The 1,068,126-nt window shown below is 38.9% G+C and overlaps 6 protein-coding genes across 16 annotated transcripts in view; 2 read left to right on the plus strand and 4 right to left on the minus strand.

Moving 5' to 3' along the window:
• Sec3 (exocyst complex component Sec3) overlaps nucleotides 1-68,556 on the minus strand; it is a 193,638-nt gene extending 125,082 nt beyond the window's left edge. The window contains exons 1-6 of one of the 2 annotated variants that reach the window (XM_067144363.2): nucleotides 68,261-68,556; nucleotides 67,978-68,154; nucleotides 47,575-47,658; nucleotides 30,281-30,376; nucleotides 30,098-30,206; nucleotides 12,086-12,240 (exon numbers count right to left, since the gene is read on the minus strand). In XM_067144363.2, coding sequence (XP_067000464.2) covers nucleotides 12,086-12,240; nucleotides 30,098-30,206; nucleotides 30,281-30,376; nucleotides 47,575-47,658; nucleotides 67,978-68,139 — 606 coding nt within the window. In that variant the 5' untranslated portion in view covers nucleotides 68,140-68,154; nucleotides 68,261-68,556. Of the gene's footprint in view, nucleotides 1-12,085; nucleotides 12,241-30,097; nucleotides 30,207-30,280; nucleotides 30,377-47,574; nucleotides 47,662-67,977; nucleotides 68,155-68,260 lie in introns of those variants that run through there. The other variant, XM_067144364.2, reaches the window with a different exon arrangement.
• Nucleotides 68,557-109,192: 40,636 nt separating this feature from the next.
• On the minus strand, nucleotides 109,193-286,851 carry LOC136867226 (protein Spindly). The gene is made up of 9 exons (XM_067144366.2): nucleotides 286,674-286,851; nucleotides 254,322-254,507; nucleotides 221,062-221,208; nucleotides 207,000-207,179; nucleotides 201,350-201,553; nucleotides 186,209-186,307; nucleotides 165,702-165,817; nucleotides 165,451-165,614; nucleotides 109,193-109,974 (listed from the first exon to the last, which is right to left on the minus strand). The coding sequence occupies exons 1-9, from the start codon at nucleotides 286,767-286,769 to the stop codon at nucleotides 109,769-109,771; spliced, it is 1,398 nt and encodes a 465-aa protein (XP_067000467.2). The 5' UTR covers nucleotides 286,770-286,851; the 3' UTR covers nucleotides 109,193-109,768.
• Nucleotides 286,852-287,217: 366 nt separating this feature from the next.
• Nucleotides 287,218-385,500, plus strand: LOC136866255 (F-box only protein 44). Of its 3 annotated transcripts, none has more exons than XM_067143053.2 (5): nucleotides 287,218-287,674; nucleotides 329,887-330,109; nucleotides 346,693-346,825; nucleotides 383,140-383,423; nucleotides 383,618-385,500. In XM_067143053.2, exons 1-5 carry the CDS (start codon nucleotides 287,317-287,319, stop codon nucleotides 383,619-383,621), a joined length of 1,002 nt encoding a protein of 333 aa, XP_066999154.2. In that variant the 5' UTR covers nucleotides 287,218-287,316; the 3' UTR covers nucleotides 383,622-385,500. The 3 variants fall into 3 exon arrangements, with proteins under 3 accessions (XP_066999154.2, XP_066999153.2, XP_066999155.2); XM_067143054.2 differs by lacking the exon at nucleotides 287,218-287,674 and adding exons at nucleotides 288,445-288,572; nucleotides 293,651-293,811 and having other exon boundaries at nucleotides 383,140-385,500; XM_067143052.2 differs by having other exon boundaries at nucleotides 383,140-385,500.
• Nucleotides 385,501-472,601: 87,101 nt separating this feature from the next.
• On the minus strand, nucleotides 472,602-754,992 carry LOC136867227 (FK506-binding protein 15). Of its 4 annotated transcripts, XR_010859645.2 has the most exons (19): nucleotides 754,635-754,988; nucleotides 754,324-754,506; nucleotides 736,472-736,616; nucleotides 705,372-705,470; nucleotides 705,117-705,272; nucleotides 686,159-686,287; nucleotides 685,927-686,075; nucleotides 685,652-685,823; nucleotides 674,356-674,592; nucleotides 639,975-640,220; nucleotides 625,929-626,125; nucleotides 604,912-605,050; nucleotides 579,956-580,073; nucleotides 563,858-564,066; nucleotides 544,906-545,094; nucleotides 525,925-526,092; nucleotides 525,375-525,833; nucleotides 473,377-473,543; nucleotides 472,602-473,226 (listed from the first exon to the last, which is right to left on the minus strand). XR_010859645.2 is itself a non-coding variant. In XM_067144367.2 (18 exons), exons 1-18 carry the CDS (start codon nucleotides 754,676-754,678, stop codon nucleotides 473,155-473,157), a joined length of 3,111 nt encoding a protein of 1,036 aa, XP_067000468.2. In that variant the 5' UTR covers nucleotides 754,679-754,982; the 3' UTR covers nucleotides 472,602-473,154. The 4 variants fall into 4 exon arrangements, 1 of the variants encoding a protein (XP_067000468.2); XM_067144367.2 differs by lacking the exon at nucleotides 473,377-473,543 and having other exon boundaries at nucleotides 754,635-754,982; XR_010859643.2 differs by lacking the exons at nucleotides 705,117-705,272; nucleotides 705,372-705,470 and having other exon boundaries at nucleotides 754,635-754,987.
• Nucleotides 754,993-755,639: 647 nt separating this feature from the next.
• Nucleotides 755,640-972,576, plus strand: LOC136866257 (high affinity copper uptake protein 1). 3 transcript variants are annotated; one of them, XM_067143055.2, is made up of 6 exons: nucleotides 755,640-755,834; nucleotides 905,234-905,377; nucleotides 914,733-914,866; nucleotides 931,547-931,645; nucleotides 951,118-951,147; nucleotides 970,367-972,576. In XM_067143055.2, exons 2-6 carry the CDS (start codon nucleotides 905,234-905,236, stop codon nucleotides 970,566-970,568), a joined length of 609 nt encoding a protein of 202 aa, XP_066999156.2. In that variant the 5' UTR covers nucleotides 755,640-755,834; the 3' UTR covers nucleotides 970,569-972,576. The 3 variants fall into 3 exon arrangements, with proteins under 3 accessions (XP_066999156.2, XP_066999158.2, XP_066999157.2); XM_067143056.2 differs by lacking the exon at nucleotides 755,640-755,834 and adding an exon at nucleotides 799,973-800,092; XM_067143057.2 differs by lacking the exon at nucleotides 951,118-951,147.
• Nucleotides 972,577-1,055,825: 83,249 nt separating this feature from the next.
• LOC136866258 (bromodomain-containing protein 2) overlaps nucleotides 1,055,826-1,068,126 on the minus strand; it is a 709,923-nt gene continuing 697,622 nt past the window's right edge. For all 3 annotated transcript variants that reach the window (XM_067143061.2, XM_067143058.2, XM_067143060.2), the window contains exons 26-27: nucleotides 1,067,893-1,068,052; nucleotides 1,055,826-1,058,502 (exon numbers count right to left, since the gene is read on the minus strand). In XM_067143061.2, coding sequence (XP_066999162.2) covers nucleotides 1,058,437-1,058,502; nucleotides 1,067,893-1,068,052 — 226 coding nt within the window. In that variant the 3' untranslated portion in view covers nucleotides 1,055,826-1,058,436. The remainder of the gene's footprint in view (nucleotides 1,058,503-1,067,892; nucleotides 1,068,053-1,068,126) is intronic.

The raw sequence follows: 1,068,126 nt of genomic DNA on the forward strand, positions 1-1,068,126 counted from the left end.
TATGGTTAGTTTCGGTTTGCTTTGTTGTTTCAGTGTTTCCAGTTTTTTGTTTAATGTGTTTTGTTTCTTTATAGCTAAATCTTCTATTTTATTTCTAGAAATTTGTTGAAAGTAATTTCAATAGCTATGTGGGAGTTCATGGGATACTTTGAGATGTGTTGAATAAAGTTCATTATTGAGATGTTCTTTCTTACGATATAGGAATTTTATTTCTTCTTTTAACCAAATTTCATTAGTCTTGTTTAGTGTTTTGCGTGTCTGAGCAGTTCGTCTATGTTTGTTATTGTATTTCTGGAGAAATTTCGGTGTTAAGCTGTTTGAAAGGCATTCCTTCAAGAAGGCAATCCTTTTGGTTGCGTTCATTAGCTTGATTTTTAGGTTTTGGTATTTGTATGCATTACGTTTTGCCTGGTTGGCTTCCGTATTATTATTATTTATAAGTTTCATATTCCGTATTGATTGGATTCAATGTAATAGACAAGAATCTTTACAGATAACAACCATATAACGTGCATAGACGAGAGAAGTGTCACCACCAACTGCTCTAAAATTAAACCCTATCTTGCTGTATATATAAATCTTACCTGACTACATCAACAGTTGAATTGCACAGTACTCAATTTTCAAATTTTAATGACAAGAGTTCTTATAACATACTAATACAAAGTATATCAGCCATAGAACATTCTCGATATTCACCTAATACAACTTAATCAACACAAGAACTACAAGAGGATTGAAGGATGAATGCAACACAACATGAACTCAAATTTTAATAGACGTTTTTAAAATATACCATGTTTTAATGTGTTTAATGTGCTATATTTTTTAGTGTCTTATGATGTGGCATATATATTTTAATGTGTTTATGTACTCATGTCCATGCTCAATCAATAGGTTTTAGTTTATTCTAACCATCACCACTTTTAATCAGAGATATTTTAACGCAACATACTGCAATATATTTTACTTCCATTTTTCATTAGACATCCGGATGCTCTTACGTAACAGCTTTGTAATTTTGTCTAATGACTGTAAATTTGTGTGCTAGCTGATGATGGCCAAGATAGGCCGAAACCGGTACTAGTGCAATAATTCATTCACAATAAATGTATTGATCGGTGGAACATTTTTTGCCTATTACATTGAATCCAATCAATACGGAATATGAAACTTATAAATAATAATACATAATACCACTTAGTCGAGCAGCTCTTCTTCTTTCTCTCAATTCTTCCCAACCCAAACTTTGCAACATTTTTGTAACGCTACTCTTTTGTCGGAAATCACCCAGAACAAATCGAGCTGCTTTTCTTTGGATTTTTTCCAGTTGTTGAATCAGGTAATCCTGGTGAGGGTTCCATACACTGGAACCATACTCTAGTTGGGGTCTTACCAGAGACTTATATGCACTCTCCTTTACATTCTTACTACAACCCCTAAACACCCTCATAACCATGTGCAGACATCCGTAACCTTTATTTACAATCCCATTTATGTGATTACCCCAATGACGATCTTTCCTTATATTAACACCCACATACTTACAATGATCCCCAAAAGGAACTTTCACCCCATCACCGCAGTAATTAAAACTGAGGACTTTTCCTGTTTGTGAAACTCACAACCTGACTTTTAACTCCATTTATCAACATACCGTTGCCTGCTGTCCATCTCACAACATTTTCGAGGTCACGTTGCAGTTGCTCACAATCTTGTAACTTATTACTCTGTACAGAATAACATCATCTGCAAAAAGCCTTACCTCTGATTCCACTCCTTTACTCATATTTTTTTATATAAGTTAACATAAAGGTCCAATAATACTGCCTTGAGGAATTCCCCTCTTAATTATTACAGGGTCAGATAAAGCTTCACCTACTCTAATTCTCCGAGATCTGTTTTCTAGAAATATAGCAACCCATTTAGTCACTCTTTTGTCTAGTCCAATTGCACTCATTTTTGCCAGTAGTCTCCCATGATCCACCCTATCAAATGCTTCAGACAGGTCAATCGCGATACAGTCCATTTGACCTCGTGAATCCAAGATATCTGCTATATCTTGCTGGAATCCTACAAGTTGAGCTTCAGTGGAATAACCTTTCCTAAAACCGAACTGCCTTCTGTCGAACCAGTTATTAATTTCACAAACATGTCTAATATAATCAGAAAGGATGCCTTCCCAAAGCTTACATACAATGCATGTCAAACTTACTGTTCTGTAATTTTCTTTTTTTTGCTAGTTGTTTTACGTCGCACCGACACAGATAGGTCTTATGGCGACGATGGGACAGGGAAGGGCTAGGAGTGGGAAGGAAGCGGCCGTGGCCTTATTTAAGGTACAGCCCCAGCATTGGCCTGGTGTGAAAATGGGAAACCACGGAAAACCATTTTCAGGGCTGTCGACAGTGGGGTTCGAACCTACTATCTCCCGAATACTGGACACTGGCCGCACTTAAGCGACTGCAGCTATCGAGCTCGGTTCTGTAATTTTCAGCTTTATGTCTATCACCCTTTCCTTTATACACAGGGGCCACAATAGCAACTCTCCATTCATCTGGTATAGCTCCTCCTCCGACCAAACAATAATCAAATAAGTACTTCAGATATGGTACTATATCCCAACCCATTGTCTTTAGTATATCCCCAGAAATCTTATCAATTCCAGCCGCTTTTCTAGTTTTCAGCTTTTGTATCTTATTGTAAATGTCATTGTTATCACATGTAAATTTTAATACTTCTTTGGCCTTAGTCTCCTCCTCTATCTCGACATTATCCATGTAACCAACAATCTTTACATACTGCTGACTGAATACTTCTGCCTTTTGAAGATCCTCACATACACAGTCCCCTGTTCATTAATTATTCCTGGAATGTCCTTCTTGGAACCTGTTTCTGCCTTAAAATACCTATACATACCCTTCCATTTTTCACTAAAATTTGTATGACTCCCAATTATGCTTGCCATCATGTTATCCTTAGCTGCCTTATTTGCTAGATTAAATTTTCTTGTGAGTTCCTTCAATTTCTCCTTACTTCCACAGCCATTTCTAACTCTATTTCTTTCCAGTCTGCACCTCCTTTTTAGTCTCTTTATTTCTCTATTATAATAAGGCAGGTCTTTACCATTCCTTACCACCCTTAAAGGTACAAACCTGTTTACGCATTCCTCAACAATTTCTTTAAACCCATCCCAGAGTCTGCTTACATTTTTATTTACCGTTTTCCACCGATCATAGTTACTTTCTATAAACTGCCTCATGCCTGCTTTATCAGCCATATGGTACTGCCTAATAGTTCTACTTTTAAGACCTTCCTTTCTATCACATTTATTTTTAACTACGACAAAAACAGCTTCATGATCACTAATACCATCTATTACTTCAGTTTCCCTATAGAGCTCATCTGGTTTTATCAGCACCACATCCAGGATATTTTTCCCTCTGGTTGGTTCCATCACTTTCTGAATCAGCTGTCCTTCCCATATTAACATATTTGCCATTTGTTGGTCATGCTTCCTGTCGTTCGCATTTCCTTCCCAATTGACATCTGGCAAATTCAGATCTCCCGCTACAATCACATTTCTCTCCATGTTGTTTCCCACATAGCCGACTATCCTATCAAATAATTCCGAATCTGCGTCACCATTCCTATCCTATCTCTACGATACACACTCCAGTGCCGTGAGAAAATTTCTGCATCCATTATATCATTTCTCAGCCGTGACTTTGTGTCCATCGCCATTACGCATGTTATAGCAGTTGTTTCCATGGCAGTCGTACCCATTTCTGAAATTCCCAACATGGCCATTTAGATCACCACACTAGATTAGAAAATCATCTAGGGCAGGGGTGTAGAAATCCTGGGGGCCAGGTCGCTATGGCGACTGTGTTTTTGCTGCTGGCCCCTAACAATTGGCCCCCTGAAAAAAAAAAATCGGTTCTGTTTTTCATAATTTCTTTCTTCTCCTACACATCAACCTGCACAACATTGCATTACATTTCGGATAATTATGTGACAGCTACATACATAGCATTTGGCTCACATATGGCTACTGGGTTGGCCAATTTTTGTGTAGAGTGATGATGCTATCTTTCCTGTAAGTGATTGAAAGTATGAATTATGCATGTGAAAAGTACAAATTTACTTAACATCGAGAAATAGAGAAAAATCAAACGTAAAAGTGATACAAATACGACAAAAAGTCATAAGACCAAGGTTGTAGATCACTCCAAATTGAACAGAGATTGTGCCATCCGTTATGTGATAGGACTTCCTGAAGGTCTGCACCATCATTAAAATTGCCTCCATATTTTGATATTCTTCGGGGATCAAAAGTGAAAAATTTAAAGATCTTGGAAGTTACCCAACCGTTACAGGCTAAAACGTACAATTTTGGTAAATTTCAGGACTTTTAGGAAACTATACCAAAAAATATGCAGATGGTCATTATTACCCCTTAAAATAAGTAGCTGTATGAAAATTTTGCCAAAATAGTCAATGTACAGGCATACAGTCGTTACGATTTTATTTATATGGATAGATAAGGAATCTGCACCACGTACAACATATTTTGGGCTTTGTCCGCTGTATTTAACCGGCAAAACCAACCATTCATGATATCTCCCTTATTAATCCTAGTGTCAAAAAAATGCACATGAAAATAAAAAATTTTAGAAATGGATTTCCATCAAGTTGTGTCGAATTCCAATGAGCTTGGTCTTGTAAAGTATATATTGTGGAAGAGTAAAATCACCATTTCGGTTCCCTGTAAACCGTCTGTCCATTCCGGGAACATGAAATGTTATTGACCTTTAAAACCTATATTTGGACATATCTTCATTGGTTTTAAAGTTGTAAGAAATATGCTTAACACACATCCGCTCTTGAGTCAAGTCCGGTAGAACTTGTACCGGCAAACGGTCCGTTAATGACATCTTCCTTATTAATCCTCATATCAAAAAGATGCAAATGAGAAAAAAAGTTTAGAAATTAATCTCCATTAAGACAGGTAGATTTCCATTAAGTTTTGTTGCGAATATTTTGTGTGAGTGCAAAATCACAGTTTTGTTTCATATAAACCCCCAGTCAGTTCAATGATTTAGAAACAATATTTGCCCTGAAATGAAATGACGTATGGCTTTCAGTGCCGGGAGTGTCCGAGGACATGTTCGCTCACCAGGTGGAGGTCTTTTGATTTGACGCCCTTAGGTGACCTGTGCATCATGATGAGGATGAAATGATGAAGACGACACATACACAAACCCCCGTGCCAGAGAAATAAACCAATGATTGTTAAAATTCCCGACCATGCCGGGAATCGAACCCGGGACTGCTGCGACCAAAGGCCAGGATACTAACCCTTTAGCCATGGAGAAGGGCAATATTCACTCTAAAACCTACCCAATGACAGATGGATTCTAAATAAGAATTATGGTGGACAAACAAACAAACAAACAAACAAACAAACAAACAAACAAACAAACAAACAAACAGACACACAGACACCAAAGCTAAAAATATACAGAAGTCATTACACCTGAAATGGATAACTGTACGGAAATATCGCCAAAATAGTCCATGTACAGACACACTCTAGAAATGCAGACTTTTATTTCGAGAGTTACTGCTTTGAAACTGTACGACATATCTACAAACAGACTTCACCATCAGACGCCTCGTTCAGTGTTCTACATGGCTGGTCCCATGACATCTTCTCGTATCTCCTATATTTATGGTTTGATTGAGTTAGAGTCATTGAATGAGGTGAAATTTTGTACAGTTTTCACATACTACTTTATATTTTTGATACTCATGTGACACCTAGAATCATAAAATGTGTATCACATAGCCACTGGTCATGTCAATGTGCGTGCCAAACCTATAAGTGTGCCAAATGATAACATAGTGTAAAAGTACAAAATTAACTTGAAATCGAGAAATACTGCTCTATTTAACGTATAAGGGATAGAAATACGACAAAAAGTCATAGGACCAAAGTTGTAGATCTCTCCAAAATGAAAGGCAATTGTGCTTTCTGATTTGTGATACGACTTACCGATTAGCCACCAATTATCCCGAAATTAATGTCTGCACCATCGTTAAAATTGCATCATATTTCAATATTTTCCAGGGCCAAAAGTTATACATATACATAGCTTAGAATATTTTCTCAAAAAAAAAAAAAAAAAAAAAAAGTGTCCAGCTTTCGGGATTAACACTCGCATATATATGGAGTAATTAAGGAAGAAAATAATACAGTTAAGAAAGATGACATTAATAGAAAATGGATTATAACTGAGGATAGCCGGATCACAACAAATATGTAAATACCAAGTGAATGTACTGGAAAATCAAATGCCCCGCAATAAATTATGCTGGTGTGAGTTATGGATATAAGAAAGCAGTAACAGAGGAGAAATTTAGGCGCAGGGATTCTTAGGTAAACAGATAAGATGACTAATGGTGTTATTACTTAAGCTATTCAAGGACGATAACCTCCAACGATATTCCGCCAATATCCTGCAGAATGGCCGATTGATCCTTTCTTGCCTTCTACCCCAGGAACAACCACAAATTTAAAGGCATGATGAGGAAAACAGCAATACGTTACTTCCCTGCTGGCATGCAGTCAGAGACGTTGCCATAGTAACCTGTAGGTTCACTGTCGGTCTGCCAGTCACTCAATGCAGAGCATGATACCCACAGAAAATAGTAAATTTCTCCGTCATTTGAAGAGCAAGGTAAATTATGAATATAATGAAAGTTGTTTATAATGAAGATGCGTTTCACATACGATCCATGGAATTTACAGAAAATCAATAGTATAAGAGAAAATGGAGGAACCACCCATCTATTCAAAGATTTTAAAATGATATGCATATCAAAACCTTCCTCCGGATGAGTATAATCTAAATATGAAGTTTGGTTGAGATCTATCCAGCCGTTTCGCTGTGATGGTGGAGCAAACAAACAAACAAACAAACAAACAAACAAACAAACAAACAAACAAACAGACACGAAAGATAAAAACCACCGATTCGGTCTTGAATTGACCTAAAACGGATAAATATCTGAAAAATTGGCAAAACAAACAAAATTACAGACAGCGGACCCCCTACCACTTTATTTTTATAGATTCATGCAAATCTTTTCAAGATAAATTCACCCAGTTCCTAAATAGAATTTGTTAAGGAGAAGATCCACCTGAAAACCAGAAAGATGACAAAAATTATTGTGAAAACTACAGAAGTGTATGTTTATTAAATTCTGGTTATAAAATATATGCCAGCATTATTAGAAATAGCCAACATCATTAGAAATAAAATATACAGACACTATGAGAACATCTGGGAAAGGAACAATTCAGTTTAAGAGCAGGAAGAACTTGCTGTGATAGCTATTTTACAATGAAAATCCTTGCAGAAAAACACAGGGACTTCAGAGTGGAAAACAATCAACACAGTAGTAAAACAGGGTTGCGGTCTTTTCCCTCTCCTGTTCATAATCTATATGAATGCTCTCATACGAGAATTTAGAGAAATAGGACATAGTTCCATCTGTGTTAACAGAAATCTACAGCTGGACACAATATTATCTGTAGATGTCTTAGTGCTGATTATCACCTCAGAAGATGATTTACAATGTTCAATGTATAACCTATAGCTTACCTAGTCTCAGAAAAGTACTCAATGGAAATATCCCCAGACAAAACTAAGATAATGGTTTTCTGTGGCAGGGAACCAGTAAGAAGCAAGATAAGCAACATTTTGGAAAGAGTAAATTATTTTAAATACCTTGGCTACAAAGTGTCTTTTTTTTAAGAACTGGACATACCCGAGAAAATCTCCAAATTCAACAGATATTTGGGAATCATCAATGAAGATTTTAGACCATCATTAGTTCAAAAACACACCCATACAAGAATCTACAAAATCCTGGCAAGACCTGTACTTTGCTGCGGAAGTGAAGCGTGGACCCTGAGAAAATGCGATGAGAGAATAATAACTACAGCTAAAATGAAATACATGCGGCGAACAGCAGGAGTCACACGTGGAGCACAAAAGAAATACAGAAGTGCTGAAAGATCTTAAAAGCAGACCTACACTGGAATACATCTATGAATACCAGAGAAATTGGCTAGAACACCTAAACAGGATGGACAGAAGCAGGATCCCTAAAGCAGGCGTAAACTACTGCCCCGGTGGGAAGAGATCTCTGGGACGCCCCAGGAAGAGATGGTGTGAAAATGCAAATCTTTTGTATAGACCGTAACAGTTCTTCTAAAGACTAATACATGAAAGGATGATGATGATGATGATGATGATAATACTGACAGCCCTGAATATGAATTAGTAAGCAAGACTTTATATTTTAATGCTAATGAAAATAAAAAGTCTGCATAATGATGCGGAGACTCCGTGGCTCAGGTGGCAGCGCACCGGCCTCTCACCGCTGGGTTCCATGGTTTAAATCCCGGTCACTCCATGTGAGATTTATGCTGGACAAAGCGGAGGCGAGATAGGTTTTTCTCCGGGCACTCTGGATTTCCCTGTCATCTTTCATTCCAGCAACACTCTCCACTATCATTTCATTCCATCTGTCATTCATTAATCATTGCCCCAGAGGAGTGCAACAGGCATCGGCAGCTGGCACAATTCCCGTCTTCGCCGCTAGATGGGGCTTCATTCATTCCATTCCTGACACGGTCGCATGACTGGAAATAGGCTGCGAATTTTCATTTCATAATGATGAATCAAGACTATTTCTTACTTTGCTGAAAATAGGAAATTAGGAAAATGGGGTTTTTCTGGTGTAATCGTTCATCTTGCTTTTTGTGGGTCTACTTCAGATGACAGTGGAGCCACTGTGTCTCCGTCAGAAGCATACTGTATGGTCCCAGTCTCTGTGACCTGTTGACACGTGATAACAGCACTTCCCGTCTGGTATGCCACCACCTGTCTTTACCCTCCACGCCGTGCTGTCTAGAATCTCAAAGCATCTGGAAATGGTGGAAAGCTCCTATTCTGCACATTGTATAATTCGGAACTTAATATAAACTGTGATATATTGTACGATATAAACTTTATCATGATCCATATTGACAAACAATCACATAATAGGAAATTAAAATGAAGGTCCACCTACTGCATACCATTTAATATAATGTCAAATCACTTACACAATGGTACTGGTCTCGACCCAATTATGAGCCATCTTCAGCCATGGACTAAAACTGACAATATATAGTGCAAATACAATCACACTGACACTTTAAAAATATTATGTTCAAAAGAGGCAAAAAAATCGCTCGGTCTATAATACTATAATTAGTGAATTTAAAGTCCCTAGTCAAATTTTGTCAAGTGTGACAATGCCATTTGCATTAATCTAAAATGAACAGTCCTAATAAGTAGCCCCTGTACCTGTACAATTAAAATATTAAAACTGGATGTGAGCTGTTACACTGGTGTTGAAAATTAAAATAACAATCTTATGTGCTTAATTGGTAAAAGCTGCCTTGCTCAGTAATTTATATCTATTAGCTTGACCATAATGGCCACCAATGGTCCGTATTGACTTAATTACTAGAGTTAATTATGTCTAGGTCCGCCTTGTCAATACAATTAAAAAAAGAAAATCTGCAGATTATAGACGCCGCCGAAAAAATTGGAAATCACGCAGGAGTAAGAAAACACTATGTGGACAAGAGCTGTATTCGTGACTGGCGAAAAAATTAATTACAGCTTCAGCAAACTAGTAGTAATCACCGGGCATTTCATGGACAGAAAGCAAAGTCTCCTGAGATTTTTTATTTGCTAATTTTTGTACTATTTATATTTTTTATTTAAGCCTTTATAACTTATTCCAATAAAGTAAGTCAAAATACCACACTTTCCAACCCAAGAATTAGGTGTAAACAAAACGACATGATTTCGACCGCTTCACACTTCCTTTGTCTGCCCAGTAAATAGTCCAAAACTAAGTTTCATACAATTGCAATGAGTTGTTTATGAAGAAGTATTGAGTGCAAAAATAATATTAGGCCCAATGTTCTAAGATTCTAGCAGATATCTTAAACATCCAATATCTGCTCGCAGAAATCCCCTATTTATCGGCAGTAGCTACAAAGATCACAAACACGCAACGTTGATTCTGTTTGCCGTAATGGTTATGCACAGAACAGTTCCTGCATGTGTAAAACAAAAAGAGAGTAAAAACTCTGAAAAGGAGAGAGGAGACTCATGTTAAATGTATTTAATAAGTTTATGGAAATGTATCCCGACCGTATGATATCACAAGACTAACATTCGAGTTCGCCGGTGTGTTTCAAGTGTTCACACTGCACGAAAAGAATTATCCACCACCGGTCATGTTACTATTCCTGAAAACAGGAGACCGCATGTGAAGTGTTTTAGACTTGGAGTGTGAAGAATTTGTAAGTAATTTAGGGGAGGGTTCTAGTGATGCAAGAGACAATGAATATACCAATCTACAGGGAATTGAGCCTCTTGCAAATCAGATTAATGAAATACCTGTCAGGTAAGTAGGCCTACTTGTTAATTTTCATGGCAAAAATATTTTATAGCAGTGATAATATATTTTTTTATCATCTCAAATATGTTCAGGCAAAGCAGCTTTTTCCCTAAATTTACGTGTTCATATTTGTGTAAAGGCCACAAGGACCTCGCCGAGTGATATGAAATGTTTATTTATGCTTACGATACTCTTTCGATGGAAAGATTTTTAGTTCACTTTTTTCAAAATGATCCTTCCTAAAATTAGGGTGCGGGGATTATTCAGCGGGGGGGGGGGGGGATTATCTGCGTAAATATGGTATTCTAAACTGTTATAATGGAATCCCTTTTTCTTCAGTTTTGACTTAATTTATAAGTGTAAGGTTCTTCAGTCTGTCTAAACTAATTAAGTATAACAAATACCTGCAAAAGATACCATAAGTTAATATTAATGTGTTTTTTTCAGATATTTTTTTAATTTATGTTATACTAAATTCGTTTTAATAGACTGAAGAATCTCAGTTATAAATAATTCTAAACTATTGAAATCAGTACTCCAAAGGCATTTTCAAATAGTGTTGGTGATAAGGTAGTCCCATGTATATAACCATTTTTCTATTAGAAAAATGCCTTCAATTCCAGCATGTTGCAAAACGAACAGTACTGAGATTATAAACATGTTATGAGCACCAAGATACTTCATTATCAACAAATTAATTTCAAAACCCCTAATCTATACTATATTTTTTTGCCTTGGGCAAAATTAAAAATACATTAGCACACACAGAACATGTTTCGACCACTTAGTGGTCATCTTCAGCTGTATAAAGATAGTTGAGATGAAAAACATTTGGACAGTAAGCACATTAAACCCTAAAACTATGTCCCATGGGATCTTGAAAACTATTGCTCTAGATGCTCTAAAAGAAGGGAGGGGCGGGTAAGGTAATATGTGTGGATGATACTTAAATTACAATTCGCGTCTACAATTGTGTTGAAAAAACTTAACTAATATACATATTTAAAATATTTAAAGCATTTGTTGATTGTACTCATCGATATGGTCATGAAGTGGACAGCTTGCAATACTTCATTATAACATGCAAAGTGATAATAGCAAAACATATCTTACTGCACCAGTTAAAAATGTACACCCTTACGTCTCGCACACTGTTCATAGCTCTCCTGCAGGCTGTCGAACATATTTACGACACAGGTCATAACGTGGACCATAAAAAAAATCTCTCCTCTTATAATTCTGGAACATTACTATGTGGATCACCTGACCAGAAAACTGATTCTTTCAGTATGCCCTGAATCACAAGATACAGTAATTTTTATGCCCTTAAAGCAACCTGTTTTCATCAACATGTTTGACAATCTACAGGACAATTATGAACAAATCACAAGATGTGAGGGTGCACATTTTCAACACATGCTGTTCAGACACACATACGAGCTGCCACGTCACCTTGCAAGTTGCAATGATGTATCTTTATGTCCAGGGCATGGTTGTAATTTTAGCACTGTTTGTTTGCTGCATACTGTATAAGTGAAAGGTTACCTACACCATCCAAAATTGAGAGATCCTTGGCTAACATCTCCATAAAAGCTTCTGCGTTGCTAATTCCAAACTCGCACTGCATCATCAGCTTCTCCAAATCTTGCTCTTCTCGTTCAGTTAGTGCCAGATAATCTTCTGGCTCAACTGGCTCCATATATCCTGTGAGGGAACATATCAAATTACTACCATTTGAAGAAGACAGTCAATACAAAATATTACAGTACTGCAATGCATTACCATATATATTGCAATTGCATCTCTCATTTAAATTTGCATAATTCATAGATGTGACATGTAATTAATGATACAGTAAATACTGTTGCTGGTCTTCTCCTAGCTGTGAGAAATTCTCTCTTGCTGCTAGCCCCAGGTAACACTTGAATAATGTAACACAACAACGGCTGAATAAATACAGGCCAAGGAAAGAGACTAGGATAAAGATGAAGAAAGGTGGTTATTTATTTAGCATATGGCGTTTAGTGAAGGGAGTGTCCAAGGACTTGTTCAGCCTGCCAGGTGCCGGTCTTTCTATTGGGCGACCTGTGAAGCTGGGTATGCCACGATATTAATGAGGTAGGGAGAGGGTGAAACCTGGTGTCGTAACATGGCCTTCTCCTCAGAAATGCCACCAAAGTGTCTGCTCAAGATACCCATTTAATAGATAAATATCCATCAACAGTGTCATATGCCCTCACTCTGTATGAACATTAAGAGGTTGGGAATTTAATCTGAGCTTTTGGCACACATATTAGTGATTAGGAATTGTATACCACCACCTCGCCTACCCACTTCACCAAAATTCTGATGGTGAAAATTTTTCCCACCAATGGAACTCGAACCGACTAACCACGGTGTCAGGCCATACAGACTTGATAATGATCACTGCCATCAGGTGGGCAAATAAAGGTGGTAAAAGGACAAGGATCAAAAGACAGGCTTTCGCCTTATCACACATCATAATCATCATCATGATCATGAATTCTTTCCCGTGAGCCGGGTCCTGGTATGCTGCTTTCCCATGTTTCTCCTGTGTTCTATAGGTCTTCCCCTATCTGATCTAACCACCTTTTTTTAGGGCGTCCAACTGGTCTTCGTCCCGGAACCTTTTCAAAATACTTCCTTGGTGTTTGAGTCACCCGCATCCACTTAATGTGTCCTAGCCACTTCAGTCTTTCATGATCAGGTTGACCTGCAGGTCTCTTTGTATCTGATCATTCCTAATTCTGTACTTCCTTGTTTTCTGTACAGCTGATCTAAGGAACTTTATTTCACAAGCTTGCATTTGACTTACTTCTCTTTTATGTATGATGCAACTCTTTAGACAATATGTTACGACACAAACCCCACGGCACTTAATGCCCTTGAAAGGGCTCTGGCCTGCCCAGCGACCGCTGCTCAGCCTGAAGGCCTGCAGATTATGAGGGGCCATGTGGTCAGCACGACGCATCCTCTCGGCCATTATTCTGTGCTTTCGAGACCGGGGCCGCCATCTCACCGTCACATAGCTCCTCAATTTAATCATGTAAGCTGAGTGGACCTCAAATGAGCCCTCAGGTCAAGAGAAAAATTCCTGACCTGGCCGGGAATCGAACCCGGGGCCTCCGGGCAAGAGTCAGGCATGCTACCCCTACACTACGGAGCCGGCATGTCATGATGGGCAGGAGATAAGTCTTAAACAGGACCTGTTTAGCCCTCTGAGGAACTCCCTTGTCCCATACTATGTTCTCTACCCGATGGAAGAAGCTGGATCCTTTTTGCACCCTGTTCAACACTTCATTCTTGGCACTTCCATCATTTGATATTTACTCCTCAGATATTTAAAGGTATTCACATACTCAATCTTCTCTCCCTCGAGGGTGAGGTTACAAGGTGTACTTGTCCTGCTCACTTTCACTACCACTGTTTTGCTCTTGCTCATAGTTAATTTATATTATTTAAACTTATTGTTCCGAAGATCCACTCTCCTCTGAACATCTCTCTCAGTTTCTCCCCAAATGGCAACATCATCAGAAAAAACAAATGCATTAAGATATTCCTTATCTATTTCTTTGAGTTCCTTTGTAATAGTATCCATAAGTGAAATGAAGAGCAATGGGGAAAGAGAACTCCCTTCTTGGACACTTCTTGTTTTAAACTACTGAGATCTTTCAACCCCTCCTTGCACACTACTTTGTCAACCATCATACAACATCTGAACTGTTTTCATTAGTGCTTTTGGGATTTTATGTTTTTCTTATGTTTTTTTTTAACATTCCCATATTTTTCCTCTCTCCACCCTGTCATATACTTTTTCCAAACCCAAAAACACTATTATCAAGTTCTTATCCCATATGTCCAAATTAAATACTGAAGATCTGTCAAAATGGCCCTTCAATGAGTGTTGAAAGTCCATCCTTGTTGACTGAGAAAAGCTCAGTTTGATGAGAGAGAGGCCATCTATGTGAAGGGTGCCTGATGATGTGGAGATTTCCTTCGTCCTCTAGCATTTTCATGTTTCTACTAATCTGTTCTTCCGGTTGCTCCTTCCTATATGGACCTGTGAATGACAAGACATATATTGAGGGAAATAAGAAAGAAACCCACAATAGGATCAACATAATGGCAGTTCAGTGTGGAAAGAAGGCACAACAGAAATAGGAGATAAGGACAAACACTAAAACACAAAATGACAATTTCCACATATTCATACACTGCTATCTTCAAATAGACAGGCTTCTCCCCCAGTTCTCCTCCATCCATCTCTTCTCAGCCCTTAATGAGCTTGTTTCTGCTTCCCAATGCCATCAGGGAGGCGCAGGCATCAACACTCATTGCAGGGCCATCTTGACAGATCTTCAGACATGATATGGAAACTGTAGGATAAAAGGAAAGCCAGAAAGTTGATGCAAGTGTAATAGACTGGTATAACTTGGAAACAGTATTATCTAACCCATGGGTAAATAATGCAAAAATTGAGCTTGAATTATCATTATTATGATTATTTTTCAATTTATTTATTCTACGCCCACATTGAAACACTGAAATCAATCTATATACAGTCAAGTCTTATGAATATTGGTTACAAATTTGTTTGATATTTCTTCTTTTGTTCCCAGAAATGTTTCATTCTCTCTGACCTGGCTGCCCGTTCTTCGTCAGTTATGTTGTACTGTTTGCGTGTATAGGTCTTCAGTTTAGGTCTCATGTCGTTATTTCTCAGGATCCTCTTCTCTCCTCTGTTTTTAATTTGTTGAATTGTCAAGCCTAATTCATTTAAATCTTCTTGGACTTCTTTGAACCAGTGATTTTTAGTTTTACTATTCCAAAGGTAGTTGAATAAATGTTTGAGTATCCTAGTCTCTGGTAGTCGTGATATGTGACAGAAAAAAGCAACTCTTCTTTTCCGCATTGTATCTATTACAGACTCAGTCTCCTGGTATACAACTTCATTATGTAGTAATCGCCATCGTCCCTCTACTTGGTGTTTTTTTTTGTTTAGAATTGTTCTAATGATTCGTCTATCTATTTTCTGTAATTTATCTGTAGTTGCTTTCGTATTCAAATTGAATAAGGTTTCACGAGCATAGGTTGCTTCAGGCTTAATAACGGAGAGTTGTAGTGTTTAAATTTTGCATTAATCGAGAAAGATTTCTTCTTGTAGGTTGGCCAAGTAATGTGTTGAACTTGTTTTAATTTGGTAATTCTATTTTCAACTGATATTTTCTCTTTTAAGTTCCAAGTTATAATCTCTCCAAGATATTTAAATTTATTAACAACCTTAATTTGTTTGTTATTAGTCAGTGTGATAGGTTAGGTTTCCACTTTGAAGGATGGCATCATTTCAGTCTTTTCAAAGGAGATTTGTAACCCAACTTTTGTTGCTATTCGTTCTAATTCTTCAATCTGGAGTTTAGCCTCTTCCACACTACTTGCAATTATCGCAAGGTCATCTGCAAATGCTAGACAATTGAGTTTGATATTTTTGCCAATCTTGATGTTTGGCTGACATTTCTTAAGACTATTCTCGCACAACTTTCTCCAATGCACAGTTAAACAGTATTGGTGAGAGACCATCCCCCTGTCAAAGTCCAGTCCGGACTTCAAATGATTTATATTATTATTATTATTATTATTATTACTACTTCTTCTGAGGTGTGGCTATGACGTCGTTTACATCTATTAGTATTATTATTTATGTAGTTGTGTACGAACCTTATTTGGTATAATAGTGTGCATTATTTGTGAGGTTATGTCATGAAACATCTGCTGTATATATATATATTAATATGAGTTTATTTAATGTAACAACACATACTTAATAGTATATAATTTATTATTACCTGTATATATGATATATAATCCAAAGCAACATTGTGCAACACACTGTAATATGTCCAGAACAATGCAATGTACGACTAGATTTGTGTAGAAACTTCCTTACATTGTAAATAGGCTATTGGAGACTCACGAATATGAGAAAACATATTGTGTGATATTTTTCTGAAACGCTGGCCAGGCAACGTATATAAAGAGCCAGTCTTGGGAGTAGAGTAGAATTGTTTAAGGAGACTTGTGTGGAAGTCGTGTTAGCCGAGTGCTTGAAGTCAAGTATGTAAATTTGTTTAGTTGGTAGTTGGTTGTGACATGCTACTAAAGCAGTCAAATGTACATTTAGAATGGCAGTCCATTAGTGCGTGTGTGTAAAATATGTAAATAACTTGTAAATAAAACAGTGTACACAATTGACAGCATTTTGTGTGCGTCTTTGTGGCTTGAAGTCAAGTATGTAAATTTGTTTAGTTGGTAGTTGGTTGTGACATGCTACTAAAGTAACAAAATTGCTGTAGCCCATACCAGAAGACATAGTGCACTGTAAACACTAGGCCCCGCCAGCAAAAGCAAACTGGATACATCTGTACAACAACTGAAAGACGAACTTCCAAAGAGAAATCTTCCGACGAACGGCAAGAAAAAATTACTAGAGAAGCGGTTACGAGAATATCTCGTCCAAAAAGGCGAATATCCCAGAAAGTTCTTTTTATCGAGGTGGACGAACATCCGGAGATGTCATCAGAAGAGGAGGTAAACATGACTGCAATGTGTTCCAATTTAATGAGCATGGCACAGACACTCAATTCCAACTTAACAGATCAAAGTTTGAAGGTAAATGACAAAATTTCAGATGAAATTTCTCAAGCTAATACAGTTTTAACTGGACAAATAACTCAAGTGTACACACAGGTTTACAAAGTAGAACAGGGCTTGGAATCAAAAATTTCAACTGTAGATGATAAAATTTTGCAAACGAGTTCCCAAATTAGTGACATCACCAACCAATTAACACAACAGATATCGGACATCAGGTCAAAACTGGGACAGATAGAGCATATTAATAATAGAGTAAACGAGCTGGAAGGGGACATCTCAAACCTCGAAGAGGAGGTGGAAACCCAGGTTTCTGGTATAAAACAATAAGTTGAGGAGAGAATTTCATCCATCAAGGGAGATGTGCAGAAAATGAGAGAGAGCATCCTTCACACAGCAGAAAATAGATTAACTCGAACAGGACCTATTGCCACACCTCTAAACCCCTTAAACCTAACTGGCAACACAGAACACCTAGAGCTAAAGGTGATTATAGAGAGGCTTCCAGAATTCCATGGGTGACTGGAAGAGAACCCGACTAGCTTCATCGAGGGATCTGTCAGCCTACTAGGAAGGACTAATCTACCGGAGGACATCTTCATTCAACTCATCACACCATGGTTAAAGGGGCAAGCTGCTACTTGGTGGAATAACTTGAAGGACTTAAACTTAAACTGGATGGACAACAAGAAGGAGTTCCTTGCTAGGCTTAATTCCAAAGGGGTGAAGAGCTCTGTGAAAAGGAAGCTACTAACTGAGGCACAATCCACTGGCATGAGAGCTAGCGTGTTTGTCCTCCAGAAGTACCAGCTCTTCAAGTGGATGCACCCAGAAGGAAGCAAGAACGAGACCTTACCTACTCCACGATAAGATTCGACTCCTAGTAAAAGTATCACAACCATGATCCTTTGATGATCTGCGTAGAATCATCACCCAGTTGGAAGCGGAACACAAGAGCAAAGCCACAGAAGAGACAGCTCAGTTAGGAAATGCTACCAATGTGGAAGAACGAGACACCTGATGAACAAATGCCCAACCTTGGCGTCGGAAAACTGGGCCCGGCCCATTCTGGATTAAGGTGGAATGAGACCGGGAACAGGAATGTGCCTCATGACCCGATGGACAAGCAACCCTGGTCAAGTAGGAAAGGGATTAGTCAGATTGTGAGCAGAACATGCCAACCTTGCCTAGCTATCATCTCAAGGACAGGCAACGAGAATTTTTCAGCCATACATGACAGCCAAGCAAGCCATTCATTTGTACATGGGATCGTTGCCACATAACTACTGCCTATGAAGTCTCACCATCTCGGAAGGGTAGTGGGAGCAGCGGACATCCAAGGACAAACTAACCTAACTGCTAAATGCATGGACCTGCCTATTGTAATTGCCGTTGCAGTGATTCAGAACCTAATACCCGACTTTCTGGTAGAATACAAGGCGATCCTAGACTATGCAGCTCATGAAGTCTTTTTGGGAAAAGACAGACGTGTGAGGGTCGCCTGGCATGATGGAAATTTCTGGACTCACAAGGATGTGACGTCGACGTAGACCTGGGAGATATTCAGTTAACATATCTTCAACCAAGTGAAGAAGAGGAGCTGAGACGTGCCTTGAAGGACTTTCCAGAAGTCGTCATCACCAATAAAAAAGGGACGGACCATCATTGTAACGCATACCACTGAATGCAGCACTTCCTCACCCATCAAGCAACGCCCATATCCAATCAACCCGGATAAGCGCAACTTCATCGTTCAGAAGATAACGGAGATGGAAGGGCAAAGTCTCACTGAACCCTCTCCATTCTGTTGGGCTTTGCCTATCGTCCTACTGAAAAAAAAGAATGGGGAATATCGACTGTGTGTGGACTTCCGCAAGCTGAGCGAGAATATCGTTAGTGGTGCATACCCCATGTTTGACCTGAAAGACTCACTGAAACAAGTAAGTGGGTCTAGGAATTTCAGCACGCTGGATCTCAACTAGGGGCAAGTGGAGGTTGAGGAAAGTTCTAGACCACTGACCACCTTCATGACACCGAGAGGATTGTACCAGTTTACAATAATGCCTCTTGGACTGAAGAATGTTCCTCCAACTTTCATGTGACTGATGCACAAGGTATTGTCAGGATATGTTTAAGATTTCTGCCAAGTTTATCTTGACGACAACTTAATCCACAGCAAGAATTTTCAAGAACACCTTGTACACTTGCAGCAAGTGCTGGAACGACTGAAAATTCATGGACTGACCTGCCAAATGGAGAAGTGCCACTTCGCCCAGTCCAACATAGAATATCTTGGCCATGTCCTAACATGTGAAGGTCTACAAAGACAACCGGAAAGGAATTGAGCTCTTGAGGAAGCTGAATGCCCGCAGACCAAGTGACAAGTACGTCAGTTTCTTGGCTTGTGTGGATGGTATAGCAGCTTCATGCCACACTTTTGAGAGAAGAATATACCACTCACCGATCTACTGCATAACAACCGCCCATTCCGATGGACCAGCAAGGAAGAGGCAGCATTCCAAGGCATTAAGGCTGTGATATGCAAAGCTCCCAGTCTAGCCCATCCCGACCCTCAACGGAAGATGTGCCTGCAGACGGACGCCAGCGACTCCGGCTTAGGAGCAGTGTTATTCCGGAAGGGAATTACTGACGGCAGAAGGGACATCATCGAGTATGCCAGCAGGAAGCTATCCTCCACCAAACAATGCTACTGCACCACTGAGAAAGAAGCCTTAGCCGTAGTGTGGTCCGTGGGTAAATTCAAAGGCTACTTGGAGAGAAGGAAGTTCCAACTGTACAACAATAACGCAGCTCTCAAATAGTTGAACTTTATGTCTGGCTCAAAATCTAAATTCATGCAATGGGCTCTGTTAATCGCAGAATACGATTTTGACATGTGTCACATCCCAGGATCGACAAACATAGGAGCAGACAGTTTACTTCTGCAACCAGGGATGGAACCTGAAGAAAGGAACACCATTGTTGAGAAGGAGTTCCCACAAAATCAACAGAGCAAACCCAATGAACCTGTCCTTATGATAATCAAGATTGAACTTTATCTGGAAGTACTTAAACAATGGCAAGAACAACACAAGCCCTGTAGGACATGACGAAGTGGATCAGGAGATAGAACCCTGGTAGTAGACTCGTTCCGAGGGAACTCAAGATGGATTACATGAACTTCTGTGCCTACGGAGGACTCTTGATATACAGATCACACCTCTCCGACACGCCTGCAGTAGTGGTGATCCCTAGACAGCACATGACGGACATCCTCAAGCAGTTCTACGACAGCACTGAAGCCGGACATCCAGGAGGTGAAGAGACATATCAGTCTATCTGACAAAGATTCTTCTGGGTCAACATGCGAAGAGACACCGTGGACTATGTAAAAGGGTGCTACATCTGCTCCTGCACCAAGGCGAGTAACAGGAAGGCAGATGCCAGTCAGAGAGGAAGACGGACGTAACACCCTAGGGAGGACTTGAGGGGACCTTACCCCAGAAAACCAAGGGCTAAAATAGGACCGCTATTAATTACCGATCTCTTCACAACATGGACTGAAGGCCTTTCTAATACCAAAAGCTACGATGGGACACATCACCTGTCTTCTACAGGATGAAGTATTCACACAAGTATGAAGGATGAGTTGTCCATCTAATCAATACTTCATTTTACAAAGTGTCTAGAATTATTTACTTTAAAAGACAGTAGCAGTTTTGACCTGTAAATAGGTCATCATCAGCTGTTGATGAACCTGCTTAATAGCAATTGTGCAGAATAAAACACTACTAAAACTAAACAAATATGCCATTATTCTAATAAAATACATACATTATCATTAAAAACTGTTACGCCTTTCAGCGTTCAGTCTACAAGCTTCTGTGAATTTATTAAACGTCGCCACAATCCTCTATTTGCAACTAGTGCTGTGGCCTCATTTAGCTCTATACCTCTTATCTTTAAATCGTTAGAAACCGAGTCCAACCATCGTCGTCTTGGTCTCCCTCTACTTCTCTTACCCTCCATAACAGAGTCCATTATTCTCCTAGGTAAACTATCCTCCTCCATCCGCCTCATATGACCCCACCACCGAAGCCAGTTTATGCATACAGCTGAATCCATCGAGTTCATTCCTAACTTAGCCTTGCTCTCCTCATTCTGAGTACCCTCCTACCATAGTTCCCACCTGTTTGTACCAGCAATCATTCTAGCTACTTTCATGTCTGTTACTTCTAACTTATGAATAAGATATCCTGAGTACACCCAGCTTTCGCTCCCATAAAGCAAAGTTGGTCTGAAGACAGATCGACGTAAAGATAGTTTCGTCTGGGAGTTGACTTCCTTCTTACAGAACACTGCTGATCACAACTGCGAGCTCACTGCATTAGCTTTACTACACCTTGATTTAATCTCACTTACTATATTACCATCCTGGGAGAACACACAACCTAAATACTTGAAACTATCAACCTGTTCTAGCTTTATATCACCTATCTGACATTCAATTCTGTTGAATTTCTTCTCTACTGACATCAATTTAGTCTTCGAAAGGGTAATTTTCATACCATACTCATTGCATCTATTTTCCAAGTTCCAAGATATTAGACTGCAGGCTTTCGGCACAATCTGCCATTAAGACCAAGTCATCAGCATAGGCTAGACTGCCTAATACATTTCCACCTAACTGAAAATCACTCCTTGCCATTTTAATACCTTTCAGCAGATGATCCATGTAAAGTACGAACAGCAAAGGGGAAAGATTACAGCCTTGTCTAACCCCTGTAAGTACCCTGAACCAAGAACTCATTCTACCATCAATTCTCACTGAAGCCCAATTGTCAACATAAATGCCTTTGATTGATTTTAATAATCTACCTTTAATTCCATAGTCCCCCAGTATGGCGAACATCTTTTCCCCCAGTACCCTATCATATGCTTTCTCTAGATCTATGAAACAAACACAACTGCCTATTCCTCTCATAGCATTTTTCAATTATCTGGTGCATACTGAAAATCTGATCCTTACAGCCCCTCTGTGGTCTGAAACAACACTGGTTTTCATCTAACTTCCTCTCAACTACTGATCGCAACCTGCCTTCCAAGATGCCAGTGAATACCTTGCCTGGTACACTAATCAATGAGATACCTCGATAGTTGTTGCAATCCTTCCTGTTCCCTTGCTTATAGATAGGTGCAATTACTGCTTTTGTCCAATCTGAAGGTACCTTACCAACATTCCATGCTAATCTTACTACCCTATGAAGCCATTTCATCCCTGCCTTCCCACTGTGTATGTTGGGTATTCAGCCCGAAGGCTGGTTTGATCCTCTGCAGCTCCGCCAACAACTGTCATAAATAGCCTAGGCGTCACTGAAGAGGCATACCAGGGAAATGAGGTGCGAGGTAGTTTCCCGTTGCTTTCCTCACTGAGCCAGAAGTTGCTATTACATATCAGTCTGCCAAGCCCACTGAAATGAATGCACCAACCGACCCTATGAGCGATATTTTCACACCATTCATAACAGGGACTGGCTGCATGCCTTCCCACTATACTTCACCATTTCAGGTCTAACTTCATCTATTCCTGCTGCTTTATGACAATGGAGTTTATTTACCATCGTTTCCACTTCCTCAAGCCTAATTATACCAACACCATTTTCCTCCTCCCCATGAGCTTGGCTGTTCGCAGCACCACCAGGAAGATTTCCTTCTACGTTGAGAAGCTGTTCAAAATATTCCCTCCACCTCTCAAGTGACTCCCTGGGATCTATTATGAGTTCACCTGAATTACTCAAAAACACTGTTCATTTCCTTTTTCCCTCCCTTCCTTTCTTTATTACTGTCCTAAAAGGTTTCCCTGCTGCTTGACCTAGCCTTTCCAGGTTATTACCAAAATCTTCCCATGACTTTTTTGACAATCTATCTATATATATATATATATAGAGATAAAATAAGAGTTTTGTCTGTACATTGCTCAGAATTAGAAAATAATTGTATTTCTGTATCGGTCATGTCCACATTAACAAGGAAATGCACTTTTTACTTTTCCATAATTTCTGTCTGTCTGTCTGTACATGCATCAAGAGAAAATAGCTGAAGAGAATTTAATGAAAATTGGTATGTAAAGTTGGGGGATGAGCCACTATAATCTAGGCTATGAATCATTTTATTCACGCTGAGTGAAATGGTAATTTAGGGGAAGGCCTATCGTATCGATAAATACTACAAAACTAAAGTTATATAGAATTAAATTTCCCATCTTTTTTGTCATATACATTTTTACCATACCGGCTTATAAAAAGATATTCATGACTTTGTATTTTTGTTGCTAAGTCCATATCAACGCCGAGCCATGAGAAAATGGGTTAAGAGTATTGCATGAAAATTGGTATATAGAGTCGGGGAATAAGAAACTACAGTCTAAGCTATGAACAATTTTAGTCACCCTGGAAGAAATTGTAGTTTAGGGGGAGACACCTAAAATTTAATTTTTAAATACCTATGTTATTGGTCCCATCGAAAATTACTATATAATAAAGTTATGGAGAATACAATTTCTGATCATTTATGTTTTATTCAGTTTTTCCCTACAGGCTATGATAAGAGTGGTATTTCAGAGTCAGAAGAAAATTAAATGTGAAGGCCTACAATATCGAAAGTGCATGACATTGATCAACAATAACATGATATAGATGTTGATTCCCATAGGGGATCTGAAATATTTGTCCTGAATGAGTAAATTTATAATACCAATATAAATGGTCCGTTACTGGACATTATAAATTTTCCAGCTAACTCATTCTTGGTTGCCAGCGTTTCGCCCTCGTGTGCTAGGGTGGGCTCATCAGTTTGTACCTAGCACATCTACCAATACGCTGGCTAGTGCATACCGTGGAGGCCTCTGAGTAGGCTAACTGGAGCCACCGGCAGTGCCAATGCACTAAGAGACTTTGACTCATTACCAAAAATTGATGCCTGCAATGCCATCAGATGATATAGATGTTGATTCCCATAGGGGATCTGAAATATTTGTCCTGAATGAGTAAATTTATAATACCAATATAAATGGTCCGTTATTGGACATTATAAATTTTCCAGCTAACTCATTCTTGGTTGCCAGCGTTTCGCCCTCGTGTGCTAGGGTGGGCTCATCAGTTTGTACCTAGCACACCTACCAATACACTGGCTAGTGCATACCGTGGAGGCCTCTGCGTAGGCTAACTGGAGCCACCGGCAGTGCCAATGCACTAAGAGACTTTGTCTCATTACCAAAAATTGATGCCTGCAATGCCATCAGATGATATAGATGTTGATTCCCATAGGGGATCTGAAATATTTGTCCTGAATGAGTAAATTTATAATACCAATATAAATGGTCCATTATTGGACATTATAAATTTTCCAGCTAACTCATTCTTGGTTGCCAGCGTTTCGCCCTCGCATTCTGCTAATACAAACTCCCTCTACAAGTTCCACTTGTTATTATACATGACCGATAGTTTTTGACTATCAAGAACATTCTCTCATTTGAACAGACTGTCTCATCAAGACAAGATTGAATGTATATAGGAATCTCAAATGTAAATATTATTCAGGCCCTCAGCCTACTACCTTATATTAACATTAAACGTGTGCAACTCAACAAGCTTCAAGAAAAGTTTCATTCTATTTCATGTATATATTGTATAAATGTATTGAAGCAATAAACTTTTATGTTGTGCCTTGTATACCAAGTTCCTTGTATACAACAATTGTTACTAGAGCTGATGAACTCACCTTTGTCTATCCAATTGTTATTTGATGTTGTTCATCTAGATTTGAATTCAGCAAAAAAGAACGAAAATTTCCAATTTGAGTTTTAAATTAAGATTTGATCTTTTCTATGTCCACCATTCACACCCGTACCTTCTTACGCCTCTGTGCTCCATGGTATCACCATAACAGTGATTACTGTTTTAAGGAGAAAGTACAACTAGGCAACCATTCTCAATCAGCATGATATTGTAACATGACGGTTCCAAAGAAAGTGATTACATTTATAGCCATTTTGACAAAGAGTGAAATATCTGGTCCCATGTAATGCTGGATGTACATAATGGAATGGCAAAATTGCAGTATCCCTTATACTGTATGTATGCCTTATTTTGGCTTTCAGTTAAAATCCCCCACCCACCAAACAGGTTGTAAGTGCTGTAATATGAAAAACCGAAACACTGGCCCTATCTTGAACAAGATCATCCTGAAAAACTTGGTCCACAACTCTTGCAGCTCCAAGAAGCTCCAGACCCTTTGTGATAGGGAAATCTAAAAAGCCTCGCTGCTTCAAGCACGCGCGATCATTATCAACTGCCTATGATAACATTTGATGACCTCAGATTTTTATTTGACAGCAGCTGGCTGCTCTGGATGCAAAAATTGGTGTGCAAAATAGAATGATCATCAACCACTGTCTTTGCATATCCCATGGATGTTTATTTGAGGAACATACAGTTAGAATTTCTGCCTGGTAACTACACGCCTCACTTTACAGAAAGAGCCTGTTGCAGAGAATTTTATTCCGTATGGATGTTGGAAAATATCCATCATCATTTAAACTTTCAATCCTGGATGTGCTTCACTTCACTGAAAAGTCTTGGAAGGCTTTGAAGCAGAGTACAATATAAAATTGTTTCTTGAAAGTAGGATTCTTCAAGAATCATCCTGATTCAGCTGCTGGCAGATGAAGAAGAAGAATACTACTTCTTCGTGTATGAAGTACGTTGCAGTCAAACTGCACTTCTGAACTCTTTCTCTGAGTGGATGAGGCTATGACAACTGCACAGGAAAGAGTGTGTGTAGGAGTTGGTTGCGGAACGAACATCAGCCGAGTCTTCTACCAGTGACAATGAAGAAGAGAGAGTACTGAAGTGATGCCTACTAGTGCTGAGGCAAGTGCAGCAGTGGACATTTTATGTAGATATCTGTCATCTGTAAAAGGGGTGGAAATAATTTTCATAACATTTATGAACTTTGAAAATAAAGCAGACATTAGAAATAAGTATAAAGAGAGATTGATTCTGAACTACTTTGGTAGGAAGCAGTGATTGTGTAGTTTTCCATCTGGAATAGATGTGTTTTAATGTTGTAAATAGGCACAATAGCAGTAATTAAAGTGTTTCATCCTGAGAAAGACAATGTACTGCATTTTAAGTGATTCTATAATTATTCTAAGATAACCAGATTAAGAGAATATATTGCACAATATTTTTAACTACCTATCAATATCATTCTCCTGGTCAAGAGATGAGCAGAATTACAAGGGCAGTGTAGTATCAACAGTTAATTTACATTGGAATTTTATTTGGGTAAGCATTATGATTAAGATTGTAAAACTCTTAGGTAATATGTTTTTTAATAACATTTCCCTCCTTTTCTGGAGCATTTTTACACATATACGCCGTAACTCTCAGCTGAGTCCTGGCATTGCTTCCACTTGCACCAGGCTCCTCACTTTCATCCATCATAACCAACCTCCCTTGGTCAATTCTCGTCCTCATTCGACCCTGACAGTATCTGACTGACAGAATGGGATATGAGAATGTTCTGGGCCCACATGGGTATGGCAACAGAAATGAAGAAACTGTTGGACTTTTGTATCAGAAATAACCTGATAATAAAGAACACATGGTTTATGAAGAGGAATAGCCATAAGATCAGCCGATATAGTTGGGATGGACAGTATGGAACACTCATCGATTTTATAACAACAGACCGAGAATGGGGAAGATACGTCATGAATACGAAGATAATCCCCAGTGAAAGTATAGAAGGTGATCACAGATTATTAATTGTGGAATTAAAACAAGTAAAAATCCCTACAATTGTACTGAAGAAGAAACCAAAGATCAGGATTTGGGAACTGGAGGAGGAGGATAAAAGGATGGCATTCCAAGATTGGATAAAAAGGAAGTTACCTAGCATGGAAATACAAAGTGGAGAAGAAGAGTGGGACAATTTAAGAGAGACATTTGTGGAAGCAGCAAGTGAGGTATGTGGGAAAACAAAAGCAAAAATTAAGGGAGACACAGTGGGGGACAAAAAAATAAATAAAAGAAAGGAACAAGGTGAAGAAAGAAATGGATAAGGAAAAGCAAAAAACATATCAGAGGGATGAGAATAAAATAGAAAGGTTACATGTGGATTACAAAAGATTGAAACTACAAGTAAAGAGGAGTATCAAGGAAGAAAAGGAGAAATGTTTGGGAGAGTTTACCAACAAAATTGAGCAAGACAATCGAGGAAATCAGAAACATTTATACAGAGTAATAAATTCGAAAAGAATAAATCAAGAAAAAATCAAGGCATTAGAGAGAGAAGATGGATCCATAGTACATGACGTAAAGGGTCTTCAGAAGGTGACGGCAAAGTATTTTGAAAAACTTTATAGTGAGGACGCCTTCTCAGAGGAAGAAGGAGATAAGAAAATAGAAATAATAGGTGGAGAAAAAGAAGAGAACCCGATAACATGGTTGGAACTTGAAAGGGCAGTGAAAGCAATGACCAAAGGTAAAGCAAGTGGAAAAGATGAATTCAAAGCTGATATGATTAAGGCAGCAGGAAGCACTGGACTACAGTGGTTATACCGAGCCCTCAATGCCATATGGAAGGATGAAAGGATACCTGAAGATTGGCAACAAGGAAGCGTTGTACCATTGTTCAAAAAAGGAAATAGGAAGAAATGTGAAAATTATAGAGGTATAACCCTATTATGACATGGGCTAAAAATAATGGAGAAAGTCACAGACAAAAGACTGAAGGATATAATAGAAACACAATATGGCTTTAGACTGAATAGATCAACAATAGACTAGATATTTACAGTGCGAAAGATAATGAAAAAACATCTGGAAAGGAACAAGGAAATCATCTTCATATTTTTGGATTTGGAAAAAGCTTATGATACAGTTAAGAGAAAACATATATGGGAATGCCTACTGAAAAGGAATGTACCAAAATCATAATTAATGTTATTTGCTTTATGTCCCACTAACTAAATTTTTACGGTTTTCAGAGGCGCCAAGGTGCTGGAATTTTGTCCCACAAGGAGTTCTTTTACATGCCAGTAAATCTACCGACACAAGGCTGACGTATTTGAGCACCTTCAAATACTACTGGACTGAGCCAGGATCAAACCTGCCAAATTAGGGTCAGAAGGCCAGCACCTCAACTGTCTGAGCCACTCAGCCCGGCAAATCATTAATTAACAAGATAAAAATGTTGTATCATGAGAGTAAAAGCAATGTACAAGTGGGGAGTGTCTCATGCAAGGAAGTGCACTGTCACCATTATTGTTTATTATATTGATGGATGAAATCATAAAATGTGTAAAACAGAGTATCAGTGGTGATGAAGTGAATGCTTTGGTATTTGCAGATGATGTGGTGATGTGGGGAAAGGGAGAAAAGGAAGTACAAAAGAGACTGGACATTTGGAATGAAAATCTGATGGAGTTTGGAAGGGTAATAAGTTAAAAGAAAACTGTAGTCATGCACTGTGGAAAAAAGAAGCCAAGTGAACATAGATGGAGAACGGTGAGAGAATGTAGAACAGTTTACATACCTGTGTAGCATTATTAATGGAAGTAATGAAATCAACTCTGAAATTAATAACAGACTAAGTAAAGGTACAACATTTTATCATCAAGTCAGAGAGCTTTTATGGGATGAAAAAGTTCCCAAGAGAATGAAATTAACATTATATAAACAGTATTTCATACCAACTGCAACATATGGACTAGAAACAAGAGACAAGATAGTAAGATCCAAGCAGTAGAAATAAAATTTTTAAGAACACCAGAATTTCAAAAAATATTAAAATCAGAGAAGTACTATATATAGAACCGTTAAGACAGAACATACAGAAAGCAAGGCTGAGATGGTTCAGACATGAAAAACGAATTGGAAAGGAATGTGTAGCAAGAAGGGAATTGGAGAGAGAAGGGAAAGAGACCAGTTGACTGAGAAGAAGGTGGATGGATCAGATATGGAAGGACATTAGTGAAGCTGGATTGGATCTGGTGGAAGTAATGGAACAGCAGGGAAAGTGGAAGGACAGAAAAGAGTGGAGGAGGTTTGTTAACTACACCCGGGCGACTGGAGTGTGACACTAATGATGATGATGATGATGATGATGATGATTATTATTATTATTATTATTATTATTATTATTATTATTATTATTATCAGGTTGAGAGGCCTAGGGAGTATTTTGTTTTCACATCCTTCCTGGCCCTTGTCTTTCTCTGACCAATACCTTTTATTTTTTGAATAGTCTGATCCCTTCCATTCCCCCCCCCGATTAGTGTTAATAGAGGATGGTTGCCCAGTTGTACTCCCTCTTAAAACAATCACCTCCACCACCACCATACCATGGCTACACTTTCCACCCATTTACACCAGTATTCTTTGGGTCCCTTGAAAAGTGAAGAAGAGGGGTAATACTGTGATTAAAATAGACTAACATGTTGCATTCTTGAAAGAAAATAACCAGATTCTATCAAATCACACTCAAATTATTTACAAATGTATAAACATTTACACTTTTTTCTGTTTAAATCCTTAAAACCTTGAAATTTGGAACTTGCACAATGTAAACAACTCCACACAACATTTCTTTCACATTTCTTTCAGTGCAACAAGGAGTGGTGCAACAAGGAAAAGCATAATGTTGTAAGTTGTGTTAACAATACACACCACATCTGCTGTGCGATAGAAAAGCTAAATCATGGATACATACCTTAAGAGTCACTGGATCAGAGAGAATGGTGTAGATGAATTTAGTGAAGACTACGACTGTGAAAATACCTAATACTATGAGTCTACCAAGAACAAAATACAATACACATCCATACCTGGAGCAGCTTCTGCCTCATTTTCGATGAGAAGTTTAGTCTCTTGAGTCCAGTCTTGGGGCATATTATGGAAAGTGGGTTTCTGTTTAGGAAGGTGCTTGAACGATTGCTAAAAACAAAGCAAAATATTACTCATTACTAGCAAACTACATCACGAAATTAATCAAGGTGAAAACAACCTACCTCCCACATTGCCACAATAAAGTTCTTCCTTTCTTGAGGGTTGAAAGCAAACCATTTGTACATTTTATCAAACTGAATGTCAAATTCATGGCTTTCCTGAAAAATAAATACAAAACTGTCACTTCCACTCAAAAATTAATTCAGAAATAGGCAATATTATATAGACTACCATGCAAATATACTATTTTTGAAGACAATTCAACAATATAATCTTCATCTTAAAATTTTTGGGAATCTGCCACTGGGCGACAGCCCCAACTGCAGATCAATTACGATTGATTATGTCCAGAAATAACTCCTAATTTTAGCTGAGGAAGGGTTTCTTTCAAAAAAGGCAATATTCCTTTCATTCAAACAGGTGTATGAAGGGTGAGAAATGAAAAAATTAGCATGCAAACAATATACACTGACTGACAGTGACAATGCAACAACAAGGAGGAGTGGTTCGAAAGGGATGAAAGTTGGGGAAAAAACAGAGAGGGTACGGATGAATAATTGATGTTTATTTCAAACCGATATGCAGGTTACACAATGCGCACGGCATCGACTCAGTAGGATGTAGGACCACCGCGAGCGGCGATGCACGCAGAAACACGTCGAGGTACAGAGTCAATAAGAGTGCGGATGGTGTCCTGAGGGATGGTTCTCCATTCTCTGTCACCATTTGCCACAGTTGGTCGTCCGTACGAGGCTGGGGCAGAGTTTGCAAACGGCATCCAATGAGATCCCACACGTGTTCGATTGGTGAGAGATCCGGAGAGTACGCTGGCCACGGAAGCATCTGTACACCTCGTAGAGCCTGTTGGGAGATGCGAGCAGTGTGTGGGCGGGCATTATCCTGCTGAAACAGAGCATTGGGCAGCCCCTGAAGGTACGGGAGTGCCACCGGCCACAGCACATGCTGCACGTAGCGGTGGGCATTTAACGTGCCTTGAATACACACTAGAGGTGACGTGGAATCATACGCAATAGCGCCCCAAACCATGATGCCGCGTTGTCTAGCGGTAGGGCGCTCCACAGTTACTGCCGGATTTGACCTTTCTCCACGCCGACGCCACACTCGTCTGCGGTGACTATCACTGACAGAACAGAAGCGTGACTCATCGGAGAACACGACCTTCCGCCAATCCCTCATCCAAGTCGCTCTAGCCCGGCACCATGCCAGGCGTGCACGTCTATGCTGTGGAGTCAATGGTAGTCTTCTGAGCGGACGCCGGGAGTGCAGGCCTCCTTCAACCAATCGACGGGAAATTGTTCTGGTCGATATTGGAACAGCCAGGGTGTCTTGCACATGCTGAAGAATGGCGGTTGACGTGGCGTGCGGGACTGCCACCGCTTGGCGGCGGATGCGCCGATCCTCGCGTGCTGACGTCACTCGGCCTGCGCCTGGACCCCTCGCACGTGCCACATGTCCCTGCGCCAACCACCTTCGCCACAGGCGCTGCACCGTGGACACATCCCTATGGGTGTCGGCTGCGATTTGACGAAGCAACCAACCTGCCCTTCTCAGCCCGATCACCATACCCCTCGTAAAGTCGTCTGTCTGCTGGAAATGCCTCCGTTGACGGCGGCCTGGCATTCTTAGCTATACACGTGTCCTGTGGCACACGACAACACGTTCTACAATGACTGTCGGCTGAGAAATCACGGTACGAAGTGGGCCATTCGCCAACGCCGTGTCCCATTTATCGTTCGCTACGTGCGCAGCACAGCGGCGCATTTCACATCATGAGCATACCTCAGTGACGTCAGTCTACCCTGCAATTGGCATAAAGTTCTGACCACTCCTTCTTGGTGTTGCATTTGCTCTGTCAGTCAGTGTATCAATACCACAAGGACTTGATTTCAGATTGCAGTAAAGACCACATATGCACCACACCCAGGAAACGAGCTGGAAAAGATGACTATTATTATTATTATTATTATTATTATTAGAGACCACATACAATAGTCGGTAAGCTAAATTAAACTGCCCAAAATTGTGGGTTTCATCTCAAGCAAAGTCTTAGAGTCTTTGAAAACAGAAATAAATTTCACACCCTATCATTCATGAAGGCATATGAAAGGACTTGGATAAGAAATTATATCTACCAGTATTATAACCTGTTTACCTGGTATTCTTAGACATTATAATGTTTTGAGTTTTTGCTGTGTGAAAGAAGTAAACAGTCACAATCATTTATCAGAAGAGAAACTTTTTTTTTTTTTTTTTTTTTTTTTTTTTGCTAGTGGCTTTACGTCGCACCGGCACAGATAGGTCTTATGACGACGATGGGATAGGAAAGGCCTAGGAGTTGGAAGGAAGCGGCCATGGCCTTAATTAAGGTACAGCCCCAGCATTTGCCTGGTGAGAAGAGAAACTCATCCAACCAAAACTATGACTGTTCCTCCAATGATGGTTTGAAATTGGAGAACAAAAGTGTCACTTGTAAATGGTTGTAGTACGCTATCTTCATATTTAATATACACAGGGAATGACTATTTGTGTACTGTTGGTGAAAAGATCATGCTAACTAAAACATCTGGCAGTAGATGTTTCAGAAAGCAGTACCTTCATGTTCCAATTAAATTTAGTTTCAATGTGTATTATCGAACAAATTAACGCAGGTACACATATAAACACACAAGCACGCCTGGTGGCCATGATCATTAAGGCGTGATGTCTATATGGTCTGACACCGTGGTTAGCCGGTTCGAGGCCCATTGGTCGAAAAAAACTTTCACCATCAGAATGTTGGCAGGCAGAGTAGGATCTCTAGACTGTGTACCAAAAGCCTGGATTCAATCCCTAACTTCTCCACAGTGCTCATATAGAGAGACTGTATATGACTGTGTTGATGACAATTCATCCATCGGATGGGGATGTAAAGCCTTAAACAGACTCCTTGAAGCTATTCAACAATAGTAGGCTATGTCCCAGCACCGGGCTTCACCCTCTACCTTCCCACTATCATATATCATATTCATTTCATCTTGTTAACTTCTATAATGAGGTTGACGTCAGGAAGGACATCCAATCATAAAAACGAACATTCATCCCCCTTCATACCTAATCCCATAGAAAAATAGGGCAAGGGTTGGATATAAACATATTTAACATACAAATTATTAATTTTACCCTTAGTTACAGAATGTTTTGTCGTTATGATAGTTTTATTTCCCCCGAAAACAAGACAAAAAGAAATGATGAGTAGGCTAATACGAGGGCTAGAACTTAAATAGTGGCAACACTGCTGTGGAGACTCTATGCATCGGAATCTAATATTATCGCTGACAGCACACGTTGGTTACAACCTACCTTACCTCAGAGCAAATGGACTCACCCTTCCCACATCACCTGTGTGGGCACAAGCAAGAGAAACACAGTCACTTGTGAGCTAGCGGTCTAACGTAACGTTGTTACTATGTTTTCCAAGGAACAACGGAGTTGGATCAAGATTGAATGTGCCAGAGGTCGTTCAGCACGACAGTGTCATCAAGGTCTTCAAGAGGCTTGCGGGGAATCTGCATTGCCTTACAGAACAGTGGCATATTGGGTAAAAGCCTTCAATGATGGTCGGCAAACTGTGGCGGACATTCATCGGGCAGGTCGTCCTAAGAGTGAGGAAGAAGTGCATGCTCTTGCCGCATTACTGGACAGTGATCAAAACCAGACGATTCGTGAGCATTCACTTCAGAACTGTTGCAGAGATTCGACAGCCAGTAGACCGCTCCATTCGCACCATCAACAGAACAGGCTCTGGTAAAGGTATACTACAACTTCCACATCGCTGGCAACGGGTTATACACAACGGTGGTGACTACACTGAAGGACAGTAAAGGTTGCCAACATGTAACTCTTTTTGTATCTGTTGTAAATAAATAGTAGCCACTATTTAACTTCTAACCTTCATGTATTATAGGAGGGATAATTTGACACACATTGATATCTGATCTTATCCAAATTCAATAAGTAAAGTAGAAAGTTAATTCAGCAAATGAAATCAAATAATAGTAGGGAAGTAAACTCCACCTCACTTAAAATATTAGTGTAGGTAATCTCTTTGGTGCATTCTATGCTCCTAAATTAATGTGAACTTACAACAGTAAGTACAAATATTTTTCCAATTTTTTTGTAGATTGTCAATGAAGCTTGCAGAACCAATGAGTGGAATAACTGTATGGTATCAACAATACCAAAAACAAAATAATAATAATAATAATAATAATAATAATAATAATAATAATAATAATAATAATAATAATAATAATAATAACAACAACAACAACAACAATGGCAGAGTTCTTGAACATTTTTATGAAAACTATGAGATCAACATTTTCTGATAAATGTCTTGAGTCAGTATTAACCAGGATTGCCTCTTTTCAAATGAAAAATTGGGACTGAAATCACAAATCATTATACATGAGAGGCATTTCTTTAGTTAAGTGCCATTTCCATATATCACTGGTGCAGCACTGCAGCTGTAATGCCAAGCATGCACACTGGCTTCTTTCATCTGTTGAAATGTCACATGCTAAGTTGGAAATATTAACAGAGTATGGCCATCTTGGAACAAGTGTTTAAAATCAAGCTATCAATCACTACTGATCAACATTTAGGGCAGTCGGCCAGGTAGCAGATTCCCTATCTGTTGTTTTCCTAACCTTTTCTTAAATGATTGCAAAGAAATTGGAAATTTATTGAACTTTCTCCTTGGTAAGTTATTCCAATCCCTAACTCCATTTCCTATAAATGAATATTTGTCCCTATGTGTCCTCATGAATTTCAACTTTATCTTCATGTTGTGATCTTTCCTACTTTTAAAAACACCACTCAAACTTATTCGTCTACTGATGTCATTCCATGCCATCTCTCCACCGACAGTTCGGAACATACCACTCAACTAAGCAGCTCATCTCCTTTCTCCCAAGTCTTCCCAGCCCAAATTTTGCAACATTTTTGCAACGCTACTCTTTTGTCAGAAATCACCCAGAACATATCAAGCTGCTTTTCTTTTGATTTTTTCCAGTTCTTGAATCAAGTAGGGTGAAGGTCCCACACACTGGAAACATACTCTAGTTGGGATCTTACCAGAGAATTACATTCCCTCTCCTTTACATCCTTAATGAAAATGAAAATCCACAGCCTTTTTCCAGTCACTTGACTAGGTCACGAATGAAATGAATGAAGCCCCATCCAGCAGCAAGGATAGGAATAGTGCTGGCTGCCGAAGCATGTGCACGTCTCTCGGGCAATGATTAATGACTGACAGATGAAATGATATTGGAGAGTGTTGCTGGAATGAAAGATGGCAGGGAAGACCAGAGTACCCAGAAAAAAACCTGTCCTGCCACCACTTTGTCCAGCACAAATCTCACATGGAGCGACTGGGATTTGAACCACAGAACCCAGCGGTGAGAGACCAACGTGCTGCCGCCTGAGCCACAGGGGCTTCCCTTTACATCCTTACTACAACCCCTAAATACCCTCATAACCATGTGCAGACATATGTACCCTTCATTTACAGTCTCATTTATGTGATTACCCCAATAAAGATCTTTCCTTATCTTAACCCCTAGGTACTTACAATGATCCCCAAAAAGAACTTTCACCCCATCAACACAGTAATTAAAACAGAGGACCTTTCCCATTTTTGAAACTTGCAACCTGACTTTTAACACCGTTTATCATCATACCAGTGCCTACTGTCAATCTCTCAACATTATCAAGGTCATTTTGCAGTTGCTCACAATGTTGTAACTTACTTATTACTCTATAGAGAATAACATCATCTGCAAAAAAGCCTTATCTCCGATTCCACTTCTTTACTCATAAGATTTATATATTATTATAAAAGAATACTGCCTTGAGGAATTTTCCTCATAATTATTACAAGGTCAGATAGAGGTTCACCTACTCCAATTCTGTGAGTTTTACTTTCAAGAAATATAGCCACCCATCCAGTCACACTTTTGTCTAGTTCAATTGTACTCATTTTTGCCAGTACCTTCCCATGACCTACCCTATCAAATGCCTTTAATGTTCAAGGAAATGGATCAACCAGCAGACTGTCAGATACAGTCTGTGATTAGTTTCTTGAAAGCATGAAATATTAAACCAGCTGGCATTGCAGCTCTTTTCAGGCACAACCCCAATGGAGGTGAGCTGCATTTACTATTTTAACAACGTACCAGCCCTCCTGCCATTCTTAAATTGCTGACAGTACCGGGAATCAAACCCAGGCCCCCGAGAACAGCAGCTAATAGTGCTAACTGTTAAGCTACAGAGGCGGACATCACTCTCTGATTTGGGTGGCTTCTATCACAGGTGTTGTCGTTCTACGACAAAGACATACAAAAACTGGTGCTTCCATTATGACAAGTTCCTTAATAACAGTGGTGACTGTGGAGCAGTAGTTCAAGGTGTGTGGAACTGAAATGTAATTTAAAAATTATGCTGTTTCATTGAAAAAATGTTTGTACTTACAGATTGTGCATGTCTTTTTTCATGCATATTAAAGTATGTTAACTGTACAAATTATTATAAATGTGTTAACATGGGTACATTATTATAAGGCAGTGAACATGGCATGTCAAATGATATCACCATTCTGACACACGACATACTTAATCAATGGTTGCTCTCTTAGAGGCATTTAACAACATTTCCTGGTGTATAAGTGAGTTTTGCATATGTATTGATATCCACAATACCTGTGCCATCATTGACAAAATTTCTGTTTATTTCTTCTAATTGTTTTGAGGCTTGAAGTGCAGCCATTTTGTTTAACTTTTCTTTGACATAGATCATACACTGGAAAGATAATCATCTAAAAAGCCGCGCTCCTAAGAGAAGAGAAATGCAAAATGAAGGGCATCAGCTAGTTGACAAGAACTCTAACTATTGAATTTTACCAGCTTTCATACATACCACTGTCAATCATCTCTTGCACAATCCATGACATACCATTTTATTTCTCCTTTAGCACACAAACAGCGCTGTATCAGAATCCGAATTTCATGACCATGAGAACATCATAAGGAGAATATGATTACGGTTTTAACATGAAGGACATTGAAGTTGCTTCAGCAGGGCTTGTCAAGGATACAAGTAGCGTTGGTAATTTGTCACGATGTATAAACAAAGTGCCTTGTCCACATTGCTGGAAATTCTTCGTGGGTTCCAGGGGGGACTTGTGATCCACATTAGTAAGTCGCATATTGATGTACTTGAGGAAATTCTGAGCCACCCCACATCAAGAAGGATAATCTACACTGCTCCTCGAGATGTATACCCATTAACAGTACAGAACTAAAGAATTTGCCACTATCAAAAATGGGTCCCTTTCTTGTTAATTTAAAATCTGGTGTCCCTGTCCTGCACCGTGTGCCTAGATGTACTCGCTCAACTGTAGCCGACACCTTGTGTGAAGTTGTTTGCCTGTGGTGGATACCAACAATACTAGTGCCTGGACTGATCTTTTTCCTTTTACTTCTCTCCATGTTCCTCAGAAATCAGATAAGGTAACCAACCTTACGTCGTGGGTTAAACTGAGAGTTCGATGATGGAATGAGGTCCACCATGGTGCCTATCCTGCCCTTCTTTACATGATCGGAAGTCTCACTCTTCTCTCAGTTCAGTCAATGTCAAGAGTGTGAAGAACAAACTTGCTGACGGTCACGTTCATGGAGCAATTCAGTTGCTTATTTCTGATGACACTATCCCCATGCCTGATGCATCTGTATTGGAAGCCCTTTGTGAGAAACATCCTGCCCATTTGGGTCCAGTCGTTCTTCCGGATCCTCCGAATACATCAAATTTTGTTCCCGGAGTGACGAACACAGAACTTTTTAATGCCATCTCCCCTTTACCTTCTGGATCTGCTGGTGGACTGGATGGCCTTCGTCCAATGTTCTCCAATGTCAAGAGCATGATTCTAAGGAATAACTCATAAGATTTTTTTGTGGTTCACATGACCATCATTTCTGGCAGAGTCCCTTTGTAGGTTTGCCCACTATTTTTTGATGCCTCACTCACTGCTTTGAAGAAGAAATGTGATGGCAATCACCCTACTGATGTCTGTACAGTTTGGCGCCAACTGGCTGCGAAAATCTTATGCTACAGAATCCGTACAAGACCTATGGACTTCTTATCTCCCCACCAACTTGCAGTGTGCGTTCCCAATGGAGCTGCTGTCCATGCCGCACGTATCTGTTACTCGTCTACTCGTCAGTGCCCGAAAGCTTTTGTTAAATTAGACTTTTAATGCTTTCAATGAGTTGCATCATGATGCTATGTTGTTGGCAGTTCCATCTATCTGTATGTCTATCAGTGCTACTCTCAGCCTAGTGACCTTTTTCTTGGTGAAGAAATTATACTTTCTCAATGTGGAGTTCAACAAGGTGATCCATTCGGTCTTGGTCTTTTTGCGGTTACTCTTCAGTCGATTGTCAACTCCATTAATACAGAGTTAAACATTTGGTATTTGGATGATGGCACCATTGCTGATGAACCTGACTTCATCCTTTCATCTCTAGATAACATTTGCACACAAGCTTCAAACACTGGTCTACACCTTAATTTTTCTAAGTACGAAGTGGGTTTTCTTGGCATTCATAGGAAACAAGCTGAGATACTGTACGAGAAGTTTAATGCTTCTGCCCCAGGAATTAGTTTCGTAGCAATATCCAATATTTGTCTACTTGGTGAAGCGCTAACCCCTTCAACTCTATGCAGGATACTGGCTGAAAAGATGACGAAACTTAAGGTGTCTGGCCGCAGGGTTCAGATCGGATGAGTGCTAACACGAACTAATACTAATTATAATAAAACCAAATAAAGTAATGAATAGGGAAATAACATAATAACACTAAAGAATAAGGAAAGTAGTAATATTGACCCTTAATAATACAAATATGGAGAACAGTAAAATGACACAGTAGCAGCGGTTACACATCAGGCTTGGAACATGACGGTAGACAATAAATACGCAAAACTGAACCAAATGTAAGGGAATACTTACAGGCCTAATAAACGACAACTAAGGAAGGATTGTAGAAGGTGTGGGATCCCTATTGAGGTCCATGGGAAGGTATGCCGTTATGGGGAAGAAGAAAAGGTTCACGATCAATCCACCTCGAAACTCCTAATATTATTAAAATTAACAAAGAAAATTACAAGAAGCAAAGTTAACAAATGACAGAGCAGCTAATACTTAACTCACTAAAACATAGGATACAGAATGAAAGCAGGCATTTTCGAAACCATCAAAAATTAATTAACGTGATGTACAATACTCTATTCAAGAAAGAGTGTTACATTCACTAGCAATTAAAAAACTTTGAGGCAGAAAGAAATGTTTGCCTCCGAAAACAATGTCAAAGACTAGCTTAACAGCTAAGTCACACTGATGCTCAATTTAGGTAAATGTGGAAATCTAGAGTGAACTCCAGCGCACAAAATAAAATTCTACATAATTACAGAAGTTACTTTAAGTGGGAAAAATCCTAAACACAAGAATGCATTTAAATTAATATGAGGCCATAAAATAGCATTTACCATGGGGAACTGAAGACCCAAGGTGGACGGACGCAAGACGCATCAGCCCACTTCAGCGATCCGATTCCAAAGACCCGGACAAAATGACTCGCACACACTATATTACAAACAGGAAATCGTACGATTGCAATTAGCCAATGACAACACTCCAGATTCCCAAATTTGACCAATAAAGGATGCTAATGTACTGACCAATAGACGGAGGTCTTATTATGACCAATCCAATTACATGACCATATATGGTCAGTTTAAGATAGCAATTTCATAAGTTGTGGAACATTCCTACTGCGACACAGTTTTCATCATCGGAAACTGCACGTGCAGTATAGGATGCCTCAAAATTATAGCACCTTACAAAAATTTTCTAACGTTACAAAATTACAATTCTTGATATATAAGTCACTTAATCATTCTTGCAATGTTAAAAATATTCAATGTTCATAAGTCCCATTCTTGAGGTTTCCCTAAATTACATTCTTTTAAAAATATTACAAACATATTCAAATTAATATTTTCTTCCAGTTACATAAAAAAATTCCACCAGAGTCCAGAGTCCTTATTTCTTCATTTTTCACAATACTAAAATATTACAGTAAAAAATGAAATTCTGCTGTCCTTTCTTGATGACAAAAATGCAATTCTGCTGTCCTTTCTTGATGATACACCGGTGACAAGTTGTTTACTTCACGTCTTTCCATGGTCTTGGCACATTCAGCCTTCTTCTTGCTCCGCACTTCATTTTCAATCCCACGAATGATGAACTTCCAGCATTGTTCTCCATCTTGGCGAGAGACCCCACTATTGGAAGAATTTTATTTTGTGTTAAAAACTGGCCTCAAAACCATCCTCAATTGCTCCAAGTAGCAATGCCTGGTTACAGGCTTCTCTTCCTGTTGGTTCTGGTGGCCTTGGCATTTGTCGTGTTGTGGACTTGACGATTTAGTCATTTTTAGCATCCTTCCACGGTTATCTTTGCAAGTGATTGAATCATTGCAGATCTGTATTGAAAATTATTATACTTACTAAAATAATTGTTTATTGTTCATCCACCTATTCAATACATTAAGTTCTAAGAAATTTTAGGATTTAATCCTCATTATAGTAGATGAAATGGGACAATGTTTTGCCTCTCTGTGGGCATTATCAGCCATTGTATCTCCTCAAGATTAAATCAGGCACCTGATTTAAAGTTAACTTATAAGTTACTAAGATTATACGTCTAAACACTTAAAACTGGATAAGCAGTCATTATAGAAGATTTGAAATGTAAAATTATAGTAATGTGTTGAATTAACAAAAATTATAGCAATAGCTATGATTAAAGATTGATTGCATCAAATATATATAATATAATGACATATGGTGGCAATATTACATAATGTTAAAAGCTGTTACTTTTTCAGTATGATTAAAAGAAAACACTTTCCAACTAAGATATCAGTTGGAAATATTATTAAAATCTTAATAAATAATAATGTTAAAAACATAAAATCATCTGGTTAGAGTCCTGGGATCAAGAAATTAACAATTTGTTTGACATGCTCGTATATGTATATGGTTGAAGTATTAGCATTTGACGTAGTTCTTGGAGAAGAGTTCAAGAATTAAATTTTAAACAACAACAATATAATTAAAGTTGTCATGAACTCAATAGGTCCACCTTCCATCATTTTAGAGTGTTGATAGGGAAATAAAGGTGCAATTAGTATAGCTTGTTGATGTTGGAACATGCTGATACAAGCGAGCTGGTCGAAAGGGAACAATCAAACTTTTGATAGATGAGAGTGGGTGGAATGTTGAGTGTGTGTTGAAAGTCTGTAAATTAAAGAAATTTTATTTATTAAGATTTATTATTTGAAAGGATGGAACTGACTAGCAGAGTTAATCAAAAAAGTATTGACACTTACCCCTTAGATGTCATCTGTTTGTGTTGACAGTTTTAGGACTACCGGCAGTCGCCAAGTTCCTACTTCTTGTGTTGTAACCATGAGGTCCTAGTGGAGGGGAGTGAGCTTGGGAAGGCGGAGCTGTAGCCTTGTTAGTTGTGTGAGGAGGAGAGTTGACAAAATCGGATTGATTTTTATTAAATTGTTGGTCCAAGAATATGTATAAGTTTTTAAATTCAGTCATTAGACTGCCTTTTTTAATTCTTTTTATGATTTTTATATCCCGTTCTATTATGGTGAATTGATGACCCTTATCCCTCATGTGGATACTCATCGCAGAGAATTCATTGTGTTTCTGGCCATTAAAATGTTCTGAATATCTAGTCTGAAAACTACGTCCAGTTTGACCAATGTATGAAAAATTGCATTCTGAACACTTGAGTCTGTATATACCAGAGCTTGAATAGCGGTTATTAGTTAAATTAACTATGTTGTGATTAAAGAATATATTTAGATTAGTATAATGCATTTTGAGGCGATGTTCATCTCGTGTTTTTTTAGGGGATTAGCAACCTGATGAATAGCTGGGTTTGTATATGTAAATGTTAGGTACTTTGGTTTATTAGGTTTTATCAGAGAAAGATTTGTAGCTAATTTTAGTTTTACTTTGTTAGTGATTTAATTGATAATGTTGGTATTAAAACCATTGAATCAGACTATTTCTATAAAATACAATTCTTTTTTCAAATTGTTTGTTGAAAGAGGAATTTTTAAAGCCCTGTATACTAAACTGTAATAAGTAGCTTATTTGTGAGAGTTTGGGTGCAATGAACTATTTTTTATAGTTATCAGAGTGAAGGAAGGTTTCCTGTAAATTTGGAAATCAAATTTATCGAGGATTTATGTAATTTTCATATCTAGAAAATTTATAGTTATTTTTCTCATCTTTTGTGAACTTTATACGAGGCATGTTTTTTAAGTAAGTACCGTTTTGATATTCTGCCAATGCATCGCTGCGGTCGGCATTCCGTGATTGCGTGCTGTGTACCTGCATCTACTGGCAAGGCTGAGACGCCATTACGGCAATAGTCGCCCTTGTGTACGTTTGGCATTTGAAATGGCCTCGCCGATCGAGAGTCCCGCCGACTGTGAAGTCCGGTCTGTTATTCGTTTTCTTCCGAGTGCAAAAGGTTTGAAAGCTATCGATATTCATTGTGAGATCTGTGCAATTTACAAACCAAACCTTATGAGCGATGGAATGGTTAGGAAATGGGTTCGAGCATTTAAAGGTGGCCGCAAAGATGTGCATGATGATGAAGAACGGAATGGGCGACCTTCAGTCATTAGTGAAGATTTGATGCAGGCAGTTGACCGAGCAGCAAGAGAAAACAGACGCTTTACGATTACGTCGTTATCTGATGTGTTTCCTCAAGTTTCTCGAAGTGTTCTTTACGAAATTGTGAGTGAACGATTAAATTACCGAAAGGTATGCTCACGCTGGGTACCGAAATTGTTGACGGAGGAGCACAAAAGCAAACGTTTGGGCAGTGCCTTAACTTTCCTGGAGTTACCAAGGGGAAGGAGATGACTTTTTGAATCAAATTTTAACGGGGGATGAAACCTGGGTGGCCTACGTTACAGCTGAAGCAAAACAGCATTCTATGGAATGGCGACATTCAACTTCACCCAAGAAAGTGAAATTTAACCCTTTCCTGCCCGCATTTTCACTCCGTTTATCCCCAGGATTCAACCTATTGTTTAGAGAAAACTGAAGCATAGCACATTGTTTCAGAAAAAGTTTAACATAATAAAAACTAATGACCACAATTTATTCAAATTTTCAATAATATTAGAAAACATACCAACACATTCGTATCTCTAGTCCAGGAGCCACAGGGTTGTTGGTTCATACCTCCACCCCTCTCTCTTGGTGATACTGGAGGAAGCATCCCACTCGACATAGAGCTGGGCTGCATTTGTCACATTCCCATGTTGTCTGAATCCCTCTTCCTGATGCTGCTTTCCTTCCAGCAGATGCACAATATGCACACACCTTCTTCCTTCCTGATATCTTGGTGATTTTGTGTAGATTTTTCGGGGAAAGTGTTGTCAATGGTAACAATCGTTTGCGACCAAGACGCTTCCTTGATAAAAAATTATTTATCATCTGTCTATAGAGTGCCAATCTAAAGTTCCTTTGAGTGTTACCATGTCTGGAAGGTGCTGGTTGATTAGTATCATTATATGAAATGAAACTATTCACTATGGCAGTGTTCAGTGCAAATCCAAAAATATACCTCCACCATTTCACTGTCTTCCTTCCCAAACTATAGTACGATCTTTTTTGATCTGATCTATCTACATCCCCCATGTATTTTGTGTATCTGTGAATTGTTAAAGGGCATGGAACAGTAATTTGCTCATTTCCCTTGCCAGTTTTCCTTTTTACTTCAACTGTGACGTTTGGATCACAGTTTGAGGAAACAGCACAGATGTTCCTGTCGTCATGCCAAACCAAAGCTGTCACATCACCCACTTGAACTATTTTACTTTCTCCCCTTTTCAGTTTCAGAGATTTAGGATTCTTTAGTTCAGCTGGCCAGTCTTTACGATTTGGTCTTGTAGTTGCACAAGCATATACTCCATTGTCATGTAAGTGTTGTAATAACCCCACGGATGAGAAGAAATTGTCGAAATAAACATGATGGTATGACCCTAACCTATCTTCTAATAAATTCATGACAACCTGGTTTCCCATCAACATGTCCTTATTCCTGGGTTCCTTCTTACCACGATAGATATTGATTTTGAGAACATATCCTTTCGGAGTGGCAAGAATGCACGCTTTGAAACCCCACTTTACCGGCTTATCTTTTATATACTGTTTCATAACATTGCGTCCTTTGAATGGGATCATTGCCTCATCAATAGCTAATTCTCTGCCTGGATTGTATTTGTACTGGAAGCTGTCCATTATTTGCAAGAGTGGGAGAACTCTTTGAAGCATGACGTAAGAGGGATCATCTCTGACTTTTAGCTGTCTAACATCCACAATATGAAAATATTTTGTGAGAATCTTGTATCTCTTAAAAGTCATACAGTTCTTTATTACAGGACACTCAATGTCTGGACTAAAACAATAATCACGTGATTCTGGAAGTGGAAAGATGCCCATGTATATAAGAATTCCAACGTAAGCCTTTATTTCCTTTGAGCAAGTGTCTTCCCATTCAGTATCTATTCTACCGGACTGTGCCTGTTTGAATGCTGAATTGATATTTGTGCAATTGGCTATGTCAAGGAATAGTTTGTCTCCTCCTAACATACGTAAAAAATAGTCTAGTTCTCATGATCCAATTTCCAAATTATGGACAGGTCCAACATCACCCACATAATCATTCGGAGTAACGAAATGGAATGTTTGTGTTACGTGAATTGCCGGCGCATCACCATGAGGTCCGATTTCTGGGTATCCGTTTTCACTTACATCACTGATATCACTAAAATTATCTTCATTGATATCTTCTTCACTTACTAAAAATTCACTTCCACCACTACTCAACGATTCTGTGTCACTTTCTTCGCCTAAATTCAGCTCGTTTTCAATGTCCGCAGCATTCAATCCCGCCATGTTTACGAACGAAACAGGTGACCGCCGCGCACTGAAATTCAAGACAGATTATCGCTCTTTTATTTTCTAAGCCTTGTAGATTATACTGCGTGTTCATAAATACCTTAAAAACATTTCACTGCCGAAAATAATACAAAACTATCGCAAAGATCTCAGACGTGAGTAGATAATGTGGCCGGGCGCTAAGAACCGGAAGGCAAAATGAAAAGACGGGCGCTTTCAGGCGCTAAGGGCTAGAAAGGATTAAGCAAACAATGTCAGCCCCGAAAATCATGTGTACCGTGTTTTGGGACAGCAAGGGGGTGTTACTGGTGGACTTTTTGCCCTGTGGTGAGATAATCAATTCAGCAACGTATTGTGAGACCTTAAAGAAATTGTGCCGCTCAATTCAGAACAAAAGGCGTGGGATGCTCAGTAAGGGCGTCCTTTTGCTTCATGACAATCCCCGCCCACATGCGGCTCATCGAACCCAACACCTCATCACATCATTTCGCTGGGAACAACTCAATCACCCTCCATACAGTCCCGATCTTGCACCCAGTGATTACCACTTGTTCCTGCATTTGAAGAAACATACGGCCAGCAAACGCCACGACAACGCAAATTCCCGAAATAGGGTCACCCATAGACAAACCTTTTTGGTGATTATATTTTATTGTTAAAAGTAAAATAATTATTTTAGCAAGTTCCTTCATCTTGTTGAGGCTCTCCTTCTACCTGGTGGATGCCTGGACCCTGATGCTGCCGTACAAGAAAGCAGATCTGTGGTCAAGCTTAGTTAACGTAGTTCCCTCCAATATTAGCAAAAGAAGTATTCAAGCTGCTTGGGATGCTGCTCTTATAAGTCATCTCCACTTGCTTCTGCAGCTGCCAACTAGCAGTCTTCAAGAAAAAGCCCATCTCCTTGCTGCTTCTCCAGGATCTGGTGCATGGCTCCAAGCATTACCTTCGCTTTCGCGTGGTCTTCATCTTTCCAATGAGAGTCTGTATCACTGTGGCTTTATGTTTGGGAGCAGCTGCCTGCAAGACTTACCGATGCTCAGCTTGTGGTGCCTATGTTGATCAACGTGGCCTCCATGGCCTTTCCTGTTTGAAAAGTAAAGGCAGACACATACACCACTCCACTATAAATGATGTCATCTCACGGGCTCTGATTTCAGCAGAAGTTCCTTCCATACGAGAGCCCATTGCCTGTTGCTGTTCAGATGGGAAAAGGCCAGACGGAATGACACTTATGCCATGGAAAAGGGGTAAATCTCTTGTGGGATTTTATCTGTGCCGACACGTTCGTCCAGTCCAATCTTCCCCTTTTCACTGAGTGCTGGAGGTGCAGCTGCAAATAGGGAAAATGCTAAAAGAAGAAAATACAGCAATTTGTTGGACAAATTCTTCTTTGTGCCAGTAGCCACTGAATCGAGTGGTACCTGAGGTAATGAGAGCCTCAATTTTATCAAAGACGTTGGTCAAAGGATTGCTCGGATTTCCGGTGATAAGCGATCAAATGCTTATCTTATTCAGCGCATCAGCATAGCTCTAATGCGTGGTAATGATACATCCATTCTCGGGACACTACCACCTGGTCAAGAGTTTCTCTTCTTTAATGCAGGATTTTGTATTTTATGGATATTCAGGATATATTAGATTACTACTTTAATAATTCTTGCACATTGTCATGAATAAATATATAATTAACATTGTTACAACATGCGAAGTACCTACGGTCGCATAAATTAAATATATTATTTTCTTTCATTTAACTGTGATTTGTTGCATTTGAAGTCAGTGGTCCCAAGCATCATTTTGTTCAGAATATTCACAAACCCCATTTGATAATCATGATCACCTTGTCCACCAGCACTTCCTCCTTGTTTTGAAAAAGCATTTTTAATCATTTTTTTGCACAATAAAACTTAAATTCAATATAAGGAAAACCATTTTCAGGGATGCTGACAGTGGGGTTCGAACTCGCTATCTATTGAATGAATCCTTACAGATGCGTGCCCCTTACCGCACGGCCAATACTCTTGGTCATGAGCACAGTGTTGCCAAAACTCTTCTTTTCCACTGATGGAACATGTTAAATCTATTATCATCCATTATTTGGTATGAAATTAAAATGAACTAATGAATAAACTGAATTTGGGACATTCCTTATACCCAAAGACTAATTTGGAAAGCAGGAATTTTGCTCACATTCAGGAATGTCCCACAAAATTTGAGTATCTTATATACTTACAGCATCACTAATAACATCCACAGACTTAAGCTCATTAAGAAGCCAATTTCGTTTCTTCTTGTAAACATTTTTATCTGCTTTTATCTGTGAACAAAACAGAATTCCAATTATAATATTAACCCTACAAAAAAAGTGCAGAGTGATCAGTCCTTTACATTGCTCAAATTACAGAAAATGTTAATTGATTCTTAGGGTAAAATTGTATATATTTATCATTTGGCAAAGTATACATAATGAGGCTCAAAGAAAAAAGAATAATATTATGCCTACTACATGTTATTATCTCAGATCCAATGAATTTGTTCACTGGACTGCATTAGATATCAACAACAGGAAGTCAATCCACAATTTTTCTCCATACGCCCTCAGGCAACACTGCTGGATAGTTTGTTCAAGAGCACCATAATGGCATCGGAGAGAGAGAAATTCGCCCCACTTAAACTCCCACCGCAGATTCCGTGGTTAGTCTGGATCCTATTCAGAGCACTCCATGGTTTCCTTGGTAACTTAAAACCTGGAGCAGATGTTGATGCTGAATTCAGAAATAACCACGACTCAGGAAAAGTTTTTGAGGTCCATTCATCTATCCAATAGGCACTAGGATCACAAAGATTTAAGTAATTCTTTGGGCATAATAGATCAGTAGATGCCTAGATTTAAGCCTATTTCTCTAGAGAATGGGGATATCCTCTTGAACAGGCAAATTACTGGAGTATTAGCCATGATCTTCTTGTACTCACAATTCAGTTCAACTTCTTTGTGAAAATGAGGTGGAAAAATATTGCTGAGAACAGGAAGCCAGTAAACTGGAATGAATCTATTATAACCAGTGATCAGTATCAATTATTCTGCTGGATATCAATTAACATGGGGAAATTGAACCAAACAAGACGACAGTATTCAGTCACAGAGAAGGTCAGTCTTAAAGCAGAGCAACTTATGTTTGTAGTAGAAGCCTCCAAAGAATTTTTTCTACATTTTATTGTTATGGTTTTTTATTTTGGCTGCAGTAATATGATGGTGTTGCTTGAAAGAAAGTGTCCAATCCAGAGTTACTACCAGCTACTTCAGAATCATCATCATCATAGAACCCCTCCAGCGGGCCAGATAGGGTGGTGTTGAACGAGTCCTTGCCATCGCTGTCTGTGCAGAAATGCCTCCTCTCTCCCGTATGTTTCGAGCTGTTAGTGGACAGTTGATGTGGAATGACATAAGTAGATAAATATGCTTGAGCGGAGCTTTTGAAAGTAGGAAAGATCAGAATATGAAGACGTTGGAATTCAAGAGGACCATTTGGGACAAATATTCAATAATTATAATTATTATTGCCTCTTATAAGTCCAACACCTCGTCCACGTCATGGAAGGTGGGCAACAGCATGAAGTACGGGATTGCCTGTAGGAGTGATGTACAACGGGGACTGTATGTGCCCCAGGACCGCTACTGTACCTATGAAGGCCTTTCAGGAACCCTGTAAATTGACGGATAACGGGGCTCTGGTGAAGTCCTCAATGGCAAATGTGGCAGAGAAGGAGACCTTTGGAATGGCAAATCTGGCAGACGAGGCAAACCTCTTCCCGTGGGGTTAAAGAAATAGGGAGAAACCACTGCCTTTTGGTGCAAAGGGATCTTCAAAGGCCTAGGGAGACAAACCCTACAGGAAATGGCAGGCTTGGTGGCTCAAGTGGCAGCCCCACCACCAAGGACGGGTGTTGTGGGCTAATAACTTGCACATCTTAAATCCAATTATTAAAGAAATTGAAGTGAAATTAAACCAGATGAATACTTCTATGACAAACTTGGGCCCGAAGTGGAAAATGAGAATTGGTTGTTGGAATGTTAGAACTTTGACAGAGGAAGGTAAACTAAAGCAGACTGAGAAAGAGATACAAAATTATGGGTTGGAAATTCTTGGCTTAAGTGAAGTGGTGCTTATACTTTGCTATAAGCAATTGAAACACAAAGATGAAGTCAGTCGTAATGATACGGACCCAATGATAAGAGTTTCAAAATTAACTGGGGTTAGTGTTTATTTTAATCTTGTTTCTATGATAAGTTTCTAACATAATGACAATCAGTTGAAATGGAAGAATATTTCCTTATGAAACTAACCTAATCGTGTATACACCTACTATGTCTTGTCTTGTCTCCACTTTGATACAGTTTGTAGACATAACCTTTGTGTATTCATATTGACTTATAGCATATGTGTGTGTAATATATTTCCTTGTGTATATGCTTACAGTGTGGTTTCAGTTTAGTCCGAGAAGTAATAGGAAATTTCAAGAAGGGAGTTGAATTTTCTACCACAGGTAAACACCGGAAGTGTGAATATCCAGTGACCGGCATAGACAGTTTTTCTAAGGAACCAATAGCAAGCTTTATTTATGATAAATTACATAAAGGTAAGGTAACTTCACAAGGAATCTATTGTAACTTAATTTATAGAAAATGGCACGCAGGTGAGATAACCTCCCAGAAATGTTCTGTGCATGTATCGACATACAGCTCTTTTGAGCCCCTTGTAACACTTTATTTCTCCCCACAGGAGAAGCTGTAACTGTAAGAAAGGTTTTCAATCACATGAAAGCAAATAATGACACTTATTTGTACAGGGGCTCATAAACATCATTAAGAATTTTGAAGGCCATGGGATTTGCGTTGGAGTAAAGGAGATCCCTATGAGTACGTTAGAGAAAATGAACACAGTTGTTTTAAGAGATCCTGTTTTCTGAGAAATAAGGACAGTAAGAAACCAAAACCTGTCGTTTTCTTCAATGAGACTTGGATTTTTATGAATGGTAAATATATGTTATATATTATATTTTATATAAAAATCATAGAATAATTTATCTTCATCAGGTGTCTTTGGTTTCAAATTTGCATTTCTCTTTCAGGGTCACCCACATACTCCTGGAATAAACCACACAAATCTGGACATGATGGTCAAGGAGTAATTTGTTGACCTGTGTCTGAGGGAGGAAGACTGGTTATTGTTCATACTGGAATGAAAGATGGCTTTGTACCTGGAATGTTCTTACTTTATTGTATTACAGTGAGCTGATCTCTCTTTACATAGTTATAAGGGTATTTAGGTGTTGTAGTATGGATATAAGGTGGAGACACACAAGTCTCTGGTAAGACCACAACTTGAGTATAGTTCCAGTGTATGGGACCCTCACTTGGATTACTTGATTCGAGAACTGGAAGAGTTCAAAAGAAAGGAGGAAGATTTGTTATGGGTGATTTCTGACAAAAGAGTAGCATTACAAAAAAGGTTGTTGAGTTTGGGCTGGGAAGACTTGGGAGAAAGGAGACGTCATGTGGAATGACATTGGTAGACGAATAAGTTTGAGTGGTATTTTAAAAGTATGTAAGATCACAGTACAATGATAAAGTTAAGGATGCAAATTGGGGCAAATATTTGTTTATTAAGAAGGGAATTAGGGATTGGAATAATTTACCAAGGGAGATGCTCAATAAATTTCCAAATTATTTGCAATTATTGAAGGAAAGACTAGGTAAACTACATCTGCCACCTGGGTGACTGTCCTAAGTGCAGATCAGTGGTGACTGATTGATTGAAACTGACTGGCACTATATCGGAAGTGGCATTAAAACTTACTACTCACTGGGTTCTATATGTGGTTCTTGATTTTGACTTCTCCACTGTTAAGGAATCTCTTGGTTATTAAAATAACCTGCAGGTATTCACTTTAGGCCAATGATTAACTATTGAGAGGTACTTCAATCAAAACTTCTCCAGTGTGTTTTCATATAATATTACTGGATATTTGTATCAGTAAATTACTTGTATTGTAGGCCTATTTATTATGTTTGTTCTGTATTCGACAATCGCCACCTGAATCAGTGCATTATACCTGACTGTTGAACACCTCCCAAGCTTCTTATTTCTTAGTGCCTTATATGGATTCAGTGTTCGCAGCAATTACATTTGTTCTGAGGTATTAAAATTAGTGTTTATACTTATATGATTAATACAAGTGATTGTGGACTTGTAATCTAGATACAGGCCTATTAATGGAAATACATTCATGAAAGATGTTAGGATAAAGTAGTGTAAGTAGTAATTCATTGGCTTCATCATCAAGTGACTTTGCTACATTGTAGTTGGTTTTACTTAAAATAAGACATCTTTCTCTATCATTCAACACAAATCACAATTTATGTCAATTAACAGGCCTATCCCTGAAGAGGGTGATCCCATATTTTTAGGGAATACTTTTTTTTTTTTTTTTTTTTTTTTTTTTATTTAAAGAAATAACTTTATTCTAAAACTTTAAATTCTTACAGGTGGTGATTTGATGTTTGCCACAAACTTGAAGAGAAATCAAGATTATAATGGTGCTATGAACAGTGAGAAATTTCAGATGTGGGTGGAAACACAATCGTAGGAATAAGAAATATAGGACCCTGTGTTATTGTAATGGATAATGCAACATATCACTGTAAGCTTGTGGAGTATCAACCAACAATGAATGGAGGGAAGGATCAGTTAGTGGTAATTAGACTACACTGAATATTTCCTTCTACTCAATGATATTTAATGATGTTACAAAATTTAATTTTTATTTTTCCTTTAATTTATAGTCATGGTTGAGGCAGAATAGGGTGTCTCCACCAGAAAATGCAACAAAAGATGAACTGCAAAGGTGGTGTCATATGAATCGAAGTCACTGAAAGAGGAACAGAAGCATCTAAACATAGATAATGTTTACTTTCATGAATGCATAACAATATTTCTCGTTTTTTTTTGTTTTTTTTTTTTTAAACCAGGTACATTGTTGACGAGATGCTGCACAATGAAGGGCATACTGTCCTAAGACTTCCTCCATACCACTCATTTTTCAATGCCATCGAATTAGTATGGTCTGTGGTGGAGCAGTATTATAACATAGAGCCTTCAAGACCTGGCCATGGCTTGGACCGAGTTAGAGCTGTGTGCAAGAATCTCTTGATCAGGTAGGCCAGGTGGAAATGTTATTTATTGGATATAGGCAAGTGGTGTTATGATATACTTGTCAGGTTGTGATACTTCAATATATCCTACAGGTGACAGCAGAGATGTGGAGAAATGAAGTGAAACACGCTGAGAAGATTGTCGAGTTCTACAATAATGAGGTGAGAGGTGTTCCTCAGGTGGAGGAACTAGTCATGCATCATGGAAGCAGTGAATCAGAGGAGGAAGAACAAGAAAGAAGAGGAGAAGCTGAGGTGTTAGCTGTACTATTGTAAGAGCCATTCCATGAGATTAAGAATTTTAAACTGTGCTGGGAAAAAATACATTTCTAATTGCCCTGTTCTTTCAGATAAAGCAAAGTTACATTTAAAAATTGTGGAATAAAACTACCTTTTTTCTACGCATAGCAACTCTGTGGTGCTAAATATATAGGCACCGCTAATATCAGAGGGAGAATGTGACAGATTTCATTATCATGAGAGCATAACAGATCGATCCAGGAATCTGACATCTGGGAATCGAGCTTCATTGCAAACTTACGTACATTTTTATAATATTTCCTGTCCATCTCCGTAGAAAATTTAACGATCTTCTCTTAATTAACATTTCTATTAGATCTGAGTAATTTAGTGATTTTTTTACTTTTCATCTTACATTTGTAAAGGTAGTTTTGAGTATGAGAAAGTGTGATTTGGGATCTATTAGTGAAGATTTAGAGTAGATTGTCTTTTGAGAATATTTCTACCTCAATGCAATTATTTAAAATCATGTTTACTAATCAAGTGACCTCTCGAATAAATAAGAATTTAAAACGATTATTTCAGATTTTTATGAAACATTGTGGGACGAGATTTAGGTTGCGTTTCATCTAGTGCATTGCCACGCAATAATGCAGATTGTGTCATCTTATTTAAATGTTAATTCAGTTGTTGATGGCAGATTTAAAAATCATTGCTAATAATAATAATAATAATAATAATAATAATAATTTAAGATCAGGTTAAATGAAATTTTAATGGTCATGAGTGATAAAATGATGTTAGAATTTTTCATATGGAATATGTAATATGTGCTCAATTACAGTGTAAATTTGCCTGGAAAATGGTAAACCTGCTGGATATTTATTGAATTTTGGAAGCATGTGTCACGGGTTACAATGCATTCCAAGATAAATGTGGAACATGTGTTGAGATTATATTTCAAATGTTTAAGGAATAATAATAATTTATCGACACTTAATGACCACGTGTCCGATGATAAGTGTTAATCTGGACGATGTGCATGATTATTGTTCTACCAAATCTTCTGAGTAAAACTTTGGATTTCTGAAGAAATTGCCATTGTAATGACAAGATAATGTTCAATTAAGTGATTATTCTAATTTTATCACGAGTCACGTCAATTGTTGATCATGTTTGAATTTTAAAAAGGGCATCTGCCTATTCCATTCAACCTTCCTTTTATGATAATAATCATAAATTAAAATAAGCCCAGAATCCGAGTGTAAATTTGTATATAAAATCCGAGTATCCTATGTGTGCATGGTGTGTGTGTGCGTGTGTGTGTGTGAAGTAGTTACTGAATTTTGAAGTGCTATTTCTTGAAATGTGGTTCTTAATCTGACCACGTGTTCAGCATGGTGGATCAGATTATTCCAGCATTGTCTGTATTTTTGTTCATTTCTTTGAGATTGTTAATGAATAATTTTTATGCAAAATTTAGTGACAGATTTAATTATATAATAACACGATTTTGTGCAAGTGAACAAGAACATAAAATTTTCTAAAAGCAAGCATAAGCCAGTTTGTAAGATAAATGAAAGAGTTGTTATGTTAAAAATAACTAGTGATTATTTAGTTCTTATAACAACATGATTAATTTCAATTAATTCATTTAATGAGTTTTCAAAAAAGAATTGTTATGTTAAATGTCATTATTGATTAGTAAGTCATGTGGAGCACGTGTTGAAATTATATTTCAAATGTTTACGGAATAATAATAATTTATCGACACTCAATGACCACGTGTCCGATAATAAGTGTTAACCCAGACGATGTGCATGATTATTGTTCTACCAAATCTTCTGAGTAAAATTTTGGATTTCTGAAGAGATTGCCATTGTAATGACAAGATAAGGTTCAATTAAGTGATTATTCTAATTTTATCGCGAGTCACGTCAATTGCTGATCATGTTTGAATTTACAAAAGGGCATCTGCCTATTCCATTCAATCTTCTTTTTATGATAATAATCATAAACAAAAATAAGCCTAGGATCCGAGTGTAACTTCAATCAGGCCATTTAATAATTTCTCAAGAGTATGAATAATCCAAATAATTAAGTTGATAATCTCAACGTGTGTTATTTGAGAAATTATCATTAAGAGAGAATGGAAGTCTAATTTTTATTTCATTCTTTACAGAATAGCCAATATGTCAATGATGTTCAAGATAAAAGAATTTTTTGTAAATTTACTCAACGATCTTAACTTCATGAGGGTCAAGAATAACTTCAGCAAGAATCATTTGTTTGTTAATTTCATTATTATTTGTGCATATTTACAATAAATGTCAAGCCTATTTTTAAATTGTTCTTTTCTTTTATTGTCATCAACCTTTGTCCTTTAAATGCCACCAAAATTAGGACAGCTTGCAAACGAACGGTCCACCTTGGGAACTCACGCCTGCTGGCTGAGCTTGACCGGGAAATAGGGGACAATAGTAGGCGAAAAGCAAAGGAGAAAATGGTCTCACTTCATAGATGTTTCATCCTCTAAAGAAATAGCATGCACCGTTAACAGCATTCACTACATTTGTGCTAGTAGTACGCTCACTAGATGGCAGCAGCATGCAGAGCATGCTCCTGTCAGCGCCTAGTGAGACCAGAGAGCAACTGGTTTCCAGCATCTTCAACGTATAACATACAGACATGTTTCCATAACCACCATGTGCATGGCCACATCGCCAACTAGTTAAATCAATAGCCATCCAGGCAATTATTCATTTTCAAACTGTAAATAGTGTTTATTATCGGCACACTTTATCTGAATGCATTTACACCCTAGTGCTGAATCGGTCGACCTCGGCAATCTTCGAGATTCGTACTGGCAACCTTTGAAACACAAACTATGAATCGCTTAAGCATCGTTGTGCAACATCTGGCGTACACTTTACGTACTAGTACTGTTGTTGCTTACACAGCAAAGTCAAACTATAGAATTCACGCTAGGAATAAGATTCGCATCAAGAAATGTTATATAATGTTACATAATGTGTGACACAGTTGTTGGCTTAAGATTATAACTGTTTAGAAACTTCATATCGATTGATCATATTCTCGATTCAATTCAGATTTAATTTTCATTCAGTTGGCAGAACTACCGGAACTGGGACAGCTCCCTCCTTACTCCTCACTCCGGTACACAAATGCATCCAGATAAAGTGTGCTGATAATATGTGAAGTGTTTATTATTTCATGTATGTGTAATATTAGTTAATGATCAGCCCTATGGCATAATCATGCGTATAACCAACCTACAGCCCACTAGCAGAGGCAATCTTCGCTGTTCAAAATTACAATTAACATGTGTCCTACAGAATTAAAATATAATTTATCACTCCAAAAGATATTCATAGCTTCACTTTTAATTCTTATACTTAAGAATACTCTTTTGGAGGAGGCTGGTGTGTCCCTAGCAAGCATAAGTAAGGATCTCTCTCCTCTCTACCACTTCAGACATCACTTCACATCATTTTACTATGCCCCGCATCCTACGTATCTGCCATTGAACTAAAAACCCAGTACCCAGTATGTTCTTAAAACATTCTAAGACTATAAGAAAGAACACAATATTATATCTGCCTAGTATTTCACTGTGTGGTTCTTGATGTAACATAAAATGATTTAATACACAGCAACAGAGAAGGCTTTCAAATGTGTATGTGAACGAAAGAAATTTGCTGGATAGTTTAGGGGAAACAGGGGTAATTAGAACATTATCATATAAATACCATATGTAGGAAAATAAAATACAAAATTGATAGGAAATAGCATCTTAAAGTTGTTCAGAATCTGTATGTCACACATCATTGGTTAATATTAATTGTTCTGGAATTTATAAGTATTCATATTTTGGCATGTCCACAAAGTAACCAAAAATATTTCTGCATTCCCATACATTACAGAGCAGGGGTGGCCACTAACCTTTATTATGGGAGCCATGAATTTAGGAGATAAAATTGGGAGCAGACTTAGAAAATGGTTTATAAAATGAAGACAAATTTTTCATTTTATAACAAATGAAGGAACATTTATTTTCTACACTACACAGAATATTATTGTCCAGATAAACATCAAGGAATGAGAGTTTACTTTTGAGAAGTGCTTTTCCGAGTGTTCATTTTTGTTGTGTTTTTTTAATCTGGCTGATAACTGGTAAGCACAGTTCGCACAAGTTCACTTAAAAATGTTCAGCAGTTAGTTCTGATCGATATTTAGATTTAATTAATTTAAGCGTTGAGTACAGTGATTCACACACATGAGTGTCCCACAGATTGAGAAAGTCTCTTAGCACACTCTTTTGTTAGTGGGTATTTTTTTTCTGGAACATTCTTCCAAAATTCTATGGTAGAAACTATACTTCACTTGAGTCCTTTTAGTCCTTCATCCTCTTGCAGTTCCAGTAGCTCCAACTCTACAGCTGCTCTATCCTTTGTTATTGGAGATGAAACAGGACAGCCATCATCCATATAGCAAAAAGATTTTCCAAGAATGAAAATGAAGGTGTAAGTGATCTCAAATCATTAAATCTGCCATTGATATTTTAGGCAAGGCCAGACATTTTACTACATCCTATTTAAAGTAAATGTTAGGAAGCTTGTTAATGTAAATATAATCGTAACATAAATGTGGACTGTTTGCATAAGGTCACAGCTAGCTTTCTTTCCATTTTATGCAGATTTTTAGCTGAGCGGTTAGTCATTTCTTTTTACGAGTCAGTTTAATTTTTAATTGTTTAACTTGTTTTGCTTTGATGTTTGAGGCGCAATGTATGTCTCGGGGCTTAAGTATAAATAAGGATTCAAATTAAAGTCAGGAAGCACTAGATCAGATTATTATTAATGGGAGCTCAAAGCGTAAGGAAACATGCCGTCACATTTTCTGGAATTTATTGCATGATGTGTGAATGAGAATGTGTGAGACGATGGAGTTTGGATCCACAAATTTTGATAGTGTCATCTTCACGACTATTTTGAATATCAAGATGAGTGTAAATTAGTAACCGATTTAAGAGTTCCTTGAACCAAGTTCCGTATTCCAAGTTCCAAATAGCTAGAATAACTTTTTTCTGTAAAATTTTATTATTATTATTATTATTATCATCAATGTGAGTTTCTTGAGTTGTAAGATTGAGATATTTCAGTAACTTTCAGCTGTTCAGACATGATTGATTGTCTATGTGGCATTTTCTTAGTTTGAAGTTATAGTATTATTACAGAGTTGGCCACTTTATTATTCAAGTTCAACTTTACGAGCACGAGTGCTATGATTTGTGACCAGCGCGGTCTTGTTTCTTTTCATGCAAGCGAATGTTGATGACGTAATTTATATTTGTATCGGTTTTTGGCAACTTTAGGACATGTGATGTTTTATTTGTGATTATGAGTAAGAGGATGCGTTCCTCATTTGAAAGGCCTGCATTTTCTCGATTGTGTGACATGCCTTGGATAGACTGTTGAGCAGCATGTGCAAAGGGTTGGACCCTCTGTTTTTTGTTTGCTGCATTATTTTGGGAGACTGAATCTCTGCTTTGGTGTCACTTCGCCATGTGCTGGCAAGGGTGAGAAGTGTGTCTACCAAGGAGAGTTTTATTTAAGCGGCCTAAGCTTCATGACGATTCTATTGGGTTCCATGTCACTATGGTAGTTGCAGTGGACAAGATTTTTATATTGCGACGTTTAGCTTGAATTTTCTTTTGTGATATAAACGTGCTGAGGAATATTTCGGTGTCATGTAATCTATTTCAGGAACCAACATTGAATTATGTGTTGAAAGTTAAAGCATATTCTTATTTTCATGAATTTTTGTCGTGTAATTTATTTCAGAAATCCATGTTGAAATGTGCGTATCATTGTAAAGTCTACTAATTGATTCATTTTGTGTCATGTAATTTATTTCAGGGACATACGTTGAATAGGATATGCTGCTTAAGGTGTAAAATTAAGTTTCCTTATATTTTCCATCGAGGCTTTGAGTGAATGCGAGTTGCGTGAATGCCGCATGCTTTCTTGTTGAGCCCTGGAAAATATGACATGTTTTTGTTTCTGTGTCCATTTGCCTTTTATGTGATTTTATTGTGTGTGGTCCCGACCCACAGTGTTTTGTTGTGCTCATGAGATTGCTCATGATTCGAGGTGTACTGTATATATTTTGGTAGGATATTTTACCAGTTGTACAGTTAGATTACCGTATAATCTCGAATACCACCCGCCACCGAATAAGACCCACACCCTTATTCTGAAAGAACAAAATTTTTAAAAAAGTGAAGTCAAAATTATTTACAATCTTTACTAACACACATCAAATGATTACAAAATACAAATAAAAGTAAACAAACATTTCCAGAATGATATGCAACGAGTTCATTCATTCATCCATCCAACCATCATCATCATCATCATCATCATCATCATCATCATCATCATCATCATCATCATCATCATCATCTCGACATCAGTACCAACTTCAGAACTTTCATTGCCATCACCTTCACACAAAACGCCGTCATCACTGCCATCCATAGGATTAGAAATGCTACATTTCCTGAAGCTCTTCCGTGCGAGGTCTCCATGGATACAATTCCATGCTGTCAAAATCCAATCGCGAATACACGACTCGTCAATATCGTATTTCTACCGGAGGCACGATTTCCAATAATTTCGGCTTCCCGAACTACTTTCAGTTTCTTACTCGCAGTAAAAGATCGCAAACGCTTTGTGGAATTCATGTTGATACTCTGAGAATGTGCGTGAGGTTGACGCCAAGCGTGGAAGTAGCGTATACTGAGAGCGGAGAGGGCATTGTTGTTGTTTCCACTCTGCTGACTTCCTTTACCTCTAGCTGTGACTGTGTCCCTCGGCCTACCTACTCTCGCCCCATTATCCCCTGCTCATTTCTTATCGGTGTTTATAATCGCACTTACACTTGGCACCTCTCCCTGTCTCTCTTCGCACAGCACACTGATACTTTAGGTATTAACATTTCTACCATCCCCATCTTCTTCAGTATCACTATCTTTCACTTACCTATCTTCCCCACTAATCGCTACACTTCTCTCTGTTTCTTCGTCTTGTATCATCTTCATTTCTAGGTCCATCAATCTATTCACAGACCAGATTCTACTCCAGCTGCTGCTTGACACCACTAGTTCCTGACCTCTGATGATTGCTCTCAGCCCATGATGTCAAGCTCTATCTTATGTTTTCTAAGAATTTTTTCGTTCCTAAATGCTTCAGTTCTCATGTCCCTCTTGATCCATATTTTTTCCCTCTGCATGTTACTCGCATTGCCAACCACAATATCAGCCATCAACATAGAAAACAGTTGTACTTTGATAGGCCTGTTGCCTCTAATTCTTCCCACTCTCCGCACATCGTCTATGTCCGCTTCACTAAAATTGATTTTCATTTTCCCCTGAATTAGGTCCACTACTTTATAGATTGTAAGTACTTTCTCCTCCCTCTTCTCCTCAGGCACGCCATATATAAATAGGCATTTCTTTCTACACTTTAGAGTGTTGGCTTCCACTTCTGCTTTCAGTTTCAGCGTCTCCTCTTCCAATCGTCCTATTTTCTCTCTTAATGCTGCAACTTCTTCAGCATTTTTCCTTGCTTGCGATGCTGTGTCTTCTGCCCTTTCTTGGAACCATCCCTTCCTTTTTCAAACTCCCTTGTTTGCTCTTTTATCATATTTTTGAGTTGCTCAAAGGGGCAGACTTCTATAACCACCTCTTTTACAACTCTTCTGATTGCTTCCATGTCTTCCCAGCTCACATTCCCACTGGGAGTCGGACCTGGGTTCAGCTCTACCCCCCCCCCCCCAAATCCATAGCATTATCATAATCACCGCCGCTGATAGCATTAATTCTTTCGTTTCCATTTCTATTTTACACCCTCCTGTCTTCACTAATTTCTTCCCTGCCAACCTCCTATGATCACCCTGTATTGCCCCACACCAATCACTGTTTTTAAACTCCTCACTAGCTTCCTGTACTCGACACCTACACTCCCTTCTCCCACTCCAGGGACCCTCCACTCAATACGTCTGCACTCACCAGTGGCTTAGGCTGAACTGATATGACAAGTCTAGGTAATGTTATATTTTCATGCTGCAGTGATAAATTGACCTTTAACTCTACCTGAATTTGCAGTAAGTATTGGCAAATTATCTGGTTATTATACTGATTTTTTAATATTATAATAATAATAATAATAATAATAATAATAATAATAATAATAAAAATAATAATAATATAATAATATAATAATATAATAATAATAATAATAATAATAATAATAATAATAATAATAATAATAATATTAATAATGTTACTGATTTTACATCCAACTAACTACTTTTATAGTTTTCAGAGATGCCAAGGTGCCAGAATTTTGTCCTGCAGAAGCTCTTTTGAGTGACAGTGAATCTACTGACAACAGACAGGACAATCACTTAGTATAAGAATGATATTTTTGTTCCCCCTCACATTGTTCCTCAGATTCTGAGACACATAAGTGGACACACCTTTTCCTGTCTGCAGCTTGTCATGACATACTCACTTCCTTGCTGTGCGAGGCCCTTTAGAGTTTCATATTTCTTTTTGCATTGTCGCTGAAATTGATTTGATCTCTTCCCTCTGGTATAAAAGAAAGCCAACTATCAGGTTAAAACTTTGTTGGAACAATCTCCATAGCAACTCTCCTTACAGTCTATAAAGTTAGTTACCAGCTCTTGGACTTAAACGTTAACATGACCGTGACTAATATTTCCCTTATTTGTCACTGTATCAGAAAGAGATATAGGACAAGTAACCACGAGTTTTTTTTTTGTAAAACCAACTGTAAAGGAGATACAATGGATTTTATACTTTAGGTCCCTTCTGAAGTAACCCTTCCTGGTAACATTTTTTGGACAACTTATAGCTAAGATCCTACTCGACCTTATTCTAAACTGAAATACCAAGTTTCATTAAAATCCACCCATGATGCTGTAACAGACACATATATTAAACTGAACTTGACATAGGCTATTACAATGACGCTAGCATTCTTGTCAAAATATAATATTAACTGATTGGAATGTCACTGTTAAAAGCAATAATATCATAGGAAATGCTCGATCAAATGAAAAACAGTACCGTTTCTCACTTTACACTAACAATCACTGGCGTTCTGACAGGCCCAATTTCCAGAGCTGGAATGAATTGGCCGCAGACAGCATTGAACACTGCTCTGCTGTTTTCCATCAAGTGTGTACGCTCGTTATTCCTACCAGAGCATGAAAACAGGGATCAAATAGCTGGAATACTATGATGAACCAGTGTGTTTCATACCAGTAGTTATCAGAACATGTACAGTATGAACCAGACGAAATGGAATGCTTAAAAAAAAAAAAAAAAATTATCAAACTCCCCAGCTGCCTCCCGCCAATATTCAAGCAGGTTGTTCTACTCAGGAAGCAGTAATAATCCCATCTATCAGAGATGAGTGGCAGCAGAAGAAACAAAACACATCACAACAAACGATAATCAATGTGATGTTACTGCTGATAATTTTATGGGATTTCAACATTGTAGGCCTTCAATTTAGTTTCCCTCTGACTGTGATATCAGGGCATCTAATGTAAAACTAGTCCTCTTTCCTCCTTTCATCATCCCTTATCCTATTCTGCAAGCAATTGTTCCTTTATGATTTTTTCTCATTTTTATAATCATCTTCAACATTTTCCTTGTTGATATGAACTGATGACTCCAAGGTTTTTCACATTAAGACAACTGTGACAAAAACCACCACCATCATCAGTTAACACAACTGAACAATATTTCCTTGGCATTTATATGGACTAAGCAACAAATGTCTAAAATCATGAATACTGTTTTCACAGTCAGTACTGTAAAACTATTGTTGTAGTTGATATGGTAAAACTGCATAAAACGTATATGCTCAGAAATTGTATTCTGTATAGCTTTTGTTTTGTAGTATTTATCGATTGGACCACTAATAACATAGATATTATAGAATAAAATTTTAGGCCTTCCCCAAAACTACCATTTCACCCAACGTGAATAAAATTATTTATAGCCTAGATTTTAGTGGCTAATTCCCCGGCTTTGCATGTCTATTTTCATTAAATTCTGTTCATCCATTTTCTCACGGCTGGGCATTGGTATCGTCTAAGCAACAAAAGTTTAAATTACTGAATATCTCTCATCACAGACAACACAGTAAAACTGCATTGGACATAAATGACCAAAAATGTTATTCTCTATAATTTTTTGTCATTTAGTATTTATTGGTAGGATCAATAACAACATAGATATCTGAGAACTAAATTTTAGGCATCGCTAAGATTTCAGTCAGCATCATAAATTTTTTCATAGCCTAAATTACAGCGCCGCCCTGGTAATCAATATGTGCCACCTATCTCTCATGGTGTAAGAGGTACCAATACCGGTGTGCTTAATTGCGCTCCTCTGCCAGTCTGTAATAATTGTATTAAGGTATGATTTTTTTTTAATTGAAAAGGGAAATAATTATTCATTTTGTGTTGGTTGATTTATATGTAAAAAAAAAAAAAAAAAAAATCGTAATTTGGGACGTGTGTGTGACCAGGGCAATGGCCTCGCTATTATGTTGGCTGACAGTAATTATTAGTGTGCATCGGTACGTGGTAGTCCTTGGTGGACACCCATCCAGGTACTGACCACACCCAGCATTGCTTTGGTATGACAACGGGACTGTACCGGTGCTATTACGCAGGAACTCGCATATTTATAATTCATAAATTATAATTTATGTGAGCGTGTGAATGTTAAAATTTAGAAAAGCAGCATTTAGGTAATTTAGTAGCTTGTGGCGCTCCGCCTCGGCTCCAAGGTTCCAGTGCTTCAGTTTACTTTAGGTAGGAAGTGAGGACGTGAGAACTTTTCATCTTGTTCATGGGTGGATAATTTTACTTGGCATGAGTGCGGAGTGGGGTTTAATATAGATTGTGATGTTGGCTTGGCAGGCGGTGCAGTAGGGGGATGTTTTGGGTCGAAAGTAACTTGAGGAGTAGTATGTGTAGGAGGGTGGATGTATCTTGGCTGGGATGGAGTGTGTGGGGGTTGGTGATAGGACTTGGGTTCAAGGCTGATGGGGTTTGGGGGCTTAATAGAGGGGGTGGTTTTGTGTGAGTGTTTAGGTGTTGTGCGTGCCTGTAGTGAACTCTAATTGCTTTTTTAAGAAATGGGCAACCAGGGAATGAGGCAGCGTGACTGCCTTGGCAATTCGCACACCTTGCCTAGTCCCTTGGTACCTCACAATCAGTGTGGCGGTGAGACCCGCCACACCTGTTGCAGCGGGTGGGTTCTCAGCAAACCACTGCAGAATTATTTAGCTTAAGGCAATTATAGCATTTTGTGATAAGTATGGGTCTGGTGAGTATGAGTTTCTGGTGTGGGAGTGTTGCGTGTTGATGGTTCCTGTGACTTGGGAGCATATTTTTTACGCCTGCTCTTAGTCTGTGTCTACTTGGCCTGTGTTTTTGGTCCTGAGACTGGTAAGGTCTCGGTCCCAGGTTCGGTTGGTGTTGTTGGGGCTTAGGTAGGGGTGGTTTCTGAGTAGAGTAGTGTCCGTGTCGGGTGGTAGTGCGATGTCCATGTTATTGCGGTATTCCAGCGGCTTATTCCCTGGCTTTCCATACCGATTTTCATTAAATTCTCTTCTGCCATTTCCTTGCAATACACGTGTATACATTCACACATACATAGACAGACAGAGATGATGGAAAATTCTTACAGAAACACCATTCATTTTAAATTATGAGCAGTGTACAGACAAAACTCTTTATAGATGGCTTTCAGTGCTAGGAGTATCCAAGGACATGTTTGGCTCAACTGGTAGTGCAAGACTTCATATTTGATGCCCATGGGCAACCTGTGGAATCACACCAGGGCTTACAGTCCCCACCCCATGCCAATATCACCATCAACAGCATCATATGCCCTCATTCCACACGAAAACTGCAGATAAGTTTGGAATCGAATACAAGCATTTGGTAATCAATTTAGTGATTACCCACCCTGCTGGCCAACATTCTGATAGTGCAATTTTTTTCCACAAACAGCCATGAACTGGCTGGCCAACATTCCGATAGTGCAATTTTTTTCCACAAAAAGCCATGAACTGGCTAACCACAGTATCAACCACAGGAACTCTATGCCTTAACAGTCATGACCACCAGCCGGACTTGAGCACTTTCAAATACCATTGGACTGAGACAGGTTTCAAACTGCCAACTATGAGTCAGAAAGCCAAAGAGGTAACGCATATAGAACTGGAGTTGATGAAAAGAGATCACGGCTGCTTGACAACGTAAAAGTATGAAGATGAACTTTTTTCCTTCATACTGACCTATCATTGTTCATCTATATTCCTATTTATGTGCCTATCTTTCCATATTTAAAGGCATTATTAACATTTATGGATGTATGATATTGTCCCTGGTGATGTCTGTATGGTTCTAAGACTTTGTTCAAGTAATAGTCACTGATGTGAAAGACAGACCTCATAATGTTCCGTCTCTTTCTGGTAGTGGTAAACCATTGTGCTCAGCATAGTAGGGCTATTATGACACATCTGGTTTTGTGTATTTGAGTAGATACCCACCTGAGTGAATAAGCTTGCTACAGATTTTATGTGCCAGACTTCAGTCTTTATTCCTGATAATGAGATCAGCAAATGGAAGACATGCATTATTTTAGAAATTCCAGAAGGAAGAGTCTCACATTTCGAAAAACCCTACCCACACACACATTCTCTATAAAGCATTAGGAGGCTGGAGGACTGCAAACCATGTTCTGTATAGCTATGGTTTCAACTTCTTCAATGTAAGTTACAAATTCTATATCACTGGGCTGAATGGGTTCTCCGTGGTTACTCCATTTATTCATGCAGAGAAACTGTCATTCCACTGGAAATTATATTTGTGGGATGGTGGCAGATTAGAGCTGTGATAGTCGGTGAGAAGATGGTGCTAATCTAGCCCAGCCAATAGCTTCTTGCAACGGAATATTCATGAACAACATGAGATTGAAAATTAGGATCGTTCTTATTTCCTGAACAAAGCAGGGGGAAGAGGACTTCATACATGGTAAGCTGTTTGTACTATATACAATTGTAGAAGTCTGGCTTACAAGGGAAGTATCAAAACTTATGTGGGAACCCATCTCTCATTTTGATTGGATTGTTGACATGGCATGGTGCAAGAGGACCACGTACAAAAAATGAGCTGCCGCTTTGAACAGGAAGACTGACAAATCTAGGATGAAAGTACACATTAAACTGTATGCGAATGCAACTGGTTCGATTGGACGACCCTAGCTGCTGGCCTGCTGCCAGCCTACCCACTAATGTTTGAGAGCATGCAGAGTAGCACGGACTGAGAAGCCAGAGAGTCTGTTCTATTATATGTTACACAGGAAGTCATATAGCTATTTTGAGGACTGTTTAAAATAAGAGAATAATCACAACGTGCTCCTTTCAGGAAGAGATCTTAAATCCTATTCAGGTGTTACAGTTTGTATTGAGTTTTTTTCTACAGGAGAAACGTTTATATCAGTCAGTTTGTAATTGATTTAATTGACAGGTGTTCAATGTTATATAAAGATATCTTTCCTGTTGCTAGATTTTTAACGTCACACTAACGTATCGAAGGTTTTCGGCGATGCAATGCTGAGGAAAGTAATAAGATTGGGACAGTAGCATCCGTGGCCTTAAGGAACAGCAGCGGCATTTGCCTAGTGAATGGGAAACCACGGAAAGCCATCTTCAGGGCTGTCAACAGTGGGGTGCAAACACAACTTCTCCCAAATGCAAGCTCATAGCCACACAATCCAAACTGCATGGCCAACTCGTTCAGTATAGAGATATCTCTTGATAAAAATAAGAACAGTAATGATACTGACAGCTGCACGAAAATCATTCTCCAACCACAAGCAACAATGAAGGGCTGAGTATGAGACTAACATGGATCCCTGGAATGATGCAACAAGTCTGTCTCTATGTAAGTCATAAAGTCCCAACCATATTCCAAGTCCAGAAAGGAAACCTAGATGACACATTATCAATGATGTTCATAAAGAAAAGGTTGTGAATTTCTGGATTAATGAAGGTGGCAAAAAGCAGCAGTCATTTACAAAACATTCAAAAGCACTTTTGCCTGTTTACATTGGAACATCTACTCTACATGTGGAAGAGGCAGGTGGAAAATCAGAAGAGAAATAAACGTGGAAGAAAACAATATGTATATGATTCATTCTTGCTTTAAAGGAGGCTAAAAAAGGCAAAACAAAATGTTAGTAATGAAGACCTACATCTGTGGGCTCTGGAGATTTTGCAACGACTTCCACCTATATAGGGCGACTTCTGCACACTTCATGCATGAAATGGTCAATTTTTTGTAAGTTGCTGTACGTCGCACTGATACAGACAGGTCTTATGGCGACGATGGGACAGGAAGGAGATAGGAGTGGGAACAAAGCGGCCGTGGCCCACTTAGGTACAGCCTGTTGTGAACATGGGAAACCACGGAAAACCATCTTCAGGGCAGCCGACAATGGAGTTCGAACCCACTATCTCCCAAATACAGGACACTGACCACAATTAAGCGACTACTGCTATCGAGCTCGGAGTTGATCGATTTAAAAAAATATGCAGAATTAAGAGCAGCAAGACTACTCAATTTGTTTCACAATCCCATGATTATGATACAAAAATTGAGAAAGCAGCAGAGAAATTTGTGAAGATAACCCATGGGCGATTTATTAATTTTATCACCTCCTCAAATTACAAATGGACCAGAGTGGATATTAGTGAGAAATGTGATCTAAACAGACAATATCTTTTGTTGGTGAAACATACATGCACATTGTAGCACTACCTATATATGGTGTTTCATATCATTTTGTTATACCATGGACTACTGAGTTTGTATAGTTGGGGAATTAAGTAGTTTTTTATTGGTATCGTATTGGTACAGTCGTTAACCCCACAGAAAAATCTATTTATACATAACTAAAAGCAAAATATATTTTAGGTTAAGTCTGGTTAGAACAGTTGATTCCCTTGTAAACAGAGATAGCAAAAGACCGTGTGATTAACTTACTTGATGGATTGTAACACAAATCGGCTTCTCATTTGAAACAGCAATACATAAAAAACTATTTTTCTTCTTTTTTGGTAATTTACTGACGTGCACCATAGCCAAAACATGTTCATCATTAGGTTGAAACAAATCTTTCACTAGATTATGTCTTATAGCCGTCATCTACAATTAGTAAATCTGAAACAGATAAGTAACCGAGGAAGTCATAACAAATAAACAATATGCCTGTTAAGAGAATTAGACAAAAAATTACAATGAAATAAATAACAATAACTGAACGTACTTTTATAGGCTAATTTATAAATATAGAATCCTTCAAAATACTGCCCAAAACCAAAACTTCAATAACTATCAGTGTTAAGATCTTGTTTTTTTCAAATCGCAAGAAATACAAGTTTAGACTTAAATATCCGTTTAATAAAGTATAGCCACTAAAACAAAATTAAGATTAACTACATCACGAACATAACGTTAACAAAATAGCACAAGGCTCTAGATTATAACTTTCAACAAAAGAGAAATATAACCACAATTTGAGAAAAAATTGAGACTGTAGTCTGTACTACCAGTTCCGTACAAAAACTATACTGCGGGCGGCGTACCGAAGTGTCAGACAACAGCTGTTAAAAACAATAGTTGAGATACCAGTCGCTAAGTCTATGATCGATAGATCGATAGGTAATGAAATCCAAGCATAATACATATAGGCATAGACTAGCTAAATAATAGACTAGCTAAAGCAGTAGAAATCTGAGGATGCGAGCATGCAACCACCGCCATCTTATGTCACTACATTATCACGACGCATAAAGTAAAATAGTAGTCGAATGCGAATATTGGACAGGAGATAATTGGACCTATTACTTCCTTTATTTTACTGCTATAGAAAGAAAACCATCCCCTTAAGACCGATCTATGGACAGACCTGTTTCCATTCAACTCCCTTACGGCAAGACTCACACGTATTTTCAAGAACAGTGATGAAATTATGTTAATAAGGCGATAAGCATGCGTGTCCATTGGGTTTAGATGTAAAGCATGTGAGCTTAAACAAATGAGCTGTGGCTTCATTAGGAATGTTCCCTTTCATGATTGAGCTTAAACCATTCAGTTCAGCTTTAGCAACGGTTGAGCGTGGACGTATTGCGTGGAGGGTCCCGGGAGTGGGAGTAGGGAGAGAGAGGGAGAGAAAGGACTGACGATATAACATCTCAAGTGAGGAGTAATGCCGAAGAAGTTGCAACACTGAAAAAGAAAATAGGACGATTAGAAGAAGCAGAGTGCTGGAAGGTTGTGTGGAGTTGTAACGACAATAATTGGTGTTGAACAGTACAGAGCAACTATAGGAAGATGGCAGGGGAGAAAGAAGAAAGAAGAAGCGAAATCAGGTGGGTGTAAAAGGGAAATGGAGATTAGGGGAGAATTATTGTTTGCAGCGGCGGTGGTTATGATGTTGCTATGGATTGGGGTGTCGAGCTGAACCCAGGTCCGACATCTAGTAGAAATGAGGAATGGCCAGACTTTGAAGAATTCAGAAGCCTTGTAAAAGAAGTGGTTGAAGAAGCCTGCTCCTTTGAGCAACTGAAAAATTTTATTCAAGAACAAACCAGGGAGTTCGAGAAAATGAAGGCATGGCTACGGGAAAGGACTGACGATATAACATCTCAAGTGAGGAGTAATGCCAAAGAAGTGGCAACACTGAAAAAGAAAATAGGACGATTAGGAGAGGAGACGCAGAAACTGAAAGCAGAAGTGGAAGCTAACACTTTAAATCGCAGGAAGAAGTGCCTATTTATATATGGTGTGCCGAAGGAGCGGAGAGAAGACAGAGTGATTACAACCTATAAAGTAGTGGACTTAATACAGGGGAAAATGAAAGTTAATTTTAGTGAAGTGGACATAGACGATGTGCAGAGTGGGAAGAATTAGGGGCAACAGGCCTATCAAAGTTCGACTGTTTCCTACGCTGATGGCTGATGCTGTGATAGACAATGCGGGTAATGTGCAGAGGGAAAAATGTGGATTAAGAGAGACGTGGGAGGAGAGGCGATTAGAAATGAAAAAATACTTGGAAAGCACAGGATTCTAGCTATAAATCAAGGTCAAGAACTAGTTCTGTCAGGCAGCAACTGGAAGAGAATCTGGACTGTGAATAGTTTGATGGATTTAGAAAGGAAGATACAACAAGATGAAGAAAAAGAGAGAAGTGCTGCGATCAGTGAGGAAGATAGACAAAATACCAAAAGTAACAGAAGCAGGGAGAGGTACCAAGTGAAAATGTGACCAGAAACAGTGAAGAGGAAAGGCAGGAAAGTCAAGGCAGTGAAGTAAGGGAAGCGCAGGGGAAAAAGGCAAGGCCAGAGGCAACCTGGGGGAGTATTGAGCTGAGTAGGAGCAGAGTGAGGAGCAAAAGCTTAAGGGACCTGAAGGGAGCTGAAGTTGGTGGCAAAGGAAGTCAACAGAGTGAAGATAGCGATGAAACGGCGGCCAAGAGAGGTGGTAAAGAAGCAGGAAGTAATAAAAATTGACAGACATGTGGGGTACAAGTGGAAATGAAGGGGGTGTGATTACTCGAAGTAAAAACCATTAGAGTATTGAATAGTGATGGCAGAAGTTGCAATTGGATGTATAAAGTGTAGTTGGTGGAGGGATATTTTTGATGAAATATGTGAGTGTTGAGAGGGAGTAGAGTTAGGATGGTGGAGGTTGAAATGTGGTGATGGAGATGTATAATGCGTAGTTGGTGGATGGTTAGATGTTGATGAAATGTGTGAATGTGGAGAGGGAGTAGAGTTATGATTGTGGAGGTTGAAATGTGGTGATGGAGAAGTGCCGGTATAGGGTTGTAGTATTAGATATTGATGAATATTAGGTATCGTTGTATTATTCATGAGAGGATGGACGTGGCATGAAGGCAGTGGGGATGGCTTCTGGGTGACCCTGTGGGGGTCATATATCCGGAGTATCCGATCAACTTCATGGCATGTCCAAGGAGTATGAATATGTATGGATATTGAATGATGGAGAAGCGATATTGTAATTGGATTTATAATGCGTAGTCGGTGGATGGTTATATATTGATGAAATGCGTGAATGTGGAGAGGGAACAGAGTTATGATTGTAGAGAATGAAATGTGGTGATGGAGAAGTGATGGTAGAAGGATGTAGTAATTGGATGTATAATGAGAAGTTGGTGGAGGGTTATTTATTGGAATGTGGTACTAGAGAAGTGATTAACAAGTGGTGGTGTGTTTATTGTTGTATTAAATTATTAAAGAGGGAAGTTCAAGTATTGGCTGAGAGGTGATGATAGAGGTAAATAATGAAGTGTGTGTGGTATGATGAAATGGGGTGTTAGAGAAGTAGGGTGAGGTGATGGTGTATGTATTGTGTATTATGTAAATTTATTTGTGGTGGAATTGAGGAGATGGAGGGATGTGTGGTGTATTCATTGCTGTAAGGTGGAAGTGGAGAAAAGATGGTAATGAGATGGCAAATTTATTGTTGAGTATGGATTGGTATCTGAATTAGATCAAACATGGTTAAGCAAGGATGAAGTTGCAACAGGAGAGAAAAAAATGTAAACACAGGCAGGGCGGGTGAGGTAAGGTTGTTTGGGCTCAGCAATCCGGAGTAGGTCAAGCAGAAGAACAATGGCGGTGATGGAATGTGCCGTGTCGACAAGGACAATCAGGTAAAAGGTGTAGTCTTGCTCCGGGATTGCATATGTGGTATTCTATGTTTATTTCCAAGTATGCGCTGGCCTTCCTTTGTGTCTTTTGTTTCTTCTTTCTAGGGCTAACGGTTCCTAGAGGGAATTGACCGTAGGCCATTTGTTTGTTTATATGACGTTTATTAAGGAGAAGTATAGAGATATGATGGTGCAGATGGCAAGGAAAGAGGGACAAGGGTGAGGAAGGGCCCAAGACAAATATACTTAGGTGGGACATGACATGAAAACACTGAGGATGACTACTGGGTGACCCTATCAGAGGGAGTCACATATCCGGAGTATCCGACGGACTTCATGGCATGTCCAAGGGGTACGTTTAGAAATGGAATGGTGAGAGGGAAAACATTGTCATCTGGTTGGATCTTGGGGCCTTCAGGAGGTCTCCACGGGCAGGGCCGGTCGAGTCATCATCGGGAGAGCGGCCTTATTCTCACCAGGGGTGATGATTCGGCCGGACAGTAGGTTTTTATGTGGTGTTCTTTTCATTTTGTCTTTGTCTATAATCTGTGGTGTTCTTTTCTTTCTTTGTATGTATATTAAATATGTCTGTTTTAAAGTTAGTAGAAGTTTGTGTGTGTGGCTAAAGATGAACGCTGTTATTTCTCTCATTCAACGGATCAATTTGGTATTTTTACTGTGATCTAGAGAAAAATAATAATAAAGATTGAGCTTAAACAACACCTCCTAGATATAACGCCTCACAACCAATCTGGGAATACCCTGTGACGTCAGCATCGGCAGGTAAGCTTGAACCTTTTCAGTAATAACACAGCAATGAGTTTGGCCATGTAACGCTGAAATTAGAAGAGTTTTAATTCGTTTAATAGTGCCAATTGCTAATACCGTTGTACATAATGGTACTGATGTGTTGCGTCCTCAACTGTAAGGAGAAATGCAACAGTGATAACGAAGTGCACGCATTAAGTTTCCGAAAGACGAGGTCGTGCGGCAGATCCGTTTACGTGCAATTCCAAGACAAGACTACAGATTTACTAATAACTCAGTGGTGAGTAACTATTATTATTACATTCTCACACAATCGTAATGAGCATAGGCCTATGACATATTTAACGACACGCAACAGCTTGTGATATGTAGGCATATTTTCTCTTCAATGATATAAGGTTATGTTAGGTCACAATCATGGAATACATTATTTCAACGGTATAATTTATTATTATTATTATTATTATTATTATTATTATTATTATTATTATTATTATTATTGTTATTATTATTATTATTATTATTATTATTATTATTATTATTATTATTATTATTATTATTATTATTATTATTATTATTATTATTATTATTATTATTATTATTATTATTATTATTATTATTATTATTATTATTATACGCATTAAAACATACCACCTACAAGAGCTGCTAGTGGAGACCGATTCACTCAGTAAATGCATGAATTTCGCTCACGGTGATACATTATTTTAAGGTATGCCACAGACATTTCAAAGTCGGTGATATTTTATGGGGAAAAAACTGGTACTGATCGTCAGGAAACACTTTTAACTACTCCTCTTCAAAGACCATGACTGCCCATCATATTTATCGTCACATTCTGGCAGGTGAAGAGAAGAAGCAGGCAAAAAAGTAGAACAGAAAGAGAAGCAATAAACAGAGCCGTGAAGATAGTACATATCTCATACACAGAATTTCAATCCACAATCTTACACCGATGAAAAGTACAATAAACACGTAATTTTTCTGTACGTCGATACATCACGGCAACCATACTACATAGCATATGTAATCATCTAATAGGACATGGCCTTTATTCTAAACGGGTTTTATTAAACTATAAGATATTTCTAATGTATATGTGAATAAAATTACTAATACAAATGCGGTATATTCTTTAGTTACAAAGCATCATAGCTGCATTACAAGGAATGAGTGTAACAATGTGTAGAAAGATTCAAGAAATACGTTAAATCTAGTCCTAGTTGGTGAATTGAACACCGAGGATGATGTCCCCACAGTTAATTTAATAGTCGCAGTTAAAACGTTTCTTAGTTCATAAAGGAGTATGTGTATGATTTTCTTGTTATTTGTTCAACCTTCTGCCTGATATCTACTCATGTTTACAAATTTACGGCCGACCCCGTGGTGAAGGGATATAATGACTGCCTCTTACCCAGAGGCCCCGAGTTCGATTCCCGGCCAAGTCAGGGATTGTTACCTAGATCTGAGGCCTGGTTCGAGGTCGACTCAGCCTACGTGATTACATTTGCGAACTATCGTACGGTGAGATAGCGGCCCTGGTCTAGAAAGCCAAGAATAACGGCCGAGAGGATTCGTCCTGCTGAACACAAAACACCTCGTAATCTGCAGGCCTTCGGGCTGAGCAGGGCAAAGCCCTTCAGGGCTGTTGCGCCGTGCGATTTTTACAAATTTATGAGACATAGCAGCAATTTAACGTTGCCACATGTCAGTACTTTTAAAAGAGTAGGCTCCGGTCTGAACGGTAGTCCAATATTAGGACAGAAACTTACATACTTTCTGGAATACATTAAACATAAAGTTCAAGGTTTCGAACAGAATGACAAATTGGTAACATCAGTGGTAGGTGAAATTCTCATTAAACCATACATGAACTTCAAGGGAGGAAACATTATAGGCTCATGTGCATATACTGCCAGTGATGCTACGTCAGCTTAGATGTTAGGCCTATGCTAATATTATACGTGCTAATTTCCTTTTAAGATCATGTAATGCCTATTTAAATTGAAATATATTTGTAACATCCTGTTGTGCTGTTAGCGATTCGGCCTAAGTAAGTTAACATTGCAAGATGCTGTCGTGTTTTACAACTGTTTGCTGTTTATCTTTAATGGCAGAGTCACTAGAATACGGTAATAACGACAGTATAATTCAGTATACTTTAAAATTTAAACGCTATTTGTTAGTAAATAAATTATTCCATTTGCATATTAAAATCATGTCTGTGTTTAACCATGTTCCGCGTTTCTGTGCATTGCCATCGCCTCCGTAGCGTAACGCCACCACGCTGTTGTTAGGCCTTATTATTTAGGAGGTGTTGGCTTAAACCATTACATGTATTCTCTCTAAAACATATCTCATTTAGTTTTCACACCTGAACAACATCTTTCGTAGGAACATAGAGATTATCCCTATTCTTCAAAGAAATGAATGGATAAGGATTTTCTTTTCGTAAAGCTGCTTCCTTACAAGTATCAAATTGTAGAAAATAGACTAACATTTTTACCACAAATCCTGAGAAATATTCAATACTACTCTGTGATAATCAACCTAACACCTATCGATTTATGCAAGCTTACTAAGTTCCACTATAATTTTAACAGTAATTTTGACATCCTTACAAAATATCCTTAAAGAACAGAAGAGACCAAATCCACTATTATTTAATTACTAATATAACCAAAACAAAAAGTCAACTTATAACCTAGTATTGCAGTATTATTATTATTATTATTATTATTATTATTATTATTATTATTATTATTATTATTATTATTATTATTATTATTATTATTATTATTTTGATTCGTTGTTCCCAACGGTGGAGCGCGTTTGATCTTATTTTGCACAATGTTTCTTCTTATTTTCTTCACAATATAACTTCATTTTTTCACTGTGTTCCTTTCTGCGTATTTCTGTCCAGCCTGTATTTTTTCTTGTTGGTTTCTCTGCAAATTTATGTTTATTTACTAAGCTTCTAAATTTCATTCTATCTTGAATGGTTTTGTCCTCAATACCCATTTCTTGCAGATCTTCATGAATTTCTGCTAACCTATTGTTGCGGATTTTCAGGGTTAAAGCTAGATTTAGAATTTTCTTTGTCAGCCTGTTGTTATCCATTCTGTGTAGGTGTCCGTAGAATTTAAGTCGTCTCTTTCTGATGGTATCTGTGACTTTTTCTGTAAATTGAAAAATTTCGTGTGGTTTCTTTATCATCCAAATTCTATTTTCGAACTTTGGTCCTAGGATTTTTCTGAGAAATTTCCTCTCTTATTTCTCAATACTTTTCATTTGTGACCTGCCGCCAATGATCAATGTTTCAGATGCATAAAGTGCCTCTGGTTTGATGACTGTATTGTAGTGTCGTAATTTTGCATTTCTTTACATACATCTTTTGTTGTATCTGTTCCATGTGATTTTGTAAGCCCTTTGCGGTTTAGCAGTTCTTTCTTTGTTAGCTTCCTGATTTAAACCTGCTGGCTGAATAATTTCACCTAGATACTTGAATTTGTCTACTTGGGAAATTATTCCACATTTGGTGGTTATTGGTTAATTGTCGAATCTTGATTTAGTTTTTTTCCATAAACTGCGTCTTTTCAAATGAAATTTGAAGTCCGGTTTTTGCGGCTATTTCATGCAATTTTTCTATGGAGTGGATTGCTTCTTGTCTGTTGTTCGAAAAGATCGCAAGGTCATCTGCAAAAGCTAAACAATCAAGGTGAATTTTGTCTTTAAGAAGTCTGCCAATGTTTATACCTTTAGTTTCTTTTCTCCATTCATGAATCACGTTTTCCAAAGCAAAATTGAATAGTAGTGGGGATAGTCCATCTCACTGCCGGACACCAGTTCTGATTTCGAGCGGTTGAGAAATTTCTTCCAAGAACTTACCTTTTGATGTTTTGTTGATCAGAGTTAGTTTAATCAATTCCCTCGTTTTCCTGTCGACTTGAAGTTCCTCTAGTATGTTGAACAGGGTTTGCCGATCTATGGAATCATACGCCTTTTTGAAGTCAACAAAGATGATTACTCTTTGTTTGGTTTATTATTATTATTATTATTATTATTATTATTATTATTATTATTATTATTATTATTATTATTATTATTATTCCGCACTCCAACACGAGGGGGAAAATACCAGCAAATATTCATCGGAATGAATTATCCCTGTCTCTTGCATAATTAGGCATCTTGAACAGTAAATTTAATAGCATTAAACTAGACAACAATTGTACATTAATACATGCGAACCACTTACCGGTGTATTGATATTCCCGTTCCTTCGTTCTTCGTGAATAGGAAAAACGACAACCGAACACTACGCAGGTATTCACCATACAACCACACAGTAGTCTGCCGAAAATAAAAGTGAAATGTGAATAAAAACAACATAAACCAAAACTTCATGTAACACAGTAATATATATATGTTTATAGTGGATGTGTAGCGACGTAAGATGGCAGCGGCCGCAAATGTCCAGCATCACTAGCACCAATGCTACGAGATAAGGCGCTGCCAGTCTATTTGGTATGTCTCTGTGATTCAAAGGCATGACCGACTCCAATCCTCAGACCCATTTAATGCTGCTCTCGGTCGTTCAAAGATGGCGAATCGGGTAGCCGGATATGTTGGAAATTAGTTTTTTGGTTTGTTGTTATCGTACGTGGCCGTCGGTGTAATTTCAAGAAAGTTGACGATAAACGCTACTTTCTGTGTAGAATATAAGTGTGCGAGTGTATTGATATAAGTCAGTGGACACTTATGTGACCGTTCGTGGACGCGTAGGGTTCGGTAAACGATAATCTTCTTCAGTTAGGCCTCGGCTAGAATTCAGCGGTTCACGTGAAAATCCACTCAAGGGCAAGCCCTTCGACGAGTACCGGTCACATCTCATCAAATGTTAATTGATAGCTAATGATTCTACGCCCTACCTAATTATATTTAGGCTCTTAAATATCAGTCAAGAAATGACAACCACAATAAAAGTTTGGAAGGACATTAAATTTTAATGAAATAATTCTAAGGAGATAGAATAAGAATAATTTGAATAAGCAACATAACGGAGAAATATCATTGTACAAATCCTATCACACTCTGTTGATTCTGAAATCCATCTTTTAAACATTATTTAACATTAGATCCAAATCTTAGAATAATTCGTGACAGTCTTTCAAATGCCTCCATTATGAAGAAAATCATTAGTCACTCAAGAAAATCTGTCAATTATAAATCTTTCACTTTTTTGTTTGTTCATTCATCTTTAAATCGCCTTTACCCGTAGCATACCTTCCCCGTTCTATCTATTCTGTCATTCAAATATTTGCCTAGCTAATAAACAACTTGAATTCCCTTAGCGGTCATTTCTCTAACATAATACGGAACCATATCTACTAATCAACCATGACACAAATAATTCCGTAAATAAATGATCAGAGTGCCGTTACTCTCATCTGGACACTCAGCATTGCCGCACCTCGAAAACAACACCTGCTAACTACAGACATAATCAAATAATATAGTGTTAGAACGTCTGCGCTGCATCAGCTTCCTCTCCATGTTTGCTGAAAATAATTCTAATGCTCGAACAACTACATCAAGCAATACTTCGAGTGCAAACATACAATAGCAGGTGACATCGACCCCAAAATACATCTATCTACTGTTCGGATGTGTTAAGTACCGAGGATCCTATCTGTTCGTCCGCTCGTCTGTTCATTCAGTTTATGCCGTGCCATAATTCATATCATGATAAATCCTATGCGCTCGACGTTAATTTAGATTCCAGCCTTATATTACATCGCTTGTCTATCCAATATTAAAAATACGCGGCGAACATTTCATTCAACAACATTATCCTGACTCATTGACCATCTCGAAGATTAAACATACCACCGTAGCATGCAATTCAACAAATCTCATCCACAATATTACCGCACCAAATCATAATATCTGACGACTCTACGCTCACCATATTTCATCAAAATGTGCACCACATCAACATTATTACTCGAATAAAACAAGCATAGGCATCGAAAAGCCTCAATTCCACGCATATGAACATCACACAATTCCTACTGAATAAGCATTTCATCAACGTTCTGCTGAACAAGTCATATACGAGGATCACAACATTAATAATATTACACACACACACATTCAGAGAACTTACCTGCAAACACTCGATATCAACATAACACGATTAACTTCCACAATTAGTTCACTAGTATAAGAGCAACGAATGAAACATAATCGCGCCTAACCCTATTAAACGCTGACGGCAAGCTGAAATCCTATCTCATAAACGGTCAGACCAACACTTCAGAAATAACAACAACCGACCCGTTAGGTTATTCAAGTCGTTTCTTAAAAGTCACCTGTATGTGATGACAAAATCTAACTCTACAATAAGCTGCTACAAATAGGACAAGGAAAGACAATACATAGGTACTTAACGTTGAACAGACAGACGTTCATCCCATCCTTCAAGTTGTAATAATTCTGGACATCTGTTTTATGTTATTTCGGTCATTCCAGCAGAGTTCGGATCCATCAGGGATCCAGTTAGTTTAAGCACGCATTTCCATCTAATTGATGTTCTGGGTCATAATTATTAACACTCTTGCTGGCTTCCAACACTGAAACTTGTACAAAGTTTATTAGACAGTGTTTAAACAGATTATATATCCACACTTTCATTTACTAACACTCGCCTACATGTATCGGTGCCGTATAATCAATTATTAACCTTATTAAAGCTATACGATCTCTCAAAATCCTAGAGATTTCCTCAGCTTTTAGCATACATCAGAACTGTTCTCAATGTCATTGTCAAAAAAATTCAATTTTAATTATCTCACAATAATAACTGGTTCGCATTTCATGATTCATAAAACTACCATATTATGATGTCCATTACACATGTTTCTGACATTTGAGGAACTTTGACACTACAGTCACTCTCTTCACTCGCAGAACTTCGCACAGGAAAACATTCTACCATTTATTTACTCTTCCAACACATATGATACGTCACATCGCACACGCCTTCTTGATGGTTAACCGTGCATGATTTTAAGTTATTCCTGGCCTCCGCTATGACGTTTCCAGGACTAAATGATATGTATGACCTTTTCTCTTCACAGCTGTTGACATAATTTCTCATTACTGATCTCTGCTTTGGATCTGAATTATTCTTAACTCAATCTTCTGTATACCACGGGGTTCTCAGCTTGATTTTTCTACTTCCTTCCGTAAGATTCACCATTAATATGCGAGTTGTATCGGCTTTCATACGTGATGGAACGCATAAGCTGGCCGTATTCCGGCGATACACGTACTTCTGTGCCGTTCCCTTTGATGTGTTTATTTTATAACTATCAATGAATCCTCCGCTCTCGACCTCGACATCATTGAAAGGTTATACTTATGATCTGTAATTATACGCAGTCATGCGAGGTATGTTTGTTTTGATCGTGTTGTGAACCAGGGTTAAGTCTAACAATGACAATTCCTCTCAAGTTAAGTTTTCTACGGAATAAAACATTAAAAGAGAAATAGGTTAGGAATATGCATCGTAATTATTTTGAAATCGATGACAAAAACTGTAGTGTGCATACATCATTTTGAGAATAATTCTGAGATTAGGGAACACATTTCTCTAATTCCAAATGGTGAAGTTATTCCTGTTCCTCGAAAAATATAAATTTAGAAAGATTGTAATTGATAATGGGATATTCCATCAGTGTCTCTGTGCTTCAAAGTGTCGAGCGATTTAGATGCAAGTGTATTTTACAATAATCTGTCCTTGCCTGCTGAAATGTTTAGCTGGATATTGGAGTATAACCAAATTTATAACCGTGGCAGATGGACCAATATGTACACTATCACACAGAAGAAATAGTGACTTGGAAGGATTAGCTGGGTTTGTAACGGAGGGTTTTACACTACCAAGACCTTCCGATTCATGCTGTGGTTATCCGTTATCAAGCAGATTACACCGAACTGAAGCTCGTTGATGTGGTTAAATATTAATGTTTAGAGTCAATAGAGCTTTTACACTCATGTTCTATAATAGGTAAAACGTATTATGCCTTTAGTGTCTGAACATTTCATTACTAAGTTTACCATCACTGTGTGGAATGTTGCTATGTCATATGTCAACTTTATGTTAGCATAACCAGGGACGTTCACTGGGTTAAATAATCATTTCGGGTGTAAACAGACTGAACGGCTCAAACGGTTTAAGTCGCTGGCCTTCTGAACCGAACTTGACAGGTTCGATCCTGGTTCAGGCCGGTGGTATTCGAAGGTGCTCAAATACGTCAGCCTCGTGTCAGTAGATTTAGTGGCACGTAAAAAACTCCTGCGAGGCAACATTCCGGCACTTCGGCGCCTCTGGAGACCGTAAAAAGTAGTTAGTTGGAAGTAAAGCCAATTACATTATTATTTCGGTTGTACTTCCCTTTCATTGGGTGCTGAATATAAGAAATAGGCCACTACTTCAAAACTAAGGCAACGAATTATCTTTCATACTTCTCATGAGAGCGAATAAATTGAAGAATTTCGCATCTCAATTTATTTTGAAACATTAAAAATGATGTAATAAATGTAATTTTAACATCTTATCATGTACTTTCATCTATCCAGTGAAGTGAAATCTAAGAGAAACGTTTTCCGACTTATTGAAATTCCTAATAATCAGCTTTCTGTTCTCTTTTCTAGAAAAATATATGGTTTAATTGATTACACGTTGTGCGTACTTGTTGGCGAAGCGTATTCATACGTGAAAAAGATATATTCCATATGATGTTACATTTACTGATGAATCAGCTTCGGATACTTGTTCAACGGAATGCACTCAGGGATATAACGGTCGTTCTTAGTTTAAGTTATTGTACCGCCTTCTCAGATATGAATTTGCTTTGGGAGCGGCTATCTAATACGCCTCGCATGCGATGATATCATCCGTTTGAGTCCTTGATTTTAACCGCGACTGCGCTTGGAAGAACCAGAGTGTTTGGAGTTCTTCTGAGAGAGTGATACGACGATTGGAGTGTGTCGTTACTCTGTGGGTTTTGTACCATAGTGTTGTTTGTGATAGTTGCTTCCTCATTCTGTTCGTTCTGTTCTGTGGTGGTATTTCTTGCATACCTTAAGGCCGGTCTCCACTGTTTAACATTTAACACCAACATGATAAATTTAACATGTTACAGTTGACATGTATAATGTGATTGTGTCTTCCAATTGACTTTGCATGTTAACTCAGAATGTTGAGTTAACACTTTTAACATGTTGGCGTGTTTTCCGCTCCGAGTGGAAAACATGTCAAGTCAATTCGTTGTCCGTGCGTTGTCGGCACAGCTTCGGCAACTTCCATGATGTTTTCATGCCAACACATAATATAAACGACGCAAACGACGTGCTCCTCATGAAGGAGGATTATAATTACAACACTCCGCAACACTCCTTCTCTTTGTTATAAGCTACAAATACAGTACACGCACGTGTGTCGTTCTCTCTGCACTATACTAAAATATATAGTCAGAAATGGAGTAGAGGAAGGAGATGACTCAGGACTTAATTAATGATATAATAGAAAAGCCTTATTTGTGGGATGTCACATCAGAGGAATACAGATATAAAGCGAAGAAAGCCGCCAGTTTCCAGGAACTCGAAAATATCTATAATTGTTCCCGCGAGTATATCGAAAAAAACTAGCGTCCCTCCGCTCCCAGTACAGTCGAGAATTGCAGAAAGTTCAGAAAATTCGGTAGTCGGGAGCGGACGAAGTTTATACCCTGTACTTCAAAGTGGTTTGCTTTCGAAGCAATGAGCAGAGTGAGTGGAGGAAATGTGCCTAATAAAACTGCATTTCTAAATCATAACAAGAAGCAACAGTGGCAATAACAAAGGCCAATTCCTCTTCATCTGAGTCCATTGCCCTTATTTGAAAATACTAGACACCATCTAAATGTATTACCATAAATTGATATGATGAACTACCTATATATAAACAAAGGATGTCAAGTATAACATATTTATTAAGTGTGGACACAATGTTAAATGAAACCGTTTTTGACATTTAACATTTAACATGCTGATGGTGTCACCAGTTAGCATTTAACACTTTTAACATTTAACATGTTGTTGTTAAATGTTAATCAGTGGAGACCGGCCTTTACATGCAGTATTGGATCTACATGCCTTCCAAGTGTGTGACGGACTAAAGTAGTTTGATCAATTTTGAACGTTTCATCAGAACTCAAATTGAGAAAATCAGGACATTATACAGTCTGTGCGCTTCTAAGCAGGTGTAACATCTCTCTGCTGTCGAAATGTATGATTGTTTGCTGTATTATCAAGCATGGCGCTAATCTGGGCTAATTGTTAAGACTGACTGAAGGTGGTTGGATTGAAGAGAAGAGTTGTAGTGTCCGACAGCGTCTCTCCAAGAAGCTAATGAGCTCCTCTAATTAAACTGCATCAGAATGATAATACTCCTTTTCAAATTCTAAACTTAGTTTTTTGACTAGTAGAGAGAGTAGGAGTTCATTGAGAAGTAAATCTAAGATACTTGGTTTGTGGTCTTAGAGCATTAAGAGTGTCTATAGTGCCCTTGAGTGTACTGAGGACTTTGCGTATTTCACTCTCCGTTGAACTTATGTTATGTGAAGTCTCCGCAATTTGCCTAATGTGTACAGCTGCAATTAATTGACTAGAAAGTTTTAGGCTACTTGTAAGTTGGCGTCAGGAATGCTGATATTTCTTATGCTGTCCTTGCCTTGGCCTTTCAGAGAGGAGAGCAAGTAGTGGAAGGCCTTCAAACGTGCCTTTGAAATGCAGCCAGGTAATTATAATCCCACTGAAGGTAGTGCGCCTTTCCTGCGTCCAAGGCGGGTGGCGAAGAAAACCAAACTAGCATACTATCGGGGTTAGATGCGTATTAAATATTTTAACGTAAATTCCGGGAGAGTAGCGAATTCATTCTTTACCGACGGATATTCCATCTGCCGCAATTAATGAAGGACGCCCCATACTACCAATCATTAATTCCATAGAGAGATAATGCCTAATTTACCTTAAACCAAAAATATATGTAATGTTTACACTAGATGATGAATATCAATACCAATATATCTTAATCATAACAATTCATTTAAATTCTAAGTAAATTAAGAAAAATAAATTGTAGTTGAGTGGAAATTACCATCTCATTTTAAAATTCATCAATTCTGTTTCATCGTAGCACTCAGGATCGTGGGTTGAAATATAATAATTATGCACAACAACAAAAATAAAATAATGATTAAAAATTGAAGTTGTTGAAATGAACTCACATATCATTTTCACACCGTTATTCACATAAAAAGAAAATATTCCTAAATATTCCTAAATTCAAATTATTAACAAATCACCTTGGAAAGTATCATATCTTAGCATCCTCTTCTTCTCATAATAAATTTTGGTGAGCATTAGATTTTCTTTATTGTAGGATTATATTTTTCAGTGCGTCAGGAAAAAGATAAGTCTCAAGTTAGCCACAATATGCGCTAATATTTACATTAACACCTAATATCACTTGTCAACACAAACGTATCATTCGTCTCATTAATCGTCAAAATTAGATTAATCATATAAATGTGCTTGATGAGAAATATTCTCACACAAATAACTGAATTCAAACACATTGCCTGGTGTCAATTACGAAAATATGTACAGAATATCATTCATGAAGAGACTATGAATTAACTAACTTCCTGGTATTATTTATGAATGCATGCGAATGAATGCCATGTACTTCTTCAATCAATCAATCAATCAATCAATCAATCAATCAATCAATCAATCAATCAATCAATCAATCAATCAATCAATCAATCAATCAATCAATCAATCAATCAATCAATCAATCAATCAATCAATCAATCAATCTTCAATCTTCAATCTTCAATCTTCAATGAATATTCAACATTACGGTAGACATGTAGGTTAATTTCAATCATTATACTACTCAACATTCCCTAAAATGTATCATTTCAATGATTTACTAATGCCGTGATTTATTATAAACCTCACAAAATGTTCTCACTGTTGTAGGGTATGGATTACCTGCCAACGGTTACTCATCATGGTATCATAAATATTAATTATGCTGCATTGCTTCAGTGCTATTTTCTTTATCTTCATAATTAATCATTCCCTTCTTTACGGACGTAGCAACACATATTACAATTATATATCCTTCTTTATATTCATTTAATACTCCAATACCACTTTCTTCATATCTACTATATCATACCTCTTCCTTTTCTTCCAAATAATCCTCAAAAACACCTTAACTTGATGCTTGGAATCCCTTAACGTTCATTTATTCACTTGATTAATTCCATCTCTTCTTAATTAATCTCATTACCACTTCATATTATTCTCATATCCATATACTATCCTACTCTGATTCCATATGGCACTGTTCAACATTCATACTACAAGATATTAACCATCACTCTCATATAACCTTCAATATTCTACCTATATGTATCTCATAATTCATATATGATAACTTCTCAATATGCTTAAATGGCATTGCAATGTCACTAACGTATAGTTCACTTCACATTTCCTAACCAAGGATTGGTTATGTCATTCAGATGACTACATATTATCCATGTATCCTGACACAAAAGTTACGTTAATCCGCGAGAATCTAAGATATTTGAGATATTTCAGAGACTACAACCATTAACTATCTATTCACCTAGAAATATGAATGATTATAATACAATTTGCAATATGTATTTAATTTAATTTAATAAGAAAAAAGACTTGGCTTTTACCTTCGGCTCCGAGGGGATTGAATTAGTTTCTTCACGACATCTGCGGCTCGGGCTTGGCAATCATATCCTGCCATTGGTGTTCAGGATGCTCTGGGAAATGTAAGACTCATTTGCCGTCACCTTAGCTCAGCCTCCTCCGGATATTTCACCATCCATTCATGCTACACATACTTCAGACTGAGAAAACCAGCAGCTCTACAGAAAATGGCAAACCTCCCAAGATTTAGGATTACTCCTACTAGAGCAGTTATGAACGTCGAAGTAGTCTACACTGGCCCATTCCGAATACGAATAGGCACACGACGAATTAAGACAACAGGAACGGCTTATGCTGGAATCTTCGCATGTCTTTCGATCAGAACTGTGCACATCGATATCACCGTTGATCTTACAAGAAGTGCATTCATGGCAGCACTACAACGTTTCACCTCACATCGAGGTTGTCCTGGCAATATCTACAGCGACAATGGCACCGATTTCATTGGTGTGTCGAGGGAATTGAAGGAAATTCATAAGTTCTTACAAGATGGGAAGCAAGAGAAAGAAATTGTGAAGATCGCAGAAGGAATAGGCATTACCTGACACTTCCCAGTTATTACGGTTCGGCTGTTGCTAATGGCCTCTTTCGGCCTCATCTTGGATGACTTGATAACTTCCATGAATGTACTAGACAGGGCAGCTCCCTAGATATTGGGCACTGATGGTCGTATTTTTCCGACGATATGTTAATTTTATCTCCTTTAATTGAATCGTTGGTTGTTGCCTTGTGAGAACTATATAAAAACGGACTCCACGCATATCTAAGTAGCGATTATGACGTATAGAATAGTCTTTAGACTCTTCAAACTTACCCTGTATTACTATCCTTCTCCATTCCTGGCCGTTAATATGCTCCAGGTATGGCGTTCTTTTTAATATTTGTTCAGTGATTTAGATGTGATTGATATGTGCTGTTCGCACCACAGTATGAACGGAGTGTATGTTTACCTTGTGATTGTTGGAATTATGATACGATTGATGCTACGGTCACATATTACTACTGTGTACGTGCGCTGTATGGTTATGTAATTCCACTCGCGCCGTACGAAGTGCGAACCTGATGCAAGGATCATGGAAGAGAAATAGATCCGTCACTCCTGTATAACAAAGATCGCTGATAAACAAGGTCATGGAAGCTATAGCTGCACCTTTTCCTTTGCAAACATAAGGAAATAAATACCACAATATTACCACATAATAAACAGGATAATGACAGTAACTTTGTTAAAATGTGAATTGCGATAGAGATAATGATGGCATTTCAGTAGGGAATTATTATCACAAGCTTCTCCCCTCTTTTACTTGGAAAGTACATTTCTATTACAGTAATTGTATGTTGGCATTCCTTTTATTACGCGAGCCGGTATCGTTGTTTCGCCATTCGCATTTTAATGTAAATTTACATCTATTAATTAAGAAATGCACCATTGATTACTGACAATGTTAATACAATTCATATAATACTCCAAAAAGCCCATATTTACCTAAATCAGATCTCACATGACCTCATTCTTTCGTTCGCTGAACACTTCCTACAACTTTTATGTATGGAAATGGAAAACAGGAGAAGCAAAGGAAGATGTAAAACGCAGCATAATGCCCACAGTTTATATTTTGAATTTATTTATTTACAAAGCAACAGGTAAGAAGCACATAAACATGCACACACACACACGTTTACTCGCAACAGCTCGTCCAGTGTGAGAGAATTTCATGATCATAATACTATTTCTTCACACTAAGAACACGTATAATTCTAATTTCACTCCATACTGTCAAAAAAGGAGTAAACATTGAAAAAAAAACTAAGCCTGGAATGAAAGAAATTCATCTTGTACAAGAATCAAGCAGGCTACTCACATCACATAAAGTCACAAAAATAACTCAAATTATATATTAAAACAGGACTAAAAGCAAATGTTTGCACTTCACGAACTAACTAGGAGGCACAACAAACGGGATCAATGAAATTATACTTCAAAACTGAAAATCTACAGTACCTAACCTCAATCGAGTTGCTAAATATTGGAACACACGCTAAGACCTGAATTTTTCGGGGAATGCTATATGGTGTTTTAAGTATTTTGTGGAAGTATATGGAATGGGGGTTCAATTAATACCTAATCATAAAGTCAGCAAAACAAAAGTTTTCTGTTGAGAAGACCATCTCAATCTCCTTCCACTTGGCTATCATGAAACATTCTGGAGTTCGCCCTGTATCAATAACCACACTCTAGATGTCACAAGACACAAGGTGATTACAAGACTAATCAACTACATCTTTATACATGAAGCATACGATTACAATTCTGATATTCAAGCTATTTATTTTTCATCTCTTCAAGATTTTAAAAGCTTTTAATACATAGTGCTATAGTCACACGTGTTATACTGCTCCACACTAACTTACGTCTGGTAACGATTACAAGATCGATCCTCAAGCTATTTATTCTTCTCCTCTTCAAATTTAAAAACCTTTAAAAATAGTGCTAACATTCACAAGGGTTATACTGCTCCACATGAAATTACTTCTGGTACCGGTAACGATTACTAGAGTGTTTTCTCGAGATATTTATTCTTCTCTTCAAGATTATAGAAACTTATAAAACACAATGTCACAGTCACATGTTATACCTCACCACACGAATTTACATCTGGTGAAAAGATTATACATTATTGGTTACTTATCTGTGCTTTGTTTTATCTTTTTTTAAGTGATCAGCTGATTATGACCCTCAATTTGGGTCGGAACCGGTACCGTTTATGATCCACTAGTGATGTAACCTTACATTACTAAGTTTACATGTATTAAATAGGTGGAACCATTACATAATTTTATTAATTTAAATTCTGCAGCAGTGGCGAGAACTTCTTCCGCTTCATCCGTGTCTTTACTTTATCATTTGGAATGGAAACGAAGGAATAAGAATTAATGTTGTCTATAATATGGCTATTCTAGGTGTACAGATGCTTAGATCACTACAGGTCAGTGGTGTGTGTATCACAAAAAAATTCTAAGCAGAATAACCAAAGCATCATCTTTTCTTGCTATTGGCTTTACGTCGCACCGACACAGATCTGTCTTATGGAGACGATGGGACTGGGACGGGCTAGGACTGGGAAGGAAGCGGCCGTGGCCTTAATTAAGGTATAGCCCCAGCATTTGCCTGATGTGAAAATGGGAAACCACAGAAAAACATCTTCAGGGCTGCCAACAGTGGAATTCGAATTCACTAACTTAACGTATCCTAACCTCATTTTCATGGACAATAGCGCATCGCTAACCTCACTGCTGCCGTCTTCACGGCGCTAAACATCATTGCTGCCACCTTATCCCCGTAGTGGCACGGAATTTACAATACAGATGCTTTTTGACACCTGTCAAGATAACAGGTGTCATCAATCAATAAGTCTATCAATACTGATCTGCATTTAGGGCAGGTGGCAGATTCCCTATCTGTTGTTTTCCTAGACTTTTCTTACATGATTTCAAAGAAATTGGAATTTTATTGAACATCTCCCTTGGTAAGTTATACCAATCCCTAACTCCCCTTCCTATAAATGAATATTTGCCAAAATTTGTCCCATTGAATTACAACTTTATCTTCATATTGTGATCTTTCCTTCTTTTAAAGACGCCACTCAAACTTATTCGTCTACAATCATCATTCCACGCCATCTCTCCGTCGACATCTCGGAACATACCACTTACTCGAACAGCTCGTCATTTATCTCCCAATTCTTCCCAGCCCAAACTTTGCAACATTTTTGTAACGCTACTCTTTTGTCGGAAATCACCCAGAACAAATCGAGCTGTTTTTCTTTGGAGTTTTTCCAGTTCTTGAATCAGGAAATTCTGGTGAGGGTCACATACACTGGAACCATACTCTAGTTGGGGTCTTACCAGATAATTATATGGTCTCTCCTTTACATCCTTAATACACCCCAAAACACCCTCAAAACCATGTGCAGAGATCTGTACCCTTTATTTACAATCCTATTAATGTGATTACCTCAATGAAGGTATTTCCTTATATTAACACCTAGGTACTTACAATGATCCCCAAAAGGAACTTTCACCCCTTCAACGCAGTAATTCTGAGAGGACGTTTCCTATATGTGAAACTCACAACCTGACTTTTAAACTCGTTTATCATCATACCATTGCCTACTGTCCATCTCACAACATTATCGAGGTCGTTTTGCAGTTGCTCACAACCTTGTAACGTGTTTTTTTATTCTATACAGAATATCATCTTAAAAAAACTTACCTCTGATTCCCCTCCTTTACTCAAATCATTTATATATATAAGAAAGCATAAAAGTACAATAACACTCCCTTCAGGAATTCCCATCTTAATTATTACAGGGTCAGATAAAGCTTCGCCTACTATAATTCTCCGAGATCTATTTTCTAGAAATATAGCAACCCATTCAGTCACTTTTTTGTCTAATCGAATTGCACTCAATTTGCCAGTAGTCTCCCATGATCCACCCTATCAAATGCTTTAGACAGATCAATCGCGGTACAGTCCATTTGACCTCCTGAATCCAAAAATTCTGCTATATCTTGCTGGAATCCTACAAGTTGAGCTTTAGTGTAACAACCTTTCCTAAAACCGAATTGCCTTCTATCGAACCAGTTATTCATTCGCAAAGATGTCTAATGTAATCAGAAAGAATGCCTTCCCAAAGCTTACATACAATGCATGTCAAACTCACTGACCTGTAATTTTCAGCTCTATATCTATCACCTCTTCCTCTACATACATGGGCTACTATAGCAACTCTCCATTCATATGGTATAGCTCCTTCAACCAAATAATAATAAAATAAGTACTTCAGATATGGTACTATATCCCACCACATTGTCTTTAGTATATCCCCAGAAATCTTATCAATTCCAGCCGATTTTCTAGTTTTCAAATGTTGTATCTGATTGTAAATATCATTGTTATCATATGTAAATTTTAATACTTCTTTAGCACGAGTGACCTTCTCTCTCTGGACATTATCCTTGTTACCAACAATCTTTACATACCGGTACTGCTGACTGAATACTTCTGCCTTTTGAAGATCCTCACACACACACTTTCCTTGTTCATTAATTATTCCTGGAATGTCCTCCTTGGAACCTGTTTCTGCCGTAAAGTACCTGTTCATACCCTTCCATTTTCACTAAAACTTGTATGACTGCCAATTATGCTTGGCGTCATGTTATCCTAACCTGCCTTCTTTGCTAGATTCAATTTCCTAGTAAGTTCCTTCAATTTCTCCTTACTTCCACAGCCATTTCTAACTCTATATATTTCCAATCTGCACCTCCTCCTTAGTCTCTTTATTTCCCTATTATAATAAGGTGGGTCTTTATCATTCCTTACCACCTTTTTTTCACATTCCTCAACAATTTCTTTAAACCCATCCAGAGTCTGTTTACATTCTTACATTCTTATTTACCGTTTTCCACCGATCAAAATTTATTTTTAAAAACTGCCTCATGCCTGCTTTATCAGCCATATGGTGCTGCCTAGTAGATCTACCTTTAAAACCTTCCTTTCTATCACATTTATTTTTAACTACGACAAAAACAGCTTCGTGATCACAAATACCTTCTATTACTTCAGTTTCTCTATAGAGCTCATCTGGTTTTATCAGCAACACCTCCAGAATATATTTCCCTCTAGTTGGTTCCGTCACTTTATGAATCAGCTGTCCTTCTCATATTAGCTTATTCGCCATTTGTTGGTCATGCTTTCTGTCGTTCGCAATTCCTTACCAATTGACATTTGGTAAATTAAGATCTCCGTTTTAATCACATTCCTTTCCATGTCGCTTCCCACATAGCTGATTTCTTATCGAATAATTCTGAATCCATGTCAGCGCTACCTTTTCCCGGTTTATACACTCCAAAAATATCAAGTTGTCTATTATCTTTGGAAATGAGCCTTACACCTAGAATTTCATGTTTCTCTTCTTTAACTTTTCCGTAGTTTACAAATTCTTCTTTCACCAGAATGAAAACTCCCCCTCCCAGCATTCCTATCCTATCGCTACGATACACACTTCAGTTGCGTGAGAAAATTTCTGCATCCTTTATATCATTTCTCGGCCGTGATTCAACTCATATTACAATCTGGTAAATATATATCTATTAAATTACTTAATTCTATTCATTTCTTTACAATACTTCTACAGTTCAACACTAACATTTTTATGTCATCCCTACTTGACTTCCAGATTTCTGTACCCTCATCACCGCTCCCTAGATAACCCCGTTTCCCTGAATGTACCTCCCTATTACCGTCTGACCAAATTTCCTAACTTATACGTACCACTGCGGTTTAACTGAATGCTATCTGAGCGCAGATCCCTATCTCCTACCCACCCATTAGGGTCTAGAAATTTCCCTCCCAGTTTCCCACATACCCACTCCATTCTCTCTTTTAAATCCCCAATCACCCTCCAGTCAGTATCCCTCGTACGCAGTATTCCACTGATAACAATCTCCGCTTTCTTAAACTTCACCCGTGCTGCATTTACCAGATCCCACACATTCCCAAGTGTGTTGGTACTGAGATTAGCTTGCCTATCGTTGTAGGTACCAACGTGAAACACTACATCCTTCTACTTCCCCTCCTCCTCTTCTTCTACTTTTCTCAGCATATGCCTCAACCTAATTCCTGGATAACACTCTACCATGGTTCCCTTTCGTCCACATACTTTCCCCTTGTGTCTAACCATGGAGTCCCCCATGACTAGAGCCTCAGTCCTACCCACCTCCTTTGATGCCCTCCCTTCCTGGCCAGCCCTATCTTTCATGATAGCTCCGGAAACTACTTCCTCCTCCCTTTTACCCCTCCCATGACACTGTTCCACCTGTCTTATCCTCTACTCTACATTTCCCTTTCCTATCTTCTCCCTTCCTCCTACTTCCCCACATCTCAGCAACAGTTCCTTGTTCATCTTCCCTCTCTTGGTCTACCTGGAATAGCTCGTACCGATTTATCACAGACACCTGTCCTGAATTCTGTTCCTGAATAGAGCTCTTAGCTTGCATTCTCCTTCCCCTTAGAACATGAGACCACCTGTTTTCTACAGTTCCCCCTTTCCTTCCCATCCCTGCGTTGATGGGATGAAAGTTCCTTTTGGGGATCATTGTAAGTATCTAGGTGTTAATGTAAGGAAAGATCTTCATTGGGGTGATCACATAAATGTGATTGTAAATAAAGGATACAGATCTCTGCACGTGGTTATGAGGGTGTTTAGGGGTTGTAGCAAGGATGTAAAGGAGAGGGCTTATAAGTCTCTGGTAAGACCCCAACTAGAGTATGGTTCCAGTGTATGGGACCCTCGCCAGTATTACTTGATTCAAGAACTGGAAAAAATCCAAAGAAAAGCAGCTCGATTTGTTCTGTGTGATATCAAACAAAAGAGAAGCGTTACAAAAATGTTGTAAAGTTTGGGCTGGGAAGATTTGGGAGAAAGGAGACGTGCTTCTCTACTGAGTGGTATGTTTCGAGCTGTCAGTGGAGAAATGGCGTGGAATTACATTAGTAGACGAATAAGTTTGAGTGGCGTCTTTAAAAGTAGGAAATATCACAATATGAAGATAAAGTTGGAATACAAGAGGACAAATTGGGGCAAATATTCATTTATGGGAAGGGGAGTTAGGGATTGGAATAACTTACCAAGGGGGTCGTTCAATAAATTTCCAATGTCATTGAAATCATTTAAGAAGGGCTACGAAAGCAACAGATAGGGAATCTGTCACCTGGGCGACTGCTCTAAATGAAGATCAGTATTGATTGATTGATTGATCGTTCTTAATATCAAGACCTTTTGTTCACAACGTCATGATATCTTATCATTTCAATCTTATTATCAATATATTTTTATTAAAATTATAATTTCTTAATAATTTAATACATCAAGGTTAGGGAGCTAGTTCTTGAATTTGTGAGAGACAATTTTGTTTTATAAAAGATTAATTTCGTTGAACAAGTTACAATCTATGAAGACTTATGTTAATCTGAATTATGTTATTTTTAAAGTGATCCGCTGAGGATAAACTGAGTTAACTACACTGACTGACAGAGCAAATGCAACACCAAGAAGGAGTGGTCAGAACTTTATGCCAATTGCAGGGTAGACTGACGTCACTGAGGTATGCTCATGATGTGAAATGCGCCGCTGTGCTGCGCACGTAGCGAACGATAAATGGGACACGGCGTTGGCGAATGGCCCACTTCGTACCGTGATTTCTCAGCCGACAGTCATTGTAGAACGTGTTGTCGTGTGCCACAGGACACGTGTATAGCTAAGAATGCCAGGCCGCCGTCAACGGAGGCATTTCCAGCAGACAGACGACTTTACGAGGGGTATGGTGATCGGGCTGAGAAGGGCAGGTTGGTCGCTTCGTCAAATCGCAGCCGATACCCATAGGGATGTGTCCACGGTGCAGCGCCTGTGGCGAAGATGGTTGGCGCAGGGACATGTGGCACGTGCGAGGGGTCCAGGCGCAGCCCGAGTGACGTCAGCACGCGAGGATCGGCGCATCCGCCGCCAAGCGGTGGCAGCCCCTCACGCCACGTCAACCGCCATTCTTCAGCATGTGCAAGACACCCTGGCTGTTCCAATATCGACCAGAACAATTTCCCGTCGATTGGTTGAAGGAGGCCTGCACTCCCGGCGTCCGCTCAGAAGACTACCATTGACTCCACAGCATAGACGTGCACGCCTGGCATGGTGCCGGGCTAGAGCGACTTGGATGAGGGAATGGCGGAACGTCGTGTTCTCCGATGAGTCACGCTTCTGTTCTGTCAGTGATAGTCACCGCAGACGAGTGTGGCGTCGGCGTGGAGAAAGGTCAAATCCGGCAGTAACTGTGGAGCGCCCTACCGCTAGACAACGCGGCATCATGGTTTGGGGGGCTATTGCGTATGATTCCTCGTCACCTCTAGTGCGTATTCAAGGCACGTTAAATGCCCACCGCTACGTGCAGCATGTGCTGCAGCCGGTGGCACTCCCGTACCTTCAGGGGCTGCCCAATGCTCTGTTTCAGCAGGATAATGCCCGACCACACACTGCTCGCATCTCCCAACAGGCTCTACGAGGTGTACAGATGCTTCCGTGGCCAGCGTACTCTCCGGATCTCTCACCAATCGAACACGTGTGGGATCTCATTGGACGCCGTTTGCAAACTCTGCCCCAGCCTCGTACGGACGACCAACTATGGCAAATGGTTGACAGAGAATGGAGAACCATCCCTCAGGACACCATCCACACTCTTATTGACTCTGTACCTTGACGTGTTTCTGCGTGCATCGCCGCTCGCGGTGGTCCTACATCCTACTGAGTCGATGCCGTGCGCATTGTGTAACCTGCATATCGGTTTGAAATAAACATCAATTATTCGTCCGTACCGTCTCTGTTCTTTCCCCAACTTTCATCCCTTTCCAACCACTCCTTCTTGGTGTTGCATTTGCTCTGTCAGTCAGTGTATTTTCCTTTTCAATGAATATTATGACAGAATATGTTATATTGAACAAATACTCTAAAAAATTTTTTTAAATACAACAACAATTTCTAACCTCAAGCAAACATTTAAATTATCTATCTTATTTAACTTTTTAAGTAAATGATAATAAGATTTAACTTATTATTATTTATAGATTTTAATATAGTGCGTAAATTAAGATTATGGCAAAGCGAACATATTTTTGCTGAAACTGCAATTGATTTATGATAGAAACGTCCGTCAAATTTGTCTGGCATGAATGGAAGCGTTACGTTGGATAATCCTCTCTTAATTAACGTAAATATGTGTTGCTATAAACCCTGAGGTGCTCACCGACCATAACCGTGGATTTTTCTTGAACGCTAGGAGACTTGGACTCGGAATGGCGCAAGAAAAATTTGACGCCCAACGTGGAAGCAAAAGAGACGAAGACACGTAACCCCAGACAAGTGTATCACAAGTATGCTTTGAAAGTGTCCTTAAAATTAGCATTAGGACACTTTCTCTCAAAGCACTGATACTTCGTCAATACGTGAATTTTTCATATAAACAATGTCATGTGGCCGAATATGTTAAACATATTCTAAACATGTACCACTTTTAACCAATAAATTTCCATAAGCAACTAATTTATCGACAAGGTGGAAATAAAAAACAACAATCTGTTGAAGTGCGATACGGACCATGAAGCTGATTTTATATAAAAGTACAAGTACGCTTTACAGCACTATGGGCAGGAGTGTCTTAATTTCCGCAGTATGCATTACTATGCTTTGGGCGGCAGAGGATTAACTACAGGTTGAAGGATGTTGTCTCTGAAAAGCAGACCAGTCATGTCAGCCAAGATAGGAATTAGACATATATGTTGACCAAATATGATTACATTCCAAAACGTGACCGAATCCCCTTGCTGCTGACGGCTTTCCAGGATGAGTGGTTTGTTCCATCTCTTATCAGATCATCTCCAGACTAGAATGCTCCTGTTGTATGAGTGTAAGCTTATGGAAACCGCATCAAAAAACTTATGCTCGCAGTGTTTTTGATGTTATGGGTTACGTGTTGTTGCCCCACGTGAGTTGCTCCATTGTTAAGTTTCAGAGTATTTTTTGGAAAATGCCTTCTTGATATCAGCCCAACGATTTCACACTGGCTGATGTGACATATTCACTCCGGTGGCCCTCAGAATATCCTGGTGAAACGAGATGGTAGTAGCAGTGAGCCTATGATATGCAAGATATTTTGCACATGCATCCTGTCTATTGTCAATCAGCAACTGTTTGTTTCTCTCTGATTTTTTCAAATTCTGAAGACATCACTCTGACTTATTCCAATATGAACAGCATCATCCATTTGTTACCATCCTTCTTGTAGCAAATCCACGAGTCGAATGTGGTCAATAGCAGAAATGGGTGCTACTGCCATGTTTACCTCACTCCTACACGTGCTATCTATAAACGAACGACTTTACAAGTGATATTAAACTGACAGGTACAACAAATGCCTCTCAGTGGAAAAATATAGAAACTGATCTGAGTTTAGTCTCAGACATTGTCCTACAGTGCATACCGAAAGTATGTTTGAAGTGTCATGGCATATATCGTGTAAAATCGTAATAATTTATGCTATACTTTTGTTGAGGACTGTATTTTCTGGTAGTAGTTCATGTGAGCTATTAATTTGTTATTCAACTGTTTACAAGAAATTACTCTAAGATGAGTTCAAACGGTCTCCCCTCCATTTACCATTGTAGTCTAAGTAGCTATTGCTAAGTCATCAAGATAGCAACATTTGTTACTAATTGCGTCAGGCATGTCACTAGTACATAAATTGTAGAGGAACACATACGGTATTCTTGAGGGAGCACAACTCTATTATAAATTATCTGATTATTATCTAATCAGCACTAACCCTGAAACAACATTTGGTGAGCACGTACCCTACTGCACAAGTTATTGGTTAAGGCACATTCCTTAAAAAGTTCAAGCAATAGGCCATCTAGCTCATTGTGTTATAAGGTACTGATAGGTTAACAATAGCTTTTTTGCTAGTGGTTTAACCAACTCTGAAATAGTAAAAGGCTCGGAATTTGGGAACTAAGTGACCCTGTCCTTCATTAAGGTAAAACCCCTAACAGTTACCTGATTTGAAAATGGGAAATCAAGGAAATCCATCTTCAGGGCTACTGGTAGTGGCGTTCAAACCCACAATCTCCTGAATGCAAGCTAATAGCTACACAGTCTGAATTGTGCAGCCATGTTGCTCAGTCTATTGTTGTTTGTGTAGACTCTTCTGGAACAATCTTTTGATGTACAAAATTTGAACCAGTAGGTACCTTATCACAGCAACTTTGCTGATTTCTGAACTCTGCCTGATAAACAAAATTTATGCCATTTACTCAACGAGCTAGAATAACATAGAGAGGCGGAAGCGCTGCCTGGGTGAACCTAATAGAACGAACGTCCGCCATGTTTCCTGTTGTCACACAAGCAAGGGGGCATGGCCTTTAAATGACGAAAAGTGTAGAAAATGCGCATTTTAGAATCGCGGGGGGAGAATTAAAGTCCGTTGCCGAAAGCTTGAAGCATGAAAGCGAATACCGCCACTTCATCATATTGCGGCACGAGGCCAACATCACGATCAGTTGATTGTAGGGTAGTTCGAAATCATCGCACAGTGACATACGAATAGTCCTCGAAATCGGAACAAGAGCGTTACCCTGCTTGGCTGTTGTGGTTAAGCGTAAACTAGAATAAAAACGATGGGCATAAATATTTATGACAGGAAACCTTAAAATCATAGGGACCTATAATAGGTTACAACCTCATTCTGTTCATATTTTTAAAATTATTGCATCCTCATGAGTACTGTGTTCCTTTCTTAATCTGTTTACCCTCCCGGGTTGGTTTTTCCCACGGACTCAGCGACCACATCAAGGACAGTGTTCTGGAGCGTGGGACATTGGGTCGGGGGATACAAATGTGAGGAAGGGCTGCACCTGCTATGCTGAACAGGGGCCTTGTGGGGGGGGGGGAAGAAGCGGCCGTAGCCTTAAGTTAGGTACCATCCCGGAATTTGCCTGGATGAGAAGTAGGAAACCACGGAAAATCACTTCGAGGATGGCTGAGGTGGGAGTCGAACCCACTTCTACTCAGTTGACCTCCCCAGGCTGATAGAATCCCGTTCCAGCCCTCGTGCCCCTTTTCAAATTTCGTGGCGGAGCCGGGAATCGAACCCGGGCTTCCAGGGGTGGCAGCTGCTCACGCTAACCAGTACACCACAGAGGCGGCCCATGAATACTTTACCACAATCGTTTAGTGTAATTATTTATTATAATATAGGGTGGATATCATGTTTCTCCCATTACCATATCATACTGGGATTACTAGCTTGAAAGTTGTCCATTATGAAGTGTGGCCTAGTTTTAAAAACCAAGGCAACAGACATCTACAATAAAGGCTGTATACATTTCAAAAACAGCAGTAAAATACTGTATTTACCATACTTGGTGTATGTTTGAACGAAATAAGTGATTTTTTGTGGTTACGTTTTCTTGGTGGTGGGCGTTCCATTTCCTTTATTTGTAAATGTGACTGAAAATTAAATAGGGCTGGAAATGTACAGAGCATAAGCAACTGAATTGATTGGGATACCATTTATCTCCTTTCGCCCTCACAACGCATTGTTCAGTTAATTCCTTGTTCTTTAAACGAAATCTGAAACAAAATTCGACAAATAATTACCGTGGCTGTCCGTACTTTCGCTAGGTAAACAATAAAATGGATTTAATTACAAACAGAAATTACAAAAAGGAATCTCGGCTGTAATTCAGTAATACTTACTTAAAGTACGATATATCCTTGGTTTTATTACTCCGATTGGTACAACCATACGCTGAGCTTACGGCTGGCATTCTTGAAAGCGAGAATCTATCTTTTCACTTCTTAAAACTCAGGGAATTAAATTGGCATGCACGATCTCTCTTGTCACCTCAACATATGCTCTCGCGCCAATTCCCTTTGTTTTGACAACCGTTAACATGGCTGCCCCTTATCAACTTGCTTCAAGCAGGGAGCGCTGATGTCAGGTATACAGCCCCTCTATGTTATTCTAGCTCGTTGCATTTACTCCTTTAGTTCAGATGAGAATAGGTATTCCAAAATTCTGAACCAGACGCTGAGCATTACAATTGACTGAAAGATACAGACTACCAGTCAATTCATGCAAAAAATGTCATTAATGAATCCTTAATTTTCATGACTACATTGTTTGGGAATTGCTAAAGAAATCTTAAACGGCTCGACCTTGTTCCCAGGGCCTGGATGGTGCTGAAATAATTATTCAGCTATTCTTTTCCATGCTTCCCAGTATATTATATAAATTCTGGATATAGTAGATCCAGTCCTGTGTTTCCTAATTTTTTTGTGTTTTAATAATAATAATGTTATTGGCTTTACGACCCACTAAATAGTTTTATGGTTATCGGAGAGACTGAGGCGTCGGAATTTAGTCCCTCAGGAGTCCTTTTACAAACCCTACTTTTAACGTTGTTAACAGCCGTCTTTTTTGTTCTAGGAATACTCAACCACAACACAATTTTTCACAAAGGAACATACTTACAGTCAAATACTCCGCCTGCCTCACAACATAACGAAGGTTTATCAACATAATCACGCCCTCAAGAGCTTGATTAGCATATTCTATTGTAAGCATCACGTGTGTTTAACATCTTTATCTTCATCTTAACAGAACCAAACATATGTGCTCCAATATTTTGAGATCATTCTCGAATTTTTTTATCGTGCATTGATAACTGACGTATTCGGTAACCCGAATCATATTATAATTTGTATTTGTCTATTTTACTTATTCTTACAATTATTTCGGCTGATGATTTCCATCGAGAAGGACGAAACATGTCCCAACATTTGTTAATTGCTTATTAAACAACAAAATGTTTAGTGATGCAAAGGTGCAACCTTTGACTTACCTTTTGAAAAAGTATGCCAATAAAGCTACCGACATTAGGCTGACGTACTTGAGCCCCTTCAAACACCAACGGACTGAGCCAAGATCAAACCTGCCAAGTTGGGTTCAGAAGGCCGGCGCTTCAACCATCTGAACCACTCAGCACAAGTATTCCGTGTTTTAACCCGTTTATGCCCAAGAATTTTTTTTCGAATTTTATGGTTTTGACTGCTGGAATCAGTTTATTTATGTCCAAAAACACCCCGAAAATTGTTTAAAAAATATTTTTGTTGTTGTTTAAAAATTATAGCATGGGTCGTAAACGACTCACTTGGCATGGACCCCAGGGGAATCTCTCCAACATGGGCTTTGGCTATTTTCATGTTTGGGTTCATCATGGTATATTTTTAATGATAAAAGAAGAACTGGTGTATTTTATGACTCATTATTGAAAAATGAAAATGACATATCTACTACAGATATAAGTACTGATGTATTATAAAGCACATAAAAAATGATAAGAAGTCGCTCTTCACTAAATGCCATGAGAAGGAATATTTCCTTAAAAATGTAAAGAGTACTAGGCCTACATATCAAAATTTAACGTTAACATTTAACATTAAGAATATAAAATAGACTATCAGTCGAGTTTCCTAGTCAGTCTTACACATTCCTTTGAATACTCAGAACTGAAATGGCACAACAGGCTTCGGCATCATTATTATAATACATTTTGTCTTGAATTAAAAAAGTATTCAGTCAAAACTACTAAAACTACGAAACTAAAAATACGTTCTCATTTACACAGTGCACTTTACTTCTTGTGAAATTCTCCAAAACAATAATGGTGTAAGGCAACAGCACATCCTTGGCACGCTCGGAAAGTTTTACTTTTGCTGACGCGACAACATCGCCGGGCTGATTGTCCACCAGAAGATGACCCCCGTGGCTTTCCTGCATGGCTTCAGTCAATGGTGCGCTCGTGTTAACATTGCGAGGAGAGGTTCCATTCTTCTCTAACAAGTTGGTCACAATGAATCGTCGGATCGCCAGAACGTCAAGCTTCATGGCGTGAGATCTCGACAAAATCCAAGCATTGCTCATTACAACGTCTAGTCTGTTTGATCTACTCCTCCTATGTTCTTGTTGTACTTAGAAAAAATGGGGTTGCGGTATCTTCACGGTTTTTTCTGCGCGAATGAGTACCGCCCAGCTTCTTCAATAGGTTCTACGCCAGGCTCGTTTGACAAAATGTTCACAACGTTGTTGTCTTTCCATGTCACAGCCACTATTTGGTCTTCTTTGTCAACTGCACTTGCAAAGTATTCCCTTTCTTTTTCATTCATCGTCTACTTATCTGGCAATGGGCAGCCCTCCATCCGGTTAGCCTGAACCGTGCCAGTGCATTGCATTCCTCGCTTTTTTAAACTCCGACAACAACTTTGGGCAAGTAAAACATTTATTGCAGTAAAAAGAGAAGCATACACTGGGGTAAAGCTTAGATAAAACATAGCAGAATTTCAATACAACGCTTTCCCCTAGGCCAACATCTTTAGAGCGTTTTTCGTTAGCTTTTGCACCTTGATAAATAGTCTTGTGCTTCAGTCCCTAGTTGTGACCCACTCGTTTTGTCTGGATTGCAGCAATCATCTTCGTCGCCCGAATCGGCGTCTTATATTGGACCCGTAACATCCGGTGGAGTGATAAAAACATCCACTAATGTTCCAGGAATATCGCTGGCAGTCAATACCTCAAACTCTGACAGAATTTCAGCATCAGTTAAATATTTTGCCTGAAAAAACGAAATAAATGTATTTTAAAATGTAAATTGCTAATTAGTTAATGAATAAACGACTTAAATGTGCTCCGAATAGTTGACATTGTTTCAAAAATAATAATTTAGAACATTTTCTGCCAATCCCTTGTGTTGTAACCATCTTCATGCAAAAATACGTTAAAGTACTATTGTTCTGTGGTTTGTGCCCAGCGGATCGTTTGCGACCCACACTATGTTATTCGTGGTATGTTGTAAGAACCAATTGACATATTGAAATGTGACTGACTTATCGAGGGCATCCGCCCATCAGTACCCAATATTATGTATTTATAATGTGTTATATAATTGTCGTAAGTGTAATAAATGTTGTTATTTAATCAAGTGAGTGATTTACGTTCAAAACAGTAGAGTTTGTTCGAGACGACGCGTACACAAATACAAATAATAATAATAATAATAATAATAATAATAATAATAATAATACAAAAAAGAAATAGTAATAATATAAACACGGAAAATAATACTACTGGAACTTAATATAAATAGGGAAATAGGTAAAACATCAAAACAACAGCGGTGATTTCACATCTAACTTGGAAGCATGACGAATAACTTTCAAATACTCCAGGTAATAATTTATAGGCCTAAAATGACAACTAAGAAAGGATTGTGGAAGATGCAGGAGCTCTATCCGGTCCATGGGAAGGTATGGCGTTATGGGGGAGAAAATGGTTCACAAGAATCACCCTCTAGCACAACTATATTAAAAATAACAAATGAAAAATCACAAGAAGGAAAGTAAATGGCAGAGCAGCTGATACTTAACATATTTGACGAACGGATACAATTACGAATCCAAAAACACAAATGAATAGGCTATTGATTAAAAAAAACAGGCGAGACTTACAAATGACGGGAATCTATGGTAAACTCAGACACGTTAAATTTAAAACTTAAATTGTCGTGACCTACATGTCCTTAGAGACGTTCTTGTAGGTTGGTCACCAGGCCGTTGGATGTTGAAGTATTACCTGTCCTGCCGAGCGGAAGTAGGGAGGTAACTGTAAGTGTGACTCTTTCCCGCAACTCACGAAATGAAAGAATTGATCATCTCCGCTGCCTTTTATTTCCTAGGGCGAGTAAGTCTACTATGTACAAGTATTTATAAGTTGAATATGTCGTTCTGAGGAGAGAGCGAGCTTGTTCCACACGCCTACTCTACTACTACGCGTATCTCTGAATTTTGCCCTGCAGCACGTATATCTTACTGACACGATTCACTGCTCGAAAAGAGCCTCGTCCTGAAAATTACGGATTACTGCTTGGGAGAGAGCCCCGCGCCATCTTGTCCTAGGGTTATATCTCCGCTCCTGGACTCAAAGGTCAATCCCTTCCTGCTACCTTAGGGGTTGGGTCTTATGGGCACTATCAAACTGTTCATCTAGTCGGTGGCGCCTTCAATCACTCATTCTCCAATAATTATTACAGTACGTGCTGCCATCTAGGCACTACTGTCTCTGTCTCAATTTGCACTCATCCTTCCTTGTTTTTCTAAAGTGCAATTGAACTGGGGCTTTGTCCCTTTGCGGCTCGCCGGCCGCCCGGTTCACATACCAACTCTGTTTGCCCACATCAAATAAACAAGCTTCCGCTCTGGTCAACAAGCCTTCGTAAGCGTATTTCACAAGCCGCTTTCCACTACATGTAACTTCTTGAAAAGTTACTTCTTCCTTCTAAATGTTAATTCTGACCATAATTATTATACTTATTATACAATTACTCAGATACTACAAGGTGTCTCATATCGATGATTATTATTCTAATACTAGTTTGTTTCCCTGGACACCTTGAGTTCGAGTCTCGGCTGCGAATCCCGGCTGCCGTCCATCTGGCAGTCCGCTAGTTCGAGTCCTTGGGGAGGCCGGTACACGACAAAATGACATTACGAAAGAAAATACCGAACCGCCAAGGAATTAAATTTAATCTAATGAAATCAGAAAACATTGAAAATAAAATGAAAATAGCACTGCGAAAAGCTGGAGTTCCCGAGGGGAACTCCTCGAGCGCATCCGCACTCAAGGACGGTCAGATGTAAATGACGCCTAGCACACGCATTATTTTCCCGAAGCCGGCAAAAGGCCGGAAATGGCCCGATCACAACCGACCAATAATATCAAATTCCACTAGATTCCCGTTCCTTTTCGCCAATTGGAACGCCCGTACTTTTGGCCAATCCAATTATATGACCATATATGGTTATAAGATAGTTAGCGATTACACAAGTTCTGGTACATTGCTATTACAACTTCAAAAATTTCATCATTGGAAACCGCACGTGCGGTATAGGATGCTGCCCAGCTAAGGCACCTTTACATTTTCTCAATCACATTATGAACATCAAATTAACATTTGGTCAAGTTACATAATATTTGAATACAGCCATCACTTCAAAATACCTTTTGCATCCTGCACTGTTCATACTGTCCAAAGATATTAATAAACAAAGATTTTCAAATAAAGGCAACACACAATGCTTAGTTCCAGTTTTCCGTCTCACCACAGATTACAGGAATCAAGATCTGTATCATCTGATGGCCAAGCAGGCATCAATTTTTGATAATGAGACAAAGTCTCTTAAAGTGCATTGGTACTGTCAGTGGCTACAATTAGCCTACGTAGTGGCCTGCATCGTATGCACTGGCCATGCGTCTTGGTAGGTGTGCTAGGTACCAAGTGATGAGCCAAGCCTAGCATACGGGGGCAGAACGCTGGCAACCAGGAATGAATTAGCTGGAAAATTTATAATGTCCAATAACGGACCATTTATATTGCCATAATAAATTTACTCATTCGGAACAAATATTTCAGATTCCCTATGGGAATCAACATCTGTATCATTCAAGACATTCTCGAAGGTAAACCATCTGTCACACCAAGAGATTTGCCTCTTTCTGTGGAGCAGTTAACATTTAAATATGCCCCAATAACATATTGTGATGTGGAAAGAAGTTTTTCATGTTACAAAATTATTTTGCGAGACAACAGATGATGTTTTTCAGTTGAAAATTTGTGCAAAGTGATGGTTGTGAGCTGCAATTCATCACTCAGCATTGACAGCGGGACCAATTCTCCTTCAACATCCAAAGAATAAATGTAAGTTCATTAATATCAATACTAGCCTGACTTGTCTACTGCCAGTATATTTTCAAGTTTTTAAGAGCATATTTCTTAGTTTTTTAGGCCATGAACTTCTGTGCCTTACTTATAATATGCTTCATCTATAGGGACGTCGTTTACACCCTATTGCCTAATATACATTAACTTACATATTTTATCCTCATTTCAGTTTACATGGACTGACAGTACTCAATCAGCATTGTGCAGATGACAGAATGTAATATGCCACTCACCTCCTAATGTCACGCTACAAGTGGTTACAATGGAAATTTTAAGATAGGAGTTTAACTCAAGACTGAAGAATTCAAAGAGTTTTAACCATACAGAGGTTTCTTTTTTAAAAAACTCAAGACAAGGAATTATATCTTGTCATATTATATTTAACTATGTTTTACTTGCACATACAGTAACTAGAATTCAGATGAGACTCACTGTACCAATGTCCAAACTTCTTATCCAAACTATTAAATTGTAATGTATATAATTATCTTAAGATTGGAATCCACTGAAGATGACCCAAAATGTGGGTTGGAACATGTTTAATTAATGTGAAAACGACATCTCTATAGATGAAGTATGTTATGAGGTATTGAATAGGAGGACCTGTATCATACTTTTATTTTCAATCAATCAATCAATCAATCAATCAATCAATCAATCAATCAATCAATCAATCAATCAATCAATCAATCAATCAATCAGTACAATTCAGACTGGCGATATGTACGGTAATGAAGTTTATATCATGCAACAATAATTATATTGTTCAAGAGTTTGTTGTAGCAATCAGTTTCTCGGTCATCTTAGATCCATTTGGAATACATCATCATCATCATCGTCCTGCTCCAGTCGCCCAGGTGCGGTTCATTTGCAATACACATGTACTGAAAAGGGTTAGGAAGGAAATTTACAGATGATTTCCGTTATAGTTGTAAAATTTCCTTCCATTTTCACGTCAGAACAGGTTCTGCTAAATACAGGTAAACTTACATGATTACCATAATTCATGGGACCGGGAAAATTTTCCAATAGGGACAGTTTTCTGGTTCAAAAAAGGTTTCACTAAAGGCAGGTTTTACTGTAGTACAGTGGTTCCCAACCTGGGGGCGTTCGCCCCCGAGAGGGCGATTTGGGTTGTCAGGGGGCGATGAGTATTCAAAGGGGATAAAATTAAAATAGCACTCTACAGTAGAAGTTGCCGGGTAGCACAAGTCACTGGCTATTCTCAGCCGGCGAGTTCACTGCACTCACCCCTTTCCACAGTCTACAACCTGTTGTTGCTCAGCGCGGCCGACTGGTGACTCAACCCCCTCCCCCTCCAGCCATCACAACACACTTGCACTTAACCTACATTCGTCTTCAGTCTAAACTAGCCTCCGTGTGCCTCACCATCAGTTTTTTGCCTGTTTTTTCTGATTTTGTGCATTATTTTGAAGTGTAGAAGTTCATGCACAATGGATTCAAAAAAGAAGAAGTGTTGTCAATACTCAGCTGAGTATTTAAAATTCGGTTTTACAGCATCACCGCAAAATGTGCACTTTTCACGTTGTCTTTTGTGCGATAAAACATTTATTAGTAATGAAGACATGAAGCCTTCGCAAATGAAAGATCATTTATCAAGAGTACACAGTGATAAAGCAAATAAAGAACTTAGTTATTTTCAACACCTCAAAGGTAAAGCGTATGTGAGTGAATTATTTAAAAAACGAGCAACCGATCTTGTCATAGGTCTTCTCACACAATTGGCGAAACTATTGTTTCACCAGCTACCAAAAAAATGTTGAAATCATACTGGGCGAGGAGGGTCCTAGTAATAAGTCAATCGGTTCCTTTGAGCAACAATACTGGTTCTAGGCGAATTGATGATATGGCTACCAATTTGTTGAGAAAAAAAAAAAAAAAAAGTAAATTTGCATTGGAGATTGATGAACCAACTGCGATTGATAACAAAGAAATTTTATTAGCTCATATGAGGTTTATCGATGAATGAAAGGAAATTACCGAGGAAATGTTGTTTGCTAGAACTTTGATCACTGATATGATCATTGATTTTTGAAGTGGTCCAGGATTATTTTGAGGGATAAGAGATTCCCCTAAAATACGCGAGCATTTGTGCAACAGACTATGCTTCTGCCATGTCAGGTCGTCATGCTGGGTTTCTAGCCCACCTTAAGAAAGAAGTGCCACAGGTCGTCACTATCAGTGTTGCCAACTTATATTTTCAAGATCCGCTAAATACTACTAAAAATCCGCGAAAATTCCGCCAAGAAATCCGATCTAAAATAATGAGCAATAAAAATGAGTAATAATAAATAATAATAATAATAATAATAATAATAATAATAATAATAATAATAATAATAATAATAAAAGTAAATTTCTGCACTCACCTGATCTGTGAGTTTCACTGGGATTAATCCCCTGCTGGCGAGCTAAACTTTTAGGCGTTTTACTGCCGGGTGCAAAACTAGTGAATCCCCTACCTCAAGGGGATGAACAGGCCAGTTCATTAAATGGTCTTCCTTCATAGCATAAATATAAATGCTACTCTCTCCCAGTTTCATTATCTGTCGTCATTCGTCAACTAAGAGATAAGTAATCTTTCCCCATTACAAATTTATGATACCATTATCTCATAACATCAAATCCAAATAACATGTTTTCCTCATGTGACTGCTTGCTCTTGGCAATAAATACGGAATTGCTTGGAGACAGACTGGAGTACAAATTTTAAAAATGTAAAATGGATAAAATGCTAAATTTCGCTATAATAAATCGAGAATTCCGCCAAAAAATCCGCTGTCCGCTAAAACGATATATTTCTCCACAGTCAGTCTTTTAATTCCGCCAAATTTAACGGAAAATCCGCTAAGTTGGCAACACTGGCCACTATTCACTGTGTCACTCATCGTCAACACTTAGTTGCGAAAAAATTGAGTGGTGTCCTGTATGAAACCCTACAGCTGGTTATTACTGGTGTCAACAATATCAAAGATAATTACTTCAATGACCGTCTGTTCCGAAAACTGCCATGAAAATGATGAGGAATTCGAACGCTTGCTTCTACGTAAGGCCGTGAGGTGGCTTTCCAACGGAAACTTGTTTGCACCGTTTCTTCAAATTATTTGACATGGTTACTGAGTATCTTGACATGTCTGATCCTGTTTTAAGTGAGAATTTGAAGCAACGCAAGTTGGAACTTGCGTACCTTACAGATATTTTTGAAAAAATTAATGAAGTCAATGTAAGGCTTCAAGGAAACAAGATGAACCTTATCAAGGCCAAAGGAATTATTTCATTATTCATCGCCAAGTTTGATATTCACAAGGTAAACATTAGCCGTAAACAGCTGATTCAGTTTCTGACCGTTAAAAAGTGTTCAGCGTCAGATAACAGGACTCCTGAACTCCCAAAAGACAAAATCCTAATTTTTACCAATCACCTTGACCAGTTAAAAAACTGACATGGAATCAAGATTTGATGATTGGACCAAGTTACACATTCCAGATTGGATTCTAGATCCATTCTCATTTGAAGCTGTGGATAAGCTTGATAACTCTTTGTAGACGGAGTTTCTGCATCTGAGGTATGACTGTGAGGCGAAAATCATTTTCAAGCAGAGCGGTTATGAGTTAGCTTGGGTGAAGCTTATGGGAGAACTGTGTGGGAAAACTGAACCACTTCTCATCTTGTTCCTGTCAACATATTTAGATAAAAAAGGATTTAGTTCTGTTGTCCAACTCCTCACAAAACATAGAAATATGTTGGACATTTGCCTCAAAGGAGACTTGCGCCTGAACTTGAGGAACATAAATCCGGATATTCAAGTTTTAACTGAAATCCACCAAGCACATGGCAGCAACTGGAAAGGTAAAGAGAATAAATAACAAAGTTCTCAAATTTTCATTTATTTTTTCAAATTTTAATTGTCAACTTTCTCAAATTTTCCAGATTCCAATTAAAAATGGAAACATGTACTCTTGTTTTTAAATGTATGTCAATGATCTTAGTTATTTATTTTACTTCTTTCTTCTTAAAAAACCTGTAAAAAGGTACATTTTAATTTTTTTATTTCATTTAATAATAATAATAATAATAATAATAATAATAATAATAATAATAATAATAATAATAATAATAATAATGCTATTTGCTTTACGTCCCACTAATTACTCTTTTATGGTTTTCAGAGACGCCGAGGTGCCAAAATTTAGTCCCGCAGGAGTTCTTTTACGTGCCGGTAAATCTACCGACATGAGGCTGGCATATTTGAGCACCTTGAAATACCACCTGACTGAGCCAGGATCGAACCTGCCACGTTGGGGTCAGAAGGCCAGCGCCTCAACCGTCTGAGCCACTCAGCCTGGCTTTATTTAATAGTGACCGGTTAAAACTGCTTTGGTTGTTTTAATATATGGTAGTAAAATTGTTTAAAATAATAAAACTGCCTTATTATTTACACTTTACTTCAAATTAAAATTAGGCATGCAATGAAAATGAAAAGGGGGCGATAGGTGTTAGTCAAACTCCAGAAAGGGGAAATGGGCCACAAAAGGTTGGGAACCACTGCTGTAGTATATTTTAGTTGATGTAACAACTACAAAAGAAGCATTACCTTCAAGAACTACTGCAACGTTTGTTACTGCTGTTTGCGTCAGGTTCATATGCATCATGCTAATTAATTACCAGACTACTTTGAGATGTGGCTGTATTACAAGGGTACAACATAGCAGAGGCAGAATTTTTCTAACAGAACATGTCTACTTAGAGAGTAACGTATATTACAATAAAAGGACTACCAGTACACTATTTTAAAAAAACCATACAAGTACATATTTAATGTTCAAATCTTCAACAAACATCACTCAATAATTCAACAAACTTTTTAAAACACAGAAAAATAGAATTCATCTGATTTACTGAGGCATTCACCCCAACACTATAATTATACTCTTTCACTGATTACTCAAAATATCCTTGTTCTTCCTTGGAACAACTAAATGTTCCTATCTGATAGAGTTATTGGCAGATGTAATAATAACTTGAGGACAAGAAATTTCTCGAATTGTGACTCTGACAGGTTTTTTGGAAGATGGAGCAACATCATCAGAAAATCGAAGTGTTTTGAGGGGCATATTTTCCTTCAGTGGTGGAGTTACTGGTTTCCTAGCTTCATCTTCAAGGTTGTGGTTTTCTTTAGGAGACAAAACCTCTGCAAGAAAAAAAAACAGAACAGAAAGTCATTCACACATACCAAAGAAACATGTTTGCATGCTTTCGATACTATGAGAGAGCTTCTGACTGAGTAACACACAGTATAGTGGTGAACTCATTTAGAGAACGGGAGATGATGACTAAGACTTGAGAATTATTGAGATATGACATTGGAAAAATAAATGGAATAGCAAACACATACAAGAAATTAATGTAATGCAGTAATTCTTATACAAAATTTAAATGATTATCTTGTAATATTAAACATAATTAACCCACGAAGACTCACTCAGTACACGATTTAGGATGTATGCATCGTTTTAAAGACCATGATTACATTTAAGTGAAATATCACTTTAAAATTAATTGAATGTTTGTTTGTTGCTTTCTACTATGTTCTTGTTTAGTTTTGTTTTGGGACTTCTTTTAATGCGTTTCTCATACCTTACTGAATTATATAGTTTTTATTTGCCACCAGAATATACAACATAATAATACAACATAACAAAACACGATAATGAGCTTTTGGGCTTTTGCCATGTCACAAAACAAGGCAAAATTCTTTACGTTTTGCAGAAAACTTTACTCCATTTCTTCAGAAGAAAATCTTGTCTGTTCATGAGCAAGACTTCTCTACTAATGAACGTTTGAATTTAAGAATGCTTTACCGCTGGTCTATAGTAAATGGTACTCTTGTTTGTCACTAGACGGCTTACTGTGCAGTATCATTCCGAGTTGGAGGTGATGACACCATCTTAGCTCCAATTAAGATGTTCCTTAATGGTATTGGCTTTACATCCCACTAACTACTTCTATAGTTTTCGGAGACGCTGAAGTGCTGGATTTAAGTCCCGCAGGAGTTCTTTCACATGCCAGTAAATCTAGTGACATGGGGCTGACTATTTGAACTCCTTCAAATACCACCGGACTGAGCCAGGGTTGAACTTGCCAAGTTGAGGTCAGAAGGCCAGTGCTTCAATCGTCTGAGCCACTCAACCTGTTCATCAACTCATTCCATCATATGTGCGTTGGGAAGTAAACAACAAGGTCATCAGATGAATGAGGGGCGGAAGAGGTAGAAATAAATAAAATAAAATTAAAATATCTTGTCGTAGCAGGCAGAGAGGTGTTACTCTGACATGGTGTGTCCCAAGTGGCAGGAAAGAGGGTCTTCACTGGCTTGCCGGTGGACTTGAAAAAAATAAAACAGCTCTTGCAGACCAAACACACAACAACGTCTGTGGGTGCTCCACACAAGGTTGACTACCTTTGAAAGACAAACATGGCTTTTAAGGAGAAATCCACTGCCTGGCAATAGCCAAGACTGACAGAAGATCAAAATGTACACTGAAAACAGGATAGATAAATAAAATAGCAATGCACAATATAAATTCCATCATACAACCAGGGAAACTCAAAATTTTGACAGACGAAAAGAACTGCAAAGGGATTCTAATAACCGGAGTTCAAGAAATGAGAAACACTGATCAGGAACCGATGGAATCACAAGGATATAGAATTTACAAGGGAATACCATGAAAAAAAAAAAGTAATAAAGCAAATGTCCACAATTTGCAACAAGATTTGTGGTCATTCTCAAAATAATTGAGTCCATAATAGACTTCAAAACACAATCTCCCAGGCTCGCAACACTAACTATAAACAATAATAAATACCCATGCCCGAATTAATTATTAAAAAATAATAATAATAAAGAACACAGAAGAGGTGGATGGAATTTGGGAGTTCCTAGATCAGATGACGACAAACATAAATAAAAATCACACCAACATTTTAATTGGAGACTTAAATGGCCATTTACAAAGGGAAAAGCAAAGTGGCCAGCACAAAGAAGAACAAAGGGAATGGCATAAAACTTGTGGAATTCTGCAGAAACTATGAGATGATCTCAAAGTCAATATACTCAAGACAAGTCCAAATAAGTTCAAAACTTGGAAACATCCAGACCAAAAAAAAAAGGAGAACGGCAACTGGATCCTGTCTGTATGGATAAGAATTACCACAGGGAAATCGACAATGTGAAAGACCAGAGAGGGGCAGATACTGGATCAGATTAATACTTGATAAAAGTAAAAATAAAATTCACCCCATTACAAAGAAAACATCCCATACAAAAAAGAAAACCTGCGACCCTTATAAACAGATAACAAGGAATACAAATAACAAACTAGGAGTCTACAAGTAACATAATCTAGAGGAAATAATTTTACATCTGAAACAAATAGCTGAACAGGTAGCCCCAATAATTCCAAGGAAAAACACTAATGGTGAAACGATGAATATCATAAAAAATGTTAAAAATAGACACCAAGCCTGGTTAAGGTATCAGAGTTAAAAAACAGAGGAATCACACTTGGAAGTCACAATACAAAGAAAGGTAACAAAAAAAAATTAATAATAAAAATAATAAGGAGGGTTAAACACCAATACCAAAAAGATATACTTCTAAAGATAAAAACAAACTTAAGAGATTACTACAAAATATTTAGCAAACTACAAATATATGATCCTCCAACATTAATGTTAAAAGAATAGCAATAGAAAAAATACAGAAATTTTAGCAGAAACATTTAACAAATTACTAAATTGCGAAGATCCCCCAGAACTACTTCAAAAAAACACAAACCCAAATAAAACACCAGCAGAAAATATAAACCCACCCACAATCCATGAAGTCTACAAAGCTTTGAAAGAGCTCAAAAAGTACAAAGCAAGTGGAGAAGATCAAACATTTGCAGAACTTTGGAAATATGCAGCAGAACCAGTGAAAATATCAGTACACGAATGCATAGCAAAAATCTGGAACAAAGAAGAACTACAAAACATTGGACTACAGCTATAATACATTCATTATATAAAAAAGAAAAAATCAAGACAACTATAGAGGATTTTTACTTTTGGATTGCACATATAAAGTAATGTCAAGAATTCTGTACATTCGTTGTAAAGATCAATTTGAACTGGAACTAGGGGAATACTAAGGACGATTTAGGCCCTGGAGAAGTTGCCCAAAACAGGTAATCACATTAACCCTAGAACGCAAACCCTTGTAATTTTTACGATGCATACTTGGCAACACGGCTCTAACACAAACCCTCGTAATTTTTACGATGCATACTTGGCAACACGGCTCTATCTGCTAGGATTTTAGCGCCACGTTACTGTCCTACTCAGTAGCTTCCTACAATACCGCAAGCTTTGTCAGTGTGCGTGCATTGTTAGACTGAGTATGTTGATTTCAAATTAAAGACTTGTGTCGTAAAATTTACGACGATTTGCGACTACATATGCTACGCTTAACAAGGTAAGTTCTGTAACAAAGTTACAGGACAGCACTATTCTGAATGAAGTAAGTATTTAGAACAACGGAACTTGTCATACACATACTGGTAAGTAACGCGTGCCGTTATTGTTATTGCAGATGATTATTATACCAGGAGATAACCCGAATTTCCGAGAAAAGGTTGTGTCATTGATTTTTGAAAAAAGAGGAAGAGTGTGGTTCGTGTTATGATTCTAGTTCTGATGAAGAGGTTGATAATGTACAGACGATGACATAACACTGACAGATAGAGATGAAGAAGATAAACCAGCACGGAATACGGAAATAATCCTAAGCAGTCATGACTCCCCTGTCACTGTGCAACGAGGCCGTAAGCGCAGAAGACTTGAATCTGAGAAGTCCACGAGTTCAACATCTGAAAATGAAGACTACCAAGATGTTTACTCCCCACTGAGAAATGTAAATATCGTGATTGCTCCTAGGAAGATTCTAAAAGGAAGGAATGGTCATCGCTGGTCTGCAAAACCTGCCAGTCGGTCATGAAGTCGCACTCCAAGCAGAAACATAACACACTTTGTTCAGACCCCTATTGGATTCATTTTCTTTGTTCATCACAGATAGTATAATAAACACAACAGTAGTCCACACAAATGAAGAAATAATTAGAAAGAGGTTGAGGTAAAAGTCATCAACACACACAAAACCATACTTGCATGGAAGAAGTAAAGGCACTCCTTGGAATCTTTGTACTAACTGCAGCTTTGAAAAATAATCACCTGTCAGTCCAAGAAATGTTCAATACAGATTTGTGTGGTACTAGGTACAAAGCCACCCTGAGTTCGGAGAGGTTTGAATTCCTAGTATCGTGCTTGCGGTTTGACGACAAGGAAACTCGTCAGGTAAGGAGGGAAAGTGATTATTTTGCATCAATACGTGAAATCTGGGAACAGTTTGTTCACAATTGCAGAACGTGCTATAAATCAGACCCATTTGTAAGAGTGGATGTGCAACTGTTAGGTTTTTGTGGAAGACGCCCTTTCCGCATGTATATCCCGATTAAGCCCAACAAATACAGCATCAAAATAGTAATGGCCTCTGACACAAAGACCAAGTACGTGAAAGATGCTATGCCTTACCTAGGCAAATATACAAAGACAGATGGAATGCCTCTCGGGGAATTCTATGTCAAGGAACTGACCAAGACTCTACGAGGATCAAATAGAAATGTCACAGTAGATAACGGGTTTACCTCAGTAAAGCTTGCAGATGATCTTTTAAAGGACAAACTGACGTTAATGGGTAATATTCGCAACAATAAACCTGATATACCACCAGAACTACTGTCGACAAGAAAGAGAAATGTTGACACATCTATGTTTTGCTTTGACGGTGATAAAACTCTGGTTTCATTCAAAGCAAAGCCAAATAAGGTAGTTGTTTTATTGTCCACTGCTCATGACCAACCTACTCTCAGTGACACTAGCCATAAACCACACATTGTAGAGGATTACAATGCAACTAAGTATGGAGTGGATGCTCATGATCAAAAGTGCAATTGCTATTGTTGTAGACGGAAAACCAGGCGGTAGTCACTGTGTGTATTTTATGGAATGCTGAATAGCAAATGTGTGAATTTGTGGGTTATCTACTGTAACAATAATGAGCGTCAAGGTGGCCGCAACTTGCCGAGAAAAGACTTTCTCATACGTCTAAGTGAAGAACTCGCCAAGCCATGGATGTCGAAGAGACTGGAAACACCAAGCTTACAACCACATCTACAAGAAATTATGCAGGGTATTCTAAGTGATAGTTCATCTACCCAACATAAAGGATTGGTTATTACTGGCAAGAGAACTATTTGTCACATGTGTCCTGCTCAGAAAAGGCGAATGATGACAAAATACTGCAGCAAATGTCACCGCGCGTATTGCAAGGAACATAGAGCAAATCTTTGCACTAACTGCTGTAAATGAGACACCAGGGACTTGAAAAACTAGGAGTTAACACTCTGTAAAATAACTTACATGTTAATACAGGCTTCTTATATTACTTTTTGTGTGCAGTTACATTTTATCATCATGGAAATAAATAGTCGTAAATTTTACGAGGGTTTGTGTTTATATATTACCAAATTAGGGTTTGTGTTCTGGGGATAAAATTAGTAATGGATGTCTACAAAAGAAGGTGAAAACCACAAATCATACCCTATGTAGATTTCAAAAAAGCTGATGGTTATATCCATAGATCTTCAATGACGAAGATACTAAGGAATTTTGGACTTCATCCCAAATTAATAAAAATTATAAAATTAACTAACAAACACCAAATCCAAAGAAAATTTCAGAGAAGAAATATTTGACCCATTTGCGATTAAAGCAGGGTTAAGACAGGGAGATGGTTTGTCGCCCTTACTTTCATCTCTGCTCTAGAATTCATTGGGGTAATCACATAAATATCATTGTAAATAAAGGGTACAGATCTCCGCACTTGGTTATGAGGGTATTTAGGGGTTGTTGTAAGGATGTAACTGAACTGGAATATGAACTGTCGCACAACTCTACCGTGTTGTTGAAGATCGAAGAACACTGTCAAGTACTGATCGCCAACGTCCGGGAGAGTGGGCAAGGCATATAGAAGAAGAGAGAATAAGTAAGGATGTGAAGGAGAGGGCATATAAGTCTCTGATAAGACCCCAAATAGAGTACGGTTCCAGTGTATGGGATCCTCACCAGGATTACTTGATTCAAGAACTGGAAAAAAACCAAAGAAAAGCAGCTCGATTTGCTCTGGGCGATTTCCGACAAAATAATAGTGTAAGAAGTTATATTAATAAAACCACCTTTCCAATACACAATAGTCCTTTATATTTAGGATAAAACCATTTAATTACAAGTAGGACATATTTCGCTCAATCTTAGTGAGCATCATCAGCTATAGATAACATAATCCATGGTGGGTCAGGGCCCTGATCCTGGTATATATAACGAAAATACGTCTAATATACATTGATAAAATATGAATTTTAACAATTTAAAAATAATCAATAAGATTATATTATGTCTATTAAAACAAATATTGATAATTAAAATGTAAGTGTAATGAATGACAGGAAATGTTACTATAGTATGTAGTGATTAAATGTTCGTATAAATCAATGACCATAATAATCTTCGCTCAATTGGTTGAAAAAAGAACTGCACTGATGATAAAACGTCGTCTGGATCTGCGTAAATAACCTTATGGGACTTCCTCGTGTTGTGTTTCAAACATTATTATATTTTGTGTAGTAGTGATAATATTGGGCTTCAAATGGAGAACTACTGATCTCTTAGGTAAAATAATATAAATCGGGTGTATCCTGTAAAAAAGGAAGAATAGTATGTGTGTCAGTTGCTGGAATTTAAAGGCTGTACTACTGTAAGGAAATAATAACAGAAGGCGCTTACCCGTGTGTTAATTGATGGGAGATTAGTCCCTTGGTTGTTTACTGAGGTTTGATGGTCACTGACTTGCTGCTACGTGTGTTGTATGAATGCGAACGTCGAGACGGGGAAGATAGCGGGAAGGGGAAGGGAGGCGGGACATTACGCGGGTTGTCGGCCAATGGAGGGGATGCAGTGCTAGGAGGCGTAGGTGTGACTACTGTTGCTGTTGTTACTACAGGAGGATTGAAAGCATGTTTATAATGGAAAATCTTCGTGAAATTTTTAGCATTGATTCCAAAGTTAGCAATTAAATTGGAGATTTGCTCAATTATGGGGCTATTAATGTCCAAGACGTCATTTAAATTACTATTTTTATTAAAGTACTGGTCCAAGGAAATGTAAGCATTTTCATACCCGGTCATTAGACCGCTTTTATTTACGTATTTGATCGATAGTACTGAAATTATGCCATGTCCCTCATATGAATACTCATGGCGGAATGCTTTTTGTGTTTCAAGGCATTATAATGTTCTAAATACCTTATTCTAAAGCTACGGCCAGTTTGCCCTATATAAGAAAAGTTGCACTGTGTGCATCCGAGTCTATATATTCCCGAGTTTGAGAATCTATCGTAAATTGTATTAACAGAATTGGAATTGAAAAAATATTACGGTTGGTGTTGCGGGTCCGGTACGCAGTGTTAATACTGTGCCTTTTTAATGGTTGAGTGACATTGTGAATAGTTGGGTTGGTGGGTTGGTGAAAGTAAAAATAGCGAAATTTGTTTTTTTGGTTTTGTTTTTTCGGGAACTAATGTAGTTTTACTCTTTGATCTAATTTTACCTATGATTCTGGTGATCATATCAGGTTTAAAACCATTCATCATGGCTAATTCTTTGATGAAATGTAGTTCTTTTTCTCAATTAGCATTAGAAAGAGGAATGTTCATGGCCCTGTGAATCAAGCTGTAAAATGCAGCCTGCTTATGGGAGTGGGGGTGCAAGCATTCGCTTTTTATTGTTATAGGAGCGGCAGATGGTTTCCTGTAAATCTGGTAAATGAACTTTATCTCCACACACACTATCGTAATCAACAGACTACTTGTTGATACACTCTCCATTTCTTTGTACACATTTTTCCCACCGTTTTGCAAGCTCAGAAATGTCCCTGTAACAAAAGTCCATTCCAGCAGCCAGCAGAAATTGATGCACTGCCTTTTCTATTTCTCTATGTGCTCCATTTTCTCGTATAACATTGGCCTTGCATCTGTTCCTTCACTAAACTGGAATGATGACATATGGTGTCATTCGAGACTGTAGCCAGGCTGTGGCAGAACTTTAAACCTCATTTTTCCAATATCCTCCTGAATAAATTTGGCAGAGTGTGAGAGCGGCATTATTCTGTTGAAGAACGATTTTATTTTCCAGGTATTTATGGCAAAATGCACGATGGTTTCCCTGGGTGCAAGAAATTCAACCATGATGCACCCCTCTCCATCCCAGAAAATGGCGAAGACTGCACTTACTTGGATTACTTTTTGGTTGGCAGATTCCAAAAAACAAAATAATTTAACAGAACATAGCAGGTTAAGTAAAACGGAGATTGAAGAATTTATCAAATTGTTAGCACATACATTAGAGAACAATTATTTTGGGTTTAATAACAAAATATACAAACAGGAGAAGGGGTAGGGTATGGGTTCCCCAGTGTCAGATATGCTGGCAAATATTAACATGGACTATTTGGAATCTAATAAGATAATTGAGAAAATTATAAAGAATTAATCAAATGGATGAGATACGTGAATGATGTTTTCATTACTGTAGATGAACAGAAAATAGGTCCAGTAGAAATATTAAAAAGGGTGAACGAAATAGACAAAGAATCAAATTTAAAATGAAGTCAGAGGAAGGAGGATCGCTGATCTATGTAGACGTCAAAATAACAGGGAATTAGAGTACCAGGTTTTAGAAAAGAAATTACTACTAGTACTATTATTAGGAATTATTCCAACCATCCAGGGCAGCAGAAGAAGGCGACGTTTTACAGTACGATTAGCAGGGCCCTTAAATTCCCCTTAAAAAGACAAGCTTTCGAAAAAGAAATGAAGAAATGAAAAGAAATGAATACAATATATGAGATCGCTAATAGAAAAGAAATATGTAGACAAAAAAAGAGTTAGTAAATAAGCACAGCCCAACTTTGGAAAAAGAAAAGAAAGAAAGGAAGAATGTGGTGGTAATAACATTCCACGACAGACACTTTTCTTCTTTTCTACCGCTTTTCCCACACATGTGGGATTGTGGGTGTAAACTGTGTTGCATATATGAATTTGGCCCTGTTTTACGGCCGGATGCCCTTCCTGACGCCAACCCTGTATTATAACCTACCAATGGTGTCCAGATCAGTTATAGAGCCATTGAAGTTTGTGGTAAAGAAGAGGTCAACGAAAATGACATGGAAGTATATGTCCAACCGTTATACATCCAACTGTGTCGGTCAGCCGAGGTAACTCGCTCATTTGAATAGGAAATTTTGATGGAAATAGGACGAAGACATAAATTTATAAGCTCAAAACCTCGTGGTCATCAGATAATTATATTCAGAAAAACATCATCTAGTGAATAAGTGAAAACCAGTAAATGAAAGATCACATGTCTGCGGGAGAATAAAGCAAGTCTTATATGTGACATTCAGGTCCAGCAATGGCATGTACGGCAGAAGCCATGGTTTGAAAGATGCAAGTTCAGTGATCAAGAAGGCATTGATGAAACAATTGATTGTACACGTCAAGATTATATAAGTGGATGGTTAAGCGTGTTCCTTTGCACGATTTATTAATTAAGAGAGTGACGTTGTCTTAGAAAAATTCCTCAAATGTCAAAAACAGATGGCAAGGAAATTATAAACTAGAGATCTTATTAGAAATTATAAAATGCAAACCAATGTTATTGTTGTAATATTTAAATAGGATTCTGTCTTGTATGAACAATGATATTGTAAAAATTGAGATTTGAGGTCGAGAGAAAGAACTGCTAGGTACATTTAAGAAGGAAGCTAGCTGAAATTGTAAGACTTGAGAAATTATTGTGAGAGGAATATGGAAGGAAATCGTAGTAATAATAATAATAATAATAATAATAATAATAATAATAATAATAATAATAATAATAATAAGATCTAGCATTTAATATAAGAAACAAGGGGAGTGTTTTAGGATTAACATCAAGATATTGTGCGTTATATATCGTTGTACTAATTCCGACTGTACAAGTTTCAGGTCAGAATGCCCACGAAGGTGGAAGATTATTACTGTAATGCCATAATCAAATCAACCACGAGGGCTTGAACAGGATTAGTGTCCTGACAGGCCTGGAACTATGGTGAAACAAAATAACATTAAAAATTCAGCCCGATGAGAAGATGGAGACAAGCTACAAGAATCCATCAACGATAAGTATCCCAAGATGTTGTCTTTTCACTATTTTGTCATGTAGAATGCATAGCGGTAGTGCAGATTTTTCTTTTATTTGTCAAGAGGTGACATAATTAAGATAAAACTTGAGTAACATAATGTGATCATCATAAATATTCAATGATATCCATAATTGCAATTAAGTTTTCAATAAGGAGATATTGGAATTATTTGTCCCATGCAATATTCAACTCATAAAAGCACGCATTCGTCTTAATTATTCTGGGATGTCTTTAATATCGTTTGTGAATGTAGGAAATATTTTCCTCATAATTGAAATCACATACGAGTTACTGCGTAGATAATTCTTATGAGGTGATGTGATTCAAGTGTCAATTTAATGTCTTCTTATATGATAATTTTCATGTATGAGTGTGATTTGTGTAAGATGCAAGTATTTCATCAGGTTAATACTAGGATGATTATAACACGTTTTTGATGACGAGATGGTTCTTCGGATAGAAATGCTTGTGATTTGTTGAAAATAAGCATTACGGGAGTGTAGTGCGGTCTTCGAGAGTTTCAATGAATTTAAGGTTGAGAATGATTAATTAAGATGTTCATCATGTGAAGTTGAAGTGGCACCAGAAATAGACAAGCGATGAAATGTCGTATGGCTTTTAGTGCCGGGATATCCCAGGACGGGTTTGGCTCGCCAGGTGCAGGTCTTTCTATTTGACGTCCGTAGGCGACCTGCACGTCGTGATGAGGATGAAATGATGATGAAGACGACACATACACCCAGCCCCTGTGCTACTGGAATTAACCAATTAAGGTTAAAATCCCCGACCCGGCCGGGAATCGAACCCGGGACCCTCTGAACCGAAGATCAGTACAATGAACGTCCAGCCAAAGAGTCGGACAGACAAGCGATAAGATTTGATGATAGGTTCTTTTAAATAATGTTCCGAAGATTATAAGTATTGAAACGCGTGTACGGTCATCAAAATATTAATCTATGGCATGGTGAAGATGCAAATGTTACATATTTGAATGGATAATCACTGATAGAGGATTTTCAACAGTAAATGACATTAATATGAAGATAATGGGATGTCTCATACTTGAGTAATGTTTATGTCACCTGAAGCAGTGTATGATTAGTATTTATTTAAGTAGCTGCTTTATAGTATGGATTTTTGTAGACAGTAGTAGATCTTCGTAATTTTTCAGGAGAATCTCTGTGTAACCAGATGCTGTTGGATTGTTTCCAAGTCTTCTTATTTATTAATGATGGTATCAGTTAAATGTTTTGTATTTTAGGTGCGGTGGATATGAGTTTTCCAGGAGACGCTGTTCCTGCTCTGATTTAATTTATTTGTTGGAATTAGTTGCAATGTCTCTGAATAGTATGTGATTACGTTATTAACAAGTGACAGTGTTGAATATAGGTTAGTAGGGATACTCAAGTTGTTAGATAGTTAATTCATGCGATGAGTCATAACATTGATGGAATACAGAAAGATAAAATCTTGGACTAATGAGTGACAAATACAAGTGAAAATACTACTTTAATTCTATGATTGGCAGACATTGAAAAAAAATAGTAAAATATTTTAATGTGTCATGATAAATAAGCCTTCAGCAAGTTCTGTGTTGGATTTGTTACAAGTCAAGTTTGAATTTAAATTAGTTTATTTGCCAACATGTGATTGATGATATTATGATTCAAACATAGAAAGCATGCAATGTCGATTCCATTCTTATTTTCCAATCATGTTGTAATGTAAATATTACTGTTATTTTATTTCTATTTACATCTGACTAATTAAATTGGAATATCCTTCCAAGAAACTAAGACTCTCGCTATTTTCATTTTGTTGAATTAAGAATTAGAATAGCCTTACATGGTTAAGTGGAATGAATTCTTGCTACAGTAATAAGAGCGTAATGTTAAGTCAAAAATGAGATCTAACCGGTGTTCGTCAAATGTCCATGCCCATGAGTGGAGACTCATGTAACTCCGCTGACACCAGCCGAGGCACACTTACACTATCTGCGAACCCCTATTAAATCGACCCACGGGCGGTTATAATATGGAGGGATGTATCCCTATTGCGTGTTTCTGTGGTGGTTGGTAGTGCAGAGTGTTGCACAACAGACACTCATGTTGGTTTAACAAAAATGGCACTGACATTGCGTTTAAGACAAACAATAATAAGAGATTTTGTTCAATTCACATAAAGTTAATAGGTCTAGTAAGTTCAACAAATCGGGAGTAAATTGCATCAAGTGCCAAAATTCTGGAAAGCAATATATATGACAATCAGGTGGGAGTTTGGAGACTAGATACAAGGAGCACATGAATGCAATAAGACACAAAATGTTCTCAGCAATGGGCGAACACATGGAGAAGTATAGTCATGATTTTATGGAATAGATAAAGGCATGGAAATACAGCACATGACAACGAAAGGAAATTAATGGATGCTCTAGAGAAAATATGTATATATGATGACCAGAGAAGCAATAATGAGAATAATTTTAATTAACCACTGAATGAAGAAAAAGGCCATGTACAAATTAGCGTACAATCATATAAGGAAGAAAGAAGAGAAAGAGACAGCAAAAGAAATAGTTCCAGTAATTGACACGTTTCCCCTCCCGTCCCCTACATTACATAACCGGCAGCATAGCGTCCAAGTAGCAGCTGTTCTTGTAAGGTTAATGGAAACAAGCACAGGAGCAAGGACATATTTGTTTAAATCAGACAAGTGTAATTTTGTTATAATTTTGACAAATTTGGTACCAGCTGAAAGTGAGGTAACAAAAATTTTCACTACTCATCTGAGTTGTCGTCTTTTTTGTAAAAATGTCTCTAAAGTTGTTTTGGTGGATGTTTATTTCAAAGTAACTTGACAGTTAAAAATGGGTTGCATGGTCGGATGAGATTAAGATGAGAAAAATTCCAGTTTATATGAAAGGTCTTAGACCTTCAGCAGTAAGTCAGTTGACAATTTTGGAATAAATTTTACAAATAAGATATTTGAATTACAGATTGAGAAATTTCAATATAATGTTTTTCTTTTTTTAGGTGTAAATAAGGATTTAAGGAAAGGAGAAGTTTTCAAGAACAGAGCAGACAGCCTTTCAAATTTTAGTATGTAGTAACTTAATGGGCTTTTTCAGTTTGTCATTTTTCAATTTTAAATTTTACTAAATGACATAGTAAGGATAAGTGAATATTTTAGACACAAAAGGGATCTTTTAACATTTTCAATATTTTATGTATAATTTATCTTATTGATGACTGTATTGGCAAATTTGTCAAGTCCAAGGATTTTTGTTTGATGTTTTGCACTGCTGAGAAAGGGAGCAGATGAGCTCTTGAAACATGTATGGGAGGTAATATAATAAAATATGAAGTACTGACAAGACGGGAAAGTGTTTTCATAGACTGAATGTAAGTCAATACAGACAAAACTGAACCATAACAGTTAAAATAATCAATTCTTTAATGATGCTGGCTCTTTCTATGTTGCGTTCGGTGGAGGCAGTTCGTACCTGAGCACTGAAATCCCTAATTTTCATAGGTTCTCTTCATCAATGATGTCTTCCAGTTTTTCTGAAAAGTTTGTTTTTTGTCTTCACAGCAACACTGTTGGGGAGCACAGACTCGAACAACAGTTAACCTAATTCCTATTTCTCCTCGTGGAGCAATGGACATCCAGGAAAGCTCTCCATTCTGTACGTTCTGCATCCTGGTCTTTTACATCAATCCATGTTTTCCCATTTCCCATCATTTCCTCTCTGTTTGCCTCTACGTGTTTCTAGGTCTTACACCCTTCCTCCTTCCTCGAAGACCGACCTGTCAATTGCTTTGTCCTGTTTTCTTAATGTGTGTCCTATTTATCTCTACTTTCTCTTCCTTATTTCCACATCACTGGGTTTCTGGTTGGTTTCCTCCCACAGGTTTTTGTTTGTGATCACTTCAGGCCATCTTATATTGACGATATGCCGCAGACAGCAAGTAGGTGTGTGATATTTGTTCAGTGACCTCCCATGAATCACAGCTGTAAAGAAAAATTGACTTCACATGGTACTGGAAAGTTGGATCTTGTTTTTTAACACGGATATGTTTTTGGGCTGGGGGTCCATATGCAACTAGCATCAGCAAAAAAACCAACACTGAAACCAGGCAACCAGAGTATGTCAAATGGATGGAAGAACAATGCCATTTTGATGGACAGAAAGGCATGCTTTTGGAAGATGTTGATGTTAAACATACTACACCCATAAAGAGAGGCTGTAAACAAAGCACCCCCCCCCCCCCACATGGCACTACAGCCCTTGAAGGGCCTTGGCCTACCAAGTGACCGCTGCTCGGCCCAAAGGCTTGCAGATTACAAGGTGTCATATGGTCAGCACGACGAATCCTCTCGGCCGTTATTCTTGGCTTTCTAGACCGGGGACGCTATCTCACCATCAGATAGCTCCTCAATTGTAATCACATAGGCTGAATGGACCTCAAACCAGCCCTCAGGTCCACGTAAAATTCCCTGACCTGGCTGGGAATCAAACCCGGGACCTCCAGGTAAGAGACAGGCACGCTACCCCTACACCATGGACCCGGCAAATAAAGCAACAGTGCATAATTTTTAACAGGAAAACATTAATTAAAATTCTGAACACTGTGGAAGGAAGACAAAATGATTTCTTTTTTCGATTTATCGGAATTCTTTACCTCCCCAGTTGGTGGAGTGAAAGGATGCAATAAATATCTCGTGCATGTCACAAGGGGAACAACCAAAGAAATAGTACTTGTTCTCTCGTCTTCTGAGCCCCAAAACACATCCGTGATTCTATGTTTCTCCGTGTGATGCAAAAATTTACGTACGTCTTTATCGTGAGAAGTTGCTCTTCTTCCAAATGGAATATGATAAAACGAATGAGCTATTTGCTTTCTGGATTAGAGCCTTGACGTCTTCCTCTGAGCTACCAGTCTTTATCATTGTGCTCCCTAAGTATACAAAAGAACTAACTTCCTCTATTTGCTTGCCAGATAAGGTGAGCTGGTTATTTGCAGTACCACTGATTCTCATCTCCTTTGTCATTGCACCATTTATTTTAAGCCCAGCAGCTGCTGCTTCTTGTTCTAACTCCATAGGTTCCCCTTCATATCTTCAAATTTCTTGCACAGTAAGTAGCTGTCATCAGCAAAGTCCAGATCTTAAAAAAAGCTGAGTTTCTCTGACTGTATACCTCTACTTTTCCCCTCCACTGCCTTCCTCAAAACTCGGTCCAACATGAGTGAGAACAATGTAGGAGAGGATGTAGGCTAACCTTGGTGAACACCTGAGCTGATTGTGATAGGCTCACTTATGTTTTCTTCGTGGACGATTTGACATTTGTATCCATCATACATCTCACCAATTATGTTGGAGATTTTATTTGGAATGCCGAATTCATAGAGCATATTCCACACTGCATTCCAGTTCACAAAATAAAATATTTAAAAATCTACAAAGGTGAAATATAGTGGGCTCTGCCATTTTACACTTTGTTCCAGAATGATGCAAAGAATGGTTATGAGAGTGATAAAACTGCGATTTTTGTGGAATCCAACTTGTTCTTTGCGCAATTTGCAATCAAATGTGTTCTTGACTCAATTGAGGATTATTCCTGATGGTAATTTGCAGGGGATGGAAAACAGTGTGATACCTCTCCAGTTGTTGCAATCCGCATTTCACCTTTCTTTGGGATCTTTACAAATACTCCTCTTTTCAATTCTCTTTGTAATTTCTCTTCCAGCCATACCTTTAAAAATTTGGCTTCAGTAGGCTGACCGAGATTTCAGTATCGACTTTGAGAATGTCTGGGGAAATGTTATTGACTACTGGTGCCTTTCCGTTGCTCAGATGGTTTAGTGCTGTTCACATATCTGCACTAGTTGGACAATGCAACAGGATATCTGTTGCTTGCTAAACCAGCTTCTGATCTCAGATTTCTTAGATCTTCTAGGTTTTTTTGCTACTTGCTTTTTACGTCGCACCGACACAGATAGGTCTTATGGCGACGATGGAACAGGGAAGGGCTAGGAGTGGGAAGGAAGCGGTCGTGGCCTTAATTAAGGTACAGCCCCAGCATTTGCCTGGTGTGAAAATGGGAAACCACAGAAAACCATCTTCAGGGCTGCCGACAGTGGGATTCGAACCTACTATCTCCCGAATACTGGCCGCACTTAAGCGCCTGCAGCTATCGAGCTCGGTCTTCTAGGTTTAATAATATCCCAGAAACTTACAGATAGCCAGTCATTCCTTCTTTTATTATTCTCGATAGCCTTGCACTGCTTCGCATGTATCAAGCAGAACATTCTTTGTCTTATCCCATACTGTTTCGATGTCTGAATCTGTTCTGAAGGTAGTGCCCCAAAGCAGTTTCTGAGTTCTAGGCAGAGTTGTTCTTTTTTTTTAATATTTTTTTTTTATCATCCTCAAATTTCTCAATCTGAATTGTCTGTTGGGTTTTTCAAATTTTCTGTGAGCTGCCATTATTTTCAGATGGAATTCTGCAAGCATAAGGTGATAATCACTATCGACATCCACTTGTCTCTTGTTCCTCAAGTGATAAGTGTCAGAAGCTCCTCCTTATGGCAATGTGGTCTATCTGGTTTTTGGTACTGTTGTCAGGAGATACCTATGAAATTTTATGGCAATGTTTATGAGGAAATATAGTGCCGTCTATAACCAAGTCATAATTTGAACAGAAGTTGGTGAAAATTTCTCTGTTTTCATCTCCTTCCCCAAGTCCGTGAACACCCAACTCTTACTCCAATCCTTCATTACTTAATCCAACTTTGGCGTTCAAATCACCCACAACTATAATAATATCCTTCTTACTTGTTCCCTTAATCATTTCATTAAAGATTTTGTAGAACTCCTCTTTTGATCCGAGATTAGAGACCTCTGTAGGTGCATAGCACTAGAAGATGGTTTTATTGCGAATATTACTTTGGAACCGAGCTGCCATGAGCAGTTCAGATACTGGTTACAAGTTGATCAGTCTCCAATTTGCTTGTTTGCTTAATATAAGTCCTACACTATCTCTGCGCTCAGCAACAACTCTTGTTCTTCCAGAACAGAGGAACGTGAGGCCTTCGGGCGTTTGTACTTTCCCAAAGTCAAACCGCCTAATCTCACTCAATCCGAGGATGTCTAATCTATAAAGGATCATTTCTCGTACAACCTGCCTCAATCTACTGCTCCCTCCCAAGGTTCTGACACCCCAGAATCCAATTCTAGCTTTCTGTTTTGTGTTAAAAGTCATTTAACTGTATGGCATCCTTTCCTTTCAGGTTCTTTAAAAGGGTTAATTTAAGCCGTGCAAGTTATTAGTTTACAGCCTCCTGAGTGTTGTAGTGTGGTTACCACCTTAGGGTCTTGACATATGCCGCAATGTATTTAGTAGTACAACAAGAATGATTGACATCCTGACTACCACTACTACTACTACTACTACTACTACTACTACTACTACCCAACACTGACACTGGTTAATGTTTCTTCTTTTAGGCACAGACTGGCTTTCATTAATCTCTCACTGATGAAGGTGACCCCTGAGATACTATTTATGTCCTTATGAAGGATGAAACCAACACCATTCCTTGCCACTAATTGCTCCAACTGCAACATAATTTATATCCATTCCATAACACTTTCATGTTGCAGCCTTTCATTTAGACTGAGGATATGAATGTGTCTGCGCCTCATTGAATCCATGATCTCGTTGGATTTCCCTGTTAGGGTTACGATATTCAAGGTTCTAATCCCAAGCCGATTACTATGACCCTTGGAGGATCTTTGGACATAAGATCGTTATTAGTTCCAAGAGCAGCTGAGGCATGATCTACATTCTGAGGCTCGGGCTCATTTTAACTCTGAAAGCAACACTTTTTCAATTCTTTTCTGTTGGCTTGCTAGGCCTATCACACAATTTAATTTTCTGTTGGGAATTACCCCCCCTGGCCTTTGAACATCCCTCTTTACCACAAGGCAGTTGTGTCCTCAAATTAACCCTAAGGAAGATGGGTTGCCTCATCCACCATCTACACCGTACAAAAGAACTACTTCCCCACCATAGATAGCCTTTAAGGTTTTCACCCGTAACCCAGGGTATCGGATCCGCAGGACTGAGTCTCCACATGAACTTAGCTATCCTACCAATGTAGCCTACTGAAGTGGAGGATGCCCACCCCCTGCAATGTGAATGTGCCAAACAAAAAATAAAGTGTGGAATAGTGAAATTACCCTAACACTCTTGACCCAGTTTAAAGTTGTGTATGATTCCACAACCAAAGGAAATTTGAAATTTGAAAATGTATGTATGTATGTTTAGTCCTCAGCCCAAAGGCTGGTTGGATCCTCAACAGCTCCGCCATCAGCTGTCATAGATGGCCTAGGCATCACTGAAGAGGCGTACTAGGGAAATGAGGAGTGAGGTAGTTTCCCGTTGCTTTCCTCACCGAGCCAGAAGTTGCTATTACATATCGGTCTGCCAAGCCCACTGAAATCCATGCACTAACTGACCCTATGAGCAACATTTTCACACCATTCATAGCAGGGACTGGCTGCATAAGGAATGGCATTACTAACATCGCTCATACCTCAGTCACTTTCACTTTGTCAAAGCCAAGGATAAGACAGAGACAGTTCAATGAAAGTAACAGTATTGCTCTAGCCCATACCAGAAGACATAGTGCACTGTAAACACTACGTCCTGCCAGCAAAGGCACAATTTGAAAATATATATCAGAATCCATCAAAATATTAAAATCAAGTGCCTTGTGTCATTCCACATATTTTACACAGTGCAATTAAGTTTTGTGGCATCTGTTACAAGATGACTAACACTGATGTTGGCAACTTGCTATCATTCAATTCATTGTTTGGGAATATTCAAAGAATGAATACCACAAGAATACCATGTGCTTATATAAAAAGAAGACTAACAGGCAAAATCTGTTTGGACATACAATATTGGAGAAGGCTTGTCTGCAATCATCCTAACCAGCATGGTATAAGAGCTCAATGATGATGATGATGATGATGATGATGATGATGAAACTCTTCTAAAATGGGCTCTAGTATTGCACTCTAGCTTCATGATGTTAGGGTCATGGGAGAGAAGGGTAATACCTCTGTAATTTTTACTTATCATCCTATTCCCCTTCTTGAAGATAGGAACTAACACCACTTTCGTTCAATCTTCAGGTACTTGTTATAATAACGGCATGTGGCCTCCAAAGAGACTTCGTGCAGGTCTTTCAAGTTGACACTGTATATATAATAAGGTAGAAAAGGGTCCACCTATTCAATACACATGTGTTAAAAATTATACAAACTATATCATCAAGCAAACATCACAGGGACTAGTTTCAACCTTATATTACAAAGTCATCCTCAGCCATTACATTAACCATAAATTGGCATATTACTGAATAATAAACACTGAAACACAAAACATTTAGAATATGAAATGAAATAAAATACTTTAAAATACAGAGGCCTAGATGACAATTATTAAAATATTCAGAATAAAACCATTGTCTGACCATTCTTTGCTTTGGTATATTCTTGTATAAATATGGTAAAATCGTCTAGTAGAATGAAGCTATGTCAATGTGTACCATGAAATACAACAAATTAAATTCTTGATGTGTTATCGTATGAGTTATTATTTGTAGGGTATAATGTTTAATAATATTGTTATGCTGGCTGAGAGGGACATCTATAACACTGGATCTGTGAACTAAAATGGCCTGGAAGAAAGGCTTGTGTGGTTGTCAGTACGGATCAAATATATTGGTCAGAATAGATGTCTGAAAGAAAGAGAATCAACTACAGTTCTATGAAGATTAGAAAAGAAAAAGAACCAATGTCATATAGGACTCACCCCCTCCCCCCCTTGCACAGTTTCATATGTGTCTCATAACTCCAGTAACATGCATCACACTGAGCAAAATATAGGAGCGAAGGCTATCAGTGGGAATGTGGGCTAAGGGCGGGGAAGTCGGTGGAGGGAAGCAGGAGGGGAATGGAGGGACGATGGGAGGCTAGTATGGCAGTTAGGGTTTTTATTCTTACTGGATTTATATTTATTATAAATTGGGATAATTACATCAAATGAGATAACCAATAACAATAATGCTTCTATTTTTTTTTTACAAAATAATCAACATAATTCTCTTATATTCTGGGGTTTACAAACTCAAATGTAATAACTGTGAGGCTTCTTATATTGGCCAGACAGGCAGAAGTTCCACAACGCATTATTCAGAACATGTCAATGCAACAAAGCATAATTGATTTTCTGCATGGGTCAACATACAGTATGTCTGATTTTAATCACAAATTTATATCTACTGGACAAGATATGAACATCCTAAAGGTCACTGACAAAGGTGCCTTGCTCAACATCCTTGGAAATTGTTTCAATTCATTTGGAACAATATTCCAATCCAAATTACAACCTTAATGATATTTCAGAATAACCAAACATCTTATTTGACATAATTACCCATTCCCCTTGTTTCCCTGCACCGAACCCCGACTTCCGTAACCCACATTCCCACCGATAGCCTTCGCTCCTATATTGTGCTCAGTGTGGTGTATATTACTGGAGTCATAAGACATGCATGAAGCTGTGCAAGTGGGCTGAGCCTCAAAAAACATAGGTTTTTTCTCTTCTTTTCTTCATAGAACTGTAGTTGCTTCTCTCTCTCTCTCTTTCTGTTTCTAACAGACATCTATTCTAACCAATATATCTGATCCATATTGAGCAAAGTGTGAATAAAAAGTCTTTCTTTTGCAAAACGTCATGACATATGGACAATCAATGTCTTGCAGCTTGCCAGAATTTTAAAATCACCAATGTCTAGCATCAAAACGCTTCTCCCGAATGTATCAGAATTGAAGTGGCTGATCATTACGATGCAAGTTCTGTGCAACTAGAGTTCCAGCAGAGCACATCTACTGCCCCACTGGTGTAAAATTATATGGAACTCAAGAATGTGAATACTGATAATCCTGGTGATGGTGGTGGTGGTTCTCCAGTGCTGTCATGAATCTATATGATACAAATAGAGATTTAACTTTTGCCCGTAATTTTGATGTTGACCTCTTTCCATATGTATGTTACTTCTTACATTATAGACCTATTGTACATCAACTTTTTCTTCAAGATGTTTAGCATTAAGAAATAAAGTGTTACAAATAAAAATATCCAACCTGCACTATTTGGATATTTTATTTTGATAATCCCTATCATACGGTACATATTCTATGTCAAAACTTGCAGTCATGACTCTCACATAGCCCCATTCCAATTATTTTAATGATAAAAGACTACGCATAATATTTTTTTAAACATCAATAAGAAAGTTCACAGAAAAAAGTTGTAACTACTTTCATAGAAAACAACGTGTTGTGATACTTCTAATGTCTACTCAACTAAAATTCTTGGAAGACTTTACCCTCTGCGCAGATTATTAATAGCACATGCTATGGCCTGCAGACCATCACTAAGTCCGATTGCAACAGCCTCTGTGAGGCGCTCTTGGCTCTCTACGCAGTACTGGTTGAAATGAAAGATTTCCTCATCCAGAGCAAAGCGTCTCTCACCAAGTTCCAACCTCTTTTCTTCAAAACTAAGTCGTTTCCCTTCATTATTTGCAGCTTGTTTTGCTGCTTCTGCTTGTAACTTCACAGCATATGCAATAATCTTCTCCACGTCTGTAAAGATTTTGTTCCTTTCTTTCATCCATCTACACAATGTCATACAAATATTAACCCTCAATGTCACGCAGCCATTTTTGCCATATTTGGCCTTGAAGGAAATCCAATGGACTCTCTGAAGAATATTTACAAAATTTATCTTGGAATACCTGAAGCAACTCCAAAGAAGATGAGACTTTCCTCTCTATCTTAAAATCAGACCTTCCAATCTAGAATTTCCAAACCATTCTGTTTCATATAATATAGATCTGCAGTAGTTTTAAGTAAAAACTTAACTTCATGATACAGAATTATGGCCAATGTGTCTGACAGTTGGGTTCAATGCTGGAGATACAACATGAGGAGGATATTGAGGAATGTTGTGTATTTGAATCAAACTCTTGGTCTCCCAATTCATACTCTTTGTTTCAAGACTTAACTTATTTGTTCAAAAGTTATCTTAAACATATGAAGTCTCCAAACTTCCTATAATCCATTTCTTCCATCTTCACGAGTTTAATGATTCCTGAAATAAAATTCAATCCTCCGCATCATCCACATCAAATACAGCATTAAGAAATAAAGACAGTAAGAAGCACAGTGTCTTTGATTTACTTTAAAATATGTTATCAGGTTCACCTACAAAGGCATGCTTATCACATCTAAAATTATGAGCAATATGAAGAGCATTTAATTGGGACATTTTGAATTTCTGATTTTTCCTTTCTCAATTACTGGCTACAGCCAGTCCGCAGATTTAAATTATCATTGTCTGGCTCCATGGCTAAATGGTCAGCAAGCTGGCCTTTGGTCACAGGGGTCCCAAGTTCGATTCCCGGCAGAGTCGGGAATTTTAACCATAATTGGTTAATTCTGCTAGCACGGGGGCTGGGCGTATGTGTCATCTTCATTATCATTTCATCCTCATCATGACACACAGGTCCCTACGGGCGTCAAATCAGGCGAGCCAAACTTGTCCTTGGACACTGCCGGCACTAAAAGCCATATGCCATTTGATTTCAATTATCATTAACTATATGAGAATCTGGTCCAAATTATGACTAAGGGAGTCATTAGGAAATAAAGAGAAAGAGAAAATTAAATTACCGTTTTGACCTCTAATCAAATCTCTCTTCACTCAGCTTACCTGATCTGAATTAAATTTGACGTTCATTCCAATGTATAACTGCATTTATTTGACATCCCTACTGCCTAGCAAATAAATCTTCCATTGCAACAATGCTATGAAAGACTGCACCAAGAAAGATGAAAACTGCAATAAAACTTTACAGTTAACAACCCCAGGGAATCCAATGGATCTCCTTCTATCTTCCTATGAGAGGATATTTTGTAGGATTCTTTAGTTCATATCATCATTTCCAATACTTTAAGATTAATTCAACTGGAAATACCAAAGACATACATAGAGGGTGTCCACTGGACTCCCCCTCTGTGACATTGGGGTTAATATAAAGATGATTAAAATAAGTAAGACTACATAACAGCAAATCAAGTATATCAGAATAATACTCTCGACATTCTACATACAGTTTTTGTTTTGTAACAGTGTGAGAAGCATTTTGAAAGGAAATATATCAGTTTGTATGAACTTTTTCTATTATGGTTGATTCTAAATATAGCTCTATATGTTACGCAGTTTTGGCACAACTATGCACAACATTTTACTTTAATGATATCCCAAAATTTAGAATTGCTTATGTGAAATATGAGAGAGAGAGAGAGCAGGTCAACAACAGGATATATACTATTTGCATTAGTTCAATGCAGAATAATAAGGAACCAATTTCTTTTCCAAACTAGACACAATTTTACAGTTCGAAAATTTGACAGTATTTCCAAATAGCTCAACTGAAGGAAATTTACATACCTTTAAATGAATGCAGTTCAGTAGCACTTATATTAGTTTGTTTATCAGTACATATGAATTATTTAACAAGCATTGATATATATAATAAGAAAATACTTGTGTTATTAGTCCTATGCCCAAATATGTAGTACAGAGGTGCTCACATGGGGCACTTCATCCTACGAGTGCACAGCACTGTAAGTGGGTGGGTGGACAGGCAGGCGATGAGATGCTATTCAACCACAATGACGCTGTGGTTACATCACAGGCCATGAAGGCTGGGTGAAGTTCTCTTAGTCACTCTCGACCACTGCGGTTATACCCGAGTTTGAAATGGAGGTAGAAAATAATGAAAGAGGACAGAAGTTCACGTCATTTTCAATTTACTCTGTAAGAAATAAGTTATTTGTGTTCATTCGAGTTTATATACGAGGGTCGAGTCATAAGTCATGGCAACTATTTTTATTCTCGCGAACATTTCCATTTCCATCTCCATTTCCAATACGAGACAACACGGAAAATCTAAGATATGCATTTGGAAATATAGGTCATGTACTTATGCATAGTGCAAGTTTTTTTTTTTTGCTAGTTGTTTAACGTCGCACCGACACAGATAGGTCTTATGGCGATGACGGGACAGGGAAGGGCTAGGAGTGGGAAAGAAGCGGCCGTGGCCTTAATTAAGGTACAGCCCCAGCATTTGCCTGGTGTGAAAATGGGAAACCACGGAAAAACATTTTCAGGGCTGCCGACAGTGGGGTTCGAACCTGCTATCTCCCGAATACTGGATACTGACTGCACTTAAGTGACTGCAGCTATCGAGCTCGGTATGCATAGTGCCTGAAGACAAATTCTGACTTCACGAAATTCTCGTAGGAAAGTGACAGAACACAGGCCATTGGTAAGCATTGTTTTATTATGGTATAGATAGCTAATACTGCTGGTATTGCTGTATGTTCTTGCAATTCCGCTAGAGTCCAGCGCCTGTCCTCATGTAAACACTGATCGATCACCATTATCCATACATCTTTGTCCATGGACACTGGACGGTCTGGGCAAGGCAAATTGGCAGTTGATACTCTAACCCTTTTGAACTTCTCCACCCACCTCACCCCTGTTCTATAGGGCATGGCACGCACACCTAATGCTTCCCGCAGCTCTGCAAGCATGTCATTGGTGTGCTTTTCTGCCGTGGAGAACTGCTATTTTAATATACGATCTTTGCTCCTTCTTGCTGACTTTCATTTTGTGACGACGCTTTCACTCACACACTGAAATTGGAGGCATGCTTAGACCCACACTGTTGTTTACATACACCATCTAGTGGCATCATACGCAAGTACATACTGAACATTTCCAAATGCATATCTTAGGCTTTCCGTGTTGTCTCCTGTTCGCGAGAAAAAAATAGCTGCCATGACTTATGACTCGACCTACGTATTTTGACCGAATACAATAACCTCAAATATTTTTGTAATGTACACAATAAATTACAATTTTCACTACTAATTTCTAATAGGTGCTTTAAAAACATTTCTAATACAATCCTGAGTTAGAGTGGATAAGCTGTGGCTTGTGGCTGCTTGAGTTTAAATTACCGTATCTGATAAACTGACCAACAATTCAATCATGCTTACTGGGTAATAACATCAGTTAGGTTATTTATATGAAAGTATACTGTACATTCATTTAGTACATATATTTTCATTGTTGTATTTTAATCTCGGATAATAATTATCTAGTCATCACTTGTGATGAAACTCCCTCGCCATTTAGAGACTAGCTATTGTCACCGGATGCCTGATAAGTTTTAAATACTATTTCCAGAAATTCAGTGAACAGGGAAAGTCACACTACACTACAAAACTGTCCAAAATCAAGCAGTAAACTCGTTGAATTATGTAAATATATAACGTTTTGCTGAATGAATAACAGGAATTTTACTTTTAAAAAATGGAAATACTGTCATTCCCATCCAAGTAATTGTAAATCGTAGTTCTTACGCTTAAAATTTGTACTTTTGTAAAATGTAACATAAAAATATAACATGTTAGTTTTCTTTGAATGTATAAATACAATAAAACTGTTTACAGTATAAATGAAAGGGATATCTTGAAAAGGTTGGTTTTCTTGGAATTATAGCATTTAAAAAATTCTGTTCCCCAACCAGCATTTTACAATCACAATCGAATGTCACTGTTCCATTCCCTGCAAAGTGTGTTTGCTCTCTTGCTTCACTGTAACTTATGCTTGCTACCTAAGCTGCCTACATTTACGTCAGGCCAGCCCGGCTGCACTGGGGTAGCCTCAAGAGGTGCCCAGGCGAGCATCTCTGATGTAGTAGAAGGGAAAAATAAGGACGTATTCAAACTTCCTTGTTATTATGCTTTATTGATACAGTCTTTAACAGCATAATTTTAGAAACCTATAATTGCTCAACTTGACAGCACAATGTCCTTAATCCAATAAAATAGTCTACCCATGAGTACATGGTTTCAGGTGAATTCTTTGCCCTTTAGAACAGTATTCTCCCTCCTCCTAATATCTTGTAACCATACAAAAGTACGATCCCCGATTTTAGAAGATGTAAGAACATAGTGTTACAAGAAGAATTTGTGGTTACAGAATACTGAACATGCACATCATTATATTTGTATAACTTTTGATTTCAGTAAGAATCTGTACATGTGGCATAGCCGTGAAGATTGCTCCAGGTTGTCCAACACGGGAAACAGAAACTACATTGGTAAAGACAGTTGAAATCAGTTGAAAGTCATGAAACAAGTGGCTTGAAAAACCAGGGTACAATTGGGAAGTATAGGCTGAAGATTGTACAGTAATTCATCAATGTGGATGACCATGAGAGTTCACTAATTTTCGTATTGGCCCTTCAATAACCAATCTGAAAGCTCAGATTACGAACAAGGTTGCATTAACTGAGAGATACTTGGAGATGCAACAGGGAGAGCGTTGCTACCAGTGAATTTTTAGTGACGCTACAGCCAGGTGGAGCAAGACTATATATACATGTTCGAGCATGCAACAGTTTTCATTACGAGGTCATTACAAGCATTTGCTGTGTTCGTTCTGTGGAAGATGCTACATGCTGCTCATTCATTCTCTGGGAGAATGTACAATGTGTGGTGCTGTATATGTGTAATATGGAGCCAATGTGTTATTTGGCACAGACCTGATTATTGCTAGATGGTTGGCCATTTTTTGATTGATTCGACACACACACACATATATATATATAAAAGCTGTTAGGCTCTTCAGTCTGCTGAAACTAACCTTGAGTAAATCAATTTATAAACCACCTGAAAGAGAAAACATATGGTAACAGTATTACACCTGCAAAAGAAACAATTAAATTAGAATTCATCATCCATTGATTCCACAGTAGTCATTCTACATTGTGAGGTTGTTTAGATAAATTCTAATAGTATAGTATAGCTGTTTCTTTTGCAGGTGTAATACTGTTATCATATATTTTCTCTCTCAGGTAGTTTATAAACTTATTTACTCAAAGTTAGTTTCAGCAGCCTGAAGAGCCTAACAGTTATAAATTAACTGAGTCACAACTGAAAAGACATGGCTTCAGATATTGCAGAAAAAGGATTCAACACAGCATTAATACTCCACTGATTCCACAGTAGGCATCCTACATTGTGAGGTGGTTTGGATAAATTCTCATAGTAGGTGACTGGGATTTTCACTTCGTGTAGTTATAATACATAGTAACGTCATTCCATGGTGATGGTGTTACTTTGTTCATCTAAAGGAGTTAAGAAAGGGACAGCAATCTCCATACAATCACTCTGAAGCTTGGTCTACAAAACTATGTACATACGTCAGTGAACCAAGGAGGCAATTCATGTATATTAATGATGTCTGAGAGTGACATGAGGGGCCAGACCAATCTTTAGAAATAGTTACTGGAAGCTGGGAGGACTCAAGGCATTGGTGAAGAGGAGGAGTTTGTGATTAAGGTTATGCATGATCTTATCAAATAATTAGCAAATAATTCAAATGTAAGGAAGATCGTCACAGCTGTCCTTTTTAGATAAAGTGGAATTCTTGAGCAACAGGCAGTGCCTATCGGACTATTCCTCTTGAGGTGTGTGACAAGTGTAAATATGTATATGGAAACTGAGTGTAGCCAAATTGGAGGTTGATTGCGGTTTTGTTTTCTTTCGGGAGTAAATTAATTATTATTCATTTTCAGGGTTAGATAGTAGCAAGTAAGGCAATGAAGCACATTTGGATCCTTGTCAGCCTTATTACCGGGAGAAGGAGTTCTTTCATGTTCAATTTATTTCTGTAAGTATTTTGCAGATGGTGCGCAATTTCCTCACAAATTTCATTATTTATACTTATATCAATTATACTCTATTTTTCCTTCCCTTTGCTGCCCGAATAATACAGCTTGGTATTTGTCTTTTGAGCTCAAAGTTGCAGGGCTGAATACTAGCTCACTCACTTGGCAATGAAGAGTGCTTAACCCTCTCATGCACACGAACCTCATGAGGTCCCTGATATGTGTCATTCATTGTGCCCGCTGGTACTTCTATTTAAGAATGCATGCAAAATGATTTCTGAGGCCCTTACAATTTTCAAAGAAAATGGATATCTTACTTTCTTTAGAAAATGTGATTGTACAGTATTTTGTAAGCTTTCAGTGAATTAAAAAATTGAGAAAATGCGAGAGACTCATGCTAGAAGATTTACAAGCAAATTAAAGCATCAATCAATCAATCAATCAATCAATCAATCAATCAATCAATCAATCAATCAATCAATCAATCAATCAATCAATCAATCAATCAATCAATCACTACTGATGTGCATTTAGGGCAGTCACCCAGGTGGCAGATTCCCTATCTGTTGTTCTCCTAGCCTTTTCTTAAATGAGCGCAAAGAAATTGGAAAATTATTGAACATTTCCCTTGGTAAGTTATTCCAATCCCTAACTCCCCTTCCTATAAACGAATATTTGCCCCAATTTTCCCTCTTGAATTCCAACTTTATCTTCATATGGTGATCTTTTGTACTTTTAAAGACACCACTCAAACGTATTCGTCTACTGATGTCCTCCCACACCATCTCTCCTCTGACAGCTCGGAATATACCATTTAATCAAGCAGCTCGTCTCCTTTCTCCCAAATCTTCCCAGCCCAAAATTTGCAACATTTTTGTAACACTACTCTTTTGTCGAAAATCATCCAGAACAAATCGAGCTGCTTTTCTTTGGATTTTTTCCAGTTCTTGAATCAAGTAATCCTGGTGAGGGTCCCATACACTGGAACCATACTCTAGTTGGGGTCTTACCAGAGACTTATATGCCCTCTCTTTTACATCCTTACTACAACCCCTAAATACCCTCATAACCATGTGCAGAGATCTGTACCCTTTATTAACAATCATATTTATGTGATTACCCCAATGAAGGTCTTTTCTAATATTAACACCTAGGTACTTACAATGATCCCCAAAAGGAACTTTCACCCTATCAACGCAGTAATTAAAACTGAGAGGACTTTTCCTATTTGAGAAACTCACAACCTGACTTTTAACCCCATTTATCATCATACCATTGTCCACCGTCCATCACACAACACTATCGAGGTCACCCTGTAGCCGCTCACAATCTTTTGACTTATTTATTACTCTGTACAGAATAACATCATCTGCAAACAGCCTTATCTCTGATTCCACTTCTTTACACATATCATGATATATATAAGAAAACATAAAGGTCCAATAATACTGCCTTGAGGAATTCACCTCTTAATGATTACAGGGTCAGATAAAGCCTCGCCTACTCTAATTCTCTGAGTTCTATTTTCTAGAAATATAGCCACCCATTCAGTCACTCTTTTGTCTAGTCCAGTTGCACTCATTTTTTTTTTTTTTTGCTAGTTGCTTTACGTCGCACCGACACAGATAGGTCTTATGGCGACGATGGGACAGGAAAGGGCTAGGAGTGGGAAGGAAGCGGCCGTGGCCTTAATTAAGGTACAGCCCCAGCATTTGCCTGGTGTGAAAATGGGAAACCACGGAAAACCATTTTCAGGGCTGCCGACAGTGGGGTTCGAACCTACTATCTCCCGAATACTGGACACTGGCCGCACTTAAGCGACTGCAGCTATCGAGCTCGGTGCACTCATTTTTGCCAGTAGTCTTTCATGATCCACCCTATCAAATGCCTTAGCTAGGTCAATCGCAACACAGTCTATTTGGCCTCCTGAATCCAGGATATCTGCTATATCTTGCTGAAATCCTACAAGCTGAGCTTCAGTCGAATTCCCTTTCCTAAACCCAAACTGCCTTCTGTCAAACCAGTTATTAATTTTGCAAACATGTCTAATATAATCAGAAAGAATGCTTTCCCAAAGCTTACATACAATGCATGTCAAACTGACTGGCCTGTAATTTTCAGCTTTATGTCTATCACCCTTTCCTTTATACACAGGGGCTACTATAGCAACTTTCCATTCATTTGGTATAGCTCCTTCAACCAAACAATAATCAAATAAGTATTTCAGATATGGTGCTATTTACCAACCCATTGCATTTAGTATATCCCCAGAAATCTTATCAATTCCAGCTGCTTTTCTAATTTTCAACTTTTGTATCTTACTGTAAATATAGATTCTTCACCTTCTTCTTCCTATGCAACTTTTGTTGGTCAACTCTTTGTTCTCTTCCAAGCCTGACAGTGTTACATCTGTGAGGCCTATGCCTGTCTTGGCCCTTCCCCCTCTTCTGCCAAATCCTTCATTTTTTGAAGGTTGGACCTCTTCCATTTTTCATCTGATTACTGTTAAGAGATATATTTGTTATCATAGGTAAATTTTAATACTTCTTTAGTGTTACTCACATCCCCTATCTGGACATTATCCTTGTAACCAACAATCTTTACATATTGCTGACTGAATACTTCTGCCTTTTGAAGATCCTCGCATACACACTCCCCTTGTTCATTAATGATTCCTGGAATGTCCTTCTTTGAACCTGTTTCTGCCTTAAAGTACCTATACATACCCTTCCATTTTTCACTAAAATTTGTATGACCACCAATTATCCTTGCCATCATGTTATCCTTAGCTGACTTCTTTGCTAGATTCAATTTCCTAGTAAGTTCCTTCAATTTCTCCTTACTTCCATAACCATTTCTAACTCTATTTCTTTCCAGTCTGCATCTCCTTCTTAGTCTCTTTACTTCTCTGTTATAATATAGTGGATCCTTACCATTCCTAACCACCTTTAAAGGAACAAACATATTTTCACATTCCTCAACAATTGCTTTAAACCCATCCCAGAGTCTGTTTACACTTTTATTTACCATTTTCCAGCGATCATAGTTACTTTTTAAAAACTCCCTCATGCCTATTTTATCAGCCATATGGTACTGCCTAATAGTCCTAATTTTAATACCTTCCTTTCTTTCACATTTATTTTTAACTATGACAAAAACAGTCACTAATACCATCTATTACTTCGTTTTCTCTATAGAGCTCATCTGGTTTTATCAGCACCACATCCATTTGCAAGGTGAAGTTCCAGCACTCAGGTGAGTCTAAAAACCGATAGCAGTTCTAGGAATGTTAAGAACACATCATCATCATCATCATCATCATCATTGTGCCTTCGTCCTCCTGTGGATGATGGTGGTAGAATACATCCATGGTGTCCCCTGATTGGTGTGGAGCTCAGCCAAGCCATAGCACTTGTGCAAGGGCTTAGTTTCGGTCAGCACAATGATTTTGTCCATCGTAGCCCCTGAGAGGAGTCAGTTCAGCCCAAAACTAGCTGTACACCAGGAAACTTTGCTGTCTCACTCTCGCCGTCAACACTCTCTTGTATCTTGACTTCTTCCCTGCTAGCATAGCTTACTCTGCATGCATTTTGCTGCCACAACGTTCTGGCCAACCTCTTGAGAGGTAACTAAAAGGAGTCCTTAGGAGCCCTCAATTTGGGAGCATGGATTATCAACCACAAGACTCGTAGCTGAGACTGGGAACACTTCCAGTAACTTGTTCTAGATTCTTCACCTTCTTCTTCCTATGCAACCTTTGTTGGTCAACTCTTTGTTCTCTTCCAAGGCTGACAGTGTTACATTTGTGAGGCCTATGCCTGTCTTGGCCCTTTCCCCTCTTCTGCCAAATCCTTCATTTTTTGAAGGTTGGACCTCTTCCATTTTTCATCTGATTACTGTTAAGAGATATATTTACCTAATTTGAACTTTCTCCTAGAACAACAATCGCCACAATCACCACGTCCTCTTTGTTAAAATACCGTCCTCCTGATTCTTCTGTACCCAACTAACAGCTTTAATGAGTGGTAAGAACTTCATCACAACAAATTATCATAAGTTTTCTACATGGCAAGAGAGATAAAATGTAGTTATTGCAGCTCTTTTCTTGTGCTTCATTCAATGAATCAGCAAGATCATCACCTACAAATCCTACTCAGTCCAAGCACTTTTCCTGCTTGTTGTAGAGCTCATTTAATTTATTTTAATTATTTAGCCAACATAGGACTACTTAGTCATGTTTATGAAGGTTTTTCTTCTTTTTGTCAGCCCTATACTGTTTCATCCTTTCTGAACATAATTTTTTTTTTCTGCTTCTGGAATCGCTCTTCCTATTCTTCCTATTTTTGTCTGTAGTCTAGTGTGTTTATCTTTCAATATGTTGAGTGTATTTGTTTTGTATTTTAAATCTTCTATTGTAATATCAAACTCTATCATGTCTTCTTTAAGTTCTGTAATCCATCTAATATTATTCTTACTCTTACACAATTTTTCTACCGATTCTATTTTCTGGTGACAGTATTAGATGCCCTAAGAATAATATTCATTTCTTTTCCATTGTGCTGGTCACAGGTTCTACTGTAGTTCTTTATAAACTGTCTCATTGGAAGATAGTCTCCAAACTCTGTTTACTTGATAATTTTTACATAAACAGGTTCTCACTATTCTCCTTTCTAACTTGAGTACTATCTATTGCAACTGTGTTTGTTGTTTTGAATAATGTTTCACATGCATATGTAATTTGTGGCTGGGTGACTGTTTTGTAGTGTTTCAATTTGGTTGCTACTGAGAGACACTTTTTATTTTATGTATTCCTGGTAACATGCTGTGCTGTAACCAGTTTATCTATTCTATTTTGCCATGCTGGTTTCTCGTTCAGGCTGTATGTGATTATTTAACCTAAATATTTAGATTTTTCTACAATTTTTATTTCTTGGTCTCCCAACTTAATTCTGCTTGCAAGCAGAAGTTGAGTTAGCATTGATTTCTGTTTTTTCAAATGAAATTTTTAAACCAATATTTTGAGCTATTTCCTGTAAAGATTTTATTTGTTTCCTGAATATCATTGGCCACAAGAGTTAGATCATCACCAAATCCTAGACAGTTCAAATGTATGTTATCCTTCTGGGTTCCAATTTTTATATTTTTCGAGGTGTTCTTGTACCATTCCCTCATAATGTACTCTAGTAGACAGTTTAAAAAGAAGAGGTAACAATCCACCACCCTGTCTTACACGAGTTGTTACCGGTACCAAGAATGGTTCAGAATGGTTTAGAAATTGTATTAGTTAGAGTATGTTCAATCAATTTGATTAGCTTTGGGTGAAATCCGAAATGTCTTAACATTTTAAATAATGATGGTATGTGGATGGAGTCATAAGCTTTCTTGAAATCTATAAACATTATTGAAAGGGGCTTATTTCGTTTTCTGTAATATGCCACGACTAACTTCAAAGTTATTATTTGTTCAGAGTAGCTTCTCCAAGGTCTGAAGCCTCCCTGATATTCACCTAACTCTTGATCAAGTTGTTCTTTAATCTGATTATATAGTATCTTAGAGAAAATCTTATACATGCAGTCAAGGATGAAAATACCGCTATACTTGTCTGGATTGCTTCTTTCGCCTTTCTTATAAATTGGATTAATTATAGCTGTTGTCCAATGTTCTGGGAATTTTTCTGACATCCAAATCTTCTGTAATATCATGTGGAGGGATGTCTGAGTTGCATTGCCAGCATATTTCCACATCTCTGCAAAAACCCGGTCTTCTCCACACGCTTTGTAGTTCTGAATTTCCTTAACCCCTTAACTGGGTATTAAATTCTCCACATGTGTAACCAGCCCTGAGTACTTTTCCCCCACTTTGTGATATTTAAATATTTCCTTCATAAATGGGTACACAATTAGTTTAATCTAATATGATATTCTTCTTCTTCTTCTTCTTCTTCAATAATGGGATACTAACATTATGTACATTATTTACACTGTTATGAATCCAAATGGGTTACTAACATTATTTACATTGTTCTGAATCCAGATGATTAAAGATTTTGTAGATTGTTATCTGTGTGATATAGGTGGAAATAAGGTATTACACACAAAACCTTTTCACAGTCAGGACACCAATATGATGTTTCCTTCCTCTTCCCTTGGTACCAACACACAACACCTTCGGAGAGGTTTTTTCCTTGACGCTGTGCTGGGAATATCTTCCGGGAAGAAGCTGCTGAGGAGACGAGATGGGCTTGGTGATTTAGCAGGTTGACCAATTGTTAGCTGCACCACCCCTCCAGACGATGACAATATCTCACCAAGTGTCAATTGGAAATCGAGTCTCTGAAGTTTCCCACCTTGTTTCTTGTAGAGGACATAGGCATTTAGGCAAACCATATAAATCAAGTATCGGAACATCTTTTCGTAATACTTCTTGAGACGTTCCCGAGCACTTTTATAGATGTGAAGTTGACTGTCATTCTTATATCCACCCCTCCCATATTCTTACTATAGTCCAGGGCTGGTTTCTCAATAACTCCCTTTCTCGAGTTCATCTTCTTTATGGAATCATCATGGAAAGTGCTTACAAGAGTGACATCACGCTTATCTTTCCACTTCATTATCATCTGTTTTTTTCGATAACCTGAAACACTCTTGCCCTTCTATAATTTTGCCTTCTTCACAAAGTCTGGAAACTCCTTTCTATTAGTCCTTGTGGTCCCTACAACATCAGTTTTCCGTTCACAAAGCTTATCTACCAAAGTCGGGCTAGTATACCAGTTATCAAGGTACAAACAATATCCCTTGTCTAGTAAATCATCACTGAGATCAAGAACTATTCTTCAAGTTGTACTCTCTCCGGGATGGTTCTGACCATTTAGAGCAGGGATGGCGAACCTATGACATGCGTGCCACTAGGTGACACGCAGACACGACTTCCGTGACACGCCCCACAACATATTAACATATTTTGAATGTTTTTAACATGTAATAAGTAGGTGAAAATCTACCAACTTTGCATATTAATCTTCTTCTTCTTTTGCTACCGCTTGTTCCCACACCTGAGGGGTTGCGGGTGCGAACTGTGTCGCATACGGAGATTTGGCCCTGTTTAACGGCCAGATGCCCTTCCTGACACCAACTCTACATGGAGGGATGTAATCACTATTGCTGTTTCCGTGGTGGTTGATAGTGTGGTATGTTGTCAGAATATGACGAGGAGAGTGTTGGGATGGACACATACACCCAGTCCCCGAGCCAGAACAATTAATCAGAAGCAATTAACATCCCCGAACCGGCCGGGAATCGAACCCGGGACCCTCTGAACCGATGGCCAGTACGCTGCCCATTCAGCCAACGAGTCGGATCAACTTTGCACATTAATATGCTTTAATAAAGAAGTTAATTCTATGGCCATATTCTTTTACACATTTTAGTAGGTTAAAGCAAAATTATATCATTCTTAAAATTTACCTGCTTTTTGAAATATAATTTTCAGTGAAGTTTGCAAATTAAAATCATGAAACATTCAGCTGAATTGGTTTATATGTAATGCAATCTAATACCTAAATGATGTCAAATGAAGGCGTTTCATGATGATTTTAAAGGAAAATAACTGGTGGCACACTAGACCGTAAAAAGTAATATACAAGACCCTAATTGACACGCTAGTCGGAAAAGGTTTGCCATCCCTGATTTAGAGCATTCTTACCAGTATACACAGCAAATTTCCAAACATATCCAGAACTACACTCACACAATTTGTAGAGTTTCACGCCAAATCTGCTGCGTTTTGAGGGTATGAACTGTACGCAGCTTAGTCATCCTCTCCAGAGGAGAAGAGACTGATCAACAACACAAACATTTTGTTCAGGAGTATAGATGGAGCAAAATTTGTTTAGGAGATCGTCGAGGATTGACTGTATTTTGTACAGTTTCCTATTGTGGATCTGAGGATCAAACTTGGAATTATCTACAAAGTGAAGGAATTTCAAAAGCAGGAGGAATCTTTTTTCAGACATAATTTTGGAGAAATAGGGGATAGCTAAACTTTCACGTTTTGTGAAGTAGGGACCGCTTTCTGGTTTGTGAACGACACCCTGTAGAAGGAGAAGTCCAAGGAGAGTTTTCATTTCAGCAGTATTTGTGTCTTTCCAGCTTCTTGCTCGGGATCGTGGTTTTAGGTTAAGGTTAGCAGCTAAAAATTGGCTAGCATACAAGTTAGTCTGTTCAGCTAATAACTGGAATATATCATCACCTATGAACGCGCTGAAGTATTCTGCGACATTGTGCACGTCACTAAAGTCTATATTTATCTTATTTACACCTGTAAAAGCAAACCTTGGTCTTGGGGCACCATTTGCAACAAAGTGAGCCGGCTGAGTTACATTTTGAACGTCGCCTGCTTCACTTGGCTTGTCTGGAACAACTTCACTTTCAGGATCACTTTCACTGTCGTCTTCTTCGTGAAATGTATTTGTTTTGGCACCTTGCACGAAGTTCCCGCGCAGCCATTTACGTAGCGAAGCATGGCTTCCAAACATACAGTAGATCGGCTTGATTGTGTGGGTATTGCGACAGTTTTAGAAGCGGAGAGTGATGATGAGGTATCTTCTTTATCTGACGATGATGAGTGGATTCATACTAAACGCCACCACAATCCTCTATTTGTAAGTGGTTCTGTGGTCTCATTTAGTTCTATACATCTTATTTTTAAGTCATTAGAAATTGAGTCTAACCATCATCATCCTATCCTCCTCCATTCGCCTCACCTAATGCCGCCACTGAAGCCGGTTTATGCGTACAGCTTCATCCATCAAGTTTATTCCTAACTTGGCCTTTATCTTCTCATTCCGAGTACCCTTCTGTGATTGTTCCACATGTTTGTACCAGCATCAATCTCGCTACTTTCCTGTCTGTTACTTCTAGCTTATGAATAAGATATCGTTAGTCCATCCACCTTTTACTCACATAAAGCAAAGTTGGTCTGAAAACGGACCAATGTAAATGGGAGCTGACTTCCTTCCTACAGAATACTGTTGATCGAAAATCACTGCATTAGCTTGGAGCCTTCAAAAACACACCTTGACTGCAAACATCATGATGTTCACTTCAGTAAAGGGAAACTGTACAGTTTGAGTGGCTCAAAATCTACGAAAAAGTATATGATGTCTGAAGACCTACCACGGTTTTAATTAATATTGTCAACTTGTCAGAAGTAGCAGATTTTAAAGTGGTTGCAAACAGTGCATGCCTCAACTCAAGTTTCACAATAGCAGGTATAGCAAGAAATTAGGCTCGTTTATAACTCTACTGATCCCATCACAAAAGGGAACTTCCTCCAAATTTCTGCAGATGTTCTGCAGTTAGTATATCAGAAGTACAGATTTCTTTGAAAGTCATGTACCTGGGCAATGAAACATGCTGATTTGTAACTTCAGGAAGATATTTTTGAATGTGATATTGTACTAATTTGTATTAATTTATTTTCAACATGGACGACTATGGAGAAACCACACTCCACCTAAAAAATAACCTAGTTCTGAGTGTAACCAGTAATAGAGACTTTCAATAAACAAATCATGTGGTCTATTTAAACTATCAAAAGGAAGGAAGTAACTCATTGTATAAATGTCAGGACCTTTAGCATGAAACCTGCTTTTGATTTTGGATTACTATTTTAACATTTCAAGTCAGTTGTTATTTTGACGTGACAGAAGCTGATGCATTTCATAATCTACCCCCTTTTGGATATTATGAGTGAAAAATAATTGTTGTTCTGCCTTTTGGCAGGTCCAATCATGGTTGTGATAGAATCATGATATCCTGGGGAAAATTAATTAAGGTGGTTTTCCTTTGCCTTCTTCAGTGTCAAGAAGTGAAGTGAGGAATTATTTTGAATTAGATCCTGTTGGTGATAATCGTGTCATTTGTCGCATTTGTAAAAAAAAGTTTCTTGCGAGGAGGAAAATTTCACAACTCTAGCAATCTGAAGAAGCATTTCATCTCAGATAATAAAATTGTCTTTACTGAAGCTGAAAACCTCAACAATAAAAAGTCAAACAGTGAAAGCATAAGAAGTAAAGAAATGGCAATGGAAGAGCCCGTGCCTGTTTTGATTTTATTTTTTAACAATTTGCTTTACGTTGCACTGACAGAGATAGGATAGGTCTTATGGCGATGAAGAAATGGGAAAGAGCCAGGAGAGGGAAGGAAGCACCGTGGCTTTAATTAAGTTACAGCCCTACGCAGGCTCACAGCCCATGCCAGTTCCTTATTATCCTCATTATCATAATCATTAACATCATCCTATGGCTCATTCCATGTTAAGAAAACAGTATTGCTCTTACTGGCCTACAACGAGTGAACATACCCCTCTGAGACACCCATAATTCCTCGTGATTAAGCGATATTATACTGTACTTTGTAATATATTATGAAAGATAGATAAAAAGGACGAGGCATTTTGCCTATCAGATATTAAAATAACTACATAACATTTTATTTTTCATAAATACATTCGTAGGGAGGAAGTACGATGGCGGGAACAGCCATCGCTTCGTTGCCTTGCTTCATTCGCCTTCTATGTCGCATCTGTGAACCGCGGGCAGCTCACTTCTGTAGTGAAGTTCTTTATTGCACGTGTGTTTTTAGGCTGTAAATCAGAGCGTACTTATCTTGTGTTTAATGATAGTTTAAGCCTATGTGTGTGATGTCTTAATTTACCATTAATACTGTGATCTTTTGTAGAGTCATCTACTGTATTCATTTGTTGCATCTCTTTTCGGCCTTTATATCAGTGCAAACTTGTCTTGTGGTGAGTGAGTGTTATGTGATTAATTACCCTACTTGTGTGATTTCTTTTAACATTAATACCGTGATTTCTTTTGTAGAGATGTCGTTTACGGTATTTAGCGCGTGTTTTTCAGCCTTTATATCAATGTAGAGGCCTAATTGTATTCTGTTGAGTGAGTGTTATATGATTAGCCTACGTGTGCGATTCCTTTCTTTTAACATTAATAGTGATCTTTAATAGTGATTTATTTGCATTATAGGTGAGAACGTCCATAAAAACAAGCAAGGAGAGATACTTAGGAAGAAACAAAAGCAAACTGTGCTTAACGTACTTAATTACCTTTCTCGAAAGAATCCAGATAAAAGTCTCAGCTGGGTGGTTTAAGAAACTGCTGAAGCAACAGGCATTTCTGAGGGGACTGTTTATAAAGTGTGATCAGCAACCACTGCAGGACCTTTGGCTTCTCTGATTAAAACAAGAGAACGTAAAGCACCATGGAAAGACAGCAGGTCAGTCAAGTTCAATGATTTTGTTTGCAGTGGTGCAAGACGTAAGGTACACGAGTTTTTCCTTAAAAAACCAACCTCCAATCTTGTAGCAAGTCCTACAGTCTGTGATTAATGATAAAGACCTTCCCGAGTTCAAAAGAACAACTTTGTATCGTTTGTTGACAGACATCGGCTTCCAGTACGAAAAGAAAGGGAATTCAGCTCGATTGATGGAAAGAGAGGACATATCTTGGCGTCACAAGTATCTGTCAACAGTTAAGAAATATCGAGACGAGGAAAGGACCATCTTTTACACTGATGAGTCATGGGTTAACACAGGGCACATTTAAACTCCACGGGATGCTTTTCTGTTAGGACTCTCTTGCGGTCTTAAGTCACCTACAGATCGTGGTCCACGGTTCGCGTTAGTTTATGCCAGTAACGAGAATGGGTTCATGCCAGGGCCAAGTTCGTATTTCAGTGCAAGAAGAATACCGCAGATGCTCATGACACAATGGACGGCGATTGTTACGAGGAGTATTTTAAAGAACATCTACTACCGAAACTGCCACCAAACTCTGTCATTGTTCTTGACAATGCTTCCTATCACAGATGCAAGGAAGAAGCTCTCCCTACGAAGGCATGGAAAAAAAAGAGAACCTGCGGTCATGGCTTTGAGAACGTGGTGTACTGTATGATGAGAACATGCTGAAAACAGACTTGAAGGCCCTCGTAAACAGTGTGCGATGGAAATACGATCGCCACAGAATCGATGAAATGGCAAGAGAAAGTGGTGTCACGGTTCTTCGTTTACCACCATACCATTGTGAGCTGAACCCTATTGAACTTGTTTGGGTGTAAGTGAAGCACTATGTTGCTATGAACAACACTACGTTCAAAACCAGGGAGATGGAAAGTCTCATCGATGAAGGTTTCCTATGGGTGTCTACTGAAAACTGGGTGAACTACGTGAAACATGTGAAAGATATTGAAGCGGACATGTGGAAATCTGAATTGATCCAGGGCGAAATGGAGCCCTTCATCATTGCTGTCGGCAGTGAATCTTCGTCCGATTCAGAATGATAAAAGGTCTTCAGCCGGCAGCGGCAAGGAAGTAACATTTGTTGAGTACCATAAAGTTGTCTAATGGCATATATTTTACTTTGGTTGTATACTGCATAGTATTTGTGTGTGCTCTATTACTTTCGTACTGTACAGAAGTTGTTACTGAAGATTTTAATGCTGTGGTGTGCAGCGATAAGTCTTTGGCATAACTTATACTGATACATGTGTTTTGTTTGTGCTTGGTTTTATTTACCTGTTCTTTCTTAAGCGCATTTTAATTACCGCTGTTTTCTGTAAGACCACATTTAATTTTTACTATTGTGTTTCGTTAAGCGATACGATAGCACAGTTGCCTGGGAAAATTTAATAATAATAATAATAATAATAATAATAATAATAATAATAATAATTGCTTTACATCCCATTAACTATTTTTATGGATTTCGGAGATGCCGAGGTGCCGAAATTTAGTCCCGCAGGAGTTCTTTTACATGCCAGTACATCTACCAACACAAAGCTGAAGTATTTGAGCACCTTCATATACCACCGGACTGAGCCAGGATCGAACCTGACAACAGTCTGAGTCACTCAGTCCGCCTGGGAAAATTTATTAAATGCCATTAAATGCATCCTTCACACTTCGAGCCCATAAAAAATATTATTTGTTGATTTTCTCAAGCGATTTACGTTACACTTCAATGCTGAAGTTTTTTATGTGCCGTAGTTTACCTCTGATTCTGTACAAAGCAAAAATAGCCCCTGTAAACTCCCCGTCCCCTTTAGTTCATACAAATAATTCGCAGCTTAATTTAATTCCGCTTGTTATCTTGAAGTTAAATATTGAATTTCACAGATTTATGTGTCGCCGTTTCCCTGTGATTGTGTTGCGCAGAGCCGTTCGATATGGCAACCCTGTTGTCATAAGAGCAATACTGTTTTCTTAACGTGGAATGAACCATAGAATTATTACTGTATAGTAGCAGAGTCTGCTTGATGGCACATTCATTTCTATTTAGACCAATCCAAGGCATCTTCTGGGGTGGCATTCACACACAGCATGGCTTCTTTGATGCAATCCATCGATTTCTCAGCTGATCACGTGATCGCTGGCCTTCAGACTCCTGACACACGAGTGTTCTTGCTACAGAGCTCTCTTCGTTGTGATCATCATCATAACACTCAAATACTAGCCAGCTTTCCTTAATTCTTTTTTTGGACAGTATATTCAAATTTAAACTGTGAGATAATCTATCAAAGCTAATTACCAGAAAAGTAGCTTACATGATATGCAAAGAAAACCAGCCATTTAGTATTGTAGAAGATGCAGGATTTAAGTAGCTGATTCAGCACCTTTAGCCCAGATATGCTATGCCTATATGTATGCAGATATCTAATTACAGAATTTAAGCAGCTGATTCAGCACCTTGAACCTAGACATACTATGTCTACTCCTAAGCACATATCAAATGACATCCTCCCAGAACTGCATCAAGAAATAGAAACGAGAGTAAAAGATGAGCTCTGAAATGTGGATAGCTTCACTGTTGCCATAGGTATGGATTTGAAGTATCATCGTTCGCTTTCTAGACCAGCACTACAAACTTCAGCATATACACATTGACGTGATACCATTATTTTGAAGAAGTGAGACACACAGGTGAAAATAATGTAAATTTCCTGAAGAAGACATTAGGAACTTGGGGTTTAATGGGTAAAATAATGACTGTGATTCATGACAATGGTCGTAATGTAGCAAGTGCCATAACTTTGGGAAAGTTTCCCTATTTGCATTGTATAGCTGATACACTACAACTTGTTCTGAAAGAGGGACTTTTAAAGAATACTGAGAATCTCAATACATTATTTAGAAGTCTCAAATGTGCCTCAAAATCCACAAAGATTTTCAAAGATGGACAGAAACAGCACTGCCTAACCCACGTTCTTATCTGTACATAATTATCTGAATTTATGCAGCATCTTGGCCACTCCAGGTGTTTTAGTAGGCAATAAAAATAATGTCTTATCTTCTACTACTATTTGCTTTACGTTGCACCGACAAGATACTGTAGGTCTTATGGTGACAATGGTATAGGAAAGAGCTAGGAGTGGGAAGGAAGCAGCCATAGCCTTAATTAAGGTACATCTCCAGCACTTGCCTGTTGTGAAAATGGGAAACCACGGAAAATCATCTTCAGGGCTGCTGACAGTGGCGTTCGATTCCACTACCTTCCAAATGCAAGCCAGAGCCACATGCCGTAAACCGCATGGCCAACTCGCTCAATAAAGTCTTATAAGATTTTAATTCATTTCATAAATTGCACAATCAAATCATTAACATAAATTTAATTCCCCCAATAATAATAATAATAATAATAATAATAATAATAATAATAATAATAATAATAATAATAATAATAATAATAATAATAATAATAATAATTGTACTGGGCGGTACACCTCTACGACGCAAGTTCAAATCTTGCGCTAATTGAAACTTCTCTATTGGAGAAACCCGGAACTTTAACAACTGAATTAACTCTACGGTTTATCAGAAGATGTCACGGAGTGTTTTTGATTTGCTTTTGTTTTTCATTGATCAAGAAGTGTGGACATTCTCTAACAGATGTCTCTACCAAAAACTATAATAATGCACTCTGGTGTAAAGGAATGAACCTTCTTGGAGAAATGTTGTATTCATAAGTTTTGTCTTTACTAAATTTTGTTCTGTGGTTTGTGGGTTGGCAACATTAATCCTTTCTTTCCGCCTGTTTTGAATTTAGCCAATCAGTAATTTCTGTAATTAATTTTCCTCCAATCATAGCTTTCTTCTTCAAATTTCCATGTGTAATTCTTAGTCAACCAATAAAAATTGAGTGGTTGTGTCTACTCATTCCTGAAAGGTCTCGAATTTTCCACAAGGGTATAAAAACTGCGTGTTTTCTTGGCTCCGGGCCACTTCAGTAACATCTAGCTTAGTGTGTGGATATGTAGCAGGGGGCGGGAAGCGCCTCTTTCTTCGGGCAACAGATCTCCAACAAGGTAATGGCCTTTTAACATCTTTATTTCTTGCTAGCTCAGCAGTTTAACTCTCGGGGAGGGTTCGAAACCTTTAATATGTAAACTATTAAACATGTAAACCCTTTTCCTGGTTAACTTCAGTTTTTTTAAAAACTTTAATTCGGGGATAGAGAGTGCTTTACCCTCTTGAGCTCCCCTTCATTTGAAATTGAGGTGACTACGTTTTCATAACCGTTTCTTCTCTTTTTTAATGTATTAAAGTCTTCTCATACGAGTCACCTCCCTAGCATGGGATTAGCCCCTGTATTATCGGCCTAGCACCATAGGTTTTAAAAAACTTTAGTGTAGGAGTGCAAGTACTCGCCTCCATTCAATTTTGTATTTTGGGCCATTTATTTAACCCGTTTTGTTTTCCTTCCTGAGAAGGCCCAGTAGATTGGGTACGAGGTACCCCTGTGCCATTATAAGTGTGCCTTGAGAGCAGTTAGTGTAAAGTCAGTTTATGGCCTCTTAAATAGGCTTGAAAAATTGAGAGCGGGTCAGCTCTTTCTTGTGTGTGAAAGGTGCCTCTGGGAGGCTTGAGGTTAAAAGTTGGAAGCAAGTGCTCCATGCAATTAGGGGTTTTCTGCCCCTTTGGTAATTTGTGGTTGTGAGCTGAGAGCTCAGAAATTATACTTGGGGCTCGAAGCCCAGATCTTTGTAATAATCCCCTAACACTTGTGATTTCTTTGTACCTGATTTTGGCTTGTTGACTTGTTATTTGTTGAGTTTTGAAAGTCTATATGAAAATTGTTAAGTTCTGAAAATATAACCTTTATGAAAATTTTAATTCATCTTTCGGACTTGTAGTTAGACCCATTCCAGCCTGCACCTTCTTTCACCTCTGCTGTTCTACAGATACCTTGGAACAATAATAATAATAATAATAATAATAATAATAATAATAATAATAATAATAATAATAATAATAATAATAATAATGAAATTGCACGAAAGCCATTCACAAAAATGTAAATTACATAAAGGAAAATTAAAGAAAAACTAACCAACCCATTAAAAAAGCTTGTTAGAGTGTCCCTAAATGGTTTTCAAAAACTATTCAAATTACAATAACAATGATAATGGTAGATAAATCTAAATGTACTCAAATATGCTGTTCCAAAATAGTTGAAGTAAGCAGAAATGAAATAAGGAAAATTACATGTATAATAGGCAGCTCATTAGATGCTCATTAAGAACCCTGGCATGGTTTACAAAAAGAATTGTAATACGAGGAAAATAAATAATAATAATAATAATAATAATAATAATAATAAAAATAAAAAATAAGAACAAAGGTAATACTAAGGGCCGGCCCCGTGGTGTAGGGGTAGCGTGCCTGCCTCTTACCCGGAGGCCCCGGGTTCGATTCCCGGCCAGGTCAGGGATTTTTACCTGGACCTGAGGGCTGGTTCGAGGTCCACTCAGCCTACGTGATTAGAATTGAGGAGCTATGTGACGGTGAGATAGCGGCCCCGGTCTAGAAAGCCAAGAATAACGGCCGAGAGGATTCGTCGTGCTGACCACACGATACCTCGTAATCTGCAGCCCTTCGGGCTGAGCAGCGGTCGCTTGGTAGGTCAAGGCCCTTTAAGGGCTGTAGTGCCGTGGGGTTTGGTTTGGTAATACTAAGGGCAGCGCTAAAAATAAAACATCTAAAAGTAAAACACAGTGTGTCACTGATCTAGCCAAAGGGAGGGGTGTGACATGGTGCGGACTGCAGCCATATGGACTCACGCCAATTGCAGAGCAATAGCTTTTCAAATATGTCGCGGTATATGCTGGAGTAGAGACGGAGGACATCTTTAAGGTAAGTTCCAGATTTAAAGTTCCTAAGTATTTAAACAAATAAACAAAGATATTTATTTCTAAATATCTGAGTGTGATTTGATAGAATCTGATGATGTTCTTTTAAGAACAAAACATATCATTCTATTTTAATTAAACTAATTCTTTTTCAGGTGTAATACTGTTACCATATGTTTCCTCTTTTAGGTAGTTTATAAATGTATGTACTCAAAGTTAGTTTTGGCAGACTGAAGAGCCTAACAGTTATAAATTACCTGAGTTGAAACTGAAAATAGATGGCTGGACAGAAAACCATCTTCAGGGCTGTCGACAGTGGGATTTGAACTCACCATCTCCTCAATGTAAGCTCAGAGCTATGCAACCCTACTCGCACAGCCAACTTGCTTGGTAGGGGCCATGTTAATTGAATTTTCTGCCATATTGGTTTCCAGGGAAATTCTTTACAAGGGTGGTTGGTTTACCGTTACCTTCCCTCATCTTTTTCCAGCTGTCCCTAACACAGGAACCAGATGCTGCGTGCAAGCTGTCCACTGTGGATCAGATGCTGCAGACATAGATTCTAACATCATTTCCTGTGCTGAGGTTCCATCACACCTACTAAAGGTACTCATCTGCTTGTAGCCATTGGTCCCTTAGTGGGTCAGGTTATTTCCTGCTGCCCAACACTTGGCATGGAGATGCCAGCAGTGCAGTCTATTCCATTACTGTGGTAGAATAACATGGCCAGACTACACTCTATACACCTACAGTTTCGAAAAATTCATCTCTAAAGGTTCAATACCTGTTATAGTCAACTCAAATCTGTGGAAAGAAATGCATTCAAAATAACAGCCAAGCTTTTATTTTAAGAAAATCATGAAAAAGAAATTAACAATTCTTCCTCTATCAAAGCATCACACAGTACTTGCAGCAAGGTAGTTTTAATGTTTGGAAAGATTATAAACCCTAGAGTAGCTCTGTAACTTCAATAATCTTCACAAGAACCAGCAAGGAGTGCACAATTTCCTTTCCTTATGAAACAAGCAGTCTGGAGAAATCTACTGCCACAGACTAGCTATTATTTGGATACTGTGGCTTCATAGCAAGTGCAAATAATGTTTCTGGAGGTGCAGAGGTACTGGAATTTTGTCTTACAGGAGACAACAAAAGAGATGAGGCTGGTGTATTTGAGCAATTTCAAATACCATTAGACCGGACCAGAACTGAACTTGCCAACTTTGGTTCAGAAGGCCTGTACCTCTATGTCTGAGCCACTCAGCCTTCACAGAAAAAAGCTTGGGACTTATGGTATCAGTCTCCAGTGTATGGAAAAGTCTAATCTGATAACCTGTGTCAATTCAGTGCTTGTACTGGAATAGATAATTATAATTAACCTCTTCAGGGTCAAATGATATATTTGTCTTTATTTTGTTGAAAAAGGTTTGTACAGAAAAAATTAATGGTTTCTCTCAAAATTTTCAAATTTAGGGATTAGGTACAAAAGTTACACATTGCATGTAATAAACGTCATATTATATTCAATATTGATATTGATTAATCACTTTATAAGAGATGTATTAGTTCCACCTTCCAATACAAATCACGATATATATTAAATCACAAAGGATAACAAGTCATGTTAAGATGTAGGACATGTTTTTGTCCCTCTTTTGGTACATTTTCAGCTACCAGTACATATACTTCAGTTTTAATTTTGTGTGGCTATTTCTAGCCGAGTGCAGCCCTTGTAAGGTAGACCCTCCGATGAGGGTGGGCGGCATCTGCTTTGTGTAGGTAACTGGGTGTTATTGTGGTGGAGGATAGTGTTATGTGTGGCGTGTGAGTTTCAGGGATGTTGGGGACAGCACAAACACCCAGTCCCCGAACCAAAGGAATTAACCATTTAAGGTTAAAATCTCCGACCCGGCCAGGAATCGAACCCAGGACCCTCTGGACCAAAGGACAGTACGCTAACCATTTAGCCATGGAGCCGGTCATAAACGCGTGTCCTCATTCCTGAGGTGGTGCAGCTCTTTTCAGGCACACCCTCAATGGAGGTGAGCTACATGTAACCATTTCAACCACATACCAGCCCTCCTGCCATTCTTAAATTTCTGGCAGTACTGGGAATAGAACCTGGGCTCTTGAGGACGGCAGCTAATAATGATAACCTTTACGCTACAGAGGTGGACATATACTTCAATAAAATTTGTCAAAAAATCCATCCAGTGTCTTAGGTGCACTAAATAAATATGCATGAACAAAGATGGCACTGTAAAATACAACACTGTCATAAAACACACACAAAATAAAAAGAAATGCATTGAAGGCTTAAATGTTCAATTGATATCTTGAGGAAATACAGGTGTTGAGCGAAAGTCACCTTGAGCAGCTGTGATTACTATATAAACTTGTAAGATATTGGTGGTAAACATGTCATGTTGATGGGAATGGGGAACATCTCTTATAACGTGATAGTGAATGTCTGTGTTCAAGAAGAATCTTAATGTAGCTATGGATTGAAGGAAATAAGTCCTGAAGAGAACTTGACACTGGCAAATCATAAAAGTGATGTTCCACTGGACATGAAAGAGAACTCTAAAAATAAAAGTAAAGCTAATATGAAATGGGAACAGCAAAGAAAAATGAAACAAACAAAACTATGCGGAAATGAACTACTTACTCCCTGCCGGTCCCATTGCATATGCTGCATTTTTCTTCTGTGCCTGGGCTCTAATGACTACTAACTGTGGTTTCTGAGGAGCAGCCTTGCTGAGAGGAGGCAGAGGGAGTATGGAAGGGGGGCTGGTATGGGTGGGGCAAGAGCAGAGCTGATAGAATTAATATCCTGCTTCTTACAAACATTTTAAGTATTTCATCAAAAAGAATGTTAGGCTTTTAAAAAATTTAAGATTTCCAGTCGGGTTGTAGTTTTGATCAAGGCGAATAAAAATATATTCATAAATATTTAAAACAATGACTTTGTTTTTGGTGTGTAAAATAGCAAGATCTTGACTTAAGGAAGAAAAGGAATGGTTGAAATCTTTCATGTGGGTGCTCATGGCAGAGAATCCATTATATTTCTTGGTACTGAGGGGTTCTTGATATCGGATAATGAAACTTCTTCCAGTTTGTCATATGTAGCTAGTTTCACATTGAAAACACTTTGGCCTATGTAGCTATTGAAAATACTTAAGTTTGTAAGCTCTGGAGGTCTGGAATGTATTTTGATGCTGCGTGTATTATGAAATAAAATGAAATTAGCACTGTTTGTCCTAAAGGCTATGTTTTTTTTTTAAATTCCAGTAATTTGGAAAATATTATCAGTGGTACATGAGAAAATAAAGATTTTTCTTTTTTCTCTTTTGAGTTGCCTAATAAGCGTGCTAGACAGTTTATTTTATTAATGATTCTATCAAAATAATCTTTTATAACCTTTATCGACTGCAACTGAATAAATAGTATATATTTCTTGAAATTTTTGTGAGGAAGGGGATATTAAACACACCAGACTGAAAAAGTCACTCTTTTGTGAGCTCCTGGATGAAGGGAGTCCTGTCTGATAGTATTTAATGTTAATACATCTAATATGAAGTGATTAAATTTACACAGTCATGCAGTTTGTTTGGTTGTAAACCAATTTGGAGGGAAAAAATTACCAGTACCCTTAAAATGTAACTACCACATGTGTCAATCTCCTTGATGAGGTTTTAACTAGCAATCTGCTTTGGCTTTGCATGGGTGCAATTTAGAATATAAAGGGATAGGCTCTATAATATTTTCTTGACGATGACATCAGTTTCTTTCCTCCTATTATATACACGTAGTTCAGTGCAACATTTTTCAATGGCTCTTTGGCTGCGTGCCTGCTAGCTTGTTCTCTTTTGTTGTGCAATTTTAAACCATTCCTGTGCTTACACTAAAATGATGGCAACTCCTGAATCATCCCTGCAAACTGTATATTGAAAAGGATATTTTTATCTTAATAAGATTCTTCTTCTACCACTCTTCCCACATCTGTGGAGTCGCGGGTGTGAACTGTGTCGCATATGGATTTGGCCGTGTTTTATGGCTGGATACCCTTCCTGACGCCAGCCCTATGTGGAAGGACGTAATCATTATTGTGTGTTTCTGTGTTGGTTGGTAATATGGTGTGTTGTTCGAATATGAAGATGAGTGTGTTGGGACAAACAGAAACACCCAGTCCCTGAGCTAGAAGAATTAATCAGATGCAATTAAAATCCCCAACTCGTCTAAGAATCAAATCCAGAACCCTCTGAACCGAACACCTCGACACTTGTTACTTGTAAACCGACCACTTAGCCAAGGAGTTGGACTTTTATCTTGATATGATAGAGGTGAATAAACAGTTTTTGATAAAGATTATGCAATAATTTAAAATAAGGTATCTAATTTTAAGGTTGATTTCTTACTGTCAACTACAATATTATACTTATTAAGAGCTACCTTTTACAGATAGGTATTTTATCCATATATTTCGGCACTGAATCAATTATGGTCGAGTTCAGTGCATAAGTATATTTTATTAGGTCAGTGGGACATTGTGTCACCTGTTATGAAGGACAGAAACATGTTACCTTGGGTGAGCTGTGTGTTGCTAGATTTCTATCAAACCATGTGGTGGATATGTCACTCTTCCTTTATTGGCTGAGAGCCTATCATGCGACTATAGCAAGAGGGGAGAATGATATAAGGCCAGCGCTCCGCAGCAATGTTCTGGAATTCTAGAGTGCACTAGGCTCGAACCAATGATTATTGAAAGTGACACGGAGAATCTTTTTTATTGGTTTAATGTTGAACACACCTCCCAGGCCATGATATGATAAAGGTTGAGTATAATCAACACTCGTTCCCAATCTGGTACTTCTACTTTACACTTCATTGTATTGAAGACAATATCATCGCTGTACTTGCCTGCTTGGAACATTACATTGATTGTATGAGATTTAGAGATGTTCCAAGAAGAGCTGCAGGGCAGCTACCTCAGCGCTAAGCTGCCTTGGATATGTTGAGATGAAATTACTACGTGGACACTTCAAATTCTCCTCTACAACTCTTTCTGCATTAATTTTATAAGTCATGAGCATCTTGCACTGCAAGTTAAGTATTTTTCACATTGCCCAACTATCAGTGACAGGCAGGACTGGAGCACATGGTAAAGTTGGAGAAGAAAATCTAAATCATCAATGAAGACAGGCAGGAATGGAGCACATGGTAAAGTTGGAGAAGAAAATCTAAATCATCGATGAGGAGCTCTTACTTCATAAAATTACAGAACATCATGCTGCATTCAAGAGGAGCTGATTCAGCACACCAGAGGCCTCCGATGCAGGATTCTTCACTAACGATGTGTCGCTAAGTGGAAATGCTGCTGGGACTCTAAAAGGGATAGCTTCAGAGATGTAGCTGTCCAGACTTAAATTAACTTCCTTCTACTAAAATTAAATACCATTTTGGAAATATATTTCCTTTCAGTAGAATATAGTACGATCTTTATTCTAGTAATAGTATCTTCAATTATTTTTGAGTAGTCCGAGATTATTTTCACTTCAAACTTTTTTATAGGTGACGGTAGATTTGTGGATGATTGTGTAATTCTATCCTTTAAATTGTGTGGAGATTGTGATTCAGTCACCTAGAATTTACGTACAGTGTTGTATGCTAAAAAATATGTGACTAAAATCACACACCTCATTCATCACCATCATTGTACAGTTCCAGTTTCCCGGGCAATGTTAATGAGCCTCTTCCACTTCTTCCTGTCCATATACGACTTGTCATGGAGAACACCATCCACTGTCCATCTTCTGGTAACTAGATCAACCTTGATCATGTCCATCCATCAGGTTTTAGGTCTTCTTGCAGGTCTTTTCCCTTCCACCTGTCTTTCCAAACTTACTCTGGCTATTCTTGTAGGTTCCATCCTCATCACATGCCTGTACCACCATAGTCTGAATGTGCCGATTCGGTCTAATAGGGATGTCTTTATACTGGTTCTTTTCTCGTCACCTCATTTCTTAACTTGTCCATCTTGGTCTTCTAGATGGTGGATCTAAAAAATTTAATCTCTGATGCTTGCAGTCTTGATGAATCTCTTTATGTGAGGGTGCGTGCTTCAATACCATAGGTCAATACTGGTATGAAATAACTGCTAATATCAACAGTTTGGCCAGTTTTGGAATCATGTCATCCCATAAAAGTGTTCTTACTTGTTAGTAGAATTCTGATCCCTTTTGCACTTTGTTTGTAATTTCCTTTCTGACCAAATTATCACTGGAGATTACACTTCCAAGGTAAGAAAAACTATCCACACACTCTAGCTGGTGGTCTCCTAGTTTTACACTTGCTGAATGCCCTTCTCTGTTGACTGCCATCGCCACTATCTTGGTGTCGCTGATGTTGAGGTTATATTCCTGGAATTGGGATTGCCATACATTGAGCCTGGTCTGTACTTCCTCTTCTGTTTCACCCCAAATCACGATATCATCAGAAAAGGCCACTGCATTCAGTTCAACTAACTTTTCCTCAACGTTCTTCATTATATTGTAAATAACAGTGATGAACAGTAGTGGGAACAGTGCACTTCCTTGCTAAACTCCACTCTTGGTCTCAAACCATGATGATCGACCTTCCCCAATTTTTACACAGCTAGTACAGTCTATGTACAACATCTCAATTTTCCTTACCAGTCCTTCAGGCATATTTCTTTTCCTCAGGCACTCCCAGATCTTATTTCTTGTAACACTATCACAGACCTTTTCTATATCCAGGAATACAATGACCAGGTTCTTGCCTTTCTCCCAATACTTTTCCATCAGCATGCGGATGCACAAGTTAGATCCATTGTTGATCTGTTACTTCTGAATCCATTTATTCCTCTATAGTTGGTGGGTTTCCGTCTGCTGCCTTCCTTAAACAGGGGAATTATATTACCCTTGCTCCAATCTGCAGGTATTCTGTTGTCTGCCCATATGGCATTTAGTACTCTGTGCAGCCATTGTATACCCTGGATGCCTGCTGCCTTTATCATGTCTGCATTCACTTCATCTGCACCTGAAGATTTTCCTTTAGGCATATACACTGACTGACAGAGCAAATGCAACACAAAGAAGGAGTGGTCAGAACTTTATGCCAATTGCAGGGTAGACTGATGTCACTGTGGTATGCTCATGATGTGAAATGCGCCGCTGTGCTGCGCACGTAGCGAACGATAAATGGGACACGGCGTTGGCGAATGGCCCACTTCGTACCGTGATTTCTCAGCCGACAGTCATTGTAGAACGTGTTGTCGTGTGCCACAGGACACGTGTATAGCTAAGAATGCCAGGCCGCCGTCAACGGAGGCATTTCCAGCAGACAGACGACTTTACGAGGGGTATGGTGATCGGGCTGAGAAGGGCAGGTTGGTCGCTTCGTCAAATCGCAGCCGATACCCATAGGGATGTGTCCACGGTGCAGCGCCTGTGGCGAAGATGGTTGGCGCAGGGACATGTGGCACGTGCGAAGGGTCCAGGCGCAGCCCGAGTGACGTCAGCACGCGAGGATCGGCGCATCCGCCGCCAAGCGGTGGCAGCCCCGCACGCCACGTCAACCGCCATTCTTCAGCATGTGCAAGACACCCTGGCTGTTCCAATATCGACCAGAACAATTTCCCGTCGATTGGTTGAAGGAGGCCTGCACTCCCGGCGTCCGCTCAGAAGACTACAATTGACTCCACAGTATAGACGTATAGACGTGCACGCCTGGCATGGTGCCGGGCTAGAGCGACTTGGATGAGGGAATGGCGGAACGTCGTGTTCTCCGATGAGTCACGCTTCTGTTCTGTCAGTGATAGTCACCGCAGACGAGTGTGGCGTCGGCGTGGAGAAAGGTCAAATCCGGCAGTAACTGTGGAGCGCCCTACCGCTAGACAACGCGGCATCATGGTTTGGGGCGCTATTGCGTATGATTCCACGTCACCTCTAGTGCGTATCCAAGGCACGTTAAATGCCCACCGCTACGTGCAGCATGTGCTGCGGCCGGTGGCACTCCCGTACCTTCAGGGGCTGCCCAATGCTCTGTTTCAGCAGGATAATGCCCGCCCACACACTGCTCGCATCTCCCAACAGGCTCTACGAGGTGTACAGATGCTTCCGTGGCCAGCGTACTCTCCGGATCTCTCACCAATCGAACACGTGTGGGATCTCATTGGACGCCGTTAGCAAACTCTGCCCTAGCCTCGTACGGACGACCAACTGTGGCAAATGGTTGACAGAGAATGGAGAACCATCCCTCAGGACACCATCCGCACTCTTATTGACTCCGTACCTCGACGTGTTTCTGCGTGCATCGCTGCTCGCGGTGGTCCTACATCCTACTGAGTCGATGCCGTGCGCATTGTGTAACCTGCATATCGGTTTGAAATAAACATCAATTATTCGTCCGTGCCGTCTCTGTTTTTTCCCCAACTTTCATCCCTTTCGAACCACTCCTTCTTGGTGTTGCATTTGCTCTGTCAGTCAGTGTATTTTAAGGCTGTCTCAGTTTCTGTCCAGGTGATGGGAGGTTCTTCATTGTAGGCTTGGATTTCTGGTTCTGTATTTTGTTCTTGAACTGGTCTATTCAGTAGGTAGTTCAAATGGTTCTTCAGGACTTCTCTCATGTCACTTTCTGTCGTAACCAGATTTCCATTTTCGTCTTCAAGTGCCTTTATGGTATTCATTGGCTTCCTTTTACCTCTGATAACACTATACAGTAGTTTATTATTGCCTCTGCTGTCTTCCTCCAGTTTATGAGTGAATATATTCCATGCCTTGGTCTTTTCTTTTGTAACTGTTCTTTTAACGTCCAATTTCTTTTGTCGGTATAATTGTTCAAGGTTCCTGATCTTTGCCTTGTCTCTAGTAAGAGCCGGTTTATTTTTCTCCCGATCCTTTCTTTCCGCAAGAGATTTCTTTCCCTGATTGCTGTTCTCACTCTTTCATTCCACCAAGGTGGTTCCTTCTCCCTTGTTTTCATACTTTTCACAAACTTTTCAGTTGCTTCCTTAACCAATGTGTCCCTTAGTCTGGTCCATTCTGCCTCTCCAGTTTTCCTTTCATCTCTTGGTAACAGGGTTTTTATCCTGTTCTGATACTCAGTACTATTATCTGTTTTCTGGAGTTCCCATACTTTGATTTTTGACATTTTCCTGTTCTGTACTTTTGGCACATAGAAGTTTCTCTGGTCCACTACTAATAGACAGTAGTCACTGTCAAGACTTTTTCTGACAGGGCTAAGAGTTTGGGTCCCTTAGCTGAGACCAGGCATTGCTTCCACTTACTTGTGCCAGGCTCCGCACTTTCATCTAACCTATTCCACCTCCCTTGGTCAACTCTTATTCTTTTTCCGACCCCAAAGGGTTTACAAGGCTTAGGGAGTCTTTCATTTTCATGCCTAACGTGGCCCTTGTCCTTCTTTGGTCAATACCCCCTTCTGCCTTCAAACTCTGGTTAGAATTAATAGAGGACAGTTGCCCAGTTGTACTTCCTCTTAAAACAATAATCACCACCAGTTCAGGCGACGCAGCAGTGTATTAAGTTTTAGCGCCCCAAGTGCACATTTTCCTCCAAATTGCTTCACACCGTCTTTTCTTGCATAATAAAGTAGCCTCTATGTTATTCCAGATCATATTCTAATTATGTGTGAAATTTAATACAGATGCATCTAGTCGTTCAGACGTGATCATTCCACAAATATCCAAACACATTTTCACATTTATTATATTAGTAGGGATTAGTGCTAGGATTAGGAAGGAAACAGCTGTGGCTTATATGACAGTATCCTGATCTTTATCCTGGAGCTGAAGAGGGAAACTAAAGAAACTACTTTTAGGGTAGATGGAGAGGGATTTTACCCACTTCTCTATTAAACTGTATACTACATTCCAGTCCCTCAATTTAGTCTATACTTAGAGCATAGGAGGCAGGTCAGTTTCAGAAAATGTTATTAAAGCACACTCATACCATTTCAAACTATACCCATATCAACAATGACTCAAACTCAATTCATAAACAAATTATGTGCAACTAAAGTTGGTGATAAGGTTCTGATAACTCAACATAAATTAAATAAATCACAGTAAATGTAACCTATAATCACTAAATGCAACAGAATAATAATAAATTTACTATAGTTAGAGCAAAATTTTACCTTTCTTAATCTCTGTCTTGAGAGAAGCCAGTTCACTCTCCGCCTTTATTGTCTGAGCCCGTGCCACTTGCAATTCCCGTTGAGTTGTGTAAAGCAACTCGCTTTGCAACATATGATTTAGTGACCTTTCTTCCAATTGTTCTTTCAGTGACTCAATTTCCTTGCTGTATCAAAAAAGTAATATGTCAACATATAATATAGTTTAAATTCATAGTATAAACTAGACTGAATTATTATCAAATTAATCTTACCTACTAGATTGCAGCATTGATTCCACTAATTTTAAACCTTCATAGTCATTGGATATCATTTTAATACTGTTTTCTTTATTTGTTTGTTTCAATTCCTTCACTGTATTTTCTAAATCCTGCAAGAAAAAAAAAATCTTATTCCTAATATCTAGCTAAAGTTGAGAAATAAAATCCAAACTTTCAAAAATAACATATTATGGAAAGAATGTAATACTGCTCTAATACTGTGTTTATGAAGAGTACAACCTGGATAATCACATCTGATTAAGCATTCAATGAGATTTTGTTACATCGATGAAATGAGATCATTTTATTTTCTGAAGTATCTTTTATGGTATACATATGACTTAACATTTGAAGGATTCCATCAAATATATTCATAAGCCACAAACACACTCATGAAGGAGGGCATTTTCAAAGTTTGATAAAATGTAAACTGATGAAAAACATCACAGCCATTTAAAAAACTTAAAATCACTCAAAGTGTGAAGAACCCTTCATTTGGTTATGGTTTTAACAATTTTCTGTGATATTTGTAATATTTTATAGAATTCTGGGGAGTGTAGGATTTAAATTTGTTCCAAAAATGGTACATTTTCAGCACTTCCATTTTAGAACAAGGAAGTGTATTTAGCCAGAGATTTAAATAATCAAGTACCTGAAATGATTATTTCTACAGCTATAGATACTGTAAGGCTATATTTTTCTTTCTTTGGGGGTGGGCAATAAATTAATCATGACAGGGAAACTTGTAAACATCGCATCTATTGCCATTGATGGAATCCCCTCTATGAAGGGTCAAAATCAAGGCTTAGCAAGGTTCCTTACAATTAAATTGGAAGGACAAAGATTGTACTTTACCCTGATTCATTTTCAATACTGTGAAAATCTTTTGCAAAAGGGAAACACAATGATATTTGTAGGTACAGGTAATTTTATTAGGAACCTTGGGATGATCTCGAGACAACTGATGTTTTTCCTATGTAATCTTCATGCAGAAAACTAATATTCTGTATTTCAGTAAAGATTATCAGCTCAGAGGCAAGATGATAGACAGTTTTTTTGAGTAGTCACAGGATATAAAGCTTTGGATGGAAATGAAAAATAGTGTTATTCCCACTCAAACTGGATTTCTCATTAGCATTTTTAAGAGACCTAACAGAACTTTTGAATAAACTAAATTTGTAGCTTCAGGTCTCCGTTTAAACATGAAAAAGACCTAAGTAATGGTCGTAAGCGAACATGTCGTTCCATTGTTAACTTGACAGTAGCTGGCACATCACTGGAGCAAGACCAACACTTTAATTATCTTGGCTGTGTACTTGACCACAGCTAGAATAATGCTGTTTAAATTAGGTCTCAGATTGGATAGGCAAGGACTGCATTCAAGAGAATGAGTAAAATGTTCTGTAACATTTTTACTAGTGGTTCAACATTGCACTAACACATCAAAGGTTTTCGGTGACACAGGGATAGGAAAGTGATAGGATTGTGATGGTATCAGCCGTGGCCTTAATTAAGGTACAGCCTGGTGAGAAAATGGGAAACCACAGAAAACCATCTTTAGGGCTGCCAACGGTGAGATTTGAACCCTCCGTCTCCTGAATGCAAAATTTTCTGTAACAGGGACTTTAATATTAATCCCTGTATCTATTTATTTCAGTGTTTTACATACTCCGTCTTACTTCATGGAGACGAGACCTGGACCCTAACAGAGAACATCACCAAAAACTTTGATTCTTTAAGATTTATCTATCTATCTATTTATATCTATATATATAAAATAAGAGTTTTGTCTGTACATTGCTCAAAATTTAAGAAGGGTGGTATTTCTGTATCAGTCATGTCCATAGTAACAAAGAAATGAATTTTTTAATTTTCCGTAATTTCTGTCTGTCTGTCTGTCTGTCTGTCTGTATGTACACGCATCACGAGAAAACGGCTGAAGATAATTTAATGAAAATCAATATGTGAAGTCCGGAAATAAGTCGCTATAATCTAGGCTATAATTAATCATTTTCACACTGAGAGAAATGGTAGTTTAGGGGAAGGCCTAAAATTTAATTCTCAAATATTTATGTTATTAGTGGTCCTATCTTAATGAAAACCGGTATGCACAGTCGGGCAATAAGTCCCTACAATATACGCCGTAAATAATCTTATTCACGCTGAGAGAAATGGTAGTTTATGGGAAGGCCTAAAATTTAATTCTCAAATATTTGTTATTAGTTATCCCATCGTAAATAAAATCGGTATGCACAGTCGGGGAATAAGTCGCTACAATCTAGGCCATAAATAACTTTATTCACGCTGAGCAAAATGGTAGTTTAGGGGAAGGCCCAAAATTTAATTCTGGAATATTTGTGTTATTAGTGGTCTTATTGACAATTACTTTATAAATAAAGTTGCATAGAATTAAATTTCCGATCATTTATGTCTTATACATTTTGACCGTACCACCTATGATAAAGGAGATATTCATGAATATGGTTTTTTGTTGCCAAGATCATATCAGCGCATTCACGAGAAAATGGGTGAACAGAATTTAATGAAAATCAGTATGTAAAGTCGGGGAATAAGAAACTACAGTCTACGCTATAATTAATTTTATAAGACGGCCTTATATTACAGAGTCGAAAGAAAACTGAATGTGAAGGCCTACAATAGAGAAAGCTCATAACATTGATCAACAATAACATTACATTGACCATTGTTTGTTGTGATTTGCTTTGTGTCTCTGTTGCCATTCATCTCCGACAGATGGGATTACTGCTGTATACCGAGTCTTTTTAATTTGCTCTACGTCGCGCCGACACAGTTGGGACTCATGGCAACGATGGGATACGAAATGGCTAGGAGTGGGAAGGAAGCCGCCCCTATACGTTACAGCCCCAGCATTTTCCTGGTGTGAAAATTGGAGACGACGGAAAACCATCTTCAGGGCTGTCGACAGTGGAGTTTGAACCCTCTACCTTCCGGATCCAAGCTCACAGCTGTGCACCCCTAACCGCACAGCTAACTCACCCGGTCGTACCAAATATAACAGCCTGCCTGAAAATTGGCGGGAAGTAGCTGGGGAGTTAGACAAATTTCTGATACTACTGATACGTAACAAACTGGTTCATCATAGCATTCGAGCTATTCAATTCCTACTCTGAGGCACTGATTGGAATGAGGAGTGTGCATAAAATAACAGAATAATGGCAGAGAAATGTTCACGGCTGTCTGCGGTCTGATCATTGCGGCAATGGAACTTTGGACTGTTGGATCGGCACCGTAGTAGGCTACGGTTCGTTAAAAGTGAGAAAATGTGCGGTTTATTAATTTGATCGAGTACTTTATATAACATTGCTTTTAATCACTACATTCCTTCTGACGACTTCAGGTAGGAAAACCACAGTGACAGTCTTTCTGATAATCCCGTAGCGAAGCACGGGTACATCAGCTAGTATATATATATAAAATAACATGTCCTGACTGACTGACTGACTGACAGATTCATCATTGCCGAGCCAAAACTTCTGGACATAAAGAAATTAAATTTTGGGGATACATTTATATTAGGGTGTAGGTGCTCATTACGGGAGGATTTTTTGATATTCCGTCACTAACGGGGTGAAAAGGGGGGTGAATTTTTAAAATGATATCTATATCTCAAGAACTTAAAAGTTTACAGACGTAAACATTGGTGTTTGAAATCTCCTTTAAAAATAAAGAAACACATAGTTTTTGTTTTCAGAAAATCTCATTAAGGGGGGAGAAAAAAAAGGAGGAAAAGTGTTGAACACCTTTTATGAGGAGACTTATACTCAAAAAACTGAAGGTGTTATAGACATGAAATTTGGTATTTGGAATATCCTTTAAAAATAAACCCATACTTTTGGGGAGGGGGGAATCAACGGGTAGGAAGGGTAGGGTTGAAAAAGGAGTTGAATTACTTTAATGATGATACTTATATCTCAAAACTGAAGATGCTACAGACATGAAAATTAGTATTTCGAATCCTTTAAAAATAAAGAAACATGCATTTTTCTTCCAGAAAATCAACGTAAGGGGTGTGGGGTTGAAAATAAGTAAATAAGGAGTTGAAATATGTCTATGAGGACACTTTATCTTAAAAACTGAAGTCTTTACAGATGTGAAAGTTGGTATTTTGAATTTCCTTTCAAAATAAAGAAACACATAATTTTTGTTTTCGTAAAGTCTACTTAAGGCGGGAGAGGGGTGGAAAGAAGTGAAGAAGAGGAGGAGGAGGAGGAGGAGGAGGAGGAGGAGGAGGAGGAGGAGGAGGAGGAGGAGGAGGAGGAGGAGGAAGAAGAAGAAGAAGAAGAATTATTCTTATGAGTACACATTTATCTCAAAAACTGAAGATGTTACAGACATGAAAATTGGTATTTGGAATCTCCTTTAAAAATAAAGAAACATGTATTTATTTTTTCGACCTGAGAGAAGATTGTTTCTCACACGTACAGTTCTATGTCGCATGGTCGCCTTAGCCCCAAAAGATAATACCACAAACATGGTTTACAAAGAATTTCTGGGGTAAATGAAACTCATTTTTTGGGCGAGTTTTTATACTTTAGGAATTTTTAGATAATGTCTTAGTATAATGCTGAGGAACGATTACTTTGATAAAATTACGAAATCCACGCGAGCGTACCCGCAGGTAATTGCTAGTTTAGCATACAATATGACTTACATAAAGCACAAAACAATGGGGAATAAACAAAGAAAAGAAAAACAAGTTCATGATGGACACTTTCCAGTTAATTATATTTATTTTAATACAGTCCAGGTTCTTGAGCCATTCATTTACATCAGGTGTCACATCAATAAAATCTTGTCTCTAGCCAGGGTAACACCTGACTGGACACTCAAAGGTGATGTGGTAGATTGTCTGTCCGTCATTCCCACATTCACGGATAGCTGATAGTTTCCATCCCTACTTATATGCCATGGCAGCACAGCGTCCATGATTAGTTCATATCCAGTTTAATTGGGCCCATAACTGACGGGGTAGCTGGAATTATCATAGGTAATAAATTTCATATCATTCCATACTGAAGAGCAATATAATGTAGAACAAAATAGTATTGAATAGGTGGAAACCTTTAGTATGCTGTTTGACTTGTTGCCATTGTGGAGGTGCCTTGGTGGACCATTCCATTTCTGTTGTAGCTTGAAATTGTTTACTGAGTGAATCAATCCTGCTGATATTGGAGGGTTTCTTGAAGCTATTCAGTGAGGTATAATAATAATAATTTCGTGTGGCTATTTCTAGCCGAGTGCAGCCCTTGTAAGGCAGACCCTCCGATGAGGGTGGGCGGCATCTGCCATGTGTAGGTAACTGCGTGTTAATGTCGTGGAGGATAGTGTTATGTGTGGTGTGTGAGTTGCAGGAATGTTGGGGACAGCACAAACACCCAGCCCCCGGGCCATTGGAATTAACCAATGAAGGTTAAAATCCCCGACCCGGCCGGGAATCGAACCCGGGACCCTCTGAACCGAAGGCCAGTACGCTGACCACTCAGCCAACGAGTCGGACATTCAGTGAGGTAATATCATATGATCTGAAATATCAGCATTGATTGGTAACTGTGGATTAGACACAATTCTTTTTATATTCTTGGATTAAGCTGTTTTGTCTCCTAAGATGTGGAGGAGTCATATGTACGCCATCCTACACATAACCTAACTCTTGTGAAACCTTCAGGTATTATGTTTATATTTTAATTATCTTTTATTAAATGCTAAGTACGACTATACCCTGTAAATATGTATTGGACATTTGAACAACCTCAAATACGTATTGCAAATACGTCTAACCTCAAAGTCTGTGTAGTCGAAAACTATAGAAAACTCTGTAATATTCGTATATTGGGTATAATCCACTATCATTCTGATACATATGGAGGTTTCTGGAAACTTACAGTAATGATTTATTATCCAGATACATGTAGAAACATTAGGAATTTTGTAGACATGTCCATGTGTCTTTGTAAACGGTAATAGAACATTCCAGTTTGATCTAGTCCAACCGAGAGGCTGGTCGATCGATTGTTCCTAATATGTTCAGATGTGTTCCATTTAGAGTGTTGCAAGAACTTTTCCAGAAGTCGATATTTCTAGACTGTTTGTTGAACAGTATATATATCGAGCAGACAGGCCGAGAGGACAGTGAGAGACAGTGAAATAAAAGAATGCAGAGCGTGGGTTAGCGTAAGTGTTACAGTGAGCTGAGGAGATGGTTGATGTCGACTTGAGTGAGAGGGTAGTCAGTCTTGCCTTGTGATGGCAAAGTGACTAACCTGTGTGAGAACTTGTTGATATCTATACTTGACAGAATCTGAAAAAGGTGTTGACAGTAGGTCAAGGATCTGTCCAGTGTCACAACCAAATATTTAGGGTGTTTATTATGGTGAAGCTGTATGCCATTAAAGACAATTGTTAACTTGTTACTCAGATGGAAGCAACTTACTTCAGATTTTGTTATAGTAGGGCAGAGTCACCATTTATTTTAAATAGTCAGCCAGTATGGGCAGATCAGTCATCAAGGTTTCTTCAGTCGCAGTAAAGGATCGATGTTGTGTGGTCATGGTCCAGTCATCAGCATACCCAAATTTCCTGCAGGAGGTTTGCAGCATATTGTACAAATAAAGGTTGAAAAAGAGTGATGCACGAACAGATCCTTGTATCAGACCATTGCTTAGTTTGTACTGCCTGCTGGATTTGTTGTTCAGATGTGCTGTGAACAATCTGTTACTCACAAAACTATTTATTATTCTTATTACTTTCCTACAAGGTACTATCTTTAGTAGTTTGTAAACAAGTCCTTTCCCCCAAACAGAGTCATATGCTGCAGACAGTCCATGAATGCTGCTGATGTTTTTACTTTCTTCTGGTAACCAAGTTCAATATAGGTGGTCAGTGCCAGTAACTGATCTTGACAGCTTCTCCCAGGTCTAAAGCCAGCTTGCTCTTGAGGGATTACTGTACATACAATATTGTTGGAGCAATCTTTATCCACTTCTTTCTATGGGCATTTCAAACAGTTTGAAACAGCAGCTTAATAATGCTATCGGATGGTGGCTTATCAGGTTTTAGTAATGCTATTACCTTGGTTTTCTTCAATTCCTTTGGGAGAATTCCAGTAGTCAAGATATTATTAAAAAACTTTGCTAACCAGTGCTTGGTATTCTTACCACAGAATACAAATAATTCGGAGTAAATTCCATCTTCTCCTGGACCCTCACCTGTCTTCATTTGTTGGAGACCTTTTTCTACCTCTTCTATAGTGAATGGGTCTGCAAAGTTTGTTGAACCCTTTACGGTTTGCTTGAGGATATGAAGTTCTTTATTCATCCTTTGTGTATGAACTTTATCTACCTGAGCATTATTAGACACTGGCACTATTCTTTTAGTAATTGCATTTGGATGAATCTTAGCTTCCTGTTTAATTGTGGAACAGTTGTCATCAAGTTTCCTGAGAAGGTTCCAGGCCTTCCTGCTTGAGTGTGTAACTTTCATATTTTCAACAATCTTTATCCACTTCTTTCTATGGGCATTTCCAAGTTGTTGGAGAAGATCTACAATTTCATTCTCTCCACTTTGAAGAAATTCTTGGTATAACCGATCACATTCCTGCCTCCATCCTGGAATGTATTCCTTTTGATAGCCTCCTGGTATGAACTTCGTAGCAGTGGCATGTACAGCTTTAACTAATCGCCTGTACTGATTTGGTTCTGGTCGGATCCATGTGATCACATTAGCAAGTTGAGTTGCAAACTTTCCCCAACCTGCCTTCTGAAAGGACAAGGTATTGTTCTGATCACTTTGATTTTGAACCCAGTTTCAGCTATTATATGGTGATGCAAGTGTGGTCAACTGTGGGAATTGTTTCAAGTTATAAGGGGGATATTGACGCAAGTGTAATAGACTAATATAACTTGAAAACAATATCCTTTAATCCATGGGTAAATAATGCAAATATCAAGCTTGAATTCTTCTTGTTTTCGAATGGGTCTACTATGGACCACGTTAAGCATCATTCATTTACGGTTCTTCCTCTTTCGATCGGCCCAGTACTTCTTCATCCTTTTGGAGTGGGCTTCTTTACGTTCTCGTGACCAGTTGTTGCCGGTCCGTTTTTTGCTACTTTGATCTTGGAATCCCTTAATTTTGTTGATGATTTTTCTGTATTTCTGTCTGTTGTATACTACCTGCTGTGATATATTATTTTCCTCCATATCCTCCTTGACCCCTTTAAGCCAGCTAGTTTGTGTCTTCCTGTTCTCCATATATTCCAGAATTCGCTTGGCTGTTCTCTCTGGTGGCATTCTTTTAATGTGTCCGTAGAAGCAGTCTTCTCTTCTTGAAGGATGTTGTGATTTTTTCGGTCCTTTTGTATAGTTCTTCATTTGGTCGCAGTCTAAATTCTTGACCCACTTTCCTGGGCCCTAGTATCTTCCTCAAGATCTTCCTTTCTGTCTTTTCAATGTTTTCTAGTAAGCCCTTCCTGTTCAGTGGAATACATTTGATCGCATATAGACTTTCTGGTTTGATGACAGTGTTGTAATGCCTGATTTTTGCAGTGTATGAAACTGATTTTTTATTGTAGACATTTCGACATAACTGGTATGCTGCTTCCATCTTTCTTGCCCTTTCCTGTAATGCTATTCCTGGTAGTCCTGTTGGGGTTATCCATTCCCCTAGATATTATTATTATTATTATTATTATTATTATTATTATTATTACTACTTGTGATGTATGGCTATGAAGTGTTTACATCCACTTATTAGTACTGGTATTATTATTATTATTATTATTATTATTATTATTATTATTATTATTATTATTATTATTATTTATGATCGCTTTGTTTGTGAGGTTGTGTCATGAAATGTGTTGTACATAGATATTTATTTGAGTTTAGTTATTGTACGAACCTGTAATTAATAGTATATTATTTATTGTTACTTGTATATATGATGTGTAATCCACTATAGTATTGTGCAACACATTGTAATATTCAGAATAACACTAGGTAAGACGAGAACTATGTAGAACATTCTTTACATTATATCTAGGCTTTAGGCACTCTAGAATTTACGAGAAGGTCTGTTGTGGCTTATCTTTCTAGAAGCCTGGCCAGGCAGATATATAAGGAGGTGGTCTTGATGGTGGAGACAAGTTGGTTTGTTGATGTTTCCGATGTGAATGTTTTGTTTGTGACAGCAATTAATTAGGTTATGTAGGATTAATGTGAAAATAAGTTATAAATAAATAAGTGTACCAACTTACAGCATTTTGTGTACATCTTTGTGGTGGTGGTGGTGATGATGATGATGATTCTTGTTGTTTAAAAGGGCCTAACAGCTAGGTCATCGGCCATTAATGGTACGAGGTGCAGCGAAATGAAATGATAAATTAAAACTTCAAAATGTATCCACTGACTAGCATCTAAAACGAACGATGATGAAAAATAACCATGAATCCAAAACAATCAGTGGATCCAATTCGCAATGGCTTACTTTCCGAGATGATTCTTGTTGTCCAATGGGTCCAAAATTCAGGTCGCTGGCCCCTCCTAATGGTACTAATCACTAGTAAAGTAGACCCATGGTGTTCCTCATACAGCGGTACTAATCACAGGTAACGTAGACTCCTCGTATTCCTCACACAGTGGCACTAGATCCACAGTGTTTCTCATAAAGTGGTACTACTCACAGGTAACACAGACCCATGGTGTTCCTCACATGGTGGTACTAATCGCAGGCAACGTAGACCCATGGTGTTCCTCATACAGACATGCCAACTTTCAAAAGTAAAAAATCAGGAGAAATTTGGCAGCGAACCGAGACGTATTACGACACATAACTGATGGCAGAACATGTACTAATTCATTATAATTCAATACATTAACAACTCTATTCGGCCTACATATATATATTTTTACCTATTTATATGTGAATACTAAATACTGGACATACCTGAACTTCAGGAACATGTGACTTCTCGTCCTTCAACATGCTGAACACATTACAACTAATTGTTGTTCAACACACCCGTAGTTGACTTAGCCCTCTTCAGAAACTCGGAACTAAATTTATGCTCAAAGCACTTGCCTTGCTGAACTGATTTTAAGGTTAAAAGTTTTTCTAAAGTTTGTTCAAACAGCTAAAGTTTGTTCAGACAGCAAGGATCTGAACTGTGTTTTTGTCTTTGTGACTGCTAAAAATCCTTTCACATTCTGCATTGCTATGTGGAATTGATAAAATAGCAAGCATCACCTTAGAGAGTCTGTCATATTTAAGTACACCATTTTCTGATTTCATCTGACCTACCAATGTCCACTGAACATCAATTCTTCGTGTTTTCGAGCTGAAAATTACAGAATTGGGAGTGCAGAATATCAGTTTTTATATCTAAATATTCTGTTTCACTAGTCAGAATGTTTGGAAACATGTTCATGAAAAATCTAAGGCTAGAAATTGATGTCCTACTTATAGCAAATATATTTGCAACTTTCGTATTCATTAAAACTTCATCTTTGAACGGAAATTTGTGTACCATGTAGTAACATGATGAAAAGAAACACTTTCTAATGGACTTAAATAATATGCACTTTTCCTCATACTTCAAAGTGTTCACCAAAACAAATGCAAAGTTCCCTATCATCATCAGATCATAATCAACCTTTTGATTTACTGGAGTATGATAATCTACATCAAGGAGAGAGAAGCATTTAATGTGTGGTTTCACAAATCTTGCCATCTGCACTTGGACTGTGCTTAGGAATTTTAAGTCTTCAAAGTTCTTATCTGAGAATTTCGCTCCTGAATAAAGTAACCAAAGGGTCCCACTGCAGAAAAATCCAAATGATGTAAATAAAGCCTTGGCATTTGTCACAGGATTTACATCTTGGTTTTCACATGAAAAGTTCAGTTTCTGGCTTCTTTCTACACAATGGACACTCTCCTTATGTTTTTTTGTTTGCACATGTTTGAGTATATCGCACTTCCTGCCATGCAGAACTGGAAAATCACACCTATATATAGTACAGAATGTGAACGTTGGTCCCTTCCTGGATTCACTGAAACACAGAAACTCTTCCCTATAAGAGCTTTTAAACACTGAATCATACTTCTTTTTTGACATTTTGGACAAAAAATATTAAGACATACAACTAAGAAGCACTACTACGTGATGTAACATGAGCACTTATACAGGGCCTCCCCCAGGTAGTAGACGCCTATGGTGTGCTACTTCTGAGGTTAGGTTACTTGCTTGCGAATTCTACTTCATATTATTAAGCTATTTGAGTATTTGACTGTATTATAGACTAAAGAGGAGCACATGGGTGGCCAACATGCCCCATACTGCCATCCGGCTGTGATTATTAGAACTACTATCGCCCAGCCATCCTCAGCCATGTAACAATAGAACGAGGAAACGTGCAAGGGTTTAAAATGGTACAAAAATTACTGAAACTGCCCTGAAAATCGGAGGATCGGCCCCAGCGATTGGGAGGAACGAAGAAAAATCAGGAGTCTCCCGCTTAAATCAGGAGAGTTGGCACGTCTGCTCATATGGTGGTACTAATTATGGGTAATGAAAAACACATGGTGCTCCTCCCCAAATGATACTAATCACAGACCCAGAGTGTTCCTCACACAATGGTACTAACCACAGGGAATCGCATGCATCCAAATCCATCATCCCTTGGTCATCCCTATTAGTCACCTTATTTTCTTGACACAACATAAGCCCAAAAGCCTATATCATGTCTACAAGCTGCTTATCTTTGGATTTTTTCCAGTTCTCAAATGAAGTAATCCCAGTGAGGGTCCCATACACTGGAACCATACTCTAGTTGGGGTCTTATCAGAGATTACCCCAATGAAGATCTTTCCTTATATTAACACCTAGGTACTTACAACCATTCCCATAAGGAACTTTCACCCCATCAACGCAGAAATTAAAAGAGAGGACTTTTCCTATTTGTGAAACTCACAACCTGACTTTTAACCCCGTTTATCACCATGCCATTGCGTACTGTCCATCTAACAACATTATCGAGGTCATTTTGCAGTTGCTCATAATCTAGTAACTTATTTATTACTCTATACAGAATAACATCATCCACAAAAAGCCTTATCTCTGATTCCACTTCTTTTATCATATCATTTATGTATATATCAGAAAACAAAGGTCCAATAATACTGCCTTGAGGAATTCCCCTCTTAATTATTACAGGGTCAGATAAAGCTTTGCCTATTCCAATTCTCTGAGATCTATTTTTAGAGATATAGCCACCCATTCAGTCACTCTTTTGTTAAGTCCTATTGCACTCATTTTTGCCAGTATTCTCCCATGATCCACCCTATCAAATGCCTAAGACAGGTCAATCATAATACAATCCATTTGACCACCTGAATCCAAGATATCTGCTATATCTTGCTGGAATCCTACAAGATGAGCTTCAGTGGAATAACCTTTCCTAAACTAACACTGCCTTCTATCGAACCAGTTGTTCATTATGCAAACATGTCTAATATAATCAGAAGGAATGCTTTCCCAAAGCTTACATGCAGTGCATGTCAAACTGACTGGCCTGTAATTTTCAGCTTTATGTCTATCGCCCTTTCCTTTATACACAGGCGCAACTATGGACTTTCCATTCATTTGGTATAGCTCCTTCGTGCAAACAATAATCAAATAGGTACTTCAGATATTATACTATATCCCAACCCATTGTCTTTAGTATATCACCAGAAATGTTATTAATTCCAGCTGCTTTTCTAGTTTTCAACTTTTGTATCTTATTGTAAATGTCATTATCATAAGTAAATTTTAATACTTCTTTAGTATTCGTCACCTCCTCTAACTGCACATTATCCCTGTAACCAACAATCTTTACATACTGCTGACTGAATACTTCTGCCTTTTGAAAAAAAAAAAAAATCACACACACATCCTCCTTGGAACATGTTTCTGCCTTAAAGTACTTATACATACCCTTCCATTTTTCACTAAAATTTGTATGACTGCCAATTATGCTTGCCATCATGTTATCTTTAGCTGACTTCTTTGCTAGATTCAATTTCCTAGTAAGTTCCCTCAATTTCTCCTTATTTCCACAGCCATTTCTAACTCTATTTCTATCTAATCTACACCTTTTTCTTAGTCTCTTTACTTCTGTGTTATAATATAGTGGGTCTTTACCATTCCTTACCACCTTTAAAGGTACAAACCTGTTTTCACATTCCTCAACAATTGCTTTAAACCCATCCCAGAGTCTGTTTACATTTTTATTTACCATTTTCCACTGATCAGAGTTTCTTTTTTTTTTAAAATTCCCTCATGCCTGTTTTATCAGCCATGTGGTACTGCCTAATAGTCCTACTTTTCTATCACACTTATTTTTAACTACGACAAAAACAGCTTGGTGATCACTAATACCGTCTATTACTTCAGTTCCTCTATACAGCTCATCTGGTTTTACCAGCACCACGTTTAGAATATTCTTCCCTCTAGTTGGTACCATCACTTTCTGAGTCAGCTGTCCTTCCTATATTAACTTATGTTTGCCGTTTGTTGGTCATGCTTCCTGTCATTTGCATTACCTTCCCAACTGACATTTGGTCAATTGAGATCTCCCGCTACAATCACATTCTTTTCCATACTGTTTCCCACACAGCTGATTATCTTATCAAATAATTCTGAATCAGCATCAGCGCTACCCTTTCCCAATCTGTACACTCCAAAGACATCAAGTTGCCTATTATCTTTAGAAATGAGTCTTACACCTAGAATTTCATGTCTCTCATCTTTAACTTTTTCGTAGCTTCCAAATTCTTCTTTTTTTCTTTTAACAGAATGAAAACTCCCCCTCCTACCATTCCTATCCTATCTCTACGATACACACTCCAGTTCCGTGAGAAAATTTCTGCATCCATTATACGAAGGGCGTACTATATTGTTTTGCACTTTATTTTTTTTTCTACCCAAATGAAGTACATTACAAATCAGTTGTTACGTCCATCTTCTCCACATAATCTCCTTGTAACTGTATGCACTTTTGCCATAGATGTGTCAGTCTCTCCAGACCTTCCTGAAACCATTCTTTCAGAGTGCTGCATACCCATGCCTTGACAGCTGTGTCCAGTTCTGCAAAAGCCGCAAAACAGCGACCATGCAGAGGTTTTTTCATATTCCCGAACAGGTGATAAACACTTGGTGCCAAGTTGGAAGAGTATGGTGGGTGTGGCAGCACCGTGAATCCCATTTGATCATGGCAGCGGTGGTCTCTCTGCTAGTGTGGGGCCGGGTATTGTCACGTTGCAGAAGCACACCTTTAGCCCATTTTCCTGGCCGGTTAGTCTGAATGGCACAACACAAGCGCTTAAGGGTGCCACATATGCTGCACTGTTAATCGTGGCCCCAAATTCCAGCCAGTCAATGAGGTTGATGCCCTTTGTGTCCCAGAACACTGTCGCCTTTCGCTTGCCAACTGATGGCACTGTTCGACATTTCTTTGGTGGTGGACTGCCCTCATGGTTCCATTGCATTGATTGTGTTTCGTTTGTGGCTCATGGTAATGGAGCACGTCTCATCACCAGTCACAAGCCTAGCCATGAAGTCGGCTGGATCTTGATCATGGCGTTGCAAAAGTTCTCTGCACACGTCCACACGACTCTGTTTTTCGTCTGCAGACAAGGGTATAGGCACCCATGTGGATGACACCTTCCCCAATTGTAAGTGGCCGTACACGATCCACTGCAGGGTGTTTTGGCTAATTCCTGTGGCTGCCTCCATTTCCGTAAATGTGACGCATTTGTTTCCTTGGATGGCCTGTTCGACACAGGCAATGTTGGCCAGTGTTGACACTGACTCATTCCTTCCAGAACTTCCCTTGTCCACCGAAGTGCATCCTGTTTTCCAACTTTCCACCCAGTTGTAAACTGTTTTCCGTGACGGCGCATGTTCTCCACAGACTGCCACCAAGCGCCAATGAATTTCTGCAGTGGTCACGCCTTCTTTCCATAGGAACCAAGTCGTATAGCGCTGTCGTTGACTGTTGCTTTCCATGTTGTGTGCTCCTACGCTGACAGTGTTGTTATGAAATGGCTATGATGAGTGCATTCGTTGGCCCCTGTGCGTGTGCTGCTATCAAATGGTGGATGAAGACACTAGTTACATTTCATCACCTTCAAAAGTGTAATGAGAACCATACCCGGACTTACAAACATAAAGTGTAAAATAATATAGCACACCCTTTGTATCATTTCTGAACCGTGATTCAACTCCTATTACAAATTACTTAATTCTATTCCTTCGTTTACGATACTTCTACTTCAACACTATGATTTTTATGTCAGCCCACTTGACTTTCAAGATCCCTGTACCGTGATAAGCACTCCCTAGACCACCCCATTTCCCTGAATGTACTTCTCTATAACCCTTCTAAACCAATTTCCTAACTTATACGTACCACTGCGGTTTATGTGAAGGCCATCTGAGTGAAGATCCTCACCTTCTACCCACCCATTACGATCTAGAAATCTCCCTCCCAGTTTCCCCACATACCCACTCCATAGTCTCATTTAAATCCCCAATCATCTTCCAGTCAGTATCCCTCCTACACAGTATTCCACTGATAACAATCTCTGCTTCCTTAAATTTCACCAGTGCTACATTTACCAAATCCCAGACATCCCCAGAACAAAGATAAGAAATTCAGCAAGAAAGTAACAATCAGATTGAAGGATATTGAGAAGCAGATGATTATGGCAGAATGCGAGACTAAGAAGAACATTATCGGAATTCCATGAAACTATCCAAAATATGTCAATAAGTAAAGAAAGGCTTTCAAACAGAGAAGTAAGAAGTATGGCGTGATGGCTGATGGAGATATACAAAAATAAGGGCCAGAGAGTAAAACATAACTAAAATCTTTATTTTCTTTGTGGAGAAATAATGGAAGAGGCGCATCTATTGAGAGTATGTACGGGAACTGACACACTTAGAGTTAAATATTAGGGTAGTGAATATATATATATATTTTGCCATTTGTTTTATGTCGCACCGACACAGATAGGTCTTGTGGTGATGATGGGATAGGAAAGACCTAAGAGTGGGTTCGAGCCCACTATCTCCTGGATGCAAGCTCACAGCTGCGCGACCCTAACCACATGGCATATATATGGAATATAAAACAAAAATAGAAAGAGAGAAAGAATTCTATACAATTGATAAATTTTTAAACAAAGAGTGAATTACATCAGCAAGAATAGCAAAAAAATGTTTTATTTAAAAAAATATGTGGCAAAAAGAAATTTAAAAAAGCACAAACTAAAAGAATGAAGGGTAAGATACATGTTTTTCCTAGAATATGTAGCATTGTACTACATCAAGGACAAAAAGAAAGTTAAGAGAAAAGAGAAAAAGAAATGCTAATTTATGGAATGAATATATAGTAAACTTATTAGCTTTAAGATAATTATTAATTCAGTAATAGTCAAATAATTGTAAGGAGGATAATTTAATGCATGTATTGAATAAATGGATTGCAATAAATGAATGCTCTCTCCTCAGTTTCAGGCGATCTGGAACTAGATGGGGGTATTTTGTTCAAATCTATTCTATTCTAGTAGAACAATGAACAGCAATACTACCACATACAGGGCAGTGAATTGATTGACTCAAGATATGTCATGACTACTTGACTGATGATCAAGTTTGACATAGTTCCTGTCTCCAGAACTTGTGGATTTTCTAAACTTGAGTGCTGCTGAGTATACACAAACTGTCTACTAATCACCCTGCAGGAAATGGGCATGCAGAAAAGTATGTGCAAACCGTTTAAGAGTGATTTTAAAGCTGAGGGAACAACACAGAATTCATTTGAACAAAACTTGAATGAGTTCCTGCATCAATCCTGAGAAGTGCCAGATGTTACCATAGTTCAGTCCCTTTATAGCACATTTGAACAAGGTTGGATCTTCTAAGACCAGATGGCACTCAAATTAACATCTGCAAATTAATGTCCTAAATTTTAACTATGATTTCAAGAATTTGGGGTAAATATATCATTGTAAGGTTGAGTAATACAAAAATGGATAAAAGGGTCACTGGAACAAAAACTGTTTGTAATTTAGAAGAAACAATATAAGCTTGATTTAAAGGTTCTCCTTACAAAAGTTACATAGATCAGATCTTTGAACAATGTCAACCTGAAACTAATGGCAATCATCTACTGTCTCAACAGAATGAAGGGGCAGTTGATTCTTACTGTACTCACTTATACTGTATGATGAAACCCGAACAGAAACATCTCTGGGAGATACAATGCTGTCATAACAAAATAATGTTGATACAAAACAAGAGACAGAATTCAACCTTCAGGGAAAACCAGACATCATAGGTTATGATTTTCATTTCCGTGTTGACGTATAACTAATATGAAACTAAAAGAATGAAGGGTAAGATACATGTTTGTCTTAGAATATATAGCATTGTACTACATCTAGGACAAAAAGAAAGTTAAAAGAAAAAACAAAAAAGGAATGCTAATTTATGGAATATGTTCACTAATTTTCAACTAGTGCATTTGTTTCCAATATAGTGAAACAAGACCAACAAGTCTATTCCGTGTTCCACGAACACACGGCAGTTTTTTAAACCAGAACCAAGAACTTTTTAAGTGCCAAGTAGTTTATGTCTTTGTGTGCATTTCATTTCAATGTGTGTATATTGTACCGGTTACGACCTGTACATGAGTATTTTTTGAGCATAAGTTACGTTTATTTACCACGCGTAATGTTCCGAGTGCGCCTGGTTTGTTTACCAGCAGCGAGGACCAGCTAGCGAGTGTATGACGACTGTGAACTGTGACGTAGCCACAGTGGCTAGCTAGACCGCCCGCTCGTCTCAACACGTGTTACCAGCCTTGACTGGTATTTTCTGGATTCCACGTCACTTGTTCTAGAGAGTTCGATGGAGAAAATTTAGAAATTTCTATAATAATGAAGCTAGCGAATTGAGCGATATGTCATCTTGTTTGGGATCACCTAAACGTCCCAATGCTCGAGTTTCAAGCAAATCCATCGAGGGATTCGGGAGATATTCAATCAAACCATATTATGACGTAGACATCCCGGATTGAATAAAAGGAGGACCTACTGTAGCCTATTCACACAGTCTCAGCTGAGTAGTCAGCGGGGACACTCTTGCTGCTACTATCATCGTGGAACTCTGTCATTATACAAGTGTGGGAAGACGATTCTTGCAAGTACTATAAAGTGGACTCATAAGACTTCGAGTGTTGTAGAAAATTTTCTAAGTCTTCGTAATTGAACTTAGAATATTTACAAGTGTTAATTAAATGGACTTGTATTATTTACGTGCCTTCGAGACTAAAACTTTTCTAAGTGTTTGGACTTGTATTATTTACGTATCTTCGAGACTGAAACTTTTCTAAGGGTTCACTAAATGGACTTGTATTATTTACGCGTCTTCGAAGCTGGAATTTTTCTAAGTGTTCACTAAATGGACTTGTATTATTTACGCGTCTTCGAAGCTGGAATTTTTCTGAGTGTTCACTGAATGGACTTGTATTATTTTCATGTGTTCGAGACCAGAACTTTTCTACGTGATCATTGAATGGACTTGTATTATTTACGAGTATTCGAGATCGGAAATTTTCTAAGTGTTCGTGAAATGGACTTGTATTATTTACGTGGAATATTTGCGACTGTTGAGGAACTCATCCTTCTAATAGACAGTGATTGATTAACATTGCTAGTGATGAACTTTAACTTTCCAACGGCTTTAAACGAAGTTAGGATTTCACTTACATTTACTCAAAGACTTGTACATTTGCCAGTATTGGTTTAAAAGACTTATAAATTTCGTCAGTGAATTTATTTATGTGGAAGGACTTGTGTTTTCGTCAGTGGTCACTCAAAGACTGTATGCATTTCACCAGTGATTAACTTTAAACATATTCAAACTTCCAAGTGAATGGACTTGTGTTTTTCATTCGAGTTTAGGCAAAGACTTGCACCTTCGCCAGTAATGAACTTTGAGTTTAACTATAATTTCACAAGAAGGGACTTGTATTTTTCGTTGCCAAAAGTTATTCAGGACGAGGATTTTCCTAGTGATGAACTCTAAAATTATTAATACCACTCATCGTTTTAGGAGTGTTGGAAGTCTTGATGTACAATTATCAAGAACTCTGCTTATAAGTTGATCATCCAAGGTTTTCATGGACTCAGTGCTACTAGTGACCTTGGGAACATCAATCCTCTCAGTCTCATTGGGCTGAGGTTGTACATGACTATCTACAACATCGCCTGGATCACCGGGGTTCAACCCGGGCCTCAGAGTTCGAGACATCTCTACTTGCCGTCAATCCAGACAGTCCAGCTGCCTCTGTCTGGAGTATCTGGAGTCTTCTGGAACGTGCTTCAACCAGCTTGGCTTGGTGAGCTGGAGAACCCGAGCCATACTATTGGAATATGAGGAAGACAATCCATTTCTACTTAGAGGTGATGTGCAAATTCATGACTTATTTGAATAAACTCTTGTGCAATCAGAGTCAAAGTTTTTCTGTAGATAGGACCTTACCTCCTGTACCGAGCCCTAGCTACAATTAATCCAGTTTTTCGCCCTGAGAACTATAGTCATGCTACTTTAAAATTTAATCTGAGAGTCAGGCTCTTTTACTGGTACAATATTTCATCTAGTTTAATTAGACTGAAACAAAAGACTAACAACTCCAAAAACATTCGTAAAGCGCCATATGTTTCATGTTGATTTGTATATTTTCAACCAGTGCATATGTTTCCAGTGTTCCGTGTTCCATGAACACACGGCAGTGTATGTTTTGCAACCCATTGATGTGTTTTTAGGCAATCACCATTATGTGTATAATTTATTAAGATGTCTTATTTCAACCGATCAAGATGTATGTAGGCAACCTTAATGATGATTGTTATCAAATTACCCTTGAGTTGATATTCAACTAGAACTGATGATGACTCCAAGGGAGTCGAAACCAGTCTTCGCTCAATAAATTTAATATATTTTACAATGTGTTGAATGGTGGAACATCCCTCAAACTCTATTATATAAAACCAGACATGTCACACAGGGAGACTAGATCATCACAGTTTTCAGAAATGTTGTTCATACACTGATTCAATTGTTTCTCTCTCATTCTTTGTCCACAAGGTTATGATATAGTTTGGTTAGATCATATTTAGACAAATATAGACCAGAGTCATTCAAATAAACTGTTTTTAAAGTCTATATTACTGTCTTTAGACACCCCCACAATGTAACACATATTCTGATTTCAACAACTAAGATAGAAAACAAATAACTAATCCATAAAACTGATAACATGTCAAAAATCATTAGAAGTCATTCATCTGAGCTCCTATGATAGCAATTTTTCAGTTCTGTCATGAACAGAGCATTACAGTATATCTTAACTTACTTTGATACGATCCTTGTAGCTGTTAATTAGCTGAGAATCGAAGTTCCCTTGATCAGTGCGAGCATTTTCCAACTGTGTACATAGTGCAGCCTTTTCTCCCTATAGAAATAAAAACAAGTTAGTTAATAAAAAACATAAATAAAATGGGTTCAGACGGTACAGGGATGACGACTAACCGACTGCATCACTTAAGCTGGCTTCAATGTTAAAAGGAACTGAACAAAAATAAGTTACTGATAAGCTTTATATAGCAACAAGAAAACTCAAATTATTTTTAAAGGGCATCAGTCACTGTGGAATTGTCTGCTACCTGAATATCCCCCGTTACAATAATATGGTAACTAAACTTATGTCATATATCCTAACCCCCAGTTTACAAGAATATTTGTATATGCATGGCACTTGCTCAGAAAGTTTAACAAATCCAAACACTCCTTCATCCCTGTTATGTACCAGAATGAGAAAGACAGCTACATGAATAGTGACCATACAACAGACAGGGTACTGCAAACAAAAATGATAAGGTCTGTTTCTTTTGAAGCTTTGTGGAGCTATGAAGTGAAGCAGATACATTCAAGTCAGTTCCAAGTTAACAAATGTTATTTCAGTATCTGTTAAATATCCCAATAAATGCCAGCCACATCAAGCACATGCCTAGCACACGGCTTCCAAAGCAAGTGATGTATCCTCAATTGAAGGATGGACAGTGCAATCAGGAAGGACAGCAAAAATGATACAAGGGTGTTCTAAAATCTTAAAAGAAGAATTGTCAAATTTACTTCAGCAACTGGGAGAATGTAGTACTTGATCAGTTGATGCAGCAATGTGCTGTCTGCGGGGGCCACTACATTCTGAACAACTATACCTACTCTTTATCCACTTCCCCAAAATCTTCCAAAATACTGGATTCCATACATATGATCTCTAATGAATAAGTTTATTAAGTAGTAACTTGGTATTATATATTAAAAATAATTGAATAAAACAGTATAATTTATTACACTCTTTCACATTCCTGCAATATTTTTGCAAAAATAACTTAATAGGTAATATATTCAGTGTAGTGTATACCAGTGGTGTTCAAGATTTTGGTTAGCGTACCCCCAGAATCCAGTTGCTTTACCTTCATACCCCAACATACGAGTATATTGCAATGATACCAAAAATAACAAATGATTGTTGCCGGATGCCAAATAATATTAACTATCATCATCATCATCATCATCATCATCAGCAGCAGCAGCAGCTTATACCGCTTGCTCAGGATCTCTGCACACACTGAGGCATGAAAGAGTTGTGGCCGGGGATTTAAGGTCGCATGCCCTTCCTGACACCTCAGGATTTTCAACTGAAAAATCCTACCCCGGCAACACCAGGAATCAAACTATGGTCGCGGGGATGACAGACAAGCAGCTAAACCGCTACACCACACTGTAACAATAATGTATTGTATATATATATAGTACCGTCGCTGGGCAAAGCAAACCTCGTAACTTCTTTGGAGTAAAGTTTACAAAAGGAGCCCAAAACTGAGCGGTCAGCAATGGCCGGAGAACTGTTCTTGACATTTTCGTTGCTTAACGATAGCCCAGTTATTCAAGGAGTCTTCTGTTCCATTCTCAGGCAATGCGGCAAGTCTTCACAAACAAACGGAGAAATGGGGTTTTCTCATGAGTGGAATTACTAGGTTTTCATTGCCTAGCAATAATATACATACACGATTATAATTATTAATGCAACAATTACTATGGTACTGTATTATATACACTGCTATTGAAAAAAGACTGAAGTGAATGAGTGGATTTTGAAACAAAAAAAATAAGAGCAGTGCACCACAAGTAAGCATTTTTACGTACCTAGTCAATGGGAGGTACAAACTGACGCATACTTTCGAATGAAGAGTTTGGAAAGGGGACTCTGTAGGGACACACAAAAACACAAAATCAAAAAATGTTTTATTGAAAGTGAACAGGCTCAACTCATTTCTGAACTGCTCATTGAAAACAGAAGCCACGATAAATTTGGGTACCCCTTGAGACAACTCCACGTACCCCTAGTAGTACGTGTTCCACACTTTGAATATCACTGGTCTATATCATCTGTCCAATTCTACTGCATTGTGCTAGTCTCGAACAGCCTGTACATTGACAGTGTAATGAAGTGAAGTGACATGAAGCTAAGTGAAGTGGTAGTAATTTCTTTCATTCATAGCACCAAGTAGAATTTTTGCACATAGTAGGAAAACAAATATAATAATCTGCTGAATAAGTGAAGTATTTAGTTTTAACTACATTTCTATTGCTTTAGTTGACCTATCACGCTTAAGTGCAGTTTAGTTGTATTATTAGATAGTCTTTGGCTTGTTTAATTGCTGTGTAATTTCTTGTGTAATCCTTTTGATATTTCAGCATTTAAAGACAGTTTTAATCTCTGTTAGTACATAGAAGTATACAACAACAACAACAACAACAATAATAATAATAATAATAATAATAATAATAATAATAATAATAATAATAATAATAATAATAATAATAAACAATCTATATACAGTTGACCTTGACTTAAACGTATATCAAGGGGAATAGAAAAAACTACTTGTAACTCAGAATCACTTCAAAATCAGACTTACACAATACATCACACATTTACTGAAAAAACCAATGGAATAGATCTACATGTGTAAATCCTTGTAAATAATAAATACATTAAGGGGACGCGCCACGTCGGAGTCCCTATCACCTTTCTGCCTGCTACAACATCGTAGTAGGTTCGTGGCCACAGTAAAATATATATAAAACTAAAAAATATTAGACACACAGTGTGAAGTGGTTGATAACATGTTTTTCCTTAAAAAATATGAAAATTAAAAAATATGAGGTGAAGATCATTAAAACAGTATTTGAGTTGGAGGTCATTTTGTTGTAATATTCTTGTTATACCCAGATGAACACGGATGTCCAAAAGTTAAGCACAAGTTACGAGTAAGCAGGGCAACAAGAAATAGACCGCAAATCGCACGACATATGCACCTAGCAACCTTACACGTTTGCTCTGTATACGAAAGGAGTGTTCCCTGCTTTAACTAGCGGCATAACCACAAGGTAAACACAGCCAGTGACTACGCCCCATATTCCCTCAGTCATGTTTGTTATAGCGTGCGGAGTGTAGCCTCGTGGTGAAGGCGACAACATAATGGCGCAACGACACAGACCGAAGTCGCCGTATCCTTGAATGTGCCACAAAGTGTCATTTTCAGGCTTTGGAGACGATTTTAAGACACAGGAGATGTTAGCTGTAGGCCAGTACTAGGTCGACCAAGGGTAACCACCCCACAGCAGGACCGATATCTGGCCTCAACCGCCCGACGAAATCGGAGTGCACCTGCAAGACATTCGTCAACGGAGTTTGCAGCCGTCTCAGGGGTTGCCGTTTCTCGGCAAACTGTGTACTGGAGGCTCAGAACAGCAGAGCTGTTTGTCCCACGTCCAGCGGTGTGCATCCCGCTCAGTCCAGCACAAAGATGGACCTGTTTACTGTGGAGCCGTCAACATCGAAACTGGACCATGAATGAATGGAGGCATGTGCTCTTCACAGATGAATCCCACTTCAGTTTGCAGAACGATTCCCATCGCACATTAATCTGGAGAGAACCGGGTAGCCGATACAACCACAGGAACATCGTGGAACGGGACCAGTATGGTAGTGGTGGTGTCATGGTGTGGGGCGGCACCATGTTGAATGGCCGTACGGACCTGCACATCTTCATGGGTGGTCCGAGGAACACTGTTAACGCTCGGAGATACAGGGATGAGGTACTGAGACCACATGTTCGACTCTTCAGAGGTGCAGTTGTTCCAGACTTCCTCTTAATGAACGATAATGCCCGACCGCACCGCGTGCTCTGGTGGATGAATTTCTGGCTGGGGAAGTCATTCATCGCATGGACTGGCCAGCGAGGTCTGTGGATCTGAATCCTATAAAACATGCCTGGGATGCATTGGGGAGGTGAACTGCATCTCGTCAACCTCCACCAAAGACCCTCCAAGACCTTCACATTGCTCTTTCGGAGGAATGGGATCGACTGCCACAAGAGCTCTTGGACCATCTGATAGACAGCAAGCCACATTGCTGCGAAGCATATGTGGCCGTTAGGGGTTAGTCTCAGGGGTTGCCGTTTCCCGACAAACTGTGTAACGGAGGCTCAGAACAGGAGAGCTGTTTGCCCGATGTCCAGCAGTGTGCAGTTTGCTTATTGGATAGTGTATTCTCTAGCTCATTTGTAATGTGTTTTTGTAGTGAATTCCATTCTAATGGGGCTAAAAGTATGGTAATTTCCAAGTGGGCCTCGTGAAGTCTGTTGTTCAAAATCAACTTTTTCTTATCTAAAAATTTCATCTCTTTCCGTATCCAAATCTTATCTGTCTTTAATTGAGTGTTTCTAGGTTGTTTTTTTTTTGCTTTACGTCGCACCGACATAGATAGATCTTATGGTGAAGCGGCTGTGGCCTTTATTAAGGTACAGCCCCAGCATTGTTTCTAGTTCTTGTGGTGTTCCTGTGCGTCGTTTTAGTGAATAGGAATTTAGGTGTGGCATCATTATTAAGACATCACTTAAGAAAGAGTATGTCTTTGGTATTTTTGCTAATTTCACTTTTAGGTTACATTAGAAATTAGCTTTCTTTCTTGCCTGGATGGCATTCCCATTACAAACTGTAAGTCTCATATTAGATTTGTATTTATGGTTGAATTTCTTACAAATTATACAAATTGTGTTAATTATCCTCCTAGTCAAAACTTAGTAAAAAAAAGACCAAACCAAGACAATTATCACACTCAGTTTCAATTACTGGCCCCACAATCCTGCATACTCTCACAATCCCGCATGTACCGTCCCATTTCCCCACTCCCCCACCTCCCAACAACACGTCATACACTTCAGCTGCGGTAGCACGTCAGTTGAGAGCTGGACTCTGCATTCAGAAAACACGAGAAGTACAAGTGGGCCACATAACGAAAGTTAATTTCGTTCATCAAAACTTACCTTAAATGTTTCCTGTCAGTCACATTTTTTAAAATTCTTAATTTGATTTTTACTATTGACTTTACAGACGAGAAAAACAGACGTTCAATTTCAATAACAACTTGCATAATGTCAGCCTATGACTGAACGCAATAACTAAGTGAATAGTGTACAGGTACATTTGAACTGCACCAGGGGACAACGAGAATATTACAACAAAATGACCTCCAGCCTCAAATTGTTTTAACAATCCTCACATCATAGTTTTAATTTTTATCTCATTTTTTAAGGCAAGCACTTCATACTGTGTCTCTATTGTTTTTTAGTTTATTATATATTTTTTACTGAGCTTGACCCTATGTTGGGTCGAAACATGTCTACCTGACATTTCATCTTAATTGGATGTGATATTAAGTACTGACTAGGAGGATAATTAACAAAATCTGTACAATTTGTAAGAAGTTCGAGCATCAATAATGATCTAGCATGAGATTTATAGTCTGTAATGATAATACCGTTATAGCAAGAATTCATGACAGCTAAAAATTTACTCGCTATATCGGGTTGCAGTTATATCCATTTTTTTTGTTTTTTGTTTTTTTTGTAAAAGTTGGGAAAACCCCCATACACATTAAAATCGGTATAAAACGGTGATCAGTTTGTTCAATACTTGCGTTTCCGCAGATGATATCCACACTATGGCTTACTTGTTTGTTACTTTTTGAAATTGTATGTTTAATTTCATCCAAGACGACTGAATACAATACGACCCACACTTTTTCCTTCAAAAATTTTATATCAGGCTCAAAAAGTACTTTGTAAAATCATATGAATGAATGCCTTTCTTGTACAGTACGCATTTTAAAACTATCTTTGTCATCACGCCAACGCCGAACATTGGCTTTGGTTATGCCGTATATTTTTGCGACTGCACAATTGAGGTGCCTAATATCAAACACGGACATGCGCCACCTATATTAAAATTAAGTTAAGAATTGATCATTATAGTACTTTTAATGCTCTCTCCGAATTAGTGGCCCATGTCTTTCATAAATGAACATTTGTACTTTATTTTTAATATAGAAATATACAGTTCCTCTCATAATCAGACACCTCCAAACGTAGTTTCTATCAAAAATGGACATCACCGTTTCAGCCAATCAGATTTCTACAAATGACATCAAAGTGTCATGGTGACCATTTCTTTACATTCTCCTGTCGGTGCGTGCTTAGAAGTTTAGTGTTCATGTTTTTTCAGTGTTTTACTTATAAGTATTTGGGAAAATATTTTTGTTTCATATGGAAGACAATGTTTTGGAGTGTCCACCTGAAATTGTGTATGTATAATGAAGGTAGAGAAGTGGAATTGCAAGTAAAGGAAGCTTACTTTCGGCACATTTTTAATACCAGGTTCAATTTAGGGTTTTCTTCTCCAAGCACAGATGAGTGCACTACATGCTTGTAATTAGAGCAATGTTTTAAGTTTGAAAAGAATGAAGAGGAAAGATCAACCTTCATTTTGAAGAGAACTATCCACAAAAACAAGCAGAGAATTTTATCGACATCTTAAGGAAAAAGAGGAGGACTGTTTTTAAAGGCCTATGTTTGCCAAAAGAACCTTGTTTTGCCAAAATTAAGTGATCAGTTAGCTTATTCTTCCAGACAACTCTACTGTTACAATCTGTCTGTTGTAACAGACACATCTCAAAGCAAACTACGCCCTGACAATGTGTCTCTTTATTCGTAGCTGGAGAATGAGGCAAAGAAATTAGAACTTGTATTTCCAGTTATTGGACACTCATATTTGCCCTCAGATAGGATGTTTGGACTCATTCAGAAAGACCTGAAGAAGATGACGACCACAGCATATCCTGATGAATATCACAAGGTGTTCAAAATGTACGGCACAGTGAAAGTGATTGGACAAACCTGGGAACCACCGAATTGGAAAGAACAAGCACAGATTTATCTGAAATTTGCTAGTCAACTTCATTTCAGGATTTGACAGTGTAAACAATTGTACTCAGTTGCACAGAAAGAGGAAATTTTGTAGTTAAAAGTGAGGTAGGCTGCTATTTTGACAGGTGTATTGAGAGCAAGATCACAAAGGCAGGACAGGCAAGTCTAATGTTAATGAGTCCTTTACCTATTGATGTTGTGGTGAATGTAAGCCGACAGAAACTTAAAGATGTTGAAAAATTAGTAGGTAAGTGCTTCGGAAAAGAGCGGAAATTAAATGCATCTCTTAAGTGGCATGTCGAAGCCATTAATAAGAACAGTTTAGTGAAAATGAACAAGCTGTTAATGATTGTGAATGTGATTGTTTTGAAGACCCATGTGATGACCTAGAGGTTATTTGCCCAGAAATACAAGAACTGAAACGAATGATAAAATTGTTAACACAATATAAGAATTTATTTCATATTAACATTACATTTCTTTCATGTCATCCTGCAACTTTGTTTCAAAATATTGGGAAAGTTTGTTTCAAAAGTGGACAATTACATGGATGTTTGTATCAAAAATGGACAACAGCCAATCTTGGTTTCAAAAATGGACATCGTCATATTTGAACGTGTTTTATATTGCCTTAGAATGAAATTCTTAAGTGTCGACCATGGTTTTCTTGTTCATAGGGCTGGCAATATGGCACACAAAATTGTTCACACTCGTATCAGGAGGTTAACATAGAGAAACAAAAATGTGGCTCTACTGAAAAATTAACAAAAGGGCTTTTGTCCACGTTTGATACGAGGCACCTCAATTATTCTTTACTTCCGTGGGTTTAATAACCATTAACTTAAAACTGGCATCATAATATCGAAGAATACCCGTTAAAAATTTGCCGGCAATATCTATTCCACGCATCTCTACAATACGATGATCCATCAGGAAAATATTCTTGCTGTCTATAAAGCTGTTACTTTCACTCAGCATCAGCTAGGCTGCAACCGGCCACTACACGCACGTCTTGCTTGGCGGGTTTGGCCAACTTCAGCGGTTAGCGATGTACAGGCCGAAACTGCGGATGTTGAAAGTCAACGAACGAGTTTACTGCACTGTGGTATGGCCATTCCTCCCTTGCGGCTTTCGTGCACATACCTCACAATTTCATCTCTGACTTCTTCAAAGGATCCTTGTTGCAAGCCACTGAATGCATTTTTTTTTTGTACAGCATGCAATTTTTTTAGCTATCTGTGTCTTCACATTAACGCCGAATATTGGCTTTAACCTATGGTGTATTTTCTTGTGGATACAATTATTCTACATTTCCGAGTGTTTAATAACCATTAACTGAAAATTGGCATTATAATATCGATGAGAACCAATTGAAAATTTGCTGGCAAAACCTCTTCCACGTATCTTTACAATGGTCCATCACAAAAAATATTCCTGCTGTCTATAAAACTTAGTTTTACTAAGCGTCAGGTATAGTAGATGAATTATAACTCTGCCACTGAGCCGTGGCCTTTCTAAGAATTCGAAGGCTCGCATGTTTTGATGCCATTCTGCAGATTTGAGAAACGTTTTTGTAGAGGCTAATAGAACATCATTCTATCTTCACTATTTCCCGAGATCCAGTGACGTTACACAAGGACACTGTACAACCGGTTGTCGCGGCTAGCGATGTATAATAAAGAGGCAGTCATTTATTGCCAACAAGTTATGTGTGGGCTTGCGTGGGGGTGAAAAGAAGCAGCGTGGTTACCGCGGTAGTTGCCAGTGGTATTCATTACTATTAGGCTGCGAATGCAAGACGACCCTTTATTTTTCACATGAGATTCTGAGGAAAAAAAATGGTCTTGAACTTGGAGAAATACGGTATCACTCCAGAGGCTTCTTTGGCATACAATCAATTTTCTTCTTCAAACAGCATCAGCTAACCTAACCGTACATGTATTATGAAAACATTTCAGACGCATGTAGAAAAGTGATAACCTCCTCGCTAAGAATTTACACGGGAACAGCCTTTCCGAAATTTAACTAGACACAAGAAAATATAAACTATCCTCTGAAATAAGTGATGTACTGTGCCATATCTTGAGGTGTATCACATTCTTACTTAATTTCAGTATTCATAGACATCATTAACTTTAGCCTTTAATTTTAACGAGTTAACAACTGATATCCAGGTTATTTGCATTTGTAACAAAAACATGTTATCCCCTTTCATTTCGAGTTTTCTTTGAGAACAACAGTCGATGAGAGAGCTCCCAAATACACACAGTGAGAAAACTATATAGTACTGAAGATGATCGATCACATTTTGTGGCAAACGTTTCAGTTTTCTTATTCAAACAGAGTCACCTGTCCTAACATAACCGTACTATACACATGATGAAAACATATTTCAAGTGCTAGTAGAGAAATAACCTTCTCATTATAAATTTACATGATAATAGCCTTTCCATAATTTAACCAGGCCAAGAAACTATAAACTAACCTCTGAAATCAATGATGCACTCTGCCATATCTTGAGGTATATCCCATTCTTACTTAATTGCAGTATTTAGCATTAAAGTTAAGAGATCGTTTATTTAGCCTATTTTAATGAGTTAACAACTACTATCGGACACGTTATTTATGCATTTATTACGAAAACATGTTCTCTTTCATTTTGAATTTTCGGTAAAAATGTAGCCCGGCTGTCATGTTATTTGTAATGTTATATTAAATGGGAAATAATGAAATCTTACTTGGAGAGCATCTCAGAGGAGAGATGTGATCATTGCGAAGTCCAGGAACCCACCATCCCGCCCGAAGAAGTATATTTACTTTTATAACCTAATGAAGACTGTTACATGCCATTTTCATTCCTGAAGTAGCTATTTGCATCCCTATTGGCTAATGTGAAGTGCAAAGTGATGTCGTTGCAGTCAATTATGTTAATCATAATCCGTTACCCACCCCAGCACAACAAAAGCACAAGAAAATGTCTTGTCCAGATCCTATTCTTAACCGTCCACACAGCAAGAACTTTCTTGAGGTCCAGGGCTAGCACCGATGAATAGGAGTGCTATGTCTGTGAATTCTTATTATCTTTGTCAATATGACTTGTGCGGGCAGTTAAAACAGCAAAATAGCATGATCCCTGGACCAATAAATATATTACTTTTGAGGTCCAGGGCTAGCATCGACGAATAGGAGTGCTATGTCTGTGAATTCTTATTATCTTTGTCAACATGACTAGTTCCTAAGTATAGGGGTTGTCAGCACTGAGCACCATTTGACAACATCCTTCCCTAGAAGGCCACGAGCGTGTAAACAAACGACAATCGTTACGCGGGTCTGAATGTCAAATGACAATCGTTGCGAGGGTGTGAAAATCTTGACAGCTGGGCTAAAGTATTAATGAATTTTCTTTACGGAACAGAAGTCGACGGCCATTACTAATCGACTCGGAAATCGCCTTTGAATGTCAATGAGAGACCTCGCTAGTGGCCATAGCGAGGAAACGATACCAAAGGTGATCGATCGCATGCAACATAATCGCTGGGGTGCATAAATACTGGTAACGGAAAAAAATTGCGCGCACCTTATCGCTCGTAATAACGGATATGTCAGGGATAGGGCTCTTGCTGTAACCAAAGGATAATATACAGTTTAATATAGGAATTTTGAAGAGACAGACAAAAATTGTCGCTATAACGGACTTCTCCTTATATACATCACTCGCTATAGCGGACTTCTGCCGGCACTGGCATCTATAATAACAGTGTTGTTTTCCTGTTGTTCAAAATTGAAACTAGTGAAGAGTAAAAAGTCGAGTGATTGTTTAGGTTATGGGGCGCACGAAAGGGCTCAGCAATATGCAAAGGATGGTTTATATGCCACAGATTCCGCGACAGTGTTTTGCAAGTATTGTAATTGCCGAGTTGGGTGGGAATAAAAAAATAGCATTGTGAAACATGTTAAATCTGAAAAACACGTGGGTAAGCAACACGATAAAGAAAGTTCAATTCCTGCTGCTAGTAAGTCTCAAAGAAAGCAATCTTCTGTGCTTACACTGTTAGATAGTTGTAAAAGACGAAAAATTTCCAGAGATAACTTCTTGAAATGCACAGTTGAAGTATTTGCCAAAGGAAATATACCTCTGGAAAAGCTGGAAAGAAAGGAGCTAAGAGCCTGGATTACCGAATTTTCAAATGAAGAGCTGCCATGTGTGAGAACTCTACGTGAACTATATTTACCAGGTAAGTTTCGATTTCATTGATCGGGTACGGTTTAGGTATTACGACATCGAAACCACGCGCAAAATTGAAGGATACCGAATTTGAGTGCAATTTCCATATCGAACTATCTTACCCGTACCCAATTGATCCAGTAATTTTAAATTATTTTGTTATAATTTGAAGTATTTCTTCCTTTCTAGAAGTTGCATCTGAACACCAGAAAAGAAGAGCAGAGGCTCTAGTGGGGAAGAACATCAACATACTCTGTGATGAAACTACAGATAGAATGAGCCATTGTGTTTTTATCATCATATTCCAAAAAGAGAGCTGCACGTTGTTTCTGTGAACTAACTTGATGCAGGAAATGCTACAAACTGCTCTCGTGATGTTTTAGAAGCTCTGCGCAGTTATAATGTACCATATGATGCAGTTAAAGTGTTTGTTGTTGACAGTGCCCTGTACATGACCCGGTGTTATGAAACATTAAGTGTGGTCATAGGGGATCATTTAATGCATGTACAGTGCTGGGCATATAAGATCAGCTTGGTTGGCAATAGTTGGGTTGCAGTGATGACAATTTATCATGTGGTTGCAATGGTAAAGTCTCTATTTTTGAACACAAGAAAGCAAAAATATAATTATTTACAATTCTTAACATCGAAGTTTGGTGCTTCAAAGGAAGCAAAGCTTTTTCCTGCACCTGTCGTAGCCCGATGGAATAGCTGGTTTCAAGCTGTCTTCTATTTGAGTGCTTACTTTACTGATGTTGTTACATTTTTCAAGATGTCTGACATGAAAGATATCAACAACTGTGGTATTAAGTACCTGACTGATCTGAGTGACCGAGAAGTGAATAGGCTTCACTCCCACATGGTTTTTGTCATAGATCATGCAGCTGGATTGGTTGACCTCCTTACTGAACTTTAAGGGTCCCTGTATCCTACTTCCCATCTCCTTTACCCCAAACTGCATAACCCTGACACCAGTTTTACCTTCATTTGTGAGGGGAATTTTTCTGCGGCAACTAATGATGCTTTGATTAAGCTCACTCCTCTACAGTAGGCCGCATGTAGAGACACATTTATCAAAGCTGCTCATTCTTCACAGAGCAAGCTAGCCACATTGAAAGCTAAAGATCCCAACCATAAGCATTTTGTGTCAATTTCTCAAGCTTTGTATCCAAAAAATATAATTTTGAATAACAATAATAAATGAGATGAGCTTGAGAAATTGTTTGGAGTAACAGATCTCTCACGAAACGATATCTGGTCTGGTTACTGTTCTCTGAAACATGCAGTTCAAACCCAGATGAAAGAAAGTGAAAAATGTGATGTCATGCTTGCATTAACTGCAGTTCAGACAGAGTTCAGCATATTTGCTAAATACTGCCTTGAGTTGTTGTGGACCCCAACGAACAAAGTAGATAACGAGCGCGTGTTGTCTCATTACAACATAGTGGTTACAGACGGTGCAATTTGAAAAAAAGCAATGCCGAAGTACTGACAATGCTTTCATTTGAACAATTAATTTTTATTGTGTGTGAACCAAGGGCAATAATTGCACTTCATAAACTTGGAATCGTTAAAATTAATAATACCATGCGATTATTTTAACTTTGTAAATAGATGCTAATTTTGGAAAAATAGATGCTAATTTTGAAACAAATAGATGCTAATTTTTCAGGTGAATTAATGTTGTATGACTCTTAGTGCTGGGATATCCCAGGGCGGGTTCAGCTCGCCAGGTGCAGGTCTTTCTATTTGACGCCCGTAGGCGACCTGTGCATCATGATGAGAATGAAATGATGATGAAGACAACACATACACCCAGCCCCCGTGCCGTAGGAATTAACCAATTAAGGTTAAAATCCCCGACCCGGCTGGGAATCGAACCCGGGACCCTCTGAACCGAAGGCCAATACGCTGACCATTCAGCCAACGAGTCGGACTTTTTCAGGTCCCTAGTTATGTATATGTTTGTACAATCACAAATTCATTAGGTTTGGTATCAAGCTTGTCTGCTATACTGTACGTACCCCTCCACTCTCTGTCCTTTCCCCTTGTTCAGCACCACTCTAATTCCACCCTGGCCAGGCCTGCCCTCTAATTCCCTTGTGGATTACCCAGTAGTCTCCACTACAGAAGTCACCACAGTCACGCCATCTAGTTTTGCACATACCAAGCATAACCAGTCTCATTTTGATCATTTCAAGTTTAAGGTTTTCACAATATCACACTGCAGAAGCATACAGATGTTCCATGTTCCTTTGTTGTTTTGTGAGATTTTTCTTGAGGCAAAATCTAGAGCAGTTCCCACCTGGAGATCCAAATGGAAGACTATTTTACCTCCGAATAGTTTTACTAGATCATGGCTTTCCATTGTTAAGCTATGTTGTAACCGCTATTACTTGGAATATCCAGTGAATATACAATTTTCAAAAATTTCATCGGTAATGTGTGATGACAACACCACAATTCCAGTGATGATGGGATAGATAAGGGCAAGGATCAGGAAGGAATCGACTGTGGCCTTAAGGTACAGCCCCAGCATCTGCCTGGTGAGGAAATGGGAAACAACAGAAAACCATCTTCGTTTCTGAAATTCCTTCGGAAAATAGGTTTGTGTGCAAAATCAGCAAGGCAGGTCCTCTAATGAGGGCGGGCAGCATTTGCCATGGATGGGAAACTGTGTTTTTGTAGTTGGGGATAGTGTTGTGAGCGGAATGCAAGTTGCAGGAATTTTACAGACAACATGAACACCTGGTCCCCAAGCCAAGGGAATTAACGGTTTATGATTAAAATCTGATGGATCAGCCAGGAATTGAACCTGGGCCTCCAAGATCCCATGGCTACAAGCTGGATAAAAGGTAGTTAGTATAAGAACAATAAACAAATTAGCTCATGTAATTTAGCAATGGAGTTACTAGCCTTGAAGACTGAACATGCTCAGGACGACTTTCAGTTTTATAAAATAAAACTGCACACAGTATGCTCAAAAAACAGTTACTTGTCAACACCCCTGGACTTTTAGCAAGCCTTATTGTTTTCAAAGACACGGTAGTTACACGTCTCCATCAACTTGAGGGACTGTACAAAGGTCAAGAAGTACAACCACATGAAATAACAACAACTCAGGCCCACTGATGCGCTGATATCTGGAAACAACTTCTTATAATACCCTAGGTGCCTGGTTCTGGAAACACACTGTGATATGAGAGCAAAACTGATCTTTCTGTATAATCGTGAGAACATTCACTAATGGTTCCTCAAGATTGTTCTGGGCAAAAGGTTTTAGTCTGCTTTTAGCAGATTACCAAATGGCAAGCTCACTTCAAATTGGACCCAAGAGACTATGCAGTCCATGTTGTGTTCTATGATCAACAAATGGATCAGGTCTACAGAGTTTAAAGACAAAAACTACCAAACTTTAATGAACAGAATGCATACTACACAACAGCAAGACAGTCTTCCAGCACAATGAACACTATTAATGCAACAGAAAATTAAAGAATTAGAACATAATCGATATTTCATCCAACAAAGTCCAGACTATGGCTTGTTCTGGCCTCTAGTATCATCTACACAAAAATGATGATTTGAAAAGTTTGAAGATCTGACCAAAGTTTTCTGTCTCCAGATCCAACAAATAAGACCACCAACAAAATTTCAATCCCACACTGCAGAAATCCTGTTTTATAAGAGTATCTCTCACTCATAAAATATCCAAAATCAAATAAAAGGATACAAAAATGAGAAAAATTCAGAAAATGCTATTTTTGAAGTTGGTATTTTAAACTATCGTCGAGATGAGTAGACCAACTAGTAGTGTCCCAGTTACTGTATGATCACAATATCCAAATTAAACAACCTCACAATTGTTAAAAGTAATTTTACGAATATTTTCTGTAAAAACAATGAAACACAAAGTAATTATATACTGACTTACCAGCACATTTGATACTTCAACACATTTTGCCTGGAATAGCTTTTTCAGACGCTTGTATTTAAGAACAACAGCATCCAGATTATTCTTCAGTGCTCGACGATTATCTTCCACCTCAGCAAAAAGTGAGTTACCTTTCTTTGTATCTTGCGGAGCAGACTGAACCATATTTGCTTGTTTTAATAAAGCATTCTCTTCTCGAAGTTCCTGTAAGAAAAATACCTCCAGAAAAATCTGATTTCTACTAAGACATAATAGAGACGTAAATAAGGTAGAAGAACTGTGAGAACTAAGGAAACTGTTGAATTGTTGGCAAGTTCGGTGTTGTAAAAAGTGTTCAAATATTAACTGTAGGACATAGTGGAAGAAAATGAGCAAACAGTGTGTAAAATGTAGAGGATGAGATACAAATAAGGTAGAGGAAAGGTAGGGTGTAAGTGAGAAAGAGAAGACTGAAAGATATGGGATAGGGAATGGGAGGTATAAGAGATGGAAGGGTGGGGTGGGACTGACCCACCCCAAGGTGAAAAGAATATTTTTTTTTGCTAGGGGCTTTATGTCACGCCGACACAGATAGGTCTTATGGCGACAATAGGATAGGAAAGGCCTAGGAGTTGGAAGGAAGTGGCCGTGGCCTTAATTAAGGTACAGCCCCAGCATTTGCCTGGTATGAAAATGGGAAACCACGGAAAACCATTTTCAGGGCAGCCGATAGTGGGATTCGAACCTACTATCTCCCGGATGCAAGCTCACAGCCGCGCGCCTCTACGCGCACGGCCAACTCGCCCGGTGTGAAAAGAATAAGCATGTCCGCACATGGTGAAACAGGAGAGCCAAGGATGGGTGTTGGTAATGTGTAAGAAAGGCGACTCGGATACAGCAGGCAGGACAGTAGATAAGAACGTGACGGGTCACATGATGGACTGGTTTCCACCTCATGTGATTCGCCACGCAAAGAATGGGGGGAAGCACATTGCCAACTAGGTGCAGGTGGGGGCAGACATCTGACCCTCAAGGCGTGGCTGGCAGTGGTATCACGGGCTGGACGGGCAGTTTCCTTACCAGGGCGATACCACGAGCAGCCAATTCTTCTTTTAATTAGATGTAGGTAGTAGAATAAATAGTTAGCACGTTAGAGTAGATGCAGAGGGTGCCTTAATGTGTGGTTAGGTTATCCTCCCATGTTAGAGGCGGCTCAGTAGATTTAGTCAGGAGTGGTGCTGTGCATGGTGTCTGGTATCCTGCCTGTGCAGGGTGCCACTAAATTAGTTAGAGTGTAATTTAGCCATAGAGATTTAGATTAAATTAGTTATAGATCAGTTGTAGTAAAGTAGTTAGTCTAGCTTTGGAATATTTCCTTTATTCCCTTTTACCGATGGTTTGTAACTATGGTGGGGTAATAAAGATGTTATACCATATCATATCATACTAAGACATAATAATAAAAACAATTTACTACTGATGAGGCTCAAGAATTAATGAGGTTTTTAAAAATTTGCTTTACGTAGCACTGACACAGATAGGTCTTATGGCAACGATGGAATAGGAAAAGGCCTAGGAGTGGGAAGGAAGCGGCCATAGCCTTAACGTACAGCCCCAGCATTCGCATGGTGTGAAAATGGGAATCATGGAAAACCATCTTCAGGGTTGCTGACAGTGGGATTCCAACCCACTATCTCTTGGATGCAAGCTCACAGCTGCACACCCCTAACCGCATGGCAACTCGCCCGGTAAATAATGCTATTCTCAGCTATTGTAATTTAGAGAAAAATGACTAAAAGGTCCAAGAACAGTTTCAAGCAATAAATAGAAAGATTGAACTACAGTAAATGAGAATAAACAAACAAAAGCAACATAATGGAGATGAATGAGAAAAGGAAAAGGAGTGGTAAGAATCAGAGACCATCTCAAAATAATGAAGAATATCAAGTACTTAGGGAACAGACTAATGGAGAATTAGGACAGGATATTGAAATCAGTAAGAAGAGACAACTTAAGAGTTGTTCCTATCACAGGCATGATAGCTGAGTGGCACACTCACTCACTGGCTTCTCACAAAGGCAACTGCGGTGCGAATCTTGACCAATGTGCATGGAACTCTTCAGTGGCGTGCGGTGAACATATTCATTACCCCAGCCGCAAAAAATGTTTTTTTAAATATAAACAATCGTAGCCCCACTGCACTCTCTAAAGTCAACATTACTATTTCATAAGGCTGCGTTTTTCCTGGAAAAGTCTACCTAAGAAAGATCTTTCAAGAATATTTTCAACCACAAGCTCGCACATACTTCCAAATTGATACCCACGGCAGTGACGACACAATCATAACTTAATCTATAGCAGTTTTTAAACAATGTACTTACTGTTTCATCCGGTGATGCTTTGTAATAGTACAGTCATGGTTTTCAAAAAAAAAAAAATACATTGGGACTATGGTTTTTTTTTTTTTTTTTTTTTTTTTTTTTTTTACTTACAAAGCCTAATCTAAACTAATCAGCAAAATTTAGCTGGTACTTTACCGTCGCTGAAGTTTTATAGTTTCACTCAGTGCATCAACGACAAATGAGGGAAAATATTCGTCACAACGTATAACACACGTTATATTCAATAAGAATGCCACAGAACTTGCGAAACCTTCACCTATAATCCAAGAGGAACACTACAAAAATTCACTATATACCACCATCACAGACAATCAAATACAAAATTCTTTTACTCCACGCTTAAATCTATGTTCATGCTGGGCAGCCTAAATATTTTTCTGTGGCTATACACATACCCTACATGTACCACCAATGAATTGCTCGGAAAAACTGTGTACATGCCAAAACATAAGACTAAAATATATTCTTCTATATTACAATTGATTTCATATACTGGTGCTATTTTTATTAGCAAAACGATGTGCAAGTGGCTATACTGTTAAAATATTGATATTTTTCTTGCAGAGTCTAGCGTGTGGCGCTGAAGACTTCGAGTGTCAAGTATTAAAACTAACATTATCTTATCTAAGCTAGCTGGCTTGTCGCCGTAAATTGCTGTCGGGGTGCGCCTACAGTTCTGCTCCGCTCCCAAGACAAGGAAGCTTTAAGTGCATGCGTCACCCAAGCACCTGAAATTTCGCTGGGGTAGCTCTCTTTTGCACCGGCAAGGAAACCCAGCTTGCTGGCGAAGCTGAACTGTGGTAATGCGAGTGGATTGTCGAGACAGCTGTACTTTGCTTGGCTTGGCTTAGATGTTCGGAATTTTTTAAACATTATAAAAAGCGATCTAAGGAATAATTAGAAAATGTTAATACAAAGTTCTTTACCCCAAACAGCGTTGGGGTAGATGGGGTTCAGTGCACGCCACTGGATTTTTTAAAAAGTAATGCCAAATAACTTGTGCATTCTCAATTTCACCTTGGTCATTACTATGTAAAATCATATGCTGACCGACTGAACTGATAAGCAAAGTCACATATTGTATCATTTTGTAAGGGTTCTATACTATATAATTTGATGGCCAAGCAGGCATCAATTTTTGGTAATGAGACAAAGTCTCTCATAGTGCACTGGCAGGCTCCAAGTAGCCTACGCAGTGGCCTCCACGGTATGCACTAGCCATGTGTCTTGGTGGGTGTGCTAGGTACCAACTGATGAGCCCAACTTAGCACACAAGGACGAAATGCTGGCAATCAGGAATGAGTTAGCTGGAAAATTTATAATGTCCAATAACAGACTATTTATATTGGTATTATAGGGTTCTATGCGGCGTAGCCGACCAAATTGGGCACAGTCTTACGCCATCGGATTACGAAATAATTGCTTGCAATACCGTGATTTATTATTTCCATGCTGGAATGTATGCAGTTAGTGTAAGAGTTCAATTTCATATTACCTAGCAACCAGTCGTTGTCGGCTTCGTCAGACTGGAACCGGTATTCACAAATACCTATACAGCTGGTTCGTTTGGACCCCTATGAGAGCCAACATGTTAAAATGGAAAGTCGTGTCCCTTTGGATTCCATGTAAAACTGATCACATCAACAAATACATAAAACTACAAGCTTCGTGGTTAATTTCATAGAGCCTAAATCTAATATAGAACAAATATACCAACGACGACTAAAATCGAATGTATTATTACACATGCAGCTAAGAATGGGTCAGTTACAAAGAAGGACAAAAAACAAATGCAATGTAACACAAACAAAATTTATGACAAGATGGTTACAGAAGACACAATAAATTAAAAACTTAAGACTAAATGAAAATGAAAAGAAATAAAGTATAAAAGCAATGGAATGAAGGTTGAAATGCAGAGGAGGGTATGTATTATTCAATGGATACATGACGAAAGATATTCAATCCATTACATCACTTTGTAAAATTATGTAAAATTTCAAACACAATTATTTTAGTCTATTGCCTCTTTCATTATTATTATTATTATTATTATTATTAATACAGTATTACCCCACATTTATGTTCCCGCATTTCACGTTTTCGTGTCGTTTACAACATTTTTTGTTGCTCCCCTCATAATACCTAAGCTCGCTTTGAATCGTCAAATTTACGTTCGCAAAATTTTTGCTTCCTGCCATTTACGCCACTTCAGGCTGTTTGTAACAGGAAAAAATTTGAAGTAAAATGGCATTGCAACTAACCTATAATGCTTCTAGTAACCATGGCATGATGACCTCACACACCCTACAACACCACATGGTCAAAACTAGCCAATTATTATGAATATCAGGGGAAGTTACGCAAACAGCCTGACAACCCTAACGAGCGGGTTGTCTACTTGACAAATTTATGCAAAACGCATGATAATTTTGATGGGCGGGAGTAACGGAGGTATGAGATATCAAGATTCGACTGTAATGCAAGATGCAATGTTGGATTGGTAGATCAGCAGAAAGGTATAAGTGGGAAATGCATTCTACCAGAATGTAAGGAACCTGGTGTGGAACATAGAAGTTCCTACGAAATGTAAGGAGATAATGTACAAGATGTACTATACCTTTATTTTAAAGCATGCACCAGAGACTTGGACTTTGACAGCAAACGATGAAAGTAAAATTCAGGCCAGTGGGATGAAGTTCTTGGTGAGTATGGTAGGAAAGACATGGAGAGAGAGAGTACGAAATGTTAAGGTCAGAAAAGAGACAGGGGTAGAAAAACTGAGTAAAAGGATGGAGAAGAATAAATTGAGATGATTTGGACATGTTATGAGGATGGAGGGGAGAAGGATATGAAAACAGGTGTTGGAGGCTTGGATACAAGGAAAGAGGATAAAATGGAGGTGTAGAGCAAGTTGGATAGATTCTGTGAAGAACATTATAAGAAAAAGAAGGTTGAACTAGAATACAGTTAACAAAGAGTGGTGCAGGGAGAGGCAACGATGAAGAGCCACCAATGCAATGCCCCAACCTGGCAGGAGCTGGACAAGTGGAAATGAAAATGGTGATGAACAACCAACAATTTTGGGTATTTGAAGTTGCTTTTTGTTTGTGTTGCATCTGTGTGTGCTTGAGCTTACCAGGTGTTTCTTAAATTCGTAGAATATGAGAAATTTCAAACGTAACAGGTTTCTGATAATGTGTTAACAGAAGATATTGATCTTTCTGATGTTTCTAGGCTGGAATGTTTATATAGCATAGAATACTTACAGCTAAGCACTGTAAAGTTGATTCTAGTTCTTCTTTCTTGCCATTAACAAAGCACTTAAGTTCAGAATTTGTCTCTACAACTTCGTGATAGAGTTTCCGCTGACGCTGATTTTCCTGCATCAGTTGATCTAATTCTTCTTCCTTTTTACCCAGGGTTGCTTTCAGTGATTCATTCTCAATCTGAAAAGAATGACACACTAAGCAAACTTAGTCTGCAACAAATAAGAATACATGTATTGATCTTAATGTAATAATAGAGGAAAAACAAATACATAAACAAGTAGAAAATTTAAATAACACAAAGAAGAAAATATCTAGACAAAACTCATCAAAATTAGGTAGCACAAAGTGGGAAATTTTAGAAGACTTTCTTAATTGCATTCCCCAAGATTCTGACTAGATAAATATTAAGAAATTAGTTATTTCCCTTAATACTAAACTCAAAGTTCTCTTCTTTGCTATTATTCGTATAATCAGATTAATGTTAATGTAAGAACCTGTAATTAATATTATATAATTTATTATTACCTATATATATGGTTTGTAATCCATTACATAATTGTGAAACACACTGGAACATTTAGAATGGCACTCGGTAGACAAAGACTCTGTAGAATGTTCTGTACATTATATCTGGGCCTTAAGCACTCTAGAATTTACGAGAAAATGTATCTTTCTAGAAGCCTGGCCAGGCACTTATATAAGAGGCGTCTTGATGGTAGAGATGAGTTATTGTTTAGTAAGTCATGGTTTAACAGGAGTTTTACTGGTGAACACGTGTTGTAGTTTGGCTGACATGCCAATGTACGCAGTCGGTAGTCAACTGTTCCAACTGTGTTTTAAGGTTGCGAGCTCCATGTGCTGTGATAGGCAACTCTTAAAATGGTGGTTTGTTGATGTGTGTATTTTGTCTGTGACAGCAGTGGATCAGGTTGTGTGAAGTTAACGTGAAAAAAATAAGTGTCAGCATTTCGTGTGCGTCTTTGTGGATACAGCAATTGGCGAACGTGACGGGACTCTTAAAATCTAATGTACTAAAAAATTAAGAACGACCAGAGGACCGTGGTGATGTTTGAACAGTTAATTCCGTTGATTCAGACCCAGTCTAAAAACATCGAGGCCCAGTTTGGAAAACTCGAGAGGAAAATTGAGGCCCAGTATCAAGAAATAAAGAAGCAAATCAATTCATTGGAGAAAGAAGCGAAGGAAGCAAGTACCCTGCGTAAAAGTACGATGGCTGTGAAGACACAAGTTAAGCCTGCAAGCAGTGATGGCGTCGTGAAGATGGCAACTCCACGGGACGACAGGATCACTTCCTGAGGAACATACCGGGCCCAGTTCAAAACCGGATTGACATCAGAAGAGGGAGCCGAATATCCGATCGCTGGACTTCGTGGGCAGGTGATGGAAGTATGACGCAGCCCTCAGCCATGTTCGACCTGCAAGGAAGTTCTGCGAAAATTCAACGGGCGCGGCAGTGTCCACCACCGAGAGCTGACTACCGAGTCCAGCTGCAGGAGAGGACTTGGCGCACCGATGGAACGCTGTGGGTATTCAATGCCGAGACCGAACAACCAGGCGATGTCAATAGAGTGGAACGATGTGACGATGAATAAGCCATACCAGTATGACACCAAGAGTGAGGCGCTCGATAGCCGCAGTAAGCTCCACAACACCGAGAACTGCCCAGGGAGGGTTTTCAGCATGAAGCAGAACTATGGGAAGGCTCAGACGATGACCCAGGAGATGGAGGCAGTGATGGGAATGACACAGCCAGTGGGAACCAATGTTGTCCGAACCGAACCCAACAAACGAGGATGCCATCTGACCAGGACACACGTCCCAGCATGAAGCCATGTACCAGCAAGAACATTGAGATCAGCACCCCAGAAAAAGAGGAGACTCAACAGAGCCAAGCCCGAGACATGCGAGCCTGTTCCATGCATCACACTGGTGGACTACGAAGGTTCATGGGCCCTGACAGAAGACAAAGGTACGAATGAGGGGAAAACAAGCGGAGCTTCGAGTGCTACGCGAGGACCTGCGGATCATCATCACTAGGAACGAAGACACCGTCGACTGTACCCAGCAGATCCACCATGGGAAGGTGGCGGCCCCCGATCGAACCGCCTGGCTCCGAACTGTGGACTTGACAGCGCCAACAGGAGGGCTGTGTGACTGAGGTTGTCTGTGTTTAGTTAAACAGTGAGGACCAAGAGAGTGTGACAGACTGTGGAAATTGTTTCAAGTTATAGGGGGTATATTGATGCAAGTGTTATAAACTGATATAACTTGAAAACAATATTCTCTCACCATGGGTAAATAATGCAAGTATTGAGCTCAAATTCTTCTTCTTATTATTATTTTACAATTATGATTATTATGACTTGTAATGTAAGGCTATGAAGTGTTTACTTCAATTTATTATTATTATTATTATTATTATTATTATTATTATTATTTACATAGTCGAATGATCGCAGTGTTTGTGAGGTTATGTCACAAAACATGTACCGTAATGATGGGCTACCTCGACCATTAAGGTGTTACTTGGACCAACATGAAAAGAAAGTTTTATCTTCTGAAGCCCGTTATACAATGTGATATTGAAGTAGTTCAGTGTTTCTTCCGTTAGGTCGCAACACAATGTAGGACTACGCACGTTTGAACTAGTTTTGGAGTAACCCACTAAGCAATAGCACGGTCTATACAGTGGTTTGACTAAAGTGACACGATTTGTTCACTGCAAACTTTTATCTGTCTACTGTATTTTCATGGAAGCCAGACCATTGGTAAGTAAACATGTAAGAAATAATATATAAGACAATATCGCAGAAAGTGAGTTGGATGCAGAAACAGAGAAGAACTGGAAGCATTTGTGCGAAAAGTTGTATGTGCTAACAAGTGTAAATCTTACTGATTATGTCAATGTGGACTGTGATGTGTTAGTGGAAAACGAAATCAAGCAGGCAACAAACATGGCACGTAGTCTTCAGGATTTTCTTCTGTCACAAAATAATGTGCCTGAATCTGTGTTCAATTCAAGCACAGTGGTTGCTGACTACACTGAATATTCGTTTGTGTCTGCGAGTGTTCAGAAGAGAATTGCAGACTTTTTCAAAAAATAAAGTCGAGGACATAATGCACCATTCAACACCATCATCATTTCCCCATATCCAGCTCCTGCCAGTCGGGGTATTTATGGCACTTCTCCATCTTCCTCTTTCCTTCCATGATCTTGTCCAAGTCTAAATTTCGTCTTCTTATGCCGCTCTTCACTGATTCAATTCACCTTATTCTAGGTCTTCCTTTTGCTCCCTTGCACTCGCACTTTGCCTCCAGCATCTGTCTTGGAAATTTACTCTCCTACATCCTCTTAACATGTCCAAACCACCTTAGTTTATTCTTTTCAACTCTGTCATTTAGCTTTCCTATCCCCATTTCCTCCCTAACATCTTCATTTCTCAAACTGTCTTTCCTATCATACTTCTTAGGAATTTCATCTCACTGGCTTGAATTCCACTCGCTTGCTAGTCAAAGCCCAAGTCTCAGCTGCATAAGTCAGTATGGATACAAAGTACATTTTGAACATTATCTCTTTACTTTTCCTTGGTACTTCTTTGGTCCATACAAGTTAAGTTTTCTTACACTTTGGTAGAATGCATTACCCTGCTATGCCCTCCTGCTAACCTGCATTTCCACCCTAGCATTTTGCATTAATTCACTTCCTAGGTATTTAAAGTTGTCCACAATTTCCAGACTCTGACTTCCAATTTTCACAGTGCCCTTTCCTTGCCTTTCACCCTCTCGACATCACCACAGTCTTGCTTTTTCTCTGTACTGATTTTCATTCCATACTTCTCAATTTTTTCCGTTCAGTACATCTAGTTGTTGTTGTTGTTGCAATTCTTTGCTGTTCTTTCCCCTGATCACAACATCACTGCAAATAGCAGTATCTTCACCTCTTTATCTCCATAGGCTTCCTTTGTTTCCTTTACAATTTCGTCCATGACCATGATAAACAATATAGTAGAGTGCAATAGATCCACCTTTTCAGTATAAAATATGCTGCTAATTTAAAATTACAACATTATTTGATTTTGTACCTGTTTCAACGTCTCAGACATCATCATCAGCCAAAATTGGGCAGGTAAACAAAGATATACACAATGTTAAAATACAATCTATATACCCTAATGGTTAAAATATCAATGACCGGGCGAGTTGGCCGTGTGCGTAGAGGCGCGCGGCTGTGAGCTTGCATCCGGGAGATAGTAGGTTCGAATCCCACTATCGGCAGCCCTGAAAATGGTTTTCCGTGGTTTCCCATTTTCACACCAGGCAAATGCTGGGGCTGTACCTTAATTAAGGCCACGGCCGCTTCCTTCCAACTCCTAGGCCTTTCCTATCCCATCGTCACCATAAGACCTATCTGTGTCGGTGCGACATAAAGCCCCTAGCAAAAAAAAAAAAAAATCAATGGTTGGATAAAATACAATACGTGATGATGCTTGAGGAGAAAGTCATTCAAAGATACTTTCACAAGTTGAGAACATGTTAGTCATTTTCAAAACAGGAGGTGAAAACCTTTGCAAATATTTGAATAAGTCTTAGTCACTTTATGGAGCTTAAAGTCTTAAATGTGGCATTATTAGCCACGGGATAAACTGTTAAAAAATGTTAGCGTATGAATGCTGTTCTTCCGTAGAGCGTTGACATTAAGGTGAACATACGTAGTCTTAATGGTAACTCCTAACACCAGTCTTCATGAGGTGAAGTCCTAAGTCGTAATGTGATTGAGCAAGTGGATCTTGTTACAAGTATGGATATTAAAGTTGTCAAATGATAAAAGGTTCCCCATCTAATACGGGATCTGAAGTGTGAAAAAAAGATAAACCAAATTAGAATAAGATACTGGGAAAAGGGCAAGAAAGTTAATCTTTAGTGAGGACTTACCTCGACCGGCCTGCTGTACATTACGGAGTCTAGAGTGGAACTGATGGCTCGGACATTCTTGAAGCAAGGACAAGGTTAGGGTGGAGGGGTGGGTCAGGAGGGAGGGGGAAGAGGGATAATGGATGGGGCGTAGTCAGGCGGGCGTGGTAGGGAAGGATAACGCGACAAAGTATTGCATGTGATTCTTCGATGATACAGACCACTATCTGATCTGTAGTGAACTAAGTATCTCTAAGCCTAGGTAGAGAAAGTAAAATCTGTCTGCAAATGAATAAGGAAAGAAAATCTCCAGGATGAGGAAATTACACAGAAGTACATAGATATGATTAGTGAGAAGTTTCGAACAGTAGACAGGAAGCAGGTTCAGGATATAGAAAGAGAAGGGGTGGCATACAGGGATGCTGTAGTAGAAACAGCAAGGGAATGCCTAGGAACGACTGTGTATAGGCGGAGAAAAAGCGAACATCTTGGTAGAATGATGAAGTGAGAGTAGCTTGTAAACGTAAAAAGAAGGCTCATCAGAAATATCTCCAAACAAGGGCCAATGCAGACAGGAAATTATACGTAGATGAAAGAAACAGAGCGAAACAAACAGTTGTTGAATCCAAAAAGAAGTCATTGGAAGATTTCGGTAATAACCTGGAAAGGCTAGGTCAAGCAGCAGAGAAACCTTTCTGGACAGTAATAAAGAATCCTAGGAAGGGACGGAAAAAGGAAATGAACAGTGTTTTGTGTAATTCAGGTGAACTCATAACAGATCCCAGGGAATCACTGGACAAGTGGAGGGAATATTTTGAAAATCTTCTCAATGTAAAAGGAAATCTTCCATGGTGGAGTCGCGAACAACCAAGCTCATGGGGAGGAACAAAATGATGTTGGTGAAATTACGCTCAAGGACGTGGAAAGGATGGTAAATAAAATCCATTGTCATAAAGCAGCAGGAATAGATGAAATTAGACGTGAAATGGTGAAGTATAATAGGAAGGCAGGAAAGAAATGGCTTCATAGAGTAGTAAGATTAGCATGGAGTGTTGGTAAGGTACCTTCAGATTGGACAAGAGCAGTAACTGCACCTATCTATAAGCAAGGGAACAGGAAGGATTGCAACAATTATCGAGATATCTCATTGATTATTATACCAGGCAAAGTATTCACTGGCATCTTGGAAAGGAGGGTACAACCAGTGAGTGAGAGGAAGTTGGATGAAAACCTGTGTGCTTTCAGACCACAGAGGGGCTGACAGAATCAGATTTCCAGTATGTGCCAGGCAAGTAAAAAATGTTACGAGAGGAATAGACAGTTGTGTTTATGTTTTGTAGATATAGAGAAAGCATATGACAGGGTACCGAGGAAAAAGATGTTGGCCATACTGGGGGACTATGGAATTAAGGGTAGATTAATGAAATCAATCAAAGGCATTTATGATGACAATTGAGCTGCAGTGAGAATTGATGGTAGAATGAGTTCTTGGTTCAGGGTACTTACAGGGGTTAGACAAGGCTGTAATCTTTCACCTTTGCTGTTCGTAGTTTACATGGATCATCTGCTGAAAGGTATAAAATGGCAGGGAGGGATTCAGTTAGGTGGAAATGTAGTAAGCAGTCTGGCCTATGCTGACGACTTGGTCTTAATGGCAGATTGTGCCGAAAGCCTGCAGTCTAATATTTGGAACTTGAAAATAGGTGCAATGAATATAGTATGAAAATTAGCCTTTCAAAGACTAAACTGATATCAGTAGGTAAGAAATTCAACAGAACTGAATGTCGGATTGGTGATACAAAGTTGGAACAGGTAGAAAATTTCAAGTATTTAGGTTGTGTGTTCTCCCAGGATGGTAATATAGTAAGTGAGATTGAATCAAGTTGTAGTAAAGCTAATGCAGCGAGCTCGCAGTTGCGAACAACAGTGTTCTATAAGAATGAAGTCGGCTCCTGGACGAAACTATCTCTACATCGGTCTGTTTTGAAACCAACCTTCCTTTGCGGGAGCAAAAGCTGGGTTGACTCAGGATATCTTATTCATAAGTTAGAAGTAACAGACATGTAAGTAGTGAGAATGATTGCTGGTACAAACAGGTGGGAACAATGGCAAGAGGGTACTCAGAACAAGGAGATAAAGGTTAAGTTAGGAATGAACTTGATGGATGAAGCTGTACGCATAAACCGGCTTCAGTGGTGGGGTCATGTGAGACGAATGGAGGAGGATAGGTTACCTAGGAGAATAATGGACTCTGTTATGGAGGGTAAGATGAGTACAGGGAGACCAAGACTGCAATGGTTAGACTCAGCTTCTAACGATTTAAAGATAAGAGGTATAGAACTAAATGAGGCCACAGCACTAGTTGCAAATAGAGAATTGTGGCAACACATAGTAAATTCACAGAGGATTGCAGACTGAACGCTGAAAGGCACAACGGTCTATAATGATTATGTATGTATGTATGTATGTATGTATGTATGTATGTATGTATGTATGTATGTATGTGTGTATATCCCGTGGCTAACATTGGCACATTTAGGACTTGAAGCTCCATAAAGTGACTAAGACTTGTTCAAATATTTGCATACTTTTTCACTTCCTGTTTTACAAATCACTAACACGTTCTCAACTTGTGAAAATATCTTGAGAATGACTTTCTCCTCAAGCATCTTCATGCATTGTATTTTATCGAACCATTAATATTATAACCATTGGGGTATATAGATTGTATTTTAACATTGTGTATATTTTTGTTGAAACTGGTACCAAATAATGTTGTAATTTTAAATTAGCAGCATATTTTGTACTGAAAAGGTTGAAAGATTGAAATACACTATCTTGTTTGTTCATCTCTATTTAATACGGACCAAAGATGAAGTTCTTAACATTAAATGATACGGCCTATCAGGCAAAATCAAAACCCCAACAGTATATGTGCTTAAAAATTAAAATTAGGAAATGGGGCAAAGATATAGATTTTATTAAAAGATGTATTACGCACAATTTGACTCCTAATTTTCTAAAGGGCATTAAAAAATGTCAAATCCTCCCTCATCAGCAAAAAGTTCAACAAAAAACTAACAAGCCTTGGTTACAGAATGAATTGATATTTCTTCATAAGAAAAAGTCTTTTTTAAATAACAGTTTGTATGAGACTCGCCTTGAGGTCGCTCATAGGCTCACAAATGCTCAATGGAACATTTTTCAAGAACAAGTTCATAACAGACTATTCAATGTCTTATCCCAAAATTGAAATCACTCAGCACTCTCCCAAAAAAGTTTAAGTAACCAAGTACGAGGGTAATCCCAAAAATATGCTCTCCTGTATTTTTATAAATACAGAACTCTGCTCGTGTGGCTGTTGGTTACAATATTGTGAAGAGTGTTTCCAATGCTCGCATATAAACATGCACACACCGCACTGAGGCACTCAGTCTTGGCTTGAAAGCCGTTGAGAAAGGAGCTCCCGTTGGATGTTACCGCCAAGTACGAAGTGCACGCAGTTTATTTGATGTTTGAACGCAAAAGGCACTGAACCGATTGTTAGAACTGTATGGTGAGTCATGCAAGGATGTAAAAAATGCTCATAAGTGGTGTAGATAGTTTGCAGCCGATCGGACTGAAATTCACGACAAATGAACAAAGGAGCAGGAGACCATCAATTTCTGTCGAGACAGTCGTGAAGGTTGAGCAAATCATGCGTGAAGATCGGCGGATCACCCTGGATGATCTCTGCACTTTGGTTCCTGAGGTTTCATGAAGTGCTGCTCACAACTTCCTGAACAGCATGGCAGTGAGCTGGTATGACATAGGCATACAGAAACTGTCACAGCATCTACAAAAATGTATTGACCGAAATGGTGATTATGTAGAAAAATAGCTAAATGTTCAAGCTGTAAAATGATGTAAGCCATAGTAGAAATAAACAGGTCTATGTAATCATTAAGAAAAATTGGAGACCTTACTTCTGGGATTACCTTTGTACCTCTGAGAATTTCATTACACAATCTCACCCTCCACTTTTTAATCTATCAAACACAATACTAGAAGAGGATGAAAGTTTAATACTTTCCAAAGGTCCGAAACATAATTGGCCAAACATCAACACGCCTAATATTGCTTCTAAACTTATTATTGAAACAGAGGTTGCTATTAATAAAATGTTGCAGGACTCACGAGAGGAATTAAGACTGGATGTTAAAAGACAATTAAATAAAATTTTCACTTCTCCCGACTTCAATAAATTTAACGAACGTTTTACAAAAAAAAACAAAAGGTGAATATCGTTAAACTAACGGAAAATATTAAGGATAATCAACTTATTTTACTAAGGCAGACAAGGGAAACACCACTGTTATTATGGAAAAAATGGATTACATCGAAAAAACAAAAAACTTTTTCGAAGATTGCTCTTTTTTGGTAATCAGCATGGACCCAACTCAACTAATTCAGCGGCAACTAAAACACACTTAAGAACACGTCCTTTCTTTTAACTGAAAGAGAAAAACTGAAGCTTATCGATAATAATCCAGGCTTACCCACTGCAAAAGCACTGCCGAAAATCCAAGACCAGTGACCCTATACGCCCTATAATAAATTATAGGCCAAGCCCCTTAAATAAGCTTGCTCAATTTATACAAAAAAATTTCAAAAAACACTATACATTTTTTCTGATAAATCTATTAAGAATACCTTAGAATTAATTAAGAAACTTGACAGCTTTGACCTTCAACCGTACCACACAATGTATCCTTTCGACGTTGTTAACATGCACCTGAGCATTAAAACGAGCAAACGTTTTCCTATCATTCAAAAGAATCTAAATACTAACATTTATTTAAGCAAACTAGAAATCTCTGATTTCATATCCGTTTTGAAATTGTTAATTGATAATGACTACTTCACTTTCGACAATGTAGTTCACAAGCAAAATGGCTTGGCTATGGAGTCACTGACCTCTGGCATTTTGACAGAAATATACTTGGATTTTCTGGAGCATACGGCAATTGAAAACGATGAAAACTTTAATAACATTAAGTTATGGGCCAGATATGTAGATGATACTCTTGTCATCATTGATGAACGCTCTATCGACGCACCGAACACTCTTATAAACCTTAACAACATAGATCCTCACATCAATATTCACATTAGAATTGGAAATTAACAATTCTATCAACTTCTTAGATTTAACAATTACTAGGCTCCCCTCTTCATTCTCATACAAAATTTACTGGAAACCTATCCATACAGCAACAACAATAAAACAAGACTCAATACATCCCCATTCTCATGAACGCGCTACATGCAACAGCTTGGTTGATCGCCCATTCAAAGTCCCCATGTCAAAAGCAGACCTGAACAAGGAACTGAATATTATACGTTCGATCGCTAGATTCAACGGATTCAACGAGGCGTTCATTGCACACATAATGAATAAGTTCAGAAATCGTCCAAAACCAAATTTAATATAAAAAATCTAAACAAAGTTATTTTCGACTTTTGATTTTAACAAAAACATTTACAGCATCACTAATATATTTAAGAAACACAACGTCAATATCTCCTTCAGAATTAGCAATAGAAACAAGAATATTCTGCACAATTCTAACTTAATAAAAAATTTAACCCCTATACAAAGTCAGGTGTATATAGATTTCGGTGCAATGATTGCAACAGCTCGTACACAGGCCAAACTGGTCGGAGTTTTAAGATCAGGTATGCAGAGCATATTAATGCAATCAGGTTTAACAGGTTTTCTGCAGTGGGTCAGCACGTACATGACTATAAGCACAAATTTAATGAAATAGATAAAGACATAACGATACTGGACACGTTGAGTAAAGGCCCCTTGCTTGATGCCACGGAAAACTGCTATATACATTTAGACCAACATTTTAATCCTAACTTGAACGACATCTCTGAAAAACCCAAAATCTTATTTGATGTCCTCATTTACGGTTTTCAACAGTGTTAAATTACCCAAAAGTAGCATGTTCTTTCAGATCACACACAATACTTTGTCGCGTTATCCTTCCCTACCACGCCCGCCTGACTACGCCCCATCCATTATCCCTATTCCCCCTCTCCTGACCCACCCCTCCACCCTAACCTTGTCCTTGCTTCAAGAATGTCCGAGCCATCAGTTCCACTCTAGACTCCGTAATGTCCAGCAGGCCGGTCAAGATGAGTCCTCACTAAAGATTAACTTTCTTGCCCTTTTCCCAGTATCTTATTTTAATTTGGTTTATCTTTTTCACACTTCAGATCCTGTATTGGATGGGGAACCTTTTGTCATTTGACAACTTTAATATCCATACTTGTAACAAGATCCACTTGCTCAATCACATTATGACTCAGCACTTCACCTCATGAAGACTGGTGTCAGGAGTTACCATTAAGACTACGTATGTTCATCTTAATGTCAACGCTCTACGGAAGAACAGTATTCATACGCTAACATTTTTTAACAGTTTATCCCGTGGCTAATAATGCCACATTTAAGACTTTAAGCTCCATAAAGTGACTAAGACTTATTCAAATATTTGCAAAGGTTTTCACCTCCTGTTTTGAAAATGACTAACATGTTCTCAACTTGTGAAAGTATCTTTGAATGACTTTCTCCTCAAGCATCATCACGTATTGTATTTTATCCAACCATTGATATTTTAACCATTAGGGTATATAGATTGTATTTTAACATTGTGTATATCTTTGTTTACCTGCCAATTTTGGTTGATGATGATGTCTGAGACGCTGAAACAGGTACAAAATCAAATAATGTTGTAATTTTAAATTAGCAGCATATTTTATACTGAAAAGGTGGATCTATTGCACTCTACTATATTGTTTGTTCATCTCTATTCAATACGACCAAAGATGAAGTTCTTAACATTACATGACCATAATAAACAAAAGAGCTGACAGCACACTCTCCTGTCTTAGTCCAGTCTTATTCCTAAACCATTCTGCCTCCTTACAGGGTAAAATTTGAGATACTAAAAACTTCTTGCAAGTACCCGTATTTTATATTACTTCATGTACATATACTGTGTATGTATATGCATGTATTCTAATTTTTCTCTCATTAAAAAAATACAGTATTAAGGTTTTTTATGTGCAAAGTCATGCTGAATTAACATAGATTCTTCAACAAGTTTAGCAATAGGCGAGTTCTTTTTTTTTTTTTTTTTTTTGCTAGTTGCTTTACGTCGCACCGACACAGATAGGTCTTATGGCGACGATGGGACAGGGAAGGGCCAGGAGTGGGAAGGAAGCGGCCGTGGCCTTAATTGAGGTACAGCCCCAGCATTTGCCTGGTGTGAAAATGGGAAACCACGGAAAACCATTTTCAGGGCTGCCGACAGTGGGGTTCGAACCTACTATCTCCCGAATACTGGATACTGGCCGCACTTAAGCGACTGCAGCTATCGAGCTCGGTAGGTGAGTTCTTAAGAATTGACTTATTTCAGTATAACAAAATTTCACTATAACAAATTAACTTCTGAGGTCCCCAAAATGTTGTTATACTGGTATTTTACTGTATCATGTTCAGTCATAGGCTGACATATGTAAGTTGTTATTGAAGTTGAACCGTATGTTTTCTGGTCTGTAAAGTGGATAATAAAAATCAAATTAAGAATTTAAAAGTGGTTACTGACATGAAACATTTAAGGTAAGTTTTGATGAACGAAATTAACTTACGTTACATGGCCCGCTTGTATTACCCGTGTTCTCTGACTACGGAGTCCAGCTCTCGACTGAGGTGCTCCCGCAGCTAAGGATGTTCGATGTGTTGTTAGGAGGAGGTGGAGTGGGGAAATGGGGTGGGACTTTCAGGAGTGTGGGAGTATGCAAGATGCTAAATAGTTTATTATGTCACCTATTCAATATTTAGCATCCTACATATAGTATCTTCAATATGGATCAATAATGATATTTATCACTTGTAGTGTGGGAGTATGCAGGATTATGGTGGTGGTGGTGACAGACTAAGTGTAATAATTGTGAATTCTTCTGGTCTTGTTTTTTACTACAAATAATCGGAATGAAAGTTTCTCATATTATGTTCTGTCATTTATTTCATTTAAGTTGAGGGTTTGATTCTAAATTGATCCATACTAACGTAAAAATTCTGTAAGATGTTTAGTGGACCTTTTTGTTTATGTTGTAGAATGATTGCTATGGTTGTAACCACAGAATAACATAAGCAATTAGCTGCCCACATTATGTTGCAAATTATGAACCAGTGTTTGTTATATTTTATGCTTTAGGCATGCATAACAATCAGCATGAAATGTTTATTACGTTATTCCACTTTATATCTGATGCCACCCATGTGCCTTGGTGCATGCCAAGACACGCCATGTACTGCATGAAAACAACAAATTGTTTTAAGCCTTATAGCACTTATTGACAACTAATACAGCTTGTTAAGCAAATCCATACCTAGTTTAATGCTGGCTCTTGATGTTTTCAAGGAGATTGTATCCAGGTTCGGAGGACCAAAATGAAAAATGATTAATTTTGTTTTGAGAATATGAACAACCCCCATAGTCTTCCATCTTGATATATATAAATTTTGTTTTTTTACATATGTCCAATATGTCAACAACAAAACTATAAAATTTCTTGAATACAAACAGCATTTCTCTAACAGACTGAGATAGCTAAATAAAAATCAGCAAAACTCAATAGTCAAAAATCAGGTTGAAGTGGATTGAAGAAAGCAGCACTGGATGGTGAAGATAAGGATACTGGACTCAATGAGAGAAGCTGTTAGGCCTGCCTGCAATCATGTGGCTCCACTCTAGTAGAAGAGATCGTACATAACATGGCCTTAATTATCAGGAAAAAGAAAAACACATCTGATATCAGGACTGTCAATTTTGGGAGGACGTGAGCCAGGTAGAACTGATATGCAGAGGCCAAGGCATGAAAATAGCAAACATACTATTAGAAGATGTTAATTGCATCAGTTAATTAGCACGGAGAACTACAGAAAAGCAGTCTATCAACTGATGACAATAATAACTCTGTGATGAAAGTCACAAAATTAATATATACGAAATGTTACATAACTTAATAATAATTTAATAAGTTGTAATCAGATATTTAAAAAAACAACCTGAAGTCCTTCCAGTTTTGACTCCAATGCTGAGTCATTATTATCTTTGATCTCCTTTTCTTGTTTAGATAACTTCTGTTTCAACTGAGTTATCAGTTTCAAATGTTCTTCTTTCATATTTTCTATCATCTCTTCTAAATTCTCCACCTATAATGATTGAGAAACACAAAGAATTAACAGTTTTATTCAAACATCTATCAACACACAAAATCTTACACATTACTTTAGATTAAAGTAAAAATAAAAGAAATGAATAATGTGTCCGTTGTTGAACAGCAATGAACAGAAAACAGTAAAGCAACAGAAGTCCTTGTGACATAAATTTTGTCTTGTAACAATTAATCCGCAGTTCATTTATGCGCTAATTTATAATCGTATGTTCATTTTCTTAATAATTATTTGTCTGTTGGGTGTATTATTGTAAGTCTTTTCTCCCCCATAACGTCATACGTTCCATGGACCTCGTAGGACTTCCCGCACGTTCCACCATCCTTAATTTTGTCTTGTTATCATGTTAGGTAAACAAAAACATTTAAAGAACTGAAGTGTTTATGCGAAGTAAATTATTGTATGAATCTTTCTTATTTAAAAGAATTATTATTCCATATTTAGGCCTCTGAAGAAATGGATTATGAAGAAGATTTATGGTATTTACATTCGCTGATTTAAATGGTATTTTTCTGTAAATTATAGACAGGGATTTGGAATTTTTATTCATGACTTGTGAGGCAGGGTGTGCCACGTGTAAGTGGCCCCTTCCTGTTGTTTTGTAATATCTGCAAAGATGCAAATTCTGCAGAAAGCATAATTCTAGAATATCAGTGTCATTGGCCAAAAGTACAAGTGTTTTTATTGGCTGGTATATTAGAATTTTTAATTGGTGAATGTGGCAAACCGGACTGTTGCTACTAGTCATTTGTGATCACTCTATTTCCTGTTTGTGGCTCCTCGCATGTGCGAGTCACTTTGTCCGCGTCTTTGAATTTGGAGCACTAGAGCGGACGGACGTGTCTTGCGTCCGTCCGTCCCACCAAGGGTCTTCGGCCGTCAAAGGTAAGCGCTTTGTTTTTGCCTTATGTTATTTAAAAGCATTCTCATGTTTCGGACTATTCCCACTTAATGCAAGTTCAGTAATTATGTAGAAGTTCATCTTGTGTGCCAGAGTTTCCTCTAGTTTTCCACATTTTCCAAAATAGAGCATTTATATGACTGAGCATTTATGCTAGTCCACAACGTTGTTTTATGAGGCAGACCTCCTTTTCTAACTCTAGTTGTAATTGTAGTAACTGTAACTCTTTCTTGAATTGTGTAATTAATTTTGTTTCGTTCGAGGTTGGCTCTTTTCATTCTGTAAATTCTGGATCTGTATGTCAAAGTTTGTTCGTGACCGAAGAGCTTAATTGTTTCCCTTATACTTCTTCGTTTTGTATCTCAAGTGTCAGTTAATCCGCAGTTCATTTATGCGCTAATTTATAACTGTATGTTCATTTTCTTAATAATTATTTGTCTGTTGGGTGTATTACTGTAAGTCTTTTCTCCCCCATAACGTCATACGTTCCATGGACCTCGTAGGACTTCCCGCACATTCCACCATCCTTTCTTAGTTGTCATTTTTAAGCCTATAAGTGTTCCCTTGTATTTGATTTAATATTGCGTATTGAAAGATGCTCGTCACGTTTCCATGTTTTGATATGAATTCACCGCCACTGCGTCATTTTTCTATCTCCTTATTCATATTATTAAGTATTATATTATTTACTATGGGTATTATTTTATTATTATTATTTCACATTATTATTATTATTATTATTATTATTATTATTATTATTATTATTATTATTATGTGTAAGCATAATCGTCCCTTAGCGGTTACAAATAGCTAAGATGAAGAAAGGTATTAAATCACTAAGGTGAGCATACCTCACTGACATAGTGATAAAGAGATACTTGTGATGGTTATTAAGTTACTATAGTTGACATTAAAATTATGTGCCTTTTAAACTCATTCAATTATTCACAAATTGAAAGTCACCTGCGTTGCGCAGTTGGAAAGAGAGCTGTACCTCACAATTAAGCAGAATTATGAATATCATTACCACCCATATAGATCAATTATATGAGCAGAACAACTGGAAGATATGAATATAGAGAACAGTTTTGCGAGGAAGGGACTGATAAAATATGTACCTTCAGTAGGTTCCGACTTATAACCCAACATCAGGACATTCAATTTTGAGACAAAATGAGCTGAGTAAAACTAAAATGCAGAGGTCAGACATGGAAACAGCAAACATATTTTAGAAGATGTAAATTGCGTTGGTTAGTTAATTCATCCATGACAGGTTTTTCAAACTCAGGTAGAATGCATCTCCCAGTTGAATCTCTGTTAGATTAAAAATCCAAAACCCACACATGTAATGTTTCTCCAGCCAGCATTATGAAATTTATAAATTTAATCTCACTGGCCTGGATTTTATTCTCCTGTCCTTTTGTCAGTTTCCAGGGATCTATTGCATATATCAATACTGGGCCGTAGTACATCTTATACATATCACCTCTTTACACTTTATTGGTGCTTCCATCCTCCACACCAGGTTTCTCATACTCTGGTAGAATGCATTTTCCTTTGAATCTCTGTTAAATTTAACATTCAAAATCGTTGCTGTATGACCTATCTGCTGTTGCAATTTACAAATTTACAGATATAAATCGAGACTTGACCATATTAAAAAAAGTGAGCAAAGGGAACCTGATGAGTATATATGAAAATATTTATATAGATTTGGACCAGATTTATAATACGAACAACAATTAGAACAACTTACAAGAGAATAAGAATCCATTATATGAACAGATACTGTTACTTTTAACATCACACAAAATAAATAGTTTGAAGTTACCTCTGCAAAAACAAACAACCCACCCTTCCGTTCTACATATAGGTGGAACAGTTTCCCCTTCCCCTACTAATAGTGCTGCTTCTCCTCCTACCGCCCAAGTTCCGCCAGGCGAGATAAAACATAATTATAACACGCGCAGCAGCGTGGCGAGAAGCAGGTCAGAGCTAGACTCGGATGGGAACCGGGTGTAGGAAGGTAAACCAATTTTCATAATGCTAACTCATTTTTCAGTTTCTGAGAGTTCAAACCCACTAATATAATTTTTTTTATTTTTTTTATTCCAGACCTTGTCTTTTGAAAAAAAAAATTCATTAGATTAAAAGCTTCAGTATTCTTCGGTTAATGATAAGGTCCCATTCTCCCATTTCCAAGGTCAAAGTTCAAATTCTACCTTAGTCAGTACACTGAAGCTACCGTATGTCAAGTATCAAGAAATACTATTTAGAATCAAATTTTAACATGTCTCCGACTCGTTGGCTGAATGTTCATCGTACTGGCCTTCGGTTCAGAGGGTCCCAGGTTCGATTCCCAGCCGGGTCGAGGATTTTAATCTCTTCTAATTAATTCTTGGGGACTGGGTGTTTGTGTATGTCCCAACACTTTCCTTTTCCTTGTCATATTCATACAACACGCTACACTACCAACCACCACAGAAACTTGCAATAGTGATTACATCCCTCCATATACGGTTGGCTGGAGGAAGGGTAGCATCCAGCCGTAACAGAGTGCCAAATCCACATGTGCGACCCCACACGTGTGGGAAAAGCAGTAGGAAAAGAAGAAGAATCAAATTTTAACATGTAGAAGAATTTTTGTAAGAAAGTGATGGACTGTTTTATGGAAAAACAGTGTGTATTGTTTTTAGCATATTTTTAAACATTTTAGAAAGGACATGGGTTCATCCATTTTAAATTATCAGAAAGTAATAATTATGCATTTTAATTAGATACGAGACACTATGGCTGAAGTTGTCTTAAATAAGACTAAACATGCACCAAAGAATGTATAACATATTTTAACACTGAATGTGTTCTCACCTGTAAAGTGAAGTGCATTGATTGGGGGGGACCATTAAACCTAATACCGGTACTAGTTCTTAAACAGACCTATCTGCATCAGTGCGATGTAAAGCAAATTTGAATAAAAATATAATAGACATTCAGAAGGCACAGATGTAATGTGTAAACATTACAAGAATTATAAACAAATATTACTCATCTATATCATTCCTCGCCTCCTGAAGTAATTATCAGACATCTCTGCTTAGAGTAACGGAATTTTCTTCAATCTGATCATTTTCATCATCCTGGTCTGGAGGGACTATTGCCTTTGTACTTACTCTCTGTCTGCTTCCCACACAACAATATAATCTACAAACAGTATTACCTTCAGCTCTCCTTCCCCCATATTTTACCTTTGTCTCCTTCACAATTTCATCCATAAACATTATGAATAACAGTGGTGACAGTACACTTCCTTGTCATAGTCAAGTTTCACTCTAAAACCTCTCTTGTACTCCCCACATGCCTGGACACTGCCGCAACCATTTTTGCACATTGTGTGCACATCAGTGTTGCCAACCCATAAATATTTTCTCCGCTAAATTTTAGTTGAAAATCTGCTACATTCCGCTAACTTTCGAACGAAAAAAAAAAGATTAAAAAAAAAAAAAGCATATACCAGTTGTATTAATGAAAGAGATTAACTCAAAACTCACCAGTTTCAGAACAGTAGTTCATCATCTCCTCCCCGTACTGCCGTATATGCACTGAAGCAGATGTGCTGGATTGAGGTCCTGTGGTCTCATATGTAGCCACATGGTACTATTCTTCTTTTAAATATATGCTGGCAGTTCACAGCAGCAAAGCACATACAGAAATTTTCAAATCTATTTCGAAAGTTATTTTCACTTTCATTACTGTTTTCATTGTTTTGATAAGTGCGAAAGAAATAATGTCAAACAATTTCGCATTTATATTGTACTGCAAATAGATCACGGTCCGTATTTGGGAACACTGGGAAGCTCAACCAACAATTATTTTACAGTTTATTTATGAATATCTGACTACTTTTTAACTTTTTCTTTCGACATATTGACATAGCATAACAAAAAGAACATGATGTCAAAAGAAACACGTTATCAAACACGATACTACCCGGCTCATCAAGAGTATAGTAACGATTGTAACAAATTCTGACTGAGGCTGTGGGTCAGAGCTGGTCTAGAAAACGAGTGGTAGTATGCAGCATAAGTTCAATGCAACAGGAATAAGTATACTAATATGCCGTAGTAAGTTCTATATTGCTCTTTTCTCCTGATGATGAAAGGTGATATTGTTATCGTTGAAAATCACTAAAAAGTTTGAAAATCCGTCAAAAAAATGCTGTCTGCTAAATGGAAAATTTATACGCTGTTCAATTTAAAAATCCGCCAAATTTGGCAGAAAATACGCTGAGCTGGCAACACTGTTGCATATATTCTATTATTTCTTTTCCAAATACTTTCTGTTGAATTACTTTCCACACCTTTACTCTAGGTACATTATTGTAGGCCTTGTCTAAATCAAGGAATATCAACACCATACCTCTTCCATATCCCCAATGTTTTTCCAATAACTTCCTCACAATGAAGATAGAGTCTAAAATTGATCTTCCATTTCGAAAGCCATATTGCTCTTCTTGTAACTGTCTTTCCACCTTTCTCATTCTCTTTTCTAGTACCTTTTCAAATATTTTTGCTACTTGGGATATAAGTGTGCAATACTCCACATAGGGTTGGCATCAGGAAGGGCATCCAGCCAAAAAAACTGCACCAAATCCGCATGTATGATATAGTTCGCATCCGCGACCACAAAAGGTGTGGGAAAAGCAGTAGAAGGAGAAGAGGAGATTTGAGTGATTCCTCAATAATTATCACATATCTTCTTGTCCCCCATTCTTAAATATACTGTATGTATTACTCCTTTACATCAGTCAATTGGTACAGATTCTTCTTTCCAAATACCTATAAATAGCCTATACAGCCACTGTAGACTAACAGTTGCTGCTTCTTTCAATCATTTCCACATACAATTCAACCAATCCTACTGCTTTTCCTACATTCATTCTTTTGACAGCAGTTTCCACCTCTTCATTGTGATTTCATTCTCAGATTCTGACTCCTAACTCTACCTCTAACATCTCATCTACACCCCTTATCACATTCACGAGTTCACCATAGTAATCAAAGAGGTAAATAAAATAGCCGTATTACCACTTGTCTTTTCTCTCCATCGTGTAATCTCCTGAGTGTACTGTTCCTGAATTCAAACGAACTGCTATTATCTCTCCTTTTTGACATGAATATGTCTTAGGCCTGGCGGTCATCCGCACATTTGTGTGACGTGACAAAATATGCAACAGGAGTGACGTCACAAAATGTTTTACCTAGCAAGTGACCTTGAGAGGTGCACGTGCCGTAGATTTCTATAAATAGAGTGTGTTGAAATAGAAGGTACTAGTTTAAGATATGTAGTGTAGTAACACGGCCAACTAGATCTACACTGCATCAAGTTGGCCGTGTCTCCCTTTCGCCTGCTTTGTACAGACTCTTTCTTTTCTCTTCCTTCTAAAAATTCCATATAGCATCCCTTAACTGCTATACATATCCTCTTCCAACTCCTCCTTATCATCATTTCCCAACTCAAGTTTCCCGGGTGTGGTGTACAAGTGCTCGCCATCTCCTTCTATCTTCAAACATCTTCTGTTCCAGTACATCCTCCCATTTGCATCCTCTCTCCTCCACATCTGATCTTGCAGTCTCTATCCAATGTTTTCTTGGCCTTCTCTGTGGTCTTCTTCCTACGAGGTTAAGGTTAAAATATTTTCTGGCAGGTCTTTCCCTGTTCATTCTTATTATGTGCCCATACCACTGAAGTCTGCATTTCTTTACGACACTGGTAATAGGAACCTCAATACCAGCTACTTTCCTATTCACTTCATTTCTGATCTTGTCCTCTCTGGTAGTTTGGTTCATGGTTCTAATGAATATCATTTCAGTTGCTTGGATTCTACTGAAGTCTTTGTTCAGTAGGGTACATGTCTCTAAACCGTACGTGAAGATTAGAACAAAGTAAGTGTGGTACATGATTGTTTTCGCTTTTTGTGGTATTTTGCAGTCCCAGAGAAGATTTCTGACTTGACTGTAGAAGTTCAATGCTTTCTGTGTCCAGCTGAGTATTTCCTGCCTAACAGTGTTGTATTTCGAGATTGTGCTTCTGAGGTACTTGAAGTGGGAAGCTGATTCGATTTTTGCTCCTTCCAGAAATATATCTGAGCTTGTTCCTTCCCTGTTGATGGTCATTTCCACTGTCTTTGTTTTGCTCATCTTCAGTCCAAAATTTTTGAATGTGGTGTTCCATTCATTTTCTTCTGAACTTCAGCTTCTGTCTCTCACCATAAAAGCACATCATCAACAAATACCAGGGCGTTTGGTTCACTGTCCATTTTCTTGATAGATTTGATGACCTTATCCATTACTATTACGAACAGGAGTGGTGACAGAGCACTTCCTTATTGGACACCTCTCTTTGTTTCAAAACATTTTAATCATCCGTTGCCTACCTGGACACAGCTGTAGCACTTCTAGTATTGCATCTTGACTTTGTCAATTAAGTACTTTGGCACCTTTAGGTCTTCCAGACATCCCCATATCCTGTTTTGAGGAACACCATCATATGCCTTTTCAATGTTCACAAATGCAATCACAAGATTTCTTCCGTATTCCCAGTACTTTTCTGTCAGCATCTTTACTGCAAAGATAAGATCCACAGTACTTCGACGTTTCCTGAACCCGTGATGTTCTTCCTCAAGCAAAGGTTCCACTATCTTCCTAAGTCTCATTTCTATGATCTTTTCCAGCAGTTTCAGTGAGTGTGACAACAGCGTGATGCCTCTGTAAATTCAACATTTCCGTCGGTTGCCCTTTTTGAACAGTGAGATGATGACTCTTTTACTCCAATCTTCTGGAATTTTGTTACTTTCCCAAATCACTGATAACACTCTATTTAGCCAATTGGGAACATGCATCATTTTCAAAAATATTTTTTTGAAAAGTACACCAATGAAATAGCACGTAAACGTATTACATTGTGGTAAGTTGCCTTGTTTTCTACAATTAAAAAAATATTTAATAGTGCCTTTCCGCAAGGCGAGTGAAACGGCCTCTGACATAAGCGGCGCGCTGTGACGTCACAATCCAGTACCGCATGCAGCTCTACCAGCCGTTGTGCATCAGCCGTTGCTAAAAGCCTATTGTTTATTATTCATGACCACGAATAACTTCGAAATGACAGAAGAAAAGTTGAAAACAGCACAGTCAGACAATCTACCATGTGTAGATGTCATCATTCTTGAAAAATAGTGACTTTTGTGGCCGCAGAAATTTGTGGATAACAAGCAAGTTTGTAAGTGGCGTCTTTTATATACGTGCAATGTATAGTATTAGTATAACAACGAACCTGGATAGATATCACATCACTTTCAACATTTCCTTCTAGACTGATTCCCCTATTAAAGAATAACATTACATTTTCGGGCTTTCAGCATTAGTAAAGTAAGAAATCGTATTTCAGCACTAACATAAACATATAGGTAGCATTATAGTACTAGTCCGCTTCTGTGGTGTAGTGGTTAATGTGTGCCACTCCTGGAGGCTCGCTTTCGATTCCCGGCTCTGCCATGAAAGTTGAAAACAAATAGTATGAGGACTGGAACGGGGTCTACTCAGCCTCGGAAGGTCAACTGAGTAGAAGGGTTTCGAATCCCACCTCAGCCATCCTCGAAGTGGTTTTTCATATTTTCCCACTTCTCCTCCAGGCACCTAAGGCCACGGCCGTTTCCTTCCCTCTTCCTTGTCTATCCCTTCCGATCCTCCCATCCTCCAACAAGGCCCTTGTTGAGCATAGCAGGTGAGGCCGCCTGGGCGAGGTAATGGCCCTCCTCACCAGTTGTATCACCATACCCAAAGTCTCACGTTCCAGGACACTGCCCTTGAAGTGGTAGAGGTGAAGTCCCTCGCTGAGTCCGAGAGAAAACCAACCCTGAAGGATAAACTGATTAAGAAAGAAAGAAAGAAAGAAAGAAAGAAAGAAGGAAAGAAAGAAAGAAAGAAAGATCATAGTACTATAGGGCTATAATCTATCATTCCCAAAAAAATATATATTTATGGTTGGGACAACTGGCCTACCCACTTCCGGGGCCCATGAAAGAGAAACATTAAATATCTTTGTGGAGGGAAAAAGTTAAACATGATAAAGATAAATATGACTTCATCTAGTTTTCACAAGTCGGACTGAGTGGTTTAGACGGTTGAGGTGCTGGCCTTCTGACCCCAACTTGGCAGGTTCGATCCTGGTTCAGTCCGGTGGTAGTTGAAGGTGCTCAAATACGTCAGCCTCGTGTCGGTAGATTTACTGGCACGTAAAAGAACTCCTGCAGGACTAATTTCCTGTACATCAGCGTCTCCGAAAACCGTAGAAGTAGTTAGCGGGGCGTAAAGCCAATAACATTAATTACATTTGGCTTTTAACAAGCTGAGAATATCAGGCAAGAAAAGTGTCCTGGTGACATTTTAGTCGTTCAATACAGGAATGTCTTTGGGTGCTGTGACTTTTACTTTTTTTTTTTTTCCTGTTTGCTTTACGTCACACCGTCACATACAGGTCTTATGGCGACAATGGGACAGGAAAGGCCTAGGAATGGGAACGAAGCGGTCGTGGCCTTAGGTACAGCCTCAGCATTTGCCTGGTGTGAAAATGGGAAACCACGGAAAACCATCTTCAGGGCTGCCGGCAGTGGGGTTCAAAACCCACTATATCCCGGATGCGAGCTCATAGCTGTGCACTCCTAACCGCACGGCCAACTCGCGTGGTATTTTTACCCTTCGGTTTATTGACTTGGCTTGTATAACCTAAAACTTAGGCTAAGTTGGATAATATTTTAAACACCTACATCACTATTTTCACCTGTGTGCAATTATGTTATTTATTTCATTAATATTATGATAATTATTATAACTGAGCATTGTTAACTTATAAGACCCCAACAGACAAGCATTGGTTTTGTGTAGTTATACATTTGTTAAATTCACGTTGTTTCCTTTCATGATGTACACGCCTATTTTTTGTTACATCATAGAGTATTTAGATACAGCCTAAATTTCTTTACCAATTAAGCTCTTCAATGAAGACATACATAACTGTCGCATGCCAAGATAAATTGGTAGAATTAGAGCAGTCAAAATGGTTCATAACCCCTTTGATTTATTATCTTGATATGGATCATCCAAAACATGGGTTACGTTTGGAGAATAATTTAATAATCAGCATTAATCGATGCACTGTTTATTACTTTCATATTCCAAGATGTAATTCAAGCATTTAAATAAAGCATCATACATTAAAATGTAACGTTTTACCGCTAGAACAGCTGACATGGAAAAGTGATTGAAAATTCAAACAAATTCATCTTACGTTAAAGTCTTCAAAAAAATAAACTGCAGACTTTTCGGATATATCACCAGCATTTCTCCGGCTTGCCAAAATCCATTTCTCCCTAGTTTTAGCGTCTTTGGAACATTTATAAACAATTTGTTTGGTATGGTATGCGATGTGCTATTGCACATCGGAACTCTACACCATTTATAAGTTTTCTGCCTCACTGTCTGCGCAGGATTCATTTTAAGTTTAAAATATACCACTCAGATTATTATCCAATGTATAGACCTCAAATTTAACCATACCAGACACTAACGTAAAGTAGAAATACGCAAAGTGTATCCTGCTTCTCACAGCACACTATGTGTTATTTCGTCTGCTAATTCAGTCAACCTGTACGATGACGTCAGACCAATGAGATCGCGTACTTGCGTCACGTGACAGTTGCGTACATTTTAGAGTTTTATCCTGTTTGGAGTTATTATTTGTACATTCTGATCACATTTTTGAATTCAGCATGAAATTTCGAATCAGATTAGCATATTTTTAATTAAAACCCCAGATCATGCATGTTCCCTATACAAGCCTGGTATTCCAGCTGCCTTTATCATGTCTGAGCTGAGATCATCAAAGCCTGGGGACTTCCCATTTTGCATGCTCTTTAGTGCTGTTTCTACCTCAAGCCATGTTAATGGTTATTTGTTGTTTTTGGCTTCATCTACACTACAATCATTGGTGATGGTGTTGCCCCAATCTCCATTTAACAGCATGTTGAATTACTTCTTCATTTCATCCCTGATCCCTTCCTCTGTTTGTATTAAGCTACCATCATCTGTTTCCAGTGCAAAGATGTTTATATATTAATTTTTCTTATTGTTTACTATTTTGTATAGTAGTTTCCTACTTTCTTGACAGTCTTCCTCTATCCTTGTAGTAAAGTCATCCCAGCACTTTTCCTTTTCTTCCTGGATCAGTCTTTTTACAGCCAGTTTCTTCTTCTGGTATTCCTGTGCTAGATGTTCAATTCAAATTCATTTCATCTATCCTCTGTTTTCTGTTTTTCAGTATATTTCTATCTTTTACTGCTATCTTCACTCGGTCATTCCACCAAGGTGTTTCCTTCTCCTTTGGTGCGGCACTTGTTTTTCCACAAATTTCCGTGACTTCTTTTACAAGGGTTTCTTTGAATAAGGACCATTCTACTTCTACTCCCCCTTTCTCAGTTTTGGATAATTTAGCTGTTATCCTCGCTTCATAGTTTCCTTTCTTCTTTATGTCCTTCAACAGCTATGACTTAATCTTTGGCATTCTCTTCTGTTTAATTTTGGGCACATGAAAAACTTTTACGTCAGCCATTAATAGCCGATGGTCGCTATCTAGGCACTCGCTGGGTATGACTTTAACATCTGTAACATACTGACCCGCTTTTCTATCAGTGATGATGAAGTCGATCAGTCTTCAGCTTTCCATTCCAGCTGTATCTCGTTATTTTATGGCTATCCCTCTTCTGATACAATGTGTTCTGGATGGATAAATTGTTTCGCACACAGAAATCAATCAGGTTCTCTCCTTCAGAGGGGCTGCTGGCTGAGGCAGTAAAGGCGTGCTCGGTTCGCCCGGAAGGACGTGGGTTCAATTCCCCGACAGGAAGTCGTAAAATTTAAGAAATTAGGTTTCCACTTCTGGAGGTGCATATGACCCTGAGGTTCACTCAGCCTACACCAAAAATGAGTACCAGGTTAATTCCTGGGGGCAAAGGCGGCTGGGCGTAGAGCTAACCACTCTACCCCATCAAGTGCCGAGGTTACGGATAGTGGAAGCCTTTATCCTCCACCCCTCCAAGGGCTTTCATGGCCTGTACGGAGAAGGCTTTGCTTTGCCTGCTCTTCTTCACAGTTTCTGTTACCATAGCCATGGGGGCCAACGATGTTTTCACAATCTAGTCTTTCTTTACCAACTTGGGCATTCAGATCACCCATAATGATTGTGTTCTCCTCTGTTCTTTGTTCCTCAGGTTCGATAAGGAATTGCTCTTTCTCTTCTGTGGTACATCCTGTCTGCGGTGCATATACTTGCAGGAGACTATTATGTACATTACCAACACTTAGTCTCATAGGATGATCCTATCACTCACATATTTGACATCTGTCTGTGTGTCTATATCTTTATAAAGGAGGAAGCCAACTCCATTTCTGGATTCATAATTGTTCCCACTCCAGTACAACATGTATCCATTTCTCAAGGGCTTCTTCCCATACCCTTTCCATTTTGTCTCACTCAACCCCAATATCTTCAGCTTACGCCTCTCCATAAGATCCACAAGTTCTTCATATTTGTTGGTGAGAGTAAGGATATTGAGTGTACCAATTTTCAGTCGCTCCTTCTTGGGAGGGTTTGTGTCTTTTGGTATCTCCTCTCCCAACTCTAGTTGTATAACCTTCCAAGCTTTTCTTCACTTACTAAGTTCGTGTACCTTCTTTTCATTTCCTGATACTTTCCTCTGCTTTAATCCCATTCCATAATTGCCATGCTCTCTTAATTCCACCATGAGATCTCTTTACCTTACAATCGTTCAGCTGTTGTGCCACAAATGCACACTCTGCACGGTTTACAAATGCCTTCTTGAACAAGTACCATTCCACTTCCACACTCTCAACCTTAGTTCTGGGTACCTATGTGTTGTTTCAGTTAATACTGGACTTTTTTTGTTTACGTCCATATCTTTAATTCCTATACTTTCATTTTCTTCTCTTATTTCTTTCATTTTCACTATATTTCCTACTTTCATTTTTGCTACCACTACTCTATGGTCTCCATCAAAGGCTACTTCTGGCACGGCTGTTACATCAATAGAAAGGTACTATAATATTTCCTAATATTCATTTCGCTGTTCAAAATCAAATAAACATCACTTTATTTGTAAATGAGGTGTCTACCTCAGTGGCAAATGGTACACTAAAATACATTATTATCAAGCACTAAATTTTAAATTAACAAGAGATGAAGACATTTTACTAAAATACAGTATTATACAATTTACACTAACAATTTTTCTATTAAACACACAGCTCATCCTTAATAAATTTACACTGTTAACAAAATTCTACTTATAATATCTTCTGTACTTAAAAACATAGTCAACTCATATAGAGTATGTGGAATTACCGCATAATCTCAAATACCACCCGCCACCGAATAAGACCCGCAACCTAAATTTGAGGTGGCAAAATACGGAAGGAAAAAAATCAAATAACGTAACTATTTAATTTTCTTCAAATATACCACAAATATAAATTCAAACAGCTTACAATTAATACAATTAATAAAATCATCACAAAAATCGTAAATAAAATCGGTCCATACTCAGATCATTCACAATTTACCGTCGTCATCTGAAGTTTCACCATAGTAACTTTCGTCGCTGGCATCTTTCCACAAATAGTCATCCTCACTGCTGTCTAGTGAATTTGAAATTCCAGATTTCTTAAAGGTTTCATACACTAGATCGATGGGAATGCATGCCCATGCGTTCTTGATGCAGCTACATAATATTGGTCCCACTTCAGGCCTCTTCACTTGTCCGGTTGGTATTAACGCGTGATCACCTGACATCCATTCGGAGTACAACAGTTTCATTCCAGATTTGAAAGGCCAGTTCACGCACACATCCAACGGCTGTAAAACAGAAGGGAGTCCTCCAGGAATTATCACAAGATCGGCTTTTCCTTTCCTCATCATATCTTTTACAGCGTCAGTTGTATGGCCTCGGTAACAGTCCAACACAAGCATGTTTCGTTTTTGTAACAAATCTCCAGGGTGACGTTGCCAAACACACTTCACCCAGTCCTCAACTCATGCACTGTCCATCCAGCTGGACTCATGTGTTCTAACAATAACACTGGACGGCAAGTTTCCTTTTAGAGGAGTTTTCCTTCTCAGAACCACATATGGAGGGAGTTTGGTTCCATCTGCTAATACGCACAACATTACCATGCATCGTTGCTTTTCGTTATCAACTGTTCTGATGGTAACAAGTTTAGAACCCTTCGTATCCATTGTATTTTCCAACGGCATTTCAAACATACAGGTGTCTGGTCAGCATTCCCAACCTGCGACAGCAAATAAGAATTCTGCTCCCTCAAATGAATAATGTGACGCTGAAAGGCCGTTAATTTTTCTTCATACGCCCCAGGGAGACGTTGTGAAATAGACGTACGTCTCCGAATGCACAATCCCTTTCTCCGATAAAAGTTTCAGATCCATCCGCAGCTTCCAGTAAAACCCTGTGTTTTGAGTTCTTTTGAGATCTCTAGTGCTTTCAATTGACACATTTCACTAGGAACACGATATCTTAACTCAAGTTTTTCTATCACAAATTTGTGGAGTCGTTCTTCAATTTCCAGAAACACTGCATTCCGCCCGCGGAACGCTCTGCGATCGCCGTTACTTTTTAGAAGTTTTTCCTTCTTCTTCTGCCAATCATGAATACACAACTGCGACTTGCAACGTAAAGCCCCTAGCAAAAAAAAAAATACACAACTCATCAATGTCGTACTTTCTGCCAATGGCACGATTTACGTATATTTCAGCTTCGCTTACAACTTCAAGTTTCTCACGCACAGTAAACGACAGCAGACGCCGTTTTGAATCCACTGCTTATTATCGAGACAGCATTTTCAGGGGAGAGATACGGAACTCGAATGTGAGCGAGGTAGACTTCCGTAACCAACAGTCTCGACTCTCGCAAAGTATGATATCCCGCAAGATCAGCTAATCGCGCACCCAGCATGCCAGCAACACTTGTGAAACAAATGACGATAGAGCATCCACAGCAGCGAATTTTATATTTACCCATATTCTTTGATATACCATATTTTATTACATTACATTTCGCGTTTACATGCCACTGTAAACGTATTGAGAAAAAATCGATCTTGTTTTCAAGAATGAATGGCCTGAATACGGCCCGCACCAAAGATTTAGACCCAATATTTTTTGGGGAAAAAAGTGCGGGTGGTATTCAGGATTATACGGTACTTCAAATAATACTATACAACTGCTATAAGATTAAAATTTAAATTGCAGTTATTTATTTTTTATCCATTTTGGAACCTAAGTAGCATAACGACCTGCTGCGTCTTAACCAGAGCACTTTTACCACCACTTTTCAGAGTTCCTGAAGGGCCTTCACAGCTACCGTAGCGGTCCCAGTCCCCTTGAAGTCCCTCACTGTACTTCACCCCTACAGGCAGTCCCCCACTTCCACTGTCCAATCACCATAGACCAGGAGATGGAATTAATTCACAATTTTTTTTATTTACAATAACCTACACAGGTCGAATGCCTTCTAACATAGAAGAGAGAGAAAGAGATTATATGTTTTGAAATGTCAATATTCTACTTTGGTGGAAAAGTGAACGTGAGCATTTCTAAGGAATAAAACTCAAAGTACACTACATCGTAGTACCAACTGACAAATAGATAAAATAATGTGCAAATACATTACTGTATAATTCTATTTTGCTGAAGACTTGTTGAATATAGTTTTAGGATGGTAAGAATGGTTCTTCCATATTTACATTTCTAAATGAATGCAGTATTTTTGCATGTCTCTTAGCAGAGGCTACAGAAAAATTCAGCTTCCTCTGAAGTCTCAGTCTCATTTATGGCTGTGACAGTAAGGAAGATGGTTAAGTATGAGTGGTGCTGAGTAATGACATTCAGAGTTCACCTACCTTAGTGGATCTGGATGCTACGAAAGATACACCATTTAAATTGGCTGTGTGGTAACAGCACCCACATTTGAGTGATAAAAGTACAATAACAGTGCTATTGATTTTAGGTCCCACTAAATACTTTTACCCTGTGGGGGTTTACTTACCTGTTCCCCTATTGGGTGCGTCCCAGGTGGCGGATAGAGGGGCCCTCTGGACTTGCTTAGAGGGTCTGAGGGAAATAAAATACCCTCTCACAGACCAAAAACAGGTATTGCCAGAAAATGTCTTGAGGCATTGTGATTGTTACTAGCCCAAGTCAAGGCTTGGAAGTGGAGGCCTCACCCACACATGCTAGAGGGACATCCATGGTTTCACCACATGGGTGATACGGTGGTTCAGGTGAAGTGGGGATGGTGATTGAGGTGAAGGCTCACTGCGGAGTGCTGGAACCAACACATCACTTTGCTCTACGTAGCCTGGACGAGCCGCTGGTTGGGAAAAGGGCGATCCCAACCTAGGGGGAAAGTCATGGCTGTGAACTCAGTCATGATAATGCCAAGTGGAGACCACGTGAGTAGGCCTACTGAAGGGGGACAAACCTGGCTAGGTTCGGGCCAGGGGTGGACCGCTGGATGGACGACTGAGGCGCGTGGTCCCTGCTACGAAGAGCCTGAGTTGCGGGAGGACAGCGTCTAGCTGTATGCTTCACCACGGATGGTAAAAACGACGCTCAGGACCCTACAAAGGGCAAAAACCCCATGATTGATTGAAATACGGATGCTTATAAAGAATGTAAAAGTTTCAAACAAATTTATTAAAAAACCACCATTCCAATACTTTACAAAGCTATCATAATGAGACTCATAACATGCTTATAAAGAACCAATTTCAAGAACTTCAACTTCAAGGGAAGCCAAGGAAGCTCCAGTAGAGCAGATCCGGGAGCAAGCCCAAGATGAAAAAGTGGAGACAGAAGTCCCAACTAGACAGGCTGTCACCGACCCAAAACAAGAAACGGCAACAGAAGCTCCAGTACAGCAGACAGCTGTCATAATCAATCAGCACGATACCAAACTTCTAACACAAGAGTGGAGAGTCCTGAATGCCACTTCAATCGATAAGACAGGAAGGACAGTCGTTTTAGCCCTTGGTGAAAGAGACTTTGAAAATCTCAAAAAGAGAATCCTTAAGGGTAAGCTCTGACTCGGACAGATCAAGTTTAAAGTTATCAGAGGAAAAACGAAACCCAATGTTGGTAAACATGGAGCTGAAGGTCCTTCAGGCCAATCTTCAGCATAAAAAGGCAGCTGTGGCCAAATTCACCAGTAAGTTCAAGTCTGAGGCTATTGACGTGGCCGTTATTCAAGAGCCATGTATAGTCAAGGGCAGAGTAGCAGGACTGGCAGAATCTGGAGGTAAACTGATGTACGATACAACATCGGAAATACACAGAACATGTCTTCTTGTGAACAGGAAATTAAAATGTCTTATGTTGCAGGAACACTGTTCACGGGACTTAACCGCGGCAAAGATTAAACTTGGAAATTGGGAATGACCCAGAGAAATAACCATAGGCTCTGCATACCTCCCATATGACTCAACAAATTTGCCCCCATCAGAAGAAGTTGAGAACCTAATTTGCAACACAAAGAGGAAAGGCAAACACCTAATCCTTGGAGCAGATGCAAATTCACACCTCACGGCATAGGGCAGCACGAACTGCAATGCAAGAGGTGAGTCTTTACTAGAGTTTATTATTGGAACTGAGTTGACGATACTAAACCTAGGAAACAAGCCTACATTTATAGATAAAAATAGTAGGGAGGTAATAGACATTACACTAAGCACTACGCATATTGCAAACTTTATTAAAGACTGGAAGGTGCTGGAGGAACCATCAATGGCAGACCACCAGCACATCCAATTTGCAATAGATGCGAGACTATGTGGGATTGAGATGTATAGACACCCAAAAAGAACTAACTGGGACAGATAGAGAAGTTCTAGGAAAGGCTGTACAAAAAATTCCAACTAACGTGAGAGGACAGAAAGAATAGGATGAGGCAGTGGAACTATTAGAAGAGGCCATTATAGACTCATTCCATGAAAACTGTCCTCTCAAAGCAAAGAAAAACACAAAAAAAGTATGGTGGTGAAACAAACTAGCCAAAATGCAAAAAAGAGGTCAGGACATTGTATAGAATATCATTTAGAAATGGTATGTGGGACATATATCATAGGAAACCCACCAAGTATAACCTAGAGATATGGAAAGCAAAAATAAAATCTTGGAGACTGTTCAGTGAGAAAGTGGAATCACACAATTAAACAGCAAGGCTCCAGAAGGTTCCGAAAGCAACCCATATAAATCAAGTGGGGCCACTGGAGAAACCAGACGGGTCATTTATTCAGGTGGGGAGGGACATGCTGGAGACACTAATGGCGTGTCACTTTCCTGAGGCTGAGGAGATGACAGAAGAAGAAACGGTTGGAAGAGAGACAGGAGCTCGAAGAGCAGACTGGAACTGTGCCAACAGAATAATAAAACATAACCATGTAAAATGGGCAATCGACACGTTTCATCGTATAAAGGCTCCAGGACCAGATGAGATACTTCAGATACTCCTATAGGAAGGACGGGAGATAATCGTCAATGCCCTGACGGACCTCTACAGAGCCAGTCTAGCTTTAGGGTACATGCCAAAATCATGGTCTGAAGCTAAAGCAGTATTCATACCTCAGTCTGGAAGGGCAAATTATGCCCAAGCCAAAGCATAGAGACCATTATGTTTAACCTCCTTCATGCTGAAAGCAATGGAGACAATTCTGGATAAATATATCAGAACAATGCAACTGACCTCAATGTTATGTAAAAATCAGTTTGTATATAGACCTGACAGATCCACTGAAGTAGCACTTCATCAGTTGGTTTGTAAACTACAGGAAAGCCTAGAATATAAAGAAATTACACTGGCAGCATTTCCAGAGATAGAAGGAGCCTTTAGCAATACAACCTATGACTCTATGATCAAAGCATTGGAAAAGAGCAAGGTGAGTAAAAACGTCATCAAATGGATTAAATCCCATGTTAGATGGAAGGAAGATAAAAACAACCCCGTTTGAAGAATCGCTGACTGTTAGGGCCACCAGAGGCTGTACTCAGGGAGGAGTTCTTTCTCCTCTGCTGTGAAAACTCGTGGTGAACAACGTCATAGCTATGCTTAACGAACAAGGTTTTCATACACAAGGATACGCAGATGACCTAGTGATTGTGGTACAAGGTAAGGTGATAAGTGTTATCCAGGACCTCATGCAAAAATAAATTAACCTTGTGGAGAACTGGTGTTGGGAAGCATACAGACCATTATGTTTAACCTCCTTCATGCTGAAAGCAGTGGAGAAAATTCTGGATAAATAGTTCAGAAGAACGGTGCAACTGAACTCAACGTTACATGAAAAGCAGTTTGCATATAGACGTGGCAGATCCGAACCTGAACAAGATGACTCTGGTCCCTTTTACAAGGAGGAAATGAGAGGGAAAGATATCACTGAAGCTCTTTGGGCAAGATATATATGGAAGAACAGGCACTGCACCGAGGTGTAATGTTAGATAAAAATCTAACCTGGAATCCACATATAGAAAGGAACATAACTCGGGCCAAGAACTTCCTGTATGCATGTAAAAGCGCCGTTGGGAAGACATGGGGCCTAAGACCATCAATGGTAATGTGGATATACACAATGATCATTAAACCGTTGATGGCGTATGCTGCAATCATCTGGTGGCAGAAAGTAAGCCAAGGAAAAGTCAGTAGTAGATTGGATAGCCTACAGGGAATGGAATGCATAGCCATAACTGGGGCTATGAGAACTATGCTGACAGAAGCCCTGAATACTTTACTAGACCTCCCATCACTATGCAATTTCATAAAAGGACAGGCTAGAATTAGTTCATATAGACTGGCACAATCAGTGTGCTGGAATGCATAAAGATCCTATCTAAGACACTGTAAAATTAACAGAGGAAGTTCTACACATGCCTTCTGATCATATGATACCAAAGAACAACTCTGAAAAACCGTTTGAGACCCAGATAATAAAAAAACAGAAGACTGGGATATCAACAAATGGAATACTGAAAAAGAAGATATTGCGTGGTGAACTGATGGCTCAAAGACTGGGGATAGCACAGGAGGAGGGATCAATGAGGGAAGACCTGAGAGATCAATCCAGATGAGCCTGGGCAAACACACTACAGTCTTTCAGTGGAAGTGATAGCTATCACAACATGTCTTGAAGAAAATCTGAAAATGAACTATAGGAATATGAACATTTTCATTTTTACGGACAGTCAAGCAGCCATTAGGGCACTAGAAGCAGTCCGGATAATATCCAGAATTGTCTGGTATTGCCATTCACTTCTCCTGTCCGACTCGTTGGCTGAATGGTCAGCGTACTGGCCTTCGGTTCAGAGGGTCCCGGGTTCGATTCCCGGCCGGGTCGGGGATTTTAACCTTAATTTGTTAATTCCAATGGCACGGGGGGCTGGGTGTGTGTGGCGTATTCAACATTAGAAATCATCCTAAGTAGGGCCCTCGTCTTCACAGGCCTAATAGGCCGTCTACTAGAAAAAGACCTGCACCAGGCCTCTACGGAGGCCATACGCCATTATTATTATTATTATTATTATTATTATTATTATTATTATATATATGTGCGTTAGGCCCTCTAAGGAGCACGTAGAACCATTAGTTAGCATTCTTCTTCTTGTTTCTCTCATCCTCCCAAAACTTCTTCATCCTCGCACTGTGAGTCTGTCGTCTTTCTTGTGTCCATGCCTCCTGGAGTTTCAAGTTTCTTGTACATTGTCTGGCTGCAAAGCTGTGCAAGTTAATTTTGTGTCTAAATGTAGCCCGTGTAGTTGTCAGTGGGTCAACGCCGACTTCTGCGAGATCTTTTTGGGTGTCAGCAAGCCACCGTACTTTATTTTGTCGGGTTCCGCTGATAATGAGGAAGATTTTCTTGGTCAGTCGCGAGTCGTCCATTTGTGCTAGATGTCCGTAGAATTGCATACGTCTTTTCCGGGCGATTGAAGTGAATCTTTCGGTTAGCGAGTAGAGTTCTTCCGAGCTTTTTCGCATCCATATTCCATCTTGGAACTTTGGTCCAAATATTTTCCTAAGTATTTGCCGTTCCATTTTCTCGATGCCATTGATATTGATGGTCAGTGTTGATGTTTCAATCGCGTAGAGTGCTTCAGGAAGAACTACTGTATGGTAGTAACGCAGCTTGGCTTGGATGGAAAGGGATTTCTTATTGTAGATATTCCAGGTGACTGTGTAGGCTTTACGTAATTTTTCGGCACGAGTTTTGTTGGCTATCCTGTTGTTACCAGTGCTTCCGCTAAGTACTTGAAATGTTTAACTCGTGTGATATTGCCATATTATTATTATTATTATTATTATTATTATTCACTTCTCCTGAAGCTCTCAAAGTACAACCATTGTCAAAATAATATGGATACCACGGCATGTAGGTATAGAAGGAAATGAGAAAGCAGATAAACTGGTGAGGAAAGGGGCAGAAACACATTTTGTAGGCCCAGAACCTGTGTGCGGGATTTCCTATGGACAAGCCCGACACTACATAGGAAAATGGGTACAAAAGAAACAAATGGAGAACTGGAAAAATACTCCAGGATGCAGGCTTGCAATGGAACTGATAAAAGGACCAAACAAGAAGCATACTGAAGAACTGTTGAAACTCAGCAGAGAAAATATAAGATGGTTAGTAGGACTGTTGACAGGACACTGCTATCTGAAAAAACACCTACATAGAACTGGAGTAATAAGAGACAATATATCTAGATAGATAAATAGATAAATGTCTTTACTGGCGTAGTTAAGGCCATCAGGCCTTCTCTTACACTAAACCAATTTGTACATAGAATCAGAGTTAACACTACTGTAATTAATACTAAGTATAGTACAGATAAAGACAATCTAAATACTTTATAAAAGAAATAAATTTCCACCCCAGTGAGATAATAATAATAATAATAATAATAATAATAATAATAATAATAATAATAATAATAATAATAATAATAATCGCCCAGTGGGAAACCACTGCAATCAGCCACCCGAGTATTGGCGGGAAAACCATAACCTTTTGGGTTAGGAGGAAATGCCTGCCCACAGCCACGAACATCTCGAGGCACCTCTCGATCTCAACAATCGAGTTGTATTTTCGTGATCTTTCCCAAAAGATCACCACTAGTTGTATTTTCAACTTGTAACCTTAGCATGACGGAACACACGCTACCAATGCAACTACCCCAGGCCCCGGACGCTGGTCCCGTTTCCCCCGATCGTCTGATTCTGGGGGATCAGGAACATCATGCTTCAGAGAAGGATCGGAGTTTCTCAAAATCTCTTCGCCTCAAAAAGAGGAACTTCCTTTGTACTATAAACATCAACAACCTGCTGAAAACGGGAAAGCTTAAAGAACTGACTGACGCCGTGGACAAATTTGATATTCAAATCCTAGCGATCCAAGAAACCAGATTTCAAGATGAGAACCACTTTGACTCTGAAAACTTCAGGATATTTAAGGGTAAACCGGCCATAAATATCCAAGGGGATTTATCAATACTTGGGATGGCCTTTGCAGTAAGGAAAACCATCTTAGATTCAGTCATCGACTTTACATCACCAAGTGAAAGAATCTCAGTGCTTACAGTGAAATCAAGCAACAAAGCATATGCCTTGATAAATGCCCATGCCCCCACTAACATAGACAATAAGAAAAATCCTCAGAAAGTAGAAGACTTTTGGGAATTGCTTGAAGAAACTACTAGCATGATCCCTAAACATCACGTTAAAATCTTATTAGGGGACTTCAATGCACAGGTTGGTAGAGAGAAGAAATACCGATCAATCGTAGGACTTCATTCTGCACATCGGCGGACTAATAAGAATGGAGAACATCTAAATGTTGCTATTTCCGTAAAGAATATGCTTGAGATTCAGAATGTTAAAGTACGGAAGGGAGTTGTCGATTCAGATCACATGGTTTTCCGTGGTTTCCCATTTTCACACCAGGCAAATGCTGGGGCTGTACCTTAATTAAGGCCACGGCCGCTTCCTTCCAACTCCTAGGCCTTTCCTATCCCATCGTCGCCATAAGACCTATCTGTGTCGGTGCGATGTAAAGCCCCTAGCAAAAAAAAAAAAAAAAAAAAAAAAAATTCAGATCACTACCTTACGCAAATCAAGGTTAGGTTCCAACCAAACAGATCCAGACCTAAAGGCAGCCGATTTCCAAGAGTGGATCCGGACTGCCTGAGGAAGAACGCTGACGTTTTCGTATGTGACATACACGATCAAGGTCCTAAGGTATGGCCAGATATTCGCAACACATTACAGTCATCAGCAATGAAATTCGGACAGCCACCCAAAAAACGTAAACACAGATGGTGGAACACAACCTGTGATGAAGCTATCAATGACAGAATCAAAGCATGGAATCAATGGAATGGACATAGAACAGTCGACAGATGGCAGGATTTCCTTAAGACTAAAAAACTGACCTCAAAAACAATCCGCCGTGAAAAACGTGCATATGAGAAAAACAGACTCGCAGAGATAGAACAGGATTTCCAGAAAAACAACACTCAGAGTTTCTACAAGACATTTCATGAGGACTTATCAGGGTACAATCCACCAACACTAAGTTTTCGTCGACCTAACGGATCACTAGAGGCAAACAGTAAAGAGAACAGCATGATACTGGCTGACTATTTCCAAAATCTACTGAACTGCGATCCACCAATTGAAAGGCTACAGTTTGAAAAACCTCCACCAAACCCAGACTCACAGCCCCCAACAACTCAAGAAATAAAAGAGAATCAAATCGCTCAAAAATAATAAAGCCCCTGGGAACGATGGCATAACTGCAGAAATGTTGAAAATAGGAGGAGATGACCTCATCAGAAGAATTCATACGCTCTTAACAGAAATATGGGAGACCATGATGATTCCGAAGGACTGGAAGAATGCCATTATCCATCCGTTACATAAGAAAGGCGATCAAGCGGACCCCAGCAACTACAGAGGCATATCCCTTTTACCAGTTATATACAAGGTTCTATCTAAAGCGCTATTAAACAGAGTAGAACAACAAACAGATCATTTGATTGGTGAATACCAAGCAGAATGTTAAAGTACGGAAGGGAGTTGTCGATTCAAGTCACATGGTTTTCCGTGGTTTCCCATTTTCACACCAGGCAAATGCTGGGGCTGTACCATAATTAAGGCCACGACCGCTTCCTTCCAACTCCTAGGCCTTTCCTATCCCATCGTCGCCATAAGACCTATCTGTTGTAGACATCCGAAGGAGAGCTCAGTGTGGACAAGAAGACCACAGAATTAATCCGCCAGACTCTCACAGACACAACATCTCAAGTGAAGTTTCTAGGTGAACTATCAGAGCCTTTTGAAGTGCATACAGGAGTTCGACAAGGAGATAGCCTCTCCCCAATTCTTTTTAACTTAGTGTTAGACAAAGTCATCAGGGAATGGGGAAAAGAAATCAAAGGTATAAACATTGGTACTCGGGGACAAAGAAATAACGTGAAGAGCCTAGCTTTTGCTGATGATCTAGCTATCTTTACCAAGACTAGTGAAGAAACCAGGTATGCCATACAGAAGTTGCATGAGACAGCATCAAAGACAGGCCTCCAAATATCGTATGAGAAGACTCATATCATGGCTAATGGACACCAGAATATCCAAAGATCCCCACTACAGACAAATTATGGAATAATCACACAGGTCCCTTCCTTCGAATATCTAGGAGAAATCATTGTACCATCCGGATTGGACAGGAAAGCTAATTTAGAAAGAGCCACCAAACTCCTGAAAGCATACCGAATAACATGGAACCACTACAATAAAAGAGTAATGTCACGAAATGCAAAACTTCAGCATTACAAGACTGTTGTTCTTCCAGAAGCCTTGTATGCCTCAGAAACCACATCTCTAGGAGGCCAATCTAAAATTGATAAAATTGAAAAAGAACGAAAACTTCTGAGGAAAATATATGGCCCCGTTCATATAAATGGTATATGGATCAAAAGGAAAACTGTAGATTTGTACAAAGCAATCGACAAGTTCACCGATACCGTACGCAGGAGACGATTGAAATTCTATAGCCACATCTGTAGAATGGACGACACTAGATATGCAAAAAGATTGCTTGGTATAATTAATTCAAAGAAGGAAAAAATAAGCTGGTTTGAGGAAATAAAGCAGTACTTAAAAGAAATGAACATCACAGAAGATGTCATCAGGGATCGCAAGGCTTTTGGGAATCTGGTTGAAAAACACACGTTCACGGAAAAGGCTAAAAGAACCACAGGGAAAAATTGGACGGAAGAACACAAGAAACAGCATAGCGAGTTCATGAAGAGATTTTGGGAGGAGAAGAAGAAAGGAAAACTATCATCAAGCTAACAAGTTCCAACGCGCTCTATAAACGGGCATAACGAAGAAATAATAATAATAATAATAATAATAATAATAATAATAATAATAATAATAATAATAATAATAATAATTTGCTTTTGCTGGCAGGACCTAGTGTTTACAGTGCACTATGTCTTCTGGTATAGGCTAGAGCAATTTTGTTACTTTCATAGATCTGCCTGTCTTATCCTTGGCTTTGACAATATGAAAGTGACTGAGGTATGAGCGATGCTAGTAATGCCAATCCTTATGCAGCCAGTCCCTGCTATGAACGGTGTGAAAATGTTGCTCATAGGGTCGGTTGGTGTATGCATTTCAGTGGGCTTGGCAGACTGATATGTAATAACAACTCTGGCTCGGTGAGGAAAGCAACGGGAAACTACCTCACTCCTCATTTCCCTAGTACGCCTCTTCAGTGATGCCCAGGCCATCTATGACTGCTGATGGCTGAGCTGTTGAGGATCCCACCACCGGAATCGTTGACGGACTGAACATACATAGTGGTAATAATGTACTAGCACCATCAGTAAAAGACTAGAAATGCACAGTTCATTCGTATCCTGCTGTACCTCTTAACGCTCTTTTAAATGACCTTGTGGTTGGTATTCCTCTGACGTCATCCGGTAAACGATTCCATTCTTGGGCGGCAAACACAGAAAATGAGTTATTATATGTGGCAGTATGATGGTGAGGAATAACGAGCAGGTTTGATGTTTGAGCCTTTGTATCTCTGTTATGCACATTTGAGAAATAATGAAAATGCGAAGAAAGGTAAGATGGGGAAGATGTAGTAAGGACTCTGGAAGAGAGACAGAGTATGATGATTACGCCGAACGTGGAGTCGCGACCACTCTAGTTCTAGGGAAGATGATGACACGTAGTCATATTTTCTTAGATTGCATATATATCTCACACATGCATTTTGAGTATGCTGTAGCCTTAGGGACAACAGTGGCCTCACATCATTGAAAACAACATCGCAATAGTCAAAATGTGGCATTACAAGAGCCTTGATTAATTTCTGCTTAAGTTTTATTGGAAATGTATATTTATATAAAGAATGAAGAACAGAGAAAACCTTTTGGCAGATATGTAAAATATGTCCAGACCAAGTCATGCGTTCGTCCACGATAACACCGAGGTTCTTCACTTGTGGTACAAAAGGAATTGCAACATTCTGAAAGATTACTCTCGGCAATGGACGTTTTATTAATACTTGCCATTTGATTTTGATGGCCAAGAAGAATTACTTGTGACTTTGTAGGGTTCAATTGCAGGCCGTGGACAGCAGACCATTCACTAACAGTCTGCAAGTCAATGTTTAGTAAATCTATATTTTCCTGAAGGTCTTGTGTTGTAGAGTCTGTGTAGAGTTGAAGGTCGTCAGCGTACATGTGGTATTTGCAATGTCTTATATTCAATGATATGTCATTTACAAAGAGTGCAAAAAGAAGAGTTCCAAGTACAAAGCCTTGAGGGACTCCTCTATTCACGTGGCACCACAAAGAAACGATTCCATTATTACCTTTCACACATTGTTGATGTCCGTGAAGATAGGAATGCATCCAAGCAATCGTACTCTAAGAAAAAAGTAGAGCCTTCAGTTTCACAAGTAATATGTCAATGTCTATGCTGTCAAAACTTTACTGTAATCTAGTAGTACCAGAACTGTGACACATCCTCTGTCTATTTCTTGTCGAACGTCCTCAGTCACTTTGAGTAAGGCTGTAGTTGTACAATGTCCTTGTCGGAAACTGGACAGGAAAGGATTAAGGAGATTGTGCGTTTGAAGGTACTCTGACATTTGTGAATGGACTATATATTCTAAAATTTTAGATAAAGCTGATAAAATACGGATTGGATGATAGTCTCCCTCGTTTGAAGGCATTTGACTTTTCGGAAGAGGTAGCACAATAGCCTTCTTCCAGAGAGTTGGATATGTGGAGTATACAGGGTGAAGTGAAATTCGCAGCGCGACTCCTCACATGCCAGCAATAAAAAAATCTCTCACAAAAGTTCGTCCTGCGAGTATGTCTGTCTGTTACGTCATTAGCCCAGAGGCTGGTTGGATCCTCAAATAGCACCACCAAAGGTTATGTGGTTATAAGGAAACAGCAAAAACCAATGGCAGCACTAAAATGAGGCGTACTAGGCAAGACGAGCAGTGAGGTAGTTTGCTGTTGCTTTCCTCACTGGGTCAGAAAGTGCTATTGCAGCACGACTCACCCTATGAGCAACACCTTTCATAACACTCAGATGCACTAGTAGTGTTCTGAATGTCATTACTCAGAGCCACTCATACCCCAGCAGCTTCCATATTGTCACAGCCATGGATGAGACAGGGACTTCGGTAAAAGCTACACTTTACTATGGCCTGTGCCAAGGGATGGATACAAAAGTACTGTATCCATCAAGAAATGGCAGCAGGCAAACCTGGTTTGAGGTGTATGTTTTTTATTTCATAAATGTAGTCCAGGTGGTTTGGTATCTGGCATCTTAATCGTCAACAGCGATTGCAGCGGGTCCTCTAGAAACCATTTGCACTTACATACTACGTTCCTAGAAATGCACGAACATTCGTTTTCATTGGTCAGCTTTTAAAGACGCCCTTTCCATGTCGTGGGCGTGAATTTATTCGCACCACTTCATCTACTAGATACGTTACGTGTTCAGCGTTACTAAATTTTGTAAATGTAGGATACTTGTGACCTAAGAAACGGTGCCTTACTCTATTACAGTATGTAATGTCCGATGGAAATTAGCAAATAAAAAAGTGCGCCTTAACCCAGGATCGAACCCTTGATGTCCTGCATGCTAACCCAAAACTCTATCCACTGCACCAACTGCACAGCACGATAAATATGTGCCGATAGAGGTAGTTACCCTACATGTGGTTACAGTGTTGCCAGACTGCCACTCTTCAACGTTCTTTTTCTGCCGGATATACTTGCAGGACAAACTTTTGTGAGAGACATTTTTTTATTGCTGGCATGTGAGGAGTCGCTCTGCGACACCCGAGTGCGCGAATTTCGCTTCACCCTGTAGAAGAGAGAAATTGATTATATGGGTTAAGGTTGGTAATATAAAATCAAGAATTAGTTTGACCATGTCGGTCCCAATGTCATCAATTCCTTTCGCTTTCGTGCTTATCCTAAGGACTGCTTTTCTGACTTGGACGGGTGTCACGTGACTAAAATAGAATTTATCTCTATCAGGGGTGGGGTGTGTATCGTAATGGTTCATAAGTTTCTGCTGTCGACAGGTCGTACTGCGGAGGAACTAGCAATAAAGTACTCGTTAAGAGCCTCGAGAGGTACTGTAATTTTGTCTTTGTTTTTGTTCTTCGTAAGTCCAAAGTTATTAACAGATTTCCACAATGTCGTCGCTGTTCTACCATTAGGCGTAATTAAACTGTAAGCGTGTCTCAGTTTAGCATTCCGTATTTGTTGTGTTGTCTTGTTTCGTAACTTCCTATCTTCGTCAAACTTTTGTACAGTAGGGTCATTTTTGTACTGTCTGTGGGCGCAGTCTCTGTTTCATTAGTTGTTTAATGTCATCATTTAACCATGGAGAGGGTCCTTTAAATATTCTTGCTCTCCGCTTTGGGGCATGCTTGTCAAATAGTTCAGTTTCTTGGCTGTTAAAGAAGGTGACTTTGTCGTCGAATTTGTTACAGGTCGTTATGTTATGCCAGGGTATGTTGCTTGCGTCCTTGAAGAGTCTATCCTTATTTATATTTTTCAATGGCAGATAGGTAATAAATTACTGGGAGGGTTTCGGTGGCCGGAGGTTATACAAGATGTATATTGCGTCATGTACAGAAATACCAGATACAGAGGTATAACCAACATTGAGAACTCTGTCTGAATCGCTGGTAACTATAAGATCTAATAGTGTGTGCGAATGAGATGTGTGGTGAGTTGGAGAGAAAGGCAAGATGTCCATATTATAGGCTTGAAACAATGTCTCAAGTCGTGTGGTTTTGGGAGAGGTTACGTCAATGAAGTCCGTATTCAAATCTCTCATAATTATTATGTGAGGGTAGTCTGGCAGCAGTTCAGATAAGTCAGCTTCAAAATCTTCTAAGTGGCCTGTATTCGGAGGTTTGTAAACTACTCCTGCAAGGGCTTTAATCCCGTTTGCTGTTATTTTGCGGATGATGTTATTCTCTATAGAGTGATAAATAAGTTACAAGATTGTGAGCAACTGCAACGTGACCTCGAAAATGTTGTGAGATGGACAGCAGGCAATGGTATGTTGATAAACGGGGTTAAAAGTCAGGTTGTGAGTTTCACAAATAGGAAAAGTCCTCTCAGTTTTAATTATTGCGTTGATGGGGTGAAAGTTCCTTTTGGGGATCATTGTAAGTATCTAGGTGTTAATATAACAAAAGATCTTCATTGGGGTAATCACATAAATGGGATTGTAAATAAAGGGTACCGATCTCTGCACATGGTTATGAGAGTGTTTAGGGGTTGTAGTGAGGATGTAAAGGAGAGTGCATATAAGTCTCTGGTAAGACCCCAACTAGAGTATGGTTCCAGTGTATGGGACCCTCACCAGGATTACCTGATTCAAGAACTGGAAAAAATCCAAAGTAAAGCAGCTCGATTTGTTCTGAGTGATTTCCAACAAAAGAGTAGCGTTACAAAAATGTTGCAATGTTTGGGTTGGGAAGAATTGAGAGAAAGAAGAAGAGCTGCTCGACTAAGTGGTATGTTCCGAGCTGTCAGCGGAGAGATGGCGTGGAATGATATTAGTGGACGAATAAGTTTGAATGGCGTTTATAAAAGTAGGAAAGATCACAATATGAAGATAAAGTTGGAATTCAAGAGGACAAACTGGGGCAAATATTCATTTATAGGAAGGGGAGTTAGGGATTGGAATAACTTACCAAGGGAGATGTTCAATAAATTTTCAATTTCTTTGAAATCATTTAGGAAAAGGCTAGGAAAGCAACAGATAGGGAATCTGCCACCTGGGTGACTGCCCTAAATGCAGATCAGTATTGATTGATATTTCTACAAACATGTATTCCGGTTTCTTCTCATACCTGCCTGGTGAATGACCTAACATTTTGGGTTTGAGGATGGTTAAGAAATAGCCACATACCCCTCCACCTCGCTTGTGGGTGCGGTCATTTCTCAGAAGCAAGTAGCCTTCAAGTTGACACAAAGAAGATGGGCTCTTATCTGTTAACCATGACTCAGACACTAGTAGGACATGGAAAACAACTGGGCTGAATATTTCTGTAAGCTCATCCATTTGATTGGTAGCTAATAACCTTTGGCCGTTTATATGACAGATGCGAAGGGCTTTGGGATGTTGCAAGACGAAGTTCTTAAGAATGATAGCGGTACTTTGGTCAGGGTTGGAACTAGAGGGTGGGGGGGAGCGGGGACAGCGGAAGGAAAGGAGAGGGTAGATGGCCTGGTGGCTGCTGAGATAGACAGGTGACGTCAGAGGAATGTGAATTGTGACTCATGACAGTAACCAACCTGGTAGAATGTAAATCACCAAAATAGATAAATAAACATGAGGGGCGAGGAGGAAATTACCGTTAGCTGAAGTACAAGGGTGCAGGTAATGAATCAACTGTGCATGAAATATCCTAATATTTTTAAAATACAACTAAATTAGGGGGGTCTTGTTTAAAATTAATGAAGTATATATTACTTGTAAAGTATTGAAACTATTTAAAAATTAAAAATAAAAATGTTACATTAATAATAATAAAAAATAAGAACGCAAACACACGTATGTATGTTCAGTCCACAGGTATTTAGTTAAATTCAAAAATTAATTAAAATTTAAAATGAAGTGTTACGAATAGGAAAGGTATATACAAATATAGTAATACTGAAATATCAAAGTTACAGTTCAGAATAGTGGGCAATGGAGTTTCATAACTATGGAAAATAATGTTATCTTAATATTTACAATGTGATGTGTTCCATCCGTGTTGTTCGGATTTTGCTGCTGTCTGGTTTGCGAATGATGACTGTGTTAACTGAATGTCAGCTCCTATTTTTCGTGCAACATCCAATACAAGCTGGTCAGTGTCTTCCCCTTCAGTCTCAGGCACACCGAACACTCGCAGATCGTCTCTCCTCTGGTACTACTCGAGGTCATTAGTCTGAGAGATAATTTCTTCTTTAGACAATGTTCTTAGCTCCTCCAAGCTTTGCCTCAGTTGTTCAATTTCAATGTCCTTTAAATTGTTTTCTAAGTTCCTCATTCAAAATCTTGAACTCTGACAGTGCCTACTCCACTCTATTTCAAATTTTAATTTCTATGCTGGCTGCAACCGCATCGGCTAGCACCTTCGCTACGTCCAGCTCCTGGAGTACACGCCAAATAGTGTCCTCCACGCTACGGTTGGCAGCACTTCCTCTGGGCTTGGATGCAGGCATCACGGTACTTCACAAAGCAATCGATAATTTAAAGATAATTATAAAATCGCAGCTTTTTTGTACCTGGTACTTAGCTATCGGTTAAACACACTTCCTCTGGGCTTGGATGCAGGCATGACGGTACTTCACAAAGCAATCGATAATTTAAAGATAATTATGAAACCGCAGCTTTTTCGTACGTGGTACTTAGCTATTGGTTAAACACACTTCACACACGGAACACAAGCACAGTTTCAATGCACACTTCACTGTTTTACTCCTCCTATTTCTACTTTCTCTGGGAGCCTCACAACTCACGTGTTAGCCGCGAGCGAACATCTTCCTGGAATTGCAATGAAGCAGAGGAATCAGCTGAACACATACTTTCCGAATGTGAGGCGCTTGGTAGAATCCGACTCTCCACTCTAGGACTACCAGGTGAAGAGAGAAAAAATCCAAGAAGACCCACCAAGAACAACCTGCAGCTTTGTGAAGGGAGCAGGCATATCTACATGGGAATGAAGGAAAAACAGGGTAGCAAAAGATCTTAGAGGTCGACGCTAATTATGAACTAATATTTAGAGGCCCCATGAAGAAAAGAAGAAGTACTACAGTATTTGGAGTTTCAGAGGTGCCAGAATGCTGTCCCACAGAAGTTTTTTAACGTGTCAGTAAATCTAGTGACATGAGGCTGATGTATTTGAGTACCTTCAAATACCACCGGGCTGAGCCATGATAGAATCTGCCAAAATGGGCTCAGAAGGCCAGCGTTCTACCATCTGAGCTACTCAGCTTGGCAATGGCACAATACCTCACTCTTCTTCTTGTCTAGTATGCCTTAATATAGCACCGTCATTAGTTCATGGGATTTTGCTCTAAACAATTTACTTTTGACACAGCTATTTGAGGTTTCAACCAGCCACTAGGCTGACGATTTAACGGACAATAATTGTATGAAGGGGCACAAGTGCTAGGTTTACTAATTTCTAGGATTATGCAAAATGGCAAGAAGGAATAACTATATTTTTAAAACTGCAAAAACTAAATGAAGACAATTGCAAAAATATTGGAGATACTCACACACAAATAACCCAAGCTAAGGAAATTCCAAAAACCGTAAATTTTAAATTTTCAAACATAGCTGCCAAAAGACTAATGGTATAGCCCCATTAATGCTACCTGGTATACACTGGATGTGCCCCCTAGGAGCCCACACAGTGGTAAATAAAATAGCTATATTTCCACTTGCCTTTTCTCTCCATCGTGTAACCTCCTGAGTGTGCTGTTCCTGAACTCGAATGAACTGCTGAGAAAATTTATTTTCCTTTTCCTTTATAGATGCTTGCAGGAGCTCATTTTCTACTTCTGCTTCTTTAGCTACAGCTTCAGCACGTTTCAATTGTGTTTGTAACTCATACCGCTCCTGTTTCCATTGCTGTGGCAATAACAAAACCAATCAGTGTACTCAAAAACAACACAGAAAAACAGAATGATAAGAATTGGACATCTAAGAATAATAATAATAATTTAATTTCTATAGTCAAATGAAAGGTGCTTCAATGCCGGCAGACACCTTTATTAATGCATTATGAATGACGTATTGTAGACATTGGAGTTTTGTTTGTTGTATGGCATTTGGAATTCATGTTAAATGCTGACACTGTAGCCATAAAAAAAAAAAAAAAAAAAAAAATCAAAATGATGATGTAAACTAGAGTTCTTTAGGTGGGGGAATAACTTTTAAAAACAACACTTCATGAAATTTCATAGCTCTAATGCAGTGTTCCGCAACCAGTATGCCCGCACAGGATGAAAGGTGTGATGAACTTTTAACAATTGAGGAGTTATTGAATGAATACCGTTTCCGAATTTTCCAGTCCCTTTACTATAACCCAGTCCAGGTCTTAGTTCTCTAGAATGCTGCTACAGGTGAGGAACTCACTAAAACCAGCACCATGCGCTATGCTGTTATTGCATAAGGCATGGTTCACAAGCGGAGAGTTAATTTGGTTGGAGAATATGTCAGCGAGTGGAAGGGAAGGATTTGTGAACAGCAGGATATATCCAGAGCCATTCAGTGTAGTAAGTGTATCGCAGTTAGTAAAAGACTGGATATCAGCACTTCGACCTATGTTTCTAAGAATGCCGCCTGCTAAAGGCAATAGATTCATGATACAGAAATTTGTTTAACTTCATTACCATAATGGTGTTGTATCAGGGTCATAGTTCTACACTCCTAACCATGTCCCATTTACCTCCTTAAAGATGAATATTAGCTTTCTCGGTTTTAATTATATGAGGCTACTTAACGTGAGAAAGCCTGGTGTAAAAGCAGACAAAATGGTTGGTGTTCTTTCACTAATAAAATACTTAGAACCTGAAAATGTTGAGTGGTATGAGAAAGTCATGTCTGTATGTAATGATTCTGTAAAGTGTGATGATGCAGCATGTGAAGATGAATCATCATGATTTTGGTCAATGATGTCATATTAGCAGAGTATTTTGAACAAGGAAGTAAAGCAATATCAAAATCTGAATGATATACTTCATGACCTAATTTCTAACTTCATAATCTAATATTTCTAATTTTATTATGTTCCAAGTTTTTGTCAGGTGGAGAGGGGGTGCAGTGACTGTAGCCTATACCTTAGCTGGAGAGAGTACAGTGACTAATCTCTCTCAGCCCTTCTTGCAACAAAGAAAAAAGGTGAATAATAAATAAAGAAAAATCGGAAAATGGCCAGCACACAAGAGAACAAATAAAAATGGAGTGAGACTAGTTGACCTGTGTAAAAACCTTAACTTAACCTCAAAATCTACAAGTTTTAAGAGAAAACCTCAAAAACTCAAAACATAGAAACACCCTGACTATATTAAAGGAGAATGGCTACTGGATCACATCTGCACGGACAAATACCACCACAAAGAGATCTATAACGTCAAAGTCCTTCAGGGAATAGACACAGGTTTAGACCACTACACTGTTAAATAAAACTCACTCCCCAGACAAGACAACAAAAGCAAGCCCCTAAAACTAAAAGAAAAATAGATCCCATCCAGCTAATAAACAATGAACATTCCAAGAAACAAATGAAAAATTACAGATAAACTTGAAGACGCAGTACACAACCTTAAACAAATTGCAGAAGACCTAGCTCCAATTAAACCACATAAAAAACACCAGTGGTAGAACAGCAAATGTGATGAAACAGTGGAGAAAAGACATCAGGCATGGCTATTACATCAGTCCCCAAAACCAGAAATATCCTATCAAAATCTAGTAAAACAAAGAAAAAGAAACTACTCAAGTCTTAGAAGAATAAAAAGACAGCATCATAAGGACACACTACAATTAACTGAAGAAGAATTCAATAAAACGCAATCAAGGGACTACTACAAAACCTTCAGAAAACAGCTCCGAAAATATGAACCGCCGACCCTACTGATGGATGAAAATGGTACGCTGGCTCATAACAATAAAGACAATGCAGAAATTCTGGCTAAATATTTCATCAAGCTTCTAAATTGTACCCTACCGCACGCAAACTCCGGCTCAGGAACACCTCTGCGGAGGTTCAGACCTGCCTTCGGGCAGAACAACCCTTTCCTTACTCTAAATTGTGAAGAACCTACAGAACTCCTTCATTTGGACACCAACACCCCAATGAAAACACCACCAGAGAACATAAATCCCCCCCAAAATAAAGGAAGTCTACCAAGCACTGAATAAATTTAACTACAGGGGAATCTCGCTTCTAGACATAACATACAAAATATTTTGGATAACCATCCTTAATAGGGTAAGTTTACAACTTGAGAAAGAACTAGGAGAATATCAAGGAGGTTTCAGACCCTGGAGGAGCTGTCTTGATCAGATCACGAGTCTAAGTTGATAATGGACTATAACAGAAGAAGAAACAGAGATATGGTGATAACATTCGTAGATTTCAAGAAAGTTTACGATTGCCTCCATAGAGAATCTGTTTAAAATTCGAAGACACCTTGGACTATAACACAAATAAATAAACATGATAAAATTGATTCACACTAACACCAAATCAAAAGTGAAGTTTAGGGGTGAAATACCAGCCATTTGAAATTAAAACTGGATTACGGCAAGGAGATGGGCTCTCACCACTATTATTGTGTTCTAGAAATGGTAATGAAGGAATAGTTTAGGAAATGTCCCCCAAAAATAGAAATTGGCCGAAAAATCAAAACAAACTGCCTGGGTTTTGCCGACGATTTAGAATAACTAGTAGTTAAGATAAAAGAAGAAAAAAAAACAGATATCAGAACTTCAAAATATTGCAAATGAAATATCATTTGAAAAAAAAACAGAAATTATGCGCCAAAAACCAAAACAACTAAAAAAAGTTACCATAAATGGTAATAAAATCAAAATAAACCCTGCCATCCTGGACCCAATGTGTGGGAAGCCAGGCTCTGTCTGTCACAAGCCAGAACAAAGTGGGGAGTGATAGAGGAGTAACACCTCTTTAAAAAACCTTGGTCCAGCTGGCCCGGCTGGTAGTATCTTGTGAGGGTCTCTACCAGGGTTACGGTGAAGATAGTCAACGATTTAGAAGGCGGAAGACGACAATCAAGTCCCAACGGCGGATAAAGCGGATGAACTATCTTCATTCAGCAGCGTCTGTTCTTCAGTGAAGTGGCTGCGAAAGGCGTCTGACTCCAGAGGAGCGGCCTATCGTTGAGCTCCAGGGCTTACAACCTTGGTTCTACTACCGGGAAGGAGTTTTCCGACGCATACTCGTTTGAACAACCAAGCATCATGGAATGTCGTCACAAAAATGACACTACCCCAGGTAGTACCTCGTTGAGGGAATCTACCGCTCCTAAGAGCGCAATCAGGCCTGTGGATTCTGGGGAGCCTGAACCAAGATGCTTTGAGGACGTTACTACACATACAAAAATTCAAGACGAAACAGAAATACTACTTTGGGACGCTGAATATCAATTCACTACTGAAAGTGGGAAAACACAAAGAATTGACGATGATGATGGACAAACACAACATAACCATCTTAGCCATCCAAGAAACAAGATACCTAGATGAAGACATAATGGACATTGAGGGGTATAGGATTTATAAAGGCAAAAGGTCTATGAAAACAGGTAAGAACATGCCTTTACTTGGCACGGCTTTTGTTGTTCATAAGAAGGTTGTTAGTTCAATCATGGACTTCTTCAGCCCCTCTGAGAGACTTTCCATTCTAACTCTCAACTGTGGTAACAAAGGATACACACTGATCAATCTGCATGCACCGATCGATGAGGACAACAGACGTAATCCTGAGAAAGTCGAACAGTTTTGGGACCTTCTTGAAGAACAGTTGGAGAAAATACCATCTAAGAACGTCAAGATCTTACTATTACTATTAAACTTAAACAGCATTCAGAAAAAGAAAAAGGATATGTAAAATTCACCTTTAATAACCCAAAGATTTACAAAATCACCAACTTATTCAAGAAACACAATACCAAGGTAGCCTTCTCTACAAACAACAACACGAAACATAGATTCTTTAGTCATAATAAAGCTAATAAACTTAAAGATGACGAATTCCAGGAATCGGGTATTTTTAAGCTGACTTGTGCTCAATGTAAAAAAACTTACGTGGGACAATCTGGAAGGAACTTCTCAATTATATATCAAGAACACGTCAATGCTGAAAGATACAAAAGATTCTCTGCCATGGGATCCCATATGAAAGAGTCCAACCACAAATTCACCAATATAAAACAGGACCTTCAAATTATCTGTATGATTAATAAAGGTAATCTTATGAACAACCTGGAAAACATTCACATCGTTCTTGATAAACTGGAAAATGGTGAAGAGAATCTCAACGAAAACAACGAGCAAAAAAACATCTTATATGAGACTATTAGCAAATACTTAGAATGAGTAGACATGAAACAGACTAGACGAACGAGAGATATAATCAAACACGACATCGCAGAAGCACAGCTCAATCTCCCTCCTCCCTCACATGTTATTTTAGATGACGATAAAACTCTACTTCCCTTCTCTCCAGAGCTTTCCATGAACTGTCAAACTGTATCACATCGTTACTTCACCAGGTCGCGCTCAAAGACAGACCCTCTAGACAGCGCAGAATAAACATCTTTTCCAAACAAGAATGAGAGGCAAGATGACCTATTCTGATGACCTCCATTTTTATCAAAGGAGTCTCCAAAGAACTTTTATTTGTGCTTATTGTCATAATGTTTTTTTCTTTTCAGTTCTTTATTTATACAGATGAAGAGGACCACTAAGTGGTCGAAACATGTCCTGTAAGTTTTAATTTTATTCAATTTTGCCTGAGGCATTAATAAAGTATCGATTAGGTGGTTATTTATACTTACTTCAAGATCTTACTAAGCGACTTTAACGCTCAGCTGGGAATAGAACCACAATTCAGATCAACAATTGGAAACTATCCTGCTCACGAAATGACTAATAGAAATGGTATAAGACTTGTCAATCTATGTCGTACTTTCAATCTTCAGATAATGTCAACATTCTACAAACACAAGCCAAGCAAACAAAAAACTTGGCGATCACTAGGCAATGTGTGTGGAGAGAAACAGATTGATCATGTAGCAATATCCAGGAGAGCGATTAAGGAAATAATGAACGTTAAAGTGCAGAGAGGTGCCCAGTTTGATTCAGATCATTACCTCTCCAAGATCAAAATTAACTTCATTCCTCTCAATAAGGCCCTGAAACCAAGAAACAGAATTTATAAATACGACCTTGGATAAAAATCAATCAAAATGTCTTAGAACAATACAACCAGCAACTGACATTTGAATCTCATGAATGGACGAACATCGCCTCCAAGATGCAACAAGCAGCTAATACTGCAATCCTGACAGCTAAGAAGAGAAAGCATAGGTGGTGGAATGAGGTGTGTGATGAAGTGCTGACCCAAAGAACAAATGCCTGGAAAAAGTGGAACACGACCAGAAGATCTGAAGATTTCGATGTGCTCCGTGAAGCTCGAAAAGGAGCAGCCAGAACTTTCTGAAGGGCCAAGCGACTATATGAGAAACAGCAGTTAGAACAGATCGATCAGGATTTCCGGAAAAACAATTCCAGAGACTTCTATCAAACATTCAAGACTAATCTAAGATGGTGCCAAGTCCCCACCCTTTGTTATAGAGATGAAAATGGAAAGCTGGACTTGACCAACAAAGAAAACTGCACAATCATATCTCGGTACTTTGAAAACCTTCTTAATTGTGATGAACCAAAAGAAAGATTCCCTGTGTGCGACCCGATCCACAAACTACCCAACTCAACCCCTCCATTTAGGTTAAGTAAATATTCCACCTTTACAATACTGTAAGTTTATTGTCTATTTATTTAAAGAACATTATTAATTATAACGGGACATTTTTCGTCTAACTTGTAGACATCATTGGCCGTAAGATATTTAAGAAAAAGCACAAAAAAGACAAGGACAGAACAACACATTAAAATAAATCGGGTTGCCGAACACGTCAACCAAAATAGCGAGCATGTTCCAGATTGTTCCAAGTACGAACATTCAAAAGCTGTTGATGAACAAAATTAAAATCATACACGAGACAATACAGTAAAGCTTGTTGTTAAATTTCTTCTTGAGGGTGCCGTTGACATGCAGCATTCAGATGCGTCGGCAAAAGCTGATAATGAAGTGCATAATGTTATTTGTAGCAGAAAAAAGATGATCAACGAGCATGTGTAGGGAATCCAGTGAGAAGATGTAAAGAACGTCATATTGGTGCAAGGTTGACATTTCTTATTAAAACTCGGTGGAATATCAGATCGTATGACGTACGTAAAAATACAGTGGACAGCCCTAGAATGAGAATAAAGATTATTATAAAAATTGAAAAAAAATTGAAATTAAGCAAGAAGATTGTGGCACATCTGATTACTTGCGTTCTCGCTTCTCTTCAACTTCGGAAGTGAATTTGATCCATGGATCGATTTCATTTAACTGTTCGAGAACGATGTCACCGTTGGAGATGTTATGATCTATTATGGCAAATATATCATCGACATAGAGCGTCCAGAATACAATACGAGGTGTGTTCAAAAAAAGACCGAACTTTGTAAATTGCGCGCAAACCGCAACATTGAGCGAGTTGTGACTGTGGCGGCGCCTAGCGGCAACTTCTGACAACAGACCGCTGCTTTCCGCATTCCATTGCCTGCATTATCAGTTGAGTTAGAGCCTCTGAAGTGATTGCGTGTGTCACATGTTCGTCGAATTCTATAATGAAACAGCTTGAGGAACAACGCGTGTGCGTGAAGTTCTGCTTCAAAGTTGGGAAAACGTTTGTGGAAACATTTGAAATGTTGAAGCTAGCATACGGGTTACGATGTCGAAACCAAAAGGCCATCATCACAGTGGGTGGGGAAAGCACGAATGAGTCGTTCAAACATCAAGGTGATGCTGATTGTGTTTTTTGATTGGAAAGGCATTGTCCATCACGAGTTTGTACCCCGAGGCCAGACAGTGAACAAAGAACTGTACCAGAATGTTTTAACGCATTTGAGAGATGCTGTGCGCAGGAAGAGGCCTGAACTGTGGGAAAACAAATCCTGGATGTTGCACCATGACAATGGCGAGCACATGCCTCTCTCTCGGTCCGCAGTTATCTGGCAAAACACCAAATTCCTGTTGTGCCCCATCCGCCCTATTCTCCCGACTTGGCTCCAGCAGACTTTTTCTTATTCCCCAAATTGAAAACCACATTGAAAGGACATCGTTTCCAAGACATTGAAGAGATCAAGGAGAATGCGAGGAGGCAACTTCGCGCCATCAAAGAAAATGCATTCCAGGAAGCATTCCAAAAGTGGAAGAAACGTTGGCAACACGCTGTTGATAGTGCAGGGGACTATTTTGAAGGGGACAGCCTGTGAAATGATGTAAGCTACATAATCAAGTTTTTCTAGCCACAGTTCGGTCTTTTTTTAAACACACCTCGTACCTTTAATTTTATTGTGAATTTTAGAATTTTCCAAATAGCCTAAATAAATTTCTGCCATTATTCCTGAAGCTGGGGAGCCCTTAGGAAGACCGTTCTGCTTGTAAATTTTACCATTAAAGGTAAAATAATTATTGGAGGTTACAAATTCTAAAATATTTAGGAATTCTTCTGTTTCTTGTAAGCTTAATTTTCTGTGTTTTAGAAAGTTGTCCTTGATGATCTTTAAAGTTTTTTTGACCGGTAGGTTAGAATACATGTTTTTTATGTCAAAGGAGTTGAAGTTAATAATTCTTTAAACTTCTTAGATATCACTATCAACAACAGCTCCAATAAATTCTCTTACACTATTTTCAGGAAGCCCACCCAAACTGTTAATACCATTCGGCAAGATTCGATACATCCAGAATCTCAAAAAAGAGCAACCTTTTATAATTTGATCCACAGATTCTATCATATCCCCTTATCTGATGCAGATCGTAAAAAAGAACTCGACTCCATTCTCTTAATAGCGAGTAAAAATGGTTTTAGTAAGCATTTCATTGACAGGATAGTCAACAAAATTGTCGTCAACAGACCCAGTTCAACCCTTTTTAGAGAAACAAAAAGAAAAACAGACAACTATGCCTCTTTCACCTATACCAATAATAAGATTTACGAAATCACCAACGTTTTTAAGAAGCATAAGGTCAACATTGCCTTTAAAACAATTAACAATAACATTAATCTCTTTTACAACCACCATAAAATCAATAACACTATGAACAAATACAATAAATCAGGTGTATATAAGTTGAATTGCAATCAATGTTCCGCGAGCTACATTGGGCAAACCGGAAGAGGCTTTTTTATCAGATATAAAGAACATGTCAACGCTGCCAAACATAAAAGATACTCCGCCATGAGCACTCATATGACAGAGTCCAATCATTTCTTCACTTCCATAGAACAGGACCTAAAATTTCTTTATTTTCATAATAAACACAGTTTACTGAACATTTTAGAAAACATTTATATTAACATAGATCAAAAACGCAACCCCACTCACAATTTAAATGAGATCTCAGAAACTATGAACGTAAATTTTGAGGCATTACTCAACAGTTCCTATTTTGACAAACATTCAAACAAGCTTCCACGTGATCGCTCCCTGTCTATTGATTCCAACCTTCCCCTAATTTCCCCTCACACCAGCTCCCATCACACACGTCCTCCATAGTTCATCCTCAGTCAGCAAAAAAAAAAAAAAAAATTACTCTTTGAGAAGCGAGAACGCAAGTAATCAGATGTGTCACAATCTTCTTGCTTAATTTCAATTTTTTCAATTTTTATAATAATCTTTATTCTCATTCTAGGGCCGTCCACTGTATTTTTACGTACGTCATACGATCTGATATTCCACCGAGTTTTAATAAGAAATGTCAACCTTGCACCAATATGACGTTCTTTACATCTTCTCACTGGATTCTTTACACATGCTCGTTGATCGTCTTTTTTCTGCTACAAATAACATTATGCACTTCATTATCAGCTTTTGCCGACGCACTTGAATGCTGCATGTCAACGGCACCCTCAAGAAGAAATTTAACAACAAGCTTTACTGTATTGTCTCGTGTATGATTTTAATTTTGTTCATCAACAGCTTTTGAATGTTCGTACTTGGAACAATCTGGAACATGCTCGCTATTTTGGTTGACGTGTTCGGCAACCCGATTTATTTTAATGTGTTGTTCTGTCCTTGTCTTTATTGTGCTTTTTCTTAAATATCTTACGGCCAATGATGTCTACAAGTTAGACGAAAAATGTCCCGTTATAATTAATAATGTTGTTTAAATAAATAGACAATAAACTTATGGTATTGTAAAGGGGGAATATTGACTTAACCTAAAAGTATACATACGACAATACGGACTTTACGATGAAATTTATTTTATGTAATCAACCCCTCCTTGTAAAGAGATCAAACAGATTACAGACAGCTTAAAGAATAATAAGGCAGCTGGTGAAGATTCGATAGTGGCAGAACTACTGAAGCTGGCAAATGATGAAACTCTAGATGTACTAGTCAAGCTTTTTGAAGATATCTGGAGAACTGGGGTGATACCAACTGAATAGCTGTCAGCACTAATCCACCCTTTGCACAAGAAAGGTGACAAAAAGAATGTCAACAACTACAGGGGCACCTCATTAGTATCTGTTCCCTATAAGATTTTCTCCAAAGCAGTTCAGAACAGAATTGAAGCTCACCTTGACCAGCAGATTGAGGAATATCAGGCTGGCTTCAGAAAAAGCCATTCGTGCCCAGAACAGATATTTAACCTGAAGAGCATCATAAGGTACAAGAAGACAGGAGGACACAGTTACGTGGTTGTGTTTGTTGACTTTCAGAAAGCAAACGACTCCATTGACCGCGAGTCATTAATGAATATTTTGGAAGAGTTTGGAGTAGACGATACGTCAAAAAATTTGATCAAACAAACTCTAACCAACACAGTGTCGAAAGTAAAATTTATGGGTGAGATCTCAGAACCGTTTACAATCAGAACGGGTGTCAGACAGGGAGATGGACTATCCCCACTCCTCTTCAACTGTGTTTTGGAAAAAGTCATTCGAGAGTGGAGGAAGTTGTTAGACCAAGAAGAAACAAAGGAAGATCAGTTCAGACTTGGTTCTAAGCACAAAGGGGTGTACGTTGACTGCCTGGCCTTTGCGGATGATCTGGCAATTTTTGCCAACAACATAGATTCAGCAGTCAACAAGATCAATAGGCTGTCAGAAGTTGCTGAAAAGGTAGGACTCCAGATTTCTGTTCCAAAGACAAAATATATGACAAACATCTGTGATGGACCAGAATGGATGATCACTAATCTTGGAAAAATCGGTCGAGTCAAGAATTTCAGATATCTTGGTGAAGTCATCCACCAGAATGGATTAGAAGAGGAAGCAATCAATGTCAGGATGAGGAAGTTAGACCAGGCATACCAAATGACAAAGAATATCTATAATAAAAAGTCTATGAGTATAGGGGCCAAGTTCCAACACTATAACACAGTTGTAAAACCTGAGGGATTATATGCGTCTGAAACTTTGACCTTAAGTTGTAAAGGTCAAGCTGACCAGCTGGAAAAAAGAGAGCGCAGGATACTAAGAAAAATCCTAGGTAATAAGTGGGTTGATGGACAGTGGCGAATGTGACCAAATGAGGATTTGTATAGCAAGACAGAACCTCTCACAGCGTCAATTAAGAAGAGAAGGCTATTATTTTACTGTTATCTCTTGAGGATGACTGATGATCGGCTAACAAAAAGAATATGGAATTTTATTCAATCTAAGGCAACAAGGCCGAGATGGTTCCAGGAATGCGAAAAAGATCTGAGGCAGATTGGTATTTCAGACCAAGAAATTCATGACAGGAACACATTCAGAAGATTGGTGAACAACTATCAAGGTTTCCAAATGGCATCAACTTCCAGAAGACGGAAAGGACCTTTGTCTGATGAGCATAAACAGGCACTCGTCGCTGGGGTCAGAAGATACTGGCAGGAAGTCAAAGCCGGAACAAGAACAAGACCTAGACGCTGAAATGAAGTTGGTTGTTACCACGCAGTCCGTAGAGGCTCAACTCAATGTATTAAAAAAAAAATCAAAATAGTAACTCACTTTAAATATCTTGAAGAAGTAATAACATATAACCTTAATGAAAAAAATCTCAATTCAAGCACAAATAAATAGATTAGCTAAAGCATAAAAATCAACATGGAATATCTACAAAAAGAAATGTCTATCAATAAATGCAAAAATAAAACACTACAATACAGTTATAAAACTGGAAGCTATATATGCAGCAGAAACACTTTTTCACCTGAATAAACAATCAAAGACTGACAGACTTCAGCAAATTGAACTAGGATTGGAAGGGCTTGCATCAACAAAAAATACCAGAAAGATGGACAGTGGTGGATAATACCTAACAAAGTCGTGTACAAAGAGCTGGAACCCATTACAGATATTATGCGTAAGAGGAGAATGAGATTCTCTGGACATATCATGAAGATGCAGGATTCGAGACTTCTGAAACAACTACTACAACACAATCTCATCTAAAAAATACCACAGCAGAATGTAAATGGATCAGAAAAGTAAGAGAGGATCTGAAGGAAATAGGCCTTACAACAGAAGACACCACAAATAAGATAAAATTGAATACAAACCTCCGTTTTACCCTTACGCAAAACAAACCAACAACACGCATAATTTCAACTGAGAAAACGGCACAAATATCAGAGCGTCTGAAGAAGTACTGGGAGGACCGCAAAGCCCAAACAATCCCTTCAAAGAGACCTGAACGATGGGCTGACTAAAGTGATACTATGTGGCCATAAAAAAGAAGAAGAAATAAGAAATAAAGAAAAATCAACCTTTTAAAACTTTTTTAGAGTTGACTCCTATTCAGTTTCTTTAGGAATATGGTAGACATTTTAGATATCTCAGGTGAGATAAATTGCCACTTCAGCCCCCTTACAGTCAGCGATCATGCTTTCCTAAACCCCCGAGCAATACTGGTATATGACAAAATCGAATATGCCTGCTTCATGCAATAAGAGCATATAAAATAAAATTTTAAATGAACCTGTCTCTCTTGTTAGCTACGTGATGAATCAAATTCTTTGAAAAATACATTTCCTGACCCCTTTAAATGTCTTAAAATAAAATTCAGTTTGATTCCAAATATTACTGTTAACCTGAAACATTTATAAACTTCATACTTTAACGTAAATCTACTTACGCCGGTTCATGCGCCCAGGAACGTACGATTTATTGGCAATTCTCACTATTTTCGGTACTTTTCTACTTGTTTGAATTTAAGTATGATGTTGCGCTTACCTTTAATTATGTTACGTTTAGTTACTTTTCGTTGATTTATAACAAGTTCCCCTTGGCGTGCACTCATGTTACAGGTCATACGATCACTGTTTGCTTATTTCTTCCTTTCGCTTCGCTAACCTACGTCATTTTTACGTCGCCTGTTGATTGGTCACATTACCTTCACATGACTGCTTGCGTCACCGGTAACTTGTCTCCTACTGGTACCGAGAATGTGTTCTTCCGCGTCTTTCTATTTTTTCATTGGTTATTTCTGCTTTTTCCCTTGCCTTTATTATATTATTAATTGTATGGAAATTATGAATATTCTTTTTGGACTTCTCTTTTTTCATTATTTTGTATTCTTTGGTAAGGTTTCTCATGTACTTTTTAGTAATTATTATGGTTAGTCTTGCAGCACTATTTTTTGTTGAATCTGGAATCTTCTGCAGTGCTTCTTAAGGACTGTTACTCAACATGTTCACTTGGACTCCGTATTGGACTCCGCTCCAGAACTCGACTTGAAGACTCGGCGCGAGGACTCGGTTCCTCACTTTGCTTCGGGCAGCTCACTAGAATTGCCAATTCTCTGCAATGTCCATGCGGACTATGCATCTGGCCTGTTAGCCTCGCCGCGTGTTTAGAAGCGGCATTTCTCACAACATGTATTCACTTTGCCCTGCTTGCGACTGTTGATATGGGCTTGCCCTCTTGTATAGACGAAGAATGTCAAGCCGAGTACTTTCTACTCCGCACCAGCTGGCCTGTTCAGCAATTCTATTTTATTAAATTTTATTAATGCCAGCCTGGAGTTAGCATTCTGCTTTACTTTTTTTTAAATCTACGTTTGTCAGCATGTGTGATCTTGAAGATGACATTTTCTATTGAACTGGTTTGCCTAAAGGATTTGTCTTTTACACTGCAGTGTTTGGACTATTAATTTGAAAGCTTAATGTTTTCATTATTTTTAATTTTATCTCCCCGGTGGAGAATTCAATGCTGCAAGTCTGCCTCAAGTTCGTTGTTACATTTCCAGTCCTTTTCAATCTATTGTTAAAGCAGCCCTTTTTTTTTCTATTTAGCTTTGTCATTTGATGGTTTTGAATATTTATTTATTACTGGTTTGGCTTGTGCCAGCCTTCCACATTAATGTAAATTTTAGATGTTCTGAATTTATCAGTTTCAATTTATATTCACTATTATGTGCACAGCCAGTGGTCAGTTCGGCTCAAGGCTAGGTGTACGTTACTTGAATTTCGAATTTAATCATAGATCAAATTATTCAAATCATTTATTGTTATTTTTTTTCCTCTAAGATTATAATAAATGTTGTTGACTGCTGATCCTTTTATCTTTCATTCCCGTAAAACTGGGAATTACTCCTTGTCCTTTCCTGGTTTTACCATACGCTGTTATTGTAACCAACACCTCAATTATTGTAAGAAACTGTCAAATTATTATTGTTGATTTTTTAAATAGTGTGTTTCATATTCTTGTATTTGTTTCTCTACTGCTGCTATGATTAAGTATAACGATGCCTGTTAACTATCACATGCCATGAATTTGAATGTATTAAAAGAAATTAAATGTAATTTACTCAAAATTGTTATAACATAGGCCTAGTTTGTTTACTGATATGATTCCTTTCCTGTGCTGATGCAGTCACCCATTGTTATAGTTAGATTTTAAGAATATGTTTGTAAGTTACATGTTCCCCTTCTTCACACGCCTTACAATTATTTCAGTTCTATTGCAGCTGATCTTTGAAGTAGTCTGAAAATTGTGATTGCTAGTCAGTCTCACTACTTTCTATTACTATTAAAGTATCATAAAATCAATAGTAACAATAGTACACTCTTCTTCAATTAATTTGAAAAGAAAAAAGTCTTTGCCATGAACCCTAGGTTACCCGTACTGAAATTGTTACCAAAAATTCATAAGGCTAACACCACTATACGGCCAATTATCAATTTTAGGGGTAGCCTGATGTATAAATTATCTCAATCTATTCAAGATTTTCACTACCAAGCAAATACAACGATAAAGAACTCCATAGAACTTTGCGAAAGAATAAAACATATAAAGGTACCAGAACACCACAAGATGCTTTCAACTGATGTCGTCAATATGTATGCCAATATCCCCATTGAAACCACTATAAATTTGAAATGGAATAATTTAACCAATTCAGTAAATTAAGCATTGGTGAAATACATAACTTCATAGGCCTATTAAAATTCTCTTCAAGTAATAATTATTTCATTTTTGAGAATAAAATCTACCAACAGACAGGTTTACCGATGAGAGCACAGTCCTCGAGTATTTTAGCGAACATATATATGGACCACTTAGAACACATAAATATCATAGATAAGGTCAAAGCTATTAAATACTGTACACGTTATGTCGACAATGTGCTAGCCATCATACATAGCAGCGTTAACAAAGAGAAAGGAAATTTACAAACTACTCAACAGTTTAGATCAGAATATTAAACTGCCTATGGAAATGGAGAACAATAACTCGCTTAATTATTTAGACATAACACTATCACGCCATAAGAATAATCACCTGGCACTTAACATTCACCGGAAACCATCTTACACTGCTAACACCATTAAACAAAATTCAATACATCCTGAAGCTCACAAAAAAAGCTGCCTACAATAGCATGTTAGAAAGAACTTTAAAAATCCCACTTTCAAAGAAAAATTTGAAAAAGAAATCAGGACCATCCGAGAAATAGGTCTGAACAACGGATTCAGCACAAAATTTATAAATAAGCAAATCAATAAACATACTAACTACTTTAACTAAAGAGTCAAAAACTAAAGAAAAATAAGTTATGCCACATTCACATTTAGCAATAATAATAATAATAATAATAATAATAATAATAATAATAATACACACAATCATCAACGTCCTAAGAAAACAGAACCTAAAAATTGCTTTCAAATCCAGCAACACTAATGAAAGAATATTATTTAACTCTCACATAGTAAATACTAGCAATAAATACACAAATTATGGGATATATAAACTGGAATGTCAGGGATGCGGGTCAAGTTACGTCGGACAAACTGGTACGAACCTCCTCATAAAATATACAGAACATCGCAATGCTTTCAAATATAATCATTTCTCTGCCATAAGTAAACCATCGCAAACACTATAATCACAATTATACTACAATATATCAAGGTCTAAAAATTCTACAACATGTACAAAAAGGTCCACTACTCAACATTTCAAAGAATTTTTACATCAGTATGGATCAAACCCAGCCTTCAACTTAAATGAAAAAAAGAACGTAATATGGGAAACTTTTATTCCGATCATTTGTAGTAAAAAACAGGAACATAAGAACTCACAATTATTACACTCTGTTTCAGTCACCGCCCCCATTATTCCGTACACTCCCAATTCTCCCGCAAGCCCAGCCCCATTTACCTACTCCACTTCCTTGTAGCAACACGGCTCACCCCCCTCCTTTTCACTGTTTATATAGAACGAGCAGAAAAGGAAATCAAAGAGAAATTTGGAAAGGGAATCACAATCCAAGGAGAGGAAATCAAAACCCTGACATTTGCTAATGATATTATTTTACCTGAGACTGAAGAAGATCAGGAGAAATTGCTGAATGGTATAGACAGAGTCTTGGGTAAGGAGTACAAGATGAAATTAAGTAAGTCCAAAACAAAAGTAACGGAGTGCAGTCGAACGAAGTCAACTTATGGAGGAAATATTAGATTAGGAAATGAAGCCTTAAAGAAAATAGATGAATATTGTTAGTTGGGTAGTAAAATAACTAACGATGGCAGAAGTAAGGAGGACATAAAAGCAGACTAGCACAAGCAAAGAAGGCCTTTCTTACGAAAAGAAATTTCCTCGCTTCGAACAATGATATAGGGATTAGAAAGATGTTTTTGAAGACTTTCATCTGGAGCATGGCATTGTATGGAAGTGAAACATGGACGATAACTACCTCAGAAAGAAAGAGAATAGAAGCTTTTGAAATATAGCATTACAGAAGAATGCTGAAGGCGAGATGGATAGATTGAATCACGAATGAAGAGATACTGAATCAAATTGGTGCGAGGAGATCAATTTGGTTAAATTTAATGAGAAGATGGGATAGAATGATAGGACACATCTTAAAGCACCCAGGACTTGTGCAGTTGGTTTTGGAGGGAAGTGTAGGTGGTAAGAATGGTAGGGATAAAACAAGGTGTATATATATGACAAGCAGATTAGAGCAGATGTAGGATACAGCAGTTACGTAGAAATGAAAGTGTTAGCACAGGGTGGCATGGAAAACTGCATCAAACCAGTCTATGGACTGATGACTCAAACAACAACATACTGTATATTCTAAAATTCTATTCTATTCTAAAATAACTTGCAATAAGGAATTTTCAGATATGTGTGTATTACTTGTATTAACATTTTAATAACACGCATAACAATTAATAGCAGAAATTTTGTAGGTTAACACTAATATGGGCATGAACCACCAGAAGCTGCCAGGACTAATGGGAAGGTGAAGATACAAACCAGAGTACATGGCTACGTGTAAAGCATCAGGAACTTACAGTGTGCTGTCATGATGCTGAATGACATAGTGGGAAATAAATACAAGCTGAAAGCAGGTGCCCCAACAGCTTTGAATTCATATTAAGAAAAAGATCCTGTTGCAAGGTTGTTGAAGTGTGCACAATGTGGATCCCACTGAAAGGGCAAGAAGTATGTGATGTTGCAGAGGGGTATTTAAACCACTGAGGAGGAGTGGAAAGAGGTTTAAAGAAAACCATCCTGGAATTTAATAGTTCTGTTCAATAATGTCTAGACATCGCCAGTTATCTGTAAGATCTGGAGAAAACATCAAGAGTCCGTGCAGCCATAACTGGAAGTGAGATACAAGATTATTTTGATAATATAAAGGAGAATTTGAAAGATGTCCCCCCCCCCCCAAACATTATCAACTACGATGAGACAAATTTTTGCGACAATCCTAGACAGGTTAAGATTGTTTGTGAAACCGAGGAGCCAGACATCCTGAATCTAACGTGGACACTTCGAAATCAAGCATCGGTGTCATGGTAGCTGTTACAGCTGAAAGGAAAATAATCTAGGCCTACATGGTTTACAAAAGTAAACACTTATATGATACGAGGGGACAGGGTGGAGTTAATAGGGTTGGACACAATCAAAGTGCCAGTGAGTGGCTCAATATGGATGTGTTTGAAGCTTGGTTTACAGAAATATTGTTATCCTTTGTGAGCAAACTAGTAGGTCCTAAAGTTATGATCAGGGACAACTTATCCAGCCCATTTCCTTGCATGTGATAAGCCTTTGTGAGATTTACAGCATTCAGCTTGCACTCATACCAGCAAATTCTACCCACATTTGTCAGCCACTTCATGTAGTGTTCTTTAGACTACTGAAAAGTGGCATGGAAAGATATCCTCGATGACTGGAAGAGAATAAACAGAGACGTTCTCCCTAAGTCTGAATTTCCAGAACTGTTTAAGAAAACATTTGAGAAAATTGGTCTAAATATGGCATCGAATATCATCTCGGGGTTTAGTAAATCTGGGATTCATCCTTCACTGTCAACAAATCCCATATTCAAAAGATGCTGATTCTATCAGTCTTGAGAGATCGTGGACTGATTCTGATTCTTTTATGGAACATCTGAAACAAGCGCATGTTGGGGAAACAAACAACAGTGGACCCCCTCACCAAGGAAAGTATTAAACCTTCCAACTGGAGAAGCGATTGTTGTTAGTGATGTGGCACAAAGCAATGATTCAAAGGAAGAGGCTGAAGAAACAACTCTTTCAAGTGGTACAGCTTCTCACAAGCATAAGTGTTTTCAGAAACTGCTCTTACAAATGAAACTGAAGAAGATGGTATAAGTGAGAAAGAAGAGGAGGGTTGGCCCCCGAAAGTTAATGATTTTGTAATTTGAAATTTCCAAGAAAGAGAACAGTCAAAAACTTTGTTGGAAAATTTCTGAAGGTGTTATCACAAACAGAACATGAAGCAAGCTTCCTAAGAAAAAAGGGTGGAGCACAGTGGGACAGAAAACTTTGTGTTTCCAATAAACCCAGATGTTTATGATATTGCTAGGGATCATATTGTATGGGTACTTTCGAGAAATGCCAGTGATAATCGTGGAAAATTCTATTTTCTGGATTTTTATATATATATATATATATATATATATATATATACAGTGGAACCTTGGATTAAGCATAATTCGTTCCGGCAACATGCTTGTAATCCAAAGCAAGTTTTCCCATAAGAAACAATTGAAACGCGGATGATTCGTCCACAACACGAAAATATTTATTCAGATACCATTTCTAAAACAAAACATAACGTAAAACAAATTAAAGTGCACTTTTCCTTACAATAGAACCAATGTTGGTGTGAGGGAGACGAGAGATGACATGCGAAGAGTTACTGTGTAGTATGAATTTCACTAACGGGATCAATGCTATCTGTTCGTTCACTGGAATTGTTTTCTTTTTGTGAAACTTTAACGAGGAACCTGTCCAATGACTTGCTTTTGCCTCTTTTTGAGGATTTCACGAAAATTGCATTGTCACTGATCTGGTTCATTGCTCACTCTGCTACACCCTTATTCGGGTGGTGATTTTCTACAAAATTTTGCACCGTTTCCCACATTTTGCACTTCTCCCGAATCCGAGTTGAAGTGATTCCATTGACTTTTTCTCCTCTTCCCCGGACGAGATCTCCAAAACTTCATCCTGTTGTTCGCGATGCAGGTCCATCAGTTCGTTGGTGGTCAGTTCCCAGGTATGTTCTTCCACCAGCTCTTGAATGTCCATGTCATTCACCTCCAGCCCCATACTGTAGTCTTCCCTAACGACACAATTTCTTCGACAATCGGCGGCTCATTGTCACCAACAATCCCCTCAAAGTCAATCCAAGAACACAGTCAGGCCTCAGCTTTCCCCAAGCGGAAGTGAGTTCTCATGGTGACTCCATCTCAGGCTTTATCGATAATCTTCAGGCAGTTCACGATGGGGAAATGATTTCTCCCAAACTCTCGGAGTGTTAGGTTTGTTCCTTCGGTCACTTCGAAGCATCGCTGAAACAGTGCTTTGGTCTTTAGCTTCTTGAAGTTCCAAATGACTTACTGATCCATACACTGGAGTAGTGGTAGTGCTGGGAGGAAGGAACTTAACCTTAACGAACTTGAGTTCCTCCAGTAAGTCGTCCTCAAGGCCTGGAGGATGAGCAGGGGCATTGTCTATAACCAGCAAGACTTTGAGCGGAAGATTATTTTCTGTTCACTACAGGACCAAAGATCTCGTTCACCCATTCAACAAAAGAACAGGGGAGGGGAAAACGTAGGCACACGTGACGCTCATACTGCGGAACCTCACTCGCTTATCAAGTTAAAATTTATTTTAAATGTTTGCTCGTCTTGCAAAACACTCGTAGACCAAGTTACTCACATTTCGAGGTTTCACTTTATATATTTTTTTTGCTATGTGCTTTACATCGCACTGACACAGGTGATGGGATACAGAAGGCCTAGGAGCGGGAAGGAAGCGGCCGTGGCCTTAATTTGCCTGGTGTGAAAATGTGAAATCACCGAAAACCATCTTCAGGGCTGCCGACAGTGGGATTCAAACCCACTATCTCCTGGATGCAAGCTCACAGCTGCGCGACTATCCGCATGGCCAACTCGCCTGGTTTTCTGAACATTGAGGACATTAATTTGGAGTTGATATCTGATAATGTTGCTTTCATAGGCTATAATTTTTGTTTTGCAATACTGGTAAAGATTTATAAAATTATGCTTGAAATTGTTAAACGCCATATTGTACAGTGAACTTCCTTCCATAAGTCAAATTGCTATATTGTAGGATGCTAATTAGTTTATTAATAATATCACCTATTCAATACATTTTAAACAATTAGGAATTTATCATTATTACCATAGGTATGTGAGACATGTTTTGCATTTCATAGAAGGCATCATCAGTCACTGTACCCCCTTAAGGTTAAATCAGGTACCTGATTTATATTTAAATTATAAGTAAGAAGAATTAATATTAACATATTTACAGTGGAAGCAGTCTAACGAGAAAAATAATGTTCGGTATTGTATGAATGACAACATATCAGCGCTTGGAATATGCTTGAATATTTTACATAGCACTCTGAAAAATGTAATATAAAAAACTCAAATTTAGGTGAGTGATTCTAACCCCACAACATGTTCCCTTGAAACAACTACTTTCAACAACTAACGGCTGTCATTGTTGTCATTCACAATGCACCTATATAATTATTTGACCTTTCTTTTCAACTACACCTAAATTAAGCCTAAACAATTTAAAATGCTCCAATCAAGTTTCCTTTCATGCCAGTTAAATTCACCATTTGCTTATTGATAGCCAAATTCTCAAACCTGGGACTTCAACCAGATAGCGTTCTTTAGTTTACAACTACGCTCCTGAATGGGGCCTCAGTTGGCAATCTCTCAAAGTGCTGGAATGTTTTTCCTAGCATTTCAAATAATGTAACAGTCGAATTCTGAAGTCAGACCACTGCTGCTAGACACTGTGTAGTTACCCTGTCACAACTGGTCATCAGCAGCCAACGGCAGAAATAGAGTTATACACATTGGTGCCGGACATTTGTATTCTTTTTCCTTACACTGCTCCCATGTAAATATGTTAATATAAATCTTAGTAATTACTTTTCCTAACATTTCTAATAGTGAGTGTCAAAGTTTCATGTCGGACCACTGCTGCTTGACGCTCTTATGTGCCTTACACAACTAGCAATCAACAGCCAATGGCTGATAAGTCATAATACACATTAATACCGAGTATTGTACCTTTGTCACAACTAATGATCAGATTTCTTGTATCTTTTTCCTTAGACTGCTCCCATGTAAATATGTTAATATATATCTTTGTAATCACATTTCCTAACATTTCAAATAGTGTAGTGTCAGAATTTCAAGTCCGACCTCTGTCGATGGACGCTGTTATATACCTTACACAACTAATAATCAACAGCCAACGGCTGATATGTTGTTATTCATATTAATACCGAACATTGTTTTTCCCGTTAGACTCCTGCCACTGTAAATATGTTAATATTAATTCTTGGTAATTATAATTCAAATATAAATCAGGTACCTGATTTAACCATGAGGAGGTACAGTGACTGGTGATGCCTTCTATGAAAGGCGAAACATGTCTCACATTCATATGGTAATAATGATAAATTCCTAATTGTTTAAAATTTTAATTTATTGAATAGGTGATATTATTAATAAACTAATTAGCATCCTACAGTAGAGTACGGATTCATAATGATATTTATCACTTGCAAATTGCTATATGTCGAATGTTATTTTAATTTCCTAGCAGTATCGTATCTATTATTTTTTTTCTCTATAATTTGAAGTTCTACTATTCAAATATTTTGATAACTCAAGGAATATTTCATTCCCCAGACATAGGAATAATTTATCTTTATCTCAAAGTTGGGGTGAAAATACAGTTGGCTTCAATATCGGAGTTGAAACTTGGGGATTGAAATATGAGCTGCGTGTTCACCTTGGGTAATGGTAGGATACCCAGAGAAGTTATTTCTGTCTGTCTTGTGTTGTCTGCTACATTCCAGAGCAGCCAGGGGCAAGGAGATGGGCATTGCGCCTCAGACAATAAAAGTAAGAGGAAACCTCCACTCGGCTAATTATGACATGCCCGTACCGAGTAACAGTATTTCGTGACCTTGGCTGAAAAGCTGGCACAGCACTCTAGTTTCTGTCCTACTATATATATCAGTAACGCAAACACTATGGAGAAGAAACATGTATTGAAATGTTTTGAGTGCAAGCAAATATTTTTAATTAATCCACAATGTGGAAAAGGGTGTGAGAAAGAAGGATACTGAGGCAGAATTCAACACTCCAGGTAATACACTGTCACGAATTATGAGAAAAAACAAATAATTTCTAGTGATATGCAGGAGTCATGTTTTTCATTGGCAAGGAAACATTTTAAGAGCTTAAGTTACCCCTCAGGTAGAGGAAGTTATGAGGGACAAAAACATTCTACTTCAGGACCCCACATTTCACGAAAAAGTATATAAATTTGTTTGAGGAGCTAGACATTGAATCATTCCATGCTAGTGCATGATGGCTAGATGAATTTAAACATCGCAACAAACTCGTACAAAAAGCGTTGGTGCATCCGTGGCTGGTTGTGAAGACTATCAACGAGACATTCTACCAGCTCTTCTGGCAGATTATGATCCTTGTGATGTTTTCAATGCAGATGAAACTGGTCTGTTTTTCAAATGTTTGCCAGAAAAGATCTTGGCATTTAAAGGCAAAAAATGTCAGTGGAAAAAGAAGCAAGGAAAGAGTGACAGTAATGGTTGGATCAAATATGACTAGTACTGAAAAGTTAAACCAAGGTGTTTTTCAGGAGTAAAATCATTACCTGTGGACTATCAAAACAATAACAAAGCATGAATGACAAGTAAAATTTACGAATCCTGATTAAGTAAACTTGATAAGAGGTTGATGGGCTTATGCCGTGTCAAGAAAATAAGGTGAAATTCTTTACGATTCTGATGGTTCCATCAGCTTCCACTTCGAACGCTAGCAATGTACGGCGTCCAGTGAGCCGTCTGGTAACGAATGAATGTACCACTCAGAGATTAGAATAAAAATAAAAATATATTGTGGTTCCACCTATTCAATACAAGAAAACTTATTAATGCAAGGTTACATTATAAGTCAATCACAATTGGGACCAGTTTCAACCTCTAGTCAGGGTCATCTTTAGCCTGTCGTTCAAAAGGTGCAAGGTAAAAATTCACTGGCAAATAACAAAAATGCGTAGAAAACAAACTTTTTTCCAACTGACTTGCATTTATAAGATTTCTTGTATTGAACAGGTGGAACCACAACCTATTTTAATTTTAACTGCAGTACTGTCTGCGTACTGCTTGGAGTATTGAGTGTGTACTACTGTGGACTGTAAACCGACCTGGAGTCTGTATGTGGAACAGTTGGTGTGAATAGAGAGGAGCTGTTACATCGTGTGAGGAATATTGTAGTGCTTGTTAGCACTGCAGAGCTGTTGCTGTTTATTTGTCAGTGTTAAGTTGTTCACTGAGCGGAGTACACACTTGAATTGTCTGTGTTGGCTGAGTGAGGAATGGACTTACTCTGGAGTCGAGCCAAGGAACAGTGTCGTATTTTGGTGGTCAGCAGCCCTGTGTTCATATCTGTCTCCATGCAGCTGCTGTGCGGAGTAACTGGACTTGCAAGCTAAGTGAAAGTAAGGCAAACTGTCAATCAGGATTATCAGCGAGCCTACTGTGAGCAGTGAAGAGACTTAGTAAATACACAGTAAATAGAGGAGTGTGATCATTTATGGCTGAAGATAACTGTGTGTGTATTCAGGGTGGTCGGAAACAATGTGAACCGAGTGTATGAGTATTAGAGGGTTGGTCATACTGATAAATAACTTGAAAAAAAATGGTATCTTGCACCATTGTCATTTTATCAATGGGGTTCTAATCCACTATCTCCCAGATGCAAGCTCACAGCTGCATGCCCCTAACCGCACAGCAACTCGCCCGGTCCTGTAAATCTCGTAAGTTCTGCATCTCATCAGGCAAATCTTTAATGAGCTGGATCTCAGCTCTGGCGGAAACCCCTTTGTTCTGAATGATGACATTCTTCTGGTCAATAGCACACAGAACATCCTACCAAAATGATGACATCAAAAGCCTCTTGTATGACAGAAAGTACCTCATAAGTTCCAAAACAGTGCTTCGTGCTAATGGAACCAAAGTAGTCACAGTGTCTTCAAGGTATAGATCTAGAACTTCGAGAATCAAAGGATAGTGCTTTACTATTGGGCGTACAACTTGTAGTCTTTAACCCCAATGGATCTCAGAAAGGCTTTGCAGACATAATGGGACATTTTGTTTCAACAATTTCCAGCTGGAGAGCGACAAAGTCTGAAAACAGTTGTGAAAATTTGTTCCAATTTGGTGTCTTAATATGGAAGGTATGCAACCCTCTAGCCATCTGTGTACTGCGGATGAACGACTTCAGCCTAATAACATTCCTGCACATGCGCCAGATTCCTCCACACAGTCCTTGGTGCACATCTTAATGCGTGACTTGTGTACTGTAATCTACCAGTGCAGTAACGTTAACAACAGTGCGACATGTACCAGTTCACAGCAGCGGAATGAAACATGGTGCTTACATATAGCAAAGCGGATGCAATGGTAGAGCTGCTGAAAGATTGTATGTGGAACGTTTTCCAAACAGACGTACCCCACATCATTCCACGTTTGCGGCCATCAAGAGACAACTAAGAGTAGCCAGACAGTTCCACGTAGGTAGTATGGAGAGTATGGTGTATGACACTCCTGTAACATCAGCGGAGGACCGTATTGCTCAAGTCTATGAAGCGATTGAAATTTTTTAAAGACAACCGCATGTATTGGGTCATGTGCGCGAGGCTCAGCACCGCCAATGTAGGCTCTGCAATGACATAGGAGGTACACAGTTCGAACCCCGTTTGTAATGAGCCCAATGTGCTGCTCATGTTGGGTTTATTGATGACATGCAGAACGCACACCCATCTCTCACTTCGATGCGCTACAGCGCCCAAGCTGTTTGTTTCTGGATATGGGTTCCTTCTTGGAAATGGATGTTTGCCTTCCCGTACAACATACTAAGCGTTGTCGGTGCTTGACACCCTGTACAGTATATATAATCCCATTTTTCTTCTTTAGAAAACTGACCCTCAACCAGGGTACCATTCCAACTGGTCTGGGATACACTGATGAAAAAGAAGGTAGGCAGAGCAGAAGTACAAATGATGAAATCCAAGTATGAGAAGTGTGTAAGTAGTGTGAAGACTCAGACAGGACAAAGAAACTGGTTCAGTGTAGAAACAGGACTTCAACAAGGAAGTGTAAGCTATTAACCCCTCAACTGTTCATCACAGTCTTGGATGAAATCCACAAGATTGTACAGCAAAAACTGGGAAGCAAAGAGACAAGGCCTTACTCTTTGCAGACAACATGGTAATACAGGGACAAGAGAAATGGAAGTACATGAACAAGTTACTGTATGAATTCGGGAAATAGAGAAATATTGAAAGAAAATAAGTGTGGAGAAGATTAAGACAGTAGTGATGCCGAAAGGTAATAGAGAAGGAAGAGGGAATATTGAAATAAATGGAGGACAATTAGAAGTAATAAAAAGCTTCAAATATTTGGGGAGTGGTTCATGTTTGTGGATTACTGTAGTCACGTCCTAGTTCGTGAACCATGGGCAGCGGCTGAGTGGCCTAGTAAGTGGTCCTGAGAGTCGGGATACCAGTTGCTATGGAATGGGAGTGGGCATCTCTGACATATTCTGAGTCGTGGCCCTCCTTATGCTCAGGCGGCCAGGACTATACAATTCACCGGTGATCCATAACCCGTTAGAGAGGAGATCCTCACTTGGATTATGTGCAAGTAGGGTAGATCCTGCTTCATGAATTTACCGAGCTCAGAACACTTTAAGCAAGCCTCGGACCTATGGGAGTATCGGAGTCCCACTCCCATTTGACAGGCGAGGGACCAGTTGGAAACAACTTGGCAAACGAAATGGAATTCGATGGGGAGCTATCAATATTAATGGGGCTTATGGAAGAAAGAAAGTAGAACTGGCTGAGTCAGCAAAGAGGATGCATTTGGATGTGCTAGGAGTAAGTGATATTCGGGTAAGGGGAGATAACGAGGAAGAGATAGGAGATTATAAAGTGTACTTGACAGGTGTTAGAAAGGGAAGGGCAGAGTCTGGGGTAGGGCTCTTTATCAGGAATACCATTGCATGCAACATAGTTTCTGTTAGGCACGTAAATGAGCGAATGATGTGGGTAGATTTGTCAGTTGCAGGAATTAGGACTAGAATTGTGTCCGTGTATTCACCATGTGAGGGTGCAGATGAGGATGAAGTTGACAAGTTTTATGAAGCATTGAGTGACATCGTAGTCAGGGTAAACAGCAAGGATAGAATAGTGCTAATGGGCGATTTCAATGCGAGAGTTGGGAATAGAACTGAAGGATACGAAAGGGTGATTGGTAAATGTGGGGAAGATATGGAAGCTAATGGGAATGGGAAGCGTTTGCTGGACTTCTGTGCTAGTATGGGTTTAGCTGTTACGAATACATTCTTCAAGCATAAGGCTATTCACCGCTACACATGGGAGGCCAGGGGTACCAGATCCATAATAGACTATATCTTAACAGACTTTGAATTCACGAAATCTGTTAGGAATGTACGAGTTTTTCGCGGATGTTTCGATGATACAGACCACTATCTGATCTGTAGTGAACTAAGTATCTCTAGGCCTAGGGTAGAGAAAGTGAAATCTGTCTGCAAACGAATCAGGGTAGAAAATCTCCAGGACGAGGAAATTAGAAGTGCATGGATATGATTAGTGAGAAGTTTCAAACAGTAGACAGTAAACAGGTTCAGGATATAAAAAGTGAATGGGTGGCATACAGGGATGCTGTAATAGAAACAGCAAGGGAATGCCTAGGAACGACTGTGTGCAAAGATGGGAAAAGGCAAACATCTTGGTGGAATGATGAAGTGAGAGCAGCTTGTAAACGTAAAAAGAAGGCTTATCATAAATGGCTTCGAACAAGGGCCGAGGCAGACAGGGATTTGTACGTAGATGAAAGAAACAGAGCGAAACAAATAGTTGTTGAATCCAAAAAGAAGTCGTGGGAAGATTTTGGTAACAACCTGGAAAGGCTAGGTCAAGCAGCAGGGAAACCTTTCTGGACAGTAATAAAGAATCTTAGGAAGGGAGGGAAAAAGGAAATGAAGTGTTTTGAGTAATTCAGGTGAACTCATAATACATCCCAGGGAATCACTGGAGAGGTGGAGGAAATATTTTGAACATCTTCTCAATGTAAAAGGAAATCATCCTTGTGGTGTTGCGAACAGCCAAGCTCATGGGGAGGAGGAAAATGATGTTGGTGAAATTATGCTAGAGGAAGTGGAAAGGATGATCAATAAACTCAATTGTCATAAAGCAGCAGGAATAGATGAAATTAGACCTGAAATGGTGAAGTATAGTAGGAAGACAGGGATGAAATGGCTTCATAGAGTAGTAAAATTAGCGTGGAGTGTTGGTAAGGTACCTTCAGATTGGACAAAAGCAGTAATTGCACCTATCTATAAGCAAGGGAACAGGAAGGATTGCAACAACTATCGAGGTATCTCATTGATTAGTATACCAGGCAAAGTATTCACTGACATCTTGGAAGGGAGGGTGCGATCAGTCGTTGAGAGGAAGTTGGATGAAACCCAGTGTGGTTTCAGACCACAGAAAGGCTGTCAGGATCATATTTTCAGTATGCGCCAGGTAAATGGAAAATGCGACGAGAGGAATAGGCAGTTGTGTTTATGTTTCGTAGATCTAGAGAAAGCATACGACAAGGTACCGAGGGAGAAGATGTTTGCTATACTGGGGGACTATGGAATTAAAGGTAGATTATTAAAATCAATCAAAGGTATTTATGTTGACAATTGGGCTTCAGTGCGAATTGATGGTAGAATGAGTTCTTGGTTCAGGGTACTTACAGGGGTTAGACAAGGCTGTAATCTTTCACCTTTGCTGTTCGTAGTTTACATGGATAATCTGCTGAAAGGTATAAAATGGCAGGGAGGGATTCAGTTAGGTGGAAATGTAATAAGCAGTCTGGCCTATGCTGACGACTTGGTCTTAATGGCAGATTGTGCCGAAAGCCTGCAGTCTAATATCTTGGAACTTGAAAATAGGTGCAATGTGTATGGTATGAAAATTAGCCTCTCGAAGACTAAATTGATGTCAGTAGGTAAGAAATTCAACAGAACTGAATGTCAGATTGGTGATACAAAGCTAGAACAGGTCGATAATTTCAAGTATTTAGGTTGTGTATTCTCCCAGGATTTAAAGATAAAAATTTCATTGTTCCGTATTGAAATTATTGATGTTAAAAATTAAATAACTGGAAAGGAGGTTCAACCTATTCAATACTCAAAAGAAAGAAACGTAGCAATCACATTTCTATTTAAATGGGACCGGTTTCGACCTTAGTCTAGGTCCCATTTAAATAGAAATGTGATTGCTACGTTTCTTTCTTTTGAGTATTGAATAGGTTGAACCTCCTTTCCAGTTATTTAATTTTCTCCCAGGATGGTAATATAGTAAGTGAGATTGAATCAAGGTGTCGTAAAGCTAATGCAGTGAGCTCGCAGTTGCGATCAACAGTATTCTGTAAGAAGGAAGTCAGCTTTCAGACGAAACTATCGTTACATCGGTCTGTTTTCAGACCAACTTTGCTTTACGGGAGCGAAAGCTGGGTGGACTCAGGATACCTTATTCATAAGTTAGAAGTAACAGACATGAAAGTAGCAAGAATGATTGCTGGTACAAACAGGTAGGAACAATGGCAGGATGGTACTCGGAATGAGGAGATAAAGGCTAATTTAGGAATGAACTCGACGGATGAAGCTGTACGCATAAACCGGCTTCGGTGGTGGGGTCATGTGAGGCGAATGGAGGAGGATAGGTTACCTAGGAGAATAATGGACTCTGCTACGGAGGGTAAGAGAAGTAGAGGTAGACCAAGACGACGATGGTTAGACTCAGTTACTAACGATTTAAGGATAAGAGGTATAGAACTAAATGAGGCCACAACGCTACTTGAAAATCGAGGACTGTGGTGCCGTTTAGTAAATTCACAGAGGCTTGCAGACTGAACGCTGAAAGGCATAACAGTCTATAATGATAATGTATGTATGTATGTACTTGTAGAAGATGGGGAAATAAAAGAAGATACTGGAAAGAGAACCCAACAAGCCACTGGGTTTTACCAACGTGTGAAAGGTATCGTGAGGAAGCAAGAGAAATCCAAGAAAATTCTGTACTCAGTGTATTACACACCAATTTTGACATAAGTTACGTGGCGGGCACATGAACAACAACAAAACATGATGAAAACAGAATCCAAGCAGTCAAGATGAAAGTCCTCAGCGGAATAACTGGGAAGACATGAAGGGGAAAAATCAGAAAAATAGAAATCAGACAGAGAATTGGATTCCCTCAACTTCAAGACACTATATAGACTAGTAAGCTGAAGTGGTTTGGACACACAATGGAAGAGGATAGAGTTCCAAAGCAAGTATTTATGGAAGAAACAATAGGAGGAAGACAATGGGTGGTGTGAATAAAAATGAGCACGCACTCTTTACTCGCGAATTTAGAGCAGGCACTCGCAATGAGGTGAATAAAAACCGCCTGTCGGAAGCAATCACTCACAGCAGACCTGTGACCTTGAGCACACACTCCAGTCGCTCGAGTAGCAGAGTGGGCGCTCCAGATTTCTGGTGAATAAAGATAAAGCAGGCACTCTTTCCGGTAAGCGCCTGCTCATGTTTCCTTGAGCTAACTCAGTAGGCGACTCCAAATTATAGTGTCAAGTTCAATAGCATGGCAGAGGTAATGCTGGTGGTTAATCGGAAAAGAACATTATATAAACTTCGCAGATAATCATCTCAACTTGATTACAATGTTAGAAAGGTTCAGTAAGGAGCATGCTGAAGAGCCTCCGTGGCTCAGACGGCAGAGCGCTGGCGTTTCACCTTTGGGTTCCGTGGTTCAAATCTCGGCCACTCCATGTGGGATTTGTGCTGGACAAAGCGGAGGCGGGACAGGTTTTTCTCCTGGTATTCCAGTTTTTCCTGTCATATTTCATTCCTGACACGGTCAGATGACTGGAAACAGGCTGTGGATTTTCAAGGAGCATACTAAATGATTAGCGGAGCATCTTATGTTGATGACCCTGGGTTTCAGAGTGGAGTTGGTGAAGACATCTCGGAGAACTGTGTCAAAAACATTTTTGCAAGTTTTGACATGAACAGAAATGAAAGCAGATTATTAGATAAAATTCCAACAAATGTTGCTTAGATGCAGAAAGCACGGGGTAAGTGGCAAGAACGTTTGAGCTTTCCATATGCTGTCGTAACTGTAGACTGTACTCATGTACAAATTTAGAAGCCACATGTTCGTGGGAATGACTACATTTACAGGAAAGGTGTCCCTAGCATTAATGTACAGGCCACTTGCAATTGAAAGGAAGAATTCAACCAGTATAGATGTATCACGACCTGACTGACTCCCGAATTTGGAGAAACTCCGATGTTTGCAGAGTTATGACGCCTCTGTAGGAAGTCGAAAGGATGACAACTTCTGCAGAACTTGCAACTTGCTTACGTCACGCCGACACAGATAGGTCTTATGGCGACGATGGGATAGGAATGGCGTAGGAGTAGGAAGAGAGCGGCCGTGGCCTTAATTAAGGTACAACTCCAGCATTTGCCTAGTATGAAAATGGGAAACCAAAATCTTCTTCTCCTTCTACCGCTTTTCCCACCTCTGTTGGGTGCTGGGTCGAATTGTGTCGCACATGTGCATCTGGCTCTGTTTTACGGCCGGATGCTCTTCCTGACGCCAATCCTAGATGGAGGGATGTAATCACTATTGCGTGTTTCTGTGATGGTTGGTAGTGTAGTGTGTTGTGCGAATATGAAGAGGAAAGTCTTGGGACAAACACAAACACCCAGTCTCCGGGCCAAAAGAATTAATCAGAGGCAACTGAAATCCCCGACCCAGCCGGGACCCTCTGAACCGAAGGCCTCAATGCTGACCATTTAGCCAATCAGACAGTTGTTGGACGGAAATGTTTAAGTTAAATTTAGCGAGTAGTTCACACCGAACTGCATTTATTGCACTTGTTTTCTTGTGCTTCTTATCCGGTAACTGTGACTCTGAAAACATAATTGTATATTCCTTTAAAATGGAGGAAAAAACGGACTGGAATTCCACACTGTCGTCGCCTGCCATGTTAAGCATTGAACTACCCGGAAGTCATCAAAGTGTTATCACAGTCTAAGGTGTTATATACATGGCATGTGCACGACCTTGATCAGTGACACTGAGAGGCTGCTCCAAACACTCGAGTGTATGCTGTGCTTCCGCTCTATATTTTTATTCACCGCAAATGCGGAGTGGAAGCTCATCGGCAGGGAGACACTCCGGCACTCAGCGAGCACACGCTCACTCGCTTAGACTCATTTTTATTCATACCACCCAATGGGGAAGGCCCAGAAAGAGGTGGACAGATACCGTGAAGAAGTAGAAGAAATATTGGTGGAAGGAAGGAAGGAAGGAAGGGAGTGGTGCTGGATAGATAGAAAACTGTAGAGGTCCATGATTCACAACCCGACCCAGTAGACTAGAAACAGGAAATAAAGAAGAAGTCAAAGTAGTTGTGGGGACCAAGTAGTAGTCTACGTATATAAGAATTAATCTGAAATAATAAGAAAGGGAAAAATACTCACTTCAGAAACAAAATAAAAACAACAAAAAATCATATCTTCGCCAAATAAATCTCGAATACTGTTAATCAAGTTACTTGCTCGATGTATCTCTAGAAGTAAAGCACTAAATAACCCTTAAACAGAACAATTTCCAGTTTAGAAGCAATCAGTAGTTAATGAAGCATGGAAATATAGAAATATGCAAAATCATTCGTAATTCAAAACTATTACAATTCACATAACTACAGGGTTTCACGAAGAGCAGGTTACCTCGGATTCTTCTGAAGCACGTTCTAGTTGCAGCAATAATTCTGAATTACTTTCCGTGCTCATTCCTTGACTACTAATTTCAGATTCAGCAGACATTGTATAGCTAGGACATGAACAGTTCAAGAATAATTAAAAACCTACTGAAGGATTTTGACGTACACCACATAAACAACTTTCAAATTTGAAATTTCCAAACATTGTAATAAGCGCTCTCTTTACATATAAAAATGACTTAACATCGATATATCGATATATTTAAAGTTAGAGAGTAATAAACCATAAACGTGACCTAGTTTCATTTCACCATGTTCGTATTAGGTAAGGTGATGTTAATCGTAACATAATTGAAATTCAAAATGAATGAATCCTAAGCGCAATATGTCATTAATGAGAATTTCATAGAAGTCAAATAATACTATTGTAGTACGCAAGTTTCATAATAAACAAAACTACCACCACCAGAATCGACCAAAGAGAATGAGCGTATCGACTGTGTGAAGTTTTCAAACTATTCTCGTTTGTCATTTCTTTCGATATCGTACTGTCAAGTTTGTAAATAAACAAGGAAGAGAAATTTAGTGATAGTTCTACTATTAAATTAGTACTTATTAGATAGATGACAGTGTTTGTGCAGCTTTAAGAAATGAATGTATTTGCAGCAGGGTCAAGTGGAGATACTGGGCCCGGTATGCATCTAAGTGAATATCGTAATTTTGAAGAAATAAACGGCTTGTTCCTAGACGGGAAGTGTATACCGGAGGATATTTTAGGAATTTTGCTCAGTTATCTAGATAGTGACTCTCTTCTGAAATGCAGACTTGTGTGCCAGATCTGGAAGCAAGTTATTGATACAGATGTTTGGAGGCTGAAAATTAATAATGAAACATATAGACTTTTGCAAACATGCGCTGCTAGAACGAAATATCCTTGGATAATTTACTTCTGGATTTGCAAAAGAAATCCGTTTTGGAGGAATCTTCTTAAGAATCATTGCGGTCAAGGTTGGTCTGACCACGAATTATCATTTGAATATTTTAATAATAACTATAATGTTATTGTCTTTAAAACCCACTAACTACTTTTTCGGCTTTCGGAGACGCCGAGGTGCCGGAATTTAGTCCCGCAGGAGTTCTTTTACGTGCCAGCAAATCTTCCGACACGAGGCTGACGTATTCAAATACAACCGGATTGAGTCAGGATCAAACCTGCCAAGTTGTGTACAGAAGGCCAGCACCTCAACCGTCTGAGCCACTCAGCCCGGCCCTGAATGTTTTAACCATTTTTTGAATGATATTGAGATTTTTATTGCCAGATGCCAGCTGTTTATAATTAGCATTTGTCATTGAAGAGCATGCAATGTTCAAAAAGAATTACATAATGTTGACAAAAAAGTTATTAAAAAGAGCATTTCATCACTGATTACTATCATTCCATGCAAAAATTGTGTAATGACGTCTTTCTCTCTTGACATTCCATTACGTGATAATGATCACATGGCTTCTCGCTTAACAGACATAGGCCTAGGCTATGAATTCCTTATTTGGCGAGTAAAACCTCTCTATGGGCTTATCTCTTGAAATGAAAACCATGCACGGTTAACCTGGTTGTTAGGTGCCATAGACCATAATTGACTTTCTCCCAATTCCCCCTGGTCATAGCTTCCATATTGTAAAATTCTATCCAAATTTCTGATATCTTCCTGTGATGTTCCATGAATTATCTTTGATATGCTGGCGTTGATGGTAGAAGGCACTTCTCTTTCATCTCCTCCAACAGTACATTTTCCTTGGTTAGCTCGTATGGATGGGGTAAATTTTGACAAACATAGGGATGTTGCCTTTATTTTTTAAATTTCCTTTAAATTGCTTAATGTTAGTGTTGCCAGATTCAATGGATGCCGTAAGTTATTACTGGAACTATTTTAACCCTGAATAGTTTCAATGCTATTTTTAGTGAAGATGTTTGCAAAATATTGTCATTTAGAGGATTATTGCTACTGTTGTTTTTTTCTTAATACGTACTGTAAAGTTGGTTCCTAACTAACATTTACTACTGTATGACATTGTTTTTCTGGTCTGATTCAACCTATACATTTTAAAAATATGGTGTGTGTCTGTGTGTGTGTGTGTGTGTGTGTGTGTGTGTGTGTGTGTGCGCGTGCGCATTCAGGTTGTAAATATTACATTTAGGCCTACTTCTTATTACAATGTAATATAAAGTAGGAAGTGACCTCCACAGGTCCATTCACTATTCAGTACCGGTACTAGGCCTATGTCTGTGGAATAAAATTCCTCCCATATGTTGGCTTTCATCTCGTACAATTCCTTTTGGAGTTTCAATCTCAGATCCTGCATATAAAATGTCTGTCTGGAAAGTTTCTTAGACAAATCATGAGAGGGTATATTCACTCTTTCCAAATATGTGGCCTTCAGTTTTTCTAATTTTTCAAGACCTTCTTTATTTGGGTGTATCCATACTCCTTGTAAACCATAAATTAGATGGCTGCTGGGTCTATTTGCAGATTAAATAACTGCAAGATTGTTTTAAGAGAATTTGTTTAATGCTTGATTTTGTTGATTGCTCTTGTCGCTGTATTCAGCCTGTTGTTTATATAGAGAGTGAATGCATTTCCCGATATCTAAAAGGTGACTCACAAATACTTGAAGCTATCAACTGAAGCTGATTTTAACCAATGTTGAAGATTTCCCACTTCCTTCCTTTTCTGAATGTTACCGATACTGTCTTCTCTTTGTTTAGTTCTAGCTCATTGACTTTTGCCCAGTGCACCAATTGCCTGAACGCTGTTTGTGAATCTCTATCTGATGTAGAAGTTAGTGCCATGTCATATGCGCTCATGAGTAGATTGACATTATCAAGTTAAGTTGCTTTGGTTATGTCTGCTGTAACTTAGCTATTATGAATTGTAATGGGCTTAATAGGTCTCTTTGTAGGTCTCCCACCGTCTGGTTTATGGGGTTTGATCTATCTATCCCGTCACAAATCTCCACCCCAGGTGTTGGTGAGGAGGTTTCTTATAATTTGCATTAAATAGTGATCTGGTCCTATAGTATTTTCTAGCTTCCTTACAGGGCCCCATACACGCGCAGACTTAGTCGGAGGTAAGTCTGCGCAAACCAGTCTCTTCAGACATGTCTCTGTGTGTATGGCCGATAAGTCTGCCAACAAAAAGTCTGCAGGTAAGTCTCTGACATTCTGGCGCTGCTTGAATTCAGCCGGAGACTTTGTGACGTAAGCGCTATCTCAGAGTTGCGGCAGGAAATGTAAATGTGGTAACCTACAAATATGAAAACTGAAATTGTTTTTGTGCGTCTTCTTCGTGCAGGGCGCTACATTGTGTCAAAATAACAACTCATCTTCTATACCGACTATCTAATTAATTTCAATCCATATACATTTTTCAACCATCCGAAGCACATAAACAGAAAACAGCTGAGCACGTCATATTAAAGTTCCTCGGTAAGTAATTATTTAGTCTGAGCGTGTGTAGGCAACTGCATACTTCCGACTTACCTCCCGGAGGCAAGTCTGTGCAGGTAAGTATTCCAGAAGTCTGTGCGTGTATGGGGCCCTTAAGAGTACGTTTATGGTTCTGTTTATTGTAATTGCTATCTACTGTTTTTTGTGTCGAATGCTTTAAAATAGTCAAATATAGCATGAAATTTTCCCCTTTGATTGGCTCGCACTGTGTCTATATTATCTTGAAGGTTACTGCACTGCTTGAAACGTCGATCTTCCCTTTCTAAACCCAAATTGGGAGTCACGCAGTTTGTCGTCTGTAACTTTGGAGAGACGTTTACATGGAAGCATTGTCAAGATCTTGAGTAAAGTGCTTTTTAGGGCAATGCCTTGGTATGCATTTGAATCTGCTGTGTTTCCCTTACCTTTATACAACAATATTACTGTTGACTTCTTCCACTTATCCAGCACTGCTTGTCGTACACATTTATTCATGAGAGTTGTGATTGGTTTCACTAGCACTTGAAGCGTAGCTTTTAGATGCTCATTGTAAATGCCGTTTGGGCCACCAGACTTGTTATTCTTTGTGTTCTGGACGGTAGATACTATTTCCTCCTCTGTGAATAGGTTCATCTCATGGCAAAATGCCTGATATTCTAAGTGATTTGTTGAGTGCATGTCTCAGGACTGCAAAACTGAGGTCAGGTGTGCTTTCCAAGTTCCATTGAAGTATTTTCTGGAAACTGGCTCCCTTAGATGCAATGCTTTATATGGCTCTGATTTGCTCTCCTTGATCAGCCATCTGTCTTCTTCCTCAAAAATAGTCTTGATCCTTTGATCTTCCATTTGTATTCTCTTTTCAGTCTAGAATAGATGTCTAACTGCTCTTGTGTTTGATGCAATCTTGATCTTTAAAGGGCATCATTGGCTCTTCCTCTGGCTTTGTAACAGAAATGTTGAACCATGGTTTTGATTTTCTGCTGCTATTGCTTATGTGATGTGTGTGCATTAATATAAGTTTTTCTACTGTTATTGCTGCCCCATTTACAAATTTTGTGTAATGATTTTTTTCACTGCATCAGTATTTATGGTGCTCAGTGGTGAAAGTTTGGTTTTCCTGCTGAGTTTATTGTGCTTCCTGGGGTCTTTTCTGCTATGTTCACAGTGTATAATATCGTTTCCACGCGTAGGGCTTACATACTTTCTACTAACCTCCAGAATAATGATCTACCATAGTGCTTTAAGATCTGTGTTAACAAAAACTAAGTCTATGGCGCTAGATCTATTATGGCATATGTATGTTTTACTACTTTTGTCATTGATGAGTGCTAGACCTTTTTCTTCAAGGTAGTTCAAGACTTCCATGGTTTTCTTTGAATCTGTGTCTAACTGAAACAGTAGTTTAAGTCTCTTGCAAGGGTGGTTGCCTCACTTCTTCCAATTGAGTTACTGCTTATTATCAACCTTATAAAATCTTCTTCTTCAAGTTACCACAGTTGTGACCTTGTGACCTTCAAGGAAATAGAATACTGTTTTCCCCACCCTCATTGGGGACTCCATCGTGCTGATACCATGTGCCGTTATGTCAATTTATCTGTGCCATACACTTCAGTTTTATTTTTCTAGCCATCAAGCTGATGAAATTACATTGGCAAGGTGTAAAGGGCTGTCGCACTTTAAATCATATTATTTAGTGCAGGGTAGGAAAATTCACTGCCTGGAATAGACCTGTGTGCATATGTGCAACAGTGAATGAAATCACCTTGAGTACAATTCCCTTCTGCAACTGTGCATTCAGCACTTATATTTACATAAGTTGCTATTATTGTCTTCATAGGAATCATCTCGAGCTGTGTATTCAGTTTGTTTTTACCAGTAATGGCAATGTATCATAGACTAGTAGGTCTACTTGGAATGCTCTTGATTTCCATCCTTACATGCACTGGATATCACATATATATGAAAATCTTCATCTTTTTATTGTGGCTTTATATCTGTTATGACCCCAAAATCTCCAGAGCAAAAAGTACTTTCTCAGATGGTAGTTTGGGTTCTTCTCACTAGATGGAAGCAGTAATAATAGGTAGATCAAAAGTTCTGGATAAATAGATAGATTAAAGATACCATAATTTCCCATATCAGTCAACTTGTCAGTGGAACCATCTCAATCTTCTTGCTTGCCAAGTACAAGTTACTCAATTTTCTAAATCTCTTTTATGTTTTATATGCATTTCAAGCAGCATTTTTTAGTTCAATTTATTCAATTAAAACTCTTGATACGTGGAGTCCTTCTGCAACTGAGCATTCAGTATTTACATATTTTTATAACTTATCTTCTTAAAAATCACCACAAGCTGTGTTTTCAGTTTTTTTTTTTTTTTTTTTTTTTTTTTTTTTTTTTTTTTTTTTTTTTTACAATGAATGGCGATGTAACATAAACACTGTTTCTGGTATGCTCTTGATTTCCTTCCTTACATGCAAGGGATATTACATATGTCTGTAAATCTTCGTCATATTAATCTGGCTTTGTTTCTATTATGAGCCAAAAATCTCTAAAGCAGTGACTAACCAGTGTGCCTAGGCAGCTTAGGGTGCTGCAAAGTTTGCTTAGGGATGCCTCAAGATAATTTGGAAATAAACGAAATAGCCTAGCCTAAATGTATTTTTGGTTATGGTCTACTTTAAATAAATTAAGTCTAATTATTATCATGCATAACAGATGGTGACACTCACTGATTCATTTCTGAGAATTAATTATTCTTGCATATGGCAGATGGCATTACAGCCAGTCCCTCGTAAGCATTCCTGAGGCTTTGATTGAACATATAAAAGCAAACGAGACCCCCCTTCCTGTGGCACCACTTTTAGTTTTATTTTCATAGCCTTGATTCTGTGTTTTTTGCTATGGATAAGTTTGTTTTTAAACATAAACTGTAGGACAGTGAAGTGAACATTTGGCTCCTACTGCTTGTTTTTAAGTTGAATCTTACATTTTCTCCTGGACTATCAGTTTCAAAAGTTAGCAGTGAAAACCAAGAGAAAAGAACGTATCTGGTCAGTTAGTTAGCATATGAATTTTCATGGAATAAGAATGAAGAAAACCCTCTCACTGAGTGTGTTGTTTGTAGGGTTCATATAGCAACCAGGCTATGGTACCTAGTAAGCTGAAGTAGCATATTACAACAGAGCATCCTGGTGACTCACAGAAAAGTATGTCAACCTCATATGGTTCACATTGTTTAAAGCAGCGTTTCCCAAACTGTGTTCCGCAAATCCCCAAGGCTTTCCAAGTGATTCTTAGGGGCAGCGGTTGTGAAGATGACAAAAATGAAATTGTTGCTTCCATCTAGTGGGAAAAACAAAACTACTTTCATCAAGCAAAAAACACTTTCTCAGATGGTAGTTTGGGTTCTTCTTGCTAGATGGAAATAGTGATAACAGGTAGATCAAAAGATCTGGATAGATAAATAGATTAAAGATAACATAATTTCCTTTATCAGTCATCTCGTCATTGGGACCATCTCAATCTTCTTGTTTGTCAAGTACAACTACGCGATAATTTTCAAAATCTCTTATGTTTTACATACCATTCAGTCAGCATTTATTATTCAGTTTCTTCAGTTAAGAACTCTTGATATGTGGAATTCTCAATGTATAGCAGGTAAGTTGACGTGCCGTTATTACTATTATAATAATAAATAATTTTATATTAATAAGCAGTAGTAATATGAAGTTAGGTTCACACATGGGATTTTTAAGTGTCATTAATCCTCTGACTGTTCACTCCAGAAACATGACCTAACTACCAGTGCCATGCTGTTATCTCGTGAAATACATGTTTTCAGTTTAAAAGATTGCCAAATTTTTCATGTGAACATGGGTTACTGTTATTATATAACTTATTAAATTGCTCAGAATATCACAAGAAATACTTTTGTGTAAGTGACAAATATTTAACCAATGTATTTTAACTTATAAAGTGAATTGTAGAAAATTGATAGACATATGGGGCATTAAAGTTTTAAAAAATTGAAATAATTGTATGGGTTAATAAATGAGTATTAGTTTTATGGTAAATAGAAATATGAAATGTTTTTAAATTCATTTCAACCTTTACAATGGATACCTGGATGTTAATTTGATTTGTTTCTTTGTTACAGAAGTGTTAGTTGCTAAAATTTCGTTGAAATGAAACTGTGGCTTAAGACCTGATAGTCATCAGCCTTCAACCAATGCTGAATCAAAAGTGGATAACATTAGCTGTAATCTTACTTTCGTAGAAGATAGTGCAAATTAACTGGGCTTGAGTTTCGAATATGCTGCACCTTATCCTACTTCTAAGTCTACGATACATAGTGAAGAGGGACCGGAAGGAAGTGAAAACCAAAAATGTCATGATTCATATTTGGATATAGGATTCTCTGAGTTTGCTGATGGATGTCCACAGTGTGATATGTAACAAAGTTTTGCTCAATAGCTCTATTTTCCCTGCCAAGCTTAGATGGCATTTCAAAACTCATCCTGACTTAACAAATAAAGCTGCAGACTATTTTGAAAGCAAATGTGATGAACTCGATGCAGTTTAGGCAAAATTTGTGTCTCATTCAAAGACAGTGTGAAAGCACTGAAAGCATTATACGTAGGTGGATCAAATGGTTAGTTGCACTAACGCGCCGCAGCAGCACGCTGTGTGTCGCAAACGTGGGCACAGCGGAGAAAGGGACAGACACTGCCCACACATCTGTTAGGCAGGTCGCTTTGGTGTCTCGTCCAGTATTGTGTGAATAGCGGCCAAATGCAATGGTGCGTCAACTGGACGTTCACTCCAAGTATGCGGTGCGTGCAACAGTCCGATTCCTATGGGCCAAAAGAAAGAATTGCATGGACATTCATCATGAAATTAGAGCTCTGTATGGGGAGCGGGCCATTTCCCTGCAAGGTATCGTAAAGTGGTGTCAGCAATTCGAAGCCGGACGCACGGATGTCACGGACAACCATCGCGAAGGCAGGCCCACAACGTCCAGGACCCGTGCAAAGGTCAACAGTGTGAATGCGATCATTAGACAGAACCAGCGCATTAAACTGAGAGAAATCGCGACGCAGCTGAACATGTTGTATGGCAGTGTATTCGCCATTGTTCACGAGGACCTTGGATATCGTAAGCTGTGTCAAAGATGAGCTCTTACCGATGAGCACAAGGGACAACGTTTCCAATCCTCCCTGGCATTTTTGCAATGCTATGTCGCAGATGGCAACAGGTTTCTGCGGCGAATCGTCACAGGCGACGAAACGTGGGTCCACCACTTCACTCCCGAAATGAAGCGAACATCAATGGAATGGGTGCACCCCTCATCACCACAACGAAAGAAAGCCAAGGTTCAACCTTCAGCCGGTAAGGTTATGGCGACAGTGTTCTTTGACATAGAGGGTTTGCTGCACGTGGAATCCATGCCGAAAGGAACTACGATCAACACTGCGTCGTATTGTCAAACGTTGCACCGGTCGCATAAAGCGATTAAAGAGAAGCACCGGGAGAAATTGAGCGCCGGTGTGATTTTGTTGTACGTATAACGCAACACCTCACAAGGCCCGCCAAATGAGAGAACTGCTGCAGCATTTCAACTGGGAGGTCTGGCAACATCAACCCTACAGTCCCAACCTAGCGCCATGTGACTTTCATCTGTTCGTTAAGCTCGGAACGGAGCTCGGTGGTCGACGTTTCCAGACCGATGAGGAGGTGAAGGCCGCTGTCTCAGAGTGGTTGCAGAATGCTGGAGGAAATTTCTATGCATCCGACATCAACAATTTGGTTGTGCATTCGCAGAAATGTTTGGAGTATCTTGGAAAATATGTGGAAAAGTGACGTTACAGTGTAAGTCGTTATAGTCGTGTTGCTGTTGTATAGGTGGTGTAACAAATGGCCATAACTGGGAAGTGCAACTTATTTTCTGATCTGCCCTCATATATGGCTAGTCATGACCTGGCTCTTTCTGGTGAACTTCACACCCTTGCTAAAACTCTTATATTTACTTTTAGTGAACAAAGTGAACACAAAAAAAAAAAAAAAAAAAAAAAAAAAAAAAACAGACTTGACCTCCAGTGTGCCCTAATCAAATAACACTGTGCATAATTGAATCCAGGATCTATCAAACAATGTTAAAATTACCATAATTTCCTGTATTAGTCAAACAAAATTTTTGCTACAACTGAACAAATACAGTTGGTGGATTAGCTGTTTTAATGACATTCATGCAGTATGAATTTTCAGGTTCTTTTCATGAAGATTCTGGTCAACAAGACGCTTCCATCCTCTATAAACAGCAGTAATGATTCTTTTTACCCTGTTTGATGCCTTAATCATTGAAAATTCGATACCATAGGACAATTGTATTGACGTGTGCACAGATGGCACAAAGGCCATGATAGGTCATGTTGCTGGTGGTGTTACTAAAAGAATCAAGTAAGTTTTAAAAAACTGCATAAGTAGTCATTGTGTACTATACCAACACTTCCTCGCAACAAAAATATGTCAGCATTACTAAAGTAGCTACTAGACAACACTGTTGAAGCTATCAACTTTGTTAAGGCATTACCTTTGCAGTGTAAGATGCTCAAAATACTGTGTGAAGATGTAGTAAGTATACACAAGTCATTCTTATTACTCACAGAAGTACGATGGTTGTTACGAGGTAAGCGTTGTCCTGTTTACTTGAACTTCGAACAGAAGTTACTTCACTTTTCAAATGATGAGAACAGTGTTTATTTGAATGATTCAGACTTATTGTACAAATTACCAGAATGTTCTTACTTGGCAGACATTTTTCAAAAATGACAACGCATCTAAACAAGGGAAATAGAAGACAATATATTTGATGCCAGTGACAAAATTACCACACTGAAAAAAGACAATAGCATTCTGCACGGAGGGTTTCATTATTTTAACCATTATGGTTTGATTTTGGTCCACATTGACTTACTCTAAATAAGTTATATAATTAAAATACAATAATTGTCATCTGTACAAAATATTTAAAATCACATTAGTCTAAATAAATTGTATTTAAAACAAAACTTGTCATCTAAATGAAATACTTAAAATTATGTAAGAATCAAAATTTTTTACATAAAATAAGCATCTCTCCTTAAAATTATAGATATCAAGTCTGCAAATTATTTGGTGGAATGTTTGGTCACTGATGAAGAGAATAAGTGAGATTCTCGAAACATGCACAACATTTTATTAACATGTTGAGTGCCAAACCGTAATTCATAGGACTGCCGGCTAGTGCCGTGAGCTAATAAGATCGTGTTACTCCCTGGTGCTAAAACGTTCACAGGCTTAACCAAGCAAATGATCGCTGAAATGGGGGTATATTTATGATATATTAGGTTAACTTTTATGTATATTAGATAAAATATTGCTACCCCGTATGGGGTCGTATTGGTCATTACGAATTGTACACGTACATGCGCCCCCATATGGGGTCGCACTTATACAGTAGTTACTGTCCCGATGCTCAGTCATACCTTTTCCTTTGCAGGGACGTGTTATATGTCGATTATTAGAGGTGTGTTAGCCTGTTCATACTGGAGCCGTAAAAAGGTACGATCCCCGATTTTAGGTCAGGAAATGTTTGTAAATGATGATCTTTCCATTTTAGGTTAGGAAATTTTCCTATAAAATGTAGTTGTATAAAGTAGTGAAAATCATGCGGATTTGGTAAATTAGGATGTAAGAGAATAATATTATAAGAAGAATTAGTAGTTGTGGAATATTGAATAAGTATGTAATTTTGTTTGTATAATGTTTAATTTGAGTAAGAAAACCTAGCAGCGATGATTGTGCAACATGGGAAACCAGTGACTGTATCGTTTGAATTGTTGCAACAGCTGGCTTGGAAACATGGAGTACAGTGGGGAAGTGTACGCTGAAGACTGTAATTCATCAGTGTGGATGAACGTGCGAGATCGCTATTAGCTCTGTACTGGGTTCAAAATCACTAACTATATACTCCGTCTATATTATCATTGTCTGACTTGTTTGATATATTGTCCAGACTATCTGCACTGTCTTTTACTGCCCGATTTACTCATAACGACTCAAAAAAGGAAAGGGAAACTCACAGCACTGCACACCTACATATACCATTCATGCGCGAGATAGACAATGACTTTGTCACCCTACAAAGCACTCTTCACGTATCCATATGGGGTCTCACCAAAACAGAAACAGACAAATGGAAGATAGACTATGCACGTACTTAAATAGACAACCAAAAGATGGCAAGAAGAGACTTTATACAGCTTCGAAACACACGGTTACTGCTCACCCAAATGGGTTCGCAGAGTTCTCGATTTAGAACGAACGTACGACCCCATATGGGGACGTGAAGTTCAAGAACTTGACTACTCTCATGTACTCAAATGGGGTCGCTTGTCACTCAACGTGTTAATATGGATAGACTAAGTAGCGTTTTATAGTATTGACAGGGTGGACATAGATCTTTACCAGTCATTTTCACTGATGTACTACATGGAGGCGTTGAGAATAAGGATTTAATACGTTTCCCATTACCTGCAACTTTACAACAAGAAAACAATGTAACAATGACTGAATCATTGCCAACAATAATAAAAGAACACCTTAACAATTTGCTTCAGAATTTTAATTCATACTTTCCAAGAGACACTCAGGAATTGCTTCGAGAGAATTCTGAGTGGATTGTAAATCTATTTTCAGTGACGCTGCAACTAGCAGGCCTCACTGCTGCAGAATATGAGGTCCTTCAGACAGCCACTGTCAGGCATCATTTGAAAGTCAATGACTTCTCGAATTTCATGCTCAATTAGGGGAGGATCTTTCGATATTAGATTCAAAAGCTAAATTGCTCTTACTGCATTTTGTTTCTACTTATCTCTGTAAAATGGGCCTTTTCGAGGTACTTGGCTACATAAACTAAATATCAAGCTCATTTGAACGCAAAAGACAATATGCATCTTCAGCTGATTTTTGTGACACCAGACATTGACAAGCTCTTCTGCAAGAACCAGGCACATTTTTCACATTACCTTCAGGTGTAAATGTAATATTGTAATATTTTTCAAATATCTTAACTTGGTATTATATCATTTTGTAGATTTAAATAATTAATAATATTGTCTGCATTTCTTTTATATTATTGTTTCCTTTGTTATAACATATACCATACCTTATTATTCATACTTCTGTATATGTAATTTGTGTAATAAGCACCATAGAACATAGACAGATAGAACTACATTGAACATTTCTTGGGGCTCCACGAGAAACATTTGTGTAAAAAACGGTCTGTGTGGCTAAAGAATTTTGGGAACTGCTGGTTTAAAGTATGTCAGTCACTCATCATAGAGCTGCACTTACAGTTGTCGCCCAGGTGGTTTACCTAGTCTTTTCTTAAATTATTTCTGAGGCCTAGATGGTATAAAAGAAACAAACAAACAACACAAGAAATTAAAACTTCTTACAATGTTAACCTATTAAGAGACCCCAGTATAAAATGGCTGTACCAGAACAGACTTAATAATCTTACACAGATAACACCAGGTAGTGACAACGTGGAAATGGAGTGGTCTAATTTGTGTTCAATTTTAAAGCAGTCTGCTTTTGAGAGTTTGGGAGGAAAAAGGGTTTAAGAATCTGGGATGAAGAAATTGAAAGTTATTTCAGACAAAAGAACTGCTTACAAACATTTTTTGTCAACTAGTAAATTGGAAGATAAAGTAGAGTATCACCACAAGAGAGCAATAGCAAAAAGGGAAGTGTAGAAAAAGCACAGAAAGAGTTGGGAAAACTTTGTTTCACACCTGGAGACTGATATAACAAGACCACAACCATATACCTATAAAATATTCAAGAAACTGAATAATGATGTAAAGGAAGACATATACATTAATGCAATACCTCTAATGGAGTGGATAATTTATTTTTGGAACCTTTAGAGAGGTTCAAATATTGAGCCATTTCTTCTGCCAACATCTCTTAACAAGTCTTTGGAAACCAATACACTCAAAGAACTGGAGCTAGTACTCAGAAAACTTAGAAATGGAAAAGCATCTGGAGAAGACTCAAATAATGCAGAACTATTCAAGTACTCCAGTGACATCTTGAAGCAAAGATTTCTTAAATTCATCAGTCTAATTTGGAATGGCAACAGACCACCAGAGAATTGGCAAAAACCTCTAGTTATCCTTCATAAGAATGGCAGTGTGATAGATTGTGGAAATTACAGAGGGATAAGTATACTTGATTTTAAGAAAGCCTTTGATCTAGTTAACAGGAACAGACTTCTTAATATCTTAGCAGAAGATAATGTCCCACAACAGTTAATAGATAACATATACAACATGTACAGTGACAACATAATTGCAATAAAGTTAGGTAATCATCAGACTGAATGGGAACCTATCAGCAGAGGTGTGAGACAAGGTTGTGGACTTTCTCCTTTGTTGTTCATAATCTATATGAACAAAATGTAGGAATGGAGGCATGGATCAATCCCAGTCAGCAGATATCTCACACATCTAGATGCCATACTCCTTGCTGATGATGTTGCATTGGTAGCATCATCAGATGATCTTCAATGGTCAGTATTTAATCTCCAGAAAGTCTCTTCAAAATTTGACATGCTCATTTGACCACAAGAGAGCAAAATAATGGTTTTTAAGGGGAAGGACCCTATCCCCAGTAAAATCTGTTCGGACAATAAAATTTTGGAAAGAGTCAACAAATTCAATTTTCTGGGATACAATTTATCTTACCAAGGGGAAATTGATATCTCTGCAAAAATAACCAAATTTACCATAACAACAGGAATCATGAATCATATCACGAAGCCATCTCTTGTCCAAAAACACACTCGCTTACATCTTTATAACACTTTAGCCAGACCAACCCTTTGTTATGGCAGTGAGGCATGGACAATAAGAACTCAAGACTTTTCTAGAATTACAGCACGTGAAATGACGTTCATGCGCAGAACAGCAGGTGATACAAAATGGGATCATATAAGAAATGAGGATGTGCTTAAGGGACTGAATGTGAAACCAATAATCAATTACATCTATGATTATCAAGAAAACTGGAAACATCACGTTCAAAGGATGGAATCTGGAAGACTACCAAAGGAGATCCTACGCTATCAACCAAGAGGACAGATATCTATAGGACGTCCAATGAAGCGATGGAAAGAAAATTTAAGACCGTAACGGGCCACATGGCCCAATACTTGGAAATATGATGATGATGACATAACCTCTCCTGCCCAAATGCCAACTTCACCTTCCCGGGATGAGCAAACCTGTTCCCACAGACGTGGCCCTGTCAACTGAGGCAGTATAACCGTTACATCAGTTATGGAGAAAATGTGATAATTTCAGCTAGTCCATTAGCGTAGAGGTGGCAGCCTCACCAATGGTTTTACTTCCTTCAGGCTAGCAACCCATCGGAAGGACATTTGATTGCTTTCAAGTCTTGCAAAAAGAAAAATGCAAGGTCGTTATGGGACATATGGCCCAATACTTAGAAGGAAGATGATGATGATTTCAAGGAACTTTGAAATTTATTGAACATTTCACTTAAGTATTTTCAGAGTAATATATGATCAACTTTTTGATGAAGGAAACAAGTTTTAAAATATCTATGAAGCCATGAATTAAGGAGTGATAACTGCTTGGATTTAAAATGATCCATTATTTTCAACCTCCCATTGTCCCAAGACATCACTTGCAAAAGCCTTCAGTGCATTATTACATTTTTGCTAGCTTTACCAGACATAAATAGAAATTATGTTTTCTGTCCTAACGCTTTTGTGAACTGATGAGAGGAATAGATGTGTTACAGGAAGCATTAAGGAAGTAACTTAATCATCACCAAAATTAATTTCCCATAGATGGGTCGAAACTAGTACCGTGTAATTTATAATTTTGTGAATATATTTTAGTATTGAAAAGGTGGAAACATTTACGTTTTTATTATTATTACTTATATATTATTCTCAGTTCAATACGGACCAAAAACATGAAATTCATAACCATTAAGGTTGGGAAAGGGCTAGGATTGGCAAGGTAGTGGCTATGGCCTTAATTAAGGTACAGCTCCAGCATTTGCCTGGTGTGAAAATTGGCAACCATGGAAAATCATCTTCAGGGCTGCCGACAGTGGGATTTGAACCTGCCATTTCCCAAATGCAAGATCACAGCTAACTTGTTTAATCACACTAACTACACACTTTAGTTTTGAAGGATTTGACTTAGTGCATTGTTTTAAAATAGTGATTTGACATGACAGGCAGAGCTGCTTCAGCATGCTCAAAAGTGTGATATTGTACAACAAGAGAAAAGTCGTCTGCATAAGAAAGTGCTCTGTAGGATTGGTTTATCATTTATACACAAAATAAATATTGTAGGCGATAGCACACTTCCTTGCAGTAATGCATTCTTTTGATTTCTCCACTTGCTCATTTTATCATTGAATCATTATTATTTTCCAAATTCAGTTTCCCAGGTGTGGTACTTATCATTGAATGAGACATGCAATCTCCTGTTCTGAAGTATTGTATAGATAATTTGCACTAGATGGTAGTCTAAGAAAGTACTAGGCCTGTACAATTTGGCCAACAGGATTTTATGGTTTATTGTGTGAACGATTGAAAAGTTTGCACAGAAACTGAAGTAGCTCATAGAGAGGTACAACAACATTTGAATAGGAACGTATAATCTAGGACAAAACCCTGCATCAGGGCAAAGGTGGGAGTGTCTGGAATAACATAACAATTTATTTTGTTAAGTTTTCCAAAATTCTCTACACTCCTAAACAATGAAAAACTGACTTTCACAGGAAGTAATAGTTGTTCGTGCACACAGTGAAGGTAAACACTGGACACTAAAAGTTGTTTACAAAGCTATTTGAACTGTTACCCATTATATTCAGTGCAGGCAACACATTGGCATAGTAAACTCTGATGCATTCTACCAAATACATTACATATTGCATGAACTCTCAGATGCTGCAAATCTCCTGGCAAGAAGTGTTTCTGGGTTCAGGCTCTGGTGTCCAGAGGTGGATCCAGTATTCCCTAAGGGGAGGGCTAATTTTTTTTTAAACATACCATACCACAAAGCAAAAACAATAAGTTTACATTTTGTAGTAAAGTGAGAAGTGAGAACCATACTAAGAGCTATATTTCCCCTTTAACAAATCAAACTTTTATACTTCCATACATTTTCATGAATATTAAAGCATTTAGAGTTCTCATTGTTATATGAATATAAAAATTTCACTAAGCATTCAGTATTAAACATTTTCATAAATAATATGAAGGAAATATTCTTCAAATAATTTAATAATAATGTTATTGGCTTTACATCCCATTAACTACTTTTACGATTTTTGAAGATGCCAAGGTGCCGGAATTTAGTCCTGCAGGAGTTTTTCTACATGCCAATAAATTTACCAACATGAGGCTGATGTATTTGAGCACCTCCTGAGCCTTAACAGGAGGGGATCTGCAGAAGAGTTAGTATGAGGTTTCGGAGTTCACAGAGAAATGGGTGTTAAAAATTAACAGCAAAAAGTCAAAAGTGGTGATTATGCAAAAGAAAAGGAGAAATTAAGGAGAGGAAATGGTGGAGGTCTCAGAGTTTGCGGAGAAATGGGCGTTAAAAAGTCGAAAGTTATGATTATTCAAAAGAAAAGAAGGAGCAATAAGGAGAGGAAATGGTGGATTCAGGGAGGAAAAAATAGAAGAAGTAGATAAAATAGAGTACCTAGGAGTCCTGTTAAATAGGAGAGGAGGGTGGGAAGACCTTATAAAGAGAGCAAAATGGAGAGGTCTCGCAGCACTAGCTGCGGTCAAGACAGTAGTTAAATTTTCAGAGATAGATTATAAGATTCTAAGGATGGTTCTAAGATCACTAGTCTTAAGCAGAATTGTGGGGACTCGATCGGAAAAAAAGGACACTCGTCCTTAGATTTAGCAAGATTATTATGGGTTTACCTCTATGTCACCCAGCATGGGAATGTTGCTTTTATGTGGGGAATACATGGAAGTGGAGTGTGTCAGAAGAGTAATGAATGACTGGTCAAGATTGAAATGGGGGGGAAGGTGGAAGAGTAGTGCAGGAGGCATTTAAATAGCAAGAAAAACACAAGTATAAAGGAAGTTGGCTAGCAGAAATAAAAAACTTAAAAATGTAGGCATGGATTATATCTGGTTTGAGACTTGGAAAGGCAAAGGGAGCAGAAGCCAGAGAGCGCTGATGACTAAAATAAGGGATATGCAAAGGTAACAATGGTTGGAGAAATCTAAGAAAAAAGCATCTCTTGAGTTTATTTTATGAGGTAGTCCAGGTCTCCAATATTAGCATAAGATTCAGAGAGAGAAGAGGTTTAACCTGGTGGATCTTGGGATTACATAAGGACAAGGAGGAATGACAATACGCTGTGCATTCTATGTGGGAACAGGTCGGATGAATTACACCTAGTAGGACAATTTGTAGAGACAGGGAAACTAAGGAATAAGTTCCTAAGTGTTAAACAGCAAGAAATAGGTAGAATTGATGATAAGCCAAACATTACTGCATGGTTCTCCAAAGAATGGAACAGCAAAGGAAATCTGAACTCATTCCTAAGTGCCATGATGAAACTGTGTGAAAGAAAAGTAAAGTGAAAGTGTGATAGTGAATTAAGAAATGAGTATGCAGACACTCAAGTGGAGAGGAATTTAAACTGTATTGAGGACGGACCTGAGGCAGCAGAAAAGTTATTACACCCAGCAGAAAGTAGGATGTTGTCAAAGCTCGCTAGTAGTGGTATTGCATTACCAGACTAGCCAACTAAGGCAACGTTAATGTGGGTCAGTGCCAGGTGCCGCATGCAGTAACAGTTTTCATTACCTTAGTTTTACCTCTACATGTGCGTAACCTTAACAGGACGTGCAACATTTCTTATCTCCTATTTCTCTGGTTTGCATCAGACACCATAGCGGTTAGCACCACTGGGAGGTGCTTTTATTATTATTATTTCTGTTAAATAATAGTACCGTGAGAAGCCTCACGAACCTGGCATCACCATACATCTGATAAGCACCAGATACCTTTGCATGTTGGGCTTACGCTCCGCTGTGCGGTGGTCATGGCGTGAAGGGCCCACTATAATACACTTAGCTGGTTTAGTATTTATAAAGGTAGATTTGATTTACTCCTAAGGCCAACGGCTCTCCGTTAGTGAGTCGACCGTAGGTCATTTGTTTCTAATTACTATATGGTTATTCATCGTTCTTAAATGGGGGAGTTTATACATTTTGTTCATTTTTATTGAGGTATTGAACACTGTACTGGGCGAAGGCCTGTTTGGTTCAATAAATACTGCTACTATTTGAGCACCTTCAAATACCACCGAACTGAGCAGGATCGAACCTGACAAGTTGGGGTCAGAAGGCCAGCGCCTCAGCCACTCAGCCCAGCTTCAAAAAATTTAGCAAGTTCCTAACATATATACAGGATGCATCAGAACTATACGAACAAAAACAAAAAAAATTCAGGGATGCTCTTCGTGTTATGTGAAGAACAATGATGAAATTGGCTTGGCGGAGAAAATTTTTCTTTTTCGAGAAAATGAGGTTGCTTTGTTACTTCCGGGCATGAGATTCAAATTTATGAACTTTCCGTATTTGCCATGCCAGAGAGCCAGCCACTGCATGTTGCAATGCTTCAGAAGAGGGAAGGGAGGGGAAGTGGGAGACAGAGGTAATGCTCGGTGCGAATGCACAAGTTCCTTGTTCGTTTTGCATAGTCAGTTCCCAGCCCCAGTAGGCAGTGTACAGTTTGTTCTGCATAAATTAACTACTATACGAACCACGTAGAAAGAGAAGATGAACTTGTACCAAGAATACAGGTAGCTTTCCAAGTTGTTCGCTACACACTACACATCCTTGACAGAGTCCAAAGGTCACTACTACACCAGCGTGAACTGTGCATCAAAGTAGGAGGAGGGCATTGGGCGTATTGCTTCCTTCGTTCAATATTTCATTCCATTTGCAATGTTGTGAGTGAAGGAATACACAATCGTGGGGTGGCAGCGTTGCATCTTCGAGCATGTTAAATAATAAAGAACGTTACTGCGACCAACAGATGAGAAACAGTCTGGTGCATTCCTTGATTGACAAATGTGTCTTAATTAGAGAGAGAGTGTGTGTGTGTGCAGTTATGACTGTTTAATAAACAAACTGTGGATATTGCCTGTAAGACAGAAGAACAATCCTTATGAGTCGAACGAGGAAATTTGTGCATACTTGTCTCCATCATACAGCCCAATTCCACTCCCTCCACTTCTCTTCCCTTAAGCACGGTAGTGGCTTGTGTTCTGGCATAGCAAATATGAGTTCATCAATTTGAATTGTGCTCCTGGAAGTAACAAAGTAACCTCATTTTATCTGAAAGAAAAATTTTCTCTGCCAGTCCGATTTCACCATAATTTTTAACATAACACAAAGAGCCTTTCTGATTTTTTTGTCGATGTAGTTCTGATACACCCTGAATATTAGATTACTGTAAACATGGAGATGTCTTTCTTCTTTACATAATATCTGTGTCGGTGTGACGTAAGGCAAATTGTAGGAAAAAAAAAAAGTAAGTAATACTGCATTCATGCTATTATCTTCTGTTCCAGTACCACTTCTACTCCCACTGTGTAGATAAGATGATTATATACACATTTATCATTGTGGATTAATTTTCGGTACTCATCTTCACCAGAAACTAGTTTTTCCCAAGTTGCTTTACGTCGCACAGACACATATAGGCCTTATGACGACAATGGGACAGGAAGGGGATAGGAGTGGGAAGGAAGCGGCTGGGAACCATACAAGGTCTGTGAAAGGTAGTTCCTTATGAGGAAAACAAGATTAACGGTGATCCCTTTGCGAACACTCAAATTTACTGATCATCAGTTCCAGTTAAAGCACAAAACAAATTCATTTACAGTCAAAACAACATATAACAATGTATGTGCCAGCGCACACTCGTTATGAAAAACATTTCTACCTTGCTTCTTCTAGACACAGAATTTACAACTATTGAATTATGGACGATGGCAGGGTACTTGCAATTTTAAAGAAAAAGTTAAATCATCGTGAAAATAACAACATGAATTAAGGAAGGGGCCAGTGGAAACATTTACCAAACGACAGATAGTAACAAAACAATAAAATTTAACGCAGAGGCCAGTTCAGTTGCAGCCTTTCCTAAAACTCTTCAGTAAAAGGTGCATAGTTTCAAACTAGCGTATGTTAAATCGCTACAGAGTTACTGGAGCCATCCCCAAGAAAAGGAAAAAAACCACATTACAAACTACTTAAAAGACATGAGAACAAAGTAACATTCACATTAGATTAGAATGTTCAAACCTCCAAAAACAAGGGGGGTATGACTAGTCTTGAGGGCTAAATTATTTGAAGTTAAAAATTGGTGAATGGAAGACACCCCAGGCAAACTCCGGTGCACAAAAATTTAAATTGAGAATTTACATTTAAAAAGTTAAAATCCAAAAAATGAACCAAACAGTGCTCATCTCGGAGGGCCGGTAGTCCCATCACAGGACAGATGGAGGAGTCCTCTGCTCCCTTCGCTGGTCACAAATCAAGGACGACGGAAACAATCTTGGCCCTGGTCAAGTCGCCAGAAGCCAGAAGTGGGCCTATCACGAGATAACCGATTAGCGCGCAGAATTACACTCAAGGCTCTTATATTTACCAATAAGAAATTATGTCATTTTAGCCAATCAAGGCTCCGAAATTTTTGATGAGAAAAGATATTTACAACTTCCAGAAACTTCCTTTCAGATGCAACAGGAAATCACTAGAAGCATCTTACCAACACAGGCACGTGCAACTACACCCTGCCACAAAAGTTATTACTTTGTTAATTACACTGTTATTCACATTATAAAATTTTACACAATTTCAAGTTACATGAATGATTTATGGGGTTCACATTCCCAAATTATGACAAATTTCCAAAAGTTCTTCTTTGTCCTCATTCGAAATGATCATTTTAAATATCACACACAGTCAATTTTTGAAAGCAAAACAAATGAACATATTTTACAAAATCAAAATTAAAACGATAACTCTTGTCCTTCCGTAATGTACTTTAACATCTTTATTTGAGTTCTTCCAAAATAAAATAAAGTTATACACAACATCTTTCAAAATACTGTTTTCTTATCACCATGACATCCTCCCCCTCTACAAACTCGAAAATAGCTCGAGGCAAATAAATTTTAATATAATTTAAGTTAACCGGGAGGGTTTGACCTGATATCACATCCGACACTCAACACCACAGTATCTTCGTTCTTGAGAAGAACGTCCATTACTGTTCGAAGAGTCCCAACTTTAGGTGTCGCTGACCACACGCAGCTGCTGACTACGGCCGATCGCCAACAACTCCATACAACGTTAGTCCAACCGTACCTGTTAGGAACTTCATATCAGCTCACCCGTATAGTGGACTGACCAATAACCACCCGAGAAGTGTGATGCAGTATAGTATAACTGCCGCCACTAGGAACATCAGGCCACTCCATTTCATGTCGGATGACAGTGACCCCACAGTTTAATGTGCTTTCCAAACAGGCACGGCAGGTTGCACCTGGGATGGACCCAGTTATAGTAGCCACTAGAATACAAACATATCTGCAGCAGAAAGAAGAAATTTTGAAAGAAAGCCATCGTCCAACAATTCAGATGATCTTGAAGAAAGATGATGTGTTCAGAGGTTTTTCCTTTTATTCCCTTTAAACAACTAACAAAATCAGTCACCCAACCGGTGGGTTGACAACCTCCATAAGGAGATCCCCTCCCATACTATAGACTTGGGATACCCCAGCCCCCCGGGGCAAGCACTGTTAATAAATTTCAAAAAGAAAATGGTGAAAGATTAAAAGGAAAGTCTACTGGAGTTTTCCCTTGGGCCCGAAAATTTTTCAGATAAAATCTGTAGTCAAGGACATGAATGCAAATCTTACCTAACCTTAGTACAAAATTCATTACATTTAAAGGAAATAAATACGTAAGAAGGACACCTAGTGTGGTCACCTAAATTTTTTTTTTTTTTTGCTAGGGGCTTTACGTCGCACCGACACAGATATGTCTTATGGCGACGATGGGATAGGAAAGGCCTAGGAGTTGGAAGGAAGCGGCCATGGCCTTAATTAAGGTACAGCCCCAGCATTTGCCTGGTGTGAAAATAGGAAACCACGGAAAACCATTTTCAGGGCTGCCGATAGTGGGATTCGAACCTACTATCCCCCGGATGCAAGCTCACAGCCGCGCACCTCTACGCGCACGGCCAACTCGCCCGTCACCTAATTCCCAAGCTACAAAAACCAACCCTAATTAAAGTATAAGGGTACCTGAATAATTTGCTAGCCAGCATCAAAAATGAAATTTGCTTACACCTAAGATTTTCCTTGTAATTAAAATTTCCTTATAATTAAAACATAAATGGTTTCCAACTTGTCAATTATAACTACGATATCTTGATTTGGGACAAGTGGACTCTGCTGATCCTCTTTCTCTCAGGATCACTGACTAATAATGACACAGGTGTTAGGAATTCTAAAATTGTGCAGGAAACTCAAAATCTTGGAGCTAACTTGCTAATGACATGGTCCGCAGCACTATTGACAGGATGGGTCTTAAGCCCGGTCACCCACAGACAGATTGTACGGTCTTTGCCCGTGATTGTGGTTACGTTGAACTTAACTTTCAAATTTTTACGCGCACGCTGCCACGCAGCACAGATCGTTTCTGGATTTGCAACGTCAGGAAGAAGATCGTTAATGGACCATAGATTTGAAAGTGGAGAATTGGGGGTGAATGCTAAGCATTAATGAAGCAGGAGTTTGCTTATGACTTTCATGAATGGCGGTATTGAAAGCAAATGACAACCAATTGAGCGATGAATCCCACTTACAGTGGTCAGCCTAGTGGTAGGCAATAAGAGCAGATCTAAGATTTTGATTCACTCTTTCAGCATATTTGGCCTCATTTAATTAGGGGTAGTGGTTACATGAGAAATTGACAAATGAGAAATTGTACACAGGTAAAAGCACTGGCATTGTCACACACCAAAAATTGACAGGGTCCAAGTGAAGCAAAGATCTGTTTCAAACAAGAAATGGTAGTGTTAGCATTAGCCATACGAGTAGGGAACAGCCACATAAAATGCGTCAACACACACAAGTATGAATCGATGGCCAGTCCATGACCTCTGGAAAGGACCAATGTAATCAATGAATAATCTGTCCATAGGGCGAGAAGCTTGCTCAGATGACAACAGACCTAGACGCATATTAGGAGCAGGTTTACTAACATTGCAAGTTTTGCCAGATTTGACAAGTGTACGGATTTCACCGTCCAATGATTTCCAAATGAAATGTTTACGGATTTTCTCTCTAGTTTTGAAAACACCGAGATGTCCACCTACAGGGAATTTGTGGAAATATTTAAAGAGAGCAGGCACCAAGTTAGCTGGAACGACAATTTTGGGGTCTCTTCTACCACGGGCAGGACATCAGAGAACACCATTCTTAAGTACATAAGGTTTGACGTTTTCACCAGACTTAATTCTTTCTATAATAGCTTTTAATTCAGCATCATCTTTTTGATGTTTAGTGATATCTTTAAAAAGAAAATGGGAGCTAGTGAGTTTACAGGATCAAATGCAACACCTGTGAAAAATCCTACATCGGACAAACCGGTAGAAACTTCAATACCAGATACCACGAACACACTAATGCAATAAAATACAACAGGTTTTCAGCCATCGGCCAACACATGCATGATTATAACCATAATTTCACCAATATCGAACAGGACGTGGACATCCTCGAATTAGCAAACAAGGGCCCTTTACTCAACATAATGGAAAATTACTACATACACCTAGACCAATACTTCAACGCCAGTCACAATCTCAATGAAATCTCAGAGAAACCCAACATACTCTTCGATCTATTCATCACTTTCCTCAGAAACAATAATGCAGCCAACCAAAACTCAATCCTAAGTCTAATCAAAGGTACTTTTCCGAGACAATTACCCTTTTTCCCGCACCCTTCAGCCCCGCCTTAAAAGCTCCCCACCCCCACCTCACCCCAAGCCACCCCCACTCTTCCTAACCCCCTCCTAACCCGCACGCGCCTGCCCTCCTCTCTGCCCACACTTCTCTCCCCGCCACCAATCGCACACCATCAGCTATACTACACACACCGCAGCGCGAGGTAAGCGTCCTTTCACTTTATGTTAACCTTTTCCTATCTCCATTTTTTGTTTTTACCGACTTTCTCCATTTAAACAGGTCCAATTTGGTTTCTGCTAAGAACTGAGAATCAATATATCCACGCGCAGTTTCCACCTTCTTCTCAACCAGAAATTCAAAAATAACTTCACGTCCAACAATCAACAACGCAACCGACCAACACAGCTTTAATACACCAAATACCTAATTTCTCCGCTTAAGTGATCAGTGTCAAGCCGACTCGACATTAAAAGAGTATCACTCTTTACTCTCCAGACTTTGTACATACTTGTATATATGTTTATATGTGTTATTTTACATTGTTTCTTTAGTACGAGGACTACTGACATCCACGAGGTTATATTTTTACAACTCTAAGCACCCCACTAGTACTTTGTTCCAAACTTGTTTGTATATATATTATTATTTACTACTCACCTGTACCATACTAACATTTCTCATCTCATTACCAAACTTCACTTTATAAATTATAAAATCCATACGATTATTACAGTTAAAAATAACATGTTTTAGGATTCGACAAAAACTTATGTATGCTTTAATATGGCTGATGATGACCCCTAGGTGGGTCGAAACTAGTTCCATGTAATTTATAACATTGTAAATACATATTAGTACTGAATAGGTGGAAACCTTTACTGTGTTACTATTCATATGTTATTCTCAGTTCAGTACGGACCAACAACATGAAATTCATAACCCTTGAGGCATTGTCAATCGAGAGCAAAATGCCTTCAGAGCCAATTTGCTCCCCGCATTCGAGGAAAGAGAGCAGCTTAGTAAGCAAGTAGGGGAAGTCCATGACGTAATACGTACTGAAGGCCAGTGGCTCAAAAGTATAGCACATCTTTCTGGACAGGTTAGATTGCGATAGGATACGTGTGAACTCATGTGAGGTGACAGTAGTGCGTTTCCTCACATCACACGGTGTTCAAGTCTAGTTGGTTTTTATGTCACTATGTGAGGAATTTTAGAATAGGTTTTCACAACATTCAGGCATTAGAAAAGGATCTGCAGGTGTTCGCTACACCCTTCTGAGTGGATGTGCAAACTGTTAGACCATAACTGCAGCTAGATCTGATTGACTTACAGTGCGATACCCAAATGAAAGATAAGTTAGCAAACACAACGAGTTTGACTGAATTTTATGTTCGTTTTCCACAGGAGAGATTTCCTAGATATGAACAGTGCTAATAACAACTGTCAAAATTCTTTGGATGGAAAACAGATTTCCAGATTATGCGGAAAATCACATAAATTGATAAATATACATATTAGTAAAGCACATCCAGAAGAGTATAGGTGGATATAAACTAAATGTTATATAGTTAAAGATACTGTTAATGAAGACTTTGCCGACATAGAGATTAATACACAAACTACTGCTGCTACTCCTTCCACTGTTGTGCATTGTAGTAGTTCCATTGATTTAATGAGAACATGGGAGGCTAGAATGCATAAAGTAATAACAGACCTAACACCAGAGCAAATAGATTATATTCTCTCAGAGGTTTCCTCTTTTTTTTTTTTTTTTTCTCGATGAATACACTACTCAGACCACAACACCTGGTGATGTAATATTTTAACCTACATAAACAAAGGGATTGGTAATAATGGTTTCACTCACTCTCAAGCTCTAACCCTGCAAGAAGATCTAAGTGAGAGAAAAAGAAGAAAAGTCAGAAATATGCATATGACGTAGCACATTATAATTATTATAAAAACCAAACCCCATGGCACTTACACCCTTGAAAGGGTTCTGGCCTGCCCAGCGACCTCTGCTTAGCCCGAAGGCCTGCAGAGGGGCCGTGTGGTCAGCACGACGCATCCTCTCGGCCGTTGTTCTGGGCTTTCGAGACCGGGGCTGCCGTCTCACCATCAGATAGCTCCTCAATTCTAATCACGTAGGCCAAGTGGACCTCGAACCAGCCCTCAGGTCGAGAGAAAAGTCCCTGACCTGGCCGGGAATCGAACCCGGGGCCTCCGGGCGAGAGGCAGGCACGCTACCCCTACACCACAAGGGCCAGCATAATTATTATAATAACAGAAAAAAAGTTGTACAACGCGTAACGAGTCACATCCTAACTGTCCAGCGCCTTTAAATGTTGTCGAGGGATATTTCTCAGAATTATTTGAGCCTACTAATGATATCTTTGGACTCGTCTTTTCAAACAAACCATAGCATTGCTAATACGCTGATGTCATCAGAGGAGGATGTTAACAGAACCCTTTCTGGTATGCGTATGGATACTTCTCCCGACCTTGATAAAATTTCAGCAAGAGTTTTAAAGCAAAAAAATTCATTACATTATTAGGGTCTGCGATGATCCATTTTGGAGTGGTTCCTACAGAATTTAAAAAGGGAAGAACTATTCTTATATTCAAAGGTGGTGACCCTCTTGATCTAAAAACTGGAGGCCTATAACCATTTTCTCAGTTAATAAAAGAAGAATTGAACGTGTGTTAGATAAGATGCTTTGCAGTCTCATAAGCTTTTCTTCTCATCAGAGGGGTTTTGTCTCTTCTCCAGGAACATACATAAACACTTCACTGATTAATGGCTGCCTTAGAATGGCTAAGGCAAGAAAACAGTACTTTTGCGTAGCATTATTACAGTAGATGTAACGAAAGCCTTTGAATCAGTAGGACACAAACATATTAGCAGATCTTTAGCTTCCTGTGATATGCCTGAGAATTTAAGAATTGTAACTGTAAAATTAATAATCGACAACTGTATCCAAATCGAAGTAGGTCCTAACAAAACAAAGGCAATCCCATTAAATAGGGGAGTTATGCAGGGCAGCCCTCTGTCGCCAACTCTTTTTAACCTAGCAATAGACGGAATAATTAAGGAGCTTACTGACCATGATATTTCTGATGTATATGGGTTTTCAGTGGTAGATGGATTAAGCAAGCTATCTTGTCTTGCTTTTGCGAATGACCTAGCTCTGATAGGAGATTATAAAATCAGCATAAGCTACCTCATTCAACTTGCAGAAAGCACTTTGGCATCCATTGGTCTAAAAACAAACGCAACAAAGAGTAAATTAATTTGTCTCGAAAACGGTAATCTTGTACCAACCAAAATTACCACTGTGGACAGTTCTGTTCTTAGACAAATACTGACGAACGCATCAGATATCTTGGCGTTAATTTTAGTGATGACATTGTCTTCGATGAAGCTGAGGTCATAAAGGATCTGAATATAAACATCAACAAATTATGCAGTTCACCTTTGCTGAAACCTGATCAGAAACTCTCCAGCATTAATCAGTATATTTGGATGAATGTTATATATCCCCTGCAGTGTGCACCATTAGGAAATATTAAAAATAGCTTTCTAGATGATATAGATTACTGAGAGGAGCTGTGAAAGAAATCATCAGGCTTCCTCAAAACTGTCCAGATGGAATGATATATGCTCCAAGAAGTTGTCGTGGACTGGGTCTTGTGAAAACTAAATGGGAGGCTTCCTTACAACACTTCAACATCTGTAACCATCTGCTTCGAGTCAAAGATGCCCACCTCCTCTCTGTCAGAGACTTTCGGAGTAAGAAGAAATCTGTCTTTGGCATTTTAAATATCAACGAAGCTGATAACAATAACTGGACTGGCAGGCAATTAAGAAAAGTCTTAAGGGAGAAAGCCTTTCATATGTGGGCTTCTCACTCCTTGAGAGGAAAGGGCATCTCAGTATACGCTGACCTACCCAAAGCCAACTTTTGGGTGAATAATCGTAGTGGTTTGTCATCTTCAGAGTGGACAAACGTCCTTAAAATGTCATCCAACATCTTGGCGGTTCGAGCAGTCCCTGAAAGGTGCACAAGTACAACCCGCTGCCGTCATCTTGACTGTGGCGAAACTGAAACTTTAGGACATGTGCTTGGTATCTGTCCCAAGGGAGTGCTTTAAAGAAATAATCACCGTCACAGGGTTAGATCAGCTCTAGCTTCAGCGTTAAGGGAAATGAAGTGGCACGTTTGTGAAGAAGTTCACTGTGTTTCTTCCACAGGGTCGAATAGAAGAGCCGACATCATTGCCCTTCATCCAAGAAAGCACACTGCTTTAGTACTGAATCCCACCATTCGTTCTGAAAGGGACATTCAGCAGGCAATTGAGGTTGACAGAGAAAAGAAAGATATTTATGAACCATGTGCCTCCCATATTTAAGAAAATATTACAACATCCGACTTGAGCATTGGTCAGTTAAAGGATGCTTTTTGGTAGCAGGGGAGGTATTACAAAATACACCTGGAATATCTTGAAAGGGTTATGTATCCCCAGAAATATACATACATACATACATACATACATTATCATTATAGACTGTTATGCCTTTCAGCGTTCAGTCTGCAAGCCTCTGTGAATTTACTAAACGTTGCCACAATCCTCGATTTGCAACTAGTGTTGTGGCCTCATTTAGTTCTATACCTCTTATCTTTAAATCGTTAGAAACCGAGTCTAACCATCGTCGTCTTGGTCTACCTCTACTTCTCTTACCCTCCATAGCAGAGTCTATTATTCTCCTAGGTAACCTACACTCCTCCATTCGCCTCACATGACCCCACCACCGAAGCCGGTTTATGCGTGCAGCTTCATCCATCGAGTTCATTCCTAAATTAGCCTTTATCTCCTCATTCCAAGTACCTTCCTGCCATTGTTCGCACCTGTATGTACCAACAATCATTCTTGCTACTTTCATGTCTGTTACTTCTAACTTATGAATAAGATATACTGAGTCCACCCAGCTTTCGCTCCCATAAAGCAAAGTTGGTCTGAAAACAGACCGATGTAACGATAGTTTCGTCTGGGAGCTGACTTCCTTCTTACAGAATACTGTTGATCGCAACTGCAAGCTCACTGCATTAGCTTTACGACACCTTGATTCAATCTCACTTACTATATTACCCTCCTGGGAGAACACACAACCTAAATACTTGAAATTATCGACCTGTTCTAGCTTTGTATCACCAATCTGACCTTCAATTCTGTTGAATTTCTTACCTACTGACATCAATTTAGTCTTCAAGAGGCTAATTTTCATACCATACTCATTGCACCTATTTTCAAGTTCCAAGATATTAGACTGCAGGCTTTCGGCACAATCTGTCATTAGGGCCAAATCGTCAGCATAGGCCAGAACACTTACTACATTTTCACCTAATTGAATCCCTCCCTGCCATTTTATACCTTTCAGCAGATGATCCATGTAAACTACGAACAGCAAAGGTGAATGATTACAGCCTTGTCTAACCCCTGTAAGTACCCTGAACCAAGAACTCATTCTACCATCAATTCTCACTGAAGACCAATTGTCAACATAAATGCCTTCGATTGATTTTAATAATCTACCTTTAATTCCATAGTCCCCCAGTATGGCGAACTTCTTTTCTCTCGGTACCCTGTCATATGCTTTCTCTAGATCTACAAAACATAAACACAACTGCCTATTCCTCTCGTAGCATTTTTCAATTACCTGGCGCATACTGAAAATCTGATCCTGACAGCCTCTCTGTGGTCTGAAACCACACTGGTTTTCATCCAGCTTCCTTTCAACAACTGATCGCACCCTCCCTTCCAAGATGCCAGTGAATACTTTGCCTGGTATACTAATCAATGAGATACCTCGATAGTTGTTGCAATCCTTTCTGTTCCCTTGCTTATAAATAGGTGCAATTACTGCTTTTGTCCAATGTGAAGGTACCTTACCAACACTCCATGCTAATTGTACTACTCTATGAAGCCATTTCATCCCTGCCTAACCATTATACTTCACCAATTCAGGTCTAATTTCATCTATTCCTGCTGCTTTGACAATGGAGTTCATTTACTATCCTTTCCACTTCCTCAAGTGTAATTTCACCATCATTTTCCTCCTCCCCATGATCTTGGCTGTACGCAACACCACCAGGATGATTTCCTTTTACATTGAGAATATGTTCAAAATATTCCTCCTATCTATTATGAGTTCACCTGAATTACTCAAAACACTGTTCATTTCCTTTTTCCCTCCCTCCCTTCCTAAGATTCTTTATTACTGTCCAGAAAGGTTTCCCTGCTGCTTGACCTAGCCTTTCCAAGTTGTTACCAAAATCTTCCCATGACTTCTTTTTGGATTCAACAACTATTTGTTTCGCTCTGTTTCTTTCATCTACGTACAAATCCCTGTCTGCCTCGGCCCTTGTTTGGAGCCATTTTTGATAAGCCTTCTTTTTACGTTTACAAGCTGCTCTCACTTCATCATTCCACCAAGATGTTCGCCTTTTCCCATCTTTGCACACAGTTGTTCCTAGGCATTCCCTTGCTGTTTCTACTACAGCATCCCTGTATGCCACCCATTCACTTTCTATATCCTGAACCTGTTTACTGTCTACTGTTTGAAACTTCTCACTAATCATATCCATGTACTTCTAATTTCCTCGTCCTGGAGATTTTCTACCCTGATTCGTTTGCAGACAGATTTCACTTTTTCTACCCTAGGCCTAGAGATACTTAGTTCACTACAGATCAGATAGTGGTCTGTATCATCGAAAAATCCGCGGGAAACTCGTACATTCCTAACAGATTTCCTGAATTCGAAGTCTGTTAAGATATAGTCTATTATGGATCTGGAACCCCTAGCCTCCCATGTGTAGCGGTGAATAGCCTTATGCTTGAAAAATGTATTCGTAACAGCTAAACCCATACTAGCACAGAAGTCCAGCAAACGCTTCCCATTCCCATTAGCTTCCATATCTTCCCCACATTTACCAATCACCCTTTCGTATCCTTCAGTTCTATTCCCAACTCTCGCATTGAAATCGCCCATTAGCACTATTCTATCCTTGCTGTTGACCCTGACCACAATGTCACTCAATGCTTCATAAAACTTGTCAACTTCATTCTCATTCGCACCCTCACGGACACAATTCTAGTCCTAATTCCTCCAACTGACAAATCTACCCACATCATTCGCTCATTTACGTGCCTAACAGAAACTATGTTCCATGCAATGGTATTCTTGATAAAGAGCCCTCCCCCGGACTCTGCCCTTCTCTTTCTAACACCCGTCAAGTACTCTTTATAATCTCCTATATCTTCCTCGTTATCTCCCCTTACGCGAATATCACTTACTCCTAGCACATCCAGATGCATCTTCTTTGCTGACTCAGCCAGTTCTACTTTCTTTCTTCCATAAGCCCCATTAATATTGATAGCTCCCCTTCGAATTCCATTTTGTTCGCCAAGTTGTTTCCAAGGAGTCCCTCGCCTGTCAAATGGGAGTGGGACTCCATTACTCCCATAGGTCCGAGGCTTGCTTAAAATGTTCTGAGCTCGGTAGATTCATGAAGCAGGATGCTACCCTACTTACACATAGTCCAAGTGAGGATCTCTCCTCTAACGGGTTATGGACCACCAGTGGATTGTATAGTCCTAGCCGCCTGAGCACAAGGAGGGCCAGGACTCAGAATATGTCCGAGATGCCCACTCCCATTCCATAGTAACTGGTATCCCGATTCTCAGGACCACTTACTAGGCCACTCAGCCGTTGCCCATGGTTCACGAACTAGGACATGACTACAGTAACCCACAAACATGGTAACATAACTTTAATTAAAACAATAATATCAAATCGACGAGGGGTGTAGGTTTCAATGATTTAATATTAAAATCATACTGCACATTGTAAATTTATAATAGTGTTTTCAAGGTTATATGTATAGTTTCAAATCGGCGCAGGTTGGCAATACTCTTCTCTACTCTTATTTTTTTCTTTTCATCACAATCTGTCAGGGCCAGACAGCCAGCGGCTGGACAATACATTGTAGTAGAGTAATTAGCGATCATTCTACAGAAGTACAGACGTACTAGTAGTCGTAGTGGACGCATCAGTTTATTAAACCCATAATATACTCAACAGCATTTTCATAGGCACTATTAAAGACTCGTTAAGCATTCTGCACCACCACCTTTATGTTTCATAGTTGTTAACCTAGGCAACTTTGTGTGATAATCCCCTAAGAATGTGTTGCATTCTGTAAAGTCCAAGCAGTTTTTTTATTTGTGCATATGAATAGTTTTTTTTTTTTTCAAGTTGTAACCTTATGTCTACTAACATTTTTTGTAATTGAGGATCCGTGTGGTCACACACAGTACGTTTGCTGATGTTCTTGTGAATATATATATATATATATATATATATATATATATATATATATATATATATATATGATGGCACTGTAGAGTTTGTTGTGATTAATAAGACTCTCATTCAATATAACTGTGAATTTTACTATTTATGATGATAATGTTGTTAATTGTGCAGCTCTTTGGCTGAATGGTCAGCGTACTTGTCTTCAGTTGAGAGCGCTCTGGGTTTGTTTTTCTAGTCAGGCCAAAGATTTTAACTGTATATGGTTAATTCCTGTGGCTTGGGGACTGGATGATTGTATTTATCTCAACACATTTATCTTCACATTCACACAACACATCACCCTGCTAACTGCCACAGAAACGTGCAATAGTGAATACATCACTCCATAGAGGGTTGGTATCAGGAAGGCCATCCAGCAGGAAGGTCATCCAGTTGTAAAACCGAGCAGATTCACTTGTGCGACACAGTTTGCATCTGCGATCCCACGAGTGTGAAAAGAGCGGTAGAAAAAAGAAGAATTTTATTATTTGTAATAATTTGCAATGATAAGAAATGTGTCAGCTTTAGCTATGTAATATTTTTTAGTTTAATTTTAGAAACTCCCACAAAATAACATCTTTGCTTACAGCGTGGCAAACTAAATGGAATTTGATGTAGTGCTATTGATAATAATGTGGTTTATAGAAGAAAGAAAGAAAGCAGAACTGGCAGATTCAGCAAAGAGAATGCATCTGGATATGTTTTGAGTTGATGTTAGAGTAAGGAGACATAATGAGGAAGAGACAGAAAATTATAAGGTGTTCTTAACAGGTGTTAAAAAGGGAAGGTTTCTGTTAGGTACACCAATTGGCAAATAATATGGGTAGATTTAGCATTTAAGGAATTAGGAGAGAATTGTCTCAGTGTTTTCACCATGTGAGGGAGCAAATGAGGATAAAGTGGTCAACTTCTCTGAAGCACTGAGTTACATCATAGTCAGGGTCAGCAACAAGGATAGGGTAATGTTAATGGGCAATTTCAATGTGAGAATTGGGACTAGACATGAAGGATAAGAAAGGTGATAGATAAATGTGGGGAAGATACTCGTATGGAAGAAAAAATAGGAATGGGAAGTATTCACTGGACTTCCATGATAGCATGGGATTGGCAGTTGCAGATTCATTCTTCAAGCATGAGGCTGTAAGGGAGGGTAAGAAAACCTCATCCGTAATAGACTATATCATTATTGACTTTGAATTCGGAAAATTTATTAGGAATATACCAATATTCCAGGAAATTTTCAATGATATAGACCCTGTCAGATCTGCAGTGAACTAACTATTACTAGGTCCAGGATAGAGAAAGTTAAGTCTGTTTGATAATAGAGTGAAGGAAAAAACAGGAGTTTCTCTTGTAGAACTTGGTCTTAGATGCTATGCAGTAGTTGCACTGTATATGGTCATCTTTTCCTCAGTTATTACCTTAGTACTCATTTCTGTTCCAGGCTGCAAAAATCTGTTCTGTATACTATTTATTTCTGAACTCCTATTTACCCTGGTGGAGGGGAAGTCATCACAAGGCCTTTCCATCGATGACTCACATTTATTACATGTGTGCCTCTCAATATAAAAAATTAAAAAGAATAAACAAATGCAAGCCCTTGGCTCATCAGCCCATTCAGGGGTTTAGCCTGCCAAGATAGGTGATGCCCAGCCAGATGGCTCAACAATATGTCAATCTTCATCCTTTTCCTTTTAAGTATCCTTCCTCTCATCCATGTTGCATGGTAAGTGCTTGAGTTTAAATCCTCTTCCTACTTAGTTCCATGGTCGTGAGGTTGTAGTAAAATACTTTTTGATTTAGTGCCAATATTTTAATGTGACAACATCTATAAAATCAGGCTACATACATTTGAAGATTAGTGTAATGAAATTATGTGCTCACATTCAGGATTATAACTCCAGAACTAAGGATCCAGTCGAAATGGCTGAGGTACCGTTTGATTGGAAATGTTGAACATTAAAGGAAATGTATCTGTTGCAGAGTCTTCATTAAATATGTAGGGCGGTAATAGTTTTCACAAGGTGACACTTTTGAGGTACGTGATTTGGTTTGCGATTAACAACTCTGAAACTGAAAGCCTTATGAAGATGTCTAAAGATAGAGCATACCAAATGCCTTGACATTCCCATAACAAAATGATGTACGTTCCAAAAGAATAACACAGTAAGGAAGAGGCCCAAAATTTGAAGCTGAAATTTGTTTTTGAAAATCAACCATTTGACCGTCTACTTATCACATCCGACCCCATCACGTGGAGAGTACCATTTTGTGGTACCAAATGATTATGTGGTTCAAAACTGTGAGAATTTCTTAATTTGCTTCATATCGACTTCTGAATGTAAATTCTGACCTTTGATGTGTATATCATTGAATAGAGAATATTATGACACCATTGTGGTAGACTTAGGAAAATTAGTGGGGTAGTGATATGGTGTATGAAATGTTTAAAATTGCCAAATGTTTTGATATGTTGCTATGTCTGGTGTCACTGGAAAGTGGAATTTGAATAGAATTGAACTGAGCCATCATAACTCTTTTTAGATTTCACCTTCACAAATCATAACTGCGCATAATCATATCACTTACATAAGTGTGTGAACCAACTGGTATGGAATAAATTTATTAATTTGACCATTTTTATGTTCCCTTTTGGACTATATTGACTTCTACCACCAATGATAACAACAGCACCAGACCAATGGTACTGCAGCGAGCAAGAGGTTCCTTATGAATGTGAAGTTGACGCTAGTGTTGCCAAGGGATGCTGGAGAGGAAATAACATGATTCAGACCGAACACATTGGCTATGAAGTTGAAGAACCACGCTCTCTGTGGGTCACTAGCATCAATGCTAAGTCACTGGAGATCAGGATAGGCATCGGGCTTCATGTCTGATATTAATTTCTTTATATCTTTGCTGTAGGATCCCCATTATTTGGCCATTCACCTAGCGACAGAGAGGGTTAAATATATAGCCACAACATGAGTGAACTATATTGGACTATATTGACTTTTACCATTGGCCACTTGTAAGTAAAATTAATTGACCATCATATAAAATTACAGTTGATACTATGAATCAAAGAAGTATTAATGGTTACAGTTGGATTCCACGAAATTTATTGTTGTCTGTGTACAGTCCAAAAGTGAGCAAAACAGTACTGCTGGCGAATTGTTGAGACTTGCAATAAGAAAGCTCCTTAGAAGAAGCTGGACACTGGTTAAAAATTAAGAATGTTCCCAAAATGAACTAGAAATGTAAACAATGATAATCTCCCACAATCTATATAAAGAGCAGAGCCAGCCACTAGTTAATGCTTGCAGTTACAAGACAGTTGAGACGGTGTCCTGAAGGCTGTGTGAACTAAGCTGTAAAAAAGCGGCCATTTTTTGTACCTCTGGATGAATCGAGTCTCGTTTGATGGTGTTAACTGTTTGAGTACACTTTCTATATATTTTGAATGTTGGTTTATTTTACAAGTTTTTGATATTAAGATCTAAAAAATTAAATGAATTATTGTGTTCAGATTCAAAAGTAAATTTGGTTTGTGTAGCGATACTATTCAGTTGTTGGTGTACTTCTTTGTTCGTGATGTTGTGGTCGGTAATTGCAGAGACATCATCTGCATATTGTGTCCAAAAAATTATGCCTTTAAGATTGTACCAATATCCATATGACAATTTTTGTACGGTTTGTTATTCATGTGTCGACTGATGATGTCCCGCTAGGGATTTTAATGTAGTCTATTAATACAGACTCAAATTGTATTGTAAAGGTGGAATACGTGATAAGGATTGCTAAAGTGAGAGGATCCATCATCCATTTTTTCCTAAACTGTTTGGTTAATTGGCAATGGTAACAGCTTCATATCTCTCACGTCCTGAAAAGTGGTGCACTGAAACTTTGTATGACCATATCATACTTCAGTTTACACAGTCATAACTCAAGACAATAAACCTTTCATTGATTAAGAATTGTGATCTATTATACAGGGAACAAAATAAAATAAATATGTTGTCTTGTAGTCATACTGAAAGGCGTACATTTACACACTAAACTTATTCAGCTGCACTTCCTTATAACATTCACTCAGTCAATCATCAGTAATCTGCATTTAGGGATGTTGCCCTTGTGGCAGTTCCCCATCAATTGTTTATCTAACCTTAGTTTAAATGTTCCTAAGTAACTTGGAAATTATTGAAATTTTTCCCTTGATAAATTATTCTAATCCCTTATTCCTTGTCCTGTAAATAAAGATTTGCCCCAATTTGTCTTCTTGAATTCCAACTTTATCTTCATACTGTAAAATTTGCAAAAAATTTCCTAACATTACTCTTTTGTCAAAAATCACCCAGTGCAAATCATGCTGCTTTCCTTGGGATCTTTTGCATTTCTCGTATTAAGTAATCTTGGGTCTTGATCCCATATTGGACCCATTGGGGTCTCACTAAAGATTTATATGCTTTCTTCTTTACATAACAACCATTATGTGATCAACTCAATTACTTTTAATATTCATCTTCTTTTTTTTGTATACTTTGTCGTCAGGGTCAATCTCCATTTGGAGAAAGTCAAAATACATATATAATTTTCTTTAAAACACCCTTAAATACCTTCATAACCATGTGAAGAGATTTGTATCCTTTCCTTACAACCTTGTTTATGAGATTACCCCAATGAAGATCATTCCTTACATTAACACCTAGGTACTTACTGTGATCCCCATGAGGTACTGTACTATCATCCCATAAACACACTAATTAAAATTGAGGAGACTTTTCCTCATGGTGAAATTTACAACCTAACTTTTCATCCCATTTGTCATCATGCCATTGTCTGCTGTACATCTCTCAACATTGTCAAAGTCGTTATGTAGTCGCTCGTAATCCTGTAACTTACTGCTCTAAACAGTATAACATCATCTGCAAATAACGTTATTTCTGATTCCAGTTCTTTACTCATATCATTTATATATATACTGTATATACATATAATATAACAAGTCCAATAATACTGCCCTGTGGTACACCACTTATATAGTACACCAACCTTTTGTAGAGCCCTAGTTCCCATTCAGCACTGTGGAGCTCAGGGCTCAAGTAAAGGTACGTGTACTATAATCATTACAGGATCAGATAATGCTTCACCTATTCTAATGCTCTTAGTTATATATTCTAGAAATTTAGCCACATATTCAACCACTCTTTCGTCTAGTCCAATTGGCCTCATTTTCGACGGTAGTCCCCATGATCTACCCTATCAAAAGCATTTGATAGGTCAATTGTGAAACAGTTCATTTGACATTCTGAATCTAAAATATCTGTTGTATCTTGCTCAAGATGACTTGCCTGTAATTATCCACTTATGTTAATCACCCTGTCGCTTTGTACACTGAGATTACAATCGCCACTCTCCATTCATATGATTATAGCTCCTTCATGCAAACAGTAATCATATATTTCAGATATAACACTATATCCCAACCCATTGCCTTTAGTATATCCCCAGAAATCTTACCAAACCCAGTTGCTTTTCTAACTTTTAACTTTTGCATCTTTCTGTAAATACTTTAGATAAATTTTGCACTGCTTTCAAAAGTCAAAATAATGTCTTTGAAGATTTCAGTTCCTTCCTGAGTTGTCTTATTTGAGTAAAGAATCAACATTTCATGTACTGGTACTGCAGTATAGAATCAGTTGAAGGATTTATTATATGATGATCACAAAGAATCTTCAACATCTATGAATCTCTTATCAACCAAGGTCTTCCTTTAACAGTTGTATAGTTTGTCACTCTCTTCAATATACAGCATATCAGTAAAATTCAAGAAATTAAAATTAACCAAAACCAGAAGTATACTGGTACATATTGGAAAAGGTACAGATTCATCAATGCAGTGTTATTTGCAGATGACCAGGCACTTCTTGTAGAAACAGAGAAAATGCACAAAATTAAATAAAGCTTTGCAGATTTATAATAGCCTATGAAATTTCTACTACAAGAAACAAATATAATAGAATTGTGATAGATATCACTATAATAGAACAGGCAAAAGTTTTAGATGCCTGGGGTTTGAGGCATTTTGCTGTTAGCATGTATTTGGGAGATACTGGATTTAAGCCCCTCTGTCAGCAGCACTGAAGACAGTTTTCTGTGGTATCCCATTTTTATACCTGGCAAATACTAGAGCTGTACCTTAATTTATTAAGGCCACGGTTGCTTCTTTCCCAGTCCTTGTCCTATCCCGTTGTCACCATAGGAGTCAGTACAATTTAATACAAATAGAAATGGGAACTGATAATGAATTAAAATTTAGAATGTAATATTGGAAAATATAATGTGAATTCTTTTATCAAAACATACCTGGGGAAAAGTGAGAAAAAGAATAATACAAGAGTTTCACAATATTGTCTCAAAACCAACAATATTGTGTGGTGTTGAAACTTGTATTTTAAGAGAATAGGAAATAATAAGAATAGAAGCTGTGGAAATGATGTTTTTTTAAGATCCTTTTGGGATTGAGGTTGATAGCTGGGATAAGGAACCGAACTGGGAGTGAAATAAAGTGTGGTTGGGAAGATTAGAACTTAAAGTAAATGGCCATACAAGGAGGATGGCATCTAATCATGTACTGTGATGAGCATTATTTTACCATACTACTGGAAAAGAAAATTTAGGACAAGCAAAGAGAAGATTGACCCAGCAATTTTAGTCAATTTCGTTGTTTCAGCATGGGAGATACCCATTTCTTGAGTGGGGAATAGGGGGAAGAAGAAAAGGTTTGAGAATCTTAAACTGAATCGACCCTTAGGTTTTGAGTGTTTCAACAGAACTGTGAAAAAGCTGAAAGATTTTTTCTTCTTCTTCTTCTTCTTCTGCTTCTTCTTCTGCTTCTTCTTACTCTTACTCTAAGGTCAAAATGATTGTAACATAGAAAGTGTGTAAAATTATTTGAAGTAGATTTCTAATTTATAGGTCGTTTCAGGCACTGGCCTACTGTCAAAGACTTAAATACAGAATAAAAATAGCAAGAATATCTGGTTGGCCATTTTTGTTCTGAACTTAATACCTCTTTGCCATGTACTCTTCAGGACCTAATGAGCTGGAAGTCTAATTTTTAAATTATCTTTCCTAAAAGTGATGTGTGGAAGTTTCATCTTGTTCTGGAATCCATCACTATTTACTTAATCAGATAATATAAAAGAAATCATTATATACCTTTATAGTATTCAAAACCTTTGTAAAGAATAATATTTTAAGTAAAAGATAACATAAAATCATATTCTAGTAAATGAGAGGTTTGCAGGCCACTTGACGTGGCTTTATCAGATCCTTTGTTGTGTTATATTTAAGATGCATTTCATGATCAGTGCATTTGTGACATAACCTTATTTCTTGCATATATGAGGTTGCATTGAATCAATTTTGTGAATTTTCTCATCTTGATATATTTAGGCTATACATATTATATTTGACTGCCTACAGTTTTTGTGTAAATAATTAGCATCATATATCGTCACCATCATTTCCCTTTTATCCAGCTGTAGACAGGTAGGGGCAAATGTGGTTCCCCTCCACTTTCTTCGGTCTTTCCACTACTCCTCCTCCAACACTGTGTCCCAGTCCAGCTTTCTTTCTATAATACTGCATTGGATTGTGTCCTTCCATCTCAATCGTGGTCGTCCACAGCTTCTCCTTCCTAGCATTTGCATTTCCATTACCTTTTTTTTTTTTTTTTTGCATTCTTTCATCACTCATTCGCTTTATGTGCCCAAACCATCTTAGTCGGCTCTTCTTCTATTCAATCATTCATTTTTTCCACTCCAATTTCTTCCTGGATTTACTCATTCCTCATTTTGTCTCTTCTACTCTTCTGTATCATACTCCTCAAGAACTTCATTCCGGCTGCCTGTATTTGACTCTCAACCTTCTTTGTCATTGTCCAAGCTTCTGCTCCGAAAGTTGTTATGGGTACGTAATACATCTTATACATAGTTTCCTTTGCTATATTGGCACATCTTTGTCCGATAACATGTTTCTTACACTATGATAGAAAAGGCTTCCAGCTTGAATCCTCTTACTAATCTCAGCATCCAATTGAGCATTCTGCATTAATTCACTCTCCAGGTATTTGAATGTCTCCACTACTTCCAGGGGCTTGTCTGCAAGTCTAATTTGACCTTTCCCTTCTTTCTCCCCTCTAGTCATAACAAGAGTTTTACTCTCTTCTACACTTATTTTCAATCCACATTCTTCGATCTTCCCATTCACTGCATCCAACTGTTCTTGAACCTTCATGTCCTCTTCTCCCCAAATCACAATATCGTCTGCAAATAACATGATGTTCATTTCTCTTCCTCCATATGCTGCTTTTGCTGTTCTCATGATGTCATCCATTACTATTGTAAACAGGATTGGCAATAGAACACTTCCCTGTCTCAGCCCACTAGTGATTTTGAACCAACTTGTCCTGCCAACTTGTGTTTGCACTCAACTACAACATTCCTTGTACATTGCCATGATAATTTTTGTTAGTCCCTGTCCAATACTTTTTGCACCAGACTGTCCCAAACTTTAGTCCTGGGGACACAGTCATATGCCTTTTCAGTGTCATTGAATATCATCACCATATCATTCCCATACTCCCATTGCTTTTCCATTAGTTGTCTCATAATGAAAACAGGCTCTATTGTTGACCTTCCACTTCTGAAACCAAACTTATTTTCCAGTATCTGATTTTCAACCCTCAACCTTATCATACTTTCCAGTATCCTCTCCATTATCTTAGCAACATAGGATATCAGAGTAATTCCCCTGTAGTTCTTCAATACTTTCTTATTGCCTTCTTGAAAATTGGGATAATTATTTCTTTTTGCCAATCCTCAGGGACCTCCTTATTCTCCCAATCATGAGAACTCGACATGTCCACTGCAGGCCTACAGCTCTAGCTGCCTTTGTCATCTCCACTGAAATGTCATCTATTCCAGCAGTTTTTTGATTCTTCATCTTTCTTACTGCCATTTCAATTTCATTCATTGTAATTTCTTTATCCATTTCTTCATTAACTAATTGCCTTTCCTGGTCATCCATTGAATGACTGTCATTAGTTCTCATGTTCAGCATCTTCTGAAAATACTCGCTGCATCTATTTCTTATTTCTTCTGGCTTTGTTAATATTATGCTACCATCATCCTTCACAAATCTGGTGTTTACTTGACCTCTCTTTTTGTTTCTTAAAATACCATACAGTAATTCCTTGCTGCCCTGCATATCATCTCTCAATTTCAGTGTGAATAAGGCCCAGCTTTTTCTCTTTTCTTCCTCCACTACTTTCTTGGTCAAATTCTTTGCCTCCACATATTTTCTTCTACTTTCTTCAGTCTTAGATGTTTTCCATGCTTTCCATGCCATTTTCTTTTCCTTCACTTTAATCTTTACCCTATCATTCCACCAGTGTGTCTCTTTGTCTTTCACATTTCCTGATGTTCTACCACATACCTTTTCTGTACATCCAACCAGAGCTTCCTTAAATATTTTTTATTCATCTTCAACATTCCCCATCTCCATCCTGGGTACCAAGGGTATTATTTCCCTTAGAAATTTTTCTTGTATGCTTTTCTCCTTCAACTTTCAGACTTTAATTCTTTTCTCTCTTCTTAATGGGGATTTTTCAATCTTTCCCACTTTCAATTTTCTTATCACAACTCTCTGATCTCCACCTAAGGCTTCTTCAGGCATGGCTGTAACATCTAAAAGGTTCTTCCGGTGTCCTTTCTCTATGATTATATAATCAATCGTTGTCTTTGTTTGTCTGTCTCCCCAACCATACCTTGTAATCTTCTGACTGTTCTTCTTCCTAAACCAGGTGTATCAAACAATCATTTGGTTCCTCATGCAAAAATCCACCAACAACTTGCCTTCTGGATTTACATTTATCCAAAGGGCCCTACAACATCTTCCTTTCCTTGTCTTTCCATTCCAACTTGTGCATTTAGATCTCCCATCAATAGCACTTCCTTATCTTCTATCTGTCTCTCCACTTCCTCTAAAAAGTTCTCTAGATGTTCATCTATGCAACCTGTTTGTGGGGCATACAACTGAAGTAGATCTTTCATGCCATTTTCAAACTGGAGTCACATCACCATCATATAATAAGAACAATATTTTCCTTCTGTAAGGTCATTCTTAATTTTATTTCAGATGATCAAGAGCATTGGACTATTATTACTAGTGGAGGAAATGGATGGCAAGTTGAAGATCCTCCTACAGGAGCTGATGCATTACCACGTGAACTAGGATATACATCATGTTTTGCAACATCCTACCATTCTTGTTCCAAAGAACAGTTAATTGATTTGTATTCTGAAGGCTGCCCTCCTTATATTATGGATAACTTGCAACCTTGCATTGAAGTGAGTGAATGGTGAGTATCAGTAGTATATGAATTATTGTACTTCTATTATATTTCATCTTTATATTCATCTTAACAATTTAATAATCCCCAAGAAGAGCATTTATCATTATTAGAACAGTTCTCAAGGTTTTATTTTGAAGGAAAAGTATACAGGCTTGATTTAAGATAAGTCAACAAACCTACGTCATGCTAGACTTATGGAATTTATGACAACCTGTTAAAATATGCCAAACTATCAATATAGTACACTGAGTGGCCAAAAATCATGGGAAGACACTGAATGTGATGTTAATGAGTTTCTCCTCCATGAGCCCTCAAAACAGCAGCAGTACAGCGAGGCATCGACTCTACAAGGTGTTGGAGTAGTTCTGGAGGGATCTGGACCCTCATATCTTGCACTGCTACCCACAATTGGTCTTGTGTAGTTGGTGCAGGGTTCATGGAGCATACACCAGCGTCGACAGCATCCCATAAATGCTCGATTGGATTACGATCGGGGGATCTGGAGAGCTAATCCATGGTCGTAATTTCACTGGAGTGCTTCTCCATCCACCTGCATGCCACCACAGAGCGGTGACGTGGCGCATTGTCCTGTAGAAACATGGCATCTCCATCAGGGTACTCTAAGGCCAGAAAGGGATGCAGATGATTTGAAAGAATATCCACATAACGTGCACTTTTCAGCGCTCCCTGCAACCGGACAATGGGGCCTAATTGTGACCATGAGAATGCCCCCCAGACCAGAACTGAGCCACCTCCCGCCTGGACACAACCTTGTTGACATGCAGGATCCATAGCTTCATGAGGCATACACCACACTCTCTCATGCCCATCAGCTCGATACAACTGGAACTGTGATTCACTGGACCATACCATACGCCACCACTGTTCCATGGTCCATTGCTGATGTTCGTGGGCCCATGCACGTCGTTGAGCTCTATATGTAGGATGCTAAAAGGTTTGTTTTGTCACCTATTCAATACATATAAATTTTATAATTTAGGAATTTATTATTGATTCCACTTGAGACTTGTTTCGCCCTTCATTGAGGGCATCATCAGTCAAATTATCTCCTCAAGGCAAAAATCAGGTACCTGGTTAGTAGTTGACATGCACAAATTAATACATATTATTAATACACATTACAAAAATTAAGTATGAGAAACAGTTGTACAATAAACAATAAATAAACAAAAAACAATAACTTCATCCCAAAGTCCGTCATACTTTATTCCACGGAATAATATCAATTTAGTCTCACCGGCATCTCACACCGATGTCTTCACATAACATTCGAAGCTACAGAAGTCAACTAAAAGAATAAGCGAAAGTTTCAACCCGCAACATATTCCTAATAAGCAGTTACCCACAAATAACTGTCATCATTGTTGCCATTCAAACGCACTGAATACCCATGAGTCTCCATCCACACTGACCAGTCTCCGTACCGATCTCGGTGCTGCAACCAGACAACTTTCAGCTTGATGCCTATAAAATCTCATTTGGCTATGAATATTTCCCTACCCCTGGTGATTTTAACTAAGATAAACCACTCTGCATATTTCTGAAATGTCAATGCTACATTCTTCTTCCAACCTTTAAAACAACAGGACGCACTTGGTACTAGATTTTTTTATATCCTTGCTCACCAAGCTGCTCTTGTGTAAATATGTATATAAATTGTAAAATTCTCAACTGTTCAATTGGACAATGTAAATACTGTATAGTTACCAACCATTGACATTAATTTTTGGTTACAAACATTGACGCCGAGCACTACACCCTTTCTCCCCTGATTGTTATAATTTAAATATTTTTAAAACTTTATTCTCAACTGTTCAATTGGACAACGTAAATATTGTATAGTTACCAACCATTGACATTAACTTTTGGTTACAAACATTGACGCCGAGCACTACACCCTTTCTCCCTTGATTGTTATAATGTAAATATTTTTAAAACTTTATATTTTCCTATGATTGCATCAACTGTTCTCCAGAGCACCACTGCCAAACTCTACTATTTTAATTTTACGCATTGGTGCTGACTTCTTATTCTATAAACCTATATGTTCAACCATCACTATTGTACAACTGTTTCTCATACTTAATTTTTGTAATGTGTATTAATAATATGTAGTAATTTGTGCATGTCAACTACTAACCAGGTACCTGATTTTTGCCTTGAGGAGATAATTTGACTGATGATGCCCTCAATGAAGGGTGAAACATGTCTCAAGTGGAATCAATAATAAATTCCTAAATTGTAAAATTTATATGTATTGAATAGGTGACAAAACAAACCTTTTAGCATCCTACATTCAGTATCTTCAATACGGATAACAATGATTTTTATCACTTGCAACGTTGAGCTCTGTGTCGAGGTGTCAGCGAAGGGACACGAGTTAGTTGTCGGCTGGTGGAGCCTACAGTTACAGATAAGGATAAAGGTTTCCACCTGTTCAATACAATAAAATATTTATTATCTGTCATTTTGGAACCGGTTTTGGCACCTGCCTGTGCCATCGTCAGCGTAGAAAATTGTTGCAAGGCTTTTTTAAGTAGCTATATGAAACACTTAAACCATTGTGAGAACATGAACAGAGCATTCTAAACTAAGTTGTAAATTTTTATAATCACGTGTTACTTAAATTCTATGTAATTAAAATGCAGAGACTAGATTAATCCTTATGGGATAATAGACACATCATAAAACATTTATATATATTTTAAATTTAAAGCTCTTTGCATTATCGATTTGTTGTAACTATTATAAAACTAATTGTAACACCCAGTTATGATAAAATCTTTCTTGTAGGGCATAACTCATACAGCTATAAAGTACGTACGACTAGCTTTAAAGAGTAATAAGAGCATTCCTTTAAAAATTTATGTCCTTAGGCACTTTCTAAAATACTAAATTAACAGCTGATTTCCAGCATAGTGTTCTCTTTACGTGGGTAGAATAAATTATCAGGTGCAGGTGCAGGTGACTCCTTACAGTCCTGGTAGGAATGGGTTCCTGACTCCCAACATTCAAATGGTTGGTGATCTGACTCACAGTAGCCCGTCAAGCGCCCAGTATGGTTCTGGGAGGCAACGTGATGTCCGTTCGTGAAGCACCTGTGGCCTTCCCGTGCAGCGGTTTATGCAGATGGTAACATTCTCTCTACGATATTGAAGATCCATCCTTCACACTGTTGACCTCGGAAACCTGAATTCGCGTGTAATCTCTGCAATGCTATGACCTCTGTGCCGTACGCCGATGATCATCCCACATTCAGAGTCGGTTAACTCGTGACGTGTTGCCAGTTTTTTTACAACCCTGATGTCTGTGACAGACTGCTCAGCTATGCCACAGCTAGTCGCAACACTCAAGGGTCATATATGGCAAGTTTTCTAATGGGACACCCCTTCCCGTGACTTTTGGCCACTCGGTATATATCTCACTTCTCAATATTGTTGACTTCATGTAAGGAAGAATATAGTAATATGCATGCCACCTGCAATGACAACATTCTTATTTCCATTGTGAATGTGCCCAGAGCAGCACTGTGTAATTCTCCATGTGCTTCAGTGTTGTAATTTCCCCTCTTCTATAGTAGCAAGCTTACCGGTGAAGATGTGGTATAATTATCATGACTGGTCTGTGATAAAGTTTCATGAACATGTAAAATATCAGGAGGGACTTAGAAATAGAAAAACTATTGGTTTGCAAGGCAGAAAATATTTAGTGAGTGCAAAATAATGTCACTATTGAGCTAGGAGTGCAAAAAACCTGTTATGCAGCATGTAAACAATTTTTGCGCAGTTTCACTAATAACCTCAGAGGAACATAGATCAGTCAGTCAGTAGAAAAGAAAAATAAACAGGGCATTGTAGAAAAGCATTGTTAGATTGCAAGACTACTAGTCATCAGGGCACAGTAGTTGTATTTCAAAAAACGAAACCAAACCTCATGGCACTACAGCCCTTGAAGGTCCTTGGCCTACCAAGCTACCGCTGCTCAGCCCGAACGCCTGCAGATTACAAGGTATTGTGTGGTCAGCACGACGAATCCTCTTGGCCGTTATTCTTGACTTTCTAGACCGGGGCCGCTATCTCATCGTCAGTAAACTCCTCAATTCTAATTACGTAAACTGAGTGGACCTCGAACCAGCCCTCAGGTCCAGGTAAAAATCACTGACCTGGTCGGGAATTGAACCCGGGGCCTCCAGGTCAGAAGTGGGCACGCCATCCCTACACCACGGGGCCGGCAGTTGTACTTCAACTACAACAAAATATACTGTTGTGTACATCAATAGTGTGCTTGAGGGGAAATTCCATTGTTGAATAAACTGGCATTTTATCTTAACTATACAAAAATATATTAAAGAGAAATGTGACTTCTGTTGTATATTCTACAGTGTCTGAACTTCAGGTACAAAAAACGTATCGACTGCAAATTATTAATGGAGTAAGTCAACATTGTTTTGTGACTTTACAATTTCCTTTGGTTAATGAGGACAGTAAATTTCAAACATGATATTATATCATCAATAGCCATTGAGACATGTGTTGAAATCGGAATGCAATCCAGATGCACCATACTTCGATAGATAATACATCATCTGTCAACATTTCTTACTATAGGCATGTGATGTTCTCAGCAGGGAGAAACAACTTATCAGCGACTGAAGTCAACAAGCTAGCATAACATCAGGAAGTAATGGCAGTGTCCAATTCCTGGAGCTGTTTAGTGATTAGCTGATGAAAATGAGAATTAGAGAACTATAGAGATCAGTTGCAATTTAATATAATTTGGTTTTATGCAACAGATGAACATCATCAGGTTTCATCAGAAAATGTCTTCATTGTATTTGAATATACATATACTGTAGTATAGAAGATTTTTTAAAACTTGTTTTGATGTGTTTGATAATCACAATCAAAGCTATGAACAGATGGAACCAGGAATATGATATGAAAACCAGATTAATTGGAAGAATAGATGATGTTGATGCTTGTTGTTTAAAGAAGCCTAACATCTAGGTCATCGGCCCCTAATGGTACAAAATGGAACAAAATGACACGATAATTAAAATTTTAAAGTTTATCCACTGACTAGTATTTAAAACAAATGATGATGAAAAGTGAATATGAAATGCAAAAATTAATGGATCTAATTCACAATGCCTTATTTTCTGATAAAATGATAGAAAATATAGATTAGAATGCAATAAAGTATAGCCTTGAAATAATTGGAAGAATAGTAATAAGAAGAAAGAAAAAGAAAAATCATACTAACATAAATGCTGATATGCCTCTTGAATTCATCAACAAGTACTACATGGAAAAAACATGTGATAAACATAGTGAAATCTGCAGTTGAATAAATTCTATCACATGGACTCAAGCATTGGCAGTTCCAGTCCTTTGGCTGAAATAATTGATTCTCAGCATGGCGATGTAATTTATCATAGCAAGGTATGCTGGCTTTGTCGTGATAATATTTTGGAATGCTATTTTCAGCTTTGTGCTTTTTTTCAGCATTTAAAGGGCAGTTTTAATCTCCATTCCACATAGTAGAGAAAATATAGTTATCTTTCAAGGTGTAATAATCACGTGACCACATTTCAGTTGTGAATTGTAGTGTAGATATCATATTAGATAGTAATCTTGCCTGCTATATTCGTGTGCATCCTTGTGCACGGTAACCTTTTGGATATTTGTAGTGTATTGTAGTATTTTATTTGAAATTAGTGTGCTTCTTTTATTATTCTGAAGTATTTGTGTAGTAGAAGTACCTCCCTAGAAACTCTTACTAGAATTCTGTTGTTGTAATAGGATAGACTTAATTGGAGTTTAGAATTGTGTGATTCTAGTGTATTCCTTTCGATATTCAGTAATAATTAATGGCAGTTTTCATTCTGTTAGGATGTTGTAGGATAAAAATATAATACAACTAAGGGCCGGTACTACCATCTGCTGGTAAAGTGGCTGTCAGCTGCCCGGGAGGTAAACTACCTGGAGATGTAAATCGGCTGGTACTTTGCCTTGCGTCCAACCACCTCTTCGCAAGTGCTAGGTAGCTACCCGGAGCTAGACACCGATATACGAAGTTGGCTAGACTGATTTTCAGCTACTTTCGCTTTTGAGTGTGGTGCTATCTATCATCAGATATATGAAACTTATTTTGATTGTCTTATTTACCTGTGCTTGCGTCTGCTGATTATCTCCAAAAAGCCTAATAGGGGAGTATTAAGAGTTATGGACAACGATTTATGTCAAGCTTTTGTGATTTTAATCCATGATCTTCAATATCAATACCTAATTGGGATTAAAATCTCGAGATTACATTTTCTTACGCCAGTTATAACCTGTCATGTAAGGCAGCGTTTTTGAAAATTATTCTCGTACCGTAGTAGATTGGTCAAGTCGCTCGCTATGTAATAGAAGGTACGCAGGTTTTCATTGTATTTCTAATTTACATTTTAAAATGTATTTTCGTTCCCTGCCGTTGTTCTTAACTCTCTTTTACACGCTTCCATATACGTATACACACACACCTTTTCTTCGGACTTATTGCCTTTGAGCATTCTATCTGCAGGCTTCTGTGAATTGATTAAGTATCTCCATGATGCTCTATTTGCAACTAGTTCTGTGACCTCGTTTAATTCCACATGCTTTCATTAATTGATAATGCATTTCATTCTAATGTTTAACTTTATGAAGATAAAGTTGGGAGTTACTGTAAATGTAAAGAACTAATCGGGATAAATATCCATTCATAGGAAGAGGAATTCGGGAATGGAATAGTTTCCAATTTCGTCGAAATAATTTCCAAAACGATTATGTAAAGAACTAATAGGGAATCTGCTACCTGGGCGAAAGTCCTATATGCTATTAATCATAACATCACTTTCTATAAGTAGCATACATATAAAGCAATTTCCTAGCAGACATAATATTGTGATTAAATATTTCAATGAAATATATTATTAACAAAAGAACGTATGAAAAGAGGCATACAGATTAACACAACGCTAATAATGAAAATAAAAATGATTCGTCATAATAAAGACTCGAACCTGCATACCTCGTATTATGAAGTGAGCGTGTTAGTCATTACGCTACGAGAACGCTTGAGGAAATTGGTATACATACATTAAGTTATACCTCGTGTCTGAAAACTGAAAAAGTAGAAAGTTAAAGCTCATTTGAAATGATTTCCAAATAGATTTTGATTTTATATCCTTTTAAAGTTTCTTTACGAAAGCTTGACGTATAAAATGTGCTCCCTAAGCTACCAATGCGAGAGGCTGGTGTGACCGTTGCAACTCAAGGGAAGCATTAATGTTCAAGATCCTGCAATACAATATCGGCCACTGTTACACCATCATGCTTTTTTCAGTATACTAAGCTAATTTAAGTTGTATGTCACCAGAAATACAGCTAATAATGTTCAGCTCTCAAAACTTGCCCGGCAGGTAAAGTCTTATCGAACCCTCGAAGTGGCCAATAAATTACGAGCTGGGTAACTACGATTTATGCTGCCAATAGCGCTATCTGGGGGTGGTCAAACGGAAACATCCTTTTACGCAGAGGGCAAGTTATGCGCTACTTTACCAGTAGGTGGTAGAACCGGCCCTAAGTAGTATTCTAGTGTAATAGTATATTAATTACCTTTTTGTTGTGTGATCCTTGCGTACTAACCTAAAAAGTATTTCTTTCCTTTCATTTTTAATTTTTTTTTTTTGCACAGAATAAGTTATTTTGTCTTTTCCTTTTTCATTATTACATATATAATGGCTAAAGAATGCAAGTGCAGGAACTGTGGGTGTGGCCAGGCATTAAGGAGTATGAGGGAGGAGTTGAAGCGTTTGAGGGAGATAATTAGGGTTCCCTCAGAGGACAGGAAGGAAGATAGGCCTCCCTCAAACAATGTATGGGATATGGTAGGTGTAAAAGAGGGATGGGAAGGAAGGGGGCAAGGGATTGTAGAAGACAGGTGGTCTGATGTTTTAAGGGGAAGGACATTGCAGAATGAGTCATTGCAGGTAGAACAACAGAGGGAAGATTAAGAACAGGGAACTGTAGCTGAGTAGTGTGGAAGTAGGAGGAAAGGAAAAGGTAAGAAAGGGAAATACAGAGTAGAGGATAGGAAAATGAAATGGCGTATGGCTTTTAGTGCCGGGAGTGTCCAAGAACATTTTCGGCTCACCAGGTGCAGGTCTTTTGATTTGACTCCCATAGGCGACCTGCGCATCATGATGAGGATGAAATGATGATGAAAACGACACATACATCCAGCCTCCGTGCCAGTGAAATTAACCAATCATGGTTAAAATTCCTGACCCTGCTCGGAATCGAACCTGTGACCCCTGTGACCAAAGGCCAGCTCACTAACCGTGGAGCTGGACAAAGATAGGAAAAGGAAGGTGGAACAGGTGCATGGGAGAGAGGAAAGGGAGAACGAAGTACTTCTGCAGCCACCTGGAAAGATAGGACTGACCAGGATGGGAGGGGATCAAATGAGGTGGGTAGGGTTAAGGCTCTGGTCATGGGGGATTCCATTGTTAGACATGTGGGGAAAGTGTGTGCAGGAAAGAGAACGAGGGTAGAGTGTTATCCAGGAATTAGGTTAAGGCAGATGTTGAGGAAAGTAGAAGAGAAGGAGGAGGGAAAGGAGAAGGTGGTAGTGGTTCACATTCATTCCAACAATGTAGGGCAAGCAGGTGAAAGTACCAAAATAGTTGGGGATGTGTGAGATCTGGTAAATGCAGCACGGGTGAAGTTTAAGGAAGCAGAGATTGTTATCAGTGGAATACTGTGTAGGAGAGATACTGACTGGAAGGTGATTAGAGATTTCAATGAGACTGTGGAGTGGGTATGTGGGAAATTGGGAGCAAGATTTCTAGATCCTAATCGGTAGGTAGGAAATAGGGATCTGCGCTCAGATAGCCTTCACTTAAACTGCAGTAGTACATATAAGTTAGGTAATTTGTTTAGAAGGGTTATAGGGAAATACATTCAGGGAAACAGGGTGGTCTAGGGAGAGGTGACCACGAACCTACTACGCTGGCGTAGCAGGGGGAGAGGTGATACTCCCACGTGGCGTGTCCCAGGTGGCAGATAGGGGGGTCCTAACCGGGAAATAAAATACCTCTCGCGGACCAAACACACTACCCCCTGTGGGTGGGGGACTCAGATGAAGAATACACCCACGGTATCCCCTGCCTGTCATGAGAGGCGACTAAAAGGGGCGACCAAGGGATGATCGAATTAGAACCATGAAACTACTTTTGATTCATACCATCACGCGGGGAACACCATGGGTTGCCTGTACTTGCGAATAGTACCACTATATTAGGTACAAAATAGGTTTGTGATTAGTAGCAGTATAGAGCCTGGCCTGGTGGTTTTCCAGTACCCGTGCGTCGTACCCATGTGAGCAATACCGCGGGTCTGGGCGTTGCCTGTGAGTTGTACCACTATATGAGAGGCACCGTGGGTCTGCGTTGCCTGTGATTAGTACCCACTATGTGAGGAACACCACGGGGCCCATGGGACCGGCACCCGTGACTAGTACACTTAGGTGAGGAAACTCATCGGTTTGCGTTGGCTGTAAGTGACGCCATTGTGTGCGAAACACCATAGGTCTGCGTTACCTGTACAAAGTACAATACTTGTGAGTAGTACCATCTTGTGTGGAACACCGTGAGTCTTCACTACTTTTGATTAGTACCCCAACATGACAAATACGATGGTTCTACTTTACTCACGACATGTACCATTCTGTGGGGCCTTAGTCGTGGATTTTGCACCCCTATAGACATCAAGCATCATTGTGCTCCCTTGTGGTCCCTTGGTCAGTAATACTATTATTCACGATCTTCATTTGTGTCTGATCCACTGTTTTTGTTTGTTTGTTTGTTTGTTTGTTTGTTTGTTTGTTTGTTTCTTTTTGTTTTTTTGTAGGGTTCATGTCCATCCATTCATTCTTCATGACATTTTTTATTTTATTTTGGTCAGTAGATGAATTTAAATTTTTTGTTATTTCATTTCATATCATTAGGGGCCGATGACCTCGATGTTAGGCCCCTTTAAACAACAATCATCATCATCGTCATCATCAGGGAGAGGTGATAACGATACAGGGATCTGGACGTCAAATAGAGATGATGTAGAAAAAGTTAGTGTTGAACTGTAGAAGTATTGTAAAGAAAGTAATAGAAGTAATTTAACCTGCTGAGTGCTACGCCCATCAATAGATGGGCTGCCGCGGCCAGTCCAGCACTGCTACGCCCATCCATAGAAGGTGCACAAGAACTTTAATTTTGTTTTTTAGTTTCTCACTTCACTCTTGAGTGCCGATTCGATCTCTGGCATGTTCTGCCATCTGTTGGGCATTATGTTGAACTAATTGATTATGGCTTACAACTTTGGAATGTAACTTACGGACCTTTTTGTAGACGCCTGTGGAGTTCATCTGTGATGTAAACAAGCATGGCAGAGCAACAACCTAGTAGCTCTCGTAGCGATTTCAGATCAAAGAATCTTTCAGTTATTAACCACAGTGAAAAGTGATGAAGAAGATGATTATTTTAATAAATTGTTAAGCGATTTTGAAAGTGAGAGTGATACAGAGAGTGCTGAAAATATTGTAAGTGAGAAAGAAACAGAGCCTCCTTCTAAATGAAAGAAAAAACACGGTGAGTTCAAAAACTATATCATCGCTATTTTCAAGGCGGATGGATGACTTTTCTCTGCCAGACTTTCAAGTAACTGTGACGGACTCTGGGAGCCAAGAAGTAGGTGATGACAACCCCAAAATCATTGATTATTTTAAAACTTTTGTGCCAGTCGATTTTGTGCAGCTGGTTGTTGATGAAACAAATCAGTATCACAAACAGCAGGTGGAAAACATTGAGCTGTCACCACATTCCAGGTTTAGAAAGTATTTTAAAATATCAACTTATGTACTCGTAAGGTGTTTCATGTATTAGTTGCCTAAGGATTTTAGGAAAAAAAATTATTTTGAACACTTTGCTTTGTATAAAGATGATGTGCGTTTGGGTACAAAAAGTGTAATTTTGTTTTCTCTCAAAATAATATTGAACATAAATGTAGGATTTTCCATTTGCATTTAGATTTACTGATAAGTTAAAAATCGAGGCTTCCACAATTTTTTTACCTACGAATGAAAAACTCAGCACTTAGGTACCAAACAGTCAACTTGTAACTCGGCACTTAAAAGGTTAATAGATATATGCTTACCAGATATTGTAATAGGAATTGAATCATGGCTGAGAAATGATATGATGGATGCAGAAATTTTCTCATGGAAATGGAGTGTTTATCATAGAGATAAGATAGGAATGGTAGGAGGGGAGTGTCCATTCTGGTGAAAGAAGAATTTGTAAGCTACGAAAGAGTTAAACACGACAAACATGAAATGATAAGATAATCAGCTAATCAGTTAATAGTGAAAGATGTGTTGGTGCGTTTTATAGTGAATGGTATTTTTAGTGACCTAAAGAAAGTGAATTTTTTCTCTGTTTGTACACACAACTTAAACAAAGCAAACAGAAAATACAATCCTATTTGTGTGCAGTATTCCCCCCCCCCCCCCCCCAAAGAAATATTTCATCGAGAAATCACATGAAACTGCCAAACCTATATCTAATCGTATCAAGTCCTCATTAGCTGAGCATGGTCTCTCTTTTTATAAAGTCTCTGCATTTTGTGCAGATAATACAAATTCCTTTTTTTTGTTGTTGTTGTTGTTGGTTTTTTTGTTTGTTTTTTTGTTTTGTGAAAACATTTAGCTTTTACATTATTAAAGGATAACTATGAAAAATGTATAAATTTAGGTTGCCCACCACACATTATAAACGAAGCTTTTTTTCATACTTTGGATTGAATAGATCTTGAGAGCATTGTCTTGAAGATATAACACATTTTTCTAATTCTACTGTTCATTGCATTGAATGTGGTGGACAACAGTTTGAACAACATTCACTGTCTGGAATCTAACTTCACTTTGTGTACAAATAACTATCACTTCATTGATTGTCATTTCTGAATTGTTTATGAAAAATTCAATTTTTGCACATATAATCCTTGCTTAGTGCACATTATTTTTGACACACATTTAGTCCTTAATATTGAAGCTGTTACTTCATAAAATTGGCCTTAATAATATTAATAATGATAATAATAATAATAATAATGATATAATGGATGCAGAAATTATCTCCCGGAACTGGAGTATGTATCGTAGAGATAGGATAAAAATGGTGGAAGGGGGATTATTCATTCTGGTGAAAGAAGAATTTGTGAGCTACGAAAAAGTTAAAGATGACAAACCTGAAATTCTAGGTGTAAGGCTCATTTCTAAAAATAATAGGCAACTTGATGTGTTTGGAGTGTACAGACCGGGAAAGGGTAGCGCAGATGCCGATTCAGAATTATTTGATAAGATAATCAGCTATGTGGGAAACGATAAGGAAAGGAACGTGATTGTAGCGGGTGATCTCAATTTACCAAATGTCAATTGGGAAGGTAATGCAAACGACAGGAAGCATGACCAGCAAATGGCAAATTTAATATGGGTAGGGCACCTGATTCAGAAAGTGATGGAACCAACTAGAGTGAAAAAATCCTGGATGTGGTGCTGGTAAAACCAGATGAGCTCTATAGAGAAACCAAAGTAATAGCTGTTTTTGTCATCATTAAAAATAAATTTGATAGAAAGGAACTTCATGAAAGTAGGACTATTAGGCAGTACCATATGGCTGTTAAAATACGCATGAGAGAGTTTTTAAAGGGTGACTATGATTGCTGGTAAATGGTGTGTAAAAATGTAAGCAGACTGTGGAATGGGTTTAAAACAATTGTTAAGGAATGTGAAAACAAGTATGTACCTTTAAAGGTCGTAAGGAATGGTAAAGACCCACTATATTATAACAGAAAAAAGCAGCTGGAATTGATAAGATTTCTGGGGATATACTTAAGACGATGGGTTGGGATATAGGACCATATTTGAAGTACTTATTTGACTATCGTTTGCATGAAGGAGCTACATCGAGTGAATGGAGAGTTGCTATAGTAGCCCTTGTGTATAAAGAAAAGGGTGGTAGATATAAAGCTGAAAATTACCAGCCATTAAGTTTGATATGCATTGCATGTAAGTTTTGGGGAAGCATTCTTTCCGATTATATTAGACATGTTCGCAAAATTAATAACTGGTTCGATAGAAGGCAGCTCGGGTTTAGGAAATGTTAGACCACTGAAGCTCAACTTGTAGGATTCCAACAAGATATAGCTGATATCTTGGATTCAGGAAGTCAGTTGACTGTATCACGATTGACCTAAGACATTTGATACGGTAGATCATGGGTGGCTATATTTTTAGCAAATAGAATGAAACATGCTAATATGGCATGTTCATTAAATTGATGTTTTCTATATTGCCAAGAACTTGTGTCTGCCTCACCTCAGTTGACTTATGTATTTCCATGATTGTACCCTAGAGGGCAGCTTCCTCGGTCGTGTGCACGGAGGATCGTCCTTTCAGCGAGACCTTTGTCTTATCTCTTTGGAGTGAATCTTTGCATTGTTATGACTGCTGAATATAAAGATGGAGCCCTCGCAGATTGGAGCGGCGTTCTTACGTTATAAATGGGTTTATAATAGATTTAAACATGACCCATACTACCTTGCTTCTTATAATTTAAATTACTGATATGACAGGTACGTTAATCTTTATTTTAACCATGCTTTTACGGTGTTTGTAAGACGTTCTTCACAATCATGCATAGCAGATTGATATGCGTCCTTGTACTCAGAGCGAGAATGGGTTGTGTGTCTGTTGTTGACGTGATAGCGATGTGTTCGTGGCTGGGTCTCTGATTGATTTATTTTGGTGCACTGCATCTAAAACACTTTACTATCGTATGAATGAATGCCCTGCGTCTCGGCTCGGAGATGCATTTCGGGTCGTACGGAGTGCATAAGCGATGGGTTTATGCATGACCGTTAGGTCACTAATATGTTGCTGCTAATTGCCTGAGCCATGCACGCTATCCCTAACATATGTGAGACCCCATATTTGTGATCAGGTGAGTCACATTATACTAGATTGTGTTCAACTTATTTACTGGTGCAACTGCTCGTGTCATTTGCCGATGCTGGCAGTGTGTATGTGTTTGTTTGTGTGTGTGGGCGTGTGAAAGGAGAGTAAGGATGACGTATCGATCAGTTTATTAAATATTTTAATCTTTTTCTGGACCTCTTGCTTGTCGTGGGTACGGCTATTCTTGTTTTGCCTTGGTGTCCGTCCTGGCCATTTGTTGACCTGGAGGCCGCCATGTTGTTTGTTTTCATTCGGGCTATGCGAATGCCTATGCTTCTCTTTGGCTTTGAATTTTAATTCTTTGGTCCAGAGATGTTGTTCTCTGTGCTAAGATGTGATCTTGCATGGTTTTTTTATGTTTCTCTGGGTTTATTGTTAACTATTCTTTCTTGCTCCTCGCTGCGAAGGATTTATGATGTGTAATAATTGTTGAGACGATGTGGAAATAATAATAGAAGTGTAGGCTTGGAATTTTCATTATGCTCGCTGAAAGAATGATTGAACTAATCCGTGTGGATTGTAATTGCATCACGGTATTATGTAGCGAGACTACAGTTGAAATAGTGAGTGCGTTATATTAATAATTTCAGCCTGGTGTTTTGAATTGAAAAGATGTGGTCACACATCAATGATATGATTTCCAGTTGGATGGGTATTGAACATGTATGTATTATCTCGTTTTGATTGTGGCTTCATTCCTTATTTGTTCTTTTTTTTTTTTTTGAATTTTTCTATTATTTTCAATAAACCCTCATTTGAATTTAATCTGTATTTTACTGTTAGTAGTCTTAGTGTTTATCCTATACTGTGTTGAAATGAGGGACATTTCCAGTTCAGGGCTGTGTCATTAGCCTTTCCTAGTCGCGGTCCACGCCTCTATTCTCCCGTTGTGCGTATCTTATTATGTCTTATGTTATCGACAACGGAGGAGTTCGGTTCAGAACTCAGAGAATTAAAGTAGGTTATGTTTTATCTGATCCTGTAATCATTAAGAGGGGAATTCCTCAAGGCATATATTGGACCTTTATGTTTTCTTATATATATAAATGATATGAGTAAAGAAGTGGAACTTTATTATAATTTTGGGTCCACCTTATTCAATACATTCAGCCGGCCCGTGGTTTAGGGGTAGCATGCCTGCCTCTTACCCGGAGGCCCGGGTTCGATTCCTAGCCAGGTCAGGGATTTTTACCTGGACCTGAGGGCTGGTTCGAGGTCCACTCAGCCTATGTGATTAGAATTGAGGAGATATCTGACGGTGAGATAGCGGCCCTGGTCTCGAAAGCCAAGAATAACGGCCGAAAGTATTCGTCGTGCTGACCACACGACACCTCGCAATCTGGAGGCCTTTCGGCTGAGCAGCGGTCGCTTGGTAGGCCAAGGCCCTTCAAGGGCTGTAGCGCCATTGGGGGGGGGGGGGTGTTTATTCAATACATAAAAATGGTTGTGTAGATGTAATTACAACATATATTTTTCAGTCAGTATTAGTTTCGATGCCCCACTGCGTCATCATCAGCTGATAGAAGTTTGTTGAAAAATTGACAATCATATAAGTTTATCAACATCAAGTTCATCACAATTTAAAACCATCTTAACAACATGAAACGGTGTTAAAAATATACTGTCTCTAAGTTTATATTTTCAACAAGTCAAAGACTTGCGAGTCTTATGCCATAAACTGATAATAACATATGCAAATCAGTTTTCTCACTTATAATATAAAGTTGATTTTAAAAAGAACAACAAATTATAAAATAGAATAATCTTGAAACACTATGTGCTTAATTTATCACACTTCTTAAAACTTGACATAGTATCGTAGTAGAAATAATTCAATAAAAATTACAGTGTCTCTTTATTGGAGCAGTCCTAATGAGGTGGAAATGAGCACTAAGTCCTTAAAAGGACTAGCATAACATCAGGAAATAATAGCAGTCCTAAGTAAGCTTATGGGTGAAAGGAGAAGAGCTTACACTTCCTTTCATGTATGCTATGCTAAAAGTATCCAGTAGAATGAGGACAAACAAATTTATTCCTCCCAAAATTTGACAAGTTTAGAATCTCCTATTAATGATGATCATCTTTTATAAATGATTATGATGATGATAAATTAGTGGTAGAGTTGTAGTCAGTTGCAGTACAGGATGTATAGTTTTTTGTTTGCATTCAGGAGATCATCCCTGAATATGGTTTTACTCTAGTTTCTCATTTTCACACCAGGTAAATGCAGGAGGTGTAGACCATAATGTTGTCTTTTTCTTTTCAGAGGGGTGATGTAAGAGATCTTTTTCACAAATGTGAAGGAGAGTAACAGATCAAGTAACGAATATGTCTTATTAGTATTCACTTTTTTACTTATCACATTATGAGCATCATTTTAATTTACTTACTTATTTACTATTTACTTATTTACTATTATCACCTGATAATTTCCTGATAAATGTAAGAAGAAAATGAATGATCATTGTCTGCAGGTACACTGGTCGATTTGATTGTGGAAGTATTTATGAACTTCGAGTTGCACTCCTAAATGCAAAAGAAGATGAAGTTGCTGACTATAGTGTTCGTAAGACAATTAAGCAATGGGAGGGGCGGCAATGGAAAAAGGTAAGTAAGCGATTAGAATAATGTACTTCCCTTAGCCTTATGGTGGCTGTATAATAGCTAAAATATTGAGTAAGTTGTCTGCGTGGTTTGGACCGTGTAGCAGCTTGCATTCGGGAGGTGGTGGGCAGACCACTGGTACCTTAATTAAGTCCACGGCTGCTTCCTTTACAGTCCTAGCCCTTTCCTCTCCTACTATCACCAAAAGCTTGTGTGAGTTGTTGTAACAGTAAATCACTATCAAAAAAAGAAAAGAAGGAAAAGAAGGTAAATAGAGGTAAAACAAAAATAGTTTCAAATAAATTTGAAATATAAGTATTAATAACTGGTGGCAACATTGGCCCACACTTATACCTACAATGTTGATTACAGGATGTCTGTAGACCATGTAAGAAGTCAGATGTGAACAAACTTGATTACTTTTAAATTAACTTATTGCAAAGCTCAAACAGTTATTTCTTTACGTTCTTCCAAAGGCTGGAATGCATATTAATGGTAATGTCACTGAAAGGGACTTTCTGGTCCAATAAAGAACTTTTAGTTGAAAACTTATACACTGGTGTTGCAGTAAGATATTATGTGTTTAGTACAAGGTAATAAGCGAGTGTATTGCTCACTGATGAAAAGTAAACAAGAAATGAACATTAGTCATGTATACAGATTATCTCTACTCCTCATCCCTGGCAGGGTTTGAAGTTCATAAAAATGTATTAATTGCAAGTATCTTAATTTTTGTTCCTCATACAGTAATAGGGAAACATTCATGAAACATCAGAAATTTTATTTTGCATAACTTTTATTATGTACAGTTTTTGGTACAGCGAATATTGACATTTTCTTTTCATTTCTGTACCACTGTATGCTTGTTATCACATTATAGGCATCAAGTTAATTAATTAATGAACATAGGTTTTCGTGGCTCATTGTATTAACATAAAGAAATAAATGAACTGGATTAAAGCCACTGTATATATTTATTTAATAATAAAGCCAAGCTTTCAGCCAAATTGCATTGGCCCTGCACAGCACCACGATCCTTGAGTCCAATTAGTGGGGTAGGCTGTGGATAGTTCGGGCATGACTTCCACGTTCCTTGGGAGAATTTCTTTGCTCACTGTCGGAGGCAAAACTTCACATGCCCTGATGAAGGCCAATGCAATTTGGCTGAAAGCTTGGCTTTATTATTAAATAAATATATATAGTGGCTTTAATCCAGTTCATTTATTTCTTTATGTTAATTTATTCTTATATATAGCCTATCTTGAAACTTAACTATTATCACCTGATTATAGTTTTTAAGTTTACCAATAAGGTTATTCAGTAACACCTGTATACAACAGAATCCCAAAGGACCGAGAATGATTTTCATTGTAAACAGTCTGTGGGATGGATTTAAAGAAATTGTTGAGGAATGTGAAAATTGGTATGTACCTTTAAAGGTGGTAATGGCTAGTGACGACTGGCTTATATTATAATAGAGAAGTAAAGAGACTAAGAAAGGGGTGCAGGTTGGAAAGAAATGGTTGTGGAAGTAAGGAGAAATTGAATGAACTTACTAGGAAATTGAATTTAACAAAGAAGTCAGCTAAAGAGAACATGACTGTAGGCATAATTGGCAGCCATACCACCATTAAAACATTTCATCTAGAGAAATTATAGTTGAACCCCAGTGCTTGGAGATCAGGTATCAAAATCCACAGACTCAGGGTCACATCCTGAGAGGTCACAACCCTGGGAGAGCATTGCAGACATGGAAATATTATTTATTTGTCATGCTAACGAATTAACTAGTGATTGAGGTGGCTATTGTCATATTGTATTTATAAGATAAAACCCCCTGATGAACAGCTGTTACTGGCAAGGAAGAAATCATAGATGACTATCAAAATCAAAAGAACGTAAAGGAATGATCAATTGAAGAAAGAGGGACAAAGGGATCATGAAAGGGGGGAGGGGGGTGGAAAACTCCCTAGTCCTTGGTTGCCCTAGTATTGACAACCCAGAAGAAAGCTGAATGTGATTTTCTTCAAAAATATTTATATATCTTCTCCTTTTATGGTTGCCACCATGGCAGGTGCAGTGCAATAAATGAAGTGTAAAGTAGTTACAAAGAAATGAAAAAATTAGCACAGGATAGAGTGGCATGGAGAGATGAATCAAACCAGTCTATGGACTGATGACCCAAACAACAACAACAACAACAACAACAACAAAGTTAAGACTGAATTATGTATTAGAGATTGCATTCGAGAGATGGTGTGTTCAAACCCCACCATTAGGAACCCTGAAGATGGTTTTCCATAGTTTCCCATTCTCACACCAGGCAAATGCTGGGGCTGTACCTTAATTAAACCCATAGCTGCTTCCTTCCCATTCCTAGCCCTTTTCTATCCCATCATTGCCAAACCCTAACTGGAGTTGGTGTAATGTTCAGGCATTTGTAAACATTATCAGAAATCTTTAGAAAATGGAATACTGAAATTACATACAGGACCAATAACAACACTAGTAAGATAATTTTCCATTCTAATAGTATAGAGACTAACAGTAAATACAGTAAATCAGGAATATATAGACTGACACGCCAAACATGTAAACAACAGTATATTGGTCAGTCAGAGAGGATTTTGACGGTCCGGTACAAAGAACGCGTCAACGCAGTGAAACACAGAAGGTATTCAGCAATGGGAGAACATATGACAGACAACAGTCAGGAGTTCACATACATAAAACACAGTATAAAACTTACACATTCAACACAGAAAGGTAGATTTATGAATGTTCTTGAGAGTATTGAAATTTCTGCTAGTTGGTTTACGTCGCACCGACACAGATAGGTCTTATGGCGACGATGGGACAGGGAAGGGCTAGGAGTGGGAGGGAAGCAGCCGTGGCCTTAATTAAGGTACAGCCCCAGCATTTGCCTGGTGTGAAAATGGGAAACCACGGAAAACCATCTTCAGGGCTGCCAACAGTGGGGTTCGAACCTACTATCTCCCGAATGCTGGATACCGGCCGCACTTAAGCGACTGCAGCTATCGAGCTCGGTAGTATTGAAATTTACCTGGCACAAATGAATAATAGTGAACTCAATTTTAATTAATACGGTTCAGAAGAAAATCTATTATTTAAATTAGCATTTCGATACATTGGGTAAAAAAAGGGACTAAAGTAAAAGAAAAGATAACAGAACATTGAATCCTTAGCAGCATTTACCATACCTGAAATATAGTCGTCAGATCCCCTCCTTTCTCTGCTCAGCTGTTCCAGGTTTAAGCTACACTGGTTAGACAGGCAGCACATCATTCAAAGCTTATTCAGCCCGCAAGATGTACAGTTCGTCATGCTTACATATATTTTTCGACACTGCAAGTTCATAACTTTGTAGAATTGTCTTTCTTATTATTTTATTTTATTTTACACAACATAGAGTTTACTAGTTCGTGGATGTTTTGTTGTAGATTATGAAGATTGATTTGGGGCTTTTGGGGCTGGCATACAAGTATTTTTATTTTATTTTTATTTTTTGCTTCACCTAATCAGTACAAACATAGTTACTTTTAATTTATGATTAAAATATAATTTTGATTATGTTTTAAACAACTGTTCAGTTACCAGCTCTTAATGTAATCTTATATAATAATTACTATACCAGAAATGGAATACTTAGTGATTGCAAAAGTAACAAACAAGAACAATTTGAACAACATGAACAATTTTTCTCTCGGAGGAAGATCAGGAAATGTGATTCAGTTTGCAACAAGAAACAGAACTGTTGGCATTTTAGTGTAGATTGATGGCCTTCTTAGGGATTTTGAGATTTTGTTAGTTGCTGAAGAAGAGAATACATCTGTTCTCAAAACACATACGATGGTAGGATGTTGTAAATAAGTAAACACATACTGTGTATGTGTATGTTCAGTCTTCAGTTTCACAGGTTTGATAAGAACCAAACATTACAACCTTCAAAGAGAAAGTGAACGTGATATGGCTCAGGTGGTCTAGTGTGGCCAGTAAAGTTAATAATAATAATTATTATTATTATTATTATATTTTTTTTTTTTTTTTTTTTTAAGAGGGATTGTGGAAAATCTTCAAAAGACACTTGTGAAGGGTCCGCACTCCACAAGTATGTGGGATTCTTACCCACTAAAAACCACACACCCTTTTCCCACGATGTGTATCATCACCCCGGAACCGCTCTCGCATTACTTCAGGGTGATATCGTGCTTTGTCTTTCAGACGTCTTCTTTCTTCATTTCTCCTTTACGAACGTTCGTATGCTTCCAAATCCTTCTTCTTCTGACGGAGGACGTTCTCCACGTACACTGCCACGCGATTCCAGGATTCCTGGTTTCGCAGCATCACCGAAATAATATTATCTGTTGTCAATTCTCCTAGTTCAGTTTCCACACATCTTCTCTGAATCGTCCAATGGCCGCATACAAAAAAAGTGTGAAATACGTCGTCAATGTCATCACAGTATATGCATGCTGCCTCACTCGCTCTGCCCACTTTATGCAGGAATTTCCGGAAATATCCATGCCCTGTTAGAAGCTGCGTGTGGTAGTAATTTACTTCACCATGGGCCCTTTCAACCCAGATATCCAAGCGTGGTATCAGTCGCTTGGTCCATTTGCCTCGAGGGTCACTTTCCCATCTGAGTTGCCATCGCCTCATCCGTTGACTGAAGGCACGCTTCTTTGCACATTTCTTTCCCAGTTCTCCTTGGGTACACCAGATTTCATGTTGCTCCAATGCAAGTAGGTCTATTGGGGCTATTGCTGCCACCGTGAGGATTGCAGGTTCGGAAACCGTGCGGTATGCGCATGCAATACGTAAAGCCGCTCTCCGTTGTATGGCAGCTATCCTTCTCTGATACCAAGCAAATCTCAAGGATTCAGCCCAGATTTCAGAGCCATATAGGAGCACTGACTGAACCGTCGACATGAGAAGACGTCGTTTACTGGATTTCGGACCTTTAATATTTCCCATTAGTCTGCTAAGTGCAGTCATGTATTTTACTGCCTTGTCTGTCACTCTCTGAATATGATTCCAGAATGTGAGCTTGGAGTCAAGTGTCACTCCCAGATATTTTGTGCTCGCAGATGTTTCAATCACTAACTCTCCAACAGTCATTGGTACAAGAGTTTCGATCCTTTTCCTCGTCAGAAGAACTATCTCCGTTTTGTGTTTGGCTAATGTTAGACTGTGGCTCATCATCCATTCTTTTATGCGCCACATCACCTGGTTCAGTTTGATTTGAGCCATTTCAACATTACGAGCTACTATCAAGGCGGCCACATCATCAGCGTAGCCCACAAGCTTCGTGTCCTCTGGCATCTCCAAACGTAACAAGCCATCATACATTATGTTCCAAAGATCTGGACCAAGGATCGATCCCTGCGCTGCACAAGCAGTCAGGCGTTTTGTCTTTTCTCCATCTTCCGTATCATACAACAGAGTGCGATCTTTGAAGTAATCTCTCATTATGCGCATAAGATATTGTGGTAGCTTGAAAGTTTCCTCAAGAGCTACCAACATGTCGCTCCATCTTGCCGAATTGAAGGCATTCTTCACATCCAGGGTCACAAGAAGTGTCAATTTACGGGAATGATGGTTTCCCATTTGTGCCCTTTCTGCTTTATTCACCACCTCCCACACTGCATCTAGCGTTGAGTGTCCTCTCCGAAATCCATGTTGACGAACAGATAGATCCCCTGCTAGTTGAACTGCTGAGAGTATTCTGGGCTGCAGAAGTTTTTCCAGGCCTTTTCCAGCTGTGTCCAGCATACATAAAGGTCTATAACCGCCAAGTTTTCCTTTGCTGATCAGAACCAAACGAGCCATTTTCCATCGGGGACTAAAAACACCCGTTTGCAGGCAATGATTGTACATATTCAGCAACAGTTCTGGACATAGTTCTGCTATTATCTTTAGCACTTCTGTAGGTATACCATCTGGTCCTGGAGTTTTCTTGTTTCTAAGAGAGCTAATAGCTCCATTCAGCTCTTCTACAGTGAAGAGGGGTATATCATCCAGTTCTTTTTCGTCGTCACAATCAATCCTCTCTGGATGGTCTGGGAATAGTGTATCCACAATTTATTTAATTGTTTGCGGATCAGCACTTGGGGTTGAAAATGTCCCGAGTTTCTTCATTACAATCTTATAACCTTGTCCCCATGGATCATCTTCTACTTCTTTAGCCAGTGCCCACCATTTATCGGCTTTACTTTTTCTGATTGCATTACGGAGTTCCTTCTTCGCTGACTTGTACTCCACTGTGACTGAGGTATTCTCTTTACTGCCTCTCATCCTCTGAGCCCTGCGTCAAAGTCGCAGACAATTCTTTCTCAGTTCAGCAATCTCTTCGGTCCACCAGTACGCTGGGCGCTTGCTATTTCGCGGTCTCCTTCGGGGCATTGAGGCGTTGCATGCTTGATGGATTAGCTGCATAGTGAGTTCAACACATAACCCAGCTGCTTCTTTCCCTCTACGAGCAGAACATTTTTCAGTTATGTTCTCCATTCCATTCTGTATTACATCAATGAACGTTTCCTTGTTGATACCGGCTACGTTCCACCGTGCTGGCCTGTGCAAGATGTTTCTTTCTTGAGGAGATTCTTGGAGCAGTCGAAAGATGATATATTGGTGATCGCTCCCCATGTAGTTCTCAATCACTTGCCATTCAGAAATCTTAGGCGTAATATCCTCTGATGAAAAGGTTACATCCGGTATTGTTCCCTGGCATCCTGGCCGTCGAAATTTTGGCACATTTCCAATGTTGTTGACCACCAAACCCGTTCTGGCTGCCATCTCCGTTATACGACGTCCTCTGGAGTCTGTTTGTGGCATGCCCCATTCCAACGCTTGAACATTTACGTCACCAGCGACCACTAGTTTTTTTTCCATTCTGCGTTTTACATCCTCAAGACCATCAAGTTTGATCTGAAAGTTGGAAACAGATTCATTTGACGTAAAATAACAGCTTACAATAGTGATTCCCCCAGTCTGTACCCAAACAAAACCATCATCGCATCCATGCTGTGTTACTGGGACTTTTCCTAGATCTGGTATCCAAATTGCAGCTGTACCGAGGTTATCCACAAACCACCCTGGATGGTCCCTCTCTTGATATGGTTCGCTAATAATAACGATGTCTACTTCCATCTCGTAAATCAGCTGTGTCATAAGATCGTTAGCTGTTTGACTCCTGTGCATGTTTGCTTGAAGTATTCGCATCATTTACTGTGATTTTTTGCCTTCTCCAGAGCTTCACGAAATATTGCACATGCTCCCGATCCAGGAATGTGATTTCGTTTAGCTTCATTGACACCCTTGTCTGTACAAAGCACACATCGTGGATTGTTGTTTTTACAGTCTACTGCCTTGTGGCCAGATTCTCCACACTTAAAACAGAGCTTACTTCTGTCGGAGCCTGTGCAGTTTCTTACCAGGTGACCATATGATAGGCATCGGAAGCAGCGAGGTAACATGGTTCTAGCTCTTACTCTGCAGTATAGCCATCCTATCTTCATTCTTCCTGCTTCCAGTAATTTCTGAGCGTCCTCGTCTTTGGTTTCGAAGATGGCAAGTTTCTGTCCCCAGCTGTTTGGTTTCGAGACCGATATTTTCAGTTCTCCATGGGGATTTCCGGAATCTCGTCTTACAGCTTCCTCCACGTCTGCGGCGGTAGTGACGCCATCCATGTCTCGAATCTCCAGTGTAGTTCAGGGGATTAAAGGCTTTACATCGCCATCACGTCCGAGGGCATCTCTCAGAGAATTACTGAATACCTCCCTATTTTCAATCTTAGTTGTTTTGTTGAATTCAAGAAGAACAGCTCCAGCTCTTGTTTTACAGATGGATCGAATGCCTGCTCCACTGTCTTCCGGCTTCACGCTGTTCCTGATATCCTTCAAAACATCAGCGAAATAATAATAATAATAATAATAATAATAAAGGGATAAGATATTGTACATATGTAGCTCATTTCACCCTACTAGGTTTTCATTTGAACCTTTTGGCAAGAGGCTCCAACAATAATTCCTGCGCTGTGCAGGATTCTCTCGGCCTCATGAGGTCAACTGATCTGATTGACAACAAATTCAAATAGGATCAGAATCAGACTTTCAGTATCAATCAATCAATCTGCATTTAGGGCAGTCGCCCAGGTGGCAGATTCCCTATCTGTTGTTTTCCTAGCCTTTTTTTAAATTATTGCAAAGAAATTGGAAATTTATTGAACATCTCCCTTGGTAAGTTATTCCAATCCCTAACTCCCCTTCCTATAAACGAATATTTGCCCCAATTTTCCCTCTTGAATTCAAACTTTATCTTCATATTGTGATCTTTCCTACTTTTAAAGACACCACTCAAACTTATTTGTCTACTGATGTCCTCCCACGCCATCTCTCTGCTGACAGCTCGGAACATACCACTTATGATAGAGATGTTGATTCCTATAGGGAATCTGAAATATTTGTCCCGAATGAGTCCAATAATGGACCATTTACATTGGTATTAACATACCACTTAGTCGAGCAGCTCGTCTCCTTTCTCCCAAGACTTCCCAGCCCAAACTTTGCAACATTTTTGTAACGCTACTCTTTTGTCGGAAATCGCCCAGAACAAATCGAGCTGCTTTTCTTTGGATTTTTTCCACTTCCTGAATCAAGTAACCCTAGTGAGGGTCCCATACACTGGAACCATACTCTAGTTGGGGTCTCACCAGAGACAAATATGCTCTCTACTTTACATCCTTACTACAACCCCTAAATACCCTCATAACCATATGCAGAGATCTGTACCCTTTATTTTCAATCGTACCCCAATGAAAATCTTTCCTTATATTAATACCTAGGTATTTACAATGATCCCCAAAGGGAACTTTCAACCCATCAACGCAGTAATTAAAACTGAGAGGACTTTTCCTATTTGTGAAACTCACAACCTGACTTTTATCCCTTTTTATCATCATACCATTGCCTACTGTCCATCTCACAACATTATCGAGGTCATTTCGCAGTTGCTCACAATCTTGTAACTTATTTATTACTCTGTACAGAATAACATCATCTGCAAAAAGCCTTATCTCTGATTCCACTTCTGTACACATACCATTGATATATATAAGAAAATATAAAGGTCCAATAATACTGCCTTGTGGAATTCCCCTCTTAATTATTACAGGGACAGATAAAGCTTCACCTACTCTAATTCTCTGAGTTCTGTTTTCTAGAAACAGAGCCACCCATTCGGTCACTCTTTTGCCAAGTCTCCATGATCTACCCTATCAAATGCTTGGACAGGTCAATTGCGATCAGTCCAATTGACCTCCTGAATCCAGGATATCTGCTATATCTTGCTGGAATCCTACAAGTTGGGCTTCAGTGGAATAACCTTTCCTAAACCCAAACTGCCTTCTATCAAACCAATTATTAATTTTGCAAACATGTCTTATATAATCAGAAAGAATGCTTTTCCAAAGTTTACATGCAATGCGTGTCAAACTGACTGGCCTGTAATTTTCAGCTTTATGTCTATCACCCTTTCCTTTATACACAGGGGCTACTGTAGCAACTCTCCATTCTTTTGGTCAAGTTCCTTCATGCAAACAATAATCAAACAAGTACTTCAGATATGGTACTATATCCCAACCCATTATCTTTAGTATATCCCCCAAAACCTTATCAATTCCAGCTGCTTTTCTAGTTTTCAACTTTTGTATCTTACTGTAAATGTCATTGCTGTCATAGATAAATTTTAATACTTCTTTAGTATTAGTCATCTCCTCTATCTGGACATTATCCTTGTAACCAACAATCTTTACATACTGCTGACTGAATACTTCTGCCTTTTGAATATCCTCGCATACACACTCCCCTTGTTCATTAATGATTCCTGGAATGTCCTCCTTGAAACTTGTTTCTGCCTTAAAGTACCTATACATACTCTTTAATTTTTCACCAAAATTTGTATGGCCGCCAATTATGCTTGCCATCATGTTATCCTTAGCTGCCTTCTTTGCTAGATTCAATTTCCTAATAAGTTCCTTCAATTTCTCCTTACTTCCACAGCCATTTCTAACTCTAATTCTTTCCAGCCTGCACCTCCTTATTAGTTTCTTTACTTCGCTGTTATAATATAGTGGATCTTTACCATTCCTTACCACCTTTAAAGGTACAAACCTATTTTCACATTCCTCAACAATTGCTTTAAACCCATCCCGGAGTCTGTTTACATTTTAATTTACCGTTTTCCACCGATCATACTTATTAAAAACTCCCTCATGCCTGTTTTATCAGCCATATGGTACTGCCTTGGAATCATCATCAGTTCACAGTAAATAAATAAATGAATCAAAAGAATCTTAACAACAATCAACATGAAATCTGCTTTTAAATACATTTAAAATGGTTGACATGGGTTATATGACATAAAAACACAGTAAAATTTAAAGAACGTCCTAGGATCCAGGTCACAGATAACTGTCATGCATTTGTAAAATGTTGAACAGAGTTTTATGATAATATATAAAAACTTTGAAGTTGAGGAATTCTGTGTTCTTATTTGTTATTGTGGATATAAAAACATATGTTAAAAAATGTTCAAATATTCGTAGTCGAATCGTTGATCAAGGATAAATCGTCGGTGAAGGATAAAAACATGTATCAACATTGACAATCTTGTAAAGTGCCGATGTTTAGATAATTTGCAGTTAAAACAATTGGCTAAAGATTTGGGGGAACATCCTTTGTTGTTTTATAACAAGTGCTGATGTGAAGACAATTTGCTTTATTGTTGAAAATGTCGTGGTTATTGTCATTGTTGAAGTAAAAATTGAATGACGGTATGGACTTGGTCGTATGGCACAGTGTCGTAAAAAGTGGATGTCTGAGGAAGAAGGGAAAAAAAAGAGAACTAATATGTGTATTCGGACTTAAAATTGGAAAGTGGTTTGATAGTACTTACTCCCTTATTCCTCGTTCTCGTTAACCTGCTGCTAGAAAAGTCTGTGTCTGTGTGGAGCTTATTGCTGGCTTTGAAAGGGGAGGGGAGGGGGGGGGTTGACTTGTTTTGGATTGGCTGTGGTGTGGAGCTTTATACAAAGCAAATTGTTCAAAATAATTTTTTTTCCTAAAATCCGTCGGCAACTAATATATGATTAAATTTACGTTGAATAATTATTATTTTGTTTTTAACAGGATAATATATCAACAAAACGGCCTTCCAGTGGGATCTCCGGCATCGGGCATTATGGCATACATTTATTTAGACCATCTGGAGCATGCACACATCAGCAAAATGGAGCACATTTTCTTTTGGACAAGATTTGTTGATGACACCTTCACAATTTTAGATGGAAGACATACCAACAGCCAAACCATACTGGATGAGTTAAATAAGTTGAATCCCCATATACTATTCACATTGGAAACAGAATCCAACTGTTCTCTAAATTTTCTCTACTTAACAGTCACAAGAAGTCCACTTCCTTTCTTATGAAATATACTGGAAGCCTACACAAACCAACAAGACTATCAAACAATTTTCAGTCCACCCTAATTCCCATTTTTTTAAAAGCTGCTTTTTATAGCTTGGTCCACAGGGCATTTAATGTACCATTATCTCATTCCAACCTAAAAAAAGAACTGGATACCATCACGGCAGTAGCTTATTCTAATGGGTATAACAGAAGGTTCATTGGCCAAATAATATCTAAAATTCAAAATAAACCAAAATCTACTCTTATAAAAGAAAAGAAGTAGGAGGACAGTTATTCAGTTTTCACCTACAACGACAATTCTGTATACCAAATAACAAACTAGTTTAAAAAACATGGGGTAAAAATAGCATTCAGGACAACCAACAACAATCTATCTCACTTCCACAATCTAGGGACCGTGAATAAATCTGACAAGTTTGGTAAATCAGGTATTTACAGATTACAGTGCCAGTCTTGTTTAGCAAGCTATATCGGACAGACAGGGTGAAGCCTTAACACTAGGTACATCGAACATATTAATGCAGTCAAACATAACAGGCATTCTGCCATGGGAATACATATGCACAAATCCAGTCACAATTTTTCCGATATAGACAAGGACTTACAAATTATTGAAATTATGGAAAAGGGACCTCTACTCAATATCATGGAAATGTTTTATATATCATTGGATCAACGAGTCAATTTTAATCACAATCTGAATGAATCCATCGAGAAACCAAACATACTTTTCGAGGCCATCCACCTCCTTATTCTCAAGACGTATCTAGGCAGAACAGCACGACAACGTATCACTCCCCACTATTTCGCATCACCTCCACGCCACAGCCAATCCAAAACAAGTCACCCTCCCCCTCTCAAAGCCAGAAATAAGCTCCACACAGACACGGATGAACAGTGCACCTCCTACTTTTCTAGCGGCAGTTTAACGAGAGCAAGGAATGAAGGAGTAAGTACTATCAAACCACTTTCCAATAATTAAGTCCAAATACACATATTAGTTCTCATTTCTTTTTTTTTCTTCCTCAGACATCCACCTTTTACGACACTGTGCCATACGACCAAGGCCATACCGTCATTCAATTTTTACTTCAACAATGACAATAACCACAACATTTTCAACAATAAAGCAAATTGTCTTCACATCAGCACTTTACAAGATTGTCAATGTTGATACATGTTTTTATCCTTCACCGACGATTTGACTACGAATATTTGAACATTTCTTAACATATGTTTTTATATCCACAATAACAAATAAGAACTCACAGTATTTCTCAACTTCAAAGTTTTATATAATATCTTAAAACTCTGTTCAACATTGTACAAACGCACTACAGTTGCCTGTGACCTAGATCCTAGGACGTTCTTTAAACAATTTTAAATGTATTTAAAGGCAGATTTCATGTTGATTGTTGTTAAGATTCTTTTGATTTTATTGTGAAATTATTATGATTCCAAGGGAATCAAAACTGGATTTTCACTTAATAAATCTATGTATTATATAGAGTGTTGAATGTTGGAACATCCCTCAATTGATTCCTATTATATATAAACCTCTGTTATTCTCGAATGTTATATCATAACTTATATCATCACAATTTAGTGAGGGACATATAAAGGAAGATGTAGCGGATCCGCTGTCTGTAATTTTATTTGTTTTGCCAATTTTTCAGATATTTATCTGTTTTAGGTCAACCTAAGACCATGTGAGTGTTTTTTAGCTTTCGTGTCTGTTTGTCTGTTAGATCTCAACCAAACTTCATATTTAGAGTATTCTCATCCAGGGGCAGGTTTAGATATGCATATGATCTTAAAATCACTGGGGGTTTATAGGAAAACCAGAACAGTTTCCTTCAGTTTTTCCTTATAGCCTACTATTGATTTTCTGTAAAATCCATGGACTGTATGTGAAACGTCCCTTCATTTTAAACAACTTTAGTACATAAATGTGCTTACTCTTCAAATAACGGAGAAAAATACTAATTTCTGCGGGTTTCATGCTCTGCATTGAGTGGCCGACAGACCGACAACGAACCTACCGGTTACTATGGCAATGTCTCTGGTTGCTTGCCAGGAGGGAAGCATCGTACTGCCATTTTCATCATCTTTCCTGTAAACTCATGGTAGTTCCTTGGGTAAAAGGCAAGAGAGACGTCAATCTGCCATCCTGTGGGATACACTGCCCTGCGAAGATTTTCCAGCAAAAGTAATTGTTGTGATATACGTTACATTTAGTGTCTTTTATGTAAAAAATAATACCAGGTGTTTCGTATCATGTACAGATTTGTCACAAGTCCATCTCATGTTTATGCTAATAGAACTTCATTGTTCTAAATGAGGTTTGGATTGATTGTATGGAATACAGGTATGGACTTTAGGGTGTCCCTGATTTTTCAAAGTTTTAATTTTGCAATGCATAGGTTATTGTTATATTCATTTGGGCCTAAAACACCTGAAAACAATTTTTTTCCTTATTTGGAATAGTGCAACCCGTGCCGACTCATGCGCAAACATGTCCATACAAGCTGCGTCACAAGACTGGCGCGCTCTCATTGTTATTGTCACTTAGTTTTTGCTTATTGGGTAGCTAGCACGGATTGTTTTATGTTTCAAAGATGTCAATGGAACTAAGGAGCAATAAACAAAAGTATTTTCTTGGTTGGTGAAGTAAATCACGAAATAACAGGTGCAAAATTACCATCTAATCGTCAAGTTCTTGCAGTTCTATTTTTCAACATACATGAGGTTAAGTTGACTGTTAGTGAAAGCGCAAAGCTTGTCATTCAAGAGTGCAATATATTCTGGGAAAAGGCTAGATTACCCACCAGAGCTGTGCTTAATTGTGTTAACAAGTTAGTGGATCTTTATCAGGTCTGGCAAGAACTGCAAAAAAATAGCAAGAAGATTCAGAATTTACATAGACGCCGCGAGGAGAACTTCCAACTTGAATTAGGTAATTTATTCGATATTGCACATGCTGATGCTCTTGAAAGAATAAAAATCGAAGAAGATAAAATATTTTTTGCAAAAGCAAAAGCAAAGGGTGCCTAGCTGATGTTGACAAAAAGTTAGCTGAAATCGAAGAAAGGGCCAGGCTAAGAAAACTCACAGAAGATAAAGAGACTAAAGCAAATGCCTTCCGCGAGCTCATTGGAATCTGCACTTTTATGGACTTTTGATACACATGAAGATGTAGAACAACAATCTACAAGCTCTGAAGAAAGCCTGGAAGAATCTCTGCCATCCACATCTCCATCTGTAAGTTCTTTAGCTACATCGACAAGAAGAGGAAGAAAAGATTTTATCATATCTAAATTAGTTGCAAATTTAGACAGATGTCAACTAAACATCAGAGATTCTGTTTATATAATTCAGTCTGTAGTAGAAGCACTTGGTCTTACTTCTGACAATTACCTGATCAAAAATCTTCTATTCAACGCATTTGAACACAAATGAGAAAAGATAGAGCGGGATCCGTTAAATCCAATTTTCAGAATAACGTGCCCGAAGTAGTTACTGTTCATTGGGACGGAAAATTGTATCTGCTCTAGACGTAAGAAGTTCTAAAGAAGAATGCCTACCAATTATTATTTCATATGATGAGGAAGAACAACTTCTTGCTGTGCCGAAGTTAGACAACTCTTCCAGCAAAGAGCAAGCGAAAGCAGTATCAAATGCCCTTCATGACTGGAACCTGGATGATAAGGTACAAATAATGTGCTGTGATACAACAGCATCTAATACAGGACGCTTGAACGGAGCTTGTGTGTTTTTAGAGCAAAAACTAGAAAGAGAGTTGTTACTCTTTCCTTGCCGCCATCATATTTACAAACTGTTGCTAAAAAGTGTGTTTGAATCAAAGATCCAACAAATCCCTAGCAGTCCTGATATTCTGCTGTTCAAAAAGTTTAGAGACAACTGGAAGCATATTAATCCTAGTGCCATCGAACCATGCACTGATTTTGTCCAACAACATCTCTGTGAGGCAAATATTATTGAATTGGTGACATTTTTTAACAATGAGCTGGCAAAATTGATTGTACGAGATGATTATTGTGAGCTCATTGAGCATGCTATTGTTTTTCTGGGTGGATACATTAAAAATAAAATAAAAATCAGACCTCCTGGTGCAATGCATCAAGCATGATGGATGGCAAGAGCTATTTACTCCTTAAAAATGTGTTTAAGATCGATCGATCAATCAATCAATTCTGATCTGCATTTAGGGCAGTCGCCCAGGTGGCAGATTCCCTATCTGTTGTTTTCCTAGCCTTTTCTTAAATGATTTCAATGACATTGGAACTTCATTGAACATCTCCCTTGGTAAATTATTCCAATCCCTTACTCCCCTTCCTATAAATGAATATTTGCCCCAATTTGTCCTCTTGTATTCCAACTTTATCTTCATATTTTGATCTTTCCTACTTTTAAAGATGCCACTCAAACTCATTCGTCTACTAATGTCATTCCACGCCATTTCTCCGCTGACATCTTGGAACATACCAGTCATATTACATGTGATAAATACCAGTCAGTTGAGCAGCTCGTCTCCTTTCTCCCAGTTCTTCCCAGCCCAAACTTTGCAACATTTTTGTAACGCTACTCTTTTGTCGGAAATCACCCAGAACAAACAGAGCTGCTTTTCTTTGGATTTTTTCCAGTTCTTGAATCAAGTAATCCTGGTGAAGGTGCCATACACTGGAACCATACTCTAGTTGGGGTCTTACCAGAGACTTATAAGCCCTCTCCTTTACATCCTTACTACAACCCCTAAACACCCATTACAATCCCATTTATGTGATTACCCCAATGAAGATCTTTCCTTATTTTAACACCCAGATACTTACAATGATCCCCAAAAGGAACTTTCACCCCATCAACGCAGTAATTAAAACTGAGAGGACTTTTCCTATTTGTGAAACTCACAACCTGACTTTTAACCCCGTTTATCATCATACCATTGCCTACTGTCCATCTCACAACATTATCAAGGTCATTTTGCAGTTGCTGACAATCTTGTAACTTATTTATTACTCTATAGAGAATAACACCATCCGCAAAAAGCCTTACCTCTGATTCCACTCCTTTACTCATATCATTTATATATATAAGAAAAATTAAACTGCCCTGAGGAATTCCTCTCTTAATTATTACAGGATCAGAGAAAGCTTCGCCTACTCTAATTCTCTGAGATATAGTTTCTAGAAATATAGCAACCCATTCAGTCACTCTTTTGTATAGTCCAATTTCATTCATTTTTGCCAGTATTCTCCCATGATCCACCCTATCAAATGCTTTAGACAGGTCAATCGCGATACAGTCCATTTGACCTCCAGAATCCAAAATATCTGCTATATGTTGTTGGAATCCAGAAATTGAGCTTCAGTGGAATAACTTTCCCTAAAACCAAATTGCTTTCTATCGAACCAGTTATTAATTTCGCAAACATGTCTAATGTAATCAGAAAGAATGCCTTCCCAAAGCTTACATGCATCACATGTCAAACTTACTGGCCTGTAATCTTCAGCTTTATGTCTATCACCCTTTCCTTTATATACAGGGGCTACTATAGCAACTCTCCATTCATTTAGTATAGTTTCTTCAACCAAACAATAATCAAATAAGTACTTCAGATATGGTACTATATCCCAACCCATTGTCTTTAGTATATCCCCAGAAATCTGATCAATTCCAGCTGCTTTTCTAGTTTTTAACTTTTGTATCTTATTGTAAATATTATTGTTATCATATGTAAATTTTAATACTTCTTTAGCATTAGTCACCTCCTCTATCTGGACATTTTCCTTGTAACCAACAATCTTTACATACTGCTGACTGAATACTTCTGCCTTTTGGAGATCCTCACATACACACTCTCCTTGTTCATTAATTATTCCTGGAATGTCCTTCTTGGAACCTGTTTCTGCCTTAAAATACCTATACATACCCTTCCATTTTTCACTAAAGTTTGTATGACTGCCAATTATGCTTGCCATCATGTTATCCTTAGCTGCTTTCTTTGCTAGATTCAATTTCCTAGTAAGGTCCTTCAATTTCTCCTTACTTCCACAGTCATTTCCAACTCTATTTCTTTCCAATCTACACCTCCTTCTTAGTCTCTTTATTTCTCTATTTCATTAAGGTGGGTCTTTACCATTCCTTACCACCTTTAAAGGTACAAACCTGTTTTCACATTCCTCATCAATTTCTTTAAACCCATCCCAGTGTCTGTTTACATTCTTAGTTACCGTTTTCCACCGAACATAATTACTTTTTAAAAAGTGCCTCATCCCTGCTTTATCAGCCATATGGTACTGCCTAATAGTCCTACTTTTAAAACCTTCCTTTCTATATTTATTTTTAACTATGACAAAAACAGCTTCGTGGTCACTAATACCATCTATTACTCCGGTTTCTCTATAGAGCTCATCTGGTTTTATCAGCACCACATCCAGGATATTTTTCCCTCTAGTTGGTTCCGTCACTTTATGAATCAGCTGTCCTTCCCATATTAGCTTATTTGCCATTTGGTGATCATGCTTCCTGTCGTTCGCATTTCCTTCCCAATTGACATTTGGTAAATTAAGATCTCCTGCGACAATCACATTCCTTTCTATGTCGTTTCCCACATAGCTAATTATCTTATCAAATAATTCTGAATCCATCTCAGCACTACCCTTTCCCGGTCTGTACACTCCAAAGACATCAAGCTGCCTATTATCTTTAGAAATGAGCCTTACACCTAGAAATTCATGTTTCTCATTTTTAACATTTTCGTAGCTTACAAATTCTTCCTTCACCTGAATGAATACTCTCCCTCCCACCATTGCTATCCTACCGAGCTCGATAGCTGCAGTCGCTTAAGTGCGGCCAGTATCCTTTATTCGGGAGATAGTAGGTTCGAACCCCACTGTTGGCGGCCCTGAAGATGGTTTTCCGTGGTTTCCCATTTTCACACCAGGCAAATGCTGGGGCTGTACCTTAATTAAGGTCACGGCCGCTTCCTTCCCACTTCTAGCCCTTTTCCGTCCCATCGTCGCCATAAGACCTATCTGTGTCGGTGCAACGTAAAGTAAGTAGCATTCCTATCCTATCTCTACGATACACATTCTAGTTCCGTGTGGAAATTTCTGCATCCATTATATTATTTCTAAGTCATGATTCAACTCCTATTACAATATCTGGTAAATATATATCTATTAAGTTACTTAATTCTATTCCTTTCTTTACAATAATTCTACAGGTCAACACTAAAATTTTTATGTCATCCCTACTTGACTTCCAGATCTCTGTACCCTCATCACCGCTCCCTAGACATTACAGTTTCCCTGAATGTACCTCCCTATTACCCTTCTAAACAAATTTCCCAACTTATACGTACCACTGCGATTTAAGTGAAGGCCATCTGAGTGCAGATCCCTATCTCCTACCCACGCATTAGGATCTAGAAATTTCACTCTCAGTTTCCCACATACCCACTCGATAATCTCATTTAAATCCCCAATCACCCTCCAGTCAGTATCCCTCCTACACAGTATTCCACTGATAACATCTCCGCTTTCGTAAACTTCACCCGTGCTGCATTTACCGGATCCCACACATCCCCAACTATGTTGGTACTTATATTAGCTTGCCTTACGTTGTTGGTAGCAACGTGAAAAACTACCACCTTCTCCTTCCCCTCCTCCTTCTCTTCTACTTTTCTCAGCATCTGCCTCAATCTAATTCCTGGATAACACTCTACCCTGGTTCCCTTTCCTTCACACACTTTCTCCACATGTCTAACGATGGAATCCCCCATGACCAGAGCCTCAACCCTACCCACCTCCTTTGATCCGCTCCCCTCCTTGTCAGCCCTGTCTTTCCTGATAGCTGCAGAAGCTACTTCCTCCTCTCTTTTCTCCCTCCTGTGACCCTCTTCCACCTGTCTTTTCCTATCCTCTACTCTAAACGGAACTGAAATCCACGATAAAGATAACATTCTGAACACATTTGCACAAACTTTCGTGAAGTACCATTCTCCTTCCGAGCCCTGCAATTCAACTTTTTCTCCCCATTTTCAATAGATCCAGTGTCTAATCAAACTTCTCTGGTAGAAGTGAGACGGATCCTATCATCGGTGGATATCAACAAATCATGTGGGCCTGATGAGATACCTGGCATCGTCCTCCGTGAATGTGCTTCTGAACTGGCAATTCCACTATGTGAAATTATAAATAAATCATTTAAGTGTGGGTGTTTTCCAGCTGAGTGGAAGAAGTGTTACGTAATCCCTATCTTTAAGAAAGGTGATAACGTATTGTTCGATAGTTATAGACCAGTAGTGCTGCTCTCACTTTTATCGAAGGTGGCGGAGAAAGTCATATATAATCGCCTGTATGACTCTTTTAGTCAGTACATAGACCCATCTCAGCATGGATTTGTTAAAGGCAGGTCAACTGTTACCAATCTGGCAGTTTATTTATCTTCAATTTCCAATACATTGGACAAAGGTAAACAGGTTGATGTGATATATACTGATTTCTCCAAAGCCTTTGACTCTTTACAACACGAAGCCTTGTTGAGAAAGTTATCTGCGTATGGCATGTCCGGGAGTATTTTAGAGTGGCTAAAGAACTACTTGACAAAACGCATATGTTTTGTCAAGTCCGAGGGTTTGATCTCTAACCCCTATCAACCTTCATCTGGCGTCCCACAGGGATCACTTTTAGGGCCTCTTCTATGTGTTTTGTTTCTAAATGATATTACTACAGTCATTCAGAGCAGTGAATGTCTCTTGTACACTGATGACTTGAAACTATATGAAGTCATAGAAGAAGACAGTGATGGCGATTATCTACAAGAGGATCTGAAGAAAATATGCGAGTGGTGTGATAAGTGGTCCCTTAAAGTGATTAAATTCAAATGTGGTGTCATGTCATTTACTCGGAAATTAACACCTGCATTTTACAGGTATAAAATCAGTGGAGAAAGTTTAAATCGTGTGGAGGAGTTTAATGATCTAGGTGTAATTCTTAGTAACAGGAATGGCTTATCCTTTGAGAAACACATTGATGGTATTATAAAGAAATCTTTCAGACTTCTGGGGTTTGTCAAGAGGAATTGTAAAGATTTCAGTAATATTGCATGTGTCAAAACACTATTTTGTTCCCTGGTTAGACCCTGTCTCGAGTATGGTTGTGAGGTGTGGCTCCCATATCAGAAAGGCCACATACACCATCTCGAAAGAGTACAGATAAGGTTCATGAAGTGGATTAGTTTCGTATTCCTGGGCATGCCACTCTCTTCAAGCAGGTATGAAGAGTTTGTAAACATTGTTGGAATGAATACGCTGGCAACGCGCCTAAAGTGTGCAAACGCAATGTTAGCGATTAAATGCTTGAAGAGTAAAGTGGACAGTCCGGCTCTACTGGGGTTGATCCCACTTCATGTTCCAAGCAGACGAACAAGGCAGAAATTTGCATTCCACCTGCTCAAATGTAGGACGGTTGCGCATGAAAATTCTTGGCTCTTGCAAGCCCTTAGGACCATAAATCAGCTGGAAGTGTCACTCGACATTTTTCACCACCCTTCGACTGCAATTCGTAAAAGTTCTTCTCAAGGATGGAATGTGATAATTTTGTAAATTAAGTGAATAATCTGTATAAAACATGTGAAGATTTATATCTGCTTGTATATATATGTATATTTGTATGTATTTTATTTTTTATTTAATTTAATTATTTAATTTAAATTTTTATTTAATTTTCTATTACATCATCTGTAATTAGGACATTCTATTCTATTCATAGAAAAATTTACCCAGACTGTAAAAAAAAAAAAAAAAAAAAAAAAAAGACTTTGAAGAGGAAATATCCAAATGAATAACAATAAAAATTATATCTTTTTTGTTACTTACAAGAAGAGCATTATATAAATTTCTGTTTTCATTTATATTTCTCTAAAATAATTGTTTTCAGTGATCATCTACAACTACATTTAAGAGACACTTTTTAGCAGCTTTTTTCTAAAACTTTTAGGCCCTGTTGGCACGGGTTTAAAATTAATGTAGGAAGTTGAAATTCTGTGCTTGGGTAACTAATAGACTAATAAACACAATAACAGGGTATGCGTTTCAATAAATGAAAAAAAAAATATTGCGCTTTTAAGGGACACCCTAATGGACATGTCTGAGAGAAAATATTATGTGCTCTGTTTTGGAGGGGAGTTGGTAATCATAAAGGAACACCAGAAGAACAATTCAAACAGTTGCAATTAGCACATCTGCAGTGTCAGACAAGGTCAAAATGCCAAGATTGTGTTTCTCCATAGCCTGAGAGGAGAATCTGAGAATGTGTGTCACGCCTTTGTCTACAAGTTACAACGTGCACTTGAAGTCAATTGAGTGAATAAGTGAGTTCGTTTGTGTTAAAATGGCAAGTGGCAGTGATGTTCGGAGGCGAAAATGTGTGAACAATCCTAACTCTTTCTGTTATCTATGTGGCCAGTATACAATTAAAGTCCAGAAGCAAAATATGCCATTTATAAAAAGCCTGTACTTGGCATATTTTAACATGAAGTTAGGTGATCAGGACAAGAATTTTGCATCCCATATTGTATGTAAAACGTGTGTAGAAAACCTGCGGCAATGGTACAGTGGGTTGTTGCCGTCAATGCTATTTGGAATCCCAATGGCTTGGCAAGAACAAAGAAATCATTTTGACGAATGTTATTTTTGTGTATGTAAAGTGTCAAAGTTCAATACAGGAAAAAAAAAAAAAAGCACTTCGTGTTTCCCTGCCTTTCATCTGCCATAACCCCCGTACCACATGTCCCAAAACCACCAATACAGTTACCAGAGAGTATGTCTTCCTCATCTTAAAGTGCGGAGGATGGTGATGATGATACCTTTGTACCGGATGTTGAGAATAAAACTCCACGACCTTATAATCAATGTGACAAATGATTTGGTGCGTGACTTAGACCTTGCTAAAGAAAAGAGTGAACTTTTAGGATCAAGATTAAAAGAGAGAAATTTTTTGCTTCCTGGGACAAATTCATATTGTTATAGAAATCGGGAGGAAGAATTTCAGCAGTTTTTTGTTCACGAAGATGAACTTGTGCTTTGCTGTGATATCCCTGGCTTGATTCGTCGTCTTAGAACTATTTACTAAACAAAGGACTGGCGCCTGTTTATTGATACCAGCAAAAGAAGTCTCAAAGGTGTTCTTCTGCACAATGGAAATAGACTTGCTTCAGTGCCAGTTGCCCATTCAACATCTCTTCGTGAAAACTGTCACAATTTATCTATGGTATTGCAGAAACTGAACTATAATGAACACAGGTGGTTACTGTCCTATGATTTAAAAGTGTGCGGTATCATATTAGGGCAGCAAGTCGGATATACAAAGTTCCCATGTTTTCTGTGTGAGTGGGACTCTCAGGACAGGGATCGTCATTGGTTAGTGTTTCTTCAAGTATGTTGAATAGAGTCTGTCGGTCTGTTATGCGTAAGCCATTTTCTCATAATCTGTTTTCAACATTTCAGCAATTATCTCATTGTTTTACGAATTTGTAAAATAGTTTTGAGGTTTAAGATTTGTTCTGGGCATGATCTTCCTTTTCAAAACCCTGCCTGATATTCTCCAATGAGGTGGTCGGTTTGTTTTTCTAATTTATTCAATAGGGCTTTAGAGAAAATTCTGTAGATGACTGATAGTAAGGAAGTCCTGTAATTGTTTGTATCTGATTTATCCCCTTTCTTGTGGAGTGGGTGAATTAGTGCACATTTCCAGTCTTCTGGAATTTTCTCAGTATTCCGAATGTTTTGTATGATTTCTTGAATTGCGCAAGCCATTTTCTCATAATATGTTTTCAGCATTTCAGCAATTATCTCATCTTCTCCTGGTGCTGTATTATCTTTCAATTCTTGAATTGTTTGCTTGATTTCTTCTAGAGTGTGAGCTTCTGAGTCTGGATTACGTGTAGGTTTCTCAAAGGTTAATTGATTTTGTGGACTTTTGCAATTTAATAGACTTTCAAAGTAGTCTGCAAGAAGTTTGCAGTTTTCTTTGTTATCTATTTCTAATGATCCATCTGGACGTTTGAAGCAAAGACTGGGTGCTTGGTAATTTTGGTGTTTTACGTTAAAATTCTTGTAGTAGTTTCTAGAGTTGTTTTTCTGGAAGCCTTGGTCTATTTCCTTCAGACAGGTTTGGTCTTGTTTTAGTTTTTCTGCTGTAATAATTTTGGATGTTTCCTTCTGTACTTTAAGGAATTCTTGCCATTCGATTTCAAATTTATGAGAGTTCTATATTTGCCATGTTCTAATTCTTAGTTCTATTGCTTTGTCACATGTCTCATTCCACCATCTGTGTTTCCATTTTCTGGGACACCTTGCATACTATATTTTTTAGATTATTCCAGTCTGAGGGGACATTTGATGGTAAATTTGCAAGGAAACTATTGGAATTTAATTTGAAAAAATCTGGGTCAATTTTTGACGTGTTCAATGTTCTCATTTTGGACCTGTTAGGCTGAAACTTCACTTTTACTAGGACAAGTAATGATCTGAATCTATAATTCCCTTTTTGGCCTTAACATTCATGACTTCTTTTTGGTTTTGCCTGGTGATGGCTATGCCTAGATATTGATTGGGGGATGTCCAAGTCATTTTCTATCTGGGTAGGTCCAAAAAGTGTTAACATTAGTTTTAAATTGAAGATTTTGCAGAAGTTTATTAATCTTTCTCCATTTCTGTTTGTTCTGTTACGTGCTGGATATAATCCTACTATGCTCGTAAATTTCTTTTCTTTTCCAGTTGTGCGTTGAAGTCTCCTAACAGTATTTTGACATGCTGTTTTGGTATCTTATTTGAAACTTCCTCCAGCAATTCCCAGAATTCATCTACTTTATGTGGATCTTTCCAATTGTGATTAATTGTGGGAGCTTGAGCATTGATTAATGTGTACGCTTTATTTCCCAATTTGTTGAAAGAAGTGAGATTCTTTCAGAAGGAGACGTGAAATTGAATAAGCAATTGGTAAGGCTTTTCTTGATTGCAAGGCTGTGCTGAACTGCAGTGGAGTTTTGGGGAAGAATTTAGCTGGCTTCCCTTTATAAATTCTGTAGTTCCCCGATTCCCTGTGATTTTTGTCTGCATATCGAGTTTCTTGTATTGCAATAATTTTAATGTCAAATTTGTCCAATATGTCTGTTAGTTGTTTTTTTGGGAAGCTCCGATTCATTCCCGCGTGATGTTCTCGGTCCCCCAGAATCCGATGACCGAGATACACTAGTACTTGTACTAGGGCCTGGGGTAATTGTTTTGTCAACTGACATTTCCATCATGCTAACAAGTTGAAGATAGTTGGGAGATTGATCGAAGTCGGTCTCATGGATACAACTAAGATATTGAGTCTTAGAAGTTGCCTCAAGATGTTTCCTGACTGCTATTTTATGGCTTTATTGAGCCAACCCTCCTCCTTTTTCCGGGCTTGGGACTGGCAGCAGCAACCACTGAGCTACTCAAACCACCCGGTGGCAACTGCAAGCGGTTGTTGTTGTTATTATTATTATTATTATTATTATTATTATTATTATTATTATTATTATTATTATTATTATTATTATTATTATTATTAATCATCATCATTGTTGCTTACTGAAATGCTTACTTCATATATAGGGTGGGCGAAAGTCGCCCGTACCCCTGTAACTATTTAGTATCAAATGAGCATTAGCTATTAAATGTTCAATGTATCTATATGTCATCATGCTGTAAACATTCTATAGTGCGAAATGCATCCTCAGCAGCATTGCGCAGTTCTCCGTTTGTAGCATAATGACATGCAGATACATGCACCTTAATGACTCCCCGTAACGAATTGTCAGGTGTATTGAGGTCAGGACTTCTTGGTGGCCATTTCAAGGGAGCTGGGTTGCTAGTGAACCACAACCTATCCACCGTCCTGGGAAATGTTCGTTTAGGAATTCGCGCACTGCAAGAGCATAGTGAGCAGGCACTCCATCTTGTTGCAACCATATGTGTTCTCTGAGGTCCCTTTCCTCAAGCTGGGGTATTAACCATGTTTGTAACATGTGTAAATAATTTGCGCCATTCACAGTCCCTTCAAAAATGTACGGTCCAAGCAGATGTTGTGATGTCATCGCTGCCCATTATGTGAGGTGGGTTCCTTTCCAACTCAGCACTGTAATGAGGATTCTCTTTGACCCACACGACAACATTTCTAGCACATGAGCTGCGATAAATAGCACATTCCTCTGAAAACATTACCTTGGCACGGCTCACTGCATTTTGGAATTTAGTTAGCACGGCATGTTAAAACGCGCTCATTCCAGTCTCTATCCGATAACTCATTTACGAACGTCAGTCGAAAAGGTCTGAACTTAAGGAAGGTCTTTTTTAATGTAACCTCGTATTGTTGTCCTCGGTATAACGAGTTTTGAAGCACATTTACGCGTTGACTTCATAATAGATTGTTGAATCAAAGCACAGACTCTAGCACATGTTTCTTCTCGTATTTTCTTCCTTCCACTCCGCGGCCTGTCTTTAACACTGCCGGATGCAAAAGCGCGTCTGTCCCAATCGATAAGTGTTGCTTTTTGTGGCGGAGTTACAGCCTTATGAAATCTTTCCTGGAATGCTCCCATAATCTGTCTCAATGTCTGCCCTGTATGTTGTCGTTTGTACACCCACACACTTGCCACTGACTGCTCCTCAATAGTGTAACTCTTACCACTCACATCTGCCATGGCTTCACACTGCTAACACTTGACTGCGACAATATATATTCCACCAATTGATTCCAACAATTAATAAGAAGTAATATAGCTACCAACCTGCATAAATAACATAGCATAAATAATATTTGATACTAAACTGTTACAGTGGTACGGGGACTTCTCACCCACCCTGTATATAAATCATCAAAGCTAGGATAAACACTTTGATAGGGTAGTGTGGGGAGAGAGAGTAACAAAAAGGAAAGACAAGGACAAACATGAAATCATGAAAGGGCAAGGATTTTTTTTTCACCTATTTGGCTTTACGTCGCACTGACACAGATAGGTCTTATGGCGACGATGGGATAGGTAAGGCCTAGGAATTGGAAGGAAGCGGCCATGGCCTTAAGTAAGGTACAGCCCCGGCATTTGCCTGGTGTGAAAATGGGAAACCACGGAAAACCATCTTCAGGGCTGCCGACAGTGGGGCTCGAACCCACTATCTCCCGATTACTGGATACTGGTCGCACTTAAGCGACTGCAGCTATCGAGCTCGATAAAGGACAAGGATAAACACTACATCTTCACTCACTACCGTCTTCATGGATGGGCTCTCCTTTCATTATGGACATGACATGGAGATGAATGGAAGTGACAGTAGCGAGAAAGATTGCGGGTAAAAATTGGAGTGAACAGCGGAACCAGTAGAACTTTGGGGATTACACATGATGAAATTCATTATTCAAGTTCCATATTGTCTATGACAATTAGAAAAGTAGTATTTACTTGTTTAAAACAATACTATTATAATCTATTAACAGTAAGTATTGAATAGCTGGACAACAAAATATTATTTTTTCTAATCACCGTTGGGGATTTACAAGATGTCCATTACTAAAAAGTGACCGCTTTTCCGAAGAACTAAAACAGGTTTGAGGACACATTTTCCATATGAACCTTTCCAGCTATCATCATCATCATCATCATCATCATCATCATCATCATCATCATCACTAATCGATTTACTCATTTGTGAGTGTCATAACCCCTCTGGTTTTGTCTTGGTTGTCACATCTCTTCTGTAGAGTCACCATCCCAGATGATCTTCAGTTTTTCTCAGGGCTCACTGGAAAGATAAACCTGTGACAGTCTTCACTTCTCCCATCCATTTGGTTGCAGTTCTTCTCCGTGGTCTATTGCCCTCAACCTTTCCTTCCCGGATCAACTTCTCTAGATTTTCTCCAGGTTGTCCCGCATTGTGTCCAAAGAATTGCAGTATCCTTTTTCAGCTATTGAAGAATGGATGCATTGGTTCTTTTTTGTGGTCCAGGGCACATGTAGCATTCTATGCCAGAACCACATTTCAAAGGCATCAGTGTATTTTCTGTCTAAAGCCTTTACAGTCCAGGCCTCACAGCCATAAGGGGAAACAGAGAATACAAGGTTTTCAATGAGACAGATCCTTGTATTATTAGTAATTCCTCTGTTCTTCCAGATCTTCGTTAATTTCATCATAGCGACCCATCCTGGCAAAATCCTTCTCCTTGTCTCTTTCTCTGAACTTCCTGTATCACTGGTTGTTGACCCAAGGTATATGAAATCGTGCACTACCTCCAACTCTTTCAAACATCCTGTGAACTTGACCTGTGCTGCTCTATTAATCACCATGAGTTTGGACTTGCTGAGGTTGAGCTCCAGTCCATACTCAAGACTCAATTTCTTCACTCTTGTTAGCATATCTGAAAGCTCTTCCTTACTGCTGGCAAGTGGGTGGAGTCATCAGCAAACCACAAGTTGTTAATTTTTCTCCCACCAGTCGAGATGCCTCCAACCCAATCATCAAGTGCCTTTCTTGAGAGGACAAGGATGCAGCCTTGTCTGATGTCACAGGACACACTTTTAAGTATTCTGAGATCTCACCATTTACCTCATCAGTTATACAGGGTGTTTCTAAATTCTCATTACAGACTTTGAGGGCTTGCAGTGGGGACCAAGACGGTTAAATTTTTCATAGGAACTTACAGTCTTCCTGCTATCCGCACAAAAACCACCACAACACATGTTCACAGCTCCCACATTTGAAGCGCTCTGTCCGACTCCTGCTACTTGCCGTCTGGGTCCAATTACAGGTGGGGCTCGATGTGATGACCACCGACATCAACGCAGACATGGTACCTACATATCATGTTTTAGTACATACGATCATCAATACCTGGTCCTTCAACATCCGCCGCAGCCATAACCTGCGCCATTAAATCTTCCTCGGATTCCACAGGGGCCTCGTAAATCAAGCTTTCATGTGACCCCACAGTTAGTAGTCTAGCAGTGTCAAGTTGGGTGAACATACGCGCCAAGTAATTGGGTCACCACGACCTATCCACTATTAATACCAATATAAACGGTCCGTTATTGGACATTATAAATTTTCCAGCGAACTCATTTCTGCTTGCCAGCGTTTCGCCCCTGTGTGCCATGCTAGGCTCATCTGTTTGGTACCTAGCACACCCACACAGATGCATTTTCATCTTTCATTCATTAATCATTGCCCCAGAGGAGTGCAACAGGCTTTGGCAGCAGGCAAAATTCTTATCCTCGCTGCTAGATAGGGGCTTCATTCATTCCATTCCTGACCCGGTCGAATGACTGGAAACAGGCTGTGGATTTTCATTTTATCCTAAAAAATATGTTATTTGACAGCTCCCCGTTGGCTATTTATTTATATATGTATCATTTATTTATTTATTTATTATCATCTTGTTTACTATGGCGTGGCTCAGGTGGTGGTGTTTGTGGTGGTGATCATGGTTTTAAGAGGTATAGAGTCTGCTGTTAGGCCCAACCATAATGCACTATTTAATGTATGCTAAATCCTACAATATACTACAATTGTGTAACTTATAGACTAACTGGAAAAGCTAATCGTCTAGCTCCTATGATTAATATTTACATGAAGAAAGTACATTTTCTTAGATATGTTCTATAGATTATGTTCTGATATGTAAGTAATGTTTGCAACACTTTCTCTTGAACAGCTGAGTACCATACTAGGAATGTGTCTAATTTCAGCCGGCAGGGAATTCCACCGGTGGATAGTAGCAGGGTTGAATGAATCATGTAACTAGTAGTGTGATGGTTAGGGGAACTTAGCAGGGAGTTAGTTAATGATCTTGTTTGGTGATTATTTCTGGATCATAGGTACTGTAAACTGGCGTTTCCCACTGTAGAACATTATGAATAACTAACACAGAAATAAAACAAGTGCACTTAGGGTAACAGGTTGTTATAGGGTTTGTTTGAATCATTAATTTAATACTGAATACAGATCTGTATGCGTCGAAAACAAAATTCCATGCATAATGTGATTAAAATAGATTAAATTTAAAAAAAATCTCTGTCTACCCTGTTACTTAACTCACGCTTCACCACTGCTTAACCATAATAAGTATTTGTATTTGTTCCTGTACTGACTTGTCTGAAGCTACTAAAACTATTTAAAATAGTATATGCTTCATTCACATTGTCAGTACACTTATTTTTCAGGAACATAGTACATTCCCTTCAACATTGAAGTCCAATCAAAGAAAAAAAAATACTGGGCGAGTTGAACAAGAAGAAGTAGAAGTGGCTCAACACTAAAATATTATTTATACAATGTTTTTTTACATATATACTTTTTAATTACGAGTTCAAGCATGAGTAGCTGCTGCTGTGGTCTCAAGGCGCAGTATACAGCGAAAAAGAGCGTGCAAGCGCAATGTCGTTGACAAATCATCCCCAATCCTACCCAAGCCAACGCGACGACACAGCACAACAGACTTCGATTTGTCAGAGTTAGACAACACGACAGTCGGCATATGCTTGCAGGCGGCGCAATGTTTTGCAACTTTTTCATCATATTAATGCGTATGTTTACTGTTAACATGTCAAAACTGAGCATTTTCAATACACTGTAGATCTATAGTTTCCTACATCTGGTCTAGTCTAGACATCTGATTTAGTGTATTCAGTCAGTGCAAATAACTTTTAAATAAATCGTTGAAAAGTGTAAATATCAAAAGCATGATTGAACATAATTGTTATTATGTAGTGTCCCTTAGTTTTCCTCTTTCGTTTCATTGGCTCAGAATATTTATAGTTTTTCAGGTAAGCATACACCTTTATAATTGATTGAATAAGAATTAATGTTCTGGAAGGTCTAAAATGTAAAATGCAAGTTGAAATTTTGAATTTGGAAGACAGTTTTTTTCCCATAAGTAATTAGAAGGCTTCCTTTCCCTTTGGTAGACTCGGAAGCAATTACTCTTAAATATTCTGAAGTTAAATATTGAATGCCCTGAAGAGTATGTCGCACTGGGTTGCAAACACATGTTACTGACATTACAGATTTTAATTAATTTCTGAGAATTTCTTTTAATTATTTGTTGAGGTTACCTTCATTTGATTTTTTCACTTCTAAATAATAACTTCAAAAATTCAATTTTGTTAACTTACAGAGAGAAAAGTAGTGATCTAGTTTTTGAGGTGCCCTGATGAAAATAATTTCTACGCATTTCTATTATAAAAAAATTACGAGTTTCTACATATTTCTAACGAAATTACGGTATGTATTTTTCTGACATTTGACACCTCTGTACTTTGTCGTAAAAAATGCTTACTAAACTACCGTATGTATTTTGATTTTTTTTGTAGAAGAAAAAGTAGAAATACATAGCTTTTTACGCATTTCTAACGACAAAGTACGTAGGTGTGTCAGTGGTTTCATTAAAAATTCGTAGAATCTCATAATTTTTCGTAATAAAAATGTGTAAAAATTACTAAACCAGGGTGGTAAAAACAAAGTTAGTAAACACATCGTTATTTAATAATAAAAACTTTTTAACATCTTGTAGGGTTCTCTGAAGAATGGAGAATTGTTTGATATATTTTATCACATAAAATAATGCATATTATTGTTTCTAATAAGAAAGACTAAATTCTTAAGCTGGTTTACAATGGCAGGTTAGAGATCTTCTTAAGGGAATTACTTTTAAATATTTTGAAGTTAAGTATTGAACAGGTTATTTAAGTATTGATACTGATTTCCTTGCATTTATTTCAGAGATGGATATCAGGAATTTCTTTGGACAAAAAGGTGTTACTGCTGCAAAGAAAACGAACCTCTATGACTCATTAAAAGCTCCAGGCCCAGTACCTTTGAAAGTGCATCCCACAACAACATCTAGTTTATTTTCAACACAAGCTTCTAATTTAACGTTATCTGTCGAGCCTAATCTCCACCATTGCCAGTCATCAGAAGTGTCATTGCCACAATGGTTCTTCCACTATTAGCACTGAGTCTGCCGAGTTTGATTTCTGTCAGCCGTCAAATTCAGTTCAATTCATCAAAGAGAATTCACCTTATGAATGTAAACCGTGCCAGTCTTTAACATCATCAGTTGATATCACTGCTACTGAAGCTACTGAATGGGATGACGTCAACCCTCAACTTCAGTTTCTACTGTCAACAAGCCGGAGGAACTATTCATTATCAGTTAATCACAGCTTTGATTTAGGCTAATACGTAAAGCATTCAGTGTCAGCGGAAGACAGGCATCAGTTGCTAACGAACCTATATTATCTAAACTCGTCTCATGATTTCGAAAGAACATTGATGAGAAAACACTATAACAAGGACTTTTCAAACAACTTGGCTAGAAGAATACTCATGGCTAGTATACTCGCCCAAGTTGAAGGGAGGGCTTTGTAAGTTTTGTACTCTTTTCAAAACAGTTTCAAAAAGGGGAATATTTGGTGCTTTTGTGATAAAGGCTCACCAAGACTACATACTTTTCATGAGATGCTCGAGGCCATGAAAAGAGCAGTTGGCATCTCGAATGTACAAGTAAGGCCAAAAGATTTTGTGAGTCCTTAGAAATGAGAAAGAAAAGCATGATCGAACAGTAAGACAGTGGAATCACAGAGCTTGTAAATACCAATAGAAAAAACTGAAATCTATTCTTGCTACTTTACTATTGTGTGGCACTCACAACATATCCATTAGAGGAAAGAATTCGAGTGAAGAAAATTTTCAAGATTTACTTTTGTTTAGAGTAAGAGCGAGTGACAAAGTGTTGGAGGATCATTTACAAAACCATAGTGGAAAAGCAAAATATACATCACACAGAGCTTAAAACAATTTAATAACTATATGTGTTACAACACAAGATTGTTGATGAGGTAAACAGATCACCAGCCTTTTCATTACTGGCTGATGAAATGACTGACATTTGTGGGAAAGAACGACTGTCAGTGGGAGTACGATTTATAGATGAGAAATTAAACTTTAAAGTAAAAGAAGAATTTTTAGGGTTTGCAGAGCTAACTGCATTGGATGCTGAGGGAATTTTTCATTTATTTTAAAATTTGTTGAAAATTTGGGGCTTGTTATGAATAAGTTGAGTGGCTTGGACTTTGATGGCTGTTCAACAGTGAAACTGGAGTGCAGGCTAGGATTAGAGAAAAGTATCCATCTGTTTATTTCCACTGGGCATCACACAGACTAAACTTAGTCCAGAAAATTTGTAACACTGTCGGAACAATAAAATAAGCTATTAGGTTCTTTAGAGAAAGTGTATTGCATAGGAAAACAATACCTAACATTCCAATGTTCTCTGGAACTAGGTGGTCACACAAATATGCATCAATCAGCATATTCAAAGAAAACTTCTTGGCAATAAAGGATAGTCTCAATTATCTTGCAAATAACCGTGAAAACAATCAAGACACTAGATCACGTGCCAGCCAACTACCTAGGTAGATAGTGCAACATCATCAACTAAATTTATTATTTGTCTGCACATCTTCAAAGTATTCTTCATATCTAGAACCAATAGTGAACAATCTCCAGTATACTGATATGGATCTTCTCTCAGTCTACAGGTACTGTATGTCAACTCTGACCTGCTAGCCAATTTTCAAAAGCATAGAGAAAGCGATGACAAATTCAGAACAATTTTCAAGGCAGTAAAAGAAGATTGTAAGGAACTTGATATAGACATAAAAATCCCCAGATTGGTTGGAAGGCAGACCCACAGGTGCAATATGAATGTCCAGTGCTCATTGCCTGAAGACTATTTCAAAGTAGCAATTTACAATCCGTACATGGATTCTGTAATCACGTCACTTACTACAAGATTTAGAAAAGATAAAGAGATAAATTTCAAAGGTGGAATTCTTCGCCCACATTTAATTAAAAAGGAGACATAAAAAGTTTGCAAAACTTTTATCAAATTGACAACTTGGAAGCAGAAGCCAGTTTATGGTATGACGTCTGGACTAATAAGGAGTGTTTGAAAAAAAAAAAAAGCTCAGTGATATACTTGCAGAAACTATGTTTTACCCAGCAGTAAGGAGATTACTTATATTCTACCAAACCATACCCCCCACAACTTGCACCATAGAGCGTTCCTTCAACACCCTGCCTAGAGTGAAGACGTGGCTGAGAAATAATACTGGTGAGGACCGTCTGTCAAGCTTGTGCCTTCTTAGTGTCCTCAGGAAAAGAGCAAAAAGTGCTGGTTTCGAGGACAAAGTGATTGACTTGTTTGGCTGATTCACTAATACTACTTTATAGTGTCTGCATTCATTATTGAGAATGTCTCCTATTCAGAAGCAATTGTTTCCATATATTCCCATGTATTTTTGCAGAGGATTTAAAAATGTCTGTTATTTATTCAGAAGTGTGTGTTAGGTGAAGTGTATTGTATTTGTGATAACAATATAAAGGAATGAATAAAATGAATGAAACTTTAAAACATGTTTTTCAAAAAAATTGTTCTTAGTGCAGAACTAAATATATTATTTAACTAGTTGATGTACCCGTGCTTCGCTATGGAATTCTACATTGTTGCTTCGCTATGGAATTCTACATTGTATACAGAATTCTAGGTTAGGTAGTGCACACGTTGTGGGTAAGATTGCATTAAATTGCATAGGCCCTCTTGCCTACCATCAGTCACAATCGAGTTGGGGAGTTTTCATTATAATGGCAGACACTCACTCTTCACCTGCCTTTCTTACATCCTCAGAGAAAGACTGTCTTAGTGGTTTTCCCAACTGAAATCAGCATAGGTCATTACAGTGATGCCAGTAGAAATGTCATGATTAAAAGCAATGCTATCATACAAAACACTTGGTCAAATGAAAAATCACACAATTTCTCACTTTTAACAAACAGTACTATGCTGCCGATCTAACAGTCCAAAGTTCTAGAGCTGGAATGGCCAGGCCGCAAACATCCGTGAACAGACTTTAATTGGGGGGGGGGGAATATTGTAGAGTCCCAGATAAAAAAACTATGCTGTTTTACTCATCTGTTTAATAGGAGGATCCGGTGAGTCGGAAAATCTCAATTCACTACACTGGTGGGGGGAAAAAGCTATCTGAGTTTGAGGCAAATTTTTTCTCCAAGCCAGAGGAGAAACCTCCTTTTTTGCTGCTAATTTGGAATAAAACTAATATAGAATTTAATAAAAGTGAACTGGAAGAAGCTTTTCTTAAGAAACGACTCTTTTCAAGATTGAATATTGAGTTATTTAGTGAATTCTGGTGCTATAATTTGGAATAGGCCAAAATTGTAATTCTTGATCAGATCATAAGCGAGCCTTTGCAAATACTCCATTAAGTGTGGACACTGATCATTCCAATCAGTGCGTCAGAGTAGGGATTGAATAGCTGGAATACTATGATGAACCAGTGTGTTACGTACCATCAGTAACAGAAAATGTATGAACCAGAGGAATGGCATGCTAAAGAAGAAAGTTATCTCTACCGAGCTCGATAGCTGCAGTCGCTTAAGTGCGGCCAGTATTCGGGAGATAGTAGGTTCGAACCCCACTGTCGGCAGCCCTGAAAATGTTTTTCCGTGGTTTCCCATTTTCACACCAGGCAATATGCCAATATGCTGGGGCTGTACCTTAATTAAGGCCACGGCCGCTTCCTTCCCACTCCTAGCCCTTTCCTGTCCCATCGTCGCCATAAGACCTATCTGTGTCGGTGCGACGTAAAGCAACTAGCAAAAAAAAAAAAAAAAAAGTTATCTCTCACCTGTTTCCCGCCAATATTCAGGTAGGCTATTATACTCGGTACACAACAGTAATCCCATCTAACGGAGATGAGCAGCTGTATAAGAGACAAAGAATATCACAACAAACAATGATCAATGTAATGTTATTGTTGATCAATTTTATGAGCTTTTGATTTATATGCCTTCACATTTAGTTTTCTTCTGACTCAGAAATACCACTCTTATCATAGTTGGTATGATAAAAGTGAATAAAACATAAATGATCGGAAATTATATTCTCAATAACTTTTGTCATGTAGTACTTTTCAATAGGACTTATAACATGGGTATTTAAAAATTACATTTTAGGTGCCTTCCCCTACACTATCATTTCATCCAGGGTGAATAAAATTGTTTATAGCTTAGACTGTAGTTTCTTATTCCCTGACTCTATATACCAATTTTCATTAAATTTTGTTTACCCATTTTCTCGTGGCTCGGCATTGATATGGACTTGGCAACAAAAATACAAATTCATGAATATCTCTTTTATAATAGCTGGTATGGTAAAAATGCGTAGGACATAAATGATTGGAAATTTCATTCTATATAACTTTGGTTATGTAGTATGTATCAATAGGACAACTAATATTATAAATATTTGAGAATTAAATTTTAGGCCTTCCCCTAAACTGCCATTTCAATCAGCGTGAAGAAAATTATTTATAGCCTAGATTGTAGTGGCTCATTCTCCGACTTTACATACCGATTTTCATTACATTCTCTTCAGCCGTTTTCTCGTGAAGCGCGTACCTACATACATACAGACAGACAGAAATTACGGAAAAGTAAAAAGTGCATTTCCTTGTTACTGTGGACATGACCGATACAGAAATACCATTCTTTTTCAATTCTGAGCAACGTACAGGCAAACTCTTCTTTTATATAAATAGATAGCATTTCAGTTCATGTAAAAAGTATTTTTTTAAATTTCTTGTCTTTTTTATGTGATTTAACTAATGTGAATGGTATTCACAGGTTGTACACAAGTTTTATAATTATGGACCAGGAGTTCGCTATATCCGGTTTTACCATGGTGGAATAGATACACAGTTCTGGGCTGGCCACTATGGGAGCAAGATGTCAGGTGCCTGTGTCAAAATTGTACCTGAAGGCAGTCCAGAAACAGATGGTACAACTTCCAATTCACCATCTAATAATGGTGATGATGATGACGACAGAGATATTGGTGGTGTTGAGAACTTTTACCGCAACTATGATATTGACGACGATTCTTCCAGTTCATCTCAAAATGAGGAAAGGTCCTCTTCTTGTATAGTATTATGATAAATAAATAATTCATTGTGGGTTTTTTCTTGTAGCCCTGTAATCTGATATATTTTTTGAGTGATTCTGATGTAAATTCTGTGCTTTGAATAAACAGTTGAAGAATAATTGTAGATAAGCAAAATTACTTTACCATATCACACTAATAATCTATTTAACCTGTTTCTAGCTAAGTGCGGGGTCAGATGATTAAGCCCCAACTAGCGCAAAGGTGTTGAAACCTATCAGCTGGCATGGCCTGTTGCGTACATCTGTGATGGTGACAAATGAATGTGTATGAAGCATTACTGGAATGAAGTTGACAGGAGAACCATCGATCCTGGAGAAAATCTGTCCTATCTCCATTTTGCATGTATTCATCGAGAAATGAATCCAGGACACAGTGATCATAGGCCAACATCTAACTGCCTAAGCTATCGAGAGGCCATCTCATCATGCTATACAATATTAATTCTTTACTGTTGTGTTGATTTTGTAAATTATTTGTGAGATATTTAGAAAGAAAATTCTTGATATATTTTTATATTTTATATGTTGAATCACAACCTCCTGCTCTTGAAAACGCATACAGTAATACTTATCAGAATCAAAATATTTTATGATTTGTTATACAGTGTTAGTAAAACCACTAAGTTTTATGGAACTAAGAATTATTTGTCTAATATATAATACATTCTTGGTTTTATTTTTTCTTAGAATTTTGTTGTTGTTATTATGGTTTTTAGAAGTGATTGAACAAATACCCTCTTCTTTTGTTGTGCATTTAAATCATTGAAATAAAAATTTGAAGTCAAAATGAAATTCATTGAACATCACAGATACAGGATGCAGTGCATTTACTTTTTGTGTAGACAGTCTTATTTCTTATTTTTATCTGAAGCTAGTATCTCATTATTTTTATTCAATATAATAAGCCTGGAAGTAATTGTCCAAATGCCAGGCTGAGTGGCTCAAAGCTGGCCATCTGAGCCCAAGTTGGCAAGTTCAGTCCTGACTCCATCCTAAAGTAGTATTTGAAAGAGTTCTGTCTGTAGATTTACTAGCACATAAAACAATTCCTGTACAGTGAAGTTATGGCACCTTGGCTTCTTCAGAAACCATTAAAGTAGTTATTGAGACATAAAACCAATCACATTATTATTGTCATAGTTAATTCTCCACTTCAGTGTAGCCCTCTCTTTGCACAACCAATCAAGTTGGCCACATGGTTTGGGTCACATAGAAGTGTGCTTGCATTCAGGAAATAGTGGGTTCAAACCTCACTAGTGGTAGCTCTGAAGATGGTTTTTTTTGTGGTTTTCTATTTTCACAACAGCAGTACGTTAATAAAGGCCACAGTCTCTTACTTTTCAGTCCTAGCCCTTGCCTATCCCATTGTCGCCATAAGACCTGTCTGTGTCAGTGCAACATAAATTAAGTAACAGGAAAGTAAAGTCTCTTTGTGCTTGGTGAATAACTGTCAAGTTATAGGTTGGTAGACACTTAAAGCAACCTTGCAGAAATTAATATTGACCCACTGGCAACTACACGGACCACATTCAGACAGAAAATCAGTTCACATAAGTTCACATCCAAGAACCCAACAGCCAGTAACTTGAAACTCAAAAATGCTTGCACACAAGAGAGAATACAAGCCCAGTGTGAAAAGGATGAGGAAGTTTTGGGAAGATAAGAAGAACAGGAAGTCCAGTGCTAAATAATAGTTCTATGTGCTCCTTAGAAGGGAACTTCGAACTTTGGAAAACAAGTCCATGCTTTGCCTAAATTTCTAGGAGATACATTTGCACATTTAATATGCTGATAGTTGTAAACATGATGATAAGCTTTTGCCTGTCAGAAAACATGTTTCACAGAGAACTTTGTCCAGAAGATGCAGAACAAAGTTCTCTGCAAAATGGAAAGAATTTCACGTTGTTTATTGACACAGCAAAAGCTTATTATTCTGTCTAAAATCACGGGCCATAAAATCTCCTTGTTTTCTGACACGGCAAAAGCTTATTATCCTGTCTAAAATCACTGGCCATAAAATCTCCTTGTTTTCTGACACGGCAAAAGCTTTGTCTTCAATCACAGGCCAAGAAATCACCTTGTTTTCTGACTCAGCAAAAGTTTATTAAACTTTCTACAATCACGGACCATGAAATCACCTTGTTTTCTGACTCAGCAAAAGTTTATTAACCTATCTACAATCACAGGCCAAGAAATCACCTTGTTTTCTGACTCAGCAAAAGTTTATTAACCTGTCTACAATCATTCTGACACAGCAAAAGTTTATTATCCTGTCTACAATCATTCTGACACAGCAAAAGTTTATTATCCGGTCTACAATCATTCTGACACAGCAAAAGTTCGTTATCCGGTCTACAATCATTCTGACACAGCAAAAGTTTATTATCCTGTCTACAATCATTCTGACACAGCAAAAGTTTATTATCCTATCTACAATTACGGGCCATGAAAGCATCAATCTAAATATGCTGATAGTTAGTGCTAGGATCAAATAAACTGGCAACCCCCCCCCCCCCCTGTTTTTTCCCCAATTTATTATTCATTACATGATTTCAACAATTCTTAGTAGGATGCCTACTGGTATCTGGTATCTTGGTAATGATATTAAGTTTTGTTTCATTTTTAAAGCATGTGATTTGACATTTTAGCCATGTTTGAATACATGCACAATGATTTAGTTCTCATTCAATCGAATTAATTTAATTAATTATAATTCTACAAATACATCTGCTGAACAAGTTTAATATGAAATAAAAAATATTGTCCAGCAGTGCAGTGTCAGGGAAAGTACCCATCACACTTGCCACATTCCCTGTTGAATCATAAGTCCAAGGCACTTTCACAGGAATTCAGTGGAATGTGGGTCTCCTGTGACAGTTTAGTTGGCTACCATTATCCGAAATGAAGTTTTTGGCCTCCATATTCTAAGGTCCCATTGTTTTCAGTGCAAACACCACTACTTCTTCGTATTACATGTAACTGTTATCATTTTTAGATCCGTATTGAAATGTGCTATAATTTGCATTCATTTGTATTGAATAGGTGGAATAGAAAAATAAAAATTTATGTACTTCTTTGTATTCGTTCATTTTCCTGTGTTCGGCTGATTACACAGCAGACCCAGCAAGCTTAGATATTTGAGGCAAAGTACAATGTACAGCCATACTTATTTTTAAACCTGGAATAGCTTCAGTTGACCAGACCATGAAACAATATTAAAACCTATTTTTTTAAACGTTCTCAAACATAAAATCATTCCAAAACCTGAGAAATGAATTAAAATCTTCCAATAGGTTCTTATTATTTTATCTTGGTAAATTGTCTTTCAAGTGTCTTGTTATGATCCACAATAAATATTAGTGAATATTATTCACTTTTATGTCTTGCATTAGAAAGTATTCTCTGTAAGATGAGAACCAGGGTAGAGTATTATCTAGGGATTAGGGTAAGGCAGATGTTGAGGAAAGTAGAAGAGAAGGAGGAGGGAAAGGAGTAGGTGGTAGTGTTTCACGTTGGTACCAACAACGTAAGGCAAGCAGATATAAGTACCAACATAGCTGGGGATGTGTGGGATCTGGTAAATGCAACACAGGTGAGATTTAAGGAAGCAGAGATTGTTATGAGTGGAATACTGTGAGGGAGGGATACTGACTGGAAGGTGATTGGGGATTTAAATGAGACTATGGAGTAGGTATATGGGAAACTGGGAGTGAGATTTCTTGATCGTAATGGGTGTGTAGATGTACAATGTTCATTTAAACCGCAGTGGTACATAAATGTTAGGAAATTTCTTTAAAAGGATTATAGGGAGGTACATTCAGGCAAACGGGGTGGTCTAGGGGGGCGTTGATAAGGGTGATAAGGGTACAGGGATCTGGAAGTCAAGTAGGGATGACAAAAATGGTTAGTGCTGAACTGTAGAAGTATTGTAAAGATAGGAATAGAATTAAGTGATTTAATAAGTTACCAGTTATTATAATAGCAGTTGAATCACGGCTGAGAAATGATATAATGGATGCAGAAATATTCTCACAGAAGTGGGACCTGTATCGTAGAGATAGGATAGGAATGGTAAGAAGGGGAGTATTCATTCTGGAGAAAGAGGAATTTATAACCTATGAAAATATTAAAGAAGACAAACATGAAATTCTAAGTGTAAGTCTCATCTCTAAGGATTTTTTTTTTTTTTTTTTTTTTTTTTTTTTTTTTTTTTTTTTTTTTTTTTTTTTTGCTATTTGCTTTACGTCGCACCGACGCAGATAGGTCTTATGGCGACGATGGGATAGGAAAGGCCTAGGAATGGGAAGGCAGCGCCCTGGTCTTAATTAAGGTACAGCCCCAGCATTAGGCTAATGTTTTTGTGGCATACAACGGAAAACCATCTTCAGGGCTGCTGACAGTGGGGTTCGAACCCACTATCTCCCGGATGCAAGCTCACAGCTGTACGCCCCTAACCGCACGACCACACCCGGTCACCTCTAAAGATTATATGCAACTTGATATCTTTGGAGTGTACAGACTGGAAAAGGGAAGCGCTGATGCTGATTCAGAATTATTTGATAAGGTAATCAGCTATGTGAGAAACAATATGGAAAGGAACGTGATTGTGGCGGGTGATCTCAATTTACCAAATGTCAATTGGGAAGGTAATGCAAATGACAGGAAGCATGACCAACAAATGGCAAACAAGTTAATATGGGAAGGGCAGCTGATTCAGAAAGTGATGGAAACTGAAGTAATGGATGGTATTACTGATCACAAAGCTGTTTTTGTCGTAGTTAAAAATAAATGTGATAGAAAGGAAGGTCTTAAAATTAGGACTATTAGCCAGTACCATATGGCTGATAAAACAGGCACGAGGGAATTTAAAGAAAAAACAAGTATGCTCAGTGGAAAACAGTAAATAAAAATGTAAACAGACTCTGGGATGGGTTTAAAGCAATTGTTGAGGAATGTGCAAACAGGTTTGTACCTTTAAAGGTGGCAAGGAATGCCACAGATCCACCATATTATAACAGAGAAATAAAGGAGGAGGTGCAGGTCGGAAAGAAATAGACTTAGAAATGGCTGGAGAAGGAAGAAGAAATTGAAGGAACTTACTAGGAAATTGAATCTAGCAAAGAAGTCAGCTAGGGATAACATGATGGCAAGCATAATTGGCGCTCATACAAATTTTAGGTTCCAAGAAGGACATTCCAGGAATCATTAATGAACAAGAGGAGTGTGTAATCTACAGAAGGCAGAAGTATTCAGTCAGCATTATGTATTGTTGGTTAGAAGGATAATATCCAGATAGAGGAGGTGACTAATAGTAAAGAAGTATAAAATTTACCTATGATAAAAATGACATTTACAGTATGATACAAAAGTTGAAAACTAGAAAAGTAGCTAAAATTGATAATGCTTCGGGGGATATACTAAAGACAATGGGTTGGGATATAGCACCATATCTGAAGTACTTATTTGATTATTGTTTGCATGAAGAAGTTACACCAGAAGAATGGAGAGTTCCTATAGTTGCTCCGACCATGAGGACATACGAAAACCAAAGACGCGGACCAGAGCCCTGCTACAACAGAGTAACCAAAGGCCAGAAATTGAGAAACACTCAATCAGCGAAGCTACCTATGATTTGACCCAAAATTTTCACTAATCAAAATGGGTGATATTCCAGCCAATGAAAATACCTTACCTAATATGGTAACGTGGGAAACACATTCTAGAGGTTTCGATTGCGAAACTCAGCAATTTTGTGATCAAAGCTTCCACTTGGCAAATACAGGGTGATACAAAAGATGGGTTACAACAAGCATATTACTGGAGATCTCCAGTACCCAAAATACAATTTCTTCCAACACTCAATGATTAAATAAATATCAACTGTCTCTCTTGTGAGTCCTGAAAATTCTTTAAATTCACAAAAAGTTTACAACCAATAAAACACGTATTTCATCATCTTCGTCTTAAATGTCTTCATTCTTGCGATGGCGATTTTACCACAAATTTACATAAATGCACAACCAAAAAATAATTTAATTGAATTATTCGAAAATGTCTGAGAGTTCCTTAGTTTTCACGACAAATTTTTAGCATAAAGGCAAGAATTAAATGATTCCATCCACATTATGAACTTCTCACCACTGGCAACATCCTCCACCGCAGAATCTTGAGCTCTGCTCGATAATTAAATAAAAAATACTTTAAATAAAATGGCAATTTTAACTGGAGGTCTGAAGTCCGTGAAAACACCCTGACACCAACACAAGTCACCCACATCTTGATGCGACTCTTACTAAGAGTACCTTGGAAGCAGAATTTCCTAAGCTTGACCACAAGTATTGCTGTCCATAGGATAGCTGACATCGGCCGCCTGCCAACACGGTTTCCCTTTTAAGTCCCACCCGGGTCTCCAATGAATCTTCATTTTGTTCACTCGAGTAGTGAAGTCACAAAGAACATGTCATGGCGCAGTACAGGGCAAGGGCCACCACCAGGAACTTTGCTACACTGCACTCCCAGGTTGGATGCAAACAAGTCAGGAATTCATAGTGCCCCTTCCAATAGGCATGACAGGTTCCCTGGCTGGACTAGGTTATTGTGATCACTGGAACAGAGATCAATCCGCAGCAAAAAAGGAAGTTATACAGGAAAAGCCATAGCTCGGCCATGCAGAAGAGTCTTTAGAGAAATGTAGACTGAAGGGTGGGTTTTCTGTTTTTCTTGACAACTATTACTATATAACAGAAATTGTTAAAATTCCATGCAAGGAGAATAATTTTGCCCCAGATATCTTTGGGAACCCTAAGCCCCCCAGGGCAGCATGTTTAAAACTTTACCAAACATAAGAGACCAAATAAAATTAGGAAAGTTCACTGGAGTTTACCTTAATACCTGAAAATTTTACAAGGGATCCCTAGTTATGACAATGAATTAAAATCTTAACCTAAAGGGCATACCAAATTATACCTAACATGGTCTCTAACGACCATTCTTATTACAACTAAAATCTTAAATAACCTATAAACTTGCCAATGTATCCGGCCAGAGATGTACCCCAAAAATTTGCTTATAACTAAGTTTTCTTAAGAAACTAATGGTTTCTACAGTATCATCTCATAACTAGGGGATCTTGACTTGCGACAAATGGACGACTGATCCTCTTCCTTTTAGGATCGCCGATTAAAAATGACACAGCGGTTAGAAATTTCAAAATTGTGCAGGGACCTCGAAATCTGGGGACCAAGTTTTTAATGACATGGTCTGCAGCACTACTCATAGTATGAAACTTTACGTTGAACCTTAGCGTAATATACTTTGACATTCTTACGCGCATAGTGCCAAGCAGCACGGATCGTTTCTGGATTTGCGACATCAGGTAGAAGATCGTTAATGGACCACAGATTAGAGAGTGGAGAATTGGGGCTGAATGCTAGCATCAATGAAGCAGGAGTTTGCTTATGACTTTCATGAACCGCAGTGTTGAAAGCAAATGATAACCAATTAAGTGATGAATCCAACTTAGAATGGTCAGAAGAATGGTAGGCAATAAGAGCAGATCTTAAATTTCGATTTTGACTCTTTCAGCATAATTAGGCCTGGGATAATAAGGGGTAGGTAGTCGTTACGTGAGAAATAGATAAGTCAAAACAGACGTTACGGAATTACACAGATGTAAAAGCTCTAGCATTATCACTTACCAAAAACTGACAGGGTCCAAATGAAGCAAAGATCTGTTTCAAGCAAGAAATAGTAGTATTAGCATTAGCCATACGAGTTGGGAACAGCCATGTAAAACGCGAGAACGCATCAAAACACACAAGTATGAAACGATGACCGGTCCGTGATCGCGGAAAAGGACCAATGAAATCTATGAAAAGTCTCCCCATCGGGCGAGAAGCTTGCTCAGATGACAACAGACCTAGTCGGTTATTAGGAGCAGGTTTACTAATATTACACGTTTTACAAGATTTAACCAAGGTGTGGATTTCACCATCCATGGATTTCCAAATGAAATGTTTGCGGATTTTCTCTCTAGTCTTGAACACACCGAGGTGTTCACCGACAGGGAATTCATGGAAATATTTGAAAAGAGCAGGAACTAAATTAGCTGGAACAACAATTTTGGGGTCTCCACGAGCAGGACAGCACAACACAGAACACCATTCTTAATGACATAGGGTTTGACATGCTCACCAGACTCAATCCTGTCAATAATAGCCTTCAATTCAGAGTCGTCTTCCTGGTGTTTAAAAATATCTTTGAAAATGAAAGGGGAACTGGTCAAAACTACATTAACAAAGGTCGAAACTTGTTCAGGAGAGGGATCTGCAGGCTCTGATTGAGGATCAGGTCTGTCAGGGTAGAACATCCTACTGAGACTGTCAGCAATAACGTTTTGAGTTCCACGAATGTGACGAGCTTCAAATTGAAAAGCTGATATTTACTGCCCAACGTGTAAGACGACCGGTCCTTCTTGGTTTGGCCAGTACCCAACTCAGCAGGATCAGATCTGCCAGGGTAGAAAATCCTACTGAGACTGTCAGCAATAACGTTTTGAGTTCCACGACTGTGGCGAGCTTCAAATTGAAAAGCTGATATTTACTGCCCAACGCTCAAGACGGCCGGTCCTTCTCGGTTGGCTCAGTACCCAACTCAGCACCTGATTATCGGTTTCAAGATCAAATGGGAGGTGTTTGAGGTACATTCTAAAACTTTCTAGAGAGAAAACAACACCTAAAGCTTCTAATTCATAGATCGAATAATTACGTTCAGCACGATTGAGACTATGGGAAGCATAAGAAATTGGACGACGTCCATCTTCAATTTCCTGGAGGAGCACACCAAATAAACCAGTAGATGAGGCATCAGTTTGGAGAATGAAACGTTTAGAAAAATCTGGCATCGCCAGCTCAGGAGCGTTACATAAGACAGATTTCAAATCATAGAAAGCTTCAAGTTGAGCATCACCCCACTCAAATTTAGCATATTTTCTCCTCAAGGCGTTTAATGGGGCTGCTCTTTCAGCGAAATTGGGGATGAATTTACGGAAGAAATTAACCATGCCAACGAACCTATCTACAGCCTCGATATCTTCAGGGGTTGAAAAATTTGGAATAGCTGCAGTACGAGATTCGTCAATAGAGACACATTTTTCAGACACAATACGTCCTAAGAAGGACATCTGGGACTGCGCGAAAGTAAATTGCTAGCCTTAAGGGTTAGTCCTGCTTTACGGAGTCTTTCAAGGGTGCTCTTCAAAAGTTTCACTGAAATTTACCAAATCGTCCAAATAAATATAGACAAATTTGAATTTAATGTCTGACAAAACATTATCGTGGAGCTGAATTAGTACCGCAGCTCGCGTGGCTAGGCCAAACGGCACTCTTTCAAATTCATAGAGGTTCCAGTCAGTGGCAAAAGCAGTGAGATGCTTGGATTCCTCAGCAAGAGGTATCTGATAATATGCCTGATTGAAATCGAAAGCGGTAAAAGTTTTGGCATTAGCAAACCAAGAGAAACCAGAGAGTAAGTCAGGAAGAGGGAAAGATTGAAGAACAACGCTCTTATTTAGCATCGTATAATCAATTACTGGCCTAAAGCCACCCTGTGGTTTAGGGACAAGAAAAATGGGAGAAGAGTACGCAGAATTAGACGGACGTATTACACCATCAGCAAGCATCTAATCGATAACAGAATTAAGGGCTTTCATCTTGGGAGGCGACAACCGATACAGAGGAGAACGAACAGGTGCATTGTCAGTTACTTCAATTTTATATTCCAAAACATTGGTTACCCCTAACTTATCGGTAAACACATTAGGAAATTTATCACAAAGTTTTGTAAGTTGGATGGCTTGATCATCAGGCAAATGCTTAAAGTCGAAGGCTTTGGGTTCACTTGTGTCTTCAGGGACAGCATTGACATGATAAGGAAGAATAGGGGAAGGATAAAAAAGTAAACTCGTCTCCTCATCCCGGGGTGGTGCAGCTCTTTTCAGGCACACCCCTATTGGAGGTGAGCTGCATGTACAGCTTCAACCACATACCAGTCATCCTGCCATTCTTAAATTTCTGGCAGTACCGGAACCGAACCCGGGCCTCCCAGGATGGCAGGCAATAACACTAACCGTTACGCTACGGAAGCGGAGAGGGGGAACGAATACTCAAGGTAAATATGCTAACAGAAAATTTAAACTGGAACTCGTTGCACTGAAGGTCCAATGTCATTACAATTTTGGCAATAAAATTAGCACCCAAAATGAAAGGACGAGGTAAATCTTTCGCCACTAGCACGGGCATTTTCCACGTGAAATTACGGATTCTAATTTTGAGATTCACACTTCCAATCACATTCAATGAATTAGAGTTAGCCGTATGGCAGGTTAAAGATACAGATTTTAAAGAAGGGGAATTTACAAACAGTTTGCACAGAATTATGCCAGCTTTCACTGATCAAGGTGATGCTACTTCCAGAATCAACCAAAGCACAGACAGGTTCATTGTTCACCTCTAAGCATATGTAAGGTAACTTACAAAGAGGAATAGCAGAAATACCACAAGATTGTGGCAATTGACACTTGGGTCAGATACAGGTTTGTCATCAGCTACAGGATTGTGTAAGCCATTATCTAACCGACAGCGATAACAGATCAAACATGAAACTACACTGTGAGGTTTGGCGCAAGAATTGTCAGTTAGTCATCTGGAATTGCCATTGCCAGAATGCCCAGATACGGAAGAATTGTGAGGATACTGTCTAGAAAAATGCCTATTTGACCCACAGTATCTGCAAGAATTAGTCGAGGAAGAAACTCTACCCACATTAGGATTTGAATTGCCGAAGGGCTTAATCTTAGGACAATTCCTCTGAAAATTTTCAAGTTGGCCACTCACGGCAGGCTTCGAATTGCCTAAGGGCCCAGTCTTAGTACAATTCCGCTGGAAATGATCAGTGGACCCAAAATTATAGCATGTACGCGAATTACGTGGCTTGGAAGGAGAAGAAAAGGTACTAGTGACCTGAGAAGACATGCTCATAGGAGGAGGAGCTAACGCAATGCGCAGCTGGTCTGCATATCTAATTCCTTCGGCAGAAACAGTGATAGCTTCCAACTGAGCAAAGGTAGGAGGTCATGCTGACAGAACAAGATATGACCGATAATTAGGTGCAAGGCCCTCAACAATGCTAGCAACCATTTGGACTCAGAATAGTTGTGCCTAAAAAATCCTAGCATTGAAACTTATGTCTTGAATATATTCAGACAATGTTTCATTCAAATGCAGCACACGAAAATAATATTTTTGCACCAAGGAAGACAATGCACAGGAAGGAATGAAGAACTCAAGCTCTTGCGCGTGAAATTGGTCCATTGTCACTTTTCAGAAATAGCTCTTATGATGTGTTCAGAAACAGCTCCAGATACATGTAGATATAAGACTTGGAAGAAATTATCACTACTTAAAAGTATACAATACCCTGATCTTTAAATTCAACCAAGAAATGTAGAAAAGTAATGATCTCATCAATTGAATTAGCTGTGAACTTAGATATAGCCTTAAATATAGTTAACGGGCGAGGTAAATTGACAAACATTTGAGAAACAGCAGGCGTAGTAGGTACCTGAAAAGGACTGGATTGGTTATGAGAAGGAATCACAGTTGTATAATAATCTTGGTTCAAACGCCCTTGGGAAAAAGTTGGAGTACTGAAAGTGAGGTTAGGACTGTAATTAGATTGCAAAGAAACCGGCGCAGATATTCGCATCTGCGAAATATTTTCGCACATTTGAGAAACAACCGAAGTTTTTGACACACATGGCACTTGGACGCGGGGATAACTTTGCGTTAATGGAAGAGAAACAGCTTGTGATGCAAGAGAAGGTTGAGACAAAGGTACGGTTGAATTAACAGTTCCCATAGGAATGATAGACATACCAACTTGTGTAAAAGAACCATCACGGGCAGAGAAGCACTTGTAAAAATAATGGGAGAAGATTGCAGGGGAACATTATCACAAGTTACCACATTACTAATTTTTGAAGCAGTTGTTACAGAGATAGTGTCACTGTCACAAGTTTCAGGTGGGGCAGACACATTAGCTACAGAACTGGAGCTAGACGACGCATTGCCTTCTAGCAAGCCTACTGTTTTATCGAAATAACCGTAAAACTTTGATAACAACAGCTCACATTCCTGTCGCTCGTTTACGGATAAATTAAGAGCTAACAGGTCGCGAATCCTGCCCATGTAATGCTGCACTTGGGCTTACACACGTATTAACTGAGCATTATTTAGAGGAACAAAAGGACAAAAGAATAGCTTCGAATTTGGTAAGTTTATCTTTAACATTGGTCAAAGATGCACACACTTCATCTGTTGATAAACTGGGTACATATATTGGTACATTAAGCGATTGCTTTAACAAGCTCACGTCATATCTAACCCTTCCTGTCGAATTCAATTTACGAACACGAAATTCGTAAACTAATTCCTCCGTCCTGAAATGGAAAGGGACAGTGATAGCACGAGACATGTTAACAAGAAATTACTTTAGGAGATGATAACAGGTTATTTTTTGGTTAGATAAGGGTCACCGCTCTTGTGTCACTCTCTTCTACAACCACGCCTCAGCTAACAGATGTCCCCTCCCCCTCTTTTTAGGAGTGTTAGTCATATAAAATTTGCACATATCAACAAGGCAATAATGTGAAAATCAAAAATAACAAACCTGAAGTAACATATGCCCGCCGATGATGCACCATGAAAACTTCTTCTTCTTCTTCTTCTTCTTTCTTGGTACTTATGGACTTTTTTACTGTCGTCCAGCCACTATGCGAATAATAACATAAAGCACACGCAAGACAGAATCTAGAAAACATAAGATAAGTCCAAATTGCACATATTAATGAAGGGGTTGAAAACTGTTGTCCCTGAAATCAGTCTATAGGTATTCATAGATCACACACGAACAAATCTTGCACGTAGTTCAAAATGGAAGCCGGAACATAGCGTCCAAGGGTAGATAAGAGAAGTAGGAATAGGACAAAATCATTAATCACCTGGAAATATGATCGAGCTGTGGACATGTCATGCAAATTCCTGGATGGAACGAAACGTTTTTGAAATTAGGGTGACAGGTATAGAGGGGTTCGCTTATGAGACTAGGGGATTAAGCAAATAAGCAAAAAGGGAGTGAGACATGGGGAAAAGCACAGGGACACAAAGGTGCTAATCTTCACGCCAAAGTGACCCGTCCTGGAGACTTTTTACTACTCAAACACGACCGGGTCTACAATTGGGAGAGACAGACATGTAGGAAGGGAAAAAATTTAACAAAGAGGAGGGTAAACATTGAAGGATTGAGGAGGAAATGAGATAAATATCGGAGAGTGTATTGTATAGATAAGAGTACTAACCTAAAACAATAACACGCGATGATTGATCTAGTTAACAAAAGAGGAATGCACCGGAAATACGTATGATAATGTATGAAGCACGAGTATTGGGGGTGACAAAATACAGTAGCTATGTGTAGTAGCGAGAAGGACAGTAGCAACGTGAGTAAAGTATAACAGAAAGCAAAAGTAAACTAAGACCAAAAGAAAATGAGTGAATAAACCTACACGCCAGTGAAATAGGTCAGTAAAATAGTCTTGAACTTGTAACGGTTATAGAGTCATTTGAGCATCATCAAGGAATTGATTAAGAACTATAATGATGTCAGGTGATAGATCAAATAACAGACAGGAAAGACTGGTAGGAAAGGGAATTTTCATTCGTGTCAGACTAGTGAGTAGCTTACGACGGGGGGCAAAATAAACAGGAGATTGAAAAAATAGATGGTTACTATCCCCTTCTATATCACCACACACACAGGTAGGCTGATAAACTAAATGAAAACGAAACTTGTATTGCGGGGTAAGGGAATGGTTGAAGCGTAAGCGAACTATGTTAGTAACATGTCGGTGTGTATATGTGCCCTTGAAAAACCAAGGTTTTGTTGAAATGTATGGTTGAAGCCGATAATATTAGGTGCCTTTATAGCGCGCAGATTGATTCCACTCATCTTGCCAGGATCGGTAGGCTTTGTCTTTAAGACTAGGATATAAGTCAAGTGGGGGTATAGCTACTGCGAGGGGGGGGAGTGTGAAGACGGCTAGCTTCTTTAGAGGCAAGGTCAGCTTGCTCATTACCAAGAATGTTGGAATGTCCCGACATCCATACAAGTGAGATATATACGCCATTCCTTCCAAGGTGATATAGTAGAGATTTGACAGAATAAATATATATAAGTTGGAGGAGGGGGTAAATGATGATAATGCCTGTAATACACTTTTAGCATCTGTATAAATGGTAGCTTTTGAAAAGGAATGTTGCTGTGTGTAAATTAAAGTCTGTTGGATGGCAAATAGCTCGGCAGAAAAAATAGAGAAAGCAGTCGGAAGATGAAATCGTTCTACCGTGCTGGAGTCGCTAATAACGAAAGCAGCACCAACTCCTTGAGGATGTTTTGCCCCGTCGGTGTAGATGTCGACACCTTTAGCAGAAGGGGTATGCGTAGATTTTTCGACATGGGTAAGGGAAAATCAGGAGTAGATGACGATCCTGAGAATAAAGAATTATGAGAGAAAATAATATAGGGTGTGTAGTGTAAGCTAGTAAATTGAATGGAGTACATCGGTAGTGTAGGAGTCCTGAGTATCGAAGTGCAGGATCTGTTTAAAGTAATATAAGCAGTATATATAGCTGGAAATCGTCCCAAACGGGACAGACATTGCTGATGGTATTCCTGTAATAGCTGAAACTTTGGAATTAAAGGAGAAGACGAAAATGCAAGCCTTTTAAGCAGATATTTTTGTGCGAGTATTAGACGTCTAATCAGAAGTGGGAATTCACTTGTTTCTACTAATAATGCGTTGGTAGGAGTAGTCGTATGAGCTCCAATACAATGACGCAAGGCATGAAATTGTAGGGTATTAAGCGGAATAAGGGAGGTGACTCATGCAATGTCTGTTTTATGAGCGGAATAATCGAGAAAGGAGCGTATAGTTGCTTTATATATGGACAGTGCAGTATTGGGGTCTGCGCCCCAGCTACGACGAACTACAGTTTTAAGGATTTTAAGATATCCGTCAGCTTTTTGACGTATTGATGTAATATGTCGCTGCCACGTGAGTTTTTGATCATAGATTATTCCGAGGTATTTGTGATGAGTAGTAAGGGAAATACTATATCCGTCAAAAGTAAGTGGAGAGCGATCCTAAGAACGTTTATGCGTAAAAATCATTGCCGCACATTTATCAATGGAAAGTTGAAGTCCATTATCCTGAAACCACTTATGTACGTTGCTCATGACATCGCTCAACAGTGGTCGTGCGATATCAATGTTGTCATGCGATGTGTAGAGTACTATATTGTCTGCTTAAATAAGCACCCGGGCATACTGTGAAATGAGCTGCTCCAAATCGCTGTTATAGACAGGAAATAAAATTCCGCTTAATATATCACCTTGAGGCAAACCATTACAAGCAAGGCGGCTAGGTACTTGATGATACGAAGATTTAATTATTAAGGAACGATATGTGTATAAGTTTTGTAGGATGACGACAAAAGCCGGAGGTATGCCTTTCGCAGCGAGTTTTTCCCAGAGACGGTGGAGTAGGACAGAGTCGTATGCACTTTTGATATCCAGGAAGACAGAAAGTGTACTTTGTTTTCGATGCTTGGCGAGGAGCAGGTCTATAGTAAAAATATTGATAGGATCTTGGGTACTTTTTCCTTTAAGGAATGCATATTGATACTTAGGAATTAACTGATAGTACTCTATAGTGCATAACAGCCGTTGTAGTAAGATTTTTAAGAACGTCTTACGAACACAGGATCCGAGGACAATACCACGATAACTATTCGGATCCGGAGGGGATTTTTTAGGTTTGAGTATAGGTATCAGAAAAATTCATTCCAATGAGGGGGAATATGTGTACTAAGTAAAATATCATTATAAAGAGTAAGAAGTACATTTTGTGCTCTCAAAGGTAATTGCCGGAGCATATTTTATGTAATATAGTCCGAACCTGGGGTGGCTTTAGATGCGGAATGAAGGACAGCCGTTAATTCGCTTAATTGAATGGGTTGTAAAAGGCTGGAATAATGCGGGTGAGAATTATATGGGGGCAGTTCAAAATGTGGTACAGAATAATCAGGGGTCAGAGAATGCAGAAAAGTAAGAATAATATCACGTGGTATGACTCGTTGTGATTGTTGTTGAGAGGCACGCGACAGCATGCGAATGGCGTTCCATAAATGAAGAGCGGGCATGTATGAATTGAGAGAGGAGATAAACGACTTCCACGCAGCGCGCCGTTTCTGATTGAAGATAAGTTTAATTTTAGCAATGTGATGCTTCAATCGTAGGTAATTATGTCTTGTTAAGGACCGGCGATACCTGCGAAATAAGGTCTTACGAGTCAATATTAGTTGGTGACATTCATTATACCACCAATGGATATATTGGAAAGGGCAGGGTGTAGAAGTAACAAATGGTTTGAGAGGATGATAGCTATCGAGATACTGATTAAGCAGTGTAACTAAGGACGAGTATGTGATGTCGTGTTCCGAGCTGTGACGTAGATGATATTGAAGATAGGATGTATATGTCTGGTCATCGAATGAGCGCATGGATCGGACATTGCTGGCGGGTAAGGAAGTGTGCTGGGGATGTACAGTTCTACCAACCCCATACGCAATCGAAATAGGATAGTGGTCACTGGTATATGTATCAGAGAGTATGGACCATGTAATTATGGGGATCAAAGCGGAGCGACAGAAAGTTAAGTCAACCGCACTAGGTGTGAATCCGGGTAAAGTGAGGCGCGTGGGTGAACCATCATTGAGAAGGGTTAGGTCATGCTGTTGTGAAGCTGATAGGAGATATGAGCCTCGTTGGGTATCTCTGGTGCCACCCCATGCTGTATGATGCAGATTGAAGTCTCCGAAGATGAGAATATTTGATAGGTGATTAAATTGTTGGAAAAATTGAGACCAATTCGAACCCGAAATATAAACATCAGGAGGACAATAAAGGTTAATAAGGTGGATTTGTCGATAAGAAATGGCGACAATAAAGGTATGAGGGATGTAATAATGGATGGGTAATGATTGGTATGAGATAGAAGAATGAATAAAAAATGCAGCCCCTCCATACCCTGGGCCATCATGTCATAGGTATTATATCCCGGAATCGTAAAATTTGTTTGCTCGGAAAACCATGTTTCCTGTAACGCAAGAACATGCGCACGGGTTTCGTTAATAATTACTTGAATGTCACTCTTTTTATTAAGGACGCTCCTAGCGTTCCATTGAACTATATTGATCATACAAAGTAAAAATGTCGCATAGCCGGCCTCGCAGTTGATAAATAGCATGCTGTATAGACGGGTGACGGATGCTCGTGCTAGGTATATATGCTCGAGCACGAATAGTTTCCAATAACGGATGACACAGAAATTTATTTGCTTGAACAGCATAATCGAATTCACCTTGGAGACGGTTTCTGCCTTTACGTGTTATGGGTTTTACGGGAAAATTGTTATCATAAAAAAGACGTCCTAAAGTCATAGGGTGAAGTTCACCAAAATTTTTGTCTACTACAGATTCCACTAAAACAATATAGGGTCCAGAATGTTCTCGAGTGTACACTTCCTAACTAACCGAACGTGTGACTTTTCAATACTCGGCATGGGTTGTTTATCAGGTATTTGATCTTGAGGACACTGATCCTTAGACTGATTATTCAGAGTATCATTTCCATTTCTACCTCAACTTCATTATCAACCGTTAACTGCGAAACGTCCAACAGGGGCTCCCCGCCACTGGAGGCAGCCATCACACGGAAACTTCACAAGACACGAAGCACGAACGAACACTACACGAGCACCAAGTAAACAACGCACACACTGTACAACCGAAGCGGTTCGTAGCACAGCGTAGACTACACCAAAAAAAACATTTCAAATTTCAACAACATACACATGGCTAGAAACAACGATACGCAGGATTACCAACATGACAACTAGAGAAAGGATATAAGAAGCAGGCCGGGAAACCCTACAGAGGACGTGATCTTACGAGGCATAGTAGGGAAAAAGACATGAGATTGTTTACCCTTCATTCAACTTTATTAACAATTAAGAAACCTTAACAAATTAATATTACAGCAATTAAAATGATAAAATTAACCAGAAAAAAGATGAAACGAAACACGAGATTTCTGCCCATGGTTCTTCCGAAAATTAAAATTTCTATAAAATGTCTCAACTACTTTTAAGGAAGGTGAGCATAGCTTGACAAAAAGTTCATAAGGAAAATTTAACAGGGAATATAAACATAAATACAACCATCTTACAAGTCAAATAGAAAAAACGTTTACAAAATATTACCAATAGTTTACAAAGAAAATGACAACGGAATTTGAAATTTAACGCAGAGGCCTTTAGAGTTCCTGTTCTCCCCTAATACACATCAGCGAGAGACGCATCGCTCCACAGGCTTACCCTAAATTGACGCAGCACTACTGGAGGCAACCGGAATGGAAAATTTAAGTGTTACATTACACAAAAGGTCAATAAAAAGAATTGCCTCCAAAACAAAGGATATGCCTAGCTGATGTGCTAAGGCTTTACTAAACCAAAACGGTGAAAACTAGGGTCTAAGGTAAACTCCGAAACAAATGAATTTACATATTAATTTAACAATCGAGAAAAGAAACCCTGCTTACCCTGAGGTGACAGGAACCGCTGAGCAGACAACCAAGAGACCACCGTGAGGACGTACGAAAACCAAAGACGCGGACCAGTCCCTGCTACGACCGAGTAGCCAAAGGCCGGAAATTGAGAAACACTCAAACAGCCAATCAGGGAAGTTACCTATGATTCGACCCGAAATTTTCACCAATCTAAATGGCTGTTATTCCAGCCAATGAAAATACCGTACCTAATATGGTAATGTGGGAAACACATTCTAGAGGTTTCGATTGCGAAACTCAGCGATTTCGTGATCGAAGCTTCCACGTGGCAAATACAGGGTGATACAAAAGATGGGTTACAACAAGCATACTACTGGAGATCTCCAGTACCCAAAATACAATTTCTTCCAACACTCATAATGATTAAATAAATATCAACTGTCTCTCCTGTGAGTCCTAAAAATGATTTAAATTCACAAAAATTTACAACAAATAAAACACATATTTCATCAAATTCGTCTCAAATGTCTTAATTCTTGCGATGGCGATTTTACCACAAAAAGAAAAAAATTAATTGAATTCTTCGATAACGTCTGAGAGTTCCTTTAGTTTTTTCAATGGCTATTTCACAACAATATTTTAGCATAATGAGAAGAATTAAATGATTCCATCCATGTTATGAACTCCTCACCACTGGCAACAGAGTTCATCTCGAGGTTCAAATAATATATATTACATTTTAACAAGTTTATGACGACATACATATGTAGCATTTAGCAAGAAAATTCCTCAAATTTAGTACACTAACACTGTGGCCTGCGTGCTCGCACCACACATCTGGCTCGTTTGTTAATTCTTTCTACTTTAGATGAGTATTTCCCCTTTCCTGCACACGTTACATTGCAGTGGGGGCCCTTAACCTTAAAGACAAGACATGTTTTAATACTCTTTACTAATCTAACTGTACACAGTACATCACACGCTGAATGGTAAAACATCCTACCAATATATACACCTCGATAATGAATATACACTGTGGGTCGGAACCACACCCTAATAAATTCACATAAATGGCAAAATATCCACAAATCAAAGAACAAAAACATGCTCTCATATTTTTCTGGCATCACGAAGAAAAAGTATGTTGCATTTATGCAACTCTCATCTGACATATTCTCGATGGAAATATTAATGGGATAAATTTTACACTGTGAGTAATCACTTGATATTCGACGCAGTTTCCTGAAATAGATAACATGACACGAAACCAATCATCTGGTGGACCTTACAGCATCACACATAAATCGACGTGGTTTCCTAAAATAAATTACATGACACAAAATTCGAGAAAATAACAGAGTAGGCTTTTAACCTTGAACACATAACTCAACGTTGGTCTCTGAAAAAGACTGCATGACACAAAGAATCCTCAGTGCAGTCATATCATAAAGGACAATTCAAAACTAAGTGTCGCAATACAAAAGTATCATCTACAGCATCAACCGTAGTGACATGGACAAACACCAATAAAATCAACACAAATAGGCCGCCTAAATAAAAGTCACCTCAGAAGAAACACACATCATCCCTGCCTCCCACACAGCAGAATGACTCAATAGCAGATATTCAATCTCCCAAAATATGCAGCAAATACCAAATATGTCCATGGTCTAACCCATAACACAAGTCTACCCGAGGCAAGTTACTCAAACAAGAAAATGCAGGCCTTTAACAATGAGGAACGCATCCCCTTACTCATCATTACACAAAAATATCACATGTCTTAAATACGCCAAAGCTGATGCATATATAGACGACATCTCACCATCACTCTCAAAAAAAGAAGAGAAAAGAAAAATTCTGTGCTGGTCATATACCAAAGCACTCGCGCTCGTAAAGTTAAGCCTTAAATAAAATGGTCAACTCTATTATAATACATTAACTAGAAATTGAGAAATTACCACATGGACATAGGTCCTGTCTGAAAATCTGAAAATTACTGAAATACCTCACCCGTTCAACTCGAGAAAATAATAATAATAATAGTAATAATAATAATAATAATAATAATAATAATAATAATAATAATAATAATAATAATAATAATAATAATAGCAAACTTTAAAGAAAACTGATTCTAAAATTCGGAACTTGGTATACGGAACTATGATCAAGGAATTTGTGAACCAATCACTAAGTCACCCCCATATTTACATTCAAATAGTCATGAAGATGACGCTAACTAGTCGCCGATCCAAGCTCCACCAACACATATTTTCATCCACACTTCATGCAAGTTTACAAGTCTCAATAAAATGGAATATTCACAGTACTCTCAATAAATTAATGATCATTTAAAAGAGCTCTTCAATAAGGGCTCGCCGGTTTTTACACTCCAAGGACATCAAGTTTCCTATAATCTTCAGAGATAAGTTTTAAACCTAGTATTTCATGTTTGTCGTCTTTAACTTTTCGTAGCTTACAAATTCTTCTTTCACCAGAATGAATACTCCCCCTATTACCATTCCTATCCTATCTCTACGATACACACTTCAGTTCCGTGAGAATATTTCTGCATTCCTTATATCATTTCTCAGCCATGATTCAACTCCTATTACAATATCTGGTAAGTATATATCTATTAAATTACTTAATTTGTTTCCTTTGTTTACAATGCTTCTACAGTTGAGCACTAACATTTTTATGTCATCGCTATTTGATTTACAGTTCCCTGTTCGCTTAACACCGCTCCCTATGCCACCCCGTTTCCCTGAATGTACCTGCCTATAACCCTTCTAAACAAGTTTCCTAACTTTTATGTACCACTGCGGTTTAAGTGAAGGCCATCTGGGAGCAGATCCCTGTCTCCTACCCACCCATTAAGATCTAGAAATCTCACTCCCAGTTTCCCACATACCCACTCCATAGTCTCATTAAAATACCCAATCATCTTCCAGTCAGTATCCCTCCCACAGAGTATTCCACTGATAACAATCTCCGCTTCTTTACACTTCATCCGTACTGAATTTACCAGATCCCATACATCCCCAACTATGTTAGTACTTGTACCTGCTTGCCTTAAGTTGTTAGTACCAACGTGAAACACTACCACCTTCTCCTTTCCCTCTTCCTTTTCTTCTACTTTCCTCAACTTCTGCCTCAACCTAATTCCTGGATAACACTCTACCCTGGTTCCCTTTCCTCCACACACTTTCCCCACATGGCTAAAGATGGAATCCCCCATGACCAGAGCCTCAACCCTACCCACCTCATTTGATCCCCTCCCCTCCTGGTCAGCCCCATCTTCTCTCACTGCTGCAGAAGCTACTTCCTCCTCCCTTTTCTCCCTCCCATGACCCTGTTCCACCTGTCTTTTCCTTTCCACTACACTACATTTCCCTTTCCTACCTTTTCCCTTCCTCCTACTTCCACACATCTCAGCAAAAGTTTCCTGTTCCTCATCTTTCCTTGGTTGTTCTACCTTCAGTGACTCATACCTACTTCTAACAGACACCTGTCCTGAATTCTGATCCTGAACAGAGCCCTTAGCCTGCAGTCTCCTTCCCCTTAAAATATTAGACCACCTGTCTTCTACAGTTCCCCCATATCCTTCTCATCCCTCTTTTACATCCACTGTATCCTGTACATTATTTGAGTGAGGCCTACTTTCCTTCCTGTCCTCTGAGATAATCCTAATTATCTCCCTCAAACTCTCCGACTCCTCCCTCATACTCCTTAATGCCTGGCCACGCCCACAGTTCCTACAGTTGCACTGCTTAGACATTATTTACTGAATAATGGGAAGAAAAGGAAAAATAAAATAACGTATTCTGTGCAAAAAATGGAAGGAAGGAAATATTTCGTATAAAAATGAAAGGAAAGAAATATTGTCTAGGATAGTTCACAAAAATCACACAACAAGGTAATTAATATAAGCTACTATTACACTACAATACTACCGGTACTTAGTTGTACGAATTTTTTCTAGAACACACTAACAGAATGAAAATTGCTGTTAATTACTGAAAAGCGAAAGTAATACACAAGAATTAGGTCTACACAATTCTAAACTACAGTTAAGTCTGCCCTAATTACTGCAACATAATTCTAGTAAGAGAGTTAATACAGATACTACAGATACTATAGATACTACAGATACTATACTACACAAATATTTCACAGTAATATAATAAACGCACTAATTTATAATAAAATACCTACTACAATACACTACAATAAGTATAAACTACGTTCAGACGTAACCTAATTATAATACACCAGGTTATTACTAACCACAATCTGAAATGGAAATTACAATTAAAGTTTGAAATTCGCAAGACTACTCAAAATAATAGAATAAACACTCTAAATCCTAATAAGTCACTACAATACACTACAACAGTTTTTAAACTACGTTCAGACGTTTCCTAATTACAATAGGTTATTAATAAGCATAAATAGAAATGAAAATTGCAATTAGGCCTAAAGTTTGAAGAACTACCGTACTCAAGTATTACCAACAAAGTTAAACGCGTAGACAGAAGATTCTTTCTTTAGGGTATAACTTTATCCTACTATGCTCTAATAGAAATGAAAACTTGCGTTAGGTTAAATGCTTAAGTATCGAAAGGATTGCCGTACACAAAGAAAAACATGAATATAACAGGCAAAATACTACCTAATATACCTTAACTGCACTACAATTCTCAACTGAAACGTGGTTATGTGATTATTACAGCTGGTGGATAACAATTATTTTCCTTACTCCACGGGACGAGAATAAAAGTGTCCTTAATTAGGCCTACTGAAAAATACGAGGTTGTCTACAATAATTTCTCAAAAACATTTCTGTCAAAACTACTCCTACGACTCCAAGGACTTGAATTGCAATTTCTGGAATATATGAACTGGAATATATGAATATATGAACCTCTCTTGCTGCAACATTTTCCTCACCGCTTCAATGTTTTCCTCAGTCAATGATTCAGACGGTCGCCCAGAACGAGGATCGTCTTCAACCCGAAAATTTCCGCTCTGAAACACTTTGTTCCAGTTGTCCGATGTGGATGGTCTTTCCCGAGCACGGAGTCATTTCCTCCAGGCACTTGTCAACAGTTAGTCCACGAGCAAAATTGTAGCGGATAATTGCGCGATATTCGCCTTTAGACCACCAACCAACCAATCCAACCCCATGAAACTACAGCTCTTGAAGGGCCTTGACCTACCAAGCGACAGCTGCTCAGCCTGAAGGCCTGCAGATTACGAGGTGTCGTGTGATCAGCACGAGACCTCTCGGCCGTTATTCTTGGCTTTCTAGAACGGGGCCGCTATCTCACCGTCAGATAGCTCCTCAATTCTAATCACGTTGGCTGAGTGGACCTCGAACCAGCCATCAGGTCCAGGTAAAAATCCCTGACCTGCCCGGGAATCGAACCCGCAGCTCCGGGTAAGAAGTAGGCACGCTACCCCTACACCACGGGGCCGGCACATTTAGACCACACTGACATCTTAACTTGCTCTCATTTCCACTGCTTGGTAACAACTGGTGGGAAGGTCGCACCTTGCTGCCTTCTAGACCGGTTTTTCACCCCTCTTTTCAACCCTCGCCATAACAGAGGTGTCCAGCATACCTTTTTTGCGTATTGCAGAACTTTCCTAGTGCCCTTTGTTGATTGGATGTACACCTACCTGGATACCTCGCAACCGTTGTCTACAGGGTAGCTTCTTGTGACACAGACCGGGCCGGAGGTGTTCTGTGACGATTCCTCCTCATTGATATTATGCGTAAGTGCCAGATCACCCCAGAAGTATTCCAGCCGACATATTTTACTTCTTTTGAACAAGTAACACAGCGCTCTGTGCTATATGCCATCTCTTCAAAATAACTGACATCCACGACTTACGTTACGTTTCGGACATCGTCTTCAAGTTGTCGCGTACGACTAGACACAATTACACATTGGACCGCCATATATCAAAGTACCTAATTATGACGCGAAAACTCTATAACATTGTAAGGAATTATTTCCTTCGTCGCCAAAAAATCGGTAAACACAAGCAGTGGTCATACATGTTATTGAATATAAGGTCTGATAAGGATGTACACTTACCTGTCGAAAAAATTGGAGCAAACTCAAGCATTTTAGATTACACATTCCACTCATGCGTAATGGTGGTTGCATGTGAAGCAAGGCGTATCTTGCCTCGTCTCGAGTACGAATAAAGTACGCCTCTAGTACCCAGGTACGTGTACCTACAGTAGCCGTCAGTTTCTGTACTTAGCCTATTTATTCGTGTACCTACCAGTGCATAAAATGCCAGAATGCGTATCCTTTATAATTATGTTATACTGCGTCAAAATATACCTCGGTAGAAATGAACGTCCTAGTCGCTTGTTGATGCGTATTTACCGGAATGGAGAAGGCGCGTTGTTTGCTATTCGCATACTCGGCAAAAACAACATTCAGCTCCGACTACCTGTAGGCCTACGACCCGCTGCTCGCCACACAATGGGAGGACAACGCTCACGAGGTCTCTCGAAATTTCTCGCCAGAAATAGTGTCTTCGCTAGTCTCGAGAAATATCGAGAAATCTCGAGACATTGTCTAAGACTGCCATCACTACTCTGTGCAGCAACTGTATACTCTGGATGCCTGCTGCCTTTATCATGTCCGCATTCACTTCATCTGCACCTGAAGATTTCCCTTTAGGCGTAGATTTTAAGGCTGTCTCAGTTTCTGTCCAGGTGATGGGAGGTTCCTCATTGTAGGCTTAGATTTCCGGTTCTGTATTTTGTTCTTGAACTGGTCTATTCAGTAGGTGGTCGAAATGGTTCTTCAGGACTTCCCTCATGTCACTTTCTGCCCTAATCAGATTTCTATTTTCATCTTCAAGTGCCTTTATAGTATTCATTGGCTTCCTTTTACCTCTGATAACACTATGCGGTAGTTCCTTATTACCTCTGCAGTCTTCCTCCAGTTTCCGAGTAAATATATTCCATGCCGTGGTCTTCTCTATCTGTAACTGTTCTATTAACGTCTAGTTTCTTGTGTCGGTATAAATGTTTGAGGTTTCTAATCTTTGCCTCGTCTCTAGTAAGACCCGGTATATTTTTCTCCTGATCCCTTTCTTTCCGCAAGAGATTTCTTTCCCTGAGTGCTGCTCTCATTCCACCAAGGTGTTTCCTTCTTCCTTATTTTCATACTTGTCTTTCCACAAACTTCAGTTGCTTCCTTGACCAATATGTCCTTTAGTCTGGTCCATTCTGCCTCTCTGGTTTTCCTTTCATCTCTTGGTGACAGGGTTTTTATCCGGTTCTGATACTCAGTTCTCTTATCTGTTTTCTGGAGTTCGCATACTTTGATTTTTGTCATTTTCCTGTTCTGTACTTTTGGCATATAGATGTTTCTCAGGTCCGCTACTAATAGACGGTTGTCACTGTCAAGACTCTCACTGGGTATTACTCTGACATCTGTTACCATTCTGCTCCTTCCTTCATTTGAGAATGCATAATGAATTACAGTCTTTTGTAACCCATCCCAACCGTATCGTGTTATCTTAATGCTCTGTCTCTTTTTGAACCAACTACTTATCACCACCAACCCATCCCTCATACAGAATTTACCGAGCTCGATAGCTGCAGTCGCTTAAGTGCGGCCAGTATCCAGTATTCGGGAGATAGTAGGTTCGAACCCCACTGTCGGCAGCCATGAAGATTGTTTTTTCCCTTGTTTCCCATTTTCACGCCAGGCAAATGCTGGGGCTGTGCCTTAATTAAGGCCACGGCCGCTTCCTTCCCACTACCAGCCCTTCCCTGTCCCATCGTCGCTATAAGACCTATCTATATCGGTGCGGCGTAAAGCAACTAGCAAAAATAAAAAACATACGGAAGTCAAGGAGATGTTCACCTTCTATATTTCTTCCATCATATCCATGAGATCCCATTACATTCTCATATCCTCTTCTATCTGTCCCAATCTATGCATTCAGATCTCCCATTATGATTACTCTCTCCTTACTAATAATTTTTCCAGATCATAACGAAACTGGTTCTTATCCTCTTGACAACATCCAGTTTGAGGTGCATATGCCTGTACCAAAGTTAGTTTTTTCTTTCCCTAAATGCACAGTCACCTGTATCATTCTCTCACTAACATACATACATACATGTCAGAAACTCCTTCTAGATCTTTACTCATCATGAAACCAACACCGTTCCTCATTTCTTTGTCATTTCCATGCCAATACAGTGTATACTGCTTTCCTAATTTCTTCATTCCGTTCCATGAGGTCCATTAGTTCTTCACATTTACCTCTGTGAATGAGTAAGTTGATGGTCCCAATTCGTGTTAGTCTTCTCCGGGATTTTTGTATTTTTGCAAGACTCTGTCTATCATCATGCCATAAACCATCATCCCACACATGAGTCTGCTCATGCCGCCGTCTTAATTTAGTTGAAAAAATGCATTCTGAGGCTCTTATGTGTTTTGAAACAACTACAAATAAGCTCTTTACTGGCATGCTAGGCCTAAAATAATTGAGGATATTCTTTCGGGGTTTAGTCCCTTAGCCTTTGAGGATCCCTCCTCATCCCACAAGGCAGTGGGTTTCGTCTGTACTAGCCCCAGAAAAATGGGGTGCCTTCTCCGCCAGCTCTATCGTACCGAATCATATCCTTCGCTTTTACTGTCGTTGAGATCTTTACTCGTTACCCTGAGCTGGGAACATTTACCAGATATTACACACCAGGTCAGTGTGCTCTGGGACTCACATAGGCACGGGCGCCACTCCCTGGGTAGGGCTGCCTTTAAGAGGGTCCCTGCCTGTTACCTAAGTCAGGTAAGTATATACCGGTATCTATTAAATTAATTCTATTCCTTTCTTTACAATGCTTCTACAGTTCAACACTAGCATTTTTATGTCATCCCTACTTGATCCCTGTACCCTTATCACCGCTCCCTAGACCATCCTGTTTCCCTGAATGTGCCTCCCTATAACTCTTCTAAACAAATTTCCTAAGTTATATGTACCACTGCTGTTTAAGTAAAGGCCATCTGAGCACAGATCCCCATCTCCTACTCACCCATTATGATCTAGGAATTTCACTCCCAGTTTCCCACATGCCCACTCCATAGTCTCATTTAAATCCCCAATCACTTTCCAGTCAGTATCCCTCCTAAACCATATTCCACTGATAAGAATCTCCACTTCCTTAAAATTCACCTGTGCTGAATGTAACAGATCCCACACATCGCCAAATATGTTGGTACTTATACCTGGGGCCTATTCCACAAACGTATGGTCTTGTACATTACAAGTTACTAGTGTGGGTTCTTGTAATGTATGGAGTTGTACATTTCTCTTCCACAAAAGATTGATAGTCTCTTGTATATTACCAGTGAATTGTTACAAGTTTTACAAGTGACGACATATCAATAAACATACTACGTCATAGCACGAATCAGCTGTTTATCTTCGTATTCCGTTCGTTGAATTAGGTTATGCTTGCCTCATTTGTCGTAATATCGTATTTTACTGTAACTTATGCAGCAAAGATTGAAAGAACTAATATTCCTGTGAATATTTTAATGCTACGATGTTATTTTTCAGTTTATTTCTTTGATGATAGGAAATTACTCCGTTATTATCACCCATTCTGTTCTTCCGCGATCCTCGCGTATGTTCTACGAGAGTCTAACATACCTACCTTGGTCTGTCATTAGGAATCAGATGCCGCTGATAACGATATTCGGCCGCCAAACTTAATTGTTACGAAATTGCAAACTCTGCATGAATTGTTAAAATGATGTCAAGAGAAACACAGTTATTCATTTTGAAGGAAATAGAAGGTAGGAAAGATATTCGTTTCGGTGGATTCAGCGAGAGTCTGAAAAAACGAGACAAAATAAATGGTTGGATGGAAATATTTGACTTGGGAAAAGCTCATGGAGCTTTTGAGGGGAAAAGTTGGACGTATGTAAGAGATATTCTGCTCATTAATGATTCCAGGAATGTCCTTCTTGGAATATGTTTTTCTCAGTATTTTCAGGCCAACAAACAATTTGAGGAAATTTTATATCATTTATTGCAGCTACCACAGACCGAAGATTTTGCCATCCCAAGCATATCTGCAGTACCATGGTACTGACCACCATTTCCTAGCCAATGTAATGTTGTTAGTAAATGTTGTTTAGCAGAGAGAGATTTATTTCTGTTCGTAGGATATTTTAAGCTATGGCCAATATCTATCAAAAGTTCTTCCACTATATTGTGCTTAACCTAAAACGTTCATTGTATTCAAATACAGTGTTAAACTGGAAGTTTATTCTTTCCCTGTACAGACGATAGTTTTCATTTTCATCACCATCACTATCACTAGTGCTAGACCACATATTTATCAAAATGTATCCAAAATAAGCGTATTTAAATAGCACTAGTACATTTATATATTATTGTCCTTTCACTGGTAGAGAATTATTCTCAATTCGCTAGTAAGTTACAAGTACTAGTACTTTTGTGGAACACGCCTATAAAAATTCACTAGTAATTTGTAAGTATGGAGTAGTAAAGTACAACTGTAGAAAATTCTTTTGTGGAACAGAAACTCTGGTATTTGTACAAGTTACTAGAGAATTTACTTGTAATGTACAAGACCATACTTTTGTGGAACAGGCCCCTGCTTGCCTTACGTTGTTGGTATCAATGTGAAACACTACCACCTTCTCCTTTCCCTCCTCCCTCTCTTCTACTTTCAAAAACATCTGCCTCAACCTAATTCCTGGATAACATTCTACACTGTTTGCCTTTCCTCCACACACTTTTCCCCATGTCTAACACTGCAATCCCCCATGACCAGAGCCTCAACCCTACCCAACTCATTAGATCCCCTTCCCTTTTGATCACCCCTATCTTTCCTCACTGCTTCAGAAGCTACTTCCTCCTCCCTTTTATCCCTCCTATGACCCTGTTCCACCTGTCTTTTCCTATTCTCTATTCTATATTTCCCTTTCCTACCTTTTCCTTTGCTCCTACTTTCACATTTCTCAGCAAGAGTTTCCTGTCCCTCATTTTCCCCTGTGTTGTTCTACATGCAGTGACTCGTTCCGATTTCTCACCGACACCTGTCCTGAATTCTGATTCTGCAGTTTCCTTTCCCTTAAGACAATAGACCATCTGTCTTCTACAATTCCCTCCTTTCCTTCCCATCCCTCTTTTACACCTACTGTATGCTGTATATTGTTTGAGGGGGCCTACTTTCCTTCCTGTCTTCTGAGAGAATCCTATTTATCTCCCTCAAACTCTCCCTCTTCCCTCATACTCCTTAAAGCCTGGCCAAACTCACAGTTCGTACAATTGCACTCCTTAGCCCTTCATTACGGAATAATGAAAAGAAAAGAAAATAACTTATTCTGTGCAAGCCCTTTGAACCAAAGTCCTTCACGGTGACTATTCAAATTTTGTTCAGCTTATCCCAGCTATTCGTGGTGTTATTGGAGCCACCAAAGCTCACTTTGGTTTTCGCTGGTCGTAAAAGTTGGGATACCCTTCCTGACTCAATGGGATTTTCGAGATTAAAATCTCAATCCAGGATCAACCTTAGCCTTCTGAACGGGAAACAGCAACTAAGTCAGTAAGCCACTGAGCTAATCAATCTCCGAAGGCTGACTCTTGATTAATTGTATGGACGTTTTCTTAGACATTTATAGCCTCATCTTATGAGTTGGTTTTTGTTTTAAGGTGATTAAAACTGGTCGCTTGCAGTACTTAACCACGATTAGATCTTATTTCGATTTAGATATATTGAAAAATTCCACATCATGTAGTTGTTCTGAGTATAAAACATTGTGCAGTGTTAGGATATTGAGTATTCCCTGGTAATTACCAAAACATTATGACGTGCTTGGTTTCTGTTGCTAAGAACAACTTGGGAAGAACAGTTACTGCTATGAATTAAAATCATCTTTGGATTTTACAGTGTGCAAATAAGGTTGGAATTTCCACACAAAATATCACCAAATGAATATTGCAGTAGTTCATAAATACTTGCATCAATCCATGGCAACTTGATATATTTGGAGTGTACAGATCGGGAAAGGGTAGCACTGACGCGGATTCGGAATTATTTGATAGGATAGTCAGCTATGTGGGAAACGACATGGAAAGAAATGTCATTGTAGCGGGAGATCTGAATTTGCCAGATGTCAATTGGGAAGGAAATGCGAACGTCAGGAAGCATGACCAACAAATGGCAAATAAGTTAATATGGGATGGACAGCTGATTCAGAAAGTGATGGAACCAACCAGAGGGAAAATATCCTGGATGTCGTGCTGATAAAACCAGATGAGCTCTATAGGGAAACTGAAGTAATAAATGGTATTAGTGATCATGAAGCTGGTTTTGTGGTAATTAAAAATAAATGTGATAGAAAGGAAGGTCTTAAAAGTAGGACTGTTAGGCAGTACCATATGGCTTATAAAGCAGGCTTGAGGCAGTTTCTAAAAAGTAATTATGATCGGTGGAAAACGGTAAATAAAAATGTAAACAGACTCTGGGATGGGTTTAAAGAAATTGTTGAGGAATGCGAAAACAGGTTTGTACCATTAAGGGTGGTAAGGAATGGTAAAGACTCACCTTATTATAATAGAGAAATAAAGAGACTAAGAAAGAGGTGCAGACTGGAAAGAAATAGAGTTAGAAATGGCTGTGGAAGTAAGGAGAAAATGAATGAACTTACTAGAAAATTGAATCTAGCAAAGAAGGCAGCTAAGGATAACATGATGGCAAGCATAATTGGCAGTCATACGAATTTTAGTGAAAAATGGAAGGGTATGTATAGGTATTTTAAGGCAGAAACAGGCTCCAAGAAGGACATTCCAGGAATAAATAATGAACAAGGAGAGTGGGTATGTGAGGATCTTCAAAAGGCAGAAGTATTCAGTCAGCAGTATGTAAAGATTGTTGGTTACAAGGATAATGTCGAGATAGAGGAGGAGATTAAGGTCAAAGAAGTAATAACATTTACATATGATAACAATGGCATTTACAATAAGATACAAAAGTTGAAAACTAGAAAAGCGGCTGGAATTGATAAGTTTTTTCGGGATATACTAAAGACAATGGGTTGGGTTATAGTACCATATCTGAAGTACTTATTTGATTATTGTTTGGTCGGAGGAGCTACTGTATACCAGATGAATGGGAGTTGCTATAGTAGCCCCTGTGTATAAAGGAAAGAGTGATAGACATAAAGCTGAAAATTACAGGCCAGTAAGTTTGACATGCATTGTATGTAAGCTTTGGGAAGGCATTCTTTCTGATTATGTTAGACATGTTTGTGAAATTAAAAACTGGTTCGATAGAAGGCAATTCGGTTTTAGGAAAGGTTATTCCACTGAAGCTCAACTTGTAGGATTCCAGCAAGATATAGCAGATATCTTGGATTCTGGAGGTCAAATGGACTGTATCGCGATTGACCTGTCTAAAGCATTTGATAGGGTGGATCATGGGAGACTACTGGCAAAAATGAGTGCAATTGGACTAGACAAAAGAGTGACTGAATGGGTTGCTATATTTCTAGAAACTAGATCTCAGTGAATTAGAGTAGATGAAGCTTTATCTGATCCTGTAATAATTAAGAGGGGAATTCCTCAAGGCAGTATTATCGGGCCTTTATGTTTTCTTATATATATAAATGATATGAGTAAAGGAGTGGAATCGGAGGTAAGGCTTTTTGCGGATGATGTTATTCTCTATAGAGTGATAAATAAGTTACAAGATTGTGAGCAACTGCAACGTGACCTCGAAAATGTTGTGAGATGGACAGCAGGCAATGGTATGTTGTTAAACGGGGTTAAAAGTCAGGTTGTGAATTTCACAAATAGGAAAAGTCCTGTCAGTTTTAATTACTGCATTGTTGTGCTGAAAGTTCCTTTTGGGGATCATTGTAAGTATCTAGGTGTTAATATAAGGAAAGATCTTCATTGGGGTAATCACATAAATGGGATTGTAAATAAAGGGTACAGATCTCTGTACATGGTTATGAGGGTGTTTTGGGGTTGTAGTAAGGATGTAGAGGAGAGGGCATATAAGTCTCTGGTAAGACCCCAACTAGAGTATGGTTCCCGTGTATGGGACCCTCACCAGGTTTACCTGATGCAAGAACTGGAAAAATCCAAAGAAAACCAGCTCGATTTGTTCTGGATGCTTTCCGACAAAAGAGTAGCGTTACAAAAATGTTGCAATGTTTGGGTTGGGAAGAATAGAGAGATAAAGTAAGAGCTGCTCGACTAAGTGGTATGTTCCGCGCTGTAAGCGGAGAGATGGCGTGGAGTGACATTAGTAGACGAATAAGTTTGACTGGCGTTTATAAAAGTAGGAAAGATCACAATATGAAGATAAAGTTGGAATTCAAGAGGACAAACTGGGGCAAATATTCATTTATAGAAAGGGGAGTTAGGGATTTGAATGACTTACCAAGGGTGACGTTCAATAAATTTCCTATTTCTTTGAAATCATTTAGGAAAAGGCTAGGAAAGCAACAGGTAGGGAATCTGCCACCTGGGCGACTGCCCTAAGTGCAGATCAGTATTGATTGATTGATTGATTGATTGATTGATTGATTGATTGATTGATTGATTGATTGATTGATTGATTGATTGATTGGATAGATTCACAGTATTGATTGATGGTTCAAGATTTAACCATCTGATTTGAGAGGTGGGTTAAACAAGCCAGCGAGGTCAGCAGTGAAAGGAAAAGCATCTATGACGCTTACACCCAAGATCTATTTGAACAGTAATGCATACTGTGAGGTGATTCCAATCAGGCAATATGCATCTGATCACTTATGTCCTTTTCAAGAGTAGGAAATGTTGGCGCGGACCAAACAACAGTCCCATAGCTGATGAATATTTTGAGTTCTAGACGAACTGATCTACAATAATAGTAAGTTGTAATTACCAACATCAGCAGATGTTTCTCTCGTGTGCCACACTCGTAAGCTGGAGATAATTTCTGTTGCTGACAGGTACTTCAGTTACAGAATTGGTACTTTCATACAAACGTGTTAAATACTACTCTTCATTTACATGACCATAGTTAACACCATTTTGACATTATCTGTATCAAATTATAATATTGCAATTGTTCAGGATGAGTCTGATCATGCGAGTTTATGAGAAGGTTCTGAGACCTTTTCGAAAATCAATATCCAGGGACAATTTTTCATTGTTAATAGTATGTTGAGAAGGGCAGCTCGGTAAGTATGTTGAGAAGGGCAGCTTGCTATAAGATCGTAGTAAGGTGAGAAGGTCAGCTTGCTTGCTTGCGGCGTGGCTAAGTCCCGAGCTATAAAGTTTACTTCCGTTAAGATAGCAGTCGGCCAGGTGCATGTAGTTAAAGATAGCGACTGACAGCTGTGGAAAAGCACGTGGACTTTTTCAAATTGCCCGTCACTACATGCCTAAGGTTGTAGGCATGTGGATTTAGCCCCTGCCAACACTGAAATTTTGTTGTTTAAATATGGTCGCTGAGAGCTGTCAAAAAAGCACGTGGAAGTTTTCAAATTGCCCGCCACCACACTTCAAAGGTAGCAGCTAAAGATGGCAGCACGATGCTCTGTTCATTAAAGATGGCTGCTGTCAGCTTGTCAAAAAGCACGTGGATCTGTTTACAAACAAGAGCACTTGCAATTTCAAACTGACAGCCACCACGTGCCTAAAGTAGTAGCCGTCAGGTTTAGTGGGGTAAAGATGGCAGCACGGTGCCCTGTTGATTAAAGATGGCAGCTGTCAGCTGACACAAGAGCACGTAGAATTTGTAAAATTACCCACCACCACATTTCAAAGGTAGTAGCTAAAGTTGGCAGCACAATGCTCTGTTTATTAAAGATGGCCGCTGACAAAAAAGCACGTTGAATTTTTCAAATTTCCCGCCACCACGTACCTAAGGCACTAGCTAAAGGTGGCAGCACGATGCCCTGTTAATGAAAGATAGCCGCTGACAGCTGTCAAAAGCACATGGTTTAATTTACAAAGAAGAGCCCGTGGAATTTCAAATTGCCCTCCACCGCATGCGTAAGGATCTTCACAACAGCAGCCGCCATCATGTGCAGTAGCCTCTAAGCTAGCTTTCTTCATAAGAGCCCATGTATAGCCGCCATCCTGCGCAAGAGTCCATAGGGAGTCTCATAAGAGGAGCAGCCATCTTGCGTAAGCGCCCTTATGCCGTCTCATAAGGAGCTGTGTATAGCCCCCGTCTTGTAGAATTAGATAGCCGCCATCCTCCGCAAGCGTCGCCAGGGAGTCTCATAAGAACGTATGTATAGCAGCCACCTTGCGCAAGCGCCCTTAAGCCGTCTCATAAGGAGCTGTGTAAAGCCCCATCTTGCGGCCACCATCTTGCACAAGCCGCCCTAGGGCGTCTCATAAGAGCAGCAGTCATCTTGCGCAAGCGCTCCTAGGCCGTCTCATAAGGAGCTGTATATAGCTGCCATCTTGTGCAATTGACGTCGGGAAGGGCATCTTGCCGTAAAACTAAGGATGGTACCTTTAAGATGGCGGATGTGAGGTTAGGCTTGCTCTCTTAGGCGTCGGGAAGGGTAACTAGTTGTTAAAGTGAGGTTACGCCCCTCAAGGTCGTGAATGTAAGGTTAGGCTCGCACTCTTATGCAAAATTCACAAATCGACATTGGTCACCTACTATACTAGGTTTCAATGATCTTGCATTGTGACATACATTGCTACACTACTAGACCTCGGGTGCTGACTCTGCAAAAAATGTGTTGACTCATTTCCGGGAGTGGAAAACTCCACTGCTCACCTCAGTAGATAGCAGGAGGTGCGCACGCACATGTTGACCTAAGCATTCTCTCCCACCTCACTTAACGTAAGTATAAATACGAGTGTAAGACAATGTGTCCTTGCTTGTCTCGTAAGAGGCGGCCGTGTCCTGGCGCCTAGGGCAATCTTTTTTGTAAAGAAGACATCGCTACGGCGGTGGACCTCTAGGGAGAGAGAGAGAGAGAGAGAGCACATCTCTGAGTCACCCGTCCCTTATTTTTGGTAAGGGGAGATAGGGGAAAGAGGACTACCTCTTTAAACCCCCCTCTAAACTCCCCCGAAGTCAATAATGCGTAACCATTTACATAGGTTAGAATAAGATAAGAGCCATGAATTTCCAATTTCGCGCGCCCACGTGCCTAAGGTGGCATCCATGAGGTTTTCGCCCCGTCAAGTTGGCAGCACTGAGGTTAGCGCTGCAAGATGGCAGATGACAGCTATCAAAATGCACGTGGAATTTTTCAAATTGCCCGCCACCACGTGCAGAAGGATGAGGTTTAGCTCCGTCAAGATGGCGGTGCTGAGGTTAGCGATGCGTTGTTGTTGAGGTTTAGTGCGTTAAGATGGCAGCACTGACGTTGGTGATGCAAGATGGCGGATGTCAGCTGTCAAAAAGCACGTGGATTTGTTTACAAATTCAAATCTCGCGTTAAATTCAAATCTCCCGTCAAAATTCTAATCTCCCGCACAAAAACAAATTTCCCGCGCTATGACGTCAGCAGTCACGTGATCCGCTCCGCCGCCTCTGATTGGCCCGCCGTAGGAGCCCCACACTCCTTTACTGTGTGTCCTCCCTGTATCAACTTCGGGTGTGAGACCTGGACACTGAATGAATTTGTCAAACAAAAACTTAGAACAGCTCAAAAAGGCTTGAGAATATAATGCTATATAATAATATAATAATATAATATAATAAGAGAGAGAGAGAGAGCAGATGACATAATATATGGTCAGTTACTAAGGTTATTGACATCATACAAAGGGTGGCAACACTGAAATGGCAGTGGGCTGGACATGTGGCTCATAGAAAGGACTGTCGATGGACACAACTTGTTCTTGAAAGGAGTCCTGGAGCATATCAGAGGCCAAGAGGAAGAACTCCAGACCGGACTTACAGAGAGCCAGTGGAGTATATTGGCAGATAATAGCCCAGGACTTTACTGCCTGGCAAGATCTATTATATAGTTACTGTATCTTGCTCACAGATTTTACGAGCCCATATCATATTGTGACAATTTTGGTCTATTGTAATTGGCAGTGAATTTTATGTGACAGGACTTTCGGCATGAGCTCCGCGCAGAGTGTTTGCGGCGGAACCCAATGGGATGACTTTATTTTTTTCCTTTTGTATAACCTGTTGAGCGGTGAGGAGCAGCGTTATCACCGCAAGAGAAAACGGGAAAATCTTTTAATACTGCTGAACTCTCCATCCACGGGAAATATTCCATTCAAAACCTTTCGTAATATCACAACTTCAGATTCGACGTCTTAATAAACATTCTCCAACAAGTGTGCATAAAAGCTTTGATATCGCATTTTTAGGAAGGCATAGATAATAATATTAGGAAATAAAATTAATTGTGGAATTAATTAACTAATTAATTAATAAGAAATTAGGGGACATGTTCATTACAACGTAGAGGAATTCAGGACGTCAATCGAATCACGAGGTATGACGTCAGTGTTCAGAATATAGGTAGCGAAGTCGAACAAGGATTCTCTTACTTGCTTATTTGCTAGCTACGCGTGTTTGTTTTTCGAAAGCTCACTATGCAGAGAGGTCTTCTATAGACCTGGACAAATGATGCTTGCACCACGAGGAGAAGAGTGTTATTTCTTGGTAGTTTAACAGACCATCTACAGTCACAGCAGACGTCAATAGTGTCTTTGAAGAATGCACATACCTTTACATGTCAATTGTGAAACCACGGGTTGGGAATTTATACTAATATTTTCGTGAAAGTTTCAGTGCACATCAAGCAGTGCCAGTTCGATACCGGAATAATGGCAATGAAGACCTACAGTAGGAAATTTGTGTGCCCCGAGGACATCGCCCACATCAAGATGCAACACTGAAAGGCAGGACCGATGCACACAGTGTCCTAATGCCATGAATCCAGCCTAGAAGGAGACCAGAGTCCTCAAGACATCCAAGTTAAGTCGACAATTCATTTATTCTGGGTATTATTTGTTCTATGTAGCTGTAATAATTGACTTTCTTCTTGAAGGGATTATTGATTGAATAGTGTGAGTAGATTTCTAGTATCTTTACCATGTCATTTTCTTGTGTTATACGTCGTTGAATTTGTATTTTTCTCCTACTGTACGATTTTTAAGGTGCGTGAGGACGGTATGTCAACATCATCGACCACGCGGGTTTCAATAAGTCATGTCATCGGACAAGTGTCTGGTTTAAATATCAGCCATCGGCTAACCTTTAAGAAATACTACGTTTCCATTCAATTCCTATATTATTGAGGAGTGTGTAGGTGTAATATATTTATTCTTCGGAATTTATTTCTCCAATATTTTTACCAAAAGTGTTTTCGACATTTTCATGAGGGAGCAGACTCATCTGACATATTAATGCTACGCTAACGAAACGGATAGCTTTCTTTTGATTCCGATTTCATACTTTTATGAAAATTTTCCCCTGATATTTTGGACGGATGTTGCGAATTATTTGATATTTTTTCCTCTCTCACATTGTGCCATGCGGAGAGATGTGACACTGAATTATGGTAATTTTATGTGCTATTTGGGAGCGAATCTTTGCGTCTCTATGATCAAAAGCACATGTAATCTATTTTCTGCGATGTTGTGTGCAATGATGAATGGATATTTATGAATATTTTATCATCATTTGATGTATCTGCGAGTAGTTGTTTTCGTGAGAGAATCATAGGCGATAGCGTCTTTACAAAATATTATTGAACCACGAGGAAAACGACATGTCTTCCTACAAAATAAAATTGAGCGTATAAGATTGTTAGAACCTGTTGTCATACTGGATGAGCGTCATCGCAATTATATCAAAATCGTAGCTGTATAATACTACTCAATTCCTCGATGTTTGATAAATTTTGGTAACGTCTTGAGTTCGATGTAGATATTGACGATATTATCAGTCACCATTACCCAGACTATTTATACCGGATTGATTACTGTTGTGTGCAGGCTATCATTTATGGGAGTCTTCCATCTCCATAAACTGGATGAATAACGTGTGGACATGTGTATATATTTGTAAAATAGTATCCTTAATTGTAGTTCGTTATAATTCTTTCCTTGGTGGATGATGGTAACGGGAGATTTATTACGTGCATTTTTATTTTGTTATTTCCACAGGTTGTGATTTTATTTTTATTGTGAATTATTGATGTGTGTGTGTGTTACCATCGTTGTTCTAAGTTTCGGCGTTGTGTTAAGTTCATGACACATGGTTAAATATTTAATTAAAAATGTTTTCTTACTTACTTTTATCACGTAAAGTCACGTGTATGCTGAGGTTACGCTGAACATATAATCACTGAAAGGGCGAGTTAAATTGGAGAAACAATCACCAAGTGAAATTAAGTGTCATTTTTTTTGTATTTTATATTCTTGACCAATCATGTAACTTAAGCATTTAAAATCTTGTTCCAGATTTTCCGGAATGATTTGACACGTGTACGACCATCATTCTCTAAGCAAGTCAAATTTAACGTTCAAAATAATATCCGATAATGATTTTTATGAAAATTTTTGTCAGAATTTATCAACATGTACCATCCTATTTGCTTTAATTTTGCTTTAATTTAAGATTGGATGTACAGCAAGATTAACGTAAAATTTAAATTTTAGTGATCATCTCACACGATCACAATTCTCAGAAGGACGGAAGTATTTTGTAATAAATCATCCACCATTCATTTGAATTTCGATGGTTCATTATTAATTACTGATATCTGCCCGTTTTCTTGATCCACACCATCTTTTTTATGGAACATGCTAATCCCTTACTGAGCACCCCTGAGGGTGTCTTGTGTCTCTAATGTGTTAGTCGTGGCTTAAGCGGGCAGATATTAATTGGCTTCCTTGGCACGATGGACTGACATGGAATATCATAATAGTAATATTCGGTACTTTATAAAATTTACATTTTTGAACCATCTTGTTCTGTTATATTTAGAATTCTGACAAATTACGCGAATTACTGATCATTTTTATAGTAGTAGGATCATGCGTTCTGAAAGAGTGATGCTCGTTGTAAACACTTAATTTTACTTATGCTTGATGACCATATTTGAAGGGGGATTCTTGGCATTATTGACGTCTGTTGGCTGGGTTCGTATTGCATAACTAGTCCGTATTAGTAATTTATGAGGTTAGGGCGATGTTGGCTGCGCTGACTCAGCGTATGGACAATAACCAGGAAGAAAATAGAGTAGCTCGTGAAGAAAATAAAGTAGCTCGTGAAGAAAATAAAGTAGCTCGTGAAGAAAATAGAGTAGCTCATGAAGAAAATAGAAAAGCTCGTGAGGAAACCACGAACACTTTAACTGCAGTGATAGAAGAAAATAGAGTAGCGCGTGAGGAAATCACGAACACTCTAACTAGGGTGATGGAAGAAAATAGAGTGGCTATAGAACAGGTGGAACAACGGATGAACCTTATGGGATCGGTAATCCAGGAAGAAAACAAAAAAGCTCAAGAAGAGTCACGGAAAAGTCTGGAGGAAATTCTTGCGAAGTTTGAAGAGACACATTGTCGTATTGATAACATAGCGCTAGAGTGTCATGAAAATCAAAATAAGACATTAGAAAAGGTTACACATTTGACTCAACAATTACGAGACGATAACAAGATTCTCACTGGTAAAGTCACCTCACTTCAGAGTGATATAGCCATTGTCAAAGCTAGTATGGACAATGTTAGGGAAGAAGTCGACTCCATAAAAAGGAGGTATCTGATGCTAATGTAGAACAGGCAGAGGAAATAGCCGATGTCAGGAAAGATCTCAGAAAAATCAGCGAAGATCTCACAGATGTTAGGAGTAATTGTCAGGTGAATAGGATCGAGATTGAGGAATTAAATATCCAATTCGACGATATAAAGAAGATCATGGATGAGGATAAAGCAAACATTACAGATAAAGTCGGTACTCTATCAGAAGATGTTTGAGCGAACAGTCTCAGAGTCGGAGAAACCGCCGATACCATGAAAAAACTGGAAAATAACCTCAACTTTCTCAAACTTCGAGATAGAAGTACAAGAGTCTTAATAAATTCCATCCTAGATCACTAGAGCCAGATCGAAGAAACGGTCAAAGAACAGGCACATGTAAACGTTCGGACGGAACTGGATAACGAAGAGGATCAACAATGTCCTGTTAACTTAAATATTTGCAACCCAGGAGTAGCTAGTTCACAAATTGGGAATGTTCCTCAAATTATATATATTATACGGACGGGCGAGGATAAACTTAGAAAATGTAGTGACACTCAGGAACAGCTGGAGGAGTACATGAAAGAAAACAAAATTTCACCCGATCCACAACTCAGATCTGCGGAGAAATTCTTAGACGGAGGAGCTGTGAATTTGTATCACGCGTTCCGCTATACCTTTGAGAATTTTTAAGATTTCAAATGGCATTTCAGCAGAAATATTGGAGTTCAGACCATCAGACCATCAACAAATTCTCAGATTAGAATTGTACTCCAGGAAATATGTTAATGGACCTACACGCTAAGCGGACTACTTCGCCCTACAGCTTAGGCGCATGAAAGTGTTGGACGATCCATAATCAGAAACGGATTTAATTAGAGTTCTAGAAAACAATTTCCGCTAGAAGTACAACGCATTCTGATAGCTGCTAATGTTCAAAATGCAGTTAAAGCTGATGCGATTTTTAGACAGCTGGATAATACTAACGCTCAGCTGGCACAAAGACCTCCGAATCCACACCATCCGCAAGTGAATGTCGTGGAAATCTCTGGACCAGTGGAGAAGGAAAATGTACCAGGGAGAAGAGGAGCAAATCGACAGTACTCTTACCCTAATCAACAACGCAGGTCTGACTTGAATAGGGAAGAAACGCGCAGAAGATTACCTCCGCATTATAGGAGAGGATAGGAGACAGGAAGACTATCGGTACAACCGATACCGAAATGGATCTAGAAGGGACAGAAGAAATTGACCCTACGACCACTCGCGACAAAATGGTAATCAAAATCATCGCCCTTCCGAGACTCCATGGAAGAACGACACCGAGAATGTATGAGATACATCGATGAGCTACGGAGAAGCTATCATGAAAAGGACAAACGGAAACAAGCGATGCAAAATATGGATATAAATCCGGATTGCGTGAATAGAAAGCAAACAGGATCGAACAATTTAATTCCATCTCCACCTCAATACGAGCCAGATGAAGGCTCTAAAAAAGTCCCCATCGAACTAAATTCCCAGCGCGCCGAAAACAATAATTTTCGCCCGGAAGAATGTACAATCGCACAGGTAGACGCATGGTACATACAATCCGAGGATTTAATTGAAGATACCCGTCAATTTCATGCGAAACGATCCCAGGGGTTGCCTATTATCAGAGCTGGTGGACTTCGAATCCATTGTCTTGTTGACACAGGAGCAACCATTAGTGTAATTTCAAAATCACATTTTGAAGAACTGAAAAGAAGAGAGACACTTCCCATTATTCCCGTATCCAACGTGAAAATCAAAGGGATCGTTAATGATAGATCAGCTACATGCAAAGAACAGACCTTCCTGGACTTAACGATTGGCACTACTATATTTTCGCATCCCTTTGTGGTCATGCCCAGAATTAATTTCAATGTTATCTTAGGATTCGATTTTGTGAAGGAGCACAGTGCCATTATTGATGATCCCAATAAAGAAATCAGGTTCCGTGGAGCAGGCAGTACTGAAAGGGTGTCCTTTTCTGTAGATAACCCTCTTATGCTGGAGACCATTGAAATGGAAGCTAAGGATTGAGAAGGCGTTAATACCCACGTTTTAAACGAAACACACTTGTGGGACAGTGAGATCGCTGATGAAGACCCGGAAGAAATCCTCGCTGCAATAGAGAAAGTAATGGAAGAAATGGAAGAAGATCACTCCGACGATCAGTTAAGAAAGAAGATCCAAGAAACTGACTGTTCCAAAGAGGAAAAGCGGAAATTATTCTATATTCTAAAACGGTATGAGGAGGTATTTGACAACAAACCAGGAAAAATCCCAAACTATAGGTACGCTTTACGAGTAAATAGCTGGATGCCATACAAAGGGAAATCGTACCCTATTCCAGAGAAGCACCACGCCGAGGTCAAGAAAATAATGAAATGGAGGCTAATGGTATTATTTCGAAGGCAGTAACATATTTCGTTAACCCACTGACGGTGGTGCAAAAACCTAATGGTTCCTTAAGGGTGTGTTTGGATGTCAGACAGATCAATGAAAGACTTATTCTAGAATTCGACCAAGTACCGTCTATTAAAGATATGATTAGACGATTTCGAGGCATGTCCTTATTCACTGGTGTAGATTTCACATCTTCGTATCACTACATTTTATTAGAGGAAGAATCCCGTTTTCTAACTGGTTTCTTATTCGACCAGCAAACATGTTTTTGAACCTTTGGTATTAAAACGTCTGGATCTGCTCTCATTCGGGCACTAGATAAAAACTTAACTGATGAAGTTAAAGAGGTTACGATTCATTATGTAGACGATGTGTTGCTTGCCTCAAAGGATATGGAAGAACACTTAAATAACCTGGAAAAACTGCTGGAAAATTTACGAGTCACCGGATTTAAAATCGATCTCCAAAAGTATAATTTCTGCAAGAAGGAGAGATTGTTCTTGGGACACATCATTGATGGCACAGGCATAAGACCTAAACCTGTGAAAATCCAGGCGATCCAAAACTTTCCACAACCATCCAAAATTAAACATGTCCTACAATTTTTAGGAATGTGTCAGTTCATTTCTGACCACTGCCCAAACTACACGACTACAGTCGCTCCACTACAGGATCTATTAAAGAAGAACAACCGCTGGTGTTGGAATGACAAGTGCAGTCAAGCTTTTATGCACACTAAACAGATGCTGACAGACAACATTAAATTAGGATATCCGGACTTCAATTCTAAATTTATTATTCAGACAGGCGCTTCCACCGTAGGGATTGGAGCAGTTTTGTATCAAGAGGATCCAGTCAATCCAGAACACAACGTTTACCTTGCCTTCTAGAGCCGTAAATTAAGGACTCACGAGGTTTCTTACAATACCACCGAACTTGAAATTTGATCAATTGTATGTGCCTTGCAACATTGGAAAAATATTATTTTCGGTTTCCCAGTCATTTTACGAACCGACAAAGCTCTCATTTTCATGCTTAAGACCACAATGTCAAGTGAACGCGTGTCGCGTTGGGCACTATTTGTCCAACAGTTTCAAATCGATCTGGAACATTGTCATGGCAGAGATAATGTTAATGCCGATGTCCTAAGCAGGAACCCTGACGTCAACACCTTAAGGATAAACTATTTGACATTGAGTGACGAATATCAAGAAGTACTGCGTAAGCTGAGATATTTACGGCAGTCGCAACTTAGAGATGAGTTTACTAGGAAAATCATCGACTACTTTGAACAACGACTTGTACCTGGCGACATAAGCCGGATAGAGTAACGAACCGTATCACATCAGCGGGCCGAAATAGCGAGACAGCTGGTTCACGACGAAGTACTCGCTCACCCACTGACACACTGACACACTCCGATCTCCTCGAGGTTGGCGACACCCTTTTATTGCTCAAGGCCGGACGGCGAGACTGGAAATATGAGTTTCTTAAAAAAATCATCTCTCGGCCATCCTTCCGTCGATTTTCGTGAAAATTTGGGCAGTAGCCTTTGTTTACCAGGCAAGGATTCTCTTACTCGCTTATTTGCTGGCTACGCATGTTGTTCAAAAGCTCGCTATGCAGGGAGGTCTTTTATAGACCTGGACAGCTGATACTTGCACCACGAGGAGAACAGTGTCATTTCTTTGTAGTTTAACAGACTATCTACAGTCATACTGTGACATCACTTGGCCTTGGGTGGCACTCCGTGGCAGCGCTCGCTTGCAAGTTTTCCCCCATGATGCCTACGTGCTCGGCGCTCGTTTTGAATCCATACAGTCGGGTGTTAGCGCGTTCTCCTCAAGAAATACATGAACGGCGAATGCTCACAGGGCATTCCCGTTTCAATATGTACATAAGAAAACATTAAGGTCCAATAATGCTGTATTATGGGACCCCCTTCTTAATTCTCTGAGTTCCATTTTCTATAAATTTAGCCACACATCAACTATTATTTTGTCTAGTCCACTAGCCCTCAGTTCTGTCAGCAGTCTCCCATGATCTATCCTGTCAAAAGCCTTGGATAAGTCAATATCAAGACAGTCCATTTGACATCCTGAAACTAAAATACAGTAAGTTATCTGCTATGTATTGCTGGAATCCTGTAAGTTGAGCCTCACTGAAATAACCTTTCTAAATCTGAACTGCTTTCTATAGTATGACGATGCTATAAAGATACTATATTAATTTGGTACAGATACTTCATGCAGACAGCAATCAAATATTTCACGTATGGCACTATATCTCAATTCATTGCCTTTAGAATGTCACAAGAAATCTTTGAGCTACTTTTCTAGTTTTTAACTTTTATATCTTTTTGTAAATGTCTATTGCCATGGGTATATTTATGTACTTCAGCAGTATTAGTCACCTCCTTTACCTGGACATTATCCTTATGTCAACTATCTTTACACATTGCTGACTGAATACTTCTGCCTTCTGTAAGACCTCACATGTAACACTCCCCTGTTCATTAATGATCCCTGGAATGTCCTTTCTGGAAGCTGTTTCTGTCCTAAAGTATCTATACATACCCTTCTATTTTTTCCTAAATTTCATATGACTGCCTATTATGTTTGACATCACATTATGTTTAACCAACCGTCTTTTGCTAAATTCAGTATCCTATTAAGTTCCTTCAGTGTCCTCTTACTTCCATGATCATTTGTAACTCTATTTTCCTTTCTAACCTGCTCCTCCTTCTTAATCTCTTTATTTCACTGTTATAATTAGGGATGAGAATTTGCAAATTTTATTCCTGTGCACAGAAATGTAGGTTTTTAAGATGTAAATTCGCTTTAGGTTGTTTTTAGAAATAATCCATTATTTTTAATGTGCCTATAAATGCCTATGTAAGGGGTTCGTGCCTATTTGGAGTATAATCGCCTATTTAACGCCTTTTGACAGTCTTTTAAAGATTTTTTCCAATGAGTTATATTCTAGCTAGTGTGCTCAAAATAATTGCCGGGTGGGTGGGTAACATGCATTAACTTCACATATGGGTGAAATTGAGTTCTCAAGTACACCTTGTGGAGGAATGCGAGTCCATGCTAACTCCAATCTCAAATATAATCGAAGATATGACATATTTTCTGTGTTGTTTCACTAAAATCATGGTTGTGAGTGTGTAAAGAGCATTATGTCCAGCAGGTTGTGGTTAAAATGATTTTTACCAGGGTATTTTATAAATGCTTATAGAACGTTATCTCACTCTACATAAGAATTCCTGCCTGTATGATTTATTAATGATTCATTTCAAGGCAGAAGTCAAGCATGTAACAAAGTTTTCTGATGCATGTGTTGGACAAAATAAAAACAGTCATGTCACATCTGCATGGCTGCCCTACAGAATTCAGCCACCCATCAGACTTTTGACCACTAATTCCTGGTGCCTGGTCATACACATATGGAAAGTGATATGTATCATAGTATTAGAGAAAGTTGCACGAGAAAGTTTAATAATAATATATTTATTGCAGCTAACTGCCATATACAAAGAATAAACAAAATAATTCAATGCAGAACTTAATTAGAGAAATTTTCCTTCCTTCACACCTTAGTACGTGATAACGATCACATTGCTTCCCGCACAATGCACACATACATCCCTCATTTGGCGAGTGATACTTTGTCGTGGAGCATAGTTTGAAGTGAAAACCATGCAGAGCAAGCCTTGTTTATACATGCCGTAACTCGTAGTTGGCTTCCTTCCGTTTGTCATTCATCATCGCTTTTGTACTGTAGAAGATTTCCGATTTCTTTCTCTGATGTTCGTGAAATAAACTTTGGTACGCTGGAGTTGATGGGAGAGAGAAATTGTCCCGTATTTCCTCCAAAAACATCATTTCCCTAGTTAGCTCATACACCAGTCTCGAAGAGGTGAATTTCGATAAACATAGGGCTCTCTTTAAAAATGTTGCTTTTATCTTTTCCACATCCTTTAAGTTTCTTACCGACAGATGCTGCCAGATACTGGAGATGCCGTAGGTTATTACAGGTGTTATTTTCACTCTGAATAACTTCAATGCTGTCTGAAGGTATATTTTATACAAATATTTGATATCATTAATAGCTACCACTGCTGCTGTTAATCTTTGTTTGATATGCGATGTGAAATTGGTTCCTTGTATATGCAGTGTTATTCCGAGGTATTGAAATTTATTCACACTGGTTAATGGTTCTCCATCCAAATATATCACATCACTTGCTACATGTCTGCCTCCTTTCCTAAAGGTCACAGTCATGGTTTTACTTCTGTTAACATGAAGGTCATTTGTTTTAGCCCACTCTACAAGTCGATCAAATGCCAACTGCAGAGCAGGTACTGATCTGGACACTAAAACCATGTCATCTGCGTACATATAAATGTTCGTGCCTTCTGTCTTCGTTGCCTGATTGACATCATGTGTTGCGACGTTAAAAAGGAGAGGGCTTAAAGGATCACCCCGTAGTACACCTGTAGTCTGGTCTATTGGATCGAATATTGTGATCGAATCGTCTATTTGCACCTCATTCTTTGCCAGGATGTTTTTTACTAATTGCAATAATGGATTATTTTTTCCTATGAGATCCTCAATCTTTGATATGACTTGCGTTCGACTAATTGTATCAAAGACTTTCGAATAATCCACGAATATAACATGTAGCTTACCCTTCTTTAATCTAAAGGCTTCATGAATATCATTTTGAAGGCATTCTATAGCCTGTATCGTGGACCGGTTTGTCCTAAATCCAAATTGCTCTTCTGGGAGATACCAATCTATTACAGCATTCAGCCTTTGCGTTAACAGTTTAGTCAATATCTTCAGTAATGTGCATTCTAGTGCTACTCCTCGATATGAATTAGGGTCACTTAAGTCTCCCTTCCCTTTATAAAGGGTCTTTATCGTTGAAGTTCGCCATAGATCTGGTATTCTTCCCTGTTTAACACATTCGTTGAATAGGCTTCAATAGGGGTTCAAAGAGAATAGGAGCCAAACTCTTCAAATGTTCATTATAGATCATGTCTGGCCCGTGAGCTTTGTTATTTTTCAAATTTGAGAGTACCTCCTGTATCTCCTGAGCGCTGAACATATTTATTGGTCCGTCAATTTCGGTGCTACCGTTGATTATGCATGGTCTCGTGTCCTTAAATGTTAAAACCTGTGTGTAATGAGCCGTCCACGTGCTGATGGGAATATTCCAAGGGAATGTTGGTCGTTTCGGCTTGATAACCATGTAAGGGTTGTTTTCTGCCTCTTCTATCTGTCTTAGTGCTGTCTCTTCATAGTATTTCGCTTTAGTTTACCTTATTAGCCTTTTGTATTCCCTTCTTTTCCAGGCATACATTATTAGTGCTTCTTCTTCTAGCATGTCTGCAGCAGTATGGAGGAGTTTAATTGTTTCATATCTAGCCTGGTATCAGAACCCGGTTTGACTATATTTTATAGCGGAATTTAGGATAATGTTTTGTAGTTTCGATACTACACTATCAATATCACCATCTTGGACATGTAGGAACACCATATCTATTAGTGCATTAGACTCTGATATTACCCGCATGTTGATTTTCCTTGATACTTCTGTAGTTTTAGTGACGGCTCTGGTTCTCTCTCGCAGCATCAGTGTTGTTGCCACTGGTAAGTGCTTCCTGGTTGCTGTGCGTAGAACTGTCTGGGAAATCATTTTGACGTCCTTCATATTGGAAAATAACAAATCTATAGTGCTACTTCCTTTATGGCATATATATGTCTTTTCACTTGGTTCGTTAATAAGGCTTAACCCTTCTGTCTTGAGGTATTCCAGAAGTACCTCTGTTTTAGAGTTGCGAATATCTATCCTGCAATTCAGGTCTTCCATGAGTATTACTAGATCCTGTGGTTGTATTCTATGAAGCCCAGCACTAATAATATCCACAATGTCTTCTGCCTTGTATCGTGGTGGGAAGTATACGCCTATCACTGTGCATAGTTTTGTTTTGACTATTATCATCTCCGGTACTTCGTACAGCAATTTAAAGGGGGCCATTCTGGTTTTGATAAGGCGTGTGATTCCTCCCACTGGTCTACCCGTTTGTCCTTGAGTGACAAAAACATGCATCGTATAAAAAGTAGGAATATTCCACTATCTAGTTAGAAAACTTTCTGTTAAAATGATCAAATCAAAGTCCGTTAAATCATCGTTTGGTAACATATCGAATGCATTTACTGCACCTTCAGTGTTCCATGTCATCACTTTCAATGTGTTACTTGTTTCCTTCCTATAGCCGTATGCTTTCTCTTTGGTGTCCTCGAAAAAGAAATCGCCTTACTAAGACACCTTTCGGCCAGAAGTGGGGTTGTTCTACTAACTCTCTCAGTTCGAACGGTATTCCTACTCTGAATGACTTATTGTTACCGACTGCTTTTAGCTGAGCACATTCAATCTTCCCAGCAATACCATTATCTTTTAAGTACACTACAAGATCTGCATCTTTGACTGTTTCGTGTATTCGGCCGACATATAACCAAGCTGATTTATCTCCTGCTCTTAGTTGATTGTTTTCAGCTGTCCTATTTCCAATGATAAATTGTGATTTCTTATATTTCTTTTTATCTACTATTCTCCACTGAAGGTGCTCTTCATCACTGGCTGTACCTTGTCGTCCAACAGTATGCATATCGGGTAATATTTCGTGATCCTTCCGTTTTGGATCTGTTCTGTCTCTATGATCGGGTATGTTCTCCCGTATGGACGATTCCTTTCCCCCATTGGGGTATACCTTTGCTTCGAGTTGTGGTGCTGGTTGGATTTCCTGCCAGTGATGTTTTCCTTGACTAGCCACCTCTCTGAAGCTCTTCGTGGAATTGGTTGGGCCGGTCGGGCCTGTTGGTTCCTCGCTATGTTGTTTGGGATTTCTTCCCCTATGTTTCGTTTTGTTGGTATCCGGAGTTGTTATGTCACCTATACCTACTGTAGGGGATCTGGTATGTTGCCCGGCGACGGTTGGTAATATTGAATACATGCATGACCGGGCACTGACGATAAGACAGGATAAGACAAGAAGCCATTCTTAGTCAAAGAAATGCAGGGAAATTAGTTCCTTGACTTTGCGTCGTTGTTGGAAGGCCCTCTGCAACATTGATGGAGGGAAGTCAAATGGCTCCATTACAAGAAGAATAAATTGGGCATTCTCTTCTGCAAGACTACCCTTGATGAGGGGGCATTTCAAGAAGTATGTTTTTTAAGGAAGGGAAAAGCCAGTATACTTCCACCAAATACATATAATGCAGCTTTACCAATCTCTTTCTTGAAGAATAAGGACTTGCTTTATTTACAACAGTTTGTGTCTAATGTTTTACATCCGTTCTACCAGGCGCTCATCACAACTGCCAAAGAAGTGTATCCAGACACAGTTTCAGATGCAAAGAAGATGAGTAAATCTCAGCTTTAGCTATGGGTGCAGACTACATGTTTAGCTCTGTAAAAAACAAAACAAAAAAAACCTTTATGGCACTGGCTTAAACTGAACTAAGTATAGCCTATACTATTACTAAAACACAACTGTCTCCTAAGTTACAGATATTATCAATTCCATTCAATATATGTCCAATTTGTTTTCAAGTAATTTGAGGTGTTTTCTTTTTCTCCTAAAATTAAAAGCTGTGTAATTTTTATAATTTGCCTCTTTTTAAAGTTACAGGTCTAATTTAATTGTAAGTACATAGAGTTTATTACCGTTTTATTTTTCAATCATCAAACAAGTTTAAAATATTTATTTTCATCAGTATAATCCTATTGCTATTGTATTTTCATTGTTTTGCAATGTCCTAGAAAAACACATAAAAATAAACATTTGCAATAATAATAATAATAATAATAATAATGATAATAATAATACTGCTTATAATGGAAAACATATTTTAATATTTTAAATGAAGGCTGGCATACAAATATTTTAATATAAGCATAATATTGGTGCAACAAGCACCACTAAACCACCAAACGGGAAGTATTTATATATTGGTGATTTTAGGGAACTCTTTAAACTTAAAAATTTATTTATTTTAAAAATAGCATATCTGGAATGAACACACTTTACCCACCCACCAATACGCCAGTTATTTTCTCATTTCTGAACATCTGTTTACCCCACTAACAATAAGAAGATAGCACTTGGGTAATTTCCATCAGAACAAACAAGGAACAAGCGTCTGAGCCACTCAGTCTGGTGTATGTACAGTTGCAAGATGTATGTTAAGCATTAATGCCAATTAGCTCAACAATAGTAATACAAAGTTAAGATGTAGGAACATTGTCACTTAAGTCAATGTTATTACTTTTCAGATCAAATGTGAAAAAAATACCACATAATGTAGATCAGTGCAAAAGTGCAGTGATAGTTCTGAACTGAGTTCAGAAGACTGTATCAGTGCAGTCTTTCTACCACACCCTCCAAACAGTGACCAGGAACAATTTACTTCAGATCTGTGTAATAATAATAATAATAATAATAATAATAATAATAATAATAATAATAATAATAATAATAATAATAATAATAATAATAATAATAATGATAATGATAATAATAATAATAATAATAATAATAATAATAATAATAATAATAATAATAATAATAATAATAATTTACGAGAGAAGTGTGGGAAATCTTTCATTAGACACTTGTGAGGGTCCGCACTCCACAAGCGTGTGAGATTCCTACTCACTAAAACCCACACACCCTTTTCCCACGACGTATATCTCCGCCCCGGAACCGCTCTCGCATTACTACAGGGCGGTGTCGAGCTAATTTGTTAGGTTTCTTCTTCCTTATTTCTCCTTACTGCCGTTCATAAGCATTCATATCTCTCTTTTTCTGACGCAGGATGCCTTCTACATATACTGCTATCTGATCCCAAGATTCTTGGTTTCGTAGCATCGCCTGCACAATAGTTTCTGGCGTCAACTCTCCTTGCTCAGTATATAAACATCTTCTCTGAGTTGACCAATGATAACATACGAAAAATGTATGAAATACATCGTCTATATCATTGCAATAAATACTCGCCGAGTCGCTCGCTCTACCTACTCTATGTAGAAATTTACGGAAGTATCCGTGACCCGTCAATAGTTGCGTAATGTAAAAGTTAACCTTGCCATGAACTCGGGCAACCCAATCAGCTAGGCGTGGTATCAGCTGCTTAGTCCATTTTCCTCGAGGATCTTCCTCCCATCTTTGCTGCCACCGCTCCATTCGTTGCCTATAAGCTAGCTCCTTAGAGCGCTTCTTTCCGAGCTCTCCGTGAGTTCGCCAGACTTCCTGTCTCTCTAAGGCAAGTAAATCAATTGGTGCTACCGCTGCTATCGTAAGGACCGCAGGTTTGGATACTGTGCGATATGCGCTTGTAATACGCAAAGCTGATCTCCGCTGTACCGCAGCTATCCTTCCCCGGTATTTTTCAAACTTCAGAGATTCAGCCCAGACTTCGGCACCATATAGAAGTGTCGAGTGAACTATCAACATCAGAAGTCGTCGTTTGCTAGATTTCGGACCTTTAACGTTGCTCATTAATTTACTCAGCGCAATCGTTGTTTTCACCGCCTTATCTGTCACCCGTTTGATATGATCCCAAAAAGTAAGTTTGGTATCAAGTGTCACTCCGAGATACTTTATACTTCTGGATGTTTCCATTTCTGTTTGTCCAATATACATTGGAATGACGGCCGTGATCCTTTTTCTTGTCAAGAGAACAATCTCTGTTTTATGATCTGCAAGCTGTAATCTGTGATTCGCCATCCAATCTTTCACCCGTCGCATTACTTGATTTAGCTTAAACTGAGCCAACTCCAAATTTCGAGCAACTATCAAAACAGCTATATCATCAGCATAGCCCACTAGCATTGTGTCTTCCGGCATCTCTAACCTCAACAATCCATCATATACTATGTTCCACAGATTTGGGCCAAGAATGGACCTTTGTGCTGCACCAGCTGTGAGCCGTTTCACTCTCTGCCCATCCTCTGTGTGATATACTAGATTACGATCTTTCAAATAATTTCTCATTATGCGCATGAGATACTCCGGTAGTTTGAAAGTATTTTGAAGCGCTTCCAATATGTCATTCCAACTGATCGAGTTGAAAGCGTTCTTAACATCAAGGGTCACAAGGAGTGTCACTTTACGAGAGTGATGATTACCCATTTGTGCCCTTTTAGCTGTATTCAACACTTCCCATACTGCATCGATTGTCGAATGCCCTCCTCGAAAACCATGTTGACGATCAGAGAGGTCCCCAGCTAGTTGAACTGCTGAAAGTATTCTTGGCTGCAAAAGTTTCTCTAATCCTTTACCAGCAGTATCCAGCATACATAAAGGCCTATAGCCCCCAGATTTTCCTTTGCTTATTAAAACTAGCCGAGCTGTTTTCCAGCGAACACTGAACACCCCCGATAGCAGGCAGCTATTGTACATTTTCAGCAGTAGTTGTGGACAGAAATCTGCTATCAGCTTTAATATCTCTGCTGGAATACTATCTGGTCCTGGGGCCTTTTTATTTCTTTTTTTTTTTTTTTTTTTTTTGCTAGGGGCTTTACGTCGCGCCGACACAGATAGGTCTTATCGCGACGATGGGATGGGAAAGGCCTAGGAGTTGGAAGGAAGCGGCCGTGGCCTTAATTAAGGTACAGCCCCAGCATTTGCCTGGTGTGAAAATGGGAAACCACGGAAAACCATTTTCAGGGCTGCCGATAGTGGGATTCGAACCTACTATCTCCCGGATGCAAGCTCACAGCCGCGCGCCTCTACGCGCACGGCCAACTCGCCCGTTTTTTTTTTTATTTCTAAGGGACCTAATCGCTCTCATCAATTCTTCTCGTGTAAAAAGTGGCACATCATCTATGAATTCATCATCATCATCATCATCATCATCATCATCAGCAGACCTCTCAGGATGATCTGGGAATAATGTATCCACAATATCCTTCATTGCATTTGAGTCCATGATCGGGTTCGAGAAATTTCCAAGTTTCTTCATAACGATCTTGTATCCTAAACCCCATGGATCGTCATCCACTTCTTTAGCCATTTTTCACCATTTGTCGACTTTACTCTTTTTGATAGCATTTCTCAATTCTTTCTTCGCCGACTTGTACTCAGCTGTAAGTGAGGTGTCTTCTTGGCTGACTCGTGCTCTCTGTGCGTTCCGTCTAAGTTGCAGACAACGTCTTCTCTGATCAGCAATATCTTTGGTCCACCAGTACGCTGAACGCTTCTTGTTTCGTGATGTTTTACGAGTCATGGAAAGATCACATGCTCTCCGAATAAGCTCCATAGTGAGCTCAACACATTTCTCAGCGGCTTCTTTCCATTTATAACAACATATTTGTTCTGTTATACTATCCATTTCATTTCTTAGGATAGCAAGAAATTTTTCTTTGTCCATACTTTCTATATTCCACCGCGTTGGTTCATACGATCTAATATTAATCTGTGAAGTTTCAGGAAGAATACAAAAAGTAATGTACTGGTGATCACTTCCCGTGTATTCTTCAATCACCCGCCAGTCATTGATATTCGACATGATGTCCTCAGATACAAAAGTCATGTCCGGTATGGTTCCTCTACAGCCCGGTCGTCGAAAAGTTGGCACATTTCCAACATTAGTGACCGTCAAACCCAGCCTAGCGGCCATCTCCATAGTTCGGCGCCCTCTAGAGTCATACTGTGGCATACCCCATTCTAGTGCTTGGGCATTGAAATCACCAGCTACGATTAAACCGTTGTCAAAACCTTGTAATACGTCCTCTAGGCCGTCCAGCTTAGCCTGAAATTCAAATACTGACTCATTTGGCGTAAGGTAACAGCTCACTAAAGTATATCTACCAGTGCGGACCCAAACAAAACCGTCTCCGCATCCTTGGTTTGATACTGGGCATCTACCCAAATCTGGTATCCAAATTGCAGCTGTGCCACAATTATCTACGAACCATCCTGGGTGGTCTCTGTCTTGATAAGGTTCACTGAGAAGAAATACGTCTACTCCTATCTCAAAGGTCATCTGCGTCAAAAGATCATTGGCAGTTCTACTCCTATGCATATTTGCTTGAATAACCTTCATCATTTACTGCTAGTTTTAGCCTTTTCGAGAGCTTCACGAAATGCTGTGCAGGCTTTTGAGCCAAGTACATGACTTCGATTAGCTTCGTCAACGTTAATGTCTGTGCAAATTATGCATCTCGGATTTGCTTTGCAACCTACCGCCCTATGCCCGGCTTCTCCGCACTTAAAACAAAGTTTGCTTCTATCTACACCTTTGCAGTTTCGTGCATGGTGTCCATACGAAAGACATCGAAAGCAGCGAGATACCACGATCCTTTTTCGGATTCTACAATCTAACCATCCTATTTTAATTTTACCCATATCTAAAAGTTTCTTGGCCTCCTTATCTTCTATCTCAATGATAGCAAGTTTTTGCCCTCTGCTGTTCGGATTATTAATTGACACTTTCAGTTCTCCTTCGAAATTCTGAAGATCCTGTCTTACAGCTTCCTCTACATCTAAAGCAGTGGTGATACTGTCCATGTCCCGAATTTCCAAGGTAGTGCGGGGAGTTAAAGTCTTCACATCGCCATCCGTTCCAAGGACATTCCTTAAATATTTATTAAAATTGTCCCTGTTCTCGTTTTGCGTGTCTTTATTAAAAGCGAGAAGAATCACTCCGGTCTGAGTTTTGCGAATAGATCGAATACTCACACCGCTGTCTTCCGGTTTTATTTTACTCCGAATACCCTTCAAAACATCTGCAAAAGTCTTGCCGTTTGTTGGTTTGATAAGGACAGCATCAGAACGATCCCTTGATTTTAAATGGGTCCGTTTATCTTGTTTTATCCCACCATCAATGACCTCCATTCTGCCAGAATCTACCTTATCTGTTAAAGGTTGGATATCTTTATCCTCCTTCATTTCCTTCTTCTTGTTTTTTTCTTATAGGAAATCTCGACCCATTTCTCCTTATCTTTCTCCTCCCCGTTCGTCACTAACGGTGTCGTAGGCAATTCATTTATCTCTACGGTTGTTTGTTCCCGTTTTAGATTTTCACTAGCTCTCTTCCAGGATGTCCTGCATGCTGCTCCAGCATCGAGAGCTTCCTCCAATTTTCGCAATCCATTCTGGATTTCCAACTTAAGGTTCTTAAGCGGAATAGCTAGAATGCTTTTCACCAATGCCCTAGTGATCTCAAGATGTTCCTCCTCTTTACGCTGTTCCTCTATTATTATTTCCTCACTCCTCCTATTAAGTACTTGCGTCATATGCTGTGTCCCAATACTGGCACATTCAAGTACGTTCGCACTCCTATTCTGATGACACGAAAGAGAGAGCTCTACCGAATCTTTCTGAACTTCTGCCTCCGTCATCATGCAAGAAAGGAATCTAACTGGCCGTGACTGAGCCGCGGCGGCGAAGGATCCTTTCTTTGATGTTGTACCGCTATATTCCTTGAAAGCAACTTATAGCCTAAATCCTGAATGATGAAACACTTATCTACAATTAATTTGTCTACAAGTCAACGAAATAATTGGATGAAGTTGTAATAATAATAATAATAATAATAATAATAATAATAATAATAATAATAATAATAATAATAATAATAATAATAATAATCGTATGGCCTCAGCTACCATGTGCAGACATTTCAATTTGACACCATCTGGCTGTCTGCTCATCAATTTCAATGTTCCATTTTACTCTAGGCCTGCTAGATAGCAGACCGTGTAAACCGAAGCTTTCTTGGACATTTGTGGCTGAGATTTAATGAATTTTGCCGGGTAAACACCAAATGTGTCGCCAGAGTTCTTTTACATGCCAACATCATACGATATGGAGTGTCAAATGGACTTTTTCCGCCCTTCAAAAATCCCACTACCTCTGCCGTGTTTGAACCCGCTGTCTTTGGATCCGGAGGCCGACACTCTACCACTGCAATGGTGGGAGACAATATCCCTTTGCAATTGTGGGAGACAGTATTTAACTGCAATTATGGGAGGCATATTTTACTGCAAACACTGAAGCATCCAGCATTTAAAGATTTTTAAAGAAAATACACAAACAAATTCATACCACGTGTGTCAACGATGCAGAAAGGCTTGTCATGCCCATCGGTTTGATCAGATTTGGTGTTACTGAAGGCAAACTTCAGCAAGCGGCCGGGAGAACTTCGCAGGAAAAAGTTCCGGCACCTTGGCGTCTTCAAAAACCAGAAAAATAGTTTATGGGAAAGAGTTGGAGAAGATTGGCATGCCTCTTTTGTAGTATATTAGGATTGTACAAGAAGTTAGGAGAAGTCTTGAGCAAACATCTGGGGAGGTAGCCATCTTCAGGGAAATAGGGTCCTGCAATGAAATTCAGGGATAGCAAATGTAGCCAATATGTTACAAGACGATGTAGGTGGAGCAAGATGAAGCCAGTGAAGCCAGATGAACTGGCTTCATTGAAGTTTTGTCCCATCACTTCATGTGAAGTTGAGAGACCAGATTTTTATTATACATTCTTAATGATATTAGAATACGATTGTTATCAGTACCAGTACCTGAAAATATTGCAAAGTTGCTAGCTGCAAATTCCTTCCATAGTCACTGAGTGTACATTAAATTATAAGTAACTCTTTCATGCCTATTTTATAAATTGGCACCTATTTAGGCTATTTTTAGTGCCGATATGCCTGCCTATTTTAACCGTTTTTAGTGCCTATAAATCCCATCCTTAGTTGTAATATAGTGGGTCTTTACCATTCCTTACCACCTTTAAAGGTATGCAACTGTTTTCACACTTCTCAACAATTGCTTTACACCTGTCCCATAACTGTTTATAGTCATCATTTTCCATTTTCTCCATTTTTTAAATACTCTCCCATGCCTCTATCAACCATACAGTATTGCCTAATAGTCTTACTTCTACAACCTCCCTTCTGTTGCATTTATTCTAAACTACAACAAGAAGAGTTCTGTGATCACTTATACCATCGATCACTTCATTTTCTTTATAGAGCTCATCTGGTTTTATCAGCAACATGTCTAGAATGTATTTTTCCCTCTAGTTGGCTGCATCACTTTCTGATTCAGCTGTCCTTTCTAGATTAACTTATTTACCATTTGACCTCATTATATTCCCAGATTGAGATCACTTCTTACAATAATGTTCCATTCTGTCATTCTCAACATAGCTAATTATCTCATCAAATAATTCTATGTCAGCATCACCCCTTCTAGGTCTCTACTCCCAAAAATGTCAAGTTACCTATTATCTTTAGAAATGAGTCTTCCACTTAGAATTTCATGTTTCTCATCCTTAAATTATTTGTAGCTTACAGATTCTTCTTTCACCAGTATGAATATTCCCCCTCCTACTGTTCCTGTTGTGTTTGCAATAAACACTTCAGTTCTGTGAGAAAATTTCTACATTATTGATATTATTTCTCAGCCACAATTTAGCTCCTATACAATATCTGGTAAATATATATGTATTAAATTAATTATATTCCTTTCTTTACAATACTTCTACAGATGAACACTTGACTTGACTTAATTCCTTAAACTCCTGTTGAGGTGCATCTGGTTATGTGTGATGTGCCATGTGTTTCAGCTTTCCCCATGTATACCCCAGCTGCTCACTCTCTATCTCCACTGATCTCCTCCTTGTCATCTTAGGTCTTCCTCTCCTCCTCTGCCCCATGGGATTCCACACAAGAGTTTGTTTTGCTATGCTGTTATCAGATCTACGCAGTGTATGGCCAATCCACTGCCACTTTCTTAATCTGCTGTTCAATCGGTAATTGGTGCGTTCTCTTCCACAGTTCCTCATTTGACACCACTTCTGGCCAGTATCCTAAGAAGTTTCTCATCTTCTGTGTCAATGATTTGGTCACTTTCCAGGTTTCACACACATAAAACAGCACAGACTTAACATTGCTATTGAAGATCCACAGTTTTGTTCTCATACTGAGTTCTTTAGACCTCCATATGGGACAGAGTGTTACAAATGCACGCTTAGCTTTGTTCAAATGGCTGGTCACATCTTCATCTGACCCTCCACTCACCGTTACAATGCTTCCTAGGTAGCAAAAGTTATTCACTATCTCTATAAAATGGCCATCCAATTGCAATGGACTGTTATTTCAGTTTCTCAATCACATTTCCTTTGTCTTCTTAATGTTAATCCGATGTCCAACTTCCTGTGCCTCAGTTTCCAGGTCTTTAAGCTTAATTTCCATATCTTTACAACTATGAGCAAGTAAGCATAGGTCATCGGCAAAGTCCAAATCTTCCAGTCGTTGAGTAAGATTCCACTGGATTCCCAGTCGTCAATTCATTGCGCTTCTCATGACAACATTAAGAGTCATAAAGAACAGTATGGGTGAAAGTAGACATCCTTGTTTCACACCAGTCTTAACTTCAATGGGTTCTGTTAAATGTCCTTTATGTTCTACCTGGCATGTATACTTATCATACATGCACTTAATCAGACTGATGCTGTCGAAGGCCTTCTCAAAGTCAGTAAAGAGCAAATACAAAGATGACTGGCATTCTGCTGATTGCTCTGCAATTATCCATAAGGTATTGATCTGATCGGCACAGGAGTGGCCTTCTTGGAACCCAGCCTGCTCTTTTCTCAGCTTACTGTCCACATACAGTTTGATCCTGTCAAGAATGACTCATGAAAGAACCTTTCTGGACACAGAGAGCAGTGTGATACCATGCCAGTCTTCACAAACCGACAGGTCCCCTCTCTTCGGAAGTTTGATAAGCGGCCCTTTGTTCCATTCTTCTGGGAAAGTCTCCTTTTCCCAGATAGCAGAAATCAGTGGAAGCAGTAAATCTTCAGATACCTCAGGATTTGTTTTGAGAGCTTCAGGTATGGTATTTAACAAAATTATAAGAATTTGTATCACAAGTAGATCTTCAATACGGACAAAAAAATGAAATTTATAACCTGCAATATACCACTTAGACGAGCAGCTCGTCTCCTTTCTCCCAAGTCTTCCCAGCCCAAACTTTGCAACATTTTTGTAACGCTACTCTTTTGTTGGAAATCGCCCAGAACAAATCGAGCTGCTTTTCTTTGGAGTTTTTCCAGTTCTTGAATCAAGTAATCCTGGTGAGGGTCCCATACACTGGAACCATACTCTAGTTGGGGCTTACCAGAGACTTATATGCCCTCTCCTTTACCTCCTTACTACAACCCCTAAATACCCTCATAACCACGTGCAGAGATCTGTACCCTATATTTACAATCATTTTTATGTGATTACCCCAATGAAGATCTTTCTTCTTACAATGATCCCCACAGGGAACTTAGACCCCATTCAACACAGTAATTAAAACTGGGCAGACTTTTCATATTTGTGAAACTCACAACCTGACTTTTAACCCCGTTTATCATCATACCATTGCCTACTGTCCATCTCACAACATTATCGAGGTCATTTTGCAGTTGCTCACAATCTTGTAACTTATTTATTACTCTGTACAGAATAACATCATCTGCAAAAAGCCTCATCTCTGATTCCACTTATTTACACATATCATTGATATATATAAGAAAACATAAATGTCCAATAATACTGCCTTGAAGAATTCCCCTCTTAATTATTACAGGGACAGATAAAGCTTCGCCTGCGCACGAGAGATCCCAAAGGTGGACCGTTCATTCGCGGGCTGTCCTTCTTTAGAGGCATTTAAAAGGAGTAGGATTGACGACCAAGGAAAACACAAATCCAAACCACAGGGTTTACATTTATTACATAAGCCATCTTTAAAATATAAATACAAAACATTTGTGCTGACTCCAAAATTTAACATTTCACGAAGACAATATTGGGTCCGACTATACAACGATCTGGAATTGTCCCTCAGTTCCGTAGGCAAAAGATTATCCGCTGGAAAAATAACAAAATCAAAATTAGGCCTCCACTGGCTCCAAAAAATCAAATAATTGAGGAAAGGTTGTCCTGACATAATAATTTCCTAACAAAAAAAACTTCACTCTATCTACTTCCTCACTTGTACAAATAAACTCAGACTTTCAGTCAACCACGTGGTGAATAACTTTTTTTAAATTCTTGTTATTAATTATTAATTATTTATATTACTGCTGAAATCTAGATAATTGTTAGCTTCATTCATCAATTAATATACTTCTGGCAAGTTATGTCATGACGCCAATAATTAAGAAATTATTTAACATTGGTAATTAGCTAATAGCCTAAATGAAGATTAATTACGTCATGATTTGACTTTAAGATCACTGATGACTTTTGGATAAAATCCCTATTCGCGGAATAAAACCTTATTCCTGACTGTACACATTCTCGTCTAATAACCTTATGTTGACTAGAGATGATTTACTTTGAATTATACATCTTTACTCGTTAAATTGGATAAGCCTACTTTAAATTTCCAGATAGTCAGCTTTTACATGGTAAAATCACTGCCTTTATAATTGAAACAAAATGATCTTTCATCTTATATTTAAATTCATTGGCTTCAAATCCTATCACTAGAGTGATTTACCGGGTGAGTCGGCCGTGTGCGTAGAGGCGCGCGGCTGTGAACTTGCATCCGGGAGACCATGGGTTCGAGCCCCACTGTTGGCAGCTCTGAAGATGGTTTTCTGTGGTTTCCCATTTTCACACCAGGCAAATGCTGGGGCTGTACCTTAATTAAGGCCACGGCCGCTTCCTTCCAACTCCTAGGCCTTTCCTATCCCATCGTCGCCATAAGACCTATCTGTGTCAGTGTGACGTAAAGCAACTAGCAAAAAAAAAAAAAAAAGAGTGATTTAACGACAATAAATGTATAAATGTTGAAATAAACACTTCCACAACAAGATTTTGACCAATACAATGCTGGAATAGTCTAGATCATCACGGTGAACGCATGATCAGACCACAACACAATGCACAAAATTCATATCTGAAAATATAACTATCTACACCATTCATTCATTCATTCACACAGAGGATACATGAACAATTTTATATATACATTATTTACAATTGAATCCTAGTCAAGTTATTATTACACAAGTATGAAGGATAATTTTTAAGTCCTAATTGGGGTTACCTGAATCAAATAGATGAGCTTTAAGTCCATGAACATGCTCGGCAATTTGCGCGACATGTGACTGAATTAAGGTAATCACTTGAAAGAATGTAACAATAATATTTCGATGGCGATCGATCTGAATTAGATGCAACTCTAGGATCTGATAGGAAAATAATCATCACTACCATCAGGTTGGTTAAAGACTCGAATCGACAAACACGTGGTCAGTAAGCTTTAATTTATTTATTATTGTTCTCACTTCAAAATGACACTCAAGCGTGCTCCAAATTAATATCAGAACGCAGTGTTCCCAAGACACATGCTTGCTTCTTAAAAACTGTAATTTAATCCCACAGGATCCACCAATATTCCAGGCAAATTCACATTATGAGCACAATAACTTCATTCACAAGAAGAATCAATTACCATTTATGCTTATGACTTTTAATTTAGTCTTTAACCCATTCTTGTAATTGGAGTTTTTTATTATAATTAATGATTATTAAGTCTATAATTTAACTCAAAATAAATCTGGAATTCAGATGACATCATCTTGGCAAAGTCTCGAATGATGCATAGATGAACCTTAAATCAATCTAATGTAATGGAACAACACACTATTCAATCTCATAATCCCAAAATGTCATGATTTCTGGTTGAATTCAGTGTTAATCGAATGGTCAATTATTTTAAGCTTCAACTAAGGTTAGGCATACATGGGAAAGTATTCCAAAGACTAACTATGTCTAACTACACTAATAGAATGTCAAAGCTCGATCATACATGTAACTAATCTACCACCACCTCGAGAATAGGAATTGTGAAATATCACTAAATATGAAAAACGTTAGCAAAAATACTGATTAAAGAAGAGAGATCATCTAGTTTCTATGTAGATGGAACAGAAAAAGTTTCAAGAATGGTACTTAAATTTTATGATGGGGTTCAATTCTCGATCAGCGCCTCCATTATATTAGCATGTCCATCACGTCCATCCTCTCGATGTTAGAGGTGCCTCACACGTTTAGTACTTCATGCTGGCAGGAAGGTTGATGTCCCACGATGATCTTCATGTTCCTCTTGATCAATCAATCATCAGTCAATACTGATCTGCATTTAGGGCAGTCGCCCAGGTGGCAGATTCTCTATCTGTTGCTCTCCTAGCCTTTTCCGAAATGATTTCAAAGAAATTGGAAATTTATTGAACATCTCCCTTGGTAAGTTATTCCAATCCCTAACTCCCCTTCCTATAAATGAATATTTGCCCCAGTTTGTCCTCTTGAATTCCAACTTTATCTTCATATTGTGATCTTTCCTACTTTTATAGACGCCATTCAACCCTATTCGTCTACTAATGTCAATCCACGCCATCTCTCCGCTGACAGCTCGGAACATACCACTTAGTCGAGCAGCTCTTCTTCTTTCTCTCAATTCTTCCCAACCCAAACATTGCAACATTTTTGTAACGCTACTCTTTTGTCGGAAATCACCCAGAACAAATCGAGCTGCTTTTCTTTGGATTTTTTCCAGTTCTTGAATCAGGTAATCCTGGTGAGGGTCCCATACACTGGAACCATACTCTAGTTGGGGTCTTACCAGAGACTTATATGCACTCTCCTTTACATCCTTACTACAACCCCTAAACACCCTCATAACCATGTGCAGAGATCGGTACCCTTTATTTACAATCCCATTTATGTGATTACCCCAATGAAGATCTTTCCTTATATTAACACCTAGATACTTACAATGATCCCCAAAAGGAACTTGTGGTGAAGTGCATATTGTAGAGGTGACGATTCCTGTTGAAATGCTGTCTCCTTCACGTACATAGTTGAAAGGTAGCTGTAACTGACATGATATAATTTTAGTGCATGTTCGAGCCAAGTAATATTTCACTGAACTGACGAACACAACACTTAACTGAGGGCTCGACATTCGTATAAAATAACGTGGTATTATTTTGTTAAATAAGATGACACATATTTTCAACTGAAGAAAGGGCACGGAGATCGGAGCGTCTGAAGAAGTACTGGGAAGACCGCAAAGCCCGAACAATCCCTTCAAAGAGACCTGAATGACGGACTGACTAAAGTGATCCTATGTGGTCATAAAAGAAGAAGAAGAAGAAGAAGAAGATCAATGTGGTTAAGTAAGGTAATGTTCATGTTGAAAAATTTTAACGAAGTCCTCATTGAATTTAGCAAGATGCAGTCCAGTAAGCAATCGAATGAGTACGTAATCTGCTCAAAGCCTAGTAGAATAATAATAGCGGAAACTTCAGAGCGTAAGAGTAGGAGAGTGAGAGAGTATAAGAATGTAAGGATATACGAGTATATAAGAGAGTGATTTAGTATTTGCAAAATGTTTTATAACCTCTGGCTCTCAGGTTTGTCCATGGCTTGACAGGTCATTGGTTCACTGGGCCACTTTAATTGGCTCGGATTATTCTAGACGTGTTAGCGAGTGCTCAGCTGTGCACATGCGCAGTGCCTTGCTTTGAGAATCCAGTTTATCACATGACGAACAGGCTGACTCAATCGAAAATTACCATGCCGATCAATACTCAGCTCCGCCAGAACTCGTCAAACAACTTGTTACACGCTGGGAAGACTTGATGTTAATAAACTCTAACCCCTTCACACTAAATCAAATGATTTGTGCTGACTCACAAGTAATGTTAATCGGTCACCAAATTTGTCGGGTACAGTATAGACAGTTCTTACATCTCCTACTTCCACTGAATGCTCTGCTTTAGTGGCTAGCTTATTAATAAACGTCCTTTTATCCCTGCAAAAGTAACACTTAACTCATCGATTGATGGCAGCATAAATCTGGTTTTCAGTCTTATGATCCGGAGAGACCCAGGTTACCCTATGGCATTCTCTGTGAGAGAAAATTGTACCACTAATAACCAATCCAAATATACCACACAGATCGATGAATCGTTCTCTATTATCGTTTCAGGTTCCTATACCATGCCTTCCCATAATTGACTCAGGCCTTGGTTAGCACTTCAAATTTTTGCATTTAAATCTCCCATTACCATAACAATATCTCTCCTTGTATGTCCATTCATGCCTGTCCCTATCGCAACATGGTCATGCACACCCATTGCAACGTAAGGGGTTCGATCTCTGTATTACATTTCTAATGTTATTCTGCAGTCATTTATAGACATGCATTTGCAGGATGCACACAGCTTTTTAAAATAATCCCATAGGTACACTTGATAAGTTTTATTTGTTTGCAAAGTCACTATGTTTTTTAAAATATGTTTCAATATTAAGGTGATCACAGTGGCTATAAATCATCACTGGGCATGCAAGACATGTAGAAAATAGCATCATCTTGCTGATAGAAGCAAGGGTCTGTGTTCGTACTTAGGCAACTGTCCTAAATTTATGACAATACAACTTCAAGTGGGAGGACATAGAGGAACAGAAACTATATTCTGACAGGAAAAAGTGGTGACATTTTAAAATGTTTTCTGGTAAGTGTTATATTTTCTTATATTTGGATATTTAATTAATATTATTTATATTTACAATACTTGTCTATTATGTTTAACTTAGACAAATAACTTGCTCAAGAAAGAAAGTAGACTTGCAACATAACCTGCTGCTACTAGTTTTGAATGAAAGAGTATTTTCAACTGGATTACACTTCCAAGAAAACATACTAAAGCAGTACCTGCTTCCCCTATATGTAAGACGCATAATAGACTCGCCCAAGCTAGGCGTTGCTCCTTATCTTCAGCTAGATAAGAAGGAAGTCAGTTGCCCGCACGCTGAGAGTCGAGTGAGTTCTTTGTTGACAAGTACTGTAAGATGCCCAAAGTTAAAGGAAGTGCAATTGTTAAATTAAAACAATTTGTTACATAATATGGAGAAAATATTTTTTTCACTGATGGGAAGGCCCGGGGGCTGGGTGTTTGTGCTGTCCCCAACATCCCTGCAACTCACACACCACACATCATAACACTATCCTCCACCACAATAACACGCAGTTACCTACACATGGCAGATGACGCCCACCCTCATCGGAGGTTCTGCCTTACAAGGGCTGCACCCGGCTAGAAATAGCCACACGAAATTTAAATTTAACTGATGGGAAAATATTATTTTGCAAAGTGTGTGATATGCGAGTTTCAGCAGGAAAGAAGTTTACAGTTGAACAACATGTGTCGCGAGAAAAACATAAACATGGTGTGCAGTGACTTGAAGATAAAAGAAACCGTGGCTTACACCAGACACTACTGGGTGAATCTTCAATATTTTCTCCATTTTGTGAGAAACTGTGTACATCATTTTTATGTGCTGATATTTCACTGAACAAATTGGACCATCCAAAGCTGCGTACATGGCTTACACCAGACACTACTGGGTGAATCTTCAACATTTTCTCCATTTTGTGAGAAACTGTGTACATCATTTTTATGTGCTGATATTCCACTGAACAAATTGAACCATCCAAAACTGCGTTCATTCTTAGAAGAGGAGACTGGAAAATCTATACCAGATCCCAGAACATTAAGAAGAACCCACATTGGAAGTTGCTATGACAAAACGTTACAAGAAATAAGGATAAGGGTAGGAGACGGAGAAATATGGATATGCATAGATGAAACAACAGACAGTATGGGACGATATATAGCCAACGTTACTGTAGGCGTCCTGGAAGCAGGGAATGCTGGAGAACCATTTCTACTACATTGTGAGCATTTGGACCAAGATAACTGGTCAACAATTAGCAAACTGTTTGACCAGTCTTTGAGGCTATTGCGGCCCGATGGCATTCAGAATGACAATGTGCTGCATTTAATAACAGATGCAGTACCCTACATGGTGAAGGCTGCAAATTTGTTACATGCACTCTTCTCGAAAATAGTGCATGTCACATGCCTAGCCCATGCTTTACATCGGACCCCAGAGGAGGTACGACATAATTTTCCTGAAGTTGACAAGTTAATTGGGTGCATAAAGAAAGTGTTTTTAAAAGCCCCATCTAGAGTTCTAGCATTCAAAACAGAAGCTCCTGAAATTCCCTTGGCCTTTTCACCTGTTTTGACTAGATGGGGATCGTGTATTGAGGCTTGTTGTTATTACTGCGAGAACTTTGAAGTTGTAAAGAAAGTGGTCGATTCCTTCAACAAAACTGAGGCTGGATCAATAAAAACAGTGCAGGAATTCTTGGCTGACAAACAAATTGCAGGTAAACTTTCCTACATAAAAACAAATTTCGAATTCCTTCCTAATGCAATAAGTGCTCTAGAAAAATCCCAAGTGCCACTAGTGGAGCAGTTGCAAATTGTGTATAAAGTTGTGAATGATCTGAATCGTGTGTGTGGTAAAGTGGGTGAAGTTGTATCCGTGAAATTGAATAAGGTGTTGCAAAAGAACAGTGGGTATAAAACTTTTGTGTTCTATTGGCAAAGCATTGTCGGGAGAAAATTTTTCTCTTACTGACTGTGAATTGAATCTGGTAGATATTGCTTGTGTTCAGTATGCACCAATGGTTTCAGCTGAGGTAGAGAGAAGCTTCTCCATGTACAAATCATTACTTGCAGACAATAGACAATTGCTTTCATTTGAGAACCTACGCAAAGTTTTCATTGTGCATTTCAAATGGAATTTATTGTAAACAGCCACTGAAGTTTGTTTTCTTAAATATTATTTGTAAATTAAATGACACCCATTTTCTAGGAGAGTATTTGAAGAATATGCCGGGGGACGAGCGTTGCTTCACGTCCGTAGGTGAAACCTTAAATTACCCTACACGTGTCCCCCGGGTGGTGCTAAGAAAACAACGGCGAAGAGATGCGATCGAACTGTCTGAAAAGACCTCTCGGTCATAATGCACAGAGTAATAAAGAAACCGGTCCTTATCAGGACCCGGAAGTCTATAGCCGAAAAATCGGACCTTCAATTCGAATATGCCATCTTAACATCGAAGGCATCAGTAGAGCAAAATGTGAATGTCTAGCTAAAATTCTGAAAGATCAACAGATTGATGTCATTGCGCTACAAGAAACTCATACAACCAATGAAATGCAGCTAAGAACAAGAGGCAAGATCCCGGCTTCAAGTTAGTGGCTCACAATAATCACGAGATTTATGGCTTAGCTACCTATGTGAGAAACAATATTACCAACTACGCAGTAGTCGACTGTAGCTCAAGTGATGACATTTTCACTGTCACAATTAAAATTAATAATCTAACAATAATGAACATATATAAGCCACCAAACACAAAGTGGCCCACTCCTCCCCTACCATCCTTACAACACCCAACCGTAATCATAGGAGACTTCAACAGTCATCACACATGTTGGGGCTATCAACAAAGTGATCTAAATGGGGAGGCAATTGTTGACTGGATGGATATGGAAAATCTTAAACTAATCTACGATGCTAAAGAAAAAGGGACCTTCTTCTCTGCCCGATGGGGTAAGGAATATACTCCAGATCTTTCCTTCATAACCCAATCCCAAAACTCTCCAAACCAGATACTTCGCTCAGTTCTCAACAATTTCCCTCATAGTCAACACCGGCCTGTCATACTCCGAATTGGCATGTATATTCCTGTCATTCGATCTTATCCGAAACCTAGATGGAACTTTAAAAAAGCTAATTGGAAAAAATTTACAGAACAAACTGATGCAAATATAAGATGGATTAAGCCAACCTTTAATAATTATGACAGATTTGTTGGAGTTATAAAAGGTGCTGCTCGGCGCTGCATTCCAAGAGGATGCCGTAAAGAATATATTCCTGGATGGACTGCAGAGAGCGAGAGCCTTCTTAAAGAATTTGAGGAAAATGGCAACAATGAAACAGCCACAAAACTTATTCAATCACTGAATGACAATAGAAAACAAATCTGGATCGACACTGTGTCATCTCTTGATTTTACCCACTCAAGTAGAAAGGCCTGGTCTCTCATTAGAAAGCTTGACTCATCAAAGCCAGCTGGTGGACAGAAGCTGAGTGTTAACATAAACGATCTAGCCAAACACATGATCTCTATCTCAAAGATCAATAGAGATAAACAAGTTGTAAGGGAAATCCGGTCAGCACTGAAACATAAAAAGCAATTAGCAAAACAACAATCATCCCAATTCTCTTGCCCTTTCTCAAGAGAGGAAACCCTAGAAGGCATAAAGAACATAAAATCCGGGAAAGCAGCCGGTATAGACGGCATCTACCCAGAATTCCTACAACATCTTGGACCTGCAACAATCTCTTGGCTCACCAAATTCTTTTCCAATATTTTGGAGACAGGTAACCTTCCTTCATTATTCAAGAAGACCAAAGTAATATCGATCTTGAAACCCAACAAGGACCCTCTGAGAGTGGAAAGCTACAGACCCATTGCACTGCTAAGTGTTACTCTAAAGCTCCTGGAAAGACTAATATACAATAGGATTTCAGAAACCATCAATAATCTCCTTCCCACAGAACAAGCTGGCTTCAGACCTGGAAGAAATTGCGATGACCAAATTTTTGCTTTGACTTCTCATATTGAAAATGGATTTGAGAATCGGAAGATTAGTATGGCTGTCTTCTTAGACTTATCAGCAGCCTATGATACTGTTTGGCGAGAAGGGCTTCTGCTAAAACTTATCTCTGCCATCCCCTGTGTCAAGCTTACAAATCTCATTGGCAATATGATTAGCAACAGAAACTTTCAGATCTTCTCGGATGATGCAGTAAGCAAAATTTACAAACTGAATGATGGACTTCCACAAGGATCTGTTCTGGCACCCTTACTTTTCAACCTCTATACTGCTGACTTACCAGCAACTAAGTCCAGGAAATTTATTTACGCAGATGATATACTACTGGTTAGTCAAACACCAAGCTTTCCAGAAGCTGAACAAATACTTACAGCAGATCTAAAAAAGCTAGACACATATTTCCAAAAATGGTGTCTTCGTCCAAACCTCCAAAAGACTGTTGTATCTGTGTTCCATCTCAGAAATAAATTTGCCAACTACAAGCCTTCAATAACAATCAGAAATCAATCCTTACAGCATTGTCCCTTCCCAAAATATTTAGGAGTCACATTAGACAGATCCCTAACATATAAGCATCATATTAACAACACAGCCGCCAAGATTAAAAGTCGGAATAATATCCTTCAAAAATTAGCCGGCACCTCTTGGGGCGCAAACAATCAAGTGTTGAGATCTACTGCTCTAGCCCTTTGCTATTCAGTTGCCGAATACTGCGCTTCAACTTGGCTGAACAGTGCTCATACTGCGAAGATAGATGCTCAACTAAATCAAGCAATGCGCATTATAACTGGTTGCATTCGCTCTACAAACGTGGCCTGGCTGCCTACACTCAGCAATATTCCACCGCCTTGCTTAAGAAGGTCTGAAGCTCTTCTAAAATTGTGGAAGAAGATCAACCAGGACTCCAACCTCCCCGTTCATCAAGATATTAATCAATTTGCCCCTCCACGACTTAAGTCTAGATCTCCATCCTGGCGTGCTGCACTTACACTGGAAGAATCTGGGTTCTCCATCACGAACGCCTGGTTACATCAATGGCAACAGTCTTCTGTTCCCAATCAACATCTTGTGACCCTACCTCATGTTCAACCTCCCGGATTCCATCTACCCAGACGTCAATGGAGGACTATAAACAGGATTAGAGTCAATCAAGGAAGATGCGGCTATACTCTTTATAAATGGGGCTGGCAGAAGTCTCCTGGGTGTGATTGTGGAGCTACCTCACAGACCATCTACCATGTAATTGTCGAGTGTCCACAGAGAGCATTTCAAGGTCCTTTGGAGGACATTCATAACGCAACTGAGGAGGCCTTAAAATGGATCAATGGACTTGATTTGGAACTATAGGCTTCTGTTTGTATACATTGTGTACTTATTTGCATACTTATTTATATAATCTTTCTGTGTACATCATACGATAAATAAATAATAAATAAGAATATGCCAGTTCTAAAATATTTCATTTTTTGGCACCAGGGATGGCAAAGTGGTATTTACTTTCTTAGTAACAAAAACAAATTAAACTTAATGCATTGTCATCCACTAAAATTCTCTCTCAAATCAGCTAAGTGTTTCTTAGAGGATTAATAAATAAGTGATTTATGAGTAATTTATTGGTCTTTTTTTTTTTTTCAAATTTTTTGTCATTTTTAACCATTTTTAGGTCATAAATGCATTTTTATTTTGCATTTTCTTGCTAGTTTTTGGTAATTAAATGCCTTGCCCTACTTATAAACTATACTCCTGCACCCTCTTAACAGTCAATCTGGTATTGGTGTCCGTGCCAAGTGCACACAATTTACGAGGAACATAGGGTCATTGGTTGTGGCATCATACACAACCATTAACCCGGCTCAAAGGAGATAGGGTCATCTTCTCTATCCTTCACTTGAGTAATTCTTGTCTTGTTGCTGTTTGTTGTTTTAAGGGGCCTAACATCGAAGGTCATCGGCCCAAATTCTTGTCTGGCGCATCCACGTTGCGGGGGTGGTATCCTCCACAGGAGAGCTAAGTTCAGGCAGGGACCAAGTCTCACGGAGTATAACATGGAAACCATGCCCAGGGTTACGGGTGAAAACCTTAACAGCATCTTAGGCAGAGAAGGAGACCTTCAGAATGGCAAAGATGGTTGATGAGGCAACCCATCCTTTCTGGGGAAAATTAGAAGAGGAAACTACTGCCTTGTGGAGAAGAGGGATCTTCAAAGGCTAAGGGAGTAACACCAAAAGAAAATCCACAGATGCGTTAGGCTTAGCAGGTCAGTAGATGAGCAAATTTGTACTTGCTTTCAACTATAACACAAGCATCGGGCGGAAGTTTAATAATGGAAATGGAATTGACAAGTCTCTGGCTACAGTTGCACAGTATGATGGTAATCCTGATGTTCGTGCAAGTGTTAGATCAGAGAACAGAACTTGATATGGAACAATAAATATTTTAACAATGAATGGGAAGGAAAATGAATTGATTGACCTAATGGAGAGACAAAAACTCAACATCCTGGGATTAAGTGAAGTAAAATGGAAAGGGATAGGAATGAAGAAACTAAGAAAGGGGTAAGAGTAAAGAGAAATGAAGTGGGATTTGTAGTGAATCGAAATGTTGAACCAATAGCTGAAGTTGAGTATGTAAATGAAAAAATTACAATAATGAACATACATGTAAGCAAGGAACTACTGAAGATAGTACAGGTGTATGCTCCACAGACAGGATGTAGCATGGAAGAAAAAGAAGAGTTCCTCAATGAACTGGAAACTCATATTGTTGGAGATGGGATCATGATAATGGGAGATCTGATGCTCATGTGGGAACTGATAGAATGGGATATGAGAATGTTCTGGTCCCACATACTAATCAGAATCTTAAATAAAATACTGAGATACTGAGCTCTCAATGCCATGTGGAAGGTGATAGAAATGAAGATGGAGAGAAACTGTTGGACTATTGTATCAGAAATAATAATAGCGTATGGCCTCCGGAGTAGCCTGATGCGGGTCTTTTCGTCGTAGACAGCGTATTAGGTGACCTGCATGTCTGTGAAGATGAGGGCCCTACCTAGGATGATTTCTAATGCTGAATACGCCACATACAACCAGCCCCTGAGCCATTGGAATTAACCAATTAAGGTTAAAATCCCCAACCCGGCCTGGAATCGAACCCGGGACTTTCTGGACCAAAGGCCAGCACGCTAACCATTTAGCTATGGAGCCGGACGTATCAGAAATAACCTGATAATAAAGAACACATGGTTTATGAAGAGGAATAGCCATAAGATTAGCTGATATAGTTGGGATGGACAGTATGGAACACTCATCGATTATATAATAACAGACCGAGAATGGGGAAAATATCTCATGAATATGAAGATAATCCCCAGTGAAAGTACGGAGGGTGATCATAGATTATTAAAATTGTATTGAAGAAGAAACCAAGAGCCTCCGTAGTTCAGGCGGCAGCGCGCCGGCCTCTCATTGCTGGATACCACTGTTCAAATCCCGGTCACTCCATGTGAGATTTGTGCTGGACAAAGTGCAGGCAGGACAGGTTTTTCTCTGGGTACTCCAGTTTTCCCTGCCATTTTTCATTCCAGCAATGCTCTCCACTATCATTGCATTTTATCTGTCAGTCATTAATCATTGTCCCAGAGGAGTGCGACAGGCCCCGGCAACCGGCACAATTCCTATCATCGCCACAAGTTGGGGGCTTCATTCATCCCATCCCTGACCCGGTCATTGACTGGGAAACAGGTGTAGGCTCTCATTTCATTTTCATTATTGAAGAAGAAACCAAAGATCAGGATTTGGGAGTTGGAGGAGGATAAAAGAATGGCATTCCAAGAATGGATAAAAAAAGGAGTTGCCTAACATGGAAATATGAAGTGGAGAAGAAGAGTGAGACAATTTAAGACAGACATTTGTGGAAGCAGCAAATGAGGTGTGCAGGAAAACAAAAGCAAAGGTTAAGGTAAAAGAGACACGGTGGTGGCAGACAAAATACAAAAAGAAATAAAAGAAAGGAACAAGGTGAAGAAAGAAATGGATAAGGAAAAGCAAAAAATGTATCAGAAGGATGAGAATAAGATAGAAAAGTTACATATGGAATACAAAAGATTGAAACTTCAAGTAAAGAGGAGTATCAAGGAAGAAAAGGAGAAAAGTTGGGGAGAGTTTTCCAACAAAATTGAGCAAGATAGTCGAGGAAATCAGAAACTATTATACAGAGTAATAAAATTGAAAAGAACAAGAAAAATCAAGGCATTAGAGAGAGGAGATAGATCCATAGTAATCGTACATGACAAAAAGGGTCTTTAGAAGGTGATGGCTAAGTATTTTGAAAAACTTTATAATAAGGATGACTGCTCGGAGGAAGAAGGAGATAAGAAAATGGAAATAATAGATGGAGAAAAGGAAGAGAACCCGATAACATGGTTGGAAATTGAAAGGGCACTGAAAGCAATGATTAAAGGTAAAGCAAGCAGAAAAGACGAATTTAATGCTGATATGATAAAGGCAGCAGGAAGCATTGGACTACAATGGATATACCGAGCTCTCAATGCCATGTGGAAGGATGAAAGAATACCTGAAGATTGGCAACAATGAAGCATTGTACCATTGTTCAAAAAAGGAAATAGGAAGAAATATGAACATTATAGAGGTATAACGCTATTATCACATGGGGTAAAAATAATGGAGAAAGTCATAGACAAAAGACTGAGGGATATAATAGAAACACAGTTAGAGGAAGAACAATATGGCTTTAGGCCGAATAGATCAACAATATATTTGATATTTACAGTGCGAACGATAATGGAAAAAAATCTGGAAAGGAACGAGGAAATCATCTTTTACATTTTTGGATTTGGAAAAAGTAATGATACAGTTAAGAGGAAACATGTATGGGAATGCCTACTGAGAAGGAATGTACCAAAATCATTAATTAATAAGATAAACATGTTGTATCATGAGAGTAAAAGCAGTGTACAAGTGGGGAGTGGTGATTCTAAAACATTTTATACAAAAGAAGGTCTCAAACAAGGAAGTGCACTGTCACCATTATTGTTTATTATATCGATGGATGAAATTATAAAACGTGTAAAACAGAGTATCAGTACTGCTGAAGTGAATGCTTTGGTATTTGCAGATGATGTGGTGATTTGGGGAAAGGGAGAAGTACAAAAGAGACTGGATATTTGGAATGAAAATGTGAAGGAGTCTGGAATGGTAATTAGAAACTTTAGTCTTGCACTGTAGAAAAGAGAAAAAGAGAAGCCAAGTGAACATAGACGGAGAACGGTTAGAGAATGTAGAACAGTTTACATACCTGGGTAGCATTATTAATGGAAGTAATGAAATCAACCCTGAAATTAATAACAGACTAAGTAAAGGTACAACATTTTACCATCAAGTCAGAGAGCTTTTATAGGATGACAAAGTACCCAAGAGAATGAAATTAACATTATATAAACCTGGGAGGAGACTTTGTGGCTCCAGGCAAATGGGGTGAAATGCATCGTTGCCGGGTATCTGCAACATAAAATATTGGATTCAGCAAGAGAATCCAACTAGCTTCTTTCACTCCAACTCCAGCATGTAACCTACACGAGGTGTCCCTGTTAAGCTGAGCAACCCAGTGGAAGGTTGGGTAACCAATCCCAGCGGGAAACTGGGTCAGTGAACCGATCAGTGCTGGGGGTTTCAAGGCTTACAACCTTGATAGTCAACAACTTGTCACTTTCGGGTGACCAACTATATACACACTTGTGTGATAGACTGTATCAAACATGAAGTACGAAGACAATAATGATAAATCCCCAGGTGGTAACCAATCCACCGCCGTTCATGACGGGGCATATAGGTCGTCGGATTCTGGGACACCTATGCCTTCATGTGACCCAGTCAGAACCAAAAGAAAAAGGAACATCACATACCTAGCTATGATCAATATTAACTCCCTGATCAAGACTGGGAAACTTAAACACACCCTTGAAATCCTGAAAGACAAGAACATCAGCATTGCAGCCTTACAAGAGACTAGGTTCCCAAATGAAGACGCCATGGAATCTCAAGAATATAGAATATATAAGAGAAAGCCTGGTAAGAGAGTCATGATGAATGTACCCTTCCTGGGGACAGGGTTCCAAGTACACCACAAACTAGTTGCTAGCACACTTGGCTTCTCTTTGCCCAATGATAGAACTTCAGTAATTTCCTTCAGGTCTAGCATAGGGGATACTCTTTGGTTAACTTCCATGCTCCTACCAATGACTCTAACAAGGAAAACTCAGAGACTACAGATAAGTATTGGGACACCCTTGAGGAAACTCTAGACCACATCCCACATCACCATACGACAATACTGCTGGGAGATTTCAACACTCAGATTGGGAGAGAACAGAAATATCGAAGATTGTAGGAAGATACCCCACCCATAAGAGAACCAACAAGAATGGGGAACGGCTAATCAGTCTGTGCACCAAGTATGGATTACTCTTGAAGTCTATGGCTTTTAAACGCCTACCTAGGAAGGCCATGATTTGGCGCAGCCCAAACGGCATGATGGGTGAGTTCCAAACTGACCAAGTAGCAATAGATAAGAAGCACCACTGTGACATTATGAACGTGAAGGTTTTACAAGGAGCTAACATTGACTCTGATCATTACCTGTCCATAGTTAAGATGAATCTGAAACCACTGTATAAGACAAAGGCCATGCTTATGAAGAAAAAGAAGATTCCTAGGTTTCATATCACCAAACTTAAAGAAGACAATGCAAGTTACCAAGAGAGGAACCAACACATCAATAGGATTAACACCACTACAAATTGGGACCTATTTCGGGATGCTATAACAGATGCGGCTCAGAAGATGATCCCCAACAGACCTAAAGGAAACAAGCACCCCTAGTGGTCTAACGAATGCGATGAGGCTATAGAAGCCAGGCGACTAGCATGGCTAAAATGGAACCATCATAAAAACCCAACCTACAAGCTTTATTACACAAAGAACTGATTAAGCAAGCCGAGGATGATTTTAGAAGAAACAACTCCAGAGACTTATACAAAGGTCTAAAACAACAGACGACCCAGTTCACACCCCAAACTGTACATTTCCAGAGAACAGATGGATCACTGTGCCTCAACGATGATGACTGCATCAAGACCCTAGCTGAATTTCCAAGGACTTCTGAATGCTGAAGAACCTGCACAGCGCCTCCCAGTTAGAGAGTCAACTAACCCGGATCCCTCTTCCCACCTATGAAAAAGTAAGAGAGACCATTCAACTTCTCAAGAACAACAAAGCTCCTGGAGAAGACGGAATCGTGGCAGAAATGTTGAAACAAGCTGGTGAGCAAATATTCAGGCACATACACAAAGTAATCCAGAACATATGGGCTAAGGAAAGGCTCCCAGATGATTGGACATCAGCCGTTATCCACCCAATCCACAAGAAGAGAAGTAAAACAGATCCCAGCAACTATAGAGGAATATCACTCCTTTCAGTATCATATAAAGTCTTTTCCAAGATTCTGGAATGGCACATAACAAGACAACTGGATAAAGAATTAGAATATCAAGCAGGGTTCAGAACTGCAAGGTCTTGTGCTGAACAGATACAAAATCTGAAGACCATCCTTCAATATAGCAAGAAAAGATGCTGACAGTAGGTAGCTATCTTTGTCGACTTTCAGAAGGCATATGACTCCGTGGATAGGATCACACTCTTCAATACCTTAAGAGAACTGGGACTAAACGAAAAATTTAATAGGTTGGTGCAAGCCACCCTGCACAACACCACTTCCAAAGTTAAGTTTAGAGGTCAATTATCAGAGAGCTTCACAATCAAAACAGGGGTGAGGCAAGGAGATGGTATCTCATGCATATTATTTAAGTGTGTCCTGGAAAAGATCATAAGAGAATGGACCAGGTCATTATCTGAGAACACCGGATTAAGAATGGGGTTTAAATCAGATTACCTGAGGATTCCATGCCTGGCCTTTGCTGATGACCTTACTTTATTAGCAAACGACATGCATAAAGCCACTATGCAGCTTCAAACACTGCATTCTATAGCAGCTAAAGCGGGCCTCATGATCAACATTGGAAAGACCGAGTTTACCACCAACATCAAAGATGCCCCTACAACAATGGGAGTCAGTGATACAAAGCATATCGAGAGAGCTAAAAATGTGAAGTACCTCGGAGAGTGGATATCGGAGGACCTAAGTGAAACGGTCTCTTGAACAAAGGAAAATCAAATTAGACAAGGCCTACCATGCCTGCAGAAAACTGTACGCCTCAAACCATTTATCAAAGAGTGTAAAACTGAGACACTATAATGCAGTAGTCAGACCATCAGTCCTCTACGCATCAGAATGCCTATCCCTGACTAAAAAGATCCCACTGAGAGCCCTGGAAGTGCAAGAATGGAAATTCCTGAGAAGAATAATAGGGCCAAGGATCCTACCAGATGGAAGGTGACGGTACAAACCCAACAATGAGCTTTACCAGCATCAAGAAAACCTCATAGACGCCATCAGAAGGTAACGTCTGACTTTCTATGAACACCTATGCAGAATGGATCCTAACAGATTATCCCATAAGATCTTCAAAGTTGCTAACAAAGGCAAAGCTACTGGATTCCCCTGGACCAAGCAAGTGGACAAAGATCTTGCAGAGCTTAATATTAATCAAGCCACCATAACTGACAGGAATGCATACCGTTTAATGGTCAAAACGAAACCTTTCCTAACATCCCTTACATCAGCTAGCCACAAAGGAGTCAGGAACTGGTCAGAGGAGCGCAGGAAAGAATTCAGCGAAGTGATAAAATGAAGGAATACTGGACCAACAGGAAGGCTCAAGAGGCCACTAAGAACACAGTCCAGTACGCTAAAAGGGGCAGACGATGACAAAAACACAGCTAGAACACAAGCACTGTGGTCCACAGATGGCCTAAACGCAAAGAAGAAAAAAAACCAGTATTTTATACCAATTGTAACATACGTATTAGAAACACTGATAACTAATAAGAGACAAGATAGTAAGATCCAAGCAGTAGAAATGAAATTTTTAAGAACAACAGTTAGAAAGACAATAAGAGATAGAATTCAAAATATTAAAATCAGAGAAGAGCTAAATATAGAACCATTAGTACAGAACATACAGAAGGCAAGACTGAGATGGTTCGGACATGTAAAAAGAATGGGAAAGGAACGGGTAGCAAGAAGTTGAGGAAAAGAGACCAGTTGGAAGACCGAGAAGAAGGTGGATGGATCAGATTTGAAAGGACATTAGAGAAGTTGGATTATATGTGGCAGAAGTAGTGGAGCAGGAAAAGTGGAAGGACAGAAAGGAGTGGAGGAGGCTTGTTAACCACACCCGGACTGGAGTGGGACATTGATGATGATGATGATGATGATTGGGACATTCACTTCAAAACAAATTAAACAATAGATCACTACATATGATGAAAAGGAATACTTATGCAAGTTATGAATGTTCCCCTTCAAGCTACAAGACATAATTTATAAATCAAGTGGCTTGACTATACAGATGGGGAATATCAACTCCCAGATCAACTCAGGAATGTTTGGTTGCTTTAAGAGCGACGACATAGTTTGGTACCAGCCTCAGCAGTTTTGATGTGTCATTTGGTTTCAATTTTAAATTGAGACATACCAGATTGTTTTCTTTATTGGGTGTATATGAGCATATGTTTTCCAATTGGATTGTGGCTGAAGATGATCCAATGTATGTGTGGTCAAAACTAGTACCAATTATATAGGACACTATATTAAGCTAGTGGTATTGACTAGGTGGATCTTTCTCTACCCTTTGATAGTGATCAGTAGTCAATACGGACCATAATGAAATTCATAACTTATGATAGAACACGAAATGCGCTCTTTTCACTTTCAAAGAAGTTGCTTTAGAAAGTATCATGTCCTCTTAAGCCATCTTAGAATGCTTTGTGAACTACATCTAACTTGAAAATTCTCGACATTTATAAAGGGGAAATGCAGAAAGCAAATACTTGGCAGGTATTTTTGCTTTGCAGGCTAGAGGCTACTCAGTCGCAGAAGAATGGCCAGGCTGTCACATTCTCTTATGGTCGCAGAAATTATTCCTTTGATAGACGATAGTAGTGAAAGTGATGTATTGGGAAGCGATGTTTTTGGTAGTAATACGACAGTGACTATGCAAAGCAAGAGGTTACTGCTGAAGTGACAGCCAGCACAGATGAATAAGAAACAGCTTCAGCTGTAATAACTTCAACTATTGTTCAGTGGTTGTGGCGAGAGGTAGATTTCGCCATGAGCCCTCACGGATGTCTGAGTACCAAAAAGCATTTCGAGTTTGTTTTAGATGCTTTTCTGCTGTTTTTTTGGCAACAAAGTGACTGGCCTAATTGTTCTAGAGATAAATAAGTATGTGTCAGATACGTGCCCTTGAAACCAAGATCACGTGCCAGGAAGTGGAAGCCAGTGACGGGAGAAAATTTGTGTGTTCTTGAGGATTGTCCCCACCAAACTTGATATGAACAGCAGCATCAGTGTTTGATGGGGATAATGCAGAAGTTCACCCTGAAGAGCTATTTCACCAAGGATGGAGTTTTAAAAGCCCCCGCATTCTCTCAAAGAACGGCAAAGAACAGCTTTGAACTCATCTTGCAGTATTCACATTTTGTTTACAATTCTACACAGGATACATATATGGGCCCTAAAAAGATTTTTTTTAAATTCAGCCGTTCCTGGAAATTATACATGAACATTTTCAGACTGCCTACATTTCCAATGAAAATATTTCTTTCTTATTTTGTAAATATGCCTGAAATAAATAGATACCAAATGTGGAATTTACCCAAATGATATATTTGTGAAAATATTACAGGTGGTTATGGACAATCCTGAACTGCTGTCATCACATACTGGGTGGTTAACCAGCCTGTTATTTCTTCGGAGACAGGCAACCCAAATAACGTGTATAACCTAAAGCTCCATATAATTTATTTTTATGAACACCAAATAACTTGAAATTTCTCTTTATTGTCAATAAGGCTATCCGTTACCTGTGTGCCATCACTGTAAAGTTGATCCATGGACCTAGCAAAGGAAAAACTACTATGCACAATTCCGCACCCAGCGAGCTCGATAGCTGCAGTCACTTAAGTGCGGCCAGTATCCAGTATTCGGGAGATAGTAGGTTCGAATCCCACTGTCGGCAGCCCTGAAAATGGTTTTTCGTGGTTTCCCATTTTCACACCAGGCAAATGCTGGGGCTGTACCTTAATTAAGGCCACGGCCGCTTCCTTCCCACTCCTAGTCCTTTCCTGTCCCATCGTCGCCATAAGACCTATCTGTGTCGGTGCAACGTAAAGCAATTAGCAAAAAAAAAAAAAAAAATTTCCGCAACAAATACTAAGGACCATTCTGCAAACATATGATTTATTGCGCTTTGAAATAACACAGGTACCCGTAATATTATCGAGTTAGTAGATTATGCCACGTGCTCTGTAATGTAATGAAGTTAAATGAACACTGTAAATCTTCATTAAAGACTTTGACACGCATGTTAACTTTCGAGGTGGAATGGCCGTACTTTAGTGCTAAACCTCTAGCAAGCGTCATGTATGTTGACTTCGTGGCTGAATCGGTTAAGGGCTGGAGTAGAAGATGTGTGAGTATCGGCAGTATAGTGGTTCAAATCTAGAATAATGCCTTTTTTTTTTAACGACAGAGGTGCTCCATTTTAGTGGGGATATAATAATAATCAATATTTTTTGCTATTGATTTTTATGGGGAGCGCTCTGATTTGGCGTCTTTCCCCTAGGGATGGGTGGGGGAAGGATTGGGAAGGAAATAGGCCTTGGTCTTTTATTAAGGTACCGTCCCAGCATTCACTTGGTGGTGAAAATGGGAAACCGAGGAAAACCATTTTCAGGATGGCCTGCATGGGATTCGAATCCACAACCTACCGAATCCAACGCACACAAATATTAATCCACACCTACCAGGTCGCATCACAGCACTTATTCATTTCCTCACGATGTATTCTTATAAGGAGTACGTTGAGTTGTTGCTGTGGAGGAAGTATGGTCGAATTAAAATGTATGTCACGTATTCTGTAATGGTAAAAAGTTAAATGAACACTGTAAAGTGGTCGTCATTTCAAACACTTGTTACTCTGAATACGCAGGGTACCCTACTTCCTACCTACAGACCATCACATCGTAGTCCAACCTGGTTGCATAACATTGGACAAAAACGGTCCTTTTCAGGACCAAATTCACTCTTCGGAACAGGATGATTTTCTTTCTTAATTCGTTTACCTTCCAGGGTTGGTTTTCCCTCAGACTCAGCAAGGGATCCCCCTTCTACCTCCTCAAGGGCAGTGTCCTGGAGTGTGAGACTTTGGATCGTGGGGTACAGCTGGGGAGGAGGAGCAGTACCTCGCCAAGGCGGTCTCACCTGCTATGCTGAACATGGGCCTTGTTGGGGGATGGGAAGATTGGAAGGGATAGACAAGGAAGAGGAAAGGAAGTGACCGTAGCCTTAAGTTATGTATCATCCCGGCATTTGCCTGGAGGAGAAGTGGGAGATCACGGAAAACCACTTCGAGGATTATTCATTTCCTCATGATATATTCCTGTGAAGGATAGATTGAATTGTTGCTAATGTATGGAGAAAGTACGGTTGAATTAAAATGTATGCCATGTGCTCCGTAATGGTAAAAAGCTAAAAGAACACTGTAAAGTTAACCTCCTGAGGCTGAGTGGACCCCGTTGCAGTCCTCGTAACACTTTTCAAATTTCATGGCAGAGCCGGGAATTGAATACGAATCTCCAGGGTTCTGGCAGCTAATCACACTAACCACTACAGCATAGAGGCGAAAGTAACGGGATGATATGCGGCCATATTACAGTCACTGTAAATGGCGTTAATCAAACGGGGGGGGGGGGGGGGGAAAGTTTACCATCCTCTGATTCAAACTTACTACCATGCAGCTTGGCTAATGCAACAGCTGTGAAGCGTGATTTAGCCACGTTCGCTACCATAAGCCGTGGTGCATTTCTAGCAGACTGTAGTCCATTATAGACCCTTCCTGTCCAAAAGTATCATAGTGTTATTCATAGCTGTGATCGTTTCCCACATTCATTATAGTTAATAATAGAAATAACACTGCTGTTAATGAATTATACCATATTTGCGAGCATTATTTAAGCAGCATGGTTGTACTAAGGCCATAAAGAAGCAGCTACTAATGTTTTTCGGATGACAATGATATGCGCATTAGGGGCTGGTGAACCACCCGGTATATCACTCAAAAACACTGATCTTGATAAATAGTCCTAAAATTTTCATTACATTATGTTTCGTATATTTAACATTATGAATTCTTTAACTTGATAGTGTCTAAACCTCTGTTGAGCTTCAATATAAATACTGCCTGGAAAGTGAGCAGCTCGGGATTAAATTGCCATCTTGAGGGATTTCACTGTCATATCGTAGTCACATAGAAAAAACAGCCGCCAAACTTAAGACCCAGAATAACCTGCTGAGCAAGTTGGCTGGAACTTCATGGGGAGCTGATGCCAATACTTTGCAAACTACTGCCTTGGTCATGGTGTACTCTGCCGGAATATGAATAGTTCTCACTGCAACCTAATTGACATCCAACTTCGCCAAGTGCAATGGTTACCTGTCCTTTGTAATATCTCTCCCCCTCATGTAAGGAGACAAGCACTTACCTGCTTATGGTGCAGAATAGTGAAGAATGAGGCCCTTTCTATACATCAAGATATAAAGCAGCACACTACAATTGGGCTGAAATCAAGAAATCCAGAGTGTAAGACAGTTTTGGACCTGTCTTGTCCTCGGTTCAATTCGAGGAATGCCTGGAGAGAAAAGTGGAGGATGTCCTCTCCCCGTGGCTTATGTGATATCTCCGACCCCAGCATAAAACTGGCTGGCTTCAGTTTGCCAGATGCTGTCTGGTCAACCCTGAACAGGATCTGATGTTGTGTTGGTAGGACTGGTGCAGCCTTATATCTATGGAGATGGGTAGATTCTTCCTGCTGTGACTGCGGTGCTCAAGTGCAGTCTGTCAAGCACATAGTTCTAGAGTGTCCCCTATGTGCATTTCCTGGTGCCATGGAGGAATTCTATGAAGTAACACCGGAAGTGATTACGTGGATTAAAAATTTGGACATCAAAATATGCTGATGCTGTCACTAACTTGTATATTTATACATTTTGTATTATTTTTGTATATTTTGATTGTCATGTACACATCATATGCTAATAATAATAATAATAATAATAATAATAATAATAATAATAATAATAATAATAATAATCGTATGGCCTCAGCTACCGTTTGCAGACATTTCAAATTGACGCCATATGGCTGTCTGCTCGTCAATTTCGACGTTCCGGTTTACTCTGTCTGCCATCTAGCGGACCTAGAGTAAACCGGATCTCTCTTGGGCGTCTAAGGCTGAGATTTAAATAATTTTGTCGGGTAAATACAAAATGTATCACCAGAGATCTTTTACATGCCGACATCGTACGACATGGAGTGTCGAATGGACTTTTTTCCGCCCTTCAAAAATCCGACTACCTCTGCCGGGTTTGAACCCGCTATCTTGGGATCCGGAGGCCGACACTCTACCATGGATCCACAGAGGCAGCTTATAATAATAATAATAATAATAATAATAATAATAATAATAATAATAATAATAATAATAATAATAATAATAATAATATAATTGTCAACAGTACATTTAATTGCTGCACAAATGTTATTCTGTATGGCTTCATGTGCAATAAGTTCAATATGCACTGGCATGTTCGTCTGCTGAGCCAGAAATTCATTCTTTTATAGAACATGATGTTACCTCAGCTGCACCAGTATGCATTGACCACTTTCGTACAGTACAACCACACAACTAAGCACAAGGCAGATGGGAGAGACAAGTTTTCAAGGACTCCTGCATCAGCCAGTTGGGCATTTTTTTTGTATGCCACTGAGTTTAACCGCATCATAAACATGATTTACAAATAATGAAACTCATTTTCAGGTTTCGTATTGATTATAATGATCAGAACAAGCATCTATTTGTTCACATATTTAATACCACTATAAACTTATAATCTCTTTAGATTATTGTGCACAGATACTGGTACATGTTTCAGCTCTTTTGAGCCATCATTAGCCACAAAATCTTCACAACTGGTTAATATATATCATAAGAATATAAAATTCATACATAACCTGTATGTTGTACATGGTAGAACAATTTAATCCATACAATTCATCCTCATCCTCCTCTTTTTCCCTTATCCAGCTCCTACAGAGTTGGGGAATTTATGACACTTCTCCACCTTCCACCATTTCCCTTCCATCATTTTGTCCCAGTCCAGGTTTCTTCTTCTTGCATTCCTCTTTTTTGAATTGATCCACCTTGTTCTAGGTCTCCCTTTCCCTCAAACTTCATCTCCATCATCTTTCTTTCTTCCTCCGTCTCTTTACATGTCCAAACCATCTTAGTTTAATCCTATCAATTCTCTCATTTAAGTTTTCAATTCCAACCTCCTTTCTCACATCTTCATTTCACATTCTGTCTTTTCTATCATACTTCATAGGTATTCAATTTCACTGGCTTGAATTCTACTCTCCTCTCTACTTGTCAATGTCCAGTTCTCAGCTGCGTAAGTCAATATGGGTGTATAATACATTTTGTTCACTATCTCTTTAACTTCCTTGGTACTTCCTTATTCCAGACAAGGTTTCTTATACTCTGGTAGAATACATTGCCCTGTTGTACCCTCTTACTAATTTCGATGTCCAGCCAGCCTTGTATCCTGCATTAATTCACTCCCTAGACATTTGAAAGTGTGAACAGTTTCAAGGCTTTGACCACCAAGTCTACTTACAATTAATATCTTAAAAAGGTGAAGTAACTGAATGAGTAAACACTGAATACGTTTAAAAGGAATCTTTTACAAACATGATGTTGTCTAATAAGTAACTATTAAAATTATTATGAGAGTACAAATTGTTTGATAAGCTACCAGTACATTACAGAAAGGCGGTGGCGAAGATTAAAAAAAAAAAAAAAAAAACTAATATAAAATTGAAGTTTAATTTATTATTCTAGAACAAAGGAAGAAAAATGTATGTTGCTGGAAATACTTGAATCTAAAATTGAGATAGTTGACCCAGGACAAGACACAAGATAAAAGGAAAGAAGCTTGTAAGTTTACGTGACTGCTGATATCTTAATCATAGCCATGGGACCTCTAATTTTATGTTGAGTCGAAACCAAAGGGAGATGAATTTTCATTTCAAATTTTCCACATGCATTGCCCAGGATTCAGACCATGGCAGCCTTGATGAGAAGCCAGTGAATATCCCAATCAGCCATCATGCCCACAAACATTAAAATACTACCTTAGAATTTTATCGGAGCGAGATTTCTGAATAGCTTTTCTATATTGCTTATAAAATAGATATAATTCTTTACGTTTCGCAGAGAACTGTGCTCTGTGTTCTCAGAAGAAATCTTGACTGTCCATGAGAAAGGCTTCTTAAACAATGACTCTTTGAATTTGGACGTTATAATAGAAGTGGAAATGGTATGTTCATTCACCACCAGATGACTCTTAGGAAGTGGCACAACCCTAGCGTTCGAAGTGGAAGCTGACCAAACCATCAGAACAGGTATAAGTGGTTCACATAATGTGTGTACGTAACATATGACATTGACAGGTGTATGACATAGACACAAGCCTGTAATGAAACATCTGGCGACGAGGAGTTCTCTGCAAAATGTAATGAATTTCACCTTATTTTCTTGGCACGGCATAAGCCCAAAAGCCTATACAGTATCATGTCTATTTGTTCTTGTTTGGATTGAGATTTTTTCTTATAAGTTACCGTATGTGTTATTACTCCACCAAGATATTCGAATTGAGTTACTATTTTGATTTTATTACCATTTATGGCAACTTCTTTTAGTTGTGTTGTATTTTGGGGCATAATTTCTGTTTTTTCAAATGATATTTTGAGGCCAATTTTATTTGCAATGTTTTGATGTTCTGATATCTGGGTTTTTGTTTCTTTTATGTCCACTGCTAGTAATGCTAAATCGTCGGTGAATCCCAGGCAATTTGTTTTGATTTTTTGGACAATCTTTATTTTTGGGAGATATTTCCTAAACCATTCCCTCATTACCATTTCTAGAGCACAATTAAATAATAGTGGTGATAGCCCATCTCCCTGCCATAGTAATTTTAATTTCAAATGTCTCTGATGTTTCACCCCTAAACTTCACTTTTGATTTGGTGTTAGTGCTTTTTTTTTTTTTTTGCTTTACGTCGCATCGACACAGATATGTCTTATGGCGACGGTGGGACAGGAAAGGTCTAGGAAGTGGAAGGAAGCAGCCATGGCCTTAATTAAGGTACAGCCCCGACATTTGCCTGGTGTGAAGATGGGAAACCACGGAAAACCATATTCAAGGCTGTCGACAGTGGGGCTCGAACCCACTATCTCCCAATTACTGGATACTGGCCGCACTTAAGCGACTGCAGCTATCGAGCTCGGTTGGTGTTAGTGAGAGTTGATTTTATCATGTTTATTAATTTGGGGTGTAGTCTAAGGTGTCTTAAAATTTTAAACAGAGATTCTCTATGGATGCAATCGTAATCTTTCTTGAAATCTACAAATGTAATCACCATATCTCTGTTTCTTCTCCTGTTATAGTCCACTATCAACTGAAGACTCACGATCTGATCAGGACAGCTCCTCCAGGGTCTGAAACCTCCTTGATATTCTCCTAGTTCTTTCTCATGTTGTAAACTTATCCTGTTAAGGATGATTATTGAAAAGATTTTGTATGTTATGTCTAGGAGTGAGATTCCCCTGTAGTTATTAGGGTCAGTTTTGTCTCCTTTTTTGTGCAGAGGGTGAATGAGGGCTGTTGTTCAGTGATCTGGTAGTTCTTCTTTAATCCAGATAGAGACAAATTGTTGATGGAGGGCAACTTTTGCTGATCTTCGTGCATATTTCCATAAATGGCTTCAGATAAAAAGTGCCTTTCCATCTTCCTCTATCTTATGAAACACTGTGGTTCTCTCCCAAAGACCAACCCCATCAGCAACCAATTTTTCAAAACTGATTTAAAACCCCATAAAGACAATGTATTTTGCTGCATTACTTTCCATTTTTTTTTTTTTTTTTTTTTTTTTTTTGCAAGTTGCTTTACGTCACACTGACTCGTATAAGTCATATAGCAATGATGGGACAGGAAAGCACTAGGAGTGGGAAGGAAGCAGCTATGGCCTTAATTAAGGTAGAGCTCCACCATTTGCCTCGTGTGAAAATGGGAAACCACGGAAAGCCATCTTCAGGGCTGCCGACAGTGGAATTCGAACCCACTATCTCCCGAATGCAAGCTCGCAGCCACGTGCACCTAACCACACGGCCAACTCGCGCAGTACTCCTGAATGTGAGAAGTGGTACAGATGAGATGATAGAGGCAGAGTGTGAGGAGACAGATTCCAAGAGTGTAATCACAATGGAAGAAGTGATAAATGCTATCAAACAAATTAAAGTGGAAAAAGCAGCAGGATTGGATGAAATATGTGTGTACATGATAAAAGCAGCACAACCTGTTAGTTTACAATGGATTTATAGGCTACTGTATTTAGATTAACTTGGAAAGAAAAATTGGTACACTGATATTTATTTATTTTTATAATTCATTCCCCATGTATATTGTTCCTTCATAGATAATTCATTAATTTTCATTAACCTTAAACCTAACCCTACTGTGTGGGTTATTTGTCTATATGAATTACTACCAGTATTGTGGACTTGGATAAAGTGAATGTTCAGTGAAATAGTAGATAGATGCAATAGCTTATTTGCTATCCTCTGTAATACAACTCCTAGAATATTTTGGATGGGTTTCATGGTGTACTTTGAGATTACGCTCGTAACCAGCATGAGCTGGGAATACATTAAAGGTAAAGAATGAGCTCATTGTATTGAATAGTTGAACCTATATTTACAATGTTTGTTGTTGGTATTCACAGGGTTTGTATCCACATGGAAGGTGAATTATATTTTGATAATAATTAAAATTAAGTCTAATGAAATATTAAATGTAAGGAACATACAATAACATGCACTCATTCTTTCTTTTGAGTGACTAAACCACCTGGGAAGTATACGTGTAGTCAACCTGCTTAATGGAGCAAGTGGTGCTATTTTGAAGTCATTAGAGAAGTTTTGCCCTGACTCTGAACTACCTATGAGCCTTGGACATGAAATCGTAATTATTGTCTTTAAGAGGTGATGTCCAATTTGATTTCACTATTTAGGTGTTCACTCACAAGAGACTTATACCAACCTACATGTACACTTAATTTCTCATAAATTTAGATACCACACACATCATTATTATAACAATATTATATGAGAGTACACAGAGTCCTTAGGGCTACCTATGTTGGGAAGCAGTAATATAATACAATAAAATAAATAAAAAGAGAATCAATGGTCAAGAATAAAGAATTGTTAGCAAATTAACTTTATTTTGCCCAATACTATTGCACACACACATGAGCAAGTAGAACACAAGACACCAATAAAGTCAAACTTTTGTTGAGGTGTAAATATTAAACTATTTTTCTTGGCAACAGTCTTATGAATCAATATAAAGAAATTATTTATATCAAACAGGCAGTAGAAAACACAGCATGTCATTTTAGGAAACAAAATAAGTAACATTCTTATACAAACAGTTACAAAAAAAAAAAAAAAATATATATATATTTTTCAGTTATAAACAGTACTATCGCTAAATATTATCAATTCTGGAGTTTTCCTAAACTCACTGTCAACCTTTATCTTCATGGAATGTACAATTAAAGTGTATCACAACATACATAACTTAGTATGTAAAATATATATAATACAGTATATTTCAAACGATAATCATGATGATTATCATACAAATTTGCAGAGAATGAGTAAGCTTCAAAAGCTAAATTATCAAATCATTCACTCAGATTACATCCACAATGCATCACCAAGATCACAAAATTAGGAACGATTTCCTTACACTTCAACTTAGCCAGTCATCATCATCATCCTCATCATCAAACAAAGGCGATGGTGGTGGCTGAGGCCTCCAACCCTGAAATGAAAGAAGAGAAATCAAAGCTTCACAAAACAGTCAAGTTCACTGAAACAGTAAAAATGCTATAAAATTTTGATGCATGATATTCTGTGGGAGCATGACAAAAAATGGGTAACGACTGAAAAATGACACAAAAATTGTAATTACCTATTAAATCTGAAACTTTGATAAATATCAACAGTAGCCTAGCTTTTGATTTACTGAAGTATTTATTAGTATTGGAAAGAAACAAGATGTATTATGCTACTGGGATCCTTTTCTCCTGTTGTGGTTCCAGTGTATGGGACCCTCACCAGGATTACTTGATTCAAGAACTGGAAAAAATCCAAAGAAAATCAGCTCAATTTGTTCTGGGTGATTTCCAACAAAAGAGTAGCGTTACAAAAATGTTCCAAAGTTTGGGCTGGGAAGACTTGGGAGAAAGGAGACGAGCTGCTCGACTAAGTGGTATGTGATATAGATGTTGATTCCCATACGGAACATAAAATATTTGTCCTGAATGAGTAAATTTATAATCTGATGACCAAGCAGGCATCAATTTTTGAAAATGAGACAAAGTCTCTCCTGGCTTTACATAGCCTATGCAGTGGCCTCCACGGTATGCACTAGCCATGCGTCTTGGTGGGTGTGCTATTTACCAACTGATGAGCCCAACTTAGCACACTGGGGTGAAATGCTGGCAACCAAGAATGAGTTAGCTGGGAAATGTATATGTCCAATAACGGACCATTATATTGGTATTATAAATTTACTCATTCAGGACAAATATTTCATGTTCCCTACGGGAATCAACATCTATATCATCTAATGGCCAGGCAGGCATCAATTTTCGAAAATGAGACAAAGTCTCCCATAGTGCATTGGCACTGCCTGTGGCTTCAAGCAGCCTATGCAGTGGCCACCATGGTATGTACTAGACATGCGTCTTGGATGGGTGTGCTATTTACCAACTGATGAGCTCAACTTAGCACACTGAGGCGAAATGCTGGTAACCAAGAATGAGTTAGGTGGAAAATTTATAATGTTCAATAATGGACCATTATATTGGTATTATAAGTGGTATGTTCCAAGCTGCCAGTGGAGCGATGGTGTGGAATGACATCAATAGACGAATAAGTTTGAGTGGTGTCTTTAAAAGTAGGAAAGATCACAATATGAAGATAAAGTTGGAATTCAAGAGGGAAAATTGGGGCAAATATTCGTTTATAGGAAGGGGAGTTAGGAATTGGAATAACTTACCAAGGGAGATGTTCAATAAATTTCCAATTTCTTTGCAATCATTTAAGAAAAGGCTAGGAAAACAACAGATAGGGAATCTGCCACCTGGGCGACTGCCCTAAATGCAGATCAGTAGTGACTGATTGATTGATTGATTGATTGATTGATTGATTGATTGATTGATTGATTGATTGAAGTTTGTCCTGTGTTCCTGATATTTTATCACCTGAACTTATTTTTATTATGTTTCTTCCCTTTTTCTGTTCTTATCCAGCTTTCTTCTTATCCTACACTTCCCACATCAAGACTGAAGATCTGTTTTTCTTTTTATAATTGGCTTTACATCGTACCAATTCAGATAGAACTTATGGCGATGATGGGATAGGGAAGGAAGTGACTGTGGCCTAAATTAAGGCACAGCATGGTGTGAATATGGGAAAACACGGAAAACCAACTTCAGGGCTGCTGACAGTGAGGTTTGAATCCACTATCTCCCAAATGCAATCTAACAGCTGTATGCCCCTAACCGCACGGCCAATTCACTCGGTGAAGATCTGTCAAGGTGGTTCCTCAATGAATGTTGATGTCCGCCTTCCTGATGAAGCTGGAAAGCAGAAACAAGCTCGCCAGGGGCTGAGAAAAGATGCATGTAGGAGAACTGGGATCAATGAGGAGAGAGCCCTTTATTTGCAGATCCTCGTCTCCTCTTATGTTGGTCCCTCTTCCCACACTGACAAGCTGTTATGTTTACCCTGTTTGTGTTTCTTTTCTTGTTCTAACTATCTATCCACTGTATATATGACTTAGGTGCATTTATTAATCAATTCCTCTCAAACCACTAATCATAATGAACAATCCACTTAGGAACACCTAATAAGGATTCATGGGAAGAACAACTGTACCATGATATCAGCACAGGAATTTTAAAAGATTCTGTCCATATATTAAATAATCAATTATATAATAGCTTGTACGACATTAATGCATTGTTATTCTGGACCTCCATGGTCACCTTATCTGTAAGGCAAGATCTGTTCTTACTGGAATAAACTAAACCACTTAGTTCTGTACATATTAACATATTTAATTCCTCAACAATTCGCTACATTAAATAAAAGCCAACCAATTCCAATTAAATCGGAATTAAGAGAAAGTCATAACATTCAGGTACACTCAGCCACATAAAATTTGGCTGCTAGCTAAAACTGAAGAATCCCCCACATTAGAGACCCACCAATCAGGGCAAACCTTTACAGTACTTGCTATGAAAATGGAAGCATACATAGTAGCTGGCTTATTATATATATATTTATTATATAGTGATGCATAATGCATAAACAACAAATAGAGCAGGAAATTATTTAGAAGGTAAAGGAACAGGTATCTTTCCAACAAACATAGGCCTATCTCATTGCTAAGTGGAGGTTAAATCAAACTGAGAAGAGTCCACCTTTTAAATACCATAACAGCATTGAAAAGGTGGACTCTTCTCAATTTGATTTGAGTATTACATCAACACGGATGTTTAATAATGAAGTTCATTACATGCAAGTGTAGGTTATGCGACCTGTTCCAACAGTGGGATGTAGTAGCTTAACTGGTAGAGGTGCAATAGGGTATATATAAATTGCAGTGGTTTGAATCCACCTAGAGGTCACTATTTTTTTTTTTTTTTTAATCGCTAACTGGAACTTATAACCACAGTTGCTTTACTGTATACACTAACAAAAGTAAGAGGGAACAGTTTTTGTAATTCCTTTATTTCATTTCATTTCTCTGTATAGTAGTATGTCCGAGAGTATTTGGTCATTAATAGATTAAGTAAGATGGTAGGCATAGAGAGAAGGCATATTATTTATTTATTTATTTTTGTTATTACTTATTAGCATTCAATTTGACAAATTTTATTGCTTAATGCACAAAGCATGTTAATAAATGATTACATTAAGCATAATAAAAATGGCTTTGTCTTTGATTCCTGTGATTCTAGGCAAAAGACAGAAAATGAGCATTGCTGTATTTCAGTAGAAGTATGTCAATTTATCAACGGGCTGACCAGCCTGTAACTTGGATGGATACTGTAGTTGTAAGCTGAGGTTTGAATCCCAGTCTCTACCATTTTCTTGTGTGTTAATTATTATGTTTGGCATTACTTGCTCATAATAGATCCCAGGGAATCACTGGAGGGTTGGAGGGAATATTTTGAACATCATCTCACGTAAAAGGAAATCTTCTTGGTGGTGTTGCGAACAGCCAAGCTCATGGGGGGGGAGGAGAATAATGTTGGCGAAATTACGCTTGAGGAAGTGGAAAGGATGGTAAATAAACTTCATTGTCAGAAAGCAGCAGGAATAGATGAAATTAGACCTGAAACGGTGAAGTATAGTGGAAAGGCAGGGATGAAATGGCTTCATAGAGTAGTGAGATTGGCATGGAGTATTGGTACGGTACCTTCAGATTGGACAAAAGCAGTAATTGCACCTATCTATAAGCAAGGGAACATGAAAGATTGCAACAACTAACGAGGTATCTCATTGATTAGTATACCAGGCAAAGTATTCACTGGCATCTTGGAAGGGAGGGTGCAATCAGTAGTTGAGAGGAAATTGGATGAAAAACAGTGTGGTTTCAGACCACAGAGGGGCTGTCAGGATCAGATTTTCAATATGCGCCAGGTAATTGAAAAATGCTACGAGAGGAATAGGCAGTTGTGTTTATGTTTTGTAGATCCAGAGAAAGCATATGACAGGGTACCAAGGGAAAAGATGTTCACCATACTGGGGGACTATGGAATTAAAGGTAGATTATTAAAATCAGTCAAAGGCATTTATGTTGACAATTGGGTTTCAGTGAGAATTGATGGTAGAATGAGTTCTTGGTTCAGGGTACTTATAGGGATTACACAATGCTGTAATCTTTCACCTTTGCTGTTTGTAGTTTACATTGATCATCTGATGAAAGGTATAAAATGGCTGGGAATGATTCAGTTAGGTGGAAATTTAGTAAACAGTCTGGCCTATGCTGACGACTTGGTCTTTATGGCAGATTGTACCGAAAGCCTGCAGTCTAATATCTTGGAACTTGAAAATATGTGCAATGAGTATGGTATGAAAACTAGCCTTTCGAAGAATAAACTGATGTCAGTAGGTAAGAAATTCAACAGAACTGAATGTCAGATTGGTGATACAAAGCTAGAACAGGTAGATGATTTCAAGTATTTAGGTTGTGTGTTCTCCCAGGATGGTAGTATAGTAAGTGAGATTGAATCAAGGTGTAGTAAGGTTAATATAGTGAGCTTGCAGTTGCGATCAACAGTATTCTGTAAGAAGGAAGTCAGCTACATCGGTCTGTTTTCAGGTCAACTTTGCTTTACGGGAGCGAAAGCTGGGTGGACTCAGGATATCTTATTCATAAGTTAGAAGTAACAGACATGAAAGTAGCGAGAATGATCGCTGGTACAAACAGGTGGGAACAATGACAGGAGGGTACTCGGAGGAGATAAAGGCTAATTTAGGAATAAACTTGATGAATGAAGCAGTACGCAGAAACCGGCTTTGATGGTGGGGGTCATGTGAGGCAAATGGAGGAGGATAGGTTAACTAGGAGAATAATAGAATCTGTTATGGAGAGTAAGAGAAGTAGAGGGAGACCACGACGACGGTGGTTAGACTCAGTTTCTAACGATTTAAAGATAAGAGGTATAGAACTAAATGAGGTCACAGCACTAGTTGCAAATAGAGGACTGTGGTGACGTTTAGTAAATTCTTGGTCATCCTCTACTTCTTTTACCCTGCATAACAGAGTCCATTATTCTCCTAGGTAACTCTTCCATTTGCCTCACATGACCCCACCACCGAAGCCAGTTTATGCGTACAGCTTCATTCATCGTGTTCATTCCTAACTTAGCCTCTACTCCTCATTCTGAGTACCCTCCTGCCATTGTTCCCACCTACTTGTACCAGCAATCATCCTCGCTACTTTCATGTCTGTTACTTCTAACTTATGAATAAGATATCCTGAGTCCACCCAGCTTTTGCTCCCATAAAGCAAAGTTGGTCTGAAAACTGACCGATGTGAAGATAGTTTCATCTTACAGAATACTGTTGATCACAACTGCGAGCTCACTGCATTAGCTTTACTGCATCTTGATTCAATCTCACTTACTATATTACCATCCCGGAAGACCACATAACACCGGGCGAGTTGGCCGTGCGCGTAGAGGCGCGCGGCTGTGAGCTTGCATCCGGGAGATAGTAGGTTCGAATCCCACTATCGGCAGCCCCGAAGATGGTTTTCCGTGGTTTCCCATTTTCACACCAGGCAAATGCTGGGGCTGTACCTTAATTAAGGCCATGGCCGCTTCCTTCCAACTCCTAGGCCTTTCCTATCCCATCGTCGCCATAAGACCTATCTGTGTCGGTGCGACGTAAAGCCCCTAGCAAAAAAAAAAAAAAAGACCACACAACCTAAATACTTAAAATTATCTACCAGTTCCAGCTTTGTATCACCAATATGACATTCAGTTCTCTTGGATTTCTTACCTACTGACATCAATTTACCTTTAATTCCATGGTCACCCAGTATGGAGAACATCTTTTCCCTGCTTCCTCTAGATCTAAGAAAAACACAGCTGTCTATTCCTCTCGTAACATTTTTTCAATTACCTGGCGCATTCTGAAAATCTGATCCTGACAGCCTCTCTGTGGTCTGAAACCACACTGGTTTTCATCCAATTTCCTCTTAACTACTGATTGCACCCTCCCTTCCAAGATGCCAGTGAAAACTTTGCCTGGTTTACTAATCAATGACCGAGCTCGATAGCTGCAGTCGCTTAAGTGCGGCCACTATCCAGTATTCGGGGGATAGTAGGTTCGAACCCCACTATCGGCAGCCCTGAAGATGGTTTTCCGTGGTTTCCCATTTTCACACCAGGCAAATGCTGGGGCTGTACCTTAATTAAGACCACGGCCACTTCCTTTCTCACTCCTAGCCCTTTCCTGTTCCACTGTCGCCATAAGACCTGTCTGTATCAGTGCGACGTAAAGCAACTAACAAAAAAAAAAAAAGAACTAATCAATGAGATACCTCAATAGTTGTTGCAATCCTTCCTGTTCCCTTCCTTATACCACGGCCGGCTGGATCCCTAGCTGTGCTCCTTATACCGGCCTTGACAATCGCTTGTGGAGCCCAGCATAAAGCTGTAATTGGAAAGTTTCACCGCAATGCCGCTGGAGCGCTGGCCTCCTACCCACTGACAGGAAGCTGTATGCCGCAAATTGCCGCATTTCCAGTTTTATTTATATAGTTTTGCTGTCGTAAATGTTGGCAATGTGTTCGCAATGAGGTGCTTGTTGGCTTGATATTGAGAGCTGGTAGTTATGCGCTGGTAAGTTTATTTCTTTATTGTGTAGTATGGTTTGAAACGAAATGGCATATGGCTTTTAGTGCCGGGAGTTCACGAGGAAAAGTTCGGCTCGCCAGATGCAGGTCTTTTGATTTGACTCCCGTAGGCGACCTGTGCATCGTGATGAGGTTGCAATGATGATGAAGACGACACAAACATCCAGCCCCTGTGCCAGCGAAATTAACCAATTATGGTTAAAATTTCCGACCCTGCCGGGAATCAAACCTGGGACCCCTGTGACCAAAGGCCAGCACACTAACCATTTAGCCATGGAGCCGGACTGTAGTGTGGTGATTTGATTTTTTAAAATGGTATTCACAAATCTTGGAGTTTGTGACATTCTTGTGTGCCTTTTCGTACTTCGAGCAGAAATTTTATGCAAACAAGAACTAAGTGATTTTTCACTTTAACTTCGTTCTAAACAAGAATTTTAATTTATGCGCTACTTAGTTTTTTTTAAATGGTGTGGTGATTTGCTGTGTGCCTTTTTCGTATTCCGAACAGGAAAAAAAGAGCAAGGGGAAACTATCATTTCACGAATTCTCTGTAGACCAGGACAAAACTACGGGGTGGCTAAAAGCAGTTAGTACTCTCATCTTAGTTTTCCGTTTCTATTTCGGGTATTTACCTTCTTTCTTTCTTTCTTTCTTTCTTTCTTTCTTTCTTTCTTTCTCTCTCTGTTTACCCCTCCAGTGTTGGCTTTTCTCTTGGACTCAGTGAGGGATCCCACCTCTACCACCTCAAGGGTAGTGTCCTGGAGCGTGAGACTGCAGGTCGGGGATACAACTGGGAAGGATGACCAGTACCGCGCCCAGGCGGTCGCAACTGCTATGCTGAACAGAGGCCTTGTGCTGGGGATGGGAAGATTGGAGGGCATAGACAAGGAAGAGGGAAGGAAGTGGCCGTGGCCTTAAGTGAGTTACCATCCCGGCATTTGCTTGGAGGAGAAGTGGGAAACTATGGAAAACCACTTTGAGGATGTCTGAGGTGGGGACTGATTCCCCCCTTTACTCAGTTGACCTCCCAAGGCTGAGTGGACCCCGTTCCAGGCCTCGTACCACCTTTTAAATTTTGTGGCAGGGCCAGGAAACGAACCCGGGCCTCCGGGAGTGGCAGCTTATCACGCTAATCAGGTATTTTTACCCATGAATTTTCTTTCATAGAATCCTTTAGGTGGTGTCATATTTGCCATATGACATCAACACAATACATTTTTATCCAAGATAATCTGAACTTTAACATTTAAACATTGACAAGTAAGAATCACTACTGCTATGATGGTAAGGCCAACGTATGAAGTGTTGTTACCTGAGCAATAAACAGTTTACAATACTTTTCTCTGACTGAATTTTTATTTTAAATTATTATTCTTTTTTTTTTTTGCTATTTGTTTTACATTGCACCGACACAGATAGGTCTTATGCCGCCAGTGGAATAGGAAAGGTTTAGGAGTGGGAAGGAACCAGCCGTGTCCTTAATTAAGGTGCAGTCTGATGTGAAAATGGGAAACCAGGGAAAACCATCTTCAGGGCTGCCAACAGTGGGGTTCGAACCCACTATCTCCAGGATGCAAGCTCACAGCTGCACGCTGCGCGCCAACTTGTTCCGCCCTACTGCATTTACAGTAAAAATTATTGTCTGAATTTAGCACGGCCAATTTGCCTGGTGTTTAATATTCTAGTGAAAGGTATGAATGAAATGTAATCTGAAACTATACATATTGAAATTAAAATTTAAACATGTTTGAGTCAAAATATTTATGTTATGCATACAACGAATGTGGAAAAATAAGACTTCTATGTTTTGTCTAGCTCCCTTCCTGAAGCAGCGCTTGAAAAATTTTAAAACTCTAATTGAACAATGACTCTTAATCTCCAGATTAACATCAGAAGTCAAAAGTATTGTGGTAAGTTCTGCTATGTATCTAAATGCCATGATAATAAAAATGATCACTATTATTCCCCACAGTTAAGGAATGTCAGTTGGACTACTCCATCCTCCACAGTTTCATTTCACGACGTTAATTTGGCACATATCAATGCAAGTAGCCTTTAAGAATAATCATTTTAACAATATTAGTCAATGTAACATACTCCTTTATTCCCTAAATTAAGATACATCGGCAATCAGAGTCAATATCAGAATGTCAGCTGGACTACTCCATCTCCCCGCAGTTTCATTTCACGACATTATTTTGGCAAATATCAACGAAAGTGACCTTCAGGATGAATCATTTTAACAGAATTAACCTATGTAACATTCTCCATAACTCTAAATTACGATAAATAGGCAATCAAAGTGAATATATTTTCCATAAAGAAGTATGCATTACTACCACAAATAGGTAGGCCGCCAGCACCACGTGTCGAGCTGTGTAACTACTCCGATTACAGTGCGTGGACCCGATTGTCAAGGCCGGTAAGGAGCTAGCTAGAGCGATGGATCAAGTCGGCCGTGCTTAAACATAGGTGCAATTACTGCTTTTGTCCAATATGAAGGTACCTTACCAACACTCCATGCTAATCTTACTACTCTATGAAGCCATTTCATCCCTGCCTTTCCACTATATTTCACCATTTCAGGTCCAATTTCATCTATTCCTTCTGCTTTATGACAATGGAGTTTATTTACCATCCTTTCCACTTCCTCAAGCGTAATTTCGCCATCATCATTCTCTTCCTCCCCATGAGCTTGGCTGTTCGCAACACCACCAGGAAGATTTCCTTTTACGTTGAGAAGATGTTCAAAATATTCCCTCCACCCCTCCAGTGATTCCCTGGGATCTATTATGAGTTCACCTGAATTACTCAAAACACTGTTCATTTCCTTTTTACCTCCCTTCTGAAGATTCTTTATTACTGTCCAGAAAGGTTTCTCTGCTACTTGACCTAGCCTTTCCAGGTTATTACCAAAATCTTCCCATGACTTCTTTTTGGATTCAACAACTATTTGTTTCGCTCAGTTTCTTTCATCTACATACATTTCCCTGTCTGCATCAGCTCTTGTTTGGATACGCCTTCTTTTTACATTTTCAAGATGCTCTCACTTCATTATTCCTCCAAGATATTCGCTTTTTCCCATCTTTACACACAGTTGTTCCTAGGCACTCCCTTGCTGTTTCTACTACAGCATCCCTGTATGCCACCCATTCTCTTTCTATATCCTGAACCTGCTTACTGCCCACTGTTCGAAACTTCTCACTAATCATATCCATGTACTTTTGTCTAATTTCCTCATCCTGGAGAATTTCTACCCTTAATTGTTTGCAGCAAATTTCACTTTCTCTATCCTAGGCCTATAGATACTTAGTTCACTACAGATCAGATAGTGGTCTGTATCACCGAAATATCCCTGAAAAACTCGTACATTCCTAACAGACTTCCTGAATTTGAAGTTGGTTAAGATATAGTCTATGATGGATTTGGTAACCCTCGTCTCCTCTGTGTAGCGGTGAATAGTTTTATGCTTGAAGAATGTATTCGTAACTGCTAAACCCATACTAGCATAGAAGTCCAGCAAACGCTTCCCATTCCCATTAGCTTCCATATCTTTCCCACATTTACCAATCGCCCTTTTGTATCCTTCAGTTCTATTTCTAACTCTCGCATTGAAATTGTGAGAAGACATGGATGATTGTAGAGGGGTAAGGGAAATATTTACGACAAATTATGGGTCTCAGAATGCTGCAAAGAACTGCTTATATCCTCTGTGAAAATTTTCAGTTGTTTTCTACTGTCGAGTTTGTAAAGATGATAGTAGAATACGCAAATATTTATGCTCAACGTTGCATGTGATCAAACGGTATGTTATTTCTGTTCTAATCGAGGGTAAATTAATGTGTATCGGTTACTGTGGAGGAATTGTATGTACTTTTTGCATTGTGTGTGTGTTAATGAGCATAGTACAGAAACCTGTATTGAGATCTTATTTCTCAAAAATTCCAGATAATAGCTACTCCTATATTTGGTTCAGTCATATCTCGTGTTTGATTTGAAAGCTTAGAAGATTCCTCCACTTCACTGACCTTGGATAATTCCAGTAAATTATGCTGTTTTTGTGTTTATTCACTAATAACAAACTGAACATTTTGGTAAAATCCATTGAACCGCTGGTCATTTATGCCCGATTAACTAAAAGCCTGCACTCATAGCATTCTTGGTGTTATACTCCTTCCGCAGCAAAGGGTAGCCAGGTAGTGAAAGTCGGTCCACGCTGAGAGGTTAAGGTATAAGGTGTGATTTAAATATGTTTACCGAGTGATTGGCAATATATTTAAACAGAAATATAAAAAACACTTCACGTGTGCTGTAATGAACAATCGTGTTTCAATGCCAGCGATGCAGCGCTCGGCAGTAAAAATGGGAACTAGGCCCATATCGCTCATATCGCTGTATTGGGAAGGCGTATTAGCGCAGTCATAGTAGAGGGCGATGGTCTGACTCAATACACATCTGGGTATAACACATCACATAAGGTTGGCATCAGGAAAAGCATCCAGCCACAAAACTGGGCTGTATCCACATAAAGTTCCAGCCCCAAGTAACTGGGAAAAGCCCACAACGACGAAGAAGAAGAAGAACAAGAAGAAGAGCCAAAGGTCCTGGGTCTAAATTACTCACGTCACTGCATCCATCATCTGTTTTTTTCTCAAAGGCACTTGCCCCCTCTAGGGATATCAGGATCTTGAAGTCGGTGTGGGGACTTGTGTGCTCTCTGATCCCGAGGGCTGTGTTTGTTCAGGGTCACCCATGCTGATTTGGCCTAGGAGTAGGTCCAGACTAACAAGGTGTCCCCAGAACTGCCTAAGAGGTGTCTGTGCTCTTTTTTTTTTTCATTTCTATTTCATTCTTTCCTATTCTAATCTCTTTAAATTTCACATCTCTGACTGTTCTGCCAGCCTCTCTGCCACGGGTAGAATGTTTGTTTCCTGAATGTGTGTGGGTGTGTATAGGTTTCATCCCCACCCAACCACATGTTTTGGGTCGTGGCAAGATGATGCGTGGTTACTAGGGGAGTAGTCACTACAGCCTACCTCCAGATACTGGGCGACATCTGGAGTATGCAGCCTTACCTTGGCATGTGGGGCTCTGTCGAAGGTTGACTATATATTTCCCTAACTACTCGTGGGACCAAAAATGGAACCCTCTTCTTTTCTTTCTTCAAAGGGTGGCACCCGAAAACAACAACATGTCCATAAAGGCTATGAAACGGAAACGTTATATTCCAGTGCTATCGACTATAAAATTGCCAGATATCTTCCTCGATTCCTGGCTGCTTCCAAGGTATATGGAGAGAGTATCTTGGACTAGAGTCCATTCCTCATCAGTTTATTGTTTATGGTGAAGTCGACGAGATGTGGAAGCTTTGCGAAGGATGTGTACTTATAAAGATATCAACAGCTGAGCAATCTAGACGGCTACTTAAAGCTAATATATATGGGAATGTGGAAGATAACATCGAGAAGCACAAATCCCTGAACTCCTGTAAAGTACAGTGACTATACAGATATAGCGTGGCCAAGTCGGTTCAATTTCCGATTAGCTGTGCCTGGAATTGCGTTCGATCCACCATATTCGTCCCTAGCACTGTATTGTAAACACGTTGTTTTAATGGTCGTAGTTCGCAGAGTTGGTGAAAATGCCAGGTTGTTGTGCTTTCGGCTGTATCAGCAGAACAGAGAAAGGATTTATCATGAAGATATTTCCCAGCGACCCAATTCGAAGAAAGCATGGTTAAAAGAGAAAGGTGGTCTCCTACTGAAGCAATGCGTTTATGTGAAGTAAGTCCAACATACCTTTTTTTAAGGTAATCTCAGTATTCACAATATAGTTGGCTGGAATGACTGGCATGTTATTTTATTTCACTAGGAACACTTTGAGCCACATATATGGGAAAAAGTACGAGAGGATGGGAAAAGAATTCTAAGATGTAATGCCATTTACACAATTTTCTCTCACTGAGAGCCTCCAAAAAGAAGGAAGCCCCAAATCGCTCAGAAACCATGCAGTCCAAAACAGAAGAAATATACAGAAAGAGAGGAAAATACACATTCTAATCTACCAGACACTGCAGTGACAGGTACGGAAGAGAATGCTGTAATTTTTAACTAAACAATTGCTTCACCTAATGAGCCCGCAATAGCAAGTTGCAGCCTGCCTCATTCAAATACAGACATAGTAAAACCTTTGAATGGGAAGTTGCAGTGGTATGAAAATTATTACAAAAAGGTTGAGAAGCAAATTCGCAAACTGAAACACACATGTTCTAAATTTAAACATATTATCTTAGAGGATCGAATCAAGAAGGACAAGCACACGTACATGGCATTTGTAGATCTAGAAAAGGCATTCGATAATGTTGACTGGACCAAGCTATTTATGATTCTGAAGATGACTGAGATCAGATACCGAGAACGAAAAATTATCTACAATCTGTATAAAAATCAGTCTGCAGTGATAAGAATAGAGGGCTTTGAAAAAGAAGCAGCAATCCAGAAAGGAGTGAGGCAAGGCTGCAGTTTGTCCCCTCTCCTTTTCAATGTTTACATAGAACAGGCAGTAAAGGAAATCAAAGAGAAATTTAGAAAGGGAATCACAGTCCAAGGAGAGGAAATTAAAACCTTGAGATTTGCCGATGATATTGTTATTTTATCTGAGACTGCAGAAGATCTCGAGAAGTTGCTGAATGGTATGGATGAAGTCTTGGGTAAGGAGTACAAGATGAAAATAAATAAGTCCAAAACAAAAGTAATGGAGTGCAGTCGAACGAAGGCAGGTGATGTAGGAAATATTAGATTAGGAAATGAAGTCTTAAAGGAAGTAGATGAATATTGTTACTTGGGTAGTAAAATAACTAACGATGGCAGAAGTAAGGAGGACATAAAATGCAGACTAGGACAAGCAAGGAAGAGCTTTCTTAAGAAAAGAAATTTGCTCACTTCAAACATTGATATAGGAATTAGAAAGATGTTTTTGAAGACTTTCGTGTGGAGCGTGGCATTGTATGGAAGTGAAACATGGACGATAACTAGCTCAGAAAGAAAGAGAATAGAAGCTTTTGAAATGTGGTGTTACAGAAGAATGCTGAAGGTGAGATGGATAGATCGAATCACGAATGAAGAGATACTGAATCGAATTGGTGAGAAGAGATCGATTTGGCTAAATTTGACAAGAAGAGATAGAATGATAGGACACATCTTAAGATACCCAGGACTTGTTCAGTTGGTTTTTGAAGGAAGTGTAGGTGGTAAGAACAGTAGGGGTAGACCAAGGTATGAATATGACAAGCAGATTAGAGCAGATGTAGGATGCAATAGTTACATAGAAATTAAAAGGTTAGCACAGGATAGGGTGGCATGGAGAGCTGCTCAAACCAGTCTATGGACTGATGACTCAAACAACACCATCAGACAAAACAATGTAAATGAGAAAACTGTTCAATAGTGATCAGATTTGTTTATTAAGCAGTAAAAAGATATTTTGGTCAAATGTAAAAATAAAAAATTCTTTCAAATTCAAATTTTCTTGTGGAAATACAGGCCATGAAGAACTCTTAGAGCAAAATTATCCGCTTCCTTCCCTACAAAACCTTCGTAGGAAGTTCAGAATATTCCTTGTCACCCGGCTATTCTAGACGGTGTTGCTCAAAATATAAGCTGATCTCTTTAGCAGTGAAGAAAAGCAATTTCTATTAATGGATAAAATGTCCATTACACCAGGGAATGAATATAACAATTCATGCAATGCATTCACTGGGAACGTCACCTTAACCTGGTCACAATGGGCAAGCTACACATGCTTCAGTGATTATGTTGGGTGGTTTATCAAGTAGAAAGAAATGGACAATTGCATACTTTATCACTGGAGACAGTACAGATGGTGCTGTGTATAGAAATATTATTTCAGACATTATAATAAATATCCAAGAAATAGGTCTTAATATTTTGGCATTTGTGTCAGATATGGGTGCAACAAATCAAGGGTTTTGGAGGAGTGTCGGTGTAACTGCAAGATGTCACAGGGAGGTAGTTAATTATTTCTTGCTTCCCTGTGACAGAAACAAGAAAATCTATGTTATTCCAGATTCTGTTCACCTTTTCAAGAATGTTAAAGGCAAGCTCAGCAATAATAATTGCTGAAGAATTTGGCCTACCCTCTGTTCAAATCGAGGTATTCCATGTAAAGGAACAAATTGCATACCAACAGAAATTCAATTTCAAGTTAGCACCGAAAGATGTACCCATCTCACTTCAATAAGATGTGGGTGTCAACTTCAACAAAGGTGGTAAGCCATTTTGTCGACAGTGCTCTGAAGTTCCTGGCTGAAGAATTACATCGTATAGAATTTTACACAACTGCTTGGTTCGTAGACTTAGTAGAAAAATGGTTTACACTTATAATTTCTCTTAGCACAACCATGGCATTCAGCAAATGCATAATAATGAAAATATTTCCTTCCTTAACCATTTTGTGGACATCTTTTCTAAACTTAAAATATGAGTGAGAGGTGCTTGAAAACCTGCACAAACTGGAATTATTCTCTGCACAAAATCCATACTTAAGTTGCAGGCTGTGTTACTGAATGAGTACCAGTATCATTTTGTTCTAACCTCCAGGTTCACATAAAATTCATTTGAGAATATTTTCAGTCTTGTAAGAGCTGTTACTACAGCATTACAGTTCAAACAGAACTTGAAGTTGATAATGCTCTCTCAATATATGTAGGATGTGAGAAAAGGAAGCTATATGGAGGATGATGAGGAGGCTCTAACAGGTTTTCTTGATCCTGCTAAGCAATTAGTGTGTCAGTAGAAAGTGCAAATGCAAGACCTGAAATACCTCAACATTTCAGCAAAATGAGCCTAAGCTTGACCTCCAGTGAAAAGAATTCTCTTTATAGGTTATCTAATTAAGAGCATTAAGAAGAATTTGAGGCACTGTGACAGAGATTAGGTAGTTTAGAGCCATTTGGCTTACCATATGAGAGGTTAACTCAAACTAAATGTTTCAAAGACAGTACAGGGTTTGTAAATGAGCTTACATTTCAGTTTGTAATAGAAATGGAAGAATTGTTTTTGAACTATATTGATGTATTGAAGTCGCAAAACAATTCTATTGACTTAAAAAGGTTTTTGGTATCTAAAGTGAAGAATGAAATTTCTGCAATTCCGGTGCCTGATTGACATGATTTGCTGAACATATTCCTAACGATGTACAATAATATTTCAGCTAAAAACCGATTTTAGAAGAAAGAAAAGTAAAACTATCTTTAGCAGCAAATCTGTGGGAGCAAATGCATCTGTAATTTAAATTGTGTTTGATACACTAAGGTAACCAGAATTCTTTTGACAAACTACATACTGTGGAAGACACAAAATAGTGTGGGAAATCAATGGGAATATTGGGGAATTTTGTCACATGTACCTGTTTAAGTTTGACTGCAGAACTTAAAATATTATGCACATGCAAGTAGTTAATAACAATGGCCACTCAATATTTCAGAGAGAATTTGCCACCTCCAGCAATTTGAAATACTCCTTTCTAAATGTCATCCCGAAAACTTCATAGTTCACTTTTATCTTAAATTTTACTTAAATCACAAGCCTCACTGTCAACTACAATCATTCCACCACATTTGTACAGGGAAAGAGTGTAACAGATGATTTGGGCAGATAGAGAATAATGTACAATACCAAAACTGGTTTAGGAGCAAAATGTGGTTGAAGATAATCCATCTCCTCACCGTATGTACAAGTCGTCTGTCTCACTGAATTATGCAGTATATACTGAAGAAATTGACTTGAGAAATGCTTGTACAATGATAGAAAAAGCTAATCTATTTCAATCACTGTGAATCATCCATGTTATCGCCTCGTGATTAAGAATGCCAGATGTCTGAGAGACTTATTTCCATTCAGCATTATCTGGCATCGAATAACTTGTGAACTAGAGTTGCCATCTATCCCAAATAAAATATTTTCTCATATGACTTATGTATAGAGGCATGATTTTTCTGCATTAACTTATGTTCGATTTTGCAAAAAGGAAACAATTTTTTTGCATTATTTCACAAAATGAGGTTGACCCCACCGCTTTAATTTTGCTTTAATCCTTTCCTTAAGTTTTTCATAAAAAGTTCAATTTGTGAGATTTGTGAATTATTATTTATGTGAAAAATAGATAAAGAGAAGCAATACTGGTAATCATTCATTATTCCTTATGTAAGTTTGATTAGAACTATAATATAGCCTAATCAAGATTATATAACAAATTACCCTTTCACCCTATGTGGCCATACCATTAAGGGATTTTATAGAATATTAATACGAAGAGATACTTCTGTCAAAATGAGAAATCTTATTCTGTCTTCTGTTTCCCTTCAAACATGTGATAAGGAGCTAATGAGACAGCTCCGGCAGAGTGCTGAGTTCATGCGACCTGTGCTTGGCCACGCTGCACACCATTACAGCATTGCCAGAGCCTTGTTTCTTAACTCGCATTTCTATTAAACTTATTGGTGGGACTAGGTTTTGCAAGATAAACTTTTGTCGTGAATTTCGACGAGGAACCGCATGCCGACCTCCACGTGCGACATTTTTTGTTCACCCTGTATATCTCAACCATCAAATATATAAATACACGCAAGTACACGTTTTTGTGAATTTAAAATTCTCTTCTTCAGCTTATGGATTAAAATCACATGCATTTGAGGACCTTATTTAAAACTATTTTATGTCCTAACAGAATGAGGATAAAATAACATTACAACAACAACATTAAAAGTTCAAACATGAAAATCTTTCATATTATGTCCAAATTCTATAAAACATTTGTATGTGGTATATTAAAATTGAGCTGGTTGACTATTTATCTAATTAATGTATTGTGGTGTGGCATTATTTATGGTCTTTCATAGTCACACTGCCCTTCTCAGGTCTCAAGTTGTTATGCTAAGTGTTAAAACCATCTGCTTATACAAACAGAAATAAGTCTATTGTTTTTTGGAGATCAAGCCTGCCAGGTTAAATTGGACTTTTTCTTTGTAAGAAAAAGAAAAACTAAAATGTAATGATTCTAAAGGCAACATGATGAAATGAGAAGCCAATGCTGAAATTAAAAGTGACTTACTTTAGATGCAAAGGCCTTGCAGGTGTGTGGGCACTATGAGCTCAATCGGCAAACTATCTAGCTGGTGGGTTGAACATCTGGAGGGGTGAAGTGGGAGGAGTCTGCAACATAGGAGGGGAGTTGACCTTCTTCACCGCCCACTTGTGCTTTTCTTCATTTTCTACCCCTCTTGTTGCCCTTTCCCTTTCTTTTTCTAGAATATTGAATTGCTAGTTTAAATAACTTGATTATCATCTGCCATGTGTTCATTTAGACTATTTTCCTTGTCAAGTTTCTGTAATTTATAAATTTCTAATTTCTTGAGAATATTAATTTGTTTACCCTTATTTAAAGGGTGTAACAGAACCATATCACTTTTGATATTTATGAACGGATGATTGTTATCATGCATATGTCCACACATGGCAGAGTATCTAGCATATTTTCTTGCACTGACATGCTCTTTGTCGTGTACTGCTACACTTCTACCTGATTGCCCCACATTTTTTTCACACTCTTGGTACGTCAACCTATATACTCCCGATTGCTTGTGTTCACGCTGTTAGAATATAACAGAATTTTATTATCATTATTATTATTATTATTATTATTATTATTATTATATTTATTATTATTAGTCCTGAAAGACATTTTAATATTATGTTTCACGAACAGTTTGGTCAGACTATATGACTGCCTATTAATGTAAGTAAAAGTCACAAATTTCTTCTTTTCTTTCTTGTTTACGAGGAATGTTTTGGGTTTATTCACGATCTTACTCTTGATCCTATTTACGTAATTTTTGGAGAAACCATTTCTTATGGCAATGCTGTATATGATATTTTTCTCTTTATTGAATTCATTTTTCTCTAATGGTATGTTAATGGCTCTATTAATCATGCTATAGAATACCGTCTTCTTGTGTTGTCCCGGGTGGTTAGAACTGCTGTTAACTGTTAACTGTTGTGTGGGTTTCCTATACACTTGGTATATCAGATTTTGATTATTTCTAGTTATTGTTATATCTAAGCAGTTCAAACTTTTGTTCTCCTTCATTTCAATTGTAAACTTGACGTTTTTATCTGTATTATTTAACTGGTCTAACAAACTATCCGGCTTACGTTCCTGTTCATTGATAATAATGAACGCATCATCCACGTACCTCAACCAAAGATCTAATCCTTTTATTCTATTTACTATTTTGGCAGATTTTTACTATTTGCTTTACTTCGCACTGACACAGATAGGTCTTATGGCGACGACGGGACAGGAAAGGGCTAGGAGTGGGAAGGAAGCAGCCGTGGCCTTAATTAAGGTACAGCCCCAGCATTTGCCTGGTGTGAAAATGGGAAACCACGGAAAACCATCCTCAGGGCTGCCGACAGTGGGGTTCGAACCTACTATCTCCCGAATACTGGATACTGGCCGCACTTAAGCGACTGCAGCTATCGAGCTCGGTTTGGTAGATTTTAGATAGTCCATATAGATGTCTGCCAGGATACCAGATGCAGGTGATCCCATAGCCAACCCTCGTACTTGCTTATAGATATTACTGTTAAATGTGAAAAAGTTATTCTCAAGTGTGAATGTTAATAAATTAATGAATTCGTTAATTTCCACTTTGTTTAAAGGACTATGTGTTGCTAAATTTTCTTTGACTATGTTAATTGATTCACTGATCAGAATGTTCGAATACATATCCATATACTATGGATAGTATTGTCCTTAGATAATGTTATGTTTTTGGTTCTATTACAAAAATCTATAGTATTGCAAAGACGAGTTTTTGCATTAAACTTACAATGTTTCTTTAAGAACTTATGTATGAATTTTGCTGTTTTGTACGTGGGACTGTTCCGAAAATTGACTATGGGTCTAACTGGTATTTCTCGTTTGTGTACTTTAGGCATTGCCCTCAACAAGGGCAATCCTGGGTTCATATTTACTAAGTAATTTGCTTCTTTCAACTCCATCAAAAAGTTGGTATTTGCCAAAATTTGTTTAAATTTCTTTTGTATGGTATTAGTAAGATCCCTTTTTACTTGACTAAACTTACCCCTGTTAAAAATCATTAGTTTTATTAATGTAATCTTCTTTATTAATCAAAACTATGGTATTGTCCTTATCTGCTTTTGTGATAACGTTATTGTATTTTATTTTATTTTGATCAATTGCAAATTATTGTTTATACTAACATCTGTGCTAGTTTTTTTGTTCCATTATTTTGCAAATTTTCTTTCTGGCCTCAAACCTGATTATCTCCTGTTCATCTATTGGGATCTCTGCAAGTGCAACCTCAGTTTCTGCTATCAATTTCCGTAATTCCCTGTAATGTAAGGACTAAGCACTGTGTGGTCAATTGTGTTTAGGATCTTCTTCTAGAATCTCAACTTCATCTCTATTAAAATCAACATTACTGAGCTCGATAGCTGCAGTTGCTTAAGTGTGGCCAGTATCCAGTAATCGGGAGATAGTGGGTTCGAGCCCCACTGTCAGCAGCCCTGAAGATGGTTTTCCGTGTTTTCCCATTTTCACACCAGGCAAATGCCGGGGCTGTACCTTAATTGAGGCCACGGCTGTTTCCTTCCACTTCCTAGGCCTTTCCTATCCCATCGTTGCCATAAGACCTATCTGTGTCGGTGCGACGTAAAGCAAATAGCAAAAAATCAACATTGGTAAGGTTTTTTACTGGCAGGTAAAATTCATGTGGTGTTGTATTCTGCATTTCTACTCTTGTGTTATGTTTGGCATGAATGAGATTCTGGTATTTTTTATCTAAAGTTTCTTGTTTTTTCTTTAACTTTGCAAACAAAGAGAATTCAATATTAAACTGCGCCTCCTCTCATTCCAAGGCCGAGATTCTTTTGGTGATAAGTAAGTGCAGCTCATAAAGTGAGCTATTCAGCTTTGTTTTTTCTTTGAGGTATAAGAACTTAATTTTGTCCTTAATCCAAATGTGTTTCACTTTACGTTGTGTTCTCACCTTGTGGTGTTGCAGTCTACCTCTCTTGTGAACGGATTTCAAATGTTTGGGTATGATATTCTCTAAGCCATCTTTTGAAATACTAAGGATTTAACATTCGTGTTTTTAAATTTATTAATCAATTTTCTTGCCTGGCTGGCATAATCAGTATCTATTAGCTTGACCATGATGGCCACCATGGTCCATAATGACTTCGTTACTATAGTTAATTATTTTCATGTTTGAACTTTGAATGTTGTTGTTATAATATTATTTTATCTGCATTCTGTTAGGACATAAAATAGTTTTAAATAAGGTCTTCAAATGCATGTGATTTTAATCCATAAGCTGAAAAAGAGAATTTTAAATTATCGAAACATGCGGACCTTGACTTAATTAACTATCTTCAGCGATATGCTGCTACTAACTTAGTTGAACACAGCTTCAGTTTGCGCTCCGCTACCTGTAATGACGACAGTGTGCAACGTGTACTTTCCACCAGACTACAATCTATATATATAAAATAACTTGTCCTGACTGACTGACTGACTGACTGATTCATCATCGCAGAGCCAAAACTACTGAACGTAACGAAATTAAATTTTGGGGATGTATTCATATTAAGATGTAGGTGCTCGCTAAGAGAGGATTTTTGGATATTCCTTCGCTAAGGGGGTGAAAAGAGGGGTGAAATTTTAAAATGAGTGTGTCTATATCTCGAAAGTTTAAAAGTTTACAGATGTAAAAATTGGTATTTAGAATCTTCTTTAAAAATAAGGAAACACGTATTTTTTTGTTTTCAGAAAATCCCAATAGGAGGGGTGAAAAGGGGTGAAAATGGGGAAAATGGGTTGAATGCCCTTAATCAGTATACCAGTACTTATATCTCAGAAACTGAAGATATTACAGACCTGAAAATTGGTACTTTTGATCTCTTTTAAAAATAAAGAAACACGTATTTTTTTGTTTTTGAAAAATCCAATTAATGGGAGGGTGAAAATGGGGTGAATTTTTAAAATGAGTGAATCTATATCTCCAAACTTTTAAAGTTTGCAGATGTAAAAATTGGTATTTAGAATCTTCATTAAACATAAAGAAACACGTATTTTTTTGTTTTCGGAAAATCGCAATAGGAGGGGTGAAAAGGGGTGAAAAAGGGGTCGAAAGCCTTTGATGAGGCTACATATATTTCAGAAACTGAAGATATTACAGACCTGAAAATTGGTGTTTGGGATCTCCTTTAAAAATAAAGAAACACGTATTTTTTGTTTTTGGAAAATCCAATTAATGGGGGGTGAAAAGGGGGTGATTTTTTAAAATGAGTGTATCTATATCTCAAAACTGTTACAGTTTATAGATGTAAAAATTGGTATTTAGAATCTCCTTTAAAAATAAAGAAACACGTATTCTTTTGTTTTCGGAAAATCCCAATAGGAAGGGTGTAAAAGGGTGAATAATGGGTTGAATGCCTTTAATGAGGCTACTTATATTTCAGAACCCGAAGATATTACAGACCTGAAAATTGGTATTTGGGATCTACTTTAAATGTAAAGAAACACGTATTTTTTCGTTTTTGGAAAATCCAAATATTGAGGGGTGAAAAGGGGGGTGAATTTTTTAAAATGAATGTGTCTACATCTTAAAACTTTAAAATTTACAGATGTAAAAATTGGTAGTTAGAATCTCCTCTAAAAATAAAGTGACACGTATTTTTTTGTTTCCTGTAAATCCCAATAGGAGGGGTGTAAAAGGGTAAAAAATGGGTTGAATTCCTTTAATGAGGATACATATATCTCAGAAACGGAAGATATTACAGAACTGAAAATGTGTATATGGGATCTCCTTTAAAAATAAAGAAACACGTATTTTTTTTTAGTTTTTGGAAAATCCTATTAATGGCGGTTAAACAGAAGTGACAAATTGGGGTGAATTTTTTGAAAGATTATCTTGGGAACGTAAAATGTTACAGACGTAAAAAGTGGGTGTTTGGAATCTCCTGTAAATGTAAAGAAACATAGGTGATTTGTTTTTGGAAACTCCACTTAAGGGGAACTCAAAAGGGGTGAAATTTTGAAATGAGAATTTTTACAGTATATCTAAAAAACTTAACATGTTACAGAAGTGAAAAATGGTATTGTTTTATCTCTATTAAACATAAAGAAACGTGTATTTTTAGTTTTCGGAAATATCACCTGGGTGGAGGGGGGGGGGGGTAAAAGTGACTGAAAATGGTGTTGAATTCTTTTAATTAGGCTACTGATATATCAAAAATGAAGATTTTACAGACGTGAAATTTGATATTTTCAATCTGCTTTAAAAGTAAAAATACACGTATTCTCTAAAAATCCAATGAAGCGGGGGCGGGTGTGTGTGAAAGAATTGAAAAATTAATTGGCTTAATTGTATGAGAATACATACATCTAATAAAAACTAAAGTTATTACAGATGTGAAAATTCGTATTTGGATCTCCTTTAAAAACAAAGAAAAACGCGTTTTGGGCGGGAAACCATCTTGGAGGGCGGGAGTGTAAAGGAGTTGAATTCCTTTCATGAGGGCACATAAATCAAAAACTGAAGAAGTTAGAGTCGTGATAATTGGTATTTAGAAGATCCTCTACTATTAAAGAAACAAGTATTTCTTTCGGGAAAGTTCACTTAGGGGGGGGGAGTAGTGTGAAATGAAGTGAAAAAAGTAAATTAATTTTATGGGGATACTTATATCTCAAAACGGAAGATAATAGACGTGAACATTGGTGTTTGGAATCTCCCTTAAACATAAAGAAACAAGCCTTCTTTTAATTTTTTTTTGGGGGGGGGGGGGGGTGGCGGTAAATAAACTTAACGGCGGTGGGGTGTAGAAGGAGTGAGACCAATTGATTTTACTGTTATTAATGTACTTATAAGGATCCTCCGTTGCTCAGGTGGCACCGCGCCGGCCTCTCAAAGTTGGGTTCCGTGGTTCAAATCCCGGTCACTCCATGTGACATGCGTGCTGGACAAAACGGAGGCGGGATAGGTTTTTCTCCGGATACTCCGGTTTTCCCTGTCATCAGCCATTCCAGCAACACATAATAATAATAATAATAATAATAATAATAATAATAATGTTCCGGACCGTCGTCAAATGTGCGGACCGCGCTGGCAACGGCTCCTGGACGGGTAATGACTAAGAATGCAGTCCGGCCGCGGGTTCAGTGCCGCCAAATCACCCAATATGACACCACGCCGGATCTCCTGAAGGATTTTATCCATATTAAAAATGATTAACGGAAAAGATGGCAAAGATTCACGGACTCAACTGACCAGGAGGAATACCTGAGCCTAGCCCGGGAAGTACGAAATCGATTGTTGGAAAGGAATATTGAAAAATGGGAGGAAACGTGCTGTAAAATAATAGAAAACGAGTCAGATCGGGAATTTTGGAGGATTCTCGCAGAAAACGAGTCAGATCGCGAATTCCGGCGGATTATATATCTAAAACAATAAGCATTCAATTATAAATTTCAGTATAATACCGTAGCGAAGCACGGGTATCTTGCTAGTCTTAATATATGTACATGAACTCCAAGACTTGATTGCTCAATTGCCTCCTCCCTTCCTATTGCTTGACGACATGAACACCCATAACATCATTTAGGGTTCTCCATCTTCCTGTGCTGTGGGGGGGAGGCTTGCTGAGCAAATGATCAACCAGTTCGATCTTTGTGTGCTCAACACAGGGGAACATAGTCACTTCAGTACCACACATGGCACATTCTCCCACCTGGATGTCACCTTGTGCTGCCGTGCACTAGTTCTCCTGTTACGGAGGCTAGAATACGATAAGCTCTGTGATAGCGACCATTTTCCAATATTTCTCACACTCTTGAATCAAAGACAGTCTGAAGTACTGCAGCGTTAGCTACTTCAATGGGCAAACTGGCCTCAGTTTACAAAACGTGCAGTGATGGATGAAGAAGTGCTGGAGTCTGTTGACAACCACATTTCTTCCATTACAAATGGTATTCTGGCTGTCGCAGAGCAGACAATATCTTCATCGTCCGGCATCCCATGCCAGAAATAAGTCCCAGGGTGAACTGACAAAACTGCAGGAGCCATACGTTATTGCTGACGGGCTTTAAAGCACTATCGTTGGATTCCTATGATGAACAACCATATTTCATTCAAACGCCTCCGTGCCAAAGCCTATTTCTTGATTCGAGAGAGTAAGAAAGCTACCTGGCAAAAATAGGTGTTGTCTATGATGGCACATACTCCATCATCTCAAGTGTGGACCAAACTCCAATGTATTGTTAGAGTCCAGAACACTCCCTCATTCCCTGGAATCTCCATTAATAGAGATATAATTACAACTCCTTCAGTCATTGAAGATCATATCATGTCACATTTTGCTGATACGTCCAGCTCTGGGAGATATGATCCTGCATTTCTGCCAATCAAGCATGATGCAGAGGCTCATCACTTGTCATTTGCCTCTATTGCTTCGCATTCCTACAACATGCCCTTTATGGAGTGGGAACTGAGGAATGCAATCATGTTTTACAGGGACACAGCTCCTGGATCAGACAAAATCCACAATCAAATGTTCGAACATTTGAGTCACCGATGTCTCGAGGATATCCTCGCCCTATTCAACAAAATATGGAGTGAGGGAGTTTTTCCACCTCAGTGGCGTGAGGGAAATATAATACCAGATCCCAAACCAGGTAAACATCTAAAGCTTGCGGATAGTTATAGGCCAATATGCTTTACTAACAGTCTCTGCAAGTTATCTGAAAGGACAATGAACCGGCAACTTATGTGGGTCATGTGTATCGCTGAAAAATAAACAAGAATTCACCATAACATGCTCAAGATATTCTCTTCTAAAAGAGAAACCACAAGACTTTCATTATTTTCCTCTTCAGATATTCCAGTATATTCAGGACCAGACATATAGAAATAAACACTTTCAGTTACCCTTAAGTTCATTGTTCTTAATATTCATCCATCTGCTTCTTATTTTAAAATCTTTTTTCTTCTTAATATTAATAAACTCTTCCTATTCTTCTTATGTACTGTAAAAATTTTTAATAATACTTCAATATTGACAAACTGTACTTATTTTTATTAACCCAACATCGGTCAAACTTAGTAACGTCACGTCGTCGGTCGAGGTGTTAGCGCGGTGCTCACGCTAATGAAAAAGAAGATTCCGTCTTTCTTATGTATATCAATCGGAAATTATCTTGCTAGGAAGTTTCTATTTTTATTCTTTTGTCACCTTATGGAGCACTTTAATTTATTTTTATCACATTTGGCCTCAAAACCCAAAGTAACGTGTCATAATGCCTTATTGTACAAATGAACGACGAGTGCCATAATAAATGACGAAAATTATTATTTTAAATTTAGAGAATCTATTCACAAATGATATCAAACGATATAATATACAAAACAATGTACAATATGCCAATGAAAGAACAAAATTATTGCATTCTGTACAGTTCATTCATATTCTGAACATTGTCTTTGGTATCTTGCAGCTTCATTCACTGCTGCTGACATCCCTGGCTTCCTTCTCACCATAGCACTGATGACACATGGTTATTGTATGCCCTCCACAAATTGAAGCCTGACAAGAAATGCACTGAACCATGGAGAAAAGATTCTTTCTTTTTGGGCAAAAGCCACATCTCACCCTCTCTTTGTTTGTAGCAGGTTGAGGAGTAAACTTTGTTTCTGGATATTGGAGGTATTATTTCCTTATTCGAATCTTCAGGTCGTTCTGAACTCCTTCCTTTGAAAGTCTTGCCACCATATGATTTCTTGTGAGACCCAATGCCAGAGTTTTCAAAAATTTTCTTCGTTCCATTTTACTGTTAATGTTGCAAAAGAGGATTACTTGAACATTGATGGTACCAACATCTGATAATGTAAAAAAAATTCTGAGTGGCCAATTACAACATACTCTGGCAACAGTGTACTGTGATTTCATCTTATCAACGACATCTACACATCCTTTCGTGAGTTTGTACAATGTCACCATTGCTGGCTTCTCTTTGTCGCCAGTAGTTGGATAAATTTCATCTGAGTCATGCATACTTGAAACCAGAACAACGTTTTGGCTCTTCTTGGAAACATATGAAACAACTGTACAATCTTCTCGGAAGGCAAACAGGCTGCCATTTATAGGCCGTTGCTTCGTATTTACAAGTTCTGGTGGTAGTTCCACCTTATTCATTTTTAGAGTCCAATTACTGTCAAGTTATATTGGTGCAGAAGTTCATGTGTAAGCGTAATAGACGAAAACCAATTGTCCATTGTAACATTTCTTCCCGACCCTTTGATTGGTTCAACAAGTCTCTTGACAATGGCACTGGGTCTAGTATCCAACGTGTAAGGCCCGGAAGGCTGCTCAGTCACATAAATCTCTATATTCGATGTATAAAACATCCTTGAATCTACCAGAGAAAATATCTTTATGCCATATTTGGCCGGCTTCCTTGGCATAAACCGTCTAAACGCACATCTACCATGGAATGATTCAAGCATTTCATCAACTGTAGCGTATTCAGAAATGCTGTAGCTGTTCTCACATCTTGCTACGAAACCTTCAAACACATTTCTGATCGGGGCTAGTCTATCAAGTGCTTTCCTTGTCAACCTTGTCCATGCATCATCAAAACGAAGACCTCGCAACAGTAACAGAAATCTTTGGTAACTCATTGTAATAACAAGTAACAACTTTCATTATTGTTCCGTATTGAAGATGACATTAGCATAGTATTGAATAGGTGGTTTTTATTAAATTATCCTTGAAATTTTATGCCAAACTCATTGTAAGTCAAAAATATTCTGGAGCAGTCCCATCCTTATCCCATAAATCCTACACAATCTGGTGTGACGATTTTTGCACGCCTGCTAAATACAAGAGACCTAGAACTGCCCTTATTTCATCAGGATTTGTATCTATAACATCACTTTTCCTGCTGTAGTTACTTCGAATTTTATGAAGGCAATCGTTTATGTATGCTGTAATTTCTTCAATCACTTCGTCTGGGAAAAATATTTTCCATGCATCAAGAACAGTGCTAGCATTTTTTTACAATTTCTCCTTTGACTCCCGGTGGATGAATAACTATATTTCTGCGCTTCCTACGTATTTGTTGGCGTGTTGTATGAGCATGCCAAACGGTCAGTTGGTCCTTACCGATATACTCCACTTGAGGTTCTGTTATTTCCTTGCTCATCACTGGCAGACTGTTCACTTCCACTATCATGGTCACTGTTATTTGACTGTTCTGCGTCTGAATCAACGGAATCATCTAACTCTTGAGATGAGCCTATTTCAGTGTCATTATCAGATTCTTCCAACAGCCACTGGATTACCTGAGCATCTGAACGATCCGTAGTTCCTGATGAATACTACATGTAACTTCACGTGCACTGAAATAGCAAACAATGTACTCAAAACATCTACTCAGAGTCTTCTAATTCAATAATCACGACACAACATTACTTAGAATTCAAACTAACACCATCGGTCGAGGCGTTAGCGCAGCGCTCACGACTTCACAAATAAGCAGTCAAGGTCATTCTGATGACAACTTGGCAGCAGTTAACAGCACTATTCAATTGTTGACATATCACTGGTCAGTTAGATAGCAGCACACGTCAGCAGAACAAAAGAAAAGCAAGCAGTGGCCAGATAATCTTTTGTTAGCGCTGCGCTCCCCCCTCGACCGATCTCGGGTTAAACTCTTAAGCTCCTTATTACCTAAATACACATTCTTGGTCTATTTTCTCAACATTAATGCTTAAATTCCATTTTTGTACCACCGATTTCTCAATCCACTTAAATCTTTTAAATCTTATTTTCTTTTCACAACATATAAGTTTTTACATCATTCAGAATAAAAGTATACACCTTCCTTTTTTCTTCATCATCATTACAATATCACCATGACAACAGTTTTCTATGCTTTTTATTGTTATAAAAAGGAGCTATTATATTTTATATACATACCTAATATTCCAGAGGATGATAACCTAGACCTAGTTGTACTTCCTCTTAAAACAAAAGTCACCACCACCACTACCTAATATTCCATGACCATAAGAAATTATATATATAGTACCAGAGACTCTGGTCTAGCAGATTTTTCGAAGCATTTCTGACTTTCAAACATGCGCTGCACGCAAGCAGCCAGCCAGCAACAGTGAATATGTGGCGAGTGACATAGGCGCAATCTCTAGCTGCTTAAGGCTAAGTTGCATCACTCATCGACATTCCATTCCTTCTAATAATTATGATACGACTACGAGAGTAACATCACCATATACCTTATTTCACTGTCTACAAGACCACTGAGTCTCATTAAAAATCTGTCATGGATTAAGGGAGTTACTGAAGGTGGAATGAAACAGCTATGTTCTGTGACTTGAATATAAATAAGGCCCGAGCACCGGCCTAAAACACAGTCTTGTCCCACAGTCTGTTCAGGACGGTAGACTGCTGGAGGTTGTCAGTGTTACAATACACCAAAGTTATTGAGAAGAAGTCTTTGATACTCTGCAGAAATAGCAGTGAGAACAAATACTTAATGTTTTCTGTCTACAGGCTTAGCCGTGTAGTCAGAGAGTGCGATACTTTGAACATTCTCAAGTAACTAAAATCTTGTGTATTAGAACTTAGAATTCTTATGTTCATTAAGATATTCTATGCAACCTACTTATCTTTGTTTCATAACATAATCAACTAACAAGGAGAGGCATCCAACCAATTTCATTGAACTTCAATTTATCTGTTGGGGACACTCAACAGTAACTTGTGTATAAAGGTTTAGGTCAATACACTTTTGTTTTAGAAAAAAAATTGAGGTTAACTGTCATGACGCAGGATCCGCTTTGAACCCAGTGGAACGGGGTGAGTTGGCTGTGCAGTTAGGGGTGCGCAGCTATGAGCTTGCATCCAGTAGAGAATGGGTTCGAATCCTCCGTTGACAGCTCTCTGAAGATGGTTTTCCATGGTTTCCCATTTTCACACCAGGTAAATGCTGGGGCTGTACCTTAATTAAGGCCACGGCCGCATCCTTCCCACTCCTAAGCCTTTCCTATCCAAATGTCACCATAAAATCTATCACTGTTGGTGCAACATAAAGTTTTTTTAAAAACCCAGTGGAGGTGATAGAACACTAAAAGGCGAACAAATTTTACTCATGTCGGGTATGTAACCTAATAATTTCCAAAAAATTTACGAATCCCTGATTCCAATGCAACACATATATACTTGGAGAGTTCATCGCAGCCAACCAGAACATTGGCCGATTGGACACTGTACTTCTCTGCGAACTTCAACAATGTGAGTTCGAGTCTCGTCTTAGCTATGCATTTTGTTCAAAATATATATAGGGCCTGTATATTTTTACAACTTGCTTTTCGTTGCACTGACACAGATAGGACATATGGTCTTGTAAGAATGTTTAGGCCTATATTAACTTCAGGCAAAAAATAGTGTATTGTAATTTGCATAACATTTCTTTTATATCTTAATCCATTTACCCTCCAGGGTCAGTTTTTAACTTCGACTCAGTGAGGGATCCCACCTCTACCACCTTGAGGGCAGTGTTCTGGAGTGTGATTTTTTTATTTTTTATTTTATCGGGGGCCCCCCGAAGCCCGCTCCCCCCGCGTGACCATCGACTCAATCTACATGGCCTCCGACATGCTATTATTTCTAAGAAGAAGAAAGAGATAGCAGGGAGGAGTGGGAGGTGATACAAGGAGTATCTGCCGGTTTCCGAGTCAGACTCGCTACCACGGCAAAGTTTGTATTGGTTGGATAGTGTTAAGGTATGGTATTGAAGGGTCAGGGAAAAACCACATAGGCAGAAAGAAGAAAGAGCCTACATGTAAAACCTGACATCTTGTGATAGCACATGCAAGGATGTGGGCTGGATAAAGTCCAGAGGTTGTGTTAGTTAGGAATAGGTGTCATGCATTCATAACCATTTCCTTGCAATTTTTGTTATTATGGGGATCAGTCCTTCTTGTCACTGCCGGGTCGGCTCGGGTCTGCTAGCGTCTGGGCTTTGGGCCACAGGTTCGTCCCATTGTCCAGCAGCCAGCAGTCCCTGGTGCCAAGTCTCCTTTTGGAGAGGGGGGAATTAGAGCCAAGCCTTGCATGCAAGGGGCTATCTTCTTCCTCCTGTCGATGTCCCTCTATGCGGTGTTGTTTGAACACACTTGTCACTGCAGATCTAATACTAAGATTATTAATAACATATGTATATACAAGTTCTCATTGGAGTGCCGGCTGTTTGCCTGCTCTCATGTCCAGCGTTCAACCTAGATAGGAAAGAGATAACATATTAGACAGATAGATATTAGTGCTGTTTATAGGGCGCGGGCTGGTGTTCCGCTCCCATGTCTCTGTAGGGGGGCGGGGGTGGATTGATACGTCCTTGGCCGTCTGGCTGCGTTGCCGTCATCTTCTTAGGTTGTACTTTTTGTCAATCTTCCTCGCCTGGTCCCTGGGTCTAGGACAGCTGAAACATATTTACATATTTACATAGGTGTCTGCAGTGTGTGGGTGTATGTGGTATATAGGTGTCAGCTTGGCGGGAGTGGGTTGGCTATCGGCCCCTCGCCCACCCAACCCTGTGGCTGAACAGAATGTGCTTCGGTGTAGGATACTTTTTGTACAGATCAACGTCGTAGCGTCCGATCCCGCTTATTAACGGGTTGATCTTATTACTCCATGACTTTCTGTACATGTTTAGTGTCTGTTTACGTATTTGGTGCCTTATTGAGCTGACTTTCGCAATACTGCGTAGTTGGCGTATTGGCGTGTCGAAAGGGAGTCTGGTCGCTGCTCGTAGGCATTTATTTTGTATTAATTCCAGCTTATCCAGGTTCGTCATTGCAGTGAACCCCCACGCTGGGGCTGCGTACATGATTATTGGTCTGATTAAGGCCTTATACATGTTTATGGCTACTTCCGTTTTAATACTGGACTTTTTGTTCAGTATAGGATATAGCTGGTTAAGTCGTATGTGTGCTTTTCTTTGAATATCATTGATGTGGTGTAGCATGGTGAGCTTTCTGTCTAGGACTACTCCTAGGTATTTGACTTTGTCATGCCACACTATATCTTCGTTGAAAAGCTTTAGCGCTTTTATGTTGACTGGTTTGCGTGTGAGTCTGTTTTTCTTAGTGAACAGCACTGCTTGGCACTTGTCAACATTGACCTTGATGCGCCATTTCGTTAGCCAAGGCTCGAGAGTTCTTAGTGCTACTTGGAGCCTCTTTCGAGCGCACGCTAGCTGTGGATGTTGAACTGAGATAGCGGTGTCATCAGCGTAGAGGTGTGTGGTAGTGAGTTCTGTCGTAGGCATGTCGTTTGTATACAGGACGAAGAGGATTGGGCCGATAAGGGACCCTTGGGCTACGCCCGCTCTAATCCTGCGAGTACTTGACAGCGTGTTATGTACGTCTACTTTGAACTCTCGGCCCTCCAGATAAGATTTAATAAGTCTTATATAGCCTGGGTGGAATTCGTGGTCTATTAGTTTCGCTAGTAGGCCTTCGTGCCAGACTTTGTCAAATGCTTTCTGGATATCAAGGAAAACCGTTCCTGTGTCTCTTCGTTTGTTGAGACCTATGGTGGCTTGTTCTATGAATCGAGTGAGCAGTTGTGGGGCAGAATGTGCGTTCCTAAAGCCAAACTGCTCGTTGCGAATTATGCCTTTTTCCTTGATATGCCCTATTAACCTTTTCAGTAGTATTTTCTCGAATACTTTACTGAGGGCGTCCAGAAGGCTGATGGGTCTGTAGTTGTTGGGGTCTGACTTGTCTTTGCCTGGTTTTCCAAATACGAGGATCCTAGCCCTTTTCCATTGTTCAGGGTAGTATTGGAGTCTGAACATTGCATTGAAGATGCTGGTAAGTAGTGTTAGGGCTTTGTGAGTTAATTTCTTAATTATTATGTTCTGGATCTCGTCTGGGCCTGGCGCCTTCTTGGAGTTAAGATGACCTATAATCCACTTAATTTCGTGTATATTTGTCCTCTTAACCTCCGGCTTAGGTGCGTTTTCAAGGAATTCTGCTACCTTTGCCTCAGTTTGCCTGATGAAGGCTGGGTCAGATGGTATTTCGTTTGGGGTGAAGGCCGCCTCTATGGAGTCCGCTATGATTTCGGCTTTGTCACGGTTCTCGTATACCGGGCCGTTGGATCCCTTGATGGTAGGGATGTTGTGTGGTTCTCGCGTGAAGTGTCTCGCTAAGTTCCACACTGGCCTGGTGTTGGTGTCGAAAAGTTTGAGGTGGTTGTTCCACTTTTCCGACCTGTATTCGAGTAGTTGCTTTTGTATTTCCGTGTTTAATTCGTTTTTCATCTCGCGGTCTTCGTCTCTGTGATGTCGAGCCCAGTTACGCCTGTGGCTGTTGCGCCTGCGTATTAACTCTTTAATGTGCGCTGGAATCTCGAAAAGAGGTGTTTCTCTGTGTTTGCTTAGCGGTATGCTCGCAGTTGTGGCTGTTTGAATTGCTTCTACGAGGGTTTTGACTGCTTCGTCAATTTGGGCTGTGCTGTCTATTTGCATGCCTTCGCTTCCCTGTAGGAGTGTGTCTAGCTTGCGTTCGAATTTGCCCCAGTTGGCTGCTTTATAGTTGAGCCGGCGTCTGGGGTTTTTCTCATATTCCTCTGGGTTCGCATCTAGTGTAAATATCACTGGTTGGTGCCTCGACCCCAGGTCGTTCACTACCTTAATGCTATGCCTTTGAGGAATATGTCGCAATAGGGCTATGTCAAGTATGTCGGATACATGATCGTTCGGTGCTAGGAACGTGGGCTCACTGGGGGCTGTTACCACATAGTCCTGGGATAGCATGTGGTCATACAGCCTTGTGCCTGCTGGGTTTGGTTTCAGGCATCCCCAGGTGGCGTGTTTCGAGTTTAAGTCGCCTCCTAGCACTGTGTTTCGATTTAGCCCTAGTACTGTTTCTATGTCCTGAGTGTTAAGGCTTGTCGGTCTGGAGTATGCTGCTATTACATTTATGAGTGTTCCCTGCACTGGTAGGGCTATTCCACATGCCTCTAGCGTGACCAGCTCTGGTATGTCTACCTCCATGTGCTTGATGTCCTTCCTTACCAGGACTGCCACTCCTCCAACTTTGTTAGCCTTATCGCTTCTGTGCATTTTGTAGCCTCTTATAGTGAACTTTCTCCACGGAGGGAGGAAGGTCTCTGTTAGGAGAGCTACGTGTATTGAGTTCGCGGCTAGGAAGGCTTCGAGTTCATATTTCCTGGACCTGACGCCCTGGCAGTTCCATATTAGAACTCAAAGCTCCTGCGTGTTATTGTTATTATTATTATTATTATTATTATTATTATTATTATTATTATTATTATTATTATTATTATTATTATCTTCGTTGGGTTGTTCAGCCATCCAGGGTTAGGAGTTCGGAGATTGCATTAGCCAGGTCCCTTAGCCAGGGGTAGGGGAGCATGTTGGCCATCATAACCCCAGTGGTTATGGCTACCGACAGGTTCAGGTTCGGGAAGAAGGTTTTCAGGATTTCTTCTATCCTTTCCCTGAACGCCTTTACTGCCATGTTCCCCGCTGGCTGTTGTGCCTGTAGCTGTGTTGTTGGTGAGATTGGTGTGGTGAGAGGTGAGGGCGAGGGGGGTGGTGGTGCGGATGCCGGCTGACTATCGGCAGGTTCTCTGCGGGGGGTGGAGCTGGCCTGGGGTGGGCCTTCTAGTAGCTCGGGAAGTGCTGGCGTGGACTTAACCTGCCTTTGTTTGTTTTCTTGGGGCTGGGCCTTCTTGTTGTTCTTACTTGAGGTCTTAGCTCGGACAGTGGTGGGGGCTGGTTGGGCTGAGGGCCCGTGGTTTTGCTTGCCTACCGTCCGTACGGGCTTGAAATTTAAAATGCCTCCGCCTGATGGGCGCTGGTTGTCTGAAGGACCTTGCTTTTGGCCCTTTGTGCCTGACGGGCCTGCGAGACCTGAAGGGTCCTTTGTACCTGATGGGCCTGGGTTCTTCTTGCGTGAAGCGCCTGTGCCTGAGGGGCCTGCTTGGGCCTTAGGGTTGCCACGCTTATTACCCTTTGGCCCTTTGCCTTGATGGGCGGCTTCGTAGTCCTTGCGGCTAGGACAGTTGGCCGCGTGTTTTCCCCCGCAGTTAGCGCACTTAGAGTACGCGGGGTCGTTGCCGTGGGGGCAGTCGCGGGACAAGTGGGAGGCGGCGCATCTGCGGCATCTGGGCTCCAGTCGGCACGCCGCCCCTGGATGGCCATGCCTCTGACACACTCCACATTGGGGGCCAGTGGCTGGGGGGCGGTATGGCTCGACCGACACCAGCATGTTCGCGAGCATCCGCATTTTCCGCAGATTGTCCGCGTCTGGGGTGTCCGCCACTGCAACTAGGAATAGGTTGCCCTTGGCTGGCCTATTCCCTGCTCGCATCCGCACAACGGAGAATGCGGGGATATCCTGAGCTTTCAATGCAAGCTGGATTTCGTCCGCATTACTTCCGTTAACGGGGGTCCTCACTACGAACCGCTTCATAGTGCTATTGGGCAATATTCTTACAAATGTAATATTCAGCCGTTTTAGCACCTCCATAGCGGTTTCGTAGCTCTCAAAGCTCGTCATGTGCAGCCGAATCGCTAAATGTGCGTCTACTCTCGGCCTAGAGAAATAATATTTTCTCTCTTCATGCGGCAGCTTTTTGAGGAGCTCCGTTTCTAGTGTCTTGGTGTTGGTGGTGTAGACCGTAAGGGGTGGGGGGGTTGACCCCTTACGGGTGATCTGTTTCTTCTGTTGTGGTGGTGGAGGTGGGCTCTGACGAGTCTGCCTCTTGTGTGTGGAGTGCTGGGGTTGGGTTGAGCCGATAGATGTTTCGGTGCTACTATCGACTCGAGTACTTGGCTTATTTCTCCCGCCTGCCTGGGCCTTGCGGCTCAGGGGCTGGGTTACTTTTCCTTTCCCCTTTCCCCTCTTCCTCCCTTTTGCCTCCCTGAAGCCGTCACCCTGGTTTCCCGGCTGGGTGGCTGGGACCTCGGGTTCGGTCACCCCGTGCTGGCTGGGTCCCTCTCCCTCGGAGCTCTCAGATTCGGCCTCCCGGGATGCGCCTGAAAGGTCGATCACCAGTGGGGCCTCGTCCGACTCCGAGTCCGAGTTTCCCGCTCGCCCGGGTGGGGGTTGGACTGTAGTTGGCGCCATCCGCCGAGTCCCTTTCCCCCTCTCATTCCTTCCCTTGTGCGCTGTTGTCTTCGCGCTCGGGTTTGCGGAACTGGGTCCCGCTTTCCCGGCGTCCGACTGGCTGACCACTGGGTTGGGTTTGAGGGTTCGGTTCGTGTTGGGGGGAGGAATAGCCTCCATTTTGTTTTTGTGTTGCTCCGCAGCCGCTAGCTCAGTGGAGCCATACGACTGTTCCTTCCCGTGTTCGGGTTCCGGCACATCAGGGGCTAGCCCCGGTTCCCGGTCGCCCGAGCACAACGTCACACACTCCAGCTCAGCTTCCAGGCTTCGCCTGCTCTTATTTCGGGGGTCAGCCCTGTGGCTGGCCGGCCGATTGGGGAGCGGCTGCACTGGTATGTGCGAGCTGGCTTGTACTGACGGGGTGGTAATCGGAGATGTCGTGGTGTAGGTAGTAGTGGTGGTGGTGGCGCACGCATAGTTACGCACAGCTTGCCCCGTCAGGTAAACGTTTCCCATCAGGTTTATTTGCTGTGAGTCAGGGGTACAATCTGCTTCCAGCTCCTGCACATTTCGTTTCCTGCTCTCGGAGCTAGCTAGGCGCTGAGTCACCACCAGCTCCCGCTCGGACGGGTCATTGACCCGAGCGAGGACCGGTAGCGACAAGCTATGCGCGCTTGTAGCATTCCACCCTGCAGTCATATTCATATTCAATATATTATTATTAAACAATATATTGCCAGTGGGAGTGTTTGGCAGGGGGCGGCGCTGTGATAACTGCGCTTTGCCCTCCGCTGATGTACTGACGGCCGTAGAGTGGTCAGAGTGCCGTAATAACGACAGCTCCTCACTCTCCGTCATTTCTAGAAGTTCTCGGAGTTTTGTCTGTGTGGTTCCAGGCTTGCCGACAAATTGCTCTTTACGAAGCGTGACATTGCTCTTTTCTGAAAAACAAGCCTGGTCCCGTGTGTGTAGCTGTTGGGACATACGAAATCGAGCTAGTGGACGCGGGATTATCCCTTGTTAAGGGGGTCCCTGGCCCACGGAATCCCTATCTAACCCTAGGTACCGAGAAGCGGTAACCGGCTGGGTCTGGAGTGTGAGATACAGTGACTCTATATATACAGTGTGGCCAACGAGTGCTTCATTCTGATTGGCTCCGCCATGTTTTAGCCAAATGTCTCGTCAGCTGATTTAAACGTATGTATTCAGCACAGGGTAAGATCACTCTTTATGCAATTTCAGCGAAGTACAGGCTACCTGTTTTAACCTTAATACACCGAGATTATGTTCTTATTAAATACGGTAGATTATTTAGCATTAATAGTTAAGAAATGTGTGTGAATTTACGTATTTCTGAGGTCTGAGTTTTGAAAAAAATTACGCCAGGCTGTTATGCTTATGGTTGCAGAAACAAATCAGGAAAGGTTTTTAAAATGAAATTAGGCAATTGCTTGTTTTTAGCACTTTATAAGACGCTCCCAACAATGAGTAGAGTTGTTTCATGCATTATAATGGTAACAATAATAAAAAAATGGGTTAGTAATTTTATAGAGGTCAAGACAGTAAATGTCAGATGTGTCCGTTAATATTCGCCGTATCGAAAACCTGTACATAAGGAAAGTTGTTTAGAATATAACTTACAACATTTTACGTTTTATGCAATTTTACCGTGTAAGAAAAATAACAGTGATTTTCACGATTATATTATTTTTCACAAATTTTCAAGTATCCCTGAAAATATCTGTTTTATCTGAAACAAAACTTACAGGAAAGGTCACTCCCAATCATTCACTGTAAGTCTCATTCATTTTCACCGTATGAGGTATTATGATTGATATATTCTCGAATTCAAACTTTTATGGCTATTCATCTATTAAAGGACGTGGTTATAAGTGCCGCCTAGCACCAAGTTGAGTTTTCCCATACATTATAATAATAACAATAATAGTCTGACTCCGTGGTTGAATGGTCAGCGTACTGCCCTTCGGTTCAGAGTGTCCCGGATTCAATTCCCGACCTGGTGGGGTATTTTAATAGCTCGGGCTTTAGGACTGGGTGTTTGCGTTTGTCCCAACACGATCCTCTTCATACTCAGACAACATACCACACTACAAATCACCACAGAAAAATGCAATAGTGATTACATCCCTCCATATAGGATTTGCATCAGGAATAGCATCCGGCTGTTAAACAGGACCAAATCCACATGTATGACGCAGTTCCCCCACACAACCCCACAGTTCTGGGAAGAGCGATGGAAAAAGAAAAAGGTAATGATAACAGTTATAACAATGTATTAGCAAAACCGATAGTAGCACATAGAATGTTTAAAATACAGCAGATATCTACCAGTACTAACCGAACCGGGCCACAGAATTAGTCGCACATCACGGAAATCGAACAGAGGGTGGTCGATAATTGAGTCCCGAATACAAGTACACTGGGACCAGAAAAATTGCTTGTTTTCACCGAGCAACAAGTAGTATTTTCTCAAACAATAGGCCTGTTGTGAAGAGATATTAATATTTAACCATGACAGTTGTTTGTTTTCGCCATTAAAGAGTAGCAAGTTTTCGCTATTATTTCTATTAGGACCACGAGTAAAATGGTACAGTATATTATGTTAACTTATATTATGTTAACATAAATATGGAGCTAGGTAATACAATTTTGTCTACCCATCAGTTAACTAGTCATATTATTTTCTATCTTCTGCATATGTTCAGATTATACTGTATACATACCAATAAGTCATATATAAAAAGTACATTTATATGTATAGTTTTATGATAGTGCATTGTATATTCTGATATGTAAAACCATGTAACCTGATATATGGTAATGTCATAATTTTTTAAAAATTTAAATGACCGGGTGAGTTGGTCGTGCGGTTAGGGGGGCGCAGGTGTGAACTTGCATCCAGGAGACCCCACTGTCGGCAGCCCTGAAGATGGTTTTCTGTGGTTTTCCATTTTCATACCAGGCAAATGCTGGGGCTGTACCTTAATTAAGGCCACGGCCACTTCCTTCCCATTTCTAGGCCTTTTCTGTCCCATCATCGCCATAAGGCCTGTCTGTGTCGGTGCGACGTAAAACAAATAGAAAAAAAAATATGTAGGCTAACTTTTCAGTCATCACGTACATTATTTAAGACAATGACTATACTGTTTTATGCCACATGTATTATAATATAAATGTTGTGATAGGCCTAGCTACCAACAGAGAATTTCTAACCTCTTCAATAATAGTGACTTGTAGGCCTATACCACGTATAACTAAATTTTGAAGTCTTACGTCAGGTAGTCAGACTCTGGATATAACAAATACTGATAGGCCTATATACATACCTAGTCTATTCTTTATTGAAATACTAATAATATCACTCTCCTTCATCTATCAGCTGATTGAATACATGGCTAAAACATGGCGGCTGGACTGGCCTTGGCCACACTGTACATATAGAGTCACTGTAGTGTGAGACTGTGGGTCGTGTGATGAAACTGGGGAGGAGGACCAGTACCTCGCCAAGGCGGCTTCACCTGTTAGGCTGAAAAGGGGCATTGTGAGGGGATGGGAAGATTGGAAGGGACAGACAAGGAAGAGGGAATGAAGCAGCAGTGGCCTTAAATTGGGTACCATCCCGGCATTTTCCTGGAGTAGAAGTGGAAAACCACAGGAAACTACTTCGAGAATGGCTAAGGAGTCGACTTCCTGAGGCTGAGTAGACCCCATTCCAGTCCTCGTACCACTTTTCAAATTTCGTGGCAGAGCCGGGAATCGAACCCGGACCTCCGGGGGTGGCAGCTAATCGCACTAACCAGTACACCACAGAAGCAGGCTGCATAATATTTTTGTTCAATTTTAGTCTTCATGTTCCTCCAGATAATAATTTGTGTTGTACAAAGAATATAGCTGCAACAAGATTCAAATTCACGTCGTCAATGTTCGCAGACAAGTACAGTGACCATGTGGCCACCACTCCAGTTGACTGTGATATAACTCTCGAAGTATATATGCGATGAGTTGGAATTGGGGATTCATACATTTTTTCGGAAATTATTAGGTTACGGGCCTGACATTTTAAAATAAAGTTTGTTCACCTTTTAGCAATCTATCACCTCCACTTGGTCCACAGCAAATCCTGCATCATGACATTTGACCTCATTTTTTCCAACTCTTCTACTGTTGAGTGTCCCCCAACAGGTACATTGAATCTCGTTGAAATCAGTTGGATGCAGGGTCTGGCCACTGCTTGTAAGATATAATTTAACATCAATCTATTCTATCTTAATTTTTCACCAAATTGTTTTATTTTATACAAGTGGTCAACAAATTATTTATATATCTTTAAGACAGTGATTTTTATTTATTAAATATAGCAAAAGGTCATAAGAATTTTCAAGTGTTGTGTTATATCCTCAAGTCAGTGACTTATTTAGTGGACATTGAATATTGGATCATAACAATTCTCAAGTACTGTGCTATCTATTTTTGTTATATGTATGGCCAATTAGTTTTTAAGTTTTTAAGGGTTTTAAGATCTTACAGCTGATAATGGCCTACTACCAATAGGTCAAAACTAGTACCAAGATTAAAATAAATTGAAGTACTAATTGTATATTGTATTGATTATGTGGATTACCCTATCTGTCTACAATAACTTACATTTTTCATGAATAAAACTTGGAAATTCTAGTAACTTTCTTAACTTGACAGTGCTCGTCTTCATGTGAAATAGTTTCACATTATTTGTGAATGTAAATAATATTTCTACGGTACCTAGTAGTGTTCATTTCAATTAATAAACTCTCCAAACAATTGTAAATAGAATCAACATGATCGTGACATACTGTACTGTAGGATCCGACAAGTGTTTGTGTCCTCAATTCTCCAAACATTTAGGCCCGGTTTCTTTAACGAATGTTAAGTGTTAACTCAGCTGTTAAGGAGACTTAACACATAATTTAACAAAATGGTCGTCTCATCAAGAATTGATAACTCTAACAAATGTTAATACTTGTGTTAAATTAACCTGGCAGCAGCCCTGTGTTAAACCTCTTAACAACTGCTAAAATTTCAAAATGGAGGCATGTATAAGACGTAAGTTTGAAGCTTTACGGCTGTATGAAGACTATTTATAAGCTGAAGACGGCAAAGGACGACCCATGCTAAAAAATAACTACTTTCTACAGTTGTCAGAAGATATATTTCTAATTACCAAAGCCGTAATGAACAAGATACTAGACGATATTGAAAATATGTTAGAGTTTCCAACAGTGAGGACAAATATCATGAGGCAGGATCTGCTTCAGACCACATGGAGGTGATAGAACACTAAAATGCAAACATATTTTACTCAAACTTGTCAGGTCTGCAACCTAATAATTTCCGAAAAATGTATGAATCCCCCGATTCTAATACAACATCTATATGCTTGAAGAGTTGCAACCCTGACAAGTGGAGCAGTGTATGAGGGGTCATCGTACTTGTCTCCTAACAACGATGACGTGAGTTCGAGTCCAGCCATAGACATACATTTTAATACAAATGAAATCATTGTTTCAGGGAATGTGAAGGTAAAATGTGAATAAAATGAATAATCAAATTGCAGTGGAAGTTTATTTTCTACCCAAAATGAATATAAAGAGATCCAGATATATATATATATATATATATATATATATATATATATATATAGAAAGAGATCCAACAGTAACTGTGAGAACATTTAGGCCTATATTAATTTCAGGTAGAAAATAAACTGTACTGCAATTTCTGTTATATTTTTGTTCCAATTTTAACTTAACGTTCCCTCAAATATTAATTTAATCATCTTCTTATTATTTATCTGTTTACCCTCCAGTGTCCTGGAGCTTCAGACTCTGTGTCGGGGATACAACTAGGGAGGATGACCAGTACCTCGCCCAGGCGGCCTCACCTGCTATGCTGAACACGGGCCTTGCTGGGGGATGGGAAGATTGGAAGCGAGAGGGAAGGAAGCGGCCGTGGCCTTAAGTTAGGAGGAGAAGTGGGAAACCATGGAAAACCACTTCCGGGATGGCTGAGGTGGGAATCGAACCCACCTCTAATCAGTTGACCTCCGGAGGCTAAGTGGACCCCGTTCCAGCCCCCGTACCTCTCTTCAAATTTCGTGGCAGAGCTGGGAATCCACTCTGGGCCTCCAGGGGTGGCAGCTAATCACACTAACCATTACACCACAGAGGCGGACATATTAATTTATTTTGTGCAAAAATCATAGCTGCGATGAGACTCAAATTCATGTCTACGAGGTTCGCAGACAAATACGGTGACCACGTGGCCACCACTCCGCTCCGCTCCGCTGTGATGTAACTCCCAAGTATATATGCCTTGCATTGGAATCGGGGATTCATCAATTTTTCAGAAGTTATTAGGTTGAGGACCAGACATGTTTAAGTAAAATTTGTTCTACCACCTCCTCTTTGTCCGAAGCAGATTCTGTATAATGACATATGACCTCATTTTATTCAAAAACGAAAGCGTTTTGACTAAAACCCTTATACACGAGTTACCATTGAGTGTCTCCCCACAGGTACATTGAAGCTCGGTGAAATCGGCTGACCGCACGGTCTGGGCTATACTTGCTTGAGACACTTTTCATATAATTGTAGGAGACTATGTTCACGAGTGCAAGAAAAAGTGTGTAGAATCCTGCAAAGGATTTCTGCTGCCACTGCAGCATTAACAAGGCATTACATTATTTTCCCCACAATAAAATAATGCTCAAAAACCATTCAAAACACATAAATTATCACATTTTCCCGGTGTTAAGAATATAAGAATAGGCTATATCGAATGTTGTGATATATCAGTCCATACTTTCATTTTTTAAGCACAGTCGCATAATTTTAAATTAAAAGTAAATGAAATAAAATGAAATAAAAACTCGCATTCATCATAACGCTTTTGTTGCCTCTTACTTGACATTTTTACCTCTTATCGGTCTCCGCTAACCATAACCTATAATAATGTCAACCATGTGTCTGTGTGACAAAATACTACTTCAAAACACCACAAGGAGCGCTTTATGTAAAAAACAAATGACGTTCACTGCCAAACGCGTTCAGAAATCTCACTGAAATGTGTTAATTTGTCTTTAACAACTGTTTCGTAACAAATGTTGGAAATGTGTTCGTGAAACAGGGCACTTTTAAACAAAGTGTTAAATTAATAACAATTGTTAGTTAACATTTGTTAAGTAAAATTTAACATACAGTTGGAGAAACCGGGCCTTAGAGCACTAACTACCTTTGTTTTTTGTGTGCTTCACAAGTGCAAATTACATTAGGAAGTGTGCAGCCTCGATTCCATTACTTTTCGGCCACAAAAATCTTGTCTGAGTTCTTAAATTTTTTGTCTCAAGTCAGAGACTAGCACAATTCACTTTAAAGAAGTGTCCCGTGTCTGATTTCAATGACATTCAACACGAATATCAGCATTTCTTTAATCCCTTCATGGGACCAGTGAAAATCAATTATAAATTACATCTCATTACTCATCCATTCTATAAGACCAAGAGGACTCATATGTGTATCTTGCTCCTTTATTCCAAGTGAGAAAACCCTGCAACATGAACTCCTAGACCTCCGAGAACTTCCAGAACATCAGGAACTTCCAGAAAATCCGGAGCAGCCTTTGGGGGATTGGTATGTGGTTCCATGGTGCCGAGAGCTGTTCCATGATGAGGACGGGAGGAGCAGTGGTTCGACGAGGGACATAGTTAGCAGCAGGACGGAAGGACATTGTGTCTATCTAGTCTTGAATTTTACTGAGGTGATATAATCTTGACTTTGTTTAATAAATCAGCAGATGAAAAGGACATGAACATCATTCGGAGTAAAACCCTCTTACTCTCTGTACCCACTCCAATTTAATGTGCCGTACACCTGTGTTCAATCTTGTGCTCTTCAAGCTCAAAAGTGCAGGCATTTCCTAATACAATATATACATTTTTATTTTTATAAAAATTGAGAGACTCAAATCCTGTACCATTACAAATTCCTCCCCTTGATGTGAGGAAATTAAATTTATAATTTTTCTTTTTCACAAATCAAAATATCATACGATCGTACTTTACAAATCTTACCTATTGTATTCTTTTAAATGACTAATATTATAAATACCAAATACTTCATCCTTTATATTTAATTATTCATATGCACATTTATCTATTTTTTTTTACAAAATAAGGTCCTTGATATAATTTAAAGAATGTATGTTTTTCCTTATTTTCTGCAGAAGAAATATGAGGAATTCTTAATAGAACATCCTCCCCTACTTTAAAACTATCCCCTTTTTGCAGCTGTTGTTTTCTTCTCTTTGCACTCGCGTGATTTAGATTACACTTAGCTATTTCAATGACCAAGTATTTAGGTACAGGGTGGCACACGAAATGACATACATCGGATATGTTTTATAAAATGTGTAAACCTGGGCTCACAACCATGTCCTTTCGTGAACAGAAACCTTATTTCATGCGTGATCTGACAGGCAACACCACATCTCGTGTATGCGTACAGGCTGCCAGTTATACAGCATGGCGGACAAAGGGAGATTGACGCGTGAACAGAAGGTGAAGATAGTGTTGTTTTATACTGAAACAAGGGCATAGCTTGCACCCAGGAAAGGTTTCGTGTTCATTTCCGTACTTGGTGGGCCCTTGCAGCCAGACAGTATACAGACTGGCCAAGCAATTTGAAACAGAACGCAACATACTCGAGAGAAAACGGCCCTGCCTCAAGCCGGTCCGCTCACCAGAGAATGCTGCTGCTGTGAGAGTGGCTGTGGCTCGGAGCCCCTCCAAATCCACCAGAACTGCATGTGTTCAGCTGGGCATCTCTCGTCGGTCAATTCAGAGAATACTGAAGTCTGACCTTGATGTGTTTCCATACAAAATGACAAATGTTCTGGACTTCCTGAATGAACATTTCAGGCCCCGTGTGATGTCCCATTGATATCCACTGCGTTTTCAGAGCGGCTCAATCTGGCCACCGCATAGCCCTGATCTCAATCCCTGCGACTTTTCCCTGTGGGGATATTTGAAGGAGACAATCTACCGGCTTAAACCAGAAAATGTACAGCAATTGCAAGCGGCCATTGTAACTTTCTTCCGAGGGTTGAGTGAGGACTTTTGTTGTAGAGTGATCGCGAACATGCAGGTTTGTCTCGAAGCTCTTGTAACACCGAAAAGGTGGACATATTGAACATGTCCTGCACACGGACTAACCATGCACATATCAGTGAATGTTGTAACACCATTTTGTATTCAATATGTTGTATATAACATTTTCTAAAGAACAAGTTCCAGTGTATGACGCTTCATGCACCACCCTGTACTTCTTTACCAGTAGGAAGACCCAAGATCACTGCCAACTCTCTTATAGGCTTTCTACCTAATTGTAATTCAATTGGTATGATGCCAGTACTGTCACGCTACACTAATGTTCTACCTCATCTAGGAAACTAAACTAAACCAGGAGTTGTGCCTATCACTAATGTATGTCCTAAACATACACCCTAACTCATGCATTACTCTTTCAGACATTTTACCCTATGGGTAATGTATAGGAGAGTATTGCACTTCTACCCCAATCTCACTTAACTTCTCTTTCCACACTCTAGAAGTATCATTTAATGTATCAATCAGCTGTTCAAAAGACCCAGTCCTTTTGAAAAATATCAATCAACATTTATCTGCATTTTGGGCAGATGCCCAGGTGGCAGATTCCCTATCTGTTGTTTTCCTAGCCTTTTCTTAAATGATTTCAAAGAAATTGGAAACTTGTTGAATATCTCCCATGGTAAGTTATTCCAATACCTAACTCCCCTTCCTATAAACAAATATCTGCCCCAATCCACTAATATACTTACATGGCATCTCTCCACTGATAGCTCGGAACATACCACTTATGATGTAGATGTTGATTCCCATAGGGAACCTGAAATATTTGCCCCGAATGAGTAAATTTCTAATACCAATGTAGTTGGTCCGTTATATAGACATTACGGTATGCACTAGCCATGCGTCTTGGTGGGTGTGCTATTTACCAACTGATGAGCCCAATTTAGCACACTGGGGGCGAAACAATGGCAACCAGGAATGTGTTAGATGGAAAATTTATAATTTCCAATAACAGACCAACTACACTGGTATTGCATACCACTTAGTCGAGCAGCTTGTCTCCTTTCTCCTAAGTCTTCCCAGTCCAAACCTTGCAAGATTTTAGTAATGCTACTCTTTTGTTGGCAATCACCCAGAACAAATCAAGCTGCTATTCTTTGGATTTTTTCCAGTTCTTGAGTCAAGTATTCCCTGGTGAGGGTCCCATACACTGGAACCATACTCTAGTTGGGGTCTTACCAGAGACTTGCATGCCCTCTCCTTTACATCCCTACTACAACCCCTAAACACCCTCATAACCATGTGCAGAGATCTGTACCCTTTATTTACAATGATACACTGACTGACAGAGCAAATGCAACACCAAGAAGGAGTGGTTCGAAAGGGATGAAAGTTGGGGAAAAAACAGAGACGGCACGGACGAATAATTGATGTTTATTTCAAACCGATATGCAGGTTACACAATGCGCACGGCATCGACTCAGCAGGATGTAGGACCACCGCGAGCGGCGATGCACGCAGAAACACGTCGAGGTACAGAGTCAATAAGAGTGCGGATGGTGTCCTGAGGGATGGTTCTCCATTCTCTGTCAACCATTTGCCACAATTGGTCGTCCGTACGAGGCTGGGGCAGAGTTTGCAAACGGCGTCCAATGAGATCCCACACGTGTTCGATTGGTGAGAGATCCGGAGAGTACGCTGGCCACGGAAGCATCAGTACACCTCGTAGAGCCTGTTGGGAGATGCGAGCAGTGTGTGGGTGGGCATTATCCTGCTGAAACAGAGCATTGGGCAGCCCCTGAAGGTACGGGAGTGCCACCGGCCGCAGCACATGCTGCACGTAGCGGTGGGCATTTAACGTGCCTTGAATACGCACTAGAGGTGACGTGGAATCATACGCAATAGCGCCCCAAACCATGATGCCGCGTTGTCTAGCGGTAGGGCGCTCCACAGTTACTGCCGGATTTGACCTTTCTCCACGCCGACGCCACACTCGTCTGCGGTGACTATCACTGACAGAACAGAAGCGTGACTCATCGGAGAACACGACGTTCTGCCATTCCCTCATCCAAGTCGCTCTAGCCCGGCACCATGCCAGGCGTGCACGTCTATGCTGTGGAGTCAATGGTAGTCTTCTGAGCGGACGCCAGGAGTGCAGGCCTCCTTCAACCAATCAACGGGAAATTGTTCTGGTCGATATTGGAACAGCCAGGGTGTCTTGCACATGCTGAAGAATGGCGGTTGACGTGGCGTGCAGGGCTGCCACCGCTTGGCGGCAGATGCGCCGATCCTCGCGTGCTGACGTCACTCGGGCTGCGCCTGGACCCCTCGCACGTGCCACATGTCCCTGCGCCAACCATCTTCGCCACAGGCGCTGCACCGTGGACACATCCCTATGGGTATTGGCTGCGATTTGACGAAGCGACCAACCTGCCCTTCTCAGCCCGATCACCATACCCCTCGTAAAGTCGTCTGTCTGCTGGAAATGCCTCCGTTGATGGCGGCATGACATTCTTAGCTATACACATGTCCTGTGGCACACGACAACACGTTCTACAATGACTGTCGGCTGAGAAATCACGGTACGAAGTGGGCCATTCGCCAACGCCGTGTCCCATTTATCGTTCGCTACGTGCGCAGCACAGCGGCGCATTTCACATCATGAGCATACCTCAGTGACGTCAGTCTACCCTGCAATTGGCATAAAGTTCTGACCACTCCTTCTTGGTGTTGCATTTGCTCTGTCAGTCAGTGTATTTATGCGATTACCACAATGAATATCTTTCCTCATATTAACACCTAGGTACGTACACTGATCCCCATAAGGAACTTTCATCCCATCAAAACAGTAATTAAAACTGAGAGGACTTTTCCTATTTGTGAAACTCACAACCTGACTTTTAACCCCATTTCTCATCATAACATTGCCTGCTGCCCATCTCACAACATTATCAAGATCATTTTGCTGTTGCTCACAATTTTGTAACTTATTTATTACTCTATACAGAATAACATCATCCATAAAAAACCTTATCTCTGATTCCACTTCTTGACTCATATCATTTATATATATAAGAAAACATAATGGTTCAATAATACTGCCTTGAGGAATTCCCCTCTTAATTATTACAGGGTCAGATAAAGCTTTGCCTACTGTAATACTCAGATCTACTTTCTAGAAATATAGCAACCCATTCATTCACTGTTTTCTCTAATCCAATTGCACTCATTTTTATCAGTAGTCTCCCATGGTCCACCCTATCAAATGCCTTAGACAGGTCAATCGCGATACAGTTCATTTGACCTCCTGAATTCAAGATATCTGCTATATCTTGCTGGATTCCTAAAAGCTGAGCTTCAGTGGAATAACCTTTCCTAAAATCAAACTGCCTTCTATCGAACCAGTTATTAATTTCACAAGCATGTCTAATATAATCAGAAAGAATGCTTTCCAAAAGCTTACAAGCAATGCATGTCAAACTGATTTGCCTGTAATTTTCAGCTTTATGTCTCTCATCTTTCCTTTATACACAGGGGCAACTATAGCAACTCTCCATTCATTTGGTATAGCTTCTTCTTGCAGACAATAATCAAATAAGTACTTCAGATATGGTGCTAAATCCCAACCCATTGTCTTCAGTATATCCCCAGAAATCTTATCAAATCCAGCTGCTTTTCTGTTTTTTAAAATCTTATTGTAAATGTCTTTGTTATCCTAGGAAAATTTCAATACTTCAATAGTATTAGTCACTCTTCTATTTAGACATTATTTTTTGACCAACAATCTTTACATACTGCTGACTGAATACTTCTGCCTTCTGAAGTTCCCAACATACACATTCCCCTTGTTCATTAATGATTCCTGGAATGCCCTTCTTGGAACCTGTTTCTGCCTTAAAGTACCTATACATACCCTTCCATTTTTCACTAAAATTTGTATGACTGCCAATTATGCTTGCCATTGGTACCTGTATCAAGGAACATGAACGTAATATTCGTCTCAACCAGCCAGACAAATCGGCAATAGCTGAGCACGCTCTATCGTCGGGTCATGATGTCATGTTCCAAGATGCCCGAGTTCTTACCCACACTAGACACTACAGGTCCAGGATCATACGGGAAGCTGTGGAAATACGTAGAAATCCTAACAATTTCAACAGGGACACTGGCTATCAATTAAGTAACACCTGGTTGGCAGCCATTAAGAATTTACGTAGGTAGTTCCCTTCCCTGTTCCTTCACTATTGTTATTTCATCTCTATGTTTTCCAACTTCATACGTTCCTCATCGTTAGATGTTTCATTCCAGGCTTGTGCCAATGTCATACACCTGTCAATGTCATATGTTACGTACACATGTTATGTGAACCTCTTAGACTGATTCTGATGGTTCGGTTAGCTTCTGCTTCGAACGCTAGCGCTGTGCCATGTCCTGGGAGCCATCTGGTGGTGAATGAACGTACCATTTCCATTTGTATTATAACGTCTAAATTTAAAGAGTGATTGTTTAAGAAGCCTTTCTCGTGGACAGTCGAGATTTCTTCTGATGACGGAGAGCACAGTTCTCTGCGAAACGTAAAGAATTTCACCTTATTTTCTTGACACGGCATAAGCCCAAAAGCCAATAGAGCATCATGTCTACAAATTGATTTTATCCTCATCATTGGAAGTCATCTGTTCTAAACAGCAGAAGTTGCTGAATGTGGTTCAGACCATATCCTTGTCATCATGAGAAAGCGACTGAAACTCAAAACCACAACAAAGGTACGGTAAATTAAATTTCATTTAAGAGCTCTATGTAGCTTCAGTGAGGCTATTCATCCCGAACTACATTAGGAATAAATCCCACTGACACTGCAGATTCGGTATGAAACAATCTGAAGACTGCTGTGAGTAGTGCAAGCAAGGAAATATATGAGCACAATTCATTTCCTAGGAAGCCATGGTTAAGCGCCAAAACTTTGAGGCTAACAGAGGAAAGGAAACAGCTAAAAAGAATCAATTATGAAACTGTTTTTTGAATATTTACAAATGCACGCATTATTATCTCGGAAGATTCAAAAGCAGTGCAGACTTGATAAGGCAAACCAGATTCATGAAATCTGTGAAGAGAATGAACTGCATAAGTAGCACTGTCAACAACAAGATCTCTTTATGAAGGTAAAGAAAATTACCCGCGACTTCAAGCCCTGTTCACGGGTTGTGGAAGATGAAGATGGGTACCGGCATTGGAGAGAAACAACTGGCCACTGAAATATGGGAAAGATATTGTGAAAATCTATATGCAGATGTGACTACCAGAAATGTTTGCAGTAAGTACATCCCTAATCAATCTAACTCAGAACCAGAGCCTTCAATACTGAGGAGAGAAGTAGAAGATGCAATTAAACACCTGAAGAATCATAAAGCATCAGGAAGTGGTTGTATCACTAGGGAAATGATTAAGGAAATGGGAGAAGAAGGAGTACGTTTAATGTACTTCGTCTGTAACAAGATATGGGACAGTGGTGTACGGCCACAAGATTGGCTCATTGCCATCTTCATTCCACTGTACAAAAAGGGATCAACAACGGTATGCAGGAATTATCGAATCATCTCACTAATATCACATGTAAGTAAAATATTATTGCATATCATAAATGAACTTTTGAAGCCTTACATTAGATATCAGCTCCCATCAGAACAGGCTGGCTTTGTCAAGGGAAGAGGAACTAGAGAACAGATTTTAAATATTCGTCAGTTGGTTGAAAAGGCACATGAATTCAACATTCCTATGTTTTGTGCTTCATTGACTACCAAAAATCCTTTGATTGTATTTTGTGGCCGAAGTTGTGGTGTGTTCTAGAGGAAGTGGGAATTTCATCTTATCTCATTTTACTTATAAAAGGCTTATACGATAACAACTTGGCCAAAGTCAGAATTGATAGTGATATATCATCAAGTTTCAAAGTCTCCAAAGGTGTGAGACAAGGATGCATCTTATCACCTCAATTGTTTAACATCTATGGTGAATATATCATGAGGCATGCCCTTGACAGTTGGGAAGGGGGATTTTTGATTGGTGGGAAGAGAATTAATAACTTCCATTTTGTAGACGAACTACACTTGTAACCAGCAGTGTACAGGAGCTTGTCAAAATAATGGATCATGTAATATCAGAGAAGTCACAATCTTGGCATGGAAATTAACTGGAGCAAGACAAAACTAATGATTGCCAACAAAGGTGCAGAGATACAGCTGCCACAGCACCTGAACAATCTCCAAAGAGTCTGTCAGTTTCCTTATCTTGGTTTAATAATTGAGGATACAAGTAGCTGTGAAAAAGAAATCCAACACCGCATCATTCTAGGATGTTAGCTATGGCAAAATTAAAGAAGATCTGACAAGATAGAGCAATATCTATGAATACGAAGAAAAGATTAGTCCATTCGCTTGATTTCCCTGACTTTCAAGGTTTTTTGTCTATTTCCCTGACTTTCCCTGACCAAAATACTTTTCCCTGACTCTCCAGAATGTGGACACTATGCAACTTTCTTAGATGGGACATAGGCTTTGACATAGAAATGTGTTGATGGAAATTTTGGAAGGTAAAATACCGGGAAAACACCCTTGTGAAAGACCACGAGAGACATTCGTGATGACGTTTCTTGTGAACTCAGAATGCAGGAGCTATGCAGGTTCAAAATGTACTGCAGAGGATTGACCCAGTTGGAGAAGATTCATCGCAAGGGCAAACCACTCATTAGACTGAATTACTCGAAGAATAATAATAAGAAAATAGTTAATATTTACATTCCTTTTCAAATTGTTTTTGAATCAAGGAATATGTTCATAAATGACAAATGCCTGAGATCCTAGCAATAACCCTCTCTAAAGATACCGACCTTTGGTAAACATACTGGAACTATGAACCTGGCATTGCTGTAGGTCTTCACTGCAGCTTCATCGACTATAATTTTTTCACTCTCTCTTTATAGTATGTATAATTTGTCAACAGGGCTTCAGCATTAACTCAGACTAATCATTAATGGCAGCCCAACAAAGGAACATTTAAGGTCTAAGCCATATTTTACACAGAAAAGCAAATACTGGTACTTTAACTTACCCTTTCTAAAGATGAATCTCTGGATTGTTTCATACAGGATTCTGAAGGATTTGCCAATAAATTTTCCTGTGGTTGTGATATTTTAATATCCATTGGAGGTTTGTTCATTTCCTGATTTGGAGGGGGGCACTGTTCATTAAGAGTAACAAAGTTATCATTATTTTTAGTTCCTTCAGTCTGCATCTGTCCCTGTCCAACTGATATATTTGGAGATTTGTTTTCCTCAACTTGTGAAAGCTTCTGTGAAACTGACATATCTGAAGATTTTTCTTCAACCAACTGGTGTTTCTGAGAAACTGATTTATCTGCAGTCTTATCTTTAGGTTCTTCCTCCATCTGCTTTCTTTGCCCAGACAAGTTATCAGGAGGTGGAATTTTGTTTTCTTCAGCTTTTGATGGCTGTTGTTGAGATAGTTGTTTTCCAGATGTAATTTTATTTAGGTACTGTAGTGTTACGTCCTGAAAATGAAATACACCAATTATACTACAGAAAAAGTCAACAAGAAATAACATTCTAGAGCAGAATTAATAAATTGTAACACACATTTACCTTGATTGTAGCTAATAATATCTGCATAATAGCACCACCTTCATATGACGTGCCAGGTTCAAATTCTGATTTCAGGAGACGATACATGACATTCATGATCTTTTTAACATCCTCAGCAACATCTGCTGAATTATCTTGCTTGAAAGTACTGGAAGCTTGTAATGCCTTCTAAAGAAAAAAAGAAGTATTTTCAGTTAAAAGTGGTATTATTTACACATATTCATCTACAAAAACATAATTAAAATTTTGTTTGCACTCTTCAAATTTTTGCCTCATATTATGCTATTACCTCGGATTAAATATGTAAAATTTGAAAGTGCGTTCAGTTCAGTTTTTGCCTGTCTGTTTTGATGTCTGTGTGAACATCATAGTAAAACAGCTTGACAGAATTTCTTGAAACTCTGTATTTTAGTTCATGTATATCTGAAATTATTTGATTAGCATACAGTGGCGTGGCAATATAAAGGGAGCCAAAAGAGGAAATGCCAAATTTCTCTGTTAATATTAGCTGTATTGAGAAACTGTACATTATAAAAGTTATGTAAAATGTAATTTATGATCTTTTATATTTCATGTGTAACGAATACTCTTTTTCAATACCATATTCGAAGGTTGTACACATGGCATTCGTCTGATGATCTTTATAGGAATCAAATAGACTTCTTAATGGTCAAAACCCATTAGATACCTTCTGTCATTAATACTAGAACATATCCAGGAGCTGACTCTGAAATAGATCATCAACTGCAATTCATGACCTGTAGACTATGATTCAGGAAAATACATCATGTGCAGTGCCAGAGAAAGATGTTGCATGAAGATGATCTGAAGACATTTGGAGTGGAAATGCAACATGTTTTTCAAAACATCTGAAGAGACTGAAATACAGAAGCATAGTTCACATGGGAAGTCCTCAGAAATAATATAGTGGCAACCATGATAGAGTTTTCTTCTACAACTTTGAATCATTGGAAATAATGGATCAGTGATCACACAGGAAGATAACAGAACACTGGAAACAGCGCAAAAGGTCTGGGTTATACAGTCGGCAAAGGTATGCTGAGCTGATATGTTAAGAAATCGAGGCACACAATAATCGTAATAAAACACATGACCTCTACTGCAAAGTTGGGCTGTTATCAAATAAATTTAAACTTAGAATGTGATCAATAGAAGATGGCAGTGCTAGTAAAATCCATGACTTTGGGATATATTAAATAAATGGAAAGAATACTATGAGGATCTCTACAGGGGAGAAACAGTACAATCAAGGATGATCCTCTGGCACAAATATGAAATGGAACCAGACAGACTACGTCAAGGGACTGGGTAATTACATAATTGGCCCAGATGGTGTAGCAACTTAACTCCTGAAAGAGACAGGCGACATACGTGTGCAGATCATCACAGACATTTGCAACAAGATTTGGAGACATAGCATTTGGCCAGCTGACTGAGTTGAATCAATTTTTGTCCCTCTGCACAAGAAAGATCCCATAGCCAATTGTGACAATTACATTACCTTAGCCCTCATTTCACATGCAAGTAAGAACCTGGTATATATACTTTAAGAGAGGCTTTATTAAGCTTTCCTTGCTCCAGTAATCCCCCCTGAACAAGCTGATGAGAAAAAAATGGCAGAGCTCATTTCCTGCATCAAAAATGTCAGTACTCAAATAACAAAACCAAAATAATAATTATTGTTGACAGAGCTGAGAAATTAGCCAGCACAGACATCTTCAAGGAAATGGAGAACATTTCAATCATTTCCACATCAGGTAGCTGTGCTCCTGAGATTAAGAGAAGAACAGCTAAGGCCAAAAATGCAATGGTGAATTTGTCCCATTTATGGAAGGGTCACTTTCCTATTACCACTGACAATGAGAGTAGTATCCAGTCTTGTATTTTCAGTCTTACTCTATGGAGACGAGATGTGGACTCTTTATGCTACAGACCTGAAGAAAATTGAGTGCCTGAGTAAGAGAGATGGGGCTAACCCACAAAAACAAAGTTTTGAGATAAATAAGGTTTTATTAGATTATACAAAACACACAATGAAATTGAAAATTTAAATATCAATTTATAGTCTTTAAATTAATTACATATCGTGATATCAGTGTAACTCAGAAAATTAAGAGTAACGTAAAATAACATTTTAAGTTTAATTGTTAATAAAACGATATTGGTTTAAAAATAATGCTCTATGCAAAGAAGATAATACTTAAAATTAGGATTTTTTCCCCCTTCTTGGTTTTCAGCGTCAAGATCTTCATTCACTTTCTTAGTAGTTGGTATGAGGCTAAATATAGTCCATAATGCACTGCTGGAATGTATGGCAGTAGATGCAACAAATCTCTGTGTTTTAAGTGATAAATATCCCTTTCTGATGGGTACAGTGTAGACAGGTTTTCCAGTCCTTGTTTCAACACTTCGTTTGTAAGCAACACTTTCATCTTTTTGTTCCTTTTTGACCCCCCAGGTTGTTTCTGGAAAATATGAACTTTTGTCCATGACTCTGAATATGAGTATGAGACCTTAAGGAAGAGGAAACCTGGCTTGTCTTTTATTACTTTTACTGTTGTTATTTCTCTACTCAGTACCTTTCTACAGTCAACAGTTAAGCCCCATTCACAATGCAAAAGTAACGTAACGTAAAGTTAAAATTAACATTAACTTAGAAGTTAGCGGCCATGTTATCTAATGGAACCATTCACAATGCGCCAACGTAAACTTAACTGCGAGTATGTAAAATTAAGCTTGTAGGCTGAGAAAGTATACTCAACGTCAACAGAGGCTACAGGGCTGTATTTGAATTTTGGCACAAGACGTGGGGAGATGTCACATTCAACGTTAGTTTTGCCAATCAAAACATCAGCCACAGCACGAAGCATTGACAGTCCTGGGTTCTTCTGTAGTACTTTATTAAGCTTGTCCTGAATTCTATCCCTGGCAGGGCCTGGAGCTAAGCTGATTTTTTCTTTCACCTCTTCTAACAAATCCAATTATTCGTAAACAGGTTTCCCAGAAGACTCAAGTGCAGAAAAAAGTATAATGGGACCTGATGTAGGCAATTTCTTGAGAAATGGTTACATCCTTTAGAACATTTTTGGCCGAAGTTATGCACATGGCATCTTCATTTAGGGCGAGAACAAAACTTCTGATTGCATCAAAATGTTTGCTGTAGTACACAATGGCCTGATGCCAAGTCCCCCAGCATGTAAGGATGGGTTCTGGTGGCAGTGGAAGATCAGGTAATTCATTGCGGAACAACTGGATCTTTACAAAAAATTTCTTAGTGGAGGAGATCATCTTGTGGAATCGAGGAAATTCGGCATATATCTGCTCAGCCACGCGATTCATAGCATGAGCAAGACAAGTGACGTGAATGAAATAAGGGTAAAATACTTTCAGCAACTTAACAGCAGCAATCATGTAGGCGGCTGCATCAGTAAATATAAAAAGCTCCTTATTTTCGTCCATATTATTGGGGAAAAGCACCTTGAGACCTTTATTTACAAACTGATCAACTATCTCCTGATTGGTTTTAGTTAACTGTCTACTGCAGATCAAATATGGCGAACACGACATGTCGGGATCTAATTTTCCGACTATCAAGTGGGTAATATAATGACCTAGAGTGTCAGTAGTCTCATCGACAGAGATCCAGATGTATGAGTTTCCTATATCTTCCCTTATCCGCCTGACTGTGTCTTCGTAAAGAGTGTCCAGGTAATGTTTTCTTAAAGTTGTTTCAAACGGAATGTTCTGATGACAATATTTTTGTAAAAAACTTTTGAAGGAAGGATTTTCAAGTGAGTTGAAGGGAATATTTGCCAACACAAGAGCTCTGCATAAGTCCGCATGGAATTCGTCTTTGCTTCCAATATTTAGCGATTCCGTTTTTAATAATCTTTGTTTAAGATTTGATTTTCTTTGCAGATTTTCCTGATGTTTAATCCCCTGGACATGTTGACTAAGATGCGATCGCCTTTCACTGGACACCTAGAAACAACGACAACTATAAATAGTTGCAAATATTGTGTAAACCATGCTAGGCCAGATGAAAATATGCACAGAAGACTATTCAAATTCATAGGGTCTTGTAGCACTTCCCGATCCCTCCAGTAGACATGCACCCTGGACCTTTAAGTGACGCAGTAGAATTCCATGTGACTATTCCTATCCTGGTCCAGCCTTTGTAAGACAGACCCTCCAACCAGGGTAGGCTGCATCTGCCATGTACAGGAAACTGCTTGCTTTTGTAGTGGATGATAGTATTGTGTGTGAGTTTCAGGAATGTTTCGGACAATACAAATACACAGTCCCCGAGGCAGGAGAAATAACCATTTAAGGTTTAAATCTCTGATCCGGCCGGGAATCGAAACTGGGGCCCTCTGAACTGAAGGCGACTATGCTGACCATTTAACCAAGGAGCCAAACACAGTAGAGGTGAATTTAATTCATTTATTTTCCTGTTTTGTTATGTTTGGTTAGATTATGTTGGCCAACATTTTTGTTACTACCGGTACTGATGCCCGCGCATGGCTGAATTCCGTGTTTTTCTTCCTACATTTACTGTATGCTTATCAAAAAAATCATTGCTGTATATATTTACAATGTGTATAATCTGTAATACACTTCCTACAATTGATAAAAGTGCATATCTAATTTTCTTACAATTTTCACCTCGTATTTTTAGGTTCTCTACGGCAGCATGATATTTTCATTTTTCAATACGTTTGTACTATTATTCCACTTCTAAAACCTGCTTGAAAATTTGCCTTTCTCCGAAATGAATAGACTTTTCAGTACCACACAAACATGGCCAGTTTTTAACGATTCTATAAACAAAAGATCGAGGGATCGAGATGTGCTACAATTCCCAATTCATATTTATTGTTCTACTTCGTTTAGTGTATGTACACTGAATTGATGTATAAAATGTATAAAACGTAATACAACAGAGAGATAGAGCGCCTACGTATTAAGTACGACTCTCACACCAAAGTACGTACTTCAGAGTGAAATATAAAACAAATTTCAATTACCTCTTTGCTGTAAACATCGCAGAATATAATTTTTCCATCCGATGAGAAATGGGGAAACTCCTGCAACCACTGTTTAATTAAGGATGTCTTGGAAGCTGCCACTTTCGGCATAATGCACACACTGAGCAAATGGACACACTGAACGTTTCTCACAGAATGGAATGAACAGTTTCGTTTCCAGCAGGTCAATGGACATTGTCCCCCACATCGTGACAAACAGACTAAGGGACAAAGGGAGTATTCAGAGCGGGAGGTTCTTAAGGACTTCCGGGGAGTGGTAATTGGTTTACAGCTTCACATTTTGTCTAAGGAGAACTTCAAGAAAATACTATTAAAGATACTGAAAATGAGTCGGCAAATATTTCAGTTTCTCTGACTATATTAAAAGCATTTTAAATCGATTTAGGGATAAAATATAGCAATTATAGGAATATAGGCAAAAATAAATTCTAACGCCAACTTAGGCATTTTTAGGCAATATAGGACCACCGTTTCTAACCTTATAAATACATGAAAGATGTAAATACAACTTCATTTTAAGTTATCTCTTAAGGAACAAAATAGGTTTTTGCCTAAAATCCGAGGTCTACTAATGACCAATGAAATCTCTTTCACTTGCTAATCTATATATATAAAATAAGAGTTTTGTCTGTACATTGCTCAGCAATTAAAAAGGATGGTATTTCTGTATCGGTCATGTCCATAGTAACAAGGAAATGCACTTTTTAATTTTCCATAATTTCTGTCTGTCTATCTGTCTGTCTGTATGTACACGCATCACGAGAAAACGGCTGAAGAGAATTTAATGAAAATTGGTATGTAAAGTCCGGGAATAGGCCGCTACAATCTAGGCTATAAATAATCTTATTCACGCTAAGAGAAATGGTAGTTTAGGGGAAGACCTAAGATTTAATTCTCAAATATTTATATTATTAGTTGTCCTATCTTAATGAAAATTGGTAGGTAAAGTCCAGGAATAATTTTCTACAATCTAGGCTATAAATAATCGTATTCATACTTAGAGAAATTGTAGTTTAGGGGAAGGCCTAAAATTTAATTCTCAAATATTTATGTTATTAGTGGTCCTATCAACAAATACTAAATAACTTAAGTTATATAGCAACATATACACTTTTACCGTACCAGCTATGATAACAGAGATATTAATGAATTTGTATTTTTGTTACTAAGTCCATATCAGCGCCGAGTCACGAGAAATTGGGTAAACAGAACTTAATAAAAATCTGTATATAATACAATACAGAACACTTTCAGGAGATTGATACAAAATTTCAATGGTTTCCAGGAGAAGGAAAAGAGGAAATGTAATAAAAACATCTGGACACAAGAGAGGAGGAAACAGCAAAGTGAAAGAATGAAGAACTATTGGAAGTCAAGAAAAGAAGGATTAAGATGAATGCACATGGTTACTTTCCGTGGTCCTTACGTGGCCAACATCGAAGAAAGAAAAAGAAAATTGGTATGTAAAGTCGGGGATAAGGAACTACAGTCTACGCTATAAATAATTTTGTAAGACGTTCTAATATCACAGAGTCGAAAGAAAACTAAATATGAAGGCCTACAATACAGAAAGCATACACTGATCAACAATAACATTACACTGACCATTGTTTGTTGTGATGTGCTTTGTGTCTCTGTTGCCACTCATCTCCAATAGATACGATTAATGCTGTATACAGAGCATTTTTTCTTAATTTGCTTTACATCACACCGACACAGATAGGTCTTAATGGTGATGATGGGATAGGAAAGGGCTAGGAGTGGGAAGGAAGCAGTCCTGGCCTTAATTACGGTACATCCCCAGCATTTGCCTGCTGTGAAAATGGGAGACCACAAAAAAACCATCTTCAGGGGTGCCGACAGTGTGGTTCGAACCCACCATACGGTCAACTCGACTAGTCGATCGAGTATAACAGCCTGTCTGAATAATGGCGGGAAGTAACTGGGGAGTTAGTTGACTTTCTTCTTTAGCATGTCATTCCCTGGTTCATAAAATTCTGATACTACTGGTATGTAACAAATTGGTCCATCATAGCATGCGAACTATTCAATCCCTACTCTGGGGCACTGATTGGAATGAGCAGTGTGCATATTTAACGGAATAATGGCAGAGGTGTGTTCACGGCTGTCTGCGGCCTGGTCATTCCAGCACTGGAACTTTGGGCTGTTAGATCGGCACCGTAGTACTGTTTGTTAAAAGTCAGAAAATGTGCGGTTATTCATTTGATCGAGTATTTTAGGCATATATGATAACATTGCTTTTAATCGCTACATTCCTACTGACGTTTTTGTAACGGCCTAAGTTGACTTCAGTTAGGAAAACCACAATGACAGTCCTTCTGAGAAACCCGTAGCGAAGCACGGGTACATCACCTAGTATTATCTATATATATAAAAATGGATGTATGTGTGTGTATAAATGACATCTCGTCCTAAACCACTGGAGCAATTTCAACCAAACTTGGTACGCTTATGACTTACTATCTGGAGAAGAGCACTGTGGGGGTAAGCCATCAGTAGCTCCCTTAGGGGTGGGGGGTCAGGGGGATCAATGTATAAAAATTATCAAAAAATGTGTCGAATCCACAGTTTTCGGGGTCGCTGAGATGAATAATGACACTCCCGATTTTTAAAAGTCAGAGTTCAGCTCCCTTTTGGGTAGGGGGCGAGGGGGGAGTGATATATAAAATTAAAGGAAAATAGTGTCGAATGCAGTAGGCCCTACATAGTTTTCAGGGTTGCTGAGGTGAATGGTACACTCCAGATTTTTAGTATCAGGAGACAAACCACGTGGGTATAAGACAGCCTAGGAACCCTTAGGGGTCAGATATGCAAATTAACAAAAATAGTGTCGAATCCATACTTTTCCGAGTCGCTGAGATGAATAGTGACACTCCAGATTTTTTTAAAGTGCAAGTTCAGCCCCCTTTGGGGTGGAGGCGAGGGGGAGAGTGATATATATAATTAAATGAAAATGGTGTTGAATACATAGTTTTTGGGGTCGCCGAGGTGAATTGTACACTCTGGATTTTTAGTATCAGGAGACAGCCCAGGAACCCTTAGGGGCAGGAAGGGCGAGGGGGGTCAGATATGCAAATTAAAGAAAATAGTGTCGTATCCATACTTTTCGGGGTCACTGAGATGAATAGTGACACTCCGGATTTTTTAAAGTCCAAGTTAAGCCCCCTTTGGGGTGGGGGGCAAGGGGGGAGTGATATATAAAATTAAACAAAAATAGTGTCAAATACATAGTTTTCCGGGTCGCTGAGGTGAATTGTACACTCCAGATTTTTAGTATCAGCAGACAAACCATGTGAGGGTAAGAGAGCCCAGGAACCCTTAGGGCGGGGGGGAGCGAGGGGGTTGAGATATTAAAATCATCGAAAGTAGTGTTGAATCTATACTTTTTGGGCTCGCTGAAATGAATAGTGATACTCTGGAACTTTTTAATGTCCAAGTTCAGGGAGGGGGAGGGGGGAGTGAAATATTATAATAATAATAATAAAATCGTGAGTGTAACTATTCATCTCAGCGACCCCGAAAACTATGGATTTGACACTATTTTCGATTATTTTTATATCTCAATCCCCCCTCGCCCCTCACCACAAAGGGGGATGGACTTGGACTTATAAAATATCCGAAGTCTCACCATTCTCGAAATTCACTTAGGGGGACATGCTGGGAGTTTCAAATCTGCATAAGAACACAGTTGGTGATATTTATCCAAAATGATAACACATGGATTTCATGGGCTTAAAAGTTACCTGGAAGTCCTAATTTTTAATCCCCTCACCCACATCAAAATCGCAGCACAATCTCCCAGAAGAGTTAGAAAATAGAAATTTGGCAAAATATAGCTTATTGCCTGTAACCGACAGAAAATTTACGAGATGTTTAAAAATTTTATTTTTTACCCCCAAAAAATATCAAAATATGAAGGAAATTTTAATGATGGTGCAGACCTTCCTTTCGAGGTATTTGGTGGCTAAACGGTAAGACGTATCACAAAACGGATGGCAAAATCTCGGTTCAATTTGGAGTGATTTATAACTTTGGTCCTATGACTTTTTGTCGTAACTCTATCCCTTATACGTTAAATTTGGCTCTATTTCTGGATTTACGTAAATTTTGCACTTTGAAAAGTATAATTGATGGTTTGATTCACTTATAGGAAAGATGCGATCATCAAATTCTACACAAATATTGGCCCACCCAGTAGCCATATGTGAGCCAAATTTTATGTTTGAAGCTGTCGCGTAAGTATCTGAAAAGTAATTCACTGTGTGAAAAGCTTACACGAATTTCACCCTATTCTACGTTTCTAAAACAATTTTACCTTTAAACAGATGAGATACGAGGAAATATCATAGGGCCAGCCATTTAGATCGCTAAATGAGGCCAGAAGTGTCTTTTCGTACAATCCGTTTTTCGATATGATGCACCGTTTAGCAGCAGTTATTCTGTAAATGAAGTTGAACATACATATACTTCCGTATGTTGATCTACATTTATTAATTGAAGTTGATTTGTAGCGATCAAGAAGGGGTGTGTGTGACATTGTAATTCATACTTTACAAATCAATAGTGATTGTCAGCAGGAGGGGTGTCTGCTGTTGTAATCAGTACTCCCCACACCGACTTTAACTGGCAGTAGGAATGGGGCCCTCCTCCAACACCTGTGTACCATTGTACTGAATAATTCCCTTCTCGATTTGACTAGCAAAAGGCAAGGGAGCGTGCATGTTTTTCAAAACTCTTTTACCTGATTCTCTTTATCATTAGGTATAGGTGCCCCCTTGCAAGGGTGCCCCCGATTATAAACAAATTTACCCACCAAAATGTGACTGACGTTACTCATAGTGAATTGCAGTAGACAAGTGGACCTGTCATTATCATCACAACTCCGCAAATTGCACTTTACATTGGAAACAATGTCTGCGGACCTCCCGATGCTTTTTTCTCGGATTAATGCCAAGAGACATGCAATTTAAAAATTCTTATTCTCTTTATGTACAGTAATTTACTTCGATATCTGTAGTTTTTTATAAAACTGTAGTGATGGATGATCCTACCATGTTAAGCCAAAGTGGTTCTGAAGGTGATTTTTTATGTCTTTTGTTTTAGAGACAGGAAGAGTAATGCCTTTGATCACTGTGTGAGGTGTCATTTGAGCCAGCAATTTTCCTCTTTTACACAGACTTCGGTACTTTCCAAGATCATTATTGTAAAATACCTCACCTTTTAATCAAACAGAATTTTGTGCGAGAAACTTTGATAAACTGTAGTAAAACTGTGATTTCCACTGTGATGTATCTCTTGTGTTCTTTCTTGCACTTGATCTGGAGGTTTCATCTATTGATGTTTCCATTATGTAGGACACGGTATGAAAATAAATTTTTTAGTTCACCACTCGGAAAAATGTACGCGTTATACTACACAATAATGACAAAATACGACACATTTGCTTTTGCGCAAATGACGGTAAGAAACCTGCGAATACGTAAATCAGTGTTGCAAATGAACAAAATACGAAATATTATGATTTCAAAGAATATACAATATAAGGAATGATTTCGTCTACTGACCTTATCACATTGTTGTGTAATGTAACAACACAAGATTCCAGACAATAATGCTACAACATGACATGGCCGGTTATTAATTCACTACCTGCATGACTTGGCCCATTCTGTTGCATGACCAAGAATTCAGTGCTCTGTAACATGAAGACACGGACAATTTTAAAGCATATTCTTGTTTCACCTGATAGTGCTATACTTCTACTTCAAATTGATAACCTTAACTCATTTTCGTAAATTTTGTGACTTGGCCGCTTTTGATACTAGACGCCTCATATATCGTCAGCGAACAAGATAACTTTCATTTTCTTACCTCCAGTGGCTTGGTGTACTTTTCTCTGAATCGTGTTCATCACAGTGATGAAAAGAAGAGGAGACAAAACACCACCCTGTCTTAACCCAGATTTTATATTAAAGGTTTCAGTCATTCCTACAGGTGTTTTAACTTTACTGCACCGGGCGAGTTGGCCGTGCGTGTAGAGGCGCGCGGCTGTGAGCTTGCATCCGGGAGATAGTAGGTTCGAATCCCACTATCGGCAGCCCTGAAGATGGTTTTCTGTGGTTTCCCATTTTCACACCAGGCAAATGCTAGGGCTGTACCTTAATTAAGGCCACGGCTGCTTCCTTCCAACTCCTAGGCCTTTCCTATCCCATCGTCACCATAAGACCTATCTGTGTCGGTGAGACGTAAAGCCCCTAGCAAAAAAAAAACCTTTACTGCGGGTATCTTCATACAAATTCTTGATCCTGTGTATCATGTCATCCTGTATTCCAATTTTCTTCAGTGTTTCACATACCTTCTCTCAGTTCACAGCATCAAATAATGCTTTCTTGATATCCAGAAAAGCTAACCACAAATCTCGGTTGTGTTTGTAGTATTTTTCCATTAACTGACGGATGGTAAAGATTAAATCAGTTGTTGATCTCCCCTTCCTGAATCCATACTGTTCTTCAAAGCAGTTCTCCGAGATAAGGGGTCTGATTTTACTCTCTTTCATAATGTTTACCAACTTGAGATGTTAAAGTGATGCCTCTGTAGTTGAAACATTTCTTTCTATCTCCTTTCTTGAAAATTGGAATTATGATGCCTGTTTTCCAATCAACTGGTACCTCCCCTTCTTTTCAGATCTTACGAAAGAGTCTGTAGATCCAATGTTTTCCAGAAATGCCCATAGCCTTGATCATTTCTCCATTAATTTCATCAGCACCAGCTGATTTTCCAGTTTTGATGTATTTCCAGGCATATTCCGCATCATTCCATGTTAAGTCTAACCCATTGTTAGAGGCAGAATTGTATGAGATATTCCTTTGATCTTATCAACTTCAGTGATCAGATATGCACTATCATCTCTTAGGTATTTGGCGTGTTCTTTATCTCTTTTTATTTTTCATCATCCCATATAACATTTCTTATTACCATTAACATTCTCTTTGAATTCATCACTCCAATTGTTCAACCATTTCTCTCATTCTTCTGTAAGAACTTGTTTTGCTTGTTTTTTAGCAACTCTGTATCGTTCCTTATTATGGTCGGTCCACATACCTTCGCAGTTATCATTACTAGATCCTTCCATTCCTCCTCTGTCTTTGGTGTACTGTTTTGAAGTTGTCTTGAAACTCTATTATTCTATCATTGTCCTTCAGCTTCCATGTCTTGAGTTTCTTTACCTGTGTGGTTCTTTTCTTTTAACTTGTTAAACTTGAAGTATCCAATGAGGAGTCTATGATCACTTTCCAGGGAGACACTAGGAATCACTTCTACGTCTAACAGTCTATTTTGTAGTAGTTCCTTGATCAAAAAATAGGCTATAAGAGATTTACTTTTTCCATCCCATCCATATCTTGTGACCTTATGGCTTTTTGTTTTTGACACCATGAGTTCCCTATCAGAAGGTTGTTCCTCAGACAGAGATCAAGGAGTCTAGTTCCTTCTGGGTTTCGTGGACCCCATCCATGTGCTCCTAGAATACTTTAATTTCCAACTCTCACAGTCCCTACTTGAGCATTCATATTCCCTATGATAATCGTTCCATCTCCTCTTATTCTTTCCTCTCTGTCTTCTTCAAAATGTTCTTTTTCTTCATCTTCACAACCAGTCTGTGGTGCATAGCAATGAATGATGTTGCTGTTCTGGGAAGAATCCAATTTTAGCATTATGTGAAGAATCCGATCAGAAACATATTTTACTTCTACTACATGGTTTTTCATTTGATGATCCATAACAACAACTCCATTTTTTGTTTGATCTCTACCTGACCAGAATAGATGATATCCCTCTCTGAGTTCCTTTGATCCTTTTCCCATTCCATGTTAATCTTATTACCCTGTGAAGCCATTTCATCCCTGCCTTCCCACTATATTTCATCATTTCAGGTTGTATTTCATCTGTTCCTGCTGCTTAATGACAATGGAGTTTATTTCAATAACATCATTGTCACCTCCCCACGAGCTCAGTTGTTCACAACATCAACAGAAATATTTCCTTTTATGTTGAGAAGATTTTCAAAGTATTCCTATCCGGTGATTCCCTGGGATCAAGTATGAGTTCACCTGATTTACCTAAAACACCACTCATTTCCTTTTTCCCTTCCATTCTAAGGCCCAATGCACACAGAAGCAGCATTGGAGAGAGACATACTGCAAGCAAGGCAGGAAGCACAATATTTCCATACCTCCTCAATGAAATGGAGACAAAATTATCATTTGAATCCACGCTACAGGAGGATGTTTACTCCCAATTTGAATGTTTCTTATGCACTTTGTTACATGCGACACGTATTTGGTTTCTCACTGCATCATAAAGACTTTGTGTACCAACATATCAAAGAACAATTTTACGACTTTCATGTGATTAGATTGCTAGTAATATGTGTGATGTTTTACGACTTGATAGACGTACTCTGTATTCACATTTTAATTTGGTGTTTCATTCCATATTTTAATGGGTCATGCTTTAGTTTCCCTATGGATTTTAATTCAATTTTTCTCTTTTAATAATTCAAATATAATAATGGTTTAGTACTTATAGTATTAGCTGAAGATGTCCACTAAGTGGACGAAACATATATGGTACTAATATTTGCTATCAGGTGATATCTTTTATGTGATTAAGTAATGTATTGAATTGGTGGATCTTTTACACCTGTATATATTCCAATATTAACATTACAATAGTACTAGTTTCAGCCACTTGAGCCATCATCATCTATCTCCACATTAAAATAGGCACAATATACATTAAAATACATAAAAACACCTAAAAATGAAGAAAACATATTAAAATGTGTCTGCAGTAAAAGGCTTGATGACAGCAAGTTCATATTAAAAATTAAATAATTGAAGTTCAACCAATTCAATACATAAAAGAAAGAAATGTAGTAATTACATTCTTATTTAAATGGGACCGGTTTTGACCCTAGTCCAGGTCATCGTCAGCCGTAAAAACAAGTAGGTGAAATCACACAATGTTTATGAATATTGGAGAAATAAACATTGTGTGATTTCACCTACTTGTTTTTACGGCTGACGATGACCTGGACTAGGGTCAAAACCGGTCCCATTTAAATAAGAATGTAATTACTACATTTCTTTCTTTTATGTATTGAATTGGTTGAACTTCAATTATTTAATTTTTAATGTTAATAATTTCAATACGGAACAATGAAATTTTTATCTTTAAAAGCAAGTTCATATGTCGCATGATGTAGTAGCAAAAATGTTGAATAGCAAAATTATGTGTTGTAAAATTATTCTTGACCTTGTTTAGCCTTTACACTATTTATTATAAGGCAAAACAAGATTAAGAATATATTTTACAACAAAACATTTCATACCTCTTCAATAATAATCTAATGTTATTTGCTTTACGTCCCACTACTTTTACGGTTTTCGGAGCATACCTTTTCAAGAAAATATAGCTAAGAGAATAAATACCATGAAGCGTCAACTTTCAATTCTGGATGGAGCAGGAATATCATCAGAATCTTAAAGGAATAAAAATTACTGGCAAGAGCTCAATTTAGGTGACAATATCCTCTTCAAGAGGATATAGCTTAGATAATGAAAATCACAAAGCCCCATCCTGCAATTTTGTATGTATATATGTAACCAGAACTGCAATGAATAAGAATAATTGTAGTCTTGTAATCGATAAGGCAAGGGGAATGAATACTTCTACGCCCCAAGCCACGTGCTTGTAGTTTCAGGGAATAGATAAGAGTGTACGGCAATACTCTAGCATGCATGAGAGAGAGAGAGAGAGAGAGAGAGAGAGAGAGCAAGAGAGAAATTTAATTATTTAAAGAATTTCCATCAAACTTTCAGCAGTGTCATGATTTTTTGAGCAAAATTCTAGTCCTGAGAGAACACATATGTAAAATTTTAACTTTCAAGCTCATCGGGAAGTCAGTAAAAATCCTTAGGCAGACCCACAGCTGGACAGAAAGTGTAATGGATTTTATATAAATAGACGTGTTCCTATTCATGTTCCTGTCTTCCTATACATTAGTTTTGTAAGTTTCAATTGTCAAATACAGAGGTGTCAATAAAATATATACACACACTGAAAGGAGATATCAATTTTATCTATTACAAAGCTGGACCGAAAAACAACAATAATGTGTAGTACGATGTTCTGTAAAACAGATATACTGTATTTTCAGGTAGGTATAAGTAAAAAATTAGGCATTTACTTCATGTCAAGTAAATTAATGTGAAATTCAACTCGCGCACGGTTATTTCCTCTGTGGCATGCTGTGCACCGCACCAGCTCATGCTGTTGTATTGCATTGCATTGCTATTGCATTCAGACAGAAGACTGTGTTGTGTTGTGTATTTAATCAACAGTAGTAGCTGCAAGGCATGTCAGTGGTAGAAGACTGAGCAAAAAGTGTGGGAACGTTATGCTGTTGCTACGCAACAGTCAACAATGTACAAATGACGCCAAGTTTATTGTATGATCTGTAAACAGATGTGACTCACTAATCTTATGCTAGCGTTGCTACAACTAAATGGAGCTAAGATTATTGTTTTAACAGCGGAAAGTAATTTTGAAGTGGTATTGAAAAACCTAGAATGTTGTTGAAGTTCAACAGCAATGGAGACGTGTGTACAGAACAGAACCACCAAAGCGAGTGACAATTGCACGCATTCGAGACAAATTTGAGACTCATGGTATGATATGTGATGTTCACAAGAGCAGATCTGGGAGACCTTGCACAGCAACAAGCCCTGCATCCTCAGCTATGGTTTTAGAACACTTTGCGCACTCACCGCAGAAATCTACAAAGCAATGTGAGCGTGAGACTGGGATTAGTAGAAGCAGTGTACGCCATATTATTAAAACAGCAAAGTTGAAAGTTTTCATCCAAAGAATTTCGGATCTCTTATGTCGCCGGTGGCGAGTTGATAAGAGTCGGTGAAATCATTTAATTCTTGACTTGTCATGAAACCATCATTGAAAGAAACTAAGGAACTGACATTTGGTTTTTTATGTAAATTTCTGTGTGTTTTAATTTTTGTGAAATTTGTGGATTTAAAGAATTTTCAGGACTTACAGGAAAGACTGTTGATATTTAACTGCTGATATTTAATAATCATTATGAGTGTTGGAAGACATTGATATTGGAGATCTCCAGTAATATGTTTGTTGTAACCCATTTTTTGTATCACCCTGTAGTTGCCACGTGGAGGTTTCGATCACGAAATCGCCGAGTTTCGCAATCGAAACCTCTAGAATATATTTCCCACATTACCATATGGTGCTGTAATTCTATTGGTGAAAATAACGCTAAATTGCATTGGTGAAACTTCGGGTCGAAACATAGGTAGCTTCCCTGATTGGCTGTTTGAAAATTTCTCAATTTCCAGCCTTTTGGCTCCTTAGCAGGAGCAAGCCTCTGTTCAGTGTCTTTGGTTTTTGTACGTCTTAACAATCGGACGCACCTTGTAAGGCGGTCCGCTTAGCGGTTCCAGTCATCCTGGGGTAAGCATGTTTTCTTTTCTCAAACGTTAAATTAATATGTAAATTAATTTGTGCGGAGTTTACCTTAGACCCTGGTTTTCACCGTTTTGGTTTTGTAATGCCTTAGTTCGTCAGCTACGCATATCCTTTGTTTTGGAGGCAATTTTTTTTATTAACCTTTTGAGTAAATGTAAATTTTAATTTTCCTTCCGAGTTGTCTCCAGTAATTCCGCGTCAATTTAGTGTACACCTGTTGAACTATGCGTCCCTCACTGATGTGTATTAGGAGAGGACTGCCTCTCTATAGGCCTCTGCGCTAAATTTAATTTCCGTTGTTTTCTTTCCTTGTAACATTTTTCAATTTGCCTTGTAAGATGTTTGTAATTATGTCATATTCCCTGTTAAATTTTCCTTGTAAATTTCAACGTCGAAGTTATGCTCACCTATTTAAACGTAATTGTAATGTTATGTAGATATTTACTTTTCTGACGAACCACTGATAGGAACCTCGTGATTCGATTGAACCTTTTTCTTAATTGATGATGTTATCCTTTTAATTGATGTTTGTATATCTTGTTAAAATTCAATGTGTTGAGTAAATTAGATTAAAGGGTAATGCTCTCACGTTTCTTTCCCTACAACGTCACGTAAGATCTCGTCCTCTGTAGGGTTTCCCGGCCTACTTCCCACATATCCTTTCTCTAGTTGTTATGTTGGTAACCTTCCGTAGCCGTGTGTGTGCTGTTGAAATTTAGAATGTTCTTTCCGGTGTATCATCGGCAGATGTTGTTAGTTCAGGTTTGTAAATTTTGGTTTGTTAAATCATAACGTGTTTTGTATGTACCTTGTATTATGTGCTCTCTTTATGTATTAGGGGGGGGGGGGGTTACATTTTAAATGAAGGTAACCCTGATCGGAGAATGCAGTATTGTGAGTGGTTTCAGAACATGGTGCAAGAGGATGAGGCCTTTGTAGGGAAAGTTGTTTGGTCTGATGAGACACAATTTAAGTTAAACGGACTGTTAACTGGCATAACTGTGTCTACTGGTGTGAAAACAATCCACATGTTTTTGTAGAAAAGGCTGTTAATTTACCTGGAATTAATGTTTGGTGTGGGTTGTCAACTAGAGGTCTAATTGGACTATTCATTCTTGAAGGAACAGTAACTGGCCATGACCACCTGAACATGATACGCACATCCGTCTTACCCACCATTCGCAGACTCTAAGGTAATGAGGAATTTTAATTCCAACAAGATGGTGCACCACTACATTACCACTGAAATGTCCATGCAAACCTTGATAATCTTCCAGGGCAATGGATAGGACGAAGAGGTCCAACTGAGTTTCCGCCACATACTCCGGATCTAACTCTGTTGGACTTCTATCTATGGGGAACTCTTAAGGACGTTGTATACCGCAGAAAACCAGTTACACCAGTAGCACTTCGGGAAAAAATTTAAATGGCATGTGCTGCAATCGCTGAGGACACTTTCTCAAATGTTGCTTGATCAGTAGTTTAACATACTCTGAAGTGCATCATCGACACTGATGGTGGGCATTTTGAGCAACTGTTGTAACTGGAAAACTGGAAAAGCCAAAGAAGAGTAGTTGCTCATCATTTTCTGTTTGTGTGAATTCAGCTTCATTATATTAACACATTTTTTTTCTTTGCTTGAAATGTGTATCCATTTTATTGACACCTCTGTATATTGCATTAATATAACATGAGCAAATGGAATTGGATATTTCTGAAACACAGATTGAAAGAATTTAAAGACTTTCCTCTTTTAATCATGACAGCATCTTCCATAAGTTTGCAAAAGTACACTATTTTTCATTAATTACAAACTTAAGAAATGAATATCATTCTTAGGGCATCTAATACGGTCACCAGAAAATAGAATCAGTAGAAAAATAATAGAAAAATTATGGAAGAGTAAGTGTAAGAATAATATTAGATGGATAACAGAAGACATCAGAGAGTTATATATTACAATAGAAGATTTAAAATACAAAACAAATACACTCAAGATATTGAAATATAAACACACTAGACTAAAGATGAAAATCAACAAGCAGAGAATAGGAAGAGTGATTCCAGAAGCAGAAAGAAAATTACATTCAGAAAGGATGAAACAGTTTTGGGGTGACCAAAAAAAAAAAAAAAAAAAAGGAAAACCTCCATAAACCTGACTGAAGTAGTCCTGTGTTGGCTAAAAAATTAAAATAAATAAATAATTACAAACATACCTAAACATTATACCTAAACAATAGAAACTGATCACATTCAAAATATATACAAAAGAAGAAGGAAAAACATTTTTCTGATAAAAGAAGAAAAAAGGAATAAGAAATAAAAATCTGCTTACCTCAAGCTGTCTAATTTTCTCTTGAAGAACTGTTTTCTCCCTTTCAAGACCTTCAACTATTCCTGCATGTTCTACAGTCAGGTCATGAACTTGACTGGAGTATTGTTTCTCCAAGTTGCTTGTGTTGACAGCACTAACACCATCTGCAGGATGACTCTTCAGTTGGAGTTGGAGTTTCTTCAGTTCTTCCTACAATCAATACAATATACATGTCAGAAAGAAGAAAAGGAAGAGAGTACAGTGGCAGCAGAACATCTGAAAGTCCATATATGTTCATTTGCACTCAAGAAGTAATCTAGATAAAGTCGAGTATGAAAGACAGTGAGTCACAGCATAGCCATGTTCTAACACTAGATTCTGTGTTACCTCCAAAGTTAAGCAATACTGGGTATCATCACTACTTGAGTGTCCAGCTCCTTGGCAGAATAGTCAGTAAGTGGCCTTCAGTTTAGACGGCCTCAGATTCAATTCCCGGCATAGTCAGAGATTTTACTCTTAAATTGTTAATTCCCTTGGTTCAGAGAATGGGTGTAAGTGCTGTCCCTGACAGTCTTGCACAACTCATATCACACACAACACTATTCTCCACCACACTAGCACACAGTTTCCTATGTATGGCAGATGGTGCCAACCCTTGTCAGAGGGTCTGCCTTACAAGGGCTGCACTAGGGTAGCAATAGCAATTAATCGTTACTGGGATGGATCGCTCGCTCACATGCTGATGACTAGAAGAGGAGTGGAAAGAAACTGGCCAAACTACCATAGTAAATTCCAGTTAGTATGTTATGTGCCATAATTAGGTAGGTTAGGGTTACGTTGTTTTGAGTTTGATTTGGGTAAAATAGGCACCCTTTTCTGTTTAAATATTTGTCGGTTTGTTGAAAGAATACTTGCAAAGATCTATATGAAGCTATACCTCAGCAGATTTTTTTATTCGTATAGACCTAGGTACTTTTTTTTAGCTAGTTGCTTTACGTCGCACCGACACAGATAGGTCTTATGGCGATGATGGGACAGGAAAGGGCTAGGAGTGGGAAGGAAGCGGCCATGGCCTTAATTAAGGTACAGCCCCAGCATTTGCCAGGTGTGAAAATGGGAAACAACAGAAAACCATTTTCAGGGCTGCCGACAGTGGGGTTCGAACCTACTATCTCCCGAATACCGGCTGCACATAAACGACTGCAGCTATCGAGCTCGGCAGACCTAGGTATTAGGCACAGTATTTTGTATAGCATGTTAAGATATGTTGCACCTGTCATGATGTGGTAATTTCTTTAAATAAATAATAAAATATTTAATGCCAAAAACTTCATAGTGGTCCGTATTGAAAAAAAGATTTACATTCAACAACAGAGGTATCTTTATCCACCTGTTCAATACTACTTACAATGTGTTATCATTAAAATGTCACATTTTATTATTCCATTTGGTGGGTACCGGTTTCGGCATTATATAATGCCATCATCAGCCCAAGATTTAAGCAAGCAAGGACACTTAATAAAATACATATATATGTACATAGATAGCTAGCAATGATAGTCGCATTACATCATAAAACATTTGACCACATAATATCTCTAAAAACATATTAAAATTGTGAAATTCTTGAATTCTAGATTTAAGATACGAGTTTTCTGTATATACAATTCAGTATATTCTTATCACCCAGTAATGTTAATTAATTATTTCTATGTATAGAGCTACAGTAGCTGCTAAGTTATGTAAGATCTTCTTTTTTTCTTTTTACCATCTATATAGTTAAATGACGACTATTCTATTGCTCTTGAACACAATGTAGAGTCCTTGAGAACGTTCTATCGTGTAAGATTGAATCCTATATACATAGTTATCACATTTTTGAGTATTATTGTACAGTATAAAATGAAGAGAAGACCATTACACATTCAATGCAAATAAAAAGTAGTTCCTCTTGGTAAAACTCAGATAGCCACTGTAAACTGGTCAGCTGTTTAGAGCAGGTGAACAGCTTGTTCTTAGTGTAATTGTTGTTGGAATCTTACTGATATGTCTTAACTTGATAAGTCATATAATAATAGAGGCTAAAATTTCAGTAATATCTTCAAATATAGGTGGGTTGAGGCCGAAGGTTGACTTTTTTTTGAAACACGATGTTTTCAATGGTCAAACGAAACCTTAGAGTATCTTAATTAAACCGGACCTAAAAGAAAATAATACCTGTGTAAGGATAACATACAAGGATCAAGAAGGGTGTTTAGGCAATTTTTTGAAAAGAAAAAACAGAAATTCACCTCAAGCACCACACTATCGACGGAAGGTTAAAACAGGACTGGCGAGCACCACTGCCGAGCGATGTGTCAGACAACAAGCTGCATGCATCAACGGAGAAACGGGGCGTGCCTTGTAGGGGGAAGGGGAGGTGAGGAGACCTGAACAGGAGAGTAGGGGTTGGGAGGGCGTGGATTCTGGTAGGGATAATATGCCATCGTGTTGCAAACTGTTTTGTGTATTGGTTGATCTTTTGGAATTTTAAGCTTGCCAATTACTGAAATGAATAAAACAAATAAAATAATAGGTTTTCCAGAAAGTTCATTAAGATTAAAATTTGGGTTGTAATACTGGTCCAAAAGAATGAAGAATTGCTCTGTTAGATCTAAAAGAGGCCCCTTATTCAATATGTCAACGATGTCCAAATCGTTGTTAATGCCGTAAAAGTTTCGTTTATATTCGTGCGTATGCTGCCCTATTGCTGAAAATCTTTTGTATTTAATGGCGTTTATATGTTCGTTGTATCTGACTTTGAAAGATCTACCAGTTTGCCCTATGTAAACACTGGAACAATCATTATAGTGGAATCTGTATACTCCTGATTTATCGAAAGGATTAGGGCCGTTGACCCGGCTAGAATTATGTAATGTATCAAGGCGATTTTTGTGTTTTTCTTTCTGAATATGTTAGTAACGCGGTAAATATCCGGGTTGAATGTGAAGGTTGCAAATGCTACTGGTTTCATTTTTTCTTTCTGTAAATTGGTCTTGGGTTGATACTTAAACTTACGTATTATGCGTTCTATGAAACCATGATTAAAACCATTGTGTATTGCACTGTTATGTATAATATTAAGTTCTTTGTTCAGTTCTGCTTTTGACATAGAAACATTATAGGCACGAAGCACTAAACTATTATAGGTAGCCCGCTTATGGCAAGACGGGTGTAGGGAGTCTTGCTGTATGGTTAAAGCTGTATGCGTCGGTTTTCTATAGATTTTGTATTTAAAAGCAAGCGGGAGTCTAGTAATAGTTAGGTCTAAGAAATTGAGGGCCTTATTAATTTCAGACTCTATTGTGAACTTAATGTTTGCGTCACACGGCCCCACCGTCGAAGCCGGTTAATGCGTAGAGCTTCATCCATCAAGTTCATTCCTAAGCCTTTATCTCCTCATTCCAAGTACCCTCCTGCCATTGTTCCCACCTGTTTGTACCAGCAATCATTCGAAAAGCAAAGTTGGTCTGAAAACAGACCGATGTAAAGATAGTTTCATCCAGAAGCTGACTTCCTTCTTACAGAATACTGTTGATCGCAACTGCGAGCTCACTGCATTAGCTTTACTGCACCTTGATTCAATAATAATAATGCTATTTGCTTTACGTCCCACTAACTACTTTTTAAGGTCTTCGGAGACGCCGAGGTGCTGGAATTTAGTCCTGCAGGAGTTCTTTTACGTGCCAGTAAATCTACCAACACGGGGCTGTCGTATTTGAGTACCTTCAAATACCACCGGACTGAGCCAGGATCGAACCTGCCAAGTCGGGGTTAGAAGGCCAGCGCCTTAACCGTCTAAGCCACTCAGCCCGGCAACTTGATTCAATCTCACTCACTATATTACCATCCCGGGAGAACACACATCCTAAATACTTGAAATTATCTACCTGTTCCAGCTTTGTATCACCAATCTGACATTCAATTCTGTTGCATTTCTTACCTATTGACATCAATTTAGTCTTCGAAAGGCTAATTTTCATACCATACTCACTGCAGCTATTTTCAAGTTCCAAGATATTAGACTGCAAGCATTCAGCACAATCTGCCATTAAGACCAAGTCATCAGCATAAGCCAGACTGCTTACTAAATTTCCACCTAAGTGAATCCCTCCCTGTCACTTTAAACCTTTCTGCAGATGATCCATGTAAACTACAAACAACAAAGGTGAAAGATTACAGCCTTCTCTAACCCCTGTAAGTACCCTGAACCAAGAACTCATTCTACCATGCCTTTGATTGATTTTAGTAATCTACCCTTAATCCCAGAGTCTCCTATTGTAGCAAACATCTTTTCCCTCGGTACCATATCATATACTTTCTCTAGATCTACGAAACATAAATATAACTGTCTATTCCACTCGTAGCATTTCTCGATTACCTGAGTCCGGCTCCATGGCTAAATGGTTAGCCTGCTGGCCTTTGGTCACAGGGGTCCTGGGTTCGATTCCCGGCAGGGTCGGGATTTTTAACCATAATAGGTTAATTCCGCTGACACTGGGGCTGGGTGTATGTGTCGTCTTCATCATCATTTCATCCTCATCTCGACACGCAGGTCGCCTACGGGTGTCAAATCAAAAGACCTGCATCTGGCGAGCAGAAATTGTCCTCGGACACTCCCGGCACTAAAAGCCATACACCATATCATATATATATCGATTACCTGACGCATACTGAAAGTCTGATCCTGACAGCCCCTCTGTGGTCTGAAACCACATTGGTTTTCATCCAACTTCCTCTCAACCACTGATCACACCCTCCCTTCCAAGATGTCAGTGAATACTTTGCCTGGTATACAAATCAATGAGATACCTCGATAGTTGTTGCAATTCTTCCTGTTCCCTTGCTTATAGATAGGTGCAGTTACTGCTTTTGTCCCATCTGAAGGTACCTTACCAACAATCCATGCTAATTTTATTACTCTATGAAGCCATTCCCTCCCTGCCTTCCACTACACTTCACAATTTAAGGTCTAATTTCATCTATTCCTGCTGCCTTATGACAATGGAAATTATTTACCACCTTTTTCACTTCCCTGAACGTAATTTCACTGACATCATTTTCCACTTTGCCATGAGCTTGGTTGTTCACAAGACTACCAGGAAGATTTCCTTTTATGTTGAGAAGGTTTTCAAAATATTCCCTCCACATGTCCAGTGATTCCCTGGGATCTACTATAAGTTCACCTGAATTACCCAAAACACTGTTCATTTCCTTTTTTCCCTCCCTTTCTAAGATTCTTTATTACTGTCCAGAAGTCCGACTCGTTGGCCGAATGGTCAGCGTACTGGCCTTCGGTTCAGAGGGTCCTGGGTTCGATTCCCGGCCGGGTCGGGGATTTTAACCTTAATTGGTTAATTCCAGTGGCCCGGGGGCTGGGCGTTTGTGCCGTCCCCAACATCCCTGCAACTCACACACCACACATAACACTATCCTCCACCACAATAACACGCAGTTACCTACATATGGCAGATGCCGCCCACCCTCATCGGAGGGTCTGCCTTACAAGGGCTGCACTCGGCTAGAAATAGCCATACGAAATTATACTGTCCAGAAAGGTTTTGCTGCTGCTTGACCTAGCCTGTCCAGGTTATTACCAAAATCATGACTTCTTTTTGGATTCAACCACTGTTTGTTTCGCTCTGTTTCTTTCATCTATTTACAATTCCTTGTCTGCATCAGCCCTTGTTTTGAGCCATTTCTGATAAGCCTTCTTTTTACATTCACAAGCTGCTCTCACTTCATCATTCCACCAAGATGTTCGATTTTTCCCATCTTTACACACAGTTGTTCCTAGGCATTCCCTTGCTATTTCTACTACAGCATCCCTGTATGCCACCCATTCTCTTTCTATATCATGAACTTGCTTATTGTCCACTGTTTGGAACTTCTCACTAATCATATCCAAGTACGTCTGTCTAATTTCCTCGTCCTGGAGATTTTCTACCCTTATTCGTTTGCAGACAGATTTCACTTTTTCTATCCTAAGCCTAGAGATACTTAGTTCACTACAGATCAGACGGTGGTCGGTATAATAGAAAAATCTCCGAAAACCCGTACATTCTTAACAGCCTTCCTGAATTCGAAGTTGGTTAAGATATAGTCTATTATGGATATGGTACCCCTAGCCTCCCACGTGTAGCGGTGAACAGCCTTATGCTTGAAGAATGTATTCATAACTGCTAAACCCATGCTAGCACAGAAGTCCAGCAGACGCTTCCCATTCCTATTAGCTTCCATATCTTTCCCACATTCCAATCACCCTTTGTATCCTTCAGTTCTATTTCCAACTCTCGCACTGAAATTGCCCATTAGCACTATCCTATCCTTGCTGTTGACTCTGACTACGATGTCACTCAATGTTTCATAAAACTTGTCAACTTCATCCTCATCTGCACCCTCACATGGTGAATACACGGACACAATTCCCGTCCTAATTCCTCTAACTGCCAAATCTACCTACATCATTTGCTCATTTACGTGCCTAACAGAAACAATGTAGCGTGCAATAGTAGTCCTGATGAACAGCCCTACCCCACACCCTGCCCTTCCCTTTTTTTTTTTTTAACACCGGTCAAGAACACTTTGTCTCTCTTCCTATTTATCTCTCCTTACCTGAATAGCATTTACTCTTAGCACATCCAAATGCATCCTATTTGCTGACTCAGCCAGTTCTACTTTCTTTTTTTAATAAGCCCCATTAATATTGATACCTCCCCAAATTCCATTTTGTTTGTCAAGTTGTTTCCAAGGAGTCCCTCGCCTGTCAAATGTGAGTGGAACTCCGTCACTCTCATAGGTACAAGATTTGCTTAAAATGTTCTGAGCTCGGTCAATTCATGAAGCAGGATGCTACCCTACTTACACATAGTCCAAGTGAGAATCTCTCCTCTGACAGGTTAGGGACCACCGGTGGATTGTATAGTCCTAGCCGCCTGAGCAAAAGGAGGGTCTTGACTCAGAATATGTCCGAGATGCTCACTCCCATTCTGTAGCAACTGGTATCCCAACTCTCAGGATCACTTACTAGGCCACTCAGCCATTGCCAATGATTGATGAACTAGGACGTGACTACAGTAACCCACACTAGGAACAAAAGTAATAACAATTTAACAGTCCAAAATCATCCACTGACCAGAATTCAAAACGTGATGACGAAGAATGAATGGATGGATGTGAATTTAAACAATCAGTGGATCTGACCCGCAATGCCCCACATTCTCAGAAACTAGCATTAAACAAAAGTAGTACTGACCAAGGGACTGCTTCTAAAGCACAATCCTGAATTGATTATGCTTGTAGTCTAAAGGGTCCAAAATCCAGGTCATTGGCCCCTCGTAATGGTACCTATCGTTAGGAAAGTAGAACCATGGTATTTGTTATGTTGCGGTACTAATTAAAAGTAGCATAGACTCGTGGTATTCAACACATTATGGTATTACTCACAGGTAATGAAATTCGCATGTTTAAAACAGACCTATGGTGTTTCGCACATTGCGGCGCCATTTACAGGCAACGCAAACCTATGGTTTTCACCACATAAGTGTACTAACCACAGGGACTCTTACTATCCTGTGGTGTTCCTGGTGTTCCTCATATAGTGGGTACTAATCATAGGTACTGTAAAAGCCAAAAGCGCACTCTGTTGCTACTAATCACAAACCTATTTTGTAGCTAACATAGTGGTACTACACACAAGTAAAAGCGACCCCTGCTGTTCCCCATGTGGTGGTACTAATTACAAATAGTCTCATGGTTCTAATTCAATCATCCCTTGGTTGCCCCTTTTAGTTGCCTCTTATGACAGGCAGGGGATACCATGCGTGTATTCTTCATCAATATCCCCCACCCACAGGGGGTATTGAACCTGAGGGCTGACATGGTTCAAATGCTAGTCATTTCTTCAGAACATACTAATGCACATGTCCTGTGAATATGAACTTCCTATATCTAGTCTTTGAAGGTGTACTGGTTTTTATGAACATGAGTGTACTTTTCAGAATCCTTTTTGCTGACATAAAATCAGTCTGACTGGTACGTTTTTGTAGTGTGGTACTTTTTTTTTAGCTAGTCTGTCTGCCTCTTCATTACCTGTTATTCCAACATAAGAAGGAATCCACTGAAATGAGATCTGTTTGTGGAGTCTTTGGAGGGTTTTTATCATACATAGAATTTCTTTCAGTTCTTTATTTTGAGACATTATTTGATGAGACGGCTTGGATGGCTGCTTTTGAATCTGTAGGTATAACAAATTTTTGGTAATCATTGTTTCTGCCTAATCATTGTTGTAGTTCATGGGAAATTGCTTTTATCTCTGCATCAAAATTTGTTTTGTTTAGGTCTACTGGGAAGTGGAGTGAGAAGAGAGATTGGTTCGGGAAATATTTTTCTGTTAATTGTTAATTAACATTTGGTTCATTTATTAATTTATTGTGTGATATTGCTACTGATTCTGACATATTTTGGGTTTGTGTGTATTGGTCAGTGTTGGTAACTGTCTATAGATTGACTTAACACACTGAATGCCAAGGTCTGGGTCGTAAAACTTTCCCCGGGGCCAAATGTATTTTTTTTAAAAAAGTGATTTGTATTATTTTGTGCATGTGAATTGCTACCTCAAATTTTATTTTCATCTTCAACAGTTATATGGTCTTATTTTCATGATTTTCACTGTCATACACATATGAATGACATGGCCCTGTGTTAATTTGGAGGCATTCTTTTACATATGGTGGGCATGTCATTCATATATGAATGACACTTTTTAATGCTCTTTTCTTTTTTTCTTTTCAGAATTGATTAAAATTTGTTAAAAATGAGTAAGAGACGTTGCACAGAAAACTATCTGAGGTAGGATTGAGGCAAGAAAACATGCAAAGAAGGTTTTCACCTAACTTATTGCAAAACATGTCCTGGCATGCCTCAACTGTGACTAAACTGTTTCAGTTCTGTGCACCAGTGACTTCTGTACTGCAAACTTTTTATTCAGGTTGTTTTAGATAACTAGACTTTTCTATTTTAGAGTAAGGCACAGGGCAAATTCAAATACTACAAACATGAAAATAAACCATTACTAGTGACGGTTCTAGCTCAGTCTGCGTGGCCCCAGTTTGAATAATAATTTTAAAATTGTAAAATTGGTAAGTCTAGAGCCGCCTCTGGTCATTACTGGTATCATTACATATTATAGGATATTTAGAATACGTTTAAAATACAATAATTCAGATTATTCAGAACAAGTATTTGTGATAAAATATTTAGTTTGTTTTCAACTAGAATAAATAACAAATTTATTCGTGCACATTATGTTTGCATCTAGCATGGTATACCCAATTCCATTACAGTTACGGCCAAACCAAGCAAACCAAAAAGTAACCCATGGGACACACTTTAAGGCTACGATTTGATTTTACCGTAACGTCGTTCGTATGCGAATGACGAAGCATGATACAGCTCATCTGCACGTCATTCATATATGGATGACGCTGCAGTAGCGGGAAGTTAAGTGTCATTATATATGAATGACATGGCATTCAATGTGTTCAGGAAGGTTGAAATCTTGTTTAACCAGGTTCATAGTTACTGGCCAGAATTTTAATTACAAAGGTGTACCTTAAAACTTAAAATTAAAATTTAATATTTTTAAATGGGTATCTGTTCATAATAAATATTTACAAGCATGTAAACCTTTTCTGTATTATAGTTGCAACTGATTTAACTTAGTATAATTTAGTGATTTAATAATTTATTTATTTATTTATTTTATTGGTTCTTTAATTTATTTCATTTTTTAAGGTGGGTAACCTTTCACTGTAAATTATTATGAATTTCATTTCTTTCTTTCTTTCTTTCTTTCTTTCTTTCTTTCTTTCTTTCTTTCTTTCTTTCTTTATTTATTTATTTATTGAGTAATTATTATGAAAGCAAGTTTATTTATTCTTCAATTTATAATTTTAAAAAATATTTTAATTATAAATACTAAGAATTTTTTTATTATTTAACTAAAATTTTATTTACATTTTAATTTCCTCTCTTATTTGGTAGTTAGCAATATTGACCTGGCAACCCCTCAAGTAGTATTTAAGATCCAGTCCTTTATTCCTTAATCTTCTAGGCCCTCCACGTTGAATGTTTTATACTGCTGCCACTAAGGTAAGCAATTTTGTGCCTTGTATTCATATTGTCATTTCTTGTGTGTTCATTGTTGTCTGTGTACCTTGGGCATTGCAATTTTTCGCTATTGATTAGATTGGTATCATTCTTTTATTGTACAGATGGCCAGCTGTTTTAGATCATATAGTGAACAGTCTTTCATGCAGGCCTCTTCTAGCAAAGTAAGATCTGCAGTCAGTTGCATATACTCAATGGGATTGCTGGCATGCAGAGTGGTTCAAGTTTTATTTGCAGATTGCTCTTATTTGGTGAGATTCAAAGGATCTTTTTGAGTTTTAAGATTGGGGCTAGTAACTGTTTTTTTGGCCCAGGTCATTTGGGGCAGTCTTCGTAAGCTGAGATATGTGTTGTCGGTTTGTTGTTTCATCTGCTCTTCTATTGGTAAGTTGTGGGTATACAACTGTAAAGCGGTTACAGGCATGGTTTTCGTTGCGACTGTTACAATTTGTAGGGCATTATTCTGACACCTCTCAATGTGATCAATGTTTGATTGGGGTGCTGTAGTAAGTACTTCACTGCCATATTTTATAATAGGTTTGATGTAAGTGTTGTAGGTTCTGTTGAGTGTGGCTTGAGTGCTCCCCCAAATAGCTCCTGCTATTCTCATAAGCAATTTCATCTGTTTGTTTACTTTCTCCTCCACATGTTGTATGTGTTTGGTCCAGTTCAGCTTCTTGTCCATGATGATTCCTACGTATTTGGTGCTTTCACTTTTTGGAAGTTCCTGATCACTGATTTTAGACTGAAAGTAGGGTCGTGATGTCTCAGGGAGATAAACTGATGTACTGTTTTAGTAGTATTGATTTCCATATTGTTATTTTCAGTCCAGTTGTTAAGTTTTATAAGTGCCTGGTTGATTATGTTTTCAAGAAGCATTTGCTGGTTTTGGCTGTTACGTGTTGTGATCCAAATGATAACATCATCTGCAAACATGCTGGTATTCAGATCACTTACATCCTTTATTGTTGTTGGAAGATCATTGATGTACACATTGAATAATGTTGTGCTTGATACAGCTCCTTGTGCAAGGCCTAGTTTTGATTGCTTGCACTCTGAAGTTTTGTTGTTGTAACAAATACTGATCATTCTTTTGGGAAAGAAATCTTGAAAACCACTTTAACATGTGTCCATTTACTTTGAATCTGATAAGCTTCATTAACAGCATGTTTTGCCAAACAGTATCATAGGCTCCTTTAAAGTCAATGAAATCTGCAAGAACACTTTCTCTTTTGTTAAAGGCTTCCTTCACAGCTTGTGTAAATCTCATTATTTGGTGAAAGGTGAACCTGTTTTGTCCGAATCCTGCTTGTTCTTCTGATAGGAGAGATTTTGTTTCCAGGTACCAACCGAGTCTATTTGTATCATCCTTTCTAGAATTTTTTTACCAGAATGGAGGTAAGTCAGCAAAACAGAGTACATATCTGATTTTTGTATCATATGAAGGTGTCAGCCATCAAAAATGAAGATGTTTATTGATGTATTCGCAAAGATGCACACAAAATGCTGTTAGTTGTGTACACTTATTTATTTACAACTTACTTTCACATTATACATACATAACCTAATCAACTGCCATCATAAACAAAACACGACTACGGAGAATAAGAATAATGTGACTACCATCCTGAAAAACATACCTTCTCGTGAATTCCAGAGTGTCCAATAGCATAGTTACAATGTAAGGAAGGTTCTACATAGTTCTTGTCATATATTTTAGATATTACGGTGTGTTGCACAATATTGTAGTGGATTATACATCATATATACAGGTAATAATAAATTATATACTATTAATTACGGATTCTTACATTAACTAAACTCATATTAATATTGTAATGGTTATAGCATCCACCATGCTAACTGGCAGCGGGCCGAGCTCGTCACCCATCACCCCACCCACCTTACGCTCAACCGCGCCAATCGCGAGCAACATTTAAGTCCTGCGCCAGCCCTTCTCCCTTCTATCCGTGGTCGCGCTGCATGGGATGACGGAAATTACTCGACTATTAATCTGGAGTGTTCCATCTTGCGAGGTTCCTGGATACATCTAGCATCCGGACTGTTCTGGAAGGCCCAGAGCAGGTATATAAGGAGAGGAGTAACTTGGAGTGATAGTCAGTGAGAGTTAGAGTGAGAGCTAGTTAGTAAGTAAGAGTGAATGAGAGAGCGAGATTGAGTTCGCTGGAGCGCAGTCAGTGATGGCCTGGAAGAGTGCAGCCTGATGGAGTATCTGCCTGTTGGAGCCGAGGACTTGTTCCTGTTCCCCTGATGTCGTGTGTGTGTGCGCGAGTCCCTTGTGGCCGGCTGCTGGAGAAGAACCTTGGGTGTTCTGGAGTGGCGAAGAAGCGTACACTGGGTGATGACGTGTGTAGACTGCGAACGGGGTTCGACAGATTGAGTGAACAGAGGATCTATCCCGACCTGCGAGACTGACGTGTAGGCTGTGGACCGTGACAGCGCTAACGAGTGTAACTGAGTGGCTGAGAGAGTGTACTGTAAATAATCGATGACATCGATGACTCTGTGTGTGTGTCATTGCAGATGGAATATGAGAAGCTGAGAGAGAGAGTGCGAACCGTGTAAGTGTATAACCGTGTACTTGTGTAAATTGTAAGCTCGGCTATCGCGTGTGTGTGTGTAAATCTGTAATTGTAGTGCTTAGTTAATAAATCTTGGAAAGAGGACGCTACCAGGTTCTGTACTCATTTATTCATTTATTTACCCCGCCAACACGTGACAATATGTATACAGCACATGTTTCATGACATAACCTCACAAATAATACGATCGTGATTTGTACCAAATAAACTATGTGTACCATTTCATTGCCCGATTTGCGTCATGATCGGGAGTTGCATCCCTAATACTTGCCATGCATCGCGATAAAAATGACGGAGGTTACATAATGAAAGAGAAAATGCAGATATAACCAGTCAAGTAGGCCATGAGTTGATATTGCGACGATCGGACCTTAGCAATCCAAATGGCCGTGATAAAAGAATCAGATTGTTGTTCCGAGTAAAAAAAAAAAAAAGAGGACACTTTTAAAAAAATCGTATTGATCATCGGAACGAAATTGTGAGCAAGAATTGGTATTCAAGAAAAGAAGAAGTTGAATTCACAGAAGAAATCTGCTAATAGTATAATTACGGCGGTATATAAACCATAAAGTACGAAGTATAAGCATCGGGCGTGAAAGAAGTGAATCGCCCATAAGATTTGCCAACACGAACTCATAGCCGAAATCTTAAAGAAGATTTAGAGATCGGCAGCTTATTCTTTAAGCTAGCGACAAACAAGAAATACCTAAAGTATTGGGCTAAATATTGCATCTTCACGAATAACTTACTAGATAGCTAAAATATATATTCAAAATTATTTATTCCCTAATGCTATCCTTCATTATGTTTTTACCGCACGTAATCGACGGAGATACGATGGCTGACTAAACCAGAAGAATGGGATCACAATCCGGTGGGAGCCCTTGCCAGCCGTCATCACCCACACCCGAGGCTAGTCACCAGTAACCAACGATGACGTGAACCGCAACTCGAGTCGGGAGCCACGGGAGATCCAGAATGAAGACCATCCCAGTCGAATAACGAAAGCAAGATAAGTCAAGTTCCTTATATTTAAATTTTCGTAGTTAAAATTACGTATATTTGAATGAACGATAGTAAATATTTAATTTAATATATGATTGCAATATGGTTAATGTTTAATTCTTCAAGATAAAAATTCTATGAGTAGGGTCATTAAAAAGGAATCCTTATAGCTTATTTAAGATATGGAGTTAGGTAGTCTTTGACGTTTCAAATCTATAATCAACGAGTAGGAGTGCTTGTTTATTTTATGTGAAGCTTTGAAAACCGACGTTATCGATGTAATTCTGAAGATTTATGCCTTTCATTGGGTAATTCAACTCCAGTGCAATGCAGAATGGTATTAGACCGTCTTCTAGATTAATAGAATTTAATTTGACGATAACTTGACACCAAAAGTAAGTAAGTAGAACCTGAAATATTAACACTCGCATTGTTTTGCTGAGAATATGTGATTGCTTGTGTTACGGAATACCGTAAAACCATGATAGGTGATGAGATTATGTGAATGGATTATACGTATACTGCACTACAGTTAAAGCAACGAATGATTTCGTTAGGTGGAATCGTTGTTATGATCGATAATCTTAAGATATTATAGGCTAATATAATGGAGATAGGGAAGTGTATAAGTAATGAGGAATTGTTATTGACAAAATGCGTATTCGGTGAAATACGACTAGATTTGAGCAGTTGGTAATATTTAAGCAACATAATGCTAATGTTACGTTATAGTTGATGTTTTCGTCATGTGAATTGCGAAGCAGTATACGATGTCGGGTTATGTGGCACATGCATACGATTGTAAGAGGTTAATGAACTTACTTATGGTATACGGTCATCAAAAATTATATCCTAAAACAAGGCATTCGCGATTGAAAGTCAACATATATTTTTTTTCGGTTGAATCTCACATAATAAGCTAAGCCTAAGTTGAAGTTCTGTCAAACGCATGTTTGGAGGGAGGAAACGTCTTCATGACTAAAATGACTACTGCTTGTGGACAGGTAAATTTCCGATACCATTTTCTGTTTTAATTTCGCAGAAAGATGTTTATTTACGAATGGAAGTATTGCATTCCTAGATGTTTGATTAGCTTGTTTGCACATGTATGTTATGATAGGCTACTCCTATTTATTTTTCAGATGGTTTTATGACCAAATTAGTTTACCTAGTATAAAGAATATTTTATTTTCGGTTTTATTTGAGTCGATATATAGCTGTATGGTGATTTTTGAACCATATTTATGGAACTTACTTATGTTGTTTTCGTTATTACACAATGAAGACTTGAGAAAACAAAGAAAGCAAAAATCATACATATGAATTTTGAAGGGATATTCAATGAAATTCAAATGATATTTTAATGATGTCTAGTTGATATTTGAGTGGTACTTAGTTAATATTCTTGATATTACAACATTATTTCGCCGATATTTCAAGGTGCTTCAGTCACTTCAGTGACTTTTCAATAATTTTTAAGCATTATTTAAACATTATTTCGCCGATATTCCAAGGTGCTTCAGTCACTTCAGTGACTTTTCAATAATTTTTAAGCAATATTTAAACATTATTTCGCCGATATTTCAAGGTGCTTCAGTCACTTCAGTGACTTTTCAATCATTTTTAAGCAATATTTAAACATGATTTCGCCGATTTCAAGGTGCTTCAGTCACTTCAGTGACTTTTCAATAATTTTTAAGCAATATTTAAACATTATTTCGCCGATATTTTAAGGTGCTTCAGTCACTTGAGTGACTTTTCAATAATTTTTAAGCAATATTTAAACATTATTTCACCGATATTTCAAGGTGCTTCAGTCACTTCAGTGACTTTATAATAATTTTCAAGCAATATTTAAACATTATTTCGCCGATATTTCAAGGTGCTTCAGTCACTTCAGTGACTTTTCAATAATTTTTAAGCAATATTTAAACATTATTTCGCCGATATTTCAAGGTGCTTCAGTCACTTCAGTGACTTTTCAATAATTTTTAAGCAATATTTAAACATTATTTCGCCGATATTTCAAGGTGCTTCAGTCACTTCAGTGACTTTTCAATAATTTTTAAGCAATATTTAAACATTATTTCGCCGATATTTCAAGGTGCTTCAGTCACTTCAGTGACTTTTCAATAATTTTTAAGCAATATTTAAACATTATTTCGCCGATATTTCAAGGTGCTTCAGTCACTTCAGTGGCTTTTCAATAATTTTCAAGCAATATTTAAACATTATTTCGCCGATATTTCAAGGTGCTTCAGTCACTTCAGTGACTTTTCAATAATTTTCAAGCAATATTTAAACATTATTTCGCCGATATTTCAAGGTGCTTCAGTCACTTCAGTGACTTTTCAATAATTTTTAAGCAATATTTAAACATGATTTCGCCGATATTTCAAGGTGCTTCAGTCACTTCAGTGACTTTTCAATAATTTTTAAGCAATATTGAAACATTATTTCGCCGATATTTCAAGGTGCTTCAGTCACTTCAGTGACTTTTCAATAATTTTTAAACAATATTTAAACATTATTTCGCCGATATTTCAAGGTGCTTCAGTCACTTCAGTGACTTTTCAATAATTTTCAAGCAATATTTAAACATTATTTCGCCGATATTCCAAGGTGCTTCAGTCACTTCAGTGACTTTTCAATAATTTTTAAGCAATATTTAAACATTATTTCGCCGATATTCCAAGGTGCTTCAGTCACTTCAGTGACTTTTCAATAATTTTTAAGCAATATTTAAACATTATTTCGCCGATATTCCAAGGTGCTTCAGTCACTTCAGTGACTTTTCAATAATTTTTAAGCAATATTTAAACATGATTTCGCCGATATTTCAAGGTGCTTCAGTCACTTCAGTGACTTTTCAATAATTTTTAAGCAATATTTAAACATTATTTCGCCGATATTTCAAGGTGCTTCAGTCACTTCAGTGACTTTTCAATAATTTTTAAACAATATTTAAACATTATTTCGCCGATATTTCAAGGTGCTTCAGTCACTTCAGTGACTTTTCAATAATTTTTAAGCAATATTTAAACATTATTTCGCCGATATTTCAAGGTGCTTCAGTCACTTCAGTGACTTTTCAATAATTTTTAAGCAATATTTAAACATTATTTCGCCGATATTTCAAGGTGCTTCAGTCATTTCGATGACTTTTCAATAATTTTTAAGGAATATCTAAACAGGTTTTTCACCGATATTCCAAGGTATTTCAACCATTCCAACGACATCTCGACAATGTTTAGGGGATATTTTATAAGGTTTCAATAATATTTCGATGAATGATTAATATTTCAAAAATATTGAAACGAGATTGTAATGTTAATGTCAACGATTTTTTTTATATGATAAGAAAATATTGAATTGTATTTCAATTTGGAATTGGAATTCCTAAGAGTGTAATGTAATGTAAATAATGTAATTGTAATTATACTTCACTCCAAGTACAACGAACTTTCAATAAAATAGGAGATAAGGATTTCAACTGGAATTCTTGTTATTTATTCAATTCATCATTGGAAGAGATATTAGATGGAGTACTTATAAATAATCAATAGATAAAGTCAAAGATCTATTTCATTGTTGGCTACAATTAATTGGAATTGGTTTTGCGGACGGATTTGGGGAAAAGGCTGTGCATTTCTCGGTTGAGTCCACGATAAAGAAAAAAAAAGGTTACCTGAAATGAGTATCCCTGAAAGGTATTGTGCAGCGAACGAATATATGATTTGATGATAAAATATGGTTCTCATGTGTTATTCACCGAAATAAGCCAATATCGGTGTAGATAAATGAATGCACATGTTGGATGGGATGGAATATACAAATGATTTTTTTTGCAGATACAGATGATTTTAATATGATTTGGTCGCAGACCTAAGTTGATGTAATTATTTTATTCTTACCTGCGTGTCGTCCTGAATTTTTAGGAGATGATTATATTTATTTGTCCATCCAACATTTTATATTAGATTATTAGCCGGAGTATTTGAGGCAGTGAGGGAAAAGGCACAATACGAATAATGTACCCCATACGGTGCATATGTAAATAATAATAATAATAATAATAATAATAATAATAATAATAATAATAATAATAATAATAATAATAATAATCAAAATAATATTAATAATTCAAGCTCGATATTGGCATTATTTACCCATGGGTTAAAAAATATTTTTTCATGTTATCTTGCATTATTGTCAGGAAGTACATATCTAAAGTAATTTAATTATACTAGTCTTATAAAAAACATTAAAACATGTATGGGAAAAATCTTTGCATTCAACGTTTACCACTAAGTCTGCTCAAACAATAACAATGAATCATTTAATGTGGCTACTTAAGACACAAACACAATTACATTTGAAATGCAAAATTTGCCTGTTTAGGAATAGTTTATCTTGGTATAGTAGAGCTGAAAACATTGGGCTATGCACAGTCCAACCTTGCACCACCATCTACTTCCTTTTCTCAGTATAGGTGAATCATCTGCCTGTCTCTCTTTGTCTAAACAAAAAATTTAGCTCAAATTTCTGAGAGGTGAAATATTTCTTATCATTTGTATTTGGAGCAAAATAATGCAGTTAAAAAGAATTTGCCCTCGAAAGTGACATAACAAATAAAAATCTTCCCTGAACTATCAATTGATATGTTATCTGGTTCATAAACAGAGTATTCATCATTGTCATCTATTTCTGAAACCGCAACTCTGGATAAAATATCCAAGATATCACTATAATTGAGTCGGCATGAGGACATGTTTGTACAGTAACACAGCGGACAGCACGACAGATTTGGCGCGTTCAGCACCCGGCACATTGAGTGCTTTGGTAGAGGCCATGGCAAGGAGAAACTACCCTTTTTATAGTTTCAGTTTGAGCTTCCCAATAACTGCTGCATTCTAGGACACTAAATAAACTACTACCCCCAAGCAAGGGACAGGAACCGTATGGAATTCCTGCAGCTGCCTATAAACACGCACAAAAATCACACCCGTATGGTATAGGGCGCTGTCCACAACCAGGAAAGCAGTGCACCCATATCCCATATGGGCATAGTGTTGAAAGGGTTAACCAGCTGAACATTTTTAAAGAATAGCTGACAAGTGAGAAGAGATGCAAAGCACTGGAAAAATAAAAATTACCTTGTGGATAGCAGTTAGCTCTGCTAGATCTTTATTTCTTTGCTCCAACTGTTGTTGAACATTTGATAAGGATTCCTCCAGAAGAACTCTAGCTGAATGGAGTTCCACCTGATTTGCCTTTAAACTGGATATATAGCTTTCTTGTAATTGCTGCACCTCAGCAGCAGAGTTCAGATCATCTTCAGATTTCAATAGCTTCTTCTCGAGCTCTGAAAGAAAGCTAAGGAACAGTCTAAACAGAAATTAAACCAAAAAGTAAAACAATCACAGTACAGGGCATGAAAACCTCTGTTGAGTTACTTGAAATATTATTACGTGAATGTGTGCGTACTGAGAAATCCCTCAGCACCCAGGACTTCTTGTCATAATTACCATATTTACTCACATATTAGACCCTTTTGTATATTAGATGGCCCCCCACCATCCCTGCTTTTTGAGACAAAGAATATTTTAAAAATTGAAGCTTCCATTTAAAGATCTCCCCCACTTAAAGTAATTCATCAAAGTAAAATAAGGATTCTATTTTGTAAGTCTTTTATAGTGCTACAATAACAGTGCAAAAACATACTTCAAATGTTGAATCAATGATAACAATACCATAACAACTACCTTTAGATGGTGAGCTGATTTTTGTGCTACGTCGGCTATTAGGCGAGTTTTCTTTTATAAATTAAGGAGATGATTAACATAAAAAATAAGAAGTGTAGTTTCACTGTAGCTTTCAAATTGAAAGCTGTGTATTTTGTGCAGAAAAACAAGGTGTGAAGTCAGCAGCCAGATAATTTAATGTGGAACCTAAAATAATGAGGTACTGGCACAACCAAATGGGAAACTGAAAGTGACAAATAAAAGAGCAGTCTTTTTGTGGTGCAAAAAAAAAAAAAAAAAAAAAAAAAAAAAAAAATCTGAGACTGATATCAAAGTGTTAGAGTATATAACTAACTTGAGAAATTATGGTTTTGCTGTAACTCATGATATGATTCAACTAAAATCACTGGGTGCAGCAGAAAGTTGAATCTCATTTGGCAACAATTCAAAGCTAAAAAGGGATGGGCTGCATGTTTAATGCAGAGAAAGGGTCTGTATTTGAGAAGAAGTGTAACCGTACAAAGTTTCGAATGCCTAATCTTATAAGAATAGGAATTCAACCATTTAATTGATGATGATGATGATAACAACAACAACAACAACAACAACAACAACAACAACAACAACAACAACAACAACAATAATAATAATAATAATAATAATAATAATAATTGTATGGCCTCAGCTATCGTTTGCAGACATTTCAATTTGACACCATCTGGCTGTCTGCTTGTCGATTTCGACATTCCGTTTTACTCTAGGCCTACTAGATGGCAGACTGAGTAAACCGAAACTCTCTTGGGCGTCTATGGCTGTGATTTAATTAATTTTGTTGGGTAAACACCAAATGTGTCACCAGAGATCTTTTACATGCCGACATCGTATGACATGGAGTGTCGAGTGGACTTTTTTCCACCCTTCAAAAATCTGACTACCTCAGCCGGGTTTGAACCCACTATCTTGGGATCTGGAGGCCGACACTCTACCACTGATCCACAGAGGCAGCTATTATTATTCATTAATTAATTACATTATGGCATTATGGCAATATTATGCCAATATTATTAGCATGTTTTACTATTAAGGAACATGGAAGTATACAATACTGATGTGATTTTGTATTTATTTTGACACTGATAGAAGTCTGTACATCTATTGTAAGAGTTAATGTTACTCATCATTGTTGAATGGGAAAACTGTAGCTATTTCTGGAAAGACAGTGAAGACTCACTGGTTAAACCAGGAAGTGATGAACCATACAGATTGGAAAACCGGGTTAAAGATGGGACACATAGGTTTAAGACTATAAGCAATTAAAGTAAGAGAAGAGTTGTGCTAAGCACATTGTGTGTAAAATTTGCAGTGGCCAATTGGGACACTGAGAATTCAAACTAATTTTAACCAGGATATCATTGATTGAAAGGTGCTAGGAGTTCTGGCACTAGCCTCTAAGGACGTTTTTTTCCATGTGACAGCTGTACATATAAGAGAAGTTTCAGCCAGGAGCAGGTGTCTTAATTACTGTCTTACTCACAAAGTGAAGAGAATGAACTCTTACAAAATTGATGGCATGTCTCGTGAATGGAGACAAGCCTTGCAGATCTTTCTGTGACTCATACAAGTGCATATATGTTTGTCTTCTTGTGTCGAATGGAGTGTTTGATGTCCAGCATGGTTTTGTGTTGCATGTGGAACATGGTCTAGTTGCATACTGCATGCTGGATGTAGGAGATTACTCTCTTATTTGATTCAGATGGCTATATGGTCTGACATAACCATAAATCATGGAACATCGCAGAGTAATTCAACCAGGGACGAGTTACTCCTCCAGGGTGATGACGAAAAGGATGTGAATAACTACTACTATAGCTGCGGATTGGGAACTAAGAGATCTTACACTCAAGATAGTAGAATCAGTGTATGTATATGTGTGTGTGTATATATTTGTTAGGTCAGGGATATCCTCAGTAAATAAAAATATCCAACAGTAAGGCTCCTTTCACACTACACGGTTTTGACCGTACGGAAAAAAACTGCATGGCTCTTTGCCGTGGAGATGTTGCTTTCACACTACAACAGTTTTTTTGCCGTACGGTTTTCTTTGCCACGGGAAGCTCAGGGCATGTCTTGATGCTAGTCATGCAAGAGAGTCATTTTAATTATAGGATGATTTCTTAATATTAGTAGTTTGTGGCTGAACATTAAACTGTGAAATTGTATCATAAGTATATATTTGTGAATCTGTATTATTTTATAATATACTGAAAATACACTTAAATTACCAAACACATTTTTTTCTTTATCTTAAATTAGATCAAAATCTGGTTTCATTTCTAAGTAAATTCATGCCAGGCATTTCTTGTCACATTCCGATCTTTATAAATGCAGTAGCGGCGATTAGGGGGGTGAGGGGGTGCGGCCGCCCCCGCCCCACTTTGTGGAGAAAACATTACATTATTATTCCATTTTAGGTGGCTGAAACTAGGACTTATTTTAATTATTTAAAAAAGCAATTTGTACAAGCCCTGTTGTCTTATCAGATAAATCTTTCTTTTATTTTCTTTAATTATCAATAAAATTATTAGCGGGAATACGCACAAAATGTAGTTTATCTTGATTAATAAATTTCATGATGTTCCGTATTGATATCTATAGTATGTCATAGAAAGAAAGAGATCCACCTTATCAATACTAAATTTAATATTGTTATTTAAAACAGGACCGGTTTCGACTTATTACAAGTCATCTTCAGCTGTCATTTACATACACATTAGAATCATGTTCAAACAGTTGTATCTTACAAATAAACATGTCGTGTTTGATAGACATTAGGTAGTATGTCTAGAAGTGAAATTCTGCTTCTTACATCTAAGTTTAAAGGATCAAGAATATTAAAAAGATATCTATCTTTAACACATTAAAAAATTACAACACATGATAAAATTTCTTGTTTACACCTGACCTTAAATATAGCATTATCGTTCAAGTTTTACTAATAATAGTTCTTAAAAGGACTTTTATATTGCATTGTTTTTAGTCGACTAAATATGCTTAAATGTAGCCGCATGTGCTTATACAGATATTTCTTATTAGGCTTAGACTTCGTCAAAATGAGTAATGTGAATTCAAAGTTGAAATTACAATAACAAAGTGAAGTGCGTTTGAATTAATAGTGATCTAGGTAATTGTAACCTCTGTTGAATAACTCCTGCAATTATATGCTATTTAAAATACATTTCATGCAAAGAAGACATTAGCACACTTCAATATATAAAAAGTAGAAAGGTATAAAACAATCATATACGTTTTGTGAAATTCATATGAAGTAATGTTCTTTCTTCATGCGTATGTGTCAATTTCAAATGGGGTAGTATACTTTATATAAATTTTGTCAAATTAAGTAATGTGAAATTGAATTTTGAGATTGAAATTGACACATACGCATGAAGAAAGAACATTACTTCATATGAATTTCACAAAACGTATATGATTGTTTTATACCTTTCTACTTTTTATATATTGAAGTGTGCTAATGTCTTCTTTGCATGAAATGTATTTTAAATAGCATATAATTGCAGGAGTTATTCAACAGAGGTTACAATTACCTAGATCACTATTAATTCAAACGCACTTCACTTTGTTATTGTAATTTCAACTTTGAATTCACATTACTCATTTTGACGAAGTCTAAGCCTAATAAGAAGTATCTGTATAAGCACATGCGGCTACATTTAAGCATATTTAGTCGACTAAAAACAATGCAATATAAAAGTCCTTTTAAGAACTATTATTAGTAAAACTTGAACGATAATGCTATATTTAAGGTCAGGTGTAAACAAGAAATTTTATCATGTGTTGTAATTTTTTAATGTGTTAAAGATAGATATCTTTTTAATATTCTTGATCCTTTAAACTTAGATGTAAGAAGCAGAATTTCACTTCTAGACATACTACCTAATGTCTATCAAACACGACATGTTTATTTGTAAGATACAACTGTTTGAACATGATTCTAATGTGTATGTAAATGACAGCTGAAGATGACTTGTAATAAGTCGAAACCGGTCCTGTTTTAAATAACAATATTAAATTTAGTATTGATAAGGTGGATCTCTTTCTTTCTATGACAAAATGTAGTTTGTCGTGGCTAACCGATTTGTATAGCGCCATACCAAGTAGTGGAGACTTTGCATGTCCTGTGAGGAAGGGTGGCAGGGGTATATTTTATTGCCAAGGTCATGGACACTGAGGTATGATTCACTCGCTTGCCGCGCGCATTCGTCTATCTGGCAATCTCTTTAGTGTGTTAGTTTCGTAGTGTGTAGTCAAATACTAAACAAATTTTAATTGTATTATCACACCGTTCTTCTGTTTAATTTTAGTGCATTTGTAAAATTGTTCCTTTGTCGAAAGTTTTATTGTATGGTATGGAATTAATATCTAAAAAAAATCATAACCGCACTTAAGTTGGTAGTCTGACAACCTTTACCTCTGTCGAAATTAGCCTACCACTTCGAGCTTTTTTAAAAAGTTTTGGTGTATATAGCTCCCCCCTCCCACACTATACACCACAAACCCAGGTACGTTTTGTTATTTGTACATTTCTCCTCCCTCGCCAACTGTTGCTTTTCATCAATACTATTCAACAACAAAAAAAGGTGCAAAACTACTTGCTTTCTAGGACTGGCAAAGCAGATCAAATGCTGATCTATTTCCACATGGCCTGGAACAACATTATTAATTAAAGAGGTGCTTCTAGTGTCATAATGCGTATTAGTGGTCACTGATAAAATTAGGTGCACTGTCATATTAGGTGTAGCTGCTGATGGTACGAAACTTCTTCCATTATTTAAATGGATACCAAAGGGTAAGGCTCTGAATAGTATTCATATTCAATTACATGAGTAGAGTTGGATGACAGCATACCTGGTTCAGGACTGAATACCCTGTGGAATCCACTCACATTCTTTTTCAAGAGCCTCTGTAGGCCCTGCAAGGTGTCAGGATAACTCTGGTGGACCACTCTTCCCAATTCATCATGTAAATAATCAATGGGATACAAATGAGGCCATGACTACAAGAATTGTTCCACACATTGGGCAACACATGAGTGAACACTGTCACACATTAGCATGAAACATCACTGATGATCAGAGCAAAAATTACATTCTCCTGAAGGATTTCATCCATATATCAACAAGCTGTAAGGGCCCCGGGCTCCACGAATATCAGGTTCATCTTCAGCGTTAAACTTATTCCAATCCACTCCATTAATAATTAATTCTATTGTTTTATGTCACACTCACTATTTTATAACGGTTTTCGGAGATGTCAAGGTGCTGGAATTTTGTCCTGCAGGAGTTCTTTTATGTGCCAGTAAATCTACTGACACAAGGCTGACGTATTTAGGCACCTTCAAATACCACTGGACTGAGCCAGGATCGAACCTGCCAAGTTGGGGTCAGAAGGCCAGCACCTCAACCATCTGAGCCACTCAGCCTGGTCACCTACTCCATCACAGAGCCGGCCTCAAAAGCTTTCCTGGGTAAAAATGTGTAGGGAGTACATCCTTTCCTAGTCCTCCACACCCTGTCTGCCATCCCATGTTCAGAGGCAAAATCAAGATTCATCAGGGAACAACACTTACTCCCACTTTTGTATCATCCTATTAAAATGGTCTGCCGCACAATGTAGTCGCCCAATGCAATGCTTTGTGTTACCCGTATGAGGTTTCAAGAATGGAGACTGGCTAACCCCAATTTTGTTTTTCATGTATGAATCCAGTAACAAACCAATTAACTTCCTTTAATTTTCCTACCTTTGCTTCGATTTATGTGCCTGCATTCTTAGGCTGTGGCTAGGACATTTAATAATAATAATAATAATAATAATAATAATAATAATAATAATAATAATAATAATAATAATAATAATAATAATAATAATAATAATAATAATAACAACAATAATGTCATTCATTTTACACAAGGCAAAACTTACTACTAATGTGCAGGCTGTGAGAATGTTGACGTAAAGATGAACAGTTTAAGGCTACAATTAGATAGGCATTATTAAACATAACAATTTTTACAGAAATGAATGTAATGTTTTATTTTGTTCACCCTATGTTGAATACTCACAAGGCTTGGTTTAAGGTCCTTTTCTATTTCTTGTTCAATAAATGACCTAACTAATAATATAGGAACTAATGCCAGTTCGGTCTTATATGCATGATACCACTTTTTTAAACAAGGCTAAAGCAATTAAATTGAAATAAGATATATAATGGTTCAACCTATTCAATACAAGTAGAATTAGAAATATAATGTTACATTCCTATTTGTTTACAACTGGTACCGGTTTCGACCGCTATTCTGGGTCATCATCAGCCGATCACACAAAAATAATGCAGAGGAAAACAATAGGTGATGTATAAATATTTCACCAGTTGCAGTTCAAGAAGCACTATAACACTTTAGGGATTAGCACTGCGTGATGAAAGTTCCTAAAATCCTGAAGAAGTTGAGTATCAATCACATAAATGAAGCAAGATGCAAGTTCTTGGAGAGCAGCAAGACATACGTGCTGACCGATACTGTGCTTCCAAATGTTTATGAAACTCAAAGAATGGTTCAAGGAACATGTTTGTAATAATCCTTTTTAAATAAGGAAACAGCAAGATATATTGAGCAGTATGAACATTGCAAGATGCAAAAGTGAAGTAATTTTTTAAAATGTAAATTTTATGTAATTCTGTATGTCAAAATTGTAATCTGATGTAAAATTTTGTAAGGTGCTTTATTTTGAATGCTGCTAGGCACAAAATTGTACAATACAGTTTAATATAATTTCAATAGAAGTATATTAAAGTTTATAGAATCTTGTATGTCAGATTCTTTGGAGATGCGCACAACAGTTGACATAAAAAACAATTGTGAAGAGAAAAAAGTTAAAAAGCGCGATATTGGAACAAATGAGAAATGCATTTACACAGCATGCTATTTCTTGAAGATAAGAGCTCAGGTCATTCTTGAAGTGGCATAAGGTATTAATTTAAATTTGAATGTTATAATGATCTGAACTGTAAGTGATATTATAATACACAGTTCAATGCAGAAAAGAAAAAGAAAGAAAAACAAAGATTTTTTTTTTGAAGATGATTAATAGAATGGGACGTGGAAGGAAAAAAGGAAATGATAGGATAAGGAAATAAAGGAGGAGTAGTAGTTTAAGGTGGATAGAGAATGACTAATAGAACGGGAAGTGGAAAGAAGAAAGGAAAGGATAGGATAGGGAAATAAAGGAGGAGTAGTAGTAAGGTGGGACAGGTGGATGGGTTATTGGAGGTAGAAAACATGGGTAGTGTGGCAGGTGTATTATCAAGAAAGAACACCAGAACTGCAATTTAGTCATCAAGAAAGGACAGCAGGATTTCATTTTTGTTGGTAATATTTTGTATTTTGAGAAATGAAGAAATAAGAACTCATAAGAACTCTGGACCCTGCTGGAATATTTTTTATGTTAATTGGAACATGTTTGTAATAATCTTTGTTAAATAAGGAAACAGCAAGATATATTGAACAGTATGAACATTGCAAGATGCAAAAGTGTTCTGAAGGGATTTTTTTAAATGTAAATTTTATGTAATTCTGTATGTCAAAATTGTAATCTGATGTAAAATTTTGTAAGGTGCTTTATTTTGAAGCAACCTATACCACACGCGCGGTTACCGATGTTGAAACAGGTGATGTAATTCCTCTCGCATCAGTAGGCCAGGAAATGACCATATATGGTCATGCAATTGTATTGGCAAACAAGAATCTAGTGGAAATTTTTTCTTATTGGTTAATTGTGATCAGCCCATTTCCGGTCTTCTGCCGGCTTTGGGAAAATGATGCGTCTGACCGTCCTCAAGTGCAGTTGTGCTCGAGGGTTTCCCCTCTGGGGACCCTACCTCCTTATTGGTAAGTGCCATTTCCATTGCCATTTCAACGTTTTCTGATTTCGTTTGATTTAATTTAACTCCTTTTGTATTTCGGTATTTTCTTGCTTAATATTATTTTTAAAATTATTATTATTATTATTATTATTATCATCATTATTATTATTATTATTATTATTATTGTGTACGCGTTGTCTCGAACCAACGTTACAGGTAACAATTGTGTAAGGCATGGAAAATTGAATTCGGGTTTAGAAATTTAGCATTTTTGAAAATGAGAATGAGGAAGTCAAGCAGAACATTGGATTTTTTGGAAATGTCGTTTAAATTAAAATTAGGGTTGAAGTATTGGTCAAGGTGAATGAAACAATTTTCAGTTTTGTTTAGAAGGGGGCCTTTGTTAATAATTTGAAGTATTTCCATGTCCTGTTCAATATTGGTGACATTATGTTTAGAGTCTTGTATGTGTTGTCCTATTGCAGAGAACCTGTTATATTTCATGGCGTTGATATATTCGAAGTATCTGATATTAAAGTTGTACCCAGTCTGTCCAATGTATGAAGAGCTATAGTTGTTACATGAAATCTGTATACTCCAGATTTAGAAAAAGCATTAGATTTATTTAATGAGTAAGAGTTGTGTAATATATCAAGATTTCTGTTATTGGTTCTGAAAGATACTTTCATGTTGTGTTTTTTAAGAACACTGGTGACTTTATAAGCATCTTGAGTGAAAGTAAAAGCGGAAAATGCAGTGGCTTTGGTTTTACCTTTTGTTAACATGGTTTTGGGACGGCGTTTGAATTTGTTAATAATGCGGTTTATGAAAGAGTTGTTAAAGCCATTAAAATTAGTGACAGTATGGATGGTGTTTAATTCATTATTTAAATCTCTTTTAGACATAGAAGTGTTGAAGGCACAAAAAACTAGGTTGTTATAAATAGCATGTTATTGTGCTTGTGGATGTGCAGAATCTTGCTGAATTGTGATTGCTGTTTGAGTTGGTTTTCTGAAAATTTTGCATGTGAAAGAAGAAGGATGTCTGGTTATAGTTAAGTCTAGAAAATTAAGAGTTCTGTTATGTTCAGATTCAAGGGTGAATTTAATATTAGAGTCAATGTTGTTTAAACGACATTTCCGAAAAAGCCAATATTCTATTTGACTTCCTCATTCTCAATTTCAAAAATGCAAAATTTTTAAATCCGAATTCAATTTCCCATGCCTTACACAGTTCCTACCCACGTTTTCTACCTCCAATAACCCATCCTCCGGACGAGTTGGAGTGCGGTTAGGAGCGTGCAGCTGTGAGCTCGCATCCAGGAAATAGTTGGTTCGAACCCCACTGTCGGCAACCCTGAAGATGATTTTCCGTGGTTTCCCATTTTCACACCAGGCAAATGCTGGGGCTGTACCTTAAGTAAGGCCACGGCCGCTTCCTTCCTATCCTAGGCCTTTCCAGTCCCTTCATCGCCATAACACCTATCTGTGTTGGTGCGACATAAAGCAAAGCAAGAAAAAAAAAAATCCCATCCACCTGCCCCATCTTAAACTGCTACTCCTCCTTTATTTCCCTATCCTATCCTATCCTATCCTATCCTATCCTATCATTTCCTTTCTTCCTTCCACTTCCCATTCTATTAACCATCTTTAAAAAAAATTATTTGTTTTTTCCTCTCTTTTTCTTTTTCGTATTGAACTGTGTATTATAATATCATTTATGGTTCAGATCATTAAAACATTCAAATTTAAACTTATCTTACGCCATCTCAAGAACGACCTGAGCTCTTATCTTCAAGAAATAACACGCTGTGTAAATGTGTTTCTCATTTGTTCCAATATTGCGCATTTTAACTTTTTCTCTTCAAAATGGTTTTTTATGTCAATTGTTCTGCATCTTATAATAATAATAATAATAATAATAATAATAATAATAATAATAATAATAATAATAATAATAATAATAATAATAATAATAATAATAATAATAATAATAACCCGTGTGGGGATTTACCGGTTACCTCCATCGGGCGCGTCCCATTGGAATTGGGGAAGCTCGCTGGCTCTGCCACCAGCAGAGTCAGAGGGTAGTAGGGAAATAAAATACCACCGTGAAAAAAAAAACTGGTCCCTTGCCAGGGTGGGTTACCGCGAAGACTGGTAAATGACCAGAAGCCAGAAAACATCTTGAGGCAACCTCTAGGGCTAACAACCCTAGTTGTAAAAGGATGGGTACCCGTCCAAAGCAAAGTCAAGTCAAAAAGCATGATGACACAACATTTCAAGAAACATACCCCAGGGGGTAAATCTTCGGATAAATCCCTCGTCGTGAACGCCACGGCACACGAGTCTCATTCGGATTCTGGGGGGAGACTCGACATCATGCAAGAGACAAGTCGGAGTGTCTCGGTGTACCCCGAAGAGTCAAAAACTCAGGCCTAAAACCTTTCTAGCAACTTTCAACATAAATTCACTTACACAAACTGGCAAGCTGAAAACCCTCACCAAAGCTCTTCACGAAAATCAGATATCCATAATGGCTCTACAGGAAACAAGGTACCCAGATGAAGAGATTTTTGAATCCGACCGATTTTTCAAGAGCAAAGCGCAAAGAGGAATCCTCAATGGAGCTGTGATGCTTGGAACCGCGTTTGCTGTTAGAACCAAGATCCTTAAATCGGTTGCAAATTTCGAACCTGTGAATGACAGATTGTCTATACTCACAATTAAATGCGCGAACAAAACCTACGCCCTAGTTAACGCACATGCTCCTACAAACGATAAGAACAAGTCTGATCCAGACGAAGTTGATAATTTCTGGGACCTACTGGATGAAAAATTAAACAAAATCCCCAAACACCATGTCAAGCTTCTTTTGGGTGACTTCAATGCCCAACTAGGTCGTGAACAGAAGTACAAGAGAGTTATAGGAAATTACCCTGCTCACAAAAGAACCAATCACAACGGCAAAAGACTGGTGTACATTTGCGAAAATCACAACCTGCAGGTCATGTCGACCCACTTTCGCCATCTACCCAGAAAGCAAATGACTTGGCGTTCTCCCGTCCAAGCTCTCGGAGAGTTCCAAATTGATCATGTTGCAATCTCCAGGAGAAACAGCCCTAAGATTATGAATGTCAAGGTAAAGAAAGGCATCAATGTGGCCTCAGATCATTATATGTCTCTTATCAAATTCAAACCAATTCCCGCAAACACAAGGAAGACAACCAAACAGATCACATGCTTCGACAATGAAACTTCGGCAAAGGGTCGAGGAGTTCCAGGAGAAGGCTAGACCAAATGACACTGACTTTAACAACGCCAAAAGTCTCCTTGTTGAGGCCGCCAAAGACGTTGCAAAAATCAAGAGAGGCAAAAAGCATACCTGGTGGAATGGTACCTGCGAATCAGTCCTCCAAGAAAGACTCAATGCGTGGAAACAGTACAACTCTACGAAATCAGAAAATGATTGGGAAACCTACAAAACCCTACGTGCCCAAGCAGCTAGGGTGTTCAGAACTGAGAAACGTAAATACGAAAAATCTCTCATTGAAAAGATAGAACAAAATTTTAGGAAGAATGAAAGCAGAGAGTACTATAGAGCCTTCAAACGCAAACTCACTGGCTATAAACCACCATCTCTATGCTTTGAGCGAAAGGATGGCACACTGGCGACATCAAATGAAGAAAATTGCAGCATTCTGGCAGATTACTTCAAGAATTTACTTAATTGCTCTAAACCTCAAAGTGCCATTGAGACCAAGGAACCCTTACTCAGGTACCCAGATTCCAGACCACCCGACAGAGATGAAATCAAGCGCCACATTGACCGTCTCATAAATAACGAAGCGCCGGGGGAAGACTCAGTAGTAGCAGAACTATGGAAATATGCCCCAGAGGAATCACTTGATATCTTGCAAAAGCAAATATAAGAAATTTGGAACAAGGAGACCCTACCCAAAGATTGGAAAATAGCATTGATCCATCCATTACACAAAAAAGGCAGCATGAAGAACATCAACAACTACAGAGGAATATCTTTGCTACCCGTGACTTACAAAATTCTATCACTTGCCATCCTGGAGCGTTTGGAAGCACAAGTCAAACATCAAATAGGTGAATACCAAGGAGGGTTCAGAAAAGGTCGCTCAACAGCTGAACAGATCCAAAATCTCAAAACGATCATCAGATATTGTACACTAAGGTCCAAGCAGTATGTGTCTGTCTTTGTAGACTTTAAGAAAGCGTATGACTGCATTGACCGGGAAGTCGTGCTAAACATCTTAAATGAATTTGGAGTTGATTTGAAACTGCTGGCATTAATTAGAGCCACCCTGACCAATACAAAATCCAAGGTGAAGTTCCACGGATGTCTCTCGCATTCCTTTGACATCAAAACAGGAGTCCGACAAGGTGATGGGCTATCCCCGATACTCTTCAACTGTGTTCTTGAAAAGATCATCAGAACCTGGCGGGTGAGATTACAGGAAACCAACTACAGTCCATTGAGAATAGGAACCAAATCCAAGGGGATCGCAACAGACTGCTTAGCATTTGCCGATGATATTGCTGTTCTCTCAAACGACATAGAAACCGCTAGAGCTCAAGTTGAAATTTTAAAGGAAATTGCCGAACAAACTGGTTTGCAGATATCGTTTGAGAAAACAGAAGTAATGACTAACATCAAAGAGGCTCCACCAAAACTCCATACAAAATTCGGGGACATCACCCGAGTAGACAAATTCAAATACCTGGGTGAGATCATCATGAAAAATGGACTGGACAAAGAAGCACTTCAGGAGCGAGTACGCAAACTGGAAATAGCCTACCAAACATCCCGCACAATCTACAATAAAAAATGCCTTTCCCAAAACACCAAGATACGTCACTATGAAACAGTTCTGAAGCCAGTAGTTCTATATGCAGCCGAAACCCTGTCTCTAAATGCCAACAAAGGACTCCTTGAAGAACTGGAGAAAAGAGAACGCAAAATTGTGAGAGGAATCTTGGGATCAAAGTACAGAAATGGAATCCATCAAAAGAGATCCAACAAGGAAGTCTACAGCAAAATAGAGAAAATTACCGACACAATCAGAAAAAGACGGGCACGGTTTTACGGTCATCTGAAAAGAATGGACGGAAGAAAGTTAACTAAAGAAATCTTTCACTTTTTTGATTCAAACCCCAAAACCACAATTCCCTGGTTTAGAAATACCAAAGAAGACCTACAAATGCTACATATCTCAGCTGAAGACGCCCTTAACAGAGATCTCTTCCGCAAGAAAATGTTGACAAACGGGCTAAACCGAGACGAGCAGCCTAAGAGAAGACACGGTGCCCCTTGGACAGAGGAGCGTAAGCAGGCCCACTCACAAAGAATGAGGGAAATTTGGGCTCTAAAGAAGGCCAAGTTCAGTGTCAAATGCAACAAGACTTAACGTGGTCCTTAATGGCCCCAGCGAATTATACATAATAATAATAATAATAATAATAATAACTACCACCATCAGAACTATTATTAAGATGGCTTTGATATTTTAAAAAACCAGGCGAGATAGCTATGCGGTTAGAGGCGCTCGGCTGTGAGCTTGCATCCGGGAGATAGTGGGTTCGAATCCCACAGTTGGCAGCGCTGAAGATAGTTTTCCGTGGTTTTCCATTTTCACACCAGGCAAATGCTGGAGATGTACCTTAATTAAGGCCACGGCCACTTCCTTCCAACTCCTAGGCCTTTCCTATCCCATCGTCGCCATAAGACCTATCTGTGTCGGTGCGACGTAAAGCCACTAGCAGATATTTTATAATGTTCTGCATCTCCAAAGAATCTGACATACGAGACTCTATAAACATTAATATATACTTCTATCATCAATTATATTAAATTGTATTGTACAATTTCGCGCTTAGCAGCATTTGCAGGCATGATCCTTGAACCACTCTTCGAGTTTCATAAACATTTGAAAGCATAGTGTCAGTCAGCTGCTCTCCAAGAACTTGCGTCTCGCTTCATTTATGTGATTGATCCTCGACTTCTTCAGGATTTTAGGAACTTTCATCACGCAGTGCTAATCCCTAAAGTGTTATAGTGCTTCTTGAACTGCAACTGGTGAAAAATTTATACATCACCTATTTGTTTCCTATGCATTGTTTTTATGTGATCGGCTGATGATAACCTGAAATAGTTGTCGAAACCGGTACCGTTTGTAAACAAATAGGAATGTAACATGATATTTGTAATTCTACTTGTATTGAATAGGTCAAACCATTATATATCTTATTTCAATTAAATTGTGAACTCAGTTCAATATGGAACATTATGAAATTCTTATCTTTAAATTTAAAGGCTAAAACAGTCGAAGAACTCAATATGCTATGTAAGCAAACATTGAACATGGCAGTTGAATGATTCTCTGCGAACAAACTCATGGTAAATGATAAAAAGACTCAGTCAATTATATTTAATTTAAATAAAAATGAAGTAAATCATGATAATCAACATGTGAAATTATTAGGAATATATATAGATTCAAACTTGAACTGGAATGCTCACAAAGACTTTATTTCAAGTAAACTAGGTATAAAAAGTAGTGTATATCTTAAGAGCCATCAGAGATAAAGTTCCAAGTAAATATCTTGTAAATGCCTACTTTGCATTCTTTCACAGTATTCTTCAATACGGAATTCTACTTTGTGGAAACTCCACCAGTATTTCTGAAATTTTACTTCCAGAAAAGGGCATTACATATTGTAGCAAAATCTCCTATGATGGCCCACTGTAGACCTATATTTATTAAGCTTTCTGTTATGACTGTTGTGAACACACATATTTATAATGCACTTCTTAAAGTATATGCAGAAGCAGACAAAATCAAGCTCAGAAATGATGTTTATAAATATAATACCAGGTCAGCTAAAGTCGATCCGCCTCGGTCATAGGTTAAAAGGACGGCTTCAAGCCATTTCATTGTTCAATTGAATATGTTTAATAAACTGCCTTCAGAAATAAAAGAACTACCATCTAATATTTTCAAAAATAAGCTTAAGAAGTGGTTACTCATGCATTTCTTTTACTCCATGCAGAAATACCACAAAATTAATGAATTTGATATATATTTATATTACAATTTGTTATTAGTTTGTGTGTGTACTGTATATTATGATTTTAATTTTAACTATGTCTATTGTATGTAACATACTAAATGTCTGAATAAAAATTCTATTCTAGGCCTATTCTAATCTACCACAAACACAAATAGGAAAAATAAATAGTCAAAAGTTGAGAAATTCCATTTTATTTATGAACTTCAGTTTATCTGCAATGCATCTACTGCAACAAGCTACTACAGTTGGTAAATGGTACAAACAGACCTTAACAAAAAGGGTCTTTAAATGTTAGGCTGCTCATATAAGATGAGTATAATGCAGCATAGTATATTTTAACAAACAAACAAAAAAAAGTCTTTATTCAGGTCAATATTGTATTTACATTCTGAAATAAATACTGTAATAATAAAACTATATTATGATCCACGGTCTCTGGTAAAAACTAATAAAACTTCATGTTCTACTTACCTAGCACAGTGTGGCGACAGCTCTCAAGTTCTACTTGATGCTTATGGAGTTCAGCAGTTAAGTTTTTCACTTCCTCTCTCAGTTCATTATCCCTTCTTCTATATTTATCTACTTCCTCCTATGGAACAGAATACCACAGTCTATTACTGTTTGATAATATTTAAAAATAATAGTTAAAGAGTAAAGAACAATGACTAATGACTCTAAAAATACAACTAATGTATGGCCACTTTAAACTGGAGGCTTAATTAACTGAAAACAATCAACTCATCAACTTCATAATACTTCAAAGTTGTAGTTAAATTATTCTTCTGACTATCTTTTTATCATGTCTTTTTTTCAAACAGCATCAAATTACAACATTCTGTAAAACATCACTTAGGGCTTTCTTTCCTTCCCCCCAAAAAGCTACCATCAGAGAAGAGACAGAGGAATTAAAACCAGAAAGACTAATAACTACCTACAAAAGTAAATACTCTGGCCTAGAAAGCCAAGAATAACGGCCGAGAGGATCCATCGTGCTGACCACACGACACCTCGTAATCTGTAGGCCTTAGGGCTGAGCAGCAGTCCCTTGGTAGGCCATGGCCCTTCGGGGCTGTTGCGCCATGAGGTTTGGGAAAAGTAAATACTGTATATCTAAAACCAAAATGCAGTACAAGTTTGTGGAGGAATAGTAGGAAAAATTAACTGTGAAAAACAAAGGTCAAGGAAAAATACAATATATTATAAAACATATTAGAAAGCAGTGGATTGAATCTTGCTTCCTTATACTGAGAGCTCTCTTGTATATATATATTTATGGTTTAATATCTTATTATAATTGTTAGTTTTGTGTCTGTTTAAAGGTTTTATATCATATTTTGACTGTGAAAGGTTATTTTTATAAACATAGTAAGATACTCTATGAAGTATAATTATTTAGCATCCACTTGCTTCATTGCTAAGGCAGTTTTGATTTATGTGCCTTGCCAACAAAATTCTTCACAAGTTCAATGAATTGTTAAAATCACCTGGTATACCACTGATGTCACATGAATAACTAAATAGTTTTTTGTAGTACAGTGGAACCTCGGATTGCGAGTAACTTGGTCTACGAGTGTTTTGCAAGACTAGCAAATATTTTAAATAAATTGTGACTTGATAAGCGAGTGAGGTTTTGCAATACGAGTGTCACGTGTACGTACGTTTCCACCTCCCCCGTGCCTTTGTTTTGCCCTCCCCCTGCCACTCTCTTTCCTGGGAAAGTGTGTGTAATCATTTCCCGCGCTGGACTTCTGTTGGCGTGCCTTGCTCGCATAATCAACACCGTACAAGTGTACATGTTTTGTTTCTGTCATCTGTGATATAACTGTTCTGCAATGATGGGCCCTGTGAACGAAAAGAAGGCTAAAAAGGAATTCGGTCGGAAGAAGGAGATGATTACAGTGGATGAATCTATTCAATGACAATGCAATGTCGCATTTTCGTGAAATCCTCAAAAAGAGGCAAAAGCAACAGTCATTGGACAGGTTCCTCGTTAAAGCTGCACGAAAAGAAAACACTTCCAATGAGCCAACTGATAGCAGTGATTCCGTTAGTGAAACTCGTGCTACACAGTAACTCTTCTCATGCCATCTCTCGTCTCCCTCACACCAACAATGATTCTATTGTAAGGTAAAGTGCAGTTTAATTGTTTTACATTATATTTTGTTTTAGAAATGTTATGCGAATAAATGTTTTTGTGTTTCAATAGTTTCTTATGGGAAAATCTGCTTTGATATACAAGCGATTTGGATTACGAGCATGTTGCCGGAACGAATTATGCTCGCTCATGATACTACAACTTTTACTTCGATTCCTTACTGTGAGTATTCTATTGTATATTTATTTCTGTAAATAATGGCCATATGACGAGTGATGTTAACGAAGTTCCTTTTACTTCAAGTACTTTTTAATGTTATTTGTTTTACGTCCCACTAACTACTCTTTTACGGTTTTCGGAGACGCCGAGGTGCTGAAATTTAGTCTCGCAGGAGTTCTTTTACGTGCCAGTAAATCTACCGACACGGGGCTGACATATTTGAGCACCTTCAAATACCACCGGACTGAGCCAGGATTGAACCTGCCAAGTTGGGGCCAGAAGGCCAGCGCCTTAACCGTCTGAGCCACTCAGCCCGGCACTTCAAGTACTAGAGCAATTGAAGTTAGTACCTTGTGCCATTTGTGGAAATACATTAACCAAGAGGAGAATAAATATTCATATACTGGTAGTAAGATGTCACAACACCTCGTAAGAGACAGCAACAAAGGATGTCGATAAAGTGTTAACTAATAGCTCTAAAGAGAACTCTACAGGCAAAACTAGTTCAATAATTAGTAGCAGTTCCCTATTTGGTGTAAGCTTCAAAACCGAGCGTGGGTTAAGTATTCACCAATCAAAGAGGCATCGTCAGTTGTCAAACAAAATGAAAATTAAAACCACTTAAAAAAATCAACATCAGTGATCAAAACTTCAAAAACAAAGACAAATGCAGTCTTCAAGAAACAGTGAATACTTGGCACAAAATGCTCTATTGGTGAAAAAAAAAAAAAAAAAAAATCTAATTCCCTCCATGGGAATTTAGAATTTTCCATTCGGAATTGCTAGGCGGGCAATAATTCCATTGTGGAGATTTATCTCCCGTATGCAGTTATCAGACTGTGCCTCTTATAAGAGCTTCTGATAAGTTCACCTGCATACACCCCAGTGTCAGTGGGTAGGGTCTGACACATCCCACTCTGATGAGTCTAGTGTCAGACCTAAGACGAAACGCTGGTTAATAGATCAAACACCTGAAGAGCCTTACACCTGATATGTTTTTGACATTTTTGACATGCTCTATTGGTGAAAAAAAATAAAAAATAAAAAAAATAAAATCTCATTCCCTCCATGGGAATTTAGAATTTTCCATAAGTGGTATGTTCCGAGCTGTCAGCGGAGAGATGGCGTGGAATGACATTAGTAGACGAATAAGTTTGAGTGGCATTTATAAAAGTAGGAAAGATCACAATATGAAGATAAAGTTGGAATTCAAGAGGACAAACTGGGGCAAATATTCATTTATAGGAAGGGGAGTTAGGGACTGGAATAACTTACCAAGGGAGATGTTCAATAAATTTCCAATTTCTTTGAAATCATTTAAGAAAAGGTTAGGAAAACAACAGATACGGAATCTGCCACCTGGCCGACTGCCCTAAATGCAGATCAGCATTGATTGATTGATTGATGGTGATCACATTACGACTAATTGTTGTTCAACACACCAGTAGCTGACTTAGCCCTCTTCAGAAACTCAGAACTAAATTTTTGCTCAAAGTATCTGCCTTGCTGAACTGATTTCAAGGTTAAAAGTTTCTCCAAAGTTTGTTCAGACCGCAAGGATCTGAAATGTGTTTTTGTCTTTGTGACTCTGCTAAAAATCCTTCCACATTCTGCATTGCTAAGTGGAATTAATAAAATAGCAAGCATCACCTTGGAGAGTCTGTCATAATTAAGAACACCATCAGCTGATTTCATCTGACCTACTGATGCCCATTGAACATCAATTCTTCCTTTTGCCAGGTCTGTTCCTTCGAGCTGAAAGTTACAGAACTGGGAGTGCCGAATATGTTTCTTTATCTAAATGTTCTGTTTCACTAGTCAAAATGTTTGGACACTTGTTAATGAAAAATCTAAGGCTAGAAAATGATGCCTTACTTATAACAGAAATATTTGCAACTTCCGCATTAATTAAAACTTCATCTTTGAATGGAAATTTGTGTACCACGTAGTCACATGATGAAGAGAAACACTTTCTAACAGACTTAAAGAATATGCACTTTTCCTCACACTTCAAGGTGTTCACTAAAACAAATGCAGAGTTCCCTATCATCAGATCACAATCATCCTTTTGATTTGCTGGAGTATGATAATCTACATCAAGGAGAGGGGAGGGGCTTTTAATAACGTGTGGTTTCACAAACCTTGCCATCACATTCTTCAATAGTTCCTCCAAAACTGACCTCAATAAGTGAATGTGCGGCATACTTGCCTGAAGAGCTACGTTTGGATTCTCAAGGATATCCATAAAACCTGAGAGAAAAGGGCAAAAAGATTTATGTAAGCTTGATGAAAGGAACATGACAATACATGGCTCTTAGTGTCATCAGTAGTTTCTTTTTCTTTTAGTGAAACTGATGACTGGGTTTTCCTTTTAACTGAGGAGTGAGGTGAAATGTTATGACAATCCTTCACCTTTTCAGACAAACAAGATACATCTGCACTCAAACTGTGCTTAGGAATTCTGTAAGTCTTTAAAGTTCCCATCTGAGAATCCTTACTCACAATTTTGCTCCTGAATAAAGTAACCAAAGGGTCCCACTGCAGCAAAATTCTATCTAAACACCTTCTTAGTGATAACCATCGAGTAGGCACATGCTTCAGAATTTTCCTGATCTCTGTGTTGTGTAAAGTCTGAAATTCTCTGATCTTTTCTTTCCTCTTTGCACTCCTTTCCAGATAATAAATTATATCAATTATACTTTCATCTACATTTACAGGCAAGCACACCACACCCTTCTCTGCAGCAAGATTAATTAGGTGACAAGAGCAGCCTATGATGATTATATTACTATTTCTCTGCTTCAAACATCCTGCCACACCATTCTTTAATCCTACCATTACTGGAGCATTATCAGCACCAAGAGGTAGGCAGTTTTTTAATGGAATGCAGAATTCCCGAAAAGTTGAGAGCAAAAGATTAGCAATGTTGGCTCCAGTAGCATCCCTTTCTAAAAGCACAGAGAGTAGACAGCTCTGAATTTCATTGAGTTCAGGCCTAAAAAAATGTTACAACAATGGGATATATTTTCAAGTCACTTTTATTGCTGCCATCAGTAGCAAAAGAAAACAGAAAATGCACTCACCTGCAAATGTGATACAATTTTCACTCTTCTTCCATGCACATTTCTGTAATGATAGCCGCTGTTTTCGTTCTAGCACACCCATATCGTTTAGCGATTTCCAAATAAGGAAACACTTTGTGAAACAAAGGTCCCGCGTGATCGGCACAATTTACAGGCAGGTTATGTTCTACTCTACTATAAATTATGTAAATAACGCCTCGGCATTTGTCACAGGATTTATATTTTGGTTTTTACATGAATAGTTCAGTTTCTGGTTCCTTCCCACACTGGACACTCTCCTTATATTTTTCGTTTGCTTGAGTACTGTATATCGCACTTCCCGCCATGTGCAACTGAAAAATCACACCTACATATAGTACAGAATGTGAAAGTTGGTCCCTTTCTGGATTCACTCAAACATGGAAACTCTTCCCTATAAACACTTTTAAACACTGCATCGTATTTCTTTTTTGACATTTTGGCCAAAACAAATATTAAGACAAAACATATGCACTTCTGCAGGTCTTGGCCCGGGTAGAATGACTATGGTGTGCTACTTCTGAGGTTAGGTTACTCCACAGAGAATGTTACTCAATTGACTCGCTTGCAAAGAGAATGACTGAATTATAGACCAAAGAGGAGCACATGACTGGCCACCGTGCCCCATACTGCCATCTGGTATCATTATAAGAACTACTATCGACCAGCCATACTCAGTCATATATTGATAGAACAAGGAAATCTGCGGGAGTTTAAAATAATACAAAAATTACTGATACTGCTCTGAAAATCGGGAGATCAGTCCCAGCGATCGGGAGATCGGGAGGAACGATGAAAAAGCGGGAGACTTGGCACGTCTGTATACCCAATCTTCGAGAAATCTCCTGATTTAAATACATATTGGCGCCAATCAGTGTGTTTACCTCTGCAATCTTTTGAAGTGTCAAATCACTAACTTTATCCATTGTTTTTCGTATTGTACTATATTGTATCTAAAATCTCTCAGAAAATACAGAGTATAAACCAAGAAACCAACAATACTAGATATTAATAATGCACTCACACTTCAAACACATCAGCTCTTGCTGTTCTGAAGACTGAAACTGGTATTTGTTTATCAATAATCAGCTCACACAACAAATGAGCTTATTTCAGTCGATAATAGCTGTTTTACAATATTCAACCTATTAAACAAAACCAGATCCCAGAAACAAATGAACTGTTAAAAAAAAATCAGGTGCATCTAATAATATTACCACGGACTGTAGATGCTAGAAAACGTGCCTTTAAAATGCAAATTGGAAACTCGCCCAGAAGTTGGCCCCGCTGGATTAGGAATTGCCCATAGCTTGTGAATGTGTGACAGTTTGAGCGCTACTGTTGCCAGGTTTTGAATTACCATTATTGCAACGAGAGGGGCTAGGGGAAGGTCTCGAGCAGGCTGTATCTCATGAATGGGGCTGACTTGCGAATAGTATCTTTTTTTTCTTTCTTACAAGTTGCTTTACGTTGCACCGACACAGATAGGTCTTGTGGTAATGATGGGGAAAAAAAAAAAGGGCTAGAAGTGACTGTAGCCTTAATTAAGGTACAGCCCCAGCATTTGCCTGATGTGAAAATGGGAAACCATAAAAAAACCATCTTCAGGGCTGCCGACAGTAGGGTTCAAACCCACTATCTCCCGAATACTGGATACTGGCCGCACAGAAGCAACTGCAGCTATCGAGCTTGGTGTGAATAGTATCAATCCTACTCTTTTTGAAACAATTATATGAAATTAAAGGGATAATATTTCTTAGTATGTTATTAGTAGTATCATTGATTTCACTTAAATTGTGAGATAGGTTGTGATATTGATCCATGTCCTCCAATATTAAATGGCACTTGTGTCAAATTCAATAATTTCAGTGCACATAGCTTTCAATCGGTTGACAGAATGGGCTACAGCCAATAAATTACTGTGAACAGAAATAAGACTGTGACAATGACTTTTAACAAAGAGGAAAAATAGGCAACGGGAGATGTCAGATTCTTGGACAGATAACCACTTAACAGAGTGACTAAATTCAAATACCTGGGAATCACATTGAAAGTACAAGGAGCCACCTTCATAACACATATTAAGAAAAGTACAATAAAAGCAATAACTGCCATAAATGACATTAAATTTTTGCATAATATTTCCCTAAAAACAGTGTTGAAACTATTCAGGGTTAAAATAGTTCCAGTAATAACTTACGGCATCTGTTGCATCTAACAACACCTAATAAGCCATTTGAAGGACATGGAAAAAGTAAAGGCAACATTCCTGAAGAGAGCACTATGACTGTCAAAATTTATACCTTCCATACAAACTAACAAGGGAAAATATGCTGATATAGGAGATGAGACAGAAGTGGCTTCTACCATCAACATCAGCATATCGAAGATTACTTATGGAACATCACAGGAAGAAATCAGGCATCAGGATAGAAGTTAACAGTACAGAATCTAAGATCAGAGATGATTGGAAGGAAGCCTGTTATGAACTACGGCACCTCAAAACCAGGTTAGCCGTGCATGGTTTTCATTTCAAAATTTATGCTACAGAGAGGTTCAACTCTCCAAATAAAGAATGCATATGATTCTTATATGAGAAGCCATGTGATCGTTATCACATGATGGCATGTCAAGGAAGGAAGACATCATTAAACAATTTTTGCATGGAATGATAGCAATCAGTAATGAGAACAAGTGCTCTTTTTGTTTTTCAAACTATTTTTGTTAACATGATGTAATTCCTTTTGTACATTGTATGCTTTTCATTAATAAAACATTCCACATTTAACATCAACCTTGCACTGGACTGTATACATAAAACATAAGCCTCGATAAAACAGATTAATCTAGTGAATGAATACATGTATATTTCATGGCAATATTCCCTCGATTCTGTATTGACCAAGATAGGCAATATATTTATGTTTCAGTGATGGACATTTTACTTCTCACAGAATATTACAGACAAGAATTCTTTATCTTATGTAACTCAGGATGACAATCTAATGATGTTATATCTTCAAGGACATTATTATATGTGGACTACTGTTTTAATTACATTTAGTTTTTGTGGTGTGTCCAATATTTTAATAAGAATTTTAAACAGTTGACACATTTTTGAAGATTCTTAATGAAGGTTTTTTAAATGTTAATGTCCCATTTTTATAAAATCCTAGCTGGTGTACCCGTGCCTTGCTATGGAATTCTACATTGTATACCAAATTCTAGGTTAAGTAGTGTACACGTTGTGAGTAAGATTATATTAAATTGCATAGCTCTTAACATTACCATACGTCTTTTCTCATGTGAAGACTGGGTTAGGGGATTTTAATTGGAATGGCAGGCCTCCTTGCCTACTATCAGTCAATATCAAGTTGGGGAGTTTTCATTATAATAGCAAGCCCACTTGCCTACTGCCAGTCAATCGAGTTGGGCAATTTTCATTACAATGGCAGACACTCACCCTCAACCTGCCTTTTTACATCCTCACAAAGACTGTCTTTGTGGTTTTCCCAACTGAAATTGACACAGGTCATTTCAATGAAGTCAGTAGGAATGCCCCAATTACAAGCAATGCTATCATATCAAATAATCAAATAAAAAATGCACATTTTCTCACTTTTAACGAACAGTACTAGGCTGCCAATTTAACCGTCCAAAGTTCCTGAGCTGAAATGACCAGGCCACAGACAGCCAAACACTTCTCTGCCATTATTCCATTAAGTGTGCACACTGCTCACTCTAATCAGCATCTCAGAGTTGGGATTCAATAGCTGGAATACTATGATGAACCAGTGTGTTATATACCAGTACTACCAGAAAATTTATGAACCAGAGAAATGGCATGCTAAAGAAGAAAGTTATCTTACTCCCCAGCTACTTCCCACCAATATTCAGGCAGGCTGTTATATTCCATACGCAGCAGTAATTCCATCTACAGTAGATGAGTGGCCACAGAAGAAACAAAGCATATCACGAAAAACAATGGTCAATGTAATGTTACTGTTGATCAGTTTTATGAGCTTTTGATACTGAAGGTCTTCACATTTAGTTTTCTTCTGACTCTGTGATATAGGGCACCTAATGTAAAGGGAGTCTTCCTTTCTTTCATGACTCTCTCTTGCCTTATTCTTCAATAGATCATTCCTTTATGATCTCTCTTGGTCAACTCTTGTTCTTTTCTGACCCCAACACTATAATGTATGGAAGCCTAGGGAGACTTTCATTTTCAAGCCCTTTGTTGTTCTTGTCTTTCTTAGGCTCATACCTTCATTTTTCAAAATGTTGGATCCCTTACATTTTTTCTCTTTGATTAGTGTTACCCTTCCATTTTTCCTAATTAGTATTATATAGAGGATGGTTGCCTACTTGCACTTCCTCTCAAAACAATACTTACCACCACCACCACCACTGTTATCATAGTCAGTACGGTAAAACCAAATAAAACATAAATGATCAGAAATTGTATTCTCTGTGACTTTTGTTATGTAGTACTGTTTGATAGGATAAACAACATAGGTATTTAAAAATTAAATTTCAGGTGCCTTCCCCTAAACTACCATTTCAACCAGCGTGAATAAAATTATGTATAGCCTAGACTGTAGTTCCTTATTGCTCAACTTTACATACCAATTTTCATTCAATTCTGTTTACTTATTTACTCGTGGCTCAGCGTTGATATAGAATTTGCAACAAAAATCTAAATTCATGAATATCTATTATCATAGCCGGTACCGTAAAAATGTATGACATAAATGATCGAAAATTAAATTCTGTATAACTTTAGTTATGTAGTATTTATCGATAGGACCACTAATAACATAAATATTTGAGAATTAAATTTTAGGCCATCCCCTACACTACCATTTCACTTAGCATGAATAAAATGATTTATAGCCTAGGTTGTAGTAGCTTATTCCCCGACTTTACATACTGATTTTCATTCAATTCTCTTCAAATATTTTCTCATGATGTCCGGACAGACAGACAGACAGACAGACAGACAGACAGACAGACAGACAGACAGACAGACAGACAGACAGACAGACAGACAGACAGACAGACAGACAGACAGACAGGACAGAAAATTTAAAAAAACACATTTCCTTGTTACTGTGGACATGACGATACAGAAATACCGTTCTTTTTAAACTCTGAGCAATGTACAGACAAAACTCGTACATGAGGATCGTAATGTATTCGGCCTTGTTAAGCAATTACTAATATGTTGGTGATAAATGATTAATCCTGTTTATTTTTAACATGTTAGTTTTTAAGTAATAACTTTGTCTATATTATTCAGCTGAGGAAAGCCCAATTAGGATCTAAACATGCATGATGGAATGTCATATATACTGTATTTAATAGGTAGATGCTTTTTTGTGATTTCTTTATAAGAAACTAGAACATAAGCCTGTCTTCAGCAGTCAAAATTATTTTCTATCAAGTAATTGGAAATTCTAAATTGACTATTAATTTGTGTATAAATGTTATACTTGCAGGTTTTATATGGCACTTGAGTGGAATTAAAACAGGCATTATACTCTCTCCTCACAAACCAAATAATAACAATTTGCTTTATATTGCACCGACACAGATAGGTCTTATGGCAACGATACGATAGGAAAGGCCTTGGAATGGGAAGGAAGTGGCCATGGCCTTCAGGTACAGCCCCAGCCTTTGACTAGTGTGAAAATGGGAAACCACAGAAAACCATTTTCAAGACTGTCAGCGGTAGGACTGGAAACCACTATCTCCTGGATGCAAGCTCACAGCTGCATGCCCCTAACCGCATGGCCAAATTGCCCGGTACCTCACAAACCATATTGAGTGCAGTTGTAGCTTGGAGTTGTACTTTGAGGTCTATGGATCTGAGTACTCTTGAAAAAAGCTACGTACAACTGTCCAAAACACTGGAGTGGGGAAATTCATCCAAACTTCAAAGTGTGTCATAGCGGCTTATTCATTGTTACAGAATAAATTTAGAGGAAATGAATGGTATTCCTGCATTCAGAGGTGCTAAATCTATTCTTGGAATAAAACACTTTCTTCCTGAAGCTGAGCCCATTTGAACTTCTGTATGAACGATATATTTGTCTAGCTTCCGTAGATTCAATCTCGTTCCACTGCACAAACCAGTGTTATTAACCTGATTAACATTATCACACACTACGGAGTCAAAGGTAATGTACAGTATTTGGTCATCTTTGAAGCTATTAAGAACTTATTGGTTGATGCTGTTAACTTGTTAATTTGGCAAAAAATTGTTACTTTGAAAAACATTATTCTCTCACTTGGATGAAAACAAAAACCAAACGAATCTCTTAGAATATTTTTTTGAAATCCAGTTTTCTTGAATCCTGAGAGTGCCATTTGGCCTACTTCTCCACTTCCGAGTTTACAAGCATTTCAGTGAAGTTAAGTCTTCATTTTGAGCCATAAAGTAGAACATTTGAAACTTGAATGGATAACAATGGTACTGTAACAGTGAGGAATTACTGCCAGGCACTGTTGGAATTCTATACCAAACAAGATCACATTTCTATCAAAAGATGATTTGTGATTATAAGTAGCTGATCTACTGCGGAAAGAGCATAATGCGGAGTCATGGTTGCCTATTCCCATATGATTATCTTAGCCTGTCTTTTTGACGCAGCGTCTTCTGTCATTCTTATGTTTGGTCTGCAAATTTAGAGCCATTACTCTCTCTTTCCTGTGACCTGACTCAATTCACCTTTCTCCAAACGTATCATTTTAGCTTCAGTTGTTTGTCGCTGTAATTACATATTTAAATTTTCCATTTTTGCCTTTGTAAGTTTTTGTCTTCCTAGTGAAGTTTCAGTACTTTGGATGATCAGCTCACTTGAAATTTGTTGATTGAACACACAAAAGTAATACAACTTTTGACGATTGAAAATTCTTTTCAAATGAGACCCCGTGCATTCATGGACATCATGTTCTTCCAACAGATTTCTGCTGGCGTATTTCTGTGTATGTATACGGTTGAATTAAATACAAAGCTCCAAGCTCCAATGCTTCAAACCAGAGAGTAAAACTTGGTTCAATCTTAAGCCAATAGATGTCAATGTTATTATGTGCAACAAAATTACAACCTCACTTCGTTGAATGACAGGCATTTTATTGAGAAAGAACCAAGCATATGAAATTCCATCTCAGCTGAAACATGTCTCTACCATAGAAACACCTACAGCGAAGCATCCAAGATCAACATTTGTAAAGATGTCATTCCTCAAACTTGTATGCCCAACCCATACAGGGTCGAGTATAAAGCAAGATGAATCTTTGTAGCAAGGTTTTTACAATCGGATGCCCTTCCTGGTGACAACCTCATCAGAGGAGCTAATGAGATAAAATCAATGATGTGATATATGATAATGGGAACGGAGAGAGTGAAACCCCTGCCAACACATAGCCTATTCCTGTCTAATAGCACCAAAGGTTCTGTTCAAGCCCCTATGCGACGGATGAATCACCATCAACAGTGTCATATGCCCTCACTCCCTATGAACATTGCGAAAAGGTTTGGAATATAATCCAGGCTTTTGGCATGCAATCTAGTGATTATAAATTGTATACTACCACATCTCCTGCCCTGCTGGCCAACATACTAAACATAATTTTTTTTTCGACCAACAGGACTCGAACTGGCTAACCACAGTGTCAGACCATAATAGATACGTGTGGGGGATGTGTGGGATCTGATAAATGCAGCACAGGTAAAGTTTAAGGAAGCAAAGATTGTTATCAGTGGAATACTCTGTAGGAGGGATACTCACTGGAAGGGGATTGGGGATTTAAATGAGACTATGGAGTGGGTATGTCGGAAACTGGGAGTGAGTTTTCTAGATCCTAATGAGTGGGTAGGAGATAAGGATCTGCGCTCATATGGCCTTCACTTAAACCGCAGTCGTACATGTAAGTTAGGAATTTTGTTTAGAAAGGTTATAGGGAAGTACATCAGAGAAACGGGGTGATCTAAGGAGCAGTGATAAGGGTACTGGGATCTGGAAGTCAAGCAGGGATGACATAAAAATGTTAGTGCTGAACTGTAGAAGTACAGTAAAGAAAGAAATAAAATTATGTAATTTAATAGATATATACTTACCAGATATTGTAATAGGAGTTGAATCATGGCTGAGAAATGATATAATGGATGCAGAAATATTTCTACGGAACTGGAATGTGTATCATAGAGATAGGATAGGAATGATAGGAGAGGCATAGTATTCATCTGGTGAAAGAAGAATTCGTAAGCTACTAAAAAGTTAAAGATGAAAAACATGAAATTCTAGGTGTAAGGCTCATTTCTAAAGATAATAGGAGTGCAGAGACCGGGAAAGGGTAATGCTGACGCTGATTCAGAATTATTTAATAACATAATCAGCTCTGTGGGAAACGATATGGAAAGGAACGTGATTGTAGCAGGTGATCTCAATTTACCAAATGTCAATTGGGAAGGTAATACGAACAACAGGAAGCATGATCAACAAATGGCAAATAAGTTTATATGAGAAGGGCAGCTGATTCAGAAAGTAATGGAACCAACTAGAGGGAAGAATATTTTGGATGTGGTGCTAGTAAAACCAGATGAGCTCTATAGAGACACTGAAGTAATAGATAGTATTAGTGATCACGAAGCTGTTTTTGCCGTAGTTAAAAATAAATGTGATAGAAAGGAAGGTATTAAAATTAGGACTATTAGGCAGTACCATATGGCTGAGAAAATGGGCATGAGCAAGTTTTTAAAAAGTAACTACGATCGGTGGAAAACAGTAAATAAAAATGTAAACAGACTCTGGGATGGGTTTAAGGCAATTGTTGAGGAATATAAAAACAGGTTTTTACCTTTAAAGATGGTAAGGAATGGTAAAGATCCACTATATTATAACAGAAAAGTAAAGAGACTAAGGAGGAGGTGCAGGTAGGAAAGAAATAGAGAAATGATTGAGAATAGATTGAGAAACTAGCACAAATGATTGGAGAAACACACAGCATTACAGTCCTTCTGAAGAACATCCTAGAATACAACATAGTTAACATAAATGATGGAATCTTTCTTTCACAAGATATTTACCAGACCAATGGAGTAATGCAGGGTGACCCAATTAGTCCAATACTATTCAACATTGCAACTGCAGACGTATCGAAAATAGTAGAATTCAGTGAAACAGTATCACAACACATATATGCTGACGACATGGTAATTGGGTCATCCAACTTGGAAGACCTTCAGGTAGCAGTGAACAAGTTGGAAACATGGGCAGAAGAAAATGATCTGCAGATAAACAAATCTAAGACAGTAATGATGATCTTCAGGATAGGAGGAAGAGCTGCAGCAAAGGACAAAATTAAGTTTCAGAACAGAGACCTAAACGTAACAAATTCCTTCAAATACCTTGGAATAATCTTACAAATGACAATCAACTCTTACAGAATGCACATAAAGGAAAGGGCAACAACAACAACCACCATCAAAGCAATATACAAAATTAAAGACCTCCACAAAGTTTCTTTAAAAACAGCAATAGAGCTATTACATGCTGCAATAAGCCCAATTGCCACCTATGGCATTGAAATTATTTGGGAAAAGTTATCTGTGGCTGACCTTAGGGCTCTAGAGAAACTAAAAGCCAGATTTCTAAAGCGAGCATTAGGTGTGCCTACGAACACAAAGTCCAGATTAGTGTACGAACTTTGTAAAGAGCCATTCTATATCGAGGATCTAAGAATCAATCTAGTTCTGCCATTCACAAGACAAAGCGCAAATATAATTGAAGAGAGAAGAATGAAACGAGCCCAAATCGAGCTCGAATTCTATGCCACCGACGCCATGCTAGAGTGAAAATGGACAGAAGCGAACTACAAACAGCGACATGTAGTTACAAGAATGGCAGTCCATGGCTTCCACCATAAGCTATGTGCGACTAAGCGATTCCATGAGGTGAGCGATGAGTGTGTGTGCTCTCTATGTGAGGAAGTGTGTGATCGCTACCACATACTTAAGTGCAAAAAAAAGAACAAGATCAATCAACAAATACAGTGAAGACAATTAACTATTAAACTCTTTGCATATTTGTGCGCATTTCACTTATTATTAAAAGCTGTTGAAGTAAGGAGAAACTGAAGGAACTTACTACGAAATTGAATCTAACAAAGAGGTCAGCTAAGGATAACATGATGTCAAGCATAATTGGTAGTCATACACATTTTAGTGAATAATGGAAGGGTATGTATAGGTAGTTTAAGGCAGTAACAGGTTCCAAGAAGGACATTCCAGGAATCATTAATGAATAACAGGAGAGTGTAAGCGAGAATCTACAAAAGGCAGAAATATTCAGTCAGCAGTATCTAAAGATTGTTGGTTACAAGGATGATGTCCAGATAGAGGAGGTGACTAATACTAAAGAAGTATTAAAATGTACCTATGATAACAATGATATTTACAGTAAGATAAAAAAGTTGAAAACTAGAAAAGCAGTTGGAATTGATAAGATTCCTCGGGATATAATAAAGACAATGAGTTCGGATATAGTACCATATCTGAAGTACTTATTTGATTATTGTTTACATGAAGGAGCTATACCAAATTAATGGAGAGTTGCTGTAGTAGCCCATGTGTATAAAGGAAAGGGTGAGAGACATAAAGCTGAAAATTACAGGTCAGTTAGTTTGACATGCATTGCATGTAACCTTCAGGAAAGCATTCTTTATGATTATATTAGACACGTTTGCAAAATTAATAACTGGTTTGATAGAAAGCAGTTTGGGTTTAGGAAAGGTTAATCTACTGAAGCTCAACTTGTAGGATTCTAGCAAGATATAGCAGACATTCTGGATTCAGGAGGTCAAATGGACTGTATCACGATTGACCTATCTAAGGCATTTGATAGGGTAGATCATGGGAGACTACTGGCAGAAATGAGTGTGATTGGACTAGACAAAAGAGTGAATGAATGGGTGGCTATATTTCTTGAAAATAGAACTCAGAGAATTAGAGTAGGCAAATGTTTATCTGATCCTGTAATAATTACGAGGGGAATTCCTCAAGGCAGTGTTATTGGACCTTTATGTTTTTTTATATATAAATGATATGAGTAAAGAAGTGGAATCAGAGATAAGCCTTTTTGCAGATGATGTTATTCTGTATAGGGTAATAAGTTACTGTGAGCAACTGCAAAATGACCTCGATAATGTTGTGAGATGGACAGTAGGCAATGGTATGATGATGATAATTTTGTGTGGCTATTTCTAGCCAAGTGCAGCCCTTGTAAGGCAGACCCTCCGATGAGGGTGGGCGGCATCTGCCATGTGTAGGTAACTGCGTGTTATTGTGGTAGAGGATAGTGTTATGTGTGGTTTGTGAGTTGGAGAGAAGTTGGGGAGAGCACAAACACCCAGCCCCCGAGCCAATGGAATTAACCAATGAAGGTTAAAATCCCCAACCCAGCCAGGAATCGAACCCGGGACCCTCTGAACCGAAGGTCAGTATGCTGACCATTCAGCCAACGAGTTGGACAAGTCTCCGGTAATACCCCAACTAGAGTATGGTTCCAGTGTATGGGACCCTCACTAGGATTACTTGATTCAAGAACTGGAAAAAATTCAAAGAAAAGCAGCTTGATTTGTTCTGGATGATATCTGACAGAAGAGTAGCGTTACAAAAATGTTGCAAAGTTTGGGCTGGGAAGACTTGGGAGAAATGAGATGAGCTGCTCAACTAAGTGGTATGTACCAATATAAATGGTCCATTATTGGACATTATAAATTTTCCAGCCAACACATTCCTGGTTGCCAGCGTTTCACCCCTGTGTGCTAAGCTGGGTTCATCAGTTGGTACACAGCACACCCACCAAGACGCATGGCTAGTGCATACAATGGAGGCCACTGCGTAGGATACTTGGAGCCACCAGCAGTGCCAATGCACTATGAGAGACTGTCTCATTATCAAAAATTTCAATTTTTAAAAACTGAATTTGTCTGAGAAATAAAATGTGTTGCATTATTTACTGAATGCCCCTTATACGTTTCTGTTGGCTCTTATGCTTATTACCTGATTTAACTAAATTTTCACATGCCAACCTAATATAAAATTCCATGTGTCTCTGAGGTTCCTCCGTTATAGCCTAATACTCTAGCTAATTCACTCTGGGGCTTGCTTTCAAAATAAACTTCTAATGGTGTAAATTTACTGCTCTCATGTTGGACAACATTAATCCAAGTCTCCAAGATAAATGTGCAACCCAGGCCGAATGATTCTCATGCACCAGAGACCTGAATATTCAGGATAATTCTCTCACACATATTTCCCTGAAAATTATGTACAGATGAATATACATGCGTAATACCTAATTCCGTTGTTACAGTCTTCCATTTCCTAGAGGTAAATTGCGATCCACTGTCCGACAATATCCTCCATGGAGTACCCAATTCCGGAACATATTTCTCTTGTATCACATGGCAACAAGCCTTTCCTGTGGCATCTCTTATGACGTACATTCTAACCAGTTTTGAGAAAGCATCAATAAATAAGAAAATGTATTGGTATCCAAACTGCCCCTTCATGACCGGACCAAAAATATCACCAGGTTTATCAGAAACTAGCAGATGTACCCGTGCTTCAATATGGAATTCTCATAAAGACTGTCTTTGTGGTTTTCAAAACTGAAGTAGACATACGTCATTACAATGACATCAGTAGGAATGTAGCGATTAAAAGCAATGTTACCACATAAAATACTCGAACAAATGAAAATCTGCACATTTTCTCACTTTTAACGAACAGTACTACGCTGCTGATCTAACAGTCCAGAATTCCTATGTTCATGTAACCAGGCTGCAGACAGCCGTGAAAACTCCTCTGCCATTCTTCCGTTAAGTGTCCATACTCCTCACTCCAATCAGAGCCTCATAGTAAGGATCGAATACCTGGAATACTGTGATGGACTAGTGTGTTACATACGAGCAGCATCAGAAAATGTATGAACCAGAGGAAAGGCATGCTAAAGTAAAGAGAAATTTAACTCCCCATCTACTTCCTGACTATATTCAGGCAGGCTGTTATACTCGGTACGCAGCAGTAATCCCATCTATCAGAGATGAGTTGCAACAAAAAAAAAAAAAAAAAAAAAAAAAAAAAAAACATCACAACAAACAATGGTCAATGTAATGTTATTGTTGATCAATTTTATGAGCTTTCTATGTTGTAGGCCTACACATTTAGTTTTCTTTCATCTCTGTGATATTAGGGCATCTTATAAAATTATTTATAGCGTAGACTGTAATTTCTTATTCCCTGACTTTACATACCAATTTTCATTAAATTCTGATTATCCATTTTCTCGTGACTCAGCGATGATAATGAACTTAGCAACAAATATCCAAATTCATGAATATCTCTCTTATCATAGCCAGTACCAGAGTCCTGCAGCCAGGCCCACCGCGCAGCAGTTCAAACCCATGGGCTCCGGCAGCCCAGCCTGTGCAGTACCGTTCACTTCTGACGCGGCCACGTACTGGCCCCACAGCACTGGTCTCATACAGCCCACCGCAGTCCACCGCAATGGACGGGCTCAGTAGAATAACCTTGAGTACTTCTCCACAATAACATGTGCGCCGTGCACAACGAAATGTTCATGTCACTCTACTATTCGTATCACTCACTCTACATATTCCTGTGCGCTAATAACATATTTCAAAGTAGGCTAATCGCATTTTGAAATTAAATGGTAGTAATTTCTCCTGCACTGTAATAATAATAACAACAACAACAATAACAATAATAATAATTGAAAACAAACAGAAACTTTATAATACACTAATATTCGTCTGCAATTGACATCCAGTTTACTGAAAATGAATCTTCGTGCATTGAGAATGAAGCCCGCTGAACTCAAATTTCTCTCTGGAGCTGAACTTGATGCTTGCATACATAATACTTTTTTAGAGATCTGGTGAAATTTTGGATACTTTTGTCCATTTGTTCTCCAATAGGATGCTATCTATCTTCTTCCATTCCACAATTTTGCTTTAAATATTTCCAGCTCATCTGTTGGAATAGGAGCATCATGAACGTCAGTCCACCTAGAAAATTTTATTACTTTGGTAGGTTGTGGCATAGTCGTGCAGTCTGATGACACAGAAACATTAGAATGCTCGTCATTAAAGCACACTTTGTTCATCATAAGTTTTTTTATCTAATCATAAAAAGACAAAATCAGTCCGACTCCTTTAATCTATACTAATATAATAAAGAGAGAGTGGGAATTTTGTTAGTTTGTGTATATCTGGAGGGTAATCTCAGAAACTACTGGTCCGATTCTAAAAATCCTTTTACTAATGTAAATATACATTATCCGTGAGGAACATGGGCTGTATTTTATTTTCAAAACAATTTGAGGTGGGGGCCGACATGGGAGATATAAAAATAATAGACTAATATAGGCAAAATATCTAGTTTGTTGTGCAAGGACGAGACAACGCTCATTTTAAGCCCCTTGGCGCAAAGAACAAAACTCAGTAAGCTTTATGGGCCCAAAAATCATGTTTTAAGGCCCTAAAACCAACTGTTATGGAGATATTGGCACCACACTACCCCTGCTCTCGGAATCGGATAAAGAAATGAACTGCCGTTACCATGGCAATATCAGCTCGAGGATTCTAGAGCAGCGAGATTATGCGTGTACGTTTGGGCATAGCTGCCAACCAAAATTTGTACACATAATCCCTGAGCATATCTGCAATGTATCTCAAAAACTTAACACGTTACAGACGTGAAGTGGTATTTATAATCTCGTTTAAAAATAAAGACACAGGTATTATTTTGTTTTCGAAAAAAGCAGTTGGCGGGGGGGGTGCATGTTGTGTGTGTAAAAGTGACTGAAATGTGGGTTGGCATGAATTTTTGAGATGAGCATATCTACAATATATCTCAAACACTTAATATGTTACAGATGTGAAAATTGATATTTTTAATATTTTAAAAATAAAAAGCAGGCATGATTTTGTTTTTGGAAAAACAAATTAACGTGGGGGGTAAAAGGGACTGAAAAGGGAGTTGAATTATTTTTTTAGGGAACTGATATCTCCAAAACTGAAGTTGTTACAAACGTAAAAATTGGTATTTAGAGTCTCCTTTAAAAATAATGAAATACGTGTTCTTTTGGTTTTGCAAAATCCACTTAAGGGGGGATAAAAGGACTGAAATATTAGTTGAACTATTGGTATGAGGATACTTATATCTAAAAAAACCTAAAGATATTGCAGACGTGAAAATGGGTACTTGAAATCACCTTTAAAAATTAAAAAACACTCATTTTTGGGGAGGAAAATCAACTTTAGGGGGAAGGTGTTGAAATTTGTGTTGAATTCTTTTCATGAGGATACAAATATCTCAAAAACTGAAGATGTTACAGTTGTGATAACTGGTATTTGGCAGCTCTTTTATCAATAAACACGTATTTTTTGTTTTTAGAAAACCGCTTAAGGGAGTGAAAAGAATTGAAAAAGCAGGTGAATGTTTAAAATGAGTACCGGAATATCTACAGTGTATGTCAAAACTTTACATGTTACAGACATGGAACTTGGTACTTGGAATGTCCTTTGAAAATAAAGAAACATGTCTTTTTTTTTTGTTTTCGGAAAATCCACGTAGTTAGGGGTGGTGGAAGGGCTGATAAAGGGGTTGAATTCTTTTTATGCGGGTACTCACTTAAGGATCTGAATACCTTGTTATACTCAATGATTAATTTATGTAGTAAAAGGGAATATAAGAGACATGATATTGGATAATATAGTAACTTTAATTGATTAGAAGCAACCTTTTGCTAATAAATAAGAAACTTATCACTTTCCCGGATGCTTATAGTGGGATACTCGAACCATATCATCAAATAACCCAACTGAAGATTAATGAATCTTATTTTAATAGCTTGTCCTAAGAACAGCTGAGAATATTAACATTAACAAAAACTGATATGAATGAATACATGTAATACATTAACATAACCATCGATTTCCCCTGCATATTTTGCATACTTCACCAGTTTTTCTTTATGATTGTTGTATAAAGATAAGAAAATAGCACATTTCAATTGTAATGAAAGAGGAGAAATAAAAATAGTGATCTTTAACAAATATTTCAAGCTACCAGGTCAAATATTAATTTTTTGTTGTTGTTTGAATTTTAACTTCATGATTTCATTTTACTTTACCAATATTACTATTTTTCAATAAAAAATAGTAGTAGACAAGATTTACATGAAGTGTTATTTAATTTTCAGTATGGTGTAAGCTAACGTAGAATTTAGACGTTGAATTATCGAGTATTCTTGTGATTCAATGATACGTCGGATGGAGACGTCCATCAACTCAGCTGATAGATGAAATATTACTTGGCGTATCAGTGTGTCTATGATCCCACATAAAAAAAAAATATATTCATGAACCCTGAGAGACTGGTCAGGATTTCTTTTACGTGACCCATCCTGGACGCGGGAAGGGCGTACTACTAACCGTTCTGCCGAACCCTGTACATAATAACTGCTGCATCACCACAAGAAAACCAATTTTCAACCTATTAGCTGTCTATTTTAACTTTTACAATCAACAGTAACGTACGAAGGATGTTGCCTCAAGTCTCACATGCCCTGCATGTATTCGGCAACAAGTGCTAACTTGTCAAATTCAAAATCGCACAATCTCTACAATGTCCACTATTATTGTTCAAGTTGAATAACTTAACAACAACCATAACTCCAAGCATTTTTAACAACGGAACATTTTAAACTGTCACCACAAATGAGTGTCTTCACCCTGTCAGACTACTGACAACAAATAAGTACAGCAAATAAGTCGTTTAAGTTATTTTCCAAGTTTGTACTACATATTTCATTTTTACATGTCAACTAATACATTATCATCATCATCATCATCACCAAGACTAAGAAGAATCATAACTATAAGAGTCACATAACATTTTAAGATTAACTTGTTCAACTGAATGGAACACACAATTTTATAATATACACTACTTCTAATAATAAGTTAATTTTAAAGACAAACATGATTTTAGTGAAACACATAATATTTTAATCATATCATGGTACATTTATTTGTAATGTGTATTTGTCAAAATGAACTTCAGGGGCCGATGACCTTAGATGTTAGGCCCCTTTAAACAACAAGCATCATCATTATCAAAATGTTCTTTATTCGTGTATTTTTGAGCTGAAGATTCCAAGTAGACTGAAACTGGTACTTGATTATTAAGCTTTGATATTGTACTTGTAAAGTGCTGATTGGTGGATCATCCTTTGTAATATTCTGCTAAACAGATAGGTCTTACGGCGATAGTGGGATAGGAGAGAGCTATGAACAGGAAGGAAGCAACCATACCTTAAACTTGCCAAGTCTCTCTCCTCTTTTCGCTCCAACCATGGCATTCATGTCTCCCATAAGAATGATGTACTGATGCCTCATTTGCCTGGTGTGAAAATGGAAAACCATGATAAACCATCTTCAGGGCTGCCGACAGTGGGGTTCGAACCCACTATCTCGTGAATGCAAGCTGCCAATATAAATTGGCTATAAATCATACGTCCTTCTTATCTATACCTGAGGTTTTCAGGACTTCAATCACCCTCTCATGCTGGATCTTGTCAAATGACTTTCCAACGTAACTGCTTTATCTACCCATATATACAGATTAACCAATATAATAATGCTCTTCAGGACATGCTCACCTGATGAGCTAAACTGAGCACTGTCCCTGCATTGCAGGAGGCCATAGCCCTTAGGGGATTCATACGGCTAATATTTATTTTATATACTAGCATGAAAGATGTCAAGAAGCAGCTTAAACGCATGACTCATTAGACTGATGGTACGGTAGTCACCACATTCTTTCACACTCAATTTCTTCGGAAGGGTGACAAAGGATGACTTCAGCCAGTCAGATGGAATACTACCACTGTTGTACACTTCCCTGTATAACTGGCACACCAGTGATATCACCTTGGGGCCTAGCAACTTCCGTAGTTCTATTTAAACTTGATCAGGACATACAGCCTTTCAGTTCTTTGCTTTCATCGATTACCTTCTGCAGTTCAAACTTGCCTATCCTAGAGTTGCTTTCCTTCTCATGGATATTATGGTTGCCCAGTTTCGTGCCATTAAAGAATTCCTCCATGTAATGCTTCCGCACAAGTAGCTGTTTGTGCATCAATGACACGATTTCCAGTCTGATCTACAAGTTCACCAGACCCTCCTGCCCAGCGTATTCATATAACCTCCTTCATATATATTTTTTTTTTTGCTAGTTGTTTTACGTCGCACCGACACAGATAGGTCTTATGGCGACGATGGGACAGGAAAGGGCTAGGAGTGGGAAGGAAGCGGCCGTGGCCTTAATTAAGGTACAGCCCCAGCATTTGCCTGGTGTGAAAATGGGAAATCACGGAAAACCATTTTCAGGGCTGCCAACAGTGGGGTTCGAACCTACTATCTCCCGAATACTGGATACTGGCCGCACTTAAGCTACTGCACCTATCGAGCTCGGTCTTCATCTTTTTGTGGAGATGAAAGGCCTCATGCTGCTTTTGGTAAGTCTCGATTTCAGCACATTGGGCAGCATACCACTCTGCCTTTACCTGCTGTATCTTCTGTCTTATTTCTCGACTGATCTAGTCATACTGGTATTTATCTTTGTTCTTGTATTGCCACCTTTGCTCCATAAGACTGAAGATATTGTGGGTCATCCATCATTGGTTTTGTCGAAAACTTTCTTCACAGAGCATCGATTTTGCAGTTGCAATTAACAGCGTCTTTCACTGATTCTGTGCCTCCTCTATAGGTACCTGCTCCACTGACATGTGTTTCACTTTCTCCTCCATGTGGCATGTCGCTGCTTCTGTTAATGGCCAGGTCTTCAGCTTCTGGTGCAAAAACCTCTTCCTGATCCAACCGTAGCATTCATGTCTGCCATAAGAATTATGTACTGACGCCTCATTTGTCTGAGAGAGTTCCTGATGCCATTGTAAAACTGGTCCAGTTCATCAACCACCGCACTGGATATTGGTCAATAAAAAGGAATGAATATCACATTGAGAGCAGTCGCCTGGACTTGCAAAAGAAGCACAAGGGTAACTACTGCTCGATGCACTCCCTTCAAGACAAGGAAAGCCACTTTATTGTGGTAGTTGTTGCTATTCTCTCCAGAGAAATAGACAAGCACCAGTGCCCAACACCTGCATGCCATTCTGGGGCTATCGCATCTTGCTGATATAAATAATTTCATGTGGCTATTTCTAGCCAAGTGCAACCCTTGTAAGGCAGACCCTCCGATGAGGGTGGGCGGCATCTGCCATGGGGAGGTAACTGCGTGTTATTATGGTGGAGGACCGTGTTATGTGTGGTGTGTGAGTTGCAGGGATGTTGGGGACAGTACAAACACCAGGGGCCGATGACCTTTGATTTTAGGCCCCTTAAAACAACAAGCATCATCATCATCATCATCATCATCATCATCATCATCATCAGTACAAACACCCAGCCCCTGGGCCATTGGAATTAACTAATGAAGGTTAAAATCCCGACCTGGACGGGAATCGAACCCGGAACCTTCTGAACCGAAAGCCAGTACACTGACCATTCAGCCAACGAGTCAGACATCTTGCTGATACCAAGGACTGAGATGTTGTCTCATCATCTCTTTCATTGTGTACTCAAGCTTCCCTTTGTACATACCTTGGATATTAAGTCCTATTTGTTTCTTGCATTCATTGGCTGACCGGGAGATTCTTAGCATCTTGGCCTCACTGAAAGAGTGTCCGTACTAAGGGCATGGTTAGAATTTTCCATCTTCTGTGTCTTATAGTTGATGACAGATAAGAATGTGTGTTTCTACTACTATTTTCCATTTCACTAACCGTTTAGCAAACAGATGAGACCACCAAATTTATTTTTTCAATAAACACCACATATATCTCAATACTAACCTGTAAGGACTGAGTTTTAGAAGTAGCTTCTTTCAGCTCTGCAGCCAATTTTACATTCTCTTGTTGCAAGATCAAGATACTAGTTTGAAGAGAAGAATCCTGTCGCTGTTCCATCATGTTGTTACTTTGTTCCATAAACCTGTAAAACAGAACATCAGAATGTAATATTATGAAAACAAAATTTTTGATGTAACTTTCATCAGGGAAAAGTTCTGTTATACATATTAAACCAAACACTTTGTTTAATATAACCATGTTTTAATGTAGACCTTGTCCATGACAGTGAATTAATTCATAATGAAGTAATTAATACTGCAACCAGTCACAATTTTTTATTAATTTGTTTTCCACAACGCAGTTCAGAACTTACAATCTATCATCAGGTGATGAAATGGTGACATTCAATCATTGCTCTCTTTGATATACAATTGTTCTCAAAGAATATTACTTCATTGAAGAGTAGGGGCTATGTCCACTATGAGTTTATTACATCTATGTTGGGTCAACTATAGGTGCATGTCATCTCAAAAAGTATACAGTTGCTGCTAAAGATAAATATTGTTTTTAAATACTAATTTTCAATTTGATCATTTTTGAGTATGTGTTGAGGATCTATTAGTTGACGTCTATAAATTTCTAGAGTTGCTAAAATGTTTAATTTTATCCCCTTTTGGATGTGTGTGTAAAATGGTGAGAGAATTTTTTTGATACTTCATGACCTGCGACATGCAGAAGTGCAGAAACTGCAGATTTTTCATGCTTATGTAGCTGAAGTGCCGCCAGCTTTTCTTGAAATTTTATGTCAAATCCTCTCTTTCAGTTTGTCTAATATAAAAACACACTGTTTTCACAGGTGATTTTATGTACACCAGTCTGTTTGAATTTATCTGGTGTATTGACTGTGTGTGGTAGAATCTGACCCAGGTTGTTTATGCTTAATAAGCTGACGAAGATAACTTTGCTTCTTGAGGGCTCTAGCTATTTGGTGTGATGCTTTACCAATGAATGGTATGCTGTGTTGCAGCATAGCTTGTTCTTGGTGTTCACTTTCTTGTATTGGTTTCACTTCTGTTGTTTTTCTTGATGTTTCTAAGCATTTTCTCTGTTATATGTGGATTGTATCAATTTTTTGTTTTGTTTTTTGTGGTCATTTGATTTATGGAGCGAATTTCTTTAGTTCTACATTATTCAGGTGAGGGTATTTTAGTGCTCTAAGAACCATAGCTCTAAATGTTGCAATTTTTCTGAGATTGGATGGCATGAAGAGTTAGGTATGATTGTAATGGTTGTTATTGCTTTTCTGTCGATGCTGAATTTGTGTTTCTCATCTGTGATTGTCATGGTAAGGTTAGAAAGTTAACTGATCTGTCGATTTCATGTTCTGTTGTGAAGTTGATGTTGCAGTTTAAGTTACTAAATAGGAGGCATAATTCATCTAGTTCTTCTTTACGCCCACTGAAGAGGATTATGGTGTCATGTGATAGTATATGATTTTATTTATTGGTGGGCATCTTGAAGTAAATCATTTGTTTTCTAGGCTATTGATGAAAATGTCAGGTATCCTGACAGGCTAGATCACGCAGCTAAATCATCATGCCACTAATAGATTTTATTGTCATATTTAAAACAGATAGATGACAGGACCAAGGAGATCTATGAATTCTGAAATTTCTGGTTGTGACATCTTTTTGTGCTTGTTTGTAATGTAGGTTTTATCTGGATATAGGTGTAAAAATTGACTATGTCCAGGGAGGTGCAAAACTAGCCTAAAGCAATCAAACTTCTTTGTACAAATTCATCACAGGTAATGGAACTTGTCAATACTTCTTTGATATTCAGTAAAAACATGCTTCTTCAATATAACCAATGAAAATATGATGGAACTGTAATAAAGGGAAAGTAATGCAGGAAGTTTCTCTTTTATTCTTTTTTCATCATCATCATCATCATCATCATCATCATCATCATCATCATCAATGTCCCACTCCCGTTGCCCAGGTGTGGTTAACAAGCCTCCTTCACTCCTTTCTGTTCTTCCAATTTTCCTACTCCATTACTTCCGCCACATCCAATCTAGCTTTTCTAATGTCCTTCCAAATCTGATCCATCCACCTTCTTCTCGGTCTTCCAATGAGTCTCTTTCCCTTAACTTCTCTTTCCGATTCTCTTCTTGCTACCCGTTCCTTTCCCATTCTTTTTATATGTCCGAACCATCTCAGGCTTGCTTTCTGTATGTTCTGTACTAATGGTTCTATATTTAGCTCTTCTCTGATTTTAATATTTTGAATTCTATCTCTTCTTGTCTTTTTAACCGATGATCTTAAAAATTTCATTTCTACTGCTTGGATCTTGCTATCTTGTCTCTTATTAGTTACCAGCATTTCTAGTCCGTATATTACAATTGGTATGAAATATTGTTTATATAATGTTAATTTCGTTCTCTTGGGTACTTTGTCATCCCATAAAAGCTCTCTGACTTGATGATAAAATGTTGTACCTTTACTTTGTCTGTTATTAATTTCAGGGTTGATTTCATTACTTCCATTAATACAGTGAAACCTCGGAATGCGAGTAACTTGGTCTACGAGTGTTTTGCACGACGAGCAAACATTTTAAATACATGTTAACTTGATAAGCAAGTGAGGTTCCGCAATACGAGCGTCACATGTGCCTACTTTTTCCCCTCCCCTGTTCGTTTGTTGGATGAATGAGGTCTTTGGTCCTGTAGTGAAGAAATACCTTTCAGAAAATAATCTGCCGCTCAAAGTCTTGCTGGTTATGGACAATGCTCCTGCTCATCCTCCAGGCCTTGGGGCCTTGAGGACGACTTACTGAAGGAATTCAAGTTCGTTAAGGTTAACTTCCTTCCTCCCAACACTACTCCAGCCTATGAATCAGCAAGTCGTTTCGAACTTCAAGAAGCTATACTCAAAGCACCATTTCAGCGATGCTTCAAAGTGACCGAAGAAACAAACCTTACCCTCCGAGAGTTTGGAAGAAATCATTTCCCCATCGTGAACTGCCTGATGATCATCGATGAAGCCTGGGATGGAGTCACCAAGAGAACTCTCACTTCAGCTTGGGGAAAGCTGTGGCTGTGGGGAATGTTGGTGACAATGAGCCGCCGATTGTCGACGAAATTGTGTCCTTAGGGAAGACTATGGAGCTGGAGGTGAATGACGTGGACATTCACGAGCTGGTGGAAGAACATAGCCAGGAACTGACCACCAACAAACGGATGGACCTGCATCGCGAACAACAGGAGAAGGTTATGGAGATCTCATTCGGGGAAGAGGAGGAGGAAAAGTCAGTGGAATCTCTCTCTTCAACTGAGATTCGGGAGAAGTGCAAAATGTGGGAAACAGTGCAAAATTTTGTAAAAAAAACACCAGCCAAATAAGGCTAGAGCAGTGCGAGCGTTGAATCAGTTCTATGACAATGCAATGTCACATTTTTGTGAAATCCTCAAAAAGAGGCAAAAGCAACAGTCATTGGTGGAGGTTCCTCGTTCAAGCTGCATGAAAAGAAAACAATTCCAGTGAGCCAACAGACAGCAGTGATTCCGTTAGTGAAATTTGTGGTACACAGTAACTCTTCTCATGTCATCTCTCGCCTCCCTCACACAAACAATGATTCTATTGCAAGGCAAAGTGCACTTTAATTTGTTTTACATTATATTTTGTTTTAGAAATGGTATGCGAATAAATATTTTTGTGTTGTGGACGAATCATCTGTGTTTCAATCGTTTCTTATGGGAAAACTTGCTTTGATATACAAGCGCTTTGGATTACAACCATGTTGCTGGAACGAATTATGCTCGCAATCCAAGGTTCCACTGTAATACTACCCAGATATGTAAACTGTTCTACATTCTCTAACCGTTCTCTGTCTATGTTCACTTGTCTTCTCTTTTTCTCTTTTCCACAGTGCATGACTACAATTTCCTTTTTACTTATTACCATTCCAAACTCCTTCAGATTTTCATTCCAAATGTCCAGTCTCTCCTTTGTACTTCCTTTTCTCCCTTTCCCCAAATCACATCATCTGCAAATACCAAAGCATTCACTTCATCACTACTGATATGGTACTATGTTTTACATATTTTATGATTTCATCCACCAATATAATAAACAATAATGGCAGGGAATTATACATTATACATTCAAAATCCATTCAAGAGGGCAAAACAAAGAGCTGTATCTAATTTTATGTCGTTTGCACAAGTACATACATCATAAGCAGTCATAAACGAGATGAAGTACTTGATGGTAACTTCTTCAGAACAACATGCCTACATATAAGGCCTCTCTAGTCTCGGAGTTTCCTGCCAAACATGGAATTTTGTGCATCAACATCCTGCCTGTTCATCTGACTTAGCCCCATGAGAATTATGCCACTTTTCAAGGATGAAAAAGATGTTCAAAAGAACATCAACAGCAAATGAGGTACAAGTAGCATTTTAGGAGGTATTATGAGATGGAAGATTGATAAAATGGTTTCCATCAGCTCTATGAAAGCTGGTGTAAGTATGGAGTCACCCAAGGAAATATTTTGAAAGTTGCTCTAGATCAACAATAAAACTTTTTATAGTAAGAAACTCATGGGGACCGAGATGAATGTATGACTTAATATTGGGAAGGAAGATACCATGGCCAACAGTTTTTAGACCATTACAGTATTCTCCTTAGTTAAAGTGGGAAACTCAAGATAACCATTTTGAGGATGACAGAGTGGCATTTGAACTCTCATTTCTTCTCAGCTGAGTGCACTCTGTTCTTATGCTTATAACAAAATATCAACCCTTCAAAGCAGAGCCGAGAATCAAATCCTAACCAACTAGACAGCAAGCTATATGCTAATCCCTAGACAATGACAGTAGCATAGCATGAAAAATTAATGTGCAGTACTCTGATCCCTTAATTAATTTTCCAACAGAGATTGTCGCCGGTGGTGGGACGGAGAAATGGAAATAAGCACTGTGTTTTGTGAAATTAAATTATTGAGTTCCGAAATGTATACTATTTACCTTTATTGAGTTTGGAAATGTAAACTATTTACCTTTTAGTTTAAAAAACATCACGAAAATAATTTGGACTCACGAACTTGTCAAAATCATTGATTATAATATTTCTTATGTTGTCTGACCATTTTTTTTGGACAGATCAAGATGTTATTTGGAACTATAAATGAACATTGCAAGATGCGAGAATTATTTTTGAAGTGATTTTTGTATTCAAATTTTATGTAACTTGAACAATTTATCGAATATTTTTTTTATTATTGTATGAAAAAGAAGAATTATTGAGGGGATTATCATTGTATATTCTGTATGTAAAAAATTATAACATTGTACTGTGGTAAAACGCGTGTGGTACATAACTTTTGGATAAGTGGGTACTGTACGTGGAGAGATCGAGTGATGTAATTCCTCTTGCATCGGCAGGTCAGGAAATGACCATATATGGTCATGTAATTGGATTGGTCGGAATAACGACCTTTCCAATTGGCGAAAAAAATGGGAATCTAAAGGAATTCGGTGTCCTATTAGTTGTTTGTGATCGGGCCATTTCGGGCCTTCTGCCGGCTTGGCGTGCGTGATAGGATTTGGCCGCGTCTTTCCATCTGATGGTCCTCGCGAGCAGGTGTGCTCGGGGACTAGCTCCTTCGGGTCTCCAGTTCCCCACAGTAAGTGCTAATTTTCTAATTCTTGGTATTTACTTTAACTTAAATTTATTTTTATGTTTCGGTCTTTGTCATGTTTAACGTAACTTTCTGCGATAACGTAAGAGTTTATTTTGTGCGTCGGATTTTTCTCTAGATTACCAAGTTCATCGTGTTCGAGTTTCTGTAGAACTTTGCTGTTAGGCTAATGAAATGGAAATGGCGTATGGCTTTTAGTGCCGGGAGTGTCCGAGGACATGTTCGGCTCGCCAGATGCAGGTCTTTTGATTTGAAACCCGTAGGTGACCTACGCGTCATGATGAGGATGAAATGATGATGAAGACGACACATACACCCAGCCCCCGTGCCAGCGAAATTAACCAATTAAGGTTAAAATTCCCGACCCTGCCGGGAATCGAACCCGGGACCCCTGTGACCAAAGGCCAGCACGCTAACCATTTAGCCATGGAGCCGGACGTTAGGCTAATCATTTACATGTTCTCTTCGGAAGGCAAACCTTTTCTGACTCAATGTTTTATTATTATGTAATATTCTCTTTTGAATAATGCATTGTATTAATTTTGATTCTTCCGAGGATGCCTCCATTCACTCTGTGAATCCTTGATAAAAGTTTCTCACATTTATTTTAAAAATTGTCAACTACTCTGCCATTTATTTGTGTCTTTGATTCATGTACTTGTTCATTTGCAATTGTAAGTATCAGCTACTTTGCTATTCACTTACTTGCTTCATTTGATTTTGTATGTATGTTCAGTCCACAGCCCCAAGGCTGGTTGGATCCTCAACAGCTCCACCATCAGCTGTCATAGATGGCCTAGGCATCACTGAAAAGGCATACTAGGGAAATGAGAAATGAGGTAGTTTCCTGTTGCTTTCCTCACTGAGCCAGGAGTTGCGATTACATATCAGCCTGCCAAGCCCACTGAGATGCATGCACCAACTGACCCTATGAGCAACATTTTCACACCATTCATAGCAGAGACTGGTTGCATAAGGAATGGCATTACTAGCATCACTCATACCTCAGTCACTTTCATATTGTCAAAGCCAAGGATAAGACAGAGATCAATGAAAGTAACAAAATTGTTCTAGCCTATACCAGAAGACATAGTGCACTGTAAACACTCAGTCCTGCCAGCAAAGGCATTTTGATTTTGTATCTTTATTAATTTTAACATTAGAAGTTCGAGGTGGATGAACGTGAACCTTTTCTTCCCCATAACGGCACACCTTCTCATGGACCTTAACAGGGCCCCTTCACGTTGTCATTGTTAGGCCTATAAGTTATTACCTTGCGTATGTTTCAATTTTAAGTTATCCATCACGTTTCCAACCTTAGATGTGAAACCGCTGCTATTTTGATACTTTACCTTTTCCGTATTCATGTTATTATTATTATTATTATTTTTTTTTTTTTTTGATTCGTTGTGCCCAGCTGTGGAGCGCGTTTGAACTTATTTTGCACAATGTTTCTTCTTCTTTTCTTCCCAATATCTCTTCATTTTTTCACTGTGTTCCTTTCTGCGTGTTTCTGTCCAGCCTGTATTTTTTCTTGTTGGTTTCTCTGCAAATTTATGTTTGTTTACTAAGCTTCTAAATTTCATTCTATCTTGAATGGTTTCGTCCTCAATACCCATTTCTTGTAGATCTTCATGTATTTCTGCTAACCAATTGTTGCGGATTTTCAGGGTTAGAGCTAGATTTAGAATTTTCTTTGTCAGCCTGTTGTTATCCATTCTGTGTAGGTGTCCGTAGAATTTTAGTCGTCTCTTTCTGATGGTATCTGTAATTTTTTCTGTGAATTGAAAAATTTCGTGTGGTTTCTTTTTCATCCAAATTCCATTTTCGAACTTTGGTCCTAGGATTTTTCTGAGAATTTTCCTCTCTTGTTTCTCAATGCTTTTCATTTGTGACCTGCCGCCAATGATCAGTGTTTCAGATGCATAAAGTGCCTCTGGTTTGATGACTGTATTGTAGTGTCGTAATTTTGCATTTTTTGATATACATCTTTTGTTGTATCTGTTCCATGTGATTTTGTAAGCCCTTTGCAGTTTAGCAGTTCTTTCTTTGTTAGCTTCCTGATTTAACCCTGCTGGCTGAATAATTTCACCTAGATACTTGAATTTGTCTACTTGGGAAATTATTCCACAATTGGTGATTAATGGTTGATTGTCGAATCTTGATTTAGTTCCTTCCATAAACTGCGTCTTTTCAAATGAAATTTGAAGTCCGGTTTTTGCGGCTATTTCATTCAATTTTTCTATGGATTGGATTGCTTCTTGTCTGTTGTTCGAAAGGATCGCAAGGTCATCTGCGAAAGCTAAGCAGTCAAGGTGAATTTTGTCTTTAAGAAGTCTGCCAATGTTTAAACCTTTAGTTTCTTTTCTCCATTCACGAATCACTTTTTCCAAAACTAAATTGAATAGTAGTGGGGATAGTCCATCTCCCTGTCGGACGCCAGTTCTGATTTCGAACGGTTCAGAAATTTCTCCCAAGAACTTAACTTTTGATGTTGTGTTGGTCAGAGTTTGTTTAATCAATTCCCTCGTTTTCCTGTCGACTTGAAATTCCTCTAGTATGTATTATTATTATTATTATTATTATTATTATTATTATTATTGTGTATGTACATAATTATCTCAAATGCGGCTACATTGGTAGCAGAGCTTGGTTCATGGAAGTTGGAAAGGTTGACAATAATCATTCTCGGCTACCTTTTGTAAAATTGTTTTTAAATTTTAATTTTTAATATTTTCCTCTTTATGTTGGTCTCATGTCATTAGGACCACGTGGCAGTTATAAAAATGAATAAATGACATGTTTCTTTTATAGGCTGTAATTGTTACGTGTGTATTCTTAATTCCTATTTATTTCTTTTTCGTGATTCTTGCTCGAGTTCTATACATCATATACCAAGTTCTATTATTCCCGGATGAGGCAGTCCGAAAGTGTTTTTCGTTCCGCGATGTGCAGTTTGTGTTGCTGTCTTTCACCTTGTAATTAACGGCTGGAGGAAATGGTAAGTCACTATCTGTAACAAATTTTGCTGTTTCGTTGTTAATTTTCAGTAAATTATGTGGCGTTACAATGAATTGAATAAACTTGAAATCTGTCGGTGTACGTCTTTGTATTCCTGTATAATATATCTGGACCTTTGGTATGTGTTATTGGGCCACTGGCACGGCACATTTGACACTCCTAAGTTGGTAACGTAGTGCATTCAACTGCCTGATAATTGTACGTTAACGCTACCTATCGGCGCACTGTATAACTTGTGGTGAGTTTGAACGCTGTTAGACAGATAGCGCCTGACTCTCTGAACTGACCGCTGTGTGCCAAGCGCTCTGCATTCTGAAAACGACTGTCTGCTTGTCTGCTATTTGAACTTACTGAAGTAAGACGCCTTGTAATGTAGACGATATATTGCAAGATGTATTTCGTTGCTACAGGAATCGGATAAAGTGTAGTGGTACATCCCGTTTCAGGGATTTATTATACATATAAAAATGTAGTTATATTTAATCTGTTGTAAAAGATGTAGTGTTTAAGGTGGTATTTATTTGGTCGTGTGACATAGTACTTGCTCGGTGCACCGTTCATTTTTGGATTAGTAGGCAATTGTGTTCGTCATTCATGTAAGTACTACATCTTATTTATTTGTGGATATGTTTTGCAAAATTTTGTAGGTGCCTCGTAGTTCCAAGTTCTTATTTTTGCGAAACGTAAATTATGTCTGTTCTTTTCGTCATGTGCTATTGTATTTTGGAGCCGTAGTATATGCATTGTGATGTCCTTTATACCTTTTGCGCGTTTGGGTCTTTTCCATTTTATTTTGCATATTATTTATTTTATTTCTGGTCAAATTTTTGTGTGTTTCTCGTGACGTTCCCTTCGTGCTAGTGTTTTCACTTGAATTATTGCTGCCCGTGCTTGTAAATTCTGCCGGTATGCGACGTTATATTTTATTGTGACTTCTTGTTCTATTTATTTTAATTGTGTTATTACGGGTTCGTTTCTCCTCTGTAAGGGAATGTTTTGAATTGTGTACCGAGCAAGCTCTATTGGCACTAATTTTCCCTAATAAAATAATAATAATTATTATTATTATTGTGTAAGTTAAGATAGATGAGTATATTTTGGGCTATTTGATGACACCAATTTCCTTATTATTCATTTTACGAGTAGTGTTTCTGCAGTATGTAAGGACATTGTTAATGGAAGGCTTAATACGTTCATCATTCTTGCTTTGTTGAGTCCTCTTATCTCCTCGATCCGTGTCTGTTGTCATTGTTGGTTATCTGTTCTTATCTTTGCCCGGTCGTTACGTAACTGTTGTATTATTGTTATTATTTCTATCGTATCGCAGGTGAGTCTGCTTCTGAATGCCGTTGTGTTAGGACCTATTGTTATTGCTCTCTTACGAGAGTGTGTATTTGAGTATGTGATTACTAACTTTGGTATTACCTGACCGGTTCTCTCTTGAAGTTTACGGCAAATGAACGATGACTTTCGTTTCCTTCGGTTTGTGGTTTTATGTTGGTGATGCCAAATTTTTCTACGTTATTCGGTTCTATTTCTGGGATATGCTATGTGACTGATATTTTTTGTCGGGGATGTCCTTGTGATTAATTCGGGCGATGCGTTTTGCATTTAGCATTTTCTACTATGCGTTCAGTGTTGTGAACCTTCCAATAATAATGGTCTTCAGAAAATTAATTTATTTTAAATGTAGATATCAGGTAAAATGATATTTAGGTTTATTTAAGGAGCTCCTTTATCAGTTAGGTCGCTTGGGTTAGTATTTCATCCTAGAGTATTTTAATGTTTTTGTAGATTTGATACTATTTACTTAAATTAGTTATTTATTTACTTATTTTTTGATAGGGGCTTTACGTCGCACCGACACAGATAGGTCTTATGGCGACGATGGGATAGGAAAGGCCTAGGAGTTGGAAGGAAGCGGCCGTGGCCTTAATTAAGGTACAGCCCCAGCATTTGCCTGGTGTGAAAATGGGAAACCACGGAAAACCATTTTCAGGGCTGCCGATAGTGGGAATCGAACCTACTATATCCCGGATGCAAGCTCACAGCCGCGTGCCTCTACACGCACGGCCAACTCGCCCGGTATATTTACTTATTTATTCATATTAAGAGATAGTATATTTGATGTTAAAAGCCTCACCTTAGTATTTATAAATTATATTTTTCTTATTTACAAAGCAAAAATTTACCAAAATTATTTAAAAGAAAAAAGGAATTGTAGATATGTCTTAGCCCTATTTATTTATTTTCATTCACTTGAAACTTAAGATATTTTTTTTAACTAGGCAAATTTAATTCTTTTCATCCAGTTACTTGGTGCTAAAGATTGTAATAGTTTGTACCTTAGTATGTTTGAATTAATTATAGTATTGTTTTTTGAAAAGGGTGTACAAAGTTTTCTTGTAGATGCTTGTTCTGGTACCCCTTGTTGATCCCGCCCTTTGTTCCTTGGGAAATGGGTCCCTTGTGCTAAATATTCACTCTTCCACATTTATTTTAATTTTATTTGTGTTTTGTTGCATTTTGATTTTGTTGCTTCCTTGTAGTGATACGCTTTCCCCATGGTGTCACTAGCCGGACACCATTTTAATATCACTTGTGGAGGGGGCGTGTCAATTATCTTCTGTGGCAGGCCTTCTGCTGACCTCGTGTTTTTTTTGGTGAAGTGATATCACATTGCGTGTGCCGTGTTTTAATTTAAGGTTTCGGTGATAAATTTCAATGTGTGTTCATTAACTTACTTTCTTCGAGCCATGTTCCGATTGTAACATCTGCGTAATTACTTGTTGCTTTGAACTTCCGGTATGTCATAAAATTATGCTAAGAACTGTACTTCCTTGTCTGACTGCATGTAATTTTTCAAACAGCTGGTGTGCTTATCTGTTAGACACACCTGATTACTGACCTATACCTCGAGTCTGCGTGCATTTTCCATCTTATAAATTTACTCATGTCGTAATCTTGTGCTTTTTCCAGATGACATAAATTGTGTATTGTACCAGGAAGGCCTAGGTCCTGGCACATATTAATTGAAAAACTTTATTTCAGCATACAATTTCCGTCCAACATGCGAACAGCGGAGCGAAGGAACATTCCAGTACGTACCAGACTCCACGAGCGACCAGGCGAGGCCAAGTGACGTCACCTACCGCTTGAAACTTGCCTCCCCTAGAGATATTCCTCGAAAGAATTTTTCTCTCGTGAACTTTTTAACGCCTCAACCGATTTGAACAGGACCAACGCTAAATTGCTGCAGACATCGTAAAAGTAAAATCCTGTAAATTTCGAAGCAACCTGTCCAGTAGTTTTTAAGTTATAACAATATAAAATTTAAGAAGATCGAGCACTCTCGGTCACATGACTCAGAATACCACCCCTCCTTGCGCAGATATATATGCCACTAGGTCAAGGCTAACAAGCAGTTCAGTTCAGTTCAGCAGTACCGTCTAGCAGTGCAGTGCAGAGCAGTGCAGTATGTGTGTGTGAGTGAGACAGAGGGGAGACTGACCCTCGTACAGTATGTCCATGCGGTCTCGAAGCCAGTACTTTCTGTCGCATTTCGCGGAGACGAAATTATGGGATAATCAATCGCCGTCGTACTTGTAAAAGACGTCGTACCATACCTAGTTTATCGTGCCGCAACTACGATATACTTCACAGACATTTCGAAGTATAACACGTATGAAATCATTGAAGTACGAAGTTAAACATTGGACATTCACAAACTAGAACATGACGTGTGGACTTAATTAATTTCACATAATATTATTACCACAATGAACAGAAACTGTCGTGTACAATAACTCTAACTACTCTAAGACTCATTTTTTTTTAATACAGTACATCCTTGAACTGTGTCTCTTTATTTACGTGCCATATTAGGACACGGCTTACTACAGTGATAAACTTGGTGAATATTAAGAACTTTTTCTAAAGTAATATATCATCATCATCACCAGAAAAGTCAGTGATATCTGCTAGGATAGCGATTTAAAGACTGTGGTCAGAGACTGTAATGAGAAATATTACACGTAACTCAAGTGTTAGAACTGTGTATTTATGGACGTTCTCAGTGACGATTTAAAATAAGTGTTTTATGCAGCAAGGACTGTAATCATTCATTTAACGTCATAAAAATTAACATACGAACTGAACTGTGTTCAACAGTGAATGATAGCATCTGTAAATACTACTTGCGCCAAATGAACTTTCTGTGTGCTAAAATCACCTCCACGAGCAGCGGAAATCTTGGTGAAATTCTACAAGATCCAGCTACCTTCAACATCATCTCATCTATGGTACCCATCAAGGGACGTCAACGTGGTTTCTTCGTGGAACATTGAGTTTGAGTCTTCATCCGCACCCCGCGGAATGTTTCAGATTCCCATCAACATTTGTAAGCCAAATTTTCTTTATTAAGTGAGTAGTCATAAACTGACTGACTTTTTTTAAATCAATCTTGAACAGTGATTTACTCAGTGCTGTGTGTGACGATATTTCGTAGTTTTTCATCATTTCTCAAAAATTCATCTTTTAATGATAAATTTATTTTACATAGAAGAACTCGAGGATTTTCAAGTGTTCTATATTACAAGGCTAACAAACTGAGAAACTTTCAACAGAAATTTAAAGTCTTATTGCAATTTTCAATTATAAGTGTGTGTTCATTTCATGAATTAATACTTAGAAAGACTTTAGGTGAAGAACTGACACTTCGTGTTTTCACAAAAATTACAGGATCTATGATATTTATTTATTTTCACGAACTGAATTCAAGAAGATTTACGTTAATATTTTTGATTTCAACAAAATATCTGAGTCCTATATTGATATTGCAGGGTGATGAATCATTTAACATTATTAATAAATTGTTTGGAAAAGGTATAACCATCTATTATTTGCCCTGCGATTCTATCCTGCTCTGTACCGGCTCCAAAATAAACTACCACTACCAGAGATCCTTCTCATGCCCTAAACCCATGAACTTTTCCTGGTACAGTATGTTATACTGATCATTGTGCTCGGGTCAAGTTTTAGCATGGAGTGTTATTAGTTTTTCCGAAACATCTGTTTTCATAAATTTTCGGCAATCATTTTGAGGTTAATGTTCGTAAATCTTTGTCTATTTCTTTGAGTGTTTTTCTGTTTACAAATCTCGTGTTTTGGCAAATTAGTTTCAAAGTTTCATTTCTTGTCGGCTGTTGAATTCTATTAGGCAGTATTCTACGTGTGTGATCTTCTAAAATTATTTTTTACGTCGTGTCTTAGCTCGGTACGTATTTAAATTTCCGGTCATGTGGTGTTGTGTTGGTCTTTTGCTGTATGTTGGTTAAGTTTCCGAGTAGGTATAGGACTATTTGGAGCGATTCCCAGCCAGTTACTAAATTCTCCAATTAGATTAGAGAGTATGGGATCTCTTAATCTGAGTGAAAATTTCATAGTTTGTGTATTGAGCATTTCCATCATGTAAGTGTCTGTTCTCTTGTCACGTACATTTATTTACCCGTGTATTCCTATACTTGCTAGGGAGGGTCTATGTTGACTGCGATAGTCTCGTAGGGTGAAACGTGCTCACCGTTTTAACTGTCCAGCATCCGCCGAGGCCATTTTGGCAAATTTTGACGGGTTACGGATCTGCACTTGTGCTCGTGACATTTTTGAAGTCTGGTGCATCTGATATGAGATTCTTCTGTGATCCTTGGCCCAATATTAGGCGCTTAGATGGAAAATCGATGTCCCTTGTTACTGTAAATTTTTACTAGGAAAATTTTCTACAAATGTTCGCTTCGGTGTCATTATGCTGAGCTATTCATTTCAGTTAAATTCATAGTTGGTTTGCGGGTCATCAAGATTTTGTTTCGGTTATTTTAATTTCATCACCGAAGTTTTGTAGTATTATTTTGTAGGTGTTACGATTTAGGAAGAGTCCTTCAATGAATTGTCCATTAGTTTTGTTTTGTTCAACTTTAAGTGTTAAATTTTTGTTTGTTTCTGGTTTCGTGTCTTCTAAATTATTTACTCAGTTTGCCAGAGTATGGAATCTTGTGAATTGAGTAAGCTTCTAAATTTTTTAGCCGTGCTGTATCTCTCCAACCACTTCTGTAAATATTGTGTTTGTACTGGGTGCCTTGGGAAGGCATTTGTGTGTGTACTGAGACGTAGGGCTTAAGGTGCTGAGAGGCCATTCCTCTCCTGGGAGTATATGGTATTGGCCCTAAGAGTCTTATTGTTGTGATAAATTCAAGGGTACTTGAGGTAATAATAATAATAATAATAATAATAATAATAATAATAATAATAATAATAATAATAATAATAATAATAATAATAATAATAATCGTATGGCCTCAGCTACTGTGTGCAGACATTTCGATTTGACGCCATCTGGCTGTCTGCTCGTCAATTTCGACGTTCCGTTTTACTCTAGGTCCGCTAGATGGCAGACAGAGTAAACCAGATCTCTCTTGGGCGTCTATGGCTGAGATTTAATTAATTTTGTCGGGTAAATACCAAATGTATCACCAGAGATCTTTTACATGCCGACATCGTACGACATGGAGTGTCGAATGGACTTTTTTAAATCCGACTACCTCTGCCAGGTTTGAACCCACTATCTTGGGATTAGGAGGCCGACACTCTACCACGGATCCACAGAGGCAGCTACTTGAGGTCATATTCTGCCATTTGCGGTCATGTTTTGTCCATTTAATTGTGGGTACTACTTGAGAGAGAGAGAGAGAGATATCGGATCAGTATTGAGGTTGTTTGTGCCTTTTGCCATTGGTTAGTAATGCTGATTCAGGGGTCATCGCACTTGTGTCTTGTGTGTTTTGGTGGTGTTGTGTGTGTTGGAGGACAGATGGGCTTGGTAGTCTTGTGTGTCATGCTGTTATCTGATAGTCTCTGGTATGAAGGTGTTACATGTGCCATTTTATTGCTTATATATCAGTGAGTTGGATTTCTGTATGCACACTCTTGAATTAATTTTCATCGTTTCATTGGGATTTTCTGTTCATCGGTAAAGTAATGTGATTTCAATTTTGTATTCCTGGCTTAATTGCATCTTGATTTGACTGGTATGACACGTGATACATAATGTGAGTTTTATCTGTGTTAAAATTTTAATAATGAGTATATGATATGGTAAATGAATAGTGACATACTAACCTCAATTAATTGAATATTGTAGTAAAGTTGCAGGCTAACTTAATTTAGTTATTTCCCTGGTCTGAGTTCCCTTGCAACATTCTAAATTTTTCCTTTTATTTGTTTTGTTTTTTCTTAATGTTGGACAATTAAGAATGCACACAGTAATTTAATTTAGTAGTTATAAGGGATTTAGTTATAAGCAAAATTTTCTTTTGAATAAAAGTCTGGCCAGCAATCTGCTGGGTTTATAGTTTAATTACAACTTTAGTTGTAATAAGGACAGTTGTTTGGGACCATGCTAGTTGTAAATTAATGTAATGTGTTTTGGAATAAGACTTAGATTTTATTAATGTGCATAGCTAGTGATTATTTGTCAAGTTTCTGGTAGTAGGGTTAACTTCGGCAGATTTTCTTTTAGTCTTTTAATGTTTTCCCTTTTGAAATTTTGAGATAGCGCTTACCAATGGGGGAATGGAGTATCCCAGATCTATGGGATGGGACCTCCCTAAGGAGCTTTGTTATTTGTTACAAAAAAATTAAAACCCAACCTTGAAACTTATTAATCTCTAGTTCTTCAATAGTTCACAGGCCAGTGACATTATTTCTTCTGTTTCTGCTGGGTCTGTGCTTATGTTACATGTGATATATATAATTTTTGATCCGTATTGATGATATTTGATTGGAATAATAACAATAAGTTAATTTATTAATTTGACCACCTAATCAATACAATAAGTCTTGTCTTTGTTGATTTACATTGACATGTTAACTAAAATGGTACATGTTTCGCCTTGTATATAGGCATCATCAGCCATTGCCTTAACCTTGAAATAAAATCAGGCACCTGATTTACATATAAATAAAATAAAACTAATTTATAAAAAGCCTTGAAGAGTTTTGAACTAAAATTAACATATGGTAAAAGACTAGTACAATGTTGGTTTTAAAGATACTGCAATGAGTGAGGAGTTTACAATTGGTGAAAGTATTTGCAATATTGACATTAGAAGGCTACTATTATAAGTAAAATGAACAAAGCAACTGTCTGTTATAAACAAGTGGTAAGATTGCTATAAAATTATGTTGACCGACCAGCGGTTACAATTAGACAATGACGATCAAAATCGTATTTATTCAAAAAATAATGTTGAATAAAATAAATATAATATAATAGTAGCCTTCTAATGTCAATATTGCAAATACTTTCACCAATTGTAAACTCCTCACTCATTGCAATATCTTTAAAACCAACACTGTACTAGTCTTTTACCATATGTTAATTTTAGTTCAAATCTCCTCAAGGCTTTTTATAAATTAGTTTTGTGGTTTTTTTTGCTAGGGGCTTTACGTCGCATCGACACAGATAGGTCTTATGGCGACGAAGACGAAGTTTTATTTTATTTATATGTAAATTAGGTGCCTGATTTTATTTCAAGGTTAAGGTAATGGCTGATGATGCCTATATACAAGGCGAAACATGTACCATTTTAGTTAACATGTCAATGTAAATCAAAATAGACAAGACTTATTGCATTGATTAGGTGGTCAAATTAATAAATTAACTTACTGTTATTATTCCAATCTGTGCTTATGATCCAGTGACCGCAATTCTACGGCCCTTTCTCATTATATGGTGACTGATTGGAGCCTGCAATGTACCTATTGGCCACTGATATCCGATGGTGGAATGGAAGGTGTTCCTTATGGCAGCAGTTGGCAGTTCTGCGCCAGCATCTTTCGCCTGTCATAAGCCAGTTCATTATCCTGGTGGGCTGTGCTGAGGCTCCAAGATAGCAAAGGTTGGACTGCAATATTGATGGAGATTGTTGGCATTGGCCGCGGCCAGCGCCTTCATTTGACAGCGATACCGACCCTCTACTTGTGATTTTTTTAAAACCTATATAGACGTTCCTGCAGAGAACGAAGATCAAAATTCATGTGGTGTGGTGGAAGTGTGGTGTTGCAAGAGTCTTCAAATCTGCATTAAAACATCCATTTAATTTCATTTAAAATGATGTGTATTGAGCAGAACTCGTATTTGGGAGGTGGAGAATGTCGCCAGTGGCGGGACAGAGAACTGGAAATAATCATTGTGTTTTGTGAAATGATATTATTGAGTTCCAAAATGTAAACTATTTACCTTTATTGAGTTCAGAAATGTAAACTATTTACCTTTTAGTTTAAGAAACATCAAGAAAAGAATTTGGACTCACAAACTTGTGAAAATCATTGATTATAGTATTTCTTAATATGTTGTTTGACCTTTTTTTTTTTTTTTTTTTTTGGACAGATCAAGATGTTATTTGGAACTGTAAATGAACATTGCAAGATGCGAGAATTATTTTTGAAGTGATTTTTGTATTCAAATTTTATGTAACCTGAAGAATTTATTGAATATTTTTTTATTATTGTATGAAAACGAAGAATTATTGAGGGAATTATCAGTGTATATTCTGTATGTCAAAAATTATAACATTGTACTGTGGTAAAACGCGTGCGGTACATAACTTTTGGATCAGTGGGTACTGTACGTGGAGAGATCGGGTGATGTAATTCCTCTTGCATCAGCAGGTCAAGAAATGACCATATATGGTCATATAATTGGATTGGTTGGAATAACGACCTTTCCAATTGGCGATAAAATGGGAATCTAAAGGAATTCGGTGTCCTATAGGTTGTTTGTGATCGGGCCATTTCCGGCCTTCTGCCGGCTTGGTGTCCGTGATAGGATTTGGCCGCGTCTTTCCATCTGACCGTCCTCGCGAGCAGGTGTGCTCGGAGACTAGCTCCCTCGGGGCTCCAGTTCCCCACGATAAGCGCTGATTTTCTAATTCTTGGTATTTACTTTAACTTAAATTCATTTTTATGTTTCGGCCTTTGTCATCTTTAACGTAACTTTCTGCGATAATGTAAGAGTTTATTTTGTGCATCGGATTTTCCTCTAGATTACCAGGTTCATCGTGTTCGAGTTTCTGTAGAACTTTGCTGTTAGGCTAATCATTTACATGTTCTCTTCGGAAGGCAAACCTTTTCTGACTCAATGTTTTATTATTATGTAAAATTTTCTTTTGAATAACGCATTGTATTAATTTTGATTCTTCCGAGGATGCCTTCATTCACTCTGTGAATCCTTGATAAAAGTTTCTCGCATTTATTTTAATAATTGTCAACTACTCTGCCATTTATTTGTGTCTTTAATACATTTACTTGTTCATTTGCAATTGTAAGTATCAGCTACTTTGCCATTCACTTATTTGCTTAATTTGATTTTATATCTTTATTAATTTTAACATTAAAGTTCAAGGTGGATGATCGTGAACCTTTTCTTCCCAATAACGGCATACCTTCTCATGGACCTCAATAGGGCCCCTTCACATTCCACAATCTTTCATTAGTTGTCATTGTTAGGCCTATAAGTTATTATCTGGCATATGTTTCGATTTTAAGTTATGCGCCACGTTTCCAACCTTAGATGTGAAACCACTGCTATTTTGATATTTTACCTTTTCCCTATTCATATTATTATGTGCCAATATTATTATTATTATTATTATTATATATATATAATTTGCTGGGGCCATCAAGCACCACATTTTGTTGCATTTGACACTGAACTTGGCCTTCTTTATTATTATTATTATTATTATTATTATTATTATTATTATTATTATTATTATTATTATTATTATTATTATTATTATTATTATTATTGTGCATGTGCATAATTATCTCAAGTGCAGCTACAGCGATAGTCAAAGCACCGGCAGTTTCAATAAAAGTATCTTATGAACAGATACGAGGGCTATGCCGAAAGTTTTTAGCAGAGTGTGAGAAAAAATTTGTATTTGCGAAACAACAATGACAACTTTTCAATATACTCTCCATTAGCATGTGTACATTTTTCCATTCTCTGAAACCACCTAGAAAACGTTTCAGTCCAAGCTTCTTTTGGGATGTCACTTAGTGCACTCTCGTACGCTGCAATGGCCTCTTCATCTGACGAAAACCGCTGCCCACGTATTTTTTCCTTGGTCTTAGGGAACAGAAAGAAGTCACATGGGGCCAGGTCAGGTGAATAGGGGGGATGAGGTAACACACACACTTTTTCCCTTTCCAAAAAGTCCATTGTTCTAGCAGCCATGTGCGCAGATGCATTGTCATGATGCAGCAGAAGGTGCCCACTCTCGGACTTTGGGTGCTGTGACCTCCAAGTGGCGAGGAGATACCATTCAGCATTGACTGTACGACATGTGTCCAAGGTCACAGAGGTGAGATGCCCCATTTTCGTAAAAAAAGTTGCCATAATTTTCTTTCTGGAGCTCCGACTTCGTCGAACTTTTGTGGGTGGTTCCACCCCTGGAAAGCACCACACAGAAGACTGTCTCTTCGTTTCAGGGTCATAATGGTAGACCCATGTTTCATCACCTGTGACGATATTGTAGATGTCTTCAGACTGCCCTCCACTGAATTTTTCTAGCATGAAATGACACCAGTCCACTCTCTCCTCCTTTTGGCTTTGTGTCAGGGAATGTGGCACCCAATGGGCACATCTCTTGGTAAGGCCTAAATAATTGTGAACGTTGGTCTGCGCTGCTCTTGACCCAATATTTAAGGTCCCTTCAATGTCACAAAATGTAAGATGTGGATCAGCTTTGATCATTTCCCTCACAGCATCAATGTTTTCTTGAGTCACAGCTGTTGCTGGGCGACCGGGACGAGGTTCATCTTCAATTGACTGCCGACCTCTTGAAAACTTGCGAAACCAATTTCCAACTGTGGCTCTAGAAGGGGCATCCTCAACAAAAACGCGCAGCAAAGAATAATGGCATTCTTCGGCACTTCATTTCTTTTTATAATCATAAAAAATCGTTGCTCAAAAATTGCGGCGCGACAGATCCATCTTGCACCGTGTCTGACTCAGCACTGCCTGTGCTTTCTTCCCTCGCTATGGAGGAACTACCGTTAGGAGGGGTTGCGCGCGCATGTTCCAAGGTCGAAAAACATCGCTCTTTCAAACAAAGATAATCCCATTGTCCTCAGAATTAGGGTTTACGCGCTGATAAAAACTTTCGACATAACCTTCGTATTCACATTGTGAAGTTTTTACTAATACCACCACATTGTTCAAACATAGACCAACTTACTTCTGATTAGCATGGAGAAGATTGTACATTTTTTCATTCTGCTGTTCAAGTTTGGAACGTTTGTCAGCCAGCTCCGTCTGCAAAAGTTCATGGTCGTTAACCAATTTCTGGATGCTGGCTAAGAGAACTGAAGGTGCCATTGTATCCATTGCTCCTGGAACTAATGCTCTATGTTGCTGTTGCTGAAGACCATCAACCTACACACACAAGTACACCAAGTTAGAGAGGAAGCTAGGAAGACAGGATGAACACATCCTTGATTTGAAGTACCAATTATCAATTTATGTTTACAGATTAATACAGGGTATCCAAATTCAGATTTTAAAATTCCTTGACATGTCCCTGTTTACCAGACACGATAAACATTTTCCCCCAACACACAATGACTAAAAATAAAATTAGAAATGTACTTTCCAGCTATGACAGTAATATTGAAATACATTTTGAAAACTCAACATCCAAAAAATAAACGAGCAATTAATGTGCATATTAAATTTCAAAACTTGAAGTTCAATTTAGTCTAATTAAATTCGTCTTAAGTTTTTAAAAATTGAATATTATTACTGCTTCAGTGAGGACATTTCATCTATAGCTACTAAAGACTGTTCAGCTTTTGCCATCACCCTCCTCTTCTTTTCTTCTACTTCTTTTAGCAACAAAGTAGCCTTAATTTTTTTTTCATGGTATCTTCAACTTTCAATGCTTCACATTTCTCCTTTAGATTTTGAACATACAATGCTGGAGCATTCCTTGTAGCATGGAGCATGTTCTTATTAATGAAGATATTTTCAACTCCGCCGAGGTTTGAAATAGCATCATATGTTCTTCTTTGTGCTACAAGGGATTCTTGTAGCATGTTCTCTACTACAATTTCTTTATTTACAGGAAAACTGCATTCAAGTGGAGCATTTCTATGAAAAAATATCAGTAGCATTTTCAGAAATGAACCCAACTTTTCTGTTTTCAAATTTACTGTTGGCAAAACAGTGTGGATTCAAAAGTTATCTAATCTCTGATCTTTCCAAGACAAAGAATTCACTACTTCTCTGAAGATATCATTCTCACAAACAGGAGTAAATTCCCTTTCATTACCCAACATCCATCTGTTTTCAACAAAGGCATTTAAAAATTATGGTTAACCGTTTGTTGCTTAGAGTTTGCTTGGCTACATTTAGACTGAAACAAGAAATTCCTTTAGTCAGTCTACATGCAAGAGGTGATCATTCCAATAACTTTTGCACAAAGATACCATTCCTCTTAGAAATGATGTAAGAAACACTAACACATCTCTATCATTTAATTCAGGGGTGCCACAAAGTGCTGCTCTAGCAGCATAATATATGTCAACTTTAGATGCAGGCAGAAGATTTTTCAATAGTGTATTTATTGTTGAACAAACAGGCTTCCGCCCAATACATGTTCTTATTCACATCAGGTTATAAATTAAAATGAAATAAAAAATAAATTTAAAAAGTAAGTACAGTAAATTAAATTGTATATCCATAAGGGCTTTGAACAACTCCTTTTCAGAGGTCCAGTGGCCATGGCATTTCGGCAAACAGCATATGAGCTAACAATGGCAATTAACAAATTAAAATGGCATGATAGATAAAATATTTAACGTAAAGTTAAGACAATGATAATAAGGAGCAAGATGTCAATTTATTAAAATTCGTATCCACCTTATTCAATACCAAAAATGTTGTTAAGATGAAATTACAACATGTATATTTATTTTATCAGGACTAGTTTCGACGCTTTATATTGCGTCATCATCAGCTGATATACACTGGAAACATTGGCAAACATATATAAGTTTATCTACGTCACACACATTATAAAAACTATGATAAAGATTTAAAAACCATATTATAATTATACTATTTCCGAGTCCATATTGTCCAAGACTTGCAATTATTAAACTTTGGATTGCTAAAATCTGATGCAATTTGGTTTAAATAATCATTAAAATTAAACAAAACTAATAATAAAATCATGATCTTCTTAAAATCATTCACTTTGTTTGATGTTTTTTTAAAAATGTTTTTGTAGAACCATATTAAAACCATCTCACGAGGTCCGCATTGAACTGAGAATGAAATAATTGGTAACTTCATAAAGCACCGGCTTCTGAGTCCACCTCTTTTCACGATTGCCACATTTCAACATTTTGAAGATTTCATAGAATAATCTGAATATGGTTTTAAAAGATTTTGAAGTGTCAAACAGTGTCAATGTCATTTAAGAAGATTGTTTAACCTTATTCTGCGACATTATGTTCACTACATGGCAATAGCCTGAGGACAAAACCGACCCTAATAACTACAGGGGAATCTCTCTCCTAGATATAACATACAAAATATTTTCAATAATCATCCTTAATAGGATAAGTTTACAACTTGAGAAAGAACTAGGAGAATATCAAGGAGGTTTCAGACCCTGGAGGAGCTGTCCTGATCAGATCATGAGTCTTAAGTTGATAATGGACTATAACAGGAGAAGAAACAGAGATATGGTGATAACATTTGTAGATTTCAAGAAAGCTTATGATTGCATCCATAGAGAATCTCTGTTTAAAATTTTAAGACACCTTGGACTACACCCCAAATTAATAAACATGATAAAATTGACTCTCACCAATACCAAGTCAAAAGTGAAGTTTAGGGGTGAAACATCAGAGACATTTGAAATTAAAACTGGACTACGGCAGGGAGATGGGCTCTCACCACTATTATTTAACTGTGCTCTAGAAATGGTAATGAGGGAATGGTTTAGAAAATGTCCCCCCAAAATAAAGATTGGCCGAAAAATCAAAACAAATTGCCTGGGTTTTGCTGACGATTTAGCATTACTAGCAGTGGACATAAAAGAAGCAAAAACCCAGATATCAGAACTTCAAAACATTGCAAATAAAATTGGCCTCAAAATATCATTTGAAAAAACAGAAATTATGCCCCAAAAACCAACACAGCTAAAAGAAGTCACCATAAATGGTAATAAAATCAAAATAGTAACTCAGTTTAAATATCTTGGAGAAGTAATAACACATAACTTAAATGAAAAAATCTCAATCCAAGTAAGAACAAATAGATTAGCTAAAGCACAAAAATTAACATGGGATATCTACAAAAAGAAATGTCTATCAATAAATACAAAAATAAAACACTACAACACAGTTATAAAACCGGAAGCTACATATGCAGCAGAAACACTCTTTTACCTGAATAAACAATCAAAGACTGACAGACTTCAGAAAATTGAAAGGAGGATTGGAAGAACCTGTATCAACAAAAAATATCAGAAAGATGGACAGTGGCGGTTAATACCTAACAAAGTCGTGTACAAAGAGCTAGAACCCATTACAGATACTATGCGTAAGAGGAGACTGGGATTCTTTGGACATATCATGAGGATGCAGGACTCGAGACTTCTGAAACAACTAGTACAACACAATCTCGTCTCAAAAAATACCACAACAGGATGTAAATGGATCAGAGAAGTAAGAGAGGATCTGAAGGAAATAGGCCTTACAACAGAAGACACCAAAAATAAGATAAAATTGAATACAAAACTCAAGAATACAAACCTCCGCTTTACCCTTACACAAAACAAACCAACAACACGCACATTTTCAACTGAGGAAAGGGCACGAAGATCGGAGCGTCTGAAGAAGTACTGGGAGGACCGCAAAGCCCGAACAATCCCTTCAAAGAGACCTGAACGACGGACTGACTAAAGTGATCCTATGTGGTCATAAAAGAAGAAGAAGAAGAAGAAGAAGAAAGATGCCTAGATCACGTACTGAGACAGAAAGTTATAAAGGATCCATTCGGCCGTAAAAAAATAATAGAAGGTGTTCAAGATTGTTAAAACAAGAAGAAGTAGCTGAACAATAAAAAAAGTCCGTTACGAAAAACGACGTAAATTTATCCTCGAGAAGTAAAGCCAATCTTTGAGTAAATAAGAAGGGAGATATTGCAGTAATTTCTGGCTGGAGAACCTTCGAAGCGAAAGAATATTTGGAAATCAAATATATACGAAGGAATATCGTGAAGAGCGAGTTAGAAAATACCCGAACAGTAGTCGGAGTATAGGCTCAAGACCGTACGAGGAATCAAGTTGAACATAACGCAGTATAGGTTGATTAGCCGAACAAAAGAAATTTTTAGAGAGCTAACTTGATATATTCTAACTGTTAAATTGCTACAAAGAATTAACCTTGAATTACTGTCCTAAAAACCTGATCTTAGATACAAACTTGATATACATTCCTGAGAGTATGGATGTGAAATTAACTCCCGATTTGGAAATGTTTCTTTCTTTTATGACTGACTGCAACAACATGATGAGAGGCTAAATCGGAGATGGAGCCGACTGTCTGACGGAAACCGCCCAGCTGTTTCTACTATCCCGAGTCCCAGAACTACAACCTGATGGTGACATAACGAAGGATGGAGTCGTTCTACGCAATCCTAAGATGACAACGTCGAAGCCAGAGCCAGTCATCTAACGTCAGTGATCGCAAGATAAGTTCCAAAGAGTTATTTTATTTTCTTGAAATTAATATGCAGTAAATATAGTAGTTGTAATCATAGTGAACATTGGTATGTTGTTTTTTATGTAGTTCTTCGTGATAAAATCATAGTCGTTACCATCTTCGCAATGAAATTGTCCTCGTTGACTTATTATTATTATTAATGTGGGAATAGGTATTTCTTCAGGAGTTACAATCAATGCCATAAGATAGGAATGCTTATAACTGAGCAAGGAGAGATTCAGAATGTAATTTTTAACCATTATGGGACAAAAACATCGTATTTAAAGTGACGTAACCCTAATTTTATATTCTTGAAGAAGATAGTTGATTTCTGAATAACCTATATGGGTTTGCTGATACGACGCACTGAAATGTGAGTACATATTAACTTATTTGATTTATATATGCATTTCATTTTTAGGCTAATGTGTTTATGCGCATAATATATGAATTCTAACCCAAAAGAGTACCGTTATAGTACAGTAATGTGGTGTTAAGTTGATTTGCCGTCATGTTGATGATGATAAATGTTTACGTAGAGAAATTATGATTTGAGTGGCATGTTAATGTGGGATTATGAATAATTATTCCCTGTGATACGTTTATGAGAATGAATAATGACATATTATGGATAATTGTGGCGGTAAATACGGCGTAATTTGGGCCGAGGATGATGTTTGCCGTACGCGGCAAAATATATATATGGTATGCGGGATATATTGGGTTAGTGGTACACGAGTACAATGAAATACATCGCGGATTTCAGACATGGGTTGCCATAAACTGTCTTCAAAGGAAATATCCAAGTAGGGAATAAATAAAAGAAGGGAAACTTGTTGTCTTCATAAATAATATATATATCAACGTTGTACTGAATATTACTGGAAGCATGTTGTCAAGAATGAATTTAATTCATAGAACAATCCCATAATTTAAAATCTCTACCACAATTAAATAAAATAGGATACCAAATGCATTCCTACGGAATTATAGATACCTGATTAAATATTGCTAAACCATAAAATATGTTAGGTACAATTTCTATTTGAACTACGATTATAATTAGTCTTTGTACGATACCTACATTTAGTTTTAAGGTGTTATTTGAATATTTTAACTAAATGACATGGTCGAGGTGACCAATATTTCTCATTTAAAGAACAATATATATTTGAAATAGCCATTTTTGGGCCGATATATTTGGAACTTACTTGTGATTGCTAACGTTATAACATCAAAACAAGTGAATTATTGTGACAGAATGTTGATGTTATAATGATGAAAATAAGCATTTTTTTTATATAAAAGAAAGAAACAAGAACTGATGGACTCAAATTATACAATTTTATTATGGAATTTAATTAGGATTAGGGACTTAGATTTATTTTCAACCTAATAATATGATACAATTTTTTTTTCAATAGAAAGAAAATGTACTTTCAACTTTATAATCAAGAAAACTTATCCTTATTTTTGTGATGCGTTTAACTAATGGAGAAGAATAGTTGAATCAGATTGAAGTTAACTTAAATTTTATTTTCTTTGTTAGAGAAGAGGAAGATATTTGATAATGATAATTATTAGTAGATTTTCTTTTATGATTCCGGAATCAAGAAATAAATTATAGATTACCCAATTCAGATGTTATTATTGTAGGAGATAGGCTAATATTATTAGGATTTAAGTAATTTTGAATTAATCCAGTTAAAAAAATATATATTTTTTTTTTTTTCACTTATATTCGGATGATTGGACTTGAAAAACCTAATATTGATTCAGGATGATGAATGGTATCGATAATAATTTATTGAAGAGGAAAGGAGGTGTCTCAGTTGATCTCACGAAAAATATTATGGTTCGTAGATGCAATTTAATTATCCCTGAGAGGTGTCGCGTGGCAATGCAAGGATTACCATATAAAATATTCTGATAGGAAAATTGAAGGTTACGACATCGCTAAAATTCTATGATGCGATAACTGTTTATACGATGAGGATTTAAACCGAACTTAGCCAACGACACTTAGCATCAATTTTATTATGCATTCATCCGTTTAATGGTCTGTAAGAGTGATGGGTGATTGAGGGGAAAATAGCCGGAGCAATTGTTAGGTCACCCAATGGGACGCACATATTAGAAATGGTTGCCCAATATGGTGCATGACAGAAACCCCCCCCTCAGGATGGTGCAATATCTATATAATTCATGCAGTAGAATGCCGCCGCTTCCTCGTCTTAGTCTAGTCCAATAATTTAGCATCCTTTTGACACAATCCAAATCAATGAACTCCCCGCATAAGATTAGCGCCCCCACATTAGCTGTGCATTGCGGTAGCCTCATAACAGCTTTACTGAACTTGTATTGATTCAGACTGTCCCTTTTCTTTTCTAATCCCCACAATTCAACCACATAAAAGCTCTGCTTAGGACCAGCGATTTTAGTAGTATCCTAAGTACTTTATAGCTTGCTCCTGGGTATTTGGCGACTAGAATTTTTAATGCTGCAAGTGCTGCAACCCCCTTAGCTTGCATTTCTTTATGTGGTCGTCCCAACCTCCTTTTCTGTTCATTGTCATTCCTAAATATTCTAATCTATTTACTTCCTCTATTCTTGCCCCTTGTATCCACCATTCTCTTGCTTTTTTTATCCTCCTTTTACTTACAATCATCACCTTTGTTTTATTATAATTAATTTTCAGCGACCACTTATTTGCATAATCTACTAGTTTATCCAGACTGTTCTTCAGTCCACCCCTAGTCAGCGTCATTAACAGAACATCATCTGCGAAAATCAGTCCTGGGATCTCCACGTTACCCACTGCCGGTACAGCTCACCTAGCCCCTCCATGCTCATCCAATATATCATTTATAAATAGTATAAATAATATACGTGATAATTTACACCCTTGTTTGAGGCCCTGCTTGTATTCTATCAGTTTGCTTATTAAATTGTTCTCTAGTTTGACACTACTATATACTCTTTGATACAGCACCTCTATCGCACGTATCATTTTCCTAGAGACTCCCAACCTCCCTAGTTTTTCTATTAACACCTTTCTGCTTACCTGTCGAACGCTTTCTCAAAATCTACTGCTGCTAGAAATAAGCTTCCTTTCTTCTGCACAGTGTATTTCTCCGCTAGCATTTTCACAATCATGATATTATCTATCGTTTGCCTTCCCCTCCTGAAACCTCCCTGGAATTTAGAGATTATGCCATTATTTTCGGCCCAATTTCTCAGTCTATTGGCTAAGACACCTGTGTAAACTTTGCTCAATGAGTCTAACAGTGTTATACCTCGGTAGTTATTGGGTAAATTTCTATTTCCTTTCTTTTTGTATATTGGGCATATTATCCCATACTCCCATTCCTTCGGTACCTTTGCTCCATTGAAAATCCTATTGAATAGGTTTACAATTCCTTCTAACATCTGACCATATTTACTTATTTGTTTCCAGCATACATTACTAATACCATTCTTCCCCCCCCCCCCCACCCCCTCCTGCTGATTTTATCTTCAGATTCCCAATCACCTCCTTAACTTCTTCTGTCGTGATATCCCTATCTAGTTCGTGGATGCTTACTTCCACGTTAGACCATGCGGCCTGCTTTCTTCCCTTATATTCCCAATTGTCCCTTCCTCCTAATAGCTCGCTAAAATATGCTACCCATTTTGCATAGTCAATATTCATTTTCTTCGTACCCTTCCCTCCTTTATTGATCATATTTATTCTCTCCCAAATTTTTTCAGTCCGATTCATGCTGCATTCCTTATTTATTAGCTCGGATTGGTCCTTCAACAACTTCTTCTCTGCAATTTTCCTTTTATAGTCTTTTCTCAGCCTACAAAATGCTTCACGATCTTCGTTCCTTCCTTTTGTTCTGTACTCTTTTAACGCCCCTAGCGCTGGTCTTCTACAAACCTCACATTCCCTATCATACCATCCATCCCCTTCCGTTTTTTTCTTCTGTTGTGCTCAACTGCCCGAGTAACTCTCCTTATAGGGTATTCTAACAGCTCAAGCGCTCTGTTTGTGTTATTTTCCATCAGCGCCCTTTCCCAGCCAATTCTGATTAACTGTATCTCCTTATTCTTAAATGCATCCAGCTCTTCTTTTGAATTCTGTCCATATATATTTAATGTAACCACTCTCTCCCTCTATCGTACTATTCTTCTCTTCCTCTTTCCTTACCAAACTCACCCATACTGGGGCGTGGTTCGATTCGTTCCAATCTTCCACCATTATGCTTTTGATGTTATCTAGCAAGTGCTCTGAACTCATTACTAAATCTATAACGCTCCCTCCCTGTTCAGTAATATATGTCATTTTTCCTTCTCTGTCCCCCTCCCAATACCCACTCAAAATGCAGAAATTCCCGACTTTGCACAATTCTAAAAGTTTTTTACCATAGTTATTTATTACCTTATCATTACTACTTCTTCCTGCTCCTACTATCAACTCTTCTTCCTTACTATTCCTCGCACTTCGCACGCCTATTCTGGCATTCCAGTCTCCCAATAGCAATATTCCGTCGTCCTCGTACCTCCCTCTAATGATGCTAATTTCTAATAACAATTCCTCAAAGAAGTTATCATTTGCATATGGAGATTCCTTGGGGTGACAGTAGGCAAAAGCCAAACATACATGTTTCCCTCTCCCTGCCTCTCTCCCCATGTTAAATCTTATCCATATCACACCTTCGATGCCACTCTCAATATACTCTATACGTTCGTTAAATTCTTCCTTAACTAGCACGACTACTCCTCCTGTCACACAGCCCATTTTGTTCAATCTATTCCTTGACATGTGTCTCACCATAAATCCTCCCCAAGTTATCTCCCTGCCTATTTCTAGCCATGTTTCCAAAAGCGCTACAATATCAAAGCTTTCTATTAAATTTTTCACTTTTATATTGCCTATTTTACTCAATACACCTTCAATATTAACAAAACCTATCTTTCAGCCTAGTTATGGCTTTTTTTCCCCACCCTCCGAACCACCCTCTTTATTCGTACTCCTCGTCACCCTCTCATTCTCAGCTTCTACCTCCCTTCCGTCATTCTTGGACACTTTATTGTCATCCTTCTTCTCTTTATCTTCTGAACCTTTATTTCTATTCCCCCACAGATCTTTCAAGCTCCTGCTCCTCCCCTTAGTCATAAGGTCTCTCTTTTTCTTGTCACCCACAGGTGGGTAATCAATGAATCCTCTTTTCCTTTCGGAGCACTATCCAATAACACTTCTTGAACCTGCACACTTGATCTTCCATTCACATTACCTTGCACTGCACCGTTTTCTTGTCTCGTCGCTTCAGCCATCGTTGTCCCGTTTCTTCCTTCCTCTTGTGTGTCCTCCTGTCTGCTTTTTGGCCACTTTGATCGCTCCTCTTCCCGTTTCATCTCTTCCTCCATACCTTTCAGTTTGCTACGGACCAAACACGCTACCAGACACCATTCGTTACCACCAGTCTTTGGTCCTTAGTAAATGCTTGAAGGCCTTGATGTCTAGCTCGGCCTAAATGCTTTTGTAGGATTTTCCTATTCTCAACTCCTTCTCTTCCTAAGTCTCTGTTTATCCAGATCTTTTCACCTTGTAAATTCCTAGCATTTTTTATCACTATATCTGCCATTAAATTTGACATCAGCTTCACTTTCACTGATCTACTGTCTTTCACTTTCCCTACTATTTCTACATCATCCATATCTACTTCAATGAAGTTAGTTTTCAGTTTATTTTGGACGAGGTCCACCACTTCATATATAAGCTTCACTTTATCTTCATTTCGCTCTTCCTGTAGTCCATAGATATACATACATTTCTTCATCTCTTCTTGATTAACAAGTCCAAGCTCATTCTTCAGGGACGCAACTTCCTTCACCAGATTTTTCACCTGCTCTTTTAGCACTCCCGTTGCTCTCTCATTCTCTTCTATTCTTTTTTCCGTAGCTCCCCACTGCTCCTTGAACCATATCTTCATATCTTCAAAACCCTTGGCTTGTTCCTTGCTCAATTCCTTTACCAGTGCATCTCCAGTATATGTTTTTATGGCATCTCCTATCAGCCCTCTGATTCTATCCCAGTCTTCCCAGCTCATATCAGGGCCTGGATTCATCTCCACTCCCCTTATGATTAATAGCATAGTTATCACCATCGCTGCCAGAATAGCTTCGCCAATCTTCCCCAGTTCTCTCTTGTCTGCCTCATTTTTCAATACTATCTAAATTAATTTTGAGGATGTTACCTGAAGACTGCAATGACAGAGACTTAACAAAACTTGTCATTACATTTTTCATTGTTGCTATGAGATATTCATACAGGAGTGGTGCAAATGGAAGATCAGTCTCAAACTGCGTAATTTCTGTCCGTCTGTCTGTATTTACGGAAAAGTAAAAAGTGCATTTCCTTGTTATAGTGGACATGACTGATACAGAAATACCATTCTTTTAAAATTCTGAGCAATATACAGACCAAACTCTTATTTTATATACACTGACTGACAGAGCAAATGCAACACCAAGAAGGAGTGGTTCGAAAGGGATGAAAGTTGGGGAAAAAACAGAGACGGCACGGACGAATAATTGATGTTTATTTCAAACCGATATGCAGGTTACACAATGCGCACGGCATCGACTCAGTAGGATGCAGGACCACCGCGAGCGGCGATGCACGCAGAAACACGTCGAGGTACAGAGTCAATAAGAGTGCGGATGGTGTCCTGAGGGATGGTTCTCCATTCTCTGTCAACCATTTGCCACAGTTAGTCGTCCGTACGAGGCTAGGGCAGAGTTTGCAAACGGCGTCCAATGAGATCCCACACGTGTTCGATTGGTGAGAGATCCGGAGAGTACGCTGGCCACGGAAGCATCTGTACACCTCGTAGAGCCTGTTGGGAGATGCGAGCAGTGTGTGGGCAGGCATTATCCTGCTGAAACAGAGCATTGGGCAGCCCCTGAAGGTACGGGAGTGCCACCGGCCACAGCACATGCTGCACGTAGCGGTGGGCATTTAATGTGCCTTGAATACACACTAGAGGTGACGTGGAATCATACGCAATAGCGCCCCAAACCATGATGCCGCGTTGTCTAGCGGTAGGGCGCTCCACAGTTACTGCCGGATTTGACCTTTCTCCACGCCGACGTCACACTCGTCTGCAGTGACTATCACTGACAGAACAGAAGCGTGACTCATCGGAGAACACGACGTTCCGCCATTCCCTCATCCAAGTCCCTCTAGCCCGGCACCATGCCAGGCGTGCACGTCTATGCTGTGGAGTCAATGGTAGTCTTCTGAGCGGACGCCGGGAGTGCAGGCCTCCTTCAACCAATCGACGGGAAATTGTTCTGGTCGATATTGGAACAGCCAGGGTGTCTTGCACATGCTGAAGAATGGCGGTTGACGTGGCGTGCGGGGCTGCCACCGCTTGGCGGCGGATGCGCCGATCCTCGCGTGCTGACGTCACTCGGGCTGCGCTTGGACCCCTCGCACGTGCCACATGTCCCTGCGCCAACCATCTTCGCCACAGGCGCTGCACCGTGGACACATCCCTATGGGTATCGGCTGCGATTTGACGAAGCGACCAACCTGCCCTTCTCAGCCCGATCACCATACCCCTCGTAAAGTCGTCTGTCTGCTGGAAATGCCTCCGTTCACGGCGGCCTGGCATTCTTAGCTATACACGTGTCCTGTGGCACACGACAACACGTTCTACAATGACTGTCGGCTGAGAAATCACGGTACGAAGTGGGCCATTCGCCAACGCCGTGTCCCATTTATCGTTCGCTACGTGCGCAGCACAGCGGCGCATTTCACATCATGAGCATACCTCAGTGACGTCAGTCTACCCTACAATTGGCATAAAGTTCTGACCACTCCTTCTTGGTGTTGCATTTGCTCTGTCAGTAGTGTATATAGATGTTGTTGCTGTTGTTGTTGTAGGAAATTTCATATATTTGGACAGAAAAAAATACAAAAATAAGGAAATTAACATTGACAAAATACAAGCATCCAAAACATCATCCAAAGAGTCTATTTCAGCATCTTCTCCTTGTTTCTTGCTGTCATTTTTTTTTTTTTTTCCGTACTGCCAACACCACATTACCATCATCATTATTATTATCAGTGACTTGTTTATTAACTTTTCTTCACAAATTTTTCCTGGCATGAAAGACACGCCCTAGATAAATGTTGTAAAAACTGTGAAAAAAAAAGTACTTCTATTTTCCAGAATTTTTTCCGAATCCCGTAACATTTCTCGGTTTTCTCATGATTTACCAAATTCCCTGACATTTTCTGGTTTCCCCGCTTTTTCATAGGGGTGGACACTATGTTAATAAGTACATATTCAATAATTCCCTGACTTCTTTCTATGAGCAAATTTCATTTTTCGCTGACCTTAACAGACATTACATTGTTAACAGTAAAAACAGTAAAATCTAAGCGGCTGCATTTCACATCCTAGTAGGTAGCGTGGGGAACTGCTCTAGCAGAACAGAACAAGTTGTAGACCTCATACTTTAACAGAAGATAAAATCTGTGAAACTTTGAATAAATTTAAAAATTCTCTCAAGAGACCAGTGTTGGTAATGCTCATAAAGCTGTGAAAAAAAAATTAGGTCTACATGCATATAGTAACACCAGTTCATGAATTAAAAGCCCCAGTTCACAAGACTGCAGACTGAGAACAAGTGTGCGGGAGGAAGACAAAGAAAGTTTTCAAGCAGGCCATAGAGACCTTACAAGCACGCAGTGCTCAATGGAGAGAATACTTGAAGGCACTGTATTCAATAACGTTGAACTCATAAAATGTGGAGGCAAATCACCTTAAAAACTTGAAAGTGATCTAATCATCAAAATACAGAGAGTCAAAATTATATAAAAAGATAATGATTACTGTGGATTTCCTTTTTAAAAGTTGTGTATATAATTCTTACCACTATACTTATTTAGTACACTGAGCCATATGTGGAACAGTAACATGGGACTTCCACAGAGGTCAATTACCACAAAAACATTACTACAATTTTCTTCAAGTAATGGAAAGGAATAAACAAGTGTCAAAGAAAGGCATATACAAGAAGGTAGGAATACTGTCTTCAGCTTATCCCAGTTATTTCTGGGCATCTGGGTTTGGCTAGGGGTCTAAGATTGAATGATCTGCCCGGCAGAACTGACAAACACTGCACCAATCACCCTCTTCTGCTCAAATATTTACAATACAGGAAAAGTTTTATGAATGTAATAAGTCAGTTTGTCTCTAAGCAGACTTTAGGCAAGCTTTGGACTTTCAAGTACAGCATGAGAATTTCAAATCTCATGAAAGTGATAAATCTAACCCAAGGTGGAAGATTTATGCAGAGTATCAACACTGGAATAAATATGATGAATATCATATAATTGCGCTCAAAGAACATAAGGGACATGCAAATGTTTATTAAAATGGCTGGGTGGGCCACAGGTTAATGGTCCTGCTATAGAACAGCAGGCTAAGTAATACCAGAAAAATACATACCTTGACAAGGACCTGCTCCACTTTATCTATAACCTTGTTCATTCCCATGCGGAGTTCTGTGTTCTGTGCTCTGCTCTCCGACATAAATACTGCCAAGTGACTATCAGGCGGTGTTCCCACGCTGGTTGAAGCTGGGAACAGCTGGTGCGGGGCAACTGCTGGCATGGTCACAGCAGGATAGATCTGTCCATCTGCCGTTGTGAGGTGGTTGTACTGAGGAGTCATATTAAAAGGCATGCCATTCACCTACAACAGAAAGTGGTTAAGGACTGTGAGCCAACACTGCTGTGAACTTCTAGGTGAATAAGGGACATATTTTAAGAGGTCAATTAAGCAACTTACCAAGTTGAAATCAACACATTTACTATTTATTTTACAACCAAATAAAAAAATGGCACTGCACTAAAAGCTGACCAAAAATCAACAGTATTTTCAATAAGCAGTTTCCAAATTAGCTTACTAATAAATGTATTTATTTCAGCGAATGGCCATGACTGGTTAACTTACATTTTTTAAACACACAGTTTATACAACAGAAGTTTATGTAGACAGTTCAGTCAAAGATATTAGTCTACTTTTGCACACTGCAGAGTGGTATCTGTCACAATTTTCACCACACAGTTCATACATGCCACTTGTACCTGGATCATGGAAATCTTTCTTGCTGCAAAGTTTATGGTGGATCCTCAAGTCCTATGAGCTACCCGACGCATTCTGTGAATGCGTGCCGCTTGTGATTAGAATGACTTGCCTGCATAAGGAAAAATCTTGTATAAATTCTGGGTGTGTGTCGCTGTAAACAGAGGAACATGTGACGAGTGCTGGAGTTGACACCTCTTTTGGATTACTTTAAGATTGTAGCAGTGAATGAGCCAACCAGGATGATGGACTGTTGCAGACCAGGATTGAAGGATAACACACTCGTCTCCAGCGCCGAAATGATGGAGCAGTAAACTCTACCATGGGTTTCCCGTGAAAGGAAAAATGGCCACCAGATGGATGAGTTAATGTCATTTCTAATTTTCTTAGCACAATAAAGCATAACCGGTGTCATAGGATATGATTTTTTTTCCTAATACATAAATGTTGTAAATGATGCATATCCTAATATGGAAATTTTATTGTTCTCTGTCATGATCACGTAAATTCAAGGGAGCTAACTCTCCGGACAAACCATTTCATTCTTAGTGATTAGCTTTTTGTGAGGAGTAATTATTAATATGAGTAATATCCTAGCAAGTATGAGAAACAAGGACAGAAGAGTATTTCGAGTTTCCCTAAAGCGGGGTGGAAACAGTAGTGTTGATGAGCTGGGGAATACCATGTCCAAAGGTTATTTGATGTCCAATATGGCTATCGCATATGCTGGGGGAGCTCACGGGTCAGTTAGACTATGCATGCTTAGCTGATACGTAGAATTAAGGCATGAACATCAAGAGAGAAGAAGTCCTGACAGAGAAGTACAGAATTGTTATTTAGGTAAATTATGTGAAGGACAATATGCAATTTCCCTTGATTATTGCTTATTTGACCAGAATTTGTCTGGAGTGTCTTTTTTTGTCTGTAACCAGTGTGAGATACGGAGAAGCCGGAGGCTTTAAGGAATGGTCAGAATATATATATATTTTATTTTTATGATGAGCAAAGAGAAATAAGAAGGGTTGAGAGAGGAATCATGAGAGCCCTATGCCCTAAGGAATTAAGATACACGATGAGAATGTTCCTGACTCACTTACTTACTTACTTAAAAACACATAAATCTGAATTAAAATGAAAAATATGAAAATAAATATTTTTTAAAATAAAATACTCAATTGTCAGACCTTGTACTCACACTTAGTTCTTACCTGATTACTTACACATACAATATTTGATGGGTGCCAGCTACAACTCAACATACCATACAGATTCTGGGAAAAGGAGATTGTTGTTTTGTTTCCCCATTAAATTTGAGGTTATCTAATTCTACCATTGAAATAAAATGATAAATTAATTTGACAGAACAAAATATATTCTTGAAATTATTTTGATAAAAATAGTAAGACTCGCTGCGACAAAACAGATGAGAATGTAAAAGTATGACATTATAACTGAAAGAAACTAGGCATTAATTTGTATTCCTCTTGACCGGATATTTAAAAATTATACAAGAAATTTATTCCTCACTGGTTCACTTGACTGTACCTTCAACACTTTGAGTGTAATTACGACGTATTCCTTTGAGTTAGTGTTTGCTGTAGGTGTATCAAGCCTAATTTGGTGATGTATCCTTTTTATTTCACTGACAACTAAGTATCCATGTGACTGCTGCTTCTCCACCAGGTGACTGACTACTATAATTTCAGTACAACACTTCTTGGCAAGTGTGTCCATCCATATGACTTCATGGCAAGTCTCTCCTTCTGTATGACTTCATGGCAAGTCTCTCCTTCTATATGACTTCAACTAACTGACCGACTAAGGTCTCTCCTTCCAATTGACTCGCTCACTGTTCACCATCCATTTGACTGTCTCACTGTTCACCATCCATTTGACTGACGCTATAAGACGCTGGGCCTAGTATTTATACCCTTGGCTGACAAACCTACGCAATATCCAGAAATAACTACAATATTACTCCCACCCGGTAACACATATTACGCACTATGGTGAAACTGCCTGGGGCGGCAGTAGGTTTCTCCAAACAATGAGCTCACCGCCAAATGCTCACAATGACAGAACGATGACTCGGCAGTTATGTCAGCAGTACTGCAACATGTTGTATTGTCACCAGTTATTACACACAATAGATCCGCCTCTGTTATCATACAGCAACTCTTACTGTACATGTCTTGAATGTTAATCTACAATCACGCAAGTGATAATCATTGCATAATTGAATAATAATAATAGTTACAACAACAACAACAACAACAACAACAACAACAATAATAATAATAATAATAATAATAATAATAATAATAATAATAATAATAATAATCGTACGGCCTCAGCTACTGTGTGCAGACATTTCACTTTGACGCCATCTGGCTGTCTGCTCGTCAATTTCGACGTTCTGTTTTACTCTAGGTCCACTAGATGGCAGACCGAGTAAACCGAAACTCTCTTGGGCGTCTATGGCTGAGATTTAATTAATTTTGTTGGGTAAACACCAAATGTGTCACCAGAGATCTTTTACATGCCGACATCGTACGACATGGAGTGTCAAATGGACTTTTTTCCGCCCTTCAAAAATCCGACTACCTCTGCCGGGTTTGAACCTGCTATCTTGGGATCCGGAGGCTGACACTCTACCACTGATCCACAGAGGCAGATCCACAGATATCATCTTGTAACAGGATTTGAACCATTACAGCGATATGAGATATATGAGAGGGCTGAACACCCAAATAGTCTACGATGAGATAATTCGAATGTTACGTTGCCCCACACTCGGCGCTCAATGAGAAGAATGAGAGGGTAGAGAATAAATGAATATTTCTTGGGAATACTGCGGTAAGATGAAATAAATGGAATAAACAAATGAAATGGGCAAGAAATATGTGTATCCTGAAAGGGAAACTGGCCGTTATAATTGTGAAGGGCCAGGAACCCCGCACAGCTATTGAATGGGTGACCCAGTCGCGCACAATGACCTTCCCTTTCGGTTTTCTCTCCCCTAGAGGCAGAGCGGCCAACCATGTTATTGAAGTTAAAGGCTTGGGACTCTGGATTTCACACTGTCTGATTTTTTTTTATGGTTCGGCTAAAAATACTTGCGTAAGTGATATCATGATGATTTAGAGGGTAGTTAATAAATAATTATAGATCCCCCCAATATCCGGTAGTATGAGGCCACGGGTAGTTTAGGGATTTTCAGGCATGTACCTCTCAGTCGGAAGGCGTCCAGTTCGAGCCCAGGTCAGAAAGGGCCGCCTTGTGCGAGCTTCCATTAAGCTTGCGCCGGGGCAGAATAAATTGATAGCCATGTTTTTATTTCAAGAATGGCTCCATTTATGCGTGATGTGTACATATGATTGTGTTTAGTGTTTAGTGCATATTTCTTTGAGTTCAAACAGAACCGATGTCCAACGTTGTCCATCTTGGTGTCAGATTAGGAAGTCCGGGGAGTCAAGCTCAGTTGTGTGTGTTTCTTTGTGTATTATGTAAATAATTTTCTAATATGTCAATTATGTAGCGTAGGAACTGCTTAATTACGTGCTAAGAATAGAATGTATTATGTAAGGGGACATCTTCTCATATTACATGGTGTTATCAACAGAAGAATGAAATTAACGACAGAGGTACGAAATTAATGAGGGAAAGATAGATGATATTAGTCGCCAGACCTCAATTATACCTTTGTGCCAAATGAAGCTTATGCTGAATGAGGTCAGGGAACGCCCTCAGGCGAGTCAATTTGAAGTGCTTATTTCTTTTCATTTTCCCTCCGTATATGGAGAATTTATTGTATAGTGTGTTTTCTTTTATGTCACAATTCAGAATAAATTAGTCTTCGTAACCCCATTACATGATTCTTGTCGTTTCTAGCATTGCTAAGCAGTATCCAGTAGACAGTTGAATCCAGAAATCCAACTTTCGTATTAGATAAGACTCCATCTTAGGTTTTTTTCCTTCTCAAGTGCTCAAGTTGCTGAGGCTAGCAGAGAAAGTAGGAGGAGAGCAGTTCGAAGCTCATGTAGGCAATTCGGGCAACTCTTCACTGTAGTCTCATCCGTAGTTGTTTACCAGGTTACGCTGAGGCATTATTATGCGTGGGTCTTCCATTTGAAGCCCGTAAGGGTACAATATATAGGAAGCCAACACCAGTTTTGAACACTATCTGACAAGACTCATTGCACCCACAATCGCATAAAAAGGAAGCGTATTATAGCATGGTACACAGGGCATTTTCTGTTCCTCTTTCTAAATGTAATCTTAAACAAAAATTAAACACTATTCGGGCCATAGCAAAACAGAATGGGTATAGTGGGCATTTTATAGAGAAAACAATAAGATCAAGAACTGGTCTATATCTACTTTGAGTAGAGATACAATCCCCCAAAAAAATTACACTGCATTTGCGTTTGACAGTAACAATATTTATAGGGTCACTAACAGCGAGAGGATGATGATGATGATGATGATGATGATGATGATGATGATGATGATGATGAGACTCCAGTTTGAAAATGGCATGAAAGATCTATTTCAGTTGTATGCCCCACAAACTGGTTGCATATATGAACATCTAGAGGACTTCTTAGAGGAAGTGGAGAGACAGATAGAAGATAAGGAAGTACTATTGATGGGAGATCTAAATGCACAGGTTGGAATGGAAAGACAAGGAAAGGAAGATGTTGTAGGGCCCTTTGGATATGGAAATGTAAATCTAGAAGGCAAGTTGTTGGTGGATTTTTTCATGAGGAATCAAATGATTGTTGGAAACACCTGGTTCAGGAAGAAGAACAGTCAGAAGATTACAAGGTATGGCTGGGGAGACAGACGGACAAAGACCATGATTGATTATATAATCACAGAGAAAGAACACCGGAAGAACCTTGTAGATGTAACAGCCATGCCTGAAGAAGCCTTTGGTGGAGATCATAGAGTTGTGATAGGAAAATTGAAAGTTGGAAAGATTGAAAAACCCCAATTAAGAAGAGAGAAAAGAATTAAAGTATGGAAGTTGAAGGAGAAAAACATACAAGAAGAATTTCAAAGGGAAATAATACCCTTGGTACCCAGGACAGAGGTGGGGAATGTTGAAGAGGAATGGAAAAGATTTAAGGAAGCACTGGTTGGATGTGCAGAAAAGGTGTGTGGTAGAACATCAGGAAATGTGAAAGACAAAGAAACACACTGGTGGAATGATAGGGTAAAGATTAAAGTGAAGGAAAAGAAAATGGCATGGAAAGCATGGAAAAAAGACTGAAGAAAGTAGAAGAAAATATGTGGAGGCAAAGAATTTGGCCAAGAAAGTAGTGGAGGAAGAAAAGAGGAAAAGCTGGGCCTTATTTACACAGACATTGAGAGATGATCCGCAGGACAGCAAGAAATTACTGTATGGTATCTTAAGAAACAAAAAGAGAGATCAAGTAAACACCAGATTTGTGAAGGATGAAGGTGGCATAATTTTAACAAAGCCAGAAGAAATAAGAAATAGATGGAGAGAATATTTTCAGAAGCTGCTGAACATAAGAACGGATGACAGTCATTCAATGGACGACCAGGAAAGGCAATTAGTTGACGAAGAAATGGATAAAGAAATTACAATGAATGAAATTGAAATGGCAGTAAGAAAGATGAAGAATGGAAAAACTGCTGGAATAGATGAAATTAAGTGGAGATGATAAAGGCAGCTGGAGCTGTAGGCCTGCAGTGGACATATCGGGTTCTCAGGAATGTCTGGGAGAATAAGGAGGTCCCTGAGGATTGGCAAAAAGGAATAATCATCCCAATTTTCAAGAAAGGTGATAAGAAAGTTTTGAAGAACTACAGGGGAATTACTCTAATATCCCATGTTGCTAAGATAATGGAAAGGATACTGGAAAGTAGAATAAGGTTGACGGTTGAGAAGCAGTTACAGGAAAATCAGTTTGGTTTCAGAAGTGGAAGGTCAACAATAGAGCCCATTTTCATTATGAGACAACTAATGGAAAAGCATTGGGAGTACGGGAATGATATGGTGATGACATTCATTGATATTGAAAAGGCATATGACAGTGTCCCTAGGACGAAAGTTTGGGACAGTCTGGTGCAAAAAGGAATTGGGCAGGGAATAATAAAAATGATCATGGCATTGTATAAGGAATGTTGTAGTTGCGTGCAAACACAAGTTGGCAGGACAAGTTGGCTCAAAATCACTAGCGGGCTGAGACAGGGAAGTGTTCTATCACCAATCCTGTTTACAATAGTAATGGATGACATCATGAGACTGGCAAAAGCAGCATATGGAAGAAGAGAAATGAACATGATGTTATTTGCAGATGATATTGTGATTTGGGGAGAAGACGACAGGAAGGTTCAAGAACAGTTGAATGTGGTGAATGGGAAGATTGAAGAATGTGGATTGAAAATAAGTGTAGAAAAGAGTAAAACTCTTGTTATGACTAGAGGGGAGAAAGAAGGGAAAGGTCAGATTAGACTTGCAGACAAGCCCTTGGAAGTGGTGGAAACGTTTAAATACCTGGGGAGTGAATTAATGGAGAATGCTCGACTGGATGCTGAGATTAGTAAAAGGATTCAAGCTGGAAGTTGTTTCTATCATAGTGTAAGAAATATGTTATGGGACAAAGATGTGCCAATGGAAGCAAAGGATACTATGTACAAGATGTATTACGTACCCATAACAACTTACGGAGCAGAAACTTGGACAGTGACAAAGAAGGATGTGAGTCGAATACAGGCAGCCGAAATGAAATTCTTGAGGAGTATGATACAGAAGAGTAGAAGAGACAAAATAAGGAATGAGAAAATCCGGGAAGAAATTGGAGTGGAAAAAATGAATGATAGAATAGAGAAGAGCCGACTAAGATGGTTTGGGTACATAAAGCGAATGAGCGACGAAAGAATGCCAAAAAAGGTGATGGAAATGCAAATCCAAGGAAGGAGAGGCCGTGGACGACCACGATTGAGATGGAAGGATACCATCCAACGCAGCATTATAGAAAGAAACCTGGACTGGGACACAGTGTTGGAGGAGGAGTGGTGGAAAGACCGAAGAAAGTGGAGAGGAACCATATTTGCCCCCACCCGGCTACAGCTGGATAAAGGGAAATGATGATGATGATGATGATGATGATGATGATGATGATGATGATGATGATAACATTTTTAGAAAACAGAATTTCAATATTGCCTTTAAAATTAATAATAATAACCCTTCCATTTTCTATAATACATGGACAGTAAACCCCTATAATAGGAACCTGAATTCCAGTGTAATGATTGTGACACTACATATGTCTGATAGATTGGGAGGAGTTTTAGCACAAGATATTAAGAACATGTTAATGCCTCAAAATATCAACATTTTTCAGTCATAGCCTAATATATGGAGGATGGAAATCATCAATTTACCACAACTGAGCAAGATATGAATATTCTGAGAACCATGGAAAAAGGCGCAATGCTCAATATTTTTAGAAATATTACATTCAATTAGAACAATATTTTAATCCAAACTATAACTTACATGAAATTACAGAGAAGCCTAACATCCTACTTTATATTACTATACCGGAAAAGAGAAACTGGATTATAACAGTGTACGAGCCATTCCCACCACCTCCTCACTGGACCTCCTACCTCTCACCGCTTTCTCTTCATCACCCCTCCCACATATGGCTCTGTCACCTACTCCAAGCTTGACCGAGTAACTAGTTGGCAAGAGCCGCTATGTGGTGAAAGTTCCCTTGAAGCTACTGGTGAAGGGGGGTGTAAGTTTTAAATTATATTTTCTCCACCCCAGTTCTTTCTTTGCTTTCGTTCATTAATCAGTTAATAGGGTTCTTTTCATTTCTTTTCCAGGCATCGTTTCTGGTTTCAAATACATGATCCATTGACAACCACCTCAACAGTTTTATTGGTGTGTAAGGATCTATTTTATGGATATCCCCTTCGTTCATGGTTATACACCTCAGTTTTGGTGACTACCACGTTACAAGCCTCAATCAACGACAGGTGTTATACGCACTAATTATAAACCAAGACTGATATTGTTTGCTATTATGACTGTCGATCTTATGTCACTGTCAAGATCACTACACAGACTTATTAAGAATGTTTTTTTTTAAGTGTTTATGTGTGTTTATTTTATCTATGGTTCATGTTTTTAGACAGACTCAGGTGTTTAATGTTTTTATGTACCAATGATTATGATGACTGATGATGACCAAAAAGGTCGAAACTAGTACCAAAATAAAAATATGGAAGGATATAACTGATACTAAGATGCAGTTGTATTCACATGTATTTGTAGTGAATAGGTGAACCACTAAAAACAAATTATACGTAAAAAGAAAAAAGAATTACAGTACTATATTATTGAATGTACAGTGTATTGTAGTGCCTGTATCCTGTGTGAGGATGAACAAAGTGTTACAGAATATATAACGAAGTATATTGCATCTCAGAAGAGGCCCACAATGCAGCAAAGGAACAATAAGACATCTTTAACTACTCTAGGGGACTCCATTACACCATAGGTGAATGCAATACTTTACCCTGTTCTGTATTACATTTACCTGTCATTACACAATAGGTGAATGCAATACTTTACCCTGCTCTGTGTTACATTTAGCTGTTTTCAACAGAAACCTGCGCATAATGAAAAAAAAAAAGTAGGCCTATATTTATTGTGGCGCCATACAATTCCGTTGTGTACAGTTTTCACTGTAGTAATCACCAGGCATTTAGGGGCCAAAATGCAAAGCATTCAGACCTAAATAAAAAATATGGTAATAAAAAGGCTGTTTGATTATGTAGATAATAAGAGACAATACAGATACATAGTTACAAGTGAAATGTGCTCACTGAAAGCTTTAGTCAAGGAACTTGGCATCATGGGCTTCAAAGCCAGGACTGGCTACCAAGAATTTTTTAATTGCGACGGACTAGGTTTCTAGAGAAGAATTAGCATTGCTCAATGATTTACAGGTGATTACAAAGAAAAGGTAGTGAATTTTCATTGCTACATAACAAATTTTCGCCGAGAACATTCACATTTCTTCTTTTTCTCCTTCCTAGCATTTTCTCGCTGGTGCAGAATCTGCTGTTCTAATCTTGGCTTGCCATTTTGCATGGTCTTGGGCACCGTGTGGTCTTAAGTTCAGAGTCTTCATATCAGCATGTACTGTGTCAAGCCATCACTGCTTTGGACGTCCACATCGTCGTTGCCCATTTATTTCAAAGGTGTGGGTGAAATTGGCAACTGTTCCAGGTGCAGCATGCAGGGCGTGACCATACCATTCGAGACGTTTTTCCCATGCCTTCTCAGTGATGGGTGCAATGCCGGTGTCGTTTTTTACATGATGAAGGAGTGTGATGCCCATCGACCAATGAAGCATAAGCATTTCCTTGGTGTGTAATTGGCGCTGTGTAGCACTGTCAGCTGGTCGACATTCAACACCTTGTAAAGTAACAGGACAAACTATCATGCAGTATATTTTGGACTTCAGGTACAATGGCATCTTTCTGTCGCAGAGTATGCCTGCGACTTCCATCTCATCCATGCTGCCTTTATCTCACTTCGCGCTTCATCATCTATCCCACCATCAGCCTGTAGGTGGGATCCTAGATACCTGAAGTTTATGGTCTTCATTAAGGTCTCTCCTTTAACTTGAATTTAACCGTTGCTTGGGATAGCTTCCAGGTACTTGGTCTTCTTTTTGTTCAGTATAAGACCGTATTGTGAGAGACAGCTGTTCCAATCTTCAACTTGACACTGCAATCCACTTCTAGTGGTATCAGCAAGGGCAACATTAACTGCATATAAGAGAGTCCAAGGGACACTCCTCTGCAAGTTCCGTGTGATTGTGTCCATGATGAGGACAAAGAGCAACGATGTCCCCGTTAAAATTGGCGATATTGTGAATATTTTCAACAAGTGGAAAGTAAAAGTTTTATTGTCTGCTTGGAGCTGCAGCGTGTCATTTGGGGAGTAGTGGCGAGCTAAGAACGAGTTATTTTCGTCGTTCAGAGGGGTGATACACGGCCAGGATTGTGCCAAGGTCGAAGCAAACCACGTGACTACCGCCGCACGCGCGCAACTCACATTCTGGATCTGGAATAGTCTGAGCCAATTAAATGAGACCATCAGCCAATTTCCGTTCTCGCTGAAGATCACACCTCCCAGGCCGATCAGATAAAAAGGCCTTGTTACGAGTAAATCGCTCTCTCTGGATATCCTTCTCTCTGAATATTCTTCGCTGTGCTGCTGTGTGGGACACTACGTTATCGGACCACGTGGAGAAATAATTTCCAGTTCAAGTCGACGCCTGTTCTGCCAGAATTTAGCGAGATAATTAGTGAATTCTATGGAATAAAACACGCCTTAAGAACCAAGTTAAGTGTGACTGTGTAGACGACCTATTAATATTCGACGTGTGCTTGTGCAAAATACTTAATCTTGTCATCTCAGTTACAGCTTGTGACCGGAATTCTACGGAAGTCGTCTTAGAAGCTGAACACCTCAAGATGGACAATTCCACAACCACCGACAACACAACTTCATCGAGGGACACCTGCTACAGAGCCTCCATGGAGCTGTAAAATGTGAGGCGTATCTGGTAATTGGAAGGAGGCTGACCGGAGGAAAATGCTGGAATAATTGACTGCCGACGGGAATCGAACTCCATCTAAAACTTGAGTATCTTTTAATTTAATTTATCTGTCTTACCTTTTGTACAACTAGAGGTCTTTCTTCTTTAAGTCGTAGATCTATTAGTTTGTTGTAGTTAGAAATATTTCATTTTTCCACTTCTTAAGGTGTCGTGGTAGACTAGGTACGTGTGAATGAAATTTTGAATCTATTAGAGTAGACATGTAGGTTGTCTTTGAATGATTTCCCATGCTTAGGAGCTTTATACTTAATAATCACTGTCCACACGATAAATCTACTTTCCTTGTAATGTTGAAAGTTACTGGACTGAAATTTACGTGTACATTTTGAGTGAAGAGGGTCGAACCTAGTGTCTTTCAAGATCACTTGTTGTATTTATGATGAAGTCATCTAATTTTACGCTATTCCACGAGGATCAGTAGATGTAATAATCACTTAAATAATAATAACATTGACTAAAGATCGGGTAAAACAGAATTAAGCGCTCGTGAGCCATAAATTTACAGTAGAGTCCTTATATGTGAGATTGAATGTGCTCTGTTCATGAAGGGTCTGGAATATGACCAATCCTGAGGGATATTCGTTGTATAATTGAGCAATTGATGATTTAATGATGATATTTGATTTATTCTTGTGTATTGGGAGCGCAAGATAGATTATAATTATTGGAGCACGTGTTGCGAAAGTATTTCACAGGTAGGCAATAAAAATAATACGATTAAGGCTCATGCTTGCGATAGTTTCAACCTGTAGCCCAAACGATGGTAGTGCTTATGGATTTTACTAGAATCTTCCATTATAATTTCAGAGTTAGATGAACTTACATTGATATGTGAAATGTGTTTCTACCAAGTGATACCCATGACTTCGATCACTGGTCACCATTAATGAAGGATAATTTCAGTACACAGATTATTTCTGCTAGATATTACGCGACCTGTCCACTCGTAAAAATCATGAATAAACTTGCCAAAACAGGATTCGATGTAAATAATGTACATAAAAGACGTGTTTCCTAGTGTGAATGTGTGTGTGTATGTAAATATGTATATTTCTCTTGTATCATGTTGGTCCCATTTAATTTGATCTGGTCGTGCACTTGCTGCGACGCAGATCACACTCATCGTTGTGTGTTGCCTTAAGAAGTAATTTTCAGGCCCTTAAGGGAAAGTTTGATCAACTTAAGTCGAGGAAGACTAGAAAAGGGATTTATTTTCTTCATTAGCGAGATTTAAAAGGATAGATCATCTCGTTATTTTACGAAGGCACTCGATTTGTAAATAAAAATTTATTTAACTAGCTCACACGTGGGTAACGTAAATTTCTGACACATTTATGGTTGAACTTTGAAGTATTTTAAGATTACTTTGAATGGAAATGCAATACAAAGATCAGAAGTAGAAGTTCGTTAGCCGCATGATTACTTTGAGTTATGGTGAAAATAAGTCATTAATAATTAATTGGAAAATAATTATTCTAGAATGCTAATGACGACCGTTAGGTAAATAATGCAGTGGAAAATTAATGAGAACACGATTGTGTGACAGTGAAACATAGGTTAATTAAATGATGAGAAATTAACAATAATAATAATCAGAATAATAATTAATTAATTTTGAGAATTTTGAAATCAATTTTCATTTTCTACTGAAGCTCATGTTGGTGTCATTGACTAATATTAAATACTGTAAATGATAAATTCAGTTGAGTACATCTTAAAACCACGTGTTGAGACTACTTTGAATTGGTAAAGCTTTGAACACATTTATTGTAAAACCCTCGTTAGCAAGACAGTTGTTAATGATTTTATAAACCTCTATGTTAATTTTTTTAAAATTCTTTCAAGCAAATATTTTGATTTGGAAAGGCAAGAGGCCTAATTTTTCTTTGGTTTTCATTACAACACAGTAAGGCTGGAGATTAAGAACACGTGTCACTCTAAATCGAGGAAGAAATGCAATATTATGGAAGTTCTATGTAAAAAAACAAAATATCAGTAAGAATATTTTCATTTATTGTTTGCTTATGTGAATAAATGTCAGAGTGTTGTTTTAACATTTCTTTTTATCCTGCTTGGTCATCAATCCTTAACTTCCCTTAAATGCCTCTAGAAAGTGATAGCCAACGATCGAACGGTCCACCTCGGGATCTCTCGCTTGCTGGCTGGGCTTAGCTCGGGAAAAATGGGGGCATTTAAGATGGCGCCCAACGTGGGGCTCGAGATTGGCTTATCCAAGCTCGAAAATGATCTTGTGCTGTCCAGTGTTTATGACATTGACAAGATCAGATGACCAATTAAATTAGGCTGACTCTGATACATTTATTCGCCCAAATTCTTGTGGCCAACATAAGCACATGTTCAATGTAACTTATTTGAATCTTGTTTACAAATAAAAATTCTTGCTGGTAATTAGAAATTCGAATTTGCTGCGATGATAATTAACTAAAGTTAGATTAATAATTGTGACCGATATTGGTGAAAATTCGGAACTTTCATAATATCGACAAATCGTTGCCTTCGTGAATTAGAGGAGTTCGATCCCTAACATTCCAGCATCCCGATCAGAATCCTTCCAGTACCAGAATAGCCATTTAATGAATAATTGTAACTATGGAGGACTTAAGGCAGATGTTGTTGGCTATGGAGGAGAGGAACAATGCCAACTTGAATATTAGTCAAGCTAACTTAGAACAAAAACTTAGTGAAAATCAGTTACACTTAGAGGAAAAACTTAGTGAAAATCAGTTACACTTAGAGAAAAACTTTGAGAAAAACTTAATGATCTTAGTGAAAATCAGTTACACTTAGAGGAAAAACTTAGTGAAAATCAGTTACACGTAGAGAGAAAACTTAGTGACACTCAGGTGAACTTAGAGAAAGGACTCAGTGATCTCAGTGAAGCGCAAATAAATCTCGAAAAATCTCTCGGGGAAGCCATTGAAGAAAAATTGACGGACATTAAAAATCAAACTGAAGAAGGTTTAGGGAAGATATGTTCTGACATTAAACTTTTTAACGGCAAGCTAGCCTCAATGCAGAGCGAGCTCGTGATAGTTAAAAATGATTTTGCTACCATGAAGAAGGAAGTGAACGAAAATATTGCCAAGTCTATGGCGGGCATGTCCAATGAATTCAGTGAACGACTGGCGAACGTTCAGCAGGACATCTTAACTGGAATTGACAAATATAAGGGCGAAGTCGAACAATCATTCCTGAATATTGAGGGAAAGATTGACACGAACGCAGAGGACCTTAAGGTTACTAAAACGGCTTGGGCAAAGAAATTCCTTGGATTAAACGAAAAGTTACAACAAGTCGAAAAGGGCATTCTTGACAAAATCGAGATATCCCAAGTCAATAACTCAGAGCGGATGGATTATATCCACGAGTCACTTGAGGATAGTTGGAGCGAAATAAAAACAATTAAAACCACCTTGATGAATGCTATACACAAAGTCACTACCGAGTCTAAAACTGAAACCGAAGGGATACGAAAGGAGTACACGGACGGAATCAAGGAGCTTGTACATGAAATGCACCTCCTGAAGGTCCAGAATGAACACATTTATTGTTTATTAGTGAAAATCAGTTACACTTAAGAGAGAAAACTTAGTGACACTCAGGTGAACTTAGAGAAAGGACTCAGTGATCTCAGTGAAGCGCAAATAAATCTCGAAAAATCTCTCGGGGAAGCCATTGAAAAACTAATCCCGGAGAATGATCAGCCTCCGACGATTAAAGGCATTATTAGAAAATTTAGGGGTATGAGATACTTCTCTTCTGTTGACTTTACGTCATCCTACTTCCATATTCTGCTTGAAGAAAAATCCAGGCTATTGACAGCAGGCCTTACTGGAGCAATGTGTAACCGGCACGGGTCAGACGTCAACTCCACTGGCAACTGTAGGAACAGGCGCTGCGAATACGATTGACATTTCTTCAGAGCCGACAGTAAATACGTCTCAAGTAAATACCACCGGCCAGACGCAGATAGTCAATATAATTCGTCTCCATGAAGACCAGCCCGAGAAATTTAATAACGTCAGAGGAAACGTGACTCCGAAAGGCTTCATTCGGGAAATGCAAGATTACTTTCGCGATGCGAAAATTCCACCAGAAAGGAAGTTAAGAGTCACCGAAAAGTTCATGGAAGATTCAGTACATACCTGGTTCGTTGCATTTCGATTTTCGTTTGACGATTTTGAAAGTTTCAAGAAAGCATTCTTGGAGAAGTACTGGAATAGCGACGTCCAATACAACCTCAGGACGGAGCTATATGCCAGGATATATGCATCTTCCACGCCCACGAGATATGCAGATTTTCTCTCCAGTCATTTACGGAAATTACGAGAGCTAGACTCACCCCCATCAGAACCTGAGTTGGTCAAATTGATCACACGTCAATTACCACCAGATGTGCAGAAGATCATGATAGCCTCGAATACACGAACTGCAATCCAGGCTGAGGCGTTATTAAGGCAATTAGATATGACGTCCAAGGAACCAGTTCGTCAGGGACGAAACCCGGAACCTCAGATCCAACAGGTGACAACAAATAAGGAGGAGGAATCGAAACCAGTCAACCAAGGGAGAACGTGGAAACGTAACCCTGAAGGGCAAGATTCACCTCGTGATCGATCGCCCATATGCAGAAATAGACCCACCAGAAACTGGGAATATTCCAGACGTGACGAGAGAAAGCGACCATATTCGGACTACCGAAGGAGCTGGAAACGAAACCAGGACTTCTGCCAATCAAGAGGAAGGAGAGACTGGCGAGAAGAAGAAAAGGAAAAATACCTAAAGGACCTGCAGAACACGACACAGGAAAGCGAACGATGGCGAAGAGCAATCCAAACCCAGGATACCAACCCTGATATCGTGGGGGCGGAAAGCCTTCAATATCAAGAGGCCAAGGCTCGGGGAAGCCAACAGAGTAACTCGAGTCAGGAGCACAGCCAAGGTGCCGTTAAAAAAAAACTCCATCTCCAGTGAAAGGAGATAGCCTGAATCCTGAAGGCATGGTCAGTAAACATCAAGAATGGATTGTGGTACAGGTCGACTCATGGACTACCAAGCCCGAAGATTTATTGGACGAAGTTGGTCAGCGTAACAGCGAAATACCATCAACTTTACCTATTATTTCAGCACGGATCTGCAATGTTCATGTCAAATGTCTTATAGATACTGGGTCGACGATTAGCGTCATTTCGACGGCATTTTTGAGAGATCTCAGGGACAGAAATGATATACCTGTCATACCGGTATCTCATGTGAAAATTAAGGGCATAATACCGGACAAGTCTGTCATGTGTAAACAACAGACATTGTTGGATGTCGAGATTGGACGGACGATATTTCCTCAAGTATTCCTAGCCATGTCCAACATTAAATTTAACATTATTCTAGGTGCAGACTTCCTAATGTCTTACCAAGCTATGATTGACATGCAGTCAAACTCCATTCAATTCAGGAAGGCGGATTTTTCTGAGACTGCTATGTTAAACCCTTCAAATGTAAATGATCCATATGCTTATCGCGGGGAGACAAACGCCTTATCTCCGAGGGAAACCTAAGACCATGAGGCTTCTGAGGAAATTTTAATGGCCATGGATAAAGTATTAGAAGAAGGCGATAATGACGTACACCCCTTCGATCTTATCTCTGAGAAGTCAAGACAAGCCATGGGTACGGAAGAGGAACAGATCCAGCTTCGGAATTTACTGTTGAAATATAAGAACTTGTTCGATTCCAAACCAGGTCTTATTCCTAACTTTCAGTACTCACTTCTTGTGACAGACTGGCTACCCTTCAAGAAGAAGCCGTATCCGATACCGGAAAAATTTCACTCCAGAGTCGGCAAAATCATTGAAGAGATGGAGAGGGATGGAATCGTCATGAAAGCTAGCAGTCCATTTATTAACCCTTTAGTAGTCGTTTCTAAGCCGGACGGATCACTGCGTGTGTGTTTAGATGCTCGTTCTGTAAATGAAAAACTAATCCCGGAGAATGATCAGCCTCCGACGATTAAAGGCATTATTAGAAAATTTAGGGGTATGAGATACTTCTCTTCTGTTGACTTTACGTCATCCTACTTCCATATTCTGCTTGAAGAAAAATCCAGGCTATTGACAGGCTTCATACACTACCAACAAACCTATGTTTTCTGCAGGCTTCCCTTCGGTATCCGTAACGCTGGCTCCGCGCTTATCCGAGCACTCGACAGATGCTTAACCGACGAGGTAAAAGCCTTCGCAACGAGATATGTGGACGATCTAGTCCTAGCGACTGAGACCTTAGAGGAACACTTCGTTAAATTGGAGAAACTCCTCAAGAATTTATCCGATGCTGACTTCCATGTGAACCTGAAGAAATCCCACTTTTGCAAGTCCGAGATCCTATTTCTGGGACATGTCATAGAAGGCGATGGCATGAAACCCAACCCAGTCAAGATCGAAGCCATTAGCAATTTTCCTAAGCCTGCGAGAGTGAAACAAGTCAGACAATTCCTGGGAATGGCCCAGTTCTTTTCGAACCACTGTCCAAACTATACTCAGACAGTAGCTCCGTTGCAGGATCTCTTAAAAAAGGGCAACAGATGGAAGTGGAGCACCGAATGTGACAAAGCCTTCGCTAAAACGAAAGAAATGCTCATAAACAATGTTAAATTGGGATACCCTGATTTTACTAGGCCCTTCATTCTACAAACAGGTGCCTCAAACATTGATAGGAGCCGTTCTTTTCCAAGAAGATATGGAGAACCCTGAAAATAGGACATACTTGGCTTTCGTCAGCAGGAAGATAAGGAAGCATGAAAAACATTACTCCGCAACTGAACTGGAAATGTTATCCATAGTCTACGCTCTTAAATATTGGCAGAAATTAATTTATGGATTTCCCATCGTTGTCAGGACTGACCATCGTGCATTAACCTTCATGTTAAAAACAACTATGGCTTCCGAACGAGTCTTCAGATGGACACTCTTTGTACAACAATTTAATCTCCAGTTAGAACATTGCACTGGGAAAAACAACTTGTTAGCCGACTGCTTAAGTCGAAATCCTAACTCTGAAGTCACAGAGATACATCAGATAACATTAATACAGGAAGACCACGAGTTCCTACGCAAACTTGGTTACCTTCGACAGGCACAGAAACAGGACCTTAAGTTACGGCCTATCATTGACTGTCTTGAAGACAAGCTTACTCCAGACGAGCCAGGATTTAGGAAAATAAGGAGGCAAGCTAAAAATGTCCGCTATGTCAATGGAATCCTGTATAAGTTTATTGACCCCGCCAAGACGAAATTACGAGCTGTTATTCCACCGAAGCTACGGGAACTTCTTACTTGGCACGTCCATAGGATTAGAGGTCATGGTGGAGTGGATAAGACTGTCGCCACGATATTGGAATCATTCACATGGGAAGGATTGAGAACTTTTGTAAATGTCATCAGGACATGTGACACTTGTCAGAGAGTCAAACCAAGTTCTCATTTATTACAGAAAAGTCCCATTCCTATTTTGCCATCTGCTCCGAAAGAACTCTACGCAATGGACTTGTTCGGTCAAATTCCAACTTCTAAGCGAGGAAATCATCATGTAGTTGTGACCATCGATGTATTTTCCAAGTACATAACGTTGTATCCAATCCAGAAGGCCACTACTAAAGCCGTTCTGTACAGAATCACCCGGAATATAATTCCTCACATGGGAAAGCCTCAGGCCATACTAACAGATCACAGACCACAATTCACCTCGGCCGAATTCAAGCAAGCCATGACCCAACTGGGCATCAAACATGTCCTAAATTCCGTGAGACATCCGTCCAGTAATCCAGCGGAACGTGTAATGCAAGAGCTGGCCAAGTTCTGTAGAATATTTTGTGGGAATGCTCACTGGAAATGGGTAGACGTACTTCCAATTATCATGGAGTGTTCTAATGGCACTGTTCACGAAGCAACCGCCCAAATTCCATCAGTGCTTCATTTTAATAATTACCCTGTGAGATCTTGGGACCACATCATTCAATGTCCTGGTACCGTGAAAACTACTCCCCAGGAAAACATTGAAAAGGCAACGGAATCATTGAAACGCCACGCTGAGAGGCGTAACCGAAGGGTTCAAGGGAGAAAATTTCACCGGCCTCTTCGATTAAATGAATATGTATTATTGAGGAGACCTGCTGTGTCCAAGCTTACGGGCAAATTTTATGCGAAATTTGCACCCTTGTTTGTGGGACCCTATAAGGTTATTAAAGTATTTGGCAATAATTCTTATAAAATACAAAGTCTGGACAAATCTTACGAAGCTGTCCACAATGCTGCTAATTTAAGACTCTTCCGAACACCTACACCATTAACTGACACCGTGTAACCATCTACTAAAAGGGAAAATTAGTTACTGAAGATGGAAACAAAAACTTGTAGAACACCCTGTATGGAGAGACTAGGCTACTGGATGCAAGGAGCGGAACGAAGAACTCCTAGTCTCGAGGAGGACGGACACCTGTCACGAGATCAACTACGTTACTACCATGTGATTTATCAGCCAATTTTCCGGAACAATAGAAATAGACACTGTTATGTTATAATTTCATCTGCTAACGAAATTATACTCCAACCAAGGGAGAGATGTCCCCGTTAAAATTGGCGATATTGTGAATATTTTCAACAAGTGGAAAGTAAAAGTTTTATTGTCTGCTTGGAGCTGCAGCGTGTCATTTGGGGAGTAGTGGCGAGCTAAGAACGAGTTTTTTTCGTCGTTCAGAGGGGTGATACACGGCCAGGACTGTGCCAAGGTCGAAGCAAACCACGTGACTACCGCCGCACGCGCGCAACTCACATTCTGGATCTGGAATAGTCTGAGCCAATTAAATGAGACCATCAGCCAATTACCGTTCTCGCTGAAGATCACACCTCCCAGGCCGATCAGATAAAAAGGCCTTGTTACGAGTAAATCGCTCTCTCTGGATATCCTTCTCTCTGAATATTCTTCACTGTGCTGCTGTGTGGGACACTACGTTATCGGACCACGTGGAGAAATAATTTCCAGTTCAAGTCGACGCCTGTTCTGCCAGAATTTAGCGAGATAATTAGTGAATTCTATGGAATAAAACACGCCTTAAGAACCAAGTTAAGTGTGACTGTGTAGACGACCTATTAATATTCGACGTGTGCTTGTGCAAAATACTTAATCTTGTCATCTCAGTTACAGCTTGTGACCGGAATTCTACGGAAGTCGTCTTAGAAGCTGAACACCTCAAGATGGACAATTCCACAACCACCGACAACACAACTTCATCGAGGGACACCTGCTACAGAGCCTCCATGGAGCTGTAAAATGTGAGGCGTATCTGGTAATTGGAAGGAGGCTGACCGGAGGAAAATGCTGGAATAATTGACTGCCGACGGGAATCGAACTCCATCTAAAACTTGAGTATCTTTTAATTTAATTTATCTGTCTTACCTTTTGTACAACTAGAGGTCTTTCTTCTTTAAGTCGTAGATCTATTAGTTTGTTGTAGTTAGAAATATTTCATTTTTCCACTTCTTAAGGTGTCGTGGTAGACTAGGTACGTGTGAATGAAATTTTGAATCTATTAGAGTAGACATGTAGGTTGTCTTTGAATGATTTCCCATGCTTAGGAGCTTTATACTTAATAATCACTGTCCACACGATAAATCTACTTTCCTTGTAATGTTGAAAGTTACTGGACTGAAATTTACGTGTACATTTTGAGTGAAGAGGGTCGAACCTAGTGTCTTTCAAGATCACTTGTTGTATTTATGATGAAGTCATCTAATTTTACGCTATTCCACGAGGATCAGTAGATGTAATAATCACTTAAATAATAATAACATTGACTAAAGATCGGGTAAAACAGAATTAAGCGCTCGTGAGCCATAAATTTACAGTAGAGTCCTTATACGTGAGATTGAATGTGCTCTGTTCATGAAGGGTCTGGAATATGACCAATCCTGAGGGATATTCGTTGTATAATTGAGCAATTGATGATTTAATAATGATATTTGATTTATTCTTGTGTATTGGGAGCGCAAGATAGATTATAATTATTGGAGCACGTGTTGCGAAAGTATTTCACAGGTAGGGAATAAAAATAATACGATTAAGGCTCATGCTTGCGATAGTTTCAACCTGTAGCCCAAACGATGGTAGTGCTTATGGATTTTACTAGAATCTTCCATTATAATTTCAGAGTTAGATGAACTTACATTGATATGTGAAATGTGTTTCTACCAAGTGATACCCATGACTTCGATCACTGGTCACCATTAATGAAGGATAATTTCAGTACACAGATTATTTCTGCTAGATATTACGCGACCTGTCCACTCGTAAAAATCATGAATAAACTTGCCAAAACAGGATTCAATGTAAATAATGTACATAAAAGACGTGTTTCCTAGTGTGAATGTGGGTGTGTATGTAAATATGTATATTTCTCTTGTATCATGTTGGTCCCATTTAATTTGATCTGGTCGTGCACTTGCTGCGACGCAGATCACACTCATCGTTGTGTGTTGCCTTAAGAAGTAATTTTCAGGCCCTTAAGGGAAAGTTTGATCAACTTAAGTCGAGGAAGACTAGAAAAGGGATTTATTTTCTTCATTAGCGAGATTTAAAAGGAAAGATCATCTCGTTATTTTACGAAGGCACTCGATTTGTAAATAAAAATTTATTTAACTAGCTCACACGTGGGTAACGTAAATTCTGACACATTTATGGTTGAACTTTGAAGTATTTTAAGATTACTTTGAATGGAAATGCAATACAAAGATCAGAAGTAGAAGTTCGTTAGCCGCATGATTACTTTGAGTTATGGTGAAAATAAGTCATTAATAATTAATTGGAAAATAATTATTCTGGAATGCTAATGACGACCGTTAGATAAATAATGCAGTGGAAAATTAATGAGAACACGATCGTGTGACAGTGAAACATAGGTTAATTAAATGATGAGAAATTAACAATAATAATCAGAATAATAGTTAATTAATTTTTAGAATTTTGAAATCAATTTTCATTTTCTACTGAAGCTCATGTTGGTGTCATTGACTAATATTAAATACTGTAAATGATAAATTCAGTTGAGTACATCTTAAAACCACGTGTTGAGACTACTTTGAATTGGTAAAGCTTTGAACACATTTATTGTAAAACCCTCGTTAGCAAGACAGTTGTTAATGATTTTATAAACCTCTATGTTAATTTTTTTTTAATTCTTTCAAGCAAATATTTTGATTTGGAAAGGCAAGAGGCCTAATTTTTCTTTGGTTTTCATTACAACACAGTAAGGCTGGAGATTAAGAACACGTGTCACTCTAAATCGAGGAAGAAATGCAATATTATGGAAGTTCTATGTAAAAAAAACAAAATATCAGTAAGAATATTTTCATTTATTGTTTGCTTATGTGAATAAATGTCAGAGTGTTGTTTTAACATTTCTTTTTATCCTGCTTGGTCATCAATCCTTAACTTCCCTTAAATGCCTCTAGAAAGTGATAGCCAACGTTCGAACTGTCCACCTCGGGATCTCTCGCTTGCTGGCTGGGCTTAGCTCGGGAAAAATGGGGGCAACGGGGACAGTGCAAAGCCTTGGTGTACACCGACTTTCACTGGGAAGCTCTCCGAGATGCTTATAGTGCAATGTACATGACTTGTGATGTTGTTGTATAGCATGTTGATCCAAATTATAAGCATTTCTAGCATACCAGATCACACGACGTGGAACACAGTCGAAAACCTTTTCAAGATCATGGAAGGAAATATGAAGTGGCTGTTGTTTCTCTTGGTGCTTTTCATTGAGCACTCTGGCAGTGAAGATGGCATCGGCTGTTCCAGCACCACTGATGAAGCTACACTGGCTGGTACTAATGTGACAATGTCACATAGTTGATCGAGGATTCTCTAAAAAATCTTCATTATGTGCGACAGGAGGTGAACTGGACAGTAATTCGCACTTTCTCCTGGATCACCTTTTTGCTTAAAGATAGGCATATTGATGCTTGTAGCCCAATCACTGAGAACATTCATATATACTACCAAAAATTGGTAACACACATAACACACCAGTCTATTTTGAAATGCCGCTCTACAACAGTGTCAACAGGAAGGGGGATCCAGCGTAATGCTAAGAACTGATGACAATGAAACACAAAAGTGTACGGTCACGTTGTGAACAACTGGCAGTGGGCAAAATTTATCAAACCACTCTGAAAGTATCAGTGAAAGGCATACTGGTGAGAGCAAATCCAAAAGGATGAATAGGCAGTAACCTTGTGGTTGGCTGGGTAATGCATGTTTGGCAACATTGCACAGGTGTGCTGCTAAATTTACATAACATGTTTTCCTGGACAGCTTTCACAGACACACAACTGAAGAAGTGCAACAGAAGTTGCAACAAGGAAAAACTGATTTGGTGACTATCTCTGGAAGCCTAACATCCATCCTCCAACATTAGATGTGTGTAACCAACCATTCAAAGCAGCACTGAAACAGCAACATATGCAATGGATGGCTGATGAAAAACACGAGTTCATGCAGAGTAGAAAAATTAAGTGACAGGAGGCAACTCGGATTTGCAAGTGGATAAAATATCCATTCTGTTACCTCTGGTGGAGGAATCCCTCAAAAAATGCTGTATTATGAGTTCACTTGACGGAAGTGAGGATGACGCTCTGTGGAAAGATGGCAACAACAAACATGATTCTTCTGCTAATGATGACGATGCAAATTATCATAAATAGATGTTAATAATGCTTTATGTGCCACTAACTACTTTTACAGGTTTTTGGAGACGAGATGCCGGAATTTAGTCCCACAGGAGTTCTTTTACGAGCCAATAAATCTACTGACATGAAGCTGACGTATTTGAGCATCTTCAAATATCACCGGACTGAGCCAGGATAAAAACTGCCAAGTTGGGGTCAGAAGGCTAGCGCGTTAACCATCTAAGTAACTCTGCTTGGCTGAATAGGGGAAAAGGAGCATGTAATGTAGTTATAGATAAAAATTGTATTTCACTTATTTTGTAATTAATTCAGATTTGGAATACATCATTAAATAGGATTAATTTTTTTGTAAATAAAAAAACAAATTAAAGCCAAGTTTCTTTTTTCTTCCTCTCTTAAAATGAGGGTGCACAGAATATTTGATAGTGCAGAGTATTTGTGTATATAAGATACGCAGTATCATTGCATTTATTTCAGAACTAATTTGTTTCATACATTTAGTGTAGAAGTTAGAAGGTTTTATGTCTTAAATATTGTTTGTATATATACAGTATGTACAGTATCTGGGAATTCCAAGCTACAGTAATTGCAGATTGCAACAGCACAGGGAAGTTTGATGAATCACCAGCATTCACATGACTTGGGAAATTACATAAGTCATCTGTGCATAAAAAAGCAAGTCTGCATTATGGATCTGTCAGGGCAAGGTGGAGAAGGAAGTTGGTTTCGCACATAAGGATGTGTTTAAAGTAAGAAGTTGTCTATTGCCCATTGTTGATCACAAGTGAATGACAGTAATGTGATGTACTGTTACCGGTTGCTGATTATCTGGTATCTTGAACTGCTATACCTGTTAAAAGTCTAACGGTCTGCTTTTATAACCTACATAAGTTTTGAGAAGAAGACAACTTATGTTTTGCAAAGTGAACAGTATATCTAAAACAGAGTTAAAACCAGTTTGTGTCACTAAGTTACAGTTTTGGAGAAATTATCTGGATCATGGTACTGTGCGTTGATGGTACAATCTCTGAGACTTGTATACGGTTATACAAACTCATCAAAGTGGGTCACTTTCGAACCTGTTTGTCACCATCAATAATAATAATAATAATAATAATAATAATAATAATAATAATAATAATAATAATAATAATAATAATCGTATGGCCTCAGCTACCGTGTGCAGACATTTCAATTTGACGCCATCTGGCTGTCTGCTCGTCAATTTCGACGTTCCGTTTTACTCTAAGCCCCCACTAGATGGCAGACCGAGTAAACCGGATCTCTCTTGGGCGTCTATGGCTGAGATTTAATTAATTTTGTCGGGTAAACACCACATGTGTCACCAGAGATCTTTTACATGCCGACATCGTACGACATGGAGTGTCGAATGGACTTTTTTCTGCCCTTCAAAAATCCGACTACCTCTGCCGGGTTTGAACCCGCTATCTTGGGATCCGGAGGCCGACACTCTACCGCTGATCCACAGAGGGAGCTTGTCACCATCAATTATTGTCAATTACTAATAATGGTAGTAAATATCTCATCTTGAGTCACTAAAGAAGAGGAGCCAGGTTCTTCCATGTACTCTTACTTCAGATTTAGCTTTGTTATATATGTTCAAATGTTAGGGGGAAAACCTTTCCAGTCTTTTGTTTATTTATGCAAGGTGATAAGTTTGTTTTATGTATGTGTTTATGAAACATATAGGTATGGGAATATAGCTATGATTTCAAGTCATTGTGGAAGAATTATTTCAGGTATATCACCTAGTTACAGTTCCTACCATTTTAACAGGGTTCAGAGGGTTAGGTAAAACCTGAACATTATGTGCCAGGACACAAACTCACACACTCGCCCTGAGAAAAGAGAGAATTATCATGCTTTATTAAAATTAAATTCAAAGGATTCATTCTCATAAACTTTGGTGTCCAAATTTATGGTAATTTATTATTTTAAAAAACAGGGAAACAAAATAATTTCAAAATCGAAGTTCCAATCATGACAATCAAAAGAAAGGATGTGGAAGTGGAAGAGCCTAAGACAGGTGGAATGCAAATTTTATGGTTTGAAATCTCAAATAAGGGAGCAAGGGCTGATGATGCGTAATACATAGCCTCTCTCAGCCAAATATCAAATCCAACCTTCTCGCGGTGCTCCCTGTTATCACAGACTGAGTAAATGGCGACTGAGAATCGGCGGTATAACTAAAGTATACACTGTTAAGAAGAGGAGAGAAAATGCTCGTTCTTCAGTATATACACCAACACCCGTGTAAAAGCCAGTGCCAGTGCCTTAGCCTTAAGGTGGCACTGGCCTTAAGGTGGCAGCCCCACCAAGGCACTCGGAGTTTATGGGCCAATAACTCGTAAGCTCTTAAATAAAAAATTGAAGAAACAGAGATGAAAAATAGAAAGACGGACAAAAAGCTGACGACCTTTAGCATGAAACATGTAACACGATTTGGATGTTGGAATGTTCGTACAATGAGAGAACCTCGGAAGCTGAAACAGATCATCAGAGAAATGGAGAATTACCGATTGGATTTTCTTGGTTTAAGTGAAGTGAGGTGGGATGACTTTGGAGAAATGAAGTGTCGGAATGGAATGACCCTCTTGTACTCAGGGCGAGAACATGGAGAGGTTGCAAGGGACGGTGTTGGACTGTTACTGAGCAAGAGAGCAAAGCAGGGACTCCTGGAATGGCACCCTATATCAGAGCGAATTATCATAGCTCGTTTTCAGAGTAACATACGCAATATCTGCGTAGTGCAGTGTTATGCCCCAACCGAGCCGTCTGAAGAGACAGTGAAGCAGGAATTCTATGTAGCATTAACAGGCGTTTTAAAGGAAATAAAACAGAAAGAAGTTGTCCTGCTCATGGGAGACTTTAACGCAAAAGTAGGAAAAGATAATGAAGGAGTGGAACACATTATGCGAAAGCATGGGCTTGGTGAGCGGAACGAGAACGGCGAATTATTCATTAACTTGTGTGCAGAACATGATCTGGTTATTGGAGGGACGCTTTTTCCACATCAGGAGTGCCATAAAGTCATACGAGTGTTGCCCGACCATCGCACAGAGAATCAAATTGATCATGTGGCAGTAAGTCGTAAATGGAGGGGCTCGCTTCACAATGTGAGAAACAAGAGAGGAGCGGACGTTGGATCTGATCATCACTTGGTGATGGCTTGGTTTAAATTTAAGATATCAGCAAACACAAGAATTTTCCAGAGGCGAAGTAGGCTTTATGACATTGGCAAGCTGAAGAAGGAACCAATAGTAGAAAACTTTAAGTTACAGTTGAAAAACCGGTTTGAAGTCCTAGATCTAGAAGCAATTGAAGGAGTAGAGGAAACATGGGAAGCCATTAAAAAGACTAACAAAGACCTGCGAAGAGGCATTAGGTCACAGAGAGTTGCTGAAGAAAGACTGAATGTCAGAAGAGACATAGGAGAAGATTAAACAGCGGAGGGAGACGAAGCAACTTATCCTCAACTCTAACAATGTTATTTGTTTTACGTCCCACTAACTACTCTTTTACGGTTTTCGGAGACGCCAAGGTGCCGGTATCCTCAACTCTAGGACAAGGCATATTAAAAGAGAACTTGAGAAGAAATACAGTGAGTTAGACAGACAAGTAAAGAGGAGTGCTCGCAATGACTGACGTAGGCAGGTCGAAAAATATGCAAGCCAAGCCAAAATAGCCGCAAATAAAGGTGATGTGAAGGAACTGTATCGTATAACAAGGACATTATCTAAGAGGAGTTATAGGCAAAAGCGTCCCATTCGTAGTAAAGGAGGGACTATGCTTACTGGAGAACATGAATAATTAGCTAGATGGAAAGACCATTTTGAGGAAATACTCAAACGAGGAAATGATCAGGTAGATGAAGTCGAAGAAGAGGAATGGGACGGTGATGCTCGCATCCGTGTTGATGAGCCTTCGATAGAAGAGATTAGAAAATCACTTAAAGAGATTAAAAGCGGGAAGTCTCCTGGGCTAGACAACATTCCACCTGAAGCCTTAAAAGTTGAAATAGACGTAACAGCTGCAGCATTATATATCTTATTCAAGAAAATTTGGCAGGAGGAAAAGATGCCAAAGGAATGGAAGAACGGACTCATAGTCAAGCTGCCAAAAAAGGGAGACATAAGTAACTGCAACAACTGGAGAGGAGTTACATTACTATCTATTCCTCATAAGGTAATCACCCGTTTCATCCTCAACCGCATTAAAACAACAACTGAGCAGAAGCTAAGGAAGGAGCAGGCTGGCTTCTGAGAGAGTCGTAATTGTGTAGACTTGATCAACACTCTTTGGATCATCATTGAGCAGAGTTGTGAATGGAACTCTAATACATATATACTCTTTGTGGACTTTGAGAAGGCTTTCGACTCAGTCGACAGGGACGTCATGTGGCGCCTGTTACTGAAGTATGGAATTCCATGGAAGATAGTCAACCTGATTAAGGAGACATACAATGGCTACGAGTGCCAGGTGGTTCATAAAGGCAAGCTAACAGAAGCATTTGGAGTGACCTCCGGAGTTAGGCAAGGATGTGTCCTGTCGCCTGTCATCTTCCTTCTGGTGATAGATGATATCATGAGGAAGTGTATGCAGAAAAGAAGGGGTTTACAGTGGGGGCTGCTAGAGAGACTGGAAGATCTGGATTATGCAGATGATATTTGCTTGCTGACACACACCTTTCAGCATATGAAAGAGCTAGAAACTGAGGCACGAAAAACAGGACTCAAGATTAATTCCAGTAAGACCAAACATATGAGGCTGTTCTCAAATACCCAAGAACGATTTTGTCTAGATGGACAGGAAAGTGAAAATGTAGACCAATTTTGCTACCTGGGAAGTATGATAGACAAACAAGGTGGAGCTACAGAGGATGTTAGGTCATGCATAAGGAAGGCTAATGGTGCATTTGTGCAGCTCTATCCACTATGAAAAAACCGTGCCATATCTCAACGAACGAAATTGAGGATCTTCAACGGTAACGTCAAGTCAGTCCTCCTCTATGCATGTGAGACCTGGAAAGTCACTACAGGAATTACTAAGATGCTGCAAACCTTTGTAAATCGGTGTTTGCGCAGGATCCTAAACATTCATTGGCCGGACACGATTAGTAACGAAGATCTATGGGAAGTGACTGGGGAAACACCCATTGGAAATCAGATCAAACAGCGGAAGTGGAGGTGGATAGGACACATGTTGAGAAAGCAGGATGGAGCCATTGAGAAGCAAGCCCTGGAATAGAATACGCAGAGACAACAAATGCGGGGTCGACCATGGCAGACCTGGAAGAGATCCGTATTGGAGGGGGCAAGTGAGGCAGGAAAAACCTGGGGAGAAGTACGTCGGATGGCCCGTTGCAGAGTCCGCTGGCGAAAATTCATCGAAGCCCTATGCTCCTGAAGGAGCCACAGGAAATAAGTCAAGTCAATCTCAAATAGGAAGTTACAATTCTAAGAGAACCAACATATATATACAAAACTTCAATATTAAGGAAATATGACAATTAAGATTCAATACACAAATCTAACAGGTAAAATTTATAATAACCAAAGAAAGCACTTATACGCCCATTTGTTGGGGAAATATTAACGAAAAACTGGTGGAAAACGTGTGTTGGGATATGACAATACGTGATTTCACCAGGATAAAATGTATAGATTCACTGTCGTTAAGCAACGTACATAAGATAGCTAATACAAGTCAAGGAGCCATTTTAGTCCATGGTGTAGGAAGCCATTTTCAGTCCCTGAAACGAGCGAGCCATATTCAGTCTGTGATATCCAGAAGTGTTCGTCTGTGTGTGTGTGCAATGCTCAGCCAAATCTACAGCACACAGAGATCTGAAATGTTAACGCAAGTGTATTCTTTGATGATTCTTTACACATTAATTCTCTTTTTCTTTCTTTTACATAGTTTACGCCACCATTGGAGAACTTTAATCAGTCATATACATTAAAGTCTAATAGTATTAAACAGAGTCAGCTTTTCAGCTTCTTCCACACCCAAAATTTCTTCATCCTGTCGGACCTGGGGCCTATTCCACGAACGAACTTTGCAACTTTTCACTTTGCACTTTGCAGTTCAGATTTTGTTTCACCATCACTTTTCAGATTTAGCTTGCAAAGTGAAAAGTGAAAAGTTAGGAATCTTTTCACTTTTCAAGCCTGTTATGTTCCTCCATTGGTACAGAAATGCAAAGTGCAAAGAAATGAAGTGAAAAGTTTTCATAAATCTTGCAAAGAGATGATTTCCCTTTTCATCTGTTAATTAACAAGTATGTTCACTAGTTTCTCGGCGTAGAATTTGGTTTAGTGATATAAACACGTTATGACGAGAGCTTTTGTTAGCATCAAGTGAGGATAGTGATGAAAAATCCAATACGAGAACGTACAAAGACAGGATTAATTTTCATAACCTCACTTCGACGGACTTTCGCGAGTGATATCGTATTACCCAAACACAGGCTGAATATATTCTTAAAATGATCGGTCATTTATTGAAACATGCAACAAAAAGAAATAGATTCCTTTCTGAAAAAGAACAAATTCTTATATGCTTACATTGGTTAGTAAATGGTGCCCAGCTACACAGTGTAGCACCAATGCATGGGACATCAAAATCAATTATTTGCAGAACTGTTACCAAAGTCGTAGATATTATAGTAAATGTAATATTTCCCAACAGTACGTTGGCCTGATAATCCACATAATATAGCGACGGGATTTCTAATGAAGGGTGAATTTCCTTCTGTGTGTGGATGTGTTGACGCTACTCTCGTTAACATTGATGTGTGCATTTGAGAGGTTATTTTTAAAGTTGCCAAAAAGGATGTCACGTTTCTCCTTGACAACTTCCATCACAGCCAGCTTCTTGTAATAACCTTTCTTTCCCATGATAAAATACTTTAACAGTACCACAATTATACCATCAAGTTCGCCGCGAAAAGTAAAGCATTAAAAAGCATAGAGTATTAGGCCTATACAGTTTGCTCATGGAATAAACTCGATCGGATCACTCATTCGCAAAGACTTTTCACTTTGCGAAAAAATTGAAAAGTACAACCTAGATCATGGTGGAACAGAAAGACTTTGCACTTTGCAAGAATTGAAAAGTGAAAAGTGCAAAGTTGAAAAGTTGCAAAGTTCGTTCGTGGAACAGGCCCCTGGTTGCCCTTTGGTTGTCAGTAATGGTGTAATTCCTTCGTTCCAATGCTATGAGTTTGTAACATAAGTGTTTATTCCTTAGAATCCTCTTCTCTTCTCTGCCTTCAATTTGGAGCACTGATAAATTTAATTCTAAATCATTCACGATATCTGTGAACGAAGTGTTCTTTATTTTATATTTCCAGAAGTAACTAAATAACTGCTTCACTAGTCAGATTTCTGGTAGTCTGAATATATGACAAAAAAGACAATTCTCCTTTTCCACATTGTATCTGTCATTGATTCACTTTCACGACATACCACTTTCTTAGGATCTCCACTGGCCATCAACTCCGTGTTTCTTATTGATGACTGTCCTGAAGATTCGTCTATCTACTTTCTGCAACTTATCGGTTGTTGATTTAGTGTTCAACTTGAAAAGTGTTTCACTAGCATAAGTTGCTTTTTTTTTCCTCTTTTTTTTAAATTTTTACGTTGCACCGACACAGATAGGTCTTATGGTGACGATGGGATAGGAAAGGCCTACGAGTGTGAAGGAAGCGGCCTTAATTAAGGTACAGCCCCAGCATTTGCATGGTATGAAAATGGGAAACCATGTAAAACCACCTTCAGGGCTACTGACAGTGGGGTTTGAACCCACTATCTCCCAGATGCAAGCTGACAGGGGTGCGCCCTTAACTGCACGGCCAACTCACCTGGTATAAGTTGCTCCGGGTTTTACAACTGTATTGTAATGTCGAAATTTAGCATTCGTGGAGAGAGATTTTTTAATAAGTTGGCTAGGTGATTCACTGTGTTATTTTCAGATTAGATATTCTGCTGTGTGTGTTCCCGGCTATAAATTCCCAAAGGTATTTGAACTTATTCACAATCTTAATTTCTTTGCCACTGTCAAAGTGAATGGCTGGTGTTTCAATTCTGAAAGTCAGCATCATTTCAGTCCTTTCGAACAAGATTTGCACTCAGATTTTTGCAGCAATTTTCTCGGGTTCTTCAATTTGAAATATAGCTTCTTCCACACTACTTGCTAGTAATGCAAGATCGTCTGTGAATGCTAGGCAATTAAGTTGAATATTTCTGCCTATCTTGATGTTTGAATGACATTTCTTTACCCATTCTCACATGACTTTGTCCAGGGCACAGTTAAACAATAATGGCGAGCGTCCATCTCCCTGTCGAAGTCCAGTATGGATTTCAAATGGCTCACACAATTCACCTCTAAAGTTGACTTTTGACTTAGTATTCTTAAGAGTAATTATTTCATAAATTATTTAAACTACTTTTAATCATTTTTTACAATATCTTTCTTTGTTTCTTTCTTTCTTTCTTTATTTATTTATTTCATACTTACCCAAAATTCATTTGATTCAATTAAAATTTTAGGAAACGAGGATTTTGCTATACCAGCAATAAAACGTGAACGGTATATCAGTTAAAGTGCCATTTTAGGTCCATGGCATAAGAAGCCATTTTCGGTCCCCGACACGAGGAACCATACTCAGTCCACGATATCCGGAAGCATTTGTCTGTGTGAATGTGTGCGAAACCCAGACAAATCTACGGCATGCAGAGATCTACAATTTTTATCATATGCGGGCACAGCATTTCACCAATCATGCATGGCTGTGTCAAAGGGCAATTCTTGCTCCAAGAAATGAAACTGTCAATGTGATCAACAAGCAGTTTTTACAAGAATTACCTGGTGTTCCACAAATTTACATGTCTATTGACATGACATGTAATACAGATGAGAAATTATTACTGACATAGAAAATAACTCAAATATTCTTCGTGTGTAAATGACACAAATAATATCCCGCGATGCTCCTTTACTATCAAAACATTGTTTGCTATTAAATTGACTATTTCAACAGAGCTGATATTGTAAAGTAAAATAGTACGTTCTCTCGCAGAATTTATTTCCATATATTGACAGGATACGAAGCTCCTAGGTATGTGCATTGACACAAAAGGTAAAATATGAATGTCTTGTAAAGTATGGGTTGCTCCCTGTATCATATTTGTTTTTAGATAGGCAGATAATGTTTCAATTTTAAGTTATTAATCCTTTAACATGACAGACTAATACATACAAAGGAATTGTGCAATTTGGTGTTGTTGATGACAAGATTCACTTTGCTGTTTACATTTTACAATTTACAAGTTTCTTAGAACAGTGTCACAATATAAATATGCAACAATCGGCTAGTTTAATAAATTTGTATACATAGTGGTATGTCTTATTTAGTTCAGTGTAGTGCTGGGTCTTTACATTTTGTGGTAATCTGTTATAGTGCATAAAACTTTAAAATCACTATCTACTGTATTGCTACTATGTTTTATTTTTCAGAAGGCTAGATGCCAGTATATTAACGATGCAAGTACTAGAAATATACCTGGCTCCTAGGTCTGGGTGCTGGCTCCTAAATTTAAAAATATTTATCATGGCCTGTCCAATGGAAACAAAGGAAATAGGCTTGCCTCTACCAAAACAATAATAGAAGTAGTATGACTTAACTACTCCATTCAAGAAATGGTTATCTAAAAGAATTAAGGGTAATAGATATCAATGGTGGAAGCTCCTGTACATAATTATTAAATTAAGTTAAATCGTTAAATAAAAAAATAAAGAGCGTTTACCTCACGATAGAGCTGGAGCTCCGCACAAAATGGGACCGCAGAGAACAACACATCCAATCCACAAGAAAACTAAGTAAGAAGTGATCTTACACTACAAAACGTTCCCAGCAGGAAGTATGTGCACATAAGGAAACAGGAAACAAGCACAGCAGATCTACATAGCCAATTAGGATGCAAGCTTTACCTGGTTGATCTCTATTAATCAATCTTAATATTTCTGCTGGGGTCCTTGACAACATTCTGGAAACATCACATTTGGTGTAAATGGATTTATAACACAGGAAAAGCTTGCATGTAACCTACACTAAACAATCTTGAAAATAATGTTCTCAACATGGCATAATAATAATAATATTATTTTATTTCTTCTCATGTCAGGAGGAGACTAAAAGTAAGTGAGGTTGCAACATTTTGTAAAGCAACCAATGAAGAAGAGAATAAAGCAAGCTACTGAGATGTTAAGATTACCTACCATGTGAGGTGGTGGTGGAGGTTGTGTCATATGTTGTGCCTGCTGCCAACCCACACCTGGAGATGAGAATACTGTTAACTGCTGGGCCACAGGACTACTCATAACAGTTGACTTCGAGACTGATACAGCAGGGGATTCCTGCCGAGAGGAACGAGGCTTCAGCATCGGCGTTCTTGTCTTCACAGTGGGCTTTGATGTTGCAGATGATGATCCCCCACTAACAGCACCACCTTCTTCCTACAAAATATCATTTTATAGCACATCTATCATTTTTTTTTTTTACACACATAGAGAGAACATTGGTTTCTTAGCAACTTCAACCATTCCATCTATAATCTAATACTCAATGCAGAGAGATAAAGGAAATATGTACAGAGAAGACTAAAGTAATGGCCTTTGTGGTAGAGAACCATTTTCTAGTAATACATGTTTAACCCTAGAACACAAACCCTAATTTGGTAGTACATAAACACAAACCCTCGTAATATTTACGACTATTTATTTCCATGATGATAAAATGTAATTGCACACAAAATGTAATATAAGAAGCATGTATTAACGTGTAAGTTATTTTACAGAGTGTTAACTCCTAGTTTTTCAAGTCCCTGGTGTCTCATTTACAGCAGTTAATGCAAAGATTTGCTCTATGTTCCTTGCAATATGCGCGGTGACATTCGCTAGAGTATGTTGTCGTCATTTGCCTTTTCTGAGCAGGACAGATGTGACAAATAATTCTCTTGCCAGTATTAACCAGTCCTTTACGTTGGGTAGATGAACTATCACTTAGCGTTTCCAATAGGGGTCTGAACAAAGTGTATTATGTTTCTGCTTGGAGTGCGACTTCGTGACAGACTGGCAGGCTTTGCAGACCAGCGATGATTATTACTTCCTTTTAGAATCTTCCTAGGGGCAATCACGATATTTACATTTCTCGGTGGGGAGTAAACATCTCGGTAGTCTTCCTTTTCAGATGTTGAACTCGTGGACTTCTCAGATTCAAGTCTTCTGCACTTACGGCCTCGTTGCACAGTGACAGGGGAATCATCATGACTGCTTGGGATTATTTCCGTATTCCATGCTAGTATATTTTCTTCATCTGTATCTGTCAGCGTTATGTCATCAGTCTGCACATTATCAACCTCTTCATCAGAACTAAAATCATTACACAAACCACACTCTTCCTCTTTTTCAAAAATCAATGACACAACTTTTTCTCCAAAATTCGGGTCATCTCCTTGTATAATACTCATCTGCAATAACCATAACGGCACGCGTTACTTACCAGTATGTGTATGACAAGTTCTGTGGTTCTAAATACTTATTTCATTCAGAACAGTGCTGTAATGTAACTTTGTTACAGAACTTACCTTGCTAAGTTTAGCATATGTAGTCATAAATCGTCGTAAATTTTACGACGCAACAGTCTTCAATTTGAAATCAACAGACTCACTCTAACAATGCACGCACAATGACTAAGCTCGCGGTATTGTAGGAAGCTACTGAGTAGGACAGCAACGTGGCGCAAAAAGCCTAGCAGATAGAGCCGTGTTGCCAAGTATGCGTTGTAAAAATGGCGAGGGTTTGTGTTCTAGGGTTATTTAAATAACACTTTCCTTGAGAAAGCTAATGAATTTAATTACCTACACAACTTGTTGCCCTTCTTCAACAATGTAGACACACCTCATTTAAATTTTAAGAACAGTAGGACTATGAGACCAACTTCAGTGCAAAAATATACCAAAATATATTTGTACTGAACTTTAGCAAGAGCAGTTCTCTGCTACACATGAAAAGTATGGACTCTCAGGGGCACAGGATTCCCAGAGCAATACTCATCAATCATCCCAATTGACAACTATGAAGAGATACCCTGAAAATACTTGTGAAAATGATGATCATGTATTCATTCTTTAATTTATTTATGTAATACACTAACAGAAACTGGAACACCATGGAAATGGTGTACAATATCCCAAGTATGTGTGGTGGACAGGTGTAATAATAATGATAATGGATTTACATCCCAGTAATTACTTTTATATGGTTTTCGGAGATGTCCAGATGCCATGATTTTGTCCTGCAGGAGTTCTTTTGCGTGCCAGTAAATCTACAAAGACAGAGCTGACGTATTTGAGCATCTTCAAATACCACCGGACAGAGCCAGGATTGAACCTACCAACTTGGGCTCAGAAAGCCAGTGCCTTAACCATTTTAGCCACTCAGCCCAGCTGGACATGTGAGGCAGTGATGTGATTATTATTTATTCTCATGTCAAAAGGAGTCAGTGCGCTCACAAGGACACAAGTCAGTACAGGGTGGCCCACTCGCAGCCATAATACATTACTTAATTCTGTGCAACGTATGGAGTCGATAAGGCTCTGCATCCCGTAGTGTGGATTTGTGGCCCAAGCTTGCTGCACCACAGGGGTCATTTCATCCACAGTTTGGTGTAGCTACAGGGAGTTGTGCAAGTGTCTATCCATCATATCCCACGCATATTCAATAGGCCTTAGGTCTGGAAACCTGGCTGGTAACTGTAAAAGCAAAATGTCTTGGAGAGCTTCCCTGGAGTTGCTTGCAGTGTGGGGGCAGGCACTGTCCTCCTGAAACATCCCACATGCAATGATCCCCATCAGAGGGACAACCACTGGATTGGTAACTTCATCCACATTCAGTTGAGCAGTCGCTGCACCTACTAATGGTGATTTCACATGAAAGCCAACAGTTCCCAGACTTAAATTACAGGGGTTGGCTAGCCACATGTACTTCTCAACAATAAAATCAGTACAGTCCTTTTCCCTGGTACACCACTGCACATGTCCGGCTCCATGGCTAAATGGTTAGCGTGCTGGCCTTTGGGCACAGGGGTCCCGGGTTTGATTCCCGACAGGGTCAGGAATTTTAACCTTAATTGGTTAATTTCCCTGGCACGGGGGCTGGGTGTATGTGTCGTCTTCATCATCATTTCATCATCATGACGCGCAGATCACCTATGGGTGTCAAATCAAAAGACCTGCATCTGGCGAGCCGAACTTGTCCTCGGACACTCCTGGCACTAAAAGCCATACGCCATTTCATAATTTTTTACCACTGTACATGATTGAAAGATCATTCAGGACAAGACAGAAGTATGGTTTATTAGCGAAGATAAAAATGCCATTCATCAGCCCAGTGTGTTCATTCACCACATTAGGACAGCCTCACATATCAATGATGTGGGGTCAGTGGAACATTTGGTGCACGGAAACGGGATCATAAGTCAGCTGCACACAAACGGATATCAATTGTTTGTCACATAATGTGTAGTGTCACAGTAGCTCAAATTTTCACTGCTGTTGCTCGGGGGTCTGTCAAAGACACGTGAATGATGCAGCAATCCTTCTGCACTGTTGTCTGTCAGGTTGGTCCTGTCACAGGTCTCTCAGCATATGTCTCTTCACTTGACCACTGCTGTCATACATGCACTGCACATGTATTTCAGCTAACACATTTAGCTACAACCCACACAGATAACATATTCTCAGAAAGACCAATCATCCAGGCACTCTCTACCAATGACATTACAGTAGTTGATATACCACTGCTTGTAGCCATCACCACAGCAAGTTTTACAAACGAATATTTCACATCCCTGCATCTCACAGACTTCATGTTTACAAAGCTCTATGGAGCTTCGCATAGAGGTGGTTCATTTGTGACCAATAAGGTGTGGAAGGCCATACGAACAATCCAACTGGCCTGATAAAAGTATTGATTATGTACGCACGCGCGCACACACACGGGGGGATCAAATATAAACAGGATTTTATTTTTTATTTAAATTCGTTTATTGAAAAACACAAGGCAATTACAATTTATTCCATATCTCCAATATCAATACAATTCACCCATTCCTTCATGTCGTAGCAATTTCCATTCTCCCTAGTGTAGTTTAATTTCAAAGAACAGAAACCTTCAAAACTGAATCAAATGTAAAGCATGTAAAGCAAAAACTTTAACTGGAATTTCAGCTTTTCAACCAGGCATCATACCTTAATGACTGCACACACATATACAGGGTGAAGCGTAATTCGCGCACTCGGGCGTCGCTGCGCGACTCCTCACATGTCAGCAATAAAAAAATGTCTCTTACAAAATTTCGTCTTGCGAGTATATCCGGTAGAAAACGGACGTTAAAGAGTAGCAATCTGGCAACACTGTAACCATATGTAGGGTAATTACCGCTGTCAGCACGTTAACGTCGTTATGCACAGTTGGTGCAGTGGGTAGAGTTTTTGATTGGCATGCAGGAGGTCGATGGTTCGATCCTGGGTTGAGGTGCATTTTTTATTTGCTAATTTCCATCTGACATTACCTACTGTAATACAGTAAGACACCGTTTCTGAGGTCACATGTATCCTACATTTACAACATAATAATAATAATAATAATAATAATAATAATAATAATAATAATAATGCATTGAGATACGTACTAAACAGCATGCGGTTACCAGACGCAATGTTGAAAGGCAGAATTATTGGGACCATGGTGATAACACATACAAATTATAACCGAGTTTGGACATTATTCGCAGAGTACGTTGCTAGACCTACTGGTAACGTAAGGCCCTAGCGAAATGTAATGGACCTGAACGAGGCAAGAATAATAGTTGGTACTAATCTATGGGACCATTGGAGAAGGGTACAAAGAAAACAGGTTTCACATCTAGTAGATGAAGTGGTGCGAATAAATTCACGCCCACGACGTGGAAAGGGCGCCTTTCAAAGCTGACCAATGAAAACGATTGTTCGTCCATTTCTAGGATCGTAGTATGTAAGTGCAAATGGTTTCTAGAGGACCCACTGCAATCGCTGTTGACAATTAAGATGCCAGATACCATACCACCTGGACTACATTTACGAAATAAAAAACATACGCCTCAACCCAGGCTCGACCACTCGACCTCCTGCATGCTAACCCAAAACTCTATCCACTGCACCAACAGTACAGTACGGCTAACTGCTGCTGACAGAGGTAGTTACCCTACACATGGTTACAGTGTTGCCAGATTGCTACTCTTCAACGTCGTTTTTCTGCCGGATATACTCGCAAGATGAAATTTTGTAAGAGACATTTTTTTATTGCTGGAATGTGAGGAGTCGCGCTGTGACGCCCAAGTGCGCGAATTACGCTTCACCTTGTATATATTTATATATCAATGATGTGGGGTCAGTGGAACATTTGGTGCATGGAAACGGGATCATAAGTCAGCTGCACACAAACGGTTATCAATTGTTTGTCACATAATGTGTAGTACGAAAAAAAAAGCACACACACATATATGAGGGGGGATCAAATATAAACAGGATTTTATTATTCATTTAAATTCATTTATTGAAAAACACAAGGCAATTACAATTTATTTTTCTACATAGTTTTCTGCTTTGGAAATGCATTTGTCCCAGCATAAGGGCAGCTTTATGATGCCCTCATCATAAAAAGAACAGGGTCATGTCACCAGCCAGTTGCGCACGACATCTTCCACACTAGTTACAAGTAACTATTCTCAATTGACTACCAACATAATTACTGACACCCACTAGCTTTGACATACGTTATCATTAGCAACGCCTCCAATAAAAGTTCCATTTTCTTTTCTACTTTCAGATATATCAACCGTATACACATTTTAACATGTTTATAACGTTCACACTTCTGTTTTAAATAGCTGACAGTGATTTTACCATCTTGGATTCATACTATGGGAATTGAAGAAACATCCCCCTTTGATTGTGTTTACACTCAAGGTCGTCACAGTCTTAATGATATACAACAAAAGGATCCATTTTAGTTTTAAACTCTCAAATATTCATGTTTAACCACGTTTTAATCTTCAAAAACTGTTAATTTTTTTTTTTAACACACCTTGGTGCATTATCGTTGTTTTAGATGTTATTGTATGTTTTACGAAATCATTATTCATAATTCATAAGATTAGAAAGACTCCATATGTATTATTTTTAGGATTGATATGGCTGATGATGCCCGTAAAGAAGGGTGAAACATGTACCATTGACTTTTATGTATTATGTATAAAATTTTAACCATATGAAATAGTGGTTTATATTGTATTGTATTGAACAGGTGGACTTAAAAAAATATTGTAATAATATTAGAGACATAAGTCTTCCACACTCTCGTCATCTTAAAACTGTTGCCCTCCTAGAGCTTTTTTAAGCGGTCCGAACAAATGGAAATCAGAGGGCGATAAGTCTGGATTGTTAGGAGGACGATCAAGAGCAGCCTAGTGCATTTCCTGTAGCTTGGAGACAGTTAGAGCTGCAGTATGGGGCCGCACATTGTCGTGGAGGAGGATGACCTGTCGAATTGGTTAATCTCATCTTTTGCGGTGATATGCAACCCTCGCCTTGTTCAACAGCTCATAGTAGTAAGCAGTATGGATTGTGCATCACTCATGTAAAATATCAATCAGCGAAATGCCTCGCCGATCGAAAAGAAAGGTTGCAAGAACCTTGCCAGCTAACAGTCGAGTCTTGGCTTTCACTGGTGATGCCTCCCCTTTCCTCTGCCACTCCTTACTGGCTTGTTTGGATTCGGGCGTGTAGTGGTGGACTCATGTTTCGTCGCAGGTGACGATCCGACTCAAAAATGCATCACCTTCTTCTGCAAACCTTGCTGTAAGTCACTGACAGACCTCCAAATGTCTCAACTTCAGATTTTTAGTCAAAAGGTGAGGGACCCATCTGGAACACACTTTACAGAACTGTAGATCGTTTGTGATGATTGCTTGACAGCTCCCATAACTGATTCCGACTTTTTTTGCAATTTCTGATGCTGTTGCCCATCGATCGTCGTCAATAATGTCTTCAATAATGTTTTCGTCCGTAATGTCGGTCCGAGGACGGCGATCGTATTGCTGATTCTCCACACATTCTTGTCCTTTCTGGAACTTTTTATGCCAGGCAAACACACGTGCCCTTGACAATGTCTGATCACTGAACTGTGCAGTCAATCTCTGGCAAATTTCCACTGCTATAACTCCTTCACAAGCAATAAATTTTATAATTATGCGTTGCGCAGTGGAGGGGTGCACCTGTAGCTCCGACATCATGAGCATGACTGACGAAATGGCAGGAAATATCTAACAGCACGCTCTACCCACTCCTAACTGTCCCACCTAAGCATAACAGAAGCACGGGGCCAGTCTTACCAACTGTTGATGTTCAGGAAAAAAATCCTGTTTTTACCTGATCGACCTTCATATACAAATATACACGCATCCTTTTATACTTTCCAGCAACCATTTTGTAAACTTTGTTACTGAACTAAATACACCGAGCAAATAGGCCACATGGTTTGGGTCAGATAGCTATAAGCTTGAATTTGGGAATTGGTGGGGTAGAAACACCCATCAACAGCCCTGAAGAGAGATTCCATGGTTTCACATTTTCAAAACATGCAAATGCTGGGGCTGTACCTTAGTAAAGGTCACAGCTGCTACCTTCCTAATCCTAGCCCTTTCTCATCCTTACCTTGCCAAAAATCTTCTATATGTTGGTGCGGCTAAATTAAACCATTACATTTATATTTAGAAAACAACTGTATGCCTTTCTTTGTTGACAGATTTGTTGCTTCTTCTGAATTTATCCCTCATAACTCAATAGTGATCCTCACCTAGTTTCCCAAGTCTACCTCAGGTTCTGTTCAGTACAGTTGAATTCACTCACTACTGTCACTATTTTACCCAGGTGATACAAAAGGTTGAACAGAAAGTGAAGTATCCCACAAAGGTTTCAAAGTATAATAACTTTTGAATAGAAATATACTGTCTAGAAAAGACATCATCAAGTAGTTGCTCTAGGAAGCAGGTGCTACTTGCTCCACTCGGGATGGCTGGCTGCTGCATGAGAAGAGAGCAGCGGACTGGCAGCTTCCATACTGTGGCAGTACTTGCAGTAACCGGACAGAGATAATGTTACCATATGAACAACAACAACAACAAATTTAGCGCATGGATCATGCAGAAGGAATAGGACAGATTATAGAGTATGACATGACAAGAAAATTATTTATCAACAAAGGGAAAATACAGCAGTGTGCAATATGACCTGAATAAATAAATTTTCATGATTAAGTAACTAAAGTTTTGGGATACATGCATTTATTGAAAGAAAATATAGGCTCGAACGTTGTGTGCTTTGAGAAAAACGTGCATCCCCACTAGCCATCACTACGTATTACGCCACGCACTTTCCCTCCATGCTCGCTCAGCTGCTCTCGTTGCTGAACAGCGGGGAGAAAACTGGTTCCGAAGTTGTTTCACTACGAGTTGATGCTAGCTGGTCTAGGAAAATATCCTGCGCCAGGGTAAGTACGGCAATGTCAGGAATGACATAATGGATAATTTGTTGGTTGTTTCCCCCACCAAATATTGTTAGGGGCTGCCTGGCCGAGGCGGTAAAGGCGTGCTCGGTTCACGCGGAAGGATGTGGGTTCGATTCCCTGTCAGGAAGTCGAAAGTTTAAGAAAAGAGATTTCCACTACCGGAGGTGCATATGGTCCTGAGGTTCACTCAGCCTACACCAAAAATGAGTACCAGGTTAATTCCTGGGGGCGATGGCGACCGGACGTAGAGCTAACCACTCTACCCCACCAAGTGCCGAGGTTACAGACAGTTGAAGCCTTTACCTTCCATCCCTCCAAGGGCCTTTATGGCCTGTAGAGAGATGACTTTGCTTTGCTTTTTACCACATGTTTTTCCTGACAAGATTGCCCTGACAGAGAGTTTCGTCCTAGACTATATGCTCCTATTTGAAAGTTGCCGTATTTAGACCCCTCTATAAGCTACATCAATTTCTGCACAACCTGTTGAATCATGCTGTATTTTCATAATTTTCCCTAACTCCCCCAGTACAAGTATCATCGAAGTAGTGGATGAACATATTCAGTCCCTTTTACTGCCTGCATTCACCTGCTTTCCTCAAAACAGTTTTTTCTTCTCTTTTTTTACTTCATGATCTAGAACTGCTTTCTGGGATTCTCTTTCAATTAGGATATCCAGTACCTAAATTTAAGCCACTCCATATTTCTCTAATGAACAGATTTCAAATCACAGGTGAAACAACAGATGAATCATTTTCTGTACTTCTTGAAACTAAGTATTAAAAGTACCCAGCAACACTGCAAATGCTTTTAATTAATTCCACATTTTCAAAACAGGTACAATTTCATACTGTACCTAGTTTTACACAGACTCCCCAAAACATGTAATTTTAATTCTTCTTACTGTGGTGCTCTCGCCCCACAGGAGGTTGGCAATCATCATGAAGTAATATTTCCTATTTTGCAGCATACAGGGTTGCCATATTGTGGATACCAAATCACTGTCAAAGATTCCATGCCCAAGAAAACCATCTCTACTCACATCCACCTTTCCTTTCTATCTTGACTTCTATGAACAGTTGTATTACGTACTATTCATCATTTCAGAAAAGGTATCTGAAATAGGCTGCATTCCTTCATGAGGATAAGACTTTGTATGATTGTAATGCAGAATTGCACTTTTGTCCTCAAATATATTCACATGTTAAGCAACGGTGCAACAGATTCTAACCTACATTCAGAGCGTTCTACAACAGAATCTATTGCAATATATTACGTACCATATTCCTCAAGAAAAAACTATCAATATCAATATTACTACTGAGCAGTCATTTGATAGTAAAATGGCATGCAACTTCATGTCCTGTCAAAAAGCACATATGCAAGTACTGTACATTTTCACCAATGTTATGAGGGAGTCTGTCCCATTCTTTAGAGTCAACACGACATGACATGAAGTTCTGTGATGCTTTAAGAATATCTCTTATACTCATATCAATGGAGGAAGATCAGCCATTCCTTGCAGTTGACAAGAGTCTGCAGTTTGTTGTCAGGAACAGTTGTTCAATGTCCAACATTCAACCAGTATCTCATACTGTGAACACATTGATGACTCAGTCAGTAAAAAGACATTACTAAATGCATTCTCTTCAACCTCACTTGAGACTCTCATTTTTGCTACTTCAGTATTTCAATGAGCTTGATTTTGAACTAGGATATTGTATCCGGTGGGATGATCTGTGAAAAGTTATACTTAAAGTCTTCTTAAAAGAGATTAACCAAATGGTTAAGTAATATAAAGACAGGAATATGAAGAGAAACACATAACAGGATAAGCAAAATGACAGGTCAGTGTGGGAAGAGGGAGCAATAGAAAGAAAACACAAAAGGACAAGGACACTACACATCTTCATACACTGCCGTCTTCAAGTAGATTGATACAGATTTCGATTCCCACAGAAAACTTGAGATGTTTGTCCTGAATGAGTAAATTCAAAATTCCAATATAAATGGCCCATTATTGGAAATTATAAATGTTCCATCAAACTATTCTTGTTTGCCAGTGCTTTGTCCTAGCGTGCCAATTTGGGCTCATAAGTTGGTGACTAGCACACCTATCAAGATGCATGACCAGTGTATGTAGTGGAGGCAACTGCTCAGGCTACTTGGAGCCTCAGGCAGTGCCAATATGATGAGCCCAAACTGGCATACTGTGGCAAAATACTGGCAACTAAGAATGAGCCAGTTGGAAAATGAATAATTTCCAATGATGGACCAATTAAATTGGAATTGTGAATTTATTCATTCAGGACAGATATTTCAAGTTCCCTATGGGAATCGAAATCTACTGCATATCATCTGATGGCCTAGCCAGCATCAATTTTCAAAGAAGAGACCAAGTCTCTCATAGTGCACTGGCACTTCCCAAGGTTCCAAGTAGCCTGCGTAGAAGCCTCCACTACATGCACTAGCCATGCGTCTTGGTAGATGTGCTAGTTACCAACTGATAAGCCCAAATTGGTATACTGGGGCTAAATGATGGCAACCAAGAATGAGTTAGCTGGAAAATAATGGACCAATTAGATTGGAACTTCAAATACTATTTGAGGGGTAATCTTGACAGATCTTCAGTCTTGATATGGGAAGTGAAGAATAAGAAGAAAGCCAGGTAAGACAGGAAAAGGGAAGACACAAAAAGACAAAGAATACAGTTATTGATGAAAGACTAGGAACACAGAACAGACACTGGAGGAGGAAAGGAGCCCAATGGGTCTTATAAACAAAGAGTAAAATGATTAAGTTTTGAATGGAAATAAAGATGATGACATATTCTATACATAAAGACTTACTACATAACAAAAATTGGGAAAATGATTAATGCTGTATTCCCTAAATCTGGCAAAATACTCACCTCAGTTTCTTCAGAGTCACTGGGATTACACACCACAGCACCCTTAAGAGGTAGGGTTGCTTGACCCATCCGGGCCATACGAGATATGATACTGGCTTTATGAGTCTTCGGGCTGTTGGTAAGAGCTTCTGAGATTGAGGCTCCTCGAGCTTTGATGCTAGTCTCGTCAGTGCTGGTTTGTAAGAAAGGAAAAAAAAATCACAAATTTCTTTTTATAATATCTTAGATATATCACTTCCTTTCAAAGCACGTATCATTTTCAGTTATTCATGTACCTGGAATCTACATTACTTTCTGAACTCTCTGCCAGTTGCTTTAGCCCATCAAGTGTAGGTTCACGGGATTTTTTGGCACTTTTGATACGGACAACTTCTACTTCAACAACAAGCTTAGAATTGGGCAGTGCTTGGGGCTTCCAAGGACCCTGAAATGAGCAATAATAAAGACCATGGGAAAATTGTCCTCTGTACGCACACAATCTGCAAAACATATTCTGAATTCACTTACAAATAACACAGGAGCCAAGACAATTAGTCTCTTGCCAGTCTTTGAAATGCCCAACAATGCTTCCTCCCAAACTCCTTTACGTATTTTAACTCGCTGAGGTTTTTCAGCTTTCAAGTTGTTTTCAATCTCCTGGAAAAATAAATATTTAATTAACTAAGAGTAGGAAATTAAAATTTTATGTTTATAAAAATATATTAAACTTATCAAGATATCATGCAGTGTTATCCTTAATTAGAAAATAACATAAGATTTCCAAAAACAACAAAAAACTTCAATGTCGATATTAATTAATGTTGGTTAACATCCCCTCTATTACTGAACTACGAGATAGTGGAGAACTTGAATGTTGCCTTGTAAAGGGTTGTTGTCCAACATTTCAATCAACCTACTATCACAGGTCTCTCTAATTGAGATCATAAGACTTCTAACTGAGGAAGGAATGGAGGTAGGTCTCCCTCAAGCAATGTACAGGATACGGTAGGCTTTTTTAAGAACGAAGCCATACCTTCGAGTGTCAACTCACTTAAATGAACCTTAAAAGTTTTTCAGTCTGTTGAACACACAAGTTAAATATAAATATAACACTATAAACACTGTAACATACATCTAAAACAAACACATTATTAAACAAGGTATAAAAATACACATTATTAAACAAAGAATGACATGTTTCATTCTTAAAAGAACATCCTCAGATTCTACCAAGTCACACTCAATATTTGGAAATATTTATGTTTATTTCTGTCGAAACATGTACAAATTTGAAATTTGGTACTTATTTTAATGAGTCCTGCCTTGTTTCAACTCCAACATACACTGCGTGATGTTTGAAACACTGTTGCTCCCTCATTGGCTCGAATACAAACGGCTGCTAGTTCACTGCCCTTTATTATGTCACTCCCCCACCCTGGTAAGGTCAATGACATGCCGTACTTCCCCTGAAGTACTGAAGTTGCCATCATCATCATCATCATCATTCCTCATATTACAACTCATTTTTTTAAAACTACACAAGGTTTCTTAATGAGTATTTAACGGTCTGTCTATTATACTAGTAATTTTATTAACTTAGAGTCTCTGCAAGATGTTATTTTTAGTGATAAATGATAATTTACTTAAAGATCGTCTCGAGCGGCGAGGACGGTGCATAAGTTCGGAGAACTTACTACAGATAAGAATATCCTAACGCACTTTCCAGACCTTCACGTCAGAGATTACCTCTTGCGGGATTCGACAATACATTTTTTTAAACATTCGCCCTACTTAGTTACCATCCAGACAACATTTACACTTGTTAAATTGGCACTTAAAGAGTCCCACAGGAGGTAATCTCTGACTTAAAGGTCTGGAATGTGGGTTAGGATATTCTTATCTGTAGTAAGTTCTCTGAATTAATGCACCACCCTCGCCACTCGAGACCATCTTTAAACAGATTATAATTTGTCACACTAAAAATAACATCTTACAAAGACTCTAATTAAAAAATAAAATTACCAGTATAATAGGCAGACCATTAAATACTCTTTAGGAGCTGAATAATAATAATAATAATAATAATAATAATAATAATAATAATAATAATAATAATAATAATAATAATAATAATAATAATAATAATAATAATAATAATAAAGTATAAGTATATAAAGTATTCAAAACAATATTACTCAACAGAGTACAATCTACACTTGACAGTCAACTGGGTGAATATCAAGCTGGGCTTAGAAAGGGCAGGTCATGCTCTGAACAGATGTTCAACTTGAAGTCAGTAATTCATCACAGACAAATGAACTCAAAAGATATAGTCGTTACATTAAACGATTTTAAAAAAGCTTTTGACTCTGTTGATAGAGAAATCTTAGATAAAACCAAACGTGAGTTTGGAGTTAAAACCAAATTGGCAAACCTGATCCGTGAAACCCTTACAGACACAGTCTGAAAAGTTAAATTTATGGGTGAGATATTGCGACCTTTTAAAATAAAAACAGGTGTCAGACAAGGTGATGGCTTATCTCCACTCCCTTTGAATTGTATCTTGGAAAAAGTTGTGAGAATTTGGAACAAAAAACTGAAGCACCATAATATATTACCACTTATGCTGGGGAGAAAGAACAAAGGTGTTGCAATAAATTACCTAGCATTTGCAGATGATTTTGCCATATTCTCTGAAAGCCTAACTAATGCAGCAATACAAGTAATCTTCTGGAAGAAACAGCCAACATGGTAGGCTTAAGAATTTCGGCAGAGAAAACAAAATTAATGACGAATATAAAAAATGCTCCAAAATTGCTAGGACAGATGTTGGTTCAATCGAAAGGGTAAAGCAATTCAAATATTTGGGGGAAACAATCCACGAAAATGGTTTGGAAAAATCTGCTATAGAGGCAAGAATACACAAAATGGAAAGAGCATATGGTGTAATAAAAAATACATACAACAAAAAATGGTTATCTAAAATTATTAAAATAAAGCACTACAACACAGCTGTGAAACCAGAATAGTTATTTGCCAGTGAATGCTTAGTACTTAATTATAAACTTGAAAGGTTGGAAGTACTAGAAAGAAGAATAAGAAAAATATTAGGCCCTCTAAAAACTACAGAATTTTGGAAATTAAGAAGTAATAACAAAATTTATCAGAACATAGAAAACATATCTATAACAGTATGGAAGAAGAGACTGCTATTTTTTGGACATATTTACAGAATGGACAACAGACTAACCAAAAAGATCTTCACGTATCTTTGGAAGAAAAAGTCAACAATCACCTGGATTCAAGAGATCAAAAAAGACTTGGAAAGAACCAACATCAGAGAAGAAGTAATGGAAAGAGAAATTTTCAGGAAGAAAGTTTTAAAGATGGAGGAATTCCAAGGGAGGGAGGCAAAGAAAACTGGCACAAAGTGGCCTGAAGAAAGGAAAAAGAAACATAGTGAAACAATGAAGGAATATTGGAAGAAAAGGAAGGAACAACAACAAAGGATGAAGAATTAAAATTGGAACGTGGTCGCTAGTAGGCCCTAATGCAGCAGCAATAATAATAATAATAATAATAATAATAATAATAATAATAATAATAATAATAATAATAATAATAATAATAATAACAACAGCAACTTCAATGATAATACCAGAGAACACTACAGGTAAAGCACCTGAAGGGGAAGTACAGCATATCATTGACCCGAACAGGGTGGGATAGTGACATAATAGAGGGCAGCGGACTGGCAGCCGTTTAGATTAGAGCCACTGAAGGAGCAACGGTTTTTCAAACATCACGCAGTGTATGCTGGAGTAGAAACAAAACAGGACTTCATTAAAATAAGTTCCAAATTTCAAATTCAGACAGAAATTTAGACAGAAATTTAAAAAAATATTTCCAATTATTGAATGAGACTTTGTAGAATCTGGTGATGTTCTTTTAACCCTTTGCAGTCCAATTTTCTGTCATATGTTCCAACAGTCTGGTCCAAATTAATTTTGCACATTTATACCTAGTCAGATTAAACTCAGAATTTTTATTAGTAATTATAATTATATTATACCGTACATTCTATGGCAAAGGAATTAGTTTCCGTAACAATTTTAGTCGTCAGTGCAGGAGTAAAAAACAACAACAAAAAAACCCGTAATAAAATGAAGTGGAGTGATGCAGCTACGCAGAACCTGCGGTCCTCTAGTTTTCTGACCTGATGAATAACTTAGTCTAGGTGGCTCACTATCATGAAATGTAAAAAAATTCCGGTAAACACTATTGCCGTTTGCATTCCCATTTGTATGTGCGGAAGTATGTTCAGCATCACTATTACTGAAAAATATCAACCCTGACCTGAGAAGCGTCATCATTGACGTGTGCCGTATCCCCTCCTCCAACCCGGCCCATTAGCGTGTCTTCTTGCTTTTGTAGCATTCACTGGAACTTCCTCTTCTGAATATTCAGAAACAGCATATGATGGTCCGGGATCATTCCGCGCTTTTTTACGCACAGGTCCAGTCGCTAAAGTTTCACTTGCAATGCTGGAGTTCACTACACCTTCATCTTCACTTGACAGTTTTCTAAACTCTTTGTTACAAGTGAAAAATGTAATGCGAGTGGAATGTATTTTTTTTGAAGTCTTTGTTTGTAAAATACAATATGATGTTTTATTTTTATTGACCTAACCTGTACTGTATAATGTTGTAACATAGGCATTTGTAAATAGTAGAATTCTGTCCTATAGTTCCTGGAAGGATCTAGAAAGTTACATAACTTTTGTACAGGGTGTGTTACTTTGTTGGTATGTGTTCTAGAAAGTGTGTTCTGTCTATTCTGGAAAAATACGACTTTCGCGATCATGCGTATTCTAGAATGTTAGTCAAAGTTCTCGATCTAAAGTAAGGTTGTGATTGGTGAGTCTAGGTGGCGATAGGGAACATGTGCACGCTGATTGGTTGCCTCCAAGGCCAGTAATTCCTATATATAGTGAGCGAGGCAGTGTTCGAAAAAATTCTGTATCCTGAATTCTGTCGGTCTCGGTTTATCTGTCTGCGAGCAGCCTATCTGGATGACGTCCCTCCGGTTTTCGGGATGGCACACTCCTCGGGTAAGCACTCTTGAATTCCGTTCCTGCTAAAATTTCCGTAATGTTCCGATTTGCTTTTCATACAGGAGTCTGCCCTAACCTCGCCTAGATTCACCAAATTAGCTACTTATGATGCCTTAGTTTTTCAGCTAGACTTACCTGTTCGTTTCCGAGGCATTCCCGTTTTGTTTCACTAAAATATGTATATTGTAGTTTAATAGTATTTCCCTTGGGGTATGCCTCTGATAGTTCTGTATCACTTTAGGTACGCTAGATTTTGGATAACCTGTAAATTGCATTGTACTACTGCATTGGTAACTAGATGTACAGTTGATTTGTAATTTGAATTTACACTGCTATGAATAACCTATGTATATCACTGAACTTATAGCTCATAACTTGGAATGTATTTGTAGAATTATCTTGTAAATAATATTTTTAAAACTAAGGATCACGGTGATTCATTTCGGAATCTGCTATCTAAGCCATGTCCATGCCTTTGGTAGGTTCCCAGCCCTTCCATCTTCCCGTTTTGTCGTTTACTAGTTGGCCCTACTGATAGTTACGTACTTGTTTTGTTGGAGATCCGCGTAAAGGCTAGTTACTGTTTTTCCAAGTTTGTAGTGTTTTCTTATATTGTGTATTGTTACTCTTACCTTCCCCTTTTAACTGTGTTTGTGCCTTGTTTGGTGTTACCACTGTAGTAGAGGTAGCACTCTTCATCTAATTCAAATAAATAATCATCGTCACTGCTATGTAAATAAACGTGCATACATATTTTTTATTCACTCACATTTGCCGATTTTATATCGCAAATTCAACCGAGACAATTCGCTTATACAGATAAACATGCCTAGTACAACACGTGTGCAGCACTGCTCACTGTAAACACACGTGACAGGCGACGGGTAACCACGATGACACAAGGCTACATATATCTCGTATTATATACATGGAGATAACACAACGGCTTCTTTTGTGCACAAAAATTTGTTCTAGAAACTCCAGGGATATCGATCAACCTCAATCAGGTCAAAGAACTTCAATAAATAATTTCTCGTATAGAACGAAACATAATGTCGAGGTGAGCTCGAGGTTGGACCGGTTACAATAAACCATGATGTCAAGGTCACTTCGACATTGGACCGGAAAAGGTTAAGAATGAAACATGTCATTCTTTGTTTAATAGTGTATATTTTTACTCCTTGTTTAATCATGTTTTTTTTACAGGTAAGTTACAGTGTAATATTTATATTTAACTTCTGTGCTTGACACTCTGGAAAGCTTTTAAGTTATTTTGGATTCAGTAGGTATACAAGAGGGAGGAGGGGAGAAGTTGTGTAAGATGGGTGGGCTAATATTTTACGGGGAAGGAAAATAAAGGCCAAAGGCTCTCCCCGGGGGGAAGGTTCAGAAGAGATATCTGTGAGGAACTGGAATGAGTCACTGCAGGTAGAAGAGCAAAGGGGTGATGAAGAGGGAAGTGTAACAGTGGAGGGAGGAGGTAAGAGGAAAGGGAAAGATAGCAAAGGGAAATGTTGAGTGCAGGATAGGAAGACAGGGGTGGAACAGGGTCATAAGAGGGAGAAAGGGGAGGAGGAAGTAGGATCTGCTGCTGATATGCAGGATAAGGTAGGTGGCATTCAGGCTCTGGTCATGGGGGGGCCCTATTGTTTGGCACGTGTGGGAAAGTTTGAGGAGGACAGAGAACCAGGGTAGAGTGTTCGGGAATTGGGTTAAAGCAGATAATGTTATTTTTTCTTTTTCAACAATTTGCAGCGACACAGATAGGTCTTATAGCAACGATGGGAGAGGAAACGCCTGGGAGTGGGAAGGAAGCAGCCGTGGCCTTAATTAAGGTACAGCCCCAACATTTACCTGGTATGAAAATGTGAAACCACGGAAAACCATTTTCGGGGCTACCAACAGTGGGGTTTGAACCCACTATCTCTCAGATGTAAGCTCACAGCTTTGCACATGCCTCTAACCACACGGCCAACTCGCTCGGTGGCAGATACTGAGGAAAGGAGAAGAGAAGAAAGATGGTAAGGAGTAGATGGTAGTTTTTTATATTGGTGCCAACAATGTAAGGCAAGCAGGAATACGTACCAACAGAGTTGGGGATGTGTGGGTCCTACTTATCACAGTGCGGCAGAAGTTCAAGGGTGCAGAGACTGTTATCAGTGGGATAATGTGTACGAAGGATACTGACTGGAAAGTGATCAGGGATTTAAATGAAACTAGTGAGTGGGTATGTGGGAAACTTGGAGTGAAATTTGAAGATCCTAATGAGTGGCTAGAAGATAGAGATCTACATGCAGATGGCCTTCACTTGAATTGGAAGGGGGACATATAAGTTAGGTTTGTTTAGAAGGGTTATAGCAATACACCTTCCGGAAACAAGGGTCGATTAGGGAGCAGTGGTGAGAATACAAGGAGTTGGAAATCAAGTAAGGATGACAAAGTTGTTACTGCTAAACTGTAAGGATAAGAATAGAATTATGTCAATTAATCTATATATATAATTTTAACATGTAACAAAATATTGTGAGAAAACTGCAATACTAAAGCCTATGTGTTGTTATTGTTGTTGTTGTATCTTACGGCTAGCCCGGATTCCAATCCATCATTTCTCTTGCGTTCCAGTATAGTTGAGTAAGATTTCCTTAAGTTCTGGCTGTCACATCAAGTTTGTTGCAATGTAGCAGGTGTTCCTTATCCATTTTGCTTCCAGGGTCATGGCAAAGTGTGTATTTTTTGGATCTAAGGATGTTGATTCGTTTCAGACGAGCTGCAAGAAAGTCGTGGCCAGTGTTAAGTCTGAACAAGGCTACAGCTTCTCTTCTTGGTTTTATTTTATACTGATCCCATTTAGCATTAATATCCTTCCATAATTTGGTTTCTACTGTTTTCTTTGTCTTCATGCCTGTTTTTAACAGTATTTTTCAGAATCCTTTTTGCTGACATAAAATCAGTCTGACTGGCAGGTTTTTGTAGTGTGGTACCTTTTTTTGGCTAATCTGTCTGCCTCTTCATTACCTGTTATTCCAACAAGAGAAAGATTCCACTGAAATGAGATCTGTTTGTGGAGTCTTTGGAGGGTTTTTATCATACATAGAATTTCTTTCAGTTCTTTATTTTGAGACTTATTATTTGACAAGATGGCAGCTTTTGAATCTGTAAAGATAACAAATTTTTGGTACATTGTTTCTGCCTAATAACTGTTGTAGTGCATGGAAAATTGCTTTTATCTCTGCATCAAAATTTGTTTTATTTTGGACTACTGGGAAGTGGAGTGAAAAGAGAGATGAATGTCTTCCTGCCCCAGTTCTGTTTTCCTTGTCCTGTGAGCCATCTCTATATATATTTTAGCCATTAATTAAATGGATATTTTTCTTCTATTGTACAGAGGGCCAGCTGTTTTAGATCATATGGTGAACAGTCTTTCTTGCAGGCCTCTTCTATCAAAGTAAGATCTGCAGTCTTCTTCTCTTCTTCTTTTTCTACCACTTTTCCCACAGCTGTGGGGTTGCGGGTGCAAACTGTGGCGCACATGTGTATTTGACCCTGTTTTGCAGCTTGATGCCCTTCCTCACACCAACCCTATATCGAGGGATGTAATCACCATTGCGTGTTTTTGGTAGCATAGTGTGTTGTCTGAATAAGAAGAGGAAAGTGCTGGGACAAACACAAACACCCAGTCCCCAGGCCAGAAGAATTATTCAGAGGTAATTAAAATCCCCGAACCGGCAGGAATCGAACCCGGGACCCTCTGAACCGAAGGCCTCCACGCTGACCATTCGGCCAATGAGTCGGACAAAGTGGGATCTATAGTCACTTGTGTATATTCAATGGGGGTGACTTGATGTATCCACAAAGACGCATATAAAGTGCTGTCAATTGTGTACACTGTTTTATTAACAAACTATTATGCACACATCAATAAACCACTATTTTTAACAGCTGCCTACTATGAAGAATAAGAAGAAGACTGCTACACTTGCATGTCAACCAACTACCAACCCAACAAAATTCACATACTTGACTTCTAACACTCGGTTAACACTACTTCCACACAAGTCTCGTTAAAACAACTTAACTCTATCCTGAAGACTGCCTCTTTATATACATTGCCTGGCCAGGCTTCTAGAAAAATATGACAGTATGTTTTCTCATAATAGCCTATTTACAATGCAAGTAATTTTCTACATAATTCTAGTCACACATAGTGTTGCTCTGGACTTATTACAGTGTGTTGCACAATATTGCAGTGGATTATACATCATATATACAAGTAATAAAAAATTATATACTATTAACTACATTACATTAAATAAACTCATATTAATATATATTACAGCAGATGTTTCAAGACATAACCTCACAAATAATACAATCATGATTATACCAAATAAAGTTTGTACATAACTACGTAAATAATAATAATAGATATAAAAACTTCATAACCATACCTCACAAGTTAATAATAATAATAATAATAATAATAATAATAATAATAATAATAATAATAATAATAATAATAATAATTCGAGCTCAATATTTGCATTATTTACCCATGGGTAGAATACTGTTTCCAAATTATATTAGTCTATTACACTTTCATCAGACTGGCATACAGAGTCGTTCAAGTTTTATTTGCAATTGTATTAATATATTCTTTGGCGAGACTCAAAGGATCTTTTTGGGTTTTAAGAGTGGGGTTAGTAACTGGTTTTTGGCCCAGGTCATTTGGGGTAGTCTTTGTAAGCTGAGATATGCGTTGGCTGTTTGTTGTTTCATCTCTTCTTCTATTGGCAAGCTGTGGGTATACAGTTGTAAGGCAGTTACAGGAGTGCTTTTTATTGCGCCTGTTATGATTCATAGCCGGCCCCATGGTGTAGGGGTAGCGTGCCTGCCTCTTACCCGGAGGCCCCGGGTTAGATTCCAGGCCAGGTCAGGGATTTTTACCTGAACCTGAGGGCTGGTTCAAGGTCCACTCAGCCTACGTGATTAAAATTGAGGAGCTATCTGATGGTGAGATAGCGGTCCTCGTCTAGAACGCCAAGAATAACGGCCGAGAGGATTCGTCGTGCTGACCACACGACACCTCGTAATCTGCAGGCCTCCGGGCTGAGCAGCGGTCGCTCGGTAGGCCAAGGCCCTTCAAGGGCTGTAGTGCCATGGGGTTTGGGTTTTTGTTATGATTCATAGGGCATTATTCTGACACCTCTCAAGGCGATCAATGTTTGATTGGGGTGCTGTAGTAAATACTTCACTGTCATATTTTATAATAGGTTTGATGTATTATCCATCAAAACAAAGGTCTCCATCTCAGGATTACTAGAAAAATATTAATTTCATTAAGTCCTTTATTTGCAAAAAATAGCCATTTATTTGAATAGTATGATGCTTAGGTCATTGCAGTTAACATAATTTGCTCGTAGATGGCTCTATGAAAGTTGTCTATGCTGATCTTTCTATGCCAGCCCGACAGAGGGCAGAGGGCTCTATGAAGTTGTCTATGCCAATCTATCTATGTTAGTCCAATAGATGACTGTGTGAAATCAAGTTATACCAGAATGTTACTTGTTGCTCCATGTTGGTTCTAATAAGAAAGAAACAGAAAGAAATCCATCTCAGCATATCCTATATTTCAAAAATTCCTTTATTATGAAACTTAATTAAATTATTCAGTATAGGGTTATTAAATGAAGTCTGTATGCACTGCCAAGCATGATATTTCACAACGGAAATGGTAAATGGGCATTTTAATTCATGATGCCAAAATGGTTTGGTATTTTCCACAACCTCAAGTAAACAACGTACTTAAAGGTATTATGCTGCTTGGTAATGATTTCATGAACCATACCAACCAGTATAATAGTACAATGTCCTTTGCAACCTTCTCTACTAACAGTAGCCACATTCCAGGATTAGCTGCTTACAGTTTTAAGATTCAAGGGATGATTTACATTTCAGATTTACTGCCTACTTAAATTTGCTGAGCATTATACGGCAAGCTTTATGTGATAGATTCAAGTCTTGCCAATAGAATTTGTTGTGAAAATCGCCTTCCGGAGTTCAGTATATTTTCTGTTACTTTTCTCATGCTTACTGTATCATCAGTTTCATTTTTGGTCTTTGTTGACAGCTATTGCTGTGACAGGCCACTTGTAGACGTATATTTACCAGATATTATAATAGGGGTTTAATCATGGTTAAGAAGTGATATTATAGAGGTGGAAATTTTCTCACAGTACAGGAGTGTTTATCATAGAGACATGATAGATTGAATAGGAATGGAAATATTCATACTGATGAAATAAGAATTTGTAAGCTATGAAAAAGTTAAGGATGAGAAATATGAAATTTTAGGTGTAATGCAATCTCTAAATATTGTCATGTTCAGCGTCTGTCTCATCCTCAATGTACCCTTCAAAAGTTCTCAGACGCACTATGTACAGCATGGCTCCATATACCCGTGGAGATCTATCAGCACTTAACACAGTGCTAGCACATCTAGCTCCTGTCTATGCTGCAAAGAGCAGTTACTCTGGACATTAAAATGTGGTGATAAGGTGATTGGACTGTGAATGTGAGGATTTACAGAAGGCAGAGGTATTTAGTAAGCAGTTTGTAAAGATATAAGGATAATGTTCAGGTAAAGGAGGTGACTAACATTAGCAAATTACTGAAATTTACCTGCGGTAACAATCTATTATCAAAATAATACAAAAGTTGAAAACTAGAAAAGCAGCTAGAATCGATAACATTTTTGGGAGTATAATAATGGCTTTGGGTTTGGATATAGCATCACATCTGAAGAATTTTTCTTACTGTCTGCAAGAAGGAGCTATACCAAACGAATGTGGAGTTGCTACTGTAGCCCCAGTGTTCAAAGGAAAGAGGCAAAGTTTGGACTGGGAAGACTCGGGAGAAAGGAGACGAGCTGCTCGACTAAGTGGTACGTTTACAAGTAATGAAAATACCTATGTTATTGGTCCTATTGAAAAGACCTACATAACAAAAGTTATAGATAATACAATTTCCGATCATTTATGTTTTATTCAGATTTAATAATAATAATAATAATAATAATAATAATAATAATAATAATAATAATAATAATAATAATAATCATCATCATCATCATCAGCATCATCATCATCCATATTTGCATTATTTACCCATGGGTTAAAAAATATTGTTTCCAAGTTATATTAGTCTATTACACTTGCATCAATATCCCCCCTATAACTTGAAACAATTTCAACAGTCTATCACACTCGTCGACTTTGCCTTGGTTGTAGATTGTATCTTCTCTCTTCCTCAATGTCGCTGGATGTGCTCTCCTCCAATTGACCGGGTCGTGCCGTGCCGGGGTTGGTGTTGCCTCGCTGCTAGCCTCTTCCTCGATGATAGTCGATGTGTTCTGCTCATGATGACCAGGTTGTGCTGTGTCATTAGTAGCCTCTCCTCCCGGTGGACCCATGACAGTACCAGGCTTGCTCTGTATGCGCAGTAGTTGGGAGACTTGCCGCAACTCTGATGCGTGGACCTTGACAGGAGGGTTGGTCTTTAGTAAGTAGACCCTATGGCCCAGCTGCTTATCCATCTCGACGGGACCAACCCACTTAGGTGCCTGACCTGCGTGAAACTCTCCAATATTATTACCGACTGGTTGGTTACGTCGCAGTACTTGTTGCCCTGGTAGGAAGATAGGAAGATCTGGGTCTCTTGGACATCTTGAACCTTGGCCTGGGTAAGGAATCTCTCCTCAGCCAAAGCTTGCTTTTCCTTGATGTCCTGCTACTGCTTATGCTGCCACTCTGCTAGGGAAACAGCTGCATCATCTTGACCTGAAGTGGGTGGTGGACGAATCTCCCAATCCCCGGTGCCGTTTAGCTGTCGACCGAGGAATTAACATGTCATCCCATCCCCCAGGGTTGTCTTACCCCCACAGTACTTTTTCCACATAAAATAATACGTGTACAAAATTTATCTTCAGAGCTATGCTGGAACATACACACATACATCTATAATCTCAATCATTTTGGGCATTTTCTTTTTAACCCCTATCCCCCACTCCATGCCGATAGGGCCTGAATTTGGACTTAATCGACATCCGGAGTGTCGCTATTCATTTCAGCAATCCAAAAAACTATGGATTCTACATTAATATTGGTTGTTTCTATTATTTTTATACTTCATCCCTTAACAACCCCACCCAAAGGGTGCTATGGGTTTCTTATCCCAACAGTATTTTTTTCCAGATAGTAGCTCATATGTGTACCAAGTTTAGTTGACAGCTATGCTGAAACATATGCACATACACCCATTTTGGATTTTCACCCTGATCCCAAAGGGGTCCAAACTTGGATGTAAACAACATCCGAAGTGTCACTGTTCATCTCAGATTAATGCTGTGTATGAAATTTATAATACAGTAGAAGTTCACTAGAGCGAGTACGGCATATAGTGGTAACTCCATTATAACAACAGCCTTTTCTGTCCCTTGAAAATTTGTATTTAAACTGTGTATTATCCTTCAGTTACAGTGACAACCCTATCACTCAAGCATCCGTTATTATGAGCGATTAAGCGTGCGTAAGTTTTTCCGTTATCAACATTTATGCACTCCAGTGATTATATACCATGTGATCGATCATCACATTAATCGTCTGCGGTACAGATTTTTTACTATGTTAACTAGCAAACACTCTCGTCGACATTCGAACTTGTCGCCGGTGGTGAGTTCATAATGTGGATGGAATTATTTAATTCTTGTCATTATGTTTTTAAAAAATTGTGAAAACATCATTGGAAAAACTAAGGAACTCTCAGACATTTTTGAAGAAGTCAATTAAATATTATTTTATTTTTGGTTGTAAATTTATGTAAATATTTGGTAAAATCATCATTGCAAAAACTAAGACATTTGTGAAGAAGTTGATGAAACATTTTGTTGTTGTTGTTGTGAATTTAAAAATGTTAATAGAAATTTTCAGGACTCATAAGACAGACAGTTAATTATATTTATTTAATCATTAAACTTGTATTTTTGTATTGGAGATCTCCAGTAGTGTGCTTGTTGTAACCCACCTTTTGTATCACCCTGTATTTGCCACGTGGAGGCTTCGATCACAAAATAACTGAGTTTTGCAATCAAAACCTCTAGAACGTGTTGGCCACATAACCATATAAGGTAATGTATTTTCATTGGTTGGAATAACAATCATTTACATTGGCGAAAATTTCGGGTCGAATCGTAGGCAGCTTCCCTGATTGGCTGTTTGAGTGTTTCTCAATTTCCGGCCTATGGCTCCTCGGTAGGAGCAGGGCTTTTGTCCATGTCTTTGGTTTTCATACGTTCTCACGGTCGGACGCACCTTGTGTGTGGGCCGGTCAGTGGCTCCAGTCACCTCGGGGTAAGCATGTTTTCTTTTCTCAAATGTTAAATTAATATGTAAATTTATCTGTTTCGGAGTTTACCTTAGACCCTGGTTTTCGCCGTTTTGTTTTGTAATGCCTTAGCTCATCAGCTAGGTCTATTATCCTTTGTTTTGGAGGCAATTTCCTTTTATTAACCTTTTGTGTAATGTAAAATTTAATTTTCCATCCGGGTTGTCTCCCGTAGTCCAGTATCAATTTAGGGTAAGCCTGTAGTGCTATGCGTCTCTCGCTGATGCGTATTAGGTGAGGACAGCAACTCTAAAGACCTCTGCATTAAATTTCAAATTCCGTTGTTATTTTCTTTGTAAACTATTGGTAATAATCTGTAAACTCTTTTTCTATTTGCCTTGCAAGATGGTTGTAATTATGTTTATATTCCCTGTTGAATTTTCCTTGTGAATTTCATTGTCGAAGTTATGCTCACCTTTTTTAAAATGTAATCACAATATTTTATTGCCATTTTAATTATCCAAAGAACCATCGACAGGAACCTCGCGGTTCGATTCAACTTGTTTCTTTATTGATCATGTTACCTTTTAATTACTATTATTATACCTTGTTGAAATTTCTTTATTGTTAGTAAACCAGACTGAAGGGTAAATGCTCTCACGTCTTTTTCCCCACAACGTCACGTAAGATCAAGTCCTCTTAGGGTTTCCGGCCTCCTTCCTATATCCTGTCTCTAGTTGTTATGTTGGTTATCCTGCGTATCTTTGTTTCTAGCCATGTGTATGTTTTTGAAATTTGAGATTGTTTTTATTTGTGTCTTATCGGATGACGCATGTTCCTTCAGGTTTGTTATTACTTTATTACTTTGTTTTATATGTGCTAAATTTTATGTGACCAGCTCTAAAAGGGGGAGGGGTGACAGAACTCAAGGCGATATTGGAGTCGATTAGTAATACGTCTCTCTCCACACTCCGTGCCATTCAACAGCCGTCCGAGGTCCCGCAATAAACTGGGAAATACCGTTCTTTTAGCGTCTTATGGACTTCACTCATAACATGTTTCCCACCTCATTTGACATACTGCAGTAATAAGCTAATGGAACCAGACACAAGCAACTGTTCACACTGTGTCCTTCAAGATTGATTTAATTACTCACAGAACTACTATCCTTACTCTGTACAAAGTGCAACAAGTCTTAAAATAAAACTGTTTTTATCAGACATTAAGTGTGACAAAAGTCAAACCCAGGACTCTTAAGATCCCAGTCTGGCAGAAATCAACTAATTATACGTCTTCTTAACTTATTGTATTCGAACTGCAAGTCTTAAAGCTTGCTAAAAAGAAGATAAATATTCTAGTCATTTTATTTTAAATGCAATGTTGTAATGTATTTTATATTGTGTAAATGTAATTTTTATATGATTGCCCGTTTATATGATCTATGATCGACTGAAACGTCTAACGAGGAAGTTTTACAGAATAAACTAACCTCTGAAATCATTCATCCACTCTGCGCCATATTTTGAGGTGCATCACATTCTTGCTTAATTTCAGAACATAGTTTTAAAATTAAGTGATCATTTCCTTCAGCCTTTATTTCTAACAAGTTAACTAGGCCTCGTTATTTAATTTTGAATTGTGCTTACAGAACACCAGTCGATGAGATAAAGCCAGTATTTGACCATCTGGTAGCAAAATTTTTCGTTGCTTATACCCCTGATGGCAAAGTGTCAATTGATAAGAACCTCTTGTTATGTAAAAAGGTGGCTGGGTGGAAAGCTTACACACCAAGAAAACGATTGCGTTTCATAATAAAATCATACAATTAATAAGAAGATGTACAATATTAGAAGGATCCACCTTTCAATACTCCGTTGTAAGTTGAACTAAAAAGAAGTCACAACTTGTTTATTGGGACCGGTTTCGACACATTACAAGTGTCATCGTAGTGTACGATATGAATCAATGTTAATTTTTTGCCTGTGTTCAATGTATTAGTTGTTTTAAGATCTTTATATCTTGCCCTACTTTACTATTTGGCTGATGATGACACTTGTAATGTGTCGAAACCGGTCCCAATAAACAAGTTGTGACTTCTTTTTAGTTCAACTTACAATGGAGTATTGAAAGGTGGATCCTTCTAATATTGTACATCATCTTATTTCTCTATTCAATACGGAACGATCATGAAGTTTTTAACTTTAAATCATACAATTATGCGAAGCTGGGACAGGGTATGTAACATGATCTGCTTCTGTGTGTATCATAATGAACAGCTGTAAAAGACATAACACTGTGAAGACTGTAAATATTACCTGTAGTGTAGTGTAATATAGTTTGTGTATGTCACTTACGAATTGTAGGTATGTAAAAACTAAATCCCTCAAAAGCGCTAACCAACATAAAAGAAAATTTCATGAGTATTATAATTAATTCCATTATAAATCTTTTAAGTACATGTAAACTTTGTAAATCTAAATTTACATATACAGAAAAATTTATTTCCAGGCAGAGATTGTTAGCTATAAATTACTGTATAAACGAAAACCAGAGCTTTGCTATTAAGAAAGAACAAGCTCGGTAGCACAGTGTGAAAGCACTTGGTACACTCTTGCACGAAGTAATAGGATTTTTCAACAAATAACGTTTATAGGAATAATCCGCATAACATAGACGAATTGAAGGAGAATATAACAATTAAATTCACTATATTCAAGCAAATATTTCTCTTAGGCCCTTTCTATACTTCATTTTAGTCTAAGATTGTTTTCAAGCATGTAATTAAATATTTTCTTCAATCAGGGAAATGGTTCCTTATCTGGGAGAGAGCCGGTGTGTACTGAGCTCCCCACTTTAGGGGTTAATGTTAGTTCCTCTGTGATCGACAATTATTTTTCTCAATTCTCTGAAATGTCAAAATGTTAACAATGAAACCAGCAAGCCACTTAAATAGCCAATTAGCTGCCTAGGTTGATCAGGGGTAGAATATTAACTCATGATCTCAAATTTGCAGTTCAAATCCAACAGAGAGAGTTTATTTTTGAAAGGCAGTCAAAATTCTTAGCACTCCATGTCTTTGTTATTGGCAAGTTAAAGTTCTCTGGTGGTGCACTCACTGTCCTACAACAAAATATAATTAACTCAACCATAAGTCTTCTCCAGCAGAATTCTGTTTTGATTGATAGTGAGCAGCACAATGAGAGTGTCAAAATTGGTATGCCGGCCACCTCGATGGGACCACTTTTAGAATGTCTTACTAGGTAGCGGCCATACGACGACGACGATGACAACAACAACAACAACAACAACAACAACAACAACAACAACAATAATAATAATAATAATAATAATAATAATAATAATAATAATAATAATAATAATAATGGCCAATTGTGAGCATTGTCTATTTCAGTCTGTGAATACAAATGGCCAGAGTATTAAGATCTACCATTTATCCAGTGAAAAAGTTTGTTGTTTTGGTGACATTAAAGCAGGTGAACTGATCTTAAAAGATGAAGTCACAATATTGAGTCATGTTTGTCACAGGTGAACAATGTAGTGGAAGTGGAAAATGTTTATTGAAGACCTTATTTGTAAAGTGTGGTAGTATGTTTTATTTGTAATGACCTAACCTGTACTGTGTAATTTGTAACATATGTATTTATAAATAGTAGATTTCAGTCTGTACTTACTGGAAGTATCTAGAAAATTGTTACATGAATTTTTGAACAGGGTGTGTTGCCTTTTGTTGGTTGTGTGTTCTAGAAGGCATTTTCTAACTATTCTGGAAATGGAAGATTCGCAAACGCACGTATTTGAGAAGCTTAGTTAAAGTTCGCGACAAAGTAGGAATTGTGATTGGTGAATCTGGGTGACGATAGGCGGGCTCATGCGTTCTGATTGGCTACTCCTAGGCCAGGGTTTACCTTTATATAGAGAGCAAAACAGCGTTCGTGATAATTCGGTCTTGTCTTGATCTTGTCTTGTCTTGGTCTGTCTGAAGTTTTACGTTGTGTGCGACGCCTCGCTACCAGGATGGGCCACCTTCGGGTAAGCACTCTTGAATTCCGCTCCGGCTAAAATTTCCGTAATGTTCGGTTGCTTTTTCGTATAGGAGTCTGCCCTAGCCTAACCTAGATTCGCCAAATTAATTATTTATGATGCCTTAGCTTTTCAGCTGGGCTTGCCTGTTTGTTTTCGAGACATTCCCATTTTTGTTTCACTAAATATGTAGATTGTAGTTTAATATATTTACCTTGCGGTTTGCCTCTGGTAGTTCAGTGTCTCTTGATGTACGCTAGAGTTTTGGAGAGTACGTTTACTTCACTGTAAATTGCATTGTACAACTGGATTTTTAACTAGATGTATAGTTGGTTTGAAATTTGAAATTGTAGAAAGACATTATTAAGGAACCTCTAAGTTATGTATATCACGGAGAGTATAGTTCGTAAGTTGCAAGTTGGTGGATTTGGTTCGGAATGTATTTGTAAAATTTCTTTCGTAAATAACATTTTTCAAGTTTAAGGATCACGGCGAATTATTTCGGAAAACGAAACCTAAGCCATGTCCATGCCCTCGGTAGGTCGTAGTTCCTTCCACCTTCCTGGTTTATTGTCCACTATTTGGCCCTACTGATATTTACGTATTATGTTGTTGTTGGCGGAGATCCGCGTAGTCCAGCTGATGTTTCGCTGAGTGTGTAGTGTTTTCTGATATTGTGTAGTTGCTCTTACTCCCCCCCCCCCCCCAGCTTTATTGTGTTTAGTGCTTTGTTTTGGGTAACCACTGTAGTAGCAGTTACAATGTTAAACACTACTACTGAAGCTAAAAGCAATGAAATACTGTACAGCGGTAAAAGAATGAGTGTGACAACATCTAGTGCTCAGTACGCATAAGAATGAATCCAGAGAACAGAGAAAATACATCTCGAACCATCAAGAAGACACTTATTTGACTACCTCTATGATAAATTAGTAAATACTAATGGTGATCCACCTGCCCTATGCTGCAATTGACGAGCGCACTGGTAGTGTACCGGATTTCCAAAAGGTCACCCAGTTCAGCAGTAAGTCCTTCTCCAAGTTGAAGATCCTGAGTATCAAATGTCTGGGAACTTTCATTGCGGTACGAACTGGCACGGGCAACACCAACCTATGATAATAAACTAGTTATTACCGTACATCTAACATCAAATTGAGATTTCAATTTAGATTATACTTAAGTATACCTTGTTAAATGCCTTGCAATTACCTGTTTAGCAAAGTCCACAACATCTTTCTCAGAATCGAAAAGAATGGACCAATTCTGTCTTTGGTCATCATAAAAGGAAGCATAGTTGTTAGGTTGAACCTGAAAAGATAATATTTTTGTAATAACAATGAGGAATGTAACAATTTCTTGTAGTGGTCATTATTGTTTTAAGAGGAAGTGCTAAAACAATGGCAAATGGCCAGCTGACTGGGTTACATCTATCTTCATCCTCTTGCATAAAAAGGACTCAACAATGAAATGTGATAACTATAGGACTCTCCTTAATTTCACATGCTAGCAAGATCATGTTGTATATCTTGAAAGACAGACTCCAAAATTACAGTATATTAGTTCACAGATTCCCCCTGAACAAGCTGGTTTCTTCAAAGGAAAAGGCACAAGGGAACAGCTGTTGAATATCCAACAACTAATCGTAAAGAGCGCCGGCCCCGCAGTGTAAGGGTAGCGTGCCTGCCTCTTACCCGGAGGCCCCGGGGTTCGATTCCCGACCAGGTCAGGGATTTTTACCTGGACCTGAGGACTGGTTCGAGGTCCACTCAGCCTACGTGATCAGAATTGAGAAGCTATCTAATGGTGAGATAGCGGCCCCGGTCTCGGAAGTCAAGATTAACGATCGAGAGAATTTGTCATGCTGACCACACGACACCTCGTAATCTGCAGGCCTTCGGGCTGAGCAGCGGTCACTTGGTAGGCCAGGGCCCTTCAAGGGCTGTAGTGCCATGGGGTTTGGTTTGGTTTTGAAAAGAGCAGAGAATTCCAGCTTCCTATGATCATTTGCTTTCTAGACTATAGGAAAGCGTTTGACTGTGTTCAATGGGAGAAACTTTGGCAAGTGTTATTGGAAATGTGAGTTCCAAACATCTTATCTGGTTGATAAAGAATCAATATGAGTCTAACACAGCAGTTGTCAAGTTAAATGGTAAGATGTCTGAAATCTTTAAGACACAAAGGGCCGTTTGCCAAGGTTGTATATTATCACCCCAGCTTTTTAATATTTATGGCGAGTACATCATGAGAACTGGATTGGCTGAATGGACTGGTGGATTTCCTATTGGTGGCGGAAAGATATTGAATCTCCGATATGCAGATGATACCATATTGATTGCCATGGATGAGGCAGAATTGACAGAGCTTTTAGACCGTGTCAGAACTGAGAGCATAAGTTTGGGTTTGCAGATCAACATGTAAAAGACAAAAATTATGGTAGCTGATAGGCCTGGCAAGCTGAACGAACTGTACCATCAGCAAAATGGAAATGGTTTCAGAAATGTTGTACCTGGGTGCCATTATAACTAGCAACAACAGCTGTGAAATAGAGATCAGGAGAAGGAATGCCATGGCCAAAAACATCATGTCTCAGTTACCTCATATTTGGAAGGATCGCTCCATTTCTGTAAAGCTAAAGATGAGACTAGTACAGACACTGGTATTCTCTATCTTCCTCTATGGTGCTGAAACGTGGACTTTAAGAGCTTCAAATTTGAATAAGATCAATTCATTCGACATGTGGTGCTGGAGAAGAATGCTTCGCATTCCTTGGACAGCATTTCAAACCAACGAATCCATCCTCAAGGAGCTGAACATCAGTACCAGGTTATCGGCAAAATGTCAACACAGGAATCTCCAATTCTTTGGTCATATTATGTGTCCTGGAGAAGGAAGCCTTGAAAAGCACATAATCTTGGGAAATGTGCCTGGAAAGAGGGAGCGTAGGCGAGCACCTATACGCTGGACAGACAGCATAAAACATGCAACAAAGACATCGTTCATACAATCTACCCGTATAGCAGAAGACCGTGGAGGATGGAAACAGGTACAAAGAAATATCTTCAGAGATCATGATCCTCAGAATTGAGGAACCAATATAAACAGACTATAACAATTGGGCCAATGACCTAAATGTTAGGTCCCTTTAAACAAGCAAACAACAAACAACTACAATTTCTTTTTTACAACAGAAGATAGCAGTCTGGCTAAGGTGACCATATCTGAGAGGTAGAAAAATGCGACACTGCCCCACAGGCCTTATCAACTCACATCAGTCGACTTCCCATGGGCAATATTTATGATATATAACTTCTACAATGGTGTCCAGGCTGTTTTATTATATCGTTTAGGAGTAAAAGTGAGAACACATTAGTTTACAAAAAAGTACAATACTAAACAATTTACTTTAGTTTCAAATTAAGCTATGAAGAATTGTTACATTTTTATTCGCCAACACTGACATTGCTTTCACAATGACACTTTTCATCATTACAATCTCCACCTTTAAATACCATGAGTACTTCATTGAAGAACTTATTGCTTCGAGCAATTCGTTTTCACCACTCAAATATTTATCAAAATTCCAAACAGTCCAATGTTTCAAATTGTATTGGAAACTTAAAAACTTTCGTCAGCTTATCCAAGATATTTCTAGGGTTGCTGCTAGAGCAACGTAGGATCATTTTGGCTTTCACCAGGGTTTAAGGCTGACACCTCACCCGATACCACATGATTCTTCAGGTGAAAATTCCAACCCAGCATTGATATGGATTTGAACCTCAGCTGTCTAGGTGTAGATGAATGCCAGCAGCTGAGCCACAGCACCAACTCCTAGTATCAAACACTTATTACCGATTGTACTGTCTCTACTTTAAATCCCTTTTATCCATCGGACATTAACTAAAGAAAACAGTCTTCACAAGACTGTAATGGCTATAACTGTGACAGATTGCTCTTTGCTGTCGCTAGTGACTTGTCAAAATATCGATAGTGGGAGGAAACATTTGCAATCAGAATTAAAATTTTGCTCTTAATCTCGAAAAGAAGACATTTGCTGAAATTTCCAAAAAAATCATCCAGATGTGATAGAATATCCCCCCCAAAGAGTATGTACTCAGGTAAAACAGGACATGTGGTCACATATCTGGTACCCAATTTTCCTTATGATAGAACATCCAAAACACTACACAATATCACATGAGGTCAATAATTCATTTAGAGATTTACAGTACTACCATACAAAATAGAATGGTATTTTTTGTGATATGGTTCATGTTTGTGGGTTACTGTAGTCACGTCCTAGTTCGTGAACCATGGGCAACGGCTGAGTGGCCTAGTAAGTGGTCCCGAGAGTCGGGATACCAGTTGCTATGGAATGGGAGTGGGCATCTCGGACATATTCTGAGTCGTGGCCCTCCTTGTGCCCAGGCGGCTAGGACTATACAATTCACCGGTGGTCCATAACCCGTTAAGAGGAGAGATCCTCACTTGGACTATGTGCAAGTAGGGCAGCATCCTGCTTCATGAATTTACCGAGCTCAGAACACTTTAAGCAAGCCTCAGACCTATGGGGGTAATGGAGTCCCACTCCCATTTGACAAGCGAGGGACTCCTTGGAAACAACTTGGCAAACAAAATGGAATTCAATGGGGAGCTATCAATATTAATGGGGCTTATGGAAGAAAGAAGGTAGAACTGGCTGAGTCAGCAAAGAGGATGCATTTGGATGTGCTAGGAGTAAGTGATATTTGGGTAAGGGCAGATAATGAGGAAGAGATAGGAGATTACAAAGTGTACTTGACGGGTGTTAGAAAGGTAAGGGCAGAGTCTGGGGTAGGGCTCTTTATCAGGAATACCATTGCACGCAACATAGTTTCTGTTAGGCACGTAAACGAGCGAATGATGTGGGTAGATTTGTCAGTGGGAGGAATTAGGACAAGAATTGTGTCCGTGTATTCACCATGTGAGGGTGCAGATGAGGATGAAGTTGACAAGTTTTATGAAGCATTGAGTGACATCGTGGTCAGGGTCAACAGCAAGGATAGAATAGTGCTAATGGGCGATTTCAATGCGAGAGTTGGGAATAGAACTGAAGGATACGAAAGGGTGATTGGTAAATGTGGGGAAGATATGGAAGCTAATGGGAATGGGAAGCGTTTGCTGGACTTCTGTGCTAGTATGGGTTTAGCAGTTACGAATACATTCTTCAAGCATAAGGCTATTCACCGCTACACATGGGAGGCTAGGGGAACCAGATCCATAATAGACTATATCTTAACAGACTTTGAATTCAGGAAATCTGTTAGGAATGAACGAGTTTTTTGCAGATTTTTCGATGATACAGACCACTATCTGATCTGTAGTGAACTAAGTATCTCTAGGCCTAGGGTAGAGAAAGTAAAATCTGTCTGCAAACGAATAAGGGTAGAAAATCTCCAGGACGAGGAAATTAGACAGAAGTACATGGATATGATTAGTGAGAAGTTTCGAACAGTAGACAGTAAGCAGGTTCAGGATATAGAAAGTGAATGGGTGGCATACAGGGATGCTGTAGTAGAAACAGCAAGGGAATGCCTAGGAACAACTGTGTGTAAAGATGGGAAAAGGCGAACATCTTGGTGGAATGATGAAGTGAGAGCAGCCTGTAAACGTAAAAAGAAGGCTTATCAGAAATGGCTCCAAACAAGGGCCGAGGCAGACAGGGGTTTGTACGTAGATGAAAGAAACAGAGTGAAACAAATAGTTGTTGAACCCAAAAAGAAGTCATGGGAAGATTTTGGTAATAACCTGGAAAGGCTAGGTCAAGCAGCAGGGAAACCTTTCTGGACAGTAATAAAGAATCTTAGGAAGGGAGGGAAAAAGGAAATGAACTGTGTTTTGAGTAATTCAGGTGAACTCATAATAGATCCCAGGGAATCACTGGAGAGGTGGAGGGAATATTTTGAATATCTTCTCAATGTAAAAGGAAATCATCATGGTGGTGTTGCAAACAGCCAAGCTCATGGGGAGGAGGAAAATGATGTTGGTGAAATTATGCTTGAGGAAGTGGAAAGGATAGTAAATAAACTCCATTTTCATAAGGCAGCAGGAATAGATGAAATTAGACCTGAAATGGTGAAGTATAGTGGGAAGACAGGGATGAAATGGCTTCAAAGAGTAGTAAAATTAGTGTGGAGTGTTGGTAAGGTACCTTCAGATTGGACAAAAGCAGTAATTGCACCTATCTATAAGCAAGGGAACAGGAAGGATTGCAACAACTATCGAGGTATCTCATTGATTAGTATACCAGGCAAAGTATTCACTGGCATCTTGGAAGGGAGGGTACAATGAGTAGTTCAGAGGAAATTGGATGAAAAACAGTGTGGTTTCAGACCACAGAGGGGCTGTCAGGATCAGATTTTCAGTATGCGCCAGGTAATTGAAAAATGCTACGAGAGGAATAGGCAGTTGTGTTTATGTTTTGTAGATGTAGAGAAAGCATATGACAGGGTATCGAGGGAGAAGATGTTCGCCATACTAGGGGACTATGGAATTAAAGGTAGATTATTAAAATCAATCAAAGGCATTTATGTTGACAACTGGGCTTCGGTGAGAATTGATGGTAGAATGAGTTCTTGGTTCAGGGTACTTACGGGTGTTAGACAAGGCTGTAATCTTTCACCTTTGCTGTTCGTAGTTTACATGGATCATCTGCTGAAAGGTATAGAATGGCAGTGGGAAGTGTAGTAAGCAGTTTGGCCTATGCTGACGACTTGGTTTTAATGGCAGATTGTGCCGAAAGCCTGCAGTCTAATATCTTGGAACATGAAAAAAGGTGCAGTGAGTATGGTATGAAAATTAGCCTCTCGAAGACTAAATTGATTTCAGTAGGCAAGAAATTCAACGTAATTGAATGTCAGATTGATGATACAAAGCTAGAACAGGTTGATAATTTCAAGTATTTAGGTTGTGTGTTCTCCCAGGATGGTAATATAGTAAGTGAGATTGAAACAAGGTGTAGTAAAGCTAATGCAGTGAGCTCGCAGTTGCGATCAACAGTATTCTGTAAGAAGGAAGTCAGCTCCCAGACGAAGCTATCTTTATATCGGTCTGTTTTCAGACCAACTTTACTTTACGGGAGCGAAAGCTGGGTGGACTCAGGATATCTTATTCATAAGTTAAAGTAACAGATATGAAATTAGCAAGAATGATTGTTGGTACAAACAGGTGGGAACAATGGCAGGAGGGTGCTCGAAATGAGGAGATAAAGGCTAATTTAGGAATGAACTCGATGGATGAAGCTGTACACATAAACCGGCTTTGGTGGTGGGGTCATGTGAGGCGAATGGAGGAGGATAGGTTACCTAGGAGAATAATGGACTCTGTTATGGAGGGTAAGAGAAGTAGAGGGAGACCAAGACGACGATGGTTAGACTCGGTTTCTAACGATTTAAAGATAAGAGGTATAGAACTAAATGAGGCCACAACACTAGTTGCAAATCGAGGATTGTGGCGACGTTTAGTAAACTCTCAGAGGCTTGCAGACTGAACGCTGAAAGGCATAACAGTCTATAATGATAATGTATGTATGTATGTTTGAAAACATTTCTTTTCAGTTTTGATTCAGTTAATTTATAACTCTTAAGTGCTTCAGTCCCTCAAAACTAATTTATGAATAAATAAATTTAGAAAATATCTGGAAAAGAAAATATATACTGTAACAGAATTAATAACTTAAAACACAGACTTTCATGATCACTAAATGACATGACATTACATAAATTTGGGAATGTTAGGTCGCATAATAATTATTATATGCTGACGCGTCTCAAACCTGCAGCCAGGATCGTCTTCAGAGCAATGGCAAAGATGTTAATGGCAATCGTCATTGCTAGGTTCTTTCTATCTTGAATCTAGTCCTACTATGGTGTGACAACTGCCATTAACATCTTTGTCAGTACTCTGAAGACGATTTTGGTTGCAGGTTTGAAATATGTCAGCATATAATAATTATCACACGACCTAATATCCCCAAATTAATATAACATAAGAAAAACTTAATTAAATAACAGTTGACTCTTTCACAGCTGCATTTTGAACAATGTCTCTATTTTCTGGGCTTGCAGGCCGTGGTCCAGGAGCTTATGCTTATATGAGCTATCTTGTTTAGTGTAATGATTAACCCCCTCCCTAATATATCATACTAAGACGTAGTGAAAAGAGATTCGCATTCCGTTATATATCGCACTAGGTTGTATCTGTGTTTCAGGAACGAATAACTCTGCCATCTCTTGGAGAATTTTAGAGTTAATTACTGGAACTCTTAGCACGGAGTATTTAGAAAAGATTGCTATGTATTATAATGTTAAGTGATCTTTGGATAGTCATTTAAATGCCTTTGGAAATATATGACGCACGTATTGTGGCAAGGTCGCACTCAATGTAAACAGAAATGGTGGCACAGTAAGCAGTATAAGTTTAACCTAAAAATCTATGTATTCGAAAGATGTAGAAAATTCTATAATGTTTGTATATTAGGTGTATTCTGCTATAATTGGGTACATATGAAGGTTCTGGAAACTTACTATAAGGTTTATTATCCAGACACATGTTGGGACATTAGGAATTTTGGAGAGATTTTCAGGTGTATTGGCAAACAACAATCAAAAGTTCGAGCTGGATCCATTACTGGAGTACTCCATTCGACTAGCTGGTCGATGAATGTTTCAAGTGTGTTGCATTTAGAGTGTTGTAAGAACCCTTCCAGAAATCGATAATTCTAGACGGTTGTTCGAACAGCATATATATCGAGCTGTCAGTCAGTGTGTCAGTCAGCTCAAGAGAGTGTGTTATAGTGAGCGAGTCAGTTTTGTTGACATCTGTACTTGTCAGAATCGACTTCAGGGTACTCCGCTTTTAAGTGTTGTAGTGTCACTTGCTATTGTGTGTAATTGTGTGTTGTGACTTACAGTGACAAAGTAGTTTACACAAGGAAGTGAACGTATTCTCGTGTGATATTTATTTATGTCAAATAAAATCGTATTTGAGAGCGATAAATTGGCGACGAGGCAGTTTCGACTTCAAATTCACCTCAGAGGAAGAAATCAATGACCGTGCACAACTAACTGCTCTGATTCAGGCCCAGTCTAAAATATTGAGGCCCAGTCTGGAAAACTCGAGGGGAAAATCGAGGCCCAGTCCGAAAAACTTGAGGGGAAAATCGAGAAATAAAGGGCTGCATCAATTCTTTGGTCAAAGATCTGAAAGAAGATATTTCAAAAATTAATGACTAAATCAGCAGCTTAGAACTAGACGTAGTGATATGAATAACTTGGAAAACAAAGTTGGGCAGAAAATTGGAGAAATTGAGCGGGAATCCAACCATTTTAAAACCGAAGTAGGCCAGAAATTTACGAAGTTTGAATCCGAGGTTAACAGAAGAATTTTAACCCTGGAGAAAAGCATTTCTGTAGGCAGTAGTCAACCAGGCAGAGGTTACTGGCTGATCCCAGAGTAATCAAAGACATCCTACCAGAATTTCATGGGCAGCTTGAGGAGTGTCCTAAAACATTTCTAAGGACATCAGAGTCTCTACAGGGTAGGACAAATATACCTACGAAAATATACTTGAGTCTTCGAAGATGGCGGCGTGTGCAGAAGTGACGCTGAACGTTATACACAGTATTATTATATTTTTGGTTGTAAAGAGTGCAGTGCAATACTCCAAAAGTGCTACAATCGCTTCAGATAACCCTCCTGGATACCTGGAAAACATAAATCTATTGGAGAAATTATTGGTGAGTGAAAAATGTACTCTTAACGGTTTGACGTGGTGCAGTGCTGAAAGTCTGGGGATGGCAGCCATAGGTCGGCCTCGGCGAAGGGACGGGAGCGGTGTTGTCAGACCGCCTGTAGATAATCAGCCACTGCTGTGCTTGGTACTTGCCTTAAGTGGGGACATCGAACTAAACCCGGGTCCACAACAGTGCACAATTTGTGGAAATAGTGGTAGGAGGAACCAAGTATTTGTCTACTGTAATAATTGCTCGCTAAGTGTCTGAATTCAGAAAAATAAAAAAACGTTCCCGTACATGGTTATGCTGGAAGTGTGAAATGCCGTCGTTATCAAACTCGTTCTTTACAGTTACCAGTGATATGCCCAGTGACTTAGTAAATAATTCTATATGTACATATGTAAATAAAAATATATCACTTTTTGCCTTCAATGCACGGAGTATTATGCAACCTGGACGGTTACAAAATATCCACGCATCGCTAGAAAGCCTTGACCCGACCATCGTATGTGTCAATGAGACGTGGTTGTCCAGCAAAATTAATGACTCAGAAGTGTTCCCTGACTCACTGATATTGTTCCGTAAGGACCAATCCCACCGCTCTGTAGGGGGAGTTCTAATCGTAGCCAAGCCAGAATGTCATCCAACTCGAGTTCATCACCTGGAGACAGCAGCCGAAGCACTGTGGTTGGAAGTGACGTGCAACAAACACAAATTCCTTATTGGATCAATTTATCGTGCCCCTAAGTCGTCGCCAGAAATGAACAATGAACTAATTCTCTCTCTCGAGCCTGTGCAACATGTACAACAAAATTACGATGCCATTTATATTGTCGGTGATTTCAACCTAAAAATTACGTGGTCCAGAAATGCTGCACCTGTTCCAAATAACCCCCTCGTCAATAAATTCCTTTCTGCTTTCTATGATTTATTCCTTCATCAATTAACGTTCGAAGCCACGCGTATTACGCAAACAACACGCTCAACCCTGGATCTTTTCCTAAGCAACATACCAGAGTCCGTCCAATCTCTTAATACTATTCCTGGATTCTGTGACCATCAGGCAATTCTCGCAATACTGACCCATATAAAACCATCCCCCAAACTCCATACAAGAATAGTTCATAATTTTTCCTGAACAAACTGGAACGATCTATCCACTGTACTATCCAACCACCTCCCCGTTCTCGCCTCAGATTTCACCGGCAGTACTGATATAAACAAGATATGGAACGATTGGAAGAAAATTTTCTTTCAATGTGTAGGAGAAACCACACCAACAGTTAATATAACCAGCAGATGGAAATCTCCATGGATTACCAAGGAGATAGTGCGAGAAATTCGAAGAAGGGACCGCCTGTACCAGAAATGGAAAAGAAATCTAACCGATTATCAGTGGGAGAAATACAGGCTGGCTAGGAACAAGGCTAAACAATCTGTCAGAGATTCCTACGGTTCTTACAGCCACAGTCTCAACACCAACTCCAAGGAATTCTGGGCTTTTCTCAGAAGTAAAGGTTGCAACAGAGCTCCATCTGTATTTAAACATAATGGTACGGCAGTCTCCACACCACAAGAAATTGCAGACACCTTCAACAGGAAATTTAAAAGTAACTTCTCCGTCCCTACTGAGGAAGAGAAGATGCTATATTCAATGACATCTACTCCTCTCTTCCCTCTAACCAACCTGTATTTCTCAACGAATGAAGTAAAGGAGAGCCTTCTGAAAACAAGACCTCATGCCGCGACCGGGCCGGACCGAGTGCCAGCAAGAATTCTCAAGAATTGTGCAGTCGCCTTGGCGCCCTCTCTTTGCTCTCTCTTCAACTATTCCATTAATACCGTGTCTGTACCTGTGGAGTGGAAAGAAGCCAATGTAGTGCCAGTTTTCAAAGATGGAGATAAGGAAAACGTAGATGATTACCGCCCAGTTTCTATAACATCAGGGGTCTGTAAATACATGGAACGTCTAGTTGCTAAATGTATGTTGGATTTTCTCAAGGAGAGAAACCTGCTGAGCTCAAACCAGCACGGCTTCATTCTGGGAAAATCCTGCACAACACTTTTAACAAAAGTCATTGATGACTGGCAGTTCTCTTTGGAGCAGACTGATGTCTCACAAATAGACTATGTGATTCTGGACTGGAGCAAAGCTTTTGACCAGGTGTCACATCAAAGACTTCTGTTAAAACTTAGCAACTACGGCATTCAGGGTAAACTGCTGTCATGGTTGAAGTCATTTTTGGTGGGTCGAACGCAATGTGTGGTGTACGGAGGAGCCAAATCAGACCAAACCACAATTACTTCCAGAGTAATTCAGGACAGTGTGATAGGGCCCCTCCTGTACATGATTTATGCTCTCGACTTACCGGATTGTGTAAATTCATCCATGGCGCAGAATGCCGATGACACAGTCATTTACAGAGCCATGAAAAACAGTGATGATATTGTAAAATTCCAATCGGATCTGGATAGTATAGCTCTGTGGTGTGAGGTAAATAGAATGTATATAAATATTAAGAAGTGTAAATATATAAGGCTAAGCAGAGCTAAACAACCACTCCAGAACCAACCTACTCTATGCGGAATCTAACTGCCGACTTCTAACTCCATCAGGCTGCTCGGTATTCACATTACGGACAATCTGAAATGGAATAAACACGTGGAGGAAGTGAGGTGCAAGGCATACAGAGCGCTAGGTTTCGTCCGTAGATGTCTCTCGGGAGGAAGAAGTAAAGCCCTACGAACGGCTTATATTTCCCTAGTGCGGCCCATACTATTATATGGCCTTCCTTCCTGGCATCCAACGACAACGGAAAATATGAGGAAACTAGAGGGTATCCAGTGACGAGCAGAACGTTTAATTAACAAACACATCCCCTTAAACACAGCCAGGTCATTGCCACCAGTGAACTCGTTATGTACACAAATAGATGTAGCCTTCCTTAGGAAATCCCTGACAGATAACACACACCTCTCCCCTTTCCACTGCCTGCAGCTCAATTACCACTCTGTTAAAAGAGGCCAAGGAGTTACTCTTGTCCCTCCCTTCGCTAGGACAACCTCATATTTAAATGGGTTTTACGCAAGGGCTGCTCGTACCTGGAACCTTATACCATCAGAGGTAAAGCTGCTTCCTCTTCCTCACTTCCTCCGCGAAGTAAAGAAAATGTGTATGTAAATAGAAACCTATATTCAATGTATATAACTTGTATAAATTAGAATTGCAAGAAGGATGGGTGCAAGTACAGGTGTATGTGGGCGAATGTGTATGCGTGCGCGTGTGGGAGTGGTTGTGAATGAGTGTGTATACAGGGGTCTGAGTGAGAGTATAAATGGCTGGGTATTCTTACTCCAATATTTTCAGGATAAATCAAGATAATTATTATTCTTAAGGGTACAGTGTTTGTAGTGTAAATATGTAAATTTAATATTGTCTACATAAGTTTATATGTAAATATTCAGTAGAGTTTATGTGGAGATTGAGGCACTTCCGTGTATGTGGGGCTTGCCCTTTCCTCCATCTACCACCCCTAAATTGTACATGTACAATTTAAGGAAAATAAATAATAATAATAATAATAATAATAATAATAATAATAATAATAATAATAATAATAATAATAATAATAATAATAATAATAATAATAATAATAATAATAATAATAAACTGTCAGCCAGCAACTAAAAGCGTCAGCAGGAGCTTGGTGGCAGAACATTATAGGGCTCAGCCTCGACTGGGAGGAATTCAAGAAAGAATTTTTCCAGAGGTTCGACTCGGAGGATGTTCATACTTCGGTACAAAAATGTTCCTAACTGAAGCACAACCCAGTGGAATGAGAGCAGGAGCTTTTGTAATTCAAAAACTCCAGCTCTTTAAGAGAGTCCACGAGGGGGAAATTATTGACACGAGCGTCCCTTATATAACTGAACTGCTACATGATAAGGTTCGATCGCTTGTTAAGGTGGTACAACCAAAAACATTTGAAGAGCTCCATCACATCATAGCAAAATTAGATGAAACAAGTTACCATGCCTCAAAAAACAAAAACTTCAACAGCAGAGGAACCCTGCAAATGCTACTGATGTAGGCAGACCGGGCATTTAAAAGACCGCTGCCCGGAAAACTAGCTTGGGACAATTTGAGTTGGGGCATGGACGGTTCCGGAAGAAGGAAGAAGCCCCAGATACATTACACCTGGCTAGAAGGTAAACATATTGGTCAAATCTATAGCGATGATGAACCTAATCCACCCCACCCGGCTATTAACTTGACAATTAATTAATGGTTATGAATTTCATGTTTTTGGTCCGTATTGAACTGAGAATAATATATAAGTAATAATAATAACAACGTAATAATATATAAGTAATAATAATAACAACATTTACGTTGTTATTATTATTACTTATATATTATTGACAATTAATGACAAGCCTTCCATCGCTATCCTTGACACTCAAGCTCCACACTCATTTGTGAACATGAATGTGGCAAAATTATTAAAACCTGTTCATCCTGCTAAGGTGGCAACAGCCAAGGGGGCAACCGATGACATGCAAGATTGAGGGTTGTACCTTTCTTCAAGCCAAGTGCTCTACTGAAGTCATAGATATACCAGTAAAGGTTGTCAAGAATTTGGTACCTGACATAATATTAGGACACGACTTCTTAACGAAATATGGGATAGTGATAGATTATGCAGCCAATGAAATATTCTTTGGCAATAAAAACAGAATTAGGTTGACATGTATAGAAAATAAAGCCTTTGAGCCGGAAACTTTAGAAACCAATGTACTGGCCGAAATGAAAACAGGGCTGTTGAGGGTGAAGGAGAAGGAAGACCTTGAGAAGTTGCTGAATAAGTTCCCTGAGGTCATTACTGATAGAATCGGGTTTACCACAATGGTAAGACATAAAATAATTTGTAAGGATAATGCCCCAGTTAAACAACGACCTTACCCACTTAACCCAGATAAACGAAAATTTGTAATGGAAAAAGTGAAGGAAATGGAGAACCAAGGATTGATTGAACCTTCAGTATCAGGATGGGCTTCTCCAATAGTACTACCTAAGAAGAAAAATGGTGACTACCGACTTTGTGTGGACCTACGTCAGGTAAATAACAAGACTATTATCAGATGCCTACCCTATACTGGATCTCCGACATCTGATAAAGCAAGTGAGTGGGGCAAAGTCTTCAGTATCCTCGATTTGAACTCTGTCTACTGGCAAGTGGAAGTCGAAGAACAGTCTCGACTGATGACTGCTTTTTCCACCCCAAGAGGACTCTATCAATTCAGAGCCATGCCCTTTGGTCTTAAGAATGCTCCAGCCACCTTTATGCGTCTGATGGACTAACGAGGGAACGGTACGAAGTCGGACGGCGAATTTCGATTTGATTTTTACATATTTGTGAAGGTCTTTTTAAGCTGAAACAGGTAGTGGAAGTCTAATTTTTCGCTGGTCCTTTTTAAGGGGCCATTTGGGAGCTCAAAGTTGGCGGTGCGCGCAATGAATTGTACAGTACATGCCGGCACGCGTCAGCGCTCACAGCCAGCGGCTGTCTTGCCTCGCCTTCCCTCTCCACTCCTTCGGTTCACATCTCTCCCCCACCACATACGGCTGCCTACAGTTGTGTACACGGGATTGCGGGTGAAGACTGACGTTAGTTGGGACATTTTATTTACAAAGATGAATTCATTATGGAATAAATAAACAATAAAATTGTTTACAAATCACTACTTAACATACAAATAATACATAACCAAATATCATCTGCATCATCATGACATTCCAAGTGTTCAAGAAATGACTTTATTCTAACACAGTCTGGCATTGGACCATTGTTCATGGCATGATAGTGAAAATCTAACACAAAATGTGAATAACAAAAAACAAAACAGCAATGTGCGCACCTTATAAATGAAAAATTGGTACAAACATTTCCGGCACACTTTGTATCAGTCAAATCATGAAAATTCGTTTGTGAGACAGTATGAAATTGTGGTGTATTGTCAGTACTGGAATACCCACCGGCTTTCCAAGCATATTTTAGCATTGGTACAAAACAATCAGCTTGTAATTGGTTATGCGCTAGTATTTGACTAGATATAATGAAACGTCTGTTTTTGGGTTTTAATTTTGACTGGCCGTGTAAATTCCTTACCCGGCAAATGTTTTCCATTCGACGTACTAAACATTTTAGTTGTAGGAAGAGTCCAAGATCACACAGCTGGCAAAGATCGTAGTTCCTTTCTGTATGTATTCAATTTGTACAGGTTTGTTCGTCAGGGATTCAAGTTGTGCATTTTTGCCCTGGCCACTGAATGAATCTATAAGAAGAAGATTTCTTCCGTCTCCCTGTAATTGCGGATGGAAAACGTTTTGGAACCAGTCACGTACATGCCCTTTCCCCATTTTCCCGGAAGATGAACAATCAATTACGACATATTTAAAGGCATCCATGTAGGCTTTGGTACTTTCTTGTACTCTACGTCCAAACTTTCCATTAATTTCTTGGAAAACGACCAAGAACAAATGTCCCATTTCTCCGGCTTTAGAAATGTGATATTGCACTGTGTGGGAGTGCGTAAAACTATTTCGGCAAACAAGCGTAGCAAGAACGTCTCTCACACCACGAAAATCATAACTTCTCTGTGTTACCATTTCGTACTCAAATCGGGACTGGTCCGAATTCCAGATATTGCCATCCGGGATCTCTTTCTTTTCTTGCAATTCATTAATGAATGTTACAAACTTTTTAGCCACTTTGTGTCGTACTTCTTCGTCTGTTTTAAACGTTTTACTGACTAGTTTGGCTACTTTTCGGAACCGAATTTTTCAAACGCCTTTTAAGGTTTGTCAAGTATGACTCGCTTTGGAGAGAGTGTTTGGGGCAAAACAACTCTCTACCCTCACCAATCCAACGCTCATTGTCCGATTTTTTGACATATAAATAACGCATCCTTGTCCGGCTCCATGGCTAAATGGTTAGCGTTCTGGCCTTTGGTCATAGGGGTCCCGGGTTCGATTCGCGGCATGGTCGGGAATTTTAACCATCATTGGTTAATTTCTCTGGCACAGGGGCTGGGTGTATGTGTCGTCTTCATCATCATTCCATCATCATCACGACGCGCAGGTCGCCTACGGGGGTCAAATCAAAAGACCTGCACCTGGCGAGCCGAACATGTCTTCGGACACTCCCGGCACTAAAAGCCATACGCCATTCCAACGCATCCTTGCCTTGGTGAACTCTTCTTTCACATAAGCTCGAAGCATCGCACATTTCCTAATTTCTCCATTGTGTTCAACGTGGTTGACGATTCCATAAATTTGTCTCCGAGTCTTCTTATACTTCCGTACGGCGTTCATAGGTCCTCGTTCCTTTATTATTATTATTATTATTATTATTATTTTTTTTTTTTTTTTTTTTTTTTTTACATGTCCAACATTGATTCGGAATCATAATCTTCCACTGACTTACAGAGTCTTCCTCGGCCATCACAAGACTTGTTATCTGCGTTAAACTCATCTCCGGGTTTGCGTTTTTTCGGTGTTGTTGTCCCCTCCTCAACGCCATCTTCGTCTTCTGAATCAACGAAAACGGCTTCTTCCTCCTGAATAATTTCGCATTTACCCTCCAAAATTGCATCAAACGTTATATTTATTTGTGTATACATGATTTGCTCTTCATCAGAAAGCCCTGTAGCTTCCTGAATATTAACACCGTAGGCATTAATAAGAGCTGCAATAATGTTGCAAGCGGCCATAACAAAGTAAAGAATCCAATGCGATATCCTGTATGTGGAATAGCCATCAGTCGTGGAGAACTTGACCGAATAGAATAGGACTCGCCGTCTCATATACACAACTGTTTGCAACCGTATGTGGTAGGGGACAGAGGAGAACCGAAGGAGTGGAGAGGGAAGGCGAGGCAGGGCAGCCGCTGGCCGTGAGCGCTGACATGTGCCAGCATGTACTGTACAATTCAGGGCGCGCACCGCCAACTTTGAGCCCTCAAATGTCCCCTTAAAAAAGACCAGCGAAAAATTAGACTTCCACTACCTGCTTCAGCTTAAAAAGACCTTTACGAATATGTAAAAATCAAATCGAAATTCGCCGTCCGACTTCGTACCGTTCCCTCGTAAGTCTTGTCCGGATACACATGCAAATTTTTCCAGGTCTATCTGGACGACATCCTCGTGTACAGCAAGACGTTTACAGACCATCTGGAACACCTAGCTAGAGTCTTAGAGAGGTTGAAGATTCACGGACTTACCTGCCAAGTCAAGAAGTGTCAGTTCGCATCAAACTCAGTTGAGTACCTAGGTCATGTACTGACAAGGGTTTGGAGAGACTACCTAAGAAGAATAGGGCCATTGAGAAACAGGGAAGGCCTCGTACGAAATGCCAGGTACGTCAATTTTTAGGCCTCTGTGGGTGGTATAGTAGCTTTGTACCACACTTTGAAACGAAAGCTGCTCCACTAACCGACCTCCTCAATAAAAACATACCATTTAAATGGACCCAAAGGGAAGAAACAGCCTTCCAGGAAATAAAAAGATATATTTGTGATGCTCCAAGTCTAGCATATCTGGATACAAGCCACGAGGTCTGCTCGCAGACGGATATGAGTGACATTGGTCTTGGGGCTGTACTGTTCCACGAGAGAGGAGGAAGAGGCAAGGATATAATTGAGTATACCAGTAGGAAACTTTCTGCTCCCGAGAGAAACTATTGTACAGCCGAGGAGGCATTAGCGGTTGCATGGGCTGTCGGGAAGTACAGAGGATATCTGGAAGGAAGGAAGTTCAGACTCTTTACAGACAACTCTTCACTTCAGTGGTTGAACCGAGTTTCTGGAACTAAGTCCAAACTGATGCGATGGGCCTTGATCCTTGCCAATTTTGACTTCAAAATTTGTCATGTTCCTGGCATAGCCAATCAAGCTGCTGACAGTCCATCAAGAAATCCTGACGACGGACAGAAATCAACTATGAATTTACCAGAGAGAGAGATTCCTGGGCCAACTAAGAAGTCCCAAACCAACCCTGTGCTTCTCACTATCCAGCAAGGAAATAATGAGATCGATTTAGATTTAATAAGGAAGTGGTAGACTGAGGACAGGCCCTGTAACAGAATGGCATCCTGGATCAGCAAACGCAGCACTGATTGTCGATCTATCCCAGCTCAGTTTAAGATGTGCTACAAGAACTTCTGACTCGAAGACTGTATAGGGCCTATTTAAGTATACTTTCCCCCTGCCTGGAACTTCTCTGGTCATCGTCATTCTGAGGTCGCAAATAGCAAGGATTTTGGGAAAATACCACGATAATCCAGAAGCTGGTCATCCCGGTCAAGAGGATACCTATTCTTCGATTCGGCGACGTTTCTTCTGGGTACACATGCGTTAGGAAATCAAGAACTACATCCAAGCCTGTGCAATCTGTGCTCGCACTAAGGCAAACCAGAAAGCGAGTACCAGCATGAGAGGACGCCAACCACACCAGCCTTGGGAAGTTTTCGCCCTTGACCTTATGGCACCCTGCCCTAGGACATCTCGGGGATTTTTTAAAAAAATTTATAATAATACTAGCAAATGTACCCGTGCTTCGCTACGGTATTCTACATTGTATACGGATATCAAAGTAAATACTGTGCGTGCAGTAAATGAGATTGTTTTAAAATTGCATGTCTCTTAGCCTTATCCGAGAAATAGCATGGGGAGGCACTTTATACTTTATTCTTTATTATTTTTCTCCAGATCTACAGTAACAAATACCCATTTGATCTGTTAAATGAGAAAAATAATAGTTACAGCCTATACTCAAATAAACAGAAATAATAATAATAATAATAATAATAATAATAATAATAATAATAATAATAATAATAATAATAATAACAATAACAATAATCAAACGTACTCCTTGGACATGCCATGAAGTCCATCGGATATTCCGGAAACGTGACCCCCAAAGTGAGAGTCACCACAGCAGCCATCCTCGGTCCCTTCATGCCACATCCAACTTCTCCCCAGAATATCTCTATTGTCTTCCAGAATATGCTATTTAAATAAAGTATAGTTAAAAAGTTTTAAATAAAGTATAGTTAAAAGATGCCTTTTCTGGCAGGACCTAGTGTTTACAGTGCACTAAGTCTTCTGGTATGGGCTAGAGCAATTTTGTTACTTTCATTGATCTGTCTCTGTCTTATCCTTGGCTTTGACAAAATGAGAGTGACTGAGGTATGAGCGATGCTAGAAATGCCATTCCTTACGCAGCCAGTCCCTGCTATGAATGGCGTGAAAATATTGATCATAGGGTCGGTTGGTGCATACATTTCAGTGGGCTTGGCAGACTGATATGTAATAGCAACTTCTGGCTCGGTGAGGAAAGCAACGGGAAACTACCTCACTCCTCATTTCCCTAGTACGCCTCTTCAGTGATGCCTAGGCCATCTATGACAGCTCATGGCGGAACTGTTGAGGATCCAACCAGCCTTGGGGCTGATGACTAAACATACATACATAGTTAAAAGACATATAAACAAATGGCTCACGGTCAACTCACTTAAGGAGAGCTGTTAGCCCTGGCAAAAGGCAAACACATAATTAAAAATAAAATTAGAATACCACATGTCAGCTATAAAAAGAACTACTCCTTCCACCTGACTGGCCTCGCCGACGCGGCACATTCCATCACAGCTATTGTCATAACTCCTGACCTAGTTACTCTGCTGATCCAGCCCCCACGTTCCAACACTTTAACTACCTCCTCGTCAAAACAATGTCGTCATTCTTTGCCAACCAAACCATTAAATTTACTTAACAAACACACAAATAACCTAAAATCGCCATCAAACTTTCCAATCTAATGCCACCAACTCCAACTTTTATACTTTGTATATCACTCGTCAAATATACTTATTCTTCACATTAAATTTGCCATCACGTCCACCAAACCAAAATTTTCCAACTCTGCCCTATTTAGTAAATACTTCATTATCTACCGGAAACTCCATCCAACTCCCAGCAATAAATAAACACACTTCATTCACTTACACTTGACACTTAACACTTCAAATCAATTTCAGATTGCAACTTACTCCATTAATTCACTATACAGTACCTATTATACCAACACATACCACCATCACCATTTTTCACTTACACTTAACACTCCAGATCAATTCCAAATTACCTTACTACATACCAATTACAGCTTACTCCATTAATTCACTATACCGACTATACCAACACATACCACCATCACCATCAAATTCACTATACTTCATTACCTACCAAAAACTCCATCCAACTCCACAATCATTCACTTACACCTAACACTCCAAATCAGTTGCAAATTACCTTACTACATACCAATTACTATACATATTATACCAATACATACCACCATCACCATCATCTCACACAACCACACCCTTCTTTTAACCATAAGCACTCTCTCCAGAACAACCACTATTCACTTACTTACTAATTTTTCTCCTCTTATTCATACATCATACCAAATACAGCTCACATACAAATAATATAAGTCAAACTCCATATTAATTTTTGATCCAAAAACATTTCCTCATCACTTTCACCATACAACCACTATTCCAAACTCACTTATTATACAAATAACACTATACCACCAACCTACTAACTCTCCTTACTTAACTTTCTACTTCTCATAACAACGCCCTCCTCCTTTTTGTCTTTCTTTCCCCACAAATCTTTTAAACTCATGTTTTTCCCTTTCCTAAAATTCTCCCCTTTGCTAGATGTCACTTTTATTTCTTCCTGTCCTTTGCGGTAGACCTCCAAATACGCCCCCGAATATGCCTCCTTACATGCTTCAGCGACAACGTTCCTGATTGCAGTCCTCGGTGACATATTAATCACTACTCCCTCTTTATCAAGAATTCTGAACGGAGATGCTGCGGAGCTTGACTCTATACTAGATTCACTCAGCACACAACCTCCTATTGTCCTATCTTCCAAACCAAGCCCGTCTTCTCCGGGACTGTCCACATGCACATACTCATCTGCACTAGAAATTTCTTCTGCTCCTCTCTTGGTGATATGCACATTTTCCACCTGCACTGCCTCATCTACACTCTTTTCGTCCTTGTTTAAATCTTCCTCCATAGATAAAAGCTTCTCTATTCCCCACTTCCACGACCATTTTCCATTGGACACCACCAGCACTTGGCCTCTAATATAAGCTCTCAACCCTTGAAGCCTTGCCCTAATCACGTTTTCTCAGGATTTTAAAATTTCTATTCCCATCTCTACCCCAGTCTCTCTTAATCCACATTTTTTCTTCCCGTATGTTTCCAGCATTACTAATTACTATGTCTGCCATCAGTGACGATATCAGCGTGACCTTTATAGGTCTGCACCCCCTCAGCCTTCCTATCCGCTTCACGTCATCCATATCTACCTCACTGAAATTGATCTTCATTTTTTGTTGTATTACATCTACCACCATATGCATTATGTTCACTTTTGACTCATTCTTCTCTTCTTGTACTCCATAAATGAAGATGGCTTTCTTCATGCTTTCATGTCTGTGGGCTTCAACTTCTTTCCTCAAGGTCTCCAACTCCTCTTCCAAGTTTTTTATTTTCTCCTTTAGAAGGACTACCTCTCTCTCACTGCTCTCCATTTTGCCTCTGACTTCATTACTGCTTTCCTGAATCCACCGTCTCGTCTTTTCATGCTCCTTACCTTGTTCTTGTAACATCCGTTTTAACTATTCAAACGGACAAAGTTCTTCTATAACATCCTTAAACACTTTCCTTACTACTTCCACGTCCTCCCTATTCATGTTGCCAGTGCCCAGTGAGCCTGGGTTTATTTCCACACCCCCAATAACCAGTAGGACAGTGACCACAGCTGCCACCAACACCATCTCTCCTTTCAGTCTCCTCACTAGGCTAACTTCACTGTTTTTGGCTGTAGCATTCTTCATACTTCCCTGCCATCCTCCAATCATGGCCCTATATTGTTCGACGCTAATCATCTTTCTTGTATCACTCAACTCGTCCTGTCCGCACCTCACTCCCACTCCGCCCACCTGGCACACTTCACACTACATGTCCGCCCACCTCACTCGCCTTGGTTAGACTGGCATGAGGAGGTACCCCTATGTTGTTTCCAATGTAAAGTGTGGGTTGCGGAATTGTGATGATAACAGCAGGCTCACTTGCCTACTGCCATTCACAATCGAGTTGGCAAGTTTATATTATAATTGCAGGGCCCATTGCCTACTGCGCGGTAACAATCGATTTGGGGAGTTTTAGTTACAATGGCAGGCCCCTTTCCTAATTTCAGACAGATTACAGTTGAGGAGTTTTTATTATAATAGCAGGCAACTTCCCTACTACTAGTCAAAATTGAGTTGTGCAGTTATCATTATAATGACAGACCCTTTTTCCTGTTGCCAGCCAGCTTACTGCCAGTCACACAGAATTAGTGAGTTTCAATGAAAATAGCAGGCCACTATGCCTAATGCTAGTCACATTTTAGATTGGAACATTTGTTTATAATGGTGGGCACCCTGGCCTAGAGCCAAACACAATAGGGTAAGGGACTTTTGAACAAAACTGCATGCTCCCTTGCCTTCTGCAAGACAAATCGAGAAGTGAATTATTCATTACAATGGTAGGCCCTCTTTACTAATGCCAGTTACACAGGAGTAGGAGAAGGACCCCATTCCTACTGCCAGTCAAAGTCGGTGTAGAGAGTACTGATTAAAATAGCAGACACACCCTTTCTCGATTGCTACAAATCGACATCACTGAATATATATAGATGGGCATACGAAGGTATATGCATGTTTACAATATTGCAGACCTTCATTTACAGATTAACTGCTGCTAAACGGTACGTCATATCGACAAAGGATTGTACCGTAAGGCACATAATTTAGCGAAATAAATGGCTGGTCCTATGATATTTGCTCGCATCTCAGCTATTCGTGGGTCAGATTGAGTCCGAAACGTTGAATAGGTTGAAATTTGTGTAAGATTATCTTACATTGCATAACATTTTGGATAATTATTTGACATAGCATTTGGCTCACATATGAGTACTAGGTGGGCCAATGTTCGTGTAGAGTTTGGTGATACTATCTTTCCTGTAAGTGATTGAAAGTATGAATTATGCAGGTAAAAAGTCCAAATTTACTTAAAATCGAGAAATAGAGACGAATCTAACGTATAAGCGATACAGATATGACAAAAAGTCATAAGACCAAGGTTGAAGATCACTCCTAATTCAACGAAGATTGTGCCATCCGTTATGTGATAGGACTTCCCGTTTATCCCACGAAGTACCTCGAAACGAAGGTCTGCACCATCATTAATATTGCCTCCCTATTTCGATATTCTTCGGGGTTAAAAAAGAAAAATTTAAAGATCTTGGAAGTTTTTCGTCCGTTACAGGCTGAAATGTATAATTTTGCCAAATTTCAATTTTCTTGCTCGTCTGGCAGATTATGCTGCAATCTGGATTTTGGGTGAGGGGGGTAAAAATTAGGACTTTCTGGAAATTAAACCAAAAAATATGCAGATGATAATTATTACCCGTCAAACGGGTAGCTGAACAAAAATTTCACCAAAATAGTCAATGTACAGGCACACACAGTCATTACGATTTTATTTATATAGATAAGAAATTTATTTTAACTCAACCTATTCAATACAGTACAAGATGTTAACATATTAATTAAACATCGTTAAAAAATAGTTGAGACATGTTTCGCCCCTTCTGTGGGGCATCATCAGTCACATCAATACCTCAAAATTCTACCAGACGTCTGGTTGGAAATTATAAAAATATGTTGCATAAGTGAATACATTAAAAAACATTTACAAGATCTTATCATTAACAAAATATCAAATTGATTAAAAAAATATTACACTAGTGAACACGCTGGTGAATTTTCACTCAAAACAAGGCCATCATATGTACCGTATTGACAATAATGGTAGTTTAAAGTCTTATTTGATGCCAAGTTCGAAGACAGTTTAAAATTTATATACAAATGTTGGGAATGAATGCAGAATACATATAATTACAAATTTACTGTACGCGTATTTTACATTGTAAAATGATGTGGAAAAGCATTCCAAATTTGTATTAATTTCCATTAAAAAAAATTTTTTGACCTCAATATTACGTTCCTGATGTAGTCTAATTAGAAATGGCTTCAAGATGTGAAATTCTGTATGTGATTTATGACCAGCTCATATAAAAATGTTGCATTACGTCGTAATTCAAGTTGGATGTCTATGTTGACTAATTATATTTTAGACTCAAACAAATTAGTTCGCCAAAGTATCCATGAGCTAATCACCTCTGTTGGACACAATCTATGAAGACGGAGTGCCTAGTGCATGTAAATAACAGTTGATATTTGATTCAAAATGAACCTATGTTGAAAAAAGTTAAAATAATGGCTTGAATGAGGGCGGTTGAAATGTCGTTAAATCTTCCCAACTGACTAGTGTTTTAAGTTTTTCCGTGTGTTTCTGTTGTTGAAGTATGAGATTTCAGTTTATTGGTTGAATGGGCGACAGTTGAAAAGTTGTGCAATGTAATTAATGTTAAGATTTTCACATACGTAAGACAGCTCAAGTGTTGTTGGGCTGTTACCTTATTGCTAAGAGGTTTGTAAAGCACTGGCTGTCACTAACGTTTTGCTCCTTGCGCCACGTACAATACGTACAACACCTACACGAGTCCCTTCTGGCCATCAGACAGCAGGTTAACCTCATTACAGGTTTCTCACCTGCAGAACTTTTCCTTGGACGTCCAATGAAGAGAACTGGCGACTGGGACTTTATCCATGGACAAAGAGAAGAACCGGAGGATCCTGATAAATGGCATGTGTGGAACCAGCGGCAGATTCAACAGGTGCACAGCCAAGCCGAAAAGCGTTCAAGGAGAGAAGCCAAGAACAACGATGCACCGGAGGAAAGGGAGTTCAGACCTGGAACACTAGATCTTCGTCGAAACCATCCCCTCAGCAACAAGTTTCAGAAGTTCCACGCTGGGATGGCTCCAAAGTGGCTCAGATCTTTCAAGGTGAACATGAAGTTGGGAAATGGTGTGTATCTCCTGAAGACTACACCGCCGACGAAGGTGCATACATCGGAATTGAAGGCGTTACCTCAACCCCTACACGAAAGACGGAGAGACCGAGGAGTCGACACTCTCTACGAGGCCCCAGAAGAATGCGGACTTCATGGAGGATCAACACACACTGATACCTACCTTGGAGGATAAGAGAGATGAAGACATAGATATAAGGAAACCTAGATATAATTTAAAGCCTAGAGTAAGGAATGTATAGAATAGGTATTGAAGGTTTTAGGGGGGGAAAATAATTGTTGTAGGTAGGACATCCTGACTGTTGTAAAACCTTCAATTACTATGTTTAATATATTTTAATTATCTTTTATTAAATATTAAATATGACTAATACATGGTTTCCCCGTAAATATGTATTATAAATTTGCATAACCTCAAATACGTATTGTGTATAAGTTTAACCTCAAAAATCTATATAGTCGAAAGCTGCAGAAAACTCTATAATATTTGTATATTAGCCGTCTAACTAATAAACGGTGTATAACTTTCATACAAGGTTTATACACCATTTATGTGAAATTCATTACTAATAAACCGTGTATAGCTTCCTATGCCTTTGCTGGCGAGATGTAGTGTTTACAGAGCACTTTGTCTTCTGGTATGGGCTATATCAAATTTGTTACTTTCATTGACCTGTCTCAGTCTCATCCTTGGCTTTGACAATATGAAAGTGACTGAGGAATGAGTGATGCTAGTAATACCATTCCATATGCAGCCAGTCCCTGATATGAATGGTGTGAAAATATCACTCATAGGGTCCGTTGGTGCATGCATTTCAGTGAGCTTGGCAGACTGATATGTAATAGCAACGGCTGGCTCGGTGAAGAAAGCAATGGGAAACTACCTCACTCCTCATTTCCCCAGTACGCCTCTTCAGTGACGCCTAGGCTGTTTATGACAGCTGTTGGTGGAGCTGCGGAGGATCAAACCAGCTTTCGGGCTGAATACCCAACAACACATAAGCTTCCTGTGTATACATCTGTTATAGTTATTCACTGAATTGCTAATACAGACCAGGACCTTTGTATAAGCGTTGTACAGCAGCAAGTAGCAGAAAAAGAAACGAGTGAGCAGTTTATTTTCGTAGTATTTACTGTCTGCAGTAATATAATCGTGGTGAAATATTCAACTTATCCATTTAACATTGAACACACATTGAAAGAATGGACGACAACGTTGATGATCTTCACGATATTTTAAACATAGAAAACATACACCATTTAGAGGTTATGGAGGCTAGACATCTTCGTAAAGTAAAACACTTTAAAGAGACGGAATGACAATGAAAAACTATACAATAAATGATGGTTGGGCGTGTTTTTGTGTAATATTGTGTTACTGCTTAATATACTTTTGAAATTGCGAGTTTATTATACATTACCTACCTCTACAAAGACTTTTCTCAAATTTGAGTATAAAAAGGAACATAAGTTATTCCTTGACATAAAAAATGGTATAACTTGAAAACCATACGAAATATGATTTCCATACATTGTAGGTGAATATGCAGATATATGATGTATAAATGCCTAATAGAAACGTTTTTGATCAAACCTTTCTTTTAACTACAAAACAGTTTTTCCTTTCTCCTGAAAAGTAAGGATTTTGGATTGTCTACCCTTTTCAACTCACTGATTCAATTACAATTGCCTACGTTTTCTGTACTATCCCAGTTAGGAGCTCTTGATCTTTTCCTAAGCTCTTCCATTTCTTTCGTGGCATTCATTACACAAGCAAGCTGGAATTCAAGAGAACAAATTAGGGCAAATATTCATTTACAGGCAGGGGAGTTAGGGACTGGAATAACTTACCAAGGGAGTTGTTCAATAAATTTCCAATTTATTTGCAAGAAAAGGCTAGGAAAGCAACAGATAGGGAAACTGCCATCTGGGCGACTGCCCTAAATGCAGATCAGTAGTGATTGATTGATTGATTGATTGATTGATTGATTGATTGATTGATTGATTGATTGATTGAAATGTTGATATCAATATAAGCCAATTTCCAGCTGTCTCACTATGTGTTTCCACTGCTTTTTCGATATGCCGTGCTACTGCGCGACTTTCCGGAAAGTTTTGCCCATAGATAACCAGCAGAAGCAATCATAAAGGCGGTGAACGTGCGAAATACGTCAGTGAACTGCAGGAAGAGATTCCTATGACTTGGAACGAGTGTATACATGCTGTATAGTAATACAATGCATATACCACGTTTATTAGTAAGAAAAATATACAATGCTTATACAGAGTTTATTCTCTGTATAACTATACATGTGTTAAACAACTGTATAAGGACTTTTTATTAGTAAGACTGTAGGTGTATTCTGCTATAATTTGGTACATAGGGTTCTGAAAACTTACTGCAAGGTTTATTATCCAGATACATGTAGAGACATTAGGAATGTTGGAGAGATTTCCAGGTGTACTGGCAAACAGTAATCGAAGTTCTAGCTGGATACATTACTGGAATACTCCATCCGATTAGCTGGTCGATCAATGTATCAAGTGTGTTGCATTTAGAGTGTTGTAAGACCCTTCCAGAAATCGATAATTCTAGATCAGGGCCTCTCAGGGTGCATGCGCGTGGTGCATGCACTGTGCACGGTGCAAAAGACGACTTCGCTTGGTTGACCAGAGTGCAGACCCCCCACTCCTCTCTCCCTACACCTGTCTCCCCGTTCGGCCTGTCTCCGCGTTCCTCACCTTCACTGCTGTTTCTCCCCCACTGCGAAATGTTTACGTGTGGTGAGCGGAGACGCACAGTTGTATGGGACAAGGTTACTAGTGTTATTACAAAGATTTAAAAAGTGAATTAGAAATACACATACATGTTTGAGAGGAATGTAAATATATATTTTTTTAAATGCAGAACCCGTAACCAAAATGAAAATGCTACAGTACTGGAACAAACCTCATTTGTGGATATAGAATGCTCTTCTTCAAGATGTTTCGACTTCCTTAATTCTTTCTCTCTGACGTCTCCTATGATTTCACAATCATTTTCTGAATGTAGTCTGTTGTAGTGTCTTTCAGTAGACGATTTTCTTACGCACGTAATTATCGTCCCACAAAAAAAATTAAAAAAAATTAAAAAATTACGAAAGTTCCCAGTTCGATTGAAATGGACTTTCGGAAGTCTTTGCTTTCTTCGAAACAGGTTGCTCCATTATTATGTTTTTGTCGTGCGCTTATCTATTTCACTGATAAACACGTCGTCTACCACCAAACGCTTCGTCGCTCTCAGCACAGTACACCATCCGAGTCAAGCCGAGTTGAGGCGAAGCGTACCGATGCACAGTGCACAGAGCCTATGCACCTCGCTCTGCACGCGTGAGAGTTTGGGCGTTTGAGAGGCCCTGTTCTAGATGGTTGATCGAACAGTATATATATCGAGCTGTCAGTCAGTGAGTCAGTCAATTCAAGAGAGTGTGTGTTATAGTGAGCGAGTCAGTGTTGTTGATATCTGTACTTGTCAGAATCGACTTCAGGGTACTCCGCTATTAAGTGTTGTAGTGTTACTTCCTATTGTCTGTAATTGTGTGTTGTGACTTACAGTGACAATAAAGTAGTTTACACAAGGAAGTGAACGTTTTCTCATGTGATATTTATTTATGTCAAATAAAATCGAATTTGAGAGCAATAATACCTATGAAGAAGTGAAATAACGTAATATTATTAACCGAAATGGTAAAATCATACCCGTACCTTGCAATACTTTATGTAATTTTTGAGAATATAATGCAAAATAGAAAATTGAACGAACCTCAAACTCTTGGCTACATTTCTTTTCCACGTCTTTGATTGTGTTGGTGTCCTTTCTGCCTTCTTGGTGATAACGGAAACACTGGTAATTCTATTCTTGAATGCTCTTGTACTCGCACATTAACATTCCACAATTGTAGCACAACCACTAATTAAGCACACAAATGAAAAAATCCACAAAACATCAACACGTGTTCTCCCGTTTTCTGCAAGTACAGCAGCTGACTATGTCACGTGATACTGATGCTGTTCCACGATTAGCTGCGATGGAGAATGCTGTCTTTGCAGTGTAACATTGTCTGGAGATTTCCAGGTTTGCTATTAACACATAAGTTCCTGCTTTTGTAGAATAGGGAGAAAGTAGAGTATGTTACGGAACGTTTGAGGACATGGAAGATAATGCTTTGAACTATTATTATCCACTGTCAGCTCAATTTCCTCCAAGAGTGGAGATTGCCGGGTTTGCTATTAGACCCCTCAAATATGACATTACTAAAGTTTTAAATCTCCACATTATACAAAATAATTTTTGTGAAAAAAACTCATTCCAAGAAAAAATTAAACATCCCTACAATGTTTCAGAGAGCTCAGAAGAAAATTCAAGCTATCCCATCAGCAGTAGATACCAGTCCGGCATGTTCCACGCCATAATCATCAGACACCTAAACTAGGCCCATACACAGGTATTCAGATTCAACTGTTCCAAATTCTTGGTATTTAGTAATTTTTATTTCATTAAAATTAACTTGTTCCTGTTTTTCCAAAGCCAAGGTGCTTTTTTTATTTCATAATAGGGCTAAAAAATTATTGATATTGTACTTTGCTAAAACTTTGCCGGCCCTGTGGTGTAGGGGTAGCGTGCCTGCCTCTTACCCAGAGGCCCCGGGTTCGATTCCCGGCCAGGTCAGGGATTTTTACCTGGTCCTGAGGGCTGGTTCGAGGTCCACTCAGCCTACGTGATTAGAATTGAGGAGCTATCTGACGGTAAGATAGCGGCCCCAGTCTAGAATGCCAAGAATAACAGCCGAGAGGATTTGTCGTGCTGACCACACCACACCTCGTAATCTGCAGGCCTCCATGCTGAGCAGCGGTCGCTTGGCAGGCCAAGGCCCTTCAAGGGCTGTAGTGTCATGGGGGGAGGGGATATTTTCGGCAATCGTGTAGCATCTCAGAACTAGAGCATGCAACTTTTATCTTTAAAGAAGACTTCATTAGACAGGACACAGACAGATTTTCACACCAATCACTGAAAGTTAATCAAAATATATATGTTGCAAATGTTGTCACCTGGTGGCTATGGACTGGTCCATCACACCAAATCAGACCTGTGCACATCTACACGATATGCAATACATACTGTCTTAATGCAGTCATTCTGATATTTGGGAAGTTTGTTAACATGGGATGGAAGCTGTACAGAAGAAATAAGCAGAATATCTATGGGAAAAGAAGGTTTTGGAAATGTGACAGGGCTTTTGACACCTAAGGCAATCCTTATTGAGGTTCACAAAGGGTTTTGTGTGAAGTATAGTGTCATATGTAGTTGAAACATGGACATTAAGAAAGAAAGAAACAAAGTATTTGGAAAGTTTTGAAATATGGTTGTGGAGAAGAATGGAAAAAGTGAAGTGGACAGATAAAGTGAGAAATGAAGAAGTGCTAAGAAAGTAGGAGAGAAGAGACACCTGATGAAAACAATAAGGAGAGGAAAATATCCTGGTTGGGTTACATACTACGTAGAAATTGTCTTCGACAGAGGGTGGGAGGGAAAAAATAGATGAAGAAAAGGAAGAGGAAGAAAAAAGTTTGGAATGTTAACCGATTTCAAACAAGGGAGAAGCTATTAACAACTGAAGCAAGATGTTCAGGACAGAGAATTATGAAGGATGTCCAGTTGATACCTGTCTCAAGACAGATTCACAGAAGAAGAAGAATAAGAAGAATGCAGTTTTGAATTGCCCTTTGCCAATCTGAAGAGGGCTCATCTATTCTGAAGTAAATGCTCCATTTCTTTCAAAGAAACTCACCTCCTAACCTCCAATATTCAATACCACAAGAAAAAAATCAGAAGACATAACATTCAACAAGAATGGAAATCTGTGCCATTTTACTACTCATAAAATGGCCTAACATAAACACATCAGTTAGCCACAGATGGCAGTAAATTCAATAAGCTGTTCAAATATTCAATTTGCACAGCAGTACAAATACCATAGTTGCAATAAGAATTTTGTCAACCATCCCCCACATGGACAAAACCTCTTGAAAGAATAACTGAACATCAGCAAGAAAACTTCTCTGGATTTAGCATTATTGCATTTTCATGCAAGATTACTTGTCAAGAGAGAGAGAGACTGACTTCTTTTAACCACGCACCAACACAGATAGGTCTTATGGTGATGATGGGACAAGAAAGGACTAGGAGTGGGAAGGAAGCGAACGTGGCCTTAATTACTGGTACAGCCTCGGCATTTGCCAGGTGTGAAAATTGGAAACCACAGAAAACCATCTTCAGGGCTGCCGACAGCATGGTTCAAACCCATTATCTCCTGAATGTAAGCTGACAGCTAGGTGATCCAAACCGTGCAGACACAATGACACATACTTACAGTGAATTTGAAGTTCTCTGTTATTTTTGTGGTAGTAAGTTGCTGCTGCTTATTCTTGTATAAAAGAAGCTGGAAGACCTTGGATGTTGGACAGCCCAGTACTGCAGCTCCCAGCTTTCCCTGAGGATTATAGTTTCCATCTTCTCTACAAGCAATGAACACAGTAAATTAACTTAAAACCATGAAAGAAACAAAGAAGATATCCCCCCACCAAAAAAAACCTTCACAATACTCATTAAAAAACATCTTCAGGACTGCTGATGATCAGGTTCAAACTCACCATCTCCAGAATGCAAGCATACTACTACACAGATAGTACTCAATGACAGCAAGTCATTTATTACATTCAAATCATACTGACATCAAGTATAAAAAGTCTCAGGTTAATATCGTATTACCCTTAACTAAATTAACATTAATAATACTGTACAATGAAAAGGTCAAGAGGAAATTGGCACTGAGAATAAAACACAACTGTTAGGATGGGTGAAAACCAATGCTGCCACGATACTTGGTTCATTGAAACAATCGAAAATCTAGTTCTTGATTCTATGGAGCAATCTGCAAAAATAAGCACTGAAATACTACCATACTATTCTGCATCAAAACAAATGACAAAGAAATATTATTTAATTGTGTTCGTAGAACACAGTATGTGTTCAAAATGTGAACCACCATGTGCCACACATCATTCACATTTCTGAACATTAATGAACATTTTGATGAACAAAGGTTGCTCTAGGGAGACCAAAACTGATGTTATCTTCTCGTGTGATTTGGGAATATTTGTAGGTGGGCCATCTATCTTGAAAACTGATTCTTTCAATATGCATCCATTGAAGGTTTGAAGGGGCAAGTTTCTTGCACAACAAAAACTGAGCAAATTCCCACATGAATGGGGTAATAACAAGGTCTCTGTAGACTACCTGGTCCACTGTTTTTGGATTCTGTACAGCATCCTTGACGAAATAACCCAATATCCCACGACTAGACACAGTGAATCAAATCGTAATCTGCACACAGTATATCCAACCGTTCAAACCCTAAAAAACAAGTTGTTTGTTGGTTGATGTAGCCTTCAAGGTGAATCTTTCATCTGAAAACTATATGGTGCAGAAGAAATCTGGATCTTCGTATGTCATGAACAACACTCGGTTGGAATTCTGTAATCGGGCTCGATCATTCCTTCCTGTCGGATGCTGAGCAACTTGAATGTGGTATGCAAATTCACCCAGCCCATTAAATATTCGTCAAACAGACCTATCGCTCAAGCCGAGTTTTGTCTATGTTTGCCATAGACTACAATTTGGGGATTGTAACAGCTGTTGGAGAAGTCGTCAATGATTCTCGTTATGGTGACAGTTCTTGGGCATCCTGTTATCCCCTATCGCTAACATAAGACTGACTCCATATGATGGAACTTGTCAATGACAGCTAACACTGTTCTGTTATTTGGTGCGTCCTTATTTACTTGCTCATCTTTATTTGTTTTACAAGGTGCTTTACGTTGCACTGATACAGAAAGGCCTTATGGCGACAATGAAACAGGAAAGGGCTAGGAGTGGGAAGGGAGCAGCCATGGCCTTAATTAAGGTACAGCCCCAGCATCTGCCTGGTGTAAAACGGGGAAACCACAGAAAACCATCTTAAGGGCTGCCGACTGTGAGGTTCGAAACCACTATCTCCCAAATACTGGATACTGACCACACTTGAGTGATTGCAGCTATCGAGCTTGGTAACTCGCTCCTCGTACTGATCTTAAACGTGAAGCAAACTTGGCCCATTCCGATGTCCTACTCCACATAACAGGAAATAATGATCACATAATAAACACTACCTCCTCTTTTGTGAGAACCATAACTGTAGATATTAACACAACACTAAATTCACAATATGTCAAACTATTATAAACAATAAATAAATGAAATGTGGACAGCAGATGAGCAATAATTTCAGTGTTGTTTGTTTTGCTGCATACTGTATGATCAATGCACTTATTTCCTATCAGCCTAACAGCTGCAAGAGAAATAATCTGGTGGAAATTTTTAACACTCCACCAGTGCATGGTGCGATGATTCTCAGGTTCTGCTAGCTGAGCTTCCCCTCCATTCACATTATTAAAATATCTACATTATAAATATCCCAATTTATCTTGCACTACATTACTTGAAGATTACTTAATTTAATGATGATGCAGCACTTGAAAAATTTATGAAATTCTGTGACCAGCACTCAACTGATCAACCAGGCACAGACATCACCTGAGACGGCGACTGATAAGGTGCTATACATGGAGTACATCATTGATATATGTGATACTCTAACCAAGAATCGCCTCATTGCCCTTCACTAAAATATTTAGAGCTATTTGTTATCTTCCTCACAGGCAAGAATTCAGAAAACACGCCAGCTGGAAATCTGCAAGTACACTGCCTGACAAAAACATTGAAGCACCGAGAAGAAATGGCCGGATGTCAATGTAACTTTGTACATGAACAAACCATTTTTTTTTTTTTTTTTTTTTTTTTGCTATACGTCGCACCGACACAGATATGTCTTATGGCGACGATGGGACAGGAAGTGGCTAGGAGTGGGAAGGAAGCAGCCGTGGCCTTAATTAAGGTACAGCCCCAGCATTTGCCTGGTGTGAAAATGGGAAACCACGGAAAACCATATTCAGGGCTGCTGACAGTGGGGTTCGAACCCACTATCCCCCGAATACTGAATACTGGCCGCACTTAAGCGACTGCAGCTATCGAGCTCGGTGAACACACCATCGGTGGGTAGCCTATATAAATGATTACAGAGTTGCAATTCTCTGTGACAGGTAGAATGGCCACCAGAGGGCAATTAGTCTTGTTCATGTTTAGTGCTGTTACCAGGTCTGATAAGGGAAATAAGCGGCATAAAGAGCATCAGATGCAGAGTGATCACTGTGAAGGACACGGAGATACCACATACTCGTGTGAGACATTGTTATCAGTACCTGACAGAGTTTGAAAGGCCTCATTGTGGCTCTCAATTTGGCTGGTTGGTCGAATCGTACATTATCTATAACTGTGGAGCATTCAGATGTGGCAGTGGCCCGATGTTGGACTGCATGGGAACGTAAGGGCAGGCATACTCATCGTCAAGATTTCGGTCAACCACATCTGACCACCGCAAGGGAGGATTGCCATATTGTGTACCAAGGACATCACAACCCCTTCACATCTGTGCCTGCCATCCAAGAACAAGTAAAGGACTCCCTGCATCATTCTGTGTCATCTTGCACCGTTGGTTGGAGACTAGCAGCAGCCGGACTAGGGAATTACCATCCCAACCATAGGCTGCCGTTAACACCACACCACAAATGGTTGCATTTGCAGTGGTGCATGACCAGGAAGCATGGACTACTGATGAATGGCACTGTGTTGTGATCAGCGATGAATCGCGGTTCTGTACTACCCCGGATAACCACCGCCTCCGAGTATGGTGGTGACCTGGGGAAAGGTCTTTCCATGTTTTGGAGAGGCACTACAGTGTTACTCCTGGCATGGGAAGCCATCGGGTATGACTTCACGTCATGGGTGGTAGTGATTGAGGGAACTATGACAGCACAATGGTACGTCGCGGGCATCCTACATCTTTGTGTGTTACCTCTCATGCGACAGTATAGTGGTGCCATTTTCCAAGAAGACAATGCTCATCCACCTACGGCACATGTCTCTATGAACTGTCTCCATGATGCTAAGGTACTCCTGTGTCCAGCAAGATCCACAGATCTGTCCTCTATAGAACATGTGTGGGACAAGCTCAGATGTCAACTCAATCCTAGTGCCAGTATCCACGATATCAAGAACCAGTTACAACAGTTGTGGGCCAGCTAGCCTCAGGAGAGGATACAACAGCTTTATGACACCCTTCCGACCGAATCAGTGCATGCATCAAAGCTAGAGGGGATGCAACCTCATACTGATAAATGGGTTCACAGTACCAAGTTCTTTGTAAATGTGACTCTTATTTTTAGTCACTGAAATATCATATACCCTCTCAACATGTGAATTTTCATTTAGTTTCCACTGCCCTTCTGGGTGCTTCAATCTTTTTGTCAGGCAGTGTATTGTATTGTGGTATGTTCACTGTTTTGTGGAGCAGGGATGAACAGAGAAGTGATCAGTTGTGGCCCCGCCCCCATGTGACGTCGATATGCCAGAGCGGCGCTTCCCTGCTGCTCAGCCAACCTGACTGGAGAGAGCCAGCGCTCATTGGTCAGACTCTGCTAAAGTGGCCATCATTAGCCGCTGCGTAGTAGCCTCGAGGGGTAGAAACTACGAGTTCCACAGGCCAAGAGATTTCTATGTCTGGACATGATACAAGTGTAATGGACTAGTATAACTCGGAAACAATTCTCTAACCCATGTATAAATAATTGAAATATCGAGCTCGATGATGATGATGATGATGATTATTATTATTATTATTATTATTATTATTATTATTATTATTATTATTATTATTATTATTATTATTATTATTATTATTATTAATGTTATGACCTGTGAGGTGTGGTTATGAAGTTGTTTACAACTTTTAGTATTATTATTATTTACGTAGTTATGTACGGACTTTATTTGGTATAAATCGTGATCGTATTATTTGTGAGGTTATGTCATGAGACATGGTTGATGATGATGCTTGTTGTTTAAAGGGGCCTAACATCTAGGTCATCGGCCCATAATGGTACGAAATGAAATGACAAATTCTTCTTCTTGAGGCGCCTTCTCCTAGCGGAGGTTGGCGGTCCACATAGCCAGCTCTGGACGTGATGTTGCAGCATGGAAAGCATCTTCTGAAGTGCAGTTGTGCCATCTTTGGATGTCCTTCAGCCATGAATTCTTCCTCCTGCCAACAGACCTTTTCCCCTATATTTTACCTTCAATGATGAGTTGTAATAGCTGGTACTTCTCACCTCTCATAATGTGACCTAGATATTGGGTTTTTCTTTTTTTAACAGTAAGTAATAGTTCTTTTTGTTTCTTCATGCGATGAAGGACTTCGTCATTTGAAATTTTCAGCACCCACGGTATTCGGAGTAGGCGGCGATATAGATACATTTCAAAAGCATCAATTCTTTTTTCTAGATTTTGGTCAAGGGTCCAGCTTTCACATCCAAAGAGAAAAATGGAGAATACATAGCACCGAATCATTCGCATTCTTAATTGCACACTTAGGTCCGATTTTGTAAATAGCTGTTTCATGCTAAAAAATTGCCTCCTGGCCTGTTCTATTCTAGATTTTATCTCCCTCTTGGAATCACATTCCTCATCTAGCACAGTACCCAAGTATTTGAAGGAGGATACTTGTTCAATCTTACTGCTGTTTATTGACAGGGTTGCTGGAATTTTTCTTTTAGAGAAGACTACAACTTTGGTCTTGGAAGCGTTGACAAACAGGCCAAACTCTTCACTGCGCTGGACTAATTTGTCTATCATGCGTTGGAGCACAGGTAATTCATTTGCTATGACAACAGTATCAAATTAAAAATTAAATCAAATTAAATCAAATTAAAAGCCCAAAAACATCCACTGACCACAATTCAAAATGTTAGGACAAAGAATGAATGGATGGATATGAATTTAAAACGATCATTGGAACCGACCCACAGTGCCTCACATGCACAGAAGCTGGCGTAGAACAATAGTATTACTGACCAAGGGACTGCTTCTAGAGCACAATACTGAATTGATAATACTTGTAAGCGAAAGGGGTCCAAAATCCAAGTCAGCAGCCCCCCACAATGGTAATTATCGCTAGGAAAGTAGAACCATGGTACTTGTCATATTGCGATAATAATCAAGAGTAGCGTAGACTTGTGGTATTCCACACATTATGGTACTATTCACAGGTAATGAAATTCACACATGTATTACAGACTTACGCTGTTTTGCAAATTGCGGCACCATTTACAGGCAACGCAAACCTATGGTGTTCATCACATAAGGGTACTAACCACAGGGACTCGTGCTATCCCGTGGTTAAAAATTAAATAACTGGAAAGGAGGTTCAACCTATTCAATACTCAAAAGAAAGAAACGTAGCAATCACATTTCTATTTAAATGGGACCGGTTTCGACCTTAGTCTAGGTCATCATCAGCCATAAAAACATGTAAAATGTTTATGAATGTTGGAGGTCAGTTACACACTCTGTTAGGCACAAAGACACGACACCACATTCTGTCCTGCACAAAGTCACAACACTACCAATCAACATGCGAAGATCAAAAAGGCTTGAATTCGCACACGAACAGATCTGTAGTAGAAAGCCGCCAGCTCCCGGTGACCAGCGCGGCACACTCAAGGTCACGCGCTGCGGCCAAACACCAAAGTAGAGTGGAGAACGTTTCGAAGGTCCAGAACCTGTCACGGCTGCGGGAAGCCAAGTACGTATATAAAAATATACGACGCCAATTAGTACAACCGAATGAGCACCCGTACTCCAGCTAAGTTCTTGGTAAACAGTTGACTTGAAAAAACAATTGTAGAGAGAAGAAAAAAATGTAGTAAAAAGTGCAATATCGGAAAACAAATGAAAACGTATATGCACAGTGCGCTATTTTTTAAAAAGAAAAATTTTTTTAGGTTATGATTGAAGTAGAAGTTGGCGCAAGACAAAAATTTTTGAAAGAGGAGAATAAATTAAACGAGGAAGAGTGATAGTGAAATAAGAGAAAGAATAAAAGAAATTGAAGTTAGATGGTAATGAGGAAAGATAAGATAGGGAAATGAAGGAGGGGTAGTTTAAGGTGGGTTAGGAGGGTGGGTTATTGGAGGTAGAAAATGTGGGTGGAAACTATGTAAGACATGGAAAATAGAATTGGGGTTTTGGAATTTTGAATTTTTGAGAAGAAGAATTAGGAAGTCAAAAAGGATATTGGGTTTTTCAGAAATGTCGTTTAAATTGAAATTAGGGTTGAAGTACTGGTCAAGGTGGATAAAGCAATTTTCAGTAATGTTTAAGAGGGGGCCTTTGTTAATGATTTTAAGTATGTTTATGTCATTGTCAATACTGGTGAAACTATGTTTGGAGTCTTGTATGTGCTGTCCTATGGCAGAGAATCTGTTGTATTTAATGGCGTTGACATGTTCAGAGTACCTGATATTGAAGTTGCGGCCAGTTTGTCCGACGTAGGAGGAACTGCAGTTGTTGCATTTAAATCTGTATACCCTCCTAACCCACCTTAAACTACCCCTCCTTCATTTCCCTATCTTATCTTTCCTCATTACCATCTAACTTCAATTTCTTTTATTCTTTCTCTTATTTCACTATCACTCTTCCTCGTTTAATTTATTCTCCTCTTTCAAAAATTTTTGTCTTGCGCCAACTTCGACTACTTCAATCATAACCTAAAAACAATTTTCTTTTTAAAAAATAGCGCACTGTGCATATAAGTTTTCATTTGTTTTCCGATATTGCGCTTTTTACTACATTTTTTTCTTCTCTCTACAATTGTTTTTTCAAGTCAACTGTTTACCAAGAACTTAGCTGGAGTACGGGTGCTCATTCGGTTGTACTAATTGGCATCGTATATTTTTATATACGTACTTGGCTTCCCGCAGCCGTGACAGGTTCTGGACCTTCGAAACGTTCTCCACTCTACTTTGGTGTTTGGCCGCAGCGCGTGACCTTGAGTGTGCCGCGCTGGTCACCGGGAGCTGGCGGCTTTCTACTACAGATCTGTTCGTCTGCGAATTCAAGCCTTTTTGATCTTCGCATATTGATTGGTAGTGTTGTGACTTTGTGCAGGACAGAATGTGGTGTCGTGTCTTTGTGCTTAACAGAGTGTGTAACTGACCTCCAACATTCATAAACATTTTACATGTTTTTATGGCTGATGATGACCTAGACTAAGGTCGAAACCGGTCCCATTTAAATAGAAATGTGATTGCTACGTTTCTTTCTTTTGAGTATTGAATAGGTTGAACCTCCTTTCCAGTTATTTAATTTTTAACATCAATAATTTCAATACGGAACAATGAAATTTTTATCTCTATCCCGTGGTGTTCCTCATATAGTGGGTACTGATCACAGGCAAGCCAGAACCATGGGTTCCCTCATCCCATTGTGTCACTCATATAGTGCTACTAATCACAGGTACTGTAAAATCCGTCGCGCTCTCGTTTGCTACTAATCACAAACCTATTTGGTACCCAACATAGTGGTACTATGCACAAGTAAAAGCGACCCATGGTGTTCTCCGCATGGTGGTACTAATGATATAGATGTTGATTCCCATAGGGAATCTGAAATATTTGTCCTGAATGAGTAAATTTATAATACCAATATAAATGGTCCATTATTGGACATTATAAATTTTCCAGCTAACTCATTCTTGGTTGCCAGCGTTTCGCCCTCGTGTGCTAGGGTGGGCTTATCAGTTGGTACCTAGCACACCTACCAATACGCTGGCTAGTGCATACCGTGGAGGCCACCGCGTAGGCTAACTAGAGCCACCGGCAGTGCCAATGCAGGCATCAATTTTTGATAATGAGACAAAGTCTCTTAGTGCATTGGCACTGCCGGTGGCTCTAGTTAGCCTACGCGGTGGCCTCCACGGTATGCACTAGCCAGCGTATTGGTAGGTGTGCTAGGTACCAACTGATAAGCCCACCCTAGCACACGAGGGCGAAACGCTGGCAACCAAGAATGAGTTAGCTGGAAAATTTATAATGTCCAATAATGGACCATTTATATTGGTATTATAAATTTACTCATTCAGGACAAATATTTCAGATTCCCTATGGGAATCAACATCTATATCATCTGATGGCCAAGCAGGCATCAATTTTTGATAATGAGACAAAGTCTCTTAGTGCATTGGCACTGCCGGTGGCTCTAGTTAGCCTACGCAGTGGCCTCCACGGTATACACTAGCCAGCGTATTGGTAGGTGTGCTAGGTACCAACTGATAAGCCCACCCTAGCACACGAGGGCGAAACGCTGGCAACCAAGAATGAGTTAGCTGGAAAATTTATAATGTCCAATAATGGACCATTTATATTGGTATGGTGGTACTAATACAAGTAGTTTCATGGTTCTAATTTGATCATCCCTTGGTTGTCCCTTTTAGTCACCTCTTACAACAGGCAGGGGATACCGTGGGTGAATTCTTCATCTGCGTCCCCCACCCACAGGGGGTTGTCATGAGATATCTGCTTTATGTATATTAATATGAGTTTATTTAATGTAAGAACTTGTAATTAATAGCATATAATTTATTATTACCTGTATATATGATGTATAAATCCAATGCAATGTTGTGCAACACACAGTAATAGTCCAGAACAATGTATCTTTGGGACTAGAGAGTTACACAAAATTCCGTTAATTGTAAATAGATTATTGGAGACTCTCAAAATTACAAGAAAACATGTTGTGTCATATTCTTCTAGAAGCCTGGCCAGGCAATGTATAAAAAGAGGCAGTCCTGATGGTTGAGTGGAGTTGTTTAACAAGACTTGTAGTGAATGAAGTCATTAGCCGAGTGTTTGAACTTTGTTGGGTTGGTAGTTGGTTGACATGCAAGTGTTGCAGTCTTTCTTCTTCTTCTTCTTCTTCTTCTTCTTCTTCTTCTTCTTCTTCTTCTTCTTCTTCTTCTTCTTCTTCTTCTTCTTCTTCTTCTTCTTCTTCTTCTTCTTCTTCTTCGTTGCAGTGTTTTGTTCAAGAGGGCAGTTATTAGTTTGTGTGTGTGTGTGCATGTGTGTGTATAATTTGTAAATACAACTGTACACAATTAACAGCATTTAGTGTTTGTCTTTGTAGTTACAACAGACACTTCCACGAGCTTCGCGAGACCGACATATCACAAAGGGCCAGCTGCAGGTATATAAGTCAAGAGGGACTTGCCAGTGCAGTTTGAATTGGAGTTGGTGTAGTTCAGTTGCCAGCTCAGTGAGTGTGTAGACACAGTGGAACAAGGTGCGAGCTACGTCAGTTAGTAGCCGAGAGCGAGAGACTACCTGAGTTGGTAGGGGCAGTTTGTGGAATGTTTGTCTGTCAAACTGAGGATTGTCCTGTTTGCTTGTCGTCGTGTGTGTACCTCTTGGGGCCAGCTCCTGTAGAAGGACACTGGGTGTTCTGGTGCAGCATTAAGGGGACACTGGGTGGCGACATGTGTAGGCTGCGAATGGAATTCCATTAGAATGTGGACAGCGAACATCATCCTGAGCGGCGAGACTGTCATGCGCAGGCTGCACACTGTGGACTGTGACAACACCAACAAGTGTGACTGAGCGACTGAATGAGTCTATAGTGTAAGTGATTGAAGACTGTTTGTATCAGTGTAATTAAACAGCGAGGACTAAGAGAGAGAGCACGTACTGTGTAACTGTGTGTCCTGTGTAAGTAGTGAGCTCAATAATCTTGTGTATGTTAACGTGTAGTATTTAGTAACTATATTAGTAGTAAAATGCTATTAGGTTCTGTACTCATTTATTTAACCCACCAACACGTTACAATATTTTTACATTTAAATTCATCCTTTACCCAATAATGAACTTTTTCTACAAAACATGTACAGTACCGAGATTTAAAATTTCACTTATCCAAAATATATGCAAAATATGTTAAGCAATTTCAAACAATAAGTTAGGGGACCAATAGACTCAAGGCTCCATATCTTCTTGGTCTTGACATATTGGGACCTTTCCCATCAATCCCTATAGCTCATGGGACCATGTGATGGCAAAATTGCACCGATTGGGACATGGTCACATGGGACCACATGCCACAGAGATCGATCGTCAAGGGACCTTTTTTGTCTGGAGACAAATGTCATCTCATCTGGATTCCAAAATATAATCCGAATTAATGAGCTAACAAATACTCTTAGGACAGTGTGAGGATCCACCGCACCTCGTCTGCTCCAAGATATGAATCACGGCCTCTCAGGGCCATAGATCATACGCGGCTACAACTAAATAACTAGCATCTAACTTACAGGCCTAAATGAACGGAAGAAAACTAGGATGCATTTTCCTGGCAAATGATAAGCATAAAAACTTTTAAAAGAATTTAATGACTCTTGTTAAAATGAAACATCGTCAAATGCATGAATAACCCTGAATAACAGAAGTGTAATTAACCATGACAAATCATTTCGATCAAATAAAGACTTGGAATTTTATCTCACTTTTGTAAATCTTGAAGAAAATTGATCACATTTTGAGCAAGTATTAATCATGAACATCCTTGCATTGGTTTTCGATTTCATCAACCCTTACAGCTATTACTTGACATTAAGTACACGATTCCCAATCCATGAACACTAATTTGAAAGACACATCATTTAACCCATTATTAAATATTTTGCAAATGCGAAGGTATTCGTAATGATTTTCCATTTCTATAAACTGGAATTCGCTTTACAGTGGTCACCTAATTAAAATCTTAGCCTGTCAAACTGCAAACAAACTTTAAGGAAAATAAATTTTATAGTACTACCCGTTTAATTATGACACAACAATCCCATTAGCAGATGTCCGGATTGGGAGCGAACCCTCATCTCCTCGAATACGAAGACCTACAGCAATACACCAGCAGGGGCAGAACCCTCTTCGCACAAAACAACAACAAAAGAAACTCACAAAATCATATTAAAAAATAGACACAATATTTACACGGCTAGATAGAAGTATCCTCATACAAATAATTCAACTAATGTTTCAATCCATTCATCCCCCTTAAGTGGATTTTCCAAAAACAAAAGAATAAGTATTTTTTTATTTTTAAAGGAGACTCCAAATACCAATTTTTACATCTATAACATCTTCAGATTTTGAGCTGTCACTATCCTCATAAAAATAATTCAACCCCCCTTTTCAGTCCCATTTAATCCCCACAATAAGTGGTTTTTCCAATAACAAACAATACCTGTTTTTTATTTGTAATATATTAAAAATACCAATTTTCACATCTGTGAAATGTTAAGTTTTTGAGATATACTGTAGATATGCTCATCTTACAAATTCACGCCAACCCACTTTTCAGCACTTTTTACCCCCCCCCCCCCCAAAGTATTTTTTTCTGAAAACAAAATAATATGTTTCTTTATTTTTAAAAGGGATTATAAATACCACTTCACATCTGTAACATGTTAAGTTTTTGAGATATACTGTAGATATGCTCAGGGATTATGTGTACCAATTTTGGTTGGCAGCTATGCTCGAACGTACACGCATAATCTCGCTGCTGTAGAATCCTGGAGCTGACATTGCCATGGTTACGGCAGTACATTTCTTTATCCGATTCCTAGAGCAGGGGTAGGGTGGTGCCAACCTCTCCATAACGGTTGGTTTTAGGGCCTTAAAAATTGGTTTTCGGGCCCATAGGGCTTAGCGAGTTATGTTCTTTGCGTCAAGGGGCTTAAAATGAGCTTTGTCTTGTCCTTGTACGACAAATTTGATATTTCACCTATATTAGCCTATTATTTTTATATCTTCCCCCATCGCCCCCCCCCCTCCACCCGAGTTGTTTTGAAAATAAAATATAACCTATAGCACTCAGGGATAATGTATCTTCCTATTAGTGAAAGAATTTTTAGAATCGGTCAGTAGTTTCTGAGATTACCCTCCAGATATAAACAAACTCACAAAATTCGCACTCTCTCTTTATTACATTACTATAGATTACCTGAATGATGTCAGGATTAAACCAGACTGGAAATGTTGACTTTTTAATGACATGACCCTTAGGTATGCAATTATCGACGCATCTATATATCAACGAATAAAATAATTCCACAGCCTGATCCACAATCTGATACGTATACAACTAGTTCCAATCAATCTCTTAACTCGTAACACAGTTGTATAAAATCTGCTTTCTTGAAATCGTAGTATTCTCGATTTATATTTTTTGGTAATGAACACCTCTTTACTGGAGGTAATGATGAACAGAGTAGAGGGTGATAATCTTCAGACACCAGAACAAATTCCTCACGTTTCATGTCAACTATGAAATTGCCTAGTACAAGATCCAGCGCCCTAGAATTGTAATTTAGAATATTATTGTACGACATTAAACCTAAATATGATATCAACTGACCCAATCTTTTAACAGTCACAGTTCCTTCTGTAAAAGAATAACCAGTACCATTTATTTCAGGAAGATTGAAATCACCCACAATACAGTCTGAAATCATAAAATTGTCAGTGCTTTCTAAATAACCAAAGTAGTCCTGATACACTGTTTTTTTTTTTTTTTTTTTTGCTAGGGGCTTTACGTCACACCGACTCAGATAGGTCTTACGGCGACGATGGGATGGGAAAGGCCTAGGAGTTGGAAGGAAGCGGCCGTGGCCTTAATTAAGGTACAGCCCCAGCATTTGCCTGGTGTGAAAATGGGAAACCACGGAAAACCATCTTCAGGGCTGCCGATAGTGGGATTCGAACCTACTATCTCCCGGATGCAAGCTCACAGCCGCGCGCCTCTACGCGCACGGCCAACTCGCCCGGTGATACACTGTTAAAGATGATGCTGGAGTAATGTATACAACATTTATAAATAACTTCCTATTATTATTATTATTATTTGAGATACAAATAATAAGTGATTCACAATGCTGTTTAGGATAATTGGATACTAGTTTTGCCTGGTAGCCATGAACATTACTATTACTACTCTCCGCCAATGTACAAAGAAGGGTCAGAAAATTGTATACTGTAATGAATCATCCAGAGAACTTATGGAGAAGGACATTGTCTACAGAAACACAAGCTTACAAAGTGTCAACATAGCTGTACAAAGAGGAAATGTCTATCAGACAGGACACTCCAGCAGAAAATTGTGCTGGTAGGTTGATTTCAGGAGATACTATTTATTGTTTTCAATGATAAAGGACAGTGTGGAGAGAACAGAAATTTTTAAGGACTAATCTATATAAAAATAAAATAAAGAGTTTTGTCTGTACATTGCTCAGAATTTGAAAAGAATGGTATTTCTGTATCAGACATGTTCACAGTAACAAGGAAATACACTTTTTACTTTTCCGTAATTTCTGTCTGTCTGTCTGTCTGTATCTGTCTGTCTGTATGTATGTACACGCATCTAGAGAAAACGGCTGAAGAGAACTTCATGAAAATTGGTATGTACTGTAAAGTCGGGGGATGAGCCACTACAATCTAGGCTATAAATAATTTTATTCACGCTGAGTCAAATGGTAGTTTAGGGGAAGGCCTAAAATTAAATTCTCAAATATTTATATTATTAGTGTCCTATCGATAAATATTACATAATTAAAGTTACATAGAATTAAATTTCCGATCATTTACGTCTTATACATTTTTATCGTAACAGCTATTTATTTATTTATTTATTTATTTATCGTATGATGAATCTATGTACACACATGCATATAATTCAGGATAAATGTGCGTAGTCACAAGTCCGTACAATACTATAACTCTAGGTCTAGCATTTTGACCCAATCAACTGCTTCATCCGATGTGCGGTGAATGTCCATTAGCGTTCCTTTGAAAGCTCGAATTGGGCAGTCAGCAACAATGTGGTGGATTGACTGAGAAGAGACACCACAATCACAATCTGCAGAGCTAGTCCAACCCCATTTGCACAACAGATAACCACATCTGCCTTGTTCAGTTCTTATTCGATTGATGATTCTCCACTGTCATCTTGGAAGATATTCATGAATTTTGATTTTTGTTGCTAAGTCCACATCAACGCCGAGCCGCAAGAAAATGGGTGAACAGAATTTAATGAAAATCAGTATATAGAGTCAGGGAAGAAGAAACTATAAGGTAGTCTAAGCTATGAACAATTTTACCGACCCCGGATTAAATGATAGTTTAGGGGTAGGCGCCTAAAATTTAATTTTTAAATACCTATGTTATTGGTCCTATAGAAAATTACTATATAACAGAAGTTATAGAGAATACAATTTCCGATAGTTTATGTTTTATTCAGTTTTACCATACCGGCTATGATACGAGTAGTATTTCAGAATCGGAAGAAAACTAAATGTGAAGGCCTACAATATGGAAAGCGCATAACGCTGATCAACAATGACATTACATTGACCATTGTTTGTTGTGATGTTCTTTGCCTCTTATGGTGCCCTCAACTCCGATAGATGGGATTACTGTTGCGTACCGAGTATAACAGCCTGACTGAATATTGGCGGGAAATGGGTGGGGAGTTAGAAAACTTTTTTCTTTAGCATGCCATCCCTCTGATTCACACATTGTCTGATACTTCTGGTACATAACACACTGGTTCATCACAGTATTCCAGCTCTTCAATCCCTACTCTGACGTGCTGTTTTGAATGAGCAGTGTGCAGATTTGGCAGAGGCGCACTTAGTAATAGTAGTATGACTGGTCTAGAATTACAATTTAAATGTATTCCAAATTATAGCACCACAATTCACTAAATTATTCAAAATTCAACCCTGAAAAGAGCTGTTTCTTAAGAAAAGCGTCTTCCTCTTCACTTTTATTAAATTCTAACATTCATTTTATTTCAAATGAGCAGTGAAGAGGGGATTTCTTCAGTGGCATGGAGGAAAAATTTGCCTCCAAGTCAGATAGATTTTTCCGCTGCCAGTGTAGTGAAATGAGATTTTCCGACTCATCGGGTACTCCTAGGAAACAGATTAGTAAAAGGGCATAGATTTTCCCTGGTACTCTCCACTATTCAACCTCCTCCCCGCCGAAAAATGTCAAGGAGTGTTCACGGATCACAGCTGTCTGCGGCTTGGTCATTCCAGCTCTGGAACATTGGACTGTTAGATCGGCAACATAGTACTGTTGGTTAAAAGTGAGAAAATGCATGGTTTTTCATTTGACACAGTATTTCATATTGCTTTCAATCATGCCATTCTTACTGACGTCATTGTAATGATCTATGTTCATTTCACTTGGGAAAACCACCAAGACAGTCTTTCTCAGGATGTAAAAAAGCAAGTGGAGAGTGAGTGTCTGCCATTATCATGAAAACTCCCCAACCTGATTGTGACTGATGGTGGGCAATACAATGAAAAATCCCTAACCCAGTCTTCAAATGAAAAAAGACATTTGGCGACTTCCCCATTGCGTTTCTAGGGTAACGTTAAAAGCTGTGCAATATAATACAATCTTGCTCACAAGGTGTACACTAATTAACCTAGAATTCTGTATACAATGTAGAATTCTGCAGCGAAGCACAGGTACATCAGCTAGTATGCACATAAAATGAAGCGTTCTGTCCACCCTCCCACTACCATCCAGATATTCACGTTAGAAACTTGCAGAACCTCAGCTTAGTCTGGTTTAACCTTTGTTCACTTGGGTTAGGCCCCAACCTTTCATTTTCCCAATTATCTTCAAAATCTGATATTAGGTTTGCAGGACCTATGGAATAATCATTTTCATCCCTTTAAGCTGAAAATCTCATTCTTCAGGGATCAAAAGGTTTCTTTCCATCTTTTGTTAATGTAGAAAGACATGATAATCTCATACTTTCAAATCCTGAAGCAACATTCACCAACACTTTGCTCTAGTAGCCTGCTATTTCTCCAATAAGATCACTTATAAAAAGATATTCTTCGAAGGCACAACTCACAGTCTGAACAAATATCGAACTGTCAAGCCAAGGCCCACCTTCAGGTCCATACAGCTAATTCACTGCTTTATTGCTATTTCACGTGTTTTACACTGTAGCATTTTGTGTGTGAAACACCATATCCATCATCATGTACACATTCAAGTACTGAAGCAGTTCATTTTTGGCTTCAGAAACTTTTTACTTTTTGGTCCCTGGAATACTTTTCTTGATTGATGGTGTTCTTAAGAGCAACTTTCTGTTTTTGTCAGCAGTATACATTAAACTCCATCCTGCAGCATGATTACCATGTTTCTCCACAAAATGAATCACTCCAATTTTAAAACTTGCCACAAAACTTCATTGCTTCTCTGTAACTCATACATAAGTGAAGTCAAGGTGGAAAGCAAATTAGAATTGATCTTACACTTTATGTCTCACACATAACGCATACTGGTACAATGAAATTGCAGCCCGTTCAACAGTGTCACAAACTATCTAGGTCATTAGGCCAGGGATTAACTACTTGCATTTCACCAAATAAGGGGTGATGGGTGCTACGACAGATAGGGGGAGGATCACAGGAGACAGCTAGACCTTGAGCCAAAAGCAGGCACGTGTGCTACTTGTAACTTCTTTCTATACTGTCGTATGAAGAAAAGCGTTTGCCAGATTCAAGCAGGGATTATTTTTATCCCTCCTATATAAAACATTAGGGTGTGTGATATACACAATGGCGAGATGAATGGAAGTAAATACAATAATACAAGGTAAGATTACCATTATTAACCTATCACTGTAACGTTATTTATGCCAAGAGAACCTTCTTTCACCACTACCAGCGAAGCATGGGATAATGATTTAGACTTTGTACAGACATGCATATTAATTTACCACCAATGGCTTGTTTAAAGTGTTTATGTCATGAGAGAGAGAGAGAGAGAGAGAGAGAGAGAGAGAGAGAGAGAGTCTACATTTAAATATTACTGTTTATCAAGATGGATAGCTTCTGGTGAATGCCAGCTACACCCACCATTCGAGAGTTTTACCGAAAGCTTAATAAACAATAACTATACGCTGCCAGCCTCTTCAGCAGAGAAACCAAAAACAAGCTACAGTGTAGTGATTCTATATGCCCTGCTATTTATTTCATTCAATAAAAATATCTTAAAACACAAGAAAACGTATTATCATGCATGTTCATCTCCTATGCTTACAAATATATACAAAGATAAATATATTTCCACAATACTGTAAAATTAGTACCGTACTCACAATTTGAAAGTCTGGACAACTTTGACAATAATTAGATTTAGCTTAGCAGGTTGCACAGCTTGTTGAGATGGTGATGGACTGGATGTCCTAGCTGAGGTCTTTTTTGGTTGTTTTGGTGCAGTGTACACTAATGAGGTATTACCAGGATCTGAAGATTTCTCGAAAAGAGATGCCAGTTTAGAGCTAAAGAGAAAGGAAATATTGACTTTAGGAACTGATAATTTAACACGGACACAGCAGGTTTCAAATCATATTTCCTTTCTAATGACAGAAGGAATAATGGGTAATCAACCAAATAACGCAATACCGACCTGGCTACAGGAGTGAAGTCATCATCGTCTTCTGTGCTAAACATTCTAGTCCCTCAGATTGAATGATTCATATGATATTTCAACGTTAGTAATGAATCTCGTAAATATTCTGACACGTATTATTAGGACAGAGTAAACTATGCAAACAACATCCGCACCCATACCACTTCCAATCAGCTGATTCAGTGATTAGGGAACCGCTGTCAATCTGCTTTGCAAATACATTTTACCAACACCAACACTATGTAACTAAAGGTACCACTCCCATCATTTTTAACTTCTTTGAAATTACTTAAGGGAAGACTAGGTAAACAACTGATAGGGAATCTGCCACCTGGAAGACTACCCTAAAGGCAGATCAGTAATGACTGATTGATGATCGTGTGATCGTGAAAGTGGTACGGCACGAAGTACGGCACCCTGCAAAGAGTATGTGCAGTACCCAGTGCTGTACGGGATTGTTGCCAGGAAGTAAATTCTTTACTCCTTGATTGTTACGGCACTGTACCAACATCACATAACTAAATTATGTGAAAGAACTACGGCTCACAATGCTTCTGCCAGCAACAACCGAATACAAGACTCTCCTGCAAGAGCTAATGACAAAAAGAGAAGGAATATGGACTGACTTCTTTGCCACCGATAATATGATTTTTCAGGACTGGGTGAAAGCAAATTATGAGATGCATCATGTGTTGCCCAGGTTTGCGGTGAATGATCAGTTTGTGTTGTGTTTGCAAACTCTAGAGCTCTGTGCTTTAGAGTTCTCCAACTTTTTATTTTTCACGGCCTACTTGATGCGTCACTCTAGTTAGCTCCGTAAGGACCGCAGCGAGAGATCTAGTAGAGAGATCTGGCAGACCGTGATATTTGCATTCATTCGTTCTAAATAAAATGTAGCAAATCGATTGTAGTACATACACAATCGATAATTAAAAGAAATTCGAGATATCGATATACTCTCAGTATGAATTGATAGGCTACATTGGAGTTATCGACATTCGCATTCGAGGAAAACAGCTGCTAGATTGATGACGGGAATTTAATAGCCTGTGAGAAGTGAGAGCTAATCGGAGCACTTCAGGTTTTATAGACATTGGTGAGTGTACGTGTTGGACTGCATCGCATCATACGTTGACTTGGGAGTAAAGTCTCTTGGAATCGCTTCTAGTTCCGTACCTTTGAACTCAATCGTTTAATGTAAGTACCTTCATATATTACTGTATGTCGCCTCTTATTTTACTTACATTTCAGAGACATCAATTAAATAACATTGTAGTGAAATTTTTGGCATACCATTTGTACAGGTTAGATGTCAGTGTGTGTCTGGATACAATGTGAATGTTGTGGCAAGATTAATCTTAATCGTATTTTTCCCATTCAGAAAAAAAAAAAAAAAAAAAAAAAAAGCTCTTATGCTCCTATATACAGTATGTGTGTGTATGTTGAAAATACCTTTGCCATGCCTGACGCATGATGTTTTACTTTTTCCCATGTATATTTGTGGGTAGAAATTACAATCAATTCCCCTGGCGTAACAGACGATTTTTTCATACCAAGGGTAGGTTACCCATGAGGAGAAATGTAACAATAATATCACATGCCATATTAGCGCAGTCCAACGTCTCACGAAGTGATGTTTTCTTTCTTTCTTTTTTTTTTTTTTCTCTCGTTTACTCCCGTCAGGAATGGAATGGCACCCTCAGTTGAAAGTTCAAGGCAACTTGCACAGCCAGTGCTTCTCTTGGAACAAGCTCACGTCAAGGATTATCACGTATATAAGAGAACTAAATCTCAACCCGCTCTTTTGAAATTATTACACTAAGATTTAGCATTAAAAATAATCTTTTCTCTGGAATTACACGAGTTACAACGAAGGGTGGAGAGGAACGAAGCTGAAGTGTGACACAAATAATAGCTAATTGACTGTGTGTAGAAGAACCTCATAAGCTCCAAGAATGTGTTCGTATGACAATTAAGTATCCTCCTTATTTCACTCAATTCTTACATCTATTACTAGCCCCAACTGGCTGTGTCGTAGGGTCAGGGATGGTGGGTGATCAGCCCTTTTTAATCACAAGCACCATAATGTAGAGGTTTTGTGCCGCGGGTTCGATTAGGAACCTGTCCAAGGAATTTAATTCTCGACCGAGGGCTGAACTGGGTCCATTCAGCCTCGTGAGACTATCTGGTATGAGGGGCAGCGGACCAGGTCAAGAAAGTCAGTCAGTACGGCCTATGGTTCGGCTGAAGATGTCAATACGCTGGCACCACATAGCACTCCAGTATCTTCAGACTATCGATTCCACAGTTTCCCGAATGCAAATACAAGCATATTGCCTCGTTGTTTATTATTATTATTATTATTATTATTATTATTATTATTATTATTATTATTATTATTATGTCATTGTCGCGGTGACCTCTGATCTGTCCCATTAGAATGGAGATTAGGGCAAGATAAGAAGTCACTGCCGGGCTGAGTGGCTCAGACGGTTGAAGCGCTGGCCTTCTGACCCCAGCTTGGCAGGTTCGATCCTGGCTCAGTCCGGCGGTATTTCAGGATGCTCAAATACGTCAGCCTCGTAAAATAACTCATACGGGACTAAATTCCGGCACCTCGGCGTCTCCGAAAACCTTAAAAGTAAGTTAGTGGGACGTAAAGCCAATACCATTATTAGAAATCACTAAAAATGACCAGCCGGTTTATGTGGAGCACTCCAGTATCTGCAGGCCATCTGGCTGGCAGCACTTGTCTTGGCAAGTGAAGTTAATGGAAGAGAAATTATTGAATACTTCGTCCTTCAAATCAAATACAGTCAAGTCAGATGTCGAGGGGCGCCGTCTGTAGTAGGCATTGCCTTCGTCAGTTTTCAGGCTTACCGCTGTAGGGCTGATTTCAAAGAAGTTGGAAATTTATCGGACATTTCCCTTGGTAAATTATTACAATCACTAATTCCTCTGCTATAGACGAATGCTTGTACCAGTTTGTCTTGATTCCACTTCTTTCAGGGTTCAGTCTGCAAGCCTCTGTGAATTTACTAACCGCTTCCACAATCCTCGGTTTGTAACAATAGCTCTGTGACCTCGTTTAGTAACCTGTCTACCTCCATTCGCCTCAGATGACCCCACCGCCGGAGCCGATTTATCTGTTACCGCTTCATCCATCCGGTTCATTCCGAAATTAGCGTTTATCTCTTTATTCCGAGTACCCTCCTGCAATTATTCCCACCTGTTTGTACCAACGATTATTCCCGCCACTTTCATGTCTGCTCTTCTGAATAATATATCCCCGAGCTTTCACTCCCGTACAACAAAGTTGGCCTGAAAACTGAAAACAGACCGGTGTATGTAAAGATGTTTTCAGATGTTTTCGTCTGGGAGCCGACTTATTTCTTACAGAATACTGTTGATCGCAACTGCGAGCTCACTGCATTAGCCTTTTTTTATTTTATTTTTTTACTGTTGGCTTCACGTTGCACCGACACAAATAGGTCTTATGGCAACGATAGGATAGGAAAATGCTAGGAGCGGGAAGGAAGCGGCCGTGGCCTTAATTAAGCTACAGCTTCAGCATTTGCCTGGTATGAAAATGGCAGTGGGGTTCGAACCCACTATCTCCCGAATGCAAGCTCACAATTGCGCGGCCCTAACCCCACGGCCAACTCGCTCGGTGCTGCATTAGCTTTGCTACACTTCGCTTACTATCCTATTATCATTGGAGAATACACACCCTAAATGCTTGAAATGATCTTTCTGTTCCGGTTTTGTATTCCAAACCTGACGTTCATTTCTCCTAGGTTTCTTCCCTGTTGACATCACTTTAGTCTTGGAAATGCTAATATTCATATCTTACTCTTCTTCAACTTTATCTTCTACCGCTTTTCCCATACCTGTGGGGTCGTGGGTGAAAAATGTGTCGCACATGTGAGTTTGGCCATGTTTTACGGCCGGATACGCTTTGTGACACAAATCCCATAAGGAGGGATGTAATCACTATTGTGTGTTTCTGTGGTGGTTGGTAGTGTGTTATCTGAATATGGAGAGGAGAGTGTTGGGACAGACACAAACACCCTGTTCCAGAGCCAGAAGAATTAATGAAAAGCTATTAAAATCCCCAACCCGGCCGGGAATCGAACCCGGGACCCTGTGAACTGAAGTTGCCTGACCATTCAGCCAAAACGAGTCAGATAATTTTCATATCATACTCTCTACACCAATTTTCAGGTTCCAAAATATGATTGCAGGCTTTCAGCACAGTCTGCCATTAAGACCAAGTCGTCAGCATGGACCACATCCACCTAAATCCTTTTATACGTTTCAGTAAGTGATCCATGTAAACTATGAACAACAAAGTTGTAAGATTACGTCCTTGTATTACACCTAAACTCTAAAGTACCTTGAACCAAGAACTCATCTTGCCATCAATTCTCACACTGCAGCCCAATTGTCAGCCAGTAGCGGCGCTAAGAAGGCCCCCCCACCCCACGGCAATAATTAAAAATGGACCCCTCGTTTCCTGATAAGGAAAGTACGAGTTTATTTCGCAGTACAAGGTTGTATATTGTTACAATGAACAACAACGACTATTATAATAATAATAATAATAATTTACACAGTTTAGTTTTCAAATCCGAAGGAATTAAAATGGTAAATACACACACGCCCACACACAAGAAATGCATATTCCAATTATAGTAACCAAAACACGCTGTCACAATATTAAGAAATAATCTCCTTCCTAGTACCAAACAGTTTACTACTATTTACAACTCAACCGTCAATCTTGGGCCTTACCTACCTAGACTACCAAACCAAACCCCATGGCACTACAGCCCTTGAAGGGCCTTGGCCTACCAAGCGACCGCTGCTCAGCCGGAAGGCCAGCAGATTACGAGATGTCGTCAGCACGACGATTCCTCTCGGCCGTTATTCTTGGCTTTCTAGACCGGGGCCGCCATCTCACCGTCAGATAGCTCCTCAATTCTAATCACGTAGGCTGAGTGGACCTCGAACCAGCCCTCAGGTCCAGGTAAAAATCCCTGACCTGGCCGGGAATCGAACCCGGGGCCTCCGGGTAAGAGGCAGGCACGCTACCCCTACACCACGGGGCCGGCTACCTACATTGACTGCCAGGAGTTATAAACAGGCTCCAAACTTCAGTATTTAAAGTTATTTAAACTTGATGTATTTGTTATCCCATCTTCGCCGAAAAGATGAAATGGCATATGGCGTTTAGTGCCGGGAGATCCCAGGACGGGTTCGGCTCGCCAGGTGCAGGTCTTTTGATTTGACTCCCGTAGGCGACCTGCGCGTCGTGATGACGATTAAATGATGATGAAGACAACGCATACACCCAGCCCCCATGCCAAGGAAATTAACCAATGATGGTTAAAATTCCCGACCTTGCCGGGAATCGAACCTGGGACCCCTGTGACCAAAGGCAAGCACGCTAACCATTTAGCCATGGAGCCGGACGTCTTCGCTGACTACCGGGTTCTCAGAACTGGCTAATTACTTCAAAAGCCTTGTTGATTGTTGTGAGTGGCAGCAAGGGATGGTTATTTTTGGAACAGGTTAGGAAACCCACATTCTTCAGAAATAACTACTGTACTCCTGTTGACGAAAGAAGCTCTGCACTACGACGGCCGAAGTTTGGAATAACCCTATGTAATGCAAATAATACTGTGTTGTGTTCTGTAGCTTTATCAATATGTAAAATTACTCTTCAGGTACTGAATTAAGGAACAGTCTTGGGCCTTTCGCAAGCCATGGTCTGCGGGGTCCTTATCGCTGCCACTGTTGTCAGCATAAATGCCTTTGATTGCTTTAAATAATTTACCCTTAATACCATAATCCCTCAGCAAGGTTAACATATTTTCCCTCTGTACTGTCATATGTCTTCTCTAGATCTACGAAACACAAACATAACTCTCTATTTCTCTCGTAGCATTTTTCCGTTGCGTAGTGCATACTGAAAATTTGGTCTTGACAGCTCCTCTCTGGTCTGAAACCACACTGATTTTCATCCAACTTACTCTCAGCCATTGAAAGCACCCTCCCTTCCAAAATGCCAGTGAACACTTTGCCTAGTACACTGATCAATGAAATATCTCGAGCGTTGTTTCAATCCTTCCTGTTTCCTTGCTTTTTATGCCATCGATATCGGAAGAGGGCAACATTTGTCCAAAGAAAACCTGATAACATGAGGGAACTTATTTTACTTTAAGGAGAGTATCTGGACCCCTCAATACTGTCGAGTTAAGCTGATTTAAAGACAATGAAGGGTTGTTGCTGAGCAAATATCGAGACGTTCAAAATACTCCATGTAATCTTATTTCAGAGAAACAGGAAGATCGATGTCACTGTGTGCCGTTTTGCTTTGTGCGAATTTTAAATACATTTATTTAGCCTGTTACGATTTCTTGATGGATGCCGTATTTTTGCACTTGTCTCTTAGCACAGGCCAGAGTAAAAGGCAGCTTCCACCGAAGTCTCAGCCTCATTTATGGCTATAACAGTAAGACTATGGAAACTGCTGAAGTGTAGGTGATGGGGAGTACTGTAATAAAACTAGGGCTCCGAAGTTCAAGACCTATAAATTGCTTTAAAAAAGACCTAAAATATCCGAAAAAGGACCTAAGAACTGGTAGAAGGACGTAAAACAGCGATCCAAATTCATTCATAATGTTCGGTTTAATTACAGATTTAATAAAGAAATATGATGTTTAAAAATGCAAAATTCTGGTGGTATGCAACGTACAGTGCAAAAAGTATGAGTGAAATACTTCTTTCAGACAGTATATATATTTTAGATTAACATAATTTATAAAAGGAATTCTGCGTTTGTTAAAAAAAACGTACTTGCACAATTTAGAATGAAATATGTTTTTCCACCTAGAATTAACTTAGCGAACCCGTAATGGACATCCTGAAAAAAGAAATTGAAATTACTATAACTGGGATCATATTTGGCTTAACTACACTAGAGTTACAGAAATTGGAATTCGGAAACCTTACCTCAGTTGGCTTTGCAGTATACCACAGTAACCATCTCCAGCTTGTTATGTGTAAAGAATTGTCGGTTTTCAGACAGCCTGTTGTGAAACATAGAGAAACTTCCTTCCTCATCAACGGATGTTAAAGGTTCATACCTGAAGCAAGTGGGATCTTCCTCTTCAAAAACACTCAGATAAAAAAATTCTCCTTGCAATATTTCACTCATCTTGCACATAATCTGACACCCCTGGTGTTTTTCAAGCACTAGTTTCATTTTTTCCATTTCATTTCCTCTCTTTTCAGGTTTGGTTCAAATATATGTATTTACTGGAGAAAGGATGTTTAAGAGGTGATGATGATGATTCGAATTGAGAATGGGCAGTAAAATTGTAGTCGATAGAAGAAGTTGCAAAAAACCGTTAAGACGTAAAAAGTTAAAAAAGGACCAATAAACCAAAAACGCCGAAAAAAGCAAATAAACCAAAAGGGACAAATATAACCTATCATTTTCTGGCCTACAATGACCCAGAATGAACATACACAGACGGACATAAGTATTCACACAGAAGCTCGGTCCATCGTGAATTGAAAAGATACATTATGAATACATACGCTAAAATACGTACACGGAGCTCGATAGCTGAAGTCGCTTAAGTGCGGCCAGTTTCCATTATTCGAGAGATAGTGGGTTCGAACCCCACTGTCGGCAGTGGTTTCCCATTTTCACACTAGGCAAATGCTGGGACTGTATCTTAATTAAGGCCACGGCCGCTTCCTTCCCACTCCTATCCCTTTCCTATCCCATCGTCACCATAAGACCTATCTAAGTCGGTGCGACGTAAAGCCAATTGTAAAAAGAAAAAAAACCGAACAGCAGTATCCTGATCATACATGAAGAGAAGAGGAAAATAATGCCGGGCATTGGTGATATACCTGGACAGAAGTCTACACACACCGATAATGAAATGGCGTATGGCTTTTTGCCGGGAATGTCCGAGGACAAGTTCGACTCGCCAGATACAGGTCTTTTGACTTGACATCCCTAGGCGACCTGCGCATCGTGATGAGGATGAAATGATGATGAAGACGACACATACACCCAGCCCCCGTGCCTGCGAAATTAACCAATCATGGTTAAAATTCCTGACCCTGCCAGGAATTGAACTTGGGACCCCTGTGACCAAAGGCCAGCCCGCTAACCATTTAGCCATGGAGCCGGACCACACACACCGATGAAAGCTATCAACAAAACAGAGTAATACGCAATAGTTCTGACTTGAACATTGAGGAGTGAACACAGTTACGAGCCTTGTTTACATTAGACGTGGATACTGAGGACTCAAGGTGGAATGGGGAAATTATGAAGGAAACTACAATTGAAGAAAGAAAAATAATAGTAATGCTGCATGAAGAAGGCAAATCATAGTAACATTAAGAAGTACAAAACTTTTAAAAAACATTGATAAATAGAGAGAGAATTGGACGTCACCGTAAGCTCACTCTGAGAGAAGAGAACATGATAATATTAAGACAGTGAAAAAGGCTCCAGAAATATCATCTTCCGAAATTGTACTAGAACCTCAGGAGTACCGTGATAAACAGGTACATCCTAAGACCATTCGTGGAACTCTTCATAGAGCTGGATATCATGCCCGAAGTCCCAAGAGGAAGCCATTTATCAGCCCAGTAAACAAAAAGAAGAGATTGGCATTTGCTCAAGAGTACATAATGAACGATGATGACTTCTGGAAAAGAGTTATTTTTACAGATGAAAGCAAATATAACATTTTTCGCCTTGATGGAAGAATGTCGGTGTGGAGGAAATACAGAGTTTGAAACAGCCACCGTCCAGGCTACAGTTATACACGGTGTTGGAAGTGTTATGGTGTGGGGGTGCATGGCGGCTTCAGGTGTATGGGACCTAGTGTTTATAAATGGAACAATGTACCAGTATGTTTAGTGCCCAAACACTGGGTCTACAGGTTGATTACTACTTTCAGCAAAACAACGACCCGAAGCATACTACTAATAATGTTCGATATTGGATTGTTTATAATACACCTCATACTCTGAAAACCCCTCCCCAGTCACCCGACCTTAATCCCATTGGCCATCTATGGGCTGAGCTCCAACGACGAGTCAGAAAACACCCCACATCCAGAAAAAAACAGCTAAAAGAATTGCTCCTACAAAAATGGATTACCATTGGTGAAGAAATCACACAATTAGTAGGTTACATGCTCAGCAGATTAAGAAGTGTTATTTGCAACAAGGGAATGCACACTCGTTACTAAACTGTACACAATTAGTGACAAACGTGTAGTTTAAGTTGCTGCGGGGACATTTATGTCCACCCATAAAAAGACTAGAAGACTACCTTTATTTTATTTTTTAGCAAAGCAGTTCTTTAAAGTTTGTGTATTGTGTAACTAAATATATTTCGATCTGTTTAAAAAAGCAATTACTATTGCCAATATGTGCATATGTCACTGCTGTGTGAACACTTATGTCCGTCTTTGTATATTATGTTGGGCCTCGTCTTCGGACTCTCGAGAAAAAAAAAAGTATTTTTCCTCAACTTCCGAGCCCGACTGGTGCGAGGATGGTTGCCTAATTCTGCTTCCTCTTAACAATGATCACCACCACAACTATTGCTCCCAGTTGGTATGAAAGTGCTATCTCATACAGACTGTGCTGCAGTAGTACTTGCTATCCCACTGAGGAAAGTAATGACCAACTGCCTCCCTCCTTATCATGCTTTGTACACCTTTATGATTAAGCTGGAACAAGTTTGGTGAAATGTGATGTTTGCAGTGTACTTTGTCTTCTAGTACGGTCTGGAACTACTTAGTTACTTTCGCCGTCTCATTTACATTCTTGGCTTTGACAATAGAAAAGAAGTAGAATATGAGCAACACTATAGTCTGATTAGTCTGTGTCAAATGGGAAACGTTTTGACGTCGAGAGGCTACTCAGAATTGTCCAACCGAGCTGCTCTGTCGCATTATTTTCCACCCATTCAATGTCCTGTTCTCCGCGGGAAATGTAATTGCGATAAATATCACTGACACCAGGTTAAATTATTTTTAGATCATAAAAACGACCGGAACGGAAAATCCTTCACATTCAACTCATACTATAGTACCGATATACTTACGCAGCCAGTTTGTATGATGTGAAAGTTCTCGTGTTCGGTTGATATAGATATTTCAGTGGGCTTTACAGACTGTGTAATAAGACATTCTGGTTCGTTGAGGAAAGCGTTGAGAAATGATCTCCCTCCTCATTTCTCCAGTACGACTCTTCAGTGCCTCGGCTTTCTACAACTAATGGCGGAGGCGGTGATGACCTGACCAGTGTTTAGGTTCAAGCAACAAACACACTACAGAGATTGAAACATATAAGTGTATGTCGAGACTAGTAGAAAATACAAGCTACCGTACGGAAAACCATAAGCAAATATGTAGGTTTACGTGACTGCTGATATATACCGGTACCTAACTACGAGACCTCCAGTTTTTCATATAATCCGAACCGCAGGGCGTGACTTTTCATTTCCGTTTTCCTTACATATTCTGGTCCGTGACAGTCCAACTGGGCGTAGCCTTATTTAAAATACAAAATTTGCAGTGGATAATGATTATTATTTGCTATCCGTTTTACTTCGAATCGACGCATAGAGGTCTTATGGCGACGATGGGACAGGACAGGGTTAGTTAGGATGAGGAAGAAAACGACCGTGGCCCCAGCATTTGCCTAGTTATTTATTTCATTTATCCATGTCCGAAATCACTACAATATATTTACAACTCCTCTATTTACACTTTGTTTTTCCAGTATTCAACTGTCGAGACGGCACATTCATTGGCTTCCACCAATTCCTTCATACTACATGGTGTAGGCAAATTTCTACAGATGAGGAGGTGTTCATGATCTTGCTTTTCACCACACTCACACAAATCTTGATCACCGTACCCCCACCTTTTCAGTTTGCTTTTACATCGTGTCACTCCAGATCTTCACCTGTTAAGCGTCTTCCAATGTTCATATTGAAGATGATGTCCTGTAGCTGGTTTCTCTTTCACTTCCCATAATCCTACAGACGACTTCCTTCTCCAGAGTTCCCTTCGCCGAGATTCGGCTGATGAAGGGATTGACTTTGTTGTTTGTAGGAAGCTCTTCCTCGATTTCAATCTTGATGGTTTGGCGTGAAGTCCAAACATTGGATGTCTTGTATCTGCTTCTTGCTTCTTACTCTCAATCTCTGCTGTAACTTGTCTCCTAACATCTGGTCGTAGGCAGCCTGTAACAGTGCGACCTATATCGTGGAGGGCAACACCCACTCGGTTTGTATGAGCGGAATTCCTCCAGACTGGAGCAGAATACTCTGCAGCAGAGAAACACAGGGCAAGGGCAGATGTATGGAGGACGTTAGTCTGTGCTCACCAAGTTGTGTGTATGAGTTTGTGAATGAGATTATTGCTGCTGCATACCTTCTGTTTGGTATCTAAACAGTGCTGTTTATAAGTTAGGGTACGGTCCAATTTTACCCCTAGATATGTGGGTTGTTCACAATGGTTTAATTTGTGTCCTTTCCGGGTTACCTTCAACTCCTTTCTTGCTTCTTTGTTGCGCAGATGGAATACACATACCTGAGTTTTCTCCGGATTGGGTTTCAGGTGATTCTCGCCACAGTACACAGCTACTTTTTCAAGAGCAGATGCCAGTTTTAATTCTACTTGTTGAAATTTCACTCATTGAACAGCAAGATCTGTGTCATCTGCGTAGATGAAAGCCCTAGTTCCGGTGTTAAGTGGCTGATCGATGGTATAGATGTTATATACAGTAATATTGGAGCCAACACACTTCCTTGGGGGAAGCCATTCTTTTTACATCTCCATCGGCTTTTCTTGTCCTCCAGAGTGACATTGAATAAACTATGTCAGTCGATGGTCGATCGTCTTTGGTTGTTGAATACAGCTTCCTTGTCATTCTTTTATGATTCACTGAATCATAAGCAGCTGTGATATCAATAAAAGCAACTCCTGTTTCCTCTCATATCCATCCTTGATATGCCGGGTTAGATTAAGTATCTGACCAGAACATGACTTTCCCGGTCTGAAAGCTGACTGTTCCTTTATAATCTTTCTATCGGTAGAATCAATATCATCCTCTCCAGAATTTTGAAAAGATGACAGAGAAGAGATACGGGTCTGAAGTTTTTGGGGTCATTTGGCTCTTCTCCTGGTTTAAGCAAGGCCACAACTTTTGCTTTGCGCCAGATCTTTGGAATCAACATTCTAGTCACACAGTGTTCATCAGTTTCAAATCCCAGTTGATAGTTATGGGGTCAAATCTTTTTATTTGCTCTGATCTTATGGCGTCCAAGCCGGCAGCTTTGTTATTTTTCATACATTTGATAGCAGTTATCAGTTCTTCTTCCGTGAATGGTATGTCAAGGTGGTCATTCTCTTCTTCATACCGTTGGATTTTTATTTCTCTGGATCTTTTCGTGATTTTGCCATTCATCAATAATTGATGGGCTATTTGATCAGGAGTAACTTTACTCAACTCCCAGGGCGAGACTGTAAGATCACTGTTAAGTTTTTTTAGTAATTTCCAGGCTTGTCGACTTGAGCGTTTCATATCCAAACTTTCGAGAAGGTTACACCATTTTTCTTTTCTTGATGTTGATATAGCTTCGAGGAGGTGTTCTCCTGTTTGTATTGTAATCCTCTGCGAAGGGATCAATTTCAAATAGTTGTTCATATTTATTAAGGAGGGATTTTGAGTCCTTATCAAGTCCAGGTATGCACATTGTTCTACAACCCCTAGAGATGTGTTTACGGGAGATGCTTTTTACTAATTCCACAAAATCTGGGTAATTTACTGGATCAGGCTTGAATTTTGCTACTTCATCGTCCAGATTTTGAGAGAAAGTACTCCACTGACCTTTTTTTGAAGTTGAACTGTCTTTTAAAAATAACTTTCTCTGGTTTAACAACTGCCTGCAATGTTGAGGAATCCTCAGCGGCTGATTTTTCCATCACCGAAACACTAACTTATTATTTGCCTAGTGGAAAATAGGAAACCACTAAAACCGTTTTCAGTGCTGCTGATGGTGGGATTCGAACCCATTATCTCTCGAATGGACACCAGCAACTACACGGTCGCGTACCGCGCAGCCAACTCGCTCAGGAGGTAGATAATGAAATGTTCTGCTAATTCCTCACTCGCTCTGGAAAGCAGGGCTAAATGACTCAGATGATAGATAGAGCGCTAGCTTTCTGAGCCCAAGCTGACGGATTTTATTCCTGCTCAGTCCAGTGGCATTTGAAGGTTCTCAGACATGTCATCTTCGTGTGTCGGTAGAATTACCGGCACGACAAAGAACTCTTACGGAACAAGAATTTCGACACTTCGGCGTCTCCTATAACTGTAAAAGTAGTTAGAAGACACAATACCAATACAGTAACAATAGTGGTTTTTTACGGGTTCGGCCGCACCCGGTACCGGTGGCCCCCTGGCCGAGGCCTGAACTGGTGAGTGAGGAGTATAAATTTAATTTTCTACAGCATTTCTTATGTCGTATTTTCGATAGAACAGCTACTAACGCGATTATACGAAATGTATTATGGAACGGTGTCCTGACAGTGTGCACATCTCAGCATAAAACTGGCTTTACGAGCTCGAAGACCGGGTGTTTTGAAATAAATGCAAGCTTTTAATGTACATAGCATGGTAGTCTGCAGTTCAAGAGAAGGAGTCCTCAGGCAGAGATTCATCTTTGGAGTAATGTAAGAGTTGTGTTATTAAAAATTCGTCTATCATGGAACAACCGATTCCTATCTTTGGTTGTAAAGAGTGTGGAAAGACGTTTCTCCGGAGCTATCACAAGAGACGCCATGGGATATTGTGTAAGACTAATTTTCAATGCAAACACTGCCCACCCTCATTGGAGGGTCTGCCTTACATGGGCTGCACTCGGCTAGAAATAGGCACACGAAATTAATGCTAACACTGTAGAAGACAATTCAAGAACACTTACAACGGGCAACGTCATGAAAACGCGTGTAGTGTAGTTTCATCAAGAAACAAATTTAAAGGGCTCAAACGTACTCATGCAAATACTGATTTATTTTTAAAAAGTACACCTCTGCCAGAGTTTTTTTAATTCATCCTGTACGCCTGCTACAAGTTCTGTTACTATGCGCACATCTCAAGGTAAAGAGAAGCAGGGTGATGATGATGATGATGATGATGATGATAAAGAACATCCCGAGGTTTCTGTACTAGCAAAGCTTTTTTTTATTTTACTTCGTTCCCTAAGCCTACTACACGTTCTGTCGCCGTGCAAACGTATCAAGAACACACGGATGATGATATAGAAGAAGAAGAAGAAGAAAAAAGAAAGATAATAATAATGAAGAGGAAGATTTCAACGCATCTTAACCTTCAAACCATGTTCAGTTTTTACCTACAGACGGAATCGCAGAAGCACGTACTACTTCAAAACAAGTTTTAGCGATTCCTGCGGAATACGTAAAATGACTTCGGAACAATGGCAAAATTATGTAGAACACGTGAAACAGGGGGGGGGGGGGTTGGGAATGGCATGTGGGAAGGTGGTGGCCTCATAGAACGTCTTCACGACAAGATTGTGATCAATCTCAATGATGGCAGCTGCAGCTCCAGTGATGATACCTTGTGTGCTGACCCCGACTCTGATTCCGACTTGGGTGTGCAGCCACTCGATAGCGATACAGAATAATTACTGCGGCACAAGGTAAGCTGACGCTGAAACCTCCTGCATGTTGATGATAATGATGATGATGATGTTTATAAAAATATATTTGTAATAATTAATTTATTGAAATTGTGCTGGTCAAAGCGGAGATGGGACAGATTTTCGCATGGATCCCAACTTCCCCTGTCAGTTTCAAGTTAATTATAGTACAAGTGCATAATCATCGCTTCTCTAGCTTATTCATAAACAGTGTTGCCAGGTCTACAAATAAAAAATCGGTAGATTGTACGTAGAAATTTCGGGAGTTTTGATGAAAATATCGGTAGTTTCTGGAACACTGGAATGTTATAATATAACTAAATTAAATGCAATAGTCATGTGAATTTATTATGCGAAAAGTATACAATTTCACTCACCCGTGCTCTCTGGCCACTCAATGCTTCTTTTTCTTCTTCTCTTTCTCCCCACTCTTCCTGTAGATGTATTGTAGTTATTCATCAGGCGTAGAAATTGTGTGCCAACTTTGAAGTTGCAGGATGCAGATTTTGTATTCTATATGCGGGTCGGGGATTTCCCTTCGAATGATGCAGTCAAGCGTGAGTTATGAGTTTAATAACAGAGGATGGTTGCCCAGTTGTACTTCCTCTTAAAACAATAATCACCACCACCACCACCTTTTGAGTTTAATAATAGGAGAGAGATTACATAATTTGAGCATAAAATGAATGCGGGATGAATACGTAACGAGTGATGTTATCGATAAAACATCATGCAGTGAGACGAGGAAAGTGTTTTGGAACAAGTATATTTTAATCTGATTAAATAACAGTAATGATAATAATTAATAACCATTGAAATATGATTAAAATAATCAAATATGAATGAAATAAAGTACTTAATCGCCTCACGCCTCACGCTCATAATTAAAATAAATTAAATTAATCGAAATGTCCGTATTATGAGCGCCAGAGTTCACCTGAATGGATCCCTCGAATTTTGATTGAGCATGATAATTCTCTCTCTCCCGGGGCGTGTACATAAAGCTGCGTACTGTTACATCTGCTTCAGGCCTTACCTAACAAAACGAGCAAATAGGTAGGAAATACACCTAGGTTCACCAATAACTCCACTGATTCTAAAATAACTAACTATATTCTAAATAACATCCCTGCATGGGCACCTCATCAACAAACCAAAATATACATAAAATACGCTCACAGAATACCGCTGGAAGACTCCATATTTACAACAACAAGAACAACGACGAAAACAGTGGGAAACCAAAAGCGAGGACCAAGCTATCATTTGCAGTCAGTCCGTTGAAAGTTCATTACAAACCATATACAGAGTGTTTCTATATTCCCACTACCGACTTCGAGGGCTGGCAGTGGGGACAAAGACGGTTAAGTTTAGCATAGGAACTTTTGTCCGGAAACGTACCGTCTTCCCGCTACCCGTAAAAAACCACCACAGCACACGGTCAAATCTTCCGCATTTTCGGCGCCACTGACTAGAGTACGTACGTCATTGAACGATCACGTGATACCTCATACCCCTACAGGTTTGTTTATATGCCATGCCATTCAGTTGAGTGTGTAATCCGCACAGAGACGTGTTGTATCTGCTGTTGTAGTTGTGATATTCGTTCATACTACAGTGCAGCAGTAATTCTTTACTACGTACATAGCAGTAAGCTGTACGTACAGTAGTTCATCTGCACCAAAGATTTGGGCAATAACGGATAGGTCGTAGTGGTCCGATTGCTTGACCTGCACGTTCACCCGACTTGACACCGCTAGACTACTACCTGCGGGGTCGTATGAAAACTTGATTTACGAGACCCCTGTGGAATCTGAGGAAGATCTACTGGCGCGGGTTATGGCTGCGGCGGATGTTGGAGGACCAGGTATTGACGATTTTGTGTACGAGAACGTGATACGTAGGTACCGTCCGTGTTTGTGTTGACGTCGGTGGTCTTCACATCGAGCCCCGCCTGTTGTTGGACCCAGGCGACAAGCAGCAGAAGTCGGACAGAGTGCCGAAAATGCGGGAGCTGTAAAAGTGTGCTATGGCTGTTTTTGCGGGTAGCAGGAAGGCGGTACGCTTCCGGACACAAGTTCCTATGATAAACTTAACCGTCTTGGACCCCACTGCAAACCCTCAAAGTTTGTAATGGAAATTTAGAAACACCCTGTTCACTGTCTCTGTGTATCAACCCAACTTGCATATTCTCATAACTGGCACTTATTATATCACACACATACTGTACTTTTATAATACTGTGTTCACTGACTCTAACACTTGTTTTAAAGATACATTCACTTGAGCAACACACGCTTGTCGTTCCAAAACATAAATCCTGGAAAGTCTGAGATACAGTACCCCATAGCTTTCACCAACATATAATGCAAAGCCGCCACAAGTGATACAATACCAAGTGCCTAATCACTCCACAGTTGTAGGTTATTACCCCTCTTCACATTCCACAAACATTATCAGACCACGTTCCACCAAAGTTACATCTCTTCCTACCAAAGTTTGAAGTCAACCCCTCTGCTGTTTTCACACATGCCTATATAGACCTCAGCTTCCCTCTACTCTTTCATGATACGTCGAGATTGATCCTGGCCATCCAATCACGAGTAGACGATCCTCTTGTAATGTAAAGACCACGCCCCGAACCACTTCTGTGTCACAAGACAATAACAACATCAACGGAATCTGGGTTGTTCCACATGACACACGCAAACTTTTCGAGCTGAAAATAGCAGTTTTCCCATCCGTTTGTACAAAACAGATTTACTCATATCACATTTGGAGGCCTTCCAGCTTAAAATATTCAGAATAAATATACAAATGAAATAATAATAATAATAATAATAATAATAATAATAATAATAATAATAATAAGATAAATCGAATAATGACAATAATAATTATAATAATATCTCTTACTTATGAATACAGTGCGAGGATGTGATATATGTAGTATCACAATAACCATTAATCATTGTCATTCATTTTCCTTAAATTTGGACTAGAAGAAATTTCGGGCGATTTTTTTCGGGTTTTCGGGTGTGTTGCAGAAAAATCGGGAGATCTCCTGAGATTTCGGGAGACCTGGCAACATTGTTCATCAGTCGCCCGTGAGTAGCTTGACAGATCTCTCCGGCAGGCTCATTTCAAATACTTGGAGCTAGATAGGGCATCATTCCATTCCTGGTCCGGTCTTCGAATGGAATCAGGCTATGTGTTTAGATAATAATGAATGATAAATAATATAATAATGTTATATATATACTGATAATAATTTAATGAGTGTAATGCTTACCGTGTATGTCAAAAAATTCGTCCGCAATGCTTTAAGCATGAAATTGTAGTTAGTACATTAAAAATGTAATTCAGTAAATTGATTGTTTAAAGATGTAAGCCGTTAAAAGACTGTCTGGGATTCTAACACGCAATTGACTTCTTTTAAATGCACTCGAGGTAAGTCCTACAATCCGTGAGCCATGCTGTATTATACTGTAGTGCTGCAGTACAACTTTGAAATACTCGCCGGTTCATTTGGCAACCATGACGAGTGTGACGAGGCAGTGACGTTCCTCCCGCTTTAGTCTGTTCGAAAGGTTGTCCGGAGGAATGTTGAAAAAAAAAAAGCTGCCGAACACTGAAGCAGTGCCATAAATGATATACTCAGCAATAGAAAGTTCCATGTACAAATGAGTAACAAGATGACCTCACATAGGAAGCTTAATAAGTGTCTTCCACAAGGTTCTGTTCTGGCTCCCGTCTTGTTTAATCTATCTGTTGCAAATATGCCAGAGATAATATCCAGAAAATTTGGATACGCTGATTGTTGGGACCTTACTTTCAGTCATAGAGTCTTACAAGTTACAGAGGACACACTAACCAAGGACTATGTGCAAATATTTTCGTAATTGTAGATTACAACCTAGTGCTGCCAAGACAGAAGGATCTTCTTTAGACTACTTTCACATAATAAATATCCCAAGTATCTGGAAGTTACTTTAGATAGGACTATAATTTTCAAAGAAAATCTTATTAAAACAGCCGCCAAGCTTAGAACCGGAAAAAATATCCTGCATAAACTCTGTGGTACGACGTGGGGTTCATCACCTTCTACACTAAGGATTTCTACTTTCGGTCTGGTCTACCCAGTGGCCGATTATTGTGCATCAACCTGGATGAATAGTGCTCATGTCAGGCTTGTTGATACTCCGCTCAGCCAAACCATGCGTTTCATTTTAGGGACAATCAGATTCGCTTCAAAATTCTGGTTGCCGACATTAAGTAATTTACCACCTCCATCTGTGTGGCGATAAAACTGGCTTATTAAAGAGTGCCTTACTATCTGCAATAAACCTTCTCTCCCTTTGCATCATGATCTTCCCGATATTGAAAGGAACACACTTCGCTCTCGTCATCCTCCCCATAATACTGCAAGGAGACTTGTTGAAAGTAAATTCAACATGGCTATGAACCAAGAGATCCTGGTTCGACCCCAGGTACTGACGCATATCGATGAAACTTCTGTTTATTTGACCCGCACTCACAAAAAAATCTGGAATACATACTGTATGTTGCTGTGAACTGTTTACAAAATATTATCATTTTTCTCCTGTAAATAGTTCCAAACTTACCTTCATTTTTCAGTACGTTTTATTATTATATGCAATATATCTCTTATTTCGGAGTACCTATTGCGAGAAAACGAGACATGATTCTTTGAAACGGAAAACGGATTCTTGTTCAACGACCCAAGATTAGCCAAGATCACCTATCACACCACTTGCCGTTAAAAAAGGAAATGCTGAATAGTGTAATTCACGAACTTCCACATTAACTCCGGAAATATTAATTGTATGTAAAATAATTATAGAAAATGTGTTTTTCATTCATTTATGCCTGATTAATTTTTACTGTGCGGTTTATAATGGAGATATTCACGAATTTATGCGAAGTCCATCAACGGCGAGCATCGCACACTTGTAGGAAATACTGATCATTCGTCGTCATAACAACGAACTGTGAGGCGGTGATTGTTGTTATAAACCGAAAACTGCGTGGTCGTTATCCCTTATCGATCAGGATGATAATGGAAGAGACAATCGAAATAAGAAGAAAAATCTGTGAAACAATTATGTGAGGTCAACCCAATCAACATTCGGTAATGGAATACCATGGATTGACCAATACACATTGCAGAAGCCCTTTCCTAAATCTTTTAATGGTAGATTGTGACATTGACATCCTTTTAAAAGTGTCATTTCTTAGATGATATAAGATTTGAGTTCTGCGAAGTTTATACCCAGATAAATCGATCTGATTTGAATGTATGGTCTTCCTGCAAGTTAATTCATTAATAGAAGTATTTTGCATTTTTAAAATACAGATACTTTCCGAAATGTTATCGAATAACATTAGATCTTAACTGAAGATACTTTGAAAAAATACACAGTATGTTTTACGGACAATACGGTTTGAAACAGCATCTTTGAAATTCTGATGAAGATATAACTTTCTAGATTGTCTGCCGCATAGATTTTCGAAATATGACCCTCATATTATTCCTAGATCTAGATTTATACCTAATTATTTAAAATATTTTTCGTATTTGCTTGTATGTTTCACGTTAATGTTGTTGCATATGTTTTTTTTTCTTTCCGGAAAATCAACAGTTTGCATCATTAAGAATCTCATTTGATTGTACTGGTAATTCTTCCGCCTCTTTACCAGTGTCATAAAATCGCTTTTGATCCTATATTTTTACCGGGTGAGTTGGCCGTGCGGTCAGGGACGCGCGGCTGTGAGCTTGCATTCGGGAAATATTGGGTTCGAATCCTATTGTCGGCAGCCCTGAAGACGGTTTTGCGTGGTTTCCCATTTTCACACCAGGCAAATGCCGCTTCCTTCCAACCCCTAGCCCTTTCCTATCCCATCGTCGCCATTAAGACCTATCTGTGTCGGTGCGACGTAAAGCCACTAGTGAAAAGATGTTATATTTTTATTAAATCCTTTATTATTATTATTATTATTATTATTATTATTATTATTATTATTATTATTATTATTATTATTATTATTATTATTTATTATTATTTATTATTATTATTATTATTATTATTATTATTATTATTATTATTTAATAATAATAATAATAATAATAAAACAAATGGTCCTAATGTAGGTGCTTGGAAATCCTTACTTCACCAGATATTCGTATGAAATTCTTACATGGACATCAGCGTACTGGCTTTGATTTGATAAGTATGATCTGACAACTTGAAATTCTCTACAATAAAATCCATAAAAAGCTACTGTAGTTTGGCAACTAGAACACCATGTTAATTACAATCAAATCTCTTACTGAGATCACACTGAATATCCTGGGTGAAATTTCCCTCGTCACGGTTATTTATTACAAATGTAACAATAATCGAACGCATTAATTGTATTATCACGAATAAACCCGCACGTAGACCGTGATAAGAGGTCGTTGCCAATACAATACACATATGCATATTCGTACACATATTCAACGACTTTCGAAATGATTGGTGTATACAGACTGGTTGATTACACCCGCAGTTGGATCTATTAACTTTTTCATATGTAATTATATTGGAATAACCACTAAAACTTTCAGTAGGCGGGTTAAGTAGGTCAAACGGTAGAACATTGACTTTCTGAGCTCAAATTCGCGGGCTCGATTCTTGCTCAGTTCGATGGTATTTGAAGGTGCTAAAATACGCCATCCTCGTAAGAACTGTCGTCGGGTACAATTCCGGCCCCTCAACGTCTCCGAAACACGTAAAATTAGTTCTTGAGACGTAAAACCAATAACATTATTACACTTTCAGTTGATCCAGAATGTAACCTGCCTCAATATTATCATTAATACCGTTAGTCAAAGGAACCAGGGTCTTATCCGCAAATTCTTTTAATATATTGTATATCTTCCAACAGTAGTCTTTGGTGCTAGAAGTTTTCATATTTTCTATAATCCTTTTTTTACATCGTGGTTGTTGGATGTTTAATTTTCTATATTTAAAATGATTCACCCATCTCATAACACTGCGAACGTCCATGCACACATCTCCATATGCACGCTGCAGTCTGTGGTAAATTACAGCTGCAAGAATTCAATGACATCTCGTTGCCAAAACGAAACATTATTGCCAGCTGTAACAACTACTTTGCTCACGCGATCGAAGCCAACTACGTCACAATACCTCAACGTGTTGTGTAAAGTCTGTAGATTGCGATAGTGCACTTGGTTATACTATATTGAAAGTTTCTTTGACTTATTTTAATGTAGGCCTACTGCTCATTAGTTCCAGAGAAGGTAGTTGCCCAGTTGTTTTTCCTCTTAAGACATTAACTACCACCATTAATTACATTTTGATCTTCTTACAATAATTTAAATACATTATTCTTAGGAACTAGTACTACCATGATGGGTATATAATTTATGGTAAACAAACTATTTAATAAGATGCATTATGAAAACTATTTATAATCCCTTTTTTCAGGAGCATCTTGGATAAGATTTTTTAAATGTCTTCAGTGTTTTATGAAATATTTCGTGAAAATTAACATACGGTATAATTTCTCAATTCCTTCTGATATTTTCTTCAGCTTATCTCACTTGTTTCTAGGGTCGCTAGAGCCACCCAGGCTTGTTTTTGTTGTGGCCGGGATTTAAGACAGGATGTCCTTCCTGACACCGGGCGAATTGGCCCTGCGGCTAGGGGCGCGTAGCTGTGAGCTTGCATCCTTGAGATAGTGGGTTCGAACCCCACTGTCGGCACCCTGAAGATGGTTTCCCGTGGTTTCCCATTTTCACACCAGGCTGTACCTTAATTAAGGCCACGGCCGCTTCCCATTCCTAGGCCTTTCCCATCCCGTCGTCGCCATAAGACCTATCTGTGTCGGTGCGACGTGAAACAAAATGGTAATCCTTCCTGACACCGCATTATTCTTGAGATGTAAATCTCGACCTAGGATCCGAACCTCAGCGTTTTGGGTGGGAAGCCACTGAGCTATTCAAGCCCCCCTTAGTTTCTACTGATATATTATTCCAGTTCCTAATGCTATACTTAATGTTTAAAGTATGTGTGTAAAATAGCATCCTGATAGACCTGACCACGTTTGTGAAATGAAATGATGAAAATCCACAGCCTGTTTCCAGTTCATTCGACCGGACAAGGAATGGAAAACAGTGACTCTATAGAGTCACTGTAGAATGGAATGAATGAAGTCCCCATCTAGCGGCGAGGATGGGAATTGTGCTGGCTGCCGAAACCTGTCGCACTCCTCTGGGGCGATTATTAATGATTGACAGATGAAATAAAATGATATTGGAGAGTGTTGCTGGAATGAAAGGTGATAGGGAAAACCGGAGTACCCGGAGAAAAACCTGTCTCGCCTCCGCTTTGTCCAGCACAAAATCTCACATGGATTGACCGGGATTTGAACCACGGAACCCAGCGGTGAGAGACCGACGTGCTGCCACCTGAGCCACGGAGGCCCCGTTTGTGAAATATGGTGCTTAAATTTAAGTAGGCCTAACTAAAGTATGTGGAAGAATCACAGGAACCAAGTACGTACCCATAAATATTTTCGGGGTCGGAGGGGGGTTAGAATTATTCCTGAAGGGGACGCTGTAAAAGCAGTAAAAGAACCCTGTGGATGGGGTGGTAGAATATACCCACGGTATCCTCTCAGTTTGGGAGCGTGTGTTTGCAACCACGATTCCCCTAGCTGAGTCTGGCATTTCTTCCACTTGTGTTAGGCTCCTCACGTTCATCTTCCATATTCGACCGCCCTTGGTCAACATTTGTTCTCTTCCGATCGACTGTATTAGGTTTGCAAAGCCTAGGGAGTCTTTAAAGTTAGCCCTCTTCGTGTACCCTCCCTTTATTTTGTAGATGCCTTCTTTCTTCGAAGGTCGGGCATCTTCCACATTCCCTTTGATTAGCGTTAATAGAGACTGGTTTCCCATTAATAATAATAATAATAATAATAATAATAATAATAATAATAATAATAATAATAATAATAATAATAATGGCGTATAGCCTCCGGAGAGGTCTGGTGTAGGTTTTTCGATGATGTTGTATAGGCGACCTCCGCGTCTGTCAGGATGGGTTGAATTCTAATGCTGAAGACGACACAAACACTCAACCCCGAACCAGAAGAATTAACCAATGAAGGTTAAAATCTCCGATCCGGCCAGGAATCGAACCCGAGACTCCTTGGATCAAAGGGTAGCATGTCATGGAGCCGGGCAAACCTCGTGTCCTTGTCCCGAGGTGGTAAAGCTCTCTTTAGACACACCCCCAGTGGAGGTGAGTTCACATGTGTCATTTTAACTTCATACCAGCCCTCCGGCCATTCTTAAATCTCTGGCAGTACCGGGGATCGAACCAGGGCATTCGGGCCGCCGGCCCTCCGATGACGGCATTATTATTATTATTATTATTATTATTATTATTATTATTATTATTATTATTATTATTATTATTATTATTATTATTATTAGCGTATGATGCATACAAGACAGTAAGAATAAAATAATATATACATTAAATAGGCTACAATTTACAGCATTAGGACCAAAAGGAAAATAACTTTAAATATGGATTGGTGGATATTTAATCCATTCAATTGCTTCTGGATTGGCTGCATAAAGATCTTCCAAGGACCCAGGATACATATGTAAGAGAGCACTCCTGTACGATATGCTTGATGGTTTGCACTACATATCCACAGTTACAACGATGCGAGTCTACGCAGCGCCACTGATGTAAGGTTGCACCGGTTCGGGCAGTGCCACATCGAATTCTGTTCAGTCGTGACCAAATAGCCCGAGGGAGATGAAATCCAGTTAGTTTTATGGTGGGGTCATGGATTTCAATCCGACCACGAGGTGGAGATTTAGACCACTCATCCTTTCGTATATTTTGGGGACCAAACCGAGTTGACGTAAGTTTTATAACCGTCTTGTAGGCTGGTTTTCGTGATTTCAGCCTGGATGTAGTGATTCGGTTGACGTGTTAGTGGATTGGGTGAACGTCATTCTTCATTATTTACGCCACAGGCAGACGAGAGCTTGATGTCTCCATATGTGAGGGGGAACGATGTTACTCAGTACGGGTAGCCACTGAAATGGAGTGCAGTGAAGAGTGCCAGAGATTATCTTCATTGTCTGACGGAGTTGGATATCAATCAGTTGGCAATGGGAGCTGTTCAACCATATTCCTAGACAGTATTCAGCTGGAGAGTATACGACAGCCAAAGCAGTAGTCATGAGAGTGTTGGCATCAGCGCCCCATGATGTCCGGCTAATATACTGATTAGGATATAGACATGATATAGGCTTTTGGACTTACTCCGTGTCAAGAAAAAAAGGTGAAATTCTTTACGTTTCGCAGAGAACTTTGCTTCTCAAGGAAGCCTTTCTCGTGAACAGTCGAGATTTTCTTCTGATGACGCTGAGCAAAGTTCTCTGCGAAACGTAAAGAATTTCACCTTATTTTGTTGACACGGCGTAAGCCCAAAAGCATTATCATGTCTATTAGTACGGGCCGTGAAAGCATCAGTGGCAACATACTGAGTAGGTATTACGGCTTTTTAGTTTTGCAGCCGTTTTTTTTAATATGATGGCTGTAAGTCAGTGCTCTGTCCAATATCACTCCTAAGTACTTAGGACAGCTGTTGTATTTCAAATATTGGTCACTCTAGGTTGGTATTTTGCCTGCAAGTTGCTAAGGTGAAATGTGGTTACTGCAGATTTGGAAGGAATTGGTCGAAGTCGCCACTTTCTGAAATAAATATCCAGTTTCTGAAGATCTTCATTCAAAATATTCTCTGCTTCATCAAAGGAGGTACTCTGGACTGTAAGGTTTATATCGTCTGCATAGATGAACTTCCGAGGTACCGTTTCTGGCAGATCGTGAATGTACAAGTTAAATAGTATAGGGGATAAAACAGTCCCTGTGGTAGACCATTATTGAGTAAATGGAACCTGCTTCTGGCATTTTCACTGTGAACTTGGAATAGCTTGTTGCACAACATATTGTTCATAAGAGTGGCTGTTTTGTGACAAGAAATAAGTCTTTATGGATTTGAAAAGAAGTCCTTTCCTCAAGACGGTGCCATACGCCGCTGAGAGATCCAGAAAGGCAGAGACGCTCTTAACTTTCATCCCAAAGCCAGTTTCTAGAAACGTAGTTAAGGCAAGGACTCGATCAGAGTAATCACGTTTTGGGCGGAATCCAGCTTGTTCGACGGGATTACATGCTCAATTGTAGGAGCAATTCTATTCAGTAAGAGCCTTTCAAGTAATTTATAGGTGACACTGAGTAAGGCAATTGACCTGTAAGTTTGAGGCCGCTTTTGTTTTCCCGCTGTTTTCATTGTTTTTGTTGTTGTTGTTCTAGTAATTATTGAGTCTTCCAGCTATATTTTGTGAGTGTATTTTATGTATATTTTGGTGTGTTGATGAGGTGCTCATGTACGGATGTTATTCAGAATATAGTTAGTTACTTTTAGAATCAGTGGAGTTATTGATGAACCTAGGTGCAGTTCCTACCTATTTAGTCGTTTTCAGAAGGTTAGGTAAGGCCTAAAGCATATGTACCTCTACGCAGCTATATGTACACGCCCCATTTTATTACTCTAATTTATATTTCAGGATGACCCAATAAATGTACAAACACACACACTAAAGTGTATTCAACCATGAACGCCACACACCACTAATTGCTATATACAAGTCTCTCACAGTAGGACTCCAGCCAGACAGTCTTTACCTGAAGGAAGCTCTAATCCTATTTGACAGGCCTTTCACTTGTGCTTCTCCAATTCCAGTCACCGCACACCGCAGGTACGTTGCAGTCATCTAGTTTTGAACACAGGGCTGCGGTACACGCAACACACGATGACTGTTCTTTGGTTCGACTCTAGAGACAGTCCAGTAATTCACGTAGTCACATAAAGTGAACAACTAAACAGCAACAGCTCTACACTAATTCAGCTATTCAACAGCAGGACGATACTCACAACAGCGAATATTTACACAGGTCCAATTACCCTCACGTGCACGATAACTGCTTCGATCGCTGACTCACGGCGGTCCTCCGTGTTCAGAAGTACACACACACACACACACACACACTACTCTTAGGTAGTACGTAGTCTGCCCTTCCGCATTTCGTCTTCAGCCCAGCTACTCACTGGACACTCAGACACCACTCCTCGTTCAAACCTCGGCGGGACAACAAACACCTCTGTCGCCCTCAACCTAGCCACCGAACAACAGCACATTGAGTTTTTCACTGACTGCCTCACGGAGTACCACACTGACTCGAGTCCAGCATCAAATGACTGTCCGCGGCTAGTCTTCCTTTCTCTAGCTCGGGCGATGTGCACCAAAATATTCGCGATGTGGTCAGAGTCAGAATATTCTCGTTGCATTTCCAAGAAACTTCTAGGTAAGTTAGCCGACGAGAACAATGCTCGGAAATGCCAGCCATGCCCCCCAGGCCGGCATGGAGCTCCCCGGTCGGATGACTCACTAGTCCGTTCCAAGAAGTACCGACACGTAACGGTATATTAGTATGCTGCAAATGTAACTATTTCATTAGGTCTACTACATATGTATATTGTTGCATAAAATCAGTTTAAAATAAGTTCACCGTTACACTTCAATAAACATTGTTTGGAGGCCTACATTCCTTCCTGTCATCTGAGAGAATCCTAATTATCTCCCTCAAGCTCTCCAACTCCTCCCTCATACTCCTTAATGCCTGGCCACTCCCACAGTTCCTACACTCGCACTGCTTAGCCATTTTTTACTAAACAATATAAAAGAAAAGGAAAAAATAGGATAACTTATTCTGTGCAAAATAAAAATGAAAGGAAAGAAATATTGTCTAGGTTAGTTCACAAAGATCACACGACAGTAAGTTAATTAATATAGGCTACTACTACACTACAATACTAGTTAATTGTACTATTTTTATTCCTACAACATGCTAACACGATGAAAATTGCTGTTAATTACTGGAAACAGAGAATAATACACAAGAATTACACAATTCTTAACTGCAGTTAAGTCTACCCTAATTACAACAACAGAATTCTAGTAAGAAAGTTACTACAGATACCACAGAAACGGCACTATACTACACAAATATTTCACAGTAATAGACTAAACACACTACTTTCTAATAAGATGCTATAATACACTACAATAATGTTAAACTACGTTCAGACTAAGTGCAGATACTACAATACACCACAATAATTTTAAACTACGTTCAGACGTATTCGAATAATTACAACAGGTTATTACCAAGCAAAAACAGAAAATAAAATTACCATTAAAGTTCGAAATTCGCAAAACTACTCAAAATTATAGAATAGGTACTCTAATTTCTAATAAGTTACAATACTATACTACAACAATGTTAAAACTACGTTCAGACGTATCCTAGCTTCTTACTAAGCACAAATAGAAATGGAAATTCTAATTAAGCCTAAATTTAGATATTCGCAAGAACTACCGGTAGGTACTCAAAGATTACCAACAAAGTTAAACACGTATACAGATTAATGTTAGTACTACTTTGTCCTACTATGCTGCAATAGAAATGAAACCTGCCGTTTGCACAAAAATACACACAAATATAACAGGCAAGATACTAATATACCGTATCTACACTACAATTCTCGACTGAAATGCGGTTATGTGATCTTTACAGATGGTGGATTACTATTATTTTTCCTACTCCGCGGGATGGAGAATAAAAGTGTCCTTAAATGCTGAAAAATATGAGGTTGTTTACAATAATTTCTCAAAAGTATTTCTGTCTAAACTACGCCAGGGACTTGAATTGCAATTATTGGAATGTAGGAACTTGATTATTAGCTAACCGCTCATAAATACTGAAATGTCGAGGACGTGAAATATAAATTACGGATACTTTAACTGCCTACTCAGAACTACAAATGATCGGAATACAAGAATCAGCTGATTTTATTTATATTTTCTTGATACACTACACGCTTTGTTCACAACTGTAGCCAACAATGCCAATATTTGAATAAGAGCGACAATAATCAATAAAAATTACGACTGTTAACTATTTCGCCAGTAAAATACTGTCTATTCTGTTGAAATCCTTTCTTTAAACAAAATTTACAACAGCATCGCGTTATTAAAAGAGTTATTACCTTCGTGATAGGTGGGACCGTTGAACTGCTATTTGAAATACGGTACGCTGTCAAATGCCTGCACTAATAGATATAACCGCTGACGAAGTTACGACTCTTTTTAATATCCCGTCTTTGTAAGTATTTTATCAACAAACCTATTGATATTTTAATAATACTATCAAAAAGAAAGAGATATATCTTCTTTCACGCAGACCTAAATTACAGGTTGTAATCTAGCGAACGCCTACGGAACTACTCAGTATGAAAACTGTAAATAAATACCACTAATCGCAGATTACTGCGAACACTAAACACAGTTATTTGTTGAACTAAATGTATCTCTCTCTCTCTCTCTCACACACACACACACACACACACACACAAAATTTGGTAAATTTCTACAATTATTAACTACCTACTTTATCACTGAGATAACACAGAGCTCATGGAACAGTCAACCACTCGCTAGCGCATCCAACAATGGACCCCTTTATTACTGTACTATGCCATTACTTATATATCATATGTGTATATATCTTACTATGCCTAGCTATAAGTTCTTTTCTTCCTTTTACTTTCAGTCTTTAATTTTCCTCGTTCTTTTCTTTTGCCTTTATGTTTTATTGTTAATTGTTGTGTCTCGACAGTTTTTTTTTAATTTTCTTCCGTTACTTTTGTCAGATGATTTTTCTTCATTGTTCTTTCACTTATTTTTTATGTTTGCGTTGTGCTACTCCATTGTAAAATATTTTTCTGTGTGGAACTCTGTAATTCGGTTTTTCGCTGTATTTGCTTCCCAAATAAATAATTAAATAAATACGTAAACTCTTGAAACTTTGCCACGGTGTTTTTAAGACATTTTTATAGGCGATATCGTGTGGTAAATTTGTAAATATTTGATTGAGTGACTTTTGTTGTGCCATAAGTGGTTAGTGTTGCTGACCACCGTGCTACTAAAGGCGGTGTGTTTGGTTTGAACTAGGACCGCATTCTACTTTGATATCGAGTGTAATTACAATGTCTCGTGGTTTAGAGAATTCGGCAATAGAGGAAATTTTGGAAGATATTCCAAGTGATTGAGACTTTAGCCTCAGTGATGATAGGGATGTTGTAGACATGATATAGGCTTTTGGGCTTATGCCTTGTCAAGAAAACAAGCTAAAACGCTTTAAGTTTTGCAGAGAACTTGCTCCGCGTCTTCAGAAGAAAATCTCGACTGTCCACGAGGAAGACTTAGTCTTCGACAATAACGAAGGTTTGAATCTAAGAATGATTTACCTTTGGAGATGTAGTGTTACGCTCATTCGTCACCCGTTGAGAAATGACAAAGAGGATATAGACGAATCAGGGACGTATGTGGTAAAAAATAAATAGAAACGAAAGACACCAGGATAGAATAGTTCAGAGCTGAAGAATTGAAAGAAAGTATGCGGAAAATCAAAGGTTGGTAATGATGTGAGACGGTGTGGGAGGGGTAGAGGGAATTAACCGGTGAAAATATGACATTTAACATATAACACATAGCTCGGAATGAGCCATCTGTAGTTGACGAACGTTAATTTGGAAAACACCGAAACGAAATACCAAAATAGAAAGGGCAGGGAAGAGAACTGTCTGTCTGTCTGTCTGTCTGTCTGTCTGTCTGTCTGTCTGTCTGTCTGTCTGTCTGTCTGTCTGTCTGTCTGTCTGTCTGTCTGTCTGTCTGTCTGTCTGTCTGTCTGTTTGTTAGGTCATCAGCCCAGAGGCTGGTTGGATCCTCAAATAGCACCACCAAAGGCTATGCAGTTATAGGGAAACAGCAAAAACCAATGGCAAAGCCCAAATGAGGCGTACTAGGCAAGATGAGGAGTGAGGTAGTTTGCCATTGCTTTCCTCACTGCGCCAGAATGAGCCACTGCAGCACGACTGACCGTATGAGCAACACCTTTCATAACATTCAGACACTATTTGTGCTACGAATGTCATTATTCAGCACCACTCATACCCCAGCAACTTCCATATTGTCACAGCCATGAATGAGACTGGGACTTCAGTGGAAGCTACACTTTGCTCTGGCCTGTGCCAAGAGACGAATACAAAAGTACTGCATCCATCAAGAAATGGCTACAGGCTGGGAAGAGAACTACCTACGTAAATCCTTAATGGCTGGCAACCACGTATTACGTAATTGATAGCCTGTATCCCTGTTGAATTTGTTAGGACTTTTAAGTATTTCCACAGCTTCCGGTATAATCGTAGATCTGTAGTGTTTAGTGCAAGTGTGGCATTATACGGAGCTGAGATGTGGACACTGAGAAAAGAAGAAGACTGGAAGCATTTGAGATGTGGATTTGGGGGATAAAATGGATAAAGTGAGAAATGAGTAGGTGCTGTGAAGAGGGGGGAAGAGAGAGAAATATTAAGGGGGGGACCTACAGCTTTGAACATAGAAAAATGAGGTTTATTAAACATTTTTTGCAGCAATGGAAATGGATACTAAAAGGAAATTTATATGACAAACAAAATATTTAATAATATGCCTACATATTTAGAAATCATATAAACCTACGCCATTATATACTCAAAATGGCGGTGTTTCACGGCCACTATTTTGCCGTTTCCCTAATAATTTCCAAACACATGACTATTTTTCTATGATTTTTTTATTATGATTGCTAATGTTATAGCTACAACATGTACCACAATAAGTTCATCAAGTATATTTTTTTCATGGAGTTATTTTCAAGTAGTCAATTTTTCATTAATTTCCATTTGAAAATGTTTGTTTTAAACTTAACCAATGAAGCTAGCTCAAATTCTAGTATATCTTCTTCTATATGATATGTTCATGCATGTAAAATTTCATCTTAATATCTTAAAAACTTCCAGAGTTATCAGAGAAACGGTTCTGAAAAACAAGAGTTTCGGGAAAAGAGCAACAAACTTGCCGATAAAGGGCTTGCTTGGGTGACAGCACGGTAGCTAGAAGAGAGACGGTAGGTGTTCACGAGACGGATGCGCAGTGGATTGACTGCTGTGGTCGTGACGTCCCTCCCGTTACACTACGCGTTGTTTGGCGCGCTAATATCAGTCTATAATATCTTTGGTGTCAGTGATTTCACTCAAGCAGTGAAGTTCGGTGCATTGTTGTTCGTCTGCGGGCTGCATATTGTTTCTTTAATTATCTAATTACTTTCGAGGCTTGCGAATGTTTTGAAAGTCGTGAACTTGTGCTAGTCGTTAGTGAGTGAAGTGAATTCCAGTGTATATGCCGTGTTTGCGCTGTTAAAATGCCGGGCTGTGCGGTTGCAGGCTGTACAAAACATCTCAACAACGCAACGAATCGTAAGTTTTCCTTTGGTAGATTCCCAAAAGACCCAATTCTACACAAACAATGGGTACATTTTTGTAAAAGAAAAGATGATTTTAACTCTAAAATCGCACGTATATGCTCCGAACATTTTCTGTCCTCTGATTTTGAGAGAGATTTACAATCTGAACTGTTAGGCCTTCTCCCTAAGCGCTTGTTGAAAAAAGGAACAGTCTCTTCCCAAAACATTCGCACGTTTTCTGCATCAATAGACAATTCAGAGAGAAATACACGCGCCGAAAGGCGGGATTGTTAAAAAGTTCTAGAATCGCTAATAAGCAAATCTGTAGAGAAATCAAGTGAGCTTGATGACCTTTCTCAGGAAGGACAAATTAACGAACAGTTACGCCAAAAGAAAGACAACTTGCCCTTGAAGTGTGAACTAGCTTGCGTGCTGGTCGAAAATGAAGAATTAAAAGAAAGAATAAAATTACTTACTGAAGAACTAAGTTAAAACGAGCCCAAGCCAAAATAGCGAATTTGGTGGCAATTTTAAAGAACTATAAGAATTTTTTTTTCTAAATGTCAAAAGTAATGTTTAATATAGGGGAAGTGCACAAACTGGTCACCCGAAGATGTAGTCAAAGCAGATACAATTCGGTGTCTCTCCATATGTCATATGTCAGGGAAACTCTAAAATATCCCCTTCCTAGTGAAACAACAATAACAAAGCGGTTGTCACAATTTTCAACTCCACCTGGGTTTTTTGATATCAGTTTTAACCTACTAAAGGGTCAAGCAAATATTATGAATGATAATTTTAAAAGAAATGTAGTGATGAGCTTTGACGAGATGAAAGTTAAATCTGAAATATGCTACGATAGTGTCGAAGATATATTTAGGGGTCCTCATGTAAGTGTGCAGGTTATTATACAGTAATAAGAAGTCTAACTGGTAAATGGAAACAGCCTGTTTCCTATCAGTTCGACCAGCCCGTCACTACCGATTTATTTCACGAGACGGATGCGCAGTGGATTGACTGCTGTGGTCGTGACGTCCCTCCCGTTACACTACGCGTTGTTTGGCGCGCTAATATCAGTCTATAATATCTTTGGTGTCAGTGATTTCACTCAAGCAGTGAAGTTCGGTGCATTGTTGTTCGTCTGCGGGCTGCATATTGTTTCTTTAATTATCTAATTACTTTCGAGGCTTGCGAATGTTTTGAAAGTCGTGAACTTGTGCTAGTCGTTAGTGAGTGAAGTGAATTCCAGTGTATATGCCGTGTTTGCGCTGTTAAAATGCCGGGCTGTGCGGTTGCAGGCTGTACAAACCATCTCAACAACGCAACGAATCGTAAGTTTTCCTTTGGTAGATTCCCAAAAGACCCAATTCTACACAAACAATGGGTACATTTTTGTAAAAGAAAAGATGATTTTAACTCTAAAATCGCACGTATATGCTCCGAACATTTTCTGTCCTCTGATTTTGAGAGAGATTTACAATCTGAACTGTTAGGCCTTCTCCCTAAGCGCTTGTTGAAAAAAGGAACAGTCTCTTCCCAAAACATTCGCACGTTTTCTGCATCAATAGACAATTCAGAGAGAAATACACGCGCCGAAAGGCGGGATTGTTAAAAAGTTCTAGAATCGCTAATAAGCAAATCTGTAGAGAAATCAAGTGAGCTTGATGACCTTTCTCAGGAAGGACAAATTAACGAACAGTTACGCCAAAAGAAAGACAACTTGCCCTTGAAGTGTGAACTAGCTTGCGTGCTGGTCGAAAATGAAGAATTAAAAGAAAGAATAAAATTACTTACTGAAGAACTAAGTTAAAACGAGCCCAAGCCAAAATAGCGAATTTGGTGGCAATTTTAAAGAACTATAAGAATTTTTTTTTCTAAATGTCAAAAGTAATGTTTAATATAGGGGAAGTGCACAAACTGGTCACCCGAAGATGTAGTCAAAGCAGATACAATTCGGTGTCTCTCCATATGTCATATGTCAGGGAAACTCTAAAATATCCCCTTCCTAGTGAAACAACAATAACAAAGCGGTTGTCACAATTTTCAACTCCACCTGGGTTTTTTGATATCAGTTTTAACCTACTAAAGGGTCAAGCAAATATTATGAATGATAATTTTAAAAGAAATGTAGTGATGAGCTTTGACGAGATGAAAGTTAAATCTGAAATATGCTACGATAGTGTCGAAGATATATTTAGGGGTCCTCATGTAAGTGTGCAGGTTATTATACAGTAATAAGAAGTCTAACTGGTAAATGGAAACAGCCTGTTTCCTATCAGTTCGACCAGCCCGTCACTACCGATTTATTTCACGAGACGGATGCGCAGTGGATTGACTGCTGTGGTCGTGACGTCCCTCCCGTTACACTACGCGTTGTTTGGCGCGCTAATATCAGTCTATAATATCTTTGGTGTCAGTGATTTCACTCAAGCAGTGAAGTTCGGTGCATTGTTGTTCGTCTGCGGGCTGCATATTGTTTCTTTAATTATCTAATTACTTTCGAGGCTTGCGAATGTTTTGAAAGTCGTGAACTTGTGCTAGTCGTTAGTGAGTGAAGTGAATTCCAGTGTATATGCCGTGTTTGCGCTGTTAAAATGCCGGGCTGTGCGGTTGCAGGCTGTACAAACCATCTCAACAACGCAACGAATCGTAAGTTTTCCTTTGGTAGATTCCCAAAAGACCCAATTCTACACAAACAATGGGTACATTTTTGTAAAAGAAAAGATGATTTTAACTCTAAAATCGCACGTATATGCTCCGAACATTTTCTGTCCTCTGATTTTGAGAGAGATTTACAATCTGAACTGTTAGGCCTTCTCCCTAAGCGCTTGTTGAAAAAAGGAACAGTCTCTTCCCAAAACATTCGCACGTTTTCTGCATCAATAGACAATTCAGAGAGAAATACACGCGCCGAAAGGCGGGATTGTTAAAAAGTTCTAGAATCGCTAATAAGCAAATCTGTAGAGAAATCAAGTGAGCTTGATGACCTTTCTCAGGAAGGACAAATTAACGAACAGTTACGCCAAAAGAAAGACAACTTGCCCTTGAAGTGTGAACTAGCTTGTGTGCTGGTCGAAAATGAAGAATTAAAAGAAAGAATAAAATTACTTACTGAAGAACTAAGTTAAAACGAGCCCAAGCCAAAATAGCGAATTTGGTGGCAATTTTAAAGAACTATAAGAATTTTTTTTTCTAAATGTCAAAAGTAATGTTTAATATAGGGGAAGTGCACAAACTGGTCACCCGAAGATGTAGTCAAAGCAGATACAATTCGGTGTCTCTCCATATGTCATATGTCAGGGAAACTCTAAAATATCCCCTTCCTAGTGAAACAACAATAACAAAGCGGTTGTCACAATTTTCAACTCCACCTGGGTTTTTTGATATCAGTTTTAACCTACTAAAGGGTCAAGCAAATATTATGAATGATAATTTTAAAAGAAATGTAGTGATGAGCTTTGACGAGATGAAAGTTAAATCTGAAATATGCTACGATAGTGTCGAAGATATATTTAGGGGGCCTCATGTAAGTGTGCAGGTTATTATACAGTAATAAGAAGTCTAACTGGTAAATGGAAACAGCCTGTTTCCTATCAGTTCGACCAGCCCGTCACTACCGATTTATTTTATGAAACGGTAAAACTTGGTGAGGAAACGTGATTTCGCCTAAGGGCTTTTGTGAGTGATATGGGTGATTCCAACCGAGAGTTAAACATCGACCTGGGAATAAGTCCAGAGGAATCTTCCATAAAAAATCCATGTACTGATGTACGTGTGATTTGGGCGTTTTGTGACGTCCCTCACATCCTGAAGTTAATAAGAAACCATCTGTTAGATCAAGGATAAACGCTTGCATCTGGAAAAACGGTTAGAAAAGGCATCTTTGTATACTTAGTCCAGTACCAGAAAATTGGGGAGTTAAAATTCACTCATAAAATAACCGAACAACATTTACTAGTAACTGGCAGTGAACGACAAAACGTAAGAAAATCTGCTGAACTTCTTTCTGGCACTGTGGCTAAGGCTATATCGTATATTTTTTCCTGGGAATGAACATGAAGTACAATTTGTTGAAACTGTTAATGATGGATTTGATGTTCTTAATAACAGAATCCTTAATCATCCAACAAACAAGTTCAAAAGTGCTTATGGAACAAGTTTAGAGGAACAGGATGTTATCCTGAATAAAATATTCGACCTGTTTTCATCAGCACCAGTTACTGGAAAGACTGACTTAATACCTTTTCCGTAGTTTGCAGGGATTATTTCGAAACCTAAAATCTTAAGGATATCAATATCTACTAGCGTCGAAATGTAATCAAGATGTTTTAGAGTCATATTTTTCTATGATCATGGGCGTAGGTCTGTTTTATGACCACCCCCTGCCCACAGCAGTTACCCAAAGAATAAAGTCCCTATTACTGAGCAAAAGTGCATATGACATAATTAAAACTGCAAACTGAAACAGGAAAGAGTGTGAAACATTAACTGTAGATGTCCTTGACCGAGTAGATTGTGCTGTTACTAATGACACCATAGAATCAGTCGAAACTAACTTGGAAATTTATGATTCAGAGTATGAAGACTTTAATTGTATAGTTGACTCATTAATATATCAGTTTACTGAGCAGCACACTCTCGAAGATTACTTACATAATGAAAATAAGGACTTATTGAAAACGTTGGCGGGGTATATTGCATACCGAGTAACGAAAAACAGGAATCACCACTAGCTTCAATTACGGAGGAAAAACTGGAAAATGCATTAATTTTAGGAACTCTGACTGGATCTCGGCTTTGTCTAGAGGATGCCTGATGAATCCATCCCCCCAGTGGTTCGACACTGTTTGCGAACTAGATTTTCATAGGTTCCAAGGAAATGGTCTAAGGAAGTGCCCAAGAGTGATGAAGGAACTGATAAATATCATCAGACCTAAATATAGTGAAGTCGACGACTTCGCTGTTATGTGTTTTGTGAGAACTCGTTCATTTATTAGAATGAAAGAACTGAATAAAAAGAGAGCACTCATGAGGTCATTGAATGAAAGCTGGACTACGGGTGCGCATGCTGAAGCTGCACGGAAAGAAATCGAAGAAAATGAACAAAATTAAGTCCTGAAAGGTAAGCCTAAATTACTAGTAATGTTATTTTTGTTATGTAGGTATATTTATTATTATTTGTATTATTATTGATTTTTGTTAGTAATTAAAAAAGCAATAATGTTAGTATAGTACTTACTATTTTCAGGAAAAGTAACAACATGCAGTATTTAATCTTGTGTATTTCATTTAGACTTTTTCGGTTAATATAATTTCTTGCTTGTTAAGCTTTGGTTTATTTAATCTATACGTGTATAGGGTACTTACGTAAAATTCTTTCAAGTAATTGGGAACTGTAAATACTAACATTTCCGGTGTATTGAAGCATTTAAAAATGATTTTTAAACTATTCCGGGTTTTAAAGTAGGTCGGCAATATTTACGAAAGTACACAAACAAAATAATAAAAATAATAGTTTTAGGCAATATCTTAGTGGTTTTCGTGTGAAAAGGTTACATTACAACGTAAACGTATTTGTGATAAGGAAGATAAGCTGGACAATCCGCACACTGATTTGTAGTAAGTTACAGCAAATACAGTAGAGAAAATACGCGACACTTCCGGATTTAGCCTTGTTAAAATGGGTGACAAGTCGCAAGTGGCGCTCCTAGTGGCTTGACCTGAAAATTCGCGCTAAATTCAAATATCAATGGAAATGTATATACGGAAATGGATAAATAAATTACGTCTAGAAAGACAGTGTTATTAAGATATTAACTTCAAAGTTGCTAAAGCAATTCTGGATAAATGAATGAAGAATTATTTAACAGGTTATTATTTAAAGACTGAAATTAGACATATAATCAAGATGTGAAATGGACTGCTTTGAAAGGGCTTGATCTTTCATTTATGCATTACTTTTTTAGCTTTAGAATTCCAGCCTGAACGTTCACGTTCTTTTTTCCCATTTAAAAGCATTGTATCATCATATTAAAACACTTGTCAACAAAAATATCGGCACATTCCTTACACACATGATTCAATGAATTTACATTTAAGAGCTGGACAATTTTCCTTTTAACTTGAAGCCTACTAACAAAGAAAATCTATAAATTTATGCTCAAAAGCATTCAAACTTTCCCTATACGCAATACTTGCCATTATTTTAGGGTAAGGCAAATTTACATCATTATATTATCTCAACAAAATATGTACATTTCTTAAATCACCCATATTTTCTTCAGTGCTTGACAACGCATTACGGCATTCCAAATGGGGTATCTTGGAACACAACCAGCCACACTCATATGCATATGGATTTTCCTGAATTAAATCAAACCCACAGATCACATCTACAACAACACATCGGTATTGAAGGTTAACTGCTGCACTATACAATATAATATGCGTATTATATTTTAAGCCTGTTAAAATATGGGTCGAGCAGGTCAGAAGATTATGAAGTACTATAAAAATCTCTTTGTCACTGGAAGAATATATATGCAAACACAATATTACTTACATTTTCTTGTCACGAGGGGAACGGAAGAAAGACCGCGCATTCTTCTCTACTTCGTAGTTACTGCAGCCAAACATAGCACATACCTTTCCCCTCATGTTGAGAGGAGATATCAAGGAAACGCTTAAATAACACCAAAAACTTCACACACAAATACACGTGCTCTTATGACAGAATCAGTAGTTCTCAGGTCAGTCCGCTAGAGAGAGCTCTAATAGCTGCCCCTCGATATCTCGCTGAGTGTCGCGTATTGTCTCTACTGTATTTGGTTACAGCGCCTGGCAGACGGTCTACGGTCCGTTGACGTCACACGCTCCTGGCCGGCTGCGCGTGACACCGTCTCTCTTCTAGCTACCGTGGGTGACTGGGCCGGCCCCGTGGTGTAGGAGTAGCGTGCCTGCCTCTCGCCCGGAGGCCCAGGGTTCGATTCCCGGCCAAGTCAGGGATTTTTCTCTCGACCTGAGGGCTGGTTCGAGGTCCACTCAGCCTACATGATTAGAATTGAGGAGCTATCTGACGGTGAGATGGCGGCCCCGGTCTCGACAGCCCAAAATAACGGCCGAGAGGATGCGTCGTGCTGACCACACAGCCCCTCGTAATCTGCAGGCCTTCGGGCTGAGCAGCGGTCGCTGGGCAGGCCAAAGCCCATTCAAGGGCGTTAAGTGCCGTGGGGGGGGGGGGTTGACAGTGCTTCACGTTGTTTATCATAACTCCGAAAGTATTGGAGATATTAACAAAAAATGTTGCACTGTTATAAAGTAATAGTTAAATTTTTTTAAGTTAAAAATAATAAATTGAAAAATCGCATTTTTGGTCTGTCAAAGGTGTTGGTCCCGCCGTAAGGGTAATCAGGAAGAGGAAACACAATTGACTTGGGATATAGGATGAGAAGAGGTTGTTTACTGATGGATACCATTGAAGGAACGGTGAATGCAAAAAGAAGACGAAGACGATACTGGACGGTTGATAGTGTAAAGATAGATGCCAGTTATGAGAAAACGAAGTGGGTAGCAGGTGACAGGATTGTATGGAGAGCTACCATGTGAAGACCTGCCGTAGGGCAGAACACTAATGATGATCATTGAGAATAGGAGTAGATGGAGACCCAGATCACGATGGTTAGACTCAGTTTCTAATGATTTAAGAATAAGAGGTGTAGAACTAAACGAGGCCACAGAGCTAGTTGCAAATAGAGGATTGTGGAGGTGTTTAGTTAATTCACTGAGGCTTGCAGGCTGAACGCTGAAATGCATAACAGTCTGTAATGAATATGTATGTATGATATGAACATTCCTTCCAAGCGTATTAGTGCTGAATTAATTTGCCCCTTTCCGCAACGATAAAATTGAGTCCTTGAGATAGATTTCTCCCGATTGTTCACAAGATATGGGTCACTGCTATTTGGTGAAAGGCATTATTACAAATTGTAAACCATGGCGTTCACTTGAGAGTGAATTTTTGGTTTATTATTTCAGGCAGGTGTAAGTGTATTTTTTGTGTGTGTGTGTGTGTGATCATTTTTAAAATTTCTTTGTCGGTAAGGCTTACTCTGTCAGAGCTAATTATAATTATATAGTACCTACGGAATTGCAAATTATTGCAAATCTGTTTAAATTAAGAAAATGAAGGAACGAAATTAAAAGGGGGCATGGCAGCAGAATGACGCCATTGCTGACTTCTCACCAAGACAACTGTGGCCCAAATATCTGTCATTTCATTCGTACGTGCTTTTGTTTGAAAGGGATAGTTGCCACATGCCTGAGTTGGAATTCCTGGTAAAATTGGAGGTGGCTATGATCACGATATCAGCAGTCACGTGAAACTACAAGCTTGTTTTAGAAATACCTAATACAGTATAGCTAAATCACTTTCAAAATTGTACAAAACCCATTGGCTTAAATGTATCCCAGTCATTCTTACCATCATAGCTCCGCATACGGCTTGGATGGCAGCCTTGACTAAGGAGGAAACGTCAACTTAACTCTGCATCGTAACTTCCCTACCTAAGTACCGTACCTAGACAGATGACGAGTAGTAGTGATAATTGGTTTAAGGGTGGGGGAAGGAAAGGCAACAAGGTTAGCGGTTAGCTGTCCCCCGTATGATTAATCGAAGGAGGAATAATAATATATAATAATAATAATAATAATAATATATTATTATTGTTGTTGTTGTTGTTGTTGTTGTTCCGGACTTTCCGTGGTTTACAAAGGAGTAAGAAGGTGCGGCCATGAATGGGTGTACAGAGAAATGATCAATGTATAATTTAAAATTGTAAAATTTTAAATTTTATTTATTTTCCCCTTTTTTTCCTGAATGAAATTTAGATGAAAAATACCAAATAACAGTTGAATAGACAAAGATAAGCTCGTAAGCTTTAGTAACAAGAATGATTTGACAACCCTAAAATGATCGGGTACATAATAAATTACAGTTTGAGCTTGAAGCTCCAAAGTTACAAATCTTCAAAAGAGCGTCTTTGCTCCACACAATTACCTTTTTAGGAGACTTTTCTCCAAATAATATTCCAATCTAGCCTCTCCAAGGCACAATCTCAATTTTACATTAGGTCAAATACAAACAGTTTTTCACTGTCTTACTCGCTCGACAGGCTAAGTTACATTTAAATAGGAAATTAAATAAAAATAGTTAGCTTTAACAGAGGCAATAAGTGCCCATTCTGCATGTCCTTAGTGGAAAAGAAAAGGTTAAAGTTATTGGCCGTAAATCAAAATGTTATGAGGCGAAACCTTGCACTCCTTTGAAATTCACTTCAAAATTCTTTAAACCCTATGTGGGCTTATTGCCCGAAGTTACAGGGGCTAAACCTATACCACGGAGGTGACTAGATGGAGAGAAAATTTTAAATTTTGGAACCTTCTCCTCAAGTTAGCTTTTTTGATACTATCGCTGATTAAAAGATGTTTGCCATTACCTTAAGCTGGTAGGCCTTCCGACGATGGGCCTCCGACACGCTCTAAATCTCTTGATTGGAGCGATGAAAAGATCACATGGCCCAAAAGGTCCCGGTTGTTATAGCGGAGAGGAAGGTTCCAGAATTCTCTGGGCCGAAGCCCCGTACACACCCACAAATTCTATTGGTCAATTAAATAAATATAAAAAATTATTGATTGGTTAAAATTTTAAGCAGGCGGGAAGAGATAGAAGTGCTAGTAACCTAGGAACACCAAAAGCAATCTACAGACAATTCAGTTTAGAAAACTTACGAAAACAAAAATTCTCTTGAACACAACCTGTGACATTAAAGTTCGGTGAATAGTCCTGTACGATCAACATAGATGAACAGTGCACGACAGTGTCCTTACTGTCGTTCGAAATAGTCCCCTCCCATAACTATGCACTGCTGAGATCGGCGATACATATCCTGAAAACTTTGCAGGAAGGCTTCCTTTGGGATGGTGTTCAAAAGCCTCGTCACGTTTCGTTGGATGTCAGGAATATCGTCAAATCTCTTTCCTTTCAAAGCGAGGTTGAGTTGTGGGAATAGGAGGAAGTCTGGAGGATTGAGATTTGGCGAGTATGGGGGATGTTCAAGTTGCATCACCCCGTTTTTTGTCATGAGCTGTTTGACGATATTGGCTGTGTGTGGGCGAGCGTTGTCATGGACAAAAAAACCATGAACCTTGTTGTGCGTAATGGGGTCGTTCCCTGCGTAGACGTTTCATGAAACGGGTCAAAATTTCAATGTACAGTGCAGCATTCAACGTCGTTCCCTCAGTTAGAAATTCCTTGTGGATAATGCCTTGACTGTCGAAAAAGGTGATGAGCATCGTTTTGATGCGTGACTTCTCGGCTCTGACCTTTTTCCGACGAGGGGATCCCGGAGAACGTCATTCCATGCTTTGCCGTTTCGTTTCAGGGTAGTGCCTGAAACACCAGGTTTCATCCTCAGTGACAATACAGTTCAAGAAATTTGGTCGTTCATGTTCCTGTTCGCAGTTCAGAACCAACGCACTAAACACGCACTGTGTCAAACAGGTCTTACACGGCACACACACGGTGCTCAACTGAACAACGTTGGGAGCAGGTGGTCATAACCTGCTGCTACGCAGGTGCAGCGTTGTGTGTCTCCTGTGTTGCCGAATCGACCGTTCTGACTTCGTCCACCGAACTTTATTGTCACAGGTTGCGTTAACTGTCCATCCTCCCACCAGAGGGGGGGGGGGGGGCGGGCGCTTATAGTCGACAGTAGAAACATCTCAAGATAAACGTTCAAACTTCTTCCAATACACAGCTTGAAGTACACGTTATAGATGGCCTTCTAAAAGGCGTTCTGTTTAAATGCACGGAGGTGTACCTCCGGTATAATAATAATAATAATAATAATAATAATAATAATAATAATAATAATAATCGAAGGAAAATAAATAGTAATCGTGCCTTTTCGAAGAACCGTACTATCGTAAAGTAAGAACATGGGACAAGTGGACCTTGGTAACTTCATATAATCGTGATCAGAAAGTAGAGTTAATCAGAGGAGGTCAAACGGGACAGAAAACTGCAGAACGTGGCGCAAGTGATCGTAATATGTGTAAGTAGAATCAGATGAGGCTCTGCGGTTGGTTTTATTTATTTATTTATTTATTTATTTATTTATTTATTTATTTATTTATTTATTTATTTATTTATTTATTTATTTATTTATTTATTTATTTATTTATTATTTTTAATTTATTTATTAGCCTCTGAAGTAAATTGTACCGGTTTAATTGTATTTGATTTTCTATCGTTGCACTTCTTGACTGTAGCTTGGGCATAAAAGCCTAGTATATCAGTGATAAACAACAGATAATGAATAGGTGATAATTTACTCTCCTGTTTGTCCCATTTTAGAAATAATCTCTCCAGCAACTACTACAAAATACATTTTGGAACTGCAGCTGGAGAGGAATAGAGATCGAGGAAAATCGAGAACAAGATGAATGTATTTAGTGACTACGTGTAGGAGTCCTGTCCTTTTCCCCTAGCCTTCCATAGATACTGTAAAAATGTATGGTAAATAATGATGAATGAATGAATGAATGAATGAACAAACGAAAAAGCCTTAGAAACACAACGTGGTTTCGGCCTCAGAGTGCAGGGGAAGGATGGGACAACCGAGAAAATATAGAGAGGAACCAAATTAGTCCCAGCCTGAAATGAACTGGATAAGAGGAAATGATGATGATGATGATGATTTTGACATCCATAAAATAAATGTATTAAAAGTTCAGTTGGTGTAAAATGTGCTATTTAAGCCAACAGTTTGAGAAAAACTGTTTGGTTATGGAAACTTTAATGTTGAAACAGTTATGGAATGCAGTTATTATTAGTTTTTCAATATTTTTTGTTCGCTTTTTATGTTCGTCATATATTGTTTTGTAAATGTTTAAAACTCCTGGTAATCTTAAATAATAAACTGAAAATGTATATCTCTGTAAACAACAAACCTGCCTTAGGTATCCTGTACCGAAATCCAAACACTGAAGTGTGCCAATTCTCACACCGTGATAGAATTAGATTTTTACTCTGTTCGAAGGTAGAAATTTGTAGTAATACGCATTAAACCTAAGTCAAAATTGATTGAACAAAAATAAAAGTTTAAAATTATTAAAATAAGCGGATTTGACCATTTATAGAAGGTCAACGCTTTAAGTTTGGCACCTAAATGACTCATAAAGGATGAACAAAAAAATAATATTCAGTCTGTTTTAATGTACTGTTTTGAAAGACACTTTGCACACTATGGACTTCCGTGTGAACGACGTAATTATTGTAAGACAGCTAACTTTGGTTTAGTAAACTATATTGTAAGTGAAAAAACTCTAATCTAAAATTTAGCACCATTTCTTATTATGATGATAATGTTATTATGTGTGATGTATAAGTTGCAGAGATGTTGAACTATAGTCCAGTCCAGCCAAAAGAATTCACCATTTTAAGATTAAAATCCCCAACCCAGTCGGGAATCGAACCCGGGGTCCTCTGAACCGTAGGTCACTACGCTGACCATTCAGACAAGTAGTCGGACATGATGATGATGATTATTATTATTATTATTATTATTATTATTATTATTATTATTATTATTATTATTATTATTATTATTATTATTATTATTATTATTATTGAAACAAGCGGCCTAGCATCTAGTTCATCGTTCTCTGGATTTCGTTTATTATTAATTGTTTGTCTCGCCGTAATTAGAAAAAGAAATCTTTAAAGAGTTATTTCAGATAGGAAGTTGAATATCCAGTGCAACTGTTTAGAATGCGCAGTCAGCTGGGTTCAATGTACACGAAAACCGAAGCGTGATTTCACTTTTTTTTGAGAATGGGCGTGCTGGAAGTGACCATTGGAGCGGCGAACGATCACCTTGACTGAACAGCGGGGACTGCCCCTATTCACCTTGTAAGTAAGATTTTCACTTCTCCACGTCATTGTTCTGGCGGAAAGTGTTCGCAGTAGGTGCCGAGAGCGATAAGCGGGGATTGGAAAAACAAGTTTACCTGCGAAGGCAGCGCCTGGTGCTGTAGAAAGTGTCATTTGGCAGGCTAGACTCGGCTTCAGCACACGTGTTCCAGTAAGCGTTCCAGTAAGTAGATATCAGAAACTATAGCATGCAGTAACCATTACCGTGTGTTACACATTAGCAACTCACATCGGCTGCAACTCGTTGGCCTACATTTATTTCGAATTGTGCATGTTGAATGAGTCTCCGTAATGATGGTTCCATAGAAGACCTCCTGTCTCATTGTGCCCGCCTGATGACCATGGTCCGTAAAGTGTCAAGATTTTAAGGACCGACACCGTGGTTAGCTGGTTCGAGTCTCGTTGGCGGAGAAAACTTTCACTAAAGGTGGTGGTACACAATTTATAATCACTAGGTTGGGCTCAATTCCAAACCTCCACAGAGTTAATTTGGAGTGAGGACATATGGCCCTGTTGATGGTGATTTGTCTGTCTGATGGAGACGTTAAGCCTTGAGCAGAAACCTTGATGTTATTCGGCAAGAGGAAGTTATGTACCGACATCGGGTTTCACCCTCTCCCTACCTCATCATGATCACCATCTCCTCACACTCAGATGCACAGGTCGCCCATTATCCGAACGTCAGTTGATAACTGACACGTTAAATATTCAAACGCACTTTTTTCAGTTTTTCTCTCGATATTTTTAAATGCACGGTACAATAAGTTTGTCACTCTGCAACATTTCGAGAAATATTCCAGCTGAGAAGTACAGTATATAGAATTACGGAACAGTATAACCAAATACTTGACTGTATGACAATACCGGGCAGCTCCATGCCAAGACCATTAAGCGCAGTGCGAACAGTGACGGCGGTGACATCTACAGTAGTGGTACGGTGTGACAAGTCCGGTAACTGCATACTCGTCTTCGCGAGAGTTGAGAAATATGCATCTCCATTCAGTGGAAATATATCCTTTATAAGCCACCAAACGAGCATTTCGCTGTCTTAAAAATTAAAAGCAGAGTTTATTTGAAGATCAGCTCAGGCAAAATATTTAACTTCTCTCCCCTCTTCTTTTGTGCCCTTTCCAGTTTCCTATAGTAAGCACTTTGAATGGACTTAGACTAGTTTTACGGTTGGATGCCTTTCCTGACGCCAACTCTATCTGGAGGAATGTATTTATTCACTATGGCATGTTTCTTTGTTGATTTGTCGTGTGGTGTGTTGTATGGTTTTGAAGATGTGTAGTAAGACGAACACAACACCCAGCCCCCAAGCTACAAAAATTAACGGACGCGATTGAAATCCCCGGCTCAGCCGAGAATTGTACTCGTGGTTCTCTGAACCGAAGGGCAGTACGATGACCATTCAGCTTAAGCGCTGGACGGGGAATATAACAACATACATGTGTTATTAAGGTTTCGCAAATGAGAGGCTGTCCTTGCGGAATAGGAGTTTTGATTACATGTATGTAATGCATATTGGAGTTACGTGAGAATATTGGCATCAATTGAACCACAATGTTCGTGACAAGGAAGAAGTTTAAGGATTTTCAAATGTCTTTTTCAGCAACTTTATGCGTGAGGAATGCTCATACTTACGTATTAAATTTGTTGGAATGGTGTTCACTCCTGTGCCAATAATAATAAGAAATACTTTTCTTGGAGTTTAAAAAAAAATTGAAGCTGACTACATTTGAACATCATATCTTAGAACTTCAGGACAAGTGCGATAATCATTTCTGATATTTAATACCTAAGGCTCTCACGGTTGAGTGTGTGAGTTCATTATTTGTTTATCTTATTGGTTTTACGTCCCACTAACATCTCCGTATTTGATCTGCTTCTTAATATAAGGAGCATAGATAATCAGAAGGTAACCTCAACACAGATGCGTGATTATCATTTTTAATAGATGCGGCTCTTATTAGTTCCCATGTCATCTTGCAGGTAATTTGTTCAGCGCTTAACATTTTTCTTGGAATATCTCTGCAATGGAAGACTATTTAGTGACCGATAAAAACAACAGGCCAGAGCGCCAAAAATCGTACAAGTTGCGATACCAAATGATTTATTGTACAGTAAAATATTTCGCAATATTCTACGCACAGTTCGCCACACCATTCCGTGTATAGCAGCACTATCGACTGTCCCGTTGGAAACCTGGAGTTGTCCGGTATTGTCATAGTGAAGTATTTGGTATTAACTACCGGTACCTAAAAGAATTTCTTTATATTCTATCAGAGATCATGAGTACCAGACCCTTGTGTTCTATACTGTCAATCATCTGACATTAATTAACTTTCAGCCCTGTCGAAAACCTTCCCTGAAGCTTAATATCTCTCCATCTGAATCAGTGGTGTAACGTTAGGGCCTGCAAAGCTTGCAGTGCAGGGGCCCCGCAGATTACCCCACAAAAATAGATAGTTAAATAAATAAACAAATTACCCGAATACCAATCTAAACGGGGAAGTTTACATAACGATGCTTTTGTAGAATGGGTTGAAATATATATTTTTTTACAATTCGTACGTAGTTATCAGTCCGCCTCTTTGGTGTAGTGGTCATTGTGATCAGTTGCCACCCGCGGAGGCCCGTGTTCGATTCCCGGCTCTGTCAGGAAATTTGAAACGTGGTACGAGGACTGGAACGGGGTCCACTAAGCCTCGGGAGGTCAACTGAGTTAGAGGGGTTTCGATTCCCGCCTCATCCATCACGAAGTGGTTTTCCGTGGTTTCCACTTAATTGTGCCGTGCTCCTCGGTTTCATCTTTCCTATACAACGTCCCTTCGTCGACCCTTGTTCTTTTCCGACCCCAACATATTAGCTTTGGGATTCCTAGGGAGTCTTTCATTGTCACGCCCTTCATGGTCCTTGTCTTTCTTGGGCGATACCTTCATTTTTTGAAATGCCGGATCCCTTCTATTTTGTCCCTCTGATTAGTGTTAATAGAGGATGGTTGACCAGTTGCACTCCCTCTTAAAACAATAATCACCTGATAGATGAAATATGTCATAAACCCTGAAAAACTATTGGAAACTTTACGATTATAAAATACAAAGGTCGTTTTATGGCCCTTGGTTATTTTCCCCAAAACTAATGAAATATTCGCAATTCTATCAACACGGTAAGCTAGCTGATATTTTATGAAAACATTCTGTTTCCTTGGAAAACCAGCGTGCTGTATTCCTTCTTTCTGTTGCCACGCAGTCATGGGATTGTCAGCCTTGTTGTAGCGTTCTTCTGTATTTCCTGAAAGGAATGAATGAGTCAGGCTGAGAGCTCCCGACCAGCCTGAGAACATGCTACGGCCTCTGCTTCCATTATGTTTTTCGTCTGGTATCTCCGTGGATTTTTTGCAATACGAAACTAGAATGCTCCTATTCTGGCCACACCCCGAAGATATAGTAACTTCATCACAAGCTATAAAAGCAAGTAGGCTCGCCGCGAACAGGCGGTCGTAGTTGCGTTGCGTTGAGTTGTGCTATTGTGGTGAGTGTAGAGTAGGCAGTTACGTGTCCTTCAGTGTGTGGAATAGTCACGTGAATTGATGACGTGAGTTATCGGTCTTGTATGGAGTCATGCCAAGCGTTCAACAGTTGTGTATTGTAATAGCCAACGGACGTCCAAAGCATTGTAACACCTAAATAGAAGCAACAATATGGATGTGAAACGATGTAAGATATTGCCTTCCCTTCTTATCATCTCTATGTATGTTGGTCTACACCAGGGCCTATCAAACGCCCAAACTCTCACGCATGCAAACTGCGGCGCAGAGTTCCTGTGCTCAGTGCATCGGTCCCACTCGGCTCGACTCGAACCAACGGTTCGTCTCTGGGCAACTCGGCTAAGCTCGGCTCAACTCGGCTCGGATTTGGAGCGCTACGGAGCAAGTGAGGAAGATGGAGACAGGGTGAGCGATTGAGACAGGCGTGGGGAAAGAGAGAGACAGCGCTATTGCTCCAAATCGAGGAGTGAGACCGTGCACAGTGCATGCACCTAGTCGCGGTCTTGTATGGACGCTACAACAGGGCTGACAATCCCATTACCGCGTGGCAACAGAAAGAAGGAACACAGCACGCTGGTTTTCCAAGGAAACAGAATGTTTTCATAAAATATCAGCTAACTTCTGTTTTAAAAGACTAGTGCGTCCGAAACGAAATGAAAGGTGAAACCTGTCAGTCAAGATTAAGATCGCTGTTGCAGGTAAAGACTGCCAGTCGGAGACCCTCTGCAAATACAGTAGAAACAATACGCGACACTTCCGGATTTAGCCTTGTTAAAATGGGAGACAAGTCGCAAGTGGCGCTCCTAGTGGCTTGACCTGAAATTTCGCGTTAAATTCAAATATCAATGGAAATGTATATACGGAAATGGATAAATAAATTACGTCTAGAAAGAAAGTGTTACTAAGATATTGAATTCAAAGTTGCTAAAGCAATTCTGGATAAATGATTGAAGAATTATTTAACAAGTTATTATTTAAAGACTGAAATTAGACATATAATCAAGATGTGAAATATACCGCTGTGAAAGGGCTTGATCTTTCATTTATGCATTACTTTTCTAGCTTTAGAATTCCAGCCTGAACATTCACGTTCTTTTTTCTCATTTAAAAGCATTGCATCATCATATTAAAACACTTGTCAACAAAAATATCGGCACATTCCTTACACACATGATTCAATGAACTTACATTTAAGAGCTGGACAATTTTCCTTTTAACTTGAAGCCTACTAACAGAAAGAAAATCTATAAACTTAGCCTCAAAAACATTCAAACTGCCCCTATAAGCAATACTTGCCATAATGCCATTACATTAGGGTAAAGCAAATCTGCATCATCATATTGTTTCAACAAAATATGTACATTTCTTAAATCACCCAGATTTTCTTCAGTGCTTGACAACGCATTACGGCATTTCAAATGGGGTAACTTGGAACACTACCAGCCACACTCATATGCATATGTATTTTCCTGAATTAAATCAAACCCATAGATCACACCTACAACACATCAGTATTGAAGGTTAACTGCTGCACTATACAATGAAATATGCGTATTATATTTTAAGCCAGTTAAAGTATGGGTCGAGCAGGACAGAAGATTATGAAGTACTATAAAAGTCTCTTTGTAACTGGAAGAATATATATGCAGACACAATATTACTTACATTTTCTTGTCACGAGGGGAACGGAAGAAAAACCGCGCATTCTTCTCTACTTCATAGTTTTTGCATCCAAACACACCACATACCTTTCCCCTCATGTTGAGAGGAGATATCAAGGAATGGCACACGCTACTATTTAATTATGTCAACTCATTGAAAACGCATAAATAACACCAAAAACTTCACACAGAAATACACGTGCTCTTATGACAGAATCAGTAGTTCTGAGGTCAGTCCGCTAGAGAGAGCTCTAATAGCTGCCCCTCGATATCTCGCTAAGTGTCGCGTATTGTCTCTACTGTATTTGCCCTCTGTAAGGACTAGATACTTTTGTAAATAGCCAGTATATTAGTAAATTGCGGTTATTCATTGTCGAGTATAATATTGTGTGTACGAACTGGATCATCGTCGATTAAATTAGTCGGTATTTTATTCGTAACACTGTTGACAACCTTACTCTTGTACAGTTTTCTCCAAAGGATTGTAAAACCTAAATAGAAACAACAATATGGATGTGAAATGATGTAAGATATTGCCTTCCTTTCTTATATTTATGTATATTGGTCTCAGTTCTCTTCGTCCTACCTGCAAAAGTGATTTCACCAAATAGGTTATAAAGATAATAGCGGAAACTCTCTCGAAAGTGCGTAACTTTCCGGCTAGACAAGGTCTGTCTAGGGAGGTAAAGTCACGAATGCTACTTATGGATCCGCCATATTGGGTCTTTAAGCGAGCGTAACCAAAGGTAAGTGTATTCGAATTTAGAGGATTTCGGCACAGTACATTGAAATAAAAACAAAATACCAACTATTTTTATAAAGAATTTAATTGGGCATCTACTGTTCATGTATATATAACTGTATAACACTTAAATGATATGAATACATTCACAGCTACTTGAATAGGAAGATAATTAATAGACCCTGGAATTATTATTATTATTATTATTATTATTATTATTATTATTATTATTATTATTATTATTATTATTATTATTATTATTATTATTTAGAAACAAGAATCAACAGAAACGCTCATGTCCTAGTCTTTTACTTCCTTACAACTTGGTCTTACTGTGTTTCTTATTAATATCATCTGTCAAATACATAATCTTATTGACAGAAACATCTGTACAGTACCTGTGTTATACCGACACATGAAATACTGAACTTGAAGTACTAAAAGACAGTTGTAGTAAATTACCGTCACCGTTTTATTTATTAAGAAAGTAATTACCGATACTGCGTTTCTAAAAGATTACCCCAGAATGTTGACAAAACACTGAATGCCTCTTGAGTTGAGTGCATTGATTTATGAATGATAACTGTTGTTATCCATTCATGTGGTATTTCTTTGGGTTCTAAGGCAAAAGTACTCTGCACATGTGCAACAAGAGTGATGTTCCTAGCTACCTTTAACTAGTTTATTGATAACCTATGCAGCTATATAGTACAAAGTGGTGGTAATAATTGTTTTAAGAGGAAGTACAACTGGGCAACCACTAATCAGAAGAAAACAAATGGAAGGAGTCCAACACTTCGAAAAATGAAGGAATCAGCAAAAGAAAGATGAAGGCCACAAAATGCGTGGTAATGGAAAACTTCCTAGGCCTCGAATGCGCTAATGCCGTCGCGGTCGGAAAAGAACAAGTGTTGACCAGGGAAGGTCGGATGGACTAGAATAGGTGAGAGCCTGACACAAGTAAGTGAAAGCAATGTCAAGACTCAGCAAACTGAAAGGGGCGGGAGGAGCTCCTAAATAGGGAGCGTGGGTTGGCGACCACGGGGCTCTTAGCTGAGTCCTAACATTCATTAATGTAATAATAATAATAATAATAATAATAATAATAATAATAATAATAATAATAATAGTGGTTAAGAAAATTAAAGCCATTAATAGACACGATTCCATAAGAAATATCAATTCAGTCACTATTAAGTTGAGTTAACCTAGGTTAGGCTATTTTACGGATTACATTAGGATATTATGTTAGCAAGGGCGCCCATACCCGGGGACAAGGTGGGGCCGCCCCCCCCCCCTCCCTAGCTCTCAGGCAAAAGTCTAGTCTAGTCAGGTGTTTTCCTTTGAAGAAAATGATTTAAGTCAATATTACGTAGAAGCGGTAGTACCGTTCCCCACCAACAGGCAGGGAACACCGTGGGTTATTCTACCACAGAATAGAAGTCGCCATTTATCTTCCAAAATATTAAAAATAATACGTACCCCCAGGTCTCTCCCCCCCACCCTCCTACAAACTGTCATATGGGCGCTGATGTATGTTAGGCTATGTACGTTCAATTACAGTTAGTGTGAGTGAAGCGAGTGTTGTGATCTCTAAGTATTTGTCCAGCCATATAATGTACTCTAGAGAGCATTTAAGATGAATGAAATATAGCTGTAAATAATAACTACAGTGCCGTATAAGATTGCTATTAACAATTGTTGTAATGATGGCAAGCTGGACACAAATTGTTGGTTTGAAGTGATAGGCCTATTGTTTGTTGTGATTGTAATTGGTAAATGAGCAGGAACAAGCATTTCAAATATCTGTGAAACATTTCTATATTTCATGTAGGGTTATAAAGATAATGTCTGTAGGATAAGTGCGGAAGCAATATGACCATGTGTTTCACAAGAAAAGGATTAGAATGAAATGGCGTATGGCTTTTAGTGTCGGGAGCGTCCCAGGACAAGTTCTCCCGTAGGCGACCTGCACGTCGTGATGAGGATGAAATGATGAACACGACACATACATCCAGCCCCCGTGACAGCAAAATTAACCAATTACGGGTAAATTCCTGACCCTGCCGGGAATCGAGCCCCGGACCCCTGTGACCAAAGGCCAGCGTTCTAACCATTTAGCCATGGAGCCGGACACATGGAAAGGAAATTTTCATAAACATCGATACTACTATTACACATTTCCTGTTACTTTTCTTGCTTATTTTGAAAGACAATTATTCTCTTTCTTTGGGAGGTTTTCTATAATATGTCAAAGAAAAGACTTGTGTGAATTAGGGACGTTGAAAATTGTTGGGATGGAATTCCACTTGAGTAGTTTCCGACCATCTGCTCTCTTTAGTTCAAATTGCGATTCTTCAAAGTGATGCTAGAAGAAAATACATAATAACTCCTATAAAATAATATAAAACATCGTTCATATAAATTATTATTCAGGAATAATACGAATGCATAACTTCACTAACCTCGCACAAGACGGACTTGGTTGCCATTTGTCACGGCGACAGTTTTGTACCCACTGAGCTCTCCTTTGCTTATCTCTCGGGAAGCGAAACACTCTAATTCCGTCAGTTCTCTTATTTTGACAATTTGGTGCGGCATAGTATCCCATTTTCCTTCAAAATACAAGTAATAACTCACATCATTACATCGGGCACGCCCACATAACAACGATATTTAAGACCCAATATGGCCGCCACCGCAAAGGATTGTGGTAGCGTGACCAGACCTCCCTAGACAGACCTTGGCTAGACAGCGCCACTATTACTATCTGGTGGCTCGCAGTGTAAAAACGAACAGCTGTCGACTGCTCGTTGTGGCTGCTATGACTTAATACCTGAACCAGATATCTCAAAATTTCACCTGTACACGAAAATGTATTGGTTTTAAGTTTTAAAGGAATTATGGAATAGTTTTTCAAGTACAAGATGTTTGATCTGGGGTTATAACATTTTATTAGTCACGAAATAAGGCATGAAAATTAACATCCATTTTAGGCCTACAGCTAAGCCAAAACTATTGGATTTTTCATGTGATAGCCTACTGTCTACCATTTTCACATATGCCATGAAGAGGGACAACTGTATACATTCAAAAATAAATTAGCATACTGTACACATGCTATTTTCCACAAATTAACGTTTAGTCATGACAAATTTCTGTTACATTTACAAGCCAGGCAACCATATGTACTGACAACCATGCACATACCAAAATTATATAATATACTATATTATGTACATCCAAATGCACTTGAACATGAAATTACATGTGTGTTACTTTCTGTAATTTTGCATTTTTTTTCTGCTGAGATGTGTAGGAACCATTTGTTTTATTTACAAAAACTTTATTGAGGATTGCAAAGTATTTATGAGCCAACAAAGAATAACAATTGTCTCACATACCTTCTACACTAACACATTCATTCATTAAGGTCTTCACTAACTTGTCTTTGACACCTTGAGTGCTTTCACATATGAATTTATTTACATTATTCTGAAAAAACACTGGGCATTTTAGAACACAACATATAGGAACATTCATTGGGGAAAATCATGTTACTTGATTCATATTTCTTCACTAATATGAGGAAGTTTACAGGGTTATGGAAATTAAGTTCAAGTGACATCAAAACACTTTTACACTCATTGTGTGCCCAACCCACAACATTATTGCCTGCATTTGCCTGTGTAGTTTGCACATCACCATCAATGATCTCATTTTCTTCATTACAATTAGGTCTCTTATCACTAATATTTAAGCTTTCATTCACAATGTAACTAATTTTCAAATAATTGTATTCGGTTAGGAATACTGCAGCATCAGTCTCACTATTGCTATTTGTGATGGGGTTAGTAAGTTATTTATGTAACATTTCTTAATGCACGGCAAAATTTAGATGCATCCAGAGTAGCATTATTGCCTCCTTTAGCCCTGACAATGGCAAATGCATTTTCCAGACAATTTTGTGTCTGTCTTCTAGTGAAGAGAAATTGAAAATCAAATCGCCCCTTCAATTCTGACTGCAAAAGCTTAAGAGCATTGATACGAGTATTATCTATCCAACCTTGAATACATATTGGGTTGAGTTTACTATTAGCACCTCTGTTTAACACAATGATCTGCCTTAGACATTTTTCAGTTTCTACCAATTTTTCTAAATGATTATAATTACTGCAAAGGGGTTTTCTATACTGCTTAGGGCTACTACATTTTGAGGAATTGAAGATGCCAAATAGTATGTCACACATCTCAATGAAATCAGCTGTAATAGCTGCAGACGGTGGTAGAGAATTAAATTGAATATGCACCTTTATACCACAAGCAACAGAATGACTCAAGGTCCGAACAGCTAAACACTCTCTCATTGGTGAAAAGGGGGAAGTGAAATACATTGTTTTGTTAATTTTGGGGCTTGTCTGGGCATAATGGTTGAATTTTTGTTGTAAAATTCTTCAATATAAGACCAGCTACAAATTCCCCTCCTACACTGCAATCATACTTCTTTAGATTGTTTCTGAGTTATTTTATCAAGTGAGGGGCACCATGGAAAAAGTATATTTTTTCATCATTTAGTTCAGTATATGGTTTGTCTGAACTGACTCCCAGAATTTTCCTCATTTTAACTTTGTTTTCCCCTTGATCACAAACTACAGTCTTGGGTACTAGTTCAGTGTCCTGAATTATGAAAAATGCATTAACATATCTTTAATGCTCTGTGCTGACATAGCATCCCTGGTCAAATAATATCCTATAATTTGCTTGAAACTGAGGTACATACCTTCAACCATTATGACCATAGCCTGATTTCATAACTCTCTTTCAGTGACATTTAAGTCAGAAAAGATTTCTGAATCTGTGTCTACATACCATTCAAACAAGTCATTTTGAGCACTATAGGTCAACAGACACTTTAGAGACATTTCATCGATTACCACAGATATGACTTTTTTTTGGGAGGGGGTTTCATATTTTCACACTTAATTTGTTACAAATCAAGAACTATGCCATTCATAGCAGACTTTACCTCTGAATTTTGTAACCAACTTCTCAATGGCCTAGTAGTAGATAAAAAAAGTATGTCTGCAAGAACCTGAATGATTTTGGAGAACAGAAATGCAGGGCCAAAGCAAAACTCTTATCTTTACCTGAGTATCTCCTCCCCTGAGCCTTTCTGTCCTTAAGTTTAGCCTGGAGTTTTATAAAGTTATCTGCTACATCATTACAAAAATTACCTTCACAATCACTAATAATATTCTTTTCTGTAGTTTTACTTCTCATTTTAGTATGATATAAACTACTTAGCCTAGCTTTCAACACGCAATTCTGTTTCTTATAACTGGACACTGTTTTCTGCAATGCTCTGCACTTTTCGTTTGCCATTTGTGAACACTCTGTGCACTCTTCCTTAACTTTGAAGGTGTCATTACTCACCACTTCATTTTCACCATCACTGTTGTTTCTAACTCCAGTTCCTCTTCGCTCTTCCTTTTTTTTGGGGGGGGCTTCTCCTGCGATTGATTTCCTTTGTAGATGGCAAAACTGAGGGGATAGATCCAGGTCAAAGTCTGAAAAAATCAAGTAATTAAAAGTAATAAAGCTATCTTATAAAGTCTACGTAATCTCATATCCTAATGTGTTCAAAATACTTACCCCTGCCATAACAAATTCTTGAACCCATTGCTTACATCTAATAAAATCAGCAATATCAATTAGTAAATCACTTTCTACTACCGTAAAATCAAGTATTCATTCTATATGAACTGAAGCTGTGTAAACATAAATCTAACCAAGCATCTAAACTCGTACTTAAATTCCTTTATTTTTCAGAAATATGTAAAAAGACTTTGCCGAACATAGCCCTCTGTAATTATTGCAGATACTGCCTATTCTAGCCGTATTTTTTAAACAATTAAATTTTATTAACATTTCCATTGAATTACTTAACAGCTTTTGATGCCCGGTTTTACGTCTACACTATGAGCCTCCAGACTAAGTCGCTGTCGCAAGTTTTCACGCCTACTTTCCGCTATTATCTTTATAACCTATTTGATTTCACTTGTAATCTGCATGTCAAATAAGTGGTTATCTGAAATTGCACATGGGACATAATCTATGGATACGTGAACGAATAATATCCATGAAATTTCATTATAATTTTTGTCGTAAATTGCTTTAATGCAAATTAAGATTAAAATTAGCGGTAAATTAATAAATACCATTATTACTAGAGAAATGTGTACATACATACTTTGCTACATTACGACCGTGAATTACACTATATCACTGCGATTCATGTCTTTTGTTCATGTAACACTTTCGTGTGTTCAGTCTTTGCTCGCTGAACTTATTTGAACTCCTTTGCTTTGCTTCATGTTACTTGTTGAGGCGAGATGTTGACTTGAGCCCATAACTAATTAATTAATATAATTATTGGTCCAGAGATCATGCTATTTTTCTTTTAACAAAAATATTTTTTGTATTACGGTATACTTTTCACCTCCTTTTTTCCGCTTGAACTGCCCGCGCTAGTCATGATGGACAAAGATATTCAGAATTCACAGACATAGCACTCCCATCGTCGGAGCTAGCCTTGGACCTCGAGAAGGAAACAAAAGACGGCACGATGAAGCGGAATGCCACAGAAGAGAGTCGTGTTATTCTCCATTTAGGACAAAAATTACAATGAAATTTCGTGGATATGATTCGTTCACGTAACCGTCATTTATATATATAAAAGTGGATGCTAGTATATTTGAGATTAATAGACTCAAAAAACTAGTGGACCGATTTCGCTGAAACTTTCACAATTTGTTCTTATTGCTCCTGGGAGGGTTTGTAAAGTGCTTTGAACGAAATCCGGTGGGTAGTTCTTTTTATGATGAGTAATTTTATGTAATTAATTTAATTGCAAAGCCGCACCAAGATTGGATCGACTTGTTGGACAGATTGTCGCTAGGCGTCAGCAGCTTACTCTATATCATGATAGTCCGGTAAGAAATGCTATATAGAGGCCTATAGGAGGAATAGCTGATGTACACGTGCTTCGCTACGGGATTCTCAGAAAGACTGTCTTTGTGGTTTTCCTACCTGAAGTCGGCAGAAGGAATGTAGTGATTAAAAGCAATGTTATATAAAATACTCGATCAAATTAATAAACCGCACATTTTCTCACTCTTAACGAACAGTACTACGGTGCCGATCTAACAATCCAAAGTTCCACTGCTGCAATGACCAGACCGCAGACAGCCGTGAACACTTCTCTGCCATTATTCCGTTAAATATGCACACTGCTCATTCCAATCAGTGCCTCAGAGTAGGAAGTGAATAGCTCGAATGCTATGATGAACCAGTTTGTTACGTATCAGTAGTATCAGAAGTTTATCTAACTACCCAGCTACTTCCCGCCAATGTTCAGGCAGGCTGTTATACTCGGTACGACCGGGTGAGTTGGCTGTGCAGTTAGGGGCGCATAGCTGTGAGCTTGGATCCGGGAGGTAGTGGGTTCGAACTCCACTGTCGACAGCCCTGAAGATAGTTTTCCGTGGTCTCCAATTTTCACACCAGGAAAATGCTGGGGCTGTAACGTAATTAACGTATGGGGCTGCTTCCTTCCCACTCCTAGCCCTTTCGTATCCCATCGTCGCCATGAGTCCTATCTGTGTCGGCGCGACGTAGAACAAATTAAAAAAAAACTCTGTATACAGCAGTAATCCCATCTATCGGAGATGAATGGCAACGGAGAGACAAAGCAGATCACAACAAACAATGGTCAATGTAATGTTATTGTTGATCAATGATATGAGCTTTCTGTATTGTAGTCCTTCACATTCAGTTCTCTTTCGACTTATAAAATTAATTATAGCGTGGACTGTAGTTCCTTAATCCCCTATTTTCATTAAATTCTATTTACCCATTTTCTCGTGACGGCGCTGATATTATCTTAGCAACAAAAATCCATATTCATAAATATCTCCGTTATCATAGCCGATAGGTCAAAATGTATAAGACATAAATGATCGGAAATTTAATATTATGTAACTTTATTTATATAGTAATTATCCATAAGACCACTAATAACACAAATATTCGAGAATTAAATTGTGGGCCTTCCTCTAAACTACCATTTCGCTCAGCGTGAATAAAGTTATTTATGGCCTAGATTGTAGCGACTTATTCCCCGACTTTGCGTACCGATTTTATTTACGATGGGACAACTAATAAAAAATATTTGAGAATTACATTTTAGGCCTTCCCCTAATCTACCATTTTTCTTAACGTGAATAAGATTATTTATGGCGTAGATTGTAGCGACTTATTCGCCGACTTTGCATACCTAATTTAATTAAGATAGGACCACTAATAACATAAATATTTGCAAATAATATTTTAGGCCTTCCCCTAAACTACAATTTCTTTCAGAGTGAATAAGATTATTTATAGTTTATATTGTAGCAACTTATTTTAGAACTTTACATACCGGTTTTCATTAAGATAGGACCACTAATAATATAAATATTTGAGAATTAAATTTTAGGCCTTCCCAAAAACTATTTCTCTCAGCGTGAAACAGATTATTTATGGCCTAGATTGTAGCGACTTATTCCCGGACTTTACATACCGATTTTCATTAAATTCTCTTCAGCCGTTTTCTTGTGATGCGTGTACAGACAGACAGACAGATAGATAGATAGATAGATAGATAGATAGATAGATAGATAGACAGAAATTACGGAAAATTTAAAAAAATGCATTTCCTTGTTACTATGGACATGACTGATACAGAAATACCATTATTTTCAAATTTTGAGCAATGTACAGACAAAACTCTTATTTTATATACATACTGTAGATGGGAACACGCCGCCATGTTTTATAAAGTACCTTTTCCGCTAGGAGGTTCATGGCCGTGCCTGTTATTTCGAAATAGCAATACAACATGCCGCGATTGAGATGTACTTTCATGTCATAGGACCAACTTTGATAGGTCTGCCCAGTTTGAAGAATGAGCTGTGTATTAGATGTGTACAATATTTAACTAACTGTGAAAAATATAGAATATCAACAATGGAATGACACTCCTAACGAAGAACAACTGGGGGTTCCCAACGAGCAAAGGCGAGTCTATGTAATCTGTATATATAAATGTCATTGTACGTTGGTATGTATGTGTTACATCTCCTAAACCACTGGAGCGGTTTCAACCAAACTTGGTACACTTATGACAAAGTATCAGGAGACAAACCGCGTGGGGTTAAGACACTACAAGCACTCTTAAGGGCGAGGAGCGAGGGGGTTGAGATATAAAAATAATCGTAAATAGTGTCCAATCCATACTTTTCAGGCTCGCTAAGATGAATAGTGACACTCCGAATTTTTAAAGTCCATTATTGTGGAGTTATGTGTGTATTTTCCAGCATAGCTGACAACTAAATTTGGTACAGATATTACTTAATATTTCTGAAAAATGCTGTTGGGGCAAGGAGACTAACCGCGTGGGGATAATACAAACCTAGCACTCTTAGGAGGGGGGTGAGATATAAAATTCAGAAATAGGGGTGGGGTGAGATATAAAAATAGTCGAAAATAGTGTCGAATCCATAGTTTTCGGGGTCACTGTGATGAATAGTGACACTCCGGATTTTTTATAAGTTCAAGTTCAGCCCCCCTTGACACAGGGGGGGGGGGGAATGGTTAAATAATAAAGTGACTAAAATGAGCGATATTAAGGAATCATGTGTGTGTTTTCCCGCATAGCTGACAACTAAATTTGGTACAAATAATACTTAGTATTTCTGAAAAACGCTGTTGGGTCACTAACCGCGTGGGGATAATATACCCCTAGCGCCCTTAGGAGAGGGGGGTGAGATATAAAATTCGGAAATAGTGTCCAATCCATAGTTTTTGGGCTCGCTGAGGTGGACGGTGATACTCTGGAATTTTTTAAAGTTCAAGTTCAGTCCCCCCTGTCACAGGGGAGAAAAAGTGACCAAAATGACCGAGATTATGGATGTACGTTATATGTGTATTTTCCAGCATAGCTGTCAACTCAGTTTGGTGCAACGTGGAAAATGCTGTGGAGACAAGACACCCACAGAAACGACCAATAATATAATCGAATCCATAGTTTTAATGACTACTTTTTTGCGTTACGTCGCACCGACACAGGTTCTCTAGAAGATGGCGACGATGGGACAGGAAATGCCTAGGAATGGGAAGGAAGCGGCCGTGGCCTGAATTAAGGTACAACCCCAGCATTTATCTGGTGTGAAAATTGGAAACCACGGAAAACCATCTTCAGGGCTGCCGACAGTGGGATTTGAACCCACTATCTCCCGGATGGGAGCTCACAGCTTCGCGCCCCTAACCGCACGGACAATTCGCCCGGTTTCATGACTACTAGAGTGATTTGAACCAAACTTGGTACACGTATGACTTACTAACAGGAAATAAATCGCGAGGGGGCGAGACACTCCTAACACCCTTAGAGGCGAGTGTGAAGTGTCGAATCCACAGTTTCGCTGAGATGAATAGTGACACTCAGGATATTTTAATGTCCCTTTGGCATAGGAGTTGAAAAAGGGTAAAAAAGATAAATTGTCCAAAATGTCCGAGATAATGGACGTAGGTATGTTCCAGAGTAGTTATCAACCAAAAATTGACACAAGTAAGTAGGGTTGGGCACTATGTCCCTGTTTCGGCACAATGTCCAAAATGTCCGAGATAATGGACGTAGGTTTGTTCCACCGTAGTTATCAACCAAAAATTGACACAAGTAAGAAGTAAGTTATTACTTACTATCCGGAAAATGTGCTGCTTGGGGTAAGACACCCCTAGAACCACTAGGGGAGGGGGTGAATATATACAGGGTGGTTCACCAGCACCTTATTTTTTTCGGAGGTAGGTAACCCAACTAACGAGTATATCATAGTCATCCGAAAACATTCTGCTTCTTTTTGGCCTTAATACAACTATACCGTTTATATAATGACAGCGAATATGGCAGAAATCATTAGCGGTAGTGTTATTTCTATTGCTTAAACTATAATGAATGTGCAAAACGATCACAGCTGCGAATAACACTATCTTACGTTTGGACAGGAAGTGTATGTAAGGACTACAACGTGCTAGCTATCTGTTCTAAGTCCTGACGCTGAACGCATACCCATGCGGTATCTTCTGATCTCAAAACTTGGCTCACCCTGGTAATAATGAGGGTTGTCAGTCTGCCCGCCCTAGTCGGTTTCTTTTCTCTGCACACAAGGGGCGCGTGTCGTTTAAAAGGCAAGTGAGCGCTATCAAGGACAAGGTTGCCATATTTTGCGTGGATTATTTCAACATGTTAACATTTAATTTATTCTAAAGTCAAAATATAAATATAAAAACCTGATCATGAACCACAGCACAAACCAATAGCGCAGAATAATTTGTTTCGTGCTTAACCCGTGCGGTGGTCGCAGATGTTAGAAAGAAAGAAAGAAAGAAAGAAAGAAACAGGAAGAAGGAATTGGCTAATCAACTCGACAAAGAACTCTCAAGTAGCCGTAAATGATCGCCGTGAGCTATTTGTGCAAACAAATAGGTCTCCTAAAATACTAAACTTAAATTGATACCAATATAGGCCTATTAAAATATGAATTTTATGCTGCTAATATCAGTGTCTCGCTTTCAGTAAAGAAAGGAAAAGTACAATTTTTTACATTTTTTTACGTCGCACCGACACAGATATGTGTTATGGCGACGATGGGCTAGGAAAGGCCTAGGCGTTGGAAGGAAGTGCCCGTGGCGTTAATTAATGTACTTCCCCAGCATTATCTCCATTATCTCCCGGATGCAAGCTCACAGCTGCGCGGCCCTAACCGCACGGCAAAGAAAACTAAAATCTCGAACTAGGGACTGGGATGATAATACGGTAATAATAATAATAATAATAATAATAATAATAATAATAATAATAATAATAATAATAATAATAATAATAATCGGAGTATGTAGTTCGGACATAAAATAGCCAGCAAACTTAGCTATATTTAAAAATAAAATGCAGTATTTATTTACCTTACCTCTATCCGTCGTCCTCGTCATTGTCTGCTAGGTGAATTACAAACCTATCTTGGTTGCTATCCGTGTCGTGTTTCATGTACTTCTCTTCTGTCTTAATGATGCTTCCAACACAAGCAGACCACCTCTCAGGACCGATCGTTCCAGCTCCTGCACGCAGAAGTTGACACACACTAGCACTCAAAGCTGGCGTAACATTATTTTTTCTAACATACGCCTTCAGTTGAGACCAGATCATTTCTATGGGGTTTAAAATACAGTGATATGGGGCGAGCCGCAAAACATCGTGTCCACATGAAGCTGCGATCTCCTCTAAGCGTACCTTTTACTGTTATTGGCTGATTTGATTTTCTGAAACATAACTGCCTTGATGTGTATAGCTTTTGGCACGGGAATGTTATTGTATTCCATAAACTTAATAATGTCCTTAATATTAGTGTTCATGGAAGGAAACCTAATCAGCTGCCGCGAATGATAGCTTGCGTTGTCCGTCACGAGTACACATCTTCGGTCACGTGGTAGGTTCTCTAGAAGATGAGACCTAAACCAGTTTTCGAAAACTTGAGCTGTCATTTTGTTGTCATGGCTATCAGCTTTGCGGTCTCCAATGTTTTTAGCTGACAAATAAAGGCAATTCTCAACCCTCACTGCGGGTGCGAAATCAGAAAGAAATGTTGGGAGGGGGGGGAGGAACATAGGACTTAATGTCTAGTGTTTACTTCAGGCAATAACCGGCAGGGGAGGGGGTATAAAATTTCCCTGTAAGTTAATTACTCCCTCCCCCAGAAAAATGTACATTTTAAATCTTTTTGTTTGAATTTTGTGCTGACTGAACGAATTTGTCAGCTTGTACACTCCTGAAGTGAATGTCATATTAGCTACTTATCGGAAATATACGCTCCTCAAGAAGTACAGGAGTGGTGTAAACTCGAGCTACTTAGAGCAATGACAAGAGAGGGGAGCTTCAAGTAAGTTACATTTTGGCCGGGTTTCAGATGGACTCGCCAGAGTAAAACATGAACAATAGGCTGCAGGTCTGGATTGCCACTTCTGCGTTGTTTTATTGCTCAAGATCTGACAGTCGTTTGTATTATTGCTGATGTTTTTATGAAAATATGCACAGTAAAAATAATTCATTTCAGTAATAAATCATATGTGTTCTGCATTTTCCTCGTTATATTATAATGAAAGATTCCCCCACTGGAAATTTTGGTCGGGGGGGGGAACCTTTGAGATAAAATCGTCGGTGAGGAGGAATCCCTCCCTTCTCCCCCCGCGATTTCGCACCCTGCCTCCAGCATGCAATACCATATTACGCTTGCCTCGCGATTTTGGTGCTTTCAATATGCAATTACAAGTTCCATCATCCCACACTTTCTTCACAATGTCATGAGTATAGTACCAAGTTTCATCTGGACAGACAACTCTGCACCCCTCGGAACGCAACTTCCGGAGACGGTCTATGAATTTATATCGCCAAGCTACTATTCTAGCAGATTCCATTACAGTCTGTTTCTTCCTCAGAATACGGAAACGAAACCCAAGTTTTATCAACAGCTGTCGTAGAGTAGTTTTTTCATAAGGAAAGCCACACATTTTTCAAATGTTTTAACAGTTCCCGTACGGTTGGTGACTTACCTTTAGTAAAGAATGTAGCCTATATACCTCACGTTTCACCAAGTCACAGCAAAAATCATCAATTTTATTAAAGATAACACTAATATACTTGACAAATATCAATTAACGAAGCAAAGAAATAATCCAAAACTTTCAAACAACGAACAAAGCAAGTGCGAATTGTCTGAGCTGAAAAAAGAGAATGACGTCTATTTAACAAGAAGTGCATTAGCAACAGACCTGTAAGGATTTCTAAAGGAGAATGAGAACTTCCGTTTTAAAGCCCACTGCCGTCATAAATCACCCCCTGCTAGGTCAGTGAGTGGCCAGGGAGATCAAACGATTGCCGAACTGTTTGAATGCCGCTGCCCGTCTCAGCTTGTTGGTACACGTTTTTTCATTCGATTAACGCCGTTTACAGTGGCTGTAATATAGCCTCATATCATCCTGTTCCGTCCGCCTCTGTGGTGTAGTGGTTAATATGATTAGCTACCACCCCTGGAGGCCCGGGTTCGATTCCCGGACCCCCTGTGGGTGGGGGACGCAGACGAAGAATACACCCACGGTATCCCCTGCCTGTCCTAAGAGGCGACTAAAAGGGGCGACCAAGGGATGATCAAATTAGAACCACCGGGCGAGATGGCCGTGCGGTTAGGAGCGCATAGCTGTGTGTTTGCATCCGGGAGACAGTGGGTTCGAATCCCACTGTCGGCAGCCCTGAAGATGGTTTTCCGTTGTTCCCCATTTTCACACCAGGCAAATACTGGGGCTGTACCTTAATTAAGGCCACGGCCGCTTCCTTTTCATTCCTGGCGTTTCCTATCCCATCGTCGCCATAAAACCTATCTGTGTCGGTGCGACGTAAAGCAAATAGCAAATTAGAACCATGAGACTACTTGTAATTAGTACCATCACGCAGAGAACACTACGGGTCGCTTTTACTTGCGCATAGCACCACTATGTTAAGGTACAAAATAGGTTTGTGATTAGTAGCGACAGTGTGTGGCTCAGGATGCATTTTACAGTACCTGTGATTCGTACCTCTATATGAGCAACACCGCGGGATGAGCGATACCATGGTTCTGCCTTGCCTATGCTTAGTACCCACTATGTGAGGAACACCACGGGATAGTACGGGTCCCTGTGGTTAGTCCACTTATGTGAGGAACGCCATAGGTTTGCGTTTCCTGTATAGGTTTGCGTTGCCTGTAAATAGCGCCGCAGTGTGCGAAACACCATAGGTCTGTGTTACATGTGCGAATTTCATTACCCGTGAGTAGTACCATAATGCGCGGAATTCCGCGAATCTATGTTACTTTTGATTAGTACCGCAACATGACAAATAGCATGGTTCTATTTTCCTAGCGATAAGTACCCTTATGAGGGGTCGATGACCTGGATATTTTTGACCCGTTTCGACTACAAGCATCGATTCAGTATTGTGCTTTAGAAGCATTCCTTTGGTCAGTAATACTATTGTTTAACGCTAGTTTCTGGGAATGTGGGGTTTTGCGGGTCAAATCCACTGATTGTTTTAACTATATCCATCCACTCATTCTTCGTCCTCATGTTTTCGAATTCTGGTCAGTGGAGGATTTGGGATTTTTAAATTGTCATACCATTTCGTCTCATTTCGTACCATCAGGGGCTGATGACCTAGATGTTAAGCCTCTTTAACCTACAAGCATCATCATCGATTCCCGGCTCTGCCACGAAAATTGAAAAGTGGTACTATGGCTGGAACGCGGTCCACTCAGCCTCGTCAGTTCAGCTGAGTAGAGGGGAGGTTCGATTCCCATCTCAGCCACCCTCGAAGTGGTTTTCCGTGGTTTCCCACTTCTCCTCCAGGAAAATGCCGGGATGGTACCTAACTTAAGGCCACGGCCGCTTCCTTCCCTCTTGCTTGTCTATCCCTTCCGATCTTCCCATCCCCTCACCCCCACAAGGCCCCCTTTTCAGCATAGCAAGTGAGGCAGCTTGGGCGAGGTACTGGTCCTCCTTCCCAGCTGTATCCCCGACCCAAAGTCTCACGTTCCAGGACAGTCTTTGAGGCGGTAGAGTTGAGATGCCTCGTTGAGTCCGAGGGTAAACCTAGGTTAAACGGATTAAGACATAAAAGAAATCATCCTGGTCCAAATTTGTATTTGGTCCCGAAAAGGATCGTTTTTATCGATGTTATGTAGCCAGGTTGGACTGTGACATGGTGGTCTGTAGGTTGGGAGTATGTAGCGTGAATATTCAGTGTAACAAGTGTTCGAAATGTTGACCCCCTTGTGTTATGCAGATTTCAGCACGACATTGTAAAGACATTCTTGCACGCTGTTCATGTTAGTGGGGTAACAGCTTGGCATGCCTCTATAATCAGTTGCCGAAGGTGACCAGAATCTTCAGGTTCCTGTGCATACACTACATGCTTTAAGTGACCTCACAGGAAGAAGTCAAATGACGTTAAATCGGGTGATCTGGCGGACCAGTGGACGGGTCCGCCCCTTCCTATTCACGTATTAGGATATGAAGATGGTTCCGATATGTGAGGTAGGGTCTCGTCTTTTTGAAACCACATTCGTAATCGCTCGCGCATTGGCGCGTTCTCCAGCAACTGTGGGAGTTCACTTTGAAGAAAATGAAGGTAGCGTGCTCCCTTTAGATGTCCGTCGAAGAAATAGGGTTCGTTGAAATAGTTACCCAAGATCCCACACCAGATATTTACTCCCACTGCGTTTGCAATGGGCCCTGTTTTCCCCAGTGGGGATTCTCCGCACTCCAAAAGTTAATATTGTGCCATTGTTGTGAAATTGTGATTTGTCTGAAAACAGAACTCTTGACAAAAGGCTGCATTATTGGTCATAATGCGTAATGCCTATCGAAATCACGTCCGTGGAGCTGCTGGTGTGACTGCAGATGGTACGGGTGAGATTTATTGTTATGCAATACGCATGACTGATGAACGGCTGATGTTGGTCTGTTGTGCAAGTGTCCGAGTGCTAATATGAGGGTTATTATGCACAGCGTCCAAAACAGCCTCTTAATTTGTCCTAGACGTTATAGGAACATCTCTAATGGAAGGTACCCTTCCAATATCTCAGTACACCGCAACCTTCGTTCGAGGTTTCAGAACCTATTGGTAGTCGGCAGTCTTTTGTCAAAAAACGCTCCTGATAAAGACATTGCGACTGGACTGCGTTCTGCCTTGTTTCCCCATAAATGAGCAACAACTCGTCACTGGAATGCATCGCGAGTTAATGAATACGTGCTGTGATATTACCTGGTAAGTGTGTACAAACGTGTGACGTTAAAATGGGGCATGATCTGTCGTTCAAAAAAACAAAAAAAGGTTGGAATCGGACCACAACATTACCGCTATTCAAACACCTTATGTCACCGGCCCTTTACCGACTCAGCCACAAAGACAACTTACAAGACGCTCGCTAAAAGATTACTACATAAGTATGACCGTTCCACGTCGAAAGTTAATATCCGTGTCAAAGTCTTCAGTAATGCTTTACCGTGTTCATTTAACGTTTTACCATTATGGAGCACGTGGCATACGTATTAATTCGACCGTACTTTCTCCATAGTCCGCCTGTCCGCCACTGTGGTGTAGTGGTTAGCTGCCACCCCCGGAGGCCCGGGTTCGATTCCCGGCTCTGCCACGAAATTTGAAAAGTTGTACGAGGGCTGGAACGGGGTCCACTCAGCCTCGGGAGGTCAACTGAGTAGAGGGGATTCGATTCCCACCTCAGCCATCCTCGAAATGGTTTACTGTGGTTTCCCCATTTCTCCTCCAGGCAAATGCCGGGATGGTACCTAACTTAAGGCCACGGCCGCTTCCTTCCCTCTTCCTTGTTTATCCCTCCCAATCTTTCCATCCCCCACAGTGCCCCTGTTCAACGTAGCGAGGTACTGTTCCTCCTCCCCAGTGGTATCCCTCCGATCCAAAGTCTCACGCTCCAGGACGCAGCCTTTAAGGCGGTTGAGGTGGGATCCCTCGCTGATTCCGAGGGAAAAATCAACCCTGGAGGGTAAACAGTTGAAAAAAGAAAGACTTTCTCCATAAATTAACAACAATTGAACGTACTCTTCATAGGGATACATGGTGAGAAAATTAATAAGTGCTGTGATGTGACCTGGTAGGTGTGGATTAATATTTGTGTGCGTTGGACTCGGGAGGTTGTGGATTCGAATTACATGCTGACCGTCCTGATAATGGTTTTCCTCAGTTTCCCATTTTCACCAACAGTCAAATATCGGGACGGAGCCATTATAAAAAACCAAGGCCGATTTCCTCCCCAATCCTCTTCCCACCTACCCATCCTTAGGGGAAAGGCGCCAAATCAGAGCGCACCCCTTAATCCAATAGCAAAGAAAGTATTGATTCTTATAGTATCCCTGCTAAAATGGACCACCGCTGCCGTTCAAAAAATTTGCCTCATGCTGGAATCGAACCACTACGCTGTCGATACTCACACACCTTGTGCAGCAGCCCTTAATTCAACTGCGAGTCAACATACATAATGTTTGCTAGAGGTTTAGTACTTAAGTATTGCCGTTCCACCTCGAAAGTTAATACCCGTGTCAAATTCTTCAATGATGTTCATTTAACTCCTTTACATTACAGAACATGTAGCATAACCTATCAATTGGATCGTATTACGGATACCTGTGTTATTTCAAGGCGCAATAAATCACGTGTTTGCAGAATGGTACTAAGTATTTGGCGCGGAATTGTGCATAGTAGTTTTTCCTTTGCTAGGTCCATGGATCTGTTTACAGTGATGACACACGGGTAGGGAGAGCCTTATCGACCATAAGGAAAAACTTCAATTTATTTGGTGTTCTTCTTCTTCTTAATCTGTTTACCCTCCAGGGTTGGTTTTTCACTCGGACTCAGCGAGGAATCCCACCTCTACCGACTCAAGGGCAGTGTCCTGGAGCCTGACACATTGGGTCGGGGGATACAACCGGGGAGAATGACCAGTACCTCGCCCAGGTGGCCTCACCTGCTATGCTGACCAGGGGCCTTGTGGGGGATAGGAAGATTGGAAGGGAGAGGCAAGGATGAGGGAAGGAAGCGGCCGTGGCCTTAAGTTAGGTACCATCCCGGCATTTGCCTGGAGGAGGAGTGGGAAACCACGGAAAACCATTTCCAGGATGGCTGAGGTGGAATCGAACCCATCTCTACTCATTTGACCTCCCGAGGCTGAGTGGACCCCGTTCCAGTCCCCATACCACTTTTCAAATTTCATGGCAGAGTCGGGAATCGAACTCGGACCTCCGGGGGTGGCAGCTAATCACGCTAACCACTACACCACAGAGGCGGGCTACTTGGTGTTCATAAAACTAAATTGTAAGAATCTTTAGGTTATAAACGTGATTTGGGTTGCCTATCGCCGAAGAAATAAGGGGCTGGTGAACCACCCGGTACATAATGTACTGTATATATAACGAAAAACGATCAATAATAGTGTCAAATCTGCTTGTTGTTTAAAGGGGCCTAACATCTAAGGTCATCGGCCCTAGTGTCATATCAATAGCTTTCGTGACTACTGGAGCTATTTCAACCACACTTCGTACACTTGACTTATTATCAGTAGATAAACCGCGTGGGGGCATGAGAACCTTAGCACCTCCAGGGATAGGGTTTGGAGGGGGTGAGATATAAAAATGATCTAAATTAGTGTCGAATCCATACTTTTCGGGCTCGCTGAAATGAATAGTGACACTCCGGATGTCGTTTAAGTTCAAGTTGAGTCCCAGTTGGCAGGGGCGTGAGAACGGGTGAAGAAAAGAAAATGTCCAAATGACCGAGATTATGGATGTCTGTATCTTCCAGCATAGGCCTATGTGTCAACTAATATTAGTACAAATATTACGTACTATCTGAAAAAAATATACTGTGGGGGCAAGACACCCCTAGAAGCCCTAGCGAAGGAGACGAAACATAATTATAACTAGAAACGACCGATATTTGTGTTGAATCCATACGTTTTTGGACTACGGGAGTGATTTCAAACAAACTTGGTATACTTAAGATTTACTATCAGGAGACAAACTGCATGGAGGTATGATAACCCTAGCACCCCTATGGGTGAGGTGGGAGGGGTGAGATGTATAAATAATCGAAAATAGTGTCGAATCCATAGTTTTCCTTGTCGTTGAGAAGAATAGCGACACTCCGGACGTCGTTGAAGTCCTTGTTCAGCCTCCTTCGGCATGGAGATGAGAAGGGGTGGAAAAGAAAATGTCCAAAATGACCGAAATTACAGATGCATGTGTGTTTCTTCTAGCAGAGCCCTCATACAGAATTGATACACGTATGACTTACTGTCTGAAAAAAAAAAATACTGTTGGGTAAAACACTCCCTGGCACTCCTAGCGGATTGGTGAAATATAAAATTAAACGAATATTGAGGTCGAATACATCGTTTGCGAGATTGCTGAGTTGAACTGTGACACTCTGGATAGTTAAGTCTTATTTCACCGCAATCAGAATGGAGGTTGAGAAGGGGTGAAAATGAATGTAAAGTTAACCAAGATTTTGTATGTATGTGAATATGTTCCAGAATAGCTCTTAGCGAATCTTGTAAATATATGACTATAGAGATGAAACCTCCCAACCCCGCTGGGGATCGGGAATGAGAGGGGATGACTTGTAAAAATAATGGAAAATAACATTTTAAAATAATGGAGATTAACATATTATAATAATGTCGAATCCATTGTTCATACGCCGCTGAGGTGAAATGTGACGTTCTGGATACGATTTTAGTCCACGTTCCGCCTTCAATTTGAGACGGGAGGCTGAGAGGCCAACGAACGCACTCGTCATATCCATTTCATAACAACACTGTCAGCGTAGGAGCAGAAAACACGGAAAGCAACCGTCAGGGACAGTGCTATACGACTTGGTTCATATGAAAAGAAGGCGTGACCACTGTAGAAATTAATTTTCGCTTTGTGACAGTCTGTGGAGAACATCCGCCGCCACGGAAAACACTTTAAAACTGGGTGGAATGTTGGGAAACAGGGCGCACATCGGTGGACAAGGGAACCAGTTCTGGAAGGAATGTGACAGTGTCAACACCAGCCAACATTGCCCGGGTCGAACATGCCATCCAAGAAAAACAAATGCATCACATTTACGGAAATGGTGGTAGCCACGGGAATTAGCCGAAACATCCTGCAGCGGATCGTGCACGGCCACTTACAGCTGGGGAAGGTGTCATCAACGTGGATGCCTAGACTCTTGTCTGCAGACGAAAAGCAGAGGCGTTTGGACGTGTGCAGAGAACTTTTGCAACGCCATGATCAAGATTCAGCCAATTTCATGGCTTCACGGTTCTGCCACACCCACCATATTCTCCCGACTTGGCACCAAGTGATTATCACCTGTTCGGAAACGTGAAGAAACCTCTGCGTGGTCACCGTTTTGCGGATTTTGCAGAACTGGACACAGCTGCCAAGGCATGGGTACGCAGTACTCCGAAAGAATGGTTTCAGGAAGGTGTAGAGAGACTGACACTTAGATGACAAAAGTGTATACAGTTACAAGGAGATTATGTTGAGAAGGTGACGTAACAACTGACGTGTAATGAACTTCATTTGGGTGTAAAGCAATATAGTACGCCCTTCGTAGTTATCAACTTATACCTGTTTTGAAAGGATCAAATACTTCCCAGTCAACTCGAGCTTCCACAAGGACAAAGTTTTACTCGAAAATTAAATCATCTAAAACTTGAAATCAAACATATCTTATGACGACGATAGGACAGGAAAGGGCTAGGAGTGGGAAGGAAACGGCCGTGGCCTTAATTAAGGTACAGCCCCAGCATTTACCTAATGTGAAAATGGGAAACCACGAAAAACCATCTACAGGGCTGCCGACAGTAGGGTTCGAACCCACTATCTCCCAGATGCAAGCTCGCAACTGCGCGCCCCTAACCGCACGGCCAACTTGGACTGGGCTCTTAGTCTGCATCCGGGACTAATATCACACCTTTCACCAGCACCCGATAAGCAATACCTCACTCCCGCACAATAATTGTGGACCATAGGCGAACGCAGACGCTATCTGGTGAACCGCCGGTTGTAGAATGAGTGGCTGCTGCCCTACATTTGTGTATATGCACGCATGTTTGGCGCGAGGAATGACGAAATTATTGCGTAACACTTGTCAACTTGTTGTCCTGTGGGTCTCATTTCTGTGATTAGTATCCATAATGATCAGAAAAATTCGGGTATAACGAATTCCCTCGTCTCATAATTTTAATTTGCCTCTGAAAGGTCTAAAATGCTGAAGCGTGGGTCGGATAAATATTTTCTCCCCATTGTGATGACCATGGGCGCCCGCGAGGGGAAGGCCTCCCCCCCTGGAATTCTAAAATGGTTGGTGTTCAATTGGTTTAATATCATACAAGATTATTTCATAAACTGAACTTACTGACAGTCATCTAGCATCTGTTATAACCGGAAATTTCTGTAAACAATTTAATGTTGCTGACGTTATATTAGTTTTTATATTCAAGAAAATTGTTAATGTGCCCCCCCCCCTGGAAAAGATCCTGCGGGCGCCCATGGTGATGACATACGCGTGTGGCTTACGGTCGGTCAGAATTTTCCCACGGTTCTACAAAATCTTCCCATCTTTAGCCAGAAGAGAATTGATAACATGATAATTCTTTCTAATTTACTGAGCGTTCCACTTGGCCAATCCAAGTTTTGATTTACATATCGATAATCATCATATTTTGGAAATTAGCCAAGGATATTCTCGAATTCTTCCGAAATTCTCCCCTAGGATCTTATAAATTTGGATTATTTTTTTCCCAAAGAGATTACAATCCAGCCTCATAGCTCTCGCTTCGTGGATACAAAAAGTGAAGGAAACACAGGGTGCTCCTCAAGACTCAAGTAATGATGCAAAGATGGATGCTTCTTTCGCCGTAAGACCTTATCTGTGTCGGTGCGACGTAAAGCCAATAGCAACCTTTCCCAACAACGTATCTCGCGACTGTGGTGGCTAGTAAGTTTAGGGGTTCCTTGGTTAACTGTGAATGATGGGTTCAGTATGTTTCCCAGAATATTTGCTTTTAGCTTGCTTCCTGCTGCCTATAATCTTGTAAGTTTTTTTTTTTTTTTTTAACCTGACTGTAGGTATCGTGACCATAGCTACGGGATATCCAGTTTTACGTGGAGGCGAGTTGGCCATGCGGTTAGAGGCGCGCGGCTGTGAGCTAGCGTCCGCGAGATAGTGGGATCAAATCCCACTGTCGGCAGCCCTGAAGATGGTTTTCCGTGGTTTCCCATTTTAATAGCAGGCAAATGCTGGGGCTGTGCCTTAATTAAAGCCACGGCCGCTTCCTTCCAACTCCTACAGCCTTTCCTATCCCATCGTCGCCATAAGACCTATCTGTGTCGGTGCGAGGTAAAACCACTAGCAAAAAAAGTTTTACGTGGAATTAGAACCACAAAAACGTGAATTTTCATTTCAATCTGCAACCGTCTTATTAAAAAGCCAGGGGCAATGCTACTCGGCTATCACGTATCTTGAGCGTATATTAGGCCTACATTTGATTTCACTTATAGTGTTTCAGGACTAATGGGAAAATATATTCAACTCACCAGCTTATTAGGCCTTGGTTTTCTCAAAGTAGTGCCCTTCAATATCTAACACATCTGGCAACGCTTTTGAAGGTCTCAGCACATACGTCACAGCATTAAGGATTTCTATAATATCTCCATTTTGCTTCCCTTTGAGTGGCATTTTTCACATGGGGAAACAGAAAGAAATTGTACAGTGAGGGATTGGGCATGTGTAAAGGATACGGGAGATCAGGCATAACATGTTTGGACAGATATTCCTGTGCGATACAGTATGTATTTAACAAGAACCATTGCCCTAATTCCCACCGATCTGGTTGTCGGCGCCAGGTTGCCTGACTCAAACATTTCATTGCGTCAGCGTAAATTCTTGGTTCATCATCTGCCCTTGAGGCGGAAGTAATGTACCCACTTCTTGCGTCAAAAACTGCAATCAATATGTGTTTCCTTTTGTTCCCTTGGGTATCTTACCGTTTCTTTTGAGAGTCGTTTTCGAGCATCGACGTTCTTCGGCGTAGAACTAATGTTCAACTGGAGCATAGAGTAAATTCTATCCCTTTCCAACAGTTCAGCGGCAGGTATTTTGGTTTACTGCTATTCCTCTCTTACTGTGCTAGCGACGAATTTTTCATGAAGCTTCTGTTTCCCTAAATCATATCGTAAAATTTGGTGACAAGCATATCCAGTCAATTGCAGCTCATCTGATATCATGCGGACTGTAATACAACGTACTGAATAACACCCTGTTCGCGTGTCAAAGAAACAGGTTAAAAAATTAAAAAATCAGTCCCGAAACTTTTCTGACAAAGGTAGTTCAATTTATAAATATATTTACATAAGAGCGTTCAAATCTTAAGTTTAAATCGTACAGCGGATGATAACAATATTCATTTTTATCGTCAGTCTGTGATGAATGGTGACTAATAATCGTCTGAAGGAATTAGAGCTTTATAGCCTACCGTGAACAAATTCATAGCGAGTGAGGAAAGAAATGTCCACTAAGGATCCAAGGGAATAATGATTTTACTCATAAACAATAGTCCGAACGTGCTATTTCCTCTCCCGTCTTAGGAAATCCGCTTTAACAGAGTACAGTTCATGTCTTCAATGCACTAAACATTAAAATTCTTCAAGAGTTTTTTTTTTTTTTTTTTTTTTTGCTAGGGGCTTTACGTCGCACCGAACAAGAGTTGTTAAGTGACACTGTGTTGACTTGTTCTGTTTCTGTTAGTTCGGCTTTCTTTATATTAGTATTATGATTAACGAACATAAAACAGTAGGGCTCTCTTTGTCGGAAACAAATAACTTTGCGATAGGGGAGAAAATATCTCAATTGAACTGCAGCAAAAGTGCTGCAAAGAACATTTTTAAAAATTTGTATTTTACACCATGTGCACAAACGTGGTATTTGGGGTAGAGGCCAGTACGAAGATATTAATGACAGTGACAGTAGTTTACCATTGTGAAAATTTGCCAGGCAACTTCTTGTGATGTCGAATCGCCAGTTTTTCAATATAGATCAATGTTCCGTGATAATCGTCAGTCGTTTGGGATAGCAGTCTGTTGATGAACCTGGTCGGTCATTTGAATTCTTCAGCTGTTACGTCTACCAAGAATGGTAACTAGTGAGTACTGGATATAGTTCTATTTTGCATGATAATAATAATAAGGTTCGTGGTGTGGGTTACTGTAGTCACGTCCTAGTTCGTGAACCATGGGCAACGGCTGAGTGGCCTAGTAAGTGGTCCTGAGAATCGAGACACCAGTTGCTATGGAATGGGAGTGGGCATCTCGGACGTATTCTGAGTCGTGGACCTTTTTGTGCTCAGACCGCTAGGACTGTACGATCCACCGTGGTCCCTAACCCGTTAGAGGAGAGATCCTCAATTGGACTATGTGCAAGTAGGGTAGCATCCTGCTTCATGAATTTACCAAGCTCAGAACGTTTTAAGCAAGCCTCGGACCTATGGGAGTAACGGCGTCCCACTCCCATTTGACAGGCGAGGGACTCCTTGGAAACAACTTGGCGAAGAAAATGGAATTCGACGGGGAGCTATCAACATTAATGGGGCTTATGGAAGAAAGAAAGAAAGAAAGAAAGAAAGAAAGTAGAACTGGCTGAGTCAGCAAAGAGGATGAATCTGGATGTGCTAGGAGTAAGTGATATTCGGTTAAGGGGAGATAACGAGGAACAGATAGGAGATTATAAAGTGTACTTGACGGGTATTAGAAAGGGAAGGGCAGAGTCAGGGGTAGGGCTCTTTATCAGGAATACCATTGCACGGAACATAGTTTCTGTTAGGCACGTAAATGAGCGAATGATGGGGGTAGATTTGGCAGTTGGGGAATTAGGACGAGAATTGTCTCAAGTGTATTCACCGTGTGAGGGTGCAGATGAGGATGAAGTTGACAAGTTTATGAAGCATTGAGTGACATCGTAGTCAGGGTCAACAGCAAGGATAGGATAGTGCTAATGGGCGATTTCAATGCGAGAGTTGGAAACAGAACTGAAGGATACGAAAGGGTGATTGGTAAATGTGGGGAAGATAGGGAAGCTAATGGAAATGGAAAGCGTTTGCTGGACTTCTGTGCTAGTATGGGTTACGAATACATTCTTCAAGCATAAGGCTATTTACCGCTACACATGGGAGGCTAGGGGTACCAGATCCATAATAGACTATATCTTAACCGACTTCGAATTCAAGAAGTCTGTTAGGAATGTACGAGTTTTTTGCAGATTTTTCGATGATACAGACCACTATCTGATCTGTAGTGATCTGTAGGCCTAGGATAGAGAAAGTGAAATCTGTCTCCAAACGAATAAGGGTACTAAATCTCCAGGACGAGGAAATTAGACAGAAGTACATGGATATGATTAGTGAGAAGGTTCGAACAGTAGACAGTAAGCAGGTTCAGGATATAGAAAGAGAATGGGGGGCATACACGGATGCTGTAGTAGAAACAGCAAGGGACTGCCTAGGAACAACTGTGTGTAAAGATGGGAAAAAGCGAACATCTTGGTGGAATTATGAAGTGAGAGCAGCTTGTAAACGTAAAAAGAAGGCTTATCAGAAATGGCTCCAAACAAGGGCCGAGACAGACAGGGATTTGTACGTAGATGAAAGAAACAAAGCGAAATAAATAGTTGTTGAATCCACGTTGGTAATAACCTGGAAAGGCTAGGTCAAGCAGCAGGGAAACCTTTCTGTACAGTAATAAAGAATCTTAGGAAGGGAAGGAAAAAGGAAATGAACAGTGTTTTGGGTAATTCAGGTGAACTCATAATAGATCCCAGGGAATCACTGGAGAGGTGGAGGGAATATTTTGAACATCTTCTCAGCGTAAAAGGAAATCTTCCTGGTGGTGTTGCGAATAGCCAAGCTCATGGGGAGGAGGAAAATGATGTTGGTGAAATAACGCTTGAGGAAGTGAAATGGATAGTAAATAAATTCCATTGTCATAAAGCAGCAGGAATAGATTAAATTAGACCTGAAATGGTGAAATATGGTGGGAAGGCAGGAATGAATGGCTTCATAAAGTAGTAAGATTAGCATAGAGTGTTGGTAAGGTACCTTCTGATTGGAGAAACGCAGTAATTGTACCTATCTATAAGCAAGGCAACAGGAAGGATTGCAACAACTATCGAGGTATCTCGTTGATTAGTATACCAGGCAAAGTATACTCTGGCATCATGGAAGGGAGGGTGCGATGTGTGGTTGAGAAGAAGTTGGATGAAAACTAGTGTGGTTTCAGACCACAGGGGGCTGTCGAGGTCAGATTTTCAGTATGCGCCAGGTAATTGAAAAATGCTACGAGAGGAATAGACAGCTGTGTTTATGTTTTGTAAATATAGAGAAAGCATATGACAGGGTACCGAGGGAAAAGATGTTCGCCATGGTGGGGGACTATGGAATTAAAGATTATTAAAATCAAAAGCATTTATGTTGACTATTGGGCTGCAGTGAGAATTGGAATGACTTCTTGGTTCAGAGTACTTACAGTGGTTAGACAATACTATTATATTTCACCCTTGTTGTTCGTAGTTTACATGGATCATCTGCTGAAAGGTTTAAAGTGACAGGAAGGGATTCACTTAGGTGGAAATTTAGTAAGCAGTCTGGCCTATGCTGACGACTTGGTCTTAATGGCAGATTGTGCCGAAAGTCTGCAGTCTAGGTGCAATGAGTATGTTATGAAAATTAGCCTTTCGAAGACTAAATTGATGTCAGTAGGTAAGAAATTCAACAGAATTGAATGTCTGATTGGTTATACAAAGCTGGAACAGGTAGATAATTTAAATTATTTAGATTGTGTGTTCTCCCAGGATGGTAATATAATAAGTGAGATTGGATCAAGGTGTAGTAAAGCTAATGCAGTGAGCTCGCAATTGTAGTCAACAGTATTCTGTAAGAAGGAAGTCAGTTTCCGGACAAGACTAGGCTTATCTTTACATCGGTCTGCCTTCAGATCAACTTTGCTTTACGGGAGCGAAAGCTGGGTGGACTTAGGATATCTTATTCATAAGTTAGAAAGTAGCGAGGATGATTGCTGGTACAAACAGGTGGGAACAACGGCAGGGGGGTGCTCGGAATGAGGAGATAAAAGCTGAGCTAGGAATGAACTTGATGGATGAAGCTGTACGCATAAGGTGGCTTCGGTGGTGGGGTCATGTGAGGCGAGTGGAGGAGGATAGTTACCTAGGAGAATAATGGATTCTGTTTTGGAGGGTAAGAGAAGTAGAGGGAGACGAAGGCGACGATGGTTAGGCTCAGTTTCTAACGATTTAAAGATAAGAGGTATAGAACTAAATGAGGCCACAGCACTAGTTACAAATAGAGGACTGTAGCGTCATTTAGTAAATTCAAGGAGGCCTGCAGACTGAATGACCGGGTGATTTGGCCGTGCTGTCAGCAGCCGTGAAGGTGGTTTTCCGTGGTTTCCCATTTTCACACCAGGCAAATGCTGGGGCCGTACCTTAATGAGGGCTACGGCCGCTTCCTTCCAACTCCTAGGCCTTTCCTATCCCTTCGTCGCCATAAGACCTATCTGTGTCGGTGCGACGTAAAGCCACTAGCAGACTGATGGCTGAAAGGCATATCGGTCTATAATGTATGTAAAATATATAGAGAGGGCTTCGTCCTACTTCTGAGAGTACAAAATAAGAGTTCGTTCATTTATGTGTTAACCCGCAACACATTTACGGCAATATTCAAAACTTTTGTTGAGGTATCATATGTATGTAATGGACTTCTTTCCGCCCTTCAAAAATATGACTTACTCTGCTGGTTTTGGTCCTGCGGTATTGGAATCCAGATTCCGATACTCGGCTATTGCACCACAGAGCCAGCATGAAGTGATTTGAATGTTATCACGTATTTTTCTGTATTTAGCACATAAAAATACCATTTTCTGCTTCGCCCTACCCCCGCCTCCGTTAAATATCCGAATCCTAAATAATAGTGATGTTTAAAAAATACTTAATCTTCGGACTCTCTCATCTACTACGTACTGTGAACGACGATCCAGAAATATTTTGGGCTTATTTTGTGGCCATATGTATTTCCTGTTTGTACATTTCTTAGTTTCTTCCATGTTTAGCATACCCCCTTTGTAAAATTCCTGCGTGGTACCTCTTAACTATGGCTACATAAGCTCTGGTATATACCATTTCAGCGGACGTGATACCTGAGTGACTACATGGCTGGCTGCTCACCCAAGGTTCGAATGCTGGTGATATTTTTCGAATTCGGATTCGACGTAAAAATGGAGGTCCCGTGACTTACGACTTCAGATTAAGGGTGTTTTATAACCTTAAGCTAGCTTGTACAGTTTCTTTATTTGCAAAACCATCAGAACTTCGAACTGTATTTTGTTCGTTTTTGTAAAACTGTAGAAGGATTAGTGCGTATGCTAATTTATGCTAACTGTTGTTGATAGCTGGTTCTTTATGGAATATAATTTTATATATGTATATAAATCGTGTGGCTATAGCTATCCTGGTGCAGCCTTGTGGGTGGCATCTGCCGTGTATGGCGAAACCGCGTATTATTCTAGTGGAAGTTGGTGGTGTGTGTGGTGTATGAGTAGCAGGGATGTTTGGGGACATTACAAACACCCAGTCCCCGAACCCAGGGAATTAACCATTTAATGTTAAAATCTCCGACCCGGCCGGGAATCGGACGCGGGGCCCTATGAAGCAAAGGCGACTACCAAAGAACTGGACTCTACTGTATGTGGGAAAAATGAATAGAAAAAGCGTTTTCTTGCAAATTATAGCTGTCCTCTTTTTCCAATTGTTTGTGTAGTGCCTTTATTTGTGCTTGTGCACTTATGTTTACTGAAAGTTTCGCATGGAACTCTATAGGTTACAGAAATTATATCGCTGGGTTACAAAAAAAATGCACCTTCCATTTAATTATACAGTCATGTTCCTTATTGTGAATTATCGGTGATATGTTTCTTTCGGCTTTCATTTGCTGAACTTTTCACAAAAAGGATATTGAGCTCTTTCGGTAAGTTTTATGATCCCATGTAGATTGCCTTTATTTCATTTCTTAACGGACGCGCGTAAATCAGTATAAAACTGGAATAAAATTAGGCGTTATAAAACTTCTTACCGGGTATCACAATCTGTTGTTACAGTCCATTAATGTTAAGCTACAGAGCATTAAGCATATCCAGCTAAATACTAAAAGTACGTAGAAATTATAAACTGCTTATAGCAGTAACTGACAAGACAGCCCTTTTTGTGTGGTCCCGCTTCGCCAGTTCTTTTCCTCTTTCAGCACCGAAGATATTAGGTTAAGGAGGACTAGGATCTGTTTTATTTCATCAACCTTTCATGGTGTCTTCATTTCTGTACCTCATGTCCTCATTCTTCGAAGGGTCGGCATATTTTCTCCTGTTCTTTAAATAAGCTACTCTCCTCCACATACTTTACATTGAAAATGAAAATCCACAGCCTGTTTTCAGTCATTTGACCGGGTCAGGAATGGAATGAATGAAGCCCCCATCTAGCGGTAAGGATAAGAATTGTGCCGGCTGCCGAAGCTTGTCGCACTCCTCTGGGGCAATGATTAATGACATAATGACTGACAGATGAAATGAAATTATATTGGAGAGTGTTGCTGGAATGAAAGATGGCAGGGAAACCGGGAATACCCGGAGAAAAACCTGTCTCGCCTCCGCTTTGTCCAGCACAAATCTCACATGAAGTGATCGGGATTTGAACCACGGAACCCAGTGGTGGAGACCGGCGCGCTGCCGCCTGAGCCACGGAAGCTTCTTATACTGTACATTCTTAATGTTAAAAGACGCTCCTAATTTCAGTATAATTATTTAGTTGATTTACTTACACTCACAAAATAATATGTACACATTCCAGTAAGTAGTGTCATTGTGTTGCTATCTTGAATGTTCATTTGTTGACCATAAAGCCAATTCTTATGATGTTTAAAAACATAGCTCTCTCTCTGTGCTGCCCTACCTGCAGGCGGAACATAAAACTCCAGCATTTCAATAGAAATTATAGGAACAGTAATGAAAATTAGAGAATAATTATGATAATGTTCTTAGTTTTACTTCCCACTTACCACTTTTACAATTTTCGGAGACGCCGAGGTGCCAACATTTTGTCTCGAATGAGTTATTTTACGTGCTGGTAAATCTATCGACACGAGGCTGGCGAATTTGAGCACCTTTACATACCACCGGACTGAGCTAGGATCGAACCTGCCAACTTGAGATCAGAAGACCGGTGCTGTACAGCTCTACAGCCGAATTAGCCTACTCATTCCGGCCAGTGTGTGTATGCTTCGAAACACTGAGCGGGCGCAATCAGAACAACGCATCATTGTTTCTAAGCAGAGAGATTGCTTCGTGAGTCGTGGTGCGTGAACAGAAACTCCAGTCGTTCCGGCTACATCGATGGTTCGAAACAGTGACGGTGTTTACCTTCTCGCCTCAATAGAAACACTACCGTGAAGATGAGACACTTCATATTCCGAACCGCGAGTCAAGCTACTAAAAGAACAATGTACTCCGCAATGTAAAGTCTTTGTTTTACACAGAAAAAGGACATTATTGTTCACAAAGCGTGATCATACTATAACAGAAGGATGTTCCCGTTTGTCAATAGCAGAAGTTTCGAAAATTATGCTTTAAGCTTCAATTTGAAGTACACTTTTAAACTGGAATTAAGTCAAGTCTATTACTGCACATATAATACCGACCTTGGCCTCTTCTTAAATGTAATTATTCATTTAATAATCATTCAAATTAGTTCATTTAGTTTGTTAACTATCTTACTATGCTTTCGTAACTAGTTTAGGTTGTTTGTTGATATACGTAAAATTCTGATTTCGGACTCTTTTTTGATTGCATTACTCATTTTATAATTGTTCGAGTTAGTCCATTTACTTAGACTACTACTTTACTATATTTTTGTAACTGGAGTGTTTATTTTACACAGAATACCTATTTTGAATTCTTCCTACATTTCATTAATCATTTTATAATTATTCAAATAAGTTACTGTTTGTGTGTGCTTTTAACTCTAACACTGACCCCTTTTAGTATCATTGTAAGCGCGTAGTGAAGAGGCAAACTGAGTTTATTGCTATATAGTGATACTTATTATGCTGTACATCATCTATTTACCATACTGTATTTTGCACATTTGCTCATTAAATAGCCTATTTCATGAAACTCATATGTTATTATTTTTGCTATTTGTTTTACGTCGCACCGACGCAGATAGGTCTTTGGCGACGATGGGAAAGGAAGGAAGCAGCCGTGGCCTTAATTAAGGTACAGCCCCGGCATTTGCCTAGTGTGAAAATGGGAAACCACGGAAAACCATCTTCAAGGCTGCCGACAGTGGGGCTCGAACCCACTATCTTCCGATTACTGGATACTGGCCGCACTTACGCGACTGCAGCTATTGAGCTCAGTTATGTTATTATCAGAACGTGGGACATTTTATTCAGTGACCTGAACTTAGCTATGAACCGTGGTTCTTGTTTTACTACGCCCTCGCGAAACACTGCTTCTGTTGTAGTCAGAGACGAAGTAATTCGCTGTGTCGTATCGAATGTTTCGAAACGGTCACTGGTGTCACTTCGCCCATCTCTGTTTTGAACTGTATAGTGAGAGTCCATTGCAGCAAGAACAGTACCCTATCTTTTTACACGAGAAGTTGTTCCACGTGTTTAGGCGAATCGAAATGAGCAACAGTGTTGATGGCTTGGCCTGTGCCAGTCTTCCACGTCCTACAGCTGTAGCCGATGAGCGGTATCTCCGACTGTTGTATTAGAGGATCCCCTATAGCAACCTAGTTGAATGCTACAACACTCATTTCGACCTTCGTAATAGCTTCATTATGTCATGCGTCCAGTCAAACTCGTAGGAGCAGTTTGCAGGATGTCAGTCTACATTCCCGTTGACTGTGGTCAAGTGCAGCTCTTACACCTCAACATCATATAACCCGTTAAATGTGGGGAGTAAGTCATGCTGAAACAACTCCCCAGAATTGGCGTAGGGTACTGTTTACCGACGAATGTCCCGTGTTATTGAACTCAGACGTTTGCGGACGTGTTCCGTGAGAACGAGGTAATACCGCACGTCTCAGACTCAGTGTGTGGTAGCTCATTGATGTTCTGGAATGGTTTTTCACGGGGCACACTAAATGCTCCAGAGTACAGGAACGACCTTTGCCAACCTGCTGTGTAGCGGAACCAACATTTCAGAGAAAACTTCATCCTTTAATGAACGATAACTTGCCTGTCCACCATGCCAGTATCGTTAACATCGTTTGAACGTGAAAACTTCAAAACGTTATATTTTAGCAATAAAAGAAAATAATAATAATAATAATAATAATAATAATAATAATAATAATAATAATAATGTGTTGCTTTTGGTATCTACTGCATAGTGAGAGTTGTTTAGATGAATATGTTTTTTTTTTTTAACTCGTCCTTAATTCTCTTGCCGTAACTGTGCTAATTAACCAATGTGATCATACGACCAAATCCCGATTAGTTGTGTGCTCTGAGCCTTTCTCCGACGCTGTGCATTTGATGAGAGATTAGTAGCATTTTGAAACGCACAGAGGTCAGTGGAGTTCTTCAAACACGATATTACTTTTTGACGTCAGAGGTGAACTATCGTAAGTGATATTTCACTAACTTTACAGAAGAGCAGAAGGGAGTTGCTGAAGCGCAAATGTTTTTACTTTTAAGGCAAGTCGAATCGACAGTTCTGATGATGGTAAACTACTGTAGGCCTATTATATAAGCCAGTATGATAAGGAGTGCGGCGGGTGGCGTAACGCTGAACTGTTGTATGATCACTTACTATTGTTTATCGCTGGGCTTTCCGTGAACATACGATAGCATCACATAGTTTATCTTCATTCCCGAGAAACATACAATAGAAGGCACGACCAAAACAAGTCACATGCGATACAAACCTCAACATCGTTGTTTTTGCATTTACGATTGTTTACGTCCAGACTTGTGATCGCGAAAAGTTGAATCGGCCAAATGTCAATTTTTGGCAGATATGAGGTGGTGAACCAGATCGTGTCTAGGAACCATTGTGAGCATTGACGGTAACTGTGAGTCTGAGATACATAGAGACGTGCAACTGGGGCATATTGCCATGATGTAGCTCACCAAAATTTGCCGTGACACCTCAATAATCAGTGCGATAAAAATCTATTTTATCAACACCCTGGGGTTCCTTGTTATTTATGTCCTATTCATCAGAGACATTGACTTTATTCATCGCTGACCCCACGAACCTCCTACGCTGGCGAAGCAGGGGGAGAGGGGATACTCCCACGTGGCGCGTCCCAGGTGGCGGATAGGGGCATCCTAATCGGCTTGTCGGCGGACTTGAGTGAAATAAAATAGCTCTTGCGAACGAAACACACAACCCCTCTGAGTGGGGGACGCAGACAAAGAATACACCCACGGTATCCCCTGGCTGTCGTAAGAGGTGACTAAAAGGGACAACCAAGGATGATCAAATTAGAAGCATGAGACTACTTGTAATTAGTACCATCACGCAGGGGACACCATGGGTCGCTTTTACTTGCGCGTAGTACCACTATGTTAGGTACATAATAGGGTTGTGATTAGTAGCGACAGTGTGTGCTAGCGGCTGGGTTTACAGTACTTGTGATTAAAACCACTATATGAGCGAGACCATGGATCCTGCCTTGCCTATGATTAGTACCCACTATGTGAGGAACACCACGGGATAGTACGAGTCCCTGTGGTTAGTACACCTATGTGCGGAACACCATAAGTTTGCGTTGCCTGTAAATGGCGCCGCAATGTGAGAATCACCAAGGGTCATTGTTACATGTGCGTATTACATTACCTGTGAGTAGTACCATAATGTGTGGAATACCGCGAGTCTACGCTACTTTTGATTAGTACCGCAACATGACAAATAGCATTGTTGTACTTTCCTAGCGATAAGTATCATTATGAGGGGCCGATGACTTGGATTTTGGACCCCTTTAGACCACAAGCATCATCGATTCAGTATTGTGCTTTAGAAGCAGTCCCTTGGTCAGTAATACTGTTGTTTAACGCTAGTTTCTGGGAATGTGGGGCATATCCATATCCATCCATTCATTCTCCTCCCTCACGTTTTGAATTCTGGTCAGTAGAGGATTTGGGATTTTTAAATTGTCATTACATTTCGTCTCATTTCGTACTATTAGGGCCGATGACCTAGATGTTAGGCTCCTTTAAACAACAAGTATCATCATCATCATCGCTGACCGCCACCATGTCGAGACATTTGAGATATGGTGCTGGCGAAGTGTGCTGGGCATTCTGTGGACAGCACATAGAACTATCGCTCCCGTCCTCGCGGAAGTCCGACCGCTACAAAGATTGTCTGCCTCGATTTACAAGAGGATCCTTACGTTCTTTGGACACATCGCTCGATGTTCCCACATGGAGAAGCTGGTGATCCAGGAAAACTTAATGGGGAGGCGACGACATGACAGGCCGATCCGCTGGACTGGCCTCGTAGAAACAATGCTCAATATCAACCTGGAGCAAGCAACCTGGGTGGCTAAACAACGTGGCCTTTGGCGAGGAGCTGTACGCGATACACTATAATAATCTAACGGACCATCATTATGACATTGTAGTCATTACACGTCTGTGAAGACGTTCGGAATACGATGATGATATACAGTAGTCGTAAACTAAATCATACACTTCTGTAAAATGGGTACTGCTCGCGTAAGGATTTTATTTTGACGAAATCTGTCTATACATCGACGCTGTCAATTGTCATCTTTTCACGTCGCGAAATATATAGTTGTGGAAAAGCTGCATAACCATTGGCTATCACAGAAAAACGTCAGTAGCAAAAAAGCCCAAATAAGTCCCTTATAAGACGTGCAGTAGGAAAGGAACTTTAAGAAGCTTATCGGAAGATTAGCGCGAGAAAGGTACGGTTCCTATTCAAAAGGAAGGCGAGGTATCTGTGAAGAAATTTGAAATTAAATTCCAGTAGGCAAGGCATCTCATAGAAAATAAAATAAAAAGGTTAACAATGTTAATTTGACCTTCACGTTTGTGTTTTTTTTTAAATTTTTTTTGACTTAGTGCCGTAAGGTGAAAAGTTCTGTTACTGTAATTTGTACCACTTCAGGTTTTGTTTCCGCATGAATGCTAGAAATGCCATCGTATTAAGCGATTGTAAGGGTTTTGAGTGGAAGTATAACTGTTAACTGTAAGAGGAGAGGAAAAGGAAGAGTTCCGATTCTTACACGTTGTTAGAATAAAGTTATCGCAGAAGAGTTTCAGGATCAGGAAGGGCCTCAAAATGAACGACTGACCTCGCAAACTTAATACCGTCGGAAGAGTAGATGATTTGACTAAGAGTGATCGGATAGGAAGATGAAAGCGAGGAATCTGACCAAATGGAAGTTATGCCAGACACAGCTAATGGCCCCATGGTTGCCAGCCCACGCTTTCAAGCGGAGGAGAGCCTCTGAGGAGCAGAAGGAATACTGTGGATGTATGCTGTGTCCCCTTCCACAGAGGAATGTCCGGCCTCGTAGGACTATATTATTTGGAATAGCCATTATCGAGTTTCCTGGCTGGAAGCAGCATGCATTAAGTAAGAACAGCATTGAATAGATATTGCAGTGTAGGGTAGAAGTTATTCATATTCCTTTTAATATTACGAAATGTTGACTACGAATAACACAAACTGAAATCTGGTTGTGACTTCACTCCCTTCTTTCTTTTCGTACGATATTCTCTTCTTCACAACGTGTCTTTCAAACTGTTAACTGAAAAAAAAAAAGAAAAAAAATTCTTGATATGTAAGTTACTTTGGAGTAAAACTTCGTCGTCTTCTTTCCTGACCTTTTCCCCAAGTATGTAGGGTCGGCACTGGTATGGACGAAGCCCAGTTTTACGGCCCGATTCCTTTCCTGACGTCAACCCTATGTGGAGGAATTGCGTGTTTCTGTGGTGGTTAGTAGAGTGATTTGTTGTGTTATGTCCCCGAACTAGAGAAATTATTGAAACGCGGCTAATATCTCTGGCCCGATTGGGAATCAAACCCGAAGGACACTGCGATGACCATTCAGCCAAGCAGGAGGACTTGGCGTTAAACTTCCATTGTATCTAATTACACTTCCATTATATGAATAATACGTGCTGGAACTGAAAACTCGCTCCTCAAACCACATCCTTTGCTATTCAGTCTGTGTACTTCCTGTTTCTACAGCCTACCTTGTGCTGATGTGTTGAATTAAATGGACCTATGTTTCAGTTGATAACGTTAATTAACCTTCACGAACATGCTTGAAATAGCTATATTTTGCTGGTCTACCACAAAGGTGAAACGTTTTTCCGAAACCTGTGGGAAGAAATATTTCTAATAAATAATAATGTTATTTGCTTTACGTCCCACAACTACTTTTACGGTTTTCGGAGACGCCGAGGTGCCGAAATTTAGTCTCGCAGGAGTTCTTTTACGTGCCTACAAATATTCCGTCACGAGGCTGACGTATTTTAGCATCGTCAAATACCACCGGACTGCCCTAGGATCGAACCTAACAAGCTGGGATCAGATGTCCAGCGCCTCAACCGTCTGAGCCACTCAGCCCGTCAGTGTTGAAATTATGGGAGTCCCTCTTCCATCTTCCTTAGTTCTCACTAGATGGGGTACTGGTTTGAAGGCTGCAGTGTTTTTCTTCAACTATTTTAAGACTTCATGTGATTTCTTAGTTGCTTTGCCGAATGATTCCTCAGCTGTGAAAATGGATGAAAACCTAGCACCTAAACAGGGATTGCAAGACGAACATTTTACCGACCATGGCCACTCTCAAAATTGGAGGAGCAGTGTCCTCAGAAAGATGCGCAATGGGCTGTTCTGGTGGATGGGAAGGACGCACTGGAGTGTACTGGAAAGTGGAAGCTGGAGCAGAGGATTTTGCAACAGACAAGGATCTACATTACCAACTACAAACAAAATATTCACCATTAGGCCTATGTCTGTTGACGTGGAGCGTTCCTTTTCGACATACACACACAACCGGGCGAGTTGGCCGTGCGGTTAGAGGCGCGCAGCTGTGAGCTTGCATCCGGGAGATAGTGGGTTCGAATCCCACTGTCGGCAGCCCTGAAGATGTTTTCCGTGGTTTCCCGTTTTCACACCAGGCAAACGCTGGGGCTGTACCTTAATTAAGGCCACGGCCGCTTCCTTCCAACTCCTAGACCTTTCCTATCCCAGCTTCGCCGTAAGACCTATCTGTATCGGTGCGACGTAAAGCTACTAGCAGAAAAAGCCTTTTCGACATACAAGTAATTACTTAGTACGCAGAGGTGCAGCTTCATTTTTTAAGTCAGTTTCTGGACGAGAGACTTTAAAAACACTGTTCTGGGACTGTTTTTAGGCTGCCTTTTTAATAAATAATTGAATCTGTGACCTAATATTGTACCAGGAAATGCCCGTACTCTATAGCTTGATGAATATGAGATGATACGCGGGGCGTGTACAGCACATCACATTGGAGTGGCTACAGAGAGTGAGAGGATTTGCTTTCAATGAAATTCTGAATTTTCAAAACTGTATATTTATTGTATAAAGTCAAATCAATATCACCTTAGTACAGTGGACGATGGATTGAGCGTGACCTTTCTCCGTCTTGCGGCTGGCTATGTCCCGCGTTGCTCTGCTATTCCTCTCGTCCTCACCATGGAAACGCTCTCGGCACTATTGGACCACGTACACTCCAAAGAGGGAAGCTCTAGATGTTCTTGAAGTTCCAGAAGTTCTTGAAGGTCTAGGAGTTTGAATCGCCGGACTCATTCACTCAGAAGAATAGGCCGAAAACACACGTTCAAGCCCTCTAGATGTGTTGGACGGATTAGTCTGAGGTGTAATCTTTGAACTAACTTTAATGGTTCCCATGAAATGATTTAAAAAAATGCAAAGATGTCATGTCGAATCTCAATGAAATCGAAAACAAACGCTTCTTTAACCCTTTACTGCATGAATTATTTTTCGTTTTCGTTTGGTGAAGAAAATTTCAAGCTTCAATGTTCAACTTACGTTCAGTGTTTTAGATCTACCAGCAATTCTTGACTAGGGCTAATAGCTTAACACTCGTATGTGATGTGGATTGCCATAACGGGGTATATATACGATTTTTCACGATTTCACGCTAAGCTTTTAACATTCAAAGACCGAACATTACTGCCTACTGGCCATGGGTACGTATTGCAGGGCGCAAGTATACTTTGAGGTTGAGCCAGAGGTACTCTTGAAGCCTGTGGTAATGTGATGGGGAGGGCCCACGGAAAATAAACGGTGGTTGGTACGCGTGGATGCTGACGGGGTGGAAGGAGTACCTTTGGTTGTAGGGCTGTTTTGTCTTATGTTATGTACATATATTTAAAAAAACAAGGCATCACTGGTCTTTAAATGACTGTACAGTGGAAGGTGTGCCATAAAACTACCTCTGTCCACAATCTATTTCCATTTATACAGGTGAAAAGTTGTATGTTGCCTGAGGGCAACAGTATGCAGTAAAGGGTTAAGGTAAATAAACTGGTCACATGACTTGAGAAAATAAAGAAGTTAACTTTCATGTGGCCAAATATCAATAGAATCGAACCCGCATTCTTCTTAACGTAAGTTACACTTGGCACAGATTATAAGATTGTTGACACGAAACAAGTAGTTCACTTGTGGTTTTTAATGTTCGAAAAAGGTAACGCAACTATTTGTAGAGTTCTACTGTTCTATGATTGCTTTGAATGTATTTACAAAGTAGATTCATCACTGTTATGACACTATAAATAGCAGTTACTTCACTTTAGTAGAAGAAGTTAAATGCTTTACATGTGGATTTAGTTCCGTTCACACGCACTTTTATGCAAACATATGACAAGAAGATAGCTCTATTAGACTATTAATCCAAGAGTGAAATTAGTCCCGTTCACTCACACTGCCATGTTTATGTTCAAAGACGAATAATAATACTGGTAAGACTTTATAATAATTTGATCGTGAAAATTAGTTCAGTTCACTGATAGTTCTAGGTTCCTTTAAAGATACCGTGAAATCACAGCTTGATTCACACGTGAAGATTTAATGTTTTCCTAACATTCAAGTTCCACTTGAGAAAATGTAAGTCCTAATGCACTGTTTAAGATTTTAAGTTTGCTATCAGCAGAAATATTTCAATCACTTTGAGATATTTAAAGTATCGCACTTCTCGAATTTATGACTGAGTTCGCAGTAACTATTGAAATGTTTCAAAGCTATTCTCACCGTAATTTCGTAGAATTGAAACAGTAGATTTTGATTCCGCAATATTACATCGTAGCCGGTTACTCAAATGGAAGCAATGCACCTCCGTTTTGGCTGTACTGGGTCTGAGTCTCCATTTCCTGAAATATTCTGCCAATGTACATAAGTCCTGAGTCAAAATGTCTTCAGTTTTCTCAAAGATCTTGTGTTGTGTGGCCAGGGTCAAGTCATCAGCGTAGCAGAACTTCCTGGATATTGTTTCTGGAAGATCAGAGATGTACAGATTAAACAGTAGTGGCGATAAAACTGATCCTTGGGGCAAACCATTATGCAGTTTTCTCACTGAGCTTTTCTTTTCACCTAACCAGACCTGGAATTTCCTATCGCTGATCATGTTGTTGATAAGCTGTGCAGTCGTTCTGCAGGGTATAGTTCTGAGTAATTTATAAATCAATCCTTCCTTCCAAACTGTATCAAAGGCAGCAGTGAGATCCACAAACACCAGAGATGTTTTAAGTTTTTGCTGGTATCCGGCCTCAGTGTAAGATGTTAATGAAAGTACTTGATCACAGCAGTTTCGGTTAGGTCTGAAGCTTGCCTGATCCACAGGAATGAGTTCTAAAATGGTAATCAATTTTTCCTCCATATTTTACAAGAAAATCAGATCCCAATATAACGTTGAACTTCATCTGAGTTAATACTAGAAATATGTGTTGAAATCGGACACCTTCAATTTCAAACTCCACAAATGCCTGTAATTTGCATTTGATACTTTTATCTGGTACAATTCCCTTTATTTTCACCCGATCAACAGGTATTATAAGTACACCATCTGATGACCAGGCAGGCATCAATTTTTGGTAATGAGACAGTCTCTCATAGTGCATTGGCACCGCCGGTGGCTCCAAATAGCCTACGCAGTGGCCTCACGGTATGCACTAGCCATGCGTCTTGGTGGGTGTGCTATTTACCAACTGATGAGTCCGACTTAGCACACTGGGGCGAAACGCTGGCAACCAGGAATGAGTTAGCTGGAAAATGTATAACGTCCAATAACGGACTATTTATATTGGTATTTCACCATCTTTCCCTTTTACGTTCTCTATCAGTTTGCCAGAAATTAGGGAAGCCTGAGTTCCAGAATCTATCAAAGAATTAACATTGATCTTGTTTATTTTAATGCTGATGTCTGGAAGACTGTATTTTTAGTTATGCTGGTATGGGGCCTTCATACAATAATTCTGTATCATCCAGATACCAGTTGTGAATAGCTATATTACAAAGTTCATCTCCATTGCTTCTGTAATCTCTTTATTGTGTCATTGGTGTTTTTTTATTGCACCCTGTGAATCGGGATTTGTTTCAGACGTATCGTTTTGCCTCCTAGTATTTTCTTGGTATTTCAAAGAAGTAGCGCCTGGTAACCCTTCATCCTTATTTCGTATTCACGTCTCTCTCCATCTTTTTTCAAGTTTCGCCTCCTGGGAATCTTTATCATGGTTTGATGTGTTTGTAGGTTTTCTCCATTTTTTTCTCTCGTCCGTACGGTGTCCTTCCTTCATACGGACATCTCCTGAATCTCCTATAACGATATGGTGGGTCTCTTTGAAATTCTCTCACTTCTTGAGTTTCGATGTTTGGTCGAACTCGTGCCTTACGTTCTACAGGATTAGGTGTAACATCTTTTGTTTAGCTTGGTTTCGGTAAATTCTGCGTATGGGCAGTGCCAAGCCTCCTCAGAACGTCATCTAGGTGTTCCAGATCATGCACGTTGGTCGCTACCAAGATTTCAATCACTACTGATCTGCATTTAGGGCAGTCGCCCAGGTGGCAGATTCCCTATCTGTTGTTTTCCTAGCCTTTTCTTAAATGATCGCAAAGAAATTGGAAAATTATTGAACATTTCCTTTGGTAAGTTATTCCAATCCCCAACTCCCCTTCCTATAAACGAATATTTGCCCCAATTTGTCCTCTTGAATTCCAACTTTATCTTCATATTGTGATCTTTCCTACTTTTAAAGACACCATTCAAACTTATTCGTCTACTGATATCCTCCCACGCCATCTCTCCTCTGACAGCTCGGAACATACCATTTAATCGAGCAGCTCGTCTCCTTTCTCCCAAATCTTCACAGCCAGAACTTTGCAAGGACTTTTCCTATTTTTGAAACTCACAACCTGATTTTAACCCCGTTTATCATCATACCATTGTCCACCGTCCATCTCACAACACTATCGAGGTCACCCTGCAGCCTCTCACAATCTTGTAACTTATTTATTACTCTGTACAGAATAACATCATCTGTAAACAGCCTTATCTCTGATTCCACTTCTTTACACATGTCATTGATATATATATAAGAAAACATAAAGGTCCAATAATACTGCCTTGAGGAATTCCCCTCTTAATTATTACAGGGTCAGGTAAAGCTTCGCCTATTCTAATTCTCTGAGTTCTATTTTCTAGAAACATAGCCACTCATTCAGTCACTCTTTTTTCTAGTCCAGTTGCACTCATTTTTGCCAGTAATCTTCCATGATCTAACCTAGCAAATGCGTTAGATAGGTCAGTCGCAATACAGTCCATTTGGCCTCCTGAATCCAGGATATCTGCTATATCTTGCTGAAATCCTACAAGCTGTACATTCGCTTGAAATTGCAATGTCACCACCTGTATTAATTCTTGTTCCGGTAGGGGAGGATCAAAGAATTGCATCTTCTTTTTGCGAAATCAGAAAATCGGAATGACGTGAGGAATTTATAGCTGTATTCTAGACATGAATAGGCTTTTGAGGTTATGCCCTGTCAAGAAAATAAGGTGAACTTCTTAACGTTTTGTGGAGAACTTTGCTCTGCGTCTTCAGAAGAAAATCTTGACTGTCCACGAGAAAAGCTCCTCAAACAACGAGGTTTGAATTTAGACATTATAATAGAAGTGGAAGTGGTACGTTCGTTCGTTACCAGATGGCTCCCCGGACGCGGTACAGCGCTAACGTTCGAAGCGGAAGCTGACGGAACTATCAGAATCAGTCTGAGAGAGTCACAGAACATAACAAGTGAACGCACATATGAATGTATAAGTTGTCACAAGCCTGGAATGAAACATCTGGCGATGAGGAACGTACGAATTTGGAAAACACCGAAACGAAATGGATTAATATGAATAGCAGAAGTCTGAAGCTGCTTAATTTCCTTTACTGAGTTCAATCACCCAAAATCAGGAAATCGTGTATACTCGATACTCAATATCTTTACAAAAGTTGAAGACCCCGAGCTTGATTTTCATGTTATATTAAGTACAATCTACATGTCAAAAAAAGTATATTCTTTCTTTACTTTTAGTTCCTTGTTTGAATTAGGATTGCACAAATATATTCTTCGGTTTAAGTCAACCCTGTCTGGAAGAACCGTCAGAATAGATTAGCACCGAAGTGTTCGGGTCCATGACTAAATGGTTAGCATGCTAGTCTTTGGCTCATAGAGTCGCGGGTTCTATTTCCGGCTGGTTCGGGAATTTTAACTTTCATTGGTTAATTCCTCTGATGCTTGGGGACTGAGTGTTTGTGCTGTCTTCATCATTAGATACATCTTCACAGACGCGCAGGTCGCTTACCAGGTGTCAAGTCGAAAGATCCGCACCAGTCTTTGCGGAGGCCACGCGTCAATGAATGAATGAATGAATGAACACTAAAGTTGCGAGTACGACAAGTGTGTTCGAATCCCGTTGTTGATTTTCCCTGAAACAATTTCCCTAGGTTTCTATTTCATATTCGTAGAAATATTTCCATGCAGGAAAATACTTCCTTCTTAAACCATTTGAAAATGTTAATTAGAAATGAAGTCGGTAGATACTATAAAATACAGTACGCATTATACGGTACCGGTACATTATGTTTTTCAGTACGAAAGCCCTGTCCGTTCAAACGAACCCTAATGCCAACAGTAATAACCATAACGAACAAAATTAGGGCCATCAGACTCTTGTGTTTCAGGTAAGTCAGAAGAGGCTGACTCACGGCGACACGCAGTTTTAGCTTGGTATTGTAGCACATGAAACTAGAAAGCATTTAGATCTAGAAACGTTCCGCATAATTCGAAATAGGTTGTATTCCTACAGTGACCTAAATGCACAATAGAACCTTAGCATATACGAACTGCTTTAAATGGGTCAGTATGCCTTAGATCCTATAGCCTGAGCTCCTTTTTCACAGTGACTTCAATCGGAAGAGGCGCTGTACGGATCATAATAATATATGGAGAACCGGGCGAGTTGGCCGTGCGGTTAGGGGCGCGCGATTGTGAACTCGCATCCGGGAGATAGTGGGTTCGAATCCCACTGTCGGCAGGCCTGTAGGTGGTTTTCTGTGGTTTCCCATTTTCACAACAGGCAAATGCTGAGGCTGTAGCTTAGTTAAGGCCACGGCCGCTTCCTTTCCATTCCCAGGCCTTTCCTGTCCCATCGTCGCCATAAGACCTATCTGTGTCGGTGCGACAAAACAAATAGTGAAAAAAATATATATGGAGAAGATGGATTTTTCGCGGAAGCGTGCACAAAACTTTCTTCAGCTTATCCCAGACAAATATAAGATCGCTGGAGCCATCCGGGCTCATTTTAGTTTTGGCCGGATGAATTTCTTGATGCGATGTGATTTTTAGAAGAAAACCTGATCCCAGCATCGACCGGGATTCGAACCTGAAATCTTCCTGGTGGAAAACCATCAGGTACGGCACTGAGCTAAGTAGGTTCCCAGCAACTTCCCTTCGCTACGGAATTCTACATTGTACACAGAATTCTAGGTTATGCAGTGTACACGTTGTAAGATGGTATTAAATTGCATAGCTCTTAACGTTGCCCCAGAAACGCGACAGGGAAGTCACCAAACGTCCTTTCTCATGTGAAGACTGGGTTACGGAATTTTTATTGTAATGGTAGGCCCCTTCCCTACCATCTATCACAATCAAGTTGGGGAGTTTTCATTATAATGGCAGACTCTGATTCTCCACCTGCCTTTTTACATCGTCAGAAGGACTGTCTTAGTGGTTTTCCCAACTGAAATCAACATAGGTCATTACAGTGACGTCAGTAGGAATGCCCCGATTAAAAGCAATGCTATCATATGAAATACTCGGTCAAATGCAAAACCTTACATTTTCTCACTTATAACGAATAGAACTACGCTGCCGATCTAACAGTCCAAAGTACCGAGCTCGATAGCTGCTGTCGCTTAAGTGCGGCCAGTATCCAGTATTCGGGAGATAGTGGGTTCGAACCCCTCTGTCGGCAGCCCTGAAGATGTTTTTTCCGTGGTTTTCCATTTTCACACCAGGCAAGTGCTGGGGCTGTATCTTAAGGCCGCGGCCGCTTCCTTCCCATTCCTAGCCCTTTCCTGCCCCATCGTCGCCATAAGACCTATCTGTGTCGGTGCGACGTAAAGCCCCTAGCAAAAAAAATAAACATAAATGGTCGGAAATTGTATTCTCAATAACTTTTGTTATGTAGTACTTTTCGATAGGACCAATAACATAAGTGAATTTACATTTTAGGCGCCATCCCCTAAACTACCATTTTACTCAGCGTGAATAAAATTATTTACAGCCTAGATTGTAGTGACTAATTCCCCGACTTCACATACCGATTTTCATTAAGTTCTCTTCAGCCATTTTCTCGTGATGTGCTTAAATACAGACAGACAGACAGACAGACAGACAGACACACAGAGATCACGGAAAATTAAAGAAATATATTTCCTTATTACTGTGGACACGTCCGATACAGAAATACCATTGTTTTAATTCTGAGCAATGTACAGACAAATCTCTTATATATATATATACTAGAAGTTAACTTTCTATGTCAACGCTAGGCTGTTGGACTATTAACTGCCAAATCTAACTGGCGACCAGGGGCGTAACGAATGTGATACGGGCACGCCTGTCGAAATAAATATCCGGGCCCCCTCAAATGAAATGTAAAACCTATGAATAATGAATAAAAACGTAATTGTAGAAAATAGATCTAGCGCGATATATTGTAAAATTATACAAAGAAAGGGATTATTCATTAGTGTAAGATTATTAAAAAATAATAGGTTATATGTTTTATATGATTGCCTCCGTGGTTTAACGGCTAAGCTGCTGAACTGCCAACGCGACTGTACACCACTTACATATTCGTACTTAAAATTGGTTTCATTTTTCAGTACCGAGCTCGATAGCTGCAGTCGCTTAAGTGCGGCCAGTGTCCAGTATTCGGGAGATAGTAGGTTCGAACTCCACTGTCGGCAGCCCTGAAAATGGTTTTCCGTGGTTTTCCATTTTCACACCAGGTAAATGCTGGGGCTGTACCTTAATTAAGGCCACGGCCGCTTCCTTCCCAGTCCTAGCCCTTCCCTGTCCCATCGTCGCCATAAAACCTATCTGTGTCGGTGCGACGTAGAACAACTAGCATTTTTCAGTAACTACAGGACTAGACTTTGTAACCGATACTGAAGTAACAGTTATAATCGTGTATTCGATTACAACCCAGAAAAATGTACGAACAAAATTAAATCAAAAACTCGTCAAATAAAGTTTGAAAAATATCAAACTGTACAACTGATGAGCCTGTTATTACCCATGGTGTTATTACCTTCGCGCAAAGAGGACTCGTTCGAAACTGAGTTGACTAATTGTTACTACATCAAGTTATTGTTGGTATTATACAATTTTTTTCGAATAAATCTGTGAAAGTTCAATGATAAGCAAATATTATGCATAATACGATCTCAGGTACACTACACATCAAGAAGGTATCATTTTCTAACTAAAATGTGATATTTTGGTTATGTTATCAGTTTCCATTGCTGTAATTATTTTTGAATGATTTGGTGCAGTTCTTTTGTGAGGGCCGTGTCGCGGTGTTGTAAGAGACGGCAAGAGCAGGCATTGATTACGGCTGTGCTGTGTTAGACTCAACACAACACTGCTGCTAGATGCAACCGAATGGCAACTCCTCTACGTACAAATTGTAAACACAAACTATTTCGTCGTGATTTGATCTTCTGATCATTTCCGTGCAGAATGACGTTAGGCTAGATATATTTTTATGTTTTTGCGAGGAGTCTGTGGGGCCCCTTAAAGGCCTGCATAGCAGGCCCTAACGTTACGCCCCTGCTGGTGACGCGACGTAGACATAGATGAGACAGTTTTAATATCACATGTCTATACATGGTATTATGATTCAGTTCTTATCGACATAACGACCTATTGTCTTTACGAAGTAATTAATGAGTCACCGATAATCCATCCTATTTTTCATTGTCGAGACAAATGTGTGTTATGAAGGGCCTTCAACCAGCTGCTACCTCTTGAGGAGGAGAGAAACAATACTTCTGGCAATGCTACGTTCTGAAATGCTGTAACTGAGTAGGAACTGCTTGTTGGTATACTGAATTAGATTTACTTGGTTCATTGCATTCGTAAAAAGACGACCTCCTTAATCCAGTGCCAACGTTCTCTGATCCGCCTTCGATAGTTGATAGCTGTTGCATAACAAGGTCTGGTGGTACCCGGTGCTGAAATTTCTTATCACCCCCGGCCCCTTACAGGGAAATTATTAAAGAAAGGAAGAATGGGATACCTAACAGCTGAGTGTTATTTCATAGTGTATTTAACATTATCTACTATCAGCATTAACACGTAAAATATTTTTTCTTTTGTTCTCTGCAAATTTGCAAATCGCATCATCAAAAGCTACTTTGTTTTCGGTTGACAAGATGGCTAAGCTAGAGAGAGACGTGATGAGATGCTTTGGCTCGAAAACTGCTAACCACGCTGATATACTTTCCAAGTCTTTGCAGCGAGCGTCGATTTCTCTTCAATATTGATCTTTTCAGTTCTTCATTATGAGTGGTTCATCTTGAGCGTCTTTTCCAGGCATCGTTTTCTTCTTTCTGACCGGGCTGAGTGGCTCAGAAGGTTGAGGTGCTGGCCTTCTGACTCCAACTTGGCAGGTTCGATCCTGTCTTAGTCCGGTGGTATTTGAAGGTGCTCAAATGCGTCAGCCTCGTGTCAGTGGATTTACTGGCACGTAAAAGTACTCCTTCGGGACTAAATTCCGGTACCTCGGCGTTTCCGTAAATCGTAAAAGTAGTTAGTGGAACGTAAAGCAAATAACATTATTCTTCTTTCTGACGGATCTTCTGTTCACTAAAGGAATGTCCACCCCTTCATACAGTAAGTGTTCGTTCCAAACTACAGTACTGCCTCTACGATCTTATTCCTTTTGTCTTTCAGAAATACAAAAGGCATAACAAAAGAACAATCACATACCTACTGCTGGCAAAACCTTTTGTGCTGCTCGTCTGGTTTCGACAGTTTCTGTGGGATCACAAAGTTCTTCTATGGCATCAGCAATCTTCTTAAAATTAGCACTTACACGTTTTACAGCTCCGTAGTGGGCAATCTATTTTGTATCTGAAAGTCTCTTGACTGTACTTCAGCATTATTTACAAGGATCGTCCATATGTGTGTAGAAACAGAGAAAACGCAGTACAGAAATGTTTTTTTGTAAGGTCCCAAGAAATGATGCACATTGTGAAACAGTTGCAAAAGAATGCACTCCACACAGATTACGAGGGTAATTTGAATAAGATACAAATGATGCGATATCAACTTGGCTTTATGTAACTTTCCTATCCTCTGTGAGGTCAATGTCGTACTCTTCGTTATCTGAAACACCCTCTTCTGCACCTGCTGTTAAATCCCGTAAGATATTCTCAAAGTGTGGCCAAATTGTTGGGATATACATTTCTCCATGCTAGCAGTTAGTGAGAGAAATCGATTCAAAATGTCTCAGATATATTGCACTGAGTTTGAAGTTGGGAACAGTAGAATGGAGGAAGGGAGTCAGGAGACTAAATTATCCGTACATCATATTGCTTTTTGGCAGGAGAAAAACTTCTTGGACTCGGAATATTATAGAACATGAAAGGATCGAAATTGCAGCTGGTGCAAGAATACGAGAACAATGACAGAATGGTAGGCCCTACTTATGTTCATATGGGAGAAATAAAGGCTTCGTTGGATGGAATATTGGGTTTAAAACAGCTGCCGAATATTGGGATCATGTGAAACGAACAGTTTACTTAGGAAACTGATGACTTGGGCTTAAAGGCTAAGGTAAGCAGAGCAGTGGCGGCCCGTGTCCAAATTATCCGGCGGTGCACAACTTATAAATATGAACAGTCAAGTAGAAATATAACACTAATGCGCATGCAGATAAATACACTAACAACTGACTTATGGATCATCTTATCCCGTTTACAATTGATGCCAGTTAGATATTAACACAAAGGAAAAAGACAGTGAAAGGTAGACTCAAAGCTACCGAGACACGAACCCACGACCTTGCTATTGCCGCTCGAGTGTTATTTCACTGAGATAAATGGCCGGGGATGAGCTGATCCACATTTCATTTATAACATTTATACAAGTCAAGTAATAATGAATACACTGCACTAACCTTCCCATTTATAGTCCATTCTTCGATACTTTGCTTGAGCAAATACTTCAATAACTTGCTGGTTGAAGTCGAGAATCGAACTTAGGCCTACTATTTTACTTTCAATCGAAAGCATGACCAAGGTCGTTAGTCTGTCTTGACTCATCGCATTCCTCAAGAAGGTCTTTATTCGATTTAGAGTAGAGAAACATCTTTCGTACTCCGACATCAGAATTATAACAATGATTCTCAGTAACGTAACGCATTCATTGAACGTGTTTTGCGTACTGTTGCTCAGGAAAAGTTGCAAAAGCGCCGCTGCACCATGTACCGCACGTATACCTGTCTACCCTGGAATATAACACTTCATACTCGGTCCTGAGCCTGACTTTCTTCACTTTCGGGTATCTTTTGCCGGAAAGCGACTAAAAATTTCTCCAAAACTTGGTACCGAAAAAGGTTGGCTGCTGCTAAATGGACTGTGAAACGAAATATTTCTTCTGCATGTAGTAAAATAGTATCACGTGCTTCCGAAGCAGCGATTCGTTTTCGTTGCTGGACTGTTCGCTGCCACTTAGAAGGAACTGGAGTTTCGTAGTAATCAGTTTCCTCTAAATCAGAGCGAATGCTTCTGATGTTACGAACAAAGTTCGCTAGGAATTCAGATACCAAGGCAGGGTTAATATTCCGCATTTGAATTTGAGAGAACAGTGTATCCACATGAGGCATCACTATATGGAAGAAATTCAGCCAATATATGTAGTCAGCATCGTTCAGTAATCTGATAAATCCAGAAGTCTGTCCTACAGTGTTTTGATCTTTATATTGTTTGGAAGCATTCAGTCAGGACGTCTCTCTCTTTTCAAACACTGTATTGGCAAGCGGGCTTGAAAGTTCCAACGCATTGGAGCTGCTTTAGGCAAACAGTGCATTTCAAACTCTATCTAGTAGTTCGGTGCGTTTACTAGAGCGACTGTAAAAGGAGGAAATTCCCTGAACATCACTGAAAAATATCTTCACTTCTATTATATTGGACGTGGCTTTCTGCATAATCAAATTTCCTACTTGAGCATAACAACGAACAAAATTATCTTCATTATCTACTTCCTTTGTGTGTGCCTGTGCACCAGTCTGCGCACCGCTCAATACACTAGCCCCATCAAATGTTTGTCAGATTAATTTTTCAGGGTTTTTTCACTACCCAACTTATTCACTCAAAATGACAGAGCTTATACCTTCAGCTGTATGACTGGCGCCAGAAAAAACCCTCAAAAATGCTTATCTGTTTCACCATTTATTTGATACCGAAATATAAACACCACCTTCATTTTCGTTGCATTTGCTTGGATGGCTAAGTAACTAGCAGCACTAATTTCTTTCATTATAAAAGTATGACATACTTCGAGGTTAGCATCAAGTATATCGTTCTGTATAGTCTTCTACGTACCCTTAAAAACAGTTGCAGATTCTAAATGTTCTTTCATTGTGATATCCAAGCTAGCTACAAAGTCAACTAAACCGCGAAATATTCCAGGATTGTTTGAATCGGTTGATTCATCATGGCCGCGGAGCGCAAGTTCAAACACACCGCAGAATTTCACACAATTATTCATATTTTTGTCGATCTCTTCATGCTGTTTACGAAGAGAAAGTCTGTACCCACTATCAAGTTCCATCCTTATGTCCAGCTCATGTAGAAGTGCGAGATCCATTTCATTGTTAAATGTTTCTTCGATTCATTATTTTTTCAGTTTTTAATTCAAATGCTTTAACTCTTTGACACCTGTTGTGCTTCACACATCGCCACCACCGAATAGAATGCAAGGAAAACACACACACACACACACACAAATTCTCTCTTCGCATCAACATAACCATTTCGCTTTAGCATACATGCCACTATTACATTTTCTGTTGAAATTCCTGCTTTTTCCTTCCGTCTGCTGCACAATAATATCAGGTTGCGGTGGTTCTAAGCTCTTGGCATGAACTTTGGTCTCAAAATTTAATTCCTTTTCAATTAATTCACTGACTTGATTCATTTTGAAATAAACAAGCACACAAATACACGAATTATAACAACACTTAAGAGAATTCACACGTCACAATCAATGTTAATTGTAACCAACATACCAGGAGGGCCTCGAACAAATGAGAACGCGTATAAGCCCCGGAACAAACTGTTGCTATTGCTAATTGTTACGGGGATACCGTAGTTTACAGAGGTACATGCAATATTTTGAAACCTTTCCCTCAAACTAGCTTTCTGAGACTATTACATGGTTAAAAGATGTCCGCCATTACCTTGAGCTGGAGGACCTTCCAGAGATGGGCGAGGGGCGTCCCCTGCAACCTCTATGAACACACTCTACTGCTGGACTGGAGCAATCGAAAGATAATATGGCCCGAAAGGTCCCAGCTTTTATAGCAGAGAGGAAAGTTCCAGAATTCTCTGGGCCGAAGCCGTGGACACACCCTCAAATATCATTGGATAATCAAATAAGTATCAAAAATTCCTGATTGGTCGAACATTAGAAGCCGGCGGGAAGAGATATAAGTTCTGATAACCTTAGAATAACAAAAAAATCTACAAACAGTTCAGTTTTATCAACTAATGACTACAAAATTTCTCTTGAAAATTAATTGTCCATCCTATCGCCAGAGGGAGCACATAAGTTGACAGTATAGACATCTGACGATAAATGTTCAAACATTTTCCACTGGAAGCTTCGCAGTTCATATCACAGATGGCCTTTAAAAAGGCGCTCGTTTTAAATACACAGAGCGGGTGTACCTCCGGTACACTAATTATTCGTCACCTGGTTATATCACTATAGAAATCGTTAACCTCATTTAACCAATTCAAGTTGCAGTAAGTGGCCACATTGTTGACTGTGGAATCAAATTTAATTTGCCCGCCCGTAGTTTGAGCGTACCTGTCACACAAAAACTTGCCTAAAAATTAAATACTAATGCAGATAAATCACTCAGATTTGGCATTCATGCCATTGTAAAGATTTATTCATTCTTCATTCCTTGAGTGCCTGCTGGCTGTGGTACAAATGTTTCATTTGAAATAATGTCAAAAAATGCGGTACCTTGTACTCTAAAAACATCGCAATTTCGGGCGGTGGGCGGACTACACATTTTCCGTAAGTATTTCTGAAACACCGCTGTATCCACGAATGGATATATGTATATCAAGATTATCGTCTTTTTTTCTCCAATTTCCAATCATTACGGTTCTTTTGTGTCACCAGCCGCGCGTGTTTGGAAGAACTTAGCGCGGCACTCTCACTTTCACTTTCTTCAATATTCTGCTCACTTCAGTAACTTTCACTGTTGCTGTCACTATCCTCGAACTCGGATTCATTTTCCAAAACGTCATATTGCCATAATCGCCATCTAAAAATGTCTACAAGCGCTTTCAATCTCTCGTCGTCATTACCGGGAAACCGCTTCTACTGCATAATGAATACTGAATACCGATGAAAATAAACTGTTATTCAACAGTTCCAGTGTCACACAGAAATACAGAAAACATTATTTACCAACAGTACATGCCTCTATAATTCCCTACATTGTGTATTGTTAGAAATTATATTGCAAAGGGAATCTAATATACGAAGATAAGCGAGGCACTGCGGCAAGCTTTGGGAAAGCATTCTTTCTGATTATATGAGACATGTTTGTGAAATAACTGGTTTGATAGAAGGCAGTTTGGGTTTAGGAAAGATTATTCCACTTAAGTTCAACTTGTAGGATTCCAGCAAGATAGCAGATATCCTGGATTCAGGAGGTCAATTGGACTGTATCGCGATTGACCTGTCTAAGGCATTTGATAGGGTAGATCATGGGAGACTACTGGCAAAAATGAGTGCAATTGGACTTGACAAAAGAGTGACTGAATGGGTGGCTCTGTTTCTAGAAAATAGAACGGAGAGAATTGGCATAGCCGAAGCTTTATCTGACCCTGTAATAATTAAGAGGGGAATTCCTCAAGGCAGTATTATTGGACCTTTATGTTTTCTTATATATGTAAATGATATGTGTAAAGAAGTGGAATCAGAGACAAGGCTTTTTGCAGATGATGTTATTCTGTACAGAGTAATAAATAACTTACAAGATTGTGAGCAACTGCAAAATGACCTCGATAATGTTGTGAGATGGACAGCAGGCAATGGTATGATGATAAACGGAGTTAAAAGTCAGGTTGTGAGTTTCACAAATAGAAAAAGTCCTCTCAGTTTTAATTATGCGTTGATGGGGTGAAAGTTCCCTTTGGGGATCATTGTAAATACCCAGATAAGGAAAGATCTTCATTGGGGTAATCACATAAATATGATTGTAAATAAAGGGTACAGATCTCTGCACATGGTTATGAGGGTATTTAGGGGTTGTAGCAGGGATGTAAAGGAGAGAGCATATAAGTCTCTGGTAAGACCCCAACTAGAGTATGGTTCCAGTGTATGGGACCCTCACCAGGATTACTTGATTCAAGAACTGGGGAAAAAAAATCTAAAGAAAGGCAGCTCGATTTGTTCTGGGCTTTTTCCGACAAAAGAGTAACGTTACAAAAATGTTGTAAAGTTTGGGCTGGGAAGACTTGGGAGAAAGGAGACGAGCTGCTCGACTAAGTGGTATGTTCCTAGCTGTCAGTGGAGAGATGGCGTGAGAGGACATCAGTAGACGAATAAGTTTGAGTGGTGTCTTTTTTTTTCTCGTTGCTTTACGTCGCACCGACACAGATATGTCTTATGGCGACGATGGGACAGGAAAGGGCTAGGAGTGGGAAGGAAGCGGCCGTGGCCTTAATTAAGGTACAGCCCCAGTATTTGCCTGGTGTGAAAATGGGAAACCACGGAAAACCATTTTCAGGGCTGCCGACAGTGGGGTTCGAACCTACTATATCCCGAATACTGGACACTGGCCGCACTTATGCGACTGCAGCTATCGAGCTCAGTAGAGTGGTGTCTTTAAAAGTAGGAAAGATCACAATATGATAAAGTTGGAATTCAAGAGGACAAATTGGGGCAAATATTCGTTTATAGGAAGGGGAGTTAGGGATTGGAATAACTTACCAAGGGAGATGTTCAATAAATTTCCAATTCTTTGCAATCATTTAAGAAAAGGCTAGGAAAACAACAGATAGGGAATCTGCCACCTGGGCGACTGCCCTAAATGCAGATCAGTATTGATTGATTGATTGATTGATTGATTGATTGATTGATTGATTGATTGATTGATTGATTGATTGATTGATTGATTGATTGATTGATTGATTGATTGATTGCGAGCTGAACTCGTCATATGATTCATGTGCCAAAACATCGCGCGACACAGCTCGTCCTATGACACGATTGGGTTAAGATAACATATTTTAATTATTCAAACATCTGAAAACAACTAACTTCCTGCAGAAGCGATATGAACGCATTTTTTTTTTTTAATAAACAAGATTGGGTACACTGAAGCGCTGCAGAAGTTCTTAAGGATCTGAGTGCCCGACCTGAAACACTCCACATCGCCCGCTCCCCCACACATGTCATGGACGTTCACCATCTCCAAATAATGTGTTCTAAAGCGTGTCGTTTCGACGTAGGACCGCACAAGACGGTCTGGTGTAGTGCTGGGAAAGGAGCGGTAGGAGCAGGGAAATTGTTCGCACAACATGAATCGATATCTTCGATTACCTCCGTTGCCTCCGCCTCCTCCGCTAAAACCGTTTACCTCCGTTGCCTCCGCCTCCTCCGCTAAAACCGTTATGCAAGGAAAGGAGCGTACGAGCGGAGTAGTTTGTTTTAGTATGACTTATTTTAAGTAGTGTGTCAACGCGGTCAAGCCGTCTGACTGTTACCGGTACGTATGGTACTGTTTTTAAGCAACAGATGTGATAGTGCTGTTTCGTCCTCATCTGCCACATAAACTATGGCTTTTTTTTAGTTCATTTTTTCAACTTCCTCACGTTTCATTTTAGACGACTTCGAAGTTGTTTTCCTTTATACTATATTTAGAGTAGTCTCGTCCAGGGCATTTCCGAAGTTTCAAAAATTTCTCCTTCCTTTAGTTGTCTACGTGGGAATTTGAAGAACTCGCCGCCTAAAAGGAAATACCAAAATACCAAATTAAAAAACAGATCTAATAAGAAAAAAATAAATCAACTGTTATTGTTTATTACTATTATTATTATTACTATTACTACTACTATTATTTACTTTTATCATAATATTATAACAGTAATGCATCTTCCTAGTTATTCATTGACTAAGCAGATTATTATTCTATCATTACAGTTTCAAAAAAAAACCCGGATGAATGGCTTAAAATAGCAGAAGATTTTGAAAGACGATGGAATTTCCCTCATTGCCTCATTGCCTGGGTGCCTTGGACGGGAAGCATATAGTTATACAAGCTCCTAATAACAGTGGGTCTGTTTTACAACTACAAAGGAACGCACAGTATTGTTTTCTTGGCACTTGCAGACGCTAGGTACAAATTTATTTACGTAGAGGTACCGAGCTCGATAGCTGCAGTCGCTTAAGTGCGACCATTATCCAGTAATCGGGAGATAGTGGGTTCGAGCCCCACTGTCGGCAGCCCTGAAGATGGTTTTCCGTGGTTTCCCATTTTCACACCAGGCGAATGCCGGGGCTGTACCTTAAGGCCACGGCCGCATCCTTCCACTTCCTAGACCTTTCCTATCCCATCGTCGCCATAAGACATATCTGTGCCGGTGCGACGTTAAGCAAAATAGCAAAAAAAAAATCAAAACATACGTAGACATCGCTTTTAATGGCCGAATTTCTGATGGAGGAGTATTTGCTAACAGCAGTTTGTTCGATAAATTGAAAAAAAAAATGCACTACCTTTACCCCGTCCTGAACAACTTCCAGGAAATAATATACCATTGCCATACTGTCTTGTTGGTGATGATTCATTTGCAGTGAAATCATATATTTTGAAACCTTATCCCTTTCGTGATCAACGAGCACCCAACCGATGTTTTAATTATCGCCTGGCAAGGGCTCGTAGAAGTGTGGAAGACAGTTTCAGGATTTCAGCAAACATACTTCGAGTACTAAGAAAACCTATGCTTGGATCCAAATACAGTTTTAAAGACCTTGTGTCGTCAATATGTGTCCTTCATAATTTCCTACTGAACACAAATGAGTCAGCCTATTTAGGAAATGGAATGATTGATTCAGAAGATGCGTTAAGTCGAGATGTGGTATCTGGACTCTGGCGTGATGAAGATAACCCTGGAAATACGCTTTTTTTTTCGCTGGCACGAGGCAAAAGAAATAACCATACAACTTAGCAAAAGGATGTGAGAGATTAATTCAAAAACTATGTCATGACTACTGAGGGTGAAGTGGACTGACAGTATAGACACATCGCAACCCACATCAGAGAATAATAAACTTAAACTTGTGTTGAAGAGGGAACTGAGAATATGAACTTACTAAATTAAATTGTGTTGGACAGGGAGTAAGTCCCTGGGTGACGAATTTCAGAGCATTGAAATGAGGCCAGCTACTTGGGCAATTGTCATCTGTCCCGCTACAGCTTTTTCTGTTTTCATTTTTTCAATTCTTGAGATACCTTAAACCAGGGCTTCTCAGGGTGCATGCACCGGCGCGGCGAAAGTGCAAAAGACGACTTCGCTAGGTTGACCAGAGTGCAGACCCCCACTCCTCGATTTGAAGCAATAGCGTTCTCTCTCTCTTTCCGTACGCCTGTCTCCCCCTTCCTCACTTACTCTGCAGCGCTCCAACATCCGAACAGAGTTGAGCCGAGGTTAGCCGAGTCGCCCCGAGACATAAGTTGGTCCAAACTGAGCCGAGTCGCACCGATGCACAGTGCACAGGACCTCTGCGCCTCGGTTTGCACGCGAGAGATTTTGGACGTTTGTGAGGCCCTGCCTTAAACAATAGAGAGCATCACATTATTGATTAATTTAAATATTGTATATATAATATTATATACTTGTTATTATAATGACCAGGCTACAAGCATTATAATATATTTATTTTCTTGCAAATTGGTGTGATTATAATAAAATATAAACTTACTTTTTTTTTTTTTGCTAGTTACGTTACGTTGCACCGACACAGATAGGTCTTATGGCGACGATGGGACAGGAAAGGCTAGGAGTGGGAAGGAAGCGGCCGTGGCCTTAACCATTTTCAGGGCTGCCGACAGTGGGGTTCGAACCTACTATCTCCCGAATACTGGATACTGGCCGCACTTAAGCGACTACAGCTATCGAGCTCGGTAACTTACAATTTACTCTTAATTCAACTTTATTAAACAGTCTTACCTGGTTCCTTAAGTTGTGAAGTTTCCTTTGAACTTCATCTCCGGAACACGAAAATTTCACTCCTATTTTCTCCAAAGTTTTATGTTTCTTCACTGTGTAGCGGTAATCGGTGCATTTCATATTCCAAATAATTTCTCGACTTTCATACATTTCAATTAACAGTTTTGTTTCCTCCGGTGACCAATTTCTAGCCATCTTGCAACTGAAAATAGAAACAAGCTCTCGATAGCTTCGCCAGAATTCGAACACAGTTCGTATCTGGAGAACTAATCTCCGAGAGGGCCGGGGAGTACGTGTCGGCTAGCGAGCAAGTTGTGATAAGTTACTGTAGATCTCTGAGAGTTGCAAGCGAATTTCCGTCAGTTGCTCTCGGCAGTGTGTCCATTGGCGAGTAATTGCTATTGAGAAGTTCTCGCCAGTATTTACTCTCAAGTTTACGGACACCTTTAGGTACATGCTCATCGTATCTGTGCTGGTTTTAGGGCTTCATTCGGAGTACTCAGGAATGGCGCTCGCGATTCCCGCTGTCTTCTAGACCGTAACCACACATCTCGTTATATTACTCCGATTTAGGGAGAGGAACCGATATATTTCATAATAGCAAACGCGGCGGGTTGCAGAACACTAGATCGCAAGGAGCTGGTGGACTACCCGATACATGAATTTGATGATATAGACTCACTTCTTCATACCCAATTTCCGTGGGCGAGTTAACTCTGATGTTTCTCCGGACTTCCCGGTGTTGTTGCTTACCAATCCATAATTAGATCGGAATTCCCAAGTGCATGTCCACAGTACCGTGACATTGTGCCAGTACGGAAAGAAGAAGAATTTCTTTTACGTCGCACAGACACAGATAGGTCTTATGGCGACGATGCGATAGGAAAGGTCTAGGATTGGGAAGAAAGCGGCTGTGGCCTTAATCAAGGTACAGCCCCAGCATTTGCCTGGTGTGAAAATGGAGAAACCACGGAAAACCATCTTCAGGGCTGCCGGCAGTGTTCAAACCCACTATCACCCGGATACAAGCTCACAGCTGCGCGTCCATAACCGCACGGCCAACTCACCCGGTGGGGTACGGAAAGCCATCTAGCGTTTACATTTAGCATATGAAATAAATTGACACTGACATAAACGTAGAAGTAATGCATATAGGGATTTAAGATATCTGTGGCATCACACAACCTGGCTTTAGAGCTGAAAATTGGACTTAGACTCCAAAGTGTCGTTTACACTTCCCAGACTTTCACCATGCTGTAATAATAGTTCTACTTAACAAGACGAAATTTTTCTGGGTTCCCGCAGAGAGAATTATTTCATTAGAAGCAGGCCACTTTCTCTTTATCATGTATTTCGGCTGAGACCTTGGTATGTGTCTTTATCTAGTGAAGATACGTGTTCTTATTTTTATTTATCATTGATAACCGGACAATCATAAAGTGAATTCATCCCATGATTCTTTAAAGCCATCTGCACTTGGGCATTCTTAGTCAGATATTTTTCGTGGGTCAGTGTTTATGGTCAACGTTGTTGTTGTTGTTGTTGTTGATTGGGTCATCAGTCCATAGACTGGTTTGATGCAGCTTTTCATACCATTCTATCCTCCGAAAACAGTAAAAGTAGTTAGAGGGACGTAAAGCCAATAACATTTAATATACGTACTCAGAACTTGTCAGATTTTGTGGAAGTGTAGGTGGTAAGAACAGCTGGGGTAGACCAAGACATGAATATGACAAACAGATTAGAGTGGATGTAGCCTAGTAGTTAGATAGAATGTGTTTTCATTTCCACGTAACTACTAGGCTACATCCACTCTAATCTGTTTGTCATATTCATGTCTTGGTCTACCCGAGCTGTTCTTACCACCTACACTTCCACAAAATCTGACAAGTTCTGAGTACGTATATTAAATGTTATTGGCTTTACGTCCCTCTAACTACTTTTACGGTTTTCGGAGATGACGATGTGCCGGAATTTAGTCCCGAAGAATTCTTTTACGTGTCAATAAATCTACAGACACGAAGCTGACGTATTTGAGCACCTTCAAATACCATCGGACTGAGGTAGGATCGAACTTGCCAAGTTAGGGTCAGAAGGTCAGCGACTCAACCGTCTTAGCCACTCAGCCCGACTGTCTCAGTACGAATCCTATCAGTCTCTCTGTTTTTCTGGTCAAAATTCACTCTATTGTTCTCGCACCAACTTTACAATTTGGTTTTTACGTCGCACCGACACAGATAGGTCTTATGACGACGATGGGATAGGAAAGGGCTTGGAAGTGGGAAGGAAGTAGCTGTGGCCTTCATTAAGGTAGAGCCCCAGCATTTGCCTGGTGTGAAAACGGGAAACCACAGAAAACCATCTTCTGGGCTAGCGACAGTGGGGTTCGAACGCACTGTTTTCCCTATGCAAGCTCACAGCTGCACGACCCTCTCACCAACTATATTCTGTATATCTTAATTTGTGATCCACCGCCCTCACCTTCGGCGTCCTGTAACGACACATGTTACGAGCTTGTATTCTCCTTTCTGCACTGATTATATTGTCCATGTTTCACTTCCATACAGTGCCACGCTCCACACAAGTCTTCAGAACCATATTTCAAATGTGCATAGGCTATTTTTCTCGATGTGATCAAATTTTTATTTTTAAGGAAAGCCTTTCTTGTTTGTGTTAGTCTGCATTTTATGTCGTCCTTACTTCTGCCATAATCCGACGTTATATTACCCAAATGACAATATTAATCTACTTCTTTTAAGACTTCATTTCGTAATCTGCCCGGCATCTTGGCTGAATGATCAGCGTAGTTGCCTTCGGTTCAGAGTGTCCCGGGTTCGATTCCCGGTCGGGTCGATTGTTTAACCTTAAAAGGTTAATTCTCCTGGCTCCGGGGCTGGGTGTTTGTACGGTCCCCAATATCCCTGTGACTCACACACAATACCTAATACTAACACCCACTAAAATAACACGCAGTCTCCCATTGACGGCAGATGTTGCTGCCCACCCTCGTCGGAGACTACCTTACAAGGACTGCACCGCGCTAGCAATAGCCACGCGAAGTTATTATTATTATTTCCTGCACCGCCTGACTATTCGACTGCATTCCATTGCTTTTGTTTTGATTTTACTTATTTTCATTTTGTACTCCTTCTCCAAGACTGTGTCCATATCATTCAGCAACCTCCAGTCCGGCTCCATGGCTAAATTGTTAGCGTGCTGGCCTTTGGTCACAGTGGTCCCGGGTTCGATTCCCGGCAGGGTTGGGAATTTTAACTCTGGTTAATTTCGCTGGTACGGGGCCTGGGTGTATGTGTCGTCTTCATCATTCCATCCTCATCACGACGCGCAGGTCGCCTACGGGAGTCAAATCAAAAGACCTGCATCTGGCGAGCCGAACTTGTCTTCGGACACTCCCGGCACTAAAAGCCATATGCCATTGTTATTAGCAACTTCCAGATGTTCTGCAGATTCAGGTAAAATAATACCGTTAGCAAATCTCGGGATTTCGATTACCTCTCCTTGAACTGAGATTCCTTTTTTTAATTCCTCTTTTTGAGTTCCTGCACCGCTTGTTGTAGGCCTATATAAAATGAAAAAAGAGAGGCGACCAGCTACAGCCCTGTCTCACTCCTTTCTGGATAGCTGCTGCTTTTTCATTTATCACATCTGACTGATTTTTGTATAAATTCTAGATGGCTCTTCTATATTGGTATTTGATCTGGATTACCTTCATAGTCCCGAATTATTTACATGTATAGATATTTAGAAACTTCGTGGCACGTACAGCCCATTACGGCGCTCGGCCAACTAAGGTGATCACTGTACGGCCAGATAGGCTGCAGATATTGAAGTTTAACTTGGTCAGCGTGACGACTTTGTCATTCTGCTTCCTTGGATTTGTTTTCCGGCATGTACTGTGGTAGAGATGGGCAGAATATAACACATCAGTTATTTTGGAACTGTTCCGGACTCAGAACTAATCTTTAAATGAACGGTACGCCGGATCATCCTGTTCCGAAAGAACAGTGCTCCATGTCGCCTGCACCCTAGCGGAATTGGTCTAAGAACATCCTGTTTCGAAATGAGTGTTCCGTATCACCTGCGCTCAGCTGGATTGTAGTGATGGGATATTCGATTAATTATACCGAATCGATTCTGTGATAGGTGTGTCATCAAGAAAGGACAGCAGAACTGCGTTTTTGTCATCAAGAAAGGACAGCAGGATTTCATTTTTGTCTGTAATATTTTGTATTCTGAGAAATGAAGAAATAAGAACTCTGGACTCTGCTGGAATATTTTTATGTAACTGGAACAAAACATTCATTTAAATATGTTTGTAATAGTCTTATTAAGTAGGGAAACATCAAGATATATTGAACAGTATGAACATTGCAAGATGCAAAAGTATTTTGAAGTGATTGTTGTATTCAAATTTTATGTAACTTGTCCAAATGTTGATTTGATGTTTGTAATTTGATTTGTATATCAAGATGTAATTTGGTAACATTTGAAAATGTAAAGGTGCTTTAGTTGTGAAACATCCCGTACCGCACGTGCGTGTTCCAATGATGAAAATTTTTCATGTAATAATAATGTTCCAGAAATTGTGTAATCGCTAACTATCTTACTATGACCATATATGGTCATGCGTTTTGATTCGCTAAAATAACGAGGTTTCCTATTGGCGAATAAAACGGGAATCTAGTGGAAATTGCATCCCATTGGGTGATTGTGATTGATCAATTTCCGGTCTTTTGCCGGCTTCGGGAAAATGATGCGTATGCTCGGCGTCATTTATGCGCTCGAGGAGTTCCCCTCGGGAACTCCAGCTTTCTGCGGTAAGTGCTATTTTCATGTTACTCTCCATGTTTCTGATTTCGTTTTATTTTATTTTATTCCTTTTGTATTTCGGCATTTCCTTGCGTAATGTAATTGTTAAAGTTCTAAATTGAACGTGTCTGAGTTTACCCTAGATTCCCGTCGTTTGTAATTTCAAGTCTCGCCTGTTATTTTTTTTTAAAATCAATAATCCATAATCCATTCGTTTGTGTTTCTGGATTCGTAGTATTATCCGTTTGTCAAATGTGTTAAGTATCAGCTACTCTGTCATTTAACTTTGTTTCTTGTAATTTTTCATGTATTATTTTTAATATAGTTGTGCTAGAGGATGATTCTTGTGAATCTTTTCTCCCTCATAACGCCATACCTTCCCGTGGACCTCATACGGCTCCTGCACCTTCCACAATCCTTTCTTAGTTGTCATTATTAGGCCTATATGTTCCTAAGCGTATGATTTGATTTTGAGTATTGATAGCTACCGTCACGTTTCCAAGCTTTGATATGAAATCACCGCCACTGTGCCATTTTACGATTTCCCTATCCCTATTCACATTGTCAATATTTTCGTATTATTTTCATTTTATTATTTATTTGTGTACGCGCGTCTCGAACCAACGCTACAGATTCATTTGATTCCATTCACGTTACTGAATCGATAGTGATCCGATTCACGGCACATTAGAGTCACCGTTCCTATTACATATGTGTAGTGTCTACTGATAAGACAACATCAACGACATTCAAACCTTGCTGCTGCCATCTGGTCTTCATTCTATGAACTGCTTCCTGCGCGTCATTTATCTTTCAGATTCAGGTTTCTTTCTCCCGGCAGCCATCTCTTCACATCAAATTCTGATGTTACACAGCCTTTCTTCCACAGTGACAACTCTATTAAATACATATATAGAATTAGATGAAAAAATAGCTATACGCTCAATCATCAGCCATCTGCATTTAGAGCTGTCGCCCAGGTGGGAGATTCCCTATCAATTGTTTGCCTGCCGGGCGAGTTGGCCGTGCGGTTAGGGGCGCGCAGCTGTGAACTTGCATCCGGGAGATAGTGGGTTCGAATCCCACTGTCGGTAGCCCTGAAGATGGTTTGCCGTGGTTTCCCATTTTCACACCAGGCAAATGCTGGGGCTGTACCTTAAGGCCACGGCCGCTTCCTTCCAACTCCTAGGCCTTTCCTATCCCATCGTCGCCATAAAACCTGCCTGTGTCGGTACGACGTAAAGCCACTAGCAAAAAAAAAAAAATTGTTTGCGTAGTCTTTTCTTAACCCTCGAACACACGCGTATGGGGTGGAATCCACCCCAGGTCATTTTATTTCCCAGTGAAATGTACAAATAACTTTCCTGTGCTCTCCCCGCTCTTGTACCCTTCTGGCTGGATATCCGCAGATAGTCATTCTTACACAATCTACCTTAAAATCTCCAATTAATACAGTAATTCATATTTTACAGTACAATGATATGTGGTGTGGAAAGCACCCCCACGCGTGTGTCTGCGTCCTAAGATCTGGCGCTTGTGCTTGAGGGTTAAATGATTTCAAAGAACATGGAAATTTCATTGTATTCACGGTAAGTACACAATACAAAACAAATATATTACAGTACAAAACTTACGTGGTTAATAGGCCTATTCGGAATATAATTCGGAACAAGAACAACCGGAACTGTTCCAGAAAAAGAACAATTTCACTCATCTCTATATTGTGCTCGTCTGACGAGAAGTCGCGTGGATGTGGGGTAAAGGGTGCGAGGGGTAAGCATGGCTGCCGCGCATGCGTCTATCTCAAATCTCAAGGCTTGACAATAAGCATCTTATCCATAAGCGGTGGCTCTGACGAATTGAGGTGCTGTTGTGAAGTTTCAACGTTTCAGAGTGGTAGGGCAATTGTGCTTTAGTTACATATTTAGTATAAGTACTGCATAAGGAGTCCGGTTCCATGACTAAGTGGTTGGGGTGCTGGCCTTTGGTCACAGGGGTCCCGGGTTCGACCAAAATATGCACAATAACAAAAAGTATGACCTAAGAGTATTATATTTGAGGTAAAATTCCAGTTGTAAAATCAATTAATAAGTCAATTTATGACAACGAACCATTTATTTATGAATAAAGTGCACAAGAGAAGTTAAACTGTGCAATTTGATATTGTAGCGTGCTTCTTATTTTATTAAAATTGTCAGTACATAGTTAACGCATGCTGCGATTATTTTCACATGCTTCTGTATCTTCAGTTTATGAGCCCTGAGTTGCAATATGCAATGAATACCTGGTGCAAATTTTCAAATAAAAAAGATTTCCTATTTTCAGCCAACAAAGCCTGTGCTTTGAAAAACTTCGTCCTACTTCAGCTGACACAAGAGGAGCATATTTTAAATGGACAATATCATTTGAAACTCATTCTAAATGATTAAGAGAAAATTTTTCACCCAACAAAATCATTGAAATGGAACACAATATGTGATACCCTTCGTTTTTTCTAACACCTTTTCCATTTTCTTTGATACTTCTTGCCCCAATTTTCCGCAAACAAAATTAAATTTATTCAGTTATTTTCACTAGTTCTATCTGCTTCACTAGTGGCACTTCTGATTGCTCCAAAGCAGGTATAGTATAGCAGGAAGAAAACCAAAATTTGATTTGATGTATGAAAGTTGACCTGAAATGTCAGAAGTAGACATTAATTCCTGGGCTAGTCCAATTGAAGCGGCTTCACTGCTATCAAATGAATCAATGATACTTTTCACAATGTTGAAGTTCTGGCAGTAATAGTTGCAGGATTCAATCCAGGATCACCCTCTTGTCAAAATGGGAGAAGGCGGCAAGGGAATGTCTAGAGCTAGCAACTTATATGATGATTTGGCAGCTTTCACCATATAAGGCACAGCATCCGTTACGAAGAGCAGTACATTGTCATGCTGAACGCCTTCGGTCCATATGGCACTCATAGATCTGTCAGTTTACTAATGGTAGAAAAAATTACTTTCTCTAAATGTTCACATTTTATTAGAAACGTTTCACCTGGTCCATCTTATCCCAAAGACCCCTCAATGACATTCGCATAGAGTCTGTAGTTTCATCAATTGATACCCATATTTTCTTATTTTCAACCCGTTGTCTTATTTCTTGCGTAGTATTTTTCGTAGCTTCGGCTGATGATGTCCTTTCTTAAAGTGGAAGGATCGGGAAGAGATTTACCGGTGTATTTTTGTAAGAATTCACGAAATTTTGGATGATTCAGCTTATTTAAGGGAATGTGGGCACAAAGAGAGGCTGTACAAATTTCTTCACAAAATGGTGAATAAGATTGGCGAGATTCTTCTTGCAGCAGTTGCTGTAGTGTCATTCCATTTTCGATTCGTTGTACTGCACGTTTGTGTTTTTCTGTTGCCACATGCTGCTGAACGTTGAATGACTTCTTCGCAGTTACTCTTACATCGCACAGTTTACAATACAGTATTTTACCATCACTCGCAGACACTTTCTCACCATATTGAGACACGAACTGTTGTAATTTTACTCGATTACTTTGCTTCACTTTAGGCATTTTTTTCTTTCTGAACTATACTACATAGAACACACACTTCCAACTTCAACAAGATTCAGTAACCTTGAAGACACACCAGATTACGAAGGACAGGCTTAAGTAGCTACCTGCTCACTGTTGCGCAAGGCTAAAGTCCATATTGTGAATTCCACAGAAATAAGGGAGGAAGGTAAGTTCTTACCATTTTCCCGGAAATAAAATGCGATGTGTAATTCTGAAAAATACGACAACTCAATTGAACATGGAAGAATAAAACTGTTTTGCTATTTGCTTTACGTCGCATCGACACGGGTAGGTCTTATGGCGACGATGGGGTAGGAAAGGCCTAGGAAGTGGAAGGAAGCGGCCGTGGACTTAATTAAGGTACAGCCCCGGCATTTGCCTGGTGTGAAAATGGGAAACCACGGAAAACCTTCAGGGCTGCCGACAGTGGGGTTCGAACCCACTATCCCCCGATTACTAGATACTGGCCGCACTTACGCGACTGCAACTATCGAGCTCGATGAAGAATAAAACTGAATGAGAAAAGGTCTTTACTACCGAGCTCGATAGCTGCAGTCACGTAAGTGCGGTCAGTATCTAGTAATCGGGGGATAGTGGGTTCGAACCCCACTGTCGGCAACCCTGAAGGTGGTTTTCCGTGGTTTCCCATTTTCACATCAGAAAAATGCTGGGGCTGTACCTTAATTAAGGTCACGGCCGCTTCCTTCCCATTCATAGGTTTCTCCTATCCCATCGTCGCCATAAGTCCTATCTGTATCGTAAAGCAAATGGAAAAAAAGGTCTTTACTACCTGAAAGAGTGAAAATATGACGAATATGACCATTTACTATCTAAAATATGTTCAGTCTTCAGCCCTAAGGCTGGTTGGGTCTTCAGTAGCTCCACCATCAGCTGTCATAGATGGCCTAGGCATCACTGAAGAGGTGTACTAGGGAAATGAGGAGTGAGGTAGTTTCCCGTTGCTTTCCTCACCGAGCTTGAAGTTGCTATACCAAAATGGAGCTCACTAGAGATAAAGGCTTCTACCAACGGTAACCTGATCCCGTACCGCAAGCTCCTTTTTAAAACGTTGGAAAATGAAATACAGTAAAAGCGAAATATTTCATAGCACTTTATTGTTAACAGGAATTCGTCACTGCAGTTGTTTTATCGGATAATGGAAACAATAATTATCACATTGTGTTTGAAAACTGGAAGGTATAAGTAGGTCTGACACAATAGTGTTGTCGCTTATGACTCATAGGAAAATATGCTTACATAATGGTGACACCAGACCACTAATTGTCTGTCTGTCCTTAGAGCCCCCAAATACATAGTACCATAGTCGATTTGAGACTATGTGTTACTGAATATTCTTGTTTTGCCTCCGAAAACATAATTCCTATTTATTTGTAAGATTTTTACCAACAGATTTTCATTTATTTGTTTATAAAATCCACTAGAATTTTTAGTAGCAAGTAGCTAGCTACTAGAGTTATCAGAGATATCAGATTTTGTAGGAAGAGCACTAAAATGGCGACTCTTCTCTCTCTCTCTCTCTCTCTGCTTATTTCAGAAGCAGCAGACATACCATTTGGAACGGTGAAAACCTTTCTCAAAATTTCGCTCAGGTTTCATTGTAATTCTTGCGAAATTGTCTAATTGCTCTTTTAGTAGCCAATTCCACTCTGATTTAAATATCTCTATTCGTTTATATACAAATAATAGACTACCTGTACAGTATAGGTTTAGCGCATATCCAAAATACAGCTTATTACAAGATTCCCGGTAATAATAACTTGGAAATTTCCATGTCGGAACGAAGAGAATATTCAGTTCGAAACAGTTTCGACATAAACTTCAGAAATCTAGCAGCAAGGAAAATGTGTTGCCGAATCTTATCTCTTCGCTTCTACGGTTGTGTTATGGGCTGCCGACCTGAATGGCTCAAATGGTAGAACACTGACCTTCTGATCCCAGGCTGGCTGGTTCGCTCCTGTTTTACCACAATGCTATTTAAAGATGCTCAAATAAACCGGCCTCATGTCGGTATTTTCTTCTTCTGTAATCTGTCCGCTGACCGGTATCAACTAGACTTCCCCCATTTTTCTCAGTCCTTAGGATCGTCCTTCATTCGCTCGTAACCGTTTCCTTTCTTCATATCTGTTAGCATTTCAAACATCTGCCTTCCTGTCTTTCCTTCTATTTTCCCCTCCATAGTCCTCTCTTGTATAATCGCCAGCGAGATAAATTGAACCAGCATCCAGAATTCTTCTCTTTGGGTAGGGATCTTATCAGAGGTAATAAGATCCCTTTCAGATTTCAAGAAAGTAATAGTGGTAGCAAAACAAGCCTTCCAGAATAAGAAAAACGTATTGCTAAACAACCATCTCAGTTTGGAGACCAGAAAATCATTTCTCAAGACCTTTGTTTGGAGTGTGCTACTGTATGGGTGTGAAACCTGGACATTACGGAAACAGGAAGAAACAAAATTGAGGCTGCTGAAATGTGGTTTTGGAGAAGAAGGAAGAGGAAAACAAAGTTTCTTGGACACATACTGAGACATGCCTCTCTTCTCCACACCATCATTGAAGGTGTAAAGTACTGGGAAAGAGGCCCAGGGGACCGAGGACTCCGTCACTTCGTCGGTGAACTGGAATGTGGTTCATAGAGCAACATGAAGAGGCTAGCAGATCGTCGGATGTGGCTACAGCGACAAGGCATTGCCTTTAGTAGATGATGATGATGATGATGATGATGATAGTGGTGGTGGATGATTCGTTTGATAGGCTATCGGGAAACTGTACACTTCTACTCATCTGTTTCCGCGACGTACCGATGAGTCGGAAAATCTCCCATCACGTACACCGGCGGGGGAGAAACGATCTGTCATGGAGAAGAAAATTATTTCCCATGTCATGAATGAAAACCACTCTTCGCTAAGCTATTAAAAATCTAAACATGGGGTCGGAGTAATATAGGAGAAGAAGAATTTAGAGAGTAGATAGCTTCCCTTCTTAACAAACGTGTCTTTTCAGCGGGATCTAACTTCGATTTTTAGTAATTTCCAGTATTAATTCAATTTAGGCCGAAAAGTGTGGACGTAACCAGTTGAAACAACGAGTGTTCGGCTTCTTGGTCCTCACGACCTGTTTTAAGAGTAAGATGCTCGCGTCGGTATATTGATTTAGGAGGATTCTAGACTTAACTATTTTGTTTACCTGAGGTGGAATACGAAGTTCGGTTCGTATCTTTTTATTAGATCTCAGGAGTGGGGCTTTTGTCATTATTCTCAGGGTTTTGTTGTGGAAAGTTTTGTAGTTTCGACATGTGAGTTTTCCAGTAATCACCTTTAGTTGAGAAGAAAAGAACGCTACATATACTTGTTCAATCAGAATGTAGAATGTCAATGTCTCTGCGGTTAAGATGGTTCTTTTTCGCGTAGCATGCCAAACCTGCTGTTAGCGTCTTGTCATAAACTGTGTGTGTTTATAAAAGTTATCAGTTATTCATGGTGGTGGTGCTGTTGCTGTGTAATATAGGTCAACAGATGTTATTTGTTGAGTGACGGCTCATTGAGCAGTAATATTTTGTATCGTGCCATTGCATTGAAGAGCCTGGATGGCATTAGCTACGTACAGGAAAATAAGTTTTGCGAATATAGGCTTATATGTGTCTCTTGACTATATAGTCTAATAATAATAATAATAATAGACCAGTCTCGTGTATAAGATCACAGTAGCACGTGAACACGTACATCATTTCGGTGATATAGTTAATAATGATTTTGCAAATACAATAGTTAAGTATGGTTTTGGTGATCCAGTTGTTAGTTTTAAACGTCTGTTTTCGCTGTGCAAGCATTCAAACGTAACGCTCCTGGTAGACGATCACAAGCGAGTGAAGATTACGAAGATTGGCAGTTTCAGTTACTGGGATGTGTTGGGGGCAAATGCTGCTTGTTTGGGAATTCGGATCACATTTTGTGTGATCCTGCAGAAGTAAAAGTTGTCATGAACGCCTAACGAGGGTAACATTTGTCTAGGTTGCGGCCACATGCAAATGATAAGCTTGTGCGTCAAACCTTTTGCTCTCTGTTGACGCGAGGAGAGTGCAATGCAGCCGAACTACGAGCACATGCTGGTACTGGTGCTGGTACTGGTAGTTGCAGTAGCTTTAGGAAGATTTAAAATAATTTGCTGTAGAAACTGCCGCGTTAATTTTTCTTGCACACTCCTTCAGCAACTGTGTTTATTTTACTGTACTTGGATATAAGGTTTTTAAAAATCTCCATTGGTTAAGTTTACAAAAGGTTGGCAATGCATATAATGCCGGGTGCTGTTCCCAACAATTACAGTTCTCCACCAAATATCCCATTGGCTCTAGTGTTAGTGATTCTACAATTTAAAAAGAAAAACTTCATAAACTAGCCAGCCTATTGTACGATATGAATATAAATCATTCCAATTACTCGAAAGTTGTTAGGTTAACACTTCTGCAATTCTTTTCATTGACTTGGTCGTAAGTTGGTACGCACAGGACAGCATGAACACGATTGCAGTTCTCATTTGCCAGCCTGTGTTCGTGATTTGAAAGTTGCGTTATAACTGTATAATTACTATATTCCTACTCCAATTTTGTTGCGAGAATGCTGCGGCTTGGTCACTCTATGTAATTGGCTACAGTGTTTCGGTGGGATTATGTAGGCCTATTGGTGAACTTCTTTAATAGGCTAAATAAGGTTTCTTTTATTGTCTACTTGTCTGTTTTCAGCTAACGTGAACACAGCTGCTTTGTCCACGATACACCACTGTAATAGACGATTTACAAACTTGCTGTCCTGCTCCATGGCTAAATGGTTAGCGTGCTGGCTTTCGATCACAGCGGTCCCGGGTTCGATTCCCGGCATGGTCGGGAATTTTAACCATAATTGGTTAATTTCGCTGTCACGGGGACTGGGTGTTTGTCGTCTTCATCATTTCATCCTCATCACGACGCGCAGGTTGCCTACGGGTGTCAAATCAGAAACCTGCATCAGGCCTCTCCGGAGGCCACATGGCATTTCATTTCACCAACTTGCTAAAGCACGCAGAAGAGTAGCTTAAGACTTAGACTAAAATTGGTATGACTGCAGCAGCACTAAATACACTGAAGTCCTTGAAAGCTCCTGGACCTGATGAACTTCCGGCAGAAGTTTGGAAGATCGAAGAATTAAACATTCCCGCAAGAGACTAGTTAACGATCTATTTTTTTGTACCGGGCGAGTTGGCCGTGCGCGTAGAGGCGCGTGGCTGTGAGCTTGCATCCGGAAGATAATAGGTTCGAATCCCACTATCGGCAGCCCTGAAGATGGTTTTCCGTGGTTTCCCATTTTCACACCGGGCAAATGCTGGGGCTGTACCTTAATTAAGGCCACGGCCGCTTCCTTCTAACTCCTAGGCCTTTCCTATCCCATCGTCGCCATAAGACCTATCTGTGTCGGTGCGACGTAAAGCTCCTAGCAAAAAAAATATTTTTTTGTAATTTCACCTAACACCTACCCACAAACTGGACAACAAGTTTCACAATCCCAGTTTTCAAGAACAAGGGTGAACCAGCTGTGTGCTCTAATTAACGTGGAATCCGCCTCTTGTAACGTGATACTAATTTTCGAAAGGATTCTCTAGAAACGATTGTTTAACATTGTACAACTGAGACAAAATCATTGTGGCTTCGTCAAAGGATCTGAAACCACTGATGCGATTTTTGCAGCGCGACAATTCATTGCGAAGCATTGTGAAGAAGTAAAGCCCATTCGGTTTGCCTTTCTTGGACTTGGGGAAGCTTTCGATCGCATACCGCACCGTGTAATCTGATAGCCTACGCATTGCGAGTTCATGGAGTTCCAGATCAACTCTTTAATTGGGTTCAAATGCTCTATGTCAACACCAGTAGTAGAATACGATGCGACGTTGGTTTATCAGACAGTTTCCCAATGAAAGTTGGTGTCCATCAAGGTTCAGCCTTGTCACATCCACTCTTTACTTTTCTAATGGATACGATCACTCGAGACCTACTGTGCGAAGTTCAATGGAACTTATTTTATGCGGATGATGCCATGCTTGCGAGCACTTCCAAACATAATCTGCAACACCAGGTCCAAGCCTGGAATAACACCCTCAGTAGATGTAGTCTTCGTCTTAACATCAAAAAGACAGAATACCTAACAAACCAGAATGACCTTGACATTGAAGTCAGCGGTGAATAGCTACCGAAGACTGATACCTTCCGCTGTTATTAGGATCTCATTTGTATAGTAACACCAGTATTAACGCTGAAGTGCGAGTGAGGATAAAAGCTGGATGGATGTAATGGAGGGAGTGCTGTGAAACAAGAGAATGACGATGCGCCTGAACTTGAAAATATACCGTACTGTTGGTCTACGGAGCTGAATGCTGGTCAGTTACGAGAAGAGTAGAGCACCAACTTCATGTTACGGAGATACGTATGTTGCGTTGGTCGATGGGAATCTCTCGCCTGGACTAAATTACCAACGCCGCTATTCGGCGGAAGATTGGCATCGGCTCAATAATTGAGATCATGCGTGAGAGACGTTTCCAATGGTTTGGCCATATCATGCGCGCAGCTCCTAATACCGTTGCCAATACTGCGTACCACCTTAAAGTCAGCAGAACTCTACCAATTGGAAGCCCAAAGCAACGATGACAGAGTGCCATCAACGCCGACTTACATACTTTCCACCTACAGCGCAATGATGTGTTCGATCGTAGAATCGTAGGAAATGGCGTTCCTTGGTCCGTCAAGCGGACTCTACACCAGTAGGACAAACTCTTGGGTGAATAATAATAATAATAATAATAATAATAATAATAATAATAATAATAATAAATTGGTTTTACATCTTACAACTACTTCGACGGTGCGCCGAGACGCCGAGGTGCCGGAACATTGTCATACGGGAGTTCTTTTACGTGCCAGTAAATCTACCGACACGAGACTGGCGTATTTGAACACCTTCAAATAAATCCGGAATGAGCTGGCATCGAAACCGCTAACCTGGGCTCAGAAAACCAGCGCTCTATCAGCTGAGCCTGCTAACTTTGTATCATTGGTCGAAAGCTTGGGTCGAACACTCTAGGTCTGATCCGTCGATGCAGGAGGCGATAGGAGAAATACTGCAATTTAATTTCTGTGATCTATAACTATGTTTACGACTTGCGGGCTGGGTTTAATTCCTGGCTCAGCCATTAACTTAAAGGAAAATGAGTTTATGTACCGAACGGGGTGCTTTCGATAAGTGGGCTAAAACCCAATTCTCAACTATCCTCTCGGTAGTAGTTTTCTACGTTAACTTCAGGAAAAAGCCATGGCAGATTCCTTCCTTCCCAATCCTAATCCCGGTTACTTACCGCACAGATCCCACATCGGCACATTTCGTGTGGCAAACCCTTCGACGAGGTTGGGTGAAGGTAAGACGGGGGACGGTGCTGAAGATTTGGTGTCCGGCTGAATGCATTTTGTGTTCTTCGGGTCGAAGGGCCTCGGGGATTTTTGCCGCGGTCTAGTTAATTTCTCTAATTCGGAGGCTGGGTGTTCGTACTCGCCTCAGTACAAATCTTCATTTACTTACAGCACATCACACTACCAACATTCAGTAGTAAACACTGGCGTAGCCAAGGGAGGCCCACGGGGGCCGGACCCCCCCCAAAAAGTTTCCTTAAACTAGAGCGAGGATCAGCCGTTGTTTTACGTACGGTGCGAACAACTTAAAAACTTTCGCCGAAATGTTAAATTAACGTACCGACAAAGAATCTACTAGCAAGGCTCAGTAAGGCCATACATAATTCTCCATATTTGTACTGCTTGAATGAAAGGAAAACACTTAGGATTATGATGCGCGGGGATATTTCCCTGTAGAGACCTCAGTATTGGAAATATGACCGTGTGTTGACTAATGTCAAGAGGGGGCGGAACGTGACCAGCGAGATAACGGGGGCCACGACCAGAAACAGTTGCAAGCTTATCAACATCGTGTCAGCTTTTGTACATCGGTTCCAAGAAACAACAATGTCTTAGGGATCCTGGGGTTGTACCGTGGTTAAGAGATGTGCTGTGTTTAAGTTGCAGCGTTGGGGAGACTGTGACAGGATTGTGAGCTGCGCGTTAGTTCCACATTTTGTGCCATATAAGTATATTTTTTTGAAGATGGAGCGTTTTGTCATAAAGATGCCAAAACTATGTACATCCTCGGTAAGTTATGAACAAGTTTTTTGAGTATTCTAACAGTAGCAAGACAGGCCTATATATTTTGTCAAATGCCCGGGGACTGATTGGAACTTCAAATGGCACCATCAAAAGTGCGGTTAACTATTTTGTAATTAGCGGGCATGATAACTCCGTTCCAATGGTTCTATCTTCTCATAAAGACGACCGAGGCTTGAATCGCAGTTGATGCATGAAACGTTCTATTGATTCGGATTTTACTTAAAACACTAGATCCCGTCCCTTATCCTTCTTTAGTACCTTTGAGCCGTAACCATATCATTTATGGTGGTGTTTTTGAGTATACAACCATTCTTCGGGCTTGCCTTGACCTTAAGTGGTGAGTTGATGCAGTGGCGTACCCATATAATAATTTCCGTGGGTGGGGTATAAGTCCAGGCCAGTAGCGTAGATACGACTTTTCCTTGGAAGGGGTTATGAAAAGATTTTTTTTTTTTTAATTTAGAATATGCTTTACGTCGCACCGTAGGTCTTATGGCGACGATGGGAAAGGATAGGGCTAGGAGTGGGAAGGAAGCGGCGGAGGGGTGTGAAAATGGGAAACCACGGAAAGCCATCTTTAGGGCTGCCGACAGTGGGATTCAAACCCAGTATCTCCCGGATGCAGGCTCACAGCTGTGTGCCTCTAACCCCACGGCCAACTCGCCCGGTGGATATGAAAAGAAAGCCGGTCCTGCCGAGTGCGGTGACGGGTCTTCAGTAGATATTGATGGTTTTGATTGTTACCATGTACTTATATCCAACAATCGAAATCATAGCTTCTGTAGTCCGACTCGTTAGCTGAACGGTCAGCGTACTGGCCTTCGGTTCAGAGTGTCCCGGGTTCGATTCCCGGCTGGGTCGGGGATTTTAACCTTAATTGGTTAATTCCAATGGCACGGGGGTTGGGTGTATGTGTTGTCTTCATGATCATTTCATCCTCATCACGACGCGCAGGTCGCCTACAGGAGTCAAATAGAAAAACCTGCACCTGGCGAGCCGAACCCGTCCTGGGATATCCCGGCACTAAAAGCCATACGACATTTCATTTCATAGCTTCTGTACTCGTAACATAAACCGGCTGCATTTTTGAAACTGTTCGTAAAATTGATAATATCGTTCTTCGTTTGTGAGAAAGTAGAATCTTCATTTAATTTGTCTTCTTAAAATTAGGAACCACTTTGGTACTACGCCCCGTGAAGGTGACTACCTGAGATATTTCGATTACGGGAGACTCAAGGCCAACTGTATTGCACCCACAAACAAGGCTGTATCTTCTCCATCCCATGCCTTTCTTAACTCTGTCAGTGCCGGGAATCGAATACAGGATGCCTTAAGTCGAATTCTAAAACAAGGAGACCTAAAAAATACAGCCGACCCCGCGGTGTAGGGGTAGCGTGCCTGCGTCTTACCGGAGGCCCCGGGTTCGATTCCCGAACAGGTCAGGGATTTTTACCTGGATCTGAGGGCTGGTTCGAGGTACACTCAGCCTACGTGATTATAATGGAGGAGCTATCTGACGGTGAGGTGGGGGCCCCGGTCTAGAAAGCCAGGAATAACGGCGGAAAGGATTCGCTGTGCTGACCACACGACACCTCGTAATCTGCAGGCCTTCGGCCTGAACAGCGGTCGCTTGGTATGCAATGGGCCTTCGGGGCTGCTAAGCCATAGAGTTTTGTTTGGAAAAGTGAACAGAGAAGGAAGTGACATCCCTGCAAGGCTCTTTCGCTTCCAGCTAGTTCTTCCGTCCGATCTCCTGCATTTAGGACAGTTGGAAAACATAAGCCTTAATAAATGCTCCTGGTAAAACCTTTGTACAAATACTAACTGCATCTCTTTATAACAGTAATCACAAATGCTTCCTTTTCATGTGGCTCAGTTGGTTGAGTCCTTCTGAGTCCGAGTTTGCAGGTTCAAATTCCGGCTTGGGTGTTGAAATGGCAACAGCCCCATGTCGTTGGTTTCTGGCACGTTAATAAAAATTATAATGCGAATATTAGCGTCACAAAACTGTAACTTTATACTACTATATTCTGTATCCCAGGCTTGCGACGGAAACTAATAGGACAAAGTAAAACCTACCTAGCATACATTGTGACGTATTTTTCTTTACCAACTAACAAGATATCTATACCCCTTACATTCTATGTATGTATGTTGTGTGTGTGTGTATTTCATCGCCGCATTATTTGTATAAAATGTTACTTCTTTATAGCTTATCAGTTTATCACATGACCATTATTATAATAAAATTACCGTATATATTCTAAACCAGAATATTGCATATTTACTCACACTATATATTCTTGCATTTATTTCACTTGTACTCGGAATATACGCGTATGAAATGCCGCAGTTATGTTGGGATGGGAATAACAGTGGTTGTGGGGGGGGGGGTCGTCCAAGGAGTACAGACTCCCCAGGAGTTTTAACGAATTAGTGTTGGCTACTGAATGCATGATTCGAAGCAGTGTATCGATTCATTCAAGTGTCCGAGTGAATCGATTCACAGGAACGGCGAGCTCACGGCACACGATTCAGCTTACTCCCAGCGGACAGTGCTGAGTGGCGCACTCACTGGACGTTGACGGGGAGCCGAGCTTCCGCTGCAGCGAGACAGTGAATCATGGCACATCGAAAGAATCGTGAACGAGCGCGGCTCAGTGAGACACATGATACACACGGCTCCTTATCGGCTCACTGGACACGCGGAGAGCCGAGCTTCCGCTGCAGCGAGACAGTGAATCATGGCACATCGAAAGAATCGTGAACGAGCGCGGCTCAGTGAGACACATGATACACACGGCTCCTTATCAGCTCACTGGACACGCGGAGAGCCGAACTTCCGCTGCAGCGAGACATACAGTGAGCCGTGGCACACGGAAAGAATCGTGAACGAGCCGGCTCAGTGCGACACAAGATACGCACGGCTCCTTATCGGCTCACTGCAGCGAGACATACAGTGAGCCATGCTACACTGAAAGAATCGTATGCTATAATGGACTCTCGATCTCAGCCCATTTGAAAATAATACCCATTTGCATTCACTGTCCTCTTCTTACAGGGAGGTTTAAATAATAGATGGATTTATTTGCAGTGTTAAAAAGGTAGTCACAACATAATTCTGAAGTAGCTAGTGAGTAGGTAGGCTATTAGGTTATACTATTTATTAGTTTAATGAACCTTAGTATTATAACTTAGTTGACATTTGACAATTAAACTCGACTCTAGCCTGCCCTATGACTATGAGTCATGCTCATGACCACTCAAAAGTACCTGTTTTATATTGGGAAGAACGGCTCAGTATTTTCTCAGTTCATATGTCACATCGTTGCACAAGACTTCAATCATATGTGGACAGACGCAATAACAGTATGTAGAATCAGAAAACCAGCGGGTTACTCTACATCTCGGGTAGCCTATACAAAATATGACGATTTAAAAAATCCTCAGCTGATAGAAAAATGCATATTTTCAAAAATGGCTGAGCGAGTTGTCGTGCGGTTAATATCGCGTGGCTATGCGTTTGCATTCGGGGGATGGTGGGTTCGAATCCCACCGTCGGCAGCCGTTAAGATGGTTTTACATATTTTCCCCATTTTCACACCAGGAAATGCTGGGACTGTACCTTAATTCAGGTCATGGCTGCTATCTTCCCAATCCTAACCTTTCCCACCCTGCGTCGCCGGGAACCTTCGATGTACTAGAGTAACTAGCATTTTTTTCTAAGAATGGAGTTCATAGTATGAAGACCAGATGGCAGCTGCGAGCACTGAATGCTGTTGCTGCTGTCTTACCAGCACATACTGCACAGATGCAGTAGAAGCGGTGACCAATGAGCCGTGAGTCGGATCGCTGTATCGATTCAGTAACGTGAACCAAGACCATCTACAATAATATCAGACCTTAATACAAAAACAACATGGCCGACGCATCGGTTCCATGTAAACACGCCTGTGATACATAAACATAACCCTTTGATTATCGTACTGAATTGCTAAGCTGTCAATAATAATGAACAGAAACTCTACTTTGGGTAATAGACCAACACTATCTAGAAATAGCCTCTGTTTAGCTAAGCAATATGTGGATAATTCAAAATATACGGTACATATTTTGTTTGAACTAGTATGGTAAAGGAAATAGGTAATATAGGATTGCATTCTAAAATAACAGTCCTGGGGGAATATTTGATACGTTTCAATTCAGTCAATTAATTAATAACTCACCTATGATCTGAATTTAGGGCTGTCAACCAAGTGGCAGATTACGTATCAATTGTCTACTTAGTACTTTCTTAAGTGATTTCAAAGAAATTGGAAATTTATCGAATTGGTGTAGATATAGTAGGGAGCACCCTTGGTAAATTATTCCAGACTGTAATTCTTCTTCCTACAAATCAATACTTGTTTTAGAAATACATTTATTTGAATGACCTTTCTATTACCATATGTTTTAAGTAGGCCTATAATAGCCTACCTTGTTCAAGAATTTTTTTAGAAACATAACCTTGTCGCGAATTTCAATTCTCTCATAACAATGATTCTGATAGGGCCTAATGATCCACCAAACTGCTACATCTGTTCACTTTAGAGAATCTATAGGAGAATGAACTTGAAATTCTCTGGTAGCATATTTATTTTCGTTTAAAGCACTTTAACACCCACATCGTTGGTAACGTAAATACGTACTATAAGGGACAGTATATCAATTGATACCTTGTCCTCTTATTTAACGAGGAGAATATAATCTCCATTCACAGATAAATAAATAGCTTTATCACTTTTTATAACCTCACTTTTAAAATCCTCAAAAGGTATAGTAATTGAGAAATGTACTAGGATTGGCACCAACACAGAGTTTTGGTCTTATCCAGAAAAAAACAGCTCATCAAGTACACGGAACACATCCTCTCTATTGACAAATTTATCCTCGAATGTTTTAATGCACCGTAATAAATTACTTGTAACTACGAAATCGTCACGATACATTAAGTACACTTGATCTGAATGCGAGTGCATCTCCTGTAATATGAATTACATCCAGGCATAGAATACGATCGACACGTCCTAATATATCAAAATAGTTTTTTAAACCATATTTAAAAAAAACATGACTACACTAACGTTTCCTAATCAATCCAAACCAACAGAAAGAAATAAACAGATGCTTCGCACATGCTCATGTTTACATTTGAACAAACCGATCGGGCCGCCATTTTAGCTAATGTCGATAGCTGCATTAAGGTCTGATATATTGTAGTTGGTCTTGCGTGACCGAGCTCGATAGCTGTAGTCGCTTAAGTGCGGCCAGTATCCAGTATTCGGGAGATAGTAGGTTCGAACCCCACTGTCGGCAGCCCTGAAAATGGCTTTCCGCGGTTTCCCATTTTCACACCAGGCAAATGCTGGGGCTGTACCTTAATTAAGGCCACGGCCGCTTCCTTCCTACTCCCAGCCCTTCCCTGTCCCATCGTCGCCATAAGACCTATCTGTGTCGGCGCGACGTAAAGCAACTAGCAAAAAAAAAAAGAAAAAAAAAAGGTCTTGCGTGAACGGAATCAAATGAATCGATTCAGTAAAATGAATCGAATGTCCCATCACTAGCGAGCACTGAATGCTGTTGCTGCTGTCTTACCAGCACATACTACACAGATGCAGTAGGAGCGGTGACCAATGAGCCGTGAATCGGATCACTGTATCGATTCAGTAACGTGAATGGAATCAAATGAATCGATTCAGTAAAATGAATCGAATGTCCCATCACTATAACGAATGTACTTTTATTTAGCATTTTATATACTGTTTATATACTGTTCAGCGAGGTGAGAAAGGATCTCAAACAGGTGGGACTAAATTCAGAAGATATCTCAAACCGAACAAAGTTTAGGTCAGTGATCGACAGATTTCAAGGATACCATGACGAACCAAAACTTAACCGTGGGTGGACGGAAGAAAGAAGACCGTATTTTCTCAGTTCATATGTCACATCGTTGCAGAGAAAGGATGCTAAAGTTCTGGGCTGTGAGGAAGGCTTCCAGAAACATGTAATTGTTACCTAACGTGGTCTCTAATGGCCGTAAACATATATTATTAGCTTCGGGAATCCGCACGAATCCACCATTCTTAGTTGGATCCAAGGACACTGATTTCATATTTACGTATTCTACACCACCTAAACTCTGGAAGTTTGGACACCTATCAAAATAAAATTCTGGATGAAGACCTACCTTAATGTGCCCCCACAAACTGAAATCCTGGCTACGCTACTGGTAGTGAATACATCCTTTGTAATAGCGTCAGAAAGGGCATTCGGCCGTAAACTGAGTTTAACTCAACTGACTTTAACCCCCATACTCGTGCCAACCATAACTGATGAAAAGACGAGGAAAAACAACACATGACCAGGACTTTCGACGCGCTCTATGCAGTAACGAAGTAAAAGAGAGGGACAAGAAACTGTAAACGCTTTGTGTGAACTCGGCAACACTAAATAGTTGAAATCTGTTCTATAATTGTTTTGAATCGGTCACTGAGCAGGATAGTGAGGGTGGCGGCGTTTCTCTTTTGAAAAAAAAAATAGACGTAGGCGTATATCCATGTTCTCATATACACTATAGTAGGGCCCACGAGAGTTGAAGTCTGACAGGTGAGCGGTGAAAGCTGTAACTACGAAGTACGCTGCGTTGTCATAGTTACCTCAATTTGCAGCCTACCACCCTTTCAGACAGGCTGAGTGTTTAATAAAACATGTAGGCCTAGGCCTAATACAATTCGTTTACCTTAACCGGTTCCTAAGCTCGTGTTAATAATTCCAGCATTTAAGACAGAACACGACATTATCGATATATATACAAGATTTCATAATCACTAACAAAATCATCAGTTTCTGACAATAACCTCAACAAATGCACATGTTAATCACAGAATAGAACAACACTACCCACATTGATAGTTTTTTATTATTTAACTCCGATTGTTAACGGTACCTGTACAATTCAAAAATAATCTACGGTATAATAAACACAATAGGAAGACGATACTTCATCGAGAAAAGAAATCAGTCGGAATATGAATGACAAAAGTGACTGAGAGCAAGCCAACCCACGTGGTGATAGCGTCCTAAAATGTTGCAACTCTGTTATCGTTGCCATAGCAACAGGCCATTTTCGAGCAGCGTTAGTCAACTTTTTCTCGCCGGTGACGCTAAACGTCAGACTTCAACTCTCGTGGGTCCTACTTTAGTGGACATAATTCTGGGCACCTTTTGTTATAGGTTGGATTCAACCATATTTATCACAGGACTTACTGAGAGTATATAGCTGATTTTCTTCACTTGTTTGACACCGAACAGCACTGTTAATCGTTTATGACAACTTAGTAATGTGCATTGTTGGTTTTATTGCAATTTTACTCTCACTGTTACTGTACCAATCTTGATGAGAAAAGAGTGGGAAAACTTATTCATTTCTTGAGCTCAGGTTTCCTTCCCGTTCCCATTATTGCCATATGGTATCAGTGGCGAAGCGCGAACTAAGTAAGGGGGTAGACAGATATTTCTTCTATTTAAACTGTTTTAATCATATTATTATATGTAATTTGGTTTTCGACGCATGCATCTGTATTCAGTATTATATTAATGACTCTGAAAATAAGACAAACCCTATAACAACCTATAAACCTACGTGCACTTGCTTTATTTTTAAATATAGACGAAATAGGACGCGGGAGTTGTGAAATAACAACATACTTTTAGAATAAAAATAGCAATATATTTCATTGTTATGTAGATTTAATAAGATAAATAAGAAATAAATAGTTTTTTGTACAAGTCACCTTAAACAATATTCTTGTAAATGAGTTTAATCCGCCTGTCCTTCATTTCGGCAAATACTGTATATCTATTAGGCTACTCTCGTCTTGAAGTCAGGCGTCTTGCTAAAATTCCACAGAAATTTTTTCTCTATAGCTAGAGTTCCCAAGTTAGACAGTCTCTGGTTGGTCATCCAATTCCTTAACTACGTTTTAATTCATTTGAATGCACTCATAGCGCGTTCACTAGAAACTGACTTGAACGGAATATACAGCATCAAGTTAAGCAATTTTTTCCGTATGCGTACTCTGGAGTAGCTTATTAAGACTGGAAGCCAATAGTTGTTGGGGTTATAATACCGCAACTAATATTGGCGGGCAAGAAAATGCACGTACTTGAAGGGATTTGATGCTGACATTCATTTATTAGGTGTAAGTTTACTCTACTTCGTATTTAAATATTATTCATTTATTTTTAGACGTGTCTTATAATAAAGTAAATTCAAATTAATAACATTAAAAGCATGAAAGTCATAGTTCCACAGTGAGCACCTACAGATAGCGTTAGTGTTGCTCTATCTGAAAGCTTTGAAAATCAAAGGGAAAATACACAGAATGGACAGCGTCTACTTTCGCCTACGTGCTTCGTGTAACTAACGCGAGCCTTAGCATTGCCGAAGTGAGACGAAAATAAGAAAAGCGGGGAATACAATAATGTCACGAATCTGGAAATAATGTTCTAAAAAGTAATTGAATTAACTAGACAATATTTCTTTCACAAAATGTTAAGAGTACACGCTGTCTACCCTGTGTCCCCTGACACTTCGCCCCTGTATGGTATAGCTACTGTAGCTGATGTCATTGTTAGTAACATTCACGGATTATTGAGTGACTGGTGTGCTTTAGTGTGCTTCTTGCTGTGATCTGAAGTCTTTCATTTTGGTGTGTGAGTGAACATTTCTTCAACTTGTTAGCTGTCCTTTCAGTGAAGAATGACTCCTACGACCAAGAAACGGATTGATTGGTCACTATCTAAACGTATTAGAGCTGTAACTTTACGTGAGATTGCAGCAAGACTGGGTGGTGGTGCTACTAAGTCAGGTGTAAGGAAGGTGTGGGAACGTTATAAAATAACCAACAGTACTAAAACTCCTCCTAGAACTGGACGAAAACCTGTGCTCTCTTCTCAAAATGAAAGAAGAATTTGCCGCCTTGCGTTACAAGACCGTCTGCTTACTTCAAAACAGATTAAGGAAATGCTGGAATCATCTGGAGCCACCATTACTGACAGAACCGTCCGAAGAAAATTGTGTGCAAATGGTTTGCTTGCTAGGAGGCCAAGAAAAAAGCCTTATCTTAATGCAAAACAAAGGGAGAAACGCGTGAAGTGGGCACTGGAACACAGAACATGGACTGATGTGGACTGGAGCAAGGTAATTTGGAGTGATGAGACACGTGTTTCAATATTTGGAAGTGATGGTATGAAATACATGCGTCGTCGACCTGGCGAAGATTTGTTACCAGAATGCTCAACCGCTACTATGAAACATCCAGTCAGTGTGATGGTGTGGGGATGCATGACACAAGTCATGGTGTTGGTCGACTATATGCGATATATGGTACACTAAATGCCCAAAGATACCAGACTGAGATCTTGGAACAAAATCTGCTACCGTACCTTCAATTAACGATTTGTTTCCTTATCATCAGACAGTGCTTCTTTCAACAAAATGGTGCACCATGCAACACTGCAAAACTGAGCATGAAATGGTTGAAAGATCATCACATTAATGTTTTGCCATGGCCAGGGTAACAGCCCCGACCTAAACCCAATCGAAAACTTGTGGGGCCAGCCTGAAAGTACTCGTTTGGCGCCAACATCCAAGGAATAAAATGGAACTTGTTGAAACCATCATCCAGGCTTGGTCTAAAGTCATAATTACAGACGATCTTCAAAGGTTGGTTGGCTCCATGCCTCGCAGAATCGAAGCAGTAATAAAAGGCAAGGGATTCCCCGCAAAATATTGATTGACTGTTACGTTGCAGAGACTGTTTTGTACTGTGAAATTAATTAATTAATTAATTAATGCCGTCCTCACATAACGCCCGTGATGTTGTGTATTTCAAATTTCAGCCTTAAATAAAATATTATGCCACAATATTACTTATGCATTACATTAATTTGCTTATAACCCCATCACCCGCCAAGTAAATAGGTCAGTAACATACAAATGCATTGCATTATGAAAAGTGTCCAGAATGATGTCCACTAGTGTATATAAACCGTAGAAGTCAGACGATCGTGACATGTTGTGTTGTGCGGTGTAGTTCTCCGAAGTCGTACTTAGAGGTGGTGATTTTTGCCATTTTAAAATCAGAAATGTAGCGTTTTGATTTGTGGCGTTTATACATTTGTAATTTAATTTTTTGAGTTAATTCTGACAAACAGATAATATTATTTTGATAATAGGCTGTTAATCTATACTAATATATAAAGTGGTAGGCCTAAAGTTTGTTTGTATGTTATGGCTAATTTCAGGAACTACTGGACCGATTCTAAAAATTCATTTTTTTTTTTGCTATGGGCTTTACGTCGCACCGACACAGATAGGTCTTATGGCGACGATGGGATAGGAAAGGCCTAGGAGTTGGAAGGAAGCGGCCGTGGCCTTAATTAAGGTACAGCCCCAGCATTTGCCTGGTGTGAAAATGGGAAACCATGGAAAACCATTTTCAGGGCTGCCGATAGTGGGATTCGAACCTACTATCTCCCGGATGCAAGCTCACAGCCGCGCGCCTCTACACGCACGGCCAACTCGCCCGGTCTAAAAATTCTTTCACTAATAGGAAGATACATTATCCCTGAGTGCTATAGGCTATATTTTATTTTCAAAGCAACTTGGGTGGAGGGGGGGGGCGACGGGGGAAGATATAAAAATAATAGGCTAATATAGGCGAAATATCAAATTTGTCGTACAAGGACAAGACAAAGCTCATTTTAAGCCCCTTGACGCAAAGAACATAAATTGCTAAGCCCTATGGGCCCGAAAACCAATTTTTAAGGCCCTAAAACTAACCGTTATGGAGAGGTTGGCACCACACTACCCCTGCTCTAGGAATCGGATAAAGAAATGAACTGCCGTAACCATGGCAACATCAACTCCAGTATGCTTACAGCAGCGAGATTATCTACAATATATCACAAAAACCTAACATGTTACAGACATAAAATTTGGTATTTGGAATCTCCTTTAAAATAAAATAACACACATTTTTGTTTTCAGAAAATCCACTTAAGTGTGAGGTTTGGAAAGAAGTGAGAAAGTAACTTAGTTGAATTCTTTATATAATGAAATGTTCCTAACTCTCTGACTAACTTTTGAAACATATAAAACTGCATTTATATTGAAAATATGAAATATCTGCATTTAAAATGGAAATTATGAAAATTAATATTCATTAAATAAAATACACAATCGTTGGACCTCATACTCACACTTACTTCTTACCTGCTTACTTACACATACGTTATTTGAAGGGCGCCAGCTACAACTCAGTGCAGCAATAATAGAATGAGAATCTTGACTATCTCTAGGGTGTGGGGTAATAAGCTTACTTTTGACAACATACCATATAAGTTCTGGGAAAAGGAGATTGGCGTTCGGTTTCCCCATTAAATTTGAGCTTAAGTAATTTTACTGTAGAAATGAAACACTAAATTAATTCGATAGAACAAAATATATTCTTGAAACAATATATAAAATAGTGAGAACTGCTGCGATTAAAACAGATGAGGATATGAAATTATGACATTGCAACGGAAAGAAACTAGGCATGAATTTGAATTCTTCTTGACCGGACATTTAACAATGTATACAAAGTATATTCCTCACTGTTTCACTTGACTGTACCTTCAACACTTTGAGTGTAATTACGACGTATTTCTTAAATCTGGTGTTTACTGTAGATGTGTCACGTCTAATTTGGTGATATATCCATGTGACTGGTTCTTCTCCATATCATATGACTTCTTTGTAAGTCTGGGTGGTATTACTTCATTGCAAGTGGTATCCTTCTATGACTCCATGGTAAGCCTTTGCGTCCGTATCTTCAACTAGGCGACCGACCAACTTTGGCCTCACTCTCTCAATGACCAAAGACTAATGGCTCACTGAGTCTTCTCCTTCCCGTAGACTCCCGTTGACTTAATGACCGACTGAGGCCTCTGTATCTCGTTCACACTCCGACCAACTGTCGCCTCTCCTTCCAATTTAATAATGACTGACGCTGCAATATGCAGCCACCTTTTATAGACGTTGGTTGACGCACCTACGTAACCTCCAGAAATTACTATTATTTACTCCCACCTCGCGACAAATATTACATGTAATGGTGAAATCCCCCGGGGCTCCCAGTAGGTCTGTCCCAGCAGTGAGCGCACCGCCAAATGAGCACGATGACGTAGCCATGACGTGGCGATGACTCGACAGAAATGCCAGCAGTATTGCACAATGTAACAATGTCATATCCACCATCTGATATATATCAATTCCCACTGTACATGTCTTTAGTGTTAATCTACACATTCGTATATATGCATACATTTAACTACAATCATGCAAGCGACAAGCATTGCAGAATTGAATTGAATAAGAATGATAATTACAATAATAGTAATAATATCACAGATAAAATAATAATAATAATAATAATAATAATAATAATAATAATAATAATAATAATAATAATACTGGCATAATAATAATAATAATAATAATAATAATAATAATAATAATAATAATAACACAGATAAAATAATAAAATAATAAAAATACAGATATCATCTTGTAACGGGATTTGAACCGTTACAATAAGGATACATATATCTCAGAAACGGAAGATGTTACAGACGTTAAAATTGGCAGGCCGTAATTGAAATCTCTTTTAAAAATAAATGAATGCACTTTTTTCTGGAAAATTCACTTAAGGGGATGAAACATTTTTTAAAAGCGGGTGATATTTTAAAATGAGTATCTTCTTCTCTTCTACCGGTTTTCCCACACGCGTGGGGTTGCGGGTGCGAACTGTGTCGCACATGTGAATTTGACGCTGTTTTACGACTGGATGCTCTTCCTGACGCCAACCCTATGTGTAGGGACGTAATTACTGTTGCGTATTCCTGTTGTGGTTAGTAATGTGGTGTATTGAGTGAACATGAAGAGGATAGTGTTGGGACAAACACAAGCAACCTGTCCTTAAGCCAGAAGAATTAATCACACGCAATTAAAATATCCGACCCAGCCCGGGATCGAAACCGGAACTCTGTGAACCGAAGGCCTCAACGATGAACTGTCAGCCAAGGAGTGGGGCAGTTTTTGAAATTAGTATATCTACAATATATCTCATAAACTTAACATGTTACAGGCGTGAAAATTTGGTATTTGTAATCTCCTTTAGAAATAAAGAAATCCCTTTTTTTGACTGTTTCTCACATGTAGACTTCAGTGTCGCATGTTCCAGATTTAGCTCTGCCAGTAGCTTGGTCATCTTAGCCCCAAACGGCAATGCCGCAAACGTGGTTTACAAAGAGGTTCTGGCGTAAATGAAATGCAATTTTTCGGCGAGTTTTTATACACTTTAGGGATTTTCAGATAATGATAGTGCAGTACCGAAGAACAATTATTTTTTATTAACTTGCGAAATCCTCGCGTGCGAAGCCGTGGGTAACAGGTAGTGTGAAATAAAATCGCATTTCAATAGATTTAGTAGCAAGATAAACTGCATTTTAGATAGATATAATTATATTGATGCAAAATCAGGGGCAATAGAAAAAATGTACCTACATAATTAAGTTATGTTAATGAATCAGTGTCATTGTTCAAAGAAATCAGGAAACCGTTGAACATATTTGTTCTGTCATTCATGTTCTCCTATCATTTACAGTTAAATCGTATTTATTGAAATATCTTGAGTATCTGAGCTTAACAGCCAACAGCGTTTGCCGGCAGTCCAAGGGTCCTCAAAATCCTCTGTTTAAGTTTTCAGACGAAGAATAAAACACACAAAGTCTTATTTGAAAAAAAAAAAAAAGTACGGTATCGCATTTTAGTATACATTTCTCAATTTATCGCGTTTTCAAAATACATTAAAAGGGGGTTTACATGCCATACGACCGGGCGAGTTGGCCGTGCGGTTAGGGGCGCCCAGCTGTAGCTTGCACCCGGGAGATAGTGGGTTCGAACCCCACTGTTGGCAGCCCTGAAGATGGTTTTCCTTGGTTTCCCATTTTCACACCAGGCAAATGCTGAGTCTGTACCTTAATTAAGGCCACGGCCGCTTCCTTTCCACTCCTAGGCCTTTCCTCTCCCATAGTCGCATTAAGACCTATCAGTGTTGGTGCGACGTAAAACCAATTGTTTAAAAAAATGCAGGCCATAAGAAATGAAAGTACAAAAGTACAAGCCTTTATAAGCATTTTGAGTGATAACGCCATTGTAAAAAATTAAGTACAATGCAATAATACTTTTGGTCGTCGCCCACTTTTATGGAGACGGAAGTGAGGCCAGAAGAGAATGTAACATGATTCAGGGCTACCTTCACTGGAGGCAAGTATGTGAACGAAGTGCTGCTCTACTTTCAGTTCCATTCTTCTTGGTCGCAACTTTCCACAGGCACCAGTTTCACGTCAACGGAAAACGATAAAGCACACATTCTTTCTTGCAAGACGGATCCACAAGCATAGAGGAGTGGAACCAATTTTTTCAAGTGAACTTGAAAAGTATGTGGACTAACGAGCGAGTTGGCTGCGCAGTGCGTGCCCTATAGCTGTTGCCTTCCATTCGAGAGGTTAGAACCCCACCATCAGGAATCTCGAAGATGATTTTTAGTGGTTTCCCAGTTTAACACCAGACAAATGCTGGCGGGGGCTATACCTTAATAAGGCCACAGTCGCTTCTTTTCCAGTCTCCTTCCCTATTCCATCGTCACCGAAAACCTATCTGAATTAGCACTACGTTAAAACACTAGCAGAAAGAAAGAAAGTAAGTGTGTAGATTAATTTATGTCAGTTCCATGAGGGGTAGCGTCTCGGCCTCGTATTTGGAGGTCCCAGGTTCGATTGTTAGTTCATCCTGATTTGAAGGCTGGAACGGGACCCAGCTACTCAGCCTCGCTATGTCAAGAGCATGGTAGCAGAGTGACATCGTCGCTGGTTTTACACCAAAGCGGCTGCGGTTCGAATCCCGGTCAATACATGTAGGATTTTAAAATTTTAAAATCACTTCAAAAACCATATCTGTTGTTCAGATTCTATGTAAAATTGGAGGTCCCGTGGCAATCATCACAATATCAACAGTAATGTCACGATGCAAGTTTGCTTACTGATGACATTTGATATGAGATCCAGTAAACCTGGTAAAAAACAAAACAAACAAAAAACAATATTGCTGAGGATGTCTTCACACTAATCATATTAAACTTGAATATCGGCAATTCCCCTGTAGCCTACAGTTGTTCACATTCAATAGTTTATCAAAATAGTCCTTCCATCTTCTCTTCATCTCTTCTGGGTGTGTTAACAATTCCCCAGCTTCCTTTTTCACTAGCTTTATGATAACTCTTTCTGTCCTCTTACTTCTTATAAGTTCATACAGCATCCTTTTAGTGCCACTTACATTTTTTGTGTATATTCTTCCTAACTATTCTTCTTTTCTTCTCCTACCACCTTCTTACTTCTCCGTTTGCTGCTGAGATACTTCTTTTTGCTTTCTTCTATTTGATCTCAGTTCCATTCTTGCCAGGCTGTCTTCTTTTCTTTCACGACTTTCCTCACTTCCTCATTCCACCATAGTGTCTCCTTTTCTTTCACTCTTGTAGATGTCCTGCCACAGCACTCTCCTGCACTAACAAATGCCTTTTTAAAATTGGCCCACTCCTATTCTACATTTTCCACTTCAGTAACTGGGATTTGTTGTTTCAGTCTCTCCTGAAAAATTTTTGTCTTTCAATTTCCATACTTTTATTTTACTTTCTCTTGCCTCTTTTAGTTTTTCCACTTTTCCCAACTGTAATTTTGCCACCACAACTCTATGGTGCTTCGCCTGGTAAAGCTGTCGCTTCCATCAACTTGCTGCAATATGTCCTTTCCACCAAAAAGTAGTCAATTATTGATTTTGTTCTTCTGTCACCCCACCCATATCTTGTAATTTTTCCGCTGTTTTTCTTTCAAAACCTTGTATTTCCCACTATCAGTCCATTCCTTTTACAGAAGTCCACTAGTTCCTCTCCTTCATGATTCTTTTTTCCATATCCATATGGTCCAACGACTTCTTCCTTTCCTTGTCTCTCGTTTCTGACCTGTGCATTCAGATCTCCCTTAATAACCACTTCCACACCTGAAATTTCTCTTTCTACTTTCTCCAAGAATCCTTCAATATCTTCTTCCCTGTTTCCCGTCTGTTGTGCATATACTTGTATGAAGTCCATCACTTCATTCTTCATCTTTAGTCTAATCTTCATTATTCTGTCACTCACACATTCTACCACTTCAACATACTCCTCTAATTGCTTTGAAATGATAAGTCCCACTCCGTTTATTGCCTCTTGGCCACCACTCCAGTCCGCTTCCAGTACCTCATACTACATATTTACATTTCCCCTCCCCTTCTGCTCTCCCTTCCTTTGATGACGCTATCTACCAGCACTCATACAAGAGCAAAGAGGATGTACAAGAGTGAATGCGTTGCCCAAAGAGTTGCCGACTTAGTTTCAGCCTAGCTGGCAAGTTGTGTACTATACTATAATAACGGAATTAATAATTTTCATTTTTCACTTACGATCTTATTCTCCTTTTTCTTTTTTCTTCTTTCCTCAACACTTATTTTGCTGGTTTTTTTTCTTCCTTTTAGGTATTTCACACCCTTTCTAAGGTGCTTCTGTCGCAGTTCTAAATCAAAATTTCAATGTTTTCCATTGGTCAGCAATATAATGATATGCTATCCACACATTTTTGGAACTTCACAAATTTGGTTTTTAACATGGGTTTTGGACAATATTTTAAATGAAGTACATCAGCTTAGGAGAACTTTACTATATCTCCCACAAGATTTTATGGATTTTAAAGACTGCCAGTACATTTTCAATTTTATTAAACATTCCACAACATTTATGACTCATTCTTCCCCTTGTTGTTTAAAATGCAATATTTAAACTTAGTCTGTTTATTATATAAGAATGTGAGATTCACTATGTAATATTAAGATATTTTTCTATTACAAGTAATGAACTTCATTCCTGTTCTGTATTTACTTTAACTCTTTCCGGTCTACCGCAGCGGCCGAAATTACGTTCAGGACGCGCTGCGGGCATAGCACGTAGTAAGGTTTGACAATTCGCTAAAAATCGAGAAGAGCTATGCACGCATTCTGGTGGTTACATCGTGTTTCCTAATGTATTTGTTACGAGAGTATTTAAGCAGATGGCAGTATCATATGTCTAAGTCAGAGAATTTACGATATATTTGAACAGCATGCATCAGTAGATGTTGTCACTCAGTGCGCTCTAAGACATGGCTTCTCGCGGCAAACATGTGCTTGACGAAAGTGATATTTTTGATATTTTATGATATATTATAAGTTAATGCGCAAATGAACATATTATTGACATATGAATTCGAAACAACTTCTTGCATTTCATTATGATTGGAGTTCGTTTTACGACCTAGCTCATGTTCCCGCGTATTTCATATTTGCGTGAATACGTAAGATTGTCTACATATTCGTAAAGTTGTCTGTTTAGAAGACTGTATTTTCTCTTTCTCAGAAGTCTTTTGTGGTAAATGGAACAATATTTTTACATTTGAGTAACTTCTAACAAAATTTATCAATTAAAATAAAATTTCGTAAGAGCACCCATTTTCATTATTGTAATTATTACTATTATTATTAATGAAAAAATTATTATTTTTATATCGTACTTATTATCATTGTTGTTTTGTAATTGCAATGCACATTTTATATTAGCGAAATACGGTAAATATTATTGTATTTCAGAAAAATGTACTTGCTTCGTTATCCGTCAGACCTTTCCTCCATTCGCAAAACATGGTATAATATATAAAAAAATTTAAAATCTCAAATGATAGTTCACATGATACAAAGAGCGCTTTTGAAAATTAGATGCTCAAACAAGCACAAAGAAAAAAAATCATGTCAATATCTCCTACAGGTACAGAGATATAATATTTTAAAGATCCTTAAAAATGCCCAGTCCAGAACGTTTGTTAGGGATATTAAGAACCAGACTGGAATGGGTTAAATATTGGAGATAACATTCTAAAAGAATTCCATTGGTCGAGATATGTAGATGATATTTTTGCCATTTTTTATCAATGTATCGCTGACAGTACAACCTTCCTTAATAAGCAAAATACTTGTGACACATAAAATTCACAGTTGAATCTGAAACAGGTAGATCTTTACATTTTCTAGATCTTAAAATTAGGAGAAGCGACAACCATCTAAAATTTGAAATTTTCAGAAAACCCACCCAGACAGCCAACATGATTAGACATGATTCACTGCACCCCGGCTCCCACAAAAAAGCCTCTTTTAATAGTATGATATATATAGAGAGAGAGCCTGGAACATTTCTATGTCCAAGAAAGCTTATAAGAAAGAAATTAACACGAACCACACTTTAGCATGCCTTACTGGGTTTAATAGCAATTTCTCTGGCAGAATTCTCAATAATATAAAAAATAAACCCACCACCACACTTAAAAAACAAAAGAAAGAGAATACTAACTTTGTCACCTTCACTTTCAACAGCAATAATCTATACGACATATCCAACATAAAAAAAAAAAAAAAACAGAACCTCGGCTTCAAACTAACAACACTATTTCTAAACGTTTCTATAACACAAACACACTTAACACAACTAACAAATATTTGCAATCAGGGGTCTACAAGTTGATGTGTAACCAGTGTGACTCTAGTTATGTTGGACAGACTGGGAAGAATTTTCAAATCCACTACAAAGAACATTTTAATGCAGCTATATACAGAAGATTTTCTGCTATGAGTGAACACATGAAAGATCACAGTCACTCATTTTCTATCACAGATAAAAATCTAGATATCCTACATATAACTAAAAAGGAAACTTTATTAAACATTTTAGAAAGTATTTACATAAACCTCGATCAAAAATCCAATCCCTTATATAATCTTAATGAAATCCAAGAAAAACAAACATCCTGATTGACTCAATAATGGAAAAAGTTCTAAAGCAACGCACAATTAAGTCTGTCGCAGCACGCATTTCTGGTCCATCCTCCCATCCTTCTACTCACTGTCCCTCCCCTCACCCGCTGTTTCCCTTATCCAACATTACCTCAGACCAGTCACTAGTCAGTGTAGAGGTCAACACCAACCCAACTAGATCTATACAAGCACAGGGCTAGAAAGAGGAAGTCAGTAATATTTTGCGACTCTCCATATTAACTTTTACTTCAGTCTCATTTTTTCGTTGCCACACTCACCTTTTTGGTTTCACTCTTAGATCCTGGCTATACTTGTATTCTCCATGAACAAATTTTACGGATTTCAGAACTTCACTTCGTTTCCAGAACCATGACTAACAGATAACATTTGACAGTCTTCACAATTTTTAAGTATTCCTCCAGCTAACCAATAGTTATGGTAAATATGATTGGATCCATACCTGTTAACATCTAGATTTGTCCAAGATTGAAGCTATGAACATTTTAAACATAGATTTTTATTGCATTTGTTGAATGTATTTTATATCAAATTTTTTATGTATCACTGTTTTTGTATATGTCTTTCATCTTTGTGTTATTTTAGCATAGACTAGGTCAAAACATGTCCTATGTAGCTTTTTAGACAAACCATTTATCAAATGGCAAACTTGTATTGATTGAATTAAATTATTTTAGAATTTTATCTTAGATATATTTTCCTATTGTAGAGTCTAATGCAGCTGAAGATTGCCTAAATGGGCCAAAATATGTCCTGATCAGTAATTTTGTAATGATGATTGCAATTTTAAATGGTAAAGAAAATATGATTGTATTCTATTCTAATATATTAAGAACATGCTGTTAATTAATTAATTAATTAATTAATTAATTAATTAGTAAAGAATATAATACCTTGAAACAAATCCACCACCACCACTATTAGTCATTATTCTCATTACTGAGCGTCGTGACCTCATAACTCTGATTTCTGTGTTGCAACCATGACGAGATGTCTCCATCCCGAGTGGTTTTCACATTTCTTTAATATAATCTGAAGTGGCAGACCAATGATCTTCTTCACCTGATCTATCCATCTACGTGCTGTTCTTCCTCGTGGTCTACTGCCTTCGATTTTGTCTTGCAAAATGATCTTTTCTAAGTTCTCTCCATCTCGTCTGAAAATGTGGCCAAGGAACTGGAGGTAACACTCACTCACATGGGAAGATAGAAGTTTCTTGACACAGAGTTCGTCCAGAATGGAAATATTAGTTCTTCTTTCTGTCCAGGGTACATGTAGCATTCTCCGCCAACACATCTCAAAGGCATCATGCGCTTTTTGTCTTTAGCATTCACGGTCCAGGTCTCACAGCCATACAAAAAGACGGAGAACACTAATGATTCTACCAAGCGCATCTTCGTAGTTTTTGATATTGCCTGGTTCTGCCAGATCTTAGTAAGTTTAGCCATTGCAGCACAACCTAAGACAATACGTCCTTTTACCTCTTTATCACAGCTTCCCGTGTCATTGATGACTGACCCCAGGTCTATTTCCAGGTCCTATAGGCATCCTGTAAGTCGGATTTGACCTTGCCGATCAACTACCATTAGTTTGGTCCTTTTGATGTTTATCTCTAGACCATACTGAAGACCCTTGTATGCAGGTCAGAAAGTTCCTCTTCACTTCCAGCGATGAGCGAAGTGTCATCTGCAAAGTGCAGGTTGTTAATTTTTCTCCCACCAATCGAGATTTCACCATTCCAGCCACTGAGAGCTCTTTTGATGACACACTCCCTGCATAGATGTTGTAGAGTTGAGGTGATAATATACAGCCTTGTCTTACTCCACTTGTCACATTAAAAATGTCTGAGAGTTCACCATCCACCTTTCTGGTTGCTGCATGGTTTTTATACAGGCCTTTCAATAACAATATTAAATGCAGTGGAACCCCAAATTCCTTTAGCACCTGCCACAACTTGTTTCATATAACACAATCAAAGGCCTTTTTGTAGTCCAGGAAGCAAATAAAGGCAGGGACACAAAACTCGCAACATTTCTCAATTATCTGTCTCATGCTCAGGATAGACTCTTGTGTTCCTTTACCTGCAACAAAGCCTGCTTGTTCTGCAGATATCTGAGGTTGCAGGAATGGTTTTAGACATTGATTTATTATGTAGAGCAGAACTTTGCTTGCATGGGATATTAATACAATAGCACGATAGTTGGAACAATCCCTTGTAGACCCCTTTTTGTGAAGAGGGATTAGTATTGATGTTGTCCAATCCTTGGGCCATTCACCAGTTTTCCACACCATATTACATACCAAATGTAAAACACGCATGCCCTCTTCCCCCAGTACTTTCAGCGTTTCTCCCGAAATACCATCCATACCTGGGGCTTTGTTGTTCTTCAAATGATTGACAGATTCACAATTTCAGTGAATACAATACCAGGTTCTTTGTCATACCTCATAGAAATTTCCTGTTCGTGAAACAAATACAGTTACAAAAATTAACTGCATCAGGTAGAAGTTTAACAAGTCTGTCAAATAAATCAATCAATAATTACTTACCTTAATGTCGTAGTAAAATTTGTGCAAGTTGACACAGATATAGGAAGGTATTGTGAAATCTCTTAAGGAAAAATAATTTTAAAACAAATTAGAATGTAAATCAGCAAGTCTTTTAATGATCAAATAGATAAAAATTGAATATGTTCTTATCGACAACCTCTTATGAAACATGAATATTAATTTCCTAATGGTCAAGAATTCAGTAAATCACATAGTAGCTCTCACGGTCGTCTGTTTCAATAAAATCAAACACCGGTCTTATATATAATTAAAATAATAACCTTAACAGTAAGTTACTTGATGACTTTGTAGTAAAACACACAAATAATTTTAATAATAGACTAGGATATTATATAAATATCCTTTTCTTTATAGGTGTAGTTACAGAGCAGGATTAAAGGAGAGGAGAGCATTCGGAAATAAGAGCTAACAGCATTTTATATTATTACACAAGTTGAATGATTTAATATTATTTGTATTCGTTTTATTTTTTTGTACATAGTTCAAATTTAGTATTGCTTTTACAAGATGACACACTTAAAGTTTGTAAATTAATGAAAGTTATTATTTTAACATTTTCAGACATTATGTTGTCGGTGGTGTTTTAATATTGGTAGTTTTCACACAAACTGATGGTGATTTCAAAGGGACACATTTGGATATTTAGATAATTGGTCAATATTTTCATAGTGTCATGCATGTTTAAATTGTATAAATGATGTTAATGAGGTAGATGCCTTTGCTAGTGAGGTGTAGTGTTTACAACGCACTGTGCCTTCTGGTATGGGCTATATGAAATTTGTTACTTTCATTGACCTGTCTCAGTCTCATCCTTGACAATATGAAAGTGACTGAGGTATGGGTGATGCTAGTAATACCATTGCTTATTCAGCCAGTCCCTGTTGTGAATGGTGTAAAAATATCGCTCATAGGGTCGGTTGGTGCATGCATTACAGTGGGCCTGGCAGACTGATATGTAATAGCAATGGCTGGCTCGGTGAGGAAAGCAACGGGAAACTACCTCACTCCTCATTTCCCTACTACGCCTCTTCAGTGATGCCTAGGCTATTTATGACAGCTGTTGGTGGAGCTGCATAGGATCAAACCAGCCTTCGGGCTGAATACCCAACATACAATGAGGTAGAATTAATGATTTAAAGATGTAGCAAGTCCAAAATATTTTGATGTTTTGTACCGCTCCCAAAACATGTATGGTTGATAGTAAAATAAATTATTAAGTATTAACAGGGCAGAATAAGTGGTATATATTGAATGTAAGATTAAGTTGAAGTCAATACGGACATAATGAATTGACCACTATGGTTAAAATAATTAAAATACCTAGTGCTCTCATAGCTACTATATATTGACAGGTACAATATGGTTTCACATTGAAAATTAAATGAATTCATGAATTGTGAGATTTTTGCTTCTGACTGGTTAATATGAGATTAAGATCACTTTTCATAATGTAACAGTGGTCAAATAGGAGCATTATATTAATTTTAGCCAGAGATAGGAATTTCTTGGCCCTTTGAAAATCACTGAATTGCATCATGTACCAGGTAGAGGTTGACCTTTTTCTTTTCTCTTATTTCTTTAGATGTCAATTTGAAATTATTCCTCCAACATAATCTAAGAAGCACCTATACTGTGATTTCTAATGGAGAAAATATGCATTATGTTATTTATCTTGAAGTTTTCTTCAAAATACTACGGTACCAATAACAAATACAAACAAATTATTTTTGTCTAGTAACTCAAGAACAAATGATTAGAACATTTATAGTTAAATACTTCTCAGCCAACATAACTCAATGGATATTACAAATAACCAAGAATACAACTATAGCCTGACTTTTTTTTTTTTGTACCAAGTGAATTAGTATGCAGTACGAATCATGTTCCATGTGCATGCATTCATTTCAACTGTTTAGTGGTTGCCCACCACTACTAGCCCTGAAGATGATTTTCTATTGTTCCCAATTTTCACACCAGACAAATGGAGCTGTGCCTTAATTCAGGTCATGACTGCTACCTTCTCTAGTCCTAGCTCTTTCCATCCTGACATTGCTGAAATTCTGTATGTGATAATGTGATGTTAAACTATTACAAAATTAAAAGATGTTTCTGTTTGGGAAGAAAATCAAAACTGATATTTTGTGATTTGAATAAAATTATATAATACCATCTTAAACCGTACCAATACTTAATACTTACTTAATGCTTAATATTATGAATACTTAATATCCTTGCCTGAGGTTCATCTTTCTGCATTATTAGTCACCAAGTGATCCCCTGATATAATAATTTGGCTTGTGATTATTCTATTGGTGGTGCCAGAATATTCAAAATTTGTATGCAAATCCTTCAAAGTTACAAGTACAGACAATGCTGTAAGTTACATGAAATTACATTATTTAACTGTGCAGTTGTACAAGACCATTCTTTTAATGAAGTATCAATTGAAGCAAATTTAGAAATTGAAGAACCTAATATAAATATTTACTTTCATCCACACACAGGTTAGAGTAGTGTAGGAGGTAGTGGTTACATAGAAATGAACAGGTTAGCACAGGTTTAGGGTGGCATGGAGAGTTAAGAATATCTTATTGTTAAAAGATACAGTATTTATTAGTCGAAGATACAGTGACAAAATCGCTAAATTGGTAATACTGGGTCTTGTTTGCATTTTGCTTGCCATATGCTGCCTGTTGTGCTTGTTGCATGGTGCAATCTAGTGAGTAAAATTGAAGCATTGCAACACGCGGCCATTGGCTGTGTCTCAACCCTTAACAACAGGCATAAACCTAAGCCAACAGTCTTCTACACCTGTTCTACTCAGTGTCTCTATGCGTGGAGGTGGTGGTCCATGAGATCTGGGACACACTCAGACAAACACCGCCAGATTGCACATAGGTTTGCGCGCTCATTCAAATTCAAGCAGAATAAGATAATGCATACATTTTCTTGAAATTTAAATTGAATATAAACTATTCTTGTGAGGAAAAAATTATCATATTCTTTCTTCATTACCTTGGTGATGCCATGTCTGTATATCTCATTAACATCATTTATACAATTTAAACATGTCTGTATATGTTTCTCTACTCAATTTGACAAATTTTCATTAAGCTTCTCCTTTTTTTGATATCCTATGTTGTTTTAAATACTGAATTTATTTTCAGATGTCACATGATCATTCAGGCCATACGATGCCTGGTCACTCGGCGCATGCAGCTCATGCTGGCCATGATACGACAGAGTCACCTGCCGAAAACAACCACTCCATGAATGAGTCCTGCACTATGCGTGGCCATTCAATGATGATAGTAGGTATACAGTATGACTGACTTCCTATATGATATTTGTGTGAGCATAATACCAGGTGGTCCACCAGCCCCTTGTGATTCAGTTTTATGCATCCCTTCACATTTACTACAATTCTGAAAGACATCGGTCCCTCTCCCTAAACAGGGGTAATACGAGGCATGTTTTTTAAGTAAGGACCGTTTTGTTCTAGACACTAGTAGATTGCGCATACGTCGTGTGCTGGCATGCCTCGAGAACAGCAGTGCTCAGTTGCAGCTCTGTTGCTAGCCTGTACAGTTCTGTTCTGTGCTCGCTGAAATGTTCAAGATTATTGACTCGCCCGCCTTGCACAAGGTTTGGTCAGTGATACGGTTTTTGTCAGCGAGGAACCTGTCTACTGCAGACATTCAGAGACAGATTTGCAAAGTGTATGGTGCTAAACCTATGAGTGAAGGCAAAGTGCGTAAGTGGGTACAAGACTTCAAAGATGGCTGTGACAACGTGACGTCCATGATTAGGCCCGCTCCGGTCACCCATCTCTGATCACAGACTATTTGTTGGCTTCAGTTGAAGCGAAGATTCGTAAAGACAGGCGCTTCACAATAAAAGCTCTCTCAAATGCCTTTCCTAACGTTATCAGAGAAGGCGACAAGTTCCTATGAAAAGAATATTCAAAACTTAGTTGTAAGGTATGATAAGTGTTTAAACAAACGTGGTGGCTACGTCAAAAAATAGAGTAAAGTATGTAGAATCTGCGAACAAATGTGGTGTTTGAAAATCATCTTTCGTTATGTAGTTATTTTCAAGTGGCCCTTACTTAAAAAATACGCCTCATATAACGAGATGTGTGTTTATGGGCTAGAAGACAGCAGGAATCATAAACGCCACTATTAATTCATTATGGGTATCTCAAATGAACCCGTAACACGAGTACAGATATGCAGAACACGTACTTTAAAACAGGAGGTGGACGCACAGACTGGGAGCACGGTACTGTATAGGTTGGAAATTGGGCGCCGTAGGTCAAGTGTTGCTGTAGCTCACATGGCGAGCATGCGGTAGAATGTGTGAGAGTTCGACAGTGCTCGAGGGTTAGAAGGTTCAAGTCCCATGCAAGTATTTTTTTTTTTTAAGCCAGTTGCCTGGGATGTGGCAAGGATGTATATTTAATACTGGTATATTTCAGAGACTGATTTGTTTATTTGTCCCTGAAAGGGCAGTTGGTAAAGAGCTGGGTTGATAGATGCTAGGAAACATGTGACAGAATTTCAGTTATCCACGTCATTTAACGCAGTACCTATTCGAACTGACTACCTCCGTGGTCATTGCAGAACTGCGCCCAGTGGAGCTCCGTCATGTTGAAACCACATCCTGCAGCAGTCAAGGAGTGGCACATGTTCCAAAAACGGTGCTAGTGTTCACTGGTCAGATGGCCCTCAAAGAAATGGGGACCGATGAGGTGATCACCCACGATTCCACACCATACATTCACGCCCCACTGTACCTGAAAAGCTGTCTGTCGCACCCAGTGGGGACTTTCCACACTCCAGTAATGCATATTATGGCGATTAGTGGTTCCATTGTTGTGAATCGTGCTTCGTCTGTAAATAAGAGAGAGTCGCTAGAAAAGCAGGATCAGTGTCCACATGCTATAGGATCCATTGACAGAACACCCCGGGCTTTGAAATCATGACTCTGGAGCTCCTGGTGAAACTGGTGGGTATGCAATATCTGCATAACAGACGCTCGGCTGATGTTCGTCTCCTGTGCAATGGCCCATGTGCTAGTATGAGGATTACGCCGGATAGCTTCAAAGACGACCTCTTCATTGTCAGCAGAAGTCACGGGATGATCTCGAACAGGCCGTGTCCTTCCCAGGGATGCAGTATCCCGCAGGGATCTTTCCACACTCCAAAATGTCATGCCCGTCGGTTGTCGTCTATCCGAATAGCATTCTTGGTACAGGCGTTGTGCCTGGTATGCATTCTGTCTAGCTTCTCCATAGACAAGTAACATATTCACACATACTCATCGCTGGAATACATCTCGAGGCAGTGTATAAACTTTGTGTTGTGAATTGCTTCAAAGGAGGGGAGTTTGCACAGCTACATACTTACCTGCCATCGCATGTTGTTATCGTTCCAGTGGGGCATATACTTTGCCCTGCCTGTGGTGTACGAAGCTTGGAACTTGTATGACGTAGCTAACTGGCCACAGACCATCATCTCCTCATCCTCGTCCAACCCAGCATCATACCCAATGCAACGATACATACGGTCTTTTACAGGGTCAAATAAACAAATCAATACTTGGAAGCTATCAAGTATGCAACCTTACCACATCCCAGGCAACTGGCTGTTAAAAACAATTCTTATATGGGATTCGAACCTTCTACCTTGAGCACTGTCCACTATCACATATCTTCCCGCCTGCTTGCCATGTGAGCTACTGCGACACTTGACGTACGGCGCCCACTTCCCAGCCTATACAGTACCATGCTTCTGGTCTGTGCGTCCACCTCCTGTTTTAAAGTATTTGTTCTGCGTATCTGTACTCGTTTTATGGGTTCATTTGAGGTATCCATAATGAATTAATAGTGGCGTTTATGATTCCTGCTGTTTTGTAGCCCATAAACACACATCTCATTATATTACCCCGTTTTACGGAGGGAGACCGATGTCTTTCAGAATTGTAGTAAGTGTGAAGGGATGCATAAAACTGGATCGCAAGGGGCTGGTGAACCACCCAGTATATTTGGCAGGTCAAATTCACTTAAAAATAATAATATTTAAAGGTCATAAAAGACATGTATAGTACGCAAACTTTTTCTTGAGCCCTAGTTCCCATTCAGCACTATGGAGTTCAGGGCTCAAGAAAAGGTTCGCCTACTATACATGTTTCTTCCCCACAAACTATGGCTTGTAAAGTCTTCAGGAAGAAATTCGTAGTGTTTGATGTGTGATGTACTCACAATAAATTTTTTCAGTAGTAAGGAACTGACCATCCATTACTGCCACTTGTGTATTACATGCTCCTTGATAGAATGAAAACCATCATTCTACCATCTACTTGCTTATACTGCCTGGCAGGACATGACTAATATCTAGAACAGAGTTTTCCAACATTTTCTTTTTGTTTTGTTTTGTTTTGTTTTGTTTTGTTTTGTTTTGTTTTGTTTCAAGGAACCCTAGAAATATTTGACTAAACCTTGGTAAATTCTGGCTGTCTGGCATTCCTATATTGACCTAGGACAAAATATAAAGTAGTACTGTATTGTATAGTAGATAAACCTGATTGCAATTCAAATATTTTCAATAAAATTTTAGAACGGTATTTATTTCTCTTCATAGAAAGGAATTCACTTTAATTTTACAACTGAAGAAAACTGTTATTAACAGAAGTAGTATTATATATATACACAAGCATTTCAAATAGAGAGATTTATAGTAATGCTGTCTCTGCAAAGTATTTTTTCATTCTTATTAAAATATGAATTCTCAATTAAATAGGCAAACAGTTCTTCAAATGGATAATTTGTTGACTTTGACATTTCAGTGTGATATTTGAGATTGTCCATTGCAACACAATATTGTATTCTTTCCTGCAATTTCTGATAGACACACATTCTTCTGTGACAGACAAAATCTGTGTTCTCCTAACATGAAAATGCTTGTTCACATACGGTAAATAAGATGTGAAAAATTAGAATAATATGTTTAAAGCTTCCTTGGACAATTTATTTATGCATTTATTTATGTAGTGATTGGTTGAATCATGTATTTATGTATTGATCGATCGATTGATTTATGTGTGTATGTATTGATTGATTTATTTATTCATTTATTTATTGATTGATTCATTTTTATTTATTTTTATTTATTATTTATCTATGTATTTATTTATTTGTTTACTTTCAAGCCTCCATGGCTCGGCGGGAGCGTGTCGGCCTCTCACCGCTGGGTTCTATGATTCAAATCCCGGTCACTCCATGTGAGATTTGTGCTGGACAAAGCGGAGGCGGGACAGGTTTTTTCCGGGTACTCCAGTTTTTCCTGTCGTCTTTCATTCCAGCGACACTCTCCATTATCATTTAATTTCATCTGTCAGTCATTAATCATTGCCCCAGAGGAGTTCGACGGGCCTCGGCAGCCAGCACAATTCATATCCTCGCCGCAAGATGGGGGTTTCATTCATTCCATCCCTGACCCGGTCAATGACTGAAAAACATGTTGTAGGTTTTCATCATTTATTTATTTATTATCATATTTCAGTTCAGCCAATTGGTCGTCTCCTTGCTGGCTGAATAAATTATCTAAACTGCGAGGTACTCCATGACAGGTTGCCTGATCCATTTGTTCATGTCAGAGCAATAACTAAGGGAAGAAATCATCAAGTGTTTGTGACAGGGATTCCAGATTGTCGGAAATCATTGGTATAATACCTTCTTGTTTGTTTGTTTGTTTGTTTGTTTGTTTGTTTGTTTGTTTGTTTGAGTCTGGAACTTGGACTAAGGGGGTGAACATTACAACACTGCATTTTCCTGGAACGGTTTTAAGATGGTGTCATGAACCCAAGGGTTGGGAGCCTCTGATCTAGACAGAGGTATGTCCTTCTGTTTCCCCATGTCAGTTACACGATCAGTTACATGTTGAACACTTGATATAAGCCATTCAAATCCTGGAAAGGAAGTTATTTTTATGCATATTTTATTTAATAGAAATGTGGTGTGACATTTGAACTGTATATGTTTATGAAGTCTTTCAGGAATATGATATTATAGTGTCCATAACTGTGTACAAATATTGACATGGTTAGACAGGGGTTCATGGCTAATATTACCTTTTTTATTTATTGTCCCTCAATTGTCACTGCTGATCTGCATTCAGAGCAGTCACCCAGGTGGCAGATTCCCTGTCTGTTGTTTTTCTAGCCTTTTCTTAAATGATTTCAAAGAAATTGGAAATTTATTGAACATATCCCATGGTAAGTTACTCCAATCCTTAATTCCCCTTCCTTTAATGAATATTTGCCTCAATTTGTCCTCTTGAATTCCAACTTTATATCTTCATATTGTGATCTTTCCTACTTTTAAAGACACCACTCAAATTTATTCGTCTTCTAATGTCATTCCATGCCATCTCTCCACTGACAACTCGCAACATCCCATTTAATACCAATATAGTTGGTCTGCTATTGGATATTATAAATTTTCCAGCTACTCATTCCTGGTTGCCAGTGTTTCGCCCCAGTGTGCTAAGTTGGGCTCATCAGTTGGTAAATAGCATACCTACCAAGATGCATGGCTAGGGCATACCGTTGAGGCCACTGCATAGGCTACTTGGAGCCAACGGCAGTGCCAATGCACTATGAGAGACTCTGTCTCATTTTCAAAAATTGATGCCTGCCTGGGCATCAGATGATGATGTTGTTTGAGTCATCAGTCCCCAGACTGGTTTGATGCAGCTATGCCACCCTATCTGGTGCTAACCTTTTTATTTTTACATAACTACTGCATCCTACATCTGCTCTAATCTGCTTGTCATATTCATACCTTGGTCTACCCCTACTGTTCTTACCACCTGCACTTCCTTCAAAAACCAACTGAACAAGTCCTGGGTGTCTTAAGATGTGTCCTATCATTCTATCTCTTCTTCTCGTCAAATTTAGCGAAATCAATCTCCTCTCACAAATTCGATTCAGTATCTCTTCATTTGTAATTCGATCTATCCATCTCACCTTCAGCATTCTTCTGTAACACAACATTTCAAAAGCTCCTATTCTCTTTCCGAGCTAGTTATCGTCCATGTTTCACTTCCATACAATGCCACAGTCCACACAAAAGTCTTTAAAAACATCTTTCTAATTCCTATATCAATGTTTGAAGTGAGCACCTTTCTTTCTTAAGAAAGCTCTTCCTTGCTTGTGCTAATCTGCATTTTATGTCCTCCTTACTTCTGCCATCATTAGTTATTTTACCGGTACTACCCAAGTAACAATATTCCTCTACTTCCTTTAAGACTTCATTTCCTAATTTAATATTTCTTGCATCACCTGCCTTCGTTCAACTGCACCTCATTACTTTTGTTTTGGACTTATTTATTTTCATCTTGTAGTCCTTACCCAAGACTTCATCCATACCATTCAGCAGCTTCTCGAGATCTTCTGCAGTCTCAGATAAAATAACAATATCATCGGCAAATCTCAAGGTTTTGATTTCCTCTCCTTGGATTGTGATTCCCTTTCCAAATTCCTCTTTGATTTCCTTTACTGCCTGTTGTAAACATTGAAAAGGAGGGGGGACGATCTGCAGCCTTGCCTCACTCCTTTCTGGATTGCTGCTTCTTTTTCAAAGCCAGCGATTCTTATCACTGCAGACTGATTTTTATACAAATTGTAGACAATTCTTCGTTCTCGGTATCTGATCCCAATCACCTTCAGAATCTTAAATAGCTTGGTCCAATCAGCAGTATCAAATGCCTTTTCTAGATCTACGAATGCCATGTACGTGGGATTGTCCTTCTTGATTCGATCCTCTAAGATCATTCGCAAAGTCAGGTTTGCTTCACGTGTTCCTACATTTCTCCTGAAGCCAAATTGATCTTCTCCCAATTCAGCTTCAACTTGTTTTTCCATTCTTCTGTAAATAATACGTGTTAAAATTTTGCAGGCATGAGATACTAAATTAATGGTGTGATAGTTTTCACACCTATCAGCACCGGCTTTCTTGGGAATAGATATAACAACATTCTGCCAAAAGTCGGATGGGACTTCTCCTGTCTCATACATCTTACACACTAAATGGAATAGCCTTGCCATGCTGGTTTCTCCTAAGGCAGTCAGTAATTCAGAGGAAATGTCATCAATTCCAGGTGCCTTGTTCCTATTTAGGTTGCTCACAGCTCTGTCAAACTCTGACCTCAAAATTGGGTCTCCCATTTCATCAGCATCAACAGCCTCTTCTTGTTCCAGAACCAAATTACCTACATCTTTACCTTGATACAACTGTTGGATATGTTCCTGCCATCTTTCTGCTTTGTCTTCTTTCCCTAGAAGTGGCTTTCCATCTGAGCTCTTAATATTCATACACCTAGATTTCCTTTCTCCAAAGGTTTCCTTGATTTTCCTGTATGCAGCATCTACCTTTCCTAGGATCATACAACCTTCAACATCCTTGCACGTGTCCTTCAGTCATTCTTCCTTGGCTACCTTGCACTTTCTATCCACTTCATTCTTTAATTGCCTGTATTCTTTTCTGCCCTCTTCATTTCTAGCATTCTTGTATTTTCGTCGTTCATCAGTCAGGTCTAGTATCTCCTGAATTATCCACTGATTCTTAGTTGACCTTTTCTTCCTTCCTAACATTTCTTCAGCAGCCCTGCCGACTTCATTTTTCATGACTATCCACTCTTCCTCTATTGTGTTTCCTTCAGCCTTTTCATTTAGTCCTTTTGCAACATGTTCCTTGAAACAATCCCTCACGCTCTTTTCTTTCAACTTGACTAGATCCCATCTTTTTGCATTCTTTCCTTTCTTCAATTTCTTCAGCTTCAGATGGCATTTCATGACCAACAAGTTGCGGTCAGAGTCCACGTCTGCTCCTGGGAAAGTTTTGCAATCCAACACCTGGTTTCTGAATCTCTGCCTAATCATAATGAAGTCTATTTGATACCTTCCAGTGTCTTCAGGTCTCATCCACGTCTAAAGCCGTCGTTTGTGGTGTTTAAACCAAGTATTGGAAAGGACTAAATTATGATCAGTGCAGAATTCAACCAGCCAACTTCCTCTTTCGTTCCTTTGTCCCAATCCGAATTCTCCTACTGTATTACCTTCTCTTCCTTGGCCTACCACTGCATTCCAGTCTCCCATCACAATTAGATTCTCGTCACCTTTTACATATTGTATTAAATCTTCTATCTCTTCATACGCTCTTTCGATTTCCTCATCATCCACTGAGCTAGTAGGCATATAGACCTGCACTATTGTGGTGGGCATTGGTTTGGTGTCTATCTTGACGACAATAATTCTTTCACTATGCTGGTCGTAGTAGCTTAACCGCTGTCCTTTTTTCTTATTCATTATTAAACCAACTCCTGCTTTTCGTCTGTTTGATTTTGTGTTGATAATTCGGTAGTCGCCTGACCAAAAATCCTGTTCTTCCTGCCAACGTAATTCACTTATACCAACTACATCTAACTTTAGTCCATCCATCTCCCTTTTCAGATTCTCTAATCTACCACAACGATTCAAACTTCTAACATTCCACGCTCCAACTCGTAGAATGTCTGTATCCATCTTCCTGATGATTGCCCCCTCTTGTGTAGTCCCCAACCGGAGATCCAAATGGCGGACTAGTTTACCTCCGGAATATTTTACCTGGGAGAAAGCCATCATCAGTACATCATTCATACAGAGAGAGTTGCATGTTCTCGGGAGTTAGTTAAGGCTGTAGTTTCCCGTTGCTTTCAGCCGTGTGACAGTATCAACACAGCTAAACCATGTTGAGTATTATTACAAGGCCATATCAGTCAATCATCTAGACTGCTGCCCTTGCAACTTCCGAAAGGCTGCTACCCCCCTTTCGATGAACCATTCTTTAGTCTGCTCTCTCAACAGATACCCATCCGATATGGTTGCACCTGCGGCTCGGCTATCTGTTTCATTGGGACACGCAAGCCTCCCCACCGCGGTAAGGTCATATGGTTCGCAGGGGAGGCATCAGATGATAAAGATGTTGATTCCCATAGGGAACCTGAAATATTTGTTTCGAATGAGTAAATTAGTCGAGCAGCTTTCTCCCAGGTCTTCCCAGCCCAAATTTTGAAACATTTTTGTAACACTACTCTTTTGTCGGAAACCACCCAAAACAAATCGAGCTGTTTTTCTTTGGATTTTTTCCAGTTCTTGAATCAAGTAACCTTAGTGAGGGTCCCATACGCTGGAACCAAACTCTAGTTGGGGTCTTACCAGAAACTCGTATGTTCTCTCCTTTACATCCTTACTATAACCCCTAAACACCCTCATAACCATGTGCAGAGATCTGTACTCTTTATTTACAATCCCATTTATGCGATTACCCCAATGAAGATCTTTCCTTATATTAACACCTGGATACTTACAATGATCCCCAAAGGGAACTTTCACCCCATCAACACAGTAATTAAAACTGAGAGGACTTTTCCTATTTGAGAAACTCACAACCTGACTTTTAACCCCATTTATCACCATACCATTGCCTGCTGTCCATCTCACATTATTATCGAGGTAATTTTGCAGTTGCTCACAATCTTGTAACTTATTTATTACTCTATACTCTTATTTGTTTTGCAAATGGTATTATTTTTTGTTTGTTTACAAGTATTTTACTATATTCCTCAGATGACATTTCACACTGGCTACTGTGAAAATGTGTTATTTGATTCATGGAAGGTGACCACAGTAGGAGGACTCATTGGCTCTATGATTGGCATCTTCATTCTGGCCACCTTGTATGAAGGACTCAAATATTACAGGTACTTACTCTAAATTGCTTATCCAGAGAAATGGTTCAGATTAATGATGTACATAATTTCATTATCGCAAGTCATATATATAAAGGAATATCGAAAGGATCACATAATAGCATTAATACTTCATCAGGCCAGTGTGGGAAGAGGGAGAAACCAAAAGAAAAAACAAGAAAATGATGCATCTCTACGTCTTCAAATAGATTGGCTCTCTTCTTGCCAGTCGCAGTGCATATACATTAATTTCTTCTCAGACTCCAACGAGCTCGTTTCTACTTCAGGAGGGTGGGGGTCAACACTCATTGAGGGGCCATCTTGACAGATCCTCAGCTTTGTTGTGGGAAGTGCAGGATAAGAAGAAAGCTGGATAAATACATGAAACAGGAAGAGCCAAAAAAGTTGAATGCACATGATAAAAGATTAGGAACACAAGACACATACTAAAGGGACAAAAGGAACCCAAGAGTTCAATATAAGTAATGGGATGAATGTTCCTTTCAATGTTTCTATCTTTCTATGTATGACTTGATTTGTATTTGGATTGTGTTTATCCTATTATGTGTTTCTTTTATGTCCCATCTTTCTATATATGACTTCAATCAATCATCAATGACCTGCATTTAGGACTGTCTCCCAGGTGGCACGTTCCCTATCAGTTATTTAGCTAGCCTTTTCTTAAATGTTTTCAAATAACTTGGAAATTAATCAAACATTTCCCTTGGTAAATTATTCCAATTCCATACTCCTCTTCCTATAAACAGTTGCTTTACACCCATTCCGTCCGCTGTGTACATTTTTATTTAGCATTTTCCTTCGATCATAATTGATTTTTTAAATTTCCCCATGTCTCTTTTATCAACCATAGGGTATTGCTTAATAGTCCTATTTTCACAACATTTCTTTCTATAACATTTATTTTCAACCATCATGTCTGGCTCCACAGCTAAATGTTAGTGTGCTGGCCTTTGGTCATAGGGGTCACTGGTTTGATTCCCGGCAGGGTCAGGAATTTTAAGCATTATTGGTTAATTTCTCTGGCATGGGAGCTGATTATATGTGTTGACTTCATCATCATTTCATCCTCATCACAAAGCGCAGGTCGCTTACAGGCTCAAAATTGAAGGACCTGCGCCTTGCGAGCCGAACGTGTCCTCAGACACTCCCAGCACTAAAAGCCATACGTCATTCCATTTCATTTAACTATGACAAGAACAGCTTCACAATCTCTTATACCACTTCAGAATCTCCATAGAACTCCTCTGGTTTTATCAGTTTCATGTCTAGAATACTTTTCCATCTAGTTGGTTCCATCACGGTCTGATTCAGCTGTCCTTCCCATATTCACCATTTGTTGGTTATGCTTTCTGTTTGCATTCCCTTCCCAGTTAACATTTGGTAAATTGAGATCACCCACTACAATAACGTTCCTTTCTGTGTCGTTTCCCATATAGGTAATTATCTTATCAAATAATTCTCCACCTCCTGTGGGTGGGTGGGGGACGCAGACGAAGAACACACCCACGGTATCCCCTGCCTGTCGTAAGAGGCGAGTAAAAGGGGCGACCAAGGGATGATTGTATTAGAACCATTAAACTACTTGTGATTAGTACCATCACGCGGGGAACACCATGGGTCGCCTTTACTTGCGAGTAGTACCACTATATTAGGTACACAATAGGTTTGTGATTAGTAGCAGCAGAGAGTGGTTCACTGTCGGTTTCCATTACCCATGATTAGTACCATTGTGAGAAACACTGTGGGTCTGGGCGTTGCCTGTGATTAGTACCCACTATATGAGGAACACCACGGGAATACCGGTGCCCGTGATTAGTACACCTAGGTGAGGAACACTATGGGTATGCGTTGCCTATGAGTGGTGCCATTATGTGAGAAACACCATAGGTCTTCGTTACCTGTGCAACGTACAATACTTGTGAGTAGTACCATCATGTGTGGAACACCGTGAGTCTATGCAACTTTTGATTAGTACCGCAACATGACAAATACCATGGTTCTACTTTACTAGCGATAAGTACAATTATAAGGGGCCGTTGACCTGGATTTTGAACCCCTTTAGACAACAAGCATCCTCGATTCAGAATTGTTCAGGATTGTGCTTTTGAAGTGGTCCCTTGGTCAGTAATACTATTGTTTATGATAGTTTCTGGGTTAGAGCCACTGATTGTTTTAAATTCATATCCATTCATTCTTCATCACATTTTTTATTCTGGTCAGTGGATGATTTTGAACTTTTAAATTTCATTACATTTCCTACCATTAGGAGCCGATGACCTAGATGTTAGGCCCCTTTAAACAACAAGCAGCATCATCATCATCATCATCAAATAATTCTCCACTGAGCAAGTTGGCCATGTGGTTAAGGGCGCACATCTGTGACCTTGCATTCGGGAGATAGTGGGTTCGAACCCCACTGTCGGTAGCCCTGAAGCTGATTTTCTGTGGTTTCCCATTTCCACACCAGACAAATGCTTGGTCTCTACCTTAATTAAGGGCACAGCCACTTCCTTCCCACTTCTATCCCTTTCCTATACCATCATCGCCGTAAGGCCTACCTTTAAGTAAATACCTTTGTTGGTGTAATGTAAAGCAACTTGTAAAAAAAATATAAAAACATAAATTAATTAATTCTGCATCAGTGCCAGCCTTGCCAGGTCTGTATATCCCAAAAAATATTAATTCCATGTTTTGCCACCAGGTGAAAATATGGCGCTGTAAGCAATGGTATGGGGTCACAGAAAAATGGCAGGAAAGATAAAACACATTATAACGATGGTTCTGGGAGGTTTAGTAGCATTTATGGTTACAAACACTGTTCATTATGGCCTCCAAACTCAGCAACATGCTGCATCCGTAACACGGCACTGTCGACAGATGCCCGCAGCATATTGGGTGAAATCAGAGCAACATGTCATCGTATGCTAGCCTTTAGAACAGGCAGAGACCGGACATGTCCTGATAGACACGATCTTTCACATATCCCCGCAATCAGAAGTTACATGGATTTAGGTCATGGGGCCTCGAAGGCCACGCATCTGGAAAATGTGTAGAGATAATGCGGCCATTACTGAAGGTTTCACCTGGCGAGTGATATGTGGTGTTGCCCTATCTTGCATGAAAATAACGGTGTGGTCAAAGTTGCGTTCCTACAAAGCTGTAATCACGTGTTGCACAAGGAGGTCCCTATAACATGCAGATGTCACTGTACACCTAACAGGCCCACAAGGGATTATCTCCTCAAAGAAAAACCGGACCGAGAATGAAAGAGCTTGTAAAACCACACCAGATAGTCACGTAAGCTGAATGCAATGGTTGTTGCTCCACAATGTTCGGAGGAGTCTAACCACATATGCGACATTTCTGTGCATTCACTGCACCCTCCAGAGTAAGATGCACCTCATTAGTCCACAGAATATTCTCCGGTCGCTTGTCGCCCACTTCCACGCGCACCAGAAACCAAAGGGCAAAGTCACGGCATTGTGCAACATCTTGGGGTTTCGATTTGTGAACAGTATGAAGCTTGTAGGGATACCAATGTAAAATCCACTGCAAAATCTTGTGAGCTGTTGATCAGGGTAGTGGCAATTCACTTGACACAGCTCGTGCAGTGGTTACAGAATTGGAAGAATGTGTTGCACGGTCTGCCACAGCTACTTCATCAACAACATCCATGTGGATGGGCTGCCATCCTCTCCCTGGTATGACACCTAATTCACCTGTTTCCTCGAATTTCTTAATCATTTTCTTCAGCCCATTACTTGTCATGGGACCTCTTCTCTGCTGTTTCTGTCGGTGACATTATCACAATGCAGTGTTGTTGTTTCTGCCATTCTGATAAAACAACTTCACTAGTAGCACACGGTCTCTCTTCCCAATAGGCATTATGTTTCACGCAGAAACCAACTGTCTTACGTTACAACGAAGAGAATCAACATGCATTTTGAAGCAACAACTAAGGAACCACTGCGATGCAATTCTTCTCCTGGTGGCAAGACTTGGAACTAATAATTTTTGTGGTATAATTCGCGAGCGCATTGCTTTATTACATGTGATAAAATTTATGCTTAGTTAGATAGTTAGATGCTTAGTTAGCATCTCTCTGTCTGTTAGGTCATCAGCCCAGAGACTGGTGGGATCCTCAAATAGCACCACCAAAGGCTATGCAGTTATAGGCAAACCACAAAAACCAATGGCAGTACCAAAATGAGGCGTACTAGGCAAGACGAGAAGTGAGATAGTTTGCCATTGCTTTCCTCACTGGGCCAGACAGTGCTATTGTAGCGCAACTAACCCTATGAGCAACACTTTTCATTACACTCAGATACACTGGTTGTGCTCTGAATGTCATTACTAAGCAACACCCATACCCCAGCAGTTTCCATGTTGTTACAGCCATGGATGAGGCTGGGACTTCCGTGGAAGCTACACTTTGCTCTGGCCTGTGCTAAGAGATGGATGCAAAAGTACTGTATCCATCAAGAAATGACAGCAAGCAGTTAGTTAGCATATCTACGAAATTCCAGACTCCTACGATCATTACAGCCCATGCTGTACCATGCTGAATAGCATAACTTTAATTGTGGACACTTAGTATATATGTTAAATTACTTAATTCTATTCCTTTCTTTACAACACTTCTACAGTTTAACACTAACAATTTTATGTCATCCTTACTTAACTTCCTGTTCCCTATACTGTCATCGCCGCCCTCTAGTCCACCCTCTTTCTCAGAAAGTACCTTCCTATAACTCTTGTAAACAAATCCCCTAACTTATATGTATCATTGCAGTTCAAGTGAAGGCCATCTGAACGTAGATCCCTATCTCCTACCCTCCCATTAGGATCTACAAATCTCACTCCATTTCCCACATACCCATTTCATACTCTCATTTAAATCTTCAATCACCCTCCAGTCAGAATCCCTCCAGCACAGTATCCCACTGATATCTATGCTTGCTTAAAATTCATCGTACTGCCATAACCGGGTCCCACACATCCCCAGTTATCTTAGTACCTATTCCTGTTTGCCTTACGTTGTTGGTACCAACATGGAAAATGACCACCTTCTCCTTACTTTCCTCCTTCCCGTCTATTTTCCTTAACATCTGCCTTATCCTAATTCCTGGATAACACTCCACCCTGGGCCCCTTTCCCCCCACACACTTTTCCCCACATGCCTAACAGTTGAATCACCCATGACCAGGGCTTCAAGCTCACCTACCTCATTAGATCCCCTCCTCTCCCAGTTTTTCTCAACTTCCCTGACGTTTGAAGATCCTATTTCTTCCTCCCTTCTCTCTATCCTGTTCCATCTCCCTCTTCCTATCCTCTACTTTACATTTCCCTTTTCTACCGTTCCCTTTCCTCTGGCTTCACACCTCCTCTGTAACATTTCCTTGTTCTCCATCTTCCCTCTGCTAATCTGCCTGCAGTGACTCATATCGTTTCCTTTCCTGGGCCCACTTCCTGAGGAATACCCATATCCCTCAATTTCCTTCCCCTTAAAACATTAGGCTATCTGTCTTCCACATTTTCTCCTCCTCTCCTCCCTCTTGCCTACCTACTGGATCCTGTACATTGATTGAGAGAGACCTACCTTAATTCCTGTCCTCCATTATAAGCCTAATTATCTCCCTCAAAATTGCTATCTCTTCCCTCATGTTCCTTAATTTCCATGCACTCCCACTGTCCTTACACCTGCCTCCCTCATCCATTCTTTTATCTCTTGAAAGAAATGTAAAATAATATGGAAATATCAACAGAAATAAAACAGTATATTCTATGAATAACAGTGTGTATGTCAGAGGTAGGAAATAATGTATATTGCACAAAGATTTCACAACAATAATGCAAGTGATAAACTAATTGATGAAATAACTACACTACAGTTTTTCAACATATCCTAATTATAAAATACTAGGAATAACAGGCTAACTGTAGAAATGTGTAGTTACACTAAATACATGTATGTATGGACAGGTTATTATTATTATTATTATTATTATTATTATTATTATTATTATTATTATTATTATTATTATTATTATTATTATTATTATTATTATTATTATTATTATTATTATTATTATTATTATTATTATTATTATTATTATTATTATTATTATTATTATTATTATTATTATTATTATTATTATTATTATTATTATTATTATTATTATTATTATTATTATTATTATTATTATTATTATTATTATTATTATTATTATTATTATTATTATTATTATTATTATTATTATTATTATTATTATTATTATTATTATTATTATTATTATTATTATTATTATTATTATTATTATTATTATTATTATTATTATTATTATTATTATTATTATTATTATTATTATTATTATTATTATTATTATTATTATTATTATTATTATTATTATTATTATTATTATTATTATTATTATTATTATTATTATTATTATTATTATTATTATTATTATTATTATTATTATTATTATTATTATTATTATTATTATTATTATTATTATTATTATTATTATTATTATTATTATTATTATTATTATTATTATTATTATTATTATTATTATTATTATTATTATTATTACAAACAGAAGAAGCAAGCAAGATATGATCTAATAAAAATAGCTATTCTACAATTCTAAAGTGCCATTAAACTTCTCCAAATTTCAACAGCTTAACTGAAACAATAGAATTTTATTAAGAGATAAATTCCTACAGAGTTTTTTCCTCTACTATACAAATATTATGAAATTATAAAGTAAGCACAATAATTTCCAATAAAATAACTACACTACAATACAGGTCTAATGCTAATTACAGTTGGTTAACTGAAACAAATATAGTTAAAACTAAATCATTATTAGAAAGTTTTCTTTTTTATTAGTACAAGCAGTGGGTAACAGGAATTAAAACTGACCTTAAATGCTGAAAGTTTGAGGGAGCAAGGTATAAATTACTTTGGAGATTTGAATTACGTACGCAGAACTACAAATAAGTTATCAGAATACAGGAGTTAGCTGATTATTATTTTTGTTTTCTTGACTACACTATACCCTTTGTTCTTTACTGTAGCCAGTAATGCAGTATTTGAATACAAAGAGCAGCAATAATGGATAACAATACAATGACTGTTAACTATTTTGCCAATGAATACTGTACATTCTGTTCAATTTCTTTCTTTAAACAAAATTTACAAGAGTATCGTGTTATTTAATTAAAGATTATTACCTTCACCATATGTGGAGCTGGTGAATTGTTATCTGAAATACCTTGTCTGATGCGTTGTGTAACCTCTTGTATCGAGATATCGATTACAGAGAATATAGAATATTGTGGTTATGTGTAGTATGTCCAATATTCAATTTTGTGGATTATCTGTGATGTTGAGCACGCGATAAATGAGCTATGTTAAACACGACTGCTGATTAATGCATTACGCTAAACATTATATGGTATCAGCTGTTTTGTGAGTGCTGTTGTGATAGTGATATTGTCTGGCCTATTCAGTCAAATGGAAAATACTGCTACTCATCAAATGGAAGTTACCAATTGTTACTGAGTCTCCACTCCACAGATTTTAACTTTAAAGAACAGTCAGATTGGCCTCGATGGATTACAAGGTTTGAACGTTTTAGAATTTTGTTTGGATTAAAGTGCAAGGAAGAGGAGGAAGAAGCAAGCATGCCATTATATTGTTTGGGTGACTTGGGTGAAGATTTGTTAAAGTCCTTTGGTTTGAATGAGGTGGATAGTGGCAAATATGACAGGGCGGAGTTTGAAAAGTTTCTTGGATTTAAGACAAATATTGTGTACTTAAGAACTAAATTTCTCAAAAGAAGACAGATGGACGTTAGCTGACCAATATCAGCTTGAAAATTTAAGAGACAGTTTAATTAGAGATCTGATCATTATAGGTGTCTTAGATCAGGGTCTTTTGGAAAAACTACGAATGATAGAGAATCTGGATCTTAATAAGGCTGTACATTTGGCAAGACAGGCTGAGACAGATTGAAACAACAGCAGCAAATTGTTAGAGATAAGGAAAGTTCTGCTGATGTTGCTGCTATAAATTGCCCCAGAACTTTTGTCACGGCGACCCCTGTAGGAAAAAAAACAAGTCAGTCTTTGGGATACAAGATAGCCAATCTTAATGGGAAGAGAGTGATTATCTTGGTGAATTGACAGCACTGGAATTGAACTCAGACTCTTGAAAGCTACCCATGAAAATTGCTGAAAAGGAAGGAATGTTTAAGCTGGATACCGGCACTGACTTCACTGTTATAGGTACATATTTATCTAATGAACTTGGCCTTAAGCTAGTGAAAACTGATAGGAACTGGTATGGTGTTGTTAAATCACCTGTAATTGTGAAAGGAGTGACCAGTGTCTTGCTCAGGTGTAAGGATAGGCAGACCTTAGAAGATGTACTGTATATGTAGTTCAGAATCAAGCCTGTCCTCTTATTAGGCAGAGGCACTGTCAAAATTAAACTTAGTCAACTTAAAATATAGATGAAGTGAGACTTGATATCGTTAGATTTCTTGGCGTGTTGGCACAATGAAAGGAATGGATTATACACTCAGGCTGAGCAATAGAGCTAAACCATTTGCTACAGCTGCACCCCATCATGTAGCAATGCCCTTAAGACATGGAGTTAAAATGGAGCTGGACAAGATGGTTATGGAGGTGAAAATAGCCAGTATAGGAACCTACACTTGGTGTGCCCCTGTGGTTGTGGTCCCATACAAAGATGGTAGGGTTCGTATATGTGTGGACTTCACACAGCTAAACAAATATATCCAGCGGGAAAGGTGGCAGCTATCCACTGTTGATGAGGGTGAATTTTTTTCACAAGACTAGATGCATTAAATGGCTTGTGATAGATCCCTTTGGACTCCAGTAGCTATCAACTCACAACACTGATAACCCCATTCAGCAGATTTTTTTCAAGGAATGCACACAAATGTCAAAGAAGGCTTACGAGGCTGTAAGAAGTGATCCAGAAAAGGCGTGGAAATGTAAACATGACGATTGTCACCCGCCACCTAACCTAAGCGAATGTGACTTAGTTAAGGAGGTTACGGAGAATATAAAATTATCTGTTACAGAACTGAAAACTTTATTCATGGTTGAACTCGGTGCTCTTAAGGAAGCAACAGAATTTATAAATGACCAGTTTGAGAAGTTCAAAACGATCACAGGTGAGTTGAAGAAAAGAACATCTGAATTAGACAAATCTCTGGTGAGCATAAGCAATGATACCAGACGGGCTTTGGATGGGTTAGAGGACCTTAAACAGTACACCAGTACACCCACAGGAACAATTTGCTAATAAGTGGAATCCCAGAAATGGAAAAAGGAAATGTGTATGACTTGGTAATACAAACAGCCGGGGCATTGGGGGGTTGATTTGGGTATCCAGGAGATTGACGTTGCTCATCGTCTGCCGTCAAGAGGTGGGGATGTTGGAAGAATTGTGGTGAAATTCACTAACAGGTGGAAGAAAGACGAAATAGTGAATGCCAGAATAAAAGAAAAGAGTGTTAAACACCCAGGATATTGGACTGAACTGTCCATCACGCAAAGTTTTCATTAATGACCATCTTTCACCCAAGAATTTGAACATTGCAAGAAGGTGCAGGCTACTGAAGCAGAATGGCAAAATATTTGCCACATGGACAAGGGACTGCAAGATCTACGTCCGCGAAGCTAGGGATGGACCAGGCATGTTCATCAGCAACGAGGCAAAGATCGCACACCTCGAGAATAAACGCGGACAGTAAACACTGCAGGTGCTATATTCACACGCATTTATACTGTTGTTAAATGGTAGAGGACATTTATAGGAATAAGGAAATAATAAATTCTGTTGAGATCCAGTGTGATACTATAGAAAATTATAAATTAAAAACTAGGAATCAAGCTCTAAATTCTAAATTTAAATGTAACTATATCAATGCACGAAGTGTTAGGAATAAGTTTGAGGATATTATGCTTATTATTGATGAGGTTACAGAACTTGACATTATAGTTATAACAGAAAGTTGGTTATCAGATGAAGAAACATCCTATTATAATATACCTAGCTTTGAAACTTACCATCTAGCTAGAGAGGGTACTGGAGGGGGACTGTCAGTGTATGTATCAAGAAAATGGACAACTAAAGTCATTAAGATCATTAACAGTTATCACAGTATTCTCCAAATAGAAGTATTTAGCAAAAACCGGAGACATAACGTAATTTCATATCACAACCCAAAGGAGAGTAATACTACTAACTTTATGATAGACCTTGAACTTGTTTTGTGCAATACACAAAAATCAAACTCATTGCTTATAGGGGATGATAACGTAGATTTTTTAAAAGATAGCAATATTTATAGGAACTATATTGAATTGTTACAATTTTTACCCCTGCAATACAAGGCTACCAACAAGAATAACACCCACATCCTCAACTTTAATTGATTATATACACTCAAACTTTGCCACTGCTGATTACTATTTATATAATGTAATAAGTGACCTTAGTGATCATAATATTCTAATTCTAGAAGTAACAACACAAATTAAAGAGACTGAACTGCCCATCACGCAAAGTTTTCATTAATGACCATCTTTCGCCCAAGAATGAGAACATTGCAAGAAGGTGCAGGCTACTGAAGCAGAATGGCAATATTTATAGGAACTATACATCTTTATTGAATTGTTACAATTTTTACATCTTTATTGAATTGTTACACAGTATTCTGTTGTTCTGTTGAGATCCAGTGTGATACTATAGAAAATTATAAATAAAAAACTAGGAATCAAGCTCTAAATTTAAATGTATCCATATCAATGCACGAAGTGTAATAAGCCCCCTTGCTCACTGAGATAATTAATTTCTCATTGCAAACAGGAGTAATACCAGATAAATGTAAAATTACAAGAGTGGTACCAGTTCTTAAGTACAGGAAGTACTCCATTCAGTAGTGACATAAATGTACAAACAAACATGAAAATAAATTATACTAAGCTAAATGATTTTTTTCACTAGAAATACATGTACAAATCTATCTACTGACGTGAACGAAGGATATGACTAGCTGTGTGCTTTTATTAGTGAGGGACTTAGAGTAGCTAGTTCAAATATTGGCCAAAATCCACCACGGAAAGATACACATAAGCCATGGGTAAAACAAAAATTCCTAGAAGTGGTAAAAGAAAAAATATCCTACACTCAAGAACTAAAGCTAAAAACCCTTCAACTGAAACAATCGAAGAGTACACAAGATGTTGCAAGGACATAATTAAAATGAAAAGATTGCTAAAACGGTCATATTATAATCATGTAATTAGAAAAGGGGATACTAATAACGAAATGTGGAAGGCAGTAAATCAGATACTTGGTAGAACTAATAGTAAACCAAAAGTTATAGAACTTATGTATGAAAATGTTCAACACACTTCTATTGATATTTGCAAAACTTTTAACACATTTTTCATTAATGTAGTTGAAAACTTGGTTAAAGATCTTGGTCCATGTAACCCATCTTTGCTATCTAATCATATGATCTGCAACTCTCTGTACTTTAGGCCAACAGATGTTAAGGAAGTTACACAAATCATAGAAGCACTAGCCAACAAGAATAACTACACACATGATGGAATAAATAACATACTCCTCAAGAGGTCTGTAAATCATCTGGCCCCTGAGCCACACCCACCCTCTAACTAACGTACCCACATAGTTAAATATGAGGATCGAAAGAGAGAACTAGGCGTGGACCCCGGTCAGGAAGGGCGAAAGACATTACCCTGAACTGGAAAAGTTATTCACCTCAAGCAATACAAGTTAGTAACAAACACTACTAGGAGTAAAAATCTGAGAAAAGGTAAATAAGGGTTTATTGAAATGTAACGTCAATCAAAGGATCAATTTAAAGAAAAAATCAGTGATTATAACAGGATAATACATACATACTCGGCGTTAGTCCGAATGACAATCGTACCAAGGTACGATTGCATACATTGCATACATGCACCTGGGATAGTTATTCTTGAGATGTAGGCACTAAGACAATCAGTGACTTCGCTACTCAAATCTGCGAAATGAATATTCTTTGCTCGAATTTTATTCAGTCATTCCTTCACCGAGGATAAAATACTAAATCACAAGCGTGGGAGTCCCTTATCTTTAGCTAACCCTTTTTTAAAATTTTATTTCTTAACAATACTTCCCACACATTTCAAATCCCCACACCAAGGAGCAGATAAACCAAATAATGTGTTTAAATCAGAGAAACACGTGACCAAGGAAATTAGCACGAAGGGCAAAGAGAATGCTCTATGGACCAATGAATGTAAAACATATCAATAAGAGTAACATGGACCAGCGCGCGGCCAAGAAAGAAACAAATCCACATGGCGACGTCCAGGTCAAAAATGACCAGGATGCACAATAAGGAAACAAAAGGATTCGCTTCCAAAAGAAAATGAGGGGCGATAAAGAACAAATAAATATTATTTTAACAGACCGATACGACATCTTAACACTCAGCCCATCCATCTACCCATTCATTCAATCATACAATCAATTGCCCTTTAAGGCAAATAATCTCTGCAGCTCGGTCCGAATAAATAAATCAGGGCACTTCGTAGAGTGCAATACAACATTCCAGCGATAAGGTCTCATGTCAATAGTAGATATAGCTTACCAGGTCAAACGACAGCAGGACGTTTGTGACCCCACGGTCACGCGTAGAATCATCACCCCTTACACTGCGTACGGCCAGAACAGATCTTCCGGCCGACACACAGACCGTACCTCCAAATGATGGCAAAATGTTACGAGAAGCTCATTAAAATAAACAGAGACCCAGATTATGATGCACTACGATCACTCCCACAACTTACACACATGCCATACTCGCCCCGAGTACAAAGATGGGTCTCGGTCAGCCGTAATAAAAAGAAAAGAAAGAATGATCATACACAAATGATACAAATTCAAAATGTTACATTACCGGCAATATCAATCATCGAAGCACGCAAATGATGCAGTACTATATCAAATCATCGAAGCACGCAAATGATGCATTAGTTTAGCATCGTTTTTAAACCTATAAAACATCCATTTGAAATGTAAAAATGCTGCTCCTGTGTGTGAGGGCTCCATGTCTTAATTAGTCAGCTTAATCGGAAAAAATATTCACTTCTAGGAGAAGATATTAAAAGGTCTCGCCGAGAAATAATCCTTCATGCTCGCGACAGAGGGGGATGCCCTCTATCAACAGAAAGTGGAAATACATAGATACACGGAACAGTCAGATACCTATTCTTTGAGATATCGGTAACATCATCTAAGAAACCATGCTACATTAGCATGTTTTTACCCCTTTGCTCACTGAGATAATTAATTTGTCATTGCAAACAGGAGTAATACCAGATAAATGTAAAATTGCAAGAGTGGTATCAGTTCTTAAGAAAGGAACACAGTTTGAGCCCAGTAATTACAGGCCACTATCTTCACTAGCAAAAGTACTTGTAGTAGTAATAAAAAAAACAAGTCTTGAATTTCCTAATGGAAACACATTTCTTCTTCAAATTCCAGTATGGCTTCCTACCCAAACATAGTACACTTTCATTTGCATTTGACATAGTGTCCCTTATACAGAATGCATTAGATAATAATAAAATAGCAGCTGGACTTTTCATAGATCTTGCAAAGGCATTTGACACAGTTAACCATATCCTACTACTTAATAAACTAGCAAATGCAGGAATTAGAGGAATAGCCTTTGAGTGGTTTAAAAATGACCTAACTGATAGGAAGCAATATGTTAATATCAATGAGACTTAAGTGCCCATCTACAATGTTAAACATGGTGTCCCACAAGGGTCAGTGCTGGGACCAATATGTTTCTGATATTTATTAATGATATAGGTTATCTTGAGTTTACTGGTAAGATATTCCTGTTTGCAGATGATATATTTGTATTTCATGACAGCAGTTGTGAACAAAAGATTATGGAGTATATGCAAAAAGATATGGACATACTAACATCATGGCTGAACAAAAATAATCTAGTAATAAGCACATCAAAAACAAAATACATGATATTCCATAAACCAACACAAATTATCAATACCTATAATGTAGTAAAATTGGCAATGAGCCCATTGAAAGAGTAAAGCAGTTTTCATATTTAGGCCTGGCTTTAGACAATAAGTTAAGTTGGAATGAGCATATCTCAAATGTAAAGAAAAAAATTATTAGTATAATTGGAATACTAAAAAGATTGAAGGACTACGGAATAAACAACCAACATTTAAGAAATATATTTACCTCCCTCATACATTCACACCTTATCTATATGAATATAATATGGGGAAATTGTACACAGGAAGCTGTACAGGAACTAGAAATACTCCAAAAGAGACCTTTAAAAATTGTGTGTGGATATGATTTACTAAAACCATCTGTGGAAGTTTTTCAGGAAACAAACATATTACCAATACAATGCCAGATTAAATACTCTCAAGCTTTATTTATGTTCAGGTATAAAAATAATGATTTCTGTTAATACAGAACTATGATACAGCAAAGATATTCACACCCATAATACAAGATCAGCAAACCAGTTTTTCAAAGATTCCACAAACACTACTAAATATGGTGTTAAAAGAATTTCTTATTCAGCAAGCACAGCCTTTAACAATCTACCTCCAAAATTGAAACAAATCAATAAGTTGTACAGATTTTAAAAAGAAGTACACAGGTACTTCCTTGAACAGCATGTTGGAGAATAAATCGATAACCACTTTGTACTTATTTTTCCACCTATGTTTAGTTTATTTTGAATATCTTCTTTTTTCCATGTAAAATAATGATATGCTGTAAATCAGTATTTGTAAAACATTCCTTGTTATATATGTAGGCCTGTGCCTTATCTGTTAACTGAAACTAAAAGCTGCCAAGCTGTGATTGTTAAAGGCAGTCCCTCCTTGAGCCACTAACTCACTGGGACATTCTATAATTAATTCTCTTCAACCCATTGTTGGATACAGTCAAGGCCCCTTTGTAATTCTGTACAATCCTCTATATTATTTACTTCCCTGTAAACAATTATGTCATCTGCATATAATCTTCTCCCTTCTCTTACTTAAAGCTTCTCATCCAAGTTACTGTAACATTTTTGATATACTACCTTTTCTTCTGAAATCCCAGGTTACTGGTCTGAATCCAGCTGTTCCCTAAATCATTTGTATATATATACTACCCTGTGGAATTCCCTTCCAAATTTTCTCTTCGTGTGATACATGATTTCCTACTAAGACTTTCTGAACCCTTAAATTTAGAAATGTTTTTATGCAATGTATAACCCTTGTGTCCAATCCTGTTATCTCCAGTTTCTTTAATAATATTCCATGTTACAGTCTGTCCAGTGCTTTGGAAAGGTATATGGCTATGCAATCCAACTGATCTGATATGTCCTGCTGAAATCCCACAAAAAAAAAAAAAAGTATTTTTTAATCCATAGTGGCATCTCATGAACCAATTTTTCTATTCATATACCCCACTAGTATACGTTGCTGTCGCACTCTCCAGTTTTTTACAGACTACACTGGTCAGCCTGACTGGTCTGTAGTTCCCAGTACATTATTATTCATGACATAGTTTAAGAGAAATTTTAAATAAGACACTATGTACCTCCCTATTGTCTTTAGTACCTCCTCAGTAATTTGATCACTCCCTGCTGCTTTTCCTTGCTGAAGCAGTTGGATTTCTCTGAAAATATCCTCATTTGTGAATGAGGAGCTTCTTGTTTCCTTATGTGTTTCTCCCTCTCTATCTTCTATTTTGGTTTCCAACCCCTGACAATCTTCTACTGAATCTATGAATTCTCTACTAAATAGATTTGCTTTCTCATTATCTGTAAAAAAAACCACATTCCCCCACCTTCTCCCAGCATGGTGGGAATTTGGATTCCATTTCCCTTTTGAATCCTAATATATGAATACAGTTTTATCCATTTCCCTGTTTGGCCATTACCCTCATGAAGTATGCCATTCATGTAATTCTCTTTTGCATCCTTTATCACTTTAAGTTCCCTTATTAGCTTTTTCTAGTTTCTCTATTCTTCCTACCCTCTTTCCCATATATAATAAACAGGGTCTGAGGTCAGTGGCTGTAAGTCAGAAACTACAGAAAATAAAAGTACATGGATTTCTCAGGTCCCCTCCTAGGACAGTTCTCTGTAATTGTAGTTACCCTTCTTCTTGTTATACCATTAATCCATCTGAGTAAGGATCATATTCATAATTACACTTTGCAACAAGTCACAGTTCTCCATCCAAGAGGGCAACCAACAAACTTTGATACATAAATGCTGTGAGAAGTGTCAAAGACAAAACTCTCAAAGTTTAACACCCTGGGTTGTGTTGGATTGACGCATGCATATGAAAATTTCATGTGGGTAAACTGACAGCAACTGTTTAAGATGCAGAGCAGAATGGAATTTAAAAATTAAATTAATGTTAACCTCCCTTCAATAGCTAATTGATATGCTTCATACTTGGTAATCTCCTGCTTCTGTGAGCATCTTCTTGTTTCTTACAGTTCCATCCCTTAACTTACAGATACAGCACTTTACTGTGATCATTTTTCTTTTCCAGAGAATACCTCTTCTGGAAAACCTATAACTCCTTGCAGTATCGATCAGTATCTATGCCAGCAGAAAAGGGAGTAGTGGCTGAAGATAACCGGATAGTACAGTGAGTAATATTTCTTGAATTGCAATTTATATGTATTTCTCTCTGCCTGTATGCCTTTACTTTTCCAAACATGTTAACCGATTAGCTCTGGAGGAGATGTTCCTTCTTCTTTTCCTTAGTCTCATTCCCTCATAGTGAAAATCAATTCGTACATAAACATGTAAATAGAAGAATTTAAAAAAAAAATGTATATCTTATACATGTATGCCTGAAATATGGAATGGATAATTTCTTTTGTTTTTCCCTTTAAAAGTTATCAACTATCATCGTATTATAGATTTTTACCCTGCTAGGTTGTAGTGAAACATGAAATAAATTATACATCATAGACCTTTTTATAAGTGAGAATTTCACACACAAAAATACCAGCAATAGACGGGCTTATTAGGCTGTGAATGTGTAGCATTTTGCCCCAATCACGTCATTATGCTCAGCAGTGGCAGATCGTCAACCAATCTCTCAGAGTTAGCAGTAAGGATTGCTAACCTGCTAAAGAAAAAAAATGATTATAATAAAAAATTTATCCTCTTCATTGCCAGTTTCATATCAGGTTTCTGAACATATACATTTAAATACCTATGTCTGAGTCTGTCATCTTCTCTTCTGTTTGTAAATCCCCTCTTAGAACTGTATTACATTGATCATCATGTCATGATTAACACGTTGAGTGCCAGACCGAAATTCATAGGATTGCCGTCTAGTGCCGTGAGCTAATAACGTCAAGTTACTCCCTGGTGCCAAAACGTTCACAGACTTAACCAAGCAAGTGATCGCTGAAATGAGGATATATTTATGATATATTAGGTTAACTTATTATGTATATTAGGTATAATATTGCGACCCCATATGGGGTCGTATTGGTCGTTACGAATTGTACACGTATATGCGCCCCCATATGGGGTCGCACCTATACAGTAGTTAATGTCCAGTCGCTCAGCCATACTTACCTTTTCCTTTGTAGGGACGCATTATATGCCATTGATTATGAGATACGTGTTAGTGTGTTCATACTGGAGCTGTACAAAGCAACGATCCCCGATTTTAGGTCAGGAAATGTTTGTAGATGATCATCTCCTGATTTTAGGATAGGAAATTTTCGTATAAAATTTTGTTTTATGAAGCAGTGAAAATCATGTGAATTTAGAAAATTAGGATGTAAAAGAATAATATTATCAGAAGAATTTGTAGTTAGGGAATATAGAATATATACGTAATTATGTTTGTGTGACGTTTAATTTGGGTAAGAGAACATAGCAGTGATGATTGTGCAACATTGGAAACCAGTGACTATATCGTTGAAGACTGTTGAAGTCACAAAAAAATTGCAGCAAGTAGCTTGGAAACCTGGAGTACAGTGGGGAACGGTTATGCTGAAGATTGGAATTCATCAATATGAATGAACGTGCGAGATCGCTATTTGCTCTGTACTGGATTAAAAATGACTGTAACTATATACTTCGTCTACATCATCATTATCCAACTTGTTCAGTGTATCGTCCAGACTACCTGCACTAAGTCTTTTACTGCTCGATTTACTCATAGTGACATAAAGGAAAAGGAAACTCACAGCACTGCACACTTACATAAACAATACGTGCGCGAAATAGACAATGACTTTGTCACCCTACAGAACACACTTAACGTACCCATATGGGTTCGCGCCAAAACAGGAATTGACGAATGGAAGGTGGACTTTGCACGTTCTGAAATAGACGGCCAACAGATGACAGGAAGAGACTTTACACAGCTTCGAAACACACACTGACTGCGCACCCAAATGGGTTCGCACAGTTCCCGATTTCAAACGAACGCATGACCCCATATGGGAACGTGATGTTCAGAAACTTGACTACTCTCACGTACCCAAAAGGGGTTGCTTGGCACTCAACGTGTTAAAGGAATTACTTTTTCAGGCTTTGACATAGAAAAGTTATTGACTCAGAGTTTTCTCCTTTCCTAGTTTTAACACATTCACGCCCATCATCTGAGCAGCTATTTAAAGGGCTGGCCCAGCTATTCCAGCTGTTAGTGGCAGAGCAAACAACAACGAATTCTTTTCACAATAAGTTCTAAACGGAACAAGATATGGAAACAAAATTTTCCACATACCTTAATGAAGTCCTCTAGTATCTCTGTAGGGTGTGGTAGGTAATGTCACACTTTCCTGGGTGAATGGGAACACTAAACATTCCAAAAAATAGCGTGTTTCACTAATAATTTTATTTTTGAAGCGCACTTTGCACCTTCTTTAGGGGAACTTATCTATGTTTGATGGTGGAAACTTTAAGAGAATATACTCTTTTCTCTTCGCATCTAACCTAAATGATGGGTCCTTGGCCGGTGCCATTTTTGGCGGCAAAATTGCAGGACGTTTACTTGGAGCTGATGACGTAGTTGGAGCTGAGATTTCGCAGAGAGGTGACTGTACTTGTATGTCGGGTTCACTTTTTAGCCCGTTTGAGAATTGCCTGGTGTTCCTTTAGATCTTTTGGTACACTCCTATTCGACCGTATTGTTCCACATACGGCAGTGTTCTGTTCCCGTAATTGTTTCGCGAGTCAAATGCTATTTGTAATAATTGTCCATATAGACTGTATACCCCTGGCCAAGATAATTTTCAAGCAGCTGAAAAACTGTGCTTTGTAAATTCGCATCACTTGCATCATTTATATTGTCCCTACTCGCCATAGTTATACTTCAGAACGCGACTATACACACGCTTGTGCAATCACAAACCAACTACGCAGCTAGTTGTGCGAGCGCTAGGCTGCCTTCAGAAACAAAACAATGAAAGTGCATTGGGAGGGAAAATCGCCGTGGCCATGTGGTTTTCGATGAGTAGAAACATTCATAAGGATATCACTTTCATCTCTCTTGCACATATTTGTGACCAAAATAGATCCCAGCTGCGTAGGAATGGCTCGAGTTCAAGGTTGCGCTTATCCGGGCTAACTCGGATACGGTCCACAGCACGGTCACGCGCTATAGGCAATAACTCGGATACGGGCGTGAATGTGTTAATATGGATGTCCTACTTATTACCATAAATAAACAGCTAAAGCTGCCTGCTAATCTGCCCATACATACATACATACATACATACATACATACATTATCATTATAGACTGTTATGCCTTTCAGCGTTCAGAGTGCAAGCCTCTGTGAATTTACTAAACGTCGCCATAATCCTAGATTTGCAGCTAGTGTTGTGGCCTCATTTAGTTCTATACGTCTTATCTTTAAATCGTTAGAAACCGAGTCTAACCATCGTCGTCTTGGTCTCCCTCTACTTCTCTTACCCTCCATAACAGAGTCCATTATTCTCCTAGGTAACTTATCCTCCTCCATTCGCCTCACATGACCCCACCACCAAAGCCGGTTTATGCGTACAGCTTCATCCATCAAGTTAATTTCTAAATTAGCCTTTATCTCTGCATTCCGAGTACCCTCCTGCCATTGTTCCCACCTGTTTGTGCCAGCAATCATTCTTGCTACTTTCATGTCTGCTACTTCTAACTTATGAATATTCTGAGTCCACCCAGCTTTCGCTCCCGTAAAGCAAAGTTGGTCTGAAAACAGACCGATGTAAAGATAGTTTCATCCGGGAGCTGACTTCCTTCTTACAGAACACTGTTGATCGCAACTGCGAGCTCACTGCATTAGCTTTACGACACCTTCATTCAATCTCACTTACTATATTACCATCCTGGGAGAACACACAACCTAAATACTTGAAATTATCAACTTGTTCTAGCTTTGTATCACCAATCTGACATTCAATTCTGTTGAATTTCTTACCTACTGACATCAATTTAGTCTTCGAGAGGCTAATTTTCATACCATACTCATTGCACCTATTTTCAAGTTCCAAGATATTAGACTGCAGGCTTTCGGCACAATCTGCCATTAAGACCAAGTCATCAGCATAGGTCAGACTGCTTACTACATTTCCACCTAACTGAATCCCTCCCTGCCATTTTATACCTTTCAGCAGATGATCCATGTAAACTACAAACAGCAAAGGTGAAAGATTACAGCCTTCTCTAACCCCTGTAAGTACCCTGAACCAAGAACTCATTCTACTTCACTGAAGCCCAATTGTCAACATAAATGCCTTTGATTGATTTTAATAATCTACCTTTAATTCCGAAGTCCCCCAGTATAGCGAACATCTTTTCCCTCGGTACCCTGTCATATGCTTTCCAATTACCTGGCGCATACTGAAAATCTGATCCTGACAGCCTCTGTGTGGTCTGAAACCACACTGGTTTTCATCCAACTTCCTCTCAACGACTGATCGCACCCTCCCTTCCAAGATGCCAGTGAATACTTTGCCTGGTATACTAATCAATGAGATACCTCGATAGTTGTTGCAATCCTTCCTGTTCCCTTGCTTATAGATAGGTGCAATTGATGCTTTTGTCCAATCTGAAGGTACCTTACCAACACTCCGTGCTAATCTCACTACTCTATGAAGCCATTTCATCCGTGCCTTCCCACTATACTTCACCATTTCAGGTCTAATTTCATCTATGCCTGCTGCTTTATGACAATGGAGTTTATTTACCATCCATTCCACTTCCTCAAGCGTAATTTCACCAACATCATTTTTCTCCTCCCCATGAGCTTGGCTGTTCACAACACCACCAGGATGATTTTCTTTTACAAACGAGCCACATACAACAGCCTAGTTCACCGAGCCTTCAGCATACCTATGTCCAATAAAGATCTAAAAAACGAACTCAACACAATCCGCGGAATCGCAAAATTCAACGGCTTCAGCAATCATTTTATAGAAAGGATAATCAATAAACACAAACATCGCCCAAAAACTACCCTCAAAAAAGAAATAACCAAACCTCTAACATTTTCCACCTTCACGTTCAACAATGATATCTACAAGTTAACCAACATCTTTAAGAAAAAAGGCGTTAAAATAGCCTTCAAAACCAACAATAAGAACATGAATGTTTTATACAATACTTCATACATCAACAAGACCAGCAGTTTTTTAAAATCAGGAGTTTATAGGATCAAATGTACCACCTGTAAAAAAACCTACATCGGGCAAACCGGGAGAAACTTCATTATCAGATACCACGAGCACACTAACGCAATAAAATACAACAAGTTTTCAGCCATCGGCCAACACATGCAAGATTATAACCATAATTTCACCAATATTGAACAAGACATGGACATCCTCATATTAGCAAACAAGGGCCCTTTACTGAACATAATGGAAAATTACTACATACACCTAGACCAATACTTTAATGCCAGTCACAATCTCAATGAAATCTCAGAGAAACCCAACATACTCTTCGATCTATTTATCACTTTCCTCAGAAACAATAATGCAGCCAACCTAAACTCAATCCTAAATTTAATCAAAGGTACTTTTCCAAGACAATTACACTTTCTCCCGCACCCTTCAGCCCCACCTTAAGCCCTCTTCCTAAGCCATATTTCATTTCAATACAAGAACTTACTGATTTCCATGATTATAATTTTTACAACACCCCATTTATACTTTATTCTTTGTTAAAAACCTCTTATTATGTATATTCCTTGTATTATTAACTATTACCATATCATCTCATTTCACTTGTTATTCTTTAAAATAATATTGTCTTAGGATTTCGCCACAAATGATCTTTGCTCCAATACGGCTGATGATGACCCCTAGATGGGTCGAAACTAGTACCGTATAATTTTGTAAATTTGTGAATATATTGTATTGAAAAGGTGGAAACATTTAAGTTATTATTATTATTACTTATTGAGAAGATGTCCAAAATATTCCCTCCACCTCTGCAGTGATTCTCTGGGATCTATTATGAGTTCACCTGAATTACTCAAAACACTGTTCATTTCCTTTTCCCTCCCTTCCTAAGATTCTTTATTACTGTCCAGAAAGGTTTCCCTGCTGCTTGACCTAGCCTTTCCAGGTTATTACCAAAATCATCCCACGACTTCTTTTTGGATTCAACAACTATTTGTTTCGCTCTGTTTCTTTCATCAAGATGTTCGCCTTTTCCCGTCTTTACACACAGTCATTCCTAGGCATTCCGTTGCTGTTTCTACTACAGCATTCCTGTATGCCACTCATTCTCTTTCTATATCCTGAGCCTGCTTACTGTCCACTGTTCGAAATTTCTCACTAATCATATCCATGTACTTCTGTGTAATTTCCTCGTCCTGGAGATTTTCCACCCTTTTTGTTTGCAAGCAGATTTCACTTTCTCTATCCTAGGCCTAGAGATACTTAGTTCACTACAGATCAGATAGGGGTCTGTATCATCAAAAAATCCCCGGAAAACTCATACATTCCTAACAGATTTCCTGAATTCGAAGTCAGTTAAGATATAGTGTATTATGGATCTGGTACCCCTAGCCTCCCATGTGTAGCAGTGAATAGCCTTATGCTTGAAGAATGTATTCATAACTGCTAAACCCATACTAGCACAGAAGTCCAGCATACGCTTCCCATTCCCATTAGCTTCCATATCTTCCCCACATTTACCAATCATCCTTTCATATCCTTCAGTTCTATTCCCAACTCTCGCGTTGAAATCGCCCATTAGCACTATTCTATCCTTGCTGTTGACCCTGACCATGATGTCACTCAATGCTTCATAAAACTTGTCAACTTCATCCTCATCTGCACCCTCACATGGTGAATACACGGAGACAATTCTCGTCCTAATTCCTCCAACGGACAAATCTACCCACATCATTCACTCATTTACGTGCCTAACAGAAACTATGTTGCATGCAATGGTATTCCTGACGAAGAGCCCTACCCCACACTATGCCCTTCCCTTTCTAACACCCGTTAAATACACTTTATAATCTCCTATCTCTTCCTCATTATTTCCCCTTACCTGAATATCACTTACTCCTAGCACATCCAGATTCATCCCCTTTGCTGACTCAGCCAGTTCTATTTTCTTTCTTCCATAAGCCCCATTAATATTGATAGCTCCCTGTCGAATTCCATTTTGTTCGCCAAGTTATTTCCAAGGAGTCCCTCACCTGTCAAATGGGAGTGGGACTCTGTTACTCCCATAGGTCCGAGGCTTGCTTAAAATGTTCTGAGCTCGGTAAATTCATGAAGCAGGATGCTACCCTACTTGCACATAGTCCAAGTGAGGATCTCTCCTCTAACGGGTTATGGACCTCTGGTGAATTGTATATTCCTAGCCGCCTGAACACAAGGAGGGCCACGACTCAGAATATGTCTGAGATGCCCACTCCCATTCCATCGCAACTGGTATCCCGACTCTCAGGACCACTTACTAGGCCACTCAGCCGTTGCCCATGGTTCACGAACTAGGACTAAAATATTATGCTTTTACCAGTGCTTAAAATTGACCTAATGTTAATATAAGACCAAAGTATAAATTCATGTGACAAATAGAAACCACATATTTGTGATGAAAATCCACAGATTTGCATTGAAAACCAGTTAGGTCTGTGAAAGAAGCCAGGGTAAAAAAGTGACTTTTCATAAAAATCTGTGCCCTAATAATGCTTGCTTGTGCTTGTTGTTTAAAGGGGCCTAACAGCGAAGGTCATCGCCCCCCCTAATAATGAAGATAGAACTGGGCGGCATAGAGATCTGCATCAAAGCAGTCAATAAACTGGTATCTCAGATGAAAAACTCTCCAGGTGTAGCCAGATTGGTATCAATGTGGTGCATGTCCGACTCGTTGGCTGAACAGTCAGCGTACTGGCCTTCGGTTCAGAGGGTCCCGGGTTCGATTCCCGGCCGGGGCGGGGATTTTAACCTTAATTGGTTAGTTCCAATGGCACGGGAGCTGGGTGTATGTGTTGTCTTCATCATCATTTCATCCTCATCACGACACGCAGGTCACCTCCGGGAGTCAAATAGAAAGACCTGCACCTGGCGAGCCGAACTCGTTCTGGGATATCCCGGCACTAAAAGCCATACGACATTTCATTTCAATGTGGTGCATTTTACAGTTTACTCTATTTCATTCCGTGGAATGGAGTGGAGTGGTTCGTGGTGTGGGTCACATCGTAGTTTGTGAACCATGGGCAACGGCTTAGTGGCCTAGTAAGTGGTACTGAGAGTCGGGATACCAGTTCCTATAGAGTGAACATCTTGGACATATTCTGAGTCATGATCCTCCCTGATGGCTAGAACTATACAACTGCACCCCTACACCATGCAAACCTGTAGTTTCCAACGATGAATACTATATGTTATTGTGTTAGACCAGCCCCATGTTATTCTTCTCGCATGCCCACGGCAGATCTGGTCACAATGAGCACCGAGGAATAAATAGCCAGAAAAACACAACACATATACAGGCAGAAAAATAACCAAAAAATGAAACCAAAAAAAAAATCAGTGGAGGCTCAAACCAAACAGAGGTAACGGGGCGATACATAAATACTTACCTACGATGTTCATGCAGACTGGGTTAAAAATCAGGAAGAGATCAAATAACAAAAAAATGGAAAACAGGCCCAAATGAAAACAATACATGAGCTCCAAGAGTGTTCACTATCCTCATAGCATCGTGCCTCCTCATAACCTGAATCAGCCAACAGGTTCAATCACACACAGAATACAATTAATTAGAAAATAATAAAAGAAATTGTTATTTGGGAACAAAATACAATGCATGTGTGACGCATAGCTCAGCCCTAAGTAGTAAATTATTACTTATCTCCATATCAACAGGACAGGACTTTAACGGTCAGGATACATGTCCATTCAATGGCATATTAAATTAAAACGAATCAAGTTTATTATATGGTCAACCTTTTCAATACCTTACATTCATAAGAATGCTTAAGATTTATACATTACAATTAATTGGGGCATGTTTTGCCCTTTTTGTGGGTATTCTCAGCCAAATCCTTCTCCCCAAAATCACAGATCGTCGGGATCCTGATATTCTCATAATAATTTATCTTAACACTTGATTGTAAGAATACTATGTGTTGACAAATCACTGGTGTAGCCAGGGGGGGGGGGCCAAATGTTTCCTGAAACTAGAGCGAGGATCAGCCATTGTTTTACGTACGGTACGAACAACTTAAAAACTTACGCCAAAATGTTAAATTAACGCAGTGACAAAGAATCTACTGGCAAGGCTCAATAAGGCCATACATGATTCTCCATATGTGTACTGCTTGAATGAAAGGAAAACACTTAGGATTGTGATGCGCGGGGATATTTCCCTGTAGAGGCCTCAGTATTGGGAATGTAACTGTGTGTAGACAAATGTCAAGACATGAGGAAAGGTTAATTAGCAAGGGATTACTCAGTAGAGGGCCGGAACGTGACCACCAAGATAACTGGGGTTACGGCCAGAAACAGTTGCAAGCTTACAACATCGCACATCGGTCCCAGGAAACAACAAAGTCCTAGGGATTCTTGGGTTGTACCGTGGTTGAGAGATGTGCTGTGTTTTAAGTTGCAGCATTGGGAAGACTGTGACAGGATTTTGCACTGTTTGTTAGTTCCCCATTTTGTGCCATATAAGTAACTTTTTTCGAACAGGGACCATTTTGTCACTGAGAAGCCAAAACTATGTGCATCCTCGATAAGTTACGAAAATTTTAAAAAAAATTCTAACAGTAGCAAGACAATCGCGGATGCATGCCAAGTTTGACAGGTAGGCCTACATATTTTGTCAAATGCCCGGGGACTGATTGGAACCTCAAATGGCACCATCAAAAGTGTTGATAAATATTTTGTGATTGGTGGGCGTGTTAACTCGGTTCCACTGGTTCTATCTTCTCATCAGAACGGCCCAGGCTTGAATCACTGTCAATGAATGAAACATTTTAAAAATGGGAAGTCACGTTCTATTGATACGGATTCTACTTAAAACACTAGATCCCGTCCCGTACCTTTCTTTATACTTTTGAGCCATAACCGCATCATTTATGGTGGTGTATTTTGAGTATCCAACCATTCTTCGGGCTTATGTTGTACCTTAAATGGTGAGTGGATGCAGTGGCGTTCCCACAAAATAATTTCAGTAAGTCCAGGCCAGTAGCGTGGATACTACTTTTCCTTGGGAGGGGTTGTGAAAAGATTTTTATATTTTTTATTTAGAATTTGCTTTATGTCGCACCATAGGTCTGATGGCGACGATGGGAAAGGACAGAGCTAAGGCTGGGAAGGAAGCGGTCGTGGCCTTAATTAAGGTACAGCCCCAGCATTTGCCTGGTGTGAAAATGGGAAACCATGGAAAATCATCTTTAGGGCTGCCGACAGTGGGGTTTCAACCCATTGTCTCCTGGATGCCACTTACCGGAGGCCCCGGGTTCGATTCCTGGCCAGGTCAGGAATTTTTACCTGGATTTGAGGGCTGGTTCGAAGTACACTCAACCCACGTGTTTATAATTGAGGAGTTATCTGACGGTAAGATGGCGGCCCCGGTCTAGAAAGCCAAGAATAACGGCAGCGAGGATTCGCCATGCTGACCATACGACACCTTGTAATCTGTAGGCCTCCGGGCTGAACAGCAGTCGCTTGGTAGGCGATGGCCCTTCGGGGCTGTTACGCCATGGAGTTTGCTTTGGAAAAGTGAACAGAGAAGGAAGCGACACCCCTGCAAGGCTCTTAAGCTTCAAGCTAGTTCTTCTATCCGGCCTCGTACATTTAGGACAGTTGGAAAACATACGCCGTAACAAATACTCCTCATAAAACCTTTGTAAAAATCTAACTGCATCTCTTTATAACAATAATCATAAAGTCCTCCTTTTCATGTGGCTTATATGGTTGAGTCGCTGTCCTTCTGAGTCCGAGTTCGCAGTTTCAAATCCCGGCTTGGGTCAGTGGCCCTTAAGATGATGTTGAAATGGCAACAGCTCCATGTTGTTGGTTTCTGGCACGTTAATAAAAATTATAAATACGAATATTACCGTCACAAAACTGTAACTTTATTCTATTATATTCTGTATCCCAGGCTTGCGAGGGAAACTAATTATCAATTTGCTTTACGTCGCACCGACACAGATAGGTCTTATGGTGACGGTGGTATAGGAAAGACCTAGGAGTGGGAAGGAAGCAGCCATGGTCTTAATTAAAGTACAGTTCCAGCATTTGCTTGATGTGAAAAGGGGGAAAACGCGGGAAACCATTTTCAGGGTTGCCGAGGGTGGGGTTCGAATCCACTAACTCCCGGGTGCAAGTTCACAGCTGCGCGGCCCTAACCACGAGGGAAACTAATAGGACAAGGTAAACCCCACCTAGCATATGTTGTGACGTGTATATTTATTTATTTGCTACTTATTAGTGCCTTCTGTACAGTGGCAAAGTTAGGGCTCCAGGTCCTCTCGTACACTTAACCACATACTAATCCAAATTTTAAATAAAATACTGAGGTGCTTAAAATAGTTAAAACTACATGAATAAATAGAGTTGAAAATAAATTGAAATAAATTACTAAATTAATATTAAAACTAATATTAAAAACTCTTAAAAAGGACTAATTCTTAGCCACGCACATATTCATACTTCAACCATTCAGTCAGCTGTCCTCAGCAGGTAGTCTTGGCAGGTGACCTTCAGTCACCACAAATGATCTATTAATTTTGTTTGTGCGGTGCAGTGGAATAGAAAGAATAAATCTAGAACGTATATTTAAGTTGTGAAATGATGATAAATTGATGAATTTAGAAGAAATATAAAGTGGCTGAGTTTCAGCTACCACTCTATACACCATCGTTAACGTGTGTAGCTGCCGACGTTTATCAGACTCAGCCATGAGGCAGCCTGATAGTATGGGGTGGTATGAACATCATACCCGATATTGTAAATAAATCGCAGGCAGGAATTCAGTGCTCGTTGAAGTTTAAGCGTTTCTCTCTCGTCATGTTAACTAAAACAACGTCACTATAATCGAGAATAGGGAGAGCCAGTGTTGTCTGTATTAGTTTGGCCTGTAGCTCAAATGGAAATACATCCCTATGCCATTTCATAGGGTGAAGCACTCCAAAAATCTTTTTTAAGTATTTATTTCATGTAATCAGACCAATTAGCTGTTTCATTCATCATTACGCCGAGATTTTTAACCGTTTTACTGTAGGGAATAATGTTACCATTCAGTGGGATAGGCGGGATTGCGACATTGTCTGAGCAGCTCAGTAGTTTTCGTGATCCAATTATGATTGCCTATGATTTTTTGCAGTTTAGTATAAGAGAGTTTCGTTGTGCATATATATTGAGTTGTCGGAGGTCATTGTTAATATCTTGTTTTGCAGGGTCGATATATTTGAAGATCGTCAGCATGGAGGTATGTCAATGATGTAAATACAGAAAAGTAAGGGCCCTAGAATACTGCTCTGTGGGGTACCACTGAGTTTCATTTTCCATTTAGAGGCCTTGTCGTTTACTGTTACACGCTGTTGACAGTTACTCAAATAAGAACTAAAAACCTTAAAAGCAGCCAGGTCGAAGTTTAGCAGTTTCATCTTCTTTATCATAGTCGGAATTACTATAGTGTCAATGGCGCTACTGAAGTCAAGAAGGATAAGTATAGTGAGTAGTCGTTTGTCCATAGCGTTTCTAATGTCTTCAGTAACCTTCAAAAGTGCTGTCGCAGTACTGTGACCCTTCTTAAATCCTGATTGCAAAGGTCCAAAAGAGCATTTTGATTTAGGTATTCCAGAACTTGATTGTATACTAAACGTTCAAAGGCTTTAGAAAGCATGGGGAGTATAGATATAGGACGATAGTCAGAGGGTGATTGTGGGTCTAAACTCTTAGGTACCGGCTTGGGTTGGTGTCTGTTTTTCAGACAGTAGGGAAAGTTCTGTTTAGTAAACAGTAGTTCAGTATGTGCGTCAGTAGTATAGGCAGGACAGCACCCATAATGCACCCATAAGGACATCCAGCCGTTCTGCACGAATCCGTCACTCTTACTTGGATCCAAGGACACTCATTTCCTTTTTATGTATTCTACACCACCTAAACTCTGGAAGTTTGGACACCTATCAAAATAAAATTCTGGATGAATGGCCCTCCCCCAAACTTAAATCCTGGCTACGCTACTGTAACAAATACAATTTAGTTAAAACTCTACTAACAGTCAAAGAAAATTATTAAAATTAAGTGATACTCCTGAAACAGTCTTAAAATTGTTCATTGAATGTCTTTTGACACTTATTAATTTTTTATTTTTTTTGCTTATAGTTAGGTACTGTCTTGTCTTTTTAAGACAATGTTCTTAAATAATAAAACTAAACACTTGGATACACTAAAAAACATGTAAGGGCACTTTTGTATAATCACAGGAATATGCAGAATTTAGATAGAAATTAATCAGGTGTTATCTAAAACACTAGTTGTCTGACAACATCTAATCAACCCTACGAGAAGGGTGGGTTTAGATAAACCTCTTTAAAATATCTCAACTCATGGCACAATTTGTTTTCTAGGAATATGTCTTATTTGTAGTAAAAAACATTAATATCTTGCATATTTGAAAAAAAAAATCTGAGCTGTATACATTCATACACTGGATTCATATTCAAATAGGCCTCATTATTAATAGTATATTTAGTTGTCTTGTGACATAATTTATGCATGTAAACAATAATGGTATTGAAATCTTGAGCTCGTAAAAAGAAGTGTTAGTATGCTAGTGTAATGTTCTAAATTATTATTCCGAATTTTGTTGTTTAAGGAGCTTTGTTACTCTTGATAAATAGGTAGAATGAGATCAAATTCCAAGATGGCAGTGAAATTAGTCTTGCCACAGTGCTGATGGTGGTCGAATGGGAGACTCACAGAAAACTTTCTTGGCAAAACAAGAGGAGACATACACAATGCTTATTTCCTACGAAGAAATATTCATTCTTCCACCTTTAAAAAAAATTTAGATTAATTTATATCTAAATTCTGCATATTCCTGTGATTATAGTTAAGTGCCCTTACATGGTTTTTGTGTATCAGAGTGTTTAGTTTTTCTTATTTAAGAACATTGTCTTAAAAAGACAGGCCAGTACATAACTACAGTATAAGATAATTTAAAAAAAAAAAAAGTGTCAAAAGGCATTCAATGAACAATTTTAAGACTGTTTCAGGAGCAACACTTAATTTTAATAATTTGCTTTGACTGTTAGTATAGTTTTAACTAAAGTGTATTTGTTTACACATAGTATTCTTACAATCAAATGTTAAATTAAATTATTATTAGAATATCGGGATCCCGATGATCTATGATTTTGGATAAAATGATTTGGCTGAGGATGCCCACAATAAGGGCGAAACATGTCCCAGTTGATTGTAATGTATATATCTTAAGCATTCTTATGAATGTAATGTAATGAAAAGTTTGACCATATAATAAACTTGATTTTTTAAACTTAATATATAAACATTCAATATGGACCAAACATGAAATTTATTACATGTAATTCAATGGGATGCCACTCAACAGTGGTTTCCAGTGAACACAAAATGAAGAAAGATCAAATATGGCCGAATCAAACATCAAGGGAAAAGAAGGAATAATAATGTTTTTTGTTTTACGTCCCACTAACTACTCTTTTATGGTTTTCGGAGATGCCGAGGTGCCGGAATTTAGTCCCGCAGGAGTTCTTTTACGTGCCAATAAATCTACCGACACGAGGCTGACGTATTTGAGCACCTTCAAATACCACCGGACTGAGCCAGGATCGAACCTGCCAAGTTGGGGTCAGAAGGCCAGCGCCTTAATCGTCTGAGCCACTCAGCCTGGCAGAATAAGAATAAGCGACACAACTAGGCAATATGATATGCGTCCTACATACCTCACATTCAAACACTTGCACAATAGGTAAAAGGGGTCCAAAAAACCAGGGAACGCATAAAAGACAACAATGGTCAGTAGTACCCAAATGTGGAAGTACAGTTCATAAATAATGTCTCATGCGGATATTCAAGGCCAAACCCACACAAGATCAGAGGCTCAAATCACATCATCAATACATCTCTTATATAAAATTCAAATGCCAAAACAGCACATGTACACGCCCTTCCGATACACGACAACATAGTGGGGACATCAAAGAGCAATTTGATACATAAACAATAATAATACAGAGACTTCCACACATGAACCGTAGAATAAACTTGATGTAAAACATATCCAAGGTACAACAGAGCTCATTCACGCAATACACACACTCAGTTATAGTAAGACGCAAATCAATATACAGAATTGTGACACAAAGAAAAACATAGCTGATATGAATAACATTATATGGGCAACAACAGAAAGAGCAAAATAGGCCACCAAATAAAAACATACCCATGGAGAGCAAGAAGTAGTGGCCAGACACATCGCCACAAGGCGATATAAAATGACATGATCCATGAGGCCAACTACAAAAAACAGAATGAAAAATTAAAACAAAAGGTAGTTACGTTATCTTAATCAAGTCATATTTATATGTGTAAAGGCGTGTTGGAAACCTCTGAGACAAAATACATAATGTCTTAAAGCATTTAAAATACCAAGCTCGATAGCTGCAGTCGCTTAAGTGCGGCCAGTATGCAGTATTCGGGAGATGTAGGTTCGAACCCCACTGTCGGCAGCCCTGAAGATGGTTTTGTGTGGTTTCCCATTTTCACACCAGGCAAATGCTGGTGCTGTAACTTAATTAAGGCGACGGCCGCTTCCTTTCCACTCCTAGCCCTTTCCTGTCCCATCGTCGCCATAAGATCTATACGTGTCAGTGCGACGTAAAGCCACTAATTAAAAAAAATGCATTTAAAATAATGCTTGTAAAAACAAGCGCTTGTGAACATAGTGTCATTTGCCATAACCTTTTCCAAGAATGACTAAGAAGAGCCATGTAGAAAACTAAATAGACAAGATCGAGAACAAACGTCATAAAGTCACAGGCGACAAAGGCGACATCTGTGATCTCCTTGGGCTAAGTTTGCATGTACTATACATTTCAATGAGTCGGCCATGATACCGAAATCAATGAGTACACAAGTAGTTCGTCCGTAATCCAAACCAAATAAAGACAGAAGTGGCCAGGATATGGTACACAACCCACTGGTGATCTGTAACCCATTAGAAGAGAGTTTCTCACTGGGACTGTGTGTAAGTAACATAGCGTCCTGCTTCACAGAATTTTTACTAAGCACACTCAGAACATATCAGAGTCCCACTTCCATTTGACAAGTGATGGACTTTTTAGGAACAACTTGGCAAACAAAATGGAATTTAAGTGGAACTATCGATATTAATTGGTTTATGGATGAAAGAAAGTAGAACTGAGTCAGCAAAGAGGACGCATCTGGATATGTTAGGAAATGATATTTGAGTAAGGGGAGATTATAAAGTGTTCTTAACAGGTGTTAAAAGAGAGGGGCAGAGTGTGGGGTAGGACTGTTCATCAGGAATACTATTGCACACAAACATAGTTTCTGTTAGTCACGTAAATGAGCAAATGATGTGGGTAGATTTAGAGGATGAGAACAGTCTGTCTATTCACTATCTGAGGGTGCAGATGGGGAAGAAATTGACAAGTTTTATGAAACACTGAGCGATATTGTAGTCAGGGTCAACAGCAAGGATAGGATAGTGCTAATAGGAGATTTCAGTGTGAGAGTTCAAAATAGAACTGAAGGATACCAGAGAGAGAGAGAGAGAGAGAGAGATGGGTAAATGTGGGGAAGATATGGAAGATAATAGGAATGGGAAGCATTTACGGGGCTTTTATGCTAGTATGGGATTAGCAGTTACAGTTCAAGGATAAGACTATTCACTGCTACACATGAGAGGGTGGGTGTGTCATATCCATAATAGACTATATCGTAACCGACTTTGAATTCAGAAATCTGTCAGAAATATCTGGGTATTTCTGGTGATTTTTCAATGATTCAGACTACTGTCTGGTCTGTAGTGAACTAAGTATCTCCAGGCCTAGGATAGAGAAAGTGAAATCTTTTTGCAGAAGAGTAAGGGTAGAAAATCTGCAGGCTCCAAGTAGCCTACGCAGTGGCCTCCACGGTATGCACTAGCCAGCGTCTTGGTAGGTGTGCTAGGTACCAACTGATGAGCCCAACCTAGCACACGAGGGCGAAACGCTGGCAACCAGGAATGAGTTAGCTGGAAAATTTGTAATATCCAATAATGGACCATTTATATTGGTACACACCACTTAGTCGAGCAGCTCGTCTTCTTTCTCCCAATTCTTCCCAGCCCAAACTTTGCAACATTTTTGTAATGCTACTCTTTTGTCGGAAATCACCCAGAACAAATCAAGCTGCTTTTCTTTGGATTTTTTCCAGTTCTTGAATCAAGTAATCCTGGTGAGGGTCCCATACACAGGAACCATACTCTGTTTGGTGTCTTACCAGAGACTTGTATGCCCTCTCCTGTACATCCTTACTCCAACCCCTAAACACCCTCATAACCATGTGCAGAGACCAATCAATCAATCAATCAATCAATGAATCAATCAATCAATCAATCAATCAATCAATACTGATCTGCATTTAGGGCAGTCACCCAGGTGGCAGATTCCCTATCTGTTGCTTTCCTAGCCTTTTCGTAAATGATTTCAAAGAAATTGGAAATTTATTGAACATCTCCCTTGGTAAGTTATTCCAATCCCTAACTCCCCTTCCTATAAATGAATATTTGCCCCAGTTTGTCCTCTTGAATTCCAACTTTATCTTCATATTGTGATCTTTCCTACCTTTATAAACGCCATTCAAATTTATTCGTCTACTAATGTCATTCCACGCCATCTCTCCGCTGACAGCTCCGAACATACCACTTAGTCGAGCAGCTCTTCTTCTTTATCTCAATTCTTCCCAACCCAAACATTGCAACATTTTTGTAACGCTACTCTTTTGTCAGAAATCACCCAGAACAAATCAAGCTGCTTTTCTTTGGATTTTTTCCAGTTCTTGAATCAGGTAATCCTGGTGAGGGTCCCATACACTGGAACCATACTTTAGTTGGGGTCTTACCAGAGACTTATATGCACTCTCCTTTACATCCTTACTACAACCCCTAAACACCCTCATAACCATGTGCAGAGATCTGTACCCTTTATTTACAATCCCATTTATGTGATTACCCCAATGAAGATCTTTCCTTTATATTAACACCTAGATACTTACAATGATCCCCAAAAGGAACTTTCACCCCATCAACGCAGTAATTAAAACTGAGAGGACTTTTCCTATTTGTGAAACTCACAACCTGACTTTTAACCTCGTGATCCCCATAAGGAACTTTCACCCCATCAATGCAGTAATTAAAACTGAGAGGACTTTTCTACTTACAGGGCAGAAAAGCGAATGCAGCGGGCTCATAGTTGTGGTCAACAGTATTCTATAAGGTAGAAGTCAGTTTCTGGACTAAACTATTTTTACACCAGTCTGTTTTAAGAGCATGTTTGCTTTTCAGGAGTGAAAGCTGAGTGGACTCAGGATATCTTATTCATAAGTAACAGACAAGAAAGTAGCAAGAATGATCACTGGTACAGACAGGTGGGAACAATGGCAGGAAGGTACCCAGAAAGAGGAGATAAAGGCCAAGTTAGAAATTAACTAGATTGATGAAGCTGTATGCATAATCCAGCTTCAGTAATGGGGTTATGTGAGGTGAATTGAGGAGGATAGATTACCCAGGTGAATAATGGATTCAGTATTGGCGGGTAAGAAAAGTAGAAGGTGACCAAGATGACTATGGTTGGACTTAGTTTCTAATGATAAGATGAGTTATGGAACCCAAAGAGGCCACAGGAATTGTGGAGGTGTAGTAAATTCACAGAGGCTTGCAGATTGAATGCTGAAAGGCATGACAGTCTGTAATGAAGTTTATTTTCATCATTCCTTTCCATAATCATGTTCCAGTTCAAATCACTGCCTTTTACCGTTTTTCATGTTAATCAGGGTTCTTTGGCCCCTTTCATTTAATTTGTAACCATTCAAATTGTGTATATTTTTTTCATATGTTTCATTTTTCATTCTCTTTTCTTGGCTTCTCTTGCATACTTCTCGGATATCTCATTTCTATAGTCTTCATTCGTATTATCTATTATTATCTATGTTCTAAAGTAGTTCTAAGTAGTATCTATGTTCTATAGTAGATAGAATTCTGTGATATAAACCATTTCCCTTCCCCTTCCCTCTGATTCCATATCATATCTTGAATGGTTCATTAATTCACTTGGCTTTGAAGTTGTCCATGCCAATGTCATCTTCCCTCTTCTCACTGATGAGAACATATGAGAAGTCTGTGCTTTTTTAAAATTATTTGTTATACCCTTATCTTGTGAACTACCCTTTCCTAATATTCTCTTTCTTTGTTGATTATTTTCTCCCATGATTTTATGTATTTTAAGTGCAGGAGTTTATTATTTTATGTAAGCAAGTAAAATTCAATTTATATCTGAAGTGCATGTTTAATCCATATAATGATGTTATTCTAATGAGTTTCAATTTGCCTCCTCTCCATGTGCAGTATGGTTGGAGAAGTGATACATAAGCAGCCGTAAGTTTGCCATCAAGTTTATTTCTCTTTGCCCCTTGCTTTGCATGGACTTCACTTTGATTTCTCAAATATTTTAACATTTTATTTTCTGAACTTAGTTGCATCATTCATTTGTACTGCTAAGCTTTCTTGCATGACCATTTTGTATAAAATGCAGTGTACCTTATGGTTTCTGGCCATTGTTAACTCATTTTTACCTAACCACTTGCTCTTTACAAGGGAGAGTTTCAGAAGTCGTTGGAAAGATTTGAAAGAGAATATAGCAGAAAGCGTGAACAACTCCAACTAGCTAATATTCATTATTATTTTTGTGATTTTTTTAAATAAGCTGCATATACACTTAGTCATTAGCCACTGTCGATTAGGAAGATAATGAAGATGACTCTCGAAATTGAAATGAAAACTCATTATCTCAAAGAATGAGGCGGTTGCTATCAAAATCTAAGAAAACAAAATGTGATGGCCTACAATGTTCTAACTATAACATTACATTGACTCACTATTGTTAGCTGAGATGTTCTACCACTTCACTGCCTCAGTTATAGAAACATTAACCTGTCAGTGACGAGTACCTTAAATATAATGTCTTACAAGATACTCTTTAAAAGTCAGTTTCATTCTTTTATTTCATCAAAATCATTAACTTACATTTACTCTCTGATACACAGTAATAATGATTATTTATTTATTTATTTATTTATTTATTTATTTATTTATTTATTTATTTATTTATTTATTTATTTATTTAATTATTTAATTATTTATTTATTTATTTATTTATTTATTTATTACATTGGACCACTCTAGTCAGTTATACACAGGATTTTTTTTTTTTTTTCTATCAGTCCAGTATTTCTGTATTCTGAGAGATGCTGCCTTCCTTTCTTCAGTTGAAATCACCCTTCCATTAGACCTTTTATTAATGTTGGTATGTAGCCTGGTGTGTGTGTCATGTACCTTAATTTTGTATTTTTTGTCTTAATAATAATAATAATAATAATAATAATAATAATAATAATAAGAAGAAGAAGAAGAAGAAGAAGAAGAAGAAGAAGAAGAAGAAGAAGAAGAAGAAATACAAATACACTTCCATGAATGGTTCTAGTGTCACCGGGAAATGCACTGAAAATGATGTAACAGAAAATTACTGGTAAACTAACCCGCCCATTAAATGCTCATTAACGACTAATTTCCAAAACAATTAAAATATAATAATAATAATAATAACAATTTATATATTTTTAACGTGTGATTTGATAGAATCTGATTATGTTCCATCAAGAAAAAAATGTCATTCTTTTAATACCGTGGTTTTTTTTCTTTACAAATATGTTATAGTATTCTACTGACAGAAAAGCTGTAAAGTTACATTAACTGAAAACTAAATGAAAGACAGTACAAGAGCATGAAACCAAACTAAGAACAAAATTGCCAGTGACATTTAAACTGCAAACAGTGCTTAACAGGACAGCCAATATCTGCAGTAGGAACAGGTCTAGGGGCAAGTGTATCAAACTAAATATAAAAAATGACTTTATTTTCCTGGGAAGGTCAAGAAATAATCTGTCATGAAAAGTTCAGTTTTCAGTAGTCCTGCATTTTAGAATATATGACATTTTGGCATATTTTTAAAATGCCTGGAGGACAGCAGGACAAGGCCAAGGAAAGGCATCTGTCACATTGTAGTGGGAAATAAGTTAACAAAGAAAATATAAAATGATCTTGTAGAAAGAGAGAAATGATATTAGCATTTTAATACAGACACAAACAAACATATGGAGTCAGGGATGGATGAAGGCTCTCCGGTGCCCGGAGCAACAATGTAATTCGGTGCCCCTCAACTCCAACTTATCGCTGCAGTGACGAAGTATAGGTCTAATATAAACAAAAACAATTGTGGTTATTTTAAGTTCATTTCTTAATGAACAGGCAGGGTACGAATTAAATAATACGTTAATACAAATGTAAATTTTAATAAACATAACAGGCCTAGGCCTAATTTAAAAATCAACTTCACCAATGAATATTCTTAAACAACCAAAAATATTAAATGTTAAATAAAAAGATAAGTGTAGACTTACAAAGTCAACTCTACTTTTATTTTAACATACCAGGATTTTCTCCACATAAGCATTCAAATATTGGAAAAATAAATAATGCACAAAGGTACCCTTAAGGCCTTCTAACTCCTAAAAATAAACAGTATGAACTTTCCTTTGGATAGAGGAGTTAACTGATAATAAACAAATAAAATTATACCTACACAATAACAAGAAATACTTAAAAGAAAGATTATTTTGTAATAAGTAATTTTACTAACATTCTTCAGAATAAAATATTTGAAAAAATAAAATCTTGACATATATTTACTGAAACAAAGAAGCAATATGAAAAAATTTGTAACCTAAAACTTAATTTTATGAGCTTTCCTTTTGCAAAAGTTTTAATATTAACTTGATATGACATCTTAGATGCTATGTGATGTTCAGTGCTGATAATACTCAAATTTGTGAGGTGGTGTTGTGCCGTCGTATTTCTTAAATATGTTTTTATTTGTTTGAATTGACTAAAACTCATTTCATTTAATTAAACTGAAACAGGCATTGTTATAAAAATCCTAAGTGCCCTTGTTACATTCAGATCTACATCCTGTAGTCCTTTCTGGCAAATTAAGGTCAAATGTTTTGCAGTAGTTGCTGTTTTCATGGTTGGTATTAAATTGAGAGCATGGTATTTAAAACTGTGCAGTTCTATTATTAATTCATTCTTATTATTATATCTATATATCAGCTAACCGCATTTCCCAGATTTTGATGTCATCGTCTTTTAACGCCTGCAGGTGAGCCCAGTGTAAAAACCCAAACAAATTGTTTACAATTTGTAACGCATGAAATCTTTTCCTAATTTCATTAATGATATGGTCTGTTATTTCTATAATCGTGTTGTGGAACCTTTTTTCAGCCATCCAATCGCAGCTTTCATCTTCTCAATCTTCATCGACCATCCTCTTCTTTTTCCGTTTCCGCACCTCTTTGAACTGAGGATCCAAATTTAGCCTTTCAGCTATGATCTTAGTTTATGATAAATGTAAGAAATTTATTTCTTTTCCACCTATTCAATACAACTCAATATGTTAATGTTAGAGTTAAATCCTCATTAAAGTAAGAATTGGTACATGTTTCGCCCTTTTCTATGGGACATCATCAGCCGTATCATTACCTCAAACCGTATCAGGTACTGGTTAAAATTGATCTAAAATCTACTACAAAATTGAATACATTAAAAAACTTCACTTAAAAAAAGCCATTCTTATATGAGTAACTTGATTTAGGTACAGGTGGAAATTACAATGCTGGCCATGTGGTGTAGGGGTAGCGTGCCTACTTCTTATCCGGAGGCCCGGGTTTGATTCCCGGCCAGGTCAGGGATTTTTACCTGGACCTGAGGGCTGGTTCGAGGTCCACTCAGCCTGCGTGATTAGAATTGAGGAGCTATCTGATGGTGAGATAATGGCCCCGGTCTCGAAAGCCCAGAATAACAGCCGAGAGGATTCGTCGTGCTGATCACACGTCACCTCGTAATCTGCAGGCCTTCGGGCTGAGCAGCGGTCGCTTGGTAGGCCAAGACCCTTCAAGGGCTGTAGTGCATGGGGTTTTGGGGGGAAATTACAATATTGATGGCCTTGAGCCATGGTCAATGTTGAATATCAATGAAAAGAATGATTTTCATTATTTGTAATGATCTTAGCTTCCGAGATTATATCAGTTACGTTTGTAGTGTTCGTTGGAGTTTTCTGAAACTCCTCGATGTGGTTGTTGATATGGTTAACAGATCGGCCAATGCTGATATCTTCTTTTCGTAAAATTTTGTTTACAATATCAATTTGTGTTAGCCACTTGAACTGAAAACAAGAAGCTGTAATAAATTCAAAAGTACTGACTTTTTCCCAAAAGTTTGTAGCTTTTGTTCTAATCTCAGGGGTGGATGTCATATTAGAAATAATCTCATTTAAAGCATTATCTGTTCAACAAGTTTGTACACAACTGTTGCAGCTTGTCTTTGTTGACCATCTAATAGAACTCAGTAGCTTCAAACAGCACATACTTCAGCATAACCTTCCACCTTTTAGTAGACAATACAAAGAATAAATAGAGAGAGATTAGTATTCCAAAATAAGTTTCTGCCTCGCACAATGCACTTGCAGCCTTTGCCCAACCAAATTTAATGAATGTCCAGTGCATGGCACAAAGTATGGCAAGTTATTTTCTTGTTGTAAACGAGATTGAACACCTTTGCACTTTCCAGCCATGTTAGCACCATTGTCATAAAATTGGCCTCAGCAGTTTTTAAACTCCAACCCATCACTCTTGATATTCTGCAATTTTACTTCAGAAAGTGCTTGCTCTGTCTTGTCACTAATCGTTAAAAAGTCAGTGAAACTTTCACAAATCTCTGCCCCACTTTCATTGAATTTTACATATCTGATAATTTTCGACATCTGCTCAAAATGACTTATATCAGGAGTGCAGTCAAAGATAATGGAAAAGGATTTTGTTTCTTTAATATCACTCACTATTTGCTCCCTTATTTTGGATCCAATTATTTTCAAAAATTCATTTTGGATGCCATGTGAAAGTAGCTGACTTGACCATTTTTGTGACGACTTATGTGCTCTCTCAGTGCAGGGAGGTAGCGAGACAATATGTCAATGGTGCTTAAGAACTTCCCACATCTTGGATTATCAAGGTCAAGGCTTTCATATCAACATCTAAAGGACTGCCCTGTTTGCCAGAAGCAGAAACATATCAACAATGACAACTAAGACCGATTTAGCAATGTGTCTAATGTTTTCCAAGAGCACAAATGTTGTTGTTGTTGTTGTTGTTGTTGTTGTTGTTGTTGTTGTTGTTGTTACTCAATTTTTCATGCTCTGGAATTTTTCCATGTAAATTATTCCACAGAGTGAGACTGTCCTTAACCATACGAGAAATATTTTTCTCAGATAAGTTATCGGTAGTTTGCATGGTACGCAAAACAAAGCATTTTTTGATTTACCGTAGGCTAACCAAAGACTGCACACCTTTTTTCCGTTAGAAAGTTGTTTATAAAACCAGTCTTTTGACAATTTTCTTCCCTCTCTAAGAAAATCAATTACATCTGGTTTAATTTTGCCTTTGCATAATAATTTTTCAACAATCAGCCATCTCTCTGCATCTGAAACCCTGACTGGCCAGGTCCCTGGATCCTTAAAATCAAATAGATGTTTACTGTATGTTGACCTGCAGCGGGGTCACGAATGAAAGTACTGGATGTACTATTATTTGAAGTTCCCGGCACTTACTCTGCAATAGAAGTAGACCCTAAATCGTATTCTTCAAAAGATATTAGTTCTGCTTCTCTAATAAAAATACAACCTGGTTAAATGGTTTCACTAGTTGTACTAAAAGAACAGTTTAATTTTTATGGAAAATTTGAAAATACAGTGGACACTGGATACTGTTAAATTATAGATGTCGTGTCATATCACATTGATTGAAAATGGACGTAAAATAATGAAAATTTTCTAATAGTTTATGGTCCCCAGGGCGCCGCGGTGCACACACTTCGGGATCCACTGGCTTATTGTAAACAAATTTCAGTTATTGTTATCAAATATTCAGTTTTCAGGAAATTGACATAAAAAACATCTGTTTTCAAAACTTTCTTTAAATTATTCTAACATAATAATGGGTTTTTACTTGAAGTATAAAATAAGAATCGATAACATATGAGTCATTCGTGAATTAGTCACGCTTTTTACCAACTTATATGAAATGCAGCAATTGTATTATAATATGGAAGTACTAATCAAAATATGTTATAGTTATAAATATCTTTGCAAAAGTCAATTCATGGCTGCCAGTCAGTTAATGCCATGAGTTTGATATTACACTGCCAGCTCTATGTTGTACCTTATGTTTTTACCTCTGGCAACACGATTACGTGTTTTTTCTAACTCAGCCATGATGAACACTCTTATATATTTTCACGCTTGTTTTTATGTTTGAACATTCTGATTGACTGACTGGTAACAATGATATCCTAATGATTTTAATTATTTCACTACCAGCTCTGTATTGTAGCCTACTTTCTGTTCTTATCCTCTGTCTCAACTCGATTGTGTTTTTTCTCTTAGCCATGTTGTAACATTCCATGTTTTTTCACACTAGTTTTAAGCCTATTTTCATTTTATAAATATAAATGTTGATTCTTAGGGTGCCATATATGTTAAGGACACTAGGTTCAGGGCCCTGACCTAACTTTAGGCTAAGATTTATTTTCGGCTGATGATGCTTACAACTGTTAAGCGAAACATGTCCCATCTTACAATGCCTGTTGTAATGTTTATTTCCTAAATATAGGAAAAATAAGTATTGGAAAGGTGGTGTTAACTATTATTCTTGTTTTAATGTTCATATCTTATGCAATATGCATAAATACACAAGCTGCAACTGACTATGGAAAACACTTGGATCAAGAACTTAAAAGAAACGTCTGCAACATTCGGAGGCGCTATGGAAGAACGAAGCGTGTAAGGCTACGCTTTCAACCGAGAAGGAATTTCAACCTTCCCTGGGGAAAAAGTGTACAAGTGTCAATAATGTAACAGTGTGTTTTCACAAATTGTTGTCGAAAAACACAAGTGCATCCACTCGGAGGTGAGACTATACAAGTGTACTGTATGCAGTAATACGCTTTCACGAAACAAACTAGGAAATCTATATATATAAGAGTTTTGTCTGTACATTGCTCAGAATTTGAAAAGAATGGTATTTCTGTATCGATCATGTCCCCAGTAACAAGAAAATGCAGTTTTTACTTTTCCATAATGTCTGTCTGTCTGTCTGTCTGTCTGTCTGTCTGTCTGTCTGTCTGTCTGTCTGTCTGTCTGTCTGTCTGTACACGCATCGCTAGAAAACGGCTGAAAAGAATTTAATAAAAATCGGTATGTAGAGTCGGGGGGTGAGCCGCTACAATCTAGGCTATAAATTATTTTATTCACGCTGAGTGAAATGGTAGTTTAGGGGAAGGTCTAAAATTCAATTCTCAAATATTTATATTATTAGTGGTCATATCGATACATACTACATAACTAAAGTTACATAGAATTAAATTTCTGATCATTTACGTCTTATGCATTTTTACCGTACCGGCTATGATGATACAGATATTCATGAATTTGGATTTTTGTTGCTAAGTCCATATCAACGCCGAGCCCCGACAAAATGGGTAAACAGAATTTAATGAAAATCGGTATATAGAGCCGGGAATAAGAAACTACAGTTTAAGCTATAAACAATTTTATTCACCCTGGGTGAAATGGTAGTTTAGAGGAAGGCACCTAAAATTTAATTTTTAAATACCTATGCTCTTGGTTCTATGGAAAAGTACTACATAACAAAAGTTATAGAGAATATAATTTCCGATCATTTATGTTTTATTCAGTTTTATACCGTACCGACTATGATAAGAGTGGTATTTCAGAACTGGAAGACAATTAATAATGCGAAGGCCTACAATATCGAAAGTGCGTTAACATAGATCAACAATAACATTACACTGACCGTTGTTTGTTGTAATGTTCTTTGTCTCTTATGCTGACATTCAACTCCGATAGATGGGATTACTGCTGTGTACCGAGTATAACAGCCTAACTGAATATTGGCAGGAAATAGCTGAGGAGTTAGATAACTTTCTTCTTTAGCATGCCAATCCTCTGGTTCATACATTTTCTGATACTGCTGGTACATAACACACTGGTTCATCATAGTATTCGATACCTACTCTGAGGCGCTGTTTTGAATGAGCAGTGTACGCACTTAAGTCAGAGGCTCAGTTAGTAGTAGTAGGAGTAGTAGAATGAACTGGTCTGGAATTACAATTTAGCCCTATTCCAAATTATAGTACTACTATTCACTAAATAACTCAAAATTCAACCCTGAAAAGAGCCGTTTCTTAGGAAGAGCTTCTTCCTCTTCACTTTCATTAAATCTACATTAATTTTATTCCAAATTAGCAGCGAAGATGTGGTTTCTTCTCTGGCTTGGAGGAAAAATTGCGTCCACATCAGATAGTTCTTTCCTCCGCCAGTGTAGTGAATTGAGATTTTCTGACTCGTGGGGTACTCCCAGGAAACAGATAAGTAAACAGGCATAGTTTTTACCCTGGGACTATCCACTATTTGACCTCCCCCCCCAAAAAAGGAAGAAGAATGTTCACGGATCACGGATGTCTGCGTCTTGGTTATTCCAGCTCTGTAGCATTGGACTGTTAGTTCGGCAGCATAGTACTGTTCGTTAAAAGTGAGAAAATGTGTGGTTTTTCATTTGATCAAGTATTTCATATGAAGGCATTGCTTTTAATCGCGCCATTCCTTTTGACGTCATTGTAATGACCCATGTTCATTTCAGTTGGGAAAACCAGTAAAAGAGTCTTTCTGAGAATCTATAAAGGCAGGCAGAGAGTGAGTGTCTGCCATTACAATGAAAACTCCCCAATCTGATTGTGACTGACAGTAGGCAAGCTGGCCTACCATTACAATGAAAATTACCCAACCCAGTCTTCATATGAGAAAAGACATTGGTGACTTGCCAGTCGTGCTTCTAGGGCAACGTTAAGAGCTATGCAGCTTAATACAATCTTGCTCACAACGTTTACACTACCTAACCTAGAATTCTGTATAAAATTTAGAATTCCGTAGCAAAGCACGGGTACATCAGCTAGTAACCAATATAATAATGCCCTTCAGGACCTGCTTACCTGAGGTAGGTAGGTAGGTAGGTAGGTAGGTACAACAAGTCAAAATTATGATGATTTTGACATATCTTGGCTGGTATCAATTATCTGACTAATGATACACATACCTTCTTTATTTTCTCCCAATCGAGTTGATATTAATGAAGAAGATTTCTGTGCTTCTTCCTTTTCTCGGACTTTCCTCCTGAATGCTTCTCCCGATAGTTTTTCCCTTGTTCCCGCATTCTGCACATAAATGAAAAAATGAAATGACTTATGGCTTCAGTGCCGGAAGTGTCCAAGGATATGTTCGGCTCGCCAGGTGCAGGTCTTTTGATTTGACTCCTGCAGGCGACCTGCGCGTCGTGATGAGGATGAAATGTTGATGAAGACGACACATACACGCAGCCCCCGTGCCAGCGAAATTAACCAATGATGGTTAAAATTCCCGACCCTGCCGGGAATTGAACCCAGGACGCCCCTGACCAAAGGCCAGCACGCTAACCATTTAGCCATGGAGCCGGACCAAGTATCTGTATACTCTGTAGAGTAGTAAATGAGTTGCAGGATTGTGAGCACGTAAATAATATGTTAATATAATTTTTGACATTGATTTATTATTGTTATGAATACAAATATACAGAGTTAAACCAATTAGAATTATTTTAGTTTACAAAACCAGGAATGTATCCATCAACAAGTAAAACAAAACAACAACAAATTTGAAACAGGAAAACAAACCAGGAACAACAAAAGCAAAAATATGTCAAATCGATTATGATTACAAGAATCAATAGTACAAAATAGTGCAAAATAAATTCAGAGTTCGTGTTCCTGCCACTGTGACATGGGTGTCACAATACTACTGTATAAACAAATTTAATGGTCCGTGATTAGCGGGTGACTGGAAACTCAGCCAGCACTTGTCATCTAAGGAGCATGGGTGCAGATGAGATGTTTATGTATTTAAAAGTTGTAATGCAGGTAGGAATACAAATAAAAGTATTTATCATTAGTTATTACTAATATAATGTTATTTATGCTACAGCTTATGCTAAGATTAGTTTAGTTCATTTGTTTATCTCCCCAAAAATCATAATAATTATTCTAATGCTTCTGGACATTTTGGCCCCCCCTCCCTAACTCTGAGCCTGGGGCAGCTTAGCCCCCTTGGATTCGTCACTTTATAGAGTATTATTAAAATATATTATAAATCATTATATCTCTATTATAGAAAGCTTTTAGGCCTAGAAATCAATCATCATTGATCTGTGTCTGTCACCCAGGTGGCAGACTCTCCAGCAATTATTTACAGAGAAGTGTGTTAGCCTCATTCTTGAGACAGTTAGGATGGGTAACCCATGAAGAGTACGCTGTGAATCCTCTAAAGCAGAGGTGCTCTACATTGGGCATTTTGTCCTATTGGCACTCACCGCTGTAAGCAGGCAAGCAGGCAGGCGATGAACGTATGTTATTCAACCACAGTGACATGGTTACATCACAGACCAAGAAGTTTGGGCGAAGTTCTCCCAGTCACTCACAATCACTGCGGCAATATCAGAGTTTGAAATGGAGGCAGAAAATAATGAAAGAGGGCAGAAACCCACGTAATTTTCAATTTATGTTGTAAGAAATACGTATTTTGACAGTATGTATTCAAGAGTCAGGCAAAGAACCTCCAATATTTTTGTGCTGTGCGTAACTAATTACTAGGACTCGGATGTTTAAGACCTAAAAATAGCCAAAATAAGCAAACAAATGTAACCCTAAAAATAATGAAACATGACCTCAAAAGTGACAAAATATGACGTAAAAATTACAAAATATGACCTGAAAATGATTAATTAAAAAATGGCCATTTTAAAATAAATTATAAATTGAAATGGCAATGCCTCTAATACGTATTTGTTAGCTAAATTCATTCTTTGTACTTTAATATTAGTTTTCTGAATATACATGTGCAGCAATTATTCACACTCTGTTATCCTTGATTCACTTAGCAAACTTTTGTGAACACATACCTATAGAGTACTAAGTTCGCTAAGATTATCATATCACACAACATTTTAAAAGTCAAAACATGTCTGCACCCTGTATTGGTGGTTTGAAATACGAGAAAACTAGAAATCAGTCTAGTTAAAAAAATATATTTTGGAACATTTAAGCTCAGATTTCATTAACATTATTCAAATGCGTTAAAGTTAAAATTGAGCGCCAAGAAACGAATTAAGTAGATGTCTTTCAGTACATTACAGTGGCGGCTCGTGATGATAAAAATGGGTGGGGCACATTCAACATATTAGGAACACTAGGAATCAATTAAATCAATTAAATTAATCTTACCTTTTTATTTCTTGTATATAAAACTGCGATTGTAGGTTCTATTTTTATCTTTGAACGATTTATGCTAAGCTTTGGTCTTGGTCCGCCCATTTCTTTAGCTAATAATCTGTTTTCGTAATTAAGAGATTTTGTTTGTAAGTAACTCAATTGATTCATTTTTAAAACATTTATGCTCGAACAGGAATACACTCAGATATCACCCTAATCTTCACATACTTTTCAGACTTACAATGAACATCGACACCGATGGACACAATTAATCCAACAGACACAGGTTTGCTACAAACACTATATACTTTTTCGCGCGTTAATAATATATATGCCGACAGGAAAGTGTAGCTGGGTGCTATCTAGTAGGCTGTAGGAGAAGTAAGTTCAAAATACGAACTAGCGCTGAAGTGTCACGTCGTAGAAATACTGTGACCGGGTCAATGGAATTCGCCATAACCCCCTTCACCCCTCACAGCTCACAGAATGAGGGGATGATGTTCAGGTATAAGAACGAGTCGGTCCCATCCAGGATTAGACCTTTACTATGTTGCCTAGTTTAATCCAGGGCTGCTAGAACAAGAACAACCATGGTGAATCATAGCCTCTTGAACTCACTGAAACTGGTCGTGACAGTAATCGTGCATAATGTTGTTCTGATTTTTATAATAGTTTTAATCGGTGGAGGGGCACGTGACCATGTGACCTAAAGGCAGAACCGCGCCTGGTACATTATGTTAGGGCGTCAGAGCCTATAGTGCAAACTCACATACCTTTTTCATTCTTCTCCACAAGTGGAATTGAAGTGTATGACAAGATTCATCTTCAAAGCAATAGGCATGAAAGACCTCCGATTATCACTTAACATATTCTTGTAAGAAAAGAAGCTCCTTTCTACATCGCAAGACATTATTGGTGCATATTTAAATAATGTTAAATCACTGCTGTTGATTATGCACTCATCTTGAAGTGTACTGGTACCTTCTCCTCTAATAGCGTCATTTATCTTGCACACATGGTGAAAACCATCATTTTGATTAAGCACATTTTGAAGTTTCCATTTTATATTGTCATCAACTATTCCATGTGATTGTTGTACTGAAAGTTCAATACTTCTCACAATGTCAATACTTAGATGAGTTTCTAAGCCAGCAGATTCTAAACGAGTAATTGCACTCAATATAATTCCAAATTTCAACTTAATATATGCCAAACTTTCTGACAAATTGTTGGAAAACAATTCCTGCGCAATCTTGATACAAGAGGCTTCATCTTTGTTGAAGCTGTTAACAATGTTTTTGATAGTGGAGTAGTTTTCGCAATAATACACGACAGCAATGAGCCACGTCCCCCACCTAGTAAGAACTGTCTGTGGAGGAGTGGTATCGAAGGAACTAACTCCTTAAAAGTCGCAACACGCAGTGGTGCTTTCAAAAAAATTTGGCGTTAGATTTATTAATTTATCGACTTCCGGAAAATTTCCACGAATTTCTTCTTCCACCCAATGCAGAGCATGCACAAGGCAAGTGACGTGAATCGTTCTTGGATAAAACAGCTTGAGGCCTTCAGCATCTTTCACCATGTCCGGAGCAGCATCAATAACAAAGAGAAGAACGTTTTCCCGCTTAAATTCATCCTTCCACAAAATTTTTAGTGCATTATCAAGAAGAATTGCACTTGTTGAATGATTTTCTCTGTCTAAAACTTCTGAGGTTAGTAGAAAAATAACCCCAGGGTGATCAGCACGGAGTGTTCCAATAATTACATTCCCTGTACATCTACCTTCAGTGTCTGTCGTCTCATCAATAGATATCCAAATCTTATTGTCTGCTACACTGTGTCGTATTCGATTTAGAGCAGACCTATATTCATAGCAATGTGATAAATAGTTTTTTCGCAGTGTTGATTCTGTAGGAACAGATTATTTAGTGTACAGTATTTCTCCAGGGAATTCTTGAAATGAGGGTTTGGAGGAATGTTTGGAGACACCATCATCTCACAAAGTTCCTTTGAAAATCCGAACATATGTCCATCGCTGAAGATGTAACAGCCTTATTGAATATCAGTTGCTACCTCTTCTTATCGACATGTTGTCGTTTGACATTGCTGCTGTGTTTTGCCGTGTTGCAATGTTGTTGCACATTAAACCGTTATTCAGCCACGACTTTCACTTCACACAACTTGCAAAACAGAAGTAAACCATCTGTACCGAAATATTCCTCTACAAATTCCTTAACAAAGATTCATAACGTAACGCTAGTAGAAGGTTTTACCTTAAGCATACTGGAACATGTGCTGGGATATGATTTTCTGTAAACTGACGCTTGTGTAAGTGAAAGGAGGTTGAGGTTCTATCATCTGAACAAAGACAAGTGAGCAATTACCAGAAGTAATTAGCTCACTGCTGGGACCGAATTTTCTGGATTATTTCTGTCTCTACCTGGGAGACTGAGTTGCCGAGTACAGTGGGTTTGTTAGGGTGATGTCTATGACCTTCATTGTATACAAAAGGTATTCCACTTGTATCAACAGCATGATACTGAGAAGCAGTTTTGTGAACACTAGTTCGCATTCGGTAAGTTGAAGATGATTTTGTACATCTACATCTGTCGTCAAACCGCCAAAATATAACCGAAATATGATGTTTCTACTAAAATAGCTAAAAATATGACCTTACAGCAAAAATAGCCAAAATATGCATTTAAAGACAAATGAAATTCACTTATTTGTGATGATAATCACCTGATTTGCACCGAAATTCAGTCAGACAAGAAAATAGAGACAAAGAAAAAAAATGACTTTTCCTAAACATCCGAGCCCTACTAATTACAGTTTTCAATATTATATTTTAAGAAGTACTTAAGAAACAATTCTAATATAATACAGGGTTAAGGTGAATGAGCTCTGGCTTGTCGCTTGGGTTTAAGTTATCTGATGAACTCGCCAACAATGCAATCATGCTTACCATCAGTTAGTTTATTTATTTGAAGGCAAACTGTATATCTATTTTGTAGATGCATTTACATTGTTGTTGTAGTACTTTAATCTTGGATAATAAATATCTATGTCCTCACTCATGATGAAGCTCCCTCACTATTTAGAGGCTAGCTATTATCATCGGGTGCCTAATAAGTTTTAAATACTATTTTCAGAAATTCATTGAAGAGGGAAAGTCACATAACACTACAACACTGTGCAAAATCTATATATTAATTTTTTTTATGAAAACTGAAGTCAGTTAGTCCGGCCATTCTATCCGGTCAATTTCCTTCATTTTTTTTTAACCGAAAGGTATTCATGCACAGATTTGTCATCAGGTACTATAAATCAAACTTCTGCCTTTCTCAAATTATTTGATTTTTCAATTTTTTGTCTCTTTGAAGCAATCATATCTTTGGTTCTAATTGAGGTATGGAGTTCATTTTAGCCTAAGAACACTCAGTGGATCAAGCACTTTCACTTGAGCTCTTAACTATTCAAATAGGTTGATTCTGAGGAAAGTTATGAGTGCACATTCAATTTGACGTCTCATTTCTTCAACATTTTTTCTCATCGAAGCAATCGTATCGTTCGTTCTAATTGAGGTACGCAGTTCATTTTGGTCTAAACATACCCAGTGGATCAAGCGCTTTCTTTTGAGGTATTAACTGCTTTAATTGGTAGATTCTGAGAAAAGTTGTAAGTACATTTGTCCCCATGACAAAGATCTTTGAAGGACTTTTTAACAGTTCGGCGCGTAACGTTGTTCCAAGGAACGTTTAATTCAATTTCTTTGTGTGATGTATGTTCAAGTGTTTTGTTGACATAATATTACATTCCATTACCACAGCAGATCATGTGCTTTATTTCATTAACTCGAAACTTTGCAAATACATCCGTGAGAATAGTAACGAACAACACCATACATTGCAGGCGGAGCCAGCGGGAAACTGTTAATCAAGCATTAAACTTGTTGAATTATGTAAATATATTACGCTTTGCTTGAAGAATAAGAGGAATTTTACTTTTTTTAAATAGAAATACTGACATTCCCATCCAAGGAATTGTAACTCGTTGCTTGTCCACTTAAACCCTGTAGCTTTGTATATAGTAACACAAAAATTATAAGATGTCAGTTTTCCTTGAATGTATAAATATAAGAAAATAAAATTGACTTTTTATATCAAACACAGTATAAATCAAACCAGAATGTGTTGAAAAGGTCCGTTTTCTTGCAACAAATGTTGCCAGCAACCGATCCGAGATGTTCTTTTTCTGCACGACAATGCAAGGCCGCACACTGCTGTTGTAACACAGTAAAAATTGGAGGAAATGCATTGGACACCTCTGGAACATCCTCCTTACAGCTCAGACTTGTCGCCTTGTGACAACCACTTGTTTGGACCACTGAAAGAAGAACTGAGAGGAAAGCGATTTCATGATGATGCAGCAGTAGTAGAGTACATGTGCAACTGGCTGCACACATGTTCATCTTTTTTCAAGGACGGTATTAAAAATTTGCCAATTCGATGGCAAAACTGTGGCTCAAATTCGGAAGGCTATGTAGAAAAATGAGGTGCTTGTTGTGTATTTGTTGGTGGATTCAATAAAATTGTAAAATATAATTCCAGTTTATATTTGATTCAAAGTCAAATAATAATACTAAGATTATAAATTCCACCTGTTCAATACGTAAGAGTTTTTTATTTAAATTTAAGAAATAGTTCTTAACACATTATAATATGTTAAGAAATATTTCTTAAATATAAATAAAAAAATATGTTAAGAAATATTTCTTAAATTTAAATAAAAAACTCTTATGTATTGAACAGGTGGAATTTATAATCTAGTATTATTATTTGACTTTAAGTACATTTCAATACGGACCATAACATGAGATTTGTAACATGTAATTATATTCGATTCACCGAGTACCTTATAAATTCTTCTTTCACTGGTATGATTACTTCCCCTTCTATCGAATCTATCATATCTCGGTGATAAACGTTCCAGTTCCGTAAAGAAATTTCCGCACCCATAATATCAGTTCTTAGCCATGTTCATCTCCTATTACAGTAACCAGTAAATATATATCTATTAATTACTTAATTCTGTTCCTTATTTACAATACAGTACTTCTACAGTTTAACTTTTGACATCGTTACTTGACTTTCGGCTCCCTCTACTCTCACCACTGCTCCCTAGTCCATCCTGTTTCCCTGAATGGACCTCCCTATAACTATCCTAAACGAACTCCCTAACTCATACACACCAGTGTGGTTCAAGTGAAATTCATCCGAGCTGGAGCATATATTCCTATCTGCCCATTAGGATCTACTAATCTCACTCCTAATTTTCCACATACCAACTCCGTAGCCTCATTTAAGTATTTGATCACCCTTCTTCATAGTATCCCACTGATAACAACCTCCATTATCTTAAACCTTTACAGACTATAAACTCATTTTATCCGTATTGACGGTTGAACTCTGACATTAATACCAAAATAGTATTTATTATCCACCTAAAAGTCAATACATTAGTTAATCTTATAACATGAGTGTGTAAGAGTTAAACTTTTCCTACACTGACATAACCGGATAATAATCCAAGTCTAGTTTGTTCAGGAAAATGGGGAGTTTTCTGGAGAAGCTGAATCAGTTTAATATTTGCTTATCTTAAAAAATTGGCTTTGGAATAGAAGGCTGGCATTTAATAAAGAGTTCTGGTACTTATATTTCCTTGTTGCTATCCGAGATTTTCTAAACATGCCACCAGTGATCAGCAGCAGCGATTGGGGATTAGAAATGAAGGGAGGGAGGGCAAAAATGTACAGGCAACAAAAAGTACCCAGGTTTCTGGGATATAGTGGGCGGTGGCAGTGGGGTGGGGTGGTATGTACATTTAAAAAAAAACAGAGCTACTAAGTGGTACAGTCAGTTTTTTGATGCTCTCTGAGTGAGTTTTGACAGAGAGTTAAAGGTTGACAGTTTACCTACTTAAATGCTTTGATTATAGATTTTTTGAGATTTTGATTCAATACCATATAATAATTCTTTCACCAAAGGAACAATATTACACATGTATTACATTTAAATAGAAGTACGGTGTGATTATACAATTAAAAATCATTTTGTATTTGACTACACACTAACAGACACTAAAGAGACTGCCAAACAGACGAATGTGCGCAGCAAGCGGGTAAATCATACCTCAGTGTCCATGACATTGGCAAAAATAATATACCCCTGCTACCCTTCCTCACAGCACATGCAAAGTCTTTACTATACGCTGTGGCGCTATACAAATCTGTTAGCAGCAACAAACTAAATTTTTTTCATATTTCCGCTAATAATTTTGTTGATAATTAAAGAAAATAAAGGGAAGAATTAGCTGATAAGACAACAGGTCTGTACAAATTACTTTTCTTTTAATAATTCCTAGTTTCATCCAGCTAAAATGGAATAAAAATGTAATGTTGCTCTGATCCCCCCTAATTGCCAGTGGTATGTTTCTTCCCCTTTTCCATCATATGAGACACTGAGCATTATTGCTTTTGAATTTTCTGTAGGCAGCTTAATTAATGATATAAAAATATTCCTATTATATGATCTCCAAGTGCAGACAAAGCTAGAGACAAAAGAATTTCATCATTGTTTTATAAAATATGTGGACTTTAATTGCTTAGAATTACTGCTCTTATAATACTGATGGGCCTGTGGTTTACGTAACAAACCTACCTTTTGCTTGGAATCAAGAATCAAGGCTGGGAGGATTTGTTGCTCTGGTCATGCGTCGCCTTGTAATCTGCAGGCCTTTGAGCTGAGCAATGGTAGTTTGTTAGGCAAGGCACTTCAGTGCTCTATCTCCATGAAGTTTTGTTCTTATACTAATGCGTCCATCCATCTGTTTGTTCATATTTTAGACTGTAATGCCTTTTAGTAGTGTACAGTTTGTATGTTTCTATGAGTAAACTGTTTGCTTATACAATCCTCCATTTGCACCTAACACCATGATCTCCTGTAGTTAAACTGAGTTAATCATTGTCATTTGGTCTTCCTCTTCTTCTCTTACCCTTAACAGCCAATTCCATTATTCTCTTAAGTAACCTGTTTAAATTTCCATAACTGCATGCTTGGCCTTTCCCTTGTAGCATAGTTATTCTGTAAGTAAACTGATTTGGTGTTTTCAGTAAAAGTTGATAATTCTATGATATGTAGTTTTTTGGGGTGAAGGGATAAACTATCAATATATTCTATTAAGTTGAAATCCTCCTTTGCAGTTGTTTGTTCATTCTGCTCTTATATTGATTTTTAAATCTATTTACTGTACATTTAAAAGCACATCTGTTTTAAATTCAGTTATCATGAGTGTGAGGACTGTTGGATTCCTGTTTTTCTGCATATTGGTACTGCTATGATTATTTATTTATTTATTTATTTATATATTTATTTATTTATATATTTATTTATTTATTTATTTATTTATTTATTTATTTATTTATTTATTTATTTATTTATTTATTTATTTATTTATTTAAATAGAACATCACAATTTTAAACTACATCTTGTTTTATTCCAATGTGTGGTATTTTCTTATTTTTTTTAACTGTATATGGGTATTTATATGTATTTTCTCCCTCTTGAGCACAGTGTTTATTTTAACACTTAAAGGACAATGATTTAACATCTAGATTTTTTTTTTTTTTTTTTTTAGAATTTGCTTTACGTCGCACTGACACAGGTAGGTCTTGTGGCGATGGTGGGATAGGAAAGGGCTAGGAATGGTAAGGAAGCAGCCGTGACCTTAATTAAGGTACAGTCCCAGCATTTGCCTGTGTGAAAATGGGAAACCACGGAAAACCATCTTCAGGGCTGCTGACAGTGGGGTTCGAACTCACCATCTCCCAGATGCCAGCTCACAGCCGCGTGACCCTAATCACACGGCCAACTCGTCTGGTAACATCTAGATATAGAGATTCAAGTACCCACTAGGATCATGTTATTTACAGCAGTTATTTACAGATATTAGATTACCATCATCCTTCAAAAATGGGTCTTATAAGCCAATTGTACCGGATAATGTAAAAGATACTGCTTGATTCTGTTATATCTGTATGTTTCTTTTGTACAGGCCATCTATGTGTAGCTGGATGCATGGTTTTCAGACTGGACTTCACTTAGTACAGATTGTACTCAGCTACTTCTTGATGTTAATCTTCATGACATACAACGTATGGCTTTGTCTGGCTGTGGTGTTAGGTGCAGGAACAGGCTACTTTCTATTTGGATGGAAGAAATCTGTCATTGTGGATGTTACAGAACATTGCCATTGATAGTGGATGACATTGATGTGTTCCGTTGTTCCTGCAACACTGTCTCCGAACTTGTGGGAAGGCTGTGATAGGATTTGACATATAGGTATTTTTTTCATTTGGGTTTATCTTTTATCCTTTTAGCTTGTTGATTGTTGTGTTGATTATATAGTACATGACTGTCTGGTGACTCCGACTTGTGATTTTAATAAACTTGACATGCTATCTCCATTTTTTTGAAATAATATGAAGTGAAGCTTGTTGCAAGATTTCAGATATGTGGGCCTTCAGTAACTGTTGATTGACTTATAGTTAATAATTCTTTTATATTGTGTATATTGTGAGAAGTTATTTTGTACAGTTTGCTTACAGCATCATTACTAAGCAGTTCAAGATATTTATTCTCTGCTATTCCAACAAAAGGTTACTCCAACTATTTACTTTAAAACTTTATTAAGATTACATGGGATTATTATTCTTTTACTTGTAGTGGGAAAATGAAAAGTCATGAATATACGGGATTAATTGTTTGATTTTATGGCCATTGCCATTTCTTGTACTTATTTGGAAAAACTTTTATTTTGCACCACATGTAAAAATGATACCATCACCTTGTTATAAATATTGTACATTATTTTCTGTCATGGAAATATACGTTGTGTATTTTGAATGAAAATCAGATGTGATATTTATTAAATTACTCTCTGTAAATAAACTCTTTATGGAAACAGAACTAGGGGTGATAATATAGGTGGCCATTAAAAAAATGCTCACATTTTAGTGATGGAAATTAATCTTTACAAATCAAGCAGAAATAGTGTATCCTTTTATGTAATGTATGCCTATATTGTCAGATTCTAAGCCTTTTTAATATGAACTTGTAATTTTCATTTTGAAACAAGGCATTTAAATCTTGCAGATGTTTTTTGAAAATTCAACGGCCAATTTGTTTTTGCTGCTGAGGTCTGAACTTTAGGGTACTGTTACACTGATTGCCATTCGTAATCCTTGAAAAATAGATCTTATATTTTCATTGAATATACAAATGTATGATGGCAAACAATCCTTAGGAAACCACTCCTTTGCTCAAGTCTCTGTTCAAGGGAAAGAGTGAACAAGATATATGTATAATATCAACACATTATGTGTGTATGAATGTAACTACTTTCATTATTTTGCAATCCAGACCTACATTCTCTTCTTTTGTTTTACTTGGGTGCTTTATAAAACAATAGTTCATGTAGATTCCGTAGGCGAATAAACTAAAATAACAGTTCTTGTGCAACAAATCTCTCCACCTTAAACAGCAAAGACAAGAATGATGGTAAGTATAATGGTACAAAACTATAATAAAATCTTTCATAAAGTTTGTCTTAGTAAGAATATCAAAAGCACTGCTAATTAACTGAATTGCTATTTAAGAACTGTTTACAGCCTTCATGAAGCAGTATTACCAAGTATACATGAAGATCCTGTGTTGAGCTTAAATTATTCAGAACAAATTCAAAAACTAGGGAGAACTGAAGAAGAGAATATAAATTAATATTGTTTTTAATTTTTGCAAATGGAGAAATTTGTTTCTCTGGACATAAAATGGAATTGTTTCAAAGCAATTATGGCATATATTGTTAATTCATTTTGCAGTAACAGAATAACATTGATACATAGTATATTTTTTAAACTTTTATTATAATGATGGTTGGTTTGTAGCTTTTGATCAGTAGAAGTATAATGGAAGTATCATTGCTCCTCTGATATGCTGTAGGTAACAGTATTCAATAGAATTTTGCATTCCATATTTTTTTCCTTTTTATGTTATTTCTGTTGGGATATTTGACATTGCATCATTGTTATCAGCAACCTGTTGAAATATTGTTTTGGAGGGAACGAATTTGTTCCACACATATATGAAAGAACTGACCAATAAATTTTGTCAACAAACTATGTGCTCAAAATGGTATGTACAGAAAGTTACTTTTTAGGGTGTTTGTAAACACTCATGCTGAAATAAATTTGAAAATTAATTCAGTGTACTTTGTATTATTTTCATGACCCAACTGTGTACCAGTACATGCAATGTATTTAGAATAACTGAAGTGAGACTTCACAATCAAACTGTTATCAGTCTTTTACTTCTGAATCCTTCAGTTATTTTGATCCACTTTTCTATCGATTTACACTGCAATGTATATCTAAATCAGAGTTATTTGTAAGAACAAAATTATTCATATTAAGGGGGTATCTGTTCCGTTGACAACTAAGTTTACATTTGGTTGGTAAAAGAAATACCGTATTTACTCCCCCCTTTTTTTGTACTTTTTTCTGACCTCAAAACCAGGGAGGGAAAATTATGTGAATCTAAAATAATTATGTTTGATGTTTTCATTTCCATTTTTATCTTACTTAAGTTACAAAATTTATTTAGGCCTAAAATAGTACAAAATATCAAAAATATATATGACACAATTATGTTTAATAAAAAATTGAAGGCAATAATACGTTCCCTAGCAATAATTATGCAGAAACTGTCTTTTAATGTCACACGAGAATTCGCTGAAGATAGGAGCCAGATACCTGAAATAAATTAAAATACTATATTACGGTAAAATCTGTAAAACTGCCTACACTAATATGTATTTTGCTTAAAAGAAATAGACTTACCGTGTCATTCATCATCGCTTTCTTCCAAAGTCGTGTGCGATGAATCACTCCCATTCTCTTCCATCTCCCAGATGCAGTCATCTTCAGTTCCATCTAGTTTGTTGGAATTGCCAGTTTCCTTGAAACTTTTCACAATAATGCCTTTTGAAATCAGTCACCATGCACGAACAATCCACTCACATACTAATTCTAGTGAAGACCTCTTGATCTTCCTGGTAGGTGTCAGAGTATATCTTTGAATGGCTTGTTGACGCTTAGGCCTATATAGAGAGGCTGCAAGGCTGATGTCAAGACACCAGGACTTATTTCAGTATGTCTTCTGGTTAACCATTTCTTGGTGAACATCATCAACAAGATAGCCAGGGAAACTCTCCAAAACCAGGATAAACCTGTGGTTTAAGAGATGGCCAGGCCCTCTTCCCCACACAGCTCGTGACCAATCCTTCATGAGATCTGATGCCATCCAACCTTTCTCCTGGACACGAATGTGCACACCAGAAGGAAATTTCCCTTTAGGAATTGTTTTTCGCTTGAAGGGAGGAAGTTTTTGCCCATCCGCAGTAACAGCCAGCATAACTGAGCAGTGAAGCTTCTCTGTCCCAGTAGTCCTCATGACTCTCCTGGATGTTCCCTTGTCGGGAATTGTAATGTTACTCGGCATACTTGTAATATAAAAAAAATCGGACTTTGATCTGCATTTCCAATTTGCGATAGCAGAAAACTGTACTCGTGCGGCTTCCTAATTACTAGTGATGGGCAGTCTGAGACGAGGTCTCGAGATTTCTCGGGATTTCTAGAGACTAGCGCAGGCATTATTTCTCGCGAGAAATGTCGAGAAATCTCGGGAGCGTTGTCCCCACATTGTGCGGCGAGCAGCGTGTCGTAGGCCTACAGTTAGTCGGAGCTGAATATTTGTTCCGAATATTCGAATAGCCAACCACGGGCCTTCTCATTTTCGTAAACACGTGTCAACAAGGGACTAGGGCGTTCATTTCTACCGAGTTCTATTTTGACGCAGTATAACATAATTATAAAGGATACGCATTCGGGCATTGTATGCTCTGGTAGGTACACGAATGAGTGGTTTAAGTACAGAACCTGACGGCTACTGTACGTACACGTAACTGGATACTAGAGGCGTGCATTATTCGAACTCGAGACGAGGCAAGATGCGCCTTGTTGCATATGTAACCACCATTACGCATGAGTGAAATGTGCAATCTAAATTGCTTCAGTTTGCTCCAATTCTCCCGACAGGCAGGTGTATATCGTTATCAGACCCCGCATTCAATAACATATGACCGATATTTTGGTGACGAAGGAAACAATTACTTACAATGCTATAGAGTATTCGCGTCATAATTAGGTAGGTACTTCGAAATATGACTGTGCAATGTGAACTGTGTCTAATTGTACGCGACAACTCTAAGACGATGTCCGAAACGCAACGTAAGTCGTGGATGTCGGTTATTTCGGCAGAAATACTTCTGGGATGATCCAGCACTTACAAACGCATAATATCAATGAAGAGGAATCGTCACAGAACACCTTCGGCCCGGTCTGAATCACAAGAAACTACCCTGCCGACAACGATTGTGAGGCATCCAGGTAGGTTTACATCCTAATAAAAATTATTAACAAATTATACGGGTTATTCAGCTAAGAAGTCCACCTGACATAAGTCGTGAACAGTTTAAGATACTGGCATTATGTATTCACTTTCGTTAATGGTAAAGAGCCCATAGTTCAACATGCAGTGCTATCCTAGGATTTTGACAAAATTTATCGTCACACACGTTTCCATGTAAGAACTGCTGATGAAAACTATCAAGCTTACAGTCGTAGTTACTCGGACGTCGCACAGCACACGCTAATCGGTCTCGAGAGCGTTGCCCATCACCCCTGCTGAAAGAACTGGAGCGAAGTCGGGCATTTTAGATTACACGTTCCACTCATGTGTAATGGGGGTTGCGTATGTAGCAAAGCACACCTTCCCCGTCTCGGGTTCGAATAATGCACGCCTCTAGTATCCAAGTAGGTGTACATCCTATCTACAGTTATTCACAAATTATGCATTGCTATTCACTTAAGATGTCCACCCCAAATAAGTCGTGAACAGTTTAAGATACTGACATTCTGTCTCCACTTTAGTTAATGGTATTAAGAGGTTCATAGTTGAACATGCAGTACTTTTCCAGGCTTTTCATAAGAGAGCGTTATTTCACGCAATAACTGCCAATGATATACTATCAAGGTTACGGTCGTAGTTACTGGTACGTCGCACAGCTTGCGCTACAGGAGGATCGGTCTCGAGATTATCGCGAGAGTCTCGAGATCTGCGACGTCAGTCTAGAGAGTCTCGAGCGAGAGCGTTGCCCATCACTACTAATTACAAATCTATACTGGACAGTTTTTTCACTGTGGCCTTTTGGAAATCGCTGGCATAGAGATATCCTCCTTCAAAGAGAAAGATTGTTCCTTTTCATGAACCAACAAAGCCACTCTCTGCTTACTTTAAAATCAGGAATTTTCAAGGTTTTTGCTACTTCTACAGTCTTTAATTGGAGCATCTCATGGGAAACTGAAAAGCCATGAACTGGAATTTCCAAACTAGTTCCTAATTTCCATTCATCGGCATGAATCACGATGATGAGATAACCCTGTGGTTTGCAACTAGTGGAAACTGTAGATAAAACAGTGGGGGGAGGGGAATTATTGATTTACATAAGAAACAACCTTTTCAATTTCTGGATGCTTCCCGGTTTTTGGTCCCCGAAATGATAAAGTTATTTTCTTGGTATACTGTAATTATTCTTCTTTCTGCTCCCGCCAGTAACGCACATTGATGGTGCTATGGAAAATTCATGCGGCACGGTTGCTGTTATTTTTGACAAATTCTATTACAGACAATTTAAATTGTGCACCGTAACTACTGTTTTTCTTTCCCATCACGTAACTAACAAACATTTCCCACAACGATTCACATGTAAGAACACTGTTGGAAGCAATTACTGTACGCGTGCGAGTCACAGCTGATAACATGGGTTAGTTATGGGTAGCAGTCACAGGTGTCCTGGCCACAGACATTGGAATGTTGAGTAATCAGTCACTTCCTCGTTTCCTAGCATGGGAAATATGAACTGGAATTTCCAAACTGGTTGCAATTTCCGTACATCAGCATGAATCACGAATATGACATAAGTCCGTGGTTCGCACCTAGTGGAGAATGTAGATAAAACGAGGGGGGGGGGCTATGCGATTTTTTCCTCAAATTTTCGTTCTAAAAATCAGGGAGAGAAAATTATGCGAGGGGGAAAATAACGCGAGTAAATGCAGTATCAAGTTAGCAGGGCAGTTCTCATTATTACAACAGCATGAAACAGTTCTTACAAAACCTCCTCCTCCTCACAGAAGGTTGGTGACCATCATGAAGTAAGTTTTCATATTTTGTGTTTCCTGTATAGCTACCATATCGTGGATGTCAAACAAGTGTTGGAGGTTCCACCCCTAGGATAACCTTCTGTGCCTGTGTCCATGTCTAGATTCTCTCTTGCTTTGTATGATCAGTTGTATCAGGCTCCATTTGATTTTACTACTTACTATTTAACTTAACTATTTTGCTTTTATGTCACACCGACACAGATAGGTCTTATGTTGACGATGGGATAGTAAAGGCCTAGGAGTGGGAAGGAAGCATCCATGGCCTTAATTAAGGTACAGCCCCAGCATTTGCCTGGTGAGAAAATTGGAAACCACGGAAAACCATCTTCAGGGATGTCGACAGTGGGGTTCGAACCCACTATCTCCCGGATGCGAGCTCACAGCTGCGTGACCCTAACCGCACGGCCAACTCGCCTGGTGGCTGTATTTGAGGATTGTCTGTTCGATAGGTGCAATTTCCACTTCATTTTTTTCATTCATATGCATTGCAGTAGGAATGCCATGAGTAATCCAGATCAGGAAGATGTAATTCCTTAAAAGTAGTGCCATACCCGATCATGGGCATGTTCCATGTGCCTTTTGGACAGACACTCCTAATTTTTCATTTTGGAAGATGTGACCAAAACAGGCTGCTTTCCTGCATTTTGCAAAGGTTGAGGACTTCACATGATTCCCTGGCTCGACAGAGTATCTCCGTGGTGGTGATGTTATCTACCCACGGGATTTTGAACATTCTGCAATACATCCATGTTTGAAAGACCTACAGTCGGTTCTTTGGCAAAACTGTACGTGGCTGTTTTCTGCTTCAGAACTTGTCAGTGACTTTAGAGCTGAAGCAATTGATGTTGGCAACCATCATCATCATTATGGAGCCAGCCTGGTGCCCATGACTCTGACACAGTCGTTAGCCAGTTTGAGTCCTATTGGTTCAAAAAAGTTTCACCATCTGAATGTTGGCCAACAGGGTAGGAGAGGTAGTGGTATACAATTTATAATCACTAGATTGCATGTCAGAAGCCTGGATACAATTCCAAACCTCTCTGCAGTGTTCATATGGAATGGGGGCACATGATGCCGTTGATGGTGTTTCATCCATCAAATGGAGACGTCAAACCTTGAGCAGAGTTCTTGGTGCTATTCAACAGTAGTCGTCTTGTGTGCTTACACTGGGTTTCACTCTCTCTCCCTATCTCATTATCATCATCATCCCCCATTTAGACATGCAGATCCACAGGAGAGAAATGGGTGAATTCCCTGCCCCAAAGAAAATAGTCAAATGAAAAATAAAACATTTCAAATTTAGAGAAATTTTAATACCGGTAATTAAAACAGAGCATCAGTGTCTAGGGTGATATGATGATATACAATAAATTCATCTATTATCTATCTACAGTGAAAACCCTCAAATCCAAACCCTGGAAATCCAAATGAGTTTTTTTACAAATTTAAGTTTGAAAAGCACACAGAAAGAAGAAACTTATTTATTTAGATATAAAACAATTATATATTTCTACGTTATAACCTTATTTTACATAATTAGTTGAAAAATTACCAAAGAAGTACAGTTAGCATACCTAACAAAGTGTAAATGTGCCTACATACAGTACTTACGTCATCCAGGATTGAAAAATGGAAAAGTTGGTTATTGTAATCTTTAGGTTCACTTTGCAAAAACAATAAAATAACAATTGAAACACACAAAATATCAGTTAATCTTTCACTTGAAATCAGTTATCTTGAATTGTCAATGTGACGAAAACCTTCCCGTGGAGGCAATTGCGTGCCAGCATCGCCAGAATGTAACATTGTTTGGCATGGCTGCTGCATGTTGTTCTACGAAGCGCAATGCGATGTCGAGAGCAGAGGTAGCATCAGTAATTCACACTCTCTGTCAAAGTTTCTTCTTCCTCACTGTCACTAGCTACATTGCCGTCATGTTGACTTTGGACCAGTCTCAGTATTTCATTTTCGCTGCATTCTTCATTTACAACAGTTGTTGCCCACTCCTCTAGACAACCTTCTCCAGCATCCTCACAACCTGGTACTTTCTGAACAAGATGAAGGAACTCGTCTTGTGTGCCAGGTGTAGGGGTAGGTGTTTTCTCTAACTCGAGGCTAGGCCAAAGATTCTATCAAGATCTCCGCAGTAAGTTCACATTTGTATTTTGACACGATTCTGCAACCCAGTAAATAACGTGTTGTATTGCAACTTCCTTCAGCTTCTCAAGGATAGGAAGAGAACCATTTTCTTCAATAAGAGCAATTTTGGTAGCTTAGTTTTATATTCTGTATAACACCCTGATCCATAGGCTGCAGCAGCGATGTCACATTGGGAGGTAGAAAAACTGCTTTTATGTCCCCTGCATACCAACTGCATGTCTGATTGGTGAGAAGGGGCATTGTCTATCAGAAGTAAAGTTCAAGGTGGTAGTCCATTTCCTTCATTAAACATTTTCACTGAAGGAACAAATTACTTGGCAAACCACTCATTAGAAAGAGAACTAGTCATCCATGCCTTGTTTTGATTCCTGAAATACACAGGGAGAGAATTCATATCCATATTCTTAAGGTCAGGTACATCGGGTACATTCTGCTACCATATGTGACAGTAGACAGTACTACCTGCGAATGTCTGTTGGGCAGCTGTTACCAAACCTGACAAACTAAGGGAGAACCAGTGGCTATGGCCAGAGGAGTTCACCCTTAGGGGGCTTGTTGAAGCCATTGTATAGGAAATGACACATAAATTCAACTGGAAGCTGCTGCCTGCAGATATGGCAGGGGACTGCTAAAGGCTAAGGAAGATAACGCTGACAGGAAATCCTCTCTAACTTTAGGCCTAGCAAATCAGTTGGAGAGTAACTGCAATCGCTTTCAACACTTATACGAGCCTCGGAGTAGACAACAGCACCCGCAGACCCACGCCAGGTATGATAGGCCAAGCTTTGCGATAGTGCAACGACCTCAGAGTAGACAACACACTCGAACAGGAACAATCAATATACTGAGTTTGACTGGGAAATGTGAAGAGTTAGTGGATATTGTAAAACCCCTTCAATGGGGGTATATGCATATATGAATATATTTATTCATAAATCCAGCCAAGGGAAATCCAAAGTATCGGTGACACCGAGTGCTTACAAACAGTAGGGAATAAATTTACGCGATGAAAAAAATGCCAAATTGAGAATTGAGGCCGTGGTAAAAAGGGTTCTTCAAATAAACATTCCAGAATAAACACAGATAGCGCAGTGGAAACTATGCTAGATAATTTTTCAAAAAAAATTAAAAAAAACGGCAGGAGAAATAAGGGACATGACAGGTGAAAATTAGATGAGAAACCAAGATAAAAATTTGGAAATATATATATATTAGAAAAATCAAATCAAACTCTTACAATATTAGAAGAATAGAAGTCAGTACAAATACGGAATTTTCCCAACCAGAATTAATACAAATAGTTACATCAAGAGTAAAATATTCAAGAAAATGAAAGCAAATAAGAAAAGGGGCCAGGAGAGGAAAGGGATGGACAAAGAGGGGATGAATACAGTTTAAAGTAAAATGTTGAACAACGAGAATAAGAAAGAATGTTCGCAGTTACCAGATTGAAGTATACCAACATGAAGTCTACAAAGCAAAGTCTAATGTCATGTGAAAGTTGCCACCTCTTCAATTAACACCCGAAATAGGCACAAATAAAGATTGTCCTACTGGCTTAAGTCACTGTATACAATAATGAAACAGTCTCCAAGTGTACCAAAACATACATGGTGAAGCATTAACCACAAGTGTGTATAGGAGTCGCAGAGTTGCGGATATACCACACGCACATTTTGAAAGCAAACAGTCACTGGATAGTCAATAGAGGCTTTGAAATTGAAAATGCAAGTAAAATCTCGGCCTGGAAATGCACTGCTCCCAGTCAAAATTTGCAAATAAAATAGCTCCAAATGCAACACAGCATTATTTACAATAAGGACATTTTTAGTTTGTCATACCTCATCTTGAACCAAGTAGTTCTGCCCAAAAATGGAGAGTCCAGGGCACATGTCGCTAAAGACGGAGATGATGTTAAAGGTTCCTCCCTCCACACAGGCCAAAGTCCATCTCAACACATTCAGAGGAAGGCCGGGTATTTATAGTGTGGAATAATGAGACATATGTCTGGAATATTCCAGAAGTTAGTGGAGCATGCGTGACAAAGCGGACGATGTCACATGACGTCAGGCAGCGAAAGGGAGGTTAGTTTATCGTCGATCGGAAAGGTGGATAAGGCAGAGTTCGTGCAAGGTATGATGTGTGCAAATCCACATAAGTATATAAATTCCAGTTGAAGAGAAAATATGGTGTGTATCCAGATGAAGGTAAGTCCATATTAATTGTAGAAAAAGGTTATGTGCGTGGCGAGGTTGATAACAGTAGTTGCCGGTGAGGTGAAGAGTCCGTTACATCATCCGCCGGGCACCAGAAAAAAATCCAAAGGATTTTTTTTTGTAGTTGTTGAAGCAGCTGGAGATAAATGAAGACGGCTGGTGGAAGACGAGAAGCGGAAGATACAGTTGAATGGCGACGGCGAGGCGGCCCCAGGAACAGCAATGGAGGGCCCTTCCATGAGCTGGAGCGGGGGTCGATAGCAGCCGCAACGGTATATCAAAGAGAAAAAATACTGCAAAACAAAACAAGAGGCGGCAGAAAAATGTCCAAACACAATAAACATGCCTAAATAGAGAAATAGAAAATAGAAAAAGGTAGAGGAGGAAAGGAAACAAGAAAAGGGCTAACGCGTTAGCAAAGGGAAAAGGGTAAGGAGAAAAGGGTAGTGATAAATTAACATAGAAATATAAATATAAATATCACAAATGACAAGAAAATTTAAAGAATTTAAGAACAATTACAAAAGAGAAAAATAAAATGGTTGGGACGTTGTATGTACACTCCCATTACAACCTGTGCCAATTGGCTGGGAGGGAGACTGGAGAAACCTGTGTGGAGGGAGAAAAAAAGGAAATTCCATAAAGGGAAAGAAAAGAATGGGGGGATGAGGCAGACAAACAAAGAAAAAGAAAGGAACAAAAAAATAAATAACACTGGGAGCAATAGACATTACCAGACCAGATGGAGAATAAAGAAAAAAAAAAAAGCAGAAAGAAGAGGAGGTAATAACAAGAAAAGAAAAACACAGGGCAAAAGAAAAGAAAATCAAGATATGAAAGTTTTTAAGAATGAAAGCGCTTGAGCTGATTTAGATGAAGTTTTTTAGTATCAAACAAATCAGTAGTAGATTGCAAATATACAGTGACAGGAGTAGGGAAAGACAAAATACGGTATGGTCCAAGCCATCGAGGAGCAAGTTTGGCAGAAGTGGCATTAATTGCCGAGCTGTGTGGATGATTAGCAACGAGGACTAAATCACCAATTTTAAAAGTGGATGGCTTATGACGAGCATTATAAGCTTTTTTGTGGACCTGTTGAGCTTTTAACAATTGATCAAAGGCGTCTTTCCAGAGTGATGAAGAGGATGGCTGATCAGAAGATTCAAGGAGGTTGTGCAGATCCCAGGTTAGAGAAAGAGGAGTTTGAAGATCACGACCAAGAAAAAGCTTAGCCGGAGTCTGAGCAGTAGAACTATTGATACTAGAATTAAAGGCTAACGCCAAAGAAGAAAGATGAGAATCCCAGTCTTTCTGGAAAGAACTATGAAATATAGATAAAGCAACTTTGAGATTACGGTGATACCTTTCCACGGTGTTGGACTGAGGGTGGTAGGGAGAAGTCAAGATACGCTTGATACCCAGCTGAAAGCACATATTAAAAAAAACACTTGAAGTAAAAATAGAAGCATTATCAGAAACGATATTAGCAGGCAAACCGGTAATAGGAAAGATTTGTTCAGTGAGTAAATTAATGATGATCTTAGTAGAGAATTTCCGTAAGGGTCGAAGGACTAGAAATTTTGAGAAGGCATCCAACAAGGTAAAAATGTACAAGTTGCCACGAGAAGAACGAACTATGGGTCCAACTAGATCAATGAAAAAGGTTTGGGCAGGATGAGTGGGTGGCAGGGCAGAATGAAGACCAGCAGACTTTATGTTTAAAGGTTTAGATGTTTGACACAATTCACAAGTTTGAACAAAAGTGCGAATAGATTTGCGCATTTGAGGCCAAAAGAAAAGAGAGGCAATACGGTTGTACGTTTTAGTGATGCCTAGATGCCCGCCCACAGGGGAGGAATGATAATATTGTAAAATCATGGGTTGAAGAGCCTGAGGAAGCACCACTTTAGGAGAAGCTTTCTTAGTGGGTTTGTAAACCAAGAGATCTTTAAAAATAGTAAAGGGACCCTGATAAGAGGGATCAGAGATGGATTGTTTGAGTTGGATGCAGAACTGATCGGTGAGCTGATGCGACTGACAGGATTGAAAGGAAAGAGGAAAGTCTGTTAACGAAAGAACCGCATGAATGGAGGAAGATGAAGGCATCATAGAAAGATTCGGGGGTAAATCGTCAGTAGTACTAGACTGAGGAGTGGAAGTGTCAAATAAGCGACTAAGAGCGTCAGCTACAGAATTCTCAGTGCTAGAAATAAATTTAAGGGAAAACTTAAATCTGGACAATCGCATGAGCCAACGGCCAGTTCTACCAATTTTAGGGGCGTTATGTAACAACCATGAGAGAGCCTGATTATCTGTCTTGACAAGAAATTCTTTATGTTCCAAATACTCTGCAAAGTGTTCAATGGAATTTAATAAAGCCAAGGCTTCACGCTCGAAGATAGAATATTTTCTCTCAGTAGGAGAAAGAAGTCGACTGAAATAGGCGATAGGTAGAGGAACATCATTAACAACCTGAGTTAGAACACCAGCAACAGCAAGATTGGAAGCATCAGTATGTATTTCAAAAGGTAGGGAGAAATCAGGAAATTGAAGAATGGGAGCATGCATCAAAAGAGACTTAAGCTGAAGAAAGGCGTCCTGTTGAGATTGAGTCCAAATGAAAGGGACGTTTTTACGTTTCAGATAATTGAGAGGCTCAGCAATGTGAGAAAAGTTAGGAATGAACCGGTGGTAGAAAGAAACCATGCCTAAAAAGGTGCGTGTTTGTTTGAGATTTTTGGGAGGTGGAATATTAGAGATAGCAGAAGTACGTTCGGGATCGACAGCTACTCCCTGAGATGACACAATGTGACCTAAGAACTTTATAGAAGTTTGAGCTAGAGAAATTTTAGAGGGGTTAACTGTCAGACCAATAGAACGTAGTCTGGAAAGAACTTGGTGTAGATGCGACATGTGGGACTCAAAATCTGGGCTAAAGATTAAAAGGTCATCAATATAAGGATAGAGAAATTTGTACTTGAAATCTGAGAATAAGGAATCCACTAATCTCTGCATGATTTGTGACCCCAAGTTCAATCCAAAAGGAACTTTTGTGAACTGAAAGAGGCCATTTGGGGTGATGAAAGCAGTAAGGCGACTGCTCCGAGAGTCCAAGGGGATTTGGTAGTAAGCAGAATTGAGATCTAAAAGAGAAAAATATTTAGCTTTAGAAAAAAAGTGGAAAGCGTTTTGCATTTTACTAATAGGATAGGAGTCATAGAGGATTTTGGAGTTTAATTTACGGTAATCAACTACCAGGCGCGAAGAACCATCAGGCTTGTCGACAAGAAAGGCCGGAGAGGCATAATTGGAAGAAGATGGGACAATGGTACCATCCAGAAGCATTTTGTCAATAATGTCATCCATTTTGGCCATCCGAGGAGGGCTAAGATGATAAGGAGACGAACGAACAGGTGTTTCATCAAGTAAATCAATGTGAGCCTGATAATTAACAACGGAGCCTAAAGTATCTGTGATAACATCGGCAAATTCAGATTTCAAGGCCTCAATTGCATCTAGTTGGGGAGCAGTGGCATAAATATGCTGATGACTGAATACATGGTTCATAGGGAAATCGAGGGGGTCTACCAAAGGAATTTGAACGTGTGGATTGAAAAAGAAAGAGATAGAGGCCATAGCAGTATTATAAATAAGGCCAGTATGAGCAAAAAAATCATATCCCAGAATAACAGGAAGTGAACAATTATTAACCACTTGAAATTCAAACGGCCAAGAAAATTGGGAAATTTTAACATTAAGTTTTAGGTGACCCATGATTTCAAGAGTGTGCTGAGATATGGAAAGACATCTGATGGTAGAAGGGCGCAATTGAAGATGCGGATGCGTTTGTAAAAGTTGCTGAAAAAAGGAGAAACTGATAAGGGAAATTGCAGAACCTGAGTCTAAGAAGGCTAAGGAGGGAATGTTATGTACCTGTACAAGAGTATACGACTGTGATTTAGTAGCAGGCGAGAAAGTTGAGGAAACATAAGGCAGATTTTGCCCAAGAGGTCGTGAGCTGCCTACTGACGACGGGAATTGAAGTTTCCCAAGGTAGAATTGGTACAATTTCGTGCGAGGTGCCCCATAGCCTGACACCGATAACAGCGAAGGCGAGAAATATCACTCTGAGAAGGTGAACGAGTGGTAGAAGGCATGCGAGTTGTTGATGTGTTAAACTGGGGAGGTGGGGTAGACGAATAATAAGAAAAATTGCTACGGGTATTTAGAATATCTAGTTGAGCAATGTGGTAAAGCTGAGGAATAGTAGTGGGTGGCGTAAAGGGATTGATGATTTGGCGGAAAGCTGGAGAGGCATAAAATCGAATAAGAGAAATAATTTCCTGGGGATGTTGAGCAATAGCTAACACATCAGAATAGCCAATAATGGAGTCAAGATAATCGTAAGCTGATTCCTCTGGACGTTGATGACGTCTGATATATTTGTTACTCAGCTGTTGTCTAATTTCATAAGGCAGAAAATAAGTATGTAAAACCGAGCGAAAATGAGCCCAATCATGAGAAGACTTCATATACTGGAGCCAAAAATTACTAAGATGACCAGAGGTTTTTGGATAAAGCAACGAAAGCAATTGGGAAAATGGAGCCAAGTCCGTCTGTAGAAATTTGCGAACTAAAAAAAGCCACTGTGTCAAAGTATCAGGATCAGTAGACTGAATGAGGGGTACCTGATCGAGACAATTAGTCAAAATATGGAAATTAAGTGGTTGATGTGAAGAAGGTGTGTGATGATATGGAGATTCATAAAAATATTGCTGAGAAGGGGATGGTGGTGGAGTGCGCAAATCGGGAGAATAATGCTGTGCTGGTTGAGTTTTATGGGGAGAAGGCGGAGGTGCTTGATTAAGTGGAAGTTTGGATTCGGCAGTAAAAAGAGAAAGATCAGGATAGAGAGGAGTGTTAGGTTGAGGCGGGGTTGGTAAAGGTTCAGAGGATGAACTAGAAGAAACAGTAGTAGTAAGAGTACTAGACGTGGAAGTAAGATCAGAATTACAAGGGAGAAAAGGATTATAAGACATATTAGTAAAAGGATTTGGATCCGAAAAATTGAAATGGGGATCAAACGAAATGTCTGAAGTGTCTGAAGTATAAGGAGAAAAATTATCAGAAAAATAAGCCATGTTGAAAGAGATGACAAAAAGAAAAGCAAAGTCTAGCGAGGAAAACCACTAAACCTCAGAAGAAAGAAACAAAAGAACTAAGGCAGTAACAGGGTGAAGATTTAGAGTGGTAGTAAACTGCGACTTTATACTCTGCTACCATATGTAAAACCCCTTCAATGGGGGTATATGCATATATGAATATATTTATTCATAAATCCAGCCAAGGGAAATCCAAAGTATCGGTGACACCGAGTGCTTACAAACAGTAGGGAATAAATTTACGCGATGAAAAAAATGCCAAATTGAGAATTGAGGCCGTGGTAAAAAGGGTTCTTCAAATAAACATTCCAGAATAAACACAGATAGCGCAGTGGAAACTATGCTAGATAATTTTTCAAAAAAAATTAAAAAAAACGGCAGGAGAAATAAGGGACATGACAGGTGAAAATTAGATGAGAAACCAAGATAAAAATTTGGAAATATATATATATTAGAAAAATCAAATCAAACTCTTACAATATTAGAAGAATAGAAGTCAGTACAAATACGGAATTTTCCCAACCAGAATTAATACAAATAGTTACATCAAGAGTAAAATATTCAAGAAAATGAAAGCAAATAAGAAAAGGGGCCAGGAGAGGAAAGGGATGGACAAAGAGGGGATGAATACAGTTTAAAGTAAAATGTTGAACAACGAGAATAAGAAAGAATGTTCGCAGTTACCAGATTGAAGTATACCAACATGAAGTCTACAAAGCAAAGTCTAATGTCATGTGAAAGTTGCCACCTCTTCAATTAACACCCGAAATAGGCACAAATAAAGATTGTCCTACTGGCTTAAGTCACTGTATACAATAATGAAACAGTCTCCAAGTGTACCAAAACATACATGGTGAAGCATTAACCACAAGTGTGTATAGGAGTCGCAGAGTTGCGGATATACCACACGCACATTTTGAAAGCAAACAGTCACTGGATAGTCAATAGAGGCTTTGAAATTGAAAATGCAAGTAAAATCTCGGCCTGGAAATGCACTGCTCCCAGTCAAAATTTGCAAATAAAATAGCTCCAAATGCAACACAGCATTATTTACAATAAGGACATTTTTAGTTTGTCATACCTCATCTTGAACCAAGTAGTTCTGCCCAAAAATGGAGAGTCCAGGGCACATGTCGCTAAAGACGGAGATGATGTTAAAGGTTCCTCCCTCCACACAGGCCAAAGTCCATCTCAACACATTCAGAGGAAGGCCGGGTATTTATAGTGTGGAATAATGAGACATATGTCTGGAATATTCCAGAAGTTAGTGGAGCATGCGTGACAAAGCGGACGATGTCACATGACGTCAGGCAGCGAAAGGGAGGTTAGTTTATCGTCGATCGGAAAGGTGGATAAGGCAGAGTTCGTGCAAGGTATGATGTGTGCAAATCCACATAAGTATATAAATTCCAGTTGAAGAGAAAATGTGGTGTGTATCCAGATGAAGGTAAGTCCATATTAATTGTAGAAAAAGGTTATGTGCGTGGCGAGGTTGATAACAGTAGTTGCCGGTGAGGTGAAGAGTCCGTTACAATATCATGGAGAGAAGAAAATATAAATCGTAAGACTGAGTAAAACTAAATGGAAAGGTAAAGGGAAGAATGAGTTGAGGAAAAACTGTACCCTCTACTGGAATGGTAACAAGAGAGAGATGAGAAATGGAGTAGCATTGATATTGTATAAAGTGTTAGATGGTATTACAGAGATCCAGTACCTCAATGAGAGAATTATAAAGACAAGAGTCCACCTTGGGAAAGAGAAACTGATACTGGGGCAAGTGTATGCCCCTCAGACGGGTTGCAGTCGAGATGAAAAGAACAAGTTTCTCGAAGACCTAGAAGAGACCATCAGTGGAGAGAGGGCAATCATCATTGGGGACTTCAACGCACAGCTCGGGACAGACAGGAATGGCTATGAGAAGGTGATGGGACTACATGGCTATGGAAGAAGGAATTCAGAAGGGGAGCATCTCCTAGACTTCTGAATAAGAAACTGTTTGGTAGTAAAAAATAGTTAATAATAATAATAATAATAATAATAATAATACTAATAATAATAATAATAATGGCGTATGGCCTCTGGAGAGGCCTGGTGCAGGTCTTTTTCTAGTAGACGGCCTATTAGGTGACCTGCGTGTCTGTGAAGATGAGGGCCCTACCTAGGATTATTTCTAATGTATAATACGCCACACACACCCAGCCCCCGAGCCATTGGAATTAACCAATTAAGGTTAAATCCCCTTTTTTGCTAGGGGCTTTACGTCGCACCAACACAGATAGGTCTTAGTTAAATCCCCTACACCGCCGGGAATCAAACCCTGGACCCTCTGAACCGAAGGCCAGTACGCTGACCATTCACCGAACGAGTCGGACAGTAAAAAATAGTTGCTTCAATAAAAGAGTCAGTTACAAGATTACCCGTTACAGCTGGGATGGAAAGATCAAGACTGCATTGACCATGTCATTACAGATAAAGAAAGAAGTAGACTTGTGACTGATGTCAAGGTGATTCCAAGTGAGAACCTCAATAGCGACTACCAGTTATTAGTAGCAGATCTGAAAGATATTAATGTACCAAAGATAACAACCAGGAAATTACCTAAGATCAAGGTGTGGGAACTACAACAGATTGGAAAAAGGACAGACTATCAGGACCATATAAGAGGACAACTGCCTACGGAAGAAGTGGAGAGTGGTGAGGTAGAGTGGACAAGATTTAAAAACACCTCCATAAAAGAAGCAATACAGGTTTGCCGGAAGACAAGTGTGAGAGTAAGGGATAAAGAGACACCCTGGTGGAATGAAAGAGTAAGAGCCTTAATAAAGGAAAGGAACATAGCACGAAAAGAACGAGATAGAGAGAAATCCAAGCCAGAATAGGTAAGGGACGAGGGAAAGATCAGAGACCTCGAGCAAGTTTACCGGGACAAGAAATTGAGAGTTAAGAGTGGTAAAAGAGGAGAAGATAACATGCTGGGAGAAATTTTGCTCAAAAACTGAAGGAAGACAGCAGAGGCAATATGAAACTATTGTTCATAGTGATCAAAAATAAAAGGAATTCAGTTGAAACCATCAAAGCAATTGAGGATACTAATGGAAACCTGGCCAGGAAAGAAGAGGTTGTCACAGAGGTTCTGAGGAATCTTTTTGATCACCTATTGAACAGGACAGAAGCAGATCAGAGAAAAAAACCTGCTGTTGAAACCTGAACACAACCGAGCTCGATAGCTGCAGTCGCTTAAGTGCGGCCAGTATCCAGTAATCGGGAGATAGTGGGTTCGAGCCCGACTGTCGGAAGCCCTGAAGATGGTTTTCCGTGGTTTCCCATTTTCACACCAGGCAAATGCCTTAATTAAGGTCACGGCCGCTTCCTTCTAATTCCTAGGCCTTTCCTATCCTATTGTCGCCGTAAGACATATCTGTGTCGGTGCGACGTAAAGCAAATAGCAAAAAAAAAAAAAAAGAACCTGAACAGAGGAACCTCCCATTACATGGGCAGAAACAGAAGCAGCCCTTAAGATGCTCCTGCAAGGGAAATCTCCAGGAATCTCTGAAGTCAGCACGGACATGATTAAGGCAGCAGGAGTCCAGGGTTTACGGTGGCTACACAGAATGCTCAATGCAGTTTGGAAAGATGACAAGGTACCTACTGATTGGAACAAGGGTGTCATTATCTCCCTGTTTAAGAAAGGAAATAGCCTAAAATGCTACAAATACCGGGGAATAACACTCCTTTCTCATGGGCTTAAGATTCTTGAGAAAATCTTACAGAGCAGATTGCGAGTCATCTTAGAGCCACAGTTTGAAGGGGAACAGTATGGCTTCAGTGGCAAGGCAGTGCACTATCCCCATTATTATCACCATCATGAATGACATAATGAAGAACATCAAGAAAACATCTCTTGAACTAAATGCAATGGCCTTCGCTGATGATGATATGATCTGGGGAGAACCTGAGGAACAAGTACGGTCAAGACTCAATTAATGGAAGTTTAAATTCCAGAAGTTCAATCTCGAGATAAGCGAACTCAAAACAGTAGTGATGGCAATAAACAGAGAGGGATGACCAGCGAACATCATGCTAGGAAACCATCCACTAGAAAGTATGGAAATCTTTACATACCTCGGCAGTGTAATATCTCGAGATACACTAGCCACAAAGGAGGTGGCAAACAGAGTGCAGAAGAGCTCTCACTTTTACCAGCAAGTACAAACACTCCTCTGGGATCCCAAAGTACCAACTAAATCAAAGTTGGTGATGTTTAATCAGGACTTCATACCAATCTTAACCTATGGTATTGAAACCTCCACCCTCACTAAGAAAGACTCATCAAGGTTGCAGGCATCCGAGATGAAGTTCCTTAGGTCCACAAATCAAAAAACCAAACTGGACAAGTTAAGGAATGACATGGTTAGGAAGGAAGCTGGAATTGTTACATCATTGTTAGATACGGTCAGCATGTCCAGACTGAGGTGGTTTGAGCATGTAATGAGGATGGAGCCAACAATGACAGCATATGTTAACTTGGAGAGACATGTGGCAGGGAAACGGGTGGTGAGAAGACCAAGAACCCACTGGATGGACATCGTAAAGATAGACATTGCAGAAGGACACTGGAGGACATCATTAACAACAGAATGTATAACAGTAACACAGAATGGAAGAGGCTCGCCAACAGTACCTGGGAAACTGGAACTGTAAAATGATGATGATGGTGATGATGATTCTTAAGGACTCGTAGTTTGGCAGATTTTCCAATCACCACCTATGGAAGCTTGTTTTATCCCATGGCGTTACTGCAGGCTAAAACTGTAAGACGCAGTTTGTTTGTTTTAAAAACAAGCGCAAAACATTCCTCTTGAGGAGCAAGGCTTTTATTGGGAAGGGTTTTAAATTTTGACCCAGTATCATCTGCATTGTAAATTTGCTGTGGCGAGTAGTTTTCTGAGGAAATCAAATCACCAAATTCGTTGAAGTATTCTTCCGCAGAAGCTGTGTCAGCTGATAGCTTCTCTCCGCTTATCGACAGTTGTCTGAACCCGTGCCTTTTCTTCCATCGATCTAACCATCCATTGCTAGCAGTGAAGACCGAATCACCGTTCAGTAGTTCGTTAAGCCATTACGCCTTTTCTTGAATTAGTGGACCACTAATAGGCACTCATTTCTGTTGCTCTTGTGAAAACCACAAAAAAGAACGCGTCATCAATTTTTTCATTTACAGAAACTATTATGTGATGACATTGTTTTAAGGTTTATCAGTTGTCACATTGTAAAACTGTTCAATTTTGACACAATTTTTATTCCAGTCACTGATTATTGCTTTACCAACACCAAACTCGCTGCCAACTTTGTCAAACTTTCCCAGCGTCCAGACGCTTTAAAGCCTTCAGTTTTTATTCTACGGTGCAGGAACTGTGTTTTTGTTTGATTGCCGTACCTTAAAATAAAAACATTAATCAACACAATTCACTTAAATAAAAACTCAACAATAACAATGCAACTCAAACTAAAACAAAAACGAACAACACACAAATTAAGCATGCAGCGACAGCAGATACGAACAGAACAATAGACGGGAGCTGACTGACTAAACTGTTAGGGTAGTGTTCTATTTTTAGCGCAGGCCTGCCGAACAACAATAGTCAGCTACATGCCCACCAGTCAAGGTCACTAACCTCGCTCATCGTGCGCCAAACCAGCGTGATTGTTGATAAACTTAACCATAATAGGTATTTTATTTGATCCTGTATTGACTTGTCTAAATCTATTAAAGAAACTATTTAAAATAGTTTATGTGGGTCCAGTTTGTCAATACACTTTTAATGACTGAAAATTATTTTTTCTGTCATACATGTCTCAGGAGCAATATGCATTCTCTTCATCTGTGAGGTCAAATCAAGGAATAAAAAACAACATAACACTATCCTTTGTTTAGCCTACAATTTAAAGAAGTATTGTATCCTAATTCACCATATCAATGAATAAACAAACTAGTGAAATATTATGAAAATTATCATTATAAAAAATATTAATATTTTCTTCCTTAAATGATCAAACGCTAGTTTATACAATGGGTTCTCTTCTGTACTTCTTTCATTTAAACTTGATTCTAAGTCACTTTTTTGAGCAAGATAAATATCTTTTTTTGCTATTTTGCTTTACGTCGCACCAACACAGATAGGTCTTATGGCGACGATGGATAGGAAAGGCCCAGGAACGGGAAGGAAGCGGAAATGGGAAACCATGGAAAAGCATCTTCAGGACTGCCGACAGAGGGATTCGAAGCCACCATCTCACGGATGCAAGCTCACAGCTGCGCGCTCCGACTAAATCTAAACATTCTAAAACATTCATGAATTTTCCGTTTTTGACCAAATGTATTAACTCCATGTCATTAGAAACGTCTGCAAATTTATGATTCCTTTCAACCATATGCTCTCCCATTGCTGAATAGCTTTCATGTTTTACTGCGTTAACATGTTCTTTGTATCTTATAGCCAAAATTCTTCTAGACTATCCTATGTATCGTTGCCTATATGTTCGGCATGTCATTTTGTAAATACCTGACTTATTAAATATACATTTATTCTCTATTTTATCAGTACTGAAGATTATCGTATTAGTATTATTATCAGTTTTGTATGCAACATTGATGTTCCTTTTTCTGTAAATTTTAGACAGTTGATAAGAGTGTTTATTTCGAAAATTTAGAACTGCAAATATCTGTTTCTCTTTTCGATCTTTAAATAAAGTGGTTTTTGGTTCATTTTTCATTTTATTTATCATTCCGTTAATAAATTTTCTGGAGTATCCATTGCTACCAGTCATTTGGTGGATTATATTTATCTCCCTATTATATTTCTTCTTAGATATAGGTATGTTCATAGCCATATTAATTAAGCTGTAAAATGTTGCTTTTTTATGTTGACCTGGATGATTGGAGTTGTTTCTAATAATAGTATCTGTTTGTGTAGCTTTTTCGAAAATTTGAAAATGGAAATGACCAGAATTTCTAGTAATTGTTAAATGTAAATAACTCTAAGTTCCACCATTCTCAGATTCCATTGTAAAATGTACTTGTTTATCCAAAGCACTTGAATATTCTAATAGACCATTAGGTTTAATCTTTTGTTCATCTATAATAACAAATATACCATCGACGTATCATAACCATGTCATCAGTCCATCTATTTTATCCACTTGTTATGAAGATATTTTATTTTTTATACATTAATTTCATTAATTAAAGTTGGCACTTTCCGAGGCTATTTCCGATTGGTCAGATGATTTGGTATTCTTGAAAATGGTTATGCATGCAACAGTCATGTCCGTCATCTAGTTGTGATATCGCATCATTAAGACATATCAAATGCAATAAAGTATTGAAGGCACCAAGTTCCTTTACTTCGAAATCAAAAACAAACATTGGCGCCCAACAGCACGGCTCTCAATTATCTGAGATGTTCAATACAAGCAAGATCATGAATAGTGAAAACAATGCGTCGCAATTGAGGTTAAGCAGCGGAGTAAAAATACAACACATCTCGAATTCGTGGATATATTCACGAATATTGCATTCTCGTTCATAATGAAAATCAGACCGCTGAGGACAACAACTTCAACGGAGTCCAGCATAAATCTGTAATCAGGCAAGTACGATTCGATGTTACATATATACAAAGAAGTAAAGACAAGATTTCAAGTTTTACATTCTTCTCAACGCTCAATGCAAGAATCTCCGTGAGAGCGTGAGTCTCTTTGACATATACACCATCATTGCTATACATATGGCACTCTTAGATTCTTGCCTCTTTGCCTTAGTTCATGTTTTGGTAACGTAAACATGCACTGATCAACATAATAATAATAATAATAAAATAATAATTGAAGTCCATTGATCCTCCTGTTGTCAAAAATTTAAAGATTAAAATTCCTTTGTCATATAACCTCAATTCAGCAACACGATTCCTTCACGCAATCCCTTCGAACTTTCACAGCATAACATTAATGTCAATATGTCGCAACTAACGAAATTGAAACAATCGCGTGGTCGAGTAAAAGGCACGTTAACAAGAATAATAAAGTCGATTAACTTACAGCTGACATGTCAAAATCAGAGCGAAGGTTAGAAAAAAATGTGAAGAGCTATGGAATTCTTTTGAATAAATACAAATTAAAATAGGGGAAACAGATATCACTGATGAAACAGCTGCACTACAGCTTCAAGAGGAATGTGAGGGAGAGCGAGAGCTATTTAAATCTATATATTTCCGCGTAGTTACACAGCTGCAAACGATAATAGATGAAGCAGAGGATGTTCAATGCAATTTGCTAGCTCAAATGAGCACGCCAGTAAACAACGCCATTCATCAACAGGAAGTTCCAAAAAAATCATAGCAGAAGAATACAGAAATTACCGGAATTCAACGGCGAATTCACAAAATCGTTGCTTTTTAAGAACAGTTTTGAGTCAACCATTCATAATGATACTCAACTAACAAATATTCAAAAATATCACTATCTGAGCAGTCTTCTGCAGGGCGAAGCACGCAAAGTCATTCAAGGTTTTACCATTTCAGAAGAAAACTACACAAGTGTTTGGAACTTGCATGTAGATACATATGATAATCAAATGATGATAATCGAGACACATCTAGATGAACTTTTCAATTTTCCTATAGTTTTTAAAGAGAACAAATCTGAATCACTCAGGCAATTACAATTTCATATTCAAACTCACATGGCTTCATTAAAAGCAATGAAGCAACCAGTAAAATATTGGGATACATTGGTTATTCATCTAGCAAAGAAGCAGTTGGACTTCATTGAGCAAAGAGACTGGCAGGAAAGGGTGAAAGGCAACACTTCAGAAAAGATGTCAACGTTGGAAGATTTCTTGAAATTTTTAACTGAACGTTCCCAGTCATATATCCTATTAAATCACAATAAAACGAAGGCATTGAACACGCAAGCAAATCCGAAGGACAAACAACCTAGGAAGAAAGTTGTTATGACAACGACTCAGGCAAGCTGTAATCTGTGTGGTGGAAGTCACCCCATTTTTAAATGTGAGGAATTAATTAAGCGATCAGTTGAAGACAGAAGAAAACTGCTCCGAGAAAAAGGACAGTGTCATAACTGTTTGAAACCAGGACATGTTGCAGGAAATTGCAGATTATCAAAATACAAGAAATATGGACTTCTTCACAACAAACTTTTACACGCTGAGGAAGATGACAAACAGAAACAAAATATTAAAGAAAATCAAGTGGCCATAAACCTGTGTGTCGAATCTCAGCATTCACCTGCTTCGCTCAATGTGAGTTTGGTGAAAGGAATAACATCTCAAATACTTTTATCAACAGCTTTAATTGATGTGAAAGATATTCACGGAAAAAGAATGACATGAAGGGGCCTTACTGGACCCGGGATCTCAGTCGAATCTAATAAAGGAAGGTCTGTATAAGAAATTTGATTTACCGAATGTCAAGCCAAACACACAGATCATTGGAGTAGATTGTTCCAAAGTGGAAACAAAAAGGATTGCGAGAGTACACCTCGCTTCAAGGAATGACGGATTTGAGGTGGAAGCAGAATTTCTAGTTCTGCCAACTATAACAGGTCGATTGCCACAGTTGGAGATCAAGAAGGAAAAAGTATTATTCCAAAGGACATTTGCTTGGCATACCCCACATTCAAAAAGCCTGGAGACATAGATATATTGGCGCAGGACTTTATTGGAAAATAGTCATAGGTCCACCAAGAATGAAGCTGAAGGACAACCAACTCTGCAAAACACCCGATTAGGCTGGATTATAGGCGGTGAAGTTTTAGAAAACAAACAAGGATCAATAACAACATGCATGAAAATTAGCAATCAACAATTATCAGATCAGAGGGAAAAGTTTTGGAAACAAGAAGCAATTCCGGATATTCAACATTACACGTCAGAAGAAAGAATATGTGAAAGACAGTTCACGGACACCGTTTCGAGAGATATAACAGGTAGATTCATCGTAAGGCTCCCTATCAAGCCGGATGTCGTAGGTACGTGGAGAATCACGAAAACACGAAATAAACAGACTAGAATCATTAGTCAAGAGATTAAGCAGACACCACGAACTCAAGACAGCTTATGCCGATTTCATCAGAATATGAAAAATAGCGCATATGAGCTGTATTGAAACAAACCAAAATCAAGATGTACCAAATTCATACTTCATACCCCATCAGCCAGTGGTACGTCCAGATAGTGACACCACAAAGGTCAGAGTGGTATTTGATGCCTCGGCAAAAACATCACTCGGGACATCACTCAATGACAAGCTCATGACAGGACCTAATTTACAGCGAGATATTTTTCACATTGTACTTAGATTTCGCAGCCATAAGTACGTCATGAAGGCAGATGTGGAAAAGATGTTTTGGCAAATCCTCATCCATCCTGAAGATCGAGAATTACAGCAGATTTTGTGGATAGAGGAATCTTCAGCCCATGTGAGGATCTATCAGTTGAATACAGTAACATATGGAACAACATCAGCACCTAACCATGCCATGAGATGCCTAAATGAATTGGCTACTCTTCATGAAAGTGAATTTCCAACAGCAGCCAAAGGCTATTCGCGATGATTTTTATATGATGACTGCTTAAGTGGAGGAGACATTTTAGAAGACGTGCTCGGGCTACAGCGGCAAATACAAAATATTCTCAAGAGTGGTGGAATGCATTTGAGGAAATGGAGGTTCAACAGCAAAGAGATCTTGCAGGATTTGGAGAGCAAAGGCGACGAAGGGACTTTACTGGTTTTAGACAAAGGTGAAGCTAGTAAGACTCTTGGACTCCTCTGGGACTCGGCACAAGGCCTGTGATTGATTATAGGGCTCTTAATCGGAAGGTGGTGTTACAATCTGTGCCCCTTCCTGACCTTCACTCTTGCTTTTCATGGTTTCGAAAAGATAAGTTCTTCACCATCATAGACCTCAATCAGGCTTATAATCAGATACGTCTGGCTGAAGAATCTAAACATCTTACAGCGTTTGCCACGGATTGGAACTTGTACTAATACAACCTCGTGCCTTTCGGCCTCCCCATGGGCGCAGCTGTACTTACGAGACTGCTAGACAGGGTCTTCTCCGACATCAAATTTGAGTATCTATACCATTATCTTGATGATGTCGTATTTTCTGAGACATTTGAAGAACATCTAGATCATCTGAAAGAGGTCCTGAGTCGCCTTCGTAACGCAGGGTTAACGGTGAAGTTGTCCAAGGTTGCTTTCGCTAAGCCTTCCATGTCATTTCTAGGGCATATTGTGTCGCCCGATGGTGTCGCTGTAGATCATTCTAGAACACAGGCCATCTGTGATTTCAAGCCTCCTAAGGACATCAAAGGAATTGCCAGATTTATTGGCATGGTGAATTTCTTCAGGAAATTTGTTCTTAACTTCGCTAATAGAGCGGCGCCCTTGAACTTACTTCGTAGGAAGGGCGTCAAATTTGAGTGGGGGGCTTCTCAACAAGCCGCTTTCGAAGATTTCAAATTAGCTCTGTGTAATGCCCCTGTTCTTGCCATGCATGATTTCTCGAAGAAATTCGTCGTCCAAACCCACGCGTCGTCGTCGGCGGTGGCTGCAGTCCTTCTTCAAGAGACTGAACTAGGGAGGCGACCCATCGCCTATGCGTCTAGGACTTTATCGGCTCAAGAAGCCAAGTATTCCATTTATGAACTTGAAGGTTTGGCAGTCTTATTTGCTCTAGAAAAGTTCCGCCTCTATCTGGAACATGTCAAGTTCGACTTGGAGACAGATAACCAAGCCTTAAGTTGGGTCTTAGGTAGGCCGCGGCGTACTGGTCGCATAGCCCGCTGGGCCATCAGAATTTCTGCCTTCCAATTTGATGTTAGGCATATAAGAGGAACTAAATGGCTGACGGACTAAGCCGTATGTTTTCTAATGATGTCGAGCCCTGTGAACAAGAAGACAGTTCTTCACTTCCCGAGTCCATATATCCTGGTGTAAATGCCATTCTAACGGATGCTCCCAAGTTATTTAGGGATATTGAAAAATATCAACGTGAAGATCCGACGCTGGCCCCGATCATGGAAACCCTTTCTTCTGGGGAACATGTAGTCCCTTACGTGCTGAGGAATGGTGTTTTATGCTGCCCGTCGAGGCATGATAAGAAGATGAAAGTTGTGGTTCCAGCTGTTCTTGTACCTATGATCTTCAAGTATTATCATGAGAACCCTATTAGGGGGGCATTTAGGCATCTTCAAAACTCGAGGAAAGATCCGAGAAATGTTTATCTTGAAAGGTATGGACGGTGAAATTCGTGAATTGGTAAAATCTTGTAAAACGTTTTGGCTGAGTAAACCTACCATGTCCACTAAGCTAGGTTTATTGTCTTCTCACCAAGCGTTGCGCCCCATGGAATGTCTTTACATCGACTACGTAGGACCCTTCCCCCAATCTAAGGGGAACGCCAACAAATTCATTTTTGTGTGTGTAGATGGTTTCACAAGATTTTCCTGGTTATTTCCGACTAAGCTGGCTACCGCTCAGTCCACCATTTCGTGTTTGAATTCCATATTCGCTTCTTTTGGTCCGTATCAATATATTGTTTCTGATAATGCTAAAGCTTTTACCTCTAATCTCTTTCGGAAATTCTGTTTCGATCTGTCCATCTCTCATGTGACTACATCGGTGTACTATCCTCAACCATCTTTTGCTGAACGGGTCAATCGTAATCTGAGGTCGGCTCTTATTGCCTGTCATCATTATGATCATTCTAGGTGGGACACGTCCTTGCATTGGTTAGCTTTCGCTTTGAATTCGGCGGTTCATGAATCTCATAAGTTTACTCCAGCTTCCTTGATGTTTAAGTTTGTATCCAACACGCCGCTCTCTAATCTTTGGTCTCTTAGCGATATTCTACCTAAGACAATAGATTCCGATAATATTAGAGATCTATGGAAGAAGGCTAAGGCCAACCTTAAAATTTCTCATGAAAAGGTTAGGGAAAGATATGATAATGGATGGAGGCCCACCAATTTAAAGGTAGGAGACCAAGTTATGGTCAAAAACTTTGTTCCCGCGGGCAAGCTTGCCCCCAGATTTCACGGGCCGTGCACCGTTTTGGATTTCTTAACCCCGGTGACATTATTAGTGAGCAATCCAGCCACCGAGAGGATCTTTATAGGGTTCACCTGTCTCAGGTGAAACCGTTGTAATGTAATTGTTAACTTGCCATCGGGGTCTTGAAATGGTGTAAAGGTTATATCTTCTATTAATATTAGGCCTTCTGCCCTTTGTTTTCTCATATGCTCGGTATAAATATGTAAAACCTTCTCCTAGGGTGACTCTGCTGTCTCTTCCTTGCGGCCATTAACATGCTCCCGTCTCCTGCTAAATCATACCAAATTTTCTACGTCGCTGGCCCCTCAGCCTTTCCTCCAAGATAGTACCCTAAAGGACTAGTTTCAACAGCAATTCTGCCGCCGAGATTTCATTGTTTCAGCGCCCCACAGCCCTTCGGCGCCTTACCGCCACAGTGGTGGGGTAAGGGCCCAATCCACTACCGTGATGACCTTTTGTGTACGGCGCGCCGGAGTCTATCTCCCGGCACAGGCTGAAGTGCGGCGCACCAACCGCAAGCTTATATGGGGACTGTAAACAAACTTCACATCTGCGGAGCCCTTCACCACGACTACCCCTCTCATAGTGCGGGAGAGAGGTATGTCTGGGTACTTGAGGGGTCCGGGCGACCTCGACTGGACTTTGGATGCGGCGACTGGTCTGGCCGTCAAAATTAGCAACATGTACATGGCAGCATAGAACAAGAAAGACACTCTATGTCTGGAATTTATCTAGTCATCCACCAAATGGACTTTGAAAAACATTTTTTTCTTTCTTCAAAATTCTTCTTTAATTCAACATTAAGTAACTGTTTCATCTATTAATGTTTCTTCCATGTACTTCAACAAATCTATCACCAGGGAAGCAAAATTTTCTACAAGTTGGGTTAAACATTACTTGGACTTTTGTTTTGAAGAATAATTTTATTCAACATTCTTCTCTGTCTCCCCTTGGAAGGACTTGGAGGGGGGGGTGGAGGTCTGTACCGGTTGGTACACCTATACGCCGCACATTGGAACTTTCCGCCTTAAAGTACTCCTCTACAGCTGAAACTCTGAACTTTAAATCTGAATTAATTCAACCGTTTATCTGAAGATGTCACTGTGTTAATTTCGAATTGTTTCTGTTTACTAATTGTCAAGAAGTGTGGACATTCACTCACAGATGTCTCTACCAAAAACTATGATCATGCACCATGGTGCGAAGTGAAGGAACTTTTCTTGAAGATATTTTGTATTCATAAGTTGTTGTTTCTACTAAATTTCGTTCTTTCGTTGGTGGGTTGGCAATATTAATCCTTTCTTTCCGCCTGTTTTGAATTCACCCTATCCGTAATTCCCTCCAATCACAGGCTTCTTCTTCATTTTTGACTTGTAACTTTTAGACGACCAATAAACGTCTGTGGGTGTGTCATAATTATTCATGAAAGGTCTCGAATCTTCCACGAGGGTATAAAAACTGCTGATTTTCTTGTCTCTCGGCCACTCGTACAACATCTAGCTTAGTGTATGGAAGAATAGCAGGAGGCGGGAAGCGCCTCTTTCATCAGTCAGCAGCCCTTCAAAAAGTAATGGCCGTTTAACATCTTTAATTTCTTGCTATCTCAGCAGTTTTATCCTCGGGGAAGGTCCGAAACCGCTTTAATGTTACCTATACCATTTCGATGTAAAATGTTCATGTTACTTTAACTGTAAATCGGGGATAGAGAGTGCTTTACCCTCTCGAGCTCCCTTGCATTTTGATCTGAGGTGACTACGTTTTCATAACCGATTTTCTTCTCTTTCCTAATGTATTAACATTTTCTTATACGAGTCACCTCCCTAGTGTGGGAATAGTCCCTGTTGAATCGGCCTAGCACCGCTTAGATTTTAACAAGCTTTCATGTAGGAGTGAAACTACTCGCCTCCATTCTGCTTTGTATTTTGGGCCATTAACTTAACCCGTTTTGTTTTCCTTCCTGCGAAGGGCCAGTAGATTGGGCACGAGATACCCCTGTTCCATTGTAAGTTGTGCCTTGATAGCATTTAAGTGTAATAGTCTGTTATTGCCTTTAATAGGCTTGGACGATGGAGAGCGGGTCAGCTCTTTCTGGTATTTTGAAAGGCGCCTCTAGGAGGCTTGACATTACGAGGTGGGAGCAAGGGCTCCATGCAATTAGGGATTTTCTGCCCTTTGGTAATTTGTGGTTGTGAGCTGAGAGCTCAGAGATTGTAAAAGGTGGGGCTTGAAGCTCAGATCATTAATTTGTCTCTAAATCCTTGCTTTTCTGATCTTGTACCTGATTATTGGATAGCTATTGACTTGTTGTACTCGTTAAGTTTTCAAATTCTATGTAAACATTTGTTAAATTTTGTTGTCTATTGAAAATATAACCTTTATTTAATTTTTAATTCATCTTTCGGACTTGTAGTTAGACCCATTCCAGCCCGCACCTTCTTTCACATCTGCTGTTCCACAGATACCTCGGAACAATTTTAATCGCAGGTTTACCTTTAAAGATTCGATAATCTTTTGTTTCTGTCACAAATTTATTCCAAAAATCTTGTCTCTTGTACTGCTAAGATTTGAATTTCATGTATATTTAGAAGTACTTCTAATTTCTTCTGTTTACCAACCTTCAACAAAGAATTTACATACAAAGTGTCTGCAAAAAGTTCTGTTTAAACTTACAGTAAGTCTGGATGGATTCCAAGGATGCTCCAACTCATCCTTATTGCAGGGGTTGTGACTCCCCAGAACCCTAGGTCCCGATGCACTGCATAACGTAATGGTGGGTTTCTCTTCTCCTGGGGTAGTGCTTTCTTTCAGCGGCTTTTCCATTCTGCCGTTAAAATTGTGTGTTTCAAGGGTAGGAATAACATTCCGAAGTTAGATCAGATTGTTAGGCTAAAATGATGTTTTTTCGTGGTTGACTCCACTAGGTTCTTCCGCCCTCCCAGCCGTTGAGAAATGAGATTCTTCTTCGGCCTTTGAGACCGTTGAACATTTTTCTCTTGACCACAGTTGATCCACGGGTGGTTATTTGGCATTGCCTTATTCACACCTGTCCAGCATATCTACAGGAATTTCCCCTATCCGCCAAATGGGACGCGCTGTGTCGGAGTTGAAGTCCCCCACCCCAGTGTCCTATGCATGGTTACATTTAGCCCCTACTCAGTTCAGGGTCAAACCCCCACACAAGCTAACCAGGCACAGCTCACCTGCTTTTATTACTTCTTTCCATTACGATTTTTATTATGTTCTTACGCTCGGCACACTAAATGGCTAATACGACTCAAGATTTTGTATATAGAACATAGATTAAATATGTCTGTTTCCTGTAAATAAAAAAGTTTAAAGAATGCTGTGAAGAATTGTTTAAACATTTTGAAACCATCCGGAATTCTTTAATAGATTTTCATATTGGAAGGAAATTCCTACCTTCCAATATATTACTTTTGTTTTATATGTTATAATTTTGTGGCTCAACAGTAGCAATTCCATGTAATAGTACTAAAGAAGATCAAAATAAGCCTACTATTTATCGCCCAAGTAAGGCGTTAAGTTACTTAAATTTATTATGAGCTATGATTTGATTTTTCAAATTTCACATTTATTTTCATTATACTCTGTGGCTCCTTCATTTCTAAAACTGTTAGACATTGGTCTATAATGCTTGTCCTGAAGTCTAACCTGGTAACTGCGAGTAAAATTTGTGCTGGATAAAGCGGAGTTCGGACGGGCTTTCATCAGACTCTCTGGTTTTCCCATGTCCCTTTCATTCCTGTGATACTCCATGCATTCATTAATCATCGCATTGAAGGCGCATGACAAGCCTCCCCAGCCAGCATGTTCCTCTTCCTCGACGATAGTTGAGATTTTCTTACCCATCCCGGTAATTTTCTTGATGAGTGGTCGAGTTTGCACCACTGGATCAAAACCGGTAGAAGTAGCCGATTTCTCTACTTTGTTCTCTTCTTCATGGTATTCTTTCCACCTTACGTGGGGTCCGCCTTCTCACATTTCTTCGTCGCAGGATGAACATTTGCAGCTCTCATGTCCTCCATCAGACAGTCCATCCAGTGTTTTACAGGTCGGTGTCGAGGACTTTGTCCATCTGGTCGATGATGATGATTATTATTACTATTATTATTATTATTATTATCATTATTAGTATAGTTAGCATCATAGTCATTATTGTCAGTAATATTATTATTAGTGTATGCTGCTTTCGTAAAATGAGAATTTAGATCATCAAGTGGTATACTGGGTGTCTGCATGGTCAGGCTGCGACCTATACCCATCTGATGCAAATGTTTCCATATTAGTGCTGAATTTCGTCTGTTTGTTATCTCTTGCATATATTTATACTTGCTGTTACGAATTAATTTCTTAACTTGATTTCGAAGAATACGGTAATTTTCGAAATCACTAGTGCTTTCAGTTCGCCTAAATCGCCTATAGCAAGCATCACGATTTGCCATGACCGACTTAATTTCATTTGTTAGCCAAGGAGACGAAGGGTGAGAAACTCGAATTTGCATCTTCGGAGCGTGTTTGTCATACAGTCCTAATATTAAAGAGTTCAGTCTGTCAACCTTATCATCAATGTCATTAGTCAGTAGAATGTCATTCCACGGCAATTGATATGCTTCATTTCGTATTATCTCAGTATTAAATGCTTGAAGTCCCTTCGCATTATGTACCTGGTTTTGTACTTTGGTGCCTTGACAGAGTAACATAAGTATATGAGATCGTGGGTCGAAATATCTGGTACAGCAAGCTGTCCATGTTTTACCATTTTCTGCGGATTGTTTGTTATAATAAGGTCAATCAGTGTGTGAGACGTGTGGCTTATTCTGTGAACATGGTTAGTCGCGTCTAGTGTCAGTATATTGTAATCCATGCCATGGAATAAGTTTTGTAAGTATGTTGATTCGTTACTTGTAACTAGGAGATTAGTATTGAAGTCACCAAGAATGATTATGTTTTCGTACAGCGGAGTTAACTTCGATAATGCCACTTCTAGGTCAGATATATGTCGTATGTCCGGCGCCTTGTATACCACTCCGATCAGTAGTTTTTGATTATTAACCAAGAGTTCAACAAACATGAATTCAGGTCGAAATGGAGTCTTAGGATCTGAGGTCATAATTATTTTACTTTTTAAGTCGCTACGGCAATATATAGCGCAACCGCCCCCTGCACGATTTAAACGATCTAGGCGATGTAACGTCATGTTATTCAGCTTTACGAGTTCAGATTTGAGTGACTGCTGTAACCATGTCCCTGTTACACAAATGCAATGCAAGTTACTGTTACTAAACAGAGCCTGTATTTCGTCGAAGTGACAAAGAAGCGATTGTGCATTGATATGACAACACTGAAAATATTGTTGGTGGGGAGCTAACCTTTCCTTAAGAATGCCTCCTGCCACGGCTGGTGAAGGGGAAGGTAAGGGTGAAGGCGGACGACAATGAAGAGGGATAGGGTCAATGACATCACGGACATGCTGTTCGGTATAAATAATTGACTCATTTACGTTAGCCATTGTCAACAGAAAAATTCAAACTACTCACCCTAGTTGTTTCATAAGCACCTCCAGAAATATTTACACAATCACTCTCGCACACACAATCACATTCAAATACACAAACATTATACGCTATTATATCACTCATTGTTTTTCCTAGTCAATCTCATCGCTCACATAAGGCTTATTAATTGTGCCATGCTTCTAACAAACATTTTGTGTCCATTGTCTTTCAAAACAACAATGCGGCCGTCCTGTGTCCACACCCGTCGGAGTCCGAAGTGATCACGTGCCCTGTTTAGAATAGTTTTTCTGATAACTGTCAGGGATTCAGTCAGTAGAAGGCCAGTTCCTTTTAACAGCCGCTTGGCCCTCGAAACTCTGTCCCGGTCATGATAACGTACGAATTTTATAATTATAGGGCGCTTACCCGAAGCAACAACCTGAGCTGTGGTTCGTTTTAGCACCCCTAAACGATGGCAACGATCTATATCAGACGTGGTTATATCTACATTTAACTTGCCCTTCATAGTGTTGATAACTTTATCATAAACGTTCTCTGCCGGCTCCTCTGGAATACCATGCAGCACAAAGCAGTTCCGCCGGCTGTACTGTTAAGCTTCATCAAGCAGTTCGGCCTGTTGTTCGAGGCGCTGTTCAGTAAATTCCAGTTTTTTGTTATGTCTTTCAGCTCACTAGACACCTTTTCTTGGAACTGAGAGAACTCAGCCTTTAGCCGCTGCAGCTCATCCGCGCGGCAGGTGCAGCTCGTGACGTGTTCCAAGCGGCCTTGGAAGTCCTTCATAACATCTTCAATAGACGCTACACGACGAATAGCTTCTTTAGCGGACATACTGAAAGATGCTTCAGGTCAATGACAGTTTAGTTACACTGAGAAAGTCACAAATGGCACTTGTTGGCTGTTAATCTTGCTAATTAACGAGATTTACTGGAGAGGCGTTCTACACAACAGCAGCAGTTGGCGCCATCTTGCATCCATCTAACCATAGGCCTACGCATATCCGTTACGTACAGGGTAAGACAAGGTCCGGCAAACATGAGAAGGAGTGTGCCAGACACCCTTTAAGAGAGGCGGATCAGTCCTTGTCACTACAGCCTCAGGAAGAATTCAGCCAATCACAGAATTTATGAGAAATAACTGGCATGACCAGATGAAACTATTTGCCACTCTTTTCAAGGGCGTGAGCTAACTTAGAGGTGAAATGGTGTGCCCGCATCTCGGATAAAATATTTAAAATTTTTGTGGTTATTTTGGTGATGAATTGTCTTGTAATTAATTAATAATCAGCAACTACGACGTAAGTATAGCAGAATGGACTAGTCCGAAGAGCACACCCACATTGCGCTAAACTTGCATATATCTGCCTATAAACATAATGCCAATGACGCTTACGAAATTCGAGAGAAGTGTATGATCGTTTTCCATAATTAAGTGAAGGAATGGAACCGTACCAATTTATGGAGACACCGCAGATGATTTAATAGGTAACTAAGTGACGGACATTTAAATAATGCTCCTAGAAGTGATAGAGATATTCGTCCGCCTCCCCTTCTCCAGGGTAGTTAGAGGCGTGGCGGAGGAAATGCCCAAAAGGGGCTGCAGAAACCGTGGTAAGGACAGTTCCTGTCAGTATTGTAATCACTCATTTGAGTTGAGACGTGTAAGTTACACGGTAGCTTGCCGGTGAACTTCAGTGAAGATTAGTGCTGGTCGAGGTGAGTGGTAACTTCTGACACAATCTTCTAGATTCGAAATGAACTAGGCGAATATTAATACAAAAGTATATTGCAGTGTGCAGTATTATTCATAAAGAAGAAAATAATAGTGTTAGATCGCACAAATGTGATTGGAACAGGTTATGTCAATTAGACCGTAATACTAATAATAATTTGTCTAAGCATTTAGCTTCATTGGTAATCTTTGAGTACAGTAGTTCTTGCAAATTTCATTTCTGTTGTGCTTAGTAGTGACATACGGTACGGTACCGGTATCGTAATTAGGATACGTCTGAAAGTAGTTTAAAAATTACTGTAGTGTACTGTACTGTACAGTAGTATACGAGTAATATCCTATTAGAATTTAGTGTGCTTATTATTGTAAAATATTTGTGTAGTACTGGTGTAGTAGAGGTATCCGTAGAAACTCTTACTAAAATATTGTTGAAATTAGGATAGGCTTAATTGCAGTTTGGAATTGTGTAGTTCTTGTGTATTACTTTCGATATTCAGTAATTAACAGCAGCTTTTATCCTGTTAGGGGTTGTAGGATAAAAATATAGAGCACGACTAAGTAGTATTGTAGTGTAGTCGTATATTAATTACCTTATTGTTGTGTACTATCCCAGACAATATATCCCTCCGTTCATTTATTTTTTGCAAATAAGTTATTTTATTTTTTATTTAAAATTTTCCCCCCGTAAAGAATGGCTAAGGAGCGCGAGTGTACTTATTGTGGGTGTGGTGAGGCATTGAGGGGTATGAGGGAGGAGTTGGAAAGTTTGAGGGAGATAATTAGGATTCTCACAGAAGACAGGAAGGAAGATAGGACTCCCTCAAACAATGTACAGGTAACAGTAGGTGTACAAGAGGGAGGGGAAGGAAAGGGAGGAGTTGTAGAAGACAGGTGGACTAATGTTCTAAGGAGAAGGAGATTGCAGGCCAAGGGCTCTATTCAGGATCAGAATTCAGGACAGGTGTCTGTGCGAAATCGGTACGAGTCACTCCAGATAGAACAACAGAGGGAAGATGAGGGAAAGGGAGCTGTTGCTGAGATGCGTGGAGGTAGGAGGAAGGGAAAAGGTAGGAAAGGGAAATGTAGAGTAGAGGATAGGAAAAGACAGGTGAACAGGGTCATGGGAAGGAGAAAAGGGAGGAGGAAGTAGCTTCTGCAGCTATCAGGAAAGATAGGGCTGACCAGGAGGGGAGGGGATCAAATGAGGTGGGTAGGGTTGAGGCTCTGGTCATGGGAGATTCCATCGTTAGACACGTGGGGAAAGTGTGTGGAGGAAAGGGAACCAGGGTAGAATGTTATCCAGGAATTAGGTTGAGGCAGATGTTGAGGAAAGTAGAAGAGAGGAAGGAGGGGAAGGAGAAGGTGGTAGTGTTTCACGTTGGTACCAACAACGTAAGGCAAGCTGATATAAGTACCAACATACACTGACTGACAGTGACAATGCTAACACCAAGGAGGAGTGGTTCGAAAGGGATGAAAGTTGGGGACAAAACAGAGACGGCACGGACGAATAATTGATGTTTATTTCAAACCGATATGCAGGTTACACAATGCGCACGGCATCGACTCAGTAGAATGTAGGACCACCGCGAGCGGCGATGCACGCAGAAACACGTCGAGGTACAGAGTCAATAAGAGTGCGGATGGTGTCCTGAGGGATGGTTCTCCATTCTCTGTCAACCATTTGCCACAGTTGGTCGTCCGTACGAGGCTGGGGCAGAGTTTGCAAACGGCGTCCAATGAGATACCACACGTGTTCGATTGGTGAGAGATCCGGAGAGTACGCTGGCCACGGAAGCATCTGTACACCTCGTAGAGCCTGTTGGGAGATGCGAGCAGTGTGTGGGCGGGCATTATCCTGCTGAAACAGAGCATTGGGCAGCCCCTGAAGGTACGGGAGTGCCACCGGCCGCAGCACATGCTGCACGTAGCGGTGGGCATTTAACGTGCCTTGAATACGCACTAGAGGTGACGTGGAATCATACGCAATAGCGCCCCAAACCATGATGCCGCGTTGTCTAGCGGTAGGGCGCTCCACAGTTACTGCCGGATTTGACCTTTCTCCACGCCGACGCCACACTCGTCTGCGGTGACTATCACTGACAGAACAGAAGCGTGACTCATCGGAGAACACGACGTTCCGCCATTCCCTCATCCAAGTCGCTCTAGCCCGGCAGCATGCCAGGCGTGCACGTCTATGCTGTGGAGTCAATGGTAGTCTTCTGAGCGGACGCCGGGAGTGAAGGCCTCCTTCAACCAATCGACGGGAATTTGTTCTGGTCGATATTGGAACAGCCAGGGTGTCTTGCACATGCTGAAGAATGGCGGTTGACGTGGCGTGCGGGGCTGCCACAGCTTGGTGGCGGATGCGCCGATCCTCGCGTGCTGACGTCACTCGGGCTGCGCCTGGACCCCTCGCACGTGCCACATGTCCCTGCGCCAACCATCTTCGCCACAGGCGCTGCACCGTGGACACATCCCTATGGGTATCGGCTGCGATTTGACGAAGCGACCAACCTGCCCTTCTCAGCCCGATCACCATACCCCTCGTAAAGTCGTCTGTCTGCTGGAAATGCCTCCGTTGACGACGGCCTGGCATTCTTAGCTATACACGTGCCATGTGGCACACGACAAAACGTTCTACAATGACTGTCGGCTGAGAAATCACGGTACGAAGTGGGCCATTCGCCAACGCCGTGTCCCATTTATCGTTCGCTACGTGCGCAGCACAGCGGCGCATTTCACATCATGAGCATACCTCAGTGACGTCAGTCTACCCTGCAATTGGCATAAAGTTCTGACCACTCCTTCTTGGTGTTGCATTTGCTCTGTCAGTCAGTGTAGCTGGAGATGTGTGGGATCTGGTAAATGAAGCACGGGTGAAGTTTAAGAAAGCGGAGATTGTTATTAGTGGAATACTGTGTAGGAGGGATACTGACTGGAGGGTGATTGGGGATTTAAATGAGACTATGGAGTGGGTATGTGGGAAACTGGGAGTGAAATTTCTAGATCCTAATGGGTGGGTAGGAGATAGGGATCTGCGCTCGGATGTCCTTCATTTAAACCGCAGTGGTACGTATAAGTTAGGAAATTTGTTTGGAAGGGTAATACGGAGGTACATTCAGGGAAACGGGATGGCCTAGGGAGCGGTGATAAGGGAACAGGGAACTGGAAATCAAGTAGGGATGACATAAAATTGTTAGTGTTGAACTGTAGAAGTATTGTAAAGAAAGGAATAGAATTAAGTAATTTAATAGATATATATTTACCAGATATTGTAATAGGAGTTGAATCATGGCTGAGAAATGATATAATGGATGCAGAAATTTTCTCACGGCACTGGAGTGTGTATCGTAGAGATAGGATAGGAAAGGTGGGAGGGGGAGTTTTCATTCTGGTGAAAGAAGAATTTGTAAGCTACGAAAAAGTTAAAGATGAGACACATGAAATTCTAGGTGTAAGGCTCATTTCTAAAGATAATAGGCAACTTGATATATTTGGAGTGTACAGATCGGGAAAGGGTAGCACTAACGCGGATTCGGAATTATTTTATAGGATAGTCAGATTTGTGGGAAACGACATGGAAAGAGATGTGATTGTAGCGGGAATGTCATTAGTAGACGAATAGGTTTGAATGGCGTCTATAAAAGTAGGAAAGATCACAATATGAAGATAAAGTTGGAATTCAAGAGGACAAACTGGGACAAATATTCATTTATAGGAAGGGGAGTTAGGGATTGGAATAACTTACCAAGGGAGATGTTCAATAAATTTTCAATTTCTTTGAAATCATTTCGGAAAAGGCTAGGAAAGCAACAGATAGGGAATCTGCCACCTGGGCGACTGCCCTAAATGCAGATCAGTATTGATTTAAAAGGGGTCTCGGGTTCGATTCTCGGCAGGGTCGGGAATGTAAACTATGGTTGTTTAATTCCGATGGTCTTGGGGCTGGGTGTATGTATCGTCTTCATCATCATGTCACCCTCATTACGACTCGCAGGTTGCCCACGGAGGACAAATCAAAAGACCTGCACCTGGCGAACTTAATTTGTCCTTGGACACTCCCGGCACTAAAAGCCATACGTCATTTCATTTCAAAGTTTATTGTACATTAAATGAAAAGACACAACATTTAAAATAAACACTGGCTCCAATAACATGCTTAAGTATATTATTTTCTTTGTGTAATCATTTTTAAGGGAATGACTCATTTCCTTCATTCCATGTAATAACCGCCCCTGGTATAGAGGTAAGGAGTTCAGGAAGTATTTCAAAAAGGAAGATGATCTGACCTGCTGTGACATTCCAGGACTGATAGAACAGCTGGGGAGTGATAACAAGCCAGAAGATTGGTGACTGTTTGTGGATTCATCTAAGAGGAGCTTCAAGGCTTTACTTCTTAATAACTGAATCAGTCTAGCTTTCAAGTTCTCCCAGGAAGTGTCGTATCGCTGATTAGGCACTCCCGCATGTCATAATTCGTGAGCAAGCGGTTCGAAAATATATTCGAACCGCAACCTCACAATGCAGAAATAAAAGTAGAGATAAGAAATCTTGAGTCAGAAAATGAAATAGAACTTAGGGCATCAAGAGGAAATAATTATATGTGTAAGAAAATGAGATTGAAATATACATTGGGAATTATTAAGGAGATGCAGTTCTGAGCAGTAGAAGCTTTCAGGCAGTGGTGAAATATTTGAACAAACACAGGATATTGGTCGTTCCTTATCACAGTATGTAAATGGTCAAGGGAATGACGGAGCACAGCTTGAACCGCACGTAGTACAGGGAAAATTCCGAGGTTCGACCTTCTGGAACAATTGAGAAGGTTGAGAATTCCCTCGGGGAAAGGATGCTGCCAGCCAATGAGAATAAGACAAATCAGAAGTATACAGGGTTCAAATTTCGTCTGAGCATAGCAACAGCGAAATACAGAATTAACTTAAGGGAGAGCACAGAGAGGCAATCAGGGAGTTCATAGCTCACAGTCAGAAGAGGTAGTTGGGAAGTTAAGCTGGAAGTCTGGTGGGGACAATAAGCCAATCAGGTCGCGAATAGAACTTTAGAAAAGTTCAACTCAGAATTACCAGCATTGGTAATAGGGATTGTAGGCGTTGTGCCAATAAGTTTAAACACTCCAGTAATAGAGTGTTAGGGTAAAGGAACACACCAGTAAACTTATAATTCAGCTAAATCAAACGGGAAGTCGTTAAGTATATATGCGACCAGGGAAACGTACAGGTATATTGATCGGCAATTGAAACATTTAAGCTTTACCGCTAGAAAGGACTTAAATTAAAGGGAGAGTGGTAAAAGCTACTGACTGTTCATTATTACGGGTGAAGGTCTCTGGAGGAGCCCAGTTAATAGTCACTCAACTACTCGGAGGAACTCAAGGGAAATCATAATTCTGGAGGCTCAGAGGAGCCCACCATTGAGTCGAGCAGGGAAACGAACTGTACGATATTTGGACCACATAGTTGGGAAGAGGTAACTACGGAGCGGCAGGTTCCAGTATACGCCGTGAGGTCAACACTAGGGAGTCACAAGGACAGTAACACAAAGACTTTTCAGAACTGCATCTCTTGGGTATTGTGAAGGGACCAGATACCTGCGTGTGATAAATTGTGAAAGTGAAACTCAGGCTTCAAGAGAGAAGGCGTCGTGGAAGACTTCATCGTCTAGGAAGATAAGTATTATCTGGTAATAAGTGAACTAATTAGGGAACCAAGGACTTCTTAGCTAGACGAGATTGTTGAGTAAAATAGGTAGTTCCCTAAACTCAAGATCAAAGTAACATTCAAGAGTTGTATATAATTGTATATAATTGTACAGTGAATTTATTTGGGCAATTTAATATATTAATTCTTGGAATTAAGCCACCTTAACTTGGTTTTATCATTGTAGAGTATAGTGCATTTTAGAACTCTTTCCAGTCCCCAGCTTGCCATATCCTTAGGATATGACAGAAGAAGGTCCACCGCTCACGATCAATTAGATCACCGTCTGCAGAGTGCCCAGCCACCGCGTCTCGCTCTTCTAAGGAGACTATGGAGACTGAACCACTCATAGTCGTGGACGATGGCGGCAATGCCGATAAGAACGACGGAAACTGGCAGGTAGTGAACCGAACGAAGGGCAATCAATTGTCCTAATTTCGTTGCAATACCTAACCACACAATGACACTATTGCTGTGGAACTGCAATAGTTATCACCGTCGCCTAGCTGAGTTACGTCAATTGATATCCGTCTCTGCGGCCTCCATAGTCTGTCTACAGGAATCTCGTTTGAGACCTGGACACGACACGTCTATGAGAGGATATCGTCTTTATTCTAAAGACAAAGTAGCTGTGGATGGTGCGTCGACTGGGGGCGTTTGTACCCTAGTTCGCTCCGACATCTTCAGCGACGGTGTTCCGCTCCATACTCAGCTAGATGCAGTTGCATTTCGCGCTCCGTTGCTAGTAATGACAACGGTGTGCAACGTGTACATTCTACCGGATTATTATCTTGAAATACATGCGCTACAAGATTCGATCGCTCAGTTACCTCCCCCTTTCCTCATGCTTGGGGACGTGAACGCCCGTAATACACTCTGGGGTTCTTCGTCTTCCTGTCCTAGGGGGAGGATGCTCGAGCGATTGATCAACCTGTTCGATCTTTGCGTGCTAAACACAGGGGAACCGACACAATTGAGCACTGCACATGGCACATTCTCACACCTGGATGTTTTTTTGTACAGCCGTGTGCTAGTTCCCCAGCTTCGGTGGCAAGTACACGATGACCTCTGTGATAGTGACCACTTTCAGATTTTTCTCTCTCTCTTGAATCAAAGACAGTCCGAAGTACCCAAGCGCTGGTAACTGTGGTGGGCAAATTGACCACAATTTTCCAAACACGGAGTGATGGCCGACGATGATATGCTGGAGTCTGTTGACAACCATGTTTCTTCCATTACTACTGGAATTCTAGCTGATGCAGAGGAAACAATTCCTTCCTTGTCCGGTATTCCTCGCCGGAAACAGGTCGCATGGTGGACCAACGAAATTGCAGCAGCCATGCGTGATCGCCGACGGGCTTTTAAGCATTATCGTTGGAATCCTACGATGGCCATTCATATCACATTTAAGAGTCTGCGCGCAAAGGCCCGTTTGTTGCTTCGAGAAAATAAGAAAGCTATGTGGGAAAATATTTGTCTTCAATTACGACACATACTCCGCCATCACAAGTGTGGAAAAAACTCCGCCGTATTGTCGGAGTACAGAATGTGCCCTCAGTCCCCGGAATCTGCATTAATGGAGATATAGTTACGATTCCTTCAGTCATTGATCAAAGTGCAGAATTGGCTGTGTTCCCGTGGCTTATCCCTATCTCCATCTAAATGTTCTGCACTCATTTTTACTCATAAACATATCTACAACTCAGAACCTCTAACATTTGCCTCGTATGAAATACTGATAAATACACAACATAAATATCTTGGTATCATCCTAGATAACAAATTAAATTTTTCTCGCCATGTATATTATCTCAGAAGTACGGCTGCTACTTATATAAAACTGCTCAAAGCTATTATTCGACGTTCCTGGGGGCAGATCACACCGCAGCCAAGTCAGTGTACTGCGCTACAACACGTGCACGCCTAAATGATTGCGCACATATCATTGATCTTGCCAGTCCCTCAGCAGTTAACACACTAAACTCTATTCAACATCAAGCTCTTCGTATATGTTTTGGTGCATTACCATCTACACCGACGAATACTTTGTAAGTTGAAACGGGGGAGCCACCCCTCCGTATTCGCCGACAATACCTTGCTTCATAGTACCTACTCTGACGTTTTATAAAAGTAGGCTATATAATTCTATTGTCCCGAAACGGCAACTACTGTATGTATGTTACACCTCTTCTAATATGTGAGATAAACGAACTCCTGTTCTAATAGGTGCATTTCAATACGTATCAGCACTACAAACAAATTTCAAAAGGAGTGCAGTCTTTCCCCACTATACCGTCTCGTATGAAGTAGTACAATACTCCCCAACAACTATAAATGCTACCTCTGTTACTTTTGATATGTTCCCGTATAGGATAGCTCGCAGTTGTAATCGAGCTAGCGAAGCGAGAGGTTGTATTTTTCAGTGAGTGCTGAGTGAGAAGTATGAATATTGCTGTAGAGCAAAATCGCGCGGCCATAGGTCGATGGCACGGGGGAGTGAAGTGTGTGTGTACTCCAAGTGATAAGGTGCACCTACGAAAATCTGGGCTCGAGGGAACTATGATGGTGGCAGCAGTAGTGGCAATTCTACTGATAATAGCAGGCGTAGAAGTTACAAATGACATTCAAGCAGGCATGGACAACGGACAAATGACTGTCCTTGTACTTTTAGACCTAAGTAAAGCATTTGACTGTGTGGACAGAGAAATATTATTAGCTAAGCTAAAAGCACAAAAATTTTCTTCAAGCGCACTGACGTGGCTGCACTCTTATTTAATTGGGCGGCAGCAGTGTGTTTCAGCAGGTACGAAAGTGTCACACTGGCAACAAACTGAAGTTGGCGTAGTTCAGGGCAGTGTTCTAGCGCCACTGCTATTTTCACTGTACTTAAATGACCTACCAGAACATATAAAAACTTGTAAATACCATTTCTTCGCAGACGATATTCAACTTTATATACAAACAAACCCGAAAGACATCCAACTAGACATTGACAAACTAAACGATCACCTGGAAAATATAAAAGACTGGACTAAAAATAATTCTCTTAAAGTCAATCCATTCAAATCGCAAGCAGTCATAATTGGATCCAAAAGTAATCATACCAAACTGAAAAGTGTTAAAATTCCCCCAATCCTATTCCACGCAACACCAATACAAATAAACGAAACAGTAAAAAACCTTGGCCTCATTTTTGATAAGTACTTAAACTGGACGGAGCACACGACGAAAATATGCCAACGAGTATTCTTTTCTTTGCACTCTCTTAAACGTTTACGGGATCTCCTTCCTCTAAATACGAGAAAGTTACTTGTTCAAAGCTTAATTCTACCCATCTTCGATTATGGTGACGTAATATACAACAACCTAAACACCACACTTAACGCTAAACTTCAGCGGGCTTATAATACATGCATCCGTTTTGTATTAAATATGCCCAGGTATTGTCATATATCACCTTGTCTTGAACAGCTGTCGTGGTTATATTTGGCGGAGAGAAGAAACCTTCACTCTGTTTCGCTTGTTCACAACATTCTCCGTACAGACACACCAAGTTATCTGAGAATGGATCTTAAATACTTGTCATCTCCAAACAGTATACCTACAAGGTCAGAAACCTCTTCCCTTCTGAGCTTCCCAATTTACCGTACGACCGGGTACGGCAACTCATTCATACCTGCAACCATACGCTCTTGGAATTCCCTTCCGGCTGTAATTAGAGACATACATAGTAGAAATGTATTTAAAAAAACATGTTATAAATGGTACATAGACTTAAGAAATTAGTATTTAATGTTTTTTTAAAGTGACTCTCAGAAATTTTCCTTTTGTTTATAACTATTATTTAAGTTTAATTTTATAATTAATTATATGTAACTAGAAATCCTAATACTCTGTAGTTTGTACAATGTAGTACATATGAGATGGTTTGGCATAACAGCAGGCTTCATAGCCTGAGCCACGCCACAAGTCAATAAATAAATAAAATAAATAAATAAATAGAAGTGAGCCCTGGACCAACGGGATCATTGAGCTGGGAGGACATAGAAAATATTAGGGAAATAGTCAGAGATGCTTGCCAGATTGAGCAAACGAGGGAGCTAATTCGCGAGTTGAGAAGTTATATGACAGAAATGAAAGACTGTATAAAAGAAGAGATAAGAATTATGACAGAAAAAGTGGTGGAAAACTCTAGAGAAATAGAATTCCTGAAGACGAAAATGAAGGTGATTGAAGGAGAAATGGATAAATTAAAGTGGCAACAGAAAATGTCTATTCAGGACGCAAAGAGGAAAGATATTTTCATATACGGCATTCCTGAGAATGAAAAGGAGGATTTGAATGATCTAACGAGTAAAGTGTTGGATATAATAAATAATCATATAACGATAAATTGTAAAGAAGAATATATTGATGAAATCTATAGGCTGGGGAGAGTCAAAGGAAAACGACCTATTAAAGTTGATTTCGGCTCTGAAGGCGAACAAAATTATCCTCAATGGGAAGAACTTAAAAGGAGAAAGGATTTGGGTAAGAAGAGATATGGATAAAGAGACACTAATGGAACAGAAAGTCTTGCGATTTCATCTAGTAAAAGCTAGGAAGTATGGACTAAAAGCATACATAAGGGGCAAACGTCTTATAGCAGGTGACAGTAACTGGTCGCGTATCTGGTCAATTGCACAGCTAAGGGAAATGGATAGACAGTTGGGTTCATCACACCAGGAAGTGCTGACTGTCGAGTCGACAAGAATCCAGGGAGCAGCGGCCCATCTGATGACAGAACCAAGACTTTGGCTGGGAAAGGTAAATCCTTGAGTGTAATAGACTTCTGGGTAAAAAAGGGCAAAGGACAGAAAGACAATTTAGACAAAGAAATTATTAGTTCACCAGAGGGTAGTATTCTAGAACTGGAGAAAAAGAGAATAACTAGAAGTAAGACAAGCAACTGGCCCGAGGGTAAAAGTAAGAAATAGCTACAACGGAATATTGGTATGGTCAACATTGTAGGTTTCTTGAACAAGTTAGGAAATGAACAGCTGAAATTCTTAATGGCAGAAATGCATAGCATTACCTTTGTTAAGAGTTGGATAGCACCGGGATATGAAGTACATATTGAAGGTTTTAAAACGTATAACAAGGCAAGGAGCAGGAATGCTCGTAAAGATAGATATCCTGGTGGTATACTAACCCAGATAAGGGAAGAAGTAAAGGAGAAAATTGAAATAATAGAAACCGATATTGAGGAAATACTTTGGGTGAAAACAAGGGTAAAACAGAAGAGGGATGTTAAACTATGTTTCGGTTTTGCATACAATCATCCCGAGGGCTCGATATTGGGAAACAAGGAATTCTTCACAGCGTTAGCACTAGAAGTAAACAGATTAAATAATATACATGAGGACATAGGTACTGTAATAATGGGAGACTTCAATGTGAGGATTGCAGACTTAAAACCAGTTTATTGTAAAGAGGCTGGGGAAATAATAATTGGAAAAAGAATTAGTCAACATAATGTTTGCAATAACTATGGCGAAAAACTATTAGAATTATGTGGAACAGAACTCTATATCTAAATGGGTGGTGGCCAGGAGATGAAAGGGTAATTTAACGTTCAATACTGAAATGGGTGGCAGTGCAATTGATCTAGTACCGTATTATGTTCTAAGGAGGTATTACCACTCATTAAGATGATAAATGTTAAAGGTTGGGGAGAATCGCATCACTTACCCATAATTATAAATATGGTAAGCACGGAAAAGAATAGTGGGGGAATTATCTAAGTAATATTAAAGGGATGTCAGTGACAATATATATATATAAGACCTTAGCACAGAATTCAAGGAATATTTCGAATGTAAGTCCTTTGAAATTATTAAGACGGAAATAAAGACCGCGATGGAAGATAATAAAATAGACGAGGCGATAAAGCTAATAGAAAACACAATACTGTTGGCAGGACATAAGATGCGGGCTCGGGAGGTAAGAATACAAAGAAATAGTGGATGGTACAATGAAGAATGCAGAAAAAAATCGGAAGTAATGAAAGCACTAGACACATTCAGAAAAATAGGCGGGCATGAACCAAGAACTGCATTCTGTAACAAAAGAAAAGAGTACCGTACAAAGAATTATTGGTACGAACTAAAGATTTGTGGTAGAAGAAACAGACTGACAAGTTAAACAGATATGCTCTGAATAATAATACTAAGAAAGTATGGCATAGAATAAATTAAATTTGTAAAGACAGAAAAAATATAACTCAGGTAAATATAAGCCACAGAGAATGGATAGAATACTTTAGTAAACTATTAAGTGGTGAAGATAGTTGGAAACAGGATGCACAGAAGATGGGAGTCTCGAGAGGATTGGAGTGCACCATGCCCGATTTAGATAACGAAATTTCAGCCGACGAAGTAAATGAAATATTAGAGAAAGGGAGGATAGGGTAATCAGGAGCAATTTCAGGTATAAACAATGAATTCTGGAAGGAAGCAAGCAAAAATAGCTTTATCCTAGCAAGTAGTCAAAACATTTAACAAGATCTTCGAGGGAGCAAGATCCCCTAAATCATGGCAAGAAGGTATCATCTGTCCTGTATACAAGAAACGTGGAGAGAGATCTAACCCAAGTAATTATAGAGGGATTACGTTACTAGATTCTTTAAGTAAGATATACACAGGGATATTGGCACAAAGATTAATGAATTGGGCAGAGGAGTACCAAGACCGACTCCAATCCTCAGACCGTAATATAAGAAAAACATGGCGGCCGAAGTAGCCGAATTACTGGTATTGGCTAACACGAAAATATCACGTGCATTTCATATAAACGGCGGCAATTCAATATGATAAATGCGTTGCCTACGCTATAATATAACGTAGGCAACGGATAAATGTAACATCGTAAGGAAAATCACATTTACACGTATGAAAACGCTTCGCCAACAAGTACGCACCACATATAATCAACTAGAACCACATATATTTTACTAGAAAAGAGACCAACAAGCTGATTATTTAGACATTTCAATTCGTCAAATAACGTTTTCTCTTAGATTTCACTTCGCTGGATAGATGAAAATACGTGATAAAACTGTTAAAATTATATTTCTAGCATCATTTTGAATATTTCAAAATAAATTAAGGTGCAAAATTCCTCGATTTATTCGCTCTCATGAGAACTGTGAAACATAACTTGTTGTCTTAGTTTTGAAATGGTAGATAATTTCTTAAATTCACCACCCAATGAATGGGAAGTACACCCGAAATCATAATGTTATTCGTTTTACGTCCTACTAACTACATTTTTTACGGGTTTCGGAAACGTCGAAATGCCGAAATTTAGTCCTGCAACAGTTCCTTTACGTGCCAGTAAATCTACCGACACGAGGCTGACGTATTTGAGCACCATCAAATACCGCCGGACTGAGTCAGGATCGATCCAGCAACTTGGGATCAGAAGGCCAGCGCCTTAACCGTCTCTCAGATTATTGCTAGTTTTTTGCTAACTGCTTTACGTCGCACCGACACAGATAGGTCTTATGGCGACGATGGGGCAGGAAAGGTCTAGGAGTGGGAAGGAAGCGGCCGTGGCCTTAATTAAGGTACAGCCCCAGCATTTGCCTGGTGTGAAAATGGGAAACCACTGAAAGCCATGTTCAGGGCTGCCGACAGTGGGGTTCGAACCTACTATCTCCCGAATACTGGACACTGGCCGCACTTAAGCGACTGCAGCTTTCGAGCTCGGTGTCACTCAGATCAAGTACACCCGAAATGATTATGTTAATATGATGTTAATATAATGTTGACATATGGCATAAAAGCACTTCACGCAATGATAGTAACCTTAGTAATGAAACTTTCAGACACTAAAGATATAGCCTAATAGGTTTTTACCCATTAAATAACATAAGTGGAAAAACTCTACTGACTAAACATTGATATTTAACCACATGCACGAGCTTCAGTTCGGCACAGTCTGTTTGATAACTGATAGCCACAGCATGAATCCCTCTAAGTCACTATTTATTTTGTGTAACAGTATACAGATTGCTCCATCTCTCACACTATAAGTTTTGTTATACTCCAAGATCCAGCCAAACATTTCCGCAGGCAAAGCATAGATTATTGTATAATACACTTGCATCTAAATCACTCGACACTTTGAAGCACATAGACACTGACGGAATAACACAATATCAATTATATTCTATCTAAGTTAATATTTTTCGAGGAACACGAATAGTTTGGAAGTAGAGAACTAGATTTCCTAACCTCATACTTATTCTCAAAATGATGTATGCACGCTACGGTTTTGCAATGGTCTTCAAAATAATCACGATGTATATTCCTAATCGATTTCTCTTCTAATGTTCTATTTCGTAGGAAACTTAAGAATAGTTGTATGAGAGGCATTGCCATAGTTAGACTAAAACCTGGTCCACCTAGTGCACTCATGTTCTTTAATGGGTAAAAACACGATCAAAAAAGCACATTCTCACATTATTGCGTATAATTACAGATCCTATGTACCTACCGACTCATATAAATACACTCGCACACTTATATTCTACAAAGAAACTAACATTTATCGTCAAATTTAATAAAATTACACAGACTACATACGATAACAACAAACCAAAACAAACCCACATTTCCAACAATTCCGGCTACTCGATTCGCCATCTTTGAACGATCGAGAGTAGCATTAAGGTCTGAGGATTGGAGTCGGTCTTGGGAGTACCTACTCGATCCTGTCGAGATTACAAGCAGTATTCAGAAAGGGAATGAAGACTAGTGACAATATAATGGTAGTTAAAACAATAATAGGTAAATATATTATGAAAAGAGGCAAGTTGTACATTACTGTAATAGATTTAGTAAAAGCGTTCGATTCGGTGAGTAGAAAAGCAAATACCTTCACAGATTCCCTATCAGCGTTACAATCAATAACGTCCTCTAAATTCACTCTCAATTGGTATGTTTATAATGTTAAGCAGCTACTATATGAATTACATACATTTAGCGAACGTATTACGCTTATATGAATTCCGGCTCATAAAACATTCCAGGTAACGAAACAGCGGATAAATCCGCCAAAGAAGCTTCAATGCTCACCACCCCTCCCATTACATTTATGGCTCCAGTAACTGATTTAATTCCGATACTCAAGAGAAATCAAAGCTCATCATGGCAACAGTTCTGGAATGCATCCGCTTGTATGAAAGGGAAATTCAACGACTCCATCCAGCGCCTCCTAGAGGAGCTGCTCCAACCTTCCATTCCTACAACCGTTGCCTACATTATAATACAAGGCCTGGAAATGCACTCGTGGAAACGGGTTGCTTCATAGTTCACCATTTAGCCGCTAGGATTGCGGTCTTGCCCCCTTGGATTCCCATGGCCGTATATGTCAATAAGTAAAGTATATCCTAAATAAAAAGAACTGAGTGTTTTTGCGAGTATTGATAGTACATTATTTATAGAGCGGTGCTGCATTGGCTTGGATATGTCATTGAAGTTTCAAAACTTTCCTTCTGAGGGGCTTCTTATCAAGTTTCAAAACTTTCTCTCTTCTACTTGAGTGGCTCAAAGCAATGTTGCCTAACAGAGGTCTCAGAAATTTTCATAGTAGAAAAAGAGGTGGTTTGTTGCCTTTACACTTTCCACACTTAATTTCACTGTTGAACATGTCTTTCGAAAAAATAAACGTACACCTTTTAGGAACTCTTCGGGACAAGTACTGCGTAGCGGAAGTGACAAATTCCGTCGTGAACTGCCGAAGTGCCACAGGCGATGATTTTCGGTATCTGAGTGCTCCTCGATCTTGAAAACGAATAAGACACAATGTTGGACTTTGCGTAGCTGGAGAACAGATATGTTCTAAACAGCCTTTACAGTCTGTTTTTTTTCTTTTGCCAGACAAACCATCATGAAATTGTATTCCGCTTGGCGTCTTAGGTAGCTGAAGAAGAGCTCGATGTCATAGCTCGTTAGGTTCCTCGTCAATGCATAATGCAAATGTATACTTATGAGGTATTTTACGCAGGCCACAGTGGACTGGGTAGTCAAGATCTGTGCCTGATACATTTCTCTCATGATTCTTTTTTACTTTCTCTGAATGCATTTTAAGTTTCTTAGTATATGACAGGAAAGCATTAATTAACCAACTAAGGAGTTCATCTTCAGTAGGGGCTACTAAAAGATGCTTTTTTTGCTAGTGGCTTTACATCGCACCGACACAGTTAGGCATTATGGCGACGATGGGATAGAAAAGGCCTAGGAGTTGGAAGGAAGCGGCCGTGGCCTTAATTAAGGTACAGCCCCAGCATTTGCGTGGTGTCAAAATGGGAAACCACGGAAAACCATCTTCAGGGCTGCCGACAGTGGGATTCGAACCCACTATCTCCCGGATGCAAGCTCACAGCCGCGCGCCCCTAACCGTACGACCAACTCGCCCGGTTAAAAGATGCTCGTTTGTTCTCGTTCCTGAATATGTCCGTAGTGAGGTGTTGCAGACGTTATGCGCATTGAACAATTTAATAAAATGCTCCATAAACAAATGGCTTATTTTAAACTGTATTTTATGCTCTCGGGACAAAACTACCTCCATACTTTTCAAACCAGAGATTGTTTCAGGGAAAAACACAATATTTTTAGCTCTTGCTACATTCATTTTCGTGAAATTTATTGGGCAAATTATTTTCCTCGTTGGTTTCCTAATTTAAGATTTCTGAGTTTGAAGATGCCTCTCAAATGATTGCCGGTCACGCTAACATAGTTTAAAAAATGTCCAGTGACAAATTTTGGGATCGCCCGATTCTTATGACGTAACTCGGATCAAAACTTAGGAACAGAGGCCTATTTCGATCAGCTTGAATTCGTATCTTATGCGTAATACTTCCTCTGTATAATGTTTGGAACATTGAACATTCACTGGAAATTGTAAAACGAAATTCCACTACCTTTAATTTCTCGTGAATAAACCATGACTGGAACTGCGAATGCTTAACATCAGACAAATACATAATACATTCACAACCAACTCAGTTAATGAACACGTTTAAAGGCGCGAGCCTGGTAGAGAGGGGGCAAGAAAGCGATCCTAGCGGCCCGGCATTGAACTTCAGTGTAACCACTTCCATAGCGTTTTACGGGCTCTATTTCCAGGCCTTGTATTATAACGTAGGCAACGCCTACAACACACTGGTATAAACAAACAACATACACAAGGCGTCATATAATCAATATAATTCGTTTACGTTTCAACCATGCCCTCAAACCACTATATAAATATCGCTTCAACATTGTCAACCAGCCTATATGTCAATGTGGGTCAACCGATGCGGACTCAAATCATCTAATTTTGCAATGTCCTTTATATAATCCCGCTCGAACACGGGTGTTTACAAGCCAAATACACTTAAAACTCCCTCTCCCAACAAGCGTTAACTGTATTGTTTGTAACCCTACCCCGCAGATAATACACATATTAAACATATTTCTGGATGAAGCTAAAATTATGCTATAAGTAATTCCACAATGTTATCTTTCTCATTAATAATCTTGTCCTTGAAAACTTCTCACTTCTCCTTTGTATTCTCCGCCATTTCTGGCTTCGTTTCGGTTCTTTTATTTCCTACATAGGGTAGCTACTGCAGTTACTGCGACTCTCGTTTCATTGCTACCGTCTTTTGTCATTCCTACCACACGCGCTTTGTTGAGTCATTCTTTTGTCAGCCGGACCAAACATCATTCGTTACGGGTTTAGGGTATCAAGTCGATCCGTGTTCTCCCCTCCCCAAAATGAACTCCTTTAAAGCCGTTGATTCATGTCCTATTGTTCTTCCCAATTCTAGATCCGGTCATGTTCGTGTAATAATAATAATAATAATAATAATAATAATAATAATAATAATAATAATAATAATAATAATAATAATAATAATAATAATGTTATTTGCTTTACGTCCCACTAAATACATTTTTACGGTTTTCGGAGACGCCGAGGTGCTGGAATTTAGTCCCGCAGGAGTTCTTTTACGTGCCAGTAAATATATCGACACGGGGCCTACGTATTTGAACACCTTCAAATACCACCGGACTAAGCCAAGATCGAACCAGCCAAGTTGGGGTCAGAAGGCCAGCGCCTCAACCGTCTGAGCAACTTAGCCCGCCTCGTGTGGTATTAAGACGCCAAGATGGATGGCTTCGGCGTGAAGTTTAGAACCTTGGGTCCATGTGCTTTCTCCTATGTATATTTACCCGTATGCCTTTGTTGATTCTCACTACTACTAGAGATTATAGGGTCAGAGTACTTTCTGCATAGTTGCATTAATCCCACATACTAAGGAGAGACCCCCTATACCAGGACGAATAGAAATTAATAGTGTGACGACTCCCTCTGAATCACATGTTAAAAGACACGGTGTACATATTCTCCGCCACCTGCAGTGCTGCCGTCGATAAAAGTCCAAGTACGCGCGCTTTTTGTCGGCTTAATGTGGAAGTGTGTAAACAGTTTGTGGTCTTTTTTCGGTAGTTTTATACGTGCAAAATATCTGGTGTTAACTTTTCGTGAACTGAAAAGCGAAAAAGATTAAGCATTTGAGAAGTAGGACGTATACTTCGGCATATGCATCAATTTACTAACGCAAGTGAATTTGCCTACAACTTGCTATGAGCCGGGTTGCAAGTCGGGTTACGATAAACATTCGAATGAAGTACAGTATTTAGTTTCACACCCAAAATATCCCATCTATTCTCAAAGTGATCGAAGGCTATTCCACGTCAAGATCTGTCTTTAACCCGCCAATGCACGGGTTGGGTCTGTGAGACCCATGCGCTGGTATTTCCAACATTTTCTGATAGACGGTGATAGCTGCATACTTTCGGCTTCTGCTACCTTCCTTTTATCACTGGTGTAGTATTCCTGCAGACGAACATGGAATTCATTGCTTTAGAACGTGAGCAGTGATAAGTTCAAGTGCTATGTGGGCCTGTGAGACCCAACCCGTGCAGTCGTGTAAGTTTTTTTATCATAAGCATTTTAGTCTTTCCATGTTAACCGTGTACATAAAGAAGATTATAGGGTGATTATATCTTAGCGTCTTGTCCAAATCCTTGGTTTAGCTAGCCTGGCTGTCTTTCACCTTAGTTCCCTTGGGTTTTAAGTACAGAGGTGAGACTGAAAATGGATTGACCTTGGCTAATCAGTTTGTTTCTTCGTAGGTTTAAGAAAAAGGAGTGTTATGATGTCAGCAGTCCACGTGATATGGAATGAGTTGCCGCATTATTGGAAGAACCATTATCAGATGATGAAATTTACTGTGGTTTTCCTCTCGTCGATGCACAGCGATGATAAAACTGAGGAAAGTATAGAAGGAAAGAGGAAGCCTGTAATAGTCACATTCTATAATTCAGCTAAGGGTGGTGTAGGCTGAGTAGACGAAAAGACAGCTCGAAACACCAGACGTTGGACAATGGTGGTCTTCTATGCATTTCTGAATATTACAGGCTTTAACGCATATTTAATATTCAGAGCCAACAACCCTAACTCTCCAGACGCAAGGAACAGAATAATTTTTTTGAAGACACTCTTGTTTCTTCTAACTGAAGAACAAATAAGAGAAAGAGCTGTGTCAAGATATCTTCCTAAGAGCATTCGCGATACTGCAAGAAGGATATCTGGGTTGACGGCAGAAGCAGGATGTGAAAATACAGAAAATAAAAGAGGATGTCGTGCATACTGTAGAGTCAGAAAAGACCCGCTACTCGTGCTGTTTGTGTAGGAAGTTGATGTGTCTTGAACTCTCCGTATTTGTGTGCAGTGAATGTAAAGCTGAAATGTGAATGTTCCAGTGAACATTCTGGATCGTGAAGATTAGGTTATGATGATTTCATAAATCTTGACTTGATAAGTTCTGAATTTTGTGATCAAATATAATATTGTGCGTAAATTTGCAGTGGTTAAAGAATTGCTTTGTAAAATGTTAAGTAAGTGTTGATCACCAACGGTTTTGTGACAGCAATGTGTTTATAATGTTAGGGGAATAGGAGGGAATGAATACTGAAAATAAAAATATATTAGCATACTATAAAAAAGAAATATGATGATGGGTCTGTGAGACCCAACCCGTTTACTCATGTAACTTTTTGTGACCCGTGCACTGGCGGGTTAAGTGATAGTACCCTTAACATAATTTTTCAGTCAGATTAGAGCCATGGCAAAAGCTGCTGGCAAGGAGAATGCCAAAATCATAAGTACAGCTCAGGAAAAAAATTCAGCAAACTTACCTTTGATCAGCCACTATTATCAAGTTGGGAAGATGAACAAATAGTTCCTTTCACCAGTTCAAAAATGAATGTTATTCATCACTTCTATGGGGATATTGTTAAACATGCAAGCAAAGTGACAGATTTTACAGCATGTGTTGGTTCTCTGCAAAACAGTACAGAGGAGTCCGGCTCCATTGCTAAATGGTTAGCATGCTGGCCTTTGGTCACAGGGGTTCCCGGCAGGGAATTAACCAGAATTGGTTAATTTCGCTGGCACGGGGGCTGGGTATATGCGTCGTCTTTTCATCCTCATCACGACACGCAGGTCGCCGAAGGGAGTCAAATCAAATTACCTGCATCTGGCAAGCCAACTTATGCTCGGACACTCCCGACACTAAAAGCCATACGCCATTTTATTTAATACAGAGGAGGCAAAAGGCAGTCCGTTTTCAGTCCTGAAAAGTCTACCAGAATATAATAACCCACCCAACTATCCCATTTTCCCATTGAATTAATTACTTATGTTTTCTCATGTAGAGGAAGTTGAGAGAAATTTTAGTGTACAAGAAGCATTATGGGGATAAATATGTCAAGAATGCCTGGATAGTTTTCCTCCAATTACTGTTTCTCATGGATTTGGGTGCTGTACTGAACATTGCTCAGGACTTTGTACCAAAATTAATTTTCCATTACAATACAAAGCCGATTTTATTTCCGAATAAAAGAAGTAAGAAAAGAAGTGCAAGCTCGTGCGACCGCAAAACATACCCGGAAAATGTCAAAGGTGTCCAGTTAACTGATTGATGGGGTGAAGTGTTGGCAAGATTCATTAAGCTAAGCATGTTAATATATTTTTAAGTAGTTATATAGGAACATGTCATACCAGTACGTAACAATCATGTGGGTGCCTGCAGAGTTACAATATGTTTATATTACGTGGCATGTACACTAACAGTTGAACATGGGTTTTTAAGGTTGTAATTGATAATTGCAACTGAGTTTGATTTCGGTGTCAATTAATGAAAGATCACTTAGCATGTCATACCGGTACGTAACAATCATGTGGGTGCCTGCAGAGTTATAATAAGTTTATATTACGTGGCATGTACACTAACAGTTGAACATGGGTTTTTAAGGTTGTAATTGATAATTGCAACTGAGTTTGATTTCGGGGTCAATTAATGAAATATCACTTAGCTCTATAGACACACAGGTATTGATTTAATGACATTACTTCTGAAATTGGTTCGTCAGTATCTTAACGAATATCTCAAACATGTACCGGTACTAAATGCAAAAGATTTCCTACGTATTTTTCACCTATTACTTTTTTTAAGGTTATAATTGATAATTGCAACTGAGTAAGATTTCGGTGTCAATTAATGAAAGATCACTTATCTCTATAGACACATACATGTTTGAGATATTCGTTAAGATACTGACGAACCAATTTCAGAAGTAATGTCATTAAATCACTACTAAATGCAAAATATTTCGTGCGTATTTTTCACTTATTACTTTCAAAACAAGGAACACTATATCTTATTTTGAACGAAACATAGATCGCACATAAACACAGTCATCGGTCAGTAAACAGAATACACAGTCCTCAAACATCACAATAATCAACACACAGTTTTAAATCGTTTATATAAACGATAAATTCCGAATTAAGTCACATCAGATCTCATTTAGAATCACATGTTCGGAAACAGCTGATCACCTTCTATCTACACCAGCGCTGCGCAGTGTAGGAACATATCAACCAGTAGAAGTCGTCACACTGTGCATTTCTATTCGTTCTGCCCTATACAGTATTTACCACGACGTTCACAGTTTTTGTCAACTACGGAAATTCTATTGGAACTGGGTGTCATTTACCAATCCCATTCCAAAAAAAAAAAAGGCAGCTATCGTCAAATACAGTAGAGAAAATACGCGACACTTACGGATTTAGCCTTGATAAAATGGGATACAATCAACGAGCTAGAAAGAGGACTATAGAGTGGCTATTGGACCGCCATATTTGAATCTACTTGAAAGGCGCGTCCTCCATATTGTAAGCGATCAAATCGAGTGGGCGTGTGTTGAAGCAAGTACAGAAGCTGCGGGAATAAATACAGTTTCACAGTTTTCTTTATTAGAGAAGCAAAGATGCATAATGCCTGTTTAAAAGGACATTAAAAATGCAAGGTACAGACTACATACTTACATATTGATTTTTTTTTTTTTTTTTTGCTATTGGCCTTACGACGCATCGACACAGATAAGTCTTATGGCGACGATGGGACAGGAAAGGGCTAGGAATGGGAAGGAATCGGCCGTGGCCTTAATTAAAGTACAGCCCCAGCATTTGCCTGGTGTGAAAAGAGGAAACCACAGAAAACCATCTTCAGGGCTGCCGACAGTAGGGTTCGAACCCACTATCTCCCGAATACTGGATACTGGCAGCACTTAAGCGACTGCAGCTATCGAGCTCGGTCTTACATATTGTATAAAGAAAGAAAATTAGTGCATTTACAGTACGGTGGCCCTAATAACAATACATATCACAACAGTACATTGCCATTTAACAAATTTAGACCTACATGCAGGGAATGAAAATATAGAACAGAAAACCTTGAACAAAGTAATAGAACAACATCGAGAAATAATTCATATAACTTTAATGAAAATGAAAACCTACAACCTGTTTTCCAGTCATTGACAGGGTCAGGGTTGTAATGAATGAAGCAGATATAGGCTGTTAGTGCGATGGGGTCGCCACTCCCGAAGTGATTTATTAATGACTGATGGATGCTATGAAATGAGAATGGAGAGTGTTGCTGGAATGAAAGATGACAGGGAAAACCGGAGTACCCGGAGAAAAATCTGTCCCGCCTCTGCTTTGTCCAGCACAAATCTCACATGGTGTGACCGGGATTTGAACCACGGTATCCAGCGGTGAGAGGCCGACGCGCTGCCTTCTGAGCCACGGAGGCTCCGATAACATTAATAATAATAATAATAATAATAATAATAATAATAATAATAATAATAATAATAATAATAATAATAATAATAATAAATCCTGGTATTTTTCCAGTTACCTGGATTTGGCATTTGTATGGATTTAGCCTAATTCTACGACCGGATGCCCTTCCTGACGACGACGCCAACCTTAGGTGGAGTGATGTATTTACTATTACGTGTTTCTGTGGTGGTTTGTAGTATGTTCTGTTGTGTGTAGATGACGAAGATTATCCAGTCCCCGATCCAGAGGAATTAACTGTCAACTACCCGGTAAAAATCCTCAACTCGGTCGAATCCGGGGCCCCCTGAACCAAAGGCCAGCACGCTGATCACTCAGCCAAGGAGCCGGACACAAGGTGGTGATTATTGTTTTAAGAGGAAGTACAACTAGGCAACCATCCTCTATATAACACTAATCAGAGGGAAAAATAGAAGGTATCCGGCACTTCGAAAAATGAAGGTATCGGTCAAAGAAAGAGAAGGGCCACGAAGGGCGTGAAAATGAAAGACTCCCTAGACCTCGCAAACCTAATAGCGTCGGGGTCGGAAAAGAACAAGAGTTGACCAAGGGAGGTCGGATAGGATAGATGAAAGTGAGGAGCCTGGCACAAGTAAGTGGAAACAATGCCAGGACTCAGCTAAGGGCCCCGTGGTCGCCAACCCACGCTCCAAAGTTCAGAGCCCCTGGGGCCCCTTTTAGTCGCCTCTTACGACAGGCAGGGGATACCGTGGGTGTTATTCTACTGCCCCCACCCACAGGGGGACCGGACACAAGGCAACTTGGCAGGTTCGATCCTAGCTCAATACGATGGCATCTGAAGGTGCTCAAATCCCTCAGCCTCGTGTCAGTTGATTTACTGGCACGCAAAAGAACTCCTGCGGGACTACATTCAGGCACCTCGGCTTATCCGAAAAAGTAGTTAGTAGGACATAAAACTAATAATAATTTACGAAAAATAAGTATTTGTTCACATTATTTTTTTTTCTTTTCAAAATGCTGGGGAAATGTGCACTGTAGGATACAATGTAATAATAAATAGTGTTATTAGTTTTTCATCCTACCAAGTACTTAGTACGGTTTTCGGAGAAGCTGAAGTGGCGGACATATGTGCCGCTGGAGTTCCCTTACGTGCCAGTAAATCTACTGATAGAAGGGTGACGTATCTGAGCACCTTCAAATACCAAATATGCCAAATTAAGCTCAGAAATCCAGCGCTCTACTGTCTGAGCCACTCAGCCAGGCAGGATACAGTTTATCGTGTCTGGCTGTCTGGTCAGTTCCTACAAGAAAATAAAAGTAGGCCTACCCTACACGAGCTGGATTATGCTACACAGGCAACGTAATTCTGCTAATCGCCCATAACTGTGTACTTTAGTAAGAAAATCTTATTTGAAATAAGATTACATTCTTCGTGTTTTTTCTACAATTTGTGCATTTGCTTGCCACACACGTAGAGAGCATAATTTATTCGATCTAATCTATTAAAAGTAACGCATCTTAAGCGGAAGAACGGCGCTTAAACTATGGAGTCGCTATTTCGCCTTGGCACCACCCAGAGCGCTGTAGCAGCCATGTTAGCCACTCTATAGTCCTCTTTCTAGGTCGTTGGATACAATTCAATAGTGGCGCTCCTAGTGACTTGACCTGAAAAGTCGCGCTAAATTCAAATATCAATGGAAATGCATATACGAAAATGGATAAATAAATTACGTCTAGAAAGAAAGTATTATTGAGATATTAACTTCGAAGTTGCTATAGAAATTCTGGATAAATGGATGAAGAATTATTTAAAAGGTTATTATTAAAAACTGAAATGAGCCATATAAACAAGATGAGAAATGGACTGCTGTGAAATGGGTTGATCTTTCATTTATGCATTACTTTTTTTGCTTTAGCATTCCTGTCTGAACTTTTACGGTTAGATTTGTCTTTTTTCTCATTTAAAAACATTGTATCATCACACCCTTTCAGGCCCTTAGTGCCCGAAATACAATAAAATATGCGTATTATATTTTAAGCCAGTTAAATTATGGGTCGAGTAGGACAGAAGATTATGAAGTACTATAAAGATCTCTTTGTCACTGGAAGAATATATATGCAAAAACAATATTACTTTCATTTTCTTGTCACGAGGGTAGCGAAAGAAAGACAGCGCATTCTTATCTACTTCATAGTTACTGCAGCCAAACAGATCACATACCTTTCCCCTCATTTTGAGAGGAGATATCAAGGAATGACACACGCTACTATTTATGTCAACTCACTGGAAACGTATAAATAACACCAAAAACTTCACACATACAAACACACGTGCTCTTATGACAGAATCAGTAGTTTTCAGGTCTACTCGCTAGAGAGAGCTCCAATAGCTATCCCTCGATATCTCGTTCAGTGCCGCGTATTGTCTCTACTGTATTTGCTATCGTGAACTTGCCTTCGACCAAGACCAAACGTGCTTCGACCCACGCAAACAACCGATTGTACGGAAGTGGAGCGATTATCGAATGTTGTTTCAAATTTTTCTCCGCGAAGTCGTAAAATGACACTGTTAGTTCCCTCTCAGCAGTGATAGCGTGTGGTTGAGTGGATAATCGCTGTGACGAGGTGCCACGGTCGTCTTTGACGTGTAATTGTACGAGTGAAAGACGTAGGCTATGGCAGCGAACAGTGGGGGTGATGAGGCTCCTGACCCCTCGAAGTTAATAATCGAGTGTGAAGAAACAGTTCAAATGGAGCAAGATACAGAAGATAGCTCAAGTGAAAAAAGTGATAAAGTGAATAATGTTGAAAGGCAAGATAGGTGTGAGGATAAAGAACTTGGTGATCAGGTCCCGAAGGCTGAGCCACAAGAAGTTTACCCCAGTACACATTATGGCCCATTTATCATTTTCGTGGAGTCTACCGCAGGTCAAAATTTAGGTCATATGCATCCCATGACCTTGGGTAGAATTTTTTATGAACATAAAATCCCGGGGATCAAATCTGTGGCACGAAAGGGCAGAAACAGAGTACAACTTGAATTTGTATACGCCGTACAAGCGAATTCATTCCTTAAGCATCCTTTATTAGCTGAACTTAAACTCAGGGCGTATATACCCTGCTCCAATGTATTGCGCGTGGGTATTATAAGGGGAGTAGAAAAAACTCTAAGTGAAGCTACCATATTACAACATTTAAAGTCTGCGGCAACTATAAAATCAGTTCAACGTGTGAATCGTAGGATTGTTAGCCAAGAGGGTAACCAGTATGTCCCAACGGGATCTATTAAAGTTGTCTTTAGGGCACAGAAACTTCCTCAGTATGTTTTACTGTATCAGGTACATTTAGAAGTTGAACCATATGTTTTTGCCCCTATCATTTGCAAAAAATGCCGAAGATATGGACATGTGGATAAACATTGTAGGGCGATCTGTCCAAGGTGTGGGTGTTAGGCTCTACATCACATCACGACGAACTGTACAGAAACATTTCTTCAATGCGTTCATTGCCAGGGAACCCATTTAACCGGGGCACCTGAATGCCCGGCACACCAGCAGCAAGTACGTATTAAAAAGATCATGAGCACTGATAACATGCCGTTCAAGGACGCCGTGAAGAAGAAAGTCCAGCCTGTTGAGTACAATACTGCTGCCAATTCCCAAGATTTTCCCCCATTAACTATGGAAATGCCATCTCCTACAACGGAGAATCCACGAAAGAGAAAATTTACGCAAGTAAATTTTGCCGTCACCGCGATCTGTGCCTGCCCCGGGATATGATCGGGTTGGTTACTACAATTTGATTCGAGCTACACCTAGCATGGGGATTGATAATTCACGAGTATCAACTTTTTCTAATATTTCCAGCCAGAGGATCAAGGTTTCAATAGACGTGCCTGCCTTCACTGGTAGCGTCGCGATGACGCAACCGATATCTTCTCTTCAAAGGCAAAGAGACCACCTTCAAAGTGGAATCTATCAATCCATCAAACAATTGGTGCAATTATTGGGTGATAACCCAACAATAGCTCATAATATTCATCAGTTAAGGGACAAGGTTTACAATTTTATACAGTTCTATGATCAGAATCACACAATGGAACTCTAGGAGTATCATAAATAAACGTCATGAGCTCTTTAATATGATTCAGGAAACTACACCGCATTTTTTTAGCAATACAAGAAACCTGGTGTGACCCTTCCAAGCGCATAGCGTATCCTAATTATAATGTTGTTCGTCACAACGGACCAGGATATGGAGGAGTTGCCTTTTTGGTTCACTCTTCCCTGATATATAGACTTAATTCGAATATTCAGACAATACCCTCTACGTATGTTATAGGAATATATTATAAGCACATCCTGCTTGTGAATATTTATTGCCCACCAGACGTTCACATCACTGAAAGGCAATGGGATCCATTTTTTTAGCAATTTGCCACAGAACCATATCTTTTTATTTTTGGGGACTATAATATTCACCATACGGTGTGGGGAGGCAGTTCGGACACACCTCAAGGTAAATATTTCCTCAATGCAGTTAACAAGAATTCTCTTGCAATATTGAACGACGTTTCCCCTACACGTCTTACTGCGCCCTCCGCTCCTCCCAGCGCAGTGGATCTAACGCTGTGTAAGCGAAGTATGTTGTTTATTACCACATGGCACACCATAGCTGACACTTACTCAAGTGATCATTTTCCCATTGTTATTTCATATGGCTTAGGCCGACCTAGTTCTTCACCTTCGCATTTACTTGCCGAAAACGCTGTCCGTTCGTTACGGAGATTTAAACCGCAGTTATATACCGCATACCTTGAGGATAGTTTACGACGAATACCTGACAATCTTTTTTCTGATCAATCGTTACTTCAGATTTTACAAGAGTATATTAATTTGCATCATCCCATAATAGCAACCCCCCTTCCAACTTATAGCCGTCATCCGAAAGTTAAATGGTGGGATGAGGAATGCCATACAAACTCGTAAGCTTTTGTTCCGCCAATATAGGCAACACGCCACACCTCACAATTATTTCAGGCTCAAACATCATATAGCACACACTCGAAAAGTTTTGCACAAAAAACGTCGTTTAGCTTGGCGAGAGTTCATCTCTTCCCTTACTCATCAAGTTTCTATCACAACTTTGTGGAATGCTATTCGGGTGTTAACAAGAGTTACGCAACATTCCCCTCCCATGACAATTCCACGACAGGTTTTCTTGACCGCGAGACTCCAGATTATGTAGTACCTCATTATGTCCATTTACAAGACATGCACGATACATGCTTTTCCATGTTATTACAGCCGTGCGACCACCAGGAATTAGAAGCGGTTTTTCAATCTTGTTCAAATTCATCTCCCGGTCCTGAAATGTATCGTATCAGATGCTTTTATTATTACCGCTGAGAGCTAAGAAAATATTATTAGAGATGTATAATGACATCCTTCGGAATTTTATTACGCCACCTACGTGGAATGAAATTTTTCTTATTCCTATTCTTAAAATTAGGCAATTACCCTCTGAACCGAACAATTACCGCGGTATAGTGTTAGGTTCTTGTATCCGCAAAGTCTTTTTAAAGATTTTACTTCAGAGGATTATATGGGCATTGGAGTATTATAGTCTAACGCCGCAATATCAATATGCCCTTTTCAAGGGACGAAATTCATATGATGCGTTTAATATGTTCGTTATCGACTTGTTACTAGCTCGTCACAGGAAACACAGCACGATTGCTGTTTTTCTAGATATCCAACGGGCCTACGACTCTGTACCACTGAATATCCTATGGGATAAACTGGCATCTCTTAAAATACCAGTGGGGATTATTACCATTCTTAGACACTTACTTAGATATCGAACATTGTACTTTAAAACATCACAATATACAATACAGCCACGTCAGGTGAGTACAGGTTTGCCTCAGGGAGATATACTGAGCGGCATTCTTTTTGCTATATTTATGAAGGACTTTGAAACAGTCATTCTCCGCTATGCTCGTATACAGGCGTTCGCAGATGATTTTTTGGTTTATTATACGCACGAGAATTTACAGTTTTGTAGACAGCATATCATATACACGCTTAGAGAGGCTATGACATGGTTGAATGCTCATGGACTGCATCTTTCTATCGCTAAATGTCGAGCGATGATCTTCACACACCATCGTACCTATGATCGCTCACTGATTTCTTTCGATGCTTATGAAATCCCCATAGTTCGTCAACATAAATATCCAGGATTATTTATAGACCATAAGCTTACATGGAAGCAGCATTTTCGCTATTTACGCTCGAAAAGTGATCAGTACATACAGATAATAAAAGCTATCACCCGTAGACACTGGGGAGCTGACCCGTGTGTAGCAAGATCCTTGTACAAGTCCATTATAAGATTGATCCTGGACTATGGTGCACATATTTTGACTTGACAGCGAGCACGAATTTGAATACTCTTAATACATGTTAATATCAAGCACTGCGCACGTGTATAGGAGCTCTGAAATGAACACTTACAAATGTACCTTTGGTAGAATCCTGCGAACCTCCCTTACATGTTCGTAGAAGAATATTTACTCAAAAAATTTTCTCTTACGAGGCACCCTTTAATCCCGAAATTGCAGCTCCTCCATGAGTATTATTCCATACGGCGTCAATGTTTGCGAAGACTGCCTGCTTTATATCATGCTTTCGATGCGTTCAAATCATTCCAAGGTATAGTACTGCAAAGTGAAAATTTAATTCCCTATACTTTACCGTATTCTGTTCCCCATTATCGGCCACAGATAATTTGGCGTACCCGAAGTAGCTATACTGCTGTCATTCGTGCACAGGAGCCAGATCATTTGCCCGCTAAAAGATTGAAACTTTCCTGTATTTCTCCAAGCATAGACATATACACAGATGGGGCCAAGAATACCACTGGAGTTGGAGCCGCTTTCTGTATACCTTCAATAAATGTCAAGAAACAATATGGTTTACCTAGTGATTGTTCGATCTTTACTGCGGAATTATTCGCTACCCAACAAGCTTTACTCTTTGTTCAGCGGCTTGACTATAAGCGGGTTACGATATATACGGATGCGCTGAGCGCGTTGCAGTCCCTGATATCCTATGCACTATCTTACAACTGATTTGTATATAACGTTAAAAGTCTTCTCTATATGCTTGATAATTCCGGTATTTATATAACATTAGTCTGGTTACCCGGACATGTGGGTATTTTGGGTAATGAACAAGCGGATTTCCTTGCAAAACAAGCTTCTCGCCTCCCTGTTCCGAATTCTAATAATATCGTTCCTTCGTCCGATTATGCAGCTTTAATTAGACAATCTGCGCGTAATGAATGGCAAGATGAATGGAGACAGACTGCACACGTCAAAGGTACCTTTTATTATCATCTACAAACATCTATACCGGTAAAACCATGGTTTATGAGAGGATCATATTCCAGAAGACATATCACTAACATCATTAGGTTGCGTTTTAATCATGCCCTTACGCCCCTATATAAATTTCGGTTCCATTTAACGCAGGATCCAAACTGTTCGTGTGGTGCAAGTGATAGAGATGCGAATCATCTACTTTTTCAGTGTCCTCTATATGTCAATCCGCGTAAAGTTTATTAGTAGTCTCATGCGACTCAAGCAGGTTTTTCCAACCAGTGTTTCTTGTTTGCTATGTAATCCTTCTGCGGAGATCATCAAAGTTCTAAATACGTTTTTGGATGATGCAAATATTGCGTTATAATTTTCTATGTGGTGTATGGTGGATCGTATTCAGATACTTCTGATTCCATTGGGGTGGTTCATAACTTTTTTGAAGTATTTAGTGATAGTGATTTGGTGGAATATAGTGGTGTGCGTCCCTTCAAAATGACGACTTGGACTAAAGTTTTCGCTTGTATTAGTGTTATTTAGTAAGTAATGGATTTTAGAATGGGTGAAATTACCTCGGTAAAAGCCCACAACTCATCACCACCACCACCACCACCACCAACAAAAACAACAACAACAAATGACACTGTCCAACCGTAAAATGCTGCAATTTCCGTAAATTTTCACGGATAAACCGTAAAAGTTGGCAGGTATGCTCATATATTCATTAGTCATATTGAGATAGAAACGTTGAATAGGGTGAAATTTGGGTAAGATTGTCTCACAGTGCATTACTTTCCGGATAATTATCCGACAACTACAAACAGAACATTTGGCTCACATATGGCCAGCGGGTGGGCCAATATCCGTGTAGAATTTATGATTCTGTCTTTCCTGTAAGTGATTCAAAGTATGAATTATGTGTATAAAATTTGCAAAACTTACCTACAATCGAGAAATGGAGGCAAATCTAACGTATGCAGTAGCGGCGATTAGGGAGGGGGGGCGAGGGGGGCAGTCGCCCCTCTACTTTGTGGAGAAATCTTTGCGTTTGTATTCCATTTTAGCTGGATGAAACAAGGAATTATAGGAATTATTAAAACAAGCAATTTGTACAAGCCCTGTTGTTTTATCAGCTAATTATTTGCTTTAATTAATTAATAACGAAATTATTAGCGGAAATACGCAACAAAGTCGTTCACGCGGTTAACCGATTTGTATAGCGTCAGTGGAGACTTTTTATGTGCTGTGAGGAAGGGTACGCGCTCATTCGTTAGTCTGGCAGTCTCTTTAGTGTCTGTTAGTTTTTTTTAGTTTTTAGTCAAATACTAAATGATTTTTAATTATATAATCACGCCGTACCTCTATTTAATTGTAATACATGTGTAATATTGTTCCTCTTGTGAAAATATTATTGTATAGTATTGAATCAAAATCTCAAATAAATATTATCAACACAGTTAAGTTGTTAGGCTGAGAATCTTTACCTCTCTGTCGAAATTCCATTTAGTAGCTTTCTTTTCCAGTTTTAATGTATAACGTATATACACCCCCCCCCCCCAGCTATATCCCACAAACTCGGGTACCGGTACTTTGTTGTCTTTACATTTTTTGCCCCCTACTTCTAATTACCAATCGCCGCTACTGCGTATAAGGGATACAGATACGACAAAAATTCATAGGGCAAAAGTTGTAGATCACTCTAAATTGAACAGAGATTGTGCCATCTGTTTTGTGATAGGACTTACCATTTAGCCACAAACACAATCGGGTAGGGGAATTTTGAACAAACTTGCATGCTCGCTTGCCTTACAATGGTAGACCCTTCTTACTAATGCCAGTTACACAGGAGTTGGAGGAAACCAAGGTCTGCACTGTCATTAAAATTGTCTCCATATTTAAATATTCTTCGGGGATAAAAAGTGAAAAATTAAAGATCTTGGAAGTTTTCCGTCGGTTACAGTCTAAAACGTACAATTTTGCCAAATTTCAATTTTCTAGCTCGTCTGGCAGATATCTTGATTTTGAGGAAGGAGAGTAAAAGTTAGGACTTTCAGGAAACTAAAGGTGAAATGTATGCAGATGATCATTATTACCCCTTAAATGGATAGCGGTATGAAAATTTGGCAAAAATAGTCTATGTACGGACACTCGGGCGTTATGATTTTATTTATATAGATAGATAAGGAATCTGCACCACGTACACCATCTTTAGACCTTTGTTCGCTGGACTTAGCCTGCAAAACTGACCGTTCAGGATATCTCCCTTATTAATCCTCCTGTCAAAAAATGTACATGAGGAAATGGTTTAGAAATGGATTTCCATCAAGGTTGGTCGATTTCCAGTCAGTTTGCTCTTGTATATATTGTGAGAAAGTTAAATCACTGTTTCGGTTCCTTATGAAATCCCAGTCCATTCCAGGAATTTGAAATAGTATGGACCTTCAAACCTACCTTTGGACTGGTGGATGTTAAATATAAAAGTTTGGTTGAAATATCTTTAGTAGTTTCCAAGTTATAAGAAATATGCTTCATACGCACCCGCTTTTGAGTTAGGTCCATTGGGACCTGTGCTGAAAAACTGTCCGTTAATGATATCTCCCTTATTAATCCTCCTATCAAAATGATGCACATGAGAAAAAAGTCTTAGAAATTGATTTCCATTCATTTTGGATGTGCATATTTTGTGGGGGTGCAAAATCATGGTTATGGTTTTGGATAAACTCCCAGTAAATTTAGGTATTCAGAAATAATATTGGCCCTAAAACCTACCCAAGGACAGGTGGGTTCTAAATATCAGGTTTGGTAGAATATATCCAGTAGTTTTCAAGTTATAATAACTTAGACAAACAAACAGACACCAAAGCAAAAAAGTATGCAGATGGTCATTGTTACACCTGAACTGGATTACTGTACGGAAATTTCGCCAAACCGACACACAGTTGTTACAGTTTTATTTATACAGATGACAGGAACTTAACATGATTTTTTTGGTATCATGTGGAACAAGACATGGAGGGATACTACAAGACCACAAGTGATGTCATACCTTACCGGTTTACACGATTAAAGTTTGGCCTCACTAGCCGTCCGTTCCTATTATCAGCCACACAACGAGAAGTTGCAGCACAGTACTCTGAAAGATATCCAGTGGCATCATCAGTACTGGGATGGCTTCATAGCAAGCGGAGATGATGACAAACATATAATAGCCCTCTACTATGAACTTGCTGCATTACTGAAGCACATCCAACTCCCACTCACAAAATGGGCTACAAGCTCGGAACCTCTGAAAGAGATATGGAAGCGTGAAGGTTAAGAACTCAAGTTACTCGGAATACAGTAGAAGACTATATATTCATTGATCAGCAGAAATTACAGAATGCCTATCACGAAAAGCAGGAACAAAGTAGAACTTTCTTCGTGCCATAGCCAAATTCTACGATCCACTAGGATTGTTTATACCAGTGGTTACCTTTGCAAAGATACTCTTCCAAGATCTTCAGTTAAGGCGAATTGATTGGGAAGAGATATTAACAACAGATCTTGCACACAGATGGCAATCCTGGACATTGAAACTACAGTTTATTGGATATACATATTCCCAGATGGATTGGCTTATAAAACAAGCAAAGTGATTTCGAGATACACGTCTTTTCCGATGCTTCAGAAAGAGCTTGTATTGTACATATGATCTGCCTCTAACACAACCTGTCCAGTACAATTAGTTTGCAGCAAGACTAAACTTGTACCTATATAGGTCACAATTCCTCGGTTGGAACTGCTCACCGCATTAATTGGCTCACGTCTGCTTCACTACTTTTCTACAGCAACTGATTTGGACGTAATGAAGGCCCCCATCTAGAGTGACTCGACAGATGCCTCTCCTGAGAGTTCTTACTACACATTCCTACATGTCACTGCTTAGATCTTCCGCTTCATAGAGGCAATGAAACACAGAATACGGATTTCCCATGCATTGACAGCTACCGAACTGTAAGCAGCTCAGAATTACTGGATTAAAAGAGTTCAAGGACAATGTTTCGCAGATGAACTGGCCGCATTATGCAGGAAGGCTCTCCTACCAACATTGTCTGCGATCGCTAGTTTCAATCCCTTTCTAAAGGACAGTGTCATCCGGATAGGAGGGAGATTACAATCTGGAGACTTGACGACCAAGCAACATCCAATCCTCATGGATGGAGCTCATCAATTCAAATAATTGTTAATTATGCAGGCACACTTAGACTTCATCACCTTGGAGTCCGCATTGTACTGATGGAGCTTCAGAGTGAATTTTGTATAGGCAAACGATAAAGAAATGTTCCCACACGTGTCTGCCTTGAAAAATAGCCCAAAACCGTAGACTTGAAGAGATAGAAGCTTCTACACCACTTGACTGGATGCGACCTACACGACCATTTGCAGTTACAGGGATCGACTTTGCTGGCCCACTGTACATAAAATTTGACAAACAGCTCAAGTACATTGTCTTATTTACTTGCTCCACTACACACACTATTCTTCTTGAATTAGTTACAGACCTTTCGACGGACAGATTCCTGATGGCCATACAGCGATTTGCAGGATGTCGGGGATTACCTCACACAGTCTATTCAGACAATGATCAAACTTTTGTTACAGCTAACAAAACACTGGAGGAACTATTCAAGCTCCTACAGGACTCCAGGGTACAGCATTACTGCGCACACTACAGAATTGTCTGGAAATTTATTGCACCACAGGCAGCTTGGTGGAGAGTATGGTGGGAGAGGATGAGACGTTCCACCAAGTGCTGGATAAGAAAAGTATTAGGGCGGTCACAAATAGACAAAGAAGGCTTGAATACAATTTTGACTGGTATTGAAGCCGCGCTGAATTCCAAACTAATCACTCACGAGACAGACAGTGATGAATTCCTGCAACCAGTTCATTTCCTCAACGGGGGAAAACTTACACCAATCCCAAATGGACCGAAACTATCAATAAAACGAGACTCCACTAAAGAATTTTTCCACAAGCAAAATATCACAGAAGGCTTCTGGCAATGCTGGAAGAAGGAATATCTTCTGCTGTTGAGAAATTATCACAATTTCAAGGGTCAACAAGGACTATACAAGCCCTGAGTCAGAAACGTTGCACTTCTACAAGAAGATACTAGACCCAGACACATGTGGACCAGAGCATGGGTAGAAGTAGTATGGAGAGGAAGAGACAACAAGATCAAAGGTGTCATTTTTCGCCGATCTGCTGGAACCAAGATCAGCTGACTTATTCAGCTGGTCATCCCTTTGGAGATTGACCAAGGTGGCAGGATGTCACGGACTGCTAAGTTTTTGGTGTTCCTGTACTTTGGACTGAATATTGATATTTTAATTTGATGTATGTGTTCTTTGTATTATGCTCTTTGGGTTAACTACAAGATGGTGTCAGTGTTATAGTGTTATGAGTGGTGTTATTATTTAACACCCCCACAGGCTGGCTTTTGCATTCAACTCTGCTGTTCACAAGTCTCACAAACTTACTCCAATGTTGCTGATATTTTAATTTGTCCCTAACTCGCCACTGTCCAACTTGTAGTCGATCAACGATCTGTTACCAGAGTGGATTCAAGTAATATCCGTGATTTATGGAAAAACACTAGGGATAATCTCAGGGCCTCTCATAGGAGAGTAAAAGAGAGAGATGATTGTGGATGGAGACCCACTAGACTGGCAGTGGAGCTGCTCAGTTTTCAAGTAAACTCGCTCCAATATACCATGGTCCTTGTACTATTGTAGGGTTTCTCACTCTGATTACTCTGTTGGTCAGAAATCCGGAGAGACAGAAAAGTTTCAGGGCTCACCTGTCTCAGATCAGTGGACTCTTCCTTTTACTAAATTTCCCTCATGCCTTCTGAGGCATTTGTGGCAAACCTACTAATATTTTTTCTTTCACTAATTTGTTTCTGTGAGTATAGATTTAAGATTAGTATTATGAATTGGTAACACATTAATTTGTGTACCCCTACTGTAAATATGTTTCTCGAGGAATATTAAGCCTTTTCTTTTCTTGTATTCACCAGTTGTTCAAAGTCAATCTTTGGTACCTTAATATTCCAAGGTCAGTTACCGGACATTATCTCTAGTAAATTAGTTAGTGTACACCCACTTTAATTTAATATGTAAACAATTGCCAGGTCAAGATTATCCTGCTACTGTGTGTGACAGTAGACGGTACTACCTGTGACTGACCAGTCAAGGAGCTGGTGGCCAGTACCAACCAGGCAAACTAAGGGAGAACCAACGGCTGCAGACGGAGGAGTTCTTCCTTAATAGGTTTAATAAAAGCCTGTGCATAGGAAATGACACACAAATTTATCACAACGCTGCTTTGCAGATTGATCAGAGGACTATCAAAGGCTAAGGGCGTTTACCCTGACAGAAAATCCTCGCCTTGTGTTAGGCCCAGTAAGCCAGCAAGGGGAGAATTTTTTTTTTTGTCAAATTGCTTCCAACAGTAAAATGAGACTCCGATGTAAACAGAAACCAAGACATAGACCTCCTTCTATGGATAATTCTGGTAAGGATGATGGTGATAAGCCCGAAGTTAAACAGAATTATTCAAAGAAAAACATTCCTGGACGGGAAAAAATTCAAAATAGCATCATAAATACCGTAACCCTGATTGCTAAATGTAAAGAGCTTTTATATCTCATGGAAAGAAGAAAGACTGAGCAAAACAAAGTGGAAAGGGAAAGGAAATAAATTGCTGCAGAAAGGGTACAAACTCTACTGGCATGGAAATAAGAAGGAAACAAGGAATGGTGTGACATTCATAATCAACAAGAACATCGATGCTATGGCTGATATAGAGAGATTTATTAAAGAATTAATAAATCGTTCATCCTCCAATGAGGGTGGCCATTCGGAACCAGAATACAGTAAAGGCTACAATTTCAATAAAATTAAAAACATCAAAAAGTGGAAATTTATAACTATTAATACTTTACTGTCTTCTTTTTTTCCAGGGAGGTGGATGAGGAATGTTAATCACATTCTCAGGTATAGACGGAAACGAATGAATTATTAAGCTACATCAGAAAATAAACAAAAACACCCTGACCACATCAAGAAAGATAATACTCTAATAGGTGAATGTCTCCTTGACTTCTGCATACGGAACAATCTAATAATCAAGAACACCTGGTTCAAAAAGCAGCTGAGGTACAGCTGGAATGGGGAGGAGAAATCTTTTATTGGCTATGTCATTACAGACAATGAGGCTGGAACATTTATTAGAGATGTGAAAGTGCTGCCAGGAGCAACCACCTTAGGAAACATCATGGTAAAAAAGATAAATACCAGTTGCAGTCCATTCGACAAGGTGTATGGACATGAAGTGCTGATAGAGAGTTAAGATTACATGTGTGTGAAATACAAGACCAATACAGGTGTCTATAGGGAGGTGGCATTGCAGGATAAGAATCAAATACATCCAAGATGTTGACAGTCTCCTTAATATAGGGCAAGTTGTGTTGACGTCAGTGGTGGTTATGACTCTTCTAGTGATTGGTAGTGTTGTAATGAAGCCCAGCCCTGGACTATCACTGAAAAGCTAAAGGAGGTACCGGTAATAAAAGATGCGTGTCAAGTGGACAAGACCAGGGAAATATTATTAGACCAGAGAAACGAGCTTAAGGACATGAAGAGCTACCTACAAGCAGAGTTAAGTGACATAAAGGTGAACCTGAGCCAAAATAAGTCCGACCTAGAGGAAATTAAGAATTGAGTAATGGACTTAGAAGAAAGGGTCACGAGACTTAAATTGAAGGTGCTATCATGAGGCAGGGAGGATATGAAGATAAATATAGTAATATATGGCTTGAAAGATTCCAATATGGAGAATTTTAATGAGATGATAAAAAAGTGACATTGTTGATCAGGGAAAAAGTAAAGGTAGGCTGTAGTGACAGCGATATTGACAAAGCGTTTAGAATAAGAAAAAATACTGGAGACCTGTACAAGTGTGTATAATATAGAGTCGAAAGTATGCAAAGTTTGGAAAATGCGAAGAACCTGAAAGGGACTAAATACGGATCAGAAAAGAACTGGATTCGGACGAGATGGAAGGCATGAGAACGCTATGCCTTCACTTACATAGAGCATGCAATTCAGGTCTCAAAGCCTTAATTCGTGGTAATAGACTAATGATAAGGAGAGATTCGTGGAGCAAATCTTGGCCAGTGAAACAACTAAAGGATATGGAAGGATGTTCTGATATGTCATCCATGAGTAGGGAGGTCAACTCCAGGACGAGAAAAACAACCTATCAGAAACAGCTCAGCAACTAGGAAGTGGCGGCGTTGACATGCGTGGAGAGTCAGCCTTGCAGAACTGTGGAAACAGATGACCAAGCAGAGTGCCAATTGGATGACAGCACAGCAAGGAAAGAAGTCTTTCAAGTTTAATTGTACCAGCAGGGAAAGAAGCGACCGTGGCCTTATAAATACAGCTCCAGCATTTGCCTGGTGTGAAAACGGGAAAACACGGAACAGCATCTTCAGGGCTGCCGACAGTGGGGATCGAACCTACTATCTCCCGAATTCAAGCTGATAGCTACATGACCCAAACAGCGCGCCCACTTGCTCGGTGGAAAGGATCATAGAAGAGAGATTAAGAACTAACACTGAACCACATCTTGAATAGGAGCAGTATGGTTTTAGAAAGAGCAGGGCAACAACAGATCTGATATTTTCTGTAAGGACGATCATGGAGAAGCACTGGGAAAAAGAAAAAGATGTCATCTTTATTTTCCTAGATATTGAGAAGGCTTATGACAGTGTACAGAGACAAAAGATCTGCGAATGCCTTGGGAATAGATCTATACCATGTGCTTTAATTAATAAGGTCAAAATGCTGTATGAACATTGCCAGAGTTGTGTCCAAACAGGGGATGGAAATTCAGTGTGGTTTGAGACTAGGCAGGGTTTACAACAAGCCATCACACTCTTGCCACTTTTATTCATCATTGTAATGGATGAAATAATGAAAAGAGTTAAGAGACTCTGCTACTACTACTCCGAGTTTAAAGCTCTTGCCTTTGCAAAGATGTGTTGATCTGGGGTGACAGTGAGACTGAAGTATAACAGAAGCTGTGTGACAAATGCTATATTCAAGCAATATGGTCTCAAGATAAGCATGTCCAAAACGGCAGTAATGCCTGTTAATCAACAGAACATCAGTACTAACACCACTCTAAATGGATCAAAGTTGGAACAAGTACATCAGTTCAGTTATTTTGGCAGTGTAGTAACAACAGATAGTCGGTCATCTGCCGAAATCACTAGTAGAGTACAGAATGGAGTACAGTTTTATTGTCTTGTGAAAAATCTTCTTTGGGATAAGTTCCATTAAGATCAAAATTAATACTCTACAGGTGCTTCTTTGTACCAGTTACCACATATAGTCTAGAAACTTGCATCCAAATCAACAGAAATATCACCAAACTACAAGCACTGGAAATTAAGTTCTTAAAAAAGCATACAGATCGTTACATGTCATAATGAGGCTACTTAAAGGATGCAATAAAGAATTAAAAGAAAAAAGTATGGTTCGTCCATTATTGGAATATGCAAACAGTGTTTGGGATCCTCACCAAGAATACCTAATAAAAGAAATGGATAGTGTGCAGAGGAAAGCAGCAAGATTTGTAACATGGGATTTCAGGAGAAAGAGTAGTGTATCAGAAATGTTAAAGGAACTTGGGTGGGAAACTTTAAATAAGAGAAGGGAGAAAACTAGACTTATAGGGATTATATAGAGCCTATACAAGAGAAGAAGCAGTTGGAAAATAATTATATTGGCAGGACAGACCACAAATATAAAATTAGAAGGAATTTTAGCAGAAGCAATTGGGGTAAATTTTCATTCATTGGGGAGGGTGTGAAGGAGTGGAACAGTTTACCAGGGGTAGTGTTTGATCCATTTCCAAAATCTGTACAGATATTCAAGAAGAGAATAAACAGCAACAGAGAAAATAAATGAAGTGTTAGAAGGCATTCGACCAGTGCAGGTTATTGTAAATAATAAAATGTGTGTGAATAAATTAATTCCATTCCCTGGTCTAAGGTTGGACAGCCAATGTAGGGGACTGCCTGTAGGGGTGAAGTACAGTGGGGACTTCGAGGGCCCTGGGACCGCTACGGTAGCTGTGAAGGCCCTTCAAGAACTCTGAAAAGTGGTGACAAAAGGGGCTCTGGTTAAGACGCAGCAGGTCGTTATGCTACTTAGGTTCCAGAATGAGTAAAAAAAAAAAAAAAGTAAAGTAAATAAATGCAATGTAAAGTTTAATCTTATACCAGGTGTACAGTATCATTTGAAGTAATTCCACATATAAAATTATATCAGTTGACTATATTTGTAAGTGGTACAGGAGATAATATAAGTAGAATTTTGTAAACAATATAAATTTATTAAGGATGAGCTGTGTGTTTAATAGAAAAAATTGTTAGCGTAAACTGTATAATATTGTATTATAGGAAAATTTTCTTCTCTTGTTAATTTAATATTTAGTGCTTGACAATAATGTATTTTAGTGTACCATTTGCCACTGAGGTAGACACCTCATTTGCAAATAAAGAGATTTTGATTTGAAAAAGAACTACCGGTATGATTCAGAAAACAGGGAGAGACAAAATAAGAAATGATAAGATATGCAATCTTGTCAAAGTGAAAAAACCCCAGGCTGAAATGGTTTGGTGATCTCAAAAGAATGGATCCAAAACAGCTAGAGCGTTGTTTGAGGAGGAACTCCGAAGGCCAAAGATCAAGAGGTTAGCCAAGGAAGAGTTGAATCGATCAGATTAGAAATGATCTAGCTGGATGAGGTCTGGATTTGCAGCAGGTTATGGAAGAAGACATCTACATGGACCGAAGTAAATGAAGAGCACTCATTCATCGCACCTGGGAAACTGGAACTGCTTTTAGGTGGTGGTGGTGATGATGTAAGATTTTCCTTATTTCCCATTTTCTCAATTTAATGTAGTCTAATTGTAAATCTCCCTGAAGCCACTTAAATTCCGCAGAGTTGCCCCAACTAGCAAGCCTTTTGCCTTATATGCCAAATAATCAGCACCATAACAAACTATATGCCCTGCTGAAAACTCCTACCTGCCATGCTCAACATTTTAAAACTGATATATACAAACATTTTCTGTCACCAAGCGATGCTATGTTTCAGTCCCCACTTAACAACTTCAGATTGAGTATGTCTTCTCACAACATCCCGCCCGTCACCAGTGTGGGCCCAGTCGGCGATTGATCCTGAGCTGGTCTTGCCATGCCATCCTTTTCTCAGTACTACTGAGACTTGTGCAGTAATAGTTACTGCCTGGGGACTCAAAGAGAAAGTGGGGTAAAACAGGGTGGCTAGACTTTGATGGCTTCCAGAAGCTATGTTTTTGCAGATAACTATTGAAACCTGCATAGATGATCTTTGAATAGTTTTATTTCATAATATGGCCATCAATAATAAACGAGACAATCATTCTGTTTATTATTATAAAAAAGAGAAAAATATCAAGTCACCTGGTTTTACCCCATCGGTGGGGTAGGACTGGGCACACATGTTGAGTATATGGAAAATTAGAAAACACGTTTTTTCCCCCTTCATTGTCTACTTTATAATAAAATTGTAAATGGAGATAACTAGTCCTATTTAGCAACAATATAGCACATATTTGAATATAGTTGTGCACAAAATTATTATGGTCCTCTTATGTAAACATTAAACAATGATTTTAGTTTGCACAGATCATAACCAAAGTTATTGTCGTCCACATCCAAACCACAACAATCCTCATGTGCCCATCCCCAGCATCCTGTTCATTGTATCCAACCTTCTTTGTTCTTTAAATTAGAATAATATGCACTGCAGAAAACACATGTTGCGTCTTCGTCAAGCTCTTCTTCGATAGAAGTAAAATCTTGTTTCATATTTTTAGTTTTTATTGTACTTTTAGCCCTTTTGTCTTTCCTCTGAATGACTGCCCTCTTTTCTACCTCTTCTATATTTAGGCCCACAACCTCGTGTTTTGATATTGGCCTACCAACTTTTTTAGTTTCCTTTCAAAACGTTTTTCTCTTCTTCATCATTGATAACTTTCCAGGTTTTCTTCCTTCATCGCAGTCTCTAATTCCAGCTTGTAGGAAGAAGTTAAAATAGCAGTTTTTACTTTTCTTTTGTCATTATTTTTAGTAGGATTCATTCTGTCATAGTTTGGTAATGGTATGATGTCTCTTTGTGAAACACTGAATGTAGGCCTAGGTTTTCAGGAGTCTCCTGATGTTGCAAAGGTTGAGGCGTTGCTCTTTGAGCAACTGGGTAGATCATAAGGATGAGCAGGCTTGTCTGGTGAAATTGTAGAAGCACTACTTTCACAGGTCACAGATATTGTCTCAGAAACAGGAGACTGAGCGGTGGGCTCACTTGGACAGGTCACAGATATTGTTTCAGAAACAGGAGATGGAGCGGTGGGCTCACTTGTAGAGTTTACCTCAAGCAGTTGCCTCTGACGGTGCAAGTAAGAAGTCTGGAAACATGTCCCGGTTAAATGGATAAATTCCAGTCTTTCTGAATCCATTCACAGCAGTTTGCATGGTTGCTGCCAGGAGAAAAGTGTTTCCTAACAGCTTAGACACTTGATATAACGTCACAGGTTTTCCTGGCTGTTGAGCTAGCCATTTTCTCACTTCCTGTTGGTAATAAGTGCACAAAGGAGCCATGAACGTAACGTCTAAGTGCTGCATCCAGTGTGAACAATGTGGAGTCAGGCATAATAAAATAATGTTATTAGCACAGGCACAATCGATAAGCTCAATGGTCTTCACATGCAAAGCAGACCATCGACTATCAACAGAACTGGCTTTTCAGAAGAGGAATTGGAAAATTCAACAAACTTTTTCATCCAGAATAAGAAGATTTCACTTTGCATCCAACCACTTTTGTGGTACTGAGCCATGGACCCCGCAGGTGCGTTGTCCGTCACAATTGGGTTTTCCCTTTTACACGGAAAAATAAACAAGATGCATAAAACTTCCAGCCGCATTCATGCATGTTTCAACTGTCACTAAGGTTCCTCATTCACCTGATGTTATGCAACCCATTTGTTTTTTCCTTTAAGCATTAGTACTTTCGAAGGCTTGTTTGGCACTGTGGTAATTGCAGTCAATATTGTAGATATTACTGGGAGGAAATTTGTATTTCTCAATCAAACTATCCAACAAGTTTATTGAATTGTTTATTGAATCCCATTGCTCTTGCTACAGATGTTTTCTCGGGATCCCTCAAAGAAATCCTTACATGATCCGAGTTCAGACCGGCGTAAGCCAGAATGCCTAGTCAAAATCCCATAGAGCTAATCTTTTCCTGCCAATTTTAACTCTTCACAAAAGTGATGCTTCAGTTCCTTTCTCACAACTAGCTCATACGCTAACCTGCACACTTCAGTCAACGTAAAGTAGACTGAGGAACTTGAAATAACATAGAGGCTTTAAAATAGCCCATATTGCCTAGAATTACCTCCTTTATTGCTAATTCCATATTTTTCTGTTCCCTTGACTGTTTGGTTTTCTCACGTATGTTGTCATACCATTGTAAGCCAAAAGAAATAAGCTACATACGATGCTCTTACATTTACTGTTACTACTGTAGTACTCAGTAGTATTCGATGCAGTTTAATAGAAAGTTGAAACAAGAAATCACAAAAATGCAAAAACATCGTCAAAACTGAACAAATCTCCACAGTATAATTGCAAGCTCCCCACTGCTTCACCTTGGCCTTGGTAGTTTTCTTCGGCCATCAGCTACCAGGTAGCAGAAATGACAGCCAGAACTGGGTTACTCTGTTTGAACCTGACTACCCGGTTATGACCCACTTTACTCCACTACAGCGTACTGGTACTTATGCTGTCTGAGCCAAGGACCATAGCTGGGACCTTTGAGTCAACTAGCCATGTCTCACTGTACTGCAAGAATAGTATCTTCGAGTAACTTGGCGGTCCGGCTGCCTGGATATGGCCCTTGGCAACGTCGGCCTCTCTTGCTGTCAATGTTGGTCGGACTATTACGCTGCTGTTTTCATCAACCATTGGACTTCAGGTAACTAGTCTACAGTCTACTAGTCTAAACTCAACTACAAGCATTTAACACAAATATTTTATTTAGTTTATTTTTTGCATTTTTTCTGAAATTGTGTACTTTAGGAGGGGGAGATCTGTGACATCAGTAAGGCCTCTCTGTAGTGTTAGGCAACACCTTCAACATCTGAATATAATGAAGTCTTTTAGAGACAAGCTGAACTTTATGACATTACAAAATTCTGAACCCTGCCGATAGATATCACTGGTTTGATAGGGATGCCACCTAGGAACTGATTACTTGAACTTACAGGTTCCTGCCTTGTTTTAGGAGAATTTTAATGGTTAGAGGTTGGCACTCCCTGGTTTATTTCTTCTGTTCTTGAATTTCCCCTGCTGAACTTTCAAATTTAAGTCAACCAATATAGCCCAGCTTGCCATTATAAATAAGGCAATTCTTGGCCTCCCAGAGACCATAAAGAAATAAGCTACATGCAATGCACTTACATTTACTGTTACTACTGTAGTACTTTGGTAGTAATCGATGCAGTTTACTTGAAACAAAAAAAATCACAAAAATTCAAAAACATCATCAAAACTGAACAAAACTAGTGAAATTACTGATTTCTTTCACTAGTTTATTCATTTAGTGTACTGGGAAAAAAGGTAATATGCAACAGACAGGTAATACACATACATTATAGTGGTAAAAAGGTATATAACGGCAAGCTCCTCGCAGCTTCACCTTGGCCTTGGTAGTTTTGTTTGGCCATCAGCTACCAGGTAGCAGCAATAACTTTACTGGTGCATCGACACGTGAGAATCTCCTTCACTTAAGGCAGCAGGTGAGCTGGGGTAGCATCTAAGGTAGGCGGCTCTCTTCATCCAGATCAAGTGAACTTACTTGCAAGTGGTGATGGCAAGATACCAGCATTCCCCTCAAGCATGTAATGGTTGGAACTGTGCTGGCCAGATCGTCTTCATTTTTAATTTCTTGTAAAGTTTTTCTAAATTTTACGTTTCTCTTCTTGCATGTTTGACTATTATATTTTTTCCTTCTTAGTCACAATGTAGTATGGCTTATCCACTGTGTCACCAGGCCTTATGCCCCACTAGGTTTTATTGTGATCATGTCATGCGATTGCTGGAGTGGGTTCAGCATCTCCCTCTTTTGTGTTTGGCCTATTTTCTCATTGAACATTTATTTAATTTACTTTAAGCCTTGTAGTATATCTTCTGCTCTTGTTTGTTCTGGATCCTTCTGATCCATGTTAGATTTTGTTGCTTTCCTTTGGAATAAGGGCAGCAATTGTCAAATGTATAAAAGCTTGTAAGCTTTGAAGGTTTCTCTTCCCCTCTGGAAATAAAAGAAGGAGGTTTCTTAAATTTAATTTAATGTCACTCTTTGAAGGTTGAGAGTTTGATCTCTCTAAGGAACAATGATTTGAAGAAGTCTATTTGTAAGGTCTTTGAATGAAAGAGAGTCTATATTATGAAGATTCATAGGTCTTGGTACAACTTGATACTATTGGGGGCATATTCTCCCTAGTTAACTTAAAAGCACTGCGAGCTCTTGTTGTTGTTGTTGTTGTTATTTATTCCTGTTATCTTTTATTTGTTATTTATTTGAGGAAAAAAAAGAGATACAAAAGAAAAAGTTTTGGAAATACACTCAAAATTTAAATTTTCTTTTGTGGTCATTATTTGTTCAGGACCTTTGGCTCTGCCGGTACCCTTGTTGTAACAAAGGTAAAACAGAGACTGCAGGTATTTAGTGAAATTACCGATTTCTTTTTTTTTTTTTTTTGCTACGGGCTTTACGTCGCACCGACACAGATAGGTCTTATGGCGATGATGGGATAGGAAAGGCCTAGGAGTTGAAAGGAAGCGGCCGTGGCCTTAGGCCTTAATTAAGGTACAGCCCCAGCATTTGCCTGGTGTGAAAATGGGAAACCACAGAAAACCATTTTCAGGGCTGCCGATAGTGGGATTCGAACCTACTATCTCCCAGATGCAAGCTCACAGCAAATTACTGATTTCTTTCACTAGTTTATTCATTTAGTATACTGGGAAAAAAAGGAATATGCAACAGACAGGTAATACACATACATTATAGCGGTAAAAAGGTATATTTTTTAAAGAAATATGTTGTGCTTGTCATGTTAGTTTACATTATTCCCTTAAAGATGTTAAAAAAATGACTAGGGGGAGAGATTAAACATTATGACTTACCACATCTCAAAATGAAGCAATAAGACAAGATTGGGAACCACTGTTCTAAATTTTGACAATAATGAAAAAGATCAGACCTTGAAGAAATTTTCCCTTTCTATCAACATTGTGAGAGGCTGAAAATAATCTTGTTTTAATCCTTAAAATAATAATCACTGCAATCATCAACACCAAGCAATATGGGCAATTTCTCCAACAAAGGACATCTATTTAGTGTGTTAGAGAAGGCAATCACAGCAAGTTTAATGTCCGGTTTCTGGAACGTGAGATATCGAACCTATAGCGGTATTGAATGGTTAACTCATGTTTTGGCGTTGCACGAACGTAAGATACATCTATCGATTCAATAAATCTGCTGCTAACTTAGAGGGCCCTGAGCAGGAGATATCTATTCGTTAACTTGGTAACGCATGCGCAGTACTTCAGTATCAGCAAGTAACATTGTGTTTGTTAAAATTTTCTATGGCTTTCTCACCTTCTTCCTACGAAGAAATTGTAAGAACGGTCAACATTGTAGAACGACCACAATTATATCATCGTCGGCCTAATGTTCTAATGAAGTTTAGTGAAAATGAAATTCAAAGACAATTTCAGGCTAAACAAATATACTGGCACAGGTTTGGTAGAGGTTACAGGCGACAAGTTGCATCCTGTGACAAATAATTTTCATTTGTACCCGGTTGATCAAATATTAATTACGATACCCTTTAAGACTTGGTACTACTGAGTCTTATCATATTTGTATCTGTGACTGCATTTGTGTTCATAAAAGCACAGGTACCAGTAACTGAGCATAACAGATAATTACACATTTATCGTAGCAGGATTACTTGCATCGACAGTGAGCATATACTTTTATCGTGGGATTGTTTTTAATTAACGATATTACATTACAAGGAACTAACAGGTTATATAATTGTGTTAATTATCCGATATATATAGTTATACTGTGGTCGAACAATGTCCATATTTTGGAATAACAGGAAAGAGGCACCGGTACGGTATATTTATAAGGCTCAGTGCAAACAGGATCGCGCGGGGACTGTTGTGCATATTTCATTAGAAATCCTCAAACAATGTCAAATTCTTCTGACAGTCCTTAAACACTACGAAACTGTCACCCACGTCTGGAAGAACTAGTCAAATACAAATTTCTCGCTACATGGCACAGAGGAGATAATGGGAGCTGCACAGAAAGCTCAAAAGCGATGCATTACTTGTGCGCATGCGCCTGGCAATCTACGGAACAAATCTAATGCATAAAAGCAAAGCAGTACAAGGGGTGACATCTAGTGTGTATTAATGAAACTTGATCAATGAGCCAATAGTTGACAGTTCGATAAGTTAGCAGCTATTACGCTGTGCAACACAGCGAAGATTTATCGAGTCGACAGCTGTAACAAAGCAATAGCTATCGGATAGATATCTAACCATTCCAGAAACTGGGCAATACTGAAGTTAATTTTTATAAATAAGTAAATACGTAAATAAATATATAGTTTTAGATTTGAAAAGGAGTGTTAAAACAAGAGTAATTCATTGTTAATGGAACAGTGAAATTAAACCTCATAACAACACTGGTTAGAAAGGAAATATTTGTCCATATTAGGTACTATACTTCTTCTTCTTCTTCTTCTGCTCCTCCTCCTCCTCCTCCTCCTCCTCCTCAACCCAGAGGCTGGCGGATTTGCAGATTATTTCTTTCTAGTTGTCAGCATAATAAAAAGGTTACAAAAAAGATAAATACCTGGAATAGTTAATGGATAATTTAACAGGCAATATCATCACAATAAAGATGACAGTGGTGGAACATCCATTTTTCAAAGCTCCCTAGCCAAAACACTTCTTCTGTAAGGAAAAAATAAAATGAACGGAAACTTTCCAAGGGTTGATTAAGGGTTATTTTCTATATTTTCTTTGTAGTGACTGTGAGGTGGTTTTAGAGGACAAAATGGTATGATTTTGAGGGTCTGGTTTTCTATAAAGGGAACTTGAAAAGCTAGGAGTAAAACCAAAATGTCTCAAAAACCCAGATTAAAAGAAAAAGAGAGATATAATAAGAAAGCCATGGATGACATCTTACAGTAACAAAAGAAATGCTGAGCATGTACGTGTTAACCAGAATCCCATCTGCAATGGAAATAAGTCTTGATTCTTTAAAATTTTATTATAGATGACTGTAACTTGATGATAAATTACAGGACTATTGTAAAAAGTTTGACTGTCAGTTGAATGTGTTATATAATATGTATATAAACCCTTATTTACAAAGATCTCCATATCTTTTCTAAAAAGAACCACTAACTTTTAACATGAACCAAATGTTCAAAAAATATGGAGAACTATATTAGACATTTAAACAAACATAAAAATAACTATTTAGACACCAAATAGTATCATAAAGGAGCAATTATTTTTTTGGTCTAGGCTATGTTCGTAACAGCATTGAGTTTTGGTTGTTTAGGATTTCTTTATGATGGGAGTGTGAAAGGGAGGTTACAATTTAAATAAAATAAATATAAAGAAATAAAGAGAGATTTAATTACGTTCTTCAGCACACCTGTTTCTGGAAATAGTCATACTGTTTTCAAATATCTACATATTTTTAACAGAGGTATACATAGACCTAAAAGGCTGATACTTCACACAGTCTAACTTACAAGTATTTACAAAGATAATAACAGCAGCATTGAAGAATTCTTTAATTTTATTAAACAAAGTCGCATCAATTTATAAATACGAAAATATGTTCAGTCAAATCAGGATTATCGACAGCGGAATGTTATGATGACAAATTTAGTTTACTCCCATTAATAACATACAGTAAACCCTCAGAAAACAATATTTCTGCCTGAAGAAGACAGTAGTCAGCATTATATATTACAGTTTATCATATTCCTTAATTTGCTAAGCATGTTACATCATAGAGATCTGAATTACATTACGTTTAGGTCAGTTTAAGTACAGTTCAATGTAGTACCTCTGACAGTGACCTCATCTCTACACCGAGTACAGTCAAAATAGTATAACGACATATCTCGGTTATTCTCCTACTAATGATGATGAGTTAGGTAGGGGCAATGATGTGATGATGATGCTTGTTGTTTAAAGGGGCCTAACATCTAGGTCATCAGCCCCTGATGAGGGTATTTTTAAGAAAAATTCAACTAAAACATGATATCGGGTGTAGAAGAAATTTGTACATTTAATATGGTACATTTTGGACACCATGTTATTTGTGAACTTCCAACTTCCATAGAAATCTCTAAACTTAGCTCAAAATGCCTTGAAAAACAAACAATTAATTGCTGCAACATCGAAGAAAGGAGCTATGAAACGGCCGGTTCTGCTCAAACAGCTACAGCCATTAGAGGAAGGAAAACTTACCAAATCAGGAGAAGAGGGATCACTGTACTGCAACTAAAAATAAAATATTAAAATTTAACAAACAAATGTTGGATTTGAAGTTGGTTACTTTGGACAACTTCTACATTGGCAATTGTGGTAAAACTTGAAAAATCGTAGAAATAAAAGTTTCTTCTATATATATTTATATATGTACTATACATATAAAGATCAGTATTTAACAAAATGTACAATTTTGCTTTTCAATATTTCTTATCCATTTTTCCTCTCTTCCTCTTCTTACATGAGCTGATAGGTTCATTGGTCATAAAAGACCATTTGAATTTTTCTTATACATATTGTAAACAACCCAGATAAATTATCGACTAGAAAGAAGAGCACAAAATTCTCTGGCTTTTGTAAATAAGCAAAAAGCCTTGAGTTTCTTCTTCTAGTCACAATACTTAATTCTAACATTCAAAACCAGACTGAAATCAGATTTATTGTTTATGTTGGCCAAAGACCAATGACTGAAAACTGGGCAACAAAGCTTCATGCTTTTTAACAAATGTCTTGAATAAGCTAACATCAGTACTGTATCCAAACAAAAATATTATTTAAATTCAATTTCTTTGCTTCCTTCATTCCTTTTGCATTCCAGCTTTCAAGAGAGTATGTGATGTTTGTAAAACAGTGCTACACATGAATCTAGACCAGAGCTCAGTCAGTTTCTGTTTATTGCTATTGAAACTAGTTCCCTCTGATGACAACTCTCTCTCTCAACATGTATTTTTCTAGTTTAGAAGTGGTTTTATAGTTTAGGAAGAAAAATTACTTCCTAAAAACACATACATTGCAATAAAATTATATTATTTTTTTATGGCCAGTAGGTGCCAAATTTATGAGGTATAGAACAATTGCAGTGTCATTTGAAAGAAAACAAAAACCTGATATTCTTGACATATGACTTTAACCAAACAAATATGGTAGGCAGATTACTTAGTTAAAATTTTATTACACACTACTAAAGGTATCTAAATTGTCAAATACAGCATAATAGGAACCCCAAATCAATATATACTTTATTACTTTTAAAACTGAGGAAATAAGCCATTTTTAAAGAAAGGAAGAAACTCAAGTATTGGACTTACTGACGACATAAAACACACACACGATCACAAGAAGATAGTTCAATGTGTCATAATAAATTACAATGATTTCTCTCTCTTTGCCTCTCTCTACTTATTTACAAAATACACTTCATGAGCAATATCAATGATGAGGGATAACAAAAGATCAACCTATGTGCAAATATATTATAAATATATATGTGCAATTTCATTAATCATGATCTAACTCCAAAAACTAAATTAATTAATATGCCAGACAATTCAATCATTATTACATTATATACACAGAAAAATGAAGTTAGATATCCAACATCAATGAAATGCTCAGGGGAGGAAATTAAAAAAAACCCTACATAATACATACTTGGTAATTCTCAGGGGAAGGGAATTAAACATTGTGTTACACCAGCAGCATGTCTTGGTTATGCTTTGCATAACAGGTCCGGCATTGTTGCTTTGAACAGGATTTTCACAATTATAATATACTGTACAAATTCGTCGTTTGTTCTATGCTGTAATTACTGTTTGCACTTTTAAAATGTCGTTTTACGTTTCTCATTCACTTCACTCGATGCATACAAAACATACACTCACAAAAAACATGTACGACTGAACATTATCATATTCACTAAACTACATTAATAATTTGCCTTCATTATAAGGATTCTTCAAAAGCAGCCATTAAATCACTCTGCATGTTCATATCGATCTGTCCAGCCAGCTAGAAAAGAACAGACAAAAGATTTTACATGAGGCATTCAATATCACCTAGATATTCTAAGGATCAAAAAATATTTCACATCTGACATACTTTTCATTAAAGAGCAATTTGCAGGCTAAAATGCAACGTCATATAGAAGGGTGCAGAAATGATTCAATCAAAGGCAATTTAAACAATGCCATGTTTTACGTAGGCCTTGTTCGTGATTGTGAATTAATACTTTAGGAATAATTAAATCTGTTACCAGTCACAATTTTTTATTGAATATTATACATCACAACACATTTCAGAGTCTAGGCTCCATCATCAGGTGGCAAAAGGATGACATTCAATTGTTGCTCAAATGGATACATAACTGTTTTCAAAGAATATTAAACTATTTCATTTAAAAATAGGGGCTATGTGCATTAAATATTTAGAGCACCTATGGTGGGTCAGTTATGTGTGGGTGTTTCCCCAAAATATACAGTTGCTGCTAAAGTTTAATCACCATCCACCTTTCCCTTTTATCCAGGTCCTGCTGGGTCAGGGCATTTCACTTCTCCACCTTCCTCTCTCCTTCCACCACTCCTCTTCCATCATTTTGCTGGGCTGAGTGGCTCAGACGGTTGAGGCGCTGGCCTTCTGACTACAACTTGGCAGGTTCGATCCTGGCTCAGACTGGTGGTATTTGAAGGTGCTCATATATGTCAAGCCTCGTGTTAGTAGATTTACTGACACATAAAATAACTCCCGCAGGATTAAATTCCAGCACCTCAACATCTCTGAAAACCGTAAAAGTAGTTAATAGGATGTAAAGCAAATAATATTAATTAATTATCCTTCCATCATTTTGTGCCAGTCCAGGGTTCTTCTTCTTGCACTCCTCTTTATTGAATTGATCCACGCTGTTCTAAGCCTTCCTCTCACTCTCATTCCCTTGAACTTCATCTTCATTATCTGTTTTGGTATTCTTTCCTCTCCATTCTCTTTACATGTCCAAATCAGCTTAGTTTACTCCTATCAATTCTCTCATTTGGGTTTTCCATTCTGATCTCTTTTCTCATATCTTCGTTTCTCAATCTGCCTTTCCTTGTCTTTCTTATCATACTTCTTAGGTATTTCATTTCAATGGCTTGAATTCTACTTTCCTCCCCACTTGTCATTGTCCAGGTCTCAGCTGCATAATACATTTTGTACATTATCTCTTTACACTTCCTTATTCCAGACAAGGTTCCTTACACTCTGGTAGAATGCACTGCTCTGTTGCACCCTCATATTAATCTCCATTTCCAGCCTTGTACTGTGCATTAAGTCAGTCCCTAGGTATTTGAAACTGTCAACAATTTCAAAGCTTCGACCACCAATTTTCACAATGTCTTCCCCTTGTCTTTCTACTCTAGATATCACCATGATCTTGCTTTTCTCTGCACTGATTTTCATGAAATATTTTTCCATTTTCTTGTTCCATGCATCAAGTTATTCTTGTACTTCTTTGCTGTTTTTTTTCCCTACACCACAATATTGTCTGCAAATAGTAATAACTTCATCTCTGTATTTTCCATATGCTTCCTTTGTCTCCTTTTACAATTTCGTCCCAAACCATTCGAAACAAAAGAGGTGACAGTACACTCCCCTATCTTAGTCCAGTTTCATTTTAAAACAATTCTGTTTTTCCAAATGGAGTCTGTATGTGCCGACACAATTTTTTTACATTACAGTTTATGTACCCAGCCTCTTTTTGACCATGGTTTCCCAAACCTTTTTTCCTGGGAACATTATTGTATGCCTTTGTTAGATCTATAAATGTCATGACCAGATACTTTCCATATTCACAATTCTTTTTCATTTAATGCCCCATGCTGAAGATTAGGTCCAGTGAAGATCTACTCCTAAAGCCACACTGTTCCTCTCGCAACTCTCCTTCTATCTTTATTCTCATTCTCCACTATAATATTTCTTCCAGTAATTTTGCCAGTTGTGATAAGAGTGTGATTCCTTGATATTTATCACACACTTTTTTGTCCCTAGTCTTATGGCTCATGTTTTTGTTTCCATGTGCACTTTAACAATCTGTACACCCATGTCCAGCAGCCTTTATCATTTCCATACTAATTTCATTCATCCCTGGTCCTTTCCCCATTTTCATTTTACAGACTGCCAATTCCACCTCAAACATGGTTATATCATCTTCTACTGTTGAGTTATCACACTGTATTACTACCATCTCCTTTGTACAATTTTTCACATTCAGCAGTTTATAAAAATACTCCTCTTTTCTTTTTATTTCTTCTAGATGTATTATCAATCCTCCACTTCCTCTTTCACCAGCTTTGTATAAACTCTTTCTTACCTATTATTTTGTATAATTCCATACAGCATTCTTTTACTGTCAGCTCCATCTGTTCCCATCTTCTGAGTAAATTCTTCACTTCCTTTGTAAGCTACAGCTTTTTGTTTATTTCATAACATACTTGCCAACACTCACAATGCGCGCTTAGAAACATAATGAGGTGCCTCAACTGCTCGACCTCAACCTTCATTCGAATAAAAAATAGCAGACACATGGCCTTTACATCTGCACGTAAGGAGGGTGAAAAATATACTTCAATTATCTGCCATCTATAGGTTAGAAGCATAATTCAATGAAAGACATGATTGGAGCTCAGTTTAAATTTTATTAGTCTCTGTGAATGCTCATCGGACTTAGTCTGGATACAGTATCTTACAAGGGGTGTCACCGAGTGAGTTGGCCATGCGGTTAGGTGCATACAGCTGTAAGCTTGCATCCGGAAGATAGTGGGTTTGAGCCCCATTTGGCCACCCTGAAGATGGTTTTCCGTCAATTCCCATTTTCAGGCCAAGAAAATGCTGGGGCTGTTCCTTAAAAGGCAGTGGCCAATTCATTCTCAGTCCTAGCCTTTTCCTATCCCATCATCGCCACAAGACCTAACTGTGTCGGTGCACCATAAAGCAGCTTGTACAAAAAGAAGTGATGTCCACATCTTTAAGTGTGCAGAGGTCATGAACATTGAACTTGCACCTTCAAGTTTCCACTTGATCGATTTGACTTGGTCAAAGTTTTTCAAAATGGCAGCCAAAGTCATTCTGTCGCAGTCGCACATGGCCGAATATAACCTCCAATTCATTGTTTAAGAGTGTGACCATAATAATAATGTTTTATAACCCACTGCTCCGAAATAGAAGGCTTCTGCTAACATTTGTTTTAGAAAAAGTGTGATCTGCAATAATACTTGGATATTTTCATTGGCCCCCGTGTTGTTTGGTGTTTTTCACACCGTTCAGTGCACTTGTTATTTTATAAGCCCCAGCAGAAAAGGTTTTCATATTTTTTGTTCTCTCATGTATTTACCTTTTAATACTTTCCTCACATCTTGAGAAATGGTAGATACAGTTTTCACTGTACTCGCAGATACACAACGTAAAATGCCTTCATGTTGGAAAAAATCGTATCTAGTGTTTCCATATCCCTGCTGGGTAGTTTTTATTTGTACATTCAGTAGTATGTTTTCTCGCTTAACACGTTCATTTTTGTTGTCCCCTGCAGAAATGTCTTAAAGAGGTTTTACTGTACTACAATAGCTCCAAAACTGCTAAGGAGCTGTGTGAACACAGCACTATAGTTTGCGGCACAATTAGACAAAACAGACGAGTGGCAAAGGACTTCAGGGAACAACAAAAGGCTTTGAAGAAAGGTGAAATGATCTTCAGATGCTCCGAAGTACTCATTTGGCTGAACAAGATGACTACCGTATTTCACCCCATAATCGTTGCATCCTTTATTTCATTGCATAATTGTAGCGTGTTCAACTTTTGTTCCTTAAGTTGCCTAAAAGGTAAATGGAACTGCAATGTAAATTGCACTAGAAAGCACAATTTAAATATGTATATGGCTTATGGGGAGTTTGGCAATACAGTCATGCTTGCGAGGTGTCAGTACAACTTTTGCCGAATATACTGCCATCGACAATACGGAGACTATTTCAGAGGAACGGGATCCTGCCATATTGATCAGCTGTAATCACGTGACGACAGGCGAAGATACCGCTCCAGGACAAACGCGTGTCTACAATAGTTTGTATTTTATAACTCTTCTTTCAATTTCTGCAAGTCACGCACCAACTTTTTACTCACTGAAAATTTTCTTTCCGCAGCTCTGTTTCCAAGCTATTCAGCAAAGACAATTATGTTTAGCTTGAAGCTCGCAGAGTAGTTTCTGTAATTATCCATGATCACAAAATAAATGCTTCACATGTTAATGTGTTGCTATGTAAATTACTGGTAGTAACTGTTCAGTATTCTTCTTCTTCTTCTTGTGATGATGCTTGTTGTTTAAAGGGGCCTAACATCTAGGTCATCATCCCTCTTCTTGTTTTATGATCGCACAGGATCACTTTAGTAAGTCCATTGTTCAGGTCTCTTTGAAGGGATTGTTCGGGCTTTGCGGTCCTCCCAGTACTTCTTCAGATGCTCCGATCTTCGTGCCCTTTCCTCGGTTGAAAATGTGCATGTTGTGGGTTTGTTTCGTGTAAGGGTAAACTGGAGGTTTGTATTCTTGAGTTTTGTATTCAATTTTATCTTATTTGTGGTATCTTCTGTTAAACCGTTCAGTATTATAGTATTAACCCTTTCACACTCAGCCTATATGCAGGGGTTTGCTCCAAGAAGCTCAAACTAATTTCTGTGATTTTCCTACCAAATTACAAAAAATCAACACGTGAACAGTTTAACACATATTAAAATAAAATAAATCACACTAATACAGGAAACTATGAGAATTTCAGAAATGAACGCCTTGGACATATTATTATTGGTAAAGCCAAAAAAACTATTAAACTTTGAAAACAAATTAAAAAAATAAATTATGGTTTTCAATGACAGAAAGAACAGACATTATTGCGTCTTTCTTCTTTGCTCTTAGACCTGAAAGGAAGAGCAATTAATGCTGAATAATTTGATATCAATATGATGTGTGTGTTGCAATTCACTCATGAAGCATGGCACAAAGTTATTCACTGTACACGTAACTGTCATCGATGTCAGGTCCTTGCGGTCCGATGCACGATGAGCAGCTGTGACTGTGTCACTTCCCACATAATGGGAATCAGTTTCAGCAAAAGAAGGTCAGTATTACTGTCTAAATCAGCTGAAAATTGAAGGATATCGGTCTCATTCGGCATTGAATATGGCCTAGCCATTACAATAAAAAGATGACGCAAGCACGTGCAGCAACAGAGTAATGAGAAGGAGTAATATTATAGTTCGTGAAGTACAGCGAATACATGATATACCAAAGAAACGAAATAAACTCTAAACTAAACTGATAGCAAGATCAAATTACTGTATTCACAAGCCAACCAAAAGAGATCCACGCAATAGCAACTTTGAATAACCACAACATAAACATTCACGGTCAACAGATTTCATTTGTCAAAATAATAATATTTTGTAGGGCTGGTGGATGTATCTGTAGAGTAAAACACAAATTCAACGCTTTAAGTTACTGTCACGATCAACCGTTACCATTTAACAGCCACACAAATGACCAAAATCCCTAAATAGGACAGAGCCAATATATCGGCGCTGTGAGCTTTCTCACCATAACCTCTCGCGCCGATAGATCGGTGTGCTGAGTGCGAAAGGGTTAAAAAACAAAATATTCTACAAACACAACAAAAACAAACTAAAACTTAAATTCTCTGCACACACGTCTAGAGTAATCACATCACTCACAAACAAACATATGCATCTGTACATTCCAGAACATTTGGTACTTCCGCGAGAGTACCTAACGAAACGGGAAAAACCTACATACCCCGAGGACATGGAGAGGCCCACTTGAGGTGACCTACAAGGGTTGCAAGCCCTACTCTACTCGAATCTACTCGTAAATTTCTCAATACCGGAATATTCCATTATGTATTACAGCAGACCACAAGAATGTGGCCCATGGCAGCTGATTACACGACAGTGTTATGAAAGAAGGACACATTCATTTTAATGTTTACCGGTGATAAGAACAAGTATTAACTTTCTTCGTGAATTAGATTCTCAGTGACTCATTTTGTCACTTTCATCTCCATGTTCTAATACCAGTGTATCCCTTGTTGCAAGGCACTGAAAGCCGTACGAGAAAACAAGTGTGTGCGGTACCGGTATTTCCCAGTGACATTGCCAATGAGAAATAACTTACAGCCTTAAGCATTTGTCAGCTGGAGTGGTATCTTCGCCTGGTGTCACGTGATTACATCATGTTATTTGCAGATGATACTGTGATTTGGGGAGAAGAGGACATGAAGGTTCAAGAACAGTTGGATGTGATGAATGGGAAGATCGAAGAATGTGCATTGAAAATAAGTGTAGAAAAGAGTAGTGGAGATGTTCAAATACCTGGGGAGTGAATTAATGGAGAATGCTCGACTGGATGCTGAGATTAGTAAGAGGATTCAAGCTGTAAGCTGTTTCTATCATAGTGTAAGAAACATGTTATGGGACAAAGATGTGTCAATGCAAGCAAAGGAAATTATGTACAAGATGTATTACGTACCCAGAACACCTTACGGAGCAGAAACTTGGACAATAACAAAGAAGGATGAGAATCGAATACAGGCAGCCGAAATGAAATTCTTGAGAAGTATGATACACAAGAGTACAAGAAACAAAATAAGGAATGAGAAAATCCGGGAAGAAATTGGAGTGGAAAAAATGAATGATTGAACAGAGAAGAGCCGACTAAGATGGTTTGGGCATATAAAGCGAATGAGTGAAGAAAGAATGCCAAAAAAGGTGATGGAAATGCAAATACAAGGAAGGAGAGGCCGTGGACGACCACGACTGAGATGGGAGGACACAATCCAACACAGTATTATAGAAGGAAACCTGGACTGGGACACAGTGTTGGAGGAGGAGTGGTGGAAACACCGAAGAAAGTGGAGAGGAACCATATTTTCCCCTACCTGGGGTACAGCTGGATTAAGGGAAATGAGGATTATGAGAAATAGACGAAGTTTCTCTGGACCTTCTGTCCAGACCACAAATATATCATCAACATACCTCCACCAAATCATAGGTTTGACGGGCGCCAAAGCAATAGCCTCCTCCTCAAAATGCTCCATAAAGAAATTAGCCACTACGGGTGCCACTCCGTCCGTCTGTTCGTAAAAATTCCCACCCGACAAGAAATAGCTGGAAGTCATGCAGTGGTAAAATAGCTTAGCAATGTCCTCAGGAAACAGATGTTCAATGAGAGACATGACCGAGTCGGCACTTTAGTGAACAAGGACTCCACATCGAAACTCACCATTAGGTCGAAGGGTTATGGTTGATAACTTGTTGACGAAATACCGAGAGTCCGTAACTACAATTCAGTATGTCCTGTGTGTGGCTGAAGCAATTTGCTTAGGTATTTAGCCAGAGCATATGTAGGAGAACCTATCGCACTAACAATAGATCTGAGGGAAAACTGTACATTATCTCGCAACTGCATTGCCAAACTACAAACTGTGCTGCTTTTATTTGGACTTTTTTCCAGTTCTTGAATCAAGTAATCCTGGCAAGGGTCCCATACACTGTAACCTTACTCTAATTGCCATGCATCATACGTATACTGGTATTATTTATTTATACATTTGATTAGGACTCTTTGAATTATTCTGATGAATATACGCAAGTATTACGTGCACCTTAAACTTGAATCAAATACAATTCAGTTATGAATTGACTTTTTGAGTAATACAAATATTGGTATAAAAAAATTTACCGCTTAATGGTGCAACGATTATGTGGTAAAATATGGTACTTTCATATCCACAATGCACTCTGCAAATATGGTGGAAGTTCCTAAAAATCACTTTTGACAGAAAAAAAATGAAACCAGAAACCATAGAAGACTACAATCGGCAAATGCATGGAGTAGACATTGCAGACCAGTACCTTTCACTGTACCCATTCATGCGAAAAACAGCAAAATGGCCTAAGAAGGTATTATTTTATTTACTGCTCTGCACGTTCTTTTAATGCAATCCGGTCTTTCCTAAAGCAAAATCCTCGGAGAAATATCACCTACTTGCAATTTCTGTGGCTTGGTTCTAAAAGGGCCAATGTAATTTTTTATCGAAATTGAGATGTTAACTGATACAAATGCATTTTATCCTGGCTTGCAACATGTTAAAAGGGCCAATGTCTCTGTTAAGTACTAAACGAACAGTTAACGTTTAATTAAATAAGCCCTTGCCAATAATGTTAGATTACCAATAAAGATTAGAGACCTGGCAATTTTTAAAGAATACGATAGAAAAAATTAGCGTTTAATAAGGTTACTTCCACAACGAGGGTTTTAAGTTATTTAAAGTTAGTTGTTGAAAAAAATAATTGGAAAACTATAAGCAAAACTTCAAATGCTCATAGCTCCAGGTTTTTTGACATTGGCCCTTTTAGAACCAAGCCAAAGATTTATGCAGATTGTGTTTAGGAATTTCTTGCAAAGTAAGGAAGTACCAGAATGTAGTGCGGCTGCTTCACCAGCTATGTCTGAAGCCTCTACTGCACCATCATCCGTACCAACTCGCAATATCCCACCATTAAAAAATCTTGATAGTAATAGGGAGAAACGTGTTCTTATAAAATTTCCACCAATGAAAAGTGACAGTTCTCTCACAAGAAGTTGAAGAGTATGTTTCAAGAAGACAGTCAGTGAATCCAGGCGGTACTGCAGAAGATGTGGCGTTCCCCTGAATTCTGTGAAGTGTGACACCAGTTATCACACATTTAAACACGCCTGGAGAATCTCTTAAAGGTATGTAACAAATTTCAGATTTTTGAAGCAGTGATCAGAAATACTCAATGAAGTTCAGTGTCAGTTTGAAACAGTTCAGTATATAAATGGCTGGGCTAGGCATTCAAATCACCCATGCAGTAGCTGGTAGTGAACGACATAATGTATTATCTTTTGCAGGTAATATTGGGGTGAGAACATCAGAAATGTATATATACATTTTTTACAATTTGCTGTATGTCGCACTGACTCAAATAGGTCTTATGGCGACGATGGTATAGGTAAAGGGTAGGGGTGGGAAGGAAACGAACATTACTTTAAAGCCCCAGCATTTGTCTGGTGTGAAAATGAGAAACCATGGAAAATCATTTTCAGGGCTGCCGTCAGAGGGGTTAGAACCCACTATCTCTCAAATGCAAGCTGACAGCTAATTGATCCAAACCGCACAGCCACTTGTTGAGTGGAAACATTTCAGCATCAATTCTATTTGTCAATGGCATGATTAGAAAGACCATGAAGATGAGGAGGTATGAAAATTTATCTAACTCACTATAAGAAGGGAGAGATAAGATCAAATCAAAACAGATAAAAAGAAACAATAAGTAATGTAAAATTACCGCTTCCCGACGTCGTCTCTCCTGTTCTCGTAACCTCTGTCTTTCACGTTCCCCTCCTGATTTATCTTGTACTTGTTGGCTTGGACTTGAATTCTCAGCAGGTGGTGTTGATTTTGCATCCTCTTGGCGAGACTGTTGTTGCTGCTCTTGATGAGCTTTTCTGTAAATAAATAAACAAATTCATTTTGTGAAAAAATAGATGATCTATCTTTGTGGTTCTTCTTAAGAGCGCTA

The sequence above is a fragment of the Anabrus simplex genome, chromosome 3, assembly GCF_040414725.1.
Source record: "Anabrus simplex isolate iqAnaSimp1 chromosome 3, ASM4041472v1, whole genome shotgun sequence".
Taxonomy (NCBI): Eukaryota; Metazoa; Arthropoda; class Insecta; order Orthoptera; family Tettigoniidae; genus Anabrus; species Anabrus simplex.

Bases quoted from the DNA above. Each gene is read 5' to 3' on its own strand.
- LOC136867226 (XM_067144366.2), bottom strand. From the start codon at position 286,769: ATGTCTGCTGAATCTGAAATTAGTAGTCAAGGAATGAGCACGGAAAGT. The intron at 165,818-186,208 runs GTAAGTTAAGAT...TTTTTCTTGCAG, and splicing joins GCTACAAGGATCGTATCAAA to GATTTAGAAAATACAGTGAA. The intron at 165,615-165,701 runs GTAAGATTAATT...TTTTTGATACAG, and splicing joins TCAATGCTGCAATCTAGTAG to CAAGGAAATTGAGTCACTGA.
- LOC136866255 (XM_067143052.2), top strand. From the start codon at position 287,317: ATGAATGTATTTGCAGCAGGGTCAAGTGGAGATACTGGGCCCGGTATG. The intron at 287,675-329,886 runs GTTGGTCTGACC...ATTTTATTTCAG, and splicing joins TAAGAATCATTGCGGTCAAG to ATGATCAAGAGCATTGGACT. The intron at 330,110-346,692 runs GTGAGTATCAGT...CATTGTCTGCAG, and splicing joins TGCATTGAAGTGAGTGAATG to GTACACTGGTCGATTTGATT.
- LOC136867227 (XM_067144367.2), bottom strand. From the start codon at position 754,678: ATGTTTAGCACAGAAGACGATGATGACTTCACTCCTGTAGCCAG. The intron at 674,593-685,651 runs GTGAGTATTTTG...GATATTTTGTAG, and splicing joins GTGACTCTGAAGAAACTGAG to GAAGAAGGTGGTGCTGTTAG. The intron at 580,074-604,911 runs GTTAGTATTGAG...TCTGTTCCATAG, and splicing joins CTAAAACTCAGTCCTTACAG to GAGGAAGTAGATAAATATAG.
- LOC136866257 (XM_067143055.2), top strand. From the start codon at position 905,234: ATGTCACATGATCATTCAGGCCATACGATGCCTGGTCACTCGGCGCAT. The intron at 905,378-914,732 runs GTAGGTATACAG...TATATTCCTCAG, and splicing joins GTGGCCATTCAATGATGATA to ATGACATTTCACACTGGCTA. The intron at 914,867-931,546 runs GTACTTACTCTA...TTTCTTTTCCAG, and splicing joins GAAGGACTCAAATATTACAG to AGAATACCTCTTCTGGAAAA.